This window comes from Homo sapiens, chromosome 17 (genome assembly GCF_000001405.40).
Source record: "Homo sapiens chromosome 17, GRCh38.p14 Primary Assembly".
Classification (NCBI taxonomy): Eukaryota; Metazoa; Chordata; class Mammalia; order Primates; family Hominidae; genus Homo; species Homo sapiens.
The window spans coordinates 16,508,251-17,619,589 of NC_000017.11; the positions used below are offsets into that span (position 1 = coordinate 16,508,251).

At 48.0% G+C, this 1,111,339-nt stretch overlaps 12 protein-coding genes, 11 long non-coding RNA genes and 24 pseudogenes across 106 annotated transcripts, besides 171 other annotated features; 25 read left to right on the plus strand and 22 right to left on the minus strand.

Moving 5' to 3' along the window:
* Window positions 8,034-9,233: an enhancer, noted in NCBI's record as "BRD4-independent group 4 enhancer chr17:16419598-16420797 (GRCh37/hg19 assembly coordinates)". NCBI's record gives its function as "activates an origin of replication core promoter dependent on BRD2, P300/CBP, MED14 and CDK7 cofactors, and independent of BRD4, by STARR-seq in HCT116 cells {active_cell/tissue: HCT116}" and the evidence as "EXISTENCE:reporter gene assay evidence [ECO:0000049][PMID:35650434]".
* Window positions 13,042-13,091: an enhancer, noted in NCBI's record as "active region_11767". NCBI's record gives its function as "activates an Ori minimal core promoter by ATAC-STARR-seq in GM12878 lymphoblastoid cells {active_cell/tissue: GM12878}" and the evidence as "EXISTENCE:reporter gene assay evidence [ECO:0000049][PMID:35858748]".
* On the plus strand, window positions 17,582-21,059 carry LOC124903940 (uncharacterized). Its single transcript, XR_007065646.1, has 2 exons — window positions 17,582-17,769; window positions 19,045-21,059. It is a non-coding gene; the product is annotated as an uncharacterized LOC124903940 (long non-coding RNA).
* A 6,166-nt stretch (window positions 21,060-27,225) lies between these two features.
* LOC124903941 (uncharacterized) lies at window positions 27,226-27,975 on the minus strand. The gene is made up of 2 exons (XR_007065647.1): window positions 27,836-27,975; window positions 27,226-27,670 (listed from the first exon to the last, which is right to left on the minus strand). It is a non-coding gene; the product is annotated as an uncharacterized LOC124903941 (long non-coding RNA).
* Window positions 27,362-27,721: an enhancer, noted in NCBI's record as "active region_11768". NCBI's record gives its function as "activates an Ori minimal core promoter by ATAC-STARR-seq in GM12878 lymphoblastoid cells {active_cell/tissue: GM12878}" and the evidence as "EXISTENCE:reporter gene assay evidence [ECO:0000049][PMID:35858748]".
* On the plus strand, window positions 27,648-35,836 carry LOC105371554 (uncharacterized). 3 transcript variants are annotated; one of them, XR_007065637.1, is made up of 4 exons: window positions 27,648-27,734; window positions 29,596-29,748; window positions 31,447-31,538; window positions 32,403-35,836. It is a non-coding gene; the product is annotated as an uncharacterized LOC105371554 (long non-coding RNA). The 3 variants fall into 3 exon arrangements; XR_934254.2 differs by having other exon boundaries at window positions 27,662-28,529; window positions 31,447-35,836; XR_001753079.2 differs by lacking the exon at window positions 27,648-27,734 and adding an exon at window positions 28,408-29,156 and having other exon boundaries at window positions 31,447-35,836.
* On the minus strand, window positions 38,704-60,962 carry ZNF287 (zinc finger protein 287). Of its 6 annotated transcripts, NM_001346168.2 has the most exons (7): window positions 60,702-60,954; window positions 59,793-59,864; window positions 59,079-59,679; window positions 58,275-58,372; window positions 55,449-55,575; window positions 54,896-54,982; window positions 38,704-45,176 (listed from the first exon to the last, which is right to left on the minus strand). In NM_001346168.2, the coding sequence occupies exons 3-7, from the start codon at window positions 59,479-59,481 to the stop codon at window positions 43,606-43,608; spliced, it is 2,286 nt and encodes a 761-aa protein (NP_001333097.1). In that variant the 5' UTR covers window positions 59,482-59,679; window positions 59,793-59,864; window positions 60,702-60,954; the 3' UTR covers window positions 38,704-43,605. The 6 variants fall into 6 exon arrangements, with proteins under 6 accessions (NP_001333097.1, NP_001333100.1, NP_065704.2 ...); NM_001346171.2 differs by lacking the exon at window positions 59,793-59,864 and having other exon boundaries at window positions 59,079-59,425; NM_020653.4 differs by lacking the exon at window positions 59,793-59,864.
* Window positions 60,017-60,518: an enhancer, noted in NCBI's record as "H3K4me1 hESC enhancer chr17:16471581-16472082 (GRCh37/hg19 assembly coordinates)". NCBI's record gives its function as "activates a minimal SCP1, AML or CMV promoter by ChIP-STARR-seq in naive H9 embryonic stem cells {active_cell/tissue: H9 hESC(naive)}" and the evidence as "EXISTENCE:reporter gene assay evidence [ECO:0000049][PMID:30033119]".
* Window positions 60,519-61,018: an enhancer, noted in NCBI's record as "H3K4me1 hESC enhancer chr17:16472083-16472582 (GRCh37/hg19 assembly coordinates)". NCBI's record gives its function as "activates a minimal SCP1, AML or CMV promoter by ChIP-STARR-seq in naive H9 embryonic stem cells {active_cell/tissue: H9 hESC(naive)}" and the evidence as "EXISTENCE:reporter gene assay evidence [ECO:0000049][PMID:30033119]".
* Window positions 80,890-80,959: an enhancer, noted in NCBI's record as "active region_11769". NCBI's record gives its function as "activates an Ori minimal core promoter by ATAC-STARR-seq in GM12878 lymphoblastoid cells {active_cell/tissue: GM12878}" and the evidence as "EXISTENCE:reporter gene assay evidence [ECO:0000049][PMID:35858748]".
* ZNF624 (zinc finger protein 624) lies at window positions 105,997-145,600 on the minus strand. 5 transcript variants are annotated; one of them, XM_047436461.1, is made up of 6 exons: window positions 145,514-145,600; window positions 141,408-141,496; window positions 139,079-139,144; window positions 126,380-126,506; window positions 125,612-125,707; window positions 105,997-106,118 (listed from the first exon to the last, which is right to left on the minus strand). In XM_047436461.1, exons 2-6 carry the CDS (start codon window positions 141,492-141,494, stop codon window positions 106,051-106,053), a joined length of 444 nt encoding a protein of 147 aa, XP_047292417.1. In that variant the 5' UTR covers window positions 141,495-141,496; window positions 145,514-145,600; the 3' UTR covers window positions 105,997-106,050. The 5 variants fall into 5 exon arrangements, with proteins under 5 accessions (XP_047292417.1, XP_011522272.1, NP_065838.2 ...); XM_011523970.3 differs by lacking the exon at window positions 105,997-106,118 and adding an exon at window positions 112,484-116,259 and having other exon boundaries at window positions 139,085-139,144; NM_020787.4 differs by lacking the exon at window positions 105,997-106,118 and adding an exon at window positions 112,484-116,259.
* On the minus strand, window positions 108,301-109,769 carry SRSF6P2 (SRSF6 pseudogene 2; annotated as a pseudogene).
* Window positions 144,844-145,354: an enhancer, noted in NCBI's record as "H3K27ac hESC enhancer chr17:16556408-16556918 (GRCh37/hg19 assembly coordinates)". NCBI's record gives its function as "activates a minimal SCP1, AML or CMV promoter by ChIP-STARR-seq in primed H9 embryonic stem cells {active_cell/tissue: H9 hESC(primed)}" and the evidence as "EXISTENCE:reporter gene assay evidence [ECO:0000049][PMID:30033119]".
* Window positions 145,310-145,509: a silencer, noted in NCBI's record as "silent region_8228". NCBI's record gives its function as "represses an Ori minimal core promoter by ATAC-STARR-seq in GM12878 lymphoblastoid cells {active_cell/tissue: GM12878}" and the evidence as "EXISTENCE:reporter gene assay evidence [ECO:0000049][PMID:35858748]".
* Window positions 145,642-157,472, plus strand: LOC124903934 (uncharacterized). Of its 2 annotated transcripts, XR_007065639.1 has the most exons (4): window positions 145,642-145,720; window positions 145,834-146,948; window positions 147,398-148,168; window positions 157,384-157,472. It is a non-coding gene; the product is annotated as an uncharacterized LOC124903934 (long non-coding RNA). The 2 variants fall into 2 exon arrangements; XR_007065638.1 differs by having other exon boundaries at window positions 145,695-146,397.
* Window positions 157,855-158,863, minus strand: NEK4P2 (NIMA-related kinase 4 pseudogene 2; annotated as a pseudogene).
* CCDC144A (coiled-coil domain containing 144A) lies at window positions 158,467-269,631 on the plus strand. 7 transcript variants are annotated; one of them, NM_014695.3, is made up of 18 exons: window positions 181,991-182,494; window positions 184,729-184,799; window positions 196,901-197,149; window positions 199,219-199,292; window positions 200,546-201,385; window positions 203,429-203,565; window positions 211,948-211,981; window positions 212,267-212,408; window positions 219,277-219,490; window positions 223,550-223,733; window positions 224,288-224,416; window positions 226,440-227,393; window positions 253,175-253,468; window positions 254,063-254,283; window positions 255,715-255,925; window positions 263,727-263,769; window positions 264,350-264,459; window positions 265,247-269,631. In NM_014695.3, the coding sequence occupies exons 1-18, from the start codon at window positions 182,151-182,153 to the stop codon at window positions 265,277-265,279; spliced, it is 4,284 nt and encodes a 1,427-aa protein (NP_055510.1). In that variant the 5' UTR covers window positions 181,991-182,150; the 3' UTR covers window positions 265,280-269,631. The 7 variants fall into 7 exon arrangements, 5 of the variants coding, with proteins under 5 accessions (XP_016880918.1, NP_055510.1, NP_001368929.1 ...); NM_001382000.1 differs by lacking the exon at window positions 264,350-264,459; XM_017025430.2 differs by lacking the exon at window positions 265,247-269,631 and having other exon boundaries at window positions 264,350-264,925.
* Window positions 175,151-176,046, plus strand: RNASEH1P2 (ribonuclease H1 pseudogene 2; annotated as a pseudogene).
* Window positions 178,693-179,193: an enhancer, noted in NCBI's record as "H3K27ac hESC enhancer chr17:16590257-16590757 (GRCh37/hg19 assembly coordinates)". NCBI's record gives its function as "activates a minimal SCP1, AML or CMV promoter by ChIP-STARR-seq in primed H9 embryonic stem cells {active_cell/tissue: H9 hESC(primed)}" and the evidence as "EXISTENCE:reporter gene assay evidence [ECO:0000049][PMID:30033119]".
* Window positions 180,981-181,884: an enhancer, noted in NCBI's record as "H3K27ac-H3K4me1 hESC enhancer chr17:16592545-16593448 (GRCh37/hg19 assembly coordinates)". NCBI's record gives its function as "activates a minimal SCP1, AML or CMV promoter by ChIP-STARR-seq in primed H9 embryonic stem cells {active_cell/tissue: H9 hESC(primed)}" and the evidence as "EXISTENCE:reporter gene assay evidence [ECO:0000049][PMID:30033119]".
* RNU6-405P (RNA, U6 small nuclear 405, pseudogene) lies at window positions 183,548-183,657 on the plus strand (annotated as a pseudogene).
* Window positions 201,813-202,111, plus strand: RN7SL620P (RNA, 7SL, cytoplasmic 620, pseudogene; annotated as a pseudogene).
* On the minus strand, window positions 236,490-238,620 carry UPF3AP1 (UPF3A pseudogene 1; annotated as a pseudogene).
* Window positions 243,126-243,185: an enhancer, noted in NCBI's record as "active region_11770". NCBI's record gives its function as "activates an Ori minimal core promoter by ATAC-STARR-seq in GM12878 lymphoblastoid cells {active_cell/tissue: GM12878}" and the evidence as "EXISTENCE:reporter gene assay evidence [ECO:0000049][PMID:35858748]".
* Window positions 243,306-243,395: an enhancer, noted in NCBI's record as "active region_11771". NCBI's record gives its function as "activates an Ori minimal core promoter by ATAC-STARR-seq in GM12878 lymphoblastoid cells {active_cell/tissue: GM12878}" and the evidence as "EXISTENCE:reporter gene assay evidence [ECO:0000049][PMID:35858748]".
* Window positions 243,306-244,042: a biological region, named in NCBI's record as "H3K4me1 hESC enhancer GRCh37_chr17:16654874-16655606".
* Window positions 243,310-244,042: an enhancer, noted in NCBI's record as "H3K4me1 hESC enhancer chr17:16654874-16655606 (GRCh37/hg19 assembly coordinates)". NCBI's record gives its function as "activates a minimal SCP1, AML or CMV promoter by ChIP-STARR-seq in naive H9 embryonic stem cells {active_cell/tissue: H9 hESC(naive)}" and the evidence as "EXISTENCE:reporter gene assay evidence [ECO:0000049][PMID:30033119]".
* Window positions 269,632-278,641: 9,010 nt separating the features above from the next.
* USP32P1 (ubiquitin specific peptidase 32 pseudogene 1) lies at window positions 278,642-296,255 on the plus strand (annotated as a pseudogene). The gene is made up of 8 exons (NR_003190.2): window positions 278,642-278,872; window positions 279,685-279,885; window positions 283,577-283,803; window positions 287,793-287,984; window positions 289,992-290,280; window positions 291,701-292,121; window positions 292,786-292,878; window positions 294,009-296,255. The product of NR_003190.2 is annotated as a ubiquitin specific peptidase 32 pseudogene 1 (transcript).
* SRP68P1 (signal recognition particle 68 pseudogene 1) lies at window positions 278,884-279,989 on the minus strand (annotated as a pseudogene).
* Window positions 280,629-282,251, plus strand: FAM106C (family with sequence similarity 106 member C). Its single transcript, NR_170993.1, has one exon. It is a non-coding gene; the product is annotated as a family with sequence similarity 106 member C (long non-coding RNA).
* Window positions 300,669-301,773: a non allelic homologous recombination region, noted in NCBI's record as "recombines with the proximal SMS-REP block A recombination region". NCBI's record gives the evidence for it as "EXISTENCE:nucleotide sequencing assay evidence [ECO:0000219][PMID:14639526]" and "EXISTENCE:restriction fragment detection evidence [ECO:0001124] [PMID:14639526]".
* On the plus strand, window positions 304,191-304,401 carry NOS2P4 (nitric oxide synthase 2 pseudogene 4; annotated as a pseudogene).
* On the minus strand, window positions 309,733-314,303 carry KRT16P6 (keratin 16 pseudogene 6; annotated as a pseudogene).
* Window positions 309,936-310,136: a silencer, noted in NCBI's record as "peak2752 fragment used in MPRA reporter construct". NCBI's record gives its function as "represses an SCP1 promoter by STARR-seq MPRAs in K562 erythroleukemia cells {active_cell/tissue: K562}" and the evidence as "EXISTENCE:reporter gene assay evidence [ECO:0000049][PMID:32103011]".
* LOC105371552 (uncharacterized) lies at window positions 314,177-321,587 on the plus strand. Of its 3 annotated transcripts, none has more exons than XR_934251.1 (3): window positions 314,177-314,258; window positions 315,722-315,951; window positions 321,516-321,587. It is a non-coding gene; the product is annotated as an uncharacterized LOC105371552 (long non-coding RNA). The 3 variants fall into 3 exon arrangements; XR_934250.3 differs by lacking the exon at window positions 321,516-321,587 and adding an exon at window positions 316,273-319,785; XR_934252.2 differs by lacking the exon at window positions 321,516-321,587 and adding an exon at window positions 316,584-316,670.
* A 645-nt stretch (window positions 321,588-322,232) lies between these two features.
* Window positions 322,233-324,583, minus strand: KRT16P2 (keratin 16 pseudogene 2; annotated as a pseudogene). Its single transcript, NR_029392.1, has 5 exons — window positions 323,971-324,583; window positions 323,452-323,534; window positions 323,158-323,314; window positions 322,883-323,043; window positions 322,233-322,793 (listed from the first exon to the last, which is right to left on the minus strand). The product of NR_029392.1 is annotated as a keratin 16 pseudogene 2 (transcript).
* Window positions 322,528-323,038: an enhancer, noted in NCBI's record as "H3K4me1 hESC enhancer chr17:16734092-16734602 (GRCh37/hg19 assembly coordinates)". NCBI's record gives its function as "activates a minimal SCP1, AML or CMV promoter by ChIP-STARR-seq in naive and primed H9 embryonic stem cells {active_cell/tissue: H9 hESC(naive and primed)}" and the evidence as "EXISTENCE:reporter gene assay evidence [ECO:0000049][PMID:30033119]".
* Window positions 324,250-324,762: an enhancer, noted in NCBI's record as "H3K27ac-H3K4me1 hESC enhancer chr17:16735814-16736326 (GRCh37/hg19 assembly coordinates)". NCBI's record gives its function as "activates a minimal SCP1, AML or CMV promoter by ChIP-STARR-seq in naive H9 embryonic stem cells {active_cell/tissue: H9 hESC(naive)}" and the evidence as "EXISTENCE:reporter gene assay evidence [ECO:0000049][PMID:30033119]".
* On the plus strand, window positions 324,437-327,068 carry LOC105371551 (uncharacterized). Its single transcript, XR_934249.3, has 3 exons — window positions 324,437-324,519; window positions 325,789-325,943; window positions 326,106-327,068. It is a non-coding gene; the product is annotated as an uncharacterized LOC105371551 (long non-coding RNA).
* Window positions 325,788-326,300: an enhancer, noted in NCBI's record as "H3K27ac-H3K4me1 hESC enhancer chr17:16737352-16737864 (GRCh37/hg19 assembly coordinates)". NCBI's record gives its function as "activates a minimal SCP1, AML or CMV promoter by ChIP-STARR-seq in naive H9 embryonic stem cells {active_cell/tissue: H9 hESC(naive)}" and the evidence as "EXISTENCE:reporter gene assay evidence [ECO:0000049][PMID:30033119]".
* Window positions 326,814-327,326: an enhancer, noted in NCBI's record as "OCT4-NANOG-H3K27ac-H3K4me1 hESC enhancer chr17:16738378-16738890 (GRCh37/hg19 assembly coordinates)". NCBI's record gives its function as "activates a minimal SCP1, AML or CMV promoter by ChIP-STARR-seq in naive and primed H9 embryonic stem cells {active_cell/tissue: H9 hESC(naive and primed)}" and the evidence as "EXISTENCE:reporter gene assay evidence [ECO:0000049][PMID:30033119]".
* Window positions 327,327-327,838: an enhancer, noted in NCBI's record as "OCT4-NANOG-H3K27ac-H3K4me1 hESC enhancer chr17:16738891-16739402 (GRCh37/hg19 assembly coordinates)". NCBI's record gives its function as "activates a minimal SCP1, AML or CMV promoter by ChIP-STARR-seq in primed H9 embryonic stem cells {active_cell/tissue: H9 hESC(primed)}" and the evidence as "EXISTENCE:reporter gene assay evidence [ECO:0000049][PMID:30033119]".
* Window positions 331,989-332,538: an enhancer, noted in NCBI's record as "H3K4me1 hESC enhancer chr17:16743553-16744102 (GRCh37/hg19 assembly coordinates)". NCBI's record gives its function as "activates a minimal SCP1, AML or CMV promoter by ChIP-STARR-seq in primed H9 embryonic stem cells {active_cell/tissue: H9 hESC(primed)}" and the evidence as "EXISTENCE:reporter gene assay evidence [ECO:0000049][PMID:30033119]".
* Window positions 332,537-337,622, minus strand: KRT17P1 (keratin 17 pseudogene 1; annotated as a pseudogene). Its single transcript, NR_146392.1, has 7 exons — window positions 337,131-337,622; window positions 336,002-336,084; window positions 335,417-335,570; window positions 334,648-334,809; window positions 334,020-334,145; window positions 333,713-333,933; window positions 332,537-333,613 (listed from the first exon to the last, which is right to left on the minus strand). The product of NR_146392.1 is annotated as a keratin 17 pseudogene 1 (transcript).
* Window positions 334,794-335,012: a non allelic homologous recombination region, noted in NCBI's record as "sub-region 1, recombines with sub-region 1' within the proximal SMS-REP block C recombination region". NCBI's record gives the evidence for it as "EXISTENCE:nucleotide sequencing assay evidence [ECO:0000219][PMID:14639526]" and "EXISTENCE:restriction fragment detection evidence [ECO:0001124][PMID:14639526]".
* Window positions 334,794-342,631: a biological region, named in NCBI's record as "distal SMS-REP block C recombination region". NCBI's record gives its function as "recombination_partner: LOC106020710".
* Window positions 336,587-338,242: a non allelic homologous recombination region, noted in NCBI's record as "sub-region 2, recombines with sub-region 2' within the proximal SMS-REP block C recombination region". NCBI's record gives the evidence for it as "EXISTENCE:nucleotide sequencing assay evidence [ECO:0000219][PMID:14639526]" and "EXISTENCE:restriction fragment detection evidence [ECO:0001124][PMID:14639526]".
* Window positions 336,720-337,586: an enhancer, noted in NCBI's record as "H3K27ac-H3K4me1 hESC enhancer chr17:16748284-16749150 (GRCh37/hg19 assembly coordinates)". NCBI's record gives its function as "activates a minimal SCP1, AML or CMV promoter by ChIP-STARR-seq in naive H9 embryonic stem cells {active_cell/tissue: H9 hESC(naive)}" and the evidence as "EXISTENCE:reporter gene assay evidence [ECO:0000049][PMID:30033119]".
* Window positions 337,076-338,310: a meiotic recombination region, noted in NCBI's record as "meiotic double-strand break mapped by DNA meiotic recombinase 1 chromatin immunoprecipitation followed by single-stranded DNA enrichment and sequencing in the germ cells of some male individuals with PRDM9 A/A, PRDM9 A/B, and PRDM9 A/C genotypes". NCBI's record gives the evidence for it as "EXISTENCE:chromatin immunoprecipitation-seq evidence [ECO:0000229][PMID:25395542]".
* Window positions 337,558-337,570: a nucleotide motif, noted in NCBI's record as "nucleotide motif; similarity to the predicted 13-mer PRDM9 A binding motif (LD hotspot motif), CCNCCNTNNCCNC".
* Window positions 337,587-338,451: an enhancer, noted in NCBI's record as "H3K27ac-H3K4me1 hESC enhancer chr17:16749151-16750015 (GRCh37/hg19 assembly coordinates)". NCBI's record gives its function as "activates a minimal SCP1, AML or CMV promoter by ChIP-STARR-seq in primed H9 embryonic stem cells {active_cell/tissue: H9 hESC(primed)}" and the evidence as "EXISTENCE:reporter gene assay evidence [ECO:0000049][PMID:30033119]".
* Window positions 337,698-337,713: a nucleotide motif, noted in NCBI's record as "nucleotide motif; similarity to the predicted 16-mer PRDM9 C-type binding motif, CCNCNNTNNNCNTNNC".
* Window positions 339,150-342,302, minus strand: KRT17P4 (keratin 17 pseudogene 4; annotated as a pseudogene).
* Window positions 339,294-341,528: a non allelic homologous recombination region, noted in NCBI's record as "sub-region 3, recombines with sub-region 3' within the proximal SMS-REP block C recombination region". NCBI's record gives the evidence for it as "EXISTENCE:nucleotide sequencing assay evidence [ECO:0000219][PMID:14639526]" and "EXISTENCE:restriction fragment detection evidence [ECO:0001124][PMID:14639526]".
* Window positions 339,805-340,899: a meiotic recombination region, noted in NCBI's record as "meiotic double-strand break mapped by DNA meiotic recombinase 1 chromatin immunoprecipitation followed by single-stranded DNA enrichment and sequencing in the germ cells of some male individuals with PRDM9 A/A and PRDM9 A/C genotypes". NCBI's record gives the evidence for it as "EXISTENCE:chromatin immunoprecipitation-seq evidence [ECO:0000229][PMID:25395542]".
* Window positions 340,346-340,361: a nucleotide motif, noted in NCBI's record as "nucleotide motif; similarity to the predicted 16-mer PRDM9 C-type binding motif, CCNCNNTNNNCNTNNC".
* Window positions 340,633-340,645: a nucleotide motif, noted in NCBI's record as "nucleotide motif; similarity to the predicted 13-mer PRDM9 A binding motif (LD hotspot motif), CCNCCNTNNCCNC".
* Window positions 342,569-342,631: a non allelic homologous recombination region, noted in NCBI's record as "sub-region 4, recombines with sub-region 4' within the proximal SMS-REP block C recombination region". NCBI's record gives the evidence for it as "EXISTENCE:nucleotide sequencing assay evidence [ECO:0000219][PMID:14639526]" and "EXISTENCE:restriction fragment detection evidence [ECO:0001124][PMID:14639526]".
* Window positions 345,124-345,624: an enhancer, noted in NCBI's record as "H3K4me1 hESC enhancer chr17:16756688-16757188 (GRCh37/hg19 assembly coordinates)". NCBI's record gives its function as "activates a minimal SCP1, AML or CMV promoter by ChIP-STARR-seq in naive H9 embryonic stem cells {active_cell/tissue: H9 hESC(naive)}" and the evidence as "EXISTENCE:reporter gene assay evidence [ECO:0000049][PMID:30033119]".
* COTL1P1 (COTL1 pseudogene 1) lies at window positions 345,559-347,871 on the plus strand (annotated as a pseudogene).
* Window positions 345,625-346,125: an enhancer, noted in NCBI's record as "H3K4me1 hESC enhancer chr17:16757189-16757689 (GRCh37/hg19 assembly coordinates)". NCBI's record gives its function as "activates a minimal SCP1, AML or CMV promoter by ChIP-STARR-seq in naive H9 embryonic stem cells {active_cell/tissue: H9 hESC(naive)}" and the evidence as "EXISTENCE:reporter gene assay evidence [ECO:0000049][PMID:30033119]".
* LOC124903939 (uncharacterized) lies at window positions 358,474-364,621 on the plus strand. The gene is made up of 2 exons (XR_007065645.1): window positions 358,474-358,617; window positions 362,845-364,621. It is a non-coding gene; the product is annotated as an uncharacterized LOC124903939 (long non-coding RNA).
* Window positions 362,126-363,119: an enhancer, noted in NCBI's record as "H3K27ac-H3K4me1 hESC enhancer chr17:16773690-16774683 (GRCh37/hg19 assembly coordinates)". NCBI's record gives its function as "activates a minimal SCP1, AML or CMV promoter by ChIP-STARR-seq in naive H9 embryonic stem cells {active_cell/tissue: H9 hESC(naive)}" and the evidence as "EXISTENCE:reporter gene assay evidence [ECO:0000049][PMID:30033119]".
* Window positions 363,232-364,082: an enhancer, noted in NCBI's record as "H3K4me1 hESC enhancer chr17:16774796-16775646 (GRCh37/hg19 assembly coordinates)". NCBI's record gives its function as "activates a minimal SCP1, AML or CMV promoter by ChIP-STARR-seq in primed H9 embryonic stem cells {active_cell/tissue: H9 hESC(primed)}" and the evidence as "EXISTENCE:reporter gene assay evidence [ECO:0000049][PMID:30033119]".
* Window positions 364,083-364,933: an enhancer, noted in NCBI's record as "H3K4me1 hESC enhancer chr17:16775647-16776497 (GRCh37/hg19 assembly coordinates)". NCBI's record gives its function as "activates a minimal SCP1, AML or CMV promoter by ChIP-STARR-seq in naive H9 embryonic stem cells {active_cell/tissue: H9 hESC(naive)}" and the evidence as "EXISTENCE:reporter gene assay evidence [ECO:0000049][PMID:30033119]".
* Window positions 364,934-365,784: an enhancer, noted in NCBI's record as "H3K4me1 hESC enhancer chr17:16776498-16777348 (GRCh37/hg19 assembly coordinates)". NCBI's record gives its function as "activates a minimal SCP1, AML or CMV promoter by ChIP-STARR-seq in naive H9 embryonic stem cells {active_cell/tissue: H9 hESC(naive)}" and the evidence as "EXISTENCE:reporter gene assay evidence [ECO:0000049][PMID:30033119]".
* Window positions 365,190-365,249: a silencer, noted in NCBI's record as "silent region_8229". NCBI's record gives its function as "represses an Ori minimal core promoter by ATAC-STARR-seq in GM12878 lymphoblastoid cells {active_cell/tissue: GM12878}" and the evidence as "EXISTENCE:reporter gene assay evidence [ECO:0000049][PMID:35858748]".
* Window positions 371,590-372,254: an enhancer, noted in NCBI's record as "H3K27ac-H3K4me1 hESC enhancer chr17:16783154-16783818 (GRCh37/hg19 assembly coordinates)". NCBI's record gives its function as "activates a minimal SCP1, AML or CMV promoter by ChIP-STARR-seq in primed H9 embryonic stem cells {active_cell/tissue: H9 hESC(primed)}" and the evidence as "EXISTENCE:reporter gene assay evidence [ECO:0000049][PMID:30033119]".
* LOC101929105 (uncharacterized) lies at window positions 372,007-374,362 on the minus strand (annotated as a pseudogene).
* Window positions 374,413-374,912: an enhancer, noted in NCBI's record as "H3K4me1 hESC enhancer chr17:16785977-16786476 (GRCh37/hg19 assembly coordinates)". NCBI's record gives its function as "activates a minimal SCP1, AML or CMV promoter by ChIP-STARR-seq in primed H9 embryonic stem cells {active_cell/tissue: H9 hESC(primed)}" and the evidence as "EXISTENCE:reporter gene assay evidence [ECO:0000049][PMID:30033119]".
* Window positions 402,329-402,498: an enhancer, noted in NCBI's record as "experimental_47083 CRE fragment used in MPRA reporter constructs". NCBI's record gives its function as "activates a minimal promoter by MPRAs in K562 erythroleukemia cells, with activity observed for the non-introgressed 17:16813978 variant allele {active_cell/tissue: K562}" and the evidence as "EXISTENCE:reporter gene assay evidence [ECO:0000049][PMID:34662402]".
* Window positions 412,389-412,558: an enhancer, noted in NCBI's record as "experimental_47087 CRE fragment used in MPRA reporter constructs". NCBI's record gives its function as "activates a minimal promoter by MPRAs in K562 erythroleukemia cells, with activity observed for both the introgressed and non-introgressed 17:16824038 variant alleles {active_cell/tissue: K562}" and the evidence as "EXISTENCE:reporter gene assay evidence [ECO:0000049][PMID:34662402]".
* TBC1D27P (TBC1 domain family member 27, pseudogene) lies at window positions 414,526-424,926 on the minus strand (annotated as a pseudogene). The gene is made up of 13 exons (NR_147084.1): window positions 424,815-424,926; window positions 424,533-424,687; window positions 424,180-424,255; window positions 423,921-424,003; window positions 422,059-422,158; window positions 421,271-421,743; window positions 420,966-421,069; window positions 419,428-419,546; window positions 418,619-418,703; window positions 418,174-418,239; window positions 417,596-417,887; window positions 417,080-417,229; window positions 414,526-416,131 (listed from the first exon to the last, which is right to left on the minus strand). The product of NR_147084.1 is annotated as a TBC1 domain family member 27, pseudogene (transcript).
* Window positions 416,795-417,480: an enhancer, noted in NCBI's record as "H3K27ac hESC enhancer chr17:16828359-16829044 (GRCh37/hg19 assembly coordinates)". NCBI's record gives its function as "activates a minimal SCP1, AML or CMV promoter by ChIP-STARR-seq in naive H9 embryonic stem cells {active_cell/tissue: H9 hESC(naive)}" and the evidence as "EXISTENCE:reporter gene assay evidence [ECO:0000049][PMID:30033119]".
* Window positions 426,404-426,453: an enhancer, noted in NCBI's record as "active region_11772". NCBI's record gives its function as "activates an Ori minimal core promoter by ATAC-STARR-seq in GM12878 lymphoblastoid cells {active_cell/tissue: GM12878}" and the evidence as "EXISTENCE:reporter gene assay evidence [ECO:0000049][PMID:35858748]".
* Window positions 426,464-426,523: an enhancer, noted in NCBI's record as "active region_11773". NCBI's record gives its function as "activates an Ori minimal core promoter by ATAC-STARR-seq in GM12878 lymphoblastoid cells {active_cell/tissue: GM12878}" and the evidence as "EXISTENCE:reporter gene assay evidence [ECO:0000049][PMID:35858748]".
* Window positions 426,964-427,083: a silencer, noted in NCBI's record as "silent region_8230". NCBI's record gives its function as "represses an Ori minimal core promoter by ATAC-STARR-seq in GM12878 lymphoblastoid cells {active_cell/tissue: GM12878}" and the evidence as "EXISTENCE:reporter gene assay evidence [ECO:0000049][PMID:35858748]".
* Window positions 428,930-429,430: an enhancer, noted in NCBI's record as "H3K4me1 hESC enhancer chr17:16840494-16840994 (GRCh37/hg19 assembly coordinates)". NCBI's record gives its function as "activates a minimal SCP1, AML or CMV promoter by ChIP-STARR-seq in primed H9 embryonic stem cells {active_cell/tissue: H9 hESC(primed)}" and the evidence as "EXISTENCE:reporter gene assay evidence [ECO:0000049][PMID:30033119]".
* Window positions 430,228-431,068: an enhancer, noted in NCBI's record as "H3K4me1 hESC enhancer chr17:16841792-16842632 (GRCh37/hg19 assembly coordinates)". NCBI's record gives its function as "activates a minimal SCP1, AML or CMV promoter by ChIP-STARR-seq in naive H9 embryonic stem cells {active_cell/tissue: H9 hESC(naive)}" and the evidence as "EXISTENCE:reporter gene assay evidence [ECO:0000049][PMID:30033119]".
* TNFRSF13B (TNF receptor superfamily member 13B) lies at window positions 430,831-463,868 on the minus strand. Its single transcript, NM_012452.3, has 5 exons — window positions 463,765-463,868; window positions 444,196-444,333; window positions 440,488-440,733; window positions 432,076-432,261; window positions 430,831-431,547 (listed from the first exon to the last, which is right to left on the minus strand). Exons 1-5 carry the CDS (start codon window positions 463,823-463,825, stop codon window positions 431,297-431,299), a joined length of 882 nt encoding a protein of 293 aa, NP_036584.1. The 5' UTR covers window positions 463,826-463,868; the 3' UTR covers window positions 430,831-431,296.
* Window positions 430,854-430,903: a silencer, noted in NCBI's record as "silent region_8231". NCBI's record gives its function as "represses an Ori minimal core promoter by ATAC-STARR-seq in GM12878 lymphoblastoid cells {active_cell/tissue: GM12878}" and the evidence as "EXISTENCE:reporter gene assay evidence [ECO:0000049][PMID:35858748]".
* Window positions 430,914-430,963: a silencer, noted in NCBI's record as "silent region_8232". NCBI's record gives its function as "represses an Ori minimal core promoter by ATAC-STARR-seq in GM12878 lymphoblastoid cells {active_cell/tissue: GM12878}" and the evidence as "EXISTENCE:reporter gene assay evidence [ECO:0000049][PMID:35858748]".
* Window positions 435,192-435,692: an enhancer, noted in NCBI's record as "H3K4me1 hESC enhancer chr17:16846756-16847256 (GRCh37/hg19 assembly coordinates)". NCBI's record gives its function as "activates a minimal SCP1, AML or CMV promoter by ChIP-STARR-seq in naive H9 embryonic stem cells {active_cell/tissue: H9 hESC(naive)}" and the evidence as "EXISTENCE:reporter gene assay evidence [ECO:0000049][PMID:30033119]".
* Window positions 435,693-436,193: an enhancer, noted in NCBI's record as "H3K4me1 hESC enhancer chr17:16847257-16847757 (GRCh37/hg19 assembly coordinates)". NCBI's record gives its function as "activates a minimal SCP1, AML or CMV promoter by ChIP-STARR-seq in primed H9 embryonic stem cells {active_cell/tissue: H9 hESC(primed)}" and the evidence as "EXISTENCE:reporter gene assay evidence [ECO:0000049][PMID:30033119]".
* Window positions 436,255-436,778: an enhancer, noted in NCBI's record as "H3K27ac-H3K4me1 hESC enhancer chr17:16847819-16848342 (GRCh37/hg19 assembly coordinates)". NCBI's record gives its function as "activates a minimal SCP1, AML or CMV promoter by ChIP-STARR-seq in primed H9 embryonic stem cells {active_cell/tissue: H9 hESC(primed)}" and the evidence as "EXISTENCE:reporter gene assay evidence [ECO:0000049][PMID:30033119]".
* Window positions 437,303-437,826: an enhancer, noted in NCBI's record as "H3K27ac-H3K4me1 hESC enhancer chr17:16848867-16849390 (GRCh37/hg19 assembly coordinates)". NCBI's record gives its function as "activates a minimal SCP1, AML or CMV promoter by ChIP-STARR-seq in naive H9 embryonic stem cells {active_cell/tissue: H9 hESC(naive)}" and the evidence as "EXISTENCE:reporter gene assay evidence [ECO:0000049][PMID:30033119]".
* Window positions 437,827-438,350: an enhancer, noted in NCBI's record as "H3K27ac-H3K4me1 hESC enhancer chr17:16849391-16849914 (GRCh37/hg19 assembly coordinates)". NCBI's record gives its function as "activates a minimal SCP1, AML or CMV promoter by ChIP-STARR-seq in naive H9 embryonic stem cells {active_cell/tissue: H9 hESC(naive)}" and the evidence as "EXISTENCE:reporter gene assay evidence [ECO:0000049][PMID:30033119]".
* Window positions 456,313-456,582: an enhancer, noted in NCBI's record as "active region_11774". NCBI's record gives its function as "activates an Ori minimal core promoter by ATAC-STARR-seq in GM12878 lymphoblastoid cells {active_cell/tissue: GM12878}" and the evidence as "EXISTENCE:reporter gene assay evidence [ECO:0000049][PMID:35858748]".
* Window positions 465,300-465,469: an enhancer, noted in NCBI's record as "active region_11775". NCBI's record gives its function as "activates an Ori minimal core promoter by ATAC-STARR-seq in GM12878 lymphoblastoid cells {active_cell/tissue: GM12878}" and the evidence as "EXISTENCE:reporter gene assay evidence [ECO:0000049][PMID:35858748]".
* Window positions 465,540-465,589: an enhancer, noted in NCBI's record as "active region_11776". NCBI's record gives its function as "activates an Ori minimal core promoter by ATAC-STARR-seq in GM12878 lymphoblastoid cells {active_cell/tissue: GM12878}" and the evidence as "EXISTENCE:reporter gene assay evidence [ECO:0000049][PMID:35858748]".
* Window positions 467,638-467,767: an enhancer, noted in NCBI's record as "active region_11777". NCBI's record gives its function as "activates an Ori minimal core promoter by ATAC-STARR-seq in GM12878 lymphoblastoid cells {active_cell/tissue: GM12878}" and the evidence as "EXISTENCE:reporter gene assay evidence [ECO:0000049][PMID:35858748]".
* On the minus strand, window positions 467,749-473,103 carry LOC284191 (uncharacterized). Its single transcript, NR_148948.1, has 3 exons — window positions 473,051-473,103; window positions 471,951-472,466; window positions 467,749-469,380 (listed from the first exon to the last, which is right to left on the minus strand). It is a non-coding gene; the product is annotated as an uncharacterized LOC284191 (long non-coding RNA).
* Window positions 472,687-472,936: an enhancer, noted in NCBI's record as "active region_11778". NCBI's record gives its function as "activates an Ori minimal core promoter by ATAC-STARR-seq in GM12878 lymphoblastoid cells {active_cell/tissue: GM12878}" and the evidence as "EXISTENCE:reporter gene assay evidence [ECO:0000049][PMID:35858748]".
* Window positions 472,947-472,996: an enhancer, noted in NCBI's record as "active region_11779". NCBI's record gives its function as "activates an Ori minimal core promoter by ATAC-STARR-seq in GM12878 lymphoblastoid cells {active_cell/tissue: GM12878}" and the evidence as "EXISTENCE:reporter gene assay evidence [ECO:0000049][PMID:35858748]".
* Window positions 473,017-473,226: an enhancer, noted in NCBI's record as "active region_11780". NCBI's record gives its function as "activates an Ori minimal core promoter by ATAC-STARR-seq in GM12878 lymphoblastoid cells {active_cell/tissue: GM12878}" and the evidence as "EXISTENCE:reporter gene assay evidence [ECO:0000049][PMID:35858748]".
* Window positions 473,237-473,296: an enhancer, noted in NCBI's record as "active region_11781". NCBI's record gives its function as "activates an Ori minimal core promoter by ATAC-STARR-seq in GM12878 lymphoblastoid cells {active_cell/tissue: GM12878}" and the evidence as "EXISTENCE:reporter gene assay evidence [ECO:0000049][PMID:35858748]".
* Window positions 473,367-473,416: an enhancer, noted in NCBI's record as "active region_11782". NCBI's record gives its function as "activates an Ori minimal core promoter by ATAC-STARR-seq in GM12878 lymphoblastoid cells {active_cell/tissue: GM12878}" and the evidence as "EXISTENCE:reporter gene assay evidence [ECO:0000049][PMID:35858748]".
* Window positions 473,367-473,922: a biological region, named in NCBI's record as "H3K4me1 hESC enhancer GRCh37_chr17:16884947-16885486".
* Window positions 473,383-473,922: an enhancer, noted in NCBI's record as "H3K4me1 hESC enhancer chr17:16884947-16885486 (GRCh37/hg19 assembly coordinates)". NCBI's record gives its function as "activates a minimal SCP1, AML or CMV promoter by ChIP-STARR-seq in primed H9 embryonic stem cells {active_cell/tissue: H9 hESC(primed)}" and the evidence as "EXISTENCE:reporter gene assay evidence [ECO:0000049][PMID:30033119]".
* Window positions 473,517-473,566: an enhancer, noted in NCBI's record as "active region_11783". NCBI's record gives its function as "activates an Ori minimal core promoter by ATAC-STARR-seq in GM12878 lymphoblastoid cells {active_cell/tissue: GM12878}" and the evidence as "EXISTENCE:reporter gene assay evidence [ECO:0000049][PMID:35858748]".
* Window positions 473,923-474,461: an enhancer, noted in NCBI's record as "H3K4me1 hESC enhancer chr17:16885487-16886025 (GRCh37/hg19 assembly coordinates)". NCBI's record gives its function as "activates a minimal SCP1, AML or CMV promoter by ChIP-STARR-seq in primed H9 embryonic stem cells {active_cell/tissue: H9 hESC(primed)}" and the evidence as "EXISTENCE:reporter gene assay evidence [ECO:0000049][PMID:30033119]".
* Window positions 478,739-479,569: an enhancer, noted in NCBI's record as "H3K4me1 hESC enhancer chr17:16890303-16891133 (GRCh37/hg19 assembly coordinates)". NCBI's record gives its function as "activates a minimal SCP1, AML or CMV promoter by ChIP-STARR-seq in naive H9 embryonic stem cells {active_cell/tissue: H9 hESC(naive)}" and the evidence as "EXISTENCE:reporter gene assay evidence [ECO:0000049][PMID:30033119]".
* Window positions 480,079-481,926, plus strand: LINC02090 (long intergenic non-protein coding RNA 2090). Its single transcript, NR_146886.1, has 3 exons — window positions 480,079-480,273; window positions 480,665-480,800; window positions 481,859-481,926. It is a non-coding gene; the product is annotated as a long intergenic non-protein coding RNA 2090 (long non-coding RNA).
* Window positions 480,202-480,421: an enhancer, noted in NCBI's record as "active region_11784". NCBI's record gives its function as "activates an Ori minimal core promoter by ATAC-STARR-seq in GM12878 lymphoblastoid cells {active_cell/tissue: GM12878}" and the evidence as "EXISTENCE:reporter gene assay evidence [ECO:0000049][PMID:35858748]".
* Window positions 487,680-488,242: an enhancer, noted in NCBI's record as "H3K4me1 hESC enhancer chr17:16899244-16899806 (GRCh37/hg19 assembly coordinates)". NCBI's record gives its function as "activates a minimal SCP1, AML or CMV promoter by ChIP-STARR-seq in naive H9 embryonic stem cells {active_cell/tissue: H9 hESC(naive)}" and the evidence as "EXISTENCE:reporter gene assay evidence [ECO:0000049][PMID:30033119]".
* Window positions 489,288-489,337: an enhancer, noted in NCBI's record as "active region_11785". NCBI's record gives its function as "activates an Ori minimal core promoter by ATAC-STARR-seq in GM12878 lymphoblastoid cells {active_cell/tissue: GM12878}" and the evidence as "EXISTENCE:reporter gene assay evidence [ECO:0000049][PMID:35858748]".
* Window positions 496,484-497,012: an enhancer, noted in NCBI's record as "H3K27ac-H3K4me1 hESC enhancer chr17:16908048-16908576 (GRCh37/hg19 assembly coordinates)". NCBI's record gives its function as "activates a minimal SCP1, AML or CMV promoter by ChIP-STARR-seq in naive H9 embryonic stem cells {active_cell/tissue: H9 hESC(naive)}" and the evidence as "EXISTENCE:reporter gene assay evidence [ECO:0000049][PMID:30033119]".
* Window positions 502,838-503,830: an enhancer, noted in NCBI's record as "H3K4me1 hESC enhancer chr17:16914402-16915394 (GRCh37/hg19 assembly coordinates)". NCBI's record gives its function as "activates a minimal SCP1, AML or CMV promoter by ChIP-STARR-seq in primed H9 embryonic stem cells {active_cell/tissue: H9 hESC(primed)}" and the evidence as "EXISTENCE:reporter gene assay evidence [ECO:0000049][PMID:30033119]".
* Window positions 511,522-512,469: an enhancer, noted in NCBI's record as "H3K4me1 hESC enhancer chr17:16923086-16924033 (GRCh37/hg19 assembly coordinates)". NCBI's record gives its function as "activates a minimal SCP1, AML or CMV promoter by ChIP-STARR-seq in naive and primed H9 embryonic stem cells {active_cell/tissue: H9 hESC(naive and primed)}" and the evidence as "EXISTENCE:reporter gene assay evidence [ECO:0000049][PMID:30033119]".
* Window positions 521,114-521,688: an enhancer, noted in NCBI's record as "H3K4me1 hESC enhancer chr17:16932678-16933252 (GRCh37/hg19 assembly coordinates)". NCBI's record gives its function as "activates a minimal SCP1, AML or CMV promoter by ChIP-STARR-seq in naive and primed H9 embryonic stem cells {active_cell/tissue: H9 hESC(naive and primed)}" and the evidence as "EXISTENCE:reporter gene assay evidence [ECO:0000049][PMID:30033119]".
* Window positions 528,350-528,409: an enhancer, noted in NCBI's record as "active region_11786". NCBI's record gives its function as "activates an Ori minimal core promoter by ATAC-STARR-seq in GM12878 lymphoblastoid cells {active_cell/tissue: GM12878}" and the evidence as "EXISTENCE:reporter gene assay evidence [ECO:0000049][PMID:35858748]".
* On the minus strand, window positions 531,093-534,075 carry LOC124903938 (uncharacterized). Its single transcript, XR_007065644.1, has 3 exons — window positions 534,021-534,075; window positions 533,531-533,658; window positions 531,093-531,507 (listed from the first exon to the last, which is right to left on the minus strand). It is a non-coding gene; the product is annotated as an uncharacterized LOC124903938 (long non-coding RNA).
* Window positions 533,772-534,231: a silencer, noted in NCBI's record as "silent region_8233". NCBI's record gives its function as "represses an Ori minimal core promoter by ATAC-STARR-seq in GM12878 lymphoblastoid cells {active_cell/tissue: GM12878}" and the evidence as "EXISTENCE:reporter gene assay evidence [ECO:0000049][PMID:35858748]".
* MPRIP (myosin phosphatase Rho interacting protein) lies at window positions 534,207-684,393 on the plus strand. Of its 12 annotated transcripts, none has more exons than NM_001364716.4 (24): window positions 534,207-534,721; window positions 567,460-567,537; window positions 569,761-569,826; window positions 618,452-618,603; window positions 623,367-623,451; window positions 627,969-628,200; window positions 629,666-630,179; window positions 634,377-634,515; window positions 635,306-635,419; window positions 637,786-637,842; window positions 639,069-639,137; window positions 641,894-641,983; window positions 646,056-646,165; window positions 650,182-650,752; window positions 652,990-653,106; window positions 655,859-659,665; window positions 663,468-663,615; window positions 664,448-664,565; window positions 665,666-665,825; window positions 667,043-667,162; window positions 668,176-668,262; window positions 669,000-669,162; window positions 671,753-671,838; window positions 676,573-684,393. In NM_001364716.4, the coding sequence occupies exons 1-24, from the start codon at window positions 534,599-534,601 to the stop codon at window positions 676,642-676,644; spliced, it is 7,278 nt and encodes a 2,425-aa protein (NP_001351645.2). In that variant the 5' UTR covers window positions 534,207-534,598; the 3' UTR covers window positions 676,645-684,393. The 12 variants fall into 12 exon arrangements, with proteins under 12 accessions (NP_001351645.2, XP_005256620.1, NP_958431.2 ...); XM_005256563.5 differs by having other exon boundaries at window positions 629,666-629,825; NM_201274.4 differs by lacking the exon at window positions 655,859-659,665 and adding an exon at window positions 672,357-672,419 and having other exon boundaries at window positions 629,666-629,825.
* Window positions 534,894-536,093: an enhancer, noted in NCBI's record as "P300/CBP strongly-dependent group 1 enhancer chr17:16946458-16947657 (GRCh37/hg19 assembly coordinates)". NCBI's record gives its function as "activates an origin of replication core promoter dependent on BRD2, BRD4, P300/CBP, MED14 and CDK7 cofactors, with strong dependence on P300/CBP, by STARR-seq in HCT116 cells {active_cell/tissue: HCT116}" and the evidence as "EXISTENCE:reporter gene assay evidence [ECO:0000049][PMID:35650434]".
* Window positions 534,894-536,199: a biological region, named in NCBI's record as "P300/CBP strongly-dependent group 1 enhancer GRCh37_chr17:16946458-16947657".
* Window positions 535,905-536,199: a silencer, noted in NCBI's record as "tiled region #13867; HepG2 Repressive non-DNase unmatched - State 2:TssF". NCBI's record gives its function as "represses a minimal TATA promoter and a strong SV40 promoter by Sharpr-MPRA in HepG2 cells {active_cell/tissue: HepG2}" and the evidence as "EXISTENCE:reporter gene assay evidence [ECO:0000049][PMID:27701403]".
* Window positions 547,714-548,353: an enhancer, noted in NCBI's record as "H3K4me1 hESC enhancer chr17:16959278-16959917 (GRCh37/hg19 assembly coordinates)". NCBI's record gives its function as "activates a minimal SCP1, AML or CMV promoter by ChIP-STARR-seq in naive H9 embryonic stem cells {active_cell/tissue: H9 hESC(naive)}" and the evidence as "EXISTENCE:reporter gene assay evidence [ECO:0000049][PMID:30033119]".
* Window positions 563,904-564,429: an enhancer, noted in NCBI's record as "H3K27ac-H3K4me1 hESC enhancer chr17:16975468-16975993 (GRCh37/hg19 assembly coordinates)". NCBI's record gives its function as "activates a minimal SCP1, AML or CMV promoter by ChIP-STARR-seq in primed H9 embryonic stem cells {active_cell/tissue: H9 hESC(primed)}" and the evidence as "EXISTENCE:reporter gene assay evidence [ECO:0000049][PMID:30033119]".
* Window positions 564,430-564,956: an enhancer, noted in NCBI's record as "H3K27ac-H3K4me1 hESC enhancer chr17:16975994-16976520 (GRCh37/hg19 assembly coordinates)". NCBI's record gives its function as "activates a minimal SCP1, AML or CMV promoter by ChIP-STARR-seq in primed H9 embryonic stem cells {active_cell/tissue: H9 hESC(primed)}" and the evidence as "EXISTENCE:reporter gene assay evidence [ECO:0000049][PMID:30033119]".
* Window positions 579,519-580,020: an enhancer, noted in NCBI's record as "H3K4me1 hESC enhancer chr17:16991083-16991584 (GRCh37/hg19 assembly coordinates)". NCBI's record gives its function as "activates a minimal SCP1, AML or CMV promoter by ChIP-STARR-seq in naive H9 embryonic stem cells {active_cell/tissue: H9 hESC(naive)}" and the evidence as "EXISTENCE:reporter gene assay evidence [ECO:0000049][PMID:30033119]".
* Window positions 587,438-588,024: an enhancer, noted in NCBI's record as "H3K27ac-H3K4me1 hESC enhancer chr17:16999002-16999588 (GRCh37/hg19 assembly coordinates)". NCBI's record gives its function as "activates a minimal SCP1, AML or CMV promoter by ChIP-STARR-seq in primed H9 embryonic stem cells {active_cell/tissue: H9 hESC(primed)}" and the evidence as "EXISTENCE:reporter gene assay evidence [ECO:0000049][PMID:30033119]".
* Window positions 599,816-600,015: an enhancer, noted in NCBI's record as "active region_11787". NCBI's record gives its function as "activates an Ori minimal core promoter by ATAC-STARR-seq in GM12878 lymphoblastoid cells {active_cell/tissue: GM12878}" and the evidence as "EXISTENCE:reporter gene assay evidence [ECO:0000049][PMID:35858748]".
* Window positions 600,036-600,560: an enhancer, noted in NCBI's record as "H3K27ac-H3K4me1 hESC enhancer chr17:17011600-17012124 (GRCh37/hg19 assembly coordinates)". NCBI's record gives its function as "activates a minimal SCP1, AML or CMV promoter by ChIP-STARR-seq in primed H9 embryonic stem cells {active_cell/tissue: H9 hESC(primed)}" and the evidence as "EXISTENCE:reporter gene assay evidence [ECO:0000049][PMID:30033119]".
* Window positions 610,980-611,505: an enhancer, noted in NCBI's record as "H3K27ac-H3K4me1 hESC enhancer chr17:17022544-17023069 (GRCh37/hg19 assembly coordinates)". NCBI's record gives its function as "activates a minimal SCP1, AML or CMV promoter by ChIP-STARR-seq in primed H9 embryonic stem cells {active_cell/tissue: H9 hESC(primed)}" and the evidence as "EXISTENCE:reporter gene assay evidence [ECO:0000049][PMID:30033119]".
* Window positions 618,267-618,766: an enhancer, noted in NCBI's record as "H3K4me1 hESC enhancer chr17:17029831-17030330 (GRCh37/hg19 assembly coordinates)". NCBI's record gives its function as "activates a minimal SCP1, AML or CMV promoter by ChIP-STARR-seq in naive H9 embryonic stem cells {active_cell/tissue: H9 hESC(naive)}" and the evidence as "EXISTENCE:reporter gene assay evidence [ECO:0000049][PMID:30033119]".
* Window positions 619,231-619,732: an enhancer, noted in NCBI's record as "H3K4me1 hESC enhancer chr17:17030795-17031296 (GRCh37/hg19 assembly coordinates)". NCBI's record gives its function as "activates a minimal SCP1, AML or CMV promoter by ChIP-STARR-seq in primed H9 embryonic stem cells {active_cell/tissue: H9 hESC(primed)}" and the evidence as "EXISTENCE:reporter gene assay evidence [ECO:0000049][PMID:30033119]".
* Window positions 619,733-620,232: an enhancer, noted in NCBI's record as "H3K4me1 hESC enhancer chr17:17031297-17031796 (GRCh37/hg19 assembly coordinates)". NCBI's record gives its function as "activates a minimal SCP1, AML or CMV promoter by ChIP-STARR-seq in primed H9 embryonic stem cells {active_cell/tissue: H9 hESC(primed)}" and the evidence as "EXISTENCE:reporter gene assay evidence [ECO:0000049][PMID:30033119]".
* Window positions 623,363-623,867: an enhancer, noted in NCBI's record as "H3K27ac-H3K4me1 hESC enhancer chr17:17034927-17035431 (GRCh37/hg19 assembly coordinates)". NCBI's record gives its function as "activates a minimal SCP1, AML or CMV promoter by ChIP-STARR-seq in primed H9 embryonic stem cells {active_cell/tissue: H9 hESC(primed)}" and the evidence as "EXISTENCE:reporter gene assay evidence [ECO:0000049][PMID:30033119]".
* Window positions 630,372-630,461: an enhancer, noted in NCBI's record as "active region_11788". NCBI's record gives its function as "activates an Ori minimal core promoter by ATAC-STARR-seq in GM12878 lymphoblastoid cells {active_cell/tissue: GM12878}" and the evidence as "EXISTENCE:reporter gene assay evidence [ECO:0000049][PMID:35858748]".
* Window positions 632,420-633,010: an enhancer, noted in NCBI's record as "H3K27ac-H3K4me1 hESC enhancer chr17:17043984-17044574 (GRCh37/hg19 assembly coordinates)". NCBI's record gives its function as "activates a minimal SCP1, AML or CMV promoter by ChIP-STARR-seq in naive H9 embryonic stem cells {active_cell/tissue: H9 hESC(naive)}" and the evidence as "EXISTENCE:reporter gene assay evidence [ECO:0000049][PMID:30033119]".
* Window positions 633,711-634,253: an enhancer, noted in NCBI's record as "H3K4me1 hESC enhancer chr17:17045275-17045817 (GRCh37/hg19 assembly coordinates)". NCBI's record gives its function as "activates a minimal SCP1, AML or CMV promoter by ChIP-STARR-seq in primed H9 embryonic stem cells {active_cell/tissue: H9 hESC(primed)}" and the evidence as "EXISTENCE:reporter gene assay evidence [ECO:0000049][PMID:30033119]".
* Window positions 634,254-634,795: an enhancer, noted in NCBI's record as "H3K4me1 hESC enhancer chr17:17045818-17046359 (GRCh37/hg19 assembly coordinates)". NCBI's record gives its function as "activates a minimal SCP1, AML or CMV promoter by ChIP-STARR-seq in primed H9 embryonic stem cells {active_cell/tissue: H9 hESC(primed)}" and the evidence as "EXISTENCE:reporter gene assay evidence [ECO:0000049][PMID:30033119]".
* Window positions 642,091-642,170: an enhancer, noted in NCBI's record as "active region_11789". NCBI's record gives its function as "activates an Ori minimal core promoter by ATAC-STARR-seq in GM12878 lymphoblastoid cells {active_cell/tissue: GM12878}" and the evidence as "EXISTENCE:reporter gene assay evidence [ECO:0000049][PMID:35858748]".
* Window positions 658,990-659,592: an enhancer, noted in NCBI's record as "H3K4me1 hESC enhancer chr17:17070554-17071156 (GRCh37/hg19 assembly coordinates)". NCBI's record gives its function as "activates a minimal SCP1, AML or CMV promoter by ChIP-STARR-seq in naive and primed H9 embryonic stem cells {active_cell/tissue: H9 hESC(naive and primed)}" and the evidence as "EXISTENCE:reporter gene assay evidence [ECO:0000049][PMID:30033119]".
* On the plus strand, window positions 661,833-661,939 carry RNU6-767P (RNA, U6 small nuclear 767, pseudogene; annotated as a pseudogene).
* Window positions 663,323-663,982: an enhancer, noted in NCBI's record as "H3K4me1 hESC enhancer chr17:17074887-17075546 (GRCh37/hg19 assembly coordinates)". NCBI's record gives its function as "activates a minimal SCP1, AML or CMV promoter by ChIP-STARR-seq in naive and primed H9 embryonic stem cells {active_cell/tissue: H9 hESC(naive and primed)}" and the evidence as "EXISTENCE:reporter gene assay evidence [ECO:0000049][PMID:30033119]".
* Window positions 663,983-664,642: an enhancer, noted in NCBI's record as "H3K4me1 hESC enhancer chr17:17075547-17076206 (GRCh37/hg19 assembly coordinates)". NCBI's record gives its function as "activates a minimal SCP1, AML or CMV promoter by ChIP-STARR-seq in naive H9 embryonic stem cells {active_cell/tissue: H9 hESC(naive)}" and the evidence as "EXISTENCE:reporter gene assay evidence [ECO:0000049][PMID:30033119]".
* Window positions 667,670-667,719: an enhancer, noted in NCBI's record as "active region_11790". NCBI's record gives its function as "activates an Ori minimal core promoter by ATAC-STARR-seq in GM12878 lymphoblastoid cells {active_cell/tissue: GM12878}" and the evidence as "EXISTENCE:reporter gene assay evidence [ECO:0000049][PMID:35858748]".
* Window positions 670,164-670,499, plus strand: RN7SL775P (RNA, 7SL, cytoplasmic 775, pseudogene; annotated as a pseudogene).
* Window positions 676,551-677,051: an enhancer, noted in NCBI's record as "H3K4me1 hESC enhancer chr17:17088115-17088615 (GRCh37/hg19 assembly coordinates)". NCBI's record gives its function as "activates a minimal SCP1, AML or CMV promoter by ChIP-STARR-seq in naive H9 embryonic stem cells {active_cell/tissue: H9 hESC(naive)}" and the evidence as "EXISTENCE:reporter gene assay evidence [ECO:0000049][PMID:30033119]".
* Window positions 677,839-678,038: an enhancer, noted in NCBI's record as "active region_11791". NCBI's record gives its function as "activates an Ori minimal core promoter by ATAC-STARR-seq in GM12878 lymphoblastoid cells {active_cell/tissue: GM12878}" and the evidence as "EXISTENCE:reporter gene assay evidence [ECO:0000049][PMID:35858748]".
* Window positions 678,069-678,138: an enhancer, noted in NCBI's record as "active region_11792". NCBI's record gives its function as "activates an Ori minimal core promoter by ATAC-STARR-seq in GM12878 lymphoblastoid cells {active_cell/tissue: GM12878}" and the evidence as "EXISTENCE:reporter gene assay evidence [ECO:0000049][PMID:35858748]".
* Window positions 682,881-683,548: an enhancer, noted in NCBI's record as "H3K27ac-H3K4me1 hESC enhancer chr17:17094445-17095112 (GRCh37/hg19 assembly coordinates)". NCBI's record gives its function as "activates a minimal SCP1, AML or CMV promoter by ChIP-STARR-seq in naive H9 embryonic stem cells {active_cell/tissue: H9 hESC(naive)}" and the evidence as "EXISTENCE:reporter gene assay evidence [ECO:0000049][PMID:30033119]".
* Window positions 683,549-684,214: an enhancer, noted in NCBI's record as "NANOG-H3K27ac-H3K4me1 hESC enhancer chr17:17095113-17095778 (GRCh37/hg19 assembly coordinates)". NCBI's record gives its function as "activates a minimal SCP1, AML or CMV promoter by ChIP-STARR-seq in naive H9 embryonic stem cells {active_cell/tissue: H9 hESC(naive)}" and the evidence as "EXISTENCE:reporter gene assay evidence [ECO:0000049][PMID:30033119]".
* Window positions 684,385-684,474: a silencer, noted in NCBI's record as "silent region_8234". NCBI's record gives its function as "represses an Ori minimal core promoter by ATAC-STARR-seq in GM12878 lymphoblastoid cells {active_cell/tissue: GM12878}" and the evidence as "EXISTENCE:reporter gene assay evidence [ECO:0000049][PMID:35858748]".
* PLD6 (phospholipase D family member 6) lies at window positions 692,745-698,083 on the minus strand. Of its 2 annotated transcripts, none has more exons than XM_017024310.3 (2): window positions 697,614-698,083; window positions 692,745-694,848 (listed from the first exon to the last, which is right to left on the minus strand). In XM_017024310.3, the coding sequence occupies exons 1-2, from the start codon at window positions 698,034-698,036 to the stop codon at window positions 694,501-694,503; spliced, it is 771 nt and encodes a 256-aa protein (XP_016879799.3). In that variant the 5' UTR covers window positions 698,037-698,083; the 3' UTR covers window positions 692,745-694,500. The 2 variants fall into 2 exon arrangements, with proteins under 2 accessions (XP_016879799.3, NP_849158.2); NM_178836.4 differs by having other exon boundaries at window positions 697,610-698,083.
* Window positions 697,102-697,221: an enhancer, noted in NCBI's record as "active region_11793". NCBI's record gives its function as "activates an Ori minimal core promoter by ATAC-STARR-seq in GM12878 lymphoblastoid cells {active_cell/tissue: GM12878}" and the evidence as "EXISTENCE:reporter gene assay evidence [ECO:0000049][PMID:35858748]".
* Window positions 697,742-697,861: a silencer, noted in NCBI's record as "silent region_8235". NCBI's record gives its function as "represses an Ori minimal core promoter by ATAC-STARR-seq in GM12878 lymphoblastoid cells {active_cell/tissue: GM12878}" and the evidence as "EXISTENCE:reporter gene assay evidence [ECO:0000049][PMID:35858748]".
* Window positions 697,882-697,931: a silencer, noted in NCBI's record as "silent region_8236". NCBI's record gives its function as "represses an Ori minimal core promoter by ATAC-STARR-seq in GM12878 lymphoblastoid cells {active_cell/tissue: GM12878}" and the evidence as "EXISTENCE:reporter gene assay evidence [ECO:0000049][PMID:35858748]".
* Window positions 698,052-698,301: a silencer, noted in NCBI's record as "silent region_8237". NCBI's record gives its function as "represses an Ori minimal core promoter by ATAC-STARR-seq in GM12878 lymphoblastoid cells {active_cell/tissue: GM12878}" and the evidence as "EXISTENCE:reporter gene assay evidence [ECO:0000049][PMID:35858748]".
* Window positions 698,277-699,116: an enhancer, noted in NCBI's record as "H3K27ac-H3K4me1 hESC enhancer chr17:17109841-17110680 (GRCh37/hg19 assembly coordinates)". NCBI's record gives its function as "activates a minimal SCP1, AML or CMV promoter by ChIP-STARR-seq in naive H9 embryonic stem cells {active_cell/tissue: H9 hESC(naive)}" and the evidence as "EXISTENCE:reporter gene assay evidence [ECO:0000049][PMID:30033119]".
* Window positions 698,342-698,391: a silencer, noted in NCBI's record as "silent region_8238". NCBI's record gives its function as "represses an Ori minimal core promoter by ATAC-STARR-seq in GM12878 lymphoblastoid cells {active_cell/tissue: GM12878}" and the evidence as "EXISTENCE:reporter gene assay evidence [ECO:0000049][PMID:35858748]".
* FLCN (folliculin) lies at window positions 703,962-729,080 on the minus strand. 23 transcript variants are annotated; one of them, XM_017024305.3, is made up of 16 exons: window positions 728,662-728,918; window positions 724,538-724,651; window positions 723,544-723,632; window positions 720,373-720,571; window positions 719,639-719,911; window positions 717,926-718,072; window positions 716,208-716,261; window positions 715,672-715,893; window positions 714,251-714,411; window positions 713,287-713,378; window positions 710,769-710,959; window positions 708,819-708,932; window positions 708,130-708,253; window positions 706,935-707,066; window positions 706,735-706,840; window positions 703,962-705,606 (listed from the first exon to the last, which is right to left on the minus strand). In XM_017024305.3, exons 5-16 carry the CDS (start codon window positions 719,885-719,887, stop codon window positions 705,405-705,407), a joined length of 1,794 nt encoding a protein of 597 aa, XP_016879794.1. In that variant the 5' UTR covers window positions 719,888-719,911; window positions 720,373-720,571; window positions 723,544-723,632; window positions 724,538-724,651; window positions 728,662-728,918; the 3' UTR covers window positions 703,962-705,404. The 23 variants fall into 23 exon arrangements, with proteins under 23 accessions (XP_016879794.1, NP_001340158.1, XP_016879797.1 ...); NM_001353229.2 differs by lacking the exon at window positions 720,373-720,571 and adding an exon at window positions 728,226-728,433; XM_017024308.2 differs by lacking the exon at window positions 716,208-716,261 and adding an exon at window positions 728,226-728,433.
* Window positions 720,847-721,346: an enhancer, noted in NCBI's record as "H3K4me1 hESC enhancer chr17:17132411-17132910 (GRCh37/hg19 assembly coordinates)". NCBI's record gives its function as "activates a minimal SCP1, AML or CMV promoter by ChIP-STARR-seq in primed H9 embryonic stem cells {active_cell/tissue: H9 hESC(primed)}" and the evidence as "EXISTENCE:reporter gene assay evidence [ECO:0000049][PMID:30033119]".
* Window positions 729,135-729,244: an enhancer, noted in NCBI's record as "active region_11794". NCBI's record gives its function as "activates an Ori minimal core promoter by ATAC-STARR-seq in GM12878 lymphoblastoid cells {active_cell/tissue: GM12878}" and the evidence as "EXISTENCE:reporter gene assay evidence [ECO:0000049][PMID:35858748]".
* Window positions 729,679-729,864: a silencer, noted in NCBI's record as "fragment chr17:17141243-17141428 (GRCh37/hg19 assembly coordinates)". NCBI's record gives its function as "represses an EF-1alpha promoter that drives an FKBP-Casp9 reporter gene in an ReSE screen in HepG2 liver carcinoma cells {active_cell/tissue: HepG2}" and the evidence as "EXISTENCE:reporter gene assay evidence [ECO:0000049][PMID:32094911]".
* On the plus strand, window positions 733,770-734,668 carry ACTG1P24 (actin gamma 1 pseudogene 24; annotated as a pseudogene).
* COPS3 (COP9 signalosome subunit 3) lies at window positions 738,366-772,996 on the minus strand. Of its 8 annotated transcripts, none has more exons than NM_003653.4 (12): window positions 772,882-772,996; window positions 767,785-767,914; window positions 762,646-762,758; window positions 762,508-762,557; window positions 759,635-759,727; window positions 756,552-756,731; window positions 753,716-753,856; window positions 752,051-752,224; window positions 746,609-746,695; window positions 740,676-740,789; window positions 739,230-739,310; window positions 738,366-738,901 (listed from the first exon to the last, which is right to left on the minus strand). In NM_003653.4, exons 1-12 carry the CDS (start codon window positions 772,934-772,936, stop codon window positions 738,848-738,850), a joined length of 1,272 nt encoding a protein of 423 aa, NP_003644.2. In that variant the 5' UTR covers window positions 772,937-772,996; the 3' UTR covers window positions 738,366-738,847. The 8 variants fall into 8 exon arrangements, with proteins under 8 accessions (NP_003644.2, NP_001303283.1, NP_001303285.1 ...); NM_001316354.2 differs by having other exon boundaries at window positions 759,635-759,795; window positions 767,785-767,933; NM_001199125.1 differs by lacking the exon at window positions 772,882-772,996 and adding an exon at window positions 772,324-772,448 and having other exon boundaries at window positions 738,374-738,901.
* Window positions 742,940-743,042: a silencer, noted in NCBI's record as "fragment chr17:17154504-17154606 (GRCh37/hg19 assembly coordinates)". NCBI's record gives its function as "represses an EF-1alpha promoter that drives an FKBP-Casp9 reporter gene in an ReSE screen in phorbol 12-myristate 13-acetate-treated (for megakaryocytic differentiation) K562 erythroleukemia cells {active_cell/tissue: K562(+PMA)}" and the evidence as "EXISTENCE:reporter gene assay evidence [ECO:0000049][PMID:32094911]".
* Window positions 772,384-772,443: an enhancer, noted in NCBI's record as "active region_11795". NCBI's record gives its function as "activates an Ori minimal core promoter by ATAC-STARR-seq in GM12878 lymphoblastoid cells {active_cell/tissue: GM12878}" and the evidence as "EXISTENCE:reporter gene assay evidence [ECO:0000049][PMID:35858748]".
* Window positions 772,634-772,873: a silencer, noted in NCBI's record as "silent region_8239". NCBI's record gives its function as "represses an Ori minimal core promoter by ATAC-STARR-seq in GM12878 lymphoblastoid cells {active_cell/tissue: GM12878}" and the evidence as "EXISTENCE:reporter gene assay evidence [ECO:0000049][PMID:35858748]".
* Window positions 773,094-773,193: an enhancer, noted in NCBI's record as "active region_11796". NCBI's record gives its function as "activates an Ori minimal core promoter by ATAC-STARR-seq in GM12878 lymphoblastoid cells {active_cell/tissue: GM12878}" and the evidence as "EXISTENCE:reporter gene assay evidence [ECO:0000049][PMID:35858748]".
* Window positions 787,151-787,210: an enhancer, noted in NCBI's record as "active region_11797". NCBI's record gives its function as "activates an Ori minimal core promoter by ATAC-STARR-seq in GM12878 lymphoblastoid cells {active_cell/tissue: GM12878}" and the evidence as "EXISTENCE:reporter gene assay evidence [ECO:0000049][PMID:35858748]".
* Window positions 789,997-790,086: an enhancer, noted in NCBI's record as "active region_11798". NCBI's record gives its function as "activates an Ori minimal core promoter by ATAC-STARR-seq in GM12878 lymphoblastoid cells {active_cell/tissue: GM12878}" and the evidence as "EXISTENCE:reporter gene assay evidence [ECO:0000049][PMID:35858748]".
* Window positions 792,504-793,079: an enhancer, noted in NCBI's record as "H3K27ac-H3K4me1 hESC enhancer chr17:17204068-17204643 (GRCh37/hg19 assembly coordinates)". NCBI's record gives its function as "activates a minimal SCP1, AML or CMV promoter by ChIP-STARR-seq in primed H9 embryonic stem cells {active_cell/tissue: H9 hESC(primed)}" and the evidence as "EXISTENCE:reporter gene assay evidence [ECO:0000049][PMID:30033119]".
* Window positions 795,053-795,222: a silencer, noted in NCBI's record as "silent region_8240". NCBI's record gives its function as "represses an Ori minimal core promoter by ATAC-STARR-seq in GM12878 lymphoblastoid cells {active_cell/tissue: GM12878}" and the evidence as "EXISTENCE:reporter gene assay evidence [ECO:0000049][PMID:35858748]".
* On the plus strand, window positions 795,123-839,413 carry NT5M (5',3'-nucleotidase, mitochondrial). Of its 11 annotated transcripts, none has more exons than XM_047436421.1 (7): window positions 795,123-795,567; window positions 798,293-798,393; window positions 814,935-814,995; window positions 825,246-825,338; window positions 836,544-836,676; window positions 836,978-837,062; window positions 838,555-839,413. In XM_047436421.1, exons 1-6 carry the CDS (start codon window positions 795,301-795,303, stop codon window positions 837,016-837,018), a joined length of 696 nt encoding a protein of 231 aa, XP_047292377.1. In that variant the 5' UTR covers window positions 795,123-795,300; the 3' UTR covers window positions 837,019-837,062; window positions 838,555-839,413. The 11 variants fall into 11 exon arrangements, with proteins under 11 accessions (XP_047292377.1, XP_047292375.1, XP_047292378.1 ...); XM_047436419.1 differs by having other exon boundaries at window positions 837,006-837,062; XM_047436422.1 differs by having other exon boundaries at window positions 836,544-836,658.
* Window positions 795,273-795,372: a silencer, noted in NCBI's record as "silent region_8241". NCBI's record gives its function as "represses an Ori minimal core promoter by ATAC-STARR-seq in GM12878 lymphoblastoid cells {active_cell/tissue: GM12878}" and the evidence as "EXISTENCE:reporter gene assay evidence [ECO:0000049][PMID:35858748]".
* Window positions 795,503-795,692: a silencer, noted in NCBI's record as "silent region_8242". NCBI's record gives its function as "represses an Ori minimal core promoter by ATAC-STARR-seq in GM12878 lymphoblastoid cells {active_cell/tissue: GM12878}" and the evidence as "EXISTENCE:reporter gene assay evidence [ECO:0000049][PMID:35858748]".
* Window positions 818,217-818,717: an enhancer, noted in NCBI's record as "H3K4me1 hESC enhancer chr17:17229781-17230281 (GRCh37/hg19 assembly coordinates)". NCBI's record gives its function as "activates a minimal SCP1, AML or CMV promoter by ChIP-STARR-seq in primed H9 embryonic stem cells {active_cell/tissue: H9 hESC(primed)}" and the evidence as "EXISTENCE:reporter gene assay evidence [ECO:0000049][PMID:30033119]".
* Window positions 843,181-843,760: an enhancer, noted in NCBI's record as "H3K27ac-H3K4me1 hESC enhancer chr17:17254745-17255324 (GRCh37/hg19 assembly coordinates)". NCBI's record gives its function as "activates a minimal SCP1, AML or CMV promoter by ChIP-STARR-seq in naive H9 embryonic stem cells {active_cell/tissue: H9 hESC(naive)}" and the evidence as "EXISTENCE:reporter gene assay evidence [ECO:0000049][PMID:30033119]".
* Window positions 844,025-844,319: an enhancer, noted in NCBI's record as "tiled region #4579; HepG2 Activating DNase unmatched - State 4:PromP, and K562 Activating DNase matched - State 5:Enh". NCBI's record gives its function as "activates a minimal TATA promoter and a strong SV40 promoter by Sharpr-MPRA in HepG2 and K562 cells {active_cell/tissue: HepG2 | K562}" and the evidence as "EXISTENCE:reporter gene assay evidence [ECO:0000049][PMID:27701403]".
* Window positions 846,686-847,186: an enhancer, noted in NCBI's record as "H3K4me1 hESC enhancer chr17:17258250-17258750 (GRCh37/hg19 assembly coordinates)". NCBI's record gives its function as "activates a minimal SCP1, AML or CMV promoter by ChIP-STARR-seq in naive H9 embryonic stem cells {active_cell/tissue: H9 hESC(naive)}" and the evidence as "EXISTENCE:reporter gene assay evidence [ECO:0000049][PMID:30033119]".
* Window positions 847,187-847,687: an enhancer, noted in NCBI's record as "H3K4me1 hESC enhancer chr17:17258751-17259251 (GRCh37/hg19 assembly coordinates)". NCBI's record gives its function as "activates a minimal SCP1, AML or CMV promoter by ChIP-STARR-seq in naive H9 embryonic stem cells {active_cell/tissue: H9 hESC(naive)}" and the evidence as "EXISTENCE:reporter gene assay evidence [ECO:0000049][PMID:30033119]".
* Window positions 875,105-875,813, minus strand: RPL13P12 (ribosomal protein L13 pseudogene 12; annotated as a pseudogene).
* Window positions 879,722-880,222: an enhancer, noted in NCBI's record as "H3K4me1 hESC enhancer chr17:17291286-17291786 (GRCh37/hg19 assembly coordinates)". NCBI's record gives its function as "activates a minimal SCP1, AML or CMV promoter by ChIP-STARR-seq in primed H9 embryonic stem cells {active_cell/tissue: H9 hESC(primed)}" and the evidence as "EXISTENCE:reporter gene assay evidence [ECO:0000049][PMID:30033119]".
* Window positions 883,785-884,014: an enhancer, noted in NCBI's record as "active region_11799". NCBI's record gives its function as "activates an Ori minimal core promoter by ATAC-STARR-seq in GM12878 lymphoblastoid cells {active_cell/tissue: GM12878}" and the evidence as "EXISTENCE:reporter gene assay evidence [ECO:0000049][PMID:35858748]".
* Window positions 895,104-895,658: an enhancer, noted in NCBI's record as "H3K4me1 hESC enhancer chr17:17306668-17307222 (GRCh37/hg19 assembly coordinates)". NCBI's record gives its function as "activates a minimal SCP1, AML or CMV promoter by ChIP-STARR-seq in primed H9 embryonic stem cells {active_cell/tissue: H9 hESC(primed)}" and the evidence as "EXISTENCE:reporter gene assay evidence [ECO:0000049][PMID:30033119]".
* Window positions 895,659-896,211: an enhancer, noted in NCBI's record as "H3K4me1 hESC enhancer chr17:17307223-17307775 (GRCh37/hg19 assembly coordinates)". NCBI's record gives its function as "activates a minimal SCP1, AML or CMV promoter by ChIP-STARR-seq in primed H9 embryonic stem cells {active_cell/tissue: H9 hESC(primed)}" and the evidence as "EXISTENCE:reporter gene assay evidence [ECO:0000049][PMID:30033119]".
* Window positions 904,145-904,439: a silencer, noted in NCBI's record as "tiled region #14253; HepG2 Repressive non-DNase unmatched - State 23:Low, and K562 Repressive non-DNase unmatched - State 22:ReprW". NCBI's record gives its function as "represses a minimal TATA promoter and a strong SV40 promoter by Sharpr-MPRA in HepG2 and K562 cells {active_cell/tissue: HepG2 | K562}" and the evidence as "EXISTENCE:reporter gene assay evidence [ECO:0000049][PMID:27701403]".
* Window positions 908,301-908,445: an enhancer, noted in NCBI's record as "145 bp enhancer 126 fragment used in the MPRA reporter construct; PK_construct_3855". NCBI's record gives its function as "activates an SV40 promoter by MPRA in HepG2 cells {active_cell/tissue: HepG2}" and the evidence as "EXISTENCE:reporter gene assay evidence [ECO:0000049][PMID:23512712]".
* Window positions 908,368-908,378: a transcriptional cis regulatory region, noted in NCBI's record as "NFE2L2 motif; enhancer activity is reduced when this motif is scrambled". NCBI's record gives its function as "necessary for full MPRA enhancer 126 activity {active_cell/tissue: HepG2}" and the evidence as "EXISTENCE:site-directed mutagenesis evidence [ECO:0005528][PMID:23512712]".
* Window positions 914,427-915,479, plus strand: LOC644909 (ligand of numb-protein X 1, E3 ubiquitin protein ligase pseudogene; annotated as a pseudogene).
* Window positions 916,452-916,652: a silencer, noted in NCBI's record as "peak2757 fragment used in MPRA reporter construct". NCBI's record gives its function as "represses an SCP1 promoter by STARR-seq MPRAs in K562 erythroleukemia cells {active_cell/tissue: K562}" and the evidence as "EXISTENCE:reporter gene assay evidence [ECO:0000049][PMID:32103011]".
* Window positions 933,513-934,358: an enhancer, noted in NCBI's record as "NANOG-H3K27ac-H3K4me1 hESC enhancer chr17:17345077-17345922 (GRCh37/hg19 assembly coordinates)". NCBI's record gives its function as "activates a minimal SCP1, AML or CMV promoter by ChIP-STARR-seq in primed H9 embryonic stem cells {active_cell/tissue: H9 hESC(primed)}" and the evidence as "EXISTENCE:reporter gene assay evidence [ECO:0000049][PMID:30033119]".
* Window positions 937,543-938,742: an enhancer, noted in NCBI's record as "BRD4-independent group 4 enhancer chr17:17349107-17350306 (GRCh37/hg19 assembly coordinates)". NCBI's record gives its function as "activates an origin of replication core promoter dependent on BRD2, P300/CBP, MED14 and CDK7 cofactors, and independent of BRD4, by STARR-seq in HCT116 cells {active_cell/tissue: HCT116}" and the evidence as "EXISTENCE:reporter gene assay evidence [ECO:0000049][PMID:35650434]".
* Window positions 941,841-942,342: an enhancer, noted in NCBI's record as "H3K4me1 hESC enhancer chr17:17353405-17353906 (GRCh37/hg19 assembly coordinates)". NCBI's record gives its function as "activates a minimal SCP1, AML or CMV promoter by ChIP-STARR-seq in naive H9 embryonic stem cells {active_cell/tissue: H9 hESC(naive)}" and the evidence as "EXISTENCE:reporter gene assay evidence [ECO:0000049][PMID:30033119]".
* On the plus strand, window positions 948,151-949,173 carry TSEN15P1 (tRNA splicing endonuclease subunit 15 pseudogene 1; annotated as a pseudogene).
* Window positions 968,750-984,971, plus strand: MED9 (mediator complex subunit 9). Its single transcript, NM_018019.3, has 2 exons — window positions 968,750-969,015; window positions 983,029-984,971. Exons 1-2 carry the CDS (start codon window positions 968,792-968,794, stop codon window positions 983,243-983,245), a joined length of 441 nt encoding a protein of 146 aa, NP_060489.1. The 5' UTR covers window positions 968,750-968,791; the 3' UTR covers window positions 983,246-984,971.
* Window positions 968,754-968,853: an enhancer, noted in NCBI's record as "active region_11800". NCBI's record gives its function as "activates an Ori minimal core promoter by ATAC-STARR-seq in GM12878 lymphoblastoid cells {active_cell/tissue: GM12878}" and the evidence as "EXISTENCE:reporter gene assay evidence [ECO:0000049][PMID:35858748]".
* On the minus strand, window positions 986,187-988,145 carry RASD1 (ras related dexamethasone induced 1). 2 transcript variants are annotated; one of them, NM_001199989.2, is made up of 2 exons: window positions 987,646-988,145; window positions 986,187-987,360 (listed from the first exon to the last, which is right to left on the minus strand). In NM_001199989.2, the coding sequence occupies exons 1-2, from the start codon at window positions 987,929-987,931 to the stop codon at window positions 987,278-987,280; spliced, it is 369 nt and encodes a 122-aa protein (NP_001186918.1). In that variant the 5' UTR covers window positions 987,932-988,145; the 3' UTR covers window positions 986,187-987,277. The 2 variants fall into 2 exon arrangements, with proteins under 2 accessions (NP_001186918.1, NP_057168.1); NM_016084.5 differs by having other exon boundaries at window positions 986,187-987,434.
* Window positions 988,076-988,295: a silencer, noted in NCBI's record as "silent region_8243". NCBI's record gives its function as "represses an Ori minimal core promoter by ATAC-STARR-seq in GM12878 lymphoblastoid cells {active_cell/tissue: GM12878}" and the evidence as "EXISTENCE:reporter gene assay evidence [ECO:0000049][PMID:35858748]".
* Window positions 988,456-988,585: a silencer, noted in NCBI's record as "silent region_8244". NCBI's record gives its function as "represses an Ori minimal core promoter by ATAC-STARR-seq in GM12878 lymphoblastoid cells {active_cell/tissue: GM12878}" and the evidence as "EXISTENCE:reporter gene assay evidence [ECO:0000049][PMID:35858748]".
* Window positions 988,636-988,865: a silencer, noted in NCBI's record as "silent region_8245". NCBI's record gives its function as "represses an Ori minimal core promoter by ATAC-STARR-seq in GM12878 lymphoblastoid cells {active_cell/tissue: GM12878}" and the evidence as "EXISTENCE:reporter gene assay evidence [ECO:0000049][PMID:35858748]".
* Window positions 995,122-996,094: an enhancer, noted in NCBI's record as "H3K4me1 hESC enhancer chr17:17406686-17407658 (GRCh37/hg19 assembly coordinates)". NCBI's record gives its function as "activates a minimal SCP1, AML or CMV promoter by ChIP-STARR-seq in primed H9 embryonic stem cells {active_cell/tissue: H9 hESC(primed)}" and the evidence as "EXISTENCE:reporter gene assay evidence [ECO:0000049][PMID:30033119]".
* PEMT (phosphatidylethanolamine N-methyltransferase) lies at window positions 997,313-1,083,892 on the minus strand. 8 transcript variants are annotated; one of them, NM_001267552.2, is made up of 8 exons: window positions 1,083,281-1,083,458; window positions 1,068,670-1,068,777; window positions 1,014,030-1,014,145; window positions 1,004,259-1,004,404; window positions 1,001,184-1,001,295; window positions 998,919-998,949; window positions 997,977-998,051; window positions 997,313-997,598 (listed from the first exon to the last, which is right to left on the minus strand). In NM_001267552.2, exons 1-8 carry the CDS (start codon window positions 1,083,374-1,083,376, stop codon window positions 997,584-997,586), a joined length of 699 nt encoding a protein of 232 aa, NP_001254481.1. In that variant the 5' UTR covers window positions 1,083,377-1,083,458; the 3' UTR covers window positions 997,313-997,583. The 8 variants fall into 8 exon arrangements, with proteins under 8 accessions (NP_001254481.1, XP_024306300.1, NP_001254480.1 ...); XM_024450532.2 differs by lacking the exons at window positions 998,919-998,949; window positions 1,083,281-1,083,458 and adding an exon at window positions 1,083,717-1,083,892; NM_001267551.2 differs by lacking the exon at window positions 998,919-998,949 and having other exon boundaries at window positions 1,083,347-1,083,458.
* Window positions 1,004,479-1,005,348: an enhancer, noted in NCBI's record as "H3K4me1 hESC enhancer chr17:17416043-17416912 (GRCh37/hg19 assembly coordinates)". NCBI's record gives its function as "activates a minimal SCP1, AML or CMV promoter by ChIP-STARR-seq in naive H9 embryonic stem cells {active_cell/tissue: H9 hESC(naive)}" and the evidence as "EXISTENCE:reporter gene assay evidence [ECO:0000049][PMID:30033119]".
* Window positions 1,005,349-1,006,218: an enhancer, noted in NCBI's record as "H3K27ac-H3K4me1 hESC enhancer chr17:17416913-17417782 (GRCh37/hg19 assembly coordinates)". NCBI's record gives its function as "activates a minimal SCP1, AML or CMV promoter by ChIP-STARR-seq in naive H9 embryonic stem cells {active_cell/tissue: H9 hESC(naive)}" and the evidence as "EXISTENCE:reporter gene assay evidence [ECO:0000049][PMID:30033119]".
* Window positions 1,007,089-1,007,958: an enhancer, noted in NCBI's record as "NANOG-H3K27ac-H3K4me1 hESC enhancer chr17:17418653-17419522 (GRCh37/hg19 assembly coordinates)". NCBI's record gives its function as "activates a minimal SCP1, AML or CMV promoter by ChIP-STARR-seq in naive H9 embryonic stem cells {active_cell/tissue: H9 hESC(naive)}" and the evidence as "EXISTENCE:reporter gene assay evidence [ECO:0000049][PMID:30033119]".
* Window positions 1,008,829-1,009,698: an enhancer, noted in NCBI's record as "H3K4me1 hESC enhancer chr17:17420393-17421262 (GRCh37/hg19 assembly coordinates)". NCBI's record gives its function as "activates a minimal SCP1, AML or CMV promoter by ChIP-STARR-seq in primed H9 embryonic stem cells {active_cell/tissue: H9 hESC(primed)}" and the evidence as "EXISTENCE:reporter gene assay evidence [ECO:0000049][PMID:30033119]".
* Window positions 1,027,622-1,032,623: an enhancer, noted in NCBI's record as "VISTA enhancer hs1917". NCBI's record gives its function as "enhancer in: other[5/6]" and the evidence as "EXISTENCE:transgenic organism evidence [ECO:0001131][PMID:17130149]".
* Window positions 1,037,115-1,037,614: an enhancer, noted in NCBI's record as "H3K4me1 hESC enhancer chr17:17448679-17449178 (GRCh37/hg19 assembly coordinates)". NCBI's record gives its function as "activates a minimal SCP1, AML or CMV promoter by ChIP-STARR-seq in naive H9 embryonic stem cells {active_cell/tissue: H9 hESC(naive)}" and the evidence as "EXISTENCE:reporter gene assay evidence [ECO:0000049][PMID:30033119]".
* Window positions 1,044,733-1,045,538: an enhancer, noted in NCBI's record as "H3K4me1 hESC enhancer chr17:17456297-17457102 (GRCh37/hg19 assembly coordinates)". NCBI's record gives its function as "activates a minimal SCP1, AML or CMV promoter by ChIP-STARR-seq in naive H9 embryonic stem cells {active_cell/tissue: H9 hESC(naive)}" and the evidence as "EXISTENCE:reporter gene assay evidence [ECO:0000049][PMID:30033119]".
* Window positions 1,054,393-1,055,256: an enhancer, noted in NCBI's record as "H3K4me1 hESC enhancer chr17:17465957-17466820 (GRCh37/hg19 assembly coordinates)". NCBI's record gives its function as "activates a minimal SCP1, AML or CMV promoter by ChIP-STARR-seq in naive H9 embryonic stem cells {active_cell/tissue: H9 hESC(naive)}" and the evidence as "EXISTENCE:reporter gene assay evidence [ECO:0000049][PMID:30033119]".
* Window positions 1,058,905-1,059,794: an enhancer, noted in NCBI's record as "H3K4me1 hESC enhancer chr17:17470469-17471358 (GRCh37/hg19 assembly coordinates)". NCBI's record gives its function as "activates a minimal SCP1, AML or CMV promoter by ChIP-STARR-seq in naive H9 embryonic stem cells {active_cell/tissue: H9 hESC(naive)}" and the evidence as "EXISTENCE:reporter gene assay evidence [ECO:0000049][PMID:30033119]".
* Window positions 1,059,795-1,060,686: an enhancer, noted in NCBI's record as "H3K4me1 hESC enhancer chr17:17471359-17472250 (GRCh37/hg19 assembly coordinates)". NCBI's record gives its function as "activates a minimal SCP1, AML or CMV promoter by ChIP-STARR-seq in naive H9 embryonic stem cells {active_cell/tissue: H9 hESC(naive)}" and the evidence as "EXISTENCE:reporter gene assay evidence [ECO:0000049][PMID:30033119]".
* Window positions 1,060,687-1,061,576: an enhancer, noted in NCBI's record as "H3K4me1 hESC enhancer chr17:17472251-17473140 (GRCh37/hg19 assembly coordinates)". NCBI's record gives its function as "activates a minimal SCP1, AML or CMV promoter by ChIP-STARR-seq in primed H9 embryonic stem cells {active_cell/tissue: H9 hESC(primed)}" and the evidence as "EXISTENCE:reporter gene assay evidence [ECO:0000049][PMID:30033119]".
* Window positions 1,068,351-1,069,096: an enhancer, noted in NCBI's record as "H3K4me1 hESC enhancer chr17:17479915-17480660 (GRCh37/hg19 assembly coordinates)". NCBI's record gives its function as "activates a minimal SCP1, AML or CMV promoter by ChIP-STARR-seq in primed H9 embryonic stem cells {active_cell/tissue: H9 hESC(primed)}" and the evidence as "EXISTENCE:reporter gene assay evidence [ECO:0000049][PMID:30033119]".
* RNU6-468P (RNA, U6 small nuclear 468, pseudogene) lies at window positions 1,070,381-1,070,488 on the plus strand (annotated as a pseudogene).
* Window positions 1,074,023-1,077,893, plus strand: EEF1A1P43 (eukaryotic translation elongation factor 1 alpha 1 pseudogene 43; annotated as a pseudogene).
* Window positions 1,082,903-1,083,644: an enhancer, noted in NCBI's record as "NANOG-H3K27ac-H3K4me1 hESC enhancer chr17:17494467-17495208 (GRCh37/hg19 assembly coordinates)". NCBI's record gives its function as "activates a minimal SCP1, AML or CMV promoter by ChIP-STARR-seq in naive H9 embryonic stem cells {active_cell/tissue: H9 hESC(naive)}" and the evidence as "EXISTENCE:reporter gene assay evidence [ECO:0000049][PMID:30033119]".
* Window positions 1,083,210-1,083,599: an enhancer, noted in NCBI's record as "active region_11801". NCBI's record gives its function as "activates an Ori minimal core promoter by ATAC-STARR-seq in GM12878 lymphoblastoid cells {active_cell/tissue: GM12878}" and the evidence as "EXISTENCE:reporter gene assay evidence [ECO:0000049][PMID:35858748]".
* Window positions 1,094,710-1,095,210: an enhancer, noted in NCBI's record as "H3K4me1 hESC enhancer chr17:17506274-17506774 (GRCh37/hg19 assembly coordinates)". NCBI's record gives its function as "activates a minimal SCP1, AML or CMV promoter by ChIP-STARR-seq in naive H9 embryonic stem cells {active_cell/tissue: H9 hESC(naive)}" and the evidence as "EXISTENCE:reporter gene assay evidence [ECO:0000049][PMID:30033119]".
* Window positions 1,104,672-1,104,828: a silencer, noted in NCBI's record as "fragment chr17:17516236-17516392 (GRCh37/hg19 assembly coordinates)". NCBI's record gives its function as "represses an EF-1alpha promoter that drives an FKBP-Casp9 reporter gene in an ReSE screen in K562 erythroleukemia cells {active_cell/tissue: K562}" and the evidence as "EXISTENCE:reporter gene assay evidence [ECO:0000049][PMID:32094911]".
* Window positions 1,104,672-1,105,367: a biological region, named in NCBI's record as "H3K27ac hESC enhancer GRCh37_chr17:17516315-17516931".
* Window positions 1,104,751-1,105,367: an enhancer, noted in NCBI's record as "H3K27ac hESC enhancer chr17:17516315-17516931 (GRCh37/hg19 assembly coordinates)". NCBI's record gives its function as "activates a minimal SCP1, AML or CMV promoter by ChIP-STARR-seq in primed H9 embryonic stem cells {active_cell/tissue: H9 hESC(primed)}" and the evidence as "EXISTENCE:reporter gene assay evidence [ECO:0000049][PMID:30033119]".
* Window positions 1,105,445-1,105,739: a silencer, noted in NCBI's record as "tiled region #11476; HepG2 Repressive DNase matched - State 12:CtcfO". NCBI's record gives its function as "represses a minimal TATA promoter and a strong SV40 promoter by Sharpr-MPRA in HepG2 cells {active_cell/tissue: HepG2}" and the evidence as "EXISTENCE:reporter gene assay evidence [ECO:0000049][PMID:27701403]".

Genomic DNA, 1,111,339 nt, shown 5'->3' on the forward strand with positions numbered 1-1,111,339 from the left:
ATGTCGTGGTGTGTTCATGGCTCTGCACTTGGTTCTTTGGGGCTCGAGGTGACAGAGGAAGCCTGGGCCAGCAGCGGATAGGGTAGAGAAGGAAGCAGAGGCCAGACTACAGAGAGTCAGTCTCTGGCTGGGTGAGGTGCTGGACACTCCCTGTAGGCCATGGGAATGGCCTATAGGACAGATTCTGAGCAGGAGGGTGACAGGATCGCCTTGAAGTTAGAACCATCACTCGGCAATGCAAGATTACTTATCCGATTTATTCATTCTTGCTTCCAGACTATGTAGAAACTGGCAAAAAGCCTAAAAGTCTAGTGTTTTCAGGCCTGTTTGGAGAGAATGATGGACATGGGTTTGTGAAATATCAAATGCTTGTTCTGACCCAAATTGCTCATAATCAGAAAGAGTACCTTTTCTTTTTTTTCTTTTTTTTGAGATAGGGTCTTACTCTGTTGCCCAGGCTGGAGTGCAGTGGCATGATCATAGCTCACTGCAGCCTTGAACTCCTGGATTCAAGGGATCCTCCCAACTCAGCCTACTGAGCATCTGGAACTACAGTGTATGCCAACACACTTGGCTAATTTTGTATTTTTTAGTAGAGAGAGAGTCTCGCTATTTTGCCCAGGCTGGTCTTGAACTCCTGGCCCCAAAGGATCCTCCCACCTTGGCCTCCCAATGTGTTAGGATTATAGGCCTGAGCCACTGCACTCAGCCAGAGGAGTATGAATACTTAGATATTTGCACACAAATCTCAGTCTGACATAAGTCTGCAACTCCAGCAGCAAAAAAAAGTCTCTATTCTCTTTTCTCAGCAGTGTTTCAAATTGAGCCTTATTGATTATGACCTTGTAGTTTATCTCTCGCAAGTAGCTTTCTAATAAAAAATACTTATGTAACTGTCTTTACTTAATGTTCAAGAGTCTAGCATATTCTCCGTGAATCAGGAGACTAATATTTTATGCTGGCAGTGACACAGAAACCCACAGTTCATTGTCTGAGACTACAGCTTGTCCCAAAGATCCCCATGGAACACGAAGTAATCCCCATCAGCTACAGCCAGAAAATCAGTTTCCTATGAAGTTAGAACAATACGGCTGGGTTTCCAGGAGGTAAAGCATCCTGAAGCTTTGCTGGATGGTATTATTTCTGGTTTTCGCCAGGCTGCAAAGAATTTTCACTTGTTATAATAGGGCAGTCCATTTCCTGCAAAGAAATATCTTTCCTAGGGGTCTGTCTACTCTATAGCTCACAATGTTCAGAAATAACAAGAACTTTACAAGTGTTTACAAACATCGTCTTGTGTTAGGCAAGTATCAAAAAATCTTGTCTCTCACAGACGTTTCAGAGAATCCACACAAATAACTCAGAAAGTCTGTTCATTGCAGAAAAGCTAGTATGAGTTTGCCTTTTTTTTTTTTTTTTTTGAGACAAGTTCTTGCTCTGTCACCCATGCTGGAGTGCAGTGGCGCAATCATGGCTCACTGCAGCCTCAAATTCCTGGGCTCAAGTGATTCCCCTTCTTCAGCCTCCTGAGTAGCTGAGACTATAGGGACATGCCACCATACCCAGCTAATTTTTTTTTTTTTGAGACAGAGTCTCACTCTGTCACCCAGGCTGGAGTGCAGTGGTGCGATCTCAGCTCACTACAACCTCCGCCTCCTGGGTTCAAGCAATTCTCCTGCCTCAGCCTCCGGAGCAGCTGGGACTACAGGCACGTGCCATCATGCCCAGCTAATTTTTGTATTTTTAGTGAAATGGGGTTTCATCATGTTGGCCAGGCTGGTCTCGAACTCCTGACCTGAGGTGGTCCACTCGCCTCGGCCTCCCAAAGTGCTGGCATTACAGGTGTGAGCCACCACACCCGGCGAATACCCAGCTAATTTAAAAAAATTTTTGTACAGACAGGGTCTCACCACGTTGCCCAGGCTGGTCTCGAACTCCTGCACTCAAGCCATCCTCCTGTCTTGGCTTCCCTAAGTGTTGGGATTACAGGTACAAGCCACTGCACCTGGCCTGTTCTGACTTTTGTGCGGCGTGAAGTGAAGAAACTTAACAGGGCATTTCCTTTCGTGCTGTTCTGGCTGTGATGAGCATTTGCAGAATCCCTGGGCATTATTCTCATGGCATTACTCTCTCACTAAAGAGTCTGAGGGCTCGAAGTCATTATCACTCAGTTCTCTCTGAAACTTCAAGTCAGCATCTCAGCTATTCTGTCAATGTTGTGAGCAAAAACTAGTAGCCACACTTTCCAAGTGACAGAGAGGAAGTGTGAGCATGCCACTTCATTACATTTCCTCTCCGGTTGACAGAAGATTCTGACCATTCCTCTTGTTGTCTAGAACAATGGCGGGTGATTTTGTGTCCAAAGGTCATGTGGCAATGTTTAGAGACATTTTCCATTGTCATGACTGGGGTTGAGGGAGCTACTGGCATCAGGTGGGTAGAGGCCAGGGATGTTGCTAAACATCCTACAATGCCCGGACGGCCTCCTCTCCGCGAAAAGAATTTTCCAGTCTAAAATACCAATGGTGTCAAGATTAAGAAATCCTGGTCTAGAACTAGAATCCAAATGCCCCAGTGCCAGCCATTTAGTTCTCTCAGAAAGCAGACTTTTCTGCCCACCCCAATCATGTTCCCCTTTTGTAGTGATGGAAGTTATAACAAGATGCAAGACCAGATTACATTTTCCAGCCTTCTTTGCAGTTTAGTGTGGCCATTTCAGTAGCTCCCACCAATGGAACAAGACCTAAAGTGATGTGTGCCACTCTGGCCAAGGCTTCTGAGAATTCCCTTTTCCCTTCTGCTGGCAAGATGTAGATGACAACTAGGCTGTATGGGAGAGCCATGATGGGAGCCTGGATCCCTGCATCGCCCTATGGCAGAGAGCTGCCCATCGGCTGAAAACACATGCTGCAGTCGCTTATGTGAGTGAGAAATAAACTCCTGTGTTTGAGCCAATTTACATCTTTAGGTCTACTTGTCACAGCAGCTTAGCTCACCCTAGCCAGTAAACAGCCAATCCCCAAGAGCCTATTTTGATGCTAGGAGCCTTAGGAAGCAGAGAGAGCTCTGAATGAGGCAAACATGGCAGGGATCTTTGCCCCTGAGGTTAGCTTGGGTCCCCTCTGCTAAATGGTAGGAGCAGCGCAAGTTCAAGCCTGCCATCAAGGGGCCCTTGCTTTGTTTAGTACAGCCTTGACTTCAGGAGTAGGTTGTGATATGATCCCCACTCTGTGTGATTTCAGCTACGTCATCACGATTAGACACTTAGGCTACTCCGATGGTCCATTTTATCTGTCAGCTCAACTGGGCCACTAGATGCCCAGATATCTGGTCAAACATTATTCTGCTGTGTCTGTGAAGGTGTTTCTGGACGAGGTCAGAATTTGAATCTGTAGACTGAGTGAGGCTGATTGTTCTCTCTAATGTGGGTGAGCTGCATCCCATCAGTTGAAGGCCTGGGTAGAACACAAAGGCTGAGTAATAGGAAACCCCTTCCTGCCTGACTGTGGGGACCAGGACATTGGTCTTTTTCTGTCTTTGGTCTCAAACAGAAACATCTGCTCTTCTTGGGTCTTGAGCCTGTGGCTTTCAGACTGGAATGTATACTCCTGGGTCTTCAACTTGCTGACTGCAGATCTTGGGAAGTTTCAGCCTCCATAATTGCACAGGCCAATTCCTTACAATAAATCTCTCTCTGTCTCTGTCTCTCTCTTTCTCTACACACACACACACACACACACACACACACACACACACACACACACGCATCCTGTTGGTTCTTTTCCTCTGGAGAACCCTAATACAGTTGCAAATTGCAGAAACTCACCTGAAAGCAGTTTAGGCAGAAAAGGGAAGAGGCTCAGAGAACCAAAGCACAGGAAGTGATGGGGTGCAGCTGGCCGCAGGGACAGCTGGACCAGCAGGGCGCATTTTCTCCACCTCTTATCCCCACTGCTCTGGGTGTGTTGGCTTCATTCTCTCTTTGTGCAGTTAAGCCTCTTCACACAGCAGGGAAAAAGCATCATGATCTCTAAGCTCATATCCTCACAGCTGCTGGGCCAAAGAGGAAGCGTCCTCCCTGTCTCTCACTTGAAAATTCTGGGAGGGACTTGGGTTGAGCATCCCTGCTGTGCCTGGAGCAGGCTGTATTATCAGGAGAAATAAGGAATGGGCATAAAAAATGGCTGTACATTGTTTCTTGCATGTACTCTGTGACATTGGGATATGGTCACTGTCCCCTTCCACTTCTGCTGGCTCATCTTTGCCTCCCATCCCTGCTACTTTGACCCAGGGAATCAAAGTGTAGCCTCAGGGAGCAAATTACAGAATTTTTTTCCAACAACCCCTCCCCCACCACTCCTACATTGGCAGTGGTGGCTGTCCAAAACGTGACAGGAGAAAATTCTAACTGTGCAAAATGTGATAGATCCTACAACATGATGATACATGAGATCTGTCATGTAACTCAAGCTGGAAAAATTTCAGCAAGATAAACTGACTGCCATACATCTTAACTAGTCCCTGTCCAGTTTCTATTGGCTAATGCTAGTTTGTTTCTTTTATTTTTTTGAGATGGAGTCTTGCTGTGTCACCCAGGCTGGAGTGCAGTGGCGCAATCTCAGCTCACTGCAACTCCCGCCTCATGGATTCAAGGGGTCCTTCTCTCTCAGCCTCCCAAGTAGCTGGGATTACAGATGCGTGCCACCATGTCCAGCTAATTTTTGTATATTCTTAGTAGAGACGGGATTTCACTATGTTGGCCAGGCTGGTCTTGAACTCCTGACCTCAGGTGATCCACCCGCCTCAGCCTCCCAAAGTGTTGGGATTACAGGCGTGAGCCACCGTGCCTGGCCCATCCTAGTTTCTTTCTTTCTTTTTTTTTTTTTTGAGATGGAGTTTCACTCTTGTTGCCCAGGCTGGAGTGCAATGGCATGATCTTGGCTCATAGCAACCTCCGCCTCCCGGGTTCAAGCCATTCTCCTGCCTCAGCTTCCCAAGTAGCTGGGATTATAGGCATGCGCCACCACGCCTGGCTAATTTTGTATTTTTAGTAGAGAAGGGGTTTCTCCATGTTGGTCAGGCTGGTCTCAAACTCTGGACCTCAGGTGATCCACACACCTCGGCCTCCCAAAGTGCTGGGATTACAGGCGTGAGCCACTGCGCCCGGCCATTTATTTCATTCATCATACTTATCATACTCTGTGATTCCTTGCTTGATTTGTTTACTTGTTTACTGTCCACCTTTCCTACCAGAATTAAGCTCCCTGAGGGCCAGGTTCCATCTGTCTTGGTTCTTGCAGTGCCTCCGTACCTGGCACAGTGGTTGGCATGCCCCTGCTTGTGATGTGTGTAACAGAATATGCCTTTTGCCAATGCTCAGGGTGTTGCTGGGGTTTTGCTGAGGTTTTCCACTTTTCTCTGCACATGGTGACTTAAAGGTCTGCAGGCACTTCTTTGAATCTACTCTTATTTCCGCCATGCCTCGCAGAAGTTCCTTGAGGTCTCTGAGGCCTGAGCGGCCGTTTTCTTCTATGTCTAGTGTAATCACCCTCTACTTTCATACTCTTTTAGTCATTTCAGTGACAACTTGGAAGATGGGGATTCCCGGTACGAGATTGGAAAGGCATAAAATGATACGGCAGTGATCGCTCTTTGGAGATGGTGCTCATAGTCTCACCTTCCAGGGGTTTTTCCTTCATTCTACAAATATTTATTTATTGGCAGGGGCTCGGTTCACTCTCTTGAGCCACTCTCTTGGGCAAGTTCCAAGTCCTCATGTTGACCTGTCTGCCGCATTTGCCATTGCGACTGCTCTTTCCTGTCTGGGGCTTTCTCCACCCTCTTGTTTCTCAATGCAGTAGGGGTCAAGACCCTGCTCCTTCCTAGTTTGCCTTCTTCCTCTTTGACATCACCTCTCCATCTTCCTCAGAGAATCCCCCCTTCCTTCAGTATACCACATGGCACACTGGTCCACTGATTTGCCCTTGTCCAGCTTCTCTTCCCAGGCAGTCTCCTCCGAGGCCTTTGGTTCAGTTCCCTTCTGCAGGAGCTGGTTCTCAATTGCGCGTGTGGAGTCAGAGCACAATCACATCTCAAACTCAACACGTGCAGGGTGGAGGTCGCTTCCTCCCCACACCCTTGCTCCTCTCGCTTCTCTTTCCCTCAGCATTTCCCTGCTCCTCATCCAACTTGCAGCCAACTCTTGTGGATTCTACATTCCCAGCATCTCTCTGGGACCCTACCTCTCCATCCTGGCTACCCTTGCCTTAGTCCCAGCCAGAATCATGTTTTTGTTTTGTTTTGTTTTGTTTTCCCAAGACAAAGTCTTTTTCTGTCACCCAGGCTGGAGTGCAGTGGCTCGATCTTGGCTCGCTGCAACTTCCGCCTCTTGGGTTCAAGTGGTTCTCCTGCCCCAGCCTCCCGAGTAGCTGGGATTACAGGCGCGTGCCACCACGCCTGGCTAATTTTTGTATTTTTAGTAGAGACAGGGTTTCACCATGTTGGCCAGGCTGGTCTCGAACTCCTGACCTCGTGATCCACCCACCTCAGCCTCCCAAAGTGTTGGGATTACAGGCGTGAGCCACGGTGTCTGACCCATGTTTTATGTCTGTTAGTGTGACCCCTATCTTCTTGCCTCCAGTTCTTCTCTCCTTTTAGCTCCTCCATGCCTCCTTTAAATGATCTTCCTATAATACAGCATTGTACTATATCTGCAATACAGCATTGTATCCGACTTCCTCCTTTCATTTATTTATTTATTTTTTTTTGAGATGGAGTCCTGCTTTTGTTGCCCAGGCTGGAGTGCAATGGCACAATCTTGGCTGACTGCAACCTCTGCCTCCCGGGTTCAAGTGATTCTCCTCCCTCAGCCTCCCGAATGGCTGGAATTACAGGTGCCTGCCACCACGCCGGGCTAATTTTTGTATTTTTAGTAGAGACAGGGTTTCGCCATGTTGACCAGGCTGGTCTTGAACTCCTGACCTCGTGATCTGCCTGCCTTGGCCTCCCAAAGTGCTAGGATTACAGGCGCAAGCCACCGCGCCCAGCCTGACTTCATCCTCAATACCTCAATACCTTGAATGCTGAATTAAGTCCCAAATCCTTGTCACCAGAGGCCCTTCATGGCCGGGCCCCTGCCCATCTCTCCAGCCTCCCCTCCATCCCTTGCACCCTACACTCCAAGTCTGCAGAACTGTTTGGAGGTGCCCAGAGTGTACTACCCTACCCTACCACACTGTGCTGCTTCCTTTTCACAAACACCTCTGTATTCGTTTGCTAGAGCTGTCATAACAAAATACCACAGCCCGGGTGGTTTAAACAACAGAAAGTTGTTTCTTCCCAATTCCAGAGGCTAGAAGTTCAAGATCAAGGTGTTGGCAGGGTTGGTTCCTTCAGAGGCCTCTCTCCTTGCTTGTGGATGGCATCTTCTCCCTGCCTCTTCGCGTGGTCATCCCTTTGTGGGTGTCTCTGTGGGTGTCTGTGCCCTAATCGCCTCATAAGGACACCAATCCTACTGGACTGGGGTCCACCCTAATGACCTCATTTTGACTTAATTACTTCTTTAGAGACCTATCTCCAAATAAGGTCCTATTCTGAGGTTGTGGGTATTAGACTTCATGAATAATTTTGGGGGGACCATAATTCAGCCCATAACGCTTCTCCCTCTGGCTAAAAATGAATGTCATTCTCACATGCAAAATACATTCACCCCATCCCAACAGTTTCCAAATCTTAACTCTTTGCAGCACCAACTTTTAAGTTCAAAATCTCATCTAAATCTCATCTAAACCCAGTATGGGTGAGGCTCCCAGTATACTTCTTCCTGAGGCAAAGTTTCTCTCCAGCTGTGAAACTGAAACCGGACAACAAGCTATGTACCTCCAAGACCTAGGGGTGGGGCCAGCATAGAAAGAAATTGGAAAGGAGAAAGGGGTCACGTGTTAGGGTACTTCCATGTATGCATTTTTGAGGTTAACTCAATGGAGAGTAGCCTCCCTTAGTGAACCTGGAAGATGCCACACGCCATTTAACGTCCACTTATCAGGGTGCCCATTTGGAAGCCTCTTCCTCCTGTGCTTCTCCGTACGCCACCCAGTATATCTCTCCATCTCAGTGCCATAACACTCACCACATCCATCTGATGGCTGACTCTCTTCCCTGCCAGACTACACACCTCACGACTTCCAGTACATGCTCTATGAGTGACTATTACGCACATAAACCCCATGAGAGGGGCTTTGTTGTTTTGTACATGCTGTGTCCTCAGAGTCTAAAACAAGTCTGGTAGATGGCAGGTAATCAACAAATATTTGTTGAATCCGTGAGTGAATACAAATAAACACACACACCAAACGTGTATCATGTGCACATTCTGGATTCTGATTTTCCAGGAGTCTGTGAATCTATGCAGTTTCTTCAAGGAGAGTCCAAGGGGACATCAACACACTCCTCCTTCCCCTCAGTGGCCGGATACCAGCTGAGCAACCGTCAGATGTCTCCGGGTCTCCCGATGACTCACTGAATGCTTTCTTTGGGAGGAGTGGGAGGAGAGGATGGCTGACAAAAATAACTGCGGGCACTTGAAGCGGCATCAAGCCTCTGTCGGCGGGGGAACAACGGGGGCGCATCTGAAGGTTTCTCCCAGGCGGGGCGGGCAGCTCTCTATTCTTCAGCACCGGAGGTTCTCCTATGTGTTTAGAGAATTAGATAAACGTAGAGTGAATGGAATAAAACCGGCATTGCTCCCAAGCAGTCAGCTGCTCTTGCCATATGTGAAATTCTGTATCAGCTGTGAAGGAAACACACAGGAAGGGAGCTTAGTGAACACCGTTAAGGTGATCATTCTGTGTGTCTGTCTTTTTTTGTTCTTTAAAAAGGGCTTTATGCTTTGTATTTTATCTCATCTGATGATCACATCAATCAGGTCAGAAGGGCACTTTCACGGAAGAAAAAGGCTCAGAGAGAATCACTGACTTGCTGGAGAGGATCATTAGAGCATGGTTCTCAACATGTGGTCCAAGGACCAGCAGTGTCACCACCACCTGTGAACCTGGTAGACACGCAAACTCTGGGCCCTTTCCAGATCAGAAACTCTGGGGTGGGGCCCGGGAGCCCATTGTACAAGACCTCCAGGTGATTCAAATGCATAGCTGAGTTTGAGAACCCTTGGCTTAGAGTCACACAGGTAACAAGTTACAGATCCTGGGTGAGAACCCAAGGATGTCCTTGGATACTATACTTCAGTGAGTGACTTGCATGTTAGTAGCTGACAATATCTCTCAGGACAATCCCTTGCAATATTAATTTACATTTTGCTTTTGCTTCTACTTCAGTTTATGAAGCCCGGCACAGTCCAGTTCCGGCTACAGCTCCAGCTTCCCTCCCACTCACTGTGCTGGGGCCACACTGGCCTTCTCTCTGTTCTTTAGACACAGCATGCCCTTTTCTGCTCCAGGACCTTTGCACATACTGTTTCCTCTGCCCAGAATGCCATCCCTGCTAGCTTGATTCTTCTCACTTTAAGTCTCGAGGCAGTCATCCTCTTTTCAGAGAGAACTTTAGGACATGCCCATGATGCTCACAGATCGTTCTGTTTAGTCGCATCATAGCACTCGACACCTCCCGAAGTTAACTTGTTTGTTTATTTTATTTTATTTTTGGAGACAGAGTTTCACTCTGTTGCCCAGGCTGGAGTGCAGTGGCACGATCTCGGCTCACTGCAACCTCTGCCCAAGTAGCTGAGACTACAGGCACACGCCACTACACCTGGCTAATTTTATTTTATTTTATTTTTGTATTTTAGTAGAGACGGGGTTTCACCGTGTTGCCCAGGCTGGTCTCAAACTCCTGAGCTCAGGCAATCCACTCGCCTCCCAAAGTGCTAGGATTACAGGCATGAGCCACTGCGCCCGGCCACCTTGTTTGTTTATTAGAAAGTAAATTCCCTGAGAGCAGGGTCCTTCTGGTCCTATCCAATATTGTGTTTCCCAAGTTCACCACAGTGCTTGGCATATAGTAGACACTCAACAAACACTTACTGAAAAAATAAACCATGAACTAGAGGCAACTTGAAAGAGGGAAAAAGCACTTTCCTCCATTCTTGAATCCTGTAAGAATGGCCAGTCTAGGCTGGCTCTCCTTTGGGGAAGGGGGCAGGAAGAAAAATTAACAGTTTCTTGGTTATCAGGGATGCCTAATGGAAGCTGCAGTTGCCACAGATGGCAGGGGAGGGAAGTTAGGCTTAGATGGGAAGAGTGTGGCTGCCTTAAGACTTGCAAGGGGACAGCTCTCTCTCGGTTTTGTTTTTTTTGGAGACGGAGTCTTGCTCTGTCACCCAGGCTGGAGTACAATGGCGCGATCTCGGCTCACCACAACCTCCACCTCCCAGGTTCAAGCGATTCTCCTGCCTCAGCCTCCTGAGTAGCTGGTATTACAGGCATGCACTACCACACCCGGATAATTTTGTATTTTTAGTAGAGACGGGGTTTCTCCATGTTGGTCAGGCTGGTCTCGACCTCCTGACCTCAGATGATCGGCCCGCCTCGGCCTCCCAAAGTGCTAGGATTACAGGCATGAGCCACCGCGCCTGGCCTCGGTCTTTTTTTTATTGTGGTGAAAAACATGTAAGATGAAATCTACCCTCTTAACAAATTTGTAAGTGTAGAGTACAGGCTTGTTAACTTTAGAACTTTCTCATCTTGTGTGACCGAAACTCCACATGCATTGAGCATCAGCTCCCCATCTCTCCTCCCCAAGCCCTGGTAACAAGCTTTCAGCTTTCAGCTTCTATGAGGTTTTTTTTTTTTTTTTGCTTTAGATTCCATATAAATGGAATCATGCAGTATTTGTCCTTGTGTGACTGGCTTATTTGACAACAAATGTCTTCAAGGTCCATTCATGCTATAGTATGTGTCAGAATTTTTTTCCTTTTTAAGGCTGAATGATATTCCTTTGTATGCATGAACCACACTTTCTTTGCCCATTCATCTATTAATGCACTCTTGGGTTGCTTCTGCCTTTTGTCTACTGTGAATGATCTTATTATGAATGTGGATATACAAATGTTTCATTGAGACTTTGCTTTCTATTCTTTTGGGTATATACTCAGAAGTGGGAATGCTAGATCATTTGATAATTCTATTTTTAATTTTTTGAAGAGTCTCTGTTTATCTATTTATGAGACAAGATCTTGCTCTGTTGCCCAATGGCTTGATCATAGCTCAATGTAGCCTTAAATTCCCAGGCTCAAGCCTCCTCCTACCTCAGATCCCCAGGTAGCTGGGACTACAGGTGTGTGCCATCACGTCTGACTAATTTTTTATTTTTTGTAAAGATAGGGTCTCACTGTGTTGTCCAAGCTGGTCCTGAACTTCTGGGCTCAAGCAATCCTCCCGCCTTAGCCTCCCAAAGTGCTGGGATTATTGGCTGAGCCACTGTGCCCAGCCCATACTGTTTTTATAGTGGCTGGGCCATATCGCAGTCTTACCAATGGTGCACAAGGGCTTCGATTTCTCCACATCCTCATCAACCCTCGTTTTATGATTTTTGTTTTGTTTTTCAATAATGGCTATCCTAACAGGTATGAGGTGATTTCTCATTGTGGTCTTGATTTGCATTTCCCTGGTGATTAGTGATGTTGAGTACATTTTCATGTGCTTGTTGGCCACTTGTATATCTTCTTCGGAGAAATGTCTGTTAAAGGTCTTTCCTCATTTTTTTTTTTTTTTTTTTTTTTTTGAGAGGAAGTTTGACTCTTGTTGCCCAGGCTGGAGTGCAGTGGCGCGATCTCGGCTCACTGCAAGCTCCGCCTCCCGGGTTCAAGCTATTCCTCTGCCTCAGTCTCCTGAGTACCTGGGACTATAGGCACACACCACCACACTGGGCTTATTTTTTTTGTATTTCAGAGGAGACTGTGTTTCACCCTGCTGGCCAGGATGGTCTTGATCGCCTGACTTCGTGATCTGCCCGCCTCAGCCTCCCAAAGTGCTGGGATTACAGGCGTGAGCCACTGCGCCCGGCCAGGTCTTTCCTCATTTTTAGGTTGGGTTGTTTGTTTTTGTGGCTATCTATTAAATTTTCGATCCAACTTTTGATTCTGCCATTTACAGAGCACTGTATGTCAGGTATTGTGGGAAGCCCTTAACACACACAATCTCATTTTATCCTTACAACAGCCTTGAAACATAGATACAATAAGAATTCACATGTTACAGATGAGGCATCAAAGCACAGACAGGTTAAACTACATGCCCAAGGTCACATAGCTAGTAAGTGTCCGAGAGGGTCATCAGACCAGACCAATCTGATCCTAGTCCGGATCATAATCTAGAAGCCCTCACTGCATCTCACCACTGTGCAGGTTGATAGGGAGGCTGGGGCAGGGTCCTGTAGCAAATCACAAGGGTGTCTTCTCTATAGTCCAGTGTGCTGGGAAGACAACAGGTTGGGAGGTAGGATCCTGGGATCTGCTGATCTCAGTGCTGCTCCGACTGGCTGGGGAGCTTCTGGCACAGTCACCTCGTGGCGCTTGGCCTTAGTGAGAGCATTGAGTCAAGGGATGGGATGATGTTTTGAAAAAATAGTGTGTCAGAAAGGAAGTACTGCTAGGAGTCCCAAGGCTGGTGCATACATCATGCCGGCGTCTTCCCTCATCTCAGAACCCAGAGCCTGTCTCCTGGCTGGGGGCTCACAGAGGGTCCTGGCTGGTAGAAGTCTTGCTTTTGGTGTGTTAAACACCCACAGAGTTGGAGCAGAGAGGATGGGGAGCCTGGTGCTGGCCTCCTTGTTGGGACTGGCCTCTGCTGTACAGGGGTCTTCAGGAGGCAGAGGGATGGGGTGGAGGGGTTATATGGGTATAGAGAGTTGAGGCTTCCAGGCCCCACTTTGCCATACTAACCCATCAGACTGCAGGCAAGTTAAGCTCCAGGACATCTGATCAGCACCAATTCTTTCCCTTCCCTGGTTCCCTCTCCGCTTTGCCCCGTCTCACTCCACATGAGTACAACCCTAATGGCACCTCAGGAGAACACCTGTCTGCCTTGGAGGAGGCTCAGCCTGAATCTGAGCCTGTCTGCTCTCTGAGTCCAAACTAATGTTTAACCAGGAAGTACATTTCTGTTAGGAAGACTCTTCACTAAAGATGTGGACATCGAAGTTCAGGCAGGGCAGAGAGATTTGCCAGACTGGACTGTCCTGCCATCTAGTGGTGGGATAAGAGGATTAGCTAGCGTCCCCTCCAGCTGTGGCTGCCCTGGAGAGAACAGCAATTTTTTTGGAGGGTAAGAGAGGGAAGAGTGGTTTGGTAAATGCACCGTCATTACTTTAAGGCATAATCCATGGCAGTACGCTCTTAGTTGCTTGAGATATCTAACCAACTGTTGGGCAAAAAGCAGCATAAATTTTGGCACCTGCGAGAACACTGTAAGTTTTCTCTAAGGGGTCACCTACAAATGCCATCAGAGGTGGGACTTTGGAAATGTCGAAGTTTGGAACTCATATACTCAGAAGTCACTGGTTCTTGCTAACTTATATTGACACATCACAGTAGAGGTGGATTCTAAAGATTCACTCTAGGCCAGGCACAGTAGTTCACACCTGTAATCCTAGCAGTCTGGGAGGCCAAAGTGGGAGGATAACGTGAGTCCAGGAGTTTGAGACCAGCCTGAGCAACATAGTGACACCTCCTCTGTACTATTAAATAAAATTAGCTTGATGTGGTGGCATGCACCTGTAGTCCCAGCTACTTAGAAGCCTGGGTGCTTGAGCCCAGGAGTTCAAGATTTCAGTGAGCAGTGATTGTGCCACTGCACTCCAGCTGGGGTAACAGTGAGAGACCCTGTCTTAAAAAAAAAAATTAATTCTAGAGATGTGTTTTCTCTGATTTGATTTATTTTGGGAAACAAGTAGCTCTGAAACTAAAAAATAGTTACAGTGAAGACTCTAGAAATTCTGAAAATGATTACTGAAATTGTCCTACTGTTTCCATTTATTGGGAGCTGTATTCCTGAAATTGATGCAATAACGGAGATGTAGTGGAGAAGGGAAGCTGGGAGAAGGGGAAAGAGAAAGAGCTCAGGCTCCTCCAGAAATCATCACCTTCGGCAATAATAATAAAAAGAGTAAGAATGACAACTAACTATCAGTCAGGAGAGGTTAGGTTTTGTTATGACACTATCCCAGATAAACGATGCCGACCGACACTGGTCAAGATGGTGAACACAGGTTTTATTCAGCAATACTATGGCAGCAAGGAAGAGAGACCAGTGTGGATTGAACTCAACTTCTCCAAAACAAAAGGCTGGAGACTTTTAAAGGTGGGGTGTGCTCAGGGAAAGGCACTAAAGGTGTGAATAGGGTTAGGCCATGTCAGGCCACCTGGGTTTGTTGACTGCTGTCTATCTGAAGGACACACACACTTCTCATGTCTTTGTGACGGGGCAGTGGTGCAGGTTGGAGCAAGGTGCCCACAGTTAGGCCCTCAGCCTCCCCTACAGACTAGGAGAGACAGAATTATCTCCCTGAAGCCTTGCATTTTAAAGAGAAGACTCTCAGGTCCTGGAGGAAACAGTTTTGGGTGGTAGTTTTATATCCCAAAGAGCAAAGAAAGGCTTTATAATTGCAAGCTTTCTAAAGTGATGGCTCTACAGGGAGTTGAGGGGTGGTGGTGCAGAGCTCTATCTGCCTATCTCTTGGTATTGGCTGGAACAAACAGTCAATTCTCCTGGCAGCCTTGAGCTTTCTCGGGAAGGCCTTTATTTTAATTTTCAAAAATTTTTTTGAGACAAGGTCTCACTCTGTTACCCAGCCTGAAGTGCAGTGGCATGATCATAGCTCACTGAAGCCTCGACCTCCCGGATTCAAGTGATCCTCCCACCTCAGTCTCCCAAGCAGCTGAGACTAAAGTTGTGCTGTGCATCACCACAGCCATCTGATTAATTAATTTTTTTTTTTTTTTGTAGAGATAGGCTCTCCCTATGTTGCCCAGGCTGGTCTTGAACTCCCGGTCTCAATGGCTCCTCCCACCTCAGCCTCACAAAGTGTTCAGATTAGAGGTGTGAGCCACCATGCCCGGCCATATGCAGGCCTTTAGCTGGGATTAGGGTCATCCTAGAGACAGGGCCTTATGCTTCTAGAAGCCATGCTAGAGTTCAGTTGTCTATTAGTGCAGAAATTAGGATGGAGCCATTATATGCTGGGAGTTCTGCAGTTTTTATTTGTTTCTGGGAAAACTTTAAAAAATTGTTGAAAACATACATATCATAAAATTTATCATTTTAACAATTTTTAAATATACAGTTCAGTGGCATTAAGTGCATTCACATTGTTGGGCAACCAACACCACCCTCCACCTTCAGAATATTTTCATCTTCTCCAGCTGAAACTCTACCCCTCAAATAATAACTCCCCATTCCTCTCTCCTGCCAGCCCCTGGTAAATAACATTTTACTTTCTGTTTTTATAAATTTGATTCCTCTATCTACCTTGTGTAAGTGGAATTATACAATATTTGTCCTTTTGCAACTGGTTTATTGAACTCAGCATTACGTCCTCAAGTTTCATTCTTGTAGCACTTTCTTCAGTAGGCTAAGATTCCACTATATGGGCTGGGCTCACGCCTGTAATCCCAGAACCTTGGGAGGCTGAGGTGGGCGAATTGCCTGTGGTCAGGAGTTTGAGACCAGCCTGGCCAACATGGTGAAACCCCAACTCTATTAAAAATACAAAAATTAGCCAGGTGTGGCGGTGGGCGCCTGTAGCCCCAGCTACTTGGGAGACTGAGGCAGAAGAATTGCTTGAACCCGGGAGGCGGAGGTTGTGATGAGCCGAGATTGTGCCACTGCAAGGAGATATGACAGTTTCAGATTTGACCATGTTGGGATGATTGGGCACCCAAGTGGCTGGTTGTAGAGAACCGATCTCAAGAATGCAGGGAACCCACACAGGAAGATTAGATGATAAAAATGACCAACAAGGTAATCATCAGAGGGACAGTGTTATAAGGAAATACAGACTAGGTAGAATAACAGAGAAGGAAAAGGTAAGGAATTAGGCCAGAAAACAAGCTCTCATCACTCTAAGCTTTGATTAATGGGTCAAAACCCTAATGAGCATCTTGCCTTTCAGTTGCTTTCCCGATTCTTTTGTGCATTGCACACTGCTATAAAACCATTCTTTCTAGAGTACCAATTTCATTCCCAGTCGCAGGGGGTCATGCTTGTAATCCCAGCTACTTGGGAGGCCAAGGCAGGAGGATCGTTTGAGGCCAGGGGTTAGAGACCAGTGTTGGTAACTTAGTGAGACTCTGTGTCTTAAAAAAAAAAAAAAAAAAAAGTGAAAAAAAGATCGCCATGTCTTTAGCTAAAACTTAAAGATTTTTTAGCATAAAAGTACTATATGTTGCATAAAGAAACAGTCATGGCCGGGCACGGTGGCTCACGCCTGTAATCCCAGCATTTTGGGAGGCCAAGGTGAGTGGATCACCTGAGGTTGGGAATTTGAAACCATCCTGGCCAACATGGTGAAACCCCATCTCTACTAAAAAATACAAAAATTAGCCAGGCGTGGTGGCATGCGCCTAGTCCCAGCTACTTGGGAGGCTGAGGCAGGACACTCGCTTGAACCCTAGAGGTGGGGTTGCAGTGAGCCGCAATTACGCCACTGCATTCCAGCCTGGGCGACAGAGCGAGACTCTGTCTCAAAAAAAAAGAAAAAGAAAGAAAGAAAGAGTCATACTACTTGAATAGACATCCCTCCAAGGCATACAAATGGCCAAGAAACACATGAAAAGATGCCCAAAGTTATTAGTCATTAGAGAAAATGCAAATCAAAACCACAATGACAAACCACTTCACGCCCACGAGGATGGCTATAATAATTTTTTTAAAACAGTGCAAAATAACAAGTGTTGGCAAGGTTGTTGAGAAATTGGAACTCTCCTGCATTGCTGGTGAGAATGTAAAATGGTGCAGCCACTGTGGAAATCAGTTTGGCATTTCCCCAGTAAGTTAAGCATAGTTATATGTCCCAGCAATTCTACTTGTAGGTATGTACCCAAGAGAATTGAAAACAGGTATCCAAACTAATTTTTTTTTTTTGAGATAGAATCTCATTCTGTCCACCAGGCTGGAGTACAGTGGCATGATCACTGTTCACTGCAGCCTCGACCTCCTAGTCTTCTTCTTCTTTTTTTTTTTGAGACAGAGTTTCATTCTTGTTGCCCAGGCTGGAGTGCAATGGCGCGATCTCAGCTCGCTACAACCTCCACCTCCCGGGTTCAAGCGATTCTCCTGCCTCAGCCCCCCACGTAGCTTGGGATTACAGGCATGCACCACCATGCCCGGCTAATTTTGTATTTTTAGTAGAGACGAGGTTTCTCCATGTTGGTCAGGCTGGTCTCCAACTCCCAACCTCAGGCGATCCGCCCACTTTGGCCTCCCAAAGTGCTGGGATTACAGGCGCAACCTCCAAGTCTTAAGCTATCCTTCCATCTCATTTCCCCAAGTACTTGGGACTACAGGCAGGTGGCACCATTTCTGGCTAATTAATTTTTTTTTTTTTTGTAGATACAAGATCTTGCTATATTGCTAGGACTGGTCTCAAACTTCTGGGCTCAAGCAATCCTCCTGCCTCGGCCTCCCAGAGTACTGAGATTACAGACATGAGCCACCATGCCCTGCCTGAACAAAAATTTGAATGTGAATTTTCATAGCAACATTATTCATGATAGCCAAAAGGTGGAAAAAATCCAAACGCTCATGAACGGATGAATAGGTAAGTAAAACATGCTGTATTCATACAACGGAATATTATTCAGCAATAAAAAGGAATGAAGTGCTGATACATGTCACAACATGGATGAAGCTAAAAAATGTGCTAAGAGAATTAAGCTGGTCACAAAAAGCCACGTATTATATGATTCCATTTATATGAGATTCCCAGAATGGGTAAATCCATAGCGACAGAAAGCAGATTAATGGTTGCCAAGGTCTGGGGGAGGGGAGAGTAGGGAGTGACTCTGTAGTGTGTACGAGGCTTCTTTATGGGGTAATGAAAATGCTGTGGGACTAAGTAGTGGCAATGATTGCTCAATATTGTGAATATACCAAAAACCACTTCATGGTATACCATTAAAATAGTTAAAGTGGTGCATTTTATGCTATATGTATGTAAACACACACACACACACACACACACACACACACACACAAAGAAACACTTATAATAGGTTTTTTTGGGCAGTTGTCACCTGATAGATGATATCAGAAGAAATTAACATCACAGTATCATGGAAACTGGGACATTTTCCTATTCTGGTTGATTGATTTCTGAGCACAGTTTTGATTACAAAACATTTCAAACATACTGAAACCTATAGAAAATAAGACACCCACACATCTGTCACATAGATGTAGCAGAGGTTAACATTTTGTCAGATTTGTTTTTGGTTAAAAAAATCGAACATTACAAATACAAATTTAATCTGACACAGATACACACACATATAATAGATGCTAACAACAGGATTATTTGTCATAGTAAACTAAACAGCTGGGGAAAACCTAAGCATCCACGGGTAGGAGACGGGAGTCTGTGTTCCAAGTTGTTAAATAGGTTTCCTTAAGTGGGGGTGACAAGAAGCTGTGATGGTGAAATCACCGAGGGACTTTTATCTCTGCTTTTTTTTTTTTTTTGAGATGGAGTCTTACTCTGTCACCCAGGCTAGAGTGCAGTGGTGCAATCTTGGCTCACTGCAACCTCCGCCTCCAGGTTTCAAGCAATTCTCCTGCCTCAGCCTCCCAAGTAGCTGGGATTACAGGTGTCCGCCACCACTCCTGGCTAATTTTTTGTATTTTTAGTAGAGATGGGGTTTCTCCATGCTGTCCAGGCTGGTCTTGAACTCCTGACCTTAGGTAATCTGCCTGCCTCAGCTTCCCAAAGTGCTGGGATTACGGGCGTGAGGCACCGCGCCCGGCCTGTCACTGTTTTGCTTTAAAAATTTCAGTGATCATCCTTGACTATAAACTCCCACTTGCATTGGTTTTCTAGGGCTGCAGCAACAAAGTACCATAAACTGGGAGACTTAAAACAATAGAAATTCTTCTCTCACTGTTTGGAAGCCGGAAGTCTGAAATCAAGGCATCAGCAGGGTTGGTTCTTCTGGAGGCTCCGAGGGAGAGGCGCTCCATTCTTCCCTTCCAGCTTCTGGGGCTGCCAGCAACCCTTGGTGTGCCCCAGGTTTGCTCCCTGGTCTTTGATCACTGCTTCCATCCTTGCCTGGCCTTCTTCCTGCATGTCTTCATAGGGTGTTCTCATCTCTGTGTGTCTCCGTCCAAGTTCCCCTCATCTTACAAAGACACTAGCCATTGGATTAGAGCCCACCCTAATTCAGCAAGACCTCATCTTAACTGGATTACATCTCAAAGACCTGATTTCCAAGTAAGATCTGATTCACAAGTACGGGGATCAGGACTACAACATCATGTATCTTTTTGGGAGGACACAATTCAACCCACAACAATCAGGTACAATCAAAAACAATAAAGATACTTCCGGTGATTAAATGGTAAAAAAAAAATTAGAAAATAAAGAGAAAAGAGAACGTAAGCAAAGCCAATTCAAAGGAAGAAATAAAAATGGAGAGGAGATGAAATGGGGAGATGTCGGTCACAGCGTGCAAACTGAGTTACAAAAGGAACCAGCTCTGGATCTCAGGTGCAGCAAGGGCAGTGAGGGGTGTGTTCATTAATTTGATTCTGGTAATCATGACACAATGTATACCAATCATCATGTTGTACACCTTGAATATATGCAACCTTCATTTGACAATTAAATATTTTAAAATTAAAAAATTAAAAAAACAAGGCACATTCTGGACACTAAAATCCTGCTCCAGTGGGTACCATTCTTCCTGAATCCAGCTCCTTGATTATCCAGGAATGCCATGATTACAAGGTAAATTTTCCTGCAAATTTTTTTTTGTTAAACTGATATGTGCCGTTTAAAGTTTCTCAAACTAGTCCTTCCTTGCTCGAAAGTCTCTTGTACTTAAAACACTGGGAGGAGAGAGGCTATGGGTAATGAGAAAGGGGAGGGGAAAATATATTAAAGGTGAGACAGTTCTTTCTACATTAGATGGACTATCAGGTGACGCCATCCCATAGGCAGGTGGGAAAGACGGGAGTAGAGCCTAGAAGAGGCCACAGGACCAACACCGGGAGCTGCCCGCAGAGAATTGAGGACTGAAGTGGCCATAAACGCCAAGCTCTGCAAGGGAGTGACCACAGAGAGAAAAGAGCAGAGGGTGGACCATGAAATCCTCAGGAGAACCTTGGAAAGGGGAACAGGGAAGAACTGATGTGAAGATGCCAGATGGGGGGTGGGGACCTGAGCTAGGCAGGTCTCCAAAGTGAGTGGAGGCAGCAGTGTCAGGGGAAGGGAAGTCCACACCACATCCTACACACGCGATGTCAACAAAGTCAGAGAAGAGGTGAGGAGCCAAAGACCCTACAATGTCACTGGGTTCAGCTGGGAAGTTGGTGTTGATTAGAAGAGAGTACTTTGGCGGACTGAGGGAATTAGCGTTGACAAGTAGAAAGAACTCCTATAATTTGATAAAGACTCTGCTTGACCAAACTTTAGTCAGGCTCCTGAAACTTGTCCTGGGCTCATCTGTGCGGTTACTTGTAAATCTAGTTTTAGCAAAGAACCCGGCCAAGTCCGTTCAGCCAGTGCCGCCAGCCTCTACGCTCTGATCACCTGGATATCTGATCAGATTCCTCACTCTCCACCATCTCCCAGGTAATGTTGGGTCACCCTGGACTGTCTTCAGCCAGAGTCCCGTTAGGTGTGTTTAGCCTGAATACTCCTTACCTGTAATGTTTCCTTTTAGTAATTTTCCACCCACTGACTGCCACCCTGCTCCTTGGTTATAAACTCCCACTTGCCCAGGCAGTATTCAGAGTTGAGCCCAATCTCTGTCTCTCACCCACTCCAAGACCCCGTTGAGCGGTCCCTATGCCCATCCACATGGTCCTGAATAAAGTCTTCCTTACTGTGCTTTAGCAAGTGTCGTTGAATTATTTTTTCCTTAACAAATTCAATATGAAAAAGAAGACTCAATAGAAAGATGGGCAAAGTATATAAAACAACACCTACAATAGACTTCTTTCCAGTAGTTACAGTGAATAAACAGGAGCTATAGGAATCCACATGGATAAATCTGAAAAAGACGAGATAAGACAAATTGCAGAAAGAAATGCACAATCTGGTACTTAAAGTTTTTAAATTTTCATTTTTTACTTAACAGGTGAAATTTCACATATTATTTGTATATACATGCACATATAAAAGTGTAAAGACATTTAAAAAGTGGTTACACGTACAGAAAAAGACAAGGGAATGAGATTCAGGCAGGAGAGGTTCATAGGGGATTTTAATTGTATCTATCATGTTTTAAAAACATTTTACATTTGATTAAGGATATTAGACATCATAAAATAAGCCAGCCTGCTATTTTTGGTATCTAATGAAAATCTCTTTCTTGGTCAGGCATTGTGGCTCACGCCTGTAATCCCAGCACTTTGGGAGGCCGAGGCGGGTGGATCACTTGAGGCCAGGAGTTTGAGACTAGCCTGGCCAACATGGCAAAAAGTGAAAATTGTATTTTTTCTCTTCTTGGGGACCTTCAGCTGTAACAGAAGAGAGAAGAGCTGACTTCTGGAATTAACCAAATGTGAGAGGTCCAGGTTTAGATGCATCTGGGAAGGTGGGGGGCTGCGCAGAGGGACACTGTGTTTAAATTTGTCTTGTTACATCTGGCTGACAGCCTGGCCAAAGCTACAACATTCCTGATCACACAGGTCCATTGTGACTGCATTACGGTCTCATTGCAATTTCCGCAGCCCTGAGGGCCGGCTGGAATTGCCACCAGGGAAGTTAGAGAAACTAGAAGGTGCTTTGTTCCTGGGGCTGGACTTTTCTACTGGAGTTAATATTCAGAAACTCTGGAAATGAGACTGAATCAAATTTCCAAATCCAAATCAAGTTAATTGTACTCCCTATTCTCTTTTACAAATTATCAGCAGCATGCATTAGAGCTGTCAAATCTTTACCCACTTGATGGAAAAGACCAACAAAGCTGCTCTTTTTGAACATTGCTGATTTTTATTTGCTTTTACTTTTTCTAGCCATAACAAGAGATTTTCTCAGAATGCCTTATACTTGGTAAAAAGATTTTTACAGACTTACAGATGTGCTTTTCTCTTAGATGAAGTGTGATTGGATAAACAGTGAACTACTCAATTTTATTTCAATTCTCCAGCATGAAGCCATTGAAAAATACAAAAATTGCATTTTTTAATTTTTTTGAGATGGAATCTCGCCCTGTCGCCCAGGCTGGAGTGGAGTGGCACGATCTCGGCTCACTGCAAGCTCCGCCTCCCAGGTTCACGCCATTCTCCTGCCTCAGCCTCCCAAGTAGCTGGGACTACAGGCACCCACCACCACGCTTGGCTAATTTTTTGTATTTTTAGTAGAGACGGGATTTCAGGATTTCACTGTGTTAACCAGGATGGTCTTGATCTCTTGACCTCATGATCCACCAGCCTTGGCCTCCCAAGGTGCTGGGATTACAGGCGTGAGCCACCGCGCCCAGCTGAAAATTTCATTTTAAACATTCCCTTAATTTTCTTACAAGTTTAAATATCTGAAACATGAAAAGCTGCAAATATCTACATTCATTGTACATCATAAATATTTTATTACTCCTTCGAGCTGCCATTTCTATGATGTACATAAGAGGAATCCCCGGAGCACAGAAAATGATGAGAAAGTTTAAGCCAAGTTCAACATGAAAATGATTGGCTTATTTTCCTTTAAACCTCATGGCACCCAAGACGCAGCTTCATGCGCACCTTGTTATTGTTGCTCACAAACCCACCGGTCACTCTGCTTCCCACTTATCTTCTAGAGACTTTTGTTCACAAACCCCAAGCCTTAGCTTCATGCTCCATGAAGTCAATGTCCACAGGATGATAGTTCCACTTGCCCTGCTGTTCTTTGAACCTCTTATCTCCACCCCCCGCCCCCCACCCACCCCCACACACACACACACACACACACACACACACTGGCATCCCCATGCCTCACCAGCACCAGCACCTCTACCTCTGGAACATTCACCCCAGACATCTCCTCTCACCACCACCAGTACGTCAGCTACTTGCTCGAGAACTCATAATATTCAAATCCTTTTACCCCTGGGAGAGCTCTGTCCTGAGTGCACATGTTCCTGTTGCCAGAAAAGAGGGTCCCGATCCAGACCCCAAGAGCAGGTTCTTGGATTTCACGTAGGAAAGAATTCAGAGTGAATCACAGAGCACGGTGAAAGAAGCAAGTTTATTGGAAACTACCCTGTTACAGAGTAGGGCATCCTCAGAAAGCAGGAGGAGGAATGCATCGTCCTTTGTTAGTGCTTCTACTTGTAAGAAACTTCAAGGAAGCCAGGCGCAGTGGCTCACACCTGTAATCCCAGCACTTTGGGAGACCAAGGCGGATCACCTGAGGTCAGGAGTTCGAGACCAGGCTGGGCAACATGGTGAAACTCCATTTCTACTAAAAATACAACAATATAGCCGGGTGTGGTGGCGTGAGCCTGTAGTCCCAGCTACTCCGGAGGCTGAGGCAGTTGAATCGCTTGAACCTGGGAGATGGAAGTTGCAGTGAGCCGAGATCATGCCACTGCACTCCAGCCTGGGCAACAGAGCAAGACTCTGTCTCAAAAATAAAAAGAAACTACAAGGAGCTATGACTAAACTTGGGACGTGCCTACGTACTCACTAAAGGTAGGGGCTATAGGCATTATCGATTTTACATGACCATTATAATCCTTCAACCTAAGCCTGTTCATTGGCATTATCTCCAAGTAAAGAGCGCTGCATTCCGGCCGGGCGCAGTGGCTCACGCCTGTAATCACAACGCTTTGGGAGGCCGAGGTGGGCGGATCATGAGGTCAGGAGATTGAAACATGGTGAAACCCTGTCTCTACTAAAAATACAAAAAATTAGCTGGGCGTGGTGGCATGAACCTGTAGTCCCAGCTACTGGGGAGGCTGAGGCAGGAGAATCGCTTGAATCCGGGAGGTGGAGGTTGCAGTGAGCTGAGATTGCGCCACTGCACTCCAGCCTGGGCGACAGAGCAAGACTCCATCTCAAAAAACAAACAAGCAAAAAGAGTGCTGCATTCTGAGGACATCTGGCAAGCTTGTCCAACCCATTTGATTTTGTTGTTGTGTTGTTCTGTTTTGTTTTATTTTGTTTTAGGCTTTTAGCAGCCTGAAGCCACGGTTTTTAGTTTCTGTCTCTAGTGATAAGCGGAAAAGAATGAGGAAGGGGCTTTACTGGCCCAACCAGAAACAGAAACTAAGAACCCATGACTGGGCTGGGAGAGGTGGCTCACGCCTATAATCCCAGTACTTTGGGAGGCCAAGGCGGGCAGATCATGAGGTCAGGAGATTGAGACCAGCCTGGCCAATATGGAAACCCATCTCTAATAAAAATACAAAAATTAGCTGTGTGTGGTGGCGGGCACCTGTAGTCTCAGTTACTCTGGAGGCTGAGGCAGAAGAATTGCTCAAACCCAGGAGGTGGAGGTTGCAGTGAGCCGAGATCGTGCCACTGCCCTCTAGCCTCGGCAATAGAGCAAGACCCTGTGCAAGACCCAGGCTGGAGTGCAGTGGTGTGATCATGGCTCACTGCAGCCTCAAACTCCTGGCTCAAGGGATTCTCCTGCCTCAGCCTTTCAAGTAGCTAGGACTACAAGTGTAGGCCTGCATACTCAGCTAATTTTTATTTTTCTATTTTTTTTTTGTAGATATGGGGTCTTGCTGTGTTACCCAGGCTGGTCATGAACTCCTGGCCTCAAGGGACCCTCCCACCTTGGCCTCCCAAAGTGCTGGGATTACAGATGTGAGCCACCATGCCTGCCCTAATCACATTCTTTAAACTGTGTATACTTTTACTGATTTTTTAAATCTGTTTATTTTACCAGTTACTGACAGAGGTATGTTATCATATTATGATTCAGGATTTACTTTTCCTTTCAATTCTGACAGTTTCTGCTTTATATATTTTGAGATTAAGTTATTGGGTACATTTTAAAGGTGCAGTTATGATTATCTAGTGGATTAATGCTTGTATCATATTATTCTTCATTTCTAGTAATGCTTCTTGCCTTAAAATGTATTTTGCATGATATTAATATAGCAACATTAACTTTCGATTAGGGTTTGTGTGGTATACCTTTTCTCCATGCTTTCACTTTCTACTTTTTGTGCCCTGAAATTTACAATGCATCTTTTATAAACAAAGTAAGTTTTAAAAAATTCAGTCTGACAGTCTTTGATCTTCTCTTATTTATCCATTTATGTTTAATATAATTACAAATGTGTTTGGGTTTAAGTCTACCTTCTTGCTATTTGTTTTCTATTTGTCCCACCTTATCTATGTTTCTTTCTCTCTCCTTATTTTCCACCTTTTGGAAATTCTCCAAATGTTTGTCATTAAAGGACTGCTTGGATACACTGTAGAACAACCAAACAATATAGTAATATGCAACTGTAAAAAGGAATGAGAAATATCTCTGTGATCCTTAGGATTTATTTTTATGTGGGAAAAACAAGATGGATGGATGCGTGAATAGTATGCTACAGTTTAAGAGAGAATGGAAGGGATAGAAATATATATGTACACATTTGTTTATGCTAAAAAGTGGAAGAATAAACCATAAAATTTAAAAGTGATTAGCTACAGGAGAGGGAGTGAACTGGGTAGAGGGCATAGGAATAGAAGTTGGGTTTCTCTAATGTACTTTGTTTTGTGGATTCTACTTTGATAGCATAAAAAACTTTTCCTAGTTTTAAAACCAAAATATATTAAAGAAAAAACAATCCATAAACCTTGAAAGTACAATGAAACAAAGGAACTTGTGTGTATTAGTTTCTTGTGGCCACTGTACAAAGCACCACAAACTTGGTGTCTTGGAACACTTTCTCAGTTTGGGAGGCAAGAAATCTGCAATCAGTTTCACTGGGCCAAAATCAAAATGTTGTCAGGGCCATGCTCCCTCCAAAGGCTCTAGGGTAAAATCCATTCCTTGCCTCTTCCGGTTTCTGATTACTGGCATTTCTTGGTTAATGACTGCATCACTCCAATATGTGCCTCTGTGGTCACATTATCATCTTCTCCCCTGTTAAATTTTCTTCTGCCTGTCTCTTATAAGGCATTTGTAATTTCATACAGAGCTCCCCAGGAAAAACAGGATAACCTCCCCATCTCAAGATCCCTAATTATGCACACCTAAAATCCATTCTGACATTATAAAGTAACATTCACAAGTTCTAAGGATTAGGACCTGGATATCTTTGGGGGCCATCATATGGTCTACTACACTGTGGAGTTGGTGTTATAACACCCAGAGAAAAATTATTCCAAGTTACTTTAAGTTTCATTGACTTGACTGTACATCTCTAGTAGGGTATACTCTAAGGACAAAAATAATTTTTAAAAAATCTTAAACTTTTCCATAATAATGGTGGTGGTACTATTATAATTGTTCTGAAATTTTTAAAAATGTGTGTATTGTTTGATAAAGTAAATGAGTAATTATATTGGCATAACTGATAATATTTGGGTTTCCAACATTGGAGAATAGAGATACAGATATAAGACTGATGAGGTTAAGTAAAAATCCTGTTGCTTGAATTTGAATTGGGAGTATCGGTTTGAACTGTAGCTCTATTTGGGAGAGGTCTAGACACATCACTATTCAACACTGATGAGTAGCCCTTGCACCTAGATTGTGGTTTGTAAATACCATCTCCCACCAAAAGGAACCAGGGCCTCCTGAAGAAATCATTAAATCTAGGTATGGGGAAAGAAGTGTGCCAGTTGAACCTCGTATACCTTATCATTTCAGAAAACAAAGAAGTATTGACAACTAGGGTGATGTTAAAGGCCTCAGGAATCAACCTAAAAAGGCTTCCACAGGTCAAAGACGGAACAATTTGAGTATCAATAGGAATAATAACTACAAGGATTTGAAACACACGTCACATGAATTTGTTATATAACAACACTTAAGAAGCAAGCAAATAAACAACTAAATAAACAAAACCTCATTGGTCAGTTTGAGTATCCTAGGGAACAAATTATTAATTTGAAAGATGTTAAATAAAGGAATAAAGCAAGCATTTATTATTGCCAGTGTGTGGGTGCGCACCCAAGGCAGCGCGCGACACATTCCGCTGCCGATCTCCCCCTTGGGGTGGGAAGATCTTACAAACTGCATGTCTCTCCCACTTAAATTCGTAGTCAGCCTTAAATAAACCCGGCCGCCTTCACCACAACACCGCCACCGAGACCGGTAGGGCCTGCCTCAGCATCCGCCACGCCTTCTCGTACCCCGGAAGGGTGCGTGCGCGCTCTCGGAGATAGGGGTCTTCAGCCGTGCGCGTGTGGAGCAGGGCCACGGCGCCTGCGCAGCGGAGGCTGTGGACCACATTTCCCAAGAACACTGCGTTCCTGGGCCCGCCCAGTGTCCCAGAGTCCCTTTCGAGGCGGAAGCTGGGCTCCTCCCTGCGTCTCTTTCTGGGCCGTGGAGCTGTCCGCTCTGAAACCTGAGGAAGTCGTAGTTCAGGGAGGGGTAGCTCTTGCACCTAGGCCGTTAGGAACGAGTTTTAGGTTCGAATCCCATCTTATGGAAGGTGGTATTGGTCCCTTGGGTGTCCCACCCGTCTCAGCCAAACTGCGGGCCATTTCCCGGGGCGAGCAAGGGGAGTTACCGCGCCAGTGGGTGGACTCGCCGCCTCTCGGAGTCGGGAGGAAGTCGAGCTGGGGTGCAGTTACGAGTCTCAGTTAATAATGAATAGGGTGGCCAATGGTGGGCCAGGCACAGTGGCTCACGCCTGTAATCCCAGCACTTTGGGAGGCCGAGGCGGGCGGATCACGAGGTTAGGAGATAAGAGACCAGCCTGGCTAATATGGTGAAACCTCGTCTTTACTAAAAATAAAAAAATTAGCTGGGCATGGTGGCGGGCGCCTGTAGTCCCGGCTACTCGGGAGGCTGTGGCAGGAGAATCGCTTGAACCGAGGAGGCAGAGGTTGCAGTGAGCCGACATCGCGCCACTGCACTCCAGCATGGCGACAAAGCGAGACTACGTCTCAAACAAACAAACAAACAAACAAACAAAAAAAACAAAAAGAAAAGGAAAAAAAAGGGTGGCCAATATAGTGAAACCCCCTCTCTACTAAAAATACAAAAATTAGCTGGGCGTGGTGGCGCGCGCCTGTAGTCCCAGCTACTCGGGAGGCTGAGGCAGAAGAATCGCTTGAAGCCGGGAGGCAAAGGTTGCAGTGACCCGAGATTGCGCTACTGCACTCCAGCCTGGGCGACAGAGCGAGGTTCCGTCTCGAAAAAAAAAACAACGAAAAGGGGACTCACTTCGGAGAAGCTGCCCTCTCTGCAAACTTATTTGAGTAAGGGACTGAAGACTGAAGTTAGGGAGAGGAAAGGGATACACGTCTGTTAGTGCGAGTTGCGTGTCTTGTTAGTGCGAACTGGAACCCAAGTTTCCTTTGGGAAGACTTTGGCGAAAGAGTACAGGAACACCAGCCACTCCAGAAAGAGACCGCTCCTCTTGAACCCGCCCACTTAACTCCTCCCGCAGGCTCTACGTTCGAATGCCTCCACCCTGATTTTAGAAGGTTATAGGCGCACAATCAAGGAAATGTCGACAGAGGGCGTCCTTGCTCTAAGCAGCATTGTCCACCTGCTTCCTGAGCGGGGTTCAGTGATTATTCTCTGAACCTGGACTTCTGGCGTTGTGCCTCTATACTCCATTTCCCTGCTTCAAAGCTCTCCTAATTGACTTTATTTTCTGACACTCCCCCACTTTACCCCCCAGGAGTGTTGCTTCTTTTATTTCTTTGCCTGGATGGTCGTTTGGCTTAGTAAATAGACCTAGACCCCACCCCATGGTGTAGAAGCAGTTGGTGAACTTCTATAAAGGGCCAGACAGTACACATTTTAGGCTCTGCGATCTCCTTATGGTTGAAAGTTCTACTGTTGTAGCACAAAATCAGCCTTGGACAGTAAGCAAATAGGTGTGGCTGTGTTCCAACAAAACTTCACTGAAATTTGAATTTCACTGTAATTTTCACGTGTCACGAAATATTTTAACCGTTTAAAAATGTAAAAATAATGTGTGTGTGTGTGCGCGCGCGTGTTAGCTTGGGCCGCCAGCTAGCAGTAGTTTGCCAATTCTTGGTAGAGAAAGAGAGCAGTCTCCACCTAGGTCTGGGAATTCAGGGAGAGAGGTGCTGGCCAAAATAACAGTTCATGGCCTGCTTTTCTAGATCTGGGAGTGAGTAGGACTACTACTAGACTCTCATTTGACCTCTCCTTTGGGAATCGCAGGGTATATAGTGCCCACTGATTGGTGGGAATTTTGTCAAGGTGGGTGTGATAATCTGGCTTCTTTCCCTTCCCAGCTCTTTATAGTCTTTCTTTCTTTTTTATCGTTCTCTCCCTCTCTCTCTTTAGAGATGTGGTCTTGCTATGTTGCCCGGGCTGAGTGCAGTGACTATTCACAGGCCGGATCTAGTGCACTGCAGTCTTGAACTCCTGGCTTACAGTCCTGCTGGTTCTGAGAGGCAGGGGAAGAAACGGCCACCATGCTCTGCAGCTAGGTCTCAGGTAGGTTTGGGCCATCTCTCTTCTCTGGTTTCTAGGCACATCTCAACTCAGGATGCACCTTTCCAGGGAGAGGTGCATCCTGAGTTGAGGTAAGTATTCATCCTGGTTGCAAGATGAATACTTTTCATTCTTCCACTACACAGTCATTTTAAAGTTAAGTTTCATCTATGATGGGTATTCTGGGTCCTAGAAGAGAGGTGGTACCTGGGTCAGTCCCTTTCCAGTCTGCAGTCTAACACATACAGATTAAATGAATGTGAAAATAAAAAAATGCTTTGTAATTACAAAGCACTCTGCAAATACAAATGTTGCAGTAAAGAAAAAAAGTATGGTTGACATCTTTCTTTATTCTAGAAAGTGCAAATCTATCTTTTTTGAATACTTAGCACTTCTCTGAACTACTGTATCTTGCCAGCACTTTGCACAGTGCATATTAGAATAACACATTCAGTCAATATTTATTGAGTGCCTACTTGCCTATTATGCATCTCTTAGTGCCTTTCTGGTTTTTATTTTTATTTTTATTTTTTTGAGACTCAGTCTCACTGTGTCACCCCAGGCTGGAGTGCGGTGGCGTGATCTCGGCTCACTGCAACCTCCTCCTCCTGGGTTCAAGTGATTCTCCTGCCTCAGCCTTCCGAGTAGCTAGCACTACAGGCACGTGTGCCACCATGTCCGGCTAATTTTTTGTATTTTAGTAGAGACGGGGTTTCACCGTGTTGGCCAGGATGGTCTCGATCTCCTGACCTCGTGATCCGCCCACCTCGGCCTCCCAAAGTGCTGGGATTACAGGCGTGAGCCACGGTGCCTGGCCATGTTCTGCATTTCACCCAACCACAGATTGGAAATATTGAGCAGAAAACCCTCAAAATAATGCAATAGAAAATGTAAAACTATCTACATGGTATTTACATTGTATTAGGTATTATAAGTAATCTAGAGATGATTTAAAGTATTTGGGAGAATGTACATCAGTTATATGCAAATACTATGCCATTTTTATATCAGCTACTTGAGCATCCAAGGATTTTGGTATCCATGGGAGTCCTAGAACCAATCCTGGAACCAATAATGAGGGATGACTCTAATGTAAAATATAGTGCTCAGCATGAATATTCCAGGTATAGTTTAAAATCAGTTTACAGTGGAGAGCATTACTTTTCAATTTCTGGATGCAGATCTTATTTTGATATGGCCCAAAATTGTTCTTCAAGAAAAAACCTCTACTCTTGTAGGCATGAAACAGCCAACTTTCTTGTAAGACCAATAGGACTAAAATGATTATTGGTGAATAAGAGAGTGGCTCCTAGCTCCCCTGTCAAAGTTATAATAAATTTAGAAAGAAGAGGTTTGGGGATGAAAACAATTTAGTTTTAGGTTAAACCACATAAGGTACTTATGAGATAGTTCTGAGTGATCACTGACTATATGGCTTTGAAACTTGGGATAGATCTGAGTGAAAAATTGGTAGGAGGAGGTGCATCCTGAATTGAGATGTTCTCATTTAAACATTTGAATTTAAGAAACTGTATGGGAGGGGGACCTCTTTTGGCTTTGGAGCCTCCCACCACCCCCGTCTCTGTACAAGGGAGGTGCTTATTTCTTCCTTCTCCCTTCTTTCTTTCCTCTTCTTGCCTATTAAACTATCTGCCCCTTAAAACCACTCCACATATGTCCATGTTGTTTTATCTAAACCAGCATGAGGACCAAGAACCCTGGTGTTCCTCCACTCATCGGAGCCGTATCATTTTGGTGCATTGGCCAGGAAAGGAAATTCAATCATGAGACTGGTGAGTATGGAGCGGATTTCAACTTTATATCTGTTCTTTAGTCTCAAGGCTCTCTTCCAGCTACCCTGTCGCCAAAACTTTCTTTCTATCTGTGGTCTCTCTGTGTGTCTAATGTGCAGGATTCTGTCTGTTAGAAAAGATCGTGAATCACGGCATGCAGTAACTCAATAAGTGTCTCTCTCTCTCTCTACGTTTTCTCTGGCAAGCACATGGTATTTCTAAGCCACCTAGTAGAAATCAGGCTGTAGGCCTCTTCTAAGAATGGGAAGTTTCTGCTTTTAACAGTTAGGAGTAGGATGTCTTCCATGGCCAAATTTTAGTCTCAATATTGTCCCACTGGCAGGAAAACGGCCATTCAGTTCCTATGTTCCTTTAAGCCATCTATTCTGGCTCCTACTAAGACAGTGCTTAATTAGTAAGGGGATTTTAAGTCCAGAAGTTAACCGGAACCATTCTTCTATGGGTAAATGCTTTAGCATGGGCTATAATGGCAGGATATAGAGTTCAATCTATCACATCCCCTCCCTTAAAGGGTCTCTTCCCAATTACATGGTTTTTCTTCAAATCCATTTTTTGGGAGGCACACAGGCCACCCAAGTCTAGGAGGTCAAAGGTAAATAAAAGGCAGAGAACTGATTGCTTGGGAACAGCGTGACTATGGCCCAAAACTCAGATCCTCTGGTGCCATGGCTTGGAGGGTCACACCTGCAGTCATGGGTGGAACATTTAAATGAGTGCTGGGAATCCAGGAACAAAAGAGAAAATAGTTGGGGGACGCCTCCTACTGCTTTCTTCTCCATCCTGGATTTCATACCAAAAGGAAGGAGACTAAAAGGACGCTTTTATTCTCACTTCTCTTTCTAGATGGGTAACAGACCATCTTCAACATGCACTTCTCTTGAGTGTATTTTGAAGCACTAGGACTCTTTCGACCTTGAAACTTTGAAGAAAAAGTGGCTTATTTTCTTTTGCAGTCATATCAGGCAGGCCCAGGGAAAACAGTACCCCAAAATTTAAAAAGTAACTTTCAGGGAAGTCATCTGAGGGTCCCCCTTATTTGGGGCCCCTTCAAGTTCCCTTCTCATTGCAGGACCTTTGGCAAGTAAAGGGAGACTTAGGCTGGTTTTCTGATGACCTTAATAAGTATATGGAAGCTTTCCAATATTTAACTCAGGTATGTAACCTCTCATGAAGGGATGTTATGTTGCTGCTAAGGCAAACCCTTACTGTAGGTAAAATAAGCAGCTCTGCAAGCAGAAGAAAATTTTGGAGATAAGTAATGTCTCCTATAGAAGGCCAAAAGGGAAAAGAAAAAAATAGGGAAGGCAAAGGGGAAACACCATTCCCAATAGGAAAAGAGGCAATACCTCCTGACAACCCTAATTGGAACTCCTTTCTGTGGTGTTTTTCCTTGTTTTGCAGTTTAAAATGGCTTCTCTTTTATAATGTTCTTCCAACATGGAAAAGGTTAATTTTCCAAACCTTAAAATGTTTGGCATAGAGTTGAGCTAGGGGGAAGGAAACCCAGCCCAGAAGCCTGATATGCTGGCAAAAGGGTAAAAATTTCTTACCAGTCAGGCTTTTGGCTTCTCTCTTCCTGTGGAAACCGGCAAAAGGGATAATAAAGATCATTGTTTATGTTTTCTTTAAATTTATAGTTAATGAAAAAGGATTTGTGAGGTTGGTCTTAAGCTGTAAACAATCTGCTCTTCTTTGTATGTCTTTCTGTGTGGTTCTGTTAAAGAAAAGGTATCTTAGGTCAGGATGCAGGCCCAGAAACCCATAAGCCTGCTGTTCAAACCAGCCCAGCAAAGTATCCAGTGGCAAACTTGGCTACAGGCCTCCATCTTGTTTCATGTCATGGGAACATAATCTGTAACCATGTGGCAATACTTTGTTTTTGTCTCCGCCATTTTACAATGGTGGCTGTCTTCTTGTGCTAAATCAGATAAGCCAGTTTGTCAGTCTGGGCTGTGTCAGCTGATCCATCAAGGGCAGGGTTTACAAAACATCTTAAGCACTGATCATAACAGCCGTTTAGGGAGGGTCAAAATCTTGTAGCCTCCAATTGCATGGCTCTTGGGCCATGGTTTCTAATCCTGTAGCTAGTTTCTTGGTCTGGTCCCCAGGCAAAAGGGAAGTATATCTTGAGAAGCAGCTGCTATCTTCTTTGTTTTAGACTATAAACTGTAAACCAAGCTCCTCCCCAACTTGATTCAGCCTATGCCCGGGGATGGGCAAGGACAGTTTGGGGACTGGAAACAAAATGGAGTTGTTTGGGTGAGATCTCTTCCACTGTCTCAGTCACAATTTTGCAGTGACAGTTTCAAAAGCTGCCTGTCCGGGTGGATCACGAGGTCAGGAGTTCAAGACCAGCCTAGTCAACATGACGAAACCCTGTCTCTACTAAAAAAACAAAAATTAGCCAGGCGTGGTGGCATGCACCTGTAGTCCTGGCTACTCAGGAAGCTGAGGCAGAGGAATTGCTTGAACCCAGGAGGCAGAGGTTGCAGTGAGCCAAGATCATGCTACTGCACTCCAGCCTGGGTGACAGAGCAAGACTCTGTCTCAGCAAAAAAAAAAAAAAAAAAAAAAAGCTGCCTGTCACTCCTTTAAAAATACCTTTTACACTCCTGGTTAAGTCATAACCTAATTAAAGCTCTTTAGTTTTACCTGTGAGGTTACTTATTGTAAAGTTCAAAAGCCAAAAATCTTAACTGCTTGGCATGGCTAAGGTCAAGTAACAAAGGATTTAGAAGAATTTTCTTAAAGAGTGCTCAGCTTAATTAAAAGTGGAAAATCAAGTTATAGGTATATTAAAAGGCCTTTATGTTTTTTCTTTTCTTGAATCTTGTTTTTCTGGAAAAAGGCTCATCTCAGCCGACTGAATTATTTTTCTCCATTTTTTGTCTTACTACTCTTAATGCATGTATAAAAGGCCCTAAGATAACTTCTGGTAGCATGGGACTCCTCAGGAAACACAGAGGAGGCGCCACAGACCCCGTTTTGGGAAAAAACCCTCTGTTTTCCTCATGAAACCCCAGGAATTAAAAGCAAATAATTCCCTCTCAAAATCAAAGGCTCTGTTCTGTTTTGCATTGTGTTATCTGATGGTTTTGAGTTTTGGGGGTATCAGAAATTACTTCGCATTTTTACAAGAAAGCTTTGGTGTGTAATAATCAAGTAGAAAATACACTGTAAGGGATGGCTAATAGTAGTTATAAATCAGGGATGCTCTTGGCCACCTGGAAGATAAGGAAACATCCTCACCCTGCACTGGGAGATGAGACTCCCATCAGGGATGGGCTAATTACAAAATAAGCCAATTGGCTTTGGGCTGCCTTGCAATGCAATGCATGGTAGAAGCACTACACCGTCCTCTCCCATAGTATCTATATGGTCTTTTCATAAATTAAGCATTAAAATAAAAGCATAGCAAGGAGGTCTTAAGACACTAATCTGCCCCTTAGTAAAAGGGTTATAAAAGGTTTGTAAAGATTTCACCTTGGCCGGGTGCGGTGGCTCACACCTGTAACCCCAGCACTTTGGGAGGCCGAGGCGGGCAGATCACCTGAGGTCGGGAGTTCGAGACCAGGCTGACAAACATGGAGAAGCCCCGTTTCTACTAAAAATACAAAATTAGCCAGGGGTGGTGGCACATGCCTGTAATCCCAGCTACTTGGGAGGCTGAGGCAGGAGAATCGCTTGAACCTGGGAGGCGGAGGTTGCAGTGAGCTGAGATCATGCCCTTGCACTCTAGCCTGTGCAACAAGAATGAAACTCCATCTCAAAAAAAAAAGAAAAAAAAAGATTTCACCTCATGGTCAAATTGGTTAGGATTTGATGGAATAATCTATAAGGTTTCGTGTAAACAAATTGGGGTTAACATTAATAAACTAATGCAAGGGTAAAATTTTGCTTTGAACAAGATTTTCATTTCATAATAAAGGCTAATGAAAGGATTTTGCCTTTTGAGTCATCATTTTGGCAAAATAATTTATGGCAATCTGGAAATTGTCCTTCCTGATACCTAACTTTTTGAATGGTTTAGAGGGGCCCTGAAACATTCAGAAAAGAGGTAAACAGGATTATTTGACATGTTTAGTCACATGAGATTGCCAAAATGATGTCCAATCTTATTTAAGTTATAGTTTGGTGAATAATACTAATATATGTTTCAGAATTGTATGGGATTTCTAAGATTCTAATGTCTAAGTATATGCTATCAATCATAATTAAGGGTAAAGTTATTGTAAACCATGAAGATAAATAAACTTCTTTGTCAGTCATGTTTTTAACTATCCTGAAAATTTTGTCATTCACAGACAATTGTTGTCCTGCTTTGTTCCTTTTCAAAAAATGGTTTATAATCAAGCTCTATTAAGGAGTTCAACAGGTGTTCTCAAATGCAGGTTTTTAATAGCTTTAAAGATTGTAACATTGGAATAGAGAGAGAATGTATGGGACTCACAAAGAACTAATATGTTCATAAATATCAAGCAAAACAAGAGTTAAGTAAATGGACTGCACTCAGAAAGTTAAAGCAGAGTTTTTAACTTTGCTTGGAATATTGCTGATCCTTGTTTTGTTTTTCAGAGTCAAGAAAAGTTTTAAACTATTTATGGCCTTTAATAATTGAGTAAGGTATACTCCTGTGAACAAAATTTGGAGCATATTTATTTGTCTCTGCCTGGTTCCTCTAGAATTTGGAGACTAGCTGTACTCTTAACTTAACGGCAATATAGCTCTTTGCATCAGTGCAATAAGAATCCATTTTTCTTTGTCAACAGGACACATTGGAAAAACTGGTTATTTTAACCAAGGCTTGAGGGTGTGTTTCCTTTTAAGGAATCAAGCTTGACATGCAGAGCAAATAAAAGCCCCTTGGGGAGAACTGGCCTCATACCTTGTCTGCACAGTCCCTGCACAAGATTCCTAACCTGTGGTCAGTAAAGAGTGTCACTTTCTAATAGGTCTGGGAGCTCCGAGTTTATCTTGGGGCCTCAAGAGGAGAGGATCACCCAACTCACAGGTATTTGAGGATACAAACCCATGGCTGGGCTTGGCTTTAAAAGGTCTTATCTGAGATTCCTTGTAGAACAGTTTCATCGAAGCCAATCCAAAAGGCCTGTGTAGAAATAACCTTTCTTGCTGCACTTTATGCAAACAATCAGGCCATGTATAGGACTAAAGTTTATTCTACAGACAACACACACGGGCCTATCATAATTTGTTTTTATCAAAAATGAGGACTGGAGAGAAAAACTGTGCTCCAAAGCTTATCATACATTTCTCCAAAACTTACTATACATTTCTCATTAAATCCTAGTCTCATCAATTGTTTTTAAGCTTTTTGCCTACATATTATACTAACTCTGCTTATTCCTGTGAATCAAGTGGTAATCCCCTACAGTTTGGAAGAAATAAAAAGGGATGGGTAATGTAAAAATCTGAATCAATATGCTAGTTCTGGGCAATTATCCTGCAAATTCTGCCAGTTAATGAAAGTGAGTATGATGCCCATTAACTCAGGTTTTTTTTTTTTTTTGTTTGGGAAAATAAAACCAAGGCTTCATAGACCACCAAAGGAAAATTCTGTATCTTGGCAAGTAAAATTTTACATGGAAGTTATCTACTACATCACACTTGTGGAAGTTGCTATACTCACTCTGCTATTTGCAAGAGGGTTATACGTGGTAGCACCTTCTAACTGACATATTGGACAGAGTTTCCATTGCTGTTGTATTTTGCTCAATTATTATCCTTATAGCAGGGATAATAGTTACTGACAAAAAGGAAGCATGAAAGTTTTACTATCACTGAGTCTGCTAGCACTTTTTATTGGGTTTAGTAATGATTAACACCTCTAGTAGAGGAAAATCTACAGGTACTTAAGAATGAAATCAAAATTATTAACAGGCTCAGGGAAAATGCCGGCTCCAGCCCTGGATGGCTACAATCCCTCTTTAATGAATTCCAATCTTCTTTATGGAATTGGTCAGCCCCTTTATCAAGCCCTCTCCTGCTTATATGTCTTGTATTGATATTTGGACCCTGTATACTCAGTACCATAACTCGAACTGTTTCTTCTCGCCTCAAAGCAGTCAAACTCCAAATGGTACTGCAAACTGAACCACATATGGACACGCCATTCTCCCGAGGACCCTTAAGTTGACCCTAGGAGGAGCCCTCACTGCTGTTCCCCATTTGACGCCCCTTTTCAGCAGGAAGTAGCCAGAAAGAGTCGTCGCCCAAAACCCCCTAACAGCAGATAGTGTGATATCACCACAGGGAGGAATGTGGTAGGAGTTATTAAGAAATTATTTTAGGCAGAGAGGCAAAGGGGTCCTTGGGAAGTTTTAGTTTTTTAAAGCATCTCCAGAAAAGTTTCTTGTAAAGCCCCGACTCTTACAGTCAGGCCATCAACCTTTGATATGCAAATGCAGGCCATTAGAAACTGGGTCCACCCAACATGTCAATTCCCACAGCCTTCTTGCCCTTGCCCCACATGTTCCTGGCAACATGGCCACCCCCACCTATCCCTACGTGTGTAGAACATCGTGGCGCCCCATATTTGCATATGGGTGGGAGGGCCAGCTCTTCCTCTGGCTATTTGAAGACATGCCTAGTCAAACCAATCCCCTGAGCCCTATGCAAATCAAACACTGCCTTCTCCAGCCTCTGTATATATACCTAGCTGGTATCCGTGGCAGGTGGGGACCTTCTCTTTCGGCTTTGGAGCCCCCTCTCCTGTCTCTGTACAGGTGAGCTGCTTCTTTCTTCCTTCTCCCTTCCTTCTAGCCCCTTCTTGCCTATTAAACTCTCTGCTCCTTAAAACAAAAAACAAAACAAACAACAAAAAAGAAACTCTATGGGAAAGAAGACAAAAACAGATTTAAAAAACTTTCAGTGCTCTAATCTCATAAAAATACATAATTCTATAAAATTGTAGGTACATACTCTTTGTACTCAGAATTTCCATTTAACATTATTTTACAAGAAGAACTCAACTAAGTGCTGGAGCTATGCGGTTCCAATCCTTATTCTGTCATTATATGACATATGGCCTCAAGCATGACATTTCAGCATCATGGGCTTCACTTTCCCCATTCATACACAGTGCAGGGCTCGATGCTGTTTACACACACGCATTTGTACATATCACTGTAGTGCACATGCTTGCCATTTTTAATGGTTATAGTGTTCTAAGGGGCTAATAATTATGAAAGATAGAGCCATGGGGAGAACAGAAACAGAGGAGTAAGAATACATTTTCGGGCACATGCAAGTGAACTGACACCAGAAGACAAAGAATGAAACATAACAGCCTTAAAGTTTTAGAGACCAAATAAAGGTTTAGTAAGAAAAACTAGTACTTAGATTTGCATGAAACAGATCCTTAGGATTAATATTTAGATCTTACCAGAAATCTGCCTTAAGAGATGTGATGGGAAAGGAGGGCTATTAGCTTATAAACACCGTAAGTTATAGACATATAATAGTTAAAACACAACGTATTAGGTATACATCTAGTTGCTTTCTTAATTGCCCTCTACTTAACCCACTTGGCAGATTAACTGACAAGTTCTATTCCCTTGTAAATTTCCTGATGGCATTGTCACAGGCCTTTTGCAGCTAATTTGCTGCTTTCTAGCATACATAACATGGAAGTGTTCTCTCCAATTTAGGTGCATGCTTAACAAGATTTAGTTGTTTGCACCCGAAAGTTTATCCCAGTTATGTAATTATATCCCTCATTACACAGATATTAGGTAACTGATGGCATGAGTGAAGAGTTGTCTTTATGAAAACCAACTTGAATGGTTGGAAAGAATTGCCAGTGACACTCCGGGAGCAGTGAGAATCCCTAGTGCCCAGATCTTGGTTTCTAAATAGCTACCTATTAAAAGGAGCCAGGGATTCTTGGAAAAAGGTTTCATTCCAGGCCTGGGGCATTGAAAATGCAAGGCCAACTTGAGATATCTTGTGTTAGAAGGCAATCAAGTGTCCAAAGACTAGAGAGTGAATGTCAAAAGGACATAAGAGATACTTGAAGGGCTCCACCTGGCCAAATTTGGGACAATCTGAACATCAGAAACAATGATCATAAATGACTTAACACATTGAATCATGTGTTATCACTGCAGATGAAAGCATCAAACTCTTTACTGGTAATTAAACTCCTACACTGGTAATTAAGGTAAAATAATTGCTGACTGTGCCTCTAGTGCATTCCTAGTTGATGAGGGAACATTATACAAGAATGCCACTCAACAAGTGTAGAGTGATAGAATTAGAAAATTGTCATTTTGCAAACATTGATGAGACAATGGATTCAGGCAACGATCACCGTTGGTTACTTTTTACCAGGTAAAAAGTTGTTGGCAATCAAAATATCCATGTGCTGCCAGTGTCAGTCCACAGATTAATTGCAATAGGAAAAACTACCTTTATATTGGGAAGATCTGGTGACCTCAAATGAGTGATCCATTGATAATGAGTCAACCTGATATTAATGAGACTTTTGATATGATGCACTATGAAATACATCTGTGAGGTGTTATCATTAAAAATGTTTAAACAACCCAATCAAGCCTTTTGCCCTAACTTCTAATTTATGGAAACTACAGGGGGTACCGGAACAACCCACATGTAAATAATCAGTTGAATCCTGAACATGAGACATTTTTCAAGACAACTGACCTGCTCTCTTAAAGAGGAAAAACTGTCCGGGCGCGGTGGTTCACGCCTGTAATGCCAGTACTTTGGGAGGCTGAGGCGGGTGGATCACGAGGTCAGGATATCGAGACAAGCCTGGCTAACACAGTGAAACCCCATCTCTACTAAAAAAATACAAAGAAATTAGCCGGGCGTGGTGGCGGGTGTCTGTAGTCCCAGCTACTCGGGAGGCTGAGGCAGGAGAATGGCGTGAACCTGGGAGGCGGACCTTGCAGTGAGCCGAGATTGCACCACTGCACTCTGGCCTGGGTGACAGAGTGAGACTCCGTCTCAAAAAAAAGGAAAAACCAAAGTGGGGACTGTTCTAGATAGATGAAACAGATAATCAAATACTATGTGTGAAAACTGACTGGATCAACAGAGGAAATTTAAACACAGACTAAGTCTTCAGATATTAGGGAATTACTATTTGTTTTTTTTTTAAAGGTATGTAAATGTATTGTGGTTATGTAAAAGACCATCCTTATTTTTGTAAGATGCATGCTGAAGTATTTAGAGATGAAATGTCATGTCTGTAAGTTACTTTCCAATGTTTGGTTAAAAAAAATACGGCAGAATGTTAGTTTTTAAATTTAGGTGGGTATATAGTTAATTTTATGATTTTTAAAACTTTCTATATATTTGAAAACTCATAATAAAAAGTTCTGGAAAATAAGGCTATTTGCTAAAAACTGTTGAATAATTTGCGGGTCAGACAACTGTAAAAGTGGGAAAAATACACAAAGATCTAGGGTTCTCCACTATTACTAGTCTGTTATTTTATAAGGGCATCAATTGCCTCTGTTTATCAGTGGAAGACTTTATAAATGCATTATTTACATAAAACATACAAAGGCAGGAAATAACAGAGTAATGCAAAGGAAGGCGCTATGGACTGTCACATGCCACATGCTCAACCAAGGGAAATAAGTGCTGTGTGAGGGATGAAGCAGCATCAAAAAAATAAGATTTTCAAACAACTGTTATTTTAAAAAACAGCTATATAAGCACAGTTTGAGTATTCTGCAACCTGTACTTTGTGCAGGATGATACTATGAAATCAAGGTTAACTAATGTAAGGGAAATGGAAATCAAGTTTTTTAAAGAAAACACTCAATAATATAGCCTTTAGGATACTAGCATCCTGGGTCTTTCCTTCAGTACCTGTTTGTAGGATGGTTTTATAAACAGTAATGTCCAAAGGAAGTTGCATGGTTAATACATGCTTAAATTGATATTTATAGCACCAGAATTGATACCAATTTCCCCTCATTTAGCTCAGGAAAACTTCCTGTACAAAGATGTCCCAGGAAACCTGATTCACGATTTTTAAGCAGTTCCCAAGTAAATGTTATTTGTTGAACATTTCTTTGATATATGCACAAAAATATTTTTCGTTATACCAATTTTCACTCCATGCCAGTCAATTCTACTTTATTACTGAAATCTAATTTATATAATTTATTCATTAATTCAACCATGTATTGACCATGCACTATTATGCAAGGGACTGGAGAAACAAGTAAGAGCACAATGAAATCTCAGTTCTCAGAATATGGCCTTATATTCTGGTAGTGGAATGCTGTAAATATGAAATACAATAGTATTTTTATCTATTTCTATTTGCATTTCTGCCAGTTTTCCTTTTGAGACCCACAAACCCAGTTATCATTGTTTAATGATTACTGCATCAATGCTTTTTCCAATTAAATTTTTTCCTGACATGTTAAGAGTAATCTCTGTTTTACTTGTATGTATGAAGGAGTGTCAGGCTTCCAATTATTCTTTAAAAATCGGTCATTTTGTTTTTAGTTTCTTCTAATAACCAGGCTGAATTCTTTTTTATTTAGCCACTCTCATTTCATAGGCAAAGCAAGTCCAATTACATTTCATGTTATAGCAATTATCTATGTATGTTTTCCTCACTCCACTAAAATTTCACCTTTTCCCCGACCCACATTCTGCAGTGAATTCAGATCTATTTTCCATTTTTTTCTCACATTATTTATATAGCTACACTATCACTTCCACTTCCTTCTCTTGGGATATAGGTAGCATTTGGCAACCCATTTTAGCAGGTTGCTTATGCTCAACCCATGACAAAATATCACATCCTCACTTTCTCATCACTCTAGAAATCTTTCTGTTGTGTAAACCACCTGTGATTTTCAGCACTGTAACAAGCTTGAGAGGATCCAATTAGGAAGTTTGGGACCTGAGCATAGTAGACACTCAAGAAACGTGTTTCAGTGGAAGAAATGAACTTTCCATAGTAAAACAGTCACAGAGAAACCTAAAGTATAAATTTAGGAGTCAGGTGAAAAAAATGGGAACTGTATACTTTATACCTACTTTTTTCCTTCAGGATGACCTTGAATGTCAAAACCTAGTGAAATCAAGGCTAATGTGTATTGAAAATTCATTTAAGCTTGAGGCATTTAATTTTTGCCTGTTTAACTAAATCTCTACACATCTAATGTTATATACACATTAGTTTCTATCATAACATATCTTTCATTAAGCTTCTCTTTAATATTTCCATATCTGAGGGAAGGTGTAACCAGTGGTCACATAGAAATCTTTAAGATACTTCCAACTGTTTTTTTTTCAAACCTACTGGCTCCATATGGCAGTTATGGCATAACAGGAGAAGGGGAAGTAAAACAGGGAAGGGAGTCCTTTACATATTTTAAGGCTTCAAAGCTGGGAATAAAAGGCCTGAAAGCAGCTTACTCTTTTCTGTAATTTTAAGATCACTCTCTAGTGTGAAATCTCTATTTGATGGACACCTTCCTAAGTTACACTCATAAGGCCTCATTAGGATGTACAGTTGACCCTTGAACAACACATTTGAACTGTACAGATCCATTTATACTGGAATTTTTTTTTTCAACTGAACAGAGTTTGAAAGCACATTATTCAGGGATGGGAAACCTGCATAGATGTAGGGCTTTTCATATACACAGGTTCCACCAGGCTGACCGTGCAACTTGAGTATGGGTAGATTTTCGTATACATGGGTGGTCCTGGAACCAATCCCCCGAGTATACCAAAGGATAAGTGTACTTGAAATAGAGAGTTGATGAGTTATGTTTTTGAATACCCTTCACAGGGTTTCTTTCTGTAATGAATTAAAATCATATCAAATTAAGGTTAAGAAGTCAAGTTTCCTTCTTAAATTTCACATTAAATCTAAATAGGTTATATCCATACCACTACTTCTGATACTTCTGCTGAGTATCTAACATATTGCACTTCTTCAGACTTCTTCTGAATGTTCTGACACATAGAATGCACAAAACAAAATTGAAACAAAGTTGTAAAACCGAATTGAAGTTTCCCTTATCCATTAATTACGATGTTTGGCACCTGTATGAACACGTTGATGCTGAATAAGGTTTGTACTCTGGGTGAAGGTTTTACCACATATACGACATGCATAGGGTTTCTCTCCTGTGTGAATTCTCTGGTGTTGAATAAGGCATGTTCTCTGGCTAAAATCCTTATCACATTCATTACATTTATAGGGTCTCTCTCCAGTATGAGTTCTCTGATGTTGATTAAGTGATGAGGAATAAATGAAAGCTTTCCCACATTCATTACATTTATAGGGTTTTTCTCCAGTATGAATCCTTTGATGCTGAGTAAGATTTGCGCCTTGTCTATATGCTTTCCCACATATATTGCATTTAAAGGGTTTTTCTCCATTATGAATCCTCTGATGTTGAGTAAGGTGCACACTCTGGCTGAATGCTTTCCCACACACACTGCATTTATATGGTTTCTCTCCAGTATGTGTTCTATGATGTTGAGTAAGATTTGCACTCTGGCTGAAGGCTTTCCCACATATATTACATATATAGGATTTCTCTCCAGTGTGAGTGGTTTGATGTTGAATAAGGGTTGAGGAATGAGCAAAGGCTTTTCCACATTCATTACATTTATAACACTTCTCTCCAGAATGAATTCTCTGATGTCGAATAAGGTAAGTACTCTGACTAAACACTTTCCAACATTCATTGCATTTATATGGTTTCTTCCCAGTATGTATTTTTTGATGCTGAAGAAGGTGTGTACTCTGACTGAAAGTCTTCCCACATTCATTGCATATATAAGGTTTTTCTCCAGTATGAACTCTCTGATGATTAATCAGTGATGAACTATGACTGAAGGTTTTACCACATTCCAAGCATTTATATGGTTTCTCTCCAGTATGTGTCCTTTGATGGATGGTAAGGTGTGCACGCTGACTGAAGTCTTTCCCACAGTCATCACACTTATAGGGTTTCTCTCCAGTATGAATTCTCTGATGTATAGTAAGGTGTGCACGCTGGCTGAAGGCTTTACCACACTGGTGGCATTCATATGGTTTTTCTCCAGTGTGCATTCTCTGATGTGCAATAAGGGATGAGATATGCCTAAACTCTTTCCCACATTCTTCACATTCATACGATTTCTCTTTGGCATGGGTACTTTGGTGTTTCAGGAGGGATGGGTATTTCCTAAATTTTTTCCCACACACATTACACTTGTAAGGCTTCTCTCCAGGAAGTATTTTCCTATGTACAATACCATATGAGACATGATTGAAGGTTGCCCTGCCTTCATTATACACAGAAGTTTTATTATCTAATTGGGTATCAAACTGTACAATTAGGTTTGAATGCTTTTCAAAATTATTTCTATATATATCATATTTACTAAGACATTCTTCTGTAGGATCATATTCTTGTGAAAGGACTGACTTCAAACTGAAACCTCTTTCATCAGTGTGAATTTTCCAGAAGCCACCTTTTCCTCGCCTCTCTAGTCTATCATCGTAGTCATATGAGTCTTCTAATTTGATGGTATGGGTTTCTTCCTTTGTGAGTTTAGACATATCCTCCACTGGAGTACATGCTTGGGCTTTAGTTTCCCATTCTGAAATAAAAAATATATTAAAAAATCTTCATTTATTTGGAGAAAGGAAACTGCCAAAATAGAAACAAAAGAATAAACATAGATAAAATGCCCAAAGACAACAGCTCTGAAAACCTCATCATCATGGTCTTTAAAACTTGGGAAAGGAGACAAAGAGGGCAAAAAAAGGGAGACTAAGTTGTTGAAAACAGACAGGTTCTTCATATTCAACATGGACACAGAGGGAATAAAACAGATTAAGTCAGGTGACAGAGCTAAGAGAAGTCAAAACAGTGATAACACTGTGTGGGATAACTTGGGATGGCCTCATGGATTAATTTATGTAATGTGTTCATAAAGTAGACATGCTGACTCTCATCACTCTCTCTTCCAATCTGCTCCACACAATCCCACATAATATTCCTAAAGCAATTTCACTGAGTGCTTTCTATGCTCAAATATCTCTAGTAAATCTCCCATGGCCTAAAACAATGGTTCTCAAGGCAGTCCTCCCAATAGCAGCATAAGCATCACTATCATCTAGAAATGTGTTAACATTATTGGGTCTCACCTGGACATACTGAATCAGAAACTCTGGCAGTAGAGCTGAGTAATCTGTTTTATTAAACCCAGCAGTTTTGCTACATACCAAAGTTTAAGGACTAGTGGCTTAAAGTATAAAAGTTAAAAAGTTTAAAATACCTCCACTTGGCACTCAGTCCCAAAATAATTCAGCCCTTTCTATTCTATTGTCTCCTACTACAACTCATGTTCAGCTTAATTTAGTTATCCACTACTTTTTTTTTTTTTTTTTTGAGACAGACTCTGTGCCATCTTGGCTCACTGCAACCTCTGCCTCCCAGGTTCAAGTGATTCTTGTGCCTCAGACTCCCGAGTAACTGGGATTACAGGCAGGAACCACCATGCCCAGCTAATATTTCTATTTTTAATAGAGACATGGTTTCACCATGTTGGCCAGGCTGGCCTCAAACTCCTGGCCTCAGGTGATCCGCCTGCCTCAGCCTCTCAAAGTGTTAGGGTTACAGATATGAGCCGCCACACCTGGCCTAAAGTTATCCACTACTTCTTCATAATCTTCTCTAGATGCCATGCTAATCCTAGACTCTAGGCCTTCTTTTACGATGCCTTCTCCACCTATTAAAAAAGATGTTTATAGTCCAGCTCATATTTCTCTCTACAATGCTTCTTTGAATTTAAAATACAGATTAGAGGCCAAGCTCTGTGGCTTACTCCTGTAATCCCAGCACTTTGGGAGGCCAAGGTGGGTGGATCACTTCAGGTCAGGAGTTTGAGAGCAGCCTGGCCATCATGGCAAAACGCTGTCTCTACTAAAAATATAAAAATTTAGACAGATGTGGTGGTGTGCACCTGTAGTCCCAGCTACCTGGGAGGCTGAGGCATGAGAATTGCTTGAACCCAGTAGGCGGAGGTTGCAGTGAGCCATGATCGCCCCACTGCACTCTAGCCTGGATGACAGAGCAAGATCCTGTCTCCAAAAAAATAAAATAAAACACAGATTAGGTTGAATTATGTAGGAAATTGCCTTTTTTTATAGGTCAAAATGGCTGAATGTCAGCAACCTTATATGGTTCAACCCAATATAGTATTGGGCTCATGACAGAATTTGGCTTTATATGAGTACAGTCATGGATTTCTTAACAATGAGGATACGTTCTGAGAAATGTGGTGTTGGTCGACTTCATCATTGTGTGAGCATCATAGAGTATACTTATATGAACCTAGATGATATATATGTATATATATTTTTTTCCTTTTTTAAATATGGAAAGCTAAATGTACCAGCACTATTACTGATATCAATCACTTCCCCTACTTGATCTGCAATACAAATATTAAGTGCTTATGCATCAGGCTTCTATATATGCTCCATTGTTGTCTTATGGGACCACTGTCATACATGCAGTTTGTTGTTGACCAAAACATCATTATGCAGCACATGACTGTAATTCACAATTCTGTACATTTCTTATATTTCCAACCTAGATGCAAATTCTGGAAATAGCTTATCCTTCTTTCACATTTCGTTTAGAAAATGGCCCAAGACTCTGGATATGGTGGCGACTCAACTGAAATGGTAAAATAAATGACATTAACATTTAAAAAGGAGAACTCAGATGAAAGCATACACAGATGTGCATGCATACACATAACCAAACACACACACACACACACACACACACACACACACACACACCCCAAACCAAACCAAAAAGGTTGACCCTCAATCTAACCTGGCTGTAATAAGGCAGCCAAATATGTATTTGTTGGTGCCTATTATTACGTTTCTCGTATAATTACTTAACACAAAATTTAAGTTACAACCTCTTTCTCCTTTGAAACCAGGTGGGAAACATATAACTTGCAAATATCAAGAATTACATAATGTAATTTAATCAAATATGGAATTTATAATATAGCAAAAATGGTACTAAATACTTCAGAAACTTTCTAAGAGGCAGATCATAGTATAATACCTTTACAAATATATCCATTCAATTGAGTAATATGCAGTAATTGAAAATGACAGCTACATCATCAGTAAGAGACTAGTTATTAATAGAATAAGGGATAACAGAATATTGATAACTGATAGGTAGGTCTAGTTTAAGGACTAGTGGCAGGACACATTAAGTGAAAAAAAAAGCAGGTGTATAAAAAAATGTAGAGCAAGATCCTAGCTGTGTAAAGATATGCTATTTGTGTTACAGACAGACACAGACACACACACACACACACACACACACAAAATCTAAGGGGAGAAGGTCCTGGTCATGACTGAGGGGAGAGGGACACTTAATATTTGCTTCCTTGTACTCCTTGAATTTACAAATTACTTTTTTTACTTTTATTCAAATACAAAATCACAGTTTACCTAAGAAAATGTTTAGGAGTAATGTTAAATGAAAAAAGAGTATCATAACAAGCATGAAAACACATCAGAAGTGGAAAAAGATTACCAAAATGCTAATAATGATATTATAAGTTTTCTGGTTTCTAATTTTCAGTAAATTTGCTATATTACTTTTGTTGCTATTTAGTACTAGTAAGTAGTTATATTCCACTCCAGTAGGTGTAGCAAAATAAAAAGTAATAAAAAAGAAAAATAGAAAATAGTTATATTACTTTTATGAAAGAAAAAAATTTATAAACCAACTTTCTCAAGCTAGGATTTGTTATTCCCCTCCCCAGAAGAAAATGAGAATGTGGATGGACTATACAAGTAGGTGTGTATATACACAAAAAAGAGATGAGATGATACCAGAAGTTGAGTTCAACTTCTATGCAATCAGTATCAGTCTATGACAGATTGTACATACAACTGAAAAGTACTAAAGTTATAATTAACAAACTTAAAGTGACAAGGCTGAATAGTGATCATGAATAAATTGCTACTATAAAAGCACTTTTTTTTTTTTTGAGATGGAGTTTCGCTTTTGTTGCCCAGGCTGGAGTGCAATGGCGCGATCTCGGCTCACCACAACGTCTGCCTCCCAAGTTCAAGCGATTCTCTTGCCTCAGCCTCCCGAGTAGCTGAGATTACAGGCATGTGCCACCACGCCTGGCTAATTTTGTATTTTTAGTAGAGACAGGGTTTCTCCATGTTGGTCAGGCTGGTCTCGAACTCCTGACCTCAGGTGATCGCCCGCCTCAGCCTCCCAAAGTGCTGAGATTACAGGCATGAGCTACTGCACCCGACCGATAAACGCACATTTTAAACAAATTAGTTTACTAAAACTTCTGAAACAGATCATTAAGCAGGGTTTAAATATGTGTTTATCACTAAAACCAGAAAGGATTGGTTAGAAGTGTTATCTGTTGGTTAATAAGGACAAACAGTGGTATAATATTTCTAAACAGAGGAGATTAATGTTGACTCAGGTAATCAAGGAAAGCTTCAGTGGAGGAAGTGTGATTTGAATTGAACCTCAAAGAATGGCAAAGTACTGTATAAAGAACAATAAACCATAAAATATAATAAAGAACTATAAAAGATCTGAGACAGTAATGGCCATCAAACCAATACTACTATTCTGTTTGTTAATTACCAAAGTTTCCATTTCCTGAAGTGTGACTAACCTACTTCCTGAAGTACCCTAACCAAAGGTAGATTCAACTTACTATATCTCTGAGCTGGCAAGAAAGCAAAATCCTCACAGGCCAAAAATTAAGTACAAGCAGGAAGGCAAGAAGTCAGTAATAGTTGAAGTTGACTGCCTGAGACAGCTCCTCAATCATGTTTGATGACCTTAAACTTCCATTTTGAGGGTACAAGGGACTCTGGGGCTAGAAGACAAAGGCTGGGGCCCAGCCAAGGAGAGGAGGCTGACAGGAGTCCCTTGAACAGAGGACTACACACTATGTAAGAACAGGCTAGGCTAGAAAAACAAAACCCCAAAACCTCACCTCTAAAAGATGAAAAAAGGAACTGTCTTTCTCAGTCTTGGTGCTCTTTGGAGGGAGAAAAATCCCCCCTCTCCAAATGCATAACTATACATTGCCCTTTCTTGAGTATTCAGAGCCCAAATTTGTGCTCTCTGATGATCTAAAAAACTCCTCATGTTGAGAAGTTAAAGTGACTTCAGACTGCAAGTATCTCCCAGAAGACTATCCTGGCTCTAATCCAGGCTTATTTCCATTACACTATGTATGTTTTCTCAGTGCCTAGAGTGTGCAGAATTTGTTCCCCAGAGAATTTAGTGTGCTGTAGGTGTATTTTGTATTTTGCCAACTAAGGCATATAAGGCCATAAATTATAGAGAAGAATTAGCTTTTAAAGTTTATGACCCTTAAAATACCTAATGACCAAAGTTAGTTTTTTAAAAAAGTGAAACAATTCACTCTAAGGTAGCATATCTTTTTTTTTTTCTTTGAGACAGTCTTACTCTGTCACCCAGTGGGAGTGCAGTGGTGTGATCTTGGCTCACTGCAGCCTTGCTCTCCCGGGATCAAGTTATCCTCTCACTTCAGCCTCCCTGGTAGCTGGGACTACAGTCATGCATCACCACAACCAGTTAATTAAAAAAAATTTTTTTAGTAGAGACAGGTCTCACTATGTTGCCCAGGGTGGTCTCAAATTCCTGAGTTCAAGTGATCTGCCTGCCTCAGCCTCTCAAAGTGCTGGGGTTACAGGTGTGAGCCACTGTGCCTGGCCATATCATATTTGTCATTATTGTTTAATTCATTGTTGTATACTAGCATCCATATTGGTGGACATACAAGAAGTCAGTGTCTTAGATTTAAAAAATGGAATGTCTGGGTGCTATGGCTCACACCTGTAGTCTCAGCACTGGAGGCCAAGGCAGGTGGATCACTTGAGCCCAGAAATTGAGACCAGTCTGGGAAACATGGCAAGACCCTGCCTCTGCAAAAAATACAAAAATTATCTGGGCGTGGTGGCACACACCTGTAGTCCTACCTACTCAGGAGGCTGAGGAGGAAGGATCACTTGAATGCAGGAGATGGAGGTTGCAGTGAGCCATGATCACACCATTGCACTCCAGCTTGGGTGACAGAGTGAGACTCTGTCTCAACAACAGCAATAAAATAAAATAAAATAATAAAATAAAATAAAAAATGGAATAAAAGCAAGATGCAAGAATATACATAGTATACTTCTTTCATATACAAAAGAAGATAATATATTAATAATTTATTTTTGCAAAGAGAAACATGGGAAGGATACATCAGAAACCAATGATCATGGTTACCTATAGGGAGTAGGTGGGAAGAGAGCAGAAGGAAAGGAAATGTATACCTTTCTATATAGTTTTTGAGTTCTCAGCCATGTTACTGTTTTTGCATACTCAAAAATGTAAATTAAAAATAATTTTAAAAAGCAAAAAAACACTATCCTTAGTGGTATATATTCTAAGGACAAAAAGGACTTCAAAGAAATCTTGAACTTTCTAGACTGTTTGTTATACTAATGTGAATGTGAAACTATTTTTGTGTGTAACATATGATATAGCAAATAAGTAAATATACTGATGTTGTTGGAAACCAGGTTATTCACTGTATAAGAAAGGAGATACAAAATGGAATATGGGAATATAAAAAATGGAATATCCTTGTGGTGTCAGATTTGAATTGGAGTTTAAGTATGAACTCCTGACTTAAAAGAACTAACACACACACACACACACACACACACACACACTTCCTAGCTCTATCCACTGAACAGAAGCAATGATACCCATAAACAGTGAATACGCTTATGGCCCAGATCTTGGTTTCTAAGTACCATTCCCTACTAAAATGAATCAGGGTTCCTTAGAGAAATCCCAAGTCTAAGGTGAGCATAAGGTGAGCCTAAAGAACATCTGGCTGTGCCAGAAAGCAAGGAAATGGTTGAAGACAAATTGGGACATGTCAAAAAGATGCTGGACTTTTGTTTGATGCTAGAGTGCCCAAATTTGGGACAATTGAGCATCAAAAACACAAAATAAAATGTAAAAACTGGAATTAATGGACTGATAATAAATACATACACATCCATATATATATATATATTTTTCTTTTTTCTGAGATGGAGTCTTTCTCTGTTGCCCAGGCTGGAGTGCAGTGGCACAACCTTGGCTCACTGCAATCTCCACCTCCCGAGTTCAAGCGATTCTTCTGCCTCAGCCTCCCAAGTAGCTAGGACTACAGGCACGTGCCACCACACCCAGCTAATTTTTGTATTATTATTATTTTTAGTAGAGACAGGGTTTTACCATGTTGGACAGGCTGGTCTCAAACTCCCGACCTCAAGTGATCCACCTACCTTGGCCTCCTAAAGTGCTGGGATTACAGGAGTAAGCCACCATGCCTGGCCGACTAATAATATATTGAATTTTTAAAATTTCCATTAGTCAACAGTGGTGTATATATATATATATATATATATGGGGTGGGGGAGGGAGAGCTCTTCTTTTTTTTTTGAGGTGGAGTCTAGCTCTGTTGCCCAGGCTGGAGTGCAGTGGCACAATCTTGGCTCACTGCAACCCCCGCCTCCCGGGTTCAAGTGATTCTCCTGCCTCAGCCTCCCGAGTAGCTGGGATTACAGGCACCCACCACCACGCCCAGCTAATTTTTGTATTTTCAGTAGAGACAGAGTTTCACTGTGTTGGCCAGGCTGGTCTTGAACTCCTGACTTCGTGATCCGCCCACCTTGGCCTCCCAAAGTGCTGGGATTACAAGCGCGAGCCACCGTACCCGGCTGAAAGGGCTATTCTTTAATGAAGAATGGTATTAATCATTTAGAAAAGATGACTGCATTAGAAAATCACCATTTTGGCTGGGCGTGGTGGCTCACACCTGTAATCCCAGCACTTTGGGAGGCCGAGGCGGGTGGATCACAAGGTCAGGAGATTGAGACCATCTTGGTTAACATGGTGAAACCCCGTCTCTACTAAAAATACAAAAAATTAGCTGGGTGTAGTGGCGGGTGCCTGTCGTCCCAGCTACTTGGGAGGCTGAGGCAGGAGAATGGCGTGAACGTGGAAGGTGGAGCTTGTAGTGAGCCAAGGTCCCCCCACTGCACTCCAACCTGAGCAACAGACCGAGACTCCGTCTCAAAAAAAAAAGAAAGAAAATCACCATTTTGCAGCTGGGCACGGTGGCTCACGCCTGTAATCTCAGCACTTTGGGAGGCCAAGGCGGGTGGATCACCTGAGGTCAGGAGTTTGAGACCAGCCTGGCCAACATGGTGACACCGTCTCTACTAAAAATACAAAAACTAGCCGGGTGTGGTGGCACATGCCTCTAATCCCAGCTACTGTGGAAGCTGAGGCAGGAGAATTGCTTGAACTCAGGAGGCAGAGGTTGCAGTGAGAGGAGATCACGCCACTGCACTCCACCCTGGGCGACAAGAGTGAAACTCCATCTCAAAAACAACAACAAAAAAGAAAATCACCATTTTGCAACCAGCAATATAATAACGCAAAGATCATCAAATGGATGCTAAAAATTTTAAGTAAAAGATTATCAAGGAATAGTCATGTGACCTCAAAGTATCACTCCACAGATGACTTATTAATCACAAAGAATGCACCTTTAAAAAGGACAGATCCTGTACACACCACCTTAACCAAACTGAGCATCACCAATGATGAGATGAATTACCATTATGTACCTCCTGAAGAAATGCAATGGAAGATACACATCACCTTTCAAATATCCTTGGCAAAATGTTTAAACTGACTAATCTTTAGGAAACAATGAGGCAAATCTAAACTGTAGGTCATTAAAAAAACTGGCTTGGAACCTTTAAAAAATGTCAATATCATGAAAGACTTTTTTTAAAAAAGAAAAAAGGCTGGGCAACATTTCTCTGTTAAAAGGGACTAAAGATAGGAGACATGCAAGTAGAACACGTGATTCCTGACTGGATTCTGTACTGGGGAGAAAAATATCTATAAAGGATGTTTTTAGGACAGTTGGGAAAATCTGAATATTTGACTATACATTTGATGACACTATTATATAAATGTTAATTATCTAGAGTGAGAGAATGGTATCATGCTTATGTAGAAGAATGTTCACGTTCTTAGGAGGTATTTAGGGGTTGTCTTGATGTCTATAACTAACTGTAAAACGGCTCAGTGCAAAAACCTTTGTATAGAGATATAGCAGAAGTGGCTAAATGATGATAATTAGTGATTCCCAGTAGACAGTACATAAGTGATGAATGTAATGTGCCTGTGTAGGTTTAAAATCTTTTAAAATCAAGTTATTGTGGAGGAATAAGCAAGGAATGAGAATGAAAAAGTCCATGAATAAGGAACAAGTTCAATAATAAAAATATGATGCAGATATAAAAAAAGAAATGAGGAAGCTCTTTACATACTCATTTGGAAGGCTTTTCAAGATATACTTTTAAGTTAAAAAAGCAAGGTACAAAACAGTATGTATTGTATGCTACCATTCACATTAAAAATGGACAAAAACTATTTTTATATTGACTTTATATGCAAAAAACCCAAAGCAAAATAAACATCTCAAATAACTGTTTATTGCCACGCTTTTATCCTGGAGACAACAGTTGTTCAAACTTTATTACCTGACTTCTACTTATGTGGAACTTTATTACAGACTTCTACAGGAAAACAGTGGTTCATTGACATGCTGTTATGACAGCGGTCACATGCTGGGGAGATGTAGGAACTGGGTGAATGTGGTATTCAGGTGGACATTTATATATATTTATATATTTTTTTTGCTTTATATACTTTTAAACATTTTGAATCTTGTGAATATATTATCTTTTTAAATAATTAGAAAATAAAAAAGAAAGGGATGATTTAGAAAAGTGAAGGCAGGGGGATGTAGGGATTTGTCAGTGAACAGAATAAAAGAAACTCAAAAAGAAGAAGGTTTAACATTTAAATTTTTAGGGGGCATTCATACATGTTTAAATCTAGAGGAAGGGGAAAGTGGCACAATGAAAGCCCTAGACAAAGCTCTTAAGAGATGGGACCTAGAGGTCATGTAGAAGGATAAAATGAGAAGAGACACGGGAAAAGTGTGTTAACAGTGATGTTAGGAAGCTCTTCCTGAAGAGGCCTCTGTAAGGAAGCAATGCCAAACAGCTCAGTGTTCTTCACAGGCTAGAATGCCTTTGCAAAAAGTGACCTGGTCATATTTAAAATGCATTTCTCACCACATTTAGGATATAGATTCTTAAATACAAAGAAGCTCATGCGCTTTTTGTTTCTCACCTGGACTAGGGCCTTCTAAAATTTCTTTTATCACCATCCATGGTTCTTCCAATATGGGAATCACAGTTGGTCTGTACACTGTAAGTCCTGTTCAGGAGGAATATAAAGAATTTTATCCTGGAGATAAATGGTTGCTCAAAGTTTTATTACCAGACTTCTACCTATCTGGGAGAACAGACCTCTGTAGGAAAACAATAGTTCATGGACATGATCTAATAAGAGAATTAGGCTGTTGATTGTTATCCTTTCAGAGACAGGATAACAATTTCCTGCCACTGAAGAGGATATGTGAAGGAAGAAACATTCCCTTAGAGTAGCAAAGGCTGGGCAAGGCAGCATCAGGTGGCAGCACTATGAAGCTGTGCATCAGTTGCCAATGTTCTCTCACTTAAGAACCTTTCATTTGGAAAACGGGAGTAAAACAGTCACTTTCGTGCTTGAATGAGATAAGAACATTTATTTCTGGACCCCATTTTTAGCCAAGCATGTCTGAGGACCAACCCATTTTTAATGGGAACAGGCTCGGAGGAGGAGGGATGCAGATGATCCTTACCCAGAGAAACCATGTTCCAATAGTTCTGTAACGTCACAGTCTTGTATAATTCCTTCTGCACAGGACGCATTAACTCCCAGTCCTCCTGGGTGATGTCTACAGCCACATCTTTGAATGTCATCGATTCCTAAAATATCAAATGTAACTTAACTCAGTTCAAGAACTAATGGCAAAGGGGACACTGATAACACTGGGTATATGTATGGTGGGGGACTGTCACAGAATTTTAAGCTTTAGTAGGATCCTAGAAGTTGTCTAGTCAAAACCCTCCCCTGACATATGGACAGCCCTACAGCATCTCTCCATGACCCTAAACGGAAGTTTGAAAATAGATCAGAATTTATTTTCACTTAGCACTCATGCATGCATTGGTGGCAGCTCCATTTTAAACAGAAAAGGTTTATCATTACTATTTTTAAAAGAGACAGAGTCTCGCTCTGTTGCCTGTGCTGGACTAGTGCATGCATTGCTGGCAGCTCCATTTTTAAAAGGAAAAGGTTTATTATCATTATTTTTAAAAGAGACAGGGTCTTGCCTGGTCACCTGGACTGGAGTGCGATGGTACAATCATTGTTCACTGCAGCCTCAAACTCCTGGGCAGAAGTGATCCTCTCACCTCACCCTCCTGAGTAGCTAGGACTACAGGCACACACCACCACATCTGGCTAATTTTTAATTTTTTTTTGTAGAGATGGGGTTTTGCTATGCCACCCAGGCTGGTCTCAAACTCCTGAACTCAAGCGATCCTTCACCTCAGCTCCCCAAAGTGTTGGGATTACAGGAGTGATCCACCAGGCCTGACTTGAGTTTTAAATTTTAAACACAGATGACACAGTTGAATGGTTTTGCTTTTCAAGCTGTGCTTTAAGAATAAATCCAACATGTTATAATTAAAATGTTAAGATATTTTTATGTGTTCTATGGTTAAATTCAGTCTTTCTTTTTAAAAATATAACAGATACCAATAATCACAGTGTTGAACTGCTGCACTGTTAAATACATTTCACAATCTGGTAAGGTTAGTGCTTTTCTTGTTTGCTCCTTTTGTTAAAAATATAGTATTATCTTACATGTTTCTTTTTTCTCTTTTTTTATTTGAGAAAGAGTCTTGCTCTGTCGCCCAGGCTGGAGTGCAGTGGCCTCCTGAGTAGCTGGGATTACAGGTGCACGCCACCATGCCCAGCTAATTTTTGTATTTTTAGTAGAGACAGGGTTTTGCCATGTTGGCCAGGCTGGTCTCCAAACTCCTGACCTCAGGTGATGCAGCTGCCTTGGCCTCCCAAAGTGATAGGATGACAGGTGTGAGCCACTGCGCCTGGCCACGTGTTTATTTTTTCATATAATTGTCAGTATCTTTAAAAAAGTCATATTGGAGGCCAGGCGCAGTGGCTCATACCTGTAATCCCAGCACTTTGGGAAGCCAAGGCAGGAGGATCACTTTGAGGCCAGAAGTTTAAGACCAGCCTGGGCACATAGTGAGATCCCATCTCTTAAAAAATCTTTTCTTTTAAATCATACTGGGATTTAAAAATTGTATTAAGTTTATAACTTAGGGAGAACTGATGACTTTATAATATTCAAGGTTTCTTTCATGTTCTACAAAATATTAGACATGAAAGTACTGCAATATTTATATTATGCTTAGTTTTAGATATTTTAAATTTTTTTCGGGGGTGTGATACTGGAGGCATTTTTTTCATTTTATCATTTATCTCATTTTTATATGTATATATGTAGATATATATATAAGTATATATATGTAAGTGATTGATTTTTGCATGTCATTTTCTGTAGTCATTTTATCCAATTTTTCTATTAGTGTTTCTAACACTTTTTCCCTTGATTTTGTTAGGCTTTCCAGGTAAATGTTCACACTATCAATGAATAATCATTTTAACTTGGTTACCAAAAGCTTTCCAATTTCAGAAAAACCAGTTATATTTTTACAGTAAATCTTTCTCTTAAGGTATCTTGAGTTACTATTCTTTAAAATAATATAGACTCATGGCCGGGCGCGGTGGCTCACACATGTAATCCCAGCACTTTGGGAGGCCAACACGGGTGGATCACCTGAGGTCAGGAGTTCAAGACCAGCATGAGCAACATGGCGAAACCCTGTCTCTACTAAAAATACAAAAATTAGCCAGGCATGGTGGCATGCACCTGTAACCCCAGCTACTCCAGAGGCTGTGGCATGAGAATCACTTGAACCCAGGAGGTGGAGGCTGCCGTGGACCAAGATCGCACCACTGCACTCCAGCCTGGGCAACAGAGTGCGACTCTGTCTCAAAAAATATATATAAATTCATGACCAACAGTAATATGACAGAATGCATGGCCTTTAACTACTTGTTAATGAGGAAAAATAATAGTAACAATCATCTATTAATTGCTTAACTGTAATCCAGGCTAACTACAAGTCTCATAATATTTAATACTCACAACCTAAGAGGTAAATTCTATTTATGAGAGTAGAATAACTCAGGCTAAGAGAGGTTAAGTATCTTGTCCCAAATTGCAGTTCCAATGGTAGAGCCGGGAAACAAAACCTAAATCCATCTGGCTGTGGAGGTCAATCTCGTATTCTCTATGTGATATTGCTGACAAAGTCAAAGTAAGGAAAGACATATCAAGGGAAGGCAATGGAAGCACCTTTTCTTTATAGTACATTCACCTACCTTAACAGACCAAGATAACATAGGAGAGAAACTGGGGCTTAAGTCCTTGATAGAGCTTCTGGGGGCACAGTAGTTATAGGGCCAGGTCAGAAAATGTCCTCACACACTAAGAAGGCATTTTAAAATCAGAAAAGACAGTCACACTCACTTTGGTCACCAAGTCATTTAGCCATCCTGTCTGGAAAGCATGTTTTCCTCTGGGGTCTTCCTCTGGGGTATCTTGGGAAAGGGTAGAGTTTTGAGGAGCTAGAGAAGAGAAAGAGGTCATGAGGGAGATTAGTCCTTTCTGAATAGCCTAGGAAACCCCTCACCAAATAGATGCCTACACTTTCTTAAATCGAGAAGTAAGAAGGAAATCAAAAACAGCACTCCTACTTCAAAGCATCAGAGGAAAGGGCCAATGACTTGTCCTAAGACATCAAAACAGACTTCAAAAACAAGCTCGCTCTAAAAATCTTAAAGAGTATGAACAAAATTCACATTTTAACTAAATCCTTATGTGATATTAATTTTGTGAGTTATCTCTTAATAAGGGAATGTTCTCTAGACCCTTTCTTCCTTTTTTGGAAGTATTTTATTGTAAAATTCAATTCACAAAGCAAATGATTTATTAGTAGAATGGTGCAAACCTCTGAAGGTACTTTCTGAGGGCTCACACAGTGGTAATTTGGTTGCGTCTGGTCATTATTTCAAGACGTTTTTCTTGGGGGTTTAGATAATGTGTGTTTGCTCCCAAGCAATCTGGAAGGAGAACACCATGCAGGATGGAGCTCATGTTAAAGCCTTGTTCTCACTCACTAACCTTTGTTCTCCCCAGTTTCTTTCTTTTTAAAAAATGCATCCTGGACCTCTCAGTGCTCTCCCTGATTTCTTTAAAGGAGCTGCTCAGATGTGCTAGTTGTCTTCTTTAACCACCCAGGGATTCCTCCCCTCTCTGCTCTATGATTCTCACCTTCCTCTTCTAGAATCTGAGTCAAATCCTCCACCAGAGTCACTGCTTCCTCGCTGCTCTCTGGATACTGGGACTTTACCCAAGTCCTAACCTCACCAGGCAGGATGGTCAGGAATTGCTCCAGCACCAGCAGCTCCAAAATTTGTTCCTTTGAGTGAATCTCAGGTCTCAGCCACTTAAGGCAGAGCTCTCGGAGTTGACTCAATGCCTTTCGAGGACCAGCCAGGTCTGGGTATGGAAAATTCCTAAAATTCTGTCGACAGGTCTCAGTGTCACGCAAGAATCTTGAAGTAAGGATTTCCTTCTCAACATTGTAGGGTCCACTCTGAGCCTTGTCTGACTTCCACCTTAGAAGGATTTGAGAACGTGAAGAACTGTTCATCCTCTTGCTTGAGGCTAACATTGCTACAGACAGGAGAGTCAATCTGGCAATATCCTTTATTTCTCCAGTAGTGAGCCAACTGCTTGAAGTCTCATGCTAGAGTCACAAGGACACTATATCAAAGGCTGCTGCAGCCGAGGGCAGAACAGAATCAAGGTAGAGTTAGCAGCCTTAGTGACAAATTCTGAGCCCAGAACTTGCAGGGATGGATAAGAGACCCTGAAACACAAGCATGGACCACAAGGTCAAGAATCCCTGGTGTACTCTACTATACATATACACACACAGAAACAGACTCGCAGTGTGCATAGATGAACACACATAAGCTTTACCTTGTCTTCCTCCCCTATATCCTTAGACTTGTAAGGGAACTGCCATCTGCTTGGGGTTGGTGGGGGATGGAGCTGCTATTAAAAAGGTAGTGTCAGAGGCAATGACTCGAATCTAAGCCAAACAACAGATTAAACCTCTAACCTGTTGTAACAAAAATTAAACATTTTTATAGAGAAAATAGTTTCATTATTTTAGTCACTGATGTTACAGAAGCTGTAATGACTGAACGGACTCTCAACAATAACAAAGTGAATCTGTTACTTGGAAGAAACTAGGAGAATTTCTTCTTAATACAGTGCTCAAGGTTCCCAAGGGAACTGTCAGGGGAAAGGGCGAGCCATTTATCTGCGTTGCATGTTAATGCCAGCCGATTCTAGCCTTTCACTATCAGAGGGTTGGGAAGACCAGCGGGTTGGACTGGAAAAGAGTGAAGAGGTTGGTGTGACTTCAAGTCCTTTAAGTGCTTCTATAGGAGACAGTTCTTTAGGGATATATTCGAAACCAGGATTCTCGAAGGAAACCTTAGAACCGGCCTGATCTGGAGGAGAACCGACACCACCTCTCCCCAGGCTCCAGCTCCGAGCCCTGCTGAGGCACAGTCGTGCCACCAAAGACAACTGTTTACAAGGCCCTGCGGAGGTGATGCGACAGCCTTGCCTTGCCTCCTGTCGCCTCCCCTTCCCGGCCAAGTCCCTCTGCCTCTTACTCCTCTTCAGCCGCAGGGTCGAGGTCGAGGGCAGCGGGGGAGTCGGGGACCGTGCGACGCGCAACGCTGGGACTGGGCCCACAGCAGCCTCCACCCCGTCTTTGCCCTCCCGCAAGCCACGAGCACGGGAGCCCGCGCGTGGACGGGCTCGGGCTGTCACTGATCGCGCGGACACTCGCGCGCTGCGCCCGGACATCAATACCTGTCGCTGGGACCCGGCCGACGGGCAGCCGGAGCGGCCCTAAGGCCACAGGCAACAATGGCGACGCTGGCACAGGCGCCTGCGTGGCGGGCTCAGTCCCGAGCGGCAGCGGATCCTCGGGCTCCGCCACTTCCCTTCCCCGCAAAGCACAGAGTGTCCCGGCCAGGAGCTGCACGTTCCAGCCCGGTCCTGAGAAGCCCGGCCCAGAAACCCCGGCGCCTCTGCTTAGCCGCGACCTCGCCTCGGCGTCACTGCGCATGTGCGCCAGAGGAACGCTGCGCGCCCGCAGAGCCAATCGGAGCCCAAGCTGCCGCCTCCCCCTCCCGCGCCTCTGGCCCTGGACCTGTCTCCATGGCAACCTCCTCCACCCATCGCTCTGACTTGCTTGTCAGCCTGCGAGGTTCCGAAGGGAACTTCAAAGTTTCCCCGGGCAGACGCAGGTCTGGTAGACGTCTTGGAGGCCAGGGAGGTGCCAGTAGCTGGAGGAGCGCCGGGAGTTGAAGCCCCGCGCCAACTACGCAGAGAAAACTGGGCGCCAGATTTCCTAGAGGAAGAATGGGCAGGGAAGATGTGGGTCTAAAGGCAGAAAGACTTAATGTGCGGTTTCGGGCTTTACTGTGCATACATACTAACTGTGAAAGGTTTTCACTTCCTCCTCAGGAATTTGATTCTGAGACTCTCAGATTGGGGGAAAAAAACCCATGTTCTTTCTTTCTTTCTTTTTTTTCTTTTGAGACGGAGTCTCGCTCTGTCGCCCAGGCTGGAGTGCAATGGTGCGAGCTCGGCTCACTGCAACCTCCGCCTCCTGGGTTCAAGTGATTCTCCTGTGTTCAAGTGATTCTCACTTGAACTTCCTGGGTTCAGCCTCCCGAGTAGCTGTTATTTCTAAGAGACACAAAACAAAAATACATAAAACACTGGAAAAATAAAAGCATAGAAAAACATATTCAAGGTGTTCCCGTTATCTACTGTTCTATTAACAAACCACCCCAAAACTTAGTGGTTTTGAAGGACAATCACCGTATTATGCTCATAAATTTCATGGTGAGGAATTTGAAAGGGGAACTGAGTGGGTGGGCCTTTGCCTCATTATGTCTGTAGCCTCTGTTGGGATGATTTGATGGCTGGGAGGGCCCGCTTCCAAGATGGCTTTTCCACTCACATGTCTACTGCTTGGGAGGAGATGGGCTAAAAGATGAACTCGGCTTGTGTTTGACCAGAGTGCCTCAATGTGGTCTCTCCAGCATAAAGGACTGAGGGCAGCTGGACTTGTTACATGGTGGCTCTGGGCTCCAAGAGTGAGCATTCCAGTGAACAAGAGAGAAGCGCCATGGCCAATTATAACATGGCCTTGGAAGTCACCTAACACCAATTCTGTCAGACTCTTGGTCAAAGCAATCACAAGCCTACAGAGAATCAAATGGAGGCAGAATCCTGTGAGGGTGGAGGAGGACTGTCAAAGACTCTTAATATCACCACACCAGGAAAATTTTAACAAAAAGAAAGTTGGACCGGGCGCGGTGGCTCACGCCTGTAATTCCAGCACTTTGGGAGGCCCAGGCAGGTAGATCACCTGAGGTCAGGAGTTTGAGACCAGCCTGGCCAACATGGTGAAACTCCGTCTCTACTAAAAGAACAAAAATTAGCCTGGTGTGGTGGCGCACGCCTGTAATCCCAGCTACTCAAGAGGCTGAGGCAGGAGAATCACTTGAACCTGGGAAGCGGAGGTTGCAATGAGCTGAGATTTTGCCACTGCACTCCATGTACTCCAGCCTGGGCGACACGAGCAAGACTCCATCTCAAAAAAAAAAAAAAACAAACTTGGGGAGTGTGATGGTCTTTTGATGTGTCAACTTGGCTAGGCTACAGTCTCTTGCTATTTAAGTAAACACGAATCTAGGTGTTGCTGTAAAGGCATTTTGTAGATGAGATTGAAGCCCATAAACCCAGTTGGACTAAGTAGCATGGGAGATTATCCTAGATAATTTGGGTGGGCCTGATTCAATCAGTTAAAAGCTTTCAAAAAAGAACCGAAGTTTCCCTGATGGAGAAGAAACTCCATCAGCGTACCACAGCTTCCAGCCTGCCCTTCCTGATGGGGTGCTCTTATGGACTTTGGACTCACCTGGTCACCCCCTCAATCGAGTAAGCCAACTCTTTGCCACAAGTATCTTAAATATCTACTGGTTCCGCTTTTTTGATTGAACCCTGACTGATACAAGTAATAATTCTAATATCTGATAAGCTAGAATTTGAGAAGATTAAAAGGGAATAAATAAGAGTGCTTGATGGAAAAGATATATTTATCATAAATATACAGCATGTCCCTAACACTAAGGCCTCAAAACATACAAAGCAATAGCTGACATACCTGTAGGGAGGAAAACATAAACCAACAACCAAAGCTGGAAACTTAATACGCCCTATAGTGCACACTGTGGTGCTGCCAGGATCCTCCTTCAGGGTTGAGGCATCCATCCCAGCAGCTGCCGGGTGAGTGGCTGCTGATGGCTCACAGCAAAATACTTCCTTGGGAGTTGTCCTAACTGCAGGGGGCTGCCTCTCACAAGTCACGTCTTCTCCCCGGGGGAAGTCCATATCCAAAGACTGCTCAGTGCAGGCCTCAAAGACCTGGCCCCCTGTCTTCAACTTGCAGCCTCTATAAAGGGCCATCTTGGCTTAAGAGTTCCCTGTGAGACCAACTGAGGCCTCTGTTGCAGTCATACAGCATTTAAACCTATTACTCTGTCCAGTTATCCTTATATCACTCCTGTACAGGCATTTTTTCTAGAGAACACTACCCAGTAATTACCTTGTATGCAATTCTCCATCTCAGAATCTATTTATAGGGAATCTGCCCTACACCAGTTGGTACCAGCAGTTGTTCCAAGAACGCAAACTCTAAAATGGAATTTTTTTCTTTTTGAGGTGGGGTCTTGCTCTGTCGCACAGGCTGGAGTGTAGTGGTGCAATCTCAGCTTACTGAAACCTTTGCCTCCCGGGTTCAGGCAATTCTCTCTGCCTCAGCCTCCTGAGTAGCTGGGATTACAGGCACCCACCACCACACCCGGCTAATTTTTGTATTTTTTAGTAGACACTGGGTTTCGCCATGTTGTCCAGGCTGGTCTTGAACTCCTGACCTCAGGTGATCTGCCTGCCTTGGCCTCCCAAAGTGCTGGGATTACAGGCATTAGCCATAAAATGGAATTTTGAAACTGTGTTACCTGCCACCTAGCTGACAATGAGGGAGGGCCCTATGACTTGTGATTGGCAGAGTAGTGATAATGATAGCATATGTCAGGTTGTAGCAAAGTAATTGTTAAAATTGTCAGTGGTGTTGAACTGGGGTGGAATGTTGACAGAAGGGAACGCACTGGTGGGTGCTATATCTCAGATCTTTATAACACTGGGGGAAGTGGTAATTCTAGAGATGATGGAATTGAATGGCTATTACCAGGAGCTATTGACAATGACGGTGATTAGTGACAAATTAATTGAAAATGTGAGCGTCAGAAGACTTCTTTGAAGCCTGACAGCAAAACAGCTGAGAATCAGGCCCTAACTTCAGCTAAGTTTGAATTCTAAATCCCAGCAAGTTTGCTATGCCAAGGTCAGGATCCTGCTGGGAAGGAGTAGAACTCTGAGATTTGGGATGGGGACATTTTGATTTGTGCATGCAAACACCTTCAAACACCAATCACTCTGAATTTCTCAGGCTTGCTAAAGTGGCCCACTCCTCCAAGTCTAAAGCTAGGGCTCTGCCTTGCTTGAAGATGATGCAGACTGAGGCCTCTACATTGCAATACAACCCGTGCCCCCTCAGGATCTACCTACCCTTTCCTCTCCCTACCCCATCCACTAGACCAATAACTAGAATTAAGTCACCAAAAAAACCCAACAGGGGAAATTCTGGGCATGATAAGAGAGGAAAAGAACCATCCTCTGAAGTTACTACAGGCCCTAGTTTATATGTATCTGTAGGAACCAGGACAGTATGTATGAGACTGGACCCTGAGGATGCTGGATCAAGAAGGTAAAACATATATTAGAGTACCAGAGAGTTTATTGAAAAGGAGCACATTCCTGGCCAGGCACAGTGGCTCATGCCTGTAATCCAAGCACTTTGGGAGGCTGAGGCAGGCGGCTCACCTGAGGTCAGGAGTTCGAGACCAGCCTGGCCAGCATGGTGAAACCCTGTCTCTAGTAGAAATACAAAAAATTAGCCAGGCGTGGTGGCAGGTGCCTGTAATCTCAGCAACTCAGGAGGCTGAGGCAGGAGAATCGCTTGAACCCGGGAGGTGCAGGTTGCAGTGAGCCGAGATTGCACTGTTGTACTCCAGCCGGGGCAACAAGAGCGAGGTTCTGTCTCAAAAAAAAAAAAAAAAAAAAAAAAAAAAAAAGAAGAAAAAGAAAAGAAAAAGAAAAAAGAAAGAAAGAAAGCACACTCCTGTGATACGGGACTTAAACACTCTGGCAAGGATGCTAGGAGATGGGGATTAGAGAAATTTAGAGAAATACATGGCTCATGTTAAGCAGAAAATGTCAGAATTGCTTGACAAAAGGTAAAATAAGAAGTTAAAAGGTTCAGGGAACTGGGCATACTAGAATAGGTAGAGTATGTAAGGCTGAAATACCAGCTGTCTATGTTTCATCAGAAAGTCTGGAAGATCATCTGCTGCGATAAAGAATGTGCTAGAGAGAGGCACCAGCATCATTGAGAAACTCTGTGGTAGCTGTCCTCTGCAGGCTGAGGCTGACAGTAGGGGATTTGTTACAAGACTGGGCCTCCCTGAGGATGGCTCCAGAAATAAGGTGAGCTCAATTCACATAATGAGCAGTAAGATTAAAGTGGAAGATGGGGAGAGGGAAAGGGGAAGAGGGGCTTTATCTTCAGAGAACTTTCGAGGAGATTAATAGAACATAGTGTCTCTAAAGACAAGAAATATGGGCAAACAACAGGGGAAGTAATCAGTTTATACGGTCAAGTGAAATAAAGGATGGATAATCAAGAAACTGAGGCTAATATAATGTAATGATCACTGCCATTTTCAAACCCAGAACCCATGACTGAAGAAGCCAAATCTTCAGAAGTCAGGACCCTATCTCACCACCATGAATATATGCGATAATGATTTTCCCAGCCCCCTCCCACCCAAAGGGACCTATGGCCATTTACTCAGGTATACAGGAAAAAGGGAGTCCCCAGAAGCTTCAAGGCTGCTGGACAAAGTTTCTGAGTTGGCCGGGCGTGGTGGCTCATGCCTGTAATCCCAGCACTTTGAGAGGCCAAGGCAGGCAGATCACGAGGTCAGGAGATCGAGACCATCCTGGCTAACAAGGTGAAACCCCGTCTCTATTAAAAAAACAAAAAAATTAACCAGGTGTGGTGGCGGGCGCCTGTAGTCCCAGCTACCTGGGAGGCTGAGGCAGGAGAGTGGTGTGAACCCGGGAGGCAGAGCTTGCAATGAGCCGAGATTGGGCCACTGCACTCCAGCCTGGGCGACAGAGCGAGACTCTGTCTCAAAAAAAAAAAAAAAAGAAAAAGGTTCTGAGTTGACATTGATACTTAGGGACCTTAGGCAACATGATGGCCTCTATGTTAAAATGGAGAAGTGTGGCAGCCAGGTAGTCCATGAAAGTCTGTCTCATGGCAGGCCCACAGGATTCATTGCCCCATTCAGTGGTAATTTCCAAAGACCTTGATTGTATAACTGGAATGGATGTACTTACTGTTGGCAAACCAAATTAGTTCCTTGGCCTATAGGGTAAGAGCTACCAAAAAGGCCAAGTGGAATACTCTGAAACTACTTCCCTACCCCTTCCTTGGCCAAGACATAAGTCAAAAAGTGTCACTTCCAGAGGGAATGGCAGAGATTCATGCCTCTCTTAATGACCTAAAAGGTACAGGGTGGCAGTCCTCATTGTATCCCCACTTGATTTAACAGTCAGGCCCTTCCCAAACCCATATGGATTATGAGGATGACAGTGGATTATTATAAAAGATTGAACAAGAATTTGCTCCAATTGTTTTGCTAGAACAGACTGAGACATCCACAATTACATGGCATCCAGGCTTTGCTCTGGCAAGTGTGTTCATCTGCCAGGTGAGCAAGACATGGCAGGTAAGTCGGAGGCCTTGGTAAAAGACAAGCACTACAGAGGGTGGAGATGGATCCTACACAATTTCAGGGGCCTACTACAGCAGTAACATTTTAGGGGCAAGACAGCAATGGTCTCCAATACAGAGGGTGGATTATTGTGTTTCACATTCCTACCTCTTTTTTTTTTTTTTTGAGACTGAGTCTCACTTTGTCACCCAGGCTGGAGTGCAATGGCATGATCTCAGCTCACTGCAACCTCTGCCTCCTGGGTTCAAGCGATTCTCCTGTCTCAGCCTCCCGAGTAGCTGGGACTACAGGTGTGTGCCACCATGCCCGCTAATTTTTTTGTATTTTTGGTAGAGACAGGGTTTCACTGTGTTAGCCAGGATGGTCTCGAACTCCTGACCTCGTGATCCACCCACCTTGGCCCCCCAAAGTCCTGGGACTACAGGCATGAGCCACCATGCCTGGCCTACACTCCTACCTCTTAACAAGGAAGCACAATCCTTGATAAGACCTTTTGGGTTTCAAAGGCAGAACATTCTAACTTGAGCAAGAATCATGACATGGAATGCTGTCAGCTCTGAGTGGGGCACAGAGCAGGAAAAGGCTAGGCAGCAGGTCCAGGCTGTAGTTCAAGCAGTACTTCCACCTGGGCCATATGACCCAGCAGCTGTTATAGTAGTAGAGGTATCTGGGCTGCAAAAGACACCATGTGGAGTTTATGGCAAGCCCCACCATGTGAATCACAATATAGACCCCTCGGATTATAGAACAGGTCTTGTCATCTTCAGCAGAGAATTACATGCCATTCAAAGATCAGCTCCTAGCATGACACTGGGTAAAGAACTTGACCATGGAACATCATGTGACCTTGACCAGACCTGTTTATCATGAGCTAGGTTCCATCGGATGCTTTAAGTCATGAGGTCAAGCAAGTCTAGCAGTAATTCATAAGTAAAATGGAAGTGGTGTATGTGAGTTTGGGCATGTTTTAATATAGGTGTTATTATTATTTAAGTATAGTAAGTCCAATAGATCAGAAGATGACTGGCATTGAAAAGATAGTTTGTAATACAGATCCCAGCAGAAGGGGGTATTCCATGCCATGGGGATCTCCACGAAGAAGCACTGGGTTGGTCAGGAGGCAGAGGGTGGGGAGTTGTGGCCAAGAGCATTTATTGTGGTTTCCATGGGAAGGAATGATGAGGCATGGTAAGTGGATTCAGAATTGGCTAGTTTGAATAATTTTTTTTTTTTTTTGAGACTGAGTCTTGCTCTGTCACCCAGGCTGGAGTACAGTGGCACAATCTCAGCTCACTGCAACCTCTGCCTCCTTGGTTCAAGACATTCTCCTGCCTCAGCCTCCCCAGTAGCTGGGATTACAGGCACGCACCACCACGCCCAGCTAATTTTTGTATTTTTAGTAGAGACAAGAGTTTCACCATGTTGGCCAGGCTGGTCTCGAACTCCTGACCTTGTGATCTGCCTGACTTGGCCTCCCAAAGTATTGGGATTACAGGTGTGAGCCACCACGCCTGGCCAGTTTGAATAATTTTAGTGTGCCCTGGGGCATAAGTCTGTGCACAGTTGTCTGTTACTTAGGTACAATGTGCGTGGAGTGAAGAAAAAGTGGGAGAGAGGAGTAATTCTTTTTATTTTTTTGGTGCTGGAGTGATTAGAATAGGGGGATAGTGGCCCAGAGATAAGAAGGTGCCTGCGGGTGTGGGCTCTGGACTGGTTGGTTTGCATTTGAAAAGTGCACTCACAGACAAATTGTTAATGATCTCTAGGAACTGACTAACCCTGGTAAGGGCAGTCCCTCAGCAAGTCTTCAGATGTCAAAGCATCAGAATACATAAAATAAAAGACATGGTTAACACAGGGCACAAGCAAGACCAAAGTGGATAAGCTGCACAGGCAGATGGCTCAGCCTTTTATGGCATGATAACATGACACCTTCCCTCAGTGCACACCTATGATTGTGGGGGAACCAGCTAATGGAGGAAGAAAAAGTCCAACCCTGGTTCATGGATGAGTTTGCTCAATTTGTGGGTACCAGCTGAAAATGTGGGTACCAGCTCCTATATCATAGCCCTATTTAAGAGTGGCCTTGAAAGAAACTGATGAGAGAATGTCCTTGCAATGGACAGAGCTGGTGAACACCTGGACGTTTATTTTATGTAGAAAGAGAAGTGGACAGAAGTAAGGATACACACGAAAAAAGATGGCTGGCTTGGATGGTTGGTCAAGGGACTTAGAAGATGGAAAGACTGGAGGCAAGGAGGTCTGGGGGAAAATCCAAGTGGATAGAGCCACACTAGGGGGCATGAAGTGTGTCTTAGTCTGTTTTGTGCTGCTATAACAGAAAATCGCAGAGTGCCTAATTTATAATGAACAGAACTTTACTGACTCACGGTTCTAGAGGCTTGGAAGTCCAATATCAAGAAGCCAGCATCTGGTGAGGGCCTTCTTGCTGCATCATTCCATGTCAGAAGCACAAAGAGGGGGAGAAAGGGAGTAAAAGGGGCTGAACTTCCCCTTTGATAACAAACCCACATTCATGATAACAGCATTAATCCATTCACTCTGCTCTCAAGTCTAATCACTTCTCATTAGGCCTCACCTCCCAACACTATTGATACTGGGGATTAATTTTCCAACATCATGCTTTCTGGGGGACACATTCAAACCATGGCAGGGTGTGACAGTCTTTGTGTCATATGTTAATGTTCACCAGAGAGGATCCACTACAGAAGAAGCATGAAACTACCAAGTAGACGAAAGACTTGTCCAGTTGTCATCATCCATTCTCTGCCATTAGCTACTCCAGTGCTGGCACAGTGCATGATAGAGTACCCATGGAAGCAGGCATGGAGGCTGTGCATGGGTGGATGTCCATATGCTCCCATTCTCCAAGGCTGATCTAACTATTGATGCTTTGAACACCCAACCTACTAGCAAGAGAACAATGCCAAATGCCTGGTGCAGTATAATCACTGGAGGAGCCCATCAAGCTCGGTAGCAAGTTAATTACATAGGCCACTTTCCACTCTGGAAGGATCAGAGATGGATCTTGACTGGAAAAGACACATGTTTGGGATTCAAGTTTATCTGTCCTATTTGCAAAATCTTGGAGAGCAGAACTCTCTAAGAGTTCCAACCCAGGGTTCCAGGTAGCATTCCTGTTATCTGGAGGGTTTCAAAAGTCCAGGAATGGAGATTCCTAAACAAGAGAAAGACCATGATTTGAGTTCCAGTTCTGCTACATGCTCCTCATATGTTCTCAAATGAATGATTTAACCACTGCCCCACCTCTGTTTTCTTCCCTTTTTTAATTTAAAATTTTTATTTTTAATTTGACAAATCATAATTGTATATATTTTATGGGGTACAAAATGATGCTTTGATATATGTATACATTGTGAAATGATTATATCAAGCTCATTAACATATACCTTATCTCACATATTTATCATTTTTTGTGTGTGGTGGAAATATTTAAAATATATTATTTTAACAACTTGAAATATATAAGATGTTATTATTGTCTATGGTCACTGTGTTGCACAACAGATCTTGTAAACTTATTTCTCCTGTCTAACTGAAACTTTGTACCCTTTAGTCAACATCTCCCCATTCTCCACACACCCCCACCACCAGCAACTGGAAGCCACCATTCTACTCTCTACTTCTATATGTTTGGCTTTTTTATATTCCACAAATAAGCAAGTTCATGCAGTATTTGTCTTTCTGTGCCTGCCTTATTTCACTTAATGTAATGTCCTCCAGGTTCATCCATGTCGTTGCAAAGGATATAATTTCCTTCTTTCAAATGGATGAATAGTATTCCATTGTGTATATATACCACTTTTTTTTTTTTTTTTTTTTTATGGAGTCTCACTCTGTCGCCAGGCTGAAGTGCAGTGGCATCATCTCAGCTCACTGCAACCTCCACCTCCCAGGTTCAAGCGATTCTTCTGTCTCAGCCTCCCAAGTAGCTGGGACTACAGGCGCATGCCACCATGCCCAGCTAATTTTTGTATTTTTAGTACAGATGGGGTTTCACCATGTTGGCCAGTATGGTCTCAATCTCTTCACCTTCTGATTCGCCCGCCTTGGCCTCCCAAAGTGGAGGGATTACAGGTGTGAGCGACCGCGCCTGGCCACCACATTTTCTTTATCCATTTATTTGTTGATGAACGCTAAGGTTGATTCCCTATCTTGGCTATAATGAATAATGCTTCAATGACCATGGGAATGCAGATATCTCTTCAACGTGCTAATTTCAATTCTTTTGTATGCATACCCAGAAATGAAATTGCTGGATCATATGCTAATTCTAGTTTTGGTTTTTTGAGGAACCTCCATACTGTTTTCTATAATGGCTGTACTAATTTACATTCCCACCAACAGTGTACAAGGGTTTCTTTTTCTTCACATCCTCACCAACATTTGCTATCTTTTGGCTTTTTGATCATCGCCATTCTAACAGGTATGAGATGATATCTCATTGTGAATTTAATTTGCATTTTCTTGATGATTAATGACATTGAGTATATTTTCCTAAATCTGTTGGTCATTGATGTATCTTCTTTTGAGAAATGTCTGTTCATGTCCTTTGCCCATTTTTAAGTTTTTTTTTTTCTTGCTATTGAGTTGTTTGAGTTACTTATACATTTTGGATACTAACCCCTTATCAGATGTATCGTTTGCAAATACTTTCTCCCACTCGGTGGGTTGTCTCTTCACTCTGTTAATTTTTTCCTTTGCTGTGCCGAGCTTTTTAGTTTGATGTAATCCAATTTGTCTGTTTTTGCTTTTGTTGTCTGTACTTTCTGGGTCATAGCCAAAAAAAAATCATTGCCAGGCCAATGTCATGGAACTTTTCTTCTATGTTTTCTTCTAGTAGCTTTACAGCTTTAGGTCTTACATTTAAGTCTTTAATCCACTTTGAGTTGATTTTTGATTATGGTATAAGATAAGGAGACCCCCATTTTCTAAACTGTAAATGAAGAGAGAAATATTGTCCATGCTGCCTAATCTCACAGGTGTCTTAGGAAGATCAAATGGGATTCTGAAATCAAGCAGTTATGTTTCAGAGAGTAACAGAGTTGTAAAACCATTGTTTTGCCACCATTACAGTAAAGACAGACCAGGCAATAATCATCTATGGATGGGAAACATTAGTGAGGTAGGAGGAAATTTTGTTGCAGAGCAGAATGTTTTCATGGGCTTAAAGTGTTTCTCCACAGACAGCTTATTAGTTACAGGGAGGGAAACAGTGATTAAATAACCTAGAAATCAGAGAAAACCTTGGTTGGTTGATCAAAATTGATATTAACAGTATGAGACTGTCTTTGTATTGTTATAAAGTAATTTATAAAGAAAAGAGATTTATTTGGCTCACAGTTCTGCAGGCTGTACAATAAGCGTGGTGCCAACATCTGCTTCTGGTGAGGACCTCAGGCTGATTTCACAAATGGCGGAGGGGAAAGGAAGCTAACATGTGCAGAGATCATATGGCCAGAGAGGAAGTGAGAGAGAGAGAGGAGGTGTCAGGCTCTCTTAAAAACCAGCTGTTGGCCGGGCGCGGTGGCTCACGCCTGTAATCCCAGCACTTTGGGAGGCCGAGGCGGGTGGATCACAAGGTCAGGAGATCGAGACCATCCTGGCTAAAACGGTGAAACCCCGTCTCTACTAAAAAATACAAAAAACTAGCCGGGCGTGGTGGCGGGCGCCTGTAGTCCCAGCTACTCGGGAGGCTGAGGCAGGAGAATGGCGTGAACCCGGGAGGTGGAGCTTGCAGTGAGCCAAGATCGCACCACTATACTCCAGCCTGGGCGACAGAGCGAGACTCTGTCTCAAACAAAACAAAACAAAACAAAACAAAACAAAACAAAACAAAACAAAACAAAACAAAACAAAAAAACCCCAGCTGTCATGAAAACTAATAAAGCCAGAACTCACTCCTCATCCCGTACTCAGGGAAGGGACTAATCGACACTTAAGGGCTCCACCTCCCTCTACTCCCCACCTCCAACACTGGGGATCAAATTTCAACATGACATTTGAAGGCATCAAATATCCACATCATAGCAGCTACAGACAGAAATTCTGTGCCTCCAAGTGTGAAACCTGAACAGGATACAAGGTTACCTGGTATTTAAACCAAGAGAGAATAACCTGAATCTAATCTTGACAAAACATTAGGTAACTGTGGAATGTGCTTTTAAAATACGGGGAGAAAAAGCAAGACTCTGTCTCAAAAAAAAAAGGGGGAGAATGAGGAAACTGTATACTAACAAAATGCAAGTATCAGACAGTAAATGGAAAAACTGAAAATATTCCAGACAAAAGGAGGCAAAGATACTTTGTAATTAAATGTCATAACTGCCTATAGGCTAGATCCTATAATTGAGGGGGTTAAAAAGGACATTTTGAGTCATTTGGAAAATTACAAAAGGGCAGTAGGATAGTTGAAAGTATCGTATCAAGATTAAAGTTATAGATGTTGATAACAGTACTGTGGTTATGTAAGAGAATATTTCAATTCTTAGGAAAACCGCTCAGATGTTATTATGTATTTAGGGGTAAACGGCCATAACATATGTAACTCAAATAATTCAGGGGAAAATATTATATGTGTATATATATGTGTGTGTGTGTGTGTGTGTGTGTGTATCACCTGAGAAAGGAGAGAGGAAGAGAGAGCAAGAACACAAGCGAGTGACAGCGCACAAACTATTAAGTGGCCACAAAAATGGAGAAAATATTAAAAATATGTGAATCTAGGTATGGAGTATATTGATGTTCTTTGTACTATTCTGATTCTTGCAAAGTCTACAGTGCATAATATCTTCATAATGCGTTCTTAGGTGCCTTAATTTTTTCGCTCTTTAAATTTTCCTGGGAAATAATTTCAATCTTATATTCAAAAAGGAAAAGTTAAGGAATGAAAACAGACCAGGCGTGGTGGCTCACGCCTGTAATCCTAACACTTTGGGAGGCTGAGGTGGGCAGATCACAAGATCAAGAGATCAAGACCATCCTGGCCAACATGGTGAAACCCCATCTCTACCAAAAATACAAAAATTAGCTGGGCGTGGTGGCACATGCCTGTAGTCCCAGCTAATTGGATGCTGAGGCAGGAAAATTGCTTGAACCCGGGAGGCGGAGGTTGCACGAGCCGAGATCGTGCCACTGCACTCCAGCCTAGCGACAGAGAGAGACTGTCTCAAAAAAAATAATAATAAAAATAAAGGAATGAAAACAAAAATAAACACTTAAAGATACATTAACAAGATACTGTATATGCAAATATTTTATTAAGGAAATTAGACAATTTTGAAAAACATTAAACATTCCTTAAGTAATGGACAGCAGAGCCTATATGGGAAAAATTTTGATGAGACCCTTAGTTCATAAAAACAACACAAAGGTGTGATAACGAAAATCCTCTCATGCTCACACAAAGGCTGTGAATAGAAGGTTTTAGGGTAGGACAGGGCAATGTTTCTCCAGTAAGAAGGATGTCATTCAGTCCCTTCACTCTGTAGTTCTTGTCTTCAGGGACTAGGTACGCTGTGAACTGAATACGTGTGTCCCTCTAAGTTCATATGTTGAAATCCTAAACCCCAATGTGATGATGTTAGAGAGGTGATTAGGTCTTGGGGAGGTGACAACCTTATGAATGGGATTAATGTTCTTATAGGAAGGGACAGGGGAGCCTTCTCTTTCTTTTTCCCTCCCTTCCTCTCTGCCATTGAAGATACAAGGAGAAAATGGCTGCCTGCAAATCAGGAAGAATATACTTACCTGACACCTGATCTGCTGGCACTTTGATCTTGGACTTCTCAGCCTCCAGATTGTGAGAAGTAAATGTTAATTGTCTAAGCTAGCCCGTCTTTGGTAATTTCCTAAAGCAGCCGGAGCTGGCTAGGACAATGTGCATGTACTCCAGGGGGGACTTCATATGATAAAATTGGATGGAGGCCCAAGAAGGGACAGATGTAGCCTTAGCCTAGCTCTTGAGAGCACCAGGGCTCAAGGCTACCTTCCAGAAGAAAAGCGAGATAACTGAGAGGTGAGGATACATGGGCTCAAAATATTCTCTAGCCTGTGCTGAGGTGTGAGGTCCCCAAAGTCATGAGACTGATTCAATAAATGCATTTTCTTCTATGTTATAGGTTGAGGGCATTAGTCTTGTTTATAGATGAGGAAATGGAGGCTCAGAGAGATGTCGTGACTTAGCCAAAGTCAGTGAGTAGAGGCAGAGTCAGGACCTGAACTCTGGGGGTCTACCGCCAAGGTAACCCTGTTTTTATGTTTTAGTTACTCATACTTGAAGCAAACATGGTGGTCTTGGAACCTGTTTCTCAGCTGGAACCTGTTTCTCAGCTGGCAATAATTTCTTCAGTTGGAAACGGAGGTAAATTAATAGAACTAATTAAAAGAAGGGTCCTGCCGGGCACAGTGGCTCACGCCTGTAATCCCAGCATTTTGGGAGGCCAAGGAAGGTGGATCACCTGAGGTCAGCAGTTCGAGACCAGCCTGGCCAACATGGTGAAACCCCGTTTCTACTAAAAATACAAAAATAAGCCGGGCGTGGCGGCGGGCGCCTGTAATCCCAGCTACTCGGGAGATGAGGCAGGAGAATCGCTTGAACCCGGGAAGCGGAGGTTGCGGTGAGCCGTGATCGCACCCATTGTACTCCAGCTGGGCAAAAAGAGAGAAACACTGTCTAAAAAAAAAAAAAAAAAAGGTCAGTGGAAATGCTAGATGCTTAGCATATTTTAAAATTCAAAGGGGCTCTGGAAAATTCCCGCTGTAACGGTGAAAAATGTAGAATGCAACCGGAAGCTGGTGTAGAAGCGGGGGTTCTCCAGTCCCCAGCAGAGGCAGGGCCTCACTTGTCCCATCTCAAGTCCTGTTCCTTCCCTGTGGCCTCCTAGGCTTCGCCTCCTGCCCTCCACTGCGGGAGTTAGAAGAAGGAAAGAAAGAATAAAGATTAAAGTGTAGATAAACGAAACAGACAATTGAAAAACAGTAGACAGATTTCATAAAATCAAAAGTTCTTTTTTTGAAAAGATAAAATTGACAAACATTTACCTAGACTGACCAAGAAAAAGAGGGAAGTTTCAAAATAACGAAATTAGAGTTGAGAGTGGGAACATTACTATAGGTGTTACAGAAAGAAAAGAGATCATAATAGAATACTGCGAACAATGTACGCCAGCAAATCAGCCCACATGAAAGGGACAGCGTCAATTTCAGAGAATTGGCGCCGGGAGGGGCACGGGATCACCGTGCACAGTGAGTGCTGTACAAAGTGCCTGTGCAGCTCCCCGAAGCCGCAGGAGGGCGCCCGACTAAGCCTTTTCTGCCCTGCGTGAGGCGCATGCGTGTTCCGTCTGCAGCTGCAGACGCCCATCCTGGGAGTGGACACCAGCTTCGTTCCCTCTCAGCCCACTCGGGAAGCGCCACACGGCTTCGGCTTCGGACGATCCAGGGCCGCGTCCTCTGTGAGGAAACAGCTGTGACGGCTGAGGAGGGAGGGACCAGCTCTAACTGATTGCTTAAGTTGTTACAGATGGTACAGAGCCAGTGGCTGAGTTTTGTAAATCAGGTGTGTTCATTGAGCGAACTTTCCACTTCGGAATATTCAGCATCTGAGGAGGTTCAGTTTGATTTTGTCTATCGCTGGCGGGGCGCGGGCTGACGCCTGGGACCCCTGCACCTGGGGAAGCCGAGGAAGATCGCTTGAGCCCAGGAGTTCCAGACAAGCCTGGGCAACACAGCGAGACCCCGTCTCTACAAAAAAGAAAGAAAAATGTGTCTATCTCCAACCCAATGGTGAAATTAGGATGTCTGTAATCTCCTCGTAACATCCCGGATTATACATTATTACTTTTTTTACATTTCTTTTTTGTTCATTTTCAAAATTGGAAAATACATTCACTTGTCTTGTAAAAGTTTGTCGTTAAACATACTTGCAAATTATGTTTTGCAAGAGAAAAAAACTTTTATTTTTGTTTTTCTTTGTTGTAAGCAAGGGCAATGCAGGTCTTCTTTTTTGTCAGAATTTTTTGTTGGAAAGCTTATTTAATTTTCCACTTGTTTCAAAATATTATCCCATATTGATGAGTTGCACAGAATTTTTTTTTTTTTTTTTTTTTTGAGACAAAAGTCTTACTCTGTCTCCCAGGCTGGAGTGCAGTGGCATGATCTCGGCTCACTGCAACCTCCACCTTCCGGGTTCAAGCAATTCTCCTGCCTCAGCCTCCTGAGTACCTGGGATTACAGGCGCCCGCCACCACGCCCAGCTAATTTTTGTATTTTTAGTAGAGACGGGGTTTCACCATGTTGGTCAGGCTGGTCTCGAACCCCTGACCTCGTGATCCACCCGCCTCTACCTCCCAAAGTGCTGGGATTACAGGTGTGAGCCACCACGCCCGGGCGAGTTGCATAGAAATTTCTAATCTATTTGCACGACAATGCTTTTGATTTTGGCCTAGTGTATCTCCTCATTCAATATGATATACATTGTATTATATATACATTAAAAAATATAAATATAAATGTATTACTTATATATGGGTATATGATCAGTGTTGTTAGTTTGGGCTGGAAGTGGTCCAACTGCAGTTGCTCTGCCTGTCAGTGCCACACAGATGGGAAAATCCCAGCTCATAATTCCTGAGCACTCTCTACCCTGTATGTCCCTGCCACAATCAAGTGAGTCCCTTCTGCCTCTATAGACACTAAAACATCCCCATAGAATCCCAGAGGGCAAGAGTCAGAGAGCGGACATGCACACTGTCCAAGCATCTCTTTGCCTGACTTCTGAAGAACACGTGTGGACAGACTCCAATTAGTACAAACACAGAAAATCACAGCTGACACTACAGCCGTCTTCTGGCGTTATGAGAGTGAACTGAAGCAGAGATTCCAGGGCAGCATGCCACTTATTTGGAAGAGGAAGTTGTGCAAGTAAGTGCACTTTTCCATGGAGTTTGACATGGGGCAAAAAAGGGCAGACAGTTTCAGGGTACTCAGTGGAGGAAGTGGTTTATGTAGAAAAGTGGAAATCAAACAACTCCATGTTTCCACAGCTGAGATGTCAGAGAAGCCTAGGAAAAGGCAAATTCCCCAAAAGAGGTCACGTTTCAATTGTGTTTTAGTCCCAAGAAAATGACTTAAAATTGTTTCCACAGCTGAGATGTCAGAGAAGCCTAGGAAAAGGCAAATTCCCCAAAAGAGGTCACGTTTCAATTGTGTTTTAGTCCCAAGAAAATGACTTAAAATACTCATTGGATTAAAATATCTGGGTAGTGCCAGGCATGGTAGCTCATGCCTGTAATCTCAGCACTTTGGGAGGTTGAAGTGGGTGGATCACTTGAGTTCGGGAGTTTGAGACCAGCCTGGCTGATATATTGAAACCTTGTCTCTACTAAAAATACAAAAATTAGCCGGGCATGGTGGCGGGCGCCTGTAGTCCCAGCTACTTGGGAGGCTGAGGCAGAAGAATCGCTTGAACGCAGGAGGCGAGGTTTCAGTGAGCTGAGATCCCGCCACCACACTCCAGCCTGGGTGACAAAGCAAGAGTCCATCTCAAAAACAAACAAACAAACAAAGACTAATTTGACCACGGCCTCCTTTTGAGATCATTCTTTTGCCAGACTCCTCTGACATCTCAGGCTGACTGTCTTCAAACCTAGTCCACGAACACTCCTTGCTGGTGTCCTGTGCAAAGCCCCCCTGAAGAGTATCAGGGAACATTCTGAGACCCAGTCCCCACCCGTGTGCCCCTTTCACTATAGCTGCCTTGGAAACCTCCTGCATGTCTTCACTTGCTGCAGCAATTTCTCCCATCATTATCTTGATGGTGATGACATCTGAAAGCTCAGTCTAGATTTCATTTGAGGCACAGTCTCTGCGTGTTATAGGCACTTAAGATGTAATACATTTCAAACTGAGGCCCTCAACTTCCTCCCCAAATAAAAGTGACTTGTCCTCTAATCTCTAATCTCAGATAATGGCTCCACTAGTACCCAGTCATGAATCTGACACGGCCTCTCAAAACCACTGTCAAGCATAGCTGTGATCTCTACACGGAGCTCCACAATCGCCATTCACTTCCACACCAATACCCAGACAGTATTCCCACCCCACACTCACACTGCTCAGTGCCAGTTTAAATGTCAGTTCCTCAGATGATACAATAGTTGGCATTTAAAAAACCAAACCAAACGATAATGTTTCAATGTCCAAAACTGATGAACACATTTTGCTTAGTTCTTTCCTAAATGTGGAAGTGGATCTGATATATAATTATTTTCTCCCTCTGCTTCCCAACATGTTCTAATACATAATTTTTAGCGATACCAGTCATAATGGGGGTCCCACAAAAGAAGTTTTTGTAAGCTGAAATTAATTGACAGCTATTTAAGACTGTCACTGTGTCATGAGGAATTGTTGGACATGTTCAAATGAAAATGAGATAAGCTAAGAAGTATATTTTTAAAATGTTATTGATATGTTTGCTTTCATTAAAGCCAGGAAGGCAAATGTATTAAAACTTTCCTTTGGTATAAACTATTTAAAGTTAAAATGATGTGAGTTTTTTTTTCATTTTTAAAATAGATCAGTTTTATTCTGCTAGTTCCATAAAAACAATGTAAACACAAGCGTTCTGTACATCTTGCTGGTGAATTCACATAATGCTTAGTTCCCTGATCCTTTGACCTCCTCGTCTTCTCCAGTTATTTTCTGTCTGGACCACTGGCCTCAGGAGTGGAGTGGGGTTGGGGCTTAGGAGAGAGCAATGTGGCTTTTTGGTATGACTTGTTTTATTGCTTGCCCTCTCAGCACACTCCTGTTTCTCCTAACACAAAGTCTGAGATTTAAGCCCTTAAACCTGTAGGTTTCACCGTCAGCTTTTTCTTTTTCTTTCTTTTTTCTTTTTTTTTTTGCATAGGCATTACTAGGGACGTGAATGGGAGACTGGTATAGAAAGTGGTGAGGAGCCGAAGCCAAGAAATTGCTTTAAACACAAGATGAAAATGCTCTGTTCTGTCCACACAAAGAATCACCTAATACTGGTGTGAGGCACCTCACTTAGCTGTGGAGAAGTCCCTGGAATTAGATCTCAGAAAGACAGTTCCAGCTTTAAGACAGTAAAACCTTTTGGCAATGGGCTAATTGCCTTAAAGGAAAGAAGGGTTCTACTTGAAAGAACTTGCAGGTGGAGAAATTGTCCTACAAAGATTCTTGGAAATGTTAATGGAGATAACTGACATAGGTAGCTGTGGGCCAACCAGGAGCTGTCAACAGCCTGATCTCAGCAAAACCAGGACGGCCAGTTAATAGTTCCTTCAGTTCTCTGATGGTCACAAATGTAATTTTATTTCATTTCGCCTTGTGGAGGTTCTGCAACAAATGTAATTTTAAAGGAATTGGGAGCCAGAAAGATAAATGCAACTCCTTCAACTATGTGACAGGGCAGACTGGTGAATCTGGGTTCCCAGAGTGTGGAGCAAGTGCCCTGCATCAGAGGACGGCCCAGGGGAAACGTGCATGATGCCGAACCCCACAGGACAGAATTACTTCAATCGCCTGGTCCTGACTACTACAAGGAGGAAGTCTCAGTGTCTCAGTTTGCATCTACGCTCAGATTTCTTTTTCTTTTGGAGACAGAGTCTCCCTCTGTCGCTCAGGCTGGAGTGCAGTGGTGTGATCTTGGCTCACTGCTACCTCCACCTCCTGGGTTCAAGCAATTGTGCCTCAGCCTCCCCTGTAGCTGGGACTACAGGCGTGCGCCACCACGCCCGGCTTATTTTTGAATTTATAGTAGAGACGGGGTTTCATCATGTTGGCCAGGAATGATGCGAGTTTTAATACACTCACTTTACAGTTTCTTATGTTTTTAAACTACTTTCACGTTGTAGCAAAAACGAACCTTAAAGGCTTCACAGAGGCCGGTCCACGGGAGGGGAGCGCCGGTCTCCCGGTCCCGCCGGGCTCACAGGGACGGAGCGGCCTGGGATTCCGCCCACCCCCTTCCCGCCGTCAGCGATTCCTCCTCCTCGGAGGGTCTGGGGACTTCTCCCAGAAGCCGCCACCTCGCGCCAGGACACCGGGAGTTCCGCCGCTCCCTGCGAGAGGGAACTGGCCAGAGGCCCTGCGGGGCACCGCGCGCGAGTGAGGCAGAAACCCAGGCACCATGCAGAAAGCCCCGAAAAATGTCCCTGGAGAAGCCGGGGAACAGCTCCCTCCACAGCCGTCAGGGCCCGCACAGGCTGTTTCCTCACGGAGGACTCGGCCCCAGGTTGTCACGAAGCCGCGACCGCGCCTCCCCGGGGTCCTCAAGGAACGCAGCGCTCTGCCTCACTGCAGACAAGGCAGTCCGCAGGCGGAACACGCATGCGCGCCGGCAAGTCAGCCAGGGCGGGTTCGCGCGCCCTCTTGCGGCCCTCTAGGTGCAGTGCAGGGAGCTTTGCGTTTTAGGGACTTGGGCTCCCTCCGGCCATCCTCTATTGCTTTTTGGTATTTTCAGTAGAGACGCGGTTTCGCCATGTTGGCCAGGCTGGTTTGGAAGTCCTGACCTCAGGTGATCCACCCGCCTCGGCCTCCCAAAGTGCTGGAATTACAGGCGTGAGCCACTATGCCTGGCCCTGGCCATCCTCTTTAACTACTGAACTTCAGATTATTCAAAGCCGTTACACTCCACCCAACAGCTTCAGAATATCCTCTAGTATTCTCTAACACGCATGGAACAGTCTCCAGATTAGACCACAAATTAGGTCACAAAGCTAGTCTCAATCAATTTTAAAAGACTGAAGTAATACAATATTTTCTATAACCACAATATAAGGAAACATTAACAGAAGGAAAACTGGAACATTCACAAATACGTGAGAATTAAACAACACACTCTTAAACAACCAATGGTCAAAGAAAAAATAACATGGGAAATTGGAAAATACGATGAGACAAATGAAAATGAAGCACAACATACCAAAACTATGACAATCAGTGAAAGCAGTTTCAAAGGGAAAATTTTACGAGTAAACATTTACCTTTAAAAAACAAAGATATCAGATAAATAACCTAACTTTACACCTTAAGGAGCTGGATAAAGAAGAGAAAACAAAACCCAAAGTTAGGAGAAGGAAGATGCTATAGTTTAAATGTGTCCTCCAATGTCCATGTGTTGGAAACTTAATCTCCAATGTAACAGGGGTAAGAGGTAAGACTTTTAAGAGGTGATTAGGCCATGAGGACTCTGTCCTCATGAGTGGATTAATGCCATTATTAAGGGAGTGTGTTCCTTTCAAAAGGACAAGTTCAGCACTCTCTTGCTCTCTCTTCCCTTTTCTTGGCCCTTCTGCTTTCTCCCATGGGATAACATAGCAAGAAGGCCCTCACAAGATGCTGGCACCTTGATCTTGGACTTCCCAGCCTCCAGAACTGTAAGAAAATAAATTTCTGATTTTTGAAAAATAAATTATGTGGCCTGTGGTATTTTGTTGTAGAAGCACAAATGGACTAAGACAGAAGGAAATAATAAAGATTAGAGCATAGTTAAACAAAATAGAGGATAGAAAAATAGGGAAAAAATCAACAAAACCCAAAGTTGGTCCTTTGAAAAGGTCAAGAAAATTGACAAAACTTCAGGTAGAGTAAGAAGAGAAAGATTATTAAAACACTGTTATTTTATTATTTTTCCTAATTATTTAACAATATTTAACAGTAATATAATAAAATTATTGCAATATGAAAATTTATATAAAACTAAAACATTAAATCAGAAATAAAAGTGGGGACGTGACTATTGATTTTGAAGAAATACACAGAATTATAAGAGAATATTAAATCAATTGTATCCCAACAAAGTAGGTAATCTAGATGAAATGGATACATTTTGAGACAGAGTCTCACACTGTCATCAGGCTGGAGTGCAGTGGCACGATCTTGGCTCACTGCAACCTCTGCCTCTGCCTCCCGGGTTCAAGCGTTTCTCCTGCCTCAGCCTCCTGAGTAGTTGGGACAACAGGCGTGCACCACCACTCCCAGCTAATTTTTGTATTTCTAGTAGAGACGGGGTTTCACCATGTTGGCCAGGATGGTCTCAATCTCTTGACCTCATGATCCACCCTCCTCGGCCTCCCAAGGATAAATTCTTAGAAGCACTCAGACTTCCAAAACAGATTGAAGAAGAAATGGAGAATCTAAGGATATCTTTTTTTTTTTTTTTTTTTTGAGACAGAGTCTCACTCTGTCACCCAGGCTTGAGTGCAGTGGCACGATCTTGGCTCACTGCAATCTTGGCCTCTCAGGTTCAAGCAATTCTCCTGCCTCAGCCTCCTGAGTAGCTGAAATTACAGGTGTGTGCCACCACACCTGGCTAATTTTTGTATTTTTAGTAGAGATGGGGTTTCACCATGTTGGTCAGACTGGTCTTGAACTCCTGACCTCGTGATCCGCCCGCCTCGGCCTCCCAAAGTCGTGGGATTACAGGCGTGAGCCACTGCGCCCGGCCAGGATATCTTTTTAAATAAATAGAATGAATCAGAAACCTTTTAACAACAAAAAGGGCCAGGGCCAAATGGCTTCACTGGCAATTTCTACAAAACATTTGCAGAAGAATTAACACCAATCCATCTCAAACTCTAACCATCTGTCCTACACCCCAAAATAGAAGATAACCGATCCTAACCCTTTCTATGAGGACAGCATTACCCTAGTATTTGTGAAAAAGACTTCATAAGAAGAGAAAACCAATACAATGTTTTCTCAGTACAAACCAATATCTTTTATGCATACAGATAGAAAAAATCATCAAAATACTACCAAATTGAATTCAGCAGTATATTAAAAGAATTACACACTATGATTAGTTCAATTTATTCCAGATACACAAATTGATTCCACATACAAAATCAATTACTGCTGTATCCCACATTAATAGAATGAGGGGAAAAATCTCACAAGATTATTGCAATTCATACAAAACAAATATTTGACAAAATTCAATACCCTGTCATGATAAAAACAACACTCAATAAATTAGGATTAGAAGGGAGCTGCCTCAGCCTGAAAAACCCATAGCTAACATCACCCTCAGTGGTGAGTGCGTGTGATGAAATCTTTCTTCCTAAGATCATGGATGTCCTGTCTTCTCACCACTTCTATTCAACATCGTAAGGAAAGTTCTGGCTACAGCTTACACAGTAAATAGAAATAATAGGCATCCACATTGGAAAAAGAGTAAAACTATTTCTTTCACAGATGACATCTAGTATATTGAAAATTTTAAAGAATATAGACACATGTGCACACACACACAATTAGTGAGCATCAGTGAATTCCACAAAGCTTCAGGATACAAGATCAACAAACAATTGGTTTTATTTCTATACACTAACAACGAACAATCTGTAACGAAATTAAGAAAAAAATTTCATTTACAATATCAATAGTAAAAATACTGGGGAATCTGGACATGGTGGATCATGCCTGTAATCCCAGCACTCTGGGAGGCCCAGGTGGGAGGATTACTTGAACTCAGAGTTCGAGAACAGCCTGGGCCACATAGCGAAACCCCTGTCTCTACAAAAAATACAAAAATTTAGCCAGGTGTGGTGGTGTGTGCCTGTAGTCCCAGCTACAAAGGAGGCTGAGGTGGGAGGATGCCTTGAGCCTGGGAGACAGAGGTTACAGTGAGCCAAGATGGCACCACTGCACTCCACCCTGGGCAACAAAGCCAGGTCCTGTCTCAAAAACAAACAAACAAACAAACAAACAAACAAACAAAGAAACAAACAAAACCAAAAACACTTGGGAATGAATTTAACCAAGGAGTTGCAAGAGTTGTACACTAAAAACTGCAAAACTTTGTTCAGAGGAATTAAAGAAGGTCTAAAATGGAAAGACATTCTATGTAAATTTTAAGACTTAATATTATTAAAATGGCAATACTACTCAAAATGACCTACAGATGCAATGCAACCCTATCAATACCTCAATGGCCTGTTTTTGCAGAAAGGGAAAAGCTGATTCTAAAATTCATATGGGTGTTAGGTGTGGTGGCTCATGCCTGGAATCTTAACACTTTGGGTGGCTGAGGCAGGAGGATCATTTGAGGCCAGAGGATCATTTAAGGCTAGAAATTTGAGACCAGCCTGGGCAACGTAGCAAGACCTTGTCTCCACAAAAAATTAAAAAAAAATTAGCGGGGCTTGGTGGTGCATGCCTGTAGTCTCAACTACTCAGGAGGCTGAGTCTGGAGGAACGCTTGAGCCCAAGAAGTTAAAGCTACAATGAACTATGATTGCATCATTGCACTCCAGCCTGGGAAATAGAATGAAAGCCTGTCCAAAATAAGATAAATAAAATAAAATTCATGTGGAAAAGTAGGAGGTCCCAAATAGCCAAACAATATTGAAAAAGAACAAAATTCAAGGACCCATGTGTCTTGATTTCAAACATTGCTACAAAATTACAATAATCAAAACAATACAAACTTTTCATCAGGGAAATGCAAATCAAAACCACATCATCTCAGCACAGTTAAAATGGCTTTGTATCAAAAAGACAAAAAAAAATGAATGCTGGCAAGGATATGGAGAAAGGGCAACCTTTGTACAGTGCTGGTGGAAATGTAAATTAGTATAGCTGCTATGGAACAGAGTATGAAGGTTCCTCAAAAAACTAAAAATAGAACTACCATATGATCCAGCAATCCCACTGCTGGGTATATATCCAAAAGAAAGGAAATCAATATATTGAAGAGATACCCGCACTCCCATGTTTACTGCAGCCTTGTGAAATACTGCAGTGTTGTGAAATACTGCAGTGTTGTGAAATACTGGTTATTTCACAATAGACAAAATTGGGAATCAACCTATGTGTTCGTCAGTGGCTGAATGGATAAACAAGATGTGACATATGAATATACAACAGAATAGTATTTATCCATACAAAAGAAATGCAATCCTGACATTTGCAGCAACCCTGAATGGAACTATCATTAATTGGAACTAGAGATTAATTAAAATAAGCCAGGGACAGAAAGGCAAAGATGGCTTGCTTTCACTCATATGTGAGAGCTATAAACATGGATCTCAAGGAGATAGAGATTAGATTGTTGGTTACCAGAGCTGGGAAGGGTAGAGGAGGATAAAGAGAGGTTGATTAATGGATACAAAAATACAGTTAAATAGAAGGAATAAGATTTAGTGTTCGATAGTTCAGTAAGATGACTACAGTTAACAATAATCTACTGAATATTTCGAAATAGCCAGAAGAGAAGAATTCAGATGTTCCCAGAATAAAGAAATATTTGAGGTGTTGGATCTCCCAATTGTCCCGATTGGATCATTACGTATTATATGAGGGTATCAAAAATCCCATCTTCCAAAAATACATTTGACTATTATGTATCAATAGAAAATAAAAAGTAAAACAAAACTTCTTGCCAGCATAAAGATAGATCAATGGGGTAGAATTTAGAGTATAGAAATAAACACATATCTATGATCAATTTATTTTTAAAAGAGGTATTAAGACCATTCACTATAGAAAGATACTTTCTTCAACAAATTGTGCTAGGAAAACTGGATATCCACACACAGAATAACAAAGTTGAACACTTTCCTTATGCCATATACCAAAAATAACTCAAAATGGATCAAAGACATAACTATAAGAGCTAAAATTATAAAGCTCTTAGAAGAAAAGATAGAGATAAATTTTCATGACCTTGGATTCGGCAGTGAATTCTTATGTGTGACATCAAAAACACAAGCAACAAAAGGAAACTAGATAAATTGAACTCCATCGAAATTAAAACATTTTCTACTGGCTGGGAGGGCTGGCTCATGACGGGGGTGAAACCCCATCTCTACTAAAAATACAAAAATTAGCTGGAGGTGGTGGTGCTTGCCTGTAATTGCAGCTTCTTGGGAGGCTGAGGCATGAGAATTGTGAGAACTGCTTCAACCCAGGAGGTTGAGGTTGCAGTGAGCTGAGATCGCACCACTGCACTCCAGCCTAGGTGACAGAGTAAGACCCTGTCTTAAAAAACAAAAAATTACCATAAAACCTTTTCTGCATTAAATGCCACTATCAACTTGAGTGAAAAGACAAACTTCAAAATGAGAAAAATATTTTCAGATTTGTCTTAGTCTGTTTTGTGCTGCTATAATGGAGTACCACAGTCGGGGTAATTTGTAATGAAGAGAAGTTTACTGGCTAACAGTTCTGGAGGCTGGGAAGTCCAAGAACAAGGGGCTGGCATCTGGCAAGGGCCTTCTTAATGCATCATCACATGGTGGAAGGCATCACATGGCAGAAGGGCAAAGAGAGGCAGAGAGAGAGTAATAGGGAATGAATCTACTCCCACAATACTGGCATTAATTGCTTCATAAGGGCAAAATTCTCATGACTTAAAGACCTCTTAAAGGTCTCACCTCCCAATACCACCACAATGGCAATTAGATTTCAACATGAGTTGGCCGGGCATGGTGGCTCACGCCTGTAATCTCAGCACTTTGGGAGGCCGAGGTGGGTGGATCATGAGGTCAGGAGTTCAAGACCAGCCTGGCCAATATGGTGAAACCCCATCTCTACTAAAAAAATACAAAAATTAGCCGGGTGTGGAGGCATGTACCTGTAATCCCAGCTACTCAGGAGGCTGAGGCAGGAGAATCGCTTGAACCTTGGAGACAGAGGTTGCAGTGAGCTGAGATTGCTCCACTGCACTCCAGCCTGGGCAACAGAGTGGGACTTGGTCTCAAAACAAAACAAAACAAAAAAAACCCCACAAGTTTTGGAAGGCACAAACATTCAAACCATAGCAAAATCATATATTTTATAAGGTTCTAATATGCAGAATGTATAAAAAGTACTTACAATTGAATGAATACGATACAATGGAATACTATTCAGCCATTACAAGAAATGTGGTTTTGATATATGTTATAATGTGGATGAATCTAGATAACATGCTAAGTGAAGAAGCCAGGTACAAAAGGCCACATATTATATTCCATTTATATGAAATACAGAAAATAGGGGCCAAGCCTGGTGGCACATGCCTGTAATCCCAGCACTTTGGGAGGCCAAGGCGGGTGGATCACAAGTTCAAGAGATCAAGACCATCCTAGCCAACATGATGAAAACCCGTCTCTACTAAAAATACAAAAATTAGCTGGGCGTGGTGGCACTTGCCTGTAGTCGCAGCTACTCGGGAGGTTGAGGCAGGAGAATCGCTTGAACCTGGGAGGTGGAGGTTGCAGTGAGCCGAGATCGCGCCACTGCACTCCAGCCTGGGCAACACAGCGAGACTCCGTCTCAAAAAAAATAAAATAAAAAATAAAAAAAGGAAAAAAAAAAGAAAATAGGAAAATCCATAGAGACAGAAAAAAGACTAGTGGTTACCAGAGCCTGGGAGGAGGGGGGAAATGTGGAGTGGCTGCTTAATGGGTGAGGATTTCCTTTTGGGGTGGTGACAAATTCTGGACCTAGATAGTGTTGATGGTTGCATGACATTGTGAATGTACTTAATGTCAGTGAATTATACACTCTAAAATGGTTAGGATGATAAACTTCATGTTATGTGTATTTTGCTATAATAAAATACACAGCCTCGAGCCCCTGTGTAATCAGCGTGAATCCATTTATGAGGGTGGCACCCTCATGAACACCTCCCACTAGACCCCCTCTCCCAACACTGGTGCATTGAGGATTAAGTCTCCAACACATGCTTTTTGGGAGACACATTCAAACCATATGGTATTCCCCACAATACTGATGCTCATCTGTCATTTCCATGAAGCCCCCACCACTCAGGATGCATAAAAGCTTACTTAGTAGGATTGATGATGAGGCTTGCAGTCTCCCTGAGGAGAGCCTAGGGCCCCAGAAGCGAGCTTGCACCTCCAGGCCCTATTAACCATTAGAACTCAATCCCTGTTCCAAACACAATCAGTTCCTTCCACCCCAGCCTCCCCTTACTGGGTCAGATTTGACTGGGCATTTTAAGTGCGAGCGATGTAGTCCTCTCTCCTGAATTCAAGTTCCTCCCCCTACCCAGAAATGACAATTGCACATACAGAAGCTGATGCGTACAGTTTTAAAGAATACAATTTCTGTGTAAAAGTGTCACCATACAGTTGAAAACATCTGTATCACATATGTAACTTGCTGCCAGATGCCGGGCCAGTCACAGTGCACTCTGGCTGGATGTTTCAGAGATACTGGTTGCCTATGAAATGGTGACCATCTGATTCTGCAGAACCACAAAGTGAACACAAGTGATGATTCTAGGCATCAGTTTGCTAGAAAAGGGATCCAGCCCTCCACTTGTCACCCGAACCTCAGAGCTTCAGCCTTGGGGTTTCCTTTCAGGGCTGTGTTATGAAGGCAGAATCCCTCCCTGGTCTTCACGGATGCAGAAGGAGTTGCTGCCAACTTGAGATCTGGCACAAAAACTAAGGGAGGACTTGGAGAGGGAGTGAGGCCTCCTGAGCTGGGGCCACAGCCCCAGGGGAGCCCAGCTGCCTCCATGGCCCCCATCACAGAGATGGCCTCCCCCTGGCCTCGCTGACCAGAGCCTCAGTGGACAGGTGTGAAGGGGCAGATGGGACTCCTTCACTTTGCTCCAGTCACTCAGGGCTCCATCTCATCAGGGCAAGCTCTCTTCTCACCCCACACACCCTTCCACCCCGACACGGGCACATATACAACTGCCAGTGTGTCCCAGCCCCATGATATCCATCCAGACTTCAGCCCAGGCTGTCCCACCTCTGTGTCAGCCCTCAACAGGCTTTCGGCACAGGCTTGTCGATCTTGTTAAATGAAAATGTGTTTAACAAATTGGGATTGCAGAATCAGGTTGATTTATAGAGTAAAATGCTATCTGTGGCTAGGGCCCTCCAGGGCCCTGTGCACACATGTATGCATGCTACAGCTCCCTGAAGCCACGCAGCTGGAGAACAGAGCCAATCAGGTTCATCTGGCCAGGCAGGCAGCAGTAGGTGTTCCTGAAACCTTGCTCCTGAGACCCCGTAGCTCCAACACAGAAAGTCTGGCCAAACTGATCTACCTTGGATGGAGCCCCTCACCTACTCTGGGTCCCCACTCTCAAGTCCTTCCCAGACCTAGGGTGTGAACGGCCAGAGTCAGACCCAACACCTGCCCTCGTGTGGAGACTGCCCTACCAAGAGGCCCTTCCTTTCCATTCTATACCCTCCATCTCTACAGCAAAGATGTCATTCCTCAGCCCCATAAGTGGCAATGTCCCCACATTCCCAGCCACGGTCAGCTCCTTAAAACACAGGAGCCAACCTTCTCCATAGCCTCCAGGGAGGAGAGCATGCAGGGCCCTAGAGATGCCCGAGTTTAGGGCATGTGACAGAAGGTGATAGGGACAGAGCTCAGCTCTGTGCTGATTCTTCATGAACGGCTTGATGCTCTCCCTCTGGTGATGAGTGAGTTCTCACAGTCTTAGTTCTCATGAGAACTTACTGTTGGAAAAAGCCTGGCACCTCCTCCCTAGCCATGTGGTGCCGGCTCCCCGTCTCCTTCCGCCATGAGTGGAAGCAGCCTGAGGCCCTCACCGGAAGCAGATGCTGGCTCCGTGGTCCTTGGAAAGCCTGCAGAGCCATGGGCCAAATAAGCCTCTTTTCTTTATAAATTACCTTCTTCAGGCATTCCTTTTTAGCAACACAGACAGACTGGGAGGGTGACCCAGCCGCACATCCAGGCTTCTCCCTAGCTTGCTTTCTTTCTTTTTTTTTGAGACAGAGTCTCGCTCTGTCACCCAGGCTGGAGTGCCATGATCTTGGCTCACTGCAACCTCCGCCTCTGGGGTTCAAGCAATTTTCTGCCTCAGCCTCCCGAGTAGCTGGGATTACAGGTGCCCATCCGGCTAATTTTTTTGTATTTTTAGTAGAGACGGGGTTTCACCAAGTTGGCCAGGCTGGTCTTGAACTCCTGACCTCATGATCCACCCGCCTCAGCCTCCCAAAGTGCTGGGATTACAGGTGTGAGCCACCGCGCTTGGCCCTCCCCAGTTTTCTAAAGAGGGACCTGGGCTCCTCCCCTCTGCAGCCATGGGTATTTAGGCCAGGCATCTTGGCAGGCATTAAACCAGTATCAAACCCATCAGGGGTTTCCCCCATGAGGTTTCAGCACCTTCAAGAGACTTAACACTCATGTTGAAATTTAATCCCTAATGTGGCAGTGTTGAGAGGTGATTTGGGTCACGAGGGCTCTGCTCGTGAATTAAGGGATTAGTGGGTGAATGGATTAATGGGTTATCATGGGAGCGGCATTAGTGACTTTCTGAGGAGGAAGAGAGACCTGAGCTGGCACCATCAGCCCCCTTGCCACATGATGCCCTGTGCTGTATCAGGATGCTGCAGAGTCCCCACCAGCAAGAAGTCCCCATCAGCAGCCCCTTGGCCTTGGACTTTTCAGACTCCATAATTGTAAGAAACAAAAGCCTTTTGTTTATAAATTACCCAGCTTCAGGTATTCTGTTACAAGCAACAGAAAACAGACTAAGACAGCCGAACTACTAAGCACCCAGAATGCTCTGACATCATGGGCCAGCGTGTGTGGCTAGGGGAACCCAGGCACACATTTGAACAGAGTCCAAAGGGACAGAGGATAAAAGATAAAAGGGGTGGGACTCTGAGTTGGAGACAGCCCTGGGGCTGGGCTGACTGACCCCGCTTCATCAAGAGGGCAGGTTCTTGTTGCCTGGAAACTGATTTTAGGGCAACACAGGGTTTTCCCCCTTTGCCAGCAGGTCACTGCAAGATGAGCTCATAAATAAAGGCTGAAGATCACAACCGTCGCTGGGTTTCTGAATATCAAGCATGTAGATCTCAGGAACCATCAGATCACCATCTCAGTAGGTTCTTTTCTTAACATCCAGGGAAGTCTTAAAGCCCCTTGGTGCAAAGCAAGTGCATTTATTGATTCATAAAAACGTGCAGATCAGTACTTTTCAAGAAAGGAACATTTTGAGGAGGAGCCCCTTTTATGGGGTTATCTGTGTTGTCATGCTGTGCAGTAACTCATCCACCTGGGGTGAGGGTGGTGGCAGAGTGGAGGAAGTCACTACTGTTATCAGGGACTCGACTTGGGATCCACTTGATCCTGACTGTGTTGGGGAGAGCCTTGACCTCTGACCTCCCAGGCGGGGTTGGAGGATTCTGGTGAACTAATTCTGTGTAAAACCCTTGCAGGCCTGCCCCCGCCCTTTCCCAAAGTGCCTGACTGTGGGAGAGACTCTTCCTACATCCAAGGAGTGCTGTCCCCTCCCAAAAGGGAGTGTCCACCATCCGTGCTGCAGGCTTTCCCCTCTACAGTAGAATTTGTGCCCTGGGCTGCCCCTCTCCTCTCAGTTGGCCTTTCTGCTTGTGTGGACTCACAAAGAGTGCAGGAAGCAGGACAGGGCCCACCAGGTGTGTTGCAGGGGGGCAGCCTTGCTCTGCGCTCCACCCAGCGTCATGTTCACCACCAGGCGTCTGGGGGTTTCGGTTTCTTCTGGCTCACAGGGGTCATACGAGGACCGCAGGCTGCTGTTCATTGGATTTGGCAGGAATGTTATCACCCTGGGCTTTGGGGAAACCTCTTCTGCCAGCCCCCTGCGGTTGTGCTTTGGCTTCCTGATCTTGCCAGGCCTGCTCCACGCCCACGGCTTTACATCTTTGCCACCAACAGCTTGGCACAACTATGCAATGACTACCACCATGAGATGCTGAATCACCTCTTTGTAAGGCACTTCCTGAGGGCCCAGCTGGGGAAGGGTGGGCAGTGCGATCCCATGGGCGTCCTCAAGTCCTCCCACCCTAGGTTCTGCTCCCAGCCCCGGGTTCCGGGTTCTTCTCATTGGAAGTTGGTCTTCTGCTGCCCTTGTTATGAGGCCAGTCAAGGGAGGAGTCTCGGTTCTCCAATTATAGGTGCCTTCTCCTGACCTCCAGTTTCTGAGGGCCTGGACCCATCTTTGGCAAGTCCCAGGGCAATCAGAGCAGTTCAGACCTTTCCAAAAGAGCACTCAGCAGCGCCTGATCCTTGCTGAGCATCGTGGAGAATGGAGGAGTGTGGTAGCGAGCTGAGGACCTGAGTTGCTCTGGGGACTTGGTAACTGTCCCATCTCCTCTTTGAGCCTCTGGGGTATGGCGGCCGATTGAGAGTCTTCCATCTCTCTGGCTGACTGCCTCTCTCTGTCTCCATGGAAGAATCACGCCGACCTTGTTGAAACCATCATCCAGGTGCTCTGGAGGCAGCGCCTGCCTGGACCAGAGCAAGTTCAGCCGTGAGCCCAGCCTCTGTGGCTCCCTGCTTGGGATCCAAGTGCTTCCACACTGCATCCCTGGTGGTCAAGGTCAAGGTGAGGGTGTTCCTGGACTTGGGGGAGGGGACTGAGAGGGAAGGCCAAGGGAGCACTGAGACTCAGCAGTGTGCCCCATTTAGAGGCAACTAGGGGAAGGGCGGTGAAGTGCAATGATCCGGTGCTGGGCTGGACAGAAGTGTGTGCCCAGCGACAAGGCACTTCTCTGTGAGCTCCAGCTTCTGCCTCTGGGGGGTGGGAGACGGAAGCAAGGTGTGTTGTGCTGAGCGCACACAGATCATGTATGGGGTTAGAGAGGGTTTTTGAAAGATTTTCCTTCTTTTGTTTTTGTGAATTGAGGGACTCAATTCAGGAGGAGATGCTGAAAGAAATGATGGCATGGTATTCAGTACTAAGAAGAAATGAGTTATTACAAAGACATGGAAACACATGGAGAGACCCTAAATGCCTATTAGTAAGTTATAGGAGCCAATGGAAAAAAAGCTACATACGGTATGACTCCAACTACGGGACATTCTGGAGAAGGCAAAATTATGGAGACAGTAAAAAGATCAGTGGTAGCTAGGGGTTGGGGGAGGGAGAGATGAACAAGGACAGCACAGGGGTTTTTAGGGCTGTGGAACTACTCTGTGAGATACTATATTGGTGAATACATGTTACACATTTATTCAAACCCATAGAATGTACAACACTAAGAATGAACCATCATGTAAACTATGGAGCCACCATGCCCCGCCCTTAATAATTTTTAAGTGTAAAGTTTTGTGGCATTAAGTATATTTACATGGTTGTGCAACCATCAACATCATCCATCTCCAGAATTTTTTAATCTTCCTCAACCAAAACTCTACCATTAAAAATAACATCTCATTCCTCCCTACTTACAGTCTCTGGAAACAACCATTATACTTCCTGCCTATGAACTTCAGTAGCCTAGAAACTTCTTATAAGTGGAATCATACAATATTTGCCCTTTTGTGACTGGCTTATTTTACTTAGCATGATGTCTTCAAGGTTAATTCATGTTGTAGCACATGTCAGAATTTCCTTCCTTTTTAAAGCCAAATAATATTTCATTGTATGTATATAACACATTTTGTTTATTCATTTATCCATTGATGGACACTTGGATTGCTTCCACCTTTTGGCTGTTATGATAATGCTGCTATAAACACTGGTGTACAAATATCTGTTCAAATCCCTGCTTTCAGTTCTATTGATTATATACTCAGAAGTGGAATTGCTATTTCATGTCATATTTCTAGGTTAAATTTTTTTGAGGAATCACTATATTATTTAAAAAAGCAACTACGTCAGTTAGCACCTTACTTCTGCAAGAATGGCCATAATTAAAAAGTCAAAAACAACAGATGTAGGCCTAAATGTAGTGAAAAGAGAACGCTTATACGTTGCCAGTGGGAATGTAAATTAGTACAACCTCTATGGAAAACAGTATGGAGATTTTTTAAAGAACTAAAAGTAGATCTACCATTTGATCCCACAATCCCACTACTGGGTATCTGCCCAAAGGAAAAGAAGTCATTATATCAAAAAGACACCTACACGTGTATGTTTATTGCAGCAAAATTCACAATTGCAAAGATAGGGAACCAACCTAAGTGCCCATCGGCCAGTGAGTAGATAAAGAATACATGGTATATATACACCATGGAATACAACTCAGCCATAAAAAGAACAAAATTTTCTGTTTTCTTTTAAAAATAATAGCCACTCTAATGAGTGTAAAGTGGTTTCTCATTGTGGTTTTGATTTGAATTTCCCTAATGACTAAGAATGTTGAGGATCTTTTCATGTGCTTATTGACCATTTATCTGTGTATCCTCTTTGAAAAATGTTTATTCGTGTCCATTGAATAATTAATTTATAACTTATTATTTCATTAATTAATGTAATGAAATTAGTTTTGAACTGACATTAATTTATAATCGACAGGTAAAAGTTATATATGTTTATGGTATACAACATGATATTTTGATATAAGTATACACTGTGGAATGACTAAATCAAGCTAATTAACATATGCATCATCTCACCTTTTTTTTTTTTTTGAGACAGAGTTTCGCTCTTGTTGCCCAGGCTGGAGTGCAATGGCGCGATCTCGGCTCACTGCAACCTCTGCCTCCTGGGTTCAAGCGATTCTCCTGTCTCAGCCTCCCAAGTAGCTGGGATTACAGGTGCATGCCACCACTCCCGGCTAATTTTTGTATTTTTAGTAGAGATGGGGTTTCCTCATATTGGTCAGGCTGCTCTTGAACTCCCGACTTTAGGTGATCTGCCCACCTTGGCCTCCCAAAGTGCTGGGATTAAAGGTGTGAGCCACCACGCCTGGCCTACATACTTATATTTTTTGTGTGTGGTGATAACACTTAAAATCTCTTAGCAATTTTCAAACATACAACATATTAACTATAGTCACTATGATGTACAATACACCTAAACGTATTCCTCCTAATTGAAATTTGTACCCTTTGACCAATATCTCCCCAACTCTCCCACACCCAGTCTCTGGTAATATAAGTTCAACTTTTTCAGATTCCACATATAAGTGAGATCATGTGGTACCATGTGATATTTGTCTTTCTGTGCCTGGCTTATTTCACTTAACATAGTGCCCTCCAGGTTCATCCACGTTGTTTCAGACAACAGCATTTCATTCTTTTTAAAGGCTGAATATTACTCTATCATGTATATATACCACATTTGCTTTATCCATTCATCCATTGATGGATAAAGCTTTGATTGTTTCCATATCTTGGCTAATGTGGAAAATGCTACAATGAACATGGAAGAGCAGATATCTTTAGGAAGTAGAGATGTCATTTCCTTTGGGTATATACCCAGAAGTGAGGTTGTTGGATCATATGGTAGTTCTACTTTTAATTTTTTGAGGAAACTCTATACTGTTTTCCATAATGGTTGTACTAATTTACACTCCCACCAATGGCGTACAAGGATTCCCCTTTCTCCACATCCCAGCCAACACTTATCTTTTGTCTTTTTGATAATAGCTATTCCAACAGGTGTAAGATAACATCTCATTGTGATTTAAATTTACATTTCTCTGATGATTAGTGATGTTGAACATTTTTTCATATGTTAGTCATTTGTAGACTTTTGAGAAATGTGTAATCAATTCCTTTCCTCGTTTTTTGATCAAGTTGTTTATTTTCTAACTATTGAGTTGTTCACGGTCTTTATATATAGGTTGTCTCTTCACTCTGTTGATTATTTTCTTGGCTATGCAGAAACTTTTTAGCATAATATAATTCACTGGTTTATTTTTGTTCTTCTTGCTTGTGCTTCCAGAGTCATACACAAAAAATCAATGTCTGGAACAATGTCATGAAGCTTTTCCCCAATGTTTTTTTCTAGGAATTTTATGGTTTTGGGTCTTATGTTTAAGTCTTCAGTCCATTTTGAGTTGATTTTTGTGTATGTTGTAAGATAAAGGTCCAATTTTATTCTTCTTCATGTGGATATCCAGTTTCTCCAGCACAATTCACAGAAGATACTGCTTTTTCCTCATTGTGTGTTCTTGGCACCTTTGTTGAAAATCACTTCACTGTAAATATGTGGACTTATTTCTGGGCAGTCTATTCTGTTCCATGAGTCTGTATGTTTTTATGCCAGTACCATGCTGTTTTTATTACTATAGCTCTGTAGATTTTTAAACCAGGCAATGTGATGCCTCTAGATTTGTTCTTTTTGCTCAAGATGGCTTTGGCTATTCAGGGTGTTTTGTAGTTCCATATGAATTTCAGGAGTTTTTTTTTCCATTTCTGTGAAAAATGACATAGAAATTTTGATAGGAATTGCGCTGAATCTGTAGATTGTGTTGGTAGTATGGACATTTTAACAATATTAATTCTTATAATCCATGAACACAGTATATCTTTGCATTTATTTGTGTCTTCTTCAATTTCTTCCATCAATGTTTGATAGTTTTCAGTGTACAGATCCTTGGTTAAATTTACTCCTTTTTTGTAGCTATTGTCAATAGGATTGTTTTCTTGATTTCTTTTTCAGATAGTTGTTAGTGTATAAAAACACTACTGATTTTCAAATGGTGATTTTGTATCTTGCAACTTTACTGAATTTATTTTGTTTATGAGTTCTAATAGTTTTTTGGTGGAGTTTATAGTGTTTTCATGTCCTTCACAGAGAGAATATAACTTTTTCTTTTCCTCTTTGGATGTCTTTTATTTCTTTCTCTTGCTTAATTGCTCTGGCTAGGACATCCTGTACACAAATATTCATGGAAGCTTAATTAATAATGACCCCCAAACTGGAAACAGGTAGGTTCCCAAATGCACTTTTAACAGAATAACATTTTTCATACTTTTGTTAATGTTTTTTCACTTACCATTATACATGGATAATTAAATATTCTTCCATAGCATAATTGATAATGGCTTGATGGCCATTCTATGGATTCTAATAGTTTATTCAATCAAGGCCTTGGTTTTAATCATTAAAGTTTTTTTCCTCTCATTTTGACTATTAAAATAATTATGTCTCATCTGGCTGTTTACAAACAGGAATCTCCTGTTTTTAGTCAATAAATAAAATATTTAGAAGCGGCACTGAAATCCCATGGGTTTTATATACACCCCAGGAAGGGATAGACTGGTGGAGCAAAGCTTGGGTTTGAAAAGCTCCAGTGGAGGAAGTCCCCAGGCCCAGACTCAGGCCATGCCAGAAGAAAGGAGAAGTTTTGTCTGAAGCTGTGCTTGGTAACACTCCCCACCCTCCCACCCACCTGATATTCTCACGCCTCTGCCTTGTCAAGACATGAATGAGGCCCAGTTTGTGCCCAGGTCATTTTGCGCTTTGCCATATGCTGTGTGGAAGCTGCAGAGTGGCCATTGTGGTGCTGGTCAAGAAGGGAGTGCCAGAAGATTGACCTTTGTCCCTAAAGAGAACACCTGGCTGAGTCCAGGGCCTGGTTCGAATCCAGTTCCAGGGAGCAGGGAAGGTACTGAGCCAGTCTCTTCCACTGAGTGCATTCCAAGGGTGTTAATGGAGAGTCTTAAGGGATCAGACACATGCACCCTGGGGATCCTCTGTTGCTTTTGTACCAGCTCATAGAGTCCTAGTAGCCTCTGTGAGCTGAAAAAGCCTATTTATCGCCTTGGAATCAGCACTCCTGCCAACAAGGGTTAATCGAGATGGGAAGGGAAAGAATGTGCAGCATTATGTGACTGTAGTTTGTTATGGTATTGGTGGAGTGAAATTGTGAGAAGGCATGGGAAATGTATTTGGAGTCTTATAAAATCTTTATAACTCTGAGTCAGGTTGGATCTGGGTCATTACCGAATTCCTGTGATGTAGGGAAAATCATGTCACCAGTTACATCTGCTGAGATTCTGCCAGTCAAGTGGTCTCTGCCTCCCAATATTAAATGTCCTTGTCATCTTGTTATGCTATATTAGCAGGGAGAGGCTACTGAGGCTGTCTTGGGAATGACTGAGCCTCTTTGCTGTTTCCAGTCTTGTAGCTTCAACAGAACATGCCATCCATGCTGACCTTATTGAACAAGTCAATCTCATCCAGAGGTGTAGTAGGTGGTGGCCCAGGAAGGAAATCTGAGAGGTTTCGAGAGTATCTCTCCAGTTCTCCAAGACTTTCTCACACCCCAAATCCCCGTGTCTGAAATCCTGCTAGGATTAGATTCCTTTGGCCCATGAAGGAGTTTTTCTTCTCTGCAAGGCTCCTATGGATGTGAAAGTGGTGATCTCACTGTCACCATTCATCGTAGAGGAGTTTAAGAACCATGAGAATTCCAAGATATCCTGCAGAATTTCCAGGAGCAAGCTCTTGGGAAATTGGACAGAGCTAGCCCCAGGCAGGGCATTTTCTCACCACTTTTCTCTGTGCTACTCCGGTTTTACTGGTCACATATCTGCAGTGGACACAGAGTTCCCAGAGAGTGTGGAAGGCATCAAGGACCACAAGTCTGTGGGCTGGATCCAGCTTCAGCCTGATTTATACTCTAACTTCTTTCCCTCTGACTTGTAACGCTCCGAGCACTGGCCACACAGAAAAGCTACCAGGAGGGAGATAGCAGCTTTTCCCTCAGAAAACATGAGTCCAGAATCTGCCCAGAAGGTGTTTCTCACCATAGGAAAAGAATAGTGATCCTGCTACGCTGATCCTCCGCTCACATTTCCAGATAGACCTGGATTGTCCTGGGACTCCCACAGCCTGGGGAATTGGAGCATCAGGATTTTCCTGGCGATAATATGGCCATAAGGGACAGAGTAGTTCACTGCTCCTGTGAAAAGATTAGGAGAAACTCCTGGTGCAGATGGGATGACAGAGTTTGAAAGTTTTGAATCCTGCTTACCTCAGTTATTATGAGGTAAAAGCTCATTTTCTTCTAGGGATTTTATATGGAAAGAATAGGCCTCCTTCTCTGATTTCTATGGGATGCAAAAATTCTCAAATACAGAGAAGGCAATGTCAAAATTGTAAGGATGTGATTGCCCAAGGCAGGCAACAGATGCAGGAGCAGGACGCACTCCCACATGCAGCTGCTGAGTGTGCAAAGCTTTTCAGAAGGCTTTGGGCATGTGAATTAAAAAGCCTTATCAATATGTGTTACTTTGCCTAAGAAATTCCATTTTTTTATGATCCCATGGAAACAATTAAGGTTGTTTGCAAAGACTTTCCTGCAGGGTTATCGAAATTGTATTTATAATAGTGAAAAATTAGAAGCAATTTTAGCTCTTGGTTCCATAAATAAAGTCTATATTTTCGAGGTATGACAGGTGGGGAAGGACACTCAGGTTGGGTTCCCCAGAAAGTTGTGAGATGGAGATTTGTATGGAGGCTTTCATATCACAACCTGCAGAATAGAAGAGAAGAAAGTGGGATTGGGTAGAGGGAGAAGTTAGGCTGCTATGCAGTCTCAGTAAGGGTGCCAGTTGACCCCAGGAAGAGCTGCAGAACTGAGACAGCCCTTCAAAATTACCCCAACTTTGAGTGGAAGGGCCAGAACTTTGCCCCTATGTCAACTAGTCATTGGCTGTGGCTGTCCCAGGAACGACGTGTGTTCCAGGGCGACGGGATGCCCTTCAGCTGAGGGCTGTCTGCAAGCCATACTCCCAGCAGCTGGAGAACAAATTCCTCAGTTCTGAAAGGGGGTCGTGGGTGGCACCACCTGACAGCCACTGCAGGCCACACCTTCCACCACTTGGATTCACTTCTTCATATAAGTTTTAGGAGAAACAACTCTAGGATCCTGGTGGGTCTCTTTTTCCAGGAAGAAACTTGTAAGAGGCCAAGGGATGGACTGCAGCCACCGTCCCCACTGCAGTTGGTCTTAACCCTGCAGTTGACAGTGATTGCTGCTGTCCTCTGCTGTCCATTCCAGGTGCCCCTCAACCTCCACTGGCACCTCTGCTGGTCTTGGTGGCTTCCCAGTGGCATGATCCAGACATTCATCCCTGAGCCCCTGGTCACCATGTGCCTCTCAGGCTATGGCTACTGCACTTATCTATTTACTATGAAAATGGGGCAAGGTAGTACAGGGAGCTTTCCAGTATTAAAGTGCATTACCTGGGTGCCAAACATATTTCTCCCTTCCCCCACTGTGATTAACACTGTGTGTTAATCGCCCTACTTCCTTCTAATCATCAGGATCAAATACCCCTGTCGGGATGGTGACTCCTCTGCTTGCTGGCTGGCTCCTTGGCAGCAGCTGTAGTTTACAGCTCAAAAGAACGCTTGATGTGTTTCCCAAGGGAATTGTTTCGACCTCTAAAGCTACAGAACGGAGGTTCGTGGGATAGGGAAGCACATAACCGTCAGCTGGGTGGCTGGAAGTGATGGTGAGCAAGGACTCTCCTGTTCCCACTCCTTGGTTCCCAGGCTGTAGATGCTGCTTATAGGAACACAACCATATAAAGGCACAGGTGTCCCTTGACTTACGATGCAGTTACATTCCAATAAACCTGCCTTAAGTAGAAAATAAGTCAAAAATACATTTAGTACCCCAATAAACCATCATAAAGTCAAAAAATTGTGAGTCAAACCATCATTAGTTGGGGACCATCTGTAGTCGATCAGCGTGATCTACTGGTATTCTAACCATCTGCTAAAATAAGACTTAGCTCTATTTAGAGGAACATAAGTCAGGAACATCTATAATTTTTTCAAGTATAATGTTTGCCATCAAATGAAATATTAGAAGTCATGCAGGGGAAAAGAAAGCATCAATTGGCCAGATAGCAACAGACCCAGAAGCAATTCATCTATTGCAGTTAACACTCAAGGATTTTTAAATAAATATTATTTAAAATAAATAATATATTCAAAAGAGAAAAAAGAATGAAGAATTTTAGCAAATAAATAGAATCCATATAAAAAGAAGACTAAGATTCCAGAAATAAAACATCTGAGTAAAATGAATAATTCAAAATATGGTTTTAATAGATTAAAAACAGGATAATAACAGAAATACAGGTAAGTGGAAAGTATCCAGGTTGATGCAGATAGATAGAGAAGAATGGGAGATACAGAAAACCGTAAGAGCCATCTGGAACATGGTGAAAAGTCCTAAGCTATCTGTAACTGGAAACCTAGAATTAGAGAGAGAGAAAACGAGGTAAAGCAATATTTGAAGAAACCTGGGTGAGAATTTCCCCACACTGATGAAAGACATCATAACACAGTCTCAAAAAGCTCTACAAACCCCAAGTATGATTCAAAAGCAAAGAAAACCCCTGCACACCCAGGCACATTGCAGTAAAACCTATGACAGCTAACAGCAAAGAGAAAATCTGACAAGCAGCTAGAGAGAAAACAATGGGACTCACAATTCACAATGGACCTTTTAGTAGAAACTCTGGAAGCTGAAGACAATGGGATGTCATTTTATTCTAGATGCTTAAAAAAAAAAAGCCCGGCCAGGCGCGGTGGCTCACACCTGTAATCCCAGCACTTTGGGAGGCCGAGGGGGGCGGATCACGAGGTCAGGAGATCGAGACCATCCTGGCTGACACGGGGAAACCCCGTCTCTACTAAAAATACAAAAAATTAGCCGAGAGTGGTGGCGGGCGCCTGTAATCCCAGCTACTTGGGAGACTGAGGCAGGAGAATGGCGTGAACCCGGGAGGCGGAGCTTGCAGTGAGCCGAGATCGCGCCACTGCACTCCAGCTTGGGCGACAGAGCAAGACTCCGTCTCAAAAAAACCCACAAAAACCAACAAACAAAAACAAACAAACAAAACCCCAAATGACAGCCTAGAACTCTATTTCAAGAGAAATTATCCTCCTAAATGAATGTAATATATATCTGAAAAGCTGAGAGAATCCACTGGAAGACTATAATAAAATGCCAGAAGAGTTAATCAGGCAGAAGGAAAATGACAGCAACTGGAACAAGGAGCTTCAGGAGAGAATTAAGAGCACGAGAATAGCTAAATATGTGAGTAAATATAAGCAGACATTGCTTAAAAACAATAATAGTAATATCTTCGGGAGTTTAAAATAAATATAGAAATAAAGATCTATGACAACAATGGAACAAAAGGCAAGGAGTAAATGAAATTAAATTGTCAGTTTTTTTCATTGCTTTGAAATGGCAAAATATTAATTTCAAGAGTGTTCCAATGAGTCAAAGATTCATAGGGAATTTAAAGGGCTATTATTTTCAAACATTTCAGTCTCAGGACTGCTTTACACTTTTTTTTTTTTTTTTTTTTTGAGGCGGAGTTTTGCTCTTGTTGCCCAGGCTGAAGTGCAATGGCATGATCTCAGCTTACTGCAACCTCCCTGCCCCTGGGTTCAAGCGATTCTCCTGCCTCAGCCTCCTGAGTAGCTGGGATTACAGGCATGTGCCACCACGCCCGGCTAATTTTGTATTTTTAGTAGAGATGGGGTTTCTCCATGTTGGTCAGGCTGGTCTCGAACCCCTGACCTCAGGTGATCCGCCCACCTCAGCCTCCCAAAGTGCCAAGATTACAGGCGTGAGCCACCACACTCGGCCTGCTTTACACTTTTAAAAATTATTGAGGAACCCAAAGAGTTTTTTTATATAGGTTATATCTATTGATATTTACTGTACTTGAAATTAAAATGGGAAAAATTAAAAATATTTATTTTAAAAACTGGGCAGGTGCAGTGGCTCATGCCTGTAATCCCAGCACTTTGGGAGGCCGAGGCAGGTGGATCACGAGGTCAGCAGATCGAGACCATCCTGGCTAACACAGTGAAACCCCGTCTCTATAAAAATACAAAAAGTTAGCCAGATGTGGTGGGATGCACCTCCCAGCTACTCAGGAGGCCAAGGCAGGAGAATTCCTTGAACCTGGGAGGCAGAGGTTGCAGTGAGCCGAGATCGCACCATCGCACTCCAGCCTGGATGACAAGAGCGAAACTTCATCTCAAAGAAAAAAAAATCACTAGGAATGTGGAAGATTTGAAGAAAACTATTAACCAACTAGATCTAATTAATATTTATAGAACATTAACATCTAATTGCAGAATTTTCAAGTGAAAATTCTTACTTTCGTGTTATTTTCAAGTGAATATGGAGCATTAACCAAAAAATAGAGGCTGGGCCATAAAGTAAGTCTCAACAAACTTAAGGATTAAAATAATATAGTATGAGGCCGAGCACGGCAGCTCATCACCTGTAATCCCAGCACATTGGGAGGCCGAGGCAGGTGGATCACTTGAGGTCAGGAGTTCAAGACCAGCCTGACCAACATGGTGAAACCCCATCTCTACTAAAAATACAAAAAAATTAGCTGGTTGTGGTGGCACACACCCATAATCCCAGCTATCCAGGAGGCTGAGACACAAGAATCACTTGAACCCAGGAAGCAGAGGTTGCAGTGAGCCAAGATTGTGCCACTGCACTCCAACCTTGGCAACAGAGTGAGGCTCTGTCTCAAAATAATAATAAAATAATAATAATAATAATAATAATAATAATAATAATAATAATATAGTGTGTTCTTTGATCACATTGGAATTAAACTAGGTATCTATAATAGATAAATAGAAAATCCACAAATGCTTTACAACCAATTAACATACTTCTAAATAGTCAAGGGTCAAGGTAGAAATTATAATAAAGATTAGAAAATGCTTTTAACTGAATGATAAAATACAACATAATCCATGGACAGAAAAATTAACACAAAATTGCATGTAGGACTAAACATAAAATATAAATCCATAAAATTTCCAAAGAAAACAGGAGAAAAAAACTTCAGGATCCTAGGGTAGGTAAAAATTTCTTCAATAGAACCAAAAAGGTATGACAAAAAAAAGAAATGACAAATTGATATCCATCCAAATCCAAAGCATCTGCTCTTCAAAAGACACCACTAGGAAAATTTAAAAGGAAGTTAAAGACTGACAGAAGATATTCCCAACATGTATATATGATAAAGGACTTGTATCTAAATAAAGAGCATTACAACTTAATAACAAGACCAATAACCTAATTCTTAAAATGAGCAAAATAAACAGATGCTTCACAATGGAGAGATATAAAGGCCATTAAGCACATGAAAAATGTTCAAAATAATCGTCAGGGAAACGCAAAGCAAAATCACCTTGAAGCACTGCTGCATATATTAGAAAAGTTACAAAATAATTAAAAAAAAACCTGGCCGGGCTTGGTGGCTCACGCCTGTAATCTCAGCACTTTGGGAAGTCAAGGCGGGCGGATCACGAGGTCAGGAGATCAAGATCATCCTCGCCAACACGGTGAAACCCCATCTGTACTAAAAATACAAAAAATTAGCAGGGTGTGGTGGCACGCACCTATAGTCCCAGCTACTTGGGAGGCTGAGGCAGGAGAATCGCTTGAACCTGGGAGGGGGAAGTTGCAGTGAGCCAAGATCTCGCCACTGTGCTCCACTCCAGCCTGGGCAACAGAGCAAGACTCTGTCTCTCAAAACAAACAAACAAACAAAAACCTGACAATTCAGTTGGCAAGGCTGAAAGTACCTCAAACAATCATACATTGTTGGGGGGTTGTAAAATGGTACAAATACTTTGGAAAACAATTGGCAGTTTCTTATAAAGTTTTACATATATTTATCATATGAACTAGCAACTCCAAACCCAGAAATTGATGCAATATAAATGAAAAAAATATATGTCTACACAAAAAGTTGTATATGACTGTTCATAGCAGATTTATTCATCATAACCCCAAACTGGAAACAACTGTCCATCATCGAGTGAGTTAATCAGTTGTGGTCATATATTAACATAACAGTATGCTACTCAGCAATAAGAGAATGAAACACTGATACACACCATATTAACGGATCTCAAAACTTTATGTTAAGAGAAAGAAGGCAGACACAGAAGAGTATGCTGTATCATTCCATTTATATGAAAGTCTAGAAAAGATAATTCTAATCTATACTGACAAAAACTAGATTTATGATTTCTTGGAGACAGAGGTGGGAAGCATTGTCTGGGAAAGAATGCAGGAAATTTTGGGGGTGAGGAAAATGTTGTTTGATTGTGGTGGTGGCTACACAGGTGTATAAGTTTGCCAAAACTTATCAAAATGTAAAGTTAAACTGGGTACAAATTGTTATATATCATTTATGTCTCAATAAAGGTGATAAAAATCTATTTGATACAGCTAAATAGGTACTTTAAAGAAACGTATAGCGTTAAATACAATTATTAGCAAAAAAGAATTGTTGAACATTGCTTATCTAAGATTTCATTCCAAGAAGCTAGAAAAAAAACCCCAGAAAATCATATCCAAATAAAATATTTAGAAGAAAATAAAGGAGCATAAATTAGTGAAAAAGAAATTAGCTCTATAAAAGTAGGTGGGTTTTTAAAAAAAATTAAATGTTAAGTCCTAGAAAACCTAATCAAGAAAACAGAGTACATACATTACCAACACCAGGACTGAAGAAGGGAACATCACTTTAGATCCTAAAGATATTAAAAATAGAACAGATATTATAAACTATTTAAAACCAGTAATTAGATATTTTGGTGAAATTATATGGACATAATTTTTAAAAGAATTTACCAAAATGTACACAAGAGATATAAAATTTGATTAATCCTATGTCTATCAAATCATTGACTACATAGCTAAAAATTTTCCCAGGTGCTACTCTGGTAATTTTTACACACAAAATTATGGCAAAATAATACCAAAACCAATAATACCAATCTTACACATCTTACCCACACTCTTCCAGAGGACCAAAAACAAACAAAAAACCAAAAACAAAATAAAGGGAATCCTCAACTCATGTTATGAGTCCATAATTCTGATACAAAGTCAAACAAGGCTATTACAAGAAAGAAAACACAGAAGACAATATGGACATAGACATAAAATCCTATACAAAATTTTGACAAATTTAATTCAATAATATATTAAAAATATTACCCACAATGACCAAATGAAATCTATTCCAGGAATGCAAATTGCTTTAATATCTAAAAATCAATTTGTATAGATGAATCTTGAGGACATTATGCTAAGGGAAATAAGCCAGTTACCAAAGGACAAATACTGTATGATTCTACTTATATGAGGTTATCTAGATCAGTCAAATTCATAGAGACAGAAAATAGGATGGTGGTTTCCAGGGTTTAGGGGGTGAAGTGGGGAATGGAGAGTCATTGTTTAATGGGTATTCAGTTTCAGCTTTCTTTTTTATTTTGGAGATGGAGTTTCGCTCTGTCGCCCAGGCTGGAGTGCAGTGGTGCGATCTGGGCTCACTGCAAGCTCCGCCTCCCGGGTTCAGGCCATTCTCCTGCCTCAGCCTCCTGAGTAGCTGGGAATACAGGCGCCCACCACCACGCCCGGCTAATTTTTTGTATTTTTAGCAGAGATGGGGTTTCACCGTGTTAGCCAGGATGGTCTCCATCTCCTGACCTCGTGGTCTGCCCGCCTCGGCCTCCCAAAGGGCTAGGATTACAGGCATGAGCCACCGTGCCCAGCCTCAGTTTCAGCTTTCTAAGATGAAACACATTCTGGAGATGGATAGTTGCACAATATGACTTAATGGCACTGAACTGTACACATAATGGCTAGGATTATAAATTCTACGTGTATTTTATGACAATTTTTTAAATGTTTAAAATCAAACCACATAATTTAGAGTAACAGAATGAAAAACTATAATCATCTCAATAGTGGCAAAAAATGTCTGATGAAATTCAACACCCATCCTGATAACAAACCTCAGAAAAGTAATTTGAGTGATAGAGACTATCTAAAATTTACACCTCAAGTCATACCAAATGGTAAAATGTTTTGTTTTCCTTTAGATTCTGGGAAAAAGGCAAGGATGTCTACAAATCCTATTTCTGGAGGTCCTAGCCAGTGCAATAAAGCAAGAAAAAAGTGGTATGAGGATTATAAAGAATGATGTAAAACTGACTTTACCACAGATGACATACTGTGTACACAGAAAGTCAAAAAGAATGAACAATTATAAATAAGTGAATTTAGCAAGGTCACTGGATATAAGATCAACTTTAAAAAATCTATTCCATATACATATATATATATATATATATATATATATATATATATATATATGAATGAGATATACCATATACCTATATTGTGGCAACAATCAGAAAATGAAATTAAAATAATAGCATTTATACATCAAAAACATCAAATGCATAGTACTAATCTAACAAAACTTCTACAATTGAAAAAATATAGTAACTTCCTTTTTTTTTTTTAAATACCTTTTATTTTTACTCAACTTGTTAAAGGGGCAGATAAAGACTTTGGCAAATTTGATTAACAGCACAAAATAATGTTATCCAAACTGAATAATTTATTGCTGGTCTGAGGCTTGCCTTGTTTACACTAAAGTAGAATTTACGTTGTTTCCACAAATGGCAGATATCAACATTTAAAGGAATTTAATAGTGACCTATTCAATAAGGCAATCATCTTGGTAGCAAACTTCTATTTAAATCTTACATAACTCAAGCTTTATAAAAAGCCAACATAATTGAAAATTGGGTTCTCCCTCTAAAGCCTTAAGCATTCAAAGCTCAAAACAGTTAATTTAAAAATAAGCAAACAAATAAAACAACAAAAAAACCCTGCCAGCAGATCTGGCTGAAATACTTAAAACAAACAAACAAACAAACAAAAACTAAATGAGCTTAATCTTTACAAAAGTTATGTTAGCTCAAAAGCTATAAAATCATAGTTATCTTAATTCTACAAAGAAGGGAGAGGGTCTTCATGCCACCATTTCCTTAAACCTCATCTTTTTCATCCAATTTGGCCACATATCAAATTTCTGTGTGCCCCTGTTTTCAAGAGATTCCTCTTGCAGAAGAGACCAAGTATAAACATGGAAGAGTAACTGCCTAAGCAGGAAAGTGTTCCATAATAGTGTGCAGACAACAAGAGAGTTCTGAGTTAATCCCTGGAACTCGACCTGGACCTTGATCTTGACTTTGAGCGAGATCTAGAACAGGATCTTGAAGTAGCTCTTTTTGGTGGAGGGGACACAGAGCGGGCCTTTCAGGGTGGACCAGGTAGCGGCGAATTGGAACGGGACTGGCTCCTTGATCTGGATTTTGACTTTGTATGACCCTTTCCATTTTCTTTGGGGGATCCGGACCGAGACCTGCTTCGATATTTCTCATACTCATCCTTAGATCTGCTTCGAGAATGTGAATGGGAGCCCCGATCAGACTTGGGCTTAGATTTGCTCTTTGATCTAGATTTCCTGCCTTTTGATCGAGAACGTGATCGACCTTTGCTCCGCGACCTGGAACGGGAGCGACTTTTTGAGACACTTCCAGATCTACTGCGGCTGCTCCTGCGACTCCTACTTCGTGACCATCTTCTAGATCGAGACCTGGATCTGCTTCCAGAGTAAGATCGCCTATGGCTTGTGCGTGGCTTATCTTCAATAAGCCTAATATTTCTGCCATTTATTTCTGTGCCATCCAGTTTGTCCAAAGCACGCTTCATGTCAGAGTAGGAGCGAAACTCAATTACACCCTCATTTGTTCCTTCCTTGTGGGCATCCGCACAGGTTACTTAACCTGCTTGTCGCATAAAATCCTTTAAATCTCTCCAACTGCACAGACTAGAAAGATTTTCTACAATAAGCCTGTATTCTGTACGAACAGGTGGTCCGTATTTGTCTCTGCCAGATGTCTCCGACTGCTGTATCCACCTCCACCACGGCGGCTTCCGTAGCTGTAGCTGTCGCGATTGCGACGCGGGCCCCGGGCGTGCTCTACGATCACGCGCTCGCCGCAGAGCTCCTCGCTGTTCAGCTCGTAAAGGGCGTCGTCGGTGTCGCGGGAGTCCTCGAACTCCACGAAGCCGTAGCCATTTTTGAGGTCTACTTCGAGGAGGCGGCCATAGCCACTGAAAAAGCGCTGGATGGCCTTCTCCTGGACGTTGTAGCTTAGGCGTCCTATGTAGACGCGCGGCATGTCCGTGGCGGGCGGGGGCCCAAGGGCTGGTTGTGGAACGGCGGACCGCAAGCCAGTAGCCGCGGTGCGGGTGCGGGGACGGCAAGAGCCCGAACACGCGCCTCACACCATAGTGGCGGCCGAGTCCAGCCACACAATGGTTAGCAACTTCTATAATTGAAAAAATTGTTGCAAAAATATAAGAATTGCTGAAATTTTGAGGTTAGTTCCTCAGGATCCACCTGCCTCAGGTGGATCACTTGAAGTCAGGAGTTCAAGACCAGCCTAGCCAACATGGGGAAATCCCATCTCTACTAAAAAAAAAATACAAAAAATTAGCCGGGTGTGGTGGCAGGCACCTGTAAATCCCAACTACTCGGGAGGCTGAGGTTGCAGTGAGCCGAGATTGTGCCACTGCACTCCAACCTGGGTGACAAAGCAAGGATCCAACTCAAAAACAAACAACAACAAAACCAAATCCCAAAATGTTTAAAGTATCTATATAAATGAAATGTTTTGGAATACTCATAGATTAAATGTCTCAATATTCATGTTTATAACTTCACTTTTCCAGAATTAATCTATGTATCTGATGTAATGCCAACAAAATCCTAGCTTTTTGGTATGGGGTAATTGAAAAAAAAAATCATTCAACAATGTATATGAAAATGCTAAGGACCTAAAATAGTGACAATTTTGAACAAGAACAAAATTAGAAAACATACAGTTTACCCTTGAGCACAAGTTTTAACTGTGTGGGACCACTTATACATGGATTTACTTCTACCTCTGCCACTTGAGACAGCAAGACCAACCCCTCGTCGTCTTCCACCTTAGCCTGCTCAACGTGAAGACGATGAGGATAAAGATCTTGATGATGATCCACTTCTACCTAATGAATAGTAAATATATTTTCTCTCCCTTATTTTCTTAATCATATTTTTTCTCTAGCTTACGTAAGAGTACAGTATCTAATACATACACAAAATATGTGTTAATTGACTATATTATTGGTAAGGCTCCTAGTCAAACGTAGGTTATTAGTAGTTAAGTTTTTGAGGTCAAAAGTTATACAATGATTCTTTATTGTGTAAGGGGTCAGTTCTCCTAACCCCCGAATTGTTCAAAGGTCAACTGTACTATCAGTTTTCATTTAAAATATTTGGTATTGTTACAATAATAAAAGCATACAACGAGACATAGTCCAAAAGACACTAACATGCATGATCATCGGATTTATCATAAATGTTCAACTGCAAAACAAGGGAGAGAGAGGAAGATGGCCTTTTCAATAAATGATGTTGAACAAATTGCTTATTTGTATGAAAAATATTTTGACCTCTACTCCATACCATAAATATTAATTTCAGATGGATCATACACATAAAATAGTAGATATGTGGAAGAGAATGTAGAAAAATATCTTTATGACCTTGAGTTAGGAAAATATTTCTTAAACTGGGCAAAAAAGCACTAATCATAAAGAAAAGTTATTATCAAAATTAAGAACTTCTGTTCATCAAAGGACATCATTTAGAGAGTGAAAAGGTAAGCTGCAGATGAGATATGTGTAATACAAACATCTAAAAAAACCCCGTCTCCAGAATATATAAAGAATCCTACAAATGAGCAAAAATCAGTTCCCAGCTAAAAAATGGCAAAAGTCTTGAACAGGTACTTCCCAAAGAAGATATTTAAAAAGCCAACACATATCGAAAGGAGGGGCTCAACAGCATTATCCACTGAGGAAGTGCAAATTAAACCCATAATGGAATAGCGGCATGCACAAGAACCAGGCCCTGGGAGCTCACCGTGCCACTGAAACTGCTCTAGTCAGGTTGGTGTGGGTCATCCCCAACCCCTTCCCCAATGGATACTTTTCAGTTCTTTTGTCATTTGAACCTGCTGACCACATTCCTCTTCTTGAGGCGTTTGCCTCTAAGGCAGGAATGGGAGGGAGGGTTTAGATGTAGTGAGGATTCGGAGGCAGAATGGAGGGACCAACAAAGTTGGCACCATGCGATGTCAACTCTGTGACAGCAGGGCTTCTTAAAGGTCTGACTCTCAAACCTTTCAGTCAGAAAGTGGCACATTAACTATCCTCAATGAGGATTGGTCTCTTAGTAATAGTTAATGTTTCACTATTAAACTTCAATCAAAAATGGCCATTTTAACCAGAATGTCAAATTGTTCATTTATGATGGAAGATAATTCACATCAGTGTCTTTCCCAATGTTAAATACATATTTACCCTGGCATCGTGAAAGGGTATTTGATCCTCTTATCCTCCCTGAAGTGTAACTCATCATGCCTTGTTCTTTTTGGATGTCAGGTCTTTGGTCTGTTAGGGCCTTCTGGTATCAGGGACACAGCTTCTGGGTTCCCATTGTTACTCTAGGCCCCTCCTAGCAGAAGTATTTCATAGTGTTCCCAGAACTTCCAAGCCCTCATTTATAGACTTGGGAGTTATTGGCTATTTTCTCTCTCTACACTTCATCATGCAAAGTTCAGAAGCTTTACACGGCCTCTTCCATAAAGACACCTGTTGTTGCCACTGTGACCTTTTCTTTGGTGGCATGTTGAAAGTGGAACTTCTTTCTGAGGCTTGAGGTCTTCTGGTCTACAGCCTGGGCACAAGTTCCAGATATTCTTGGGCACATTTTTCATCTATCTGGAATTTCTATCACCTCCTACAAATGAAACTCAGTGGGTGGTAGGAATAAGATGCTAAGTAACTTTTTTTGGAATTTAGGTAACATCAGAACCAATTTCCATGCTCTAAGATGCATGAGCACCTCTCCCCCTCATTGTATATCCAGCACTGAGGGTAGGTCCTGGCACATTGAAGGTGTCCAATAAATAAAACGCACAACGAAAATATTTTTCCTTTTAATGTAAATATTACAGGTTCATTGCAAGGAAAAAATTAACTTAAAAACACAGAAAAGAAAGTAAAAAACAAAAAATTGATGAACCACTAAAACAGAAATAACCATCATTAATTTTTTGGAGACCATCCTTTCATCTCTCTCAAAAGTTCACATAATTACATAATATTACATTTACAGTTTTATACCATAAAGGCAGCATTTACATTTTTCTGTTTTTACAGTCTCCCCTTCCCTTATCTCTACTTCTCCTTTTCTCACTCCCCTCAAGGTAATCAATATTAACAGCCTGGTGTATATTCTTCCATACCTGTCTCCATGTGCATCTAACCACACACACACACATAAACACAAAATAAATGGGTGTGATTATTTTAACAAAAATGATATATTGTATATATACATTTGTTATAAAGCAATTATTTATCAATACATTGTGGAAATACATTGAAATCAGCTAGCATAGATATAAGTCGTTTTTAAAATTACTCTCACACTGTTCCATAATATGGGTATGTCACAATTTATCTAACCAGTTCCCTATTAATGGGCATTCACTTTGTTTGCAGTTGGGGCTTTGCCCCCCTCTACAAACAGTACTTCAACAAACATGTTTATTTACATTCTTATGCATTGATGCTGCTTTTATTTCTAACGGACAGATTCCAAAAGTGAGACTGCTGGGTCTAAGAGTATATATGTTTTAAATTTTTAAACATATATTGTTGGACTGCTGGTGGAAGTATGTTACACAACCTTTAAGTAATAGTACATGGTTTCCCAAACCCCAATAGCTAGCAAAAGATCTCTTAATTTTTGCCAGATCCATGAAGGGGAAGTTTCATCTCACTGAGCATTTCAATTTGCATTTCCCTGAGTGCTTTTTAGGTTCAAAATATTTTCACAGGATAATGATCACCTACAGTTGCTCTCCTATGAAGAACCATCCAGTCCAGAGGGATTAAAGACTTAAGTGTAAAAAATAAAATCATAAAAATCTTAAAAACACATTTAGGATACTACGTATAACCTAGGGATTAAGGAGATCTCTTTTAAGTAAAATGAGTAAAATAAAAAATCTAAAAAGGAAATGATACAAATATTTTCCTATAAAAATGTTGTGCATTACTATAAAGTATAAAGACAAATGCTAGATTAAGAAAAACATCTGCTACATAATGACAAAGGATTAATATCAAAAATATATAAAAAGCACCTCCAGGTTTATAAGAAAAGACAGATAAATGAATAGAAAAATAGGCAAATACATATATAGGCAATTAACTAAAGATAATTTGTTAAATGAGTAAAGTATGAAATCTGGATGAACACTTTCATTTGTTCATTATTTTCCTCTAGTGAGAGTTTCCTTATAACTTCTAAGATTTAATATTATTAAATGATTTCCCACATAATTGCTTATAGTTTCTCTGTATACTTTCTGATAAATTCCTAATGAAGATTTTCCTATATTCATAAAATATAGTTTATAAGATTCATCTTGTGGAGTTGACATCTAGGTGAATGACTTATTGTTCTTTATATTAACTGAGTTTCTCTTTGATGTATTCTTTGATGTACAGTAAGGCTCGAACTACTCCTGAAGGCTTTTCCACATTCATTACATTTATAGGGTTTTTCTCCAGTATGCATCCTCAAGTGTACAGTAAAGTCTGAGTTAGTTCTGAAGGCTTTTCCACATTCTTCACATTTATAGGGCCTCTCCCCAGTATGAATTCTCTGATGTAGGGTTAGCTGTGATAGAGTAATACAACCCTTTCCACATTCCTTACAGGTGTAGGGTTTTTCTCCAGTGTGTGTTCTCCAATGCACTGTAAGGTAAGAACCCCTCCTGAAGGCTTTTCCACAGACATCACACTTATAGGGCTTCTCTCCACTATGGATTTTCTGATGTTCTGTGACATGTACCATCTGGCTAAATGCTTTCCCACAGTCATTACATTTAAATGGTTTCTCTCCAGTATGTGTTCTTTGATGTGTATTAAAGCCTGAGTTACTTGTGAAAACCTTTCCACATTCATTGCATTTATAGGGCTTCTCTCCAGTATGCCTTCGTTGGTGCACGGTAAGCTGTGATGTATTAGTGAAGGCTTTCTCACATTCATTACATTTATATGGTTTTTCTCCAGTATGGGTCCTCTGATGTACAATAAGGTATGATTTAGTCCTAAAGGACTTTCCACAGTCATAACATTTATAGGGTTTCACTCCAGTATGAATTTTCTGATGCTCCTTGAGATTTACCATTTTGGTGAATGCCCTCTCGCAGTCAGTACATTTATATGGTTTCTCTCCAGTGTGAATTCTCTGATGTACAGTTAAGTGTGATTTTATTCTGAAAGACTCCCCACATTCATTGCACAGATAAGGTTTCTCTTCAGTATGAATACGCTGATGTATAATTAGAGAAGAAGAACGCATGAAGGCCTTTCCACATTCAGTACATTTATAAGGTTTCTCTCCTGTATGCATTCTGTGGTGTACAGTAAGGCATGAATAATTAATGAATGCTTTCCCACATTCATTACATTTATAGGGTTTTTCTCCTGTGTGAATTCGCTGATGTTCTGTGAAATTTGCGATGCGGTTGAATGCTTTCCCACATTCATTACATTCATAGGGTTTTTCCCCAGTGTGAGTTCTTATATGTACGATAAGGCTTGAATTACTTCTATAGGCTTTTCCACATTCGTTACATCTAAAAGGTTTCTCTCCAGTATGAATCCTCTGATGCACATTAAAAATTGTGGTATTCTTAAAAGACTTCCCACACTCGTTGCACTGATATGGTTTCTCTTCAGTGTGGGTCTTCTGATGTACACTAAGATATGACTTGTTCCTAAAGGCTTTCCCACAATCATCACATTTGTAGGGTTTCTCACCATTGTGAGTTTCCTGATGTCTTGCAAGTTTTGATTTATCACTAAAAGCTTTCCCGCATTCACTACATTTATAGGGTTTCTCTCCAGTTTGAATTCTCTGGTGCTGATTAAGACGGGCACACTGGCTAAAAGATTTCCCACACACATTACACTGATAAGGTTTCTCTTTAGTGTGAATTCTCTGATGTACCATAAGTGATGAAGAAGCAATGAAGGCCTTTCCACATTCATTACATTTATAGGGTTTTTCTCCAGTGTGGATTTTTTTGTGCTGACTGAGATATGAAGGCTGGCTGAATGTTTTCCCACATTCATTACATTCATAAGGTTTTTCTTTAGTATGAGTTCTTTGATGTTGAATGAGCAATGATCTATAATGAAAGGCCTTTTCGCATGTACTACATTTGTAGGGTTTTTCCTTATTATTGGATTTTTTCCCCAAAGTTAGTTCTGAAGTCTGCCTTATGGCTTTGCTGCCTTTCATCTCCTTGCAAATTATCTTCCCCAAATGGGTATCTGTAATCAAATTTAAATTCTCTGTGAAATTTTCCTCTTGTGTTTGGCATCTGCTGTGAAGCTCTTCTGTGGCAATGCCTGGTTCTGGAATAAGAATAGATTCAAATCTAAAGCCTCTTTGACTAGTGGGAGTCTTCTTGAGTGGAATTATTCTTTGACTCAAATGATTCTCCTGATTATTTTGTAATCTCAATATCCTATCATTCCATTTCCATAACCCTTCCATTCTGGAATCCCACAGACCATTCTCTGTAAGTTTCTCTAGTATGGCCTCCTGTGATAAATCTTCAGAAATAGCCTTTGTTCGTGTAGCCTTCTTGGTTGCAGGTTTGGGCTCCATGTCTGGGGCAAAAAAGAGAAAAATCAAGTAATTCCTTTCCTAAGCTGGGGCAATCTCACTAAACAGAATAATAAAAGCAATAAATACATGGATAATGAATATATGGTTTTAATTGCTTTCACACTGACTTGTTTTTTAGTGAGAAGAAGGTAGGGTTAAGGGAGGCTGGTTTAGCAAAAACTAAAGTAGCAAATTCAATGAAACTTTCCCGTTAAAAAAGTCCATTCAGCTGGGCACAGTGGCTCATGCCTATAATCTCAGCACTTTGGGAGGCCAAGGTGAGAGAATTGCTTGAGCTTAGGAGTTCGAGACCAGTCTGGGCAATATAGCAAAACCCTGTCTCTACAAAAAAAAAAAAAAAAAAAAAAAAAAAAAAAAAATTAGCCAGGCATGGTGGTGTGCACCTGTAGTCCCAGTTATTTGTGAGGCTGAGGTGGGAGGACTGCTTGATTCTAGGAGGTGGAGGTTGCAGTGAGCCAAGATTGTGCCACTGCATTCTACCCTGGGTGACAGAGCACGACTGTCTCAAAAAAAAAAAAAAAGCCCATTCATAGTTTAGAGCCAACTATTTTAGATGGTATTCTTCAACTTTTGACAATCTCAAAAACTGTCATACTTCCTTGCTTTCTATTTACTCCACAAACCAGACTTTAGTCCCCAATCACACTTTCTATTTGTTTTGTTTTGTTTTGGAGACAGATACTTGCTGTGCCACCCAGGCTAGAGTGCAGTGGCATGATCTCGGCTCACTGCAACCTCCACCTCCTGGGTTCAAGCAATTCTCTTGTCTCAGCCTTCCGAGTAGCCGGGACTACAGTCATGTGCCACCACGCCCGGCTCATTTTTGTATTTTTAGTAGAGACGGGGTTTCGCCATGTTGGCCAGGCTGGTCTTGAACTTCTGACCTCAGGTGATCCACCCACCTCAGCCTCCCAAAGTGCTGGGATTACAGGCCTGAGCCACCATGCCATGCCTGGCCTCTATTTGTTCTCATTTTTGATTGACTAGCTTTGTTGTGAGGGCTTTCTCAAATTCACTGGCAGAGTAGTTTATTCAAGTCTTTGTACATACCTTTTAATAAAACTTTTATGGAAAAAAAACTTTGATTTTCAAAAAGAACTGAACAACAAACTAGTCAAAAGTTAATATTTATACTTACTGATATTTCAAATAGTGGTAATTATTGTTTAATTAAGGGTAGATTTTGCAACTTTTTTATGGCCCTAAGAACATTTCTGACAGTTTGTCAAAAATTCATTAAAAAAATTACACTGTGGGATACTGGTCTTACAATGTGTTTGTGTATGCAATTTAATATTTTATTTTTAAGACACTTTAATGCCTTTTAAAACTTGTAATTCATTTTCAGGTAATTATGCCTCAATATTTAAATATAAGTTCAATAAAAACTCTTGTCCATGATAGAATGGTTTTATGATTTTTTTTTTTTTTTAATTTTTGAGGCAGTGTCTCGCTCTGTTGCTCAGGCTGGAGTACAGTGGCACAATCTCAGCTCACTGCAACCTCCACCTCCTGGGTTCAAGTGATTCTTGTGCTTCAGCTTCCGAAGTAGTTGGGATTACAGGCATGCGCCACCACATCCAGCTAATTTTTCTTATTTTTAGTAGAGAAAGCATTTTGCTATGTTGGCCAGGCTGGTCTCCATCTCCTGGCCTCAAGTGATCCACCCTCCTCGGCCTTCCAAAGTGCTGGGGTTTCAGGCGTGAGCCACTGTGCCCAGCCAATTTTATGATTTTAAAACCCACTTTTAAGCAGTATGATTTGTCTATGTTATTTTACTTTTATAAAATTTAAATTAATATTTTGTCATGCTGTTGCTATTTATCATTCTTTTACTTTTAAATAGTTTTAATTAGTTTGAGCATATTTTTTGCTGTCATAGGATATTATATTGCCAGTATCTGATAAAAAAAAAAGTTTGCTCTCAGAAAAAAAGCTATAAGGCTGGGTGTGGTGGCTCATGCCTATAATCCCAGCACTTTGGGAGGATGAGACAGGAAGACTGCTTGAGCCCAGGAGTTTAAGACCAGCTTGGGCAACACAGTGAGACCCCATCTCTATAAAAAATTAAAAATGAGCTGGGCATAGTGGCACACACTTGTAGTACTAAATACTTGGAAGGCTGAAGCTGGAGGATCCCCTGAGCCCAGGAAGTTGAGGCTGCAGTGAGCTATGATTGCATCACTGCACTACAGCCTGGGTGACAAAGTGAAACCCTGTCTCAAATAAATAAATAAATAAATGAAGGCCGGGCACAGTGGCTCACGCCTGTAATCCTAGCAGTCTGGGAGGCCAAGGTGGGCGGATTACCTGACATCAGCAGTTCTAGACCAGCCTGGCCAACATGGTGAAACCCCGTCTCAACTAAACACAAAAATTAGCTGGGTGTGGTGGCACACGCTTATAATCCCAGCTACTCGGGAGGCTGAGGCAGAAGAATTGCTTGAACCCAGGAGGCGGAGGTTGCAGTGAGCCGAGATCACGCCACTGCACTCAGCCTGGGAGACAAGAGAGACTCCATCTCAAATAAATAAATAAATAAAAAAGAAGAAGAAAAGCTATATAAAACATATCTATAGCACCAATTTGGAATTCAGAAACTAATATTAAATTTAAAAGGTCAAAAGAATATGAAGTTGGAAAGCAGAAAAATTTGCTGCAAAATGCACTAAAATTATAAAAGCTTAGAGTACATAAAGGTTGTTGTTATATTAGTAATTAGAAATTTTCTTCAATAAATTTATTTGTAGAAACTTAATTTATATGCACTAAATTCTCATCTTTCTTGAGTGAAAGTAAAATGTTACTCCCAGACAACAAGCATAAAAAACAGAATAAAAACTTTTATATTTGAGAGGTCTGCACTTTGGGGATGTCAGAGGAAGTCATTTGGACCAACTTTATTGCTGAGAACAATTTGAAATGTTGGACAAAAGAACAGTCTGTTTGAAAGCATCTGAAAGCTAGAAAGACTTAACAAATTACAAGGAGAAGAATGAAACCCAGAAAAACAATCCTGGTATTTGGTGCCATTTTCCCCTTCAAATGCCTGTTAATTCTCTAAGAAATGACTGAGAGGCTGAATAAGTAAGCAGAACTCTTAATAAAGTCATAGGGCAAGAAAGACAGAGACGGATTTAGGTCCATTAAGGAGGACAATTCTGGAACAACTAGGGTTTGGCTGGAACCTTAAGGTGATAAGCCCTACAAATAGAACGACTAAGAAATAGATCGGCTGGCTGAAGGACTAAAACCCACCTCATTTAAATTTCTCATTGAATTAAAGTGAATGAAGATTGTTATAGTCCCTAGCCTAGCAGTCTGGCAAAAGCAAACATTAATCCTCTGTGGGAAAGATTACATAATCTAGAACCTCCTAATATTACTATAGATTTTCATAGTCAATGCCTGATACCCAGTAAAAAATAACAGGCATAAAAGGAGACCACGCTGGGCATAGTGGCTCACATCTTGTAATCCCAGCACTTTGAAAGGCCAACAAGGGCAGATCACCTGAGGCCAGGAGTTCGAGACCAGACTGGGCAACATGGCAAAACCCCATCTCTACTAAAAAATACAAAAAAATTGGCCAGGCATGGTGGTGCATGCCTGTAGTCCCAGCTACTCAGGAGGCTGAAGCAGGAGAATCACTTGAACTTGGGAGGTGGAGGTTGCAGTGAACTGAGATTGCGCCACTGCACTCCAGCCTGGGTAAAAGAGCGAGACTCTGTCTGCCTCCCCCGACCCCAAAAAAAAGGGAGACAAAAATCAAAAGTCACATGGGAAAAAAATCAAGAGAGAAAACAAATATACAGAAACAGATCTAAAATGAATCCAAATAATTGAGGCCTCAGACATAAACTTTAAAATAACTAGGATAACTATATTCAAGAACATAAGATTAACAATCTCACAAAGATTTGTAAAGTATAAAATAACCAAATGAAAATTCTAGAACTGAAAAATAAATATAGTAACTTAACTCAAACTATGGGCTAAGAGCACAATAGAGACAGCACATGAGAGAGTTAGGGAAATGGAAGATAGGTCAGTACAAAGTATCCATACTGAAACACAAAATGATGAAAAACTTGCAAACGTTAGAAAAGCAGAAGAGACATCCAGGATAGGGTGAAAAGGTCTATCACAGATGTAACCAGAGTCCTAGAAGGTTACAAAGAGAAGTGAGAGAGAATGGACAGAAGCTAAGTCAAAGAAATAATGTCTTAGAATTTTCCACAAGAGATAAAAAAAAAAAATCAAGTCACAAGTCTTAGAAGCCAAATGAATCTTCAGCATGAGAAATATGAAGAAAACTATATTAAAGTACACAGTAGTAAAACCGTTGAAAACTAAACTCTTAAAAGCAGCCAAAAAAAGAGAGACAGGGAAGGGCACAGTGGCTCACACCTGTAATCCCAGCACTTTGGGAAGCCAAGATGGGCAGATCCCCTGAGGTCAGAGTTCGAGACCAGCCTGGCCAATGTGGCGAGACCCCATCTCTACTAAAAATACAAAAATTAGCTGAGCGTGGTGGCAGGTGCCTGTAGTCGCAGCTACTCAGGAGGCTGAGGCAGGAGAATTACCTGAAACCAGGAGGCAGAGGTTGCAGTGAGCCGAGATCACGTCACTGCACTCCAGCCTGGGCGACAGAGCGAGACTCCATCTCAAAAAAAAAAAAAAAAAAAAAAAAATCTGTCTCTCTCTCTTTTTTTTTTTAAACAGTGTCTTGCTCTGTCACCCAGGCTGGAGTGCAGTGGATTGGATTACAAGTCTGTGCCACAACGCCCGGCTAATTTTTGTATTTTTAGTAGAGATGGGGTTTTGCCATGTTTCCCATGCTGGTCTTGAACGCCTGACCCCAAATGATCCACCCACCTCAGCCTCCCAACACCTGGCCAAAGACAGATAGATGTCCTTTAATGAGCAACAATTAGATCAGAGGTTACAAATTATAACCAATTTGGCCCATCATCTGTTTCTGTATAGCCAGCAAGATAAGAATGATTTTTATATTTATTTTTATTTATTTATTTACTTACTTACTTACTTATTTTGAGACCGAGTCTCACTCTGTTACCCAGGCTGGAGTGCAGTGGGCAATCTCAGCTCATTGCAACCTCCGCCTCCTGGGTTCAAGTGATTCTTGTGCCTCTGCCTTCCGAGTAGCTGGGATTACAGGCCAGTGCCACCATGCCTAGCTAAAATTTGTATTTTTAGTAGAGACGGGGTTTCACCATGTTGCCCAGGCTGGTCTCAAACTCCTGGCCTCCAGTGCCTGCCTTGGCCTACCAAAGTGCTGGGATTACAAGCATGAGTCACCACGCCTGGCCAATTTTTACATTTAAAATGGTTGAAAAATATATTAAAAGAATGTGAGACATTAAAAATGTATGAAATTCAAATTTCAGAGTCCATAAGTGAAGTTTTAGTGGAGCACAACCACATTACTTGGTTAATATGTTGCCTATGGATTCCTTGGTGCTACAATGGCAGAGTGGAGTAGTCACAGCAGAGAGTCCTTATGATCCAACAAAGCCAAAAATATTGCTGCCCTGCCTTTTATAGAAAAGTTTAGACAGATGGTTCACTTCTCCACAGATTGTACATAAGACAGAAAACAATAAATGATACCTTTGAAATGTTGAAAGAATATAACTGCCAATCTAAAATTTCAAACTTACCAAAAATATCCTCCCAAAATGAAGGCCAAATGAAGATATTTTTAGAAAAAAAAAAGAGAAGAGGCTGTGCGTGGTGGCTATTGCTTGTAATCCCAGCGCTTTGGGAGGCCGAGGTGGGTGGATCACCTGAGATCAAGAGATCCAGACCAACCTAGCCAACATGGTGAAACCCCATCTCTACTGAAAATACAAAAATTAGCTGGGCATGGTGGTGCATGCCTGTAATCCCAGCTACTGAAGAGGCTGAGCGAGTAGAATCGCTTGAACCTGGGAGGCAGAGTTTGCAGTGAGCCGAGATCACGCCATTGCACTCCAGCCTGGGCGACGAGAGTGAAACTCAGTCTCAAAAAAATAAAAAATTAACAATATACTACCTTAAAAATAAAGACAAAAAGTACAAGAATACACAGAAAGTGAAAGTTAGCAGATGAAAAAAGATATACTATACAAATAACAACCAAAAGAAAGATGCTGTAGTAATATTAGTATCAGACAAAACAGATTTTAAGGCAAAAACTTTTAAGAAATGAGATACTTCATAACGACAAAAGCCAATTTACCATACAGATAACAATTATAACTTTGTATTTACATAATAACACAGCTTCAAATACAGAAAGAAAAAAATTAAATGAACTAAATAGGAAGCAAATGTATAGTCTCACTAGCAGACTTTAAAAAATCTTTCTCAATTGATAGAATAAGCTGTAAGTATACAGATTTTAACATAATTAACAAACTTAATCTCCTGACACATCTAGAAATTGTACTCAATACTCAATACCTACCTATAGGCTGTACATTTTTTCAAGAGCACAAAATGTTTACAAAATTCTGCAAAGACTGACATAATTCAGAGCATCCTGTCTGACCATAGTAGAATTAAAGTCAACAAGATTGCTAGAAAATTCCCAAATGGCACAAAATTAAGAAAAACATTTAAAAATAACCCAAGGATAAAAGATATCACAATAGAAATTATAAAATATTTTCCACTCAAAAATTATGAAGATGCTACATAAAAAAGTGTGATATAGTTCTGATAGCCCTAAACAATTAGAAAAGAAGAACAGCTGAAAATCAACGATCTAAGTACCTAATTCAAGAGGTTAGAAAAGATCCACAAATTAAGCTCTAAGAATGGAATAAAATAATAAAGAACAGAAAGTAATAAAACTCAAACATACAAGAAAAAGGACTAAAAACAGTAATGTTTTTAAAAGCCAAGTAATGTCAGGCATGGTGACTCACACCTGAAATCCCAGCAATTTGGGAGGACGAGGTGGGAGGATAGCTTGAGCCCAGGAGTTCGAGAACAGCTTGGTCAACATAGTGAGACCCCTTCCTCTACAAAAAATAAAAATCTTAGGTGTGGTGGTGTGTGCCTCTACTCCCAGCTATGTAGGAGGATGAGGCAGGAGGATCACTTGAGCCCAGGAGTTTGAGACTGCAGTGAGCTATGATCACACCACTGCATTCCAGCCTGGGTGATAGAATGAGACCCTGTCTCAAAGAAAAAAAAGAGTCAAGTAAGATTGATAAACTCTAGCAAGACTGAGTAAGACAAAATAAAGAAAACACAAAAAACCAGTATCAGGAATAAGAAGTGGCACATCACTTCAGATCCATACAAACATTTAAATGATAAACCGATAGTATGCCAATAAATTTTAAAATTAGATTAAACGGAACAATCCCTAAACATAATTTGCTAAACTGAAACAAAAAGAAAAAGGAAATATGAACAGTCCTAAGTACTAAAGGCATAGAGGCTATAATTAAACACTTTTCCCAATAAAAGCTTCAGGCCAAGATGGCTTCCCTGGTGAATTCCACTACCATAAAAAATAACTTTCCCTCTCTCACAATTTTTTCTTCCCTCACCATAAGCTAATGATCTTGCCTCACATTTTAGAAACTATGGCAGCTATCATAATAGTGGCCTCAATCTTCCTGCCCTCAACTGACATGCAGGTGCACCCATCTTCTCCACCTTTCTCAGTATTACAACACAGGAGGTGACCTCTGTACCTATTCAAGGTAAATCCCCCTTTCCTTTCTAGATTTTATCTCCTTTAACCCTGTCAAACACTTTAGTCCTTCGTCTTTGTCTTGCAACATCAATGTCTCTCTCTCCATTAAGGCAATCCTATCAGCACTCAAACATGTCATAGCAGCTCCCATTTCAAAAATAAAACAAGTATTTTTTCTTGACTCCATTCTTTCCTTTAGCCACTGCTCCATTTCTCTTTCCCTCTTCGTAGGGGAAAAAAAATCCCTCTCTAAAAAGTTATCTAAAACTATCTCTAATGTCTACTTTTCACTCACTCTTTTAAGTATAAATAATATCTGATATATAAAAATACGTAATTCATGTGTGGATTGTTCATGGCATCATAATAAAATGAATGCTTAAATGAACCAGAATCTATTTCTTTCCATCTCCACTACCATCACCCTAATCAAAGTTACTATCATCTCCTGGATAGACTATTGTAACAACCTTTTAACTTACTGCCTGCTTTATGCCTCAAGTTCAATCTCTATAAACAGGGTTATTTTCTAAAAACCCTGCAGTAGAATCTCTCCATGCTTTGGAACTCACTTAGATCATCTACAAAGCCCTGCACAGGCAGGCTGCTACATCTCTAATCTTATTCTGTACCAGTTTCCCCTCACTTTAGTCACAGCAGCTTCCTTTTGATTTCCAGAACACATGGCATTCTCTGCTGTATCAGATCCTTTGCATTGTTGTTCCCTTAGCCTGGAATACTTCTCTTTTCCTCTTCCCCTTACTGTTTTCTTCTTCTGACCCTTCAGGTCTCGGCTTAAATGTCACCTCTTCAGAAGCTCCCCTGACCACCCTGTTTGAAGCAGGTGTCCTCATCCCACCCCAGTTACTCTTTCTTATCCTCCAATTTATCTCATAGCTGGGAGGTATGGCAACCACCATTTTAGTTTGTTTTTATTTGTTTGCCAAATTATCTATTTCTCAAAATTTAATCTTCATGAAGGCAGGGACCTGGTCCATTTTATTAGCTGCTATAGCCCTTGTACCTAAGCCAGTTCACAGTATATAGATGTATAATATTGATTAAATACATCAATACTATATTTTGATTCTCAACTGCTTCCTTGTTTGTATTAGCAATTAGTTAAAAACCTGGAGGAGAGGTGGTGGGTTCCTCCAAAGTTTCTGTAGCCTTGCAGGTGAAGAAAACTAAATAATGAGTAAATAAGTTTGCCTTAAGAGAAATCAGTGGGGACCCTTATGGAAGCATTTTCAGGTAAATGAGGGAAGAAATGTCAGATAATGAAACAAATGAGAAACATGAAGTTAACTGGAGAAGACAGACCTGAAAGGGATATTTTATGCAAGTTTGAATGAAGAAGAAATAAAATAATAATTACGAAAAGCACGTCCCCAGGAAAGCAGAATAGGATGAGATGTTTCCCAAAAGTGGAGGACAGAGAGAGAGGGAGAGAGAAGATGGGGGTGAGAGGGACAGGCAGTGAGATGGGGGATCTCTTCCTCTGAGACAGCGTTGAACAAATATATCTTCAAAATTATTTCAGATGTTCTGGTGAACATCCCCCTATAGTCTGTTACTTCAAATAAATCCCATCTTCTTGGTTCTGTTTAACTCACCAGGATAGGGAATTCTTGAAATTTCTCTCACCGTCACCCATGGTCCTTTCCCATTCTCCAAATGAGATATCATGTCTGGTTTGGAAACTGCAAGCCCTGTCCAGAGAAAAATAAATAGGATTTGATTGGAGCCATGAGCAAGAACTCCTGCCAAATTCAGTCTCAGTTCTTAATCTTCTGGGCAGAATGACCATTACAGGAAGTTCTAGAGCTGCACTGTCTGATACAGTTGCCAATTGTCACATATGGCTATTTAAATTTGAATTTAAATAAAATCAAGTAAAATCTAAAATTCAGTTCTTCAGATGGACTAGCCAAATTTCAAGTGCTCAAAAGCCACAAGTGACTAGTACCTGCCATATTGTACAGTGATGTTTTAGACAATTACAAAGACATCTCAAAGGAACTCAATGCTATGATTCTGGTTTGGTGGGATAATAGATTGTGGAAATAAACTGAGTTTAGAAAGAAATTGAATACATTTGTTTCTTTCTTCTAGAGGTACTGATAACTTCCATTTAAGGCAGTGACTAGAAAAAACTTTGGTCCAAAATCTGTGGGGTTGTCAACAATCTCCAAGATTCCAGTGAAATGTGTGTTTCTTACTCTACAATGGGCAGATCATGTAGTTAAGAGTGAGGAATAGCATAACCCAACAATGTGCCCCTAAAATCAAGTACTTCAGTTAAGTACTTTAGAGGCCCTTTATCTTTGGCAAACCTGGTCAAATGGGCAGATCAATCAACACAGAAGAGAAGTTATCCTTACCCAGGGAGACCAGATTCCTGTAATTCTCTAGCATCACATCCTTGTGCAGGTTCCTCTGTGTAGGGTCCATCAACCTCCACTCCTCCAATGTGAAGTCTATAGCCACATCCTTAAATGTCACCGATTCCTAAAACAATTACATTGTGATCACTTAGAAACTATACAATTAGACTTGTTAGGCAGAATTATACATAAAAAACTGGGGAAGAGCCCCAGAAACCAGAATCACCAAATGATCATGTAGGTCAACCAGTTCATCCTTTATAGGATGTATAAATCTCTCCAGTGACAAGAACTTGAAACCATAATATGCTGCCTATATCATCTTCAGAGTTTCATCTGATAGCAGAATTTCTTTTCAGACCAAGTCTGGCTTCCTATAAATTATAAATATTGGCTCCACTATATTATCTGGAGTCAAACAGCACGGTTTCCTCCTTCCCTAGAAAGTATTTAAAATACTTGATAACAGCCAGCAGTTTCCATCCAAATCATCTTTCTTCCTTAAAACCCTGGCTTATCTAAAATATCAATTTTCTTTCAGTTCTAATCTATAGACTATGACTTACTAAAAGATACATTTTATCATTTGTATTGTGGATATAGAATATTATAAGCTTTCTCTTTGAAAAAGAAAAATAAAAAAAATCGAGGAACTTTGGGTAAGTTCTTTGGTCTGGATATGTATATGTATTAAAAAATGGAAGAACAGGCCATAAACATTTTCAATGTTACCTATCGGAGAAAAGAGGGAGTAGAGCGGACTGGAATGACAGCTAGACTCCTTTGAATATTTGTTTTGTAGACTTGACTTTTGAACCATGTAAATATATTATAAATGAAATAAAAAATTAAAAAAAAAATCCCTGAAAATTAAGAGTAACATGAAACCAGCTGGTAGCATACTCACTCATTAGAGAGGAACTATTTTGAGTGACTTTGAAACAGTAATTTTTCTGTATACATTGCACAAGATATACCCTGAGAAAAATAACTGCAAAATAAAAACAAAACCACAATGTTTTCAGTAAATAATCATATTAATTACAGTGACAGACATGTTATTGTTTAACTGCTGTGCGTGTAGTGCTTGATAAAGCAAATTAGCATACTGACATCATTGATAACTAATATATTTGGCATGGGAGAAAGAAGATAGAAATGTAATATTGATGAGATGAGGTTAAAAACTCCATAGTTCTGAGTTTGAATAGGAAGTATCACTAGAGATTCATGAAGCATTTTAAGAGAAAAAAAAAAAAAAACACATTTCCTAGCTTCAGCCACTGAAAAGGCCCAGAAACCATAACCAATAAGGTGGCACTATGCAAGCCAGACTGTGGGCTCTAAATATTACTTCCCCCTAAAAGGAACCAGGGCCTAGAATACCCTGACATATTAAAAAGCAAGGAAGCTATGAAAGACTACTAGGGTCATATCTAAGACACAGGAGACAACTTGAAGAGGCTTCCACTGGCCAATGATATGACAATTTGAGCATCAATAAGGATAATAACTGCAATGGATTTCAAAAGCATCTAATACAGTTACATTCATGATACATTATTTTAAAAATCTCATCTATTATCTTTGGAGAATACCTGGAAACTGGTAAGTAAAGAGAAAGAATCAAACTTTTGTCCTTTCTTACCTATGCAAAGTACATATAGTTTGTATTGTAATCAAACATAATTAAATAGTTGCTGAGGGAAGGTTTCTCTTTATGGAAGTATTTTAGCTAATGAATGAAGAAGGAACAAAAGAATTAGAACATCACAATTTGCAACTACTAATGAATTAAAGAATCATCAGCAGCTGCTAACATAAAAGAAAGGCCTCAGTTAGCTAGTATATGTCTTCTAGTGGTATATACCAGCAATATGCAATGACATTGCTGAAAATATTTTAAAAATCAAAAATCTCAGGGCCGGGCGCCGTGGCTCATGCCTGTAATCCCAGCACTTTAGGAGGCCAAGGCGGGCGGATCACGAGGTCAGGAGATCGAGACCATTCTGGCTAACACGGTGAAACCCCATCTCAACTAAAAATACAAAAAATTAGCCGGGTGTGGTGGCGGGTGCCTGTAGTCCCAGCTACTAGGGAGGCTGAGGCAGGAGAATGGCATGAACCTGGGAGGCGGAGCTTGCAGTGAGCCGAGATTGCGCCACTGCACTCCAGCCTGGTACACGAAGAGAGACTCCGTCTCAAAAAAAAAAAAAATCAAAATCTCAGCCGGGTGCAGTGTTGAATAGGAGTGGTGAGAGAGGGCATCCCTGTCTTGTGCCAGTTTTCAAAGGGAATGTTTCCAGTTTTTGCTGGTTCAACATGTGCAAATCAATAAATGTAATCCAGCATATAAACAGAACCAACATAGTGTTGGAAGTTCTGGCCAGGGCAATTAGGCAGGAGAAGGAAATAAAAATCACTAGCATTCTTATACACCAATAACAGACAAACAGAGAACCAAATCATGAGTGAACTCACATTCACAATTGTTTCAAAGAGAATAAAATACCTAGGAATCCAACTTACAAGGGATGTGAAGGACCTCTTCAAGGAGAACTACAAACCACTGCTCAATGAAATAAAAGAGATACAAATGGAAGAACATTCCATGCTCATGGGTAGGAAGAACCAATATCGTGAAAATGGCCATACTGCCCAAGGTAATTTATAGATTCAACGCCACCCCCATCAAGCTACCAATGACTTTCTTCACAGAATTGGAAAAAACTACTTTAAAGTTCATATGGAGCCAAAAAAGAGCCCACATCGCTAAGTCAATCCTAAGCCAAAAGAACAAAGCTGGAGGCATCGCGCTACCTGACTTCAAACTATACTACAAGGCTACAGTAACCAAAACAGCATGGTACTGGTACCAAAACAGAGATATAGATCAATGGAACAGAACAGAGCCCTCAGAAATAATGCCACATATCTACAACCATCTGATCTTTGACAAACCTGACAAAAACAAGAAATGGGGAAAGGATTCCATATTTAAAAAATGGTGCTCGGAAAACTGGCTGGCCATATGTAGAAAGCTGAAACTGGATCCCTTCCTTACACCTTATACAAAAATTAATTCAAGATGGATTAAAGACTTACATGTTAGGCTTAAAACCATGAAAACCCTAGAAGAAAACCTAGGCAATACCATTCAGGACATAGGCATGGGCAAGGACTTCATGTCTAAAACACCAAAAGCAATGGCAACAAAAGCCAAAATTGACAAATGGGATCTAATTCAACTAAAGAGCTTCTGCACAGCAAAAGAAACTACCATCAGAGTGAACAGGCAACCTACAAAATGGGAGAAAATTTTTGCAACCTACTCATCTGACAAAGGGCTAATATCCAGAATCTACAATGAACTCAAACAAATTTACAAGAAAAAAACAACCCCATCAAAAGGTGGGCAAAGGATATGAACAGACACTTCTCAAAAGAAGACATTTATGCAGCCAAAAAACACATGAAAAAATGCTCATCATCACTGGCCATCAGAGAAATGCAAATCAAAACCACAATGAGATACCATCTCACACCAGTTAGGATGGCGATCATTAAAAAGTCAGGAAACAACAGGTGCTGGAGAGGATGTGGAGAAATAGGAACACTTTTACACTGTTGGTGGGACCGGAAACTAGTTCAACCATTGTGGAAGTCAGTGTGGCGATTCCTCAGGGATCTAGAACTAGAAATACCATTTGACCCAGCCATCCCATGACTGGGTATATACCCAAAGGATTATAAATCATGCTGCTGTAAAGACACATGCACACGTATGTTTACTGCGGCACTACTCACAATAGCAGACTTGGAACCAACCCAAATGTCCAACAACGATAGACTGGATTAAGAAAATGTGGCACATATACACCATGGAATACTATGCAGCCATAAAAAATGAAGAGTTCATGTCCTTTGTAGGGACATGGATGAAACTGGAAACCATCATTCTCAGCAAACTATCGCAAGGACAAAAAACCAAACACTGAATGTTCTCACTCATAGGTGGGAATTGAACAATGAGAACACATGGACACAGGAAGGGGAACATCACACTCCGGGGGACTGTTGTGGGGTTGGGGGAGGGATAGCATTAGGAGATATGCCTAATGCTAAATGACGACTTAATGGGTGCAGCACACCAACATGGCACATGTATACATATGTAACAAACCTGCACATCGTGCACATGTACCCTAAAACTTAAAGTATAACAATAATAAAATAAAATAAAAAGAGGGGGAACAGGTTTAAGGGATGTAAACTACTCTCCCCACTTCTGTGAGTATAATGCTTATTATGTATCAGAGACTGCTCTAAGGGCTTATAATGTACTGAATGAATCATCACAATAAGGAAGGTGCTATTTACAAATAAGGAAAGTGAGGCACAGAGATGTTAGATGTCTTGCCCAAAGTCAAAGAAGCAGAAGAATCTAGATTCAAATCCAAGCAGTCTATATTGAGAATTCCAGCTTGTAACCTTGTAATCATTCTGATCCATGATCTAGTAAACTAAGAGCCCTGATTAGCTGACTACTCAGGCAAAGAAGTCAACTTAGATCATATTTGGCTAAGGTCTGTTCTGGATCAGAAGAAAGATTTCCTCTGGGGTGTTTTTCTACCATTTAGATATGTATGCTTGTCATACATGTCTTATGTATATATATATCCCTTTGTAGTTTTGAACCTTTAGGTTTTTGAAGCTTGTTTTAGATAATTCTGCTAATAATAAGACATGGCGAATGTAGGACATGTTGAGTTCATAAACTTTATTGTTAATCACTTGACATGTGTCTGTAACCAATGTACTGGGTTTTGTTTTCTTTCTTCACCAAGAACTCAGCCCCAGGAAAAAATCTGAGAAGGCCCTCATCTCTCATCTATAGCTTACCTTGAGGCTCTGTACAAGCAAGAAATGACTAAGGCAGAGTTGCAACCTGCCTGCCTAAGAGGGAAATGTATGCCCAACACATACAAAGGCCCCTTTGGCAGTCGCTGAAGACTTACTGGTTTAAGGCAAAAAGAAATCTGTCTAATCATTAACTATCACCATGTTAACCAAGCAGATATTTTAGTGGCTATACATGATAAAGAATACAGACTTTACAGATTGGTCCAGGAAAGTTTCTAAACAAAGCAACAGCACCAGCAACAACTGCAACAACAAACCCCAGAGAGGGGAGAATCTGATTTCCAGAGTTGCCACATTATATTATTTAAAATAACTAGCTGGTTTTCAACAAAAAATTATAAGACACACAAAGAAACACGAAAGCATGGACCCATACACAGTAAAAAATAAAGCATCAATGGAAATTACCTCCGAGGAAGTCAAGACATTGTACTTATTAAACAAAGACATTAAGGCAGCTATTATAAATATGTTCAAAGACCTAAAGAAAACCATGTATAAAGATTTAAAAGAAATTGTGAGAATGATATTTCACTAAATAGAAATTTTAGAGTTGAAAAGTATAATAACTGAAATAAATGTACCAGTGAGACATAACAAATTTAAACATATACTCACCTAACAAAAGAGTCCCATAAGACAAGAAGTAAAAATTTATAAAATTGAAGGGGCAAAGAGATAATTCAACGGTAGTAGCTGGACAAAGTGAAAACAGTGCTCAGAGGGAAATTTATAGCTATAAAATGCCTACAATTTAAAAAGAAGAAATCAGTAACCTAAATTTATACCTTAAGGAACTAGAGAAGGAAGAGTGAACTAAATTTTTTAGGAAGCTGAAGGAAGAAAATAATAAATATTAGAATGGAAATAAAATAGAGAACAGAAAAACAGCAGAGGAAATAAAAAAGGGCAAAAATTGGTTATTTGGAAAGATAAAAAAATGGCAAACCCTTAGCTAGAGTGACTAAGAAAAAAAAGAGAGAAGACACAAATTACTAAAATCAGAATGAAAAAGAAGACATTCCTACTGACCTTAAAGAAATAAGAGGATTATAAAGGAACACTATGAACCATGGTATGCGAACTTAGATGAAATGGACAAATTCGTAGAAAGGCATTAACTACCAAAACTGACTCAGTGTACAGAAAATCTGGATAGATCTATAACAAGTACACTTCCCACAAAGAAAAGCCTAGGTTCAAATGGTTTCATGTGAATTATACCAAACATTTCAAGAAGAATTAATACCAATCCTTCACTAACTCTTCCAAAAAATGGAAGGGAAAAATTCCAAACCCACTTTATGAGACCAATATTACCAAAACTAGACAAAGACCTCAGAAGAACACCACAGACCAGCATCCTTATGAATATGGACACAAAATTCTCAACAAAATACTAACAAAGTGGATTCAGCAACAACTAAAATGCCACATATACTACAGCCAAATGGGAATTATCTTAGGAATACAAGGTTTATGTAATATCAAAAAAATCAATCAATAGAACAAAGAACAACAACTGCACATCATCTTAATAGATTCAAATATGTATTTGACAAAATTCAACAAACTAAAAATAGAAGCAAACATCATCAACCTGATAAAGACTCTCTATGAAAACCTACATCTAGCCTCATACTTAATGGTAAACAGCTGAATGCATTCTTCCTGAGATCACAAAGACAACAATGTCCCTTCTCACTTTTCTTTTTCTTTCTTTCTCTCTCTCTCTCTTTTTTTTTGGATACAGGATCTTGCTCATCGCCCAGGCTGGAGTACAGTGGTGCAATTTTGGCTCATTGCAACCTCCACCTCCCCAGTTCAAGGGATCCTCCCGTCTCAGCATCCCAAGTAGCCGGGATTACAGGTGTGTGCCACCATGCCTGGCTAATTTTTGTATTTTTTAGTAGAGACAGGGTTTCACCATGTTGGCCAGGCTAGTCTCGAACTCCTGGCCTCAAGTGATCCACCCACCTCAGCCTCCTAAAGTGCTGGGATTACAGGCATGGGCCACCATGCCCAGACATTCCTTCTCACTTCTATTCAACATTATATCGTACATTTTGCAAGGGAAATTTGAAAAGGAAAAGAAATACAAGGTACCCAGACAGGAAAGGAGAAAGCAAATTTTGATTTGCAAATGATATAATCTCTCTATACAGTTAATGTTATCTTGCATATAAAACCCTAATAAATCCACATATACACAAACAATTTAGTTCTATTAGAATAACCTAGTTCAGCAAGGTTCAGGATACAAGATCTATATGTGTGTGTTTAAGTCAATTATCTGTATACACTATCAATAACTATTTCAAAAGGAAATTAAGAAAAAATTCATTTATAATAGCAAAAATAAGAAAACACAGGAATGAAGTTTTAACAAAAGATGTGTAAAACATGCACACTGAAAACTATAAAACTACAAAACTGAAAGAAACTAAAGAATACATAAATAAATGGGAGGACAATCGATGTTCAAGTATGGAAGACTTAATCTTGCGAATATAGCATTACTCTCCAAATTGATCAACAGATTCAACATAAGACTTATAAAAATTCCATCTGGCTTTTTTTTTCCTGAAATGGAAAAGCTGATCCTAAAATTCATTTGGAAGTGAATTTGTTTTTTTAAAACAATACTGAAAAAGAAGAAAGGTGAGGCACTCATACCTCCTAATTTCAAAACGTACTTCAAAGGTATTTCCAAAACTTAGTTCAAAGCTACAGTGCTCAAGACAGTATGGTACTGACATTAGGATAGACATTTACATCAATGGAATAGAACTGACAGTCTAGGAATAAATCCCTACATTAATGGTCAGTTGATTTTTAATAAGGGTACTAAGACAATGAGTAGAGAATAGTCTTTTCAACAAACAGTGCTGAGACAACTGAATATTCACATGCCAAAGAATGAAGCTGAATCTCTACCTCAGACCATAAACAAAACTTAACTCAAAATGGACTATAGACCTAAATGTAAGAACTAAACTATAAAACTGTTAGAAGGAAAGACAGAGGAACATCTTCATGACCTCCGATTTGGTAATGAATTATTAGATATGACACCAAAAGCACACTAGACAAAAGACAAGAAGAGATCATTAGGACTTCATTAAAATTAAAAACTTCTGTGCTTCAAAGGACATCATCAAAAACTCAAAAAGCCAACCGAAGAATGTAAGAAAATATTTACAAACCATTTATCTGAAAAGGGATTTGTATTTAGAACATATAAAGAACCCTTACAAGTCAAACATAAAAGGACAAATAACCCAATAAAAAATGGGCAAAGGACTTGAATAGATATTTCTCCAAAGGAGATATACAAGTGGCCAATAAGTATGCTCAAGAGAAGATGCTGGAAGTTCTTAGTAATTAGGGAAATAAAGTCTCTAAGATACAGTAAGCTACCACTTCACACCCAATAAGATGTGTATAATCAAAAAAGCCAGACAATATCAAGCGTTGTTGAAGAAGTAGAGCAACTGCAACACTCATACGTTGCTGGTGGGAATGTAATATGGGGCAGCTGCTTTGTAAAACAATCTGACAGTTCTCCAAATGGTTTAACATAGAATTATCATATGATCCAGCAAAATTCCAACCCTAGGTATATACCAAGAGAAATGAAAACACATGCTCACACAAAAACGTATACACAAATGTATTAGCATCATTATTAATTGCCCCAAAGTGGAAACAACTCAAATACTCATCAACTGACAAACGGATAAGTGATATGGATAAGCTATATCCATACAACTGGAATATTATTTGGCCATAAAAAGGAATAAAGTACTGACACATGCTACAACACACATAAACCTTGAAAATATTATGCTAAAATGAAAGCAGTCACCAAGGACAACATATTATATCATTTCATTTATATGAAATGTCCAGAATAGGCAAATCTATACAGATGAAAAGATTAGTGGTTGTCAGAGGCTGTAAGGAGGGGGAATGGAGAGTACTGCTAGTGGGTATGGGGTTTCTTTTTCAGGGTGATGGAATGTTCTGTAATTCCATACAGTGATGGTTACAAACTCTGTGAATATATTTAAAAACCACTGAAATGTATACTTTATGAATTTTATGATATATTAATTACATCTTAGTAAAGTGTCATTAAAAATACTGCCAGAAGGACAATCTTTTTCTTCCCTCCCAGGGGAAAATCAGGTAAATAAATAATCATAAAAAATCAAAGGTTTGTGTTGTGTGAAGAACGAATGAAAAATTGATTGTAGAATGTAGAAGTGTGAGTTAACTTTGAAACATAAAACTGCTGCGACAGTTTGGATGCCTTCCCCCAAAACCTCATGTTCAAAACTGATCCCCATGTTGGAGATGGGGCCTAATGGGAGGTGTTTGTGTCATGGGGCTGGATCCCTCATGAATGCCTTGGTGCCATCCTCATGGTAATGAGTGAGTTCTCCCTCTATTATTAGTAGTTCCCATGAAAGCTGGCTGTTAAAAAGAGCATGGCCCCTCCCCTCTCCCTCTCTTGCTATGTAGTCTCTATACACACTGTCTCTCTTTCCTTTTCACTGTGAATGGAAGCAGCCTGAGGCCCTCACAAGATGCAGATACTGGCAGTATGCTTCTTGTACAAACTGCAGAACTGTGAGCCAAATAAACCCCTTTTCTTTATAAATTACCCACTCTTGGGTATGCCTTTATATGGCAACAAACACACTAAAACAACTTCTAAGAATGTTGAGGGCATTTTGATCTTGTGAAAGTAAATTCACTTAAGTATCCTTTATTCAGAAACTGAACTTTGTCAAACTGAAGAAACTATTACTATAACTAAAGTTTTATTTTTATTGCAAAAAGTTCCTAGGGAGCTAAAAGAGTACCCATTTATTTCAAATTTCACCATCCCAGACCAACTCTATTCATAATTTAGACAAATAAAATTGGAAACCTAATATATAATACCCAAAAATTGTTGATTCTAAGATAATACACTGATGCATACAATGGAAACCAGAAATCATAAGCCTCATATTCTCTACCTCAAAGACACTGGGCAAATAACATTAAGCCAGACTGATGTAAAAGTTTCTTTTTGATAGAGTTCGAGAAAGTAAAAATTAGCTTATACTGAGAAAGTAAAATTCTGCCCTTCCACACCTCAAGCTAGAATAGAGATACAGATAAAACCAACTGACAAGTTAACGGCAAACAATATTTCTTCTAAAGTCATTCTGCAGCTGTAAAATGTCATAATTACCCGTTTTGAGCAACTACTGCTTTCTTACTCATTAGACACCTCATCTTTTAAAGTCATAGACTGTCAGAAATTGTGTAGTCTGAAATCACATCAGAAAGAATGAAAGTGACTTTGATGCTGAGAAGCAGTTATTTGCAACCCAGATGCAGACTTTCACATGAGGGGTTTCTGAATATGTCATTTTACATTTAACTTTGTATTTTCCAAGGAAATAGGACTCCAGATCCATTATGCAGTCTGGACATGGTATTGACTCTTTTATACAGAGCCTATTTTGCTGTAAGCCTATCACATCCCTGATCTCATTAAAATTTCATCAGAATTCCCTCCTTCGTCAAGATTATATAATAACCCAGCTGGGTGCCATGGCTCATGCCTGTAATCCCAGCACTTTGGGAGGCTGAGGTGGGCAGATCACTTGAGTTCAGGAGTTGAAGACCAGTCTGGCCAACACGGTGAAACCCCGTACACTAAAAATACAAAAATTAGCCGGACATGGTGGTGGGTGCCTAGTCCCGGTTACTGGGAGGCTTTTAAAGGCTTATTATCTCCTCTTCATCTTGAGGCTATGCTTATCTAGTTGTTTGTTGTTGGTAAATTAAGTTGTTTACCAAAAGTTACAACATATATACTGGCACTATGATACTCAGAAAATATCAAGACTCTTTGTCTTGATGTGTTCCTTTTGGTCTGATTATAATAATCATGCAATAAGAGTTCTTCATCAATCTTCTATAGTTTCTTTGTTAGACGTTTGTACTAAAAAACATGTACCTGTAAAATAAAAGACATTTAGCACTGAAATTTCTTCTTTTAAAGGACTACGCTACAAAAAAAAAAAAAACAAAACACTAATTGAAAATGTCAGCCGGGCGCAGTGGCTCATGCCTGTAATCCCAGCATTTTGGGAGGCTGAGGCAGGCAGGTCACCTGAGGTCAGGAGTTCAAGACCAGTCTGACTGACATGGTAAAACCCCATCTATACTGAAAATACAAAAATTAGCCGCCCGTGGTAGTAGGTCCCTGTAATCCCGGCTACTCGGGAGGCTGAGGCAGGAGAATCGCTTGTACCCGGGAGGCAGAGGTTGCAGTGAGCCAAGATTGTGCCACTGTGCCTGGGTGACAGAGCGAGACTCCATCTCAAAAAAAAAAAAAAAAAAAAGAAAATGTCAGCAATAGTTATAAGAAAATCAAGCAAATACAAAACCAATTAAATTAAATTAATAACTTATTGATAGTTATTATCAAATCACTGGTTCTATTAAAAGTAAAATTAAACTAAGCTATGTTTAGTATGTATAATAAAAAGGATGCAGAATTTAGGGAAGAGCCAGACAGAATTAATCTTCTACCAGGGACTCCCTTTGTCAGAACAAAAATAAACCATATGAATTGTACACCATGTCAAAAAGTATGGCATTTTCTAAGGTTTATGGTTCAAAGTCTAAAACTATGAATATTTCTACTCTAAGTTTTTAAGAATCTAAGCTATCGTATGTTAAAAAGAATTTAAAAAATCATTTCAAAAATACTATGTATAAAACTGAATCTCAGAATGTATTTTCTCATAGAAGCAAAAGTAAAAACCACATTTTACAAAAAACATCTCTGGAATAAAACCAACTTTCAAAGGATAATTTTAAAAAACTTAAAAACATAATTCTTCTAAAAGCATAGTGAATACTTGCCAAAGATTTACATAAGTCATTAATGAGGGATCAGAAGCTTGACAAGACAGGTTTAAAGGAGATGCAAGAAACCGATGTACAGATAGTGGAAAAAAGAATGCTGGAATAAGACTGCAAAATTGGATACAAACCTGGTTAATGTCCTACAGGACAGTAATACCATAACTTTGGGGATTATCTTTTATCCTAGCAAAAATAATTGCAATGTTTCAATCTTCTACAAGTTAATATCTAACTTTTAGGATCTAAATATTAATTAATAGTAAATGGTAAGTCAAACAACATAACCCTCCCCTGCTATGTCAGATAACCCTTAGACAGGCTTGTTAAGACAATGGTCTAATATGACTCTGAAATGGCCTACATTTATCTTTTATTTATTTCTAAGTTTTGGATAATTTTTCTTATCACAACAAATTTCTGATTTTTATTTTTTCTGGAAAAATGAAGTGGATTCACTACTCACATATAAGAAATCCTGAAGAAATAAAATATCTAAACCAATTTAAACTCATCTTAACACTATTTCCACAATGTTGATGTACTCTTGGTATTTTTTAATGGCACAGTATTGGGTCTTACAATGCAGCACAAGCTTCAGACTACGTAATGATAGGATATTTTACCATTAGTAATCACGATGTGACTATCTGGCTAGATTACGGCTGCCACCTCTGAGAGAAATGAAATCTGTTAAATTGATGCCACCAGCCCTGGGGCTACCACACCAATCAAATAATCATTGTGAACTTGCAATTAACTGGGAACATTGAGAATCAGAGGCAGTAAAATAGGCATTTTCTCTGTATTCATTATATGTACAACAGTAGGTATTACCTTTACCAATTGTGTTTCTTCTGCCTGAAGGTGAAGATCTTCATCTGGCTGGGTAACTTCAGGGCTCTGATGGGATACAGGATAAGATCATTCAGTGATAGGCTGCCTATGACTTACAGCAGAGCCTCAACAAGCACCACCAATCCACTGTGGATGCAGTGTATACAGGATGACCTCACCTACTGTTTTACTTAGGGCTGAAATCAAAGTCCCATTGTAACATGCAATCATAATCTTTCACTTTGTTTGGGACAATGACAAACACACGTAAGATTGAAAAAGATATAACTGCTTTTAAAAAAGAACCTATCAAAACAAAAATAAACTTATAATAAAGTGCCTTCAGACACTACATAATTCTACTTTTTCATATTGGGATGAAATCTATTTCTCAGAAAGTATCTATCTTGCTCAAGAATAACACTCAAAACCTACTAACACTATCTGTTTTCTACAATTGAAAAATCATTACAGTGTTTGGTGGGGGGATGTGGCTCAACAGTCACTCAGGAAATATTTCAGCAACCTCTCATAACATTGTTTTCTTCCAAAACTTAGAAACTGTATCTCCATGAGGGCCTTATTTATTTATTTATTTTTATTTTTATTTTTTATTTTTTTTGAGACAGAGTCTTACTCTGTCGCTGCCCAGGCTGGAGTGCAGTGGGGCGATCTTGGCTCACTGCAACCTCTGCCTCCCAGGTTCAAGTGATTCTCCTGTCTCAGCCTCCTGAGTAGCTGGGACTATAGGCACACACCACCATGTCCGGCTAATTTTTTGTACTCTTTTTTTTTTGTGGAGACAGAGTTTCACCATGTTGCCCAGGCTGGTCTTGAACTCCTGGGCTCAGATAATCTGCCCACCTCAGCCTCCCAAAGTGCTAGGATTGCAGGCATGAGCCACTGCGCCCAGCCCATGAGGGCCTGATTTTATGAATGCAATGAAATTTTACTTTACCTTCTAGTTGTAGTTATCCATTTCAGATGCTGTGCCATTTAAAAAAATTATGGATAATAAAACTACATAAAGATCACTATGAAAAAATGTTATGCTAACTCTCCCTCAACAACATCTTGTCTAAAAATGCACAAATATTCAGATTCCAGAAAATTAATGATGATGTGAATCTTCTATCTCTGATAGAGACGGGTTGATCCCGTGATACACGATTAGACAAATATGGTTATACCTGGTGATCAAGGGCAACATTTTGGTTTTATTTATCTTTTCAAGGGTATTTTAAAGGACTATTTACATGTTACATATTCTGGCTACAAAGAATAAAAGACCACAATCACGGGTTATTACAGATCATTACTATAACAAATTATATTTGTTGGTATTCTCTTTCTTCTGAATCTATTTTAAAGTCACTGCTAAAACACAGCTTTTATCACATTAATAATAATCCCAAGGACACTCAAACACACACACACACACATTTAAATGTCTTCAGGGAAACATTAAAAGATTCATCTTAAATATCTAACTTCCAGCCCTATCTGTCACAACTTTCCAACTTGAATCACAAGCTCACCCACTGTTCTCTGCCTCTGAAGCCTTGCCCTTAAACCCGTTTCTCACCTGAACTATCTTCATAAATACTTTATGACAATTAAAATCTCACTTGTAATTCAGTACCAGCTTAAATCTAACTATCCTTATGAACTTTCTATGACCAGTTTAGCCCACACTATCATCCCATTTCTTTCTTTACATAGCACTCATCTTTATCATACCGATAAGCAACTACTGTTCACCCAAATAATGTAATTATTACTTTTGTACATTTTACCTCAATGAAACTGTAAATTCCCTAGAGCCAAGCACTGTCTTAAACATATTCTCTCAATGTAATCTATTAAATCTAATCACTTCTTAATGAGTAGAAAAGAGATCACTGAGAGTGGCACAAGGGGAATGGTTCCTGTGAATCAGGGCTGGGGTATGTGTTTGTGTACATATATTTTCCCCATAATTTCCTATATAAAATTTTCCAATTGAAAAATATTCCATTTTGCTGTCCCACAAATAACTAAAATTTCCTGGGAACAATACAAATTTAATATCAAAATTAAAGATGCCTGTCATAACTAACGACAGCTCAGATATTTTTTGAAAGATCATGTGTCCTGATATTTGGTTAAGTAAGTATAGTGAATCGTCCCATAGTTTACTACCCTTACTGTGAACCCAATTTTCATGGGTCTATTTAGTTGAGTTCCCAGAAGGGGTGTCGGGGGAAGTAGAGAAGTCGCAAGCCTTCAGGCAAAGTAAACATGCTCTCAAACCAAGATAGTAGGTCAAAAACAGGGAATCCCAACTTACCAGGCGTCCAACTGAGAAAAACACAGCAGCCATAATCTCTCCCTCTGGTTTCCCCTCTCTGGAAAGAGTGGAGTCTTGCAAAGACATACCTAAGGAAGAGAAATAAGCCATGGAAACCAATCCTGCCTGGGGAATTTCAGACTCACCAAGTTGGAATCCTGACATACAAGTGAGCATGACCTCCCTAAGGAAGCACAAGAGTAACCCTTAAGATCAGTGAGGGACAAAGACCCTTGCTCCGGCAGAGCTCAAGATTTTAGCACTGTTAACTATAGTCACAACTAACAGGCTAGCCATTGTACAAGGAGGTTTTAAAATACTTTCTCATTTTATTTTCACATCAACCTAGTAGGAATAATATTCCCATTCCATAGATGAGGAAACTGAACCTAAAAAAATTAAAGTACCCAAGGCCATGCAGATACATGACCCCAAATCAATCTAATTCCAAAGCCCATACCTTTTCCACTGAATCAACATGCTGTGTGAAGTACGAAAAAAAATACTTCAGTCTTTCTTTGCCACAATCACTTACTCATCTAACAATTAAATATTCTAAGAATCTCCTTTTCTTGCCTTTCCCACGAAGAGTCTATTTCCTAACATTTTCAGAGATCTGTTTCATGTAAAGAGAACACTACGACTTCAAAATTTAAATGATATTGGAAATCTTGATTTACCCCTCCGAATCTGATATTCAAATAGATCTTTATCCTTTCTATATCAGGCAAACTTAAACAAAAAGGAAGCAGGTATAATAATAATAATAATAATAATAATAGAAGAGACATGAAATTCAGTGCACAAAGCATTAAGCTATAGTCTTTTTATATTGAAAAAAAAGTATATACCTAATAAAAGTTTTATCCTATGGAGCAACAGGGTGGCAGAGATCTTTTCCAGGGATGCTTGGGCCCTGCTTTTCTACCTTTGGCTAATGATATGTATGGCCTTGCTGAGGCTGAGTTTGGTTCAAGAACCAGGAGTGCCTGATGTAGGATATCAAACAGTACAGATTGTCAATATAAATTCTTCTAGGATGGTAATACTAGCCTCATGAATCTTTATTCATGAGGGCAGTGACATAATAAGTATTAAGTTTTTGTACAAAAAGTGTTATAAGCAATTATATGGTCCTGCAAGTAGGGCCTTTGTTATGCTTAAACATGTGGAATCTGCTCCTTCCCTGAATGTGCACCTTGCTTCTCATAACGTTCAGTAGCTTTGCTCAATAAACATAGCAGAACTTAATCTAACCTTACAGTGTCTAACAATCAGAAGCTCATCTGAAAAGATACTTGAAGTACTTAACCATTATTCTCTGAAAAACAAGAATATATAAAGCAAGGTTATCAAGAATGCAAAGAATATTAGAGATATAAAAATTAACTAGATATGGGTATACTGAAACATATACTGTCAGATTAATGTATTAACTCAAGGAGGAGACCAGGGTTAGTTAAATCAAGAAAATATGTAAATATCTTGGCTGGGCATGGTGGCTCATACCTGTAATCCCAGCACTTTGGGAGGCCGAGGCGGGCAGAGCACCTGAGGTCAGGAGTTTGAGACCAGCCTGGCTGACACGGTGAAACCCTGACTCTACTAAAAAATACAAAATGATCAGCCAGGTGTGGTGGTGCACGCCTGTAGTCCCAGCTACTCGGGAGGCTGAGGCACTAGAATTGCTTGAACTTGGGAGGTGGAGGTTGCAGTGAGCAGAGATTGTGTCACTGCACTCCTGCCTGGGCGACACAGCGAGACTCCATCTCAAAAAAAAAAAAAAAAAGTGAGTATCTTAAAAATGTAGAGTGACCTGTTTCATGACACTGGGGCTTTCCTAGGCACAATGAAAAGGTTTTGGTGGAAGAGAAACAATGAGAAGTTGAGGGAGGAAAGCGGTACAGTGTGGAGATAAAAGAGGTAAAGAAAGAATAGTCTGAGGGGATTCCTGTATTGAAGCCTCAAGGTAACCAGTAAGTGGTTTTGCCTTATGCCAGTGTTTCTCTAGATTTTTCTGTCATAGAGCCTTTTGCAAATCTAATGAAAATTATGACTCCTCTCCTGTTTTCTAATGAAAACGCCACATGTATAACTAGAGGGGTCTCAAATCTGAGAATGCAAAAAACTCACTGGATATGCTTATTAAAAAGGAAATTATTTGGCCCCATCCAAGATCAAAATCAGGATCTCTAGATGTGAGGCACAGAAATATACAGCTTGAACAAGTACACCTTAAGAAATATTTAGTTTAATATAATGTTAACATGTTAATTATATAATGTTAAATTATATAATGTTTTAGTTTTAGTGTAATATTTTAAGAAATATTGCCTGTTACACAATAGGGATTCTGAAGGGTGAAGGAGTGGGAGGGGGGTGGAGAATAAGGAATTACTTAATGGGTATAATGTACGTTATTCTAGGGACAGATACCCTGAAAGCCCTGATCTCACCACTACACAATCTATGCATACCAGTAAATCTTAATTTTTGGGGGGGTACGGACCCATCTGAGAATCTGACCTTGTCCACAAAATAATGCACATGCATATATGATGTTGCATATTACTTCAGAGAGCTTGAAAACTGACTCTCCCTCCCAAGCCCATACACTGACCCCCAAGTTTTACAAGGTTGCAAAGAAAAAAAATGAGCCAAGAATATTGCCCCATCCCGCAACCCCCGAACACTAAAGCAGACCTACAAAGAGCAACATAAGGCATTTTCAATTCCGAAGGTCTAGAGTAATGGTTTTCTGCATCTTTAACATTTATCAAGAGTGAGCTGAGTCATCATTTTTAAAATATTTGTAAATATTAATAAACTCTTTGGCAATACTTTATGTAGATTATGTAGATTATGCTCGTAACATATGTTTAACAACCAAACTACAATAAATCCCTTGTTTTATTTTATAATTAGAATAAACAATATTTAACATTTAATATATTCAGCTTGATCTCAATTGTGCAAATGTAATGCATAGAAAAAAAGACTGAGTAACCCAAAACTCTACTGAGACCTCTGAGACCTGGGGCTGTGATGTTTACCCTTCTTTCTGCTTTTCTGTACTCTCCAAGCAGACAAGAAGAAGTATCTACCTATACATAGGAGTGTGGAATAGGAATAAAATCCCAGAGTGGCTGGCCACATCCCCAGGTTCTAACCCTGCTTTGGCTACCGTAAAACTGTGACCACAGGCAAGTCACTTGAGCACAACGAATCAGCTATTAGTACATGACAGTAGCCACCTTATATGTTTCTACTGTCCCCTTTGTCATTATGCAGAAGATATCTAGGCCACTATTCCCCAGTTATAATTTCCCTATTTACAAGCTCTGTCTTTCCAACTATTGCAAACGTATCCAGAGACTTAAGGAGAAACTTTACTTGTTTTGCTTCCTTGGCCAGTGCAGTTATTTAGAAATAATGAAGGGTCCATGTTTTTGCTGAGAATCTCAGCGCCATGTACCAGTCCAGCATTTCCCAACCAATGCAATAATACCATTGTCATGTCAGGGAGTGACAAGTGATTAAAAGGTGATTACAGTATTTGAAATGTGACATTTCAGGAAAAGCTGCCTCGGTTACTGAGTAGCGCAGGTCCCCCGATGTGGAACCTAGTTCCATCCCTGCCAGTTCAGAAGCCAGAGCGGATATGCTCCTGCCAACCTCGCCTTCTTTCCCTAACTGCTCTCCTCTACCCACTTCGGGTATGCCCTCCTCAGGGCCTGCAAGGCGCGGGGCTGGGAAGACCGGGAAAGTCGGGTCAGGGGCCCGCCCGCCCTACTCGACTCCCTGCGCCCTGCGCCCGGCTCTTTTTAACCCCAGCGCCGCCAGGCCCGCAGGGAGGGGGTTCCCGGGTTTGGACCCGGACTAGGAGGCCGCATAGGGCACGCGGCCCTACCTGTGAGGGAGGCCAGCTGGAGACTGAACCCACACTCGGGAAGGAGGCCCAGCCCCAATCGCCTCTCAGGAGTGGGCGGGTCCGCTCAGGGACAGGGGCTCTAGAGGGAACGGCCACGCCCCGGACGCCGCCGGGAGCCAAGCGCCAAGGGAGGGGCGGCGGGCAACCGAGGCCAGGCGCCCGGGACAACGAGTACCTGGCGGCCGAACTGAGGACAACTGAGGGAACTCGCAGAGCAGGGCGGGAACGCTTCCAGCAATGGCGGCGGCTCGGCGGTGCCGGCCTCCAGGCAGGGCATTGCGCCTGCGCAGCCGGAGCGTCGGAACTACAGTGCCCAGAATCCTCAGCGCCTGAGCCCCCCGCCCCTTTTGTCTGCGTTAGTGAAGGAATTGGCTCTTCGAGGGTGAGAAAAAATTCCAATTGGATACACTTCTGTTGAGAAGCCTTGACTATGTGTCAAAAGCAATAGCACTAGAGATACAAATAATGACACAACCCTTGTCTTGGAACATTTAGGTGCGACTAAAGAAAGCCGTCGAGAGAACAGATAGATGTGATCCAGACAAATATGTGAACAAGTGCTTGGAAACACATATTTCTGAACAATTCCCTTTATGACAATTCCCTCAGAGTTGGAAGAGACAACAATTGATGACTATAATGCCAATTAAGTAGAATGGATATGAATGTCTGAAAATAAGCTGGAAATTTTAAGGCCAAAATTCTTCGAAATACAAAGAAAAAACCTTTCTGAAGACAAATAGCTGTAGAAGTTCTCCTCAATGCATACAAATGATAATTCTTAAAACACAATGACTGAAAGTATTTATTTGCAACAAATTTATTTGACCACTTATTCAAGGGCTGCTCGTCCAAGAGCTATATTAAGGTCTATTTACTTTATCCCTACCAAAGGCGGTATTTTTTGAGGATAGAAACTACATCTCATGGAGTTTATCACTCAGAGTGCCTACTTAGGAGACTGCTTGCATACTGAATGAAACGAAGGAAGAATGAATGAATAATTTGGGACCCCACCTCCCAACACACTTCCACATATCGAAATGCACACGGAATGAGGTACATCTTCTAAGGAGAGTGGCATTGAAGAGTAATCAAAACAACAGGATATTCACAGGAGGACTGGAATAAAACGAAATTTCCAGTGAAAAAGATTACTCAAAATATTTATTCAATACACTCTGAAATTAGAAACTAAGCAAATGTCTTTTGGAGATCCCAGTTCCCTCACATTCCCCACAGATGAAGATGAGCCAAACAGAAGTCCAAAACTTAAACATTACAAAACAAATAATAAAATAAGACACTGTGACTGAAAATCAGCACAAACAATAAACGGCAGAAATATATCCCCCAAAACTTCAGAGGCAGAGCTCATTTGATTAAAAATTTAAAATTATTACATTTAAAATGTTTAAGGACATGATAGATGGAATTAAAAACATTATCAACAAACAACAGAATGTAAAATAAGCCACCAGGAAAGTTTAGAGAAACATACACATTTCGTTAAACTATTAAAAAAAAATGTTTAACACAATATTTAGGGTAGATTATTACTTCTACAGGGATAAAGTCCAGGAAAGACAGACACACAGGTGACTTCAAAGGTATTGGTAGTGTTTTATTTCTTAATTTTGGTAGGAGTACACTGTTCAATTTGTAGTGATATTTGTTATAGGCAATTTTGTGTGCATTTTATATTTAGTAATTTTTAAACTCTTAAAGAACTCTTCTGTGAAGGAAGAAACTAATGCTTTTTGGCTTCAAATAATAAACCAATGGTTAAAAGTTACTTGAAGATAGATTTTGATTCAGATTGTATAACTTTATGCTAACAACGAACAGCTTTAGAAAATAGAGTAGGCTACCTTGTGCAATAATGAATTTGAATTCTTTGGAGAAGTTCAGGCAGAGATTAGATGAATCCTTGCTTAGAATTTTTAAATGTCCTCTTGGGAATTTGATTGCATGACCTGCAAGCTCTCTTCCACATAAGCATTTTGTGTTTACATGAATATTCCTTTCATTACATTTATTTTTCCTCCCATTGGGCCAGGTAATGAATAGATTTGTATCATCATAATGTGTTATGGAATACTTAGGAATCAGTGACATTAAGGGATGACTTCGTCTGGGAAGAGTGGAACTTAATGGATTCCTCAAAAGGACTCTGCACAAGGGTGTGATATTGGGAAACTACAGGAACCTGGTCTCTCTGGGTAAGAAGAGTTTTGTTGTGACTCGCTATTTTTCTGTTGGACCAAATGGACCTTAGGATTCAGGGATTTATGATATCTTATGAACCCTTATGGAGTAGTTCTATCTCCATTTCCAAGTAAAAACTCTACTCTTTGTAAAGGGAAAAATTTATATTTTCATCAGCATATCTTGAAAACTCTACCTGAGGACAATCCCCCAGACCTAGGACTGTCTCTTTTAAAGTCTCTTTTCAGGTACTTCAATTCTGCCTTTTTAAAAAAATTAGAAAAATATATATTTTTGGCTAACTTATATTGGTTCTGTGATGCAGCATATTTTACCATTCTTGGGAGCACATATTTGACCCCTCCCAACTACCTTTGTAATCATATGGAACTCCCTATATTGATCATGCCTTCCAAAAGATTATGTCCACATAGAACTCCGGAATGGCTTTTTGTCACCAACATAGTGAAGTTCTATTTCCCTTTTCCCGAACAGGGCTTGCAGTTCCCAAACCAGACACAATCTCCCAGTTAGAGAAAGAAAAAGGATCCTAGATGATAGTGAGACAAATTTCAGGAAACTCCATCCAAATAAGTAAATGAGAATGAGGATAAGATTCATTGTAAGTAACATCCTCAGTTGGTGTTCAAAAGTTATCTTTTGCCTGGGTACAGTGGCTCACACCTGTAATCCGAGTGCTTTGGGAGCCCAAGGTGGGAGGATTGCTAGAAACCAACAGTTTGAGACCAGCTTGAGCAATATAGTGAGACCCCATCTCTTAAAAAAAATTTAAAAATTTACCAGGCATGGTGGCATTTGCCTGTAGTCCCAGCTACTCAGAGGCTGAGGTGGGAGGATCGCTTGAACCCAGGAGTTCAAGGCTGCAGTGGGTGAGGATTGCAACACTGAATTCCAGCCTAGGTGACAGAACGAGACCCTGTCTCTCTAAAAAACAAGCAAACAAACCAACCAAAAACCACGAACAAACCAAACCCCTGCCGGGCGCGGTGGCTCACGCCTGTAATCCCAGCACTTTGGGAGGCCGAGGCAGGTGGATCACGAGGTCAGGAGATCGAGACCATCCTGGCTAACAAGGTGAAACCCCGTCTCTACTAAAAATACAAAAAAAAAAATTAGCCGGGCACGGTGGCAGGCGCCTGTAGTCCCAGCTACTCGGGAGGCTGAGGCAGGAGAATGGCGTGAACCCGGGAAGCAGAGCTTGCAGTGAGCCGAGATTGCGCCACTGCAGTCCGCAGTCCGGCCTGGGCGACAGAGCGAGACTCCGTCTCAAAAAAAAAAAAAAAAAAAAAAAAAACCAAACCCCTTTTAGCAAAATACCTGCATGAGGTAATAAAACTTATGTATCAAATGCCTACAACAAACATATGTCATGATGAAATGTTAAATGTTAAATGCTTCCCATAGAATTAGGTTCAAGATGAGTTTCCATCCACCATCACATTTCATTTTCACATTGCAGAATGTAAAGGGGCCTGCCCAAGATCATAACATTGCTCACTGGGTAAGTCAAGAGAACCCAGTACAGCACTTTAGATCCTTCATTTTAGTTTTGTTCTAAAACTGCTCCTGTTACCCTTTGGACATGAGTCTTTTATGTATTATCATTTGAATTCATGTATATTAGTTCATTTTCGCACTGCTCTAAAGAATGCCTGAGACTGGGTGATTTATAAACAAAAGAGGTTTAATTGGCTCACAGTTTTGCATGGCTGGGAAGGCCTCAGGAAACTTACAATCATGATGGAAGGCAAAGAGGAAGCAGGTAATTTATTCACAAGGCAGCGGGAGAGAGGGGAGAGCAGGGGAAACTGCCACTTATAAAATCATCAGACCTCATGAAAACTCACTGTCATGAGAACAGCATGGGGCAAACCACCCTCATGATCCAATCACCTCCCACCAGGTCCCTCCCTCGACACATGGGGATTAAAATTCAAGATGAGATTTGGGTGGGGACACAGAGCCAAACCATATCATTCTGCTGCTGGGCCCTCCTAAATCTCAAGCCCTTTTCACATTTCAAAACCAATTATGCCTTCCCAATAGTCCCCCAAAGTCTTAACTCATTCCAGCATTAACCCAAAATCCAAGTTCAAAGTCTTATTTGAGACAAGGCAAGTCCCTTCCATCTATGAGCCTGTAAAATCAAAAGCAAGTTAGTGACTTCCAAGATACAATGCGGGTACAGGCATTGGGTAAATGTTCCCATTCCAAACAGGAAAAATTGGCCAAAACAAAGGGACCAACAGGCCTCATGTAAGTCCAGAATCTGGTAGGGGAGTCATTAAATCTTAAAGCTCCAACGTGATCTTCTTTGACTCCATATCTCACATCCAGGGCATTCTGATGTGGGCTCCCAAGGCCTTGGGCAGCTCCGCCCCTGTGGCACTGCTGGGTATAGCCCCTTTGGCTGTTTTTATGGGCTGGCACTGAGTGCCTGCAGCTTTTCCAGGCACATGGTACAGCTGTTGATGGATCTACCATTTGGGAGTCTGGAGGATGGTGGCCCTCTTCTCACAGCTCCACTAGGCCATCCCCCAGCAGGGACCCTGTATGGGGGCTCCAACCCCACATTTCACTTCTGTGCTGCCCTAGCAGAGTTTCTCCGTGAGGACTCTGCCCCTGCAGCAGACTTCTGCCTGGACATCTAGGTGCTTCCATACATCCTCTGAAATCTAGGCAGAGGCTCCCAAAGCTCAGCTATTCTGTGCACCTGCAGGCCCAACACCACATGGAAGCCGCCAAGGCTTGGGGCTTGCACCCTCTGAAGCAACAGCCCAAGTTGTCCTTGGCCTCTTTAACCGCGACTGGAGCTGCAGCAGCTGGGATGCAGGGTACCATATCCCAAGGCTGCACAGAGGAGCAGCCCTGGGCCTGGCCCACAAAAACCATGTTTCCCCGCTAAGCCTCTGGGTGATGGGAGGCATTGCTGTGAAGATCTCTGACATGCCCTGGAGACATTTCCCCATTGTCTTGGCAATTAACATTTGACTCCTTGTTACTTATGCAAGTTTCTGCAGCGGCTTGAATTTCTTTCCAGAAAAGGGTTTTCCTTTTCTACCACATAGTCAGGCTGCAAATTTTCCAAACTTTCATGCTGTCACTTCTTGAACACTTTACTGCTTAGAAATTTATTCTGCCGGATACCCCAAATCATCTCTGTCAAGTTCACCCAGATCTCTAGGTCAGGAGCAAAATGCCACTAGTCTCTTTGCTAAAGCATAGCAAGAGTGATCTTTGCTCTAGTTCCCAATAAGTTCCTCATCTCCATCTGAGACCACCTAAGCCTGGACTTCACTGTCCACATCACTACCAGCATTTTGGTCAAAACCATTCAACAAATCTCTAGCAAGCTCCAGATGTTCCCACATCTTCCTGTCTTTTTCTGAGCCCTCCAAACTGTTCCAACCTCTGCCCATTACCCAGTTCCAAAGTTGCTTCCACATTATCAAGTATCTTTATAGCAGTGCCCCAAACTCTTGGTACCAATTTCCTGTATTAGTACATTTTCACACTGCTATAAAGAATGCCTGAGACTGAGTAATTTATGAACAAAAGAGGCTTAATCAACTTACAATGCTGCATGGCTGGGGAGGCCTCAGGAAACTTACAATCATGGTGGAAGGCAAACGGGAAGCAGCAACTTCTTCATAAGGCATGAGGAGAGGGGAGAGCAGGGGAAACTGCCACTTATAAAAACAACAGATATTGTGAGAACTTGCTCACTATCACAAGAACAGCATAGGCAAAACTGCCCCCATGATGCAGTCACCTCCCACCAGGTTCCTCCTTTGACACATGGGGATTACAATTTGAGATGAGATTTGGGTGGAAACACAGTCAAACCATATCATCATGGTTGCTGGTGGATTAGTTGATATTCTGAGGTAGAGATACAATAAGCTATCAGTTTGATTAGGTCTGGGTTTTGCTTTTTCTATGGTAATGTAAAAGGGCAGGAAGATTAGTATGTTACAAGTTCACTGCAATTACAAATCAGTCTCTGTACATATAAGAAAGCACAAAATCACAGACCTAGGGTCTTGACAGATATGAAAGCAAACCTATGTGATATCATGTCCACATCTTTACCTCAAACTCTCACCTAAAATTACTAGTGAGGACTTTTTTGTCCTGCTGTTAGTATTTGATAATTCTAGGTAGCATGCAATAAGATATGGAATATATGTATAACTTGATTTTATAATATTAATAACAGCCTAATTTTAAATATATATGTTGTGCCTTGTACTCTACAGAAAATGCACACTTTCCTTTTTTCTCTAAATTAGGTTTAATTTATTTCAGAAGTTTCTAGATTTTATTGTCTCTATTTAGCCAAAGCTACAAGAAAGGTCAAATTAATATCTTTAAATGCTTTCATTATCAATCAAGAAAGTGAAATGAACAAAGAATTTTACTCAAGAAACTAGTGAGAAATCAAAGAAATGTCCAAAAAGTAGAATACAAGAATTAATAAAAACAGATTAGCAGTGGAATAAATAAATGAATCCAACTGGTTCTTTGTAATGGAATGTGGAAAGACATACTCTATTCTTCTGGATAGGAAGATGAAATATCATAATCATATCAATGCAAGTTTTATGCATGCTCAAACATGTATAAACTAAGAAAAAGTCTGAAAGGACATACAGCAAAATGTTTGCAGTTTTTTTCCTTTAAGTGGTGAGATTAAAGGTAATACTTTTCTTTTTTATACTTTTCTGTATTTTCTAAATCTTCTGTAAAGAACATATAATTTTATGATCAGGAAAAAATAAGACATTTAAAAAATACCAAATTACCTCTCATTAATACGTATAATGCAAATGCCAATCAAAATACCAGAGAGACAAATGAGGGACTGGGGAAGAACTTCAAAAAGGGCCACATGGGAGATTAAACGTTATGCAAAAGAGTAATGAGGAATCTTAAAGCAAAAAAAGGGAAAGTAATCTTATTCTACAGGATATTAAAACCTAATGCAAAGCTTGGCTAGTGACTTCTAATAAAATTGCTTCCATACTTTAAATAAAATACCTGCAAATTTAGAACACAGACAAAGATAGAAACTCCTCACATGACCCACCATGAAGCCCATCAGATGGCAGAATGCAGAATCAGGTTGCAATGGACTGATCTTAAAACACATGAAGCAGTAGAAAAAAATCTTCCTGGAGCTGATGGTATAATTTGCTTCTTGAAACAATGACAGTCCATGAAATAAGGTGGGAAGATGTTTTGAACCTCTCTCAGCAGCAGATCCCTAAATCACAGACCCAGAACTTGGAGGAAACAGGAAACAGGAGGCCATCTCTGCACCTCTCCAGCACTGCTCTGGTTGGTGGGCAGAATATCATACAGTCATCACGATTCTTATATCAAAAACCAAAATTCTAGACTGATTAGATAATTATTTTTTTTTAATGAGAAAAGTTATTGTTTATTGAATCTTGGGCTAGGGAAGATATTTCCAAGCAAAAAGGGTAAAAAGAAAGAAAAAGAAATGATTAACAGATTGAAATGCAATAACAATGTAATATCAAGTGCTGGCAAGAGCTCAGGGAAGTGTGTGTTCTCATGACTGCTGGAACAAATTGGTATAATATTTCTGAAGGGCAATCTGGCTGGATATGTTAGAAGTCTTTAAAATGTTTATGCTCTGACTCAGTAATTCAATATCTAGGAATTTTTCCTAAATCAGTAATAAGAGAGAGATGAAAAAAAGTATTTACAATATTGAAAGACTGGAAAGAACATAAATGTTCAATAATACATATATGTTCAACAACAGGGGACTAGTAAATATGAATTATTTATATGATAAAATACTATCTAACCTTAAAATAATGTTTTAAATAATATTTAATGATGAGAATATGCTGAGAAAAGTTTAATCATTTTAAAAAAGTTAAATGCAAAATGAAAGTTAATAACATGTACAAGATTATTCTAAATTTTTTTGTTGTTGTTTGAGATGGAGTCTCGCTATTGTTGCCCTGGCTGGAGTGCAATGGAGTGATCTGGGCTTACTGCAACCTCCACCTCCCAGGTTCCAGCAATTCTCCTGCCTCAGCCTCCCAAGTACCTGAGATTACAGGCACCCACCACCACGCCTGGCTAATTTTTGCATTTTTAGTAGACACAGGGTTTCACTATGTTGGTCAGGCTGGTCTCGAACTCCTGACCTCAGGTGATCCAACCTCCATGGCCTCCCAAATTGCTGGGATTACAGGCGTGAGCCACTGCACCCGGTCTATTCTAAAACTTTTTAAACTTATGAGATAAACATACACACACATATATCTGGAAGAAAACTCCAAAATAGTGGCAATGTTTTGGAGGGAAAATTGGGAGTGATTTTAATTGTCTGTTACTAGCAGCTAAAAGCATGCCAATAGACCTGGCAAACTCCCACTCAATCTTCAGAATTCAGCTCAGTTGTCACTTCTTCCAGGAAGTCCTCCTGTACTACTCACTACCATATTACACTAGGTGTTCTGCTTTGCACTAGACTAGAGTCTGGGCATAACTCTATGATATTCTTTCCTTCTTTCTTTCCTTCCTTCCTTCCTTCTTTCCCTCCTTCCTTCCTTCTCTCTCTCTCTGTCTTTTCTTTTTTTTCTTTCCTTCCTTCCTTCCTTCCTTCTTTCTTTCTCTCTTTCTCTCTCTCTCTCTTTCTTGATGGAGTCTCATTGTGTCACCCAGGCTGAATTGCAGTGGCATGATCTTCTCAGCTCACTGCAACCTCTGCCTCCCAGGTTCAACCAATTCTCCTGCCTCAGCCTCCCAAGTAGCTGGGATTACAGGCCCCCGCCACCACTCCCAGATAATTTTTGTATTTTTATTAGAGATGGGGTTTTGCCATGTTGGCCAGGCTGGTCTCGAACTCCTGACCTCAGGTGATCTGCCTACCTCAGACTCCCAAAGTCCTGGGATTACAGGTGTGAGCCACTGTGCCTGGCTGATATTCTTTATCACTGCATTGTACTCTCTGCTTTGATTCTCTACATCTCAACTACACTTTGAACTGTCTACCACCAGAAATTTGGGTGTTTCCTTTTTGTATCCCAGTGCCAATCTGTCTGCAATCTAACAGGTCTTCAAGCTGGAATGCTGGCTTCATGAGTGAAATAGATGAGCAAATGCTTCTCTGTGCTCTGTGAATTTAGAGGTTAAGGGTAGAAATGTGAACAAGGATGGGCAAATACCAGTAAAAAGCTATCTCTCCTCACCTTGGCCAGCAGGCTGGAAAGATGTTTAATTTCACCAATTGCCTTTAGTAATTCTTGTCTGAACTCATTGCGAGACTGTTCCAGTAGATCCAGAATACCATGCTGCTTACTAATGCATGAGACACATGAGTTTCCTGTGGATCTGTGACAAATGACCAAAAACTTGGTGGCTTAAAACAATAGAAATTAATTTTCTCACAGTTCTAGAGGTGAGAAATCTTCAATCAAGATGTTGGCAGGGCCCTGCTTCCTACAAAGGGCCTAGGGGGATGCCATTTCTCACCGCCTCCAGCTGCTGTGGTTCCACGTGTTTCTTCTGTGGCTACATCACTCCCCTTCAGCTTCCTAGCCCCTGCAGGTCAGGAAGGCACAGGAGGAGGAGGTGGGAATGGGTGTGGAGGGCCACACACCAGGCCAGGGCAGCAGGCACTCAGAACACAGTGGCCTAGAAGCGGGGTACCAGGAAGCCACACCAGCCTTCAGGGCCCCAGGCATGCTCCCTCCTGCCAAAGGCCTTTGCACATGTTGTTCCTGCCTTCTCAAATGTTCCTCCCTATCCTCTCTGCTGCTGCATAGCAAGGTAACTTCTACTCAGTCAAAACTATCACTGTCTAGCACAACCTAAATGTCCATAAACAGAAAACATCAACAAATGACAGTGTATTCATGCAATGAAATACTATACAGCAATGAAAAAGAATGACCTATGACCACATGCAACAATATAAGAGGATCTCACAGATGTCATTGTTGAGTGAAGAAGCCAGACTCAAAAGAGCACCTTCCTCATGCATCTATAGAAGGCAAAAAGAAGCAGAATTAATCTACAGCAAAGGGCTGAGAAGAGTGGTTACTTCTGGGGGGAAGTATTGGATGGGAGGGGACAAAAGAACCCTCTAAGGGCTGGGCTTGGTCTTGTCCAGCTTGGTCTGGGGGCTGAGACTGAGTGCACCCGTGGGTAAAAGTTCATCAAGTTGAACACTTAAACTGTGTGTTCTTCCTACAATGAAAAAATAAAAACAAAACAGGCCCCTTTCTCTGAGAAGCCTTTTCCCAGACTAGAGACCTGTCCCCAGGATGAGCTGCCAGGGTTCTGTGCAACCTTCCTGCAGGCTATTGTCGCGCTGTGATGGTCTGTGTCCCCGTGAGATGGTGAGGTGGAGTCTCTAGGTTTCTCCAAGCAGAAGATTGTATCATCTGCAAACAGAGAAAATTGGACTTTTTCCTTTCCAAGTTGGATGCAGGGCTATTATTTTATTTCAGGCCATTTTCCAAGCTCATTGGTTTTTGTCAGAATTCAGTTCCTATAGTCACAGGACTGAAGATTCTGGTTTCTTTTTGCCTGTCAATGGAGAGTTGTTCTCAAATCCTAGAGGTGGCCCACCATTTTATGGCATGCAGCCTTCCCTACAGCATGGTAATTGTTTACCGTGGAAGAAAATCTTACAAGAAATCTTCATATCACCTACCATACAGTTGCCTCTAAATTTCAAATGTTCATATTCTCCCTAAAGGCAAAATACATTTACTCCCTTCCAAAGATTTCATCTCATCATCAGCTCAAATCCAAAGTATTATTATCTAAATTGTATCATCTCATCAGCTCAAAGTCCAGAATGGCCCCTAAACATCACAAACTTGAAGTTTAGAATCTTAACTTCTAAATGTTCTAAATCAGGTGCAGATGGGTACAAATCATTCAGTGCAGCTCCTGGGGGCACACTTTCAATTTGTGGACCTGTGATGCTAAAGAAACAAGTTATTTTCTCCAACAATCCTAATATACATTAGTGGACAGGCAGAGGATAACAGTTATGTGCATCTGGATAAAGATAGGTGGCAGAGGCTGGGCACGTTGGCTCATGCCTGTAATCCCAGCACTTTGGGAGGCCGAGGCAGGTGGATCACCTGAGGTCGGGAGTTTGAGACCAGCCTGACCAACATGGAGAAACCCCATCTCTACTAAAAATACAAAATTAGCTGGTCATGGTGGCGGATGCCTGTAATCTTAGCTACTTGGGAGGCTGAGGCAGAAGAATTGCTTGAACTCGGGAGGCAGAGGTTGCAGTGAGCCAAGATCGTGCCATTGCACTCCAGCCTGGGCAACAAGAGTAAAACTATGTCTCAAAAAAAAATATATATATACAATATGTTCACATACTAAAACAGCATGAAAACATAAAAATTAACAAACGAGCCATAAATAGAAAGTAATTAAAAATTAAAGAAGCTATTTCATTGAATGTTATACTGGTCAGCATTGAAGTTTGCCAAAATTTAAAGATTTCAGATTGTTGAACGTGTATGTTAATAAATTATAGATAAGAATATATGTATTTATAATATATTTTAACAGTTTCACTTCCTCAGAATAGTGTTACTACTCGAGTATCAAAGAGGCCAATTGGGTCATGAACACATGTAGAAGCATAGATGCAATGTTTATAATCTAATCTCCATGGAAAAAAAAATGCTCAAAAACCTAGAGATGTGAGTAGTACCAATGCAATTTCTACAATTTGTCAAGATTGTTTAAAATGAGAATTTCTATTTCCCTGGTTGGCTGTTACTTTTCTGGAAGCCTGAGGAGAGGAGAAGCTGTCAGTGGAGGTCCCTGAAGTTACCCAGGCCCAGGAGAGACACAGCATCAGCTGACAACTGCAGTAAATGCCACTGAAGACCCTCACTGGGAAGAGGCTGCAGAACCGTGTCTGCCATGCTCGTGTTTTAAATGCTGGCCAAGCTGAATCAAAACTCCTTTTCCTTTTTCAAATTTCCTTTTTTAAATAGAAGAAGTTTCAGGTACTCAAAAAATGTCACACAAGACTTATTGTGTTTGCCCTGTATCATTTCTTTCTTAAACAATTTAAGCAGGAGTTATTTCACATACTGTATTTGGCAATCAGCTTTTGTTATTTCAAACCAATGAAGACAATAAATTTGCTTTCTTCCTCTATTCTTTTTCTTTCGTTTTCTTTTTTTTTGAGACGGAGTCGCGCTCTTGTGCCCAGGCTGGAGGGCAGTGGTGCGATCTCAGCTCACTGCAGCCTCTGCCCTCGCTCGCTGCATCCCTCCCTTCTGCAGGTAAGATGCCAATATTTACCCTACTGACCGTGGCCAGTTCTTGGTATTGCTCAAGTCCCCTGGGCCTTCAGACTGGCGGGTGACTTCAAGGGACCAACCATCCTGGGCCTCTCCTGGGACAAACACTTGCCTTCACCCACTATCGATGTCTTGCTCAGCCCTCAGAGGAGCGTGGTTGGCGTGGATTACTTCATGCCTTGATTCTGCCTTCCCGGAAACCACGGTGGCAGCAGGCTTGGATGTCACCAAGTCACCGTGTTTCATGCTATTTCTGGAAGTTCTCGCCTTTGTGGCCTCGGAAAGGAAGGCGATCTGGTGCTTTGGGGAAAGCCCTCGGGATGCTCCTCCAGATGGTCTTCTTCAGGCCTTTTGCTCAGCATTGGTCTGATCAGTTCTGCCAGCTCTGGGCCATGATCTCTTGGCACTGGCGCGGCTTTCCTTCAATAATTCCATAAACTCCAGACTCCGTGTCTTTTGCATGGAAAGCACGCGGTGCCCATTTCATCGACACCGCACCCCGGAGTCCAAACGTCAGCCCTGCGGGTGTGGGGTTTGTTGGGGACAATTTCGGGCTCAGGTGCAGGGGGCGCTTCCCCAGCGCGGGCGCGTCCTGGGCGCCATCTGAGGCCGTGGGCTCCTGGCAGGAGGACCTGGAGCTTTCAGATCCCCGGGAAGGATGCATTTCCCCCACTCTTGGGCACAAGCTGCCCTTTGGTGGCGTTGGGCACAGATCACCGCCTGGCAGAAGCCCGCGACAGCGTGGAGGGAGCGATGCCCCCGCCCGGGACTCCTGGTGGGTGATGGCGCCGGGAGGCCTTGGCTGGGACAGATCGGGGCCTCCCGGTCGGTCAGCGACTCGCGCCCGGCTGCGACTTTCAGAGGCTTTTGGACACCGCCTGCCATCCCGCCGCGCCTCTCGGGGTCCGCTCCCCCGGACTGGCCCTGCCCACGGAGCGCGGGTAGCAGCCGGCGGCCAGGAGCCAGTGGCGGGAGCCACCGGTGGGAAAACCGGCAGGAGGCTGCGCTGGACCCCGCTGGGCAGCGCCAATCCCTAAGGCAGCCGGGCGGGTGAGCTAACGGCGGCGGGGGCGGCTGAGAGGCTGAGGGGCTGAGGCGGCTGAGGCGGCTGAGGCGGCTGAGGGGCTGAGGGGTTGAGGCGGCTGAGGCGGCTGAGGGGCTGAGGAGGCTGAGGAGGCTGAGGCGGCTGAGGAGCTGAGGGGCTGAGGCGGCTGAGGGGCTGAGGCTGGTGAGGGGCTTGAGGGGCCGAGCGGATAAGGCGGCTGACGCGGCTGAAGGGACTGAGGGGCTGAGGTGGCTCAGGGGCTGACGCGGGTGAGGGGCTGAGGGGCTGAAAGGCTGAAGGGCGGGCAGCGTGCCGGGTCCCTGCGGCTGGGTCCACCGCACGTCACGTGGCAGAATCCCGGGGCTGCTTTCTCTCCGGCTGCTCAGCCACTTGTTTTCTCACTGTGAACCTCGTGGGCTCCTGCTCGGTGTCCTTTCTTACTCTGTCTCTGTTTTTGCATTCTATTGGCAAGAATGTTATTTAGGATATTTTACTGATATAACTGAGGATGAACTGTGTTTTGCAGCATTTTGTTTTATTACGCGTTTTCTCCTAGATTTTGGTATCATTTTTATGCTGACTTGATTAAACATTTTGGAAACTTTCCTGGAACTGATAGCTTTTATATGATCTTTTTCTTGAGGTAATAAAATAATTTACTTTGAAATGTCTCAGCCTAACAACTTTTGTGCTTTTGTTGTTTTGTGCAGAGGTGGGAAGACTCCTTTGCATTTTTGGTATCACTTCTGTGTTAATGATTTTGTTGTTTGTTTCGCAAAATCACTTAGTGATCCGTGTTTTCCAACTTAGAGTTAACATGCACCATTTTGCGACATAAAAAAATGTCTCGTATATCTCTTTGTATGTCTCTTTTCGTTTCTCATGTTTGGAATTGTCTTCATTTTTTCATCATTAGTTTAAAGTAGGAATTTATTAAATATTCCCAAAAGACCGAAGTTTTACTTCATCTCCTAGGCAATTCATTTTTCAATGTGTTATTCACTGATTTCTCCACGTTCATTAATATTGGGAATAATTTATATAAATTGATTATTGCTGCGTTACAAGCTTACGGAGCAACATTCTGTCTTCAGTATTTTAATGTATTTTTTAATTAAATATACTTTAGTCACTTATACCATATTTAAGTTTATTTTCCTGATTCTAGGCCCTCTAATTATTAACTAGAATGCTGATAGTTTTCCCTAAGCTTCAATTGTTTATAATTTATTCATTTATGACAGGTGAGCATAAAACTACTTCGTTATGAAGATTCAATGATATATTGTGTAGAGATTTTATACTATGTGCTTGGACACAAACACTCTTAAATAATTGTTATTTTTTTCTACCTGCTTTTGACATAATGAAAGTGCATTTTTAATTTTTTAATTTTTTTATTTAGTTGTAACAGACTTTAGGATATAATGGTCCCAGATTCTTTTGTTATCTGTTTTATAGCCACATTGTTTATTCTGTTGTCATTATATAGTATTTACATGCTGTATTAGTCTACTCAGGCTGTTATAACAAAATACTATAAACTGGGTGCTTTCAACAAGAGACATTTATTTTTCACAGCCTTGGAGGCTGGGAAGTCTATGACCAAGACAATGGCTGATTTGGTTCTTGAACAGGCTTTCTGGCCTCTTCTTATAAGGGCATTAATTCCATCATAAGGACCCCACTCTCATGACCTCATGTAAACCTAATTACCTTCAAAGGCCCTATTTCCAAATCCCATCACACTCAGAGTTAGATCTTCAGCACATAAATTCTAGGGGAAACAAATGTTCATGCCATAACACACACTGCTGACCCTTTCTTTCCGTTTCCATAGTTGTTTAACTTTATTATTTATAATATTTTGGAGGAATATCATAATTATCTTTTGGGTACTTATTAATTTTTTAATACAAAATGCATTTATTAAGCAGTGAAAATGCTAATAAAGTCATATAGTAGTTGCTTCCTATACTATATATATCTTGCGACATTTGAGAAAGATTTTGCATAATATATGTAATGCTATCATTCAAACATGTTTAATAAGTAGGTCAGAAAGAGAAGAATGTTTTCCATCTTCAACCAAACTAAGGATACATTCCAGGTCCAAATCACCAAATACATGAACTTAGATTTAAATGTTTGTAGTCAGGCATTCAACTGTTTAATTACAGTCCACCCGGAACACACATTTTATTCTCAGTTCTCATATCAGCAGGGCATTGATAATGTGTACTTGTCTAACGGCAAGTCTGAGCATTAGCTTTTGATAGCATTTTAACCCAATTTAATATTTCTGTGTGTGCTTAAGTGGATAGACAAGCATTCTCCAACACTTTTTCTGATGCTGGAAATGTTCTCTGTCTATGTACGAAATATGCTAACCACTACCCACATGTGGCTTTTGAGAAGTTGAAAGGTAGATAGTGTGACTAACCAAATTTTTATATTATTGTAATTAATTTAAATTTAAATGTAGTAGCCATGTGTGGCTATTGGACACCATACCTCTAGGTTATTACCACTGGTATCTAGATAGATCAGACAATTCACAGAAGCCTCACATGTAACCCCATTCTTCTTAATGTCAAAGCATGGAGCCTGCTACTTCATCTCTCTACACTTTTGAGTTATCACTCATTTTTTACCCTAACATAAGTCAAGGTAGATATTATGCCAAAAATTATAGAAAACTATTGTTAGGCCAGGCCCGGTGGCTATAATCCCAGCCCTTTGGGAGGCTGAGGGGGGTGGATAATGAGATCAGGAGTTCGAGACCCACCTGACCAACATGGTGAAATTCCGTTTCTACTAAAAATACAAAAATTAGCCGGGCATGATGGTGTCCACCTGTAATCCCAGCTACTCTGGAGGCTGAGGCAGGAGAATCCCTTGAACCTGGGAGGCAGAGGTTGCAGTGAGCTGAGATCACGCCACTGCACTCCAGCCTGGATGACAGAGTGAGATTCTGTCTCAAAAATAAAAAGTAAAGAGAAAAGAAAACTAGTGACAAAATCAGTAACTTAGCAGTTTTCCTTGATCTCTTTGATGTGGTTCAATAAATAATCTTGTGTTTTTCTTTTTTCTTTTTTTTTTTTTTTTGACAGAGTCTGGCTCTGTCACCCAGGCTGGAGTGCAATGGCGTGATCTTGGCTCACTGCAACTTCTGCCTCCCGGGTTCAAGTCATTCTCCTGCCTCAGCCTCCTGAGTAGCCGGGATTACATAATCTTGTGTTTTTAGTATAATCCCTATATGTTGATTTTATTATCTTTAAAATGATAACACTAGGAAGACCTACTTCATATTATTTTATTTTTTTGAGACAGGGTCCCACTCTGGCACCCAGGCTGGAGTGCATTGGTCCTAACAGGGCTCACTGCAGCCTCAACCTTTCAGGTTCCAGTGATACTCCCACCTCAGCCTCCCAAGTAGCTGGGACTACAGGTGGGTGCCACCAAGCCTGGCTAATTTTTATATTGTTTTATGGAGACAGGGTTTCGCCATGGTGTCCAGGCTGATCTCCAATTCCTGAGCTCAAGAGATCTGCCTACCTTGGCCTCCAAAAGGGCCGGGATTAAAAATGTGAGCCACCATCCCCCGCCCTCTATAATTTTAAATTAGGCAACTGAAGTAATGCATACATCATACCATATCATGTTTTATAAAGCATAAAGTCAGGATAATAAGGTGGTTAAGAACATGAATTTAGAGATGAAACCATGCTGGAAAAAGTTACTGAAATTTTAAAAGAAGTATTTTAAATAATACAAAATATTTATATTATCACTTTTTTTTTTTTGAGACACCATCTCACCCTGTCACCTGGTTGGAGTGCATTGGCACGATCTCAGCTCATTGCAACCTCCACTTGCTGAGTTCAAGCGATTCTCCTGCCTCAGCCTCCCAAGTAGCTGGGATTACAGACACCCACCACCACACCTAATTTTTGTACTTTCAATAGAGACAGGGTTTTGCCATGTTGGCCAGGTTGGTCTCAAACTCATGACCTCAGGTGATCTGCCCATCTTGGCCTCCCAAAGTGCTGGGTTAATAGGTGTGAGCAACCATGCCTGGCCTATCATTACCTTTTTGATTATTAAAGGGTTACATTAAAATGATAGGATTTAAAATATCATTTAAATTATTCAAATTTTTATTCAAAATTTGAGAAGAAAATTCTGGGTTACAAAATAGGCGTTATTCTGTAAGTTCTGTGTCCTGCTCTGAGCATAAGTGGTCTGATATTAGGAAAGTCAATAATTACCTTAGTAGTACTTTCTCTTTAAATACCATAAATAAATAATGTAATTAAATGTACCATTTAATCATTACATGTGGTAAATCAGTGACACACACACACACAAACACTCACAGTGAATTTACCAGATGCATCCCATCAGTCTGGCAAAACACCTATGATTAATAAAATATATGTGGAGACATATTGGTCCCTACTCTTCAGAGTAAAATTCAGGTGGATATGGATATATTATCTTTTCCTCTGAAACTAAAATTAAGGTAATATTCTACCTTTTAAGGGGATAATCATTCTCATTTTTAACAATGAGACTATTTCTGTCATTCACTTACCTATTTCACAATTCTGAGACAGGCTGAAACAAACAAGAAAAAACCATATGTATTAACATATGTTATCTTATATAAAAATTATTTTGACTGTACTTCTGCCCTTTATTAGGATATATGCTAATTAAATATTATGTTAAAGGATCTATAAATGATGATGAAATAATTTTCAAGTACAGTTTAAGTAAAGCTACATCTATTCTTGCTGCTCCTGTCATAGCCTAGATTTATAGCTAATTTTCATGAGTTACCGTTTTGTAATACACATCCCCCCAACCATGCCACTTCCCAGCTTTTAAAAGAACTTAAGGATTTTTAATAGGAATTTAGAGAAAGTATTGCTGCCTCCTATCAGAATTTACTGGCACCTTTGCTCACAAATTGGAAGTAAAATATGTCACTGTGACCCTTACTGGTATCCCTGATGTGTGACATCAATTGCACATTTTCTTTCCTCTGATTTTATGTGTATGTTTGGTAGATCAGATAAACCTGGGACATGTCGGCCGGGCACAGTGGCTCACTCCTGTAATCCCAGCTATTCAGGAGGCTGAGGCAGGAGAATGGCTTGAACCTGGGAGGTGGAGGTTGCAGTGAGCCAAGATCACGCCATTGCACTCTAGCCTGGGGGACAAAAGCAAAACTCCATCTCAAAAAAACAAAAACAAAAACAAGAAAACCTGGGACATGTCAAAATTTCTATAATGAAATGTTTGTGTTTGCCTAAAATAAATTCCTATTAGAACAATAAAAGTGAGAAACAAAACAAATGTAAAATGGAAACAATTTATATAACCTGGCAAAACACAGTAACATTAACCTATATTTAATGAACACATCGAAACTCAAAACCAATAATTTATCATTGTAGTAAAAATATACAACAGAAATTATGAGATGGTTTCCTCAGTGAAAAGCACTGTGTGTACAATCAGTCCCTAGATGACTTCATATTTTTCTAGTCTAATTCTAAGAATTTGCTCATAATACTATAAATGGAACTGTTTTCCAAATAATATTAACGTCTATCTTTGTCTATCACCATTGTGTCAATATTTGTGTGATCCTTTAAAATTTAGAAGGCCTAGAAGGATGCTTTTGCTTTTGCAATACAAAAAATGGCCTAACACAGATACAGATGATAGAGATATAGATAGATAGGGGGTCACATTTTGAAATTTAGTTCTCGAAGGGACTTATTTCACTGCAAGTTTGAAATTATTCTAGTTTTAAATTTAACAAATGATAAACCTTATAGAATGATAACACAATTGTACATGTTATAAAGTCACAGGTTATATCTAATGATGTACCAATCATTTTGTGTTGAGGTTGGTAGCATTTTCTTTTTTTACTGAGACTTCAATTCTCAGTAAATGAGAACAGTTTTTACACAGAGGGGCCCTAACACCACCACATACTAGGGCTGTTCTCAGACTGTGAGGTTCTGCCCACACCAAGCCAGGATGAGAATTTTATTCCTCATACTGTTCTCGGTACTTGTTTGTATCCCATAATATCCCCCCAAAAGTTCATTTTTTATGCTGTTTGCTATTCGCTTACATTTAATACATGTATCAAAAAGTTATCTTCATTTTTTTTTTTTTTTTGAGACGGAGTTTCACTTTTGTTGCCCAGGCTGGAGTACAGTGGCGCCACAGTGGCTCACCGCAACCTCTGCCCCCTGGGTTCAAGCGATTCTCCTGCCTCAGCATCCCGAGTAGCTGGGATTACAGGCATGTGCCACCACGCCCGGCTAATTTTGTATTTTTAGTAGAGACTGGGTTTCTCCATGTTGGTCAGGCTGGTCTCGAACTCCTGACCTCAGGTGATCCATCTGCCTCAGCCTCCCAAAGTACTAGGATTACAGGCGTGAGCCACCACGCCCGGCCTATCTTCGTTTTTAAAATAAAATTTTATACTATCGTTTAATCTATGTCCCTATAGAATAATCTTGATCCATATACTTTTGTTATTACAGGCAGAACAAGATAAAATTCCTCTGTCTGGAATAAATGCCATGACCACCACATTTTGAGCATTATTTTTTTTAAATTATTTTTTAAACAGAAATGTATCTAACTTACAGTAACCAAATTCCTTTTCAAAGTAACTACATTTCTTTTAAGTGAAAAATTAAATATTTACCTTCTGTTATCAAGAATTCTCTGAATACAAAATATTTATTTTTTTTAACGTTAGAAGAAATTGAAAATATCTACATGTACTAATCTAAAAATACAGGCCCATGCTGTTAACATGTCTTCCAAATTTTAAGGAATAGGTATTTAAATGCTATGCACTTTGTTTCCAAATTTAGAAAGTGTTTCAACCTTTTGGCTGGGCATGGTGGCTCATGCCTGTATTCCCAGCACTTTGGGAGGCTGAGGTGGGAGGATCACCTGAGCCCAGGTGTTCCAGACCAGCCTAGGCAACATGGTGAAATCTCATCTCTACAAAAAATTACAAAAATTGTCCAGGCATGGTGGCACCACCTGTATTCCCAGCTACTTGAGAGGCTGAGAGGGGAGGTTTGCTGGAGCCGGAAAAGTTGAGGCTGCAGAAGGTAAAGTGTCGAGGCTAACAGATGATAAATATTTAATTTTTCACTTAAAAGAAACATTGGTTACATTGAAAAGAAAGTTGCTTAATGTAAGATAGATAAATCTCTGTTAAAAAAAATTTTAAGTGAGCCTTGTTAGCACCACTGCACTCCAGCCTGGGTGATAGAGCAAAACCTGTCGAAAGAAAGAGGAACGAAGGGAGGGAGGGAGGGAAAGAGAAAGAAAAAGTGAGGGAAGGAAGGGAGGGAGGGAAGGAGGGAAAGAAAGAAACCAAAGAAAGAAAATGTTTCAAGCTTTACAGTAGCAAAGCCACTCTGTAATGAATAAACCACAGAACCAAAACAATCTAACCAACAATATGATAAACTTCTGATTTGAATATCAAAACCAATTTCAATAATAAATATATGGTATGAAAACCCCACAAAGGTCAAGTAGGATGTGTTATACTTGAATGAAATTATGAGTTGAGAATAGGAAATCTATAAATCTAATCAAACAAATTGAAGATTTATGAGGAAATTGTACTGCCAATGTATTACTTGGCAAGTTATTCAGTGGAACACAAAGACATTCTTAAGGAAGTTGCATATATATTTTAAAATGTTACCATTGAAATGGATTTTTTAGGCCGGGCGTGGTGGCTCATGCCTGTAATCCCAGCACTTTGGGAGGCTGAGGTGAATGGATCACCTGAGGCCAGAAGCTCGAGACCAGCCTGGCCAACATGATGAAACGCCATCTCTGCTAAAAATACAAAAATCAGCCGGGTGTGGTGGCACGTGCCTGTAATACCAGCTACTGGGGAGGCTGAGGCAAGAGAAGCGCCTGAACCTGGCAGGTGGAGGTTGCAGTAAGCCGAGATGGTGCCACTCCACTCCAGCCTGGGCGACAGAGCAAGACTCCATCTTGAAAAAAAAAAAAAAAAGTGGATTTTTAAAACTGAGGACATTAATAACTTGAAAAAGTATTCAGGGATAAAGAGAGAAAAAATAAATTTAGATTGTTGTTTACATATATAAATATATTTTAAAAGATAAGCTTGTCTTTTTTTTTATTCCTGAAATAAAAGGAGCAGATATTTAAATCCCATGCCTTTCATTTTAAAATTTGGGAAATGCTTACAGCTTCCCACACTGAAATTTATACTAACACAACTAATATAACATACGGAAAACAAAATAAAAAAAAAAGGAATTCTCTTGACCAATCTATTTTCTTGATTTTTAAAAGTCTAAATGTATACTCAAAGAAAGAAAACTATTAATAATTGATTCTCTTATTCGAAAATATTTACTGATCATTTACCTTCCACTAAGTGATTTCCAGCTCATGGAGATAGATCAGTGGAAAAATACATAAAGTTGCCCAGCTTCGTTAAGCTTAAATTATTATTATTTTTTGAGACGGAATCTCGCTCTGTCGCCCAGGCTGGAGTGCTGTGGCCCCATCTCGGCTCACTGCAAGCTCCTCCTCCCGGGTTCACGCCATTCTCCTGCCTCAGCCTCCCAAGTAGCTGGGACTACAGGCGCCCGCCACCAAGCCCAGCTAATTTTTTTTTTTTTAATTTTCAGTAGAGACGGGGTTTCACCGTGATAGCCAAGATGGTCTTGATCTCCTCACCTCGTGATCCCCGCGCCTCGGACTTCCAAAGTGCTGGGATTACAGGCATGAGCCACTGCGCCCGGCCCACGCAGGGACTTTAAAACATGAGTATTATGATAAGGCTTGGAATTCTAAAAATTGCATACTGTGATTGCTTTGTGGAGACTGGATTGAAAAAAAGGGCAATGATAAAGCTTAAATTCATATAGAATATGGCTAGCCTATAATTTTGAGAGTCCCTGAAATAAGAGTGTATAATAGTTCTCAGGCTGGGTGCGGTGGCTCATGTCTGTATTCCCACCACTTTGGGAGGCCAAGGCAGGTGGATTGCTTGAGGTCAGGAGTTCAAGAGCAGCCTGGCCAACATGGTGAAACCCTGTCTCTACTAAAATACAAAAATTAGCTGGGCGTGGTGGCAGGCGCCTGTAGTCCCAGCTACTCGGGAGGCTGAGGCAGGAGAATGGTGTGAACCTGGGAGGCAGAGCTTGCAGTGGGCAGAGATGGGGCCACGGCACTCCAGCCTGGGTGACAGAGCGGGACTCCGTCTCCAAAAAAAAAAAAAAACACAAAAAACAAAACTTGTATTAAATTGGCTTTTTTAGAAATAGCATTTTGACTTATAATTTAGACACCATCAAATAATGTACAAAAATATGCTGCTTCCTTTCCTTTCTCTTCTTACCAGACAATTGTCAATTTTCTTTTCAACTTCTTTCTTCTACTTGTTTTTTTAAAAACACTCTGCACATTTCCAATCTTAGTACTGCAGAAACAAACTCTGTGGTCAAACCACATATACAGGAAGAGTTGAATTATATTCAAGCATTTTTAAAATAAACAATTCCCCCTCACTGTTCTGTGATTATTTTATATAATCGAATGTCTTCCAGATGTACATCCCAAACCAAACATACATCTGGTTTGTACATCTGGTTTTCAAACTCTGCTGTGTTGTCTAATTGCATCAGAATTATCCAAAATTATAATAATAAATAGATAAATGGGCACAACTCCAGATTTATGAAATCAAAATTTCCAGAACCCAGGAATATACATTGAAAAATGTCTCCCTCAGGTGATTCTGACGTCACATGTGGTCCGAGGTTACAATGCAAAGAAAATTACCTTCCTTGCCCTCCAGTTGACCCCTATATCCACATGTCCTCTTCCTCTTTTGCATTCTGCCTTCTCTCCTTCTGCACCTTCGTCCGTCCTCTCTTCCCTCCACTTCTTCTAGTCCAGATCCCAAGCCCTCCCTCACCAATTCTCCTAAAACTCCAAATGGTCAGTTGCCTCTAAAGTTCCGTCTGTTCCATGAACAAGTTATGCGGGCAAATGTAGAATTTAAGCTTGGGCCCAGCTGAATCAAGAGCTGCAATTAAAGATTTCCCTAAACCCAGAGGGGACCAGCAAATACTTATAGAAGGTTATAGATTTCCTGTGAGTGCAGATGGCTCAGGGTGACCGGATGCTGTAGACCAAATCTTATTGTCCCCCTCAAATTCGTGTGTTAAAATCAAATTCCCTATGTGATGGTCTTTGGAGGTGGGGCCTTGGGAGGTGATTACTTCATGAAGCAGAGACCCCATGAATGGGATTAGGCTCAGGCCTGTAATCTCAGCAACTCTGGGAGGCTGAGGCGAGTGGATCGCCTGAGATCAGGAGTTTGAGACCAGCCTGGCCACATGGTGAAACCGCGTCTCTACTAAAAATACAAAATGGCAGGTGCCTGTAATCCCAGCTACTCAGGAGGCTAATCACTTGAACCCGGGAGGCAGATGTTGCAATGAGCGGAGATCATGCCACTGCACTCCAGCCTGGGTATCAGAGTGAAACTCTATCTCAAAAAAAGAAAAAAAAAAAAATGAAAGCAGGAGGTAAATTGTATATACATGCAAACATCAGTGTCATGACACCTAATTTATCAGGATTTGATAAATTAATTAATTTGACTGATTTTGGGCCACAGAGTCATTGGATAACTTGATTCCACTTAAAACAAGGGATGATTGGTTTGGTTTCAACCTATTCTGTTTTTCTAATTCGTCCTTTCCCACACTCTACTCAGAATGAATTTGACATTGTAAAACTGGCTTGTATCATAATGGCTACTATGCTTTAAAATAGGGTAGGTGCTTTGGGATCGTTGGAGTTTTAATGTACAAACCATTCATAATTTATCCCCAAAGCAGTGTGGATTGTTTTGTGAATGTTCTACATCCCCTGATCTGAAAACTGACCAGAAAAGCTACCACTGAGATAAAGCAGCCATCCGACTTAGGGGCCTCCTTCCTCCCACTCTCCAACAAGACTGGAAATAAAGGAAAATCTTGAGTTCCTTCAAGGGAAATTCCAGGCACCCAGCTGGCCCTGAAAAGTAATGAGCAACTTGATAAACAAGATCATAATAGTAGCTTAAAACAATAGCCAAGGCAGTTAGAGTTGTGAGATGTTTGGTTCCCTATAGAAACTAATAGTAACATTTTAACACAAGTCCCTGAGTTGTTTTTCAGAAACCCGAAGCCCCACCAAATGGATACCCTGGCATGCAGACCTCAGATAAGGGGGAAACAGAACTGAATTTTGAATCTCTGTTCTTTCTTCTTTTTTTCTTTTTCTTTTCTTTTTTTTTTTTTTTGACAGAGTTTTGCTCTGTGGCCCAGGTTGGAGTGCAGTGGTGTGATCACAGCTCACTGCAGCCTTGACCTCCTGGGCTGTGGCAATCGTGCCATCTCAGCCTCCCAAGTAGCTGGGACTATAGGCATGTGCCACCAAGCCTGGCTAATTTGTTTTTTTTTTTTTTTTTTTTTGGTCGGAGTTTTGCTCTTGTCGCCCAGGCTGGAGTGCAATGGCGCAATCTTGGCTCATGTCAACCTCTGCCTTCCGGGTTCAAGCAATTCTCCTGCCTCAGCCTCCCAAGTAGCTAGGATTACAGGCGTGTGCCACCACGCCCGGCTAATTTTGTATTTTTAGTAGAGGGCGGGTTTCTCCATGTTGGTCAGGCTGGTCTCAAACTCCCAACGTCAGGTGATCCGCCCGCCTCGGCCTTCCAAAATGCTGGGATTACAGGCGTGAGCCACTGCGCCCTGCATTGTCTTTTTTTGTTGTTGTTTTTGTAGAGATGGCGGGGGGGGGTCTCACTTTGTTGCCCAAGCTGGTCTTGAACTCCTGGCCTCAAGTGATTTTCTCCATCTTTGTCTATCACCATTGCATCAATGTTTGTGTTATCCTATAAAATTTAGAAGGCCTAGAAGGATGTTTTTGCTTTTTGCAATATAAAAATGGCCTAACACAGACATAGATGATATAGATATGGATAGGTAGGGGGTGTATTTTGAAATTTGTTTCTCTAAGGGACTTATTTCACTTCAAATTTGAAATTATTCTGGTTTTAAATGTAACAAATGATAAACCTTATAGAATGACAACACAATTGTATATGTTATAAAGGCACAGGGTATATCAAATGATGAACCAATCATTTCGTGTTGAGGTTAGTAATTTTTTTTTTTTCCTGAGACCTCAATTCTCGGTAAATGAGGACAGCTTTTACACAGAGGGGCCTTAACACCACCACACACTGGACTTGTTCTCGGGCTGTGAGGTTCTGCCCACACCAAGCCAGGATGAGAATTTTATTCTTCACACTGTTCTCAGTACTTGTTTATATCCCCCCAAAAGTTCATTTTTTATGCTGTTTGTTCTCTCACATTTAATACATGTAAAAAAAGTTATCATGGTTTTTAAAATAAAAAAGTATGTTATCTTTTAATCTATGTCCCTATAGAATTATCTTGATCCATGTACTTTTGTTGTTACAGGCAGATCAGGCTAAACTTCCTCTCTCTGGAATAAATGCCATGACCACTGCTCTTTGAGCATTATTTTTCTTAAATTATTTTTTAAACAAAAATTAATCTAACTTACATTAACCAAATTTCTTTTCAAAGTAATCACATTTCTTTTAAGTGAAAAATGTTTACCTTCTGTTATAAAGAATTCTCTGAATACAAAATATTTATTTTTTTTAAACTTTAGAAGAAATTGAAAATATCTACATATTACTAATCTAAAAATACAGGCTCTGGGTTTATATGGTGTTAACATGTCTTCCAAATTTTAAGGAATAAGTATTTAAATGCCATGCGCTTTGTTTTCCAATTTAGAAAATGTTCCAACCTTTTGGCTGGGCATGGTGGCTCATGCCTATAATCCCAGCACTTTGGGAGGCCGAGGTGGGAGGATCACTTAAGTCCAGGCATTCGAGACCAGCCTGGGCAACATGGTGAACCCCATCTCTCCAAAAAATTACAAAAATTGGCCAGGCATGGTGGCACTACCTGTAGTCCCAGTTACTTAAGAGGCTGAGATGGGAGGATTGCTGGAGACAGAAAAATTGAGGCTGCAGAAGGTAAAGTGTTGAGGCTAACAGATGGTAAAGATTTAATTTTTCACTTAAAAGAAATATTGGTTACACTGAAATTTGGTTGATGTAAGATAGATAAATTTCTGTTAAAAAAAATTTAAGTGAGTCTTGTTAACACCACTGCACTCCAGCCTGGGCAACAGAGCAAAACCTGAAGAAAGAAAGAAAGAGAGAGAGAGAAAGAAAGAGAGAAAGAGAGAGAGAGAAATAAAGAAAAAGGAAGGAAGGAATGAGGGAAGGAAGGAAGAAAGGGAGGGAGGGAGTGGGGGAGGGAGAGACAGAGAGAGAGAGAAAGAAGGAAGAAAAAAGGAAGGAAATAAAACAAAAAAAAAATGTTTCAAGCTCTACAGTAGCAAAGCCACTCTGTAATGAACAAACAACAGAACCAAAACAAAAAAGGATTCTACCGACCAATCTAACCAACAATACAATTATGAAGTTGATTCAAATATCAAAAATCAATTTTAATAATAACTATATGGTATGAAAACCCCACAAAGATCAAGTAGGATGTATTATACTTGAATGAATTTATGAGTTGAGAGTAGGAAATCTATAAATTTAATCAAACCAGTCTAAGAATCATGAGGAAATTGTACTGCTAATGTATTATTTGACAAGCCATTCAGTGGAACAAAGATATTCTTAATGAAGTTGCATATATATTTTAAAATGTTATCGAGGTAGATTTTTAAAAATGAGATGAATAACTTGAAAAAGTATTCAGGGATAAAGAGAAAAATAAATTTAGATAGTTTACATATATAAAATATATTTTAAAAGCTAGGCTTGTCTTTTTTTATTCCTTAAATAAAAGGAATGGATATTTAAATCCCATGCCTTTCATTTTAAAATTTAGGAAATGCTTACAGCTTCCCACACTGAAATCTATACTAACACAGCTAATCTAATCAATGGATAACAAAATCAAAACAAATGGAAATCTCTTGACCAATCTATTTTCTTGATTTTTGAAAGTCTAAATGTATACTCAAAGAAAGAAAACTATTAATAATTGATTCTGTTATTTGAAAACATTTATTGATCATTTACCTTACACTAAGTGATCTCCAGCTCATGGAGACAGATCAGTGGAAAAGTATGTAAAGTTACCCAGGTTTGTTAAGCTTAAATTCTAATGAGGGAGAAAAGAAGTAATAGCGCAGGTACTTTAAAACAGGAGCGTTGGCCGGGCATGGTGGCTCACGCCTGTAATCCCAGCACTTTTGGGAGGCTGAAGCAGGTGGATCACCTGAAGTTGGGAGTTCGAGACCAGTCTGGCCAACATGGAGAAACCCCGTCTCTACTAAAAATACAAAAAATTAGCCGGGTGTGGTGGCGCACGCCTATAATCCAGCCACTCGGGAGGCTGAGGCAGGAGAATTGCTTGAACCTGGGATGTGGAGGTTGCGGTGATCCCAGATTGCGCCACTACACTCCAGCCTGGGTAACAAGAACCAAACTCCGTCTCAAAAAAAAAAAAAGTGTGTTATGATACGGCTTGGAATTCTAAAAAATTGCATACTGTGGTTGCTGTGTAGAGACTGGAATGAAAAAAAGGGCAATGATAAAAGCTTAAATTCATATAGAATATGGCTAGCCTATAATTTTGAGGGTGCCTGAAATAAGAATTTATAATAGTTCTCATTATTTCCCCCAAGAAATGTCTGCAGTAGAGCCCTGACCGTGTGAGGGAAGTAGTGTAGTTACCAAGTGGTGAGGGTGGGAAGGTGAATTTGAAAACACCATTTGGAATTACTGCACTTTAAAGGCAAAGCTGGCAGGTTTTCCATACACGACAGATCTGAAAATGGGTGTGTGTGTGTGTGTGTGTGTGTGTGTGTGTGTGTGAGATGGAGAGACAGAGAGAGAGAGAATGAGAACCAGACAGATACAGAGAGAACTAAAAGGGGATATCAAGAATATTGAGCTGAGAAACTATAAAATGGGAGTTGCCATTAAACAGATAGGGGAAGAGCAAGTCTGGGGAGTATTGGAGGCTCCATGTGGACCTTCATTTTGAGATTCCTGACTGACACCCAAGTGAAGAAGTCAGACGGTGCTGGGTGTAGTCTAGTGTTGAGGTATAATATGAAATATCAGGAAATTAATGACACAAAAATTAGTAAGAAAGTAAATAAAAGAAAGATAAGTCCAGGTCCTGAGCCTAGTGCTTCTCTAACATTTAAAAAATAGTAAAGGTGAGAAAAAAACAGCAAAAAAGGACTAGGGGTAATTATAAAAAATGTCAGGGGAAAGTGGGTTAAGTGTTCTGGAATTCTATCAAAGAAAGTTTTGCAAAAAGGACAGATCACCTGTGTCAAATGCTGCTGATACATAAATTAAGACAAAGGCTGAGGAATTATGCTTTAATTCATAATTTAACAATATGACTATCGTTTGTGCTTTGAGAAGAGCAATTTTGTTGTAGTGAGTAGGTGAGAAACCATATTGGAGTCCTTACTAAAAGGAATGTCTGATCTCTGGATTCTCTGTTTTTTTTTTTTTTTTTTTTTTTTTTTTTTTTTTTTGAGACAGAGTCTTGCTCTGTAACGCAGGCTGGAGTGCAGCGGCTCGATCTCAGCTCACTGCAACCTCTGCCTCCTGAGTTCAAGCAATTCTCCAGCCTCCTGCTTCTACTCACAGAAGCAGAGAGTAGAATGGAGGTTACCAGGGGTGGAAGGCAGGGGTTTGGGGAGACGGTGAAATCATTCAAAAGTGTAGTTAGACAGGAGGAATAAGTTTAAGAGATACATTGCACAACATGGTGACTGCAGTTAATGTATTGTATTCTTGAAAATCAAGAAGGGTTCTCACCACAAAAAGTAAGTATGCATATGTTCCTGAGCGCAATGTAATCATTCCACCATCTACCTATTTCTAAACAGGTTTTACACAACATATATACAATTTTATTTGTCATTTAAAAAACGAATGAATTGTAAAAAGAATTAAGTACTGGAAAACTTGTCACAGTTTAGGACAACTCTCTTTGTAAAATTAGTGGTTCTTGGGAGTCAAAATGCTTCCTGGTGCCGGGAGTGAGCGATGAGCCGGCTTCTGTCCCTGGCGGCAGAGTCGCCTTGGCCGCCTTGCCCTGCCGCCGCTCTCGCGGGTTCGGGATGTTCTATGCCGTGAGGAGGGGCGGCAAGTCCGCGGTCTTTCTGACCGGGAATGAGTGCAAAGCACAGGTGGACCGGTTTCCTGCTGCCAGATTTAAGAAGTTTGCCACAGAGGATGAGGCCTGGGACTTTGTCAGGAAATCTGCAAGCCCGGAAGTTTCAGAAGGGCAGGAAAATCAACATGGACAAGAATCGGAGACGAAAGCCAGCAAGCGACTCCGTGAGCCACTGGATGGAGATGGAGATGAAAGCGCAGAGCCATATGCAAGCACATGAAGCCGAGCGTGAAGCCGAGCGTGAAGCCGAGCGTGAAGCCGGCGCCTCCAGTTAGCAGAGACACGTTTTCCTACATGGGAGACTTCGTCGTCGTCTACGCTGATGGCTGCTGCTCCAGTAATGGGCGTAGAAAGCCACGAGCAGGAATCCGCGTTTACTGGGGGCCGGGCTATCCTTTAACTGTAGGCATTAGACTTCCTGGGTGGCAGACAAACCAAAGAGCGGAAATTCATGCAGCCTGCAAGGCCATTGAACAAGCACAGACTCAGAAAATCAATAAACTGGTTCTGTATACAGACAGTATGTTTACGATAAATGGTATAACTAACTGGGTTCAAGGTTGGAAGAAAAATGGGTGGAAGACAAGTGCAGGGAAAGAGGTGATCAACAAAGAGGACTTCGTGGCACTGGAGAGGCTGACCCAGGGGATGGACATTCAGTGGGCGAGTATCTTAAATGTTCATGTCCCATGGCTATTGTGACCAAATAAGCTAAGTTTACTAGAGATTAATGGTTTATGTAAGTGGTTTAATGACATAACAATTTCCATGAAGTTAATATCATAATATATATTAAAACATATTTGAGGCTGGGCGCGGTGGCTCACGCCTGTAGTCCCAGCACTTTGGGAGGCTGAGGTGGATGGATCACGGGGTCAGGAGTTCAAGACCAGCCTGGCCAGTATGGTGAAGCCCCATCTCTATTAAAGAGTACAAAAATTAGCCAGGCGTGGTGGTGTGCGCCTGTGGTCCCAGCTACTCGGGAGCCTGAGGCAGGAGAATCACTTGACCTGGGAGGCTGAAGTTGCAGTGAGCTGAGATCACGCCAGTGCACTCCAGCCTGAGCAACGATATGAGACTCTAAGACTCCATCTAAAAAAAAAAAAAAAAATTTGAGACTGGGCTCAGTGGTCCACATCTGTAACCCAGCAATTTAGGAGGCCCAAATGAGCTGACTACTTCAGCCGAGAAGTTTGAGACCAGCCTGGTTAACATGGTGAGACTCTGTTTCTAGAAAAAATAAAAAATTAGCCAGGTGTAGTGGTGCATGCCTGTAGTCTAGTTACTCAGGACGCTGAGGTGGGAGGATGACTTGAGCTGGGGAGGTCGAGGTTGCAGTGAGCCAAGATTGTACCACTGCACTCTAGCCTGGGCGACAGAGCGAGACCCTGTCACAAAAAAACAAAACAAACCCACCCATGTACATGCATTTGATTCTTTTCCTTATCATACAAGTAATACATTTTTTTGGTTTGGTTTGGTTTGGTTTTTGAGACAGGTCTTACTCTGTCACCCCAGGCTATGGCGTGATCTCATTGCAACCTCTGCCTTCTGGGTTCAAGTGATTCTCATGCCTCAGCCTCCCAAGTATCTGGGATTGCGGGCATATGCCACCACACCTGGCTGGTTTTTGTGTTTTTGGTAGCGATGGGGTTTTGTCATGTTACCCAGGCTGGTCTTGAACTCTTGACCTCAAACAATCCACCTGCCTTGGCCTCTCAAAGTGCTGGGATTACATTTGTTTTATGTCATTTATTTCTTTTCCATGCCTTTTTGCACTAGCTAGAACTTCCAACGCCGTTTTTTGTTGTTGTTGTTTTTGGTTTTGTTTTTGAGATAGTCTTGCTCTGTCACCCAGACTGGAGTGCAAATGGCGTGGTCTCGGCTCACTGCAAACTCCGCCTCCTGGGTTCAAGTGATTCTCCTGCCTCAGCCTCCTGAGTAACTGGGATTACAGGTACCTGCTACCACGCCTGGCTAATTTTTTTGTATTTTTAGTAGAGACGGAGTTTCAACATGTTTGCCAGGCCGGTCTTGAACTCCTGACCTCAGGTGATCCACCTGCCTCGGCCTCCCAAAGTGCTGGGATTACAGTCCAGTACAGTTTTAAATAGGACAAATGAAAAAGGGAATCCTTGCCTTGTTCCTGATTTTACGGGGGGAGTGGGAGTGTTTTCTGTGATTGGTTCTGTTTTTTATTTTTATTTTTACTTATTTATTTTGAGACGGAGTTTCATTCTTATTGCCCAGGCGGGAGTGGAATGGTGCCGTCTCAGCTCACTGCAACCTCCGCCTCCTTTGTTTAAGTGATTCTGCTGCCTCAGCCTCCCAAGTAGCTGGAATTACAGGCGCCCACCACCACATCTGGCTATTTTTTTTTTTTTTTTGTATTTTTAGTAGAGAGAGGGTTTCATCATGTTGCTCCTGCTGGTCTCGAACTCCTGACCTCAGATAATCCACCTGCCTCAGCCTCCCAAAGTGCTGGGATTATGGGCATGAGCCACCGAGCCCGGCTGTTTTTTTTGTTTTTTTTTTTTTTTTTTTTTGAGACAGAGTTTTGCTCTGTTGCTCAGGCTGGAGTGCCAGTGGCGCGATTTCAGCTCACTCAGGGGTGAGCCACCACACCTGGCCTGTGATTGGCTCTGTTTTTAGTAATTATGTGCAAACCATCTAGAACCAGCTCTGGGCAATGGTGTTGCAATTTCCCTCCCTCCATGCTGGCACCATACCAGCCCCTCTCCAATGGGAGCCCAAGTTGCCAGTGACTGTGGCCAAACTCTCCATTTTTGTCTGTATCCTGCTCTCTTTAGGTTAAAAAGAAGGAAAGAAACATGAAAGGCCATGTGCAATTTATTTTTATAACTCAAGGAGTTTCCCCGACTACCATTTTTTTTGTTGCCAGTGGGTGTGCATATAGAAGAGGAATGCTATATCCTGTCCCTAGAAGTACACATGGTGGTCAGGTATGGTGGCTTATGCCTGTAATCCCAGCACTTTGGGAGGCTGAGATGGGAGGATTGCTTGAGCCCAGGAGTTCGGGACCAGCCTGGGCAACATGGCAAGACCTCTGACTCCACAAAAAAAAATTGTTTTTTTTTTGAGAGAGCATCTCACTCCGTCGCCCAGGCTGGAGTGGTATAATCTTGGCTCACTGCAACCTCTGCCTCTGTCACACACACAAACACACACACACACACACACACACACACACACACACACAAAGAAAAGAAATACAGGCGGTGTTTCAGGGAAGGGAAGGTTCTGCTGGGGTCCTGGAACTGTGACTGATGGCCTCAGGGATGCAGGAATAGGCCTTCTAGCACAGCAGCTAGTAGGCTCCCCCAGGCCATCCGCTGGCGTGTGGAGGTGCAGGACCTGGGGGAGGCAGTCCTCACCCCAGCTAGGCCAAGGGGTAGGGTTTTTAGGTCTGTTTTTAACAGAACTCAGAGCACCAGGTGAAGGTGGAAAGTTGGTAAACTGGGAAAACAAGGTCAGCATCTTACATTTTCTATACTCAGCAGAGTGTGCCATTCCCGGTTTCTGTCCTGAGGCTTTCAGAGGCCACAACAGCCAGGTTTCTTTCCATCTTCCCTCAGTCAGTATGTAGTCATTTAAAATTCTTTGGTTGTTCTGAAGATCCTTTTTTTATGTATAATTTTTACATGAAAGACAGCTGCAAAATGCAAGCCTCAGTAGAGTGGGGGAGTTTTTCAAGGTGAGAAGTCGCTGTTCTCTGCACTGAACAGGGATTGAATTTTCCTTGTCTGATGGTAGCCCATCCCCCTCCCCCGCCGCCCCCCGCAGGGATAACATTCTCAGGAATTTCTCTTGTCCTAGCCCCTTTCATTTCAAAAACAATATTAGTCTTTTGTTTTCCTTTTTCATTCATTTGTTTTTTTACAGCTTTTGTAGAGACCAACCCAAGTAGATGCCAGTGGGTATTAAACAAAAACACACATACCCAGGGGACAAGCCCTCCAGCGGTGAGGAATCTCTGCCATGTTCTCTTCCCTGCTGCCCACGAACATTACGGAGACTCCCTTAGTCTCCCCCTCCTCTTCCCCACTGAGGGGCGGCTTGTGGAGATGGAGGACTCGGGCCCATAGATGCAGACCCACTGTCAAATCCAGCAATAGTTCTCATTCTTCCAAAGCTCGAGTGCCATTTTGAGATGCCCTACCAATGACATGCAGTAAAGGACATAACCTCACAGCCTTTTTAGAAGCATTTTGAATATCTACAGTTGCCTCAATTCACGGGGCATTTCATTCCTCTGATCCAGGTTAGAGTTTTGCTAAATCTGTAGCATCCTGAGTAGCACACTAATTTTTTTTTTAGCACACTAACTTTAACTACATTAGTTGAGTGTAGTTGATACATCTGTGGCCTTGTGTCTATAAAGAGCACACTAGATTGTACCCAGCACTTTTGGATATGACATGCTAATTAGATGTATTTAACTATTCATAGGAAAGTGTATGATAAATGACTGTAATATTTCTAATAAATATATTTTGTTTCTAATTATTTTTTTCTCACTGACATGTATCAATATTTTTTCAAAGTGCCACCCTTAAACTGAGTCTGTTTTCAGACCAGCATCTTCATGCATATATCCTTGTCAGGTCACAGTCTCCACTGCAGCTGCTCTTGCGGGTGGTGCTGGAATTTTCCACAGAGGACTGGGCTCCTGCTGGTTCCTCCGCTGCCCGTGTGCAGCTTTCTTGCTCAGGCCACAGGCTTACGTGAAGATCACCCTTCAAGGCCTACCCAGGACACTGCTGAGCTGTGCAGATGTGCACACGATATGTGCAATGTCATACGTGTGACTAAATGCCAACTGAGACCCCAGAAACCACTCATAGGGGGAATTATGCCAAGATTGAGGAGGCAGGGTGATACTTTTTTTCTTTTTCTGTTTTTTTTTTTTTTTTTTTTTTTGAGATGGAGTCTAGCCCTGTCGCCAGGCTGGAGTACAGTGGCATGATCTTGACTCACTGCAACCTCCACCTCCTGGGTTCAAGCGATTCTTTTGTCTCAGCCTCCCGAGTAGCTGGGACTACAGGCACGTGCCAGCACGCCCAACTAATTTTTGTATTTTTAGTAGAGAACAAGGGGTCACCATGTTAGCCAGGATGGTCTTGATCTCTTGACCTCATGATCTACCTGCCTCTGCCTCCCAAAGTGTTGGGATTACAGGTGGGAGCCACTGCGCCCGGCCACAGATATTTTGTAAATGATTGCTTCCTTACGCCTTTCTAGTTCATGTTTTCTTATACATAGTTACATTTCTTCTTTGCTATACTAAAAATCCCTAATTTTAGTTGGTCAGAGAGAGGGATTTGAGACTGAGCTCCCATCTCCTCGGCTGCAGCATCTGATTAAAGCCTTCTTCCTTTGCAATACTCATCTCAGTGATTGGCTTTCTGTGGGTGAGCAGCGCAGGATCTAGGCTGAAGCCCTGAGGCTTCAGTGACAAAATCTGTTTTTCATAATGCTATCTGTCTTAATTGTCCTCAAGAATTAGTATTTGAGTGCTCTCTAGATTCTCCTTTGTCACCCTTCCTTCCTTTCTTTCTTCCTTTCTTCCTTCCTTCTTTCCTTCTCTTTGCTTCGTTCTCTCCTTCCTTCTTTTCTTTCTTTTTTTGAGACGGAGTCTTGCTCTGTCGCCCAGGCTGGAGTTTGGTGGCACGATATCAGCTCACTGCAACGTTCACCTCCCGGGTTCAAGAGATTCTCCTGTCTCAGCCTCTGGAGTAGCTGGGACTACAGGCACGCGCCACCACGCCCAACTAATTTTTGTATTTTTAGTAGAGAGGGTTTCACCATGTTGGCCAGGCTGGCCTCAAACTCCTGACCTCAAGTGATCTGCCCGCCTCAACCTCCCAAAGTGCTGGGATTACAGGTGTGAGCCACCGCGCCTGGCCGTCACTTTTCTTCAATCTCACTGGTGCTCGCGGGCTGAAGGGTCAGGACGGACTAGAGGCGAGCAATCCTGGTGGCACCAGGCGTTCCCCGACCCGCCCGGGTCGCCAGCTGCACGGACCCTGGGCAGATGCGCGCAGCGGCTGCGGCACACGGCGGGGAGCGGCTGCTTGGCCCCATCCTAAGGCAGCAGAATGCCCAGAGCTGGTCCCTGGCTCCAGGCGCAGGCCGAGTAGGAGCTGGGCGGGCAGCGGCGTCGGGCAGGCCCTTCCAGCCGGGCTGACAGGCCGCTCTGACCCAGCCATCTGACTCCGCTTGCGTCCTGGCAGCGCGGACCCTAGGGCAACTTTGCTGCAGTGGCCAAGCCGGGGGCGGAACTGACCCGTACCCCTGAACCGAGCAAGCCTAGGAGCAGGTGCGCCGGCGGCGCTGTGAAGCGGCACTCATGACAGGCAGGCTGGGCACCGCCACCCCGAAACCTCCGAGGGAGGACCAGCCAGCCCAGGTTGGCGCTGGAGCTGCAGCGCCACCTGCAGGCCAAGGAGTCTTTTTCTGGGAGGCTGGAGCTGCAGCGCCACCTGCAGGCCAAGGAGTCTTTTTCTGGGAGGCTGGAGCTGCAGCGCCACCTGCAGGCCAAGGAGTCTTTTTCTGGGAGGCTGGAGCTGCAGATGCAGTGAAGTCACAGGTTCCGTGATGTCACAGGTGGGCAGGCGCACTGGTCTGTAACGGATTGGCTTGGCCTTACCCACGAGGCTTTGCGGTGGCTGTTGGCTTGGCGGTGGTCGCTTGGCTTGGCGTGGCAGTGATCGCTTGGCTTGGCATTTCTGGCTTGGCGGTCCTCCTTTCGCAGATTGGAAACCGCGGGCTATCCTGCTGGGAGGTTGTGGCCGAGGCAGTAGCTCGCTACTGATGGCCTCCTGGGGTGGAGAAAAGCGGGGAGGGGCTGAGGGGTCTCCGAAGCCGGCAGTCTACGCCACGAGGAAGACCCCTAGCGTCGGGAGCCAGGGGGACCAGTGGTACTTGGGCTACCCGGGGGACCAGTGGTCCTCGGGCTTCCCCTACAGCTGGTGGAAAAACAGCGTCGGCAGCGAGAGCAAGCACGGTGAGGGCGCCTTAGACCAGCCCCAGCACGACGTCCGCCTGGAAGATCTTGGCGAGCTCCACAGAGCTGCCCGGTCGGGCGACGTCCCTGGGGTGGAGCACATCTTAGCTCCTGGAGACACTGGCGTGGACAAGAGGGATAGGAAGAAGAGGTAATGGCCAGGCGAAGGATGCGCCGTCCTGTCGGGGACACTGGCTTTCTGGTGCCCGCAGGCCCCACGGCACCCGGGATGGGGAAACGTCAGAGGGGTCAGGGGCCCAGGCCTCTTAGTGAGACGGGATCAAATATAAAGGATTATTACTATTGCAAAAGTGTTGGTCTACTTTACAGGAGTTTTCTTTAAAAATATTGCACTTCCCAACTGTGTTTATCCATTTTCTCAATTTATTCATCAAACATAAGCTGAATACCTATTATACAGCAGACATATTCTACTGTCGCTCAGGTTCCTTCCATCCTTAAGAACTTCATGTTGGCCGAGCTCGGTGGCTCATGCCTGTAATCCCAGCACTTTGGGAGGCCGAGGAGGGCAGATCACGAGGTCAGAAGTTCGAGACCAGGCTGACCAACATGGTGAAACCCCGCCTGTTATGCTTTTGTCTCAGCCTAGACTTAGCTAAGACCTTCATGATAAATTATCCTTTAGGCCCTCGGGGTTCAGTTCAAATAATGTTGCAGAAAGAGAGGAGTTTCCTTTTTTCATTGCTACCAGATCTGTATGCTGAGGACCCTTTTCTTAGATCGTGGAATGTCCCATATTATCCTTTCCCAGATTTGTGGCAGGAAGCCATCACCAGAATTCTGAGTCTCAAGTATGTTAGTTGGATTTAACAGAGCTAAGTCTCATCCATGACTCATGAATATCCATGTATAAAATGAGAGCTTTGGCAGGGTGCAGTGGCTCATGCCTGTAATCCCAGCAATTTGGGAGGCTAAGGTGGGCGGATCACGAGGTCAGGTGATTGAGAGCATCCTGGCTAACACGGTGAAACCCCGTCACTACTAAAAAATACAAAAAAAAAATAGCCGGGCGTGGTGGTGGGCGCCTGTAGTCCCAGCTACTCAGGAGGCTAAGGCTGGAGAATGGCATGAACCCAGGAGGCGGAGCTTGCAGTGAGCCGAGATCGCGCCACTGCACTCCAGCCTGGGTGACAGAGCGAGACTCAGTCTAAAACAAACAAACAAACAAACAAACAAACAAAACTTGCTTCAGCAGCAAACATATACTGAAATTGGAACAAAATGGAGAGAAATTAGCATGGCCCCTGCCTGCATAAGGATGATGCACAGATTTTTGAAGTGGTCCATATTTTGCGCAGTCACTAGAAGTTCATTTGACTATTTGCTGACTAGTTCCAAAGACAGTGTGAGTCAAAGCAAACTGGGTATCACCTAATATTAAAATTGTGATTTTTCACTACAAAAATATGCAGTAAGGTGATCAATGGAGCTGAGTAACACGTGGGATGTTGTGTGCAAATATATTGTCAGTATGTATCTCAGAAATGAGAGAATGTCAACTTGCATGTCTTTCATGGAACTGAAAAAGAAAAGTAGCATTTTGTTTTCCATGTCAGTTGGAGATGAACATGGGGATTGAGCATCCTTCTAACAAAGATCTGCCGATTCAGAGTTTGAGTCTGTATGGAACAGTAGTCCAAGCTAGGTCTTGACATCTATTAGCTTTCTCCCCTTGGCGTGATTGATGAGCTCAGTAATAGTGGACAGTGTTGTTATCTAGTTTGATGAAATAATATATTTATAAGTAAATTTAGTTACAAACTATGAACTAGCTGTGATGCCCCAAATTATAAGCCACAAAGAATAGAACTAATAAAACTAGAACTTAATAACAGTTTTGGAAAACTGCAACATTTGAATATTAGAACCTCTGGAAAAATACACATTGGGTTTTATTTGTGATTCCAAAACCATTTCCTCAATAAAGCTCAAGAACAAATTATTTCATTGCTTCACTGTTTCTCTGAGCATTTACAAAACGTTTTCTTGTTAAATCTTTAACAACCTAGTGAAATAAGGCAGTAAAATCCTTGCTTTTTAGAAGAATACATTGAGCCTAAGAGAAGCAACTTGTCAGAGAATAAATAGCTGCTGGTAATAGAGCTAGGACGCTTTCCATTATGCCAAGCTAATGTGAGTTAATTTACTGAGCTATACTCCCTTCAATTCATGAGTACTTCATCTTTTTTTCTTCTTCAGAAGCTTAAAGAGAAGTTGGTAGAACTCACAAATTGAAGTATATGGGATAATTAAAGTTCTGATATTAACTCTGATATTGTTTGAAATACTCTAAAAATTTAATATATTTGGTATTTTTCATTTGTTTTAAAATAGTAATTTCATTTATTACATTTTTATCCATAGCATTCAGCAACTAGTTCCTGAATATAAGGAAAAACAGACACCTGAAAGTCTTCCTCAAAATAACAATCCAGGTAAGACTTCTGATAGTGAATTATTTTTGGTGGTCCTACCATAGGTAAAAAAGAAGTAAGAGTAAGGAAGTTTTGATCATGAAAGAGCAGTTTTAAAAAATCTTTATTTCTTTCTTGATAGGTTAGATTTCTTGGTAGGTTAGATGTCACAATTATTTAAAAAGTTAATTGTAGGTCATTTATTTTTTCAAACAATCTGGTCTGAAAAAAAATTAATTATGGTCCCTAAAATCCTATGTGATATTTTTGTATAAATAAGAAAAAGTGTTTTTTTTTGTTTTTTTTTTGAGACGGAGTCTCGCTGTCGCCCAGGCTGGAGTGCAGTGGTGCGATCTCGGCTCACTGCAGGCTCCACCCCCTGGTTCACGCCATTCTCTTGCCTCAGCCTGCGGAGTAGCTGGGACTACAGGCGCCCGCCACCCCGCCCGGCTAATTTTTTGTATTTTTAGTAGAGATGGGGTTTCACCGTGTTAGCCAGGATGGTCTCGATCTCCTGACCTCATGATCCATCCGCCTCGGCCTCCCAAAGTGCTGGGATTACAGGCGTGAGCCACCGCGCCCGGCCAAGAAAAAGATATTTTTGAGTTAGTAAGTTGTATGTTTTCTTTATAGTCACCTTATAATGAATTAGACTTGTTATGAAATTGGAACTTCTATTTAATTTTTAAAATAAATGACTTATGTTTAGTAAATGAATATCAATCACAATTGACCCTTAACAATGTGGAATTTAGGGATGCTTGATTCCCTCTGCAGTCAAACATCTGTGTATAACTTTTGACTCCCCCAAGAACGTAACTACTAATAGCTAACTGTTGACCAGCAGCCTTATTGATAACATAAACAGTCAATTAAGATATGTTTGGTATGGTATATGTATTAATATGCTGTATTCTTACAATAAAGGAAGCTAGGGAAATAAACTGTTAAGAAAATCATAAGGCAGAAAAAATACGCTTACTGTTCATTAAATGCAAGTGGATCATTATATAACTCTTCATCATAGTCTTCAAGTTGAGCAGGCTAAGGAGAAGGAGGAAGAGGAAGATTGGTCTTCGCTGTCTCAGGTGGTAGAGGTGGGAGAAAATCTGCTCATAAGTAGACCCCTGCAGTTCAAATCCGTGTTGTTCAAAGGCTAACTATATTACATAGTGATTTGTGTCACTAAAAAAAAGAAATTAGTTTCAAAACTGGAAACTCGGCAATACCTTTCTGGCACCATAAACAAATGGCAATAAGAACTGTGAAATGGCCAGGTGTGCTGCCCACACCTGTAGTCCCAGCAAGTTGGGAGGCCTAGGTGGGAGGATCGCCTGTGTCCAGAAGTTCCAGACCAGCCTGGGTGACATAGTGAGACCACATCTCTACAAAAACAAATAAAAAATTAGCTGGGTGTTTTGGTGCACACCTGTAATCCCAGCTACTTGGGAGACTGAGATGGGAGGATCGCTTGAGCCTGGGAGTCAAGGCTGTAGTGAGCTGTGATCATGATCACAACCTGGATGACAGAGTGAGACCCTGTCTCAGAAAAAAACAAAAACACAAACAAAACCCTGCCAAACATACCCAATGTGCACTAATACTAATGGGAAATTATTTTTTAAAGAGACCTTCTGAGTGCAGAAGTCAGAAAAGCAATTCCTTGTTGAGAAGAACAGGTCATGTTACATACTTATAAACCAACAAGGTGTCACTATTATTGACTTTCCCCCAATTTGAAATCGAATGAGGTATATTTACTTCATTAGAACAAGATGTGTTTTTCTACCTGCTGGTTAATTGCTATGTTAACAGTAATTTTGTTAGAACAAGATATGCTGTTACCATTAGCCAAAAGATTATCACAATAAATATTCAAATAGCCCAACTCTAGGCTCAACAAATTATAATGAAAGTATAAAAATGTTTCACAATAACAAAAAATGCTTCTGTGCTTCCAAGATGTGATGCCTAATGCATTGGACAATCTGAACTGTAAGAGGACACCTTTAATTTAGTACATGTTAATCAAAGAACTTCTCTAAGTTAGGTTTTGCACGTTATGGGAGACAAACATGAAATAGACATAGTTTTGGTCTTTGAGGTGCTCATAATAGAATAGAGCTTTCTCTATTTAACTTCTGTGTTTTTTTCAACAGAATTTTCAAGGAAATCATTTATTCATTTGTCCACTTAACAAATAATTATCAAATGTCTTTTAGTACTAAGCATTTTTTTTCTAATGTTACAGAATACAGACATTTAAAAATACTGCTGGGGCCAGCACAGTGGTGCATGCCTGTAATCTCACCACTTTGGGAGGCTGAGATGGGAGGATCACTTGAGCCCAGAAGTTCGAGACCAGCCCGGGCAACATGACAAGACCTCATCTCTACTAAATTTTTTAAAAAACAATAAAACATTAGCTGGGCATGGTGCCAGGTGCCTGTACTTCCAGCTACTTGGGAGGCTGAGGTGGGAGGATTGCTTGAGCCTGGCTGTTTGAGGCTACAGTGAGCTATGATCATGCCACTGCACTTGTGTCTGGGTAACAGAGTGAGACCCTGTCTCAAAAAAGAAAAAAAACAAACCAACAAAACCCAGGAGCTTGTTATTATCATTGTCACTTTAATTATTTGATGAATTATTTATTCAGTGCCTACTACTGTGTTAGATGCCCTCTGGAACCGTATAGTGATCATTTATTATGTTAAATATGTGCCAGACACTTTATGTGGTGAGGAATGAAAGCTGTAAAAAAGTGGGTAAGATTTAAGGTAAGCATGAAGAGTGAGTAGAACTTTTATAGGTAAAGAGGCAGAAGGATGATGTGGGCAGAAGATTGTGTGTTTGGCAGAAGGAGCAGCGAGTGCAAAAGTAAGATGCTTGAGTGAACTTTGCAGGGTTTATGAGCAGTTCAGTTTTGCCAGTGCAAAACATATGAGATGTGAATGGTTGGGAATGAAGTGAATACCTAAGGCAAGCTCATGACAGACTTTTTTTTGAGACAAAGTCTCACTCCGTCACCCAGGCTGGAGTGCAGTGGCGTTCTCTTGGCTCACTGCAACCTCCGCCTCCCGAGTTCAAGTGATTCTCGTGCCTCAGCCTCCCAGGTAGCTGGGAATACAGGCGCGAGCCACCATGCCCAGCTGATTTTTGTATTTTCAGTAGAGACAGGGTTTCGGCATGTTTGACAGGCTGGTCTCAAACTCCTGACCTCAAGTGATCCACCCACCTTGGCCTCTCAAGTGCTGGGATTACAGATATGAGCCACCACTCCCTGCCCAGACTTTTTAATACTACAGAAATGAGTAGATCTCGGGCCGGGCATGGTGGCTTATGCCTATAATCCCAGCATTTTGGGAGGCCAAGGAGGGCAGATCACAAGGTCAGGAGATCGAGACCATCCTGGCCAACATGGTGAAACCTGTCTCTACTAAAAATACACATGAAAAATTAGCTGGACGTGGTGGAGCATGCCTATGGTTCCAGCTACTCAGGAGGCTGAGGCAGGAGAATCACTTGAACCTTGGAGGCAGAGGCTGCAGTGAGCCAAGATCGCACCACTGCACTCCGGCCTGGGTGACAGAGCAAGACTCTGTCTCAAAAAAAAAAAAAAAGAAAAGAAAAGAAAAAAGAAAGAAATGAGTAGAACTTTTCCTGTAGGCCATGGGAAATTTACCAGGTGGAATGCTTTGGGCTATAAATACTAGATGACCTAACTAACAGTGGCTAAAACAGTAGGGACCAGAGTTGTTTTGATGGTTCAGTGATAACACGGTGTTTTGTTCATGTCTGTTTTCATGGCTGACTAATTAGCAACAGCTCCAAACATCATGGTCTCACCGACAATATCTGAAGGCTGAAAGGGTGGCTTTTCTTTACATATTTCTTTTAGTTAGGGAGAAGACTCAGAAGGGTGCAGTTGACTTCCTGTAACATTTTATTGGCTGGGTCCTACCACATGCTCATTCCTAAACCAGGCACTGGGGAAGCAAATGTAATTACTATGATGAGCTTAGAATAATCATTTCTTCTTTTGGAGTGGGGAGGGCTATTGGCATGATAAATATCCAAATAGATGCGTGTTTCTCCAGCAAGACAGAACAGGGAATCGCTATTGGGTAGGGAGACAGCAATGTTTACTGTAGGGACTCATTGGAGTGGGGAGTCACATGATTAGATTTGAGTATTAGGGCAATCTGGTTATGGTATAAAGCAGGGATTGGCAAGCATTTTCTGTACAGGGCTTTTTCATGTGGTCTGTCATTCCTACTCAACCGTACCATTGAAGTATGAAAACAGTCATAAAAAGGCAAGCAAATATACATGACTGAGCTCCGGTAAAACTTTATTTACAAAACTATAAGGCAGACTGGATTTGCTCCATGGCCTGTAGTTTGCTGACCCCTCATATGGAGAGCAGCTGGAAGATAACCACATAAAGAGACAGGGAAACAAAAGAAACATTTGCATTTATCAGAGCTATAGTTTCCTTGTGCTGTCCTCAGACTAGTGTCAGTCTGTTGTGAGGTTTTCACCCATCCATGGTGAAATCAGTAAGGTTAAGGAGCTCAGTTATTCATTTAAAAATGTCGGTCTTTTTCTTGGCATGATGCCTTTTTCATTTATTTTACTTAAACTTTTTTTTTCATTTAAGAAATAACATTAATAGTTGTTTTTTCCCTATAAAAGCCAATTCTTAAGAGCCCATGTTTAACTAGGAAATATAAACATAAAATAAACGTGTCATAGTGGAAATATAAAGCAGATGGAGAAAAGAGGTACAGTTAATATGATTTAGTGACTGTTGAATGTAAAAAGATAGGGGATAGGGAGAAATCTCAGATGATTCTCAGGTTTCTGGCTTGTGCCCTAGCATTTAACCGGGACACGAGGGAGTAGGCAGTTTTCAGGTGTATAGAGGAGAGCAGCAGGTCAGCAGTCACGACTAACAGTTTTCTCTGCATTGCTGAGTTTACTGAAATGTCCATGTGGGATATTTTCAGTAGGTAATTGGAAAAATTTTTATGGCTGGAGATGGAACTCTGAGGTTGGAGTTGCAGACTTGGAATAACTGAGGCAAAGTTGTAGATCTGAGTGAGCTTGTCCATGATGGGAAAGGTATAGAATGAGCAGAGGGCCAGTGACAGAACCCTGGGCATATCAGCATTTCCCAGAGGAATTAGGAAAGAAGCCTGAGCCGTGGCTAAAGAAAAAGAGGAGAGGAATCATAAAGTCATGTTGCAAAAATTTACAAAGGTGAGAATTTCAAGGAGGGAGTATCAATTCTAACCAGTAAGATTACTAAAAAGTAAAGTGAGTTAACCTTTTAAAAGCCTTCAGTGGCACTGTCTTCTAAAGAACAATCATAGAGTTGTGGGGTTCGCTGTTTATGTGATCAGTACTTCTGATGTTCAAATGTGGAAGAATACACCTACCAAGAGTCTACCTAACTTTTGTAACTGCAGCAGCTCCCTGTACAGGATCAGGGAAAATGGTCAAGACTGGTGAGTTAATGTACCACCATTTTCCTAGAATTGTCTAAACCTAAGGTCATATGTGAGGAAAAGTGTAGTCTTTCTTACCTGCTTTTTTGTGGAAATGCTTGTTTGGTACTCAAGTCCTTGATAGGCTCTTCTGAATGCATTCCCAAACAAACATCTGACAACAACAACTGGAAGCCACCACCAGATGCACGTATATATCCTTCCTCTGACATGGAATCATAATACAGCCATGTTGTGACACAATTTCAGGTTTTGATTAAAAATAGTTTACAGGCCAGCAGTTTAGACAAACTGACATTTTAAAAATATTTTATTGCAGGAAACTAATATAATGTCCTGGAGAAAAATATAAAGCGAAATGCTGAATATAGCAGTTCTCAGTACTTGGGGTTTTGGTCACATCAGGAGAAAAGTCAGTGCCTGACTCCTTTTGTTAGTGCAGTTCCCTTTTCATTTACCCTCTTGTGATATTTCTGCTTTTACTGCTTCCTTTTGAATTCCATTCCTAAAGAAAATACTATTAGAACACATTTCAAATGCACTTCTTTATATCTGCACCACAATGACACAATGATGATGGTCTGCCAAGATTTTAAGTGTCTTCTGGGTTGTCAAATACAAATTGTTTTATCTGACATAGTTTAAATGTGAAGTGCTTTTCTGGTATTACATTTCTTCAGAAATTGGTAATCTGTGATTTAACTAGAATATGTGGTCAATTGGATTACCACACTTTTAACCATCTATACATAAGATGTCTCTTCTCCCGGCCAGATAAGTTAAAAGTCCTGTTGATCCTTACTGATCAGTTCCACTATTTGCAGGGTTTTTTGGACTTTTTTTGTTGTTGTTGTTGAGACGGAGTCTCGCTCTTCCACCCAGGCGGGACTGCAGTGGCGCTATCTCGGCTCACTGCAAGCTCCGCCTCCCGGGTTCACACCATTCTCCTGCCTCAGCCTCCTGAGTAGCTGGGATTACAGGCGTGAGCCACCGCGCCCGGCCTGGACTTTTTTTTTGAACGGGTGTGATTATAGCACACTGCAGCTTTAGTTCCTAGCCTCAAGCAATCGTTCTGCCTCAGCCTCCTGAGTAGGTGGAACAACAGATGTGTGCTACTGCACCTGGCCTGCTGCACAATTATTATAAAAATGAATTAAATCCTACCTAGTGGGAGAAAATTGACTGTGATCTTATAATTTTTTGTTCCAGAAACTTTTATACTGTAGAATATATTGTCAGTCATTAAGATTTTCTATTTTTAATTGGGTTAAAATAGGATTGTTGCTTTTTAAAATTACTTTCTGACATCAGTTTCATGCATTTTTAATGCCTTTAGTCCAGTGGATATAGCAGTACAGGAATCTCCAAGGCAAATGTCAAAAAATAAAAAATAAGCAGATTAGGGAAAGGTATTCTGTGAAATTACCTTCTGATTGTAGTCACATGTAACACATCAACTTAAACAATAAAAAATTGTATAATGCAATTGTATCAGGGGTTCCCAAGACCCCCTTCACTGAGGTTTGGTAATTCACTGAGAAGGACTCACAGGACTCAGCAGATAGTCATACTTGGGGCTTTGATTTATTACATTTAATACAGCAAAAAGACACAAAGCAACATTCGAGAAAGGAAAAGGTGCATGTGTCAAAGTCTGGAGGAAGCCAGGCACAAGCTACAGGAGTCATCTCCTGTGTAGCTAGCAGGATATGCTTAATTCCCCCAGCCTCAAATTTTGATGACACATGTGCAATGTTGTCTACCTTACCAGAGTTTCATTAGAGGCTCAGCACCCATGTTTTCGATGGAGGCTAGTCACATAGGCCACCTCTCCTCTCCCTCACATGTAACAAAACTCTAGACTCCCAGGAGGAAATTAATTGTTCATAGTAAACCACATTTGCACAAACAGTTTAGGCACAGTGAGCCACTCCCTTCTTCTAAGTTAGGGAATGCTGGGAACCCTCCCAAATTCAAGGTCCCAAACACCAGCCAAGGACTAGCCTTGCAAGCAAGCCTTTCTAAGGATGGGTGTCTCATGCCTGCTATATGAAATCTTTGCTGCCCAGCAGCTATGCCCCTGAGTAAATTTTTGGTGTTATCTTAAAATTTTATATAATATAATAGCAAATAATATGACAGACCATAACATGGTACTGGTTTCAGTTGCATCATTCATATTAAATAGCAAGGCTGCTTACAGTTTTGACATTTGGTGAATACTTAACAGGTATTGGTACATAAGTTACTATGGCAATATTAAGTAATTATAATCTGTCCTTCTTATCTGATTAACCTTTCAGTAAAATTGTGGGATAAAGTAGGCATAATAAGTTCTGATTTAAAATTAGAATAAAAATTATCTTTCATTTTATTTTCATGGATGGACCAGTTTTGATTCATATTGTACTAGATCCCTGTTTACAATTATGAAATAAGATCAGATATTCAATCATTTTTGTGAATTTTTTTTGCCTAAGTATACAATTAAAATTAATTGCTTTATGTGTTTTTATATGCTTCAATTTGGGAGATAGTACTCATATTCTGTTACCTTGATCTTTAGTGATTTGCAATTTTCAAGGTGACTCTGTCTTTTTATAATTTAGGGTAATAGCAAGTTCAGTGAGTATGTGCTTTAAAATTAATAATATTATTTTCTGAGCAGTTTTAGATTCACAGCAAAATTGAGAAGGTACAGAGATTTTCCATATTCCCCATGACCCCTGACATATGAATAGCCTCCCTCATTATCAGTACCCCCCATCGGAGTTCATCAGAGTTACAGTTGAGGAATCTACCTTGACAGACACATCACCCCCAAGGTCCACAGTCTACGTTAGGGTTCACTCTTGGTGTTGTACATTCTATGGTGTTGGACAAATGTGTGATGGCATGTATATACCCTTGTAGTATCACAGACAAAATAGTTTCACTGCCCTAAATATCCTCTGTCCTCCACTGTTTCGTCTCTTCCTCTCCACTGGTTTCTGGCAACCATTGGTCTTTTTGGTGTCTCAGTAGTTTTGCTTTTTCCAGACTAGTCATATAGTTGGAATAAAACAGTGGTGGATATCTTTTTGAATATTTAAACAATAAAGTTCCATGGTAATTTGATTCTGTCATTTTAGATGTTCTTTGTCCTTGCGTTTGTTTTCCTCATGTTGTGTTCATCAGAACAGGATCTGATGGCATATGATTTGACGTGCTGAGAAAGCGTGATCTCTGTAGACGTTTGCCACGTAACGGGGAGGGTGGGGAAAAATGGCATCATGCAGTATTCCACAGCACTAACTGGACCATTGTGCTCTAGGAGATGGGTCCAGATAGACTCTAGCGATGGGACGGGATAATCTCAGGAGCTGGACTTTATAAAACTAGAATCACAAAGTCTTGCATACTTACCTTGCACTTAAAAAGAAGATCAGGCAGTGAACACTACAGGTGAATAAATATGTTCCTCTCTGGTTCTCTTCCTTTTAGGGATGAGCTTGAAAACAGTCTATATTATTATAATATGGCTCATCTACAACTAAATGCTCTGTCATAGGAAATGCCAGTGTTTTTCTTTACAATAAATGAAAAATAATTTTGTTTTCACCAGAGAGAGTAACAACTGTTGGCACATTCTGGCAGCTTGAGTGAGCTGATAGTTCTGTTCATATATATTTTTCTTACCAGGTAGTACTCCCTGGCAACCTGCCACCACTGTGGCAGTGTTTCTTCTTAAGCTTCTCACTGAATGAACGGTGTGGCTCAGAGTGAATAAGCTCTTTAAGGGAGTGATCTTTCCAATGGTTCTGTCCATAGGAGGTAAAATGGGAGGTGAATTTGAGCCTTGTTTGTGCTAGGGAAAATAGCTAGAACTCAGTAAACATTGCCAGCATCTGCCCCAGAAGAGGATTAGTGAGAGTGAGTACACTGATCTCCCTTGAGCTCTTCTCCACTGGCAGCTGAGAAGTCTTTGCAAAGATCCTTGTCCCTGGTCTCTTCCCTATGTTTTGCCACATAACACAGCACAGCACCCATAGACCTACACAACAAAATGTACAGTTTTCCCCCCTTATCCATGGGGGATATGTTCCAAGACCCCCAGTGAATGCCTGGAAGTGTGGATAGTACTGAACCCTAGATATGCAGTGTCAGGATAGAAGGAAGAGGATAAGAGTAAAAGGGGGAATAAAGAATGTGGAAGGCAGAGAGTACAGAGAGTAAATGAAGGGAAAAGAAGCAAGTGGATATGATGGAGGGTGGTAAAATGAGATAATACTTCAAAAGAAGAGTGGGGTATTAGAAAGGTGGAAAGAATATAAGGTGAACGTGCAGCACCAAAACTTATCAGATAAGACAAACTTTACTTGCCAATATGTTAGTTGTGCTTTAAGTTTAATTATTTCATCATAGTGTGGCTATACTGATGATTTTAAGCCAGTCAGATATTCTGGTCAGCAAATCATGTGTGTGTGTGTTTTGATTATCAAAAATGAAGAAAGCAATTAATTACCCTTAATAACTATATGGTGGACACAGTCTTTTAAAACATTGATTCTGAAACTTTTTGGCCTGGGGTTCGTTTTATATGATTAAATATTATTGCCTAGAGGGAACCAACACCCTGAATTAAGAATTTATTATGTCCATTCCCTTTTAAAACATTTTATTACATATGTGTATGGTCATAAATAATATGTAGAATTTGTTTTCATGTCCTAAAATTGTATATAAATTGTTTTACACTCTACATATTTTGCAACTTTCTTTTGTCTGGTCACATTACATTTTTGAGGTCAGTCCTTATTGACACAGGAAGCTCTGGTTTTCTATCAAATGACTGGATCTCAAAGTCTCTTCATAATGATAAATAAATAATTAAAATAAAGAAAAATTATTGCAAATTCCAAAGAGCTTTTATTTAAGTCAGTTGTGTCTTTTGATATTTACTATTTTAGAAATAAAAACTAAAATATTTTAAAAACAAGCATGCGGCCGGGCGTGGTGGCTAACGCCTGTAATGCCAGCACTTTGGGAGGCCAAGGCGGGCGGATTACGAGGTCAGGAGATCGAGACCATCCTGGCTAACACGGTGAAACCCCGTCTCTACTAAAAATACAAAAAATTAGCCGGGCGTGGTGGAGGGCACCGGTAGTCCCAGCTACTCGGGACGCTGAGGCAGAGAATGGCGTGAACCCGGCAGGTGGAGCTTGCAGTGAGCCGAGATCGCGCCACTGCACTCCAGGCTGGGTGACAGAGTGAGACTCCATCTCAAAAAACAAACAAACGAACAAAAAAACACAAGCACGCACAGCCATACATTCCAATAGCCTTTAGAACTATGACCCATTCACCATTAGAGCTATGATGTTATGACACACCATGTCTATGAAAAGCTCCACTGTACACGTGAAACAGAATGAGAGTGAAAATGGCAAATAACATTTTGTATTATTTGACGTCTTGGCCCCTCATCTGGATCTTGAACTCCAGGGATTCTCAGATCATAATTTAGAGTCAACATTTTAAACCACATATGTGGTTGTGGATAAATGCACCCTTTATGGTGAAATGGACTTTAAAGTTTCACTTATGTGTTTTTGGCTTTTTTCTTTCACTTGTCTTAAAAAATTTAAATCTCAGGCCGGGCGCGGTGGCTCACGCCTGTAAATCCCAGCACTTTGGGAGGCCAAGGCAGGCGGATCATGAGGTCAGGAGATTGAGACCATCCTGGCTAACGCGGTGAAACCCCGTCTCTACTAAAAATAAAAAAAAATTAGCCGGGCGTAGTGGCAGGCGGCTGTAGCCCCAGCTACTCAGGAGGCTGAGGCAGGAGAATGGTGTGAACCCGGGAGGCGGAGCTTGCAGTGAGCCGAGATTGCGCCATTGCACTCCAGCCTGGGTGACAAAGCGAGACTCCGTCTCAAAAAATAAAAAAAAAAAATTTTACATCCCAACAATTTTGTTTATATAGTAAAAAGGAAAATATTTTTGTTATGTATTCCTTTCCTGTCTCGTGGCACTGTGTGCTATTTGGATCTAGTGTGGTCCTAGACTAATCCTGTTCTCACATGGGAACAGTTAGAGCCCTTACAGCTCTTATTTTGCAAATAAATGTATGAAGTTTATCCAAGTATTTGAAAGGAAATTCTGAAGATAGTGGTGCATTGAGGAAAGACCATCTCATTATAATTAAAATAGTTTTAAAAGTATATTTATTATGAGTTTTTGTAAATCCTGTGTCTCTACAATACATACATACAATGCTGTCATGTATATTTAAGCTTAAAATAGTTAGACATAAATTCTGTTTTAAAAGATTTATATCCACGAAGAATCTTAATGGAAAGCAAAATATGTATTAGAGACTCCTGAGTGAATAAAAGTAAGTAATAGTAAGCAGTAAAAATGTAGAAAAGTGAGAGATGATAGTTAATTATACTTACCTGAATGAATTGTAAGCATAGGACATGTAAAATATAATAAGCCTGAATGCATAGTGTGTTGTGGGAGAGAGCAGGATGTAGGACTGTTTCTGTGAAGAAAGCATGTATACAAGTTAGTCAAATTATTGTGTTATTTACATCCTAAAAATGAAAACTTCATTTTCGGATTTTTCAGATTGGCATCCTACTAATTTGACCCTTAGTGATGAGACTTGTCAGAGATCCAAGAATCTGAAAGTTGATGATAAATGTCCATCTGTATCACCATCAATGCCTGAAAATCAGTCAGCAACCAAAGAACTGGGACAGATGAACTTAACAGAACGAGAAAAGATGGACACTGGAGTTGTACTTCTCTCAGGGAATGATACTCTCCATGACCTGTGCCAATCACAGCTACCAGAAAACAAAGAGAGCAAAGAAGGTAACAAAGAAGCATAGAGAATTCAGTCCTAGAGTGCCTCTGCTTGGCTGCATAGAGCTATAGTTCTGACTTAAAAAAACTTTTTCTGGTAAAATGTGCTTTGTGTTTACTCACCTTTTGCACTGAACAGAATACTTTTTGGCAGGATATTTGTGTTCTTCCTTTAACCAAAGCAACATCTAGATAACAGAGAATTAGGGGAAAGCATGATTTTCTTTAGGAAGTAGGATTATATTTAGAATATAGGGACTAAGTATGTTTAGGGACTAACATAGGATTATATTTAGGATAACTTAGTAGAGACCTAAAGATTGCTGACTCAAACACAATGTGGTTTCTTTGCTTTATTTTTACAGCTCTGAATTCACAGCTGTTAGTTATAACTATATGCACTACAATTTAAAAGACACCTTCCCACACCTGTAATCTCAGCACTTTAGGAGGCCGAGGTGGGTGGATCATGAGGTCAGTAGTTCGAGACCAGCCTGGCCAATATGGTGAAACCCCATCTCTACTAAAAATACAAAAAAAAAACTAGCTGGGCATGGTGGTGAACGCTTGTAGTCCCAGCTACTCAGGAGGCTGAAGCAGGAGAATCGCTGGAACCCAGAAGGTGGAGGTTGCAGTGAGCCGAGATTGCGCCACTGCACTCCAACCTGGGCAATAGAGGAAGACTCCGGTCTCAAAAAACAAAAACAAAAAAACACCTTCCAAAAGCAAATATTAAGTGACTTCCTATCGTTTCTATGACTTTATGTATTATAGAATTGACTTTCCAAGTCAGTAATTAATGAGACTTATTGAGAATTTGCTGCATAGTATCTCCTTGGCTGTGTCCACATGAGCTACCACCTTGCGTTAATAAATGTGTTCGCTAGGGATGTTGGTTTTGGCATTGACAGTGTTCTATCACCAATGCAAATAAGACCAGGGACCACTCTTGAGAACATTAATGTCCAAGCATCTTAAAGTTGTACGTAAGGCTTTCATAATGTGACTTCTGCTCAGCTCTCCATCTTTAGCCCTTTCCCCTGTGTGCCCTTTCTCTGGCCTTACTGAACTGCTGGTCCTGTCCTGCTGACCCATCCTTCGACTGCAGGCAAACACATACACTCTTTCAGGCCTCTTTCTGCCTTTTGTTGCTGCCTGTCATGCTCTCACTCTTTCCTGTCCCCTACCCCTTCTAATTAGGCTAGCCTCACTCTTTAAGCCTCAGCTCGGGCAGGATCTCTAGAAAAGTCATCTCTGACATGCTTTCTTTTCACTCTTTAAATCCTAGTGCCTAGCACATAGCAAGACTCAATACATAATTGCTGAGTAAAATAGATAATGACTCTTTGTACAAAGATGATTTTCAAGATTGTTCCCTACAGTCAAGGAGCAAAGGGAATAGACATGTAAAGCAATAATTGACAGTTCGGGTGGTGGAGATGCAGTAGAAAAATCAGTTCTAGGGCAGCCCTAAGGAAGGAGATACCTAGATACCTGTTTACCTGGGGAAAGATGAGGATGAGGGTCAACTTCACCTAGCAGTCTGTTTTTTATTTTATGTATTTTATTTATTTATTTTTAGCAGTCTGTTTTAAAAGATGAAAATATTAATACGTTTGTCAGAATAATACAGGGAACCATTTCAGATGTTAGGAAGTGGTTGTACACCAATAAAGGTGTCCACAGTCATTTTGGAAATCATTAATAAGGTACTATTATGAAGTGGAGAACAGTATGCAGCATTGCCTGATAATATTACTACTGCATTCCAAAATTTTGTTTTGTTTGTGATGGCTTTGTTCATTGATGTTGGGTGGATGAATCTGTGAGTGAATCTTCAACATGATTGTATTTCTTTAACCTGGTGGCATCTAGTGTCTCCCAGAAAGTGGTTTGTTGAAGTTTTGGAGAATTAGAAGTATTTCTTAAAGAAGTAAGTATTCCACTAAAGATCAAGCTTCATTTAAACTCTCAATTTATGAAATAAAATGAAATGTAATTTAAAATCTATTTTTATAAAGACTATGTCTTTTATCTAACTGTTCTAAGTAGTTTAACTGAATGTTTGGATTTTGCAGCAGAACAAGACTCGGAGCTGACATCAGAGGAAGAGCAAGAAAGACTTAAAGGATGCGAAAATAAGCAGCCACAGGTGTGGAAACATTTAAACTAAAATCTAAATTTCTGGTTTAATACTCTTTTCTTTGCTTTAATAATATAAGCTAGCCCAAATGAAATTACCTCTCAGACTAGCCTTTGAGAACCAATAGATCCTTACTTAATATTTAATTTTAAATACATTTAAACTAGTTATAAAACACAATATTGTTAGAATCTATCATAACTTATAGTTAATCTTTACCCTTGGAGTAGAGGCAAACATTCCAGAATTTTGTTTGCTCTTCCATTCTTACAATATCCTTATGGGATAAAGAAGATAATGTCAATTATTGACATATTATTAAGCAGCAGAAATTATGAACAATTTAACAGTGATGGCCACTGAGTTGGATTCATGGTATAAGAGTAATCATGGCCAGTGGCTCAAATTTTGCAGTTTTATATTGCCAGTTACTAATGCCTAGGTTAAAGATGTGGCCTTTCATTGACTTCACGGTCTACATTCAGTGAGAGTGGGGTTATGAAATCAACCCAACTGCCTATTAAGGGAATCATACCTTGCAGAATGGGATCTTTGGTGTTAGGGTACAAACAATAACTTTCTAACTTTTTAGATGCAGAAACTTAGTAAGAATTATCTTTAAAGTTTTAGTAAGTGTTATTAGGGGACCATAGTATATATTAGAACAGAACTGAAGAAGATAGTCTAGATATATAACCCTATGATGTTACAGTATATAATTTAAATTAAAACTTAAGAATTTGCTTTTCTTTCTGATTGGTGTTGATTCGGGCTCCTAATAATTTGAAGATTGCCTACCCTCCAGTTAGTAATCTATGGAACTTACATGTAGTAATATATAGTACTTACATGTAGTAATATGTAGTACTTACGTGTACTGTAGGGGCTCACTTTCCAAGTGAGGACGCCTTTGTAACACTAGAAATCGTCTGCTAATTCATTTTTGGTAGATTTAATACATAATGAATTAAGTTTATTCCAAACAAACAGTGACAAAGTTAAGTTTGCTGGTTCATATTTTTCTCCTCCTTTCAGCTAAGACAATTTTTTTTTAACTTCTTAGTTACAAGCCAGTGATTTGGGAGTAGCTAAACCTAGATGAAGAAGTTTAACAGTTAAATTTTCATTTTAATTATTTGTGAATTTTTCTTTGTTCATACCTGTTATTTAAGGACAAAGCTATTTTTAAAACATGTAGCCCAACAGAGAAGACACCCAAGAAATAAAACAAGCAAATTAATCTTCCACTTTTGCATCTGCAGAAAACGTCTCAAGAACCAGAAATGGCTAAGGATTGCGATAGAGAGGATATACCTATATATCCAGTACTTCCTCATGTGCAAAAATCTGAGGAAATGTGGATTGAACAAGGCAAATTAGAGTGGAAAAACCAATTAAAACTCGTCATAAATGAGTTAAAGCAGAGGTTTGGTGAAATTTATGAAAAATACAAAATTCCGGCTTGTCCTGAGGAAGAGCCACTACTTGATAACTCTACAAGAGGAACAGATGTAAAGGATATTCCCTTTAATTTGACAAATAACATACCTGGTTGTGAGGAAGAAGATGCATCTGAAATATCTGTCTCAGTGGTATTCGAGACATTTCCTGAACAAAAAGAACCCAGTCTCAAAAATATCATCCATCCATACTATCATCCATACTCTGGGTCCCAGGAACATGTTTGCCAGTCATCTTCTAAGTTTCATTTACATGAAAATAAATTAGACTGCGACAATGATAACAAACCAGGCATTGGACATATTTTTAGTACAGATAAGAACTTTCATAATGATGCAAGCACTAAGAAAGCAAGGAACCCAGAAGTGGTTATGGTTGAAATGAAAGAAGACCAAGAGTTTGATTTGCAAATGACAAAAAATATGAACCAAAATAGTGACAGTGGCAGTACAAACAACTATAAAAGCCTGAAACCTAAATTAGAAAATCTGAGTTCTTTACCACCAGATTCTGACAGAACATCAGAAGTATATCTACATGAAGAATTACAGCAAGACATGCAAAAGTTTAAGAATGAGGTCAACACATTAGAAGAAGAGTTCCTGGCTTTGAAGAAAGAAGATGTTCAACTTCATAAAGATGTAGGGTTTTACTTGCTGCCACTCTTTGTTTTTTCTCTCAATTATCTGGTCCATTCTGATTTTCCACTTAGGAAAAGCATATGAAAAGCATACAGTTTGGTTGTCTAAATCTGTAATTGTGTGTAGAAACAGATGATTTCTAAGTAATAGGAGTTTAGGAAAACTTTCTCATAATCTTCGTTTCTTAATTGACCTAAGTCTCTCTGTCAGTCTTCCAAGTGGCGTATGGATTGTGAAACTCATTTAGCCATATATCATGTGACCTTCAGAACCAGGAGAGGCGTCAAGAAAATCGCTAAAGGAAATGTGATGAGCTTGAGGGCTTTTTCCTTTTACCGACTTAAAGATGAGTTGTGTCTAACAATAAGATGGGAATACAGTAGAAAGGAAGCAATGACTAAGAAGAGATATAAAAATGTATCTAGCAGGCGTGGTGGCAAACACCTGTAGTCTCAGCTACTAGGGAGCCTAAGGCAGGAGGATCATTTGAGGCCAGGCATTCTGGGCCGTAGTGTGCTATGCCGATCAGGTGTTCACACTAAGTTCGGCATCAATATGGTGACCTCCTGGGAGCGGGGCACCACCAGATTTGCTAAGGAAGGGTGAACCAGCCCAGGTCGGAAGTGGAGCAGGTCATAAGTAACTCCTGTGCTGATCAGTAGTGGGGTCGTGCCTGTGAATAGCTGCTGCATTCCAGCCTGGGCAACGTAGTGAGACCTCATCTCTTACTAAAAAAAAAAAAAAAAAGAAAAGAAAAAAGAAGTATCCAGCCCTGAGAGCTGCAGCAAATATTCCTGGCCAATGAATCTGTTTATTGTGCTTTTCAGGTTTTTCTGTTTAACTCAAACTGCTGGAACTTAGAATTGCATCATGACCACTTTAAATATTTTTCAACAACAAGTATATACACTTTAATATATTTGTTAATATAACTACTCTCCACTGTTTCTGTTGAATCAGACCTTTATGTTATGTTGCTTAATAAAGTACAGTAAGTTTTGGCATATATATTTTTTCCATGTAAGTAGCATAAATGCTCAGCCAAACACTTAGTATATGATGCCAAAGTAGAAAGCTGAGTCCTCTACATTGATTAGGGCAGGCCTCCCACCCTCCGCTAAGGCATTAAATTATTTTACCCAAGTCACACTTTTAACCTATCTGATTAATTTGCTGAATTTGTCTGATTCAGTATTATGGAATTGTACTGTCTCTTTTGGTGCCACAAAATGCTAGGTAATGGCACTTTAGGGGCTTTGGATCAATCATTTTAATCTTTTTTGGCTTTAGCCCAGTTATCTATAGAGAGTGAGCTAAAGTAGATTCTTATACTGTATATCCTCCAGCTATAAACTTTTATGGCTATTGAATGTGAAATTTGGGAAGCATCTCATTTCCAGAATTCCACCCTAGCTCAGCAGTTTCACTCTGCTTTTTGTGTTGTGGCAGACTTGTATTTCAGTAAGCACCTTCACCTTTTTGATATCCCAGGATTCAAATGAAAAAAAAAAAAAAAAAAAAAACAAAAGTTAGTGGGGGAAAAGAATAGCTTAGTGCAGAAAAGGGAAAGCTTCCTTTCTTTTCCTGAAACCCCACAGTGTTGTATCCTCTCAATCTGGCTGTTTAATATGAAAGTCAAGTGGCAAAGACAGAAGAAGACAAGCTTTGTGTCTTTATCTTCTTATTTCCATGTTTGTGCCAGTCAAATGAGGTAAAAATTCATAATACATAGTAAAGGGTGGTTGGGAATAAAAGCACAAAATTAAGAAGGGCCCTGCTTGAAATTTTGGAAAATTCTGTCTCATTCATTGAAACAGAAATGAAGCTGACTTTACAAAAATGTTGATGATAAAATTATAATAATTATAATTATATGATGATAGTTCCAGATGTGATAAAATTAAAGTAAGCACCAAATATTTTAATGACTGAAATTATAATTAAACTGAGTCAAGTGATGATGAAATCAATGCAAACAGAAAAAAGTTCTTTGTATTGAATAAAGCAATAACAATCATCCTGAACATCAAACTCTCACTCAAGGTTGAAGAAGAAATGGAGAAGCACAGAAGTAATAGCACAGAATTATCAGGAACCCTAACTGATGGTACTACTGTTGGCAATGATGATGATGGACTAAATCAGCAGATTCCTAGGAAGGAAAATGGAGAGCATGACAGGTAAGCCTATAGCAGCGTTTAACAGGAGACAATTGGTCAAGCGTGGTGGCTCACGCCTGTAATCCAGCAATTTGGGAGGCCAAGGCGGGTGAATCACCTGAGGTCAGGAGTTCAAGACCAGCCTGACCAACATGGATAAACCCCATCTCTACTAAAAATACAAAATTAGCCAGATGTAGTGGTGCATGCCTGTAATCCCAGTTACTCAGGAGGCTGAGGCAAGAGAATCATTTGAACCTGGGAGGCGGGGGTTGTGGTGAGCTGTGATCATGCCATTGCACTCGAGCCTGGGCAACAAGAGTAAAACTCCATTTCAAAAAAAAAAAGCAAAAACAGAAACAAAAACAAAAAACAGGAGACATGTGCTATGAAATGAATCCTAATTTGGGCTAATATTCATGATGAACAGATTTTATACTTTTACTAGGATATTCAGCCTTCCTTGGTTATCAGAAAAATGCAAACTAACAATGAGACACCATGTTTTCTAATCATATTGATATTTTATTTAAAAAATCGGAAGTATTGGCAAATGTGAAGAAAAAGGCGTTTTCATACACTTGTTAAATGAAATTGATGAATCCTTTTTGTAGGGTAATTTAGTAGCATGTATCAAAATTTCAAATATGTCACTTCTTTAACCTAACAACTTCACTTTTGGGACAAGATCCTACAGGAAAATATGACTTGTGTAAACACATACACATATATGTTAAGGACATTTATTACATGTAGTATGTAACATACAATAGGCTAATAGGTTAAATATATATAATGTTAAGTATATATGATATATTTATGTTAAGGATATTTATATATGTTGCATATATACTTATGTATAAGGATATTTATTATAGCATTATAATATCAAGAAGTTGGAGATAGTCTAAATCCTTAGCAATAAGGAAATAGTACAATTGTCATACCCAGAAAATAATGTAGCATGCACTCATTTTAACAAAAGAAGTTGTTAGACCAGGAGTGTACTGATTATTTCACAATTAAAGTCTATTTAAAGCCTTTAGTTTGATGACACATCTTAAGCCAGTTTTGTTGGAATTCTCGTAATATCTGCTGAGTTACAAAAGGAAGCTAGCTACATGCTACATTGACACTGTACCTTGTTAGCAACAGAATTCTAGTTATTAAATTTTTGTTTTTTGCTGTCAATGTGTGAGTGCTGAAATACCAGATCCTCAAATTAATCTGAATATTGCCAAGGGATTGCACATGGGGATTCATGTTCCGTGTCAGCTTTTCAATATACTGGGTAAAACTTACTAAAATACAACAGAGGATCTTAGCTCTACTGAACCAAGAATTGGACAGCTATTTTTGTAAAGAGCCAGTTAGTAAATATTTTAGGCCTTGTGAATTATAAAGGGCATAAGTGTGGCTGCATTTCAAGGAAATTTCCTTATGAAAACAGGCAGTGGGCTGGATTTGCTCCACAAGCACCAATTTGTTGATCCTTGTGCTAAAACCAAGGTGCTGTTATGCAGTGAATCCTCTTTTTAAAGGTACCCTACATGCATGCCATTATCCTTTCTTTTAAAAGATAATGTATTTCAGTAGGAAACACACCATATTTTTCAACAGTAGCTTCATATAATTTAGACAAATTTGATTTACAAAATAAGATTATTTTCTGCACTTGTCCCCTTTTATTCGTGTTATAGAATTCCATATTTTGACTATTACTTTGTATATTTGATGAGTATAAAATATTCTAGAATTAGATGATTTTTATCAAGCAAGAAATACTTCTCCTGAAACTTTTAGTCTTCCTTGGTCTTTATGTATAAGCATGAGCAAAATGATAATCAGCTTATATAATCTAGAAATGTTCAAGAGGTCTTTTGGTTTTATAAGTTAATGAATTTTTATTTAATACCTTCATCTGGCATTTCAAAAATGCCATATAGATATGATTTAAAAAAACTTTTAAAGGGTAAAAATATAGTATATAGTTATATAAGAATTGAAAAATACAGCTAAACAAGAAGAAAATTAGATCATCTACAGTCATGCCCCTAGGTATGCTGGCCTTGAAAGAGTGGTATATACTCATGGATTCAGATTTCTTGTCCATTCACTCTTGAGCTGATACCAGTAATTTTCACTCCTACCACTCTTCCAAGATTGTTGTTCTCAAGTTTACCATTGATTTGTAAATCTAGACATTGTTTCTTAGACCTCATTTTATTTAACCTGTCAGCAATATTGGACCCAATGGAAAACTCTCTCCTCCATAACAGTGTCTTCACTTGGCTTTCAGGATCTCACTCACTCACCTGGCTTTTCTTCCTGCCTTTCCAGTCCATCTGTCATAGTCTGTTTTGCTTTCTTCTCATATCCCACCTTTTACACATTGATATGTCCCAGGACTCAGTCCTCAATCTTGTTTCTCATGACTTTTACTACCTTGTGTGTGCTAATGATTTCCAAATGCGTGTCTCCAGCCTAGATCTCTCTCCTTAATTCCAGACTTCTACACCAACCTGCCTACTTGACATCTCTGTTTGATTGGTCACGAACTGTTGGGTATCACAAAACCAGGTCCAAGATTGGGGTACCGATATTCTTTCTCATACCTACCCCTCACATGGTCTTTCCTACTTGCATTAATGGCAACTCTTGCAGTTGCTCTGCTAGAAACTAAGGTGTTGTCATTGACTCCCCTCTCTCTCTGACACCTCACATCTAATCTGTCAGCAGATCTTGTCAGGAGTACCTGAAGAATATATCCAGAAGCCAGTCATATCTTCCATTTCCAAGCCACCACCATCTGCTCTCTAGATGCATGTAATAGACTGTTAATTGGTCTGTTTTTTTTTTTTAAAGAAACCTCTTTTCATTAATCCTTAACTCAGTGGCACTTAAAACATAAGTCAGATGATGTCATTCTTCTGCTCAGATCCATCTGATTGCCTCCCATTTCACTCTGAGTATGTGTCAGGGTTCCTCCTCATACCTAGAAGGCAACACACAATATGCCCTGTTCTCTCTCTCACTTAAACTTCTGTTTCTTATTCCCTTTGCTGTGCTTCAGCTACACTAAACTTCTTGCTCTTCGTTATCTATCACAGTTGCTTAAACACCCCAGGCACACCTCTGCACTGGGCAGTTCCCTGTGTCTGGGATGCCTTTTCCTCAGATAGCCTCCTGGCTTTCTTTTTCCATTCCTTCAGTTCTTTACTTAAAAGCCCCTTTCTCAGTAAGGACTTTTCTGGCCATCCTAGAATTCCCACTATCCCTCCTCTCAAACCTGTAAACATTTCATTTTCCTGCTTTAGTTTTTCTCCTTTAACACTGTATATTTTGCCTAATCTATCTATGGTTATTGTGTTTATTTCACTCCCATGAGTAGGATGTTTGTGTGCCTAGAAAAGGGCCTAGCTTGCAATAAGTAGCTACTCAATAAATATTTATTAAATGAGCAACTGAAGTTTACCCTTCGGTGTATTGTTTTAAACATTAGATTGATTCTCAGGTAAAAAAAAAAAAAAAGAAAGAAAGAAAAAGGTTTCACATGGGTTCATTCTAACACTTTTGCCTGGAAATTATATGCGTTTTTGGATTTTTTGGCTCTTTGTAATAAGCTACATTCTTTGTATTAATAGTTTTCCATTTAGAGAGAAAAGCTCAATATTGTCATTACTCACTATTTATTCTTTTACTAATAATCATGATAGTTTTACTTATGATAAAATGGATCAAAGGAATTACATAGTTCATTGGTAATTTATAAAGAAAATTAAAATATAAGGGTGGTAAATTTAATGGACTTAAAATTGTTTCCAATTGATTATGAACCTTCAGTATTTGAAGTTAAAAGACCAAGTTGGAATGTGTTGCTTTCTATAAGAGAGCTATGCTCATCAGGCACTCTGTATTCTGACAGAGCAGCTGTTGATCTTACATAGGGTTGCGGGAGGAGCGGACTTGAAGCATTGGCAGACTCTCAGCGGCATAAGAGGGTTAACATCATCTTGAGAAACATGGCTATCTGAGTGAGGCTGCTGTGGGTTGGTTAACACTCCCAGGCTTGTGGATTGGAGCGAGTTTGTGTTTAATTGGCTGTCTTTCCAAAGCAAGTGGCGCACGTTGATATTGGTTGGTGAGAGAGGCCAATGGTCACTGATGATTGACTGTATTTACAACTGGCTGTGGGTGGTTGCTTGTTACAAATGTAGCTACTAAGTTTGAGACAACTTTAAACTGCAGTTTTCTGTTTAAAAGTTGCCTTCCATCAACTATGTTTAAAATGAAAATGATTTCATATTCCAGAACTATAGACTTAATTTGGAAGTGTGGGTCAAGAGGAATTGTTTAATAATTGCTCTCAGGAAGATCTCTTTTTTTGATGCTTAGTCTTAACCAGAAGAATTCGCTACATAGTTAAAAAACAAGCAAACAAACAAACAAAAAACAATTATTAATTTTGTTTCAGTTTTTAGTATTTTCAGAGACTTCTGCTAAACTCCTAATCTCCAGTGGGAAATGTTTGTCTCTTTGTTAATGTATGTAGTTATATGATAGTGATATTCTTTTTTTTATTCCTTAATCTTTTTTTGTTCACTTTCTCTTCCATGCAATGATAGTGATATAATGTGTGTTTACTTCATAAAAAAGTAATTACAATTTTCTGCTGGCAAATCCAGCTTTTTATATTAAGACTAAGTACTAGACTAAATATGTGGGAAATTTACCAAATTATTTTATTTTCAAACAAGCATATAATTAATCAGAATATTGCTATTTTTGAACAATATATAATGACTATAATGACATTTAGGAATTTTAACACTAAGATTTTTTTCTTCCCGAGACATTTCCTTGATTTCTTTCATGTAATATGTGCCTGTTATTTTTAAGACTTGGTTTAATCTGTTTAAACATTATTATATTTAAAAACAAAACCCAAAACATAGCACAGATCTAAATATGAGTTTCATGTGTGAGAGTCATTGCCTGTGTGCAGTGGATTCCAGCTGTTTTTTTTTTTTTTTTTTTGAGACGCAGTCTCGCTCTGTCGCCCAGGCTGGAGTGCAGTGGCACCATCTCAGCTCACTGCAAGCTCCGCCTCCTGGGTTCCCGCCATTCTCCTGCCTCAGCCTCCCGAGTAGCTGGGACTACAGGCACCCACCACCGCACACGGCTAATTTTTTGTATTTTTAGTAGAGACGGGGTTTCACCGTGGTCTCGATCTCCTGACCTCATGATCCGCCCGCCTCGGCCTCCCAAAGTGCTGGGATTACAGGCGTGAGCCACCGCGCTCGGCCAGCTTTTTTTTTTTTTTTTCTTTTCTTTTTTCTTTGTGACAGAGTCTCACTCTGTCACCAGGCTGGAGTGCAGTGGCAATCTCAGCTCTCTGCAACCTCCAGCTCCTGGGTTCAAGCGATTCTTCTGCCTCAGCCTCCCGAATAGCTGGGACTACAGGTGCGCCACCATGCCCAGCTAATTTTTGTATTTTTAGTAGAGATGGGTTTCACCATGTTGGCCAGGATGGTCTCGATCTATTGACCTCATGATCCGCCCGCCTCAGCCTCCCAAAGTGCTGGGATTACAGGTGTGAGCCACCACACCCAGCTGACTCCAGCTTTTTAGTGTGGCATTCATCTTCCATTCTTACTTTCTTTGTGTTTTACACTTTTCCTTTCAAGTTCCTAGGAAACACCTAGACTCCATGGGACTAATCTTTGTGCTGTCATTCCATTCTCCAAGTGGAGTAGTTTTCTCTATTTTTTCCCTGGTGAGCTCCTCTTATATTTTGCCTCTTCTGTAATGCCTTCCTTGTGCTAAAATATAACTTTCCATATATCAACTCTTAAACTACACATTGTATCATAATTGCATATTACCTGGTTTTTGAGGCAGGAAATATATATTTCTTTATATGTTGATAATTCATAACTGTGTTTTTTGAATTAATGAATTGAGATGGGGAAGAGTTGGAATTTTACAAAATTTTTTTTATTTGTTATCAGTAGAATTATTATAAAACATTGGCCTTTTGTAGATTTTTTAAAGTTGTGGTTCTGCGTTACATATGAAGGAAGTAAAGAAAAATGAAAATAAAAAATGTACCTCAAAATAATCTCTGATTACGCCAGTGTTTGAGAAGGTAATTTAGTAACTTGTGGTCTGCTGCAAGGAGATGATGACAGCAGTTTAAGTGAAATAGATGAGGTTGAAAGAAGTTAAAATGTATAAGTTCTTTATTTCTCTGAGAAGGAATATTCCCAGTGGTTACTTTTTCTGGAAATAGAAAATAGTGTAGTCTGCCAAAGCTAGAGAATACTCAACTATATCAATGCTGAAAGACTGATTATGATGAGGGCTGGTAACTTTGACAAGGAGCAGTTTGAATAAATAATTGCTGTGGAATCCTGACTGTAGTGGATAAGCATAGATACCCCTTGAGGGAACCGTTATTGGGAAAGGCAACAGAGAAATGAGTGATAACTGAAGAAGAATGTGGGATTCAAGGGAATTTTCTTTCTTTTTTATTTCAAAATAGAAGCTTTTAGAGTGTGTTTGTATGCTGCTGGGAATGATAGGGACAAGGATAACATGTTTATGAGATTTAATTTTGTATGTCTAAGTGTTTGAAAGCTCGATTCATTATCTTTTGTAGGTTTTTAGCAAACTAATTGTCCTTAAAGTGTTTATTCACGTAGAGTTTTATGGTAAGAGTTTGTTCCTTCAGCATTGGTTCAGAAATGTAACATATTAGCATAACTGAACCTGTGAATGGTGACCTAAAATTTAAACTATCATATGCAGATTGTTTTTAATTGTGAAATAATAAACATGCAAACACTTAGGCCATACTGAATAGAATTTAAACATCCCTGATGAATAGGTATGATCTGCTGAGGTACTCTAAAATGTCAGGAGTATCAACTTTATAGTTGTTTAGATTCTGGGGAGAAGGGGAGGGTTTTGTTTAAGTACTTTAGAAAAGCTAACTGTTGACAATCTATCAGATTATTACTTCTGGATTATAAAGTGTTTTTTTTTTTTTTTTTGAGACAGAGTCTTGCTCTTTCACCCAGGCTAGAGTGCAGTGGCACAATCTTAGCTCACTGCAACCTCCACTTCCCAGGTTCAGGCGATTCTCCTGTCTCAGCCTCCTGAGTAGCTGGGATTACAGGCGCCCGCCACCGTGCCCAGCTAATTTTTGTATTTTTAGTAGAGACGGGGTTTCATCATCTTGGGAAAGCTGGTCTTGAACTCCTGACCTCGTGATCCATCCACCTCGGCCTCCCAAAGTGCTGAGATTACAGGCGTGAGCCACTGCACCTGGCCTATAAAGTTTTTTTAAAAAATATTTAATCAAGTTGACCTACAATGGATTATAAAGTTCTGAAGTATCAAAACCATGTTTCCCTGGACCAACATTGCCATCAGCATGTATTGTGTGCTCAATGAGTATTTATTTGTTGAACGGGTGAATGAATGGGTGAATACATGAATGAATACCTGTTGATGGATTTCATTAAAAATACTTTTTAGTTTTTTGAAAGTAGGTTTCTAAACTTGCCTCTGTATAAAGTTTTTTTATTAGAAAAAAATTGCAAGATTCTGACATTATTTATAGTTGTAGTCAGAAATGGAATGGCAATGTGGGTTCATCTGCTATCATCTCTCTTTAAAACACTTGAAAATAAATGTTACCTTCACAGCATATCATGAAGCACATGTTTTTGAGGCAGAATTCTTAGGTTTGAGTTCTGGGTCTGCTACTGACCAGCTATATGGGCTGAGGACAGTCACTTGGCCCTTCTGTGCCTATTTTCTTTCTTTATAAAATTCTTAATATGTTACTGACCTCACAGAATTGTTATGAGGATTATATGAGTTTGACACATGGACAGTGCTCAGAATGATGCACAGTACCTGCATAGTAAGTCCAGAAAAAGCTTACTAATATCATCATTAAAAAAGGGTTTCCCTTATATAAGAATGTGAGTAATATTTTCCAAATAGGTTTTAGTGCCCGTAAAAGCTTGTTTTTATTGAAAAGGACAACAATGAGAAGACCCTGGTATATTTATTTTTATCACGTAATGCAGGTAACATGTTTTTTTCTTTTGGTTTTACTATGAGAAATCTTGACCTAAATTTAATTCTTTGTAATTAAATTAGTAGTAGTAAATTTCTTTATCCCTTAATGTTGCTGTTTCTGTTTATAGTTTAATGTCCATTGTAGAAAATTACTGCATTTTACATTACCTGTAAAAAAATTACCTATACACTTGATGAATAGAAGTAACACAAATGCAGACATTTTATATGATAAAACAGTAGTGTTAGATATTCTTTGTATTTTACATCTTTGCTATTTTTCTAAAAGGAATTGTTTTTTTTTTTCAGGCCTGCAGATAAAACATCTAATGAAAAGAACGAGGTATTGTAAAAAAGGAAATGATCTAAAATATTGTTTTTAAAAAACAAGTTCTAAAAGGTAAAAATGAAAAAAATAAGATGTTTTGTTGTAAGGCTGTTTGCTTAGAAAAAGTGATGAAGAAACAGTAACCGTTGATAATGGTACCTTTTAAGAACAATCTGTTGCTTTAAGAAGTACCTGTATTTTTGCTCATACAAAAAAAATGGAGAAATACCGCTTCTGTACCTTTAGTATATGCTATAAATCTTTCGAGGACATTTTGAAACAGTATTATTTATCTTATAGGTCAAAAACCAAATATATCCTGAGGCTGACTTTGCTGACTCAATGGAGCCATCTGAAATAGCCTCAGAGGATTGTGAATTGTCTCACTCTGTTTATGAGAATTTTATGTTGCTGATTGAACAACTTAGAATGGAGTATAAAGGTAGGACCACTGCATAAATGCAAGGCCTTTTGATGTATCCTGCAGTAATGTGTGTATACATTGCTGAGAACTGACGTGTGATAGTGAAGCTCATCTCAGAAATACGCTCAGTGTTAAAATAGAGAACTAACTTATACTCTACGCCAAAGAGCTATGATAACTCCACTGTACTTTTCTCAGTGTGAGTGGCATTCCCAGTCTTTTTGTTGACTCTTTCTCTCCTATTCCTTCCCCCAATGTCAGGTTACCATTTTTTTCTCCACCTGGAATGCTGCGAGAATCTTAGGAATCTTAGAACTGTTTTCCCAAATACCCCACCTCCTAAAACCATGGTCTAGTCTGCAATCATAATGATAAATTTTTAAAAATTCGGATCTGATCATGTTACTCCTTTGCTTATAACTCAGCTACTGCTTCTTATTGCTATAAGGTTAGAGATCTGAATCCTCTAGCTTTATCCTGCATCGTTTTTACTCTTCTCTTTCTCTGTGTCCCACTCTGTGTCTTATATGTTTGTTCCAGCACTGATAGCTTCAGTGAGGTATAACTGATATGTGATAGACTGCACGTATATAAAATATACAATCGTGTGCACATTTGAAACCACCATAATCAGGAGAGTTAACATGTTCATCATCCATAAAAGTCTCTTCTTGTCCCTTTGTCTTTCTTTATTAAGAAACTGCTAAATTGTTTTCCAAAGTATTTGTATTGATTTTGCATTCCAACCAGAGGTATACGACATTTCTTGTTGTTCTGTATCATCACAAGCTCTTATTATTGCTGTTTTTAAATTTTGAAATTTTAGCCATTCTGATGGATGTGTATTATGCATATCATTATGGTTTTAATGTGCATTACCCTAAGGACTAATAATGTTGAGCATCTTGTATATGCTTATTTGCCACCTGTGAACTGTCTTTTCCAATCTGGGTAGCTTATGAACATTTAAAATTGAGATTCGATTCAATCAGCTTTTTTACATACACCAAAGATAGTCAAACCTTTTCATTTTCAAACTGTTATCTTACTAAACATAGTAAATATTTTAAACTTGTGACAAAATGGTCTCTGTCACAGCCAATCAACTCTGCCATTGTAGTATGAGACCAGCCATAGACAATACATATGTTAAAAAACACAGCTGCATTCCATTAAAACTTTATTTGCAAAAATAAGAAGCTGCCCCGCAGGTTGGATTTTACCCATCCCTATTATGTGATCATGATTGTGAATAAAGACAGTTTTACTTCTTCTTTTCAACTCAGGTAGCTTTTATTTCCTTTTCTTTCCTAACTGCACTGGCTTCAGTGCAATGCTGACTAAAATAGTGAAAGGAGACATTCCTGTATTGTTCCCGATCTTACAGGGAAAGCATTCAGTTTTTCATCATGACACATGTTAGTTGTAGGTTTATCAGAGATGCTCTTTATCATGCTGATGGTGTTCCCTTGTATTCTTTGGTTACTGAGAGGGATTTTTTTTTTAAATCAGGAATGAATGTTGTATTTTATCAAATGCCTCTATCTACTGAGATGATCATATGGTTCTTTTAGTTTTTTAATGTGGTGAATACTTATATTTTACTGTCAAACAAACCGTGTATTTAGGGATAAACCCCACTTGTTTATGATGTATTATCCTTCTAATGTATCATTGGATTTGATTTGCCAAAGCTTTATTTAGAGCGTTTTAAAAGACTATTTTTTAGAGTAGTTTTAGCTTCACAGCAAAATTGAAAGTAAGGCACAGAGATTATCCCTGTACTCCCTGCCCCCACACATGCATAGCCTCCACAATTATCAATATCCTCACCAGAGTGCTACACTTGACCTCATTGATGTTCCTGAATTGATAATCATAATCATCCAAAGTCCATAGTTTATATTAGGGTTCAGTCTCGGTGTCTTATATTCTGTGAATTTGGACAAAAGTATAAGGACATGTATTTATCATTGTAGTATTATTCAAAGTAATTTCAGAGCTTTAAAACTCCTTTGCGCTTCATCTGTTCATCTTTTCCCACCTTCCCTCCCCAACTCTTGGCAACCACTGACTTTTTTTACTGTGTCTATGGTTTTGCCTTTTCCAAAATGTCATTTAGTTGGTATCAGACAGCGTGTAGCCTTTAGACTGGCATCTTTCACTTGGTAATATGCCTTTGTGGTTCCTTCATGTCTTCTCATGGCATGATAGCTCATTATCGCATGGCTGTACCAGAAGTTGTTCACTCACCTAAAGGAGGATATCTTGGTTTCTTGAGAAACTGGTTACATTTTTACGTCCATGTTCATGAGGGAGTTTTCTCTTTTTGTAATATCATTGTCAGACTTTGGTTCAGGGTAATGCTAGAGTGACAGAATGAGTTGTATTTCTCCTCTATTTTTTTTTTGAGGGCGGGGGAGAGGTCATATAAAATTGTTATATTGCTTCTTAAATATTTGGTAGAATTCACCAGCATAGCTATCTGGGCCTGGAGTTTTCTTTCTAGGAAGGCTTTACTTATGCTTTCTTTTATAGATATAGGACAGTTCATGTTATTCCTTCTTAAATTGGACCTTGGTAATTTTTGTTTTTCAAGGAAAGTGTCCATTTTATCAAAGTTGTCATGTTTAGTCACATAAAGCTTACCTTATTATATTTCTATTCTTTTAGTATCTGTAGAATCTATAAAAATGTCATATTACTATGTTTCTGAAATTAGTAATTTGCATCTTCTTTTTTATGATCAACCTGGCTAGAGTTTTATCACTTTTATTGACCTCCTCATAGTGTGTGGTTTTATTGATTTTTTTCCTATTGTTTTTCCATTTTATTGGTTTCATCTTTGATGTTTTGGTCTGTTCCGCCTGCTATAACAAAATACCATAGACTGGGTAGCTTATAAACAACAGAAATAGATTTCTCACAAAAGTCCAAGATCTAGGTGCTGGCAGATTTGGTGTCTGGTGAGTGACCAATTCCTGGTTCATAGATCTCTTTTTTCCCCCTGTGTCCTCACATGGCAGAACAGGTGAATGAGCCCTCTGGGGTCTATATATATAAGGGCACTAATCCCACTAATGAGGGCTTGGCTCCCATGAGCTAATTACCTCCACAAAGCCTCACCTTCTGATAACATCACCTCTGTGATTAAGTTTCAGCATATGAGTTCTGGGAGGATGCAAATGTCAGACAATACCAGATGCTTATTGTATCATTTCCTCTGCTTGCTTTGAGTTTAATTTGTTCTTCTTCTTTTTCAGTTTCTTCTCTTTTTTTAGTTTCTTAAGATAAAAGTCAAGACCATTGACTTGAGAGTCTTCTAATATAGACATTAAGTGCTAAAAAATTTTAAGTACTGTTGTAGCTGTGTTCCACAAATCCTGATATGTAATATTTTCATTTTCATTCAGTTCAAAATACTCTCTAATTTCTCTTTGCATCGTGTCTTTGACCTAGGGTTATTTAGATGTGTATTACTTTGTTTTAAAATATTTGAATATTTTGATGAGATATTTTGTTACTAATTTGTGACTTGATTGCCATGTGGTCAGGGAACATACTTTGTATGACTTAAATCTTTCTGACTTAATTCTTTCATTAAGATTGATTGCAGGCCGGGTGCAGTGGCTCACGCCTGTAATCCCAGCACTTTGGGAGGCTGAGGCGGATGGATCACGAGGTCAGGAGATCGAGACCATCCTGACCAATACGTTGAAACTCTGTCTCTACTAAAAATACAAAAAATTAGCAGGGCGTGGTGGCAGGCTGAGGCAGGAGAATGGCGTGAACCCGGGAGGCGGAGCTTGCAGTGAGCCGAGATCCCGCCACTGCACTCCAGCCTGGGAGACAGAGCGAGACTCCGTCTCAAAAAAAAAAAAAAAAAAAAAGATTGATTGCAGAACCTAGAATGTGGTCTGTTTGGTAAGTGCTCACTGGGTACTTGAGAAGCATGGTGTTGTTCAAGTGTGCTCCATTCTTGCTGATTTGCTGCTCCCTTGTTTTATCACTTATTGAGTAAGTGATATTCAAATCTCAGATGTACTTGTGAATTTGTCTATTTCGTCTATTGATTTTTGCCTCATATATTTTGAAGCTGTTATTAGGTGCACAAACAGTTGAGATTACACGTTCTTGATTAACTGAATTTTTTTTTTTTTTTTTTTTTTTTTTTTTTTTTTTTGGTATTTTTAGTAGAGACGGGGTTTCACCATGTTAGCCAGGATGGTCTCAATCTCCTGACCTCGTGATCCACCTGCCTCGGCCTCCCAAAGTGCTAGGATTACAGGCATGAGCCACCGCGCCCAGCCGATTAACTGAACTTTTAAAAGTCATTAGGAAATGACTGTTTATAGCTGGTAATTTTTTTTTTTTTTTTTTTTTTTTTTTTTTTTGTGTGAAATCTACTTTGGTATTAACATAGCCATTTCTTCTCAGGCTTCTTTTGTCAACTCTTAGCCTGGTATATCTTTTTCCATTCTTTTGAACAATTTATGTTTTTACATTTAAAGTGCTTTTTTTTAATAGGAAGCATGGAGTAGGTTCTTGCCTTTTTATCCAGTCTGACAATCTGCCTTTTAATTGAGACTTTTAGGCCAGTTCCATTTATAATGTGCTTATTAATACAGTGAAATTTGTCTGTCATCAAGCTGTTTGATTTCCACTGGTCCCCCCAGTTCTTTGTTCTCTTCTTTTTCTGCTTTCTTCTCAGTTAGTCCAGTAATTTTTATGATTTATTTTTATCTCCCTTTTATGGCTTATTAGCGATAACTATTTTTTTCTATCTTAGCAGTTGCACTACAATTTATAGTATATGATTTTAACATCACAGTCCATCTTCAAAAAATATTATGGCATATCATATATGGCATAAGAAAATTATGAATGAAAACCCAAACATTGTATGTTCTCACTTGTAAGTGGGAGCTATGCTATGAGGATGCAGGGGCATAAAAATGATACAATGGAGGTTGGGGACTTGTGGGGAAAGAGTGGGAGGGGGGTGAGGGACAAAAGACTACGGATTGGATCCAGTGTATGCTGCTTGGGTGATGGGTGCGCCAAAATCTCAGAAACCACCACTAAAGAACTTATTCATGTAACCAAGGACCACCTGTTACCCCAAAAGCTATTGAAATTTTTTAAAAAAGAAAATTGGAATAGTATACTTTCATTTCCTCTCTCCCAGCCAGATACTTCTGGATTTGTAGGATTATAGTTTTCTTTACATTTAGAAAGTTTTGGCCATTCTTTTTTTATTTTTCTGTCTCTCTTTTTCCCTCTTTGGGGACTTATTCCTGCTTGAAGTTTTCTCATAGTTCACTGATGTCTCAAATTTATGAATCTTCTCTTTGGTGATGTCTAATCTGTGTTCACTTCCATCCATTTTAGCTTTCATTCCTGACATTGTAATTTGAATCTCTACAAGTGTAGTTTGCTTTAAAGAAAAATCTTCCGGCCGGGCGCGGTGGCTCAAGCCTGTAATCCCAGCACTTTGGGAGGCCGAGGTGGGCGGATCACGAGGTCAGGAGATCGAGACCATCCTGGCTAACACGGTGAAACACCATCTCTACTAAAAATACAAAAAAAAATTAGCCGGGCGCGGTGGCAGGCGCCTGTAGTCCCAGCTATTCGGGAGCCTGAGGCAGGAGAATGGCGTGAACCCGGGAGGCGGAGCTTGCAGTGAGCCGAGATCAAGCCACTGCACTCCAGCCTGGGCGACACAGCGAGACTCCGTCTCAAAAAAAAAAAAAAAGAGAGATAAAAAAAAAAGAAAAATCTTCCATGCCTCTGCCTGTCTGCTTGAGCTTAATTTTAATATACAGTTGAGTTCCATATGAACAGCTTGATCTTTCTGATCTTGCTTTTATGATTTGGTCTAATTTCCTGCTCCTGAGGCAAGATCTTTGTGATGACTCTATTCATTGCCATGCGAAGTCTCAGTTTTCCCAGCATCACTCATGGGAATGGACACTCTTTTTGGCACATCGTGAACACCAGACATGTTTCTTTCCAGTGTTTTTTAGATGTTTTTTTCCCCTTGATCTGGGGCGGTTTTCTGGCACACATGTGCTGTTTGTTACTCTGCTAGATACTCAGGAGGTATTTTTGCAAATCTTCAGTGTTCTTTCCCTGTACTCTGTCTCCTTTCCGGTGTTCTGTTTCGTGATCTCTGTCTGCCTTGGCTTTACCAGACTCTCAGCTTCATCATCTCATCTCAGGGAATCTGGTGGACTCTATGTCAGTTTTTTCTCTCTGTGCGGTAGCCTGGAAACTCCGTGAAGGCAGGGAGCTGGAGTGTTGGATGAATTTCCTTTGTTTCCTGTCTTACGGGGATCATTGTCTTCATTACCTGAAGTCCACTGCCTGGTAAATCATTGTATAATATATTTTGTCTGTTTTCTTTTTGGTTGTTTCAGGCAAGAAGGTAAATCAGTACTTGCTGTCCATTGTGGCCAGAAGCAGATTCCAGCAGAGCTTCAGCACCTGCTGTCGACTGGCAAGAATGCTTTTCTACCCCTTTGCTTAACTGCTTCCTTCTCACCCTTCATTTCTCAGTGTAGCCATCTCTTCCTCAGGGAAATCTTCCCTGGGCCCATTATAGATCAAATTCTTCTGTGTGATCATAGAACTCTGTTTTCTTACACCACATATCTGAATTTATAATTGTCATTTTTGTTGTGTTTGTTCCTCACTTCACTTAAGGCTAAATGAGAGTAGAGGTCTTATCTGTTTTATCTGCAGAGCTTAGTAGAATGTCTCCCACTTTGTAGGCACTCAGTGCATATTTGTTCAATGTATGAAGGAGACAATGTTAAAAATGCACAGTTTTTTAATACCTAAAAGTACTCATATATTTTATTTCTACCTTTTCTCCCTGACACAGATTCTGCTAGCCTACCAAGAATCCAAGACACATTTTGTTTGTGTGAACACTTACTGAAACTTAAGAATAATCACTGTGACCAACTTACAGTAAAACTTAAACAAATGGAAAATATGGTCAGTGTACTACAAAATGAGCTATCTGAAACAAAAAAGACAAAATTACAGTTAGAACTTCAAAAAATTGAATGGGAGAAAGAGCTGTACGATTTGAGGTATGATGTTCTAGTTCTAAAGAAATGTTTATACTAAAGACAATATATCAGAATTTTTGTAACTGCTGACTTACCTTCTGCAGAATAATGGGGGAGAAACCTTTTTGGTCTTGTGGAATATGAAATTCTTGGAAATAATAAAACAAATTATTAACTGTGAACTCTTCTAATAAATAAATGTGTATTCTTTGCAATCTAAATGGCCATATAGAAGTCCACCATATAAAATCTTGTTATTCATTTAACAAATTGTAATTTGGGTTTTAAAATTATCTTGTATTTATAATTAATGATGTAAGGAACATCTTTTATCGTTACTATTATTTGTAGACACAGGGTCTCTGTGCCTGGGACTGGAGTTCACTGGTGTGATCATACCTCCCTGCAGCCTTGAACTCCATCCTCCTGCCTCAGCATCCTAAGTAGTTGGGACTCCAGGTGCACATTCTCATGCTTGGCTAACTTTTTAAGTGTTTTGTAGAGACGGGGTATCACTGTGTTGCTCAGGATGATCTCCAATTCCCAACCTCAAGCATTCCTTCTGCAAAATTGGCCTCCCAAATCATTAGTATGACAGACATGAGCCGTCATGCCCAGCCCAGAACATTTTTTATATAAATGTTTTTCTACATTCCTAAACTGTTTGCTTTGAATAAATTCTCCAATATAGAATTATTGGTTGAAATATAGGAACTTTTTAAAAAGACCTTTGATCAATATTTCTTAATTTTTCACAAGAATGTTTGTGTTAATTTATAGTTCAAGCAACAGAGCATGAACTGGTCACTTTTCTAAACCCAAAGTAATTTTCAAAAAATTTATACAGTTTTATTCTTTTTGAAAAATTTTTTTTAAATTTCATAGCTTTAGGTATACAAGTGGTTTTCGGTTAAATGGATGAATTGTATGGTGGTGAAGTCTGGGATTTTAGTGTGCCTATCACCCGAGTAGTACACATTGTACCTCAGTAGGTAGTTTCTCATCCCTCATCCTCCTCCCACACTCTCCCACTTCTGATTCTCCGATGTCCATTATACTACTGTGTCTGCATTTGTGCACCTATAGCTTAACTCCCTATTATGAGCGAGAATGTGGTTTTATTTGGCTTTCCATTCCTGAGTTAGTTCACTTAGAATAATGGCCTCCAGTCCCTTCCAAGTTGCTGCAAAAGACATTATTTCATTCTTCTTATGGCTGAGTAGTACTCCATGACATATATATACCACATATTATTTATTCCATTCATTGGTTGATGGACCCTTAGGTTGATTCCGTATCTTCGCAATTGTGAAATGTGCTGCAATAGACATACGTTTGCAGGTGTTTTTTTTGATATAATGATTTCTTTTCCTTTGGGTAGATGCCCAGTAGGGGATTGTTGGATTGAATGGTAGCTCTATTTTAGTTGTTTGAGAAATCTGTCTACTGTTTTTCATAGAGGTTGTACTAATTTACATTTCCACCAGCAGTGTATAAGCATTTCCTTTTCACCACATCTGCACCAACATCTATTGTTTTTTGACTTTTTAATAATGAGCATGCTGGCTGGAGTAAGGTGATATCTCCTTGTTGTTTTAGTTTGTATTTCCGTGAATGTTAGTGCTGTTGAGCATTTTTAAATATGTTTGTTGGCCATTTGGGCATCTTCTTTTGAAAAATGTCTGTTCATGTCATTTGTGTACTTTTTGATGGGATTATTTGCATTTTCTTGCTGATTTGTTTGTCCTTTGTCAGATGCATAGTTTGCAAATATTTTCTCCTATTCTGTAGGTTCTCTTACTCTGATGATTATTTCTTTTGCTGTGCAGAAGCCTTTTCTTTTCTTTTCTTTTGAGGCAGAGTTTCACTCTTGTTGCCCAGGCTGGAGTATAATGGCGTGATCTCGGCTCATGGCTACCTCTGCCTCCCGGGTTCAAGCTATTCTCCTGCCTCAGCCTCCTGAGTAGCTGTGATTAAAGGCATTGCCACCACGCCTGGCTAATTTTGTATTTTTAGTAAGACAAGGTTTCTCCATGTTGGTCAGGCTGGTCTTGAACTCCTGACGTCAGGTGATTCTCCTACCTTGGCCTCCGTGTCACTGCACTCCAGCCTGGGTGACAGAGCGAGACTCTGTCTCAAAAAAAAAAAATATATATATATATATGAATTGTATGGTGGTGAACTCTGGGATTTTAGTGCGCCCATCACCTGAGTAGTACATATTGTACCTCAGTAGGTAGTTTCATATATATATATATATATATATATATATACACACATACATTTTTTGTTTTTTTTTGGTAGAGATGAGGTCTCATTATGTTGCCCAGGCTGGTCTCAAACTTCTGGGCTCAAGTCATTCTCCTGCCTTGGCCTCCCAAAGTACCGGGATTACAGATGTGAGCCACATGTTAGGCCTAATCCATCTTGAGTTAATTTTTATATATGGTGAGAGATAGGGATCCAGTTTCATTCTTCTACATGTGGCTATTCAATTTTCCCAACACCATTTATTGAATAGGGTGTTCTTTGCCCAGTTTATGTCTTTGTACGCTTTGTGAAAGGTCAGTTGGTTATACATATTTGGCTTTATTTCTAGGTTCTCTATTCTGTTCCATTGGTCTACGTATGTACTTTTATACAAGTACCATGCTGTTTTGGTTACTTTAGCCTTGTCATATGGTTTTAGATCTGGTAATGTGATGTCTCTGGCTTCGTTCTTTTTGCTTGGGATTGCTTTGGCTATTCAGGCTCGTTTTTGATTCCCTGTGAATTTTAGGGGTACGTCCTCTAATTCTGTGAAGAATGACAGTGGTATGTTAATAGGAATTGCATGGAATCTGTAGATTGCTTTGGTTAATATGATCATTTTCACTATATTGATTCTTCTAATCTATGAACATAGGGCATATTTCCATTTGTTTGTGTCATCTATGATTTCCTTCAGCAGTGCTTTCTAATTCTCCTTTTAGAGATCTTTCACCTCCTTGGTTAAGTATATTCCTAGGTTTTTGTTGTTGTTGTTGTTGTTGCAGCTGTTGTAAAAGGGATTAGGTTCTTGATTAGATTCTCACATTGGTCATTCTTGATGTTTACTAGTGCTCCTGATTTGTGTACATTGATTTTGTAACATGAGACTTTTACTGATTTCATTGATTAAATCTAGGAGTCTTTAGGGTTTTCTAAGCTAAAACAGAGATAGTTTGACTTTGTCTTTTCCAATTTGGATGCCCTTTATTTATTTCTCTTACCTGATTGCTCTGGCTAGGACTTCCCAGTTTTATTCTAAATATGCACGAAATAAGTAAAATGGACAGTAATTGATGATTATTTTATTCCATATCTCTCATATGCAGATAAAATTAATTCCAAATTCATTGTTGAAACACATATTATCCTTTACTTTTAAATATTAGATCCTGTCTTGTTCCAAAAAGGGATTTTAAAATTGGTGATGAAATACTTAAGAATCAAGAAGATAAGTTGAAAGTGTTACCCAAAAGAGAAACATAAAAAGGATGGGGTAACAGTTATAGACAGCTTAGGCTAGTCTTGGATTATAGTAATCTGCAGATACATGGTGTGTGAATGACATCTGAAGGTGTTATCTTACACTGTAAATCATTTTTATGACTACACATATACTATTTCATGAAGATGAAAATGCATTTCTAGTGAATTTCTAAACTTGTTTGTAAACAGTAACTTCTTTTAAATTAGCTAACTCTAAATGATCTGTTCTAATTAATTTTCAACTTGCATAACGTGAAAAAGAAGTAATTTTCAACTTGTAACTTTACTGAAAAATTTCAAATATGCTTTTCCATAATATTTACCAGGGTTACTAGTAACAGAAACTTACCAGTTAATGGAATATTTCTTTCCTCACTACCTCTCAAATATATATGTCCCTTGGAAGAGATCGAAGTGAGAAATTAAAAACATGAGAACTAGAAAGGAAACAAGAGCATAGGAGTTTTTATGAGGATAATAAACCCACATGGGAAGAGCCAGATCACAGAATAAACTTTTTTATTTTTTAACAAAACACATTTTAATGTAATCCATGTTTAACTGCAGACTTGCCTTAAAACAAGAAAATGAGGAGAAAAGAAATGCCGATATGTTGTATAATAAAGATAGTGAACAGTTAAGAATAAAAGAAGAGGAGTGTGGGAAAGTGGTTGAAACAAAGCAACAACTTAAATGGAATCTGAGAAGACTTGTTAAGGAATTGAGGACAGTAAGAAATAACTTGGATCTGGTAAATTAATCTTTGGTGTAAACTTCATTTTTCTAACTTTATGTTTCATCGGTATTACTTATAATTTTTTGCCTTCATGTATATCATTTAGGTTTAAAATAAACCAAAACTGTTATTTCCTCTTAAGAATGAACTATGACATTTATAGATAAAATTATTTACTGTAAACCTTGTCATCTAATAGATGCTCAGTCTGTGTTTTTAGAGTGGAGGATAAGTTGAGTTTAATCACTAATATAGCTGTTCATTTACACATTTTTTATGTTAAAATACAGGCTAAATAGCTTTGAAACTATAAGGACACTAGTTAAATGTTTTGAAAGAAATTTTATTTCACAATGCTGTATCTTCTCGTAGTTAAGAACTGTTTTTCCTCTTTGACAGATTTAGCTGTCATGTATGCAATTAAGATTTGAGTGATTCTTGAGGGATAAAAGTTCTTGTGTTTTAACAGGCTACTTCTTTTTAACCGTTTTATAAGAGAGGCTCTGCTCTTAACCTTTTAGATTTTCTTTTTCAGTGCTATTAGACCAAAACCTCCATGTTATCTCTAGGTTGTGCAGGAGAGAAACGATGCCCAGAAGCAACTTTCTGAAGAACAGGATGCCAGAATATTACAAGATCAGATTCTGACGAGTAAACAAAAGGAACTAGAAATGGCTCGAAAGAAAATGAATTCTGAGGTATTTTCTTTAGTCATTTTCAAATATATTTTTGTATGTGAATATATTTTTAAAAAACAACTCTGTGCAACTTGGAAAGTACAATGGATTTTTGAACTACACACACACACACACACACACACACACACATTTGGGGGTGGTGATGGTGGTTCTGGCATTTTTGGCTCATTGAATAAAGTCATGTTCTTAATTCAACTCCATTTGTTTGCAAGAGTCAAGTAGTGACATTCACAGTGGCCTTATCCAAAGGAGAAACATTTGTTATTTTTCATAGAATTAATGATCTTTCCACAATCTCAAAATCCTTGCTACTAACAACAGACGTTCTAGTTTTCAGACATTATTTCATCTTCCTAATATATTAATGGAGAGGTTAGATTATTATTTCCACTTGTAGTAAGGATGAAATGTATAGCCAGTTCAGAGGCCGTACTTCAGATGCCGTTTCCCTTACTTTTGAGGAGAGTAACAGTTTGCTCCAAGTAGCGTCTCATTTCAGTGCAAAGAGCTTTGAAAACAATGATATGCCATAATATAAACTTGGTGATAATTTATTGGTAAGTGTTTTTTCTTAGAAAAATAGTTCAGTGTGTGGGAGACTGAGGCGGGTGGATCACGAGGTCAGGAGATCAAGACCATCCTGGCTAACGCGGTGAAACCCCATCTCTACTAAAAATACAAAAAAAATTAGCCAGGCGTGGTGGCGGGAACCTGTAGTCCCAGCTACTCGGGAGGCTGAGGCAGGAGAATGGCGTGAACCCTGGGTGGCGGAGCTTGCAGTCAGCCAAAATTGGGCCACTGCCCTCCAGCCTGGGTAACAGTGCGAGACTCCGTCTCAAAAAAAAAAAAAAAAGAAAAGAAAAATAGTTCAGTGTATTTCACCCTGTTTCATGCTTATTTCTGTTTCAGACATTATAAAGAGGAAACTTAAGTTATTGTAATAACAGATAATCTCATGATTTTCTAAGAAAAGCTCTGTAACTTCTTTTTTTACCACTGGTGTTTTGAAATAAGCCTCTTTTATATTTATATATACACAACACAGAAGTAATTGTGGTTTGGTGGAAGAGCACTAGAAGTAAAGTAAGGGGACCTAGGGAAAATCCTGCAACTTGCATATTTTTTGACCTCTCCTTTCAGAATTGTGTATAAATGAGTTCAGTGATACATGTACAAGTGCTTGGTACAAGGCCAGGTGCAGTGGCTCACGCCTGTAATCCCAACACTTTGGGAGGCCGAGGTGGGTGGATCACTTGAGCCCAGGAGTTCCAGACCAGCCTGGGCAGCATGGCGAAACCCCATCTCTACAAAAAGTACAAATACATTTAGCTGCGTGTGGGGGTGTGTGCCTCTAGTTCAGCTACCCAGGAGGCTGAAGTGGGAGGATCACCTGAGCCCGGGAGGCCAAGGCTACAGTGAGTCTTGATTGCGTCACTGCCCTCTAACCTGAGTGATGGAGTGGAGACCCTATCTCGAAAAAAAAAAAAAAAAAGCCTAATATAATGCTTAGATTTAGCATTTATGAATAAATGTAATTCTTATATAACTGATGAGAAAAATGTTAGAAAAATAAATAGCTATAGAATATTCTCAGGAAAAAAAGAACTTAAAGAACGTTGGAACATTTCCTCTGTCCAGATATATGCAAAGCTACAGCTTTTACTATAGGGTGGTGTATAGGTTAGATGTCAGAGTGTAAAGCCAATTTTTTAATGTAGTCAAATTTATTAATCTTTAATGCCTTTGAGTTTGTTGTAATTTGGAGACCGTCTTTTCCAATTCTGAGATGCTTAAAAATTCTCTAGTTATTTATGTTCTACATTCATGGATTCATTGTCTTCAAATAAACTTATGAAGTTTTGGGAATTTATGCTCTATGAGGTTTGAAGTTTCGATAGAATATTTTTTTCCAGTTGGATATCCACTTATGGCAATCTTTTCATTGTATACATTATTTAATTTCAGAGAAAATCATAATCTGTCATTTTATTGAGTGCTACTGAATGTTTCCTTTCTTACTTAGATTTCTCATAGGCATCAGAAAGAAAAGGATCTCTTTCATGAAGATTGCATGTTGCAGGAAGAAATTGCCTTGCTGAGACTGGAAATAGATACAATAAAAAATCAGAACAAGCAAAAGGAAAAGAAATATTTTGAGGACATTGAGGCTGTGAAAGAAAAGAATGATAACCTTCAAAAAATTATAAAACTAAATGAGGAAACATTAACAGAAACAATACTCCAGTACAGTGGACAGCTGAACAATCTGACAGCTGAGAACAAAATACTCAATTCTGAACTGGAGAATGGGAAACAGAACCAAGAAAGACTAGAAATAGAAATGGAATCATACCGTTGTAGACTAGCTGCTGCTGTACGTGACTGTGATCAAAGTCAGACAGCAAGAGACCTAAAACTTGATTTCCAGAGAACAAGACAAGAGTGGGTTCGTTTACATGACAAAATGAAGGTTGATATGTCTGGCCTACAAGCTAAGAATGAGATTCTTTCTGAAAAACTTTCTAATGCTGAAAGTAAAATTAACAGCCTACAAATTCAGCTCCATAACACAAGAGATGCTCTTGGAAGAGAGAGTTTGATTTTGGAACGTGTGCAAAGAGACCTCAGCCAAACACAGTGTCAGAAGAAAGAAACTGAACAAATGTACCAAATTGAACAAAGCAAACTGAAGAAATACATTGCCAAGCAGGAATCTGTAGAGGAGAGATTATCTCAACTACAAAGTGAAAATATGTTGCTTCGACAGCAACTGGATGATGCTCACAAGAAAGCTAACAGTCAAGAAAAGACAAGCAGTACTATCCAAGACCAGTTTCATTCTGCTGCCAAAAATCTTCAAGCTGAGAGTGAAAAGCAGATTCTTTCACTACAAGAGAAGAACAAGGAGCTGATGGATGAATATAATCATTTAAAAGAAAGAATGGATCAATGTGAGAAAGAGAAAGCAGGAAGAAAAGTAAGTATTAAGAAAGATAAAATATTTTTCAACCTTCCTGAAAGAAAATGTAAAGTAATATTTGGTTATGGCTAAATGTTGTATCTAGTTGAATATAAAATGTATAGATCATAAATGTACTTGCTGTATCAGCCTAGAAATGTACCAGTGAAAAAGAAGTTAAACCTGAAAGATGCTTTACTTTGCATAAAGAAATTGTGTCACCTATGAAATTTCAAGTTCAGTTACAGTGTTAATAGGTACAGACTAATACTCATGATGTAGTCTTATGCTGCTGAAATGATCATTGCAATGCCTTTATGTGGCCATGTTTTAATACCATGATGAAGCAGATAAACAGAAATGCTCATACCTGACATGAGTATTTTGAAATTAAGATTCAGTGGGGAGGGTTGCTTTGACCGTTAATTCCAGATTTCCCAGGTGAACTGAAGTATACTGCTGTATCTCATAATACTTTTCCTTCAGTAATTTTGTAATGTATTTAAGTTGGTATAATTTTATTTTTATTCATATCAATTTGACTTAAATCTGAGACGATTTCAGTCTCAAATTACTTGTTATGACCTCTCAATTCTTTAAAGGCATTTACTTTTTTTTTTTTTTTTTTTTTGAGATGGAATTTTGCTCTGTAAGTTTTGTATTTTTAGTAGAGACGGAGTTTTGCCATGTTGGCAAGGCTGGTCTCGAACTCCTGACCTCAGGTGATCCGCCCGCCTTGGCCTCCCAAAGTGCTGGGATTAGAGGCATGAGCCACTGTGCCCAGCCTAAAGGCATTTACTTTTTATTAAATCATAATTTGGGACAGATGTGAATTTCAGCAAAGCCATGTTACATTTAATCTTACCACTGGTGTTTATAATTTACTTTGAATGTTTTTACAAAGAATTTGCTCATAATTTTCATTTCAAGGCTCACTGCCTATCATTCGGATATAACTTTGATAGTACAAAGGTAACTGTGGCTATCTGTGATTTATTTGTTTGGCACTGAGTCCCATTTTCAAACTAATCAGAAGTGGCAGGATTCACATATAGCAGGAATGGACTGAATCGGTGAGACAGTTGTAGGAGCTGAGATCAGGAGGGAGGTAGAGGCCAGGTTACCTAGGGCCTCAAAGGCCATTGGAATTTTACTTGTATTGTGAGATAGGAATCTTTTAGAAGGATCTGAGCAGGCAATTGAATATGCAAGGAACTCTGAGGTTGATTTGAGCTTCTAATAAAAAACAGGGAAAACATTTTACCAGTGTGGGATGTACCACCAGCAGCCCCACCCACGTACCAAATTCTTTTTGAGACTTCAGTAGGTTGTTAAGCACTGCAGATGTTTCAGGGAAGAGTGAGTAGTGGGCTGAATCTATTGCCTAAGTTAACAGAAAACCGATTTGGCAGGAAGATAACACCTTCTTTGTCCTTAACTAAATTCAGTAATAAACAAGAATGTGTGCACATGAGGAAAAGAAGGCGAATCATATATGTGTTGATGTTTTTCAAAGTATATGAGTTAGAGTTAAATCTTTTTTTTTTTTTTTTTTTTTTGAGACGGAGTCTCGCTCTGTCGCCCAGGCTGGAGTGCAGTGGCGGGATCTCGGCTCACTGCAAGCTCCGCCTCCCGGGTTCACGCCATTCTCCTGCCTCAGCCTCCCAAGTAGCTGGGACTACAGGCGCCCGCCACTACGCCCGGCTAATTTTTTGTATTTTTAGTAGAGACGGGGTTTCACCGTTTTAGCCGGGATGGTCTCGATCTCCTGACCTCGTGATCCGCCCGCCTCGGCCTCCCAAAGTGCTGGGATTACAGGCGTGAGCCACCGCGCCCGGCCAGAGTTAAATCTTACTACCATAATTTAATAATAAGGTGATTTATAAATCAGTAACAAAAAATACCTTCACAGGTAGTTATGAGAGAATTCCAACAAGAATGGACCGATCTCCTAAAACAACAACCTACGTCAGAGGCTACCTCACGTTGTCACATTAATTTAGATGAGACACAGGATTCAAAGAAGAAATTGGGTCAAATCAGAAGTGAAGTATGTATGAAACATAACATGTCAACAGTTAATCTATAGGTGGTGAAATAATGTCAGATGTTTTAGGATACTGATTGCAGTGGATAGCTTTCTTTTGTATTTTTATTATAATTCATTTTATTACAATTTAATTATCTTTATAATACACTTGTTTCTTAACCTCTGGCTTTCATTCTGTCTTTTTCTCCTCATAAGTACATACATTTTAAAAATAAGGATCATTTCCAAAGATCCTTAGGAAAATTGGGAATTATTCAGTATTCCTCACAGAAGTTGAGAGGCTTTTTTTTTCCTGTGAAGTAGTATTTTTTTAGTGATTTCTCTATTGCCATGGTGAGGCAAGCCAGATTAAATTATAGGATAATGTTTAATAGAATGTTCCAGAAAATTGTCTTATTTCTTATCTTTTGTGAATGGGTACAGAATCTGTGTATATTTATTTCATGAATTTCAGGATAACTGGTACAGAAAGGCCATAGTACTGTTCTCCAAAATGCAAATGTTTTAATTTACAAACTACTTGAAATGTTAGGTACTTCCTTTATTTTCCTTTCATTTTAAATATATTGTGCTTTTTTACAAATCATGTATAGTATGTACATCCAAAGTAGAGAATTAAGAGATATATCTAGATTCTACCACTGAATTTTTAAAAACAAGTTTACTGAGAGAGAATTCTCATACCATACAGTTTACCCATTGAACGTGTACAATTCATGGTCTCTTAATATATTCACAGAGTTGCATAACCATCACCATCATCAATTGTAGGACATTTTCATGACCCTGAAAAGAATCAGCAATCTATTTTGTTTCCATAGATTAGCCCATTCTGGACACCACGTATCAATTGGATCACACAATGTGTGGTGGTCTTTTGTGACTGGCTTCTTCTACTTAGCATAACATTTTTAAGGTTCATTGTGTTGTAACATGTATCAATATTTAATTTCATCTTATTGCTGAGTAATTTTCCACTGTATGGACATACCACTAATTTATTTAGCCATTCATCCGTTGATGGACCTTTGGGTTGTTTCCATGTTTTGGCTATTATTAATCATGCTGCTGTGAACTTTTATTTACAAGTTTTTGTGTTTGTATATGTATTCCTTTCTCTTGGGTATATACATATGAGTTGAATTTCTGGGTCATATGGTAACACTATGCTCAACCTTTTGAGGAGCTGCCAGTCTGCTTTCCAAAGTGGTTGCACCATTTTACGTTCCCATCAGCATTGTATGAGGGTTCTAATTTCTCCACATCCTTGCCAACATTTTTCATATTTTTGATTGAAAAAGAATTCCAACCTAGAGGTATGAAGTGGTACCTCATTGTGGTTTTGATTCACATTTCCCTAATGATGAATGACTTTAAGCCTCTTTTTATGTGCTTATGAGCCACTTGTATATCTTCTTTGGAGAAATATCTGTTCAAATCTTTTGCCCACATTAAAATTGGGTTGTCCTAAATTTCTGAATTTTAAGAGTTCTTTATATACCCTAGGTGTAAGTCCCTTATCAGATATGTTTCCAAATATTTTCAATGGCTTTCCTTTTTATTTTCTTTTTTATGATTTATTATGTTTTTAAAATTTATATAATTTTAAATTGTAGAGAGAAGGTCTCACTATGTTGTCCAGGCTGGTTTTGAACTCCTGAGCTCAAGCAATCCTCCCACCTCGGCCTCCCAAGTGTTGGGATTATAGGTGTAAGCCACCATGCCCAGCCTCCTTTTCACTTTCTTGATGGTCTCTGTTCAAGCACAGAAGTTTCACATTTTGATGAAGTCCAGTTAATTTTTTTGTTTGTTTGTTTTGCAGTCACAAAGATTTATGGCTATGTTTTCTTCTAGGAATTTTATAGTTTTAGTTCTTACATTTAGTGGTTCTATTTTGTTACTTTTAGGTATGACATTTGGTGAAGTCCACCTTTATTCTTTTGCATGTGGATATACCGTTTTCCCAGAACCATTTGTTGAAAAATCTATTCATTTCTCATTTAATTTTTTTTACACCCTTGTTGAAAATCAGTTGACCATAAAAATGTGTGTTTGTTTTTGGATTCTCAGTTATAATATATTGAGCTATGTCTATCCTTATGCCAGTAGCAAATCACATTTTAGGAAAATTCATTTTCAGTCCTGTTGCTTATTACCAGTTGTCTTATGTAAGAATAGAAATTCAAGTAGTAGAATGTCTTTAATTTCACTTTTTGCTTCTTGAAGGAGTGTATGGCCAGCTTATGCCTTGCTGACTCCATGACATGATGAGAGTCAGGCTTACGAAGACAGATCCCATTAATTTTTTTTCTCCAGTCATACCTTTTGTCTCTCACCCAGTGCCTCTCTCTTCATTCCCATTTCCATCAAATCTTGGTCACAGGATATGCTGACTCCTTCTACTATTTACTGCATTATGTTTTTATTAACTCATTGTAAGTCATAGAGTCATGTGTAGATTTTAACTATCTATGAAGGGCAAGATTAAGTCTAGGCTGTCATCTTTCCTCATTGGAAATTGAGCTAATTCATCATGTTGCAGTTTACAGTTAGATACTCTTTTGACCCAGCACCTGGTTCTCTTGTACACTCCCGGAGCTGAATCCTCTTCTTGGCACAGATACTACATTCTCAGAAACCAGAGTTCCCTGCATTTACCTCCTTTTGCTTAAATAGAGATGCATAGCTATGCTTTTATAGTTCAATACATAATTCATTGAATAAATACTTCAACCCATTCAAAGAACAACTTCCAGGAGTACAGCAACTGGAAATCAGGTCATGTCCAGGCATTTATCAGAAACAAATGGTTGAATTAGTTGTATGAATTTCAAAATTTCAGAGCCAATTTTTATGATATGGAGAAGCATTTTGATACAACATAAAGATGAGATGCTCTTCTCTTCTCCATACAAATGAGCTTGAAGTAAGGTAAAGGGGAAATTGCATTTAATAGCTTAACACTCAAAGGACACTACATTTTTACTTCTGAGATTGTTAAAACTGATTCCATAATATTTTGTTAATTTTCTCACTGAGGAAATGGAAATGAAGATTGAATCCTAGATTGATTAATAAATATCCAAAGCTGCTTATTACTTTTAGAATTTCAGTTCATTGAAATCAGGTACAATGTCTGATTTTTGGTTATTAATCAAATATTTCTGGTTTTTTCAACTTTATACTTCAAATTATATATCTCCTTCCTTCTTCATCTTCCTTATTTCATAACTCGGGGGACAAATTCTAAAAGCCTCACTGGCTTAGTCATCAGAATTTGTAATCGAAAGGAACTTTTTCTAAACTTCCTCTGCAGTAGTTCTTACATCCTTCTCCTGGTTGTCTGCTGCTTCCCATTAGAGTTGTTTGTCATTAATAAATTAACCTCAACATTTTTTAGATCTTACTTTAAAGGAGACTAATTTCTACTGGGTATGTTATTCTATTTCTTGTTGTCTCCTTGTTTAAATTTATTTTTCTGGTTATTTTTTCCTAACAAATTACCCAAAGTTGAGTGGCTAAGAACAACATTCGTTAAGTTCACCAATCTGTGGCTTGGGAAAACCTTGGCTGGGACAGCTTGCCTCTGCTCCCTTCAGCTTCACTTGGGATAAATCAAAGGCTGAGGGACTGGAATCATCTGAAGGTTTGTTCACTAAGATGTCTGTTGCTGATGGTGGCTATTGGTTGGAACTTTAGCTGGGGCAGGTTGCCCAAATATCTACATTGGAACTCCTAGGCTCTCTTTGTGGCCTAAGCTTCCTCACAGCATGGGGGCTGGGGTCCAAGGGTGAGCAGTCTGCGGTAGAGAGCCTCTTCTAACTTAATGTTGGAAGCCACATGGTTATCACTTTTAACACTTTCTGTTCATTAGAAGCAAGTCACTAAGTTTCACCCATAGTCTGTATATAGGATGAATGATTTTGCTTTTATTTTTATTGATGTATTTTTTTTTAGACATGGTGTCTTATTATGTTACCCAGGCCGGCCTTGACCTCCATGGCTCAAGAATTCTTCCTGCCTCTGCCTCCCAAGTAGCTGAGACCACAGGAATGTGACACCACACCTGGCTTCTTTAGATTTTTTGTGGACCTGTATAATTGAACATATTTATGGTATACACAGTGATATTTTGATATGTGTAAACAATGCATAATGGTCAAATCAGGCTAATTAATATATTCCATCACCTCAAACATTTACCATTTCTTTGTGTTGTGAACTTTCAAAATCCTCCCCTCTAGCTTTTTAAATATTAGCTAGCCAAGCCAGGTGTAGTGGCACACACCTGTAATCCCAGCTGTTTGGGAGGCTGAGGCAGGAGAATGACTTGAACCCCGGAGGCGGAGATTGCAGTGAGCTGAGATTGCACCACTGCACGCCAAGCCTGGGTGACAGAGCAAGACTCTGTCTCAAAAAAAAAAAAAAAATTAGTTAACCATATTCACCCTACAATGCAACAGAACACTAGAATTCATTCCTCCTATGTAACTGTAATCTTGTATCCATTAACCAGCCTCTCCCCATCTTCTACTCCCCTTTACCTTTCTCAGCCTCTAATACCCACAGTTCTACTCTCTACTTCCGTGAACTTTTTTTTAAATTTTAGCTCCCACATGAGTGAAAACATACAGTAGTTATTTTTCTGTGCTTGAATTATTTCACTTAGTGTCACTTAATGTCCTCATCATGCTGTAAATGACATGATTTTATTCTTTTTTTATGGCTGAATAGTATTCCACTGTGGACATATACCACATTTTCTTTACTCATCAACCACATTGATCTGTTGATGAACATTTAGGTTGATTCTGTATCTTGGTTGTTGTGAATAGTGCTGCAATCAACATGGGAATACTGGTATCCCTTTGATATGCTGATTTTCTTTCTTTTGGATAAATAGTAGTGGGATTGTTGGATCATATGACACTTCTATTTTTAGCTTTTTAAGAAACTTCCATGGTTATACTAGTTTACATTCCCTCCACGAGTGCATAAGAGTTTTCTTTTTCTCTCCAACCTCGCCAGGATTTTTTACTTCTGGTTTCTTTGTTTTTTGTTTTTTGATTTTTTTTGATAGTAGCCATTCTGTGGTGAGACGATATCTTATTTGGGATTTTGTTTTCATTTTCCTGTTAGTGATGTTGAGTACTTTTCCATACATTTGTGGACATTCGTATGTCTTCTTTTTAGAAATGTCTATTTAAATTCTTTGTCCACATTTCAGGGGGGATTATTAACAATTTTTACTGTTGAGTTGTTTGAGTTCCTGGCATATTCTAGATATTAGACCTTTCTCAGATGAATAGATTTGTAAATATTTTCTCCCAGTCTACAATTGTTGGTTGTTTCCTTCACTTTGTTGATTGTTTCCTTTGCTGTGAAGAAACCTAATTTTAATATAGCTTTACTTGTGTATTTTTGTTTTTATACCTGTGCTTTTTTTTGCATATGCCCGTGATAACTTAGCTATAAAATCTTTGCCTTGACCAATGTCCTGAAGCATTTTCCATATATTTTCTTGTTAGTAGTTTTATAATTTTGGATCTCATGTTTAAGTCTTTAATCTATTTTGAGTTGATTTTTGTATATGGTGAAAGATAGGGACCTGGTTTCATTCTTCTTTTTACAGATACCCACTTTTCCCAGCCCCATTTGTTGAAGAGAGGGTTCTTTCCCCAATGTATGTTTTTGATACTTTTGTTGAAAATCAGGTGTCTGTAAATATGTGGATTTATTTCTGTGTTCTCTATTCTGTTCCATTGGTTTAATTTTCTATTTTTATACCAAGACCTTGCTCTTTTGGTTACTGTAACCTTGTAATATATTTTGAAGTCAGGTGGAGTGATGCCTCCAGCTCTGTTCTTTTCCCTCAGGCTTGGCTTGTATAGTCTAGCTTTTTTGCAGTTCCATATGAATTTTAGGATTGTTTTTTCCATTTCTGTGAAGAATGTTATTGGTGTTTTTTTGTTGCAAGTTATAAAGGGCATTTTATTTTTATCTTATTCTTTCTCTTTCTTAACTTTCAGATTCAGGGAGTACATGTGCAGGTTTGTTACACAGGTATATTGCATAATGCTTAGGTTTAGGGTGCAGTTGAACCTATCACCCAGGTAATGAGCATAGTACCTGGCATGTCATTTTTCAACCATTGTCCAACCCAGTCCCCCTTCTTATAGTCCCCACTGTCTATTGCTCCCATCTTTATGTCCATGTGTACCCAATGTTTAGCTCCCACTTATAAGTGAGAACATGTAGTATTTGGTTTTCTGTTTCTGCATCAGTTTGCTTAGGATAATGGCCTCCAGCTGCATCCATGTTGCTGCAAAGGGCAGTATTTTGTTCTTTTTATAGTTGCATAGTATTCCATATTGTATATGTGCTACATTTTCTTAATCCAGTGCATCATTGATGAGCTTCTGGTTTTATTCCATATCTTTGCTGTTGTGAATAGTGCTGCAGTGAACATTGGGTGCATGTGTCTTTTTGGTAGAATGATTTTTTGGTGGTGAGAAGTGGATATTTAACCAACTAATGGGATTGCTGGGTTGAATGGCAGTTCTACTTTTAGTTCCGTGAGAGAAACCTCCAAACTGCTTTCCACAGTGGCTGAACGAATTTACCATTTTCTCCAATAGTGTATTAGAATTCCCTTTTCACTGTAGCAGCTCTGCCAAAATCTGGGTTGTTGTTGCTTATTTTTTGACTTTCTAGTAATAGCCATTATGTCTGGTGTGAGATGGTATGTCATTGTGGCTTTGATTTGCTTTTCTCTGATGATCAGTGATGATGAGCATTTTTTCATATGTTTGCTCTCCACTTTTATGTCTTTTTTGGAGAAGTGTCTGTTAATGTATTTTGCCCGCTTTTATATATTTTTTTAAATTCTTGTTTGTTGATTTAAGTTCCTTATAGGTTCTGGATATTAGAACTTTGTTCAATGCATAGCTTGTAAATACATTCTTTCATTGTTTAGGTTGCCTATTTAGTCTCTTGAATGGTTCCTTTTCCTATGCAGAAGCTCCTTTGTTTAACTAGGTCCCAATTTTTCTTTCTTTTTTTTTTTCTTTAACAAAATTTTTACTTAATAAATGGTTAAAATCGCAGTGCCAAAAATACATTCACATTTAGCAATTTCACTGAAAGGAAGAAACTACAGAATGCACGGTTTCAGAAAGCTATTTTAAGTTATTTACAAATAAAGTATCTAAAACTCAAAAACAGGCTGTGTGTGCTATATCTCGTTTATCCCTTCCCGAACAAAATTTCTGTTATTTGGGCAAATTCTTAAATCATGATTTAAACCGTAATGGTTACAAACCACAAACACATCCATCCAAAGACTGAAACCATTTTTATCTGGTCAGTGGCAAAACTGTTGAAAGGGCAATAGTTGAAGCTGTTGGGTTTTATATAGTGTGAACTCTGATAAATATTCCTACCAGGACTAAAACACAGCACACTTTGCAGGCATGGCTGACTCACAAAGGTTGTAACAAACAAGAACTACTCTTCACTCGACACCATGGCTCAGAGGCCACCGAGAAGCACGAGTGACTGACAGCTCCTCTGCTTACAAACGAATGAAACCCAAAGTGGATGTCGTTCTCACAGCACTGAAAGTGCTTCAGGACTCACACTGATCCAATACTAACTTTCTTCCCTATTTTACACATATTTTTCTACTGTCCAGTGGAAATCATTTTCTGTTTTGGCTAAACAACAAATACTAGTTTATAACAGGAATGGTAAAATCTGTGAGAATTCTGCTCAATTTAATACAAGATCACTACTTTCTTTAGAATGGTTTCTGCGTGTTTCTATGTCACCCTCTGTATTTTTAGCTTCCAGTTTCCTGGTAAGGAATAAGTTCTCCTTCCCAGTCACACTCGGGGTCATTTACACGTTTCTGGGATGCCCTCGCTCGTCCATGGAGGCCAGGTGCGTGCAGTGACTCACTCTGCCTCTTCCCTCTTCTCAGGACCAGTCCCCGAACCTTCTGCCTTGCAGATCCTCCTGTTTCCGCCACACTCTCGCGCTCGGAAGTGAGCTCCTGGATCATACAGCTGCAAGGCTGGCCGGTCCTTGTTTGCCAGTCGCTCTTTTCTGGGTGCTGGACTGTCGTCACACCTCTGCGCTCTTCCCAGTCTCTCCATGGCCTCCCCCGGAGCCCCGCTGTCCTGGCTCCCCTTCTTCCCTCTGTCTTGGCCAGGTCCTTTCCCCCATCTCTGCTCATCCTCACTCCTTCTGGAAAGCCGGTCAGGCTCGTGGTGAGCTCTGTGCCTCCTGCCGTCATCCACATGGTGTCTTTGTGATTCAGATTCTTGTTCTTGAGATCTCTCCACATCCCTGTGCTCTTTATCACTGCCGCTGTGTGACGTCTCCTGGGGCTCCTTCAGCGAGCCTTCCACGGGCCTGGCTTTTACGACTGCACCGGGAGCACAGGATTCCTGCTTGCCACCTCCAGTATCAATCTCCTCTCCTCTTTCTTTTGGTTTCTCTGTGGTTGGTTCCTCTCCCTTTTCTGGTTTCTTAAGAAGCTTAATCCTTACTTCTTTCTCTGCAATTTTCTTCTGTTTATCTGTCTCTCTCTCTCTTTTTTTTTTTTTTTGCATCTTTCTTCTTTTCTTCTTTTTTCCTCTTCCCGCAAACGTTTATTTTCTAACTCTCTCCTCCGTTCTTCTCGCTTCTCTTCTCGAATTCTCTGCTTTTCTAATTTTCTATTTTTAATATATTCCAAAAGAGGTGTGGTTCTTCTAGCAATGAGCTCTCTTGTCTTCGCCTCCATCTCCCCCAGCAGAGTCTCAGGGTTGGCACTGGTCTTCTCTTCCTCCACACAGTAGGTTTCTAAAAACTTCTTATATTCTGGATCTTTGCTGTCAAGGAAGATATATCCATCAAAACGATCTCTAAAAAGAAGGATGTCATCAGGATTCCTAAAATTAATGTATGCTCTTGAGTAGAGATGAGGATAAAGACTCAGGTCGGCGGCGAAGAACTCGAAGTAGTCGTGTGCTGGCAGCGGGCGCAGCTGCTCCTCCAGCTGCTCCTTGGTGAGGCCCGGAGGCAGGCGGCAGATGACCACCTGCGGGGAGCGCGCGGCCGTTCCCACCGGGGCGGAGCGTGGACAAGGAGCTCAAAAGGCACCGCGTACCGCGCTGGGAGGCCCGGCCCCCGCCCCTCCCTCCTCTCCCTTCTCTCCCTTCTCTCCCTCCCCTCCCTCCCCTCCCTCCCCTCTAGGTCCCAATTTTTCATTTTGACTTTTGTTGCAATTGCTTTTGAGGGCTTATTCATAAATTATTTTCAGAGGCTGATTTCTAATAGTGTATTTCTTAGGTTTTCTTGTAGGATTTTTATAGTTAGAGGTCTTATTTTAAGAATGTAATTCAGCTTTCATTAATTTTTGTATGTGGTGATAGCTAGGGGTCAAGTTTCATTCTTCTGTGTATGGATAATCAGTCATCCCAGCACCATTTATTGAATAGGGAGTCCTTTCCCCATTGCATATTTGTGTCGGCTTTGTCAAAGACCCAATGGTTGTAGGCATGTGGCTTTATTTCTGGGCTCTCTGTTCTGTTCCATTGGTCTATGTGTCTGTTTTTGTGCCAGTACCGTGCTGATTTGTTTAGTGTAGCGTTTGTTTACTGTAGTATAGTTTGAAGTTGGGTAATGTGATGCATCAGGCTTGGTTCTCTTTGCTTAGGATGGCTCTGGGTGTTTGGGCTCTTTTCTGGTTCCATATGAAATTTTAGAATAGTTTTTTCTAATGCTGTGAAAAATGACATTAGTAGTTTGATAGGAATGGTATTGAATCTGTAGATTGCTTTGGGCAGTATGGCCATTTTAATGCTATTGATTTTTCCAATTCATGAGCATGGAATGTTTTGCCATTTTTTTGGTGTCATCTATTTGGTGTCATGATTTTTTTCAGCAGTGTTTTGTAGTTCTCCTTGTAACCACCTTTCATCTCTGTAGTTAGATGCATTCCTAAGTATTTTGCTTTTTTGTGTGTGGCTATTACAAATTGGATTACATTCTTGATTTGTCTCTCAGCTTGAACTTTATTGGTATGTAGAAATGCTATGGATATTTTTACATTGATTTTTGTGTCCTGACTGAAGTCATTTATCAGTTCCAGGATAAATTGGCAAACTCTAGAGTTTTTTAGGTACAGAATCATATCATCAGCAAAGAGAGATAGTTTGGCTTCTTTTCCTTTTTGGATGCCTTTTCTTTCTTTCTTTTTCCTGATTGCTCTGGCTAGGAGTTCCAGTACTATGTTGAATACATACGGTGAGAGTGGGCATCTTTGTCTTGTTCCAGTGGGCAAGGGGAATGCTTCCAACTGTTTTTGTTCTTTTTTCTTTAATTTTTTTCTTTACTATTTTATAGAGACAAGGTCTCACTGTGTTGCCCAGCCTGGTCTCAGACTCCTGGCCTCAAGTGATTCTCCTGTCTTCGCCTCCCAACATGCTGGGGTTACAAGCATGAGCCAGTGCACTTAGCCCCCACTTCCAGCTTTTGCCCATTCTGTATGGTTTTAGCTGTGGGTTTGTTATAGAGTGGCCTTTATTATTTTGAGGTCTGTTTCTTTGATGCCTAATTTGTTGGGTGTTTTTTTCATGAAGGGATGATGGACGTTATTGAAAGCTTTTTTGCATCTTTTGAGTTGATCATATGGTTTTTAGTTTTCATTCTGTTTATGTGGTGAAACACATTTATTGATTTGTGTACTTTGAACCAATTGCATCACAAAAATAAAGCTGACTTGATTGTGGTGAAGTAAGTTTTTGATGTGTTGCTGGATTTTGTTTGCTGATATTTTATTGAAGACTTTGGTGTCTACATTCATTGGGGATATTGGGCTGTAGTTTTCTTTATTCATTGTGTCTTTGCTGGCTTTTAGTATCAAGATGATGCTGGCATCATACAATGAGTTAGGGAGAAGTATCTCCTCAATATTTTGGAATAGTTTCATTAGGTTTGTTAACAGCTTTTCTTTGTATGTCTGGTAGAAATTGGCTATGAGTCAGTCTGATCTGAATCTGTTTTTGGCTAGTAGGTTTTTTATTACTGATTCAATTTCAGAGCTTGTTATTTGTCTGTTCATGATTTCAATTTCCTCGTGGTTCAATCTTTGTTGGTTTCCAAGGATTTATCCATTTCTCCTAGATATTCTAGTTTGTGTGTATACAGTGGTGTTCATTGTAGTCTCTGAGGATCTTTTGTATTACTGTGGGATTGGTTGTAATGTCGTCTTTGTTGTTTCTGATTGTGCTTATTTAGATGTTCTCTGTTATTTATTTATTTATTTATTTATTTATCTAGCTAGTAGCCTGTCAGTATTTTTATCCCTTCAAAAAGCCAACTTTTGGTTTCACTGATCCTTTGTATGGATTTTTGGGCCTCAAGTTTTCTCAGTTATGCTCTAATTTTATTTATTTCTTTTCTGTTGCCAGCTTTGGGGTTATTTTGTTCTTGTTTTTTAGTTCCTCTCGGCGCAGTGTCAGATTGTTAATTACAGATCTGTCTAACTTTTCAACATATTTGTTTTGCACTATAAGCTTTCCTCTTATGCTGCTTTCGCTGTATCCCAGAAGTTTTGGTATGATGTTTCTTTTTGCTTATTACAAATCATTGTTTGATTTCTGCCTTAAATTCTTTCTTTTCCCAAAGTCATTTAGGAGCCAGTTGTTTGATTTCCATGTAATTGTGTGGTTTTCAGAGATCTTCTTGGTATTCATTTCTATTTTTATTGCACTGTGGTCCAAGAGAATGGTGTTGTGTGATTTCATTTTTTAAAAATTTATCATGACTTGCTTTATGGTCAAACATGTTGTTGATCTTGGAGTATGTTCTTTGTGCAGATGAGAAAAAAGTGTATTCTGTAGTTGTTTGGTGGAGTATTCTGTAGATGTCTGTTAGGTCCAATTAGTCAAGTGTTAAATTTAAGCCCAGAAGTTCTTTGTTAGTTTTTTGTCTCAATGATTTGCCTTAACACTATCAATGAGATGTTGAAGATCCCCACTGTTATTGTGTGACTGAGTCTTTTGGTAGGTCTGGAAGTACTTGGTTGTTTTTGAATGTGGGTGCTCCAGTGTTGGGTGGGTATGTATTTAGGATAGGGATGTCTTCTTGGCGAAGTGAATCCTTTATCATTGTGTAATGCCCTTCTTCATCCTTTTTTGGCTGTTGTTGGTTTAAAGTCTGTTTTATCTAAGAATAACAACCCCTTGCTTTTTGCATTTTATTTGCATGACAGATCTTCGTCCATCTCTTTACTCAGAGCCTGTGGGTGCCATTACATGTGAGATGTGTCTTTTGAATATAGCAGACTGTTGATTCTTATTGGTTTGTTTTATTTTAATTCAACTTGCCACTCTGTGCCTTTTAAGTGAGGCATTTAGACCATTGTATTCAGTATTAATATTTATATGTGAGATTTTGGTTCTGCCATGATGTTTTTAGCTGTTTGCTTTGTACTCTCGATTGTGTAGTTGTGTAATAGGGTCTGTGGGCTATGTACTTAGGTGTGTTTTTGTGGTAGTGGGTATTGTTCTTTCTTTTCCATATTTAGAACTCCTTAAGAATCTCTTGTAAGTCTGGTCTAGCGGTAATGAATTTCTTTAGTGTTTGTCTGGAAAAGATTGTATTTCTCTGTCACTGATGAGGCTTAGATTGGAGTGGTATGAAGTTCTTGGCTGAAATTTCTTTAAGGATGCTGACAACAGGCCCCACTTTCTGGCTTATAAGGTTTTTGCCAGAAAGAGGTCAGCTTTTCACCTGATGCAGCTGTTATAGCTGCCTGTGAGATTTTTCCTTTCGTGTTGACCTTGGAAAGTCTGATGGGCTGTGTATCTTGGGGATGGTTGTAGAGGTTCTCTGAATTTCTTGAATTTTTCCATCGACCTCTGTAATGAGATTGGGGAAATTTCATGGACTATATCCTCAGACATGTTTTCCATGTTGCTTCCTCTCTCTCCTTCTCTTTCAGCCATGCCAATGAGTCATAGATTAGTGTCTTTACAAAATCCCACATTCCTCAGATGTTTTGTTCATTTTTAAAATGGTTTTTTCTTTATTTTTGTCTGACTGGGCTGACTCAAAAGACTGGTCTTTGAGCTCTGTAATCCTTCCCTCCGCTTGGTCTCATCTGGTTTTGAAGGTCCCTCCTGTGTTGAATTTTGCAGCTCCAGAAGTTCAGTTTGATTCTTTTTAAAAATGGCTCTGTCGTGTTTCAACTTTTGGATGGTTATACTGGCTTCCTTGGATTGGATTTCAACTTTCTCTTTAATCTCATTGAGCTTTGTTGCCACTGAGATTCTGAATCACATGTCTGTGATAAAGCAAGTCATTACACTTTAATCTGGTGAGAATTTATAGCTGGGGAGCTAGTGTGATTTTTTGGAGGTAATGAAATGCTCTGATTTGTTGAATTGCTAGAGTTCTTGTACTGATTATTCCTCCTCTGAAAATGCTGATGTTTCTTTATCGTTTTGAAATTCCTGTCATTTGGATGGGGATTTTTGTTTTTATGTTCTTTTTTTTCTCTTGAGGGTTTGTGGTGTGTATTGTGTATAGTTGATTGGCCTTTTTTTCTGGGTGGTTTCAGATGGCCAGGACTCTACACAGGTTCCTTCCTTGTGGCTACTTTCCTGCATTGGGTTTCACAGATGTGTGTTGAAGGTATATAATGATTTTTGTTTGGTGGTGTAATTCAGTCTGCAATCCAGGAGATGGTGCTCTAGAGTACGGGCTGGCATGCCTCTTTTCTATTTCAGCGTGTTGGCAGCAGTGCTCTGGGGAAGGGGGAAAAGTAGGATTGTGAAGGCGAGAGATAACCCCCTCACCAAATCAGTTCCTGGAACTTGGGAGAGCCCCCTCCAATCACTGGTGCCACACCTGAATTTTGAGGGCTGCACACCTCCCACCCTTAGGGCAGCGGCCCAAGCCAAAAGTTAGGTTGCCGAGAGACCTACAACTCTCTGGGGATGTGCTGGTTGTCTGGGCTTGGTAGAGTCAGAGCAGGTTGTAGAGTATGTCTGCGGATCTGCGGGTCGTCTGTTGATATAATGTGGGTCAAGGGGGGAGGATCCCCGGGCAGGGCTGTGGTTCTGTGGGTGTGCACCTGGTGTGGTGCCTGCAGCCCAGGGTTTTTTGCCCAGCAGATGGCTGTGGGGAGCACTTAGCTCGCACTCACCCAACCAGGCCTCCCTCCAGTGTCTGCCCCCAGGGCAGGCCCAACTAGGTAGTTTTGTCCCCCAGCCTTCTGTGCCCAGATCAACTGGACTGTTAGCTGTTTCAGGCAGTGGTGCTCCCTCAGGCAGAGGCTGTGGACAGACAGGTTACACCCTTCCTGGACAGATCTTGTAGAACAGGGTCCCCAACCTCCAGGTGGCAGACCAGTACTGGTCTGTGACCTGTTAGGAACTGGGCCGCACAGCAGGAGGTGAGGGGAGGGCTGGTGAGTGAGCATTACCACGTGAGCTTCGCCTCTTGTCACATCAGTAGCGGCATTAGATTCTCATAGGAGCGCGAGCCGTGTTGTGAACTGTGCACGTGAGGGATCTAGGTTGCGTGCTCCTTATGAGAATCTAATGCCTGACGATCTGAGGTGGAACAGTTCCATCGCGAAACCATCCCCACCCCACCGTCTGTGGAAAAATTGTTTTCCACAATGCCAGCACCTGGTGCCAGAAAGGTTGGGGACTGCTGTTGCAGAGGGAGCACACCCGGCTCCCACACTGACATATGAACTTGGGCCCTCTCTTCTCGGCATTGTGAGAGAGAAAGCTACTCCTCTTCTTGAGCTCAGGCCACAGACACCAGCTCAGTATACTTGAGCAGTGTGCTTGAATCCGGGGGGTATTGAGACCAGGTTCATGACTTTGTCTTCTGGTCTCATGGGGTTGAGCTTTGGCTGTGCTGAGGGTGGGGGCTGAACTGCTCCCAGGCCTCCGGCAAAGCACTCAGATGGGGCAGTGGAGGCTGTGCTGTGTGCTTACCCTTGCGTGAGTAGCTAGGCAGGGGCCTTGGGAGGGGCTGGTGGACAAGAAGGTACACAGACCAGATATGCTGCAGTCCCATGGTAAATGCAGCCCTACTGTCTTCTGGCCTGGCAGTAAGCAGGAGCTAGAGTCACTCAGAGCAAGATGGAGAGCCTTGGGGGATGGGTGCCTATGGTCATGTTTTGCTGCAGCCGTACCAGGTGCGAAACCTTCTGGGCTGTATGCGGGTTTGAGCTGTGCCTCTGCCTATTCGCCAGCCGGTTCCTCTTGCCAGTTCAGATGTCTGTGTGGGTCCAGGGATCTCTGGGAGCTAGTATCCCAGAGTTCGTTGGTGGGAGTGTGGTGCTGCACAGTTCCTTCACCCACCCCTTCCTTAGTTTCTGGATTGGGAGGTAATCCTAGTGCTTGGTGACTCTGTGCAGGCTTCCCAGATTTATTCCTCTTCAGCCTTGATGCCTGCATTACCTATCAAATTTCAGTGTTTTCTCTCCAAAGACCTACTCCAAGTGTGATAATTTACTTGATATTTTGGTTTCTCTCTCGCAGAGAGGCATCTCCTGGCTGCATGTGGTGACCATCTTGTCTTCCCCTAAAAACATCAAAATTGGTATTTAATAGAGCTTGCGTTCAGTCTGTAGACTGCTTTCAGTAATAAGGTCATTTAACCAATATTCTTCCAGTCCATGAGCATGCAATATCTTCCATGTTTGTGTCCTCTACAATTTCTTTTGTCAGTGTTTTGTAGTTTTTTTTTTTTTTTTTTTTTTTTTTTTGTAAAGCTCTTTACAAAATCTCTCTGGTTAACTTTATTCTGAGCCATTTTATTATTTTGTAGCTAGAATAGTGGGACGGCCTTCTTGATGTCTTTTTATGCTAGTTGATTATTAGTGTATAGAAATGTTACACATGCTATTGGCATTATTTTTGTATGCTGATTTTGTGGCCTGCACCTTTGCTGAATTCTTTAGTTCTAACAGGCTCTTTTGGTGGCGTGTTTATGGTTTTCTGTATATGAGATCAGGTCATGTGCACAGGGAGACAGTTTGACTTTCTGTTTTCCAATCTGGATCCCCTTTATTTCTCTGACAATTTTTGTATCTGCATCCTTCAGGGATATTGGCATGTAGTTTTCTTTTGTTGTTGTGTCTTTGTCTGGGTTTGGCCTTAGAGTAATACTGAACTTTAGAATAAACTAGGAAGATTTTGGAATAATTTATGAAAAATTGGTGTTAGTTTTTCCTTAAAAGTTTAGTAGAATTCAGAGTAACTTACCCAGTTTTAGACCTTTCTTTGTTGGTAAACTTTATTACTGATTCAATTACATTACCGTTACTGGTCTGTCCAGGTTTCCTTTTCTTCTTGGTTCATTCTTGCTGGTTATGCACTTCCAGGAATGTATCCATTTTCCATACGTTTCCAGTTTGTTGGCATATAGTTGTTCATAATAGTCTCTCATGACTCCATGTATTTCTTTGCTATCTCCTTTTATGTTTCCCTCTTTATTTACTTGAGTTTTCTCTTTTTTCTTGTTTAATGTAGTTTGCAGTTTTGCTTTATTAGTCTACCTCATTCAGTTCTGCCCTGCCTTTATCATTTCTTTCCTTCTACTACATTTGAGTTTTGGGTCTGTTCTTGCTTTTTTGGTTTCTTCAGGTGTATTGTTAGGTTGTTTATTTGAAGTCTTTCTCTTTTTTGGATGTAGCTGTTAATTGCTATAAATTGCCCTCTTAGTGCTTCTTTTGTCACTTTCTATAGGGATTGATTTTTTTCCCCATTTTCATTTGTTTGAAGATATTTTAAATTTTTTTTCTTAATTTATTGATTGGCCCAGTTGTTCATTCAGGAGCATGCTGTTTAATTTCCGTGCATTTGTACAGTTTACAAAGTTTTTGTCGTTACTGATTTCCATTTTTATTCCATTGTGGTTTGAGAAGATATTTGATATGAGCTTTTAAACTCAATATATGGTCTATTCTGGAGAATGTTCTATGTGCTAATGAGAAGAATGTGTATTCTGCAGCTTTTAATACAGTGTTCTGTAAGTGTCTGCTAGGTCCATGTGGTCTATAGTGCAGGTTCATTTCGATGTTTCTTTGTTGATTTTCTGTTTAGATGATCCCTTCAATGCTGAAAGTCAGACTATGGAGTCCCCATCTATTATTGTACTGGAGGCTATCTGTCTCTTTAGTTTCAGTGATGTTTGCCTTATATATCTGTGTGCTCAGGTATTGAGTATATATACCTTTATGACTGCTGTATCCTCTTGCTGAATTGATCCTGTTATTATTATATAATGCCCTTCTCTTTCTCTTTTATTTTATTTTATTTTTTTTACTTAAGATCTATTTTGTCTGATATAAATATAGCTACTCCTGTGTGCTTTTGGTTTCCATTTGCATGGAATATCCTTCCATCCTTTCACTTGCAGTCTATGTGTCTTTACAGGTAAAGTGAGTTTCTTGTAGGCAGCATATTATTTGGTCTTTTTTTGTAATCCATTCATTCTATCTATATCTTTAATTGGGGAATTTAAATCATGTATATTCAAAGTTTTTATGAGAGGTGAGGACTTACTCCTTTCATTTATTAATTGTTTAGTGATTGTTTTGTCTATCATTTGTTCCTATCTTCCTCTTTTATTGTTTACCTCTACAATTTGCTGGTTTTCTGTAGTAATAATGTTTGATTCCTTTCTCTTTTTCAGTTCTGTACCTGCTCTACCAGTGAGTCTTACAGTTTTTTGATTTTCATGGTGGTAGACATTGTCTTTTTGCTTCCAGATTGAGGACTCCTGTAAGCATTTCTTGTAGGATCAGTCTAGTGGTGATGCATTCCTTCAGGTTTTGCTTGTCTGAGACGTTATTTCTTTTTCAGTTTTATTTATTTATTTATTGGAGACAGAGTCTCACTCTGTTGCCCTGGCTGGAGTTCAGTGGCATGATCTCAGCTTACTGCAACCTCTGCCTCCCAGGTTCAAGCAATTCTTGTGCCTCAGCCTCCTGAGTAGCTGGGACCACAGGCATGAGCCACCATGCCTGGCTAATTTTGTATATTTTTAGTAGAGACAGGGTTTTGCCAAATTGCCCAGGCTGGTCTTGAACTCCTGAGCTCAAGCAATCCCCCCACCTTGGCCTCTCAAAGTGCTAGGATTACAGGGATGAACCACTGCACCTGGCCCCTCTTTTTCAGTTTTAAAGGATAGCTTTGCTAGGTATAATATTCTTGACAGGCAGTCTTTTTCTTCCCGCATATTAAATATATCATGTCATTCTCTCCTATCCTCTAAGGTTTCTGCTGACAAATATGCTATTTGATATGGATTCCCTTGTATGTGACTTGGTGTTTTTCTCTTGCTCTTTGTCTTTGACTTTTGACATTTGACTCTGATGTGCTGCAGAGAAGACATTTTTTATTGTATTTCTTTGGGGATCTTTGAGACATCTGTATCCAGATGTTTACATCTCTCACAAGACTTGGTAGTTTTTCAGCTATTATTTCATTAGATAGGTTTTCTGTGCCTTTTCCCATCTCTTCTATTTCTGCAACTCCCAATATCTGAAAAAATTTTGGCTCATGATGGCCCATATACCACATACACTGTCTTCATTCTTTTTATTTTATTTTTTTTATTTTTGCTTTTTGTTTGCCTGGCCTCATATAAAGACCTCTCTTCAAGTTCAGAAATTCATTCTTCTCCTTGATCTAGTCTATTGCCAACATTCTCAGTTGTTTTTATTTTATGTATTGAATTCTCAGTTCCAGGATTTCTGTTTGGTTCCTTTTAATGCTATCTTTTTCATTGTTGAATTTCTTATTCAGATCATAAATTGTTTTCCTGATTCATTTGTATTACCTATCTTTCCTATCAGGAATCTTTCCTGATTCCTTTGTATTATTGTGTATCTCGCTATGTTTCCTTAAGATCATTATTTTGAATTTTATAGGTTTTGTTTTCTTTGGGATCTGTTACTGGAGAATTACTCTGTTCCTTTGGAGGTGTCATGTTTCTTTGATTTTTCATACTTCTTGTGTCCTTAATGTTGATAACTGTGCAGCTGGTGTAACAGTCACTTCATCTAGTTTTAGGGGTTGTCTTTTTTCTGTAGATGTATCTATGTTGTTGGTTGAATATGGTGCTCTGGCATTGATGATGGGTGGGTGCATTGGTGTGGCCTCCATATACTTATGCTTTCTTCTGCTGTAATCAACATCAGCGTCTGTAAGTTCCTCAGTGGCTTACGGTGTGGTTGTTAGTAGCAGGGGATGCTGTGGTGAGGCCTTGATGGTGATGGGGAGGACAGCAGGCCAGTCCTCAGGCACATTGATGGCATACACAAGGATGTATGTGTGATTGGCAGCACCAGGCCATGCTTCCCAGTTTTTGGTGGCAGTGGGTTACCTGAGTGGTCTGGCCCTTGGGCCTCCAGGTGGTGTGTGCTGGGATCAGAGGTGGCAATAGCAGGCCAGGCCAAAGGACCTTGGTGACACTTGTGGCACTGGAGATGACAGTAGCAGCTGGGGGCCGGACCTTGGATCCCTTGGTAGCATGCATGGGCACTGGTAGTGGTGAAAGCAGGCTGCATGGGCATTTCTCTGGCCCCCTATGAGGAACATTTAGGTGGGTACCTAAGGCAGTGTGTGGAGCAGGCTTGTCCACAGGTTAACTGAAGACACGTGCAGGAGCCTTTGCCAGTGGCTGGTGAGGCAGCCCTGTCTTTATGCTCCTGGATGCCACGTGCAGGTGCCGGTGGGGCAGTAGGACTCTCCTTGGTATTAGTGGTAGATGGGGCCTGGGTAAAGGCACAGAGGCCTGGGTGGGGTGGGCTGCTCCTCAGGGTCCTGGACAGTGTATGTGAGCACTGATAGCAACAATAGCAGCAGCAAGCAAAGTGGCCTTGTCTTCAGGCTCTCATATGGCTCACATGGGCGCCACCCCTGGTGGGCTTGACAGGCTTGTTCTCAGGCTCCTGCATGGTACACTTGAGTGGGCCAGTCCTCCGGCCTCCTAAAGGTATGTACAGGTATGCACAGCACTGCCCCTGAAGGGGATAGGGCTGCTGGTGGTGGCAGTGGTGTCAGTCAGGTGGCTCCTAGGCTCTAGACAGCACACACTTAGGATCCCTTTGACCTAGAGTAGCTTCCCTGGTGGGCTATTAGATGACCACCTATTTCCACAGGTATATGGTGCTGTGGGGCTAGGGATTTGGGGGAATCGGTCCTGGTTTTGAGATGATCCTGGTTGGGCTGGCTACCTCAGTTCCCTTTCCTTCTGTCATCAGAGGATCCCTATCAATTTCCTGCTGAATTCCAGTATACTCTCTTTGATGTTTTCCTCAAGGTGTGGTTACCTACTTGCTGTTTTGGTTTTTCTTTTTGAAAGAGGTGAGTGCTGGGTATTCCCAGTCAGCCATCTCGATGATGTCTCTGTCTATGCTGTGCATATTAAGGAATGTATAGACGTGTTTTAAAACCTGCACAATTGACCCTATAACTATAATTTAAAAGATTTCTACCACTTGAAAAACACACTAATTTCTAATTATTACCTCTCACCCCACACACAGGTTTTATTTAATATGGCAGAAGACTCAGGCTTAAAGTGCAAGATCCTAACCTCCCATCACACACACACAAGTTTCATTTAATATGGCAGCAAGCTCAGGCTTGAAGTGCAAGATCCTACCATCTTTATCACAGACGGTAGGGATGCACCCTGGGTTGTGGTTTCTGCGGTATAACCCCTTGAGTGCATTTCTTGTCAACACAAAGACGTAAGAACTAAAGGGACAACTTGTCTACCACTCACCCACCCAGCATTCTCCTAAACTGCCAGAGACCCTCCTATTGAACAGAGAGAAAATGGGAGTCACAAAGGGAATATTAGACCATAGAAATTCTGAAATACAGCCTGATGTGTGCTTCCACTTACTTGATTTGGACTTCATGGGAACCATCCTCTGTGGCTTTTTGTGGTACCTTCTTGGCTCTTTGTTGTATCCTTTTCATAAGCAATGACCTGTGTTTTCAGCTAAGTAGTTTCTTCAGCCAGCTTCCTCCCTGTAGAAGCTCTTAGGTCCTAAGGCCTCTTTTCATTTTTACTGTCTTGTTGTCTTTTAAGCCAAGCTAGCAAGCAGTGCTATTGTTACTATAATTCTCTTAGAGTCTCTTGTGAATTTTACTTGAGTTCTTGTCATTGGAAAAACCACTTGTCCCAATCTCTTTGAGATAAGCACTTCACCTTGTGCTTCCTGTGAAGGAAGCACACTGTTCTGTGTAGTACGACAGTGCCTTAAGATGCGTATACCCTTAAGATCTTTAAGGGAATTTGAGGCACCACCTTAAATCTTTCTAAGGTCTTAAAATAGAGCCTTACACTGACAGTCTTGGCTTCACCTTCAGACTTTCTCCTGGCAGCACCCTGGATTTGATCTTATCTCAGAGGCCATTTATCTCAGCAATACAGATGCTCCTCAGATTAGGATGGGTTTATGTCTGGATGGCATTTGCATTTGTTATGTCTGATATTTGTAATTTATAGGCCATCATAAATTGTAAATATCAGAAGTTATGGGTGGGTTTTCCATTTACGATAATTTCCATTTACAGTGACTTTATCCTGATGTAACCACCCCTGTAAGCCAAAAGGCTTACACATATCATGTCATTACTCAACACATATCATTTTCACAGTATTATAAAAAGTCAGAAAATGGTGAGTCGAACCATGCTAAGTCAAGGACTGTCTATATTTGGGAATCTGACATGTGGAGAGGCTATAAAAAGGATACTGAACCTAGAAAGTCCTGGTTCTTTTATATGTAGTAGTCTTTCTTTAGCTTATCTCTTGCATTGGTTTTACTTTCAGCGGCTGTGTAGTAACAGTGCCCTTTCCTTCAGGTTCCCGTATCGTTTTCTTCACTATCCTGGAGCCCTTCCTACCAGCTTCTTCGAGGACCATCAGGCTTCCACTAACAGTCTCTTTAAAACTCTTCTTGTTTTTGTGCTTATTCTTCTGTAGGTCCTTTCAGCTTCTGATTAGCTCCTGGTCCAATGGTAATCCTACATGTTTTAGTAGTTTTTGTTGTGTTGTTGTTGTGCAATCTATATGTAGTGTCAATATCTGTATCAGTTATTTCTTGGTATATAACAAAATGCAGTGTCTCAAAACAACATCTATTTTGTTCACAATCTGCAGTTTTAGGCAAGGCTCAGTGGGGCCAACTCCCTTTTTCTTTACTTGGCATCAGCTGAGGTGACTTAAAGCTGGGGACTAGAATCATCTAAAGGCTTGTTTATTTACCTGTGCGGCATTCGAAGCTGGCTTTTGGCTGGGACGTTAGGTAGGGAAGTCAGCTCGAACACCTACCTACATGAGGGTTCATGGTATGGTTTGGGCTTTCTCACGGCATGTTGGCTGCATTTTAAGGACAAGCGTCCCTAGAGAGAGAGTCAGGTAGAAGCTGTGTGACTTTTTGTAACCAACTTTAGAAGTCACACAGCAGTTCTGCCACATTGTGTTCCGGAGAAACCGGTTGTCAATGCCAGCTTGTATTTAGGAGAGGGAATGTCATGGGAGAAGTGGCAAGCAATTTGTAGATGTTTTAAAACCACCACTTCACTTACCTTTATAAAATAAAAAACAATCATAATTATTTCCTCTAAAGGAAAGCAGTTATTTCCAACTCAGCACCATTGAAATTTCAGTGCAATTTTTTGTTGTCATTCTTTAATGTGCTCCCTTATTTTGTGTAAAGTAACAATGAATTACAAGATTGTGCTACTGAATTAAGGCATTTTTCTTCAGAAAAATGGTATGGATCATGCCACTGAACTTTTATACTGGGAGATGTGATTGCTTCTTAACTCCAAGTATCATTACTCTTTGAAATGTAACTCAAATTAGCGTAAGACATTTGCAGTTCAGCAAAAGGCTTATGGTATTGGAATCCTTTTTTTTTTTTCAAAATGTATTAATTAGAGTCTTATTTTCAGAGTCTTATTATGGGAGCCATTTATTGACTCAGGCCCAAATAATTCAATATGATGCCCCTAAAACTTCTCTGCAAATTATGGAGAATGATAGTGGGTTAAAGGAATAAGAGACTTTGTGCTAAAGGGGTAACTTAGAGCCATTTTAAGGAGGAAAGCCATGAAACAGTCATAGGAAAACAGAAGTCTAAGATCAAGTCCAAATGTTGTGTGGCAAAGATGATGAAAGTAAAGGATGTATTTTTGTGAATTCTGGTGGTTTTAACTTTGTTTTTAATTTTCTGAGTAATCCAAGGGTCTGTATTTTATGAATCTACAACAGTATAGGTAACATTTTATTGCAACTGAATTTATTTCAAAAATTATTAGTTTTGGCTGGGCGCGGTGGCTCACGTCTGTAATCTCAGCACTTTGGGAGGCCGAGGCGAGTGGATCATGAGGTCAGGAGATCGAGACCATCCTGGCTAACACGGTGAAACCCCATCTACTAAAAATAAAAAATAAATTAAAAAAAATTTAGCCAGGGGTGGTGGTGGGCACCTGTAGTCCCAGCTACTCCAGCTACGCAGGAGAATGGCCTGAACCCGGGAGGCAGAGCTTGTAGTGAGCCGAGATCCTGTCACTGTACTCCGGCCTGGGCGACAGAGCGAGACTCCATCTCAAAAAAAAAAAAAAAAAAATTATTAGTTTTTTGTTAGACCATTCTCAGTCTACCTTCTTCATTACAAAACTATATTGTTTTACTCATGCAGATTGACCTTACAGAAGCACAGGAAACTGTACCTTCACGATGTCTACATCTGGATGCAGAGAATGAAGTTCTTCAACTTCAACAGACATTATTCTCTATGAAAGCAATACAAAAGCAATGTGAAACACTACAGAAGAATAAGAAGCAGCTGAAACAAGAAGTAGTAAACCTCAAAAGTTATATGGAAAGAAATATGTTAGAACGTGGTAAAGCTGAATGGCATAAACTGTTGATTGAAGAAAGAGCAAGGAAGGAGATAGAAGAAAAATTAAACGAAGCCATTCTCACCTTGCAGGTTGGTTTATTTATCTGTAATGTGCTTTCATTCATTTCGCTGCAAATTTTATTTTGGATATATACATTGTACATGTTTTCTCTACTTTCCTTACAGCAATTTGTTTGGTAGACTTCTAGAAGGAAGGTGGTATTTGTTTCTCCATTTAAATATTTTCGTTTCCATCATTCTTATAAGTAAATTGATCTTCCATAAGAATAATTCTCACTAGAGAATCATTTAATTACTAAAGCCAGTTGGCATAAAACAAGACTAATAGGGAAAGTAAAAAAAAAATTGTGATTTAGAAATTATACCATACTCTTGAACTGCTTTTAAGTTACGTTGTTCCACTTTTAAAATTTTAACTTGGTTCTGTCATTCTTTGGAGAATTGTTCAACAATTCAGATTCAGTTATTAATTCAGTTGGTACTGGTGATAAATATGTTAAGCTTGAGCTTCTTTCTTTCTTCACATTTTTCTTAAAATTGTTCTCTGAATCACGTACTTAAAATTGTTCTCTGAGTCACTGACTCCAAACAAAAGGAAACAAATACACAGTAATTATTCAGGTTATAATTACTTTTAAAATGTTCCCTTTTAATTTATTTTAGAAACAAGCAGCAGTATCTCATGAACAGTTAGTACAGTTAAGGGAGGATAATACTACTTCAATAAAAACTCAGATGGAACTCACAATCAAAGATCTGGAATCTGAAATCTCCAGAATAAAAACTTCGCAAGCCGACTTTAATAAAACCGAATTGGAAAGATATAAGGAACTCTACCTAGAAGAAGTGAAAGTTAGAGAATCCTTGTCAAATGAACTCAGTAGGTAAGTCAATATGCAGAATCATAGAAAATAAGTTAAGCTCATTAATTTGCCTTCAAAAGCATGACTTTTAGTGAGACAGGTTCATGAGATTTGTGGGAAGTGAAAGCTAACTAGATCATACAATTTTGGAAAATTGTAAATTATAAATAGTAAATGAACTTAACCTTTAAGTAAAATTGAAAATAGTAAATGAACGTAACCTTTAAAATCTTAGTCCAGGACAGTTCCTGTCTCTCCTGTTTTTTGGTTTTATGTGGCTTCCCCCAACCCCTTAATATTCTTATATAGTTAACCTGATCTATTAGGGTTTCAGCTAAATATTTATGAAGCTTCATAATTTAGACAGTGATACCATTATAAAAATTGCTTGTCAGTATTCCCTTAATTCAAAATACTAATTAATTAATTTCTGGAAGACGACAGCTGAAAACAGAAAGGGTCAAGTACGACTACTCTGGACACATTCTGGCACTCAGTAAATTCACTTTGCTTGATTGTGATCATTAGAGGGTGCCTTGAGAAGAAGTGTCCTGTATAGTTTTTCCAATCCACATAAAGGCACACTTGTGAAGCAGAGAATGATCAACTAGGGTTGAAGGGAAGTATAACTTACTAAGTGATAAAAAAATAACACCTTGGTCAGCCTGAGGCGGTATATGGAAGACAGAAAGGGCAGGCCCCACCTCTGATACATGGGCCGCAGTGTTAGGAGCTGATTGTCCTCGATGCTGCTTTAGTTCTCTTTGATTTCAGCAGTCTTATTCTCCCCAAGGAAAAGTCGCCGTGAATGATTCCTCAGTGCCAAATGCTCAAGTTTTTCCAGATAATGGGTGAAATATACAAGGGTGGTGAAAACAATTGTTTGAAAATGTCTTTGAGAGAGAGTTTTTTAGACAATCTCTAACAACATGTATTGTTTACTAAATACAAGTATTTCTAGCTTTTATTTTTACTTTTAGTTTTTTCTTGTATATATTTAAGGAGTACAACTTGATGTTTTGATATATTTATACGCAGTGAAATGGTTATTTTGTCAAGCAAATTAATATCTTCATCATTTCACATAGTTACCCTTGGAATACAAGTAATTCTAATGGCATCCTTAAGAATCATATAAGTAGAGTCATTCCAGATGGGCAACAAGTGTTAACTATGAAGCCATACATCATTGATAGTCTTTTCTGTCCCCTCCCTCTCTTTGAACTACTTGTTTGTTAGAAATCCCTCTAGAAATAGATGTACTTCTTTAGAACAATGTTAAAACTATAATTGGATACAGTAGGCATGCTCTAACACATTTTCAGAGTTAAAACACGGCTTATGGTATATTCCATTTACTCTTAATGGCAACTTTTAGAACAATCGAAGTCATTTAGGAATCATTTAGGAAAAAATGAAATACTAAGCATTTGTCTTTTTCAATCTTCATAGAACTAATGAGATGATAGCAGAGGTCAGTACGCAACTTACTGTGGAGAAAGAGCAGACCAGATCCAGATCTCTATTCACTGCTTATGCTACAAGGCCAGTCCTAGAGTCACCTTGCGTTGGAAATCTTAATGATAGTGAAGGTCTCAACAGAAAACATATTCCAAGAAAAAAGAGGTCTGCTCTTAAGGACATGGAGAGCTACTTGTTGAAGGTTAGCTATCTTTTTTCCTTCGGCGTTCAGATTTCTGATAGAATTCTTGTATGTTATTTGGTAAAATAGTTACTTAATTGTCTTGTGTATGGTAAGTAAAAGTAATAATTACCTGTGTTAATAAAGAGAGGAGACAGAAATTTTACCGTTATTTTTAAGTCTCTGGAGCTCTCATTGATAAGAGATTACTCCTTTGTTAACTTTATTTAATAAATGTAACCAAACTGACACATTTTAAATTTTTTTAAAAACTGCATTTAAGTTAGATTTTAACCAAAGGTTTACTTTGATGTGCTTTGTCTTACTAATTGATTTTAGTTTGTCTGGGGTTCACTTTTAATGGGTTTAGTGTGCCTGGGGTCACTTTTAAAGTTTTTCTGCGTCATCTCAGGTTTTCTACCTGTCATCATATGTGAATGATTGGTGTCCAAACACTAACCACCCATGGATGTTTATTATTTAAAAGGACCCAAGGTGAATACTTTTATATGTTATATAAACCTGCAACACTTGATTAATCTGTTCTTTAAGTTAAAAGTTTTGTGATTTTCTTATATGAGTACATCTGTAATTGCTATTGCACTTAATAGTGTTTTAATCCCAATTTTAGTAAAATGTGTCTATTGCTATGCAATAGCACAGTGGTTTTGAAATAGTTAAATCAAATAAATATTTGAATTTTTAAAGTAAAGCTCACATAAGTTTTGTCTCTCTACCTGGCCATAACTTTAGTAATTGATGACTAAGATGGCAATGGTATCTAGAGTCCTTCAATAGCAAATGTGACCAAACAGAATCAGTTCTATTCTTAATACCCCAAATTCCATGTAAAGCTGCACATGGACATCTCCCCTGGACATGTAACAGGAACCTTTTAGTTCAACCGTGTGGTTTCACTCAGAGTAAGAGTCTATTTCTGGGGATTTCAAAATGGATCCAAAAATGACGAGCTGTATCAACTATAGAGTTGGTAAGGAAAAAAAAAACAAAACGTAGTTCAACTATGCTTGACCCAGATTAAGGTATTTGTCTAACATTTGTCCATTTTTCAACTGAGGGAAAATTACAAAAACTGGGCACAGTGGCACACACCTGTAGTCCCAGCTGCTCCTGAGGCTGAGGCAGGAAGATCACTTGAACCCAGGAGTTCAAATCTGCAGTGCGCAATGATTATTCCTGTGAGTAGCTACGGCACTGCAGCATTCCAATCTGGGCAACATAGCAAGATTCTGTCTCTTAAAAAAATTACAAAATCCATAAAACATTTGTTTGAACAACAATAGATAAATAGTTTTCTTTGTGTATATTGTTGTTTTTAAAATTTTCAATCGATGCACATTGGCTTATAGTTTTGATGTTTTTATGATCTCCTTAGCGCACAGAAAAGTAGCGCAGGCCCACATGGAATGAACCTCAACCTTGTTGTGTTTACCTGGCTATTTCGTGTCCTAACAAATCATAGAAGAGCAAATCTAAGGTTTCTTAGATAGCATTGTGGCCAAATAGCTTAAAAGGGAATGCATTAAATGATTGTTTTAATACATAGATTACAAGAGCCCAGCTAGCTGATATTTTTAATCATATTGTTCGCTTAGGTTTTATTTTTCTGAAAAAAATGAGATGATCAGCGTCCAAATGCCTCAGTCATGAAATTGTACCACTGGGTACTAATGGGAAATGAATGTTAAATACGTCTGTAAATGGTTAAGCAAGATGCAAATATAATGTTCTCATTAGTACTATGAACCCCCAAAATTTGAGACAAGTCTCAATTAATTTAGAAAGTTTATTTTGCCGAGGTTGAGGACACACATCCATGACACAGCCTCAGGAAGTCCTGATGACATGTGTCCAAGGTGGTTGGGGCACAGCTTGGTTTTATACATTTTAGGGGGAGACATGAGACATCAATCAATATATTTAAGAAGTACATTGGTTCACTCTGGAAAGGCGGGACAATTTGAAGCAAAGGGAGGAAGACTGGTAGCGGGGAGGGGGCTTCCAGGTCACAGATAGGTGAGAGACAAACAGTTGCACTCTTTTGAGTTTCTGATTAGCTTTTCCAAAGGAGACAGTCAGATCTGCATTTATCTTAGTGAGCAGAGAGGTAACTTTGAATAGAATGGGAGGCAGGTTTGCCCTAAGCAGTTTCCAGCCTGAGTTTTCCTTTTAGCTTAGTGATTTTGGAGGCCCAAGATATTTTCCTTTCACAGTACTTACCAGAAAAACAAGGTAATGTATCATTTTACAAGATAGTGCTGAGAGAGTATAAAAAGCAGATGTAGGCCGGGCACTGTAGCTCAAACCTATAATCCCAGCACTTTGGGAGGCCAAGGTGGGTGGATCACCTGAGGTCAGGAGTTCGAGACCAACCTCCAACATGGTGAAACCCCGTCCCTAATAAAAATACAAAAATTAGCTGGGCATGGTGGTGTGCGCCTGCAGTCCCAGTTACTTGGGAGGCTGAGGCAGGAGAATTGCTTGAACCTGGGAGGCAAAGGTTGCAGTGAGCTGAGATTGCGCTGCTGCACTCCAACCTGGGCGACAGAGCAAGACTCCATCTCATGGGTGGGGGAAAAAAAATAAATAAAATAAATAAAAGCAGATGTGATGCAAGGGAAGATTTTTGAGGATCTTTTTTTTTTAATTTCTGTTTTGTGGGGAAGGGGGTGTTCATTTTTTAGTATTTCTAGATAAGTAGAAAATTTGTTTGTTTTAAAGTTAATGTTAATGTAGTAGTTCCAAGGCATACCTAGTTTCCTTGTGGGGCATTTTTTGCCCAATCATGTTAGATTTACTAAAAGAGATTTAAAAGCATGATTATATCAAGATATGAGTGCTGGGTACGGAGGCTCACACCTGTAATCCCAGCACTTTGGGAGGCCGAGGCGAGTGGGTCACTTGAGGTCAGGAATTCAAGACCAGCCTGGACAACATGGTGAAACCCTGTCTCTGCTAAAAATACAAAAATTAGCCTGGCATGGTGGCGGGCGCCTATAATCCTAGCTACTTGGGAGGCTGAGGCAGGAGAATCGCTTGAACCCAGGAGGCAGAGGTTGCAGTGAGCCAAGATTGTGCCACTGCACTGCAGCCCAGGTGACAGAGCAAGACTCCATCTCAAAAAAAAAAAAAAAAAAAAGATACAAAGGCATGTCTCCATAATCACACCTTGGAAGAGTTCTTATACAGCTGTTGTCTACAGAATTTTGAGAGTTACAGAAAGAAGGTGCCTTCTAGAGTTGCTAGGAACTTAAGTATTTCCTATAGGAAAACATCAGCTAATACAAGGAGGAGGAGGTAACATACCATCTAAACTGAGATTTACAAAAAAAGGTAGGGGGTGGGGTGGGTTTCTGGGTGGGGTGGGTTTCTGGGTGGGGCATTACAAAACAGGATATTTAGAAATTTTTAGCTACGATTTTCAAAAGCAAAATGTTAAAAATAGCACTAATATTGGATCTGTTTATACATCTCCTTTATTTGCAAGATTTTAACACTTTGGACTATTCCTACTGTGAAGTGCTATCATACTCAGCATTTTCTCTAACCTCAAGAAAAATGGTTATAATTTTGTATGAAATCACACACCAGAGAAATAATATATTATAACTGGTTGTTGAAACAAGTTTTCTCTACATTCATGACAGTTAGCATTTATTGCATCTCTCACCCCATTATATGAAGTCTAGAGTCTGACTGTTCCCAGACCAAACTGAGAGTCGGGCTGCTATTTATCATGGTCCAGTAATGAGATGCAGATGAATTGGGAAGAGAGGTTTTATTTTCTGCAACCGGTTACGGGGTTACAAGGAAGGCCTGGAAATTATTACCACACCAATTCAAAATTACAAAGTTTTCCAGAGCTTATATACCTTCTAAGCTATATATCTACATGTAAGTGTGCATTCGTCTATAGACATAAGTTTAATCTATAACGTTAAAGATCTAAGTCCTGCAGACCTTCCTCTGGAGCTTCAGTAAATTTATTTAATCTAAATGGGTCCAGGTGCTGGGGTGATTACCCTTATCTTGTCTCCTGCTAAATCATGGAGGTTTGGGAGTTCCATTAGACCCCCAATAAACTTATTTGTGGAGGCCTGGGGAGTTTCTTGAGATCCCCAATAAAACTTGTTTAATACCAAACAGGTCCTATTAAGAATTCCTTCATTATTTTGTCATACTTTAAGGCCCAGGGAAGGCCTAGGCAAGATTCTTGGTGGGCTTTTGTTACATTCCAGCCTGTATAAGGGCACTGGCTCTTTCAGCTTTTAATGTTTAACTTAACTACTCAGTCAGTGCCAAAGCAGTTGTTATGGAGGCCTGCGTTAGTGAGACCTGGCCTGCCACATAGCCTTGCCACTTAACACCATTGTAGTGATAATAGATTGCTATGCCTGTGTTTTACTGATTTTTACTTATAGGTTTCACATTCTAGATTAACCCTGGGATCCTTTGTCCTATATATCAGAAGTACTTTTTATAGTTTTATTGGCTCCTTATTTTCCAGCCTGTAATCTCAAGTATAATTTAGCAGTAGCCTGTCAATAAGTTATTGCTGAAGAGTGAACTTTGTATTTATTGGACTTTGCCTTTGGTACTGATTTCACTATATTTCTTTAAAAAAATTTTCTAACTACTCCCCTCTTTAAAGTGGAGGTAGTTGTGAAGAATGTATGGTAAGATTAGAAAAGTCAAGGAAGAAGAAACTATTTCTATAAGTGTTATACAGTCATCTTTCTTGTTCAGGCTGTGGTGGATAGGCAGCAAATGGTGCTCCTCCTTCCCTTCTGAGTTCAGAACACAGGAGTCAGATAGATGGACATCAACACACTAGCTCTATTGCAGACTCATGATAACTAATGGGAGGATGTGGCTCAGATGTGCAGCCACAGTATTTTATCCCAGATTAGGCACTAATCCACAGAGTTTTAAGTGGAGAAAACAAATGCTTGACACCCATCGCAGGTGCATGCTGCTTACTGCAGAGATGACAGCAGACCTGAACTCATGTCACTGTGGGCAGACACATCTTTTGAAAGAGACCCTGAGCCAAGCAAGCACACTGTGTGCTTTGCCCAAATTCACCCATTAGGTAGATCTGATATCCTCTCAAGAGGAAGCTGTAGGTAGAGAGAGTCTAAGTCCTCATTTGAAACCTGAGGCCAGGAAAATGAAGGTTCTCCTATCATTTATGGCTGGATTTAAGTGATAATTGAAATTAATCCCATGTCTTTGTATGTACAAATTAATGATGAGAAGTTGGACAGGCGTATGGTAGATGGTAAAGAGAAATCTGTTTTGTGTTTTCAGTTTTTCTATAAATAACTCACAACATGGATAATTGACTTGATTGATTTTCCTAAACCACGTCTTATTTGGAGGAGAATGAATAGTTCTTTTAAGGAACAGTTTTCTTAATTTCTGCTTGCTTGGTTCAACTAAAGATTTTCTCCTTCAAGTTTTCTGTTCTGCGGTTTGAAAAATGGGTTCTTTATAAATTGAGTGTCTTGACTGGTACTAGCCAGAAGTTATGATATTAATTGTTCTTTAAATTTGATTCATAACTTACAATTTGGAGAGCTACTATTTTTTGTCTCATGCTTAAACATTATAGAGCATCATGACAGTTTATAGATGCATTTTCTCTTTTTTGTTGTTGTTGTTGTTTTTGAGGCAGAGTCTCACTCTGTCTCCCAGGCTGGAGAGCAGTGGCGTGATCTCTGCTCACTGCAACCTCTGCCTGCCGGGTTCAAGCGATTCTCCTGCCTCAGCCTCCTGAGTAGCTGGGACTACAGGTGCACACCACCACGCCTGGCTAATTTTTATATTTTTAGTAGAGACGGGGTTTCACCATATTGTCCAGGCTGGTCTTGAACTCCTAACCTTGTGATCCACCCAATTCAGCCTCCCAAAGTGCTGAGATTACAGGCGTGAGCCACCACACCTGGACTGTCTGAGTTATTTTTTTATTTTTATTATTATTATTATTTTTGATGCGGAGTCTGACTCTGTCACCCAGGCTGGAGTGCAGTGGCACGATCTCAGCTCACTGCAAGCTCCGCCTCCTGGGTTCACACCATTCTCCTGCCTCAGCCTCCTGAGTAGCTGGGACTACAGGCGCCCACCACCATGCCCGGCTAATTTTGTGTATTTTTAGTAGAGACGGGGTTTCATTGTGTTAGCCAGGATGGTCTTGATCTTCTGACCTTGTGATCCTCCCGCCTCGGCCTCCCAAAGTGCTGGGATTACAGGTGTGAGCCACCGTGCCCAGCCTGAGTTATTTTTAAAAATCTGTATTTCTTTTCTGAATATGAAGGAAGGTGCTGGCATAGAATAACTCCAGGCTCAGTGAAAGATCTGAAGCCCACTCCTACCTTGTAACTAATTGGTTTTGTGACCTCAGGCAAGCTGCAGTCTCTCCGAGCCTGTTTTGTTTCTTATGTAAAATTAAGGACTTTGACTAAATCAGTGACATTCATACGTTTAAGTAAATCTCTTTTTTTTTTAAGAATGGAACTTTTTTAAATTGCATAAAACCACATTATAGAAAACAGAAGTAGTGCTGCCTGACTAAAGGAAGGATCAGTGCTCTGAAGCTGTGACTTTCTTATCCCTTAATCCTTCAGCATCCTCTGTGGAACCTTAGATTTCTGTGGGACATAGCTTGAAAAGGATCATTTCTTGAATTATTACTTTTATAAGGCCTGGATGGTAATGCTGTTGTCATGTTACCTACTCTATAAAGCCTATCTATAATGTTTTTGTCACAGAAATGTTATGGAAAGGAGTCTCAAAATATTGGTAAACCTGTTAGTAAAAAAAAAAATTGACTTGACACCTAAAATTTCTAAAGGCATTAGATATCATTATCTTTATCACCACAAACTATCTCAGACCCCGTTCTAGGCATTTAGTGAGAGAATACCTATTCTAAAAAAAAATTAAATAAGAGCACTCTAGATAGGGACACTGGCAATAAGTTTGAAATATTCTGACACCTTTCATAATTAAGTAGATAACTATAACTTGTCAGATGCTTAAAAAATGGGTACTAATTTCTGAAAAGAAATCAAAGTTGCAGTTAAATAACTCTAAATTGTTTTCCTAGTTTTTAATTCTAGACACTCATGAATCAAAGAAACTAAGATTGAAAACTGGCTCTAACCTGTATTTATCCTTGTTTTTATGTAAATTTTCTGAAATCTTTGTGTCCGTATGAATGAAGAAATGTTAATCATAATAGCATAATATTTTTAATCTTTTGCCAGTGGAACTTTCACATGGCATCACAACAATACTGCTTTCTTCAAGTATGTATTAAAGATTCTGTGCTGAATTAATAGCAAAGAACATACTTTGAAATTATTATTTTCTAAAAGTGGAGAATGGGGAGTTCATTGTAAGGAACTATTCATTAAAGTGAAAAACTGGTTAGACCTTGATAAAGGGCAGAGTTTTGATAAGAATGGGAAAGTAATGCATTCATTGCAGAATATGACTTGAATTGTGTAACCTCTGTACTAATAAGGGAAAACATCACACTTTTGAAATGACATAGCTCCAACAGACCAATATTAATTGTACTTTTGTGAGATTAATCTAAACAGCATAACACATATATGTTCTCCATTATCTAAACTTAAAATAGGTAGGAATTTATATGATATTTTTAATTTAAGCAATCTTCAAGTTAGGTCTAGTCTGTAAAAGTATTATTTAAAGGCCGCATTTTGTAATTAATGCTCCTTACCATGATAATGTATCTTCTTAAACGTTATAAATAATATTTGACTTATTTCAGATGCAGCAGAAGTTGCAAAATGATCTAACTGCAGAAGTAGCAGGTATGTTACCAAAATTTATGAATTAAATTTAGATTAAGTAATATATATCTGAAATAAACTGCAAACGACATCCCTTTCCGTTCTTGGGCTAGTAGATACTACATTAAATATTCTTTCATATACATCTAATGAAAGATGTGAAAACTTGAACATGTATAATGAAGAGCATACTTATGCCTCATGAATTCATCACGTTCCATAGCTTGAAAAAAATAGCTCAAGAAGTCTGGCTCTACTCTTCACTTCTGCCATCCCTATGGAATTGTCAGCCAGCACACAGAAACGGTTCTCAGAAAACAGAAGCATCATCAACTTCTCAGGGTTATGGTAGTGATTTTTAAGGCCAAAACATCCCAGTCTCATCTAGTAACCTATTCAAGCAGTTACAGTTTATAAGCAGTCGCTTGAGAGGTAACACTTTAAATCTCCAGTCATTTACAGTGTCATTGGTTTACTTTTGCCCTCAGAAAAAGTTCCAAATTCCTTAACATGTAATATAAACACCCACATTCATTTGGTTCTTGTCAAGTTACTCAGGCTTATCTCTCACCACTTACTTTACTCTGCCCCTTTGCTCTAGGATCCAGCCAAACTGGACTGCACAGAATTCCACAGTGCTCGTCCTTCTCCTCCAGCTCTTTGCACTTGCTTCTTTGCTCTATCTGCCAACCTTTTTTTCTCATCCTTCAGGTATCCACTAACCATGCCTCCACCGAAAAGCCTACAGTATCGAGACAAAACTGGGATAGGTGTCCCTCTTGCATTCCAATAGTGCCCTGTTTTATACCTGTCAGGGTATCTATGACTTGGTATGGAAATTGCCTATTTGTCTGCTTTTTCAGGTTATAGCATATGATTGCTGAGGGGTGGACTGTATCATCTTCATCTTGTAACTCCAGGGCATAGTCTAGTACCTTAGCATGTGGTTGTTGAATAAATGAATGAAGAATGAGAAAACCAGAAGCTGTGATACACAACCACAATGATCATTAATTTAGTGTGCAACTGTGGGCAGATTCTTATCTAATAATAAGTTAGCATTGTAGTCATACATACTTTTCATTCTTGTTAACACTGAAAAAGCTCTCAACTCTTTTTTACTGATTTGCACTTAGTTAACTATGAAATATATAGAATATAATTCTTTGGCCAGGCATGTTGGCTCACGTTTGTAGTCCCAGCACTTTGGGAGCCTGAGGCAGGCAGATCACTGGAGCCCAGGAGTTTGAGAGCAGCCTGTGCCAACATGACGAAACCCTGCCCCTATAAAAAATACAAAAGCTTGCCAGGCACAGTGGCTCATGCCTGCAGTTCCAAGTACTTGGGGCTGAGGCAGGAGAATTGCTTAAGCCTGGGAGGACAAGACTGCAGTGACCTGTGATCACACCATGGCACTCCAGCATAGGTGAAAGAGTGAGACCCTATCTTAAAATAATAACAATAATAATAATAATATAATTCTTGCTTTTTTTTTCAGCTGCTACTAAATATGAACCTGGATCCTATATAGCTTCTCCTCTAGGATTTACACACAAGGAAAATCTGAATCAAGATCCAGTTTTGGAAGTAACAAAAGAATATGCACAGATTTTAAGAAGAAAATACATACTCTGAAAGATAAGGCAATTTTATTTGGGCTATTCACATGATATTTTGTTTCCCATTAAATATATGATGTGAACATTTTTACTAAAGGGAAATATTCTATATTATACATGTCTGATGAAAATTTATATAGTATTTTAAATAATGTTTCTTGGCCTCTTCAGCTAACTTTTAAGTGGATTTTGCAAATGAAAACCAGTATTACTGAGTTTTACATACTCGAACTGCCCAAATGTTTGCTGTTTAAACAGCCAAATAATCAAGTTGCCATTAGTAATTTAGTGGAGCCAATTGATGGCTTGTTTGTATTTTATAATTTTATCTTTATACATAGTGATAGATTTAAGTTTAGATAGACATCATTTTGGTATACTGGTACTGTGGTCATTGTCAATGTTTGGATGTATTACGATTGTTATAGTGCAATCAAACTTAGATAATTTTAATTTTAAGCACTGATTTATTTAGATCTTTCCTTGTGGAAAAATAAGGTTTGCCTAAGGCTTTTTGCTTTTTTATTTATTGTTTCATTTCTTTATTAGATTAACTTTTGGGAAACAGTCTTAAAATTGGAGAAAATTTCCACATTTTAGGAAAAACAGCTTTCCCCCTGTGGGCCATTTGAGAGTAAATTGCTGACATTATGCCATCACATCTGGTATGTGGGTATTCCCACAAGTCAGGACATTTTATATAACTACTTCATAATCGGAAAGTTAACATCAATACACTTGATCATTTAATTCTCAGTTTCTTTTCAAGTTTTCTTAATTGTCTATAATGTTCTTTGTAGCAGAAGGATCCCATTCAGGTCCATGAATTTCATTTAGTTGTCATGACTCTTTCAGTCTGGAACAGTTCCTCAGTTTTTCTTTGACCTTTATGACCTTAAATCTTTTGAAGAGTAAAGTCCAATAATACAGAATGTCCCTCCATTGGATTTCTCTGAACTTTTTTTATGATAAGATTTAGATGATAATTTTTTTTTTGGCAAGAGTATCACAGAAGTTATCCCATGATCTTCTCACTGCATTCTATCAGGTGACCTGCAATTATTATTATTTTTTATTTTCATCTTTTAAGTTCAGGGGTACATGTGCAGGATGTGCAGGATGTCCAGGTTTGTTACATAGGTAAATATGTGCCATGGTGGTTTGCTGCACAGATCATCCCATCACCTAGGTATTAATAATAGCCCAGCATCCATTAGCTGTTCTTCACGATGCTCTCCCTTCTTTCACCCGCCACCATCCCACATGCCCCTGTGTGTGTTGTTCCCCGCCATGTGTCCATGTGTTCTCATTATTCAGCTCCCACTTGTAAGTGAGAGCATGCAGTATTTCATTTTCTATTTCTGCGTTGGTTTGCTGAGGATAATGTTCTGCAGCTCCACCCATGTCCCTGCAAAGGACATGTCTCATTCCTTTTCATGGCTGCATAGTATTCCATGGTGTATATGTACCACATTTTCTTTATCCAGTTTATCATTGATGGGCTTTTAGGTTGATTCTTTGTCTTTGCTATTGTGAATAGTGCTGCAATGAACATACGTGTGCGTGTATCTTTATACTAGAATTAGTTATATTCCTTTGGGTATATACCAAGTAATGGGATTGCTGGGTTAAATGGTATTTCAGGTTCTAGATCTTTGAGGAATCACCACACTGTCTTCCACACTGGTTGAACTAATTTACACTCCTATCAACAGTGTAAAAGCATTCCTGTTTCTCCATAATCTTGCCAGCATCTTTTCATTTTTTTGAATTATAGCCATTCTGACTGTTGTGAGATGGTGTCTCATTGTGGTTTTGATTTGCATTTCTCAGATGATCAGTGATGTTGAAGTTTTTTTGTTTGTTGGCTGCATGTATGCCTTCTTTTGAAAAGTGTCTGTTTGTGTCCTTTGACCACTTTCTAATGGGGTTGAGTTTTTTTTTCTTGTAAATTTGTTTAAGTTCCTTGTAGATGCTGGATATTAGACCTTTGTCAGATGGATAGAGTGCAAAAATTTTCTCCCATTCTGTAGGTTGTCGGTTTACTCTGTTGATAGGTTCTTAATGCTGTGCAGAAGCTCTTTAGTTTAATTAGATCCCATTTGTCAATTTTGGCTTTTGTTGCAATTGCTTTTGGCATCTTCGTCATGAAATCTTTGCCCTTGCCTGTGTCCTGAATGGCATTGCCTAGGTTTTCTTCCAGGATTTTTATAGTTTTGGGTTGTAGATTTAAGTCTTTAATCCATCTTGAGTTAACTTTTGTATATGGGTTAAGGAAGGGGTCCCGTTTCAATTTGCTGCATATGGCTAGCCAGTTCTCCCAGCACCATTTATTAAATAGGGAATCTTTTCCCCATTGCTTCCTTTTGTCAGGTTTGTCAAAGATCACATGGTTGTAGGTGTGTGGTCTTATTTCTGGGTTCTCTATTCTGTTCCATTGGTCTATGTGTCGGTTCTTGTACCAGCACTATGCTGTTTTGGTTACTGTAGTCTTGTAGTATGTTTGAAGCTGGGTAGCATGATGCCTCTAGCTTTGCTCTTCTTGCTTAGGATTGTCTTGGCTATTTGGGCTCTTTTTTGGTTCCATATGAATTTTAAAATAGCTTTTTCTAGGTCTGTAAAGAATGTGAATAGTAGTTTAATGGGCCTAGCATTTAATTTACAGATTGCCTTGGGCAGTGTGGTCATTTTCACGATATTGAACCTTCCTGTCTGTGAGCATATGTTTTTCCATTTGTTTGTGTCATCTCTGATTTCTTTGAATAATGGTTTATAGTTATCCTTGAAAAGGTCCTTCACTTTTCTTGTTAGCTGTATTCCTAGGTATTATACTCTTCTTGTGGCAATTGTGAATGGGAGTTAATTCATGAGTTTTCTCTCGGCTTGCCTGTTGTTGGTGTATAGGAATGCTAGTGACTTTTGCACATTGATTTTGTATCCTGAGACTTTGTTGAAGTTGCTTATCAGCTAAGAAGTTTTTGAGCTGAGATGATGGAGTTTTCTAGATATAGGATCATATCATCTGCAAACAAAGATAGTTTGACTTCCTGTCTTCCTATTTGAATAGCTTTTCTTTCTTTCTCTTGCCTGATTGCCTTGGTGAGAATTTCTAATACTGTGTTGAATAGGAGTGGTGAGAGAGGGCATCTTTGTCTTGTGTCAGTTTTCAAGGGAACGCTTCCAGGTTTTCAGGTACTCAGGCAACAAATAGCGTTACAATAGAATAGTACCTCACATCTCAATGCTAATGTTGAACGTAAATGGCCTAAATGCTCCACTTAAAAGATATAGAATGGCAGAATGGGTAAGAATTCACCAACCAAGTTGCTGCTGTCTTCAGGAGACTCACCTAACACATACGGACTCACATAAACTTAAGGCAAAGGGTTGGAAAAAGACACTTCGTCTAAATGGACACATCAAAAGCGAGCAGGAGTAGCTGTTCTTATATCAGACAAAACGGACTTTAAGACAACAGCAGTTTTAAAAAGACAAAGAGGGACATTATATAATGATAAAAGGACTAGTTCAACAGGAAAATATCACAGTCCTAAATATATATGCACCTAATACTGGAGATCCCAAATTTATAAAACAATTACTACTAGACATAAGAAATGAGGTAGTTGGCAACACAATAATAGTGGGGGATGTTAATACTCCGCTGGCAGCACTAGGCAGATCACCAAGACAGAAAGTCAACAAAGAAACAATGGACTTAAACTATACCCTGGAACATATGGACTTAACAGATGCTTACAGAACATTCTACCCAACAAGCATAGAATATACATTGTATACATCAGAACACGGGACATTCTCCAAAATAGACCATATGATAGGGCACAAAACAAGTCTCAGTAAATTTAAGAAAATCAGAATTATATCAAGTACTCTCTCAGACCACAGTGGAATAAAATTGGAAATTAATTCCAAAAGGAACACTCAAAAGCATGCAAATACATGGTAATTAAATAACCTACTCCTGAATGATTGTTGGGTCAACAATGATATCAAGAGGGAAATTTAAAAATTCTTTGAACTGAACGATAATAGTGACACAACCTATCAAAAACTCTGGGATACAGCAAAAGTGGAGCTAAGAAGAAAATTCATAGCATTAAATGCCTATATCAAAAAGTCTGAAAGAGCACAAATAAACAATCTAAGGTCACACCTCACAGAATTGGAGAAACTAGAACAGTCCAAATCCAAACCCAGCAGAAGAAAAGAAATAACAAAATCAGAACAAAACTAAATGAAATTGAAACAAAAAAATACAACAGATAAATGAAAAAGCTGGTTCTTTGAAAAGATAAATAAAATTGATAAGCATTAGCAAGATTAATCAAGAAAAGAAGAGAGAAGATCCAAATAAGCTCTATTAGAAATGAAATGGGAGATATTACCACTGATACCACAGAAATACAAAAGATTATTCAAGACTACTATGAACATCTTCACATCCATAAACTAGAAAACCTACAGGAGATCGATAAATTCCTGGAAATATACAACCCTCCTGGATTAAATTAGGAAGATATAGAGACTCTGAACAGACCAATCAGAAGCAGCAAGATTGAAAATGGTAATTTAAAAATTGCCAACAACAAAAAAGTCCAGGACCAGATGAATTCACACCTGAATTCTATCAGACATTCAAAGAATTGGTACTCATCCTATTAACACTATTTCACAGGATAGAGAAAGAGAAATCTTCCCTAAATCATTTGATGAAACCAAAATCACCATGATATGGTTTGGCTCTGTGTCCCCACCCAAATCTCATCTTTTAGCTCCCATAATTCCCACATGTTGTGAGAAGGACCCAGTAGGAGATGATTGAATCATGAGGGCGGGTCTTTTCCATGCTGTTCTCATGACAGTGAGTGAATGTCACAAGATCTGATGGTTTTAAAAACAGGACTTTCTCTACACAAGCTCTTTCTTTTTGCCTGCTGCCATCCACGTAGGATGTGACTTGCTCTTCCTTGACTCTACCATGACTTTGAGGCCTCCCCAAATATGTGGAACTGTAAGTCAAATAAACCTCTTTCTTTTGTAAATTGCCCAGTCTCAGATATGTCTTTATCAGCAGTGTGAAAATGGACTAATACACACCCTAATACTGAAACAGACTAATAGACACCCTAATACCAAAAGCAAGGAAGGACATAATGAGAAAAGAAAGCTACAGACCAACATCCCTGATGAACAGAGATGCAGTAATCCTCAAAAAAAATACTAGCTAGCTGAATCTAACAACATATCAAAAAGATAATCCATCATGATCAAGTGGGTTTCATACCAGGGATGCAGGGATGGTTTAACATCTACAAGTCAATAAATGCGATACACTACATAAACAGAATTAAAAAACAAAAGTCACATGATCATCTCAATAGATGCAGAAAAACCACTTGAGAAAATCCAGCATCCTTATTTTATTAAGACCCTCAGCAAAATCAGCATAGAAGGGACATACATTAAGGTAATAAAAGCCATCTATGACAAACCCACAGCCAGCATTATACTGAACAGGGAAAAGTTGAAAGCATTCCTCCTGAAAACTGGAAGAAGACAAGATTGCCCGCTTTCTCCACTTCTATTCAACATGGTACTGGAAGTTCTAGCCAGAGCAATCAGACAAGAGAAAGAAATCAAGGGCATCCAAAGTGGTAAAGAAGAAGTCTGCCTATTGCTGTTTCCCAATGATATGATTGTATACCTAGAAAACCCTAAAGACTCATCCAAAAAGCTTCTAGAACTGGTAAATGCATTCAGCAAAGTTTCAGGATACAGAGTTACACACAAGTGTGCACAAATCCGTAGCTGTGCTATACACCTTCAGCGACCAAGCCAAGAATCAAATCAATAACTCAACCCTTTTTACAATAGCTACAAATAATAATAATAATAATAAAATACTTAGGAATGTTCCTAACCAAGGAGGTGAAAGATCTCTGCGTGGAAAACTACAAAACACTACTGAAAGAAATCACAGATGACACAAACAAATGGCAGCACATCCCATGCTCATGGATGGGTAGAATCAATATTGTGAAAATGACCATACTGCCAAAAGCAATCTACAAATTTAATCCAATTCCCATCAAAATACCACCATCATTCTTTACAAAATGATGAAAAATAATCCCAAAATTCATATGGAACCAAAAAAGAGCCTACATAGCCAAAGGAAGACTAACCAAAAAGAATAAATCTGGTGACATCACATTACCTAACTCCAAACTATTCTGTAACACCATAGTCACTAAAACAGCATGATACTGGTATAAAAATAGGCACATAGACCAATGGAACAGAATAGAGAACCCAGAATTAAAGCCAAATACTTACAGCCAGCTGATCTTCAACAAAGTGAGGAAAGGACACCCTATTCAACAAATAGTGCTGGGATAATTGGCTAGCCACATTTAGGAGAATGAAACTGGATCCTTATCTCTCACCTTATACAAAAATCAACTCAAGATGGATCAAGAACTTAAGACCTGAAGCCTTAAAAATTCTAGAAGATAACATTGGAAAAACCCTTCTAGACATTGGCTTAGGCAAAGACTTCATGACCAAGAAGCTCAAAACAAATGCAACAAAAACAAAAGATAAATAGATGGGACTTAACTAAACTAAAAAGCTTTTGCACAGCAAAAGAAATAATTAGCAGAGTTAACAGACAACACACAGAGTGGGAGAAAATCTTCACAACCTACACATCCAACAAAGGACTAATATTCAGAATCTACAAAGAACTCAAATCAGTAAGAAAGAAACCAATCCCATAAAAAAGTGGGCTAAGGACACGAATAGACAATTCTCAAAAGAAAATATACAAATGGCCAACAAGCATATGGAAAAATGCTCAACATCACTAATGATCAGGGAAATGCAAATCAAAACCACAATGCGATATCACCTCATTCCTGTAAGAATGGCAATATTAAAAAAATTAAAAAATAATAGATGTCGGCATGGATGTGGTGGAAAGGGAGCACTTTTATAGTGTTGATGCTAATGTAAACTAGTACAACCACTATGGAAAACGGTGTGGAGATTGCTTAAAGAACTAAAAGTAGATCTACCATTTGATCCAACAACCCCATTCCTCAGTATCTACCCAGAGGAAAAGAAGTCATTATACAAAAAAGATACTTGTACACACGTTTATAAGCAGCAAAATTCATAATTGTGAAAATATGGAACCAGCCCAAATGCCCATCAATCAATGAGTGGATAAAGAAAATGTGATATGTGCACACACACCCCATGGAATACTACTCAGCCATAAAAAGGAGCAAACTGGATGGAATTGGAGACCATTCTTCTAATTGCAGCAACCTGGATGGAATTGGAGACCATTCTTCTAAGTGAAGTAGCTCAAGAATGGAAAACCAAACATCATATGTTCTCATATGTGGGAACTAAGCTATGAGAATGTAAAGGCATAAGAATGATACAGTGGACTTTGGGGACTCAGGGGAAATGGTGGGAAGGGAGTGAGAAATAAAAGACTACACATTGAGTACAGTGTACACTGCTCGGGTGAGGGATGCACCAAAATCTCAAAAATCACCACTAAAGAACTTATTTATATAACCAAACACCACCTGTTCCTTAAAAACCTATTGAAATAAAAAGTAAATTTAAAAAAAACCTCCTGGATTCATTGATTTTTTTGAAGGTTTTTTTGTGTCTCTATTTCAGTTCAGCTCTGATCTTGGTTATTTCTTGTCTTCTGCTAGCTTGGGAGTTTGTTTCCTCTTGGTTCTCTAGTCCTTTTAGTTGTAATATTAGGTTGTTAACTTGAGATCTTTCTCTCTTTTTGATGTGGGCATTTAGTGCTATAAATTTTCCTCTTAACACTGCTTTAGCTGAGTCCTGGAGATTCTGTTATGTTGTCTCTTTGTTCTAATTAGTTTTAAAACACTTCTTGATCTCTGCCATAATTTTATTATTTACCCCAAAGTCATTCAGGAGCAGATTGTTCAATTTCCATATAGTTGTGTGGTTTTAAGTGAATTTCTTAATCTTGAGTTCTAATTTGATTGTGCTGTGGTCTGAGAGACTCTTTGTTATGATTTCAGTTATTTTTCATTTGCTGAGGAGTGTTTTTCTTCCTAATTTATGATTAGTTTTAGGGTAAGTGTCATGTGGCTATGAGAAGAATGTATATTCGCTTGTTTTTTGTTGGAGAGTTCTGTAGATATCTATCATGTCTACTTGATCCACAGCTGAGTTCAGGTCCTGAATATCTTTGTTAATTTTCTGTCTCCATGATGTGTCTAATATTGTCATTGTGGTGTTAAAGTCTCCCACTATTATTGTGTGGGAGTCTAAGTCTCTTTGAAGGTCTCCAATAACTTGCTTTATGAACCTGGGTGCTCTTGTATAGGGTGCATATATATTTAGGATAGTTAGCTCTTCTGGTTGAATTGAACCCTTTACCAACAGGTAGTGCTCTTCTTTGTCTTTTTTGATCTTTGTTAATTTAAAGTCTGTTTTGTTAGAAACTAGGATTGCAAGCTCTGTTTTTTTCTGCTTTCTGTTTGCTTGGTAAATTTTCCTCCATCCCTTTATTTTTAGCGTATGTGTTTCTTTGTGTGTGAGATGGGTCTCTTGAATACAGCATACTGATGGGTCTTGGTTCTTTATCTAGCTTGCCATTCTGTGTCTTTCATTGGAGAACACATTGAGATTTAAGGTTAGTAGTATTATATGTGGATTTGATCTCATCATCATGATGCTAGCTGGTTATTTTGCTAACTTGTTTGTGTGGTTGCTTCACAGTGTCACTGTTCTTTGTACTTTAGTGTGTTTTTCTGGTGCCTGGTAATGGTTTTTCCTTTTCATATTTACTGCTTCCTTCAGGAGCTCTTGCAAGACAGGTCTGGTAGTAACAAGTTCCCTCAGCATTTGCTTGTCTGAAAAGCATCTTATTTATCCTTTGCTTATGAAGCTTGGTTTGGCCAGATGTGAAATTCTGGGTTGGAAATTCTTTTCTTTAAGAATGTTGAATATTGGTTCCCAGTATCTTCTGACTTGTAGGGTTTCCACTGAGAGGTCGGCTGTTCATCTGATGGGGTTCCCTTTGTAGGTGACCTGGCCTTTCTGTCTGACTGCCCTTAACATTTTTTCTTTCATTTAGAGTTTGGAGAATCTGATGATTATGTGTCTCAGGGATGATCTCCTCGTGGAGTATCTCACTGGAGTTCTCTGGATTTCTTGAATTTGAGTGTTGGCCTGTCTTGCTAGAACTAACCTGGGGAAGTTAGTTCTCTTGAATCCTATGCTGAAGTATGTTTTCCAACTTGGTTCCATTCTCCTTGTCTTTTTCAGGTACCCCAATCCATCATAGATTCGTTCTCTTTATGTAATCCCATATTTTTTGATGGTATCGTTCGTTCCTTTTCATTCTTTTATCTCTATTCTTGTCTGCCTGTCTTATTTCAGAAAGATTGTCTTCAAGCTCTGAGATTCTTTTCTTGGGCTATTCTGCTGTTAATAATTGTGATTTCATTGTGAAGTTCTTGTAGTGTGTTTTTCAGCTCTAACAGGTGAGTTATGTTTTTCTCTAGACCGGCTATTTTGGCTGTCCGCTCCTGTATTGTTTTGTCATGATTCTTAGTTTCTTTGCATTGGGTTACAAGATGCTCCTTTAGGTCATTGAAGTTCACTGTTATTCACATTCTGAAGCCTACTCTGTCATTTCAGCCATCTCAGGCTCAACCCAGTTCTGAGCCCTTGCTGGAGAGGTGTTGCAGGGATATTCTGGCTTTTTGAGTCCTCAGGATTTTGGGGTTATTTCTCATCTCTGTGGGTCTATCTTAAACTTTGACCTTGAGGATGGGGTTTTTGTGGCTTTTTAAATTGTTATTGTTGTTGTTTCCTGCTTGTTTTTCTTTTAACAGTCTGGCCACTCTTCTGCAGGGCTGCTGCAGTTTGCTGGGGGTTCGCACTATACCCTAGTTGCCTCGGTTTTTCCCATAGCTGGAGGTATCATCAGTGAAGTCTGTGAAACAGCAAAGATGGCTGCCTGCCACTTCCTCTGGAAGCTCCAGCCCAGCAGCGTACTGACTTATTGCTGGCTCGAAAGTGCATGTAAGGAGGTGGCTGGAGACCCCAGTTGGGAGGTCTCCTCCAGTCAGGAGAAATGGGATAAGGGACCTGCTTAAAGAATGATTCTGGCTACTTTTTGGTAGACCAGCTGTGCTGTGTTGGGGATCCCTTCAGTTCCCATTCAGTTTGGGCTGTCCAAAGGCCCACAGGCTGAATTGGCTGAGAAGCTTGAAAGGCCTAGGTGGCAGCCTGCCCCACCCCTCAGGCACTCCATCCCGGGAAGAAATTAGAGCTCTGTTAGCCCCATAGAACATGAGTGACCTACAATTTTGATTTGCCCTTTTACTGGTGATGTTGGCATTGATCACAAACAGTGGTGTCTGCTAGCTTTCTCCTCTGTAATGTTACTTTTTCACCTTGTAATTAATTAATATTAATATTTTGTGGGGAGGTAATTTGAGACTATGTAGATATCTCTGTTCTTCATCAAACTCAATTTATTCATTTACTTGATTTGATATTTACTTGTGGTTTATTTCATTTAATAGGTTATAATTTGACAATTTTTTTAACAATTTTTTTCTTTTTAGAAATGTTTTATTTTGACAATTTTAGACTTATAGAAAAATAGTAAGAAACCTACAAAACATTCTTGGATACTATTCCCCAAATGTGAACATTTTACTATATTTGCTTTATCCTTTCTCCCCCTTTTCCTCTTCTCTTTCTAGGTAAATATAAATGTAGGTGCATAATATAGACTTTTTCTGAATGGTTTATAAGTTGCAGGTATGATGCCTCTTTATTTCTAAATAATTTTATGTGTGTCTCCTAAAAACAATGCATTATCTTGCATAATTATAGTATAACTATCAAAATCAGGAAATTAAAAATGGTTTACTGTTAATATCTCATCCATAAACCTTATTTTACTTTTTTCAGTTGTCTCAATAATATTTTTTATAGCCAAATAATTTAAGATGGGTGATTTTACAATCCATGATGTTGACTTTCATAATCCATGATGTTGAGAGGTTTCAGCATTTTTACGTTGATTCTTTCTCATCTCTGTGGGCCTATCTACCTTTGATGTTTGAGGTTGCTGGCCTTTGGAGGAGGTCGATCTGTGTCAAATTATTCTGTCTTTTTAGTCTCTTTTAGTCCAGCATGATTCCTGAGTCTTTCCTTGATTTTCATGGCATTTATGTGTTTGAAGAGTATGGGTCAGTTTTTTGTGGATTTTCTCTCAGTTTGGGTTCATAGGATATTTCTTCATGATTCAGTTCAGGTTATACCATTCAGGCAGGAAGGTCACACAAGTGAGGCTGAGTTCTTCCCAATGCAGCATATCTGGAGGCATATGCTGTTACTTGGCTCCATTACTGGCCAGTGTTGGCTTTGTTTGAGAATCTACCAGGTCTGTCCATGATAAAGTGACTATCTACCCTTTGTTTTTCACCAATGTCTTACGTGAACATAGTTTGAGGCTCTGTAAATATCTGGTTACTCTAAACATCTCACCCACTAGATTTAGCATTTCATTGATTATTTTTGTTGGGTCAGTTATTATTATGGTGGTTGCCAAATCATGATTGTCTTCATCTTTCATTCCTTCTAAGTGGATAAGTAAAACAAAACAAAACCAACCAACAAATAGGGGAGAAGGGAAAATTTATTGTTTTGCTGTTCAGGTTCCCTCCGCTTTGACCAGTGGTAGCCATTTCAAGCTGAGTTCATGTCTTTTTGAACTGTCCTTATTGTTCTTTGAATACTTCCTTACTTTCTGGCATAAGCTGTTTCAACCATACTTCGTATTTTCTCTGCCCTAGCCCTTGAATCAGCCATTTTCATTTTTTTCCAGAAGCCCTGACTTTCTTTAGGGGACAGTAATTAGAAACCAATATCTGGGCAGTAATTGTGGTAGATACGTATGGCTATTGGAGTTGTCATTGCTCATAGGCTTCCTCAGTGAACAGAGCAGAAAAATACAGCTAGATGGATAAATATACAAACATACATGCTTATATTCATCCATATTTCTATATTAGAATATACTGAAAACCATGAGTTCTTCCTGGTGATTCTAATTCCAGTTGAATCACACATGGCTCATTTTAGTTTTTTTTTCCCTTTCAGTACTCTTGACCTTTGAACAATGTGGAAGTTAGAGGGGCTGAACCCCACACAGCCGAAAATTTGCCTAAATTTTGACTTCCCTGTAATGTAACTGCTGACTGACCTGATTAACTATTGTTGACCAGAAACCTTACCCATAACAAAGTTGATTAATATATATGCTGTATATTCTATGTATTATACACTATATTCTTATAAAAGTAAGCTAGAATTGCCTTAGCTATTCCAGCTGTTTTGGGGTTCGATATAAATTTTAAAATAGTTTATCCTAATTCTGTGAAGAATGTCATTGGTGGTTTGGTAGCTGACTTCAAACTATACTACAAACCTGCAGTAACAGAAATAGCATGGTACTGTTACAACAGCAGACACATATACCAATGGAACAGAATAGAGAGCTAAGAAATAATGCAGCACACCTACAACCATCCAACCTTCAACAACTCCACTTAAAAAAAGCAATGGGGAAAGCAATGGGACTGCTGGATCAAATGGCAATTCTAAGTTCTTTGAGAAATCGCCAAACTGCTTTCCACAATGACTAAACAAGTTTAAATTCCCACCAGAAGTGCATAAACGTCCCCTTTTCTCCACAACCTTGCCAGCTTCTGTTAGTTTTTGACCTTTTAATAATAGTCATTCTGACTGGTGTGAGATGGTGTCTCACTGTGGTTTTGATTTGCATTTCTCTAATGATTAGTGAGTTTGAGCATTTTTTTCGTAGCCTTCTTGGCCACATGTTATGTCTTCTTTTGAAAAGTATCTGTTCATGTCCTTTGCCCACTTTTGATGGGGTTGTTTGTTTTTTTTCTTGTAAATTTAAGTTCCTGGCAGATGCTGGATATTAGACCTTTGTCAGATGGCTAGGTTGCAAATATTTTCTCCCTTTCTGTGAGCTGTTCACTCTGTTGATAGTTTCTTTTGCCGTAAAGAAGCTCTTTAGTTTAATTAGGTCCCATTTGCCAATTTTTGTTTTTCTTGCAATTACTTTTGGCATCTTTGTCATGAAGATCATTTCCAGGTCCTACGTCCGCAATGGTATTTCCTAGGTTATCGTCCAAGGTTTTAATATGTTTTCATTTTAGATTTAAGTTTTTAATCCTGCCTTTGCCTCCCAAAGTGCTGGGATTACAAGCGTGAGCTACCACACCCAGCGAGGAAGCCAAGTTTAACGTGTGTGCTCCACTCCTCCAACCTGGCCAAAGGGCAGTCATCATCACTGGCCACTACTGACCACAGCCTTTAGAAACTCCCCTTGAACGTGCTGGGCTGACCTTCCTCTGATCACAGGCAAGGTAACCATACACTCAAGGCCAATGATCCCATCTGCTGTGGGCTGGGTCATGCTCCCAATGCTTACAGAACCTGGGAGGCAGAGGAAAACTCTGCCCATCCCATGGGACGTTACCTGTAAGCTTTGAACACCAGAATCTTGAGGCCTATCTCTTTCTGGAAGGCTTTGTCTTCCTCTAAACCAGGAAGCTGGAGCAATTCCACCAGATTCTGTACAACAGATGCAACAAGAAAATTCATGAAGAATAGATCTTAGGTTGAATTTTTCACAGAAGACCTTGTAAGAACAGACAATGGTGAGGAAAAAAAAGCCCGAGGTCAATACAATGGGGAAAAGCCTGTGAAGTGACCTGGCAGCAGCCACACCTGCTGTCACCTCCATTCCCCTCTCATCTTGGAAACAGATTTGCCCTTTACAACTCAACTCATAGCTCACCCGCCTTCAGAGACTTCTTGGCCCATCTTAGCTGGAAGGGATCTGTTCCAGCGCTGAGCTTTTATTTTGCTTAGCATCTACTCAGATGCCTTGACTGTGTGTGTCTCACAGTCCTACTGACTGACAAACTCCCTGGGGGCCGAGATGGCATGGATTCAGGTCTCAGATGCTCTATGGCACCTGGGAGCATCTTACACAGGTGAAGTGCTCAGTGATGATCTGGGGTCACTATTCTCTGCAGATCAGCATGTCTGAGAGGTAGGGGCTCACAGACTGTGGAACTGGTGTAAGACCTTTGTCTTTTCCCAGCTACTAACAGGTCCTGCTTGTCACAGCCCCTCCATGATACAAAGTTAAGTCATTTTATGTCTGACACAGGCAAAGGAAAACGACAGGCCCTTGCCTTCCCGGTCCTCAAGGGTCAGCTGTAAGATGATGTCATAAAGCCGGATCAGGTCCTGGGGCCGGGGGGAAGCACTTGCTGTCATCCTCTGGCTGCTGCTGCAGCAGAGCCCTCTGCAGACCTTTGGCCATGCTCTCATTACACTTGATTGCCATTGACAGCTTGATGTAAGTCAGGTAGGTGGAATGCACCACACATCAGCTCAAGTTGTACTCAGAGAAGCAGAGGAACTGGGAGGACTGGACTACGAGTTGGGGCTGACCCAGAGGAAGTGGGGGGGTGAGTTGGGGCAAGGCCACAGCAGGGCCATTTGGCCTGGGCTTCAAGGGACCCTGTAATCCCAACTACTTGGCAGGCTGAGGCAGGAGAATCACTTGAATCCGGGAGGTGGAGGTTTCAGTGAGCCGAGATAGTGCCACTTCACTGCAGCCTGGGCGACAAGAGTGAAACTCCGTCTCAAAGAAAACTAAAATAGGCTGGGTGCAGTGACTCACGCCTGTAATCCCAGCACTTTGGGAGGCCGAGATGGGTGGATCACCTGAGGCTGGGAGTTCAAGACCAGCCTGACCAACATGGAGAAAAACCCCATCTCTACTAAAAATACAAAATTAGCTGGGCGTGGTGGCTCATGCCTGTAATCCCAGCTACTCAGGAGGCTGAGGCAGGAGAATTGCTTGAACCTGAGAGGCGGAGGTTGTAGTGAGCTGGGATTGCTCCATTGCACTCCAGCCTGGGCAACAAGAGCGAACCTCCGTCTCAAAAAATAAATAAATAAATAAATAAAATAAATACATAAAATAAATAAATACATAAATAAAATAGATATGTATTTATGCAAACCATAGAAAAATGTTTGGCAACCATCGCAAGATACCTGACAATGTGAAATAGTTTTATTACAACTGGCCTGACCTTCAAAGGCCTTCACAGCTCCTGCCTTCATGTTACCGTCTACTATGTTCCTCGTGCACCTTCCACTCAGCACAAACAGGCTGCACTGCCTCCGAAACACATCACTTGAATCCTGCCTCTGCTCCTTTGTCCATCTGAATCACCCTCTCCACATTTCTGACCCTGTAATCCTGATCTCACTTCATGAGGCAGTTCGCTTCTCTTTTGCATTTAGCTTTCCCCGGGGTACACTGTCAATAGCCTACTGTCTGATGTCATCAGTCAGCACTTCATCAGAGGCAATTATGTCCACAGAGCTTTTGGCTAATTACTGTCACTCCTCTTTACATGTGTGCATATGCATATCATCTTTCCCTAATGAGACTGGAAATCATGATTCATTCCCTGGAGCAGTGGTTTCCATAAGTGACCAACCCACAGACCAGTGCAAACTGGCTGCAAAAGAGCTTCCTCTGAGGAACTTATTAGAATGCAGATTCTTTGACTGCATGGGAGAGGAGGATCTCATAAATCTGGGTGTAATAGGCACAGAACGTTAGGTGTAATATGGGCGGGACTCTGGACTCAGCATATCCAACAAGCTGCTGGCTGATTCCGACGATGCCGATGAATTGCCAGGTTGGGAACTGCTGCCCCCAGAGAACCTAGCAGAGAGCTCTGTACGTGGTAGGTGCTCACTGCCCTATTGTTTGGGTGTATGCCTCCTGATAATGAACTTGATCATAACATTATTGTTGCATTATGCCTGTATTGTTTCCTTAAGTGAAGGAAGAATGCTTTTGAGTACCTAATAGGTGGCAAGCTCTGTGCCTACTTACATACATGAACTATTCCTTTTAATAACCTTTGGAGATAAAGTGGCATTTCCATTGGGCATTGGAAATCTGAAGACTTTCGTTTACAGCTGTTGCAACAGCAGAACTAGAATTCGACCTCCGACATTTCTGCTCACCAGAGGGCATGAACTGCTGGTTTGTACCTGGCTTGCAGATACCTTCTTTGGGCAGCACAATGTTCAAAATTAAAAAAACTACCAACACTTCTAAACTGGATACTTTGTATCAATATCTGGGTTTCTGGCTTCTCTTCATGGGAAAAAAACAAACAAAAAAAAAGGTTTGGTGAACACTGGGGCCCACATTCCTGCAGGGCAACAGTCACATGGAGACTTTAGATGGGCACGTGCCCAGAACACACTAGAGTCCCCATCGGTCCCCATTCTCTTACATTCTATTCCCAACTAGGTTCTTATAGGCCTGGGTTTGTGCCTGTTGCACACTTATCTACTCTCTTGCTTCCCACTGGTCAGGAAGTCTGGCAAACTTAAAAGGCCTCTTTTTGTTGCTCTCTCCTGTATGGATCTCTCATCATAGAGGTGTGTGCATTTCTGACTTTGTGATTTCAATACTAAGGAAGCTGTCGGCACATTATCAAGGAAAACGGGGATCGCTGCTCCCCAACGTACACATTCTGGTGTGCCCCAGTAAAATTCTGTATTCAGCCTCCAAACTAGCTGGGAAAAATGTGGCAAATCATCTACTTGCTCCAATTCAATGGTGTTTAGAAGTAGGAAGTCACTGTGAGCAATGCCACCAAGTGGTGGAGAGACTCCATGCAGAATCGCCACCTTCAGCCAGAGAGGCTGGGAGGCCGAAGACCTCTCTCAATGCACAGGGCCATTCAGAAACTAGAAACAAAATGCTTGCTCATCTCCCTAGGCCACTCCTTCCGAGGCTTTTTGAGACAAGGTCTCACTGTCACCCAGGCCGGAGTGCAGTGGCACAATCAAGGCTCACTGCAACCTCAACCTTCTGGTTTCAAGCGATCCTCCCACTTCAGCCTTTCGAGTAGCTGGAATGACTACAGGCATGGGCCACCACACCCAGCTGATTTTTTTTTTTCTTTTTAGTAGAAATGAGGTCTCGCCATATTGCTCAGACTGGTCTTGAACCAACACATTTTTAGCTTTTTAAAAGACAGCCTTGGCCAGCCATGGCAGCTCACACTTGTAATCACTGCACTTTGGGAAGCTGAGGTGGGCAGATAGCTTGAGCTGAGGAGTTCAAGACCAGCCTGGGCAACATGGTGAAACCCCATCTCTACAAAAAATACAAAAATTAGCTGGGTGTGATGGTGCACATCTGTGGTCCCAGCTACTGGGGAGGCTGAGGTGGGAGGATTGCTTGAGCCTGGGAGGTCGAGGCTGCAGTGAGCTGTGATTACCTCACTGCATTCCGGCCTGGGCAACAGAGACCCTGTCTCTATTTAAAAAAAAAAAAAGAAAGAAAGAAACCTAAAAACAGACTGGCACTTAAAAGAGTTGTGCTTCATTTTTTGACTTTCTGTATTAATTTTGTTTGTTCCTTTCCTTAAACAAGCTGCCACTGCTGCTGATTCAACATGTTTCATTTTATACTTTTTTTTTTTTTTTGAGACAGTTTCGCTCTTGTTGCCCAGGCTGCAGTGCAATGGCGTGACCTCGGCTCACTGCAACCTCTGCCTCCCAGGTTCAAGCAATTCTCCTGCCTCAGCCTCCCAAGTAGCTGGGTTTTCAGGCATGCACCACCACACCCGGCTATTTTGTATTTTTAGTAGAGACGGGGTTTCTCCATGTTGGTCAGGCTGGTCTGGAACTCTCAACCTTAGGTGATCTGCCTGCCTTGGCCTTCCAAAGTGCTGGGATTACAGGCGTAAGCTACTGGGCCTGGCCCATTTTATACATTTTTAATGTGTATTCTTGTTTTTGGAAAATGTGACCAGAGGACTATTAAACTCTTTTAGCATCAGTGTAGCAAGGAGGTAAAAAAACAAACAACAAAACAAACAAAAAAAACCCTTTTTGTAAAATAGGTTTGAGTATCGTTGGATTGAGCACTTACCAAGCAACTGTGCCAGGCATTTGTGTCCTTCATTTAATTCTTACAAGCCTGAGTGTTCGGTATTTTAATTTTATAGGTGAACAAATAGAAGCTGAGGGTGAAGGACCTACAGCTGTCACCTTTATCTCTTCTCAACACTGCCAACTGTCCCCTTGGATCTCCCAGACAGACAACAAGGGACATCTCTGGTTTCTCGGTGCCCCCTAGAAACCTCGGGTCATTTCAAGGCATTATGCAAATGAGAAGCTTTCCTTCTCTTCACCTCATCTCCTGATCTGCACAAAAGTGACTGTAGGACCCAGTGTAGGTACCGATGTAGGCACCAATCCTCAGTTTACCACCTGCTCTCTACTTGCTTCCCTGCCATAACTTTCTAAAAGGGATGTGAGCCATGTTTAAAGTCACCTGGTCACTGGAGGGATCTTGTTCTACCCTCTGTAGTAGTACCTCTGTAGGGTAGTACCCACTGTAGGGATCTTGTTCTACATCAGTGGTTGCCAACCTTTTTGGCACCAGGGACTGGTGTTGTGGAAGACAATTTTCCACGGACTGGGGGGATGGGGGGAATGGTTTCAGGATCAAACTGTTCCACCTCAAATCATCAGGCATTAAATTCTCGTAAGGAGGGCACAACCTAGATTGCTAGCATGCGCAGTTCACAATAGGGTTCGTTCTCCTGCGAGAATGGCATGCCGCTGCTGATCTAACAGGAGGCAGAGCTCAGGCGGTAATGGGAGCAAGGGGGAGCGGCTATAAATACAGCTCACCGCTCACCTGCTGCTGTGCAGCCCGGTTCCTAACAGGCCATGGACGGTGCTGGTCTGTAGCCCAGGAGTTAGGGAATCCTGCTCTACAGAGTTTCCAACCTCAGAGATGAAGCATCCCCTCTGTAAGTCAGAAAGAAATTATTCAAGTAGGAGAATTAAAACAGGATCACAGAGAGGGAAGCTGAAGAATTTGACATTCTGTGTTTACTTGTATGAGGAAAAACAGCACATAGAGGCATCCACAGTAATTAATTTGTTTGGATAACAGTTACAGATAAACAGGTACACCCCATATACAATTACCAATACTTTTTATACAGTTCATATTTCAGTACATCAACACTGTTTTATTTACACTCTATTTATATACATTAACATCTTTTTAAATTGGGATTATTGTCCATATGTTTTATATTTTTTATTCCAGTGATTTCCCTTTTAGGAATTTATCTGAGGGGAGAATACTCTGTAATTACTCCATAATTTGCAGGCAAATATCATCATAGCATTTTTTAGGAGAGTAAAAAGTTATTAACAACTTATATTTGTCTCACATTAGAGGAATGGTTAAATAAAGCATGGTGTATTCATTGGATAAACTATAATGCAGTTGTTGAAAATGATTACCAGGAGTTTTTGCTAACATTTATGGGAACATGCTTATGATATGTGAACATTTTTTTAAAAACAAGACATAAAGTTGCATATACTGGAAATAATACCTTCAATATTGAAAAAAATACTATTTAGGAAAAAGGACAGAAGAAAATCTGCCAAAATTTTGACAGTGGTTGCCTTTGTATTAAGAATATAAAAGGATTCCATGCCTTTTTACATTTTTCTCTGCTTTCCAAAATTTCCACATGAATATTATGCCTAGTAATCAGAAAAAAATACAGGGACACTCACTCTTATCCTTTACATTTCTCTCCTGTTTGGACCTCAGATTCCTCAGTAGAAAATTAAACTAGATGCCAGCCTGGGCAATATGATGTCACCCTGTCTTTACAAAAAATGCACAAATTAGCCAGGTGTGGTGTTGTGCACCTATAGTCCCAGCTGCTTGGGAGGCTGAGGTTGGAGGATTGCTTGAGCCCAAGAGATCAAGGCTGCAGTGAGCTGTGATCTCGCCACTGCACTCCAGCCTGGGTAACAAAGCAAGACCCTGTCTCAAAAAAAAAAAAGAAAAAAAAAGAAAAAAAGAAAATTAAACTAGACAAATTCTTAAGCCTGTCTCTCTTTTTTTTTTTAATAGTCTTATATGAAGACTATTACTTCATTTCCTGTGTTTTGTGTTAAGATGAGCTTTAAAGCAACTCTGAAAAAGAAGAGGGTGCCTATAAGTAATTCATAGACTGTTTAAACAATAGTAGAGGATCTAAGCATAGATCCCAAGAGGTAAAGGGAATCTTTATCACTTTGGGAACTTTTACTGATAAATAGAAATTACTGTCAGTACAGTCCACAAATATGTTGTTTATCAGCCATCTTTCCTCCCTGTCTTCCTCTAGCACTGTAGCCTGTGTTCCCCAGAAAATATAGTCAATAAAATTCAACATTCTTTACTAGCTTACTCTAATTTGTGGTTGGCCATAAAGTATTCCTGGTAGAGATAATAGAGATAATATTTAACTGGCCATGAGAAAGGAAACACTATCGTATATGATACACCCCTTTTTCTACTCATTCCAACAACGATGATACAGCACGTTTCCTTTTGAAGCACGTGTTTTTTCCTTGAGTGACCAGTTCAAAAGATGATGACAGTTAATATCTTGTTACTACAGAATTTGTACTCAAAAAAGAAGTCTATAACCCAAGTCCAAGCCAGATTTCTTTTTCTAAAAAAAGAATTTTCCTCTAAGTTCCCCTTTTTAAATGAGCTTTTTAGCCTGGATAATTATGCAGTGCTAGAACCTTAACTGCATGATCAAACCCAACCTTGCTTGTTTATAACAGCATTTGACAGCCTCGTGACTCTCACATAGGGAAAAAGTCTCGCCTGAAAACCCATGCTAAGCTGCATGTCTTGAGCTGTGCCAATTTGTATTCCAGGCAGCCTAAGGTTCCCATCGTGAGTTTCAGGAAGGGAAATTCATGGAGGAAGTTCACCTCTGGAAGGGTGAGGAGCAATAAATAGGGTGGGTGATGGACATATGTGACGTTTGCCACAGAGAGGCAGTCAGTATGGGCCTTGTGGTCCGGGCTCTGCTTTGGGACACAAATATAAACTGTGTGAAGTCTTATGGTAGCATTCATAACCCTGATGCTTCACCCACCTTCCCATACATTAGAGGGACAAACAGAAGGATCCCAGCTCTATGGTTCTTGATTGTTTGTCAGGTAGCAGCCAGGCATGGAGAGGGAAAAATTCTTTCTTTTCTGCTGCACTCTAGATCCTTCCTTCTCTCCTCCTTCATTCTACACCACCCCCAACACATATCCCTGCACCCCGCCCATTCTTTGCTCTCTCCTTTCTTACACTTAACTCCTTCTTGCTCCACAGCCTAACATGCTGATTAACAGGACCCCAAAGGTTTGGGTGGGTATTAGGGGCCTTCTCAACAAAAGCAGCACACTCTTGAGCTTGTTCTTCCTTTTGTTGCCATCTCAGATAAAAAGGCCCCATGAGGGAGGAGACAGATAAGTATAGACTTGGTATTCTGATAACTCTGTGTTACATGGGATCAGATGTAAATGAGTTGTACCCTGTGATGTTTCATGCTCTGCTGTGTTGTCTTCTCATGGTGAGCTTTTCTGTGCCCTTATTTCATCCAGCTCTGGTTTCTGTGTTTCATGTTATTTCTCCTAGCCTCTGTAAACTCTGCAGCATACGAATAATGCTCTGGCTTTCTGATTAAAGATAAATGGCTTACTATCATCACCCCTGGCTTGAGGGCCAGCTCACATGTAATCCCTTATAGGATTCCAAAGTTGTTAAATAAATGCAGTTCTTTTTGTCATTTTGAAGCATTCAAAAATTTTTCAAGAAAAGCTATGATCATATAAATAGAAATTTTATCCAGAATGTTACAATGTAACATTTGTGAATAAATGTGTAGGTGCTGTATTTGCTCAGACTCTAGTTTGGGTTGTGTTTTCTTTTCCCTTTTTTTTTTTTTTTTTTTGAGACAGGGTCTCTCTCTGTCATCTGGGCTGCAGTGCAGTGGCGTAATCACAGCTCACTGCAACCTCTACTCCCAGGCTCAAGCAATCCTCCTGAGTAGCTGGGACTAGAGACATGCGCCACAACGCCCAGCTAATTTTTAGGTTTTTCTTTCACATAGACAGGGTCTCTGTTGGCCAGGCTGGTTTCGAACTCCTGGACTCAAGCAATTCCCCCCACCTCAGCATCCTAAAGTGCTGGGATTACAGGCCTGAGCCACCATACCCAGCCAGTTATATTTTCTTTTTCCTTATATAGAGTAAAATAAGGGTGAGTGACCGAGAGGTTGATGCATAGCTAGATCACCAGTTTAAATGCCTTCCCACACACCCCTTTCCTCCTGTTCCCTCCACCTACAGGTTGTAGATGAGCATGAGAGTGTGGAGCAGAGTCGGCGAGCGCAAGTCGAGCCCATCAACCTGGACAGCTGTCTCCGTGCTTTCACCGGTGAGGAAGAGCTAGGGGAAGATGAGATGTACTACTGTTCCAAGTGTAAGACCCACTGCTTAGCAACAAAGAAGCTGGATCTCTGGAGGCTTCCACCCTTCCTGGTATGTTACAGTCCTGCCTCTGAGAGAGCAGGAATCTAGCATAAAAGAAAGAAGACATGAACAAACAGGAGGTTTTGTTATTTTTGAGAATAAGACTTTTCCTGCAGCAGTGTTTAAAACACTTTCTGTACAAGGTTTTTATGTTGAATACAGAGATGAATCTTTCTACAAATATTTGGTAGTTCCTTTTCCTAAAGAACTTACAACCTAGAAGAAGAGATCAATCATGTAGACCAGTAACTGCAATTCAGTGTGATGTGAGAACTGCCACAAGGGTTACAACGTGGTGAATTTGAACTTCAGGAGAGGGTGAACTTCTGGCTCTGTGGAGAGAGGAAGCTCAGGCTAGCCCTTTGTGGACTCTAGAAGAGCAACTGAGCCCGGAGCCCCCAACACCCACTGCACATAGTCATGTGGCTGTGGCACGCTGCTGAGTTGAGTGTGTGTGCACAAGCACACCAGTGCACTAGGGCCTGTGTGTTCTTTTAGATTTAATTTACTTCTGCCTTCTCCCTTCATGGATTAGGAGACTGTCCTTTTGTTTGTCAGGAGAGTTTGAAATGACAAATCTTCCTATTCATTAAGATCAGTGTAACTGTAAGGTACTGGCCTATTTTAATCAGATATTTATATGTATGTTCTTTCTTTTTTTTTTTTTTTTTTTTCGGAGACAGGGTCTCACTGTGTCACCCAGGCTGTAGTGCAGTGTTGTAATCTCAGCTCACCGCAACATCCACCTCTTGGGCTCAAGTGATTCTCTTGCCTCAGTCTCCTGAGTAGCTGAGATTACAGGCATGCACCACTACCACCTGGCTAATTTTTGTACTTTTAGTAGAGATGGGGTTTCACCATGTTGGCCAGGCTGGTCTCGAATTCCTGACCTCAGGTGATCCGCCCACCTTGGCCTCCCAAAGTGCTGGAATTACAGGCATGAGCCACCATGCCCAGCCGTATTTTCTTATTCTAATCATGTCTCTGTCACACTACTCTGTGAAGCTGAATGTAGGTTTTTCTTAGACCAGAACAGCTTCCCAGGGAATGATGCACAAGAAATTAATAACACTGGTTGTCAGCTAGCTCCACAGATAAGAACTAGAGGGAAGGGGCAGGCTTGGGGACAAGGTGGGTGGGGAGGAGGGGGAGACCTTTTTTTTTTCTTTTGAGATGGAATCTCGCTCTGTCGCCCAGGCTGGAGTGCAGTGGCAAGATCTCAGTTCACTGCAAGCCCCACCTCCCAGGTTCACACCATTCTCCTGCCTTAGCCTCCCGTGTAGCTGGGACTACAGGCGCCCACCACCACGCCTGACTAATTTTGTGTGTGTTTTTTATTTTTTTTTTTTTAGTAGAGACGAGGATTCACTGTGTTAGCCAGGATGGTCTCGATCTCCTGACCTCGTGATCCACCTACCTCGGCCTCCCAAAGTGTGGGGATTACAGGTGTGAGCCACCATGCCTGGCCAAGGGGGAGACATTTTTAAAAAAATTGAGGTATAATTAACATACAATTAAAAGCATAGATTTTTAATATCCAGTTTGATGAATTTTAACAAGTATATATTTTCATATAATCATCAAATAAAACAAGCAGAGCGGTCATGTAGCCCAGTAACTGCAATTCAGTGTGATGTGAGAACTGCCACAAGGGGTACAACGTGGTGAATTTGAACTTCAGGAGAGGGTGAACTTCTGGCTCTGTGGAGAGTGGAAGCTCAGGCTAGCCCTTTGTGGACTCTAGAAGAGCAACTGAGCCTGGAGGCAGTACCCACTGCGCAGTCACGTGGCTGTGCCACGCTGCTGAGTTGAGTGTGTGCACAAGCACACCAGTGCACTGGGGCCTGTGTAGAGGCCTTTAGGAAACCATATTTTTGAAGTCTTTAAAAAATAATGAAGAGTAAATGTTCTGTTATATATTCCCAAACATTCACATGTATTTGACTTGTTTTTTCCATGTAAATTTTGTATCTTCAGAACGCTTTAATGCAATGTTTTCTACCTTTACTTCTCCAGATTATTCACCTTAAGTGATTTCAGTTTGTAAATGATCAGTGGATAAAATCACAGAAAATTGTCAAATTTCCTCGGGAAAGTTTTGACCTGAGTGCTTTTTTGGTACCACGAGACCCGGCTCTCTGCCAGCATCAACCACTCACACCCCAGGGGGATGAGCTCTCCAAGCCCAGGATTCTGGCAAGAGAGGTGAAGAAAGTGGATGTGCAGAGTTTGGCTGGGGAATAGGACATGCTCCTGAGCAAAAGCCCATCCTCACTCAGCGCTAACATCAGCAGCAGCCCAAAAGGTGAGGCCTGGGGGCCTTATGCAGTTGCTTTCTTGGGACTCCTGTAGGCTACATATGTTTCTCTGTCTTCTGTTCTGGAACATCAGGTTGGTTGGGTGGAAGGAACCTATCTGGAATCAGACCTATCTGTATTTGAGCTTTGTAAGTTTTATCAAGAGATTCAGCCTCCCTGAATCTATTTTCTCATCTGTAAAATGGAGATAATGCCAGGTTTACAGAGTTGAGAGTTTGACACATGGAGAGTAAAGCACTTCACACAGTGCCTGATGTATGGTAAACAGGAATGGTAGCTGCTGTCTTGTCCCCTTATAGTGAAAGTTCTGAGGTTCCCCATCTTTCAGGGGGTCTAGAGGATCAAAACTCTTTATTTATTTATTTATTTTATTTTTTATTTTTTTGAGACAGGTTCTCACTCTGTCACCCAGGCTGGAGTGCAGTGGTGCAACACAGATCACAGCTCACTGCAGCCTCGACCTCCTGGGGTCAATCAATCCTCCCACCTCAGCCTCCTGAGTAGCTGGGACTACAGGCACGCACCACTGCACCTAGCTAATTTTTGTATATTTTGTAGAGATGGTGCTTCGCCATGTTTCCCAGGCTGGGCTCGAACTCCTGCACCCAAGTGAACCTCCTGCTTCGGCCTCCTAAACTGCTGGGATTACAGGTGTGAGCCACTGTGCCTGGCCCAAAACTATTTTCATAAAAATACTAAGACAATATGTGCCTTTTCACTTTTATTCTCTCACAGATGTACAATGGTGTAAGAGACAACATGACGTGGAATAATATCGTCACTTTGACAGTGAAGATCTGTGCTAATGTATTGTACTTTTTCATGCCTCAGTTTTAGTTTCTAATACAGGAAATATTGATAGATAAAATTCACATAAAAGTTCTAAAGGTTCTCAGTAATTTTTAAAGGTATAAAAGGGGGTAGGGGTAAGAGGCTATAACCAAAAAGTTTAAAGCCTTACAGGATTTTTGTGAGACATAGAGGTAACAATGGACAGCAAGAAATTCCCAGTACCATGCCTAACAATAGGAAGTACTCAGTAAATGGTGGTCGCATTTTTTGTCTAATTTTACAAAGGAGAGGAATATGTATTTGGAAAACTCCTTACTCTTAATAATTAGATTTTTTTCAACTGAATCTGACATAAATCATCTTTCTGCTATTTTCTGAGTCCCTATAACCTACTTTACATTTTCAGGACATTGTTGCTTATAGGGACTCGGCATTGAAGAAGACAAAAATGTAACTTACCTGCTACACAATAGGAACTAAAGGGTAGCCAGTCACGACTCCCCTGTCTTTACCTTTGTGTGCACATTTGTGAAGCTAACCTCAGAGTTAGCATTTGGGGCTGGCTTACTTTGTGGCATTTGGATTTGTGAATCTTTTCTTCTGTCCTGTTCACAGGTTCTCCTTCTTCATCAAGAAAAAGTGGAACCAGCTGTCCCTCCAGCAAAAACAGCAGCCCTAATAGCAGCCCACGGACTTTGGGGAGGAGCAAAGGGAGGCTCTGGCTGCCCCAGATTGGCAGCAAAAATAAACTGTCAAGTAGTAAGAAGAACTTGGATGCCAGCAAAGAGAATGGGGCTGGGCAGATCTGTGAGCTGGCTGACGCCTTGAGCCGAGGGCATATGCGGGGGGTGGGCAGCCAACCAGAGCTGGTCACTCCTCAGGACCATGAGGTAGCTTTGGCCAATGGATTCCTTTATGAGCATGAAGCATATGGCAATGGCTATAGCAATGGTCAGCTTGGAAACCACAGTGAAGAAGACAGCACTGATGACCAAAGAGAAGACACTCATATTAAGCCTATTTATATGCAATTTCAGTAAGTGGTTTATTGTATGGTTTTCGGAGAGTGGTCTGTGTTTTGTTCACTTGTCTTCATGTATTCATCAGCAAGTATTTTTCAGGTCCTGCTTATTTCCTAGCATTGAGCTTAGTGATAGAGAAAGTTAACATAGAAATCTGGGCCTGCCCAGGTGTGGTGGCTCACACCTGTAATCCCAGCACTTTAGAAGGCTGAGGCAGAAGGATCGCTTGAGCCCAGGAGTTTGAGACCAGCCTGGGCCCCATCTCTACAAATAATTTTAAAATGGAGCGAGGTATGGTGGCATTGCCTGTGGTCCCAGCTACTTGGAAGGCTGAGGCAGAAGGATCACCTGAGCCCAGGAGGCCAAGTCTTTAGAGAGTTGTGATCACTCGACTGCACCCCAGCCTGGGTGATAGAGCAAGCCCCTGTCTCAAAATAATAATAATAATAGTAATTACATTATAAAATGATTGTTTATCCACACAAGACTTGGAGCTTATGACTTTTGTATTTTGCTTTTTGCTTATTTTGGTTTTAGAGAAAGTTAGAGGGTTCTAAAATATTTTCTCACCTACTGATCATTTACATGATCACTGTTCTCCTGCTCAGATCCTAGTGCTATACCCTGGCCATAGTACAGTTAACTACTAACATACATCCACTCTCTTATCTCTTACAGTGCCATTCAGGAATTCTGAGTGGGGGCCATTACGTCACTTATGCCAAAAACCCAAACTGCAAGTGGTACTGCTACAATGGCAGCATCTGTGAGGTAAACATTCTCAATCTTTGAATGAAAGTTAGAAACAATCAACAGAACTGGGGAACATTTTTTGAAATAATGGACTATCTCTTGAATAGGAAATAGATATTTCTGTTAGAATCAATATATAGATGCTGTCAGTATTAAAGAAACAAAAGTGATATGCAGAATAGGGAATGAAAACATGAGTAGCGAGGAAAAATAAAGAGTTAGTTGACCGGGCGCAGTGGCTCATGCCTGTAATCCCAGCACTTTGGGAGGCTGAGGCAGGCTTAGGAGGTGGATCACTTGATGTCAGGAGTTCAAGACCAGACTGGCCAACATGGTGAAACCCCATCTCTGCTAAAAATACAAAAATTAGTTGGGCATGTTGGCACATGCCTGTAATCCCAGCTACTCAGGAGGCTGAGGCAGGAGAATGGCTTGAACCTGGGAGGTGGAGGTTGCAGTGAGCCAAGACTGCACCGCTGCACTCCAGCCTGGGCAACAGAGCAAGACTCTGTCTCAAAAAAAAAAAAAAAAAAAAAGGAGTTAGTTAATGCAAAAAACTCCTATCTTATAGACTTAGAATTTGATGGGGTTGGACCAAGTGCAGTGGCTCACGCCTGTAATCCCAGCACTTTGGGAGGCCAAGGTGGGCAGATGATGAAGTCAGGAGATCGAGACCATCCTGGCTAATATGGTGAAAGCCCGTCTCTACTAAAAATACAAAAAATTAGCCAGGCGTGGTGGCACATGCCTGTAGTCCCAGCTACTCAGGAGGCTGAGGCAGGAGAATCACTTGAACCCAGGAGGCAGAGGTTGCAGTGAGCTGAGATCGTGCCAGTGCACACCAGCCTGGTGACAGAGCAAGACTCCATCTCAAAAAAATAAATAAATACAAAATAAATAAATAGAATTTGATGGGGTTTTAGGTCATTCTGTTTTGACTTGTCTATGGTCAAAATATTTTCTCCAAAGCAAACATTGGAAATAATGGGGCTCATTTTAAAGGGGCAGGTGTGAGACAGCCAAACTAGCGAGCTTATTGGAAGCAATCAGGTTTAGTAATTACAGAGGGTTGGTCTTCCCTTTCCTGGCAAGGATTTAGAGCCATAATAGTGATGGCTTTTTGTTAAAGGTTTTTCTTGCCCTTTCAGGAACGTCACCCTGATGAAATTGACACCAACTCTGCCTACATTCTTTTCTATGAGCAGCAGAGGATAGACTACGCACAATTTCTGCCAAAGATTGATGGCAAAAAGATGGCAGACACAAGCAGTATGGATGAAGACTTTGAGTCTGATTACAAAAAGTACTGTGTGTTACAGCAAAGCTACCACTCTGGCTGCTAGACAGCTTGGTGGGGAGGGAGATGACTCCTTGTAGCTGATACTTGGCAAAGATGTCACTGAGAGGCAAGCTAAATGTAGTTATTTTATCCTGTTAGAATACAAATTCTAATTAAAATAGTTAACTTTAAGAGTAGTAGTAATTTTATTTTGAAGTCTCATGCAAGTTGTCTGATAGAGAACTTTCAGGCAGATCCCACCATTAGCCTGTAAACAAAAGGTTTGGCACCAGCCACCTGGGACCAAATAAGAATTCAATTGTGCTTGTCCAGATATGAACAAATATGTAGTGAGTATAGAGTTTATCAATAATCATAACAAATATTAAAGATTTCCTTGGAGTCAAAGTAAAAAACAAAAAATTATAATGTTGTCTAGGGATGACATGATATGCTACCTCCTTTTTCCTGAAGTTTTATTCCATTCTGTTGACAAGATGGAGAAAGCAAGATCATGAAGGTGTGCAAATGATTCTTACGGCATGGGCGAGGATTTTTCAATTTATTTTTTAAAGTTTCCATACCCTTTCTTTGTCTTTCTTGCTTTTTGTTTTTGCCTTTGTGTTTATGTTTGAGATACAACCAGTCATTGGTGGCAGGGGCATAGAGTGGTCAGTCTGAAAGGGAGGCTCTCTTAAGAGCTATGTGCCTTCCACCCAGAGGGAGACCCAGTAGAAAGAAAAACATCCTGGGAAATCCAGCTACCATGGCCCTCCCAGTGGAGGCATCTTACATTTAGGATACTTCAAGTATCCTCAGAAATGTATTCTGCACCCCCGGCCCCGCCCATGCTGAGGGAAGGGGAGCAGTTGCCAATATTTGCACCATCTTCACATGCACATGTTGCAACAAGAGCTTCTGGGAAGGTAAGCAGCATCGGAGCTAGATCACGTTTCACAATTAGTGGTTGTTCTTTTCCGTGTTTATTTTGCACTTTAAAAAAGAGAGAACGCATGCAAATGAACTTGCTTGTGTGTATTTGATGGCTCTAAGGGCTATAAATTACAAACAAAACACATCCCAGACATTAGGAGTTCATAAGTATATTTAATGAAATTGGTGGTTTTAGGAAGTCAACTTTAGTTTTGCTTTGTTTGCATGTCCACTAATTTTTTTATTTTGATATTAGTCTTTTTTAAAAAATTTTACAGTAGTCATTGAAAGTTATGTTTCTTTGTTTACTTCATTTTTTCCTCTAATTATTCAAGACTGGCACAAAAGTATAAATATTATTTATTTCAGGTAGAATTTTTTTCGTGTAGTTTTTTAATATATACTTGAAGGAAATGTTTCACCTTATTTTTGGTCTTTGTTTATTCATTTAGACCCTGCAAGTTGATTCTCATTAATTGTCAGATTCCACTACACTTTCTTCCTCATAGGTAGTAATTACCAGTGTAACTAAGCATTTGTGTTCTGATATCTGAGGCCAGTAACTATTAATGTCTAGTTCTCAGAGCATTTGGAAAGGTTATCTTAAATGGCTACCTAAATTGAAATCCTTTTCAGAAAAAATATAATTGCAAATAGGTAGGAGTGGCCTAAATTATCTAATGTAATAAAGTCAGACAAAATGCATACTTTATAGTTTCAAGATTTTCAGTACATAAAATCTGTCCTTTCCTACCTGGACATGTCCCATTAAAAAGTGGGAGATTTTAAATAATTTCTTTACAGATGTTTTATTTAAGCAGGTAGCACAATCTACTAATGTTGTTTGATCTGTGTTTGTTATACTGGTTGTAATTAATTTTTTTAATTCATGAACTAGCGGAAAATTTATTAAATTAACTATTAACCACATTCACCTTGTAAATGACTGTATAAAACTTGTTGACAATGCACTGACTTTAGAAAGATGTTAATGTGCATAAATAGAGTGTAAATAAAATAGTGTTGATGTACTGAAATATGAACTGTATAAAAAGTATTGGTAATTGTATATGGGGTGTACCTATTTATCTGTAACTATTATCCAAACAAATTAAATACTGTGGATGCCTCTATGTACTGTTTTTCCTCATACAAGTAAACACAGAATGTCAAATTCTTCAGCCTCCCTCTCTGTGATCCTGTTTTAATTCTCCTACTTGAATAATTTCTTTCTGACTTACAGAGGGGATGCTTCATCTCTGAGGTTGGAAACTCTGTAGAGCAGGATTCCCTAACTCCTGGGCTACAGACCAGCACCGTCCATGGCCTGTTAGGAACCGGGCTGCACAGCAGCAGGTGAGCGGTGAGCTGTATTTATAGCCGCTCCCCCTTGCTCCCATTACCGCCTGAGCTCTGCCTCCTGTTAGATCAGCAGCGGCATGCCATTCTCGCAGGAGAACGAACCCTATTGTGAACTGCGCATGCTAGCAATCTAGGTTGTGCCCTCCTTATGAGAATCTAATGCCTGATGATTTGAGGTGGAACAGTTTGATCCTGAAACCATTCCCCCCATCCCCCCAGTCCGTGGAAAATTGTCTTCCACAACACCAGTCCCGGGGGATGGTGAGCAGAGCAGTGCAATGGCCTGACCTACCAGGTAAAGGCTCCCTCTCGATCAGGATTTCTCAACCCAGCACTAGTGACACTTGGGGCAGGATCATTCCTTGTTACGGAGACTGTCCTATGCAGTGTGGGATGTTCAGCAGCACCCCTGACCTCTGCCTACAAGACGCCAGGAAGGACCCTCTGTCTGAGTCATGACAAAGAAAAACATCCCCAGACCCTGCCAAATGTAACCTGGGGGGCAAAAACACCCACATTTGAGAACCATGGTTCTAGGATATAGGAGTGTGGACCCAGGCAGCTCAGGTTTACACAGGCTGGATTTGAGGTGCCTGTGAGACCTGCTTGCTGAGATTCTTTTGAGCAGTCAGACAGGAGGGGCTGGAACCCAGGAGAAAAGTCTGGGCAGCTTTGCTGTCTTCAGGCTCGGTGGCTGTTAGAAGGAATGTGGCAGAAAAAAAGAAAGCGATACCCAAAGAGTCTACTTCATTTAATTTAAATTTTTGAGCAAGGATTATGCTAAAGTCGCCAGGCAAGAGACCGAGATGAGCCCACCTCACAAACCCAGAAACCTCAGATCCAAGGCAGCTGTATAAGGTACAGATCGTTCCGGACTGTAGAAGAGAGGGTTAATCCAACTTCATCAGGAGAGAAATGCCATTATCCACTGAACTATTTCTTGACTATCTCCTGTATGCTGGTCAGTTTCACTCACATTGTCTCATTTAATCTTTGACAAACTAAATAAAAGTGTGAAGTAAATATTTTCCCCTCCCTTTTTTTTAAAGATTAGAAAACAGAGGCTCAAAAGGACCCACATACTCAGAGTCACCCTGTCAATGACAGAGGTGGAGTTTGAACACAGGCTGTTTAATGCCAAAGCCCAATACTGGCTTCTGGAAGCTTCTAGAAGGAGGGGCTGGAACTTCACATTGAAGACGTTGAGGGGCAGTGTTGCAGGAAAATGAGAGAGGGAAACATACCAGGCAAAGGGAACTGCTTGGGCATGGCTTCGGCAGAGAACGAGGTACAGAGATTTGAGGACAGGATGATTTCTTGGAACACAGAGCTTGGTTCAGTAGAAAGAGCCCAGGAAAGCCAGGATGTGGCCAGTTGAAAGGGAGGGGCTTTGAGCCATTTTGCATTTTACTCTATTGGCATCAAGGAGACAAGTAATGAGAACTCTGACTTGGGAAAAATGTTAAGGATCAATTTATCTCAAATATCACATGTAGCTCTTAAGTCTGAGGGCCCTCTATTCCTCATCTTACCTAAAAGGCACGAACACACCTCTCCAAGTCAGGTATAGGGCCCCCAACAATAGTTGCCTGGTCAAAAAATGTATCCTCAGAGTTTACTACTACTACAGTAAATCTGGACACAGTTTCTGAAAATTTTTGTTTCCCTAAAAGTTTCCATCAAACTATATTCACTGACATGTAATGATAATCATCAAGACTAAATCACATCCTAGGAGGTATCTGAATGCAACCGTGAGGTGCTCCTTCATGTCCGAAGATGCATTTATAACAATCTGGAAAACAGTCTAGATCTTCTTGGAAGTTAGACCTCAACTTTATCTGAATTTTGATGATAAATTAAGAGCTCTTCTTGTGCAGTTTCTGAGGTTCTTCAAAAGAGTGACTGTTTCTCTGTTTCTCCAGAAAAATACTACAATATGTGGTGTGTGTGTGTGTGTAGGTGCCTGTGCACATGTGTGGGTGTGTGTGAATTTGCCTATATGTGTGTGTGGATGGAGTAGGTATACATGCTGTGAGTGTGTGTGTGGATGTGCATTGTGAGTGTGGGTGGGAGATTGTGAGTGCATGTGAGTGTGTGTGTGGATGGAGTAGGTATACATGCCTGTGAATGTGTGTGTGGATGCGGATGTGTGAGTGTGGGTGGGAGATTGTGTGTGGATGCATGTGAGTGTGTGTGTGGATGGAATAGGTATACATGCTGTGAGTGTGTGTGTGGATGCGGATGTGTGAGTGTGGGCGGGAGTTTGTGTGTGAGTGCATGTGAGTCAGTGTGTGTGGCGAGTGTATGGAAGTGGGTAGCCCATGCATAGAGCATTTCTTAGCCTACTTGACAGCTTAGGAGCCACCTCCTCCAGGAAGCCTTCCTTAATCTGTCCTTCGTCCTGCCCCTCGGGACCCAGGTGACACCGAGTATGCAATTGCTCTATCCCTGCAGGCCTGCCCCTCACTCATCTCATCCCCAAACACAGACACATGCAAGAATGTGACCCTCCCTTCCCAATACAACACTAGGACATTTGATTCCCTTTGTATTCCCAGTACCTAGTGCAATGTCTGGTACACGGTAGGTCATCAGTAAATAATAAATTGAATTAAACCTTGCAAAGGCCTCCAAATATCAGAATTAGTAAGCTCTAAAGGCTTTGTTTATTCCTGCAGATTCCTTCTCAGGTTTCAGCAGGTCATAGAGAACATCTCTTCCACCAGTCCTAGTCTCAATGGGACAGTAAATGAAACAGAAACACCACCATCCCATACCCTCCCCTTCAGTCCCTCTAAAATGAGCTGCTGCTGCTGGGAGAACCAGAGCTAAGCTTCTGCAGAGGCCTCTGCCCATGTCACCCCAGCTCCGCAGTCCTACCTGGCATGAGTCTTCCTATAACTATACCTAGGCTTCCTGACTGCTCTGTGGGGACACCCAGCCTCATTGCACCACAGGATGGGGCAGTCAGAGCAGGGCTTCTTACACTTTAACATGCATATGATCACCTGGTTAGCATGTGGATTCTGATCCAGTAGGTCTGGGATGAGGCCTGAGATTCTGCACATCTAACACGCTCCCAGGTCCTGCCCATGTTGCTGGCCTGTGGCCCATCCTTCCACTGGAAGCGTTTAGAAGGCTTTAGTCTCCTCGCAGCTGTTCAAGAGACCGGTGCGGTGCAATCGGGTGCTGAGTCATTTGGTCACTGCCGCTTCTTGTTAAGTCAACTTCTATCATTTCACATGCATAGAAGTTTTGACAAGCCCTTGAGTCTTTTGTTTCTTTCTGTACGCCAGTAAAAAAGAAAGAACAAGCCAGGCACGGTGGCTCATGCCTGTAATCCCAGCACTTTGGGAGGCTGAGGCAGGCAGACCACGAGGTCAGGAGATCAAGACCATCCTGGCTAACACAGTGAAACCCCGTCTCTACTAAAAAGACAAAAAATTAGCTGGACGCACCTGTAGTCCCAGCTACTCGGGAGACTGAGGTGGGAGAATCGCTTGAACCCAGGAGGTGGAGGTGCAGTGAGCCGAGATCGTGTCACTGCACTCCAGTCTAGGTGACAGAGCAAGACTCCATCTCAACAACAACAACAACAAAAGACAACCAAAACAAAAAAAAAACAAAAAACAAAAAACCAATCCTATACTCATTGCTCCCAGTCTACTAAAGCAGAAAGAAAACTGGACTGGGCGTTAGGTGACATGAACTCCAGTCCCAGCTCTGCAGGCCCCCAAGGCTCTCTGGCCTCTGTTTCCTTTCCTATAAAATGGGGTAACATAGTGGCTGACATGGTTATTTCAAGAAGAGAGTGTGAGATTGCAGAGAGAGCGTGGGCTTTCTGGTGTCAGAACAAGTTTCTAATGAGGAAAAATGACTTGCCTTCTTGGAGCCTCACTGTCTTCATCTGTTAAGTTACAGGGGAAAAGAAAATATGGGATATATAAGTGTGCAATGCCTGTCAGCTGCCAGAAGTGCAGCAAATGTTAAATCCCTTCTCTGCTCAAAAGGCTGTGATGGAAATTCAAAAGCCCCTTCTCAGTAAGGCCCTCTGGACACCCAATCTGAAATGTCAGGCCCCTCCCCCTTTTCTCTTTATTGCGGATCACTGTCTAACATTTGACTTCTTTATCTGGCTTATCGTCTCTCCCTCAGCAAAGGGCTATGCCATGAGGCCGGGAATTTGTGTCCGGATGGCTCACTAATGTATCTGTGGTGCCTAGACCAGCGCCTGGGACATGAATCTTTGTCGAGTGCATGGACCAGCAGTGCTTTAGATATTATGCTATTGCGTTATCAGAATCCATTTCTTCCACACCTCTGAAGCCAGAATAATGCACGTGGAGAGGTTTTAAAGCTGTGGAAAAGCAGAGCCCTAGAAGAAAACAGCCCAGGCTGAGACTCTGGGGACAACAGGAGACAGAAGAATACTTGATGATTTCATAGTGGGAGGCATGGAGAATTAACGTAGTCAAGAGCTGCGAGGCAATAAGAGGAGACTCTTGGGCAGCCCTCAAATAGATTATTATTCCTCCTCCTCTCTCCACCTTACCCCAGGTACAAGAGATGAATCCTGTTCCCCCATAAGCCAGCTGATTCCATGACACAGCAGTCCATGCAGTCCCCAAAATTTATCCCAACTGCCTTCCTCATGCTCAGCTTCCAGGCTGCTCATTTCCTTGGCTTATTCACCCTGCATCAGTTTCTAGTGTGGCCCAGTCTCCAGGATCAACACAGTCAGTTTGGGATTCTCTATTCAAGCTCTGATATTGATTTCATATTCGCCCTCTGGCTTCAGGCACTCACTTGGGTCAGGGGCACCCTACAGTCTGAGCCCCTTTCGGGGAGAGAGTGGAACAGAACATGGGTTTGAGGTCAGGTGGCTCTGGGTTCTGACCCTGAGTCCTTGAATCACTAGGTTTTGCTATCTTGGTCAATTTACCTGACCTCAGCTTTCCTATTTGTGAGATACAAAGAGAAATATTATATTGTAAGCTTGTTGTCAGCAGTGATTCTCAAAGTTTGGTCTTTGGAACATCAATCCTATGAGATGGAAAAGGTTTTTATTATCAAGTGAGTTTGGCAAATGCTCAATATCATATCCTCATCTTGGGAATTCTCAAATAACAAAAGAATGGGTTCCACTTTCATTAACTCAGTTTTTCTAAACAACAAAATTCCTTTTTGCAAGGAATACCTGTTAGCATCCTGCAGAACCAATGTTTTGTGTAATCCGTGGTGGGGAAAGCTGCTTGGGAAGATTAGAAATGCTCAACACCAGGCCCTCTGCTCGGCTCCTGGCACATGCATCGTGGACACCAGGAAGCGTGAGCCCCTGTTGCATTTCTTCCTAATGTCAGGTATGTTTGGTCAAACCTTTCCTGCTTCTGCTACAAAAAAAGCATTTTAGGCTGTTGAGACAAGTAGTTTTCCCAAATATTTTTGTTGAGCCCTTCTCGTGAAAGGGAAATAACACAAACTGAAGTTAATGACATCTGTACTTTGGAGCCTCGCTCTGTCGCCCAGGCTGGAGTGCAGTGGCATGATCTCAGCTCACTGAAAGCACTGCCTCCCGGGTTCAAGAGATTCTCCTGATTCAGCCTCCCAAGTAGCTGAGACTGCAGGCACGCATCACCATGCCCAGTTAACTTTTATGTTTTCTTAGTAGAGATGGGTTTTTATCATGTTGGCCAGGCTGGTCTTGAACTCCTTACCTCAAGTGATCCACCCACCTCGGCCTCCCGAAGTGCGGGGATTACAGTCATGAGCCACCATGCCCAGCCCACATCTGTACTTTTAAAGCTAAAATATGAGCACTCATGAGCCTAGCTGTGAAGAACAGTCACTCTTGGGTTTCTGGGAAGTGACTACTCAGACCTGAACCAACAGGAGTTGGTGAAGTTGGGTAACTTGCCCAATGTAGCAGAGTCTGAGCTCTTTCTAGTGACAACACCACCCCACACACAAATTAGGGTATGTCCCATCATGTAGGTCCAGGGGATCTGAATACCTTCATGTTTCATCCTTCTAAAAAAAAGTCCAGCAATACGTATCCTAAAAGCCTTACAAAATCTTCCCATTTGGGAATGCCACTTCTGAAATTACTATAAGGAAACCATCTAAAATAAAGACAAAGAGCTGTGCATAAAAATATTCAGGCCAGGTGCCGTGGCTCACACTTGTAATTCCAGTGCTTTGGGAGGATGCGGGAAGAAGATTGCTTGAGCCCAGGAATTTGAGGCTAAAGTGAGCTATGATCACATGATTGCATTCCAGCCCGGGCAACAGAGTGAGACTTGTCTATTAAACAAACAAACAAACAAACAAACAAAAATATATTCATCACAACATGATAATAGGCAGAACCAGAAACAACCCAACATTTGGAGAATAGTTAAATGTCCAACAGCTAGGGAATGATTAAATCCATTATGAGGCTTCTCTACATTAAATATCTTACAGCCATTTATAACCATGTTTATAAAGAATTTTGAATGATATGGAACATGCTTATACTATGAGGTTAAGGAAATAAAACAGGCTACAAAAATAAAATATATGTACTATAATAACAGCTATGTTGGTGCACAGAGAGAAAAACATTTACCAATATATTAGGAGTGGTTATTTCTGAGTGGCGAGATGATGAGTGATTTTTCATTCTATTCTATATATTTTTCTATATTTTCTTTTATTCTACATGTTTTTCTGTATTTCCAAGTTTTATACAATAGTGATCAAGAAAAGGTAATTATTTATTTAAAAAGAAAAAAGAAGACCCATGAGTTATCAGATCCCAGTAGACCTAAATGGCACTACAAACACTATTGTGTTCAGAGGTGTCTCCCCTATCTAAGCAGTGCCAGGTTAGGGAACGCCGCCCATCAACGTTCTAAGCAGTGCCAGGTTAGGGAACGCCACCCATCAACGTTCTAAGCAGTGCCAGGTTAGGGAATGCCGCCCATCAACGTTCTAAGCAGTGTCAGGTTAGGGAACACCTCCCATCAACATTTCCCAAATTCCAGGAACCATCTGTTCCATAGTGTCATATCTGTGTAGAACCTACACCATTACTTAATATTTTCATAGAAATCAACTCAGTTTTTAAAATTTGATTACCTGTGTTTTAAGAAAAATTTTAAATCACTCTAAATGGAAAAATAATGCCACTTGCCATTAATGGAAAGTAATCACAAAAATAAATGCAATAAAACAAAACAATATCATTAAATTCTACAGTGGTAAACCTTCTGAGCTTGAGAGCTGCTTTTGCTCTGTTTGATAAAAGCAGGGGCTGAGGGAGAGTGTTTTCAGGCAGGAGGGACGGATTTACAAGGGTTTGAGAGTAAGCCTAGCCTAGCACCAGACCCCTCAAAGGATTCGGCAAGATTGAAAGACAGTGAAAAAGATTTTCTCACTAGAGATTTTGATTTGTTTTTAATGATTTGCCCACCTACCACCCAAACTGCCTAGGATACGACAGCTGGGGAAAGTGCCATTCAACAAAGATTTGACCCCAGCCCATGAGTTGCTGACAGTGGAGGTCACATAAGTTAGATAAGTGTACCGGACTGAGTTCCTCCAGGACAGGAACTATTTCTTCTCAAGCTTGGTAGTCTCAGCACCCTGGACAGTGCCTGGCGCATGGACTTGTTTGTTGAGTGAGTGAAGAAATGAATGAATACTGGGTTGTGACAGCCTTTTCCCCAAAGCGGGGCAGGCGCCCTGAGTCGCTCACATCACCCTTGGCTTTCAGTCCTCAGAGTACAGCAAGTGGAAGTTCACCAACAGCCCCACGTTCCTGGAGCTGCTGGAGGAGTTCCCATCCCTGCAGGTGTCTGCTGGCTTCCTGCTCTCCCTGCTCCCCATTCTGAAGCCCAGGTTTTACTCCATCAGCTCCTCCCAGGATCACACGCCCACAGCGATCCACCTGACTGTGGCCGTGCTCATGTACCACACTCGAGGTGAGCCTGGGGCAGAGGCTGTGGAGCAGTCATGCTCCGCCCCTTCAGTTCCCTCATCAGTTCAAGGAGGGAGGGAACACCTACAGCCCAGACTTGTTAATGGTAATAGGAGGCATGTGGGAGAGAGCTCTATGAACCAGACAGTAAACCAAGCCTTCTGTATGTATATGATCAGTTACCATGTAGGGTAGGTACTGTGTGCATTTTACATGTGGCACAGAAAGTCACACTTAAGTGGAGAGCTGAGATTTGGACCTGGATGGTCTAACTGCTGAGTCCAAGTCTTCCACCACTCCACTGTCCCACTACTCTTGAGACAATTTAATGAGATCAGACTTGGAGAGCACCCAACCCTTGGTGAGAGCCCAGTGGTCCTTAGTCTTCCTGATTGTGCAGCCTGAACGCAGGGGAGATTCTGCACTGGCTGTTCACTCACTCACTGAGCTCATTCAGTGATGGTTTATTTCACATCTCTCCGTGCTCAGCACTGGGGCAGGTGTGGAAATACAACAGACATCAGCCCTGCCCTCAGGGAGCATCTAGAGGCAGCAGTGGAGAGATGAGTGTAGAAATAATTAGATGATTCTCATTGTGCAGAAGCCAAGAAGGAAAGGTCAGCGTCACTGAGGACAGTGAAGAGGGGGTGACGCTGCCATAGAGTGGTAGGCCAACATCTCTTTCAGGTGGTCTTGGCTCCACCACTGGCCTCTGCCCCCCGCCCTGCCCTCTGTAACTGAGTGTTGCTTGGTTTGGCAAAGCTGGGAGCTGCCTACACTTCTGAGCCCTCTGTCCTCTAGGAAACAAAAACACAGTTTCTAAAAACTGGCCAGAGACTCTGTTTGTCCTGCTAGAGAACACCCACCCAGACCAGGAGAGGAGAGGCAGACATGTCCTGTGAGAGCAAACTTTAATCCCGAGGAAAACCAGGGGGACCTCTGCAGTTGGTTGGAGGCCTCCTGCAAGTGCTGGGCCATTGTAAAAGAAATGCAACCCAGAGAAACCTCCTGGGTTTCTACAAGCCAGGCCTATGTTGCCCAGGTTGATCTTGAACTCCTGGGCTCAAATGATCCTCCTGTCCCAGCCTCCAAAGTGCTGGGATTACAGGCATGAGCCACTGCACCTGGCCTCTTTTTCTATTTTTCAATCTTCTGATTAGTCAAGGATGAAATCTCATTTGGACACTATGGCCTCTGTAACGCCCCACGACACTTGTCAATCACCCTGTTCAAAAAAAGAGAGCCAGCTTTGGGCTCAGCACCTTTAGAAAGTAACAGCATCTAGTTAGAAGTTAAGTATTTCTGTATGTCATTTCCTTCTGCTTCTGGCAAGTGATTATGATTTTCCTTTTTTGGTAGTAATGTAAGATTTCCTTTATAAATATATTTATTGAAATGAAAGGTGAGTTAATTTACCAAAATGTGTTAAATAAATATTTAAATGGGTGGTACAAAATATGTTAAATTAAAAATTGAACAGGTAGTTTAAGTTTTGAAAATTAAGAGAATATCATTCTCTTTTATTCAATATTCAGAGAATACTGAAGGCATTTTATGAATGGTTAATACATGGAAGACTCTTAGATCAAGGCTAGTGGGTATAATTGATTCCCTTTCTACTTTCTTAAATGGTTTTAAACCATTCAACGTCTTTGCCAAGCTCTGCTGGGAAGCCCAGAATCTGCCGCAATGTGTTCCAAGGCCTGGGAAGTTACCCTCTTCCCCATGCCCATGCTGATGCCGCCACTCTGGTCGGGATGTAAGCCCCAGGTCCCAGGTCCCTGAGCTGGATGGGGAAGTCGGTGGTGCTATGGATGGGCCACGCTGGAGAGAGCTAGCACAGTGGCACTTCCAGAACCCTGCTCTGTCATCTGCAAATGTATCTGTGTTGGGAGATACTAAGAATAGCTGAGACCCGCCTGACTGAGCAGAAGCTCCCAGCTGGGGCACCCCTGGCCAGCTAAGCCTCTTGACAGATGGCCCTGGTTTCCAGCCCTGGTGCCAAACTCCAACCCCTGTCCTCACCCCGCTTCTCCACTTCCCACCCTCTAGCCCTGTCCGAAGCCTCACTCAGCCCGAGGCAGCAGGCTTCATCCCTCAGAATTCCTCCCAGCTGCCAGGGAAAGTGAGCTGTGCATGAGGACCACTGTGGGGTGGAGAGCGCAGTAGCTCCCCAGCCAGGCAGGGCTGGGCCACCTGCCAGTTTCATCCTCCCTCCCCCTGTGGTCCTCAAAGTTGGCCTCAGTTTCCTCATGAGAAGCCCCTTCGTGCACTGTTGCCAAGGGCCATAAAGGCAGAGGGCTTCCGCCTGTAATCCCAGCATTTTGGGAGGCCGAGGCGGGCAGATCACGAGGTTGGGAGATCGAGACCATCCTGGCTAACACAGTGAAACCCCGTCTCTACTAAAAATACAAAAAAGTAGCTGGGTGTGGTGGCGGGCACCTGTAGTCCCAGCTACTTGGGAGGCTGAGGCAGGAGAATGGCGTGAACCCGGGAGGCGGAGCTTGCAGTGAGCAGAGATCGTGCCACTGCACTCCAGCCTGGGTGACAGAGTGAGACTCTGTCTCAAAAAAAAAAAAGAAAAAAAAAAAAGACAGAGGGCTCCCTAGATGAATGCCCAACTGCTGCCCACATGTCACCCCTGCCACATTGGCCCTCGTCCCCCTACATCTGGCCTTGTTCCAATACAAAGAGGAGCTTGCTGTGCCTGCAGCTCCTACGGTCCAGATAGGAAGTCTTGCTCCAGCTGCAGCAGGGCACCATCTCTTCCCTTCTCCCAAGCTCTCTGCCTGGCATGGGAAGCAGACTGGGCGAGATGGGGCCAGGGATGAGGAAGGCCAACAGCCGTGGCCTGAGTGAATGATTTCTTCTAGGTCATGTGACATGGCTCACTCTTCCAGCTTCTCAGGGCTCAGGGTCTGCCCTCTGAGCCCCAACTTCAACACCTCCCATGGGAACCCTCCAAAGAATGAACCAGGAATGGAAACCATAGAGCCCACGGCACCCCGGCACCTGAGACCCAATGAGAATCAACACTGCCTCTCCAGCCAACATGCAAGGCTGCAGCCTGGACCCAGTGCCAGCATCCCAAATGCAGGCCCTCCATTTGGGGAGTGGATGGAGTAGGAGAGAAGGGCTGCAAGGACCCAGATAGGCAGACAGAGGGACAGAGAGGGAACCAAAGATCCTACTTGCAAGTTGTCCCCAGAGGCAAAGGTATCGTCCACTGGGGACATGGGGACCTGGAGGCAGCACAAGGACAGCTTTGCTCTGGTCGTGGGAGCCCTCTTGCTTCCCACACCCTCAACTTACTCCCCATTGCTGTCTGTCATTGATCCCCAGGTGGGGCAAGTGAGGGACCTGAGTCAGCATGTGGCTGGCTGCTGGGAGAGGGAGAACCCGCTGAGTCACGGCTCCTCCCCTGGAGCCTCCATGAGCCATCTAGGCAGGTGTGCACTGCCCACTGGTGCAGGGCTGTGGGTACCTGCACCTGTCTGTCAACACTGATTCTTTCTCATACAACAGGCACTTGCCAACACTCTGCCCAGCCAGACCCTATCAGACCACAGTGAGGGGATGGAGTGGGCCCGCATAGGTGCCTCCACCTGAGTCTAGGCACCCCAGGCTTGTGTCTGCTGGGACACACCTAGCAGGGAGGCTGAGAGCACCGGCTTCGGAGCCAGGCAGGTCATAGTGTAAAGCTGGATTCTTCCACTTATTTGGGGAAAGTTGCTTCCCCTCTCTGAACCTGTTTCCTCACTGTAAATTCAGATTCATCCTTTATTGAGCACCTACTATGTGCCAGGCATTGGGTTGAGTGCTGGGGATAAAGTAATGAGCAAGCCCTTATCTTGATGAACAGTTACGGAATAAAATAGACCTGCAAAAATAAACACGCAATTCACAACTGAGGTGAGCACGGTTGGTGGGGGAATGGAGAGCACATAATAAAGGGTGTGGCATGGTTGGGGGCATCAGTGACCTTCTCCCTGAGAAAGAGACACTTGAGTGAAGGGGGAGGAGAAGTGAGCCAGGAGAAGGAAAAAGGGGAGGGGCATACAGCATGTGCAAATGTCCTGAGGTGGAAACAAGCAAAGTGACTGCCAGGGCAGGAGTCCTGTGTGGCTAAAGGGCAGTGGGTTAAGTCAAGCAAAGGATTTCGGTGGGAGAAAAAAAAATAGTTCTGACCTTGGCCAGGCACAGTGGCTCACACCTGTAATCCCAGCACTTTGGGAGGCCAAGGTGGTCGGATCACCTGAGGTCAGGAGTTCGAGACCAGCCTGGCCAAAATGGTGAAACCCCATCTCTACTAAAAATACAAAAATTAGCTGGGCATGGTGATGGGCATCTGTAATCCCAGTTACTTGGGAAGCTGAGGCAGGAGAATTGCTTGAACCTGGGAGGCTGAGGTTGTAGTGAGCCCAGATTGTGCCATTGCACTCCAGCCTGCGTGACAGAGCGAGACTTGGTCTCAACAACAACAACAAAAAGTTCTGGCCTCATGAGGTTGTTGTGAGGCTTAAAAGAGCTCATATTGTAAAACTGCTGGTGTGGGTCCGGCACGTAGTGGGACATCGTCCTGACTGTCGGTGGCACTGTGGCTGCACCCAACTTCCCCATGGACCATCTGGGCAACTTGGGTTCTCAGCTCCGTTGCTTATTATTTGCCCATCCCTCTGGCCTATTGAGCCCCCATTAAGATCAAAGACCTGTGCCTGTGGGGCCTGGGGAGGACACTGGATGTTTGGAGGATCATAGTTCCTTCCATCAAGGAACCTCCAGTGTTGCAGGCAAGACCCTCGTTGCTTTGCCTGCACTGTCGTTGCTTTGCCTGACAAGACTGTCAGGAGAGCTTGAGTTCCTACCTTCAGTTCATGGACCTCCAGGAGCTCTAGGAGACCCCTGAACCCCATGAAACTATATGAAAATGTATGTGTGCTTATTTGAAGGTAGGGGCAGAAGGAAAGATCTATAGCTTTCAATATTCTCCAAGGAATCCCTGATCACAAAAACATTAGGAATCCTTAACCTAACATAGTGCCTGACATAGCGGCACTCAATATCTGGTGAATGAATGGACACACATGAAAATGAGTGAGGAAATGAATGAATATCTCTCTGTACCCTAGGAGACGCCACATATGACCTGGTACACACATCTATCTTTGTCTTCTGAGATGGCGAAAGATATCCTGGGACCTGAGCCCAACCCACCCACAGGACCTTTTTCCCAGTCCCAGGGGCCATAGCCAGGTGCTATGACAAGCTCCAAAGAGATGCTTCTCCCACTTTCTCCCCATCCCCACTCCTAACAATGACCAGACAGAGGTGAGAATTATGCAACTCAGATAATGAAGCTGTATTGATTGCCAGGAGGGGGTGAGGGTGAAGCAGGGTCCAGGTGTGAAGTGCTTAGGCGGCAGGAGAGGGGATCTTCTAGTGGGATCCGTGTCCACACAGGGGGCCTCCTGGGCCTGAGCGGGGCTGGGCAGCCTCAGTTCTTGGTGCGAAGGACCTGCTCGTGGGTGGACACCACCTTGCCATCGTGCACATCCATGATCTTGGTGTGGATTTGGTGGCTGGAGGAGGTCACTGGGGAAGAGGCGGAAAGAGGACATTACCAGAGGTGGACAGACAATGGACTAATCAGGAGTAAGGAGGCCAAGAAGGTGAGGAAACTCAAACTGTCTCCCAGTTGCCCTCTCCCCTGATTACTGCTTCACTCCCTGCTGTTGCCCAAGCACTGATACCGTCAACACATTTCTTTCAGACTAGGGCTCCCAAAGGTCAGAGACAGAGTCTTTGTCTTCAGATTAGAGCTTCCTAAGAGCTCACACCCAGCTGGTTCCGTCCATATTCACCCAATGGAGTGGTCTCGGTGGGAGGAGCCCTGCAGGGCCCTGTTCATGGTGCTGAGCACCACAGCAATAGGATCTGCCACAGACACCCGGTAGAAGTAAGAGGTGGGGGCTGCCTCTCCTAGCCCTAAGGAGGGTTTAGAAAATAGCTTCTTCCACCCAAGGAGGTTCCCAAGGGAAACTGGGTGACATCACTAGAGCTCAGCCCCTCACGGAGCCCCTAGCCAATGCCTAGACCTGCTTGGGGTACAGAGGGCGGCCTGGAGCCCAGGCCTGCAGAGGATGAAGGTCTTACCGGTCTCTGGATGACTGCGATCCAGAGGAGAACTGGGAGGAGGAGAGGCTGTGAAGACAGAAAAGGGCAGGGTCATTAGATACATGGTGGGGCCGTGAGAGTGCCATGGTGGGGCGGATTAAGGGGAGGGCCAAGACTCATTGGGCATCCTCGCCCTCCAGCAGGCGGCGGTAGGTGGCGATCTCCTGTTCCAGCCGCATCTTCACGTCCAGCAGGATCTTGTACTCCTGGTTCTGCTGCTCCATCTCGCAGCAGAGCTGGGCCAGCTGCTCCTCCACACTGCCAATCATCTCCTGGATTTGGGCCAGCTGCACACAGTAGCGGCCTTTGGTCTCCTCCAGGCTGTTCTCCAGGGATGCTTTCTGTGAGGGAGGGAAAGGGAATCAAGGATTAGTGAGTGTGGCCATTCTCTCCCTGCCAGTTCTGGGTGCACCACCGGGCCTGGCACCATTCCTAACATGCTGAGCTGGGACTGCAGCTCAATCTCCAGGTTCTGCATGGTGTGCCAGAGCTCCGAAATCTCGCTCTTGCCGCTCTGCACCAGCTCGCTGTTGGTGGCCACCTCGTGGTTCAGCTTCTCTGTCTGCAAAAAAGAGAACACCATTCACACCAGAAGTCCCCAGAAGGCAGGTGGTCTGGGTTCCTTCCACCTCAAATGACACCCACCTTAGTGAAGAACCGTTCCTCTGCGTCCTTGTGGTTCTTCTCTGCCATCTTCTCGTACTGGTCACGCATCTCGTTCAGAATGTGGCTCAGGTCCACACCAGGTGCATCGTCCATCTCCACATTGACATCTCCACCCACCTGGCCTCTCAGGGCATTCATCTCCTGCACTGCCAGGGACAGTCCACAGTCAGGAGTTCCACCACGGCAGCAGATTGGGGTTCCTTAGTCAGGCCTGAATACTGCCCTCCCAGAATCACAATTCTATCTTGACTCTCCCTTCCCTCTCTCTCTCTCTTTTTTTTTTTTTTTTTGACAGGGTCTAGCCTTGTTGCCCAGGCTGGACTCAAACTCCTGTGTTCAAGTGATCCTCCCATCTCAGCCTCCCAAGTAGCTGGGACTATGGGCATGCACCACCGTACCCAGTCTCCCTGCGCTTCTTTTAAGCTGGCTTTTCCATATAGTTCTCACCTCCTCATGGTTCTTCTTCAGTTAGGCCAGCTCCTCCTTCAGGCTCTCAATCTGCATCTCCAGGTCAGCTCTGGCCAGGGTCAGTTCGTCCAGCACCCCAGCACCTGGCGCATGCCATTGATGTCGGCCCCCACACTCATGCGCAGGTTCAACTCTGTCTCATACCTGGAATGACCCCAGAGAAAAGGAATGATACACCCATCCTGACCACAGTGAGGGCTTTGTTCTCTTCTCCCTGCAGCTTCTCCCAGAGCTGGTGCCTTGTGGGTGGTTTAAGGAGCCAATCTTGAAAATGGCATGGTTGAACACAGTGCCCATTGATTGCTCAGATATGAACATTCCTGGGGCCTGGGGATGAGGCAGTTCATCTTGCTGCAGAATTCAGGAGGGGGTTGCGCTTCTAGCTTCAGCCAACAAATAATGCATAAGTCCTCCAACTATGATTCCCTCCTATACTTCAAGGGCAGCTGGGGAAGTGGAAAGTGCCTCTCCCTAAAGCAGCAGTTCTGAAACCTGGCTGTGGACCAGAATCTCCCAGCTAACCTGCTATAAATAGCTGAATCAAAACTCCAAGGGTGGGGCCCAAGAGTCTTATTCTTTTATAAGCACCCCAGGGAGTTTTCATGCAGCTATTCTGGCACTGGCTAGTTCTATTTGGGAAACACTGCTCAAAAAATGCCCTACTTTGGGGACACTGGATGTTCTGGCCCACCACTGCAAACTCGCTTGGTGCGGAAGTCATCTGCGGCCAGACGGGCGTTGTCAATCTGCAGAAGGACATTGGCATTGTCCACTGTGGCCGTGAGGATCTGCAGGATGGAAAGGGCACAGGTAATTTGTCAAATGGACTTCACAAGCTGGACTTCACTGTAACCTACATTAAGCTCTTGCTTCATGTTCTTGCCTGAATTCCCCTTTCCCCCCACAAAACTTGACCATAGCAGCCTAAAGGAAAACAGATGCCCCAGGCCTGTCCTAAGACTTTGCTAACTCATGGTCAACAGAGGGGGTAGATGCAGCCCCGGGCTTAGAATCAAAAGCCCAGGAGTTCTGGTCGCAATTCTGCCACTGACTTGCTGCAAAACCTAATGGGTCTTGGGGCTTCAAGTTCCCCACCTCCAAGTGAGGAGAATAATCTGAGGCTCCCTAGCCCTCCTTCCTGAGCTGGCCTCTCTTCTCTCTGCAACAGCCAGCCCTGCCAGTCCTCTGCAGAGATGCACATTCCTTTTCAAGCTCACGGGCCATGGGACTTCAAATGGAACTTTCTCAAGAGATAAAACCCAACTGACACAGGGGATTAGAAAAGAGGACTCGGGGGAAGAATAAGAAGATATATTGGCCCCTGAGTCTGACTGGAGTTCCCCACATCATCATTGAATTTCCCTAATCCATGCAAGGCATTAGAGCCCAGCAGACTCCCGCAGGGAGGGCTCCCAGGTGATGTGGGAGCAGGGGGGAGGGGGCTGGAGACAGGGCACAAGCCTGCCAGGCTCCCTTTGTGCAGGGCACGTCAAGGGGCCACACTGATTGTCTCTGCAGGCTCTCCATGCCTGCCTGGCTGTGGGGAGGGACCAGACTGTACCAAGGCTTATGGGCGGCGGCAGCCACAGCCCAGACTAGTGAGCTAATGAGCGGTTTGGATGTCTTGCCTGGTCCCGTTAGAGCCTCGCTCCTCCCCTGTGCTGGAAGGTAGGACACAAGGGACCCAGCCTTGGCTCTGCCATTAATTTGCTATGTGACCTGCAGCTGGTCACAGCACCTCTCAAAGCTTCAACTGCTTCCTCTGTAAAATGTAAGGACAGGAATCACTGATCTCACTTGATCTGAGGATTTGACATCAGAAGGGGATGAGCAGGCTGGAGAAGGAGAGAGCATCCTCTCACTGATCAGCTCTTAGGGCATCCAAGACCTCGAAAGAAGGGATCTGGGGTGGGCTCTGTCCTATGGAGAAATCTTAAGGTGTCAGTGTCCTGGGGCATCTATTGTTCCCAGAAGGAGCTAGCTGGAATGGCACCTTCTGCTGCCCATTCACCCACCTTGTTCCTCAGATCCTCGATGGTCTTGAAGTAGGGACTGTAGTCTTTGATCTTAGCAGGCCGCTGCCACTGGTACCAGTCATGGATCTTCACCTCCAGGTCAGCGTTGGCCTCCTCCAGGGCACGCACCTTGTCCAGGTAGGAGACCAGGCTGTCGTTGAGGTTCTGCATGGTCACCTTCTCACTGCCCACCAGAAGGCCATCACCACCAGCAAAGCCACCACCCAAGCCACCACCGAAGCCAGCACCAAGGCCACCACCATATCCTCCTCCAAAGCCACTACCGAAGCTGCTGCTGCTGCTGAAGCCACCGCCATAGCCGCCCCCCAGCCTGTAGGCTCCCCCAGAGGAGAAGCAGGAGGAGGAGACAGACAGGCCACCCCTGTAGGTGCTGGGGGCGCGGCACGACCCTCCGGCCAGGACGGAGGAGATGTGGCTGGAGCCGCCCCCGATGCCGCCCCCGATGCCGCAGGAGCCCTTCATGGAGCTGGAGGAGGTGAACTGGCGGCTGCAGGTGCTCATGGTGCCGAGGAGGGAGGTGAGTGAGCGAGCAGTTGGCTGAGTGAAGAGAAGGTGCTCAGGTAAATTGGAAAGGGATGCGAGTGCTTTATACTCATGGGTAGGGGGCGGGCCTGGCACTTTCCATTCCCCTTGGCTTTCATCACCCACAGGCTAGCGCCAACTCCCAGCCAGGTCCCTCCTCTCCTCCACCTCATCATGTCTGTCATATTTTACTGGAAACTCATTGTTTGGGGTGTTTTGGGCTTTCTTGTCCCGCCAGGCGTGATTCACAGGGGGAGGTATGGGCCTGCAGGCTACACTTTCCCATGGGGCCCCGGGAGTCCCAGCCCTCAGGAACCCGCACACTGGGCTCAGCCAGGGTGACAGAGAGCAGGGCCTCTGCACCTTAAACCTGGTGACCTGCTAGCTCTCCATGAACTGGATGGGCCTTTAACATCCACTTAGAGGAAGCCCACCACTGCAGGGGACAGATACCCAGCTGGAGAGCACCGGCATGGCAAGGTCACCTTGGGCACAGAGAGGCCTCCCTCACCATGACCCGCTGTTAGAGACAAGGAGGTCTGGGGGGCCCTCCCAGGCCTGACCTGCCATGCTGTGCTGAGAAGCCTGTCCCATCCCTGAAATACACTCAGCCAGTCAGGTGTATGGTGATTCCCACCCCAACACCCCCATCAAAGAGAAATCCAGGCAGCTCTCCCCAGCCCTGGGCACAGACCCTAATTTCCTCCCTACGGTGAGGATCTGACATCCACCACACCATAGGGCGGGTGGCCTCATGGAGGCCAGGAAACAGCCTGGAGTCAGGTGGGTCCTGGCTCTGCCATTTACGGCCCCGTGACCCAGGGCTTGGCGCTTCTCTGAGCCTCAGTGTTCTCATCTGCAAAGTGGGAGTCATACCATCTACTCTGCCTACTGCAGTCAGCTGTGAGAAGCCAATGCGACAGCGTATGTGAAAGGCTTTTGTAAACCGAGTATGGCAAGAAGCCTGGTTGGCATTGTTGTAGCCCAGGCTTAGCCCCAGAGTGGATGGAGCTGCATCCAGGAACAGGCCTAGGGGGGCCTTTTTTTCTTCCAGCCCCAGATATCCTCTCAGACCCCCAGAACATCCCTAGTGTAGGCAGAAGTCTGGCTCAGGTGCCCTCGTTTGAGCCCCTTGTGGAACTGGCCCAGGAGATGTTCTGGGGAGGAGTAGAGGCTGGAGTGGTGCCAGGCTGTGCCAAGGGCAAGGCTGAAGTGGACACGAGGGTCCCTGACTCCTGAAGCCCCAAGGGTCAGGGGACATTTTTAGGAGTCCACTTGGTCCTGCTTTGGAGGTGTGTATATCAAAAGTTCAGCAATCTCCCAGACAACCTCCCAAAGCAAACCCTTCCGGCCCCCACCCCACCCTCCCATCAGCCCCTGGGCTCCACAGACCCCAGCAGGCATGTTGGGAGGAATGTGGTCGTGTCTGGGGCTGCCTGACACGTCCTATCTCCTCAGACAGGCCCCAACAGCCCCTGCTGGAGGCTCCACTGCTCTTCCTGGGATCAACTGTTCCTAGAAGAGAAGCAGGACCTCTCTCACCCCACCCCCAACCTTGACTGTCACCAAAGAAGAAGCCAGAGAGGGGAGCCCCCCACTACTGTGGCCTAGGAGCTTGGAAGACAATACTGAGACAGACACCTGTGCTGTGGGCTCCCCAAATCTGCCAGCAAAGGACTCTCGAGGATGTGAGTAAGCCAGGGCCCCACCCCGCTCCACCCACCCCTGACAGACACTCCTAATCTCCCTGCAGAGAATGGTCCCCCCACCCTGACCCAGTCCTACAATTTCCCCAGAGAGAGGCAACAGGGGTTTTGGCTGAGGGGCAGATGCTTTTGTTGGGAGGCATGTTGCTGTTGGCTGTGGGGCAAGGGAAGGCTGTGCTCACTGGAGAAAAATGCTGTGTCCAGAGGGATCTGGGAGTGGGAATGGGGTGCAGGGCCCGGTACCTGCTTCCTCTGTGCCCCGCCACCCCCACCCACCACCACCACCGTCTCCTTCTTCTGCAGGGATCAGGAATAGAAGCTCCAGAGCCCAGGACATAGGAACAGCTTTACTTTCCCTTTCATTTGATTCAGTGGAACCCAAAAGAAACTCCTTCCTCCCCCTGCTCCGAGGGGAATCCAAAAGATAAGGATGGCAGGGAACCAATGACAGATCAGTCCATGCACATAATCTTAAAAGGCACTTCTGCAGCCCCATCCCAACCCCACGCACCAACTCCAGAGCTCTAGCATGGAATATAAGCCTGATCCCCCACACCCGTTCTCAGAACCGTGGCCTAACCTGGAGCCTGAGGCCAACCTCTCTTCCCCTGCAGTCAAGGACTCAGTGACCAAGGAGCTGCAAACAGCCCGGCCAAGCAGGGAGCAGACTTAGAGGACACCACACTCCCGTCCCCTCCCTGATGCCAAAGAAGCGTGGTACTCAGACATTTTAAGGGAGGGTATTTTCTGGGTCATCAGGGGTTAAAGGGTTGCCAGTCTTGACAGCTGAGGCCCAGAGTACCCCCCACCTCTGGACTTCTAGGCAGGCTTTGTGTGAGCAGCATTACCTGACCCTCCCTCCAGCCTGCCCCAAAAGGAGGGGGGTAAAGGAGGAGCCCCGGGCAGGACCTCCTGTGGTTAGTGAGTCTCCCTGCACCACCCTACATGGGGGAGCCCCGTGCCAATACTAAAATTATTGTAAATGGATAAAATCCATGGGGTCAAAGAGATCAGGAAAGTAGATTATAGCAATCAAATTTTGGAATCTGGAAAACAAAGACAAAGAAAGCCCAGTGCTTGCCCAGAGAGAAGCCAAGAGGCAAAGCATATTTACACTCTGGAACTTTTTAACTCTGAATTTTTAAGAACTCTGGAAAGTCTCTGGAATAGGGGGCACCAGGTACCTCTGACAGTGAGGAACAAGTGAACTAGAAATGGGAGGGTGAGCTAGAGATCTATATAAAAAGCAGAGAGGCGGCCGGGCACGGTGGCTCATGCCTGTAATCCCAGCACTTTGGGAGACCAAGGCGGGTGGATCATGAGGTCAGGAGATCGAGACCGTCTTGGCTAACACGGTGAAACCCCGTCTCTGCTAAAAATACAAGAAAATTAGCCAGGCGTGGTGGCGGGCGCCTGTAGTCTCAGCTATTCGGGAGGCTGAGGCAGGAGAATGGTGTGAACCCGGGAGACAGAGCTTGCAGTGAGCCGAGATGGTGCTACTGCACTCCAGCCTGGGCAACAGAGCGAGACACCATCTCGGGAAAAGAAAAAAAAAAGCAGAGGCCGCTATAGCTCCTCTCTCCCTTCCTTGTCTGAACCCAACCACTCCACGATTACTCCAGGAGAAACTAGATGTTTATGCTTGAGAATTTCCCCAAAGGGACTCTGAATCCTGAGACACCAAGCAGGGCCAATAAACTGCAATCAACTAGTAGCAGAGTAGCTGAGACTGAGACCTTCTCTGCCCCCTTCCCGCACTCAGCTTCCAGAAAGCTGGTAGCTTTTACAATCCAGACAGGGAATTAGAGGTATTCCTTCTGAGGAAGACCCTCCCCAAGAAAAGTCCTACAGATAACTGTCCCCCAACGAAACAGCCTATTCTCCACCAGATTACTCTATACTGAGACCTACCAGTGGCAAGCTCCCATGCTATCCACACACATATACACATATTCCAATCAGTTTCTCAGTGACTTACTCTTAAATATGAACAACTACCAAGGACCACCAGACATCTGAGAAAAGCCTCTGGCATGAAAGATGGAGGCAAGACAAACAGCAAGAAAGGAACTGAGGAAACTGAGCTGATGACAGAAATAGAAGCACTGCTGGAGCCAGGACTAATAGGCTCAAAGAGATCAGAGAAACCATTGCATCTTGAAACAAGAACAAGAGACTGTTGAAAAAACATGCAGAGCTATGAGAGATGAAAAATATAAAAGATTATTGTTGTTTTTAAGACAGGATCTCACTCTGTTGCCCAGGCTAGAATGCGATGGTGTGATCTCAGCTCACTGCAGCCTTGACTTCCCAGGCTCAAGTGATTGTCCCACCTCAGCCTCCCTAGCAGCTGGGGCTACAGGCCCAGGCCACCACATCCAGCTAATTTTTATATATTTTGTAGAGGCAGGGTCTTACCATGTTGCCCAGGCTGGTCTTGAACTCCTGGGCTCAAGCAATCCACCCACCTTGGCCTCCCAAAGTGCTGGGATTACAGGCATGAGATGCTGTGCCCGGCCAAATGCAGCAGATTTTTTAAAACTCTGAATAATGGAGTTAGAGGTCAAAGTTAAAGAAATTTCTCAGAAAACAGCAACAAAGAAAAAAAGACAAGACGGAAAATAAAACAGAATATGTAGGAAAAAGAGCCATTTCAGAAAGAGAGAAAATGGAGGGAGGAAATCATGAAACACGAAAATTTGCCAGAATTGAACAACATGAGCTCCCACATTGGAAGTTTCTGCTAGTGTCCAGCCAGTGGATGAAGTCACAGCTGCATCAATTCAACACATGGTATTTCAGCCTGCTGGAGAGAAAGAGAAGAACTGAAAAGCTTCTAGGGAAGAGTGTGGGAATAGGATAATAAGACGTGATCTAGAATCAATATGGCATAAGACTTCTCAACAGCAACACCAGAAGCCAAGAAACAGTGAAACTGTACCTTCAAATGCTGAGTGCAAATGATTTCCAAGCTAGAATTCCATACCCAGCCAAACTATCAGTCAAGAGTGAGGATCAACTAAAGATCTTTTTGACACAAACAGTCTAAAAAAATTTAACCCTGATAACTCCCTTCCCAGGAAACTACTTGAGGATGTGCTTCACTAAAACAAAGGGAAAAATAAAAACAGGAAGGAGGAAGACATTGGATCCAGAAAACAAGGAAAGCAACCCAGGAAAAAGAAGGATTTCAGGATGATGGTGAAGAGAGATTCCAGGATCACAGCTGAGCAGGAGACCCAAACAGCACCCAGAACAGACAAGAGCAGGACAGAAGGCCCTAGGAGACACATCTTCATGAGGATGAAATTGAAGGAACACCCAGGGTTCTAAAATACTGAGGAGATTTATGCTTCCAGCAGTGAATCAGGAAACAAATTAATGATCAATACATAGAAAGTTTAGGCAAATTGAAAAAGAGATATTTATTCCAAGGAAATCTAATATAGTATAAAATGTAATATAGTATAATATATGATTTGACTATGAATAACATTTAAATAGTCATGATAATGTAAACATTTATTTAACAAAAATATGAATATATTGAGAAGGTGGGAAGAAGATATTTTAAAAAGAAGTGGGGAGGGGCAATGCTGTATAACAGATCCACATCCTCATCCTTCACAGCCAGAAGTCAAGCGATTAAAAACTGAAACAGAAAAACCAAACAGTAACAAGGTAAAGCCTGTTATTTAGAAGTAAGGAGACAAATCCCAAAAGAAACAGCTGAAGTTGAAAAGGGGAGGCGGGAACAGAGCTGTGGTATCCAGTCTAGGGATGGCTTTTTCATTAAAAAAAAAAAAAAGTCTTATTCACAATAGCAAAGACTTGGAACCAACCCAAATGTCCATCAATGATAGACTGGATTAAGAAAATGTGGCACATGTGCACCTTGGAATACTATGCAACCATAAAAAAGGATGAGTTCATGTCCTTTGCAGGGACATGGATGAAGCTGGAAACCATCATTCTAAGCAAACTATCACAAGGACAGAAAACCAAACACCACATGTTCTCACTCATAGGTGGGAGTTGAACAATGAGAACACATGGGCACAGGGCAGGGAACATCACACATCGGAGCCTGTCAGGGGGTGGGGGACTGTGGGAGGGAGGGATAGCATTTGGAGAAATACTTAATGTAAATGATGAGTTGATGGGTGCAGCAAACCAACATGGCACATGTATACCTATGTAACAAACATGCATGTTGTGCATGTGTACCCTATAACTTAAAGCATAATAATAAAAAAAAAAGTCTTGGCCGGGTGCCATGGCTCACGCCTATAATCCCAGCACTTTGGGAGGCCAAGACAGGCAGATCACGAGGTCAGAAGATCGAGACCATCCTGGCTAATACGGTGAAACCCTGTCTCTGCTAAAAATACAAAAGAAAATTAGCCGGGCATGGTGGTGGGTGACTGTAGTCCCAGCTACTTGGGAGGCTGAGGCAGGAGAATGGTGTGAACCTGGGAGGTGGAGCTTGCAGTGAACTGAGATCGCACCACTGCACTCCAGCCTGGGCGACACAGCAAGACTCTGTCTCAAAAAAAAAAAAGGCTTATGATGTTATACATACATAACTTTTTTAAATTTAAATATTTAAAATATGGAAGGCATCCAGGAAGAAGGAATGGCAACTGAGAGGTATGGGTCATATCTCAGTCAGGTAGGGGTGACTCGGGGGTTTGGAGCTGGGAGGGACAGGAGGACACCAAGCTGGGTTGAGACTGAAGGCTGAGTGCTGGAGGGGAATGGGATCCATCGCCGGCTGTTAAGCAGGGGAGTCCTGATCTCACCCTTGTTCTTGATCCTGACCACATTCTGGTGGAAATCATTCAGTGGAAATTGAATGTGGATGAGATTGACTCTCAAGGGGACCCAGTTAGGCTGTGCCCAGGTCTAGGGAGAGAGGAAGAAGATCTGAACATGGCAATGGCCATGGGGCAGCAGGTGTTTCCTAGGGTGCTCATCAGCACGCAATTCACCAGCTGAGGGGAATGAGGAAGGAGGAGTTGATGGGGTGTGAGGAGAAGCAGGCTGGGAGAAGGAGGATTTCAGGTCTGACGAGGACATCGTTCTCAAGGCAGATACCACTCCCTTCCACCCTCCAATGTAGAAACTGTGTGCAGATGTGGGGGAGCCCATGGGTAGAGTTAAGATTCAAGCGTGGGAGTCTTCGGGTTAAAATACCTGAAAAGGTAGAGTGGTGTTAAAAGAAAGGCATGGACTTTGCAGACAGACAGAACTGAGTTTGAGCTCCAGCCGTGCCACTTACTATCTGCATGATTTTACGCAAGTTACTGAAACTCTGAATTCTGGGGGTTGTCAAATTCCAAAATGGGCCTGACCACACCCACCTCACAGGGTTGCAAGGGCAACCTCGTAAAATAACCTCTGTAGAATGCCTCCATGGTGTCAGTCAGCACGTGTGGACACTCCCCCATCCTGTGTCCCACCTCCCACTTCCATAGAGCGTGGAGGTCTTCCAGGAAGAGCCTTCAAGATCTTCTGAGATTTGTCCCATTTCCCACATCTCTCAGGCTGTGAGGCTCCAGGAGGTTTCTGGAAAGCACCTGCAACTCCCCTCCCATCAGTTCAAGAACAGAGATCACACAGGTTTGCATCAACCAGAAAGTCAGCTTTATTAGCCCATCACCAGTAGAGGAGCAGGGAGACAGCTGGGAACTGCGCTGGGAGAGCAGGGTCCTGACCCAGGCCTTCAGGAGGTGAGGCCAGCTGGTGGGCATGAGGCTGTGGTAGAGGCAGCTCAGTTCTAGGAGCACTGGCCCTGGCTGAAGCTGGATGAGCCCTGCTCCTTGAGGATGGGCCAGGTCTGACGGTTCGAAGAGGACGAAGAGGAGGTGAAGACTGTGGGAGAGAGAAGAGGAGGTGAGAAGGGGTCTGAGAGCTAAGCCAACTCCAGGGCAGGGAGAAGGGAGAGCTGGGAGCTCTCAGGAGAAGGGCCTGGCCCCCACTCCATGGAAACAGGCAGAGGGGTTGCAGTGCCGGGGAGCCTCAGGAGCCTTACCCACTCGGGAAGAACAGGATTGGCCAGATGCGTGTGGGGAGGAAAGGCTGTGGGTGAGAAAAGGCAGGGCAGTCAGTTGTGCTGAGAGCAGCAGGGGGGCTAAAGGGTCTGGGAGGCAGAACTGAGGGGCCTGGGACTCACTGGGCGTCCTCGCCCTCCAGCAGGCGGCGGTAGGTGGCGATCTCCTGCTCCAGCCGTGTCTTCATGTCCAGCAAGATCTGGTACTCCCGGCTCTGCTGCTCCATCTCACAGCATAGCTGGGCCAGCTGCTCCTCCACACTGCCAATCAGTCCCTGGATCTGGGACGGCTGCATGCAGTAGCAGCCTTTGGTCTCCTCCAGGCTGTTCTCCAGGGACGCTTTCTGCAAGTGAGAGAGAGAAAAAGAGTCAATGGAGGTGGTCACTCCTGTCCCTCCAGGTCTCTGGGCATGTTTTTTGAGAGGTGCCTGGATTTTGATCCCAGTTGGGGTACTGATGGGCCAGACAATATAGAGAAATGCTAGCCCACTATTCTAGGGTTAGTTTCTCTATCTATATAACAGGTCCCATGAGTCCTCTGGTCCCACCCTGAGAAAAGAAAGGTGGAACTAAATTGCGGCTTGTTGAGGGGGTGGTGGCCATTACTGGTGACCTGGGGGCTGCTGCTGTGCCGGGTCCTTCATACTATGCTAAGCTGGGACTGCAGCTCCATCTCCAGGCCCTGGAACACCCTCTGGAGCAACGTCACCTCACTGCGGCTGCTCTGTACCAGTTCACTGCTGGAGGCCACTTTTTTGTTCAGCTCCTTGGTCTGAGACGGGAAAGCAGAGTGAAAGGTGAGGCTCTCCCAAAGCCCCCAGCTGGGAAGTGCTGCAGGCCCACTGAGGGCCCGAGCCCCACCTTGCTCAGGAACCAGGCCCAGCATCTCTGTGGTTGTGCTTTGCCATCTGCTCGTACTGGTTGCGCATCTCATTCAGGATGCAGCTCAGGTCCACGCCAGGTGCGGCATCCATCTCCACGTTCACTTCTCCACCGGTCTGACCTCGCAGAGCAAGCATCTCCTGGGAAGGGATGGCAGGAGGCGGTCAGCTCAGCAGACTCCTCTCCTGGCCCTGGGTGCATCTGGCAACCCCACCAAACCAGCCTCCCATCCCGGAAGCCAGCAGCAACCACACCTCCTCGTGGTTCTTCCTCAGGTAGGCCAGCTCCTCCTTCAGGCCTTCCATCTGCATCTCCAGGTCAGTCCTGGCCAGGGTCAGCTCATCCAACACCCGGCACAGGCCATTGACGCCAGCCTCCACAGTCTGCCGCAGGGCCAGCTCATGCTCGTAACTGGCAGGACAGAGGTCAGGTCCTTAGGCTGCAGCCCTGAGGATTCTGAGGCTCGGGGTCTGCTGGCCCTGCTGGGTGGACAGCTCCACTCTATGTCCCTTGCCCTCTGCCCCCAGCCCACCATGCTGGCTGCTCACTTGGTCCTGAAGTCATCAGCTGCCAGCCTGGCATTGTCAATCTGCAAAATGGGCTGCGCATTCTCAATGGTGGCCGCAATGATCTGGAGTGGGAATGGAGAACAGGAGCCCTGGTCAGGCAAGGACCTTACTACTTGAGCGTGAAAGGCAGAAAGGGGCAAAAGGAACCTCCCCAAATCTGGAAGTCTTCTGGCTGGCAGGGCTGGCATGCCTTCTCCACCAGCTCAGGGTATGCAGGGATGCACTCCATCCCGATCACCCCCTTCCTGGGCCCAAGGCAGGGAAGCGGAACTTGCAGCTGAACCCTTGCAGGAAATAAGAGATTCAGGGTAACAGCCCCAGTCCGGGCACAGAGATGCTGAAAAGGGACCCTCTGCCACCACTTCCCTGGATGATCCTGGCCACTCCCCAAAGGTGCCCAGTCTCCCTGTTTGTAAAGTGTAATTGCTAAAAAGAGGTATCCCGAGGGCCACTATAGCCCCAGCCTCTCTCAGTGCTCCATACACCAAAGTCACCTACCTTGTGCCTCAGGTCCTCGATGGTCTTGAAGTAGGGACTGCAGTCTTTGATCTCACTGGGCCGCTGCCTCTGGTACCAGTCACGGATCTTCACTTCCAGGTCGGCGTTGGCCTCCTCCAGAGCACGCACCTTGTCCAGGTAGGAGGCCAGGCGGTCACTGAGGTGCTGCATGGTCACCTTCTCACTGCCCACCAGAAGCCCATCACCACCAGCAAAGCCACCACCCAAGCCAGCACCCAAGCCACCACCGACGCCAGCACCAAGGCCACCACCATATCCTCCCCCAAAGCCACTAGCAAAGCTGCTGCTGCTGCCGAAGCCACCGCCATAGCCGCCCCCCAGCCCGCAGGCTCCCCCAAAGGAGAAGCGAGAGAAGGAGACACACAGGCCCCCCCGTAGGTGCTGGGGGCATGGCAGGACCCTCCGGCCAGGACAGAGGAGATGCGGCTGGAGCCGCCCCTGATGCTGCCCCCGATGCTGCAGGAGCCCTTCATGGATCTGGAGGAGGTGAACTGGTGGCTGCAGGTGCTCATCGTGCCAAGGAGGGAGGTGAGCGAGCGAGCAGTTGGCTGAAAAAAGGGAAGGTGCTCAGGAAGGCTAAGAGCATGCTGTGGCTGCCTCCAACCCCAGAGACCTTTATATGCACCTGGGGAAGGCGGGGCCCTCCTAACTGCTGACTCCAGGTTCCCCTCTGGATTTCATCACTCCCAGTCCCGTCCAACTCCTCACTCTGGATTATTCAGCCCAGGATCAACTCCGCTGTGTGCTGGCTCAGAGTTCCCACCCAGCTTTGAGAGTGTGGAGCTGAGAGAAAAACACACAAATGCGAGTCGGTGGTGACTCAGGCTAGGTGGCCGGGAATCAGGCTCCCGTTCCTGGAGCACTTGGGGCCAGTGGGGCCTTGGCACAGGTGGCTTTGTGGCAACTGCGTCCCCAGGCAGTGAGTCAGCCCTTCAGAAGAACTCCCTGCCCCACAGTGACAGCCTTGGCTGAAAGAGACCTCAGTGATGCCATCCTGGGCTGTCTTGGGGAGCAGTTGCGGGGATCCTACATGTCCCACTCTGGGCAGGGGCAGAGTTCGTGTCTTCACTCTGCTTGCTGTGTGGCCTGAGGCTCCCCACCTCCCACCTCTGGGCCTGTTTCCCCTCAGTGGTGACCAGGCTGGACTGGGTGATTGCAGAGTCCCTTCTGGTTCTAAAAATCCTATGACTCTCTTTCCCCTCTTGGATCTAATTCCAGTTCCGGAGGCTGCCTTGAGCCCCCGGGATCTCCAGAAGTGTGTGCACCATACAAACAGCACTGGCCATGGAGCCAGACAGGCGGCACTGAGTCCCTGCTCTGCCCTTACCAGCTGTACAGCACAGGCTGGTCTTACAGCCCCTTGGTCCTCAGTTTTCTCATCTGTAAAAGGGGATGACACACCACTAGCCACAAAGAAACATGCGCGAAGCACCCCACCGGCCCTTCCCCAAGGGCCAGCCCTGCCCCTCATCCTCCTCATCCTCCCCCTCCAGCCACCTGCTCCTCACACTCACCTCTACACACTGGCACCCTCCCGAACCGCTACGCGGGGCCCTGCGTCCCCCACACTCCCAGCTGAAGAACACCACAGCCCCACACCTAGCTCCTCCACTCCTCTACCGCCCTCTCCTAATCACAGGCACCCTACCTGCAGGCCGGTGGGAGGGAGCCCCGTCCTGCCACTGCAGCCAGGTGTGACCCCTGACCCCGCCGTGGGCCTCAGAGTTCCCCCCTACCCTGTAGAAACAGGACTGGCTGGGGATCCGTTCCCAGCAGTTCTCTCTCCTGTGTCCACAGATCCCACGCTGGGCCTGGCAGCTCCATTCATCCAGCTGAGCTGGGGGAGAGCACCGGTCATGGGCCCACTCAGGCACGCATGGAGAGCCTGGTGTGTGTTGTACGGTTCTGTGAGCAGGGATGACGGGGGCGTTATTCCTGCCACCAGTCCTCAGGTGAGGGAGCTGGGATCCAGGGAGGATAAGTGGGCTTCCCAAGACACCAGGCACTGGAAGCTGAGATGTGAACCTGCCTGCCTGTTCTCCTTGCCTAAGCCTGTTCTGTCATCCTGAGCCCTCTCTCTGTGCATCTCAAATTTATATCATTTTCTTGATCAGAGGGGACAGAGGGGTAACCAGAGACAGGTGGAGATTCACTCAAAGTCACTCTGCTTTAAGCTGCAGAGCTGCAACTAGAACCCAGACCTCAGCCCTCTCCAGGCTCCCACCATGCCTGCAGGTGAGGCCAGTATACCCAACTCTCACCCACCTCCCCACGATCACTGGCATGAGGTCTGCCCAGGGTGGGCGTGGCCTTGGCCTGAGAGGCTGGTGCAGCACCGAGGACTGGAGGGAGGAGGAGGGATCTGGGCACCAAGACGGGGCCTCCTCAGGGTGCCGTGGGGCATCCCTTGGTGCTGGCCACTGGCCTTGCTCTGCAGTGCCTCTGTTGAGGTGAGGAGCCCAGAGACAGCCTGCCTCTGCCTGGGCTCCACTGGGGCAGGCAATTCCTTGTCTCAGCAGAACCAGGGTTTTGTCGCTGCTACATCTCCCCTGGTCACTCTGGGATCAGAGGTAAGAGCAGAATGGATGCACATGCATTCAGAGCCAAACCTCAGAGAGGGAACCCGACACTCCCCACCTGAAGGGGTGGCCTGCCCCTCCACAACTGTGGGTGTTTCTCGTGGGGTGGGATGAGAGACTGAGAAAAGAAAGAGACACAGAGACAAAGTATAGAGAAAGAAAAATGGGCCCAGGGGACTGGCGCTCAGCATACAGAGGACCCACGCTGGCCCCAGTCTCCGAGTTCCCTCAGTATTTATTGATCATTATCTCTACCATCTCTACCATCTCCCAGAGGGGGATGTGGCAGGACAATAGGGTAATAGTGGGGAGAGGGCCAGCAGGAAAATGTGAACAAATGTCTCTGTGTCATAAACAAGGTTAAGGAAAAGGTGCTGTGCTTTGATGTGCACATACATAAACATCTCGGTGCATTAAAGAGCAGTGTTACCGCCAGCATGTCTCACCTCCAGCCCTAAGGCGGTTTTCTCCTATCTCAGTAGATGGAATATACAATCGGGTTTTACACCGAGACATTCCATTGCCCAGGGATGAGCAGGAGACAGATGCCTTCCTCTTATCTCAACTGCAAAGAGGCCTTCCTCTTTTACTAATCCTCCTCAGCACAGACCCTTTACGGGTGTCGGGCTGGGGGACGGTCAGGTCTTTCACTTCCCATGAGGCCATATTTCAGACTATCACATGGGGAGAAACCTGGCTTTCCTAGGCAGAGGTCCCTGCGGCCTTCCTTCCGCAGTGTTTTGTGTCCCTGGGTACTTGAGATTAGGGAGTGGTGATGACTTTTAACAAGCTAGCTGCCTTCAAGCATTTGTTTAACAAAGCACATCCTGCATAGCCCTAAATCCATTAAACCTTGAGTCGACACAGGGCATGTTTCTGCGAGCACAGGGTTGGGGTAGGGTTACAGATTAACAGCATCTCAAGGCAGAAGAATTTTTCTTAGTACAGAACAAAATGGAGTCTCTCATGTCTACTTCTTTCTATATAGACACAGTCCGTATAGAAAGAGACACTGATCTCTCTTTCTCTTCCCCACACCCACCCCCACCCCAAAGAGGGACAAAGGGGACCCCGGAATCTTGGACAAAAACCTCAGCGTTCAGGTGTCAGGGTGGGCCTGGAGTTCCAGTCCAACCACAGACCCATCACCCTCAGAACTGAAAATGGTCTTCAAGGTCACCAAAGCCTATCAATACCCCAACCGGAGAGGGCGAAAGCCTTATCCAGGTTAAGCAGCACAAAAGTGAGAGAGCACAGACCGGAGCCAGCTCCAACTCCCAAGCCAGGATTCACACCGACTCTCACAGTGGAGTCTCCGAGAACTCTTCACTCTCTGCCCCCACCGTGTGTGCGTGCACACACACCCCTTTCTCATTGGCTCACTGCCCCCCGCCAAGTTCCCCATTCCAGGAGGTGTCAGGGTGGGATTATACACAAGCCCAGCACTGCAGACCTGAGGATCTGCGTGGGCTGAGAAGCTGCAGGAAGTTGCTGACCAACGCGCCAAACTGCTCAGCCAACTCCATAGATCACGCACCTGCCGTGTGCACAGCTCTCGGGGGCTGGGGGTGAAGAGGGAAATGATGACATAGTCTCTGACCTTAGAAGAACTTATCATTTGACCCTGGAGGGAAAACTAACGCTGGAAAATGCAGAACCTGGCTAGAAACCCTAGGGTACTGGGCTTGCCTGCCACGCCCACACCACAGGAGGCAGCTGGGGTAAGCATTACCCCGCTGAGCCTCAGCAGTAGAGGAGGGGGCTGCCCTCCTGGCCTTGATCCCTGAAAGGGTCCCAGCAGAGGGAGGCACCAGCAGGGCCTCAGAGGATCTGAGTTGACAGAGGAGGAGGAGGCGTTTCCTCTGCATCAGTGATGCACACCTGCCCCAAGGTGGCCAAGAGCCAGGACCACTAAGCCTGGTGAGCATAGAGAAGCCCAATGGGCATCCTCCAGGCAGAGGATTCCTCCCCGCACCCTGCCTCCTTCCTCCCTCCTTCGTCCTGCCCATGTCAAGCATGAGGCAGGAGATCATAGCATACCTGAGGAGGCCGGGAATCACCATTGGCCAATGCCATGCCTTGGCTTGCAGTGATTCTCCAACCAGACAGATCATCAGAGTCCCCAAGAAGATTCGCAGCCCTGCTCCAACTCCTGCATCAGCACCACTCAGGACAAGCCTGCTGGTGGGGCTGTTTTACAAGCTCCCCAGCCAACTCAGACTGGGAAGGCAGGAGGCAGCTTAGGGGGCTGAGGAGTGGGGCAGAGAAGCTGAGGGGAGAGAGGGGGCTGCTGCAGGGCCCCCAGCCCTGGGTGGACAAGCCAGAGCCACAGGCTTCAGGGCAGGAGGAAGGAAAAGTAGAGCCCCACTGAGCCAGGACAGAGCAGCCTGGAATCGGGGCAAGCAGGGGCGAAACCTTGGGCAGGATATTCAGCCTCTCTGAGCCTCAGTTTCCTTGTCTGGGAAATGGGAATAACAGCCCTGTGTCACAGGCATATTAGGGGATTTGAGGCCAAATAAATAAAGCACCTGGCAAAGGCTGGTGGCTAGCGTTATGTTTATGAGCAGGTGTTTATAAAGCACCTACTGTGTGCCTGGCACTGTGCTGGGCACTCAGACTCAAAGAACAAGACAGAGAAGCCCTGGAGACATAGTCTTCTGGGGGAGAAGGTGGTAAAGACAATCCTAATACACTAAAGTCAGGCCACGATGGGGTGCTGGGGCCCTGCAGAGAAACAGAGGGAGCAGGGTTCCTGGGGGAGAACGAATGTCCAGGCCCAGGCTCTGCCCCTGTGATGGCTCCAGGGATCTGGGGAAATCTGTGAGTGCCAGGCCCACCATCGGGGGTCCTCTCCCCTCCTGCAAGTTTGACGCCCCCCTTCTGAAGGTGGGGCTGTCATAGCCCTTCACAATCCAACCACAGATCTGCAGCTTCTGCCTTGATGACGGGGTGAAACATTCTGTGCAGTGGGCAGGGTGGCTGTGGACGAACTGTGAGTCCTTCCATGAGTCCCATAGCTGGGTCCCCAGTCCAGCCCAGGCACATGTCCTCAGCAGCCTGGACCCACTTGGGGTGCCTGTTCTGCACAAACAAGGGGCCCGGACTCCTGTATGAGTCTCAGGAAACCCCCAAGAGGGGCTCCCATTGCCCCCACCCCAGGAGTGTGAGCGGGAAGCTGGTGCCTCCAGGGAAGGCTGCAGACCCCAGGGGGTTGTGGGAGAAAGAGTGGGCCTCTCTCAGGGATGTTTCTTCAAATGGTCACTACAGCTCAGGGTGAGGACGGGTCTCTGTTAAGCTCAGTTATCCCCTCGGCTCTGTGCATGTGGGGAGACCTGCCTGGCTCTGCTCCCTCTGTTCCCCTCATCTCCCCAAAACCTTGGTTGCCGCAATAGACCCACACTGCATAAGGGCTGAGGGACTGTTGTCAGTCCCTCAGGTCCCCTTGGGGCAGGCACTGTCTCTTGGGGTCAGGACCGGTGTCTCCTCCTTTCCCTGGACTCAGTGCAAACCAGACGCAGAGCGATGTCATGCCATGGATGAGTGTCCCCCACCACATCCGTCTCCGTAGAAGACATGCTGCCAGGTCAACCCCTGCAAGGGGGGTCCGGAGGCAGCTACCACTGGCATGGGCCTGGCCTGAGAGTCCTATATGTGTGTCCATCACACGAGACCAGGTGTGGCAGCTCTACAGGGCAACCACAGATCCGCAGCTTCTGCCTTGAGGACATTCTGTGCAGTGGGCAGGGAGTGTGTGGACGAACTGTGAGTCCCTCCTTGAGTCCCATAGCTGGGTCCCCAATCCAGCCCAGGCACATGTCCCCAGCATCCTGGGCCCACTTGGGGTCCTTGGACAAAGTCACTCAAGTCTCCCCACCAGCCCCTGGCAACCACTGCCTCTACTGGCTCAGCTCTCTGGGCACACCGGGGGGCTCCCCCATTCTGGCCTCCTGAGCCTCCCACCCACTCACTTTGTGGAGAAGGGCTTCTTCCCCAGCAGAGGGGCACAGTCTGGGGCTGTCTCTGGTCCTTCCCACACTCTGACCCCTCCTCACTCACGCCATCAGTAATTGTGGACCCCAGGCTCTACAGGAGGGAGAGATAGCCCTGCCTGGAGCCTGAGGTGGGGGAGGAGCTGGGGCTTGGCTCCTCTTCCCAGCACGGAAGCGGGGCCCACTCCCCTCCCATGCCCGTCTCCACTACTGACCCCTCAGGCTGTGGGACAAGGGCTGAGTCACTGCTCCTTGGAGCCTCAGTGTCCCCATCCACACAACAAGGCGCCTTCCCCTAGACCCTCCCTGCTTCCGGGGACTATTCAGACAAATGAAGTCACCCTCCAGAATGAGCCATCTGCAGCCCAGGGCTGTTCTTCTGGTTGTGGCGGGGTGTATGGTGGGGGCCTGGTGCAAACAGTGCCTCCCTCCTGCCCTCCATGGCCCCACATTTGCTGCCAGAGAGCAGGGAGACGTCAGCCTCCAACGGAGCAGAGCTTGCCCTTGCTTTGAGTCGTGCAGATGCCGCTGCAGGTGCAAGTCCCCGACTCCAGGCAGCCATCTACCCTGCAGAGAGAAACACTCTCCCGGGATGTCATAGCTCCAAGGTCCAGGGAGGGCTTGTGACCAGCCCAAAGTCACCCATACCCCAGTGGTCAGTACCCACCCCCATCCCTGGCCTCTGCCAGTCCCAAACCCCCACCAACCCAGGCTCAGAGGGCTCTGGTCACTCCCATTCTCCTCGGACCTGGGCCCCACCCCCAGCCTCCAGGCACCAGGAGAGAGAGGGTGTTTGGGGGCCTTGGTCTGATTCCGCAGCAGCAGAGACACCACAGGTGCAGCAGTGATGACGTGGCGGCACCCTCCTCCCACTAACCCCCTGCTTGAAGAAAACCAGGAAAGCAGGCCAACCCACCTGGCAGTTTCCAGATTTACTACAAGGAAGATTTCCAGGTGTCAGGCTCACCTCCCACAGACTGCTCCCCACAGCCACGTTTGCTGCCACCAGCAAGAGCTGGGGTTGGTCAGCTCATAGAGGGTGCCGGGAGTGGCTGGAGCAGGACTGTTCCTTCTCATTTTCCTAGGAGGCAGTTTCTACCCTCCCTCACACCACCCCTGTCCCTAGTGGGGAACCAAAGAGGATCCAGACCGCCAGGGAGAGTGGCACTGCTCCCTGGGCACAGCCACCCCATCTGCAGTGCCCCCCACTCTGCCCTGTCCGCATCCTGAGCAACAGCTGACCATGTGAGGAAACATCCTTGAGAGAGGCCCCACCCTTTCTCCCATACCTGCCTGGGGTCCGCAGCCTTCCCTGAAAACACCACCCTCCCGCTCACATTCCCAGGGCAGAGGCAATGGGAGCCCCTCTTGGGGATTTCCTGAGACTCACACAGGAGTCGGGGCCCCAATCACCCAGCCTGCCTCCCCCACCCACCCTCCCTTTGTGCTTATCCCAGCCCTTGCCCACCTCCTGCCCCATCTAGGGGGAGGGCACAGCCCACAGGACAGGAAGGAGCAACTGATTGAGTGAGTCATCTCTGAGGATTCGGGCTCCCACACCTGAGATCTTCCCATCCATTTACGGATGGAAAAGCAAGGCTCAGTCAGGGGAAGTGACTGCCTAACTTCCCGAGGTCACAGAGTTACTCACGGGGCAAGCAGTGGCGACCTAGGACCACACCTGATACACCGCCTCCACCCCGGGTCTAGCGCAGCCTGGACCACCCCCTGAAAATCTCCAGCCCTTGGGAGATGCGAGCACCCCCCTCCAAACTCTCCCCAGACTTACTCTTTATGCTGGTCTAAGCTGACCTCTGACCTGCCAGTCAACAACGGGGTCTCCACGCACCATCTCCCCTCACCCTCACTCCTTCCCATTTCACCCTTTTGTCCCCAGTGCCCACTTCAGCGGCCAGAACAAGGACACATTTCATAGCTGAGTCAACGAGCTTTATTGTCATCACGCAGGGAAGCATGGGGAAGGGACTGAAGCAGGGGGCTGAGGGTGGAGAGGCCGGAGACCGCGGGGCAGATGGGACCGCTGCCTCCCTGCCTCCTGGGGGGCCGGCCAGGAAAGCTGAGTGCTCAGCGGGTGGTCTGGCGGACCTGCTCGCGGGAGGAGATGACCTTACCATCCTGGACCTCTTCCACAATGGTAGGCACCTGACAGGTGGTCACCGCTGCAGGAGAAGCAGGCAATTTAAAGTGGGTAGGGGCCAGGAGGCCCTCGCTTGCCCCCTAGCCCTCATGGACAGGAGCCGGCTCTCTCCCTCGTCCTCCCCCAGGTGCTGTGAGTGCCTCCACTGGCACCTCAACATCACACTGCACACACATCCCTCCTGTCCCTGCCACCGCCTCCCTTCCATCCCATCCCTCTGCCGGTGGCCCTGTGTGAGTCTTGCCTCCGCAGATGGGTTATTTGATTCTGACCCAGTGTGTCCTGCCAGGGAGGAGCCATGTAGACTCCATGAAATCCATCTCCATTTCTCTGCAGTCTCCAGGACATAGATTTGCTCCCATCTCCCCCATCAGACTGGGATCGCCAAGACAAAAACCAGGCCCCTATCTCCTCCATTAGACTAGGAACCCTGGGGCTAGAATCATATCTTCTCCATCAGACTGGAATTTGGAGGACAAGGACCAGGTCCCTATTTCCCATCAGGCTAGAGACCCCAGAGACAGGACTGCTTTCGCTCATCCGAAAGCTGTCAAGAGCAAAGATCATGAGACCATGTTCCTATCTTCCCATCAGATGACAATCTCCAGAGCTGGGACATGTCTCCTCCATCAGACTAGGATCTCCAAGGTAAGGACCAGTTCCCTGGCCCACCCCATCAGAGCAGACAGCATCTCTCTCATTTGATCTTTTCCTGAGTATCAATCCTCAGTGCTAATGGGTCACTTCTCCCACCCCTGCTGAGGGACAGCCATCAACTCCTAGAACTCCTGGGGACTCAGCCCCAGCAACGTGCAGGTGGGCTGCCTGTCCCTTGCACCCAATCCCCAAGGCCTCAGCCACCAAGATGCTTATGTTCTTTCTTGTACTGAGTCAGGCTGAAAGAAAAAAAAAAACAGAGAGGAAATTAGATGTGAGTCTGAGAGCCCCCCCCCGCCAAGAGGCCCCCAGCCCTGACCCCAGGCTCCCCCACTCACTGGGCATCCTCGCCCTCCAGCAGGCGGTGGTAGGTGGTGATCTCCAGCTCCAGCCGCATCTTCATGTCCAGGAGGATCTTGTACTCCTGGTTCTGCTGCTCCATCTCGCAGAGAAGCTGGGCCAGCCGCTCCTCCACACTGCCGATCAGCCCCTGGATCTGGGACAGCTGCATGCAGTAGCGGTTCTCTGTCTCCGCCAGGTTGCCCTCCAGGGATGCTTTCTGCAGGAGGGCAGGAAGACCAGGGGTCAGTGAGGGTTGTCAGTGTCCTCTTCTGGGCCCATCCCCATGCACAGGACTGTTCCTACCATGCTGAGCTGGGACTGCAGCTCGATCTCCAAGGCCTGCATGGTGCACCGGAGCTCCGAAATCTCGCTCTTGCCGCTCTGGACCAGCTCACTGTTGGTAGCCACCTCGCGGTTCAGCTCCTCTGTCTGCAGACAGAACACAGGACAGGGTTGTGTGAGCCTGGATCCCTCTCCTCAGTCAGGCCTCCTCCCAAATCTAACTGTGGACAGAGTGATGCGTTCTCACCAGCTTCCCACGTCCCAAAGCCCAGAAACATGCCATTTGAAATGTTAACTTTTTATGGTTAATCCCTGCGTGTGGGAGGCACAGACCGGAAACTTGAGAACCAGCCAGAACATTAGCCTGGCTCTTGGTGCTAGTTTCTGACTTCTTGAGAGAGAGGTGGGGACTCCCAAGATCTTTACCCTCTGCCTTTATTCTGTGGGGGCTCCCTACCTCCCCACCCACCCCCCAGATCCCAGCTTGAGCTCAGCTCCAGGTCTCTTGATGCAGTGGGTGACCCTGTGGTCCATGCAGCTTTCTGAGGAGGGAGCATCTCCAAGACACCTGGCCGTGGGCTTACTGTCAGTGCTAAGGCCCCTGAGCCCCAGCCCCGAAGAGAGACCTCTGGCCTGCAGCAGCCCCCACCTTGCTGAAGAACCAATCCTCGGCATCCTTGCGGTTCTTCTCTGCCATCTTCTCATACTGCTCACGCATCTCATTCAGGATGCGGCTCAGGTCCACACCTGGGGCAGCGCCCATCTCCACATTGATCTCACCGCCCACCTGGCCTCGCGGGGCGTTCATCTCCTATGGAAAAAGGGGATGTGGATGTGCGCATCTGGACCCATCCTGATCTCTCACTCCCAAGCCTTCCCCCACGAGGTGACCCCACTCCCCACAAGGACCCCTCCTTTGTTCTTCCTCTGCTCTATCTGACCCTCTAAATGATTTTTATTCATCTGCTCAGTATTGCCTCCACCATCAGACTCTATCTCCCCCATTAGACCAACGGCTCTCCAAAATAAAATCTAATTATTAGGCCTATGCCCCAAAAATTTCCCCTCTAATTTCCAAGCTTCTGTGTAGATGTTCAGCTTTGAGAGTTTGAAATGGGACAAGAAGGAGACTTCCTTACTTATCCCCTGCCCTCGTGAGGGAGGCCAGGGCAGGTAGAGGGAGCCTCTGCGGGCCCCTGGGAGGTTCCTTGGGTACAGAGAAGCAGTGTGGTACAAAGAGGAGTCTGCCCTGCACGCTGGACCCCAAGGATCAGGGCTCCGCAGACAGGGAAGCCCTCTAAGGTGACTAATCCCAGTGCGCCTGCTCTGCTCTCTCCCACGGCCTCAGCCATGGCCCAGCCCCAGGGCTCTGCCACCCACTCCTCAGCATCTTTGACCTTCTGCCCCAGCCACCTCACCTCGTGGTTCTTCTTCAGGTAGGCCAGCTCCTCCTTGAGGTTCTCAATGTGCATCTCCAGGTCGGCTCTGGCCAGGGTCAGCTCATCCAGCACCCTGCACGGGCCATTGATGTCGGCCTCCACACTCAGGCACAGGGCCTGCTCTGTCTCAAACCTGCCATGGGAATCAGGGACTTCAGCCCAGGCTGCTTGGAATTGCAGGTCCAGGTCCTGGCTGCTCACCTGCCTTCATTTTGCCAGGACTCTAAGGGGTTGGAAGGGCTGATGAGAGGGTCGAGTGGAAACGAATTCCAGCCCCGGGGCCTTGGGACCATCACAGGGCCAGATCCTACGCCCACCAGCTTCCTTACTTCTCTCTGCCTCCCGCCTCCCCTCCCTCTCTTCTATTCCCTGCCTAAGCCCAGCAACCTTCACAACTGGCTGCCTTCACTGCATCCTGGACTAAGTAGTGGGGCTCCTAGGACTGCCCCACCCTGAGCTCCTGGGCCTTGCCACAAGCAACCAAGGAGTCCTGGGGTCAGGAGGGGTACCCTGAGATCCTCCCCCAGCTGACCCAGGCTGCCCAAGCCCACAGCTAGGACTCACTTGGTGCGGAAGTCAGCAGCAGCCAGATGGGCATTGTCAATATGTAGCAGGATGTTGGCATTGTCCACGGTGGCTGTGAGGATCTGCGGAGATGGGAGAGTAGTCAGGTCATCGGATGGGGGTGGCTGAGCCCACACCAGAGTTCTGAACAGATCTTCCTGCCTGGGGGCCTCTCTTCCCGCCCAGCCCCTCCCTTGCCCCGTGCTGTATTATTGGCAGAGGAGGGGCAAGCAGGAGTCTGAAGGGTTCAAAGGTGCCTCTTCTTCCCCCGCTACTCAGTACCCCACCAGACCCCCATGCCAGGCTCAGCCTTAAAGGAGAGGAGGCAGCTGGCTGGGAGTATGAGACAACCAGAAAAGAAAGGGAAAATGTCCCCAGGGCAGAAACTGTCCCAGAATTCTAGAACAAGGGAGGGGATGTGGGCAACCCCCTCGTTTTACAGTCAGCTAGAGGGTGCCCCTGACAGGCTCCCCCAAAAGGAGGCTAAAGGAGCCCTCACCAAAGAGTGGTCCCAAATCAGAAGTCAGGACCCTTCCTAATCCCTAACCCTGGGCTCCAGCCAGCAGCCCCGCCCCCTGCGGTTTGTTGAGCCTGTCTTAAGGGACAGCAGGAGGAAAGGAGAAGCCAGAAAAATCCCCAAATAAGGCACATCAGAGGCCTTCCCCACCCTGAGGTCCCACCCCCTCCTTTCTGCCTCCCACCCGCAGCAGGTGCTATCGGGAGCTCACTCAGACACCCCCACTCCACAACTCCCAAAACCCCTTCCTGCTGACCCCTGCTCCAAAGGAGCAAGACACCACGCATCCAGTGGCCCATGGGCCCAGCCCTCCATCTGCATCCTCCTGCCTCATCCTACAACCTCTCCAGGTGGAGGAGCTCCACGAGGGAGAAACTGAGTCTCCAAGGGGCTCCACGAGGCCTGTTTGTTCCTGACTCAGCCTACTGCCCCCAGAAAAGGGGGATGTGGGCCACACAGGGGCCCCAAGGCAGGTTCCCAGAAGCTAAGCCACAGCCAAACCACCCTTGGCTCCCCGAGACCCTATGGCTGGACTCCAGGCCTTTGGCCAGGGCAGGAGTTGGGGGGAAGAAGTGATGCCCCCTGGAGACCCCTCCCACCAGCAGGCCCTACCTTGTTCTGCAGCTCCTCGATTATCCTGTAGTACTGGCTGTAGTCACGGGCGGGCCCCGGGGCCTGCCTCTGGTACCAGTCACGGATCTTTACCTCCAGCTCAGTGTCGGCCTCCTCCAGGGCACGCACCTTGTCCAGGTAGGAGGCCAGGCGGTCATTGAGGTTCTGCATGGTGGCCTTCTCACCTCCGACCAGCAGCCCATCAACGCCCTCAAAGCTGCTGCTGCCATAGCCACCGCCAGAGCCAAAGCTGTAGCAGCTGGAGTAGCTGCTACCCCCGAGGGCGCTGCCCAGGCCACCAGCAGATCCCGGCCTGCAGGAGCCGGCACCCAGGCCGCCAGACAGCTGGCAGGAGGTGCGGGACGAGCCGCCCCCCAGGCCAGAGGAGCCCTTGATGGAGCTGGAGGAGGTGAACTGGCGGATGGAGGTGGTCATGGTGGCGGCGGCAGGAGGCAGGCACACAGGAGAAGGGCTGGAAAGAAGAGGGGCCCCAAGTAGTGTAGGGCTGCCGGGGTTCACAGGCTTCCTTTATAGGCCACCAAGTGGGCGTAGCGATTACAACAGGCTCCTCTGTTTCCCTTCCCCTGGGCTTTCATCACCACGGGCCACCTGCCAGCTCCCAGGTGGCTGGGGACCCCCTCCCCACCCATCATCAGGAATTTGCCTCATTTCTCCAAATCCTCGTGCTGGGTGCCACGCGTGTGCGTGCCACTGCTCTGAGGCCCGTCACCTGTGATTTGGGCGGGCCCTCCAGCTATGCTTTCCCATGACCTAATATGGAGAAGAGGAGAATACAGGACTTCACCGTCCCCAGGCCCTCCCAGGCAGCCACCACCCCAGCCCGGCCCACCTCAACCCTGTCTGGTGGGGAAATGGGTTGCAGTGTCAGGTGACCACCCCCCTGAAGTTGCTGTCTTTCACCCCACACTGCTCCACCCAAGGTGCTGGCCCGGGGCTGGGTGCTGAAGAGAAAGAGGGGACCGAGAGCCTATCCTGCCTTGGAAACTGAGCCCAAACCCACCAGGCCCACCTCACAGCATAGAAATGCCATCAAGGCTCGGAGACCAACCCACATCGCAGATAAAGAAATTGGGGCTCCAGAGGGGTGCAGTGGCCCCTTCTGCAGAGTCTGACACCCAGGAATGCACTCTAGGGGCTACAGTTCCATCCAGTCAGCTTCTGACCCTGCCCCATCCCTAGAAGCCCTTGCTAACCCAGTCTCCTCGTGTAAACCTTTCCCCAGGTTTACACTCCAGGCTGGGGTGGGCAAACAGGGGCTCAGCTATAGGATGGGGGAAAGGTGGGCCGTGCTAAGAGAGGATCTAAACCAACTGAGAGGGGAATGCCCCCTTCCACTCCTCTCACCCTTCTGTACCCCAAGAGACCTCAGGGTCAGGGGAGGGGCATTTCTCTCAGGTCTCAGCCCACAGGAAACCTAAAGGACATTGCCCAAGAAGAGGCTCTTACAGAGACCCCAGCCAGCCAGCCCCCTCCCCACTCCAGGCTCCCCAAGATGTGGCTCCTTGGGCGGGCCAAGTGCCCCACTCCACAGCCCCACCCTGCCCTGCCCACCACCCCAAGCCCCGCCCTGGATCCCAGGGTCCCGCCAGGCCCGCTGGGTGGAAGGTGGTCATGTTTCAGACTGCCAATGGTTTCCACTTCCCAGACAGGCCCAGGTAGCCCCACCAGCAGCGGAGAGAGATTCCTCAATAGCCCAGTGGCTGCCAAGCCACCAAAGCAAACAGGACACCCCCCATGCGTACACGCACAGCGGCCACCCTGCCCCACACACACCCCGAGCTGGGCAGAGCCGGTCTGCTTTCCTGGGCTAGCTGCCTCGCTCTCACCCCCTCACTCATCAGTGCCCTGGACCACTCCTTCAGAAGCCCCTCCCCACCGAGCCCCTCTCCTTCTGCTCTTGAACCCGCCCTGGGCTGAGGCAGGGAGTGCTCCCCAACAGGTGTGGTCCTTGGAAAGTCTGTGTGGCCCTCCCAGGGACCAGCCACAGGTTGACAGGGACTCAGGGGCTGATTCTTAGAAACTTTTCCCAATACAAGGGGCTGTCCCTTCCCTCCACCCTTAATCCTTCCTCCTCCCCTCTGGTCTTTCCAGGAGCCCCAGGCCTGGATGGAGTGGGCAGAACAGATTGGCAGGTGACAAGCCGATACCCAAACACTCAATAAACTCTCCACCTATCCCAGTCCCTCAGCCCACACTGCCCCAAACCAATGAACAGACCAGATCACACGAGGCATTGAACTTGGAGCAAAGCTTTAATAGCAGGCACTGGACAAACCCAGGAGGCCTCCTCAGTGAGGGGCTGCAGAAAGTAGATACAGAAAGACAACAGGTCATGGACCAGTGCCCAGACGGACACTCGGGGCGTGGCAGTAGCATGCTGGGAGCTGGAGCTGATGGCTGTGCCGTGACCCTCGAGGTGGGGCTGTCACAGGCAGAAAGGGGCCTCAGTGGGTGGAGAGATGGACCTGCTTACAGAAGACCACCTCTCCAACCTGGACTTCCTCCACGATGGCACACCTGGTGGCTGGTCACCGTGGCTGCAGGCGATGGAGGAGGGAGGCACAGGGAACATCAGGCAGGAGCTCTTCCCCCCACCTGCCCCTGAGTCTGTGGTCCCCCCAGTCTCCCACACAGAAGGGTCCTCAGCCTCTCCCCCGCCTTGGGGTCCACACAGCAGGACAGGGCAGCTTCTTACCTTCCCGGGTGGGCTGCGAGGCCAGGGACAAGGAGTACTGAGTGGCCAGCCTGCAGGGAGAGGAGCACCCATCGACCCAGGGATGCCAGCCAGCCCAGGCCCCTGTAAGCACTGCTGGGGAGAAGCAGGCCCTGGCAGAGGAGGTTCCCCTAAATTGGTGAAAAATCACAGTTGGGAATGCACAGAAATTAGCACAGGCCCAAGAATGAAAGGGCAGGGGTTCAGTGCAGCAGGAAGAAGAAAAAGAAACAGCACAGCAGTAGGCCTGGAGGCACTCACCAGGAATTTACAAGGAGAAGCTGAGCAAGTGGTTTTTCCATGTCCCAGAGGACCCAACCAATAGACCCAATTAAAGCAGGAGAGACTGTTGTTAGACTATAGATGGACTTCACCATTTTCGGGGAGCAAAAAGCTGCAACGTGTGACTAAGCATGGAGACTCCAGGACACACTCAGCTGAAGGCCTGATCACCCTTCCCAACTGCAAACCCGACCACCACCCACCATGCTCTTCACCCTGTGGCTGATGGACTCACACAGTCATCGGAACCAGAAACCCAGGGCCATCAATGCCCACTCCTTCATATGTGTTCACCCAACGCTTACTGAGTCCTGACCGTGAGCCACGCTTACCCTGAGATCCAGGCATCCAGTCCTGCTGTTTTGAGCTATAACCTCTCTTCTGCGTGCACCACCTTCCTTCCCCTGCCCCCCCACCCAGCCTCCACCCCGCAAGACTTCTCTGGCCAGACTCCCTGCTCTAGCCCCCTGACGCGTCTCTCTGGCCCCACCCTGACCCCTCTGATCCATTTCTCCCTCTGTAGCCAGAGTGAATGTTCTAAAATATCTTGATGTTCATTCCCCTCTTCTGCTCCAAATCCCTCCATGGCTCCCCATTGCCTACGTGATCTAGTCCAGACGCTTTAACTTGGCAGTCAAGGCTCCTCAGTCAGACTCCAGCCTGCATCGTCAGTTTCACCTCCTGCAAACCCCACAGGTTCCCACATTCACACCTCCTGAACTTTGCTGGTGCTCAGACACCAACTTCTCCCTGGGTGAAGTGGGCCCCCAGCCCGCCCCAGCAGGTACCTGGGTGCACACTCACCGGGCGTCCTCAACCTCTAGCAAGCGGCTGTAGGTGGCGATCTCCTGCTCCAGCCGCGTCTTCACGTCCAGAAGGACCTGGTGCTCGTGGTCCTGGTGCTCTGCATCACAGCAGAGCTCGCACAGCTGCTGTTCCATGCTTCTGATGAGCCCCTGCAGCTGGGCCAGCTGGGTCCTGTAACACACCTCCGTCTCCACCAGGCTGCCCTCCAGCGATGCTTTCTGTGGGCCAAGAGATAGGTGGTGCGATGAGATGGACGTGGGACCCTTCCCCATGGCAGAGCACTAGAGAGGAGCCCCTCCTGTATGGAGCTGTGGGTGCTGCCGGCACAGTTGGGTGGTAGTGCACCCAGCCACTGAGTGTGAAGGGACAGGCTGGGTGGGGACTCTGGTTCTCCAAGCAGGGGTCTATAAGGCTGCGCTCACCCTGGGGTGACAGGTACAGGGTGGGGAGGGGACAGAGGCCCTACCTTGCTGAGCTGGGACGGCTCAGGTTCTGCACAGAGATGTAGAGCTCCATATCTCCATCCTGCCGCTCTGCAGGGCCTCTGTGTTGGTGGCCACCTCGCAGTTCAGCCTCTCTCTCTGGAAGGCAGAGTGGGCCACAGGGGTTTATGGAGACTTTCACAAGTGGGGCACAGGAAAGGGGCTGTTCCTGAGCCCTCGCCTCCCAGAACCATCCCCTAAACCCTCCCTGGCCTCTATGGGGCCCCAAAGGCACCTGCACACAAAGACCCTCTGCACCCACGTTGGACCTTGGAGGAATTCAGCCTACTCTGCGGTCGTTTGCATTTCTTACTCCTACCGAACTACAGCACCTCAAAGACAGGCACTGGGTGTTATTCTTTTGCACCTGTTGCTGTCCCTAGGACACCGGACACACTCAGCCTGTGCTTGCCAAGGGTATGTGTATGTACTCAAATACACACATCCTGTAAACAGCTGTGGTGGAAACCCAAGACCAGACTTGCAGAGAACTGGATCTATTTTGCAGGCCACAGTGAAGGGCTGTGTGAGCTTGAGTCCTCTCTGAGCCTCACATTTTACATCGAAGACATGAAGGGCTGGTCCGACTGGTTTCCAAAAGTCCTTCCAACTGGGACAGCCTGTGAATCTGCCGGTGTTCCAACTGCACCAGCACACGGCGTATGTGCCCACACGTGTGCACACCTGCTTACACACGGCCACCCACCACGCTGAAGAACCAGCCCTGGGCATCCTTGCAGCTCTTCTCCACCAGTTTCTTGTCCTGGTCACGCATCTCATTCAGGATGCAGCTCAGGTTCACTCCAGGCACAGTGTCCATCTTCACACTGACATCCTCGTCCACCTGACCTCAAAGGGCGTTCATTTCCTGGGCAGAGAGGACAGCAGGAACTCACCCAAGGCCATCCTGGGGAAAGACCCTGGGGCCTGCCTTCTCTCCCTCGGAGAGACAGGTACGGATGACAGACAGACAGACAGACAGACACAGATAGGCCAACAGCTCCTCACCCTGAAGGTGGAGATGGATGTTGTCATTACTCAAACATACAGGGCTATGAATATCAGCAACCTCCCCCAACACACACTGTGACTCGGGACTGGACTTCACCCATCCCCAACAAGTGCTAAGCCCCGAGAGATGACAACCCCCCAGCACGGCAGAGAATGACCATGGGCGACCTCACTCACTGCCCTGACCTCGCCCCTACCACCGCCTTGCCCCCACCACCAACCCCAAAGCACAGGCATGCAAAAAGCAACCTTACGCTGGTGTCACCGCACCAGGCCCCGTTAGCAAATGTTAATCTGCTGGAGGAAAGCAATTGTATAACCAGCCTCAACGCCAGGGGGAAACACCTTCCGGGTGTCCTGCTTCTCGGGGAGTAGGCTCCCCCAGCTTAGAGCAGCACAGAGCTCGGCTGAGAAGGAAGCCACAGGACAGGGCATGTAAGACCTCCTGACCGCCCCGGCAGGACCTTGGATCTCTATCCTTGGGTTCAGCCTTGGAGTCCCTGGGACCTAGAACCTTCTGGAAAGGAGAGGCAGGAGAGGGGCAGAGAGGTGGGGTGGATACGAGTCCGACAGACCTGAAGGAGGGTCCCTGTGCAGCCGTAGATATATCCCTTAACCTCTCTGAGCCTCAGTTTCTTCACAGGTCAAAAGGAAGAAAGAGTATCTTTCTCCCAGTTTTTGTATCAGTTGAGATAATGGCTGTGAGTCACTTGTAGTGCTGGGCAGAAGTTCCTTGTTTTAATGACTATCACTATTATAATTAATTATAATAATTGGCATTGTGTGTTCTTACACTGAGTTACTCATTAGTTAGTTAACTGCAGTGAGCTGAGCCTCAAGGGACAAATGAAGTCTATTTGAGAAAAGGGCTCCTCCAGGCCTCACCCAGGGTCCTCTGAGGGTCAGAGCTAGGCATCCATAAAGGATGGGAACTGGACTGGAAGCATGGCCCAACCCAGGGAGGTTCTGGGCCCCAGCCTCGCTTGCTTCCAGGTGAATTTCTGCTGCATTCCCTGAGCTGAACTCACCTCCTCATGGTTCTTCTTCAGGTAGACCAGGTCCTCCTTGAGGTTCTCAGGCTGCATCTCCAGGTTGGCTCCAGGCAGGGTCAGCTTGTCCAGCCCCTGGGGCAGCTCCAGAGACCCAGCCTCACTTGGTGCAGAAGTCATCAGCAGCCAGGTGGGCATCATCCACCTGTAGCCAGTATGAAGCTGGAATTACCGATCACAGCCACCACGATCGGGGAGAGACGTGGGCTCCATGAGAAAATGCCCTTGGCAGCCTCCAGGAGACCCTCCAACACCCTTCTTGCAGCCTTTTTGGAAGTGAGCCAGGGTGGGGGTGATGAGAGTCCCCGTGGTCTTCTCTGAGCACCCTCCTGGGAATTTCTGGGACCCAGCCAAGGCCCTCGGGGGTTAAAGGGTGATGGGGGTAGGATGCCCAGGCATGGGTAAAGATGGATGCCAGGAGAGAGACCCTTATGCAGCCGTCTCCCACCATGGGGGTCATGGCCTAAGCTGCCTAGGCCTCACTCCCTCTTCCCCAATGAAATTCACCTCTAGGCTCAGCTGCCACCTCCTCCAGAAAGCCCTCTTGGATTACCTTTCTGTGTCTCTTTTCCGGGCCATACCTCCTCCCTTCTCCAGCCCGGGTGCACACTCACTGGGCGTCCTCAACCTCCAGCAAGCGGTGGTAGGTGTCAATTAGTTCAACTTCTATGGAAAAAGTAGGGAGGTATCTCAAAGAACTAAAAGTACAACTACCTTTCGACCCAGCAATCCCACTACTGGGTATCTACCCAAAGGGAAAGAAATCATTATATAAAAAGGCACTGCACTCCCATGTTTATCACAGCATAACTTACAACAGCAAGGTCATGGAACCAAGGTAAGTATCCACCAACGGTTCATTAAATAAAGAAAATGTGGTGCATATACACCACAAAGTACTAGGCAGTCATAAAAAAGAACAAAATCATGTCCTTTGCAGCAACACAGATGCAGCTGAAGGTCATTATCCTACGTGAATTAACGCAAAAACAGCCAAATATTGCATTTTCTCATGTATTAAGTGAGAACAATGGGTACACAGGGAGCCCAGGCTATTTATTTGTGCTCAAAAAAAGAAACAGGTGGTGAGGCTGTGGGGGTTTAAAGGAAGCAATGTATCAAGTGAGTGAGCTACAGCTGCGATGGTGTAGCATTTTCTTTGAAACATGTGGCTACTTGAGATAATGGGAGTGCTAGAAGCAAGGAGCCAGCAAGTCTAGCAGACATGCAAGCTCTGCCTCAGCTTCTCTCCCAACACTCAGCTTTTCTCCCAACAGGACAGAGTAAGCAGCAGTAAGTCTCAGAGCCTTAGGACCAGAGGGGCCCCAGTGCCCCTTGGCCAGGATGCTGAGCCCAGAGAGGGCAAGATCCTGACTTGAGGTCACACAGCAGCAAGCCCTGGCAGAACTAGCATTCCTTTTGGAGAAATTCAGAGTTCATGGTCCCCAGGAGTCATTCATTTACTCATGCATTCATTCGGCAATTACATATTGAGCATCTACTATATGCCAGGCCCACTTCTAGCCCCAGCATACAGCAGTGGACAAGACAAACCAATTCCCACCTCAAGGAGCTGATGCTCTGGTCACAGAGACAGAAAAGAAGTGAAGAAGATCACATTACATGATGCTAAAGGCTAGCAAATAAAATTACACCACATGGAATGTTGGAGTCACTCTGTCCAAATGGTGGCCACTAGCCCCATATGGCTATTTGAGTTTCAAGCAATTGGAGTAATTGAAAATTAAAGAGTTTAGCGGCCGGGCAATGGTGGCTCACGCCTGTAATCCTAGCACTTTGGGAGGCCGAGGCGGGCGGATCACGAGATCAGGAGATCGAGACCATCCTGGCTAACACGATGAAACTCCATCTCTACTAAAAATACAAAAAAATTAGCTGGGGGTGGTGGTGGGCACCTGTAATCCCAGCTACTCAGGAGGCCGAGGCAAGAGAACGGAGTGAACCCGGCAGGCGGAGCTTGCAGTGAGACGAGATCACGCCGCTGCACTCCAGCCTGGGGAACAGAGTGAGACTCCATTTCAAAAAAAAAAAGACTTTAGCAGAGCTGCAGCCGTGCTTGGAGCTTGCAGACGCCACATCACTGTCACCACTACCTCGCTCCCATCCCCGCCGCAGCCAGGGGCATGCTCAGTCACCCCGGGCAGTGTCCCCGCTGTGGCCCTGTTGCGATGGCCACCAAGGTTGACAAAGAGGCTTGCGGGGAGGCCTACAACCTGGCGCGAGACGATGGCTTGGCCATCATCTGGGTGACTTTTAAATATGACGGCTCCATCATCGTCCCTGTTGGGCAAGGAGCAGAATACCAGCACTTCATCCCCCAGTGCACAGACGAGATCTGGTTGCTTGCCTTCGTGTGCGTCACCACGAGGGATGCCACCCTCATCAGGTGGATCGGCAAGAACGTCAATACCTTGGTGAAGGAGGTCATACAGGATTTCGCTAAGGAGTTTGTGATCAGTGATCAGAAGGAGCTGGAGGGAGATTTAATGAAAAGCGAACTGAAGAAGACTGGGGGAATCAATTACAACGCCCAGATGGAGTAACCCCAGCTTCCCCACTGCCCCTTGCCAAAGTCATCTGTCTGCTCCCCGGGGAAGGGGCCCTCAGGCCTCAGCTACCAACCCACCAGCCCACCAGGGAGAAAAGAATCCATGAGAGGCAGCACCCGCCACCCTGCGTCCACAGCCCCCACCTTCCTGCTTCCCTTAGAACACTGCTGTGTCTTATCTCATGAAGCTCGTGGAACCCCTTTCTTTGATTTTTTTCTTTTCTCCCCCTCTCTTTTGTTCTAAAGAAAAATCATTTTGATGCAAGATCCTGCCTGTCATCAGATCCGAGGTGCCTCCTGCGGTAACCCCTTTTCCTGGCATTTCTCTTACATATAATGAGGCTGCCTAGTGGGATCTGCACGACCTCATGTTGCTTCTGGAGCCTAGATTTGTTTTGCCATCTCAGTTTTCTTAGGTCCCCCTTCCTGTTTACCACTGAGGGGCAGCTGGGCCAGGAGCAGCACCTGGTGACTGCAGCCTTCATAAGCACACAAGTCCATTCCTGTAGTCAGGCCCAGACCTCCTGGAATCTGCCCCGGGCTCCCTCATCCCACCTTCATCCAGAGTTGCCTAAGTTGCATCTCTGGCAAATGCAGGATTGCTCAGTGGTGAGAAGGTTAGGTCTGGCTCTGACCGAATAAGGGATAAAATTTGCCTTAAAACTTGCCTGGCCGGGTGGATCACCTGAGGTCAGGAGTTCGAGACCAGCCTGACCAACATGGTGAAACCCCGTCTCTACTAAAAATACAAAAATTAGCCGGATGTGGTGGCGGGTGCCTGTAATCCCAGCTACTCAGGAGGCCGAGGCAGGAGAATGGCTAGAACCCAGGAGGCGGAGGTTGCACTGAGCTGAGATTGTGCCATTACACTCTAGCCTGGGGACAGGGAAAGATTCTGTCTGAAAAAAAAAAAAAAACAACCTCGCCTGGCAGTGGCTTTGCGACAGAGTCTGAAACCACCCGTTCCCACCCTCTTGACTGAAATGTCCTAGTGACACAGAGAAGGGCAAAGGTCTGAGCCCAGAGTTGACAGAGGGACTATTTCAGGGTTCACTTCAGGGGCTCCCAAAGCAATGAGGGTGTTAGGGAGAGAGGCCCAGGGTGGGGACTGGGAATTTAAGGAGAGCTGGGAACGGATCACTTAGGTTCAGGAAGCTTCTGTACAAGCAGTAAGGATGGCTTGGGCCAGAGGGCTACTCCTCCTGTGGTGCTAGCGGTGAGCAAAGCCCTGGGCTCATGGCAGCACTAAAGCCCATGGCTTCAATCCTACACCTGCACCACACATTCAAAAGGATCATTTTTTGTTGTTTGTTTGTTTTTTGTTTTGTTTTTGTTTTTGTTTTTTGAGGCACAGTTTCACTCTTGTTGCCCTGGCTGGAGTGCAGTGGTACTATCTCGGCTCACCGGAACCTCCGCCTCCCAGGTTCAGGCCATTCTCCTGCCTCAGCCTCCTGAGCAGCTGGGATTACAGGTGCCCACCACCATGTCTGGCTAATTTTTGTATTTTTAGTAGAGACGGGGTTTCTCCATGTTGGTCAGGCTAGCCTCAAACTCCTGACCTCGTGATCCGTCCACCTCAGCCTCCCAAAGTGCTGGGATTACAGGCGTGAACCACCGTGCCCAGCCTGATTTGTTTTTAAAGAAAGATGAGATTGTCTTGGTTCTTCATGAGAAAATTTTATATAGCTCTTTTTCTTTTTTTCCTTGCTCATTTCATTTTGGAAAAGAAATCTGTACTGTATTGGGATTGCGAAGAACATCTCTGCACTCAAACAGTTTACAGAAAGAAATTTTGTTTTTCAAAAAAAATAAAAAGAAGAAAATTAAGAGTTCAGTTCTTCCATCGCAATAGCCACATTTCAGGGGCTTGTTAGCCGCACGGGGTGGCTGCTGTGTTTGACAGCGAACGGGGAGCATTTCCATCACTGAAGGAACTACCGGACAGGGCTGGTGTGGGGAGTGCACAGAGGGCTGGGGGCTGGATGGCCGAGGACAGCGACATCTGGGTTGTCCTGCTGAGAAGGGGTGGCCACATGGTGACACACCAGGAGGAGGGGACAGCAGGTGCAATGTTGGCCAGACGGGGATGTGCTTGATGTGTTCAAAGGACAGAAAAGACAGACGGAGCAAGGGGAGAGGAGAGCAAGGTGGGGCTGGGGAGGTCAGCGGTGGGGCCTCTGGGGCCTGGGTAAACAGTTTTCTGCTTTACGTGGAAGGCGTCAGGAAGCCATGGGGAGAGGGGTTAAGCAGGGGAGTTGCATAGTTTGAACAATATATGAAGAATGGATTTGTGGGGGCAAGAGTGGAAGGAAGGAGCCCTAGGGAGGAGGCTATTGTGTCACAGAGAGGAAAGACTGAGACCCGGGTGATACGGGGGTGGGGAACAGCCATAGCCGAAGCCTCAGGGTTCTGGATCCAGCTGTGCCTGAAGTTGATCCCCCCTCTCCTCCCTTTCTCCTCTTGGTTACTGGGCACTGACTGGAACACCCCTCATTACTACCACCCACCTATCCCCTCCCTCACAAAACACCTGACTGTCTCTCCTCCTATCTCTGTGCAGAGCACTCAGAAGGGACCTAGGCTTCCCTCAGTGCCCTGGGCCCAATTTCTTTTCAGAACTTTTCCCCCCTGACTGCATCCCAGGGCTGATAAGATAGCCCTGTCTAGTCACCTTGGAGTCCTGGGAAGATTCCTTAGGCCACCTGGTGTTTCACTGACTTTCCCCACCAGGATGCTTTCCTGGAGCTGTGAGCAGGAGGCAGGAGGAACCAGCTGGCTCTGGGTCTGGGGGTGGAGGCAACTAAAAGAGAAGGCTCAGCTTCAGTTGCAACTGGAGGGACTTTGGTTTTCTCTTAGGAAGAACTTCCCCTCTATAAAAGGGCCGATGCCATCCTCGTGCATTCACAGCGGAGGGGATCTCCTAGGGGCCTAAGAATAAGGTGGAAAACCTGCTCCCTAGGGTGGGTACCAAGAGGCCGGCTCTGCTCCTCCAAAGCTGGGCACTCATTCTCCCTCAGGACCTTTGCAGCTGCAGTTCCCTCTGCCAAGACCCCAGGTGGCTCCTCCATCTCGCTCCAAAGTCTCCTCCTGAGTGGCGTTGCGGATTGCCTGATGAGCACGGCTCCCTCCTCGGAAGCACCTTGTCTGTCTCCTGTACTAGAACGCCAGCTCCACAAGGGCAGGGCGGTTGTTGATCTTGTTTCTCTCTGTCCCCTCCTGTCTGACACTGTGCCTGGCACATGGTGGATGTTCCCAGGAGGTTTCTGGAATGAGCAGATGTCTGGGGTGAGTGTGGGCAGGTGGCTGCCATGCATACAGAGCCTGCCAGGCCCTAGTGGGCTCAGACTCACCCTCTCACTGCACCCTCCCAGTGGGGATCAGGACTTTGAGGCTTAGAGAGGTGAGGTCACTCACCCAAATGGCACAGCCAGTATGTGGTGGCCCTGGTCTGGAGAGGCCTGGAGGGGACTTGGGGGGGTTGGAGGCTGGGCCAGGGCCTGGGGACACACTGCCTTTCCGCATGACAGCTCTCCATCCGTCCACAGGCCCTGCTTCCCCTGCCAAGTCCCACCTGGGGCTTCCCTGACCACCTTAGGTCCTCAGGTACAATTGCACTGCAAGGCACTGGCCTGTGGCACACAGAAGAGGGCCCTGCAGCCCAGATTCACACAGCAAGTGAATGAGGCATAGCTGAAAACCGTGCGTATGGTGGCCTCAGCCGGGCCACACTGGGTAGACCCAGACTTGGGCAGGCATGTGGCTCCACCCATCACTGGGCCGGCAGCCCTGCCTCCTGAGTGCACCTGCTACACCCAGGGCTTGCACCAGCTTTGGGGACAGGGGCCGCCTCTCCAAAAAATGCAGCTCATTGTCAGTGATGGGGCAGGATTCCTTCCCGATGGCCACACCCAGGGGGGGATCTGTCCAGATGGACAAGCGCAGCTGAGTGAGGTGCCTGAGGAAGTCTGACCCCCTCCATCCTGTGATGGATCCTACCTGTGTCCACCCCATCCTGTCTGACTGCTTCAGCTCACTCTGTCTGTCCCAGCCAGTCTGGAGCCATACTTCCTTGTAGCTCTGTGGCTCCTTCCAACTGCACGGCCTTCCCTGGGCCACTTCCCCTGCCTAGAAGGCTCTTTGCCCGTTGTTTCCGTTTCTGCTAGGTCTTGGTTACGTGGTCTTGGTTGGAGGACGGTCTCTCTGATCGACACCCCTGCCCGTGGGACCCTCTCCCTGTGGCCTCCATGCTCAAAATGCTCATTCTCACCTGCCTCAGGGCCTTTGCACTTGCCCTGCCCCAACCCAAGCTAGTCTTTCCAGGCCACCCTCTCCGAGCCACCTCCCCACTTCCCCAAACAGGCTCCTCTGCCCTTGGCCTGCAGGGCAGTTATGGTTGCCTTTGCCTGTGGAGTCGGTGCTCACTATGGCACAGCCCTGCCTGTAAGCTGGGGAATCCAGCCATTGAGGAGTGCTTGCCAAAAGAATGAATGAGCACCCTTCAGAAAGGGTCCTGGACCCACATGTGTCCCCCAACACAGTGTGTGACCTGGGACGACAGCTCCCCCTCTGCACTGCATCTCCTCTGTCCACTGTGGTGGTTGGTCCCCAAGATCCCCAAGGGCCCTGCTGGCCCTCACCTTTGAAGCTCTGGGACACAATTATCAAGGGAGACCACTGCCTACACTCCCAGAGCTGAGAGCACAAACAAGCTCTTAAATCAATCAGCGACATCACCTTCCAAGTGAAGAAAACAGGACCTCTGGCCTAGACACAAGGACAGGGGAGAGGAGGCTGCAAACATCCCTGAGTGAGCTGGCTAGGAAGGGTCACTAGTTGCCTGGACCTGGAAGTTGAGGGACCCACAGAGAAAAGCAGGGAATCTCAGCTGGAAGATGGGGATGATATCAACTCAGACCCTCAGACTCAACCTGGTGAGGGAGAGTGGATATATCAAGACTCCTTACGCCACCAAAATCAACTCTGGCTAAGTCCAGCCAAGGCAAAGCAAGAAGGGAATGTGCCGGGAGATTATAGGTTAGCTCATAGAACCAAAAGAAGAAAAGAAGTAAAAAAACCACATCCTGGAAAGGACTGGTTTGGATATGAAATTTAGGTAGCCGAACTAATGGGAAGCCCTTGGATGAATGAATTCCCTCTGATTCCATCCTCAAGTCACTCTACTCAAGATCCAAATTTCCTTAATATATAAAGAGTTCCTACAGTCAATAAGACAAATGAAACTGCAATCGAAAATATGAAATAGAAAAAATGTCCACGAGTATAGACATGAACAGATAGTTCACAGAGCAGGAAGTAGAAATGGCCCTTGAGCTGATAAACAATGTTTAGCCTAATATATAACCAGAGAAGTGCAAATGGAAACTACAGTTTAAGCCCATTTTTCACTTATCACATTGGCAATTATCCAAAACTGTGATAACACTGTGTCACCATGGGTGTGGGAGACAAGCTCTCTCCTGCATTACTGGTGGGAGTATAAACTGGTAAGGCCACTATCAACATTTTTTTTAATGCACATGCCTTTTGATCTGAAAACTTACTCCTAGAAATGTACAGGGACACTTGCAAATGTGCTGATGGCCCTAGTACAAGGATATTTATTGTGGTGTGTTTCTCTTGTAATAGCAAGACTGGAAACAATCTAAATACCCATCAATAGAGGTTGGTGAGCTCCATAATAACGTAGCCACTCAGTGAACTCTGCAACTGTGAAAAAGAAGAATGAGGTAGCTTTACATACTGCAGCCTGGAATGATCTTCCAGATAGACTATCCCATGAAAAAGCATGGTGCATGCATATTCGTGAAAGCCTCCATTTTTGGTCTCTGAATTCAGAATGCTCACCTTTGTCTTGTGTGGCTACTGTCCACTCTCCACCTGTAGGTCACAGAAGCGTGACCCCTCGTACCTTTCTATGTGCCCCTTTTCTGGCCTGAATGGCCTTGGTTTCCAACTGTCCACACCTATGACTCTTTGCAGCAAGACTGTCATCAGGCTATTGGAGCCTCTTGGTCCTTTCTGCAGAGAGCTGGAAGTGTCCCACTGCCTCAGGATGGCCCTTCACTAATGACTGACATGTGTATCCTTAGCTCAGGCTGGGAAACGGAGATGTGACTCCACTCCACAGTCCCCCGAGGGACCTGCTTCTGTAGGATTTTGCCTGGGGCCACAGCCTTGCATGGCTTCTCCCCTCTCTGTCTGCTACCCCCTTTCCCTTACTGCGCTCCTTGGGTGCCTGTCCTTCATCAGTCACTGCCATACAAATCAGGATCTACTTCTGGGGAATGTGACCCAGATAGCTTCCCCCTTACCCTGCTCCTTGCTTTTTGCAGGTAGGGTGTGCCTGCATATGCAAGTGTATGATGCAACGTGGGCACCGTGGTTCTTCCCGTTTCACAGGTGAGGGACCTAGAGCTCCACGGCTCGCCTTAGGTCCCAGGTAGGAAGTGGCAAGCGACTTTGAAGCCACGTAGTCTGGCTCCAAGAACAAACTCACATCCACTGAAAATATTGAAAATAGCCTAGAGAAGGTAAGCTCCAAGTACAAGGAAAATCTGCATTGTTAAAGCAGGCCAAGCATGGAAGAACTCTCATTTATTTTCCCAAAAGATTCTATTCTGTAGTCTTCCCTTCATAAACACACATCCCACTGTCAGATGCAAATCCTAGAGCTAGAAATGGGGCATTCAAGAAAGACAGAGCTCCTGGGAACAGCACGTTTGCAGACATGGGAAGGGACCCTCCCACTGGTTTTGGTTTCTCCATGGCTATGGGCAAAGCCTGCCTGCTCTGCATCCGGGGATCTTGGTCAGGTGTTGGAATCGGTGGGTGGATTGCCGGTACATTTGCACTGTGTCCTAGAGAGCCTCTATGCATTTCAACTCTGATTCTCCTTCACCATCTATGTGCAGCCCACAACCGCAGGACCCCGCCCCTGGCCCTGAATCTCCCATGTCCTGGCGCCAAGCAGGTGAGTCAGCCTAGGAGGAGGAAGGGCTCCCGGAAGCCAAGCCCATGCTGGGGTGGTGAGAAACAACTTTCCTATGCAAGGAGGTGCCTGAGCACCCCCTGATGGTCAAGCCTGAGCCCCCTCACCTCCCCGAAGTGTGATGGAGGAAAGGCCGGAAAGAGGCAGCAGTCTTCACCCACTGAGGCTGAGTTTCTCACTCATGCCAAGTTTTACATAAGCTGGGGACCATGTGCTTCAAGGCTAGAGGTCTTGGCGGGCCCAGGGCCTTGGAGGGGCCTGGATGACCAAGGGGTCCGTGGCTTAGGCCCTGCCTCTGCATGGGGAATCTTGGGAAGGTTGGAAGCCCACAGCCCCTACCGAGAAAGGAGCCATGGGCCAGATCTTTTGCACAAATCCCACCTGTGCTCCTTGACCGCCCCTCCCCACCGGGGCCACGGTGACCAGGAGGCAGAAGCCTCCATCCGTTCACAGGACCAGCATCCTGGGAGGACCCTGGCCTGAGCGAGCTGCTGAAGGGGACCCTCATGCTGGATGGTTGGCTACTTGGCACCCTTTTCTCTGTGGAGCAGGGATGACATTTGAGAGCCACCAAAGATGGGCAGGAAAAACAAAGGCCACCACAAAGGAAGCTGAAGGCAGAAAGAGATGCAGAGAAAGTGGGAGAAACTCGGCTGTGCTTTGTGGGGGCCCTGCAGGGACATCGGCTCCTGAAGGGATGAGAGAAAGGGTCCCCTGAACTTTGACACTCTGTTCTTCTCAAGGCCTGGCCAGCCCTGTGGCTCCTTAGAGGAATCTGGGTGCCTTCTGTCCCTAGTACCTGACAAGCCCCAGGTGAGAAGACCTGAGTTCACCTGCGCTGCCACGTGTAACCTGATGGCCCTGGCACCCTCGCAGGGTTTGAATAGCTGCCCTTTCCACCTGTTTCCCGGATTTTCCACACCACCCAGAGGCTCATATTCAACCCCACAGCCTACAAGTCAGCCAGGGGCCTTTGGCCACATGTACTGATGATGAGAATCACTGGATTGTAAGCTGTAAAAGCACAAGGATGGTGTTTTGTTCCCCGCTACCCCCTGCACCTGAGGCCCAGGGAGGATTGCTGCTCGGATGAAGGAGAGCGAGTGTTCATGGAGCTCTTTGCAGAAGCCACGGGAAGCCCTTCCTGTGCCTTCTCAGGTTTAGTTCTCAGACAGCCCCACTTTCCAGATGAGGAAACAGAGGCTAAGAAAGGAGAATAAACTTGTCCAGAATCAGTGGTGAGGCTGGGATTTGAATCCCATCCTGTTGGACTCAACACTTCCTCTGAAAAGACAGGATAAGGGAGCTTCCTACTTCTGGCTTTGGGAACCGGCAGAGAGGAGCAGAGTTGGGCCAGACGCGTCACCTCCCAAGCTCTGCGGCACCCAAGGGTTCCCAGGGTCCTCTTCCTCCATTTGGCTCTTTTCTTCTCTGGACTCTCCCACCTTCGAGGATTGGACTCCTTGCAGGGAGCGCAAAGCAGAGAACAGAGGAGGCCCAACTGAGGAGAGTGTGCTGGAGCAGATGGAGCACAGAGAGAGCCCCCAAACCTTAGCCTCACCTGGAGAGTGGCTCCCTGCAAGCTGAGCCCCTGTGTGCCCAGAAGTGACATAGGCATTCAGGAAAGGGACTGAGGGAGGAAAGAAGGAGCCATTCCTCTTCCCAGGGGCGCCTGCCCTGGGTTCCTGAGGGAGGCTCCATGTTTACATCTCCAAAGGCCAGTCCCAAACACGCCAGAGTGCAATGCCCTCCCTCAGACCCAGGGCCATCCTCGGAGCAGCCGGGAGGCAGCCTGTCCACTCTTACCACAGGCAGGTCGCCCAGGCAGCCTCCTCTTAGAGCTCCTGAATTCTGGAGCATGAAATAGAAATGTGAAAAACAGGCTGGGCGTGGTGGCTCACACCTGTAATCCCAGCACTTTGGGAGGCTGAGGTGGGCAGGTCATTTGACATCAGGAGTTTGAGACCAACCTGGCCAACACAGTGAGACCCTGTCTCTACTAAAATACAAGTAAATAAGCCAGGCATGGTGGTCCACACCTGCAGTCCCAGTTACCTGGGAGGCTGAGGCAGGAGAATCATTTGCATCCAGGAGATGGAAGTTGCTGTGAGCTGAGATCGCACCGCTGCACTCCAGCCTGGGCAAGAGAATGACACTCTGTCAAAAAAAAAAAAAAGAATGAGAGAGAAAATAAATACGACAAAATGTTAACAATGGGTGAATGTAGGTGAAGAGTATGTGGCAGGGTGTTTTTTATTCTCGCAAATTTTGTGTAGGTTTGAAGTTACCACAGAATAGCAAATATAAGAATGATTCCTGCAGACACACGAGTGATTTCAACTGTTCACAGGGCTCAGGCAGGAAGCAGATCTCTTGCCCTCCCTCTGATCCAGGTCACTTAGTCCAGTCCCTGAAAGCAGTGGATGGACAACCATGCCACCCTCTTTCTTCAAATACACCTTATTTTGTATCCTGCCCTTTTTGTGTAGCATTAGATCATGAGCATTTTCCTCTGCTATAAATGTCCCCTCAAATATGTTGTTTCTTGTGACTCCCTAGTGTTCTACCCACGATTTCCTCGGCTGCTCCACCTTGGTGGAATTCAGTGATTCTTCTGCCTTTTCACCATTGTAAGTGATGCTTTGATGAAAAGCTTTGTAGGTTCATCTGTGCTGCACCTCTGACCAGTCTTTTCTGGAAGACTCTAAGGAAGGAGACAGGGGCATGGACCACTGGCTTTTGAAGGCATTCGGTGGGTCCTGCCATGCCGCCTTCCCACATTCCAGAAGGGTGGTCCCAGTGAACAACCCACCAGCACGGGGCCCCGCTCCATGGTGCCCCAGCAAGGCCAGCGTCCCTATACAGGAAAATTAAACCATTTGCCAATTCAAGGCACTCCAGATGGATCTCTCTGTTTTCTTTGATGACTGATGTGTCCTTTTTTGTTTCCTTCAGAGCACTAAGACTGTGCATTTTCCCAGGACTGTCAGGGTGGTTTTCTTACCAATGTGTGGTGGTTGTGAGGGTTCAATTGAGTCGATGCCTGCAAAGTGCTGGCCCAGCACAGGAAAAGCACCCAGTGCTTGCTGGCTGTTTGCTGCGCCACAGCCCAGGTCACAGGCTGGGTCAGCTGCTCACTGGCAGTGCCACTGTAGCCAGGCTGCTCACCTCACTGAGCCTCAGTTTCCTTCTCTGTGAAAGGGGAGCACCTTCCTCACAGGGCTGTGGTGGAGTGAAGGCAGGTAAAGCACTTAGGAGGGCGCCCTCCCATGCTTGGCACTCTGCAAATGCTACTGGGATTTGCACAGGAAGGAAATTGACCCTTTGTCCTATTTATTACCCATAGTTTCCTTCCGGAATCCGAAAGTGGAGTGTGGTGTGGCTGGCAGAGCAGGCTGCCCAAGGGAGCCAGGAGAGGGGAGGACGGAAGGGGTGGGAGCCGTCTTCTCCAAGGCTGCTGTAATGCTGACCTAGAGAAGACCCCCAGAGTGGGGCATGTCCCACACTCAGCTGGCCCTGCTCCTGCCACCAGGCCTGGCACACATCGGATGCCCCCTGAGTCATGTCGAGGAAGGAATGTCTAACACTTGAAAATATTCTAGAGCCATAAAGATAGACCTGGTTGGACCCAGACCAAACCTCAAATTGATCCCAAGGAAGATTTCACAACTTCCTTTGAGAGATGCCTCTCAGTGTCGCCTGGCGCGATTCAGGAAGTCCTTCTTGAGAGCTAACCTAAATCCTTCCTGCTCGCCCTCCTCATGCTTGGGAGAGGAGGCAGCAAGGAGGGGGGGACAGGTGGGCCTCTCGCCTCAGAGCCCATATGAGGTCCCGAGAAGGTGAGGCTGGGCCCTGACTCAGCTTCAGCACACACTATTTCCATTCCCTTCCCGTGACTCAACAGGGGAGGGGCCCGGGGGCCACTCACCTCTGTCTTCTCAACCTGCAACTCCCCCCACCCCTTCCTGGATTCCTGTGACGCAGGAATCCCTCTGGTCTGTGTGGAGGAACCCAGAGCAACTTGAGCCAGAAGTGGATGTCCAAGCCGGCATGAGTCACCCCTCAAAATCAGGACCAGTGAGGGCCTGAAGAGGCCACACCGCCTCCGGCAGCCTGGCCGCCGCTCACTTCTCTGGGAAAGTGGCCTGGAGCTCGCATGGCATCTGGGCCCAGCCTCTGCCTCTGACCTGCACTGACCCCTGTGTCACCCGCCTCCAGGGTGACCCTCCTCCTGGCATTCAGACAGCTCCACTCACTGCTTCGCACAAACCTGTGCCACCCTGGTTCAAACATTAACCAGCTGTGTGACTTTTTAGAAGCCCTTCCCATGTTTAAAAACCAAGCTGGGAGGATGCTGCACCACTGCCATCATGGTTCTCACTGAACCGTCGCAGGAAAAAGCATTTCTTGCGCCATGGCTGTGTGCAGAACAGGCTTCCCACGGCTGAGTCCCCAAGCCCCCCACAGACGCTGCCAATGAAATGCCGTCAGCCTCAAGCATGGTTCTTGGTACCCAGCCCTGGTAAAACCACGTGTCTCAGGCCTTCTGAACCACAGTGCCCAGAACTCTGGCTGGGCTTTGTCCCAGAGGACAAGACTGGCCAACCCCCTGCTGAGCTGGAAGAATAGCTCCCTCAGCTGGCAGGGACCTGCCCCTGTTGCAATTTGGACTGAGTAAATGCTGACAGGAGGAGCCTGCGTGTCAGGCCAGGATAGACAGAGGCAAACTCTGTACTCTCAGAGAGCTTAGAAGCTAGAGTTGGAAAGCATGGGAAAGGGTCAGACACCCAAGAGAAACAAGTGCTGATGTCCACCAAAAGAAAACTTACTGCATTCTATAAACTAAAATCAAACAAATGTTCTCCTGCATTGCATAGCAGAGGAAAAGACCAAATGACTCTTCCATGCAACAAGTTAGATGAATCTCGCAGATAAAGTCAGACAAAAGAATCCAGACGCAAAAGAGCATGCACAGTATGGAGTTCAAAAACAGGCAAAAGTCATCTATGGAGACAGAAGTCCTGGTGGTGGTTTCTTGGTGGGGTGGGTGGGGGATGGGGTTATTGACAGGAAGGAGGCACCAGGGAGCTTTCTGGGGTCCTGGAAATGTTCCACGTCTTCATCTGGGGTGTGATGATGGGGTGGACACATTTGTTAAAACGCATTGATTTGCACACCAACATTTGTGTACTTTGCTGTAACTTTTTCCACACTTTAAGAAGAAGAGGAGGGAAGAAGAACTGTTGGGGAGACCAGCTGGGACCCCCTGCTGCTGACTCGCGGGCGTTGCCTTCGTGCCCCATGATTGTCGGGCCATTGAGGCCTCCTGGCAGCCTGGTAGACCTAGAACTATCTAAGCCAATAAGACACAGATTGTTGGCTCCACCACCAATTTCTGAGTCAGGAAGTCTAGGGGGGCCTTGGAATTCACATTTCCTGCAGCCTGCAGGCCATGCTGGGGCTCTGGCCCAGGAACTGTGCTTTAGAAGAGATGGTAGAACGTAGCATGTGCTGTGAGATCCCTCCAAGCTGGGAAGGACCCAGGTAAGTTCACAGAGGAGGTGCCCTTGAAAGATCAGTAAGATCTGAAAATGCCCAAATAAGCAGGAACTGCTGGTTCCAGGGAGGGAAGTCAGTGTGAGGCAAAGTAGAGAGGCTGGGAAGTGCGGCGAACGGCATTCCAGCCCTCAGGAGGGCAGGGCTGGCAGACAGATGTCTGAGTCCATTTCGTGCTGCTATAACAGAATACCTGAGACTGGGTCATTTATAATAATCAGACATTTATGTGGCTCGTAATTCTGGAGGCTGGGAAGCCCAAGGGCATGGTGCCGGCCTGAGCCCAGCATTTGGTGAGGGCCTTCTTGCTGCCTCATCCCATGGTGGAAATCAGGAGGGTAAGAGACCAAACTCACAGTCTCAAGGCCTTTTATAATCAGCATTAACCCATGCGTGACGGTGGGCACCTCATAACCTAAACACCTCCTATTAGGCCCCAGCTCCCAATACCATTGCACTGGGGATTAAGTGTTGAATACACGCCTTTTGGGGGACACATGCAACCCACAGAAAGAGGACATTGAGGCTTCTGCTTAGAAGGTTTTGTTCTGCATGATAAAGCTTGAAAATAGGAGGAAGCTCCAGAAAAATGGCCCTCCCCCACCCCTACCAGGGGATTATGTTCCAAAGTCAGAAAGTGAGGCACAAACCACATGTGGTCATTTACCTGTGACAACCTGTGATTGGCCTATGAAGGTAGATAGCCTAGCTCAGTGCTAAAGGGCCGGAGCAGATGCTGAGTTCACTGGCTGAGTGCCAGGTAAAGCCATCCGTGTGCACTGAGTGCTCATATTGGATGACAAACCTGGATAAAGAGCCCTCCAGCCCTTCCCTGTAACAAGCAGGAGCTGGGGCAGAAGGGCAGAGGTGCAGCAAAGCTGGGTCTAATGTGGGGAGCAATGTGGGGCAGGGCCAGGAAAGGGGCCTGCAGCTGTTGGTAGGCTAGCGGGTAAACAAACCCATTACAGTGGAGGTGTGCTGCTGACCGCCTTTCCTACAAGCTCATGGGCCGCCTTCACAGCACTTCCCCTGCTGCTTTTTCAGTGTAATCTTACAGCTATTCTGTCAAGACACCATGTTAAACACTAGTGGAAAAGTCACTGTGCAGAATTACCATATAATCTAGTAATTCCGCTTTTGGGTATATACCAAAAAATACCCAAAAAATAATTGAGATCAGGGTCTCCAACAGATGTTTGTTCACCCATGTTTCTAGCAGCATTCTTTTTTTTTTTGAGACGGAGTCTCACTCTGTTGCCTAGGCTGGAGCGCAGTGGCGTGATCTCGGCTCACTATAGCAGCATTCTTTACAACAACCAAAAGGTGGAAGCCACCCAAATGGCCATCAATATACAAAATGTGGTCTGTGCTTACAATGAAATATTCAGTCTTACAAAGGAAGGAAATTCTGGCACGTGCTACAATATGGAAGAAAGTGAGGACGTAATATTCTGTGAAAAAAGCCAGCCATGAAAAGACAAACTCTATATGATTCCACTTATATGAGCTAAGGGAAGGGGAATGGGGAGTTACTGTTCATTGGAGACAGAGTTTCAATTTGAGGAAGACAAAAAGTTCTTGGATGGATGGTGGTAATGGTTGCACAACAATGCGAATGTGCTTAATGCCACTGAACTGTGCACTTCACGATGGTCAAGATGGTAAGTTTTATGTGGACAAAAAGAACACACTATGTTTGGCCAGGAGCGGTGGCTCATGCCTGTAATCCCAGCACTTTGGGAGGCCGAGACGGGTGGATCACTTGAGGTCAGGAGTTCGAGAGCAGTCTGGCCAACGTGGTGAAACCCCTTCTCTACTAAAAATACAAAAATTAGCTGGACATGGTGGTGGGCGCCTGTAGTCCCAGCTACTCAGGAGGCTGAGGTGGGAGAATTGCTTCAACCCGGGAGGCGGAGGTGGCAGTAAGCCGAGATTGCGCCATTGCACTCCAGCCTGGGCGAAGAGTGAGACTCTGCCTCAGAAAAAAAAAAAAAAAAGAACATGCTATGCTATGTTTGTATTTAGGATCTAGTTTAGCTACGTCTAACAATAGTGGCTTTAACAAGACAGAGGTTCATTTCTCCAGGACACGGTCTAGGGGTGGCAGGGCAGGGCAGGGCTGCGGTGGCAACTTTGCTCCATGCAGTCATTCAGGGATCCACCCTCCTCTCTCCCATCCCTAGGGTGTTTCTCTCATCCATGTAGCTCAAGACAGTGCGCCATCATGTCCACATCCTAAACAGCAGGGTTAAGAAAAGATGGAAAAGGGCTTGCCCTCCTGCTTAATAATTTTTTTTTTTTAGACTGGGTCTCATAGCTCAGTGCAGCCTAGCCTGGGCTCTAGCAATCCTCCCACCTCAGCTTCCTGAGTAGCTGGAACTATAGCCACATGCCACCATGTCCCCATGTCCAGCTGAACTTTTTTTTTTTTTTTTGGTATTTTTTGTAGAGGTGGGGTCTCGTTATGTTGCCCAGGCAGGCCTTGGCCTCAAGTGATCCTCCCATCTCGGCCTCCCATAGCTCTGGGATTACAGGCATGAGCCACCGTGCACAGCCAGCTCCCACCTCCCTTGAAGCACTGTCATTTGGGGCCTCTGTTCTAGAAGGGGGTGCAGTTGCTGCTTGGTGTGCTGTCCATCCCCTCCACAGGATGGCAGCTGCATTTAATCTCCCGTGGCCACCATGGAGGTGCTCTTCTCAGGTCGGCCTTCAAGAGAGAAGCCTCTGCAAGAAGTGCAGTCAGCTGACAGCCTCCAGCTACTTGAGGGTCCTCCACCATATTCAAATCATCCTGCCCAATCTGGGACCCCACTACTGGCCATCTTTGCTCCAGAGACCTCCTGGGGCCTGCTGAGGCTCACCCACCCAGCTCTCCAGTGGCCCCTCTCCTTCACAAGCATTGTGCTTGGTGCTCTCCAGGCTCTCCCTGACTGCTCTGCCCCTCGCCCCTTTCTCCTTTACAGCTCCTTCTCCTAACACAGTTCTTGCATCTCTAACTCCAACCTGTTGTCTACTTCCCAGGGGAGCTGAACTGACACCTTTGCCCCAGGCCATATCCCCAGCACACAGACGAGGGCCTAGCACATAGTAGGCGCTCAGCAGAATTTCCAAGTGAGCACAAAAAACATGGTGGGCAGTCAATACATATGTGTTGAACTCAGCAAATTGCAAAGCAGCTGGGAAACAGCCATCGCCGGCTCCCCTGAGCATGGTGCTCCCGCAGCCCGTGTCAGCTGCGGTGCTTTGCCAATGCAAACAGGAGTGAAGAGTTAGACCCAGGCCCACTCCAGCTGCTGGGCCCCTTGCTCAACACAGCCCCTTCCTGCCACCTGCAGGGTGGGGTCTTCCTGAGCCCGCAGAGGGCACAGAAGGAAATACCTGCTCCCGGCCATGCAGGCCTCCCTGGCATGGGCACCCTGAGAGTCCTGGTCCCGGGAGTCAGGAATAACAAAGAGGCTGCCAGGGCCGGGCCCCTGGGATGCTGGCTAAGGGCAGAGCATGCCTCCTGGTTTGCTGGGCAGGAGGCTGATTGGACTAAATGGGCTTTGTTGATGATGACCCTTTGTTCCTCCATGGCGGCTCCGTCTGAGGAGAAGTTTTGGAGGCTGTTCATTCTCCTGCTTCCCCTGCTGCCGCCCCAGAGGCAAGGAGAGCAGCCTCCCAGTGGCCTGCTGGTTGTAAGAGTCAGGTGTGAGAGGTTGCATCACGTGCTTCTCTGGACTCGTGGTCTGCAAGGACGTGTGACAAGTGTGGCTGTAGGTTGATGAGCTGTGTGTGGCCTGGTAACGGGCAGTGGATGAGCCAGGGGGAGCAGCAGGTGGCCCAGCCCCAGCGATGAACATGGGGGAACTGGGTCCGTTGTAGGCAGGAAGGAGACATCAGCAGCAGCAGCCCCGGGGCATGGTGGGGGGTTGCAGGGGGGCCAGAGACAAGCCAGAGATGCCTGGATGATCCATTCCGCAGAAATAACAATCTCGAATCCAGGGCTGGGCCTGGCTGTGACTTGGTCTGGCCAGGGGTCGTGAGCAGCAGGTGTGCTGATTGTAGTTAAGAAGCCATCGGTGTCAGACCAGAGTCCTCGGGCTCTGCACCTGAGTCTGCTGCGAGAGGAAAGTGATAGGGGCTCGGGCATGTCAAGGAGGTAGGTGGGCACGTGAAGATGGGGCTCCAGGAAGGGGACATGAACACAGCAGTTCTTGGGGCTTTCTCCTTCAGGGGCAGGGGCAGGAGGACCGCCACCTGGCTTCACCATGAAGGGCCCAAGAGCATGGCATGGAGGGAGAGGCAGATCTAGAGAGAACACCGGCTGGTCTGCGGAGGGAGGCGGAGGAACGGGTTGAAGAGGGAAGAATTCCTGACACAAACTCTGAAATGACAAAGGAAAAGAATGACAAATCTGATTACACTAACATGAGCAACTTCCAAAGACCAATCACAAGAAACAAAACAATCACAAAGTCCCCACCAACATGGCTGAAAGTAAAACAATTAGCTGAGAAGAAATATTTGTCACCTACAGACCATGTCACAGAGGATTTTATTTTAAAGCACCCTACAAATCACTAAGAAAAAAGCCCCAAAGAAATAGCAATCTGGAAAAGGTTAAAAAGAAATAGCAATCTGGAAAAGGATACAAAGAGAGAATGTGCAGAAGAAGTGCCAGCAGCTGCAAAACCCACGTTCCACAAAATCCTGGATCAAACAGGCAGGAGACAGCATGACAAGGTGCCACTCTCTGCCCATCGGGTCGGCACGGATTTAAAAACAAGGACCCGGTATTGCCAAGGATGTGGGGAAAGAGCCCTGTGGGTGAGGGCGTCAGTTGGACAATGGCTGTCAACTTCTAGAATAATCATGTGTGCTTCCCTTTGATCCAAGAATCCTGCTGGGGGGAATTATTCCTGTAGAAATGTTTGCTCAGGTGTGCGAAGACACCTGCGTAAGACTTTTCATCTCAGCATTGTGTGTGATGCTGATGCCACAGCGTGGTGCCAAGACACCTCCTGGAGAGGACCCAGAAGGCCCGGCCACAGGTGGGGGTCATGGTGCCATGGTCCCTGCCCAGAGGATGCCTGGCTGGTGCGGGGGCAAGAGGGAGGTGGTCCTGGAGGCAGCGTTGCCTTTATCTACCCACAGGAGCGCACTGGACAGGGGTCCTGTGAGTGTGGGATCAGGGTCCCCCAGGCCCCATCTGCCCTCTGGTGCCCAGTGGCATCGAGCAGTTGTCTTAGCCACTCTGACCTCCACATCCTCCTCTGTGAAACGGGGTGCGACAGGACTACCTCTTGAGCTCCTGAGATCCTGGCATGCGTAGTGCTGTGTCAGGCGCAGTTCTAGGCCCTCTACCTTTACTGGGCCTAGGCAGCCTCCTACCAAAGGAGGATGAGAAGACACAGAGAGGCTGAGCAACTGCCTGAGGTCACACAGCTGCCCAGTGACCGCAGAGGACACAGCTGGTGTCCCATCCATCAGTCACCCACCCTCCCCATGCAGGACTCGCCTCTTCACGTCTAAGCCTGGGACGCCCGAGCAGGATCCTTGGGCTGCTTCTCCCAGCTGCAACGATGGGCAGGCTCCACCGCTGGAGGCCTGGAGAGTCCCTGCCCCAGGAGAGGGTCTCAGCCAACAGTGGCTATGGGGGTGGCGGACAACTACTCCAACCCCTTGCTCCTCAGCAGGGCAACCTCTGGGGCCTGCTCCACGCTGTCTCCCAGGGCTCCCCACAGCACAGAGCCTGGTGCTTCCCTGGTAACTGCCTTGATAACACATACTTTACTGGCTTCTTCCCTTCCCTCCCTCTCGTGCCCTCCCCTGGGGCTTCCTGCATCTCCCAAGCCAAGCACTTGCTCTGGAATCCTTGTCCCGGAGTCTGACTCTGAGCCCCTGCCTGAGACAGTGGCAAAGCTGGAGTTGGGCCAGAAAGTCGGGCTCCAGAACCTACTTTTTAAAAGTTTTTTTGTTTGTTTGTTTTTTAAATAAAGAGGCAACAGGGTCTTGGTTCGCTCTGTCATTCAGGCTGGGGTGCAAGGGGCAGGCAGCCTGGAACTCCTGGGCTCAAGCCATCCTCCTGCCTCAGCCTCTCCAAGCGCTGGGATTGCAGGTGTGACCTACTGCAGAATCTGTTCAGTGGGGCGGCTGGACTGGTTTTGACCCACTGTACTGGTTTGCAAAACTTCCCACCCGGCAGTCTCTGGACATTTTCCTAGATTGTGACAAGGGGCCGCTGCCAGGGGAGAGTGAGGGACCCTTTACCCTCTGTGCCCCTCTGTTCCTGGATCAGAGCCCTGACATTTATTGCACCCACCCACCCCAGGGACAAAGTCCTCTGCACAGGGCAGGCAGCCAGCCCCTCGACCAAGGCCTCAGGAAGGTAAAGAAGCCGGGTGCTCACCCGGGTGAGCACCCATGCTCACCACCTGACTTTGGTCCAGAGCAAGTGGTCCAGGGCTCCATCCCGCCTAAACTGGCTCCTCCCAGCCCCATCCAGAACCCGGGGTGCAGAGGAGCCCAGTGGCGCCACCTGCTGGGGACCATCAAGAGGTGCTGGCACCTGGTTCTCTGCTGGATGCCAGGCAGCCACTCTGGAGCATCGAGGGCTGTCACCCAGGAGGGCTGTCACCCAGGAGGGCTGTTACTCAGAAGGGCTCTCAGCTAGGGGGCTGTTACTCAGGAAGGCTGTCATCCTGCAGGGCTTTCACCCAGGGCTGTCAGCCAGGGGGGCTGTTACCCAGGGCTGTCACACAGGAGGCATGTCACCCAAGAGGGCTGTCTCCCAGGAGGGTTGTCACCCAGCAAGGGCAGTCACCCAGGAGGACTGTTAACCAGGAGGGTTGTCACCCAAGGCTATCACCTGTGGCTGTCATCCAGGACGGCTGTCAGCCAGGAGGAGCGGCTGCCCACCCACAGGTGCTGAGGGGCCTTTAGATAAGGCCTGCTTCAAGCTGCTGGGGTGTCCTGTGGCAGCCATCACACAGTGTCACAAATGGAGTTTAACACAACAGAAGTTTATCCTGTCAGGCCAGAGTCCAGGATCGAGGGGTTGGCAGGTTCCGCCCCTCCTGGCCCCTTCCCTGGCTTCTGCTGGTGGCCGGAAGCCCTCGGTGTTCCTGGGCTCTGGATGCAACCTCTGCCTCCGTCTTCACGTGGCCTTCCTTCCTGTGTCTCTGTCCAATATCCCCTGCCTTATAAAGATAACAGTCGCCGGGTTAGGGCCCTCCCTGATCCAGCAAGACCTCATCTTCCCTTGATCACATCTGCGAAGACTCTATTTCCAAATCAGGTCACTTTCACAGGTGCTGGGTGGACATGACTCTTAGGGAGGTCACTACTGAACTCAGCACAGAGGCTCAGCTCAAACAGGGCCCCCTCCACGCAGCCCTGCCCCACCCCTTGCAGCGTCCCCTGTCCTCTGAGCCCAGCAGGGCGCTGTGGGCGGCTGGATGGGCCTGCACCACACCGCACCGGGCTTGCTGGTTGTGAAGCATTTTCTCTCTACATTTACCTCACAGCACGCAGCTGAGCGGCAACTCCTCGGGGAGGCTGAGCTGGGTTAGGGGCCCCTTTTCAGTGCCCCACCGCCCTGTACTGTCCCAATCTTAGTGCCGTTCATGCATTTAGTAGGGGTGTGACAGCCCCCAACCTGGTGTGGACACTACAGGGGAACTTTGTTCTGTTTTCAAGGCACTGTCATTGATGTGTGGGCCTGGAATACTCAGAGTGGAGTCGGGTTTTACAGGTTGAAGCCTGGAAAGAACTGTTGGGTTTCTGTGTGTAGCATCTGCTCCATGACATGATATACAAGAAGGAAGAATGGAAGAGGCTGTGATCCCAGCTGCTTAGAGAAAGGGTTGCGGTTGCAACGGTCAGAATGGCAGCCCAGTGAATCCCGTTGTCCATGGTGTTGAATTCTTGGAGACAGGTGCCTCCCTGCCAGCCAGCAATGTGAGAAACGATGTTCAAGACTGTTTTGACTCAAGTGTTTTGATTCAAGACAGGGATGGGTGGGACAGGGGGTGGATTTCTGCCCAAAGCACTTCTATGTGGGACCAGCAGGGCAAATGGCTGTGGACCAGCACGCAGCCAGCCAAAGGGAAATTGGTGTGTGGAGATGTGCTCCTGAGAGTCAAGTGCTTCAAATGTGAATCAAATGTGGGAAGTGCCAAGAAATGTTATATCAGGACATCATTCCAAATTTGGAAATAGAGGAAAGGTGGGCAGTGGGGAGATGACCTATTGTTGAGCCACACTACCCCAGCCAGGAGAGAAGGTCATGGGGAACCCCTCTTCTTTTTGTCACAAGAAAAAAGTGTATGTTCATAGTAGGAGACAATTATGGTGATATTGAACAATCATCATTAAAATGATATCACGTATATTTATTGATGACACTTCATAGTCTTCATGTAAGCCATTCTAAATGGCTGCAAAATGTTCATTTTATGGGGCTGACCATGACATTCTTAAGTTTCCCCTATTGCTGAGTATTCAGAGACTTTCCAGCTTTGGGTTTAAAAGTGATACTCGCCAGGTGTGGTGGCTCATGCCTGTAATCCCAGCAGTTTGGGAGGCCGAGGCAGGTGGATCACTTGAGGTCAGGAGTTCCAGACCAGCCTGGCCAACATGGTGAAACCCTGTCTCTACTAAAAATACAAAAATTAGCTGGGCGTGGTGGCGGGCACCTGTACTCCCAGCTACTCGGGAGGCTGAGGCAGGGGAATCACTTGAACTCGGGAGGTGTACGTCGCAGTGAGCCGCGGTCACACTCCAGCCTTTGCAACAAGAGTGAAACTGTCTCACAAAAAATAGATAAATAAAAATAAAAGTGATACTCAAGTGCATGTGTTAAATTTTGCCCACTTTTTGGATTATTTCTTCTGGAAGGATTCCTAGAAGTGGAATTCCTGAGAAAAAGGAAGGCAGGGCCTTTGAGTTCCTTGATCAGTGATTTCACACTGTTGGGCCAGGGCCAATTTGGCTTTTAGCTGAATTTGATTTGGCCCATGCAAGCCCATGCCACTTTTTAATGCACATGAACTTTGTTTTTTTTTTAAGAGATGGATTCTCACTCTGTTGCTCAGGCTGGAGTGCAGTGGCAGGATAACAGCTCAATGCAGCCTGGTCCTCCTATGCTGAAGTGATCCTTTCCCCTCAGTCTTCAGAATAGCTGGGATTACAGGCATGCATCACCATGTCCCGCTGATTTTTTTTTGGTAGAGACAGGGTCATGTTATGTTGCCCTCACTGATCTCAAACTCCTGACCTCAAATGATCTCCAGCTTCATTCTCCCAAAGTGTTGGGATTATAGGCATGAGCAACAATGGTTGGCCTGTACCTAAATTTTTTCCCCACAAATCAGAATTTCCACAAAATCGTGTGTTCTGTACCTACATTTTTAAAAGTAAGACTTCTGGCCAGGCATGGTGGCTCACACCTGTAATCCCAGCACTCTGGGAGGCTGAGGTGGGTGGGTCACTTGAGTTCAGGAGTTTGAGACTAGCCTGGGCAACATGGCAAAACCCTCTATTCTCTAAAAAAAAAATACAAAAATGAGCGGGTGTGGTGGCATGTGCCTGTAGTCCCAGCTATCTGGGAGGCTGAGGCATAAGAATCGCCTGAACCCGGGAGGCAGAGGTTTCAGTGAGCTGAGATCATGCTACTGCACTCCAGCCTGGGCGACACAGAGAGATCCCATCTCAAAAACAAAAAAAGGAAAGTTTCCCACCAGAATGAAGATTTACAGCTTATCCTGGAAAATCAGAGCTGCCTAATCAATCAGTGTAATCCACTGCATTACAAGAATGAAGGAGAAACATGATCTTTTTTTTTTTTTTTTTGGATACAGGGTCTCTTTCTGTCACCCAGGCTGGAGTGCAGTGGCGTGATCTCAGCTTGCTGCCACCTCCACCTCCTGAGCTCAAGATCCTCCCAGCTCAGCCTCCTGAGTAGCTGGGACTACAGGCACACGCCACCATGCCTGGCTAATTTTTGTATTTTTTTGTAGAGACAGGGCCTCACCATGTAGCCCAGGCTGGTCTCTAACTCCTGGGCTCGAGCTACCTGCCTACCTTGGCCTCCCAAAGTGCTAGGATTACAGGTGTGAGCCACCACACCCAATTGATAAAGCACATTTATTAGTTTATAGTTTATACTTTAAAACAAAGATGATAACAGCCCTTTCCCAAAACAAACCTCCTCGCCTGGGGACTAAACTGCCTTTGTAAGACTAACAAATTAGCCACAAGATTAGAAATTATGGTTTAGGAGTCATGCAGCTGGAGGCTACAAGATTCTGACCCTCCCCAAATTGCTCCTGGTAATTACATCCCTATTAAAAAGCTTAAGATCAGTGCTTGAGAGATTTTGCCAACTCAGCACTTGATGGATCAACTGGCACCACCCAGACTGATAAACTGGCTCATCTGATTTTGTGGCTTCTATCCAGGAACTGATTCAGCTCAAGAAGACAGCTTCGACTCCCTGTGATTTCATCTCCAACCCAAGCAATCAGCACTCCCAACTCACTGGCCTCCCCCACCACCTACCAAATTATCCTTCCAAACTCTGATCCCTGAATGCTGATGGATCATGCAAATGGAGACTGATTGGAGTAATAACTCTGGTCTCTCCTACAGCTGGCTCTGCATGAATTACTCTTTCTCTATTGCAATTCCCCTGTCTTGATAAATTGGCTCTGTCTAGGCTGCAGGCAAGATGAACCTGTTTGGCAGTTACGTCTTTCCTGGGGTGTCCACCACAGAGTGTGGAAGGCAGGTGTGTGGGCCTTTCTGGCAGCTGCCTGTGGTTTGGCCAAGCCCTGCCTCCCCCATGTCCCCCTGGGCTCCATCCTGTCTCCACTTGCATTTAGGGGTGGCTGCTGCTCTGGGAACATTAGAATCCAGAAGAGAGATGGAGCCACATCAGTTTTTTTCAGGCATCTTTCTAAATGTTTGTATCCAAGTTAATCGCCCTTATTCACTGTGGCATTGCCTTTCTAAGCAATTACCTCTGTGCCTGCTGCTAAAGAACTTCTCACCCAAGGGGGGCAGCCTGGGCACTACCCTGGGCATTAAGTCTTGTGTTTGATGTGCTCTTGTAATTTTACTTTGTTAGAACCAAATATTTACATGATGGGTTTGGGAATCTCTCCTTTTAGCTCCCGATCCAATATGAAATTCAGGAAACCAGTTTGTGATAAACTGCATCTGGCCATTAAGGGGGCCCCTGGGTGACCCCAACAGATTCACACCAGTGTATGAAAATTTGCCTGCATTTCGGAGAAGATAAATGGGCTTTCCCTCTTCAGATGCCTGAAGGGAGCACTTTGAGCTGAGTGGTACGTGACCTTCCTCTAGCCCCGGGGCCCTCGGTGGACCTGGGCTGCCTGGCAGGCACTGGAACTTCCCTGGATGTTCCCTCCTGCACCAGCACCATTGCAACATATAGACCCAAGTGTGATTTATTCTGGCTTGGTGTGTATGCTTTTCCTTGTGTCAAACTGCTGTTCTTTTGACAATTCAGGAAACTGTTTTGTTTACTATAACTTTGAAAACAAAAATTGTAACAAAAACATTCCCATGACTGTGCTGTAGTTGGAGAATTTATTACAACATATTTACACCTTCCTTTTCCCTCTCATTTTCAGGAGCTGTTTCAGGACTCCTCTTCCTCCCCTAATAACTTCAGTCTTTCCTATATCATAATAAAGCTACATTTTCTTCTGAAAACTGGCAGGTTCTCCCTTCCTGACACAAGCAGCCGAAGGGAGGGTGGCAGGAGGAAGAAGGGCAGCCAGGGGACACCGGCCTGCATGGGGGCGTCCCTGGTCCGAGTCAGTGGCCACAGCTGCAGCCTGGCTCTGTGCCCAAAGTTTTGTCTGGGTGTCAGGAAGGCCACGCACTCACATTTCATCTCTTTCCATGACTTGCTCGCTGTTCGTTGACCCTTGTTCCTTCTTTTTTGAGCAGGAAGGTGTCATCAAGGACTCTGTCCTTGGATGTGCACGAAAGTCACCTGAGGCCCTTGACGTGCAGGAATTCTTGCCAGCCTTGGACTGCAAGCCCCAGGCTATGGTACAGCAATGTGCATTTTGTAGCAAGCTCTCTGTGTGATCGGAGAGTCACAAATGGAAAGAAATAATATAATCAGTGGAGAGAAGATGTGCACAGCTATTCAAGTGCACAGTTCTGTGACATACCACAAGGTGGGGGTGGACCTGTATGACGTCTTCTCCTAGCAGCCCCCACATACTTCCCCTGCCCTCAGTGGGCCAGGAGTCTCCTGCTTGGCCTCATCTTTGATTCTGAAGCCTCCGAGATCTGAATACTTGTGCCCCGTCCTTTTTCAGATGCCTCTGTGGCAAACTTTTGTTATTTGACTTTCTTTGCATGAAAACACCGAGAACACCAGAGAATGCCCCAGGGTTTCAGACTTAGTCCTGTCTCTTCATATTAAATAGAACCATTATTGTGTTCCTCTGGGGGAAGCTTCACTCTGCCTGGGTCCCAAGACCTTCCAACCAGCAAAGCTCCATTTCTCCAGGACAGGCGCAGGATAACTTTGTGACTGAGACATTCGGTGCAATACTGAACATCGTCCACTTTCACACCTCCACTCTCAGAACTACACCTTCTGGCTGTTGGGGAGTCAGCACTGTATACTGGTTTCCAGTAGAAAGCATAACATTTATCTTGTAAGACAAACCATCGCTTCAGCATAACTGAGCGATCGTAAGCTCAGTTGCTTCCAGGTGGCGGCTGACATAGTGAGAACAGTTAGTTCCCTGGTCAGGGGCTACTGCTGCATGCCCCTCACTGTGAATGGGGTACCTTGGTCAGAAGCAACGCCGTGTGGTCTGCTGTGATGGCAACAGGCAGGGCTGGCGAGTCTATGTCCAGGTAGGGGCTCCCTGCAGTGAAGGCCGATCTCAGCCTTCTCCACAGTGTGGGCAGCCTGCCCACAGGTGGCCAACCGGTCCTCGTGGGAAACAGTGCCAGCCCAGGGATCGACACCAAGTCTCTCATCGGCAGATGGGGCACTCGGCAGTGGTGTCGGCCTGGTCAGCCTGGTCAGGGCATGAGCAGGATGCTGAGACTCTTGTGTCTCATTCCTGTCTGATGGCCATTTTGTCCGTGGGTCTATCCGGCAGGCATGGTGGCCAGGGAAAGGAGCTGACTCCATCAACCCGGCGTGCCGTTTTCCCCACCTCAGGATCAAAAGCATCCTCTGCAAGGATTCTCTTTGGTGGGAACATGGGAATGTGGATGAAACTATCTTCACAGTCAGAGCTGCTGAGGCAATGACTGCAGGGCACCTCTGTCCTCTGGGAAGCCCAGCTGGAAGGCTCTTGGCAGTGGTGCCTGCTGTGGCTGAGACAGGGGCTAGGCTGTAGGACGAGGCTTCCGGGAGAGGGGTCGTGCGGCAGGCAGGGCCGCGAAGCCTCCGGGTGCCATGTTGGCATAGTGGACTAGGACACTCAGGGCGCTGTTGGGCCAGGCTCCGGGGTGCAGACTGCCTGCACTGCAACAATGAGGCCGGGAAGAGGCAGCAGTGTTCACAGCTATTGACCCCCTTGAGCCAGCCCTCTACATCCTCATCACTGCACGGGCTCAGCGTCTCTGGCCTGGCTTGCCCAGGTTCTCTGATGTGAATCCTTATAGCATCAGGGCTTTCAGTGCCCTGGTCCCCTGCGTGGTCACCTGGAGGCCTGCAGTGCCCCTCTCCTCCTCGGACTCAGGTTGAAGCCAGGTCCATCTGGGCTTGGGACTTGGGCCCTGGAGGAGGGGCTCTGACCCACGGGTGGGGTCACGGGCCCCAGGGCATGCTGCTGGTTGGCTGGGGCTGTGGGAACTCCATGCTCAGCCTTCCCTCCAGAGGCCTTGATGGGACCAAGTCCCCCCATTGAATGGGATTTCTCAAGGCCCACAAGCCAAAAATATAAAATAAAAATAAAATAGCAGTAAAAACTAAGGTCCAGCAGCCATCTGGGGCTGCAAGGCAGCTGGGCGGGTGCTGCCTGGGCTCCTTCCACTCCAAGTTCTTCTACCAAGGGGAGTCACAGGCGGATGCCACCTTGCTGCTGGGGTGTCTCTTGACCTGCCACTTCTCTGTTATAAGCCCGGGCAGGGCCTGGTGTCGGGGTCCCAGTGGGCTTGCTGGGCAGGGTCTGTCGTTTTGTTCCAGGGCGGTCCATGGAAGATGTTGAAGTGACAGAGTCCCAGGAGCCATGTTCAAAAGGGCAGCACAGGAAACATGGACCCCCGACATGCAGGTCTGTGTGGAGCTGTGGCATAGAGTTCCCGGACAAGTGTTTCCATGTAATACAAAGCCTGACCTCACCGGGGGACAGGCTGACCTCATCTTGAGCTTCTGGGGCCCTCAAAGAGTGGCTTGCTGCCCTGGGTTCTCAGGAAGCCCCCTTGTGCTGCTGGGCCTCAGCCTCGGCCTTCGGGACAGCCCTGTCAGGCCAGGCTGGGGGAGAACAAGGCTTTTGTCCCAGGGGGACTGATGGCATGAGCTCCTGGAGCTGAGCTGGTGGGGTGGGGAGGGCCAGTCTGTCCCCCTCACAGAGGGGCCCAATGCCAGGGGTCACCCTCGAGGACTCTCACTGCATCTTGGCTGAAAAAAAGAAACATCTTCACCGAGCCCATAGGGTCCCTTCAGGGCGGGCCCCACAGACCTGGGCCTCTGGAGTCCTCGGGGTCCCTGTGTGGCCCCCTGGCCTGACACTGAGGATGCCCGAGAAGCCTTGCAGGCTGCTGATCCCAGGGTGAGGGCTGTGTGCAGCTTGGGGTGGGGGAGCTTTCAGGGAACCTCAGGTCACTCCTAGAATGGCCCCCTGGGTTCAGGCTGGCTCAGGGCTTCCTGCCTCCTGCCCTCACCTCAGGGCTGTTCGGCAGCCCCAATTCAGGACTCAGGTGGAAGAAACCTTCACTGTCACCCAGCACCTCGCATGGGGGCCTGTCTCCACAGCAGGTGAGAAGTGAATGGGCATGGGTTCCCCTCTGTCCTCCAGGCCATCCACCCCATGCCAGGGCTGCAGCAATCCCACACCCTGCTGAACTCTTGCTTCTGGCTCTGGGTCAGGGCTTTCCCCGTCCCCTCTGCCCAAATCCTCTCTGGGTCAGGGACACTGATTCTCTTGTCTCCCTGGCTTGTTGTCTTGACACCCTTGGAGGGGCACTCAAGAATGAGGGGTTCCTGCTGCTCTCTGAGGCTACTTGAAGGTGGGGGTGGAGGCTTCCATAGCTGGGTCTGACTGCCCCAGTGTCCCTCAGGGCCCTTCAAGGAGGAGAGGGGGACAATGTGGAAAGTGGGGGAGGGGTGTTGGGGGTTCCTGCCCATGACCCCTGCCTGTCCACACAGCATGTCCAGCACACACACACACGCGCTCAGCGCCTGCCCTGAGGAGCGGCAGACCCATTTGACTTTCTTAGAGTAGAGGAGGAAGAGGAGGAAGAAGAGGTGCAGGAGGAAGGCCAGGTAGGAGGGCTGGTGGGGCCAGGGCACTCCCCACCATTGACTGCCCCAAAGGGTGACTCGGAAGGGGACCTTATGCTGGAGCCCACCTCGGGGTGGCAGGCCCCAGTGTTTCCCTGTGAGTTCCTTCATGGAGGTTTGAAGGTTCCTGAGGACGGTGTTGTCCTCCAGGACCCGTCTCTGAGAGAGTTGCTCCTGAAACTCCCAGACGGTGCTCCAGGAAAGCTTCATGAGGTGCCCTAGGGACAGGGTGGCCATCAGGCAAGGGGGGGTTCCCTGGTGGGGGAGATCTGTGCCTGTACCCCATTTCTACCAGGCCCACCTCCCACTGGGTGGTGCCTGGTCCTTCTTGGCCACCCCGGGGTCCAGCTGTGCACAGGAGGCAACAGCTGGGGAAGGCCAGGCAGAGAAATGCTCACCACACTCCTGACTTTCATCTGGGTCATGTGGGGAGTGGTCTCAGTGTCATCATGTCTTGCCCAGCCCACCAGGCCAGACCCCCCATCAGGACAGAGCAGAGAGTCATAGGGACAGTGTGAGGATGCTTCCGCATCTGACCAAGTATACAGTGTTTGTATGTGATTAAAGTTAAGTGGTTATCCACTGAAAACTGATGACTATGAAGTGTAAGAACTTTTATGCAAGCCTCATGGTAACCATAAAGAAAAACTTTCGGCCAGGCGTGGTGGCTCATGCCTGTAGTCCCAGCACGTTGGGAGGCCAAGGCAGGTGGATCACGAGGTCAGGAGTTCAAGACCAGCCTGGCCAAGATGGTTAAACCCTGTCTCTACTAAAAATACAAAAATTAACTGGGCGTGGTGGCGGGCACCTGTAATCCCAGCTACTCAGGAGGCTGAGGCAGAGAATTGCTTGAACCCACAAGGCAGATGTTGCAGTGAGCCGAGATTGTACCACTCCACTTCAGCCTGGGTGACAGAGCGAGACTTTGCCTCAAAAAAAAAAAAAAAAAAAAAAAACCTTTCACTAGATACAAAAAAGAAAGAGAAATCATTCTATATATATCACTAAAAACAAAAAATCAAATCACAAAGGAAGATAGAAAGCAGGAAGTGAGGGAAAAAAATTGCTGAACAGAACATCATTAACCAAGTGGCAATAGTAAGTCTTAAGTATAAATAATTACTTTGCATGCAAATAGATCAAATGCATCAACAGATTGTCCAAAAAGATAGAAAACGAAGGTCCAATGATATGCTGTCAACAACACTCACCTTAGACTTAGTAGAAGGAAATAAATAAAAAGATTAGAGCAAAAATAAATAAAGCAAAAATAAAGTTGTATACTTTAAATACACACAAGGTTTGTCAACTATACCTCAATAAAGCTGTAAAAAGAAAAAGAAAAAATGGTGCAAAATTTTATTCGTGCAAGAAGAATAAGTTCTAGATACCTATTATACAACATAGGTCCTACAGTAAATTTTACAGTACTTTATACTTAAAAAACTTGCAACTGGGTGCGGTGGCTCACGCCTGTAATCCCAGCACTTTGGGAGGCTGAGGCAGGCAGATCATGAGGTCAAGAGATTGAGATCATCCTCGCCAACATGGTGAAACCCCATCTCTACTAAAGATACAAAAAATTAGCTGGGCGTGGTGGCGCATGCCTGTAGTCCCAGCTACTCAGGAGGCAGAGGCAGGAGAATCATTTGAACCGAGGAGGCGGAGGCTGCAGTGAGCCAAGATCGCACCACTGCACTCTAGGCTGGTGACAGAGCAAGACTCTGTCTCAAAAAAAAAAACAAAAACAAACTTGCCTAGAGGGTGTATTTTATGTTGTGTTTTTATCACATAAAATAATAATAAATAAGAGCACCAGGGAAAATTTTGGAGTTATTGGATATGTTTACAGAATAGACTGTGTTGATGGTTTTACAGATACATACTTATCTCTAAAACTATCCAACTTACATATTAAATATTTACTGCTTTTTGTAAGTCAATCCTTCCATAAACTCATTTTGTAAAAGGCAGATAAGTAACAGAAGGAAAAATAGAAACAAAGAACAGGTGCATGAATAGAACACGGTTAACAAATATGGTTTATTATTAATCCAATTATGCCAATAACTAATCAATGGTCTAAATTCATCTCTTAAAAGACAGATGCAGAGTGAATCAAAGAACAAAATGCAACTGTATGGCATCTTCAAGAAACACTCTTTAAATATAAATACACATATAGTTTAAAAGTCAAGGTATACAGAAAGATACACTATACTAAGACTAATAAAAATAAAAGCTTGTTTTGAGACAGAGGGGACTTTAGAACAAGGGAATTCATCAGGGATAAACAGGAACATTTGTTAATTTTAAAAGGGTCAATTTTTCAATCACGGATATCAATGTACACATATATGCCTCAATGTATATGCCCAATGACAGAGCATCAAAACACAAGGCAAAAACTGATAGAACTGCAAAGAGAACTAGATACATCCAGTATTTTAGTTGAAGATTTTAATACCTTCGATCAGTAATAGGCAGACATGGCAGACAGAAAAATCAGGACTATCCTAGTTGAACTCCCCCAGCATGGTTAATCAACTGAATATAATAGATGTCTATAGAATACTTCCACCCAGCAACAGAATAAGGGAAGGTTTACCAGGATACACCACATTCTAGGCCATAAAATATACATTGAACAATGCAAAAAAATTAGAAATCACAAAACATATGTTCTATGTTTTCATACCCAGTGGAATCAAACTAGAAATCAGTTAACAGAAAGATCTGGAAAATCCCAAGATACATGGAGATTTGAAACATATGCTTGTAAGTAAAGTATGGGTCAAAGAAGACAACACAAGATAAATTAAAATTAGAAATAGTGTGAGGGTCTCTCATAGGGGGGCATATTGTGATGGTAAGACAGAAATCAGTGGCATCCTTGAAACGGTTGCTGGGAACTGAACTGCACCATCAGCAGAGAGGGCATAGTAGGTCCATTGGTGGCTGACCTATTAGAGGAGATACTGCGAGTGAGGTGCAGCTGCAGACTTGAGGCAGACTCACCAATGGTGAGGGAAGAGCAGCGAATGAGTCATAACCAGGGTCTGACCGTAAGGTGGCAGGATGTCAGCAAAGGCATGACTGGTGAGCTAAAAGGCCGGCTACTGGGTGGTGTCTGAAATGACCCTGTGATAAAAACTGTCCATGACCTGAGTGCCGAGTAATTGGTGAATAGGCCTGCAGAAGACACAATTATGTGAGGGACTTTGGGAAACCTGGGACAGCAAAAGCCACGGCACACTGAGGCTTGGAAAAATGGTTCCATGGGGATGTAAAAGGAGTTGAAAGGTCGGGGTGGTAGTAGGCTTGGAGTTGCTGCATTGTGAGCAATGGCAGGCTAGAATGGGACAGGACCAAGAGGACTCAGAACTAAGCAGTAAGGTCTAAACACACTGTGTGTGCTGGAGGTGATGTCATAGGCACAAAAGCTTGATCCTGGAGGTGGCCCAATCAACCCTAAGTTTTGGATCCTTTCCATCCTGAATGGCTGCGAAGCACAACTGAGATGCCAAGTGTTTCTAGGAGGCACAGGCTGTAGAAACAGTGATAAGGGTGGCCTAAGAGTTAAACTCAATGGGGCCTGAGGCTGCCTCCATACCTTGAGTCTCTACGTATGGAGCTGCAACATAACTTAGCATGGAAAGAAACCTGAAGCCTAACTTAAGAGTGTATTTTTGTAACAAATAGCTGAGTCCCAACCAACAAAAGCAGCTGAGATTCAGCCAATCATAGGCTGCCAACATATCAAATCATGCCTAATAAATGCAAATGCAAAGCCATAACTGGTCTAGCTGTTTGTGGACCTCACTTATATTTTCCGTCTATAAATGCTCCCTCCTGCACAAGCTTTGGAGCAGAGCACTGACCTCTTCTGGTCCTGAAGGCTGCCTGATTTGTGAATAATTCTCTACTCAATTAAAATCTGTGAAATTTAATTTGTCTAAAGTTTTAAATACATCAGTAAAGGTCTTGCTGGATAGGAATGTAGTCATGGTTGGTGGGTCAGTGTGTGGCCATCCTGGGTGCACGACAGGGATGGTTACAATGAGAGAGTCTTCCAGCAGGTGGAAAAATCAGTATGTGATCTGGAAAGGCATGAACTAGTCTCCAGGGGGTACAAGGCATAGAAGCTTCATGGGCATGAGGTAGTTCCTGGAAGATTGGAAAGATCTGAGTGGGCTCAAGGACTAGATGAGTGTCACGAAAGCGCTAGCCTGTAAAGTTGTCACAGCAATAGAGGGGTCCAAAGAAAAGCTAAGAAAAAAAGGTGAGGAGGTGTTTATGGAAGCTGATCCAGAAGGGAAGCTTGCTATGTGTTAGAAAAAAGCAGACTTCTTACAAGCGAAAGTGGCCTGTGACACAGAAGGCTGCCTGTGGTCAATCAGGCAGTGATATTAGTCAGCAGCATTGTCACATAGCAAGATGGCAGAGTCCACGGGATAGGAGTCAATTAGCAGTGAAGTCCCAGCTTCCACTTCTCATGAGGAAAGATGCGAGTGCCAGAGAGAAGGTGTCATGAGGCCGATGTTGCAACTAATTGTTGGAATTCTGGCAATCTAGCAGTGGAGGCACTGCATGGTGAAAAATCAAAGTGAGAAAAGGGGGTCAAATCTGGAGTGACTCTTGTAGGCAGCACAGTCAGAATCAGTCAGTGTAATGACAATGGGACCCTGAGTCAGCCCAGTCCAGAAGCAGCATAAGAAGTTGGGTCCCCAGGAAGTGAACTGGGTCCAGTGGATGGCCTCTGCCTGAGGCACCATTCAAGAGTTCCTAGTTGGGGCTGTAAGTGGAAGCACAGCTCACAGGCTTGCTGACAGTAGTAGTAGTAGCAGTGGTAGGAACAGAAGTCAGGGCACTCCTTCCAACACTGGAGATGCTAATCAAATGGCATTTTAACAGTATGAGCAGGGTCCTGTCCTCACTATCAGGTGTATTTTTGGTACAAATGACCCCGGGGGTGCTTATTGGCACTGGAGGGGCAGTTTCAGGTCTGAGGTTTGTGGCAGACAACGTGGAGTTAGTAGTAAGCAGGCCATACAGTAGAGGACATCAACAGGGAGGCTCCCAGTCCAGAGCATTGCATGGCAGTCATCCTCAGGAGGTTTGCCCAGGATATAGAGATGAGGCCCTGAATGAGAAGCACTAACATAAAGCAAAAGCAGCAGTGGCAATAACCAGGATGGGGTATGTCTGTCTGTAGGCCAGAAATGTGATTCAGCCCAAGTTACCTTATCGCTAGAAACCTAAAGGGGGTGATGTGCTTCCCAGGGCATCTGCCAGGACATTTTTCTAGTCTGCCAGCTGTCAGCTCACTCTCATGCAGGGTTGATTCTGCAGTCGGGTTCCAGAACCCCCAGTGGGACAGCGAGGTGGTGGTGGCTGCCATGTCTCAAAGTGGGATCAAATACAGGGTGGTTGGTGGCACACCCATCCCTATAACAGTAACTGGACAGGGAGAGGTGAGGAGACCCTGAGATGCCAATGCCCATGGTGGGTGGCCCTGAGGTATGGATAGCATCCCTGAGAAGACAGGTAAGTGGAAAACATGATTCAAGGATTCCTTTCCTAGGGCCAGGACAAGGGCTGTGGTAGCATCAAAGTCCAGTTAACCCACAATGGGGTGGCAGGTTGGCCTAAAGAACCATGCAGAAAGACTGAAAGGCGGGTTTGCCTCCTGGGTGTGGAGATGAGTAGTGGCAGCAGTGGGCAGCTGTTAATATGGGCCAGCACCAGGGGCAGACATTAGTGCCAAGAAGGAGTCAAGTGGCCAATGTGTTTACAAAGAAGGGATGTTTTTCCAACAGCCCACACATTCTCTCCATTAGCCCACTGCAGTCTTCTGGTATGGAAGGTGAAATGCCCAGGTGAATGCCATTCCCCAGTGCCCACTGTTGGGTGACCTCAATTGTAGAATGGGTACCTTGGTTGGACTGAATGACATGGGGGTTCCACAGAGGGGTCAGGACTGAGGTAGGAAGAAGACCTTCTGGGCTGTCAACATCAACAGAAAAGCAAGGAGCAGGCTAGAGTTAGTGTCAACAATAGTGAGCATAGCTGGTGAGGCCTGCTCCTTGCTGGAGTAGGCCAATAAAATCGACTTGCCACTTGGCATGTGGGTAGTCACCTCTCCAAATGTGACTAAGGGAGAAAAAAGAGTGATGTCTCATCAGCAGAGCAGCCAGTCTTGGACGGCCCAAGCAAATGAGCTGGATGGGACAAGGAAGCCCCATATGTAAATCCAAGTTAACAGTCAGGCCTAGCTTAGATGTCCCAAAGTCAGGTGTGCCCAGGAGGTCCAGCCGGTCCAAGTACCACAGTCTCAGCTATAAGGGTAGAGATGTGGGTAAGGCAGTCTGCCTTTTGGTTATATTGAGAGGCAGCATCTTGGTGACTGCTGTGAGCTGACACATGGTGAACAAGTGGCACAATTATTAAGTATCAGCAATGTACCCCCAAAGGGAAGCAACCCCACCCCAGTGCCTGATCATGGTCATCCAGTGTGATGCCACCCACAGCCATCAGCAAAGGCCCCAGAATTGGTGAAGATGTGGATTTCAGGATGGCCTTGGATGGTAGAATCAGGACAATGGCTGTAGTTTCTGCCCACTGAGCTGAATGACCCTTCCTCTGCAGCTGGAAGGGGGTGTCTGAAGCAGAAGGACGGCTAGTAGCTACCCAGATGGCACCTCTGCATGCCCCATCAGTGAAGCAGGCATACCCCTGCTGCAACAATGTGATGGCCCCCCAGCTGGTGGAAGGGCCCCAACTAACCAAAGGCTGAGTGGTAGCTGTTTATTGGAGATCTTCCTCAGGCACACTGGAGGAGCAGAGACTGAAATCCTCATGAGGCACTGAAACTCCTAAGCGTTCGGGCTTGGCTCAGTTCCGTGACTACCATTTCTACTTGGCAAGAAATGGTCGGTGGTGGTGCCCAGTTTGCAAAGATGAGGATCCCAAATCCAAGGCACAATGGGGATCTATTTTTAACGTGATGGGCTTGGATCCTGTCAGTGTCCATCTCAGAGAGGGCTAGGTAAGCTGCAGCCAGCTGTCCCAAGAGAGTCAAACACATTAAACACAGGATTTATGCCAAAAGCCCACTGGAAGAAGAGACCTTGATTGGGTAATCTAAAGCCTCTATGTGTCAAAAAGCAATGTTCTTGAAACCTAAAGCCTACATCTGCAAATCCTTCCTCCAGAGGACCAATAGAAGAGCCTCCTGGACTGCCTGCTGGTCAACCCTTAAAGCTTCTTCTGGAGAAGGGCCTGAGTGAAGGTGGATGTCTCATAGGTGACCTGAAAAATTGAACTTACTGGAGGTTTGGCATATGTTTTCTCCAGAAGCCAAAAATACCAGCGATGCCCTGGGTCTTCTTGGTGGAGATGGGAAACCCTGAGGGTGACGAGCCTGAGGCTGACTGGTTGTAGATTTTGTCTGCCTTCCTTACTCTAAATATAGCCTCACAATTTGGACTCGGTGGGGAAAGGATGGGAGCAGGGTGAGGGATAAGAGACTACTACACGTTGGGTACAGTATAGACTCTTCAGGCGATGGGTGCACCAAAATCTCAGAAATCACCACTAAAGAACTTATTCATGTAACCAAACACCACCTGTTCCCCAAAAACCTACTAAAATTTTTAAAAAGTAACAATAGCTTAACGATGTTGAAAAGAATATAAGAATATAATTTGTCTTTCCTGATATAATTACATTTTCAATTTTATTAATTTAAGGGAGTATATTTGGCAATTCAGAAAGATCAAGGGATGAGTACTCTTTAGATTTTTAAAAGGAAACATCAATTAGAATCATTTTGTTTTGCCATAAATAATGTCATATGCTATTTAGTATGCTGGAAATTTTTCTTCTATTGTTTGACAAAAATAAAAGATTTATTCCAAAAACTAATTTTCTCAACATCAAAATTTATAATATGAGTAAATTATAATTTTAAAATTTTCCCTTAGAAATTCATGCATTCACAATGTTGATCTCCAGAACAAGGATTGAATACATTAGTCAGACGTCAGTTTCTTGATGTTTTGAATAATATAGTCTGGCAATTTCTTCTGTTTCTTAGCCTTCTGTATATAATACTTGGATATTGTCCTTATTATTGAAATGCAAATTTATTGAAAGGATACTAGCATGTCCACTGAGATTTATAGTGTATCAGTTTTGGAAAAATCCCATCCCATTATATGAAACTGTACTGAAATAAGAGCAAAACATTTGCAAACCATATAGCTTCAAGTAATTAGTGACTTGTTCAGGCCTGCCCCTTAAATTTTTGTTTTTGGAAGAAATCAATGAGTACAGACTGTTGAATTTGGATACTCCACATTTAAACAATGCCAGTTTAAATTCCATTCTTCTTATAAAACTAACATTTTACATCCAAAAAAATAAGTAAATATAGCCCCACAATTTGATGGAAATGGCAGGCTGTTGTATCATGTGGGACGATGGCTCATCCCCATTGAGTTGTGTGGTTAGTTGTCAATATGAGGGCCCATTGAACCTCTCCCTCTTTGTTATCGGGCAGAAGGACATTATCCACATAGTGCCACAAGTGGACATCAGGTGGCAGTCAGAGGGTAGCTAGATCTAGTCAATGCAACCTTGAGCCAGCAGAGGATTGTTGAGGTAGTCCATCAGATGCCTCCTAACGGTGTACTGTCAGCCTTCAAATCTGAAGGTGAACTGCACCTGATCTTCTTCACAATAGACACAATAGAACATGTTTGCCAGGTCAGTAACAAAACCAAGAGGGAGAAGCATTCTGAACTTCTTCCAAGACAATGACAATGCTGGGTAAGGGGACTCTAAAAGGAAGTACAGCCTTGTTGAGGTTGCGGTTTTTAGCAATGAGCCTTCATTCCTTTCCCTGGCCTTGAGAAAGGGCCATTGGTGAGTTAAAAGGTGAGATGGTGGGTTTCAGAACACAAGCTCTATTAACTGGGCAGATCCCCTCTGTGCCTTCCTTGGGTGATATTATGAGGTACTGACCACCTGGAGGAGTCTGGGGAGCTGTAAAGGTTCTCAGTAGGCATGACCTACTTCCGTGGAAAGAACTTGGTGGGGTGAGACCTTCAGTTAGGGAACTGAAGTGCCAGAACGTCCAGGCCAATGATAGGAAATGGTCACTGAGAGACGGGCAGGAGAAACACTGGTGCTCATGGGAGAAGGATGAGTCCTACCTTAACAGTGAGCATGGCAGGCATCCTAAGGGCTCATCTTCCTCTCAGTCCATCAACGGGCACAGGAAGGCTGGTGCACTGCATGGGCAAAGCAGAGATAAGAATGACCCATTATCCAGTGTGTAATAAGACTATACACGTCTACAGGTTTGACCACCAGACTTGGATGTGATAATCTGATTGACACAGGAAAAAAAGCATTTGGCTAAATCCATCATATGATTAAAACCCTAACCAAACTAGAAATTGAAGAGTACTTCCACAATCTGGTCAAGGGCATCTAAGAAAACCTACAATAAACATCCTAAACTAAGTTAGTGGGTAAAGAATGTTTACTCCATAAGATTGGGAACAATACATGAGTAATCACTTTGACCACTTCCATCAACATTCTACTGAAGGATTTTGCTCAAGAAATAATGCTAGGAAAAAAATCAGCCAATGGCTCTTCAAAACACTTAACGTGGAAAGGACACCCTATTCACTAAGTGGTTCTGGGAATAGTGGCTGACCATATGCATAAGAACGAAACTGGACCCCTCTCACTCACCTGTACAAAAATTAACTCAAGATGGATTAAAGGCCTAAATGTAAGACCTAAAACTATAAAGATCCTGGGAGAAAACCTGGGAAAACTCTTCCAGACACGGGAATGCTCATACATTGTTGGTGGGAATGTCAATTAGTTCAACTTCTATGGAAAAAGTAGGGAGGTATCTCAAAGAACTAAAAGTACAACTACCTTTCCACCCAGCAATCCCACTACTGGGTATCTACCCAAAGGGAAAGAAATCATTATATAAAAAGGCACTGCACTCCCATGTTTATCGCAGCATAACTTACAATAGCAAGGTCATGGAACCAAGGTAAGTATCCACCAACGGTTCATTAAATAAAGAAAATGTGGTGCATATACACCACAAAGTACTAGGCAGTCATAAAAAAGAACAAAATCATGTCCTTTGCAGTAACACAGATGCAGCTGAAGGTCATTATCCTACGTGAATTAATGCAGAAACAGCCAAATATTGCATATTCTCGTGTATCAAGTGGGAACAATGGGTACACATGGACATGAAGATGGAGAGAATATACTCTGGGGACTCAAAAAGTTGGGGGGAAGAGTTGAAAACGTACCTACTGGGTACAACCTCCAATATTTTTGGGTGATGGGTATGCTAGAAGTTCAACCCCCCCATTGTGCATGTGATATACATATAACAAACAAGCACATGTACCTTCTGAATCTAAAATAAAATAGAAAAAGAAAAAAGCCAAAGAAAAACATCCCGGGAATCCAGGGAGCAGCGGCTACTGCCTCCACTGCTCACTGCAGCCCGCAGGTTCCACGCCGGCAGCTCCTGCCTGCGGGCAGTGGAGCTGCGGAGAATGGCGGGATGGGTCTAGGTGCCAGGGCCAGAGCCCAGGAGGGGCGCTGGGTGGGGGCCTGGTCGGCCTCTGCCTTGCACCGGAGCAGGGGTGCCTGGTGAAACAGGCAACCTGATGCTCTCTGGGCCCTGCCCACGTTCCCCTTCCATCCACCCTCCTTTGCATCTTTCTGTGCCTGGGGCCCCCATAGAAAGCGGTCACATCCAGACTCACCAGGCCTGAGATGCTGGAGGATGGAGAAGCGCTTGCCACGGGAAAATTCCTCCAGGAACACATGAACAAAACTTCGCCTGCACCTGGGACATCCTTCTGTACGGCTGGCCTACGAGGCAAGTGTTCTGCACATGCTCCGTAGCTAACTCCAATGCAGAGGAGCACATGAGCCCAACCTCCACGGCAGGTGCAGATCTTTGCCTCCCTTTTATAATGTCTGTATTCAAATGACATATCCTGGAAGCCTCTTTCTGATAGGATGAGAGCAGACTCTGTACTACAACACAGATTGGATAAGTCTCCAACTCTGATTAGTTAAGATTATCCAGTCAGAGCAGGAGACTATTATCCAATAAGAGTTGTCAAAAAAAGTTCCTTCTCACCCAATCAGAACCAAGCTTCCAAGATACAGCGGTTGAGTACAGCCACTGTAAAAGGGAGGCGAAGGCCCATTCTGCCATTTTCTCTTCGTGGAGGTTGGGCTCGCGTGCTGCTCTGCGCTGTGGTCGTCATGGACCGGAAGCGTGTGCGGCGCGCCTGCCTTGAGGCCAGCAGCAGGGAAGGGTGTTCCCAGGTGCAGAGGAAGTGTCCTTCACGTGTTCCTGGAGGACTTTCGGTTAGCAAGCACTTCTCCATTCTCCCAACGTCTCGGGCCTGGTGAGTCTGGATGTGAGCGCATCCCACGGGGCCCAAGGCACAGAGAGAGAGAGAGGAACGGGGTGGAGGGAGGGAAGCGTGTGCAGGGGCCAGGAGCGCCAGGGTTCGGGCTTCTCGGCCCGCCCTCCTGCTGCTGGCGCTGTCACCTCCCTGTGGTCCTGCCTTCTGGGTCCCTGAGGGCCTCCCGTCATCTGGAACTGGAAATAAGTTAGTGAAGCCACGGTTTGTGAATATTTATTGGCCTTTGCGTCTTTGTCTTCATTTTCAGTGCTGGTTTTTCTGTTGGGTTATTTGTGTTCTTACGTTGATTTGAAGAATTTAAAAAGGTATTCTATAAATTAATCCTTTATGGGGTCATTTCTAGTGCAGATAGTTGTTTCTTGTTTTAGTCTGGTCGTTGTACCTTAATTTTATTTCACATTTCTTTCTTGCTAAAATCAATAAGAATCTAATTGATTTTATAGATTGATTTTGTATCGTGTTACCTGGCTTAATTCACATATTCATAGCCATCATTTTTGGATTGTGGTGGGTTTTTCATGTACTTATGTACCTGTAGTTATGTACTTATGTATTTAAATACTTACGTACTTAAATACTTATGTACTTAGTGTCAGCCACATATAGTAACAGCTATATTGCTTAAACGTTGGTTCTTACACCTTTATTTTTCTTTATTTTCTTCTTTTATTGTCCCGATCACACCTCCTGAACACGGTGTGTCTGGTTCTGATTCCAGGGAAAAGGTTTCAGTGATCCTGTATTCCTTATGTAGTTTGCTATAATTTCATTTTAGACAAACTTAATCAGATTAAGGAAGCTGCCTTCTTTTACATACGCTGAGTTATTTATGACTAATTGTTGAATTTGAATAAATGCTTTTTTAACATAAACTGTAAATCATATGTTTTTCTCCTATTTTTCTGAAAATAGGATATTTTACATGAACTATTTTTGGATGTTAACCAATCCTGCATTTTTTAGTATATCCCACTTGGTAACCATGTGTTACATTTCCATATGTGGTTTAATTCATATGATTTTTTTTTTTAGAATATTTGTATTTCTGTTAATGAAAGAGAGGGCCTATATTTTTTTTTCTAATGTCGTCTTCAGATTGTGGTGTCAACGTAATGCTGGCTTCACAAAACAAACTGAAAAATATTTCCTGTATTTCTTCTCTTTGGAAGAGTCTGAGAAATTTAGGTGTTTTCTGCCTTAAATATTTGGAATATTTCTTTAGGTATGGAATTTTCCATGTGGAACAGTATTTTTGTTGGCTGGTTTGACTTCTAATAATTCAAATCCTTTGGTATATGTAGGAGTTTTCTTGTTTTATGTTATTTCTGTGTCCATTTTAGTAAGTTTATTTTTATTTTTATTTTTATTTCTTGGGGGACAGAGTCTCGCTCTGTCTCCCAGGCTAGAGTGCGGTGGCGCGATCTCAGCTCACTGCAACTTCCGCCTCCTGGAATCAAGCAATTCTCCAGCCTCAGCCTCCTGAGTAGCTGGAATTACAGGTGCGTGCCACCACGCCCGGCTAATTTTTGTGTTTCTAGTAGACAGGGGGTTTCACTATGTTGGCCAGGCTGGTCTCGAACTCCTGACCTCGTGATCCACCTGCCTCAGCTTCCCAAAGTGCTGGGATTACAGGTGTGAGCCACAGTGCCCAGCTGTATTTTTCAGTAGAGACGGGTTTTCAGCATGTTGGCCAGGCTGGTCTCGAACTCCTGGCCTCAGGTGATCCACCTTCCTCGACCTCCCAAAGTGCTGGGATTACAGGCGTGAGCCCCCATGTCCGGCCTAGGAAGTTTATTTTTCAATGTGATGTTATTTGAATTTCTGTTGTCAAACTTGTAGTCCTAAGTATTTCACAGAACCCTCCTAGTGTCTTAATATACTGCTCTGTAGAGCAGGCTTCTCTTTTGATTCCCGATACTGGTTTTTTGTGTCTTTTCTCTTTGCCTTAGTTAGTTTCACTAGTGGTTTCTTAAGTGTATTAATATTTATAAACCAACGTTTTTTTTTTTTTGAGACGGAGTCTCACTCTGTCACCCATGCTGGAATGCAGTGGTGCAATCTCGGCTCACCGCAAGCTCCGCCTCCCAGGTTCAGGCCATTCTCCTGCCTCAGCCTCCCGAGTAGCTGGGACTACAGGCGCCCGCAACCCTGCCCGGCTAATTTTTTGTATTTTTTAGTAGAGACGGGGTTTCACTGTGTTAGCCAGGATGGTCTTGATCTCCTGACCTCGTGATCCGCCCACCTCGGCCTCTCAAAGTGCTGGGATTACAGGCATGAGCTACCGCGCCCGACCCTGTAAACCAACTTTTATCCTGGATTTGTTTCTGTTGCATTTTTTTCCTATTTCATTGATGTCTGCTCTTTATTACTTTAACGCTGCATTCTTTCATTTTGATCGTTTTTAATTCTTGAGAAGGGAGTTTATGTGATTGATTGTCAATCTTGTTCTCTATTCTAACAATTTCCTTTGAGGCGTAAATTTCTCTCTAAGCAGGGATTTATCTGGCAGCCCACATTTTCTGTCAGGTGTTTCCAAACCCTGTGTCTGCAGCCGCGTTGACCTCCCAGTGTCTCCACCCTGTATCGCCTACAGCCATGTCAGGCCTTGTGTGTCTCCATCCTTGTGCCTGAAGCCTGTATCTTCTCACCAGTATCACCATCCCGTAATGACTGAAGCCCACGTCTGCCCTTGTGTATTGTCACCTGGTCTGTCCTCTGCCTGCACTTTATGCCCCCTGTCAGAAGTCTCCATTTCTTGCTCCTGCAGCCCGTGCCAGCTGTGTGAGTCTCCATCCTGTGTGCTTGCAGCACATTGCTTGCCTTGAATGTTGCCATCTCCTTAGCCTTCAGGCAGTAGCAGTCCTCCAGTGCCTCAATCCCTGTGTTTGCAGCCCATTCTGATGTTTTTGTCTGTCGGTCCCCTGAGCTTCTGCCCATGCCAGCTTATGTTTGCTACATTCTCTGTCCCCCTAATCCATGTCCACAGTCAGTGTTTTCATCCATGCTTTTTGGGCCATGTCTGCACTTGTGTGTCTCCTTCCCCTGTGCCTTCAGCCCATTTCTGTCCTTTTTCTGGATCATTTCTCCCAGGAGACTATGCCCAAAACTCCTATCCCCAGTGTTTGTACCTGCAGCCAGTCTCTTTCGTGGAGTACCTCCGTCTGTTGTTACTGCAGCAGAGGCCTGTCATTGAGTGTGCCTGCTTCCCATGCCTGTCTTCCTGTGTCTCCAGCCCTTGTCCATGCAGTCCACATTAGGACTCTTGTGACTCCACCCTTCAGCCTACAGCCACATCTACCTTCGGGTGTCTTTATCTCTGTGCCCCCTGCCCACGCCAACCTTCACCTACTCCTCTGTCCTGCACCTGTACCTATGTCTGTCCCTGGTGTGCCTCTCTGCCATGCAGCTGTAGCCAGTGAGCTCCCTTTTTGTCTGGATCCCCTGTGACTGTAGCCCAGGTCTTCTCTCCTGTGACTGCAGCCCATGTCTGCCCTTGAATGTCCCCATCCTCTGTGCTTGTCACCCGTCGGCCAGGCCTAGCATGTTTCCACTCTGTGCCTACACCCATGTCTGCCTGCAGGGTCTCCATTCATGGTGCCATAGTTTGGTTCCCGGTCCCTATCCTCCTGGGGTGGATTCTGGCATTGTGTTGGGAGGGAGAAGGTGACCCATGAAAGGGAAGCCTGGAACGACGTAATGGGCAAGGAGGCTGCCATTCAGCAGGCTGCACAGTGGCAGAGAAGACATGGACAGTCAGAATCCTCCCTGCATCGGGGCACTCACGTGGGGCTGTGCCTGATGTGGGGAGTAAGGGGAAGCTGGAGCAGGAGGTCTGGAGCCACCTGGCCCTCTTGGGCCTGAGACCTCCCCACTGCAGGGGCTCCATCACTTCCCTGGTGGTCCTGCCTCCTGGGATCCTGCCCTGCAGTGTTTCTGCAGGGATCCTGTCACCTGGAACTTGCAGTGGCGGGTTTTGTGTGAGGTAGAGTTTAGCAAACGTTTATCGGCTTCTATGCCTTACTTTTCTTCATATGCTTTGTTCATTTTGTGCGTGTTTTTGTAGGGTCCTTTTTTTAATATTGATTTGAAGGATTTATCTTAAATCTGCAAATTGATCCTTTATTGGCTCATTTTTGTCATAGATACTTGTTCTCTAGTTTGATCATTATTTTCTACTGGTTTCATACTAGTATATAGTAATCTGGTTGATAACAATAATGTATCCAGTAAGTTATTAATTGTAACAGTTTTGGGGTTTTCAGGGATTGTCTAGGCATGTAATAGTGTCATATACACATATGACAAATTTTTTGGTTTAAAAATTAATCCTAATACCTTTCTGTTTCTTACTGTATTGTTTCTCCACTACAATGCTGATTAAAGAGTGATAGCAGGCATCTTTATCTTGTCCTGCACTGGTGGAAAAAGCTTCCCATAATTCTCTGTTAATTATGTTATATGTTATTGGCTAGTATTAGACTTTATCAGATTTCATCAAATTAAGGAAGTTGCTTTTTTTTTTTTTTCTTTGAGATGGAATCTCGCTCTTGTCGCCCAGGCTGGAGTACAATGGCTCGATCTTAGCTCACTGCAACTTCCACCTCCCAGGTTCAAGCTATTCTCCTGCCTCAGCTTCCCGAGTAGCTGGGATTACAGGCACCCACCACCATGCCTGGCTAATTTTTGTATTTTTAGTAGAGACGGGGACTCACCATGTTGGCCAGGCTGGTCTTGAATTCGTGACCTCAGGTGATCCCCCTGCCTCTCCTCCCAAAATGCTGGGATTACAGGCATGAGCCACCATGCCCGGCTGGAAGTTGCCTTCTTTTTTTTATTATTTTTAATTTTTTTGAGACAGAGTTTTGCTCTTGTTACCCAGGCTGGAGTGCAATGGCACAACCTCGGCTCACCGCAACCTCTGCCTCCCGGGTTCAAGCAGTTCTCCTGCCTCAGCCTCCCGAGTAGCTGGGATTACAGGCATGTGCCACAACGCCTAGCTAATTTTGTATTTTTAGTAGAGACCCGGTTTCTCCATGTTGGTCAGGCTGGTCTCTAACTCCCAACCTCAGATGATCTGCCCGCCTCGGCCTCCCAAAGTGCTGGGATTACAGGTGTGAGCCACTGTGCCTGGCCCATCCTCTTTTTATGTTTTACTCAAGTTTTTTTGTGTGTGTTTGTGGCTCAGTTTTAAATTTTATTAAATGCTTTAAAAAACTTTTCAGCTGAATGATCTTACTATTTTCTCCTGTATTTTTCTGCTAATGGGATGACTTACATGATTTATTTTGAATGGTAAGGACCTTGCATTTTGGTGTATATTCCATTTAGTATTGATCTAGTATGTTTTCATAGGTGGCTTCATTCATATAATATTTTGCTTAGAATATTTGTAGCTCTGTTTATTTATTTATTTATTTATTTTTATTTTTTTTTTTGAGATGGACTCTTGCTCTGTTGCCCAGGCTGGAGTGCAGTGGTGAGATCTTGGCTCACTGCAAGCTCCGCCTCCCGGGTTCACGCCATTCTCCTGCCTCAGCCTCCCAAGTAGCTGGGACTACAGGCGGCCACCACCATGCCCGGGTAATTTTTTTTTTTTGTATTTTTAGTAGAGATGAGGTTTCACGTGTTAGCCAATATGATCTCGATCTCCTGACCTTGTGATCCACCCACTTCAGCCTCCCAAAGTGTTGGGATTACAGGCGTGAGCCACCGCGCCCGGCCCCAGCTCTGTTTATTAAAAAGGAGATACACACTGTTTATGAAAGAGGTGACATAATTTTATTCATTTGTGTTCCATAATGTGTCCTGGTCCAATTGTGTCCTCAATGTAATGCCAGCTACACAAAAAATTTTTTAAATATTATCTTTATTTTCATTTTAGTGTTTTTCTTTGTATGGACTATTCCATAATTATGAGCTGGGAGTTTTACTTCTGGAACATTTTTGTTTGTTGGTTTGATTTTTTTTTCCAAGAATTTATTCAATTTGTTTAGTAGACTAGGAGTTTTTCTATTTCATGTTATGTTTGGGTCAGTTTGGGTAAGTTGGTTTTTAAATGTGGTGCATTTTGTTCTCTGTTGAATTTTTAGACCCTCATATTTCACAAAGTCCTCTTAAGTTCTTGTTAAGGTCCACAGGCTCAGTGAAGAATGTGTCTGTGTTGATTTCTGATATTGATGGTTTGTGTTAACTTCTCTTTTTCCTAATCACATTGACTAATGGTTTATTGATGTTATTTGTTGATTTGTTTTTGTTGTGCTTTATTTTTTATTTATTGATGTCTGCTGTTATGTTTTTTATTGCCTTTATTCGGTATACTTCCAGTTTGATTGTTCCTTAGCTTTGATCCCTGAGAAGGGAGCTGAGATGATTGATTTTCAGTCTGTCTTTTCTGACATCCTCACTTAGGGTGTATGTTTCCACTAAGCTCTGATCTAAGCATCTCCTGTATGCACTCAGCTGTTTCCAACCCCTGTGCCTGCAGCACTGTCTGTCTCCCAATGTCTTCATCCCTGTGTCCCTGCACACATGCCATGCTTTGTGCATCTCCATCCCAGTGCCTGATCTGCAGGTTCTCTCCATGTCTGCCCTTGTGTGTTGTCAGGTTTTGCCGTCCTCTCAGCCTGCAGTACAGATCTTGCCTAGATTGTCTCCTTCCCCTGCGCCTGCCTCCCATGCCAGTCTTCATTTGTCTTTGGTCCCTCTGCATGTAGCCCATGTCTTCCCTCATTTGTATCCATTCCTTGTCCATGTGGCCCATGTCAGGATACCTGGGTCTTCACTCATCACCTAGAGGTCCATATCCATCCTCAAGTGTCTTCATTCCCCAGCTGCCCTGTGCCTGCAGGCATATCTGTCCTCAAGTGCTGCCATACCATGTGCCTGTGGTCAGTGTCTTCCTTTTGTATCTGAAATCCTTGTGGCTGCAGTGCTGCCTTCTCATGTGTCTGTCCCCATTTCCTCTGCTGCACCCTAAAGGTCTCATGTGTCTCCATCACCTGTTCCTGCCTTGGGTTACAAGTGACACAGTTTGGTTGTGTGTTCACTGAAGGATGATTTGATTCCTTCCAGGTTTTCGTCATTGTGAATAAAGCTGCTGTGTGTATTTTCTTATTGGTTTGTGTGTGGATGTGTTTTCACACCAGTTGGGTAGATGTGTAGGGGCACGGTTGCTGCACACTATGTGATGCTGCAGTTTCCTTTGCAATAACATGCCGTGCTATCTTGTGAAGTGGCTATGCCATTATGCAGTCTCCCCAGTAATGAAGGAGAGTTCCTGTTCTGTATCCTCGCCAAGGATTGGTAGTGCTGGCTTTTGCTTGTTTGTTGTTTATAGAACTGTCCTAATCGATGTATAGGCTGTCTATCTCATTGCTGTTTGAATTTGCTTTCCGTAGCGTACAGTGCATTACTTTTTTCTCCTAATTCCCTAGTGTTCACCATGTCTTTATATGCTGATTTTCCATCAGAATATTTACTATTGGGAGGTATTGCTACATATATTTGTCCATTTGTTAAATGTAGTTTATTTTCTTACTTTCGAATTTTGCAAGTTCTTGGTATATTTTGCATGCAAGTTCTTCTTCAGATAGGTGTTTTGTAAATACTTTCTTTAAAGATAAGTCTGGCAAGGATCCCCTCTCTCCCTACTCCTATTTAACATAGCATTGGAAGTACTGGCCAGGGCAATCAGGCAAAACAAAGAAATAAAGGGTATTCAAATAGCAAGAGAGGAAGTCAGATTGTCTCTGTTTGCAGATGACATGATTCTGTATTTAGAAAACCCCATCATCTCAGCCCCAAAACTCCCTAAGCTGATAAGCAACTTCAGCAAAGTCTCAGGATACAAAATCAATGTGTAGCAATCACAGGCATTCCTGTACACCAGTAATAGACAAGCGGACAGCCAAATCATGAATGGACTCCCATTCACAATTGCTACAAAGAGAATAAAATACCCAGGAATACAACTTACAAGGGACTTGAAGGACCTCCTCAACGAGAACTACAAACCACTGCTCGAGGAAATAAGAGAAGACACAAGCAAATGGAAAAACATTCCATCCTCATAGATAGGAAGAATCAATATCGTGAAACTGGTCATACTTAGGTCATAAATTCAAAGTAATTTATGGATTCAGTGCTATGCCCATCAAACTACCATTGCCATTCTTCACGGTATTAGAAAAAAACTACTTTAAATTTCATATGGAACCAAAAAAGAGCCTGTATAGCCAAGACAGTCCTAAGCAAAAACAACAAAGCCAGAGGCATCATGCTACCTGACTTCAAACTATACTACGAGGCTACAGTAGCCAAAACAGCATGATACTGGTACCAAAACAGAGGTATAGACGAATGGAACAGAACAGAGACCTCAGAAATAACAAGACACATCTACAACCATCTGATCTTCAACAAACTTGGCAAAAACAAGCAATGGGGAAAGGATTCCCTCTGTAATAAATGGTGCTGGGAAAACTGGCTAGCCATATGCAGAAAACTGAAACTGGACCCCTTCCTTACACCTTATAAAAAAATTAACTCAAGATGGATTAAAGATTTAAATGTAAAACCCCAAACCACAAAAACCCTAGAAGAAAACCTAGGCAATACCATTCAGGACATAGGCATGGGCAAAGACTTCATGACTAAAACACCAAAAGCAATTTCCACAAAAGCCAAAATTGACAAATGGGATCCAATTAAACTAAAGAGCTTCTGCACGGCAAAAGAAACTACCATCAGAGTGAACAGGCAACCTACAGAATGGGAGAAAATTTTTGCAGTCCATTCATCTGACAAAGGTCTAATTTCCAGACTCTACAAGGAACTTAAACAAATTTACAAGACAAAACAATGCCGTCAAAAAGTGGGCAGAGGATATGAACAGACACTTCTCAAAAGAAGACATTTATGTGGTCAAAAAATATATGAGAAAAAGCTCAACATCACTGATCATTAGAGAAATGCACATCAGAACCACAGTGAGATACCATCTCACACCAGTCAGAATGACAATTATTAAAAAGTCAAGAAACAATAGATGCTGATGAGCCTGTGGAGAAATAGGAACGCTTTTACACTGTTGGTGGGAGTGTAAATTAGTTCAACCATTGTGGAAGACAGTGTGGTGATTCCTCAAGGTTCTAGAACCAGAAACACCATTTGACCCAGCAATCTCATTACTGGGTATATACCCAAAGGAATGTAAATCATTCTACTATAAAGACACATGTACACATATGTTTATTACAGCACTATTTACAACAGCAAAGACATAGAACTAACCCAAATGCCCATCAATGATAGACTGGATAAAGAAAATGTGGTACATATACACCATGGAATACTATGCAGCCATAAAAAAGGATGAGTTCATGTCCTTTGCAGGGACATGGATGAAGCTAGAAACCATCATCCTTGTTTGGGGGGTGAGATTTATTGGCTCTGTAAGCAGAACATGAACTTTTGCCCATTTATAAAATCAGATTGTCAGCTGGAAGCAGTGGTTCATACCTATAATCCCAGCATTTTGGGAAGCCGAGGTGGGCGGATAGCCTGAGGTCAGGAGTTCGAGACCAGGCTGGCCAACATGATGAACCCCTGTCTCTACTAAAAATACAAAAATTAGCCAGGTGTGGTGGTGGGCGCCTGTGATCCCACCTACTTGGGAGGCTGAGGCAGGAGAATCGCTTGAACCTGGGAGGTGGAGGTTGCAGTGAGCCGAGATTGTGCCACTGCACTCCAGCCTGGGCAACAGAGAGAGACTCTGTCTCACAAAAAAAAAAAAAAAAAAAAAAAAAAAAAAAAAAAAAAAATCAGATCGTCATTATCTTCCTTATTGCTTTTAAGAGTTCTTTATGTATTCTTGATATAAGTCCCTTGTCATTAATTGTGTGGCAAATACCTTCATCCAGTGTGCCTTAAATGTTCTTCTTTTGATGAACAAAGTTCTTAAGTCTAATTCATCAATCTTTTCTCTAACGGTTAATGCTTTTTGTATTCTGTGTAAGACATTGTTTATTCCAAGATCATGAAGATACTGTCGTATGTTTTCCTGCAGAAGCTTTATTGTTGTATCTTTCACACTAAATAGAAACCCTCTTTAAAATCACCAACTCCTACTGCATTCTTAAAATATTTTGCTAAACTTTTCGAAGATTCTGGCACCACAACACTCGCTTCCCAGCCTCAAACCTTTTGGGGAGGTGGGGACAGAGAAAGAAAGAAGCTGGCAGGGAAAACCCAGCCTCAGCCAAGACCTAGCCCAGATAGTAAATTAGCAGGGCTGGGAGTCTCCATCATATCAGCAGTCACATGTCTTAAAACCAGAATCTACCAAGATTATATATATATCTTGTATCTGCCACTGCCATTACCTTCTTTTCATTTTATGTCAAAAAAAGAAAAAGAATCCCAGCACTGAGGCAGGAGGATTGCTTGAGCCCAGGAGTTTAAGTCTGCAGTGAGCTGTGATAGCACCACTCCACTCCAGCCTGGGTGACAGAGGGAGACCCTGTCTGAAAAGAAGAAAAGAAAAGAAAACCTGTCGTGTTACTGACCAGTAATAGGGGCTCCCAAAGTATAAACTCACCTCAGACCCCTGTTTGTTCTTCCTGCTACCTGTCCATTCTGCCTCCGCCCCGTTCCGAGGCTGGACCATACCATGAAGGAAGGCCCCTTGGTTACAGCCTCCCCAGCCCGTCAGCCATGCTGCCAAGAATACTGGAAAGAATAAAAAGCTAGAGGGAGGCGGCTGCCTGCAGGAGGTTTAGCATAAAGGAAATAGGAATGGTAACAGGAAATTGAAGAAAACAGTTAAAAAGAGCATTCATTCAAGAATGACCCCACTGATGCCACCTGTGCTGTCCCCCACCTGACAGAAATGGACCGAGGCAGCTGCCAGAGTGGATATGCAAAGGCAATTCACGTGTTCATTAGTGCCCTTTTATGATGTAACCTAGTCATAATGAGATTGCGGGGAAGAGATAGAAAATAAGATGTTTCCAATCTTGATCATAAGAATAGTATTTCCTGCTGGCGTGATTGTGTGTGTGTGTGTGTGTGTGTGTGTGTGTGTGTGTGTGAATATTTTGGATTAGCTTTCAAAATATTTTACATTTGATGAAACCCAAAACTCATTTTGCCTGGAGTAATTTTTATTCATTGTTAAATCTCTGTAAAATTAGAAATATAAATATGTGTCTGGTTTATTTACTCTTCACAAAATATGGTGTCTAGACCTGTTTGTTTATGATGCCTCTTAGGCTCGTTCTCTCTGAGTTAGGAAGCCAAAAAAAAGTGGTGAAAGTCAGATGGTTCATAGTCTTTTTGAAAACCAGTAGCCATGTGCATTTTACTTAAAATGACTTTCTTTTTACCTCACCAAAGTACAGCATGATAGGTTATGTTCAATCCCTGTCGCTCTCCGTGTGTGTGTACATATGTATGTATTTTTAGATTGAGGGGGTACATGTGCAGGTTTGTTAGACTGCGATATTGTGTGATGCTGAGGTTTGGGGTACAGTTGATCCCATCACTCAAGTAGTGAGCATAGTATACGATGGTTAGCGTTTCAGGCCTTGTCCCCGACCCTGCCTCACCCCTTTCAGAGTCCCCAGTGTCTGTTGTTCCCGTCTTGTGTCTCTGTGTCTCTATGTTTAGCTCCCATTTATAAGTGAGAACATACAGTATTGGGTTTTTTGTTCCTGCCTTAGTTTGCTTAAGATAATGGTCTCCAGCTGCATCTGTCTTGCTGCCAAGGACATGGTTTCCTTCTTTTTTTATGGCTGTGTAGTATTTCATCATGTATATGTACCGTATTTTCTTTATCCAGTCTATCATTGATGGGTATTTAGGTTCATTCCATGTCTTTGCTATTGTGACTAGTATTGGAATGAACATATGGAGTGCACATGTCTTTTTGGTACAATTATTTGTTTTCTTTTGGGTACATATCCAATGAGATTGCTGGGTCAAATGGTAGCTCTGTTTGAAGATCTTTGGGAAATCTCCAAACTGCTTTCTACACTGGCTAAACTAATTTACATTTCCACCAACAGTGTATAAGTGCTCCCTTTTCTCTACAGTCTCATCAGCATCTGTTATTTGTTTGACTTTTTAGTAGCCATTCTGACTAATGTGAGAAGGCATCTGATTGTGGTTTTGATGTGCATTTCTCTGGTGATGAGTGATGATCAGCATTTTTTCATACGTTTGTTGGCCACTTGTATGTCTTCTTTTGAAAAATGTCTATTCATGTCCTTTGCCCATTTTTTAATGGGGTTATTTGTTTTTTGCTTGTTGATTTAAGTTTTTGCTATAGATTCTGGATATTAGATACATCGTTTGTGAATATTTCTCCCATTCTGTAAGTTGTCTATTTACTCTGTTGATAGTTTTCTTTGCTGTGCAGAAGCTCTTTAGTTTAATTAGATTCCACCTCTTTTGGTTGTTATTGCAATTGCTTTTGGGGACTTAACCAAAAATTCTTTGCCAAGGCCAATGTCGAGAAGGGTATTTCCTAGGTTTTCTTCTATAATTTTAATAGTTTGAGGTCTTGCATTTTTATTTTTTATTTTTTATTTTTTTTGAGATGGAGTCTCACTCTGTCCCCCAAGCTGGAGTGCAGTGGCGCGATCTCAGCTCACTGCAAGCTCCGGCTCCTGGGTTCACGCCATTCTCTTGCCTCAGCCTCCTGAGTAGCTGGGACTACAGGCGCCCGCCACCATGCCTGGCTAATTTTTTTTGTTTTTAGTAGAGACGGGGTTTCACTATGTTAGCCAGGATGGTTTCAATCTCCTGACCTCGTGATCTGCTCGCTTCGGCCTCCCAAAGGTCTTACGTTTAAATCTTTAATCCATCTTCAGTTAGTTTTTTTATGTGGTGAAAGGTAGGTGTCTAGTTTCATTCTTGTGCATATGGCTAACCAGTTATCTCAGTATCAATTTCTGAATAGGAAGTCCTTTCCCCATTGCTTGTTTTTGTTGAAGATCAGATAACTGTAGGTATGCAGCTTTATCTCAGTTCTCTATTCTATTCCAAAGATCTATGTGTCTGGGTTTTATACTAGCAACATGCTGTTGTGGTTTCTGTAGAGTTATAGTATAGTTTGAATTCCAGTAGTATGATGCCTCCAGCTTTTTTGTTCTTGCTTAGGACTGCTTTGGCTATTCAGGGTCCTTTTTAGTTCCATATGAATTTCAAAATAGTTTTTTCTAAATCTGTGAAGAGTAGTTTGATGGGAATAGCATTGAATCTGTAAAGTGCTTTGGGCAATATGGCCACTTTAATGATATTGATGCTTCCGATTCATGATCATGGAATATTTTTCCACTTATTTGTGTCATCTCTGGTTTCTTTCAGCCTCCTTCCATATATTAATCCAATAATGAACTTGTGTTCAGGGACCTGTTCAGCTCCAGTTAATATTGTAGGTGCTGGGGTTTCCACAGTGAATGAAACAGGCAACAGTCCCTGCTCTCATGGAACTTACATTGTCATTGGGTCTGGCAGTTAACTGAAATAGAAGGTAACATATGTACCATATTTGAAGGGGATATTACTGTGGAGAGAAATAAAGCAGGGAAGGAGGATTGGGAATGTTGGGTGAATGGTGCAGTATATATACAGTAGTCAGGGAGGTGACATTCGAGCACTTGCACCTCTTCCCTGAAGGGCTTTGGTGTCTGCATGAAGGTTTATTTCCCACCAAGGACTAGGTGTGGAAGGTCAAAGTAAGGAGGTCATCACTGCCGTGACTGTGCCAATAGGAGCTGAAGTGACACAATGGTGGTCGCCTCAGGTCAGCAGCACTGGGAAGTGAGCATCGCAGCCAGACCCACCTGCAGAGCCCTGGGCCAGCTGCCTGACATCTTGAGTGGCCCAGAATTGAGACCCAGTAAAAGCACATGAGTCTGCTCTCACTATCAAGTGAGGCCCACACTGAGCTCAAAATGGTGCTCCTAGGAGACCCTTCCACACATTCTGCTCAACTCAGACATCCTGGGGTCTTTTTGGAATAAGTCACTCCCAAGAAGGCCCTGCAAATTACTCTCAGTCCTCAAATTTCATGCTCCTGATGCGTGTTAGCTCTTTTCCAAGCCAAGGGCAGCCCTGACCCATGGAACCCCTATACCTCCTTTTCTTTCATCTAAGAGTCTACTCTGAGCTCCTGGTTTTGTGTTACGATGGGGAAATCTCCATCTCTAATGTACTTTCCAGTAAGAATTCTGGAGGGACAGGAAGCCAAGAGGGTGAATGTGACAGATAGAATTCTAAGGATAATCTCCATGACTCTCCCCAGAATAATGTCCTTCCCTTTATATGACACAGGGAGGTGGTCTGGATGTGCCCCACCTGATCACAGAGCCCTGTAAAAGCCAAGAGGTGTAAAGCATGAGAAGGACTCTGAATGTTCTTGGTGGCTTGAAGAGGGAGGGGCACATGAGAAGGAGCTGAGAAGGGCCCGGGCCCCTGGCTGACAGTCACCAATGCTTTAGTGCTAGAAAGTCCCTAGCCATGACCAGAAATTGTCATGTGGGTGCTCTGCAGTTCTGAGGTTGACACCTGCAAATGTGGTGCCACCAGGTCCTTTGTCTCCGTCTCTGTCCTGATGCCCTCAGACCTCAGCCAGGCCAAGGATGCTGTTTGCTTTGCCTCTGCCTTCCTTCAGCCGGGGGATCTTGGCCTGGAAGTCACTCTGATGAATGTGTGGAATTCAGCTCTAAGTCTCTCCTGCATCCTCTGTCACCTCCCAAGAAGCATGATGAGGCACAGCCACCCCACACCTTCATGGGTGGCACCTTGGCTGTGGTCCTTGGGTCCTGCCATGCCATGGACCCTTGGACACTGGTGAATCAGGCAAGGGCATGGGTAGAGAGTCCCTGCATCTCACCTGGATCTCAAAAGCTGGAATCCGTAACCCTTAGCAAGTTGTGATGGGACGAGTTTAAGAGTTTTAAAGGCTGCTGTTTTCATGTTTGAAACTACAATATTAGAGCAGTATTGTAGTATTAGAGTCAGCAGCTCTGTGAGGTGGTGAGAACCCCAGCCCTGGAGGTGTGCAACCAGGAGGGGAGGTGGGGCACAACAAGAGCATCCTGTAGTGACTGTAGGCTTGCTTGTTTCTACAGACAGAAAGTTCCTAGCAGTGGGATTTGTTTGTTACCTCTTTCTTAGAAATCCACCTGCCAGAGCCCAGCTGTTGTTTTGCTACTGTTCATTGACACAAGCAATGAAATTTAAAAGTTACAAATAGCACTAAAGGCCCCTTTGACGGTCACCCCCAGTTCTGTCCCACCCAGTGGTAGCCAGTGTCATCATGCATGTCCTTGCAGGCTTCTTATGCTTCACAGTCACGTGTGCATGATCACGAACGACACAGCACTGTAGTGTATGTGTGTGCGAGTGTGTGTGTGAGTGTGTGTGTGTATGTGTGATGTTTGGTTTATCATACTGAGGCAGGAGAATAGGGTCTGGAGGCAGAGAACTTAAAGCCAACTCATGCTGAATTCCTAAAGGTGAATCAAGGGAAACCACCAAGGTCTGGGGGCAGGGAACCTGGGGTCAATTCATGCTGACTCCCTAAAGAGAGAACAGCTGGATCTGGGGGCAAGGAACCTAAGGCCAATTAATGCGACCTTCCTAAAGCTACCACCCCCCCACACAAACCATTCTCCCCACACCCAAGTGGCAAAGGATCAAAGGCTCCTCTCCTATAGCCCTCCCCTTCCACCACGTCTCAGATGGAAAGGGAGAGTGCCCTGGATTGGCCAGGGCCAAGCACGAGCCATCCCTTCCTCAGCATAGGGCACCAGTTTGCCCCAGCCTTTAGTTAGCCACGACCAAATCCTTCATCCAGGTAAGGGTTAGCCTATAGGGTCCTCAAAAGGAGTACTTAAAACCCAGAAAACTTTGTAACCAGGCCCTTGAGCCCATTGCTCGGGCCCACTCCCACCCTGTGGAGTGCTTTCTGGCTTTAATAAATCCCTGCTTTCCTGCTTCCTTCCTGTGTTTAATTTCTTTGTTACTTTGTGTGTTTCGTTCAATTCTTTGTTCAAAACGGCAAGGACCTGGACAACTCACGCTCCCTTCCTTCCAGTAACAGTACTGTAAGACTCACGCTATAAACTACTTTTATTCACTCAATATCTGTCCCGAGAGCTTCCACATCTGTCTCACGCTCTTAATTGTAGCATAGATTCCTGGCTCTGCCCCGTGCACCCTGCTTATTCAGGCATCCTCTGCTGCATGAACATTTACATTGTTTCCTGTTTCTCGCTGTCATCAGGAGGCTCATGGAGGAGGAGAATTTCTGGGGGGTGGGTTAGGTGTGTGTTGTACATTTAACTGACCCTGGCTGGTTACTCTCCAGAACGCTGCTGCCAGCTCCCTCCCTCCAGTGGGCCCTGAGTTCATGCTTCTGTAGATCACCCCCCTGCCCTTGATGTTACCAACTTTAAAACTTTGCAACCTGATGGCTGAAAGTTAGTTTTCCATTGTTCAGTTGTGTTTTTCTGATTTTTGGGAGACTGGACATTTCCTGTGTTTGCTGACCATCTGCTTCTCCTCTCCTGCTCTGTGCACCATCACCCTGCTCCAGCTGCTTCCTGGAGCCTCCCTCCTTCCTCTCCACCTGCTCACATCCTCCTCGTCCTTCAGTTTCTTCCCAAGGGCCCATGGACTTTCTTTGGCTTTTACGTTCCTCTCACTCCGCCTTTGGCTGTTGCTGGGCTTCCCATCCCCTGGGAAGTTTCAGAGGATCGGGAAGACACAGGAGTGCAGTCGCCATGCGGTGCAATACGGGCCATAGTATTCATCCTCCACGGCCTTTATTGAGGACTTACTGTGTACCAAGAACCTGCTCTAAGAACGTAACTGTGCTCCCTCACTTCATGCTCATAACCACCTGTGAGATGGGCAATGTTCTCATCCCCTTTTATGCAGAGGGACAGAGAGGAGTAGAGGCACAGAGGAGTTCCATAAATTGTCACCAAGGCCTTCCACTGGTGTGCGGCAGGGTCAAGATTGAAACCCAGGCTGTCCAGGCCTAGGGTTCAGCCTTTCCAGTGCTCTGCTAGGTGTTGGACAGGGCCAACGAGACACAGAGAAAGAGCATCACCTGACTTGGGCTGGGTCAGAGATGGCTTCCTGGAGGAGGTGACAGCTCAACAGAGCCTTGAAGGAGGATCAGGAGGAGCTGACTAGGCAATGAATAGAATAAGTATGTCCAGGAAAAGGGAAGGGCCTTCTCAGTGATGCTGGGAGGCTGGAGAGCTGTCCTGGCCCAGGATGTGTGCCCGGGGGGCAGGAGATCAGGCCCAAGGGGTGGCCAGGGCCGGATCTAGAAGACTTGGGCCATCCCACAGTCGATACCTGATCCCAAGGCCAGGCAGGCCTTCCACTGCTCTGTGCGCACTGGTGGGCAGTGCCCCCATGGGACCCCAGGAGCCTGGACCCCAGCCACTCACCTGGGCTCCTGAGACCCAAGGCGCAGGCACGGGGGTGGGAGGGGGTGCGGCTAATTTACATCTTAACAGGTCAAGGGGAAAACTGCACGTCTCACTGTGCAGATGGAACCCACCGCTGGATGGACCTAGGACACAGCCTGGATTCACAGCCTTTCCCTGCTGCTGTGTCCCCACACCCCAGGCAGGGAGCGAATCTGTTCTCTGATCTTCTTTTGTGTCCAGTTAACCATGTCCCCAGATACGGACCTGATCAGGAGCTCAAGTACATAAACTTTCTGAGAATTGAACAAAGCGGTGACCAAAGGCTGCCTCGACACAGGATGATGTTGCTTAGAGCCCTGGGACCACGAGTCAGGACCAGCCGGAATTGTGACCTGGTGCTGGCAGAGGCTGTCTGGTGCTGCAGAATCAGCCCTGGCCAGTTGTTCCCTGACGCACACTGGGACTTTGGCTGAGACACTTCCCGTCAGCTGTAAAACAAAGAAGACTGTCTTTCCTATTAGATATGCCTCAAAAACACAAAAGTGCTTTGAACCTGCCAGACTTCCTCTTGAAGAGTCACAAGCACACAAGAGAAGGCTCTGAGAAAGAAGGCCTGCAGTTTAAAAAAAAATACTTTGGCTTTCTTTTTTTTTTTTTTTTTTTTTTTTGAGACGGAGTTTTGTTCTTGTTGCCCAGGCTGGAGTGCAGTGGGCGATCTTGGTTCACTGCAACCTCCACCTCTCGGGTTCAAGTGATTCTCGTGCCTCAGCCTCCCAAGTAGCTGGGATTACAGACATGCGCCACCACGCCTGGCTAATTTTGTGTTTTTAGTAGAGATGGGGTTTCACCATGTTGGTCAGGCTGGTCTCGAACTCCTGACCTCAGGTGATCCGCCTGCCTTAGCATCCCAAAGTGCTCGGATTACAGGCGTGAGCCACCACACCTGGCCGCTTTGACTTTGTTTAACCCAGCATTTTTCAAGCTAATTTGACCACAGAGATCTAGCAGCATCTGTTAACCGGACAAGCACATGAGGCACAAGCAGAGGGCTCTAAGAATCACCCTCCTTGGCTGCTGTCTGGTCTCAGGGTGCAGGGGAGAGTCTCTCCTGCATCCAAGTCTGCGCTGCCCAGAGTGTGAGCCCAGCCCACAGAGCTAGTGCCTGAGAGGAGTTTTTCCTTTCTTTTTCTGTCAACGGAGCTTCTCTCTCAAGCTTCTACTCCGCCTGGCTGTGTCAGTCTTAGGGTTTTCCTGTTTCTCTTTGGGGCTTCATGGGGGTTCTGAGATTTTATGTGGGTTGAGATGGTGGTAGAAGAGGAAGGGCATGGACAGCTCCTCTGGTCAGTTGGGCAACTGCCATCTGGTCAATAGGGCACTGTCTCCCCTCAGGTCCAGTGGCTTTGGTGGCTTCCAGGCCATGAATGGGTCCTGGAAACTCCCCAAAGCTGCCCTTGTCCAATAGAACCCGCTACCGGCCTTCCACTCAGCCACTGCTTCACACTATGGCAGGGTGTGCGGTAGCTCCCTCCCTCTCCACTCCCCAGCCCAAACTAGGGGAGAATCAGGGGTCTGTCTTTAATTTTTTTTGTATCCTTTGATTTCAGACTTGCTTTTGAATAGATAGTATTAGTCAGGTGGCTTGAAACCCAGAAAGTATTGAAAGATATGATAGAAAGTCTTTTTTTCCTTCTTTTTCTCCAGCTGCCCAGTTCTTGCCTCCCCTTGAGTAAATAGTTTTATCGAAATATTATTCCCGTGCCATAAAGTTCACCTGTTTAAAGTGTACGGGTCTATGTTTTTTAGTATTAATGTATTTACAGAGTTATGCAACTGTCACCATAATCTAATTTTAGAACATTTTGATCACCCTAAAAGGAAACTTTGTCAGTCTTCATTCCTCCCTAGCCACAGGCTACTACTAATCTATTCTCTGTCTTTATAGATTTACCTGTTTTGGACATTTCACATGAATGGAATCACACAGTACATGGTGTATTGTGACTAGTTTCTTCAACTTGGCATAATGTTTCCAAAGGTCATCTGTGTTATAGCATGTATCAGTAGTTCATTTTTATGGCCAAATAATATTCCATTTTATGGATATATCATATGTGGTTTATCCATTCATCAGTCGGTGGACATTTGGGTTGTTTCTGCATTTTGGCCATTATTATTAATAATGGTTCCATGAAGGCCAGGTGCAGTGGCTCACACCTGTAATCCCAGCACTTTGGGAGACTGAGGCAGGCAAGTCACTTGAGGCCAGGAGTTCAAGACCAGCCTGGCCAACATGCAAAACCCTTTCTCTACTAAACACACAAAAATTAGCTGGGTGTGGTGACACATGCCTGCATTACAGGCATGCACCACCACGCCTGACTGATTTTTGTATTTTTGTAGAGACAGGGTTCACCATGTTGCCCTGGCTGGTCTCAAACTCCTGGGCTCCAGCTGTCCACTTTCCTTGGCCTCCCAAAGTGCTGGGATTACAGGCGTGAACCACCATTGCCAGCTGATAAACCACATTTATGAAAAACCCACAGCCAACCTCATATTCACTGGTGAAAGACTGAAAACATTTCACCTAACATAGGAGGAACAGGTCAGAACGCCCCCTTTTACCACTTATGTTTAACATAGTATTGGAATTCTAGCCAGATAAATTAGGCAAGCAAAATAAATAAAAAGCATCATGTTGGAAGGGAAGAAATAAAACTATTTATTCACAGATGAAATTACCTTACATAAAGACAGTTCTTAAAATCCAGTAGAAAGCTACTAGCACTAATAAAGGAATTCAGCAAAGTTGCAGAGTACAAGGTCAACACGCAGAAATCAGTTTTATTTCTATACACTAGCAATGAAAATTAAAACAAACCCACCTACAATAGAAACCGAAAGGATAAAATTCTTCAGAATAAATTTAAGGTGAGAGACTTGTGCACAAAAACTATGAAACATTGCTGAACAGAATTAAAGGCCTATATGCCTGTAAATACAGCTCAGGTTTATGGATTGGAAGACCTAATATTGTTAAAATGCTATATACCACCCAAAGCAAAATACAGACTCAATGCAATCTCTATCAAAATCTCAATGGCCTTTTTTGTAGAAATAGAAAAGCTGATCCCCAAATTGGTGTGGAATTCCAAGGGATCCCAAAGAAACAAAACAATCTTGAAAAAGAGGGACAAAAAAGCTGGGCATAATGGTTCATGCCTGTAATACCAGGACTTTGGGAGGCTGAGATTGGAGGATTACTTGAGGCCAGGAGTCTGAGACCAGAAGAGCAACATAACGAGACTGGTTTCTACAAAAAACTAAATTAAAAAAAAAAAATAGCCAGGTGTGTGTCATGTGCCTGTAGTCCCAACTAATTGGGAGGCGGAGATGGGAGGATGGTTTGACCCCAGGACTTTGAGGCTGTAGTGAGCTATGATTGCACCACTGCACTCCAGTCTTGGTGAGACTGAGACCCTGTCTCAAAAATTAAAAAATGAGTAAAGTAAGAAAAAAGAAGAAAAAGGAGGACAAAGTTGAAAGACTCACACTTCCTGGTTTCAAAACTTATTACAAGCTACAGTAATGAAAAGAGTGTGGTCATGGCATAAGGAGAGAGATGGAAATCAATGGAACAGATTGAGAGTCCAGAAATAAACCCTCACATATAAGGTTCGTTGATTTTTGACAAAAGTGCCAAGATCATTCAATGGGGAAGAGCCAGGCTCTTGAAAAATGGTACCGAGGCCAGGCAGACCTGTAGTCCCAGCACTTTGGGAGGCCAAGGCGGGTGGATCGCCTGAGGTCAGAAGCTCAAGACCAGCCTAGCCAACATGGTGAAACCCTGTCTTTATTAAAAATACAAAAAAGCAGCTGGGCATGGTGGCGGGCCCCTGTAATCCCAGCTACTCTGGAGGCTGAGGCAGGAGAATCACTGGAACCCAGGAGGTGGAGGTTGCAGTGAGCCAAGATTGTGCCATTGCACTCCAGCCTGGGCAACAAGAGTGAAACTCCATCTCAAAATAAATAAATAAAAATAAAATGGTAATTTTGATGTGAATTTTACCTCAAAAATATTTTTTAAGAGCTGCATAGGGAGACTTTGTCTGTAGAAAAAAATCAAAAACTTAGCCAGACATGGTGGCCTGCGCCTGTGGTCCCAGCTACTCGGGAGGCTGAGGTGAGAGGATTACTTCAGCTGAGGAGGTAGAGGCTGCAGTGAGCAAAGATCATGCCACTGCACTCCAACCTTGGTGACAGAACAAGATCCTGTCTCCAAAAAAAAAAATCAGAGCTGCCCTTGCCCTTGTGCTAATGGGCGCTCCCTCTATTACATCACCTACCTGGCTCCCAGGGCCACCTGAGTTTGAGACCCCTGCTCTAGATTCATGTTACCAAATCCCCTTCCGGAGAACGTGTAGTCAGTGACACCACCACTCAGGATCCAGGAGAGAAACATTTTCACCAAACCCTGCTCAACACATTGACTTCCTCATTTCAGTGGGTAGGAGAGTGAGGTTCAGAGATGTTAAGTGACTTGCTCCAGGTCACACAGCCAGTCAGGACAGCGTCAGGACTGGAACCCAGTTCATCTCATCCTGAATCCAGTGACCTGTCCTTGTGTCCCACAGGTTTCCTACAGCCGGGGAAGCCAAAGCATAGGGCTGGGAGCCCCATTCGAGGGCTCTGACGCTCAGAAACTCATCACAGCCCGCTCTGAGGCCCTCAGCTGGCACAGTTCCCAGCCAGGTGAGAGAAGAGGAGGAGTTCAGGCCCCTGAGTCTGGGAGCAGTTGCCGGTGGCCGGCTTCCTCCAGCATTGGTGGAGGGGGAGCCACCAGGGGGCATCTGCGTGCATAAGAGTCTTGGTCTTGGCTGCCCAGTTAGTCATGGGGCTGCCCAAGTATCTGCTCCTCCCCAAGTATCTGCTCCTCTTTTGCCAGGAGTGGAAGGAGCAGCTCAAAACCAGGCTGTGGCAGGTGCCACAGGAGATGGGCTTCCCTGAGATTAGCACCTCCCTTTCCACCAGGAGCCGAGAATACTCAGGTTGCTCATTTGAACCCATATGGTGAAGTTTCCCTCTCTCTCTCTGGATATTTATTCTGTAGTTTCGGTTTTCAAAAACAAAACCCTTCTGTAGCATGGAGTTCTCAGACTGGGTGCTGTCTCCAGTGTGTTCCTTGTGAAACAAATGGATTTTGCTTGTGGTTGTGCGAAGTCTCATAATTACCCCAGGGAGGAGTGGTCCAGTTGTGAAAGGGGATGGAGTAGCACATCAGCTTTGTGTTGGGGCTGTCCTGTGCGTCCTAGGATGGTTGGCAGCATCCCTGGACTCTACTCATTAGATGCCAGTAGATCACCTCCCTATCCCCCCCATTGTCATTGAGACAACCCCAGTGTCCCCAGGCACGGCTACCTGTCTCTTGATGGTGAGGGCAGAAGCATCTTGGTTGAGCGCTGCTGGTGTAGAGACAGCCTGGATGAGAAGAGGAGAGAGATGAGAGGCTAAAGCCTCTTTGAGGTGAAGGTGCAGACTCTGGAGCCCAGCACGTGTCGTCAGCTGGGCCTCAGTGTTTCCCTGGACAGTGTTGCCCTTGGGTTTCCAGCCGTAAACAGCAGGAATAAATCCCACGAGAGGCTCATGCCTCATTCTCCGTTTGCTTCTTTTTTCCTTTTCTTTCCTTTCCTTTTTCCTTTTCCTTTCCTCTTTGTTTTTTTGAGACCGGGTCTTGCTCTGTCACCCGGACTGCAGTGCAGTGGTGCAGTTGTAGCTCAGTGCAGTGGTGCAGTTGTAGCTCACTGCAGCCTTGACTTCCTGGGCTCGAGGAATCCTCCCACCCCAGCCTCCTGAGTAGTTGGGACCACAGGCACGCACCACCATGCCCAGCTGATTGTATTGTTTTGGGGTTTTTTTTTTAGTATGTTTTGTAGAGATGGGGTCTCGCTGTGTTGCCCAGGTTGGTCTTGAACTCCTGGCCTCAAATAATCCTCCCACCTTGGCCTCCCAAAATGCTGGGATACAGGCATGAGCCACCATGCCTGGCCTAAATTTCTAGTTTTGACAGATGTGCCAGGGTTATGCAGAATGTCATTCTTTTTTTTTTTTTTTGAGACGGAGTCTCGCTCTGTTGTCCAAGCTGGAGTGCAGTGGCGTGATCTCAGCTCACTGCAAGCTCCGCCTGCCAGGTTCCTGCCATTCTGCTGCCTCAACCTCCTGAGTAGCTGGGACTACAGGCGCCCGCCACCCCGCCCGGCTAATTTTTTGTATTTTTAGTAGAGACGGGGTTTGCAAAATGTCATTCTTAAGGAGAGTTGGATGGAAAGCACAGGCGAACTCTATCGTATCTGTTTAATTTTTCTGTAAATTTAAAGTCATTCAAAGAGTAAAAGTAAAAGTTCATTTTAAAAAACTGAGGAGGTTATCATTCCCTCTGTGTAAAAAGCACAGGAGGCTGGCCTACAGAGTCAGGCCGTGGTTGCAGGGGCAGTGCTGGGAGGGCCTGGGCATGTTCTGCTTCATGATCTGGGGGCTGGCGAGTTCCATCTGTAAGTCTTTGGAGCTGTGCACTCACAGCAGATGTAAGTCTTCATCTTACATCTGTAAGATGTAAGTTATATCATAATAACTTTTTGAAAGTTTAATTCATATAACAAGGTCAGGAAATGTCCATTTGGGCTGTGGCACCTCAGATGCTTATCCAGCCATGAGCCTTGGCCCGTACGCTTCTAGAAGCATCCACTCCCACATAGCATTTTCCAGACCCAGGGCACCTGGGGAACAAGGAGCAGGATTGGGGAGATTTGAAGTTTCAAGTGGGGAGGTCAAGAAGAGTCAATGAGAAGGGGCCAATTGAGCAAGGAGCTGCAGAAGGCGTGGAGGGCCCTGAGAACATTGCAAGTGGATGGCACAGAGCCAGGCCCTGAGGTGGGAGCCTGGCCAGTTGTGGGGACAGCAAAGAAGTCAATGAGAGCGGGAAAAAATGGGGTAAGGGAGATGGGTGGGAGGAGGTCAAGATTATGGGGGGTTGGGTGCTTTTCGAGGTCCTTGGCTTTGCCACAGTAGGGTGGGTGCTGTAGGGAAGGGTTTTGAGGGGAAGGGGCATGATCTGACTCAGGGTTCACAGGGTGCCTCCCTCCAGCTGCAGTGCTGAGAGCAGCTACGGGGGCAACCACTGGGAAATTGGGAGACCCATTAGAATTGAATTGCAATGACCCCAGGGAGAGATGAGAGTGGCTTGAAGCAGGCATGAAGGTGGTGAGAAGTGGTCAGATGCCTCTGCGGAGTGAAAGGGTAAACATCATAAAAGTTCTATTGTTTGGCCTGGTCAGATGCCTCTGCAGAGTGAAAGGGTAAACACCATAAAAGTTCTATCATCTGGCTGTCTGGCCGGGGTGGTGGCTCACCTGTAATCCCAGCATTTTGGGAGGTCGAGGTGGGCGGATCGCCTGAGGTCAGAAGTTTGAGACCAGCCTGGCCAACATGGTGAAACCCTGTCTCTACTAAAAAAAAAAAAAAAAAAAAAAAAAAAAATTTGCTGGGCGCGGTGGCTCACGCCTGTAATCCCAGCACTTTGGAAGGTCGAGGCGGGTGGATCACGAGGTCAGGAAATCAAGACCATCCTGGCTAACATGGTGAAACTCCATCTCTACTAAAAATACAAAAAAAATTAGCCAGGCGTGGTGGTGGGTGCCTGTAGTCCCAGGTACCCAGGAGGCTGAGGCAGGAGAATGGCGTGAACCCGGGAGGTGGAGCTTGCAGTGAGCCGAGATCGCACCATTGCACTCCAGCGTGGGCGACAGAGCGAGACTCCATCTCAAAAAAAAAAAAAAGTCCTATCATCCCATAAAACCACTCACTCCTCATTGCAGCCCTAGACTTGCTCTACCCACACACTTCAAAGGGGGGCTCCGCGCTCTTCACCCTCCTGCACCCGCGCCCATCCAGGAGTCAGAGCAGGATGTTTTCCTCTAAGGGAAAGCAAAGCGAGTGTGCACTCGTGCAGAATAGAGTTTGGGCCACTCATTTGATTTCTTTGTAGATTTTATTCTCGTCTTTTTTCCAATAAGAAACACCATAACTAATGACTTCAGAGAGGCTCTTCCTAGTGTATTTTTAAGAGGAGAGGCAGTATTAATAGTTACAGCCGCATGGCAGGTGGCCCTCTGTGACCCGTCACAGTGAACAGCAAGCTCTTGGGGCCCTCTTAGGTTTGCGCTTTGAGGCTCCTGCCTGCCCTGGTGGTTCTAGAGTCCCCCAGATTACCAGGCCTGAGGCTTCTGAACATCCCCTAAACACAGCCTAACTTCCCAACAGTCTCCTTCCCCTTGGGGAGTCTCCAAAAGGAGATTTTTTTTTTTTTTTTGGAGACAGAATCTCGCTCTGTCACCCAGGCTGGAGTGCAGTGGTGTGATCTCAGCTCACCCAAGTAGCTGGGAATACAGGAGTATGCTACCATGCCCAGCTAATTTTTTAGTAAAAACAGGGTTTCACCATGTTGGCCAGGCTGGCCTCAAACTCCTGGCCTCAAGTGACCCACCCACATCGGCCTCCCGAAGAGCTAGGATTACAGGCATGAGCCATCCCTGCCCAGCCTGATGGTTGCTCTGAAATAGCCAGAGAGCTGGGATGCGGTATAGAGCAGTTTGTTTCCCAGTGCTGCCTTGAGCCTGGGTTAGATCTTCTCTTCATGCCAATCCAGGCCTTCTGTTTTCAAAGTTTCTCTTGGAGTCTCATGGGACCTTGGCTTCTCCTGCAGCATAGTCCCACAGCCTGGCCCCAGGGTGGCGCCCTCCTGAGGTACTCAGAGGTGTGTGGCGTTGATAGTTGGTGGGGGCAGCTTTTAGGGCTGGAGGTGGTAGGCTAGGACTGAATGACTTCAGCCGAGATTGGCTCCTCCCCACTCCTCACGGTGGAGATCCCAGGGTGAGGGACCTGCAGCTGAAGTCCGTCCATACAGGCAGAGAGACTGAGGGTGATTCTCAGATGAGTGTGGGCTGGTCACTTGCAGGCCTTCCTAAAGCCCGTGCTGGCGTTTCTGATTCAGCAGGTCTGTGGGGGGCAGGGGCTTCTTCACTCTTAATCAGTTCCCAGCCGATGCTGATGAGGCTGGTTCAAATGCCGTGCTCTGAGAACACCTATACTTAGGTAACAGGGCACCTGGCTGCCTGTAGGTTACCTGTGGCCTCTGGGCTGGCACTGCTAGTTGTAGGCGATATCCTACCGGTTAATTTTAACTTGGAGTCTTTTAGAGGACAAAGACCTGTTTTGGTGGTTCACTGAGTTGAACAGCCTGGTGGGCTGGCCTTCCCAGCGCTTCTCATCAGTCTCAGGGCTGCGCCGCCAGGCCCTAGGTGTGCATTGTTCTCTCTGCTACCGGTGGAGTCTCCACCACCATAGACCTTTTCTAGGACATCAGCTTGGATCTCCCCAGCTCTTCCACTCTGTCTGGCCCCTGAGCCCAGGGAGTGTGGGCAGCATGGTAAATGGGGACAGCCACGTGTGGGGAACCGCCATGCTCACGGACTGCTTGTGACAGTGGGAAGCCTTCCTCACCCACATGGCAGGGGCATGTCTCCTGGCCAGAAGGCTGTGCTCCATCAGAACCAAATCAGGGCTCTTTCACACACCCAGGACTGAGCAAAGATATGGCATTAGCCTGGGTTGGCTGCGGTCTCTGGTGCTAGTTTGTCTTTTGTTTTGGCCAGATGACTCGATATTTCTGTCCCTCAGCTTTGCACTATGCTGGGTATTGGTGTCAGCAGTTGCTGTTCCAACCTCCTCATGTAAATGAACCCAGAGCCAAACTGGATGCCCCTCAGCCTTTGTGTTAATCACCTACCCCAGAGTGTGAGCTGAGAAGCACCCGGCCCTCTCCCCATGGTCCACAGCCTTCTCCGCATGTGATTAAAACTTAGCTGTGACGTTCTGCAGTAGGGCCATTTTTGAAATTGTGCACTTACTGCTTCAGTTGAGATAAGTAATAAGATTTCGGATGTGATTGTTTAAAGTGTTTTTAAGTAGCCATAGCATACAGTTGTTCAAAAAGCAGAAAACGTTCCTAAATTTTAATTGTCTAGTGTTTTATAGTCTTATTTCCTGTTAGTTGCATTAATTAAAGGTTACTGCAGAACAGTCTTTGTTGAGTGGAAGTATTCCTTAGAAGAGGTACAAGCTTTTGGTTTCTATCTTGCTGAATAGTCTGCAGGACGAAAGCTGCATGTATAGAATTTTAAAATGCAGCAACTTTGTTACTCTTGTCAGAGGCGCTGGAACCGGTGCAACTCCATCTTGAATAGAGGCTGGGTGAAATAAGACTGAGACCTACTAGGCTGCATTCCCAGACAGTTAGGGCATTCTAAGTCACAGGATGAGATAGGAGGTCAGCACAAGATACAAGTCATAAAACCTTGCTGATAAAAACAAGTTGCAGTAAAGAAGCCAGCCAAAACCCACCAAAACCAAGATGGCGACAAGAGTGACCTCTGGTCGTCCTCACTGCTACATTCCCACCAGCACCGTGACATTACAAATGCCATGGTGACGTCAGGAAGTTACCCTGTATGGTCTAAAAAGGGGAGGCATGAATAATCGACCCTTGTATAGCATATAATCAAGAAATAACCATCAAAATACCTCCCCAGCATTAACATCAGCACAGACCTAAAGTCTGATAAGAAACATTTTATAACCTCTCTCTGAAGACTGCTACCTGGAGGCAAACCAATTTATTTCTTAAATATGCTTGATTGAAGTCTCAAGTCTCTCTAAAATGTATAAAACCAAGCTGCACCACGACCACCTTGGTACATGTTCTCACGATCTCCTGAGGGCTGTGTCCCGGACCATGGTCACTCATATTTGGCACAGAATAAATCTCTTCAAACATTTTATAGAGTTTGACTCTTTTTCATTGACAAGACCATGCAGAGTAACTTCTGGATGTTGCCATGGCATTTGTAAACTGTCATGGCCCTGGTGGGAGTACCTTTTAGCATGCCAATGCATTGTAATTAGTGTATAATGAGCAAGAGGACAACCAGAGGTCACTTTCATCCCCATCTTGGTTTTGGTGGGTTTTGGCCAGCTTCTTTACTGCATCCTATTTTATCAGCAAGGTCTTTGTGACCTGTATCTTGTGCTGACCTCCTGTCTTATCCTATGACTAAGTATGGGTAACCTTCTGCAAATGCAGCCCAGTAGGTGTCAGACTTACCTTACCTAGACCTTATCCAAGATGGAGTCAGTCTGGTTCAAATGTGTGTGACACATTTAGATGGTCACAGGGGAGGTGAAGGGCCTTCAAATTTTATTTTGGTTCATGATATGGCTTGGCGTGTATGCTTTTCATTTGTAAAATTGCTGTTCTTTTGACAATTTAAGTGACTGTTTCATTGACTACAAGTTTGAAAATAAAAATTAATTAAGAAAAAAATTCCAATGACTGTGCTGTGGTTGGAGACTTTATTTACCAAGATGTTTACCCTTTCCTTTCCCCTCTCATTATGAGCAGCTGTGTCACTGCTCCTCCTCCTCCTCCCCTAATGCTTTGTAATCTCTCCTATGTCATAATAAAGCTACACTTTATTCTGAAAACTGGCCAGTTCTCCTTTTATTGACACAAGCAGTCAAAGAGAGGGTGGCAGGAGGGAAAACAGCAGCCAGGGCAGACCGACCTGGATGGGGCACCCTGGTCACAAGTAATGCCATGTAGGCTGCCATGATGGCGATAGGTAGAGCCGGCAAGTCTGTGTCCAGGTAGGGGCTTCCTACAGTGAAGGCTGATCTCAGCCCCCTCCACAGTGTGGGCGGCCTGCCCACAGGCAGCCCGCTGGTCCTCCTGGGAAATGGTGCCGGCCCAGGAATCCACAGCAAGTCTCTCATCATCAGATGGGGTGCTCAGCAATGGTGAGGCGGGCGTGCAGCAGGCAGGGCCTTGAAGCCTCCAGGTGGCATATTGGCATGTGAAGCCGGGGCACTCAGGACACTTTTGGGCTGGGCTCCAGAGATCAGACTGCCTGCACTGCAGTGATGAGGCTGGGAAGAGGCAGCAGTGTTCACAGCTGTTGGCCGCATTGAGCCAGCCCTCCACATCCTCATTACTGCACGGTCTCCCGTCTTGCCCAGGTTCTCTGATGTGAATCCTTACAGCATCAGGGCTCACAGTGCCCTGGTCCCCTCTGTGGTCACCCTGGGAGCCTGTGGTGCCTCTGGTGCCTCTCTCTTCCTAGGACTCGAGTTGAAGCCAGGGACCTCTGGGCCTGGGACTCACAGGTGGGGTCAGAGGCCCCAGGGCATGCTGCTGGCTGGCTGGCTGGCTGGGGCTGCAGGAACCCTATGCTTAGCCTTCCCTCCAGAGGCCTTGATGGGACCAAGCCCCGCTGAATGGGATTTTCCAAGGCCCAGAACCAAGGTCCAGCAGCCATCTGGGGCTGCGACGCAGCTGGGCGTGTGCCACCTGGGCTCCTTCCATGCCACGTTCTTCTACTGAGGGGCATCGCAGGCAGGTGCTGCCTTGTTGCTGGGGTGTCTCCTGACCTGCCTCCTCTGTCATAAGCCTGGGCAGGGCCTGGTGTCGGGGTCCCAGTGGGCTTGCTGGGCCAGGCCCGTCGTGTGGTTGCAGGGCTGTCCAGGTAACATGTTGAAGTGACAGGGGCCCAGTAGCCCTGTTCAAAATTGTAGTAAGGAAACCATGGATCCCAGCATCCAGGTCTGTGTGGAGGTGTGGCATAGAGTCCCAGCACAGGTATTTTTATGTAATACGAGGCCTGACCTCACCGGGAAACAGGGTGGCCACATCTTGATCCTCTGGGCCACCCAGAGAGCAGCCTGCTGCCCTGGGTTCTGGGGAAGCCCCTTCGTGCTGCTGGGCCTTGGCCTCCGCCATGGAGACAACCCTGTCAGGCCAGGCTGGGGGAGGACAAGGCTTTTGTCCTGGGGGGCTGATGGCATGAGCCCCTGGAGCTGAGCTGGTGGGCTGGGCAGGGCCAATCTGTCCCCCTCACAGAGGGGCCTAATGCCAGGAGACACCCTCGAGGACCCTCTCTCGAGTTCTCCTGAAAAAAAAGAAACAGACGTGGTCGGCATCTTCACCAAGCTCATCGGGTCCCTTCAGGGCTGGGCCCCACAGGCCTGGGTCTCTGGAGTCCTCGGGGTCCCTGACACTGAGTATGCCCCCGCAGGCTGCTGATCTCAGGGCGAGGACTGTGTGCAGTCTGGGGTCAGGGAGCTTTCAGGGAACCTCAGGTTGCTCCTGAAATGGCCCCCAGTGTTCAGGCTGGCTCAGGGCTTCCTGCCTCATGCCCTCACCTCAGGACTGTTCGGCAGCCCCAACTCAGAACTCAACTGGGAGGGACCTGCACTGTCACCCAGCCCCCTTGCCACCACACATGGGGGCCTGTCCCCACAGAGCATGAGAAGGTCCCGGGCAGGGGTTCCCCTCTGCCCTCCAGGCTGTTCACCCCATGCCAGGGCTGGACCAATCCCATGTCCAGCTGAACTCTTGGTTCTGGCTCTGGGTCAGGGCTTCCCCTATCCTGTGCCTGAATCCTCTTGGGTCAGGGACACTGATTCTCTTGTCTCCCTGGCTTGTTGTCTTGACATCCTTGGAGGGGCACTCAAGAATGAGGGGTCCCTGCTGCTCTCTGAGGCTGCTTGAAGGTGGGGGTGGGGGCTTCCACAGCTGGGTCTGACTGCCCCAGTGTCCCTCAGGGCCCTTCGAGGAGGAGAGGAGGACAGTGTGGAAAGTGCGGGAGGGGTGTTGGTGGTTCCTGCCCATGGCCCCTGCCTGTCCACTCAGCATGTCCAGCACACACACACACATGCGCTCAGCGCCTGCCCTGAGGAGCGGCAGACCCATTTGACTTTCTTAGAGTAGAGGAGGAAGAGGAGGAAGAAGAGGTGCAGGAGGAAGGCCAGATAGGAGGGCTGGCGGGGCCAGGACACCCCCAACCATTGACTGCCCCAGAGGGAGACTCCGGAGGGGACCTGGTGCTGGAGCCCACCTGGGGATGGCAGGTCCCAGTGTTTTTTTGTGAGTTCCTTCATAGAGGTTTGAAGGTTCCTGAGGACCGAGTTGTCCTCCAGGGCCCAGCTCTGAGAGAGTCGCTCCTGAAACTCCCAGACGGTGCTCCAGGAAAGCTTCATGAGGTGCTCTAGGGAGAGGGCGGGCATCAGGCCAGGAGGGTTCCCTGGGAGGGGTCAGTGCCCGCACCCCGTTTCCACCAGGGCTACCTCCCACTGGGTGGTGCCGGGTCCTTTTTGGCCACCCCGGGGTCGAGCTGTGCACAGAAGGCCACAGCTAGGGGAGGCCGGGCAGGGAAGTGCTCCCCACACTCCTTTCATCTGGGTCATGTTGGGGGGTGGACTCAGTGTCATCATGCCTTGCCCAGCCCACCAGGCCAGGCCCTCTGCTCGGATGGAGCAGAGAGTCATGGTAACAGTGTGAGGACGCTTCCCTCAGGCCAGCGGAGGTCTGTCCCACGTGTTCCCTTGGGCACCCTCAGGCACATGGGACTTACCCCTGTGTATTTTGAATGATGCATGCGCCATGGCTGTCAGTACCTGCTCGCCCTCCAAGATAAGCACATCCCACAGTCGCAGGGTGAGCCCGAAGGATTTCTTTGGGGACAGCAGGTGTGGGAGGACCTGGCCTTTCCAGGCTGGGGCTGGTGGCCTGAGCAGGACCCATTGGGGTTTCAGTCCTCTGGAGTGCTGAGGACCCCTTTCCATGGGATGAGACCCCTCCATGAGGCTGCGGTCAGACAAGGTCCTGCAGCTCCTCATGGGGGACTCATCTCAGCAGTGAGGTGGCTTCTGGAAGAAGGGGCTTCCTGAGGACTTGGGGCTTCCCTGGGCCCCTCCAAGTTGGGTCCTAGCCCAGTCTCCCCATGAGGCTGGGCCTGAGCCCTGGCCTCTGCCGTGGGATGCCCCCTCTCAGGCAGAGCCTGGTTTATGTGCCCTGTAGGGAACTGCCTGTGCCTCCTGCAGGCTGGAGGGGATCTGAATCCTCCTGGCGGAGCTCGACCCCTGGGCTGGGGGTGCCGGGCACTGCGGGACAGGAGGGTCCCTGGGCTGGGGTCTCCCTGTGCCTCCTTACCCCATCAAGGAAACACTGGAGGAGCCTCGTCAGCATGGAACCCTCAATGCATAGCCCTTCCTTGCCCTGAAGGGAGGAGCAGAGGTGCTCAGGGCCCCTTGGGCTGCCCTGAAGTCCTCCCACTTCCAGGCCCCTCTGTAGACCCTTCCTCAAGGAGCAGAATCCAGGGCGGTGGCCAGGGCTCCAACACCTGCCCCATGCACGGATGCCCAGTGGACATACTTCCCTTAGCCCTGCTTAGCCAGAGCTTGGCCCTGGTCCCAGCCCTTCTGCCTCCCCCAGGGCAGGAAAAGGAAACCCAACTCCGAACCCTTGGAGAATCCCCATCCCAGGTCAGGCTGTGGTTGGGACTTGGCCTCTTGTCAGCTCTGTGAGAGACTAGAGCCTCCCCTGGCCTGTGGGGCCCAGGGCTTATGGGGAGGAGCAGAGGGTGTCATCCACTCACCAGCTGTCTCATGATCTTTGGGAAGGACTTGTGCAGCACCTGCTCCTGATGTGATAGGAGCTTCCGGAGCTGGGCAGTATTTGGGCTGTGGAATACTGAGAAGCTGCCGACCCATCACCCCATCAGAGCCCACGCCCAAGATGTGGAGGCATCAGCTGGAAGAGCTGGGCAAGATGGGGGACCCCGGACCCCGAGGCTTCCCTCCTTCCCATCTGGTGACCCCATCATGCGGCCTCAGCCCTGGGGAGGAGGGCCCTGGCTGGGAGCGCTGCCCGGCGGCATCCTGGGTTGAGGTGCCAGGAGGGCAGCCTGCCTTTGACACCATGAGGTAGGGCCGAGGCAGGCAGGTGCTAGCGGGGAGACCGGGGTGGGAGCTGGGGGCTGTGTGGCCATCTCCTGGATGTGGGATCAGGCTGGGGGACATGGGATGGGCAGACATTGCCATCTTGGCTTCATCGGCCCATCCATAGGAAGGGAGGGTGGCTGGGAGCACAGCCAGCTGGGAGGCAGGAGGACACTCAGGGAGGTGAGTGGCGCCTGCACAAAGTTGGGGCTGGCTTCGGGCAACAGAGGGTGGCCAGAAAAAGGTGTCAATGCTCTCTGATGTTAGGGATGAAACGTGTCTGACTTGAGGTTTAAGGGTCCATGTCCAGACCCAGGCTGCTGTGGGACCTCAGCAGGGACATCCTGGAGGCTCCAAATAAGCTGGGATACAAGGAAAGCACCTTGACTGGAAGTTGGGATCACCGGCCAGAGTGGCTGTCCCCTGGCATGACTGTGTAAGGCCCTGGGGGCAGCTGTCCACCTACCCTGCAGGGAGTGCCTCTCACCGGCCAGCAGCTGAGCCAGCCACCCAGAAAGCATCTTCCTCCGGCAGATAAAGGAGGACGGCAGTGTTGCGGCTCAGGTCCCTGTGGTAGCCCACCTCCTGCAAGAGCCAGAGTCACCGTGGAAGGATGTCACCTGGGAGGGCTGAGGCCACCTGGGAAGACTCACATCACCAGAGATGGCAGAGATCCTTGGGGACACCTGCCACAGGCCCCCGGGGATTTGGGGTGGGCATGAGGACTGAGCAGGTCACGTATGACTCAGCTGACAAAGAGCCTGGGGGACTCCTGCAGCGAGCGTCTAAGCTCAAATGGCCCTAAAGGGCACAGTCAGGGATTGTTTATGCTCCTTCCCCTAGGCAGGCTGGGGAGGCCACTATGCCAGGCCCGGAGCAGCACCTGTGAAGTGCACCCACCACGAGGGCAGGCGGCAGGGTGCTGACCACCACACAAAGGGTCCTGCGGCGACTCAAGGGCTGCCTGCCCGGCACAGGAGGGCGGCTGGGTCCAGACCCCATGTGGCAGCCCATGGAGTCGGCTCAGCAGCTCTCCCTGCCTGGAATGGTCTGGAAAGTGGGGACCGAGCAGGAACAGCCACCTGGGTGACCCCCTCCCTGTCTGCTGCACTCCTATGGGGTTCAGGCAAAGGGGAAATTGGATCTCTGTCTGGTTTCTGGTGAAGAAGAGGCTTCCTCAGGATGCCAACTCATTTCATGACAAGAGCCTGGCCCATCAGGCACCCCAGCCACTTGTCAAACCTGTCTCCTGCCAGAACCATCTGCATGCGCCCCTGCCAAGCTCCTGGGCTTTGGGGCAACGCCAGGAGGGGAAGGTCATTTCTTCATCTGAGACATGGTGGTCGGATCCAGGTGACACCAGGAGTCTGGGCTTCAACCCTTTTCTGTCTCAGTTTGACCCCTTGAGCCGCCCCCTTGCTTGGGTGTCCATGCTGGCAAGTGAGCTTGAGTCCTGCCTACTACGTCCTGGTGGGTCACAAACACTGAATTTTCAAGAAGTGCTGAAACCCCCGAGAGGCACCTATGCCTGTGAGTATGGGCACATGGCCCAGGACTATTGCTGCCCGGGAATACTCTAAACATCATGTGATTCTGCAGGGTGTGGCTGACATCTGCCTTGATGCGGTGGGTGATCCTGGAGGACCTCTTGCCCTTCTCCTTCATGACTTGTAGGGCAGGGCCAAGAGGAGGAAGCAGCCTCAGAACAGACAAAAGACTCCCTGCCCCTAACAGCTGTCATCCCACAGTCAGCACTTCTGGAAGGAAGGGAGGAAGGTTTCCTTCTGCAGAAAGTTCCTTTTTTGCCTTGTTTCTGAAGCCAGGGAGGGTCAGCAGAGCCCAGCACACCTGTGGTGCCTGTGTCACCGTCTGTGCCTAGTATGTGCATCTGACTACAGCCCCCACCCCCAACCCGGGCTTGACATTCCTTCCGGCTGGAGTCCTGGGCTCCTGACACAGCCTGGCCTATTTGTCCTGCCCTGGCTGAGTGTGGGAGGGCCTTACCTTGTATTTCCTGGGTTCTGGGACTTGACTTTGTCAATGTCTAGCAGAAGTGCCCACGCCTGGCCTCACACCAGGGGAATGCCTTTGTACCTGCTTCGAGACAGCTACAGACAAAAGAACACTCCAGTGAGACAGGATGTGTAGTGACTTGGGGAGGAAAGCCGGTAAACAGGCCTGCTGTCCTATGATGGGGATGGAGTGCCACCCATCTGCTGAGAGGCAGATGGTGCCAGGTCATGGCCATGGGTGCCTGTCTCCTGACTCTGCAGAGAGCAGTCATGGAGGCCACTCCCTCCCCACGTTACCTTCTTTTCCTTTTGAGATGAAGTCTCCCTCTTGTCGCCCAGGCTGGAGTTCAGTGGTGCGATCTTGGCTCACTGCAACCTCCACTGCCTGGGTTCAAGCAATTCTCGTGCCTCAGCCTCCTGAGTAGCTGGGATTACAGGTGCCCGCCACCGTGCCCAGCTAATTTTTGCATGTTTAGTAGAGACGGGGTTTCGCCATGTTGGCCAGGATGGTCTCGAACTCCTGACCTCAGGTGATCCGCCCACCTCAGCCTCCCGAAGTGCTGGGGTTACAGGCCTGAGCTACCAGGCCCAACCGCCATGTCACCTTCTTGCTGTTCTTATATTTTGGCCAGTCTCCAAGCATCTTCAGCCACTTGTCAGTACATTTTATTTCCTGACACCTTTGCTGTCAAATGAGCCATGATGGAGTTAGCGGAGCTGCCAGGCCTCCGGCAGCGGCCCATGGATGCTGGGTCCTGGGCTTTGGGGCCCTGAAGGAGCAAGGAAAGAGCAGAGCCCGGGGGCTGAGACCCTCTGAACTAACTGGAGCTGGTGGTCTGGACTGGTCATGCCAGGACACACCATCCTCAGGCCACAGACACCCCGAGTTTTGGTCAGGTCCTGGCCCTTAGCTGGGGACTTGGTACAAACAGGCAGTGACCTCTGAGCCAAGACTGTGGTTCTTGATTTGGGTTTTGGTCAAATGCTCATGGGAACAGAGTCCGTCAGGAAAGGCCGCCCCTCCCAGGGACAGCCCTGGCCCACTTACCACCGCCCGGGCCCGCAGGCCACCCCCTCTGTCTCACCAACCACTCCTGATTCCCTGTCCCTGGACCAGTCTCCCACGCAGCAGGCACAGGCTCTTCCCTTCACCTCCAGGGCACTGACACGGGCAGCTCTGTCTCACTGTAAGGCAACCCAGGCAGAGCTGACGACCTACCTGGGCCAGGAGCCATCCTCATCCATGAGAGGGCCCCAGCCCTCCCCATCCACCCTAAGTCTCAGCCCGGGAGAAGGCACAGGGAAGGAAGGCAAGGGCCTCCCTGTGGAGCTGATGCCCACGAGGCACCAGGACCCTGGAGAAGAGGGAGCTCGAGGCTGGCCTGGAGGGGGCCACTCGGGGCCTGTGGGGTGCCTTGGGCTGCACAATGGGGCTGCTCCTCCTGGGCTGGAGGCGACACCCTCTGTGGAGCTGAGAAAGTCCAGTCCTGAGACGAGATGGGTGCCACCCAGGGTGGGTGGCTGAGCCCTGACTGACAGCAGTGCCTCGTGAGTGACCACATCACCCACCAGAGTCCAGGGAGCCTGGCCTGAGAGCTGCCTAGTGCCCTGAGGACGCACCTGGGACCTGTCCCACCTGACACTCCCCATAGGCCTTGCAGGGTGTGACCTCCCAGCGTTCACCTGCCTCTCCCTGCATCCCGGCTGCAGACCCTGCCTATTCCTCATCTTCCCCCATCCTGCCCGCCACAGAGACTGTGACCCTCTCTCCGGCCACCCTGGCCCTTCCAGGACCCTCTTCCTGTCAGAGCCTAGGTATGAGACCCCCCAGGTCTCTTACTGGGCTGCTCAGCGCTGCTGGGGAGAAGCCTGGGGTGACAAGGGTGACCAAGGGCCCTGCAGGCAGTGGGGCTGGCCCCACCACCCTGCCTACAGCCTCAGCTGGCTCTCAGGGCAGTCAGCCTTCAACCCTCAGCCTCCTCCCAGCCACTGCAAAAACCAGGACATGGGATGCCTGGCTGTCCTCCCCCTACTGTCCTGCCTGCCCCGACTCAGCCTCCCGTCCACCTTCTGTGGTGCTGACTGAGCCAGCAGGAAGCAGAGTCTCTGGAGGGCCACGTAGAGCTTGGGGACTGACTGAGTCACCCCCACTGAGGGGTCCCAGGTGAGCCGCTGTTCCCTGACCACCCCATCTGTTTTCCTCCCCAGACTATCAGCTCTACCCTGGGCCAGCTTGGTTCAGGTGCATCCCAGAAGTGGCAGGTCTCACCGGCTCACCGCCCCCCAATCCCAGGCTCCTCCCTCTCTCCATCCTGTGAGTCCTGAGGGGCCGGCTCCAGGCTGGGCTCCCCTTACCAGGCCCAGGTCCCTTCCCAGCACCACCACTCCTGGGGCCTTCAGCTTCAGGCTCTGTTGCCCCCCAGGCCTCACTGTGGGATGCCCAGGACAGGCCCTACACTTCTTCTCCCCCAGCCTCCCAGGGTCACAGCCCTTGCTGTCCCCATGCCCCTCCCTATAGGATGCCCCAGTGGGCCCCCTGAGCCCTTGGAGACCTGCTACACAACAGCCCACAGGCCTGGCCAGGTGTCCCCTTGCCCTGTGGCCACCACCCTCAGATCTCACCAGGGCAGGCCCCAAGGGGACAGGGCCAGACCCTTAGGCTGCCCCCTCGTCTCCTGCTGATGTGGAGAGCTCAGTGCTGAAAGCCCCGGGCCTGACCCAGCCCCCTCTCTGTCCCACCCGCTCTCTCGAGCTCCCTAGATGGGCCTTGAGGCTCTGCCCTAACCCTGACCACAGGCTGGACTTGCAGGAGAGGCAGAGAGGAGTTCTTACCCTGGAGAGGAGATTGTCCTGAGCCAGGGAAGCCTGCCCTACCTCAGAGAGACCTTTCTAAAAACAAAACCCATCCCTGAGGTGAGACTTGTGGGTGGGGGGACAGAGGACTCACCACACAACCCAGAGACGACTGGTGAATTTCCAGATGTCAACACGCTCATGCTCTGTGTCCACTGCTGCCCCAGCTCAGCGTCCCTGTGACCCAGCGAGGGCCAGGGAGACAGGGGCAAGGTGAAGGGCTTGGGGTCCTGACGGCATGGAGAGCCTGTCTTCACCCTGTGGTCCTGGGGAGCCCAGGACCCTCTGACCAGGCTCTGACCAGTGGGGGAGGTGAGGCCCCACCTTCCTCAAGGGAGTGGCCCGACCTGTACCTGCTCATACTTAGTAATGATGATGTTGCCTTGCCCCTGGGTGGGCAGGATATCCGGGTGCTCATCCATCTCCATCCTGCAAGACAAAGTCATCCAAAGGCTCTGCAGCACCCGAGAGCTCCAGAGAACACCCGAACGGCTCCCACCAGACCCCCAAATGCTGGCCAGACAGGTGAGCCCCATTCCACGATTGCTCCCCAAGACAAAGGGTTAAATCCAGTATTCCCACCCATGCCCTAGTCTCTAGAGTCCCTGCCCTGGACCAGGAGTAGGCTCCTTCCTGAGGACTTGAACACAGGGGGACCTGGACAGAGAGGCCCATTGTTCCCAAATGCCCTAAGACAGACACACACTTGCCCTGGCAGGACCAACGGCGTCCACCTGCTGAGGGTAAAGGGCCCACGATGGGCTGTTCCAGGCACCTGGAGGCAGTTGGGGTCAGGAACCAGACGTCTCTATAGGATCAGCCTCCTGGGATCCTTCTAGGACCATGAAGATGCCCAGTTTTCTGTAGGAAGCAAGACATCTGGTGACTGCTCCATTCTGCTCCAATTCTCACTCACTCTGGCTGGTGAAGCCGCTTCAGGAACAACACCAGCTAAGCAGGAGGGCATTTGGTTTGGGGGAAAAATGACCTATTGAGTCCAAAGCAGCCTCTGTCCTCGTGGAGACCCTGTGCTCGTCTCAGGTGGAGGACGGTGGACTCCACAATTCCCAGCTGTCAATACAGGAGGGGGCTTCGTTTTCCTGGATCACCAAGGAAAAAACAAGAGAATTCTGGGGACTTGGTCCTGGAGAACACCCAGGGGGACCATCTTCCTTGGGAATACTTGGGACAAAGGGAAGACAAGACCTCTAGAGAATCAGACAGAGAAGGTTCCAGTCCCCAAGCCCCTTTGACCAAGAGGGACGATCATCACCCTCCAGGCAGCCCTCTAGAGCTCCTTCATTTTCCACAACTGCCCGAGGGCAGAGGCCTCCCCACCCCACTCCCAGACGAAGGACTCCATGTGTCCAGTGGGTCCCACAGCAACCATCAGTGACCGCACCTGAAGTCTGAGTTGATGAGACCTCCTCCTGTGGGGACCAAGCTTTGGGCACAGACTTGGACTGAGAATCACCCCCTCCACCCCATCAGGGTCCAGAACCCCAGGGAAATGTGGGATCTAAGGCAGGGAGGCTGCAAAGGTCAGGGCTTGAGTCTAGCACTGCACAGGGCAGGGCTGAGTGCACGGCCCAGGCCACATCTGGGTCTCTGGGCCAGTCATCACCTCTCTGACTCTAGACATCTCACCTGTGGAATGGCTACATTCGGGGACAGGATCCGCCCCATGGAGTTGCTGTGGGGATGAAGGAAAAGGCCATCTACAAGGTCAGCACAAAACCTGCACCTGGCGAGTGCTGAGGGATGCTATGACTCATCCCCACTATGAATAGAGGCAAAGAGGCTCCAAGGACAAACCCCCTGTCAGGTCATCCAGTGGCCAGCTGGCCAGGCCTCTGCTAGCCAGGCCCTACTGAGCAGGCCCCGTGACTATTTCCCCACTGATCATATTTTCACTAAGCCCCAGTGTCCAAGTCTCTGCTGACCAGGCCCCCCTGACCCAACCCATGATGACCAAATCTCTCACTGACCATGTTCTCAATGACGAGGACCCCGCTGCCCAGGTCCCCACTTCCCAGGTCCCAAAGCAGCAGTGCTCAAAGTCCCCTACCTAACTGCCCAAGGGCAGAAGGCTCTTCACCCCACTCCCAGACAAGGGACCCCCTGTGTCCAGTGGGTCCCACAATGACCCTCAGTGACCACATGTGAAGTCTGAGTTGGTGAGACCTCCCGCGGGGTCCCAGCTTAGGGCACAGACTTGGACTGAGGACCACCCCCTCCACCTCACCCATAGGATCTCTGTCCCAGTGGCTCTTCCAGGGCCAGACTCTGCCCCATCAGGGGCTGGAACCCCGGATGGATTTGGAATCCAGGGCAGGGAGGCCACAGAGGTCAGGGCTTGAGTCCAGCGTAGCACAGGGCAGGGCTAAGAGCATGGCCCAGGGTCACATCTGGGTCTCTGGACCAGTCGCTGCCTCTCTGACCCTAGACATCTCACCTGTGGAATGGGTACATTAGGGGACAGCACCCACCCCCACCAGCGTCACTGTGACGACCAACAAGACGAACATCTATACCGTCAGTGCAGAACAGGCACCTACCTGGTGAGTGCTCAGGGATGACCCTCCTCGGCACCCGCCCAGAGGCCAGCACTGCCTGGTAGCGACTGTCCCAGGTCAGCAGGGAGGGAACAGAGCAGGTCACACTCAGCTGAGTCTGCTGATCCAACTGTGCCTCTCACTTAAGAAAGCCTCCTCTGAGCAGAACCAGACATCGCTGTTTATCTTGTCTCTAAGAGCTCCAGACACAGAGAAGGCAGCCAGGTAGGCGGGTGGGTACTCAGCACCAGTGACATTACGGGATCACGGCACCCATCACAATGGGCCCCCGCCTGGGTCAGCAGGGCCCACAGTCACCGTCCTCCACCCCCGAAGCATCAACATGTGTGCATGCAGTGTGTTTGTAAATGTGAGCGTGCACATATATGTGGGTGAACACGTGCATATGGTGTGTTGCTTCTGTGGCTGGGCCAGGTGGCCCCATTCATGTACGCACTCAGGTCCTTGTCACTGTCACGCCCGGCCCTGGGCCTGTGGCCAGCATCAGAGTGTCCACAGGTGTTCCCCAACCTCAGCCCTCCCTAGGTGGGGCAGTCCTGTGGACGGGGAGCAGAGAATTGAGGGTGGAGGGCAGAGAGCAGGCCCCCTCTTTAGCAGGGGACTCAGCTAGGGTGTAAAGTGCTAGGTCTGTTGGGCAGGGCCGGATTCCACACACCTGCTCATCTCCTCCTCCCAGTAGCCCTCTGGGGTGATGTGACTCATCCCCACTACAGATGGCGGCAAGCAAGCTCCAAGGACAAACCCCTGCATGAGGTCACCCAGCAGCCGGCTGGCCAGGACCCCACTAACTAGGCCCCCACTGACCAAGCCTCCCCCGACAAGGCCGCTGCTGACCAATGCCCCCCCACAAGTCCTTCACTGACCAGGTCCTCACTGACCAGGTCCTGACTGACCAGGCTCTTGATGACCAAGCCCCCAGTAATCAGATCTCCACTTACCAGGTCCCCACTGACCAAGACCCATTGACCAAGCACCCAGTGACCAGGTCCTCACTGACAGTCCCTCAATGACCAGGCCGCCTGACCAACTCTCTGATGGCCATGCCCTTTCTGATCATATTTTTTGTGACCAAGTCCCAGTGTCCTAGTCTCTGCTTACCAGGCCTCTACTGCCAAGGTCCCTGAGCCATGGAGCTCAATGTCTTCTTTCAGTGACCCGCTTCAGTCCTCAGAGCCACCCCTCCCCACATTGGCACCCATAAGCCAGGCACTGGGGATCTTCTCAGGTCAGGGCCCCTCCTCTGGGACACAGGGAGGGGCACTCGGCCCCAGGCTTTGGGTGCCCAGCTTCATGCTCACCCCACAAAACCCTCTGGGCCCATCTCAAAGGGGGCAGTGAGGTGACCTGGCACCACCTGGACACACTGTCTGGGCCTATTCCTGAGCCACACAGCCAGAGGAACGGGGGGATGTTAGACAAGGCACCCCGCTCTGTTGGGCCTCCCAGGGCCCTTCCCTCAGAGCCCGAATCTGGTGACACAGCACAGAGGCTGCAGGGTGACCAGCCCAGAACCCTTGAGACTAGGCTGGGGACCACACAAGAACTGTCCACAGACAGCCAGAAGATGCTTTGCTAGTTTCTTGATACCTCATTTCTCACCAGCTACCCTTCCCCCACCAGGAATCCCCTTCATGCAGAGTCAATGAGGAGAGGAAGATGTCACAGAATCCGTGGAAGGAAAGAAAACAAAAGGTGGGTGGGGAGAAGAGTTGGGAGTGTAGCATTGTAAGGGTCCTATACTATGCGTATTATTTGAGGGTTGGCTGTGATTAATTAAAGGTGTTTCTTGCAGACAACCATTACACACACACTCTCACACACACACACACACATATATATATATATATACAGATATATATATGTGTGTATGTATATATATATAATAGAGAGAGAGGAGGTCTCACTCTGTCGCCCAGGCTGAAGTGCAGTGGCCCAAACACAGCTCACTATACAGCCTTGACTTCCCAGGCTCAAGCAATCCTCCCACCTCAGTCTCCTGAGTAGCTGGGACTACATGTGTGGGCCCCCATGCCTGGCTGCTTTTGAAATGGTTTGTTGTAGAAATGGGATCCTGCTGTGTTACCCAGGCTGATCTGGACCTCCTGTCCCCAAGCAATCCTCCAGGCTCAGCTGGAAGTGTTGGGATTACAGGGATGAGCCACTGCACTTGGCTTAGACATGTTTTTAAGAAGCATAAATACGAATTTCAGTGTTGCCATGAAGTCAGGCAGGGGTTGGCAAACTATGGCCCACAATCCAGATGCAGTCCCCTCCTGTCATGGTGAATAAAGGTTTATTGGAGCCACAGTTCCTCCCCTGTGTTCACTTCTTGTCTGTGGCTACTTAGGGCTGCAGTGGCGAAGCTGAGTAACTGCTGAGTAGGTGCAACAAAGACCACAGGGTCCACGAAGCCCAAGATGCTTACTACCAGGTCCTTTGCAGAAAAATCTTGCTGAGCCCTGGGGAGGGGCCAGGTGGCAGCGGGGAGGCCAGTGGGGAGGCTGGTACAGTAATCCAGGTGAAAAACGATGAGAGCTCAGATTAAAACTATCATGACAAGTGGCTGGAATCAGGATATATTTTGGGGAAAGGACCAACAATACATAGATAAAATGGACAGTATTTAGAGTTTCAGATTTTCTTTCTACCAAAGGATCCCTTTCTAAAAAAAAAAAAGAGTACAAAAGATCAATTTTAAAAACTGACCAAAGAAACACCACCACAAGATTATTTGTGTGATTGAAGCTGGGGTTGAGCCTGGGTACCTTGTGTTTTCAACACCCCTAAAACCCCGGCTGTTCCAGAGGCACCTACAGAGCCCCTTGGGTTCAGACGAGCAGAACTTGAAACCATGGATCGGAAGGAATAGAAATCTGCATATCTTTCACACAAGCCGTAACATTCTAAGCCGCATATTTGCAGGACGCTGACGTGGGGCTACTTCACCCACAGCCAGCAAGCGTCTGCGCCAGTTCTGGGATTTGTGTCCACCTTGTTGTAAGAAGGCAGCTGCTTGCGTGAGGCATGGCGGTGAGGAAACAATGCCACCCGGATCTCACCATTGGCCGTGTGGACTGGCTGTACCATGGGCCAGACGCATGTCTTGGGCAGACACTTTTTAGATGCCAACTTGCCTGTAGACAAAGATGACGCAGAGGTGGCCTCGAGGACGGCCTGTGTGATGGGTTGAATTTGTCCCCCGAAATTCCTGTGTTGATGTCCTAAGCCCCAGTGCTTGAGAATGTGATCTTATTTACAGATATCATCTTATAGAAATAAGTTAAAATGAAAAATGAGGTCAGTAGGGGGGCCCCCAATCTAACTACTGGTGTCGTTATTATAAGAAAAGGAAATGTGGACAGAGACACACAGAGGGAAGACGAGGTGAAGAGACACCGGGAAGGCCACCTACCTGCCAGGAGAGAGGCCTGGAACAGAGCCTTCCCGCACCGCCCTGAAAAGGGACCTTCCCTGCCGACACCTTGATCTTGGACCTACAGCCTGCAGGACTGTGAGACAGTGAGATTCTGTTGCTGAAGCTGCCCAGTCTGTGGTACTTTAAGGAAGCCCAAGCAAACCAATGCAGCGTGGTAGCCCACAGCTGGTGAAAAGATGGAATGAGCGACGGAGCCCCAGGCTTCCTGTCTACACCTCCCAAAGTGCGCTACGGGATCCTTTGGTGGGTGCAGGTTTGCAAGATAATTTTAGGAGGTGCAGGGTGCATAATTTCAATGTACATTATTATGGATTTATCTTACTGTGAAAATGCTTCTAAGAATAGTTTACTTAAGGTTTACATGCTACTCAAGATATAGCTTTAAATGCTAACAAAAAGTGGACTCAAATGAAAACATTCTCTTGCTGTGGTCCAGGGAATCTTGATGTTTTTTCCAGAGAGACTCGCAGCTTTCAGCTACAGCTGCCCTCCCCTTCCTGTCCACTGCACATCCCCACAACACACACACATATACATACATACATGCACAGACATCCACACGCACACACATATACGTACATGCACACGCATACATGCACACACATATGCATGCACACACCTGCACACACACACACACACACACACACACACACTGTGCGTCATGCCCTTACTAAGGAGGCATGGAAGGGAATGTGTGTCTGTAAGGAAATGAAGATGGCTCAAGCCCCTGGTTCCCTGGGTGTTTGCACAGGCACCCTCCCTGCAGACCTTTCTTTGGTCTCTTTCTCTCTCTTAGTGAAAGAGAGAAGCAGAGCCCCAGTGGGTACCCGGCTGCTTAGGGCTCAACCCAAGGTCACAAGCTTCCTCGAGAGCCTGGTGAGATGGGGGCACCACAGGGCCTCCCAAACCAAGGGGGCAGCGTTCAGTGGAGCCTGATGCCCAGGAAAGTGATAGACAAGATGTCTCAGTTCATCAAAGACCCAACCACAATGCAGTGAGGAAGGGCAGCTGCCAAAGGTTTTATTCTCCAGGAGGAGGGGCTCTCGGGGGCTGTGAGCAGCAGGCACGAGGACTTTATTGCACGTGTGGTTAGGTGATGACGACCTACAGCTGCACTGGGAACTGGGACTCAGAGTGCCCCGACCTCCTGCTCTATCTCTCTCTGTCCCTCTCTCCCTCTCTGTCTCTCTGCCTCTCTCCCTCTCTGCCTCTCTCCCTCTCTGCCTCTCTCCTTCTCTGCCTGTCTCTTTCCTTCTCTGCCTCTTTCCCTCTCTGCCTCTCTTCCCCTCTGTCTCTCTCTCCCTCTGTCTCTCTCTCCCTCTCTGTCTCCTCTGTTTCTCTCCCTCTCTGCCTCCTCTGTCTCTCTCTCCTCATATCTCTCTCCCCTCTCCCCACCTCTCTTTCTCTCTCCCCTCCTCTCCATCTCTCTCCCTCCTCCTTTCCCTCCCTGACCCCCATTTATGCACCTGGGCCCCCCTCCTGGGCAGGCACACACACAATGCCAAGGCCACTGTCTGGGATGTGTGGGCAAGGCTGCAGGACTGTGGTCCTGGTGTGGCACCCCCACCTTCCAGCACAAGTGGGGTCGGGGGTCCCAGGCGTGACTGCGCTCTCCTGCGTGGGCGCCCTGCACTCAGGGAAGCAGAAGCTGCAGGTCTCCACTGGCTCGGGGGATGTGCTCACAGGGCTGCCGGCTTCCATCGCGTGATCTGCAGAGGCGAGAGTGGAGGGCGTGGGCCAGGCCTGGCCCTGCACTAGGGTAGGGGTGACGGTGTGGGCAGCCGCACTCTCCCCCGACCCAGGAGCTAAGGGCAATCACCAGCGTAGAACGCCCCCAGACAGGTGTCAGTGTCCGCCAGTTGCTGACCAGAACCTGTGCCGGGGCAGGGGTGGGCAGGCAATTCTTGGCTCTCACTTCTGTCCAGCACCGAGCCTGCCACGCCCCCCAAGGGGACACCTCCTCCTGGGCTTAGCCCTGAAGGCTCTGCATCTGGAGAATCCTGGGCCCAGGCAAACCTGAAGACCGGCACCCCACACCCACCCTTCCCGGGTGCCACTCTCCCAGTTATCTGTCTGCCAGGATGTCTTAACCTGATTTTATCAAGGTATAGCAAGTAACAGGGATGAGCCCTGGGCCTCTCCACCTAGAAGCAGGGGCAGTGACAGGACCGAGGGATGGCCCGAGGCTTGTCACCCAAGCAGCGAGAAGGGCGAGGACCCCAGTTTCATGCACTCACCCTGGGAAGACTTGGCCGGACTTTGACGGGGCCTTGAGCGGGGCTGGCAGGAGCAGGGATCCCCCCTCTTCTTGAGGAAGCAGGCCACCGCCACCAGGAAGCAGCAGAGGACGGCACACAGGCAGAGCCCCAGCGTGCTGTAGACCAGGGCCACCTGATCTGCACTCAGCTTCAGCCCCGGGAGAGCTGCAAGACAGCATGAGACCCCTCTCTGCAGTGCCTTCTTCTCTTCCCGTCATTAGGCTCAAGCAATCCACATCCCCCCATCCCCCTGCTGTGAGCCTGTCTGGCTCCTGGAGAGGCTGGGCTCCTTTTCTGACCCTGAGGCTGCTGGGATGCTCTCTGGATCCTGGAGGAAGTTGATCCACTCCCCCATCCTGGCAGCAACTTTCTAAGGCCTCAAAGCTGGAAACGTGAGCTAGGCCTTCTTGTTGTCTCCACTTGCTAGGGCTGTAATTGGGACAGCGCTGGAGATGGGCTGATGGGTGAATCGACAGACGAACAGACGATGCTCCAGGGAGCATGTCTCTGTGCATCCTGAACTGGGCCCTTCCTCCAAGGAGAAAGCTTCCTGAGTGAGCGTTTACAGTCGTCCCTTGGTATCCATGGGGGACTGGTTCCAGGATCCCCTACAGATACCAAAATCCGCGGATGTCCAAGTGCCTGATACAAGACGGCCTGGCATTTGCATATAACCTATGCACATCCTCCTATACAATTAGAGTCATCTCTAGATTACTTATAATACCAAATACAATATAGATGCCATGTAGAAGGGTGTTATACTGTATTGTTTAGGGATAACAATGAGAAAAAATGGCTGCAGAGGTTCAGTACAGATGCAACTATCCCCTATCTTTTCTGAGTATTTTCCAGCTGCTGTTGGTTGAATCCACAGACATGGGTCGCACGACACAGAGGGCCCACTGTGTTTGAGAGTAGGACAGGCGACGTTACACTGAGACCAGGACAGCAGGTGCCAACCAGGAGGGCTTTGGGCATCAGGGCACCTGGCCACCCTATGACTCAGGACTTGTGCCTCCAGGTTTGGATGCCAGAGACAGACTCAGCCCAGGTGAAAGCCCTCCCCTTGGAAGTTCTCCTTATCCCAAAAGCTCTTCCTTGTCCCTGGAGCTGGGCATCCTCTAGGCGCTGGGTGGAAAGACAGATGAGCCAGATTTAAGATGACACGTCAAGAAGAGCGAGTCCCACTTCGTGCCGGGCACTTCCCCTACAGCACCCCCTTCATCTTCCCGCTCTGATGGCAGACAACTACCCCCATTAAAAATACTGAGAATTTGTATACCATCAAATTTGCTGTATTAAAGTGTACAACCAGTGGCTTTTAGCACATCACAAGGTTGTGCAGCAATGGCAACTGTCTAATTGGAGACAATTTTTATCACCAAACAGAAACCCTGTCTCATCAGCAGTCACTCCCCATTCCCTCTTCCCAGCCCCTGGCAACTGTTCATCTCTTTTCTGTCTCTGTGGATTTGCCTATTCCAGACATTTCATATTAATGAAATCATACAACACGTGGTCTTTTATGCCTGGCTCCTTGCACTTGGCTTTGAGTTTTCAAGGTCCACCATGTCCTGCCGTGCTGTGTATTAGACCTTCGTTTCTCTTTAGGCGGAATGGACAGACCACATCTGTTTACGCATTCAACAGGGAATGGGCATTTGGGTTGCTTCCACTTTCTGGCTATTGTGAATGACGTTGCTGTGAACATTCACATCCACATGTTTGTGTGGATGGATGTTTTCCATTTTCTTGGGTGTATACCTAGGAGAAGAATGGCTGGGTCACATAATAGCTCTGTTTTGTTTTTTGAGGACCTGCTGGACTGCGTTGCACAGCATCTGCCGTTCACACTCCATTTTACAGATGACAAAACTGAGTGTCTAAGATATTGTTCTCGGTCTTAGACCTGCACCCGGGAGCCGGTCTCACCAATTCCCAGGCCGGTGCTCCAAGCCCGCGGGCCACACAGCGGCCCCAGGGCTGGCACTGCCCGTCTTCCTCACACACGCTTTTAGATTCAGGAATCTCATAAAGTGACAGAGCTGCCAGGACTCTTAGGGGTCATCAGTGTCACTCTGACATTTACAGGGGGGAGATGGGAACTTGGGGTGAGTTCGTGTCACTCCGCCAGTCAGTGGCTGTCCTTCTGTCCAGTGCCCAGAGCTCAGAGAGGCCTAACGGAGGAAAGCAAAGACCCCAGGACCTGCAAACTTGGTGCCACATATCCAAGGCTTACCTGCTCCTATTCACCTCTCAAATCAAATGCAAACACTGCCCTGGAGGCATGAGCAGGGGAGACGCTACCAGCCCTCAGAGCACAGACAGAATGCCAGGCTACAGGTTGTTACTAAGCGGAAATGAACGGCGTTGATTCAAGGAGGAAAACTAAACATTTGTGCATATTTCAAACATTTCATCATAAGATTCTGAAACCCAGCTTTCAGAGACCATGCAAGTGTTCAGAGACCACACCCAGAGCACAGTCACCTGACATCATGCCCTGTGGACCTTCTGGGCTGGACTGGGCCTCATCCTATCCAGGAGAGTGCCATGGGGGCGAGGTTGTGCCACTCCAGGCCTCTGCCTCAAGAAGGCCTGACAGCCTCGGTGTTTGCTCCCTTGGGCCTGAGCTACCACTCGAGAAGTCCAACTGGAGAGTCCCAGTGGAGAGGGGCAAGCCCTGAGATCAGCTGGAGGGGAAGCAAGGCCTGAATATCCCAGCATCAGAGTCAAGCCTCCAATGGCTCTATCCCCAGCACCATCTGCATGACAGACCCCAAGCAAGAGCAGCAGAAGACCCGCCTAGCTGAACCCTGCCTCCCCACAGAGCCACGCAGGGTCACAACATGAAGATGAGGATCTGGTGCCAAGTGTCCAGATCCAGTGACAAGTGTCCTTATACAAGAAGAGAAGGGAAGAGACACAGGCACGAGAGAGAAGCCATGTGAAGACAGAGGCAGAGATGGGAGTGATGCAGCCACAAGCCCAGGAGGCCTAGTTCTGACCTTATTCCCAGAAGGGGTCACGGGCACCCCCAGTGTCTGCAGGACACAGAGGCTGAGCAGTTCCATGGCTGATCACATGCCAGCACCTCTCCCTCCAGTTCTAATCTCATGCCAATGCACTGTCCTTCTGTCCCCCTCCCAGGTCTCTGGTTCCTATTATTGCCAGAAGTAGCCTCTCACAGGGCCCCTGCTGCTATCGCCACCATCCAGGGGCAACAGAGAGCTCTCCCCACAGCCCTGCTCTGACCCCCTTCTCCCATGGCTGCCCCTGCCCCCAGCAGGACATCAGCCTCCCAGCCTGGCACATAGGGCCCTCTGTCATCTGGCATCTGGTCCCTCCTAGTGCCATCTCCAGCTGCCCCTGAATCCTTGCTCTTCCCAACTCAGTCCTCTGCAACCCCCATGTTGGGGGACAGGGTCCTGCCCTTGGTGCTTTTCCTCGTCTTCTGCCGGACAGATGAGCAGCCCCACCCAGTAGGGCAGGCTGCCTGGGCCACCTGTTCCCCTCAGGGAGACACACACACTCCCTGCACCTGCCCCGGAGCCCGGGCAGGAAGCTCCTCGCGTCGGCCTGGAGTCGTCGCAGTAGAACCCCACGCCAGTCTCCTCTCCTGCTCAACATCTCAAGCCATTTTCAGTCCAGCTTGGGAGCCTGCCCTCCTCTCCCCACCAAGCGCCATGTGTGAGCAGCAGGGCTTTCTGTGCTCTCTTGGTGAGCATGTGGAGCGGTCAGTCTCTACCTTCAAAGCAGATCTGGGGTGGGGTCCCTCCTGCTTCTGTGGAGTGGCCACCACACTCCTGCAGGCTGGGAGCCCGAGAGGAAGGGATTTATCCCAGCCTCCAGCACAGAGCCCCTCACAGCCTCCCAACGGCACAGTTCTCTGCTCCTAGCAGCACCTGTACATGCTGTTGCCTCTGTCTGGAACCCTGTCTCCACCGTGTGGCTTCAACATAGTTGCTTTTTGAATGAGCAGTTCCAGCGCACAGAGCACATGCTCCCCCAAAAACATATTCTCCCAAATCACCCTCACAGCAGCTCTATGAAGGCGAACAACTCCAGCCTCACAGAACTAAGGCTCAGAGAGGGTCGGTAGCTTGCTCCAGGTCACACAGCTTGTGAGGGACATAACTAGGGGTCTGGCTCCACACTCCACACCCGCACCCCAGCCTGCCCTAAAGACTCCTCCTCGGGGAAGCCTTCCTTGTCCCCGTGTCACCTGCAGCTGGGTTACGTGGCTCCCGTGCACTGAGAGGAATTTGTCATCTGCGTGGCTTGTCCACTGCCTGGCCTTCCACGAGACAGTGAGCTCCATGGGTCTGGGACAGGAACTGCCTCATTCTCCCCACTCCCCATGCACAGCAAGCCTGCCACAGTTCCAGGTCCCACTAAGGAGTGGCAGTTCTGAATGGGATGCAAGAGAAACCTGGAGTCAGGGTGAGGTGGGACCTGGCAGGGCTGGAGACAGGGAACGGCAGAATTCAGGGAGCCCACGGAAGGGGGCAGAGAACAGGTGAGCCCTTCCACCGTGTGCAGCTGGACAACTTGGTCACATGGTGTCCTCTGCTCTCTGCCCTTGAATAGGTCCACCTCTGGGTCCCTCCCCTGGCCATGTGGCTCTGTACTTCCTGTTTGCAATCCACAGCAAGCTCCCCTCCTGCCCCACCAGCCCATGCAGGCATCAGAAGTCAGAACAGAACAGACCTTAACCCTGGGCCCCTGGAGAAATAAAGGGCAGGGTAGGGCAGTGCACAGCGACAGTCACAGAGCCACCAAAAGCCGCGCCATGGCACAAGTGTGGCAGCTGATGTAGGGTGAGGCATGGTAATGCCGACCCCACTGGCACCAACACATCCTCACACAGCCCCCAATGCTCACAGCCTTGGGCTCCATCCCTGGAGCCAAGATGAGGCTCCAAGGTTCTGCCCAGTGCCCTCTGGCAAGGGGGCTTGGCTGATGGTCACACACATGAAGTGGCTAACCTTGTCCCAGGGGCAACAGTTCACCGCCAAGGAGCAATAGCCTGCAGACGCCACTCTGGGTCATTTTGCTGTTGCAGAGGGGACAAACTTTGGAACCCCCAGACTGTGCTCAAATCCCAGCTCACTCACGCATTCCCTGTGTGACTGTCAGCAAGTCACTCCAAATTTGAGACTCACTCTCTAGATCTGTGAGGTGGCTAGGAATGACCCACGGGGGAATCTGTTGCATCAGAGGTGGGCAATGTTCCAGGTTTGCAGGAAGTTTCAAATGCATCACTGGATGCAGGGAAGGTGCGCAGGTGGCCAGACACCAGGGCGGCAGGCATGGCCCCTCGCATCTGTGGCTGGGCTCTTCAGCCCCTCTGTATCCACACCCCCTCCATGTGAATCTGCACTTCTTCCCCTCAGGAGAGGCTGTGCTAGATTAAAAATGGCCTTGAATTCACCATGGCTACAGGTTTCCCCCCTCCCCCAGCTTGCTCCTTCCACCAAGAGGTGGCGTCTGTTTCCCCTCCCCTGAATCCGCTGGCACTGTGAATGGAAAGAAATGCAGCGGTGGTGATGAAGTGTAAGTTACCAGCCTAGGTGGCGAGAGGACTGCGTGCTACTGTCTGCTGCACTCCTGTATCGTCATGAGATGGACGCACCTGGCCAGCCCACTTGTCCCAGGAGGAGGATGAGAGGCACATGGAGCAGAGCCAGCCTGGCACAGCTGAGCCCAGCCAAACCCCTGACTCGGGAGAAAGCACACACCTCCGCATTTGGGGATGGCTTGTTAGGCAGCAGCAGCTAACTGACAGGAGAGCAGGAGATGCCAGGCTAAGCAGGGACAACAGGGTGCTGGGCAACCTCCATCATCAGGCACACAGGCCCTGCCCATGGGACCTTAGCCCTGGGACCTGGCCTCATGGAAATGATGTTATCACAGGAAAGTCACTGCAAAGGAAAGGAACCAATCAGCCCCAAGAAGAGCAGGACAGGCCGAGAGCAGGGCAGATGCCATCGCTAGTATTTATGGATCCACACGGCATCCCTCTTCTGTCCTTTCTGATGCCACAGAGCAGGGCAGGTGCAAAAAGAGGTGTTTGCTGGGATAGGGTTAATTAGATCATTTCTGATGCCTGGCACTTACCAGATGCCCAGCTCAACAGGACCCTTCTTGCCATGTCCAAAGTGGCCATCTCCAGCCATAAGTTTTTTCATTTTCTTTACTTATTTTTTATTATTTTTATTTTTATTTTTATTTATTTATTTATTTATTTTTTTTTGAGACACAGTCTCACTGTGTCCCTCAGGCTGGAGTACAAAGGCACGATCTTGGCTCACTGCAACCTTCACCTCTTGGGTTCAAACAATTCTCCTGCCTCAGCCTCCCAAGTAGCTGGGACTACAGGTGTGCACCACCAGATCCAGCTAATTTTTGTATTTTTGGTAGAGATGGGGTTTCCCCTTGTTGATCCGGCTGATCTTGAACTCCGAACCACAAGTGATCCGCCTGCCTCTGCCTCCCAAAGTGCTAGGATTACAGGCATGAGTCACCATGCTGAGCCTTCTCTTTTTACAATTTTTTTTCCCTCTGGCAGTTGTTAATGAACTACTTAAACATTTTAAGTGATACCTTTCCCTTCTCTTTCTTAGGAAGCCTCTTTTGCCTCTAAATGGAATCTGATGAATTCACAGCCAGATTCTAGCAGATGCACAAAGAAGAGCTGGTACCAATTCTACTGCAACTATTCCAAAAAATCAAGGAGGGTCTCCTTTAACTCATTCTGGAAAGCCAGCTTCACTCTGGTACCAAAACCTGGCAAAGACACAACAACAAAAAAAAGAAAACCACAGGCCGATATCCCTGAGGAACATAGATGCAAGATGGATTACAGATTTAAATGTAAGACCCTAAACTATAAGAATCCTAGAGAAATCCTGGAAAATACCATCCTGGACATTGGCCCTGGGAAAGAATTTATGACTAAGTCCTCAAAAGCAATTGCAACAAAAACAAAAATTGACAAGTGGGATCTAATTAAATGAAAGAGCTTCTGCACTGCAAAATAAACTATCAGTGTAAACAGGCAACCTACAGAATGGGAGAAAATGTTTGCAAACTATGCACCCAACAAAGGTCTAATATCCATAATCTATGAGGAAGTTAAACAATTCAAAAAGCAAACAACAAATAACCCCACTAAAAAGTAGGCAAAAGACATGAACAGACACTTTTCAAAAGAAGACATGCAAGCAGCCAACAAACATGACAAAATGCTCAACATCACTGATCATCAGAGAAATGCAAATCAAAACCACAATGAGGGACCATTTCACACCAGTAAGAATGGCTATTGTTAGAAAGTAAAAAAACAACAGATGCTGGTGAGGCTACAGAGAAAAGGGAACGCTTATACGCTGTTGGTGGAATGTAAATTAGTTCAGCCACTGTAGAAAGCAGTTTGGAGATTCCTCAGAGGACTTAAAACAGAGTTACCGTTCAGCACAGCAATCCCATTACTGGGTATATATCCAAAGGAAAATAAACCGTTCTACCAAAAAGATACATACACACGTATGTTCATCACAGCACAATTCACAATAGCAAAGACATGGAATCAATCTGGGTGCCCATCGATGGTTGGATAAAGAAAATGTGGTAAATATACACAATGAAATACTACACAGCCATAAAAAGAAAAATACGTTTTTTGCAGCAACATGGATGCAACTGGAGGCCATTATCCTAAGTGAATTAATGCAGAAACAGAAAATACCACATGTTCTCACTTATAAGTGAAATGCTAAGTGTCGAATACAGATGGACATAAAGACAGGAACAACAGACACTGGGGCCTACTAGAAGGGGGAGGCAGAGAGAGAGGGCAAGGGCTGAAAAACTACCTATTGGGTGCTATGCTCACCACCTGGGTGACAAGACCATTTGTACCTCAAACCTTAGCATCAAGCAACATACCCATGTAACAAACCCTACACATGTACCCCCGGATCTAAAAAAAAAAGTTGAAATTATAAATAAAATAATAATAGAAATAAATGGAGTCTGCAGCACTGGTGGAGGGCAGGTGGTGGCTGCTGCTCAGGTGCTCACACAGGTGGGTCTGCTGCTTACTTGTGCCTGTGCTTCAATGACTGGCACAGCCTCGGCAGCCTCTAGTGCAAGGCTCTTCCTCACACGGCAGGTCCTTTCTCCTGCTTTCTTCTTGTCCACAGACTTCTGGAAATGTTGCCTACATTGTTTTTTTTATCCTGGGATGATCTCCCTGGCTTCTGGCCATTTGCTTGGACTCTGGGCTTCATGCATTGTGGACTCTCCTGTTCTAGGCCTGGCATCAGGCCTCCCACGCTTTCTCACCCTGCGTGACACCATGCAGGTTTGCCTTGGGTGGCTTACCTGGACTTGCTTCTGAGCCTCTGTGCTCCAATCCTTGGTACCTTCCCGAGTTGTCTGAATTGTTTTCAACTTCTCCACTCCGCTGTCTCCTGAGCTCTGGTGGAAGGTTCACTGGGCTCCTGAGCTTGTTCTCACAGAAGTATGCACATTGCTTAGGGTGCTGTCCACAGATGGAGGCACAGCTGATGCAGTCCCTCAGGAGATGGTCATAGAACTTGCCTTGCTCCTTGCGGCAGCTGAGTGACCCTGGGAGAGAGAAATTCATGATACTGCTGGGTGACACAGACTAGCAGGAACTCTGGGTTTGACCACAAAGGACATCAAAGTTAAAAAAAAAAATACAGTAAAATTCCAGAAGGCAATTCCAGAGTAAGCCAAGTACTTTTACAATATACACATTGAAGACTATGCATTGTCCTCTAAGTACTATTTTAGCTGCATTGCATTTTGATGTGTAGTATTTTTCCTCTACCTAGATCAAAATGCACTTATTTTTCATTATTATCTTTTCTTTGACCTATGGGTTATTTACAAGTGCATTTCTTAGTTTCCAAACGTATGAAGATTTTCAGTTATCATTTAAAATTTAGATCTGGATTACATTGTTACATAAGACTTTTACTTGCATTTTTCAAGCCTCATCAAGGAGAAATATATTTCAAATCAGCATAAGGAAAGAAGGGGAAAAGCCAGAATCCTCTTTGACAAGCTGGGGGAGGGGGCTGGAAGGAAGGTGGAAAAGTTCACATGAATAGTGTTTCTTCTGTCTTAATACTAGATGAGAATTACAGCAGCTTACACAAGTATCAGTGCCAAGGCACAGAAGCCAAGGAAACTAAAGCCAAATCACACTTGCCTTAAGAGAGCACAGTGGACCCAACTTTGAATGCATAAAGAAACCTATTTGGAACAATCAATTATCTTATCTAAAGTCTCAGAATATTTCTAATTTTTTTTTTTTTTTTGAGAAGGAGTTTCGCTCCTGTCACCCAGGCTGGAGTGCAATGGCACGATCTCGGCTCACTGCAACCTCTGCCTCCCAGGTTCAAGCAATTCTCCTGCCTCAGCCTCCCGAGTAGCTGGGATTACAGGCGACCACCACAACACCCGGCTAATTTTTGTATTTTTAGTAGAGATGGACTTTCGCCGTGTTGGCCAGGCTGGTCGTGAACTCCTGACCTCAGGTGATCTGCCTGCCTCGGCCTCCCAAAGTGCTGGGATTACAGGTGGCATGAACCACCGCATCTGGTCTAGCCTCCGAATATTTCTACATGGAAGTTTTTACGTGAAAAAGGCAAGTTTCCTTTGTATTTAGAGTAAGGTATGGCTTTTGAGATGTCCTGACTTCGTAAATATGAATAAATAAATAAATAAATATGTATAAATAAAATATATGTGGCTCACACATATATTTTAAGGACACATTTTGGAGACAGTGCAGGATAGTGGATAAGAACCCAAATTTCAGAACCAAATTTCAGTTGGGGCCATCCCTGGCTGTACCACTTGCAGGCAGTGTGGTCTTAGCCTCTCCGTGCCTCAGTTTCCTCATTTCCAACATAGGGAAAATAACAGTACTGACTTCTTCGTAGGGTTGTTGGCAGAGTTGTAGGGCCCAGCACAGTGCCTGGCACATACTAAATGCTCACGTAATGGAAAGCTTAAGTAGAATATTCATTTGAGCCTCTTCACAAAGCAAACAGATCCGTTCTTGTGTCTTTGACAGAGTAAAGGAAGGAACTAAAAGATCACGGAATTGGGACCTTAGGGAAAACTCAGATGGCCCACATAGGGCCAGTGACCTCCCCTGCTCTGGCCCTGCCCTATCCCCAGGGCGCCCCTGAACCGCACAGAAACTGACACCTCCACTCTGCATCACACAGGGTTAGCCCAGCATTGGTGTCCTTGGGGCTTTCTGTGACCTCCTCCCCTGTTGCAGGTGGTGCTGTTGCAGGTGGTGCCTGAGTGCCCCAGCCCACTGACCCTCCCTGCCTGACCTCACACCCCTCCCTGCCTGACCTCACACCCCTCCCCTCCCCCGCCTGGGACTCAGTCCTCCCCACTGTGTTTCCCTCCTCTGAGCCTCTGCTCATAGTGCCCTTTCTTCCAGGTGCCCATCTGATTTCCGCATTCTGTGACCTCTTAACAATCTGCCTCTGATGGTGCTTCCTCTAGGGACACCTCCCTGCTCCCCAGCCCTTTAGCTGAAGGGGGTCTCTCCCAACTGTGGCTTTCTACCTTGACACATAGTCATTTCTCCCATTAGATGACACTGTCTTTGAAGGGCCACGGCAGATTCCTATTTCCATGGGGCTGGAGCACTCCATCTATGTTTGTGGGATGAACCAATGAATGTTCTAATTCATTAATGGGTAGTGGTTCAGGTCATGATTTAGGAGTCGGAGTCCTGGGTTCAAACCAGGATGTCGCTGTGACATCTCCACTTTTAAACTGGGTGATCTTGGGTGAGTCACTCAGCCTCTCTGAGTTCCCCGCAATAAGTATTCATGAAGGACTTACTATGTGTCAGGCACTGTGCTAGGCTCAAGTCAGACATGGTTCCCCTGCCAGGGAGCTCCCAGTCTAGTGGTTGAGTCAGACATAAAACACATACACATGAAAGAACAAAACAGCAAATTGTGGTAAGTTCTATCAAGGAAAAGAACAGGTTATGAAAAAGAACAGCAAGCAACGAATAATTTTCAAGACAATCAGGGAAAACTGGATATTGCCTGAGTATTAGATGATGTTAATAAATTATTGCTGGCAGTGATAGGATATTTGGATTATGTTTCACAGGTTTTCGTGGTCCAGTATCTGCAGGTAAAATTATATGAGATCTTGGCTGTGCTTTAAAATACACAAGGCAGGCTGGGTGCAGTGGCTCACGCCTGTAATCCCAGCACTTTGGGAGGCCGAGGTGGGTGGATCACCTAAGGTCAGGAGTTCAAGACCAGCCTGACCAACATGGAGAAACCCCATCTCTACTAAAAATACAAAATTAGCCGGGTGTGGTGGCACATGCCTGTAATCCCAGCTACTCGGGAGGCTGAGGAGGGAGAATCACTTGAACCCGGGCGGTGGAGGTTGCGGTGAGCCAAGATCGCACCATTGCACTCCAGCCTGAGCAACAAGAGCGAAACTTCATCTCAAAAAATAAAAATAAAAATAAAAAATAAAATAAATAAAATAAAATACACAAGTCAAAAAAATTGGTTGGGAAAGTACAAGGCAGAATTTAAACAATTTGTGAAGCTGGTGATGGGTGCAGAGGGCGTCATTGTGCTGTCCTCTCTATGTACATGTGTGATAAGTTCTGTAATAAAAAGTTTCAAAAGAATGTAACAACACACAGTGACAAGGGAGGGCCTAGTTCTACTGGGTGGTCAGAGGAGACCCCTGACGTTTGGGCTGAGACCTGAAGGTTGAGTAGGAGGGAGCTGAGGGAAGATGATAGAGGGAATGCATTCCAGGCAGCGGGAATAGCATGTGCAAAGGAACTGAGGCAGGAAAGAATGGACTGTGTTTGAGACACCGAAAGGAGGTTGTGTGACCAAAGCAGAAAGGTGGAGGGGTAAGAGGTGCCACACTGTACATCTCCTCCTGCCACCCTTTCCTCAGCCACCTGACTGTGGGGCCAGAGGGTGCTCTAGGGAGAAAGGAGGAGGGTGATCACACTGTCCCCTCGGCTCAGGCCCCAGAACTCACTGCAGAAGGCTGCACAGGTGCGCTGGCTCTGATGGTTGCAAATGGTTTTGCAGGACATGCAGGTACCCAGCAGAGGATCCCAGTACTGCTCTTCGGGGCAGGATCTCATAGCCACCCCCGTCCACAGGCCCTGTGGAACTGAGAGACCAGGAGAGTGAGGGCAGCTGGCAGGCGGCCACAGCCCGGCCTCTTGTCCCTGATGGGAACCAAGACGGCCTCTCCTGCCCACATTCGCACAGACAACCTTTCTGTCTGAGGAGCAGAGAGGGCAGACAAAGTTGGCTTCTAGCCCCCACTGCACTTGCTAGGGGCCTGGGGCAGCCACCTCCCCTCTCCAGCCTCAGTTTCCCCATCTGCACATGGTTGTTTTCAGGCCCCCTGCTCTCTCACATCAGCAGTGCCCTACTGGGCCCTGTTCCCTGCCCTCCTTAACGTGCCACGCCTCTCCCTGCCACAGGGTCTTTGCACCTGCTGTTCCCTCACATGACGTGCCCTTCTCCCCAGCCCCTGCCCCTCAGCTGTTTATTCCTTCTCAGACTGAGACCTCTGTCTAAACCTGATCTCCAAGGGAAGCCTTTCTGACTCACCCCCTAGACTAGGACACGGTCCTTCTTCTACACACTCGCACTGCCCTTTACCTGTTGCTGTGGTCACTTTCCTTCTATGCATGTGGTTATTTGATGCTGGCTCCTACACTAACTGTGAGCACCATCTGGCAGGGACTGTGCCTAATTTTTCTTATTAATTGCTGAGTCCTCAGAACCTAGATAGTACTTAGGACACAGCACCTGCTCATTAAGTGAATGGTTTCTTTAAGTACGGACCAACTCAGTGCCTAGCACACAGCAAGAACCAAGAATGTCAATTTCCTTCTTGTTTTCTTTTTTACTAAAGTATGAAACAACCACAATGATGTGTGTAAAGTGCACAAAAAGCTGAAGAATACAGCTTGGTGAAATTTGATGTATGTATGCACCTGTGTCATTACAGCCCACATGGAGATGTAGGACATTTCCTCACCCCTGAAGCCTCCCTGGGGTCCCCCGACACCCAATGCCCATGCCTAGAGGGAGCTACTGTTCTGTTGTTACCCTCATAGGCTAATATTGCCCCTTCTGGTACTTCCGTGTCTGGTTTTGTTCCTCCACTTGGTGCCTGAGACTCATCCATGTGGGCGCTCTCTGCATGTCTGGTTTTGTGTTACTGTGAATCTTCCACTGTGTGCATGCATCACCTTCTCCATCCTCTTCTGATTTCATGACATTTGCTTCCCCCAATAACTTCTCCTTAAAAATGCTTAAAAGCATTTTGCAAGGCATATGTTTGTTCTTTTTTTTTTCTTAGATGGAGTCTTTCTCTGTTGCCCAGGCTGGAGTGCAGTGGGTGTGATCTTGGCTCACAGCAACCTCCACCTCCCGGGTTCAAGCAGTTCTCCTGCAGCCTCCCAAGTAGCTGGGATTACAAGTGCATGCTACCATGTCTGGCTAATTTTTGTATTTTTAGTAGAGAGCGGGTTTCACTATGTTGGCCAGTCTGGTCTCAAACTCCTGACCTCGTGATCCGCCCGAGTCGGCCTCCCAAAGTGCTGGGATTATAGGCATGAGCCACCACGCCCAGTGGCATGTGTTTGTTCTTTAACGAAAGCAAGCTGAGGGAAGACCAGAGGTGGCTGGGCACCATGGCTCATGCCTGTAATCCGAGCATTTTGGGAGGTAGAGGTGGGAGGATTTCTTGAGGCCAGGAGTTCAAGATCAGCCTGAGAAACATAGTGAGATCCTGTCTCTACAAAAGGATTTTTAAAATTAGCCACGTGCTGTAGTCCCAGCTATTCAGGAGGCTGAGACAGGAGGATCGCTTGAGCCTGAGAGTTCAAGGCTGAGGTGAGCTATGACCACATCACTGCACTCCAGCCTGGATAACAGAGTGAGACCCAGTCTCTAAAAAAGGAAAAGAAAAAAGACCAGGGGCCTCTCATTTAACACGGCAGCTTAAACACAGGGGTTTATCTTCCTTCCCTCCTGAAACCATGCAAAGCTGACAGTCAAGTCCATCTATCTTCAGAGATCAAGGGAATGGCAGAGGTTTCTACAGCAAAGAACACATGTCTCTAACATTCTGGGAGATGGAGGAACCAGAGTGCCTGACTGCCTTTGAGAATCTCTCATCATTGATGCCTACATGGGAAGGAAGTTGTTCTGAGTCACAGAACTCAAGGAAGTCTCCAGATTTGGAGGCACCACGTATCTCTGACGGCAGGGCTGGGCAGAAGGGGTGAAGCTCTGTAAGAGGATTGGTTGGAAACTTACATAAAGAGGGTGTGACCCCAGCACATCCCCATTCCAAGGCAGGTGCCAGTCCCTCACCCACCCAGGCATAAGAGTGGGGTCTCCTTGGACACAGCTGAGGGTAGCAACGTGGTCCTTCCTGGCAACAGGGGAATTGTGATAATCTTCCTCCTGGACAGCCAGTCTCCCCTCTCCTTACCCACCCCAGTTTCTATCTAAGGAGTGTGGCAACCAGGTTTTTAAAGATGCCTCCCTCCCTACCCTGCAACTGGCAGGAAATCAGAAGTCTCTGCTCTGGGAAAACAGACCCAAAGGAAAAGACCCAGAGGCACTGACAGCGGGAGATTCTCTCCAGAAAATGTCCAAGTCCCTGCCTGATCCCACTGGGGCAAAGCTTCTACGTCAGTGAGCCCAACTGCTTACCCAGAACTTCCAGGCAGCTGTCAGTGCCTCAGTCTGACTTGTGAACCAATGGCCAAGGGTCACCTGATATGGGAGCACTGCCTCTAGCAGGAAAGCAAACTCAAACCAAACAGAAGGCAGACACCTGGTGCCAACGAAGACACGCGGGAAACAGAAGAGCATTTTAAAACAAGAGCAGCAACAGTTGAGATCCCCAGAAATATAAGAGAGGATTGTGTATCTAAGAAACAAAACAGCAGACTATTGTAAAGGACGTTCGTAGAACAAATGAGAATTGTTAGAATTATAATTTATAGCCAGAATAAAAACATCAGTAGAAGGGCTGGAAGATGTAATCGAATAAATTGTCTAGAAAATAAGAGACAAAAGATAGGAGATTATGGAATCATTTCAGGAGCTCCGAAGGTTGACTAATGATTGGAAGGACATTGGCTCCAGACTGAAGGAGTCAATCAAGTATCAGTGCAATACAGTCTCACAAACTAGGGTACATCATCATATTTACGAAGTCAAGACATCTCAAAAGCAATCCTGGGATGTGAGGAGTGACATGGAGGAAAGCAGTAAAGTGGCAAGCTCTGGGAATCTGTGCCTCCTGCTAAATGACTACGGAGCTGCCAGCCACTGTCTGAAGTCACTATTTGGGAACTGTGGAGTTGTCCAGGGGAGAGCTTGATGGTAAATTTTAGGAATTTCAGCCTATCACATGGTAGTGGCTACTTACTATTCCATGGCAGTGCCACTTGGCTAGAGCCAGGATAAGCAAGAAGGACCCTTGTCCGCCAAATATTGAGGTTGTGGGTTCTGATTGCTGATGGCTACCTGTGACCACTGAGGGGCCGGCACAAAGGACATTGTTTCAACCCTCAAGGGCTGAAGTGGCTTCCACGGGATTTAAAGAGACAGTATCCTTCTCTGGTCTGGGAGCCAAGCACTTAAGGAAATCTTTGTTGGGTCACTGGTTGACTGCAGAGATAAAAGAACAGAAACTTCAGTGACTACACACAACAAGGAATACATACTGTGCAAAAATACAAATTAAATTTGGAAAAATACATAGCTTAAAACTAAAAGCTTGGAAAAGTCACAAACAGATGGCTTCAGCCCTTAACAGGCAAGTTTCAGCAATCCTTGAGGAGTGGTAAGGTTAGATTTCCAGTCACCACAACGTAACACTCAAAATGTCCAGGTCTCAAAAAAATATTACAAAGCATACAAAGCAGCAGTTTTGCCACATTTACAGGAAATACAGACTATGACAGAAACCATTTCCAGGGACGTCTATATATTGGGATTACTAGTCAAAGGTGTGAAATCAAGATTTGTGTTAGGCATGTTCAATGAGCTTAAGGAAACCGACAGAGAACTAAAGGAAGTCAGGAAAATGTTGTGTGAACACAATGAGCACATGGTAAAGAGAAAGAAGTGGTAAAAAAAGGAACCAAAACTTGGAAGCAACCAAAATGTCCTTCAGTAGGTAAATGTATAAATAAAGTGTGGTATATTCAAACAATGGACTGTTATTCAATACTGAAAAATGAGCCATCAAGGCATTAACAGACATGCAGTAACCTCAAATGCATATTACTAAGTGAGAGAAACAAAGCTAAAAAGTCTACTGTATGATTTCAACTCCATGACATTCTGGAAAAGTCAAAAACTATGGAGACAATACAAAAATCAGTGATTCCCAGGGGTTGGAGGATGGGAGGGATGAGTAGGTGGAGCACAGAGGATTTTTAGGGCAGTGAAGCTACTCTGCAAGATACTCCGATGGTGGACACATGTCCGCATACATTTGTTCAAAGCCATGTACAACACTGAGAGTGAACCCTAATGTAAACGTCGGACTTTAAATGATAACGACGTGTCAGTGTAGGTTCACTGATTGTAACAAATGCACCATCTGGTTTAGGATGTTGCTAGTTGAGGAGGCTGTGCGGGGGGATGTGGACAGGGATGTGGGAACTCTCTGTACTTTTGCTGAATTTTTCTGTGAGCCTAAAAATGCTCTAAAAGTAGTCTTTTTTTTTTTTTTAAAGAACCATACAGAAGTTCTGGAATGAAAAAGTTCAAAAAGTGAAATACGAACCTTAATGGAAGGGAACTATCGCAAATTTAAGCAAGCAGAAGAGGCAATTGGCAAACTTAAAACAATTGAAATAATAGTCTGTGTAGCAAAAATGAAAAAAGATTGAGGAAAATTGAACAGAGCCAAATGTACTAATGTATGCTCATAGAAGTTACAGAAGGAGAAGGGACAAAATGGCAGAAAAAGTATTTGAAGGAATAATGGCCCCAAATTTCCCAAATCTGAGAAGACGTGAATATACTCATTCAGGAGTCTCAATAAATTTGATGCAGGAAAACCTCAAAGAAGCCCACACCAGGACATATTACAATAAAATCAAGGAAACCCAAGGCCAGAGAGAATTGTGAAAGCAGCAAGAGAGAAGCAACTTCTTGTGTACAAAGGATCATCAATACGGTAACAGCTGATTTCTCCTAAGAAACCATGGCAGCCAGAAGGTAGTGAAATGATATATTTAAAGTCCTCAAAGAAAACAGTAAGCTGTCAACCAGGAATTGTATATAATTTTAAATCACCTTTCAATAATGAAGGAGAAATTATGACTTTTCCAGATAAACAAAATCTGAGCAGTGCATTATCAGTAAACTTGCCCTACAAGAAATCCTAAAGTGAGTCTTTCATGCTGAAATAAAAGTACTCTAGACGGTACCTTGAAGACATAAGAAAAAGTGAAGTAAATATAAAGGTAACTAAATAAGTAACTATAAAAGCCAGAATTATTTTACATTTTGCATGGTTTGTAACTCCTATTTTTTTTCTATATGATTTAATAGGCAATGAGTTAAACAGTGATTGCAAACCTATGTTAGTGGTCATAGAGTGTACAAAGATGCAGTATGTGATAATCACAATATAAAGGGAAAGGCAGGGACATACAGGAGCAAAGCTCTTATGACCTACCGAAACTAAGTTGATATTATTCAAACTAGGACGTCATAAGTTTAAGATATTAATTGTAATCCCCAAGAAAATAACTAAAATATGTATAGAAAAAGAAAGAAAAAGGGACTCAAAGTGGCCCACTACAAAAAAAATGAACAAAATACAAAAATGAAGTAATTGAAGAAACAAAAACATGTAAGACATACATAAAACAAATATATAAATGGCTGAAGTAAATCTTTATCAGTGATCATATTAAATGTAAATGAACTAAACTCTGCTAGTAAAAAAAAAAATTGGCAGATTGGATTTAAAAACCCACAGGCTTCATGTATATTCAGTGTATAAGAGACTTACTTTAGATTAAAAAAAAATACAAAGCCAGAATTATTTTACTTTTTGCGTGGTTTGTAACTCCAATTTTTTCCTATATGATTTAATAGGCAATGAGTAAAATAGTGGTAAAATAGAAGTTGAAAGTAAAAGAATGGAAAAGGTATTTTATGCAAATAGAAAGCAAAAGAGAGCTGGGGCAGCTATACTGTTGTCAGACAAAGCAGACTTTAAATCACAAAAAAATTACAAAAGACAAAGAAGGACAATATATATTAATAAAGGGGATACAGCATAAAGATGTAACAATTATAAATGTATACACACCTAATGACAGGGTTCCAAAATATATGAAACAAAAATTGACAGAGTTGAAGGGAGTAATAGATAGTCCTACACTAATATTGGGATATTTCAGTACCTCACTTTCAATAATAAGACAGAACTACCAGACACATAAATAAGAAAATAGAGGACATCAAGAACACTATAAACCAATTAGACATCACAGACATATAGACAACGCTCAATGCAACAACAGCAGAATACACATTCTTTTCAAGTGCACATGGAACATTCTCCAGGATAGACCTTATGTTCAGCCACAAAACAAGGCTAAACTTTAAAATTTTTTAATTTTTTAAAATTAAAATTATTCAAAGTTTCTTTTCTGATCATAGTGGTATAAAACTACAGATCAATAACAGAAGGAAAATTGGAAAATTCACAAATATGTGTAAATTAAACAACACGCTCTTCAACAACAAATTGGTCGAAGAAGAAATGACAGGGGAAATTATAAAATATCTTGAGACAAATGAAAATGAAAATACAACATACCAAAAGTTATGAAATACAACAAAAGCAATGCAAAGAGGGAAATTCATGTAAATACATACACTGAAAAAGAAGAATCATAACCTGATCATAACTAAATCATAACCTAATTATATACCTTGAGGAAATAAAAATAGAACAAACCAAATCCAAAAATAGCAGAAGGAAAGAAATAATGAATACTAGAGCAGAGATCAATAACACAGAGAATGAAAAAACAATAGAGAAAATCAACAAAACCAAAAGCTCCTCTTTGAAAAGATCAACAAAATTGACAAACCTTTAGGTAGACTGACTATGAAAAAGAGAGATGACTCATATTATTAAAATCAGAAATGACATTAAGAACTTTATTACTTATTTTACAGAAATAAAAAGGATTATAAAAGAATACTATAAACAATGGTACACCAACAAATTGGATAACCTAGATAAAAATGGACATATTCTTAGAAATACACAATCTACCAAAACTGATGAATGAACAGAAAATTTGAATACTCCTATAACGAGATTGAATCAGTAATCAGAAACCTACCAGTGACAAGCTCAGGACAAGACTGCTTTACTAGTGAATTCTACCAAAACATTTAAAAAAGAATGAACACCAATTCTTCTGAAACTCTTCCCAAAAACCAAAGAGAAAAGAACACTTCCTAACTCATTCATGAAGTCAGCATTACACTAATACAAAATTACAATAAAGATGTCACAAGGAGAGAAAATTACACACGAATATGTCTTATGTATACAAATTGAACCCAATGGCACATGAAAAGTTTATTCACCATAACCAAGTGGGATTTATTTTTGGAGTGCAATGGTAGTTCCACACTAAAGGAATGAATAATAAAACTTAGTGGTCTTCTCAATTGATGCAGAAAAAGCACTTGACTAAATCCAACTTTTTTTAATGATAAAAACACTTGAGAAGCTAGGAATAGAAAGTAACTTTCCTATCATGATAAAGGCCATATTTGAGATCCCACATTCTCAATGGTGAAAGTGAAAGCTTTGCCCTAAGATCAGAACAAGGCCAGGATACACACATTTGCCACTTCTTTTCAACATAGCACCAGGAGAACTAGCCAGAGCACTTAGACAAGAAAAAGAAATAGAAGTATCCACAGTGGAAAGGAGAGCATAAGATTATCTCTGTTCACAGATAACCCGATCTTATATGTAGAAAACCCTAACAATTCCATTCAATGGGGAAAAGGACAGTCTCTTCCATAAATGATGCTGAAAAAATTGGATATTCACATGCAAGAGAATGAAATTGAATGCTTACCTAATGCCACATACAAAAATTAACTCAAAATGGACTAAGTGCTAAAACTATAAAACTTTTGGAAGAAAACATAGGGGAAAATCTCCATGCACTAAATTTGACAATGATATCTTGGATACAGCACCAAAGGCATAGGCAATGAAAGGAAAAAATTAGATAAATTGGACTTCATCAAAATTTAAAACTTTTGTGCACCAAAGGACACTATTGAGAGAGTGAAAAGACAACTCACAGAATGGGAGAAAATATCTTCAAATCATATACCTAATATGGGGTTAATATCCAGAATATATAAAGAACTCCTAAAACTCAACAACAAAAAACCAAACAACTCAAGTCAAAACTGAGCAAAAGGCTTGAATCAGCATTTCTCCAAATAAAACATTCAAGTGGTCAACAAGCACAAGAAAAGATGCTCAACATCATTAGTCATTAGGGAAATGCAAATTAAAACCACAATGAGATATCATTTCACACCCATTAGGATGGCTATTATTAAAAATGGAAAATAAGCAGCGTTAGAGATCTGAAGCAAGTGGATGTGAAGGCACTGCTCATGGGAATGTATAACAGAGCAACAGCTGTGGAAAAGTCTGGCAGATCCTCAAAAAGACAAACATAAAACTACCACAAGACCCAGTAATTCCACTCCTAAGCAAACATCCAAAAGAACTGAAACAGGGATGTGAACAGATACTTGTGCCCCAACATTCAGAACAGCATATTCACAACAGCCAAAGGTGGAAACAGCCCAATCGTTTATCAGCACATGAATGGACAAAGAAAATATGTTACAGGTACACAGGATACTATGATGTTATTAAAATGAATGGAATACTTATACATGCTACAATGTGGATAAACTTTGAAGATATTATGCTAAGTGAAATAAGACAGTCATAGAGAGACAAATATTGTACAATTTCCCTTACCTGAGGGAAGTAGAAGAGGCAAATTCACAGAGTTAGAGAGTAAAATAGAGGTTAGCACAGGCAGCCGTTATTGATTAATGGGGTACAGAATTTCTTTCTGGGGCCATAAAAAAGTTTTGGATATAGATAGTGGTGCTTGTGCATGTACGTAATGCCACTTCATTGAATATGTCATGATGATTAAAATGATAAAAGTTTCATTATATATATTTTACCAGCAAAAAGTGGAAGTAGAAAGCAGAAAGTAAGCAGAAAATGGAGCAATGCCTTAAAGTTTAGGATAGAAAGTTATTTTCAGTCTAGAACATTGTTATCTATCAAGTGCGAGGTAGAATAAAGACGTTCTCAGACATGCAAGATCTTGGAAGCTACTGGAGGGCTTGCTCCACTGAATCTGGGGAGTGGCCAAAAAAACCACGGGTAGAACAGGACCCCTGTCAGCAGAGAGGAAGATGGACATTCTCAGCATGATGGTGAAGGACTTCCCCAGTGACAGCTGCTTGAAGGTCTAGAGGGTACTCTATCCCAGCTAAAATGGAAGAAGGGTAAATGTCACCAGTGAAAATACAGAAGTGATAAGTGAGGATGTCTGACCAACTGACAGGGTGGATTTGTCCCAGAGCTGGAGATGAATTACCTGCATGGAAAACAGAGGAGTTACCAACTCCAGGGAAACAAAAGACATTACTGAGAAAAGAAAGGTAGGCCAGGTGTGGTGGCTCATGCCTGTTCTCCAATCACTTTGGGAGACCAAGGCAGGTGGATCATTTGAGGTCAGGAGTTCGAGACCAGCCTGGCCAATATGGTGAAACCCTGTCTTCACTGAAAATACAAAAATTAGCTGGGTGTGGTGGTGCATGCCTGTAATCTCAGCTACTTGAGAAGCTGAGGCAGGAGAATCACTTGAAACCAGGAGACAGAGGTTGCAGCGAGCTAAGATTGTGCCACTGCACTCCAGCCTGGGCCACAGAGTGAGACTCGGTCTCCCCCCCCAAAAAAAAAGAAAGAAAAAAAAAAGAAAGGAAAAGAAAGGTAATCATAGGACATGTACAGCAGCTCAGCTGTGGGCAATATTTATATTGTCATAAATAAATGAGCCATCTGAGTCAACAAATAAGGTGGAGATGTGGAATTATTCCTTCTGTAAAAGAGTTTACTCACTGTGAGAGCCATTAGACCATTGTCAGTGAGCAAAGGCAAAAACAGGCTTTCTAGGAGAGAGCAAGGAGAAGGGGAAGAACAAAACTGCAGAGGAGTTGACATTCTGGAGCAGAGCCGGCAGCCAGCAGGTCTATCTTGACTCCAACTGAAAACGCACCCCTCCTTCACCGGGGGCCGGGGGAGGGGAAGCTGCATGCATGCAGATAGTGACGTCCAAGTTAAGTTCTCACCTTAGAAAGTGGGGAATCAATCCAGAGCGTCTAAAATGGACAAGTCAAGGACCAGCAGGGGGAGTGGACCAGATTCTGAGCCACTTTGGGGATGAGCCTGGGGAAAGCCACAGGGCAGCCCTGCTTGGAACCCTGGGCTGTGAGTCATGGGGCTGGTACTCCTTGCTGTGTGACCTTGGGCACGACTTCTGCTCTTGGACACCCAGCGTCCTCCCCTGTAAGATGAGGATGCTGTTGCTTACTCACAGAATCACTGTGAGCAGCATATGCATGGCAGGTGCCTAGTATGGTATTGAGCACGTTAGTAAAGACAACCCCCTGAGCTGCTGCCCTTATTAATATTGCCATTTCTTATGATAAGGAGTGCTGTGCTGGACAAGGCCTACACCTGGATCGAGACAACAAAAATTTTAGGGGCCAATTCCTGTTGGCGTGAGCCAACTCCCTCTTTTCCTCCTTGGTGGGGAGGTGTCTGTGCAGGAGTGAAGGAGCAGGGTTGGGGCGATGGGTGGGCTCCTCATTCTTGCCCTTTACAATTTCACCAAGAAAACCTGTAGATGTGACTGAAAGAGAAGGAACAGTAAAAGCTTGGCAGATAGGAGGAATTTCTTATCAAGTTTTGTTTTTGTTTTTGTTTTTGTTTTTTTGGTTTTTTCGAGACGGAGTCTGGCACTGCCACCCAGGCTGGAGTGCAGTGGCACCATCTCGGCTCACTGCAAGCTCCACCTCCTGGGTTCACGTCATTCTCCTGCCTCAGCCTCCAGAGTAGCTGGCACTACAGGTGCCCACCACCACGCCTGGCTAATTTTTTTGTATTTTTAGTAGAGACAGGGTTTCACCGTGTTAGCCAGGATGGTCTCGATCTCCTGACCTCCTGATCCACCCGCCTCGGCCTCCCAAAGTGCTGGGATTACAGGCGTGAGCCACAGAGCCCGGCCTTTCTCATCCAGTCTTTCAAGCAAACACTGACTGCAAACTTGGGCTGGGGGCTATGAGTTGAGCTCACCAGTGGGGTAGGGGCAGGAGAGGATTCCAGCGTGCAGAGATAGGGTGTGTGCCCCGATAAGGCTGCAGCCTGAGACCTGAGGGATGTGCATGGGAATGGATGGTGACCTTACAACCTGGCTTCTGCTAACTGGGAAGGAGAAGGAGGAAGAAATGGAGGAGGAAAAGAAGGATGAGGAAGAGGAGGCAGAAGAGGAGAAGAAGGGAAAAAGAAGAGAGATGAGGAAGACAGGGAAGAGAAGGAGAGAAGGAAGGAGGAGGAGGAAAAGATGGCTTTTGGTTTCTGTGAGCTGTATATGCTTTTTCCCCGGGCTATTTTGAAATACTGAAAATGGCTCTAAGACCCCCCTGCCTGCTCCCACCTCCACTCAGAATGAACCTTCAGAGATGTTCAAGGTTGAGAGTCCACCATCTCCATGCCTTTTTTTTTTTTTTTTTTTTTTGAGATGGAGTTTCACTCTTGTTCCCCAGGCTGGAGTGCAGTGGTGAGATCTCGGCTCACTGCAACCTCTGCCTTCCGAGTTCAAGCAATTCTTCTGCCTCAGCCTCCCAAGTAGCTGGGATTACAGGTGTGTGCCCCTACACCCGGCTAATTTTTGTATTTTTAGTAGATGAGGTTTCTCCATGTTGGTCAGGCTGATCTCGAACCCCTGACCTCAGGTGATCTGCCTGCCTCAGCCTCCCAAAGTGCTGGGATTACAGGCGTGAGCCACCACGCCCGGCCTCCCATGCTGGTTCTAAAGGAAGAAGAACTTAGTTAGGTCCTGGGAAAACTGGTCAAGTCACCTTCTCAGTTTTCTGTTTGTGAAATGGGGACAGCCACTTCTACCCATCATAATTTTCACCTCCTGCCAGCTCATGTTGAAAACGGATTCGCCATGGTTCAGTGACCCAGAGTGTGCCGGAGTGAAGTGCCCGTGGTGGGGAAAGCACGGCTGAGTCATCTTGGGAAGGACTCTGGCTGTGCACAACCTCAGTTTTCCTGACCTGTAAAATGGACACTCTAGACTTTCTTTTGTAGATCTTCTCAAGGGTGTGTACATGACAAGCATGTAACTGGCCCAAGACATGGCTGCTGCTACTGGTATAATAACTACCAGTAGTGATATAAATAGTATGAAATATAATGGGTTAATAGTTATCATTTTATAATAATTTATAATAATGTAAAATAATTTTAATATTAGTGATAATTAACATTTTCTTTTGTAGAGACAGGGTCTTGCTCTGTCTCTACAAAATTACAGTGGTGCAATCATAGCTCACTGCAGCCTTGAACTCCTGGGTTCAAGTGATTCTTTCCCCTCAGCTTCCCAATTAGCTAAGACAACAGCTGTGAGCCCCTGTGCCCAGCCAATGATAATCATTAATAATGATAGTAGCATCAAATTAGTGCTCTGGGCTGGGGGAACTACCCCCAGAACCTGAACTCCCAGAACCCACTGCTGGGTGACATTTCTTGTTGGTAATGTGACATTTCAGGGTATAGCCATTCTGCCTCCCCGTACTGTCTCATTTGTCTCTGAATCCAGTGCCTTCCAAGATAGCAGGCACACAGCAGGTGCTGGATAAATGCTAATCAGTAGCTGGATATAGTTGTACTCAGTAAAGACTTGCGGAAGGAAAAGCAAGCCGCATTCTTGCACTGTGCTGATAGACAGCTGGGCAGGGATCATACTGAGTTTCAGCAGCAGCTCCCTCCCTGCCTGCATCTCCTCCATCCAGGGAGGATGCAGGGAGAGGTGGCCTGGTGGGGAAAGGTGAAAGTCCTGGGTGTTGCTTTCAACACTTGGGAGAGAGGATTCTTGGCACAAAGTGACTGGGCCAGAAACGAGCACAGGAAATAATTTCCCTCAGATCGAAAAGCAACCCGCTAAAATATTTAAATGTGAAAAGAATAAAAACATGTAAATTTAATAGAGAAGAAACCATTTCATAATTTTTTTACATCATCAAAGTGTGAAAGGTCTTTCTAACTATGACCCAAAATCTCTAAAAGAAAAGACGCATAACATAGAATCCACAAAACAACAGGCAAACAAAAAAACTTTTTTATGGCTGGATGCGGCGGCTCATGCTTGTAATCCCAGCACTTTGGAGCCCGAGGTGGGTGGATCACCTGAGGTCAGGAGTTCGAGATCAGTTTGACCAATATGAGGAAACCTTGTCTTTACTAGAAATACAAAAATTAGCTGGGCATGGTGGTGTGCGCCTGTAATCCCAGCTACTCAGGAGGCTGAGGCAGGAGAATCTCTCGAACCCAGTTGGGGGAAGTTGCAGTGAGCCGAGATTGCACCACTGCACTCCAGCCTACGCAACAGAGTGAGACTCCATCTCAAAAAAAAAAACACCAAAAAAACAAAAACAAAAAACGACAACAACAAAAACCCCAAAACTTCTCTATGACAACAAACACCCAATTCCAAAGACATATGAAAAACAGGCACAAAACCTTTGCAACTCAGATCTAAAGAATAAGCAGAAAAATAAAGAGCTACCCATGAGAAAAATGGGCAAAGGTCATGAATAGACAGTTCACAGTCAGGGAAATACAACATAAGGATGCTTGGTCTCATTCAAAAGAGACAGGCAAATTCAAACTACACTGATACCATATTCATGCTGAGATTGTTAAAACTCCAAAAGTTTAGTAAAACCTTCTATTGGCAGAGCCTGTGGGGAGAGTGGCATTCTTATTCATTGTGGAAGGAGAGTAAATAGAAATAACCCCCATGGAGGGTAATTTGGCAACATTTGTCAAAATTACTGATGGATTTACCCACTGACCCAGTGATTAAACTTTGAAATTTATCCCGAAGTGTGAAATGATAAATTTATTACAGCAACATTTTTTTTTTTAGTATATGTGCTGCCGAAGTGAGCACAACATTTGGTTTTTTTTGTTTTTTCTTTTTCTTTTTTCTTTTTTTTTTTTTTTTTGAGATGGAGTCTCACTCTGTCTCCCAGGCTGGAGTGCAGTGGTGCGATCTCGGCTCACTGAAACTTCTGCCTCCTGGGTTCAAGCGATTCTCTTGCCTCAGCCTTCCGAGTAGCTGGGATTACAGGCACTCGCCAGCATGCCTGGCTAATTTTTGTATTTTTAGTAGAGATGGGGTTTCACCATGTTGGCCAGGCTGATCTGGAACTCCTGACTTCAGGTTATCTGCCCACCTCAGACTTTCAAAGTGCTGGGATTACAGGTGTGAGCCACCACGCCTGGCCAATTGCAGCAACATTTGTAATAGCAGAAGATTAAAAGTAACCCAACATCCATCAGCAGGGAATTGACTGAGTAAATTACAGTACATTTATACACTAGATTGTTCTGTAGCTATCAACAAAAGTAATGAGGAAGCTCTCTGTATGTTGCTGTGGAAAGAACAGCAAGGCATATTAACTAAAAAACAAAAATAAAAACAAAACAAGGTATATAACGGCATGGCTCATAGGCCCTGTTTTTGTTTTGGAGGTTATTTTTGAAAAAAGGGGGAAATTCTAATCATATTTGTAAATGGTCATGTATACATTAAAAAATTGTGTTAAAAATAAGAAACCAGGCCGGGCGCAGTGGCTCACACCTGTAATCCCAGCACTTTGGGAGGCCGAGGCTGGCGGATCACGAGGTCAGGCTAACCTGACCTAACATAGTGAAACCCCGTCTCTACTAAAAATATATAAAAAAAAAATTAGCCGGGCATGGTGGTGGGTGCCTGTAGTCCCAGCTATTCAGGAGGCTGAGGCAGGAGAATGGCGTGAACCCAGGAGGCGGGGCTTGCAGTGAGTGGGGATCACGCCACTGCACTCCAGCCTGGGCGACAGAGTGAGACTCCGTCTCAAAAAAAAAAAAAAAAAAAAAGAAAGAAAGAAAAAAAAAAGAAACCAAACACACTATTTTAAGGAAAATATTTAAGAAAAAATTTAATAAAAGAAATGCAAGAAGGCCAGGCATGGTGGCTCACGCCTGTAATCCCAGCACTTTGGGATGCCGAGGTGGGTGGATCACGAGATCAGGAGATTGAGACCATCCTGGCTAACACGGTGAAACCGCATCTCTACTAAAAAAAAATACAAAAAATTAGCCGGGTGTGGTGGCGGATGCCTGTAGTTCCAGCTACTCGGGATGCTGAGGCAGGAAAATGGCATGAACCCGGGAGGCGGAGCTCGCAGTGAGCCGAGATCGCACCACTGCACTCCAGCCTGGGCGACAAGAGCGAAACCCTGTCTCAAAAAAAAAAAAAAAGAAAAAAGAAAGGAAAAGAAATGCAAGACATACATGAAAACTAAAAAACATTGCTGAAGGAAATTAAGGATTTAAATAAATGGAAAGCCATCCCATGCTCATGGATTGAAAGAAAACAAAGCATAGTTGGAAGACTCATGTTTCCCTACTTCAAAACTTATTGCAAGGCAATGCTAATTAAGATAGGGTGGTACTGGCATCAGACAGGCATAAATCAACAGAATATAATTGAGAGCCCAAAAATAAAGCCTAACAGTTATGATCAATGGATTTTCAACAAGGATACCCAGACTATTCAATGGGAGAAAGAATAGTGTTTTCAAAAATGATGCTGGGTCAACTGGGTATTCACATACAAAAGAATGAATTTGGACCATTATCTCACACCACACACAAACATTAACTCAAAGTAGATCATAGACTTACATGTAAGAGCTAAAACCACAGAACTCATAGAAGAAAACATAGAAGTAAATCTTCATGATTTGAGGCTAGGCAGTGACACCAAATGTGCGTGTGATAGAAGAGAAGATTGATCAAAATTGGACTTAATCAAATGAAAAACTTTTGTGTTCCAAAGCAAATCATGAAGAAAGTAAAAAGACAATTCACTAACTTGGAGAAAATAGGTTCAAATATTATACCTGAAAAGGAGCTTGTATCCAAAATATATAAAGAATGCTTATAACAGAATAATGAAAAGGCAACCCAATTTTTATATGGGCTAAATATTTCAATAGGCATTTTCCCCAAAAAAACCATATAAATGGCTAAAGAAGCACATGAAAAGATGCTTAACATCATTTGTCACTAGGGAAATGCAAATCCAAACCACAGTGAGATACCACCTCACACCCCTTGGGATGGCTAGAATGAGAAAGACAGTCAATGACAAATGTCGGTGAAGATGTGGAGAAATTGGAACCCTCATGCATGAAGTGAATTATAAAATAGTGCAGCTGCTTTGGAAAGCATTTTGCAGTTCCTTAAAATGTTAAACATAGAATTTATCATATGACCCAGCAATTCCACTTGTAGGTATCTATCTACTTAAGAGAAATGAAGACATGTTCACCCAAAACTTGAATCCAAAAGTTCATAGAAGCTTTCTTAATAATCACAGTGACAAAAAAAGTAGAAACAACCCAAATGTCCATCCACCGATGACTGGAAAAGCCACATGACATATCCATAAAGTGGAATGTTACTTGGCCACAAAACTGAAGCAAGTACTGATACCTGCTACAACATGGACGGCCCTTGAAAACATTATGCCAAGTGGAAGCAGCTAGTCACAATACATCACATATGATTCCATTTATGGAAAATGTCCAAAACAGGCAAATCTATAGAGACAGAGAGTAGATTAGCCTGGGGCTAGGGAGGAATGAAGACTGACAAAGTTTCTTTTTGGGGTCATCAAAATCTTCCAAAATTAGCTTATGGTGATGGTTGCACAACTCTGTAAATATACTAAAAACACAGACTTGTATGCTTTACACAGGTGAATTTCATGGCATGTAAGTTATATGTAAATAAAGCTGCTTATTCTAGGGGAGGTGGGAACTGGGCAGATGGAGGACAAGGAGGAAGAAAAGACTTTCTATTATATATCTTTCAATACTTTCTGGGTTTCAAACCATCTGACTATACTATCTATTCAAAGGCAAATCTAAAATCAAAGGATCAAACAAAATTAAAGGCAGACCCGATTCTCCCCACTTTTGGGTTGGGGAGCAAAGAGGGAGAAAGCCACCACCCGCCGCATATCACCGTGAAGGGTTGGTTGAGTGGAAGGTGGGCAGGACGTTCTATGTGACAAGGGCAGCCTTGGAGATGTTCCAAGACCCATTCATTGCCTGGACCAAAGCCACCAAAAGCCACTGGACCTGACAGAGAGACAGTGCCTGACTGACCAGACAGCAGATGCCAAGCTGACCAGAGGGCCTGTCCCCGCCCCCTCCTCTACCACCATGTGGACCTACATAAAATCCCAGAACCATCATCAAGTGCCAAAGGAGGGCAGGAAAACCCCATGACTGACACCAGCCAGGCAGAATAGAAGCTTGAGAGAGAAGCTTCGTTGATGGAAAGGGAAGAAAGGGAACACCTCTCTGACACTAGCTGTGTGGGCTGGGCTCAGACTCTGGGCCGCCACAAATTTGGATGCAGGATGGAGACTCTCTCCTGCACCCCGAGACCAGAGAGCAGCCAAGGAGGGTGATTCTCAGAGCCCTCTGCTTGTGCCTCCTCACGGGCTTGGCCGGTTAACAGGTGCTGCACCAAGAAAGAGCTCTGTGGTCGGATTAGTTTGAAAAACACTGGGTTAAAGAAAGTCAAGGCAGTTTTTTAACCGCAGGGCTTCTCAGAGCCTTTCCTCATGACTCCCCAAGAGGGGGTCTGGTAGTTTCATCAAAGCACTTTTGTGTGTTTGAGGGATGTCTGGTAGGAAAGACAGTCTTCTTCATTTTACACTGAGGGGAAGCGGCTCAGCCAAGGTCCCAGAGTGGGCCAGTGGACAACCGGCCAGGGCTGATTCGGCAGCACCAGACAGCTTCTGCCACTGCCAGGTCACAGTTCTAGCTGGGTCCTGACTCGTGGCCCCAGAGCACTGGGCAATTTCATCCTGTGTTAAGGCAGCCTCTGGTCACTGCCTTGTCCAAGTCTCTCAGAAACTTTACATATTTGAGCCCCTGGCTGTGTAGATTCTGGGGACTTGGTGGCTGGACACAAAAAAGGACTGAAGAACAAATTTGCTCCCTGCCTGAGGTGTGGGACAGAGCAGCAGGCAGAGGCTGTGAATCTAGGCTGTGCCCCGGGTCCATCTGGCCATGGGTTCTGTCTGCACTAAAGGACCTGGGGCCCTTTCATAAAACCTTAGAAACCCACCCTGATGAAAATGCTATACGGGCCGGGTGCCGTGGCTCATGCCTGTAATCCCAATACTTTGGGAGGCTGAGGCAGGTGGATCACCTGAGGTCAGGAGTTTGAGATCAGCCTGGCCAACGTGGCGAAAGCCTATCTCTACTAAAAATACAAAAAATTAGCCGGGCGTGGTGGTGGGCACCTATAATCTCAGCCACTCGGGAGGCTGAGGCAGGAGAATGGCTTGAACCCGGGAGGCGGAGGTTGCAGAAAGCCGAGATCATGCCATTGCACTCCAACCTGGGTGACAGAGCAAGACTCTGTCTCAAAAAACAAAAACAAAAACAAAACAACAAAACAAAAAAAAAGAAAGCTATAGGATAAATATAAATATAAATATATAACAGAAAAAATGGGTGGAAACTGTTATAGATTAAAACATAGCCAAAAGTCTAATGTGGGACAGGCTGATTTGAACAAGTCAACTGAGAAAGACATTGGTGAGACAGTTGGTACAGTTTGAACCCTGGCGGGCTATGTGATGATGTTCAGGAATTGTTGTTTCAGCAGGGGTGAAGGTATGATGCTTAGTTTTTTGTTTTGTTTTTAGGGTTTGTGTTCTTAAGGAATAAATCCTGTGGTCTCCACAACTCAAACAATCTGGTATTTGAGATTAGCATTAAAATGGTCCAGCGGGCATGTAAGGGGGAAAATGGGGGCTGTGCAGGGGCCATGGTGACAAAGGGAATTCCTGCCGGTGTGGCCAACCCTGCAACCTCAGTGGCTTCTGTCACGGAAGGCAAGCCCCACATCCCAGAGGCATCCAGACTCGGGGCTCTCCATGTGCAGGAGCTTGGGGAGGCTGGGACTGCCCCAGTGTGTGGATCTGCTGTGGGCTTTGCACCTGCTGGACCTTGCAACCCCCACGGCACTCAGGCCCAACCCTCCTCACACCTCCCACCTGCCCTCCTGCCCTCCTGCCCGGCTACTCACAGCGCTCCTCCTGGTCCACACGGCTCCGGCCACCTCGCCTGCTCCGGCCCAGGCCACTCATTACTCAGGATGCTTATTACTAGTCTTAGATTTGATTAGTGCTTGGGCTGCACTTCCTGGGTTTTCCCCTCAACCTGTTGGATGTAAATCAGCCACACCCACTCCCGCCCCCATGCCTGTGCATTGGGTCTCAGGAGCCCAGGTGGGTGGCTGCGGCCCAGGCTCCTGGCGTCCCATGGGGTACACACAGAGCAGTGGAAGGCCTGCCGGGCCTTGCGATGAGGTATTGACTATGGGATGGCCCAGGCTCTTCTAGATCTGGCCTTGGCCATCCCTTGGTCCTCATCTCCTGCCCGCCGGCACACACCCCAAGCCAGGCCAGCTCTCCACCCTCCCAGCATCACTCAGGCCTTTCCCTCTTCCTGGGTATACTTATTCTATTCATTGCCTGGTCGGCTCCTCCTGCTCTTCCTTCAAGGCTCCATTGAGGTGTCACCTCCTCCAGGAAGCCATCCCTGACTGTCCCAGCCTGTCAGGTGGTACTCATTCTCTGTATCTCCTTGACCCTCTCCAACACCTAGCAGAGCACTGGAGAGGCTGAACCCCAGGACCGGACAGCCTGCGTTTGAATCTTGACTCTGCTGCATACTAGCAGAAGGCCTTGGTGGCAATTTATGGAACTCTTCTGTGCCTCCATGTTCTCTGTGTAAAACAAGGATGAGGTCGGGCATGGTGGCTCACGCCTGTAATCCTAGCACTTTGGGAGGCCGAGGCAGGTGGATTGTCTGAGCTCAGGAGTTCGAGACCATCCTGGGCAACACGGTGAAACCCCATCTCTACTAAAAAAAAATACAAAAAATTAGCCGGGTGTGGTGGCGCGTGCCTGTAGTCCCATCTATTTGGGAGGCTGTGGCAGGAGAATGAACCTGGGAGTCAGAGGTTGTAGTGAGCCGAGATCGTGCCATTGCACTCCAGCCTGGGCAACAGAGATGCCATCTCAAAAAAAAAAAAAAAAAAAAGGATGAGAACATTGCCCGCCTCACAGGCGGTTATGAGCATGAAATGAGGGAGGGAGCACAGTTACATTCTTAGAGCAGGTTCTTGGCACACAGTAAGTCCTCAATAAAGGCCGTGGAGGAGGAACATTACAGCCCGTATTGCACTGCATGGCGACTGCACTCCTGTGTCTTCCCCATCGTCTGAAACCTCCCAGGGGATGGGAGGCCCAGCAACAGCCAAAGGCGGAGTGAGAGGAACGTAAAAGCCAAAGAAAGCCCATGGGCCCTTAGGAAGAAACTGAAGGACGAGGAGGACATGGAGAGGTGGAGAGGAAGGAGGGAGGCTGCAGGAAGCAGCTGGAGCAGGGTGATGGTGCACAGAGCAGGAGAGGAGATGCAGACGGTCAGCAAACACAGGAAAATGTCCAGTCTCCCAAAAATCAGAAAAACAACTGAACAATGAAAAACTAACTTTCAGCCATCAGGTTGCAAAGTTTTAAAGTTGGTAACATCAAGGGCAGGGGGGTGATCTACAGAAGCATGAACTCAGGGCCCACTGGAGGGAGGGAGCTGGCAGCAGCGTTCTGGAGAGTAACCAGCCAGGGTCAGTTAAATGCACAACACACACCTAACCCACCCCCCAGAAATTCTCCTCCTCCGTGAGCCTCCTCATGACAGCGAGAAACGGGAAACAATGTAAATGTCCATGCAGCAGAGGATGCCTGAATAAGCAGGGTGCACAGGCCAGAGCCAGGAATCTATTGCACAGTTAAAAGAATGAGAAATCTCGAAGCTTTCAGGACAGACGCTGAGTAAATAAAAGTAGCTTATAGCATGAGCCTTACAGCATGATGCCTTTTAGTAAAACAAAACCAAAAGCAAACAACATGCACACACACACACACACAGTACAGCGCTGTGTTGTCTGTGATCACGCACACATGACTGTGAAGCATAAGAAGTCTGCAAAGACATGCATGACGAAACTGGCTCTCGCCGGGTGGGGCAAGAGGGAACCAGGACTGGGGGTGACCGTCAAAGGGGACTTTAGCCCTATTTGTAGGGCTAAACATTTTACATTTAGGGCTTTTACATTTGTAGGGGTTTTACATTTAATTACTTGTTTACATTTAATTACTTGTGTCAATGAACAGTGACAAAACCATAGCTGGGCTCTGGCAGTGGATTTCTAAGAGAGAGGTAAGAAAGAGATCCCATTGCCAGGAACTTTCTGCCTGTTGAAATGGGCAAGCCCAAAGTCACTACAGGATGCCCTCACTGAGTCCCCCCTCACCTCCTGTTTGCATACCCCCAGGGTCAGGGCTCTCACCACCTCACGGAGCAGCTGGCTCCCTGGGGGGTAGCTCTGATGGTTAGAAAGCTCAGCTCTAGCCTGGGCAACATAGCGACCCTGTCTCTATAATTTTTTTTTTTTTGAGACCGAGTCTCACTCTGTTGCCCAGGCTGGAGTGTGGTGGCGTGATCTCAGCTCACTACAACCTCCACCTCCTGGGTTCAAGCGATTCTCGTGCCTCAGCCTCCTGAGTAGCTGGGACTAGAGGAGTGAGCCACCACTCCCGGCTAATTTTTGTATTTTTATTGGAGACAGGGTTTCACCATGTTGTCCAGGCTGGTCTCGAACTCCTGACCTCAAGTGATCTACCCGTCTTGGCCTCCCAAAGTGCTGGGATTACAGGCGTTAGCCACTGCACCCAGCCTAATTTTTTTTTTAATTAGCTGGGTGTGGTGGTGTGCACCCGTAGTCCTAGCAACTTGGGAGGCTGGAGGATTGCAACACTGGGCTGGAGCTCAGGAGTTCAAGGCTACAGTGAGCTATGATCACACCACTGCACTCCAGCCTGGGCTACAGAATGAGAACCTGTCGCAAAAAAAGGAGGAGGAGGAAGAAGAAGGAGAAGGAGAAAGAGGAGAAGGAAGGAGAAGAAGGAAAGACAGCAAGTTCAGCTTTGTCCAGTGAGCAGACTGTGCTTCCAGACTGTGCTTCCATGGGACTGAATGCTGCTCTCTGCAGCCACACACATTGTCCTGGAGTTTTAAAGCCAATACCTGTTATGCCTGAAATGAAAAACAAACAAAATCCAGCCTGATTTGGGGAGTGGCTGAGAATTGAATGACAGAGTTCCCTAATGTCTTACTGCCAATCACAGCTTGTTAATGCTTTTGCTCAAATGCAGTTTACAGAGAATGGATTTAATTTGCTTTCTATTTTCTTTAATTAGATGGTGTAATTTACAGACAGTGAAATGCACCCTTTTAAAATGGGAAGTTCAGTAAGTGTTCTCATACATGCACACCCAGGCAACCACAACTCAGATCACAACTCAGAGCATGCACAGCCCCCAGAAGGTCCCTCACTGCCCCTTCCAGCCAGCACACCCCACTCCATCCCCAAGAGAGTCACAATTCTGACTCCTGCCACCACAGATTCATTTTGCTTGTTCCCCAAACTTTGTATAAATGGAAACATACAAATGGGATCGTTTCATGAAACACAAAAATAGATTCCCCCTCTGCACTGGCTCCCCCAGAAGATTGAACAGGTGCTGGAGGTTTCTAAAGCTCATTCTGAGACCAGCCTTTTTTTGAGCTGTCTCCCAAGAGGATGCGGGATTCTAATTTTAAGCTCCACAGCCAAGGTGACAGAAGAGATTTAGAACCCAGAGTAGAGATAACTCATATACCTTAAGGTTTTGGACCTGGTTCATTTATATATGTATAATTAGCGAGTTAAAATGCACACATAGTAAAGAAAAAAATTCAAGCAGTAAAAGAATATGGCGGAAGTAAATTTCTCTCCTGTCTGGTTATCCTAGGCCCATGATGTCCCTACTCAAAGGCGGCAACCCTTAGTGGACCTTGTTCATACAGCCTCCCAGCAAAGCCTAGGCATTTCTGAGCATGTGCGTGTCGCTAGAGGATATATTTCACCTCTCCCTCCCCCTCCATACCTTTTTTTTTTTTTTTTAACACAACTGCTGGCTTATACAGATCAAGGTTGCTGTTTAGCATGCCACCTTTTCCATTTAGTATAGCCTGCCGGACAGTTCTTAGCTTTTGAAATGAACTCCTACAGTGATCATTGGGAGTAACAACAGGGAAAACTTAGGGCACTGTTCTAAACACGTAACATCTGCTCATTTAATTCACATTTTACCGTCTTTGTCACCTTGAGGGGCATGAGCTCCTTAAGTTAAATTGTTTGAAGAAAGGCAACACTGGCCTGTTGATCAATATTTCCCAGGGAGATGGTTCCACTCTGCACTAGCATGTCCGTGGTATTTTGGCCCTAAAGACCCACATCCCTGCAGGTGCTGTGGTCTCTTTGAGCTCCCTCATGTCTGCCACCTACTCCTGGTCCCTTGAGGCCCTGCTGTTGAACCTCCTCTGAGACAGTTCTGGGTGTAAAACAAAAGGAAGAGTCTCCAAAAGAGGACATTTCTTAGACATGCAGCGAAAGCCCTCATTTTCATTATTGCCATTTACATAGATGACTCAGATGTGCTGAATTTCCTGTTGCTAATGTAGCTGTACATTTGTGCTAATTTCTCAGAAATGCTAGATACCATTATTTTAGCAAAACTCACTTTGAAAAAGCAAAGAGCAGGGTTTAAAATAATAATAATAAGGGTCCCCAGTGTTCTGTGGGAAGATCTAGTTTCTCTACTTTAAAATGTTTCCCTCCTAACTTTTTATTATGAAAACTTCAAAACTTCAAGAAAGTTAAAATTATAATGAAGACTCAGGGACCCTCCACCAAGATTCAGTAGCTCTTCACCTTGGTGTCTGCATGGCTCCATCCATCTCTGTCTCTTCCTGCCTGCCTTCTGGCTGAGACCCTGAAGGCAATTTGCAGACATCCCGACACTGCAGTCCTAAGTGTGTCCACAAGGCACCTCCTAAGAAAATGGACATTCTCTCACATAGACTGTCATGATCACATCTAAGAAAGTCAATCATAGTTCAATAAGACCATCTGACATCTAGTCCACATTTAAATGGCCCTGGTGCTTATAAGACATTTTCCATGGCTGCATCTTTTGAATCGGTATCCCTCTGGGGGTCACATATTACATCCGGTCATTGTATCTGTGTAGTCCTTTTTTGGCTAGAGCAGTCCCTTCCCTTTTGCTCTTTTTCTTCTCTTTTATCTTTTTTTCCTTTGTTTGGTGTGTTTGACGTTGACTTTGTGAAGAGACTTGGCCGTGGTCTTGTGAAATGTCCCATGGCTGATCTCTCGGGCTGTATCCTCCTGGTGTTGGTTCACGTGTTCCTCCAACCTCTGAGAGCTCCTGGAGGTGCATGATGTTGGCTTTCTCCCCCCACGGTGATGCTGTCAGATCCCTTGTTAAGATGGTGACACCAGCTGTTCCCCTGTGGAGGCACACTGTCCCTTTTGCAATTAGTGTCCCTTGTGGGCAATGCCTTGTGAGCATCCTGGTTCCCAACAGAAAGGACGACCCTTCTGTTGATCATTTTAGCATCTTTGGCCAAAACCAATATTCCACTTGCAAGGTGGTAACTTTCGATACCTTTTAGATTCCTTCTACATTTTTTAGCTGGTGTTTTTCTGTAAATAGAGCTTTCTTGTTATTTTCCCCTTTGAAAAAAAATACAGAAAATAACCATGAAAAATATAACCAACATCCATATTTTCACCACTGAGAATTTGTGTTAAAATTTTGGCATATTCACCTTCAAGTTTTTCTTATAAGAAGGAAAACATGACAGTGAAATCTCCGAAATCCCCCAACTCCCTATTCTACTTCCTACCCTACACTCACCATCATAAATGTGGCTCTATCTTCCAGGCCCCTTTTTATACTTTTATGAGTACAGTACAGAATGTTTTAGCTATGAAAAATACAGTATATAGCATTATTTTGCGTGTTATTTTTAAACATTTTATATAAATAGCATTCTAAATCTATCATTATGTCCCTTTCTTTTCTCACCCAACACCTTTGAGATCAGCTCATATGGATGCTCATATAATGAGCTCATTCCCGTTTAGCTGCTCTATGGGATTCCACACATTCTTTTCCGTTCCTCCTCTACTGAAGAACACGTGGACTGTTTTTGATTCCTCGCTGTTAGGAGCCACGCTACAGTGGGCAGACCTGTGCGTGCCTTTGTGCAGATGTATGAGCATCTCTCTGAGTTGTGGCCAGCTTCACTAGATATTGCCCAAATGACCACACTAATTAATATTCTCTCCCACCAGCAGCCACATGTGGCTGGCTCCTCCCTCATATCTTCATCCACATGGGATAGTATCAGACTATTACATTTTTGCCAAACTAATAGGTGAGAAATGGTATTTGTTGCTTTAATTTGTATTTCCCGATTTCTAGCAAGGCAGTGCACAGATGTTTCTCGGCCACTGTGAAGGGGTGTTTCCATGAGACACATGGGGTATGCTCTGCTCTGTGGATCTGAGCTGCTAGTGAATCCTCGGTCTCTCCTCTAGAGAGAGTGCCTCCTAGGCACTAACAATCAGGTGGCTATCACAAAGGGAATGAAATTATTCTCAATTGTCATTGTCCTTATATTTGTATGAATAATATTGCTTGTCGCCTAGTACTTATCACCCGGCTTTCTATGAGCCAGGCTTTATTACTTTAACCACTTTACTTGATCCTCTCAGAAATTTATTTATATTTACTTATGTGTTTATTTTGAGATAGGGTCTCACTCTGCCACCCAGGCTGGAGAGCACTGGCACAATCACAGCTCACTGCAGCCTCAACCTCCTGGGCTCAAACAATCCTCCCACCTCAGCCTTCTGAGTAGCTGGGATGACAGGTGCGAACCACCATGCCTGCCTAACTTTTAAATTATTTTTTAGTAAAGACACAGTCTCAATTGTTGCTGAGGCTAATTTCGAACTCCTGTGCTCAAGTGATCCTCCCAGCTCGGCCTCCCAAAGTGCTGGGATTACATTCGTGAGCCACCATGCCAGGCCTAGGAATAGATTTATTATTTCCATTTTGCTGAAAAGGAGACAGAGGGTCAGAGTGGAACAGTGACTTGCCTAAGGTCATAGAGCTGGTAAGCGATCTGCTTCCAGAGCCCAAACCCTTCCCTCTGTATAGTATTGCTCCTTCACACTCCTCCCAGATGCCCAGATAGTTCCCAGCAAGAATAAAAGATGGTTTCACACTGAAAGAAGAAGATTGGTTCTGGTTTTCTTGTCTCCTTCCCTGGTTCCCATGGCTATGAGCAGAGAAGTTGTTCGTTAACCAAAAATTACAGCCTTGCAAATAGCTCCTAGCCCATTTGCCCAGGTTTCTGGGTAGAAGACAAGCAGAGCAGGCAGTTATAGTACAGCCGGCCCTTCATAGCTGCAGTTTCTGCCTCCACAGATTCAACTAACCACTAACCACAAGTAGAAAATAGAAATAATGGCCAGGCACAGTGGCTCATGCCTGTAAACTCAGCACTTTGGGAGGCTGAGGCGGGTGGACTGCTTGAGGTCAGGAGTTCAAGACCAGCCTGGTCAACATGGTGAAACCCTTTCTCTACTAAAAATACAAAAATTAGCCAGATGTGGTGGCAGACGCCTATAATCTCAGCTACTTGGGAGGCTGAGTCACGAGAACTGCTTGAACCCAGGAGGCAGAGGTTGCAGTGAGCAGAGATTACGTCATTGCACCCCAGCCTGGGTGACAGAGCAAGACTCCATCTCAAAAAAAAAAAAAAATAGATAAAAAATAGAAAATAATGCAAATGAAAACAATATAGTATAACCATTTATATAGCATTTACATTGTATTAGGTGTTATAAGTAATCTAGAGATTATTTAAACTCTATGGGAGGATGTGCATAGCTTATATGCAAATACTACACATTTTATATCAGAGACTTGAGCATCTGCATATTTCGGTATTCTTAAGGACCTGGACCAGATCGCCTGTGGATACTGAGGGACAACTGTGCTTCTTTCTCACTCCAGGTCAGAAAGGAAGGGTGGGTTGGTAAACTCTTAATCTGTTCAAGTTTTTGGATTGGTTGTAGCCAGGGTGGGTGATCTGGGTGGGCAATGGAGCCACAGAACTGAACGTTCAAGAAACTTTTAGATCCTAAGTTGGGAAAAAGGAATCTCTCTCTCTCACTCGTTTTAGTTAAAGTCCTCTGTTGTACATGTGGTATTGGGCAGAGATACGTACAGGCTTCTGCAGCGTCATCAGAACTCCAGAGGAGAGGTGGCTTCCAGGCGGGTGAGCCTTCAGGACTTCAGGTCCAGTCTGCCCATTTATAAATAGGAAAGCAGAGGCATTGAAACCTCTAGGTCCTAGGCTGCTTGAAGGCATCAAAGTGCCTGACTGGTCCTCGGAGCCTGGCAAAGTATTCAGCTTACAACATACATTTCATGAATATTTGTTGAATGAATAAATAAACGGACAAGAAGGCCAGACGTGGTGGCTCACGCCTGTAATCCCAGCACTTTGGGAGGCCGAGGCGCGCGGATCACTTGAGGTCAGGAGTTCGAGACGAGCCTGGCCAGCATAGTGAAACCCCGTCTCTACTAAAGATACAAAAATTAGCTGAGCTTGGTGGCAGGCACCTGTAGTCCCAGCTACTCGGGAGGCTGAGGCGGGAGAATTGCTTGAACCTGGGAGGCGGAGGTTGCCGTGACATGAGATCATACCGTTGCACTCCAGCCTGGGCGACAAGAGCGAAATCTGTCTCAAAAAAATAAAAAATAAAAAGGTAAATGGACAAGAAAGTTGGAATCTTAAAACAAATGCACAAAACCCCCAAGCTTTTGATTCCTTTGGGTTCTGCTGGGTGGAGGGGACCTATTTGAGGAAGGAGAATCAATGAACCGGGTCCTTCGTGAGAAGATGTGGCCAGGTCCTGCCGTGAGGCCCTGGGTGACTCAGTGAGCACTCCCTGTCCACAGCTCAGCGACTCACAGATGTCCCCAGGGAGAAGTACAGAAGCTGAGAGTCTGGACGAGGCCCCAGGCTGCCTGGCCCCTGCCTTCCTGCTCTCCTCTCCCACCTCTCCCGCTTAACTCCGCTGCAGCCACAGCCGTCTTGGTCTTCAGACAAGCCAGGCCCATTCTCCGCTCGGCCGCCTTGCCCCTGCTGCTGCCCTGCCAGGAGTGCTCAGCCTGTGGCTCTCTGAAGGACTGAGTCCTGGTTCCAACAGCACCTCCTCAAAGAGGACTTCCTAGATACCCTGGCCAGAGTCCCCACCCTGGCCACTCCCTACCACTCCCATCTGGTTTATTTCCTGAGCACTTGCTCCTGCTTGGACTGACCTGGCACGTCCCTGTGCTCGCTGGTGGGCTATCTGCTTCCCTCATCCGAAAGTGACTATGCCTCCGGCATCTGAGGCTGCACCTGGCATGTGGCAGGCACTCAACAGACAGATGGTGCAAGAACGAGAGAAAAAGAGGCCGGGGCTGAGCGTCATGCTGACGCCTCTGGAAACCTTTATCTCTGAGCAGTGGGGAGCCCCAGCTGGAAAAGGCCGCACGGCTCATGGTGAAGGTGACGACGATGATGCATGTGTGTGCACGGCAGGTGTTAGGCTGACAATAAGTGGCCACAGTTAGCTGAACATCTACTATGTGCCAGATATGAACTTGATTTTTAAATCACTCTATCCTCAGAATAAGGCAAATGCTGCCACGACCCCCTTCTCACAGACGAGAGAGTCAAAGCCCAGAGAGACTGAGCTTTTTGCATCCAGTCTGGGATGTGGGGAGCTGAGATGTGCTCCCACAAATACCTGACCCCAAAGCCCAGGCTCTTTCTAGTGGGCAATGAACAGCTGAGGCTGTTACCAACTTTCTTCAGGCCCTGAATGGCAGCCCAACTTCCCGCTGACCCTGTTGTTCTTCTTTCTGCCCAGGGACTCCCTACCCTCTCAGAGCAGAAGACAGGCCCAGAAACAGAATGTCCACTCACTCAGTCCATAAACATTTATTAAGCACCTACAACGTGCAGGGGTGCGGGGATGCAGCAGGGCTTAAGTCAAAGCTCAAGCACTGGTGGAGCTCACAGGTGGAGCTGCTGAGGGCATAACAAAGAAGTAGGCAAAGGAGTGGGCAGCAGATACTGGTCTGAACTGGGACAGTCAGGGGACAGGACCAGGAGAGCTGGGGCTGGGGACCTGGGTCGGGGGAGTCAGGCAGCCTCTCTGCGGAGGAGAAGCCAGCTTGCAGCAACCCGGGTGAGGGGCTGCCCAGCAGTCAGTGCACTTAGGAGAGAGTGGACTTAGTACACTAGTGGAGAAGAAATGAAGGCCAGTGTGGTGGGGGTGGGGAACAAGGTGGAAACAGTTACTGAGCTAATGAAATATCATCTCGGGCTCCCCCACATGTAATCACAGCTATTTCAAAGTCTGGCACAGCGAAGCCCCTCCAGAAATGTCTGCAATGAATGGAATTGGATCAGGTCAGTGTCCCGCTTGACAAAAACAAAAAGCAATGTCTGGTGCAGCCTGTCTCACAGAAAAATTTCCTTCAGGGAGGAGGATGAAGGTGAACCTCCTGGTTTTAGCAAACCAAAACAATATATTCAGATGGAATAAGGCAGATTAGCAATTCTCAGGTTGCAGGTTGCAGAGGCAGAATTTAAACGTTTTGGGTAAAAAACAAAAACCCACTTAAGATCGTATTTTTTTTCCTTTTTTTTTCTTTTTGAGATGGAGTCTCCTTCTGTCACCCGTTCTGGAGTGCAGTGGCGTGGACTGCAACCTCTGCTCCTGGGTTCCAGCGATTCTCCTGCCTCAGCCTCCTGAGTAGCTGGGATTATAGGTACCTGACATAATGTCCAACCAATTTTTTTTTGTATTTTTAGTAGAGATGGGGTTTCACCCTGTTGGCCAGGCTGGTCTCAAACTCTTGACCTCAAGTGATCTATGGCCTTGGCATCCCAAAGTGCTGGGATTACTGAGCCCCTGCACCTGGCCCCACTTAAGACCTTCTATGTTGCAGGATTTGAGGTTAATCTCCCATTACTATTGAAGGCTTATCTATTTTTCCCTTTTTGCAGATAAATGAGGAGTTGTCTCTGGTACAGGAACTAAACCAGCTCTGGGATCCCTAATGGCTGGGCTGGCCTGGTTGCTTCAGCTCTGGATTCAAACTGGCCAAGGATACAGGAGCCCAGGGGTGAGAATGGTAAGATCCTGCTTCCAGCTGCCTGCCAGAACCATTGACTTAAATGTGTATAATAACAGGAGCTAACATTTAATCATCCTAATAAAGCTATGAGGTGAGTACAAGTATGGCCCCACCCAGAGATGAGGAAAATGTAGCTCAGAGAGAATAAATTACCTACTAAATGTAAGACATCCCAAACCGCTTCCTTCCCCAGTCTTTCCCATTTCACTAAATGACACCACCCCTTACTGTACTAAATTGCTCAAACAGAAATCTGGGGATGACCCTTGATTCTTTCCTTGCCTCACCCCCACATCTTACCCATCACCAATTTATCTGTTCTATCTTCCAAAACACAGGACATCCTCAATGTGGCTATTTCTCTTCCATTCCCCCTGCTATCACCATCACTGTACCCACCATCAGCTCTCTGCTGAGCCACTAACTGGCCTACTACTACCACCCATTCTCCTCCAGCAGTGGCGGGTGATCTTTTTAAAACATAAGTCAGATGCCATGTCAGCCCTCAGTGAAAACTCTCTAATGCCTTCTCATTGCCTTTATTTTTTTCTCCGTCTAGTTGTAAGATTTTCCCTTTGTCTTTCATTTCCTGTAATGTTACATTGTACCTAGGGGTGATTTTCTTTCTATGTATGCTGCTAAGTGTTCACAGTCCTTCTCAAACCCATGGCTCGATGTCTTTCGTTTACTTGCAAATATTCCACACATAATCACAGCTATTTCAAAGTCTGTGTCTAGTAACCCCGCTATCTGGATCCCCTTGGACCTGTTTTGGTTGTTTGTTTGTGTTTTTCCCCCTGAATTGTGGTCAGGTCTTGTATTATTGTAAGGATAGACATTAAATAGGAAAAATGGTAGAGATAATTTATGTCATCTTCCTGTTTACTTTTGCTTCTTCTCAGGGATTATACCTGGATCTCTGACCTTTGGGCTTCCTACTTCCCTGGTGCCATGTTTCTGCCCTCTGCCTCTCCTGATATGATTATTAATTTTATATGTCAACTCAGCTAGGCCACAGTACTGGTATTTGGTTAAATACCAGTTTAGATATCCCAGTGAAGGTATTTTTTAGACGAGTTTAACATTTAAATCAGTCAACTTTAAGAAGAGCAGATTGGGGTGGGTGCGGTGGCTCGTGCCTGTAATCCCAGCAATTTGGGAGGCCTAGATGGGTGAATCACCTGAGGTCGGGAGTTCGAGACCAGCCTGACCAACATGGAGAAACCCATCTCTACTAAAATCACAAAATAAGCCGGGCGTGGTGGCACATGCCTGTAATCCCAGCTACTCAGGAGGCTGAGGCAGGAGAATTGCTTGAACCTGGGAGGCGGAGGTTGTGGTGAGCCGAGATCACATCATTGCACTCCAGCCTGGGCAACAAGAGCGAAACTCCATCTCAAAAAAAAAAAAAAAGAAAAGAAAAGAAAAGCAGATTGCCCCGAAATGTGGGTGGATCTCATCCAGCCATTAAAAGGTTTTACAAGAAAAGGCCTATGGTTCCCCCGGGGAAGAGGGAATTTTGTCTCCAGAACACTTTCAGGCTTGAGCTGCGATATCAGCTCTTTCCTGGGTGGCCAGCCTGATGGTCTGTCCTGCAGATTTCAGATCCACAAGCCCCACAGTCACCTGAGCCAATTCCTCTCTCTCTCTCTCTATCACACACACATGCACACACACACACAACTGGTTCTGTTTCTCAGGAGAACCCTAATACACTTGGCCTGTGTTCAGTGACAGCACCCAAATCCCTATCTGCAGTCTGGGCCTCCTGGGCTTCAGAACTGAGGATCCATTGGCCTCCTCTGTGTCTCCTCTAGGATTCCTAGCGGGCATCTCAGTCTTAGCACAGCTTCACCAAAGTAAGCGTCTACTTCAGCTCCACGACCTGCTGTGTCTCAGCCATCCTGGTCTCAGAGGCTGGCATCCATTCTTCTGGTGGCCCAGGCCCTGCTGTGGTCTGAATGTGTCCCCCAAAATTCATGTGTTGGAAACCTAAACCCCAATGCAACAGTGTTAGGAGGTGTGGTCTTTGGGGAGGTGTCAGGTCAGGAGGGCTCCACCCTCAGGAATGGATTAATGCTGCTATAAAGAGGCTTGTGGGAATGGGCTCTCCATTCTCCTGCTCTTCCACCATGTGAGGGCTCAGTTCATCCCTTTTTGTCTTTCCACCTTCTGTCATGTGAGGATCCAGCAAGATGGTCCACACCAAATGTTGGCACCTTGATCTTGGACTTCCAGCCTTTAGAACAGTAAGAAATAGATTCCTATTCTATGTAAATTACCCAATCTCGGGAATTCTGTTACAGCAGCACAAAATGGACCAAGGCAAATATTGGTACCCAGAATGTGGCTGCTGTAACAAACGCCTAAAAACGTGAAAGCAGCTTTGGAACTGAGTAATGGGCAGAGGCTGGGACAGGATGGAAGTGCATGCCAGGAAGAGCCTGTATTGCCATGAACAGCCCATTGAGGGTGATCCTAGTGAGGGCTCAGAAGAGGACAGCTGTAGGGAAAGCTGGAATCTCCTTAGAGATTACTTGAGTGTTCATGAAGAGAATGCTGGTAGAAATATGGACAGTACAGGCCATTCTGATGAGGTCTCAGATGGAAATGAGGAACAGGGTATTAAAAACAGGAGGGAAAGTGATACTTGTTCCAGAGTGGAAAAGAACTGGGCTGAATTATGTCCATGTGCTAGGACTTCATGGAAGGCAGAACTTAAGAGTGATGAACTATGACTAGGCACAGTGGCTCATGCCTGTAATCCTAGCACTTTGGGAGGCCATGACAGGAGGATCATTTGAGGCTAGGAGTTCAAGGCCAACCTGGGCAACATAAGAAGACCCTGTCTCTACAAAATTTTTAAAAAATTAGCAGGCATGGTGGCATATGTCTGTAGACCCAGCTACTCAGGAGGCTGAGGCAGGAGGATCACTTGAACACAAGGGTTCAAGGCTATAGTGAGCTATGATCGTGCCACTGCACTCCAGCCTGGGTGACAGAGTGAGACCCTGTATCAAAAAAACAAAAAAAAAATTGAAAAATTAATGAACTAGATATGTGGCAGAAAAAACCTCTAAGCAGCAAAGTGTGCAGGATGCTGTACATCCTCTCTTAGCTGCTCATAGTAAAATGCGAGAGGACAAATGATTTAAAGACGGAATGTATAACCACAAGCGAAGCAGAACACAAAGATTTGGAAAATTCTCAGCCTGGCCGCATAAAGAATAAAAAGGTGTGTTAAGGAGAAAATACCAAGGGTATGGCCAAGAGCCCATGTGATAAGGAGATGAGTATGGCTAGAAAGAAGCCAGGTGCTGTTCATCAAGACAGTGGGAGAAAGACTCTGAAGGGATTTGAGAGATCTGGATGACTCATCTCATCATAAGCCCAGGGCCCTTGGAGCTTGAGGGCAGAATGATTTGGGGGGATGGGCCAGGGGCTGGCTGCCTTGGGTCTCTACTCCTTGTGTTTTGGCACGATGCTCCTTGGCCACCCCAGCTGTGGCTCAAATGGGCCCAGGTGTGGCTTGGGCTGCTGCTCCAAAGGGTGCAAGCTGTGAGCCTTGGCAGCATGCATGTGTTGCTAATTCTGCAGGCACACAGAGTGCAAGAGCTTTGGGGGTATGGCTGCCTCCCCTTGAATTCAAAGAATGCCACAGAGGGATAGCCCCCATTAGGGCAATGCCCACCAGAATTGTGAGGTTGGGTCTAAAACTAAGACAGGCCCTAAGTACCCGGAGTCATCCTTGACTTCTCTTTCTCTCCCTGTCTCCTTCCCTTCCACCAATCCATTAGCAAACACTGTTGGCTTTACGTTCAAAATATGACCAAAATCATCTGAGCACTTACCACCTTCAGGCCTGCTTCAAGCCACCCCCTACCAGCCCCTTCTCAGAGGCCCCCCCACCCCCAGGTGCCATGTACTCTGTTAGCACCTGAGCCACAGCTGAGCCCTCCACTGCCCAGGAACCTCTGCCACTCCCCAGCTGCTCTGACTAAACACTGGATCTTTATAATGGCCCTGGGCCTTGAACCTGGGCCTTCTCTCCCTGAGCCCTCTGCCACTCTCCCCTGCTCACACCAGGCCAATGCTGACAACTTCCCCTCTGTGCTGTTCCGCTGCCTGGAATGCTCTCTGCCCAGATGTGTGCTTGGGTGACTGCTTGCCTCCCAGGAAGCTTGCCCAAATCTTGCCTCCTCAGTTAGGACAGCCCCGGCCATTCATCTCAAAGGCAAGGGGCACAGAGTATGGGCTCAGTACACGTATGGGGGAGGAGGGAGGGAGGGAGGTGGAGAGGGAGGAGGAGGAAGGGAGGAATGCACAGGCCATTTCATTCCAGCGAGAACAGGTCACAAGGCACACCCAAAAGCAACCCGGGTGGTACAAAACTAAAGATGACCGAAGGCCACCATGAACAGGCGGGAGAGGGCAGCTCTGTTCATCACCCCTGGGGCAGATGTGGAGACTCCAGATGTGTCACATCTGGACAGCCCCTTCTCTGCCCCTTCCTACCCCCTGCCCCGCCCATCCACCAGGGGTTCAAGACAATACAGGAGACAGTTGTCCTCCTCCCAGGACCCTGAGAATGGCTGGGGCTGGGGAAGATGCTCAGTGGCCTTTGAAACTCAGCTTAATTTTGCGCCAAACGGGTGACCCTGCCACCCCCATGAAAAGGCAGAGCACTAGAATGAGAGTCCAGACTATGGACTCTAGTCCTCTTGATGTCCCAAGCTCAGCATGTGACCTCAGACTAGGCACTTAGCCTCTGTGGGCCTCAGTTTCCCCTTCTGTCCAAATCAGGGGGGTTGGAATGTGGTCACCCAACTAAAAGCCCACTCTATACACTGAGCGTCTACAAATACAAGGAACACAGAGTTGATTTGTTAGGAAACCCATCACGTCCATCCTGACCTAGATGGGTTTCACTCTGACGTTGTGCAGTCAAATGCTCTACCCCTGAGCTACACCCCCTACTCTGACGTTGTGACCGCTGCACCTGGGCTGATTGTACCCCAGACCAGGGGCAATGTCACCTGGCACCACCCTTTCCCACTACTCTTCCCTCTCGAGAGAGACTGGGGTTTCACACAGAGCAGTCGAGCCCCATAAATAGCAGCTGGCCACTCACAGGCCAACCCTCCCAGGCCCCAAAAAGGAAGTGAGAGACAGGCAGACACTTCTGTTCTTCCTGCAGAAAGTGCTGCTTCTGCAGTGACTCGTCAGATGCTCCCCAGAGCCCAGCACAGACCCGGCTCCACCCACTTCTGTGGGTTGGCCAGATGAGTGAGAAACACAGGCACAGCCAACGAGAGGGAGCTGAGGCCGGACCCAGGAGTCTTTTTCCTATGGTAGGGGATATCTCTGTGTGAGGAAGCCCCATGGGGAGTCCTTGGGTGAGTTGCCAGGAGGAGGTGACTCAGGATAAATTCCCTTAGGAGGTGCCTTCACTTCTAGATCCAAAGAGTCATCCCCTACCTCCTTAGGGTAAAACTAGATTTTGAGTATCACGGTGTTTGTGGATAACCTGGCCCCAGTGAGTCCCCTTGCAAGGGCCTTTGGAGATGCTTCTGCACATGGACACTAGGAGCCATGAGCAGAGACAGTCCCTGCAGCAGCATCTGAAACCATGAACCCCAGGAAGACAACGTGGCACTGTTTTTGTCAGCCCTGCCTACGCTTTGCTAAAGTCTGTCCATTCAGCTCTTTTTCATGTTGACCGCACCACTGTTTCCTGCCCAGGTCCTGCCTGATATAGTAACCGGGAAAGGGATGAATGTGATGCAATGTGCTCTTGTAATGGAGCATCACAGAACAGGTCAAAGACACAAGCCACACAGCAACGAGCGCGGACAGGCAGGGCAGAGCACAGCTGCACGTAAGTACATTTTAAACACGGACCCCAACATAGCACTAGACATTGTTCATAATGCCTCCCTACATATGTAAAACACAAAAGTGGATTGGAGACACACAGAGGGGAGACTGCAGGCACCTCAGCCTCTCATCCCTCTTCTCATCAGGCCATTTCTGCTCTGCACCAGCGGTTCTCAACCAAAGTGCTTCTGCCTTCACTGTCAGGAGACATGTGGCCATGCTGGGGACATCTGGGGTGTCTCAATGATGGGGGTGGGAGGGATTGCTACTGGCATCTGGGGGTAGAGGCCAGGGATGTTCCCAACCATCCTAGGATGCAAGGGACAGCCCCACCACAAAGCAGGTGTGGCCCCAGCTCGTTCACAGCTGTCTACTTCCTCCTGGCGTAGCTGTGCAACTTGTACAACCACAAGCAACACGTATTTGTTTTACAAGGAACTCACTGGAGACAGCACCCAGTCTGAGAACTTTGTACTATGGAAGGGTTTTGTTTTTGAAAACCGAAATTACAGAATAAATTACAGAGAGAGAGAGAGCAAGAGCGAGAGCGAGAGAGTAAGAGAGAGAGAGAAACTTCACCATATGGGTTCAAATGAGCAACCTGGGTATTCTTGGCTCCTGGTGGAAAGGGAGGTGCTAATCTCAGGTGGGCCCACCTGCTGTGGCATGGGGCTTGGTTTTGAGCTGCTCCTTCCACTCCTGGCACAGGAGGAGCAGATGTTTAGGGCGGCCACGTGACTAACTGGGCAGCCAAGACCAAGACTCCTGTGCACGCTGAAACTCACGTTCTCAGTGGAAAGGAAAGATCTGCTGACCGCTCACTCAGGATGAGGGGTGTGGTGAGTCAGCCGTGGGGCCTCTGTGTGGCCCAGACCAAACAGCTGGTTTTGGGCATGGCAGAAGTCAATGAGGCAAGGCCCTGATGGGTAGCGCTGACCTGAGTGCTACCTGGCTAAAGCCAAGGAGGAGCCATGCGGCAGAATCCGTTCATGCAGCTCGCATGCTACAAGTGGCTGCTAGTGTCTTGTGGAGATTTAAACTTAAAATCTTGCTTCTCAGCCCCATCAGGTACATTTCAGGTGCTCAGCAGTGCACTTGTGCTTTGTGGCTGCCTTCTGGACAGCATGGATGCAGACCGCCTCCAACCATCCCAGAAAGTTCCATCACAGGCACTGAGCCAAAACTGGCCATGGTGATGGAGCTGCCAGGAGGGCGAAGCCCAATCTCACTTTGGTCAACATGGTCAACATGTCAGGGAAGGGTATCCAGGGACAGGTGCCCAGGGGCGGGTGCCCAGCTGCAGAAAGGTCTTCAGGGAACCTCCCTGCTCAGAGGCACTCTCTCAATGTCATCTCCTGCCTCCCAGCCCAATCACACTACATCCTGTCTTGGCTGCTCTCCTCCACTCTGCCCCAAGCCTGAAGCCATCTGTCCTTCCTCTAAGCTCCAGGAGTCTCTGGGAAGTGTTTATGGGTTAACTCTGTTGGAATGCACAGGGATTGCTCAGAATAAAGCTCACCAGCCTTTGTTGGCCTGGAGGCCCTGCCTGCCCTGCCTCTACTGCCTCTCTGTCCTCCCCCCTGGCTCTCTCCACCCCAGCCTAGGTTCCCCAAACACATCAGGCAGGGCCTGCTTGCGGCCTTTGCAGCTGCTGTTCCCTCTGCTCAGAATGCTCTTCCCCAACGCCCCCGGTCATCCCCCTGCCCCCCACTGCTTCAGTCAGATATCTCAAATATCACCTCATCAGAAAGCCTCCCATTCTAGCCGAAAGAGCTCAGGTATATGCACACTCACACACACACACACACACCCCCACACACATTCACACATGCACCACACTCACACACTCTGATTCTCACACACACTCACACACACCCTACATGCACACCCCACACGCCCCACAGGCACACTCTCCACACACTCACACACCCCACAGGCACACCCCCCAAACACACACACCCCACACACCCCACAGGCACCCCCCACACACTCACATACTCCACAGGCACACCCCCCAAACACACACCCCACACACCCCACAGGCACCCCACACACACTCACATACTCCACAGGCACACCCCCCAAACACACACCCCACACACCCCACAGGCAGCCCCCCACACAAACACACCCCATAGGCACAGCCCCCAAACACTCACACACCCCACACCCCCCACAGGCACCACACACACACTCACACACCCCACAGGCACACCCCACACATACTCATACACCCCACAGGCACACCCCCCAAACACACACTCCACACACCCCACAGGCACCCCCCACACACTCACACACCCCACGGGCACCCCACACACACTCACATACTCCACAGGCACACTCCCCCCCCCACACACACACACCCCACAGGCACCCCACACAGACATTCACACACCCCACAGGCACACCCCATACACACACACCCCCTGCGCACACGCCCACACCCGGACACAGCCCACAGGCTCCATGCGCCCCGCATGCCCATGCTGCCGGCAACCCGCTGTGATTTTCCTAAGCAGACGCCCCCTGGCGGCTGTCCCTCCACCGATGCTGGAGAAAGCTGGCACCCAGCAGCCGCTCCCAGGCTCAGGGGCCTGAACACCTCCTCTTCTCTTACCTGGCTGGGATTCATGCCAGCCAAGGGCCTCAGAGGGGATATGATGGGTTTCTGAGAGTCAGAGCCCTCGAATGGGGCTCCCAGCCCTATGCTTTGGTTTCCCCGGCTGTAGGAAACCCGTGTGGCAGGAGGACAGGTCACTGGACTCAGGATCAGACGAGCTGGGCTCCAGTCCCAACACTGTCCTGACTGGCTGTGTGACCTGGAGCAAGTTCACTTAACATCTCTGAACCTCACTCTCCTCCTCACTGAAATGAGGGAGTCAGTGTGTTGAGCAGGGTTTGGTGAAAATGTTTCTCTCCTGGATCCTGAGTGGTGGTGTCACTGACTACACACACTCTCTGGAAGGGGATTTGGTAACATGAATCTAGAGCAGGGGTCTCAAACTCAGGTGGCCCTGGGAGCCAGGTAGGTGATGTAATAGAGAGAGAGCCCATTAGCACAAGGGCAAGGGCAGCTCTGATTTTTTTTTTTTTTTATATATATATATACAGGGTCCTGCTCTGTTGCCCAGACTGGATTGCAGTAGTGCAATCTCAGCTCACTGCGACCTTGATGTCCTGGGCACAAGTGATCTTCCAGCCTCAGCCTCTTGAGTAGCGACAGATGTGCACCTCAATACCCGGCTACATTTTTAACTTTTGTAGAGATAAGGTCTTGCTTGTTGCACAGGCTGGCCTCAAACCCCTGGCCTCAAGCAGTCCTCCTACCTCAGCCTCCCACAGTGCTGAGATTACAGGCCTGAGCCACTGCACCTGGCCCGATTTTAAAGAAAAAAATTGGTCAGGTGCAGTGTCTCATGCTTGTAATCCCTACACTTTGGGAGGCCGAGCTGGGTGGATCACCTGAGATCAGCAGTTCGAGACCAGCCTGACTAATATGGTGAAACTCTATTTACTAAAAATACAAAAATTAGCTGGGCATGGTGGTGTGGGCCTGTAGTCCCAGCCACTTGGGAGGCTGAGACAGGAGAATTGCTTGAACCTGGGAGGCGGAGGTTGCAGTGAGCCGAGATCTCACCACTGCACTCCAGCCTGGGCAAGAGAGAGCAAGACTCCATCTAAAAAAAAAAAAGAAAGAAAAAAAATTTTGAGGTAAAACTTACATAACATAAAATTCATCATTTTAACTATTTTAAAGTGTACATTTCAGTGGTGCTTAATACACTCACAATGTTGTGCTACCATCAGCAGTATCCCATTCTAGAACATGTTCATCACATTTAAAGGACACCCGTACACATTAAGCAGTCATCCCCCATTTCCTCCTCCCCTCGTTCCCTGAAAGCCATTCATCTCCTTTCTGTCTTTCTGGATTTACCTATTCTGGCCATTCCATATAAATGGAATCATACCATATGGAATCTTTTATGTCTAGCTTCTTTCACTTAGCATAATATTTTTATAGATTTATCCACATCATAGCACGTATCAGTATTTCCTCACTTTTTATGTCTGAATAATATTCCATTATGGATAGAACACATTTTGTGTATCCATTCATCAGCTGTGCACATTTAGGGTGTTTCCACCTTTTGGCCATTACAGCAATTACAATGTACTGCTAAGAACATTTGTGTACAAGTGTTTGTTACCAATTCCTTTGGGATACACAGCTAGGAGTGGAAATGCAGGGTAATTCTATGTTAAACTATTTGGGGAACCACCACATTGTTTTCCACAGCAACTGCACCATCTTACATACCCACCAGGAGTGTACAAAGCTTCCAATTTTTCCACATTTTCACCAATACCTGTTATTCCCCCGGCCCCAAAATTATAGCCATCCTGGTGGGTGTGAAAAGGTACCTCACTGTGGTTTTGATTTTATGTCCCTAATAATTAATGATGTTGTACAACTTTTCCTGTGCTTATTGGCCACTTGAATATTTTCTTTGGAGAAATGTCTATTTAAGTACTTTGCCAATTTTTAAGTTGGATTATTTGGGTATTTTGTTGTTGAGTGGTGAGAGTTCTTCCTCTATCCTGGATACTAGATGTTTATCAGCTATATGCTTTGCAAATATTTTCTCCTGTTCTGTGGGTTGCCTTTTCACTCTCTTGATAGTGTTCTTTGCTGTATATACGTTTTTAATTTTAGTGAAGTCCATGTTATTTTTTCTTTTGTTGCCTGCACTTTTGTTGTCATAGCTAGAAAACCACTGCCAAATTCAAGGTCATGAAGATTTACCATTATGTTTCCTTCTAAGAGTTTTATAGTTTCAGCTCTTATATTTACAATTTTAATCAATCTTAAGTTAATTTTTGTATATGGTGTGAGGTAAGGATCCAATTTCATTCTTTTTTATGGATATCCAATAGTTCCAGCACCATCTTTGAAGAGACTGGCCTTTCCCCACTGAGCAATCTTGGCATTCTTGTCCAAAATCAACAGGCCATATATCTGAGGGCTTAATTCTGGACTCTTAATCTATTTCGTTTTCTATATGTCTGCTTTGTCTCAATCCATTCCATTGTCTATATGTCTATATTCCATTCTGTAAGTCTGTCCTTATGCCAGTATCACAACCTTTTGATTGCTGTAGCTTTGTAGTAAGTTTTGGAAATCAGGAAGTGTGAGTCCGTCAATTTATCCTTTTTTTCTTTTCAAGATTGTCTTGGCTGTTTGCGGTCCCTTGCAATTCCATAGCAATTTGGGAATCAACTTTTCCATTTCTACAGTAAAGCCCATTGGAATTTTGATAGAGATCGCATCAAGACTGTATTTTGCTTTGGGTGGTATTGCATCTTAACAATATTAAGTCTTCCAGTCCATAAACATGAGCTGAGTTTCCATGTATTTAGGTCTTCTTTAATTTCTTTCAGCAATGCATTGTAAGTTTCAGTGTACCAGTCTTTCATCTCCTTAGTTAAATTTATTCCTATGAATTTTATTCTTAAGGATGCTATTGTAAGTGGAATTGTTTTCTTAAGTTTCTTTTTGGATTGCTCGTTGCCAGCATATAGAAATACAACTAATTTTTGTGTGTTGGCCTTGCACTCCACAACATTGCTCAATTCCTCTGTTAGGGCTAATAGTTTTTCAGCAGATTTTTTCCTATATAAGATCATGTCATCTGTGAATACTTTTATTTCTTCTCTTCCGATATGATGCCTTTTATTTCTTTTTCTTGCCTAATTTATCTGGCTAGAATCCCAGTACTATGCTGAACAGAAGTGGTGAAAATTGGGCATCCCGTCCTGTTCCTCTGTTGGGGTAAATGCTTTCAGCCTTCCATCATTGAGGGTTTTTCACAAATGTGCTTTTTCATGTTGAAGAAGTTTCCTCTGTTTCAAGTTTGTTGAAGGTTTTTAATCATGAAAAGATGCTGCCTTTTGTTAAATGCTTTTTCTGCATCAATTAGGATGATCATCTGGCTTTCTCCCTTCATTCCTGTAATGCAGTGGATTACATTGATTGATTGGGCAGCTTTGATTTTCCAAGATAAGCTGTAAATCTGCATTCTGATGGGAAATCTTACTTTTAAAAATGTGTGCACAGGCCCGGTGGCTCATGCCTGTAATCTAAGTGCTTTGAGAGGCTGAGGCAGGAGGATTGCTTCAGGCCAGGAGTTTGAGATCAGTGTGGGCAATACTGCAAGACCCTGTCTCTGCAAAAATTAAAAAAAAAATTAGCCAGGCATGGTGGCATATGCCTGTAGTCCCAGCTACTATGAAGGCCGAGGCAGAAGGATTGCTTAAGCCCAAGAGTTTGAGGCTGCAGTGAGCTATGATCACGTCACTGCACTCCAGCCTGGGCAACAGAGTGAGACCTCATATCTAAAAAACAAAACAAAACAAAAAAACTGTATGTACATAAAAAAAAAATGCATAGGCCAAATGAAACTCAGCTAACAGACAAACTGGCTCTGGCCCACCAGTTTGAAATCGCTAATCAAGGGACTTAATAGTCCTCCCTCCCTTTGACTCAGGAATTCCACTTCCAGGGATTCATCCAGAAGAAATAATCCAAAATGTGGGCAAAATTTGACACCTGCACTTGAGTATTACCTTTAATTGCCAAAGCTAGAAAGTCCCTGAACACCCAAAAATAGGGGACACAAAAATGTCACAGTCAGCCTACTAGAGTGAATGTTTTGCAGCCACTTAGAATGGCTTTCATGAAGACTATGAAATGTCATCAATAGATACAGGTGATATCATTTTAATGAAGGTTGTTCAATATCACCACAATTGTCATCTACTATGAACATAAACTTTTTTTGTGACAAAAAGAAGAGGGGTTCCCCAAGGCCTCCTCTCTGGCTGGGGTAGTGTGGCTCAACAATAGGTCATCTCCCCACTGCCCGCCTTTCCTCTTTTTCCAAATGTGGAATGATGTCCTGATATAACGTTTCTTGGCACTTCCCACATTTGATTCGCATTTTAAGCACTTGACTCTCAGGAGCACATCTCCACACACCAGTTTCCCTTTGGCTGGCTGCGTGCTGGTCCACAGCCATTTGCCCTGCTGGTCCCACATAGGAAGTGCTTTGGGCAGAAATCCACCCCCTGTCCCACCCATCCCTGTTTTTCATAAGCACTTGAATCAAAACAATCTTTTTGTTATTGTTGTTGTTGTTGTTTTCAGACAGAGTTTCGCTCTTGTTGCCCAGACTGGAGTGCAGTGGCGCAATCTCAGCTCACTGCAACCTCCGCCTCCCAGATTCAAGCGATTGTCCCGCCTCAGCCTCCCGAGTAGCTGGGATTACAGGCATGCGCCACCACGCCCGGCTAATTTTTGTGTTTTTAGTAGAGACAGGGTTTCTCCATGTTGATCAGGCTGGCCTCGAACCCCCAACCTCAGGTGATCCGCCCGCCTCGGCCTCCCAAAGTGCTGGGATTACGGGTGTGAGCCACTGCGCCCGGCTGAATCAAAACAGTCTTGAACATCGTTTCTCACATTGCTGGCTGGCAGGGAGGCACCTGTCTCCAAGAATTCAACACCATGGACAACGGGATTCACTGGGCTGCCATTCTGACCGTTGCAACCGCAACCCTTTCTCTAAGCAGCTGGGATCACAGCCTCTTCCATTCTTCCTTCTTGTATATCATGTCATGGAGCAGATGCTACACACAGAAACCCAACAGTTCTTTCCAGGCTTCAACCTGTAAAACCCGACTCCACTCTGAGTATTCCAGGCCCACACATCAATGACAGTGCCTTGAAAACAGATTTAAAAAAGAAAGGGCCCCTAACCCCGCTCAGCCTCCCCGAGGAGTTGCCGCTCAGCTGCGTGCTGTGAGGTAGATGTAGAGAGAAAATGCTTCACAACCAGCAAGCCGGGTGCGGTGTGGTGCAGGCCCATCCAGCCGCCCACAGCGCCCTGCTGGGCTCAGAGGACAGGGGACGCTGCAAGGGGTGGGGCAGGGCTGCGTGGAGGGGGCCCTGTTTGAGCTGAGCCTCTGTGCTGAGTTCAGTAGTGACCTCCCCAAAAGTCATGTCCACCCAGCACCTGTGAAGGTGACGTGATTTGGAAATAGAGTCTTCTCAGCTGTGATCAAGGGAAGATGAGGTCTTGCTGGATTAGGGAGGGCCCTAACCAATGACTGGTATCTTTATAAGGCAGGGGACATTTGCACAGAGACACAGGAAGGAAGGCCACGTGAAGACGGAGGCAGAGGTTGCATCCAGAGCCCAGGAACACCTAGGGCTGCCAGCCACCAGCAGAAGCCAGGGAAGGGGCCAGGAGGGGCAGAACCTGCCGATCCCTCGATCCTGGACTGTGGCCTCTAGAACCCTGACGGGATAAACTTCTGTTGTGTTAAACCCCATTTGTGACACTGTGTGATGGCTGCCACAGGACCCTGGCAGCTTGAAGAAGGCCTTATCTAAAGGCCCCTCAGCACCTATGGGTGGTCGGCCACTCCTCCTGGGTGACAGCCCTCCTGGGTGACAGCCCTGGTGACAACCCTCTTGGGTGACAGCCCTGGGTGAAAGCCCTGCTGGGTGACAGCCCTCCTGCGTGACAGCCCTCCTGGGTGATGCCCCTCACTGCCCCTTAGTGGCTGACTGGCATGCAACAAGGCACCAGGCGCTGGCACCTCCCTATGGTCACCAGCATGTGGCACCCCTGACCTAGGTGCTGGGCACACTGCACCCCAGGTTCCTGGTCGGACTGGGAGGAGCTAGTTTGGGCGGGGTGGAGCCCTGGGCCGCCAACCCTGGACCAAAGGCAGATGGTGAGCATGGGTGGACCCGGCTTCTTTACCTTCCCGAGGCCTTGGGTGAGGGGCTGGCTGCCTGCCCTGTGCAGAGGACTTTGTCCTTGGAGCAGGTGGGTGCAATGAATTTCAGGGCTCTGACCCAGGGACAGAGGGGCACAGAGGGGTAAAGGGTCCCTCACTCTCGCCCAGCCCCTAGTCACAATCTGGGAAAATTTCCAGAGGCTGTGTGGGGTGGCGTTTTTCAAACCAGTCCAGTGGCTCAAAAGCAGTCCAGCCTCCCCTCTGACTCTCAGAGGCTGGTTCTGAGACCCCGCTCCCATGCAGGCTGACATGAGAGGGAGTGTCTATCCCAAGGGGGGCAGGAGCAGCCTTCCCGTCTGAGGATCCGCTGGGGTGGGTGGGCTTTGTCCTCCTCCTGACAGAGGGAAATGCTGGCTTCTTGAAGGACCATTCCTTAGGGTGGGGTGGGGTGGCATGGGGATGGGAATGGTGGAAAGAGCACAGATCAGGAGGGAGACCCAGAGTCCAGCCCCCTCTGCTGCTCACCTGCTGGGCTCCTCCCTCCTCTGGCCGAGCCTTGGTTTTCTCAGTTGTAAAATGGGCCTGACTCTGTCCCTGTCTTTCATGGATGGGGCATCAGCTGACCCGACAACATACAGGAAAAGCTCTGCAGAGAAACCTCTCTGAGTGCTTTTGGTTTTCAGTCTGGGGTTTTGTTTTATGTATGGTAAAATGCATATAACATAAAAGTTACCATTTTAGGCCAGACGCAGTGGCTCACGCCTATAATCCCAGCACTTTGGGAGGCCAAGGCGGGTGGATCACGAGGTCAGGAGATCGAGACCATCCTGGCTAACACGGTGAAACCCTGTCTCTGCTAAAAATACAAAAAAAAAATAGCTGGGTGTGGTGGCGGGCGCCTGTAGTCCCAGCTACTTGGGAGGCTGAGGCAGGAGAATGGCGTGAACCTGGGAGGCGGAGCTTGCAGTGAGCCGAGATCGCGCCACTGCACTCCAGCCTGAGCGACAGAGCGAGACTCAGTCTCAAAAAAAAAAAACAAAGTTACCATTTTAACTATTGTTAAGTATCTAGTTCAGTGTCATTAAGTACATTCACATTGTGACACAACCATCCCCATCGTCCATATCCAGAACCTTTCATCTTATAGAAATGAAACTGTCCCCATGAAACGCTGACTTCCCTTCCCCCTTCCCCAGCCCCTGGCAACCCCCATTCTACTTTCTGTCTCTAGAGATCTAACTACTCTAGTGCCTCACCTACATGGAATCATACACGATTTGTCTTTGTGTGACTGGCTTATTTAGCTTAGCATAATGTTCTCAAGCCCCATCCATGTGGTGGCCTGTGTCCAAACTTCCTTCCTTTTGAAAGCTGAATAACATTCCACTGTGCAGATGTCCCATAGTGTGCTTCTCCATTCATCCGTGGAGGGACATCCATGGAAGGGACACCACTTCCACATTTCAGCTATTGGGAATAAGGCTGCTGTCAACACGGGTGTGCACGCATCTCTTTGAGACCTGCTCTCTATTCTTTTCGGTATGTTCCCGGAAGTGGGATGCCTGGATCATGTGGTAATTCTGTGTGTGTGTGTGTGTGTGTGTGTGTGTGTGTGTGTCTGTGTGTGTGTCTGTGTGTGTGTGGAATCTCCTTCCTGTTTTCCTTAACAGCTGCACCAGTTGACATTCCCACCAACAATATGCAAGCATTGCAGTTTCTCCACATCCTTGACAGCATTTGTTATTATTATTTTTTTAGAGTGGCCATCACAATGGGTATGGGTGATATCTCCAGGTGTTTGAGCAGCTAGGATTTGATGCAGGCATCCAGCACTTACAAAATCCCTGGGTGAGTTGGAGGAGAGGTCTTGGGTTGCCCCTGCCCCATGGCTCCCAGAGCCCAGCAGAACCAAGCTGCCCAGGAGGTAGGAATCAGGGATGCCACTGAAGCACCACTGACTTCGTGGGGTGCAGGGACCTGGGATCAGGGCCACTGGGCAGCTCAAGACCAGACACTGGAACATTGCTTTAGACACTTCCACGTGCCTGTGACCCTGCTGGGTGGCAGAACACAGCCCAGAGCTGCCAAAAGATGTCCCCCACCCCCGCCTCCTTGATCTCACCTGGGCGTGTTACTAGTGGATCCTAACCCTGGAAGCCATTGCAAGGGAACCTGGAAATGTAGCCTTCAGCTTCCCAGTCCCTGCTGGTCAGGAAGGCACAGGAGGAGGAGGTGGAAATGAGTGTGGAGGGCCACATATCAGGCCAAAGCAGCAGGCACTCAGAACACAGCGGCCTAGAAGCAGGGTACAGGAAGGGATGCCCCTCAGCCACACCAGCCTTCAGGGCCCCAGGCAGGCTCCCTCCTGCCAAAGGTCTTTGTGTATGTTGTTCCTGCCTTATCAAGTGTTCCTCCCTATCCTCTCTGCCTCCACATAGCAAGGTAACTTCCACTCAGCCAAAAACTATCACTGTCCAGCACAGCCCAAATATCCATAAACAGAAAACATCAACAAATGACAGTATATTCATACAATGAAATACTATACAGCAATGAAAAAGAATCACCGACGACCACATACAACAATATGGGAGGATCTCACAGATGTCATTGTTGAGTGAAGAAGCCGGACTCAAAAGAGCACCATTCACAAACCTCCATTACTAGGAAGCTCAAAAAGAAGCAGAATTAATCTATGGCACAAGGGTAGAGAAGAATGGTTACTTCTCGGGGGGTGGGGGGAGTGTTGGATGGGAGGGGACAAAGGAGCCCTCTAGGGGCTGGGCACGAACTTGGTCTTCTCCAGTTTGGTCTGGGGGCTGAGCCTGAGGCACCCATGGGTAAAACTTCATCAAGCTGAACACTTAAACTGTGCACTCTTCCTATGATGAAAAAGTAAAAATAAAACAGACCCCTTTCTCTGAGAAGCCTTTTCCCAGACTAGAGCACCTTCCCCAGGATGAGCTGCCAGGGTTCTGTGCACCCCTCCTGCCAGGCTATTGTCGTGCTGTGACGGTCTGTTTCCCTGTGGGATGGTGAGGTGGTCTGCTCCCCCAGACAGTAAGCTCCATGCAGGAAGTCTCTCTGTCTTTCCAGGGCCTGTATGTCCAGTGCTCAGATCTTAAGCATCTGCTGCAAGCGTGGGTGACCCCCATCGTGGAACAAGCCCACTCTCTGGCAACAGCAATGTGAACCTTCTGCTTGTAATGTAAATGTGAAACCCAGGGCCAGTAAGAGATTCCTCAGATTTGCTGTGCAGCCATGGAAGGCAGGTTTTTCAAACAGAAACTCTTCTTCCTAAAAATATTCGATGTTCAAATCTTTTCTCTGCAAAAAAGACGGAGGAGGAAGAAGTGAAGTTGCTGTGCGTGAGCCCACCTGGAGGGCAGCAGCCCAGGAAGGGCCAAGGGACTGACAGCGACAGCTCAAGCATTGCAGCACCTGGGCCTCCTGCTCTCCCAAGCCAGCAGGATTTTCACTGACTCCCAGATGGCAGAGCCAAGCCAGTGAGAGACAGATGTTGGCTCAAGTGGTTTTGAGAGCTGATGAGTTCCCTGTCCCTGGAAGTGTGCAAGTAGAGACTAAAGGACCACTCCTGAGAAATATTGTGAGACAAGCAGGGGTTGGGACTGGAAGGATGGCCCTTGGAGGACCTCAGAGACCCAGGCCTCTTGTGTCTGTGTCCTTTTGGAACTCTTGGTCTTCGCCGAGGGAGGGATGCCCTCCAGGCTGCCTGGGACCACATAAGGTCTTGGGAGACAGGAGCAGCAGTAGCAGCTTCGTGTATGAAGGTGCTCCCAGTGCTGGGCACTGTAGGGAGGGCTATCCTACCACATCCTCTCAGCGAAGGGCTTTTGTAGAGTATGGTTAAGAATGCAGATCTGCAGTGGGTCACGCCTGCAATCCCAGCACTTGGGGAGGCTGAGACAGGAGGATGGCTTGAGCCCGGGAGTTCGAGGCTGCCTACCCCCTGCACCCCAGCCTGAATGACAGAGCGAAGAGAAATCCTGTTGTCTCTTTATTTGAAAAAAATTTTTAAGTAGGTTCTGGAGCCGGAATGTTGCAGAGAACCAGGCGCCGGCGCCTCCCAATGGTCACCAGCAGGTGGCGCCGCTGACCTAGGTGCTGGGCCCCTCGGCACCCCTCGTTCTGGGTGGCGCTGGGAGGAGCCAGTTTGGGCGGAGAGGAGCCCTGGGCCGCCTACCCTGGACTGAAGTCAGGTGTTGAGCACGGGTGGACCCGGCTTCTTTACCTTCCTGAGGCCTTGGTCGAGGGGCTGGCTGCCCGCCCTGTGCAGAGGACTTTGTCCCTGGGGTGGGTGGGTGCAATAAATGTCAGGGCTCTGACCCAGGGACAGAGGGGCACAGAGGGTAAAGGGTCCCTCACTCTCCCCTGGCAGCGGCCGCTTGTCACAGTCTAGGAAAATATCCAGAGACTGTGCCGGGTGGGGGGTTTTGCAAACCAGTCCAGTGGGTCGAAACCAGTCCAGCCGCCCCACTGAACAGATTCTGCAGTGGGTCACACCTGCAATCCCAGCGCTTGGAGAGGCTGAGGCAGGAGGATGGCTTGAGCCCAGGAGTTCGAGGCTGCCTGCCCCCTGCACCCCAGCCTGAATGACAGAGCCAAGCAAGACCCTGTTGTCTCTTTATTTAAAAAAAAAAAAAAAATTATTTTTTGTTTGAGACAGATTCTCGCTCTGTTGCCCAGGCTGGAGTACAGTGGCGCGATCTCGGCTCACTGCAAGCTCCGCCTCCCAGGTTCACGCCATTCTCCTGCCTCAGCCTCCCGAGTAGATGGGGAAAAAAAAAAAACTTTTTTAAGGTAGGTTCTGGAGCCCGACTGTCTGGCCCAACTCCAGCTTTGCCACTGTCTCGGGCAGGGCTCAGAATCAGACCCCAGAACAAGGATTCCAGAGCAAGTGCTTGGCTGGGGAGATGCAGGAAGCCCCAGGGGAGGGCACGAGAGGCAGGGAAGGGAAGAAGCCAGTAAAGTATGTGTTATCAAGGCAGTTACCAGGGAAGCACCAGGCTCCCTGCTGTGGGGAGCCCTGGGAGACAGCGTGGAGCAGGCCCCAGAGGTTGCCCCGCTGAGGAGCAAGGGGCTGGAGTAGTTGTCCGCCACCCCCACAGCCACTGTTGGCTGAGACCCTCTCCTGGGACAGGGACTCTCCAGGCCTCCAGCGGTGGAACTTGCCCGTCCTTGCAGCTGGGAGAAGCAGCCCAAGGATCCTGCTCAGGCGTCCCAGGCTTAGACGTGAAGAGGCGAGTCCTGCATGGGGAGGGTGGGTGACTGATGGATGGGACACCAGCTGTGTCCTCTGCGGCCACTGGGCAGCTGTGTGACCTCAGGCAATTGCTCAGCCTCTCTGTGTCTTCTCATCCTCCTTTGGTAGGAGGCTGCCTAGGCCCAGTGAAGGTAGAGGGCCTAGAACTGCGCCTGACACAGCACTACGCATGCCAGGATCTCAGGAGCCCAAGAGGTAGTCCTGTCACACCCCGTTTCACAGAGGAGGATGTGGAGGTCAGAGTGGCTAAGACAACTGCTCAATGCCACTGGGCACCAGAGGGCAGATGGGGCTTGGGGGACCCTGATCCCACACTCACAGGACCCCTGTCCAGTGCGCTCCTGTGGGTAGATCAAGGCAAGGCTGCCTCTAGGACCACCTCCCTCTTGCCCCGCACCAGCCAGGCATCCTCTGGGCAGGGACCATGGCAACACGGCCCCCACCTGTGGCCGGGCCTTCTGGGTCCTCTCCAGGAGGTGTCTAGGCACCACGCTGTGGCATCAGCATCACACACAATGCTGAGATGAAAAGTCTTACGCAGGTGTCTTCGCACACCTGAGCAAACATTTCTACAGGAATAATTTCCCCCAGCGGGATTCTTGGATCAAAGGGAAGCACACATGATTATTCTAGAAGTTGACAGCCATTGTCCAATTGACACCCTCACCCACAGGGCTCTTTCCCCACATCCTTGGCAATACCAGGTCCTTGTTTTTAAATCTGTGCCGACCCGATGGGCAGAGAGTGGCACCTTGTCATGCTGTCTCCTGCCTGTTTGATCCAGGATTTTGTGGACCGTGGGTTTGGCAGCTGCTGGCACTTCTTCTGCACGTTCCCTTTTTGTGTCCTTTTCCAGATTGCTATTTCTTTGGGGCTTTTTTCTTAGTGATTTGTAGGGTGCTTTAAAATAAAATCTTCTGTCTGCCATGGTCTGTAGGTGACAAATATTTCTTCTCAGCTAATTGTTTTATTTTCAGCCATGTTGGTGGGGACTTTGTGATTGTTTTGTTTTTTGTGATTGGTCTTTGGAAGTTGCTCATGTTTGTGTAATCGGATTTGTCATTCTTTTCCTTTGTCATTTCAGAGTTTGTGTCAGGAATTCTTCCCTCTTCAACCCATTCCTCCACCTCCCTCCGCAGACTGGCCGGTGTTCTCTCTAGATCTGCCTCTCCCTCCATGCCATGCTCTCGGGCCCTTCGTGGTGAAGCCAGGTGGCCGTCCTCCTGCCCCTGCCCCTGAAGGAGAAAGCTCCAAGACCTGCTGTATTCATGTCCCCTTCCTGGAGGCCCACCTTCACGTGCCCACCTACCTCCTCAGCATGCCTGAGCCCCTATCGCTTTCCTCTCGCAGCAGCCTCAGGTGCAGAGCCCGGGGACTCTGGTCTGACACCGATGGCTTCTTAACTACAATCAGCACACCTGCTGCTCACCACCCTTGGCCAGGCCAAGCCACAGCCAGGCCCAGCCCTGGATTCGAGATTGTTATTTCTGCAAAATGGATCATCCAGGCATCTCTGGCTTGTCTCTGGCCCCCCCGCACCCCTCCACCACGCCCCTGGGCTGCTGCTGCTGATGTCTCCTTCCTGCCTACATCGGACCCAGTTCCCCCATGTTCATCCCTGGGGCTGGGCCACCTGCTGCTCCCCCTGGCTCATCCACTGCCCGTTACCAAGCCGCACACAGCTCATCGACCTACAGCCACACTTGTCACACCTCCTTGCAGACCACGAGTCCAGAGAAGCACGTGATGCAACCTCCCACACCTGACTCTTTTACAAACCAACAGGCCACTGGGAGGCTGCTCTCCTTGTCTCTGGGGTGGCAGCAGGGGAAGCAGGAGAATGAACAGCCTCCAAAACTTCTCCTCAGACGGAGCCGCCATGGAGGAACAAAGGGTCACCATCAACAAAGTCCATTTAGCCCAATCAGCCTCCTGCCCAGCAAACCAGGGAGGCATGCTCTGCCCTCAGCCCTCAGGTCCCAGGGGCCCGGCCCTGGCAGCCTCTTTGTTATTCCTGGCTCCCGGGACCAGGACTCTCAGGGTGCCCATGCCAGGGAGGCCTGCATGGCCGGGAGCAGGTATTTCCTTCTGTGCCCTCTGCGGGCTCAGGAAGACCCCACCCTGCAGGTGGCAGGAAGGGGCTGTGTTGAGCAAGGGGCCCAGCAGCTGGAGTGGGCCTGGGTCTAACTCTCCACTCCTGTTTGCATTGGCAAAGCACCGCAGCTGACACGGGCTGCGGGAGCACCACGCTCAGAGGAGCCGGCGACGGCTGTTTCCCAGCTGCTGTGCAATTTGCTGAGTTCAACACACATGTATTGACTGCCCACTGTGTTTTCTGTGCTCACTTGGAAATTCTGTTGAGCGCCTACTATGTGCTAGGCACTTGTCTGTGTGCTGGGGATATGGCCTGGGGCAAAGGTGTCAGTTCAGCTCCCCTGGGAAGTAGACAACAGGTTGGAGTTAGAGATACAAGAACTGTGTTAGGAGAAGGAGCTGTAAAGGAGAAAGGGGCGAGGGGCAGAGCAGTCAGGGAGAGCATGGAGCGCACCAAGCACAATGCTTGTGAAGGAGAGGGGCCACTGGAGAGCTGGGCGGGGGAGCCTCACCCGGCCCCAGGGGGTCTCTGGAGCAAAGATGGCCAGTACTGGGGTCCCAGGTTGGGCAGGATGATTTGAATGTGGCGGAAGATCCCCAAGTAGCTGGAGGCTGTCAGCTGACTGCACTTCTTGCAGAGGCTTCTCTCTTGAAGGCCGACCTGAGAAGAGCACCTCCATGGTGGCCACGGGAGATTAAATGCAGCTGCCATCCTGTGGAGGGGATGGACAACACACCAAGCAGCAACTGCACCCCCTTCTAGAACAGAGGCCCCAAATGACAGTGCTTCAAGAGAGGTGGGAGCTGGCTGTGCACAGTGGCTCATGCCTGTAATCCCAGAGCTATGGGAGGCCGAGGTGGGAGGCTCACTTGAGGCCAGGAGTTCAAGGCCTGCCTGGGCAACATAACGAGACCCCATTTCTACAAAAAATACCAAAAAAAAATTCAGCTGGACATGGTGGCATGTGGCTATAGTCCCAGCTACTCAGAAAGCTGAGGTGGGAGGATTGCTAGAGCCCAGGCTAGGCTGCAGTGAGCTATGATGGTGCCACTGTACTGCAGCCTGGGTGACAGAGTGAGACCCAGTCTCTTAAAAAAAAAAAAAAAATTATTAAGGGGAGGGCAAGCCCTTTTCCATACTTTCTTAACCCTGCTGTTTAGGATGTGGACATGATGGTGCACTGTCTTGAGCTACATGGACAAGAGAAACACCCTAGGGATGGGAGAGAGAAGGGTGGATCCCTGAATAACTGCATGGAGCAGAGTTGCCACCGCAGCCCTGAACTGCCCTGCCACCCCTAGACAGTGTGCTGGAGAAATGAACCTCTGTCTTGTTAAAGCCACTGTTGTTAGACGTAGCTAAACCTAGATCCTAAATACAAACATAGCATGTTCTTTTTTTTTTTTTTTTTTTTTCCTGAGGCGGAGTCTCACTCTTCGCCCAGGCTGGACTGCAATGGCACAATCTCGGCTCACTGCAACCTCCACCTCCCAGGTTGAAGCAATTCTCCCACCTCAGCCTCCCAAGTAGCTGGTATTACAGGCGTGCGCCACCACGCCTGGCTAATTTTTGTATTTTTAGTAGAGACGGGGTTTCACCACATTGGCCAGACTGCTCTCGAACTCCTGACCTCAAGTAATCCGCCTGTCTCAGCCTCCCAAAGTGCTGGGGTTCCAGCCACTGCACCCCTCCACACATAGCGTGTTCTTTTTGTCCACATAAAACTTACCATCTTGACCATCGTGAAATGCACAGTTCAGTGGCACTAAGCACAGTCTCATTGTTGTGCAACCATTACCATCGTCCATCTCAAGAACTTTTTCGCCGGGTGCGGTGGCTCACGCCTGTAATCTCAATGCTTTGGGAGGCCAAGGTGGGCAGATCACAAGGTCAGGAGATCGAGGCCATCCTGGCTAACACGGTGAAACCCCGTCTCTGCTAAAAATACAAAAAATTAGGCGGGCGTGGTGGCGGGCGCCTGTAGTCCCAGCTACTCAGACGCTGAGGCAGGAGAATGGCGTGAACCCAGGAGGCGGAGCTTGCAGTGAGCCGAGATAGGGCCACTGCACTCTAGCCTGGGCGACAGAGCGAGACTCCGTCTCTTAAAAAAAAAAAAAAAGAACTTTTTCATCTTCCTCAAATTGAAACTGTCTCCAATGAACAGTAAACAGTAACTCCCCATTCCCCTTCCCTTAGCTCGTATAAGTGGAATCATATAGAGTTTGTCTTTTCACGGAATATTACGCCCTCACGTTCTTCCATATTGTAGCATGTGCCAGAATTTCCTTCCTTTGTAAGACTGAATAATATTTCATTGTACGCACAGACCACATTTTTGTTTATCGATGGTCATTTGGGTGGCTTCCACCTTTTCGTTGTTGTAAAGAATGCTGCTATAGTGAGCTGAGATCACGCCACTGCGCTCCAGCCTAGGCAACAGAGTGAGACTCCGTCTCAAAAAAAAAAGAATGCTGCTATAAACATGGGTGAACAAACATCTGTTGGAGACCCTGATCTCAATTATTTTTGGGGTATTTTTTGGTATATACCCAAAAGCGGAATTACTAGATTATATGGTAATTCTGCACAGTGACTTTTCCACTAGTGTTTAACATGGTGTCTTGACAGAATAGCTGTAAGATTACACTGAAAAAGCAGCAGGGGAAGTGCTGTGAAGGCGGCCCATGAGCTTGTAGGAAAGGCGGTCAGCAGCACACCTCCACTGTAATGGGTTTGTTTACCCGCTAGCCTACCAACAGCTGCAGGCCCCTTTCCTGGCCCTGGCCCTGCCCCTGCCCCACATTGCTCCCCACATTAGACCCAGCTGTGCTGCACCTCTGCCCTTCTGCCCCGGCTCCTGCTTGTTACAGGGAAGGGCTGGAGGGCTCTTTGTCCAGGTTTGTCATCCAATATGAGCACTCAGTGCACACGGATGGCTTTACCTGGCACTCAGCCAGTGAACTCAGCATCTGCTCCGGCCCTTTAGCACTGAGCTAGGCTATCTACCTTCATAGGCCAATCACAGGTTGTCACAGGTAAATGACCACATGTGGTTTGTGCCTCACTTTCTGACTTTGGAACATAATCCCCTGGTAGGGGTGGGGGAGGGCCATTTTTCTGGAGCTTCCTCCTATTTTCAAGCTTTATCATGCAGAACAAAACCTTCTAAGCAGAAGCCTCAATGTCCTCTTTCTGTGGGTTGCATGTGTCCCCCAAAAGGCGTGTATTCAACACTTAATCCCCGGTGCAATGGTATTGGGAGCTGGGGCCTAATAGGAGGTGTTTAGGTTATAAGGTGCCCACCGTCACGCATGGGTTAATGCTGATTATAAAAGGCCTTGAGACTGTGAGTTTGGTCTCTTACCCTCCTGATTTCCACCATGGGATGAGGCAGCAAGAAGGCCCTCACCAAATGCTGGGCTCAGGCCAGCACCATGCCCTTGGGCTTCCCAGCCTCCAGAATTATGAGCCACATAAATGTCTGATTATTATAAATGACCCAGTCTCAGGTATTCTGTTATAGCAGCACGAAATGGACTCAGACATCTGTCTGCCAGCCCTGCCCTCCTGAGGGCTGGAATGCCGTTCGCTGCACTTCCCAGCCTCTCTACTTTGCCTCACACTGACTTCCCTCCCTGGAACCAGCAGTTCCTGCTTATTTGGGCGTTTTCAGATCTTACTGATCTTTCAAGGGCACCTCCTCTGTGAACTTACCTGGGTCCTTCCCAGCTTGGAGGGATCTCACAGCACATTCTGTAGCCAGTACCATGTTCTACCGTCTCTTCTAAAGCACAGTTCCTGGGCCAGAGCCCCAGCATGGCCTGCAGGCTGCAGGAAATGTGAATTCCAAGGCCCCCCTAGACCTCCTGATTCAGAAACTGGTGGTGGAGCCAACAATCTGTGTCTTATTGGCATAGATAGTTCTAGGTCTACCAGGCTGCCAGGAGGCCTCAATGGCTTGACAATCATGGGGCACGAAGCAACGCCCGCGAGTCAGCAGCAGGGGGTCCCAGCTGGTCTCCCCAAGGGTTCTTCTTCCCTCCTCTTCTTCTTAAAGTGTGGGAAAATTTACAGCAAAGTACACAAATGTTGGTGTGCAAATCAATGCCTTTTAACAAATGTGTCCACCCCGTCATCACACCCCAGATGAAGACATGGAACATTTCCAGGACCCCAGAAAGCTCCCTGGTGCCTCCTTCCCGTCAATAACCCCATCCTCCACCAGCCCCACCAAGAAACCACCACCAGGACTTCTGTCTCCATAGATGACTTTTGCCTGTTTTTTTTTTGTTTTTTTTTTTTGAGACGGAGTCTCGCTCTGTCACACAGGCTGGAGTGCCGTGGCACCATCTCGGCTCACTGCAAGCTCTGCCTCCCGGGTTCACGCCATTCTCCTGCCTCAGCGCGTGAGTAGCTGGGACTACAGGCGCCCGCCGCCCCGCCCGGCTAATTTTTTGTATATTTAGTAGAGAAGGGGTTTCACTGTGTTAGCCAGGATGGTCTCGATCTCCTGACCTCGTAATCCACCTGCCTCAGCCTCCCAAAGTGTTGGGACTACAGGCGTGAGCCACCGCACCCAACCTTGCCTGTTTTTGACCTCCATACTGTGCATGCTCTTTTGCGTCTGGATTCTTTTGTCTGACTTTATCTGCGAGATTCATCTAACTTGTTGCATGGAAGAGTCATTTGGTCTTTTCCTCTGCTATGCAATGCAGGAGAACATTTGTTTGTTTTTAGTTTATAGAATGCAGTAAGTTTTCTTTTGGTGGACATCAGCACTTGTTTCTCTTGGGTGTCTGACCCTTTCCCATGCTTTCCAACCCTAGCTTCTAAGCTCTCTGAGGGTACAGAGTTTGCCTCTGTCTATCCTGGCCTGACACGCAGTCTCCTCCTGTCAGCATTTACTCAGTCCAAATTGCAACAGGGGCAGGTCCCTGCCAGCTGAGGGAGCTATTCTTCCAGCTCAGCAGGGGGTTGGCCAGTCTTGTCCTCTGGGACAAAGCCCAGCCAGAGTTCTGGGCACTGTGGTTCAGAAGGCCTGAGACACGTGGTTTTACCAGGGCTGGGTACCAAGAACCATGCTTGAGGCTGACGGCATTTCATTGGCAGCGTCTGTGGGGGGCTTGGGGACTCAGCCGTGGGAAGCCTGTTCTGCACACAGCCATGGCGCAAGAAATGCTTTTTCCTGCGACGGTTCAGTGAGAACCATGATGGCAGTGGTGCAGCATCCTCCCAGCTTGGTTTTTAAACATGGGAAGGGCTTCTAAAAAGTCACACAGCTGGTTAATGTTTGAACCAGGGTGGCACAGGTTTGTGCGAAGCAGTGAGTGGAGCTGTCTGAATGCCAGGAGGAGGGTCACCCTGGAGGCGGGTGACACAGGGGTCAGTGCAGGTCAGAGGCAGAGGCTGGGCCCAGATGCCATGCGAGCTCCAGGCCACTTTCCCAGAGAAGTGAGCGGCGGCCAGGCTGCCGGAGGCTGTGTGGCCTCTTCAGGCCCTCACTGGTCCTGATTTTGAGGGGTGACTCATGCCGGCTTGGACATCCACTTCTGGCTCAAGTTGCTCTGGGTTCCTCCACACAGACCAGAGGGATTCCTGCGTCACAGGAATCCAGGAAGGGGTGGGGGGAGTTGCAGGTTGAGAAGACAGAGGTGAGTGGCCCCCGGGCCCCTCCCCTGTTGAGTCACGGGAAGGGAATGGAAATAGTGTGTGCTGAAGCTGAGTCAGGGCCCAGCCTCACCTTCTCGGGACCTCATATGGGCTCTGAGGCGAGAGGCCCACCTGTCCCCCCCTCCTTGCTGCCTCCTCTCCCAAGCATGAGGAGGGCGAGCAGGAAGGATTTAGGTTAGCTCTCAAGAAGGACTTCCTGAATCGCGCCAGGCGACACTGAGAGGCATCTCTCAAAGGAAGTTGTGAAATCTTCCTTGGGACCAATTTGAGGTTTGGTCTGGGTCCAACCAGGACTATCTTTATGGCTCTAGAATATTTTCAAGTGTTAGACATTCCTTCCTCGACATGACTCAGGGAGCATCCGATGTGTGCCAGGCCTGGTGGCAGGAGCAGGGCCAGCTGAGTGTGGGACATGCCCCACTCTGGGGGTCTTCTCTAGGTCAGCATTACAGCAGCCTTGGAGAAGACGGCTCCCACCCCTTCCGTCCTCCCCTCTCCTGGCTCCCTTGGGCAGCCTGCTCTGCCAGCCACACCACACTCCACTTTCGGATTCCGGAAGGAAACTATGGGTAATAAATAGGACAAAGGGTCAATTTCCTTCCTGTGCAAATCCCAGTAGCATTTGCAGAGTGCCAAGCATGGGAGGGCGCCCTCCTAAGTGCTTTACCTGCCTTCACTCCACCACAGCCCTGTGAGGAAGGTGCTCCCCTTTCACAGAGAAGGAAACTGAGGCTCAGTGAGGTGAGCAGCCTGGCTACAGTGGCACTGCCAGTGAGCAGCTGACCCAGCCTGTGACCTGGGCTGTGGCACAGCAAACAGCCAGCAAGCACTGGGTGCTTTTCCTGTGCTGGGCCAGCACTTTGCAGGCATCGACTCAATTGAACCCTCACAACCACCACACATTGGTAAGAAAACCACCCTGACAGTCCTGGGAAAATGCACAGTCTTAGTGCTCTGAAGGAAACAAAAAAGGACACATCAGTCATCAAAGAAAACAGAGAGATCCATCTGGAGTGCCTTGAATTGGCAAATGGTTTAATTTTCCTGTATAGGGACGCTGGCCTTGCTGGGGCACCATGGAGCGGGGCCCCGTGCTGGTGGGTTGTTCACTGGGACCACCCTTCTGGAATGTGGGAAGGCGGCATGGCAGGACCCACCGAATGCCTTCAAAAGCCAGTGGTCCATGCCCCTGTCTCCTTCCTTAGAGTCTTCCAGAAAAGACTGGTCAGAGGTGCAGCACAGATAAACCTACAAAGCTTTTCATCAAAGCATCACTTACAATGGTGAAAAGGCAGAAGAATCACTGAATTCCACCAAGGTGGAGCAGCCGAGGAAATCGTGGGTAGAACACTAGGGAGTCACAAGAAACAACATATTTGAGGGGACATTTATAGCAGAGGAAAATGCTCATGATCTAATGCTACACAAAAAGGGCAGGATACAAAATAAGGTGTATTGGAAGAAAGAGGGTGGCATGGTTGTCCATCCACTGCTTTCAGGGACTGGACTAAGTGACCTGGATCAGAGGGAGGGCAAGAGATCTGCTTCCTGCCTGAGCCCTGTGAACAGTTGAAATCACTCGTGTGTCTGCAGGAATCATTCTTATATTTGCTATTCTGTGGTAACTTCAAACCTACACAAAATTTGCGAGAATAAAAAACACCCTGCCACATACTCTTCACCTACATTCACCCATTGTTAACATTTTGTAGTATTTATTTTCTCTCTCATTCTTTTTTTTTTTTTTGACAGAGTCTCACTCTGTTGCCCAGGCTGGAGTGCAGCGGTGCGATCTCAGCTCACAGCAACTTCCATCTCCTGGATGCAAATGATTCTCCTGCCTCAGCCTCCCAGGTAACTGGGACTGCAGGTGTGGACCACCATGCCTGGCTTATTTACTTGTATTTTAGTAGAGACAGGGTCTCACTGTGTTGGCCAGGTTGGTCTCAAACTCCTGATCTCAAATGATCTGCCCACCTCAGCCTCCCAAAGTGCTGGGATTACAGGTGTGAGCCACCACGCCAGCCTGTTTTTCACATTTCTATTTCATGCTCCAGAATTCAGGAGCTCTAAGAGGAGGCTGCCTGGGCGACCTGCCTGTGGTAAGGGTGGACAGGCTGCCTCCCGGCTGCTCTGAGGATGGCCCTGGGTCTGAGGGAGGGCATTGCACTCTGGCGTGTTTGGGACTGGGCTTTGGAGATGTAAACATGGAGCGTCCCTCAGGAACCCAGGGCAGGCGCCCCTGGGAAGAGGAATGGCTCCTTCTTTCCTCCCTCAGTCCCTTTCCTGAATGCCTATGTCACTTCTGGGCACACAGGGGCTCAGCTTGCAGGGAGCCACTCTCCAGGTGAGGCTAAGGTTTGGGGGCTCTCTCTGTGCTCCATCTGCTCCAGCACTCTCTCCTCAGATGGGCCTCCTCTGTTCTCTGCTTTGCTCTCCCTGCAAGGAGTCCAATCCTCGAAGGTGGGAGAGTCCAGAGAAGAAAAGAGCCAAATGGAGGAAGAGGACCCTGGGAACCCTTGGGTGCCGCAGAGCTTGGGAGGTGACGCGTCTGGCCCAACTCTGCTCCTCTCTGCCGGTTCCCAAAGCCAGAAGTAGGCAGCTCCCTTATCCTGTCTTTTCAGAGGAAGTGTTGAGTCCAACAGGATGGGGTTCAAATCCCAGCTTCACCACTGATTCTGGACAAGTTTATTCTCCTTTCTTAGCCTCTGTTTCCTCATCTGGAAAGTGGGGCTGTCTGAGACTAAACCTGAGAAGGCACAGGAAGGGCTTCCCGTGGCTTCTGCAAAGAGCTCCACGAACACTCGCTCTCCTTCATCCGAGCAGCAATCCTCGCTGGGCCTCAGGTGCAGGGGGTAGCGGGGAACAAAACACCATCCTTGTGCTTTTACAGCTTACAATCCAGTGATTCTCATCATCAGTACATGTGGCCAAAGGCCCCTGGCTGACTTGTAGGCTGTGGGGTTGAATATGAGCCTCTGGGTGGTGTGGAAAATCCGGGAAACAGGTGGAAAGGGCAGCTATTCAAACCCTGCGAGGGTGCCGGGGCCATCAGGTTACACGTGGCAGCGCAGGTGAACTCAGGTCTTCTCACCTGGGGCTTGTCAGGTACTAGGGACAGCAGGCACCCAGATTCCTCTAAGGAGCCACAGGGCTGGCCAGGCCTCGAGAAGAACAGTGTCAAAGTTCAGGGGACCCTTTCTTTCACCCCTTCAGGAGCTGATGTCCCTGCAGGGCCCCCACAAAGCACAGCCGAGTTTCTCCCACTTTCTCTGCATCTCTTTCTGCCTTCAGCTTCCTCTGTGGTGGCCTTTGTTTTTCCTGCCCATCTTTGGTGGCTCTCAAATGTCATCCCTGCTCCACAGAGAAAAGGGTGCTGAGTGGCCAACCATCCAGCATGAGGGTCCCCTGCAGCAGCTCGCTCAGGCCAGGGCCCTCCCAGGATGCTAGTCCTGTGAACGGATGGAGTCTCCTGCCTGCTTGGTCACCGTGACCCCGGTGGGGAGAGACAGTCAAGGAGCACAGGCAGGATTTGTGCAAAAGATCTGGCCCGTGGCTCCTTTCTCAGTAGGGGCTGTGGGCTTCCAACCTTCCCAAGATTCCCCATGCAGAGCCAGGGCCTAAGCCACGGACCCCTTGGTCATCCAGGCCCCTCCAAGGCCCTGGGCCCACCAAGACCTCTAGCCTTGAAGCACATGGTCCCCAGCTTATGTAAAACTTGGCATGAGTGAGAAACTCAGCCTCAGTGGGTGAAGACTGCTGCCTCTTTCTGGCCTTTCCTCCAGCACACTTCGGGGAGGTGAGGGGGCTCCAGCTTGATCATCAGGGGGTGCTCAGGCACCTCCTTGCATAGGAAAGTTGTTTCTCACCACCCCAGCATGGGCTTGGCTTCCGGAAGCCCTTCCTCCTCCTAGGCTGACTCACCTGCTTGGCGCCAGGACATGGGAGATTCAGAGCCAGGGGTGGGGTCCTGCGGTTGTGGGCTGCGCGTAGATGGTGAAGGAGAATCAGAGTTGAAATGCATAGAGGCTCTCTAGGACACGGTGCAAATGTACTGGCAATCCACCCACCGATTCCAACACCTGACCAAGATCCCCGGATGCAGAGCAGGCAGGCTTTGCCTGTAGCCATGGAGAAACCAAAACCAGTGGGAGGTTCCCTTCCCATCTCTGCAAACGTGCTGTTCCCAGGAGCTCTGTCTACCTTGAATGCCCCATTTCTAGCTCTAGGATTTGCATCTGAGAGTGGGATGTGTGTTTATGAAGGGAAGACCACAGAAAATAATCTTTTGGGAAAATAAATGAGCGTTCTTCCATGCTTGGCCTGCTTTGACAATGCAGATTTTCCTTTTACTTGGAGCTTACCTTCTCTAGGCTATTTTCAATATTTTCAGTGGATGTGAGTTTGTTCTTGGAGCCAGACTACCTGGCTTCAAAGCTGCTTGCCACTTCCTACCTGGGACCTAAGGCGAGCCGTGTAGCTCTAGGTCCCTCACCTGTGAAACGGGAAGAACCACGGTGCCCACATTGCATCATACACTTGCATATGCAGGCACATCCTACCTGCAAAAAAGCAAGGAGCAGGGTAAGGGGGCAGCTATCTTGATCATGTTCCCCAGAAGCAGACCCTGATTTGTTATGGCAGTGACTGATGAAGGACGGCACCCAAGGAGAGCAGTAAGGGAACGGGGGTAGCAGACAGAGAGGGGAAAAGCCATGCAAGTCTGTGGCCCCAGGCAAAATCCTACAGAAGCAGGTCCCTCGGGGGACTGTGGAGTGGAGTCACATCTCTGTTTCCCAGCCTGAGCTAAGGATACACATGTCAGTCATTAGTGAAGGGCCATCCTGCGGCAGGGGGACACTTCCAGCTCTCTGCAGAAAGGACTAAGAGGCTCCAATAGCCTGATGACAGTCTCGCTGCAAAGAGTCATAGGTGTGGACAGTTGGAAACCAAGGCCATTCAGGCCAGGAAGGGGGTGCATGTGAAGGTGCGAGGGGTCACGCTTCTGTGACCTGCTGGTGGAGAGTGGACAGTAGCCACACAAGACAAAAGTGAGCGTTCTGAATTCAGAGACCAGAAATGGAGGCTTTCACAAATATGCATGCACCATGCTTTTTCATGGGATAGTCTATCTGGAAGATCATTCCAGGCTGCAGTATGTAAAGCTACCTCATTCTTCTTTTTCACAGTTGCAGAGTTCACTGAGTGGCTACGTTATTATGGAGCTCACCAACCTCTATTGATGGGTATTTAGATTGTTTCCAATCTTGCTATTACAAGAAAAACATGCCACAATAAATATCCTTGTACTAGGGCCATCAGCACATTTGCAAGTGTCCCTGTACATTTCTAGGAGTAAGTTTTCAGATCAAAAGGCATGTGCATTAAAAAAAATGTTGATAGTGGCCTTACCAGTTTATACTCCCACCAGTAATGTGTGAGAGAGCTTGTCTCCCACACCCACGGTGACACAGTGTTATCACAGTTTTGGATGATTGCCAATCTGATAGTTGAAAAATAGTCTTGAACTCTAGTTTCCATTTGCACTTCTCTGATTATAAATAAGGCTAAACATTGTTTATAAGCTCCAGGACCATTTCTACTTCCTGTTCTGTGAACTATCTGTTCATGTCCATACTTGTGGAAGTTTTTTCTATTGAAGTTTTATTTGTCTTATTGATTGTTAGGAGCTCTTTATATATTAAGGAAATTTGGATCTTGAGTAGAGTGACTTGAGGATGAAAGCAGAGAGAATTCATTCATCCAAGGGCTTCCCGTTCGGCTACCTAAAACTCATATCCAAACCAGTCCTTTCCAGGATGTGGTTTTTTACTTCTTCTTTTGGTTTTGTGAGCTAACCTATAACCTCCCAGCACATTCCTTGCTTGCTTTGCCTTGGCTAGACTTAGCCAGAGCTGATTTCAATGGTGTGAGGAGTCTTGATGTATCCACTCTCCCTTACCAGGTTGAGTCTGAGGGTCTGAGTTGATGTCGTCCCCATCTTCCAGCTGAGATTCCCTGCTTTTCTCTGTGGGTCCCTCAACTTCCAGGTCCAGGCAACTAGTGACCCTTCCTAGCCAGCTCGCTCAGGGGCGTTTGCAGCCTCCTCCGCCCTGTCCTCATGTCTAGGCCAGAGGTCCTGTTTTCTTCACTTGGAAGGTGATGTCGCTGATTGATTTAAGAGCTTGTTTGGGCTCTCAGCTCTGGGAGTGTAGGTAGTGGGTCTCCCTTGATAATTGTGTCCCAGAGCTTCAAAGGCCAGGGCCAGCAGGGCCCTTGGGGATTTTGGGGACCAATCACCACAGTGGACAGAGGAGATGCGGTGCAGAGGGGGAGCTGTCCCAGGTCACACACTGTGTTGGGGGACACATGTGGGTCCAGGAGACCCTTTCTGAATCACTGTTGAGGGTTCGTTCTTTCTCTTGGCAAGCACTCCTCAATGGCTGGATTCCCCAGCTTACAGGCAGGGCTGTGCCATAGTGAGCACCAACTCCACATGCAAAGGCAACCATAGCTGCCCTGTAGGCCAAGGACAGAGGAGCCTGTTTGGGGAAGTGGGGAGGTGGCTTGGAGAAGATGGCCTGGAAAGACTAGCTTGGGTTGGGGCATGGCAAGTGCAAAGGCCCTGAGGCAGGTGAGAATGAGCATTTTGAGCATGGAGGCCACAGGGAGAGGGTCCCACGGGCAGGGGTGTCGATCAGAGAGACCATCCTCCAACCAAGACCATGTAACCAAGACCTGGCAGAAATGGAAACAATGGGCAAAGAGCCTTCTAGGCAGGGGAAGTGGCCCAGGGAAGGCCGTGCAGTTGGAAGGAGCCGAAGCGCTGCAATAAAGTGTGGCTCCAGACTGGCTGGGACAGAGAGAGTGAGCCAAAGCAGTCAGGCAGGATGGCTTGGACACAGGTGGGATCCTGCTCGTTGGTCTGACAGGCTTTTATTCTGAGTGTACCTGGGAACACTGTGGTGGCCATGGTGTTTCTAGCAGGCAGGCCGTGGCACTGGGTGAGAGATGTGACTATGTGGGAGTGAGCACTCCTTCCATGGCCATGAAAAGGGCCTTAGAGATTGTGGCAGAAGCTTTCCCAGTACCCACACCCCAGGCCCGGCCACAAGGATATGGGCCGTGCTTCTGGCTGCCTGGGGCTTTCTCTGCGACACATTGCACCCCACGGGGAACCGCAGAACCAGCTCCATCACCATCAACCCAGAACTGCTGGCAGCCAATGCCCGTGAGAGTTGGGTTCAACACCCCAGCTGGCTGGCCGGGCTGGGGAGCCTCTGAGGTATGTTCTGCTCCCCCAGGGAGGGAGCTCCATGTGCCCACAGCGCTCCCTGTCACCCCCTCCACCCCGCCAGGAAGGGATCCTCCCCCAGGGATGGAGGTTCAGGTGCCCAGAGTGCTCCCTGGCACAGCCTGCCTCGGCTCTTTCTCTTGCCTGCCTCACTTCCTGCCTCATTTCCTGACTCAGCAACTGGTGTTTTCTGGACCCCTCCACATACGCTCAGATCCTCCTCTCAGGTCGGGGGAGCCCACCATAGCCAGGGCTCTTCCCAGAGACATACATGTATCCCCACTCTCAGGCCCTAGCCACTCGATGTCACCTGATGTTCCTGAACTATGACTCCCACAAAAGGTTGGGATCCATCCTTCCTGCTCACCGCTGAACCCCCAACTCCAGGCAGAGCCCCTGTGCATCGCAGACTCCTGGTAGGTGTTGTTGGAGGATGGTGAGGTGGGCCCTGAAGGCCAGGGAGGCTGAGGAAGAGTCCCCAGGCCAGGGAGAGAGAGGCTCAGCCAGACCTCCTGGGCCAGGAGCCCTCAGACCTCCCGCAGGTGAGGGACACGCTGTTCTGAACAGAGGCTGAGTGAGTTCTGTCCACAGCAATCCTGTCGAACCTGTCTGGCCGGGTACAGAGCTTCAGGGCCCATATCCACGCTCAGGGGCAGGTGTCCTCAGGCGAGGACCATCAGGCAGCTTTCCCCCTCCAGGGCCCCTCCCTAGACAGGGCTCACACCAGACTTGCCCAGGGCCACAGCCCAGGACAGAGTGTTTGGCCTGTCTAAGGCCCAATATAGATTCCAGAATTCATTCATGGTTGCTGAACATTCCAGTTCAGCTGGGGACATGGGACGGGCAGGAGGGGTCTGCTGCCTAATCTGATGGATCTTCCATCCTGGTGGGGCAGGGGGCAGATGAGAACCAAGTGGGCACACAGGGAGATGGGAACTCAAGGCAGGGGGATGGTGGCAGCTCCATGGGCAGCTCTGAGGGCCAAGGACAGAGGAGGTTGTTTTGGGGGAGTGGGGAAGGTGGCTTGGAGGGGGCGGACTACAAAGACTAGCTTGGGTTGGGGCATGGTGAGTGCAAAGGTCCCGAGGCAGGAAAGAATGAGGATTTTGAGGTCCTGAACAGAGGCTGGCAGTGGGGAGAAAGGACATGGCAGCGGGGGTGGGGAGCAGGCCTCAGGGCCAGGAAGCCATGGGGGCAACCAAGTGTGGTTCTGGGGGCATGGAGGAGCCAAGAGGAGAGGGTGAGGTGGAAGGTGGCCAGACTCGATTTGTGTTTTTAGCAGACTCTGCAGTCAGGACTTGGGATCTGGACCACAGGAAGGGAGAGCGACAGCTGGGATGTGACCATTTTCACTGCAGGGCACCTGGGAAGGGGAGAGGGCGTGAAGTGGCCCAGACGTGGCTTTCCATTGGTGACCTCGTGCCCCACTCTCCACTGCCCCTTTTCACTTAACACTTCAGGAAACAGGTTCAGAGAAGGGAAGGGAATGGCCCAAGGTCCCTTGGCCCAGAATTGTACCTAGACAGGTGCACCTGGTCCCAGACTGCTCTCTTCTCACCACCCCACACTGCCCCCAATCTGTCAGGTAAGAAACTTTGGGTGGGAAGGGAGAAGGAAATTGAACCAGGGAGGTGATTACTGCCTCTCACACACAACTGGGCAGCAGGCGAAAGGCCAGGCGGCCCAGCCCCCTATCCAGGGTCCCCAGAGCTTGTTATTGGTATGTTGTGCTCACCTCCCTGTCCAGGAGTGAGAATTGGCTGTGTCTGACTCCTTGGGAAGGCTGTGTCCCCAGCCTGGGCCCTGTGGGTACTTAGTCATCTCGCACCCCAGAGTCACTCTGACCCCCGATGTGAACTGACCACTGAGCTTCAACAAATTAAGGGCCAAGTGCAGGAACAAAGTTGGATCCCACCCTCTTCTGCTTCCTCAAGCCACGGCCCGGAGTGATGAGCCACCTCCGCTCTGACCTCACCTCCTCCCAGCTCCCTGACTCCTTCGGCGGGGGGCCTGGCCAGCTTGTTCGGCCACTCTGGGCTCCAGGCTCTTCAACTGGAAAGAGATGCTTGTGGAGTTCCTCATGGCAAGTCTGGGCAAGCCAGCCTGACGGCCAGCCTGCGACTCCTTGTCCAGAACTCTGTCAACTCCACCAGTGCCTGTCACGGAAACCGCATGGCCACCAGCTTCAGGTGACAGGCCTCTTGCCTGGGTGATGAGCTTCCCAGGCCCATGCTATGGTGTGCGCTTTTTCACAGGAAGAGGATCGAGAGCAAGGGTCCCATTCTGGTGGTCCTCAGCCCGCATCTGGCCCACAGATGTTTAATTGGGCTGACATAATATATAGTTTTACCTTTTTTTTTTTTTTTTTTTTGAGACGGAGTCTCACTCTGTTGCCCAGGCTGGAGTGCAGTGGCGCCATCTCAGCTCACTACAAGCTCCGCCTCCCAGGTTCACGCCATTCTCCTGCCTCAGCCTCCCGAGTAGCTGGGACTACAGGCACCCGCCACCACACCCGGCTAATTTTTTTGTATTGTTAGTAGAGACAGGGTCTCACCATGTTAACCAGGATGGTCTCGATCTGCTGACCTCGTAATACGCCTGCCTTGGCCTCCCAAAGTGCTGGGATTACAGGCGTGAGCCACCGTGCCCGGTCTAGTTTTACATTTTTAATGCATTGCCAACATTTGAACATGAGTAGCTTTCACACAGAAAGATGGCTCTTTGGCTCCTCTGAAACACTGGACGACCGGGTGCCCTGCAGGGCCACAGTGAGCCAGAGGTGGGGGACATGGGCTCCAGACAAATCCCATGCCGAGCAGACCATGCCAGCCATCAACACCGCAGGCCTGGCCCTTGGGCATTGGAGTAATGGGTCTAGAATTTCCTTCACATTGTCAAAGGAGCCTGTGACCCAGAAATGGTAAGTAAGGTCCGATTCTCACCAACAAAGCAGGCATGACCTCAGACAAGTCCCTACCCTGCTCTGGGCCTCAGTTTCTCCTTTAGTGAGGAGGTGGGTGAGGGTCCTGTCCTCCTCCGGGAACTGGCGATTTGGGAAGGCAGAGACATTCCCAGAATCCGCCGGAGTCCTGAAAACACCCACGCCCTTTGTCCCAGCAATCCTGAGAAAGGCCACACTGATAAAGCTGTGGGTGGCCAGATGACAGCATTCTTGGGCCTCAGACGAAGTGGGAGGGGCCCACCCGCTTAGCTCCTCATAGCCCAGGGGAGCGGGGACAGTGCCTGCTGGGGCCGTGGGCAGCCCGGTGCCAGCCCCTACTGGCATTTCGATGATGCCACAAGTGCCGTGCCACAGCAGGGAGCCGCACAGTCATATTTTGCAAGGTTTTGAGGAAAGAATGCCAGTGTGGTAGGAGGGGAGACCAGTCCCCTCCCTCCCACCCCTCTGGGCTCCATCTGAAGCTGGTTCCTGAGAAGCACGATTGTGCCTTTTCACTGAAGGAGGGGCCCCCAGCTGTACTATGGACTTACTGACTTGTTTCCCAGCTCAGCCTGCCCCGGAGCAGAGCTAGGCAGGACCTTGGTGAAGAGGGTGCAGGGCTGGCCTGGCCTGGTCATGACACTGGGATAAGGAAGCCTGCTCTCCTCCCACCACTTCCAGCTCACAGGGGAATCTGAAACAGCCTCTCCTTTAGGGCTAGGGTTGCCTTTCAGCCACAGCGCCTATAAACCCATCACGGCACAGTGTTTGCCAGATAAGGCATCATCTTGGGTGAAAAATGTAGATTTTTCATCCTACGCAAGTAGGATGAAATCCAAATGGACTTATGGAGACACAGACACCTTTGTTTCAACACCTGGCCACAAGGCCCCCCAAAAGCTTCTATAAACAAAAGGGCTGACAGACCTAGCTCATCCGGTAGGCCCAGATCTTCCTTGCCCGGGGTGCCATGCAGGCAACCCACCCCGGGCTAGGGCAGTGGAGGCTTGATGACCAGGTGAGCTTGGGAGTCCCTGGGCAGAGGCAGGTCTCAGTCCCAGGGCCTTGGGTCTGCTGCTGGGTGTGATGAGTTAATAAGGAGGGCATGGTGTGCAGAATGAGCTCGGGTCCTGGCCATGGGACATCTGGCCAGCACTGTGCCCCTTGGAGCCCATCTTTCCATGGGATCATTAGAGTCCTTCTCTTGCAGCTGTTGGGAGAATGAAACACAAGGAAAGCCCAGGACCAGTACCAGGCACAGGGTCAGTGGCGACAGGTGAGACCACTCCATGTCCCCAGACACATCTGTCCTCTGAGCCTTTCACCTTGGGCTTGCCACTGGACTATCTCTCAAGTAGAAGGGGCTATGGGCGCCCCTCCCTGGTGGTCAGCAGTGGGGTGACCACCTCCTAAGGCAGTGAGTTCCCCATCAATGCGCGTGGCGGTTACTGAAGTGGGGCTGGGGCTGGAGCTGAGCCTGCTGGCTGGGAGAGGGGAAGGCTGCAGTGGCTGGGGAGCCAGGTCCAACCCAGCAGCCTGGTGGCCCCTTCCCACTCTCAGGGAATATCCCACACCTTCCCTGAGCACTGCCTCTGGGCCAGGCCCTGCTGGGAAGGGAGCTGAGAATACCACAGACTGGTCCCCACCCTTGTGGGGCTCATAGGCTGAGGCTGCTAAGTAACATCCCTGTCCCTGTGACACTCGGAACAGGAAGTCAAGAAAGAAGGTTCAGGAATCCTTTGCTGTTTTCCTAATACCAGACCCATCTTTTTCTTTAGCATGTCAACAACTCCCCTCCCTTCTGCGCCTGGAGATTCCTCTTTCTCCTTCAATACATATTTTGAAATGATATTTATTAACATAAAAATTATAAAACCTTTCAAACATCCAGAAAAATATAAGGAAAAATACCAAATATCCATGTTCTCACCACTTGGATTTAACACATGTGAACATTTGCCATGCTTCAGATCCTCCTTTTAAAACAAAATTGTATGACACAGCAATTGATGAACGGATCATCAGTACAATGGACTGTTATTCAGTCGCAGACAGGAATGATGTGTGGACTTGCCATGGTGTGCATGAGCCTCGAAGACATGATGCTGAGTGAAGGAATCAGACACAAAATGCTGCAGATTGTCTGATCCCATGTATTGAAATGTCCAGCTCAGGCAAATCCGTGGAGACAGAAAGCAGGCGAGTGTCTACCAGGGGCTGCGGGGAGGGGATGGGGAGTGACCACTTAGTGGGTACAGGGCTTCCTTTTGGGGTGAAGAAAATCTTTTAAACTTAGGTCATGGTGATGGATGCACAACTATTTTACTAGAATAAAAAATCACTGAATTGTACAATTTAAATGAATGAATTTTCTGGCATGGGGATTGTATCTCTCTCTCTCTCTTTTTTTTTTTTTTTTTAAGATGGAGTCTCTCTCTGTCACCCAGGCTGGAGTGCGATGTTACAATCTAGGCCCACTGCAACCTCTGTCTCCTGGGTTCAAGCGATTCTCTCACCTCTGCCCCCTGAGTAGCTGGGACTATAGGCACCCACTACCACACCCGAGTTAATTTTGTATTTTTAGTAGAGACAGGGTTTCACCATGTTGGCCAGGCTGATCTCAAACTCCTGACTTCAAGTGATCCACCTGCCTTGACCTCCCAAAGTGCTGGGATTACAGGCATGAGCCACCACGCCTGGCGAGTGGACTGTATCGCAATAAAAATGTGCATTAGTCTACTAGGGCTGCTGTGGCAAAATACCATGGACTGGGTGGCTAAAACAAGCAATTTTCTCAGAGTTCTGGGGGCTGTAAGTCCCAGATCAAGGTGTCTGTGGACAGGGCCTTCTGAGGGCTGTGCAGGAAGGCTCTGTTCTGGGACTGTCTCCTTGGCACGGTAGCGCTGTCTTCCCCCCATGTCTCTTCTCCTTGTCTTCCCTCTATGCACATCTCTGGGTCCAAATTCCCCCCCACCTTTTTTTTTTTTTCTTTGAGATGGAGTCTTGCTCTGTTGCCCAGGGTGGAGTGCAGTGGCACAATCTTGGCTTCACTGCAACCTCCGCCTCCCGGGTTCAAGTGATTCTCCTGCCTCAGCCTCCCGAGTAGCTGGGACTACAGGCACCCGCCACCACGCCCAGGTAATTTTTGTATTTTTAGTAGAGACGGGGTTTCACCATATTGGCCAGACTGATCTGGAACTCCTGACCTTGTGATCTGCTCGCCTTGGCCTCCCAAAGTGCTGGGATTACAGGCGTGAGCCACCATGCCCGGACCCAAATTTCCCCTTTTTATGAGGGCACGGGTCATGCTGGATAAGGGCTCACACTACTGACGTCAGTTTAACTTGATGACCTCTGTAAAGAGCCCATCTCCACATAGAGAGAGATAATTATTGCTCCTGTTGCTGTGGCTACTGATGCCATTTGGGGGATTCGTGGCAAGAAGGATGAACTGAGAGCGTCCGCGACATTGGGATCCAGGCTGGCAGCATCTTCCTGGCCGTCCGAGAGGGCTCTTTTCCCCGCCTGGGTGCCTGATCCTACCTACCCTATGCCCTGTGGCCCCCAGTGCTAAATTCCCGAAAAGCCTGGTAGGCCCTTGGTGCCACGAAGCCCCCGAGATCCCAAGTACAAAGCACAGGCAGAAACTGTAGGGGCAGGGGGAGCCACGGCAGGCCTCGGAGAGCTCGGGGAAGGCCACACAGCTCTGGGCTTCCGCCTGCTGTCCAGAGGCTATTAGTAAGGACAGAGCCTGGTGCCAGAGGTCAGGGCAGGTGGGAAGCAGGAGACCCTGAGGCACCCCATTCCTCGAGCAGGGCTCCAGCCAGGCTTGTTGGGAAGTACTTGACTCCATCCCCCATGCCCCACATGGGTAGGCCCCTCTCCCTTGGGTCAGGGCCAACCACATGGTCCTGCTGAAAGCCAGCCCCCTCCCTTCGGTGACCATGGCCTCCCGAGGGACTCAGGGTTGGGAGAGCAGCCAGGAGTATCTCCAAAAGCCAGGAGCTGACTGAATCCACAGCCAGACCACTTGCTCTCTGCAGAACCTTCCTGAGAAAGAACAGGGCTCCTGTCTAGCTGTCCCAGAGGGCAGCCGGGCCCACACCCCTGGCCAGGGGCATCCCCACCCCCTCTGATATATCACCCCACATGGCCCATGGCTGGCTCTGTTAAGGGGCACCCTCAAAAGCAGGCTCTGACATAGGGTTGGGGACAAGTTGTTTTGGGGGACATATGGTCCCAGGAAACACCAATAGAGGAGGGAGGAGGTAGACCTGAGGGAGGGAGGCCAAAGTGACCTATGTTAGTGAGTGGGGCCTTGCTGTGGGCCTGGCTCCCCTGGAGACCCTGCAGAGAGGCACAGCACCCTGTACTCTCCCTCCTGGAGCCCAGTAGTGGGTGTCACTCACTAACTCACAGCCCTTATTGCTCTGAGCTCCCGGGATTTCTGTCCCACCTCTCTGGAGGTGACAGGCACAGGATCCCTGGGCTGGGCAGGGACTGTCTGTCAGGACCTCAGGAATACCCCAAGCACAGGCAGCAAAAGCATATGCTTCCCCCACAGAGGGGTCAGGCTTGGGTCCCCTGAAGCACTTCTAGCTGTGCAGCTGTGGGCAAGTCACAGTGAGCTGTTGCTGACAGCAAAGGCGCTAGAATGTCAGCTCCCTGAGCAAAGGGGCTGGGTCTGTTCTGTTTCCTGCTTTATACCCAGAGCCCAGCCCAGGGTCTGGCACACGCAGTGCTTGGCTAATATTTGTAGGTAAATGTCTCGTGGCTCATGGTGTAAATCTCACTATCAATCATTGGTACCAATTCATTGACACTTCCTATGTGCCAGGCACGGCGCTGGGTGCTTGGCACCTCATTTCTGCTCTGGATAATCCATTGTTGTTACAGTAGTAGGATCACCCCCAAACATACACATGATGAAACGGAAGCAGAGAAACCAAGGTCACCCAGCCAAAAGTAGCAGAGATTTAAGCCAGGTTCCAGAGCCTGCATTTCTTATTCATTAAAAAAAATTAGGCCGGGCACAGTGGCTCACACCTGTAAGCCCAGCACTTTGGGAGGCCGAGGTGGGAGGGTCCCTTGAGGTCAGGCATTTGAGACCAGCCTGGCCAACATGGTGAAACCCCATCTCTACTAAAAGTACAAAACTTAGCCAGGTGTGGCAGCACACACCTGTAGTCCCAGCTACTCGGAAGCTGAGACATGAGAATCACTTGAACCAGGGAGACGGAGGTTGCAGTGAGCCGAGAGCCGAGATTGCGCTACTGCACTAAACCTGGGCCACAGAACGAGGCTCCGTCTCAAAAAAAAAAAAAGAAGAGGAAATTATGTGTGGAATCAAAGAAAACAAGTCAAATACACACAAAGAACAAAACAAGCCTAGAGATCTAATGTACAGCATGGGAACCACAGGTAAGAAAGTTGCACAGTGCATGGGATTCATGTTAAGTAGATTTTAGCTGCTCCTGCCACAAAAGCAAAACTACGGTTCACTGTTAATATCTCAGATGATGGATCTGTTCATTTGTTTCATTATAGTTATACTTTTACTATCTTTATATATAATATAGCTTTTATACCTTAAATATACACAATAACATTTATTTATTTATTTTTAATTAATTAATTTTTTTGAGATAGAGTCTCTCTCTGTCTCCCAGGCTGGAGCACAGTGGCGCAATCTTGGCTTACTGCAACCTCCGCCTCCCAGGTTCAAGCGATTCTCCTGCCTCAACCTCCAGAGCAGCTGGGATTACAGGGGTGTGCCACCATGCCCAGCTAATTTTTGTATTTTTAGTAGAGAAGGGGGTTTCACCATGTTGGCCAGGCTGGTCTTGAACTCCTGACCTTGTGATCCACCCATCTCAGCCTCCCAAAGTGCTGGGATTACAGGCGTGAGCCACTGGACCCAGCCAGCATTTATTTATTTATATATGTATGTATATATTTCTTTATTTTTTGAGATGGGGTCTCACTCTGTTGCCAAGGCTGGAGTGCAGTGGTGCCATCACTGCTCACTGCAGCCTCAACCTCCCCAGCTCAAGTGATCCTCCCACCTCAGCCTCCCAAGTAGCTAGGACTACAAGGGGCTCACAATCACACCCAGCTAATCTTTGTATTTTTTTAGAGGCAGGGTTTTTCCATGTTGCCCAGGCTGGTCTCCTGGGCTCAGGAGATCCTTTCACCCCAGCCTCTCAAAGTGCTGGGATTACCAGCGTGAGCTGCCACACCTGCCTTTGCCTGTTCTTGAAATTCAACCAGAGCCTGGCCTTTTTGCCATCATGGTATGTGGTGTCGTCTGTTCAATAAAGATCTTGAGCAAATTCTGGACCAGGCGTGTGGACGGGTAGGTGGAACTCAACCCTCATGCCCAGTTTTCTCAGCCCTACCCTATGGTTCCAGAGTGATGGCTGTGTGCACGATTCTGAAAGCTGTGTGCGGTGCTGCTCAGGAGCCAGGAGGACACTGGGCCACACTGGGTGTGAATCCTGGCCCCCCACTTCCTGGCTGTGTGAACGTGGGCCAGTTACCCAGATCTCAGTTTCCCCAACTACAAAGTGTGAGTAAGGATAATACTTCCTCCTCAGACAGTTGTTGTGAGGATCAAGATATGAGCTTAAACCGGGTGTGGTGGCTCAGACCTGTAATCCCAGAACTTTAGGAGGCTGAGGCAGGAGGATCCCTTGAGTCTGGACGTTCCAAGATACTGTGAGCTATGATCACACCACTGCCCTCCAGCTTGGGTGACAGAACACGATCTCATCTCAAACATTTTTTTAAAATTAATGAAAAAAAGAGTCCATGCTTAGAATAATCCTGGCATTGGGCAAGTCATACAGAAGTTGTTTTTATAACATGTTTTTTTTTTTCTCTCATTATAAAAGTCACACGTGTGTGTGGTTGCAAGGTCAGGTGGCAATGGGTACTCTGGTCCTTTTTCCTGGAGCTGCTGGACCATCACAGGGCAGAGGGGGTCAGACTTCCTAGGGCGCCTCACTCAGCTGCCCTTGTCCGCCTGGACAGACTTGCCTCTGGGTGTGGCCATTGCGAAGGAATCCTGCCCCATCGCTGACAATGAGCTGCATTCTTCAGAGAGGCTGCCCCAGTCCCCCCAGCTGACGTAAGCCCTGGGCGTGGCAGGTGCACTCAGGAGGCAGGGCTGCCTGCTCAGTGTTGGGTGGAGCCACATGCCTGTCCAGGGCTGGGTCCACCCTGTGTGGACTGAGGCCACCATGTGCACGGTTTTCAGCTATGCCTCATTCGCTTGCTGTGTGAATCTGGGCTGCAGGGCCTGCTGCTGTGTGCCACAGGCCAGTGCCCTGCAGTGCAATTGTACCTGAGGACCCAAGGTGGCCAGGGAAGCCCCAGGTGCGACTTGGCAGGGGAAGCAGGGGCTGTGGACGGATGGAGAGCTGTCATGTGGAAAGGCAGTGTGTCCCCAGGCCGTGGCCCAGCCTCCAACACCCCCAAGTCCCCTCCAGGCCTCTCCAGACCAGGCCCACCACATACTGCCTGTGCAACCTCGGGTGAGTGACCTCACCTCTCCAAGCCTCAAAGTCCTGATCCCCATTGGGAGGGTGCAGTCAGAGGGTGAGTCTGAGCCCCCTGGGGCCTGGCAGGCTCTGTATGCATGGCAGCCACCTGCCCACACTCACCCCAGACATCTGCTCATTCCAGAAACCTCCTGGGAACATCCACCATATGCCAGGCATAGTGTCAGACAGGAGGGGACAGAGAAAAACAAGATCAACAACCGCCCTGCCCTTGTGGAGCTGGCGTTCTAGTACCGGAGACAAAACAAGGTGCTTCCAAGGAGGAAGCCGTGCTCATCAGGTAATCCGCATAATCGCTCAGGAGGAGACTTGGCAGCCAGATGGAGACGCCACCTGGGGTCTTAGGGGAACAGCATTCCAGGCAGAGGGAACTGCAGCTGCAAAGATCCTGAGGAGGAATGAGTGCCCAGCGTTTGAGAAGCAGAGCCGGCCTCTGGACGCCTGCCCTAGGGAGAAGGCTTTCCACCTCATTTTTAGGGTCCTAGGGGATCCCCTCCACTGTGAATGCACGAATGCACAAGGATGACATCGGCCCTTTTATAGAGGGGAAGTTCTTCCCGTAAACAAACCAAAGTCCCTCTGGGGGACTTTGCAACTGAAGCTGAGCCTTCTCTTTTAGTCACTCCCACCCCCCAGACCCAGAGCCAGCTGATTCCTCCTGCATCCTGCTCACAGCTCCAGGAAAGCGTCCTGGTGGGGAAAGTCAGTGAAACACCAGGTGGCCTAAGGTATTTTCCCAGGACCTCAATGTGACTAGACAGGGCTAGCTTATCAACCCTGGGATGCGATGAGAGGGGCAAAGCCCGGCAAAAGAAACTGGACCCAGGGCACTGAGGGAAGCCTAGGTCCCGTCTGAGTGCTCCGCACAGGGATAGGAGGAGAGACAGTCGGGGGTTTTGTGAGGGAGGGGATAGGTGGGTGGTAGTAATGAGGGGTGTTCAAGTCAGTGCCCAGCAACCAAGAGGAGGAAGGAGGTAGAGGGGGTGTCAAGCAAGCCGTAGCTTCAGGCACAGCTGGATCCATAACCCTGAGGCTTGGGCTATGATGGCTGTTGCCCAACCCCCACTCCCATATCACCCAGGTCTCAGTCACCTTCCTCTCTGTGACACAACAGCCTCCTCCCTAGGGCTCCTTCCTTCCACTCTTGCCCCCACAAATCCATTCTCCATATATTGTTAAAACCATGCCACTCTCCTGCTTAACCCCTCCCCCCATGGCTTCCTGACGCCCTCCACATAAAGCAGAAACTCCTTACCCAGGCCCCAGAGACCCCCGCTGACCTCCCCAACCCCACCTCTCTCTCCTCTCCCCTCACTGCCTCTGTCCTTTCTGTCCCTTGAACACACCAAGCACATCCCCACCTGGCCAGCATTGCACCTGCTGTCCTGTCCCCCGGGTGCATCACCATGTGGCCGCCCCTTCTCAGCAGGACAGCCTAGATGTCGCTGTCCTCGGCCATCTGGCCCCCAGCCTTCTGTCCACTCCCCACACCAGCCCTGTCCGGCAGCTCCTTCTGTGATGGAAGTGCTCTTTGTCCACTGTCACCAGCCTCTGTCAGAAGCTACCGGCCCCGTGTGGCTAACAAGCCCCTGAAATGCGGCTACTGCAATGGAAGAACTGGACTCTTAATTTTCAATTACTCCAATTACTTGAAACTCATATAGCCACATGGGGCTAGTGGCCACCATTTGGACAGAGCGACTCCAATGTTCTACATGGTGTAATTTTATTTACTAGCCCTTAGCACAAAGTGACGTGATCTTAACTTCACTTGTTTTCTGTCTCTCTGACGAGAGTATCAGCTTTGTGAGGTGAGGATTGCCTCCGTCTTTTCCACTGCTGTATGCCGGGGCTTAGTAGTGGGCCTGGCGTATAGTAGATGCTTAATATGTAATTGCTGAATGAATGAATGAATGAATGAATGAATGAATGAATGCATGCATGAGTGAATGAATGACTCCTGGGGCCATGAACTCTGAATTTCTCCAAAAGGAATGCTAGTTCTGCCGGGGATTGTTGCTGTGTGACCTAAGTCAGGATCTTGCCCTCTCTGGGCTCAGCATCCTGACCAAGGGGTACCAGGGCCCCTCTGCTCCTAAGGCTCTGAGACTTCCTGCTGCTTACTCTGTCCAAGCTGCCCCGTCTATCCTTCATCCCCGATGCCCACCCCCAGTCTCCCCAGCCACTTCATAGGAAAGGGGCCAGACAGGCTTCCTGTCCCTGGAGCCTGTGTCTAGAGAGCCATCAAAGCAGGCTGCCTGTACCCGTCTCCTAGCAACAAATGGCCTTAGGAAGTATTTGAGGGTGGGATAAAGTGGTGGCCACTGTGGGGCTGTGTCCCAAATCGACAGCTCTCCAGTTGGCCAAGGGCAAGTGTTTCCCAGGAGCCAGGCCAAGGCAGGCTGGCAGTCGTGGTACATGCACCAGGAGTCGGCTCCAGGGTCCTCCAAGCCTGGGCCCTGCAGTCGGCCACCCTTACCTTCTCGTGCCTGTGCTTGGGGTTCAGAGGTGGCAGGGGGTGCTTGGGCCCTACATGCTTCTTGTGGGGACCTGTAGGAACCAGGCATGAGGAAGTGAGGAGTGGGTGCTGACTGTCAGTGACTCGAACCCTGACTGCCCCAGCATCCAACACTCACACGCATGCACATGTGCCTACTCAGCCGGACACAACACACAACTATGCATGCTGACACGCACTTGTGCAGAGGCATAGGCACAGACTGCACTTACCTTATTCTATTTATTATTTTTATTTTATTTTTAGAGACAAGTTCTCACTCTGTCGCCCAGCCTGGAGTGCAGTCATGCCATCCTAGCTCACTGCAGCCTCAATTTCCTGGGCTCAAGCGATCCCCCCGCCTCAGTCTTTCAAGTAGCTGGGCCTACAGGTGTGTGCCACCATGCCCAGCTAATTTTTAATTTTTTTGTAGAGATGAGGTCTCACCATGCTGTCCGGGTTGGTCTCAAACTCCTGGCCTCAAGCGATCCTCCTGCCTCAGCCTCCCAAAGTGCTGGGATTATAGGTATGAGGCAACTTGCCAAGCCCAAACATGCACATAGATATGGACACATGGACCTGCATATATAAAACAGACATGCAAACATATACAGCTCAATCAGACAGAATACACACACACAATGACACTCACAGACAATCACATAGAAGCCCAGATATATATGCAGTGGGGCCAGCCAGATAGCCCAGTTGCCCACAAACACACATAAATATGTACCATCATCTCACAGATCATATGACATGCAAAGATGGATGCATCTGTACAATTCACACACATATTCACAAGTCAGAGATGCAGGTCAGACCCCCAGATAAACAGGCCAACATGCATGTAGACACATAACATGGTCATTCCCAGAAACACCCTCAGAGATAGCCAGACCACCCTCTGGACATGCACAGACACAGACACATAAGGAGATGATATATCAATGACTCTTACACACACCCACGAGTCACAGCCCCTGAAGTGATATGGTGAACTAGAAGTGTCAGCCCCCATTCCTGTGGACTCTGAGCAAACCTCCACTCCCCAGCCTGGCCACACGCAGGCACGCAGGCCGGAAGAGCTGCCGCCTCTCCCTGCCCCGGCCAGCTGGCCGTCCTCCAGGCTTGGTGCAGATGGTGGGGCCAGGGCAGGGACAGCCCAGCCTGTGGCCTGTGTTGCCTGCCTCTTGAGTCCCAGGCCTCTTCTTCTTGGCTGTGGGACCCTGAAGGCCCCCTCCCCACAGCTGAGTAGGCCCTGACAATTTGTGTAACAACCTCGATTTCTGATTTCTTTTGGAAAATTAAAAGATCGATCACGACCAGGCCCAAATCCTGTAGGACAGACGGCTACGACCGAGGCCATGGAGCTGCTGCCTGTTGTAGGAGCATGGACACCCCAGATCACTGAGGCCACTGCTGCCACCTGCCTGGCCCTAGAGGCCTCTGAGTGTGCAACCCTGGAACTACATGCTTCCCTGCATGTCCTGAAAAAGAAAAACATGTCAATCCAGAGAGCAGATTACTACAACTTTCTTGGCTCTTTGTTTAGTGATACTTATCAAGAGCCTTACCAATGTGTTTATCTTTTGACTTAGCAATCCCAACCCATGAATTTATCCTAAGAAAAAAAAAATTTAAAAAGTACACAAACATTGTTCATGAATGGCTAGATACGCACATACGCATACATATGCAGCCCTGTGTCCCTGTGTGTATGCACATGTACATTATATATATATACATATATATATATATATATATATATATATATATAATTTTTTAAGATGAAGTCTTGCTCTGTCACCCAGGCTGGAGTGCAGTGGCGCCATCTCAGCTCACTGCAACCTCTACCTCCCCGGTTCAAGAGATTGTCCTACCTCAGCCCCCCGAGTAGCTGGGATTATAGGCGCACACCGCCATGCCTGGCTAATTTTTTTGTATCTTTAGTAGAGATGGGGTTTCACCATGTTGGCCAGGCTGGTCTCGAACTCCTAACCTCAGGTGATCCGCCCACCCTGGCCTCCCAAAGTGCTGGGATTACAGGCATGAGCCACCGTGCCCAGCCTACATGTGCATATATACACATTCATGTAGACATACACCTTGTTATTAGAGTTTTTACAAATACGGTCTCATTCAGCAAAAACTATGTGAGGCCATACATACTTTCCCCTTAATATGTTGTGAATACATTTCTATACTAATAAATATCTACACCCTGATTTTTTGAATAATTTTTGTTTAGTGATTTTAGATTTACAGCAAAGTTCCACAAAGTTCCCATACTCTTCCCCCACCTTCCCCTAATGTGAACATCTTACATAATCATGCTACATTTGTCAAAACTAAAAAGTTAACATTAGTAAAACATTATTAGCTGGACGACAGACTCTATTAGGATTTCGCCAGTTTCCCACTAATGCCCTTTTTCTGTTCCATGATCTCATCCGGCATCCCACATGGCATTCAGTCTCCGTCATCTCCTGAGGCTCCTCTGGTCCCTAACAGTTCTGAGTCTTTTCTTGTTTTTCACGACCTTGACACATTCGAAGAGTGCTGCTCACGTATTTTGTAGAATGCCCCTCATCTGAGTTTGTCTGATGTTTTTCTCATGAGACTGAGGTTATTAGTTTTTGGGTAAAAGATCACAGAGGTGAGGTGCCCCTGTCATTGTATCAGGGGGTACCCAGTAGCCACAAGACTTACCACCAGCGATGTTGAGGGAGCATCTGCTGAGTTTCTTCACTGTAAAAGGACTGTTTTTCTTCTTTCCATAGTCCATTAGAGGATGAGGATGAAGTTCTGCCTCTTGGAAGCGGTGGTTATCTATGTGTATTATTAGAATCTGATTTTACATGACAGAACAATGTTTCATTTTATGGATCTGCCCTCATTTATTTAGCCAGTACCCTAATGTCACACACTTCCATGACTTTCAGCTTTTCTTTTACAAACAAAGCTGCAAACCACAGCAGGAGCTCAACTTCAAATTCAAAAAAAATTGTGGTTTGTTTTTTTTTCTTTTGAGATAGGGTCTTGCTCTGTCATCCAGGCTGGAGTTTTAGTGATGTGATCACAGCTCACTATAGCCTTGAAATCCTAGGTTCAAGCAACCCTCCTGTCTTGGCCTCCCAAGTAGTTAGAATTATGGGCATGAGCCACCATGCCTGGCTAATTTTTAAAAAATGTTTTTGTAGAGATGGGGTATTGCTATGTTGCTCAGGCTGGTCTGGAACTCCTGGCCTCAAGCAATCCTCCTGCCTCAGTCTCCCAAAGTACTAGTATTACAGATGTAAGCCACCACATCTGGCCTCAACAAATAGTTTTCAAACAACTTCTCTGTAACAGACACTGCACACTCTAGTGAACAATGTTTGTATACCTCTTCAATGTTCTTTTTTCTTCTTAGAATAAATTCACAGGTTGGGATTACTAGGGCAAAAGGTAAGCACATTGTTAAGGCTCTTGATAAGTATCACTAAACAAAGCTCCAGGAAACTTGTACTAATCTGCTCTTTGGATTGACAATTTTATCTTTTTCAGCCTTTTTTTTCTTATTACAAAAATAATTTCTGTTTTTAGGAGATAACTGGAAATCACTCACTGGGCATTTAATGATATTAAAGAATTATTGTTTTTTTAGGTATGATAATGGTATTGTGGCTACTTTTTGAAAATAGTTCTTATCTTTTACAGACACACACAGTAGATGAGGGAGTATGGTTGAAACAAGACTTGTCCTGAGTTGATATGGAAGCTGGGTAATGGATACATCCACCTTCATTATATGATTTTCTCTATATTAGTAAGAAAACAAAAGCTTTTATTAAAAATTTTAAACATGATATAAATCTCTAGCTTAAGTGTGAGTCCCCATTCTTTCACCTCCCAGGGTTAACTGCAATGAACGGTTAGGTGTATGTGCCCCTGACCTTCTCCATGTAAACACTAACTGTGAATATTGCTAACACACACACTCTTAAAACAAGGATGAGCTACTACAATGCACACCATTTCTCCAACAGCTTTTCACTTCACCATATTTTGAGATGGATGGCCACGTCAACACTATCTCAGTCTTTAACAACTAGCCCCATGGTACTCCCCTGTATCAAAGAGCCATAATTTATTCATCCGATCCTCTAATGATAGACAATTGGAGTATCTCCAATTTTTGCTATTAAGAACAATGATGGAATGAACATCCTTGTACATAATATCTGTGTACCTGTGTGAGCAATTTTACAACCTATCTTTCTAGAAGTGGAATCACTATGTCAAAGTGGTCACAGACTTAAAATTTAAATAACATGTCCAACTTGCCCTTCTGGTGGACTTTCTGTGTCAAGTGCACTACATTCTCTCCTAGTGCACATCTGGAGACTATTGTCATTTGGTGCCTGCTGTAGAAAAGCCTCATGGCGTCACAGCTGGAAAGGGCCTCCGAGATCTTGTGGTCTTGCTTCCAGGGAAGGGTGGGGCCCAGCCCCCGATGCTGTCAGGGCCACGTGCAGCTCCCTGGGCTGGAGGTTGTGTAGAGCAGTGCTCACGAAGATACTGCCCATGTCTGAATCCCAGGCTTACCATTTACTGTTGTATGACCTTGAATACTTGCCTTGTCCGTGCCTCAGTTTTCTCATCTGTAAGCTGAGGATAATACTAATTCTGGGGTGGCAACTGGAAAGGGGTTAGGAGATTTTTCTTGAAGCTACATTAACAAAGTATATATTTATTTGGGGTGGCTTTCAGGGGATTGATGGATGATGGGGGGTGGGCACTAAGGACTCCCATCAGACACCACCAGCGCTGCCAGAGCTAATTTCAAATGATGACAGCTGGACTTAGTGAGATTCGACGTGACGAATGCCCAGCACACGGCACACAGCCTGGCACACTGTCAGTGCTCGATGGTTGTGAATTCTTGAATGCTGACAGGTGCTGTCTGGGACAGGGAGACCAACATTTCAGAGAGACTGTCCAGGAGAGGGAGGCCCGAGCAACAGGAAAAGAGGGGACCCAAGAAACAGCCTAATCCAGCCCGCCACTTACTACTTAAATAAAGTTTGATTGTAACACAGCTGCGCCCCTTCATTATGTAATGTCTATGGATGCTTGCACTTGACAATATCAAAGCTGAGTAGTTTCGACAGAGACCATATGGCCTGACAAGGCTAAAATATTTAGTATCTGGCCCTTTACAGAAAAAATCTGCCAACCCCTGGCATAGGGGTTATAGGCATACTAATACATGCTGATAGTTCTTGAGCTCACACCGTGTTTCAGGGACTGTTCTAAGCACGTCACATATATAAATTTCTTTAGTCCTCACAATACTCGTATGACATGGCTACTATTTATGGTAGCTAGTCTCAATGGTGGCCCCAGTGAACCACGTCTCCTGGGGCTGACGCCTCTGTGGGCCCCCCACCTCGAGTCTGGGACATCCTGTGCCGTGTGCTGACTAATGGCATGCGGTCGAGTGCCAGGCCTGGCATTAAGGAGGATGGGTACTTCTGCTTCTTTGCTCTGGGGAACACTGAGGTGCTGCACGCAGAGCAGAAGGGGAAGCCATGGGGAAAGGAGAGGCTCTGAGGCTGCAAGGAAAGGACGAAGGTCCAGCCAGCCCTGTCTCAGTCCAGCCTCCAGTGACCTCACCCAGCTACCATGCAGCCACACTTACAGCAAGCAAGACCAGCAGGACTGCCGGGCAGAGCCCAGTCCACTCTCAGAACCAGAGAGACAAGAAAATAGTGCTCAAGCCACTCTGCTTTGTGGGGTGGGGTGGTTCTGCAGCAATAGCTGGCTGAGACACACCACACCAGAGCCTTCGCCTTTCCACCCTCCTTTATCCAGTGGTTCCAACTCCTGTGTGGTTATGAGAATCCTCCAAGTAGCCTTTACAGACACCAATTAAATCAGAATATCTGGAAATGGACCAGAATAGGAATCCTTTTTTTTTTTTTTTTCTGAGACAGAGTCTAGCTCTGTCACTCAGGCTGTAGTAGCACTGTGGCACAATCTCGGCTTACTGCAACCTCTGTCTCCCAGGTTCAAGCCACCCTAGTAGCTGGGATTACTGGCCTGCACCATGATGCCTAGCTAATTTTTGTATTTTTAGTAGAGATGAGTTTTGCCATGTTGGCCAAGCTGGTCTCGAACTCCTGGCCTCAAGTGATCCACCTGCCTCGGCCTCCCAAAGTGCTGGGATTACAGGCCTGAGCCACCGCGCCCAGCCTCCAGAGTAGGAATTTTTTTAATCCTCCAGGATTTGAGAACCACAGCTCCACCCACTATTTCCAAAACTTGCCTAGCAGAAATATTTTAAAAACAGATTCTTCGGCTGGGCACAGTGACTCATATCTGTAATCCCAGCACTTTGGAAGGCTGAAGCAGGAGGATCTCTTGAGCCCAGGAGTTCGAGACCAGCCTGGGCAACATAGTGAGACCCTGTCTCTACAGGAAAATTAGCAAGCAAGGTGGCACACTCCTGTAGTCCCAGCTACTTGGGAAGCTGAGGTAGGAGGATCACTTGGGCCTGGGAGGTCAAAGCTGCAGTGAGCCCAGATCACACCACTGCACTCCTGGGCGACAGAGTAAGACCCTGTCTCAATAGCAATGACAAAATAGATTCGTGCACTCCAACAGATACACAATTCCATGGGAGGCCCTGGAAACCTGTAGCATTCACACATTCCTCCAGATGAATTTTATTATCAATGATTAGCAGAAAAAGGGCGAGATGAGAGCCCAGCTCTCAGGTGTGGAGAACTGCTTGGCAGTTTCCCATCAGGTTAAACATTCACTTCCCAAAACTTAGCCATCCCTAGTCTTGGGTATTCCCAATAGAAATAAGTGCTTGGCCGGGCGCGGTGGCTCATGCCTGTAATCCCAGCACTTTGGGAGGCCGAGGCAGGCAGATCACGAGGTCAGGAGATCGAGACCATCCTCACACAGTGAAACCCCGTCTCTACTAAAAAAATACAAAAAAAATTAGCCGGGCGTGATGGCGAGTGCCTGTAGTCCCAGCTACTCAGAAGGCTGAGGCAGGAGAATGGCCTGAACCCAGGAGGCGGAGCTTGCAGTGAGCCAAGATCGTGCCACTGCACTCCAGCCTGGGCGAAAGAGCGAGACTCCATCTCAAACAAAAAAAAAAAAAAAAAAGAAAGAAGTGCTTATGTCCACCAAAGACAAGCACGAAGATACTCGTAGCATTATTCATAATGGCCCCAAACTGGAAACATCCTGAATGTCTATCCACGGGAACATGGACAGATAAATTGTAGTATTTCCACACAAGGGACTACCAGGCAGCAATGAAAAAGAATGAAGTACTGATATATACAGTAGCCGTGTGGATTGAATTTCACAGGCATACTGTTGAATGAGAAGAGCCAGGCATAGCTCGCAGCGGATTCCACTCATCTATGGTGATGGAGATCAAAATAGTGGTTACCTCTGGGTATCTGTGTGTAAATTCTGCTCCCTAACAGGACACAGGGAAAACTTCCCAGGATGGCAGTCAGAGCCACAAATCAAGACTTACCTGCATTTGGGGCTCACCTGAGCGGCCTTTTCTTGCTTGCTTGCTTATTTGCTTTTTTGAGATAAACAATATACATTGAGGTGTACACAATGCAGTGAAAAAAGCATACAGCCCAGTGAATCTTTACATGTTTACACTGAGTATTGAACTTCATGCAAAGTGCTGTTCTAGGCCCCTGGAAAGGGAAGCCAAGGTTATGAGACACAGACTGTGTCGGTATGGATTTCATAATCTGGTGGAGGAGATATTACAATACAAGGTGGAACGATGACTTTTCATCCATTCACCCATGGGGTGTTTTTCTTGTTTGTTTTGTTTTTTGAGACAGAGTCTCACTCTGTCGCCCAGGCTGGAGTGCAGTGGCACGATCTCGGCTCACTGCAAGCTCCGCCTCCCGGGTTCATGCCATTATCCTGCCTCAGCCTCCCTAGTAGCTGGGACTACAGGCGCCTGCCACCAAGCCTGGCTAATTTTTTGTATATTTAGTAGAGACAGGGTTTCACTGTGTTAGCCAGGATGGTCTCGAACTCCTGATCTCATGATCCGCCCGCCTCGGCCTCCCAAAGTGCTGGGACTACAGGTGTGAGCCACTGCACCCCCATGGGGTGTTTTTGAGCCCCTGCTCTATGCCAGGCACTGAACTAGACAGGGGAAATGGAGTAGCAACCAAGACCCCACTCTACCGTGAGGGTTTTGGAGAGGAGCGCAACTAATTGATTCTACCTCCTAAACATTTTCCAAATTCATTCCCTTGCCTCCCACTGACCCTATCCTAGTCAGGCTGCTACCCTCTCTCCTCTGCAGCTCTCTCAGTCCTTGCCCCTGATTCATTCTCCAGATCAGCAGCCCTTACCTAAGTGCTCAGCCGAAAAAAATTCAAAATTGATGACTGCCCCTGGCCCAGGCAGCTCCGGTGCTGGCCTGTGTGGGCTCAAATCTTCACTTGTAGGATCTATAATTGTGACCACAGGCAAGTTCCTGATATGTCCTGAGCCTCGTGTGTGTCTTCTATAAAATGGAGATGAAATAGTATTAACAACAAAAACCATACCTGTCTCCCTGAAGAGGCTAGGCTTGCACCATCCACTACTCCTCCCAGTGCCTCTCAATGCTGGTCACTCCTGCCTCTCTGAACTACCCAGTGATAGAAAGCTGCTTCTGTTCATGAACACACCCTTTGGTTTCAAGGCCTGAGACTCTATAATTGGTGCCCCAGTTTGACGTGTCTTTCCCTTCACCTTCTCTGGCTGGGTCTTACTCAGCTCCAGACTCGGCCTAGGCATTGCCTCCTCCAGGAGCCTTCCCTGAAGCTGCCTACGGGGCTGGGTGCCCCTGTGTGGGCCCCCACAACACCCCGGATTGAACTTCTCTGTCTCCTGTTTCTGTTTGTCTCCACTTGCTTGAGTGTGGGCTCCTGCCGGGCAGGCTGCCTCTGAGTTGCTGAATGAAACTCTTCTTTGCGCCCCTACTGTGGACCCCTCCAGTCCAGTGCAGGTGCTGGATGTGCCTACTGACCTGAGCAGAACATGCTGAGCACTTTAAGGGAGGTGGCCTTGAGGAATGGGCAGGACATCAAGAAAGAAAATATATATATATATATATATATATATGTATGTATATATATATTTTTAAACAAGTTGTACATGCAGACAATACTAAATTCAGCAGAAACAAAAGGGATTGCAATGAAAATTAAAAGTAGGTCACCTCTCAACCACCCAGCTCCCCTCCCCAGTGGCCACCTCTTCTATCAGTTTCTGAGTATTCTCTGCAGGGCAGAATTGTCAGTCTTCCGTCCCTTTTTTATTTTGCAAAAATTTAAAGCAACAGAAAAGTTGCAAGAATAGTACAATAAGGCCGGGCGCGGTGGCTCACGCCTGTAATCCCAGCACTTTGGGAGGCCGAGGCGGGCGGATCACGAGGTCAGGAGATCGAGACCATCCCGGCTAAAACGGTGAAACCCCGTCTCTACTAAAAATACAAAAAATTAGCCGGGCGTAGTGGCGGGCGCCTGTAGTCCCAGCTACTCGGGAGGCTGAGGCAGGAGAATGGTGTGAACCCGGGAGGCGGAGCTTGCAGTGAGCCGAGATCCCGCCACTGCACTCCAGCCTGGGCGACAGAGCGAGACTCCGTCTCAAAAAAAAAAAAAAAAAAAAAAAAAAAAAAGAATAGTACAATAAACACCTTTTGCCTAGATTCACCAATTAACATTATGCTACTTAACAAGCATTATATCATTTAATGTTCACATTAATTAATTAATGCCAATTTTGTACATGAGGTCACTGAGGCACCAGGCAGGTTAAGGGACTTGCCCGAGGCCACAGAGCTCCTGCCTGGTGGAGCTGGGCTTTCCCCCTTAGGCTGCCAAAGGACTTTGATCTGCCTTCCCACAGCTCCCTTTTGAGGAAAAGCATTTTCTTACACTAAGTTGAAATCCACCTCCCTGGGATATTTACCAGATGATCCGTGGAAAAGTACACAGCTCTGGAAGCATTTGCTACTTCTCCTCCTAAAACCTCCTCCATTCCCTGAGCGACAGCTGCTGTGGCTGCCACTACCACATGCTCCAATGTCACCTCCTCCGTGAAGGCTGGGTTAGCTCACCCCCCTGTTTAAAGACTCACCATGACTCCCAGCTGCCAGTGGGATGACATGTGCACGCCTGGGCTTGGAATACAAGGCCTGGGTGATAGAGCCCTCTTCCAATCCCTCTTGCTCCTTCTTCCCCTATCTCCACTTCCAGCCACACTCAACCCTCTCACTGTCCACTTAAACTTCCCCTCCTCCTTGAAGCCACCCGAATTTTTCTAAAGAGCGCATTTCTCCCCTCTCTGGGCTCCTGCAACCTTCTGCCTGAGCCTTTGACAGCCTTTTCCAGGTTGTCTTTTGGCCAGGAGGCTGGACAATGGAGGACGGGAGTGACAGCTCGGCCCCTTCCTAGCAGAGTGATCCTACACAAATTACTCCAGGTGTCTGACCCTTCATTTCCTCAAGCACATCATGGGGGAAAGAATGCCTAGCTCAGCACCTGGCAGAGAGTCAGCCTTCGCTCATCTCCCCTAATGGAGCTGACAGCTCTTCAAGTCCGCTGACATCTTCTCTTAGTCATCCCTTGAAATACTACCCGCTGTTACTTCTCTGCTCCTCAGTCTCCTCCTATGTAAAATGGGGATGAGAAAGGAGAGGTTGCGAACCTTTAATGAGCGAGCCCTTGGAGTATCCAGCCCTTCCCGACGCTAACTGACTCCTACGAGGGGGCCTGGTACACAGTAGGTGCTAAACTAATCCTCTCCGAGCTGGGCTTGGGGAAGATGCCTCCGTTGGGTGTACAGCGTGGGCGCGGGAAGGCGAGCCTGGGAGCGAGGGGGTTGCAGAGAGGCAGCCTGAGGTCGGCTCCGCCTTCCCCCGCATCCCCCGCCCGGGCCCTGCAGCTGTCAGCCCGGCCGGCCTCGGCGCCAGTCCACCAAACCTGAACGTCCCATGCCGGCGCCCCCACCTTCCCGGCCTGCACAACTTACCTTGCGCTCGGCGGCCCTCGGTCCCGCCCCCGACTGCCATTGGCCCAGAGGTTCCTTTGTTAGCGAGAGCGCGCCAACCCCATTGGCCGGTGGGGCTGCCGATCGCGTCGGGCGCGGCCCCGCCCCGTACGCCCCGGCACCTCCCCGCGCCCGGCCGCCCGCCCGCCCGCCCGCCCGCCCGCCCCCGTAGTGCGTGAGGCGCTCCGGTCCCATTTGCAGCGGCCGCGGGGCGCCGAGGGCAGCTGCGGCGGCGCGGACGAGCCGGGACGGCGGCGACCGGAGCCTGAGAGGCGGGCCGCAGCGGGAAGCAGCGGGCCCGAGGCCGCGTCCATGGGCCCGCGGCGGCCGGGCGGCGGCGGTGCGGGCGGGAGCTGGGCGTCGCGCGCGCTGTGAGGCCCGGGCGGCTCAGGAGCCTCGGCGCGTGCAGCGAACCGCCCGCCGGGAAGGAGGCCGGGCCGGGCCTGCGGCGGGGCCGGCGAGGGATGCGGCGCGGCCGCGCTGAGCCCCTAGCCCGCCGGGAGCGCCAGGCCGGCCAGGCCTGCGCCGCCGCCGCCGCCGCCGTCGCCGCCGCGCCGACCATGTCGGCAGCCAAGGAGAACCCGTGCAGGAAATTCCAGGCCAACATCTTCAACAAGAGCAAGTGTCAGAACTGCTTCAAGCCCCGCGAGTCGCATCTGCTCAACGACGAGGACCTGACGCAGGTGAGCGACTGGGGCCGGCCCGGACACCTCCGTTCTGGGAGCCGCGGGTCGGCGGCCGGGGCGCCGCCAAGGGCTGCAGGGAAAATAAAAATGGAGCAGGGAAATGCGCGAGTCCTGGGGCATGGGGACGGGGACGGGAAGTGCATTGACAGAGCTGGGACAAAGGGAAAATCCTCGAGTATGCCGAAAAATAACATCCTTTCCCGTTCCCATTGCCCGGCTGTGTGATTCATGCTTTTTGGGTGACTCAAAAGTGCCTGGTTTCGCTTAGTAGGAACAAAGCGCTTAGGGATTGCATGCCGCTTGACGGGACCCCCCTGAGATTCTGGCTTGGGACTGGACTTGGATTTGTCCAGCCAGAGTGGCCCAGGGGTCGGATTGTTGGGGAGGACTGTGGGCTTCCGTCTAGTGGGACGCAGCCTGCCCCGATTCTGAATCATCGTCACTGTCAAGCACTGGAGAGAGGTGAAGGGGTGTCCAAATCTGGCGAGGAGGGTCTTGTTCTTGAACTTAGTTTGGCAGGCCGTAGTTTAGCGGGGAGCTGGGACCAGTTCCCTGGTCACTGGCCGAGGGGTGAGGAGACCTGTGGGTCCTCGGGAAAGTTGATTTCTGTCTCCCAGCCTTAACTGTCAAACAGGGCTTTGAACTAGTTATGACTCCCAAACGTGCATTAGAGTCATAGCCATTAAACACAGAGTTCTGGGGCCCCCGCCCTGGAGTGACTGGGGAGATGGGGAATTTGTATTGATGAAAGGCTCCAAGAGGCTTGGCTGCAGCCCCCATGGCCCTTGGGAACCCCTGCAGTGATTGCTGTTTGAACTCCTAGTGTTCCAGGATTCCGAGCCTTGTGTGCACCTCCTTGGGATGTGCCTCGGTACCCTCCCCACGGCCATCATCTCCATCCTCTTCAGAGCTTTCTCTCAGCCTCCTGAATGAAGCCAGGGGAAGTCCCTTCACATTCCAGTCCAGTGTGACCTAGTTGTAGCCACTCCTGTCGCAGAAGAACCCCTTAGACTGAAAACGAGTGAACGGGCCTGGTTGTTTTTAATGCCACTTCAGTGCACCCAGGGTTTGACTTGTTTACATGGCCGACTGGAGTAGGGTGGTGGGGCAGGGGTTACGGCCTGGGGCACGGGGCCTTTCTCTGAGGTCAGGTTTCCAACTGCCAGGAAAAGATTCCTTTCATCTAAACCCCAAAAGCTTAACGAAACACTCAAGGCTGCAAAGTCATAGATGGTTAAGATACCAAGGGTTTTAAGGACGGTCAGCTTGGGACGGATAGAACTCATTTACCTCGGAGGGTGTTTTGGAGTGTAAAGGAGAACTTGATTCCTTCTTCTCATCTGGATGCTTTTTTGGATGAAACAGTTTATGCGATGAGGAGTTGTTAGGAGACTTTGCTTCAGGTCTTGGCTGTCACTTCCAGCTGTGTGACCTTGAACAAATCCCTTTACTTCTGTATCTTTTAATTTCCTTATCTGTAAATTGGGAATCCTGGTCCCTGGCTTACCTCCTTCACTGAGCATTTGTGAAAAGCAAGAAATGATATTTTATGAAACTTTTTTCTCTTACAATTTAACAAACCAAAAAAACCTGCCACTTTAAGAAGTTTCTGGGCAAGGGTTGTTCTGAGAGAGGTTTGTAAGTTTCCTGGTTATTCTAAGCAACTGTCAAAATTGGTAAATTTACACCTCATAGGGGCTGTTTTCGAATTCTTAAGCTTAGATAAACTAGGATGGAATCTGCATGTTTGAGTCCAATCTGCTAAGATTTTTTTTAATCTGTTGATTATTAATTGGATTCACGGGGAGAGGCAAACTTAAAATACTGTACTCTCACTGTATTCAAAGTTGAATTGTGGGTTTTGAAACAGGCCTGAGACCTTCAGGGCACAACTGGAATGGTAGTTTCTGAAATAATGAGTGGGGTTATTTGTGCTGGGAGAGGTTAGCCCAGCATTCTACCTCCTGGGATCTTTCAGGAAGAAACTGCTCTTGAAAAGAGAGGAGGGAGACTCAGGGCTGTTGCCAACAGCCTTCTCTGCTGCTCTCTGCATCCGGCCCTCCCTCTCACTCTCATCCTTATGGCTCCATTAGAAAACCTCAACCAATCGGTTCCCATCAGTCTCCCCCAAGCCCCTGCTTCCTGCTGCCCCTCCCAGCCTGGAGCTTATTTTAGACCGTCAAAGCTGGAAGATACATCAGCCACCATCGAGGCCACTCCCTCCTTAAGAGGAGAGGATACTGGGCCCAGGGAGGTGGTGGGCAGCCTTGGCCGGCTTTTGCTCTGGAGATGTCATCTTCCCAGGAGCAGACATTTCTCTGAGCCTTTTGGTTTGAGGTTTATTTCCTCAGCTGTGGGTTTTGTTTGTTTGTTTTTCCCCTAGAGAGGCACAGAAACCTCTTGCAGGGACTGTATTATGGCATCAGACCTGGAAGGGACTTGGAGATCAGCTAATGTAACCACTTCCTCTTACCGGTGAGAAGATTGAAACCCAGAGAAGGGAAGTGACTTGCCCAGTTCAGGGATGGAGCCAGGATTCTGAAGCCAATGTTAGTTCCCCTACTCCTGTTCAGGGTCTACAGTGGCCACACCATGAGCACATGATGAGGACAATAATGTCAGGGATAGTTATGTTGCAGGAGGTGCCTTGAGAATGCTGGCTTGGAGCAGTGGAGTTCTTTGCCTTTTCCTCCTCACGGAAATTTGGAGTAATCTGGGATAAGTGATAAGTGACCGTCCTTTATTACTTGTTCCAGGCCCCTGTTCACAGAGTGTCATTTATCCTCCAGTTTTCCTGTGCATTTCTCAGCGACATACGGACCCAAATATACAGTTTTTTTTTTTTTTTTGAGGCGGAGTCTCGCTCTGTTGCCCAGGCTGGTGTGCAGTGGCGCGATCTGAGCTCACTGCAAGCTACGCCTCCCAGGTTCATGCCATTCTTCTGCCTCAGCCTCCCGAGTAGCTGGGACTACAGGCACCCGCCACCATGCCTGGCTAATTTTTTGTATTTTTAGTAGAGACGAGGTTTCACTGTGTTAGCCAGGATGGTCTTGATCTCCTGACCTCGTGATCCGCCTGCCTCGGCCTCCCAAAGTGCCGGGATTACAGGCGTGAGTCACTGTGCCCAGCTCAAATATACAGTTAAACCTTTTTATCCTGAACTGTGTGCATGTATTTGCTCTGCGACATATTTTTTGTTTTCTGCTTATCAGCATATCTTTACGTTCTTTTCATGGTGTTGCATATAAAGATGCCAGAACCATTTTGCATATTAGGCCTTTAGGAGTGTACTATAATTTAACCCGTTTCCTTATTGATAGACATCAAGGTTGCTTATGGGTTTTGCTGTTACATACAGTGAATGTTTCGGCAAAGAGTCTTATAAATACTTCTGGGTGTGTGTGCGTGCATGCATGAATGCAAGTATTTCTCTGGGGGCAGATACCTATAAATAGAATGGCTGGGTTGACATCAAGCGCATAAATTTTTTTTTTCAGATACCACGAAATTGCCTTCCAAAAAAGGCTGTGTGATAACATTTCCAGGACTGGATATTATCAAATGATTTAATTCTCTAATAATTTTCCTAATTACTCATGAAGTTGAGCCTTTTTTATAGTATTTACTGAGTATTTTTGTTTCTTTTGTGGATTGCCTGTTCGTATTGCTTGCCCATTTTTCTGTAAGGTTAGTTTTTCCCCCAGTTGATTTGTAGGAGCTTTCTATAAGTGCTTTAGGTCAGGGGTCTGCAAACTTTTTTGGTAAAAGGCCAAATAGTAAATATAATTTAGTGTCTGTGGGCTATATGGTCTCTGTCACAACTGTGCAGACTTTGCCGTCTCATCACAAAGGCAGCCGTAGACAACACATTAACGAATGAGTTCGAATGAGTTACTGTGTTCCAGTAAAACTTTATTTACCGGCAGGGCGCAGTGGCTCATGCCTGTAATCCCAGCACTTAGGGAGGCTGAGGTGGGTGGATGATCTGAGGTCAGGAGTTCAAGACCAGCCTGGCCAACATGGTGAAACTCTGTCTCTACTAAAAATACAAAAACTAGCTGGGTGTGGTGGCACATGCCTGTAATCCCAGCTACTCCTTGGGAGGCTGAGGCACGAGAATTGCTTGAACCCAGGAGGCAGAGGTTGCATTGAGCCAAGATCGTGCCACAGCACTGCAGCCTGGGCAACAAAGTGAGACTCCTTCTCAAAAAAGTAATAATAATAATAAATTTAAAAAACTTTATTTACAAAAACAGGCAGCTGGCATGATGTGTGGCCTGTGAGCCATAGTTTGCTGACCCTGAACTAGATATTAATCCGATGCTTGCCACGTATTGCAGGTATTTTTTCCCAGAATGCCACTTGTCTTTTTTGTGTGGTTATTTTTCTTTTTCATAATATAAATGCAGTTGGTCTTTTTTTTTAATAGTTTGTAGTTTTAATGTCATGTTTAAGGCCTACTTTCCAAGATTTGTAAAATAATTTCTCATATTCTTTTATAGCTATTTTTATACTTAGCTTTTTAATCTATCAGACTTGTTTTTTAGGAAAATAATTCTGGTTAAAGGCAGAAGATCTACTGGAGGCTATTAAACTGGGTAAATTACAATCAAGGCATTCTCTCCAGATCAGTGCTGGTGAGGATGGAAGGAATCAGACTCTAGGGACAGGATGTTGTTGGTTGATCAGAGGTGGGTGTTGAGGAACCTGGGGTAGTTAGAAGTACCTTTAACAGAGATTGAGAAGAACAGATTTGGAGTAAACTTGGGGGATGGGGAGGGGTAAAAAATAATATGGTAAGTTTGACCCTTATGGACGTAGAGGGAGGCTGGGTTGGAATTCTTAAGTCTTGGATGTGGAGGTGGTTGCTGAAATCATGGGAGTGAGTGTGAGCACTCAGGAGGCTGCATAGAGTGAAAGGAGAGGAACCAGCCTAGGAAGCCCCCATGTAGTGGGCAGGCAAAAGGGGAGCAGGTGCAGAGGCTGGGAGGTGAATCAGAGGGGTGGGCATTAGTGGGAGAAGCAGGTCTGGAACCCAGGGTGCTCAGCTTCTACATCCGCGTGTTGATCTGGGGGTGATGTCTCTTTCTCCTGCTGACTGTGTAACTTCAGGCATTGCCTCTGTGGAAGGAGCCTGCAAGCCTGTTTCTACTTCTTTGTCTAGCCCTGTTTTTTTGTGGGACCTTGGCTGGGTCATTTTCATTGCTCAGGCCTGTTTTCCCATCTGGAAATGAGCTCGGTCTTGATCTCTCCCAGGGTTCTTAGTCTTCCTGGTGTGATTCTGCCCTTGCTGTGCCCATACCCCACTGCCAAGGCTCCAAAGCTGCGGGGGCCTCAGGTGGGAATTTCAGACATAGAGGGTGTGGGCCAGGACGAGGTCTCAGGGAAGCATTTCATCAGGTTTCCCTTTGTTCCTGTAGACATTCGTAGAAGTTCTAAGGCATAGGACTTCCTGATTTGACTTAATGTGTATCTCAGAAACAACGGGGAGATTTCGCATCCCCCCCTTGTAGAAGATCTGTAACAGGAGTTGGTGTGTTGCTTGGCAGGGAGCGTGTCAAAAATCTCAGACACACAAAATCCCATTTCAGACGGCCAAGCACCATGACAAATGCTCAGCGTTGTCATCAGCGAAACCCAAATTGAAACCACAGTGAGATATCACTTCATACCTGTCAGGATGGCTAGAATTAAAAAAATAAGAATATAACATGTTGGCGAGGATGTGAAGAAGTTATAACTCTTGCACGTTGCTGGTGGGAATGAAATGGTGTAGCTGCTGTGGAAACAGTTTGGGGGTTTCTCAAAAAGTTCAGCATAAAACCTACCACGTGAGCCAGCATTCCCACTTCTAGGTATATGCCAAGAAGAATTGAGGACAGGTGTATTCAAACAGATACTTGTATACAAATGTTCATAACAGCACTACTCACAATAGCCAAACGGCAGCAACAATCCAAGTGTCCATCCACTAATGCGTAGATAAGCAAATCATAGTGTATCCATACCATGGAATATCATTCAGTTCTAAGAAGGAGCGAAGTACTGAGACATGCCACAACATGGACGAACCTAGAAAACATTGCGCTAAGAGGCAGACATGAAAGGTCATGTGTCACATACTGTGTGATTCCATTTATGTAAAATGTCCAAAACAGGTAAATCTGTAGAAACAGAAAGCAGATCGGTTGTTGCCAGAGCCTGAGGGTTGGGTGGGCAATGTGGAATGACTGCTAATGAGACTGGGGTTCTATTTTGGGGGTGATGAAATGTTTTGGAACTAGATAAAAGTGCTGGTTGCACAGCCTTGTGAAATGTACTAAATGCCCCTGAATTGTTCACTTCCAAATGCTTCTTGACTTATGATGGGACTTATGGTGGGGGTACATCCAGGTAAAACCCATCAGACCTATCACAAAGTCAAAATTATAAGTCAGGGACTGTCTGTACAAGAATCGCTCTCTCACACACACACACCTGCCTTCTGCTCCTTGTGTCACCTGGAGTGAATATCTGATTGTTTCTAGAGTCTAGACCAAGGCTTGGCAATTTTTTTTATAAAGGACTCTTCTTTTATCCTGGGGAACTCCTTCCCCAAGCCACTCTTTCCCACCTGAATGACACAGTTGGACCAGGTCGGTGGTTTTCAAGCTTTCATCAAATCCCGGAGCCTTTTACTCAAAAGAAATCTTGTATATTTTAGGTTTTGCAGGCCAACAGGCAAAATCGAGGAGGTTGTGTAGGATATAGCCACTTAAAAATGTAAAAGCCATTCTTGGTTTTGGGGTCTTAGAAAAGCAGCTGGTGGGCCAATTTGGCACAGGGGCACAGTGTGCCACCCCTCAGACCAGCCCTGTCCTCTAGAACTGTAATGGAAGCCACATAGGAAATTTTAAATTTTCCAGCGGCTACGTTAAAAAAGTAAAAAGAGGGGCCGGGTGCAGTGGCTCACGCCTGTAATTTCAGCACTTTGGGAGGCCGAGACGGGCGGATCACGAGGTCAGGAGATCAAGACCATCCTGGCTAACACAGTGAAACCCGTCTCTACTAAAAATACAATAAATTAGTCGGGGCCGGGCACAGTGGCTCACGCCTGCAATCCCAGCACTTTGGGAGGCCGAGGCGGGTGGATCACGAGGTCAGGAGATCGAGACCACGGTGAAACCCTGTCTCTACTAAAAATACAAAAAATTAATCGGGCGTGGTGGTGGGCGCCTGTAGTCCCAGCTACTCAGGAGGCTGAGGCAGGAGAATGGTGTGAACCCGGGAGGCGGAGCTTGCAGTGAGCTGAGATTGCGCCACTGCACTCCAGCCTGGGCAATAGAGTGAGACTCCGTCTCAAAAAAAAAAAAAAAAAAAAAGAGGTGAAATTAATTTTAATTATGTTTTATTTAACCAGATATATCCAAAATACTGTCATTACACCATGCAAAAAAGTTATGACGTGCGCATTTTACGTTACAGCACATTTCAGCTCAGACGAGCCACTTTCCCACTGCTTAGTAGCCTGGTGGTGTGGCCGCTGCCCGCAGTCCTGGTGGCAGCCCTGGGGTGCCACAGGTGGTGGTGAGTTTCCTCCGTCCCTCCCTTGGGCCTTGGGTTGGAAGGTTCCTGGAGTGCTGCTTCTCTGGGACTTGTTACTCCTGTTTGTGTCCCCACTCCTCCTTGGCCCTTGGTGTCTATTGCCAACTTTTGAAGTTTCTTTCTTTGACTATCACATCTTTGATGGCTTCTTTTGGTGTGTTAGAAGTTCTCTTCTGGGCTCTGATCCCCACTCCCTGCCCAGAGGCAGAGTTTAGGGGCAGAAGGGAGGAAGGTCCTTGCCAGGGCCTCAGGCCTGTCCTGTGGGGAGCCGGTGAGGGCCGTGGTGGGCAGGCTGGCGTATCCCCCTCTAAACTGGACGTGCAATGTTCCAGTATTATGTAATTGCACCCTAGCTTTTTTCCCTGGGTTCTAGCCTGTTACCTGATCTTTTCCTCTGATTTCTCTTTCCCTTGCCACACAGAAGGACTATAGTCCAAGGCCTATGTTCTCTTCCTGACACAAATGTGCAGGGTGACCCAGGAAGGTGACTTATGTCTCCCACCTGTAAAGCGGGTGCCTGCCTTCTCTTTGCAGAGTAGTGTGCTGATGGAATGGGGAGTTCCTGAGCCCCCCATGTGGTGAGGGATGTTCCAGGAAGCACGCTGGCTGCCGCCTCTGGGGGAAGTAGCCTTTCTTTGGGCAACCTCATGTTCTTTAGCAGAAATAAAGAAATTTAACTCAGAATGTTTAAATTGTTCCCAAGCTGCCACTTAGTCTTGAAAGAGGGAGAGAGTGTGGCAGCGAGGCACAGGGGAAGACATCCTACTACTGGACATGGAGGATCATTGGGTGCTAATTTGGAAGCATCTGACCTAAGAAAACGGGCTCTTCTCTTATCCTGGGAAACTCATTCCCCAAGCCACTCTTTCTCAGCTGAATGACACCGTTGGACCAGGTGGATGGTTTTCAAGCTTTCATCAAAAGCAGTGCAGCTCTGGGCAAGGCAGCCAAAGCCTGGAGCTTGGCCTCCCATCCTGGGGCGGGGTGGCGGGGGAGGGCCTTGGGTCATCTCTGGGGCCATTTGGGGCAGGTTCGAAAACTCTGCCCTAGATTTTGTGCTTTTTCCAGTTTTAGCAATTGAGGCAGTCTTACAGCTGCTCTGGAATGGAGCCCCCATGCCCTACCCAGAGCTCTCAAGGCATTGTCACTTCCGTTGGGGGCAAGAGCACCTAGGGGGTTGATTCACTGACATTTTGTCTCTGGAAGCTGGAACTGAAATCTTCCAAACCACTCACTGGTTTTCTCAGTCAGGGTCATCCTAGTTCACATGAAACCACAGCCTGGTTTTTGCCTGGAGCCTGTAACCCTTCTGGCTCCTTCCCCTTGGGCGCAGCTTGGCGGTTGCATGCTGTGCCAGAGGTGGCCCTGGTGTCAGAGCTGCTTTGCAGCGAGACTCTGAGTGGATGGGCCTGCCGGATCCTTTGAACCTCTACCTACTATATTGTGTCATAGCCCGTGATTTCACACAGACCTCAGCAGGCAAGGGTGGCCAGCAGGGCTGGTGGCAGCAAGGCCTCCCTCGGAGGAGGGGACCCTGAGTTTTCAGAGTGGTTGAGCGGCCTGCCCAAGGTCACTGAGCTGCTCAGCAATGGGGCCGTGATACAGATTTCAGCTCCATGAGGCTCCCGTGCCAGAGTCCACCCTGGCTCCAGACTCCACCCTGGCTCCAGACTCATCCTCCCTGTCCTTGGGAAGGCCACTTTGCTTTGTAAACTCCTTAGTGTTTTTGTTTGGCCCCGGGGCAGATGGGTAGTAGGGAGATTGGTATATTGCAGTGCTGCAGAATAAATCACAGCTGTTTCCTGGACTTCTAGTTCCTAGCCCTGGGAAGAGGGACCTGCTGGGGCTGTCTGCACCTGCCCTCCCTGCCTTTCCCCCACATTATGCAGGTGAGGGATTGTCTTCAATTAGCAGATGGAGCCGCCGAGACCTGGAGAGGTTCAGCAGAGGTTCAGCGACCTGCCTAGGTCACAGGAAGTCCAGCACGATTTTTTCCAAAGTCCTGTTTGGCCACCTTGTCTCTAATAAGTGTTAACCTTTGCTATCAGGAACAGGGCCTTGCCCCAACTTGGACTCCTTAGTTCTTGAGTGTGTGGTGGGGCGTGTGTGTGAACGGTGCAGGCTGTTGTGCAGGGCATCGCCCAGATCTTCACCTCTCCTCAGCCTCGGGGTGCCCCACATCCCCAACATGGGCTACTGGCCTAGGCAGCAGCCACACCTTTGGCACAGCTCTGAACAGGAAGCACAATTTTTTCCTCTGAAAGAGGAATTCAGAATCAGGAAATAGCTTTGTCCTTGATCTCTGTAGGTTCTGAGGCACTGGATTTAACAGACCCACAAGCAACCGTGGCGCACTTTCCACACAAGGTTTCTGACCTCCTCGTGGTCCTTCCCATAGATAAAGGGGCCAAGGGAAGGGGGAGCAGCTGCAGGGAGCCCCAGCTGAGCCAGAGAAAGGGGCCATGTCTCCTGGGTCTCCTGATGCCATACCCAGAGCCTCACTATCAGGACTGGGTGAGCCACTTGAGGCTCAGGAGCCTCAGGGCCGCGGGAGGGGTGGGTCAGGGCATTTGCATGGCTTCTGCTTGGGGACCTGCTCTGACCTAGAAATCTGACACAGTCCCACTTTTCATTTCAGTGCGCCCAGGCAAGGGAATTGGAATGGTGGCGAGCCCAGATTTGAGTTTCCATTCTAGCTCCATTTTCCATGCTAATGGAGCAAGTTACTTAGAGCTGAAGCATCTATGCCCCTCATCTGAAAACTGGGGGGTTATAATAATAGTACCCATGGCTTTGGGTCCTGATGAGGATGCAGGAAGATGCTTCCAAAGTCCTCAGCAACCGCAGGATCTGTGGCAAGGGCAGAGTTTGTAAATACTGGGTTATATGGTGGGTGCTTAGTAAATGGGGTCCGTTTTATCAGCAATAAACCATGTAGTATGGAGCTGTGTGTGGGACACGGATCTTGCCCTTGGGAAGCTCTCACTTAGCATGCTGGCCCATCTGCTCTTGAATGTCCACCATGGGCCAGGCCATGGGCGAGATGGGGCAGGGGCAGTGCGGGGAGCACCAGGTCCCCATCCCTCTTAGGTTACTGCAGAGAAAACAGCCCAGGGAGGGGACCTTCCACTGTGATTTTGTGGGCAAGCTGGCCCTCAAACCTGTTTCTGTCTGTCCCATGCCCATTAAACAGAAGCTCAGGCCCATGCCCATTAAACAGATGCTCAGGCTGTCTCCTCTCCCACTGAGCTGCTCTGCACCACCCTAGCAGCTTTCTTATGTCAGCCCCTTGAGGACTGGAAGGAAGTAGTCAGTTTGCCTTGTGTGTGTTTGATTTTTCAGAATGTGTAAGTACAGTAAGTCCTCACCGTCATTGATGGGCTCTTGGAAACTGCTACTGTAAGCATAACAACACACAACCAAACCAATTTTATCATAAGCTAATTGATATAAACAGGATTTAAGTTTCTACGGCATATTTCAGGTTATAAAAATTAACCAAACTTCTAAATAAAGATCCAAAGTATTTCTAATATTAAACATGGAAATACATGTGAGCTATTATATACATTTCAGGAAGATGAATAAAAACAAGTAAGATCATTATCTATACAAGTTTTGGTGAGTGATGACAGTGAGTGATGACAGTCATGGTGGTAGGTTAAATCAAGGAATAAATGTCTGCAAAGTGAAAATTGTAAGGCATACCTCCTACCACCAGGAAGTTCAAAAACAAGGACAAAAGCGGTGGGCTGGCTGAGTGCTTCTTACTGCATAGTTTATTGTCATGTGTTTGTGTGATTATCGTAGACTTGATGACTTTTTAGTAGGCAGTTACCTGTATTCATTCATGCGTTTTCCAGCTTGCTTATTCCAGTTCAATGTCACCGGTAGCTGGAGCCTCTCCCAGGGCACAAAGCCTGGACAGGACGCCGTTCCATCACAGGACACACTTGCACCCACACCTGCTCAGACTGGGACCACTTAGATGTCCAGTTCACTGAATGTGCACATCTCTGAGATGTGAAAGAAAGCAGAGTACAGAGAAAACCCACGGAGTCGTGAGAGCACACAAACTCCACACAGGCAGTGGGTGCAGGAATTCTTTTTTTTTTTTCCTCAACATTGTTATAACAAATCAATGTTGAATGAAATGGCATTATTTGAGGACCTGCTGTGTAAGGACTGAACTGATTTTAAGAATTTTTAGGTCAGGTGCTGCGGCTCACACCTGTTATCCCGGAACTTTGGGAGGCCAAGGTGGGCAGATTGCTTGAGCCCAGGAGTTCGAGATCAGCCTGGGCAAGACAGGGAAACCCTGTCTCTACAAAAAAGTAAAAAACATAGCCAAGCTTGGTGGCACATGCCTGTGGTCCCAGCTACTTGGGAGGCTGAGGTAGAAGGATTGCCTGAGGCAGGAGGTGGAGGTTGCAGTGTGCTGAGATCACGCCACTGCACTCCAACCTGGGTAATAGAACGAGACCCTGTATCAAAAAAAAAAAAAAATTTCTTTTTTTTTTAGAGGGTAGGAAGTGAAGGGGCCAGGCTTCATCAGCTTAGGATTTAATGTTAGAGGCCACTTCTGTGCCCCTGTCAAGCCCAGAGAAGTCATGCAGGTCCCATGAAGGGCAGAGCAGATCCCAATTTTAGGAATTTCTTTGATGGGTGTATGAGTTGCCATGGGCAGTGTGGGAGAAGATTAAGAGAAGCCATGCTTATCCCACTCGTATCCATGGAGCAACTGCCTTGCAGTTGTCTGGGAAGGAAAATCCTTGTGCCGGGCCTGGTTGAAATGCCCAAGGAAGGTAGAGAGGATCCCAGAGCTGGGGAGCCGGGTCTAGTCCCAAATCACTGGGTGGGTGGGAGATCTGGCCAGGACGTTTCGTGGCCCCCTGGTCACCAGTGTTGAGTGGGTCCCCTCAGCTGGCAGGCAGGTCCTTCCAGCCTCTCTGTCCACCCTACCCCCAGCCTTTACAAGTCATTCACCCTTGCAGGGAAAGGCACCTCTGCTGAGGGGACCCTTCTATGAGATCTAAACAGGAGGAGTCTCTTCTTTTGAGCCTGAGAACGAGCTCTTCTAATAGGCAGATGTCACCTCGGCAGACAGCCCACTACTTCTCAATTCCACATCTCCCTTCCCGCCTGGAAACCCCGTGAGCCTGGGAGCTTAGGAGTCCTCTTCCTAGGGGGCCCGGCCAGCTAGCACCTGGCCTTCTATGGTGTGGAGGTTTTCCTATACGGAAATTGCTGAAGGGTGGCCTGCCCTGGCATTGTTTTGTGGCGCTGTTGGTGGTATTCATAGCTGACAGGAATTGCCATGTGCCAGGCCACTATTAGCTCATTTATATTTCCAGCAGTCTCAGAAGGCGGAGTTAAGAGAAGGGTAGAGAGAGGTAGTATAATATGCCTAGAGCAGCTCCTCTGGTGGCAAAGCCGGGAGGAAACCCAGCTGTGGGACTCCAGGCCTTCCCTGTCTCCACATGACTCGAGAGGACTGAGCTTGGCCTTGAGACCATCAATGTCTGGCTGTGTGTGGCCCCCTTGGCCCCTAGTGTCCAGGAGCGGGGCTGACCACCTTGGCATGTGCGGGGAAGGGTGGGGCTGACCTCATTTAGCTTTCCTGCCCTTTTTTTGCTCCTCCTTCCACCGTGCTTCTGTCCTACCTGTTTCTGAATGGGAAGGACGGCTTTTTGAGGAACAGGGTGTGACTCTTCCCTGCGAAGACGTTGCCCCAGAAATTTGTCCCCACGCATTCTCCAGCCCTCTTCCCTTTGCCATGAATGGCGTCATGTTCCAAAAATCCTGTGGCCACGGGCTGTTTGTCAAGACCAAACAGGGAAGAGGCTTTTAAAATGTCACTTTCCCCCTCCAGCTTGAATACAGTGGGGAGCAGGGGCAGGGGCCGGGGCTGGGCTTGCAGGACCTGTGTGTGGGCAGAGGGAGGCCAGGAGCCCAGTGGGAGTTGGGGGTAGTTTACAGCCAGCCAGCAGCTGTGGGCCCTGCTGTCCCCGTGCTATGATGGGGTGAACTGTGTGTGTGGTTCCTTGGTTTTGAGGGGTTTTTTTTTTGAGGTGAAATTCACGCAACATAAAATTAACCATTTTAGCATGTACAATTCCATTGCATTTAGCCTACAGTATTGTACAACTGCCACCCCTCTTCAGTTGAAAACATTTCCATTGCTCCAAAAGAACCCCCCACCTTAACTATTAAGCAGTCACCCCCGCCTTTAGTCCCCAGCAACTACAAATCTGCTTTGTGCCTCAATGGATTTACCTATTCTGGAAATTTCATCAAAACAGAATCATACCATACCATATGTGACCTTTTGTCTGTGGTGTCTTGCACTTGGCCTAATGCTTTCAAGGTTCATCCACCTTGCAGCACAGGTCAGAATTCATTCCTTGTATGGATGGTAGACAGTGGGATTGCTTCACCCTTTTGGCCGTTGTGGATAGTGCTGCTGTGAACACAGGTGTGCGGGCATTTGTCTGAACACCTCCTTTCAGCGGACCCCAGGAGAGGACTTGCTGGCCTGTGGCCATTCTGTCAGTGAGCTGTTTGGCATCAGCACCTGGAGCCACATGTCAGCCCTGCAGACTGCTGGGTGGGAGGGCTATGGGTGGGTCCCAAATAAGGCCTGCCCAGAGCCTGGGGCTCTTCACAGAGGAGTCTGGGATGGAAACTGGGTTCCTGGACCATCCCTCAAGAGTCGCACACATGAAATGCCGCCATGAGGCAGTGTCACGGGGCGGTGCAGGGGTGGCTCAGCTGCTCGGAGGTACACGCCTTCTTTCTTCCCTTTTTGTCTGACCTGAAGATCATCTGACTGCCAAGAAAGAGGCAAGTTAATCCTTAAACATTGTTGGAAGGAGGGCTGTGGGGCATGGGAGCTGAAGGCTGGAGACCCCAGGGAGACGCGGTGCCTTCCCAGTGCTAGGTGCTGGGAGCTGCTGGCAGAGGGCCCACAGAGCCCCACAGTGGTCCCCAGAGGACCTTGGGGTCAGCTAGAGGGAAAAGGCCTTTGCTACGCTGTTCATCACTGTTACCAGTTTTCAACCTTTATTTCTTTGGCAGCAAAACACCCACCCCCTTGAAATGAAACGTGGAGCTCACATATATGATGCACGAATGTTCTCATGTTGAAGGACAGGAAGAGGAATGGCATCAGCTATGAGACCACCCTGACCCCCACCCGCTGCCCCATCCTACACCCGAGGTGGCCCCTGAAGCATGACCTCCAGGGATCTTCACAGTTTGAAGAGCCGCTGATATACTCTAATACTTGCAGTAATATTTTTTAATAGAATGCAATATTGGATGTACACAAAAGGATACAAGCAGCATACATTTACAATATAAATCTAAATAATAAAAATGAATGCTCGTGAACCTGCCACCCAACTTAAGAAAGAGAACACTGACATCCATTCAAAGCATCCTTCACGCCCCTCCCCAGTGGTATCCCTTTCACAGAGGTGACCTGAGATGATTTAGGGGTGGGAGCCGAGGCCCAGATGGGTAGCTCAGGCATTGCCCTTCACACCAGTGCTGGTCGAGCTGTTCTAGGGAACACGGACAGAAGCACATTCCAGTGGAGTCCCCTGCTTTTCTGACTCCTCTCCACAGGCTCAGGGACGTTAGTCCTGTGGCACAGTAAAGGTGCTTATGTTTGTGGTCCTTCAAGCCCCTCTTTGCAAGCAGGGACCTGGGGAGAGGATTCTAGGGGCCAGGGGGAGCAGGGACCCAGGGAGGGGATCTAAGACTATGGGGAATGGGGACCCAGGGAGGAGAGCTCCAGGACTATTAGGAGTAGGGACCCCGGGAGGGGAGCTCCAGGGCCGTGGGGAATGGGGACCTGGGGAGGAGAGCTCTAGGACTGTTAGGAGTGGGGACCCGGGGAGTGGAGCTCCAGGGCCGTGGGGAGTGGGGACCCGGGGAGGAGAGCCCCAGGGGCCATGGAGAGTGGGGACCCAGGGAGGAGAGCTCCAGGGACTGTGGGGAGTGGGGACCCAGGGAGGGCTCCAGGTCCATTGAGAAACAGGTGTTGCCTCTGTCACAGCCCCTCCTCCTGGCCTCCTCACCAAGGCAGAGGTCCGCATTGTTGAGAGAAAGGTTTTCCTGTCTGCCTGTGCCTTGGAGTCTGTTTCATTTCCAGATGGACCATATGTAACACAGCCACCAGGAGCAAGTCTGGGGTTAGATGTCGCCTTTTAAGGCAGTGCTGTTGGATAGAAAGGACTCTTGAGTAGAAACCAGGAGATAGACTTAAAGGCAAGTTTGTGTTTGGGCACATGGCAACTGAGAAGTGGGATCAGCAGGGCTGCTCCCCAAGCAAAGGTGCAGAAGGGGTGGGGACGTGCTAGGGGAGTGGGTGGCTAGGTCAGCAGTTCTCAAACTTTTTGGGTTCCAGACCCCTTTATGCTCTTGATTATTGAGGCCCTCAGAACGCTTTAGTTTACCTGGGTTATGTCCATTGGTATTTCTTGTATTAGAAGTTAAAACTGAAAAAGTTTATTCATGAATTCACTTAAAAGTAACAATAAGCCTATTATGTAGTCACGTAACATATATTCTGAAAAATAACTTTTCTAAGACAAAAATTTGCTGAAAAGCCTCACATTTTTAACTCTTTGCAGAGCTCTTTACGGTCTGCCATAATGAAAGACAGCTGGGTTCTCAGAGCTTCTACAGTCTGTGGCCATAGCATGTCCTGTGTAGCCTTTGGGCAGCTCTACTGTACACTCATGAAAGAGTGAGAGAGGAGGCAAAGGATGTTTTAGTATTTTTATTAAAATGGTTTTGACTCAGGGACCCCAAAAAGGGCCTCAGGGACTCCCACCTTTGCAGACCACTGGTCGAGCTTAAGTTGGGCCATGGGCTTGAGGAGCATGCCGGCCTCTATAGGAGGGGCAGTGCAGTTCACTGTTCCAGGCTGCGCCGCTGCCTTGGGGCCTGCTCGGCTGTGGCTGTGTCAGCTTCCCACAGACGGTGTCCCCTGACTTCCATTTCTGAAGTCTGTCATTTGCCCCCTCCCAGGGAAGTCTCCCACACTCCTCCCCTTTGCTCCCTGGCATGGTGCTGAGTTCCTTTCCCTTTGCACCACCTTTCGTGTCTTCGTCTCCTTGTTGGTATTCCCAGAGGCTTTGCGAACTTTGCATCAGTGGCCTTGCAGAGGCTGGTAGACATCAGGGGCATCCCTGACCTGCCTCCATAGAGAGCAGCAGAATGTGGGGATGGGGAGTGGCCCAGTTGGGAGGTGAGCCAATTGCAGTCTGCAGGGTCCCGGGTGGGCATGGCTGTTCTGAGTTCTGGGACCAGCAGTCCTGGCATAATTAGCAGAATCCCTTTTCCTTCCCCAAGTACTCCCAATTAAGACAATAAATTACGTTGAGCACCTTACTGATGAGGCTCTGAAGTAGGTGGCTTATTGGCCCAGCTTTTCCTGGGGTGGGTGGAGGTGGTAGCCTGCACCCAGCCTTGATGTCTTTGCACAGGTAGGAAAGAGTCCTTCTGGAGGACAGCCCCCAATCTCCGCCAGCTTCCTGACCTCCTGCGCAGATGGCCAGGCTGGGTGTGTGCTGCAGGAGGGTGGTCTGTGGCTGGCTCATCTGGAAGTAAAGGCTGTAGGGCTCTTCCTTCCATGTGTGCCTCATGGGCAATGTGCTTTGGGGCCCCACCGGGTCCCTAAGCCCCCACTTGCAGCCTCCCAGGGCCGTGGCCCCAGCTGCATGGATGTGGGGCAGAACTGAGTGCTGTGCTGGTGAGGACCAGACCCCTACCCCTGGGAGCACATCTCACTTGGGAACATGCCCTTCACCTGTGTCACCCTTTACCTTCTGGAATGGCCTGCTAAACTGGGGAGGAGTGTCCCATGGGCCAGGGCCAGTGTGGAACCAGGTGGCCTTGGTGCCTGTTTTGCTTCCACTGCTTCCTGGCTCTATTTACTTGGACAGACCACTGAGTCTCTGTGTGCCTCGGTTTCCTGGGGTATAAAATGGAGGTCATGAGAGCTCATATGCCCTAAGCCCTGGGGTCAGCTCCACTGCCAGCGGGGAGGAGTGCAGACCTGCCCTCGTGCTCCCATAGCTGGGATGTATGTCCTCCCTGCAGAATGCATTCCTGGCAGCTGGTGAGCAGGTGTTCTCCCTCGGAGGCTTGGCTTCCTCCCGGGACAGGGCTCTGGGTCCTGATGATGTTGAAACACTTGCGGGGGCTGTAGCTCCATCTTTAGTATCTGCACAGTGGCTGGCTGTTTGTGGAAGCCTATATTGAGGAAGGTAGTTTGGGTCCACAACTGTGTGGCTGTAGAGCAATAGAACAGTATTCTCCAGGACTCAAGGCCCCATGGACAACTTTTAGTAGTTCTAGCACAGTTTGGTCAACACAGGACAAGCCTGTGGCCTCTTGAGGGGTCTGCAGTGGTGACCAGTGTTCGTCGGCCCTGGCAGGCTTGTTCTGAAAGAGAAGCCCCCATTCTGAGCATGGTCAGAGGTGTGTGCTGAGAACCCACTGTGGGTGAGGCAGGTGGGCACAGCTCCGCCAAGAAGCTTCCCTCCCCAAGTGCTGAGATTCAGAGCCACTGATCCTCTTGCAGTCCATCTGGGTGGCCACAGGACACACAAGGTCTTGGCAGGGGTGAGGCTTGAGACTGGACTTTGCTGTGTGCTCACCCCTGACTTTTACTGACTTACATCAGAATGTCCCAGAAAAGACGGACAACCTTGAAGTCTCCCATGATTTACAAGCTTAGAAAGAGGGCCAGACGGCTGCTACCCAGGTATCCTTTCTCTTTGGAATTGAAATGCAGAGAACATTATTAAACAGCCTATTTGCTGTGAGTGTGGAAGTGTTTCCACAGACACCTTTTTGGGAAAAAGAAAAGGGCAAGAATCAACCTGAAAACTACAGAGGATATATTAGCCACGGTTTGCACGCATTCTGCTTATGGATCTTTCAGTGACTCCAGTGAGGGGCCATCTGTCCCATCCAGTGCCTGAGTGCAGCCCCCACCCCCACCTTTGGTCCAGAGAAGTCTTTGCCCCAAGAATCTGCCCAGAGTTGGGGCATCAGCCCCTACAGGTGTGGGTCCTTCTTCAGGACTGTGTGGAACTTTTCCTTTTGAAGAACTTTCCTGGGGATGACCACTCTGCTTGGAGTCTGGGGTGGAGCCTGGTGTGAGGGAGCCAGCGTAGGGTTTGGGTGCCTGCCCCACCCTCAGAAGCAGGAGCCCAGCAGCCCTTGGACTGACCGGTGCTGTTCTGGGGCTCCCACTGGCTCCTTCCACTGTGGAGCACTCCCGTGAACACTGCTTTGGTTTGAGTACCAGTACAAGTGTTGGGTGTATGTTCCTGACCTTGAGGCATTCTTGATTGTGCAGTTACCTAGGGTATGCTTGTGTCTGACATGATCATTTTTTTTTTTTAATAAAAAATGGCATGGAAGGAGTATGTGTATTTTTCTACTGTAGATTATGAAACTGAGAATCACAGAGATACTGCCTTGCCCTGGGCCACACATCGAGTAGGTGGTGGAGCCAAGACTTGAATTGGCCTTCTCGTTCCCAGGCCAGTGTACATTAAATACCTGGAGCTGTGAGGTCCTGTTGGTGGACAGTAGAGTGTAGGGGTTCCCTAACTACACCTACTTCTTGTTCTGCCAGGAATGACCAAGATCTCCCCTATTGAAGCCACTCTGCCAGGGTTATATCAGAAGTCCTGCGTGCTCGGTCAGGCAGGCATCTTCCCCTCCCTTAAATAATAACTGGTAAGTGCCATGTAGTGGCATTTACATTACAAAAATGGTAAAATCAAGCAAAAGCCCCCAAACCTGCTGCTGATCTTGGCAGTCCGCATAATAGCTGTTTTCTCATCAACTCTCAATCTTTGTCCATCCTTACATGTGTTATAAACAGAACTGACCACGAGCCCCTTGGGAGATGTGTGTGCTTCATGTTTTTATCTGCAGGGCCTTGAGTGGTGCCAGCTTCAGGGCAGCTGCTGGAGAAATTCTGTTGCACACTTCCAGGGGGTGCCGTTCACCAGCGGACAGAGCAGCGGAGCCATGAAGGCCTGCGCAGGACAGGCCAGCTGCGTTGATAGTGTGGGCGGTGCCCTGGAGGGCATCTTGAATCCTTGTCCTCGCTGGTAATTAATGGCCAGGTAGCGTGTTAGGGAGTAGATGTATAGTCACTCTCGAAACTGTTTCTCTGTTGGGTGTTGAGCTCTTCCCACATCAGGAATGAGACTGTTTGCTTCTCTCTTTGTGAGTTCTTCAGGCCCAGGCTCTGGACATGGGCTCACTGTATCAGGAGTGTGGAAGCATCGTGGCTCTTGCATGTGGCCGTGTGCTGCTGTCTGAGTGCCAGCTTTGTCCACACCCTGTCTCTTGTCCTTGGTGGCATAGTGCACACAGTGGCACAACTGGAGACTTGGACTCGAGAAAGGAGAAGTACAAGTTGGATTCAGCCATGTGCGGGGGCAGGCCCTGGCTTGTGTCTACTTGCGCCTCAGTGCTGATCGTCCCTCACTCCTGGGTGCTGACCAGCGTTGTCCTAGTGACCTGGGAGCTCAGGTGTGGGAGGCAGAGGTGCAGTGCAGCCTGGCTTGCCCAGGTCTTGGCTGGGAGGGCCTTCCAGCAGCACTCAGAGCTGTTAGGGAGCAGTTACCTTTTCAGCTGGGTGGGGGTGACTAATAAGTGTACCTGTAGACTTGTGTTTATTTATTTGGTCATTGGAGCCCAACTTTGTACTGGGTGCTTCACTGGATGAGGCAGGATTCTTGTCCCCAGCGAGGAGATGTGGTGTTGTGAGAGAGAAGGAATACATTTGGCCTGGAGCCGGTTAGTGTTCTTGAAGGAGGTGTGGGATTTTGAGGGGTCTGTGTATGAGACAGTGAATCTCCTTATTCCATGGAATAGAAGATGTTTGTGTATGGGAGGTGAGGGGGCATGGGACCATAGAGGGCCTTCTGGGTGGCAGGATGTGATGGGGTGAGAAGAGTGAGACCCACCTGTCTGCATCGACTGTTTGAGGCCTGCCCTCTTTGGTGCCGGATTGCGCAATATGTCTGACTACCTTTCTCCCCACCCACTGCAGTCTAAGGACAGGTGAGTCCAAGGGGACAGGAAACCTGGGTTAACCACCGTTAGAGATCTTGTCACCGACTGTTCCCTTCTCTTGGAGCCACAAACAGGCCACACGGAGTGAGAGCCAAGCATGTTGTGTGGGCTGGTTGTGATGGGGTGGCTGTGTCCAGAGACCTGTGCACGTCTGAGACGCATCAGTGGTGGCAGCTTGACAACACTGGGTATAGTAGGCTGAGATGTTTCTCTGTCCCTTGCCCCTGGCCACCCGCTTGGGGCAGTTGGGCAACCCAGAGTTGAGACAGCTGGGTTCATCCTGGCATGCATCCCAGATTTGCCTGGGGAGGGTGGTGAGGGGAAGGGACAGAAGAACCCTTGAGAGAAGGGATGTGGGTGGCCTCCAGGGAAGTAGTTGGAGAGGCCAGCAGAGCATACGCGGTGCAGCTCAGGGCCATGGCAGGCAGGCGTCACTGAAGAAGGCCCGTGGCCATACCCTGTAGACCCCTGAGGACTGACTGCAGAGGCCACAGTGGCTGAGTTTTGTTTTTCGGTTTTTTTTGTTTTGTTTTTTTTTTTTTGAGATGGAGTCTATCTCTGTTGCCCAGGCTGGGGTGCAGTGGCGCAATCTCGGCTCACTGCAACCTCCGCTTCCTGGGTTGAAGCGATTCTCCTGCCTCGGCGTCCCAAGTAGCTGGGACTACAGGTGCGTGCCACTGTTTTTCCTTTTTTATTAAACTACTTACGTTGAGATAATCGTGTTTCCCCTGTGGTTGTAACAAATAACAGAGATCCCATGTACCCCTTTGCCCAGGTCCTCCGATGGTGACCTTCTGCAACACTGTGGTACGGCACCACGGCTGGGATACTGACTACAATGCAGAAAGCACCCAGTGTCTCCATCGCCTTCTCCCTCCCACATCAACCCAACCCCAGCCACCCAGGAATCCTGCTCCATTTCCATAAATCTGACATTTCAAGAATGTTATGTGAAGAAAATCATACAACCTGGAACCTTTGAGATTGGCTTTTTTCACCTAGAATTCTCTGGCTATTCATCCAGGTTGTTGCTTGGATCAGTAGTTTGCTCCTTTTTATTGCTGACTCGCATTCCATGGTAAGAGGGGACACCTAGGCTGTTTCCAGTTTTGGTCTGCTACGAACAAAGCTGCTATAACCATTCACATGTAGTTTTTGTGTGAGTGTATGTTTTCATTCCCTGGAATAAATATCCAGGAGTGCAGTTCCTAGGTTGTAGGTAGTTGCATGTTTAGTTTTTTTAAAAACTGCCAAACTGTCTCACACCAGCAGTGTATGAGTGATAGATATACTTACTTTGTGACGTTGCCAGCATTTGGTGTTGTCACCATTTGTTTTTTTTAGCCATTATAAAATAAGATGTTCATAAATAGCATGAACACCTCTTCATGCTATTTATCTTCTGTAGAAAGTCTTCTCGTGTCTTTTGCTCATATTCTAATTGGATTGTTTTGTGTTTTCACTATTGAGTTTGAGGGTCTTTATATAGTCTAAATACTAGTATATAGTCTAGATATTAGTCCTTTGCAAAAGGACATTTGCAAAATATTTTATCCTACTTCGTGGCTTATCTTTTCATCTTCCTTAGGACTTTGTGCAGAGCAAAAGTTTTTAATTTTAATGAAGTCCAGTTTATCCATTTAAATATGTTTCATTTTGTCTTGTTTTTTGTATAACACTACTTTCTGTATCAGCTTGAGATGATTTTTTTTTTTTTTTTTTTGCCTGTGGACGAAGGGTCACTCTAGCACCATTTGTTGAAAGACTGTATTTCCTCCATTGAATTCTTTCTGCACCTTTGTCAAAATTGGGCATATTTGTGTTGGTTTATTACTAACTACTGTTCCATTGATCCATGTGTCTGACTTTCCACCAATACCACACAGTCTTCATTACTGTGGATATATAATAAGTCTTGTGATTGGGTAAATAGATTATACCCTCTTTTTTTTTTAAATTAAAAATATTCTAGTTCATTTGCCTTTCCATGTAAATTTTAGAATAATCTTGTCCATATCTATAAAAAGTCTTGCTGGGATTTTGATGGGAATTGTGTTAAACTGAATATCAGTTGGGTGAGAATAGACATCTTAGAATCTTGCAGTCCACGAACACATTATGTCTCTCTTATTTAGATCTTCTTTGATTTCTCTCATCAGTGTTGTGTAGTGTTCAGCATTTCCTGTACATATTGTGTGGTATATACACCTAAGTATTTCTTTTTTTTGAAGCAATTTTAAGTGGTATTGTATTTTAATTTTGATGTCCACGTGTCCGTTGCTAGCATATAGAGATACAATTGATTTTTGTATGCTGATCCTGTATCCTGAAACTTTGTTGAACTCACTAGTTCTAGGAGTTTTTTGTAGATTCTGGGATTTTCTATACAGACAGCTATGTCATCTGTGAATATTTTATTTTGTCAGTTTTGATCTATATGCCTTTTATTTCCTTTTCCTGCCTTACTGCACTAGCTAGAAATTCGCGCACTATGTTGAATAAGAATTCTGAGATGGCCATCATTGCCTAGTTCCTGATATTAGAGGGAAAGCAATCAGCATTTCCCCATTATGTGTAATGCTAGCTGGAGGTTATTTAGAGATGCTTTTATGAAATTGAGCAAGTTCCCCTCTATTCCTACTTTCTGAGAGGTTTTTAAAAATAATTATGAATGGATGTTGGATTTTGTCAAATGCTTTTTCTGCATCAGTTGATAGGACCATGTGGCTTTTCTTCTGTAGAGCATTAATTTGGTGGATTACATTGGTTGATTTTTGAATATTAAACCGGCATCCCTGGAATAAACCCCCTTGGTCATGGTTTATAATTCTATAAATATATTGCTGAATTCTATTTACTAATATTTTGTTGATTTTTGCATCTATAGCAGTCCCCCTTTATTTGCAAGAGATACATTCCAACAGCCCCAGTGGATTCCTCAAACCACGGATAGTACTGAACCTGATTGCTTTCAGTTGGAACTCATTTTTGATTGGAAACAACCTAGATATCCCCTCATGTCAAACCCACAGATACTTTTTTCATCTTTTTTTTTTTTTTTTTTTTTTTTTTTTTTTTTTTTTTTTTTTTTTGAGACAGTGTCTTGCCCTGCCCTGTTGCCCAGGCCGGAGTGTAGTGGTAAAAGCATAGCTCACTGCAACCTTGAATTCCTGGGCTCAAGTGATCCTCATGCCTCAGCCTCCCACGTAGCTGGGCCTCTGCCAGCACTTGCCACCACACCTAGCTATTAATAATTTTTTTTTGGTAGAAACAGGGTCTTGTAGTTCCCAGGCTGGTCTCAAACTCCTGGCTTCATGCCATCCTCCTGCTTCAGCCTCCCAAATGCTGGAATTACAGGTGTGAGCCACCACACCCAGCCATAAATACTTTTTCTATCTTACCTGGGCACTTCATCACGCACAAGGGCTGTAACATTTGCAGTTCGAGGTGTGATAGAAAAATTAGCATGAATTTCTTTTTCTTTCTCAATTTCAGCGATAGAAGATTTATTCTTACTGTACATCTTAGCAACCTCAGCATATGATTTTTTTTCTTAAATTGAAAACTTTTACCATTTCCCTTAAAGGAAGCACTTTATGGCTTCTCTTTGGCATATTCAAATTGCTGTCATCACTACTCTTGTGCTTTGGGGCCATTATGTATAATACTAGCTGGATGCACAAGCACTGCAACACCACCACAGTCCATCTGATAACTGACAGCTACTAAGTGACTAAGGGGCAGGTAGAGTATACAGCGTGGATGCGCTGGACAAAGGGGAGGCTCCACATCCTGGGAAGATGGAGCAGGACGATGCAAGATTTCATCACACTACTCAGAATGGCATGCAGTTTAAAACCTGTAAATTATTTCAGGAATTTTCCATTTAATATTTTAAGGCTGTGGTTGACCGTGGGTAAGGGAAACCGTGGAACTGTGGATGGAGGAGGGGGGAACTACTGTGTATTAATGAGGAATATTAGTCCATAGTTCTTTATTTCATTTTTAAAAAATTTTGGGGTTTTGTCATGTAATTTGTTTGGTTTTGGTGTCAGGGTAACACCAGCTTCATAAAATGAATTGGAAAGTGTTTCTTCTTCTTCTTCTTCTTCCTTTTTTTTTTTTTTTTTTTTTTTTAACAATTATATAGAATTAGTGTCAGTTCCTTAAACACTTGTTAGAAATCTCCAGTAAAACCATCTGGGCTTGGAGATTTCTTTTTTGTGAGTTATGGAATTACATATTCAATTTCCTTAATAGTTATATAATCATTTAAATTATGTGTTTTTTAGAGAAGTGGGTCCATTTCCTATATGTTGTCAAATTAGTGTTGGTAGAATTGTATTAGTATTCCTCATTATCCCTTTGATGTCTGCAGAATCTGTGATGCTATCCCTGTTTTATTTCTGATAACAATTTGTGCCATTATGTCTTTTTTTTTCTTTTTTGGTCTTGTCAGCAGTGTTTTTTTGTTTTGTTTTTTGTTTTTTGAGATGAAGTTTCGCTCTTGTTGCCCAGGCTGGAATGCAGTGGAGCGATCTCGGCTCACTGCAACCTCTGCCTCCCAGGTTCAAGCGATTCTGCTGCCTCAGCCTCCAGAGTAGCTGGGATTACAGGCATGCTCCACTACGCCCGGCTAATTTTATATTTTTAGTAGAGACGGGGTTTCTTCATGTTGGTCAGGCTGGTCTCGAACTCCTGACCTCAGGTGATCTGCCCACCTCGGCCTCCCAAAGTGCTGGAATTACAGGCATGAACCACCGCGCCTGGCTGAAGTTGATCAGTTTTATCAGTCTGTTCAAAGAACCAGCTCTTTGTTTCACTGATTTTTTCATTGATTTCTACCTTTATCTTTTTTTTTTTTTCTTTTTGAGACGAAGTCTCACTCTGTTGCCCATGCTGGAGTGCAGTGTTACAGTCTTGGCTCACTGCAACCTCCGCCTCCCGGTTTCAGGCAATTCTCCTGCCTCAGCCTCCTGAGTAGCTGGGACTACAGGTGTGTGCCACCACACCCAGCTAATTTTTGTATTTTTAGTAGAGATGGGGTTTCACTGTGTTGGCCAGGCTGGTCTCAAACTCCTGACCTTGTGATCTGCTTGCCTCGGTCTGTAATCCCATAGTGCTGGGATTACAGGTGTGAGCCACTGCGCCCAGCCCGATTTCTACTTTTATCTTTTATTATTTCCTTCTTTTTCTTGCTTTTGATATATTTTGTACTTATTTTTCTAGGTTCTTGAGATAGAAGCTTAGATTATTTATTTGAGACCTTTCCTCTTTTCTAATGTGAGCATCATAGTTACGTTAGTTCCCTCCTAGGACTGCTTTAATTGTGTTATTGAGAGGGATGTTGAAGTCTCCAACAATATTTGTGGATTTATTTATTTTTCCTTTTAGTTCTATTAGTTTTAACTTCACATAATTTTGCAGCTCTGATGTTTAAAGGTGCATGAACATTTAGGCTCACTATGTCTCAGTGAATTGACCCTTTTATCATTATATAATATTCCTCTTTGTCTCTGGTCATTTTCTTTGTGCTGAAATATAATTTATCTGATAACATAACAACTCTGCTCTCCTTAGATTAATATTTTCAGGATGTATCACTTTTAGTTTTTTCTTTTCAACCTGCCTGTCATCATTATATTTGCAGTGAATTTTTTGTAGACAGTGTACAGTTGAATTATTTTAAAAATCTACTCTATCAATCTTTTAATTGGTGTATTTAGATCATTTACATTTAAAATATTTACGGATAACTTAGGGCATAGTTAATGCGTCTCTGGTTATTATTTCTGTTTTGTTTTGCTTTTTTTTTTTTCCTGCTTCCTTTGGGTTACTTGAACATTTTCTTTAGAATTGTATTTTGATTTATATATCAAAATATAGTTTTTTAAGTGTATCTCTTTGTATATATTTTTTACTGGTTATAATAAGACGTGACTTTATATAGACATAACTTGTCACAGTCTCTTGGTGGTGTCATTTTACCAGTTCAAGAGAGTACCTGTCTGTTCACTCCTTTACCTTTTCCTTGTATAATTGTCTTAAGTGTTTACTTCACATACGTTTAGAACCACATTAGACAGTTTTTGCTTTAGTCACGAAACAGAAAACTCAAGAGAAGGAAAGCCTAATTATTTACCCCCTCCCTCCCTTTATTTTACTGTGTTCTTTCTTCCTTTCAGATGTTCCAGGATTCCTTCTTCTATGATTTCCTTTTTGTTTAGAAAACTTCCTTTGGCCATTTTGCTAGGGGTAAGTCAGCAAAAAACTTCTCTTAGTTTTCCTTCATCTGAGAAGGTCTGGATTTCCCTTTCATTCCTGAAGGATATTTTTACTGGTTATAGGATTCTAGGTTGACAGGTGTTTTCTTTCAGCACCAGAAAAGTAGTGTGCCACTTCCTTCTGGTCTCCATGGTTCCTGATAAGAAATCTATTGTCATTCTGCTTAGTTTTCTCAAAACTATAAGGTCTTATTTTTCTCTGGCTGCTTTTGAGATTTTTTTTCTCTGGCTTTCTTTGTCTTTTAGGTTTTTCTTTAGTTTAGTTATTGTATGTCTTGGTCTGGATTTCTTTGGGTTTATCCTTTGATGTTCACTAAACTTCTTGAATGTGTAGGTTGCCACTTTTGCCAAATTTGGGAGGTTTCTAGCCATTCTTTGAGCCCTTTTTCCGCTTCACCCTTCCTCCTATCCTGCAGAGACTCTGATGACATGAATGTTAGACTTCTTGTTACAGTTCCACAGTTCCCTTTTATTTATTCATTTTTTCCTGTCTGTTTTTCCTCTGTTATTAGATGGGATGATTTCTGTTGTTCTGTGTTCCAGTTCACTGATTCTTTCATTGCCCCCAATCCTTCTGCTCTTAAGCCCACCCGGGAGCTTTTATTTCAGTTACCGTATTTTTCAATTTCAGGATTTTTGTTTGGTTCTTACAGCTTCTATTTCTTTGCTGTCTTTCCCTTTAATTCAAGTGTGCTCATAATTTCTTGTTGAAGCATTTTATCATGGGTGCTTTAAAATCTTTAAATGTGGGATAATTCTAGCATGGCTGTCATCTTGGTGTTGGCATTTCTTGGTTGTCTTTGTTCATTCAGTTTGTGACCTTCCTGGTTCTTGGTATGATGATGATTTTTGGTGGAAACCAAGTGTTTTTGTATTCTGTTGGGTGACTCTGGGTCTCATTTGAACCTTCTCTTTCAGTGGATTTTTCTGACAGTGCTTCCGTGGGGGAAGGGAGTCACCATGACCACCTGGTTACTTAGATGGAGACAGAAGTCCATCCCTCGGCCTCCACTGATGCCTGAACTGGGAGGCTCCTCATCATGGGTTCCCTTCCCACTGGGCAATGGTAAAAACCCTGACCCTCCTCTGGGCGCCCTCTGACACACCCTAGCATGGAGCAAGAAGGGTCCTCGTTGCTGTTGGTGGGATGTAAGGCCCTTGTGTCTTCTGACACCACCCTGGCCGGGGTGTGGGGCACCTCACAAGGGTGGAAGTCCAACCTTTGCTCACTTGGGGGTGGGGTGCTGCCTTTCCTGTGACTTTTGGCCAGAGTAAGGCGGTTCTTGTCTAAGAGTTTTCTGTCTTGTTGGGCTGCTCCTTTCTGGTTCTTCAGCTATGGAAAGTAGCTTTTTGTTGTTGTTTTTTTTGGTTGTGTGCCCATTGGCGTTTTCAGGTTGCCAGTTTCTCCAGTACCCACTCTGGGATAGTGAGACAAAAAGAAAGCCTGGGAGAGTCACCACGGTGTCCTTCCTTGGATCCTGGGTCCCTGGCCCACTTACCTTTTTTTCTCCACCTTTCAGAGTCTTCTCATGTTTGTCTTATACATGATGGCCCCAGGTTTTTGGTTGTACTTAGCAGGAGAAATCTACATCTGCCCCATCGTCCAGGAAGCAGAAGTTTCAAGGCACTGTTTTTGAAAGAGCTTCAGGTTGAAGGCACACCCAGACCACCAGCAGCCTCTTCCTAGAGGCCAGCCAGAAGTGGAGCCTCCGACTTGTGTGGGTCATGAGTGAAGGCCGAGTTTAATTGGAGAGGAGGTAGCTCGGGGGAGTCTCTCATGTGGTCACTTTTATATGGGATCCGGAGCCACATGCATCCTCTGGGAGGACCTGCATAGAAAGGGGCCCTGTGTGCAGGGCTGCTTGAAACAGGACTCGGGCCCCATCCTTTGGGTCCTTACAGCCCAGCTCAGATCCCCCATGTCAACAACAGATACCTGCTTCTCCTGCCTCCCTCCAAAATGCCCAGCAGCTCAACCAGAAAACAGCAAAGCTAAGCCTACCCACGCAGCATTTCCAGAGCACACTCCCTCCTGCCTGCTGCCTTTTGGGCTGTCTGTTTTAGTGTCCCAGTTTCAGATTATTATAGGACCGTCTGGAAGAGAATACTTTAGGGCCTTTTAGAGGTGCTGCCCCAGGACCAGGTGGGCGTGCGTGGGAGCCTCTGCCCGTGGGCATTGCTGCACTTAAAGACACTGTGGTCTGCTGTGCGGGGGAGGATGCAGCAGTTTTAGATAGTCTGAGACATAGAGAAGCAGCAGCTCTTCCTGGGAGGCCTTTCCCACGCCTTGGGGATGAGGACAGGTTGTCTGAGTCAGGACCTAGGTTATGTAAGGAGAAGGTAACTCAGAGAGGGCACCACCCACCCACTGCTGGCCTAGGCCGGTGGGCACTCACCTCCACTCCCTCTGCACACCTGCCTCAGGATCAAGGACACAGCCAGGGCTAGGCAGACCCCATCCCTGCCTTCCTGGAGCGAAGGTTCTGGGGTGGGGGTGGGGGGCAAGACATGTCATAGCAATGTAATTACGTACATAATGAAATGGTAGGTAGAAATTAGTTCTGTGATGTGCAGTGACGGTAATGGCAGAAGTGAGTTGTTAGAGACTGAGGGGGAGGGTCAGGACTGTCCCCTTGAGGAAGGGACATTTCGGGGAAGCCCTGAGGGATGGTAGAGAGGGCCAGGTTTTGGGGAGCTGAGGAGGCTGGGGGAGGCTGCGCAGCCCACGTGGCTGGCTGTGAGAGGCAAGAGTGGTGGTGATATAGCTGGCCAGTTCCTGTCCCTGGCTCCCTGGACTTGAGGAGTGAGTTCTCAGTAATTACAGATGGCTCCTCATGGCCCCATGGCGCCATCATTCCTGCCTCTGCACCTGTGCATCAGCTGCGCCCCTGCCCAGAGAGTCCTCTCCACCCCAGGCCTCCCCCTGTTATCTATGGGGTCCTTACCTTCAGGGCTTTTTTTTAATAGCTTTATTAAGATAAAATTCACACGTCATACGTTTAACCCATTTAAATGATACAATTCTATGATTTTTAGGATATTCCAACTGATGTGCAGCCATCATCACAGTCACTTTTAGAACATTACATCATCGCCAAAAGAAACCCTGCACCTCTTGGCTGTCACCAACCCCTTCCGCCGTCCCAGCCCCAGGCAGCCACTCCTCTGCTCTCTATCACTCTGGAATTGCTTTGATGAACGCTGGGTGGGGTGTCACCTGCATCCCAGCCTGCTCCTCCACCCAGAGGCCCTACATCTCGCTCTCTGCTCTGTGTCTGCGCCGCCCGCCCACCTGCATCAGTCCCCTCTGTGGTGATCCATATCAGGAAGTCACAGCCAAGCAAAGTGGCTGCTGCAGGCTCCCTGGTATACAGCACCCAGGGCCATGCACACGGGGTTCCTGAGCAGAGGTTTGCTGACGATGCCTGGGTTGAGACCAGGGCTCGGGTTCTGAGGGAACAGATGCTGATCCCTTGGCTCCCCACAGTTCCTCCTGGAGAAAGGTCAGGTAAATGTAGCTGATTATGTGATGACACCCCAAGCCCTGCCTCCAGAGGCCAGGGTGGTGGCGCATAGTCAAGATGGAGATAGAGGAATGGCTTGGCAGGCTAGCCTCTGGCCTCACAGGTGGGCACTTGTGGCCGGTGAGAGGCCGAGCTGGGAGTCACAGAGTCCAGATACACACAGGGAGTTGTCCAGCTCCGGCTTTCCCATGCAAGGCCTCTGGGTGGGGTCTGCTTAGGATGTGCACTCCTGGGTGGGGTGTGGAGAGGCCGAGCGTGTGTGCCCACCTTGAGGTTTGCTGGGCACAGCTGGAGTTCGTAGAGAGCACAGACCTCTCCTCGCCTTTGCTTCTGCCTTCCCAGGTGGGATTTCCACCACATACTCCTTGGCCCTCCTGGACTATGTCTGCAGCCAACACCCACTCCCCTGTTGCAGCAAAGCAAGCCTCTCCTGTCCTTGCAGCTTTCCCCCGACCCCAGGCACACAGCTCCACTTGCACCATTCATGGGGAAAGCCAGTGCTCCTGGGGACCTTGAGGACCCTGCAGGCGGAAGCCAAGTAAAGGGGGGTTCTTGGTTCAGCCTGGAGGCTGTGTGGCCTCTGGCACGTGGCCTGCCCTCTCTGAGTCACGGTCTGCAGCTACCAAATGAGGTAGTGTGGTGGGGCCTCCTAGTTTGGAGAGCACTGAATAAAAAGCACATCAGGAGGACCCATGAGGGGTCCTGTGTGTGTAAGCAGCAGTCAGAGAACTTGGGTTTTAATTTGTGTTACCGCCCTCCGAAAGGCACTGGATAAATGGGACTGGTTGTACCTTTTCCAATGCATTCTCGCCAGCTGGGTGTGGCTGAGGAAGGAGATTGAGCCAGAGTGTCTGTCTAGATTCCCCTTGTTGAGCTCCTCCCGTGGTCTGGGGAGTGGGGACTCTGTGGCTGGTAAAATATAGCAGTGCCTCACATTTGTTGAGACCTCACAGGCCAGACACTGTGCTCAGTGTTCTTTGTGCAGCTTTTTAAGTTGAGCTATAATTCACATATCTTAAGATTCACTCTCTTAAAGTATACAGTTTGGTGAGTTTTAGCATATTTACAATGTTGTGCAACCATCTCCACTGTCTAATTCTAGAATATTTTAGTCACCCACGAAAGAAACCCCATACCTGTTAGCTGTCTCTCCTTATTTCCTTTCCTCCAGTCCCTGGCGACCACTAATCTGCTTTCTGTGCTGTGGATTTGCCTATTCTGGACCATTTGCATAAGTGGAATTCTGTAATATGTGGGCTTTTGTGCCTGGCTTCTTTGACTTAGCATCATGTTTTCGGGGTTCCTCGGTGTTGTGGTGTATGTTAGTGCTTCATTCCTTTTTCTGGCTGAATAATGTTCCCTTGTGTGGACCCATCACACTTTGTTCATCTATTCATCTGTCCATGGATATTTGGGCTGTTACCACCTTTTGGCAGGTGTGAATAATACTGCTATGAACATTCATGTGCAGGTATTTATTTGAGCCCCTGTTTTCCGTTTTCTTGGGTGTGTATACATAGGGGTGAAATTGCTGGGCCCTAGGGTAACTCTGCCTTTAACTTTCTGAGGAACTGCCAGACTTTTCCAAGGTGGCAGCACCGTTTTACATCCCTGTGCTGGGTTTTACTGATTGCATTATCTCATCAGTCCTCACATCAGAGTCATGAGGTTTAGGTAGAATTGTCATCACTCTCACTTTTCAAATGGGAGAGTTTGAACTCAAAGAGTTTCTGCACGCAGTCACACAGCCAGTCAGTTGATGATTCTTTGGCCAGAGCTGGCTTTGATCACGAAAGCAGTCTCTTCTCCAGGCCCTGTTTTGTATCTTCAGGATGAAGCTTTTTGACTGTGTTGTTCATGTCCTATTTCCTGGCGCCTGGCACACACTGACACTCACATATTTGTTGAATAACATGTCATTTTTTCCTGATCTTGGTGGCTTGATCAGTAACTTGCAGGAGACAGCATGTCTTAGGGGATCCTGTACTCTCCAGGTTCTCACACTCCTGCCAGGGCCTGTATGCTCTCCACCCCGGATGCTGCAGAATCCCCGCCAGCCTCTGACTCTCAAGCAGCTGCAGACGCACCGCAGTGGAAATAGGTGTCATGACCTCTGCAGAGCAGAGGCAACATCTGTTTCCAGCGAGTGCTTGCTGTTAACTTGACCTGTTCTCTCTTCTGGGTTGAAGGCTGCTGGTGACCTGCCCTCTTTTTTCTCCTCTAGGCAAAACCCATTTATGGCGGTTGGCTGCTCCTGGCTCCAGATGGGACCGACTTTGACAACCCAGTGCACCGGTCTCGGGTAAGGGCATCAGAGCCAACTCTCAGGGAGGAACCAGAGAAGGGACCCATCTAAGGGTGAACTGGCAGAGTGGAAGAGGGAGATGGAGAGTTGAACAGTGGATCCTGGGATAGCAGGACCAGCAGGGCTCCCCCATTTGGTGCACTTGTACGTTGTACAGAAAAGGTCTCAATTATACATAGTTGTGTGTAGTGCTCCCTTCAGAATGAGGAGCTCTCATGTGGGTGTTGCCTGTTTTGTGGGTCAGGTTGACTCTAGGAACAGTAAAATGGAAGAGGCAAAAGAGCAGTTAAAGGTTTGCATTATACCGAGCAGCTCCCAATTCCTTCCATGCCAAGGCCTGCCCCTGTAGCACCTCCCTTCTTCCTGAGCCAGGGGTTCAGCACACTAGCACTAGTGAAGGGTTGGGGGCCCAGAGGCCTTGGCTTACCTCTTACTAAAATGTGCATTGCCCAGGGCAGGGCCCCGCTAGAGCTGGGACCATCATTGGCCTGACCTGTGGTTTGTTTCTCTGCCAGGAAGCCCCTCTGGATTTGACTCCGGTTACAAAACTCTCCTTCCTCACAAACTTTCTTACAGTGCTGCCGCTTGCACCCTATAAATTGCTTCCACTCAGCCCCCTCCATCCCCGGGAGCTCCCTTTCCTCTTCTTCTTAGTTTCTGCTGCTCATCCTTTCCCCACCCTGAATATTACACTTTGGAGTAGGGGCCTTGGGCTGTGTATTCTGGTCCCACAGGCCTTGCATTGTGTCTCTGTTCTTTGGGATTGCTTCTAGAATGGGTTTTGATTTCAGAGGCTGCACATAAGGCCCTTGGAAATGTTCCTGGGAAACATGTTCAGGTGGCCTCCTCTACACACCCAGCATAGACCAGCCCTCTACAAGGCCTCTTTGCAAGGCCCTTTGAGTCCCTGTTCATGCCACCCAGACAGGAGAACTCAGGCATCACTGGTCCAGCTGGGCTGCAGTTTCCAGGGAGTAGTTCCCTTTCCTATTTTATATCAAGGTTGTACAAAATTGCCATTTCCAGCCTCTGACAGGAGTCTTTTTATAAATGATAACCCTGGCCCAAAGCAGAGAGATGTGCTTTTATAGTCAGTTCACGTGGCCTCACTGCCAGTTAAACTCTGAGTATTGTTGGGCTCTTTGCTTTTTTTTTTTTTTTTTTTTTTTGAAACAGAGTCTTGCTCTGTCACCCAGGCTGGAGTGCAGTGGCATGATCTCGATTCAGTGCAGTCTTGACCTCCCAGGTTCATGTGATCCTCTTACCTCAGCCTCCTGAGTAGCTGGGGCTACAGGCGTGCATCACCATGCCTAGCTAATTTTTGTATTTTTTGTAGAGACGGGGTTTCACCATGCTGCCCAGGCTGGATTGGGCTTGTTGAAATGTTGAAAATAGGTCATGGACCCTTGTGATGATTTGGGGCTGGGAGCTGTGCCTGTCATTCATGACCTGGGCCAGCAGACTCGCATTATGGACAAGTCCCTTCTCCCCACACAAAGGAAGACATACACCGCATAGTCCATTTCATTTCAGCTCCTGATGGCATCTGACCGCCGTGGACACTTCCCAGTGGTCTGGCTTTTGGAGGGAGAGTAGAGCGGGGGATGATCTGTGCCAGTTGGTCACTCCTTGGATATTGGAGTTATTTCCACTGGTCTTGCTGCTCCTCTGTTTTGATTTTCATTAACTCATTTCACCTCAGTGAATTCTGGAGCCTGGCTGTTTTTGTGCCTCCTCTTTGCCAGTGGATCATCAGAACAACCCCTTTTGTAGCAGTTTCCCAGGTTTTTTCAGAAGTGGTGAATCCATGCCTTGGCATTCCTGGATTATTCCATGTCATGTCAGATCATTCATCAAATAAATATTGACACATGTCATGTGATGCATTCTATGCTGAGCACCATCAGGAATACAAAAAGGTAACCACACGTTGTTTCTGCTCCTGAGGAGCTTCCAAGTGTTAAAAAAAAAAAAAAAAAAAGACTTCTTATTAAGCCTCAATCACTCATGTGATTTGGGCCTGTCTCCCAGCCCAGTCCTGGCTGATGAATCAACATTCTTGTGCCTCGGGTCCCTCTTTTCCTGCCACCTGCCCCAGAAGTGGAATCTGTGGAGTGACCTTCCTTAGATATGGACTTGTCAGACGTGGGAACTCCAGAAGCCAAGCTCTGGGGCCAGGACCCAGATCCTCCTAACCACCCACCTTGTGCTCCGTTGCAGAAATGGCAGCGACGGTTCTTCATCCTTTACGAGCACGGCCTCTTGCGCTACGCCCTGGATGAGATGGTAAGTGTTATCCTTGCCCACTCCCTGTCCCCAGCCTTCACCAAGTCCCTCCATTACAGTGCCCTTGCGTTGTCATGTGAGAGCACAGCAGCCATGTGCTCCTGCTTGTGTCTGTTTGGGAGTGTGGAATGTTTTGAAGAACTTGTGGCACCTGCTGGAGACAGCTTTAAAAACCCAGACCTTTGGTTTGAAACATCATCTTCTGTGGTCTTGAGTGAGAGGAAGAAGTGAGGGAGGAAGTCATTTCTGTTGAAGGCTAATAGTGTGGACTTCACTGGAGCACTCCTGGTTAGGGGAAAGCAAGGGCAAAGTCCTGGATCACGTGTGCAGGCTGTGGACCTGTGGGCGTGGGGCAGGGGCTGGCCCTGGGGCTGGCACATGTGCTCACGCACCTAGTCCTGGGGTTGCCTGTCAATTCTGCGACTGTAATTGGTTTTGCTTGTCTCATTTGAGCTTGGCTTAGTTTTCCGAGCTGACTTCAGAGGCCTCCTGGTCACAAGGTCATCGTTCTTCTGGTCACTAAACCAGGCAGACAGGCTTCTTCCTCCTCCCCACCTCCCTGGTTTTCCAGTTGCTTCCTGGGCTGGATGAGTGTTTGCTGCTGTTGCCCCAGAGGCCAAACCTGAAAATCAACTAGGTGGAATTTCTGGCTTTTCTTTTTCCACCCATTTTATCTCCTGACTTTTTCTCTAAAGGAGATTAGTCTCTCCTAATTAATCTAAAGTAGGACTGCATTCCAAACTTTGTAAAGGGTTGAAGATGCGAGATTTGATCGCCTTTTCCAGTTCCACTTGGTGGGTGAATGTTTGTGTGCCCATATGTGCAGCATTTTAAAATTGGGACTGTCCTGGAAAGCCTAGTCTCACTATGTAAAATAGGCAGCCCCTGCCTATCCTACCCAGAGTTTGTTTCTTTGCTGCAGGGGCGAGACAGACTCTGGAAGTATGAGTGGAGATAACTGTCCCTAGAGGTACCTTCCAGACTGCGGCAGGGGGTGGCGGGGGTGCCTGGGATTTTTGGGTGGTCATTACAGCTCACATGTGCAAAGGTCAGAAGTGGGCGTGTTTGTACTCGAGTCCTAACCTTTGTGATGTGATATGTTTTCTACTTTTGTTTCTGGGGTGAATTAAGAGGATGGTACCATAATCCTGTATCAACTGTCACCTCACTGGTTCCTACTTAAAAAGAATTGTCTTCCTTTTCATTCTTTCCGGTGAGCATATTTGTACATCATGATTAGAGCATAGGGGGTTTTTGCTATGGGAACGTCTGTGCTCCAGGGTAGTGTACTGGAGGTGAGCACCGATTGTGGACTTGGCTGGAAGTAGGAGCAGGGAGACAAAGCATTTGGACACTCCGTTCCTTTGAGGCAAGAAAGCAGACCTGGAGGATTAGACTTCACACTTCGTGTTCTCCTGGCTTAGCCCTTACACAGGGAGTAGCCCTGGGGTCAGAGCTGGGCTCCTGCAGCTGTGAGGTTTATCTTGCCTCCCTGTGGCTGACTGACTGGCTGAGTCCTGCAATTGACTTAACAGTATCAGAGGAGCCTCAAGAGGTCACTGGATTACATTCAGGCTGGGCTGGGTCATGAACCATCCCAAAAAAACAAAGTTCCCTGCACTGTTTCCTTGGGGACTGATAATTTCAGTCAGGAAATCTTTCTTTAGGTCTAACTAAAGTCCAGCAAAATCCATTATTCCCTCTGGCTCAGTTGCACAAGCACAAAGAGGGTAGCTTCTGGGGACGCCTTGGTGCTGGCACAAGTGCAGAGCACATGCTGCCTCCCAGGCACGGCTTCTGGATAATTGAGGCCGCTTAGCCAGGAGCACCGACACTTCACAGTGCACTGTGGTCTCCCAGCAACCTGGATATGAGTTGCGTATTATTTCATGGAGTGCTCAGGCAGAGGTGGGACTGTGCCAGGGATGTGGGGAAAGAAAGAAGTCCCAGGGAAAACTTGGACTGAGAGAGGGCATGGGGGCAGGCCCAGAGCTGGGAGTTTTGGGCCACGGGCTGCTTTCTGGCAGATGACCTGGGAGCTGGAGAAACTGACCCAGTGAGCCCATCAGTAAATACTGCTTTGCCCAGCCGAGGCTGTGGAGGGGTTTCCCTGTTGTATCAGGAAGGTCACAGGGGAAGGTTGCAAGGAGGCACTTAGGGTAGAAGCCAGGTGGGAGGAGGCAGAGGCTGGAGAGATTTCTCTAGCACCCAGTGCTCTGCATCAGGGTTTGCTCCTCAGAGCCACTCCCCAGAGTGAGCAGACAGCCTGTAGCCCAGGAGCTCCAGCTTAACGGTCAACCGCCCTGAGCTGAGAGTCCCACCCCAAACAGGCTGGCAGGATCCTGAGACCTGGAGCAGGAAAACTCCATTTCAGATAGGCTTATGTGTGGGTAAACTCCAGCCAAGCTGGAAGCTTCCTTTGTGAGTGCCTGGAAATAGACCAGTGGTCCTCAGCGTCATGCCTCCCAGGGCCACTGGCCATGTCTGGAGTCATCCTTGATTGTCACACCTGGGGCAGGAATGCTGCTGGCATCTAGTGGGTGGAGGCCAGGGATGCTACTGAATCTCCTTCACAGAACAGCCCCCAGAACAAGGAAGGCTCCAGCCCAAAATGTCAACAGTGCCAAGGCCAAGAAACTGAGCAGTTTCGACAGGGGTTTATTTAAATTCTTATTTATTTTTAAAAATGAAAATGTAAATGTGATTTGCTATTAGCTCTGCTCTTAAACAGCACGGGACTCACCTGTCAGATTTCCTGGAGTGAGGGGGATGATGGTGCAGTGCCAGTCGTAGAATGGGGTGGGCCTGTTTCTGATCTAGAGAGGTCTACGGGGTTCCCCTGCACACCAGGCAACCACAGGGCCTGCAGAACTGCTTGTGTGTGTGTGTACCAGGGAGCACATAGGTGGCACTCCCTACGTGGTGCCCTCAGACCGTGATGTTGCAAAGCAATCCCTACCTGGGCATTTGTCTCCAAAAGCAGCAGCTCTAAGCAGCCCGTGGCTACCTCTGACCCTCCCAGGCTCATATAATAAACTATAGCATTTTATGGCTGGTCTGTGCCCTCCACACTCAATCAGCATCTATTTCGAATTGTTACTGACTTATATGATGTTACCATTTGATTTCATTTGCTTGAGTGTTATCTTGCCAACTAGACTGACTTCTTGTTGTTGTTGGGCCCGTGATAATTCTTGGTGTGTCTCCCCATTGTCTAGCATGGGGTTTGGGCGGCACAAATCTAGCCAGGTGTTCTGTAAATATGTGTGGAGTTGAACTACCAACTTTGTAAATGCCTTGCTGCGTAATTTCTGCTCCCAGCTTGAAAACCTTAAGACAGGGCGGGTAGGAAAAGAGAGAAGATAGGAAAAGGGGTGTTCCTCGGAGGGAGATTAGCAATGTAGTGACCTTTAGGGATTACTCAGCAGAAGGGAGAAAACCTCCCAAGAGCTCCAGATAACTGGGATGGGGAAAATTCGGTTACCTCAGCCCCACTGGGTTGGGACCTGGAGAGGAAGGTGGACATCAGGAGGTCACAGCGTGCAGGAGAGGGAGGAAGGCAGCAGCAGTCCCTGGATCTGGGGACAGTGGCTTCGGGAAGCCCTTTCTGCTCGGGGACTTCTGCTGGGGCTGGGGCTGCTGGACTTCATCCAGTTCCGGAAGCTGACCATTGCCTCTCCAGGCAGCCCTGAGATGGGGCTAACTTTGGGGAATCTCTTTTCCTTTTTTGGGAAATTTCTTTCTCGATACACCCACGTACCCTGTAACTGGTGGGTGTGGAGGAGAGGCAAATTTCCCGAAAAAGGAAAAGAAATTTCTCAAATGCAGGCTGAGGTGAGGTGGGGTCCGGGCAGCCTCACAGACAAGTAAAAGCCTGAGAGATTTGGCTGGGCCCCTGGTTTTTCAGGAGTGGACAAAGCAACAATCTAGAAACCCAGATTGCTGCCTCTGTCCTCTGCCTTTGTTTCTCCACCTGTAAAGTGCTGCCCATGATTTTACCTAATTCTGTCACCAAGTTTTTGGGGACTGATGTCGAGCTGAGGTGTGGATGTCACCAGACATCACTAGAAGGCTCTTGGGAGGAGCTCCAGGTCTAGAAGGAGAGTGGGAGCGCCAGGAGTTTAGGGTGGAGCAGGCCAGGCCATGAGGCTTTGGGATTCTCAAGGGCCTGCTCTCCAAGGCAAAAAGCTGATCAAATGCTTTTTCCAATTTTTTTTTTTTTTTTTTTTTTTTTTTGAGACGGAGTTTCGCTCTTGTTGCCCAGGCTGGAGTGCAATGGCGCAGTCTCGGCTCACAGCAACCTCCGACTCCCAGGTTCAAACCATTATCCTGCCTCAGCCTCCGGAGTAGCTGGGATTACAGGCATGGGCCACCATGCCCAGCTAATTTTGTATTTTTAGTAGAGATGGGGTTTCTTCATGCTGGACAGGCTGGTCTTGAACTCCAGACCTCAGGTGATCCGCCCGCCTCGGCCTCCCAAAGTGCTGGGATTACAGGCATGAGCCACCGTGCCCGGTCTGTTCGAATGTTTTTAACTGTGGTAAGTACACTGGAAATTCACCATCTTAATCGTTTTTAAGTGTGCAGTTCAGTGGCATTAAGTACATTCACATTGTTGCACAACCACCACCACCGGTCTCTCTCCAGGACCCTTTTCAACTTGCTAACTGAACTGTGCACCCATTGAACTATAACTCCCTTCCCCAGCCCCTGGAAACCCCCATGCTATTCTCTGTCTCTATGAATTTGACTCCTCCAGCACCTCACATAAATGGGATCATGCAGTGTTTGTCCTTTGTGACTGGTGTATTTCACTCAGCATAAGGTCCTGAAAGATCATCCTGGTTGGTGTCAGAATTTCCTCCCTCCTGATTGTGGTAGGTCTGATGATCTTGGACCATGTCTGCTGACCCCAAGCCTCTCACACATGGAAGCCATGGAGAGACTGAGGCCACCTTCTGTGGCAGGCATGGTGCTGAGGGCCGGCCTCCATGGTGTGGAGCTCTGCTCCATCCTAGCCTGGAGAGTCCTTGAGCATCACGAGAGATGAGAGCTGCCTGACTGTGTAGGGGCTGTGCTAAGGACTCATAATCTCAGCTCACATCCTCGGACATAGTAGAGAAAACACTTCTAGCTCTTGGATATGTGCCTTTTTCAGGGGCAACCTGGGAGTTTGTCAGTCCCGTAAGATGTGAAGTTCCAGCCTGAGAAATTAATTTGGGGTGCCTGTGTACTTGTGTATAAAGTAAACAGGCTTGGTCCAAAGGATCTTCAGAGCACTCCAGGTGCAGACAGGTTAGGATTCTGGTTTATTTTGAGTTTGCTTCCTATAGGAGAGTGTCCAGGAGGTTGCCTTGTTCTTGGGACCTCTGCTCACCTCACTCTTGACAAATTTCTGCAATTTTTGGTGGTATTAAAGCCATGAGCAGCCCAACGTTGCCTAGGCCTGTGAGAGCCTAGGAGGAGGGGCATTACCGCTGAGCCCTGCTGTCTTTAGGATCTATCATTTGAGGTTTCTCTCCCTTTTCTGCAGCTGACCGCCCAGTTCCCATTGCTCCCTAAGCCATTTTTTTGCAGATGTTGCCCTGCATCAGAATCTGCAGGGCGAGGCTGGGAAACCAGTTTAAATAACCACTTTGTGTGTTTTTTTGTTGTTGTTTTTGTTTTTGTTTGTTTGTTTGTTTTTGAGATGGAGTCTCACTCTGTCGCCAGGCTGGAGTGCAGTGGCGTGATCTTGGCTCACTGCAACCTCCGTCTCCCGGGTTCAAGTGATTCTCCTGCTTCAGCCTCCCGAGTAGCTGGAACTACAGGCCCGCGCCACCATGCCCGGCTAATTTTTTGCATTTTTAGTAGAAACGGTTTCATCGTGTTAGCCAGGATGGTCTCGATCTCCTGACCTCGTGATCCGCCCGCCTCGGCCTCCCAGAGTCCATGTGATTTCTAACCACTCCATTTGAGAACTGCTGCTTCAAGCTCTGACTTTGTTTCCTCTAGCTCGGAGCTTTCCCAGGCAGGCGAGAGGAACCATCTGCTCCTCCTTGGTGCTGAGGCACCTCCCGGGCATCTGATTCTTTGGGAACCATAGTGGCTGCTGTGTCCGTAACAGAGCGGTTGAGAGGACACTAGGCCATGGAAGGCCTCTTCTGTGGTGAAGCTCATACCTTTCAGGACCCACATGAACATATGCAGACTAAATCCCTAGCAGAACCATGATGTGTAGGCTCTTAAAGGCGGTGGGTGGTTGGGGAGGCAGAGAAGTCTTCTGGGAGGAGACAGGTGGCACTTGGCTGCCTTTTCGCTCATCACAGAGATTCGGGAGGAGCCATGTGCCCGGCCGGGGCTCCTTGCTGGCACTTTCTGCCCATTCTCTATCCTACTTCTCACAATGGTAGATACCATGTCCATTTCACAGTTGAAAAGACTGAGGCCCAGAGAGATTGCGAGGTGGCTCAACTAATGAGTGACAGACCTTGATGTGTAGGCAAGGCAGACTCCTGCTGAGAGAGGGATGGTGTCTTTCCTTCACCAAGTGATCTTGTCCTTCACATTCAGAGAGGCCGCTCCACCAGCACCTGCTGCCTCGTGCGGGTGGAAAATAGGGCTTGCTGGAGGCCAGGCAGGGCTCTCAGTGTCCTTCCTGACCCTCTGGTTTGTCTGTTGCTGCAGACTGACCCAACTATAGTAGCTGACCTGTGTCTTTATTAATGCCATTGAACCAAGCTAGCTGCAGGCCTGCAACGCTGTAGGGTCCACCTGCCTTCTTTGCTACATGGGCATATGAATATATATTCAGAGAGATTTACAGAAATCAGAACAATAAGAACATAGAGCCTGTAACTGTCTGAGAGGCAGAGAAGCTTCCTTAGGCCTGGAGGCCCTTCATGTTTAAAGGACAGGAAGGGGCAAGACAGGGAACCGGGGAAGATGTTTTATGGGTCAGTCTTATACTTTCAGGTTTAGCTTTAAATCTGTCATGTTTCAGCCTTGCCCTGGCCTTTGTGCTGAGGTCCTGGTCGCAAGGGAAAGGAGGCAGGTCCTGTTGTGTGGTGCGTGGAGCCCAAGTACCTTAGGGAGGGCTTGTTGGAGTGGGGTCAGTAACTGTGGGGTCACCCAGGCCCTCTCTCCCTGTGTAGGCACCTCCCGGGCTATTCGGACCACAGGAAGCCCTGTGTTCTTTCCTCCTCTGCTCAGCTGCTCATTTCTATTTCTGTGCTGTGTGTTTTCAGAATCAGATCATTTAAAAAAACAACTTTGGACTCGGGTGTGTTTTCATCTTTACATGAGCCCCACGAGCAAGGTATGAGGGGCTGTTAATGGGGGAGGTAGCCCCCGCAGGCCCTCCCCATGCATCGCATTCCCGCGGGGTCCCTAGGTGCTTTCAGACTTTTGGTTGAGAGACTTCGGTCTTTAAGTGGAATTCTGCACGGAGTCTTAATACAAGTTTTAAAATGTATACAGTCAGGTGCTGCTTTATTTGAAGTTTTGGAATATTTCTGACCCCTCCCTCATCAACAACCCCTGCCCCTGGCAGCTGCAGAAAAGAATACACACTGACGGCTGGGTGTGGTGGCTCACGCCTGTAATCCCAGCACTTTGGGAGGCCGAGGCGAGCAGATCACGAGGTCAGGAGATCGAGACCATCTAGCTAACACGGTGAAACCCCATCTCTACTAAAAATACAAAAAAATTAGCCAGGCATGGTGGCGGGTGCCTGTACTCCCAGCTACTCTGGAGGCTGAGGCAGGAGAATGGCATGATCCCGGGAGGCAGAGCTTGCAGTGAGCTGAGATCACGCCACTGCACTCCAGCCTGGGCAGCAGAGTGAGACTCTGTCTCAAAACAAAAAGGAATACACACTGACCAGACCGGACCAACCTCCTTCTCTGCGGAATTATCCAGGTGCCCAGAGGCCCAGATCACAGACCTGTTCAGGAAAGGCACCTCTTCTTGTGCAATCATTTGATAATTTTTCCAAATGAATAAATTTATTTTTTAAAGATTTCCCAAAGTAGTCAATGTCTTCAAGCTCTTTGCCAGTGGTGACTGGTGAATGAGCAGTGCCCATGTTTATAGGTGAACTCTCAGGCACACGGAGGCTTGTGTTCACAAGGAGAAGCGGCTGGGTCCGGAGCACAGTCCATTGGCTTTCAGGGCTGGCATGGCCACGAGATTCCAGAAATTGAAGACAAGCCAAGGGTGTTGAGAAGGTTCTTCCAGGGTGTTGAGGATTTTTTACCCCTGCCCTCCACCCGACTTGACTTTTCAGGACACAGAGCCTTAGATGAGTCCCCATCCCGTCTTGATTTGGTCATGACAATTGAGATGTTGCCTATTTGTAACAATGAATTCCTTAATGAAGGAAGGTAGATTCTTGGCTGGAAGATGAGGTCTGAACCAGTGCGGTGGAGTCTGTGCGATGCTCTTTTCAGCAGCAGGGAGTTGGTGGGATAATAAGTGGGGCAGGGAGGGCCCTGCTCGACTGAGCTTCCTGTAGGCCACTTTGCCTTAGAGCATCTGTGGCCAGATTTAAGTTATTTTGAAACACTAAAGGTGAGTGAGCCAGGTCTGGGTGCAGGTGAACCCAGGTAGGATGGAAACGCTTCCTAAGTGCTGTGAAAGTAGAGGGTAGGGGTCATAAGGGAAGCTCAGAGCTGTTTGCTGACAAGTGACACCCACTTTTTTTCCCTGAAGTGTAATTTACGGTGACTCATGAAAGTTCACCCATTTGAGTGGAGCACGTAGAGGTCGGAGCATTCTCTGTACCTCCGTGGGAGCTTCAAGATGGATGTTCTCTGGAAACTGGAGGCTGAGCTTTAAGCCCCCTCCCTTCCTTTTGTCATAGTTGGGAGGTTGGGGGAGAAGAGCTAATGACAGGTCCGGGAAGGGCTTGGGACCCAGTCTTATAAGTCTCTTGGACCCGGAACTGTTAGGCAGGGGCAGGTTCTGCCTTTGGGAGCTTTCTTGTTGTTTGCACCTCTGCCCAGAGGCCCAAGTGACATTTCCCACACTGAAAGAATCAGGGAATGGAAGCCAGCAAAGGTTAATCATGGGACTGTGTGGACCAAAAACAGCCAACTCCTGAGGGTGACAGTTGGGGGTTCCCACTGTGACCTGATCCAGACCTTCCATTTTGTAGTGAGGAAGCTTAGCTAGGGGGAGGGGGAGGGAGTGACTGAACCACAGATGTGGACAAGCAGCCGGGTCCCTGGATCTCCTGTCCCGACTTAGAGCCTGGGAGTTGCCCTTCAGGGAAGGAAAGAGGGAGAGGGAAGTGTGTGGGGCAGTTTGAATGTTCTGTGCCTCCAGTATTAGATGTTCTGTACCTCCAGTGTTGGAGTCATACGTGGATGGCTGAGCCCTGTAGAGGGAAGAAGTTGGAGCAGAACGTGCCAGAGTGAGCAGGCAAAGAGGATCAGAGGAAGGGACCTCTGCAGGTACTGAGAGGGCTCTGCAGGTCACCCTGGGTCATTCTGGAGAGCCAAGAGAAGACACAGGTTGGCCCTGGCCAGACGCGAGTCCTCCCTGTGTTCCTAACCCGAGGACACCTGTCAGAGCATGCGGAGCACCTTGCCCTTAACTTCCACGAGGATCTCCCTCTACAGGACGGTGAGCGCCTCTAGGCAGCACTGGTGTCTGCCTGCGTAGACAGGGCACATGTTGGTTGGCTGGCGAATCAGGCAGCTGTCCTCCCCAGCTCTTTCTTGCTTGAGTTTCTGATGTAAAGATTTCAGGTAGGCCACTCCCAAAAGTCCCCCTTCTTTGAATCTCAGGCCGCACTGAGAGGATTTGGTGACCTCAGGTGCCCAGTGAGTGCCTTTCTGTCTCATCAGGACTGTCCCGTGCGCTTACCTTCCTGTTACATAAGTGGTGAGTCAAGGACACAAAATGGGAATTAGCTGCCAGCCTGTGTTCAGGGCTATAATGAGATACCCACATTCTCTCTCTGCCTTCCCTGTGTTGCCTGAGTGGAGTGACTGCTGGCCACCCACAATTGATTATCAAGGGGCTGAAGAGGGGTTCCACCTGGTTATCCACTTAGGTGCTCTCTGTTCAGACTTTTGCCATGTGCACAGCTCTTTCAGTGATGGAAGGTGATGGGAGCGGCGAGAGCTGTCGTGAGGGTAAAGGGGTTTCTGTGGCCCACACCCCGCACTGGGGAGGCAGCCAGGAAGATGGGCTGTGATTGGCACCCTTGCTGGTCTATCTTCAGAGCTGTGGGTGGACTTCTCTGCAGCAGCTGTGACGGTACCCTGCAGCGTGAAGGCTCGTGATAACGTACTGGGCGTCTCCCTCCCACACAGAGAGAAATGACTTTAGATATTAAGAAAGTGAAAAGCTTGGAATAGTTGGTTAGGAAACTAATTAAGTAAGAGCGGGGAAAGAAGTGTCAAAAAAAGTCATTTCATGGGAGGTGCAACAGAAAATATTTAGGGTTGAAAAAGCAAAGCCACATGGCTGGTGCTAGTGTCTTCACGTGTTTGTGCAGTGCTCACACACTTGCACAAACAGGGCTGGCAGCATGGAGCCAGACTGCAAAGTCCCCCAGGGGCACATCCCTTCCACTCTCACCTTTTAGGCTTCCCTTGCTCTGCCCCCTGCTGAGATCCCCACCTGCCTGGCCATGTCTTTTGCCTGGGGCATTCCTGGAAAATATATCATGTCCAAAAACAGTCTGATGAGCTGATCCACGTAGGGCACCACTTCTGGCAGGCAATGTAGTATGTTAGTGTCTTAGCCTCTCCTGGCCTCTGCAAGACTGTTTTTCAGAAAAATCTTTTCTTTGGCCGGGAAGGAAATGTTCTTTATGGTGGGGAAAACTCTCTGAACCCGGGGAGCAGTTGCACTGGTGGGATCTCAGAGATGCAGGTCAGCAGCACAGGGACCTTAGGAAGGAGGTGTCCTTCACCTTATGCCATGTACTGGCCTGAGGGCTGGTCCAGCCCACACACAGGCACGGACCAGTCACTTGCAAACACCTGCCCTCAGTGTGTCAGAATCGAACTCCAGGGTGGCTTCCTTTGTGGGAGGTGCCAGTCACAGCACACAACATGGCAGGTGTGTTTGTTTCCTGTGGCCACTGTAACAAGTTGCCACAAACTTAGTGGCTTAAAACAACACATCTTTGTTCTCTGATGGCTCTGGAGGTTGAGAGTCCAAAATGAGTACCACTTAGCTAAGGTCCAGATGTGAGCAGGGCAGCTTCCTTCTGAGGTCCCGGGGGAGAATCCCCTCTCCACTGTTTGCAGGCTCCAGTGGCCACCTGCCTTCCTTGGCTCGTGGCCTCTTCCTGTCACCACTACAGTCTCTTGCTCCTGTCATCACATTTCCTTATCCTCTTTGTCACATTTTCCTCTGCCTCCCTCTTAGATCAGAATCTGGATGACTTTTTCTTTCATTTTTTATTTTTTAGAGATTGGGTTTTTTTTTGTCACCTATCCTGGAGTGCAGTGGCGCAGTCATAGCTCACTGCAGCCTTGAGCTCCTGGGCCCAAGTGATCTTCCTACCTGAGCCTTTCGAGTATCTGGGATTACAGATGCTCCGGTGTTGAGCTCTGGGGAGTTCAGCAGGGCTAAGTAGGACTTGTGGGGGTGCTGCTAGGTGTGAGGTGTAGGCGTGAGAAACGGGGAAAGGAAGATGGGGCCACCAGAGACTGCCCTGATGGATGACATAGTCACCACCTAGGTATCAGCATCACCCCACTTCCAGAGCATTTGTGTTTTCAGTGTGAAGCAGGATCAGGGAATGTCATTGCTGGAAAGGACCTGGAAGAGCCAGCCCCGTCCTCAGTTGGGGGCGATGGAGAAGTGGCTTTTGCTCCGGTTGGGGCAGTGTGGAGCCTGGCACTGCAGAGCTTTGAAGGTTTCCCTGACTCAAGTCAGCGTGGAAGCTGAGCCCCTCAATGTGTAGAGCGCAGCAGACACGACGCCTGGCCTCCTGTTCACTGATTCAACCCCAGGGGGAGGTGGGGAGACGGAAAAGACTCCTTGTCCTTGAGCAGGGTCGTCTTGTTGGTGAGACTGGTTTTGTGTTTCTCACGTGTGAGGTGCAGACAGGCATGGTGTTGCAGACCAAGACCTTGGGGCACGAAGGTGAAGGAACAGGGACAGAGCAGGTGGAGGAGGAGAGAGACTCCCTGGAGCCACAAGGCTCTGAAGGACTGTGCAGTCCCAGCTGTGACCTACCTCCAACCAGCCGCACTAAGGCAGGCTTGTCCCGCAGGGGCAGAAGGGTCTTACGGCCCCAACCCGTCCCCTGTCCTCATGTAGCTAATGCTTGCTTTTGGGCTTCTGTCTGTTCCTCTGCCTCGATGGAAGGGTGGTAGATGGGCTGCTCCACAAAGTCTAATAAGCAGTGAGTCATTGTCTTCCTCTGAGCCCACCAGGGTTGCACCTGGTGGCTGGGGAATGCTTTGTGATGCCCAGGGCCCAGCTGAGAAGCAGTGGTGTTGGGGTTCATCAGTGGTGTTGGCCGTCTGTCTGCAGGGTGCAGTGGCTGTCTTGGGGCAAAAGTCCAAGGCTCACTTCCTCTGGACACTGAGTACAGTTTTTGGAACCAGCAAGCGTCTGTGATCAGTGTAGAGGTAAAAAGAAATCACACACAAACCACAGTGCTAGCGTCCTCACTGTGTTTGCATTTAATCCTGAAAATGGTCGCATGAGGAGAGCAGTAACTTGCCCAAAATCAGGGTTTTTCTGGGCGATCTGGGGGTTTTGCGTTGAGCCACAGGTTGGAGACCTGGTGGGTGGAGCTACTCTGGCTCCATTCCCATTCTGTGAGCTGGGGCCCAGACACGCCCTAGCCTGAAGGTTTTGGAGCCTTACCTGGTTAATGTTTGAAGATCTCGGCTATGCCAGGATAAACTGGAGCAGGTATTTACACCTCTGCCAAGTGATGGGCCCTAACGCTGTCAGGTGGCCAATACCTGTGGAGCGTGCCGGCCACAGGGGAACACAGGGCCAGGAGTCCTCTTGGCTTCATCCCCCAAGACAGCTGAGGTTTGAAGATCTCGGGGGCGGTTGGGGAGGGGGTGGGGTTTGACTTGCACCTGGATATGGAGGACATGCTTGCCTGGCCCTGACTTCCAGTGGGTTTTCAGCAAGAGACCCACCGAGGACGACCATATATTCTGGTCCCAGCAGCGGACCCAGAGGCCGTTCTAGCTGTATCTGAAGGGGCCATGAGAACGGTAGGTGTGGGGTGGTCTGGGAAGGAGGGTCTTTGGGGACATCATCTAGTCCAGCCCTCACCTTTGACAGATGAGGAAACTGAGACCCAGGGGGCAGGCAGGGTCCCCACTATCACTCCCAGTAGGCTTCAGAGACAGATGCCGCTTGCTCCGTGCAGCATCCCTCCCTGCCCGGATTGGTGTGAACAGGGCAGTTGTCAGCGAGCAGTGAGCGACCAAGAGAGACACTCCTCAAGGCTCAGCCCAGCAGATGCTCTCGTGCGTATTAGGTGCTGGGTGACTGGGGGCTGAATGGAATGTGTTGTCCAGGGTCATGCGGCTGGTTGTCCCAGAACCATGGCTGGACAGCCGACCCTTTTCCAGTGCCCTTTTCACTACATCACATCCCTTGCGGTCCTCCCGGCCCTGCTTAAAGAGGCAGGGTTGGTGCGGCTCTCCCTCAGGAAAAACCGAGGGTGCAAAGAATGGGGAGGGTGAGAGGCTGTGATGAGAGACATGGACTTGCAGTGGGAGAGGTGGGATGTGTGTTGCAAGAACGCCTTGGGTTTCTTGTTTCTTGGGGCCTCCATTCCGAGATGGAGAAGAGAATACTATTTGTGCTCCACGAGAAAAGATTAGGAAAACAGCCCCACTCCAGTGGACCTGGCAGCATTCTATATAAACATCGACATCTGGGAGAGAGGTCCAGTTGAATATTGTTGCAAATGGACTTGTGCTCTTTTTGGGTGATGCTATGGCGACCCACACTAGAGGAGGGTGCTGGAGCCCAGCGTCAGGCCAGGGCCCTCTGTGGGAACAACCCCTTAACTCCCTGGGCCCTGCCTGGCTTGCTTTGTTTGACTGCCTGTACCATCTTGTCGCTTCTTCCACCATATTCCCCATGGCATCCTCTCCCCACTCCAAAGATGGGTGGTGTAAGCCCTACAAAGTGGGGCAGATGGCTAGAGCCACAGGTGTCAGCCTCATTCACATCATCCATGTGGCCAGACTTCAGCTTCCTCTTTCTCATGGTCTGAGGCGTGTTATAGTCGTGTTAAATGTCCAGCGCTAGAATTTTAGGGAAGGGGAGTGGCTGTGAATATATGTCAGGTGCACACTGTTTGGTCATCTGCTTGACTTGTGCTAGGCACTGTGATGTGCAGAATATGTCATTGTGACAGCTGCGTCCTCGAGGGTCAGGTTAGGTAGGTGGACACTTCTAATCTTTAGCCCCTCCCTTCTTAGTAGAGTGGGAGTGGGGGACGGAGAGGCCAGAGCCCAGTTGGTGGGAATTCCCGAAGGCTTCCCTCATCCTTTTCTTTCTCCTTGCTTGCTTCTATTCACGTTTTCTGTCTCCTGCAGCCCATGGGATCAGACCCTGCGCTGAGCTCCTTCACTGTGTGTCTGTTGCTGAAGTAAATGCAAGCCCTGTCCTTTCCAGAGCAGGAAAGGGGAGTAAAGTTTTCCTCCTGGGGTCATTTCACCCTTGTTCTCTATCTCTCTCTCTCTCTGTCTCCTACAGAGACTCTGCAGGGAAACACAGGTGTAGGTAATGTCAAAGGACATCCAACTTGTGTTCTAGGACCACAGCCTCGCCCTTCTGTCGTGGCCCCCACTGGGTGAGGAGAGCGCCCCGGCCACACCAGGGGTCAGTTGTCGATGGAAAGGAATAGACGTGCAAGTGTGCATTTACTGTTTGTTCTGTCACTTACCAGCCATTTGAGAAGTCCTGGGTGCTGTGAGGTGGACTGTGCAGTAATTTGAAGGGTGGGGAGGGGTAAGAGGGCTGTTGCATAGAAGTCTAGCCTTAGAGTAACACATTTGAATTTTGGATAAACGGGTGGCAACGGCCATGCTGGTTTCCTTCATATATTGTTAGCCTTTTCCTGGCTGGGAAAAAAGCATTTGCCTAATTTTAGAACACATCAGTCATTTGGTTGAAACATCCTATTTCCCCCAAAGTCAAGTGTTTGAATTGTAACAACTTTGGAGGCTTGGAAAGGATCTTCGCATAGTCCCTGCATGAACTCTCCTGCATTGGATGCCCTGTCTGAGGAGTTTGACCTAGGAGTTAGGGAAACAATCTTTATTTCCAATGAAGAATTTTATGTATAAACACACCTAAAGAGAAGTGTAAAATGCTTGACCTGAGGACCTTGGGAGCAGTCTCTCAGACCCTTAAAACTTATTCTGTATTCTCATTGGTGTGATAGTGGGGCAGTAGTTTGTTGTTGTTATTTTTTCCGGGGCAGGGGGATTACATAAGATTTACCCATTTCTCTCCCTATCATGCAATAGTTACCCTTGGATCTTACTGTGCTCCCTGATATATGTGAAGGTTGAAAATGGGCCAGATGGGAATTTTAAAGGCAATGAGGGGCTTTAATTGTTTTTTCAAAATAGTGTATGTACAGTAGTTCAAAAAGTCAGATATGTAACCACAAAGCTTATACTAAAAGAGTTTTCTGCTCCATTTCTTCTTACTCCTGAGTCCTGTTCCCAGAGGAAGCCATTTCAGCTCTTCTAGCCAGAATACTCCGGTGCCTACCTCTGTGTTTGTAAATAACTGGTTTTTACTGCTACTTCTTGAGTTTTAGAAGATATTATCTATTGGTTTTATACACCACAGATAGGATTTAGCTCTTTCATCGGCCTGGCTCCTTGCTCCTACCCAGCTACCCTTGTTTTTCCTGGTAATGTTACTCACAGAGCTGGCCGTCCTCACGTTCCAGACTGACTCTGGCTGTCCTCTGGACCTGCTGCATAGCTCTCCATCTGGGCTTGACCTTCCCCATCATCCTGGGAAGCCTCTCTCTCTTTCTCTCTCTCTCTTCCACCTTCTCCCCCACCTGTTTTTTTGTTTGTTCGTTTTTGTTTTTGTGGGGTTTTTTTTGGTTTGTTTTTTGGTTTTTGGTTTACTTCACTTGGTGAAACCTCTTGAGAAATGCACAGGGAGGAAAGGTTTTGTGGCCTTGCCTGTCTCAGGATGCCTGTCCTGTGCACACTCTTGACCAGGAGCTGGACTGGCTGTAGAATGTTAGATGGGACCTAATTTTCCTTGGAATTTTGAAGGTGGTGTTCATTTTTTAACTTTATCATTGGTATTGAGAAGTTCATATGCAAGGGTCTGATTCCTGATCCTTTGCAAATAAACTGAATTTTCCTTCCGAAAACTTTCAGGAGCTTCTCTTTATCCCTTGAGTTCTAAAATTTCATGAAGATATGCCTTGGTGTGGATTTGTTTTGTTTTATTAAGCTAGAGGCTTGTGTATATTTCAGTGTGGGAAGTTCTGACCTTCTAGTCCAGAGTGTGTCTTATATTTTCTTCCTCTGGTAATTTCTTTCTTTTTTAACTCATCCCTCTCCTCTCTTCACTGTCTTTTTTTTTTTTTTTAATGGAGTCTCGCTCTGTCACCCAGGTACAGTAGCACAATGTTGGCTCACTGCAACCTCCGCCTCCCAGGTTCAAATGATTCTCCTGCTTCAGCCTCCCAGGTAGCTGGGACTACAGGTATGTGCCACCATGCCTGGCTAATTTTGGTATTTTTGGTAGAGATGGGGGTATCGCCATGTTTCCCAGGCCAGCCTCAAGCTCCTGGACTCAAGCAATCTGCCCACCTTGGCCTCCCAAAGTGCTGTGATTACAGGAGTGAGCCACTGTGCCCATCCTGGTAATTTTTTTTTAAAATTTTTCCTGGTCTTTACTTCTGAAACTCCTGTTATTTGGCTATTACTCCTTCTGACTCGATTCTCTAAGTTTATTGTCTTTTTCTGTGGCTTCGTTTTGCCTGAGATCACATTAACCTTGCCTTCTAACCCTTCTGTTGGGGTCTGATTCCACCTATTGAATTGTTAATTTCTTAGAGCTTGTTTTTTGTTTTCCGTGTGTCCTCTTTTGTAGCATCCTGTTTGTGTTTCATGGGTGCAGTACTTTCTCTAATCATTTCAGTTATTTTGAAGTTGTATTCTGTCTCTGGTCTGACTTTCATTCTCCTAGTTCCCTTTCTGTTTGTTATGGTCTTGGGCTTTCTCGAATGAGTGGCGACCCTTCAGAAGGAGGCTGTGTGTGTATATGGGGTGCGTGTAGGAATATCGACTGGCAGGCTTTGCCTTAGAAGGACAGGCAGGCAGGGCACCAGTTTGTTTTGGGAGAGACCCTAGAATGTCCGCACGTACGAGCCCTCTCGTCTCCATTACATGGAGAATGACAGTTTTAGGAGGTCTTTCTCTTGGGCTTGTTGGTTTCCCCTGATAGGAATTCTCTCATCTCCAATCTAGGAAGACCTGTGGGCAGCAGAAGGGCTTGGGATGAGGGACTCAACTTTTAGGATGCAGACTTTCTTGGACTTTTCCTGCTGTTAGTCCTTCACCCCTACTTCCCCTGCCCCCTCAGCTGTGCCTGCTGCCCCTGACTCTAGGGGCCCTCCTAGGGCAACCCTCCGTGCTGGTCAGTATATAGGATTCTCTGGCCAGAGCCAAGCCCTGGGATCTGCCTGCCCTTGTACGGGTGCTGATCAGTTCTCCTGCTCTCAGCCCTGCCCCTGCTGTTGGAGTCCCCTCTGCCCCCAGGCCCTGAGCTTTCTGGTGTCTGCAGCAGTGCCAGCCTGCCTCCTCCTAGCTGTCCTCAGGAAGCTTCTTCCATGCCACCAGGCCACTTTCCATGTATCCAGCCACTTCCCACTCAAAGTTTACTTGATATCTTATATCTGCTCTTGTCTCCTCTCCAGCTTTTCATCCTTGAGAGTTTATACCTCCCCCCCACACACACTTTATGGTCATATTAATTAGGGTTTTAGCAGGCAATTGAACATTCTGGTGTGTTAAGTCACCTGTGTTTAACTGGAGGCCCCTCTGTGTGTCAGGAACTGGCCCGCAGCCTGTCGACACGTGTTGGTGTCCATCATGGGCATATCGTGCCTGCCTTGTACCCACCTGTTTCCATGCCACTGTTCCCTGTCCTTTCCCACACTGTCCCCTGTGTGGGTCATATTGTTGGTCTGGGCCTGTGTAGCTCTTTGTGCTTGGCAGGGTGTGTGTGTGTGCAGGGTGTGTGTGTGTGTGTGTGTGTGTGTGTGTGTGTGTGTGTGTGTGTGTGTGTGTCTCAGAGTCAATGCACATGCCTGCCAGGGGACCTGTGTGTGTTGGCATCCTGCATTAAATGTACCATCTATAATTTGCTCCAGTACCTTGGAGAAAATTTTATGAGGAAAAGATACTTTCATAAATAGTTGAAATTCCAGATTCTTCTGGTTGGAAACCCAAGGGTTAATGATGACTGTTGTTCCAGAAAGGTTGGAGGGAGAGGAGACAGTTTATCTCATTTCCCTCTGGTGAATAAGGCCATTTACTGATGGGGCCCAATCACCTACCTGGGACTAACAATAAGACCCTTGTTGTTGACTGGGCAGGTTCCACAGCTGATACTCCGGCTGCCTTGAGCAATACCATCAGGCAGATCTGGGGCTCAGCCCTGTCCTTACCCAGGGCCTCAGAGCACTAATATATTTTCCTTTTCCTCACTCCAGATGTCTTCCCAGTGACTCTCCTTGGGGCCTGGGGAAACCACAAGGGAGCTTGGATTCATTCACCCATTGCTGCCTTGCTGTGTGCCTCAGAGGGGCTCAGAGGTGGAAAATAAATATGAAAAAGCATCCTTGTCTTCTAGAATCTCGTCGGCTGCTGGGAAGACCAAGGGGCCAGCCATCGCAGGGAGCATAAGCACTGAGACAGGCACACGTGCCTGCCCGGCTATCGTAGCCAGGCTGGCAGCCTTGCAACTCCCTGGGGAAGAACAATCTAGGAACATTCTGGGGTGTGGAGCAGGAAGGGAGTGTCACATGCAAAAGGCAGGATCAGCCAAAGCAGAGGGGCTGAAGAAGCAGTGATTCCCCCACCTAATGTCAGAAGTAAAATCAGTTCATGGTGAAAATTTGGGGAAACAAAATCATGCAGCAAAATTGCCTATTAAACCCCACACGGAGGTAAAAATCGGTTCATATTGTGGTTATGTATCTATTCTCTTATGATGTGTATTTATGTGCTTATGTAAGACCTAAAAACAATAATTTTTAAATAAACCAGTTATTTTTAATAAGAATATTCTGGCCAGGCATGGTGGTTCATGCCTGTAATCCCAACACTGTGGTAGGCCAAGGTGGGCGGATCGCTTGAAGCCAGGGGTTCCAGGCTGCGGTGAGCTAGGATTGCACTACTGCACTCCAGCCTGAGTGACAGAGGGAGACCCTGTCTCTTAAAAAAACAAAACAAATTCTATCTCACAATTCCTTTCCTATCCTTCTATGCATGGTCTTTAATAGCTACACCCCATTCCATTGGGTGGCTGTATTTGATTCCTTTATTCTGTACTTTCGGACATCCAAGTTGTTTTCAGATTTTTACTTTTTTAATATGATGCTTCAGAGAACATTCCTGGAAGTAATGTTGCCAGTGCAGAGGTGCAAGCATGTTTGAGACAGCTGATAGTTACCTCTGTCCAGAACTGGCTCACTCCCAACAGCAGCAGGAGGCACCCAGGGTCTCTCACTTTCCTTTCAATTTTCCTTTCTCCACATCCTACCCCCAGATTTGTCTGACTTTTCCAGAGGCTATTGAGAGAAGCTTTTTGAGTGAGGCACCACACAGATGTTTAAGACTAAGTTTGTGGTCTTTGAGAACCGAGGTAGCCTGACCCATTGGAAGCCTGCAGATAATTGAAAAAATCTTATTTTAGATCCTGTGTCATTCTTCTGCTATCAAACCAGAGCCAGCAGCAAAGGAAGCTGGGGGTGATGGGCCTTCATCCACCTGCCATGTTGCCTCCCTGCGCTGCTTCTGCCAAGAGTGGGCTGCTGGGGGTGTCCTGCTGGGGCCAGGCACCAGGGTTCCAATGCCAAGTAGTGGCATTCACGCACCTTTTGATAAGCGAGGAAACCGCTGGCAGCAGGAAGAAAGGTAAAGCAGCTCCAGGGAGCTCAGCGCTCAGCCTCAACCTCTTTCCCCAGAACCTGCGCCTGCCCACTCCACCTCCAAGGCCCCTCACTCTCCACCACCCATTTGGCCTTTTGGAATTGGGACTGGAATTGTTTCCAGCTCCAGAAGGCCCCTGCCTGCCTAATTCCCATGTCTCTAAAAATATCTGCAAGCCTCTTCCCACCCAGGCCTGTCCCCACAGAGCCCACTTCTCTCCCCCGACCCTCGGCTAGGGGAGGAAATGAGATCTCCCTCTCTTGACAGGATTAGAACGGAATAAATACGAAAGGCTGAGTTTCCAGAGTTGAAAGGGTAGGGCTGCCTTTGTCGGGTCCGGAGGGCTGGCGTGGCATCGGTGCAGGCCCACACTCGGAGGAGGGAATCCAGGAGAAAGAAGGAAGGGGAAAAGAGCAAGAACCCCTTTCTCCCCTCTGCATATGGGATGGCCAAGAGAAGCCAGGCCCTGCTGTGGGTCCCCGGTGGGAAAGAAGCTGGCTCCCAGGGCTCCCAAGCCCCAGCCACGCCTGGTCAGCACAGGCAAAAGGAGTCTGTGGGAAGCCTCCAACCTCCAGGCTGCCTGAGGCCCCTGGAGCTTTCTCAGGCATTCCTAGATTGGGACAGAGCCTCAGACCCCTCCCTGCCCCACCCCCCAGCATTGGATGCCTGCCTAATAGAGGCTTTATTTATCTCCACATTTTCCCAGCTCTGTATAAAGAGACAAGCACGTGGGTGAGGCCTACAGATATTCCAAAAGCAGGGGGTAGTGGGGTGGGGGATGAAGAATACGCAAGGATCTGCTTCCACCATCCCCTAGAGGGGCTTTGGAGGGAGGAGGGTGGGCTAGGGCAAAGGGTCGATGTGCAAAAGGCTTCTTTTCTTTCATTTTCCCCTACTCAGAAACCCAAAAATAGCCATGTCAAAGGCACATACATTGCAAATAGCAGCCGAGAAGAGCCAGCTGAAAGCCATTTGCTTCTCCCTCCCTCCTCCCTGGACACACTCCCCGTCCTCTGCAGTCCCCTTCTTTCCAGGCTCTTGCTGGGCCAACCAGTCCTGCAGCCTTGTAGGGTCCAGCACCTCCCTATAGGGTTACTGAGTTGCATCTAAATTCACTTAATAGGCGGTCACAGCTTTTTGTGAAAACCCATGAGGAAATGTGAAAAGTCCTCCTTTGGTTCACTTTTCTTGCAACTTTGAATTTTCCTACTAAGAGTCCTTAAAGTGAAGCAAACCTGTAGCTAAAATGTAGACAAGAGCCAGGCACAGTGACTCAGGAGGCCAAAGTGGGAGAGTCAGTTGAGGCCAGGAGTTCAAGACCAGCCTGGGCAACATAGCAAGACCGCTGTCTCTACAAAAATTTTGAAAATTAGCTGGATGTGGTGGTGCATACCTATAGTCCTAGCTACTTGGGAGGCTGAGGCCAGAGGATCGCTTGAGCCTGGGAGTTGGAGGCTGCAGTGAGCCTTGATTGCACCACTGCAGTCTAGCCTGGGAGACAGACAGGGAGACCCCATCTCTTTTTTAAAAAAAATGTAGACAATAAAAAATATATAAAGATTGGATTTGATCTCAAGTCAAGAGGAGTGGTCATATGCAAGAGAGTAGATGCCATGAAAATGGTCTGCTGTCCCAAGTGTTTTTCCCAATTATAAAACTAACATATGTCTTGTACAAATTTTGTAAAAATTATACATTTTGTGAAAATAGGTAAGCACAAAGATCAAAAGATGTTTTCCAGGAAGAATCAGATGGGACATCTCCACCTGATGTCACTCGTGGCAGGCAAGGGGACACTTATCCTTGTGTGGTGGTCTCCTCCTGGGATGGCGCTGGGTGGGGAGGCCCACCTTTTGGAGGTCCTTTGGTGGCTCTGACCAGGCTCCACCCTGCACTATAGCTGTCCTGGACGGCGGGTTGAATAGAAGGGTACAGATTTAGAATTGACTTGGAAACACGTTAATTTGGAAGCCTACCTTCCCCATTCCAAAGAGATTCTGACTTGAGATCCAAGGTTTCCAGAGCGCCTCAATGCCCTTCCTGAATCACCAAGTTCAGTCTGGCTTGGAGAGCATGGCACGGCTGACCCAGTGAGTCCAGGGTACAGAGGCCAGACTCACAGCTCATTTCAAGCTGGGCTTTTTCCCCCTTGTCGAACCAGTCAAAACAAACGAAATTGGATTAGTCTGTCTTCAAGCACTTTGTCAGAAAATACATGAATTGGTGTGTGTGTGTGTGTATTTCAGTTCTGCCATCTGTTGGCTCAGGGGTCCCCAGTGCCCAGGCAGGTCCATGGCTTATTAGGAACTGGGCTGCACAGCAGGAGGTGAGTGGCAGGCGAGCTAGCATTACTGCCTGAGCTCCACCTCTTTCAGCATTAGATTTTCATAGGAGCGTGAAGCCAGTTCTGAACTGCACATGCAAGGGGTCTAGGTTGTGTGCTCCTTATGAGAGTCTAATGCCTGATGATCTGTTACTGTCTCCCATCACCCTCAGATGGCACCATCTAGTTGCAGGAAAACAAGCTCAGGGCTCCCACTGATTGATTCTACATTATGGTGAGTATGTAATAATAATAGAAATAAAGTGCACAGTAAATGTAATGCGCTTAAATAATCCTGAAACCATCCATCCATTCCCTGTGGCCCTGGAAAAACTGCCTTCCACAAAAGTGGTCCTTGGTACCAAAAAGTTTGGGGACCACTGCATTAGCTAACCTTGAACAGTTTTGCAATCTCACTAAACCTAAATTTCCTCATCTGTAGAATGGGGAGAATAAGAACAGTTTTTTAGGATGACTGTGGATTTAAACCAGAACTCAGTGGAGCGCTATATCCTGTCTTCTCTGCCACCCTTCTGCTTCACTCAGGGAATTTATCTTAAGAGTTGGGGAGAAGGCAGGGGAACCTTCTGCCATGTCCTGCTATGCTTGTGTGGCCCTCTGAGCAAGGGAGAGCCTTGCTTCACCCTCAATAAAGTATCTTCCTGGTCTCAGGCCCAGTGACACCTGCCAACTGGTTAAGAAGCAGAGTTTAACATTTCAGTAATGTTATATCCGGATATTAAGAAAGAAAAGGCCGGGCCTGGTGGCCCACACCTGTAATCCCAGCACTTTGGGATGCCAAGGCAGGTGGATCACCTGAGGTCAGGAGTTCGAGACCAGCCTGGCCAACAGGATGAAACCCCATCTCTACTAAAAAATACAAAAATTAGCCAGACATGGTGGCAGGCGCCTGTAATCCCAGCCACTCAGGCTGAGGCTGAGGCAGGAGAATCGCTTGAACTCGGGAGGCAGAGGTTGCAGTGAGCTGAGATTGCACCACTGCACTCCAGCCTGGGCAACAAGAGTGAAACTCCATCTCAAAAAAAATTTTTTTTAAACAACAACAACAAAAAAAATATATATATAGTTACTTCAAAGAAAAACCTTCAGCAACATTAAACAGTAGTGTAGACAGCAGTGAGGACTTCAGTTGTGTATATATTTTCCTGCCTGGGGAATTGTTTCCTGAGGGTAGAGTTCTAGAAATAGAATGGAAAAGGCCCGTAGGGTAGGTACTGCTATGGCTCCTGTGGCAGGTTTGCAGACTGCTCAGGCAGCTGCAGTTCAAGTGCCCTTTCCAGGCCATGGGCTGCCTTCAAGCCATGCCCAGAAAGCCTGCCTGCCTTGGCTCTACATCCTGATGTCCAGGAGGTCAGGCTTGGCCTAAAAGAGGGCTGGCTTACCCTTGGCTCAAATGTCACCCGCAGGGAGCTGGGGGCTGAGGAAGAGGAAACGTCCAGGTGGGTGTAGTCCTCTGGCTTCTAGGCTTTCCTTTCCTATCTTCATTTTTTTTTTTAATTTTTTTTATTTTTTAAAAATAGAGACAGGATCTCCCTATGTTGCCCAGGCTGGTCCCAAACTCCTGGACTCAAGCAATCCTCCTGCCTCGGCCTCCCAAAACGCTGGAATTACAGGCATGAGCCACCGCACCCAGCCTCCCTTCCTGTCTTTATGGGCCACTCCTGTCTGCGTTACCCATAGTCAAGGCCAGGCCTTGGGCCAGGAAGGGGGCTATACCATCAGCTCCCCAAGTGTACAAGGCCCTTGCCTCTCCTTTGGCCTACATGAGCACCTGCCTTGTACTCTATGTTGTGCCAGGCATTGTGGGAGATGCCAAGAAAGCCAATCCCTCTGCTGCCCCTTCAGTGCTGAGACACCTGGGCCTCCAAAGGGCTGGTGCAGTGCGGAGCTGTCAGGCTTTCTTCTCTGCCAGGTCATTGTGATGGGGCAGGTGATCGTCAGGGCACGTGTGGAGTGTGCGAGCAGGTCCACCCATGACTAGTGGAGCAGCCTTGGCTAAGCCACTTTCTCACCTGTGCAGTGGTGACAGCCCCCTCCTCAGGGTCATTAAGGAGGTAGTGAGATGGCCATGTCTCATGTCCCATGCGCTTGGTATACACACCCCCAAGAGAGGCCAGGCCTGGGCTGACACAGGTACCCCTCACTCTGTGGCCCAGGTGGCATCTGCTGGCAGCACACCCACCCTCCCTGTCTTCTGCAGTTCCAGCCCAGCTAGTGGACACCTGTCCACAGAGGACTCTGAAGGAAACATCTGAAAGGTTAGGGCCCTGCTGGGCAACGTTGAGGTCGACACTGTGGACAGGCAGCTCCATGTAATTCTTCTTCCTGCCCTTACCCAGCCAAACCTGCACCCTTCTGGGGGTGGACCTCTGTTTGTCCCGTTTGTAACCACTTCTGTCTGGCATGGGCTCCAAGAGTTGATGCTGCATGCAGGCCTCATGTACTTTGACACAAGTGTGAGAGTGCTGGGGGTTGGAAGACTCATGTGTGCCAGCCTCCAGGTACAGCTAGCCTGTTTCCTCCATGCCAAGGCCTTGTCTCCCTTGAGGCAGAGTGGTGTGGTGGAGCGAGTACTGGACTAAGTCAGAAGGCCCAGGCAGTTCAGGCAGCCACAGATTAAGTCACTTCCACTCTGGCCATGGGGTCTTTGTAAGATGAGGAGGTTATGTCAGATGCGCTCTGGTGAAAGTATGGAAAAAAGCATTGGTGACGTGTGGAGCTAAGGAGGTCAGGCTTGTCACCAGGAGCTGGCCCTGTCCCCAGCCATGTGTCCCCATCAGCACTGCTGGGAAAGCAGCTCAGACCCCAGGGCCGGCAGCCGTGAGGGTATCTTGCAGTGGCTCTTTGGGAGCAGCGGCTGCTATTTTTAGTAAGCTGCCTAATTGGAGGTCCTGGTGGAGCTTAACCAGCTCACCTTGTGCTTTGATCCTTCTGTTTGGCCTTCTCTTTTTACGTGGAAAGAGCTGAAGTTCATGCCCTGACCAAAGCAGATTTGTTTTTGCAGGAGACGGAGGCTTTTGCTGTTAAAAAAAACTGCCCCTTCCCAGGCCCCTGCTCTGTCTCTTAAGTAATTTCCAGTGGGTTGTCAGCATTGATGTTGGTTCCTTCCTAATAAGATCTCCCCCTTTTATCTGCTATATCAGGACATCAGGGGTGGGGGCTGAAAAGAGTATTGAAAAAGATGGAAGCATTACTCTCTGCAGGAAAACAGATTGGTTTTAAAAATGCTGTCCTACATCCTGCCTCAGATGATGGCCCTTCGCACATGATTTCTCTCACTTTTGATGCCCTCACTTTATTTTAAGCCGAAGAACCAAACCTTCGAGTAAAGCCTCTTTGTTCCTTTTTAGCAGTGAGATATCTCCTAGGATGGGAGACCAGGTGTTTTCTCGGGAACAGTCATCATTTAGCTTTTTCCCAAAGGAAAGGAACTCTGTGTGTCCCTGGTGGCTCTGGGAATGGCGTGTGAGCCCATTTCCTCAGGATAAAACTAAGATGGTAATGAATAATGTCTGTTTGATTTGTGTCAGATATTCATGTGACACAGACACTAAGTGCTCGTAAACACTCTCAGTTAATTCTTGTGACAGCCTTTAGGGAATAGGCCTCATGCTTACCTCCATTATACAGATGAGGAAAACTGAGGCCTAGAGAGTCTGAGTCGTCCCACTGCTATGTGACCATGTGCCTGCACCATCTAACATGGTGCCAGCGCTCCTGATGTGTGGACGTGAGTGTCTGTTTTCTGGATGTGCATACAGCAGTGTACCAGGCTGCATGACCGTGGGGTGCTGCTGCATAGAACCTTTGGCCATGAGCGAGTTTTTGGTGAACTAACAGAATTCATTGTCCCCTTCCTGGTAGAGAATTGCTTCTGTGTCCTGAGGAGATGTGGCATGAAGGGTGGGCAAGGATTGTTCCTGCCAGCTGGGTGGCCGTGTCTTTCATCCTTCCTTCCTCCCGACCAGTCCACGGCTGTGTTCAAGCCTGGTGGGGAGCCGTGAAGGCAGAACCGTTTCTCCGTCCTTCCTTTTGTCCCTGTCACCTTCCCCTGGCTGCTAGCAGAGTACCTGTCCTGTGTCACAGAGAGACAGAGCCCCAATTGTTTTCTTTCCGCTGCGTCTGCTCCTTGCCTCCCCCTCAGCCACCCACGAGGTCTCAGTGCTGTGCCAGCTAGCTTGCTGCAGGGAGCCGCTGCCTCCCTTCGGAGCACCCACGCTTCCAGTCTCCCTTCCATCTTTCATAAAAGCATGGGCCTGTGGCTCAGTGGTATGGGCCACCAGCTTTGTCCTTAAGACCCCTCTTCATTATTTCCCTGAGCCCACTCTGGGGCCCAGTGTGGGCACTTGTTCAGGTTTCTCTGTTGGGATTCTTCTTGGTTTAGGGAGGGTGGTTGGCATGTGGTGGAGTTGAGAGGGGCCTTGTTGCTTCCAGGTGCTTTGGTAGAGTGGTCCCAGGTATCCACTGGGCGTGTTTGCTGCTTTCTCCTGTCTTCCCTGTCACAGTCCACTTTAGGGTTATATAAACCACACACAGAAGCCTACAAATAGACTTTTGTTGTTCATCCTCAAGTAGGCACTAATTCCATTCGATGGAACCTGGGATGGGCATCGCTTTCTCCCAGGGCAGGGAGCACTGCCTGCTGTCCCACAGCATGTCTCACCCACCCTCGTGGTGGGGCAGGTCGAGGGCCCAACAGGGATGCTCTTGGGCTTTTTCACTGCAGGCCTCAGCCAGCACCCCCAGGCAGCCCCTGTTGCTGCTCTCTGGCCAACAGTCTCCTAAGAGTCCAGGGTTGCCCATTGCTATTGTGGGGTCACATATCTTTCTACATCCATACTCCTAGGGAGGCGGAGTCGGTCTTGAAACTGGGTGGGGACCCCTCCATTCCCCCGTGCTCCTCTTGACTGGGGCAGTACTGTTCTCGCCCCCTAAGAAGGAGGTAGAGGTGAGGTCCCTGTTCACCTTGTCTTGGAGACCAGTCAAGACAGGAAAGCTCTCACCTCAGAGATGGATGGGTCCCTTGGCCACTGAGTCAGGCCACTGAGGCAGAGGAGGGCAGGCAGTCACTCACTGGTGGTGGTGTGAGAGACGCTGTCTCTGATTATCCGACGTCCTGTAATGAGATACTTTTCAGTGAGGGCTGTTCCCTGGAAACAGTGTGACTCCAGGACTATGGGAAGGGGGTCTGATTTGGGCCCTAATTCCAGCTCAGCCATTACCAGCCTGGTGGCCTAGGCAGGGCCTTCCTTTCAAGGATTTGATCTTTATAATAGTTTTGATCTTTATTTAGGGTTAGGATTAGGTTAAGGTTTTGATCTTTAAAATAGTTTTTCCTACCCCATATAGGACATCTGCCACTCAAAGGGAGGCATGTTAAAGAAACCTTTTATTGTGGCAAGCCGTAAGACAAAAAAACATGTGCATCCCAGGTTCAGCTTGATGAAGTTTCACAGATTAAGCACACCTGTGTAGCCAGTACCATGATCAGGATCTTCCTGAGTCCCTCAGTGGCTTTGAGGGATCTCAGAGCACGGCATCTCCAGGTGGGTGTGGGAGCTTGTCCAGGGCGAAGTGTCTGCAGTGTTGCAGTGAGGCACGGGGTGGCCTCACCACCATGTCTTTCTCAGCCCTGCCGGCGTCCAACACAGCAGAGGTGCTCAGTACCCCGTTTTCTACTGAGTGACTGAATGGGTGAAAGGCAACTGGATTCCTACACTCTTGGTCTTTTCCAGGGAGTCTGTGTCTTGGTGTTTCTGCTGCTTCACTCTTTGTGGTCGACTTGTAGAAGCCCCTCTGCCCAGAGGACTTGATCCTGGGCAGGCAGCAGCAGGAACACACCATGCCTGGCGTGGGCAGAACCTGTGATCTTGAAAGAGTTGAGCCTCCACCACTTCAGAGAGAGGGCAGCAAGAGCGCTCTGGAGCCTGCCCTCCACAGAGCTTGGTGCTTTGAGACCTGGACAGTGCCCACCAGACAGAATCCACATAGTGTTTCCTCTCCTCCTTCCAGAACCGGATCTTCCTGAGTCCCTCAGTGGCTTTGACTGGTGAAGGCTGGCCAGGCCTGCTGGAGAGATCCGGGATGCAGAGCTGTTTAGTCTGGGAGGCAGGTCAGTCTCAGAGGATGGGTGGGTCAGGGCTGAACACAAGGAAAAAAGACGCCACACATGGAAGGAAATCACCACTATGCCATCATAACTGACCAACTACATTTTCCCAACCTTGGAAGGACAAGGTAGGAGTGGCAGGCTAGAAGGATAGGTCTTCAAACATCACTGTTGATGCAAAGCTCCCATAACAAGTTGGATTTCTGAGAAGCAGATTGGGAATTCCCAGTGGGAGAGAGGCAGATGAGAGCATCCAAGATAACGACTTCTTTCCCAGATGCTGGCCTTCCTGGAATGCTGGCAGAGGATCTCAGTTCTTAATAATTATTTTATTGGGTGGGGAAGTCTTTGGAAGCAGAAAATAAGCCAAAGAGGAACTTAATGTCATACCCCTTTCTCAAGGAAAGTTTTATCTACAACACATTTGGTCTATTCTTAGCTTCTGCTCCTGTCCTTTGGAAACGTAGCCTGGAGGGTGTCGGGATTTAATGGGCTCTAGCCCCCTGCCCCTCCCTTTAGAGTGAGGGGGTGGATTGGTGTTTGTGGGTTTTCTCTGTGAATCAGTTCTGAGAACACCAGAGAGCTTCTTTCAGGGTTCTGGACTTACTGCCAGGAGGCCCAATTCCTCCCAGTGACAAAGTCACTGAAGACAAGAGTCTTCAGGAAGGAGCCTCAGAGCCTGGGCAGGGCGGGGACTTCAAGGCTGCTGCCAGGTTTGGGTAGATGTGGGGAGCAGGAGCCAGACAGAGGCTGGGTGCTATTCAGGTTGCTCCGGCATCTGGCATTTGGGCACAAGACCTGTCCTTAGAAGGCTTGGGGCTGGCAGGTGCCTTGTGAGCCTGACACTGTTGGTGCAGGGAGACACCTGCATCATCTCACGCAGCAGCTTCCTCTGGAGTTCAGTGTCCTGGGGCGCAACAGGGAGGGCTGTGGCCTGGCCTGTATTCAGGTGGATTTGGCACACAGGCCCAGGCTGGTCCTGCACATCCCCTGCTAGAGAGCAATCCCTACCCTCCTTTGTCCCCTTCGTGTCTGAGACTCTGATGGCGGGGGAAACCCAGAGATTCCTGTTGTGCATTGAGCTCGTTCTTGAGTTCCCATCTCTCTAGCTGGTTTGGAATCTTAAGTTTCTCCCCAGCAGGTGATTTGAAGTCCTTTGGGCTTCCAGCTTGCATGGGTTCCTCTGTGCCTGCCTGCTGCCCTCTGTGTCTGTAAGTGGTTGGCAGGAAGGTGCATGTGTGAGAACCTATGGTATGCCCGCTTAGGGCCAGGGCTGCAGAGGTTGCTCGCTGCTCAGGGGCCTGCCCGGAGCCCTGGCCACATGTCCCGCCTCACATACCTGCAAGGGCCATTTCCCTGTAGATAGAGCAGTTGCCTGACACAGCCACCACCTCTCCCTTTTTCCCAGGCCTGCTGGAGAAGGATGGCCCTCCCTCCTGCCTTGTCCCTCAGGCTGCCTGAGGGTTTCGTTTTCTTGTGGCTGGCATGGCCTTTCAGGGTACTGTCCCCAAGCACTTTATGAATCATAATCGCAGCTCCAGCATGTCCATTCACCCCCACTGCCAGCAGGCTCTTTACAGCTGCATTTTGTCTCCACACTCTTCTGTCTTTCTTTGCTTTCATCAGGCCCTCTTTGGCCCAGCAAAAAGCTGTAAGTGACTTAATACAGCTGGGTGGCCAGCCTGGGACAGACAGCCATCGGAGCCAAGCCTCTGGCATCAAATATAGATCAAGGTCTCCCTTTGAGGCAGTGGTTCCCAGCCTTGGCTGAACATTAGAATCACTAGAGAAGCTTTTAAGAATTCCTATGCCTCAGCCCTACATCTGAGAATTTAAATCTGAGTCTCTCTCTGGGCATAGAACCTCTATTTTGAAATCTTCCCAGGTGATTACATTATTCAGCAAAAGTTTGGAACCATTGCTTTAAGCTCTAAAACCTTCCATTTTAAGCCAGCTGGCCTTTGTCTCTAGCCTCTAGAGAGGTCTGGGCCCCCTGAAGCTGCTTCTCCCTGCTGTAGATCCCTCAGGGGTGACCGGGAGGGTGCTGGGGGTGGGGCCGGGTGAATGTTATGGGCCTCACAGCTGCATTGCTTTCAGTCTCACTGCAGCAAACAGCAGCTTGTTTTCTCTAGATCTGCCTGGCAGGCCTTTGGGCAGAAAAGGCAGTTACACCATGTGGCATGGCAGCGCCCTCTCCCTCTCAGGCTCAGGCAGACTTGGAGACCAGGCAAGCTGGGACACAGGAAGCTCCATCTGAAGCCACCAGTGGCAGCACTCCGCCCACCTGTATGCTAGCACTGCCTCTTCTCCAGTGCAACTTCTCCCGCCGGCTGTGGTGCGCAGATTTCTGAAAGCGCTCAAACAGGCTGAAGGGCCCTTAGCCCCCTTCTCTCCCTTTCCTTCTGTGTCCTCTCCTTACCCTCGCCACTTTGTTCCCCTCCCTTCTTATCCAAACATGCCTTGGAAAGGTCTCAAAAACTCATGCTGAAGGTATAAAATATTCAATCAGTATCCGTTCTGCCCACTGCTGAGCTCGTGGGTATATGGGGCACCGTTGCAGGTTCTTCTCTGAGAATTCACCAGAGGGACTTCCAGACAGTGGTGTAAAAGGGAGTGTGCACTTTTGCAGTAGAGTGGAGTCTGCAAGCCAAGAGGCCAGAGGAGCCATACATAGGCTCTGTGTGCAAGGGAAAGCAGTTCTCTCACACGAGTACTGACACTTTTGAGACCACAATGCCTGTGTACTGGGATTCAACAGTTAAGTAAATGGACGGCAGGTGGCAGGAGCCACTGTTGCACACAGTGACAAGGAACAGGCAGGCAAGGGAAGGAGGCTAGACTGATCCACGGAGGTGCTAGTGTGTTTAGTTGATAGAGACTTTAATAAAGATACATAAGGATACAGAGAGAAGTGTTTATAGATATGTGGTATGCCCAGGTTATATACACCTCTATTTCCTTGTTCCATTAGCGGAGAGGGCCTAGAAGCTGTGAGACCCGCGAAACAATGAGCACACCTGCCATCCAGATCTTGATTTTTAATGGCACTTTCCAATAAAAGTAAACCAGGGCTTCTGGAGGAAATGATCAATTCTAGGGCTGGGGCGGGAAATATACCCTAAAGGTACATGAAGCACCTTGCAATGCCAGGAAGTGCTTTGAGGCTGCACAGGTGCACATGCGGATGGGGGTGTGTCAGGGGGACATGGGAGCCGGCTGAAAAGCTCCCAGTGTCCAAAGCTGGAACACTTTGAGCAACAAAATAAATACTGTAATGTTGGATTATGGTGTAGTGTGGATGTTTGTCCCCTCCAAACCTCACGTTGAAATGTGTTCCCCAGTGTTGGAGGTGGGGCCTAGTTGGGAGGCGTTTGGGTCATGAGGGCAGATCCCTCATGAGTAGATCAGTGCCCTGCCCTGGGCGGGGCAGCAAGTGGGTTCTTGCTCTGTTAGTTTCCTGGAGACCTTGTTGTTAAAAAGTGCCTGGCAGCTTCCTTCTCACTCCCGCCCTCCTCTCTGACCATGTGATCTCTGCACACACCAGCGCCCATTTGCCTTCCACCCTGAGTAGAGCAGCACAAGGCCCTCCCCAGATGAGATCCCCAATCTTGAACTTTCCAGCCATCCAGAATTGTGAGCCAAATAACCCTCTTTTTCTTTATAGATGACCCAGCTTCAGGTATTCCCTTATAGCGGCACAAAACAGACTAAGACAAGATATAAAATCCACAAGTCCGTATTGGCATAAGGAAATCATTTAGTAAAGAAATAAATAAATGGGAGAGAAGAAACAAAATGTCCTGTGCAGAATTCCAGGTTATTTATGCAGCTACTCCTTACTTAAGGAGATGGCCATAGCTCCCCACTCCGTGTTGAGTGGTGACTTCCTTCCAGAGAGCACAGGGGTGGGGAGCAGCTCTGCAGCAGAGAAACTGACAGGCACGACCCCAGCCAGGCACTTAAGGTCATCATCAACAGTGATCAGTCGTGAAGCCTTGGAAGGATGGGAAGAGAAGGGGTATCACCTCTATGGTTGTCCTCCCTTAAACACATAACCACAGTCTAGTCGTGAGAACAACGTCAGACAAACCCAAATTGAGGTGCAGTCTACAACACACCTGATCAGCACTCCTCAAAACCATCAAGGTCACCCAAAACACAGAAGGTCTGAGAAACTGTTGCAGCCAAAAGGAGCCTCAGGGGACAGGACACTTAATGTGATGTGGGGTCCTGAGTGGGATCTTGGAGCAGGAGAACAGTAGATGCAAGCTGAGGCCACCTGAATCAAGTTGTGCTGAATGAGGTGTGAGCTTTAGTTAATAACAGGTCAGTATTGGTTTATTCATTGTAGCAAATGCACTGCACTGATGTATTAATAACAGGGTAAACTGGGTGAGAGGTGTAGGAGAACTCTTCACACACTCTTGTCTTCTTTTCTGTAAATGTGAATCTATTCTGAAATTAAAAGGTTATTTTAAAAGTTTAAAAAAAAAAACCAAAAAAAAAAGAAAAAACCTCTAGGCACAGTGTCGTGGGAGAGCCCTGTTTCACAAGGGGTAGTCCCAAAAAAAAAAAAAAAAAAAAAAAAAAGTACCATAGAGACTCGAAGAGAGAGGAAGCCACTGTAGGCCAGGCTGCTAAGAAGGACCTGGAAAGCAGGTGCCAGTGGCCTTGCCCTTGAAGGACAGGGAAGACCAGCACCCTGGCCATGAAGGCCCCAGCAGGTGTCCTGAGGCAGGACCAGGGCCCCAGGTCATGAGAGGAAAGCTAGGAAGTGGGGGCTCAGCAGGGAGCCTCACCAGGGGCTTTTTCCCATCTCCCCTGCAGCCTGGGCACCTGCCTGCTGGCCTGTGTGTCCAGGGGGGTCTCTGTTTTCTGCTTCTGCTGAGGAGGGAGACCTGGCAACGGGTGGCCCCTGAGAGACCATGCTGGGGAACAGCTGTGGAGAGTGAAGCCAGCGTCCCTCTTGGGACCGCATGTTCTGTTGTAGGACTTGTTCAGACTCTTCTGCCTGTTAAACCGAGGCAGCAGGACCAAGTGGGAACTGCGGACTGACTCAGCTGTTACGGGCGGTACCAACAGCAGGCAGTCTCCTACCTTCCTGAGTGTGATGTCTGGTCAGACCTGTGCCCAGTCTCCCTCAAGCGGGCCGCCTTCCCCAGCACTGCCCACTCACTCTCTGTTCCCAGGAGGCCTTTCCCACCATATCTGCTGGCTTCTCACCGAGGCCCTTCCCCACATGCTACCCACCCTGGCATTTGTTTAGCTTGCCCGACTGCTTGGAAGGGCAACCGTCCAGGCCAGGTTTCATCAGTTCTGTTCATTGTCGCATGACAGTCGTCGGCACCCCACAGAGCAGGTGTTGGGTAAATATTAATATTTACGAGGTGTGCGGGTGCTGTGGGCAGCGTGGTCCACCTTGGGCATGCTGCTGCGCTTTTCCAACTGGTGTCCCTGTGTATGCGATGGCAGTGATACACCTCATACTTGCGGGACAGAACATGCCTGTGTGAAAGGCCTGGGTAACGGCGCTTTCTTATCTCCAGCTGAGCTCTGTCTCTGCCCTCCCACTCCTTGGGCCTAGCTCTCTCTGTCGGGATCTCCCAGGACAAGTCTCGAGCCTTGTGCCTGGGGCCACCTTTAAGACATCTGAATCCTCCAAACCCGGCCTCCTTGCCCCTGCATCCCACAAGTGCCCATCTCACAGCAGCTATGTATGCCCTCTCTTCCCCCCGTATCATGAAGTCTGTGGCAGGCACCATGTCTTCCTCATCACTGTGACCCCAAGCCTGATGTCCAGTAGATGCCATGGAGTTAAAGGATTTGGGGGATGGTGGCCCTGCCCCGCAGCCCCAGCCCCTCCCCAGCTGCCCCTGTCCTCTGTACGTGGAACAGTCCTGGCTCCTGCCGTCTGCTCCTGCAGGGCTCACTCAGGACCGTCATCTGCATGGTTCATCGCTCCCATGAACTGAGTTCCACTTACTCCCAGCCTCCTCCCCTCTGCCCCTTTAAGGGGAGCCCAGCTCTGCGGGAGGAGGACAGCCTCCTGAGGACAGGGCTGCAACTGGGCTGTGGGTTGGTGCCACTGGACAAAGGTGTTTCAGCGCAGCCGGTGGCGTTGAGGGGGAGGGAGGGAGGATGAGGCGGCCCTCAGGCTGTGCCTGTACTGCGTTCCATCCCCACTGAGTAGCACGCGGGCCTTGGGAGAGGCTAGGCATTTCTGCTGGTGACACAGCCAACTCACTCTGTCCTTTCTCCCTGGCCACAGGAGGCCAGTGAGGCATCCTCAGCCCTGGGCTGTTTCCCAGCGGTCCTCCGAGCTCAGACAGCTGGGATGGAACTTGGGGTCTCACTAGCTCCCATGAGCTTTGGGAGCTGTCCACTTGGGGACTCCCCAGGGTTGGGGCTGGAACTGTTTCATGCCCTGGGGGGTGGCAACTTGAGGCTGCCCTTGCAGACGGCTCCTGGCCCTGCCCTGCAGTCTCTTCTTCCACTGATTGGTATCCCTGCCTGCCCTCCCCAGCTGAGTCCATCACTAGTGGTATAGCTCTCAAGGGTCTGTTTTCTATGAAGACAGGGACAGAAATGCCAGAGAAAGGTAGCTGGGGTATAGGTCAGGTACAGAATTTTTGAAAAGAAATTTGCCAGTAGCTGTTCTCACCCTGGCAACCACCATTCTACTCTCTATGAATTTGAGTACTTTGGGTGCTTCACATAAGTGGAATCATACAGTATCTATCCTTTTGTGACTGGCTTATTGCACTTAGCATAGTGTTTTCAAGATTCATCCATAGTATAGCACATACCAGAATTTCTTTCCTTTTTATGGCTGAATTATATGGCAGTGTATATACATACTACATTTTGTTTATTCATCTATCTATTGGTGGACACTGGAGCTGCTTCCATCTGTTGGCTATTGTGAATAATGCTGCCATGGTACGTGGGTGTACAAATATCTGTTCGAGTCCCTGTGTTCAGTTCCTCTGGGTATATACCTACAAGTGGAATTGCTGGATGAAACAGCAAATCTATAAAGTCCAGTTTAATTTTTTGAAGAAGCTCCATACTGCTTTCCAGAGTGGCTGCACCACGGTTCCAGTTACTCCATGACCTCACCAACACTGACAGTTTTCTGTTTTTTAACTTACCTCTACCCTAGTGAATGTGAACTAGCATCTCATTGTGGCTGATGTGATTTGCATTTTCTTTTCTTTTCTTTTCTTTTTTTTTTTTTTTTTTTACTTAAGAGACAGGGTCTCACTCTGTTGCCCAGACTGGAGTGCAGTGGTGCCATCACAGCTCACTGCAACCTCGAACTCCTGGGCTCAAGGGATCCTCCCTGCTCCCAAGTAACTGGGACTATAAGAGTACACCACCACATCTGGCTATTTATTTTTTAATTTTTATTTTTAGAGATGAGGTCTCACTATCTTGCCCAGGTTGGTCTCAAACTTCTGGCCCCAAGCAATCCTCCTGCTTTGGCCTTCTGAAGTGCTAGGTGACTTTCATTTTCTAATGACTAATGACGTCAGGCACCTTTTTATGTGTGTCTTGGCCATTTGTATATCTTCTTTGTATATTCACATCCTTTGTCTATTTTTAATTGTTTTTTGTTGTTGAGTTTTAGGAGCTGTTTATTCTAGATACTAATACTTTGTCAGATATATGATTTGCAAGTATTCCCTTCCCTTCCCTAGGTTGCCTTTTCGCTCTCTTGGTCCTTAGATGTACAAAGGTTTTTAATTTTGATGAAGTCTAGTTTATCTTTTTTTTTTCTTTTGTTGCTTGTGCTTTTGGCGTCATATCCAAGAAATGGTTGCTAAATCCAGTGTTACAGGGCTTTTTTCCTTGGTCTTCTGTGCATTTTATAGCCTTTGTTCTTGCATTGAGGTATCTGCTCCATTTCAAGTTCATTGTTGCATATGGTGTAGTGTCACCCTTGGTTGGTGGATCCTGCTAGCTGACCATTGTGGTGGGTGAGGGGGATGAAAAGCTGTTCTTCCCCAGTTCCCATGCCTCTCCTACCTTCTTCCCATCTACCCCCCGCCCACCCACCACCAGTTTTAGGAGGAAGGTGGGCCTTAACTGGGTGAGGGCTCCCAAGGGAAGCTCCTCTGGCAGAGGGCCCTTGGCCATTTGGCGGGGGCCCTGGTATCTCGCTGCCCAGGCAGCGGCCGAAGCCAGCAGGCCAGCCTGGCGTAGCAGGTGTGAGGAGGAACTTCCTGGTCTTGGCAGCAAGTGAAAAAGGTCCTTGTTTTCTTATTTTCTCCGTTAAAAAAAAAGTAGTTTAGTGGTTCTAACTATGCCCCTGGGAAAGCCCTGAACGGGTCATTTCCTCAGCATCCCACAAAGTCACTTGTAGCAGAAGGCCCAGCCCACGCACTGCAGCACCAAGGCTGGGGCGAGGCCCACACTGCATTGTTGCTGCTGGCATTAGCAGATGCTGCACATCTTGGAGGCCCCCTCCTGCTAATCCACGAATGCCTCAGAAAGCATGCACTGTCTCTGGGGCCAGAGCTGAATCTTAGAAGAGGGCCTACTTGGGATGGGAGCGGTAGCTCTGCGTCTGTGGTGACACCCACTGTCACATTCCAGTAGAGGGAAGGAAAGGTAGGGCCTCGGGATTTTGGCCCTGACTGCATGGTTCCTGCTTCTTCTGTGATGGAGGCGGCATGCTGTGGTGGGCTAGGAGTTAGGAAGCCTGGGCCTGAGTTTCCACGTCCAGACGTTAGGGAGAGGTGGGGTGTAGAGGGCCTTCCAGGCCTGGGTTGGCAGGGAGGCGAGCTCTTTCTCGTGATGGAGCCATGAAGGCCTGTTGGAAGGCCTGGCCTGCTTGCTGCTGAGCCTGTGGTTTCTCCCTGTTATCTGTGCAGTGTTCTGTTTTGTTTTGTTTGAAGTGTACAGGTCATTGTCTTTGAGGATATTCACGTGGTTATACAACCACCAACACAATCTAATTTCAGAGCATTTTTCATCAACCCCCAAACAAACCCTGCATCCCTTAGCTGCCACCGCCACTCCTCCCCTCCTGCTTCCCATCTTTATCGATTGGCCTGTCCTGGACGCTTGATGTAAATGGAGTCATGCAGCATCATCTCACAACTTTACCATCTGCTGGTTGCAGCAGAGTCATTGGCCCAAGGCTGGGGTGGTGGCTTCAGACCAACACCATGGACTTGGTGGCCTAGGTGCTGATCATGCAAAGGCCATTCCTCAGGGGCCTGCATCTCTTTCCAGACAGCTTCTCTACCTCATGCCCTGCAGAGCCTGCCACTGTCTGGTCTTTGCACACGTGTCATCCTGTTAACCCTTAATGAATATGGGATTTTGGTTAAAATGATGGTTTCTATTTTATAAATAAAACGTATCTATTACATATATAAGTAAATCAAATATTTATATTATAATTAAATCTATAATATAAATCTAGCAGGGTTGGCTTGTTCCATCATTCAGAAATGTTTACTGAAGCACATATTGGAAGGTGCTGACCTAGGTGTATAGAGTAAATACAAGGAGTTTTATCAGGCACCTTGTGGCTTAGTATGCAGAGCAGTTGGGCAGACCTGTGGATGGGCCATGGCCTCTGCACAGGGGCTCCCTTCAGGGAGCACAGGACAATGATCCAGGAGGGGAGATGTGCCAGGCAGGCCTCTCCGGCAGGACAGTGATAAAGGAGGCTGCTCTGTGCAGCGGGTAACCGTGGGTCTCCCAGGCCAGCAAGTAGGTCCAGGAGGCAAGGTGGGGCAATTGGTGCAGGGAGCAGAGCTTGGGCTGGGAGCTGTTGGAGCAGTTGAGTTGTGGGTTGGCTTGGCCGGATCTATGTTCATGAAGAATGGTTCTGGGGCTGTTCCTGTTGAATCATTCTGAGGCTCCCAGCACTGCTGTGCCTAGGAGGGTAGAACCCATGGGCCTCTTCACTGTGTACCAGGTGTTCCCAGCTGGCCTCATCTAGCCAAGCCTCCCACGGAACTCCCAGAATCACAGGTCTGAGGCCTCCGTCCTGCCAGTCCCCAGTCTGTATTGGTGGGCAGTGGGAAAGGGCCTGCCCCGCATGCATCTGCAGCTGGGGAGAGGGGTCAGAAATGTTTTGCAGGTAGTGTCTGGGGCCAGGTGCTGTCAGCCTGGGGCTCAGCAGAGGGGCAGACCCTGCTCTCCCCTGGAATGTGGCCTGGGAAACCAGCCTCTGGTGCTCCCCAGGGCCCCAAGGCAAGGGCCAGAGAGGCACAGGGAGAATCTGCACGGTACTCAGCTGCCTTTGGATTGACCCTTCGGCTTGGTCCATTGTTTTCAAGAGCCCTTATCAGCCATCTTAGCACAAGTAGATGGCCATGGTCTCTGAGTAGAGGATGTGCCCCCTCCCCTTGCAGAAGACGGTGGCCCATGATGCCCAGAGCTCCTCAGTCCACTGAGCCCTGCCTCTCTGCCACAGGGTAGAAGACGGAACATGCCCGACACTGTCCTCCCTCCTTCCCAAACATTCGAGGAAAGTTGTTGAACCCATCGTCTTCTGACCACCACCCTTGCTTGGTAGGAGAGTGGTGATGTGCACTGAGAAGCAGCAGGCGGCACGGGTGTGCCATCCCGAGCCTGAGCTCGAGTCCCGCTTCAGCTGTGCAGTATCGTTTGTAGTCTTGTGACAGAAGGGGGTAGATTATCACCCCAAAGGGAAATCTCTAGGCCAAAACATTAGGCCACTTCTCATTCCCCTCCCCTAGCCCCTGGCAACCACTCCTCTGCTTTTTCTCTATGGGTTGGCCTTTTCTGAACATTTCACCAAGATGGAGTCACACAGTGTGTGTCCTTTTGTGACTGGCTTCATTCACTTAGCGTGATGTTTCCAAGGTTTGCTCATGTTGGAGCATGTGTCAGGATTTCATTCTTTTTATGGCTGAATAAAATAATATTCCATTGTATGAATATTGCATTTTGTCTATCCATTTGTCCACTGATGGACATTTGGGCTGTTTCCACCTTTTGGCTATCGCGAATTATGCTGCTACGATATGATTTGTGTATATGTTCGAGTACCTGTCTTCTGTTCTTTTGGGTATATATCCAGTAATCAACTTGTTGGGTCATATGGAAACTGTCTGTAATTTTTTGAGGAACTGCTAAAGTTTTCCACAATAGCTACACCACTTTACAATCAAAACGAGGCCTATATTTACTACCATTTTACATTAGGGAAACTGAGGCTCACAATTTGCGACTTGCCCAGAATCACAGAGCTAGTGAGTGCAGAGCTAGGACTTGACTCCAAGGGTAGGCTCTTCTTGGCTAGAGAGCTCTGAAAACAGATTGCTTAGAGTCTACCTTAGATCTCAGAACTTCTGCAGAGGGAAACAGCTGGGAGAGCAGTGGTTTGTGGCTCCAGCTCTTCCTCCTGTCCTGGGCTGATGGAAGCCCCATGAGCTGGTCTCCCTGGCCTGTGCTGTAGGTCCAGCCTAGGTAGCCCTGGCTGGCCAAAGCTGCCTAAGGTCCTGGGAGTCTCACGGGGGCTGTGTGGCTAGCCCAGGTCATGGGGTGGTCTCCCGGCCCTTCTTTCTGCAGCCAAACTACTTCTAGGAGCCTGATCTAACAAATCACAAGCCTCTCTTTTGAGGATGTGCTGGGGACCACCCCAAAAGCCATCGGGTGTAGAATGGGCATCCAACTCTTGGCCCAAAGTCCCTCTGGGGTTGCAGGACCCTCTCTGGGGTCTGCCAGGTTGTAGCATGCAGGTTTCATGTGGGACACCTGAAGGGTGGGGAAGAGTGCAGAATCATGGCTCCCTTCCCAAGGAGGTGATAGGACCTGGAATCAGACCTGACACCTGAGGACAGGCATTGGGATGAGGGCTCAGCCCAGCCTAGGGGCTGTTCCATGCAGCTTCAGGAGGCTACAGTGTGGAGGATGATTGTGGAACTGCCCTTTGAACCATGAGGACTGTGGAGTACACCAGGACTGGCGGTGACGACTGGGAAGGGGGAAGGGAGTTCTGCCTGGTGGGTACCTGCTAGGCCCATTGTCAGTCCCTAGGCGTGGTTGGCCTAACACTTCTCTGAGTTGTGGCACAGAGGCCAGGCAGAGGCTTTGCTTACTCTGGGCCTGCATGGGATCATGACCCCTTTTCTGCGGCTCTTTCCAGTTTCCTCAGAGGACTTGGGCTTTGGGGATATCTGTCTGTGGAGAGTGCTGCTCCCTGGGGAGGTCTGCAGCCCCAGAGGGACTTTGGGCCAAGAGTTAAGTGCCCTTTCTACACTTGATGGCCTTTGGGGTAGTCACCAGCACCTCCTCAAAAGAGAGGGGCTTGTGATTTGTTAGATCGGGCTCCTAGAAGCAGTTTGGCTGCAGCAAGAAGAGCCGGGAGACCACCTTTGACCTGAGCCAGCCACACAGCCCCCATGAGCCCTGCTCCTGTGTTGTGCCTCCCAGGATGTGGGTTCCAGGGGCGCCTAGGAACTCAGCTGGTGCTCCCCAAGGGCTGTGTTCCTTCCTGAGAAAACTCTGGAGCCAATGTCCTGAATTCCAAAGAAAGGAAGGACCTCTCCTTAGACCTGGCTCGAGCAGCCAGACCATGTCTGCAGCACAGCCCACCAGCCCAAGGGAGGAGGGAGGTGGTGTTCCTGCCTGGGCGCTGCCTAATCAGGCCATAGCTCAGTGAAGTGCCAGGCTGAAGGCAGGGGCCGTGCTGGGCAAGTCTCCACGTGGTCCAGGCTGGGTAGCCCTGCCTACAGTTTCTCTGATAAACTTAGGCATGACCTTGTGCAAACAATTGTTAAGTCCAGGGAGGAAAGATGCCAAGGAGAGAGGGGCAAGGGTGCCAGTCAGAGAGGACCACACTTGTTCTGGGTGGCCCACAGAGTGCCACGTCCCATAATCACTTGGAGCCCCAGCTTGTACATTTGAAAGTCAGAACAATGATGTGCCTGCCTCCTGAAGCTGTCATCAGTACCTGTAGCTACTCAGGGCCTGGCCACAGTGAGCACCCAGGAAGTGGTGAATACACTTCCTGCTTCTACTGCAAGGCAATTCCCTGTGTCCTCCCTAGAACGTGCCGAGCTGCCTGTCCCTGCCAGAGTGCAGATGAGCAAGGCGACCGCTCAGCCCCAAAGTTTGCAGACAAAGCTTTTCATACTCCTTAAGTGGGTCACAGTGCATATGAAAAAATAATAAATACAGTGCACATGGTAGAAATACTGACTCACCGTTTTCCATTTCATGTGCATGTGTGCACTTGTGTGTGTGCTCATCATGGTGTGAATGTGGTGTTCCATGTGGGCCTTGGTTGGATGAGTTTGTGAAACATGCTGTCTCAGGACCTCAGGTGTGGGGGGAAGTCAGGTTTCACCTTGAAATCCCCTTTCTGACCTTGAGATTTTGGGAGTAATTCTTTGCCCTAGGGGAAAGCCTTTGTTTCTTGGGTCTCTGTTTTCTGGTCTGAATGAGGGATTGGGGGATAAAGGGAAGACTCCCACCCAGGTCTCACGTGCGACTGGTTCTGTAACAGCAGCTGCCTGGAAGGAAGGTCCTCCTGATGATAACGCCAAACAGCCTCTCACCATATTTCTGCTTACTTTCCTCTTGTTTCCCTCTGGCTCTTAGAAGCTTGCCTTCCCACACTCATGGGGTCAACAAGAAACAAAGGCCTGTTTTCCCAAAAGTGCTTCTGCTTGGGCCAGGGGTGTGGTGGAGAGTCCCCGGTTGGAGAGGCTGCTATAGCAGTATTATCCTAACCCAGGAAGGTCACTCTGGCCTCTGACAAGATGCCCTGGCTGCAGTGCACAGAGCTTCCAGCCTCCCATGGGCCTGTGGACAGAGGACCGGCAGGAGGAGCAGGGTGTGCTCATCTCTTTGGAGAGAAGCCTGAGTCCTGTGTCCTCCTGCCTAAACAATCTGCAGCCTGTAGCAACTCTGCCCCTTAGCTGGGGTAGGGTGGAGCCCAGAAGAGGACCAGAGGCTCCAGATAGCTGGAGGGCTATGTGGGGGCTGAACCCATAACTTGGTGACATAGCAGAGTCGATGGCCTACAGAGGGCCGTCTCTTTTTTTGGAAAATGAATCAAACAAAACTAGGTGAAGCTCAGCCTCCTAGGAAACCTGGATTCCTGACCTCTGGAGGTATAGAATTAGGGCAGGAAGCTCATCAGAGTTGCTTTGCTGACAGCGTTAGAGCTGAGGCGTTCCTTCTGGCTGGATTTGGGTTACAGCCTAGATATTTGCCCTTACTCTCGCAGCACAAGATTCAGGCCTACCCAGACACAGATGGTTGTATCCTGCCCCCTAGGCAGAGGCAGGGGAGGGGAGAGGTGCTGGCTGAGGGGCTCCCTGGAGCCATTGGTTGAGTCTGTTCAGTCTGGAAATGCTGCTGAGTGCAGAGCAGCAGGGGGACCAGCTCTGGAACCAGAGTGCCTGGGTTTGAATCCTGACATGGCTACTTCCTAGCATTGTGACCTTAAATCAAAATTACAGTTCTGCGTTGTTTAATGACAGGCACACATCCTGAGAAATGTGTTTTCTCAGGCAGTTTGGTCCTTGTGTAAATATTCTAGAGTGCACTTACACAAAGTTAGACAGTACAGCTTATTGCACACCTAGGCTTTGTGGTAGAGCCTATTGCTGCGAAGCCATAAACCTGTACAGCATATACTGCAATATCACAAGCAGTTATAACACAGTGGCAAGTATTGATGTATCCAAACCTAGCAAAACATAGAGGGAGCTGTTGACTAACATCGTTGTGCGGTGCATGACTGCACCTAGCTTCTTAGCAGTCTGCTTCCTTGTCTGCGGGATGAGAGTGACAGTAGTGCCTGCCTCATAGTGTGTTCGGAATGTTCAGTGAGAGGACACGGGAAGAGTTTGCAGCAGTGCGTGGTATTCAAGGGCATGGGCGCAAACATGAGCACCATTGTGCCCTGCGCCTGTGCTGGTGCTGTTGTTGCTGCTTCCCCATCGGCAGCAGGGGAAGGGGGAACACTGCACTACTGAGACTTGGAGGGAGCTATTTTCTTTTTCTTTTTCTTTTTTTAAGTTCAGGGGTGCAAGTGCAGGTTTGTCACATAGGTAAAGTTGTGTCATGGAAGTTTGTTGTACAGGTTATTTCATCACCCAGATATTAAGCCTAATGCCCATTAGTTACTTTTCCTGATCTTCTCCCTCTTCCCACCCTCCCCACTCTGAAAGGCCCCAGTGTGTGTTGTTTCTCTCCATGTGTCTATATGTTCTCATCATTTAGCTCCCACTTACAAGTGAGAGCATGTGCTGTGTGGTTTTCTGTTCCTGTGTTCGTTTGCTAAAGATAGTGGCCTCCAGCTCCATCCATGTCCCTGCAAAGGGTATTATCTCATTCTTTTTTATGACTACATAATATTCCATGGTGTATATATATCACATTTTCTTTCTCTGGTCTGTATCATTGATGGGCATTCCGTGTCTTTGCTATTGTGAATAGTGCTACAGTGAACATACATATGCATGTGTCTTTATAATAGAATGACTTATATTCCTTTGGGTATATACCCAGTAATGAGATTGCTGCATCAAATGGTATTTCTATCTTTAGGTCTTTGAGGAATTGCCACACTGTCTTCCACAATGGCTGAACTAATTTACACTCCCACCAACAGTGTATAAGTGTTCCTTTCTCTCCACAATCGAAGGGAGCTGTTTTTTGTTTTCATTTTGTTGTTTTTTTGTTTATTTGTTTTGTTTTGTTTTGTTTTTGAGATGGAATCTCGCTCCATCACCCAGGCTGGAGTGCAGTGGCGCAATCTCGGCTCACTGCAAGCTCCGCCTCCCGGGTTCACGCCATTCTCCTGCCTCAGCCTCCCGAGTAGCTGGGACTATAGACGACTGCCACCACGCCCAGCTAATTTTTTGTATTTTTAGTAGAGACAGGGTTTCACCGTGTTAGCCAGGATGATCTCGATCTCCTGACCTCGTGATCCGCCCGTCTTGGCCTCCCAAAGTGCTGGGATTACAGGCATGAGCCACTGCGCCTGGCCAAAGGGAGCTATTTTATAGCAGGTCCTCAGTACGTACCTGGACCTGTCTTCCAAGAGTGCTGGTTAGAAGCAGTACATAAATACAATTTAAAAAGTTAGTCCCAAACCCTCACGCAGTGCTAGTGGGAATGTGAGATGGCACAGCCACTTTGGGAAATAGTCTGGCAGCTCCTCAGAGTTAAACATATAGTTTCCATATGACCCAGCACTTCTGCTCCTAGGTACACACCCAAGAGAAATGAGAGCACAGGAGCACTGTACAGGAATGTGCACAGCAGCACTATACACAGTAGCCAAAAAATGGAAACAGTCCAAATGTCCATCAACAGATGAATGGATAAACAAAATGCGGTATAGCCGCACAATGGAACGTTATTCAGCTGTAAAAAGTATTGAAAGACTGACACATGCTGCAATGCGGAGGAACCTTGAAAATATGCTAAATCCTTGAAAATATGCTAAATGGAAGCCAGATTTTTCCATTTATGCAAGGTATCCAGAAGAGATGCATCCACAGAGGCAGGAAGCAGGTTAGCAGTTGTTGAGGTGGGGACAGGTGTCAAAGGGAAGTGACTGCGAATGGCTTTTCAGGGGGAGATGGAAATGTTCTGCACTTGATTGCAGAACAGCTCTGTGAACATGATGCTAAAAGCCATTGAACTGTACACTTTAGGTAAATTGTATGTAAATTATATCTCAATAAAGCTGTTGTTAAAAAGAAAAGTTAGGCCAGGGGCGGTGGCTTCGCGCCTGTAATGCCAGCACTGTGGGAGGCTGAAGCAGGCGGATCAGTTGATGTCAGGAGTTCGAGACCAGCCTGGCCAACATGGTGAAACCCCGTCTCTACTAAAAATACAAAAATTACTATAAAATACAAAAATATAATACTAAAAATACAAAAATTAGCTGGGTGTGGTAGCATGCATCTGTAGTCCCAGCTAGTTGGGAGGCTGAGACAGGAGAATCCCTTGAACCCAGGGGATGGAGGTTGCAGTGAGCTGAGATCACACCACTGCACTCCAGCCTGGGCAACAGAGCGAGACTTCGTCTCAAAAAAAAAAAAAAAAAAAAAGAAAGAAAAAACGAAAAGTTAATACCAGGATTAAATAAAAATGAGATCATCTGATTAAGAGCAGGAAGTTTTTTTTCCCTCCTCCATGGAAATAGATTGGGCTCTGGAGTTAAAATATTCCCTTCTTTGATAACGTATTTACCCCCATTTGCTCTCCTTTCTCTGTGTGTGATAGGGTTAGGTGATGCCCGCCTCACAGTAAGTAATATTGAAGAGGGCATAAAAGGGAGTGTAACTGTGAAATCTTGACACACAGGTAGTTAATACATGCTAATTTCCTTCAGTCCTGGCTCAGCTTGGTATGTTTTTGCCTTTTATTAATGCTTCTGAAATCCTTTTTGGAAGGAGATAGAACCCTCACTTTGCACATGAGGAAACTGAGGCCCAGAGAGGTGGAGAGGTGGAAGGCATTGCTTCATACTCATTTGGTGAGGCTGAGACACAACCACGTTCAGCAGCAGAGCAGGGGCTTTGTTCAGCTGGGGGCCAAGTGCCCAAACAATTACTGCGTAAGAGGGAAGAGTGGGCTTCAGGGACAGTGAGCAATTTGGTGACACTGAACCCTGGAACAGTGGCCTCAAAGTGGGGTCTGTGCCTCCAGGGGGCCGGTGGATGATCCCTTGAGAAGAAAACTTTGGAATTTCTGTTGATATATTCCATCTAACATATGTCTCTGTGTGTGTGTGTGCACACGCATGCACACTCATAATAGACTGGCACCATGGTATGGATACACAGCTCATCCAGGGCCTGTACTGTCAGCAGTTTGAGACCACGGTCCCAAGGACCAGGGTGGGAGTCAAAGACCAGAGAGGAAGGGCCACCTTAGGAAAGCCCCTCTGCCTCCACAGTGGTTCCTTCAGGATGGCTTCTGACACTCTAGTAACGAGTGCACTGGCCACTTTACCATTTCATGTCATCCAGTCCTCACTGTGGTCCATGGAGTTTCCTCAGCAAACAAGAGAGTCCACCTCAGAGAGACAAGATGCCTTGTCTAGGGAGGTGGAGGTGGGGTGCGCTTTTGCATGGGGGTGTTGGGCTCAAGAGGGAAGTCAGAGCAACCCTTCATTTGCCCAGAGGGTTCAGACAGGCACCTGCACTATGCCAGGATGCCCAGGATGAGAATTTCTGTCAAATAGAGTAAAGGGGCTGGAGCTGGAGAGAGGAGATTAGGAAAGCCAGGACCCCCACCTTGGGCAGGAAGGCCCACCTGTCCTGTGGCTGTGGCCATAGCACTCAGTGTGGGTCTCCCCAACCAGAAGGTGGCAGGGGCTTGGATCCAGGCTTCCTGGACTAACATAAAGATGGGGTCTGAGGCTGCCTCCTGTACCCTCTCCTTCTCAAGAAACACCCACTGCTTGGTTGCAGAGCAACCCTACCCATCTCCCTTTCCTGGCTCCTTCTCAAGGACCCTCCAAGAGTGTCTGGAAGAGACACCTGCGGGCCACTCCACTGATGGAGAGCACTGAGCTGGGCTTGAATGTGGCTCCTCCTCGTGTCCCCCCAGGGTCAGTGTTGAGGCAGGATGCCAATGGTGTATGCTGAAAGGGTGAAGCCACTGAAGGAGGCTTCCCTGTGAGCCCAGCCTCCATCCCACCTGCTGTGCCACCTCCCTTCTGAGCTGGACCCACGGGGGATGGCTGAGTCCAGAGACCCCACAAGGAAAGGCTTCTTGGACCTGGACATTTAACCATGGAGAAAAGAGCCAGCAGCCATGTAGGCAAGGGCTCTGCAAAGCCAGCAGCCCTCCGGTCTGACTCCTGCAGGCAGGCATCAAGGGGTGTAGAAAGAGGTGGCAAGTAGGTCAGAGGAAGTAACAGGAAGATCACAGGAGCTTGAGGTGGAGGGACAAGGAGGTTGCACCTAACCTGTTTCTGAAAGGAAGAAGGTCGGGGTGTGGAGAGTGGTTGGTCTGAGCTCAGCATGGGCACCAGACCCAGCATCCTGCTCTTGAGACCAAGCCCCCATTGACTGTCAGCAAGGAGCTTGAGGCTGGATGGCCTCTGGGTGGAAGGCAGCCCAACTGCAGGCCACCCCTCAGATGGATCAGAAGCATCTTCTGCTTCTTCAAGAATGAGAACAAGGAAATGGTGGGCTGTTGGGGGTGCTCAGTGGAGAAGCCAGCAGCTGTCCATTAGTGGGGTGGAGTCAGTGTGGAGTGTGTTAAGGACAGGGGCACCCCTGGTGTGGTGGTAACCATGGCAACCCATCTGCTCTCCCAAAGCATCCTTACGTTGGGAGAGTAAGAAAGAGGCCAGAGGGTACAGGGCTAAACAAGTCATCTCCATAAAGGTCCTCTTGCCTAGCCCTTTGCCTCAGTAGGGATTTCTTAAAGGCATCCTTTCCTGCTTTTGGTTTTCTGTCCCTAATTTCAGTGTGTAACAGTTTTTGCTGTAAGAAAAAAAGTTACTGTTTGCCATGCCAGAGCTGGTGTGGCAGCCTTTGCTGGGCTCTGCTATGGCCCTGGGAAGGTGCCGTGGGCCAGGCTGCCGGGCGTGCTCCTTGGCCGCCTCTAAAGAAGGCACAGTGCACCCACCCCACAGCCTGCTCTCAAGGATGTGGCTTCTCTCTGGCCCCCTCCTTGCCTCTAAAAATAACCCTGCTATTTTGAAACTGCCTCCTCTGGAGCTTTTTCTTGCTTCTCTGTGGGATCAGCAGCCCTTCTGAGACCAGGATCTCAGCTGCCCCTGTCACCGCAGCTGTCCCCATCCTGTCCTCCCCTGCATATCCCCTCCAGTGCAAGTGGGATGTCGCTCTCCACGTAGGAGGGATGTTTAGCTGGGTGTCCTCTGGAGAAGGCCAGGCCTGTCCCTGTCCTCCCTGGGATGGGCACAAAGGAAGAGGAGCTGGGGCTGGAGTGAGGGAGAGCACTCCTAGAGGCCCCACAGGCTGGGAGGGTCAGGAATGGCCTGGGGCTGTACGACATCTGTGGCCCCATTGGCTGGCCTCTGGGTGACTCTCTGCCGCCTTCTTCCAGCCCACGACCCTTCCTCAGGGCACCATCAACATGAACCAGTGCACAGATGTGGTGGATGGGGAGGGCCGCACGGGCCAGAAGTTCTCCCTGTGTATTCTGACGCCTGAGAAGGAGCATTTCATCCGGGCGGAGACCAAGGAGATCGTCAGTGGGTGAGTATGCTGGCACTGTGGAACAAGGCACCACCACCTGCCACAGGGCCAACACCAGATGGGCCGCCTGCCCCTGTGGCAGTGTCGATGTTGTCTACTTCCCCGTGTGCCTCTATTCTTGGGCTCTGTCTCTGTTCTCAACACCGCTGTGTGCTGAGCACAGCAGAAATCAGGACATTCACCATTCCACCTGCAGCCTCTGGGGCCCCTCTTTGCTCTGGCCACCTTACCCTCCTCGGGCCTCCCCACCATTGCACTCACCACACCCCCAACTCACCTGCCCCTCCACCTGGAAGGGGATCAGTCCCTGAATCATATGACCTGGGCACGCCCTCCCCCAGTCTGGGATGGCTGCTCCTCCTTCCAGGGCTGGTGCTGGGCTCCACCACCTATGAAAGCGCCAGGTTATCTGCTGTGTCCACGTGTGTCTCTGTCAGTGGTGGTGGGGGTGGGAGGTGTCTCAGTCACATCCCCAGCACCTCACACCCGAGCCACTCTGCTGCCACTGCACAGATTGGTTTCTGTGAGTGGAGAGAATGGGTAAGTGTCTCACTCACCCAGGTCCCCTGAGAGTGGCGAACTGGCTCAGGTTGAGAGAGCCCACAGTCCAGGGGCCTGAGCGCAGTGCTGAGCCCAGGGCAGCATCTGCCTTCCCAGAGCTCCCAGTCTAGCAGGGAATTCTTTGCTACCCACATGGCCTGGGCCATGGTGAAAAGCCGTACATAGTCCGTGCAGGTGAACAGGCTCATTGGGCCTGACAGGAGCTCACAAACTGGATCTCCGAGAATCCCTGTCTTGCTTAAGGCTGAGAAGGAGGCACATGAGTCTAAGAAGCTCTGGGAGAAAGTAAACCTGGGGCTTGCTGGGCCAGGCTGACTGTAGCAGTACAGAGTAGAGGGAATCAGGAATACGAAGCCCTTGAGTTTGAACACACAGATGACTCGGAGCACCAGCCTTTCTTTAGCCTCTCAGCTGCAGCCTGGCCAAGCCTGGTGAGTGAGCACAGCTGGAAGTCCAGGGCCACATGGCAAGGCGTCCAGGAGCCAGTGCTGGGTCCCGGGGGCGCTCTCTGCGGGGGTGTGCTCTCCCCTAGAGTCCTCCCCTGGAGAGAGGCAGGTTTGCATTTCTGAGCACCTGGAGCCGAGCTGGAGGAGCACTTCTGTCTCCCACAATCTTAATCCAGAACCATATGATCAAGAATGTCAAGGGCCTCTGAAGAACCCTCGTGGTACAGTCGAGGAGACCCAGGGCCTAGAGACAGGAGCCTGGCCAGGGGCACCTTCTGCACTTTCTGGCTCACACCTGTTTCTGCTGTTGGCCGGGCAGCACACAGCCGAGGCTTCCTCTGCCCAGGTGGCTTCCCTAGGAAACCCTCACCCTTTCCACAGGAGCTGGGTCCCAGGGAGGGTGTGGGTAACAGGTGGGATGGATGGGAGTCCTGGGTCTCCAGGGCAAGCTGGGGAGTGTCTGGAGCAGGGTTGGTTCTAGGACCAGCACATAGAGGTATGTGTTGTACCATGTGGTATTAGGAGAGGGTGATGTTTAGCATTTGGACTGCCTCCAGCAGGCAGCTTAAGTCCTGCCAGAAGTCCTCACTCCATCCCAAGCCCCTCTCCTGGGTCACTTCTCTGCTCTCTTCTGTTGCATATTCAGGCTTGCCATACCCATGCAGCTTGGGTAGACAAGATCGTTAATGGACCAAGGTACCGGGTGCACATGCCATCTGGGCCCTACGTGTGTGGTGGCTCAGTGGCGTATCCAAAGCCAGAATAAGCTGCCTGACGCTCTTCCCCTTCCCCTCGCCCTGGTTGTGGGCCACGTTAGTTCGTGTCCAACAGGCAGGTTCTCACGTGGCATAACCTCGTGATCCGCCCTCACCTTCCCACAAGCTGGGATGCTCAGCTGCGTGAGGGAGTCAGGTGTGGCCTATGCACCCTGGGGACAAGTGCTTTTGCCTCCTTCTCCCATTCCTCTGTCTCCTGCCCTCGCTGACAGCCCCCTTCCTCTGCTCCCTCTCTTGCCTCCCTCTGTTTCCCATTATAACTCCTCTTCCCAGTAACCTCATCCCTAGGCTCTGGAGCGCCATTCTGGGTCTGAGCTCTCTGGTCACATCAAAGCTGGTCCCTAAGAAGGTGCAGACACTTCCACCAGGCAGCTGGGAGCTGGGTGGGTTGGGGACAGTCCCACCCAGTCTTCTTCCCAGGTCTTCTCTGCATAGCCCTGACAGCTGCGTGGGCTGCCGGGTCTCTCCTGGGCCTGGGTAGAGGAAGTTGGCAGCTCTTTCCAGTTCCCACTTCCAGGATTCTGGGCCACACTTTACATAGCTCTTTTAGACGAGGTGGGTTTGGGTAGGAGTTGGCAAGGGAGCTCTTCTGTGCTCTCAGCTGGGTGAAGTCTGGACTTCCCTTCTCCCTGCCCTGCCTTTTAACCTTACCCACTCCCCTGTTCTCACTCATCCGGGCTCTGCCGTCCCTATCCGGGGAGCCCCAGCACCTACCAGTCCCATATTCACACCCCTCTCCTCTCTTCTTGGGGTTTGTTTTGTTAACATTTATAACACATCTGGATGATGTTAGACGCTTCCTATTGGGCTTCCTTGAGAAATCCAAGTGCAGAGGACACATTCCATCATCTATTCCTGGACCCTGCATCTCTGCGACTCCAGCCACAGACTGCAGTCTGAACAGAGATTAAGTTGCATAATGGGACTGAGGCCACATGAGACACCTGCTGTCCTGACTCCTCCCGAGTCCTAGGCTTGCTGGAGCCAGCCCAGGAGAGCTCAGCAGCTCCACGTAGTCAGCAGAGCACCTGCGGTGCAGCCTTCTCCCCTCCCCTCCAGGTTCCATCCTGCAAGGCCATTAGTCATTGCTGACTGATGGAACCTGGGCCAGTCTGCAGGGGCCTGGGGTACCTGGCAGGGTTCTGCACCTCCAGCATGCTCCACACCTTGGTGAAGTTTTAAGTGCAGCCTTCTGCAGGCACAGTCCCTCAGAGTGGTCAGAAGAAGTGGCAGCTGCCATGGCAGACTGGAAAGGCAAACCTCTTTAATCCCATAGGGCTTGTGAACATCCCAGGTTGTATGAGCGAGGCCCTCTCCTGGGACCTCTGCTCCCAGCCAGCCTTGATGAGAAGTGTGACCAGGGAGGAGAGGGGCTCAGGACCCTCAGAAGGCCTGCCTGTCTGCTGGCTTTGCAGATAGTCACAGCCTCCTTTCTTGTTTTGGGGCCGTGGAGGAATGACCCACAGGACCTGTGGCTTGGATCTCTGGCATTGCAGGTGTTTATTCATTCTCTCAGCAAATCGAGCATCACTGGCTGTGGGCTGAGCTGGGCTGAGGGTGGCCCCTCAGCTCTGTTGCTGTGGTTCCGTGCATTAAGCCTGGCCTCTGCCGCCACCACCTGTCAACAGCACACCCATCCTGAGGCTGTCTCAGAAGCCAGTGATTGTGACTGACCCTTCCTTTGTCTGTTTGTCCCTCCTTCCCTCCTTTCTTCATTTTCTCCTTCCCTCTCTTCCTGTCCTCCTCCCCTCCCTCCCTCCTCCCCATGCTCTTCCTCTCTTCGCTCCTCTATCCCTTTTCCCCCTCCCCTCCTCTCCTCTCCACCTCAAATTAAAGAAATACCTCTGGGCACAGAAGACTCGAGCCCTTCTCCTGCCCCAGGCTCAGTGTGCTGCTGGGTGCTGCACCCGTGTGATCTCTAGCAGGATACAGCAGTACAGACCCCCCCATCCCCAACCCTGGGCCCAGGCTGCCAGCAGGCCCAGCGTGGACCCTGGTGCTGAAAGAAGACCTGGAGCGGTGTCTTCTGAGGCTCCTTCCACTCTGGAGAGGACACTAGGGCTGCCCTTGCACAACCAGGCCCAGGGCTGGAGCTGGGGCTTCAGAGGCAGGACCTACACTGCCCTCCGCTCCTCCCACCCCCGTCGTCTAGCCCCCACAGGACTGACAGGCAGCTCTGGCAAGGCAACTGCTGTTGGTTCCTTTGTCTGTTGTAAAATTCTATATGGTGGAAGTAGTTGTGCCATGATCTGATCTAGCTCCTGATTTCAGAAATGAGAAGATTGAAGCTCCTAAGGGGCCAGGAGCCACCCAAGATTGTGCTGGGATAGTGGCAGAACCAGATCCAGAGTCGTCCTGCTGGCAGCGCCTGCTTTTGCTGTGTTCCCTTGCTGCACCCCTGGTGTCTATCCAGAGTGAACTTGCCACACACAATCCCTGATGGGTCCCTGGGCAGCTCTGCCCAGCCTTCCTCAAAGCCAGGGTGCCCAGCACCCTCCCTCTGCAGGGACTGTGGGAGTTCAGCAACCCCCCACACCCTAGTCCCTCAAGAGTACCCATTGTGGGAACTTGACCAGCACAGCTCCTAGATTCTGGCCTCAGGGCCAGCACCTGCCTCTGTTGCCCTAAATGGGCACAGCTCGTCTGTACTCTCACCAAGCCCACTCTGGGAGAGCAGTGTTAGGGCAATTCCAGGCCCTGGAGACAGGGTCAGTAATGGAAGTTACACATCCTATGCTCTGAGGCCATGGCCAGGCCAGGCCTCTCTGCCAGCACGGAGTCTGTGTCGTGTCCTGAGCCTGCTGTGGGTGTGGCAGGGTCATTGTCCAGGCTTGCTCTGTGGCACTTCTGGCCCCAGCGTAGCAGTCTGTCACTGGGGACAATGCCCTGCTCTACTCCTGGACCACCCGGCAAGGGCCAGGGCTCCTAGTCCCCGAGTGCCAGGGTCTTACCTGGTACTTGTCTCCTTTTCTCTTCCCAGGTGGCTGGAGATGCTCATGGTCTATCCCCGGACCAACAAGCAGAATCAGAAGAAGAAACGGAAAGTGGAGCCCCCCACACCACAGGTAGGCAGTGGGTTTGCCAGATGGCATCCCCTCAGTGGAGCCAGGGCTTGGGAAGAAGTGAGGGCTCCCTGAGGTTAGAGGGTGAGGACACAGTCAGGCCAGGGCTGAGGCAGTCACCAACTCTGCACATCCTTGCTTTGGGCTGCAATCTGCAAGATCCTCACTGAGCCACAGGGGAACCACAACAGGGACAGGGTGGCCTGCTAGTGTGCTCTGGGGCTGCCCAAGGGAAGTTTCCAGCCAGCTAGCAGTACACAGCTGTGACCCCTCCCCTCGCTATCCTGCTGGCAGCTGGGGAGGGGCAGCACGGGCAGCCTGCAGCCACAGTCAAAAGGACTCTGCACCCACAGATGGCCCTGCAGGCAGCCGGATGCAGTAGGATGGGGAGGAGAATTCTGGAGTGGTATGGCCCATAAGGAGCTCACAGGGGCCCTTGCTGCAACTCCCATGTGACCTGAGCAGGGCGTGGCTGACTGGGGTGGTCCCTCAAGGCCCAGTCCTTCCCCACAGGCCATGATCCTCCTTCCCTCCCTGGCCAGTGTGCAAGGCTTAGGGCATAGAAGGGTCCTACACCGCCTTACCACACTCCCCACGTTCCTGGGGCCATGGGGGAATGAGGTAACCTTTTTTGAGCCTCAGTTAATCAACTTGCAAAGCAGGCCTGTTGCTGCCTAATCGCCAAGATTGTTGTGAGCATGAAAGGAAGTTTTGGACCTATTATAGGTTCTCAGTAAATGTAATTCCTTTCCCTCTGTACCATACGCTACTCTTCCCAAGTCCTGAGCCTCATAGTCACCCGAGAGGGAGCAGGGTGGGGATGGGGGTCCCTTGGGCATCACAAGGCCAGAGGCCCACAGAAGTGAAGAGAGCCAGCCCACGGGCTACAGAGGTCAGGGAGCATGCACTGGTCTGGGTCCCTTTCTCTCCTCAGCCCCTTGGGCTGCCCTTGGATATACCTGCCCTGGGCTGCTGTATTGGCCCTCCTGCTGATGGAGTCAGCCTGGGCCACTCTCAGCCCATGGTCATCCACCCTCCATCCTGGGGTCAGGGAGGCAGGTGGGGGACACCCAAGCCAACATCCGCTGGAAAGGAGATGTCGCTAGCAAGAAGTCAGCGAAAAATACAGAGTGGTTCCTGGGACTGAAAATGGAGCTTCCTGCTGGGGAACAGCAGTTAATACGTAAATCCCCCAAAGCTTCCCAGTTGGAGAGAAACAAAAAAATCACAGGCAGAATAACAGCGTTTAGGGTTACACTGCGTTTCCATGGTGATGCCTTGGAAACAGTGCAGAAGCGGAGCTCCTGCCTCTAATAAGGTAACTCCAAGTGCAGAAGCCGCTCTCAGCCCAGTCCAGGGAACTTGCTTGCTCTCCCTCCCTCATGACACCCAGCTCCCCAAAACAGCTACCCATGACCAAGTTTCAACTTTTTTGTTGGTAGAAGGAGCCACATGATCCCAGGGTGGGTAGGTTACCCACTTCACTGAGGGTCTCTTAGAGTCTGGAGCACAGGGTTCCTAGCCTTCTGCACTCAGGCCCCTCCTAAGACAACCTTGCGGGGTCTCTCCTTTCTACCCTTTGGTCCCGAGAGCATCCCATTTGAGGCTGCTTGTTTCCAGAAGCTTTGAATTGTAATCAGAGGCCATCTCTTTGTCAAGTCAGTCTTGTGGGGTGACGTGGGGGCACTGCAGAGGAGCAGCAGGGTCCATGGTTGAGATGGGATCTTTGGTCAGGCCTCCCCTCTGCATGCAGCCTGATGCTAAAGGCATTCTCATGGCCTAGGGTGGGGCTGGGGGTAAACCTCACACCTTCAGAGCACCTGGAGAGGCGAGAACCCAAGACCCTATATTTCTTTCTCCATGGCCCAGTGTTGGCCCGGGAGAGTTTCAGATTGAACCAGTGGAGAGCTTGAAGCGTTGGCTGCCTGTTGTGCCCAGTAAGAATCAGCTTCTCCCCTTAAGGAACTCAGGTGGGACCTTCTGGAAGGTTCTGCTTCCAGAAGTTGGGGCCAAGGATCGCACTGCGGGAGCAGCAGACAGCCTTTCAGCTGAGGGCGGGAGTCTCAATAGAGTCTAGGCCTGGGAGAAGAGAAGGGCTTGGCCCTGACAAGAGTTTCCAAAGCCTGTGGCCTGAGAGGCGTGGGCTCCAGGCAATAAAGGAAAAAGCCTGGAGCAGAAGGAAACGATGACCCATGTAGGTGTGAAGGGCGGAAGGATGGAGATGGTTGGGAAGCCCAGAGCTGTGTTTCCAGCCAGGTGTGCAGGCCCCGGGTCTCCACTCCTCTGGTGGAGCTGAAGGAGGCCCGCTCCTCCATCTCCCAGCCCCCCAGGTTCTTCTGCTTTTCTCTGGCTTTCTTCTGAGTTCAGTGTGAGCCCAGCCAGCACCACCAGGCCCACATGTGTGTCTCCTTCCTTAAGAATCCTGTTTTTTACTGGGATGTCTACTGTCACCCCCACTCCAAGTTAGAATTCTTCCTTCCCGTTGGTTGCCATGCTCCGTGTTCCTGCTAGGGAAGTGGGGAGCCTTCTGAAACTGCTGCAGAGAGAGGCCCTGCTTGGCAAGCAAGGCTCTAGAGCAACTTGTGCTTTGGGGAAGCGCTGCTGCCGGGGTGGGCAGTTAGGGTGGTTCTGCCCTGGGTCTTCTTCCCAGGGCAGCACAGCTGCTGGTTTCCCATGGGTAAGCAGCCCAGGATGCTGTGCTTGGTGCAGGGACAGGTCGTCCTGGGGCGGCATCCCCTTGGGTCATTGGAGCCCTTGGGAAACTTGTCAGGAGAAACCTTCACTGTTTGCTTCCGAGAAGCTGGCTTCTTCTGAGGGGAGCCTTCAGCCTGGGAGTCTGTCTGCTGGCAGCCCTAAGCTGAGTAGGTGGTCAGGTGTGCGTCCTGGGTCTGTGGGAAGAGCCTCCCTGCTTTTATCCTGTCCGTGAGGCCTGGAATCCTTGCAAAAGTGCCAACAGCTTTGGACCCAGAGCCCCACCCAAGGCAGTGCCCCACCACCCCATGGCCTTCCTGCTTCTGGAGCACGTGGTGGAAACACTCAGACCCCCATGCTGCCCCTCACTGGCTGTGTGCGTGTGGGCCTGCTGCCTCTTCTGTCAGCGCCTGCGGCCTCCCTTGGGAGGTGGGTGGGTGAGACTGGATGTATGGATCCCAGCCAGGCTATTGATAAATAGTCTGGTGGTGATGCTGCATCTGCAAGTGTGCGCACATACATGCATATAAAGAACCTGTGTCATCTGCAAGCCTCTCCAAGGGCCCAAGCCAGAGAGAGACTAAGGTGGTTTTCTAAAAATGAGGCTTGGCCATCAGGATGGGAGTGGGAAGTGGGCACTTGTATATCATGCTCTTGTCTTTTGCGAGAGAGCTGAGATGTGCTTCACTTTTGGAGAGGGGCCAAAGCCATCCTGTTGGCAGCCCTCTGGGCAGGGTTGTTGGGGCCCAGGATGTGACCTGGCACTGCGGAGCAGCTGAGGATCACAGCCCTGCTGTTGCCTGGATTCTGTGTTTGCAGAGTCAAGTTAGGGTTCTCTGCCCAGGGACTGCCTCTGCATCTGCCTAAATGCCTGCCCCACAAACACTTCTCCCTCGGAGCTACCACTTCCAGAACCATGGAGAGATTGGGGATTGACACCTTTTCCATCTGGGCTACTGGCTTGTATCTAGCTTTGTGTGTGAGCTTGTGAGTGTGAGAGAGCAAGCATGTGCACATGAATGTGTATATGCATTTGTGAGTGTGTGCCTGTGTGCAGATTCAAGTGGGGTATTTGGTGTCTTTGTGTGTTCTGTCTGCTATAATAAAATACCACAGGCTAGTCAGCTTATAAATAATAGAAATTTTTCTCACAGCAGGCTGGTTAGTCCAAGATTAAAGTGCTAGTATTTTGGGTGTCTGGTGAGGGCCCCCTTGCTGGTCCTCACATGTTAGAAGGGGCAAGGCAGCTCTCTGAGGCCTCTTCTATGAAGGCACTAATCCTGTACATGAGGGCTCCACTCTCATGACCTAATCACCTCCTAAAGGCCCCACCTCCTGATACCATCACCTTGGGGGTTAGGATTTCAACACATGAGTTGTGGGGAGACACAGACATTGAAACCATAGCATTTAATTTGCATCTGACGACTCTTTCCTTCACATAGCGTCTGGGCACTCCATTTTAGCTTCTTAGGGGCAAAAAGCAGAGGGTGGGTAAGGCCACAGGGCTGGCCCAGACTTGGGCGCTGTGAACTTGTTCTTGCATTCACTGTAAGGAGCTACAGATGATGCTGGACCTGTCTCGAGGGTGTGTTCTCTTTCCTTACTCTGTTCTGTCTCACCTTATTTGAGTCTTGGATGTCTAGGAATGACAGACTCCAAAGCAACTACTGTGGTCTCACTGTTTTGGGGCAGTATCTGAAGATTCCAGGCCCCTGACATTGTGTAGCTGGCCCGGGTGCCCCCTATAGCTAGGCAGCCAGGACCTGTGACCCAACCTGAGCTGTGTGCTCCTGCACCTTCACAGACACCACTTTCTCCTCCTCCAGGAGCCTGGGCCTGCCAAGGTGGCTGTTACCAGCAGCAGCAGCAGCAGCAGCAGCAGCAGCAGCATCCCCAGTGCTGAGAAAGTCCCCACCACCAAGTCCACACTCTGGCAGGAAGAAATGAGGACCAAGGACCAGCCAGATGGCAGCAGCCTGAGTCCAGCTCAGAGTCCCAGCCAGAGCCAGCCTCCTGCTGCCAGCTCCCTGCGGGAACCTGGGCTAGAGAGCAAAGAAGGTGAGCGGAGGCCAGGCTGGCTTGTATGCACGGGAATGGCCCTCCCTCCCATCAGAGCTGGCCCTGGGGATTCAGCCAAGGCCTGTAGAGCCCAGTCGCAAGCCTGGACCTCGATTCCCTTTGTCCATCAGCCCTGGGGGTAGCACCTGGCCTGGTATGTTCTGAGATTCCCGGGCTCCAGTCTTGGCCTTGCCCCTTCTAGCTCTTAAATCCCATCTTTAAAGGAGGAAGACAGCTCCTGTTCTGTCAGCCCCAGTTGCTTGTCAGGAGAATCAAAAACGTTTTGCAGCAGGGTCTGTGGATGGGAAGGCCTCTGTCACTGCACCATCGTGTTTCTTTCTGTGTGCATCCTGCCCCAAGAAGCTGCAGTCAGTCTCATCCCTCTCACCATCCGCATTCTGCCTGGGCCCCTGGCAGAAGGAGGGGAAGGGGTGCTGGGGAGGCAGCAGTTGGCATCCTCGTGCCCTGTCTTTTAGCACTTTGGAATTACCTGAGCAGGAGCAGGTCTTCCATCTTTGTCTGTCTTGTTCCCAGGCTCTAGAGGGCTCTGTAAGACACAGGCTGGGTTTTCCCATCTGTATTTTGTCTAGATTGTTAAAAATAAGTGAGCAGCAGGGGCCAGCCCAGCTCGCTCTGTCTGCATCTTCTACATGCACTCTGGGTGGAAGGTGTCTGAATCTTCCTCTCAGGCCTATCCATTCAAAAATCTATTCACTCTGTCTCACTTCTGTAGAAGTCCCCTGCCCCTTCCCACCACCAGAATGCATTAAAAGACTGAAGGGGCCGGGCATGGTGGCTCACGCCTATAATCCCAGCACTTTGGGAGGCTGAGGCAGGTGGAACACCTGAGGTCAGGAGTTTGAGACCAGCCTGGCCAACATAGTGAAATCCCATCTCTGCTAAAAATACAAAAATTAGCCAGATGTGGGGGTGCACACCTGTAGTCCTAGCTACTTGGGAGGCTGAGGCAGGAGAATCACTTGAGCCCAGGAGGCAGAGGTTGCAGTGAGCTGAGATCACACCACTGCACTCTAGCCTGGCGACAGAGCGAGATTGCATCTCAAAAAAAAAAAAAAAAATACTGAAGGGCTTGTTGGCTGTCAGCTTCCCCCTTGATGTTGGTGAGAAGCGGTTGGTGGTGGGGGTCTTGCGTCCTGAGGTACAGATCTGATCTTCCAGCCAAGCCCCCAGACTAGAACTGCAGGGCCTGCCTGCCAGTCTGGCTGAGAGGCAGCCAGCTGCAGGGGAGAGATGGATGAGAGAAAAAAGCATGCACGAAATATTTCATTCCCATCCATGGTTCTTTCCGTCTCACTCTGCCCTTGAGTGGGGTGTGCTGGATGTTAGAGACGGGAGGTGGAGAAGGCCCCTGCTTGGATCCTACATGGGCTTTAAAAAAAAAAGTCCTCAAAGCAAAGCTGCCAGCAGGCTGAGTGCGTCTCCTCCCTCCCACTGTCTCTTCCAGAGGAGAGCGCCATGAGTAGCGACCGCATGGACTGTGGCCGCAAAGTCCGGGTGGAGAGCGGCTACTTCTCTCTGGAGAAGACCAAACAGGACTTGAAGGCTGAAGAACAGCAGCTGCCCCCGCCGCTCTCCCCTCCCAGCCCCAGCACCCCCAACCACAGGTACAGTTGCCCCGAGTCGCCCTCCCAGGAGCTCGGTGGTCCTCTTCCTTCCCCAGGTCCTCGACTCCCCCACCAAATGGTCTGCAGCATCTCCCTCAGCTCCCTGGATGTGGCCAGCCAGCCACCTGCCTACGTGGACTCTGGCAGCACTAGGGGGCGGGGGACAGAGAGACTGGGGAGCGCCTTTGCCTTTAAAGCCAGCAGGCAATATGCCACCCTGGCCGACGTCCCTAAGGCCATCAGGATCAGCCACCGAGAAGCCTTCCAGGTGGAGAGAAGGCGGCTGGAGCGTAGAACTCGGGCCCGGAGCCCTGGCAGGGAGGAGGTGGCCCGTCTGTTTGGCAACGAGCGGAGGTAAGGAGCAGGTTAGAGGGTTGAACACCCAGGCCCACACACATGCACTTCCACCCACGCACATACACTCATACTCTCTGTTTCTCTCACATACAGTCCCCAAGCCTCCCTTGGCGGAGCATGCTTTCTGTTCAGAGCATAGGGGTATTTTCCCTCTGGGCCCAGAACTCAGCTCTAGTAGCCAGAATGCAGAATTTCTGAGCATCAGAGGTCGACGCCAAGAATAGCAGTTTTCACATCAGTGCCTCCTAGGACTGGGACCTTAAGGTTCCCTGATGGGTTCTCAGCTGCCTGGTCCTTGTGGGGCTGGATCTTTTCCTCCTGGGCCATTTCTATTCTCTGAAGTGGCATGGAGGCAGGGAGTCCCTAGAGCTACATGTGGTGACAGAGGCGCTCCTCACCCTGGCAGTCCCAGGGTGGGCAAAGGGCACTGAGAGGTTCAGAGGCAGACAGGCATGCCCAGGAAGGTGGGGGCAGCACAGGTTCCTCTCTCAAGGACATGCTCCCTGGGGAGCCACAGCCCCAGGAAACCTGAGGCAACCTGTGAAGCAGCTGAGCACCAAATAGCATTGCTTTTGCCCTCCAGGGGAGCATTGCTTTTTGCCCTCTAAGACTTTGACTGGCTGGAGAGAGAGAAAGTTTGGACATCCGGGCCTAGGGCAGGGACCAGGGGCACAGGTGCAGAACTTGACTGCTGCCGAAGAAGATGAGGGCCCATGCCCTGCCCTGCCCTTGTTCTCCAGAGTTTCCTGGAGAACTAGAGAAAGAGTTGGATGTCCTCTGAGGCCTCCAAGCCCAAATCCAGACGCAAGTGCCCAAGCACGCCTTCAATCAGGCTTGCACCCCTGCATCTGTATACTGAGGCTTTGCCTTGACAGCAGGGTTCCTCAGCCAGGTTTATGGATAGACTTACAGACTTCTGGAGGTCCATGATGACCTGCCCCCTCAATAAAACAATTTCACAGTATTCTTCCCAGAAGAGAGTTAGGGTTAGGCACTCTTCTGGGAAGAAGACCCATAGTTTTCATTAGGTTCCCAAGGTTCACTGTCCAGAAAAGAGGTTCAAACCATAGTTCTGGAAGTCTTCTCAGAGTGTCCTCCCTTCCCCAGCCACAACCTGGAGCTCAGAGTTAGAGACGCTACCAGGAGGGACAGGTGAAGGCAGCCATGGGCTCCCGTGCCTCGAAGGGCAGGTGGAGGGAAGTGTCTTTACATCCTGCCCCCTTTTCTTCTGAGCACCCACCATTGGCTGACAGCCCACCCACTCTTCCAAACGTCCCAGATGAAAAGGCCTGTGAGCCTGCAGGTTAGTCTCCAGGATAAGGAAGCATCTCCCAGAGATACTGCTGGTGAGAGGAAAATGACACGTTGACTTCCTAGGGAAAGGAAGGGCAGCCAAGTGGTTCCCAGCCCCTGCCTAGTGCCCCAGGGTGCTCTGCTAAGCACTTGGCTGCCTTAATGTTTCATAGTAGCCTGATGAGGATCTGTTACTACCGCCCCCAGTTATAGATGTGAAAACTGAGGCTCAGGAGTAGGTGACTTCTCAACAATGGATAGCTGGTGCAGATCCCAGTGGGGCCTTAGCCAGGAAGTCCCTGCTCCCATCCTGTGATCCAGGACTGATGCCAAGGATGCTCTTTTAAGCAATTAAGAAAATATATAAGTAAAGGGTTTTGCTAGAGAGAGGAGGAGGCCAGTGGGTGGGCAGGGGAGGCTTCATGCTGGCTGGCAAGCAGGCTGTGTGTCGTGGTGGCTCCAGAGCAGGATCAGCTATGTCCTGGTTTAGCGCCAGACCACAGAATTAGCATTCAGCACACCTGCTTGGCTTGGCTTCTTCTCGGAGAGACTCCTTTTGAACTCGTTCTTGTCTCCTGTCGCCTGGGACAGGTGCAGTCTCTGGGGCTTTGTACTCTGCATGCACTGCCACACGGGGATGGGTTTTCACCTGGTGCTGGCCCCACCCCCCACCAGTTCTGCATACTAATACTGCAGCATCCCTTTCTCCTGACCCTGGTGACATCTGATTGGCTGCTGTCGCTTTCTGAGGCCTGCTCACTGGATCCCTAGTAGCCCACCCTGTGCTTGGTTGGATTCCTGTCCCCTGGTTGATTAGAGCAGAATCTCCAAATTGGCAAGAGATTCTTGGCCACACCTACCTGAAATGGCAGCCACAATAGGTGTGCCCAGGAGCCAGACTGCTGGGACCACAGGGTTGGTTTTTTGACAAGCCACAGTCATCTAGGCAAGCCTATCTGAACCTGACCGGTTCTGGGCTTCGATGTGTCCGTTCCTCAGACTTCCAGAGTGTTTCTTGGATAGTGAGTCACCTCTGGCTGCTGAGTGGGGGAAGTTGTTTTCCTGGTTGGCCTGCTGGTGACTGGCAGCAAGGACAGCTCCCCATGTAGCCCTAACCCCCCTGCCCTCAGCACAGCGGTTAGTGCCCTGGGAACCCTGGAGCTGCAGGGTGCAGGCCCCGTTTTCTGTGCTGACCAGTAAGGTGCTTGCTGTCCCACCTGCAGCTTCCAGGGCACCAAGTAATAACTTTCCACCTCGCCCAGTAGATCAGGGCAGCCAGTGTGCGAGCCTGTGGTCTTACAGGATCTCCCCAGGCCCCCATGCAGAGTGACTGTAGCAAGTGCCTTTCCTCTTCTCCACCACGACTCCTCTGTCTGGATCCCCACAGTACCACGGCATGCGATTTGCATGAGGTTAAAGCCCAGCAGTTCCTCACTGCTTTCCTGGGGCTTTCTAGGCCCCAGTGTTGGGCAGAGGAGCCCTCATCCTGGAAGTGGCCTGTTGGTGAGCCTTGAATCTCACCAAGATCCCACCACAATCGCTCAAGTGTGGTGGACGCCTGGCTTGCACTTACCAAGCTTTCCCTGGGTGTCCTGGAACTCCAGCAGCTTCCTTAGCTTCCTGCTCTCACAATGCCGCGGCCTCTGCTGCTCCCCTACCCCAGCGCCTGCCTCCGCTGCTGGTTCTAGCAGGCTGGCCCGGCACAAGCTTCTTTCCTGAGGAAGACACTTTGTGTCTAAGCACAGGGAGGAAGCTGAGCTGAGGAAGACACTTTGTGTCTAAGCGCAGGGAGGAAGCAGAGCCCGGGGCCCTCGCCCTCCTCTCTCCGGGGGTGAAGACGCCTTAGGCAGCCAGTTTTCCCTCGCACTCCCTGAGAAGCAGCTGGCCTCTTGGGGGAGGTGGGGTCTCAGGAATTGATCTTGTTTCCTCTCTTCCTTGTGGAGATAATTAGGCTTCCAGGCTTGGGAGCCCTTCACCCACTTCCTCTGGGTTCTTATCCTCTTGTCCAGAGCAGCAGTGACACCCTCCCCGCCAGGTAACTTAGGTGCCCCTGGGAGAACAGGCCCGGCCCTGTGAGCTGAGCCTCAGCTGGTGCGTCCCCCACCTCTGACCCCACCAGGGTGACTTCTTGCAGCTGGAGGACAATCATGGTCTCTCTCCCTCTTCAGTGATTACCTTGGGTTTTTGCTTCTTTAATTCTTTGGATAATTTTGGTTCACCATTATTTGATTTGAAAAAGCAGCGCTCTTCCATGTATTCATTTCCCAGCCTTGTTTTCTTTCAGGTCTTGCCTCTGCGCTCTCCTGCTGTGCCGCTGGGTGGCGCTGCGCCTCCTCCACCCGCTTCGCCCCCATCTAAGCTCCGTCTCCGGCCGTAGACAGCCTGAGGAGGCCGCCAGCCCTTTCACATGAAATCAGCCTGCTTTGTTTTTGTTTTAATTTGGTCTTTGATTCCTTTTACTGTTGGCAGAAACAATGTTAATTCCTGGGCCTCTTCCTTGCTAAATTTTGGGGTGGGGGGTGCACTGTGATCCATGAGGGATGCAATGAGAATGGAGGCTGCCTTCCGTGGTGGTGGTTGCCTTTTGATCATGTCTGTGGCTCAGGAGAGGCTGCCGGGTGCCAAGCTGTGTGAATGCCGAGTGGGTCAGCACCACAGAGCCTGCAGGGCCTCTAGCGCGGGGGCAGAGGGTAGGGGCAAGCGCAGGCCTGATGGGAGGGAGGGCCGTGGAGGGGTGCAGGCAGAGCTCGGGTCAGCTGAGCACGTGTCTAGACAACCTCGGTGCTGTGCAAGCCTGAGGGGAATCAGGCCCGGGCCAGGCCGGGCATGGGAGGAGTCGGCTCACTGCCACCTCACAGCTCACCTCACTGCCACCTCAGGGCCTCGTGTCCTCTCTTGCAGGAGGTCCCAGGTGATTGAAAAGTTTGAGGCCTTGGACATTGAGAAGGCAGAGCACATGGAGACCAATGCAGTGGGGCCCTCACCATCCAGCGACACACGCCAGGGCCGCAGCGAGAAGAGGGCGTTCCCTAGGAAGCGGGTGAGCTCCTGGGGCTGGGCAGCACCTCAGGGGTGGCTCGGGGGCGGGTCAGCATGCACCCCATGCGCCAAGTCCCCTCCACACAGGCCTGGGATGTGCTCCTGCCAGGCTTCTCTCCAACCACCTCCTCTGCATAGTGACTTCTTGAGAGCAGGCCTGTCTCCTGCAGCTTCATATCAGAGCCTTCTCCGTCTCTGCTGAAGGATATTCTCATGCATTTTAGATCCCAGATTTAATTAGGATCACTCTCTTCCTATCTGAGACAGCCCAGCAACAAGGCTGAATGTCACACCTTCCTAACTCTTTCTTTCAGTACAACTACACCCCTCGTTTCTCCACTCAGCCCAAGGTAGACTCGGCTTCTGAAATCCTCCTGGGCACCCGCCTGCTGCTTTTGTAGCCGGCCAAGTCTAAGCTCATCTTCTCCTGGCTTCTCTCTTGTTCACAAGGTGCCTAGTGCCTACTGTCTGGCCCACAGCTTGCCACCTGCCACCACAGAGCCCAGGGCTCTTCCTTCTGTGACCCAGAGAAGCTGGAGGATGGGGTGGGGCCAGGAAAGTGACAGTGACTGGGAATCCAAAAGAAAAGGCTGCTCTATCAACCAGGGCATCTCAGGACCCGGGTCCTGTCCTGGCCCTGCTGCAGACTTGCTATGGTGGCTAGGCAGATCACTGCCCCTCGCCAGGAGCAAGGCCCTGGCGGCTCTTGGAGGGGTGGACAGCACCAGCTCGTCCCTCACATGCCCACATTGCCCTGGGCTGCACTGACCAGCGGCTGCTCTCTGCCACAGGACTTCACCAATGAAGCCCCCCCAGCTCCTCTCCCAGACGCCTCGGCTTCCCCCCTGTCTCCACACCGAAGAGCCAAGTCACTGGACAGGAGGTCCACGGAGCCCTCCGTGACGGTGAGCCCAGGCGCCGCGTCCTCCGGAGGCCGTGCTCCTCTGCTTCTGGTCACTCTGAGGCGCTGTCTGTTTCTGTCTATGCGTCCATGCCAGCTGTCCCTCTGTGCACAGGCCCTCGTGTCCGTGAGCACCCCCACCCACCGACCCACAGGCCGTCGAACACAGATTCTGTTTCTTCCCTTTTCTGGTCCCAGCAGAACCAAGGGCTCCATGGCATCCTGAGCTCTGGGAGGAGGCCCTGCGGAGGAGGCCACCTCGGGCTAGGCAGACTCCCGACTCTAGGCGGCAGGGCTGCAGCAGGGACCCTCCGCTCCTCTGGCTTTGGGCATTGCTTTTTGTGGCACTTCGGAGGCAGAGGCCACGTCTTGCTGGAGCTTGTCTCGTTCTCCGTGTCATGCCTCAAGTGGAAGAGCAGGCCTTGCACCAGGTTCTCCATGGGCCTCAGAGCTATGACAACAGAGGTGCGGAAGGAGTGGTCAGGGTACAGGAGCAAGGCCAACTCAGCATGCTGACCCAGCTCCTACCCGCTCTGTCTTCAGCCTCCAGGGGAGCCTGGGGCCTGCTCACTGCCTCTTGTCTCCTCCTTGCTGCCTGCACAGCAGCTCACCATGGGCCTCCGGCCTGCCCCAGGGCTTGGGGGCTGCCAACCACAGATTGATGTGTAACATGGAGTGTGAGGAGGAGTAAGGTTTGGGTTTTTCCTTCAGTCTGGGTTTTGCTTCAGGTGTCTTGAACAAAACTCCTTGTTTCTCTGTTAACTTAGCTGGGAGCGCCTTCCCCAACAGAGAACACCAGCAGGGAACCCACCTGCATAGGCCTTGCCATTGGGGTCAGATTGCAGGCTTGGCTTCAATGGCACAACCATGATATGGAAATTACGAGTTTTTGTTAAAGATCTGCAAGCTAGGCCGGGCACGGTGGCTCACGTCTGTAATCCAAGCACTTTGGGAGGCCGAGGTGGGCAGATCACGAGGTCAAGAGATCGAGACCATCCTGACCAACATGGTGAAACACTGACTCTACTAAAAATACAAAAATTAGCTGGGTGTGGTGTCGCGCTCCTGTAGTCCCAGCTATTTGAGAGGCTGAGGCAGGAGAATCGCTTGAACCCGGGAGGCGGAGGTTGCAGTGAGCTGAGATCGCGCCACTGCACTCCGGCCTGGCGACAGAGCGAGACTCCGTCTCAAAAAAAAGAAAGATCTGCAAGCTAAGCAGGCTGTCAGAGAGGGGGCAGGTGGCAGTCCCACGTCTCAGGTCCTGTGCCGCAATGGCAACTACAAGCTTGCAGGAGAGGACCTCCCTATTTAAGGGCTACTTGGGGTAGGGTGTCCTAATTTCACAGTGTTGCTTTTGATTGGGTGCTTCAAATAACTCTGGCGGCAAGGACAGTTGCACAGCTTGGCAGGACGTTGGGGTTGAAACAGGGCTCTGTAGAGGGACTTCTTATCTATCTGGGTCAGTCTTGGCCAGACCTAGGCAGCAGCGGACTGTGGTTCCTTCCTCACTCCTCAGAGACAGGGTTCTGAGCAGAGGCTCCCAGAGCGCTTTGTTCTGGTAGTTATCCTGACAATTCTTGCCTGTTCTCACTCTCACTCCTTGGAATAATACAAACAGACATCAAAGCTAGCTTCTGCTCAGATGGCTGTAGAAAAGAGAGCACCTCGGACCAGAGATAAGGTGACCCATGTCTCTGTGGGGCCAGCCAGGTGGGCTGTAGATGGCAGTGCTGTCTCAGGCTGTTCCTCAGGGCCCAGGTGTGTCTGGGCGGCACAGGTGGAGGAAGGACAAGAGCGCTGTGCCTGGGCGCTGCCCCCCTGTCTGCCATCCTGCTTCTTGTGGGGGAATACAGGTCAAGCCTATTCCTGGTGGAGAAATGGCCTGAGGGTCTCAGCGGGGCTGCAGCTGCTGCTTCCTCAACACCGCACGTCTCTGTTTCCCAGGCTTCCTGTGGCTTCTGCAAGAACTTTTGAATCAATTCTCCTTTCAGCCTTCCCTGCAGATGTTTCCCTTCAAATAAAATGTTCTGTGACTCTTCATCTGGGCTTGTTTTCTGCCTCCCAGATAGGCCCTGTGCAGTGGGCCCTGTACAGGCCGGAGCCCACACTGCTCACAGGGCAATGAGACCATACCTTCTCTCCTGCCAGCCTGCCAAGCCCAGCATCTCCTTCCTCAAGGTCGCGTGTGCCTACAGAAGGCTGGTTGCAGGCAGCACCCACCAGGGTGAGGGGGCTGCACAGGCTTGTCTGGCAGGTGGAGAAACCCCTTTCCTGGTACCCGCCTCATCTGGACAGAAATACTGGCCCCATCAGACACTCATGACACTAGAAGAGTTTCCTCTGAGCTGTTCTTTTTTCTCCCTTTCTCAGCCCGACCTGCTGAATTTCAAGAAAGGCTGGCTGACTAAGCAGTATGAGGACGGCCAGGTGAGTGTGCAGGGTTGCCGTGGCCCCTGAGGGATCTGGGGACAGGGTGAGGGTGAGCTGTCCTTGTCCCCAGCCAGTCTGCAAGTGCTGGCTCCATGCCTTCCTCCTCCATGCCCCTTGTCTTCATGACCAGGGCTGTGGCTGAGACTCCCATCTGCTCCTAGAAGTGCAGGCACACAGCCTTCATTTCTGCAGTGGGGGGTGCTCTGGAGGGGCACTCGGTAGGCCTGTCTGCTGATGGCAAGCGGGTGTTGGCCCGGCCTTAGGGATGCCTTGTAACACTAGCCCCCACCTGGTGATCTTTCCTAAAAGTTGTTTAGGGGCCTGGCTTCCCCAGGGACAAAGAAACTCTCTGGCTGTGGGATTGGCTTGTGTTTCCATGCAAGCCAGCCAAGTAGACAGTAGCCTAGCACTGCAAGACTCTCATGCCAGAGACCCCTCAGCTGCAGTGGCAGTGTTAGCCCTGGAAGGAGCAAACATGGTACATTCTTGCCATCAGACTCAAGCAGGAAGAGCCATCTGAGGCTGGACCTGCCAGCCCACCTTGACCCTGTGCCATGGGCTGGAAGGCCAGGCCTCCCAAGGAGGCATGAAGAAAAGCCTGCTGGGTCCTTACCTAAGAGGCCCTGATGCCTAGCCCATCCTCACTCCCTTCCTGCTTCCTGAGCTGCTATCCCAAGACATCCTCTTTATTTCTCCTCCATATCAAATGCCCTTGGCCTGGCATGAAGACTCAAGTTCCCTTCCTTACTGCTCACAGTGAAGACTTGGTCTCTAGCTGGTTAGTTACCCCTGCTGGTTAGGAGGCCACATGGCCATGGCTTGCGGGCTGCCACCTGCAGGTGGAGATGCCATTTCACAGCCACCTTTCCGTTCTGATGGGCCCAGCCTGTTGTCTGCAGCCTCTGTAGTTACTGAGGACCGCACGGCCTGGCCACCAGCCACACCATTGGTCATAGAGCCCACAGCCAAGGCCTGCTCAGCTGTCTGTGCTGCCTCTTCACTGGAGGGTCACAGCTTAGTGAGCGTCCTGAGGGTGTGAGCGCATGGCTGCCTGCAGTCCGAGCAGAGTCCTCTGTATGCTGTCAAGGGAGGGGCCAGCCTGTCCCCTGCTTTCCCTGTGCTCTGGGAGGGCCCCACAGGCTCTGGCTGCGCACCGCCGTGGCGTGGCAGGCATGCTGTATAGGAGTTGGTAGTCGAGTCATTTTTCTTTTCTTCCCCTTTAGTGGAAGAAACACTGGTTTGTCCTCGCCGATCAAAGCCTGAGATACTACAGGGATTCAGTGGCTGAGGAGGTGAGTGTCTGGGCTTTGCCTCTGCTGTGGAGACAGCTGGAGGGGTCCAGGCGGCATCTGGGGCTAGTAGATCTGCTTCCCCCTGGGCTAATGTCCCCACTTCTGAGGACAGCGCCCTTCGGTGGTGTTACCTTGCCGAAGGTATGTCCATGTTGCCCTCTTGGGTTTCCCAGTCCCGACCTGGTGGGAAGGTGAGCACAAGACCAGCCTTTGTCCTTGTGATCATTTTCCTGGCTGTGATGCTGGGCTTCGTCAAGGCCTTGAATTAAGTGCCCAGTGCAGTGGGTTTGGGCAGCTTTTCTTTTCTCTGTTCTTTGAAAAACACTGAAATTTGAAAACTCAGGATGAACAATTTTGTTTTTTCCACAAAGAGATTTCATGGTAAATGGAGTTGGAAGAATTGAACTACATCTTGTGCCCTGCCTTCTGGACAAGGACAGGATAGGATAGATGAGCTTTTTTGGGCCCCTGGACAGTCCTGATTCTGTGGTCAAGGACCAAATAGAAGGGGTTCTTTTTTTCTTCACCTACAAATAAAATAACCTCTTCTAAACAGTTTGGCAAGTCTCCTTTGCCTTTTCCCCAGTAGTTTCACTCCAGGAATCCCTCAGATAACTCCCACATGTGGAAAAACGTCTGTTTCAGGTTAGTCATTCCCACACGTTTGTAACAGCCAGATGATTGGAAAGAGCCTAAATACCCATCATTAAGGGCCGGGATATGTATTAAATACTCTGAGCCAGTCTTTACAGACTGAAGGAGAAAAGGTGGTAGTGATAAGAAGTAGGGGTAGGAGAGTGTGGGCGGTGGGCCTCTGGTGGTGTCCAGCGTTGGGGAAGTAAGGAGCCTATGTAAGTGTTTGGTTGCATGTGCATAGAAGAGCACTTCCGAGTGTGGTCTGTAGACCTCTGGGGGTCCCTGAGGCCCTTTCAGGAGAGCAGTGGTGGTTAAAATAATTTGTAATATTAAGATGTCATTGACTTTTTTTTGCGTGTGACCATCTGCACTGATGGTGCAAAAGCAATGGGAGGTAAAGCCACTAGCACTTGGCACAGCCCCATCTGTAGCAACAGGCTGGACCAGTGGTCACTGGATTCTTCACTGCCATACATTTTAAATAATTAATCGTTTTAAAATAAATAAGGTCCTTGAAAGAGCAGCAGAAGTTACTAATTTTATGAAGCCTCAATCTTTAAATGCCCATCTTTTTAATATTCTGTGATTTGAAATGGGAAGTAAGCATCGCCTGGCTGCATACTAGAGTGTGCAGGCTTTCTCATGGAAAGGACTTGTGTGATTGAGTTGCCAGCTGAACTAGCAGCTTCTTTTGGAGCACCACGTTTACTTGAAAAACAACTGATAGGCAAAACTGTGGTCATTAATTTTGGGTGTTTGGCATATATTTTCATGAAAATGAACCAAGTTGGCTCATTCCTCTAAGGAAAACAACTGACAGAATTTGTTGCCAGTGATATAATTTGAGCTTCCAAGCAAAAATTAGAACTTGGGAAAATTTGTATTCACCATCATGAACTTCCCTTTACTTACACTCTCCTGATGAAATAGGTGGTGGTATTAGCAAAGGCGATATTTTAATATTACATAATGAAATGTGTAGACAATTGGAAGCTGTGCATAACAATATTTTCCATGTGACCAGTACCTAATGTTACAAAAGCATGCCTGGGTTTTAATGTAACACAGTACAGAGAGTTCATGGGCATGATTTCAGATACCACATTGCAGTTAACCTTTAAGAGCCTACTGCTTGTCAAAGAACAGCCACAACTACCTGAAAAAGCTATTAAAAATACTTCCTTTGTTGTCCGGGGGCGGTGGCTCATGCCTGTAATCCCAGCACTTTGGAGGCCAAGGCAGGCGGATCACCTGAGGTCAGGAGTTTGAGACCAGCCTAGCCAACATGGTGAAACCCTGTCTCTACTAAAAATACAAAAATTAGCTGGGCTTGGTGGTGGTCATCTGTAGTCCCAGCTACTCGGGAGACTGAGGCAAGAGAATCACTTGAACCCGGGAGGCAGAGGTTGCAGTGAGCTGAAATCGTGTCACTGCACTTCAGCCTGAGTGACAGAGCAAGACCCCATCTCAAAAAAAAAAAAAACTTCCGTATTGAACAGATGGAATGCAGAAACAAGAATCCAGCTGTCCTTTCTGAAGACAGATGTTAGAGAGATTTGCAAAAATTCAAAGCAATGTGACTCTTATCACTGATTGTTAAATCAGATTTTTATTTTAAAATGAATTTATTTTATTCTCAAATGAACAAATATATTTAAATTTTACATTTATATTAATATATATTTTCATATATATTTAAATGTATAAAATATATTTTATAATATATTTTAAAATATATTTAAATATTTTTAAATTAAAATTTTTAAAATATTTACATTTTAATTTCTAACATAGTAAATACCATCAATAGATGAAATCCACCTAACAGAAGCTCTTCTAGGGCCACCAGTTTTTAAGAGTGTGAAGGGATTTCAACAGCAGCATGTTTGAGGACCACTGGCGTGGACTATCTTTGGCTGGATACAGGGACAGATGGTGGTGTGATTGCACCCAGTGAGGGGCCTGGGTCATGCAGTAGTAGGATAGACGGTGTCCTCACTTGTCAGTGTGTATACTATTAAAAGTAAAGTCAGTGCAGAAAATCACTTACGGAAATTTGCTCATCTAGGCATTGGTTCTACTTCCTAAAAATCTCAAGACATTCTCACTTCCCTCGGCAGGCAGCCGACTTGGATGGAGAAATTGACTTGTCCGCATGTTACGATGTCACAGAGTATCCAGTTCAGAGAAACTATGGCTTCCAGATACATGTGAGTCCAGGGATGGAAGTGGGGCCACAGGCTTGACAGGCAGGGATGCATGTCAGAGTGCCTAATGTCTGGGCTGGGGGCACTTCTGGACAGGCCTGATGCAGCGTGTATGGTCAGCACTTAGTCTTTCCCACTACCCTTGACACCTCTGTCCTGTGGCACCTGACCCTATTCCCCAATTTGTGATGTGAACAGTACATTAGACGTTAGTATCTTTTTTCTGAAGACTGCTTAAAGCTTTTTTGTTTCTGAAGGTTCCTTTTTTCTTTTGTTTTTTGTAATGCTGGAGTTGGGGCAATTGGAAGGATGTGGGGTATGGGGAATAAGAATGAAAGTGTTAGTCAATTATTTACATCCGCTTTTTACTCACTTATTCATGTGTTTGTTCATTCATTTACTTACAAGGCTATTTTTTCCCAAAATCTTGTGAGGTACTCAGATGAGCAAGGCATTGCACTGTTCTCAAAAAAAAAAAAAAAAAAAAAATCTTATTGGTAGGACAAAATGGTTCTTATTGGCTGTTTCTTCAAAACTGTGTGGATCAAGGACTGCCTGCAGTCAGCCAGACTCCAGGTTAAGAGCACAGTCCTCCTGACTGCCACATCTGCCTCCATTTCTTTTTTTTTCCCCCAAGACAGGGTCTCACTCTCTGTCCAGGCTTGAGTGTAGTGGCACAATCATGGCTCACTGCAGGCTCGAAATCCTAGACTCTAACGATCCTTCTACCTCAGCCTCCAGAGTAACTGGGACTACAGGTGCATGCCACCATGCCCAGCTTATTATTATTATTATTATTATTATTATTATTATCATTATTTAGAGAGACAGGGTTTCACCATGTTGCCCAGGAGGGTTTTGAACCCCTGGGCTCCAGCGATCCACTTGCCTTGGCTTCCCAAAGTGCTGGGATTATAGGCATGAATCACTGTGCCCAGTCCTGCCCCCACTTCTGACACCAGTTGTGAGTCCGGAGGTTTCCAAAACCACCTTCAGTTTCAAAAATTCACTAGAATGACTCACAGGATTCAGGAAAGTACTGTCTTTACAATGAGTTTTATTATAGAGAAAGTATGTAAGTCAGAACCAGCCAAGGGAGAGCCATGTGGAGTAGAATCTGGGACTGGGGGAGTCACAGATGCCAAAAGTTTCTGCATCCTTGGGGACACGGTGTCCTCTTAGCCCTGATGTGGGGCAGTGCGCAGAGCATTGCCCGGAAGCCCACCTGAGCCCCGGTGTTGAGTTTTAGGAGGCTCTGTAGCTGCTGTGGTTGATGGAGTTGTTGTCCTCATAGTTGAACTCCACCTAAAGCCCTTCCCGCCATGGTTGGCTACTTTCACATGGCCCAAACCCCAACCCTCTGATTTAATGGGTTTCCTCTAATTTCCTGCTTCTGGCCAGGCCAGCCTCTACCCTGAGTTGTCTTGTCAGCATGAAGTGTTAGGTGGGGTCCCAGGGTACCACCATGAGTAACAAAGACTCTAGTCATTCAGGAAATTCCAAGGTTTGGAAGTTACCTCCCAGGAGCTAGGACAGAGGCCAGGCCTCTCTTTGGGTAAAGTTAGTTCGTCACTCGCAAGGGCTTTAAGATGGGTGGAGAGTGTGATGAGTAGAGAGCTGCCCCCATGGGGCTGGGCCCTGGCCCTGGGACTTGGTTCTCACACAAGGCTAGACTCTGGTGGGCTCACCTGTAGCAGGGTCATACCTTCAAATTTTGGGGCCCAGAAACTCAATTTTATTGCTGTGTTGAGAGTTGATCCAGTATTTGGGGCTCACTCAGTTTGGCCCAACTTAGAGGAGACTGAAGTATAGACCCAAAGGCCAGTGTGTTCATTTACTAAGAAAATCCTGGCCGCCAGCCCACTGGGCTGCTGGCTGTGGCTTCCTGCGTGCAGGCATCTGCGAGAGGAGCTGAGTCACAGTTGGAGGCTACACTGACAGCCTGGCACCAGGGCCGGGTGTGAGTTGTCTGCTCTTAGTGGCCTGCACTGCCCAAGTTTCAAGGCTCCTCTGTCCTCATCCGCTGTGGGAGGGGTAGGCGGGCATAGTGCCCGGTGAGCCTCCTCTCCTGCCGTCCACCTCCCATCTTCATGAGCAGCTTTCTCCAGGCAGGGCACACCTGAAGTCTGAGAACTCACCCCGCTCTCCTAGTGACAAATGAGGGCATCAGCCACTCTCACCCACTGATCAACCCCTCCTCACTTCACCCTGGTAGGGCTTATCCTGATGACTTTCGGTGATCCCCAACTACTGAGAGTTCTAAGGAATGAGGAGATGCTTCCAGTGTGGAGAAGGCTTCCTGGGGGAGGCTTCCTGGAGAAGGATCCCTCAAGGCTCAGCAGGAGGGATGAGTGTGAAAGCATGTCCCAGACTGGACTCCAGACCTGGTGGCACAGAGAGCACAGAGCCAGTCTGGGGCTAGAGTGCTGGGTGGAGAGTCAGGTTGGCGCTGGTCCAGCCTTTGTGGAGAGCACTGAAGGGTGTTAGAAGATGCCAGTCAGTTGTGCGTTCATGATACATGTCTGGCGGGACATGCAGGTCCATTAGAAAGGAACCAGGCTGGCACGGTAAAGCTGGGCAAGAAAGGAAGGAGCAGCACCTGGGAGGAAGAGGTGAGGGCAGGGCCAGGACCTGGCAAGAAGGCCCCGCCCACTGAGAAGCCAGCAGAAGAGCTGACTTCACAGAAGCAGGGGGATCCCCTGGAATTCCGGCTGTGATCCATTTGAGGCATGATGGGCTCTCAGAGAACATTAGGCAGCCGCTGGGAAAGAAAATTCAGCTGGAGAAAACAGCTGTATGTGGAGTGCTGAGGCCAAACTCCAGCAACGCCCACACCTGGGGGTGGAGAAGGATGGACCCAGGAGAAGGTGGTACCCCCCCAACTCAGCTCACATGGATATGAGAACTGATGAAGGAGGACCGAGCTGGGCAGTGGTGGTGTCTTGATCGGGCATGTGGAGGGGCAGGTCAGGTCCCTCCCAGCTGTGCTTTGTGGCACGTCAGGCCGGTGCGTGATCTCCTGTTTTGGCTTCTGGCCAGGCCACTAGCACCCATCCGAAAACCATCCTCATGATTGCATCCTGCCGTCAGCTTCCCTACTGACCTGGCTGCTGAGTCTGCTTGTGAGCAGCTCTCGGTTCAAGGCTGCAGCCCTCGCTTCTGTTGGGCAGGTGCCTGTAGGTGCAGAAGCAGGCCTCCAGCTCCATGCAGGCCACTGGCCCTCCCCTGCCTGGTACCCAGGCAGGTCTGCTCAGGGGCGCAGTGGTCATGTCCCAGAGCCATGTGCTCTTTGCTGCTTTGTCCTACCTGCTGCCCCGTTCCTCGCCCAAAACAGGCTCCTCCCCTGCTACCTTGCACAAGCACCGAGGACAAGCCCTAGACTCCACCTCATCCAAGCAGGAGTCTAGGGCTTGTCTAGGTGCTCCCCAACCCAACCAGCCAGACGCTGTTCATACCCCTTTTGTTACTTCTGAGCTGCCCTGTCCCCTGCCATCACCTTAATTCTCATCACTTGGACAGCTGCAGTAACCACCCAGCAGGTCTCCCTGCCTTTTCTCAGTGCCACCAACAAGACCCTGATACCCCTTGTTCTTAACCACTCCCTGGGCCCATCATGCCATGTGCCTGTGTGAGTGCAGACTGCAGGTGCCACTCCCCACGCCCAACACACACGCCCTTCCGGATTCCCCACCTCCACCACTGCTCAGCACATGCTGATTCTGCCCTTCCCCCGAGGCTGGGAACTCCTTAAAGAGGGGTGCAGCATCCTCCTCTGTCTGAGTGGACAGGCTGCTGGTGCGTAGTGGGTGCTCAGTAACTGTGAGCTTGTTACTGAGAGAAGATACCGGATTTACCATTGCCACAAATACACGTCCCTCCCACAGCTTTGACGTCTCCTGCTCTCCAGCTCCCTCATGTCCCAGTAGTGGGCACATGTGGCACTCCTAGAAGGGTCACCCAGTCACAGCCTTTCTCCCTGTGGGACTTTACCCAGTGCAGGGAGCTTCTTTGGAGATGGAGGGCAGCAGGCACCCTAGGGGACAGTCACTGATGGTGCCTCATCTTTTCTCTGTAGACAAAGGAGGGCGAGTTTACCCTGTCGGCCATGACATCTGGGATTCGGCGGAACTGGATCCAGACCATCATGAAGCACGTGCACCCGACCACTGCCCCGGATGTGACCAGGTAGGATGGTGAAGACACCAGGGAGCCCTTTGTGCCTCTTGTGGGTGCCACTCCCGCCAGGGCAGTGTCAGACTCAGGTCTGAAGTCTGAGACCTGAGCTCAGTGCATCCCAGTCTGCTGCTCCTTCCTTCCTGTGTCCTTCTGTTGCTCAGGTTCCTGTCCCAAGTAATCAGAACAAACATTTCTGGTTCTTTTCTCTTGTAAGCCCAAGCGTTTCATCTTGCAGGTAGCATGTGTGCTGGTCATTAGAACTGGGCTTTGGTGGAGAATCTTCCATCTGTGTCAGCAGGCACTTGGCCAGACCAGCCTGAGCCCCGCAGTCGGTGCTCTCAGGCCTTGGGCTCTGCTGCTCTAAGGGTGGCCCCATGTGCGGCATCCATAGGCCACCCAGTGCTTCTTTGTCTTGGCCTTCTTTTCACCTCACTCCTACGTCTGTTTGATTTCTGTGCAGCCAATTTGAAAAACCCTCTCCTGTTTTTGCATTCTGTGGTTCATGTGTCTCAGATTTTGCTTTGGGCTTTTTTCCTCCTGCCCTGAAGGTTAAAGACCTAGTTCTCATTTTAAAAGATGGAGAATCAGAAGACTCAGACATATCTAAAACAAAACAAAACAAAAAAAGCAGAGAAGATTCCAGTGTGGGGGCTGGTCCTTTGATGGCCAGAACTCTGCTGTCCCCACCTTCAGAGCCTCCACGCATCTGAGCACCTCTGGTGCCATTTCTCAGGTCATGTGATGTAGATTACATCTCGAATGTGTTTCTTGTGCTGTGGGTTAGGCTGCTTGGGTGTGGCAATGTCACAGCGGGGGCTGTCCATGGAAGCTTTGACCTAAAAGCGTGTTCTTTTTTTTTTTTTTGAGATGGAGTCTTGTTCTGTTGCCTAGGCTAGAGTGCAATAACGTGATCTCGGCTCGCTGCAACCTCCACCTCGTGGGTTCAAGCAGTTCTCCTGCCTCAGCCTCCCAAGTAGCTGGGATTACCCACCACACCCGGCTAATTTTTGTATTTTTAGTAGAGACGGGATTTCACCTTGTTGGCCAGGCTGGTCTTGAACTCGTGACCTCAGGTGATCCACTCGCCTTGGCCTCCCAAAGTGCTGAAATTGCAGGCATGAGCCACCACAGCCGGCCTAAAGGCACATTCTGTATCCAAACCTTTGCCTTCTTCCTGCGGACTCCACACCTCTTTACATAAGAAGGAAAGAACTCCTAAATTGATTTCTTTATAGTCCTCTTTTCTGTGTCTGTCATTTGTTCATGACTTCATTTATTAAACAAACACTGTCTAGTAAGGCCAAGAGGCCGTGACCGGGACAGGTTGCCCTCTGTCTCTCAGGATCCTATGCAGAGAGCTGGCTTGTTGTCTAGTGACAAGTCCTCTTTGTGCACAGCCAGCAGGAGGCACCCAGAGCTGCAGCAAGCTCTCCCACCCTCCAGGGGCCACATCCTGTGGTGGCCTCAGCTACTGCTTCCATGGCTCTCCCATCAGGAGCAGACACCCAAGCTTGACAAGCTAAGTGCTCTTTTCCAAGCACCTTTAGGAAGCCACCAGAGCAAAGTGAGAAAGGCCTCAGCTTCTTTGCCCAAGCTATTGGCAGCAGACAGAGCTTATCACGGGGGTCCAGGATGGGGAGTGGTGGGCAGTGCATATGGGTAGCTGGCCTGAGGTCCTCTCCTGCCCCTCTTCCCAGCCAGGCCTGGGCTCGGTGCTGTAGATTGGCAATCCTGTCTGGAAGAAGTCAGCTTTGGGATGTCCCAGGGCAGATGTCAGGAATGCACCTGTGCACATGCCTGTGCCTGCACACAGCTCAGGAGAGGCGCCTCCACGCTTGAGTGCCTGCTTCCCTGCGTGCAGGGGCTATGGGCCCAGGGGAATGAATGAGGAGACAAGGGTTTGGCTCTCACATGAAAGTTGACCTGGCAGTTGGCCTCCTGACTAAGAATTACTTCATAACCTAGCATATCTGCATAGTCTGGTAGAGTGCTCACCCTCCACCAGTTTGTTTTCAGCATTTATTCTTCCTCTGTGTAGGCTTTTATTATTTGAGGAAAAATGTGAGTTTTTTAGTGCTGCCAGGCAAAATCTCAAGGAGGCATGAAAACAAACTGCAGTCTCAGAAGCTGCTGTCCTCGTCCTGCTCTCATCGCCATCTTGAAGTCCTGGGGTGGGGAAGTTGCAGGGTGCTTCCCGCCTTTGGCACTAGAGGAGCCTTGTGGGGAGGTTTCTCCTAGGGAGTGCGGCCGGTTCTGGTGTGGCTGTGACTTTGGCGGCTGTCAGGGCCAGGCTGGGGGCCTCCATGCATGCCCTGCCCTATGTGTCATCCTGACACTCTCCATGGCCAGGAGCTCTTAGTTCAGTGACGTCACAAGATCTGCCCTGTGTCGTTTTCATCCAGATGTTAGCGTGCTCTTACAGTGGACACCTGCAGATCCTGTTGCTGTGAAGCACTTTGCCTCTCACTCGATTGCTGCCTGGACAGGTGACCCTTGCTCCAGGTGGTGACGGCAACCATTTCCTCTTTTCCTTGGTTCTCTCTCTAAAGACTCCTTTCCTTTTGGCCCTAATTGAAACACATGTGCTCCCTGGAGCTCCTCCTTGGGCCCTCACTGTCCTCAGGTGGGCTTGCAACTGCCTTCTGAGGGCCTGGGTGAGATTAGGGGCCCCTCAGTCAGCCTCGGACCAGCTGGCAGTCTGTGGGGCCTATCTCTAGAGTCTACAAACCTTTGCCTCAAACACTCCCAGCCTCCTTGACAAATTGCCATCAGCAATGTCCCTGTCCCTGCCCTACTGCAGACGAGGCCTCCCCAGGAATCTCTGCTTCTAGCAGATGGGGACTAGACATGGATTCCTCAGGCAGACCTGGCTTCACTCCACTTACTGCAGGGCAGGTAGCAGCACCATGAGCACGACCTGCGCAGCTCATGTCCCGTTGCTGGCTGCCGCTTGCCTGCTCAAGGTGGCAGGTAACCCAGTGTCCTTCTCCCCTTCTGCCTTCCTCTCCAAGCCTCTGGCTACTGCATGGTGTGAACTCGTGGCCACCTGGGCCTCCTGTTTCCCTCACCCTTAGGAGGTCCCAGTCTTTCATACTGATCCATCTGTCATGCCAGCAGCTGGATTGGGCTTTTAAAACATAGATTCAGGCTGGGCACAGTAGCTCACGCCTGTAATCCCAGCACTTTGGGAGGCAGGCGGATCACCTGAGGTCAGGAGTTTGAGACCAGCCTGGCCAACATGGAGAAACCCCGTTTCTACTAAAAATACAAAATTAGCCAGGCATGGTAGCGCATGCCGGTAATCCCAGCTACTTGGGAGGCTGAGGCAGGAGAATCGCTTGAACCCAGCAGGCAGAGGTTGTGGTGAGCCGAGATCGCGCCATTGCACTCCAGCCTGGGTAACAAGAGTGAAACTCCATCTCAAAAAAAAAAAAAACAAAACATAGATCTGATCACGTTACCTGCTTATTAAAAGGTAAGCCCTTCTAGAAAGTGCTAGTTTTCCCTCATTCTGTCACCACTGTCCAGTCCAGGGGTGCACAGGGCCCAGGCCTCACCTGGCAGGTACGGTGGCTGTGCCCAGGTGCAGCCTAATGTAGTTCTTGGCCCTGAGCAAGGCAGGGCTGGCCCGTCCTGCCTCTGAGGCTGTGGGAGTCCTGGGACTCCCCTGGCTCCATACCCTGGCAACGGGACCACCACAGTGAGCCCCTCACAGCCTCTTCAGTCAAGGGACCCCCCCAGTGTCATTATGTGGGAAACCTCAGCTTTCTGAGGCTCTTTTCCCTTCCTTTCCCCTTCCCCTCCCCGTCCCCCTCCCCCTCCCCCACTCAGAACCAGTTTGGGAAGGGATGTGGGGTAAAGGCAGAGTATTCCTGTCCTCCCTGCACTTAGGAAGCTGGGATTAGGATAGAAAAAGGATGTGGTGCTCACAGGGGCTGGGTTGTGGCTCAGCATTGCCAGCTTCTGCCTGGCAGGCCACACCAGAGCCGCCCCTGACAGGCTATGTCCATCCTCCTGCCCCACAGCTCGTTGCCAGAGGAAAAAAACAAGAGCAGCTGCTCTTTTGAGACCTGCCCGAGGCCTACTGAGAAGCAAGAGGCAGAGCTGGGGGAGCCGGACCCTGAGCAGAAGAGGAGCCGCGCACGGGAGCGGAGGCGAGAGGGCCGCTCCAAGACCTTTGACTGGGCTGAGTTCCGTCCCATCCAGCAGGCCCTGGCTCAGGAGCGGGTGGGCGGCGTGGGGCCTGCTGACACCCACGAGCCCCTGCGCCCTGAGGCGGAGCCTGGGGAGCTGGAGCGGGAGCGTGCACGGAGGCGGGAGGAGCGCCGCAAGCGCTTCGGGATGCTCGACGCCACAGACGGGCCAGGCACTGAGGATGCAGCCCTGCGCATGGAGGTGGACCGGAGCCCAGGGCTGCCTATGAGCGACCTCAAAACGCATAACGTCCACGTGGAGATTGAGCAGCGGTGGCATCAGGTGGAGACCACACCTCTCCGGGAAGAGAAGCAGGTGCCCATCGCCCCCGTCCACCTGTCTTCTGAAGATGGGGGTGACCGGCTCTCCACACACGAGCTGACCTCTCTGCTCGAGAAGGAGGTAATAGCCTGGGACCAGATCCCCACCCTGCTCCCAGCAGCCTTTCCAGAGCATCAGCTGTGCCCAGCTGTGGCCTGAGGGGTTCATCTAGACAGTCCTACCCGCGAGGGACTTGCAGACCCCTAGGGGAGACAGACGCATAGATGAGTCCTCATAGTTGAGGCAGACCTGAGAGCTGTGGGAGCGTGCCAGTGCATGCAGGGCAGGGAAAGGGGCCTTCCAGGCACAGAGGAATTCTTCCGATGGTGGGGGCCCCTGCCATTGAGAGGCAAGCGGCGTTGCAGGGCCTAGATGGTTTCCTCGTTCTGACTCCCGATGGCAGGAGGGGCGCGAGCAGGGCAAGGCTTTTGCATTACGCAGCCCTGGCTTGGACAGGTCAAAGCTGTAGGCAGAGACCAGCCCCAGGTGCTCTTACAGTGGCTTGGGGACGGCCGATCAGATCTGAAGCCAGGGGCATCCAGCAGGAGATGACAGCTGGGTCCTAGGTCATGAGGATATGAAGCAGAAGACAGTGGTGAGGCAGGGTAGGCTGTGGATGAAGGCTGCCCTGTGACTGTCACTCCTCCACGAGGCCTTCAGTGCACCTAGGTACATAGATGAACAAGCTGGCCCCCGAACTATAAAATAAGATGTTCTTTCATGGAAATGTATGCAGAAATCCAGTCTGCAGAACTTCAGTGGTAGATTGACATGTCTGGGCAGGGAGTCTCGTAGCTGGGGAGGTGTAGCGTTACAGTTTTTGTAGAACTCCCTGTTTCACTCTCCATTTAGGGACAGTTTTCAACACTGTGTTTCAAATGTGTTCTCTTACGTAAGTAGCTTGTTAAAGATTTGCCACTTGGGTATGCCTCAAGCTTCTCATCTTTTTTGTATTTTATTAACTGTATGAGGCTGAGTTACCACCAGCACTAATACTTGTACTTTTTCATTTTCCTCATCCATTAACAAGTAACAAAGGCAAGATGAAATAAAATAACAGTTGAAACTCACATTACTTCAGGCTACCAAAATGGGCCAGCCAGCAGGCGACACACTGGCTCAACAATCTGGGGGGTCAGTCTTCACTGTTTAAAAGTCAGGGGTCGGCTGGGCATGGTGGCTCACGCCTGTAATCCCGGTACTTTGGGAGGCCGAGGCGGGCGGATCACAAGGTCAAGAGATCAAGACCATCCGGCCAACATGGTGAAACCCCGTCTCTACTAAAAATACAAAAATTAGCTGGGCATGGTGGTGCATTCCTGTAGTCCCAGCTACTTGGAAGGCTGAGGCAGGAGAATCACTTGAACCCAGGAGGCAGAGGTTGCAGTGACCTGAGATCGCACCATCGTACTCCAGCCTGGCGACAGAGCGAGAGTCCATCTCAAAAAAAATAAATAAAAGTCAGGGGTCTCCCCGCCTCTCACAGCACAGTCTGTCAGCACCCTGGGCGGCACTGGCCTGACTGTCCACCACACACACAGCTCCATTCAGCACGAGCTCTGGGAGCAGGTTGGGTAGCCCTGCACATGGCCAGGCATCAGGAGGCACCTGGGAGGTGTGTAGGGAAGAGGTGGATGGATGAATGAGTAGCTGAAGCTGTTGAAAGCAAGAAGAGTGTAAAATAGCTTACTCATGGGTATCCACACCTTGTTTGAGGGAACTGCGGGAACTCTTTTTGCAAACAGAACTTTGTGGAATCCATCATGTAAAGCTGGTCAAATGGAGTGGTTTCAGTTGAGACCATAGTGGGCCCTGGAGTGAGGCCTGCTTGGGGCCACCACTCACAGTGGTCCCTGTAGAGCCTAGCCTGGCCTGTGTGACCAGCTGAGGACACCCAAAGGACCCCATGGGGTGCTTCCTCCAGATGCAGATGCAAAACCCTTGTTCCCCAGTGGACACATTCCCCTTCTCAGAAATGAACACCCCGTATGGGCCTTGGCACCTATATAGGGCGTGCATGTTGGAACCTTGAGCAGGTGTGGGAAGTATGTGGGCATCCAGGGGTGCCTGGAGTAGGGAAGGACAAGGTAGTCCCTTGGTGCCCATAAGGTACCAAGTCTGCCATTGTTACTGATGGCTTGCATTGGAACCTTCACTTCCAAATGCTGCTGGTAAAGGCCATATCAGCACATCTGCTGAAATGTGGAGACTCCAAAACTCTTGGGCCACATGGAAGACCAGTGAAAGAGTCTGTGCTGTGCAGCTGCTTTGTTTATCATTGTCATTTTGCATAAAAGTGTGTGTCTTTTTGCCAACAGCTGGAGCAGAGCCAGAAGGAGGCCTCAGACCTTCTGGAGCAGAACCGGCTCCTGCAGGACCAGCTGAGGGTGGCCCTGGGCCGGGAGCAGAGCGCCCGTGAGGGCTACGTGCTGCAGGTAGGGTGGAGGGGCTGCTGTGGCCCATGGTGCGCTCAGGAGCTTCAGTGTGAAGGGTTCATGCTCAGGCAGGCTAGGAGTGTGCAAAACTTGGCTGAGCAGGGGTGTCTCCCAGGAGCTCATGCCCCTGGGCTTTTCTGCCACAGGACTGGACACTCAATGTGCTTGGGGGGGTCTGTTTGTTTTTCCCTCCTGATATGACATTTTGGGGAATCTCCCTGAAACCTCTATATCTAAGGACTTTTTTTGGTAATAAAATGATTTTGGTGACCTTTCCCTTTGACTCTGAAAGTAGCCAATATACATTTATTGTAAATACCATACATTTGCATGTGATTTCTCATAGTTTTCACTATAGTAATATTGGACCTATTGTACAGATTGAAGACATTGAATCACACAGCAAGTCCAGTGCCTGCTTACAACCAACAGCAAGTCAGTGGCAAAGCTAGTACTGGACCCCATTCCCATCTGTTTCTATACCACACCTGGCAGGCAGAGCTGGGGCTCTTACCACTACTAGCCCAACCCCGGGATACCTCCACTGAGATCCTGTACCACAGAGCCCTGATATAGGGGTGTCACAAGGCTGGAGCTAGCCTGGCCCAAGGGCGTGCCTATGTCTGCTGACTTTCCTGCAGCGTGCCAGGCCTTGTGCCAGGTATTGGGCATAAAACAGATATACTCTTGTCCCCATTGAGTGGTAGAGGAGATTGTGATAGGAAGATTGATATATAAATACTGCAGGAGAAGTGAAGTGGGGTACCAGAACAGGGAGCCTAAGTTCTCGGCAAAGGCTGAGGGTATAACATTAGAATCAAGGTCCTAGGTTCAAGACTTGGCCCTGCTACTGACCCCCAAAGCAAGTGCATGTGTCCCCTCCTCTACAGCGGCAGTCTGCTGCCTGTGTAGACTTAGACCCAGTGATCCCTGAGGGCCCTTCCGGCTCTTAGACCCCGAGTCTCTGTCACGTATTGTCTACATTTGCAGACCGCAGTGCGCTGACCTTGGTCTGAGTTGTCCCAGGCAGCAGATGGAACAGGGGCACTCAGCTGGCCTCTGACCATAGTCTGCCTCTTTGCAGACTCTCTGCTGTTTCTTCTCCTGTGTGCTCCCTGGGCCTTCTCTTTCTTTCTGCCCCACATGCCCTAGACTCTCCTCTCCAGCCTCTTCTGCCATAGTCATTGCCATGCCCTGTTCAGACCTGGTGAACAGGGCCTCCCTGTGGGCCTCCCTGCCAAGGTCATTTGCGCTTGCCCTCCAGGTTTGAGGAGCATCTTTTTAATTCTTGATTGGGCCTCATCCTATAAGAACTGGCTTCAAATCAGGTAGTAAAGATAAAAGTTCAGCATCCCAAATTCGAAAATCTGAAATGCTCCAAAATCCAAAACTGAACGCTGACATTATGCTGAAAGGAAATGCTCACTGGAGCATTTCAGATTTTGGATTTTTGGATTGGGGATGCTCACCCAGTAAGTAGAATGCAAATATTTTAAAATCCGAAACAGTTCTTGTCCCAAGTATTTTGGATAAGGGATACTCAACTTGTACTAAGCAGCGGACTTTGCACATTGCTAACCTAGGAACCTACCTCTGTCTAACTTGCATAATTGCATGAGCCTACACTGAAGCCCCTGTTGGTCAGCACTGGGCAAAGCTGGTCTTTAATACCTTTTCCCTAAGTCTAATAACCTGTGACTTCTCACCACCCTTTATGCTTTGGAAATGCTTTTAATCACGACTCAGAATGAGCAGGGGGTCTGTGGGGTTAAGGGTCAGGAGCCAGCTACTGGGGTGGGTGCTATACTAACTGCTGGGAGGAGCTTGCATGATTTGGACATTGAGTGTGAAGTGTAACTTGAACTTAACATAACTGAGTGTCACATCTGTGGCTTCCCCGGCCAGCAGACCGAGAGGGAGCCATAGGCAGGCCAGATTCTTAGGCTGGGCTCGGCTCACTCTTGTTTGTGTTGTTTTTCCCTATATTAATGAGTTCTGTCTCTGCATGCCTTTCAGTGTGGGGAGTTTTGTTTCATTTACGTTGTGTTTTGTTTTTGCATGCTTCACTTTTTCTTATTTTGAACTCCACAAAGGTTTGTTTGTTTTGTTGATTATTGTATCTTACTCCATGGTTCCCGTTCCCCCCTCGTTTTGACTTCTTACAGGTAGAGATTAGTTCTTCCTGTTACTCTAGAGGACTGACTACACTTTCCACAGGAAAATGTTTGGATGTCACCTTGCTGACATCTCCCGAGTGTTACCTTCCTTCCTTCTCCTCCTGTCTTAGAAGGAAGTGGCATCATTTACCTACACCTTGTGTCCTGCGCTTGTTTAGGATTTGTTGTCAAGACTGCGTACTTTTTGTTTTGTGAAACAAACAGCTGCAGGTGCTGTGCTCCTCCCGCCTGTCCCTCTTCCTGGCGCTCTCTTGTCCTTTAGTCTTTGTTTTGCTTCTTAGTGTGTTCCATTATTCAGTTTTGTTTGGTTTATTTCTCCTAGAAGCTGTTTGGTTAAAGCTGTTTTCTGATGTTATTGTCCATGTTTTCTGTTTACCTGGAAGCAGCTACTTACTAAAAAAAAAAAAAAAGAAAATTTGTTGGATTTTTTTAATGGGAAAAAAAAATAAAGTTGTACAAAGGATAAAAGCCAAAGCCATCAAGGAGCTTTCTGTGGTTGTTCCTGGCCAGAGGTGTGACACTCAGAACTGGGAGGCCCGAGTGTTACTAACCAGTATTTAATCGGTTTTTTTAAGACTGAAGTGGCCGCCTCCCCATCGGGTGCCTGGCAGAGGCTCCATAGAGTCAACCAAGACCTTCAAAGTGAGCTTGAAGCCCAGTGCCAGCGCCAGGAGCTGATTACACACCAGATTCAGACCCTGAAGCGTAGCTATGGGGAGGCCAAGGACACGATCCGGCACCACGAGGCTGAGATCCGGAGCCTTCAGGCACGGCTCAGCAATGCGGCCGCTGAGCTAGCCATCAAGGAGCAGGCGCTGGCCAAGCTCAAGGGCGACCTGAAGCGGGAGCAGGGCCGGGTCCGCGAGCAGCTGGAGGAGCGGCAACACAGCGAGGCGGCGCTGAGCAGCCAGCTGAGGGCTAGCGAGCAGAAGCTCAAGAGTGCTGAGGCCCTGCTGCTGGAGAAGACGCAGGAGCTACGGGGCCTGGAGACACAGCAGGCGCTGCAGCGGGACCGGCAGAAGGAGGTCCAGAGGCTGCAGGAGCGCATTGCCGACCTCAGCCAGCAACTGGGCGCCAGTGAGCAGGCGCAGCGGCTGATGGAGGAGAAGCTGCAGAGAAACTATGAGCTGCTGCTGGAGAGCTGTGAGAAGGAGAAGCAGGCATTGCTGCAGAACCTAAAGGAAGTGGAAGACAAGGCCAGCGCCTATGAGGACCAGCTGCAGGGTCAGGCACAGCAGGTGGAGACCCTGCAGAAGGAGAAGCTGAGCGCCACTTTCGAGGGCAGTGAGCAGGTGCACCAGCTGGAGGAGCAGCTGGAGGCACGAGAGGCCAGCGTGCGCAGGCTCGCAGAGCACGTGCAGAGCCTCTGTGACGAGCGGGACCTCCTCAGACAGCGGTTCCAGGAGCTGACAGAGCGCGTGGCCACGTCCGACGAGGATGTGGCTGAGCTCCGGGAAAAGCTGAGGAGAAGAGAGGCTGACAACCAGAGCCTGGAGCACTCCTACCAGAGGGTCTCCAGCCAGCTGCAGAGCATGCACACTCTGCTGAGAGAGAAGGAGGAAGAGCTGGAGCGCATTAAGGAAGCACATGAGAAGGTTCTGGAGAAGAAGGAGCAGGACCTCAATGAGGCTTTGGTTAAAATGGTTGCCTTGGGGAGCAGCTTAGAGGAAACAGAAATTAAGCTCCAGGCAAAAGAAGAGATTTTAAGGAAATTTGCAAGTGAATCTCCAAAGGACATGGAAGAGCCACGGAGTACCCCTGAAGAGACAGAAAGGGATGGCACTTTGCTCCCAGGCCAACCAGTCCAAGCCACTAGGGCACCTCTAGGCCTCCCACACACAAGGCTCGAGGATGAGGACGAGGACCTGGGGGCTCCTCCGGGGGAAGAGTACGGTGATGGCAGCCCCAGTAGGGAAGACAGCATGGTGCCCCCAAAGTCAGTGGAAGTGCTTGACAGGGAGGGCCATCAGCAGGGCACAGCCAAACTCGACCAAGGGGCACCTGGTGTTAAAAGGCAAAGAATCCGGTTCTCCACAATCCAGTGCCAAAGATACATTCACCCCGAAGGGTCTGAGAAGACCTGGACCAGCAGCACATCTTCCGACACCAGCCAGGACCGGTCACCCTCGGAAGAAAGCATGTCCTCAGAGCCTGCACCCAGTGTACTGCCTGCAACTGGCGACTCTGACACGTACCTCTCCATCATCCACTCCCTGGAGACCAAGCTCTACGTCACAGAGGAAAAGCTCAAAGACGTGACCGTGAGGCTGGAGAGCCAGCAGGGTCAGAGCCGTGAGGCACTGCTCGCACTGCACCACCAGTGGGCGGGCACCGAGGCCCAGCTGCGTGAGCAGCTCCGCGCCAGCCTGCTCCAGGTTGGCGCACTGGCCTCCCAGCTGGAGCAGGAGAGGCAGGAGAGGGCCAGGAGGGTTGAAGGGCATGTTGGAGAGCTTGGGGACTTCCAGGTCAAGAATAGTCAGGCCCTGATGTGCCTGGAAAATTGCCGAGAACAACTGAGATCTCTGCCTAGGGCCAGCCAGGAGGATGAGCAGGACGCACGCGCAGCCTCCCTGGCCAGTGTGGAGAGTGCACTCGTCAGCGCCATCCAAGCCCTGCAGCACTGGCCGGCCCCAGCCCATGGCGGGGCCCGTGCACAGCTGGAGACAGGTGGCACCGAGGAGAATGGGAAGCCTGCCTCCCTGCAGCAGTGCTCCCAGTCTGAGTTGACAGAGCAGGAGCAGGTGAGGCTTCTTTCTGACCAGATTGCTCTGGAGGCCTCGCTGATCAGCCAGATAGCAGATTCCCTGAAGAACACAACATCAGATGTCTCCCGAATGCTCCATGAGATTTCTTGGTCAGGACAGCCACCGATGGAATCTGCTGGGGCCCCCGTAGACACCTGGGCCAGGAAGGTCCTAGTGGATGGTGAGTTCTGGAGCCAGGTTGAGTCTCTGAGGAAGCACTTGGGGACACTGGGAGGAGAGGCAGTCGGTGCCTCAGGAGACGGGCAGCAAAGCATCCCACAGGGCCTGGCCCCCATCCTGGCCAATGCCACATGGGTCAGGGCAGAGCTCAGCTTTGCCACACAGTCAGTGAGGGAGTCGTTCCACCGCAGGCTACAGAGCATCCAGGAGACCCTGCGGGGCACCCAGACGGCCCTGCGGCAGCACAAATGCCTGCTGAGGGAAATCCTGGGAGCCTACCAAACCCCAGACTTTGAAAGAGTGATGCAGCAGGTCTTGGAAGCCCTCAGGCTTCCAGCGGGCCATGAAGATGGTGTTCAGCTGTCCTGGGACCTGAGCCCCTTAGGAGAAGTCCTGGGCCGAGACTCAGACAGCTCTCAGGAGCCCTTCGATGTGTCTGACCAGAGCCCTGGGGCCTTTGTTGCTATTCAGGAGGAGCTTGCCCAGCAGCTGAAGGAGAAGGCCAGCCTCTTAGAGGAGATAGCGGCTGCCTTACCATCTCTGCCACCTGTGGAATCGCTGAGAGATTGCCAGAAGCTTCTCCAGGTGTCCCAGAGTCTCTCGTATAACACTTGTTTGGGAGGCCTCGGTCAGTATTCTTCATTGTTGGTTCAGGATGCCATTATTCAGGCCCAGGTTTGCTATGCGTCCTGCAGAATCCGGCTAGAATATGAGAAGGAGCTCCAGCTCTGCAAGGAGTCCTGGCAAACCCGGGAGCCCTCCTGCTCAGAGCAGGCACAGGCAGCCCGGGCCCTGAGGGAGGAGTATGAGGAGCTTCTCCGCAAGCAGAAGAGCGAGTACCTGGATGTGATCGCCATTGTTGAAAGGGAGAATGCAGAGCTCAAGGCCAAGGCCGCCCAGCTAGACCATCAGCAGCAGTGTCTGGAGGATGCAGAGAGCAAGCACAGCATGAGCATGTTCACCCTGCGGGGCAGGTATGAGGAGGAGATTCGGTGTGTGGTGGAGCAGCTGACCAGGACCGAGAGCACACTGCAGGCTGAGCGCAGCCGGGTCCTGAGCCAGCTGGATGCCTCGGTCAGAGACAGGCAGGACATGGAGAGGCATCATGGTGAGCAGATACAGACCCTGGAGGACAGGTTCCAGCTCAAGGTCCGGGAGCTGCAGACGATCCACGAGGAGGAGCTGAGGACCCTGCAGGAGCACTACTCGCAGAGCCTGAGGTGCCTTCAGGACACCCTCTGCCTCCACCAGGGGCCACACCCCAAGGCCCTGCCAGCCCCTGCCCCCAACTGGCAGGCCACCCAGGGAGAGGCTGACTCCATGACGGGGCTGAGGGAGCGCATCCAGGAGCTGGAGGCCCAGATGGATGTCATGCGGGAGGAGCTGGGACACAAGGACCTGGAGGGCGACGCGGCCACACTGCGTGAGAAGTACCAGAGGGACTTGGAGAGCCTTAAGGTCTTAACGCCCCATTCAATTTGCAGAGCAGATCTTCCTTGATAATGGGGTGGGTGTGGGGACGTCTGGCTCAGCTACCGTGCAGGCAGAATTGAGGGGATATGCTGCTGTCCCTCTACTTGCTAGCCATGGTGTGGTCTCAGCAGGGCCTGGGCCGCAGGCTTAGCCTCTTGTTCGGCATCCCCCAGTGTCCTCCACCAGGAGGAGAACTAGCAGGAGGGCCGCCAGGGTCCCTGGTGGGAGAGGAGCACGTAGTCTTCCCAGCACTTCCCTGCCTGCCTAATGCGGCCTCTCCGTGTTCCTGAGAGCAGCCCCCAATCCCCTTGCCAGCCTTGCCTCCTTCCTGCCCCTGCCCCGGGAACCCCGTCTGGCCCAGTCCCAGCCCAAATCTGAGGCAGCTGCCTGAGGACAGCCTTGTACTCACAGCAACACCCCGGAGAGCCAGGGCCCAGTTGGAGGGCAGTCTCCTCCTGATTGCCCTAGGAGAGCACAGTCGGGCGGAGGGTCCCTCTCTGGAACTGGCATTTGATGTGTGCTCTGGTGAGAAGAACTTTCCCACGGAGCACAGCCTCCAGCCACTCCTGTCCCCTTCCCCAGGACCTTTACAAGTAGATTTTCCCCAGAACTGTCCTGCATCCCCGCCCCTGAGGTCCTGGAGCACAAAGGCGAAATGCCAGGCCCTGGAGGTGGTGGTGGGCTGAGTGGAGGCCCAGCTGTCTGGCCCCACCCTTTGTAGCTGCAGGCCACACCCACCATGTGTGGCTGTCAAGCATCATCCCTTAGACTCAAAAGTTTACCATGATACCTGTGCCCTTATGTTCCTTCCACTCAGGAAGCTGCCCCAGTAAATGACTAGGATGACTAGGCCCCTCAAAAGCCATGTTCAGGTGGTGCCTTCCACGCTCATGTGGCAGAGCCAGGCGCGCACACAGCCAGCACCATTGTGCTGCAAGCTCCTGACTCCCAGGTGGCTGCCACTGCTCCTGCCTACACATCCTCACAGCCACTGTCTAGCAGGACACCTGTTTTTCCCAGCCCGTTACTCCTGTAGCTCTGAATGGAAACAGCAGCTCACATGTCACCTCTGTGTGACGGACTCGGCCCCACCCAGACACACAGGTGTGGTTGTCAGCGAGCACCTCAGGAGAACTGAGAAGCTCTTTTTCACCATTCTTTCCCCAAATCAGTCAAAACCTTTTAAAAACCATTATGAGTTGTGAGAAGGTTTCAACAGCTATGTTTTCAAAGTGTGTGTATATGATGGCACTGTGGTCAGTTCACCAAGAGCAGCACTGAGATGGGTGGATCCAGGTGCACCTTGAAAAGTTAATTGCACAAACCTTTGCTTTGACCCCAAATACGCTTGCTAGTGCCCTTCCCTGCAGCTTCCCAGACAATCAGCAGGGTCCATGGGGGCAGGGCCTGGGCACAGCAATGCCCTGCTTCCTGTCTGCATCCATAAGAGGCCCCTCCACACCGAGGCTGCTTTAGGTTAGCCAACCAGGTGCAGGGGAGGCCCCATGCAGGTGCCATTATACCAACAGTGAGCAAGAAATCAGAAAAAAGAGGACTGCCTTATGTTGAGAACTGACCAGAGATTGTGCTGGGCCAGTGTCACTAGGAGGGAGAAACAGATGATGCAGGTCGGGATGAGGCCCCTCCCAGGGGCTTGGACACTGTCCACTCCCTGCTGCCTTAGCTGCCGTTGCATAGTGTCCCCTCCTGTGCCTGGGAGCTTCTAGCCCAGGTGTGGTGTTCTCACCCACCCCTGCAGACTTACAGAACTTGTAAATAGACAGCACCTTGAGATTTCATCACTTTATGCAGATTTCCACTTGGGTCGTTGGGGACAGGGTCTTGGCCTAACAGCCGTCCTCTGACATCCACAGGCTCCCACCACACCACGATTGCAGTCATCGGGGAACTTCTTTTGGTGTCAGGAATGATTGGCTTAAATTAACATTTGTTTGCAAGATCAATTATTTTTTAGCATATAGTTTCTCTCCAAAGAAGCAACTAGGTCTTTAAAGATGTCCCAGTGCTTCTGTTAGATTTTTGACTCTTACCTGCATAATATTCCAAAGCACTCAGATCAAAATAAGACTTTTCCCAGCAAGTAGACTCAAAGAAAAAAAAAAAAGACTTAAAAGATCTATTAATACTAGTTGTGCTCGTTTTAGCAGCATATATACTAAAATTGGAATGATACAGAGAAGATTAGTATGGCCCCTTTACAAGGATGACACACAAATTCATGAAGTATTCCATATATATATATATTTTTTTTTTTTTTAATTAAAAAAGACCTATTAGTTAAATGTGTTAACTGAGAAGCCACATACAAACAGAAGCGAGTGGGAGGAAGAAAGAAGAGCTCAACCTTGGGGCCTGAGGACCAGGAGCTCCAGAGCTCCGAGCTCCTGCAGCCGTCCTGAGGTGTGAGGGTGGCAGAAAGAGACAGATGCTTCCAGGTGGAGCCGCTGGGAGAGGGGATGGGACGCCTAGTTAATAGTGGCAATAGCTGAGACATTCACCCAGAGCAGCACATAGGTTGCAGTCAAGTCCAGACTGACCACGAGTTTGGAAATACTGCCTGAGGCTCTCAGAGTTGGCCATCACCAAAAGTGGGCCCAGAGAAAAATGCCCAGGCATGCTGATAGGATTTCTTGGTATCCTTTCTTGAATCCACATGCAAGAAGATTAACCAAGTGGTGCAGGCTATCAGCCCAGAGTGGGGAAACCCCCACACTTGAATTTGGAATGGAATGTGGCCACGTTCTTCCAGTTTTTAAAACTCAGCGAGAGGCCCAGTCCCTTCTCTGAAGCAGACCACTTGAAGGATTTAGACAGAAAGTGTGTGCCTCCGTGCTCAAAATAGCTGCACACCCACCCTTCCCGGCAGCTGTGCAGCACGCTCACCTGCTTTGTTAGTGAGCACAGCTCTGATAACCAGGCCTGGGCTTCCTGGTGTGGCTTGCTCCCATCCTGGGGCATGCCTATGTCGCTCTAGGGAGGCACAGGAGAGTTTGGAAAGCAGGTCTCCTGTCATGTACTTGTTAGAGTTAGCAGAGGTGCTAAGTCATTGGTGCCCTTCTTTAAGAAAAGAGTAAGAAAGAAGACACAGGCTAGAAGGAAGGGGAGCCTGTAGCCTGATCTTACTCCCTCAGTCAACACCTGAGCATTAAGTGACCAGCTGGAGGTTGTCAGCTGGCTAGTGGCAGAGTCCCAACCCCCAGCTCCCAGAAGTGGACTCTATGTACCCCCAACCCACTGTGGGTTGAGAGGCTCCCAGCCCGGTGCCCGCCAGGCCACTCCCTATATGTGGAATGGCCTTGGTTCCCTCCAGCAGACAAGTCCCTCATCCCTGTTTTACGGGCCTTTCACCGTGTCCCTCCAGACCAGACACAGCCAGCCTCTGCCCACGTGCTCTCTCTTCCTTCCTGTGGGTCCCACCTGGCAGCAACGCAGGAAGGTCCAGGGTTGGCTGGTTTCCATTTCATAGCAGCCTGTCCCCACCTACCATACCAACTTCTCCCAGGAAGAAATGGGGCACAGTACAGTCACAGAAATAAGAGGTAGAGTTGACTGGTAACACCCTTTTCTGAATGCTCTGATGGCATTGCTGAGAATCCCCAGACAGCCCCAGGGATCCTGTTCAGGGCGCCCATGGTGGAGCAAGCTCAGTGAATGCCCAGTCACAGCTGGGCCTGGACAGGGTGGGATTCCTGGCTCCTTTATTTAAAAGGGCCCCCAACTTAGAGGTAAAGAAAGAAGTCGATGAAGTCCCTTTTGCATTTTGCAGGCCACGTGCGAGCGAGGGTTTGCAGCAATGGAAGAAACGCACCAGAAGAAGATTGAAGATCTCCAGAGGCAGCACCAGCGGGAGCTAGAGAAACTTCGAGAAGAGAAAGACCGCCTCCTAGCCGAGGAGACAGCGGCCACCATCTCAGGTTGGGGGGTGGGGTAACCCTGAGGGCAGGGTGGGTGGCCAGCTTTTTTTGAGCTAGACACACAACTCAGAGGAATGGCAGCCTTTAAATTGCCTTTTGGCTGAGATGTAAACTTCATTGTTGAAGGGTTCTTTGACTATTCACTCTGAGGCAAAGGCCAATTTTAGGTCCCTTTTGAGAGCTTGTAAACTGAGAGCGCACACTTCGACCCCTGACAGCCCCGTCGTGGCCGGCTGCACACAAGGAGCTGTCCCAACCTGTGACTTTCCAGTTCCAACAAGTAGACTGACCAGTGTCAGTCCAGCCAGTGACTTTCCCCCTGACAGACACCTGTCAACGTGGGACCACCTCTGGCCAGAATGCCCCTGCCGTCAGCGTGAAGATATGTAGCTTCACCGGCAGGTGGCCCTAAACAAGCACGTCCCCTCCGCCTTGTGCTGCCTTCCCTTTATGTAATCGCCACCTCAGTGGTTTGTTAATTTAGTTCCAAGGAAGAAAATACACCAGCACAAAAGCTTGCTTGTTTTATAAACTCATGTTGGAATTTAACAATGACATTTATTTAATCAGTTTGGTTTTCTTCTAACACCAAAAAAAAAGCCAAACGTGCATTCCTTCCAGGGGGAGTTCATGAAGAATTCTCCCAGCCTGCACCCACCTCAGAGAATTGGTTCATGAGGGGCCAGCCTGTCATGCAAAATCCAACTGCTGATTGACTAAGCAAGCATCAGCAGTGGCAGGCGCCATCCCATTGTGTGGAGCTCCCCACCCCCACCCCTGTCAGCAGGAAGGGCGTGGTCCCTCGGTGCTGAGGCCGTGTCCTTGCCTGCAGCCATCGAAGCCATGAAGAACGCCCACCGGGAGGAAATGGAGCGGGAGCTGGAGAAGAGCCAGCGGTCCCAGATCAGCAGCGTCAACTCGGATGTTGAGGCCCTGCGGCGCCAGTACCTGTAAGTGGCTGGGCCTGCCCATCTGCCCTTGGGAGGGCCCCTCTGGGGTGCTGACCAGGCCACAGCTGGGCCCTTCCTGTGTCTTTGCAGAGGCCTCCAGAAGTGGGGCCTGGGGCCCCTGGGTGCTGAGGGCAGCTCAGATGCCCTCTTGTCCAGTGCAGGATATGGCCCAAGTGGGGCCTCCTTTATTCAGAGAGACTGTTCCTCGAAATGCCAAGAACGAGATGTAACAAACGAAATCTTAAACTCCCCTCTTGTCCAGGGCTGATCCCAGCAACTGCCCAGATGTGTTCTTCGACAGCTGCCCTGCTAGCCCACCAGGAGCCAGGCAGCCGGGCTTGGTCGTACAGGGCAGAAGTGAGAACTAGCACTGTGGTTTAAAACCACACGTGCTGATTCCCTCTGCACAGGCAGGATAGAAAAATACCAGAAAAACTGCTGTAGACTTTTTTCACTTGGTAGAATTGACACAGCCAGAAGCCCACAGATTGGCCACCATGAGCCTCACGGCACTCAGGCTCTACCAGGAGCCTTTATAGCATAGCCGAAGCCAGGGGCCCTGCCTCAGGAGCTGGCAGCAGTCAGCAGCACCCTGTAGAGGCTCACGCTGACCTTGGTCAGAGCAGGGTGGCCCACCTGGAAGCCCCTCATCCCTGGTTCACCTGCAGGAGGACGGCCCTCCTGGATCCAGGGTGGCAGAACAGCCTCAGGAAGCTTGGGTTTTTGGGTCTTGTGTAGAGCCTGGTCCTGGCTGTCAGACACAGATGGCTTCAAAAGTGGGTTTACTGAAAACAAATTCTGAGTCAGAAGAGAGTTCTAGAAATGGGGGTTCTGTGTGGCTGCAGACTGGACTCTGTCCTGACTGGCATCCCCAGAGAAGTGCTAGCTGTAGGACTGTCAGACTGTGAGAAAGGACCAGGGAGGGGCGTGAGGCCATCTCTGTAAGGGATCCCTTACTCTGTATGACCCAGGCTGATTAAGACAACAGACTGTGTGGGCCTGACCTGTGCTTGGCTGTGTCTGGTGTCAAGGAGGGACACCGGCCTCTGAGAGGCCTTGTCCAGAAGCAGGCAGAGGAGTGAGTGCTGCCCTCTCCCCAGGGAGGAGCTGCAGTCGGTGCAGCGGGAACTGGAGGTCCTCTCGGAGCAGTACTCGCAGAAGTGCCTGGAGAATGCCCATCTGGCCCAGGCGCTGGAGGCCGAGCGGCAGGCCCTGCGGCAGTGCCAGCGTGAGAACCAGGAGCTCAATGCCCACAACCAGGTGAGCCTGCAGCCAGGTGAGCCCAAGGTTAGTCAGGGGCACTCAAGGTCAGGTAGACCCATAGTCAGGTGAGTCCACACTGGAGCTGGAGCCAGGCCTCACCCTCAAAGTGGCATGAAGGTCCCTGAACCACAGAGTGGTTACCTGCCCCAGGGCTTCTCCCTGCCACCCAGCGTGGCCATCTGTGTTGTCAGAAACATCACCGCGGATAGCTAGAGCAACGCTGTACTGCCACGTGCACCACCTGCTTACACATGACATCACTCTTGCTTTGACCCTTTCTGAGACTCTCGGGTGTCTTGGTGTCTTCTCTGTGCTCCTCTGAACCTCTGGCTCACTGTTTCTGGGCAGGGCCTGGCAGGGTCATCCCAATCCTCCAGGATCCTGTCCCCCAGGGATTGAGCTGACACTTCTCAGGGTCAGGCTTACGGCTCACATTTATTTTTGTCAGATTTTTTTTCTTAAGATTTGCTTGCTCTGTCCGGGCGCGGTGGCTCACGCCTGTAATCCCAGCGCTTTGGGAGGCCAAGACGGGCGGATCACAAGGTCAGGGATTGAGACCATCCTGGCTAACATGGTGAAACCCCATCTCTACTAAAAATACAAAAAATTAGCTGGGTGTGGTGGTGGGCGCCTATAGTCCCATCTACTGGGAAGGCTGAGGCAGGAGAATGGTGTGAACTCGGGAGGCGGAGCCTGGGTGACAGAGCGAGACTCCGTCTAAAAAAAAAAAAAAAAAGATTTGCTTGCTCCTTAGTTAATTGGGGTGCATTTAAATCCTGGCTAATGGAAAGGTTCAAGCCAGGATTCGTTCAATATTGGCTTTTCTGTGGGCACCAAATTAAAACAGCCCTCTATGACCCTGCCCTGCACAAACACCCCCTGGGGCTGGGAACATAGTCCCTTTCTCACCTGAGGCCTTCCCAAGGGGCATGGCTGCTGCACAGGGCTGTGTATGAGGCTGCTCAGGCAGGACTGGGTCCACTCACTGCTGCTGTGGCTTAAAGATTACCCCACAGGAGCTCAGATGGGACCAGCCATGGAACAGATTGACACTAGTTATTGTGACAGAAAGGAATTAAGGGTTATCGATTGGATCCTGCCTACGCAGTTCCACAGATACACAAAGAACCTAGGGAAATGGCCTTCCCGGGTTGTGTCATGCGACTTGGCCCCAGGCAGCTCTGGAGTGTCACTGTTGTGTTGCTGTCCCCCAGGAGCTGAACAACCGCCTGGCTGCAGAGATCACACGGTTGCGGACGCTGCTGACTGGGGACGGCGGTGGGGAGGCCACTGGGTCACCCCTTGCACAGGGCAAGGATGCCTATGAACTAGAGGTACCATCAGGAGCCAGGCCCTGCCTGACTCAGCTCTGCACCCAGGAACCCCAGGGGAGTGCAGCATGGCCCCTGTCTTACAGGGTTGTGGGAGGAACAGACCTGAGACAGCAGGAGTCACAGGGTCCAGGAAGATCCAAATCACCCGAAGGCGGCGAGGAGCAGTGAGCTGCCAGGTGGCATGAGAGCCACTAGCCGAGTGGAGCCCTCGAGGGGCTGTGGGGATCCTGACCCCATCTCACTCCACCCACTCCCCTCCATTTCTGCTATGCCACAAACACTGACCACTCAAAAGGACACGTTCTGTAGCCATGTGGCTGCTGCAGCTCAGGTCAGGGAGGCTCGCTTTATGTTAGAATGATGGATTCTGGAGTATAGGGTGTCCTTTTAGGAAGGCACTTAGATTTCTCCACATTCAATTAAAATTTCACCCTAAAATGTGCTAAAATTTCAGCACTCAGCCAGCCAGAGCTCACCCAGCTGGGCTGGTTCTGGTGGCTTTGAGCTTTGTCTCTGTCGTGGAGCCGCCTCCTGGCAGTGACACTGAGAGGCCAAGGCTGGGAGGGACCAGTGCTTGGTGTGATCAGCTCCTGCCCCGAGTCCAGGTGTTGGGCCGCTGTCTGCTGTGCCTGTGCCTTGTACTAAATGAGTGCTTTACCAAAAGGGCGGGCAAGAGAGGCTGAGTGAGTCTGACACAAGTGTCAGTGGTAACATTTCCTGATTCTCGCGGGCTTGGTCCCCAGAGACAAGCAGGTCTAGTTCACAGCACCCCAGGCTGAGGAGGGAGTCCTTGGCACTGGGAGGAATCACGGCCATTTCCTTCCTCTTCCTGTTTCTGTATGTGAGGCTGAAGCTGTGAGCGGTGTTTAAACGATGCTTGCCCGCATTGGGCACCACGAGGCTGCCCTGCTCACTGGTGATTGGAGAGCCCTCTGCACGCTTCAGCCTGCTGTGGAGACTCTGGAGGTTTCTTTGCTCCTGAATATTGGTCCCTGATCTCTCTGTCATTTTAGGTCTTATTGCGGGTAAAGGAATCGGAAATACAGTACCTGAAACAGGAGATTAGCTCCCTCAAGGATGAGCTGCAGACGGCACTGCGGGTAAGGCCACCGCACCACAGGAGGGCGGGTACGGGAACAGGCTCTAGGTGACATGCGCCTCCTGAACTCAGGCTGGTGCTCAGCGCGGGCTCTTCTGAAGCAGATTTTACTCTTGTGAGGAAGGAGGTTTCCAAAATCAAGCCCTCTTAAAAGACCAGCCTGCAGGCAGGTGCTGTGGGAACGTGGACATGAGCAACCTGCCTGGCCTGGCTCCAGCTTCAGTGTGTATGTGCTTTTTGTGTGCCTTGGGAGGAATGTTCCAGAGAAAAGGCCTGTGAAGTGAGGCAAGGCTTGACTTCCATTTGAGCCGCCCCCTGGCTTCCACCAGCCTCCTCCAGGGACTCCTGGAGTCAGGGGAGATGACAGAATCATTGGTGGTCACTCAGTCACCTAGGGAATCTAGGACACAGAGAGGATTTCCAGGCTGAAGCCCACAAGGGAGGGGCCTGGGCACTCAGGGCCACACCAGGCTGGTCGGGCAATCCCGGAACTGCCTCCTGCACTCACCGGGCCTGGAGATTATCCTGCCATGTCCTGATGGCTGTGCCCGTGTCCTTAGGCCCCGTGGTTTTTCCTCTCTGTCCACTGTCTGCCTCTAGAAGACAGAGGTGAACAAGCCTCCTCTTCCGCCCACAGCAAGCCTCCCTACCGTGTTCAGTCCCCAGGAAGACAGGCCATGTTGTATGTGCTCCTCTTTCCTGGATGTAACTACCATTCTCTGTCATTTCACTCCCAAGGACAAGAAGTACGCAAGTGACAAGTACAAAGACATCTACACAGAGCTCAGCATCGCGAAGGCTAAGGCTGACTGTGACATCAGCAGGTTGAAGGAGCAGCTCAAGGCTGCAACGGAAGCACTGGGGGAGAAGTCCCCTGACAGTGCCACGGTGTCCGGATATGGTGCGTCCTCGGGTCATGCCCTCTCGGTTATTGCTGGGGGGCTTATGGGGGTTTGGTCGTAGAGGTTTCCCGGTGCTTGACTTGAAGCAGAAGAGTCCCAGTGATGCTTGTAGACCCAGGCATCCCAGTGGAGCAGGAGCACCAGCTTCACACGGCTGCCCCAGACAGGCCTTGCTCTCCCCATCGCAGCAGTGGATGCTGTGCTGATTGCTCTAGGGAGAACCCATAGTATCAGCATAATATTTTCGAAATAATAACAAGTCTTATTTTTCTAAAGAACTCAACCACTGGGCAGAAGTAGCTCTCACTAGCTGCTTGATCCTAGGATTTGACTATAATATCTGTAAAAGGCCATAGAGTGGAGAATGGGAGGGAGCTCCCTGCTTTCTGGAATGAACAACAGAACTGGCCCTTTTTTTCTTGGCTAAAAACATTTAGGTACCCTGTAAAAAATAGATGGCAGGAAGGATGAAAGAGTTAACATTTTATCAAGCATTTTCAGCTCATACGTAATTTTTTTTTTTTTTTTTTTGAAACTGGGTCTTGCTCTGTTGCCCAGGGTGGAATGCAATGGCGTGATTTCACTGCAGCCTCCGCCTCCCAGGCTCAAGGATTCTCCCACCTTAGCCTCCCCAGTAGCTGGGACTACAGGAGTGCACCACAAAACACCTGGCTAATTTTTGTATTTTTAGTAGAGACAGAGTTTCACCACGTTGCTCAGACTGATCTCAAACTCCTGGGCTCAAGCGATCCAGCCACCTTGGCCTCCCAAAGTGCTGAGATTACAGGTGTGAGCCACTGCACCTGGCCAGATTATACATAATTTCATTTGACCTTCATCTTGATTTTTTATACAGAGACGCACAAACAGGAAAAGATGTGCTAGCTCACTAATATCAAAAAAGAAAAAATCAACTTTTTTTCTGTCAGGCAAGGAATAGTGATTATGTACTGACAGATGCTGGGAGGAAGACTTCATTTTTCCATAAATACCTTGAGTAGTCAGGCTTGGTGGTAGGCCTGGCTACCCAGGAGGCTGAGGTGGGAGGATCACTTGAGCCCAGGAGTTCTAGGCAGTCACACACAAAGCTAAGTCGATCAGGTGTCCACACTAAGTTTGGCATCAATATGGTGACCTCCTGCGAGTAGGGGATCACCAGGTTGCCTAAGGAGGGGTGAACTGGCTCAGGTCAAAATGAAAGAGGTCAAAACTCCTGTGCTGGCCAGGTGCAGTGGCTCACACCTGTAATCCCAGCACTTTGGGAAGCTAGGTGGGCAGATCACTTGATCTCAAAAGTTCAAGACCAGCCTGGGCAACATGGCAAAACCCTGTCTCTACAAAAAATACAAAAAAACTAGCTGGGACTGCTGGCATGCACCTGTAGTCCCAGCGCTACTTGGGAGGCTGAGGTGGGAGGATCACTTAAGCCCAGCAGGTGGAAATGGCAGTGAGCCATGATTACACTGCTGCACTCCAGCCTGGGTGACAGAATGAGACCCTGCCTCAAAAAAAAAAGAAAAAAAAAACCTGTGCTGACCTGTGGTGGAATCACACCTGTGAATAGGCACTGCATTCTAGTCTGGGCAACACAGCAAGAATCTGTCTCTTAAAAGAAACAGAGGGCGGGCGTGGTGGCACCCGCCTGTAATCCCAGCACTTTGGGAGGTTGAGGCGGGTGGATCACGAGGTCAGGAATTCGAGACCAGTCTGGCCAACATTGTGAAACCCCGTCTCTACTAAAAATACAAAAATTAGCTGGACATGGTGGCACATGCCTGTAATCCCAGCACTTTGGGAGGTTGAGGCGGGTGGATCACGAGGTCAGGAGTTCGAGACCAGTCTGGCCAACATTGTGAAACCCCGTCTCTACTAAAAATACAAAAATTAGCTGGACATGGTGGCACGCACCTGTAGTCCCAGCTACTCGGGAGGCTGAGGCAGGAGAATCGCTTGAACCCAGGAGGCAGAGGTTGCAGTGAGCTGCTGAGTTTGTGCCACTGCACTCCAGCCTGGCGACAGAGCAAGACTCCATCTCAAAAAAAAAAAAAAAAAGCAAAACAAAAAACCCCACACATGCACAGGATGTGTGATATGACTCAGTATCTGTTTGTGTTACAGGTACTTAAGTAGACATTTCTAAGAAGCCTAAAGGACTGCTATCTGGGTGGGTGGACAATGAGAAGGCCTTGGCCTTATCATCTTGCTTTAGACAGCCCTGTGCTACCAGGAGGAAGGTAGAGAATCATGGATAATGGGGGTAGGGGTCTGCTCAGCATTGAGGTCCCACACCAGAGTGAGGGGACCAAGTCCCTTTGAAGGGAATGCTGTTGTGGGCTACAGTCACAGTGCAGGAAGCCCTGGCGGGGCCCCACATACACATTCTCCCATTGTGCTGGTGTTTTATGGTGGTCTGAAGAGATCTAGCATGTTTTATGGTTATTGGCTTTGAATTCCCTTAGAGTTGTTTAAGGAATTGTCCTAAGTATGCTGCAGTAGGAAGCTTGGGAAATGTTTCAGGATTTAGTCTGGTTCCAGAGGGTTTTAGAAAGCAAAGGTAACAGGTCTGTTTGTTTTCATTATATACCGCAGATATAATGAAATCTAAAAGCAACCCTGACTTCTTGAAGAAAGACAGATCCTGTGTCACCCGGCAACTCAGAAACATCAGGTCCAAGGTGAGTCTGGGGTCCAGCCCCCTGGTGGGAGGGGCTTGAGGGACACTGGGGAGAGTAGCCCAAATTGAAGTATGAGTGCTCCCATGGGCCACAGCTGCCAAAGCCCCAGGGCCCAGCACTGAGCCAGCCCGAGCTCACCCTGCTGGGCTGGTTCTGGTGGCTTTGAGCTCTGTGTCTGTCTTGGAGCCACCTCCTGGCAATGACACTGACAGGCCAGGGCTGTGAAGAGCAGTGCTTGGCATGATCAGCTCCTGCCTCGAGGCCAGGTTTCACCCAGCCCTGCTCATGTCGGCCTGCTGTCAGCTGTGCCTGTGTTGTTCCTTGCACATCACTGTTGTGACACTGGTGCCGCCTCCAAGAGATGATGCTGCCTGCTCTTGTTCCCCAGCCAGGAAGCAGTACATCTTTAGTGTGCTGTCCAGAGCCAGCCATGCACAGGAGGGCGGGCGGAGGTGGGAGCGGCACCGCGTGTGTTTGGGATTGGTTGTGTGTCTCATGTCTGCTCTCTCCTCTGACAGTCCGTAATTGAGCAGGTCTCGTGGGATACCTGAAATGCACCCGCTTCCCGGCCCATGCAGGAGGTAAACCGCCTCTCCCACCGCCTGCATGCACTGCTCACACCCCCATGGCAAACGCCTGTGTCATGGTTACTTTATTTCAATTCATCCTGCTCCAACAAACACATACCAAATCCAAGTGAGGTTTCTTTAACCTGCTCTGGGGAGTTAATTGGCACTCTAACCTCTTAACAGAGATGACCCTGGCAGTGAGGTGCTCCTCTAGCCTGGTGGGCAGGCAGAGAGCCAGGCACCCATCAGCATGCATGTTGGATAATCTGTGCACAACGGCTGAACTCACTCCACCCCCTCAGGGGACACTTGTCTTGCCCTCTGTCACGAGGTGGAATTTACAGATGTCCACACTGGCAAGTGAAGTCTACCGTCACCAAAGGCCTCGCCCACCTAGTGAGCCACTTAGTGGCCTCTGTCTGTCAAGGCTAACAGGGTGGTCATTCTAGGAATGGATAAACCAGGACTAGAGCTTGGTGAAGATGGTTCAGAAGAGCGTGATAACTACAAGCAATAGGGGCGAAATATTTACCAGTATTTTTTTTTTTAATAAAACAAAAGCTTCTCACTAGGTGCCATTGAAGGCCCTATGCCAGAGAGGAGGTGGGGGAGGGCCCATGGTGGGAGACACCCTGAGAATGAGTAGTTGCCGGCTCAGTAGCTTGATCTCGTTCATCCCGGAATGAGAACATGGAGGAAAGCAAGAACCACGTCTTCCTCCCCATGCTGGCCCTTTCTCAGGCACACCCACAGCACCCCGCCGTCCGAAGGACTTCATCCTGAGGCTTGGTTAAAGAGTTGAAGGTTTTAAGCCTAGTCAGTTTGGTTTTATTTTTCTACAGTTCTAAGTCCCCTATACCCAAATATGGTTTAGGCTTGATTGAAAACTTAGCTTGGGCATTTTTCTTTAAACATAACGTTTTGTTTAGCAAAAGGAAACTTGTTCTTTTTTGGTTCACGGTTTTCTTACTGAAGATTCTACTACTTATTTGAGGCTAAACTGTAGCTAGTATCTTTGAGCTTTTCTTGAAGGAGTTTGAAGTTCACTATTAGTGATTTGGGCTTTTGGACCATGTCTATAAGTGACATGGGACCGGCTGTCACTGACAGGACCCTTCCAGGGAGGCTGTGCAACACCCACGGGCCCCTGACAGTAACTCTGTGCAGTGAGTGGGTGGGGGCCTCTCACAGTGGCTGGGAACCAGCCAGAGCAGGGATGAGGGAGCAGACTGTCTGGGCCCCAGGGCAGACTGAAAAGGATGGAGAGAAACCCCAGGATGGGGTCCTCCTCCTTATGTGTTTTTAAGTTGATGTTTGGCTTGGCTGGGTTTCCGTAATAAAAATCCTTGGAGTGCAGGGCTAGTCCTGCTGGCCCCAGCAGAAAGTCGAGGACTTCCTAGATGTCTGTGGTGCAACAGGGCAGGATGGGGCCGTGTTCGCGCTCCCAGGAGACATTAGGAGGCACAGGCATGGGTGGGTGTCATCCTTTTCCTCAACTGTATCTGAAGACTCCACCCAACCCTTCAAGAAGATGGAAATGCAGTTGCCCAGAAACCGTACTTCTCAGTGGTGTTTTTTGATGTGGCATCTGATGTGCACTGATCTGTGTCTTTTGTTCTGTTCTGTTTTTCTGTCCTGCCTCGCTCGAAAGGACCGCAAGTCTCAGCTGCTACAAAATCAAAGACAGCAAGTTGCTTAGGAGCAGCACAGCCTTTTCTGGGATTGAGACCAGAGAATGCTTCCCTCGGGGTTCTTAAGGGGCCCCCGTGTCTGTGGTCAGCTCAGTATGTGGGGCTACAGGAGGCACTCAGTGGAGACAACAGCCTAGGGGGAGATGAACCCCAGAGGGAGCTGGCTGAGCCTTGGGCTGAGCAGCCACCGGGAGAGAATCCAGAGGACGTAGAGAGAGAAACAGCCTCCTGCAGCCAGTGTGGGAATAACGTAGGGGATTTCACTTACTTCCCACCCTTGGAATTGTAGCAAGCCCAGCATCACCTGAGCCTGAGCTCTGCCCTTTGTCACTGGGGCAGGAGCCAGTAGCGAGCATGCTGGGTGCTGTGGCTGTCAGGGCGCTCCCCTCCCCTGGGCCTGCTGTAGCAGGAATCTGGGGCTTCTGACGCAGTGCCTGCAAGGAGCAAACCCAGGCCTTAGGAGTGATCAAACTCACTACAGTCCTGACAGAAAGTCCCCAACAAGCAGGAACCGGGATGTCAGTGACATCCCCCAGCCATGCTCCGGGGCCTGCCTCTGAGTAGCACTTAGGCTCAGGGCTGCCTGCCTGGCTTGGCCCCAGCCCCTTCAATGGTGACCAGATGTCTACCCAGGTCCTCTGCAAGACTGACTGCTGTGAGAACCCTGCACTCTGTGGGGAGGGACCCCCCAAGGGCACCTGGAAGCAGGCATGGGTGTTGAGGTACATCTGGGCTCAGAATGGGAGATGGATTTTCCCCCCATTCCCCCAGCCACTCTCTGTGGCAGGCTTCCAAAGAAACCCTCTCAGAAACACACAATTATCAAGCTGTGACAACTGCTTGAGGTGAGGCTCACCTGGACCAGTGAGGTTGTTTGTTTGTTTTGAGACGGAGTCTCGCTCTGTCGCCCAGGCTAGAGTGCAGTGGCGCGATCTCTGCTCACTGCAAGCTCCGCCTCCCGGGTTCACGCCATTCTCCTGCCTCAGCCTCCCATGTAGCTGGGACTACAGGCGCCTGCCACCACGCCCAGCTAATTTTTTGTATTTTTTAGTAGAGACGGGGTTTCACTGTGTTAGCCAGGATGGTCTCGATCTCCTGACATCGTGATCTGCCCGCCTCGGCCTCCCAAAGTGCTGGGATTACAGGCGTGAGCCACCGCGCCCGGCCTGGACCAGTGAGTTTTAAAATGCTTAGCAGCAGAACCCTGTATTTAAAAATCACATTGTTTATTTATTTACACAGACACATAGCTCCAGAATATAGCAAACAAGCAGGTCTGTTCTGGGTAGAGCTGGGTGGGGTGGGGGACAGTGGAGCTCCCCCTTCCCTTGAGCTTTGGAGGGAGCCTCAAGCTGACCAGCCCATGCTCAGTCCCCAGTCTATCACACCAGAGTCTCCAGGACAGTGCCAGAGTGTGCCTGAGCCTAAGCTGGCGACTTCCCAGTAGATGGGGTACAGCCTGCAGTTTCACGTTGCTCAGGTTTTTGGTTGAAACTGGTAGAATCAGGCAGACCCTGAGCTAGAGCCCATCCCTTCAGCTTCCAGTTTCTCAGTAAAGCCTGTACCTGCACCAGCTCTGGCAAGGGTAAGCCACAGGGAGTCAGCAGGGCTGAGTGTGATGGCGACACTTAGCGTGAAGAGGGAGATAAGTGAAGAGCCACAGCACTTTCCAGTCAGTACTGGAATGCCCTTCATTTCCAGTCATTCTCTGAAAAGTGCTCTTCCTTTTCTTATTCAGAAATTAAATCATTGAGGAAAGTCTGTAAGAATGAGATGGGAAATACTCTGTCCCCTAGTTAGTAAGATCTCATTCATCTCTGGACATACAGATTTAAGCTTTAGCAAGATTCCACGTGAACAGAGTATTGGTTTTATGTTTTGAAAATCTTACTAGATACGTTGGCGTGTTCCCACATCCCCATAACACTCACAGGCCTCTGATGAGGGAATGCCAGAAATGGGTCTGAGGGCAGCAGGTGCTGCGGAGGCACTGTAGGAGCGAGGCCCTGTCCCGGGACACCCATCCTGCTGGGGATTCCCTGGAGCATCTGGTCCTCCTCAGCTGAGGCTGTCAGGTGAAGAATCTCTGGAGCTGGATGTGGACAAATCCATTCACAAGACAAGACACGGGGATGGGCAGTCTCCTTGCTCATTGCACTGTTTTCCCTGGCTGGATTCGTTTGATCACTGCTTCTCTAAAGAGCCCTAAGCTCAGAATTTAGCTGCTTAAACACATGGTCTTGTCTCTCTGATTTTTTTTTCCTTTTTCATCCAAGTAATTTTGTGAAGGGGAAAACATCCTCCAATAACAGCATTTCCCGGGGACTCTCCTCCTGGCATGCCCACTAACCGCACCTGCACCCGGCTCTCTGACTGATGCCGGCTCCACCAGCGGTCCGGTCTGGTCCGGTCCGGTCCAGTGCAGGGGGTCTAACGGTGTGTTTATTTTCTCCTCCTGCTCTGTCTCTACCCAGAGTCTGAAGGAAGGCCTGACGGTGCAAGAACGGTTGAAGCTCTTTGAATCCAGGGACTTGAAGAAAGACTAGGTGTGTCCCATCCAAGTTGAGCACGCGCCTTCCCCAGCTTGCAGCAGCACACCCCAAGCGCTGCTTTTCACCTGTACCTTTGTTTTATTATTATTATTATTATTGCTGTTGTTGTCATCGTTAACTGTGGGCATGGAATGCGTGAGGCTGGCTTCTGGGTTGTCCACACCACTCTCTGCTGTGTTGACTTCCTGTTGTCTTCATCAAAGCTTTTTTCCGTGGTATTCTAAAATTAGGCCAGCAGTGGGGGCTGGGAGGGCATCTGTGTTAGTCCTTTCCTGGCTGTGACCCGCCACACTCACTGTCAGTATTAAGGCCCAGCAGCCTGTTGATAAGCTACCCTGTCTCACCATGTGCTGGTGTGGAAACGGGGCCCAGCCAGCACGCCTCAAGGTAGATGGAATCCCCACTGGTCAGAGAAAAAGCTATGCGGACACTCCAGCTTGGCCTGGGTCACAGCACTGACTCCTCACCCGCTAGTCTGGCTGTTAAGAGGAGAAAGTGCACTGCCTTCCAGCCCAGGAGGAGGACAGCATTTTGTATTTGTTCCACTGATGCAGCTTAGAACCACACCCCTGAGAGTCGTGGCAAACCTTTCACAACCTGGAAAATGTTGAAAGCAACCATTCCTATTTTTGTTTGTTTTTTATTAAATCTTGCACAAAATCCCCGGCCCCTCTCCTTCCTTCCTTCCTTCCTTCCTCCGCTCGTTCCTTTCTTGGTCTCCAGTAACCCTGGTCTTTTCATAACTGCTCGAGATTGTTGACCTGCAGCCCAGGTTTCAGACTCTGATTGCAAAAAACAAATGAATTCCCCCCAGGAATCATTCAAAATGGGGGAAGGTTTGGGGGTTTGGGTTTTTTTTTTACCTTTTGGAAAAGAAACCGTCACATTGCTTTGGAAAAGGTTGAGAGGAGACCCCTGTTAAGTCAAGAAGAAAGTACAGAGGATGTCAGAATCTGATGAGAACAGCACATTAGTGTTTATTGAGACTCCGATCTTAACTCTCATTTAATTAATCTGAGCTCTGAAAACCTATCTTGCAGCATTTATCTTTAAAAGAGCCTGGTTAAAGTAAACCTATACTAACAATTTTGCTTTTTCTAACAGTTTGAGGAAGACCTTTTTAACCACCACAAAACATTCTATGGCAATTCTTGAAAATCTCTTAAATTGGAGTCTATTATGGCCCCATGAAAACCATTAATCCCATTAAGATAGGGAGTATAAACCCCTGGCTGGTGGAACAGGTTCTGCTACTTTAGGAGCAAGGTGGGGTGTGAGTAGATGGTTTTCATGCCAAGAACATGCTTTCACTTTGTATTCATGCTTGTGTTGGTGTGATGGTCTCTGTGGGTGGGTGGATGCTTTGGGCGTTGAAATCTAGAAATCCTGTTGCTCAGTTTCTAGATGAAGTCATGAGCAAGGCCATCAGTGGAGCTCTGGCCCCGCCCCCAATGTGCAGAAGGGCCGGGAGCAAGGCCTGGAGTTTTCATGTGTTTTCAGACCCAGGTTTAGGTGCTCTCTTCTCACTGAAATAACTAAGTGCTCTCCACTGGCATCGAGCCCTTTCCACAAGTTTTTAAGGCTCTTAACCCACACTTTCACTCCTCTGCTACTAGTCTTCAGTGTTGTTAACAGCAAGAGAAAATTGGGTTTGTTTAAAAATCTACTTCTCTGAGGTGGCACAGTTGCGTAGCTGTAGTCCCAGCTACTCAGGAGGCTGAGGTAGTAGGATTGCTTGAGCCCGGGAGGTCGAGGCTGCAATCAGTCATGATCGTGTCACTGCACTCCAGCCTGGGTGACAAAGCAAGGCCCCATATCAGATATAGATATACTTATCAGACCCCCCCTGACCATTTAGATTGGCAGTGCTTTGAGAAATGCACTATGACCTTTCTGTGTCAATGGGAATATACAGAAGGAACATTCGGGACCCCGCTGTCCCCCACAGCCTCATTGTTGTCTCCAGGACACTGCTGGGTCACACGAATGCTCCAGGACAGACAGGGACCTGGAGTGCATCAGGATCTGACCAGATAGGAGTTTTTGCCTCGTGTCTGGGTGCTACGATTTTGTGCCGTTCTCTGAGGTCCACCACCTGCCCTTCCTGGCATGGTTTCCTTCGTGACCATCCCTGCTGCCCCTGGGGGTGGACCCCACTGGCCCTTCTGCAGACAGCTCCCTGCCTTCTGCCCTCCAGGGGGTTCTGGCCAGAGTCCATGCTTGGAGACAGGATCATCTGCCTTCAGCCCTCACAGTGCTTTAAATTAAAGCAAGTTTGCCCATAGGACAAAAGAGCATTTGATTCCCTTTTTTCTGTCACATATCCCTTGAGGCTGGACTTCAGGAATCCTGGAAAATTAATATGAGTGCAGCATGTGAGGGGTCAGAGACAGGCCAGCAGGGCGTCTGCATTCCTCCCTGCCACAGGTCTCTCCCCAGAGGCTGGTTTAGTGTAGGGTATTGCCAGGAAACGGACTGAGGCTGCTTTGCTAAGAGCTCCTGAAAATGCCCTGGGCCTGTCCTGGCGTTTCTGAAGAGCCCTCATACAGGGACAGCCACCATCTGGGTCAAGGAAGTCTGGGTTCCCTGCTGGTGGGCTCCATCCTGCGATGGAGTGAACCAGGCGAGAAAGGATGACGATGTTCTTCATGTTGCACCTGGACATGCCCCAGGAACAGAGACTTGCCCAGGTGGCAACACTGGCACAGATGTTGACGGCTGCCCAACTGGTGCCACACTGAGCAGGGAGCCTTGTGCTGCACAGGGCTGGGCCCTCTCTCCAGTTTCCTTCCTGCAGGCATCCAAATACCCTGGAAGGGATTTAACCCCTGAATTCCAGAGGGAAGAAAGAAGAACAGTGAAGAAGTAGAACTGGTTTCTGTATGGGGAGAGGAAAGTCTTAGGGACAGCTGCAGGCGGGGTCTCAGGCTGCTCCTTGGCACCAGCTACACAGTAGTGAGCTTTCCCAGCTTTACCGATGAGGAAGAAGTTCAAATAGATAGACTTCAGCATTTTAATTATTTTCCTATAAATGTATTTATGTGTAGTATGCTAGCACCAGCCAGTAAGCTGTGCCACACATATGAATGGGAAAGCGAGGCAGTTGTGCTCGTGTGAGTTTCTGCAGGCTTGTGGGTAATTACCTTGTGTGCACGCCTGCACGTGCAGAATAGTCACTTTCTGCTGGTCAGTTTCTTTATCCACCCATGGTGCCCCAGCCCCAGGCAGGTGTGGAGACCAGCATTTCAGAGGACGCGCTGTCCACAGCCTCCCGGGTCTGAGTGGATCATTGGGCAGGGGTGGAGACAGTGCGCTGCCCTCTGAGCTGGAAGCCTGTGCTTCAGGGAGTCATAATGGGCCTGTGCTAAGTGGGTGATGCAGTGGACATCCCAGGGCGACTAGAGGTGGCAGTATCGCGAATTTGCAGGTTTATTGAACAAGAGGTAACATCGGAGAGGATCTTGCCTTCGGATTCAGCAAGTATGAAGGCAGAAGAGCATGGAGAGCAAGGCCCCACAGCCTGCTTAGTGAGTTGGAAGGCCCAGCAAGAACCTGTTTCTGCAGCAGCCACCAGCTCCCATCACCCCTTGACCCTCCAGCTCATGCTGGAGAAGAGGGAATTTTGGCTGTTTAAAGAACACAGTTGTGAATCTCAGAATGTGCCTGAAAGGAATACTGACAGATAAGGCCGGAAACAAAACTGATGGCTTGAAAAACATTTTTATGGAATGTATTTACTATCATTTTGTTTTACTATAGAGGTAGATGGGACTCTTAACTTTTGGGTACATGGAAACATGCTGAAAACTGAACACAATCCTGATCATCACTCCTGCCTGGCTGTCTCCTGGGAGGCTGCCGGGTGCCACGGAGCTGGGACACAGCAGAGCCCGCTAGGTGTTGCAGGGCCCTGGAGGCCAAGGCCACCCTGTGTGGGGTCCCTGTTGGCAGCCAGGTCCCTACACAAACAAGTAATCCTGTTTGGCCTCCTAGGTTTTGCATATGACCTGCAGCCTAATTTGGGGTGTAGGGGAAGCTCTGCTGGCCCCTGCTCCTTTGTATGTTGGGTGACTTTAATGGCTGGCCACATACCCCTTTCTCCCAGCTACTCATTCACTGACTTGGGTAAGTTCTAAGACAGTTCGCACTTAGAAAAGAATGTGACACATCAACATTAACTTTTCCTGAAAAGAAGAGTTTGCCTAACATGGTCCTAAAGAAGCTTGGAATTTATAAGACTTTCCTTTATAAGATATAGTGGGGGTTTTTTTGGGTGGAGGGGGGTTGTTTTTTGTTTTTTGTTTTCAAGACAGAGTCTCGCTCTGTTGTCCAGGCTGGAGTGTAGTGGCATGATCTCGGCTCACTGCAACCTCTGCCTCCCAGGTTCATGCCATTCTCCTGCCTCAGCCTCCCGAGTAGCTGGGACTACAGGTGTCTGCCGCCACGCCTGGCTAATTTTTTTGTATTTTTAGTAGAGACGGGGTTTCACCATGTTGGTCAGGATGGTCTCGATTTCCTGACCTCGTGATCCGCCTGTCTCGGCCTCCCAAAGTGCTGGGATTACAGGCGTGAGCCACCACGCCTGGCCTATAAGATACGGTAAAAAAAAAAAACTGTGACCCCTTTGTCACTAAGGGAGAAAGAAATTAAGTATTGTCAAAGTTCTATAAAGAATGGAAATGTATGATATTATACTTCAAAGGAATTTGATGTTGAAATTTTAAAGAAAATTTGTCATGTTGATGAGAAGCTTCACTTTCCTGGGAACTTCATTCGTTTTAGGGCATGAGATAAAAGTCCTGGCTAGGGGAGCCATAGGTCTGTTGTACAAGGAATTTGCTTTCTAAACAAGTTGTAACTTGCCCTAAGGTCCCTGTTGGAGCACTAAGAGGTGACACAGGCCAGAGACAACGTTTCGTTTCCCCTTCCCTGCAAGCTGGGATCAGCCCTGTGTTTTCTCCTTTCAGCTGAAGTGAGCGAAGGTTCTCAGTGCTGGCAAAAGAGCCCACTTTCTAAAAGGACTTGGGAAGAAAGCTGCTGGGAACTTGCTTATTAAAAAGTTCCTTAGAATTAAGGTATCTACCCACTGTTTTCGCACCTTTCACCTTCCTGGGCTTTCCTGCCCTCCAGCATTCTTCTCTAGAGAGGTTCCTAGCCCGCTCAGCGCGAGCGTCTCCAGTAGGTAATAGCAGCTGAACGTGGGTTTTCCACGGACTTCAGGCTTGGAGGTGCCATATACAAGCACACTTCTTCCTTCCCCTGGCTTCTCCATGCCACCACCCACTTTAAAGATGTAAACTCAGTAGATTTTTCATCCAGTGAACGGTCATCTTCACATCGAAAGGTGAAGGCCACCACTGTTCTCAATGCCAAGCAACAGAACGTTCTGAGATGGCCGTTCTTCCTTGCACAGCAGCTACGGCAGGTTGTTCTGCAGCCACCCCTTAGAGGGGGCTCTTCGTTTTACCTTTGTACAGTTCTTGTGTTTACACATTTGGGCCAAACAGCTTTCAGCAAGGGCATGTGTCCACAGCTGATGGGCAGTTAAGAACCAGCCTGAGCTGAAGGCTAGTAATACCGTGCTGTAGGCTCTTTAAAAGGAAAGCCTGGCATAAACCCAGCATGGAAAGGAACATTATCAGTTATCTCAAATTTTGTCTGCCAGGGACAAGACCCTGTTCATTCTTTTGCCCTTTTCAGAACTGTGAGCTTCAAGTATTCTTGCTTCTCTGTAAAGGGAAGACATCTCCCTTCTCTGAAATCCTTCAACAAAAGAAAAGGCTCTTGGCAGGGTAGGGGAGTCAGTAGCTCAACACTAGATCATCCCTAGAGATGGGGCAAGTTTCTGTCTGAACACGTCTTGGGTCCGAGTCCTTAGGTGTTCGGATGCAGTACTTTGTGAATACTTAAGCTACTGCATGCTTGGTGTAGCTTGCAATTTCTCTGTATTTAAAAGCAGCTGTGTTTATTTTCTTCAAAATAACCTGTATATTATTTAGAGCAAGCAATGTAAATATTACTGAGAAGTTACTGCAGGGATTTTTGTGACAGAGTTTGTATGGGTTTTTAAAAAAATCTTAGACACCCCTTTTTAAGATGGGGAGAACAGGGTTGACTGCACCGTTGAAGCCCGCCCAGCATTATAAGGAAATGTTTTTAATGACTGCTGCATCTTTGTAAAACGTTTGGTCATCTAACAGATGGTTTTAAAGTGTACAATATCCAAAATAACGATAGCCCTGTATCCATACATTGTTTCATTGAAAGAATTCTCTATTGCCTCTTCTTGGTAGAGCCAGAGTCCTTAAGGAAAATCAGGAAAATTAAGAAAATGATGGTGCCATCTTGACCAGACTTCTGCACAGTAATTTAACGCTATCCTAGGGAGACTTGGTTGAAGGCACAGTTCTGGGATCAGGGTCTAAATGTGCAGTTTCTGAGAACCTTCAAGACCACTCACTGGGCAGGGCTCTGTGGAGCACTGGAGCTGTTTGGATTCCCCAGCCCTTTGGTCATATCCTGGAATTCCGTGGAGGCTGCAGAACTTAGATGCAGCTGTTTTTTACAGCACCTATTTTTGTCAGATTGGTAAGGAAACACTGAGTCACAGAATACTTAAGAATTGGAGACTCCAGTAATGTAGGATGGCCTGAGAGGACGTCCAAGTCCCAAGGGGTGGACACGGCATGTTCCTCGGGCACAGCCTCAGTGGGGGCCTTCCCCAGGCGCAGCTCGGCCACCTGAGGAAAGGGTGTTTCGGAGGCGCAGCCACACACACAGCGCTGGCAGCCTCACGGTCACGCCCATCACTCCCTGCCCCCCACTGCCCTTGAGAAGTTAGTGGTGTCACATCCTTAGTTTTATAGACAGCTAGGAATAGATTGTGAAGAACACTCAGTTCACTACTGTGTTACATTTATATCACAAGCTTCAATTAAAATGGATTTTAAAGGATTTTAGGATTTACCTTTAGTATTAACAACGTATCTACTGACATACTGTTAGGATTCAAAACCAGTTAAGTATAAGAATTACTTCATGTGGTTTTCCTAGGGTACAATTTATAAAAGGTAGAAAGCATCCAAGTGGCTCCTCAACAATTACAATTCTTAATGATTTTTCTCACAGCTGTGCCCTTCTGTCAGGGTCAGTGTCAAAATTCGTTATCAAAGGCAAAACCTACTGTGCCAAGCTGGGGCGCTATATGTGAACGGAGTGGAAATGCTTCAGTCACCTCTGCCGCAGCTTGTGATTCCAGCAGTTCTCACAAACGTTCTGTCACATGATGAAAAGAAGCAGCTTGTATAATTCCAACTGGTGTTTCATTTCTGTTCTAATGCTAAGTGGTAACGCTTAACAAACAGACTAAAAGCTGTGTGCAGAAGAAAGGGCTGAATGAGTACCGCCTCCCTAGGTTCCAGCACAGCGCTCGGGTCTAAGAAGTAGAGCCCCGGGGTAGGGTGGGCCATCCACTGTCAGGCCAGTGTCTCAAGAAAGCCTGACCAGCTGAGCTGCTGCTTTTTTTTTGGGGGGGGGGGGGGGAGGGGCGTCTTGAGGCTTTTTTTTTTTTTACAAAGTTAGTTTGTGATCAACGATTCACTACAATTGAAGTGTTACTTTGTCAGAATATTTATTCCTTTGTGTGACATGCTAGATTCCCTGGATGTAGCTGATCATTTTTATTTTGTAAATATTACCTAACTTTACATAAACTATATCATAATAAACTATTTTTGCATCACCCTTTGCATGCTGTGTAATGAGATTTTGTTTAGTTGAGAGACATCTGCAAAATAAGCACGCAGGTCAAAAGGCAAACTGAACAGTAGCCTCCAGCTCTAGAGTGGGTTGATTTCAGTTTCATTACCTCCTTTTTTTTGAGACAGTCTCACTCTGTTGCCCAGGCTGGAGTGCAGTGGCAGGATCTCGGCTCACTGCAACCTCTGCCCCCGGGGTTCAAGTGATTCTCCTGCCTCAGCCTCCCAAGTAGCTGGGACTACAGGGGCACGCCACCACGCCCAACTAATTTTTTGTATTTTTAATAGAGACGGGGTTTCACCGTGTTAGCCAGGATGCTCTCCATCTCATGATCCGCCCGCCTTGGCTTCTTAAAGTGCTGGGATTACAGGTGTGAGCCACCGTGCCCGGCCTTTATTTTATTTTATTTATTTTTTTTGGAGCAGGGTCTCACTCTGTCACCCAGGTTAGAGTGCAATGGCATGATCTTGGTTCACTGCAGCCTCTGCCTCCTAGGCTCAAGAGATTCTCCCACCTCAGCCTCCCAACTAGCTGGGACTACAGGCATGCACCACCACACCCAATTAATTTTGCATTTTTTGTAGAGACGGGGTTTCCCTGTGTGGCCAAGGCTGGTGTCGAACTCCTGGACTCAAGCAGTCCTCCCACCTTTGCCTCCCAAATTGCTGAGATTACAGGCATGAACACAGTGCCAGGGCCTGATTACCTCCTTTTGAATTACAGTGGATTTTTTTTTTTTTTCTTTTTTGAGACAGAGTCTTGCTCTGTTGCCCGGGCTGGAGTGCAGTAGCGCGATCTCAGCTCACTACAACCTCCGTCTCCCAAGTTCAAGCGATTCTCGCGCCTCAGCCTCCCAAGTAGCTGGGATTACAGGCATGCACCACCACACCTGGCTTGTGTGTGTGTGTGTGTGTGTGTGTGTTTAGTAGAGATGGGGTTTCACCATGTTGCCCAGGCTGGTCTCGAACTCCTGACCTCAGGTGATCACCTGCCTTGGCCTCCCAAAGTGCTGGGATTACAGGTGTGAACCACTGTGCCTGGCCAGTTTTCAGCATTTTAGAATTACGGTAGTTCACATAAAAATTTGGATTTTACCTGTTCACACACAAGCCATTGTAAGAAATACTTTACATGCAGAATCTAATTAAGGTACACTGCCCCAGTTAAAGAAGCCTTCAGGGGCTAAAGGGACAACGAGAAGTGCTAATGGTGGTGATGCTTTTATTAATCAAGGTCTTGTAATTCCCCATCCCTGTCCCTCTTATTAATAGATTTATTTACAATAAAATTTTACCTTTTGCTTAAAAAAGAAACTGCATTTTACATCATGACCCAATATACACACACGCCAACAACCTGAAATTTAACAAAATAATGCACCCTTACTATATATACTTTGATGATTTCGTTCACTTTTAAAAATTCTGATTGTGACCCACTAAATAAATTTTAAATAACAAACAACTGGGATTTTTAGGTTGGGCGCAGTGGCTCATGCCTGTAATCCCAGCACTTTGGGAGGCTGAGGCAGGTGGATCACTTCAAGACAGGAGTTCAAGACCAGCCTGGCCAACATGGGGAAACCCTGTCTCTACTAAAAATACAAAAATTAGCCAGGCATGGTGGTGTGCGCCTACCTGTAATCCCAGCTACTCAGGAGGCTGAGGCACAAGAATTGCTTGAACCCAGGAGGTGGGGGTTACTGTGAGCCTAGATCGTGCCACTGCACTGCCAACCTGGGCAACAGAGCAAGACCCTGTCTCAAAAAAGAAAAACTGGGTTTTTTAAACAATATATTCACAACCTTTAGAATGAAATGGGTGAAATTTGTGGGAATCTAAACTTTTATCCAGATAACATTGAAAAAAAGTTGATTCTACCAATAAATCAATTTAAGAGGCCAGGTATGGTGGCTTACGCCTGTAATCCCACCACTTTGGGAGGCCGAGGCAGGTGGATCACTTGAGGTCAGGAGTTCAAGACCAGCCTGACCAACATGGTGAAACCCCATCTCTACTAAAAATACAAAAATTAGCTGGGCATGGCGGTACACACTTGTAATCCCAGCTACTGGGGAGGCTGAGGTGAGAGAATCACTCGAGCATGGGGGGCAGAGGTTGCAGTGACTGAGATCGCGCCACTGCATTCTAGCCTGGACTACAGAGTGAGACTCTGTCTCAAAAAAACAAAACAAAAAGTCAAGAAATGTATAAAACATAGCCAAAAAAAGTTAAGTACAGGCATAAAAAGATACACATTTTCAGTCTGCTATTCCAGTTGTCTAATTTTTTTTTTTTTTTTTTTTTTTTTGAGATGGAGTCTCACTGTGTCACCCAGGCAGGAGTGCAGTGGCGGGATCTCAGCTCACTGCAGCCTCCACCACCACCCACCCCCCGGGTTCAAGTGATTCTCCCATCTCAGCCTCCTGAGTAGCTGGGGCTGCAGGAGCACACTGCCATACCTGGCTAATTTTTTTGTATTTTTAGTAGAGATGGGGTTTCACCATGTTGGTCAAGCTGGTCTCAAACTCCTGATCTCAAGTGATCCACCTGCCTCACCCTCCCAAAGTGCTGAGATTACATGCATGCACCACCGCTCCTGGCCTCCTATGGTTTTAACATACGCTATTTTTGTAAAGCTATGTAAATGCAATTTTTAAAATCAGTTGGCATTTGAAAATCCAACACTGTTTCATAACAGCCTGGCGACAGAGCGAGAATCTGTCTCAAAAAAAAGAAAAAAAAAAAAAGGCCGGGCGCAGTGGCTCACACCTGTAATCTTAGCACTTTGGGAGGCTGAGGCAGGCAGATCACAAGGTCAGGAGTTCGAGACCAGCCTGGCCAATATGGGGAAACCCTGTCTCTACTAAAAATACAAAAACTAGCCAGGCGTGGTGGCATATGCCTGTAGTCCCAGCTACTTGGGAGGCTGAGGCACAAGAATCGCTTGATCCCAGTAGGCAGAGGTTCCAGTGAACCAAGATTGCATCAGTGCACTCCAGCCTGGGCTATAGAGCTAGACTCTGTCTCAAAAAAACAAACAAACAGTGTGGTCTTGGCATAAAGAGAGATATTGATAAATCAGTGAAACAGAATTGCGAGTTCAGAAAAAGCGTTCTTACATTTACAGTCAATTGATTTTCAACAATAATGCCCAGACCATTCAGTGAGGAAACAATAACCTTTTCAACAAATGGTACTGGGACAACTAGACATCCACATGCAAAAGAAAATGAAGTTGGGCCTCCTACCTTGCACCATACACAAAAATTAACTCAAAACGGATCACAGACCTAAGTATGAGTGATAGGAATATAATATACAAGAATGGCCGGGTGCAGTGGCTCACGCCTGTAATCCCAACATTTTGGGAAGCCGAGGCAGGCAGATTACTTGAGGTCAGGAGTTCGAAACCAAGCCTAGCAAAACCCCATCCGTACTAAAAATACAAACATTAGCTGGGCGTGATGGTGGGCGCCTCTAGTCCCAGCAACTTGGGAGGCTGAGGCAGGAGAATCGCTTGAACCTGGAAGGCGGAGGTTGCAGTGAGTTGAGATTGCACCACTGCACTCCAGCCTGGGCAATAGAGTGAGACTGTCTCAAAAAGAAAAAAATTATATATATGACAGAAAAAAACATAGGAGCAAATCTTTGTGACCTTGGGTTGGGCAATGGTTTCTTAGCTATGACACCAAAGCACAAGCAACAACTGTAAAAATATTAATAGATTATACCAAAATCAAAAGCTTACATGCTGCAAACAATTCCATCAACACCTATTACCCAAAGAAGGGAAACATTTGCAAATGACTTTTTCTTTTCTTTGAGATAGAGTCTCGCTCTGTTGCCCAGGCGGGAGTGCAGCCTCAATTTCCCAGGCTCAAGCGATCCTCCCACCTCAGCCTCCTGAGTAGCTCAGACTACAGGAGTGTGCCACTATGCCCAGCTAATCTTATTTTTATTTTTTTTATTTTTTATTTTTGGTAGAGACAAGATCTTGCTATGTTGTCCAAGCTAGTCTCGAACTCCTGAGGTCAAGCATTCCTCCTGCCTCGACCTCCTAAAGTGTTGGGATTACAGGCGTTGGCCACTGTCCCCAGCTTGCAAATTATGTATCTGTTAAGGGATTCTTATATCCAGAACATATACAAAGAACTCTTAAAACTCAACAATAAAAAGACAACCCAAAAAAATGGGCAAAGGATTTGAATAGACATTTCTTCAAAGATGACATACAAATGGCCAATAAGCTCATGAAAAGACATTCATCATCTTAAGTCATTAGAAATGCAAGTCAAAACCACAATGAGACACCATACCCACTAGAAGGGCTATGATCAGAAAGTTAGATCATGCCATATGTTGGCAAGGATGTGGAGGAAAAGGAACCCTCATTCACTGCTGGTGGGAATATAAAATGATACTTCCATTTTGGAAAAAGTCTAGCAGTTTCTCAAATGGTTAAATAGTGTTATATGACCCAATAATTTCACTCCTAGGTGTATACTAAAGAAATGAAAACATGTCTGTGCAAACACTTGTACACAAATGTTTATAGCAGCATTATTCATAACAGCCAAAAGATAGAAATAACCCAAATTCCCACCAACGAATGAATGGGCAAACAAAATTTGTTATCCATACAATGGAATGTTATTCAGCCAAACTAAGAAATGAGGTGCTGAAACATGCTGCAGCACAGATTCCCTTGAAGCATGACGCGAGGTGAAGATGGCAGAGACAAAAGGCTGCAGAGAGGATTCCATTTCTATGAAATGCCCAGAGTAGGCAAATCTGTGAGACAAAGTAGACTAGTGATTGCCAGGAGCTGGAGGGTAGTACGGAGTGGGGAGTGACTACTACTGGAACAGTGTTTCTTTTTGGGGTGATGGTTACACAACTTTGTTAATATACTAAAACCCACTACTGAATCTCATGCTTTTAATGTGCAGATTTTATGGTATGTGAATCTTGATCAAGTGTGTTTTTAAAAACTGGGTTGGATCCTGGCAGCTCCCATCGGTGCTGATCGCAGCCAGCAGCCCGAGGCCTTTAGTGACGCCTTTCTTCAGCATCTGCAGACAGCGAAAAGCAGAGCTGCAGGTTGAAGGCTCAGAGTAATGGATGGAGCCCTAAAATGAGTAAGAATAGGTGCAGGCAGGGCCTGAGTGGTCACTAGAAAAGAGAAAGCAGAGTTGGTGCCATCACATACATCCACCTCATGCCTTATTCTGAAATTTGAGTGTGAGAATACATGTCGACACATAAGCCAGTCATGATTTTAAAGGCGTCGGCTGTGGTCTTGAAAAGAGTCATGTGGAAACCCATCATCACCTTAAGATTTTTTTTTTTTTTTTTTTTTTTTTTTGAGACGAAGTCTCGCTCTGTCGCCCAGGCTGGAGTGTAGTGGCACCATCTCGGCTCACTGCAAGCTCCGCCTCCCGGGTTCATGCCATTCTTCTGCCTCAGCCTCCCGAGTAGCTGGGACTACAGGCACCCGCCACCATGCCCGGCTAATTTTTTGTATTTTTAGTAGAGACGGGGTTTCACCATGTTAGCCAGGATGGTCTCGATCTCCTGACCTCGTGATCTGCCCGCCTTGGCCTCCCAAAGTGCTGGGATTACAGGCATGAGCCACCGTGCCCAGCCACCTTAAGATTTTGAGTGTAAGGATCTTCATGATGAAATTTCTGAAAATGGTCCATTCTCAGCTTCAATTTCTGAGACTGGAGAAGGATCCTCTAGTAGCCACACTGTAGCAGCTGCCCTGAGTCAGCACCTCCACTTGGACCCAAAGTAGGATGTCTCTCAGGCATGTCACTCCCAGTGACACCAGATGGGATCCACCCAGGGCTGCCTCTGCTGCTCATTGTTAATGCCTCTAAAGTCATCTCCATGGTTCTTTGGGCTTCATCTTTAAAGGATTCAAGTGACTGAGACTATCCCAGAAAACTATGCAGCTAGTGAAACTAGAGTACAACTAAGAACATTTTCAGACCTCCAGTGTGGATGACCTGGGCATAATCTCACAAACTGATGGGACTGCAAGGATTGTAAACTGAAATTGACATGAATATACTCTGTTGGATCAGACTAAAAAAAAAAAATTGGGCCCGGCACAGTGGCTCACACTGGTAATCCCAGCACTTTGGGAGGCCGAGGTGGGCAGATTATGACATTAGGAGTTCGAGACCAGCCTGGCCAACATAGTGAAAACCCGTCTCTACTAAAAATACAAAAATTAGCCGGGCGTAGTTGTGGGCGCCTGTAATCCCAGCTACTCAGGAGGCTGAGGCAGGATAATCACTTGAACCCGAGAGGCGGAGGTTGCCGTGAGCTGAGATCGCGCCATTGCACTCCAGCCTGGGCGACAGAGAGAGACTCTGTCTCAAAAAAAAAAAAAAAAATTGTGGGTTGCTTTAAAAACCTATAGAACTGGCTGAGCGTGGTGGCTCATGCCTGTAATCCCAGCACTTTGGGAGGCCGAGGCAGGTGGATCACCTGAGGTCGGGAGTTCAAGACAAGCCTGGCCAACGTGGCAAAACCCCGTCTCTACCAAGAAAAAAAAAAAAAAAATTAGCTGGACTTGGTGGTGGCACACGCCTGTAATCCCAGCTACTCAGGAGGCTGAGGCAGGAGAATCGCTTGAACCCGGGAGGCGGAGGTTGCAGTGAGCCAAGATTGCACCATTACACTCCAGCCTGGGTGACAAGAGCGAAAACTCCGTCTCAAAAGAAAACAAAAACCCTATAGAACCAACATAGTGCTTTAAAATATGGCATCATTGCATTGGTTCATTCCAACAACCTAGGAATATTCAACAGTGTGGGCAGACTGTTAAGGGCATATGGTACTATCAGAATTTTTTGTTTGTTTTGAGACAGAGTCAAGCTCTGTCACCCAGGCTGGAGTGCAGTGGTGTGAGCTTGGCTCACTGCAGCCCCCACCTCCCGGGTTCAAGCAATTCTCCTTTTTCAGCCTCCCGAGTAGCTGGGATTACAGGTACACACCACCACACCCAGCTAATTTTTGTATTTTTAGTAGAGACGGAGTTTTGCCATGTTGCCCAGACCGATCTTTTTTCTTTTTTTGAGACGGAGTCTCGCTCTGTGTCTCCCAGGCGATCTCGGCTCACTGCAAGCTGGGCCTCCCGGGTTCACACCATTCTGCCTCAGCCTCCCGAGCAGCTGGGACTATAGGCGCCCGACACCACGCCCGGCTAATTTTTGTATTTTTAGTAGAGATGGGGTTTCACCGTTTTCAAGCTGTATCACTGCCCGCATAGTTAACAACATTGAATCCAAACCACTAAGCTGATGAAAGCTCATCCCAGGAGACGAGGGCAATTAGAGGGGAATCTTCCTAGAGCCTCTTTTGTGACTGCTGAGCCTACTTGGCAAATTTATTACTTCTTTTAAAGTTTCTCTCTGAGAGGAGCCAAGACAATCTTGTAGGCAAAAAGAGGCTTCAGGTGACACACACACTACACAACCCCCTCCCCAGCCCTCATCTTCAGCGAGCCCCTGCCTTCTAGCATCACTCGCCTCAGGTGTTGGAGCAGAGGCCGGCGTGCAGTTCTAGGGTCTCCTGGGCATGCCTGCCTGTTACTGGCACAGCAGTCTTTACGTGTGGGCCAAGGATCTTCTATACTTTTAATAACGTCTTCCAAGATCGGGTGTCTGATGAGCAGGCACACCCAGCACAGTTTCAACAAGCAATTTATCCCCCAGTGTGCAGGCTCCTTCCTTACAGGCTGAGTACTATGGGGTTACAATCTTCCCAGACATTGCTTATTGGTTGTTAGGCGGGGGCTTTAGGTATTTTTTTTTTAGGGTTGTCTTGCTGCATTTTGTTACAGCCCACAGTGCATTGCAATCTTAGTCTGCTTAGGGGCTCTTCAAGTATTTGACTTATGACCTAAGTAGCTAGGCCAGCTGGTAGGAAGAGACAAAGCGAGCTATTTTGCAGGCCAGTAAACTTTCATTTTAAACTTTTTTGGTTCGGGTGAGGGCAACCAAGGAAGGGGGAAGGGGGCAGGCGGGGAAGCCGATAAGGCATCGGCTAGCCTGAGGGGCCTAGTACAACCCGTTTCTTCCGTAGTTTGCTGACCGAAGCCGATTCAAGGCACTTTGTCTTAAAAATGGACCACCGTATACCTTATTTCCTTCACCCAAATAACAGCTTAAAGTTTTACTCCTCTTTGAGTCTCCTGTTCTTTGACCAACAGTTTCTAAATAGCTGTATACTGCCCCCCCCCGCAAAATTATATTTAACAAAGAGGAGCCCCTACTTGAATGATTTAGCAGCAAGCTAAGGCAAAGACACCCAGCGCTCACATTCCAGAATAAGAACATGTTTATTCAGATGTGCCAGAAGTCCAGGGTCACGCGGCTTCGCATTTAGGAGATGCTTTACAAGCTCTCCCATTTTCTTTTCAGAACATACACTGGGGGAATTCACAAACTAAAACAATTTCTGGTGACTTCCAATCTATATATTATACTTTACAGCTTCAATTGAATTTTTTTAAAAGTTAACTTCCAAGCTGGCTTGCCTAACACTGTGAGTCAAAAGTAACCCTAAAAAGGAAAAACACACAGCACTGAAGGGTCTCTGGGTGGTAATGCCAGCGTGGGCTGGGGAGGTGAGACTAAGCACATGGCTAGCAGACCTCAGGATGGGCCCTGGGGCTCATCATACAGAAATATGACAAGATGATGAAGTCACAACTTCAGATGTCATCGGAGCTATCTGTATATGACACACACATTATAAACAAATAACCTGGAACATTTCACAGTGTACGACACCTGTTCTACCTGGGAATGCAAACCCTGAGCTGCAAATAAGAACACAGACGTGGGAGACACCACGGCCTGAAGCTGCTCTCCTCTTCCCCGCTCTCCTCTCCTCCGGTCCCGTGATGGGTTACGCTGAGCCAGCAATGTGCACGCACTAACTCCACAGGTGTTAAAGGTAAGGTCACTTCTAAACACACAACAAAATTACCTTAACATTAGGACATTAAAAGTTAAAAGCCCGGCCGGGCATGGCGGCTCACACCTGTAATCCCAGCACTTTGGGAGGCGGAAGTGGTGGATCACTTGAGGTCAGGAGTTTGAGACCAGCCTAACCAACATGGTGAAACCCTGTCTCTACTAAAAATACCAAAAAAAAAATCAGCCAGGTGTTGTGGCAGGCACCTGTAATCCCAGCTACTCGGGAGGCTGAGGCAGGACAATCGTTTGAACCCAGGAGGCAGAGGATGCAGTGAGCCGAGGTTGTGCCACTGCACTCCAGCCTGGGCCACAGAGTGAGACTCCATCTCAAAAAAGATAAATAAATAAATAAATAAAATAAAAAAAGTTAAAAGCCCAACATAGAAACAGCTGCTGGCCATCAGTCCTGACAGACCACAGCACTTACTACCCAAGGACAGGCTGCTGAAGAGCTTGGCACTGGCGTGCATACTGGTTTTAAAGAGCAATTATGCAAGGAATCAAGGGAACAGCCAGCCTTTGGTGGCAATGACGCTCACGGGGTTGCCCCGAAGGCTGCTTTTGCCACCCGCACCGCACACTCACATCTTCCCTTCCTCCTGACTTCCATTTCCTTTCCTTACTCTGAGGACCGAGCCCTGACAGGGGCAGACTGTGAGGGACAAGGAGACTGTAGGCCCCAACCAACCCCAGTCGTGCCACATGGAGAGAGGGATGAAATCTCAGGGAGATGCTGAAAGGGCCCACATCAGCCAAAGCAGGAGGGACTTTTCTAGAATCAGGGAAGGGAATGGGATCGACCTGGAAGAGGCACTGTGCCTTTTCTGTGCTGTAGCAGAAGTTTCGATTCCAAACCAAGATACGGACCACACTCATGAAAGCACCCCGTGGCAGGTCGTGACTGAAGTTATTTTGGCAAAGGAGCAAGAAAAAGGTCTGGCCCGAAATAACTGACCCGAAGTAACAGAAATTTCCCTTTCCTAACCTTCTTTAGTTCAATTTAGTATTCTAATAGACGAGACTTTAGTTTAACGATTTTTTTCTAGTGCCGAGGTCTCCCTCCCTCAGAACGCACAGCAGCCCGCAGGGAGGGCTCAGCCCCATTCTTGGTTAGGTTTGGCTTTCGCTGGAGGTGCCGCAAGTTCTGTGCCATGAAAGCAATCTCCCTCCAGCTCTGGAGACAGGTGGGGCACAGCTTCCGTGACTTTTCTTTGGTGGGAAAAAGGTATACTTTGTAGGGTTAAACTGTTCCCAGATGCGCTCAAATTCTTCCAGAAAAAGCCGCACGTACTCGTCGTCCTCCGTGATGAGAACATTCTCCCTGTTGTTCTGGATGGCTTGCGTGGTCCAGTTGAGCGAGCCAGTGATGAGCACCCTCTTGTCCACGATGGCAAACTTGTGATGCATGTAGCCTGGGTCTTGATCGTGCCGGACCTGGATCCCTGCAGAAAGGACAAGGTGATTTCATTCCATGCAGGAGTCCCGCCCCCAGTGTGGACTGTTCCTGGGGGCTACTGGCTTTACTATATGTTTCCAGTTTGGTGGGCCAGGAAAGCCCGCCATGCTTTCACAGAGTGGTGGCGGCTAAGCTCCCAGGAGGGACGCTGAGAACCACAGAGGGGACATCACACACAGGGCCAGAGCGTCACACACAGGCTATGGGGGACTGGGCAGGCCGTGGTCTGGGTGAGGCCACACCTCCGAGTCTATGCCAGCCAGTATGTCCCTTCGGGGTTACTGCTTGCTGCCAAGGCTGTCACTAACCCAGTCAGAGGTGACCAGGGCAAAGACAGCGTGTGAGCCTTCAGGTTCTGACTCTTCCACAGCTAAGGCTGAGAGCGTGCCCACTCTGCCCAGAGAGGCCCCGGCGTCTGAGAGCAGAGCCCAATTTGCTGGCACAACCTCGGCCACCAAGGCAGGAAGGGCCCTAACTAACAACGCACAAATGAATTCTCCTCTTCCGCACCCCCCTGCTTCCTTCACCAAAGAACCAGGCATCCCGGCCTCTGCTCTTCCCAGCTTTCAAACTCCTCTTGGGAAGGGCCTGTGTCTGTCTCCCCTGGAATAACACTGCCTCACTCACGACCTGCTTAAGGAATGAGGCCGTCAGAAATGGGGCTTAAAAGAAGTTTTAAACAGGCTGCCATGGAACACAGTTGCCAGATTTTCCGAATCAAAATACAGAACATCCAAGTTAAATGGAATTTCAGATAAAGAGTAATCTTTGAAGGGAAGTGTGTCCCATGGAGTACTGGGAACATACCCTAAAAATCACTCCCTGTGCATGGAACTCATATTTAATTGTGCCCCCTAAATTGGGCCTGGCAGGATGAAGACGTGGTGGCTTCCTTACCTCGAGGAGCCAGCCCTTCTTCTCACACTCTGGCCACTCCTCTGGCACGTCCTGTCGGCACAGCCCTCCAAACACATTCCTCCACACGGTGGGCAATGTAAAACCCCACCATCGCCCACACCTCCTGCCTCCGCTGGGATCCACTGCCCACCTCCCCGTCCCCTCCCCGCGGCCTGCCACCTCTGGCCACAGGGGACTTCCTGCCCTTCCTCAAAAGGAAGTCAGTCTGTGACCCAGGGCGACTGTGCTGCTGCCCCTTCCAGCCGCATGCCTCTCCCTCCGAACAGTCCACTGGTGTCAGCAAGGTCCCTGCCCTGAGTGTCACTGCCCCTGGGCAGCTGACCTGGCCCACGCCACTTCCTCCCACACCACTGCCTCCTTACCCTGCTTTATGAAGTTTTCTTGGCCCTTCTCAGTGCCCTAAATGAAATATTCATGACTTAGTTGGCATCTCCGTGGCAACCTGGCCTTGTGCCCTTGTGCCCTAGGATGTTCCAGCTCCTCACAAATACTGGCACAGAGGGGACATTCCTTGAACAGTGAATGCCACTGGACAGCCTCGAAGTCAGCGAGGATGCTGGGAGGCCATCCCAGAGGGGATCCGATGGGACCTTGGTCTAGGGGCCCTTGAAGGGTCTTCACCAACCTCAGCTTCTACGACTGTAAAAGCAACTCAAACAGAACTGTACTGTGCATGCCTGGAGGTCCCCAAACCTCCCGTTAAAATGACCAACACATGGGAGGACAGCTCTTGTGGCTGCCCCAAAGAGAAGGAGACATCCTCAATATGAAAACCACGTGCCCCACTCTGCTCCCACATGGCGTGCAACATGCCCCACACCACCCAGAGCAGGGAGGGACCCTGGCTGACTCTGGAGAGGCTGCTCTGAGGCCCAAGTCAACAAGAGGCTATGGCTGTGCAGAAGGAACAGCGCGGCGGTGACCACTGCCCAGCCTGGACAATTCCCAGGGCTCCACACATCTCTCGGTCACTGCGACCACCAGTATTATCAGATCCAACCGTTGCACGTGCAGGCGTGACTTTCTGGGTGCCTGAGTGATGGAGACAGAGACAGGCCCAAGAGTCTGTGAGTGCAGATACACAAAAGGCAACAGCAGGCTGGGCCGCCGAACTGGGCCAGGATGGACTGAGAATCCTCAGGTGGGACAAGGATCCCAATTATTCACATTTCCTGGTCCCTTCTGTCCCCACCCCATGAGAGAGGCGCCCCCGCCAGAAATATGTGTTCCCCTCCTTTTGCAGCTGGGAAAACAACCGAATGTCCTGGCGCTGCTTTCTAGAACATGTTCAGGTCTCCCAGAGCCCAGTGGCCTGAGATTCACTGGGCAGCAGGTGGCCGCCTCTCCCCAGAGCCCTTCAGTCTGGAAGTCCAAGCACAACCCTGGCGTCCAGCTCCCCTGCCACCAGGATCCAGGTTACCAGAGGCCGTCCGGGGATCTCCGGCAGCGTAGGAGGGCGGGCCCGGGCTGCAGCAGTCACGAAAACTCCGCCGGCGGCGCCCGAGGAGTTGCTAGGGGAATCTGCTCCGCCTCTAACCCGGCACACGCAGGCCCACCTGCTTCCAGCATGCCGGGACAGTTCACTGAGAGAACCGCCCCCACCGCGGAGGCACCGAGGGTCCGGCTCGCTTATGCCCACGCAGCCGGCTAGACCTTCTGTGGGGGCTCTGCTTTCTCCGCGTTACACCACCCCGACCCCACAAGGCCACGAGGAAAGTAAATGAGGCCTCAGCCCGTCCCCAGACCCCCTCCCCTAAGTGTCCACCTTTGCGCCTAGGACCCCGCGTGGGCCAAGCCGGCCTTCTCCGCTTGGACCCCGCCGGGCCTACCTGCCTTGCGCAGCAGACCGATTTGCGAGCCGTTGAGGGCCATGTAGTCGCAGTCGGTGACGACCCGCACTCGCACCCCACGCTGGTGCAGCAACTGCACGGCGCGGCCCAGCTGCGGGCTGGAGAAGGCGAACAGGCAGAGATCCAGGCTGGCGCGGGCGGCCAGCAGGGCACGCAGCAGGCGGCTTAGCGCGCTCTCGCCGTGGGGCAGGCCGCACGGGCAGCCCTCGGGGAGCTCGGCCAGCTCCGCGCCCGGAGCCCGCAGCAGGGCCTCGGTACAGGTCACCTGAGACGGGAAGAACAGCGCCTCGCGCCGCGGCCGCCGCCGCCTGGACCGCAGCCAGCGCAGCACCCAAGGCAGCGCCTCCAGAGTCAGAGCCAGGCCCACAGCCGCCGCGGCCGCCACCTGCCAACTCAACCGTCCCATGCCGCCGCTAATCCGGGACCCACAGCCACGCCGCCGCAGCGGAGTCTGCGCGCCCCCAGCCCTAGACCGCCAGGCCACGCCCCCGTCACGCGCCGCCAGCGGCCATGTGCCAGGCCACGCCCAGCCCCCCATGGCCACGCGCCAGGCCACGCCCTATCACGTCCTGCCAATTGCCACGCACCAGGCCACGCCCCCGTCACGCAGCGCCAACGGCCACGTGCCAGGCCACGTGCCAGGCCACGCCCAGCACCCATGGCCACACGCCAGGCCACGCCCCCGTCACGCCCCACCAACGGCCACGTGCAAGGTCACGCCCTCAGCCCCCGAGGGCCACGCGCTAGGCCGCGCCATGCCCCCACAACTGTCACGCACCAAGCTGAACCCACGCCTCCCATCAGCCCGCCCCCAACCCTCAACAGGTGACCACGCCTCCCTCCACGCGCCAGGCCACGCCCCCTGCCACAGACACCCTCCACCCCCCAACGCCAGGCTGTGCCCCCCATTTTCCTTCCAGCCAGGCGCTCGGCCACGCCCTCCAGGTTCCACCTCCCACCACGTGCCAAGCCACGTCCCCAAGCCCGCGCCACCAGGCAGCACCTGCACACCCGCGGGCCACGGGCCCTAGCACACCCGTCACCTGCCCAGGCCAGAGACCGCTCTCCGCGCTAGAAGCCACAGCAACCCCGGCTTTCCTCGCATGGAGCACAGCAGAGCTGCTCTGGAAATGTGGGGTCACACCTTCACTGTCTTCTCGGGAGCAGCTAGGCTGGGCTGGGGAATGACCTGGGAACACAGATAATCAGGGAATCAACACAGCTGGAGGCAGCATTGGAACCCAGCATACTGGAGGCGGTGTCGGCCCAGAGGTTTTTTCCTAGCCCAAGAGGTTTTTTCCAGCCGGCGTTGTTGGAAGGCCTGCCCTGCTTTAAGCATAAACAGAGGAAGAGACTAAGGCAGCCGAGGGCACTGGGCCGGGGGCATAGGGAAACGGGGCAATGTGGTGGTCTGGGCTGGATCCTGGAACCGAAAGAAGACATTCACGGAAAAACTGGTGAGAGCCAAATAAAGTCTGGAGCTTAATCGCATTGTACCAATGTCAGTTTCTTAGCTTTGACAAATGTATGAAAGGAATGTAAAAGGTTAACAAAGGAAGCTGCGTGGGGGTAAATGGATCTCTCTGTTCTATATTCGAAACTTTTCTGTAAAGCAAATTATTCTAAATTAAAAGTTTATTAAAATATTAAACTTGCACCTTCCATATGATCCAGCTATCCCACTCCTAGGAGAAAGGGCGGGATCCATTAACACAAGCACGTGTCCTGGCAGGCGTATGTGCCTAGAACAACCCAAAAAGGCGTCAGCAGGTAAACAGGTAAATAAGCTTTTGTATATCTGTACAAGGGAATGCTATTTAGCAATAAAATAGAATGAAGTGGCCTGGCACGGTGGTTCATGCCTGTTATCCCAGAACTTTGGGAGGCTGAGGCAGGAGGACAGCTTGAGTTCGGGAATTCGAAACCAGCTTGGCCAACATGGTGAAACACTGTCTCTACCAAAAAATACAAAAATTAGCTGAGTGCGCTGACGTGCCTGTGATCCCAGCTACTCGGGAGGCTGAGGTGGGAGAATCGCTTGAGCTCTGGAGACTAAGGTTGCAGTGAGCCAAGATCATGCCATTGCACTCCAGCCTGGGTGACACAGCAAGACCCTATCCCCCCCCCACCAAAAAAAAAAAAAAACAGTACTCACATGTGCTACGACGTGGATGAATTTCATTAATATTGAGTGGGAAAAGCCAGACAAAAAGAGTACATACTGTATGATTCCATTTACATAAAATTCTAGAAAATGCAAACTAGATTGAGGGAAAGCAGACCAGTGTAGCCTGGAGGCCAACAAAGCCACAAGGAAGTGGAGTGATGGATGTGTGCTTATCGGGTTGACTGTGGTGGTTTCACAGGTATATACATATGTCAAATTGTATGGTGTAAATAACTAAAAATGTATGTCAGTGATTATGTCAATAAAATTCTTTTTTTTTTTTTTAAGACGGAGCCTCGTTCTTTCGCCCAGGCTGGTGTGCAGTGGTGCGATCTCGGCTCACTGCAACCTCTGCCTCCGGGGTTCAAGTGAGTCTCTGCGTCAGCCTCCCGAGCAGCTGGGATTACAGGCGCCCACCACCACACCCGGCTAATTTTTGTATTTTTAGTAGAGATGGGGTTTCACCATCTTGGCCGTGCTGGTCTCGAACTCCTGACCTCGTGATCCACCTGCCTCGGCCTCCCAAAGTGCTGGGATTACAGGCGTGAGCCACCGCACCCGGCCTTCTTTTTTTTTTTTTTGAGATGAAGTCTCGCTCTGTCGCCCAGTCTGGAGTGCAGTGGCACGATCTCGGCTCACTGCAACCTTCACCTCCTGGGTTCAAGCAATTCTCCTGCCTCAGCCTCCCAAGTAGCTGGGACTACAAATGCACACCACCACATCGGCTAAATTTTTGTTTTTGTATTTTTAGTAGAGACGGGGTTTCATCGTGTTAGCTAGGATGGTCTCGATCGCCTGACCTCGTGATCAGCCTGCCTCGGCCTCCCAAAGTGCTGGAATTACAGGTGTGAGCCACCGTGCCTGGCGAATAAAATTCTTAACAAAGAAAAAGAACACTTGAGTTTAGTGCTGGCTCCCAGGCTTCCTAGCTGCATGGTCTAGGGCAAATTGATTCATCTCTTCTGAGCTTCACTTTCCTCATCTAAAACGATAATGAGAGGAGGGACTTGGAGTTGTGGAGGTATAAAGAAGGACTCAAATCCCTCCAGAGAGGGATAAACAAAAATAAAACTGGGGGAAAACAGTTTTCAAAAACAGCCACTTCAGGGCTGGAAATCTACCAAAGGCAGACAACAAAATGAGAAGCTTTATTTGATTTTTATTTATTTTTTGTCTTCCAGTTTCTATTTTTAACTTTGTCGGTATATAGTAGGTATATATATTTATCGGGTACATGAGATATTTTGGTACAGACATGCAATTTGTAATAATCACATCAGGGTAAACAGGATATCCATCACCTTAAGCATTTATCCTCTTTTGTGTTACAACATTTAGTTATTAGTTTATTTATTTATTTATTTATTTGAGACGGAGTCTTGCTCTGTTGCCCAGGCTGGAGTGCAGTGGTGCGATCTCAGCTCACTTTGCAAGCTCTGCCTCCCAGGTTCACGCCATTCTCCTGCCTCAGCCTCCCAAGTAGCTGGGACTACAGGTGCCCGCCACCACGCCCAGCTAATTTTTCGTATTTTTAGTAGAGATGGGGTTTCACTATGTTAGCCAGGATGGTCTCGATCTCCTGACCTCACTATCTGCCCTCCTCGGCCTCCCAAAGTGCTGGGATTACAGGCGTGAGCCACCGTGCCCGGCCTAGTTTTTTATTCATTTATTTTTCAGATGGAGTCTTGCTCTGTCAGCAGTGACGTGATCTTGGCTCACGGCAACCTCCGTCTCCCAGATTCAAGCAATTCTCCTGCCTCAGCCTCCAGAGTAGCTGGGATTACAGGCACCCACCACCACGCCCGGCTAATTTTTGTATGTTTAGTGGAGACGGGGTTTCACCATGTTGGCCAGGCTGGTCTCGAACACCTCACATCAGGTGATCCGCCCACCTTGGCCTCCCAAAGTGCTGGGATTACAGGTGTGAGCCACCGTGCCTGGCCGTTTGTGTTTATTTTTTATTTTTTGAGACAGAGTCTCGCTTTGCTGCCCAGACAGGAGTGCCATGGGGCCATCTCAGCTCACTGCAACCTCCACCTCCCTGGTTCAAGCGATTCTCCTGCCTCAGCCTCCTGAGCAGCTGGGATTACAGGTGCCTGACACCACGCCTAGCTAATTTTTGTACTTTTAGTAGAGATGGGAGTTCACCATGTTGGCCAGGCTGGTCTCGAACACCTGACCTCAGGTGATCCGCCCACCTTGGCCTCCCAAAGTGCTGGGATTACAGGTGTGAGCCACAGTGCCTGGCTATAATAACCATTTTAATATGTGTGTGTATGTCATTAACATCATGTCGTATACCTTAAATATATACAATTTATTTTTTAAAAGCTTATACAAACTATATTATCAGATAAGGGGTTAATTTCCACAATATATAAGAGCTCAAGTGATTCTCCTGCCTCAGCCTCCTGAGTAGCTGGGACTACAGGCGTACACCACCAGCCTGGCTAATTTTTTTTTTTGTATTTTTAGTAGAGACGGGGTTTCACCATGTTGGCCAGGCTGGTATCAAACTCCTGGGCTCAGGTGATCCTCCTGCCTCGGCCTCCCAAAGTGCTGGGATTACAGGCGTGAGCCACCATGCCCGGCCCTGAGTGTAAGTATCTTGAATGTAAAATCAGGAAACCCTTGACTGCCTTCAAACACATGGGGAAGGTTCAAGATCTGGAACTTGTTTTCTGTCTCTTCCATTTTGTGAAAAGCTACAAAATCAGGAACCCCTATTCCCTCACAAGGACAGCAGAGTCTGGCCTGGTCTTGGGCTGGCATAGGTTCAGCTCAGCCTCCTGCTCTTCTGCACTCATGACCAATAGGAAAAATCTTCAAGAACTGCATGCCTGTGGGGAGAAAAAGCCCACAGCTGCCTAGAAACACCAGTTGGCAGCTGGGTGCGGTGGCTCACCCCTCTAATTCCAGCACTTTAGGAGGCCGAGGCGGGCGGATCACGAGGTCAGGAGTTCGAGACCAGTCTGGCCAACATGATGAAACCCCATCTCTACTAAAAATACAAAAATTAGCCGGGTGTGGTGGCATGTACCTGTAATCCCAGTTACTCGGGAGGCTGAGGCTGAATTGCTTGAACCAGGGAGTCGGAGCTTGCAGTGAGCCGAGATCACACCACTGCACTACAGCCTGGCAACGGAGCAAGACTCTGTCTCAAAAAACAAAAACAAAAACAAAACCACCAGTCGGCATAGGGCCTTGCCTGCCCCCTCGCCAGCAAGCTCTGTTAGACATGGGAAATCCAGGTCACACATGCCCCTGAAGTGAATGCAGAGCTAACTTACACTGGGCTCCTACTTGCCAAGTGGATTCAGCCACTAGACTGGCAGACAACTGGCAAAAACTGAGCATAGAACCACGTTCCCAGGAATGCCATGCACGAGAGAAAGACAGGAATCTGTACCCGAAGCCGGGGAGGACAGTGGGTGGTCATCTCTCCCTTGACCCACATTGGCCAGGGGGTCCCCTCCCACTCGAGGTAGATGACTAAACCGTGAACCTGCTGTTTTAGGGATTGCCACGGTCACCCAGGGTGATTCCAGCCATCTTCCTCTCAGATGGACATGTCTTTTAAATATCATCATTATTAAGGGATGAGCCATTTCTAATGCTGAACAAAATGAAAAGCACATGGGCATAGGTACTCAACAGATGTCCTTGGGATAAATGAGTGTTTGCTTCTCTCCAACACCAACTCCAACGACTAACTTGGAGAAGATTGTCTACGATCATTATAGCAGCTTAACTGTGCGAATTGGCCACTCACTGGTATTTTGTTTTGTTTTTTGAGATGGAGTCTCACTCTGTTGCCCAGGCTGGAGTGCAGTGGTGTGATCTTGGCTCACTGCAACCTCTGCCTCCCGGGTTCAAGTGATTCTCCTGCCTCAGCTTCCTGAGTAGCTGGGACTACAGGCATCTGTCACCATGCCTGGCTAATTTTTTATATTTTTAGTACAGACAGGGTTTCACCGTATTAGCCAGGATGGTGTCGATCTCCTGACCTCGTGATCCGCCTGCCTCAGCCTCCCAAAGTGCTGAGATTACAGGCATGAGCCACTGCGCCCGGCTGACTCACTGGTATTTTTTAACCATAGTATTTCCTGTGCCTGAGCGCAAATAAATAGTAGGCATCAAACCAATAAAACCATGTAGTAACAATTTACAAAAATACATCTTTATTGTGTTCCAATGTTGTTGCATTATACAGATACCTAGTTATATAAACTTGGTCTTCATGTTAAATATAAACACAAAAAAACTAGAAACAAATCAGCAAAACCATCAGAAAATCCCTCTGAGCCATGAATCCTTATTAAAAATGTATAGTGGGGGGTACCTGTAGCTGTATGTTGAAGCAGGAGGACTGCTTGAACTCAGGAGTTCAAGACCAGCCTGGACGACATAGCAAGATGCCATCTCTTTAAAAAAAAAAAAAAAAAAAAAAAAAAGGGCCAGGCACAGTGGCTCACGCTTGTAATCCCAGCACTTTGGGAGGCTGAGGTGGGTGGATCACCTGAGGTCAGGAGTTTGAGACCAGCCCGGCCAACACGGTGAAACCCCGTCTCTACTAAAAAATACAAAAATTAGCTGGGCATAGTGGCGGGCACCTGTAGTTCCAGCTACTCTGGAGGCTGAGGCAGGAGAATTGCTTGAACCCAGGAGGCAGAGGTTGCAGTGAGCCAAGATCGTGCCATTGCACTCCAGCCTGGGCAACAAGAGTGAAACTCCCTCTCAAAAAAAAAAGTACAGTGGGATGATGAAATTGTCTTCAATCACCACACTCCGAAAATAGTTAACTGTAACCAAACGTAAATGTTGAAAGCAGCAATAAAGACAAAAGCGATACAGAATAAAAGCATGGCGGGGCTCACCATATCCAGGGGATTGGGCAAGTCAGATGCTTGCCGACCCCTCAGCAACCTGTCTTGTGCAAAAATGATCAGGGACTCCATCATTAAGCCCCAGGTTACCTTCACCAGCACCTGCAGGGGAACACCCCAGAAGACGAGCCCCATGGCTTCAGAACACACATTTCAGAGGACCAAAAGATGAGGAAGAGATCCACTTCACTCCCCAAAGTCTCTTGCGGAGCCCTAACTCAATCACTCAGTGACCAAGAGCTGGCAATGTACTGAATATTCACAACTGCAGCAAAAGGTACCCTCAAACATAAGGCCCAGAAACTCTTGCTGAATTTCAAAGTAGAAACGCTTGAATGTTAACCTCGGGAGCAGACATGTTATTGCGACTGCATACTGAGTCGGACCTGTTTCTCCTGCGGGTTTTGAGTCTAAGTCCACAAGGGGCCTGGGAGGCAAGCTGTCCTCCTAGTCGTCTCTCCAAGGAGTTTGAACACAGAGAGAGCCCATCATCCCTCCGCCTTTCATTGCCATCTTCAGCGATTCCAACGGCTGGAGGGAGAGTCTGGGAAGCACACAGGCCCCAAACCTGACAGGGCCGAGCCCAGCCCTGATGGTTTCCCTTCCTTGCTGGGACACAGCTCCTTCCAGCAGTTGAGAAACTCAAGGGACAGTCCCTCTCACGGGGCTGGAGGATCCTGTGGACAGCCATCCCTGTCTTTAGGCAGGTGTGTGTGACGGGTCAGTTCCGAGACTCCGAGGCTGTGGGGCTGCGGACCGTGGACATGAGGTGTGACTTGTAGGTCTTGCTCAGGCCAGTCATCCAGAACTTCAGCAGCTTGACATTGTCCTCCTCGGACGCACCCAGGATGCTCAGCAGCTTCTGTGTGTCCTCTTTGGGTCGACTGTCCACCTTGGTGAACTTAAAAAGCACCTTCACTTTGCTGAAGAAAACCAAAACAAAACACTCAGACACCACAGCACAATCCCTCGAGCCCTGGTCACGGGGCCAACCAGGGGTGACACGGCTTTGGCACCAGCAGGAGCTGTGCAGGCAGAGCTGGAATCCACACCCTTGGGGCAGCAGGCTTGGCCCCTGAACTGCTGAAAGGAGCTGTGTCCCAGCAAGGAAGGGAAGCTGTCGGGGCTGGGCTCGGCCCTCTGTCGGGTATGGGTATGGGGCCTGTGCGCTTCCCACACCCTCCCTCAAGCTGTTGTCAAGACGCCAAGAAGAAAGAAAAACCTTCCTTAAACTCGTGGAAGACACTGGTTGCTCCTAAGCTTCACTGCATGATTTTAAATCAGGACAATGTTTGATTAATAAATTTGACCCAAAAAATTACCAAGAATCGAGGCAGGAGGAAATAAAGTAAATTTGCTTACAAAAAAAAAAACCCGGGGGGCCAGGTGCAGTGGCTCACGCCTGTAATCCCAGCACTTTGGGAGGCCAAGGTGGGCGGATCACGAAGTCAGGAGTTCAAGACCAGCCTGGCCAACATGCTAAAACCCTGTCTCTACTAAAAATACAAATATTAGCCAGGCATGGTGGTGGGTGCCTGTAATCCCAGCTACTCCAGAGGCTGAGGCAGAAGAATCGCTTGAACCCGGGAGGCGGAGGTTGTGGTGAGCCAAGATCATGCCATTGCACTCCAGCCTGGGCAACAAGAGCCAAACTCTGACTCAAAAAAAATAAAAAATAAAAATAAAATAAAATAAAAAGCGGGGTGGGGCATGGGTTACTGGGCTTTTAGGTTTTGAAGTTAATTGCACAGCAGATGACAGAGCTTCCATTATGAACCCTCCTGTGAGCTTGGAGCCCTTGCCCAAGCCTCAGTCGCTCTCCAAGGCAGGCGCCACCCCCACCTCCCCATGCAGGAGCCGGAGGCAGACATGATGACCGCCTCCCGAGGCCACCTGAGCTTTGCAGTGGCGGACGTGGAGTTGGAACCCCGCCCCCAACCTCTTCTCTCGGCTCCTCCCTCAGTGGCCACGGCCCAGCTCCTCTTTTGGAAACAGCTCCAGGTTTTCTCCAGGGTCGCAAGCAAAGGGGCCTCACCCACACTGTTGCTTACTTCATCCACTCCTCCTTGAGGCAGACGAGGCACTGGTCCACCACATCCACAGACAGGTTCTGGTTGGTCAGAGCCGCTTCAATCTTATTCAGGATGGTGGGGCCCACTGGGGAGAAGGGCAGGGGCAGAGCAAGGGCAGGCGTTAGCGCGGGGCGGGGGCATCTTCTCACAAAAAGGACACTCTGCCTGGGGGCACCCACCTCGGTCTGCAGCTACAGGGCTCCCACTGGTCACCACAAACTCGTACTTGCTGAGAGACTGGTCATCCTCACACCCCACAGGGTGGAGGGTGGAACGTGCGGCTGCGTGGACCTCCACGATGACAGCAAACTCTGTAACAACACAAGGCCCGTGGCTCCTCATCTCCCCCATGCTCCTCACCTCCCCTGCGCTAGCCCACCGTGGGCCCCACTCCGCTCATCCCAGGTCAGTGGGGAAGGCTGCTGGTGAAAAGACTGGCCCAAATCAATGCTTTGGTATTTAAAACCTTTCAGGTTATTCGTGAATAGTTAAGGGTTAACTTTTGCCTCAGTTAAACTAATAATTTATTATATTACAATAATCACAAAGTACTTTATATACATCAATTTACCTCTGGCTAAGCAGCCCTATGAGGGTGGTCTCACCATGACCCTATTCTACAGATGGGGAAACAGGCCTGGAGACGTTAAATAACCTGCTCGTAGTGGTAAGAATTTGAAGTCTGTTTGAAACCAGAGCCTGTGTTTCCAATGCTACCCGGAAAAAAGGCACTGCCTCGCAGGGAGTCAGGACCCAGCCTGGGTGCTGATTGGGGGCTCAGGGTAGCTCCACTCGGACCATGAGTCAGCAGCTGCTGGTCACCGCTGTGCTGGGGGAAGTCACTGATGAGCCTGGGGGGCTGATCCCTGGACATCCCCAAACCAAAAGACCAGGGGTTTGCTGAGCCCTGACCACACCAGTGAAGGCCGGGAAGACCTCGGGCACATGAGGTGAAGAAAAAGGCTGGAGGAGAGCAGAAGTCAGGACAGGGGAACAGTAGAAGAGTGAGGAGAGGATGGCAGGGCCCACAGAAGCAGGCAGCTCACACCCAGCATTCAGCAGGCCTCCATCTCATAGGCACCCAATCACCAGGACGACCAGGATCCTCCGGCCAGGGACACATCCTCCCACCCCACGATGGTGACCTGCAGCCCACTGACGACAGTCCCTGCCAGCCAACCTTCCCATCAGGTCCACTCACCCACCGCTACCTGTGTGAAGATAGAACACGGAGGCCCAGAGCCATGGGGGAAGCTGGCCCTGCAATGAGGCCTCCTCTCCACAACCCATGACAGAGATCTGGTTCCACTTTGGGCCTGAGGCGTGGGGAACCTCAGCGCAGGGCATGGCCCCACAGCCCGCGGGGGCACGCACCTGAGGAGAGCACGTGGGGGGGGATCTGCACGTGCGGGCTGAGCCCCAGGAAGTTGCACCGATAGGCCTCCTCGTACTGGCTGCTGTATGGGATGATGCGGACGCAGCCCACGGGAAGCATGGTCTGAGGAGGACAGCAGGACTCAGACCAAGGACACGAGGAAGCCCTCAGCCCCGGCCATCCATGCTCTACTACCCAAACCCCACACGCCTCCTGCAGCCCGGTCCAAGCCCTCCCTCCTGCCAGAGGAGTCCCCAGACTCTCAGCCCACAGTGGGGGTGAGGGGGGAGGGTCCTCCACCACCAGGTCCCTAACTCTTGTCTGGACCGCCAGTCACACACCAGCTTGTACCGCCCCTCGCTCTGTGGTGTTAACTCATATTAATGTTTGCCTGCACAGATGTTTGTCTCCTACCGCATCCCACAAAGAAGCTTTTACCAAGACTGTGTCATATGCATTTTTGTTCCCTCTCAGGCCTGGGCAGTCAGCAGGCACACGCATCCTTCTGATGATTTAAACATCATCAGACCAGACCCGGGTCTCCGTGCCCACTGCGCCCCCAGTGGAGACCGTGTGGTGCACAGCGGTTCTGTGCTGGGCAGTCGGTGCACCTTGGCATCCCCACCTGACGCCAGGCACCAGGCCAATACTGCCCTGCGCCGCACACCTAAGGAAAAGATGTTCTCACCCGAAGTACTTCAAAAGCTGACTGGACGAGGTCCACGTCTCTGCTTTTCCAGATCACCTGGTTCCCCATGAGAACGTGCCAGGCCAGCATGCGGAAAGAAGGGGCACCCAGGACCTAAACAAGAGAGTGCAGTGCTTTCAGCGTGACTAGTAGAAATGGTTTTTCTCTCCCTTCCCATGAAGTTATTTGTGTGTTCATAAAACTTTGTAGAGCAAAGACAGGGCTCAGGAGAAAGACACTTATCTTCTCAGGGAGGCGGGTGCCCGGCCCAGGGTTAAAGGGGCAGAGAGAGAAGTTCCAGGTTTGCACATAAATGCTAGATTCCAAAGCTCTTGCTCCAAGATCTTTCTCCCAGTTTTGTTTTTAAAAATTTGAAGCAAAAAGATGTTAACTTTGTGCAATATTCACCTTCTCTCTACAGACACTTTCTGCTGAACCATTTGAAAGCAAGCTGTAGGGCCCTCGACATGGCAGCACCCAGGAGAATAAGGGCATCTCCACAGCTGAGACCATGACTGCAGCCAGGAGTGCCTGGACGGACGCATCTGACATCCAGCCGTGTGCACAAGCCCAGGGCTGCTGCCTGCTTGACGGCTGCTGTTCTTTGGATCCAGGAGATACTACAGGACCCATCATGGCTTTTAGTTGTCACGTCCTTATTCTTTAACCTAGAACAGCCTCTCCCCACACCCCACCTGTTATTAACTTCCATGACATTGACACCTTAGGAGAGTCCAGCCTGCTGTCTCACGGCTTCTAAGAAGCCAAACCCAGCTTTGAAACACAACATAAGAGAGAGGCCACAATACTATGTCTCACCAAACCCCAACAGCCTCAAAGTAGTCCCACCTCCAGAGGAATTCCAGACCCCTTCCAACCTTCATCAACATAAGCAACGGACAAGGAAGGTTTCAGCCAAATGCAGGATTTTGATGGAATGGGTGTTTACATCCAGAAGCCCCAAGGACATCTGCCATGAAATCAGTCTCACTCCATTTTCAAAAACAAATAACTCTCTTCTAATGAATCAGTGCTCATTGGAAAAATTCATGCAGAAGAATTTTATAAGAAGGCAGCCTGCCCTTGTAATCCAGCAACCCACACCCCTCTCTCCCGGCATCTGACTCGATGTAACTGGAGACAACACTGTTAGATTTTGTCGTGTCTGGCAGGCACACATGTACATACATCACCCTGAACACACAGTGCCTGCTTTATTTCTTCTAATTAATCATATTCCATGGTTTGGCTACTGTTTACTAGTATGGTTTGATATGCAAGTTGTTCCTAATTTTTTGTAAGAATGACCATCACTTTCTTTTTTTTTTTTTTTTTGAGATGGAGTCTCGCTCTGTCACCAGTCTGGAGTGCAGTGGTGCCATCTTGGCTCACTGTTAACCTCCACCTCCCAGGTTCAAGCGATTCTCCTGCCTCAGCCTCCAAGTAGCTGGGACTACAGGCACATGCCACCATGCCCAGCTAATTTTTGTATTAATAGAGATGGGGTTTCACCATGTTGGCCAGGCTGGTCTCGAACTCCTGACCTCGTGATCCGCTCCCCCTTGGCCTCCCAAAGTGCTGGGATTACAGGTGAGAGCCACCACGCCCAGCCAGACCATCACTTACAATGGGCAGGGTCCAGGCTGCATCCAAACCAATTACAGTGCTGTTCAATGCCTTTAGGAGCTTCTTAGAGGATTAGAGGACCATGGGATGCCAACTATCTGGGCTTTTCTTTGAAGATACTTAGGTCATCACTGAAAGGGGAGCACTGATCCTATGGCTAATACCCCCAACGCCCTGTGCCCTCAGCCACCCACCGAGGAGGCTGTCAGTCACTTCCTGCAGGGTTTTGAAGGTGGAGGGTCCAGAGGCAAGGCGTGTGGGCAGGGACAGCCCATGACTGGCTCTCCTCCTGAGCTCCTGATGCGCTGTGCCCCTGCCGCCTACCTGCCTCATGTGCCGGAGGGACTTGAAGACTGGCAGCTTCCGGGGCTGCCAGCTCCCACAGCCTGAGAGAGAGGAGGACTCTGCCGGGCCCTGGGTCAGCTCCCGCCCTTCTGTACTCTCTGGCAACACAGGGGCTTTCTCCTCCTCTTCAGCCTCAGAGTTGTCCCAGCTTTCTGATTCCTCTTCTAAATCTGCAAGACAGATGACAAGGACAGTTACAGATACAAACAGTCTCATCCTGTGACTTCAGCCCAAGATACTTCATGGGCTGAGCCGGTCAGTGTAGATTCCTGGCTGCGGCCAGGTCCTATGCTCCCTGCTCCCTGTTGCTCTGGGAGCCCTGGGGTGGGAGGGAGGGCTCAGTTGCTGTCTACTTAGCCCGGGGTACCACACATCTCTCTTAGAAGCACTTATGGAAAGACCGTCAGCTGTTCTCTGCTGGTGAGAAAACTCAAATCAGTAAGAAAAATGCCAACAGCGTGTCTACGGAACACACCCAGTCGGCCACAGTTCTCGAGGATCTACACGTTGTTTCTTTTTTTTCCACTTTTTTTTTTTTTTTTTTTTTTGAGACGGAGTCTCACTCTGTCGCACAGGCTGGAGTGCAGTGGCGCAATCTCGGCTCACTGCAACCTCCGCCTCCTGGGTTCAAGCGATTCTTCTGCCCCAGCCTCCCAAGTAGCTGGGACTACAGGCACCTGCCACCATGTCCGGCTAACTTTTTTTGGTATTTTTAGTAGAGACGGGGTTTCACCGTTATCTGCCAGGCTGGTCTCAAACTCCTGACCTCATGATCCCCCGACCTCGGCCTCCCGGTCCACTTTTGTTTTAGCTTGAGGGCGTACGTGTGCGGCTTTGTTACAAGGGTATGCTGCGTGGTGCTAAAGTTTGGGCTTCTATGAATCCTGTCACCCAGACAGTGAACCACAGGAAGTAATATGCCCAGATAGTATCCAATAGAAAGCATTTCAGCCCTTCCTCCCCTTCCTCCCTCCCTCCCTCCTTCTGGAGCCCCCAGTGTCTACTATTCCCATCTTTTTTATTTGAGACAGTGTCTCGCTCTGTTGCCCAGGCTGGAATGCAGTGGCACGATCACGGCTTACTGCAGCCTCAATCTTCTGGGCTCAAGTGATCCTCCCAACGAAGCCTTCCAAGTAGTGGGACTACAGGCATGCGCCACCACGCCCAGCTACTTTTCATATTTTTTGTAGAGACTGGACCTCCCTATGTTGCTCAGGCTGGTCTCAAACTCCTGAGCTCAAGCAATCCACCTGTCTCGGTCTCCCAAGAGCTGGGATTCCAGGCGTGCACCAGTGCCTGACTTCGTTCTTTATGGCTACATCCAACATCATTTCATTTAGTCCTCTCAGCTGTTCTGAGGTCAGCACTATTATCTCCATTTCACAGATGAAGAAATTAGTATTTGTCATTTCAACGAAACTTCATGGAGCCCTCACAAATGACAACATCTCCATTTCACATCACGAGACCCAAAGGGAAGGGTGCACGTCAGAAGCAAATCCAGGATGCGAAGCCAGGTCTGTCTGATGCCAAAGGGCAAGCCCTGAGCCCGAAACCCCATACTGCGCATGCCCAGCACACCTGCGTTTCCAGCTCTCACAAAGGCTTCGACAGACCTGGCTCTTCGTGCTAAAAAGCTCACCAAGACACTGCCCTTGCCATCTGCACCTGCCTAGAAACATGATTAGCACTATAATAAATGGCTCCAGGGCCAGCCAACCTGCAGGGCATGGGGGTGGATTCCCAGGCTTTGTCTTTCCTGACCAGGTTTTGCTCTTGCTGAGACTCCATTGGCAAAGCTTATTTGAGGGCACGCCTGCACCTGCCTGCAGAAACACCTCGAAACAGCTCTGGCTGTTTGGAAGGCTGGTCATTTGCAAGCAGAAGCATGGGAAGCATTATTAATGACATGTGGTGTGGAACAATGGTCGTACCACAGACCTGTAGCACCAAGATCAAATCATCCCTGATGGAAAGCTTGGCCAAGACTGGCCCAGTGCTTCCAGGCTGGTGCACACAGTGCCACGATCCCCAAACACAGGGCCCCAAGCCCCAGATCAGGAACCTGGGGAAGCCCAGGCACCTGGGAGGTCAGGGAACCACTGCCCTTCATGGAAAACTTGGGACGAACTGAAACAGAACACTTTATTTGTAAAGGAGCAAAGACCGTCGACCAGGCCAAGCACTTGGCTATCACAAAATCGGGACGAGAAGCCTTTAATCAGCCAGTTCTCTCTACAGACAGCCCACCTGTGAATTTTCCCCACCTAGCTGGGGAACAGATTCTTTCACATGGCGGTCAAGGCAAACGAGACAGGAAATCACAACAATCACAACAATCACACCGAGATCGGAGGGTGAGCTTCCCGAAGGCTCGTTCTGGGCTGATTCAGAGCCGCGTTTCCCTCCCTCAGCGATTCCTGCCAGGAGAGCAGACAGCTGGTACCGCCCCACGGCCATCCGGGCCAAGGCCCCGGCAACAGCACCCCTGCCTCACCAGCGAGCTTCTCCATCTGGACCAAGGTATCCTCGGTCGGAGCACCTTCCAGGAGCTTCTCGGTCAGCCGGCTGCCACACGCCTTCAGGAGCCTGGAGAACACAGCACCAGCTATGAGCGTTCTCGCCAAAGGAAAAAGCAAACCTGACGCTCACCCAGCCCCTGATCCTACCAGTTTAAAGAAAAAATGGGTATAAAAGAACACCAGCAGGGCACAACCAGCCAGATCCCGCATGCAGGCAGTTCCACAAGTCAACGACCAAGGTCCTTCAATAGATGGATGGGAGGAACTTGGAGGGGAGGGGATGCAAGGGGGAGCTGTTCTAAACCAGAGAGACTTGGGGCGCTGCTCCGATGCCAATGCAGTCACTTGTGAGACAAAAGGTAAACTGCACAAGGGCTTGCAGCCTGGAGAACACTCAGGAGTCTGTCCGTTTTGTCGGACATGATCACAGTATTGTGATTATATTTATGGCTGGAATGATACGACTCAGATTTGCTTTAAAAAAAAAAAAAAAGGCTGGGCGCGGTGGCTCACACCTGTAATCCCAGCACTCTGGGAGGCTGAGGCAGGTGGATCACATGAGGTCAGGAGTTTGAGAACAGCCTGGCCAACATGGTGAAACCCCGTCTCTACCAAAAATAAAAAAATTAGCTGGGTGTGGTGACAGGCGCCTGTAATCCCAGCTACTTGGGAGGCTGGGGCAGGAGAATCACTTGAACCCAGGAAGAAGTGAGTTCCACATCAATATGTTTTCAGCACACTCAGGGGAAGAGGCCTACAGAACAAGGACTCCCAGCCCAGATCTGTGCTCACTGACAAGTGCCCACAGGCCAGTGCTCCTCACAGAGGCAGCAAGCAAACACGGCTAAGGACTGTTCTCCCAAATCCATGGACAAGCCAACCAATGTATCGTGACTGCTCTATCCTAACAGATATGCCAAAAGCAGAGACGCCCGTTACCAGGCAAAGGAGGTGTGCAGGCACGCCCACAGGTTGTCATCACTTGTCAGCGATGTCAGCGAGCGGGCGGCGTTGCCGTTCCTCTGGTGTAGGAATGGCGTGAAGGCTGTGTTCATCCTCTGAGCACGCTGTGGGCATCCAAACTGCTCTGCCTCAAACACCTGAAATGCAAAGGGAAGGGATGGCCTCTTTAAGCCAAAGCTGCCAGCAGCTCGGACCCCTACTCGTTCACAGCCAACTCCAGGACCTGACTCCTGGAGGATCAGTCCCACTATACTCTCTCCATGCAGAGCACACAAAGTGCCACCAGTCCAATCATTCCCAACAGCATAGCTCTGCCCCGGCTACATCAGGAGCTATCCGAGAACAGAAATCGGTTGAGCTTCTCCTGTCCCCTTCCTAATGAGTGACCCAAGGCACCCAGGGGGATTCTCGTGAGTGGCCATCTGCGCTGCTCCCCACCTGTCTCCACCTCCCCTTCTGGGTGCACTACTTGGCTAAGGCACACGTGACTGGCTCTGGTCAATGAGCTGAGACAAACAAGGCCCTCAGCACCATCTGTGCTTCTGGAGGGCAGAAGGAGCAACATTTTTTCCTTTCTTTTTTTTTTTGAGATGGAGTCTCACTCTGTCGCCCAGGCTGGAGTGCAATGGTGTGATCTCGGCTCACTACAACCTCTGCCTCATGGGTTCAAGCGTTTCTCCTGCCTCAGCCTCCCAAGTAGCTGGGATTACAGGCATGCACCACCATGCCCAGCTAATTTTGTATTTCTGGAAGAGACGGGGTTTCTCCATGTTGGTCAAGCTGGTCTCAAACTCCCGACCTCAGGTGATCTGCCCGCCTTGGCCTCCCAAAGTGCTGGGATTACAGGCGTGAGCCACTGCGCCCAGCCTAGGGGAAGCATTTTCATATGGCTGCCGCTCTGCCTGCCAGGACGACCACAGCAAGCAGAGCCCCACTCTCCTGCAATGCACACACCATGAGTAAGAAACAGGCCCTATGGCTTGAAGGTGCTGAGATCCGAGGCTGTTACCAGAGCACGACCTGGCCTGGCCTGGCCTGAGCTGCATCTCCACAGCTGGAGGCCTACATTCGGTGGTGCAACTCAATGGGATTAACAGACATCCCTGAGATGAAGGCCAGAGGAAACAAAGACACCAGGGGTCTGACTGCAGCAAAGAAACCAGAGCTGAGCGAGAACCAGGACAACGGGCACAAGAGAGACCAGCAAAGCAGGCGGGATGGCCTGGGAGGCTCCTCACGACCTCCAGCTCTGAAGCCAAGAGACTACAATTCACACAGTGCACTGGCTGTAAGCAGAGGGGAAGACGCCACGCGGTCTCCAGGCCTCAACCTCAGCACAGAGCGGCTCATGCAGTGCAGGGCCCCCTGCCGCCCCGGCACCTCATCTCTGAATTCACCTTGAGCGCCTTGCCCTGGAGCTCATCGATGATTCCCCGGACCTTCCCCAGCAGGAAGGGCCAGGAGTTGATGAGGTAGATCCGGTCCATCATGATGGTGATGATGCTGTACCAGCGCTGGAAGCCCCTGGCCAGGCTGTCCTTGATGAAGAAGGTGTGGCTGAACACAAAGCCGTGCTGCTCATCTCCGAAGAAGATGGGGCCTTCACGGCCAGGGCAGACCTGGAGGGACACCGGCGACTCAGACAGCCCTTTCCTCGCTTAGTGACACCAAATCAAAGCCTCTTCTTCAGACTTTTCAGAGTCAGCTGGCACAAATCAGCCAGCGTTAATAACGGGGAGAGTGGCACAGTGGGGGCCATGAGAGCCGAAGACTGTACTCTTCTGCTCCTGTGATCAAGCTTCCAACAACACTTGTCATTGTGGACTGCAAGGGCCGGTAACAAGGCTTATTGCTTTTCTTCCACCTTGAGCCATAAATAACTCCCATGCATATGTCACACCTCTCCCAGACTCAAATGTACCAGCTTACTCACCTGGAGCATGCAGAAGAACCAGCAGGTCAGAGCAGCCACTGCACTCTCCCTGCACTGAAATCCGCACATTTTATTCTTTCTTTCTTTCTTTATTTGAGATGGAGTCTCGCTCTTGTCACCCAGGCTGGAATGCAGTGGTGTGATCCTGGCCCACTGCAACCTCCGTCTCCTGGGTTCAAGCAATTCTCCTGCCTCAGCCTCCTGAGTAGCTGGGATTGTAAGAGTGTGCCACCACGCCTGGCTAATTTTTTTGTATTTTTTTTAGAGAGGGGGTTTCACCATGTTGGCCAGGCTGGTCTCGAACTCCTGACCTCAGGTGATCTGCCGGCCTTGGCCTCCCAAAGGGCTGGGATTACAGGAGTGGGCCACCATGCCCAGCCCCACGTACTTTATTCTTATAAGAGGATTTCAGTCCCTCCTCATTACATACTTACTCTTCCTTAACACACAATTCTAACAGACATGCCGAGCTGCCTGCTAGCAGACCAGCGGTAGGAAATTAAAAGGAGAGGACAGTTGAGGGCAGGCACACAGCCACACTGAATGAGAACAGTAAGGGAGCTTGGTGTGTCGAACTGGGTGGACACCAATGACAAGGAAGTTTAGTAACTGAACGACGAATTCTTTGTAACAAAGACCTGAGCTCAGAGTCAAGAGCAACAGCAGCAGCGACGTAGTTTAGGAAGAAATCATCCACACCTCAGCAGGCTGAGAGCAGCACGGGATCATCACTGAGACTTGGAATGAGGACTGAGATAATAAAAAAAGGTGATGTTGATGCAATGAACCACCTAACCTAGAAATGCTTCCTATCTTAGGAATACATCCATCAAGAATAGACACACATGGCTGGGCATGGCGGCTCACACCTGTAATCCTAGTGCTTTGGGAGGATGAGCCAGAGGATTGCTTGAGTTCGAGACCAACCTGGGCAACATACTGAGACCTCATCTCTACAAAAAAATTTTAAAAAGGTGGGGCACAGTGGCTCCCACCTGTAATCCCAGCACTTCGGGAGGCCGAGGCGGGCAAATCACAAGGTCAGGAGTTCAAGACCAGCTCGGCCAACATGGTGAAATCTCTTCTCTACTAAAAATACAAAAAATTAGCCGGGCATGGTGGCACACGCCTGTTGTCCCAGCTACTCAGGATAGCTGAGACAGAAGAATCACTTAAACCCAGGGTGGAGGTTGCAGTAAGCCGAGATTGCACCACTGCACTCCAGCCTGGGCAACCGAGTGAGACTCTGTCTTAACAACAACAAAAAACAAACCCCAGTTGAGCATGGTGGCACACACCAGTGGTCCCAGCCACCTGGGAGGCTAAGGCGGGAGGATCGCTTGAGCCCAGGAGTTTGAGGTTGCAGTGAACCATGACGGCACCACTGCACTCCAGTCTGGACGACAGAGCGAGACCCTGACACAAAAGAAGGAAAAAAGAAAACAATAATAATAAAGAAAGGACAAATAATAAAAGTTCGGTGCTTAAAGTGCAAAAGCTAGCACTCAATCAGAAAATGCTCAGCAAGTCCAACATGACTCCTCCCGCAATTCTGGACAAGGGAGGCGTCCTGTACCCTGTGCTGTGCTGATCTGCGGGTCCGCCCTGAGAGAGGACCAGTGCCTGCCTCCCTGTGCAATGCTGGCTCCGAGCCCACCCAGAGCACCTGGGAGCATGTGGGCTCCCACAGAGACAGGCTCTGTGGCCACAAGGCTCACCTCACAGCTCAGGCTCCGGACACAGGCCTGGCGGACAATGCTGAAGAGCTGGGGGTGGCTGGGGTGCTGGTGGCTGACGTATTTAATGGAGGTCTCTTTATCATGGCTGATATATCCCGGGTGCCCTGCAGCAAGTGACCGGCAGCCCTGTCCATGAAAAGGAAAAGTAAATCTGTTAGTTGGGAAGCAGGGCGACAAACTCTCTTAGGTTTATGCAAATCTGAGCTCGGAAAACTCAAGCTATTTTTGTAAAAAAATAATTGGCTTCCAGATTTATACTTATCTGAAGATTTAAATGTTTCCTAAAGAGGAAAACAGAACACAGAGATCGCAGAGATTGCCAGAGGTTGTTCCTAACAGGTATTTGCTGAGCACTTACGAAGTAGGTAACATGAAAAGGGCCCTGCATGCTCCATCTCATTCAATCCCAAGTGCCACCCTCTGAGATAATGTCAGTGAGAAGCCCCATTCTACAGAAGACAAAACTGAGGCTGAAGTGAGAAGTAGCTGGCCCGAGGGTGAGGGGCTCTGTGGTGGTAACACTACCCACTGCCCCCAGCCTCCATCATTGGTTCTGAACTAACACCTGGAAGGGGCTTCAGCCACAGGCGAGAGGCCCAATAAATAGGGCGAGCACCAAGCTCCAGGATGTTGGTGTGGCAGCTCACCACTGCTGCCCCGCTGCCCCGCTGCAGCCACAGCCACTCCGATGCTGAGGCTGTGCGCCCTGGAGCTGCTCCTACCCCAGGACTGTGCGGCAGTGCGTCAGCAAGACTCTCCCCACAGTGTCGCAGGATTCCTCCATGGGCAACCCCAAAACCAGCTCAAGGATGCCCCAGCAGCCTGGCGGTGCCCTCCTTCCCAGGTCTGAGGTGCTCCCCATCCCCCATTCCTTACAGGCAATTCCAGCAATGGATGCAGCTCTTACACGTCCTCTGCTTCTGCAGCAGAACCAAAAGAACAAGCTTGGGTTCCCGTTTGCACTGCAGTGGCAGGTCCAACACCCACCCCTGATTTTGGGCCCTGACCCAGGTCCTCCACAAAAACAAGTGGCCCACTGGGGAAAACTCACACTAATTCCCGAGAGTTCAAGAGCTGATGGAGTGACCCACCGAGAACACTGGGGGTCCTGGGAGCAGGAAACTCCACTGGGAGCACGGGACTTTGGGGACCCGCCTCCAGGACAGGCTGGAGTGTGTGAATACAAACATGAAGGCCACGGCAGGGAGGCAGAGTGGGTTAAAGAAGTTAACATAGGCTGGGTGTGGTGGCTCACGCCTGTAATCTCAGCACTTTGGGAGGCCGAGGCAGGTGGATCACCTGAGGTCACGAGTTCAAGACCAGCCTGCCCAACATGGTGAAACCCCATCTCTACTAAAAATACAAAATTAGCCAGGCGTGGTGGCAGGCAAGTGTAATTCGTTATTCGGGAGGCTGAGGCAGGAGAATTGCTTGAACCCGGGAGGCAGAGGTTGCAGTGAGCCATGATCACACCATGGCACTCCAGCCTGGGCAATAAGAGCAAAACTCTGTCTCAAAAAAAACAAAACAAAACAAAACAAAAGCTACAGTCAGGATGAGCGGAAAGAACTGAAGGGCCCCTGAGAAGCAGTCTGTGTCACCCCGGGAGGCCCCGTCCACTGCTCTCAGGTCCTCCTGTCCATCCCACACCTACTGCAGGGATCACAAAACCAAGACCCCAAAGACACTTGCCTCGCACATGTCCGACTTTTTGGGCCCCGGGCTGCTGGACTCGACGCTGGCCCCCTCTGCGGGGCTGTGCGCACGCATCCGACTGTTCATCTGAATGCCACCTTCCTCTTCTTCCGCCTGCTCACCCTGGCCAGGACTGTCCTCATTCCCATCCCCTTGAGGAAGTGGGGCGTGCAGCACCTCCGTGCAGAAGAGAGTGCGGGGGCCGTGGAGCTCGCAGAAGTGGCAGAGAGCCACGATGGCATTCATGGTGCCTTGGAGACTGCAACAGGCCTGCGTGGGACAGGGGACATGTCAGCTTGCCAATGCCTATTGACTCCATGAAACCTCCCCAGCCCCTCTGGAGCACAGGGAGCACCTGGGTGCCATGGACTTCCTGCCCAGGAGAGGCCACCCGCCAGTTCCCCAGCCCCCTGCCAGCACTGCTTTGCCCCAGTGCGAGAGGAACAGAGATAGGATCTTCCCATGGGAGTCACAGCAAATAGGGGAGGGGACAATGTGGACCAATGATAGCACAGCTGGAGCTGTGACAGAGCCACAGCCACAAAGCCAACGGCGCTGGAAAGGAATGTCCTCAAGTGACATGAACTGCAGCCAAACCTGGCAAACCCTGTGAGAACAAATAGATAAAAGGCCACAGGGAGAGGGTCCTCCACCCAATACATATCTGCTTGGCACCTGCTCCATGTGGGCCAAGGTGCTAGGCAACATGATACTGCCCTCATGCAGCTTACCTCCTGCAGGGGGTCGGCGGGGGACACAGGAAAACTGCTTCCTGCGAGAGGCCCACGCAGGGAATGACCAGAGGAGGCAGGAGCCTGGAAGGACTGGCTTACGGGGCCAAGCAAGAGTTGAAGGGCAGGGTGGGTGCTGTACTGTCTGAGGGGTGTGTAAGGTCCGGTGTCCAAAGAGCAGCAGCAGACAGGGTGGAGGCTGTAGGAAGCAGATCTTATAGCTCCTCCAGGCCACCGAAAGACCCTGGATGTGTTATCAGAGACTGGGGAGGCTTTGGGGGTTCTGATGAGACATGAGAAAATGTGAATTTCACTTGAATAGGTTCACTCATGCCCATGTGCAGAAAAGATGGCAGGGGGCCAGGGTGGAGGTGGGGAACAAGCTGAGGCACCCTGCTGACTGATCTGAGCAGGAAGGGACAGTGGCCCAGGCCAGGCAGGGTGAAGACGCACAGTGCGGGTGGGGTGCAGAGTGCGGAGCAGTGAGCAGGGGAGAAGGCCCAGTGAGTGCCTGCTGAGCCTTCACGGGGACGGGACACAGCAGCAGAGCCAAGCGCTGCGGTCGGGGCTGACGCATGGGACCTCCGTGGAGTGCAGCCCTTGTAGACTCAGAGGTGGAGAAGGGAGGACAGCTAGCCAACATGACCAAGCACAGGCAGTGAGGCCAGAGGGGAGCTCCAGAGTCACCCCAGTGACCAGGTAAACTGCTTTAGCAAGGTGGGACTGGAATGTCACATGGCCTTAAAAAGGAAGGAAACCCTGCCACAAGCTACGGCACGGCTGAAACTGAAGGACATTACACGAAATGATCTACACTGGTCACAAACGGATAAACACTGTAGGATTCCACTTAAATAGGAGGTACCTAGAGTCCTCAAAGCCATAGAGACAGAGAGCAGAATGGCAGCTGCCGGGGACTGGGAGGGAAGAGCGGGGCTCAGTTCTGGAGACGGAAGGTGGCGATGGCCGCACAGCACTGTGAACATACTTCATGCCACGGCACTGCACGCCGAACAGTGGTTCAAATGGCGCATTTTAGGTCATGTATTATTTCACCACAATCTTTTTAAAAGGGGGAGTGGTAACCTGCAGAACAATGATGAAGTCAAAGGTGACCTTAACACAGTTTCCGGTGGAGAAAAAGCTCACAGGAGTGGGTAGAGAGAGCCCTTTGGAGAGTTTCCGTGGCAGAGCCAGCAATGGGACACCTGGTGGGGACATGGAGTCAAGGAAAGCCCCAAGCTTGGCCACAGTACAGCTGCGATGCCGGCGGAACCATGTGAAGGCCAGGGGCAGCTGCAGGCACAAAGTCTGAGGGACACCAAGCACTCATTGCAGAGGGATGGCCGCGGCAGCATGAGGCAGTATGCCTTCCTAACGAATGCAGGAAAGCCAGAGAAGGCTTTAAAATGGGGGTGTGTCATGGGGTTCTCACTGGCAGAGAAGTTCTGGAAACGAGACCGCAAAAGCAAAGGTGCACAGTGGGGACAGCCACAGCCAACAGCCTGACATGTGACACAGCCTGACACATGCAGCCAGACCCACATTGTCCATACGGTGGCCACAGCTATGTGTGACAACTTAAATTTAAAATTTAAATTAGCTAGGAGAGGCCGGCACAGTGGCTCATGCCTGTAATCCCATGAGCCTGTAATCCCAACACTTTGGGAGGCTGAGGCGGGTGGATCACTTGAGGTCAGGAGTTTGAGACCAGCCTGGCCGACGCAGTGAAACCCTGCCTCTACTAAGAATACAAAGATTAGCCAGGTGTGGTGGTGTGCGCTGGTAGTCCCAGCTACTCAGGAGGCTGAGGCACGAGAATCACTTGAACCTGGGAGGCAAGGTTGCAGTGAGCCGAGATCGCACCACGGCACTCGAGCCTGGGCAACAAAGTGAGACTCAGTCTCAAAAAAAACCAAAAACAACAAAAACAAAACAAAATAAAACAAAAACCTTAGCTGGGCGTGTTGGCGGTCACCTATAAACCCAGCTACTTGGGAGGCTGAGGGAGGAGAATCACTTGAACCTGGGAGGCGGAGGTTGCAGTGAGCCAAGACTAGGTCACTGCACTCCAGCCTTTATGACAGGGCGAGACTCCATCTCAAAAAAAAAAAAAAAAAAGTAGCCTGGAGTGGTGGCGCACGCTTGTAGTCCCAACTACTTGGGAGGCCTAGGCAGGAGAATCGCTCGAACCTGGGAGGTGGAGGTTGCAGTGAGCTGAGATCGTACTACTACATTCCAGCCTGGGTGACAGAGTGAGTGAGACTTCGTCTCGAAAAAATTAAATAAATAGGCTGAGTGCGGTTGTTCATGCCTGTAATCCCAGCACTTTGGGAGGCCGAGGTGGGCAGATCACTTGAGGTCAGGAGTTCAAGACCAGCCTGGCCAACATGGCAAAACCCCATTTCTACTACAAGTACAAAAAAAATTAGCCAGGCATGGTGGCGCACACCTGTAGTCCCAGCTACTCAAGAGGCTGAGGCGGGAGAATTGCTTGAACCTAGGAGGCGAAGGTTGCAGTGAGCCAAGACTGCGCAACTGCAGTCCAGCCTGGGCGACAGAGAGACTCCGTCTCAAAATAAATAATGAATTAATTAATTAATATATTAGCTAGGACAAAAGCTCAGCCCTTCTGTCTCACCGGCCATGTCCTGAGTGTTTGCTAGGCACACACGACTCACGCCACCCCTCTGAATAGCCCAGGTCACAGAATATTTCTGCCTTCCCAGAAAGCCCCATTGCTTTCTGGGTGTGGCTGGCAGGGAATGGAGGGCTGGTGCTCAGTAGGTGCACTCCGAGAGGGAGGCAGACAGGCAGCGGGAGAGGAAACAGAGTTTCAATAAAGGGCCCAAGTCAGACTTGCTTGGGACGATGAAGAATCATGTAAGTTTCTGAATGTTTGACTGAGTAGTGGACACTGGCCAGGACCCAAAGCCTCTTCTCTTCTGGGGAGCCCCCACCCCTGTTACGGATCCAAAAGTCAGACGTTCTGTCTTCGCTCCTGACAGGCAGGCTGTGAACACAAACAAGGCATGGCCTGCCAAAGCCGCTAACTCTAGGAAGAAGCAAAGGACGATGTGCATGGTGGTGGGGGGTGCTGCAGCCAGCCTCTCTGCCGGCGGCCCATGCCTGGAACTGCTTCTTCAGCATGCCTGCGAATGCACCACCCACCTGACGTTTCTGCAGTTGGCTGCTTAGCTGCACGAGCTGCTCCGGCACCTGTCCTCCTGCTGAGATACGGCTGAGCACGAGTGGTCACACTGGGAATGGCAGAGGCAGACAGAAAACAGACATTTGAAGAGAACCTTAGCTGGGCTGGCAGTGAGGCAGGTGTGGGAGTCAGAGAGGGAGACCCTGGGTGTGGCTGGCAGGGAATGGAGGGCTAGTGCTCTGTAGGTGCACTCCGAGAGGGAGGCAGACAGGCAGCGGGAGAGGAAACATACGCATTTAACAGATGGCAGAACTTCTAGCTGGAAGGCCCTGAGAACTCAGCAAAGATGCAGGCTGCAGGACAGGAGAGGGCAGGGCTGGGGACAAAGGTCAGGAATGCTCCACACACCGTCACCTGGCTCACTCCTCACCACTCGGCCTCCACTTGCTCCCCTGCTCAGAGTACCCCTTGCCAGCCCACCAGAAGAGCTCCCCTCCACCCCGACACCCTCCCCTGCCCTGCTTTGAGTCGTAGCGCTCCTCATCGCAGAACTGCGCCTCCAAAGTGCCTTCCTGACACACAGGAAGCGCCACATTCACGTGTTAGATAAATGAGAGGACTGAGAAGTCGCCCTTGGAAAGATGACAGCTGTTGCCAAGAAAGGGGCGGAATCTAGGGGCGGCAGAGGTTCAGGAGCCACAGCTGTGGGGAAGGCCGGAGCCAGAGTCTAGTGGCACAGGAACCAAACAGACAGTTTCAATAAAGGGCCCACAGGGTTCACTATGATGAGTGGCTTAAAAATCTACTGCTCAACAGGAGATGGGGCGACCACTGATGGAGTAAGGGGTAGCAGGACCCAAAGGAAAGGTAAAGGCATTAAACTGCGAAAAGGAAGGCCACGCCTTTCTCTGAGAGGCATCAGGGGAAGAGAAATAAGGTTCCTTCTAGCAAGACATGCACAGGACAGCAAGCCTGGGCCAAGTCTCAGCCCACCTGCAGAGCACCCACACTAACCTGACACTCAGCAGAATCACGCTTCCACCGTCCACACCAGACCACCACACACGAGGCTGCTGCCAAATGGGTCAGGCATGGTGGTGGCAGACACCCTTGAAGACCTGGCGTTTTCTAGGTAAGAGAAAAAAAAAATTAGAGCTATTTCTAAGATTAGAGGCCTTCGTAGCATGAAAAATAATGGGAGCAGCTTACAGCCAGTCTCAAATAAGAACGTGTCTGATGAGGATGTAGACACTCCCCAGGGTTCTGAATGGCTTAGCAGGCCTCTGACCTTCTCAGCAGGAGCTGACATTTTAGCTGAACTCTTGCACCTCTGAGGCACTCTAAACCAGTATTTGATCAAGGATCTCTGTATTTATTTTTTTAGAGATAGGGTCTTGAGGCCAGCTCAGTGGCTCATGCTTGTAATCCCAACACTTCGGGAGGCCAAGGCAGGAGGATTGCTTCAGCCCATGAGTTTGAGACCAGCCTGGGTAACACAGTGAGACCCTGTCTCTACAAAAAATTTTTAAAAAAAATTAGCCAGGCCGGGCGCGGTGGCTCACGCCTGTAACCCCGGCACTTTGGGAGGCCGAGGTGGGCAGATCAGGAGGTCAGGAGATCGAGACCATCCTGGCTAACATGGTGAAACCCCATCTCTACTAAAAATACAAAAAAAATCAGCCAGGCATGGTGACAGGCGCCTATAGTCCCAGCTACTCGGGAGGCTGAGGCAGGAGAATGGCGTGAACCTGAGACGCAGAGCTTGCAGTGAGCCAAGATCACGGCACTGCACTCCAGCCTGGGCGACACAGCAAGACTCCATCTCAAAAAAAAAAAAAAAAAAAAAAATTAGCCGGGCATGCCTCTAGTCCAAGTTACTTGGGGGACTAAGTTGGGAGGTCACTTCAGCCTGGGAGGTCAAGGCTGCAAGTTCCCATCTTTCCTTTTTTTTTTTTTTTTTTTTTTTTGAGACCAAGTTTCACTCTTGTCACCCAGGCTGGAGTGCAATGGCGTGATCTCAGCTCACTGCAACCTCTGCCTCCCAGGTTTAAGTGATTCTCCTGCCTCAGCCTCCTGAGTAGCTGGGATTACAGGTGTCTGCCACCACACCTGGCTAATTTTTGTATTTTAGTAGAGACAGAGTTTCACCATGTTGGCCAGGCTGGTCTCGAACTCCCGACCTCAGGTGATCCACCTACCTCAGCCTCCCTAAGTGCTAGGATTACAGGCATGAGCCACTGCATCCAGCCAAGTCCCCATCTTTCTTACTCTTGGTTATAAGGGGGTGCTCTGGCAGCATCTACATCACACCAACTTACTTTTCAGGCCATAGGCCTGGCAGTTTCCTTCTCAAGCAGGAGAGGGAAACCAGAGGCAACGCTGACAAGCCACTTCCCAGCACCCAGAGCCAACATGGGCTACACTGTTTTGTTTTTTTTTGGTTTGTTTTTTTTTTTGCGGAAGGGTCTCATTCTGTTGCCCAGGCTGGAGTGCAGTGCAGCAATCTCGGATCACTGCCACCTCCGCCTCCCAGGTTCAAGCAATTCTCCTGCCTCAGCTTCCCGAGTAGCTGGAATTATGGCCGTGCGCCACCAGGACCAGCCAACTTTTGTATTTTTAGTAGAGATGGGGTTTCGCCATGTTAGCCAGGCTGGTCTTGAACTCCTGACCTCAGGTGATTCTCCCGCCTCCTCGGCCTCCCAAAGTGCTGGGATTACAGGCATAAGCCACCATGTCTGGCCAAAACATGGGCTACTCTTATTCGTTTTTCCTTTTAATGAAAAGCACTCGCTGGGTGCAGTGGCTTAAGCCTGTAATCCCAGCACTTTGGGAGGCCAAGGAGGGCAGATCACCTAAGGTCAGGAGTTTGTGACCAGCCAGGCTAACATGGTGAAACCCTGTCTCTACTAAAAATAGAAAAATTGCCGGGTGTGGTGGCTCATGCTTGTAATCCCAGCACTTTGGGAGGCCGAGGCAGGCGGACCACGAGGTCAGGAGTTCGAGACCAGCCTGGCCAACATATTGAAACCCCATCTCTACTAAAAATACAAAAATTAGGCTGGGTGCGGTGGCTCACGCCTGTAATCCCAGCACTTTGGGAGGCCGAGGTGGGCAGATCACGAGGTCAGGAGATTGAGACCATCCTGGCTAACACAGTGAAACCCCGTCTCTACTAAAAAATACAAAAAATTAGCTGGGCATGGTGGCGGGGGCCTGTAGCCCCAGCTACTGGGGAGGCCGAGGGAGGAGAATGGCGTGAACCCAGGAGGCACAGCTTGCAGTGAGCTGATCGCACCACTGCACTCCAGCCTGGGCCACAGAGCAAGACTCCATTTCAAAAAAAAAAAAAAAAAAAAAGCCAGGCATGGTGGTGGTGCATGCCTGTAATCCCAGCTACTGGGGAATCTGAGGCAGGAGAATTGCTTGAACCTGGGAGACGGAGGTTGCAGTGAGCTGAGATCGCACCATTGCACTCCAGCCTGGGCAATAAGAGTAAAACTCCATTTCAAAAAATACAAAATACGAAAATTAGCCAGGCCTGGTGGCACGTGCCTGTAGTGCCAGCTACTCAGGAGGCTGAGGCAGGAGAATCGTTTGAGCCTGGAAGCGGAGGTGGCAGTGAGCCGAGATCGCATCACTGCACTCCAGCCTGGGCGACAGAATGAGATTCTGTCTCCAAAAAAGAAAGAAAGAAAGAAAGAAAGCAAAAGCACTTGTCAGACGAGAGCTCTGACTCTGACTCCATGGATCATGTGCACCAGAGGCCCAGGCAGCCCCTGAAAGAGAGGGAGGTGCCCTACAGAGCACTTAGCTTTGCGGTCACCGGAGCCTGCCCTCACCAGCCAGGTGACACCAAGTGTTACTAGACCTCTCTGAATACCACCCAAAAGCTGAGAAACAGAGGCCTCTCAGAATTCGCATTACACATGGAATCAGAATTCTGGGCAGCGTGAGGTCATTCTTCACTCACTGTTCAATTCCAATCTCTACCAGGTGTTTGCTGAAGAAAACAAACTGGTTTGAGTGTGTCTCACGAGTCTGTTTCCAACAAGCTTTCCAGAACCCACATAGGAAGCCGAAATGCCCTGGCTGACAGTCTCTTCATCAACATATCCAAAGACAGTATTCAAATTCCCTGATGTGGTAGAGTGTCTGTTCATGTCCCCCTCCCACAATGGCTGAGTCCCAGACCTGGACAGTGACCTCACCACCACCCGTGGTGCGCCCTGGCCCTATTTCAACCCTACTTCCTATGGTGTTCTCATAGCACCGTGGAGAATTAAAGAGGCCACTAAGTAAGGGCACTCTAAATAAACAAAGCACTATAACGGATCTTAACCAGCAGTGGACACACAGCTTCTATAACTAGTCTCCCACTGGGGAGCCTCATTAAGTTAGCAGCTGGGATCCCAACAAGCCCAGGGTGAAAAGTTCTGCAGGGGATGACTGCCAGTTCAGATCCACTCTCACTGTGGCTCTATTTCCACCGTTTCCCTGGATTTCCATTCACAGAGCTCCCTGACATAGGACACTAGAAGGGCAAACGCAGTGTCACCTGCCACTATTACTCAATTACTTGATGACCACGGTGATAATCTGGCACTAAACTGGCTGTGGCCAAAGGCTAGAGAGCCAGAACCTACTTCCAGCAAGCTCCTCCTTGCCCTGTGTCCCCACTTGAAGAGACTGCTAGTGACCACACCTTGGACTTCAATCCACAAGCCAATCCATTCTTTCCAGGAGACAAGGACGCGACTGACAGTACTCTCAACTGGAGAGAAGCGCGGTCTTCCACCCTCCCTGGAGGACACGGTGCTACCCTATTAGCGCATCAGAGGACCCTCCTGAACGCCAAACTGGGAGAAGAGGATGACACACACCCTCTCCTCCAAACAGAGCGAAGACAAAACCTGGGAGAAGGGAAGGCAAACAGTCCCGTTTCATGGCAACATCAAATGAGATCACAGTCCTCATCCCCATAGACTTGGTTAATGGGCGTGCCCCCAACCTATCTTCAAATCTCAGGGTCTCGGCGACGCCCTGGACTCTGGCCCTAAACCCTCCCCCATTACTCGTCCACCTGGGACCAACGAAAACTCGGACATGCCCCTCCGCCAACCCCTCAGACCCCCGCCTACCTGCTCCCCAAATCGAGGCCCGCGGGACACCTGGACTCGGCAGCCGGGGTCCCGCTCTGGGTCCCAGCCCCGCCCCTGACTGCGCTGGGTAGGTGGTCGCTGCGGGACCCGGACCGGCGGAATCACACCCAGAGCCCCCAAGCCCACGGCAGGGATGTCACCCGGGGTGGCGAGGCTCTCAAGCCCGGGTTCAGGCTCTCAGGGGAGCTGGCAGAACCAGGAGCGACCACACTCACTCGCGGTCCCGCAGCCCCGCCGACACCCAGGCGCGTGACTCCCTGAGCCGTACCACCACCCAACACTGCGGTGGGGGTGCGGGAGCCGTCCGAGCGCGTCCTGCACCGCGAGGAGAGCCGGGCCTCCCTAGCTCTCGCAAGCCCAGGAACACAGTCCGAGTCCTACAACTCCGAGGTCTGACTGGGAAGCAGGGGCCGCTGCCCGACAATTACCCTTTTCCACCGCCCCTATTCCGGTGCCCCCCTCTGGGAAGTTCCGAATGGTTCAGACCGCACCAGCTGGGGATGCTGGGGGAAACCATTTCATTAAGCGCGGGAGTATGCTGAAACTTAAAAATCATTTTAAAAAGAGATTTGAGGGTAAATATAGCCAACCTAAGGCTTCCTGTCCACATAAAAGAGAAAAATAAAGAAAAAACGTTATAAGAGGTTGGCAGGCTTTTTTTTTTTGCTTCACCAATGGTTTTTATTAAATTGCTGATGGAACCCGTCCTCTCCCTACATTGAGAGTATGGAAGGTGCGGGAGACGGCCGTCACGTGACGCGGAGAAGGCGCGGCGCCCGTGGGAGGTTGGTTGCAGAACTCGGAACCGCTGTGCGCGCGCATGTGTGGGATTCGGTCTTCCTCCCTCAGTGGGTCTTTTTTAAAAATGTGAAAATCAGTTTTTGAATAATATTCTTTTTTTGAGACAGAGTTTCGCTTTCGCTCTTGTTGCCCAGGCTGGAGTCCAGTGGCGCGACCTCGCCTTACTGCAACCTCCGCTTCCCGGGTTCAAGCGATTCTCCTGCCTCAGCCTCCCGAGTAGCTGGGGACTACAGGCGTCCGCCACCACGCCTGGCTAATTTTTTGTATTTTTGCAGAGACGGGTTTTCACCCTTTTGGCCAGGCTGGTCTTGAACTCCTAACCTCAGGTGATCCACCAGCCTCGGCCTCCCAAAGTGCTGGGATTACAGGCGTGAGCCACCGCGCCCGGCCTGAATAATATTTTTTAAAACTAGAGCGCCCATTACTAAATTTAGCTACTTAGAAGTTAATTGTAAAGCCATTAGTTTGTGATGTAGTGTGGGTCCTTCCAGTGAAGACCGGAGAGAGATGGGAATCAGAGCCTGACCCGCCTGTGCGCGCTGCCCCCTGAGGTGTGGCTGCCCCCTGAGGTGTGGCCGCCCCGGAGCCTTCCGCCGCGGCCGAGGCTATGGTTGCCGCAGAGTCTCCAGAATGTGCTCACCAGGAATAGAATAGAAAAGTGGGTGGTTGTGTTTTTGAAATCAGAAGTCACTTATTTTTTTCTCTTTAAATTTCCATGTTCTGGTCGGGCGCGGTGGCTCACGCCTATAATATCCCAACACTTTGGGAGGCCGAGGTGGGCGGATTACGAGGTAAAGAGATGGAGACCATCCTGGCCAACAGGTGAAACCCCCTCTCTACTAAGAATACAAAAAAAATTAGCTGGGCGTGGTGGCACACGCCTGTAGTCCCAGCTACTCTGGTGGCTGAGGCAGGAGAATTGCTTAAACCCGGGAGGCAGAGGTTGCAGTGAGCTGAGATCGTGCCACTGCACTCCAGCCTGGCACAGAGCGAGACTCCATCTAAAAAAAAAAAAAAAAATCCATGGTCTGTTGAAAACGGGACACGAGAAAAGAACGAAAGTGCAGCTTGTGTTTTCTGCCGTCTTATAGTGGCTTGGTAAAGATTAAGGAATATGGGGTGGCGTTACGAGGTTAGGCATTGCCTTTATGTGTTTAATTATTCTTATCAAGCGAATTCCTCTTGCTGTTGGACAGCGCAAACTTAATTTCTGAGGAGGTAGTAAGTTACAGGGTGATTTTATTTTATTTTATTTTAGAGACGGAGTCTTGCTATGTCTCCCAGGCTGGAGTGCAGTGGCGCGATCTCGGCTCACTGCTACCTCCACCTCCCGGGTTCAAGTTCTTGAAACTAATGTTTGTTAATGAGATTTTTAAGTCAAGAACAAGGTTTTTTTCACCTTGTAACTTTAATTCCAGGAATTACCTTTTTCAGTTTGTTAGTGGAGTTCACCACCTTGCTCAGATTATCCTTATTTCCATGGTGATAGGCTAATGGCGGAAGGTTATTCAACTAGTGTATTTTCAGTAAAAGTCAATGTGCATTTACCACACCTGGGCTCAATTTAGGCCATTAACATCTTTCCCAACACCACTGGCTTCAGCCACCTACCTCTTTTGGAGGTACTTTCTTAAATAAACCTATAAATCTTTAAAAAAAAAATTAACAACTGCCAAATCTTTGCCTCAGTGAATTGTACCAAAGGTTATTTAAATTGGGCTCTCATGGGGTATAAAAACTTTCAAGGTCATGCAACAAAAGGGACATCTTAGAAGTCGGAAAATGTGCCCATTCTCATGGGAAAGATAATTGAAACTCAGCAGTAATGTTCAGAAAGCACAGATACCAATAATGTTCAACAATTCACAACCAAATGAAATGCAATGCTAATCTCAAAGCTTCTATCCCATAATGGAAATTGTATGAAATGATTCCAGAAGCTCTGGATATGTTACTGCCTGGCATGCATACAATCCAGAATGTGTTTTTTCCACCACTGAAACAGGCTCAATCAGAATTAAGATTTTTTTCCACCACTGAAATAGGCTCAATCAGAATTAAGGTTTTTTGATGCTTTTCTGCCTTCTTACTACTGCTAAACCAAGAGGCTTCATTATAGCTGAGTATCCAAACTGATCAATCACTTCCAAGGCATCAGTTGCCAGGACCATAGAGCCAAGTGGCAGGGAAAAGTCACATCTTATTCAGAAATTTGTTTTAGAGTTTTTTATATGTACCCTTAGCCACAGGGGCTCTGATGTAGCTGTAGGATACAGCTGGGCTTTATCTTTCAGTCAAACCACATGTCAATGACTCTTAGTTTCCAGTTTCAGGAAGAAGGGGTGTATTTCATTTGTAAGCATTTCAATTTAATATTTTTAATCACATCTCATATTTTCAAGTTACTATAATTGATTCCCTGTTATAAAAATAATGATCTAAGTTTTTGTTTCTTCCAGCAACTGAGAAAACATTCCGTTTTTAGATGTTTTGAACAGTTTAGGAGTCTGGCCAGCTGCTGAAAGGCAGCAAGCAATGAGTAACATTTCAGAAGGTGAGATAAATGCACAATTTCTTTTTTTTTTTTTTTTGAGACGGAGTCTCACTCTGTCGCTAGGTTGGAGTACAGTGGCGTGATCTTCGCTCACTGCAACCTCCCCCTCCCGGGTTCAAGCACTTCTCCTGCCTCAGCCTCCCGAGTAACTGGGACTACAGGCGCATGCCACCAGGCTCAGCTAATTTTTGTATTTTTAGTAGAGACGGGTTTCACCATGTTGGTCAGGCTGGTCTCGAACTGCTGACCTTGTGATCTGCCCTCCCAAAGTGCTGGGATAACAGGCGTGAGCCACTGCACCCAGCCCATGCACAATTTCTTTCTTTCTCTTTTTTTTTTTTTTTTTCTTTTTTGAGACGGAGTCTTGCTCTGTTGCCCAGGCTGGAGTGCAGTGGCGCCATGTCCGCTCACTGAAAGCTCTGCCCCCAGGGTTCATGCCATTCTCCTGCCTCAGTCTCCTGAGTAGCTGGGACTACAGGCGTCTGCCACCAGGCCCAGCTAATTTTTTGTATCTTTAGTAGAGACGGGGTTTCACTGTGTTAGCCAGGATGCTCTCGATCTGCCTGCCTCGGCCTCCCAAAGTGCTGGGATTACAGGCGTGAGCCACTGCGCCCAGCCTAGCCCATGCACAGTTTCTAAGTTCAGGTTTTAGGTAATTAGACAATCAACTCTGCACATAAGGCATCCAGTCAGTTGCGAGGTATGAGTTATTAGTGGTTCAATAAAGGCCATTAGGATTAATTTAATATTTCTTACCATAGCAATTTCTGTAAGCTTTTAAAAATTAACCTCTCTCCACTAATTAGAATTCATCTGCTATGCCTTTTGTGTTTTAATCTACTACTAGGTGCCTATTAAATACCATGTGTTGACATTTTCGTCTAACAATCAACTATAGAGCCAGCCTATGGATTCAGACTTATTAAATGCTTTTTGCAATTAAAGTTCTCTGATTTCAGCCTTTGATGTTAGGAAAGGATACAGATAGGATTTTCTTTGTTCACTATCATTAAGTAATTCAGTTACTTAAAAAGATAGCCATCACATTTTCTTATTCACAGATACCTGATTTACCTAGTCATTTATTTTCTCTGGCCCCTTTGCAACTGCTCAGACTTAGGTCCAAATAACATAACCTTCCACAAAGTGGGTACCAATTCAGGTTGGAACCCAGAAACTTAGGACTTACAAACCCAAAACTTCATATTTTGTTTTGTGTTTTTTGTTTTGTTTTTTTTGAGATGGAGTCTCGCTCTGTCACCCAGGCTGGAGCGCAGTGGTGCGATCTTGGCTCACTGCAAGCTCCGCCTCCGGGATTCAAGTGATTCTTCTGCCTCAGCCTCCCGAGTAGCTGGGACTACAGGCAGGTGCCACTACGCCTGGCTAATTTTTCATATTTTTAGTAGAGACAGGGTTTTACCATGTTAGCTAGGATGGTTTCGATTTCCTGACGTCATGATCTGCCTGCATCGGCCTCCCAAACAAAGTCCTGGGATTACAGGCGTGAGCCACCGTGCCTGGCCGATCTGACGGTTTTTAAAATGGGAGTTTCCCTGCACAAGCTCTCTCTCTCTTTGCCTGCTGCCATTCGTGTAAGACGTGACTTGCCTCCCACCATGACTGTGAGGCCTCCCCAGCCACCTGGAACTGTAAGTCCATTAGGCCTCTTTCTTTTGTAAATTGTCCAGTCTCAGGTGTGTCTTTATCAGCAGTGCAAAAATGGACTAATACAGATGACATGGAGAAGATCTGGCACCACACCTTCTGCAGTGAGCTGCACGTGGCCCCAGAGGAGCACCTAGTGCTGCTGACCAAGGCCCCCCTGAACCCCAAGGTCAACAGAGAGAAGATAACTCAGATCATGTTTGAGACCTTTAACACCTGGGCCATGTACGTGGCCATCCAGGCCATGCTGTCCCTCTACACCTCTGGGCACACCACTGGCATTGTCCTGGACTCTGGAGATGGGGTCACCCACATGGTGCCCATCTACAAGGGCTATACCCTCCCCCATGGCATCCTGTGTCGACCTGGCTGGCCAGGACCTGACTACCCCATGAAAATCCTCACCAAGCTTGGCTACAGCTTGATCACCACGGCCGAGTGGGAGATCATGCATGACAAGGAGAAGCTGTGTTGCCCTTCGAGCAGGAGATGGCCACCGCCGCATCCTCCTCCTCCCTGGAGAATAGCTGTGAGGTGCCCATGGCCAGGTCATCGCCATTGGCAACAAGCAGTTCCAGTGTCTGGAGGCACTGTTCCAGCCTTCCTTCCTGGGCATGGAATGTTGCAGCATCCACAAGACCACCTTCAACTCCATCATGAAGTGTGATGTGGACATCTGCAAAGACTTATATGCCAACACGTGCTGTCTGGCGGCACCACCATGTACTGGGGCATCCTGACAGGATGCAGAAGGAGATCACTGCCCTGGTGCCCAGCACCACGAAGATCAAGATCATTGTGCCCCGCCCCAAGCACAGGTACTCAGTGTGGATCGGCAGTTCCATCCTGGCCTCACTGTCTACCTTCCAGCAGATGTGGATCAGCAAGCAGGAGTAAGATGAGTCAGGCCCCTCCATCATCCACCACAAACGCTTTTAAACGGACTGTGAGCCGATGAGTAGCATTTACTGCATGGGTTAATTCCAGAGTATAAATTTGCCCTTGGAGGCCGGGCGTGGTGGCTCACGCCTGTAATCCCAGCACTTTGGGAGGCCGAGGTGGGCAGATCACAAGGTCAGGAGATCAAGACCATCCTGGCTAGCACGGTGAAACCCCATCTCTACTAAAAATACAAAAAAATTAGCCGGGCGTGGTAGAGGGTGCCTGTAGTCCCAGCTACTCGGGAGGCTGAGGCAGAAGAATGGTGTGAACCTGAGAGGTGGAGCTTGCAGTGAGACAAGATTGTGCCACTGCACTCCAGCCTGGGCAACAGAGCGAAACTCCGTCTCAAAAGAAAAAAAAAAATTTGCCCCTGGCAAATGCATACACCTCATACTAGCCTCACGAAACTGGAATAAGCCTTTGAAAGAAGTTTGTCCTTAAGGTTTGTATCTGATATCAGCACTGGATTGTAAAACTTGTTGCTGATTTTGACCTTGTATTCAAGTTAACTGTTCTCCTTGGTATTTGTGTAATGCCCTATACATCTTTGATTTCAACCCTTAGTACGTGTGGCTTGGTCACTTCGTGGCTGAGGTAAGAACTGGCTTGTGGAAGACAGGTCAGTGGTTTGGTGAGTCTGTGTGGCCAGCAGTCTCCGATCTGTGCAGTGTATTAATGTGTCAGGGCAGAGTGTTCTGCTGTAGAGCCTGGTAAGGGCTCCTGAACCAATTGTTTCTGTCTTGCCGGTCTATCAGGGTTGGAAAAGTCCAAGCCATAGGACCAAGTTTCCTCTCTTAGCTGATGTTTTCATGCCAGAACACCATGAGCTGCTACTTGTCTTGAGTTGGAAGCAGTTCGTATTTCCACCTGTAAATGTATTCATCCCTTTAATTTATGTAGGGTTTTCTTGTACTCAATTCTCAATTCTTTGAGATGACAACACATTTTGTTTTTTTACTGTTATGTGAGAACATCAGGCCCCAGCAACACGTCATTGTGTAAGGAAAAATAAAAGTACTGCTGTAAAAGAAACAAAAAAAATCGGCTGGGTGCGGTGGCTTAACGCCTGTGAGCCCAGCACTTTGGGAGGCCAAGGTGGGTGGATTGCTTGAGGTCAGGAGTTTGAGCCTGGCCAGGCCAACATGGCAAAACCCTGTCTCTAGTAAAATGCAAAAGTTAGCTAGACGTGGTGGTGGGTGCCTGTAATCCCAGCTACTAGGGAGGCTGAGGCAGGAGAATTGCTTAAACCAGGAGGTGGAGGTTGCAGTGAGCTGAGATCACACCACTTCACTCCACCCTGGGCTACAGAGGAGACTCCATCTCAAAAAAAAAAATTCAGGAGTCTCACTGAGGTAGTAGCTACAGTGAGCAGATACCACCCCTTAAGGGTTGGGGAACAAAGGGAAAAGATTGGGACGAATAGAATTTAAAATTCTGAAGGAGGGCACAGTGGGAAGATGGGGGAGGCCTGCCTCCTGGGCCCCTTTATCTCTAAGGGGCTGTGCTGAGGCTGATTCTAGGAGCATGGGGGAAACTGCACACTGGAAGCAGACTTGCCTGGACCATGCTGCTCAACAGAGGCAGATGCAGGGAGCCTGTCACTTTCTCCCCCGAGCTCTAATCCCCTTCTTGCTGGTTTGCAGAGGTCTAGCCCAAGAATCACAAAGCAGAACACAGAACAGGGGATTCAAAGCTGAAACGATTGTGACCAGCTCTCCCCTCAAACAGACTCAGGGTTTGCAGGTACTAGGACAAGGTTCTAAATAACATATCCCCTTTCAGTTCAAGTTTCCAAAAAATGCAGTTATTTTAATGAATCCACCTTGGGTAAAAAATTATAATAGCATCCACATCATTAGCAGCTCACAGTACTTTTCACTTATATAGTCACGACTGACAAGTACTAGCAGTTCACAGACACATTCTAAGTGATTTTGATTTCAGATCCAGATAATGAGAAGCTAATTGTTTTTTAAAAATAAAACAGGGTCTATAATTCATTACACAGATAAATGATCATTTCCCATTAAATATTTTGTTTCCTAAGTGCAGGTATACGTAAACAAGTGAAAGGGATGCAACCCACAAATAGTCCTAATTCAAGGGCTAGAGAATTTGACAGTTTAGTTGATAGGTCAGCAAACTATAGGCTTCAGGTCAGACCTAGCCTGCTGCCTACCTTTTTTTTTTTTTTTTTTTTTTGAGATGGAGTTTTGCTGTTGTCGCCCAGGCTGGAGTGCAATGGCATGATCTTGGCTCACCACAACCTCCACCTCCCGGGTTCAAGCGATTCTCCTGTCTCAGCCTCCTGAGTAGCTGAGATTACAGGCGCCTGCCACCACACCCAGCTAATGTTTGTATTTTTAGTAGAGACTGTTTCACCATGTTGGTCATGCTGGTCTCAAACTCCTGACCTCAGGTGATCCACCCGCCTTGGCCTCCCAAAGTGCTGGGATTACAGGCATGAGCCACCATGCCTGGCCACTGCCTACTTTTTATAAATAAAGTTTTACTACTAAAATGGCCACAGTTACAATAGGCCATATGACCTCCAAAGCCTAAGTGTGGACTCTATTAGGGTAACTTTTTATGTGACTCATGAGGTTTCTTTTCTTTTCTTTTTTTTTTAATAGAGTCTTGCTCTTGTCACCCAGGCTGGATTGCAGTGGCATGATCTTGGCTCACTGCAACCTCCACCTCCCGGGTTCAAGCGATTCTCCTGCCTCAGCCTCCTGAGTAGCTGAAATTACGGGCACCCACCACCATGCCCGGCTCATTTTTTGTATTTTTAGTAGAGATGGTGTTTCACCATATTGCCCAGGCTGGTCTCAAACTACTGACCCAGGTGATCACCTGCCTTGGCCTCCCAAAGTGCTGGGATTACAGGCGTAAGCCACTGCACACAGCTGAGGTTTCTTTTTTAAATAATGAAAATGTGCCTTACCAGACAACTTGAAACATTTTAAAAACTGAATGTTTGTAGTGAGAGAGATTTTTTTAAGGAACAAATTTGATGTGTTTTAACCTGACCACACTTTATTCTGCTCCACACCATTCCAGGGCTAAATCAGTAAATCCTAGTCCAAATTCCTGTGACAGGAGAGGCCCTGAACATAATCAAAATGCAACTATCAGTTTACCTGATATGCTTTGACAAGAAAAAGTGGGAAAGCCTGCCATTTGTCTCTTAAAAACTGTAAGTTGAGAGGGGGAGAAAAGCCATTTTCAAGACTACAAAAGTGTAGCACCCACTAAAGGTTGGAAAGTGCTTTTGACACCACCTGGACAACATGGCAAAACCCCATCTCTACAAAAAAAAAAAAAAAAAAAAAAGGCTGGCTGTGGTGGTGCTCGCCTGTAGTCCCAGCTACTTAGGAAGCTGAGGTAGGAGAATCAGCTGAGCCTGGGAAGTTTAGGTAAGCCATGATGGCACCATTGCACTGCAGCCTGGGTGACAGAGACCCTGTCTCTTAAAAAAAAAAAGAAAAAAAAGTGAAGCACCAATGGCATCTCATAATCCACAACTCATACTCTCACTAATATGCATGTTAATTTTAATTTTAAAAATTAGCTTATGCCTCAGGGACGCTCCTACCCTTTTTTTTTTTTGTAAACAGAGACAGGGTCTCACTATGTTGGCCAAGGTGGTCTGAATTCCTGGCCTCAAGCAATCCTGCCTCGGCCTCCCAAAGTGCTAGGATATTACAGGTGTGAGCCACTGTGTCTGTCTGGCCTTTCTTTTCTTTTATTTTCTGAAGACAATGATTACAACTTTTAGATTTTTTTGTAGATACAAATTTGTCAATAAATAAAAACCTTTCAGATCCAAATCTTCCAAAAATTCCTAAAATCCAGCTATTTCTGTTCACAATGAATGTGCTTATTAAAAACTTCAGAGGAGAAAAAAGTGATACAGAAGACACATTAATGTTCAAGCAACTTAAAACAAAAAGGTAGATTTAATGCAGTAACAATAATCTGAGGATAAATAAATCCACGACAGACTTTAAAGTTTGCAAATCTGTTTCCTTTCTTTGCAGAGAAAATGGTTTTCTGAAAGCACACAGGACTGAAGATGTCAAAACAAAACTTAATTTCTTAGTCTCCAGGTGACACAGGCTTGGTCCTCTCTGCTGCCCTCCGAACACTTGTCACTGGCCAAGATGGTAGTTTCTCTTGTTTAGCTCAGGATGGATGTTAGTTTCAAGAATAACTGGATGGTTTGTTTCCTGAATCATCTTCTTGTGAGCCCATACTCTGTAAAGGTAAAGTGAAGTTATGTATTTATGTTTGCTTTTATCAAGGGTTCCCCGGCAGCCCAATAAGCACACCAGTTGCCCTGTCCCTCCCAGAACAAAGCCCCCTGTGAACAAGGGCAGGCAATTCCAGGAACCACCCTAAGCATCCCTAAGTGTACTTCCAGGCCATCATTTGAAAATGCTCTCAACTAGTATTTCTCCATGACCGTACTGGTAAGGTTTTCAAGAAATATTTAATAACCTGAAACTTAGTTCCTGTGCCTGATGTGACAACACCCCTCCTTCTCCACCCAGCCTACTTCTTGTAATAAGGGAACCCTCATCACCTTTTGTACAAACTGAGGGTTCACTGTGATCTCCTGGTCCATGGCTTTCAGCCGCTCATCCAGCTCAATGCACTTCAGCATCTGCATGACAGGCACATTAGAAGGTGGTCAGCGGCGGGTTTAGGTCAGCTGCATCCTTTCTAACTTACACTGTTCACAAGGGTGCTATAGGTTCACAATCTCTTGATGTGAAACCCCTGGGGCCACATGGGTTTTGGAGCCAGAGTATTTTGGACTCAGAAAGCTAATACATCTATCATATAATACCAAATATCCCACCCAGCAGGATCTAGGCAAACCTCATAATCAAACACATAGTATCTTTTGCAGTGAAACGAGTATATTCATGCTGAGATAAATGAAGACTAGACACCATTTCAGGTGACATTTTGCCATTAAATTAATTACAAAAAAACATAGTTTTCTGAGATTTAATATTCAGTTCACTTCCCTGCTCAGAGGTAAGAAACACAGACCACCCACAAAACTCCCCCTTCAGCCCCCAGAATCAGAGGCAGCATGCCCTCAGGAGACACAGAGGTGACTGCTGCAGCTGTAGCCAGGCTGTTGCCTAAAGGGGACCGTCAGGGAGGGCTTTGCTCTTCTCCTCCAGCCACCCCGACTCTGCTTCTCACATAGGGAGAGATGTTTCCTAACCTCCCAACCTGGAACTCCACAGACATTTCAGCAAAAACATAAGGCTCTATGTTGTAGGTGGCAGCTGGGAATAGATAAAGTTATACTGGGCCCTTTAAGTGTTTTCACAGTTAAGGGAGGTTTTGATGAGTTAGCTGGGATATCTAACCCACCATTTATTTACAGCCATACAATCTGAGAGAGTTTTGTTTTTTTGAGACAGAGTCTCCCTCTGTTGCCCAGGCTGGAGTGCAGTGGCGCAATCTCAGCTTACTGTAACATCTGCCTCCCAGGTTCTAAGAGACTTTCCTGCCTCAGCCTCCAGAGTAGCTGGGATTACAGGCGTGCACCACCACACCCGGCTGATTTTTTATTTTTTTTAGTAGAGACGGGGTTTTGCCATGTTGGGCAGGCTGGTCTTGAACTCCTGACCTCAGCTGATCCACCCACTTCAGCCTCCCAAAGTGTTGGGATTACAGGCATGAGCCACCACACCCAGCCTGGAAGAGTTTTAAGCAGCCCATTCTGGGTTTCTTTTGTTGTTGTTGCTGCTTTTCTTGAGACAGAGTCTTGCTCTGTCACCCAAGGTGGAGGACAGTGGCACAATCTCGGCTCACTGTAACCCGTCTCCAGGGTTCAAGCAATTCTCCTTAAGCAGCCCATTTTGAAACTAACTTTCTAGTAACTAAGATGTTCACAGACTGGGAACTACCTGTACTTAAAACTAAAATTATCCTGGAACATAGGAGCAATTTTCAAATACATCTCAACCATCAATTAAAAAAATAAAAACCTGGCATTCATGTTTACCTCCTGATCAATGTTATGAAGCATGGCTGGGTTATTATATTTTTCAGGGTTATCATGGAAACTGACCATACCGTCCTTCTGGTTAATACTTGCAAAAATCTCACCATCTTCTATCTGCAGAAAGAAAAAAAAAAAAATCAGGAAAGCAGTTTAGACCTGAATGCTATATGAATAGTCATCCAGTATAATCACAGAAAAGCATGGAAGGCAACATGGATATAAATAAACTTGTATATTTTTAAGCGCCATCTGTTTATCCAAGTATTTATTAAATACCTACTATTTGCTAGGCACCATTATAGATGCTAAGAGGTGTAAAACTGATACACACAAAATCCCTGCCCTTGCATTTTTGTTATTGAGGTGAAGTCCACACAACATAATTAACCATTTTATTTATTTATTTATTTATTTATTTGAGATGGAGTCTCGCTGTCCCCCAGGCTGGAGTGCAGTGGTGCGTTCTTGGCTCACTGCAACCTCTACCTCCGGGGTTCAAGCAATTCTCCTGCCTCAGCCTCCCAAGTAACTGGGATTACAGGTGCCCGCCACCACACCAGGCTAATTTTTTTGTTGTTTTTTTTGAGATGGCGTTTCGCTCTTGTTGCCCAGGCTGGAGTGTAATGGCACAATCTCGGCTCACTGCAACCTCCGCCTCCTGAGTTCAAGCAATTCTCCTGCTTCAGCCTCCTAAGTAGCTAGCATTACAGGCATGCACCACCACGCCTGGCTAATTTTGTATTTTTAGTAGAGACAGGGTTTCTCCATGTTGGTCAGGCTGGTCTCCAACTCCCGACTTTAGGTGAGCCATCCGCCTCGGCTTCCCAAAGTGCTGGGATTACAGGCGTAAGCCACCGCGCCCAGCCATTTTTTTGTATTTTTAATAAACACGGGGTTTCACCATGTTGGCCAGGCTGGTTTCGAACTCTTAACCTCAAGTGATCTACCTGCCTCGGCCTCCCAAAATGCTGGGATTACAGGCATGGGCCACCACATCTGGCCTACCTTTTTAAAGTGAGCAATTAATTGGCATTTAATGCATTCTACAATGTTGTGCCACCACCATCTCTATCTAGTTCTGGAGCATTTTCGTCACCCCAGAAAGAGGCCCTAGGCCCATTAGCAGTCCCTCCCCATTCCCTCCTTCTCCTCCCAGCCCCTGGAAACCACCAATCTGTTCTTGTCTCGTATGGATTTGCCTTTTCTGGATATATGAATGGAATCATATACTATGTAATCTTTTGTGGTCTGGCTTCCCTTAGCATGATGTATTTGAGGTGCCCTTGCATTTTTCAACATCAGCTGCACTGAAATATAACTTACATCGCCTTTTTTTTTTTTTTTTTTGAGATGGGGTCTCGCTCTGTTGCCCAGGCTGGAGTGCAGTGGCTTGATCTCTGCTCACTGCAACCTCCACCTCCTGGGTTCAGGGGATTCTCCTGCCTCGGCCTCCTAAGTAGCTGGGACTACAGGTATGTGCCACGATGCCCAGCTAATTTTTTTTATTTTTAGTAGAGATGACGTTTTGCCATGTTGGCCAGGCTGGGCCACTGTATTTTAAAAAGTAAAGCCTAACACGTTTTCTTTTCATCCCAGTGGAAACTATCTTCCGATTCTTCAAGAAAACTTTACTACCACTGGGGATTCCAAGGTAGATTCAAGGTCTATATATTATTTATTTGCATCAGTTACTGGGGAATTATTTGACTGATCCTCAAAGCCAAATCCTGCCCATGAAGTTAAAAAGTGAGATACCAATAAAAGTACAAAACAGGTATTTTATTCCTAACAAGATGTTCCACACGGTGATAATAACTTGTCCATTTGTTAGCAGTGAAACTGCTGGCCTACTTGTCTCTAGCTTTGGAAGGGATAGATGCTATTTAGTGAAACAGTAACCAGCCCAATACATATTATACAAAATGCATAGTTCTCTATGTGATCACAGAGAGCTGCCTCTTTAAGCAGATGGAATGTATCTAAGCAAAATTTGGACCTACCTTCACCACAGCAGCACTATTCATAATAAATTAACCAGAACTGGAAACAACCCCAATGTCTAACTATTTATTTATTTACATTATTTGAGACAAGAGTCTTGCACTGTTGCCCAGGCTGGAGTGCAGTGGCGCAATCTCAGCTCACTGCAAGCTCCACCTCCCAGGTTCATGCCATTCTCCTGCCTCAGCCTCCCGAGTAGCTGGGACTACAGGCATCTGCCACCACGCCTGGCTAATTTTTTGTACTTTTAGTAGAGACGGGGTTTCACTATGTTAGCCAGGATGCTCTCGATCTCCTGACCTCATGATCTGCCCGCCTCAGCCTCCCAAAGTGCTGGAATTACAGGTGTGAGCCACCATACCCGGCCTATTTATTTATTTTTTTGGAGACGGAGTTTCGCTCTTGTCACCCAGGCTGGAGTGCAATGGTGTGATCTCCAGTCACTGCAACCTCCGCCTCCTGGGTTTGAGCGATTCTCCAGCCTCAGCCTCCCAAGTAGCTGGGATTACAGGCGCCCGCCATCATGCCTAGCTAATTTTTTTTGTATTTTTAGTAGAGACGGGGTTTCACCATGTTGGCCAGGCTGGTCTTGAACTCCTGACCTCAGGTGAGCTGCCTGCCTCAGCCTCCCAAAGTGCTGAGATTACAGGCACCACGCCCAGCCTGTCCAACTAATTAAAATGGAAAGGTGTATCAAACACTGGAACATTGTAGCCCTGAAAACGAATGAACTACGGCTACATACAGCATCATGCATGACTCTCACAATGCTGAGCCAAAAAACCAGATTCCCAGAAAGAATGTGCTGTGTGTTTCCTTCTACATCAAACTCAGAAACAAACAGAACTAAAATAGGATGTTAGAAGTCAGGATGGGAGGCCGGGCACGGTGGCTCATGCCTGTAATCCCAGCACTTTGGGAGGCCGAGGTCAGGAGATCAAGACCATCCTGGCTAACATGGTGAAACCCCGTCTCTACTAAAAATACAAAAAATTAGCCAGGCGTAGTGGTGGGCGCCTGTAGTCCCAGCTACTCGGGAGGCTGAGGCAGGAGAATGGCGTGAACCTGGGAGGTGGAGCTTGCAGTGAGCTGAGATCGCACCACTGCACTCCAGCCTGGGTGACAGAGCAAGACTCCGTCTCAAAAAAAAAAAGTCAGGATGGGAACAACCTTTCTAGAGAGGCACAGGGCTGGAAGCAGACACAAGGGATATTTTCCGGGTGCTGGTCATATTCTGTTCCTTCTTCTAGGTGTTGGAATCTTTGTGAAAATGTGTTTAGCCGTACACTTAAGTGTACTTTTCCAATGTTTACTTTAAAAAACAAACAAACAAAAAAAAACCCTGGTCTCACAGACCTTTCATTCCAGAAGGGTTTCTCAAGCCTGGCAGTCCTGACATTTGGGGGCAGATAACGCTTTGGTGTGTGGGCTGTCCAGGGTACAGATAACGCTTTGGTGTGTGGGCTGTCCTGGGTACAGATAACGCTTTGGTGTGTGGGCTGTCCTGGGTACAGATAACGCTTTGGTGTGTGGGCTGTCCTGGGCACTGCAGGACGTTTAGCAGCATCCCTGGCCCGTACCCATTAGACGCCAGTAGCACCCCCATCTGTGAAAACCAAAACTGCTTCCAGACGTTGCCTAATGTCTCCTGGCAGACAAAATCACCCTCAGAGGAGAACCACTGCTCCAGAGCCTGTCAGGGTGTCTGGGCTGGTTAAGCAGGGCTCAAAACTCACACCCACTTTGACCCCGCAACGCGTTGCTAGCTAGTATGTCCTGTCTGGTGTCATAACCACTCATGTATTTCTTCTCACTCGCCACTGAAGAGGGAATTTCTTGGGGAAAGCGTCTATAGCTTATTCTGTGTAACCCCTGTGGGGTTACCAAGATGCTCTTAGCAGACACAAGTCATAGAGGTATGGTTTTGTTTGGTGTGTGCATGTTTTGAATGGTAGGTTGAAGCAAAAAACCCTTTAGAACACTTGTAAATTCAACTATCAAAATGAAATACTCAGCTGGGTGCAGTGGCTGTATCCAGCTGTAATCCCAGCACTTTGGGAGGCCAAGGTGGGAAGGTCACTTGAGGCCAGAAATCTCAAGTTATGCCTGGCCAACATAAAGAGACCCTGCCTGTACAAAAAATTTAAAAATTAGCTGGGTGTGGTGGCACACATCTGTAGTCACAGCTACTTGGGAGGCTGAGGTGAGAGGATCATTTAAGCCTAGGCAGTCAAGGCTGCAGTGAGCCATGATTACGCCACTGCACTCCAGCCTGGGCAACACAGGAAGACCTTGTCTCAATCAATCAATCAATCAATCAAAATACTCCAAATTCTGAAATCATACAAGGGGTCATATGAAGCTTTGCCTGTCCTGAGCTAAGGACACAGGTTTTCAGTGAACTAAAACCAGATCAGAACTATGTACTTATGTAACTGAATAGGTAGGTAGATTACAATACATCAATGTGGTGGGTTATCATATAGTCATTTAAATGATGCTTATCCAAATCAGGAGTGGTTGCCTGGTTGGGGTGGGGCTGAGAGTGGGGAAATGCAACTGGCAGGTGATAAAGAGGGAGTGTCAGGGCACTGGTGCTATTTCATTTCCTAAGCTGGATGCTAAGTCCTGGGTGTGTGCTCTGGCCTCCTTTATGTCAGTGCTGCTTATGGACCAAAACCCTCAGTGACGGAAGAGGCTAAGTCAGAATGTCAGTCAATGATGTCGCTAAGCACACTGTGTAGTTCAGCAAACATTGTTCAGCAAGATTTCTTGCTGCAGCAGTTGCTTGATGTACGTACTGGCAAAAGCTTGTGATCTCATCACAGATAAGCAGAGGAAGTAGCCCTACCTTATACCTCTTTGTATACCAAAAATATTTCATGAGGGTTATGAGGTTTACAAAAATTCTGATAATGAAAATATGTAAATATAGCCGCCTGTAATACCAGCTACTCGGGAGGCTGAGACAGGAGAATTGTTTGAACCCTGGAGGTGGGGGTTGCAGTGAGCTAAGATCACACCACTGCACTCCAGCCTGGGCAACAAAGCGAGAGTCCGCCTCAAAATAAAATAAAAGAAAATAATAAGGAGTACAGGGCTGGGCACAGTGGCTCACGTATGTAATCCCAACAATTTGGGAGGCCTAGGAGGGCAGATTGAGCCTAGGAGTTCAAATCCAGCCTGGGCAACATGGAGAAACCCCATCTCTTCAAAAAAATACAAAAATTAGTCAGGCATGGTGACACATACATGCCTGTAGTCCCAGCTACTTGGGAGGCTGAGGTGGGTGGATTACTTAAACCCAGGGAATTGAGGCTGCAGTGAGCCGAGATTGCACCACTGCACACCAGCCTGGGCAACAAGATGAAGCCATCTCAAAAAAAAAAAAAAAGGAAGCACAAATAGGACGCAAGCCTGATGTGTATATCATATGAGCACACTAAAACTAGAAACTATAAGGAAACAGACCAAATTGTCAATAGTGGTAGACTTTGGAGGCTCCCCCCGCTTTTCTCCTTTTTAATATTTTCCACAATGAACATCTGTTACTCTTACAGTAACAAAAATCCAGTAATTAATTTTCAAAAAAATGAAAATCAAGGCCAGGCACGGTGGCTCATGCCTATAATCCCAGCACTTTGGGAGCCCGAGGCGGGCAGATCACGTGGTCAGGAGTTTGAGACCAGCCTGACCAACATGGTGAAACCCCATCTCTACTAAAAATACAAAAATTTAGCCGGGCATGGTGGCGCATGCCTGTAGTCCCAGCTCTCGGGAGGCTGAGGCAAGAGAATCACTTGAATCCGGGAGGTGGAGGTTGCAGTGAGCCAAGACTGTGCCACTACACTCCAGCCTGGTGACAGAGCGAGACTCCATCTCAAAAAGAAAAAAAAAAAAAAAAAAGAAAAAGAAAAAGAAAATCCACTTACCATGTGCAGAACGTATTTCTCTGCCTCCTGAGGTCCAGACAACTGCACACGACTTGCCATATCTTGTAATGATAGAGTTAAAAAGGTCTGAAAGTCAGAAGCAGAATTAGTCACAGGTAGGAACAACGAAGGAAGGACATTTTATTAAATGTGTACAGAGCGGCCAGGCGTGGTGGCTCATGTCTGTAATCCCAGCACTTTGGGAGGCTGAGGTGGGCAGATCATGAGGCCAGGAGATTGAGACCATCTTGGCTAACATGGTGAAACCCTGTCTCTACTAAAAATACAGAAAATTAGCTGGTATGGTGGTGCACGCCTGTAGTCCCAGCTACTTGGGAGGCTGAGACAGGAGAATCGCTTGAACCCAGGAGGCGGAGGTTGCAGTGAGTGGAGACTGAGCCACTGAACTCCAGCCTGGGTGACAAAGTGAGACTCTGTCTCAAAACAAAAAACAAAAAACAAAAAAAGAATTAGCCAGGCGTGGTGGCATGCGTCTGTAGTCCCAGCTACTTGGGAGGCTGAGACAAGAGAATCAGAGAATTGCTTGAACCCAGGAGGTGGAGGTTGCAGTGAGCTGAGACTGCGCCACTGCTCTCCAGCCTGGACGACAGAGCAAGACTCTATTTCAAAAAAAAAAGTGTACAGAGCTCTTCCCATTGATGTACAGAATAGATTTGTGTAGATGACTTAAAACTGATGGGCGAGGGGTGGTGGCTCACACCTGTAATCCCACCACTTTGGGAGGCCGAGGTGGGTGGATCAATTGAGGTCAAGAGTTCCAGACCAGCCTGGCCAACATGATGAAACTCCACCTCTACTAAAAACGCAAAAATTTGCCAGGCATGGTGGCAGGCACCTGTAATCCCAGCTGCTCAGGAGGCTGAGGCAGGATAATCGCTTAAACTTGGGAGGTGGAGGTTGCAGCAAGCCGAGATCGCGTGATTCACTCCAGCCTGGGCAACAGAGTGAGACTCCATCTCAAAATAAATAAATAAATAAATAAATAAATAAATAAATAAATAACTGATAGGCTGGGCACGGTGGCTCATGCCTGTAATCTCAGCACTTTGGGAGGCCCAGGCGAGTGGATCACGAGGTCAGGACATCGAGACCATCCTGGCTAACGTGGTGAAACCCTGTCTCTACTAAAAATACAAAAAAAAAAAAAAAATTAGCCGGGCGTGGTGGTGGGCACTTGTAGTCCCAGCTACTTGGGAGGCTGAGGCAGGAGAATGGCGTGAACCCAGGAGGTGGAGCTTGTTGTGAGCCAAGATCACGCCACTGCACTCCAGCCTGGGCAACTGAGCAAGACTCTGTCACAAAAAAAAATAAAAAAATAAAAACTGATGAACCCAGTGGTTTGTCAATTTCCTAGAGGAGTAATGAAAAATAATTTTATATATATATGTAAACTGAAAAGGAATCCAAGGTATGCACATCATTATGAAGATTTTCATCTTTTGAATTTTGTATTATAAATGTATAATCTATTAAATATAATTGAAAAAATAACATTCATCATTCAAAATTCAAAGTTAACATTTTTAAACAAATGGGGGAGTTAAATAAAAGAGGCTACACACTTGTGATGAGGGAAACCAGTGTTTACCACTGCTCTCTTGGGATCTGATGAAAATGACCCCTTTCAGAAACATATTAAAAGAGCTCTATTCTTAATGGCAGCTGGTAATATTTACAACAATGGCATTTTCAGAGCTGGGCATATTAAAACCCTCATCTTGAAAATTCCTTTTTTTTTTGAGATGGAGTCTTGCTCTGTTGCCCAGGCTAGAGTGCAGAGGCGCAATCACAGTTCATAGCAGTTCAAGGGAACCTCCTGTTTCAGCCTCCTGAGTAGCTGAGACTACAGGTGTGCACCACTGTGCCCAGCTAATTTTATTGTTTTATTTTTTGTAGAGATGAGATCTTACTTAGTTGCCCAGACTGGTTTCAAGCTCCTGGTTTCAACGTATCTTCCTGCCTCAGCTCCCCAAAGTGCTGGAAGTACAGGGGTAAGCCACTGTGCCTGGCCATAAATTCTTGATGAGCCAATAATTTTAAAACCTACATATACTTTAGTTCAGAGAATAGTACCCAAGAAATTGAAATTACTGCTAACTTTAAGAAGTACACAAGTAGTTTAACACAAACAAAGACTCAAAAGTCAACATTCTAGCCTGACCAACACAGTGGGATCCCATCTCTACAAAAAATGTAAAAGTAGGCCAGGCGCGGTGGCTCACACCTGTCATCTTAGCACTTTGGGAGGCCAAAGTGGGCAGATCACTTAAAGTCAGGAGTTTGAGACCAGCCTGGCCAACATGGCGAAACCCCGTGTCTACTAAAAATACAAAAATTAGCCAGGTGTGGTGGTGTGCACCTGTAGTCCCAGCTACTCAGGAGGTTGAGGCAGGAGAATCGCTTGAACCCAGGAGGCAGAGTCTGCAGTGAGCAAAGATCGCACCACTGCACTCCAGCCTGGACAACAGAGCGAGACTCAGTCACAGAAAAAAAAAAAAAGAAAAAATACCAAACAAACAAAAGAGCAGGGTCAAGAATAGCACGTAGAGTATGACCCCAATTACATATAACTGGGAGAGTCTATGCATACACATAGAAAAGAAACAGAGAAGAGGAACCTAGAAAAACATCTACTAGGCCGGGCGTGGTGGCTCATGCTTGTAATCCCAGCACTTTGGGAGGCTGAGGCGGGCGGATCACGAGGTCAGGAGATCGAGACCATCCTAGCTAACACGGTGAAACCCCGTCTCTACTAAAAATACAAACAATTAGCCAGGTGTGGTGGCGGGCACCTGTAGTCCCAGCTACTCGGGAGGCTGAGGCAGGAGAATGGCGTGAACCCGGGAGGTGGAGCTTGCAGTGAGCCGAGATCGAGCCACTGCACTCCAGCCTGGGAGACAGAGCAAGACTCCGTCTCAAAAAAAAAAAAAAAGAAAAAGAAAAAGAAAAAGAAAAACATCTACTAAAATGTTAACACAAAGTAATATTTCAATGGGAGAGGTGGCAGATTTAACCCATCCCCAGCTGCCTTCCATCCCAGCCATGCCATCACCTACTGATACAGTCTACCTGTTGAGACTTCTTTGGATTTTCTAGTAAGAAAAACTTGGCTAGAAAAATCCTTTGATGTTTCCCCGTTCTTTTCATTTTAGCACTGGGACATCATGCCAAAAATGGAGCAGCCACTATCACAGATGTAACCTTCTGACTAGCTATGTCCTTTAAAGACACGGTTCCTGCCCACCATACCTTATGGTAGCCCTCCCCAGGTCCCTCTGGCAGGCAGTGCTTGTGAGCTCAGTGTACCACAATCCACCACTTCGTGTCAACATACGAAGGACCCAGGACCTTGATGACTTTGTGAGTCACTACCCCAGCCCTGGAAAGACCATTTCGAGTTGAGACTCTTCCTGTTTGATCAAAAAAAAATTTTTTTTGAGACGGAGTCTCACTTTGTCCCCCAGACTGGAGTGCAGTGGTGCAATCTCGGCTCACTGCAACCTCTATCTCCTGGGTTCAAATGATTCTCCTGCCTCAGCCTTCCAAGTAGCTGGGATTACAGGTATGTGCCACCACGCCCAGCTAATTTTTGAAACCGTTATTTAATTTTCATTTGCTATTTTGCAATTTAACATCTTTTGTAACATGTACTATCTTTTATGTTTGTTAGCATTTGGGTTCTTTTATCTAAACTTCAATTACTAGTCACAAACAGAGTTTGTGTTTTTAATGGCAGCTGTTTTTTAATGGCTACCTCTTGATGGCAAAAGACAGAAATTTACTTAGAATGGTTCTGTTGGCACTTGGGCCAAAAAGAAAATTTTATGGAGAGAATTAGGCTGCTTGTTATTTAAGTCTCTTAGATCCTGGTCTTTTAAACCTGTAGGTCAAGCTGGTTTTTCTGGCTCACAAGTTACACTGGTTTTGATCTTTGACTTGATTTCTCTTTCACGTTCTTCATTTTTCTCTCATAAAAATTAACTTTTTACAAATTCACTACTGATTTCCTTCTATTCTAGAAGCTATGGCTAGTCTTTCTAGAGTATTTGGAAGGATTCTTTTTCTTGCCCATTGACCCTCTCCTCACCTTCCTTCCTCTTCTCCTTAGGATCCTTTATCCTTGTATGAGGTCTGCCCACCTCAACGGCCACCCCGACCCACCTCTCTTCTCTAGCTTCTCCATTGGGCTAGGGGAAGTCACCTCTCCCCTAAGTCCTCACGTAGCCAAATCCATCAGCCTTTTCCATTGCTGGGTAGCCTAGCAAAAAAACAGCTACCCTATTCTGGTTCCTTGGCTCGTCCCCAACCATGCATCACCATGGCTGACACAAGGCAAAGGATGTGCACAGGAACAGATGCACTGTGTTCTCAGCAGCTGTGAACTATGCATATCTGGCCAGACTTCCCAAGAGAAAAAAGCAATCCTCTATTTGTTGAGCTACAGGATTCCTGTAACTTGCAGCCTATACCTTCCTAAAACACAAAAAATTTCATTTTTCATTATTTTTCTGTACTGTTTGAACGTTTGACATTAAGCATATTTTCTATAGTCAAAACCTAGCAGGTTATTTTCATCTTGACAATAAAAATTATAGAATTGGCTTACATCCTAGAAGAAAATAAAAATTATATAATTGGCTTACATCCTAGAAGTCAATTGCACAAAGTTTGTACAACCCTGGCCTAAATGGTAATGTCCGAGTAGTACTATGTTCACATAAGGTGTTCTCATTGGCTGGGTGCGGTGGTTCATGTCTGTAATCCCAGCAGTTTGGGAGGCCAAGGCAGGTGGATCACATGAGCACAGGGGTTCGAGACCGCCTGGCCAACATAGCAAAACCTTGTCTATACAAAAAATACAAAAATTAGCTGGGCGTGGTGGCTCACACCTGTGGTCCCAGCTGCTTGGGAGGCTGAGGTGGGCAGATCACTTGAGCTCAGGAGGCAGAGGGTGCAATGAGCCGAAATCACGCCACTGCACACCAGCCTGGGCAACAGAGCAAGGCACTGTGTCAAGAGAGAAAAAAAAAAAATGTTCTAATAGAGATCAGCACAGACAGAACAGACAGGTTGCAAGGCTGGTGACAGTGCACTGAGGTCTGCATCATTAGCATCCCTCATCTGCCCTGCTGGAGCTGCTGACCTCTCTGAGGCTGCCTTTCACTGTCTCCCAATGTAGCCTTGTCTCCTACCTTTCTTCCTCTTCACCTGCTCCAAATACCCTGCTCTAGCCCTGAAAAGACCAAAGGTATACATCAAATTCTTTCTAAGAAGCCAATCACAAGAGAGTTCTCTCTCAGCACAGAAATCCTGCCATGCTTTATCCCTGTACCTGCTTCCTCAGCTCTGAAAAGGGAGAGAAAGGGAAACATGGCCCCCAGGGGGTCAGGAGCTGCCCTGTGAAGGTGGCACTTTCCTCACCTTTGTTAGCCTCTGAATATTCTTCTTATAAAGAGATGACAAGCATTGCTTCACCAGCCCCATGTTGTTATCGCGAGTGAAGGTTTCACTGTGCTTATTCACCAGGTTTCGGAGTTCTGAGGGGTTGTTGGTTGAATACACTTGTGCTAACTCGTGGTATGCATTGCTAAGAGGCTAAAGATGCAAAGGAGGGAAAAAATTCAGATTAAAACTTCAGAAGAGGCCAGGTGTGGGGACTCACGCCTGTAATCTCAACACTTTGGGAGGCCGAGGCGGACAAATCACCTGGGGTCAGGGGTTAAACACCAGCCTGACCAACATGAAGAAACCCCGTCTCTACTAAAAATACAAAATTAACTGAGCGTGATAGCACATGCCTGTAATCCCAGCTACTTGGGAGGCTGAGGCAAGAGAATCGCTTGAACCCAGGAGGTGGAGGTTGCAGTGAGCCAAGATCGTGCCACTGCACTCCAGCCTGGGCAACAAAGCAAAACTCCGTCTCAAAAAAAAAAAAAAAACCAAAAACAAACAAACAAACTTCAGAAGACTCAAATGTGTATAGGAAGCAAAAACACACTTACATACTATTTTTTAAGCAAGTATATCCCATATTGTCAGGTAACTACACACTGTTACCCTACAAATTATAATTTACCCAAAGCAAATGCCTGGTTTTTAAGACCAGGGATAGAAAGTCACTATGGAGTAATTCATTTTCCACAAAATTTTGTACTACAGACCAAGTAATAACACAGCAGGTGAAAACCCACTGAATTTAGTGAAGGCACACGTCTTCATCAGTGCTTCTGTTTTTCTACTGATAAATCATATAGAGAAGAAAGGAGTCAAAACATTCATCATTCCCAACTCTCCCTCTCTCTTTCTCACACCTCACCAGATGCAACAGGACAATCTGCTACTTCTGCTAGCAAGAAGGAAGACAGGGCCGGGCATGGTGGCTCACGCCTGTAATCCCAGCACTTTGGGAGGCCGAGGCGGGTGGATCACGAGGTCAAGAGATCGAGACAATCCTGGCTAACACGGTGAAACCACATCTCCACTAAAAATACAAAAAATTAGCTGGGCATGGTGGCACACACCTGTAGTCCCAGCTACTCGGGAGGCTAAGGCAGGAGAATCGCTTGAACCCGGGAGGCAGAGGTTGCAGTGAGCTGAGATCACGCCACTGCACTCCAGCTTTGGTGACAAGAGCAAAACTCCATTTCTAAATAAATAAATAAATAAATAAAATGAAAAATATAACAAAACAAAATAAAGGCCAGGCTCAGTGGCACACACCTGTAATCCCAGCACTCTGGGAGGCAGACGCAGAAGGACTGCTTGAGGCCAGGAGTTCAACACCAACCTGGCCAACATAGCGAGACTCTGTCTCTAGGGAAAAAAAAAAAAATCAACTGTTATAGGAGCTTAAACATCTATAGCTGTAAGTATCTAGAGCACAAGTTTGAAAACGGGTTCCTGAGAAATATTCCATTCCAATCAGGTAATGAGAATGTGTAGCAGACATTCAATAAATGTCTGCTCACCTGAAGCTGCTAGGAGAGCTAAATCAGTATAAAACGAAGTTACAGAACTGTATCATTGCAATTTCTTTATATACTCAACATGCTCACGTAAGAAATCAGTTTTATGTAAAAAACTTACCTTAATGAATCTACCCACAATTTGAGATGTATATTTTGGTAGCTGTTGTACTTTGCCAAGTAATATCAAAGACACTAAAATATACTTTTTATATGATTCCAACATGATATGACTGACCGCCATGGCAGGAGTAGTTATAGCCTAGGCAAGAGAAGAATGCTTGCTGTAAAGAGAACATACCACAGTAGCAAACAACAATCAACCACATGTATCACATTAATTATAAGTCAATAATACTTTTTAAATGTCCCATTATTTTTATAACAGCCTTATTGAGATAGAATTCATTTTATTTTTATTTATGCATTTTTTAGAGACAGGGTCTCGCTCTGTCATCTAGGCTGGAGCGCAGTGATGTAATTATGGCTCACTGTACCCTCAAACTCCTTGGGTTCAAGCAATCTTCCTGCCTCAGCCTCCTGAGTACCTGGGACTATAGGAGTGGGCCACCATGCTTGACTAATTTTAAAATTTTTTGTAGAGGCCAGGCGCGGTGGCTTATGCCTGTAATCCCAGCACTTTGAGAGGCCGAGGTGGGTGGATCACGAGGTCAGGGGATCGAGACCAACCTGGCTAACACAGTGAAACCCCATCTCTACTAAAAATACAAAAAAATTAGCCGGGTGTGGTGGTGGGCGCCTGTAGTCCCAGCTACTTGGGAGGCTGAGGCAGGAGAAGGGTGTGAACCCAGGAGGCGGAGCTTGCAGTGAGCTGAGATTGCGCCACTGCACTCCAGCCTGGGCGACAAAGCGAGACTCCGTCTCAAAAAAAAAAATATTTTTTGTAGAAATGGAGTCTCACTATGTTGCTCAGGCTGACTCCTATGTTGCTCACTATGTTGTTCAGTCTTGTACTCCTGAGCTCAAGCAATGCTCCCACTTCAGCATCCCAAAGTGCTAGGATTACTGGCATGAGCCACCACGCCTGGCCACTTTCTTGTCTTTTTATTTTTGAGGACGAGTCTCTGTTACCCAGGCTGGAGTGCAGTGGCGCAATCCCGGCTCACTGCAACCTCCATCTCCTGGTTCAAGAGATTCTCCTGGCTGGGCGTGTTGGCTCATGCCTGTAATCCCAGCAATTTGGGAGGCCGAGGCGGGCGGATCACGAGGTCAGGAGATCAAGACCATCCTGGCTAACATGGTGAAACCCCATCTCTACTAAAAATACAAAAAATTAGCCAGGTGTGGTGGCAGGCACCTGTAGTTCCAGCTAGTCACGAGGCTGAGGCAGGAGAATGGTGTGAACCCGGGAGGCGGAGCTTGCGGTGAGCCGAGATCGTGCCACTGCACTCCAGCCTGGGCGACAGAGCAAGACTCCATTTCAAAAAAAAAAAAAAGAGATTCTCCTGCCTCAGTCTCCTGAGTAGCTGGGATTACAGGCGCCTGCTGCCAGGCCCAGCTAATTTTTGCATTTTTAGTAGAGACATTTTCACCATGTTGGCCAGGCTGGTCTTGAATTCCTGACCTCAGGCGATTTGCCTGCCTCGGCCTCCCAGTGTGCTGGGATTACAGGTGTGAGCCACCTCACCCAGCCTCTTGCCTTTTCTTTTTTTTTTTTTTTTTTTTGAGATGGAGTTTTGCTCTTGTTGCCCAAGCTGGAGTGCAATGGCACGATCTCGGCTCACTGCAACCTCCGCCTCTTGGGTTCAAGCAATTCTCCTGCTTCAGCCTCCTGAGTAGCTAGGATTACAGGCATGCACCACCATGCCCAGCTAAATTTTGTATTTTTAGTAGAGATGGGGTTTCTCCACGTTGGTCAGGCTGGTCTCGAACTCCCGACCTCAGGTGATCCGCCGGCCTCGGCCTCCCAAAGTGCTGGGATTACAGGCGTGAGCCACCGCACTCGGACGCCTCTTACCTTTTTAACACCCACTCATCCTGATATTTCAAGATCAAGTTTGCTCATGAGTTAACTATATTTGGCTACAGCAATGATAATGCATCCAGTGGCTACGAAGTGCATTTTTATAATTTTCCGAATGCGTAGTCTTAAAGAGAAGCCACCTTGAAGATTTAACCTGACTAGACACGTGCTTTAATGACACCATCTCTGCCTACTGGCACCTTATGGTGGCCCTCCTCAGGTCCCCTCAACAGGACACATCAACCACTCATTGTGGTATGGTTCAGAGCCACGGATGTGTGTACATGTATGCATGTGTATTATGTATTAGAATTCCAACTAAACCGAGCTCTCTGAAGGTTTTAAATATCCTTTATTACTTAATACATGCTATGAACTAAATAGGAACTTACGAACATCTAACTAATTTACCTTAAGTAAAGTGGTTTATTAATCAATATTGTGTATCTCTTTTTCAGAGTCTGAGTAAACCTCCAGAATATTCTACCAAATTGTGTACTATGTTTCATTACACAGACACAGAAAGGGTGGGAGGGACTTTTACTGTGTACTCCTTTCTACCCTTTAAATTTTGAATCAAGAGAATGTTTCACTGATTAAATAAAACTTAACAAAATACCACACATGGTTTTAGAATAAGACACAACCAAGATCACTCAGTTCAATCTCTTCCTTATATGCAAAGGAAGCTATAAAGGTCAAGAGATGTCATAACTTATTCCAAATCAGATAAGGTATAAGTGCAAGCCTAGATTAGAACCCCCAGACAAGTGCTCTTCTATGCACTGGCGCTGCTCCTCAACTTAGGGATCAGGTTACCACTATTTACATGATCACAGAGAAGTAGTCTCTGAAAGGACCAACACCTGAAACGGAGGCCCTGGGATCAGACCACTCTAGCCACAAACCTATGGGAGCACTTTTTTGATCACACAAGTTCAGAACAACCTCAGCTAATTTTTAGAGAGATTACCTGTTCATAAAAGTAGAGAGCTCTTTCAAAGTTCTTCAGCCCAGTATAGATCATCCCTCCATAATAATAGTAACATAAAAAGTGTTTTGCATCATAGGCTCCATTCTCTTTACAGATATCCATCATATCCACGTCAAGATATGGAAGGGCAGGCTTAAAGCATTTTGCTAGCAAACAAAGCTGTGAACAAATTGATATTAAATCATCACTTTAATTTTACTTAGGCAGGTATTAGCAGAAGGAGAAAATTCATTGATTCCAGAAATTTCCAAATAATGTAATTGTGTTTTACATTTTATTGACTAAAATTATCTAAATGTCAACACATTTCATGTATCTGCTATCTGAAATGCTTAGGACCACAAGTGTTTCAAATTTTGGAATATTTGCAGAATACATACCAGTTAAGCATCCCTAATCTGAAAACCTGAAATCCAATTGCTCCAATGAGCACTTTGAGTGCCAAGTTGGCATTCTAAAGATTTCAGATTTTGGAGCATTTTGGGTTTCAAATTTTTGGATTGGGTTTCAAATTTTCAGATTAGGAATAGTCAACCTGTACTCCATTTTCTTAGCCATTCAGAAAAAAACAGCATTACCTTTTTTTTTTTTTTTGAAATGGAGTCTCACTCTGTCACACAGGCTGGAGTGCAGTGGCGTCATCTCAGCTCACTGCAACCTCCACCTCCCGGGTTCAAGTGATTCTCCTGCATTAGCCTCCCGAGTAGCTGGGATTACAGGCGTGCACCACCACACCCAGCTAATTTTTGTATTTTTAGTAGAGACAGGGTTTCACCACATTAGCCAGGCTGGTCTCGAACTCCTGACCTCAAGTGATCCGTCCACCTTGGCCTCCGAATGTGCTAGGATTACAGGCGTGAGCCACCTCACCTGGGGGAGCATTTCTTTATAAAAAGCTAAACAGCTATAAGGCCAAGCATGCTATAGATGATTGAGAATAGAGAACTCTACAGACAAGACTCACTTATCTCTTAACCTATCCCTACCCATCTGATTAGAGGGAAAAAGAGTGTGTCCTCTTTCTTTACTGAACTAGTGGAATAGAAAGAGACCAGCATGGTGTGATACAAGTAGAAGTGGTTCCTTTAATTAATCCTTTAGGTAAATACAGGGAATTGTGCAACTCAAGAAAGCAAGCCCTTAGAACAGTTATCTAGCTAATGGAGACGCAGTGTAGACATGCGTACAAACTCACTGAGCTATACACTTTAGTATTTTACTGTCTATATGTTGTACCTCAATCACAATTTTTTTAAAACATTAAAAAGCACATCTTCATATGAAACTAGAACATGTGTTTGAAATAATCCACATACCATGTTATTCTTGAAGGAAACAATGTAAATATCCCATGCAGACTTCTAAAACCATCGCATACTCATATTATAGAATACTCCGTACCTGTAGAGTACTGCTACAGAATCATCTCCAAGATATGTTAAATACAAAAAGCAAGCTACATAAGAGTATGCATAGATTATTACAATTTGTGTAAAAAATGAGAAAATATATATTCGTATTTGCTTTTATGTCCATAAAAAGTTTTTGGAAGGATACACGAGAAATAACTAACATAGTTTCCTTTGTAGAGAAGAAATAGATGGCTAGCAAACAGAATGGGAAGGAGACTTCATTATATACCTGCCCTTTTGCCTTCTGGACTTTGAACATCGCAAAATAAGATAAATAAATGAGGCCAGGCACGGTGGTTCACACCTGTAATCCCAGCACTTTGGGAGGCTGAGGTGGGCGGATCGCTTGAAGTCAGGAGTTCAAGACCAGCCTGACCAAAATGGTGAAACCCCATCTCTACTAAAAATACAAAAATTAGCCGGGTGTAGTGGTGCACGTCCACAATCCCAGCTACTCAGGAGGCTGAGGAAGGAGAATTGCTTGAACCTGGGAGGCGGAGCTTGCAGTGAGCCTAGATCATGCCACTGCACTCCAGCCTGGGCAACAGAGCAAGACTCCATCTCAAAAAATAAAAAAAAAAAAGATAAATGAATAACATTTTAAGGTGTAAGAAGTTAGCTATGTTAAGTCTCAGGTTCCACAATTTTTTTTTAGTAGAGATGGGATTTCTCCATGTTGGTCAGGCTGGTCTGGAACTCCGGACCTCAGGTGATCCGCCCGCCTCAGCCTCCCAAAGTGTTGGGATTACAGGCGTGAACCACTGCACCTGGCAGGCTCCACAATTTTAAAAAAATGATTCGGGATTTTAAAAAAAGTTACAGGCCGGGCACAGTGGCTCACGCCTGTAATCCCAGCACTTTGGGAGGCTGAGGCGAGCGGATCACGACGTCAGGAGATTGAGACCATTCTGGCTAACACAGTAAAACCCCGTGTCTACTAAAAATACAAAAAAATTAGCCAGGCGTGATAGCGGGCGCCTGTAGTCCCAGCTACTCGGGAGGCTGAGGCGGGAGAATGGCGTGAACCCGGGAGGCGGAGCTTGCAGTGAGCTGAGATGGCGCCAGCCTGGGCGACAGAGCAAGACTCCGTCTCAAAAAAAAAAAAAAAAAAAAGTTACAACTAGGGCCGGGTGTGGTGGCTCACACCTGTAATCCTAGCACTTTGGGAGGCTGAGGCGGGTGGATCATGAGGTCAGGAGTTCAACGCCAGCCTGGCCAACATGGTGAAACCCTGTTCTACTAAAAATACAAAAATTAGCTAGGCTTGGTGGTGGGTGCTTGTAGTCTCAGCTACGCGAGAGGCTGAGGCAGGAGAATTGCTTGAACCCGGGAGGCAGAGGTTGCAGTGAGCTGAGATTGTGCCACTGCACTCCAGCATGGGCGACAAAGTGAGACTGTCTCAAAAAAAAAAAAAAAAAAAGTTACAACTATTAATTACCCTATCTGTTCGACAAGCTTACTAGTTGAGCCCCATCCTACAGTTTGCATCCAGCACCCGCCTGAATGTAATAGATGTACCTACATATTCCAACTTCTATAACACATCACAATATCGCCAACTTGCCTGTGTTTATCAAACCCAATGTTGAGCAAGCCCATAAACAACCTACACCTCTGACTTGGTGTGAATCACACACTTTGGTTGCTTACCTGGCAGAGATCAGCATGTATTGAGGTCAGCTGGTTTGTATTCATCTGCATCTTGTCTATGGCTTGCTTAAGGATGCCAATTCCTCGCAGGGGCTGTCAGAAATGACATCTCTTTCAGATAAGTTCTCAAAGATGGCAGCACATTGGATCTTATGTTGTCACTTATAAATAAAAAATAACACTAATTGATAGGTTCCTTTAAATAGCAATATGAGGTTTCCATACTCTTTCAGGAAATTTCTGTCCCATTTAAGTCAGAAAACTTTTCTTAAGCTGTTTCTTGGAATTTTTAGATAACTCAGCACCATTTTTTAAATCATAAAAAGCTTTTATTTTTACAATGAAGATCAATAATCAAAAACAGTATTACTTTCTCAACAGTTTATTATATTAACATCTAAACAAATGAAAACTTTCCAAATCACTTATTATACAAGAGACAACAGCCTATGCTTAGGAAAATTACTTGTGGCTAAGGGTGTTGGCATTTTCCCATAGGGCAGTCTACCCCTTACCTGGTAGTAAATTACTACCAAAACTAACACCATAGATTTCAAAAGGACTGTTTCCTGCCCTGATTATAAATAAGAAGACCAAGTGTCAAGTAAGGCATAATCAGTTTTTGGCAGACTAAAATATAGTCTCTTCCAAAATTGCTGGGCACGGTGGCTCACACCTGTAATCCCAGCATTTTGGGAGGCCAAGATGGGTGGATCATGAGGTCAGGAGATCAAGATTATCCTGGCCAACATGGCAAAACCCCATGTCTACTAAAAATACAAAAATTAGCCGGGCATGGTGGGATGTGCCTGTGGTCCCAGCTACTCAGGAGGCTGAGGCAGGAGAATCGCTTGAACCCGGGAGGCGGAGGTTGCAGTGAGCTGAGATCGCGCCACTGCACTCCAGCCTGGGCAACAGAGCAAGACCCCATCTCAAAAAAACAACAACAACAACAACAACAACAAAAATATATATATATATATGTGAAGAGACTAAAAATAGCTCAATAACTTACAGCTTTTTCAAAAACTCATGATTTTTCTTAACCATCTCTTTCAAACATGGTTACTTAGTACTACAAAATAACAACTGGTTCTATTTTCAGCCTCTTTCAAACCACTAATCTTAAATTTACTTTCAAATTAAAAAGAAACACCTGGCTGGGTGAAGTGGCTCACACCTGTAATCTCAGCCCTTTGGGAGGCTGAAGCAGGCGGATCACCAGAGGTCAGGAGTTCTAGAGGCTAGCCTGGCCAACATGGCAAAACCTCACCTCTATTAAAAATACAAAAATCACTGGGAGGCCGAGGCAGGCGGATCGCCTGTGGTCAGGAGTTTGACACCAGCCTGGCAAACATGGTGAAACCCTGTCTCTACTAAAAATACAAAAATTAGCCGGGCATGGTGTCAGGCACCTGTAATCCCAGCTACTTGGGAGGCTGAGGCAGAAGAACTGCTTGAACCCAGGAGGCGGAAGTTGCAGTGAGCCGAGATTGCGCCATTGCACTCCAGCCTGGGTGACAGAGCGAGACTCTGTCTCAAAAAACAAAACAAAACAAAAATCAGCTGGGAAAGGTGACATGCGCCTGTAGTCCCAGCTACTCAGGAGGCTGAGGCACGAGAATCGCCTGAAGCTGGAAGGTGGAGGTTGCAGTGAGCTGAGATCACACCACTGCACTCCAGCCTAGGCAACAGAATGAGACTCCATTTCAAAAAAATAAATAACTAAATAAATTTTTTAAAAATCCACATTATAAATTATGTATTATAAAAGATAAAGAATGAAATAACTGTTCAGATTAAGGGACACTAAAGAAACAAAGCAGTCTAATGCAATCCATGGTCCACGGTTTTCTTTTGCTATATAATATATAGTACACTGTCCAAACAGCTAATGTCCTTTTATAGCAAAAGACAGTCCTTTTCACTGGGGGAAAATCTAAATGGGGTCTGTCAATTTGTTGATGCATTATATTAACGTTCATTTCTGGGCCGGGCGTGGTGGCTCACGCCTGTAATCCTGGCACTTTGGGAGGCCAAGGCGGGAGGATTGCCTGAGCTCAGGAGTTCGAGACCAGCCTGGCAACATGGTGAAACCCCGTCTCTACTAAAATACAAAAAATTAGCTGGGCGTGGCAGCATGCACCTGTAGTCCCCAGCTACTCAGGAGGCTGAGGCAGAAGAATTGCTTGAACCTGGGAGGTGGAGGTTGCAGTGACCAGAGATGGCGCCACTGCACTCCAGCCTAGGCATCAGAGCGAGACTCTGTCTCCAAAAAAAAAAACAGTAAGAGTTCATTTCTGGATGCTGACCATTACACTATACTATGTAACAGAATGTCCTAATTTTTAGGCTTTACCCACTGAAGTATTTAGGGATAAAGAACAGCAATAGCATATGTGCAACTTACTCTACAATGGCTCAGAATAAAAGAGGAAGAGAAAAAAAAAAGAATAAGTGCGGTAAAATGTTAACATTTGGAAAATCTAGGTAAAATGTATGAGAATTTTTTATATTATTTTTGAAGCTTTTTGTAAGGCTAAAATAATGTCCTAATTAAAAGTTAAAAGAAAAAATGTAACAGACAAAACCCAGCATATTACAACATAAAGGGTACTGGCTTGGTAATTCCAACTACTTGGTAGTTCCAGCAGCAGCCTCCCTGAGGTGCCAAACCACCCCGTGCCTCCACCTCATTCAGGGGATGCGGGGACTGCCTGAGCTTACAGCAATGGCTGTGAGTGCTCTCAAGTGACCACAGATATCTAGGTGGTGGATGCTCAGTACTAACTGGAATCTTGATAAAGTAATTCATTGTGTAAGCTAGTTACATATTATAACAAAACTAGGAATACTTGAATAGTATTTCTTACCTGTTTTCTTTCCACAAGTGCATTTGTTAGCTGATGGCAAAGCCCAGCAACTAGATACAATAACAAAATATTCAAAATATAAATATAACCACAAGGGCAAAATATTTTCAATGGAGAATAAAATGTTATTTAGCTTACAAGTGTCTGTTGCATATCGAATGTGCTCCCCATTACAAGTGCTGATGAAGAGCTGAACCTGTGAGAATAGCGTTTCGAAGTCAGGAACACTGGGCATAGAAAACTTCACAAACCTAGAATAAGGAGAAAAGAATCAAATTACCCTGATAGTTCATGGGATAAAATACAGAAACAATGTATGCAAGAAATCCATCCTGCCTCCAATACTCTGTAAAATTAAATGAGCAACAGTATTTTTTAGAATTAAGAACTAGGCCAGGACAGTGGCTCATGCCCGTAATCCAAGCACTTTGGGAGGCTGAGGCAGGAGGACTGCTTAAGGCCAGGAGTTTGAGACCAGTCTGAGCAACATGGTGAGACCCTGTCTCTACTACAAAAAATAAATTAGCCAGGCGTGGGGGTACATGCCTGTAGTTGCAGATACTTGGGAGGCTGAGGCTGGAGGATCACTTGTGCCTAGAAGGTTGAGGCTGCAGTGAGCTATGATCATGCCACTGCACTCCAGCCTGGGTGACAGAGCAAGATCCAGTCTCAAAAAACAAATAAATAAGAACTAGAATCCATGAGATTTTCCTGACCTGGTTATTTTGCACAATCACTATACAGAACGGACACAAATAAGGGTTAAGAAAAATATGTTTAGGCCTGGCGCAGTGGCTCATGCCTGTAATCCCAGCACCTTGGGAGGCCAAGGCGGGAGGATCACCTAAGGTCGGGAGTTCGAGACCAGCCTGATCAACATGGAAAAACCTCGTCTCTACTAAAAATACAAAAAAATTAGCCGGGCGTGGTGGTGCATGCATGCCTGTAACCCCAGCTACTCGGGAGGCTGAGGAACTGCTTGAACCCGGGAGGTGGAGGTTGCAGTGAGCTGAGATGGTGCCACTGCACTCCAGCCTGGGCAACAAGAGCGAGACTGTCTCAAAAAAAAAATCTATATATATCTATATATATATATATATACACACATACACACACATATGTTTAATAATATATATTAAATAATAAACATGTATATATTAAACATATATGTTTTATATATATATATATGTTTAATAAGGAACAACTTTCAAGATGAAAAATTCCACTAAATGAAGCCAAATAGGCTGGGCATGGTGGCTCAAGCCTGTAATCCCAGCACTACGGAAGGCCAAGGTGGGCAGATGGGCAGATCACAAGGTCAGGAGTTCGAGACCAGCCTAGCCAATATGGTGAAAACCCATGTCTGCTAAAAATACAAAAATTGGCCAGGCACGGTGGCTCACGCCTATAATCCCAGCACTTTGGGAGGCCAAGGCGGGTGGATCACCTGAGGTCAGGATTTCAAGACCAGCCTGACCAATCGGGTGAAACCCCATCTCTACAAAAAATAGAAAAATTAGCCGGGCGTGGTGGCAGGTGCCTGTAATCCCACCTATTTGGGAGGCTGAGACAGGAGAATTGCTTGAACCCAGGAGGCAGAGTTTGCAGTGAGCTGAGATCGTGCCACTGCACTCCAGCCCGGGTGACGGAGTGAGACTCGTCTCAAAAAAAAAAACTCCTTTATGTTTATACAAATCCTGAAAATTTGTTTTAAAAAATGGCCATCTCAATTGTGGGGACTATAGTTTGCATTTATCTGAATACTTTTATCCATGTAATCCACAGGAATGTCCACATTTTCTAAATTAAAAAGAAGTTCGGAGGAGTACTGCCACAGGGCATGGCAGAATACATTGAATGAAAATATTGGCTGGGCACAGTTGCTCATAATCCCAACACTTTGGGAGGCCAAGGTCGGAGGATCATTTGAGGCCAGGAGTTTGAGACCAGCCTAGGCAACATAATATGGCCCTATCTCTGCAAAGAATAAAAATATTAGCTGGGTGTAGTGGTACATGCCTATAGTCCTAGCTTCTCAAGATGCTGAGGTGGGAGGATTGCTTGAGCCCAGAAGTTCAAGGCTTCAGTAAGCTACAATTAAGCCATTGCACTCCAGCCTACATGACAAAGTGAGACCTTTTCTCAAAAAAAGAAAAAGTATCAAAGATCCAAAGCAACATTGCTTAGAATTCCCTTCAAACAAATTTAAGCTATTTAAGACCAAATTAAATAGACCTTATTTTAATTGGGGTTCCTTGTAACCGTGTACTTGACAGTAGAATTCTTTTTCTCTTGATGTTATAGTATTATAAATTGGGATATTGTGGTTGTCATGACATTTGAAATGATATAAATAAACTGAGAAGAAATTGACTTAAAGTGAGAGTCTGGCTTCACTTACGCTGGGATTCCTGAGACAAAGGTATGTGTCCGGAGCAGAGTTTAGAGAAGAAGCTTTGTCAGAATGGAAGGATCTAGAGTTATGCTCTGCAGTATGGTGGCCACTAGCCATATGCAGCTATTTAAATTAAAATTAAAGATTCAGGTGCACTTGCCATGTTTCAAGTACTCAGTAGCCACATGTGGTCACATGTCCTTGTCTTAGCACAGGTTTGTAACATTTCCACCACTGCAGATAGTTCTATTGGACAGTGCTGGTAAGGATTTCTACTGTCTGTATTTTCTTATTTATATGAAAGAGCAGATGCTGGGCACAGTGGCTCACACCTGTAATCCTAGCACTTTGGGAGGCTCTGTTTGAGACCAGCCTGGGAAACATAGCAAGACCCCATCTCTACAGAAAAAAAAAGTGGCCAGGTATGGTGGCTTATGCCTGTAATCCCAGGACTTTGGGAGGCTGAGATGGGCAGATTGCTTGAGCTCAGGAGTTCAAGACCAGCCTGGGAAACGTGATGAAACCCTGTCTTTACAAAAAAACACAAAAATTAGGCGGGCGTGGTGGTGTACACCTGTGGTCCTGGCTACTCAGGAGGCTGAGGTTGGAAGATCACTTGAGTCCATGAGATTGAAGCTGCAGTGAGCTGTGCTCATGCCACTGCACTCCTGACTGGGTGACAGAACAAGACCTTGTCCCCCCAAAAGAAAAAAAGTTAGCTGAGTGTGGTGGCACATGCCTGTGGTCCCAGCTACCCAGGAGGCTAAAGTGGGAGGACTGCTTGAGCCTGGGAGGTCGAGGCTACAGTGAGCTATGCTTGCACCACTGCACTTCAGCCTGAGTGACATCAAGACCCTATCTCAAGAAAGAACAGAGAGCATGCATGTTTTATACACACATAAACTCACATAAACATATATATCAGGTGAGTAATGGACATGAATGCATTTTGAAGGTATAAGGTGTTTACCGTTGTATATGTTAGATAAGGTATGGAAAGAACCCTGAGCTTCTGGCTGAGGACCCTGGTTTTGAATCTACATATTCTTCCAATTTTGAGTTGTGGGGCCCTGAGCTTCATATTTTTATTTATAAACTGGCAGTCGCAATGCCTCACTGACCTATTGTGAACCCCAGATGAAATTGTTTCTGACATGTCTTGATAATTACAAAGTGTAAATACAGATGTATGGTGACATTGTTAAGTCAAATAATACAGTATAGATGGAAGCAGATAAACCAAAAGATGTAGTAGAAATTATGATTAGCTTTTCTTTTTTTTTTTTTTGAGACAGAGTCTCACACTCTGTCACCCAGACTGGAGTGCAGTGGCGTTGTCTCAGCTCACTGCAACCTCCGCCTCCCAGGTTCAAGCCATTCTCCTGCCTCAGCCTCCCGAGTAGCTGGGACTACAGGTGCATGCCACCACACCCGGCTAATTTTTGTATTTTTAGTAGAGACAGGGTCTCACTATGTTGGCCAGGCTGGTCTTGAACTCCTGAACTTGTGATCCACCCGCCTTGGCCTCCCAAAGTGCCGGGATTACAGATGTAAGCCACTGTGTCTGGCCTAATTTTTCTTGAAATTACATTTCAATCGTGCTTTTTTTTTTTTTTAAAGAATTTGAAATTTACTTACAACCAATGCCTTAATAGTGCTAAGTTTACATGATTTCTCCCCTAAAACCTATCACCAGTGCCTCCTTGGAGTGTTTCTCATGGCAGTCTGAGTTACTTGGGAAGGATCACCTGAGTCCTCCCTCTTCTCACCACTCTACTCCTCTTGTCCTGCCTATCAGTTGTTCTGTCAGTGTTATTCTCAGATAGACCACACAGCTGGTGGCAGCATCTTTAACTTAAGCTGCTGCCCACCTCCAGCCAGCCCATAGCTCTCACTCTTGGCCCCCTTAGTATGTTCTCAAAGCAGGAAAAGCAACAACTGATTTTTTTTTTTTTTTTGAGAGAGTCTCCCTCTGTCGCCCAGGCTGGAGTGCAGTGGTGCAATCTTGGCTCACTGCAACCTCTGCCTTCCAGGCTCAAGCAATTCTCATGCCTCAGCCACCTGAGTAGCTGGGACTACAGGCATGCGCCAACACACCCGGCTAGTTTTTTTATTAGTAGAGACAGGGTTTCACCAGTTGGCCAGGCAGGTCTGGAGCTCCTGGCCCCAAGTGATCCACCTGCCTCTGCCTCCCAAAATGTTGGGATTAGAGGCGGGAGCCACTGTGCCCAGCTGCAACAACTGATTTTATTTTTTTGAGACAGTCTCGCTCTGTCACCCAGGCTAGAGTACAGTGGCGCGACCTTGGCTCACTGCAACCTCTTTATGCCCGGATACATAAAAGAGTTTTTAAAAATGATAAAGTTGAACAAAATATAACAAGCAATTATTAGCTGGAATCAATAAACTGTAACTGCCATAACTTTAGTTTTGCAAAAGAGCTCAATGTTATTTACAATGGTTTACTTTCTACACCAAAAAATAAATAAATAAATAAAAATAAAGCCAGGGCTGGGCGTGGTGGCTCACGCCTGTAATCCCAGCATTTTGGGAGGCCAAGGTGGGCGGACCAAGAGGTCAGGAGATCGAGATCATCCTGGCTAACATGGTGAAACCCTGTCTCTACTAAAAATACAAAAATTAGCTGGGGCGGGTGGCGAGTGCCTGTAGTCCCAGCTACTCAAGAGGCTGAGGCAAGAGAATGGAGTGAACCCGGGAGGCGGAGCTTGCAGTGTGCCAAGAATGTGCCACTGCACTCCAGCCTGGGTGACAGAGCGAAACTCCATCTCAAAAAATATAAATAAATAAATAAAAATAAAGCCAGGAAGTGCACAGTGTTCCATTTTAACAAGCACAGAACTATAAAAGAAGATGCTCCTTACAAAACAGCAAGGACGCCCAAGGAGTGTTCTTGTACATCCAGAGCCCCGAGCACAGTGTCCAGATGGGATAAGTTCTTCGCAAGGAGTTCCCCACTCTTGTTGATCAGTTCACAAAGCTGTGTCATTTGCCCTGGAAAACAGGAACAACACTATTGCATTTCAGCTACAGCACTAACCAAACTGATGGAACTCTAACCACAACTTTGTACTTCAGAGCCTGAAGTTCCCAAAATTGATTCTTAATCTCCTTCACTTCGGATGAGGATCCAGAAGGACCAGAGGAGTGAAACAACCTGTCCGTGGTCTCAAAACGAATTAGAGATTACACTGGACCTCCCACTTCTCTCTGACCCTGAATGTTTCACCTTTTTCTCTATTCTGTTTTCTAGTCTCCCAAGCCAGAAATGCACGTTACTATTAACAGCTCTCTGCATCCAAATGATTTAGTTTTACTTCCAAAGTCTCTCAGCTCCATTTCTTTCTCTCTCCCCTCTCTGCCCTAATTCAGATCCTCATCATTTTTTGTCTGGACTACATCTTTTTTTTTTTTTTAAGATGGAGTTTCACTGTGTCGCCCAGGCTGGAGTGCAGTGGCGCAATCTCGGTTCACTACAACCTCCGCCCTCCAAGTTCAAGCAATTCTCCTGCCTCAGCCTCCCAAATAGCTGGGATTACAGGCGCCTGCCACTGCACCTGGCTAATTTTTTTGTATTTTTAGTAGAGACGGGGGTTTCACCTTCTTGGCCAGGCTGGTCTTGAACTCCTGACCTCATGATCCACCGCGCCCAGCCTACATCATAAATCTTCTAAATGGTCTGCCTACTGTGATCTTTCTCTCCTCCAACCCGCACTCCATATTAGTACTGTCTGTTCTATAAACTGTGCATTCAATCAAGTTATTCCAATGACTTTAAGAAGTGCAAACGCCTCAGCCTGAACTAAGGCCCTTCAATAACTGGTCCCTGCTACCTTTCCAGCCTTATCTCCTGCTACTTCCCCTCACACACCTACTCTTCGATCACAGCAAGCTCAGAAAATCAACATTCTATCTTCTCTCCTCTTTATGCTTCTACACATGCTGTTCTCTGTCCTTCTCCCCCACATCCTCTGCTACCTGACTGAGCCTCATCCAGCATTCAGCAATCAACTTGTGGCGTCTCTAGACCCTCATCTCAGCTCCCTTCCCCATGGCTAAGCTGGGTATCTGCCCTCTCTGCCTCGCATGGGACTGTAGTGGTTAGGTATTTCAGTAAACTCAGGTGGAGGGATTGTCCCTTTCTCCAGCTCTAGAATACATCACCTGCTTAGCAGTTCATCAAGCAGCTACTTGTTGAATTAATCTCCTAATTGATCTATTTTTCCCCTATACTGCAATACTATGTTTGTTTTGTTTTGTTTTTTGAGACAGGGTCTCATTCTGTCGCTCAGGCTGCAGTGCAGTGGTGTGATCACAGCTCAACGCAGCCTCCATCTCCTGGGCTCAAGCAATCCTCCCACCTTAGCCTCCCGAGTAGCTGGAACTACAGGTGTACGTCACCATGCCCATCTTATTTTTTAAGTTTTTTGCAGAGACAGGGGTCTCACTATGTTGCCCAGTCTGGTCTCTAACTCCTGGGCTCAAGCAATCCTCCCACCTTGGCCTCCCAAAGTGCTGGGATTAGAGGCATGAGCCACCACACTCAGCCTGCAATGCTACATTTTAACAACTAAGGTACAGAATCTATTAATAATTAGGCCTCAGCCGGGTGCTGTGGCTCACACCTGTAATCCCAGCACTTTGGGAGGATAAGGTGGGCAGATCTCTCGAGGTCAGGAGTTCAAGACCAGGCTGGCTCACACCTGTAATCCCAGCACTTTGGGAGGATAAGGTGGGCAGATATCTCGAGGTCAGGAGTTCAAGACCAGGCTGGCCAACATGGTGAAACCCTGTCTCCACTAAAAATACAAAAATTAGCTGGGTGTGGTGGCACACACCTGTAATCCCAGCTACTCGGGAGGCTGAGGTGGGAGAATCCTTTAACCTGGGACAATCCTTGAACCCGGGAGATGGAGGCTGCAGTGAGCTGAGATTGCGCCACTGTACTCCAGCCTGGGCAACAGAGCAAGACTCCGTTTCGGGGGAAAAAAAAAATTAGGCCTGAATTGGTACCTTTAAGTAGACCCATCAATTTTGACAATTACTGTCATGACAGATACCATGGTCACACTCTGTCTTTCTGGTAACAGTGAGGATATATTTAAGTCCATGGGCATTAACCTCAAGTTTCCAACTTCTCTATTTCTACAGAGCAACTGCATAATCTTTTCCTTACTAAAAGAATACAACATAGTATAATGCTTAAAATACAAGTGACTATAGCTAGGTACTTTTGATAATTTAACACTTTTCAATTTGATACATTTTACTGAAAGCAAAGGAAATGTATCATTATTATACATGCATTACAAAACAAGAATAAAACAGCTGTGATCTTATTAGGTGTCACCTCTTGAGATCACACAGATTTAACTGGGAAATACCAACTCATCATCATTGTATTACAGATCTCACTGGTAGGTATGAAGTAACTTCTAGTTGAATAATTTGCCTTTGTAAACCATTACTCTAAATATATTAACAATAATTTGTAACACCCAGAAATAAGCATTGCAATCCATTAGTTCTCTACTAGTTAACAATCAGTGCCCAGTTGAGACTGAAATAAAAGCTGGGTCACTATGAAATCACCAGATAATTAATTAGTGCAGGGCCAAGGGCAGAGTAAAAAAAAAAAGTTTAAGTGTCACAGAGTGCATTTGAAATCAGTGTAACCAGAGATGTGGCCAATAAAATTCTTTTTTTTCTTTTTTTTTTTTTTGAGACGGAGTCTTGCTCTGTCACCCAGACTGGAGGGCAGTGGCGCGATCTTGGCTCACTGCAAGCTCCACCTCCCAGGTTCATGCCATTCTCCTGCCTCAGCCTCCCGAGTAGCTGAGATTACAGGCGCCCGCCACCATGCCTGGCTAATTTTGCATTTTTAGTAGAGACAGGGTTTCACCATGTTGGCCAGGGTGGTCTTGAACTCCTGACCTCAGATGATCCGCCCGCCTCGGCCTCCCAAAGTGCTGGAATTACAGGAGTGAGCCACTGCGCCTGGCCTGAAACTCAAAGATTTCCTATCCAGTGAGTGTGAGGCACAGTAGCCGACAGCAATGAAAGTTACCATATTTATCTCTGTCTAGCAGACTGTTCCTATAGCATCCTATAACCTGAAGACCACAACAGCCCTAGTTCTGTTTTGTAATTAAGAAAATTGGCCCAGGGAAATTAAGTGGTTCACCCAAGAAGTGACCGCGACAGGATTTCAACCTGAAGCTTCTAACTACACTACACCCCAGGAAGGAGAACACTAAGTATTTGTCGAATAAATTAACAAACCAGTGGTTCCTTTATTCATAGAAAAGGCAAGCCTGTGCCTTCCCTGTGAACCTCATTTCTATTAATAAAAAGGAAAAAGAGGAAGAATTCTTATTAAGTGCAGCTCCATATCAGACCATTTGTCTTACACCAGTGAGGTAAAAGCACCCCTCCATTTTTACAATGGAGATGCAAAAGACTCAGAGATTAAAGGTTATTTGTCCAAGGTCAAGCAGCTCCTAGAACTTTGCAATTAATGACGGTAACAATAATTTGCAGCTATATTTATTGCACCCCTTATGACAGGCACTGTTCCAACTGCTTTTACATGGTTTCTCTCATTGAATCTTCACAACTCTACATAAACTAGGGACTTATTTTGCAGACGAAGAAACTGAAGCACGGGATAGTTAAAAGGGCCTTCACAGCCAGCATCTAATCATTCGAATTTCAGGTCCAGAATTCGGTACATTCATACGCAATGAATGAACCAAACAACCTGGAAAGTGCGAGTAAAATCATCACAATTCTACCCCTAGAAATGGAGTCCTGGCCGGGCGCAGTGGCTCACGCCTGTAATCCTAGCACTTTGGGAGGCCGAGGTGGGCGGATCACTTCAGGTGAGGAGTTCGAAACCAGCTTGGCCAACATGGTAAAAACCCCATCTCTATTAAAAATACGAAAAAATTAGCCGCGTGGGCTGGCCGCGGTGGCTCATGCCTGTAATCCCAGCACTTTGGGAGGCCGAGGCCAGTGGATCACCTGAGATCAAGGTTCGAGACCAGCCAGGCCAACATGGTGAAACCCTGTCTCTACTAAAAATACAAAAATTAGCCGGGCAGGCGCCTGTAATCCCAGCTACTCGGGAGGCTGAGACAGGAGAATCGCTTGAACCTCGAAGGCGAAGGTTGAGGTGAGCCGAGACCGCGCCACTGCACTCCAGCCTGGGAGACAGTGAGACTCCGTCTCAAAAAAAAAAAAAGCCGTGTGAGCTGGCGGGCGCCTGTAATCTCAGCTACTCGGGAGGCTGAGACAGGAGAATCGCTTGAAGCCGGGAGGCTGAGGTTGCAGTGAGCCGAGATCGCGCCACTGCACTCCAGCCTCGGCTAAAAAAAAACAAAGAAGAAGAAATGGAGTCCTACGAGCGAGAGCTTCCGCAGCATTCTGTAGGACCAAAATAGGCGCACAGGTTCCCGAGCGTGCGCCGCCTGGCAGCGGAGGAGCTGGCAGAGGCGAGCCATAGAGCCAAGACACCCAGAACGGACTCGCCTCCCGCCCGCTCCCGGCGGCCTAGTCAGCAAGCTGCGGATCGGCGGCAAAGATGACATGGCGGTGCGCCAATCACCGAAGGCAAGAGAGACAGAAGGAACCAATAGTCGCCCGAGATGGCTCCTGGCGGAAGTCACGCCCCCAAACTGTCAAGCAAAGCGCCCGGTGGAAGGGGCCCAGGCCGGGGGGAGGGGGCTCCCGGCGGCCCGAGGGAGGGGAGGCCGGCCGGCGAGGACAGCGGAGCGCGAGGGGGCTGCCTACACTCGGCCGCGCTCGATCCTGCCCTGATCTAAACGCCGCAACCCCAAGCCCGGCCCCGGAGAAGAGTCTCAGGACTAAAAGGGCTGTTCCAGCCGTCCGTGCTGGCGCCTGGGGATCCAGGCCAGTTCCCGGTACCCGCCCATGCCCAGCCCGGCGGCCTAGGGCGTTACCTTGAGCTGAGAGCTGTCGGACACTGTTCACGAACTGCTCCAGGGCAGACGCCATGTTTTCCCCCGGGCGGCCCGAGCGGCGAAGGCAGCACGCGCGGGAAAAGGCTGCCGCTCTGGGAGGAGGGGCCGCGGCGATCCACCTGAGGTCCTCGCGAGCGGCGACGTCACTTCCGCTGGTTCAAGCACCGCGAGACTATACCTAGCTGCCCACCCGTTACTGTTTCCATGGAAACAGCCTGAATTCGCCGTAGCCGGAAATTAGTGTTCCATAGTCCCCTGCATCTTTATTCACTGCACTTCTGAAATCCCTCCGCAGGTTAAATGGGGATAGTGGGCAAAAGAAGGAAGGAAACTCATAATTAAGCAAGTATTTTCTGGTTCTGGATTTTGCTAGAGAGGCCCTGCGGTTTTCCACCTGGACAGATACTTCAATGAAGCACAACTTCGTTGCCACGTCTCCCGTGAGGTTTTCCCCGTGATATTAGACTCTGGAGCCAAGCAGCCTGGGTTCAACTGCCTTTTCTACCACTTAGTAGCTGTGTGACGTTGAGCGGGTCACTTGACTGTCGTGTGCATTGTTTTCCCCATCTGTAAAATCTTAGTGTCCTTAACCACGTAAAACACTTAGGACAGTGCATAGGACGTAGGGAGAACTATAGTTATTCATTCAAGGTGTACGTTGAATGAATCGATCCCTTCCCTGCAAAAAATAAATAAATAAGTAACACCACACACAGAAAGTGAATTGATTTTTCCCATCTGGGATTGATGTCTCCCTCCTCCGCTTGTCGCCTAAAGCACTTTGTTCTTCTCATGTTGCACTTCTACTCTGTTACAGAAATGTGTCTCTATAGTCCATGTGATATCTGTAAACCAAAAATAAAAGTCTAAGCCCCCCAACTGACTGGTGGACCCTATCTGAAGCCAAGGACATTCCAATTTATCCTGAAAAACTAGTTCAGGCCATGATGGGAAGTGGTAGTCAGACATGCCTCACAAACATCAACACAGAGACCTTAAGACTGGTAGACTCAAGACTGATAAGAAATATTTACAATCTATTCTGTCTGAATAGCAGGCTACCTGGAAGCCTCATCTGCATGATAAAACCTTGGTCTCCACAACCCCTTATAATCATAACCCAGATATTTCTTTCTATTTACTTCCAGGTCTTTAGATAATAACTCTTTCAACCAATTACCAATCAAAAAATCTTTAAGTCTACCTATAAGGTAGAAGCCCCCCACTGCCCCGAGTTAGCCCGTCTTTCCGATCCTAACCAACGTACATCTTACATGTATTGATCGATGACTCATGTCTCCCTAAAATGTATAAAACCAAACTGTACCCGCACCTTGGGCACATGTCCTGAGGAGCTCCTGAGGCCGTGTTATCATCGCATCCTTCACCTTGGCAATATAAACTTTCTCGATTGAGACTGGTCTCAGATACTTTTGGTTTACGGATCCATTGCTTCTAACTGGCATGGAGTTCCTTAAGGTCAAGCATTTCTCTTACTAACCTTGGTTCCCCTTTAGGGCCCAGCATAGGATTTGCTGCATAGTAGGGACTGAGAAAATAAACATGCATTTTAAAATTTTATCCAACATATGTTTACTGACACTTACAATGTGTTGTACCAGGCACTAGAAATACAGTGGTAGTAAAAACAGTCTTGGGGCCTGGTGCAGTCTCTCACGCTTGTAATCCAGCACTTTGGGAGACTGAAGCAAGTGGATCACTTGAGGTCAGGGGTTGGACACCAGCCTGGCCAACATGGTGAAAAGCCATCTCTACTAAAAATACTACAAAAATTAGCTGGGCTTGGTGATGGGTACCTGTAGTCCCAACTACTCGGGAGGCTGAGATGGGAAAACCTCTTGAACCCGGGAAGTGGAGGTTGCAGTGAGCCGAGATGGCACCACTGCACTCCAGCATGGGCGACAGAGCAAGAATCTGACTCAAACAAAACAAAACAAAACAAAACAGTTTCGGTCCTTCTCTCCTGCAGACAACACATGAAGACCCTAGATAAAAGGAGTTAGTGGTCTGAAGGAATGGAACATGGTTCTATAAAATCATGTCACAGAGGAGATTGACCTGGCTTGGGAGAAACAGGGAAGGCTTTCTTGAGGAAATGGCATAAACTGAGCAACGAAGAAAGAGGAAGAGTTAATAAGATAAGGGGGAAGGAATATTTCTGAGTGAGAGGACAGTATGGTGCTAAGACCCTGCAAGTGAAAGGAGCATGCTAGTTGAGAATGAAGAACTGAAAGAATGTCCTTGTGGTTGGAGGGGAGTAGTTTGTAAGGTGGACAGGGGCCAGGTCATGTAAGCTGTGTTAAAGGTACTGGACTTTTTCCTGAGAAGATTGGGAGGACTGGAGAGTTTTATGCAAGCGGTGGCAGGATCAAATTTGCGTTTTAGGACCGGGCGTGGTGGCTCACGCCTGTAATCCCAGCACTTTGAGAGGCTGAGGTGGGTGGATCACGAGGTCAGGAGTTCAAGAGCAGCCTGGCCAGAAAGATGAAATCCTGTCTCTAGTAAAAATACAAAAAATAGCCGGGTGTGGTGGCGTGTGCTTGTAATCCCAGCTACTCAGGAGCTGAGGCAGGAGAATCGCTTGAACCAGGGAGGTGGAGGTTGCAGTGAGCTGAGATCAGGCCACTGCACTCCAGACTGGACAATAAAAAGAGACTCAACTTCAAAAAACAAAACAACAACAACAAAAATTGCATTTTAAAAAGATTTGTCTGGCTTCACATGGATAACTTGGGAGACAGGAAGCTATTGCAATAGTCAACATAAAATAGAATAGTAATAATTATACTTTAAATAATTATACCTTGAATGCTAATAGTTTTACTCTTACCAGGAGTTCGAGACCAGCCTAGACAACACAGCGTGACTTTGTCTCTACAAAAAAAATTTTAAAAACTAGCTGGTTGTGGTGGTGCATGCCTATTGTCTCAGCTACTCTGGAGGCAGAGGTGGGAGGACCACTTAAGCCCAGGAATTTAAGGCTGCAATGAGCTATGATCTCGCCACTGCACCCCAGCCTGGGTGACAGAGTAAGACCCTGTTTCTTTCAAATAAATAGTAATAATAATAGTTCTTTCGAAAGTGTAGATAAATTCACCAGGATAAATTGGTGAACTTGAGACATGTTTAGATGAATGACTGTAGCACTTGTACTCTAAGATGGAAATGCTCCTGAATGTTCTATGGAAGCAATTGGTCCTTAATCTTTGATCATTTGCAACACACAAGACAGACATTTTGACTTATGGGACACATTTCCATGGATATACATGGATTTTGGTGAAAGCCAAAAATGTTGAAGATAAGTAAAGCACTACAATAATTCAAAGTAGCCACAGCTACTAATAATACTTTGATTGTTTATTTATTATTGCCTATTTAGGTTGTGGCAGCTGCTCTCAAACTGTGACTCCACCAATCAGCAGCGTCAGCGTCATTTGGGATCTTCTTGGAAATGCACATTCTTGGACCCCACTGTAGACTTCCTATATCAAGAGCTCTGAAACTGGGCACGGACCCTCACGCCTATATAAAAATTAGCCAGGCGGTAGTGGTGCACACCTGTAATCCCAGCTACTTGGGAGTCTGAGGCAGGAGAATCGCTTGAGCCTGGGAGGTGGGGGTTGTGGTGAGCTGAAATCATGCCACTGCGCTCCAGTCTCGGTGAGAGAGTGAGACCCTGTCTCGAAAAAAAAAAAACGGTGATTTCCAGAAATCTGAGCTTAACAAGCCTGCAGGTAATTCTGATGGTGCTAAATTCTGAGAGCATCTGGACCGTGGCCTCCAGATGAGCCAGCATGCAAATAACATTTCAAAACAGCTAAAAGCTAAATTCAAAACAGCTAAATTCCACCCTTCTCTTTCCTCTCAAAAACAAATGACTGAAAGAGACGTGATTATAGGGATAAACCTGAATATATTCTAACTTGTTTTTTTTTTTTTTTTTTTTTTTTTTGAGACGGAGTCTCACTCTTTCGCCCAGGCTGGACTGCAGTGGCGCTATCTTGGCTCACTGCAAGCTCTGCCTCCCGGGTTCACGCCATCCTGCTGCCTCAGCCTCCCAAGTAGCTGGGACTACAGGCGCCTGCCACCACACTCGACTAATTTTTTGTATTTTTATTAGAGACGGGGTTTCACCGTGTTAGCCAGGATGGTCTCGATCTCCTGACCTCATGATCTGCCTGCCTCGGCCTCCCAAAGTGCTGGGATTACAGGCGTGAGCCACCGTGCCCGGCCTTGTTTTGTTTTTTTATACAGAGTCTCGCTGTCACCCAGGCTGGAGTGCAGTGGAGTGATCTTGGCTCATCTCAATCTCTACCTTCCAGGTTCAAGTGATTCTCCTGCCTCAGCCTCCCAAGTAGCTGGGATTACAGGTGTGTGCCACCATGCCTGGCTAATTTTTGTATTTTTAGTAGAGATGGGGTTTCACCATGTTGGCCAGGCTGGTCTCAAACTCCTGAGCTCAGGTGATCCGCCCACCTCGGCCTCCCAAAGTGCTGGAATTACAGGGATGAGCCACTGTGCCTGGCCTCTAACTCGTATTTTTTTTTTCTTTTGAGATGGAGTCTCGTTCTGTCGCCCAGGCTGGAGTGCAGTGGCGCAATCTGGGCTCACTGCAAGCTCCGCCTCCTGGGTTCATGTCATTCTCCTGCCTCAGCCTCCCGAGTAGCTGGGACTACAGGTCCCCCCTACCATGCCTGGCTAATTTTTTTTTTTGTATTTTTAGTAGAGACGGGGTTTCACTGTGTTAGATAAGATGGTCTCGATCTCCTGACCTCGTGATCCACCTGCCTCAGCCTCCCAAAGTGCTGGTATTACAGGCGTAAGCCACCGGGCCCAGCCCTCTCACCTGTAGTTTTTTTTAAGCCAGAATTTTGTAAAATCTGGCAATTACTTGAGAATGCCTCACAAGGAAGGATGGCTCAGCAGTGGGTGGATATGATACATTTAATCTTTTGTTCTTTTATTCTTTGAACACACATTTACTTTGTATCAAATATGTGTCAAGGCTTTGCCAGATGCTGGGAATATGTCTGTGAACAAGACAGAATGTCCCGGGTCACATGAAGTTCTGGTTTGGAGAGTAAAACAATAAGCAAGCAAATACATAATTTGGATAGTAATATGTGTTATGAAGAAAATAAAGCATGGCGATGGGGGTATAGGAAGGTCAGGAAATGCTTCTTTGAGCCCTCAAGGATGAGAAAGAGCCAGTTAAGAGAGATGTGGGGCCAGAGTTGGAGACAGAGGGATATGCATGGTGGGCAAAGGTCTTAAAATCCAAACAAGCTTGGTGTGTTTCAGGAAAAGAAAAAAATGCCAGTGCAGCTAGAATATAGGGAGTGAGGAGGATCCTGGTATGTCTCCCTTGAGAAATGCTTGTCTATAGCAATCTCAGATTTGTCCAGATTTTCAAATGCAAAACATTTTCGGATTCAGTAATGTCTACAAATTTTTTCAAGTGATAACTTGTAAAAAAGGAATAGTAGATAGCACTTGGGGAGGGGCAGGAACAGTGTCAGGCACTGTTGTAAACACCTTCCACATTCTCCATTTCTATTTATTTATTTATTTATTTTGAGATGGAGTCTTGCTCTGTCACCCAGGCTGGAGTGCAGTGGCACGATCTTGGCTCACTGCAACCTCCACCTCCCTGGTTCAAGCAATTCCCCTGCCTCAGCCTCCTAAGTAGCTGGGATTACAGGCACACACCACCATGCCTGGCTAATTTCTTTTTTTATTTTTAGTAGAGACGGGGTTTCACCATGTTGGCCAGACTGGTCTCAAACTCCTGACTGCAGTCAGTCTGCCCACCTCGGCCTCCCAAAGTGCTGGGATTACAGGTGTGAGTCACCATGCCCAGCCAATTTTTTTTTTTTTTTTTTTTTTTTTTTTTGAGACGGAGGCTTGTTCTGTCGCCCAGGCTGGAGTGCAGTGGCGCGATCTCGGCTCACTGCAAGCTCCGCCTCTTGGGTTCACGCCATTCTCCTGCCTCAGCCTCCCGAGTAGTTGGGACTACAGGCGCCCGCCACCAAGCCCGGCTAATTTTTTTTGCATTTTTAGTAGAAACGGGGTTTCACCGTGTTAGCCAGGATGGTCTCGATCTCCTGACCTCGTGATCCGCCCGCCTTGGACTTCCCAAAGTGCTGGGATTACAGGCGTGAGCCACTGCGCCTAGCTGCCCAGCCAATTTTTGTATTTTTAGTAGAGACAGAGTTTTGCCATTTTGGCCAGGCTGGTCTCAAACTCCTGGCCTCAAGTGATCTGCCTGCCTCCGCCTCCCAAAGTGCTGGGATTACAGGTGTGAATTACCGTGCCTGGCTCTAGAGCAGTTTGTAGGCCTTGTCTCCACAATAATCCTTCCAGGCAGGTGCTATTGTAGAATCCTCCAGGCTTTTCACAAATATTCCATTTATTTTCCTTTCACACCCTTAGAATTTTGTTATCACTATGTGACTTTATTTGGCCACTGAAACACAAGTAGAAGTGGCATGTTTGACTTTTGGGTGGGAGCTTTAAGTGTCAGGGCACCAGGATAGGATGGGCAAGCCACCAACCACCCTTCTGAACCCACACTGGAAATGTGTATGTGTGTCTGTTTGTGTATATATATGTGTTTTATTTTATATATATTTGTGTATATATATACATGTTTTATTCTATATATATATTTGTTTTATTTTATATGTATATATATAAAGTAAAACAAATTACCCCCAAACATAGAAGCTTAACATTTTTTATTTCTCAGTTATTATGTCACAATTTCTGTGTTTCAGGAATTCTGCCATGGCTTAGCTGGCTGCCTCTCCCTCAAGGTCTCACACAAGACAGCAATTGGGTATTATCTAGGGCTGTGGTCTCATCAGAAAGCTCACTGGAAATAGTCTGTTTCCAAGTTCATTTACATGGTCGCTGGAATGATTCAGCTACTCATAGGCTGCTTGACTGAGGACCTCAGTTGCTTGCTGGCTATTGGCCAGGGGCCTTGCTCAGTTGCTTGCCACATGGGCTTCTCCATAAAGGAGCTCAGAACACGGCAGATGGATTCTCAGAGAAAGAGAAAATAGGAGAGGGGAGGAGTGGGGGAGGGGGAGGGGGAGGAGGATGCTGAAGGGGATGGGAAAGGGAAGAGAAGTAATGCTAAAGTCATAGGCTTTTTGTAACCTAATCTTGGAATTAATGTCCCATCCCTTTTGCCATAGTGTATCCATTAGAAGTGAGTTGCTAGGTGTAGCTGATACTCAAGAGCAGGGATGTTCCAACAGCGTGTCAGGAGGCAGGGTTTATTGGGAGTCATTTTATCTTATTTTTTGTTTTCTTTGTTTGTTTATTTATTTATTTATTTTTGAGATGGTGTCTCGCTCTGTCACCCAGGCTGGAGTGCAGTGGCACAATCTCGGCTCACTGTAACCTCCACCTCCCGGGTTCAAATGATTCTCCTGCCTTAGCTTCCTGAGTAGCTGGGACTACAGGTGCATGCCACCCTGCCTGGCTAATTTTTTTTTTTTTTTTGTATTTTTAGTAGAGACGGGGTTTCACCATATTAGCTAGGATGGTCTCGATCGCCTGACCTCATAATCCGCCCACCTCGGCCTCCCAAAGTGCTGGGATTACAGGCGTGAGCCACCATATTTATTTACAGAGTTTTTGCTTTTGTTGCCCAGGCTGGAGTGCGATGGAGCGATCTCGGCTCACCGCAACCTCTGCCTCCCAGGTTCAAGCGATTCTCTTGTCTCAGCCTCCCGAGTATCTGGGATTACAGGCATGCGCCACCACTCCCGGCTAATTTTGTATTTTTAGTAGAGATGGGGTTTCTCCATGTTGGTCAGGCTGGTCTCGAACTCCTGATCTCAGGTGATCTGCCCGCCTTGGCCTCCCAAAGTGCCAGGATTACAGGCATGAGCCCAGCTATTTCTTTATTTTGAGACTGAGTCTTGCTCTATCACCCAGGCTGGAGTGCAGTGGCACAATCTTGGCTCACTGCAACCTCTGCCTCCCAGGTTCAAGCGATTCTGGGAGCCATTTTAGAGGCCGCCTACCACAATGAGTAGGAAATAAACCATTGTTAAGGCACTGAGATTTTGGCATTGGTATTGCAACATAACCTAGCCTGTCATCTGACACAATGTTTATCTCCCATCCTTCAGAAACTGATGCTCAGAAAGATTAAGGGATTTGGCCAAAGATACACAGCCAGGTACTGGCAGCACTAGGATTAAAACTTATATCTGTCTGACTTCAGGCCCTGAGTTTTTTTTGTTTGTTTGTTTGTTCGTTTTAGACATAGTCTCACTCTGTCGCCCAGGCTGGAGTGCTGTGGCACCATCTCAGCTCATGAGCAGACTGTTCTTGAACACCTGACCTCAAGTGATGCACCCACCTCAGCCTCCCAAAGTGCTGGGATTACAGATGTGAGCCACCCTGCCTGGCCTCCAGGTCCTGAGCTTTTATTCACTATATGTATTGGGCGACTAGGAAACATGAGGATAGGAAAAGTATTCAATTTCAGTCCATGGGACAGTAGCAACCCTTCATAGCAGCTGTTGATAAAACGTGACACATTTTGATGTGGTAGGGCCTATTGACTGTGTGGGGTGAGAGGACGACAGACAAGGACGCACCCCACAATCTTGTAATCATTTCCTACAATACAGCCACATTCCCAGATATATTCATAATCATTCTTCTGTTAGCTTAGCAGGTCCATGTTTCCATCCACAGCCACGTGCGGAATCTGCTTCTTGAGAGGATGGATACATTCCAGCGACAATGTGTGTGAAGCCATTTGTCAACCCCTTCCTATGACTGTTGAGTCCCTCAAGGCCAGAGAGACTGCAACTTACCCAAGGTCACACAGCAACCAGTGGCAGAGGTAGGACTACATTGCCAGCGTTCCCATCCAAACCTCTTTTCATGACAGCATGTGGCAACCAAGCAGGTATCCACATCCTTCGTAGGCTAACAACACTGGTGCATCCATATGAGCAGCACATTACCCGCAGCTGGGAGGCCAAGCAAGAGCCCTTTTCCCTATTGTCTGGAGGATCTGCTATCCTTTCCTGCCACTTCCACCTTTTTTTTTTTTTTTTTTTTTGAGAGTCTCGCTCTGTCTCCCAGGCTGGAGTGCAGTGGCACGATCTCGGCTCACTGCAATGTCTGTCTCCTGAGTTCAAGTGATTCTTCTGCCTCAGCCTACTGAGTAGCTGGGATTATAGGCATAAGCCACTACACCCGGCTAATTTTTGTATTTTTAGTAGAGACGTGGTTTTACCATATTGGTCAGGCTGCTCTCAAACTCCTGACCTTGTGATCCACCTGCCTCTGCCTCCCAAATTGCTGGGATTACAGGCGTGAGCTACCATGCCCGGCCACTTCTACCTTTAAGATATGTGAAGCCTCTGATTCCTTGCACCCACGCACAACTTCCATTCTAGCCTCCATCTCAACCCCTCGGAGATCTGGACTGTACTACCCAGGATTCTCAGTTGCAAGTGGCAGAAAGCACAATTTAGACTGGTTTAATTACAAGGCGAATTTACCAGCCCATGTTACTGGCAAGCGACTACAGCTTCAGGAAAAGATGGATTTGGCAATGTAGCAATGTGAACACTGTCTCAATTTCACTTGTCTTTTTTCTTTCCGTTTCTTGGATAAAACTTTTGAGGTTTGTTTGTTTGTTTGTTTGTTTGCTTGGTTTTTAGAAACAGAGTCTCACTCTGCTGCCTGGGCTGGAGTGCTGTGGCACCATCAGGGCTCACTACAGCCTCGACTTCCTCAGACTTCCAAGTATCTAGTGCTACAGGCACACACCATTAGGCTGGCTAATTAAAAAAAAAATTTCTTTTGTAGAGGTGGGGTCTCCTGTGTTGCCCAGGCTGGTCTCAAACTCCTGGACTCAAGCAATGCTCCCACCTCAGCCTCCCGAAGTGCTAGAATTACAGGAATGAGCTACCACACCTGGCTGAATCCTGTTTTTATTTTATCATTTTATTTTTTAACTTTTTTTTTTTTCAGACGGAGTCTCGCTCTGTTGCCCAGGCTGGAGTACAGTGGCGCGATCTCGGCTCACTACAGCCTCTGCCTCCTGGGTTCCAGTGATTCTCCTGCCTCAGCCTCCTGGGTAGTGGTATTACGGGTATGCACCACCATGACCAGCTAATTTTTGTATTTTTGGTAGAGACAGGTTTCACCATGTTGGCCAGGCTGGTCTTTGACTCCTGACCTCAGGTGATTCGCACGCCTCGGCCTCCTAAAGTGAGCCACTGCGCTGGGCCTGAATTCTGTTTTTAAAATGAGGTATAATTGACCAACAGAAAATGCATACATTTAAAGTTTGATAGAAATTTGGTAGATTGTTGGTAAAATGTGATACATTTTGACTTATGTACACACTGTTAAACCATCTTCTCAATCAAGGTAGTGAATACATCCATCACTCCTCAAAGGTTCCCCCAGCCCCTTTGCAAATACCTCTCATCCCCCACATCCCCCATCTGCTTTCAGTCACTATAGATTAGTTAACATTTTCTAGAAATGTAAATAAATTGAATCATATTGTAGATATTCTTTTTTATCTGGTTTATTTCATTCATTATAATTAATTTAAGACTCATCTATATTCTTCATTTGTCCTTAGTTTGTTTCTTTTTCATTTTCTTTAGAGACAGGGTCTTGCTCTGTCACCCAGGCTGGAGTGCAGTGGCATGATCATAGCTCACTACAACCTTCAACTCCTGGGCTCAAGCACTCCTCCTGCCTCAACCTCCCAAAATGCTGTGCTGAGATCACAAGTGTGAGCCACTGCGCCTGTTCCTTTTTTTTTTTTTTTTTTTTTTTTTGAGATGGAGTCTCACTCTGTCACTCAGGCTGGAGTGTAGTGGTGCAATCTTGGCTCACTGCAACCTCCGCCTCCCGGGTTCAAGTGATTCTCCTGCCTCAGCCTCCCGAGTAGCTGGGATTAGAGGTACCTGCCACTATGCCCAGCTAATTTTTTGTATTTTTAGTAGAGATGAGGTTTCACCATGTTGGCCAGGCTGGTCTCGAACTCCAAGACCTTGTGATTTGCCCGCCTTGGCCTCCCAAAGTGCTGGGAGCCACTGCACCCAGGCGTGAGCACAGGCGTGAGCCACTGCACCTGGCCCTCCTTTTTTTTGAGACAGAGTCTCACTCTTTCACCCAGGCTGGAGTGCAGTGGTGCAATCTCGGCTCACGGCAACCTCTGCCTTCCAGGTTCAAGCAATTCTCCTGCCTCAGCCTCCCAAGTAGTTGAGATTACAGGCACCTGCCACTATGCCTGGCTGATTTTTGCATTTTTAGTAGGAGGGGGGGTTTCACCATGTTGGCCAGTCTGGTCTCGAACTCCTGACCTCAAATGATCCACCCACCTCGGCCTCCCAAAGTGCTAAGATTACAAGCATGAGCCACCACACCCGGCCGCCTGTTCCTTTTTATTGTTAAATAGTATTGTATTATATGGATGTATCACAATTTGTTTATCACATGTTGATGGACAGTTGGGTTGTTCTACCTTTTAGCTCTTACAAAGGAAGCTTCTAAGGATATTTATGTACAAGTCTCTATATAAACATATCTTCTTTCCTCTTGGGTACACATCCAGGAGTGGAATAGCCAGCTCATACAGTAGGTATATGTTTCAACTTTTTTTTTTTTTTTTTTTTTTTTTTGAGATGGAATCTCACTCTGTTGCCCAGGCTGGAGTGCAGTAGTGCAATCTCGGCTCATTGCAAGCTCCGCCTCCCGGGTTCACACCATTCTCCTGCCTCAGCCTCCTGAGTAGCTGGGATTACAGGCGTCCACCACTATGCCCGGCTAATTTTTTGTACTTTTAGTAGAGACAGGGTTTCACTGTGTTAGCCAAGATGGTCTCAATCTCCTGACCTCATGATCAGCCTGCCTCGGCCTCCCAAAGTGCTAGGATTACAGGCGTGTGCCACCGCACCTGGCCTGTTTCAACTTTTTAAGAAACCATCCAAATGTGTTCTAAAGTGTGTTTGCACAATTAATTTCTCATCCCACCAGCTGTGTGTGAGAGTTCCAGTTCCTCCACATCTTTGCCAGCATTTTCTATGGTCAGTCTCTTTCATTTTAATCCTCCTAGTAGGTGTGAAGTGGTATCACACTGCGGTTTTAATTTGCATTTCCTTGGACTAATGATATTGAGCATCTTTTCATGTGCATATCGGCCATGTGTACATCTTCTTTGGTGAAATGTCTGTTTAAATAACTGCCACTACTTTAATGATACCCCAAAAATGTTGATGCATTGTATTTCTATTTAATTTATTAATTTATTAATTTATTGAAATGGAGTCTCACTCTGTGTCCCAGGCTGGAGTGCAGTGGCGCCATCTCGGCTCACTGCAAACACTGCCTCCTGGGCTCAAGCGATTCTCATGCCTCAGCCTCCTGAGTAGCTGGGATTACAGGAGTGTGCCACCATGCCCAGCTAAGTTTTGTATTTTTAGTAGAGATGGGGGTCTCATCATGTTGTCCAGGCTGGTCTCAAACTCCTGACCTCAAGTGATCCACCTGCCTCGGCCTCCCAAAGTTCTGGGTTATAGGCATGAGCCACCGCACCCTGCCGTATTTCTTTTTTTTTTTCCGTATTTCTATTTTAATTCAAGTCAAATCACCTTCTAATGTTTCTTTTAATTTCTTCTTTGATCTATGGGTTATTTAGAAGTATGTTTTAGTTTACAAATATTTGGGAATTTTTCAGAGACCTTTCTGTTATTGATGCCTAATTTAATTCTATTGAGATCAAAGAACATACTCTGTGTACTCTGAATCCTTTAAAATGTATTGAGGATATTTTTACAGCCCAGAGTATGGCCTGTCTTTTTAAATGTTTTATATGCACGGGAAAATAATGTCTATTCTGCTGCTGTATGGATGTCATAGAAATGTCAATTAGGTCAAGTGGGTTAACAGTGTTCTTTGAGGCTTCCATATCCTTACTTGCTTTCTGTCTACTTGTTCTATTATTAAGATAGGAATATTAATTTCTTTTTTTGAGACAGAGTCTTGCCCTGTTGCCCAGGCGGCAGTGCAGTGGCATGATCTCGGTTCACAGCAACCTCTGCCTCCCAGGCTCAAGTGATTCTCCTGCCTCAGCCTCCTGAGTAGCTGGGATTATAGGTATGCGCCACCATGCCCAGCTAATTTTTGTATTTTTAGTAGAGATGGGGTTTGCCATGTTGGCCAGATTGATCTCAAACTCCTGACCTCACGTGATCTGCCCACCTCGGCCTCCCAAAGGCCTGCTGGGATAACAGGTGTGAGCTACCGCACCCAGCTGGAATATTAAAATATTTGACAGTAATTGTGAATTTGCCTATTTCCCTTTGCAGTTTTATATATTATAAAACGGTGTTTCCTTTTATTCTACTTTTATAGTCATTTTAAATATATTATTCACATAACAAAATTCACTATGTTAAAGTGTGAGTATACTATATACATCCATATAATACAATACTACTTAAATTTAAATATATAATTCACGTAACACAATTCACCCATGTTAAAGCTGTGTTGCACAACCATCACCATTTAATTCCAGAGCATTTATATCACCCACCAAAGAAACAGTACACTTATTAGCTCTCCTCTCCCCTCCCCTTCCCTCCCCTTCTCTTTTTTCTTTTTTCTTTTCTTTTTTTTTTTTTTTTTGAGATGGAGTCTCACTCTGTTGCGCAGGCTGGAGTGCAGTGGCACTATCTTGGCTCACTGCAACCTCTGCCTCCCGGGTTCATGCCATTCTCCTGCCTCAGCCTCCCGAGCAGCTGGGACTACAGGCACCCACCACCACACCCGGCTAATTTTTTGTATTTTTAGTAGAGATGGGGTTTCACCGTGTTAGCCAGGATGGTCTCAATCTCCTGACCTCGTGATCCACCTGCCTCGGCCTCCCAAAGTGCTGGGACTACAGGCATGAGTCCCCGCGCCCGGCCTCATTCTCTTTTTTCTTTGAGGCGGGGCCTCACTCTGTTGCCCAGGCTGGAGTGCAGTAATACAGTCATGGCTCATGGCAGCCTCGACCTCCTCAGCCTCTCAAGTAGCTGGGACCACAGGTGTGCACCACCACACCTGGCTAGTTTTTGTATTTCTGTACAGATGGGGTTTCACCATGTTGCCCAGGCTCTTAGCAATTAGTTTCAATTTCACCCTTCCCACAACACCTGGCAACTACTAATCTACTTTCTGCCTCTATAGATTTGCCTGTATTCTGGACATTTCATATAAACAGAATCTTTTAAGACCTGACCTTTTGTAACTGGCTTCTTTCACTTAGCAAAACATCTTCAAGGTCCACCCATGTTGTGGCATGTGCCAGAATTTCCTTCCTTTTCAAGGTCATAGTACGTATATACCACTTTGTATTTATCCATTCATCTATCAGTGGATACTTGGCTTGCTTGCACCTTTTTTTTTGTTTGTTTGTTTGTTTTTGAGACAGGGTCTTGCTCTGTTACCCAGGCTGGAGTGCAGTGGGGCAATAATAGCTCACTGCAGCCTCTAATTCTTGGGTTCAAGTGACTCTCCCACCTCAGCCTCCCAAGTAGCTGGGACTACAGGTGTGCACCACCACACTTGGCTAATTAAATTTTTTTTTTTTTTTTTTGAGATGGAGTCTTTGTCACCCAGGCTGGAGTGCAGTGGCAGGATCTCGGCTCACTGCAAGCTCCGCCTGCCGGGTTCATGCCATTCTCCTGCCTCAGCCTCCTGAGTAGCTGGGACTACAGGTGCCCACCACCACGCCTGGCTAATTTTGTTTTTGTATTTTTAGTAGAGACGGGGTTTCACCGTGTTAGCCAGGATGGTCTCGCTCTCCTGACCTCGTGATCCGCCCGCCTCGGTCTCCCAAAGTGCTGGGATTAAAGGCATGAAACACTGTGCCCAGGCTTTTTTTTTTTTTTTTTTTTTTTTTTTTTTTTTAAAGACAGAGTCTCCTCTGTCGCCCAGGCTGGAGTGCAGTGGCATGATCTCAGCTCACTGCAACCGCCGTCTCCCGGGTTCAAGCGATTCTCCTGCCTCAGCCCCCGGAGTAGCTGGGACTACAGGCATCCGTCACCATGCCCGGCTAATATTTGTATTTTTTTAGTAAAGATGGGGTTTCACCATATTGCCCAGGCTGCTCTTAAACTCCTGAGCTCAGGTGATCTGCCTGTCTCCGCCTCCCAAAGTGCTGGGATTACAGGCATGAGCCACCAAGCTCGGCCAAAAAAATCTTTTTTTTAGAAATGAGTTCTTACTATGTGATTTCTTTTTCTTATGATATCTTTCTCTGGTTCGGTGTCAGAGTAAATTGGCCTCACAGGATGTGTTGAGACATGTTCCCTTCTGTTCGATTTTTTGGGAGAGTTGTGAAGGATTGCTATTATTTCTTCTTAAATATTTGGTACAATTCACCAGTGAAGCCATCTGGTCTTAGACATTTATTTTGGGAAAGTTTTTTAAAATTACTCATTCAATCTTCTTTAATGGTTATATGCATATTCATATTTTCTTTTTCTTTTTATTCTTGAACTAGAAAAAGAAAATGTGAATATGAGTCATGGGCTTTGGCAGTTTGTATCTTTCTAGTAATTTGTTCATTTCATCTAAGTTATATAATTTTTGGCATACAATTGCTCATAATATTTTCATATATATATTTTTCTTTGTTTCTCTAAGGTGGGTAGGGATGTTCCTCTTTCATTCCTGATTTTAGTAATTTGAGTCCTCTCTTTTTGTTTCCTAGTAAGTCTAACTAAAGGTTTATCAATTTGTGTTGGTCTTTTCAAAGAACCAGCTTCTGCTTTCCTTGATTTTTCTAGTCTCTATTGCCTGTATTTCTGCTCTAATCTTTGTTATTCTTTACTTTTGCTTGCTTTGGATTTGGTTGTTTCTAGATTCTTCAAGTGAAAGGTTACTAATTTGAGGTCCTTATTTAATATAGGCATTTACAACTATAAGTTTCCTCCTAAGTGCTGCTTTGGCTATATTGTGTAAATATGGGGATGATGTTTTTTCATTTACATTTTTCTCCCAATGATTTTCTTATTTCTCTTGTGGCTGCTCCTTTGACCCATTATTATTTAGGAGTATGTAATTAAAATTCCACATATTAGTGAATTCCCCAAAGTTTCCTCTGTTACTGCTCTCCAGTGTAAGCAATGTGTTGGACTATTTACTTTGTATGACTTCAGTTCTTTAAAATGTATAGAGGTTGGTTTTATGACTAGCATATGGCCTATCCTGGAAAATGTCCCATATGTGCTTGAGAAGAACATGTATTCTGCTGTTGTTCGGTGGAGCGTTGTTCTATAGATGTGGATGTCTATTATGTTTAGTTGGTTTAGTATTATTTGTGTTTTTTATGTCCTTGTGGCCTAGTTGTTCTACCGCTTATTGAAGGAAGGTATTGAAGTCTATTATTATTGGTATTATTATTAAAAACAGGGTCTCACTCTGTCACTCAGGCTGGAAGGCAGTGGCATGATCATACTTCTCTATGGCCTCAAATTTCTGGGCTCAAGTAATCCTCCCACCTCAGACCCCTGAGTAGCTAGGACTACAGACATACACTACTAAGCCTGGCTAATTTCTAACTGTTATTTTATTTATTTTTTCATTGTTTTTTGAGACAGAGTCTCTCTCTGTTGCCCAAGCTGCTGGAGTGCAGTGGCGCAATCTCGGCTCACTGCAACCTCCTAGGTTCAAGTGATTCTCCTGCCTCAGCCCCTGGAGTAGCTGGGATTACAGGTGCCCACCACCATCCCAGCTAATTCTTGTATTTTTTTAGCAGAGACAGGGTTTCACTATGATGGCCAAGCTAGTCTCAAACTCCTGACCTCAGGTGATTCACCTGCCTCGGCCTCCCAAAGTGCTGGGATTACAGGTGTGAGCCACCACACCTGGCCTAATTATTTATTTATTTATTTATTTTTGAGATGGAGTCTCACTCTGTCGCCAGGCTGGAGCTCATCTTGCAAAACTGAAACTCTACCCATTAAATAACTTTCCATTTCCTCTCCCCTCATCTCCTGGGACCCACAATTCTACTTTCTAGTTCTATAACTTCGACTACTCTAAATACCTCATCTAAGACTCATATAGTATTTGTCATTTTGTGAGTAATTTCACTTAGCATAATATCCTCGAGGTTCATCCATGTTGTACCATGTGTCAGAATTTCATTTCTATTTTAAGTCTAAATAACATTCCATTATGTATGTCATATTTTGTTTATCTATTTATCCATTCATAGACACTGGGTTGCTTCTAATTCTTGGCTATGGTGCAAAATGCTGGTATGAACATGAGTATAGAAATATCTCTTAAGACTCTGCTTTCAATTCTTTTTGGTATATACCCAGAAGTGGAATTTCTAGATCAAATGGTAATTCTATGTTTAATTATTTGAGGAACCATCATGCTGTTTTTCCCAGTTGCTGTACCATATACATTCCCACTAAGAATGCATAAAGGTTTTAATTTCTTCACATCCTCACTAATGCTTGTTATTTTCTGTTTTGTTTTGGTTTTTTATAATAGCCATCCTAATGGGTATGCAGTAGTATCTCATTGTGGTTTTGATTTGCATTTCCCTAGTTAATAGTGATGTTGAGTTTCTCTCCATGTGCTTATTGGCCATCTGTATGTCTTTGGAGAAGTGCCTATTCAAATCTGTTGCTCATTTTTTTTTTTTGAGATGGGGTCTCACTCTGTTGCCCAGGCTGGAGTGCAGTAGTGCAAACTCGGCTCACTGCAACATCCACTGCCCGGGTTCAGGCAATTCTCCTGCCTCAGCCTCCCAAGTAGCTGGGATTACAGGTGCGCACCACCATGCCCAACTAATTTTTGTATTTTTAGTAGAGATGGGGTTTCACCATCTTGGCCAGGCTGGTCTCAAACTCCCTACCTCAGGTGATCCACCTGCCTTGGCCTCCCAAAGTGCTGGGATTACAGGTGTGAGCCACTGTGCCCGGCCTTGTTGCTCATTTTTAATGTAATCTGCATTGTTTCTGACAAAAAGTCTGCTGTCATCCTTTTCTTTTTTTTTTTTTTTGAGACGGAGTCTCACTCTGTCACCCATGCTGGAGTGCAGCGGCGCGATCACGGCTCACTGAAAGCTCAGCCTCCTGGGTTCACACCATTCTCCTGCCTCAGCCTCCCGAGTAGCTGGGACTACAGGCGCCCACCACCACGCTGGGCTAATTTTTTGTATTTTTAGTAGAGACGGGGTTTCACCGTGTTAGCCAGGATGGTCTCGATCTCCTGACCTTGTGATCCGCCCACCTTGGCCTCCCAAAGTGCTGGGATTTCAAGCATGAGCCACCGTGCCTGGCCCATCCTTTTCTTTTTTTGTTCCTTTGTATATAATGTGTCTTTATTTTTCTGGATGCTTTTAAGATTCTGTGTATTTCTGGCTTTGAGCAATTTGATTATGATGTGTCTTAGTTTTCCCAAACAAAATAATTTAAATTTAAAAAATACTGCCTGGGTGCAGTGGCTCATGCCTGTAATCCCAGCACTTTGGGAGGCCGAGGCAGGCAGATCACCTGAAGTCGGGAGTTCGAGACCAGCCTGATCAACATGGAGAAACCCCGTTTCTACTAAAGAAAATACAAAATTAGCCGGGCATGGTGGTGCATGCCTGTAATCCCAGCTACTCAGGAGGCTGAGGCAGGAGAATCACTTGAACCTGGAATGTGGAGGTTGCGGTGAGCTGAGATCACGCCATTGCACTCACTCCAGTCTGGGCAACGACAGCAAAACTCCGTCTCAAAAAACAAAAACAAAACAAAACAAACCAAAAAGTGAAATATTTAGGTATAAATCAACAAAACACATGCAGGATCTGTATACTGAAAACTACAAAACATTGGTGTAAGAAGCCAAAGAAAAGAGGGATATACTGTGTTCATGGATTGGAATAGTCAACATAATTAAGAAGTCAAGTCACTCCGAATTGATCTACAGATTTAGTGCACTTCCAACCAAACCAAGGAAGTTTTGTGTGTGTGTGTGTGTGTGTGTGTGTGTGTGTGTGTGTGTGTGTAGATATAGACAAGCTCATTCTAAAATTTATATGGAAAGTCAATGAAACTAGAATAGTTAAAACAATTTTGAAAAAGAAGTTGTGGGACTCACAATACCTAATATTAAGACTTACTATGAAGCTAAAGTAATCAAGACAGTTTGCTAATAGCAAAGGGAGAAACATACAGATCAATGGAACAGAATAGGAGAGTCTAGAAATAGATCCACAGAAATAGGATGGATGGAGTTTGTTTTTGAGACGGAGTTTCACTCTTGTTGCCCAGGCTCGAGTGCAATGGAGCGATCTCTGCTCACTGCAACCTCCGTCTCCCGGGTTCAAGCGATTCTCCTGCCTCAGCCTCCCGAGTAGCTGGGATTACACGCATGCGCCACCATGCCCGGGTAATTTTGTATTTTTAGTAGAGACAGGGTTTCTCCATGTTGGTCAGGCTGGTCTCGAACTCCCGACCTCAGGTGATCCGCCCGCCTCGGCCTCCCAAATCCTGGGATTACAGGCGTGAGCCACCGTGCGCGGCCTGATGGATGGAGTTTTTAAAAAACTGCAACGGCAACCCAATATAGAAGGCACAGCAGGAGCCCCGCCCCTTCTGAGTTGGCGGGGCGGGAGTTCCCCAGATGCCGCTGCAGTTGCCCTGCTGCGGCTCTGGCCCAGCATCTCTGTGCTCTTGGGAACCTGTGAAGGCTCCACTGCCCCTCGCAGGCTCGGAAGTGCCTGCTCCTGCTGCCTGGCTTCTCCCTGCTGTTGGTGCCTGCTTCAATCTCGGAGCAAAGTCGGGCCGAGCTAGGGCGCCGTCACAGCCCAGCCGGGAGTGCACACGCTCAGGGCAGCACTGACACGCCAGCCCCCTGCCTCCTTGGCCCCCTCCGGACTTGGGTGCCAACAAGCATCGGAGAACGGCCGAGGGGGGCATGAGGACAGCCTGGTGTTGGCCTGCAGGTACCCCTTGGCATGAACAGCCTGGGCGCCATGAACAGCAGCAGGAATGCAGACAGCTCCTCGGTGGAAGGGGGCGGGTCCCTGGTGAAGCCCCACCTTCAATCCTGGAAGGGCCTGAAGCCTGGGGGCCAGGTCACCAGTCCCAGTACCAGAGCGGGGAACTTGTGGTGCTTTTCCCCAGGCCTGCTCATGGCCACCTATGGCCGCCCATGGACCAATCAGCACTCACTTCTTCCCCTCTGAGGTCCATAAAAAACCCTGGACTCAGCCAGACTCAAAGAGAGGACGGGTAGATGGGGAGAAAACCAGCTGCAGAGAGGAACTACCCTTTCTGCTGAGAGCTGGACACTTGTTGGGATGAACTGCCTACCAGAGAGGAGCTACCCTCTCTGCTGAAAGCTGAACACTTGTGGGGAAACCCTGGCTATGGAGAGGAGCTGCCCACTGCAGGTCTCTTCTGAAGTATTCTGTTGCTCAATAAAGCTCCTCTTCGTCTTGCTCACTCTCCACTTGTCTGCCTACCCCATTCTTCCTGGATGCAGGACAAGAACTCGGGACCTGCCAAATGGTGGGGCTAAAAGAGCTGTAACACAGGCTGGGTGCAGTGGCTCACGCCTTTAATCCCAGCACTTTGGGAGGCCGAGGGGGGTGGGGCGGATCACCTGAGGTCAGGAGTTTGAGGCCAGCCTGGCCAACATGGTGAAACCCTGTCTCTACTAAAAATACAAAAATCGGCCGGGTGCGGTGGCTCACACCTGTAACCCCGGCACTTTGGGAGGCCGAGGCGGGCAGATCACAAGGTCAGGAGTTGGAGATCAGCCTGGCTAACATAGTGAAACCCTGTCTCTACTAAAAATGCAAAAAAGCTGGGTGTGGTGGTGGGCGCCTGTAATCCCAGCCACTTGGGAGGCTGAGGCAGGGGAATCGCTTGAACCTGGGAGGTGGAGGTTGCAGTGAGCCGAGATCCTGCCACTGCACTCCAGCCTGGGCAACAAGAGCAAGACTCCCTATCAAGAAAAAAAAAAAAAAAAGGGAGAGAATGTGGTACATATATACCATAGAATACTTCACAGTCATAAAAAAAGAATAAGATCATGTCTTTTGCAGCCATATGGATGGAGCTGGAGACAATTATCCTAAGCAAACACAGGAACAGAAAATTAAATACCTCATGCTCTCACTTAAAAGCGGGAACTAAACATTAAGTAAACATGGACGTAATGATGGGGACAACAGACACGGTGACCTACTTGAGGGTGGAGAGTGGGAGGAGGGTGAGGATGGAAAAACTACCTATCAGGAACTACGCTTATTACCTGGGTAATAATAATCTGTACACTAAACCCCCAAGACAGTCAATTTATATAACAAATCTGCACATGTATCCCTGTACTTAAAAGTTGAAAAGAGGCCGGGCGCGGTGGCTCACGCCTGTAATCCCAGCACTTTGGGAGGCTGAGGTGGGAGGATCGTTTGAGCCCAACATAGGAAGACTCCTGTCTCAAAAAAAAAAAAAAAAAAAAAAAAATTACCAGGGTGTGGTGGCAGGCCCCTGTGGTCCCAGCTACTCAGGAGGCAGAAGCAGGACGATCCCTTGGGCCCAGAAACTCAAGGCTGCAGGGAACCGAGATCATGCCACTGCTTCCACCCTGGGTAACAGAGCAAGACCCCGTCTCCAAAAAAAAAAAAAAAAAAAAGCAATACAGGGGTACTTAATATTTATTCATATATTTACCTGAGAATCATCAGTTTTACTAAGGCTGTATGATGTTAGCAGATATTGGTTCTATCAGTCTCTCCGCAGACATTTGCTGTAAATAAAGCAGAGAGGCTTTCAGAGTGCACCCTGTTTTTGTTCCTCCATCCTGTTGTCTGGATCCCCTTCTAAAACGTAAGTTCCAGGATGGCAGGAACTTTGTCTATTTGGTTCACACTCGACACAGTTAGTGCTCAAAAATGTCTAACGACACAGGCCTGCTTCTCGGTTTGCACTGCTCCTCCATGGTAGTCTGTGCAGTGGGAGAAGGCAGCCCGGGCCCAGGGTCCACGGAGAAGACGCAAATCGACAGCGCGGGAGCGCGGACCTTCTGGAGGCGCGCGGCGCTTACCGCTGTCCGTCCTCGAAGCCCCGCCCCGGGGCTCCGCCTCCGCCGGCGCGTGTTCCTTTAGGGACCGCGCGCGCCGCGGCCTCGCTCTGGGGCCGGTACTTGCGCGCCCGCACCCCGCGCTCCCCGCCCCGCTCCCCGTCCCGCGCTCCACGCGCGCCCCAGCGTTGGGGGCTTCTCCTCCGCGGCGGGAATGTCTGGCCGGCTCCGGCAGCACGGCGCGGCCCAGGTCCCCGCGCCCACGACGGGCCAGCGCGCTGGGCCATGATCCGGCTGGGCGGCTGGTGTGCGCGGCGGCTCTGCAGCGCGGCGGTTCCCGCGGGGCGGCGCGGGGCGGCGGGCGGGCTGGGCCTGGCGGGAGGCCGCGCCCTACGGGTGCTGGTGGACATGGACGGCGTGCTGGCTGACTTCGAGGGCGGATTCCTCAGGAAGTTCCGCGCGCGCTTTCCCGACCAGCCCTTCATCGCGCTGGAGGACCGGCGCGGCTTCTGGGTGTCGGAGCAGTACGGCCGCCTGCGGCCAGGGCTGAGCGTGAGCGTCCCCGCCCCGCCCCGCGCCGGGCCTCCTTCTCGCCCCGAGCCCCAGACACCGCCCCTGCGCCGGTGACCTTGGACGGTCAGCGCCCCAGCCTCGGGGTGGCCCTCTGATAGAATAGGGTCTGGGGGGGACTAGGGGCCACAGCGCACCGGGAAGATGCGGCCCCGCGCTCAGGATCTGTTGGCTGCCATCCAAGGTTTCTGAAAATGCGGGAGAGTACAAAGTGTTAATATACCTAACTCTGCATTTAAAGCTGACTTCAAAATTTGTGGCATATTTGGCCTCAAGTCGTTTGTTAAATTTTTAGAAAAATAAACGTTATAAGTTGTCCTCTTTCACCCCGACCGCAGTCACATTCCCACTTCTTTGTCCCCAGGACTTTGATGGGTGTCTTTACCCATCTTTTTTACTGTTGTCCATGAAAGCATAGCTTCCAGGGGTATTTGAGGCCCAGAGAGGTTGTGTGACTTTCTGGGGGTCACACAGTGAGTCAGTGGTCCAGGTGAGGTGGGATCCACCTCATGTCTTATCCCCTTGCAGAGCTGGCCTTGCTGAACACCTGAGCTCAACCCCTACCATCCGACTCCCGAGGTGTTCTGTCCAGGATGGATAGAGGGGAAAGATCCAAGGAGGGACGTTTACACACAGATCTTGGTTGGTAAATTTGAAGTATTTTGCAAAAGGAACAGGGGATTTTGGTATGCACAAAATTAAAGAGGCTGAGTGTTTTTTGGCATCCCTTGATTGGCCACCTAGGGTTGCTGCTGGAGGGTTTGATAAAGAGGAGAAGGAAGTTACAAGAGCCCGTTTTTTAGCCACAAGTTCACTGCATCCTCTCTTTTGTTGGGTAGATATTATTATCTCTGTTTTCCAGATGAGGAAACTTGCCCCAAGTCACATGCTGCTCAGGGGCTCAGTCAGGACTCAAACCCAAGTCTGTCTGCCTCCCAAGCACAGTTAGTGCTCCCCACTCCACAGTCCTGTTCTCTGTACTACTGTCTCTAACAAGTGACATTTCTTCTGACATCAGAAAGATGCCTCATCAGTAATGTGGTTTGTTGAGGGACAGGTGTTAAAAAAGGAAACCAAGTACCGTTTGTCTCCATCAACACCAGGCACTTCAGAAGGTGACTTTCACAGAGCCCAGTGTGCTGAGCTCTTCTACAGCGGATGCCTAATGATAAACTTTAAACTGGAGAAAATGCCCTGGTACTTTCTGCAGCCTCAGGAATAGGCTCCAGTGTGTGGCGAGTGTTCATTTATAGGCAGCGCTCGGCATGGGGAGTCTGGACACCATATATCCGCCCGGGAGTGTATTAACGTGGAAACCAAGCCCACCCCCAACTCCGAAAAGTGCAGCAGCTTTTCCAGTTCTTTGTGCAAATATGTAGGCTCTGTACGTGTGGGGTTACTGGTTTCCAAGCACAAGGCAAAGGCACGGGGCAGTAAGGAGGGTGCCTTGGGAGTAATCTGCTGGCTTCCACTACTTCCCTTCCTGAGGCACGGCTTGCTGCTGTGGACATCCCTGGGCCTACCCCAAGCTGGCCCAGTATCTGTGGTTAAAACAACCGCCCCCCCCCCCCCGCCCCCACACACGTGGCTCCTTATGTGTATGTAGGCATTTCTACTTTTCAAAATTCTGCTCTGTCTGTATTCCCTTTGGTCTTCACAGTACCCTATGTGGGATGTGAGGATCAAATGTGTTTCAGTAATAAGCACGCATTTGCCTAGTCCCTGTGGTTCCTGAGAGTGTTGCTGGTATGCTGTCAGGGCATCCTCCGGCCGTCCATGTGACAGGGTGGCTGTCTTTCTGTAGTGTGCAGAACAGCTGGTAGAGGCACTTCCTGTACTGCACACGTGGGATTTAGGCTCCTGCTCATAGGCTGAGATGTGTCTCCCCTCTGGTTGTCACTTTCCCCTTGCCTGACCCTAGAAAAGGTGCTGCATTCTGGCCCTGCAGCAGAACAGGGGAAGGAGAAAGGCAGCGGGGGTTGGGGAGTGGGGAGGAGAGGGTTGGTGTTGGGGGTTCTTCTCCCAGCTCAGCTGCTGTTTTGCTGTGTGACATCAGGTGGATCTCTTCCCCGTTCTGAGCCTCAGTTTTCTGACATGTAAAATGAGGGTCTGCATTTTTGCTTTGCAACTCTAAAAGCAGCAGAATCCTTTTTTTAAAAATGTACTTATTGGCACCTCAACATATAAAACCGATAAAAGCAGAGCTCTTCTGGTTAATGTGGGGAGGATCCTCGAGCTCCCTGAATTGTCCTTTTACCCTGTCTCCCCCTCCCCCTTGTCCCTCATGGCACCTTAAAGATCTCTGAGTCCCTCCAGTTCTCAAGTTTAAGGACTCTACTACCATGGTAAGAGCTGGTCCAGCCTCAGTTTCCACAATGCTTTTGGCCACTCGAATCCAGCCTAACAAGCACGCAGTTCCTGATGATTGGCCTCAGGTCCCAGAGAGCTCCAGCAGGTGTAGGAGTCCATGGGCCTGACACCTTTGCTGGTCTCTGCTGGATCCCGACGAAGTCAGGTCCTTTCTGGAAAGGGGTTCGAAGTCCACATACTCTCCGCACTACCCCCAGGAAGTACGTCCTTGGGTGTGTGTTTGGGGGAGTGAGAGGAATGAAGAACCACTCCCCCTATAGCCTGGCCATACTCCCCAAGATGAGGGCAGTAAGGTGCTGAGGACCCTGGAAGTAACTTGCTTTTCTCAACTTCTCAGGAGAAGGCCATCAGCATTTGGGAGTCAAAGAATTTCTTTTTTGAACTTGAGCCTCTGCCAGGGGCCGTGGAAGCTGTCAAGGAGATGGCCAGCCTACAAAAGTAAGTTTGTCCTCCCAGCCACTCAGTAAGTTTGTCTGAGCAGCCACTGAGCCCTGTACCTCCTTCCTGCTTCTTCCCTCCTCTGCCTTCTCCTTTCTCTCTCCTTGGCCCTGCGCAAGGCTGCACTTGCCTCGTCATTGCTGAGCCTGGGGAAAACCACCAAATACAATGATCTCGGTTTGTAGGCTGTGATGTTTTGATCCAGGAACTTGAGGAAATACCCAGTTTAATTTGATCTGGTTCCCTGGGTGTTCAAAGCTCATTTATTCAATGCCCGGACGTGGTGGCTCATGCCTGTAATCCCAGCACTTTGGGAGGCTGAGGCGGGCGGATCACGTGAGGTCGGGAGTTTGAGACCAGCCTGACCAACATGGAGAAACCCCATCTCTACTAAAAATAAAAAAGTTAGCCGGGCATGGTGGCACATGCCTGTAATCCCAGCTACTCAGGAGGCTGAGGCAGGAGAAACGCTTGAACCCGGGAGGTGGAGGTTGTGGTGAGCCGAGATCGCGCCATTGCACTCCAGCCTGGGCAAGAAGAGCGAAACTCCATCTCAAAGCTCATTTATTCAGCAAATATCTCAGAACTGACTGTGCTAGATACTGCAGGCCGCAGTGTTTCAGCAATGAGCAAAGTATAGTCCTTGCCCTCATGGAGCTTCTAGTCCAGACAGAGCAGACATTAAAGAATCACAAAATGGCCGGGCACGGTGGCTCACGCCTGTAATCCCAGCACTTTGAGAGGCCGAGGCAGGTGGATCACCTGAGGTCAGGAGTTCGAGACCAGCCTGGCCAAGATGATGAAACCTTATCTCAGCCGGGCGCGGTGGCTCACGCCTGTAATCCTAGCACTTTGGGAGGCTGAGGCAGGTGGATTGCCTGAGGTCAGGAGTTCGAGACCAGCCTGGCCAACATGATGAAACCCTGCCTCAGCCAGGTACGGTGGTTCACGCCTGTAATCCTAGCACTTTGGGAGGCTGAGGCAGGTGGATTGCCTGAACTCAGGAGTTTGAGACCAGCCTGCGTAGCATGGTGAAACCCCGTCTCTACTAAAATATAAAAACTTAGCTGGGCGTGGCGGCATGCACATGTAGTCCCAGTTACTTGGGAGGCTGAGGCAGGATAATTGTTTGAACCCAGGAGGCGGAGGTTGCACGGTGAGCCAAGATCGCGCCACTACACTCTAGCCTAGGCGACAGAGCGAGATTCTGCCTCCAAAAAAAAAAAGAAACCCTGTCTCTACTAAAAATACAAACAATTAGCTGGGCGTGGTGGTGGGCGCCTGTAATCCCAGCTACTTAGGAGGCTGAAGCAGGAGAATAGCTTGAGCCCAGGAAGTGGAGGTTGCAGTGAGCTGAGATTGCTCCATTGCACTCTAGCCTGGGCAACAAGATTGAAACTCTGTCTCAAAAAAAGAATCACAAAGTGAAGACACTTGCAGATTGTCCAAAGAGCTGAAGGAAAAGAGGTTCAGCGGGAAACTTCATTTAGAAAAAGTGTTTAAGGAAAGAGAAGTAGTATTGCTTGAGATATTTCTGTTTTGTTCTGGTGAAATGAGTAGTTTTATGGACTGAAGCCCCCACTCAGTGACCTGTTGACAATTACAGAGGATGTGCTTCCCTGAGAGATTTTTAAAAACAGCCTTATTGACATATAATAATGACATACCAGCTGGGCGCCGTGGCTCATGCCTACAATCCCAGCACTTTGGGAGGTCGAGGCGGGCGGATCAAGAGGTCAGGAGTTCGAGACCAGCCTGGCCAACATGGTGAAACCCCATCTCTACTAAAAATACAAAAATTAGCTGGGCGTGGGGGCGGGTGCCTGTAATCCCAGCTACTCGGGAGGCTGAGGCAGGAGAATCTCTTGAACCTGGGAGGCGGAGGTTGCAGTGAGCCAAGATTGCACCATTGCACTCCAGCCTGGGCAACAGAGTGAAACTCTGTCTCAAAAAAAAAAAGAGACATACCGTGCAGTCCACCCATTTGAAGTATATAATCCAGTGGTTTTACAAAACCATCCACAAAGTTGTGCAACCATCATCATATCCGCTTCAGAGCTTTTTCATCATCCCCAAAAGAAACCCTGTACCCATCAGCAGTCACCCCCATTCCTGTGCTCCCTGCCAGCCCCTGGCAACCACTAATCTACTTTCTGTCTTTAGGAATTTGCCTATTCTGGGGATTTCATATAAATGGCATCATATAATATGTGGTCTTTTGGGTCTGGCTTCTTTCATTTAGCACATGTTTTCAAGGTTCATTCATGTTGCAGCATCTATCAATACTTACTATTTTTATGGCTGAATGATATTCCAGCCATTGGATATGTATGGATCTAATGTATGGACTACATGTATTGATCCATTTATCAGTTGATAGATGTTTGGGCAGTTTTCACTTTTGGGCTATTGGGAATAGTGCTGCTATGAACATTCGTGTAAATATTTGTTTGAATCTTGTTTTCAATTCTTTTTCTTTCTTTCTTTTTTTTTTTTTTGAGACAGGGTCTTGCCCTATCTCAAAAAGGCTGGAGTGCAGTGGCATGATGATGGCTTACTGCAGCCTTTACCGCCTGGACTCAAATGATCCTCCTGCGTCAGCCTCTAGAGTCGCTGTGACCACAGATGCACACTACTACACCCAGCTAATTTTTCATTTTTTGTAGAGGTAGGATCTACCTATGTTGTCTAGGCTGGTCTCAAACTCCTAGGCTCAAGCAGTTCTCGTGCCTCAGCCTCCAAAAGTGGTGGGATTACAGATGTTTTCAATTCTTTTGAGAATATACCTAGGAATGGAATTGTTAGGCCATAGGATAATTCTGTGTTTGACATTTTGAGGAACTGTCAAACTATTTTCCAAAGCAATTGTACTATTGCACATTTCCCACTAGCATCATATGAAGGTTTCAGTTTCTCCACATCTTTGTCAACACTTGTTAATTTCTGTTTTACTTTAGCCATCCTTGTGGGTGTGAAGTGATTTTGTGAATTTTGGGTTGCATTTCTCTGATGGCTAATGATGCTCAAGCATCTTTTTTTTTTTTTTTTTTTTGAGACAGAGTTTTTGAGACAGAGTTGCTGACCTTGGGTCAGCAATGGCTTCTTCATATGACACAAAAATGCAAGTGACAAAAGAGAAATACACAAAAATTGGACTACGCCAAAAGTAAAAACTTTTGTGGTTTTTGTTTTTTTTTTTGAGACGGAGTCTCACTCTTTTGCCCAGGCTGGAGTGCAGTGGCACAATCTTGGCTCACTGCAACCTCTGCCTCCTGGGTTCATGCCATTCTCCTGCCTCAGCCTCCCGAGTAGCTGGGACTACAGGCACCCACCACCACACCTGGCTAATTTTTTGTATTTTTAGTAGAGACGGGGCTTCACCATGTTAGCCAGGATGGTCTTGATCTCCTGACCTCGTGATCCACCCTCCTCAGCCTCCCAAAGTGCTGGGATTACAGGCGTGAGCCACCTCGCCCGGCCTAACTTTTGTGTTTCTAAGGACAAAATTAAGAAATTGAAATGAAAGTCTACAGAATGAGGGAATATATTTATAAATCATGTATCTGATAAGAGACTTGTATCTAGAATATATAAAGAACTCTTCCAAGTTAACAATGAAAAAAAGCCAGGCACAGTGGCTCATGCCTGTAATCTCAGCAGAAAGCCAAGGCAGGAGGATCACTTGAGGCCAGCAGTTCAAGACCAGCTGGGGCAACATAGTGAGACCCTGTCTCTACAAAAAATACAAAAATGTAGTGTTATACCCAAAAGTAAGTTATCCTGTGCCTGACCTTGTCCAAAAGCTAACAGTAAAAAAAGACAAACCAATTGAAAACCTCAACAAAGGATTGAATGAACATTTCTTTAAAGAAAATTTAGAATGTCCAATAAGCACATAAAAAGATGCTTGAGGCCAGGTGTGGTGGCTTAGGCCTGTAATCTCAGCACTTGGCAGGCCGAGGCAGGCAGATCACTTGAGCTCAGGAATTTGAGCCCAGTCTGGCCAACATGGGGAGACCCTGCCTCCACTAAAAATACAACAAAAATAGCCAGGCATAGTGGTGCGTGCCTGTGATCCCAGCTACTTGGGAGGCTGAAGTGGGAGGATCACTTGAACCTCAGGGGGGTGGAGAGAGTGGGGGGAGGGGGAGGGTTTGCAGTGAGCCAAGTTCACACCACTGCACTCCAGCCTAGGTGACAAGAGCGAGACCCTGTCTAAAAAGAAAAAGATTCGGCTGAGCACAGTGGCTCACGCCTCTTATCCCAGCACTTTGGGAGGCCAAGGCAGGTGGATCACCTGAGGTCAGGAGTTCAAGATCAGCCTGGCCAACATGGTGAAACCCCATCTCTACTAAAAATACAAAAAATACAAAGATTTGCCCCTGTGTTTTCTTTAAGAGTTTTAGTTTTGGGCCGGGCGCGGTGGCTCACGCTTGTAATCCCAGCACTTTGGGAGGCCGAGGCGGGTGGATCATGAGGTCAGGAGATCGAGACCATCCTGGCTAACACGGTGAAACCCTGTCTCTACTGAAAATACAAAAATAATTAGCTGGGTGTGGTGGTGGGCGCCTGTAGTCCCAGCTACTCAGGAGGCTGAGGCAGGAGAATCGCGTGAACCTGGGAGGCGGAGCTTGCAGTGAGCCAAGATTGCGCCACTGGACTCCAGCCTGGGCCGACAGAGTGAGACTCTGTCTCAAAAAAAAAAAAAGAGTTTTAGTTTTAGCTCTTCCATTTAGGCCTATGATCCATTTTGAGTTAATTTTTGTATATGGTGTGAGGTAGGGGGTCAAACTTCATTCTTTTGCATGTAGATATCTTGTTGTCCCAGTTTCATTTATTGAAAAGACTACTTTTTTCCCACTGTATTGTATTCACACTCTTGCTGAGAATTAATTGAGCATCAATATAAGGATTTATTTCTAGACTTAGATAACTTTTATTGGCCACATTTTTGCTTGAATTTAGCAACCTGAATGACAAATGTAAGGTATGATTTGGCCTTCATTGTGTCATATAAATGCCTCTAAAAATTGTCAACTTTTAAAGTTCTAATATGATAAATAGGTGTCAGAGAAACACAAAATACAGAGTTTGAGTTGAATCGTAGACCTTATTTGGTAGTAATTTATCTTTGGATGTGAGTCCAAGTCCTGCAGAGTAGTGAATTTTATTCTGGTTTATGGTATGAACTTGATGTATCGTGTTCCTGTAGCAGGAGTCTGAGAGGCAAAGAATATGTGTACAGCATTCACACTTAAGCTTTCAAAACCCTGCTCGTGGCCTGGATCAGCATGTGCTGACCTGCAGCCACATGACTGTGTCCTGGGGAGCTGCAGGGCACAGTGGTTTGGAGTGGGGTTCTGGACATTGGCTGCCCAGGCTCACATCCTCACTTCCCCAGAATCTCATTCCCAGATGTCAGGCAAGTTATTAAACTTTCTGGGTTTCAGTAAAATGGAGATAAGGAGAAAGTCCTCAGTATATGTGCCTGGCACATAGCAGGTGCTCAGCAAATGCTAGCTGCTGCTGTTGCCGCTCTGTAAGATTTAATAGGCATATCGCAAGAAAGGCATCCTTAAGCCACCACGGTATGGGAAACAATGGATTAGATTGGCTTCTTCACCATAGTACTTTTCAGAGCTTTTAAGTGCTTGTGTGCTTTGTGACACTGCATTGGGGTAGTAAGGGATGCAGCTTTCTTCAAAAGTATTCTAGCGGCCAGGCACGGTGGCTCACACCTGTAATCCCAGCACTTTGGGAGGCCAAGGTGGGCAGATCACCTGAGGTCAGGAGTTCGAGGCCAGCCTGAACAACATGGAGAAACCCCGTCTCTACTAAAAATACAAACAAATTAGCCAGGCATGGTGGTGCATGCCTGTAATCCCAGCTACTCGGGAGGCTGAGGCAGGAGAATTGCTTGCACCTGGGAGGTGGAGGCTGCGGTGAGCCAAGATTGCGCCATTGTACTCCAGCCTGGGCAACAAGAGTGAAACTCCATCTCAAAAAAAAAAAAAAAAAATGTATTCTAGCCTGGGTGGGGTTTGGTAGCTCATGCCTGTAATCCCATCACTTTGGGAGACTGAGGCAGGAGAATCACCTGAGCTCAGGAGTTTGAGACCAGCCTGGGCAACACAGCAAGCTCCTGTCTCTACTAAAAAAAAATAATAATAGTAATAAAAAGAAGCCAGGCATGCTGACCTGTCCCTATAGTCCTAGCTACTTGGGAAGCTGAGGCAGGAGGATCACTTGAGCCCAGGAGTTCAAGGCTGCAGTGAGCTATGATCACGCCATGTACTCCTGCCTGAGCAACAGAGCAAGACCCCGTCTCTTAAAAAAAGATATTCTAGGCCGGGTGCTGGCTCACACCTGTAATCCCAGCACTTTGGGAGGCTGAGGCGGGCGGATCACCTGAGGTCAGGAGTTCGAGACCGGCCTGACCAACATGGAGAAACCCTGTCTCTACTAAAAATAAAAAATTAGCTGGGTGTGGTGGGCGTGGTGGGGCATGCCTGTAATCCCAGCTACTCAGGAGGCTGAGGCAGGAGAATCGCTTGAACCCCTGGAGGCAGAGGTTGTGGTGAGCTGAGATTGCGCCATTGCACTCCAGCCTGGGTAAAAAGAGTGAAAATCTGTCTCAAAAAAAACACCAAAAACCAAAAAAGGTATTCTAGCCTGGAACATTTTTTCATAGCTTCTCGATTAATACCTTTGCAGAAATTCCCGTTTGGGAATGCAAATCTAGACCATACCCAGTGGTCCTTTATCTCCATTTGGCTCTTAAATTGGTAGAAGATTCCTATGGTCAGTTTGTGCCCAGTATCTAGACAAAGCGAAGGGACTCGTCAGTAACTGAGTGGATAACTGTGTATCTGGTGCTGAAGTGGGCACTGAGTACAAGAGATGTGGGCCCAGCAGCAGAGACCAAGGCTGATCAGTCACCCTCATGACTATTTATCCAGCATCTGCTGCATGCTCAGCCTCATCCCAGGGGCTGCGGGGACACAAATAGGTAAGAGAGTTCTTACCTTCAAAGAGTTCCCTGGTAAACAGACATTGGAACATAGATCTCAAAGTAATCGTGGCGTTGGGGCTCAGGCAGGCAGGCAGGAACTGCTGCTCCCCGGGAGGCCACGCCATTGTGCTGCCATCTTGAGGAATGAAAAGGAACCTGCCAGGTAGTGAAGGGCAAGGGGACTCCAGGTAGGAGGGGAACAGTTGAGCAGACGCCCAGGGGACTCTCCTGAGATGGCCTTTGTGGCACGTCCTGCCCTGTTCCAGCAGCTCTGCGCGTGAGATAGGGCTTCCCTGGGCAGAGCCTCAGGTTCTGAGGAGCTTGGTTTGGAATATCTTCAGGGGTGACCATTCTTTTTATTGTTCGGGAATATATGAATATATTCTTTTTTTTTTTGAGATGGAGTCTTGCTCTGTCGTCCAGGCTGGAGTGCAGTGGTGCGATCTCGGCTCACTACAACCTCCGCCTCCCGGGTTCAAGTGATTCTCCTGCCTCAGCCTCTGGAGTACCTGGGATTACGGGCGCCCGCCACCACGCCCGGCTAATTTTTTGTATTTTTAGTAAAGACGGGGTTTCACCACGTTGGTCAGGCTGGTGTTTAACTCCTGACCTCAGGTGGTCCACCCACCTCGGCTTCCCAAAGTGCTAGGATTACAGGCGTGAGCCATCGTGCCCGGCCGAATATATTCTTATAAAAGACTCCAATAGCATGAGCGTGTGTGAAAATGTGTCAGTTGACCTCTCTCCCTGCATATACCCACCTTGGCCCACTCTTCTTGCTCTAGTTAAGAATTTGGTGTGTATGCTTCCAGACCTTTTGAAGTGCACCCCCCTACATATTTAAATATAGATTTACAAATTGATATGCTCCACCCAGCAGTCAGAGTGATATTTTTTAAACCAAATTCAGATGATGTTAGCCCCACTGAAAGCCCTCTGCTGGCTTCATCTTGTGGTAAAATCCCGCTGTCCCTTGGCCAGGCTGGGAAGGCTGTCTGCCATCTGACCCTGCCTTCCTTTCCAACCTCTGTCTTCCTCTGCTCCTGTCACGCTGGCTTCTTTCCTGCCCCTTGGATGTGCCACACGTGTTTCTGGTCTTAGGACCTTTGTTCTTGTTGCATCTTCCTGGAATGTTTCTGCCCTAGTTCTTTACACAGCTAGATTGTTTTTCTCTTTCAAACTGAGAACCGTGCATGTTGCCTCCTCACAGAGGCCTTCCCTGACCACTGCAGCTGAGGTCTCTGCCCTCCCCTCCTGGTCGTTCTGTCCCATGACCCTGAGTGTGTACTCTAAGCTGAAATTGCATGTCTGTGTCTGTCCCTTCCTCTTTTGAGTGTCAGCTCCCTGAGGTCAGGGATTGTCTTGGTTCTGGCTCTATTCTTAGTTCCCAGAATGATGCCTGGCACATCACACACTCAAAATATTTGCCAAATGAATAACTTCATGTGCATAATCCCACAGTAATTGTTGATTTAAAAAAAAATTTTTTTTTAACAATTTTGGAGGAAACCACTCATTTAGAAGGATAAGAACTTAAACCTGATTTTAACATGGTGCTCACTGTCGTGAAGCCTAGAGTAAGAGGCAGTTTATTCATGGGTTCATTAAACAGATACATTTTACGACTTAATATGCACCCAGTACTGTGCTAGCACTGGGGATATATATGTAAATAACACACCTAAGGTCTCCAGTTTCAGGGCAGGTCTCACAGCAGGGAAGATGACAACATATAAACTAAAATGATTTCCAACTGTGATAAGCTTAGTGAAGGAACTAAACAAGGGGCTGTGCTGCAGAGGAAACAGGGAAGGGGCTGCTTTGGGTAGAATGGGAAGCTGGCTCTAGGGAGCTGAGAATTGACATCAGACCTGAAGAGTAAGAATGAATGGGCCAGTGAAGAGTCGGGACAGGCCTTGCAGGCCAGGAGAGGAGCAGGTGCCAATGCCTGAGCCGGGCCAGGCCTTTGTTTGTCTGAGTAACATAAAGGAACTGGACAGCTGGCACTGGAACTTAGGAAGCATGTTGGGGGTGGCAGGGGTGGGTGGAGGGTGAAGTTGAAGAGAGATTGATGTGATCTAACTTAGGGTTTTTTTGTTTTTTTTTTTTTTTTTTTTTTGAGACAGCCTCGCTCCATCACCCAGGCTAGAGTGCAGCGGTGTGATCCCAGCTCACTGCAAGCTCCGCCTCCCGGGTTCATGCTGTTCTGCCTCAGCCTCCCAAGTAGCTGGGACTACAGGCATCTGCCACCACGCCCGGCTAATTTTTTTTTGTATTTTTTAGTAGAGATGGCGTTTCACTGTGTTAGCCAGAATGGTCTCGATCTCCTGACCTTGTGATCAGCCCGCCTTGGCCTCCCAAAGTGCTGGGATTACAGGCATGAGCCACCATGCCCGGCCTTTTTTTTTTTTTTAAATGAGACAGAATCTCACTCTGTCCCCCAGGCTGTAGTGTAGTGGTGCCATCTTGGCTCCCTACTACAACCTGTATCTCCCGGGTAAAAGCAATTATCCTGTTTCAGCCTCCCAAGTAGCTGGGACTACAGGTGTTCGCCAACATGCCTGGCTAATTTCTGTGTTTTTAGTGAAGACAGGTTTTCACCATGTTGGCCAGGCTGGTCTTAACCTCTTAACCGCTTGACTTCCTGACACCTTGGCCTCCCAAAGTGCTGGAATTACATGCGTGAGCCACCGTGCCCAGCTGTAACTTAGGTTTTTATTTATTTATTTATTTATTCGAGACAGAGTTTCACTCTTGTCATCCAGGCTGGAGTGCAATGGCATGATCTTGGCTCGCTGCAACCTTTGCCTCCCGGGTTCAAGTGATTCTCCTGCCTCAGCCTCCTGAGTAGCTGGGATTACAGGCGCCCGCCACCACACCTGGCTAATTTTTGTATTTTTATTAGAGATGGGGTTTCACCATGTTGGCCAGGCTGGTCTGGAACTCCTAACCTTGGGTGATCAGCTCTCCTCGGCCTCCCGAAGTGCTGGGATTACAGAAGTGAGCCACCGTGCCCAGCCATAACTTAGGGTTTTGTTTTTTGTTTTGTTTTGTTTTGTTTTGTTTTTGTTTTTTTTTGAGATGGAGTCTCGCTCTGTTGCCCAGGCTGGAATGCAGTGGCGCAATCTCAGCTCACTGCAACCTCTGCCTCCCGGGTTAAGCGATTCTCCTGCCTCAGCCTCCAGAGTAGCTGGGACTATAGGCACATGCTACCACGCCTGGCTAATTTTTTGTATTTTTAGTAGAGACAGCATTTCACCCTGTTAGCCTGGATGGTCTCGATCTCCTGACCTCATGATCCACCCGCCTCGGCCTCCCAAAGTGCTGGGATTACAGGCATGAGCCACCGTGCCTGGCCATAACTTAGGTTTTTTGTTTTTTGTTTTTGTTTTTGTTTTTGTTTTTTTTTTTTGAGACAGAGTCTCGCTCTGTCGCCCAGGCTGGAGTGCTGTGGCATGATCTCGGCTCACTGCAAGCTCTGCCTCCTGGGTTCATGCCATTCTCCTGCCTCAGCCTCCCGAGTAGCTGAGACTACAGGTGCCTGCCACCATGCCCCGCTAATTTTTTGTATTTTTAGTAGAGACAGGGTTTCACCGTATTAGCCAGGTTAGTCTCGATCTCCTGACCTGGTGATCTGCCCACCTCGGCCTCCCAAAGTGCTGGGATTACAGGCGTGAGCCACTGCTCCCGGCCAATTTAGGTTTTTAAAATGTGGATTTGGGGCAATGAATTTGGATAGACATTTTTCCAATGAAGATATACAGATGGCCAGTAACTACCTGAAAACATCATCAGTCATTAGGGAAATGCAAGTCAAAACCACAAGGAGGAGCTGGGTGAGTGGCGCTCACCTGTGCTCCCAGCTACTCAGAAGGCTGAGAAGGGCAACAGAAGGCCGGAAGGCCAGCCTGGGCAACATAGAGTGAGACAGTCTCTAAAAAAACCACAATTCACATTGTGGGTGTGAATATAAAACAGTGCAGCCAGTGTGGAAAAACACCTTGAAAAACATTTCCTCCAAATGTTAGGCCGGGCATGGTGGCTCACGCCTGTTATCCCAGCACTTTGGAAGGCCATGGAGGGCGAATCACCTGAGGTCAAGAGTTTGAGACCAGCCTGGCCAACATGATGAAATCCTGTCTACTAAAAATACAAAAATTAGCTAGGCATGGTGGCAGGCACCTGTAATCCCAGCTCTTGGGAGACTGAGGCAGGAGAATCGCTTGAACCCAGGAGGTGGAGGTTGCAGTGAGCTGAGATCATGCCACTGGACTCCAGCCTAGGTGACAGAGTGAGACTCCATGATCAAAAAAAAAAAAAAAAAAAAAGTTAGACATAGACTCACTGTATGAGCCAGCAATTCAACTCATAGGTGTATATCCACGGAATTGAAAACAGGTATTCAAACAAATACTAGTACCCGAATGTCCCAGCAACACTATTCACAGCAACCCCAAGTATCCACTAAGTGATGGATGGATATTTAAAATGTGACGTAGCCACACAATGGAATATGTTTCAGCTATAAAAAGGAATGACTGCCGGGCATGGTGGCTCATGCCTGTAATCCCAGCACTTTGGGAGGCTGAGGGGGACAGATTGCCTGAGCTCAGGAGTTTGAAACCAGCCAGTGCCACACGGCGAAACCCCGTCTCTACTAAAAATACAAAAAGAATTAGCCAGGCTTGGTGGCAGGCACCTGTAATCCCAGCTACTTGGGAGGCTGACCCAGGAGAATCACTTGAACTGGGGAAACGGGAGGTTGCAGTGAGTCTAGATCGTGCCACTGAACTCCAGCCTGGGTAACAAAGCGAGACTCTGTCTCAAAAAAAAAAAAAAAAAAAAAAAGTCTGGGCGCAGTGGCTCAAGTGTGTAATCCCAGCACTTTGGGAGGCTGAGGCGGGCGGATCATCTGAGGTCCGGAGTTTGAGACCAGCCTTACCAACATGGAGAAACTCTGTCTCTACTAAAAATACAAAATTAGCTGGACGTGGTGGCACATACCTGTAATCCCAGCTCCTCGGAAGGCTGAGGCAGGAGAATCCCTTGAACCTGGGGAGCGGAGGTTGCAGTGAGCCGAGATCACGCCATTGCACTCCAGCCTGGGCAACAAGAGCAGAACTCCGTCTCAAAAAAAAAAAAAAAAAAAAAAAAGGAATGACCTACCCATTCATGTGGCAACATGAATGAACCTTGAAAACATGATACTGAGTGAAAGAAGCCAGACACAGAAGGCCACGTATTGTAGGATTCTATTTATGTGAAATATTATGGGGCGGGCGTGGTGGCTCACCCCTGTAATCCCAGTGCTTTGGGAGGCCGAGGCACGTGGATCACCAGAGGTCAGGAGTTCGAGACCAGCCTGGGCAACATGGTGAAACCCCACCTCTACTAAAAATACAAAAATTAGCTGAGCGTGTTGGTGGGTGCCTGTAATCCCAGCTGCTTGCGGGGAGGCTGAGGTAGAAGAATTGCTTGAACCTGTGAGGCAGAGGTTGCAGTGAGCTGAGATTGAGCTACTGCACTCCAGCCTGGGCAAGAGTGAGACCTCGTCTTAGAAAAAAAAAAAAAAAAGTTTCTGAACAAGAGGCAAATCCTTAGAGCTAGGCAGCCCCTGGTTCCCCGGGCTGTGGGGAGGGGCTGTGGGAATGACTGCTTAATGGGAATGGGGCTTCTTTTTGGGGTGATGGAAGTGTCTTTAAATTCGATTGTGGTGATGGCTGTAAAACCCTGTAAATATACTAACATTTATTTAATTATACACTTAAAATAGGTGAATATTAGGATATATGAATTCTATCTCAGTAAAACTTTTAAGAAATGTTTACTCAAACATTTAAAAATTTAGGACAAACTATTGATACATTTATTTAACAATTAGGACACACTGTTGATACATTTATTTAACACTATGGGCGAATATCAGAATAGTTTTGCTGGATGAAAGAAGCCAGGCAAAACAGAGTATAGACTATACTTTCTTTTATGTAACATTCTAGAAAATACTATCCAATCTGTACTGATGGAAAGTAGATGGGTGGTTGCCTAGGGCCCCAGGGGCAGGGAGGGACGGGAGGGACAGCTGGGAGAGATAACAAAGGAGAACCTTTGAGGGTGGCAGGCGTGTTTATTTCTTGATTGTGGTGATCTGGGTTTCCCATGTGTGTCTTTTACTTTTTTTAAATATTTCTTTCTTTCTTTATTTTGAGACGGAGTCTCGCTCTGTCGTCAGGCTGGAGTGCAGTGGTGTGATCTCGGCTCACTGCAACCTCCGCCTTTTGGATTCAAGTGATTCTTCTGCCTCAGCCTCCCGAGTAGCTGGGACTACAGGTGCTCATCACCACGTCCGGCTATTTTTCTATTTTTAGTATAGACAGGGTTTCACCATGTTGACCAGGCTGGTCTTGAACTCCTGACCTCAGGTGATCTGCTTGCCTTGGCCACTGAAAGTGCTGGGATTACAGGCGTGAGCCACCACGCCCAGCCTCCCACGTATGTCTTTATGTTCAAATTTATTGAATTGTACCCTTTTAATATGTGCAGTTTATTGCATGTTGATTATTATATTATTTATACCTCTGTAAAGCTGTTTAAAAAGAGTGGGTCTGGATGCTGGGTGGAAATGGCTTGGAGGGGTGAGAACTGGAAGTTGAAGAGTCAGTGGAGGTGGTTGCAGCCGCTCAGTGGGAGACGACTCAGTTTGACTAGGGTGAGGTCTGTGGAGAGAGGTGGGTGGATGACGTGTGCTTTGGCGGGACCCATAAGACCTGGGGATGGATCTGATATTGGGGGTGGAATAAAGGTAGGAAAAATAGGTGATTTTTAGGTGTTTTGCTTGAGCAGAGCTCTGTCTTTATCATCTCTGTTTATCTAAAATAGACTAGGAACTGAGGGAAGACTCGGGGAGAGACACGCTTTAGGAGTAGGGGATCACGTTTCCCACGTTGGAAATCCTGTGTGAGGTGTGTGAGGCGTCCAGGTGGGTGGAAACTTGGTGCTGGGAGAGGTTGGGACGCATCAGCATGCACATGGTGTTTAAAGCAGGAGTGCAGGCTGAGAGCCCCCGAGGGCCTAGACCCAACCTGGAGCGGTCAGGAGAGGAGTAGACGGGGAGTCTGGGCTGGGTGGCTGGCGAGGATCAGGAGGCCAGGAGCGCAGGCTAGGACCCAGGATAGGGGAGCCCAGGAGAGCTGGCGTGGCCAGCTGGGCTGAGTACCTGTGGGTGAGGATGGTGAGATGGGCATTGGACAGAGGGACACTAGGGTCTTTGGTGACAAGGAGCAATTTCTGTGGAGTGAAGGGGCAGGCCCAGTCTAGAGTGGATTGAAGCAGGAGCAGGAGGCGAGGGAGTGGGGTCGGTAGGTGGAGGCAGCTTGTCGGGGACATTCTGCTTCGAAGGGAGCAGCTGGAATGTGGGGGTCAAGGCTGTGTGTGTATATATCTAAGGCGGGAGGTGCCAGCACACGTTTGAATGAGGAGTCATGGAGGAGGATAGCAAGCGGGCATTCGGGAGGTGCCAGCACGTGTTTGAATGAGGAGTCATGGAGAAGGATAGCAAGCGGGCATTCGGGAGGTGCCAGCATGCGTTTGAATGAGGTTCATGGAGGAGGATAGCAAGTGGGCATTTGGGAGGTTCCAGCACACGTTTGAATAAGGATTGTGGAGAAGGATAGCAAGCGGGTATTGCAGGGCATAGTGTCTGTGAAGGGCAGAGGGGGAGGATCCAGGGCACAGGTGGAGCCCAGGAGAAGGGAGTGGTGTGGCTTCCTCCTGTGCAGCAGGAAGGGAGGAAGAAGTGAGCCCGGCGGCAGGTGAGTCTCCAGATCCATGATGAGGTGGGCTTGGAGTCTCACCCACAAGAAGGTTGAGGAAATGGGGCGGGTGTGTCCTGGCTGTGCCCAGAGCACCAGAGAGGGCATTGAAGAGAGCTGCCAGGCAGCTGCAGGCCCTGGCTTGGTGTCAGGAATTGAAGGTGAAACAAGTCCAACTGATGATGTGAATTTTCTTCTCCGGCAACATTTAGTTGCTTGGGTGCAGGTGGGAGCAGTGGGATAGCTGGGCTCCTTCAGGGCCTGGCCAGACAGGCCTGGGTGGAGGATGAGAAGCACAAGCAGAGGATGGCAGCGAAGGCTGGGCCCCAGCTGGATGAAGGCAGGCCGCTAAGCTGGGACAAGGAGGGTGTCTCCACGAGGCTGAAGAGTTGAGTACAGAATGAGATAATGCATTTGCTGAAGCGTCGTGGGTGGTGGCCAGGGAGGCAAAGCCTGAGACGAGGTTTTGGGGGGAAGTGATTCCAAGCTCCGGGGGTGACACTAGGAGAGGTATTGGAGGTTGGGTGTTTGGAGGTGGAGAGGAAGTTGTTTGGAGGTGGGGAGGGTTAGGAACTGAGCGACAAGGTGTTGGATCTGTACCTATGCACACACATATATGTGGACATGTGTGTGTCAAGTCACTGAGGATGGTGATAGAGCAGGAATGGAGAGGATGGCGAGCCAGCGAGTGAGGTGCATAAGGGACAGTAACTGGCAATGGTAGGTGACAGTGAGTAGGAAGGGCTCTAGGGGTGTGCTGTCGAGTGTGGGCATTGGCATCAGGGATCTGGAAGGAGCAGTGGAGAAGGCAGACGCTGCCCTCACCTGCCATCTCTGAAGTCTGTGGGGGATGAGGAAGAGGCAGCTGTCACTCAGAGGCGAGTTGGGGAGGTGCTCCCTTCGTGTGAGGCCAGTTTTGGTTGGGGCAGGAGTGAGGATGCTGGGGAGAGGCTGAGTCTTTAGGAGAGGGGATTGCGTGGTTGGTGGAGGTAGTGCCAAGTATCAGGTAATGAGAGGGCACACCCTGTGCCCAGGGACCCGGGAGTCTCACCTCTGCCTGTTGAGGGACGCGTTTGCCAGAGAGAAAGCGTCAGCAAAGTGCCATCTTCCAGAGGCTCAGCAAGACGTGCAGGAGGCACAGGCTCCAGTAGCGAACGCCAGCCTCATGAGGGTGTTTGGGACCAGGTGGCTCCATTAGTGAGGGCTGGGGCCCTGTGGGCATGAGGGCGCAGGCACCTGGGAGGCCATTTGGGTCAGCTCTCCCGCGGAGCTACGACCTTGGGGATGTGGCGCTCCTCACGCGGAGCCAAGCCAAGCCAAGGCCAAGCCTGTGTTTCAGGGACTCGATCACTGCAGGGCTTAGCCTGGCATGGAGTAGGCTCCTTCTCTGTGTTCTCCAGGCCAGGGGACTTGCATGCCAGAATCCTTCTTCCTCATAGATTTCTTGACTTACCACTCTGCATTGCAGGAGGCCCTCCAGTCAGATGTCCAGCCCAGAGCTGGCTGCCTGTGGCTGGGTAGGGTCATGTGGCTGCCCAGGGCCATGGGATAGGCCGACACCTCTGGTGTGGATATAGTACAGGGGAGTGGGTCTCCCACAGCAGGGGAAGGGTTCAGACTCAGAGGGTCCAGCCCTGTGAAGGCAGGGCAGGTGGTGAAGGCCTCGGGGTGGTGAAGTCATGGGGCTGCAGGCTCAACCTCCTTTCTCTTGTTGACAGCACTGACGTCTTCATCTGCACAAGCCCCATCAAGATGTTCAAGTACTGTCCCTATGAGAAGGTAAGGCGTGCGTCTGCTCAGCTGAGCCCTTACCCCATGCATCACAGGTGAGGGGTACGGGGCTCAGCCTGCCTGTGGAAAGGGGATGGACCCTCACAGCACTCCCCCACCTCTGTGACAGCGGCTTTCTGCTCCCCAAGGACCTCTCCAGCCTGAGGCTCTAGATGGGGCCTCTTATGATGCAGGTTCTCCAGGAAGGGTGCCTGTCACTGTGTCAGGTTAGCCTGGCCCAGAGTAGGCCTTTGAAGGGTGAGAACCATGCCTGGGGAGGGCCTGAAGGCACGTGGATGCATTAACATGAAAAGTCTTAAAAAGGTGAGGTGGGTAAAGTTCATTTTGCTGTATACTCACTTTATTATCTTTATTGAAAAGAATTAGAGTTGCATGAAATTGAGACCTTTCTGGAAATTGGGAACTTGCAGTTGCCAAACCCAGAGGAAAGGTCTGTGGCCCTGGAGGAGAGCACTCATGCCGGAGGGGTCAGGGCCGGCCCTCCCTGGGGACGTTGGAGCAGCTCTTCCCGAGCTGAGGAAGGCAAGATCTTCAGTCCAGAGCCCCTCCTGCTCTGGGGGCGTCAAACCTTCAGGCATGAGTTCTTTCATGTTCTTCACATGACCTTTCCGCTCTGGATTCCCATTTTTTTTGAGACAGAGTTTTGCTCTTGTTGTTGCACAGGCTGGAGTGCAATGGCACGATCCTGGCTCACTGCCAAGATCACTGGGTTCAAGCAATTCTCCTGTCTCAGCCTCCTGAGTAGCTGGGATTACAAGTGCCTACCACCACATCCAGGTAATTTTTTTTGTATTTTTAGTAGAGACGGGGTTTTGCCATGTTGGCCAGGCTGGTCTCGAACTCCTGAGCTCAGGTGATGTGCCTGCCTCGGCCTCCCAACGTGCTGGGATTATAGGCGTGAGCCACCGTGCCTGGCCTGGATTCCATATTTAAATGAAATTCATGGTCAGGCGCGGTGGCTCACGCCTGTAATCCCAGAACTCTGGGAGGCCGATGCAGGTGGGTCACCTGAGGCTGGGAGTTCAAGACCAGCCTGGCCATCATGGTGAAACCCCATCTCTATTAAAAATACGAAAATCAGCTGGGTGTAGTGGTTCATGCCTGTAGTCCCAGCTACTTGGGAGGCTGAGGCATGAGAATTGCTTGAACCTGGGAGGTGGAGGTTGCAGTGAGCCAAGATCGTGCCACTGCACTCCAGCCTGGGTGACAGAGCGAGACTGTCCCCCCACAAAAAAACTTAATTTAAAAAAAAAAAAAGAAATTCACACATTCAGCCAACATAGCGTGCCCTCTGTGTGCTCAGTGGGAATCACACTTGCTGAACAGTTGCTCTGGCATTATGTGGGTGCTTGGTGCCCACTGTTTCATCATGTCCTCATGACACCTTGTTCCCTAGTTACCCTGACATCCCTCATGATTTTAGAGAGTGGGTCTTGTTCTGTCACCCAGGCTGGAGTGCAGTGGCCACTCACAGGTGCCATCCCAGCTCACTGCAGCCTCGAACTCCTGGGCTCAAGTGATCCTCCCACCTCAGCCTCTTGAGTAGCTGGGAACACAGCTGCGCACCACGCACCACCATGGCCGGCCTTCGCTGACCCCCTTTTAACACGCTAGGAGCACGAGTTCACTTATACTTAGGAGAGAGGAGTATCTTACCTGCAGCCAGTAAATGTGGATTCAGAGTGTGGGCCAGGCCCACTGTTTCAGGTCGAGCAGTGATCCCAAAGTGAGTCCTGAGACCAGAGTCAGCATCCCTTGGAGACTCCTTAGGAGTGGACATTTTTCAGCCCCACCCTACACCTTCTGAATCAGACACTCTGGGAGTAGCAATGTGGGTCTGACGAGCCCGCCAGGTGATTCTCATACACCCTCAAGTTTAAGGATTGCGGGACTGGAGTCACTATTTCAGCTGGAGTTTCACTGGGTGGCCATGGTGGTTGACCAGCAGTTGTGGGAGTGAGATGAACGACATGGCCTCATTCATCCGTTCCTGGGGATTTAGATACTGTCTTTGTGCCAGCTGTCCCACCTGCGTTGCCTCGGCCCGGGACTGCCCTCTGAGCTCCAGACACTCAGACCCGATGTATCTGTCCCTGGGGTGCTGGTTTCCTTGTGCATGGCAGTGCTGTCTGGTGGCCTCAGGTCGGAAATCAGGGGCCGTGCTGATGTCTTCCTCTAAGCCCTCACTTCCAGCCTGTTGGTGAGTCCCATGTCCCATGGGACCGATTTCGAAAACGTGCCTGGCACCTGTCTGCTTCTGTCTCTTCTCATTGCCAGCATCTTGGCATTTACTGCCAGTACAGCTGACAGGGCCTCCTAAACTGCCTGCTCCTTTCAGTTCCATGCAGGCTGACAAGGCCCTCACAGAGCAGATCATGGCAGCTCCTGACTTGAAACCTCTGAATAGTTTCCCTTTAAAAACCACATACACCCTCCTGAGCATGACCTGCAGGGCCTGCCTGCCTCTCCACCCACTGTGCCCCCCTCTCTGTGTGCTTCTCCAGCAGCTTTTGGCTTGGAATGTTCTCCTCCCACCCCTAGGTCTGGTGCCTTCTTGTCCACGAGGCCTCGGCCCAGAAGTCTCCCCACATTTCGTGACCATCATATTGAAGTGTATTCTTTCTCCATCTTGTTTTTTGGATGACACTTCCCACCACTTGAAATGGGTTTGTGTTTTCGTCTGTGGCTTGTTCTTGGTCCATCTCCTGACTGGGCTGGGACCTGTGCAGGCTGGGCTCTCACCCTCCTGCCCACTGTCAAGCCCAGCACCCAGCGCAGGGTGGCACACTGGGAGGACTCAGCGTTTGTTGTTAAATGAGTAGATTCATTTGTCCAACAGAGAGTTATTAAACACCGGCGAGTACAGTGCTTGCCATTCATTTGACACCTTTGATACGCCAGGCAATGTCCCTTTATTCTCACTTTTGAGGTTTACAACAGCTGCCTGTGAAACAAGAAAACTCTTCTGATTTGACAGATGAAGAAACTGAGGCTCAGAGGGATGAGGCAGCTCATTTACCAGGTCTGACGCTTGGCCAGCCAGTGAGGCCTGCTCCGGGTCTGCCTGTCAAGAGCCTGTGCCCACCGCCAGTGTGTTCCCCTGGAGGTAGCCTGCATTCACTGGAGAGGATTTGGAAACCGCGCATATTTAAGAGGAAAGGGATGTCAGGACCCCAGTCACAGTAACATCAACAGGCTCTGGCTCACTTGAACAAAGGCAGGACTGATTAGAAGGATATTGCCTTGCTCAGGGAATCAAAGGGAAGCCCGAGGAAGCAGGCCTGAGGCCGTAGGGGCAGAGCCCGCAGACCGTCTCTCCAGCAAACAGCCCAAGACGCTGAAGCGCCCTTTCTCCATCCTTGGGTTTCATTGCCCAAGATTCCTAGTCCCCAGGAGAGGGAGGCCCATCAGCTGAGCTTGGGTCCCACACCCAGCCCTGGGTGCCCTGATGGACTGTCCTAAAAGGCTGCAGTTGGTGGCAGAGGCGTGGCTTCCCAGAGGAGTTGAGATGCTGTTGCCAGAAGAAGGGTCACACTCATAGTGGATGTCCTGATCAAACTAAACGAAAGAGCAAAGGCAACAAGAATCCACATCTACAATCCCACCACCTGGAGAGAGATGCTGTTAGCACTTTGATCTGGTTCTTTCTAGTTTTTTTGTGGGGGAGTAGGGGAGACAGGGTCTCACTATGTCACCCAGGCTGGAGTGCAGTGGTGCGATCTCGGCTTACTGCAACATCCGCCTCCCAAGTTCAAGTGATTCTCCTGCCTCAGCCTCCTTAGTAGTTGGGATTACAGGTGTGCGCCACCACACCCGGCTAATTTTTTTTTGTATTTTTAGTAGAAACAGGGTTTCATCATGTTGGCCAGGCTGGTCTCTAGCTCCTGACCTCGTGATCCACCCATCTTGTCCTCCCAGAGTGCTAGGATTACAGGTGAGCCACCACACCCAGCCCTCGTTTTTCTTTGATGCGTATTAAATATAATACATGTATTTTAACAAAGCTTTCATCCAACATAGTTATCCTTTTCTGCTTATTAATATATTTTTAGCCTTTTTTCTGTCATCAAACACTTCAGAAACATGATTTTTTTTTTTTTTTGTGAGACAGGGTCCAGCTCTGTGGCCCAGACTGAAGTGCAGTGACACGATCTTGGCTCACTGCAACCTCTGCCTCCTGAGTTTAAGTGATTCTCATGCCTCAGCCTCCCAAGCAGCTGGGACAAGTGTGTGTCACCATGCCTGGCTAATTTTTTATATTTTTGTTCTGTTTTGTTTGAGACAGAGTCCTGCTCTGTCACCCAAGCTGGAGTGCAGTGGTGCAATCTCAGCTCACTTCAACCTCCACCTCCTGGGTTCAAGTGATTATCCTGCCCCAGCCTCCTAAGTAGCTGGGATTACAGGTGCGTGCCACCATGACCAGCTAATTTTTGTATTTTTAGTAGAGACGGGGTTTCGCTATGTTGGTCAGGCTGGTCTCAAACTCCTGACCTTGTGATCCACCTGCCTCGGTCTCCCAAATGCTGGGATTACAGGCGTGAGCCACCACGCCCGGCCAATTTTTTTGTATTTTTAATAGAGATGGGGTTTCACCATGTTGGCCAGGCTGGTCTCAAACTCCTAGCCTCAAAGTAGTCTGCCCATCTCGGTCTCCCGAAGTGCTGGGATTACAGGTGTGAGCCACCATGCCCAGCCAGAAACATGATTGTTAATAGCTGAAGACGTCTAGTGAGTAAGCCTTTGTATGGTCATGTTCTTAGGGTGAATTCCAAGAAATACAATTCCTGGGTCACGCGAGGAAAGGTAGGGTTCGGGTATATATCACACAGAAATTTGTATTCATTTCCACTGTACCAGCCGTGGGCAGGGTACTTTCCTCCTGCCAGGGGCTAGGCTGGACCACATAGGGTCAGTCAATAGAGGAAGCAGGCCATTGAACAAACACATGAAGACAGGAAAGTGCACAGCAGATTTGAGGAATTCAGGGTGAATTTTGTTGGCCAGTGGCTACAGGGGCTGATTGGGAGCGGGGTTGGGCCAGGTGAAATGGATTAGTTTATCCAAATCTCCCAGCTGTCCTCATGGTTTAGCCACACCACCACCTTTAACCCTAGAACTAAGACAAGGGGAGAAGTGCGGGTGAGAAGTGAGTAAGGCGAAGGTTGCTTCCAAGCACCCCCTCACCCACCGTTTGTGCCCCTCCCAACCCTATGGACTGGTACTTCTTCCCTGGCTGAGGGCGGGCTGGTATTAATGGTTCCTGTGTTCCATGCCTGGGGGAGGCAAGGAAGGGCTGGAGATGGGTCTCGGGGCACATCTGCACAGGACAGAGGTCTCCCACGGTAGCCCCGGTCTAGGCTTAAGCCCCAGAGCACTCACAGTTCCTTCCCCAGCTCCTGTCCACTGAGTAGGTTCAGCCTTTGTTGCTAGAAGTGGAAACTTTTCTCCTTGGTTGATTTTCTTTCAAGACCCAGTCAGAGGATGGGAACCTGACTGCTGTGAGGTCTCTCACTTTATCACCACATGGAGGGAGTGGAATTGGGTTACATTCAGGTTGCCAGAACCTTCTTTCTGGCTGGAAAGAAGGTTTCCCAACATTCTAAACCCAGATTGCTCGGTAATAGTTAACAATAGCCAAGCTGGTAGTATACGTCTCCAAGGGCTTTCCCTGTAGTGATCCATTTAGCCTTCATAGTAGCCCTACAAAATAGGTATTTCTATTTTTTATTTTTATTTTTTAGACGGAGTCTCGCTCTGTCTCCCAGGCTGGAGTGCAGTGGCGTGATCTTGGCTCACTGCAAGCTCCCCATCCCGGGTTCATGCCATTCTCCTGCCTCAGCCTCCCGAGTAGCTGGGACTACAGGTGCCTGCTACCACGCCGAGCTAATTTTTTTGTATTTTTAGTAGAGACGGGGTTTCACTGTGTTAGCCAGGATGGTCTCGATCTCCTGACCTCGTGATCTGCCCGCCTCGGCCTCCCAAGGTGCTGGGATTACAGGCGTGAGCCGCAGCGCCTGGCCTTAAAATAGGTATCTTTATTATCCCTGTTCTACAGATGGGCAGACTGAGGCACAGACAGTTGAAGCTGAGGGTTAGCGGCCAGAAAGTGGGGAGTCAGACTTCAGAGCCCATGCTCTGCTCCTCGGCCTCACTGCCTCTTCTCGGACTCCTTGACTTGAAACTTAAGCAGCATGACCTGTACCTTTTCACCCCCTAGAGAGATTTGAAAATCCGTGTCAGGTTCTTCATGCACAGGCATGGCATTTTACTCTGAGATTTTCCAGTTCAACAAGGGGAGTAATCACAAGCCAAATTAAGGGAGGGGCTTGGGTGCGAAGGGGAATGTGCTCTTCTGATTTGAAGTCTGGTTTCCAGATGACATGTCTGCCTGATTCGACGTTGATTTTTAGAATAAATGTCAAAAATTCCCACTTCAGGCCGGGTACAGTGGCTCATGCTTGTAATCCCACCACTTTGGGAGGCTGAGGCAGGAGGATCACTTGAACCCAGGAGTTTGAGACCTGCCTGGGCAACATGATGAGACCCCATCTGTACTAAAAAAAAATTAGCCAGGCGTGCTGATGTGTGCCTGTAGTTGCAGCATCTTGGGAAGCTGAGGTGGGAGGATTGCTTGAGCCTGGGAGGTCAAGGCTGCAGTGAGCTATGATCATGCCACTGCATTACAGCCTTAGTGACAGAGTAATTCCCTGTCTCAAAAAAACAAAAACAAACAAAACAAAACAAAACAAAAACCTACTCCTGGCTGGGCGTGGTGGCTCACGCCTGTAATCCCAGCACTTTGGGAGGCCGAGGTGGGCAGATCATGAGGTCAGGAGATTGAGACCATCTTGGCTAACACGGTGAAACCCCGTCTCTACTAAAAATACAAAAAATTAGCCGAGCGTTGTGGCGGGCGCCTGTAGTCCCAGCTACTTGGGAGGCTGAGGCAGGAGAATGGCGTGAACCCGTGAGACAGAGGTTGCAGTGAGCCGAGATGGTGCCACTGCACTCCAGCCTGAGTGACAGTCAGACTCCGTCTCAAAAAAAAAAAAACAAAAAAAAAACCCACTCCTTAATTGAGCCTCTTCCTCTAACCTGAAATAAAAACGTAAAAACGTAGACTTTTTTTTTTTTTTTGACAGAGTTTTGCTGTTGTTGCCCAGGCTGGAATGCAATGGCGTGATCTCAGCTCACTGCAACGTCTGCCTCCTGGGTTTAAGTGATTCCCCTGCCTCAACCTCCTGACTAGCTGGGATTACAGGCATCTGCCACCATGCCCGGCTAATTTTTGTATTTTTTGTAGAGACAAGGTTTCACCACATTGGCCAGGCTGGTCTCGAACTCCTGACCTCAGGTGATCCATCTGCCTCAGCCCCGCAAAGTGCTGGGATTACAGGTGTGAGCCACCGCGCCTGGCCAACATAGACCATTTTTTTTTTAACTTAAGATAATGAATTACATTTCTTTGCTTTCTTTCTTTCTTTCTTTTTTTTTTTTTTTTTTGAGACGGAGTCTCACTTTGTCACCCAGGCTGGAATGCAGTGGTGTGATCTCAGCTCACTGAAAGCTCAGCCTCCCGGGTTCACGCCATTCTCCTGCCTCAGCCTCCCGAGTAGCTGGGACTACAGGCACATGCTACCACACCTGTCTAATTTTTTGTATTTTAGTAGAGATGGGGTTTCATCGTGTTGCCCAGGCTAGTCTTGAACTCCTGAGCTCAGGCAATCGCCTGCCTCAGCCTCCCAAAGTGCTAGGATTACAGGCGTGAGCCACTGGACCCGGCCTTCTTTGCATATTTTACATTAAATTTCCAGTTGCTCCAGTACGTTTTCCAGTTACTCCCTGTAGGACTTAGGCTAAAAGACTTGGCACTTTCTCTTGGCATGTAAAGAAACCCTAGGTTCTTTTGGGGATGGCACGGCCACACTGCCAGCATTCAGGAGCTTCCCCTGGAGCTCCTGAACCCCAGTGTCACCCCTGCCATCTCAGTGGGGCTCATGGTGTCTTTCTTGGCGTGTTTCTGGCCCATACCGTGTTTATTTTAAAAATTGTTCATGCTAATTGGCATGGGGTTTCTTTTAGGGGTGATGGAAACATTCTGGAATTTAGATAGTGGTAGTGGTTGCATAACATTGTTGATACACTAAAGACCATTGAATTGTACACTTTAAATTGGTAAATTTTATGATATGTGAATTACATTTCCAAAAAATAAAATAAAATTGGCTGTTCAGATGGCTAATAATTCCAAAGCTAACTCACTCCTTCTAGTTAGATCTGGCCATTTCATCATTGTAATAGGGATTGTAGACAAAAGTGCATGATCCCTTTATTTATTTATGTAATTTTTTTTTTAAAGACAGAGTCTCGTTCTGTTGCCCAGGTGGATTCTAGTGGAACGATCATAGCTCACTGCAGCCTCTAACTCCCAGACCATCGTGCCTGGTCATAATACCTTTAAAGTGTCCTAGATCAAGCCATTCATTTTGAAAACCTCCAGTTTTATGGTATTCTTTTTCTTTTTCTTTTCTTTTTTTTTTTGAGATGGAGTCTCGCTGTGTCACCTAAGCTGGAGTGCAGTTGCGCGATCTCTGCTCACTGCAAGCTCCGCCTCCTGGGTTCACACCATTCTCCTGCCTTGGCCTCCCAAGTAGCTGGGACTACAGGCGCCCACCACCATGCCTGGCTAATTTTTTGTATTTTTAGTAGAGGCAGGGTTTCAGTGTGTTGGCCAGGATGGTCTTGATTTCCCGACCTCATGATCCACCCGCCTCGGCCTCCCAAAGTGCTAGGATTACAGGTGTGAGCCACCGCATCCGGCCTATGGTATTATTTTTCTAGCAGTGTCATTCACCCAACTCCACACCTGCATACCCCACCCTCCTTGATTTAAGACCTGTCTTGGGATCTGCTCATCTGAGTGGAGCAGGACTCTGTCCCTTCCAACATTTTGCCTGCTAGGGACTGTGTCTAGCTCATAGATCTCTTATTTCTGATGTGTCCATTTGGTCATGGGCCTGTGAGCCACGCGGAGCAGGAAGGGCAGGGAGGTGGGGTCGAGAGCTGCCAGCCATCTGCCCCTCTGATCTTTTCCAGCACTGTCCTCTGCCAGCATCCCCCTTTACTTCTGTGTCTTCTTGGTAATCACTGAACTCTTTGCTCTCGAGGTGGTTCATGGACTTCCTGCCTGCACTCCTAGGTCTTGGAGAGAGCGCCTCCCCTGGGAGTCCTGCCAGCAATTCTTTAGCTACATGTAGTTTTAGGTTCCATGGCAGGCATTTTTCCTGATTCTGGTTTAGAACGACAGCACCGCTTTATGCTTGGATACCTTTACATTCATCTGGGCTGAACTATTTTCTCCCCAGAGCTTTCAGGAACCAAAATGGTAATCAGGTGATGAGCAGCCCTTCTCCTTCCAAACAGCTGCTGATAAACCTAACAGACCCTTGTCAGGCAAATCTGAGCTAAAGGCACAATGCCCCCACCAGTGTGCACATTATTATAGCTGTTGAACCTACGTCAGTGCACCATGGTCACTCAGAGCCCATAGTTTACATCAGGGTTCACTCCCGGTATCCTGCGTTCTGTGGTATTGGTAATCGGGGAGGCTGTGCGTTGTGTGGGAGTGGAGGGTATATGGGAACTCTGTACCTCTGCTCAATTTTGCTGTAAACCTAAACCTGCTCTAAAAAATAAAGTCTCTTAAAAAAAATCCACAGTGAATGAGAGTCCCTCTTGCTCCCTATCCTTGTCAGCATTTGGTATTGTCAGGGCTCTGGATTTTGGCTGTTCTCATAGGCAGGGAGTGGTGTCTCATTGTTGTTTTGATTTGCATTTCCTTGATTAATGACATTGGACATGTTTTTAAGCAAGTAACCCTTTGTATATTTTCTGTAACGAAATGTTCAAGTCTTTTGCCTCGTTTCTCATTGAGTTGTTTGTGAGTTGTGAGAGTTCTTTAGATATGCTAGAAACAAGTTCTTTATCAGATAATGTGTTTTACAAATATTTTATCCCAGTCTGTGATTTGTATTTTAATTTTCTTTTTCTTTTTTTTCTTTTTTGAGAGACAGAGTTTTGCTGTCACTCCAGCTGAAGTACAGTGGCATGATCCCGCCTCACTGCAGCTGTGACCCCCTGGGCTGAAGTGATCCTCCCACCTTAGCCTCCTGAGTAGTTGGGACTATAGGTGTGTGCCGCCATGCCAAGCTAATTTTTAAAACACTTTTTTTTTGTAGAGATGGGGTCTTGCTATGTTGCCCAAGCTGGTCTTGAACCCCTGGACTCAAGCAATCCTCCTGCCTTGGCCTCCCAAAGTGCTGAGGTTACAGGTGAGTTTTCTCAACAGAGTCTTTAGAAGAGCAGAAGTTTTATACTTTTAGATTTTTTATTTAGGTTATGATCCATTTGTTTTTTTGAGACGGAGTTTTGCTTTGTCTCCCTGGCTGTAGTACAACAGCGTGATCTCGGCTCACTGCAACCTCCGCCTCCCAGGTTCAAGCGATTCTACCTGCCTCATCCTCCCTAGTAGCTGGGATTACAGGCACCTACCACCATGCCCAGCTAATGTTTTTGTATTTTTTTTTTTTTTTTTGAGATGGAGTCTCACTCTGTCACCCAGTCTGGAGTGCAGTGGCACAATCTCGGCTCATTGCAAACTCCACCTCCCGGGTTCATGCCATTCTCCTGCCTCAGCCTCCCGAGTAGCTGGGACTACAGGCACCCACCACCACACCTGGCTAATTTTTTGTATTTTTAGTAGAGACGGGGTTTCATCGTGTTAGCCAGGATGGTCTCAATCTCCTGACCTCATGATCCGCCCGCCTCGGCCTCCCAAAGTGCTGGGATTACAGGTGTGAGACACCGTGCCTGGTATGTTTTTGTATTTTAGTAGAGATGGGGTTTCACCATGTTGGCCAGGCTGGTGTCAAACTCCTGACGTCAAGTGATCCACCTGTCTTGGCCTCCCAAAGTATTGGGATTACAAGCGTGAGCCACCATGCCTGGCTCGTTTTGAGTTAATTATCATATATTGTAGGAGGTAAAAATGGAGAGGTTTTTTTTTTTTTTGCATGTGGATCCAGTTGTGCCTCTGTTGGAAAGGCCACCCTTTCTCACTGAAGTGTCATGGTAGCCTGGGGTCCATTTCTGGAATGTATCCTGCTTCTCTGATCTAAGTGTCCCACCTAATGTAAATACCACACTGTCTCAGTTACTGTAGTTTTTTTTTTTTTTTTTTTGAGATGGAGTCTTGCTCTGTCGCCAGGCTGGAGTGCAGTGGTGTGATCTCGGCTCACTGCAACCTCCTACTGGGTTCAAGTGATTCTCGTGCCTCAGCCTCCCGAGTAGCTGGGATTACAGGCACGCGCCACCACACCCAGCTAATTTTTGTATTTTTAGTTGAGACGGGGTTTCACCATGTTGGCCAGGATGGTCTTGATCTCCTGACCTTGTGATCCGCCCACTTTGGCCTCCCAAAGTGCTGGGATTACAGGCGTGAGCCACTGTGCCTGGCCACTGTAGTTTTATAGTAACTTTTGAAAGCAGTGTGAGTTTTCCAAAATTATTCTTCATTTTAAAAATTGTTTTGGCTATTCTGGGTCCTTTATATTTCTATAGAATGTTTAGAACAAGCTGGTCAGTTTCTACAAAGAACCTGGTGAGAATTTGATTGCAAGTGCATTGTAGCTATAAAGCTTAACAATATTGGGTCTTCTGATCCACAAGCACATACACATCCTCATTTATGTAGGCCACCTCTACCTTCTCTCAGCAATGTTTTGTAGCTTTCAGTGTACCACTCTTGCACATATTGTGTTAAATTTGTCTCTATTTCATGTTTTTTTTTTTGGCATAGAGACTATCTTTATAAATATATTTTTAAATATTTTATAATGGTAAATACACATGATAAAATTTATCAAGTGTACAGTTCAGCTTATTTCGTTTTTAATGCTATTATAAACTTTGTTTAATTGAAATTTCCAAATATATAGAATACAAGTGATTTTTTTTTTTGAGATGGAGTCTTGCTCTGTTGCCCAGGCTGGAATGCAGTGGTATGATCTCGGCTCACTGCAAGCTCCGCCTCCTGGGTTCATGCCATTCTCCTGCCTCCACCTCCCAAGTAGCTGGGACTATAGGCGCCCGCCACCATGCCCAGCTAATTTTTGGAATACAAGTGGTTTTTTAATTTTAATTTTTAATTTTTGTGGGTACATAGTAGGTGTGTATTTATGAGGTACATTAGATGTTTTGATACAGGCATGCAATGTGTAACAAACACATCAGGGCAGATGGGGTATCCATTATCACCTTAAACATTCAATCCTTTGTGTTATAGACAATCCAATTATATTCTTAGTTGTTTTAAAATGAACAATTTTTTTTTTTGAGATGGAGTCTTGCTCTGTCACTCAGGCTGGAGTGCAGTGGCGCGATCTCTGCTCACTACAACCTCTGCCTCCTGGGTTCAAGCAGTTCTCTTGCCTCAGCCTCCCAAGTAGCTGGAACTACAGGCACGTGCCACCATGTCCGGCTAATTTTTGTATTTTTAGTAGAGACGGGGTTTTGCCATGTTGGCCAGCTGGTCTCTAACTCCTGACCTCAAGTAATCCACCTGCCTTGGCCTCCCAAGGTGCTGGGATTACAGGCATGAGCCACCACGCCTGGCCATGAACAATTAAATTATTTTTGATTATAGTCACCCTGTTGTGCTAGCAAATACTAGGTCTTATTCATTCTTTTTTTTTTTTTTTTTTTTGAGATGGAGTCTCGCTCTGTCACCCAGGCTGGAGTGCAGTGGCGCGATCTTAGCTCACTGCAAACTCTGCCTCCTGGGTTCACACCATTCTCCTGCCTCAGCCTCCTGAGTGGCTGGGACTGCAGGTGCCCGCCACCACGCCCAGCTAATTTTTTGTATTTTTAGTAGAGACAGGGTTTCACCGTGTTAGCCAGGATGGTCTTGATCTCCTGACCTCGTGATCCGCCTGCCTTGGCCTCCCAAAGTGCTGGGATTACAGGCATGAGCCACCGCGCCCAGCCTATTCATTCTATTTTTTTGTGCCCATTAACTCTCTTCACTTTCCTTCTAGATACTCCTCCACTCCCCCTTCCCAGCCTCTACTAACCATCCTCCTACTATCTCCATGAGTTCAATTGTTTTAATTTTTAGCTCCCATAGGTAAGTGAGAACATGTATAGCCCTTTCTGTGCCTGGCTTATATCACTTAACATAATGACCTCCAGTGCCATCCATGTTGTTGACAATGACAGGCTCTCATTCTTTTTTCTTTTCTTTTTTTTTTTTTTTTGACGGAGTCTTACTCTGTCACCCAGGCTTGAGTGCAGTGGCGTGATCTCTACTCACTGCAACCTCCGCCTCCCGGGTTCAAGTGATTCTCCTGCCTCAGCCACCTGAGTAGCTGGGACTACAGGCATGCACCACCACACCTGGCTAATTTTTGTATTTTTAGTAGAGGTGGGGTTTCATCATGTTGGTAAGGCTGGTTTTGAACTCCTGACCTCTTGATCCACCCTCCTCGGCCTTCCAAAGTGCTGGGTTGCTCTCATTCTTTTTTATGGCTGAATAGTACTTGATTGTGTATATTTACCACATTTTTTAAATCCAGTCATCAGTTGATGTACACTGAGGTTGCTTCCAAATTTTGGCTATTGTGAATAGTGCTGCAATAAACATGGGAGTGCGAGTATCTTTTCCATATACTGATTTCCTTTTTTTTAGGGGTATATACCTAGGAGTGGGACTGCTGGATTTTCAGAGGAACTGCCATTATATTCCTACCAATAGTGTACAAGGGTTTTATTTTCTTCTTGTCCTCTCCAGCATTTGTTATTGCCTGACTTTTGGATAAAAGCCATTTTGACTGGGGTGAGATGATATTTCCTTGTAGTTTGATTTGTATTTCTCTGATGATCAGCGATATTGAGCACCTTTTTATATACCTGTTTGTCATTTGTATGTCTTTTGTTTTGTGTTGTTGAGACAGGATCTCGCTCTGTAGCTCAGGCTGGAGTGCAGTGGTGTGAAAATAGCTCACTGTAGCCTCAACCTCCTGGACTGAAGCTATCTTTCCACCTCAGCCTCCTGAGTAGCTGGGACTATGGGTGTGTGCCACCAAGCCTAATTTTTTTTTTTTTTCTTTAGACTGGGTTTTGCCCTGTTTCTCAGACTGGTGTACAAGTGGTTTAATCATGGCTCACTGCAGCCTTGACTTCCCAGGCTCAATCAATCCTCCCACCTTAGCCTCCCAAGTAGCTGAGACTACAAGCGTGTGCCACCATGCCTGGCTAATTTTTGTATTTCTTGTAGAGACGGGGTCTTACTATGTAGCCCAGGCTGGTCTTGAACTCCTGCCCACCTCAGCCTCCCAAAGTGCTGGGATTATAGGTGTGAGCCATCACACGCAGCCACCATATGTCTTCTTTTGAGAAATGTCTATTTAGATCTTTTGCCCATTTTAAAATCAGATTATTAGATTTTTTTCTATAGAGTTGTTTGACTCCTTATGTATTCTGGTTATTAATCCCTTGTCAGATGGATAGTTTGCAAATACTTTCTTCCATTCTGTGGATTGTCTCTTCACTTTGTTGACTGTATCCTTTGCTGTGCAGAAGCTTTTTAACTGGATGTGATCCCATTTGTCCGTGTTTGCTTTGGTTGCCTGTGCTTTTGGGGTACTATTCAAGAAATCTTTGTCCAGACCAATGTCCTGGAGAGTTTCCCCAATGTTTTCTTTTAGTAGTTCTTGTATATGGCAAGAGATAGGGGTCTAGTTTCATTCTTTTGCATATGGATATCCAGTTTTCCAGTGCCATTTATTGAAGAGACTGTCGTTTCCCCAATATATGTTCTTGGCACCTTTGTCAAAAATGAGTTCAAGGTAGATATATGGATTTATCTGTGGGTTCTGTGATCTTTTTTTTTTTTTTTGAGACGGAGTCTTACTCTGTCGCCCAGGCGGGAGTACAATGGCACCATCTCGGCTCACTGCAATGTCCGTCTCCCGGGTTCAAGTGATTCTCCTGCCTCAGCCTCTGGAGTAGCTGGGACTACAGGCATGTGCCACCATGCCCAGCTAATTTTTGTATTTTTAGTAGAGATGGGGTTTCACCACGTTAGCCAGGCTGGTCTTGAACTCCTGACCTCACGCTATCCGCCCGCCTCGGCCTCCCAAAGTGCTGGGATTTCAGGCATGAGCCACTGCGCCTGGCCTGGTTCTGTATTCTTATCCACTGATCTGTGTGTCTGTTTTTATGCCAGTAACATGCCATTTGGACTACTGTAGCTTTGTAGTATCATTTAAAGTCAGATAATGTGATTTTTCCAGTTTTGTTCCTTTTGCTTAGGATAGCTCTGGCTATTCTGGAATTTTTGTGGTTCTATGTAAATGTTAAGGGTTTTTTTTTTTTTTTTTTTTTTGTATTTCTGTGAAGAATGTCATTGGTATTTTTTTTTTTTTTTTTTGAGATGGAGTCTTACTCTGTCACCCAAGCTGGAGTGCAGTGGCGCGATCTCGGCTCACTGCAAGCTCCACCTCCCAGGTTCACACCGTTCTCCTGCCTCAGCCTCCCAAGTAGCTGGGACTACAGGCGCCCGCCACCACGCCCAGCTAATTTTTTGTATTTTTTAGTAGAGACGGGGTTTCACTGTGTTAGCCAGGATGGTCTCGATTTCCTGACCTCGTGATCTGCCTGCCTCGGCCTCCCGAAGTGCTAGGATTACAGGCGTGAGCCACCGCACCTGGCCTGTCATTGGTATTTTAATAGGGATTGCATTAAATCTGTAAATTGCTTTGGGTAGTATGAACATTTTAACTATATTTATTCTTCTAATCCATGGACATGGAATGAGTATCTTTCCACTTTTTGTGTCTTCAATTTATTCTATCAGTGTTTTATAGTTTACAGTGTAGAGCTCTTTCACTTGGGTTAATTCTTAGGTATTTTATTTTATTTGTAGCTATTTTAAATGGGATTCCTTTCTTAATTTTTTTTCAGATTGTTCCTGTTTTTTTCAGGATTGTTCCTGTTTTTTTCAGATTTTGTATCCTGCAACTTTGCTGACTTTATCAGTTCTAGTAGTTTTTTGGTGGAATCTTTAGGTTTTTCCAAATATAAGATCATGTCATCTGCAAACAAGGATAATTTGACTTCTAATCCTTTCTAATTTGGATGCTCTTTCTTTCTTTCTCTTGTCTGATTGCTCTAGCGAGGACTTCCAGTACTATGTTGAATCACAGTGGTGAAAGTAGGCATTCTTGTCATGTTCCCGGTCTTAGAGGAAAGGCTTTCAGTTTTTCCCCATTCAGTATGATACTAGCCATATATAGGTCTGTCATATATGGCTTTTATTATGTTGAGGTATGTTCCTTCCATACCCAGTTTTTTGAGGGTTTTTATCATGAAAGGATATTGAATTTTATCAAATACCTTTTCAGCACCAATTGAAATAATCATATGTTTTTTGTCCTTCATTCTGTTGATATGATATATCACATTAATTGATTTGCATTTGCTGAACTATCCTGGAATCCCTGGGATAAGTCCCACTTGGTCATGCTGGATGATCTTTTTAATGTGTTGTTGAATTCAATTTGCTAATCTTTTGTTGAGGATTTTAGGAATCAATATTTATCAATGATATTGGCCTATAGTTTTCTTTTCTTTTTTTCAATGTGTTTTTGTCTGGTTTTGGTATCACGGTGATACTGGCTTCATAGAATGAGTTTGGAAGTATTCCTTCCTTCTGTATATTTCTGAATAGTTTAAGTAGGATTGGTATTAGTTATTTAAGTGTTTGGTAGAATTCAGCAGTGAAGCTATTGGGTCCCGGCCTTTTCTTTGCTGGGAGACTTTTTATTATGGCTTCAGTTGTTGTTACTTGTTATTGGTCTGTTTGTTTTGAATTTCTTCATGGTTCAATCTTGGTAGATTGCATGTATCTAGGAATTTGTCCATTTCCTCTAGATTTTCTAATGTATTGGCATGTAGTTGCCCATAGTAGCCACCGATGATTGTTTAAATTTCTGTAATATCAGTTGTAGTGTTTCCTTTGTCATCTCTGATTTTATTTATTTGGGTCTTCTCTCTTTTTTTCTTAGTCTGGCTAAAGGTTTGTCATTTTGTTTACCTTTCCAAAAAACCAACTTTTTGTTTCTTTTCACAAAACCAATCTTTTGTATTTTTTTTATTTCATATTCATTTATTTCTGCTCTGATTTTTGTTATTTCTTTTCTTTCCTTTCTTTTCTTTTTTTTTTAATTTTGAGATGGAGCCTTGCTCTGTCGCCCAGGCTGGAGTGCAGTGGCACAATCTCGGCTCACTGCAACCTCTGCCTCCTGGGTTCAAGCGATTCTCCTGCCTTAGCCTCTCGAGTAGCTGGGACTACAGGTAGGTGCCACCATGCCCAGCTTATTTTTGTTTTTTTAGTAGAGATGGGGTTTCACCATGTTGGCCAGGCTGGTCTTGATCTCCTGACCTTGTGATCTGCCCGCCTTGGCCTCTCAAAGTGCTGGGATTACAGTGTGAGCCACCGCGCCCGGCCTGCTCTTGTTTTTCTGTTTCTTTAGGATGCATCATTAAGTTGTTTACTTGAAGTTTTTCTTCTTCTTTTTTTATTTTTTTTAAATTCAGGCCCCCACAGAAGCATTTTCTTCTTTTTTGATGTGGCACTTATAGCTATAAACTTCCCTCTTAGTACTGCTTTTGCTGCATCCCATAGGTTTTGGTATGTTGTACTTCCATTATCATGTGTTTCAATAAATTTTTCAATTTCCTTCATTTCTTCATTGACCCACTTCATTCAGGAGCATGTTGTTTAATGTCTCTGTGTTTGTATAGTTTCCAGAATTCCTCATTATTGATTTCTAGTTTTATTCCAAAAATACATGTGATTTTTTTATATTGACCTTGTATCCTGTTAGTTTGCCAAATTAACAGTTCTAGTTGCTTTATGTAGATGATTTGGGGCTATGAAAGTCTAGTTATAATAATTACATTTATTTAGTACGTCTGTATCAGGCATTACTCAGGTGTCCTCACAGTTTTTTATTTGATCATACCAGCAACACTGTGAGGAAACTGACCTCACAGTGGAAGTCACTGGCTTGCCCAAGGTCCCCAGCTCGTATGTATCAGAACCAGACTTAGGGCCTAATTTTGAGGGTAAGACAAAAAGGTAGAATCCTTTTTCTGAAGACTTTCTGTGTGCCAGGTGCAGTACTGAGACTCTGATGCATAATTTTCCACTAAATCCCCGAAGGCACTCACGAGGTAGATGCTGTCCTTATCCCTGTGTCACCACACAGGGACCAGACAACCTGCTGAGGGATAGAGATACTCACGTGAGAAGCTGGTGGTATCTATGCGCAGTGGCCACATAAGTGCTCATGGCTGGGCTCCAGGAGGCTCAGGGGGAACCCCATGCCCTCTTCTATTTTTACCTCTTACCATATATAAAATTTAACCCTGGCTGGGTGCAGTGGGTCATGCCTGTAATCCCAGCACTTTGGGAGGCCACGGTGGGCGGATCACAAGGTCAGGAGTTTGAGACCAGCCTGGCCAACGTGGTGAAACCCCGTTTCTACTAAAAATACAAAGAACTTAGCCAGGCATGGTGGCAGGCGCCTGTGATCCCAGCTACTTGGGAAGCTGGGGCAGGAGAATCACTTGAACCTGGGAGGTGGAGGTTGCAGTGAGCCGAGATCGTGCCATTGCACTCCAGCCTGGGCGACAGCAAGACTCTGTCTCAAAAAAAAGAAAAAAAAAAATTAACCCCAAATGGGTTAAATACATATAAATACATATATACATATAAAAGCTAAAAGTATAAAACTTCTGCTCTTCAAAAGGCACTGTTCAGAAAATGAAAAGACAAATCACAGATCATGAAAAAATATTTGCAAAATGCATTGTCTGATAAAGGACTGGTTTCTAGAATACATTAACTACTCTCACAACTCAATACAAACAGCCCACTTTGTTTTGCCGTTTATGTGACCCCTGATAAGTCACAGACCCTCTCTGAGCCTCCATTTCTTCATCTGTACGGGATCTCGTCACCACTATCGTGGCACATCATTTTCCCACGCAAACCCTTTCTGCAGAGCAGCTCCGTATTTTGTCTGCAGAGTGGCGCCGGTCCGAGATGAAACACGGAAACTGGGTGTGTGTGATTGGAAATGTTCATGGCAGTTTGTCTGATGCAGTGTTCAGGCACATGATTTGATTTCATATCTTACAAAAGCATTGGTCACAATGCAGTGGAAATTAAAAAAACAAAACCTGACCCTTCTCTTCCCACACTCCCAGATGTTCCATGTTCCAGCCACACTCCAGGGTTTTCCCCATTCCTCAAACACCTGAGCACCGGCCTGCCTTGGAACATCAGTGTTTGTTTTTCCCTCTGCCTGGAATGTTCTTGCCGACCTGTGGAGAGCCAGCCGCCTTGTCAGTCGGGTCCAGAGAAGATGCCGCCTTTGCAGTGAGGCCTCTGTGTGAGGTTGGAGCTCTGTGCTGACTGCAGAGCCCTTGCCCCCTGGCTATCGTTGTCTGTGGCCTGTGTGCCTCCTCCTGCTATGTGCACTCCATGGGTCTCCTGTTGACCATCGTCTCTCTGGTTCCTGGAACTGTACCTCATGCAATATTGGCTAAATTACTACACAAGTCAGGAAAGTTTGGCTACTTGGAATGTTGCCGTGAGGCTTAGATACGATGACGGACACTGCATGCCTGTGGAGTGGGTCTGCTGAAAACATTAGCCCCAGGCTCTTGCCCCCCATCCAGCCTGCACCAGCGATTTACAGTCCTGTGGGGAAGATGCGAAGTAAGTTATAGAGATGTGTAGCTCCGACTGTGACATTGCTAGGGAGGACAATTAGACTGGGAGAGTTCAGGGAAGGCTTAGGAGGTGGCAGCTTTAGAAGGATAGGTGCTCACTGGGCTAGGAGAAGGGCCCTGTGCATATGTGTGTGTGTGTGCATGTGTGTGTGCACACACGTGTCCATGAAGGAATGTTCCAGTCAGAGGAAATGGCACATGTGAGGCTCTGAGCAGGAAAAAGCATAATACAGTCAAGCAGTGAGAGGAGGTTGTCGTGGGTGGGCGTGGCAAGCGAGGTGGCCACAGGGAAAGGTGGCGCTGGGACAGCGGTAGGGCTGGTCTGCTCTGCAGATCCGGCCCTTTTCCCACGTCCCGTGTGCTGGCCGGTTGCAGAGGGTCATGTGGTGTCTGCCTTTGTGAAGTGGGACTCCTGAAGCGACCTCCAACTGGAAGAAAGCCACCCTAAGGCACCCATGTCCCATTTCCTTGTCATACACAGGGAAAAACGGAGTCCCTGGGAGGGCAAGGACCTGCCCGGCTCTGCCCCAGGGTGGCAGAGCCCTGAGCTCCCTGTGCAGCCTGGGCCACTCAGTGTTTCTGTTTGTTTATGCAGGAACCAGAGGAGCTTAGGGAAAAAGTGCATCCAGTCCTGCCCCTCCTCTGCTTAAAATCTGCTGCTGGTTAACCTCTGTAGCTGTAACAGGGTCTGTGACTTAAGGGTTGGTTGCCAGTGTCAGAAATCAACAAGGGTGTTGGAATCTGGATGGCTGTAGAGACAGCCTGGAGCTGGGCAGGGCTCAGTTAGGGTGCCTGGGGCCCATGGGCCAGAGCAGGTGCCGTGCTTAGGCTGCGCCCACCCCTGGCTGCACTGGGGTGGTGAGAGCAGCCAGGACCTGCTACCCTATAGGAAAAAGTCAATTTCCCCAGGGAATCGAGGCAAAGGGAAAGGATGCCGAGAGCCCACCAGTGGCGAGAGGATGCCGGTGGCTTGCCAGGCCCCGGTCTGCTCCCTGCCCCCCGGGGAGCACCAGCACCCCAGTTTGCTATCCATCGGCCCAGACACACCCTGCCCCATGTCCGTTAGCACCTGGAATGCGCTGTGTGCTAGGGGTGCCCCTGTGGTCAGCTTGCCTGTCCTGAAGAAAGCCTTCCTTGGGCAGCCTGTGGCTTCTTTGTAGGCCTGTCCCAGGTGTTATGTAACCATTGTTTAAGAGGGCCTTGACCGCTGTCTCCTCAGCTGTAAGCTCCCTGAGGGTAGGAACTGCTTTTTGTCTTGGTTTTCTTTCTTCAGTGCCTAACAGTACGCACTGCCCACATGCATGTGGGGCAGGAGGTGGCAGTGGCCCAGCAGGTGGCAGGGGTGGCACACATGGCCGCCCTCTGCTCCCTGTGTTTGGGTTATGCTGTGCAGTGTTCGCTGGGTGTGAAGAGGGGACAGGGCTGGGTTTGTCGTGACTCTGCTGCTTTCTAGCTACTGGAGTGTGGACCAGCCATGTGCGCTCCCTGAGTGCTGGCGTCCTGGGCTGGACTCCCTCCCAGCACTGACTGCCTGGCGCTGGGCCTTGGTGTCAGGCCTCCATCCCTCCCTGCCTGTTAGCTGAGGTCTAGGCTGACCCCTGCCCTCGGCTCTTGGTTGGCTCCCAGGTCTGATGTCACTTTCTTCTCACCACCTGCCCTTGCCTGTTTGCGTCCAGTATGCCTGGGTGGAGAAGTACTTTGGCCCTGACTTTCTGGAGCAGATTGTGCTGACCAGAGACAAGACCGTGGTCTCTGCTGACCTTCTCATAGACGACCGGCCGGACATCACAGGCAAGTGGCCTGCGACAGGTGAGGAGCACGTGGGGAGGGCCCCAGCCTTGGCCCCCTTCTCCTGGGCAGTGAGCACTCAGTTGCTTCCTGCCCCACTTAGTCACCAGCTGTTTGCCAGGCACTGAGCCCCTCCCCTTCGGGAAGACAAGGCCCCCTCTGTATGGGCTGTGGCCTGGTGCTCCTGGGAGCTGGGAGGAGTGGGTGCCAGCTCTAGGGTTAGCTTGAGGGGTGGCCTTGGGGAAGTCCCTTCAGCTTCAAAGCCTTGTCTTCCTCATGTAACATGGGGACTCAACTCTGGTTTCCAAATGTTTGTTTTTAGCAACAAAACCCATTTTTTCCCCCAAAAGCAATGTGGACTGATGCAATGAATGACAGGAGGGCAGAGCAGAGCTCCTGCAGGGAAGGTGGGTTGGGACAGAAGACCCCCCTCCCCAAAACCAAACAAGCCAGTCAACCTTGAACTGCCGTAGAAAGGAGAGGGAGATGGGCGTGGTGACTCACGCCTGTAATTTGGGAGGCTGATGTGGGTGGATGGCTTGAGCCCAGGAGTGTGAAACCAGCCTGGCCAACATAGCGAGACTCTCTCTACAAAAAATACAAAAATTATCTGGGCATGGTGGTGCATGCCTGTAGTCCCAGCTACTTCAGGGGCTGAAGTGGAAGGATTGTTTGAGCCTAGGAGTTGGAGACCAGCCTGGGCAACATGGTGAGACTCCCTGTCTCTACAAAAAAAAAAAAAAAAACACAAAAAAATTAGCTGATCATCATGGCGCATGCCTGTGGTCCCTGCTACTCTGGAGGCTGAGGTGGGAAAATCACCTGAGCTGGGGAGGTGGAGGCTGCAGCGAGCTGTGATTGCACCACTGCATTCCAGTCTGGGTGACAGAGTAAGACCCTGTCTCCAGAAAACAAAACAAAATACAACACAGCACAGGAGAGGGGAAGTTTTTTGGTTTACCTAACTGGAAAGGGGTGAGGAGGGCTTTGGCCGGCCAAATCTAGGCGTTGAAACTGCCCGTGAGTGTTGTTTCTTTGCCTCTTGGCTCTGCCCTGGCCTGGTTTTTGACATCCTCCTCCTGGTAGCCGTCAGTAGTTTCAGGTCGAGTCTTTTGGACACCCCAGTGGGAATATACATTCTATTTTTTTCCCTGATTGTTTTAGAACTGGCTTGGGAAACATGCCCACCTCCATCACTGCGTCCAGAGGGTGGACTCCACGAGTGTACCCACCCCACCCCACCCTCCCCAGCCTCGTGGGTTCCCGCCAGAGTCAGGGCAGACAGTGGTCTGTGGGGTCCCGTGACCTTGAGGGCCCAAAGGCTGGCTTGGCCTCCATCTCCAGCCACAGGTTGTTGGGGGCGGGTGTATAACCCAAAGGGGTGGCATCACCAGCAGCACCAGTGTGGACACGAGGGAATGAGGCCTGGAGAGGCTGCAGGGGCCTGTGATCAGCGGCTGGTGAGCTGCAGAGCTGGTGCCACCTGGCCTTCCCACACCAGGCCATCAGGATGGTGGGGCACAGAGAGGGAAGTTGGGGGAACACCGTGTGGTGTAAGCCATCAGGATGGCAGGGCACGGAGAGGGAAGTCGGGGGAACACCATGTGGTGTAAGCCATCAGGAGGCGGGGCACATGTCCCTTGCCAGTGCTGGTGGTGACAGTGACCCGCAGTCAGTCCCTGTTGACTGAGCACTGGCTGCGCGTGCTGACGGCCTCCTTGCCGCATCTCGTGCCATCCTCACACCCGCTGCGAAGGCGGGTGTGCGTGCAGTCACCCCTTTACAGAGGAAACAAGTTTTGGCAAGGCCAGATGCCTGCCTGGATACCCAGGTTTCCACCCTAGGCGGCTGCGCTCCAGGTCTCCACTGCTGAGCTGAATGCCGCTTTCCCACCCACAGGGGCCGAGCCAACCCCCAGCTGGGAGCATGTCCTCTTCACCGCCTGCCACAACCAGCACCTGCAGCTGCAGCCCCCCCGCCGCAGGCTGCACTCGTGGGCGGACGACTGGAAGGCCATTCTGGACAGCAAGCGGCCCTGCTGAGCTGGACTGTGCTTCGGGCTCCTCTGTGGGGCTCTGACCTCAGGGCTCCCAGCTCGGGGCCTGTGGGGCCAGTATGCTGGTCTGGGAGTCCCTCCTAGACTCCTGGGCCCCATGACCTCCTGCTGCATGTCCCTTCCCTTCCCCAGCCCTGCCAGGCCTTAACCTGATCACGGGGCAGGGCTGGGCCCTCTGGGCGCTTGGACATAGACACGTGGTCCCAGGCCGTTCAGCCTGACCTCAGGCAGCAGGCACCAAGCTGCCAGAAGCCCAGGGGCTCAGGACAGGGAGGAGTTGAGGCCACTGTTCAGGGGGCTGGTGGCCGTCTCCACTCCCTAGGCAAGTTCTCTGAGGCAGAAGGGGGTTCCCTGTTCCCAGAGTCTGCAGCCATCAGCAAGGAGGACCAGGAACCCGGCGACTGAGGTGCTTCCAGGTGGGGACAAGCCCCTCTTGGTCTCAGCCACAGCACCCCTTATTCCAGCTGCCCTGCCCAACCTGCTCACCCCACATGACCTTCTGTGTATTCAGCAAACACTCACTAGGTGACAGCGGCCACCAGGCTCTGTGCTGGGGGACGATACTGGCCCTGGCCTCGACCAGCTTAGAGGTTTCTCACACCTCTGTTCCCAGGGCCCCGCTCAGGGCCCAGCAGAGAGTCCGTAGGCTTGAACATGTGTTGAGTGCATGAAAAATAAATGCTGTTCATGTGTGTAGCTCAAGGCTGTGGCCTGCCCTAAGATCCTCTAGCGTCTGCCCCCACTGGGGACCCAGCTTCAGGTCTTGTAAGTGTCTGGGCAGTTCCACTGCATTGAAGACAGGCGGAGGAAGGCATGACTTCAGCCCATGCCTCGCAGGGTGGGTCCTAGTGGTGGTCTCCTCGGGCCACCCACCCACTCTCGTTGGTGAGACTTAGGAGGTGGGTCTTAGTGGTGGTCTCCTCGGGCCACCCACCCACTCTCATTGGTGAGGTTTAGGAGATGGGCTCCAGACACTCGGTTGCTCTCTCAAGTGCCTCCTTCCCGCACCTGCCCCAGTGCTTCAGAGCAGGGTCCCCCGTCCCCCTCTCCTCCGCTCTTCTCCCAAGGCCAAGTTTCTGTGGGATCGCAGGAGCCCTGTGGGGAAGGCTGGTGTTAGAGTCTCAGCTTCTGTTCCTTTTGACCCGCTGGGAAGTGACAGCTTGAACCAGCCACCTCCCCACTAACCTTTGGAGAGGTTTTGGGACCACTTTCTTGTCCTTATGCCCTTCCCGTTACTGCTCTGGCCGCTCTCCCATCATGGCCCTTGAAGGGAACATGGGTTGCCCATGCCCCTAATTCACCCCAGCTCTGGGGCCCTCCTGGCAGGCCTCTCTGCCTTATATGACAGAGATGCTTTGGGCTGCCCTGGAGGCAGGGTCAGATAGGAGAGAAGACAAGGGGAAGGCACCCATGGCCCAAGGTTGGCTGAGCTTTTTGATGTTCCTGTTCTTATAGTCTCAGGAGCTTGGGCTCCATCACCCACCTTAGGGAGGGAGGACCCCTCCAGGCTCCATCACCCCAGCTTAGGGAGGGAGGACCCCTCCAGGCTCCATCACCCCAGCTAAGGGAGGAAGGACCCCTCCAGGCCCCATAACCCCAGCTTAGGGAGGAAGGACCCTTCCAGGCTCCATCACCCCAGCTTAGGGAGGGAGGATCCCTCCAGGCTCCGTCACCCACCTTAGGGAGGGAGGACTCCTCCAGGCTCCATCACCCCAGCTTAGGGAGGAAGAACTCTAGGCTTGGCCAAAGGCAGATCTCCACGGCACCCCCACCCCCTTACCCGCTGAACTGACATTTTTCTTTGGGGTGAAGGGGAGAGGCTGAACCAGGAATATATTTGGGGTTGCATCACATGATCTGAAACCATCTGGTCCAGGCAGGGTGGTGGTTGGAAGAGTCCTGGCTGTCTTGCCACATGGCTCTGGAGGGAAGTCTGACCCTGGGGTGCTGGCTGCCCAGCTGCTCCTGAGTCCCTCTGCCTCTTCCTGCTGTCTGAGGTCTCACCTGTGGGGCCCTGAAAGTCCCTCCTCATGAAGGGCCAGGAGAATGTGTGATGTGCAACTCCTTTCTTGTCCCCAGCAGGGCCTGTCCACCTGCTCCACGCCCTGTCCTGAGAGGGACTGCCCCATCAGAAGACTCGAGTCACAGGGACTCTCCTGGGGCCAGCCACACCCTGAAAACATTGTGACTATAGCTTGGGGTGCAGAAAACAACTTGGCTTGTTTCCATCCTGGGGGTCCTTCTGATGACAGAAACTCAATCCTGTCCAGATTTTCTCAGCCACATCCTGGTTTCTCCCTCCCTCCTCCTGCCCAGGGAGAGCCCCGGGCCTGGGGGCTGACTTGGTGCAGGGGTGTGGGTCGGGTTGCTGAGAGCAGTGTTCACGGACCCCGAGGGAGCTGTGGAGGGGCCCTGAGGCCTTCTGTCCACAAAGAGGGGAGCAGGGCCTGGTGGGGTACCACTGGGGGACATTCCCTCCTGCCTCTTACACCAGCCAGGGAATCTTTGTTGAGTCTAGGGCAGGGCAGGGCTGGGCAGTCTCCGTCAGCTCCTAACCAAGCATCCGCAAGAGTAACATGCTCTGAATCCTTCAGGAGACGGACTGTTGCGAAACCTTTTAGACTGATAATTGCCATCAGTTTTAAAGGTCAGTTTAGGAACTCCATGCTCCAAATTGCCACATTTGTTCTCTGCTGTTATCATCACTCACCCCGAGGTGGGCAGCTGCTTCAGCCACATAATTTATTTAAAGAAAAAAAAATAATTGCAGGGGCAAAAATGTTTCAGAACATGACCCCACCCGACGGTCTCAAAGCAACTTGCTGTGACGTTAACAAGCACTTCGAGGGGTGCCTGGGGCTGCCGAGGCACTGTGGAGCAGCAGGAGGAGGCCCCGGGGGCCTCAGGTCCCAGCACGGTCTCCTATGTGGAAGAAGGGGCCAGCCCCTGGCTGAGACGCCCTGCAGAGACCCAGGGCTGGGGGGAGCTTGCTGAGGTGGAAATGGGAAGCAGGCGTTGATGAGTGAGGTGCCGTCTGCACCTGGATGCTCAGCCGGCTGCTGCCGTCCCCATTGCACTGACCTTGGCTGAGACCCCAAATTCATGATCGTGTCAACAGTCTCCTGATTGAGGCCAGGCGCAGTGGCTCACGCCTGTAATCCCAAAACTTTAGGAGGCTGAGGCAGATGAATCAGTTGAGGCCAGGAGTTCGAGAGCAGCCTGGCCAACATGGTGAAACCCTGTCTCTACTAAAAATACAAAAATTAGCTGGGCGTGGTGGCGGGCGCCTGTAATCCCAGCTACTCGAGAGGCTGAGGCAGGAGAATCGCTTGAACCCGGGAGGCAGAGGTTGCAGTGAGCCAAGATCGCGCCACTGCACTCTAGCTTGGGTGGCAGAGAAAATTCCATCTCAACAACAAAAAAATTCTGATTGAAATGAAGGTCACTTTCTTGAAAGCTTGGGAAGCTTGTGTTTTGCCTCAGAACCAGTTTTTGAACCCCAGAAAAGAAGATCCACCCCCGTTAGGAGAGCTAGGCCTGGTTCTGCCCCATGGCACATCAGCTCTATCCCTCCCTTATCCACCAGGCTGGCCTCTCAGTGACTCAGCTCTCGGTGAAAGTTGTGATTCATTTGAAAATATTGGAAAGATTCAGAGCTCTAGGACCAGAGCCCCTGGAAGGGGTGACATCCCCCAGGTGGAGAGGGCGCTGGGAAAGCAGGTTTGTGGAGCATGTAGGAATCGTGGCCGCACGCTCAGGTATGTGGGGAATGTGCCCCTGTTTCTCTGTCCTGCCAGAGGGTGGAGGAATCTGACTCCCCTACCTGCTCTTCAGCAGCGGGGCCTCCAGCAGGGGGGCCTCTAGCAGAGGGGCCTTGTCATTGTCCCCATGCTGCTCCCCCTTGGCCCTTCATCCCTGTCTGTGCAGGGTGTCCATCTGTCCTCGGTGAGGGGCCACTGCTGCCTGGCCTCGCCCCCACCCTGGGGACCCTGCTGAGGATGGGAACACTGCTCCTGGCCCTCAGACCTCTCTGGGGTTTGTGGTTCCCCGAGCCTGGGGTTCTGACCAGGGGTGGGCTGACCACAGGTCACCTTCTGAGGGACCCCTGGTATCTCCTGCATGGACTCCTCGAGTGCCTGAGCCCAGGGGGAGAGCAGCCTGGGCCTGTCCAGGGCTCACTGGCCCAGGTTCCCCACCCTAGGCCAGCTCTTCTTGACACATGTAGGCTGTGAGTCCTCACCCCGTGGGGTCGTCAGGCCAGATGAGGCCATGCATGTGAGGAAAGCTTCTGATCCTTCTCCAGTCCACGGCAGTGCCATTCCCACCTGTGGGGGGGAGGAGGCAGGCTCGGGAGGTGCAGTTACGTTCCCGAGGCCATGCGGCGTTCGACCTGGGTCAGCCTTGCTCAGTGTTTCTCAGGAGGCCCTCCTTTTGTCCACGTGGCCTTTTCCTCAGACGTTTTTGTGAAGGACGATGTGGCAGAGCCCTTCTGGCTGGGCCCTCTACCCGTCTCCACCCCAGAGGGCCCAGGGACTGCGCAAGCTGCTGATGGGGACCCCCACACTGAGCGGGGTGTCCCATGCCTAGGAAGGACAGATTCCTTGGCCAGCGTTGCTGAGCCTCTGTCCTGTCACTCACCCCCTTCCAGGCTCCGAGGGATGTGAGGACTTCAGACCACACACTTCCCAGGGCACATGTGTCGCTGGGGATCCCTCATCAGTCCATTTGCACCTGTGCTGTGGGGAGCCGGTCTCTGCTGCACTTGGGCAGCCCGCCCCGGCGGAGGGCAACCCCTTAATGAGCCTTAGCAGGTGGCATGTGGGCCAGCGTGTCCCAGCACGAGACGTTCTTGTGCTGGGTCCCTTCAGCTTTAGCCTCAGTGGGCAATTGGCCCAAGTCCCTGGCTGCTTCCCCACTGCAGCCCCTACCCAGCTTGGGTGGGGTCCTCACTGCCCACCCCGCCCCCCGCCACCTTGGCCCCCTTCCAGGTTCCAGACTTCCACTTGCGTGTGTCAGAAACGCAGCTCAAACCCACCCATGTGCACGTGCGCAAAGCTCGTTGGCCTGGGAGGCCCAGGGCACGCTCACCCCCAGGGGGTCACACAGTCTGACCAGGCTTTCGCGTCCTTCCTGCTCTCTCACTGCACTGTCCGCTTCTGCTTCCCAGCCTGTGGACGCTCCCTGGAGGGCAGAGCAGCTGGCACACCATGCCCATGCTCTGAGCGAGCAGCTGAGCTCTGGCCCACAGTGGTTGCAGATGATGTCGTAGAAAGGGCCCAGAAATAGCGAGGGGTGGTGGTGGCGGCAAACCTGGCAGCAGAGCCTGTGACAAGTGCAGTGACGCCTCACAGCGGGCTCAGGGGGTGGGTGGCCTGGTCTGAAGTCACCATAAGCAGAACAGGCTTCGCACCAGGACATCCGGGTCAATAACAGCCGGCCCCAGGCTGGCGATGACTCATGTTGGAGGGGCTATGGCCAGTGCCGTGGAGGACAGGCGTGGGAGCAGTCTCACCAGATTAAGTTTACTTCCAGCATTTGGGTCTAAACCCTCCAATGAACAGATGGGCTGGGGATGTGGCCTGTTTGCCGCAGGCGACAGAGGCTGCTGTGTGGCGAGTACTGCGGCAGGGCCTGCTCTGCGTCCCGTGCACCCTGGGGTGGCACTAATGGCACTTTTCAGCCCTCGGGTTCCATCACGTGGTCTTCTTACATGGGCTGCTGGGTGGTCACGGGGCGGGGGGTCACATGACTCTGTAAAATGTGTCCTCATTCACGAGGGGCCCAAATGCTGGGGAGGGAGGGAGGCCTGGGGCAGCCCAGCCAGGCAGGGAAGCTCGGCGGCAGGAGCCGCAGCCCAGGGCAGAGGAAGGGTGGCTGTCCCCCCAACTCCCTTCCCAACCCCCCTGCAGACCTCTATGCTCTGCTTCTATGCCTGAGCTTTAGTGGGGGTGTTTTTTTAAATTGCAAAATGGACATTTTAAGGGCATCTCTCTCTGAGTGTCCGGCATATAGATGCGGCTCAATGGATGGCAGCCGGGATGAGGATGACGAAGCAGAGATGAAGGGGGCACATGTGTGTGCACCATACACACACACCCGAAGTGGTGCGGACTGGAGCCCTCCAGGCTGGCCTCGGGCTTGAAGGCAGAAAGACCATGGGGTTTCTTTAGTTTTCTGGGTCAGGATTCCCCATTTGTTGGGACCACATCAAGCATCAATCTGACAATAGCTGTTTCCTTAGTGCTTACTGTGTCCCGCCACTGTGATCAGCACATTTCACAGCCACAGAACCACCCTCTGGAGCTGTTCCTGGTTAGGGATGGCACGAACCATCTCTGTGTGGCCAGGCCTGCTGGGGCTGCCCTAGGCGGTGGCCATGCTGGGGCTGCGCTTGTGGCCTCCTGGCACTGTCGTCTGGCCTGGCATTCTCTTGGGGCCCAGGTGTTCCTGGGTAAAGCAGGGCCTGGGGTCAGGAGCTGGGCTTCCATCCGAGGTGGGTGCCAGATGCTCAGCTTGCAGCAAAACCACAGGACAGGCAGAAAGGGTCAGGCCAGAGCAGGCCAATTCTTAGAGGCCAGAGGGGCAGGCCCAGCCACTGAGGTGGCCTCAGTTGTCAGTCTTGGGGCCAAGGAGGGTGAGGAGAAGGGGATATGAGCGAATTGATCTTCCACCGTGTGACTGGCCTGGCGCTTACATATGCAATGGAGACAGCACTTTGTAGACAACTCCTGTTGCCTCAGTTTTCTTCCCTGCACTCCTGCCAATCAGGCCAAGTGATGACCCCCACCACCCCATGGGAAGGTAGGGCAGGTGTCATCCAGGACAGGAAGTCCATGGGGTAGGGAGGAAGGAGATGACCTGGGGAAAGGTCCCACTAGACTGTAATCTGCCCCTGGTCCTAGGTGGGAGGAGAGCCTCGGAGGGGCCACGCTGTTGGAGGATGAGCCAGGGCCCTGGGAAGTGACCCCCATTTGTCTTGGTTCAATAGTAGTTGTATGTGTTGGGGGGTATGAGCAAGAGAACAGGAATCCCACAGAAACCCCAGCTGGTGAGGGGCTGGTTCTGCATGGCATGAGAGAGGTTGAGCAGGTGAGCCCCAGGTAGAGCCCCAAGGCCCCCTGCTCTTCCTCAGCCTGGAAAGGAAAAATCCAGGGGATTCTGTGTGCTTGTGGAGGAACCACGGTCAAGAACTTTGGTGGGCAACTGCCTGCTTGGCGAAGTGAGCTGGGGCTGAGGGCTGCGGGGGACCATGCGGTCTGGGGTCAGATGGGAGCTGCAGCCAGACCTGAGGGGCTCAGAGCACCCCTGGGGCCCAGGCTGGGCCTCAGGAGCAGGCCCCTCGCCGAGCTTCAGGAGCTTCAGCAGGCAGGGCGGAGGCCCACCCGGCGAAACAAGGCAGCACGGCCAGGCCCTGAAGCAGAAGCCAGCTCCTGGATCCAGATGTGCCCGTGGCAGGGAAGGAAATGAGGGAGACCCTCTCAAGCACAGAGGGATCATCAGCCCCTCCAGGGCATGGAAACTTTGAACGACTCAATGCTTCCCCGAAAGAGCCTGAGTTCAACCAAAGACCGCTTTAATGGAAAGACTGAGTTCATTTTAATTGGCAATTAAAAAAAGTGATTAGTTGTAGTTAATAGGGAACAGTTATTTGCACATCTGAGTTTTTGCATGTGCACCCGATTCTGTTACACCTGCGCCTCATTTAACCCTTCCTATACCCTGCATCATGGTGTCAACCCCAGGAAACCAGGACTCAGAGAGGCTCATTGGCAAGCCCCAAGCCACACAGCAAGCAAGGCTGGGGTGGGAGCTCAGCCCCCAGAGTTTGCTTCAGAGGAGAGAGGGACAAGGAGTCTGCAGGACAGGGCCTGGCGCTGCCATCGACTTGCTGTGTGACTGTTCTCTGAGCCGACTTCCTCTGCTGACAAATGAGAGTGGGTCAGCATCCATGAGAAAGGGTTGAAGGAAATAGGGACATTTATTCCAGAATGTTGCTGCTTGATTGAGGGAACTGACTTCATCTGTAAAGCAAGGCGGTGGGCTCAGGGGAGGGAGTCCTAAATGGGGAAGAGGGGCCTTCCACAGGAACTTGGAGTCCTTCCAGGGACATTGTCCTGGTGTGGCCACCAGGTGGCAGCACAGCCCCCTTCAAATGACTGCTCGCGCGTGCTTATGATGGGGCGTGCATGGGTACAGGCAGCTGTGGGGAAAGAAGGGGGAAGGGCCCCATTCCCTACCTGCTCTTCTTGCCCTCCTGGGCCAGCTCTTCTTCCCCTTACGCCCCGGGCTGCTGTGGACAAATGTCTGATGGGCCCAGGGCGCCAGCCAGACTGAGGACCCGTGAGCAGCCTACCAGGGTAGGGGGCTCACCCTTGACCAGCAGAAACCTTCTTGTCCCCAGCCACAAACCTCAAGCATGCACTACCAGCAAGACCTTAAGGAGGCCTGAAGAGGAAAGTCGCTCTGCTTCCAAGCCAGGGCTTTGTGCAGGTTTCAGCTGGGCCTCGGGCTGCACCTCTAGCCCACCCACAGCTCCCTGTCACGTTGGGGATGAAGTGGGATCTCCTTAGCTTAGCACTGGAAGAAGACCCTTCAGGACCTGGCCCTCCCCATCTCCCCGGCGCTCGGGGCTCCTGGGGCTCTTCGCATGCCTCTCTCCTGCGGCTTTGCACCTGCCGCTCACCTGTCTTTACCGGCGCTTTCTGCACAAGCCCTGGCTCTGACTTCCCTGCAGCAGGGAGGCAGTGTGGGCTGTGTCAGCAGCAGCTTTTGCAGTGTTACCTTTATCCAGAGCTGCCCAGGCCTGGGGGGCTAGGCTGAGGGTGCCCTGCGGCTTTGGAGAGGGAGAGGCTGGGTCTTCACGCGCTACAGTCCAAAAAAGACTCTTTTCCTCTGGGCTCTTACAGGCCCTAAGCCAGTTTATGCCAGGGCTGTAACAAGATGACTCTTAAGGGTAGAAATATGTACAAATAGTAGCCAAATTGCCTGTTCAGGAATCGTCTCTGCCCAGTTGGCAATTTGGATAAAATTACAAAAAAAAAAAAAAAGTCCTTGATTAGATTTGGCAAGGCTGGCTTGTACTCACAGGTCGGGGCCTAAAGGAACCCAGCAATAATCAGTCTCCTTAAAATTTAGAAAGAAGCAGGGCTGAGGAGATGCAAACAGGCTGTGGGCAGAAATCTTGTATTCTCACCCTGGTTTTCTGCTACTCCTGGTAGTTTTGGCTCCTTGGAGAATGATCAGGCAGTGGTGTGGGGCTGCAATTCACACAAATGGCCACTGGATGATGCCAGAGGACCGGCTCTGGATGCTTAAGTCCTCACTGCCTCCCTGGAGGGACCTCTCTTGGGGCCTGCAGTCACCACCCAGACCAGACCTGCCCCATGTTCTGGTCCCATAAGGATGTTCCTAATGATCAGCATCTCTTTCTGACCCCAGGCACGTTCTGGAAGCTCCTGTGGGCAGGCCCTGGGGGCCTCAACCACTTGGTTGGCCGGGGGGCAAGATGAATCACCAGAGCTGTGACTTCACCTAAAAGAGCAAAGTGCTGTGGGCATTTGAGGCCTCAGAGACAGACTGGGGGGTGGCTGGGGTTTTGCGCAGGCCTGGCTAGGAGGAAGGCAGGTGCCCAAAGACATCCATGGGTCCCTGTTCTCATGGTAGGTTCCATTTGCTGCAGGCCCCTCCCATGGTCCCAGCACTGAGCGCCCACACACGCCAGAGGTTGCAAGCTGGCAGCCCTCAGAAGCACTTTGGCGGCTCACTGTATTTTTTCAGGGTACTTTTATATCCTCCACCGCAAGTCCTCAGAAGGTGGGCACAGACGGCTGGGCTGGTTGGGCAGTAACCTGACTAAGCATCCTGCCCCAGGATTCAGTCCCCCCGCCCTCAGACCCAGCCCTGGTCCCAGGTTTGTCACCTCCTGGCCCCCTATGGCATTTGAGACCCTGACCTCTGCCTAAACAAAGCAGACGATGGTTTTCCCTGACATTCCCACACCTCACCTTGGTCTGTCTTTCCCGCCTGCCCCCACCTCCAGCCTGAATCTCTTCCTTCCCTCACCACTTATTTCAAGCCTGTTCTTCCTTGAAGGCCCTGCCCGCCTGTCCCTTCCGCCAAAAGGTCCCCGACGACTCCAGCCCCCCGGGTAGTCTATCTCTTCTGTCCCCTACAGGACTCACTGCCTAGACTGCTAACTGCAAACAGACACCAGGGAAGGAGTTGACTTTCTACGGCGGTGGCAAGGGAGAAATGGGGAGAGGATCCTACATATATTGAGCAGATGCCAGACACTTCATCACGTCATGAATCCTGGTGAGGATGAAATAAGGTCCACATAGACGTTTTCTTTGTTTTTGAGATGGAGTCTCACTCTATCGCCCAGGCTGGAGTGCAATGGTGCCATCTCTGCTCACCACAACCTCAGCCCCTCCCAAGTTCAAGCGATTCTCCTGCCTCAGCCTCCCAAGTAGCTGGGACTACAGGTGTGAGCCACCACGCCTGGCTAATTTTTGTATTTTTAATAGAGACAGGGTTTCACCATGTTGGCCAGGCTGTTCTTGAACTCCTGACCTCAGGTGATCCACCTGACTCGGCCTCCCAAAGTGCTGGGATTACAGGCATGAGCCACAGCGCCCAGCCCACATAGACTCTTTCTTTCTTTCTTTCTTTCTTTTCTGAGACAGTCTCGCTCTGTCGCAAAGGCTGGAGTGCAGTGGCACGATCTTGGCTCACTGCAAGCTCCGCCTCCCAGGTTCACACCATTCTCCTGCCTCAGCCTCCTGAGTAGCTGGGACTACAGGTGCCCGCCACCAGGCCCGGCTAATTTTTTGTATTTTCAGTAGAGACGAGGTTTCACTGTGTTAGCCAGGCTTGTCTCGAACTCCTGACCTCAGGTGATCCACCCGCCTTGGCCTTCCAAAGTGCTGGGATTAGAGGTGTGAGCCACCGTGCCTGGCCTAGACTCTTTCAATTCTGTGAAAAGTCATGCTGAGAAGGTGCAGTCCAGGCTCAGCTTGACTCCAGGGCTGATGCCCAGCACCTCAGGCTGCAGAGATTAAGATGCCCAGAGGCATGCAAGAAATAGAAAGGGATGGGGTAGCAGGTGACTCACACTGAAGCCTCCCCCATCATCCCAAATCCTCTAAGGGGACAAAAAATATGTTTTTAAAATTCACAACCACATTGAAAACAAGACTGGTGCGCTTGGTTGACCAGACACTATGCTGAAGGCCTTAAAGGCAGAAGAGGCTGGGGCCAATGGTGGGAGGGGGCTGGCTGCTGCGAAAAGTTGGGGCCACTGTAGGCCCCTGGGCCCTGATGGGATGATTGTTCAAGGTACTCAGTAGGAGCCACAGGTGAATTCAACCCTCTTCCTGACCACCACCACCACACACACACACACACACACACACACACACCCAGACCAAGCAGATAACACAGGTATCTGTGTTTTGAGGGAGTGGTCATCAGAAGTAATGTGAGTGCAAGGCTTGAAGGGGCAGGCACTGTCCTGGAAGGCTGGTGTGTTTAGGGAGAATGGAGGCCCCCATGCACAGAACATTAGGTAGTGGCTGGTGGTGCATTCTGCTACCCCACGAGTGGGGCAGGCTGTGGGAGAGAGCTGTGATGCTTGCAGATTGGCTAACCATGAACTTCAGACACAGAGATGAGCCTGTGAATGACAGGCAGCAAACTCCTCAATGAGAGAATTGACACCCAAGGAAAGGGAGTTAAGGCACCAGGATGAGGACTTAGAAAGGTGTACTCAGTATCCCTGGAGAGATGGGATAGGCTATTGGATCCCCAAAAAAATCAACTAGAGAATCTAGAAAGTTAAAATCTGGTCATTGAAAAAACTCCATAAATGGGATGAATAGCAGAATGGACACAGCTGACGAGCAAAGAAATGAGTAAGAGGATTGAGTTAAGGACTTCTAGAAGGCAGCATGAAAGGACAAAGAGATGGAAAGCACAGAATAAAAGTTAGGATACATGGAGGACAGAGTCAAAGTTTCATTTTCTGGTCCCAGAAGACATAACCAAAAGAATGCAGGGGAAGAAATTTTCCAGAGCTGAGACTGGCAATGTCCCAGAACTCTGCCAGTGCCTATCAGGATAAATGAAGAGGGAGCCTTTGCTGGACAGACATGTTGAAATTTCAGAACACTGGGGATAAAAAAGACTCTAAATATTTCAGACTGAAAACAGACGACTTGCAAAATAATGGAATACAGGAAGCCAGAAAAAAAGAAGAAATTATCTTTAAAACCTGAAGGAAAATAATGTCTAAGACGTTTAGCATTGATAAAATTCCTTTTTGAAAGAATTGTTAAATGATATGCCCTAGCAAGAAGAAAAAGTAATCCAAGAAACAGAGGCTGAGTGCAGTAGCTCACACCTGTAATCCCAGCACGTTGAGAGGCCAAGGCAGGAGGATTGCTTGAGGCCAGGAGTTTGAAACTAGCCTGGGAAACATAGTGAAACCCCATGTCTACAAAAAGTAGCAAAATTGGCTGGGCGTGGTGGTGCTTGCATGTAGTCCCAGCAACTTGGGAGGTTTAGGTGGGAGGATCACTTGAGCCTAGGAGTTTGAGCTTGCAGTGAGCTGTGATTGCTCCACTGCACTCCAGCCTGGGTGACAGAGGAAGACCCTGTCTTAAAAAAGAAGTGGAATACAAGAAACAATGATGAGCAAAGAAACCAACAAAACTTATTAAATCTAAGTAAGTGTTGATTGCTTGAAAATTAATAACAATCTGCAACTAAAATATTAGATATTATCAATTTAAGTGTTGAGGAGTTTGTGGAGCAGTAGAGAGTAAATGTGTGCTGAAGCTCTTGTCTTGATAGAGAGTGGATATAGATTCTAATTAACTGTAGATATTCGTAGAATAAGGTTAAGTATGTATGTGAAAATGTAAAGGGAAATCTCCAGAAAAGTAGAAGTAGTATGTATAACTTATAAACTATTAGAGGGAAAAACTGAAATGGGAAAAATGAAGTCAATCCAACAAATATCAGGAAAGAGATGAAAAACAAACCATGGGAGATAGAAAATAAAAACTTATATAAAAGGAATAAGATCAAACATTTCAATAATCACATACAATAAATGTGAATGGGTTAAATTCACCTATTCAGGAGTCTCCCTAGACCAAAAAAAAAAAAAAAAAAAAAAAAAGAAAAGAAATCCTGCCTTCAAAAAACACATATAAATCCTAATGACCCAGGAAGGTTCTAAATAGGAGAGTAGAAAAAGATATAATTTATAAAGTCCTAACAAAAAGCTATTGGTAAGCATACATCAGTATCAGACAAAACAGAGCTCAAGGCAAAAACTTGATTAAAAAAGGAAATCTGAATTCATGTTGCTAAGAGACAATCTACCAGCAAAATAAAAATGATGAAATCTTATGCTCTTAACATAGTTTCAAAATATTTAACACAAAAACTGATAGAACTATAAAGAGAAATGGACAATTTTACAATTAGAGCGAGAGACCTTAATATATTTTTCTCAGAAATTGACAGATGTAATACAATTTCTTTTTCAAACTGTTCAAATCTATATAGGTCCTATAGGTTTTTTGTCTAGGGAGACTCCTGAATAGGTGAATTTAACCCATTCACATTTATTACATGTGATTATTGAAATGTTTGAACTTATTCCTTTTATATAAGTTTTTGTTTTCTATCTCCCATGTTTTGTTTTTCTTCCCTTTCCTGATATTTGTTGGGTTGATTTCATTTTTCCCATTTCAGTTTTCCCTCTAATAGTTTACAAGTTATACGTTCTATTTTCATTTTTCTGGAGATTTCTCTTAACATTTTCTTTCTTTCTTTCTATTCTTTTCTTTTCTTTTTTGCTTTTTTTTTTTTTTGAGATGGAGTTTTGCTCTTGTCTCCCAGGCTGGGGTACAGTGGCGCAGTCTTGGCTCACTGCAACCTCTGCCTCCCGGGTTCAAGTGATTCTCCTGCCTCAGCCTCCTGAGTAGCTGGAACTACAGGCACGCACCACAATGCCTAGCTAATTTTTTGTATTTTTAGTAGAGATGGGGTTTCACCATGTTGGCCAGGCTGGTCTTGAACTCCTGACCTCAAGTGATTTGCCCGCCTCAGCCTCCCAAAGTACTGGGATTACAGGCGTGAGCCACCGTGCCTGGCCTCCCTCAATATTTTCACACACCTACTTAACCTTATTCTACCAACATCTAGAATTAATCAGAATCTATATCCACTCTCTAACAAGATAGATAGATAGATAGATAGATAGATAGACTTGAACAGTTCAAAAAAGAGTTATTTTCAGATATACATGGACTGGTTACAATATTGAAATATTGAAAAAGAGGAGATAAAGTTAGTTGTTTTGTAGACAGTATGATTATCTCATTAGAAAAGAAAAAAAAAGGACAAATGAAGAGTTTGGCAAGCTTGGCAAGCTTGTTGGATTAGAAGAACAAGGTGCAAACACCATTGCTTCCCTGGCAGTGGAAATGGGGATGAGGATGGATATGAGAGATGGCATTTGGAAGGCAGGGCAACAGGGCAGGGAGAGGGAGGACAGAGGCAGGGAAAGGGAGGACAGGCAGGGAGGGGGAGGACAGGCGCGGAGGGGAGGACAGAGGCAGGGAGGGGGAGGACAGAGGTAGGGAGGGGGAGGACAGAGGCAGGGAGGGGGAGAAGAGAGGCAGGGAGAGGGAGGTGAAGGCTGGGAGGGGGCATTCTTTGGGAAGATTGCAGAGTGTGGGCTTGCCAACATTCATTGAGTGCCAAGCATCTCCTAAGTGATGTGCATGAATGATCTCATCTAATCCCTGAGGTGGCTGCTATTAACACACCCACTTCACAGATGGAAGAACCTGAGATGCGCAGGCATGGTGAGTCCCAGCACGGCCGGGATTTGGGCTTTGGGCCCTCTGACGCTGCACAGCTGCTCTTAATCTCCACGTCATAAATGGGCTCTTCACTCTGCTCAGGGTGCTCTTCTGGGAAGAGTGTGGTTGGTTTTTCTAATTCTCAAAGAAGCATGTGATCCAGGAAATATTAAGAAGCACTGCCTCACACATTGGGATATATCCCAGCATTGGGAACATGGGGTCTGAGGGCCTGGCGTGGGGAGGACGCTGGCTGCTGTGGCCCGGGGGACGGTCCTGGGATAGCCTGTGCTGGCAGTTCCAACATTCCCATGAGTCAGCAGAGGACATCTGGTTCCAGGCTCTCGGACAAGAAGAGAGAGACCCCTGGAGCTGCCCTCTCTGGCCCCACACTGTTTTTGAGACAGGCATCTGGAGCCCAGAGAGGGGGCCACTCACCCAGGGTCCTGCAGCTGGGGGTGGCTGAGGGGCTGGGCCAGGGAGAGGCCGGACACCCCTGCCATGGTCCTACCCCATGCTGCCTGGCTGTGGCAGCCCAGCTGGCCCTCCCCCAGCCCCTCATGGCTGAGAAAACCCCCTTTCTCCTCCCCACAGCGTGACTCCCAGGAAGGAAGAGCCAGCACCCTTCCACCTAGAAGCCTGCAAAGCACCAGCACGGCCGGACGGCTTCATGCAGCCTATGGCCAGGTGGTGTGCCTTGGGCTGATTTTTTTTTTAATTGTGGCAAAATACATATTTACTATTTGAACCATTTTAAAATGTGCAATTCAGTAGCATTGTGGTCATTCATAATGTGGTGTGAGCAGCACCACTGTCTTGTTCCAGAACTTCACCACTCAGACCCACCAGCGCTCACTCCCTGTCCCCTCCCCCAGGCCCTGCGCCACCCTGCTTATTCATAGGTTTACCTATTCTGGACATTGCGTATAAATGGAATCAGGTGCTCTGTGGGCTTGCGCGGCTGGCTTCTGCCACTTAGGATCATGGAGTCGAGGTTCATTCACCTGGTAGTATGTGCCTGGCCTTTCCTTTTAGTGGCTGAATAAGATTTCTTTTCTTTTCTTTTTTTTTTGACACGGAGTCTCACTCTGTCGCCCAGGCTGGAGTGCAGTGGCGCGATCTCGGCTCACTGCAACCCCCGCCTACCGGGTTCAAGCAATTCTTCTGCCTCAGCCTCCCAAGTAGGTGGGATTATAGGCACCTGCCACCACGCCCAGCTAATTTTTTGTATTTTTAGTAGAGACGGGGTTTCACCGGCCAGGCTGGGCTTGAATGCCTGACCTCAAGTGATCTACCCGCCATCACTGTGGCCCTGGGTCAGCTCCTAGCTGGCTCCTGCTCCCACCCTTGCCCCCTAGGGTCTGTTCTCCTCCAGCCTAAGGCAACTGTCCTCCCTCCTCTGCTCAAAACCCTCTCATGGCTCACACTTTACTAGGGCAGAAGCCCAAGTCCTCACCATGGTCCTCATCGTTTGTCCATTGGCACCGCCTCTTGGGCCTCCCTGCTCCCCTCCAAGCTCCTGTGCCTGTTCTTTCCTCTCCCAGACACTCTTCCTCCTGACCCTGTGTGCAAGCTCAGCCCTCTCATGGCATCTCTAAGTCTCAGGTCTCTCAAAGAGCCTCTTCTGCTTAAACTTGGACTGTCCTCTCCTGAGCCCTTCCTTGTTGACTCACTCGTTGCCACCTCCTAAGGAAGGGAGGAAGATTTAAATGGGACATGAAGGAGCAGTAGGAATCAGCTAGCCCGGGGAGGTGGTGGTGATGGGGAAGAGGGGGGTTGGGCGTGACAACCCAGGGCAGGAGGGAGGTGGCCTTGGAGGGAGTGAGCAGGTCCATGAGGCTGTGCAAGCAGCCAGGGGCGGGGCAGGTGAGAGAGCAGGCAAGGTGGCAGGGGCTCTGTTGGCCTCGCCTGTCTCCGCCTGGCCCTCCCCTGTGGCTTCATCTTGTTATGGCATCTTGGGTCATCAGCCTCCTGCCACAGTGATGCACACACCCTGTTCCCCTGTTCCTGGGTGATTATAAACACCCTCAAGGTGACAGCCCGCCCTTCTCAGCCTCGTCTGCACCCTACAGAGTGAGCACCTGCAGGATGGGTAAATAAACAGCTGTGAGAACCAACCAGCCAATCTCACAACGAGGGGAAACCCAGGGTTAGGCAAGGTCAAGGACCCTGTAGCCCTTTTGTAGCCTTGAACTCCAGGGAGGGGTAGGGCAGCCGCTTGGTTGGGGCAAAGTGTGTATTTGAAGGAGCCAAGCAGCAGGAAGAAAGAGAAAGTAGTTCTCTATGGCTCTCCTGGGAAGTGAAGCACTTTGAAAACTTGGAGGGCTTCCTGGAAGAGGCAAACCCAAGGTAGCTGGCCCATCTCACCTCACTGGGGAAATTCTGACCCATTTCTTCCAGATCCCAGAGACTCGGCCTAGGTCCTGCTGGGCCTGGACACTGTACCCTGCTTCTCTTCAGGCAGGGCCTCCCTTCCCCAGATTCCCAGGCCTGGAGGAAGCCACAGGAAGTGGAACGAGGCGCCGGCTCTGTGTCTGCTTGGGGACATGGGTTAATTAATCAGGCTTTGCCCTTTCGTGGTGCTCTTGTACCCTGGAGCTGAATATTCAGGCTGGCTCCCTGACTTAGCTCCTGCCTGCGTCTGACTGGCTCTATTTTTAAAGCCCAGAGGACAGCTGACGAAAACGTTTAAAAAGAAACCAAATGTTTAACATGTAAAAGCCTGGTGCCTCTGTTTTGTTCGGAAAGCAGGATGACATGCGTTTTGTCCCCATCCCCGGGAGGGTGCAGCGTTTTGCAGCAAGGTCAGGGTCCCAGGAAACCCAAGTCAGGCCCCAGCTTTGCCACTTACCTCTGTGTGAACTTTGCCAGCCTCCTTCTCCTCCTGTGCCTCCGTTTCCACTATGTGAAAAGAGAAGTTGGGATGAGTTGGATTCCCCTCATTAGACTTTGGGTGATTCAAGAGCCGTTTTTCTGCAGGGAATGGGTGTGGTGGGGGCAGGCTCCCTCCTCTGTTCCCCACCTGCTCCTTCTCATTTCATCTGGCTAATTCCCCTGGAAAGCTCCACTTTCTAACTAGGAGGAAGGGTCTCCTGCAAGCCCTTCGCAAGGTGTTGGGGAGGTCTTGGGAACAGAAGTTGGCAGCCCTTGTCTTTAATCTGCAGCTCACATTCAGGGTCACCTGTGCCAGGCATCAGTTTTAACATATTTTATTTTATTTTATTTATTGTTTTTTGAGATGGAGTTTCGCTCTTGTTGCCCAGGCTGGAGTGCAATGGTGCGATCTTGGCTCACTGCGACCTCCACCTCCCAGGTTCAAGCAATTCTCCTGCCTCAGCCTCCTGAGTAGCTAGGATTACAGTCATGCACCACCACGCCTGGCTAATTTTGTATTTTTAGTAGAGACGGGGTTTCTCCATGTTGAGGCTGGTCTCGAACTCCTGACCTCAGGTGATCTGCCCGCCTCGGCCTCCCAAAGTGCTGGGATTACAGGCGTGAGCCACCGCGCCTGGCCTTAACATCTTTTAAAAGGGGGAGTGGCAGTGCCCTCCTGGCTCACCTCACACAGCTGTAGCAGGAATCTAATGTCATGGTAAATGTATGTGGTTGATGACACTTGGAGTTCCTTCAGTGCCACCAATTTTCAAGTACTCTAATCCAGATACTAACTGAACACGTACCAGTACCAAAAAAAACCCATTATTGACATGTAGGGTGGGGCCAACTACGTAGGCAACATGACTTCTGAGCTAGTCCCAGCAAGGGACAGCAGTTTGTCATGCAGGCCGCTGGTGCCTCTCAGTTCTCCATCACGGGGCAGAGGGGGCACCTCGAGGATGTGGCACAGGGTTCACCCCCACAGGGTTCCTCCTTGGCAGGGTGTGGTGGCCGCAGTAATCTGTCTAGCCCATATGTCCTCTGCACATGGCTCTGTCTCTCCCCTTGATTCTGGGAGGATGTGTAACTTGCTGAGGAGCAATAGAATGTGAGAAACAATGCAGCTTCTGCTTGGTTTGCTGAAATGCCACGTAAGCAGGCCAGCTGCTCGAGCTGCCATGCTGTGAGGAAGTCCAACAAGCCCACACAGATAAACATCAGGAGGAAGAGATGCCCCGCCAGGGGCTCAGAACCGCAAACGCACGACAGACTGTTTGGCTGAGCCCTCCTGTAATTCCTTAGGCACAAAAATTATGAGAAACAATAGTGTTGTCTCTGCTGCTAAGTTTTGCATGCTTTGTTACACAGAAGTAGTAACTGACTCAGAGATGGTTGGTGCAGACCCAAGGATGGGTCTTCTCTCAGAAGTCTTGGCTGTGGTCCAGAGTTGGGGTTGAGATTTTGGAGTGGAGTAGCTTGGCCAATGAAATGAGCACAGAAGTGACCGATGCCACTCCTGGTGGAAAAGCCTGTGTGCTACTCTCTTGCCTGCTTTGGCAAACTTTGAAGCCTCCCTTTGAGATGGGGGTGTCTTAAGATGGTGAAACATGTTAGTTTGAGTGGGTCCCTGAAGATCTGCAAAGAGAGAAACCACTCCCATCAAGCCAAACCTTAGTGGTATTAAGCCCTTGAGATTTGGGGGTTGTTTGTTACTGTAGCTTAAAGTGACCTCTCCTGACTGATACATGATACAAACAAATAATAAGAGTGAAATGTTTCCCATTTTATTGTTGAGAGACTGGGATATCGAGAACATTCAGTTAAGCATTAGCTCTTATTATAATTCCAATTCCTGTGTCTAAATGGAGACCCTGAGATGTGGAGTTGAATGCAAGAAGTTTGTTTGGAAGCTGATTCCTGGAAGCACTGATGGTGAGGTGGAGAAGTGAGATGGTGAAGGAAAAGGAATTTGATTACTGGGTGCAGGGATGAGAAGCTTACTGCTGTGGGTAACTGGGGTTTGGTCCTTCTGGGGATCTCTGGGAGACTGTGCACAGCATGCTTCAGGTGATCCCAGCCCAGAGGTACGGGAGCTGGGGATTTACCCATCTGCTTCCATCAATTGTTAGTTGAGGGCTGCTCCTGGGGTGTCAGCTGTCAGGCAGGCCCTCGGGCTTGCCCTGGGCACACAGCAGCATGTTCTTTGGCCAGGGGAAGTCTTCGGGCAGAGGCCCTGGCTTTGCAGGGAGGAGCTGTTGGTGAGAACAGACTTTGCCTGCTCTGGGAGTGCGGGGGAGGCATCCTACTTTACAGATGAGGAAGAGAGCTCTTGGGAGTCATCTGTGCCACAGCCTTAGCATGACCCCTGGCCCTTCCGACTTCCGGGCTTACGTTTTGGATCGCTGAGCCTCTTGGTGGGAAAAGCATAGAACACCAGGACGGGACCTCCTGTCCTGAGTCTCAGCTCCTGGTGGGAAGGGACTGCGTCTCTTTTGCTGTGACCAGCAGCTCTGCATCTGTGGAAATGTCCCGCAGGGGAGCAACCCAAGACCCAGGCGGGCTCTCAGGGACCCTCGTGGGCTGCCAGCTGGACAGCAGCCCAAGGGTTTGATGTGGGGCTCTCTTCCTTGCTGTGTGAGTCTGGGACCTCTCTGGGCCCTGGTTGTAATATGTGACCCTGCTTTGCCCAGAATTTGTGCACAGAGCAGATGACATGCTGGGTAGAATGCGAGGTACTGGAGCCACTGAGCACAGAGCTGGGATCAGCGCAGCGTTCTAATCTGTAGGGCAGTCGGCACGGCTGACAGGCAAAGCTGCCAAGGCTCAGCGAGGGAAGGGAGGCCGGAGGGGCTGGGGTCTGGGGCACACTCTCGTCTGTCCTCCGTCCCTGGAGGTGTTTCCTCTCCCCAGTCCCTGTTTGCTATTGACCCCCTGGCATCCATGCATTAATCACCCGCCATTTGGACACATTTATTTAGTACCTTCTAAGGCCCTGCAGGAGGAGGAGTCAAGTGAGGCTTCAAAGAGACGTATAATTGAATTAGGATGAAAAGCATAGAAACACATAACTCAGGGCTCAGAAATGCATTTTGATTGACGGAGCACAGAGTCTTGCCGAGAAGTTGCTCCTATGCTTGAAGCCCCCAAGGGAGGGACTTTGCCTGCCCTGGGATGAGAATCTACACCCTCCCGATCAGGTTTTTGGATTTTAGGGATGGAAAAGAAAAGGTACTTGGAGACATCCCAGAGAGGCCTCTGACCGAGATGATGGCGAAGGCAGGAATAGGGCTCTGGTGTCTCCAAGACTGAGCCAGGCAGGGCTCTGGGGGCCTTGGAGACTGTGGGATTGATGCTGCTGAATGCCAAGAGACACTGGGGTGATGTCAGCTGGACTTCCTCTCTGGAGGGTCAGGACTCACCCACGTGGTGCTGGACGGCCAAGCTCTCATTCATTCTGTGGGTCTGAGAGGGCAGGAGATCCCACACCACTGACTGGGTGAGTGACTGCTCAAATGGGATTTAAAATAACTTCAGGCAGGGCACTGTGGCTCACGCCTGTCATCCCAGCACTCTGGGAGGCTGAGGTTGGTGGATCACCTGAGGTCAGGAGTTCAAGACCAGCTTGGTCAACATGATAAAACTCTGTCTCTACTAAAAATTAGCCGGGCATGGTGGTGTGCCCCTGTAATCCCAGCTACTTGGGAGGCTGAGGTGGGAGAATTGCTTGAACCCGGGAGGTGGAGGCTGTAGTGAGCTGAGATTGCGCCATTGTACTCCAGCCTGGGCGACAGAGTGAGACCCCATCTCAAAATAAAATAAAATAAAATAAAATAAAATAAAATAAAATAAAATGACTTTTAAAAAATAAAGAGGTATGAATAAAAACAAAAACAACACACTGAAGCTTGGGGAATGCAGCAAAAGCAGTGCTAAAAGGGAATTTTCGACCTGTTAAATGCTTATGGGAAGGCCCGGCGCGGTGGCTCAAGCCTGTAATCCCAGCACTTTGGGAGGCCGAGGTGGGTGGATCACGAGGTCAGGAGATAGAGACCATCCTGGCTAACATGGTGAAACCCTGTCTCTACTAAAAAAATACAAAAAAATTAGCTGGGCATGGTGGCGGGTGCCTGTAGTCCCAGCTACTCCGGAGGCTGAGGCAGGAGAATGGCATGAACCCGGGAGGTGGAGCTTGCAGTGAGCCGAGATCACGCCACTGCACTCCAGCCTGGGCGACAGAGCGGGACTCCGTCTCAAAAAAAAAAAAAAATGCTTATGGTGAAAAACAAGAAAGATCTCAAATCAACAACCTAACTTTACAACTTAAGGAACTAGAAAACAAAAACAAAAACAAAACAGAATAAGCCCAAATAGCAGAAGAGAGGAAATAATTAAGATTAGAGCAGAGATAAATAATATAGAGAATAGAAAAACAATAGAGAAAATCAATGAAACAAAAGTTGATTCTTTTAAAAGACCAACAAAAATTGACAAAACTAACAAGAATGACTAAGAAAAAAAAGAGAAAAAACTTAAATTATCAAAATCAGAAATTAAAGTAGGGACATTACTACTGATTTTACAGGAATAAAAAGGATTATAAGAAAACGCTATGAACACTTGTATGCCAACAAATTGGATAACCTAGATGAAATGGAGAAATTCTTAGAAATACACAAACTATCAAAACTAAATCACAAAGAAATAGAAACTCCAAATAGACCCCTCACTAGGAAGGAAATTGGCTCAGTAATCAGAAACCTCCCAACAAAGAGAAGTCCTGGATTGATGGTTTCACTGATGAATTCTGCCAGAGATTTAAAGAACTACTCACACCTGTAATCCTAGCACTTTGGGAGGCTGAGGCAGGAGGATTGCTTGAGCCCAGGAATTTGAGACCAGCCTTGTCAATATAGTGAGACCTCATCTCTACAAAAAGTTTAGAAAAAAAATATCTGGGTATGGTGGTAAGTGCCTGTAGTCCCAGCTTTTTGGGATCTTGAGGTGGGAGGATTGCCTGAGCCCAGGGGTTAGAGGCTGCAGTGAGCTATGATTGTGCCACTGCATTCCAGCCTGGACAACAGAGCAATACCCTGTCTCTCTCTCTGTCTCTCTCTCTCTCTTTTAATTGTTTTATTAGATCCTGACCAGCTCACAGAGGGAGGACTCTCACCCACATTTTACACACAAGGAGACAAACTCAGAGGCAGAGCCAAGTCTGCATGTCCAGGCTCTCTGAGGGCCACGCCGTGCCAGCCCCCTTCCACCCTGGTCCCTGGCCTTCGTGTGGTGAATTCTGTGTTATGAATGGGGCCCTCTAAGATTCTTCCCACATGAGAAATTCTGTGACTCCAAGAATCAATATTTGAATTTCTGAAGCTCAACTGAAACCCAAACGCCAGTGAATCATGACTAACTTTTTTTTTTTTGAGACAGAGTGTCACTCTGTCGCCCAAGCTGGAGTGCAGTGGCTGGCTCACTGCAACCTCCACCTCCCGGGTTCAAGCAATTTTCGTGCCTCAGCCACCCAAGTAGCTGGGATGACAGGTGTGTGTGCCACCACACCCAGCTAATTTTTGTATTTTTAGTAGAGATGGGGTTTCACCATGTTGGCCAGGCTGGCCTTGAATACCTGACCTCAAGTGATCCACCCACCTCGGCCTCCCAAAGTGCTGGGATTACAGGCATGAGCCACTGTGCCTGGCCCCTTTTTTTTTTTTTTTAAAGTAAAGAAAATAGATCAATCAGACCACAACTGAATACACAATTTCCTAAATCCACAAAACCCGAGCCTCACAATACTTTTTAACCAGGGCCTGAGTGAGGGTTAGAACATCATGTAATTTTAAGCTTTGCTTAAAATCTCCCAGGAAAAATGGCTTAGATGGCATGGCTCAGACTTCTCCTGTATATGCACCTAGAAATACTGAATCGTTCCACCTGGAGGTCTTGCAGGCCCCTCCATCTCTATGGGGCCAACGTGGAACTTGCCTCTTCTTTCGTCTGGTCAACACCAGTCATGATTTTTGGCTGGCTGGCATTTTTGAACCCCTTTGTATGTCTGGGGAATCTCCCTCATGCTGGGCCAGAAATGTGCTTCCCAGGGCCCCTTGCACCTAGACGTGCACACGGGAGCTGGTAGGCAGGACAGTCACTGGCCCTGCATGAGGATCTGTAGACACCATGTGAGCCGCCCTGGCCAGGTGGCTGCTGAGACGCCAAGGGTCCAGTGGCAACCACAGCATCTGGCCCCAGTGCTGGTGGTATGCTCTTCTGGGCTGGGATTTGCATGGACCTCTGGCTGCAGGCCTGCCCTCCGGGCCATTTGAAGACCCTGTGAGCTGACTCTATCCTTCATTAATCCTTCACATGCCTAAACTGCCTGGCATGGGTTGCAAGGAGGAACCTTGACTGATACCTGCCTCCTCCCCAAGCTTACTCCTCCTCTGTTTCCATCGGAAACATCCCTCCCCTTGCCCAAGTGTGAAGCCCAGCAGTCACCCTGTCTCCTCTCTCCCTCCCCAGTTCCAATCCCCCAGTCTTACTGACAACTCTGCTTCCTACCTCTACAGCTCTGGAAGTGTCAGAGACGTTTGAACCAAAGCAACTCCATCTTGAATAGGAGCTGGGTAAAATGAGGCTGAAACCTACCGTGCTGCATTCCCAGACAGTTCAGGCATTCTAAGTCACCCTTTGTGTGTCTGAGGAATCTCCCTCATACTGGGCCAGAAACGTACTTCCCAGGGCCCCTTGCATCTAGATGTGCACATGGGAGCTGGTGGGGAGGACAGTCACCAGCTTATCATCACAGGATAAGATAGGAGGTCAGCATGAAATATAGGTCATAAATACCTTGCTGATAAAACAGGTTGCAGTAAAGGAGCCGGCCAAAACCCACCAAAACCAAAATGGCGACAAGAGTGACCTCTGGTCATTCAATGTTTGGGAGCCTTGCACACTCGCCTGGCTCCCCACGTGGCAATCATTCTGTCTGCCTTCAGGCTCCTGCACAAGCTGATGCTTCTACCTGGAGTTTTACTCCACTCTCTCCCTCCTTCCACCCCTACTTGGCCTTGGCTCTCAGCTTCTGGGAAAAGTCATTTCCAAACCTCCCCTCAGAGTAGTCATCTCTCCACAGCCCTCTGTGTTTCTGGGGGCTGTTAGGCATGGTGGCTGCCTGCTCATTCTTTGACACTTTCTTTAACACTTAGGAGCTCTGCAGCCCTGGGCAAGTTACTGAATCTCTCTGGGCCATCTTTATGTCTTCATTTATAAAATAAGGTTTGTGAAAGGAGAATAAATCTCAGGATCCCCAAATCACTAAGCCAAAGGGAAAAGTCAAGCTGGGAACTGTGTCAGGCAAACCTGCCTCCATTCTATTCCTAAATAAGATGGCTACAAAGATTGAAAAAAAAAAAGCCTACATGCCACATTTTCTTTCTTTCTTTTTTTGAGACGGAGTCCCGCTCTGTCGCCCAGGCTGGAGTGTAGAGGCGCGATCTCGGCTCACTGCAACCTCCGCCTCCAGTTCAAGTGATTCTCCTGCCTCAGCCTCCCGAGTAGCTGGGACTACAGGCGCCCGCCACCACGCCCAGCTAATTTTTGTATTTTTAGTAGAGACAGGGTTTCACCATGTTGGCCAAGATGGTCTCAATCTCCTGACCTTGTGATCTGCCCACCTTGGCCTCCCAAAGTGCTGGGATTACAGGCATGAGCCACTGGGCCCAGCCCACTTTCTTTATCCTAATGAATAGCTAATAGATGCTGGTCTTAATACCTGAGTGATGGGTTGATCTCTGCAGCAAACCACCATGGCACACGTTTACCTATGTAACAAACCTGCACATCCTGCACATGTACCCCAGAACTTAAAATAAAAGTTGAAGAAAAAAAAGCTACATACCTCCCTCACAACTTGCCCACAAGGAAATTCCTTGGATGAGGGACGGACAGAGCTCAAAGCCATCCTTCTGCCCACCGGAGACAAATGCACCTCTGATCGCCTCCTTTGCCCTGTTGTTTCACTGAGCCAGACTAAGGTATCAGTGACTATTCCTCTACCCTCCTCTCACAGGTAAATTGTGTATTCAGTGAAAGGCTAATCAGAGACCCCAAAGAATGCAACTGTTTGTCTCTTATCTACCTATGATCTGGAAGTCCCTCCCCGGCCTCGAGTTGTCCCTGCTTTCAGGACCGAACCAATGTACATCTTACACATACTGACTGACGTCTTCTCTCTCCCTGAAATGTATGAAACCAAGAGTGCCCTGACCACCTTGTTGTCAGAACCTCCTGAGGCTGTGTCACGGATGCGTGATCATAGCACCATCTTAGCTCCTTAACCTTAGCAAAATAAACTTCCCAAATCGACTGAGACCTGTCTCAGATAGTTTTTGGTTCACAGGTTCACCACATGTGCAGCCTCCACCCTTCTCCAGGCTGTTCTGGATGCTGCCCCTTCAGCCTGCATTTCCCTGTCTCTGGCTTCCCAGCACAGACTGGGGATGGGAGGGAGGGGGATGTATCTGCTTGGGACCGGCCTCTCACAGGGTCACAATGGGGCAGCCCTGGGGGTAGTAGCTGCCCACTGCTGCTGCCCTTTGGGGGCCTCCACGCCTCTTGGCTGTTCCCTTACCTCTGCCTAGGGCAGTGCAAATGCCGGCAGGCCTGCTTATTACACTTCGCTTCATTGCTGTTTGCAGATACTGCATTGTTTTTACAAGATTGGAGGTTTGGCTGGGCATGGTGGCTCAGGCCTGTAATCCCACCACTTTGGGAGGCTGAGGCAGGTGGATCACCTGAGGCCAGGAGTTTGAGACCAGCCTAGCCAACATGATGAAAACCCATCTCTACTAAAAATACAAAAATTAGCCGAGCGTGGTGGCGGGCACCTGTAATCCCAGCTACTTGGGAGGCTGAGGCAGGAGAATCGCTTGAACCCGGGAGGCAGAGATTGCAGAGTGCTGAGATCGTGCCACTGCACTCTAGCATGGGTGACAGAGTGAGACTCCGTCCCAAAAAAAAAACAAAAAAAACAAAAAAAACAAAAAAACAAGAACAGATTGGAGGTTGGCGGTGGCCCAGCATCCAGCAAGTCTATCGGTGCCATTTTTTCCAGCAGCGTGGGTTCACTTTGTGTCTCTGTGTCACATTTTGGTAATTCTCACAATATTTCAAACTTTGTCATTATTATTGTGTCTGTTATGGTGATCTGTGGCCAGTCCTCTTGGATCTTACTATTGTAATTGTTTGGGGGCACCATAAACCAATAAGAAAGTGAACTAATGTGTTGCATATGTTCCAACTAGTCCACCAACTGGCTGTTCTCTGTCTTTTTCTCCTCGGGCCTCCCTATTATCTGAGACACAACAATATCGAAATTAGGCCAACTAATAAGTCTACAATGGTCTCTAAGTGTTCAAGTGAAAGGAATAGTTTTGGGTCTCTCACTTTATGTATTTATTTTTGAGACAGGGTCTCGGTCTGTTGCCCAGACTGGAGTGCAGTGGTGCGATCATAGCTCACTGCAGCCTCGAACTCCTGGGCTCAAGCGATTCTCCTGCCTCACCCTCCCAAAGTGTGGGGATTACAGGCATGAGCCACCATACCTGATGTCTGTCACTTTAAATCAAAAGCTAGAAATGATTAAGCTTAGTGAGGAAGGCCTGTTGAAAGCCAAGATAGGCTGAAAGCTAGGCCTCTTGTGCCAAACACTTAGCCAAGTTGTGAAGGCGAAGGAAAAGTTCTTGAAGGAAATTAAAATGCTACTCCAGTGAACACACAAATGATAAGAAAGTGAAACAGTCTTATTCCTGGTATGGAGAAAGTTTGAGCGGTCTGGAGAGATCAAACCAGCCACAATATCTCTTAAGCCAAAGCCTAATCCAACGCAAGGCCCTAACTCTCTTTAATTCTATAAAGGCTGAGAGAGGTGAGGAAGCTGCAGAAGAAAAGTTGGAAGCTAGCACGGGTTGGTTCATGAGGAATGAAACCACTCCATATTAAGGAATGAAACCCACTCCATAACATAAAAGTGCAAGGTGAAGCAGCAAGTGCTGATGGAGAAAACTACAGCAAGTTCTCCAGAAGATCTAGTGGAGATCACCGATGAAGGTGGCTGCACTAAACAGCAGATTCTCAGTGAGGATGAAAGAGCACTCTATTGGAAGAAGGTGCCATCTAGGACTTTCATAGCTAGAGTACAGAAAGTCAATGCCTGGCTTCAAAGCTTCAAAAGGATAGTATAACTCTTGTTAGGGGCTAATGCAACTGTCATTTACCATCCCCAAATCCTAGGGCCCTTAAGAATGATGCTAGATCTACTCTGCCTGTGCTCTAGAAATGGAAAACCAAAGGCTGGATGACAGCACATCTGTTTCCAGTGTGGCTTGCTGACTATTATAAGTCTACTGTTGAGACCTCCTGCTCAGAAAGAGAAGATTCCTGCTCATTGACAATGCACTGATGGAGACGTATAAAGAGATGAATGTTGTTTTCATGCCTGCTAACACGACATCCATTCTGCAGCCCATGGATCAAGGAGTAATTTTGACTTCCAAGTCCTATTACATAACACATATATTTCATAACAGGTATAGCTGCCATATACAGCAATTGTTTTGGTTGGTCTGGGCAAAGTAAACTGAAAACCTTTGGAAAGGATTTGCCATTCTAGACGCCATTAAGGACATTTGTAATTCATGGCAGGAGGTAAAAAATATCAACATTAACAGGAGTTTGGAAGAAGCTGATTTCGACTCTCATGGATGACTGAGGGGCTCAAAATTTCAGTGAAGAAAGTCACTGTAGATGTCGTGGAAATTGCAAGAGAATTAGAAGTGGAGCCCGAAGATGTGACTGCATTGCTGCAATCTCATGATCAGTTGCTTCACCTGTTCAACTTGAACAGATGAAGAGTTGCTTCCTTTTTTTTGAAACAGGGTCTCTCTCTGCACAGGCTGGCGTGCCGTGGTGCGATCTTGGCTCACTACAATCTTTGCCTCCCAGGCTCAAGCAATCCTCCCACCTCAGCCTCCTGAGTAGCTGGGACTACAGGCGCTTGCCACCATGCCTGGCTAATTTTTGTGTTTTTTTTGTAGAGACAGGGTTTTGCCCATTGCCCAGGCTGGTCTTGAACTCCTGAGCTCTAGCAATCCGCCCGCTCTGGCCTCCCAAAGTGCTGGGATTACAGGTGCTCGCTACTGCACCCAGCCGAGTTGCTTCTTATGGATGAGTCAAGAAAGTGATTCCTTGAGATGGAATCTACTCCTTGTAAAGATGCTATGAGCATTGTTGAAGTGAAAACAAGGGGTTTAGAATATTACATAACATTAGCAGCAGCAGGATTTGAGAGGGTTGACTCCAATTGTGAAAGAAGTTCTTTGGGTCAAATGCTGTAAAACAGCATCACATGCTACAGAGAAATCTTTTGTGAAAGGCAGAGTGGATCTATGTAGCAAACCTCATTGTTGTCTTATTGTAAGAAGTCGCCACAGCCACCCCGTCCTTCAGCAATCACCACCCTGATCGGTTGGCAGCCTTCAACATCAAGGCAAGACCCTCCACCAGCAAAAAGACGATGACTCGCTGAAGGCCCAGATGATCACTAGCATTTTTAGCAATAAGTATTTTTAAATTAAGGTATGTACTTTGTTTTTTAGACACAATGCTATTGCACACTTAGTAGACTACAGTATAGTGTAAATATAACTTTTGTGCACTGGGAAACCAACAATTGGTGTGACTTGCTTTATTGTGTATTTGTTTTATTGCGTCAGTCTAGAACCAAACTTGCAATATCTCTGAAGTGTGACTGTAGTCACTTTGTAAATATGTCTTCTCTGAGCCATCTGGGGAAGTTCTGTGTTACATTCCAGGGCTGTCAAGAGGATTCAGTAAGAGCACTTTTGCTGGCGCCCTAGCACAGAGCCTGGTGCAGCACGTTTTAGCTGTTAGTGCTTTTCCTGAAGCACTGCACCCATCAGTCTGCTTCACAACTGATAATTTTCTCATCTGTTTCTGCCAACAGACCAGATCCGCAATGCGGAGACCTTTCTCTGCTATATTATTAGTACTTATTGAGGAGTGCTTGGTTGACAAGAGCATGCTTGGTCGACAAGCAATGTTAATGGTCCCACCTGCCTGTTTGCAGTGCCATTGTGGTGTCAGGAGTACAAGAGGCAGGAATGGCCACAACACCCCCTGTGCAGTTGTCTAGGTTGTGCACTGCAAAAGTTGCCTGCCTTGAGGAGCAAGGGTAGCTGAGATTAGCCTGGGTTCTTCCCACCAAGCTGTGCTCCCAAGAAAGAGGAGTCTCCTAATTTGTTCAAAGGGGCTGCATGAACTAGTGGTTCCTTGGGTCTCCACTCCCCGACAGAAAGTTTGTGATGCCTAAACCCAGTTTCTATTCATTTATACAGGAGACTCTGTCCTCCTGCCTGTGCTCTACCGCCCGGGGCGCCGGGCACCTCTTTTTTATGAGTTGCTCTCTGCCTTCCAGTAAGCCAGCAGCTTTCCACGGAAGTGCCTTGGCTTGAGAGAGGCCTGCAGAAACCAGCAGGGACAGGATCTCTGAGAAGTTCCCCAGCAGCCTGAACATCGGAGCCACTGATCTTCCAGATAAATAGGGGCAGACAAAGGCGAGTGAGCAGTGAGCTCCAGAGAAACCAGTTGTGTCCGGCCGCAAAAATAATGTCCCTGGCTGCAAAGTGGACTCAAAATGGACTAATAGGCAATTAGCACCAGAGTGCCCCTACCCAGCCCGGAGCCCATTAGACGCAGGACGGCTTTAACCAAATCCTGTCTTAAAGAGCTCTGTTGAGAGTCTCCATAATGTAAGTAGGGCCTTAATGGGGAAAAACAGCCTGGTGACGCAGGTGAAGAGAGCGGTTCTTAGTGGGAGCTTATAAGTGGGCTGGAGGCAGCCGAGCACTATTGAGGTGCTCTGCAGGGGCAGGTGGAGGCAGAGGCGGTTGCGTTTCAGTCCAACCTGTTCTGGTTAGCTCTGTTCCAGGGCTTCCGCCTATCCCCAAATCTCTTCCATATTTGGAGCCCAGAAGGGCACCACCGCTGTGGTGTAACCTGCGTCTCCACCTCCGCCCAGGGTGGTCAGATCTGGTATGTTCTGGGGACTGGAAGCAGGTGTTCAGGCTCCAGGCCTGCATGTGTCTGTGACACTGGCCTTGGCCCTGTGCCTTGAGTTCCCTTCCCTTTACTCTCTCCCTCCCTGGTGAGGCGAGAGTATGGCTGACATCACCTACCCTCTGGGCAGCACCTTAGGGTCTCACCCCTGGCTGCCTGCGGGAGCCACTAGGTGAGCTTTCCAAATGCTGATGCCCAGGCAAGATCCTGAGATTCCAATCGGTTGGTCTGGAGTGGGGTCCCAGCATGGGGACCGTAAAAGCTCACCCACTGGCTCATGTGCACCCAGGGCTGAGCCCCACTGGTCCCCAGGGCCTGTCCCGTTCATGCCCTCTCTGCTGGTTAGCCAGGCCCTACAGGGAATTAGGCAGGTGTACCTTATTAGATCCCATGCTTGAATGAGACACCTGGGTAGCCTCTTAGACCCTGGAGCAGGAGCCCTCAAGCGGGTTCCCAGACTGGCAGCATTGGTGAAATGCAGAGTCTCAGGCTCAGCCCCAGACCTATGAACTAGAATCCCGCAGGTGGGGTCCAGCCATCTAAGTTTTAACCAGCCCTCAAATTTGAGAATCACTGTGCTAGAATAGTGACAGAATTATCACCGCAGTTCAGTGCTTTTGAAACTTTAACATGGACAGAACTCATCTGGGCATTGTATTAAAATGTAGATTCTGGGGCTGGGCGCGGTGACTCATGCCTATAATCCCAGCACTTTGGGAGGCCAAGGCGGGCGAACGAGGTCAGGAGATCGAGACCATCCTGGCTAACACGGTGAAACCCTGTCTCTACTAAAAATACAAAAAGCTGGGCATGCTGGTGTGTGCCTGTAGCCCCAGCTACCAGGGAGGCTGAGGCAGGAGCATCGCTTAAACCTGGGAGGTGGAAATTGTAATGAGCCGAGATCGTGCCACTGCACTCCAGCCTGGGCGACAGAGCAAGACTCCATCTCAAAAAAAAAAAAAAAAAGTAGATTCGGCTGCAGTCTGAGCTGGGGCCACAGTTCTGCATTTCTAACAAGGTCCCAGGTGCTGCTGCAGGTCCCAGGCCCACACTCCGAGCAGCGAGGTCACAGGTGGAGTCATCAAGTGCCTTCTGCAGGCTGGACACCGGACTAAGCCCAAGCTTGGGCCCTCTCCTTTCATCTTCCCTAAATCATCTGACTTCATCTCGCTTCAGCTTCGCAGTGGCTCATGCCTGTGATCCCAGCACTTTGGGAGGCCAAGGTGGGGGGATCACCCTTAGGTGAGAGGTCAGGAGTTTGAGACCAGCCTGACCAACATGGCAAAACCCCGTCTCTATGAAAAATACAAAAATTAGCTCAGCGTGGTGGCGGACACCTATTATCCCAGCTATTCAGGAGGCTGAGGCTGGAGAATTGCTTGAACCTGGAAGGCGGAGGTTGCAGTGAGCTGAGATCATACCACTGCACTCCAGCCTGGGTGACAGAGAGAGACTCCGTCTCGAAAAAAAAAAAAGAAAAGTAAATAAATAAATACATAAATAAATAAAGCATACAATTCCATGGGTTCTGGTATATCCACAGACTTGTGCAACCATTGCCATGATCCATTTTAGCATTTTCATCATCCCAAACAGAAACCTCTCCCCTCAGCCAGCCCTCTCTCCACTCCCCATCCCCCCAGCTCCAGGAAACCACCATCCGCTTTCTGTTTCTGTATTTGCTAGTTCTGGACATTTCATACAAATGGAATCACACACCATGTGGGCTTTTGTGTCTGGCTTCTTTCACTCAGCAACATGTTCTCAAGGTCTGCCCTTGTGGCACCCGTCAGAACCGCATTCCTTTTGATGGCTGAATAATAGTCCATTGTCTGGAGAGACCACGCTTTGTTTATTCATTCATCTGTTGATGGCTACTTGGGTTGTTTCCATTTTTTGGATATTGAGAACAGTGCTGCTATGAACATTTGTTTACACATGAGGACGTGGAGGCGGAGGCAGCCACCTGGGCTAGGTCCCTAACCAGGGCACGCTGCAGCCGGCTGTCTGCCTCACAGTCCCATGTGCCTCTGCCTCCCACTGCCCACCTCAGAGGCCCAGGGCCGCAGCAGGTGAGGTGGAGGGGGCTGCACTTGTTTCCATGGGGTTGTTTCTGGGACTTACAGTCAGAGCTCCTGGATGTGCATCTTGGCTCCATTCCTTCCTGGGGGACCTTGGGCAGCACACGTAAGCCTCAGCCTCAGTTTCTCCAGTAGACAAATGATGAGTCTATTAAGGGCTGTGTATTGAGGACAGAATGAGAATGAAGAAAGCCAGAGGGGCCTGAGAGAGGTGATCAGGAGGAGGAAGGCGGGGAGAGAAAGAGGGAGGGAGAGCGAACCTGAGTGCCTGCCCCACCCGACTCCCGACCTCCGTGAGTAGAGGGCTGAAGCTTTCCCCTCCTCCCACAGCCATTTACCCAGCTCTGGGGGTAATTGCTATAATTTCAAGGCTGGGTAATGCCAGCAGATTAGAGAGGGAAAGGCTCCCTCGGGTTCAGCCGGCACATTAGGCACAGTTATAAATGTCAGCGCTGATGGCTCGTCAAGAGCCCCAGGATGGGGGCACAAGCTCCCCACTGTCCTCAGGCCCAGCCCTTCCCCCTCCTCTGGGCTAGAACCCGAGTGTAAGGTACTGCACTCCCCACAGCTCACCCTCCACCATCAGCCCCCTCCTGTTCACCTCTGCTCAGTGTTCAGACCCTGCTTCTGCTGCCTGGTGTGCACCCTTGGGCAAGGCTCTGAGCCTCAACTGCAAAATGGGCAGCAACAACAGCACATGCTCCATCAGCCGCCCTCGGCACTGTGGGCCCTGGTCATCCTCCCAGCGATACTGAGGGAGATGCTCTGGGACCCCATTCGTCAGGAGGTGAAGAGAGATGAGGCCCCAGCCTGCGCCTCCATTTCCCCATCTGCAAAATGTGGAGGTTGGGTAAGAAGAGGAGACCCCTGAGTGCGCTTCCAGCCTTCACGGTCTCTGCTTCTGTCCTGAGGGTTGTGTGGCAGAAACCCTGGGCGTCAGGCAGGACAGGGGGAGGCAGTGGGGAGAGAGGTTGAAAGAAGGCTTCCCCACAGTGGGCTGCTCTGCCTCCACCGGCCTCCTGAGGCTGCCAGGAGTGTTTTTCTCCCGTGGGGAAAGCCTGTGGGGTCCCTTCCTCAGGGCCTTTGCCAAGCTCAAAGGAGGTGCCATTAGTCTCTTGGGGAGCTCTAAGGGTCTGAGTCTCTAGAGCACATGCAGGGGTCCCCTATGCGTGTGAGAAAAGGCTTTGGGTCCCTAGGGAGGAGACCAGGCATGGGACAACCTGTCCTTCCCACCTTTCTTCCCCTCCCTTCCCTATTCCCAGCGCTATATCATGAACATTTGCAGACATGAGAAAAGCTGAAAGGATAATACAGAGAACACCTTTGCAGCCACCACCTACAACTGTACCGTCTGCCCCCTGCCCCTCTGCCCCTTCATCTGTCCATCAAATTTTTGATGTATTGCAAAATAAGTTGCAGATGGACACCGCACCCCGAGACAGGCTAGCATGCACGTCACTCACTGGAGTTCAGTATTTGTTAACTGTTTTTTTTTTAGGGTGAAATTTATACATAATGAAATGGACAAATTTTAAGGGTAGCAATCAATGCATCTTGACAAATGCACACACATGTGAGGCTCAAGCTCTTCAAGACAGAGGGTGTCACCGTTGCCTGGAAAGTTCACCCTTGCTCCTTCCAGTCCCTAGAAACAGCTGCTGTCTTTTTTTTTTCCAACATCGCTTGGCTTTGCCTGTTCTAGACATTCATGTAAATAGAGCCATACAGTATGTTTTTTTGTTTTTGTTTTTGGCGGGGGAGGGGGCGTGGTTTCTTTTGCTAAGCATGTTTATTTTGAGATTCATCCATGTTTTCTTGGGTATTGGTAGTCCATTCCTTTTTATTGCAAAGTAGTAAGCCACTGCATGAATAGAGCCTGCTCATTTACCCGTGGATCTGTTGACCCTTTGAGTTGTTCCCAGTTTGAGGCTGTTATGAATAAAACTGTTGTGAACATTTGTGTGTGAGTCTTTGTGTGGACATGTTTGCATTTCTCTTGCATAAATGCCTAGAAGTAGAATTACTGGGCTTCCTCCTTTTATGGGATTAAAAAAGAAAAAGAAAGAATGAAAGAGAGACACAGAGACGGAAAGAAAAGAGAGAAGAAGAAAGTAAAGGAAAAGCAAAAAGCATAGGTAACTAGATTGCAGAAACTTTGAACAATAACCATCATCGCTCCAAAGAAACTGCCACCCCAGGAGTTCTCGACAGGCTATGGAGGAAGGCTTGGCATTGAGACAGACTTAGTGCAAATCTTGCTTTGCCACTTGTAAACTGTGTGACCCTAGGGAAGTTTCTTAACCTCTCTGAGCTTTAGTTCTTCCTCTGTAAACTGAGAACAATGAGATCAGCCAGTTTACAGTTGTTAGGGGGAATTCCCCAAGAGGAAGGCTGTAGAAGCCCTGGCCAGAACTTGGTCTGCAGTGGATCATGGCTAACATGAGCCCCTCTCCCTACCTATTTGTCTTGCAAGGTCCAAGGTCTGATGTCGTCTCAGTGAAGCTTTTCCTGAAAATCTAGTTAAAAATGAAAAGTGCCAACACTCACAGGAGACTTTCCATGAACCGGCATGTCTCTGAGTGCTCTGCAAGTATTAGCTCATTTAATTCTTTCAACAAGCCCCCAAAATAGCTTTATTATCAGCATATCTATTTTGTAGGCACAGAGAGATTCAATGATTTGCCTAAAGTCACACAGCAAGTTAAGTGATGAAGCTTGGTATGGCTGATCTCTGTGGATTTGCCTTTCCTGGACTTTTTTTTTTTTTCTTTTTTTGAGACAGAGTCTTGCTCTGTTGCCCAGGCTGGAGTGCAGCAGCTCGATCTTGGCTCACTGCAGCATCTGCCTCCAAGGTTCAAGCAATTCTCATGCCTCAGCCTCCCAGGTAGCTGGGATTACAGGCACACACCATCATGCCTCGCTAATTTTTGTATTTTTAGTAGAGACAGGGTTTCACCATGTTACAGGTCAGGCTGGTCTCAAACTCCTGACCTCAAGTGATCCACCCGCCTCAGCCTCCCAAAGTGCTGGGATTACACGTGTGAGCCACCGTGCCCGGCCCCTTTTCCTGGACATTTTCTATCAATGGAATCTACCGACTTTTTTCACCATGCATTGTGTTTCCCAGATCCATCCATATGGTGCCCATGTTGTAGCATGTACCAGAACTTCCTTTTTTTGATTAATGTTCCGTTGCCTAGATACACACCATTGTGTTTATCCCTTCGTCTTTTGATGGACATTGGGTTATTTCCACCTTTTAGTGAATGTGATTAATGCTGCTATGGACATCTGTGTGCAAGTTTTGGTTTGAATACCTGTCTTTAATTCTTCTGGGCATGTACCCAGAAGTAGGGTTGTTGGGCCAGATGGAAAGCTGTATGTAACCTCCTTTTTTTTTTTTTTTTTTTTTTTTTTTTATTCCAAGTCCCCAGGAGGGCTTTATTTTTTCTTTTCAACATCCTGTTCTGCGGCTTCCTTGGCTCTTTTTGCCCGTATGCCGAAGAGCCGGGCGTTGGCACGGGCCATACGGAGACTAGCGAAGGCTTTGAAATTCTTCTCTTCCTCAGTGATCACTCGAGCTTTCTCCTTCTTATAGACATTCCGGATGGGCATGACCGGTCCGGTCAGCTGGGTGGCCAGTTTCAGTTCTTCAGCAGAACTGTCTCCCTTCTTGGGGGCCGAGGGCTTCCTGGGGAAGAGGATGAGTTTGGAGCGGTACTCCTTCAGCCGCTGCACGTTCGCCTGCAGGGACTCCGTGGACTTGTTCCGCCTCCTCGGATCCACAGAAATGCCGATGGTCCGGGCCACCTTCTTGTGAATGCCGGCCACCCTGAGCTCCTCCAGATTGAAGCCGCGGCCGGCGCGCACCTTCGTGTGGTACCGAACCGTGGGGCAGCACACGATGGGCCGGATGGGCCCCGACGCGGGGCGCGGGGCGATGCGGCGCGCCTTGGCTTGCCGGGCCTTACGTCTGCGGATCTTCCGGGCCGGCTGGTTGAACCACGTGGCCACGCGCCGCTGCCAGTCCTTGTGGAAGTGGGGCTTCAAGACCATGCCATTCCGGCTGGGCGTCATGGCTGCCTACGGCCCTGCGGCTCCTGAGCAGGAAAACAGCCGAGCGGAAAGGCCTGTAACCTCTTGAGGAACTGCCACACCGTGGGTTGCTTTCGAGCACTCTTGGGGTTGTAGCTGAAGACATGGATGATTGAGTGGAAGATGGTTTTGCAACGCCCGTGGGTGTCTTAGAGAAACTAGAGCAAGATAAAACCAGCGTCACTAAACTTTCACAGTCGCTCCCCTGCCAAGCCAAGCCTCCCTCCCACACCTGGTCATCTTCTTGGGGCTACCTGGGCTCTTTACTGAGCTTCCTTCTCCTTCATCCCGGACCTCCTGGGGCACCTTCCTCCAGCAGGGCAGTCCTCTGAGGTTGACCCTGCACGGTCCCTTCTGGGGACCGGGTTCCAGCACTCCTCCTGGCTGAATCCCACATGCAGCCAGGCTAGAGGGCTTTGCAAGTGGCAGGGGAACACCTCGATGCCCAGTTCTCGGGACCCTGCCTTACCTCCCATGCTAAGGGCATCAGGAGCCCGGGCAGCATCCATACCTCACCTCACCTCCCTCCCATGGTCCATGGGGTCACCAGGAAGGCCAGGCCCTGGGAGCACCAGTGGGGAGGCACCCCTCGCAGTGAACCTGAAAGTTTATTATCCAGTCCACACACACCCAACCTGTGCTGTGGGCAAGGTACTGTTCACAGGCTGGGGACACAGTACTTGTCCTCATTGAGAAGGTCCCCAAGGCCCAGCTACATAATTTCCAGGGCCTGGTGCAGAATGACACTGTAGGGCCTCTTGTTCAAAAATGTAAAAGATTTTGAAGGTAGGGATAGCAGGGGCCCTTCTCCCTGCACAGGTCCCAGCCCACGAAGCTGTGGGTGGGCACATTCTAGAACAGCACTAATGCCCTGTACATGGGGAGTGGGTCATTAGGCCTGAGCCACCCATGGGCCCTGGGTGAACTCAGGTGCAAGAAGTGACTTTGGAAAACATCCGTCCATTTCCCACTTTAGCACTGGAAACACCAGTGCGGAGAGAGGGGCTCTCAGCCTGCTCAGGGCTCAGGCAGGGCAGCGACCAGCACCCGCAACCTGCATCGGAGCCTGAGCGTTGCACTGCACCCCCTCCTCACCCTCCCTGCTTTGGAGAGGGTGCAGGCTGTGCAGGAGTGGAGGTCTGAATGAACTCAGGTGTGGACGTGTGTTGGGAAGACACTGCAAGGCCTGGCCCTGCCAGCAAGGTAAGGAAGAGAGGATGATGTGTGTCCCCACCCTAGGCCGAGAGGAGCCCCTGACAGTTAGCCTCACACATGGCTGAAAACCATTTAGAGAATTGACACTCTGACCTCAGCATCCTCTCAGTCCACAAAGATTGATTCCTGGGGACCATGCCGTTCTGTCTCTGGCTGGATTTTTCTTTTTTGAATTGAGGTAAAATACACGCCACATGAAATGTATCGTTTTAACCATCCCCCCTCTGCAGCCCCTGGCAACCGTCAATCTGCTTTTTGTCCCCACGGATTTGTCTATTCTGGACATTGCATCCAAATGGACTCCTATAGCATCTGGCTGGGTTTCAAATGATCCTGGCTTCCATTTGTTGAACGCTGATAATCCCTGTGTCAGCATATGCTGGGCGCTTCTATCCGCATTATCTCAGCTCATCCGCACAACAGCCTAACAGCTGGCACATCTCACAGAGGGGACAACTGCTCTCAGAGAAGCCATTCAGACAGCAGCTGGCAGTCCCCAAGCCCTCTGACCTCAAGGACCTCAAAGACTCTGGCGTGGCGGAGTCGAGCCGGCCGTGTCAGGGAAAGAGCGGGACTCATCTTTGTGTCCAAAATAATATGAGCAGTCACAGGGGAGCTCTGAGGGGCTCAACACCCTCATGTTCAGATGCGGAGAGGCCAAATGGTGGCAATGCCTAAGTCCTCGCCAGGAGGCAGTAGCAGAGCTGGGCAAGTAGGCGAAGAGTCTGGGGGGCTCCAGCCCCCCTCCAGCAGTCAGCCCCCAGTCTCTATCTCAGCACCCCCTGGGGAAGGCCCAGGGTAGAGCTGACTCTCCACCCACAGCCAAGGGAGGAGCCTGGCACCTCCTTCATTTCCTCTCCTCATTTAAAGAATTACCACCCCTGAGGGGTGTTTGCTTTTTGAGAGAGAGAGAGAGAGAAGAGAGAAGAGAGATTCGTCTGCACAGCTTGCGTATCCCATGGATGGCAGGAGTTAATAAGAGAGTCTTCTCCGCAATTAATACCCTTGTTTGGTCACAGGATGGGAGCATCGCCGTCCTCTGTTGATCTGCCTGGAAGACCAAACTCACCACCCAAAGCGGAACTCCCCTGGGGACGTTTTGTTCCCAGCATTCCATGGCAGCTGCAGAAACGGAACACAGCTTGCTCCTCCAGGGACCCGGCCAAGTGCCTTGGGTGGACAGGCCCAGGGATGCGGCAGGACAGCCAGGCCTGGGGGTCTGTGCAGGGAGGGGCAGCAGCTGAGCCCAAGATGGTGCCATTCAGGGCCCAATAACAGGTAAAGTATTATTAGTGAGGGTGCCAGGAATGAGAGCACTCATTGTGGGTGGCGTCGCCAAGTCAGAAAAGGATAAACCAGATGAATTCTCAGGTGCTCACTTGGTGTGGGAGGCCTGGGTTGAACTCACACACATAGGTGGATACAAAAACACATGTGTGGGTAGGTGGCTCTGCTCGCTGAGAGGGCCACAAGCAGCGTCCCCCCAGCAGCCATGAGCACAGTGCCCGCCCAGATCTTGGCCTGTCATGCTGTCCTCCATCAGGCTCCTTGGAGGAAGCGTCTGGAATCCTGTGTTGCACCATGAAATCAGGTGGCCTCAAAGAAGGGTTGGGACGTGTCACAGATATCCAGAAGCCACCCTGAATTGGCAAAATTGGGATGCTGTGAGCATCAACATAAACAATCGTAATAACAGACTGTAACCCAAAGAAGGAATAGGAAAGCATAAGTCCTTGCAGATATAAGCAAATGAATGAATCAATTGAACATGTGCTGAGCAATGGAATAATGGCATAATCTCAAAAATACTTATTCATGACAAAGGGGAAAATAGTACCTTTGCACTGGAGAAGCCTGATAGACATCATCTAATCGAGTAAGCCCTCCCCTGGGTGCCATTTCCCTGGCAACACCTATGCTCTCCCGCGCTGGGGCTTTGCTCACCTGTGCGTCACCTGACATGCCCTCCTCTCTGCTCTCGGCTATTAAAATCCTACCTATGATTCACACCTGGCTCCAAGGCCACACCCTCCCCAGCGCCTTCTCTGACCACTCCCACCAAAAGTGACTTTAGATCCTATTTCATTCATTCACTCAATGCTATTATGCTCCTACTGCATACTGAATGAGAGGATGCCACTGAGGATACAGGAAACACTGATCAGGGAGCTCCCCGGTCTGCAAGGGACAGTAGGCAGGTGACCCTCTCATGAAAGGGGCCTCTTGTGTTTTATGGCTGGGCTGGAGCTAAGGCAAGGTGGGAGTGGGGATGTTTCAGGTAAAGGTGTTGCAAGACAGTGGGTATGAGTCATCCCCAAGTCCTGAGCTCAGCGTGACTGGTCGGGTGGCAAGATGGAGAGGAGAGGAGAGTGGCACTGCTAGGAAGCCCCCTGTCAGGGAGACAGAATTCCATCCAGGACTTACGTGTCACTAGCATTTTGCTACAAACCAAATGGTCCTTGGTTGGCGGGAAGCCCAGTCTGGACCCTGGTCCACTGTGTGGGTTTGGGAAACCCCCTAACCTCTCTGAGTTTCCAGTTCTTCGTCTGTGACATCAGGGGCTGGGTTGAACAGTGTGTGGGTAAGCTGGAATCCAAGAATTCTACCTCTGGAAGGCAGTGCAGCAGGGCGAACAGGGTTCATGGGTCTCAAGGTCAAAGGGCCAGCTGAGGGAGAGCTGGACTGTGCATGCTTGGACCGGCTGGCTCTGGGCTCCAGAAGGGACTGCCGTGTGAGAATGTGAGTTCCCTGGGAGGAAGTTGTTGCCCAAGCCCCGCTGGAAAGCCAGACTGCCCTGCTCTCTGGGGGATTCTGGTGGGAGAGGGACCAGGCCCCTTGAGCTCCTGCTTGGCCTTAGCTGCTGTGTGTGAGCAGAGAGCAGCTCCAGGAGCAGGCTTGAGGCCTCTGGCTCTCGGCCTCCTTCGCAGCTGTCATTCAGACTCCGCAGCTTTCCTGTCTTGCTAGGAGCCTGCACTACCTCTTCCCACCTGTGGGCTCCCTCCTGGCTGCGCACAGGCCTGGCACCCGCAGGTGTTCACCTGAAGGGTGAGCCCCTAGTGGCTGGCTGACGTCTGTGGGGATTGGCATGGTGACTTCTGCCCAATGGCCTTGGTGCCTTATCCAGACATCCTCCACACCTCAGACTGGCGGGGCAGAGGCTGTCAGGGGAGCCCAGCAGTGTGTGTGGCCTCGGGACATGTGGCCTCGGGCTGCCCCCCTGCGCTTTCAGAGCACCTCCTTTGGACTGGAAGGTTTGGGGGCTTCTGGAATCCTCTGAGACCTGGCTGTACCTCAAGGCCTTTCACACCAGCCCCTTGGAACTGACATCAAGACCCTAAGGCCTCGGGGATTTAGGGGAGATGGCCAACGGAGTGGGGGCCATGAGACCCACAGGGGTATGGAAGGGCTGGAAAAAATCACAGCCTTAGGGGAGACAATGGCTTCCTGTGCTTCCTGGATTCTAACGGGGGTCCTGGAGCCTTGCAGCCCACCCCCTGCCCGGTCTCTCCCATCCCTCTCCTTCCTCCTCTGGCCTCGCTCCAGGGTCTGACAGCTGCGGGCTTGACTCCCAGCCCCACCACTCACTGTGTGCTCTCAGGGAAGTCACTTAACCTCTCAGAACCTCAGTTTCCTCATCTGTAGAATGGGTAGGAGAATAGCACATTTGAACCACAGAGATGAGTGGTTAAGGATGCCTTCCCGTGTCAGGCATGTCCCGTGGTGCCTGGCACGTGGTAAGTGGTCAGGTGAGTTCCACTCCTCCTGACGTTGCTGTGGTCACCCCGTCCTCCCCTGATGGCAGGCGCTGGGGAAGCAGCTGTGGTCTGCAGAGGCTCAGGCCCTCCTGAGCCGCAGCCTTGTCTCAGCTCCAGCCAAGAGCTGCAGGAATGTGGCTTGCCATACCACAAACTGCTCTCTCGGGTGACCATGGAGATTCGGACTTCTCCTGTGAAAACTCCTGAATGTTAAGTGGAGGTAGTGCAGCGTTGGCAGTCACTGCCCTGCCCGTGTCCCCACCACGAGGATTGCCAGATGAAATGCAGATCAAGTGAGCCATGATCCCACCACTGCACTCCAGCCTGGGCAACACAGCAAGACCCCAACTAAAAAATACAGATTGTACAGGTTGCCAGTGAACTCTGATTAGGGATATTTATTAATTTACTTTCATAGGTCACTGTAACCTCGTGCTCTTGGGCTCATGAGATCCTCTTGCACTGATCCCCCAAAGCCCTGGGATTACAGGTGTGAGCCACGGCACCCAGCCTAAATTTGGATTTTTTTTTAGTATAAATACATACTAAATATTGCATGGGACACGCTTATCTGAAAATTTTATTTATTGTTTATTCAATATTGAAATTTAATAATAAAATTAATAAATTATTAATTTATGAAGGCCCTGTGTGCCTATGCGTGTGTGTGTGTGTGTGTGTTTATTTTCTCTCTTTATCTCTGGCAACGCTACCTGTGACTCTTCCCATTTCTGAGCATGCAAGCTCAGCTCCAACCATATCTGCACTTTTTGGCCCACAGACCTGCTCTGACCACTGGCACCCACAGCCAGGAAGGGCTGGGGAATACTCTCCTGAAACAGTGACATGCCTGGCGTATTCCACACAGGGACAGATCATTTTTTAACACTTCCCTTCTCTACATGACAAAATTACATTCAATACTAATCATGAAACAAAAGGAATAATATTAATAGCTAAAAAAGGAATGCAAGACCAGGTGCAGTGGCTCACGCCTGTAATCCAAGCACTTTGGGAGGCCAAGGCAGGTGGATCACTTGAGGTGAGGAGTTCGAGACCAGCCTGGACAACATGGTGAAACCCCGTGTCTACTAAAATTACAAAAATTAGCTGAGTGTGGTGGCGGGCGCCTGTAATCCCAGCTACTTGGGAGGCTGAGGCAGGAGAATTGCTTGAACGCAGGAGGCAGAGGTTGCAGTAGGCTGAGAGTGTGCCACTGCATTGCAGCCTGGGCAACAAGAGCAAAACTCTGTCTCCAAAAAAAAAAAAAGGAAATGCAGATGAGAATTTGCTTGCAATGACCTTTCTGTATGAAATCATGATGAGGAAAAATGGCATCAGAAAAGTGATAAAAACTTTCCTTCATGTTGATCAGTCACGATAATGGATAATGACATTATGGTTTCTATTTTCAGCTTTCTTTTCTGCAGTTGTGTCAAGTGATTTTGTCAACATTGGTCTTCCTCATGGACTTGTGTTGAATAGCCAGGCTTCAACACAGTGGGCTGAATAGTCAGCTCATATTCTCTCCTAGGGAATGGATGAGCATTGTTTATTAACTTCAATTTTGTAAAGTTTCTTTTTGATGAAGCAATGGGTACAAAATGTTAGAAAACGTCTTCAACGTAAGTATAACTTTGGTAGAGTTCTTTCTTTTTTCGAGACGGAGTTTCGCTCTTGTTGCCCAGGCTGGGGTACAGTGGTGCAGTCTTGGCTCACCGCAACCTCTGCCTCCCGGGTTCAAGCGATTCTCCTGCCTCAGCCTCCCGAGTAGCTGGGATTACAAGCATGTGCCACCACGCCTGGCTAATTTTGTATTTTTAGTAGAGACTAGGTTTCTCCATGTTGCTCAGGCTGGTCTTGAACTCTTGACCTCATGATCAGCCAGCCTCCGCCTCCCAAAGTGCTGGGATTACAGGCATGAGCCACTGCACCCGGCCTCTCAGAGATTTTTAAAAATCCCATTTCACAGTACATTCCAGAATGGGCAACATTGTCGAGGTCTTTATTTCTCTGGGATCAGTTCTAGCAGTTTTTGATTGCCTTCACCGTAGAGAAATATTGAGTGAAAATGGAAACTCCAAGTGAAAACGAAAACTCTAAGTGCTGATGAAAGTAACTCAAGCTCTGTCTTTTCGCCCTCACAGCCTCTGGGCTGTAGCTGCTTATTCTGAGTATCCTGCTGGGACCTAAGAACATGAGACCCAGAGGTTTAGAGACGGAAACTGCACCTGAATGAGCTGGAGAGGTCCTGGAGCATTAGGAATTCACTCTCGAAACAGACGCTTGTAGCTAAATATGCATGTCAGGGCTGAACCGGGTGGGAGTTTGCAGAACTAACTTCTACATGTACAATATAAAGTTTATTAAAGAATGAATAATAAAAAGTGTGAACTTGGAGCTTCACATATATCATTAAAACTCAACAGTTAACCCTGGAAATATTCTGGAACTTGAATGAACAAAAGATCTAGGAACCTGGAAAACATCTCTGATGATGTTTAGAATTGTCTGTGCATGGTAATAATAAAAACACTGATTTATAGTTGGTCATATTGAGAGGTGAAGCCGGTTGGGCTTCTGGGTGGAGTGGGGACTTGGAGAACTTTTCTGTCTAGCTAAAGGATTGTAAATGCACCAATCTGCGCTCTGTGTCTAGCTAAAGGTTTGTAAACACACCGATTAGCACTGTGTAAAATGGACCAATCAGCACTGTGTAAAATGGACCAATCAGCGCCCTGTGAAATGGACCAATCAGCAGGATGTGGGCGGGGTCAAATAAGGGAATAAAAGCTGGCCACCATGTGCCGCCAGTGGTAACCTGTTCAGTATGCTTCTGTGTGATGCTTGTTTTTTTTTTTTTTTGCTGTTTGCAATCTTGTTGCTGTTGGCTGTTTGGGTCTGCCCTGATTGTAAGACACCCATGGCAAAGTCTGCAGCTTCACACCTGGATGAAGTCAGCGAGACGGTGAGTCCACCAGGAGGAGTGAACAACTCCAGACCCGCCACCTTTATAGAGCTGTAACACTCATCGCGGAGCTCTGCAGCTTCACTCCTGAAGCCAACGAAACCACGAACCCACCAGGAGGAACGAACAGGTCTGGACGTGCCATTTTTAAGAGCTATAACGCTCACTGTGCAGGTCTGCAGCTTCACTTCTGAAACCAGCGAGACCACGAACCCACCAGGAGGAATGAGCAACTTTGGTTGCGCTACCTTTAAGAGCCGGAACACTGACTGCGAAGGTTTGTGGCTTCACCCCTGAAGTCAGCGAGACCACGAACCCACCACAAGGAAGAAACTCCGAACACATCTGAACATCTGAAGGAACAAATTCCGGACATGCCATCTTTAGGAACTGTAACACTCACCGCGAGGGTCTGTGGCTTCATTCTGGAAGGTAGCGAGACCAAGAACCCACTGGAAGGAGCAAATTCCAGACCCAATATTATTGTAGAATTCTCTCCAGAGTGTGGGTGTGGTGGCTCAGGCCTGTAATCTCAGAGCACTTTGGGAAGTCAAGTTGGAAGGATTGCTTAAGGCCAGGAGTTTGAGTCCAGTCTGGGCAACATAGTGAGACCCTGTCTCTGCAAAAAATTAAAAAATCCAGATGTGGTAATGTGTGCCTGTGTCCCAGCTTTTTTGGAGGCTGAGGTGGGAAAATGGCTTGAGACCAGGAGTTAAAAGCTATGAAGAGCTGTGATCATGTCATTGCACTCCATGTTAGGCAAGAGTGACGACCCCCAACTTTTAAAATATATATTGTTGAGGCAGAGTTTCACACTGTCCCCCAGGCTGGAGTGCAGTGGCATGATCTTGGCTCACTGCAACCTCTTCCATCAGGTTCAAGCAATTCTCCTGCCCCAGCTTCCTGAGTAGCTGGGGTTACAAGCGCCTGGCTAATTTTTGTATTTTTAGTAGAGAAGTTTTCACCATGTTGACCAGGCTGGTCTCGAACTCCTGACCTCAGGTGATTCACCCACCTCGGCCTCCCAAAGTGCTGGGATTACAGGTGTGAGCCTGGCATAAATAAAATTTTTTAAAAGAATGAAACAATTATCTACAGACAACTTGTCCCTTCATGGCCTGCGTAGGCAGGGCCCTGCCTTTGGCATCGTCTGTCTGGGGCCAGCTATTCTTTGACGTGAGTTGGGGTAAGTGTGCCAGCTCCCTCGCTCCAGCACAGAGGGACTGATCTGAGCCCTGGCTTTCCTGGGCAGATGGAGCTCCAGCTGCCCCAGAGGTGTCTATGTCAGTAACTTGCCCCTCCTTGGTTGCTCCTCCCATCTCCCTTCCTCCCATACCAGTGTTTCCTGGACCACCTTATGAATCAAGTGCTTGCACTTACATCCTGTCTCAAGATCAGTTTTTGGGAGAATCCCAGTCAGGACAGTAGCTCATTCAAAAAATAAAAAATAAAAAAAAATTCAAAAAACACACAACAGGCCGGGCGCAGTGGCTCATGCCTGTAATCCAGCACTTTGGGAGGCTGAGGCAGGCAGATCAAGAGATCGAGACCAGCCCAGCCAACAGGGTGAAACCGTGTCTCTGCTAAAAATACAAAAATTAGCTGGGTGTGGTGACGTGCGCCTGTAGTCCCACCTACTGAGGAGGCTGAGGCAGGAGAATTGCTTGAACCCAGGAGGTGGAGGTTGCAGTGAGCCGAGATCATGCCATTGGACTCCCGCCTAGCGATAAAGTGAGACTCCGTCTCAAAACAAAAAACAAACGAAAACAACAGTGACAACAAAACACACAAAAGACAAGCCAACAGAATAACATCACTGGTCCTCAGACAGGTGGATGATTGGATAGGCAGGTGATAAGGAGGTAGGTAAGCAGGGCTTACCTGAAGCTCATGGAGCGGAAGTTCAATGTCTTACTTTTCTAATTTTCCTCTTCTCTGAGTTCATGTCTCCTTCCAACTCTCCCTCCCCTCCAGCCTCCACAAAGGGAAAACGAAGCCCCCAGATCTTGTCTTTTAAGCCCTCAACCTGACGTCGGGGAAAGAACTCTGACCTGTCTTTCCTCCCTCTTTCTGGCGTGAGAGGGCCACACTTGGTAGGGGGTATCCTCCTTTTCACAGCTAATAACACAGAAACGAGCTCCTTGTGCCCGTTGGGCAAGGGCCACAGGGATGGGCCTCAGCCCCCGGCAGAAAAGGCTCCCCAGCTCCCGAGGGAAGTTTGGGAGCAGCCCGGGAGCTCCCATGGGCAGGCAGTAGGCGTGACGGAAAGAGAAAAATCACAGCTCACACCAAGTAAGGCCTGTTGCTGGGTGCGCTGAACCTTTGGACAAAACTTTGTTTCACTTAGCAAACCTCCATAACAATGCTTTGAGGAAGCGATTCCCATTTTCAGACAAGGAAACTGAGGCTCAGAAGGCAAAGTCACCTGCCTAAGTTTCACAGGGCTTCGGGGGTGGAACACTTACCAGTAGGAATGCTGGCCAGAGCCCCTTCTCTGCTCAAACTCTGCCTGTGGCTCCCACGTCACTCCAGGTAGAAGCTGAAATCCTTTCCATGGCTCACATGGCTCTGCTTAATCAGTCCCCCACCCTCACCCGATTCCCCCTAAGCCTACCCCCCACCACACTGCCTATTCTTGTTCCTCAGATAGCCCTGGATCCTCCCGCGTTGGGGCCGCCATCCCTGTATCTGACTGGAGCTGGCTTCCCATGGAAGTAGGTGACCCGCAGCCACCTCCCTGCAGCCACCAGGTCTCTCCCCACAGGCAGCTTTTCCTTTCGGCCTTCCCTGGCCTTCCTGTTGGAGATCGCAGCCCTCCCACCCACTGACCTCCTGCGGCCAGGACTCCCTGACGTATTCTCCATCTATCTTACATGGTTATGTATTGGATATCTGCCTCTTTCCAGCAAAACATTGGCTCTGAAAGGGCAGAGACTTTTGCATGGTTTGTTCACTGTCATTTCCCCGGTGGCCAGAACATCACCTGGCACATAGTAGGTGCCCAATATGTGTTTAATGGATGAATGAGTTGGGACCTGCACCCGGGTAGTTTGAACTAAAGTGAACTAACTAAAATGTACCCTGACAGAAACCAAACTTCACTGAATTGTAAATCAGACTTCAGTATTTAAAAAATTTATTTTTACTTTTTATCATGGAAATTTTGAATAAACACAAAGTAGCAAGAATAGTATAACATGTCACCCAGTTGCAACAATTGTCAACCCACGGGCAATCTTGCGTCATGTGCACCTTCTCCCACTTCCACCCTTCCTGTGTTATTTAGTTTAAAAAGTACCCCAACTTTTAGCATCTTAGTAGTTTAGCAAAATACCAGTTCCTGTGGATCAAGAATCTGGGCCCGTCTCATCTGATGGCTCAGCTGAGGGCAGAGCTGCTCCTGAGCTCATTCAGGCGGTTGTCAGTAGGACTCAGCTCCTCCCAGGCAGGGGGCCAGAGGCCTCCCTCAGTCCTTTGCCAAGTGGGTCTCTCCAGAGGGCAGCTTACAACACGGCAGTGGCTTTGCCAGAGTAAGTAAGGCGGTGCTGGGTGGGGGGAGTCCAGTTGAGAGGGGAGTCACAATCACTTGTGAACTAACCTCAGAAATGACATCCCAGCCCAGGGCAGTGGCTCAAGCCTATAATTCCAGCCCGTTTGGAAGCTGAGGCCAGAAGATTCTTAAGGCCAAGAGTTTGAGATCAGCCTGGGCAACTTAGCCAGACCCCATCTCTACCAAAAAAAAAAAAATGAAAAAAATTAGGGGGGTGTGGGTGCACACGCCTATAGTCCCAGCTACTCAGAAGGTTAAGGCAAGAGGATCACTTGATCCTGGGAGGTTGAGGCTGCAGTGAGCTGAGATTGCACACTGCACACCCGGCCTAAGCAACAGAGTGAGACCGTCTCAAAAAAAAAAAAAAAAAAAAAGAGAAGACATCCCATGGCTTTTGTGGTATTCAGTTCATTTGAATCAAGTCCCTAGGTTTGGCCTACACACAAGGTGAGAGATTGCACAAGGGTGTGAATGCCAGGAGGGGCCCTAGCCCATGCCTCCTAGAGAAATGTGGGCTCCTGGATGCAGGGCCCTGTGCGTGAACGCTCACCACAGCATTGCCACAAGGCAGAGGCTTTGTGCACCACGGCGCATCCCCCCAGCCCTCCTGGCCCAGCAGTGCTGTGCTGCGGCACTGCCTCCACCCTGCCTGTGCTGTCCTCTGCTCTTCTGCCTCTGGGCTTGCTCAGCCCCTGCAGGTACAGGCTGGGTTTGTGAGGGAGCTGATGTTCTTAGGGGCAATCTTGAACCGATGGGAAAGTGAGTCTGTAGATGAGTCTCTGACCTCCATCCTATGCATTCTACGTAGTGCTTCATACAATCCTTGGTGGGGTCAAGCTGCCAGTGCCAACAGCAGTGAACACCTTTGCTGGGCACCCTGCGTTGTTTCTGGACTCTTCCCCTGTTGTGGCCAGCTTCTGAGATGACCTCTGATGAGCCTTACCTCCAGTCTTCATGCCCTGTGACGCCTGTGGTCTGTTTACCTAGTGGAGTAAGGTGGAGGTGATGGTGTGTGACTCCCAAGGCCGGGTCACCGAAGGCATTGCAGTGCCCTCCTGCATCTTTTGGATTCTCGCCCTGGAGAATGCCAGCCGACGTGTTGTGAGGACATTCAAGCACCCTGTTGAGAGGAACTGAACCTCCAACTAACAGCCATGCAGATGAGCTTGGAGACAGACCTTCCAGCCCCAGGCGAACCTTCAGATGATGGCAGCCCTGGACAATGACTGACAGCAAACTCACAAAGAAAGCTGAGCTGGAACCACCCAGCCAAGACCCACAGAAGCTACAAGGGATAAATAAAAGATAACTGTTGCTTTAAGCCATCTGCTCATGGGGTAATTTGGTGCATGGTAGTAGATAATAGTGAGACTTTTATTCTCCTACTTCCTCCGTCTTGCTTCCTGAGAGCACCTCCCAGACCAACTGCCTGCACCCAAGCCTTTGTCTCAGCTCTGCTTTCAGGGGAATTCAAACCAACACAGTCACAGTGAAAACTTAGGGTCAAGATAACGTCTATCCACAAGACACTCGATAAACTGTGGTATTGTTATTCCACTGACCCCAAACAGCAGTGAACATGAGTGACCAAGAACTACCTCAATCAGCTAGGAGAGGTCCCTAGCACCTAATGTGAAATGAAAAAAATCAAGAAGCAAGAAAAAAGAAGAATACCCACAGTGAAACTCTCAATAAAAAGTTTCCAAACACATAGTTCCATTATTTGCACTAATGCTTATGGGCACATATGTATGTAGTGGTAAAAGCACAAAAGCTTTTGTGAGATGAGCAAACGCCAGAATCAGAGTAATGGCCACTTCCGGGGATACAAAGAGAGGAGAGACTGGCTGGGAAAGGGACCCAGGAGCACCATGTATTGGAATCCTTGGTGGAGAATTGAAGCAGATCTGAAGATGAAGCTTGTTGGTGAGTGCAAAGCTGTGTGTTATATAATTTTCTATGCCTGGTTGCATATTCATTGTTGCATTTAATTTTTTTTTTTTAGATGGATTCTTGCTCTGTCACCAGGCTGGAGTGTAGTGGTGCAATCTTGGCTCACTGCAATCTCTACCTCCCGGGTTCAAGAAATTCTCCTGCCTCAGCCACCCAAATAGTTGGGATTACAGGCATGTGCCACCACACCCAGCTAATTTTTGTATTTTTAGTAGAGACGGGGTTTCACCATGTTGACCAAGATGGTCTCGATCTCTTGACCTCGTGATCTGCCTGCCTCGGCCTCCCAAAGTGCTGGGATTACAGGCGTGAGCCACCACGCCTGGCCACATTTAATATTTTTTAAAATGAGGGATGAAACATACAAAGGGAACTTGGAGGTCTGATTCCATTTCAGCCGCTGGTTCCGTGGCCTTCCAGAGCACTTCCCAAAAGGTACCACTCATGGTCCTGCCTCAATGACTTTGCATTGGCTGTTCCATCCCCAGCGATACTTTTCCACCAGAGAGATGCCTGACCTCATTCTTGCCCTTGTGTTCAGAACCACAAAACACTGTATATTGTAAAAATGTCCCGTTTGCTTATGCCTGAGTGAATGGGTTTCTGCTGCTAACCCCCTGACCAGGCACAGAGCAGTGGTCTTTGCAAGGATGGGCCTGGGGCCTTTGGGTCATTCCTCCTGAGAAATGCTGCTCAGGCCTTTGACCAAGACACAGGAAAAAGGGAGCAGAGATGCAAACACAGATATGCAGCAACCACTCTGCCCAGATTCACCTCGGCTTCCCCCTTGGCACTTGCTATTTTCACAGCTCTCCAAGGCCATTAGTGACAACTGTGCCCTAAGTAGGTCACAGCGATTATCCCCCTTTTAGGGGCAATCATCATCATCATTGTGAGGCCGCAGGTTGGTGTTTAGTGTCCTGCTGTTCCACGAACTACTTGGACACTTGACAGCACAAAGCCCTTCAGAGAGGCCAGGGGCAGCAATCTGCTCTTTCCTTTTTCCAGAAGGAACAGAGGTTGAGAGAGGGTAAATGAACCCCCTGCCCTGCCAAGAAGAGTGTCAAGTGGGCTTTGGGGAGGGGATGAGTCCCCCTCAGACACTGTGAAAAAAAGGATGGTGTCCTCTGTGCCCAGGATCTGGTGTTGGCACCACAGACCACCCCCTTCCTTCAGAGAACGTCTCCTCTGTCCCTCCATGTGGTCCTGGGGAGGCTGCCAGGCCAGCTCACCGCCACCCTCCCTGCAGTGGGGAGCAGCCGGTCCAAATGGGATCATGAGCCACAAAGCACACAGGAAGTTGGAAATCCAGTGGTGCAATCAGAAGCAGAAAAACAAAACCCCCAAATCCAAGTGTCTCAGTGGACCACAAGATAAATTCAAGTTGGCAAGATAAAAAGGAAGGTTTCGCTAAGTGTTATTTAAGAAAAACAAGCAGGCAGGGCTCAAATTGGGAACAGAATGTGTGGGGATAAGCAAAGCTCTTCTTCTTGTACATCCCACAGTTTCCAGAGAGGAGGACAACAAAAATGCCTTGAGCACTTGAGGTGAGGACCTGGAGGAAAGGTTCAAGAGACCAAAGGCTTGCAACCTGGAGCAGAGAAAAGCACAGCCTCGCTCTGAGGCCCGCCCTTAAAGGCTGTGCCCTGGGCCCTGCCAGGCCCCACCCAGGTCTGGCCCTCACTTCCCTCACTGTTACACATTTGCCTTAAATTAAAAGCAGACCTGCACACAGCCACCCACCCGATCCTAGGGGCTGACACCATATTTTATCTGCCATTCTTTTATTTTTTATTTTTTTATATAGGAAAATGGAGACCCAGGAAGATGCACAAACTTGCCCACAGGTCCCAAGGCTGGCTGGGACTCTGTGGGACTTGAAGCCCAATGCTGGAGCCCACGTCCCTCACTGCTACTCCCTGCTGCGGCCCTGACTCACCCCTTCCAGCCTGCCCACTACTCTCAGCCCTTCCAGGCTGCCCACTACCCCGCCTGATGCTGGGTCCTAAGCCTGTGGGCTCCGGCCCAGCCCAGCTGTGCGTGGATCATAGAGTTGAATGGTGGCTCACTGGTCTCCCGCTCCCACCCCTGCCCCCACCCACACACTGCTAGTTTTCCTTCTAGCAGTCAGAGGGACGCTGTTGAAAGTCATCCTCCTTCCTCCCCACAAACCCTCCAGGGCTCCCACCTCCCTCAGGATGAGGCCAGAGTCCTCCCACTAGCCCCCGTGAGTGCTCTGGCCTGGTGGCATGCCTGCTCCCCTTGCTGCCTGCTCATTTCATTCTGGCCACTCACGGTACTGCCTCAGGGCCTTCGCATTGGCTGTACCCTCTCCTGCAATGCTTTTCCACACTACACAGACAGAACTTGCTCCCTCACCTCCTTCAGACTTTGTTCCACTGCAGCATTCTCAGTAAGCCTTCCTCGAGCGCCTTGTGGTAGAGAGGTACAGAAATACCCTCTAGGGTGGGAAGAAAAGCAGCCAGCCTGGGGCCCCAGTCAGGGCCTCAAGATGTGCCCTTATGTTGCTCCGATCCTGCCCTGTCTCAGGGTGTGCCCTGCTCTCAGATGTGCCTGCCGCTGACGACCATTCCCACTCCGACAAGGAGGCTGCAAAGGCTGTAGCACCCAGGGATGAGGATGAAGCATTTTTATTCTTCCCACTGTAAGACGAAGTAGCATGCGTAAGAAGCCACGTTGGCTCATTTCTGCTTGAACCCCTGACTCTGTGACAACGTGCAGCTCTCTGGAAAGATGCTTTGAAGGCAAAGCAGGATGAAGCGCCCGGCCCCGCACGTCTCTTGCCTGAGTCACTTGATTCCTTAAAAGAGAAGAGCTCTAGTCCTTGCCTTTCTGACAGGCTTAATGACGATGCCTCTGCCATCTATAACCAGAGGTGCTCTTACACCCACACCTTGATGGGCTGCTGCTTCAACGTAACTTCTGAGCAAGTCCGATGTGATTTTGCACTTGCTGAACCTCCACCACCTGTATGTAAGCCGTGGGCTTCAACAGAACTGCCCTGAGGCAGTAGATGTGGTCTGGAGTCCTCAGACTCCTGAATGAAATGAACTTTAGTTCTTCGAAAGCTTGATTTTGTTTTCGTTGTCAACACTGGGAAATTGGGCTTAGAGGGGCTTCCAGGGGCCTCTTTGCCCTCCAGCTTTCCTTGCCTCCTCTTGTCTCCTGATTTGCTCTTATGTTTCTCTACCTTCCAGGAACCCGAGTTGCTAAGCTCCTAGCTCCAGCCTGTCCCACCAGCGGGGGCTCCAAGGGGCTCAGGCTTCCCAGAGTCCAGTGCCCACATAGCAGACAAACCCACATCGTGTGCCCGAGTCTCCTGGCCTGGTTTAGGCATGTGATTACACTCATGGGGTCTGTGTCTCTTGCTCGGATTTAACCACATACCCTCCCAACCCGCCAACTAGGTTTCAATGCAAGGGAAGGCCAGATCCCTGTATGTCATGTCTAACCCACACACCCACGTGAGCGCATGTCTGTGCACATGGAGCGTGTGTCTGGGGTCCCGATGGCAGTGTTTACACAGGAACCTCTGTCCAGTGAGCAGGCACACACGCACGTCCTGGGCATCTGGTGCTAGAACTCTCAGGAGTGAGAATGGGGTAAGGGGCAGAGAGTCCTTTACAGTGGGCCACCAGGGCACCCCCACTGGCGGCATGGACCCACCCCCTCAGGGGGCATAGAAAATATCTGGAGCCTAGGTTGAGGGTATGAACGTCCCCAGGGAGAAGGAAGGTCATCAGTGAATGTAGAGTGGGCAGAGTTGCCCCTTCCAGGGGAGTGAGCAAGGGGCACATCCCGTCAGTGCTGGGTCCACCGAGGGCTTGGGGGCTGCCATTAGCCCATGTGGTGCGTTGTGTGAAGGAAGAAAGCGCCCTCTAATGGTGGCTGCAGTCCCAAGGGTTGCAGGGCTTGGCTAGCGGAGCATGGACTGAATGTCAATGAGCACTGCGCCTTTGGCAGGATGCCCTTGGGCAGTGCACAGCCTGTACCGCTGTACAGGGCATCCGTGGGGGAGGCGGGACTTGTGGAGACACATCAGACCAAGGTCAGCTCCAGTGTGAATGGGGGAAGTGAGGGAACCCGAGGGCAGCAAGAGGTGGAGAGGCATCCAAGAAAGGCCCAGAGGATATGTAGGCTGGGTCCCCACCAGCAGTCACGTGAGTGCCTGGCAAGACCATGAGTCAACATCCCAGCACTTGGGGTGGAGTGAGGTCCACACACTCACTCCTCTGGTGCCACCACAGCTCAGGGGGCCTCTTGTCTGCACGCTGAGCCAGGACTGGCCACGATGGAGGGGGCCAAAGAACAAGAGAGCCCTGCTCTCTAGTTAAAGAGAAAATATGCACCCACACGGAACATGTTTAAAAATGTTCTTCACAAGTTAAACCTAGAGTCACCATATGGCCCAGCAATTCCACTCCGAGGTGTCTACACAAAAGAATTGAAAACAGGTGGCCGGGCATGGTGGCTCACGCCTGTAATCCCAGCACTTTGGGAGGCCGAGGCAGGCAGATCACGAGGTCAGGAGATCGAGACCATCCTGGCTAACACGGTGAAACCCCGTCTCTACTAAAAATACAAAAAATTAGCTGGGCGTGGTGGCAGGCGCCTGTAGTCCCAGCTACTCAGGAGGCTGAGGCAGGAGAATGGCGTGAACCCAGGAGGTGGAGCTTGCAGTGAGCCGAGATCGCGCCACTGCACTCCAGCCTGGGCAACAGAGAAAGACTCCATCTCAAAAAAAAAAAGAAAACATGTATTTGAACAAAAACTTATACATAAGTGTTTACAGCAGCAGTATTCATAACAGCCAAAAGGTGAAAGCAGCCCAATTGTGCATCCACAGATGAGTGGTAACAACTGCAGATGTGGATCCAAGCTTGGACACTTCTTACCTTCCAGACCCTGGACAAGTTCTGCAGCCTCTCGGACCCTCAGTCTCTTCATCTAAAAAATGCAAACGACAGTGCCCAGTTCTTGGGTGGTTGGGAAAACTAAGCCTACATACATAAGGTGTCAGATGCCCTGTAGGTCCTCACGGAGGTACGATATACCTGTACGATGGGATATTATTCAGCCACAAAAAGGTACAAGACAAGTGGACCTTGAAAACACTATGCAGAGGGAGGATGGCAGTCACAAGAAATCACATACAATTCCACTTATATGAAATATCCAGAATAGGTAAACCAACAGAGACAGGAAGCAGACTGCTGGGTGCCTGGGGCCGGAGGAAGGGAGGAGTGGGGAGTGACAGCTCATGGGAATGGAGTTCCTGTCAGGGGATGAAAGTGCTCGGGAGCTAGATAGAGGTGATGACTGCACAGCACTGAGAATGTACTAAATGCCGTGAAATTGTTCACTCTAAAACTGTTAGTTTTATAGTGTGTGGATTTTACTTCAATTTAAAGAAATCTCATGCCTGAAATCCCGACACTTTGGGAGGCCGAGGCGGGAGAATCACTTGATCCCAGGGGTTCAAGACGAGCCTAGGTAACACAGCAATATTCCATCTCCAAAAAAAATTTGAAAAATTAGGTGGGTGCGCTGTCATGCACCTGTAGTCCCAGCTACTGGGAGGCTGAGGCTGAGACAAAAGGATCACTTGAGCCTGGGAGGCTGAAGCTGCAGTGGGCTGTGACTGTGCCACTGCACTCTAGCCTGGGTAACAGAGAAAGACTTGCCTCTCTTAAAAAAAGAAAAGAAAAGATCAAGAAAGCAGATGACCAACGGCCACAAAAATTTGCAGAGCTTCTTGCAGACTAGGGAACACAAGGCTGGTGTTTAGAATAGTCACCAGCTGGCCTCATAGAGAACAGTCTGAGCCCACCTCTCCCTGATGGGTTGTGGGGAGGCCTGGGGTCCTGGAAGAAGGCCGTGTGGCTCAGGTTAGGGGCTTGGGCTATGAATCCCTAAGTATGAACATATCTGCAGACGCCCCCTCCCGCTCTGCCGCAGGCTCCCGAAGGAGGTCTGGACAGAGGGGAGGAGGGCCAAGGGTTGGTGGGTTTTGAGGGTCAAATAGCAAGCACTTGGGTCCGGCCAGGTCCAGGATGAAATGCCAGATTTTCCATCTGCCGTCTGCATGGACAGATCCTGCAGTTTCCCAAACCTCCAACTCCTCACCAGTGAAATGGAGCCAGTAATTCCCACCCAGCAGGAGGGTGAGGGAGAAAATGCACGGAGGAGCCTGGGTCTGCAGGCAGGTGTGGAGGGCAGGTGCCTGGCTGGTCTGGTGGCCGTCCTTTGATTACTTTTCAGAAGCAGCCGGAAAATAAGGCTCAAGTGCCCAGAATAGAAAGCCAGGCCGTCCAAACATAGGTTTAAAAAATATAACCGGGAAAAATCAACTTCCTTATGTTCACACTCGACCTCAGGTGTATTCATGGGGAAACGGCGAGAGGTCTGGAGGATGTTTGCAGCTGCTGTGGGTGGTGGTGGGCAGGAAGCCCTCCCCACCACCGCTCTGCCTGTGCGCCCGATCTGCCCGCCGTGGGGCCCAGACACACTTCCTCCTCTCCCTCTGCGCTCTGCTCCGAGGGCAATTTGGCATCTGCCGCCTTCAATTAACATTGCAGACTGGAAGTGGGGGCCTAGGGGAAGGAGGTGGGCCGCAGCGGAGAAAAACAAGCCCACTGTGTTGACAGCTGGGCACACCACCTGCTCCAGTGTGGCAGGGAAGTTGAGGACCGCAAAGCCAGGAGGGGGTGAGGGAAGGCTGTTGCACACACTGGGCCTCTGTGCCCCCCTCACCGGTTGCACCCCCAGATGCAGGCTCTGTCCCAGTCCCTGTGCCAGGACTGGCTTGAACAGACCCCTCAGCCCTCTGATGGGAGGAGGGAAGGCAGGATGCACCGAGGTGGGAGTGTTTCTCCAGCCCTCTCTCTGCCAGGCTGAGTCTTGCTGGTTTCCCTTGATGGTGCACACCAAGGGATCCTTCACTGAACTCCCTGCAGTTACCGTGGCAGGCAGGCTTTTTCCTGCTGCAACACTGGCTGCTACCCCAGATAGTGCCTCGGTGGGTGACTGCGTAAGGAGAGCAGCTACCTCCGGCCCTACTGCCAGGTTCAGCTGGGTGGCACTGGGCCTGCCTCTCATCAGGCACAGTCTTTGAGGACAGTGACCAATGACTAACCTCAACAATGACACTGGGGCCAGGGCTGATGTCTGTGTCTGGTACCTTATGTATGTGGGCTTATTTTTCCAACAACCTGAGAAGTGGGCACTGTCATCCCATTTTCTAGATGAAGAAACTGAAGGTCTGAGAGGCTGCAGAACTTGTCCAGGGTCTGGAAGATAAGAAACTTCAAAGCCAGGCCGGGGCCTGCATCTCAATCTCCTAATCCCAGCACCTTCTGGTTGTTGCCCAAGCTGCCCCTGGGGAAGTCCAGAGTTAAACGCAGTGAAGGCAGAGTCATGGACCATGCGTCCAGGGACCTGGGCAGTGCCATAGTTTGAATACATCCCCCAGAGTTCATGCGCCATCCCCAGAGCAGCAATACTGAAAGGTGGAGTCTTTAAGAGGTGATTGCCCTCTTGAATGTATTAATCCATTCATCAATTCATCATCAATCCAATTCAACAATTAATGGATTAATGGGTTATCACAGGAGGAGAGCTGGCAGCTTTATAAGGAGAGGAAGAGAGACCTGAGCTGGCGGGTGGGCACGCTCAGCCCCCTCGCCATGTGATGCCCTGTGTAGCCTTGGGACTCCACAGAGTCCCCACCAGCAAGAAGGCCCTCACCAGATGTGCCCCCTGACTTGGGATGTCTCAGTCTCCAGAGTTATAAGAAGTAAATTTCATTTTGTGTAAATTACCCAGTTTCAGGTATTCTGTTGCAAGCAACAGAAAATGGACTAAGCCCAGCAGTGAGATGCTGTTGGCATCACAGGACTCTGTCATGAGCATCCACAAGCAGCCTAGGCTTTTCAAGCCTCAGTTTCCCAGCTAGAAGATGGGTCAGACAGAGCCCCTCATGGGGCTGTTGCAAGGATAACATGGAGACAATGGGTGCAGGGTGAGTGCCTGGGATGTAGGGAAGGGTTCCATAAAGGATCAACCTCTTGCTTCCGCCGCCTCCTTTTTTTCAGGATCCATGAGACTCTGGACACAAAACGGCTTTGGGACTCAGTTAGCAGCATCCAGGGAATGGGAAGCATTGTAGGGATTCTGTCCAAGTCACTGAGTCAGAGGTGGTGGAAAATTAAGCCCCAATAGGGCACTGTTTTATCCCGCATGTGCATGTGGGGAAGCAAATCAGGACCCAGGAGATCTGGATTCTGGAAAGATAAGACAAGGCGCTGGAGGAGGTGCCAGTCTACTTCAGAGTGGCCCCAAGAGGCACTGTTGGGCTCCCTCAGACAGAGCCAGTTCCATTTAACCCACCCCCTGACCTAGTTTGGTGTCTCTATGAGAGACACTCTGCAGAGTGCAAATTGCTCTGAACCAACTTCAGCTGGGCCAAGTCAAATGGGAATGAGATGCACATGGAGGGCCTTCCCCATGTGTGTCCACACATACAGGTGGGAGAGCATGTACAACCCATGCACCCCACCTCCAGGCCCATCTTCTGGGCAAGGCATCCCCTCCCTGGGCTGCTTCCTCATTGAGTGAAGTGCTTGGATGGAAACTGAGTTGCTTGCATCCTTTCCCCCCAGAGCTGTCTCTTCAAACAATCTCCCATGGAATCTCAGCATAAAGAGAAAGTGGGAGCACAGATGGGGCGTGTGGGGCCCTGGCCTCCTTCACAGGCCAACTGGGACCCCACAGAGTGCAGCTGAGCCCCAGCAGAGGTAGATTTCCTGGGCCCCTTCCGGGCCTGGTGCTGTCTGATGGGTACCTACCTGTCCTGGTGATGTCACCCCAGTGCTGTCACCAGAGGTTTTGTGTCCAGCCCTGGCTCAGAGCTCAACCTATCCTGCATGCGTCTGGTGACCTTTGGCATCCGCAGGGACACGCTGTGCTGAGGCTGGGCTGGAGGGAGGATTACACGGCTCTTACGCTGTTGCCAAACACATCTTGGAGAAGAAGAGAGAAAGAGCAAAATAAACAGAGCCATGTTCACCTCCCTGGTGCCCGATGAAGAAAGCCTTTCCTGAAATAGCTTGGCCACAGATCCTTGTGGAAAATCCCAAAGTTGAGAGAGGGATGCACCCTCCTGTCTCCTGTAGAGAGTAGAGTGCCCCCCATCTTCCATCCCCCCCAGATCTCTGGGCACTTAGGGAAATAACCTGTTTAGAAGTAGTTCTATTTTTCTAGCAATTGGGAGGGTCTTGTGTATAGAAGAAAGTGCAAGAAAATTAAGTCATCTGGACATATTGTCGAAAAAATCATGAAGGACATGGGGAATCATCTCCACCCCTTTCTTCTTGCATGATTTTGGGCGATGTCACTTTAGCCACTGAGACTTGACCTGTGTGATCCGGTCCATGGGGTCCTACAAATATCTATTAGGCTCCAACCACCGCATCTGGCTCATGGAGGAATCAGAACATTTCCTTTCTTCCTCCCGTAGGTTGCATCACAAGCAAGGGGCTAAGTGAGCCTCAGTTTCTGCATCTGTAAATGCGGGTGTGTGCTTCATGACCAAGGCCTCCAACAGCTAATATGACCCCAGTGTCACCCTGGGTGCTGTGGGCCACTGTGTGCACAGGAAGAAACAGACTGGGAGGGACTAAACAGGGAGGAGAAGAGATGTAAGACATATGGGGAGATAGGGAAAGGAATAGAGAGGGCCAGGGAGAGACAGACACACAGTGAAATATGGTGGAAGACAGACTGGGAAAGACAAGGAGAGAGACAGGGGCCCACCAGAGATTAGAGAGAGACACAGAGATAGAAAGAGACCAGAGAAATGGCAGTTACAGAGAGAGATGAGGAGAGACCAGGGAGACACAAAGACAGGGACAGACACAAAGACCAGAAGAGGCAGGAGAGAGAGGAAAGAGACACACAGAGAAACAGGGAGACACAGAGGCAGATACAAAGAAACGCAAAGAGATACACCGGGAGAAACACGCATTTACACAAAGCAACTGTTGTCCTGGTTTCAGGTTTGTGGGTCCAGGCTCCAGTGAGGTACGACTACGCCTGTACCCTCAGCTTCCAAGAACTTCCCCCTTGTGCCCCTGAGTTGTCTGGAGTGGATTTCTGTTTCTTATAATCCAAGCATCCGGAGTCAGATGACCCCCTCTTCCAGCACCAGCAGACTACCTTGGCCCACTTTGAGCCTGGCCTCTTCTGCTCACACATCCCTCCTGCCCAAACATCCTGGGCATTTTTTTGTTTCATTGAAGAAAGATTTTTGTTTTGAAATAATTTCGGATTTACCAAAGAGTTGCAAAGATAGTACAGAGAGTTTCCATGTACCTTTCACTCACTTTACTTAGTGTTTACATCTTACAGAACCATGGTACTATCCTCAAAACTAATAATTAACATTGTTAAAATACTATTCAATAAACTATAGACTTTATTATGTTGCCACCAGTTTTTCACTAATACAAGAGTCAGAAAACTCTTTCTGTAAAGGACCAGCTTTGCAAGCCATATGGCTACACAAAAGCAACCACTGAAAATACGTAAATACCAGCCTGGATAACATAGTGAGACCTTGTCTCTACCAAAAACAAAATTTTAAAAAATCAGTTGGGTGTGGTGGCGTGCACCTGTGGTCCTACTTACTTGTGACGCTGAGGCAGGAGGATCACTTGAGCCAGGGAGGTCAAGGCTACAGTGAGCTGTGATTGCACCAGTGCACTCCAGCCTAGGTGACAGAGTGAGGCTCTGTCAGAAAGAAAGAAAGAAAGGAAGGAAAGGAAAGAAAAAAGGAAGAAAGGAAAGAGAAAAAAGAGAAAGATGAAAGAGAAAGAAAGAAAGAAAAAGAAAGAAAGAAAGAAAGACAGAAAGACAAATGAGCATGGCTGAATTCCAATAAAACTTTATTTACAAGAGCTGGCAGAGGGCCAGAGTTGGCCCATAGACTGTAGTTTGCTGATCCCTGATCAATGTTCTTTCTCATTTCCAGGTCTCACATTGCCTTTAGTCGTCAGTTCCTCGGCCTTTCTTTGTCTTTCATGACCTTGATATCTGTGAACAGTCCTGGTCAGGTATTGTGCAATATGTTGCTCAATTTGGGTCTGATATTTTCTCATAATTAGATTGAGGTTATGCATTATTGGAAAAACTACCCCAGGAGTGATGATGTGTCATTCTCAGTGCATCATATCAGGAAGTACATGATGTCAGTGTGGCTTATTACTGGTAACACTGACCTTGACCTATTGGTTACAGTGGTGTTTGCCAGCTTTCTCCATTATAAAGTTATTATTTTCCCCTTTGTAATTGATAGGTATTGGGGGAAATGCTTTGCATCTGTGCAACTCTTGTTTCTCCTTAAACTTTCTCCTACGAGTCCGAGCATCCATCGGTGGGTCTTGCCTGCAGCAGTTGTTCCTGTGGTGTTCAGATGGTGATTTGCTGTTTCCCTGGTTCCTTCCACTTTCATTAAAGGGAACTCCTCTCGAAGGAAAAATGGTCCCTTCTTCCCCATTTACTTATGCAATCAGTTATTTATATCAGTATGGATTAATGGATATTTATTTTATTTGATGAGCTAAAACCCAATAGTATAATGTACCTGGATGTGTTGCTGGACTGTTCCAGTTTTGACTCCTGGGAGTTACTTCCAGCTGGCTCCCACATCTTCTCCACAGTCCCCTCTTTTTTGAGCTCGTCCTGACTTTCTGGCCCTACTTGATGCTCCAGCCACATCTGGTACCTTCCCTGCCCCAGCCCTGGGCTCCGATGCTTCTCAGGAAGGTGCAGGCACTCTTGCCCTGACTCCTCCTTCTTTTTTTTTTGAGATGCAGTCTTGCTCTGTTGCCAGGCTGGAGTGCAGTGGCATGATCTCGGCTCACTGCAACCTCCACCTCCCGGATTCAAGTGATTCTCCTGCTTCAGCCTCCCGAGTAGCTGGGACCACAGGCGTGCGCCACCAACCCAGCTAATTTTTTGTATTTTTTAGTAGAGACGGGGTTTCACCATGTTGGCCAGGATGGTCTCGATCTCTTGACCTCGTGATCCGCCTGCCTTGGCCTCCCAAAGTGCTGGGATTACAGGCCGGCCAACTCCTCCTTCTTCCTCCAGGGTACTCTTCCTCCCTCCCGGTGGCCACTTCCTCTTTGCTTCCTCCTCCAATGTGTAGACCTACCTCCTCCATGCAGCCTCCTCCCCTCCCGCCAGCCCTGGTCATGCCTGCTCTTCCTCCTGACCTATCATGGCTCCGGCTGCTTGCCTGGCTGGTCCCAGTTCAACGGCACCTGTCACCCACCTCATGGGTCTGTGGCTATCTCCAAGGGCTGCTTCTGAGGCCCCCTGAGCTGACCGCTGGGCTTCCCCTCAAACCTTGGGGACAGGCTGCTGCCCTCCTAGCCTGAGATGTCACCTCCAGGAAAGCATGGCTGAAAACCATGTAGCAACATCACTCATAGGTGCACACCACTGTGGTAGGCAGGAACTGAGAGGTGGCCGGGGCTGCAGCTCATGGATGGAGGTTGCCAGACAGTGGTGGTGTCGGCTTAGAGGTGAGCCTGCTGGCAAGAGCTCCCGGCCACACGGAGATTGAAACGACTTCAGAGCTCTCTTCACTCCTCCCTTCCTCTCTGGTCTCCATGCCAGTGTGGCTAAGGACCATTTCTTGTGCCTGAAGGACATTAGTCAAACTTGTTTTAGTTTGTTCACTCATTCATTCACCATTCATTCATTCGACAGGTACTGAAGCATCTACTATGTGTCACAGCTATTCTAGTTGGAGGCACAGCCATGAACAAAACAGGCAGAAATTGCTGCCAGTTCTAATAGGGAGAGACAAACAAAATAAAGTGTGCGTGTGTGTGTGTGTGTGTGTGTGTGTGTGTGCATGCGCACGCATGTGCATGCAGTGAGAGCTATTCCAGGCTTGTGATGTTGAGGGTCTACATTTTTGGTCAAAAGAGCATTCACAGCTTTCTCTCAGGGGCAATGGATCCAGCTGCTTGCTGAGGTTAAGTCAGCAGCAACTTAACACGGCTTTATTCAGCATGACGATTCTTCACTTGGGTCTGAGCAGCCCCGTGACACATTTTCATTTTCTCCCCTTTCAGCCCCTTTGAATGGAAGTGCTTAGAAACCTGGCATGTCAGAAATACAGGAGGGGCCTTCAAGGACATCCAGCTGAGTGGTTCTCAAACCAGGGCCCTAGGAACCCCCTGGGTCCTTGGGTGGGCGCAGGGGGAGCACTGTGAAGGGAGAGTAACCACTCCTCAGCTTCCCTTCTACCAGAGAAACTCCTTTTCACAAACGGGGCTTCTGTTCGGGATTTTATTTGGAGAAAGGGATTCTGGTGCTAAAAAACAAAGTTGGGTAACCCCTCATTTTACTCTTGTGAGGTAAGGTGGCATCCGGGTAAGAGTCCAGACCTGGCATCAGGCTGCCTGCGCTGGATCTTGGCTCTGCAACTTCCAACTTATTTAGCTCTCCAGATCTCAGCTTCCTCATTTGTAAAACGGGTTTGTAGCAATGACTGCTTCAACAGGGCTTTGGTGAGGGCTGGATAGCGTAACCTGTAGCAGATGCTTACCAAGTCCTGATAAGTAGGCACTAAATCACTCCTATTTACAAATTTTAAATAAAAAAAGAGAAAGAAGTGATACCTGTTCTTAAGAACACTCAAACACAAGAGAATCCAAAAACCATTTTAGAAAATTTCAGCCGGGCATGGTGGCTCACGCCTGTAATCCCAACACTTTGGGAAGCCGAGGCGGGTGGATCACCTTGAGGTCAGGATTTTGAGACCAGCCTGGGCAACATGGTGAAACCCCATGTCTACTAAAAATACAAAAAAAAAAAATTAGCCAGGAGTGGTGGCACATGCCTTTAGTGTCAGGCACTTGGGAGGCTGAGGCAGGAGAATCGCTTGAACCTGGGAAGCAGAGCTTGCAGTGAGCCAAGATCATGCCACGGCACTCCAGCCTGGGTGGCAGAGTGAGACTCCATCTCCAAGTAAAAAAAAGAAAAAAAAGAAAAAAAAGAAAAAAAAATTCCAGCCATACTCCCAAGAGTAACTACAGGTAAAACAGTTTGGTATATGTTCTTCCAGACTGTTCTTCTAGACATTTGCAAATTTGTAATATGTATGCTCAGAAACACTTCTTGCAAAAGGATATTTCACTCTCCATTCTGCTTTGTAATTTGCTTTTTTTCACTTAGTAATATATCATAGGCTAGTTTCTTCACCTGTTCCAGAGCCTGACCACATTCCTCTTCATGGCTGTGTAGCATTCCATCCCAGGGACCTTCTGTCATTTTTAACCAGTCCCCAACTCAAACATATTTAGGTTGTTTCCAAGTTGTTGCTATCACAAACAGTGTTGTAATTAACATATTTGTACCTACTTCTTTGAATTCTTGAGGTTTGCTGCAGGTTAAATTCATAGAAGTGGAATTGCTGAGTCAAAAGGCTTTCCCATTTAACATTTTTATAGGTACTGGCAAACTGCCCTCCAAATAGATTGTACCAATTTATACTCCCATCCATAAAGGAGGAGAGGGGCCTCTCTCCACACCCAGTCAATGTTGGGGATGACATTCTCTCTGTTCCCTGCCCTGTGACAGATGAAAAATGTTGTGCTTTTTTTCTTTTCTTTCTTCTTTTTTTTTTTCCTGAGACAGGGTTTCACTCTGTCACCCAGGCTGGAGTACAGTGGCTCAACCACAGCTTGGCTCACTGCAGCCTCAACCTCCTGGGCTCAGGTGATCCTCCCACCTCAGCCTCCTCAGTTGCTGTGACCACATGCACACAACTTCTGCCTAGCTAATTTTTGTATTTTTTTTTGTAGAGACAGGGTTTTACCATGTTGCCTAGGCTGGCCTCAAACTCCTGGACTTAAGCGATCTGCCTGCCTTAGCCTCTCAAACTGCTGGGATTACAGGCATAAGCCACCGTGCCTGGCCTGTTTTACATTCCTTCCTTCAATGATTCATGATGCTGTCTGCGTGTCCCAGTGTTTCCTGGCCATTCATAGTCTTCTCTTCTGTGAACTGCCTCATCACATCTTTTGTTTTTGAATGAGGAAGCTGAGGTCCAGAGAGGTGTGGAGGTTTATCCAAGTTTGTAAACTCCAGTTCTCCCCACTGTTCCTCTTGCCATCTGTCGTGTTGGTGGCTCAGTCTCCATTCATTTCTCTTTTAATAAAATAGTACCTGTCCGGGGTTGGATTCCCCCACAGACAGACGCCGAGTCAAAGGTTCAAATTCTCCTGGAGGAGAAATCTCGTTAGAGAATGAAGGAAGCAGAACCAGGAGGGGGAAGAAGCTCTGGATGAGATTTTAGGGAAAGTCCTAGCTCAAGCCTGAACCTGGGCCAGCTCTCAGGTATGAATTCCACCTCGCCTGTCCTGCGTGGAGGCAAGGAAGCAGAGCGGTCCTGCTTCCTCACAGCTCAGGCTGGCACAGGAGGCCCCAGGGAGTGCAGAACAGGAACCTAGGCTCTGTGGGAGGGTCTTCTCTGAGGTGACCAGGGGCTCAGGAGTGAGGCACTAAAGTGCATAGTAGCTGGGCACAAGGACATGTTAAAAAGCGATGTGAGGAAGTCTGGGAAGGACACCAACATTGTCCTCTACTGTACCCCCATTTTCTTTGGGGATCCACTCCTCCCTTACCCCAGCCCAGCCTTTTGGGTTTCAGTGGAGCCTCAAGAGAGAGCCCTGCCTGGCTCAAGCAATTAGAACATTCTATCCCTCTGGCCATGACTGATTTAGGGTTGGATCCACAACACAATCTGTGCCAGTGGAAGTCAACCCAGCAACTGTCTGGGGAGAGCGGTACTTGGTTCATTTTTCACTGCTGTATAGCACTCCACTGTGTGACTAAGTCTGGCTTTATGTACCCCCTCACCTGCTGGTAAACATTTGGGTGATTTCCGGTCTTTCCAGCTACGGAAAGTGCTGCTGAGAATTGCTAAGAACATTCTCGTATGCATTGCCCAAAGCATGTGTACACCTGGGAATGAAATTGAATGCAACATTCAACTTGGCAAGACAATGCTCCATTGTTCCCCAAAGTGCTTATAACAATTGACACATCCACCAACTGTGGGTGAGCTGTTTGGAGTTTTCGCCAAACCACGATAATGTCAGATTTCTTACCTTTTGCCAATTTACTGGGTGTAAGAAGATAGCTCACCCTGGTCTTCATTTGCATTTTCCTGATTAATATGTATATTCACCACTCACCACTCAGGTTTCCTGCAAAGTTATTTCTTCCCGATTCCTCTCCCACTGTCCTTTCTCACATAGAAGTCAGCCACTCTTCTTTGTTTAAGCTCTTCCTTCTGTCTGGAAATGCCCCAAGGAAACTTTCCGCCCACGCTTCCACACCTGGTCCTGATGGTACCTCCTCCAGGAAGCCTCCTTTGATTCCCCTGTAAGGGGCAACTCCTCCTCACGGTCCCCGAGGACCAGCACTGCGAGATCCCTGAGGACTGAGTCCTAAGTGTGTTTCCTCTCTCTCCTTCCTACCCCAGCCAGGCTGATCAGGTGACTCCTCAAAGAACAGGCTCAAAATGGTTTCTGTTTCCCTCCCTCCTACTTTGGGTTTACCCCATGCTCGTGACAACAGGACGGGCACAATTATGGATTACAATGTCAATGTGAACCAATAACCCAAAACATTGCCCCCACCCTCATCCCCACAGTGACTTGCCAGAGAAATCCGGGCAGGGCGTTTCACCCCTGCCACCTCCAAAGGAAAGCCGGTGGGCACTCTGCTCACATTTTCTGTGCCTGTCGTAGAGAAGGATGAGCATGCCCATCCATCAGCTTGTCCTGGGAACACCCCAGTAGCGGGAGCGCCTCAGCTTTTCGTCCCTGCTCATCTCCACCCTCCCAAGCTCACCCACAGCCTTAGAAACGGGCGACCGTTCCCTGGCTCTGACTCAGTGTGTGGTGTTTATCTGCCTGCGAAAAACCAGAAATTATAAAAACTCAGAGAAGGCTTCACCTCTGCCAAAAAAGATGATTCCACCTCGAGACACAGCTCTCCCTGGGGCTGTGGGGTTGGCAGCTGCTGTGTTCCCGAGGTTTCAATGAAACTGAATGCCCCAAAACAATGCATGCTGATTTGCAAACCTCAGATGGAACCAAAATTTTCATTTCCCCACCATGCACTACAAAACAAAACAGAGATTTTGGCTCGGATTTTTGGCTCAGCTCCCAAACAGCCCAGTGTGAACCAGAACCCAGGCGTCCCCACGGGGTCTGTGTGTCGGGCTCTGCTTCTCCCTCCGCTCTTCTGTCTCCAGGTCCTGCAGACTGTGGAGGGGACAGGCCATAGGAAAGGATTAAGTCTCCTCATCTACCACTTTATTGTTGATCTAGAACTTTCTAGACCTTGAGGATTTTGACAAAATGTGAATCTCCAATTATTTTGTGCAGCAGACATTTCAGAGGCAGAATGGTGGGAGGCTGTTGAATGGAGGGTGCACTGGATACTTTAGGCAAATTACTCGATTGAGCATAGCCTGTTTCTCCTTTGTAAAGTAGAGAAGACAGTGCGTACTTTCTCCATTTCACTGTTTTCTTCTGTGGATCAAAATGAGACAGCATTAAAGCACTCTGTGGTAGGGGTTGTTCCCAGTCTTAAGACTTCTTGGATCATGAAACATGACACAACATGGATGAAACTTGAAAATATGAAGCTAAGTGAAAGAAGCCAGGCACAAAAGACCACACGTTGCATGATTCCATTTATATGAAATGTCCAGAATAAACAAATTCATAGAGACAGAAAGTAGATTAGTGTTTGCCAGGGGCTGGTGAGAGTGTGGTTAGGGGGGATTGGTGAGTGACAGTTCATGGGTATAGTGTTTCTTTCTGGAGTTGATGAAAATATTCTGAAAGTAGACAGCGGTGCTATATATAGTGGGGATAGGAGTGAATATACTAGAAACCATTGAATGGTACACCTTATTTTTGTTTCATTTATCATTATTATTTTTTTGAGGCAGGGTCTCCCCTTTATCACCCAGGCTGGAGTGCAGTAGCATGATCATGGCCCACTGCAGCCTCAAACTCTTAGCTCAGGTGATCCTTCCACTTCAGCCTCCCAAGCAGCTGGGATCACGGGCATGCACCACTATACTCAGCTAATTTTTAAGTTATTTGTAGAGATGGAGTCTCCTTATGTTGCACAGGCTGGTCTTGAACTCCTGAACTCAAGTGTTCCTTGTGCCTCAGCCTCCCAAAGTGCTGGGATTACAGGTTTGAGCCACTGCACCTGGCCAATGGTACACTTTAAATCAGTGAATTGTATGGACTGTGAATTATATGTCAATAAAGCTGTTATAAAGAAGAAAAGAGCATATGCTCAGATCACTAGATATTTTGAGTTTTCAAGAGAAGCAGTGTTTCAGGATTAGGTTAGCTACCTATAACAGTAACTTCACCATTACAGTGGCTTAAGTAAGAAAGAAGTGCATTTTTACTTATGGAGAAGTCAGGAGGTAGGTAGTTCAGGGCTGGTTTTGTGGCTTCTTAGAGTCTACAGGGACTTAGGTTCTTCTCTCTCCTGTGCCATTCTCAGCCAGTGGCTTCCACTGTCAAGGCCAATTCAGAGTTCAAAATGGCCACTTGTTTTTATCCAGGCAGCAGGAAGAAGAAAGGAGGAAAGAATGAAAGCCACCCCCTAACCCTTGCGCCACCTTCTTCTTTCATCTCATTGGCCAAAACTGAGTCACATGGTCTCACTTTGCCACAAGGGAGGCTGGGAAATGTAGTCTTTTAGTTGGGCACATTGCTGCGCTGTCTAAAAATCAGGATTTGTAATTAAAGAAGCAGGGAAAACATCAGCTTGGTAAACATCAGCATCTGCCACTGCTTTTAGGTGAAATTCTGGTTGGTAATTTGACCCCCCCTTTTTAAAAATACCTTGCAGAACAAACTGAACACACCTGCAGTCTGGACTCACTGCAGGTAGGCCTGCTGGATTGGCTGTGGCTCTGTGGGGAGATGGGAGTGGGAAACCTTGTCCACTATGGCTTTGCAGATGTCAGTGGTTTGAAAGCAGCTATAGTTAAAATAAGGACAGTGCTGAGTCACTGTGAGGTGGTGGAGAGAGAGAACACACAAGTGCTTGGCAAACACAGAGAGCACAAACACACGAAGTCACAGTGTGGCTCTGCCACCGCATGGTTCAGACAAAAGCTCTGGGCTCTGCACAAAGGCTCCACAGCATCCAGGCTGCTGGGCAGACAGGAAGGGGCACAGCAATCTGAGTCATGGCGCCCTTCCTGTTGTGTTCTGCGTTTGCATTTTCTTTGAATATAAACCAAAAGCATTACAAACTATAGATGTAATTTGGACATGAAGGAACAAGGACAAAAAGTCAATAATTACTCACTCTGGACATGACCTTGTCACTGCCTCACCTTCACTTCCGGCAAGGCAAGAGCCATTCACGCTACTAATGACGTCTCCCGGGAAGATCGCATAATAAGCCTTGGTCAGAAAGCTGTATTTTTTGATAGGCAGGAAGCCCATGGACCTTTACTGCAATGTGTTCCGCAGGCTGCTCTAAGTTGCTGAGAAGGCCTCTTGGGGAGAGGAAGCGGGCCTTGGGTAGGGTGGCGTGGCGCTGTCAGATGCATCATGCCTACTCCCCAGGTGCAGGAAGGCTCAGGTGTGCAAGTCCAGAGGGTCGAGGAGTGCTGGGCCAGCCCAAGACAGGCCATAGAGGTTCCAGCATTGTCCTGAGCTCGCAGAGTGACTTTCTTTTCTCATTTTCAAAAGATGAGGCTGTGCGAAACTTCTTTTTGGAGCATCTCCCTTGCTGTCAAACCAAGTCTCTCATCTTCTAGGAGTCAGTCTTTTCATGGTGGCAGATCTTGGAGTTAGACAAGCCTGGCTCAATATACAGCTCCAATTATTTATTGTATCCCAAAATGCAGTGGCTTGAAACAGGCCCATTTGATTAGATATGAATTTGGGTAGGTGGACCTCCATCAGAAGGTCTTTCGGTTCCACATGGCTGTGGTTGGGGCTCATTCAGGGGTACTTACCTAGCCACTGGTGTGGGTCTAGAGGGTACCTGGTGGCTTGGGTGGTGCCTGGAAGACTGGGCTCCTCTGGGGCTCTCCACATGGCCTTCTCAGCCCAGTAGCTGGACTTCTGACATGGCAGCTCAAAGCTCCAAGAGATGGGAAACGGACCCAGAGATGGATTCTTAGTCCACTGCTGTCTTACTCATCCTCAATTTAAAAGAAACACTGGAGGCAGTGTTAAAGATTCATACCCCCAAACAGCCCCAATTTTCCATCCCCAACCTGTATCCATTTCCTTTGAATGTCATATACAGTAGCCTTGACATAAGTAATTCCATCTTAGAAGAAGTCTGAATCTTACATTTCGCAAGGCTCTTTGCCAACAGGGAACAGATGTTTTGCCTGATCAATAAAGATTGCAACCGGCCAGATAAGGACATAACCAAACACACCCTGCCACTGTCAGTCCTCACCAGAGGACTCTGTGGCCATAAAAAGAGCTGGACTTCCACCGCTCATAACAGCTGTCTTGATAAGCGCCTGGCATCTGCCTCTAAAGACTCTGCCTACATCAAAGACTCTTCCTTGCAAAGCTGTGATGCTGCTGAGCTGCCCAAGCCAGACCAGAATATTCTTTTTGTTCACATCGCTCTCCCTGGACTGGCTTATTAACCCTTTTTCCTATCCCTTTTCTCATGCCATGTTACTTTGTTTGATGCGTAATTTTCAATCTATAATGTTTATATATTGATAAGTATGTTATGTATGGCTTGCAATACTGACTGATCTGTGAAGTGGCTTGAGCCTGTGTGAATGCCAAGTGCTAAAAATTGTCTCCTCCTCTTTGGGAACTCCATAGAGCTGGTGGCTTTTATGATCGAAGTAGCATTAAAAAAAAAAAAAAAAAAAGCCTGACATTGTGGAAAGATACAAACAAACATGTGGGAGACTTGCTTATCTCTGGCCTTGAACCACTCATGGTAAATGTGACTTTGCAATTCCTCCCACCAAAAGGTACAGTCTATTTCCCCACCATCTGACTCAGGCCTTATCTATGGCCCATAGAAAGTGCCAGAAATGATGGTGTGTTAATTCCAAGCCTAGTCCTCAAGAGGCTCTTCAGCTTCCCTCTCTCCCTTTCCCCAACCTTCCCATACCCTGATCCCTGTGATTGGCATAAGGATATATGCCCAGGTTAGCCTGCTGGAGGACCAGGCTCCTAGATGAGCCAGGGGCCGCTGACCTTAGCCAATGGCAGACATGTGAGTGAGCCTGTTGGACCACAACTGCCCAGCCAAGCCCAGGCCAGATCGGCAGAATCGCCCTGTCAAGCTGCCAGATGCCAGTGGCATTGTAACATTTTCATTTGAAAAGAGAAGCAGCCAGGTGTGGTGGCTCATGTCTCTAGCACTTTGGGAGGCTGAGGTGGGCGGATCACCTGAGGTCAGGAGTTTGAGACCAGCCTGCCAAACGTGGTGAAACCCTGCCTCTACTGAAAATTAAAAAAAAAAAAACTTAGCTGGGTGTGGTGACATGTGCCTGTAATCCCAGCCACTGGAGAAGCTGAGGCAGGAAAATCACTTGAACCCAGGAGGCAGAGGTTGCAGTGAGCTGAGATTGGGCCACTGTACTCCAGTCTGGGCAACAGAGTGAGACTTAGTCTCAAAAAAAAAGAGAACCATTAGGAACAAATTAAACTCCAAAGAGTGAGAACAGTGGGATTTGAAGCCTTGTGGCAACTAAATAAGAAGGTATTTTAGGGCAGGCAACCCCCATGGCCTGTTGGGAACCAGGCTGCACAGCAGGAGGTGAGCAGTGGGCAGGCAAGTATTTCTGCCTGAGCTCCGCCTCCTGTTGGGTCAGCAGTGGCACTAGATTCTCACAGGAGCGTGAACCCTATTGTGGGTTGCACACTCTGTATGAGAATCTAATGCTTGATGATCTGAGGTGGGAGAGTTTCATCCCAAAACCATCCCCCTCCCACCCCCAGTCTGTGGAAAAATTGTCTTCCATGAAATCAGTTTCTGGTGCCAAAAAGGTTAGGGACCACTGTTTTAGAGGCAAGGGACCCCTCTCTGCCTCTGATCCCCAAATGCACTGACTCCTCTCAGGTCTGCAAACCTAACGCTGCCTGGGTCCAAATAGAGGTTCCCAACTAGAAGTGATTTTCAGATCCTTAGTAACTGGTATGGCACGGGCCATCAGCCATTGGAATACACCCAGCCAGGGCCCTCATCAAGTGCCTACTGTATGCCAAGTGCTGTTCTGTGTGCTGGGGATGTGCCAGTGGAAAAAAGTCCAAATCCTCACCACAAGAAGCTGTTGTTCTAGTGGAAAGGAGCAGATGATAAACAACTGATTAAATGAAATTCATGGCGGCAGATGGCAGTAAGAGTCATAGAGGAAATCAAAGCCGGGTAAGGGGAACCACAAGTGCTGGGCAATGGTGGCTACACTTTGAGTAGGTGGTCATGGAAAAGCTCATGAAGGTGACATTTGAGCAAAGATGTGGAGAGAGTGGAGCCACCCAGACATCTGGGGGAACAGGGTTCCAGGCAGAGGGATGAGCATGTGCAAAGGTCCTGAGGCAGTGGTGTGCCAGGCACATTCCAAGAGTAGCAAGGGGCTGGGTGTGGCTACTGTGGAGGGAGAGAGGGACAGTGGGAGGAGATGAGAGGCAACAGGACACCATCTGGGTAGGGCCTTTGGGAGACTGCGAGGACCTGGGCTTTGCTCCAGAGGACACGGGAAGTCGCTGGTGGGCTCTGAGCCAAGGAGGGACATGATCTGACACTCCAGCTGCAGTGTGCAAGGAGGAAGCAGGGAGACCCCTGATGGTCCACAGAGTGGGAAGGTGGCTTGGATCAGAGGAGAAGGGCAGAGGTGCTCAGATCCCGGATCTGTGTTGAAGACAGGATTTTGGTGATTGAACTTCTTTAATTCCCACAACAACCCGATAGGAAGTCACATTTATTGGATGTGAAAACAGCTCAGAGATGACAGAACTTCCTGAGGCTTGACGGGAGCAGAGAGTGGAGGGGCAGGGCCTGACCCCGGTTTCCAGATCCCTGTTGGTTCTTGTGGAGTCAACAGCCTGGTTTGGTGATGGCCATCGGGGCTCCCAGAGGAAGTGACATTGATGCTGAGACTTGGAGGACCTGGAGGCATGAGCCAAGCCGCAGCCCTGCTCCCTAGAGATCGCCGTCTTCAGAAACTCCCAGGCCCCTGCTCTTTCAACATCTTTCAGCCTGACGTGTGGCCAAAGCATGACAAACCTCCATGGGTGAGCACAAACGCAGGCGCCTCCCCTTTCAGGGCCAGGGTGGAGAGGAGGCAGGGCGCGTAGAGAAGCAGGAGGAATCTATCTTCATCCCCACGATTCCTTAGAGTCAGCTGACACTGAGGCCTGGGCCTCCCTCTGCTCGAGTTAGGCTTGGGAGGGCCCCAAGGGGTGTGTAGGAGCCTGTCAGGCCAACAGAGCCTGGGCTGAGGTAGGTGTCCCAGGCAGAAGGAGTGAAGGTGTAGAGGAGGGCTGGGATGGGAGGTGGGGGCAGAGCAGGAAGGGGCTGCCCAGGATGTGGAGCTTATCTTAGAGGCCACTGGGTGCCTGTGAAGTTGACTTTTCTTTCTTTAAGAGACAAGGTCTCGCTCCATTGCCGAGGCTGAAGTGTGGTGGCACAATCACGGTTCACTGCAGCCTCTACCTCCCAGACTCAAGCAATCCTCCCACCTCAGCCTCCCAGAGTGCTGGGATTAGAGGTGTGCACCACTGCACTTGGCCCCAGAAGTGGGCTATTTTTTAAAGTAAGTTTTTATTAAAGTCAAACACGCATACAGAGGACAGTACAGTCCTTTTTCAAGTTTTTTTGTTTTTAAATCTTTTATTTCTTTTTTCTCCTGGAGATCATGGAACACAGGATGTCCTCACACTGGATACACCTGTGCCTCCTGCACCTGGGTGAAGAAGCATCACAGCTAGGCCCCCAGGGCTCTTTGAGCCTCCTCTCAAGGTCACCACTCTCTGATCTGCTCCTATGTGGTGGTTTTGCCTGAGGTGGGCTGTTTTGGCATGTGCCCTTCGGGTCTCTCTTTGGGATTCTCCCAATGGAGGGTCACTGAGCAGTATGCCACCATCCGCTGGATCACAGGCCCTCTATTTGTTCCTCCATGATGGGACGAATAGGGTGACTCATTTGGGTTGTTGTCTGGATGGGGCTCTCATGAGTGGAGCTGCTCTGGCTCTTCTTGCATCCTGTCCCTTCTTGCACATCTGTCAGGTGTCTGCCTGCCCTGGAACGCCTGGGTCCTGGGGTAGATGTTTGTTCTGTGATGACCGATATTGCCAGACAGTTTTCCTACATGGTCGTACCAGTTCATGTGGAAGTGTTTTAACTGATGAGCAGCCATCGTATTCTCTGTTCCCTGCACCCCAGTGCTGCTCTTTGTCATCGCCATTGGGCCTCTCCAGGACCCTGCCCACCACATGGTGGGTGGATCCACACACATGTGGTTGGCCACTTCCCTGACCGATGGGCAGCATATGACATTGGCCACTCTGGGCAGTGAGACCCTCCTCTCTGCTCCTGGGGCCTCACCCCCTCCTGGGTGCATTTCTGCCAGGGCCCATCAAGGCCTTGTACCCATTGCGAGCTCCTCAGTTTGGGCCCTCTCTTTCTTACTTCCCACAGCCATGGGAGATCTTACTCACTCCCCGAGCTTCAGTCATGGCTGTGTCAATGCCTCCCTGTCATGGGACCCTCTTTTCTGAGGGTTAGCCCTCGCCACCCAGCCTCCACTAGACGTCCCTCCTGGCCACACCCTGGGCTCTCAGACTCCCTGCATCCAGAACAGGACCTGCCATCTGCCTCTCAACCTCGCCTTCCTCTGTGCCCACCTGGTGACCTCAGAGGGGCTGGTGGGCCACCTCGCTGGGCATGCCAGTCCTCCCTCTGTGGCTCAGCCAGTCCCTGGCCACATGATGTCCATTCTTTCTCTCTAATCTCACAAATATTTCCTCTGCTCTCTACCCCTGCAGCCACTCTGACTTCCCCTGTTGAAAATTATCACTCCTCTCTCTGTGTCCCCTCAATGCCATACATCGTCAGGAACTTCTACTCATCACAAAAGGACCTCCCATGATGGCCTGAAAAAAGACAGGAAGAGGGGCTCAGAAGATGGCTGATCAGACAGCTGTGTGAGCCTCACAGCCATGGCACCCTCCCCAGAGGTTTCTGCAGCTGCCACCACCTCCTTAATGACAGACAAGCTTGGCCTAGACAACCTCGCCTGTGTGCCTGGCAGAGGACAGTCAGCCAGCAATCAGCCCAGGGAACTCTGTCTGGCCAGAGCAACCAAACTAGGACACAGCCCTTTGAGCAATCCAGCAACTCGTACAACCACGTAGGAAAGCTGTCCGGCAGCATCGGTCATCACAGAACAATTAGAAGCAAATCTTTCCAAAAATAATCGAGCTTTGAGTGTTCTTCGAAGGATAAAGAGTGGGAGTGTAGTCGCCAACCGAGCTAACCAGGGCAAGGAAAATTCTGAAAACATCACCACCCCTGAAGTCTTTCCAAGGTTGTACCACCTGATCCCAGATGGTGAAATTACCAGCATCAAGATCAATCAAGTGGATCCCAGTGAAAGCCTCTCCATTATGCTGATGGGAGGCAGTGAAACCCCACTGGTCCGTATCATCCAACACATTTATCATGATGGGGCAAATGCCAGAGATGACCAGCTACTACCAGGAGACATCATCCTAAATGTCAATGGGATGGACATTAGCAAAGTCTCTCACAACTACGCTCTGCATCTCCTGCGGCAGCCCTACCAGGTGTTGTGACTGACCATGCTGCACAACCAGAAGTTCTGCAGCAGGAACAGTGGACAGGCCCTGGATGCCTACAGACCCCAGGATGACAGCTGCCATGTGATTTGCAACAAAAGTAGCCCCAAGGAACAGCTTGGAATAAAATTGGTGTGCAAGGTGGATGAGCCTGGGGTGTTTATCTTCAACGTGCTAGATGGTAGTGTGGCTGATTGACATGGTCAGCTGGAGGAGAATGATTGTGTGTTAGCCATCAATGGACATGACCTTCAATATGGCAGCCCAGAAAGCGGTGCTTATCTGATTCAGGTATTGCTGGCCCTCTTCACCACTGTATGGACTTATGCAATGCCAAGAAGGTAGAAAGCTGCACTATGATCCAGTGTCCAGCTCTGAAAAATGCTGCTCCTTGTGTGGTGGCATGTTTGACTCCTACCTCTCTGCTCTTGGAAGTTGCTGGCCTATGTTGCATCCTGATGGTACCAGCAGTTTTTATCAGCCATAACAATGGCAGCAGCGGGCTGTCTGGAGTAGCTGCTGCCATCACGCTGGCTGCAGCAGGGAGGCACAGCTGGGACTGCACACTCCATGGAGCTGGTGGGAACCTGGGACAAGTGGAAGCCCCGCCCCTTCTGAGTTGGTGGGGCAGGAGTTCCCTGGGTGCAGCCACAACTGCCCAAACTGTGGCTGCAGACCTGGGCCTCCCGGGCCATGGAGCAGGCAGGGGCCCAACCCCACCAGGGCAGCTGCAGTCCACCCCAACCACTGCTGTGGACCCAGGCATCCCTGCACTCTTAGGGGCCCAGGAAGGCTCCCCCTGCCCTAGCAGGCTTGGAAGTACCTGGCTTCCCCCTGCTGTTGGCACCCACTTTGATCTTGGAGCAAAGTTGGGGCCAAGCCCAGGCACTGTCAAGGCCTGGCCAGGTATACACACACTCAGTGCAATGCTGACATGCCAGTCCCCTGCTGCCTCAGCTGTCTCCAAACTTTGGACACCAGCAAGCATAAGAGAGAAGCCAATGGGGTACAGATGGTAGCTCAGTGCTGGCCTGCAGGTGCCCCTTGGCACCTACAGCTTGGCCACCATGAATGGCAGCAGGAGGCAAATAGGTTCCTGGGTGGAAGAGGGTGGGTCTCTGGTGAGGCCCTACCTTCAGGCCAGAAAGGGCCTGAAGGCTCGGGGCCAGGCTACCAGTTCCATGGACCAAAGTGGGAACTTGTGGTGCTTTTTCCAGATCCCCCCATGGCTGCCCATGGACCAATTGGCACTCACTTCCTCCCTCTGAGACCCATAAAACCCCCAGACTCAGCCAGAGCTGAGCAGATGTTGGGAAAACCAGCTGCAGAGAGGAGCTACCCATTCCAGGGTCTCCTCTCTGCTGAGAGCTTCAGAGAACGATGGGATGACCTGCCTGCAGAAGGAGCTACCCATTCCAGGGCCTCCTCTGAGCTAGTCTATCACTCAATAAAGCTCCTCTTCACCTTGCTCACTCTCCACTTGTCCACATACCTCATTCCTCCTGGATGTGGGACAAGAACTTGGGACCTGTTGAATGGCAGGTCTGAAAGGTCTATAACACAAACAGAGCTGAAACATGCCCCTTGTTTGTGACATTGCAGGTGAGGAGCAGGAGAGAAGAGCTGTAATCCTTCAGAGATCCCAGACCTGGGAGCTCCCTGAGCCAGGGCTGTGCCTCTCTCTTTGGGATGCTGCAGTTCCTGGAGTCTCCAAGCTTCCAGGCACCACTGTGTCCCCTGGCGGCAGCTATGGAAGCTACTTGCATTGCACCTGATCCAGCTGCAGCCTCACAGAGAGCCTGTACCCATGCTGGCACCTGGAGTTGCCCGCCCTGCTGCAGCAGCCGGCGTGCCTGTGTGCAGTGACCAGACCCCATGCTCATTCACTCACGCACCCCTCACCGCCCCATGCCTGGCTTGCCCTTGCCAGGCATGGGATCCAGGCTAGGAACATGAGCCGGCATAGCCTGCCAGGCCAAGTGGGCAGAATGAGCCCAGAGGGTCCAAGCAAAACTCGGGCAAAAGGTACCACTGACCACAGAGGTTTCTGGCTAGAAAAGCAACACCTCAAGGATCCCATAACATTTTGGAGGGCTTGTCCAGGATCTGCAGAAGGGTGAGTAAAAGCAGATCTACTCTTTTTATTTTATTTTATTTTTATTATACTTTAAGTTTTAGGGTACATGTGCGCAGATCTACTCTTTCTGTCCTTTTTTCAAAGTCTCTAAACTCCACAATAGTCAAAATGAAAGAAAAATACCAGGCCTCTATCAGCCAGTTAAGAGCAACTAGTGTGGCTGCCAGACTTAGGACACGGAGGACAGGCTTGCTGGGGAGGACACTGGCAACCCTCCATTACCCTCAGATGTTGGGAATGTTGGCTTTGTTCCAAACCAGTTTTCTTTCACAGAGGTCTAGCCATTGTGTGGGACCAGAAGGAGGTCCTGAGGCAACTGAGGGTATCTGGCCAAGGCTACCCTTTGGCCTAATTCAAAGGCCCGTGGACTAACTCCAGTCCCTGACCACCTGTTACAGTGTCAGCACTAGGACCTCCGGTCTTTCCTAACATTCTTTCTTTCTTTCAGGATATCAAGGTTCCTATTTCTTCTTTATGTACCATGTTAAATGTTAAGGATGTTGCCAGGCACAGTGGCTTATGTCTGTGCCAGCACTTTGGGAGGCTGAGGTGGGTGGATCACCTGAGGTCAGGAGTTCGAGACCAGCCTGGCCAACATGGCAAAACCCTGTGTCTACTACAAATACAAAAAAATTAGCCCAGCGTGGTGGTGCCTGTAATCCCAGCTACTCAGGAGGCTGAGGCAGGAGAATCGCTTGAACCCGGGAGGCAAAGGTTGCAGTGAGCTGAGACTGTGGCACTGCACTCCAGCCCAGGTGACAGAGCAGGACTCTGTCTCAAAAAAAAAAAATAAATGTTAAGGATGTTGTTGCAAACCAGAGCTAGTACTGGATTGAATGAGCATTTGGCTTAGTCATCAGAAGTCTAAAATGGAAGGTTAAGAGTAGCACAGAAGCCAAGTGTGCCTTGGTATCTGTACATAAATTTGTGGCAAAAATGTTCTTGTCATTTCCTTGGGTGATAACTTAGTGCCAAGCACCTTGAGGCACAGAAAAGAAGCACGGCCTCAGGAAGGAAGCCTTTCTGTAAACGCGGGGGCAAATGGTCCATGGTCCCATATGTGCAGGCCTTCTTTGCCTTGCAGGGTAGCCTGGACCTTTGCTGATGTAGGATTGATTCAGCCCTCCTACTGGCCATCTCAGGAGAGGCTGCAAGGGGCAATACCAGGGAAGCAAACCCCAGAAGTACCTCCAGCAGGAGAATCAACCCCCTCTGCTCCTCCCTATCCAGGTTATCTCTCAAGCTTGCCCCAGCCTAGGAATCCTCGTTTTAGGCAGGTCCCAGTCTCAACTGCCCCTACAACAGATGCCTGGTGAATATGGCCCCATTGAGGTCCAGGTCCCCTTTTCTCTACTAGACTTAAGGCAAATTAAGGCAGATCTTGGCAAGTTTTCAGGCAGCCCTGACAGGGATATAGAGGCTTTCCAGAACTTAATCAAAATATTTGAGCTCTCCTGGAAGGATGTCATGTTACTTTTGAATCAATCCCTGACCACCACTGGAAAGCAGGCCACCCTGCAAGTAGTAGAGAATTTGGGGGATGAGCTTTGTATCTTATATAGGGCCAAGGAAGGGAATGAGACTTATATGATTGGAAAAATAGCAGCACCACTGGAGGACCCTAAATGGGACCCTAAGGATGAAATGGGAGAATGGAGGGGGAAACACATTCAGGTGTACATACTGGAGGGCTTGTGAAGAACTAGGACTAAGCCTCTCAATTCCTCCAAGATCGCCATGATAGATCAGGGATTAGATGAGAATCCCACTGCCTTCCGGAAAGGCTAAGAGGGGCTTTGGTAAAGCACACCTCTCTAGCTCCTGATTCAGTCGAGGGACAGCTAATCCTAAAGGACAAGTTTATCACAAAGGTGGCCTCCGGATATCAGGAAGAAGCTACAGAAACAGGCTATAGGACGAGATAGTACTTTAGAGAACCTCCTAAAAGTGGCCACCTCAGTCTTTTACAATAGGGACCAGAAGGAAGTCCAAAAAAGAGAAAGGCAATACAAGAAAAAAGCAGAGCCTCTAAAAGCCACCTTGCAGGCTCACAAACCTCAGAGTCCCCAAGATGCATGACCGTGAGGGGCGTCTCAGGTCTTTCCTCCACCATGTCAAGAGTCATGGTAAAAATCACTGTATTATCTGCCCCTCCATGAGTTCAAAAGCTAGAAGTATTGAAGTATTGGCCATTTGGCGTGGCTAAGGTCAGGTAATAAGAGATTTAAAAGGACTTCTTAAAGAGGAGCCCTATGGTTAAAAGTCAACTTTTGGGAGGCCAAGGTGGGCGGATCATGAGGTCAAGAGATTGAGACCATCCTGGCCAACATGCTGAAACCCAGTCTCTACTAAAAGTACAAAAATTAGCCAGGGATGGTGGCACACACCTGTAGTCCCAGCTACTCAGGAGGCTGAGGCAGGAGAATCGCTTGAACCCAGAAGGCAGAGGTTGCAGTGAGCCGAGATCGCACCACGGTACTCCAGCCTGGATGACAGAGCAAGACTCTGTCTCAAAAAAAAAAAAAAAAAAAAAAGATGGGTATCCAAGCTGCAAGCTATAGGTCAGGTTAATTAAAGATGGATGTCCATGCTATAAGTATATTTAAAAGGCTTTTGTTGTCTTTTCTCTTCATGGATCTTGTTTTTCTGGAAAAAGGTTTTTTTCTTCTCAGTCGACTGAATTATTTTTCTTCATTTTTGTCTTGCCACTCTTAATGCACACATGAGAGGCCCCATGAGAACTTCTGACGGCTGGGACTCCTTGGGAAAATGGAGGAGGCGCCATGGACCCTGTTTTGGGAAAAACCTATTTTCCTCACAGAACTCCAGGGATTAGAAGCAGATGCATCCCTCTCAAAATTTGTTTTTGTCTTCCACCTAGGCCTACCTATTAGGGCTTAGAAACTGCACGTTTTCCTAGCCCTGGTTCTTGAAGGACTCCACCCCAAGGCCAGTAATCCAACTAGGAGATTGGCAAATCCAATTAGGAGATTGGCAAGTGAAAAATTTTACAACTACTGGATCTTCTTCTGTCTGTTTGTGTAGTTATATATGTGTCAGGTGTGACACATTAAAAAAAAGCTCTAATTGATTGGCTTAAAGAAAAATAAATGCCTAAGTCAAATATTTTGAAAGAAAGATAAAGCTGTAATGCCTTTTAGTTCACGTGACTTTCATCTTTGAAAAATAAAATATCTTCAACATGTAGACATACGGTCCAAATTATGCAGGTCAGATATTAGGTTTGCTAAATGCTTTAAAGGTTATAAACTGCTTCTTTCATTTTTGAAAATTGTTTAACTTTCCTGCTTTACAGTTTTGTAGGGCCTAGGGACATAGAGAGTTAACTACATCCATACTGGAAAGAGTCAGACCTTGTCTGCAACTAACACATAATTAAAATAACTTACCAGGTTTTACACCAAAATTAAAAATTGCCAAGAGTTACCATTATAACATGTAATTTGAGACTACTTAAAAGGAGATTTACATGTAAAATGTGTAAGGAAAGTAAAATGTGTCTTTAGTAAAAGAATATAAGAAGGCACGGAATGTAAATTTTTGCCTAGTTCAGAGGGTTAAAGGATTGTTTTAAATTAGATAAGATAAAGCTAAAGGTTTAAACAAGTTATGGGAGGTTTTTAAAGATTAATCTTGAAAAAGAAATGCTGTGTGTGAACATATCGACTAAATTCACAAGGGCATTATTTGGTTTTTCTGTAAATTGAACATTGGAATAAAAGCACAAGAGTTTCTCAGAGCACTGACCTCCTCTTTAACAAAGATTTGTAAAGGGTTATAAAAGGATTAGGAGAATCTCAGCTCATGGTCAAACTGATTAAGATTTTCAGGTAATGTTAAAGGATGATGAAAGATTTTTGTTTGCCTTGCAAATAAACTACCGAAAGAAAAAGGGAAAAACAAGAGACAGATTGTTTAGAAAGCTAAGTCTTCTCTCTTAATGTGTAAAGGTTTTTACCTTCTTTTTTTGAGTCAGCATTTTGGCTAAATAAGTGACTTATGGTAACCTGGAATTCTATTTCATAATGTCAAGTGTTTTAAACCTTTAACACATTTGATAGGCTCCCCAAAATCAAATTTCAGCTTCAAAATTGTCTTTTCTGACCCCTGGAGCATTCAAAGCAGAGGTAAACAGGATTATCTGACATGTTTAGTCACATGGAATTGTCAAAATAAAGTGGTGTTTGATCTTCTTCAGGTTACATTTTAGTGAATAATGTTAATATGTGTTTCAAAATGTATGGGATTTCTAAAATTCTGATGTCTGAGTATGTGTTTTCAATCATAATTAGGGTTATTGTGTTAGGTTATTGTTGACCACAGAGGTGATCAAATTTCTTTGCCAATCATGTTTTTGACTGTGACTACCTTAGGACACTGATATTCACAGGCAATTGCTGTCTTGTTTTAATCCTCTTCAAAAAATGGATTATAGTCCTCGAGTGCAGGTTTCTGATAACTTCGGAGATTGTGAACAAGAGTTGACTGGGTGGACTGAACTTATGGAAGACTGAAGTAATCTTTTTTGACTTTTTGCTTGGAACATTGCTGATCCTTTATTTTGTTTTTCAGAATCAAGGAAGCTTTTCTTTTGAGTTATTTGTCACCTTTGACAATTATGGGGACAACCAGTGATTTCTGACTGCAGAGAGTGGGCAGAATGAGCCCAGTGGGTTTGAGCAAAACTCGGGCAAAAATGGTACCAGCCACAGATGTTTCTGGCCAGAAAAGTGACATCCCAAGTATCTCATAACAGTAGTGGATTTTGGAAAGAAAAGAGCCAATTACAGGCTGAACACAAAGCAAGATGCTTGCTCTGCAAGAAGTCACAGTGCAACGCTCCTGGTCTCCTCCTTCCAGCTATAAGAGATAGCCTTTGTTATTTAAAAATGGGTAAATATAAGGTATAAGGAAGGGATCCAGTTTCAGCTTCCTGCATATGGCTAGTCAGTTTTCCCAGTGCCATTTATTAAATAGGGAATCCTTTCCCCATTTCTTGTTTTTGTCAGGTTTGTCAAAGATCAGATGGTTGTAGATGTGTGGTATTATTTCTGAGGGCTCTGTTCTATTCCATTGGTCTATATCTCTGTTTTGGTACCAGTACCATGCTGTTTTGGTTACTGTAGCCTTGTAGTATAGTTTGAAGTCAGGTAGTGTGATGCCTCCAAACTACAATGAGATACCATCTCACACCAGTTAGAATGGTGATCATTAAAAAGTCAGGAAACAACAGGTGCTGGAGAGGATGTGGAGAAATAGGAACACTTTTACACTGTTGGTGGGACTGTAAACTAGTTCAACCATTGTGGAAGACAGTGTGGCGATTCCTCAAGGATCTAGAACTAGAAATACTATTTGACCCAGCCATCCCATTACGAGGTATATACCCAAAGGATTATAAATTATGCTGCTATAAAGACACATGCACCTGTATGTTTATTGCGGCATTATTCACAATAGCAAAGACTTGGAACCAACCCAAATGTCCATCAACGATAGACTGGATTAAGAAAATGTGGCACATATACACCATGGAATACTATGCAGCCATAAAAAAGGATGAGTTCATGTCCTTTGTAGGGACATGGATGAAGCTGGAAACCATCATTCTCAGCAAACTATCGCAAGGACAAAAAACCAAACACTGCATGTTCCCACTCATAGGTGGGAATTGAACAACAAGAACACTTGGACACAGGAAGGGGAACATCACACACCATGGCCTGTTGTGGGGTGGGGGGAGGGGGGAGGGATAGCATTAGGAGATATACCTAATGTAAACGACAAGTTAATGGGTGCAGCACACCAACGTGGCACATGTATACATATGTAACAAACCTGCACATTGTGCACATGTACCCTAGAACTTAAAGTATAAAAAAAAAAGGGTAAATATAAATGAGGCTGCTGGACTGTGTTGTTTCCCTTCTTTGGTCTCTGCTTAGTTCCATCATATAGATATGATTGGCAGTTTTGAGTCAAATCTCAAAAGAACAAAGAAAAGTAGTCATTAAACAAAATAACAGGGAAAAAAAGTGGCCCCTGCAGCCACTTCCTCAGGCCAGGAAGGGTGGCCCTTGCCCCCGAGTCCTGAGGATGAGGTGGAATCTGAGTTCTCCACGTGGTAGTGACAAGGGACCTTCTCAAATCCAAATATGCTCACACTCTTTTGCCAAAACCGTGAGGCCAGCCACGAGGGAAACCACAGATGGATCTCAGCACCATAAAGAGAGGTGCCAGACATCATGCACTCAGGGTGGAACCAGGAGGGGGTGCCTGGTGCCAGGTGCTCAGCGCTGTCCATGAAGTTGTCTTGCAAAAGAAGAAAGACAAAGCTGGGAACCTGGGGCTATGCCTCTGGATCTCCCAGTTTATGGAGAGCGTGTGGGACAAAAGAACACACAAAACACAGGGGACCAAAACCAAATTACCTGGCTTCTTCCTGGAGGAAAGAACGAAAGGACAAAGAGGGCGGGGAAACTGCAGACCCAAAGAGGCTTCAGGGCCAAGTCCACCAACCCCAAGGCGTGGGCCTGTTTGGGTCCTGAACTGGCCTGAACTGAACAAACCAACCAAGAAACACTCACTTAGGAGGCAATCGTGGAAATGCAAATACTGACTAGATACTTCACAATATTAATAAATTACTGGAATTTTTTCAGATGTGGTTATGGTTTTGAGCTTATGTCTGAAAAAGAGCTGTTTCAGAGGTACATGCAGAAAAATTTATAGATGAAATTATGTGGTGTCTGGAATTTACTTTAAAAAATTTCAGTTTTTTGTGGGGGGAGGGGAAGTGGAATAAATGAAGTAATATTGACCATTTGCAGATAATTGTTGAAGTTCGATGATGGGCATGTGGAGATTCATTATCGTATTATTTTTACTTCTGTGCATGTTTGCAATTTTCCTCAATAAGAAGTAAAACAAATAAATAAATAAAAGAGCATCCTGGTTCCCCAGCACTCTCTGTATAAAGGCCACGCTTGTAATGTGGGTGCGCCACTTTCTCCCTGCAGCTGTGCCAGCTCCCTCCATGCACCCCCGCTTCCTACTCTCCAGGTTTGATGAGAGCTTCTGGGCAGCTCCCTTCACTGCCTTGTGCTTTCTCCCTTTAACCTTTATTTATTATCTTTCCAAAAGGCAAGCATTCATATGGTTCAGAACGCAGCACTGCACAGTAACTACTCTCCCTTCCTCCTCGTCCCCAACACGTAGTGTCTTAGTTTCTTGTTTCTCCTTCTAGAGATTTAATGCATATGCGGGCGAACAGAAATAGACCCTCATTCTCTGTCTCCCCCTCCCTTTTTACACAAAAAGTAGCCTGATGACACCCTACTCTGCGCCTCACTTTCTCACTATATTCTGGAAAGCTTTCCGGATTTGTCCACTGTGAGCATCTTCTTATGCAGAGAAGATGAAACCTCTTATGTAGAGATCTCCTAAGAGAGGTCTCTGTGAGACCTTGATATGGTTTGGCTGTGTCCCCACCCAAAATCTCATCTTGAATTGTAATCCCCACGTGTCAAGGGTGGGACCAGGTGGAGGTAATCAGATCATGGGTGCAGTCTTCCCCATGCTGTTCTTGTGACAGTGAGTGAGTCTCACGAGGTCTGATGGTTTTTATAAGCATCTGGCATTTCCCCTACTGGCACTCATTCTCTCACCTACTGCCCTGTGAAGAGGTGCCTTCTGCCATTATTGTAAGTTTCCTGAGGCCTCCCCAGCCATGTGGAACTGTGAGTCAATTAAACCTCCTTTCTTTGTAAATTACCCAGTCTCGGGTATTTCTTCAGAGCAGTGTGAGAACAGACTGATACAGACCTCTTATGCAGTTGCACAACATTCCGTTGCGTGGCTGCACTGCATTGCATTTACCCCCTCTCCTGTTGATGGGCAGTTAGGTCATGGCCAGTCTTTCCTCTTTCCAACAGTGCTGTAAGGAACAACCACATGCTCACATCGTTTCTGGTGCTTTCTCTTTAACTTCCCCCACCTGCTGCCCCTCCCCCACCAGCTTTTGCCCCTCCAATTCCTGTTTACCCTTCAGCTCTTGAATTAGGTATCACTTTATCTGGGACACATTCTCAGATTGGAGACAGAGAGGTGGATGTTAAGAACAAAGGCTCTAGGCTGGGCGCAGTGGCTCACACCTATAATTTCAGCACTTTGGGAGGCCAAGGTGGGCAGATTGCTTGAGCCCAGGAGTTTGAGACCAACCTGGGCAACACAGTAGACCCTGGTCTCTACAAAAAATACAAAAATTAGCAGAGCATGGTACAAAAATTAGCTGGGCATGGTGGCACATGCCTGTAGTCCCAGCTAGTCGGAAGGCTGAGGTGGGAAGATCACCTGAGCCCAGGAGATCCAGGCTGAGCCATGATTGCACCCTTGCACTCCAGGCTGGGTGACAAGCAAGACTCTGTCTCAAAATAAATAAATAAAGACTGCAGAGTCAGGGTGGAGCTTGACTCTTGCCTCTTCAACTTAAGAGGAAAGTTACTTCACTCTTCTGAAGCTATTTTCTCTCTGCAAAATGCACATGATAACATCTCTCCTGATGGGTTGCTTTGAGGATTATATGAGATACTATATGTGTAGAGTCTTAGAACACCACTGGGACCATAGTAGATGCCAAATAAATGATGCTATCATCATCATCATCATCATCTTCTTCATCATCGTATTGATGAACTTTTCCTTTAGAATGCCTTCTCCAGCCTTCAAAATACAAGTCATTGTTAAGGCCTAAGTTACATGCTTCTCAACCCATTTCTCCCTAATCCATTCAACTGAAAATTAATTTCTCTTTTTTTCCATACCCCTGCAGTATCCAAATGGAACAGCCAGGAATTTTTTGGCTGCAAGTGACAGAAAACCTGCCCAACAGTGGCTTCATAATATCTGGAGTTATTTCCCTCATATATTAAGAAGTTGGGAAATGGGCAGGTACAGGCATTGATTCAACTACCCGTGGAATCATTAAAGACCAGGCAAATCTTTTCTTCCTTCTCCTCCATTGTCCTCATAGTGTTGCTTATTGGTCTTTAAGAGTATTGCCTTTTAATTACAATGTGGCTGCTGTGCCTCCAGCCATTATTGTGCAACTTTCAAAGCCAGGAAGCAGGGACGGCTGCAGTAATGCCTTTCCCAAAAGCCCTGTCAGACATTTCCAGCATCCAGAACTGGATCTAAAGCCCACCCCAAGACTGGGACTTCCTTCTCTGAAATCTAGAGATATCAACTTCCTCCCTGAGTAGGATCAGGATTCTGAGTTCTGTCAATAGGAAGAGAAGAATGCCTGGGAAGGTCACTGTGGTGTCTGCCACATTCAGACACTCAAACTCAGGCTCCTGTACCTCTCTTTTGACAATGATAGCTTTCTACCTTTTATTATAGTTTTATCTCCTTTACTAAACTGTGGGCTTGGATCCATTTCCAAGTACGTCCATATGCCCCCAAGTGCCAAGCACAGCTTCTGTAGACAGTAAGAGCTCAGCCAGCATTTGTGGCTCTAGGGATGAATGGACAATCTCAAAGACACCATCTGATTCTAGCAGACAAGGATTCTGATTCAAGAAGCTGCCTGGGAAATCTGAGTTCTGTGTGTGCCAGTGACACGGCCCTAAGATGCCCACCTTATGCTACCACCCCCAGGGGCTTTGAGTGTCTTCTTGTGGCTGTGACAGTGAAAACCAAACCCCTCCCTCACTCTCTCTCCCATTCCTCTTTCTTGTACTTATCTCCTATACCCTCCTAGGGAACCCTAGGATTTTATCTCCATGCTTGTGTGTGTTTAGGTTAACTGGATCATGGAGGATGAGTCACCTGTCAGAAATACGTGGAGAAAAGGAAATTTTGCCTGCAAAGCTCTGATTGTATCATGAGCACACTGTCTGAAGATGAGAGAGACCAGGCTGTTTATTGCTTTTGGGAGGCATCAGAGTCCAATCGGCATGTGAGTCACTTTTCAGAGGCTGGATCAACGGGCAGCCCCCTGGCTGCAGGAGCTGAGCCTGCCTCACCTCCCAAGAGTGCTGTTGGGCTGTGAGCTGGCGGTTAAGTTACTGCCTTGACCTCCAAAGTCCCAGCTGCTTAAGAAGCCTTCATCACATCAAATAGTGCTGCATCCCCTCAAGGTGGTAAATGAGGTGGCTGGTGGGGTGGCCAGGCTCAGCATTTGTGTCGCAGCTGCAAATGACGCTGGCCAGGGGACAATGAATGAGGTGACGATACAGATGGAGGGATGAAGGGGTCCATCTGGCTGTGGTCCCCCTCCTACCCCCACTCCCCTTCATTCTTAAGAATCAGGAAGTGGGCAACAGTGGGTGATTCATTTTGGTGAGTGGAGTATCAGCTGGTGGCCACATTATAGTTGGCTAAAATTCAGGATATTAAAACAATAAAATACAATAAACACGCCGGTGCGGTGGCTCATGCCTGTAATCCCAGCACTTTGGGAGGCCAAGGAGGGTGGATCACTTGGTCAGGAGGTCCAGACCAGCCTGGCCAATGTGGTGAAACCATGTCTCAACTAAAAATAAAAAAATTAGCTGGGCACGGTAGCAGCCCCCTGTAATCCCAGCTACTCGGGAGGCTGAGGCAGGAGAATCACTTGAACCCGGAGCGGGTGGAGGTTGCAGTGAGCTGAGATCGTGCCATTGTACTCCAGCCTGGGCAACAGAGTGAGACTCGGCCTCAGAAACAAAAATAAAAAACAATAAACACTAAAACGAAATGGGATGCAGCCGGGGCTGCTTGTGGGGTGCTGGTTACTGGAGTTTTTTGTTGTTGTTGTTGTTGAGACAGAGTCTCCCTCCGTCGCCCAAGCTGGAGTGCAATGGCACAATCCCGGCTCACTGCAACCTCTGCCTCCCGGGTTCAAGTGATTCTCCTGCCTCAGCATCACAAGTAGCTGGGATTACAGACACCCGCCACCGTGCCCAGTTAAGTTTTTTGTATTTTTAATAGAGACGGGGGTTTCACCAGGTTACCCAGGCTGGTCTCAAATTCCTGACCTCAGGTGATCCACCCGCCTCAGCCTCCCAAAGTGCTGGGCCTGAGCCACCATGCCCAGCCCGGTTACTGGAGTTTTGATGGCTGGAGTCTGGGAGAGTGGGAGTGAGCAGGGAGAGTGGTCTTCTTTCCTTCAGCATCACTGGACAGCTGGTGTGACTGTGTCTCACTTGAGTCCCAGAACAGTGAGCACTGGAGTCCTGGTTTCTGTCTGGCTCATTTTACGAACTGCTTTGTGTATGGGCCCATTTCACCCTCTGCCCTTGGCTAAGTCCAGCAAAACACTTTACCTGGCTGTAGAGGACCCCACTTTAGGACAGCTCAGCCACTCTCCTTCAGTGCCGACCCTTCCCTCTGTGGCCCAGTGATACCCGCCTGCCACACAGGTAAGCTAAGAGTGGTTTCTATAGACCTGACAGGACTGGGGCTTGTCAATGGAGCACTGTAGCCCAGGGTCATTCAGGGCTGCCTGCGACCCTGCCCACGGAGAAAGTTCTGGTACCATTAGGCAAGCAGCAGTGTCCTCTTGGGGCTTGGCATAAGTTCCCTCAAGGGTCTCTCTCAGGCCCCCAATTTTATCGCCCATCACTTCTCTCTGCCCTCTCATTGGGCTGGCATAGTCAGGTGGTCTGGGGAGGGTGGTCTCACTTAGGAATCGCCCTCTCCTCCCCCTAAAAGGCCAAGAGGCAATCAACTTGAGGCCCAGAGGGAAGGAAGCCCAGGCCAGTGGGAAAGAAAGGAACTCCTTTTTTTTTTTGGAAACAGAGTTTCACTTTTGTTGCCCAGGTCGGAGTGCAGTGGTGCAATCTCAGCTCACTAAAGCCTCCGTCTCCCAGGTTTAAGTGATTCTCCTGCCTCAATCTGGCTAAGTTTTTTCTATTTAGTAGAGATGGGGTTTCACCATGAAGATCAGGCTGCTCGTGAACTCCTGACCTCAGGTGATCCACCCACCTTGGCCTCCTAAAAAATGCTGGGATTACAGGCATGAGCCACCACGCCCGGCCAAGAACTCCTTGTTGAGTCGCTTCTGATGTCTGGGCTCCATCCTTGTGGGAGACTCCCAGCTAAGCCCAGGGCTTATAGGGCCCTGCTGTTTTGTTCCAGCTGCAGATGGCAGCAGGGCTAGCTTTCTCGTGCCTTTAGAGTCCCACACATCTAGGGTTTGTCTGTCTATATTGTGGACTCCGTGGGGGCTCCGGGTCTCATCAGGCAACATGGCCGACGTGCAATACATATGTGTTGAATTGACATTAAATTCAGCCAGGTATAATGCCCAGAAAGACAAATACTGCATGTTCTCACTCCTATGTGGGGGCTCAGAAGGTGGATCTCACAGAGGAAGTGAATGGAGTGCCGGCTACCAGAGGCTGGGAAGGGCAGGAGGGAGAGGGGATGGAGAGGTTGGTTCATGGGTACAAGCATACAGTTAGATAGGAATAAGCTCTAGTGTTTGACAGCACAGTAGGTGACTATAGTTATCAATAATGCATTGTATATTTCACAATACCTAGAACAGAAGATTTGGAATGTCCTCAACACAAAGGAATGATATGTGTTTGAGGTAATGGAAATCCTAATTACCCTGACATGATCATTACACATTGTACGCATGTATCAAAATATCACGTGGACCCCATAATATGATTATGTATCAATCAAAATTGTTAGCCAGGTATAGTATGGCAGTTCCTTAAAAACTTAAACATAGGCTGGGCGTTGTGGCTCACGCCTGTAATCCCAGCACTTTGGGAGGCCGAGGTGGGCGGATCACCTGAGGCCCGGAGTTCGAAACCAGCCTGACCAACATGGAGAAACCCCGTCTGTATAAAAATACAAAATTAGCCAGGCGTGGTGGTGCATGCCTGTAATCCCAGCTACTCCAGAGGCTGAGGCAGGAGAATGGCTTGAACCTGCGAGGCGGAGGTTGCTGTGAGCCAAGATTGTGCAATTGCACTCCAGCCTGGGCAACAAGAGCAAAACTCCATCTCAAAAAAAAAAAAAAAAATTAAACATAGAATCACAACATGACCCACAATTCCACTTCTGGGTATATGCCCAAAAGAATTGAAAGCAGGGACTTGAACAGACATTTGTTTATAGTTGTATTATTCAAAATAGCAAAAAGATGGGACAAGCCAAATGTTCATTAACAGATAAATATGTAAACAAGATGCAGTATATCCATACAGAAACCAGGAATAAAATTCTAAGCCCCCCTAACCAACTGAATGGACCTCCTCTTGGCCAAGGGCATTCCAAAGTTAATCTGAGGCCAGGCACGGTGGCTCATGCCTGTAATCCAAGCACTTTGGGAGGCCAAGGCGGGTGGATCACCTGAGGTCAGGAGTTTGAGGCCAGCCTGGCCAACGTGATAAAACCCCGTCTCTACTAAAAATACAAAAATTAGCCGGGCGTGGTGGCAGGCACCTGTAATCCCAGCTACTTGAGAGGCTGAGGCAGGAGAATCACTTGAACCTGGGAGGCAGAGGTTGCAGTGAGCCGAGATTGTGCCACTGCACTCCAGCCTGGGCAACAGAGAGAGACTCTGTCTCAAAAAAAAACAAAAATGAAAACAAAGTTTTTGTTTGGCGGTCCAGCCATGATGGGAATAAGGGGTCAGGCATGCCTCCTTATACCCTCCCTACTTTGAAATTCAGGCATAACTGACCAATATTAACATTAAAACAGAGACCTTAAGAGAATTTATTCTTTCTGAAGCCTGCTACCTCACCTGCATAATAAAATTCTTGGTCTCCACAACCCCTAATTTTAACCCATACACTCCCTTCTATTGATTCCAGGTCTTTAGATAAACTCTTTCAACCAACCGCCAATCAGAAAATCTTTGAATCCACCTATGACCTGGAAGCCTCCTGAGGCTGTGTCACGGGCATGTCCTTAACCTTGGCAAAATGGACTTTGAAATTGATTGAGACTTGTCTCAGATACTTTGGGTTTACACATACAATGGAATATCATTCAACTTTAAAAAGGAAGAAATTTTTAAAGGAAGAAAAAAGAAAAAGGAAGAAAATTTTGACACATGCTACAACATGGCTGAACCTTAAGGACTTCATGCTAAGTGAAATAAGCCAGTCACAAAAGAACAAATAGTAAATGTGTAATTCCACTTATATGAGGTACCTAAAGTAGTCAGATTCATAGAGACAGAGAGTAAAACAGTAACTGTCAGGGGCTGGGGGAGGACGGGATAGGGAGTTACTGTTTAATGGGTATAGAGTTTCCGTTTGGGAAGATGAAAAACATTCTGGAGATGAATGGTGGTGATGGTCCCACAACAGTGTTAATGCACGTAATGGCACTGAACTGTACACATAAAAGGGATTAAGATGGTAAATGTGTTATACATTTTTCACCACAATTGAAAGCATATATTATTTTTAATTAATTTTAGCCTGGTAATCTCTCAGTGTCACCTTGTTTTGGTGCTGCTCTATGTAGATTGTTCAACATAGTACAAAACACGACTGGAAAAGATCAATCTTGCTGACATTTACTCGGGCTTAAGATATGGCTCAAGGGCCTTGCTCTTTTGGTCTTGTGCAAACCGCCCACAGTCCACCTGCTGGCTGGATGCCCTCATTGCAGGCAAAGCACCAGGATTTCTTATAATACCACCCATAGACCCAAGTAGGATCCTGGTGGCCTCGTGGTAAGCTGTGACAGGAATGCACAAGGATCTCCTGGCTTGTTGGCTGGCATCGCTGGCCCAGTGATGTGAGGTGAAGGGATTCTTTGCTCTGACTCAGCTCAATCCCCCTGTACAAAGGGACTAGGTGGGCTTGCTGTGCTTTTGGAAGGACCAGAAAAATCTGCTTCCTTCACTCACTGGGAGCCATGTATTCTCTTTGACTTTTGTTTGCAGGAGCAAAACAAACAGATGCTTGGGGAAAACCAACCAAAAAGGGGGGAAGGGGAGGCTGGTGCTGGCTGGCAACCTTGACTCAGCGCTCGGCAGGAGGTCCATTCGGAACAGAAACCCTCACCCTGCACTTTCCTCACCCAGCCCTGAAATCACAAACAACCCCTTGGCCAGGGTCCTAATGAGCCTCTGACAAACACAGCCCGCCCTCCTGACACAGAAAAGACAATTAGACATGCACAAGTGGCCTGTGAAATGCCAGGCTGGGCACTTGAGCTCTCCATGAATGGCACCCCCTGTACCCTGGGCCTTCTCGGAAAAACATTGCTTGGGTTCCTTACGGGTGGTAATGGCTAATAATGCAGAGAGAACACCGTGTTTTGGTTTCAGGCCTTTGGCCAGGGCGGTGAGAGAGGGGTGTGTGTGTGTGTGTTTAGTGATGGTAGTGGGGTGATATTTATTTTCATTTCTCCATCATAAAGGAATTGAAGTCCTATAGCATGTCAGCAATGTCAATGTTTCAGGGTGAAATAAACAAGTAAAAGGTGTTAGCGTTCAGATGAGCTCTAGCAGCCTGTGACGTTAGGAAAATCGCCAACTCCTGGGGCCTCAGTCTTCTCATCTGTAAAATGAGGATAATAATAGAAACCACCTTCCACTCATGGTGATTGAGTGAGCCATCGCAGGTAAAGCACTCAGCCCCAGGCCTGGAACATAGGACTCATTGAACATTGGCTATTAACTTAAAAGCAAGCGTTATGCGTTTTAGTCTATTTAAGGAGCCACTTTTGAATATCTGCTTGTGAACTCCTATATGAAGTTGGCTGTGAAAACACAGAAAACACAGTCTTTATGCTCACAGAGCTTGAGGACAACCAGGGTGACAAGAAAACCATCCGGGCAGGGCCAGCTCAATGCTGGCGCGTTGGCACCAACCAGGAGACAGCTGTGGCTTGCTTTAGGTCTGTTTGTTTCTTCTAATTTGTGTTATCTTTTTTCCTTTGGTGGTGGAGGAAGGGCGGTTTCTGTAGGCCGCAGACAGCAGGGTATGGATCATTGGTCTGGTCAGGCTTTAATCAAGTGAAAATCTGCTCTTCATTTGTTTGTTACTGCTACAAAGCACATGATTTTCTTTTTTTTTTTTTTTTTTTTCCACATCTGTTTTTTTTGTTTTTGTTTTTGTTTTTTTTTAATTTATTTATTTTTTATTGATAATTCTTGGGTGTTTCTCACAGAGGGGGATTTGGCAGGGTCATAGGACAATAGTGGAGGGAAGGTCAGCAGATAAACAAGTGAACAAAGGTCTCTGGTTTTCCTAGGCAGAGGACCCTGCGGCCTTCAGCAGTGTTTGTGTCCCTGGGTACTTGAGATTAGGGAGTGGTGACGACTCTTAACGAGCATGCTGCCTTCAAGCATCTGTTTAACAAAGCACATCTTGCACCGCCCTTAATCCATTTAACCCTGAGTGGACACAGCACATGTTTCAGAGAGCACAGGGTTGGGGGTAAGGTCACAGATCAACAGGATCCCAAGGCAGAAGTTTTCTTAGTACAGAACAAAATGAAAAGTCTCCCATGTCTACTTCTTTCTACACAGACACGGCAACCATCCGATTTCTCAATCTTTTCCCCACCTTTCCCGCCTTTCTATTCCACAAAGCCGCCATTGTCATCCTGGCCCGTTCTCAATGAGCTGTTGGGCACACCTCCCAGACGGGGTGGTGGCCGGGCAGAGGGGCTCCTCACTTCCCAGTAGGGGCGGCCGGGCAGAGGCGCCCCTCACCTCCCGGACGGGGCGGCTGGCCGGGCGGGGGGCTGACCCCCCCACCTCCCTCCCGGACGGGGCGGCTGGCCTGGCAGAGGGGCTCCTCACTTCCCAGTAGGGGCGGCCAGGCAGAGGCGCCCCTCACCTCCCAGACGGGGCGGCTGGCCGGGCGGGAGGCTGACGCCCCGACCTCCCTCCCAGACGGGGCGGCTGGCCTGGCGGGGGGCTGAACCCACCTCCCTCCCTGACGGGGCGGCTGGCCGGGCGGGGGGCTGACCCCCCCACCTCCCTCCCGGACGGGGCGGCTGGCCGGGCGGGGGGCTGACCCCCCCACCTCCCTCCCGGACGGGGCGGCTGGCCGGGTGGGGGGCTGACCCCCCCCACCTCCCTCCCGGTACCGGGACGGCTGGCCTGGGCGGGGGGCTGACCCCCCCCACCTCCCTCCCGGACCGGGCGGCTGGCCGGGCGGGGGGCTGACCCCCCCCACCTCCCTCCCGGACGGGGCGGCTGGCCGGGCGGGGGGCTGACCCCCCCACCTTCCCTCCCGGACGGGGCGGCTGGCCGGGCAGAGGGGCTCCTCACTTCCCAGTAGGGGCGGCCAGGCAGAGGCACCCCTCACCTCCCGGACGGGGCGGCTGGCCGGGCGGGAGGCTGACGCCCCGACCTCCCTCCCGGACGGGGCGGCTGGCCTGGCGGGGGGCTGACCTCCCCACCTCCCTCCCGGACGGGGCCGCTGGCCGGGCGGGGGGCTGACCCCCCCCACCTCCCTCCCGGACGGGGCGGCTGGCCGGGCGGGGGGCTGACCCCCCCCACCTCCCTCCCGGACGGGGCGGCTGGCCGGGTGGGGGGCTGACCCCCCCCACCTCCCTCCCGGACGGGGCCGCTGGCCGGGCAGAGGGGCTCCTCACTTCCCAGTAGGGGTGGCCAGGCAGAGGCGCCCCTCACCTCCCGGACGGGGCGGCTGGCCGGGCTGGAGGCTGACGCCCCGACCTCCCTCCCGGACGGGGCGGCTGGCCTGGCGGGGGGCTGACCCCCCCACCTCCCTCCCTGACGGGGCGGCTGGCTGGGCGCAAAGCACATGATTTTCAAGGGATAAGTTGTTAGGATGTTTTTAATTGTGATGATGAAATTCCAGCTCAAGTTAACTTAAGCAAAAGTAAACAAGCAAAATTCCAAAAAGGGAGTTTACTTTCTTACATAATTTCAGAGAACAAAGATGGGTGTCTTGCTAGCTTCAGTCATAGCTGGACCCAGGTGCTCAAATCTCTCTCTTTCTCTCTCTTCTTTCTTCATTGTCTGATAGCTTCAGGCATACACAGTAAACCCTCAGCTCATGATTTCAGAGTAAGAGAGAGCCTCCTCTTGGACCAACAACTCTAGACTGGGAAATGGGGCACCACAGTTGGCCAGACATGGGTTGCATTCCCCCAAAGCCAGGGGATAGGTTGACCAGCAGCTTCACAGGACCCACATGGGGCAGATGGGATGCAAGGCTGACAAACTATCAGTGAGACTCTGTGGATAGAAAGCATGAGTAGGCGCCAAACATTTCACGTAAGCAGCGAATATGCAGGCTTCCTCTTTGCATCTCACCCAACTATGCTTAAAATGGCTTGTCTGGCACACTTTGAGGGGTCAGCCTACTTCCTTGCATTCAAAAGGTGAAGAGTTTCTAACTCTTTGTTCTTGAATCAAACCAAGTGACTGAAGACTAAGTGTTCCAGATGGGCCAACCACGCAGCAGCATGGTGGCAGCTCTGAGATGCTGCCCAGTGAGCCCCAGTAGTCACATCCTGGAGAGTCCCCTCTTCACTGAATAGGACCCATCTGGCAACCAGTAGGACTGCAGAAATGATGTCCAAGGCTAGGCCATAAAAGACATGGTTCCTGCCTTGCTCTCCTTGAATCACTTCCTCGGGAGCAGCCAACTGCCATGTTGTAAGGACACTTAAGCAGCTCTGTAGAGGAGTCCATGTGGTGGGAAACTGAGGCCTCCCACCAACAGCCAGCACCAACCTGCCAGGCATGTGGGTGCACCACCTCAGAGGTAAATCCTCCAGCCCCAGTTCAGCCTCTAATGACACAACCCCAGCTGATACCCTGACTGCAACCCCATGAAATCCCTGAGCCAGAACCACCCAGCTAAGCCACTCCTGAATTCCTGACCCACAGAAACTATGAAATAATAAATGTTCATTGTTGTTTCAAGCCACTAAGTTTTGGGGTCATTTGTTACACAGCAGTAGAAATCTGATACAGGCATATTGTGGTCCCTTCCTCCCTTCCCAGGGACAGAGTCACTTTGGAAAGCTTCCTTGGATCATTTTCAAAGCACTTCTCAATAACTATCTTAGTTCTTGTTACAAAGTTTCAGTTTCACAAATGGACTCACACGGATATCACAGGCTGCTCCAACCCTCAACAGTGAATTTGCCGATAAAACAAAATCAGGGACTAGGTGTGGTGGCTCATGCCTGTAATCCCAGCACTTTGGGAGGCCAAGGCGGATGGATCACCTGAGGTCAGGAGTTCGAGACCAGCCTGACCAACATGGAGAAACCTCATCTCTACTAAAAATACAAAATTAGCCGGGCATGGTGGCACATGCCTGTAATCCCAGCTACCCGGGAGGCTGAGGTAGGAGAATCGTTTGAACCTAGGAGACGGAGGTTGCAGTGAGCCGAGATTGTGCCACTGCCCTCCAGCCTGGGGAACAGAGTGAAAAAAAAAATCAGATTTCCACTGCATTTACTTCCCTCTCCTGTACTAGATATGGAGGTAGTTGAAATTCTAACAGGAAGGATGCCTTCAAAGTTCGGTCAGTCTCCCTCCTTGTTACTGCATATGACGGGTGGTATCACACACTATCACAATACTGCAAAGTCATTGATAACATGTGGCAGGAGTGCCCTGGGTTCTGAAGCCCCATGAAGTCCTCCAGGCGGTCTTCTGGCTGAAGTAGTGCCTCCCTGGCAGATGAGCTAGAATTCAAGGAAGTCTGATCCTAGGCTGCTTGCATCAAGGGAGAACTCGGGGAAGAGGTGGATCCTGAGCACACCCTTCAATGCCCCCCTTCCCTGAGGTGACTGGGACATACCCCACACATACCCCACCTGGGTCCCCTGCTGTTGCAAAGCAGTTTCCCTCCCCCTCCCACAAGCCCTCAGTCACGTAGGTGCCAGCACCTGGGCCCCTCCCACAGACAGCCCCATGCTGAGCACCTTTCTGATCCTATGTCATTGCTGGCGTTTGCTTTTCCTCCCCTCTCAGGATCCAGATGTTATCATTCCCCAGGAGCTCAAACTACTCCATCTCCCTGGTCTCCCATCGTTGAACTCCAATCATGGAAAGAATGCCATACAAGCTAGTGCTCCTCAGTGTACCAGCCAGGACTCTGCAAGTGACAGAAAGCCCCGCACACAGGCTCCAGCCCATCCTCAGGTCTCTGCCTCCTGCTCCGGCTCTGGCTTCCTCCGCATGTTGGATTCGTATGGGTTGGTCCCCAGCTGCCCTGTGAGGCAAGGCAGGCCTTGATGTTCACTTGCCATATCAGGTCCCGCCTGCCTCTGCAGAAAAATTTTAGGCTCCTCAAGGTCTGGGTCCACTTCTACTCCTCCTATCAGAGTGTAAATAAAAACAGTCTCCTCATCCTGCCCCTGCTCATATAACCTCTGTGACAGGATGCTCACTACTTGGAGAAGTAACTCTTTTTGCGGAGCTGGTCTCCGCCCCTTCTGTGACTGCCACCCACTGGGCCAGTTCTGCCTAATAGCAAAGAACACTGCTCACCAATCTTCTTTCCTTTCCTTCCTTCCCTTTTGCCCATAAGTCACCGATGGATGGACTGGACCCATGGGCAACGTCTGTGGATGACGCTGTGTTTGTCCTTCCACAGGGCGTGGGGCTCCTCCACCCTGCATCAGGCACAAGCCTGCTTTTGGGGAAAGTCCCACCATCTCATTTTCCCTTGCCTAAAATAGCTACTTCCTTTATGGGGAATGCAGTGTGGTGGGGAGCAATGAAAGGGATGAGGTAAGTCATCCACAGATGCCTGGTTTGGAATCATTCCTGAAAAGGTCAGCGTTTTCATCAGCCAAACAGGAGGCAGGGCACTTCCGGCTGGTCATTAACCAAGGCAAACAGCGTGGCGGGGAAAGTCAAAGCCATAGCCAACCACAAACAAACAAGTCATGTATCCTCTGTGGAGGTGACTTTCTTCTGAAGGAATGTGTGGTTGTTTGCAGATAATATCAAATCCATTTCACGTCAGATCAGGATGACAGACAGCCAGAGGCTATTGGGGTCTCACATTAAATGGCTCTTTTATGGTAATAAATTGTTTCCTTTTCACGGTTGCATGAGCAATCTCAAGTTTTATTTTGAGGTGTCAACTGCCCTCAGGGACACCTGCCACAGGTGGGATCTTGGGTCCTGGCCACCATATGTGAGAGAGCAGACCCTGGCTGAGTCACTCAGCTGTGGTCGCATCACCTCTGTCCCTGCCCCACTGCTCAGCCCCATGCAGGCTGGCAGGGGAGGCCTCCTCTCCCCCATGGGGTCTCCCTTTCTTCCTCTCACACTGATCATTGGAAAGAGTGGCTTGCATTTGCCACAGTGCTGAGGGCTGTCAGTCTTCACAGCTGAGGAAATGACATGATTTGTTGGGAGCCACTTGAAATAACCAGTTCCCCAGCTGGTCTCGCTGTCCCTGTGCTGGCAGCCCTGCTGACGTGGGGCCTGGCTAGACAGAGGTGGGCCTTCTGTGCCCTCACCTGGGCCATCCCCACCATGCGGTGAGGTTGGGTTGCATCCAGCCAGGAGGCAGCTGGCAGGGCCCTGTGGCTTGTCTGAGGACCCAAGGGGGAACTTATCAGAGGGCAAGAGAGAAAGAGGGCTGAGGGGTGGTATGTAAGAGGGAGGGGGCTAGGAGAGTGTAGATGCTTCCTGAAAGGTCACGGATTCTATTGGAATTCCCAGCCAAACTTCAGGACTGGGAAACACCCTTCTTAGGAGGTGGCTAGGGGCTCAGGCTGGCTTGGCTCATTCCTGGCCTGCAGGCCTTGCTCCTGAGCACAGGGCAGGGGCTGCCGGCCCCGGTTCAGAATGGGATCTGAAAGCTGCCTGGAAAGAATGGGCCTCTGGATCAGGATCACCAGGGTGGGACCTGGATATTTCCCATAGTCACCAGACGTGTTGCTCAGAGGGAGGTTCCTGGCCAGCAGCTTTGTTGGCATCACCTGGGAGCTTGTTGGAAATGCAGAACCTTGAGCTCTGCCCAGACTTACTCCCTCAGAATCTGCATGGTAAATGATCTCTGCTGACCCGGGCACTGGGGTTCAAGGACCTCGGCCCTGCCAAATCTGAAATCCAGAGCTAGGCCAAAGTACACTTGTGGAATCAGGATGCTGAATCTAAGTTAAATGCAGAAGCATCCTTTGAGCAAAGGTGGTGGAGTGGGCTGAATTATGACCCTCTCAAAAGATGTCCATGTCTCAGAAATGCAGAATGTGACCTTATTTGGAAACAGAGTCTTTGCAGATACAATTAAGATCTTGAGGTGAAATCACCCTGAATCATCCAAGTGGGTCCTAAATCCAATGACAAGTGTCCTTGTAAGAGAAGAGGAGAAGACACAGAGACACAGGCAAGAAGACCACGCAAAGACAGAGACAGAGATTGGAGTGATGTGGCCACAAGCCAAGAAACACCTGGAGCCACCAGAAGCTGGAGGAGGTAGGAAAGATCCTCCCCCCAAGCTTTTAGAGCGCAAACCCCTGCAGAAACCTTGGTTTTGGACTTCTGGCTTCCAGAACAGTGAGACATTACATTTGTGTTGTTGTAATGATTACAGCAACCACAGGAAACTAAAGCAGGTAGCCTTTTCAGACTCTGCAGAGGAAAAAAAAGCATGGCCAAAGTTACCCAAGAAAGAGTTGATGACCCCACCAGTCCCCAGTCACAGCAGTCTTAGCTTTGTTCCCAGAATTAGCTGACCTCCTCCACCCCATTTCCTTATTCCTTTTTAATGCTCCACAAAACCCAAGGACAGTCGAGACCTGGTCCTGCGTGGCTGCCTGATCACCAGACCGTCAAAAGCTGCCGGCTCCTTCATGCTCCCAAACGTGACTATTTTATTTACTCTTAACTTCATCTTGTTTGGAAATTATTTAAAGCAGTTTCAATGGAGTCAAACTGAGTCATATTTTAACTGCTTAAGTACCACTTAAAAACAGACTTTATGAGTTCACTCGGATTAAGAAACAAAAAAGGAAATAAAAGAAAAATGAAATAAAATAAAAAAGAATAAAAACAGATGTCAACAAGTCCTTTGGCAAATGATCCCACAATGGCTTCATTTTCTGAGCTTAGATGGCGCTAGATGAGGTTAATTTCAAACGAGGTATACTAGTACTAGATTCGAATGGACAGAAACTCTGAAGGTTCTGGGATCGTTTTCCTTTTAGAAAGTTTTCAGGATTCAAAGATAAAGATTCAGGGCAGTGGTTCTCAACTTTGACTCACACTAGAATCATTTGGGGAGCTTAAAAAGAACAGCCACATTCCAGACTCTCCCCAGATCAGGTAAGTCAGAATCTTGGCGGGTAAAGCCCACCCTGGGGCTCCATGGAACCCCTGAGCCAGACCCTGCACCCAGCTTCGCACTGACCTCCACATGCTGCAGGGTGTAGTGTGGTCATGTGCCCAGGGCTGGCCAATCAGATGTGCTCACCCTGAGCTCAGCTGTGAAGGGGCAGGTACCATCCGGGATCCATTCTGCCAGGCATGATAACAGGCAGTGCCAGTGTGGACAGTGGTGGGATAAGCTGTGGGCTGGCACCCCATCGTACAGATGAGGACACAGCTCAGAGGGATCCAGAGACTTGTCCAAAGTCCCATAACTAAGGACTGGCAGAGCTGGGATTTGAACCAGCCCCTCTGGCTGCAACGCCTGCCACCTTTTCCTCCCTTGAAACAGCTCCATGCCTTAATTAGGGGCAGTGTTGGCCAGGCGCGGTGGCTCATGCCTGTAATCCCAGCACTTTGAGAGGCCGAAGCGGGCGGATCACCTGAGGTCAGGAGTTCGAGACCAGCCTGGCCAACATGGTGAAACCCTGTCTCTACCAAAAATACAAAAATTAGCTGGGTGTGATGGCAGGAGCCTGTAATCCCAGCTACTCAGGAAGCTGAGGCAGGAGAATTGCTTGAACCTGGGAGGTGGAAGGTGCGGTGAGCAGAGATGGTGCCACTGCACTCTAGCCTCGGTCACAAGAGCAAAACTCCATCTCAAAAAAAAAAAAAAAAAAAAATTAGGGGCAGTGTTCTGGACTCTGGCTTTCAGGCCTAGCTCTCTGATTCTCCCAGCACATCCATGAGCAACCAAACATGCCTTCTGCTTTTTTTCAAAGTTAATTTTGTTATTGAAGTATCAGATACATACAGAAAAGATCACAGATCCTAAGTGTGCAGTTCAATGAAGTTTGACAAAGCAAACACACTCATGTAATCAGAACCCAGACCAAGAAATAGAACAGGGCCAGCACCTTAGAGACTCTCCCAGGGTCTCTCCTCCCAAACATAACCACCACCAGATTTCTAGATTGGTTCTGCTTGTTTTTGAGCTTTATAGAAACAGCATGATATAGTGCACACCCTTTTCGTGTCTGGCTTCTTTGAGTTAGCGTGGGTGAGAGTCATCCATGCTGCTGTACGTAGCTGAGGTTTCTCCATCCTCCGTGCTGTCTGGTGTGAAGGGCCGTAACCAGCTTACCTGTTCTATTGTGAATGGACATTTGATGTTTGAATGGTGCTGCTAGGAATATTCTATTCTTATGCCTGTCTTTTGGCACCAGTGTGTACCCAATACCCTCTTAAGAAATGCTTCTGCTAAAGTGAGCAGAGTTGGTCTATGTTGTTTACAGCTAAGCACCTTGGTTGATGCCATTTATAAGCACTACTATTGTCCCCACTTTACAGAGGAGGAAACTGAGGTTCAGAGAGAGGTTCAGCCACAGGCCAGGCACAGCTGCGGCCTTAGTTACAAGGCCATGTCACTAAAGAGTAGCAGAGCTGGGATTTGATCAGAGCTGTCCTCTTAACCACTAGTTAAGGGACACAAGTGCATCTCCGCCCCTTAGACCTGCCTGATGCCGCACAGCGGTTTAACAGATAATACCCACCCCCTTGATGGAAATGGCTGGGGCGGGGGACTGAGAGCTGCACTGATGGTGCTGTCCTGGGCAGGGCTTGGGATGTCGCCAGCATGCAGGAGCCCTGAGAGGAGGATCAGTCCCTTCCAAGAGGGATATGAGGGAGGGGGAAGCCTCCTGGGCTGCCACTGCTCCTGGCAGCAGCCCTTCCAGAGGGAGGCTCCTCCCTGAGGGCAGGGGAGCTTCCTTTCGGAGGAGAGGGCAGGCTCCTTCGCTGGGCAGAGCGGTGGTCTGGGCATTGCTGAAGCGGCCAGTGGAGACAGGGATCCCAGCCTTGAGATTCACCCTCTGCCTCCCATGGGAATCCTAAGTAAGAAAATGATGCTTCTGACTGACTGTCTGGCAGCCCCTGGTGAAGAGCTGTCCCTACCCACTCACCTCTGCAAATAGCAGAATGGCATATGGTGGCAGAAGGAAGGGTCCAGAAGGTAGTTCTTCTGCGGAATGACCCATGCGATGGGCTGCTCTGTGACGCATTGGAGTGGGGATCATTTCCTTGCAGTGGAGGAGTGGGTCAGAGGCCGGGCTTGTCACATGGAAGTCCCTCCTGGGGATGGGCCACTGACAGATCCCTCTGTAAACAGCATTTGCATCAGATTCACTGCTCCAGAAAGTGGGGATCAGGGTCCCTGAAGCCAAGGAGCAGGCATAGAAGAGGCCAGAGGTGACTGGCAGCATATTTGACAGGATGCATAAATCTTGTTAAATGGGAGAGAAGCCAAACACGCTGGCTTTGTATGGGCAATTTAGACCTTCCTAGGTCATTCCCTGCAGGGACTGCAGGCCTCAGTGTAGTCTCTGATCTGCAGCAGCTGCAACAGCATCTAGGAACTTGTTAGACTTACTGGTTTTCAGGTTGCTACTTAATCGGAAGTTCTTCAGGTGGGGCCCAGCATTCTGTGTTTTAACATGCCAAGGGGATTCTGACGCATGCTGAAGTTTGAAAGCCACCAGCATAGTGCAATATGAAGTAGGCATTATCATCAATCCCATCTCACAGCTGAGGGAACAGAAGGTCTGAGCCAGTTTTACCCCAAGTTACACAATTAATAGGAAAGACAACAAAATTAGGTGCAGCTGTGAATAACAAAAATCGAACTCCAGAGCACCATGAACTAAACAAAATTGTTTATTTTTCCTTCATGGTCCAAGATAGCTGCTGAAGCTCCAGCCGTTGTGTCCATATTCTAGGCAGCAAAAAGGAGGGAAAGGGCCAGGCGCAGTAGCTCACGCCTGTAATCCCAACACTTTGGGAGGACGAGGCAGGTGGATCACTTGAGGTCAGGAGTTCGAGACCAGCCTGGCCAACACGGTGAAACCCCATCTCCACAAAAAATGCAAAATTAGCCAGGCATGATGGCGTGCACCTGTAATCCCAGCTACTCAGGAGGCTGAGGCAGGAGAATTGCTTGAACGGGAGGTTGCAGTGTTGCAGTGAGCCAAGATCGCGCCACTGCATTCCAGCCTGGGTGACAGAGCGAGACTCCGTCTCAAAAAAAAAAAAAAAAAAAAAAAAAAACCACTGTGCTCCAGCCTGGGTGACAGAGTGACACTTTGCACTTTGTCTCAAAACAAAAACAAACAAACAAAACAAGTAAAGGGAGGAAGGTCCCACCCTGTCCCTGTAGGGGACACTTCCTAAAATTGTATATACGGCTTCAGCTTACATCTCATTGGCTGCAATTTAGTCAATTGCTTCACCTAGCAGAAAGAGAGGCTGGGAGAATAAAGTCTGGGTCCTAAGTGACTATGCATGCAGGTAAAACTTGGGGTTCTGCTGCTATAGAAGAGCCTCGATAATGGGGAACAACTAGGCAGTCTCTGCCGCAAGAGTGTATCTGAGAATCAACCCAGGGCTTCTAATTTCACCATCTGAAGTTATGTTTTTGTTTAAATGTTGTCTTTATCTTCCCCTTTTAGAAGTCCCACCAAAAGCAAGCCTTCTTGGAAGTCTTCTCCGTTGCTGCTGTCTCCCCAATGCCTAGAACGATGCCTGGCTTGTAGTGGTGATCTTTGCTTGCTATTGAATATACTACTTTAAAAATTAAATTAAATACCTCATGTGAGAGAAGCTTTTTCAGGGTCTGGCACATGGAAGGTACTCAGAATGTGGTTGCTGCTATGTATTTAAAGCAGTGCTTCCCAACAAAGCCCCGCTGGCCCCTGGCAAGGTTTACCTCTTAGACTCTCAATCCCACCACCACCGCCTGCCTGCATGTACAGACTTGCACACAAATCTTGGCCCTTTCATTGGACTTTAAGAATAATCAGTGCTGGTCAGGCGCAGTGGCTCACTCCTTTAATCTCAGCACTCTGGAAGGCTGAGGTGGGCGGATCACTTGAGGTCAGGAGTTTGAGACCAGCCTGGGCAACATGGTGAAACCCCATCTCCACCAAAAAAAAAAAAAAAATTAGCCAAGTGTGGTGGTGCATGCCTGTAGTCCCCAACTACTTAGGAGGCTGAGGCAAGTGAATTACTTGAACCTGGGAGGCAGAGGTTGCAGTGAGCCAAGTTTGAGCCACTGCACTCCAGCCTGGTCAACAGAGCAAGACTCTGTCTCAAAAAAAAAAAAAAAAAAAAAAAAAATCAGTGCTGTTTGATTGGGTCTGGAGAATGCAAGCCACAGCCCAAGTAAGCAACTAGATTGGGAGAGAAAATTCATCTCGCCATTTCTTGTACAAGCCTGGAAGTAGGCCTTAAGAACAAAGCTGGGCTCAGGCTGCCGTGATGGGGTGTCTGTCTATTCTGGCGTTTGTCATTTGAGCTTTTCCTTCGTAGGTGCAGCCTTCTTGGGTTCCAGGGACTTGGTGCCCTTACTTACAGCCCATTGGGTGCCTGCCCCTTGTCGCCAGTGTTCAGGTTTGTGGTCACCCCTATGTTGCCTAACTGGGTCAGGCTGGATGGAGCCGGGAGGGCTGTTTGCGTTGGCTGCTTTTCCCTGTCAACTGTCACACACGAATGCAGCCTCCAAAATTCAATTTAACATAAATCTTGCCATTTGGACCAAGGCAAGTGGGCCTTATTCAAATCCGAACAGTCTATTATTGAGCTCGGAAACAGACAATAGCTGATGCTGTGATGTTCAGTTGCAACTGCCCTAATTACAGACAAACACTAATTTCATAGGATTTTTTAGAGTGAAGCAAATCTTTTGAAAGAAGTGTCCTCATTTAAAAACTACAGATCGAGAGGGCTATGAGGGTTCATTTTATTTATTGATAATGTGGACTGCGTCAATTCCTGAATCTCATTTGTTCAAACTCCCAGGGCTGTTGTGAGGAGCAAAATGAAAATGAGGTAATGTTTGTGGAGGTCCCTAATGAAGAGCAAAGCAATCCAACAGCTATAGTAGTATTGTGCGTTCAACGCCCTGCACCTTGCAGCTGCGTCCCATTAACAATGACCTCTGAGCTGTGAGCTCCAGGGCCTCTCCCCTCACTCCGCGGGCCACTCTCCATGGGTCCCTCACCTCCAGCTTCCTCTTTCCTTGAATGTGGCTTCTCAACATTTGGGCCATGACTCAAATGTCACCTCGTTGAGGAAAAGGTGTCCAATCAGTACTTACTGTGGTGCTCCGCCCTGTGTCTTTCCGAGTTCTTAGTCCCATGAGATAATCTGATGCATTGGTTGGCTTGTTTTTAATCTCTCTTCTCCATGGGAGCACCAGCTCCATAAGGGCAGAGACCTTGTCTGTCTTGTTCACACCTGCATCTCCTGTGTCCAGAACAGTGTCTTGCACCTAGTAGAGATGGATGTATATTGATTGGGAGTTTGGCTTGGGGAGGAAAGGAGAAAGTGAACTGTTAAGAAATTAGGGCATTTAGCATTATCTAAGAAACTGAAGCAGTACCTGGGGTCCCTGAGTACCTCGAACAGGTGTGTGGTGTGGTACCTGGAGTCCCCAGGGCCCCTAAGTACCTGGAGCAAGTGTGTGGAGTGGTACCCAGAGTCCCTGGAATCTCTAAGTACCTGGAGCAAGTACATGGAGAGGTACCTGGAGTCCCAGAATCCCTAAGTACCTGGAGTAGGTGGGTGGAGCAGTACCCAGACTCCCTGGAATCCCTAAGTACCTGGAGCAGATGTGTGGAGTGGTATCTGGAGCAGGTGTGTGGCATGGTACCTGGAGTCCCTGGAATCACTAAGTACCTGGAGCAGGTGTGTGGCATGGTACCTGGAGTTCCCTGGAATCTCTAAGTACCTTAAGCAGGTGTGTGGCATGTTACCTGGAGTCCCTGGAATCCCTAAGTACCTGGAGCAGGTGTGTGGAGTGGTATCTGGAGCAGGTGTGTGGCATGGTACCTGGAGTCCCTGGAATCACTAAGTACCTGGAGCAGGTGTGTGGCATGGTACCTGGAGTTCCCTGGAATCTCTAAGTACCTGAGCAGGTGTGTGGCATGTTACCTGGAGTCCCTGGAATCCCTAAGTACCTGGAGCAGGTGTGTGGCGTGGTACCTGAAGCAGGTGTGTGGAGTGGTACCTGGAGCAGGTGTGTGGCATGGTACCTGGAGTTCCTGGAATCTCTAAGTACCTGGAGCAGGTGTGTAGAGTGGTACCTGGAGTCCCAGGATCCCTAAGTACCTGGAGCAGGTGTTATGTGAGAGATTTTGATACCCAAGAAGCTTACAGATTAATATAGTAATTTGCAGTATTCAAATAAGTGCCACTAATGTGTGAGGTGGCACGTGGTAGGAGCAGATGGTTATAAATACAGTAGGGGCTGCAGGGGACACACAGTTGTGGACACTGGAGCTATTCTTCTTGGAGAAGGGCATGGAGTTGCACCTCAGTCAGCAGTCTCCTCTGTCACCTCTGGCATTTTGCACCTGGCCTTCCATGGCTGCTGCCTGTCGCTGTTGGCTCTGGGCCCTTCCTTTGAGCAGCTGTTCCACAGTGGAGGCCCTGGTGCTGCCTCCACTCAGTCACACACTGTGTGTGGCCACAGCTGGCCAGGGTCCAGGCTGGACACAGCACCAACCAAGTGCTCTGTGAGGTCCGTCCTGCAAGACCAGAGCCGTCAGTGGGCAGGAGGAGGCCATGCAGAGGTGGCACTGGTACTGCGCTTTCATTTCAGTTTAGGATCCTCTTTGACATCTTTTCTTTTTGAGATGGAATTTTGCTGTTATTGCCCAGGCTGGAGTGCAATGGCGCAATCTCAGCTCACCACAACCTCTGCCTCCCGGGTTCAAGCGATTCTCCTGCCTTAGCCTCCCAAGTAGCTGGGATTACAGGCATGTGCTACCACGCCCAGCTAATTTTGTATTTTTACTAGAGAAGGGGTTTCTCCATGTTGGTCAGGCTGGTCTCAAACTCCCAACCTCAGATGATCTGCCCACCTCGGCCTCCCAAAGTGTTGGGATTACAGGCGTGAGCCACCGCGCCCAGCTACTCTTGACATTTTTTGAAAGAATGTTCTCTATCTCATTCTCACCCATATATCCCTTATGAGAGAAGCCAGGAAACCAGTTCTGAGGATGTCAGTCTGGCTAGTAAAACCCTGAGGATTCCATTTTCAAGGGTACCTTGACTGTTGTGTTCAAAGAAAGCTTTGAACAACAAATGTAAAAACCCTGCCAAGCCAAGTCCACCGAGTAGCTCATTAAAATGTATTTAGGTTGAGGCTTATTTTTTTAAGCTTACTTTATCAGAAAAAAAGAAATTGGATTTAGATACTAAGGAAGGCTTCTTGCACAGAGAGGGACGTCCGTTGTCTTAGTTCTATGATCTCGATGCTTAGACAGGCCGCTCACCCCAGCAGGGCAGAGTTGTTCTTATGTCCCAGGGGGGTCGCTGCAGAAGCTCTAGCAACTCTCTCCCTCCTTTCATCACCTCGGGCCTTCCTCGCCAGCACCTCCATTCCTAAGGCTCACGTGGGAGAGACAGTGTGGAGAGAAACAGAGACGAGAACAGGACTTCTTAAACAGCACCAGCAAGAATAGTCTTACAATGAAGTGTGCACCACGGGAGCGCCGCACCAGCCGGCATGGAGGAGCGTGGCAATTTCAAGCTGACCCCTGGCTGCAGTGGCCTGGGTCTGTGTGGCGTTCGCGGCTTTGGCGACTGCGGTGGAGCTCCCTCGTGGGTCCCCGAGGACGCCTGGATGGGCACCCACCTTAAATATTTAGAAATGATGAAATTAGGCTGGGTGTGGTGGCTCACACCTGTAATCCCAGGAGGCTGAGGCGGGAGGCTGGGAGGCTGAGGCGGGTGGATCACGAGGTCAGGAGTTTGAGACCAGCCTGAACAACATGGTGAAACCTCGTCTCTACTAAAAATACAAAAATTAGCTGGGCGTGGTGGCGGATGCCTATAATCCCAGCTACTCAGGAGGCTGAGGCAGGAGAATCGCTTGAACCCAGGAGGCAGAGGTTGCAGTGAGCTGAGATCGCACCACTGCACTGCAGCCTGGGCGACAGAGTGAGACTCCATCTCAAAAAAAAAAGAAATGATGGAACTAGACACAGAAGATGCCACCCATGTTTATATAGCATTCTTGGTTTATCTGGACCTCATAGAAAGCAAAACTGGCATGAACTAAACTGTGTCAGATTACCAGAACTCCAGCTCATCTGCCTTGTTGGTACTGAGATAGAAGAGGAGGGGTTACAGACTGTGGTGCCTACCCCCATCACTGCTTCCCTCAGCCATAACAGGATAAGGGAGATCTTGAAGGCATCTTGAAAATTGCCAGGTGATCCAGATTTGCTGATGTCTTTTACTCTGGCCATAATGGAGTCTGATTCTACAATAGTCTATTATAAACTTACTGATGGATTTATGCTGCCAGACCCTCAGAATATTTCTCTTAGAAGATGACATCTATGTTTCCTGATGCTTGTTTTATTCATACAAGATTGGATTTGAGACCCGTCAGACTGCTTTGTCTTTTATCTCAGAGATAGTCAGGGTTGACTTAGATAGTGAGGGTTGACTTCCCTATTCCATAAGGTTTTCATTCTGAAGAATAAAACTTCCCCAGGGGGGGCTGGGCGCAGTGGCTCATGCCTGTAATCCAAACACTTTGGGAGGCTGAGGCAGGTGGATCACGAGGTCAGGAGTTCGAGACCAGCCTGACCAACGTGGTGAAATCCCGTCTCTACTAAAAATACCAAAAAATTAGCTGGGTGTGGTGGCGCGCACCTGTAATCCCAGCTACTCAGGAGGCTGAGGCAGGAGAATCGCTTGAACCCCGGAGGTGGAGGTTGCAGTGAGCCAAGATCATGCCACTGCACTCCAGTGTGGGTGACAGAGCGAGACTCCAGAAAAAAAAAAAAAACAAAAAAAAAAACCTCTCCAGGTAGAAGACTTTTTCTTTCTTAAAAAATATAGGTGGTTTCTTTACAACTTTCTTATCTAGAGACAGTTTAATTACAGTTGTATACAGGTTTACGCCTAGGATGTGTTCAGACAGGTGGAACCTGTGTGCTGCTTTTGTCATCCCACACTTATAGCACTCATAGTTGCCTCTGTTTATTGCTCCCACTGCTAGCTCATTGTTGAGACTGCCATCTCTTTCTCTTACTCAACTCTCCCAGTGCCTTTTGGCCACTGCAGCTACCTTGGAATGGCATTTTATACATACCTTGTCACCTACTTCTGCTTTTTCCTACCCAGTAGAAGGTAAAAGATTTCTTTCAATTGGTCCTCCTGTTGCAATGACTGTTATTTCTCTTTTTTGGTTAACTTTAAATCAAAACTCAAAATATGTTCATCCAGAGTGTAAACTTACATGTCCTGAGTAACAGGGATAGGAGACATGCTACCCACAAGAGTTCTGGGCCTTCCTTTTCATTCTTATTACCACCATCCTTATTATATCATAGCTTGAATATTACAAGAGAGATAGTGTGGGACAGTATCAGTTTTTAAAATGTCTTCATTAATTAGACCCAGTTATTCCACTTTTGTTAATGTCTCTCAAATTGTACAAGGTATGAAAAATTATATGCACAAAGATGTTGCGAGTGACGTTACTTTTAGTAGCCCAAATTATAAACCACTTAAAAGTTTGGGGTAAATATCGGCAAACTTTTTCTATAAAGGGCCAGAAAGTAAATATTTTAAGTGTTTTCTTTTTTCTTTTTGGAGACAGAGTCTCGCTCTGTTGCCCAGGCTGGAATGCAGTGGCATGATCTCGGCTCACTGCAAACTCCACCTCCTGGGTTCAAGTGATTCTCCTGCCTCAGCCTCCCGAGTAGCTGGGACTACAGGCGCCTGCCACCATGCGAGGCTAATTTTTGTATTTGTAGAAACAGGGTTTCACCATATTGGCAGGCTGGTCTCGAACTCCTGACCTTGTGATCCGCCTGCCTTGGCCTCCCAAAGTGCTGGGATTACAGGCATGAGCCACCACGCCCAGCCCTATTTTAGGTTTTGAAACCTACTGTCTCTGTCATAACTTGTCAACACTGCTGTATGAAGCATAAAATCAGCCACACACAATACATAAACAACATGGGCACGGCTTTGTTCCAGTAAAACTTTATTTACAAATGTGTTGCCATAGTTTGCCATCCCTGGGTCTAGGAAATAGTCGATAAACAGGTATATACAAACGATACATAATGTACTTATTAAAAATTAGGGCCAAGCACGGTGGCTCATGCCTGTAATCCCAGCACTTTGGGAGCCCAAGGTGAGCAGACCACGAGGTCAAGAGATTGAGACCATCTGGCTAACATGATGAAACCCCATCTCTACTAAAAACACAAAAATTAGCTGGGCATGGTGATGTGCGCCTGTAGTCCCAGCTACTAGGGAGGCTGAGGCAGGAGAATCACTTGAACCCTGGAGGCAGAGGTTGCAGTGAGCGGAGATCACGTCACTGCACTCCAGCCTGGGGACAGAACAAGACTTGGTCTCAGAAAAATAAAATAAAATAAAATAAATAATGAATATTATTAAAAACATGAGAATTTTACATTAAGTAAAATTTGCAAGATGCAAAAGTGTATGAGTGGGTGTAATCATGGCTGAAATAACACATCAAGCATTTGATAACAAGATGACAAAGTAAATCAAATTACTAACTGTGGTTACAGTGGGATGGGAGGCAGTAAATGGATGACTTTGTCTTTTCTCAATGTTTATTTTTATTTGTATTACTTTTATAATAAAAATGTTTTAAAATTTAAAAAAAGAATGAAGTGAGGGTGTCTAAGGTGTAGGAGCACTCTGTCCCAAGAAGGGGAGCTTTGCCGGCCTGCCATTTTGCCCAGACTTTCTTCCCTCCCCTTCATCACCCTCTGGAGGCCTGGGATGCTCCAGCAACCGAACCTATCCCCTCTCCATGAGGCTGTCTCTCAGTAGGAGGAGAGGCGGTGTCAGGAGTCACAGCCCGGCTTTGGTGGCCTTTTATCCCTGGCAGTACCACCATTTACATAGCTGTGTGCATGGTCCAATCATGCTGTGCCTCTCTTCCCTCTTCCATAAATTATGGAGTTATCAATGAGGCTGGAAATGAGCAATGAGGACTGAACAGTGAATTCATGTCTGGCTTTGGGAATATGCCAGGCAGAAGGCATCACTCAGTATTGTTGGCTGTTGTGTGACTGTCATCATTGCTGCCACCACCATCACCATCATGAGCATCGCCATCACCACCATCATCACCATCACCACCATCACCATCATGACCATCGCCATCACCACCATCATCACCATTACCACCATCACCATCACCATCATTACCATCACCACCATCACCATCATCACCATCACCATCACCATCATCACCACCATCATCATCATCACCATCACCACCATCACCATCACTGCCATCGCCATCACCATCACCATCATCACTATCACCATCACCATCACATCACCACCATCACCATCATCACTATCACCATCGCCACATCACCGCCATCACCATCATCACCATCACTATCACCATCATCACTATCACCATCACCATCACCATCATCACCATCATCACCATGATCATCATCACCATTGAAGACATCTCCAATAAGTGCTGTTTATTTATTTATTTTTAAACGCAGTAGCATTTACAACTAATTGATCACAAGCAGTTACAGATCTCTTTGTTCCTTCTCCACTTCCACTGCTTCACTCGACTTGCCTAAAAATAAAAAAATAAATAAACAGCACTTATAATTCTACCACCGAATAACTATTTTTGAATTTGAACATTTATTACCCTCTCATTTACTGTCCTTTTTAAAGCCTTGGAGAAACACAGCCATAGGGTCTTTTAGCCAGAAACCTAACCCAGCTTCTTCCTTTGACTAATGAAGAGACTGACATTCAAAGGGTTATGTGATAGGATTTTACGTGGAGCAAGCAGAGGTGATGCCCCTCGCAAGGTTTCCCCGAGGAGCCTCTACCTGATCCTCAAACTCACCAGACACAGTCCAATCTCATGGAGAACTTTGTTCATAGGCAAACCATTCTTTATCCAGATGAAATTTTGGTCATTTATTAAAGACTGTTCTATTGAACAGAAATTAAACTTTGATCAGTGAATTAAGTTCATTAGGAAAATCATGAACAAGTTAATCACTAAAAATAGATGGAAATTTCCTTAACCTCTAGTTTTTATCAAAAACCAATAGCAAATATAAAATTTAATAGTAAAGCATTCACCACATTCCCACTGAGTCCAGAACAAAACAAGAGCTATGAAGCTATCACTCACTTTTATTCAGTAAGTCCTACCAATCAAATAGAACAAAGAAAAGAAGTAAGTGTTACTAAGATTAAAAAGCAAGAGACAAGCCCATCAGTTGTTGGTGATGTGATTGACTTATCTAGAAAATTCAAAAGAATCAATTAAAAACGCATCAGAAAATCAGACTTCAGAAACATTTTTAGAAATACTTACTGACAATAGGCTGGGCGCGGTGGCTCACATCTGTAATCCCAGCACTTTGGGAGGCCAAGGCAGGCAGATCATGAAGTCAGGAGATCGAGACCATCCTAGCTAACACAGTGAAACCCCGTCCCTACTAAAAAATACAAAAAAAATTATCCAGGCGTAGTGGCAGGCGCCTGTAGTCCCAGCTACTCGGGAGGCTGAGGCAGGAGAATGGCATGAACCCGGGAGGCGGAGCTTGCAGTGAGCCGAGATCGCGCCACTGCAGTCCAGCCTGGGCAACAGAGCGAGACTCCGGGAAAAAAAAAAAAAAAAAAGAAAGAAATACTTACTGAAAATAACCAATTTTAAAAGGCCATAGAGCCAGGTGTGGTGGCACGTGCCTGTAATCCCAGCTACTTGAGAGGCTAGGGTGGGAGGATAACTGGAGCTCAGGAGTTCGAGGCTGCCATGAAATATGATTGCAACACTGCTCTCCAGCCTGGGCCACAGAGTGAGACTCCAACTCCTAAAATAAAAAAACGGTACAGAAAAAAATGATAAAGTGATGAAATGTCCCTCATAGACACCTGGACACTCTCTGGTTCTAATGTGTTTGTCTTGAGTGCTGAGCTGCTCGCCTTTCTCAGCCTGGCAGGGCCCGCAGGAGCATGGGAAGCATCCCCTGAAGAATGAGTGAGTGAGTGACACCCGGCTTTGGCACCTGTGCTTTCTGGCATCTGGATGTCTGTTGTGTTGTCCCTCAGCAGCTTCCAGGCCTCTCCCCCTTTCTCCTGCACCACCTCCCTCCAAATAAGGAACGCTGCAAGAGCCTCCTCACCCCCTTGGAAAGTGGACTGTGAAGAAATGCTGAGACCAGCTAGACCCTCTCAGGACCACAATAACCGCAGAGGTGTGCTGGCGCTGTCCTTCCCACCGAGGCAACTCTAAATGCCCCAAGGCAAAGTCCGTGTTGTCAAAGGGAAGTGCAAGGCTATCAGTAACCACCCCAGGGACACCCTCAGCCCCAGATGGCCTCTTGCACTGTGGGGGAGCAACACAGAGGAACGTGCCCCAGGACCTGTACTCAGAAGCCGACCTCTTTGTGACTGTAAAGAACAGGAGGGAATGAGGCGGGTCTTCCGTTACCTGCTCCTGCTGCCCTTAAGATTCCCTTTCGGGAAACCCTGTACAGAATTAGGGAAGAACCATCTTGGGGAGGAATGATTTCTAAGACACCTGCTCCAGCCATTATTGCTGGCAACAAACCACCATAAAACTGAGCTGTGTCAAACGATCCTTTTATGATGCTCCTGGGCTCTGTGGGTCTGGCAGGGAGACAGGCACAAGGGATTGGTCTGTCAGCCCCACCATGGCTGGGGCCCAGCTGGGGAGCCTTGGCAGCCAGGGGTGACTCGCTCTGGCCTCGACTCACACGTGTGGCACCTGGGACCTCAGCTGGGCAGTTGGCTGGAACCCACAAATGGGGCCTCTCCACATGGTTTCCTGCGAAAGTTGGTCTGGGCCTCCTTACAGCATGGCTGCCAGGCTCCAAGAGAGAGTGTTCACCCGGTTCCAAGAGAGCCCGGTGGAAGAAGCTGTATCACCTTTTTTAAAAAAAATTTATTGTGGTTAAAAAAACTCATAGTGATTGGGTGTGGTGGCTCATGCTTGTAATCCCAGCACTTTGGGAGGCCGAGAGGGGCAGATCACCTGAGGTCAGGAGTTTGAGACCATCCTGGCCAACAGGGGGAAGCCCCGTCTCTACTAAAAATGCAAAAATTAGCCGGGCGTGGTGGTGTGTGCCTGTAATCCCAGCTACTGGGGAGGCTGAGGCAGGAGAATCGCTTGAACCTGGGAGGCGGAGGTTGCAGTGAGCCCAGATTGAGCCACTGCAATCCAGCCTGGGCAACAGAGTGAGGCTCTATCTCAAAACAAACAAACAAACAAACAAACAAACACCACATAGCATAAATTTCTCCTATTCCATAGATTGCCGTAGACTGGGCATATATGCATTCATCAGTGGCTGCAGCTGAACTGGCGTGGGTGAGATGGATCCCATACTGTTGAGCCCAAGCATAGCATCCCTACTTATCAGGATGATCATTCTAATCACTGGCCACTGTCATCTCTGAGGAGGTGGAGGTGAGAGTCCGGCTGCATCCACAGGACAAGCCGTCCTGTCTGCTTGCTGCTCCATGCCTCCCTGCAGAGGACATTCTGCGGGGCATTATGTAAGACACGAAGATCCACACATGTGTACCCACTCCATAGATCCAGCTCCATGCCTCTTCCCCAGAGTTCCTTGTCTGTGGCCTTCCAGGGTTACTCCCTCAGGTGGGTTCATAAAGGAGTTCGGCAGGTAAAATACTGGACAGCCAGTCGCTCCCTCAAGTAGGTTTGCCAGATAAAACCTGGGACACTAGTAAAATCTGAATTTCAGATAAGCAATAATTTTTTTTTAAGTATAAGTGTGTCTCATACACTATTTGGGACATATTTATACTAAAAAATCATTTGTTTATTGGAAAATTTAACTGGGTGTCCTATAATTTTATTTGCTAAATCTGGGACCCCTACACTCAAGGCCCCTATCAGCCAGGCAAGCCAGATGCCACTGCTCCGGAATCCATGCTTATCCACATCTCAGGACACGCCCTCCACAGTGAGATGATAGCCAGGCTTAGTGCTCCCAACTGTACCCGCCAGAAGGACTTCCCTTGACCACTGTCCTTCCAGGCCACTGCTGAATGGGGCTGTAGTGAGCAGCAGTCCATTTTCAGCCAGCATCAACAGAGTGCACAGCTGTGAACTAGCCCAGCTGGTCATAAAGAGCTCCCTGTCCCTACCATGAGGCCATAGATGTGTGTTAGGGGAGAGGTATTGGTGCAACGGAGCTGTACGACATCGGATTCTGGGTCACCTATTCATGAATCTACTGAAGCTCTCTGAGTTGCTTTGAGGTTGGTCTGTCTGCCCACCATGGGGCAGTCCCAAACCCAAATGTACCATTTCCCAAATATTTGATTAACTGTTCTACACTCACCTGAACTTAATACCCAGCTCATGAAGGTCATCTTTGGCCACAGAGTCACTTAACGCCCCATGGCCAGGTGCTTAGTCTCTACCTGGGTCCAGTAAAACATCAGAAGTAGTTATCTGCTAGAGATGCTGGTCCTCCTGTCTTTGGGCTCTGTCGCAACTCTCCTATTTGCACTTTCCAGATATCCACACAGCATCCTTGTGTGCCACGCTGTCTCTAAAACTCTCAGATCAGGGTTCTATAACCAGAGTGGTAACAGTTGCTTCCATCGCAGTCTAGTTTTACTGTAGGCTGTGTTCTTGCTCTGGGCTCCACTTGAAACTAGTAGTTTTTCAGTTAACCCCTAAATGAATTAGAACGGTATTCTCAAGTGCACGGGAATAGATGTTGCCTCCAAAAGTTAGCGTCCTGCCAAGCTTCTTTCTTAGTGGTCAGGGCTACGACGTGAAACCAGTTCTCCCTTGCCCATAATAAATCTCTCTCTGTCTCTCTGTCTCTCTCTCTCTTCCTCCCACCCTTGGTTTGCCAGCTAGACCTGATTTTCACACTTCAAAACTTAGAGTTTTATCTGGTAACCCTGGTAACAAACTTCTTGGAGAATGATTTGGGAATTCTGATGACTTGCTTTTTAATTCCAGAAACTAAAACCCAACTCTGTCCTTGGGTATAATTTCTAATCTTCCCTTTCTCATGTGTGGTCCTGTGTTTGGACGGTAAACTCATCTGGTGGGAACTGTACTTACATTTCTGTTTTATATGATGATGAGGGTGTGACGAGACACCCATTAAGGTCCTTCTCAAGTCTTCAGGGACCTGCCGAGCCTATGATGGGTGACTTGGGCTTTGCTGCTTGCCAACAGGGGCTTCATAATGGTGCCCATCCAGGAAAGTAAACACACATGTAATGAGGAGAGGGCTATACACATGTAATCAGGAGGGCTATATCCCCTCCCTGTGTCTTCTTGAGGTAAATACTGCATTGCCTACCAGTTGTTGTTTAGACTTTGATGAAGCAACGGTAGAGAAAAGAGTATGAAGGCAAAGATTGGTCTGTTCAATACTCATTCAAAATGTCAGTCATCAGACTGGGTGGCCAGAAGGCAAGATTGTCAAGGGCTGGTGCCTTCCTTCTATGCAGGCACCTTCCCCACCCACCAGCAGCATGGAACCTGCTCCTTGGTTTGCCACCCTTGGTGTTCTCACCCAGCAACAGTGCTGATAGAGAGCACGTTTGTATGCATGGTCGTATATGTAGGTACATTTAACTTTTAAGATCTAATACCATTTCCTTTGGCAGGCAGGAACAATAGGATATTAATAAATATTAATGAAGTAATTATTTATTAATAATAAATAATTCTCCCTTTAAAAAATTCCAGGGATGTCTTGAGATTCCAGGACAGCTCAACAAATATGAATCCCAGAGGAAGTAACAATTGCTTCATTTCAATAAAAATGGTCCCCAAAAGCTACCTGTCATCTCTATGATTCTTGAAATTCTGCCAAATCCCAACCTATTATTGCCCTTTTACAGGAATTTGCTGGGTTTTTTCCTTTGGCTTAGTTTTTAATGCATTGTTTTATTGATAATCATGTTGTAAATAAATATTAGCTTACATGGGAAGCCATTCACAGCAAACTGTTAGGAGAAAAAAAGCAGATTACAAAACAAAATGAACTCAAGTTTATCTTCAAAACACACATATACATTTAAAATGTAGGAGAAGATAGGCTGGGTGCAGTGACTCACGCCTGTAATCTCAGCACTTTGGGAGGCTGAGGTGGGTGGATGGCTTGAGGCCAGGAGTTCCAGATCAGCCTGGCCAACATGGTGAAACCCAGTCTCCACTAAAAATACAAAAATTAGCCAGGTGTGGTGGTGCATGCCTGTAATCCCAGCTACTTGGGAGGCTGAAGCAGGAGAATTGCTTGAACCTGGGAGGCAGAGGTTGCAGTGAGCTAAGAGTGCGCCACTGTCCTCCAGCCTGGGCAACGGAGTGAGACTCTGTCTCAAAAAAAAAATTAAAATTAAAAAATTAGAAGTAAATAAATGAATATTAATGGCCAAAATTGAGTCTCATGGCCACCTGTAGACCAGTCACTGGCCAAGGAGAACGTGATGATCATGACTAGTTCCACCCAGTGATGTTTCATCACCCAGGGCTGGAATGGAAGCTGGGTAGGGCATGAGTAGGGAATGGATGATATTTGACTACAAAGTGGTTTTTTTTCTTTTTTTGCCAGAAATGTTCCCATGGCACTACAGACCATTTAAATCCCTGTCTTCCAGCTGCCCCTCCCCACTACAAGATCTCCAGCAGCAGCAGCTAGGTGTTATCAGCACCACGCATGGCTGATTCTTTGGGAATAATGGCAGAATGCCGGCCATTAGGATGAAGGATGGATGGCCACGTTGTTGGCAGACTAAAGGGCCAGATGCAGCTTCAGACACATGGAGGGTTCTGGAAAGGGAGAGACTTTGTAAGCCGAGTTTCCAGAAAAGACGTTCAGGAGGCAGGGAATAGGACCTTGAAGGATGCACCCCTCTCTCTAGTTTTATTAGTTCTTCTCATAGATTTATTTATCCTTATGAAATAATTTCCTTCACTTATATGCATTCTCTCTGGATTTGATTAACTTTTTAGAGGTTTTGTCATGGGGGGTTGAACCCATTTGGATCTAAACTTGAGCTTTTGGAGGATTTTGTTTTGTCATCTGTGTGGTTTTAGCTCCCTAAATTGAGCTGTGCCAATCCTGGGATCTGTTCCCCCTGCATCCTGCCATCTGGTGTGATCTCTGTTTTCCTCAGACAATAATCCTGCAATTGTTTCCTTTCCAATCCCCCGACTAAGGCTGTTTTGAGAGCTGCTTTTCTTCCACATTTGCTCTTTCTTACGCCTCTTCTGCAGGAGGCTGAGCTGGCTGGGTTCCTTGACGTGGCCCGCATCATTCAGACCAGACTCAGTGGCATCTGCTTGTGGCTGAATGGATGGAGGGTGAACAGGTGTCTCAGCTGGGAAATTAATCCTTGGCTAACGCCAGTGAGCCTTGTCACTCATGCAACATTTCATTTTACCCACAAGATTAAAAAGCTTCCTGAGCCAAACACCATTTCTTATACCTTTCGTATCCTCACAGCACCTAATAACATGGCCTCACATGGAGCAGGGGTTCCATAAATATTTATTAGTATCCTAATCTTTCACCACTAAGGTAGTGTTAACACCGATGATGAGCTTGTGAGTCAGGTTGCATATGACACCAAATGAGAGCTGAAATGCAAAAAGTGCAGAAAAAAAAGAAAGATGCAACAATATGACTTCTGTTTACCCTAACTTATCTCTGATTTTCTTTTCTGCACTGCTGGCTAATTGGGAACCATGCACATGAACAACTCTCAAGATGTGTGAACAACAAACATAAGAAGAAAGAACAGAAAGCAGCCTGAGGAAGTGAGCGGGAATTGCTCCCTTAACTCTGTTTCCTGGGTGTCTCAGGAGCACCAGACCTGGCCTGATACTGCACATATGCACCCTCCCATCCCCCGGACAGCACTGAGATGGGAGGGGCATAACTCCCGTTTTATTGCTGAGATACTCAAGTACGAGGTGGTTGAATTACTCACCCAAGGTCACGGAGCTGGCTGTTGGCAGATGTGAGCCTGTTCTCTGATCTGTCCCTTAGGGGACACAATTCAGGCCAGTGCTCTCTGCAGCCCAAGATGGAACAATGAGAAGCTGCCCTGTGGCTGATTATCATGCCTGGCTTGTGGCCTCTTCTCACTGTTGCCCAGTGTAACTCTGCATATTTAGTCCATCTCCACTGATTCACACTACAAGAAAAGCCAACTTCCACCTAGGAAACTAGTATCTTAGTCCATTCTGGCTGCTATAACAAAATACCATAAACTGGGTGGCTTATAAATAGCAGAAATTTATTGCTCACAGTTCTAGATGCTGGGAAGTCCAAGCTCAAGGTGCCAACACATTTTGTGGCGTCTGGTGGGGGCCTGCCTCCCGATTCACATGTGATGTCTCCTCACTCTGTTCTCACATGGCAGAAGGGGCAACGAGCTCCCTTGGGCCTCTTTGATAAGGGCACTAATCCCATTCATGAGGGTGCCACCCTTGTGACCTAATCACCTCCTAAAGGCCTCACCTCCTAATACCATCACATTGGGGATTAGGATTTCAACATATGAACTTTTGGGGGACCCAAACTTTCAAACCATACCAACTAGCTTGACTCTAACATGCAGACCTGGGGCCAACTTGGAGCACTTGCCCCACAGCTGGCTTTTCTCTCACCTGGCTTCTAGGGTGACATCTAGTTAGAGGCTTGGTGGTCACTATAGGGTCATAAGCTTGTCTGCCAAGAAGTTTTTAATAGATGCCCCTGAACTTGCCTTGCAGGAAGCTCCTCTGTTTCCTAGCTTGGGGATGGCTCTTCCCACACTTTTTCTCTCCCTGCAGTTAAAGCAATCTCTGGCAAGGCCATTACATAAGCAGTGTCCCTTGCCAGCTGTCACCAAGGCCACCGGAAAAATCAAGACATATGTAAGCCAGCAATGGCTCACCAGAGGCTGGACAGCCCCGCATGCTCATTACCCCCTGCTTGGAGCTGGGTTTGAGCCCTCTCATGACTGCCAGCCCTGGATTTTTCCAAAACATAAAAAACCACAGTGATAGGCATTTGCTGCAGATTTTTTTCTTTTCTTTCTTTCTTTCTTTCTTTCTTTTTTTTTTTTTGAGATGGAGTCTCGCTCTGTCTCCCAGTCTGGAGTGAAGTGGCGCATTCTCGACTCACTGCAAACTCTGCCTCCTGGGTTCAAGCAATTCTCCTATCTCAGCCTCCCGAGTAGCTGGGATTACAGGCACACGGCCCCACACCCAGCTAATTTTTGTATTTTTATTAAAGATGGGGTTTCGCCATGTTGGCCAGGCTGGTCTTGAACTCCTGACCCCAAGTGATCCACCCGCCTCAGCCTCCCAAAGTGCTGGGATTACAGGCGTGAGCCATTGTGCCCGGCCAACTGCAGATTTAAAACCAATTGAGACACTGGGGAGGTAGAACACAGGCTAGAAACATTACCCTGAAAGCCATCTGTCCCTTTTGGTTCCTGATTTCTTCCTGAGGTCAAGGTCATGTACTTGTTCCTATTTCCACATCCCACCTTGTATTAGTCCATTGTGTGTTGCTATAAAGGAACACCTGAGGCTGGGTAATTTATAGGAAAAGAGGTTTATTTGGCTTATGGTTCTGCAGGCTGTACAGGAAGTATGGCATCAGCATCTGCTTCTGGTGAGGCCTCAAGAAACTTCCACTCTGGCCAGGCATGGTGGTTCACGCCTGTAATCCCAGCACTTTGGGAGGACGAAGCAGGCGGATCACTTGAGGTCAGGGGTCCAAGACCAGCCTGGCCAACATAGTGAAATCCCGCCTCTACTAAAAATACAAAAATTAGCCGAGCATGGTGGCACACACCTATAGTCCCAACTACTCGGGAGGCTGAGGCACAAGAATTATTTGAACCCAGGAGGCGGAGTTTGCAGTGAGCCGAGATTGTGCCATTGTATTTCAGCCTGGGCAACAGGGCGAGACTCTCTCTCAAAAAAAAAGAAGCTTCTGCTTGTGGCAGATGGTGAAGGGAGAGTGGGTGCACCACATGAGAGAGTTCTCCGATTCTAACGGCCAGCTCCCATGTGAAGTAATTGAGCAAGAACTCACTCATTGCTGTGAGGAGGGCACCAAGCCACTCATGAGGGATCCACCCCATGACCCAAACACTTCCCACCAGGCCCCATCTTCAACACTGGGGGTCACATTTCAACATGAGAGTTGGAGGGGGAAAATATGCAAATGATATCTCCCTTCTCCCACCACCAGCTGCATGACTGTGAGTGAGTCATTTGGCCTCCCTGGGCCTCTGCATCCTCACCTGAAAAATGAATGAAACCATCACCAGGGTCCCCTTCATTCTGGAGCTCAGTTTGTTCTAGTGTGGGCTGGCCTGGAGCACCCCTTCCTCCCCTCTGTCTATCAGATCCTGCAAGACCTGGGCATGAAGCCGGTGCCCACACCTGGCGTGTGGATGGCCAGGGGTATTTCCTCGCAGCTCTTAGGTGAGGGACCACACCGTTTGTTGGAGCCAGAAGTGAGTATGTGACCCCTAGATTCATTCTACCAGGTATTAGGTGGCCACAGGGCTTCCCATACCAGGTCCCCAAATTCCAACTGGTTTATTTACAGAGCCCTTTGTCTACATCATCTCACTTGCAGCCTCCCCATGAAAGCAGCAAAATCCCCAGTGTGAGGATTCCTGATCTGCAGATGAGGGAGATGGTTGGGTGGGAGGGAGAAGTGACTGAGGACAGCAGTGTCATAGATTACAACCGCTGCGTCCTCCACCTGACCCACTTAAAGAAGGGAAAGGAGGAGGGATTGGGGAGGGTTCACTCTGCATCGCCCGCACACTGATGCCACGGCTCACCCTTCCAGGCTAGCACCTGCATTAGCCAACACTACTGGGAGGTAGCAGAGCTGCCATCCAACCCTCCTGGATGGCTGCACTCTTCTTCAGCCCTCCAGCCCCTGGTGTGCTCCGTCCCACACAGAGAGAGCCAGCAGGAAGGAGGGCAGCCAGGTCCCTGTAGGTGACAAGATGAGTGAGCTGTATCTAAGAACTCGGCAGCTCAGGGTTCAGAAAGAGCCGAGGTGTGAGCCTTCAAGAGACAGGCTCAACGTGAGTCAGTTTCCCCCTCTGGCAGGTAGGGTAATGGATATTTCAGAGTTTCATAAGAAGGAGGCAAATCTACGCAAAATGCCCAGCACAAGGTTTGTCAATAAACAACCGTAATACTCTCTGCGCTCCCTGTGACTATCAGGCTGGGACCTTGCAAGCCACACCACACTTTGAGGCAGCAAAGATCCCAGCCTCTTTGGCATTCCAGTTGCATAATCTTTTTGTTGTTGTTGTTGTTGTTGTTTGAGTCAGCGTCTCGCTCTGTTGCCCAGGCTGGAGTGAAGTGGTGCCATCATAGCTCACTGCAGCCTCCAACTCCTGGGCTCAAGCAACCCTCTTGCCTTGGTCCCTCAAATAGCTGGGGACTACAAGCAACACCATGCCTGGCTAATTTTTTTAGCCAGAGATGGAGTCCCACTCTGTCACCCAGGGTGGAGTGCAGTGGCACAGTCTCAGCTCATTGCAGCCTCTGCTACCTGGGTTCAAGCGACTCTCCTGCCTGGCTAATGTTTTATTTACAATTTTGAAACTGGAGTTAAGAGTCAAAGATGTACAATAAATCTAGTAAAGTGAAACCCAAAACAACTTCTAGAAAAGGGGAAAAGTCGGGCCAGGTGCAGTGGCTCACGCCTATAATCCCAGCACTTTGGGAGGCCGAGGTGGGTGGATCACCTGAGGTCAGGAGTTTGAGACCAGCCTGGCCAACATGGCGAAACCCCATCTCTACTAAAAATACAAAAAAATTAGCTGGGCATTGTGTCGGGTGCTTGTAATCCCAACTATTCGGGAGGCTGAGGCAGGAGAATCGCTTGAACTCAGGAGGTGGAGGTTGCAGTGAGCCGAGACTGTGCCATTGCACTCTAGCCTGGGCAACAAGAGTGAAACTCTGCCTCAAAAAAAAAAAAAAAAAAAAAAAAAAAGCTGGGGGGAAGAGTGACAAAAACAAAAAGATGACCATGAGAAGAAGGGCATTTTTAAAAAAAAAGGATTAACAGAAGGGGTTAAGATTGAGGCTTTTGGGGAGCAGCTGGTAAACAGAAAAAGAAATTGGCTAACAAATAATTTGGATGAAAATTATGTAGTAAAGAGATTGGAAAAAATACGGCTTCAGAACAATAATGAACCATTTTTGATAAAAGCTAGTTCCTGGAATGGATTGCCTCTCATTTGTATTATATCAAAAGCTGTTTGGTAATTTAAGGGCAGCTGGTGAAGATCTGGTGAAAGATCACAAACAGAAGGACTAAAAGAAAGGACTCAAGGAGAACATTCTCTCAGTCTGAAAAAAATACAGTCGGATTTGTATGCTGAAATGCCCCCAAAACAAATGATTCTGAGAAATGAAACCACTAACAGAAATGAGTTGAGAAAATGAACGTAATGGAGTATCTCAGAGTTAGGAGAGGACGGCTGAAAAGAATAAAAAGGAGATTCAAGTGGAGCTCAGAGAGAGAAGAAAGACAATCCGCAGGGTGGACCCAAGCAAAGGGCTTTTGTCTGAGGTTTATGCAATGAATCGTGGCTTCAGTGAGCTGATTCCTGGTATACATTGCACTACATTTGGCCAGAACAATGATTGCTGCCTTTTTTTTTTTTAACTCACAAAAATCAAAGTATTGTGTAGCTTTTTCCACCTGCCTGAGGCTCCAGGTTATGAAAAGAAAAGGATGAATCATAAGTAAGAATATAGCTTTGATGAAAAAGCCCTCTATCATATGATGACATGATCAGTTTAACAAGACCCATGGTGTCTGTCTGACGGAGACATGACTATTTTTGGACTTTACGTAGCAGAATTCTTGTATCACAAGAATATTCATAGATATGTGTGATACGGGTCCACTTTGAGCATCTGAAAGTTCAGTTCTGGGTGCAGTCTGGTTTTTGTATGTGTTCTTGTAGTAGCAGTTTATTGCATAAGGAATAATTACTCCAGGGTTTTTGAAAAAAAAAAAAATTAAGTAGCAGTAGTAGCTAACACATAGATGCTTACTATGTGCCAGGCACTGTTTGAAGCTCTTGACATGCATTCCCTCTTGTAACTGTTTCAGCAGCCCCATTAGGTAGGTACTGTATGATTCCATTTTGCAGATGAGGAGACCCAGGCTCAGGGAGGTTAAATAACTTGCCCAGCGTCATAGAGCCAGAGAGGAGCAGAGCATGGAGTCTATGTGCCAAACCCCCTTGCACCCACCCCTCTATTTGGCCGTTGTTCATATTTATCCTATTTACTTCAAGTTATCTCATATACAAGAGATAAAACACCACATAGAAAGTTGCTGTGCCTGTTATATTCCCAGTCCTTGCTTCGTCCCCTGTCCCATCCATGTGAGGTGTATCCCCCAGTTCCTTTTTCAAATACATTTACATAGGTGTCATATTTATGGACAATAGAGAATGTTATTTTTCATGCTTCAACATTTGCATAAGTGGTAATATACTCTATATCCATTGTAGAACTCGCTTTTTCCTCCATTTCCACCATTATGATGTGAGTGTTGTCTATGTTGATATGAATCCATTTCTCTGCACCATCCAGTTCTGTAGTTGCTGGCCACATTTGGATGCTGAGCAGTGATATGTGACTGCTGGAATTGAGATGTACGGTGAGTGTAAAACACCCGGTTTCAAAGACAGTAGGAAAAACAGTAAAATATCCTATTAATAATTTTCATATTGATTACTTGTTGAAATTATAATATTTTGGACATATTGGGTTAAATAAAATGTATCATTAAAATTAGCTTCACCTATGTTTTCTCTCTCTTTTTTTTTTTTTTTTTTTTTGAGACAGAGTCTCGCTGTATCGCCCAGGCTGGAGTGCAGTGGTGTGATCTTGGCTCACTGCAACCTCTGCTTCCCAGCTTCAAGCAATTCTCCTGCCTCAGCCTCCCAAGTAGCTGGGACTACAGGTGTGTGCCACCACGCCCAACTAATTTTTGTATTTTTAGTAGAGATGGGGTTTCACTATGTTGGCTAGGCTAACCTCAAGTGATCCACCCGCCTTGGCATCCCAAAGTGCTGAGATTACAGACATAAGCCATGACACCCGACCTGTTTTCTTATTTTTTAATATGGCTGCTAGAAAACTGAACACCGCCTCTGCGGCTTGCATGTTTGGCTTACATTTTTATCAAAGGGCAGTGATGTGGATCATTCCTCTTAGCTGCTGTCTGTCTGGGTTTTGTTAATTGGTGAAGTAAGAAGTCCTAAATCTAATAGCAAGAAGAATTACTATTTACTGCGCACAGATATTTACTCTAAGTGCTTTACAAGTAATGGCCCATTCAGTCTTGCGAGGTGGCATGGCTGCACGAAGTGAGATTAAGCAATTGCCCAGTCACGAAGCTCCAAGGAGGCTGAGTTGAGGCTGAAGTCAGGCGGCTGCCTCCAAAGCCTGACCTTGTAACCACTAACTGGACAAGGCCCCGTGAGAAACGGCATAAATCCACCTAAGAAAGCAATGACCTTAGAGCTTCCCTTGTGGTGGGGTGAAGTTTCCTTCACCACAATACATTGTCCTTACATATCAATGGAGCATCTGTCTTTCCTGACTTTTAACAGAGCAGGTTATAAACAGACACACATTTGTTGTGGCAATTTCAGCTTTAATGAAACCAGCACAGGCAGTATTTTTCTGACATCCGCTTGCAACATTATGAAGTCAGCTTTACTCTTTGCCACTAATTATATTAACTATTTTTAGGGCAAACTGTCAATGCACCATACTGGTTCATGCTTCCTAGGTTTTCAACCTGTTTTCTTTAGCCATATCTATTTATACCTCAAGTGTTTTTTCTTTTAAGAAGCATCCTCATTTTTCTGACAATGATATAGTTGTGGCTCATAATTAAGTTATAAAACACTCTGGGAGGGCAAAGATGACGTGTGATTGCCATGGGGATATTATTGATGAATATTGGATTGGTTTTTGAATTCTGAATTCAAACCCACTTTAACATTTTGAATCATAAAGTTACAGAACTGGTAGGGATCCGAAGTCTCTTTAGTGTTGGTTAAGATCATAGACTTGGCATCAGCAACTGCGTTGACCCTTAGGCTGGGATCTTAACCATTGTAAGTCTTGGTTTTCTCATCTAGAAAATGGGGATCCTGACATCCATCTTCTAGACCTCTGTCTGTGGATTGAGACAGTGACTGTAACTCTGTTCCCTGTATCTACTTTTACTCCATGGTAGTTGTGGTAATTACTATTATTATTACTATTACTATATCATCTTTCCCCAGATGACTCCAAGGGTATACAGTCTCTTCAAGCACATCTGGCCTTTTTCTCCTCCATGCTCAACCAGAACTCTTGAACTTTCCCTTAGTTGGAGAGGTCAATGGTTAGAAGGAAGAAAACTCCGCAACCCACTCCCTCCCTTTGCTCTCTCTCTGGGGCACCGTGGGCAGCTCTTGCTGCAGAGAGCTGTGCTGAGGCCCTTTACTACAGAACCTGTACAGCGCACCCTCCAACAGCACTTCCATCTATGGTCCTACTCCCCAAGGATCTGCCTCCGCACAGCCCTCCCAATGTGCCTGAAAATATCAGCATTGATCCTTTCCCTGGCCACCTTGCTCTTAAGGCTCCTGTTCATCATGCTATGTGGATGTGGACCTCCTCGCCTCTCTGTACTGCCCATGATGGTGGATTACAGCAGAATGGGCTCACCAGTTGACAGCTTTCCCCACTCATGTCTTCTACTCACTAGCTAAGCTTGGGGTGGGTGTCCCCATTGCCCGGAAAATTACTACACAGCCCTCATATCAAACTTGTTTTGAGAAGCATAACCATAAACCCATCTTTGGCCTATGATCCTAGGGAGTCCTCATGCCAACAAGACCTTTTGGGGTCAGCCACGCATGTGAAGTTAGAATGCAGTTTAGGCTGTGCCATGAATCTGAACTAAATATGATTTTAGGGGTGAGGAAACTGGGACCTAGGGGCTTGGGGAACTGGCCCGAAGGTATGGAGAGTACCTGACCTTGTCGTTCTTCCAGGATATGATATTTACTCCTGGCACCAATCCCCTCTACCTTGTACTGAAAGCAAGGACAGCCTGCCTGCAACCACACATACAGGTGGCCATCCAGCAGGTGCATACTAAATGTGTGTTGAGTTGAATTATTAGACTCTTTCTAAGCAACCTTGCAGCATTGAAGGGACCGCAATCCCTTTGCCTCTGCGTCCTTAGGGCTAAACTCGAGGTCTCGATGTCTTGCACTGTGGGCTGGGCCGGGTTTGGTGCCTCACCCAGCAGGTAAGTGCTGTCTACGCCTCCCACAGGTCCAGTGGCTCCTCTCCAGACTTGGGTGCACTGGGCCAGGCTGCACCTTACTAATCTCAAGGCTTCCTGTGTTTGTGGCTTTGGGGCCCTCTTCATCGTGTGAATAGGAATAAGAAGATTGTTATTTCTGGCCGGGTGCAGTGGCTCACGCCTGTAATCCCAGCACTTTGGGAGGCCGAGACGGGCGGATCACCTGAGGTGGGGAGTTCGAGACCAGCCTGATCAACATGGAGAAACCCCGTCTCTACTAAAAATATAAAATTAGCCGGGCGTGGTGGTGCATGCCTGTAATCCCAGCTACTAGGGAGGCTGAGGCAGGAGAATCGCTTGAACCCGGGAGGCGGAGGTTGCGGTGAGCCGAGATCGCGCCACTGCACTCCAGCCTGGGCAACAAGAGCGAAATTCCGTCTCAAAAAAAAAAAAAAGATTGTTATTTCTGAAATAAACCCCTATTTCTCACTATTTAATAATTTAGCAATCTTGACTCACAATCCAAATCCAGGCACCCCAGACCCACCCACGGCCCGTTGCCTAGCAACAGCCTCCCCACCCCCGCCTCCGCGCCTTTTCCCGCCGACTGCCCAGTGCGCACGCTCAGAGCCTTCCTCCACACCCCGCCCCTGCAGGGCGCGCGGTGGTGACGTGTAGAGTGCGCGACGCTTTTGGCGACCCGACCTCTGGCTAACCTACCCCCGGAGCCATGGCCTCTGCTGGGGTGGCAGCCGGGCGACAGGCGGAGGATGTATTGCCGCCAACGTCCGACCAGCCGCTGCCTGACACCAAGCCGCTGCCGCCTCCTCAGCCGCCGCCGGTCCCTGCGCCTCAACCGCAGCAGTCGCCGGCGCCACGGCCTCAGTCACCTGCCCGCGCGAGGGAGGAAGAGAACTACTCCTTTTTACCTTTGGTTCACAACATCATCAAATGGTAAGAACCTAGGAGAGGACCAGGCCCCATACTCCCTCCAGCTTCTCCTCTCAGCCGTTTCAGAGCTGCAAGAGGCCTTGGCGCTCTGGGGCACGCCCCCGTTTCACAGATGGGGAAACTCAGACCCAGAGCGGGAAGAGGCCTTTCCCAAGACCACAGAGACATTCCATGAGTTAAGCAAACGATTTGAGCCTCGAGAGGTGCGATATCCTTAAGAATGAAGCCAGCTTAGAGACTAAATGCAGACTCTTGTCCAGCGGCTCAAATGTTCATCCCAGCGATCTTGAGCAAATTAAATCTCTTTAAGCCTCAGTTTTCTCACCTTTAATGTTGGTAATACTCACTTTAGTTCCTTAGTTCAGCAAACTCAACAGATAAGCATCATCTTCCCTGTGCCAAGTGCTACGGGATGGACGCAGTAAAAGGGGCCAACTTTTCACCCCCAAAGGTTTAGATAGAAGGAAAAAAAGACATGATTGGGAATAACCCACAATTCAAAAAGATTGAGACGGGAGTGGTGGCGATGGGAAACATTAGACTAAGCAGAAACACAGAAGTTGCCTCAGATGATTAGACCCACTTGTACTGACTTTGTTCTAACAGTACCAAAGGAAATAATTGTTGTCATCCTTTTGGCCAGCCTTCAGGGTAGCCTGAGTTTTCAAAGTGACTCTGTAGAGGAAAAACCAAAAACAAAAACACAAAAGTCTCACTGATCCTTATGTTTGCCTAAATTATTATTTTTTTTGAGAGAGGGTCTCGCTCTGTCACCCAGACTGGAGTACAGTGGCGTGATCTCGGCTCACTGCAGCCTCAACCTCCTGGCCTCAAGCCATCCTCCCACCTCATCCTCCCAAGTAACCGGAACCACAGGCATGAGCCATGGCACCCAGCGAATTTTTGTATTTTTTGTAGAGATGGAGTTTCACCATGTTGCCCAGGCTGTAAATTATTTTCATTATGTTACTTCACTGTATATCCACGTGATACTAGGTGTAAACCCCTAGGCTTGTAACTCTTACTCAACCATTAAAGACCAAAACAAAGTAAATTAAAAGAAAATTACGATTCCAGTAACATTCAGGTGAACATGAATGTGCTCTTCACTGTTTTACTGAAATGGAATTGTTACAACGTGAAGGTCTTGACTGTTAGTGGCCCACCCACTTTTGAGTTTAAGCAAATTAGATTCACTTGCTGTGGGATGACCTGATGCTCTTCTGCCACTTTTCAAATAACTACAAAGGCTTTGTTCTCACATTAGACCCTGGCTTCATTTGGTTTCACTTGGTGTTTAAATACTGTTTATAGGGGCCAGGCATGGTGTCTCATGCCTGTAATCCCAGCACTTTGGGAGGCCAAGGCGGGCGGATCACGAGGTCAGAGTTTGAGACCAGCCTCGTCGACATGGCAAAACCCCATCTCTACTAAAAACACAAAAATTAGCCGGGTGTGGTGGCGGCTGCCTGTAATCCCAGCTACTCAGGAGGCTGAGGCAGGAGAATCACTTGAACCCGGGAGGTGGAGGTTGCAGTGAGCCGAGATCATGCCATTGCACTCCAGCCTGGGCAACAAGAGCAAGACTCTGCCTCAAAAAAAAAAAAAAAGTAATGCTTATAGGATAAGGCAGCCTATTCAGTTTTCGTGAGCCTGTGATAATGATCATAGACAGAAATACATATGGAGCCCCTGTAATCCTAGGGCAGTGCTGGATTATAAAGGGTTTATTCTGATTAACCCTAGTTTACTGGTTTTAAGAAAAATGTGGAAAAATGAAAACACAAAATGTACACATTCACAAGGACAGCTCTTGAACTCCCCAAGAGTATATTCTTGAGCCCTGGTAGAGCAGCTGGGTTGGGTTGGCCTTAAAAGATGTAGTAGTAAGTTATACTAGAGAGAACAGGCTTTGAAGTTAGACAGCCCTGTGTTCAAATCTGTGTACTGACATTTTCTTGCCTTCTAATCTTGATATAAATGCCTAACCTTTCTAGGCCATAATCTTCTTATCTCTAATATGTCCATAGTGGACCTCAAAAGAGAGGTTCAGATTATGTCATAGCTCTATAATGTGCTGACTGGGTGACCTTGGCAAGTAGCTTAGCTTCTCTGAGCCTGTTTTTCTCTTGTGAAATGGGAATGCTTATGTCATAGGATTGTTGGGAGATGTACTCAGGAGTGTACCTGTGAAACATAGTGGGTTGATCACATGTGCTTGTCTCTGTTCCATCTAAAAGGACAGAGAAGGGAGTTTAAAAAAAAAAAAAAGCATAAAACCTTCAGACATGGTGGTTCATGCCTGTAATCCCAACACTTTAGGAGGCTGAGGCGAGCCGGTCGCTTGAGCCTGGGAGTTCAAGACCAGCCTGGGCAACATGGCAAAACCCCGTCCCTACAAAAAATACAAAAAAAATTAGCCAGGCATGGTGGTGTGTGCCTGCAGTCCTGGCTACTTGGGAGGCTGAAGTGGGAGGATCACTTGAACCCAGATCATGCCACTGCATTCTAGCATGGGTGACAGAATGAGACCCTGTGTCAAAAATAAAAAGCATAAAACCAAAAAGAATAGGACAGGAGATGATTGCCACAAAGTGGATGACCAGGGCTAATTCATCTACCAACTCCTAAGCACCTGGTTTGTTAACCATGGCCTATCCCCAGATCTCAGGAACTCTAGTGCAAGGACCCCCTGGAAATAGGGGTGAAGGTGGGTCTAAGAACAGGAAGATTACTTGGAAGTCTGTTTAAGAAGCAGGTCCCCACAGTCCTGTCCCACCTCCCATCCCCTCCAAGCGGCCGGGTGACTACCCTTCTTCCAACTTGGCAGATGGTTAAAAGGTTACTCTCCCGAGATTTATTCTTAGGAAGGAATAAGCCAGAGAGTACCTTGACTGTGGGACACCAGGCACACTGCAGGGGTAGGTAGGGGGAGCCATACTGAAAAGAGGGATTAAGAGAAAGTTCACAGTCTGAAGAGAGACACCACCCGAGCCTTCCCCCACCTGGCTTCTAGATTGGCAGCCAAAGAGAGTGGAAGTGCCCTCTCTATGGTGCGTGACCAATTAAGAGAAAAGACATTGGAAAAAAAAAAAGCCTAGTCAATTAATTCTGAGAAAATGAACAAGCATCACTCATTTGCAGAGCTTCCACTAAGCCTTTTAGTGTTTTATTCTTAAATATATGAGTGGATGGCCAAGGTCACTAAGCATAGGAAGAAACCCCCTGGTAAGAAAGACACGGGTCAGGCGCGGTGCCTCATGTCTGTCTGCAAGCCCAGCACCTGGGCAGGCTGAGATGGGAGGATAGCTTGAACCCAGGGAGCTGAGGCTACGGTGAGCCATGATCGCACTGCTACACTTCAGCCTGGGTGACATAGACTCTGTCTCAAAGAAGAAAGAAAGAAAGAGAGGAGACAGAGAGAGAGAGGAAAAAAGAGAAAGACAAGACAGAAGAGCAGAAAAAGCCACGTGGAGGAAACAGTAGCCACAAAGGAATGGAGTGGTTCTGCAGCTGTAAACATGAGAAGAGGCTAGGATCCAACCTGCAAACCTTCAGTATAGGCGTGTCTTTGAGTTTATAGGCAAATGAGGGAGGAATAAGGGCAGAGGAGGAAGGGAGAGGAGACCTCGTGAAGCCTGGGGGAGTCAGAAGGCTTGGTAAGAGTGATGCCAACAATGAGTCTTCAATTAGGAAAGGGAGGCAGGAGGAATGTTGGTATAGGAAAAACATGTAAGGACACGAAGCCAAGAAATAGCATCTACTCATGGGAGTCAGCTTCTAGCTTGGTGGTGTTGAGCATACATCCAAGGCAGGAAGAGGTGGCTGGGGAGGAGGGAAGAGCCAGGAAACAGAGTGCAGGTGTCTTCTGAGGGATGGGGAGCTAGTGAAACTGTCAGGCTGGAAGCCAGTCAAGACACAGTACTGGCGGGTGGAGATGAGGGCTGGGACCATGTCCGGTCCACCCAGGTGGCGCTCTCTGGCCCTGGGTCCCTTCCTTTCCTATAACTTCCCCAATGATCCTTTTATTCTTTGTTTACTTCTTGCACAGGGGTGAGTAAGGAGGTAAAATCTGAAGTAGTGAATTTAGCCTTTCTTGTTCTCATAAAGAATTCAGAGTTTTTGAAAAATTATTTAATAAAAGTAACAACTGCAAGTTTAGAAGTACAGAGAAACGTAAAATGGAAAATGTGTTCCTTCCCCCAAGTCCCCTCACCTGTAGTAACTGCTGTTAATACTTTCCTAAGTTCCTTCTGGGAATTACATATGAATGTCATTTCAAAAATTTATACAAATTGAGATCACGTCGTACTTGACTTTTTTCACTGATTAGTCTCTTTTGGCCACCTTTCCATACTGCACATAAAGATCTACCTCATTAAGGCAGCTGCAGAAAATTGCATCTTGTGGATGCAGCATAACTGATGGAACTGGTTTTCTGTTGATGGTCTTCTAGCTGTTTTTCTTATTCTTGCTATTACCAGCACAGTGCTGGGGTTAGCATCTTTGTGTAGGAGTAAGTTTATGATCAGATAAATCCCAGCAGTAGAATTGCTGGGGCATAGGGTACAAACATTTTTTATAGTGATAGTTATGCTAAATTTAGAGCACTACGTCTTTTTAGCTAACTCTTTTCCAAAATTCAGTCCTTGTAGACTAGACTGCTTCAGTTAACCTAAAATGGCCTATAAATCTGCCACCCAGAAAGCATTAAACAAAAATTAAAGTTGTAGACGGATTCTACAAGTACCCATGGATATGAAATGGAAACAGGGCCTCTCCCTTCACTCCTCCCAGCTCCCTTGCAAAGCTGTGTAATATTCCACTTTATGAACGTGCTGTCGTTTATGTAAACAGTTTCTTGCTCAAGGACACCGTCATTGTTTCTGCATTTTGCTGTTGGAATCAGCACTGCAGCAAGCATCTTTGCCCATGCTATCTTGGTGAACTCTTGGTAGTCTCTGTGGGGGTAAATTTCTAGCAATGGGATATGTGAATCTGTTTGGGTCACTATGAGCAAAGAATGCCCTGATCTATGCTTCCACCAACAGTTTTTGTGTCTTTCCCCATCACCTGCCATCACCATTAAACTTTTAACTTTGGCAAATCTCATAGGTCAGAAATGATATATTGATCTTTCATTAAGTTAGGTAAAGCATCCCTTCATAGGCGATTTTATATGTCACTTTTATTTTTCCCTATAAACTGTCCATTTCTCTGTTAGATTTTTTTATGTACAGAAAGGAAATAATGTGTGTCAAATGTACTGTAAATACTTCCTCCAGGTTGTTGCTTTTCTTTTGACTTTGTTCATAGTCATGGTTTTTCTATTTGTTTTTCATTCAGATGCATATAATTTCATGTAGTCAGATTTGTTAGGCCTTTCCCTTATGGCTTCTGAGTTTTGGTCCTACTTAGAAAGGCTTTCCCACTCTAAAATTATAGGTATTGATCTCTTTTTTCTAGAACTTTCATGGTTCCATTTTTTACTTGTAATTCTTTGAGGCTCCTGGAATTTATTTTGGTGGGAAGAATAAGGGGGCCTCGGTTAGCCACATCTTCCCACTGCTGTTTTTGAATATTTGTTATTTTCCCTGCTTGCAGTGCCACCTTTACCATGCACTGAATTCCCACATGTTTTCTGATCTACTTATGGACATTCTCTCCTTCTCCAGCACCAAACTATTTTAGTTCTTAAATCTTCATGGTACATTTAATTATCTTTTAAGGTTAATTTTTCACCCTTCCTCTTTCTTGTCAGTATTTCCCTGGCCCTTCCTTTCCCGTGGAGTTTTCTAGCAGCCTGCCTGATGCTAGATCATGATGCTTTTGTTAATGGAACATTTCGTCTTTAATCTGCTTCTTTACTTCCAAGCCTGTTGATACTACTCATTGGCCAGGTCGTTGAGCCTCGCTTTTGAGTATTATAATCAGCATTTAATTAGTCTCTTTGCCTTTATGCTTATTTTATCTTGTGAATGTTATTTGGCTAATTTTTCTTTGTTCTCCATTCTTCTCAAATTGAGCCCAAACTTAGGCCTTTACTCAGGGATCTCTGCAGACCATTTTCAGATTGTCTGCCTGAATAACCCAACACAAAGCCCACAGAGGGTCCTCTTGCTGCAGGTGCTGTTGGGTGGGCGGAGTCCTCCAGGCTGGCAGACCCTCCAGCCCCTCCACTAGAAGTGCCCACAGAAATGCTGCACAGAGCCCTGTGAACCAGAGCCTCTCCTGTACCCCCAGGGACCCACCTGGTTCTGGGAGTGCTCTGGCTGGGACAGCCCTGCTTGGAGTTGGAACCCATAGCACTTTCATCTCTTCTAGTGTCTTTCCCGCAGTTGAATGAAAAATTAAACTACACATTTATGTTATTTTTAAAGAATGAGGAAAGGGAGGCTGGGCACGGTGGCTCACACCTGTAATCCCAGCACTTTGGGAGGCCGAGGCGGGTGGATCACGAGGTCAGGAGATCGAGACCATCCTGGCCAACACGGTGAAACCCTGTCTCTGCTAAAAATACAAAAATTAGCTGGATGTGGTGGTGCACGCCTGTAATCCCAGCTACTAGGGAGGCTGAGGCAGGAGAATCGCTTGAACCCGGGAGGCGGAGGTTGCAGTGAGCCACGATCGCACCATTGCACTCCAGCCTGGCGACAGAGCGAGACTCCATCTCAAAAAAAAAAAAAAGAATGAGGAAAGGGAAAAGAAATCCCATTTTCATGCCTATAAGAAATATTATAAATCCCAACTTTGAGACTTTCTTGATATATATAGATGCTACATTTTAAAAATGCATCATAAAGGAGTAATGAAATGGGGTCTGTTAGATTGGGGAAAATTATTATTTTTTCCTTCAAACTTAACAAATTTGAATCTGAGTTTGGAATGAAGTAGCTCAGCCTAGGCCTTCTGAATTACAGTTGTTGCTGCCTTGCGTGATGGTTTTGGCTCACTTTGTAAGAGTAATCTGTCGACATTGGGTACTTTAAAAACATTTTTTAAATTCAATGTTTTAATTCTTTACAAGGTCTAAGGCTGCTAGGTAGGTAGAGGGGAGCCGTCCTTGCCACCACAGATGGGGCTCAAGTGATGAGCACGCTGTCTGGCCCCTCCAGCTTGGCCTGGCCGCTTCAGCAGGTCAGCAAGACCTCAGAGCCCCAGCCAGACCTCTTTTGTGGGAACAGGGTGTTATTGACTGTCTTCTTCCCACTCAAGTATCTATTTTAATCTGCCCTGGCCTTCCATGCCAGCTGAGACCCGTTCCCGGGTTGTGCAGGAAGCGGCCCCCGCTAAGTGCCCACACTGGCTTCCCGGGGATAGTCCGCATGCAGTTACTGCAGGCCTCTGCCGTTCACTTTCTTCTCCCTCAGCCACACCCCAGGGAGCAGGATGAGCAGCCACAGATAGGGGGTGTTCATAGACTGCTCAGATGAGGTGTTTCCAGTCTGCCTAAAAGCCTCTTCACTCCTCTGCCATGTCATTTCCATCCACTCAGTATGACTTATAACCAGAAGGTGGGCCCCAGCAGAGGCAAGCCCCACGAAGGCAGGCCTTCGCGAGTCAGCACTTCCTTAGTGGGCGTGAGAAATGCCAGGCAAGCATTTACGTGGGTCCTGGGAAGGGTGGGAAGCTTTGCCTAGGAAGGCTGGAAGCACTTGTGGTGGCACTGGGGGGGTCTCCTTCACAGTTTGAATTTGCCTGAAAGGTGTTATCTGTGGGTAGGAGGCCATCTGGAATTATTTTATTTTATTTTTTATTTTTGAAATGGAGTCTCACTCTGTCGCCCAGGCTGGAGTACAGTGGCGTGTCTTGGCTCACTGCAATCTCTGGCTCCCAGGTTCACTTGAATCACTTGATTTCCGTGCCTCAGCCTCCCAAGTAGCTGGGACTACAGGCACACGCCACCATGCCTTTGTAAAAAACAAAACAAAAAAAAATTGTATTTTTAGTAGAGACAGGGTTTCGTCTCTGTCTACAGGCACACGCCACCACGCCTTTGTAAAAATACAAAAAAAAATTTTTTTTTTGTATTTTTAGTAGAGACGGGGCTGGCCTCAAGTGATCTGCTGACTTCAGCCTCCCAAAGTGCTGGGATTACAGGCGTGAGCCACCGGCCGCCATCTGGGATTTTTAAGCAGCATAGTGACCTGCTCAGACTTGGGTTTCTAAAGGTAGGTGGGGCAGAAGTGTTTCAGAAGAGGGGAGGACCTGGGTCCACAGGAAGGCAGTGGCAATGGGAGGTGGCTGGTCTAGAGGAGATGGAGCTGGCAGGATGGTGGCTGGAAGAAGGGGGCACACAGGTGCAAGCCTGGGGGTCCTAGCGTGGCCAGTAGAGTGTGTAGGTGGGACTGCACCCTCCCCCCGTCCCCTGCTGACAGCAAGTCTATGCTGGATATTTGCCATCTGCCAGACTCCAGGCAGGAATGACTTGGTAACTGTGGAGGGAGGAAACTCAAGTACAGGAAGGAAGGCTGACTGGGGAGGTGGTCCCCGTGTCGAGGGTTCGGGAGTGGATGAACACGTTCTGGGCATTTTGTAGTGCAGTGATTTTCATACTCCGTTTAGCAGCAGCACCTTTTGTCACTCTTTGCTAAAAAGAATATTTTTTACATGTAATGCTGTTAGCAGATGAAAGCAAGGGTGTGAGTTCAAGGCCTCCCTCTCCGGAAGGCCTCATAGGTCTTGGCAGAACTGGAGCAGAGAAACACAGTTGATAGGTAAGTAGTAGCCAGTATCATCCAGGGCGGGATGGAGAAGTGTGTCCTCCGTGGCTACAGATAATCTACATCAGTACAGTTTTTTTTTTGGAGGGCATTTTGGTAATATCTGTCAAAAATTTAAATATATATAACCTTTGACCCAGAATCCCTACTTTTAGAAAATGATCTTACCAAAATACTTGCACAAGTGAGAGGTGACAGCGTGCTGGCAGTCCTCAGAGCCCTCACTTGCTCTCGGCACCTCCTCTGCCTGGGCTCCCACTTTGGCAGCACTTGAGGAGCCCTTCAGCCCACCACTGCACTGTGGGAGCCCCTTTCTGGGCTGGCCAAGGCTGGAGCCCACTCTCTCAGCTTGCAGGGAGGTGTGGAGGGAGAGGCGCGAGCGGGAACCAGGGCTGCGTGCGGCGCTTGCGGGCCAGCTGGAGTTCCGGCTGGGCGTGGGCTTGGCAAGCCCCGCACTCGGAGCAGCCGGCCAGCTCTGCTGGCCCCGTGCAATGAGGGACTTAGCACCCGGGCCAGCAGCTGCGGAGGGTGTACTGGGTCCCCCAGCAGTGCCAGCCCACCGGCGCTAAGCTCGATTTCTCGCCAGGCCTTAGCTGCCTTCCCGCGCAGCAGGGCTCGGGACCTGCAGCCCGCCATGCCTGAGCCTCCCACCCACTCCATGGGCTCCTGTGCGGCCCCAGCCTCCCTGACGAGCACCACCCCCTGCTCCAGGGCGCCCAGTCCCATCAGCCACCCAAGGGCTGAGGAAAGCAAGCGTACGTGCAGGACTGGTAGGCAGCTCCACCTGCAGCCCCGGTGCGGGATCCACTAGGTGAAGCCAGCGGGGCTCCTGAGTCTGGTGGGGACGTGGAGAGTCTTTATGTCTAGCTCAGGGATTGTAAATACACCAGTCAGCACCCTGTGTTTAGCTCAAGGTTTGTGAGTGCACCAATCTACACTCTGTATCTAGCTGCTCTGGTGGGGACGTGGAGAACCTTTATGTCTAGCTCAGGGATTGTAAATACACCAATCGGCACTCTGTATCTAGCTCAAGGTTTGTAAACACACCAATCAGCACCCTGTGTTTAGCTCAAGGTTTGTGAATGCACCAATCGACACTCTGTATCTAGCTGCTCTGGTGGGGCCTTGGAGAACCTGTGTGTCCAAACTGTATCTAACTAATCTGATGGGGACGGGGAGAACCTTTGTATCTAGCTCAGGGATTGTAAATGCACCAATCAGCGCCGTGACAAAACAGGCCACTCGGCTCTACCAATCAGCAGGATGTGGGTGGGGCCAGATAAGAGAATAAAAGCAGGCTGCCGGAGCCAGCAGTGGCAACCCGCTTGGGTCCCCTTCCATGCTGTGGAAGCTTTGTTCTTTCACTCTTTGCAATAAATCTTGCCACTGCTCACTCTTTGGGTCCACGCTGCTTTTATGAGCTGTAACACTCACCGCGAAGATCTGCAGCTTCACTCCTGAGCCCAGCGAGACCACGAGCCCACCGGGAGGAACGAACAACTCCAGACATGCTGCCTTAAGAGCTGTAACGCACACCGCGAAGGTCTGCAGCTTCCCTCCTGAGCCAGCGAGACCACGAACCCACCAGAAGGAAGAAACTCCGAACACATCTGAACATCAGAAGGGACAGACTTCAGACGCGCCACCTTAAGAGCTGTAACACTCACTGTGAGGGTCCGTGGCCTCATTCTTGAAGTCAGTGAGACCAAGAACCCACCAATTCCGGACACACAAGTACATAAGGGTATAAGTACAAGATGTTCACTGTCATTCTAGTACAGTACAACCACCCATGAATAGCCAGGGTAATTTCGCTGTCTAATTGTATATGTGTTAACATGGAAGGACATCTGAGGTGCCTTGTTAAGTAGAAAAAGCAAGAATGAGAACTATGGATGGTCACATTTCTGTCAGAACAAATAAGAAAAGTTTGTGTGTTTTGTATGCTGTTGTACATTTCAAAGCCATCTGAAACAGTGGACACCACATGTTAGCAGAGGTTATCTCTGGAACAAGGGGTTAATGAGATTTCCCTTTTCTAAGCCTTGGTTGTCTCATTTTTGAATTTTTTCCCTCAAGTACCTATTACTGTCATTTTTTAAAAAAGTGATCTTAGAAAAATGAAAGCCACTGGAGTTAGTACCGTGCGAGGAGAGCCTGTGGGCAGAGGAATGGACTGGTAAGGGCTGGTCTGAGGGCAAGGCAGCTGGGACAGAGTGGAGTGTGAGGCACAGTGCATGGAAGTTGTGAGGAAGAAGAAATGGGAAACTGAGTCAGATGCCACCAAAAGGTCAAAAGAAATGACTGTCAGATTTGGGAGGAAGTCTGTGTCAGTGGTTCTAGCAGAGTTATTGGCCAGTTTGCATCTGTACTAAAGCATCCATGCTAAAAAGAAGAACAAAGAAAATCAGGGCATGATTCTCAGACACCTGCCTAAAACCCTGTGATGTTTGCCTTTGAGTCTGGTGACACGGATACAACTGTCTGTCAGACGTGGGAAGGATGCTCAGAGGATCACCCCTGGCGGTAGTATTTTTGTCCACTCTTTAAAAAAACCATAGTAGGGGGCTGGGTGCGGTGGCTTACGCCTGTAATCCCAGCACTTTGGGAGGTTGAGGTGGGCGGATCACCTGAGGTCGGGAGTTCGAGACCAGCCTGGCCAACGTGGAGAAACACCATCTCTACTAAAAATACAAAATTAGCCGGGCGTGGTAGCGCATGCCTGTAATCCCAGCTACTCAGGAGGCCGAGGCAGGAGAATCACTTGAACCCGGGAGGCGGAGGTTGCAGTGAGCCAAGATCGCACCATTGCACTCCAGCCTGGGCAACGAGTAAAACTCTGTCTCAAAAAAAAAAAAGAAAAAAAGAAACCACAGTACCACAGTAGTTGGGACCAAAGTGCTCTGACCTTGCCTTGTTTGTACGATGTTCATCCTCCTTGACCTAGTGGCTTTTTTCATTCCTTCTATAGTTGGCCGATGACTAACCTTGAACACAAAGGTAGGCCCACTTAGAGCTTTCTGCTTTTATTCACTCGGTATTTGGTCCTGTCCCTTTTCTTTTGGCTTGAATATTTCACAGTCATCCTGGCTTAGCAGATGCCCACTTCTGAATAGCATGTTCTCTTCACTCCAGGAGTTCCATGCTATTTACCTCCACCAACTAGGGCAGTTGGGCTTGCAGAGGGGCCTCCCTGTGGGCTGCATGGCCCCTTTTGGCTCAGCTGCCCTCCAGGCGGCTTGTCTTACAGCTCCTTTTTTATTATCTGAAGACTGTCTCCTTTCCTGAAAGTTCACCAAAGAACACGCAACCCTTGCTATTTGGGGGTTTTCAGAGATGAGCATCTTAAACATGACCCACTTTCAACTTTCAGAACTAAATTTTCTTTTGGGCCAGGTTATGTTTGCTTCAAGAATGGGATTATCTGTCATCCACATTTCTATTTTAAGTACTTTTTTGTTTGTTTTACCATGTCCTTTGAGACTCATGTGAGTCGGTTTTTTTAAAAACTATATTTTAATTTTAAAACTTCCTTGGGACTTAAATTCGTAACGGTATGTTAACACGCATGCCATCCGAGTAGAAGGATTTCAGAAGTGCAGATGGTTTCTGTCCACATTTGTGGATCAGAGCTGAGACTTCAAAGAATTAAAATAAAAGACGTTCCCTATTTGCTTCCTTCCAAAGGATTTTTAGTTCTCATGAATACCAGTTCATCCTCTCTAGAATCTGCGATAAGGTATACTGTTAATGGTGTCTCTCAGTTGAGGGCATCATTTCCTGGCCTCTCATTTCCTGGAAGAAGTGATTGATTCTCCATACCCTCCCTCTGAGTTTAGAGCTGTTGGTAAATACTGAGCTGGCCATGGTGGCCATCTGATTTGCAAGGTGTGAGACGTAACTGATGGATCGCCAGGAAAGATGGATATTCTGCCTGCGTAAGCAGAGAAATGATGAATAGTAAACATGAATTAGCACCATCTGGGTTGAAATTTCCCACTACGGATGAACATTTATTTGAAAAAATTAATGATCATTGACAGTTTTTCCCTCTTATGCCTCAATGGCTTACTTTCAGAACAGCTTACTGAATTGCCTTTTAGTTTTGGTCTCAACCACTTGTTTTCAAAAGCTCATCCACTTACTAACTTTTAAAAAACGTATAGGAAGCTGAGTGTGGTGGCTCATGCCTGTAATCCCAGCACTTTGGGAGGCCGAGGCAGGTGGATCACCTGAGGTCAGGAGTTCAAGACCAGCCTGGCCAACATGGTGAAACCCTGTCTCTACTAAAAATACAAAAATTATCCGGGCGTGTTGGCATGCGCCTGTAATCCCAGCTACTCAGGAGGCTGAGGCAGGAGAATTGCTTGAACCGGGACCCGGGAGGTGGAGGTTGCAGTGAGCCGAGATCGCACCACTGCCCTCCAGTCTGGGCGACAGAGTGAGACCCTGTCTCAAACAAACAAAAAATGTACAGGAGCAACTGCCAGGCTGTTTTTTTGATCTTAAGTGAGATTGTTCTTGCCTCGTTTTTCATTGAGTAGGACCTCTGTGCAGCTAATAGCTGTGAGATGGAGCGAACCGTCTGCCTTGAAAGTGAACTTGACTCAAAGACAAGGACTGTCCATGACCATGGTAGAAGAGAGCCTGTGTCTGCTGAGACATTTAAATCAGTTCCATTTTAACTAATCTAACATTTATGAACAGCTCTGTGGAAATTAGTCTTTATGTTAACAGGTTCAAGCCAGCATCAAAACCTCAGCTAAAATTAGCTCTTGCTAACTGATAAAGCCTCCTGATTGGCCTAGAAATGGCTCCAGTTAGACAAAATGTCGTATTTCAACAAGTTTTGTTTGGCATTTGTCACCTGATATTGGTATTGGTTTGTTCATTGAACCAACATGTTCATGAGCTTATTTGCTAAGCATTCATTCTTTCCACGGACATTTCTTGAGTGCCTGTAGTGACCTACACACTGGGCCGGGGGTAGGGAGACACCTGTGACCAGGCAGACATGGTCCTTGACCTCAGAGTGACAGTTGACTTGACAGAAGATCAAGAGTGTCTGTGTGTGATCTGCAAGTGTGCTAGGCCTGGGAGCTCTGTGCCAGCTGCCTAAAAAAGAACCCGTCCCTGCCCTCTGGGGGTGGACAGCCTAGTCAGGGGATAGACACATAAAACGAAGTGTTCTAAAAGCTATGGCAGGAATGACAGCCAGCTCTAGGGGGTGCAGGGCAGGAACGCCAAGACGTGTATCAAGCTGTGAATGCTAACAGCTGTTCTTCCCCCACAGCATGGACAAGGACAGCCCGGAGGTCCACCAGGACCTGAACGCCCTCAAAAGCAAGTTCCAGGAGATGCGCAAGCTCATCAGCACCATGCCCGGCATCCACCTGAGCCCCGAACAGCAGCAGCAGCAGCTGCAGAGCCTCCGGGAGCAAGTCAGGACCAAGAATGAGCTTCTGCAAAAGTACAAGAGCCTCTGCATGTTCGAAATCCCCAAGGAGTAGAGTGAGGCTGACTTCCTTAGAAAGAGGGGGAAGCCAATGGCCTGTCTCCCCACTACCATCCCCAAACGCTCCTTGGGGCGTGGTTCCTGTGGACCCCAGCTCAGCTCGTCAAGCTGCAGGGGCGGGGCTCCTGTGCTGCTGCGCGCGCTTCGCCTGTGCGGGAGCCAGCGCAGAGCTTGGCTGCGCCGGGGGTTCCTCGTGTAGATCCATATGTCTAGATGCATAATAACTGGAGTGCCTGCTGGTGGAAGTCAGAATGCTCCTGGAGGCTGCAGAGGGGGTGGAGGACTCTCCCCTGCCTCTGGGGAGGGGGCCATCTGCTGCGCCCGGCCCCACTGACAGATCTGAAGAGCACAGTAGGAAGGGAGGCGGCTCCTCTTTGCTTCCTTCCCTCTCTCTCCTCCCACCCCCATAGGATCAGTGTGTACCAGGTACACATTGTTCCTGTTAACAGCAGCTTCTTGAAACATTTGCATAGAATTCACTGGACGAATTAAGCCTGCACTCATATGGCATAGAATTGTGAGAGAATGTTTTGAAAGGCCAGAGGGTGGCCTTTTTCCCCAAACAGTTTGGTTCCTTTTATGTTTGAGCCAGTGAAGGGAACTACGCTTTGGGGGCTTCAGCCTAGAGCCCTGCCAGGCAGCCCCTGGCTCCAGGTTCCCTGCCTCCTAGCGCTCTCCTCGCCTTCAGCTCTTGCTCCCTTCCTCGTTCATCACCCTCAGTCAGTGCCCAAGAGTGGCCAAACCGCTTCACATCTGCAGTGCTTCCCCAGGGTTGACAAGGGGCCGTCCTTTCCACACAGGCCAGAAGAGGTCTTCAGGCGAACCGACCTTCCCCCTTCTGGCATTTCAGATTCCCCTTGCTCTGGTTAAAAGGTCTTTCCCTCGTGGCCTTTGCACTTGCGGCAGCAACGTGTACTACACTGCAGAAGGGTTCAGTATGCACCTTGTGTTGAGAGAGAGGCAACCCTGGGGGCCAGTTCAGGTGGTCCCCAACCATAAGCTAGGTCTGAAAGTTACACAGCCAAGTTTGAGCTCTTAAAAGTTGATGAACAGCCTCATTTCCCCAGCTTCCCTGATTTCTTCCAGATGGGACGTTTTATTTGTGTGCTCTCCCTTGACTGTCAGATTGAAGTAAGAGCAGTTCTCTCCGTTGCCTCTCGAGGAGGAGGTGCGAAGTCCTGGAGTATTGTTTGGGTCTCGGAATGGGCGCATAACCTGCGCTGACCAGTTTAGGGGCTTAGCAGATGCCTGCCAGCTGACCTCGTTGGCAGGAGGGTTGGGTGGAGATGTTTTTAGCAGAGCTTCCATTAGTGTAGACCTGTAGCCACCTGTCAGAAGGTGGGTGGCATATTGGGGACCTGGGAATGTGTGAAGGAGGAGATCAAATTTCAGTGGCTTTGGACAGAAAAGAAGGCTCTGGATTTAAGCGGGTGGTCACCTGTGAGACCAGGTCTACCTTGGGACTGTTATTTAACTGAATCAGTTATTTCCTTGAAATTTCACAGTAGTGGGTGGGCCTGTTTTAAGGCTCTGACAGATACCACGAAACATGAAGCACGTGGAACTACAAGACCCCCGGGGTCTTTCTGAGTGCAAGGCTGAAATGGACAAGGGCTCCTCACGGGGGTGGAGGGAGCCGGAGCCTGCCTTGTGTTCCTTTTTTGACTTGTGACATTTTTCAAACACATAATTAAAAGGACTTATGCTCTGCTGTCTCAGGACATAATGCTTTTTGTACTGAGAAATTCATAGTGGGATGGCTCTCAGATAGTTGAGAGGAAAATGTTTCTCTCAGTCTCTTCAGACACAACCACACCTCTGCTCCTCACTCCCTCCGCCCCAGCACACACACCCGCCCCAGCACACACACCCGCTGAACCAGTGTGGAACAGGAACTCCTCTCCCGGCTGGCCTCAAGGGCAGTTTGCCTGGCGGGTCATCCCTGGGCTGTCCTTAGTTGCCTTTTATTTTTGGAGGGGGGAGGTGGGGGGTGCCTTTTGGTGACTCGAGGAGGTTCAGTCCTGTGGGGAGCCGCCCTCACCAGAGCAGGGTTGAAATCCTTCTAGGACAATTTTGAGTGTCTCTCACAGGGCTGAGCGTCCTCTGAAAGCCACCAATTACTTGGATTACTGGGTGGCCGGCATTTATGCTAAGTACTTTTCAAACATCACACTTAATCCCCACAGTGAGCCCATGCCGAGGGTGTTCTCTCTTCCCGGGGTGAAGAATTAGAGGCTTGGCAGGTGTCACCCACCAACAGGTTTGCAGTACTAGTGGCAGAGAGATTGGTGTTCTGGGGTGCCTTAGCCATGAGACGGAGACAGCAAGGCTGAAGGGGGATGGGGCTCTACACCTGGCCAGGAGCACTTCCTGGAGCTAGAGGGGAGCAGAGGCTGAGGAGTTAGCTGTTTCCAGACAGGGTGGCACCCTGGAGTGAGCGGGTGGTGGGGGCGCGCCAGGATGGTCCTGTTTCCAGATGGGGTCTCAGGCTCTTTCCCCAGGGCCTGACTGATGCCTCCAACAGTCCGAAAGTTTGCCTGGGCCCACACTGAGTCTGGTGACAAAATGGTTAGGCACAGTTCCAGTGGCTTTTACGCTGAAGAATTCAGAACATTCTCTCAGAAAATGAGGCCTTTTGTCATCTAACCCAAAGAAAATTAAGCGGGTGGATGGCTAGAAAGAGTTCATCTCCAGGGGGGACCCTGAAATCCTTTATATTCTTCCCGGTTTTCTAGGGAACCATCCCCTACATAGATGCCCCAGGCATCTGGGGCTTTTCTGGCAGCTGAAGCTGCCTTCAGAAGGCCAGGGTTATTTTCCAGTTCTGGGGAAGGTAAGTTCTAGTTCCACCTAAGTCAAAGCCCAGCCCTTTCCTTCTCCCCACCCTTCCCCACTCCAGCCATCTCTAAAAGCAAAAAAAAAAAAAAAAAAACCGGTTTTCCATTTTAAATTATTTTATTGTATATTAAAAAACCAAATAAAGCAATAACTTTAAAGACCTCAGACACACACAGTATAAACACCTGGGTAAGGTTTTGTTCGTGTCCATGTTGACACCGGAACTACCGTTAAAGTGCAAGTTTTGTTTTGTGTTCCTTTGTGCAGTTTCACTCACATGTAAACAAGTCACTTGGCTATGATTTGACCCACGCCCCCCCGCTTAGTTTTGGGAGGGCAGAGGCTCTACCGGCTGTCACAGCAACCCGGAATCACAGACAAGATAATGCCCCGTGGGTCCTGACCCTCAAGCGGGCATGACGGTTTCTTGAAGCCTAGCAGAGGCTGGATAACTTCACATCCCTCCCCCACCCCGCGCTCACTCTTAGGTCTTTGAGAAGATAAATCCACCCTCGGCTGGGCCCTCGCTCCCAAAGTTATGGGGGTGGCGGGCCTCAATGGGGGACCGGGGGTGGGGAATAGTCCCAGTCTTGGCCCGTTCTCTTTCCTTCCGGAGCAGATGACCGTCCCTTCTCGGTTCAGTGGCGCCTCCCCAGTGCTGGGGGCGGATCGCCGGGAGGGGAGACGCCAGTCCGCGCGCGCTCCCGGCCTGGGGCGCACCGGGCCGTTGGATTTGACTTAACAAAAAGGTCCTCCTTAGGTTGTGTCGCCAGCGCGGCGGGGCTCCTAGCTGATGACGCAGCGCTCCTTGTCCTTGGCCTGGCTGCCGGCGCTGGCCTTCTCGCGGATGTACATGAGGTCGCTGTGTACGCTGGGCCGGCGCGCGAAGGGTGCCACGATGCCAAAGGCGTCGCCCGGGTCGCCGCCGCCGCCGCCGCTGCCGGCCCGCAGCAGCTTCTTGTTCCGCAGCGCCTTCTTGTGCAGCACGTCGCAGTACTGCACCGAGACCTTGCGGTGCAGGTCTGGGCTCATCTCGCTGGGCAGCTTGGCCATGGCGAAGAGCGCGCGGAACATCTGGTCCAGGCTGCTGTTCTTCTTGGCCGAGATCTCGAAGTAGGCGCAGCGCTGGGGGTCGTCGCCCACCAGCTGCTCGATCTCGCGCTGGTCCACCTCGCGGTAGAAGTCGCGGTCACCCTTGTTGCCGCAGATGACCAGGGGCACGTCCACGTTCTCCTTGGTTTTGTTCTTGAGGCAAGACTTGGTGTCGAGGATCTGCTGCCTGAGCCGCTGCACCTCCTCGAAGGAGTCGCGGTTGTCCAGACTGAACACCAGGATGAAAACGTCTCCTAGAGGGGGCACAGAGAGCAGAAAAGGAGAAGGTGAGGGTGGCCGCCCAGGGGACAAGTCGGGCTGACTTTGAGGCCGCGCGGGGCGCGCTAGCCTCTCTAAGCGCGAAGCGCACTACTCGGCGCGCGGCAGCCGGACCGGCGCTCGCGGGGCGCCCTGGCCGAGGGTTCCCCGCCCTTCCCTCCCGCACCTGCCCGGCCCCCGGCTCACCTGTGAGGATGGAGAGGCGCCGCATGGCGGGGAACGGGTGGTTGCCGGACGTGTCGAGGATGTCGAGCTGGTAGACCTCGCCGCGGATGGAGTAGAACTTGCGGTGGAAGTCCTCGATGGTAGGCGTGTAGGCGTCCTCGAAGCGGCCGGTGAGGAAGCGCGACACGATGGCCGTCTTGCCCACCTTGGACGAGCCGAGGATGACCATGCGATAGCAGTTCTTGGCCGGGATACTCAGCTCCGAGTCGCTCGGGCACATCTTCTTGATCATCGCGGCCAGTTTCATTGGGCAGAGGGGCCGCGAGGGCGGGCGCGGGGCCGAGAGAAGGGCAGAGAGCGGCTGAGGGTCGCTGGGGTGGCACGCGGGGTGAGCGGCTGGAGGGCTCTGCTCGGGCTGGGCGCGGCTCGGGCTTGGGGCTCCGGCTCCGCTCGGGCTGGGCTCGGGCTAGGCTGGGCTCGGCTGGGGTTCTCCCAGGATCTGGGCACAGGCCGCTTGCTCTGGCTTTGGCGCCCGGCCGCCGCCCTTATATGCAGCCTGCTCGGCTGCCCCGCCCCGGCCCTCCCAGCTCGGTGCGTCACGCCCCGCGGGGCCCGCCTCCCCCGCACCGGCTCCCAGTCCCGGCGACCTCGTCACCCGCTGCCGGGCTCCTGCTCTCTGGGCGCGGGGGCTGGGGGGAGCAGTCCAGGGTCGGGCTGAGGCTGGAGGCGCTCGGACTCCGCTTTTCCACTGCCGCGGGCTCGGCGGCCGCAGGGGCGTCGGGGTTCTGGTCCCGGCGGTGCCCCTGTCCCTCTGCGACTTCGGGCAAGGACCCCCATTCCTGCACCTCCCGCGCGCGTACACTTATTTTCTTTGGTTCTCAGTTTCCCCAGAGAATAGGAATCTAGTAAGTAACCCAGTAAGCGCAGCAGCGTTTGCTGAGTGCTTGCGCGGACCGTATATTGCAGTCCTCAGAGCACAGCCCCAGCCCCAGCCCCCTTCCGCTCCGGTCCCCAGCCGGGCTCTTGTTCCCGGGAGGCGACCGCCGGGCGGACGCGGGGTTTCAGGGCCTCAGGCGCGGAGCTCGGCACCGCGCGCTCGGGCCGCCAGAGGGCAGCAGAGGGCCCGGCCGGCGGCTCGGGGAGGCTGTGGCCGCCGCGGGCAGAGCTAGAACAGAGGCTAGGAGCAGGCGGGTGGGGAGCGGCAGGGATGGAGCAGGGGTCTCAGGGCGCCTTGCTGGGGCCCAACAGGAGCGGTCCCCAACCCCGCGCTCTGCTGCAGGCCTCAGCCTGCTCCTTTCTCCCAGCCAGAGATGCTCTGTGGTATGGAGGGCTCTGCAGCCAGCGGCCCACCCCGTCCATCATAGCATTTTGGGCTTTTACTGTGCCGCGCGTGGGCCGACGTTCTCATTGTCTAGCTGAGAGACCTGGAGCTCAAAGCCACAGCGAGCCAGGAAGGCCCTGGGAGCACAGCACAGCCTCTTGCTTTCTCCTGGGCCTCAGTTTTCTCTTCTGGAAGATACTGATTCTGGTTCTGTGATTAAGGATGAAAATATGCAAATGCTTTAGGAGGGCGGGGCCTGGTAATAACAATAGCAACAATAACAGTAGTATTGACCCATGAGGCCTGGTGGGGGTACTCTCAAGAGCACACCAGGTCGATCAGTAACCAGGAGTGGGGTGATGTTGCTGAACATTGGCAACAGGCTGTCTGGAGCCAGCTCCTCAGCCCTGAGCTCTTGAGGCAGTCACTGCTCCTCAAGGCAACCTGTGTGCTCAGTGTTTTGCTTTGGCCACGTCTGACTTACGAGAAAACTAGGGAGCCATTAGCTGGCACCACCGGCCCAGCTGTCAGGTGGTGGTCTGCAGGCAGTGCTGTGAGTGCCATACCACCCACCCCATGCCTACCCACCTCCCTCCCACGCTGGCACTTGCTGTAGGGGCTGCTGCAGGACACCACTAACTTGTTTCTCAGCCCAGCTTGGCCCCCATCCTCAGAGTCCCTGCATCTCTCCCAGGCCTCACTCTTACTGTCAGATATTTCAAATGCACGCATCACACAGTGAGCATCCAAGGGCTCATCAGTGGCCCTGGCCTGGCTCTGATTCCTGGTGTCACTTATGCAGCAGTTATCCGACAGGCTAGCTGGGGCTGGAGCCCCGCCATTCTTGGTTCCTGCCCCCATCTGAGGTATGTCTGCCAGAGTCTGGGAGAAGGGGAGAAGGAACTGAGTCGCAGCCCTGGATATAGGGCTGCAGTGGTGCAGGGTGTTCACTGCATAAAGGAGCCAGTTGAGGGTACATGGGGGGGCTCAGTTAAGGTACGGACCTGAACCACCTTCAGACTGAGCACCGCCTTCCTGTGCCTCCCACAGCGGCACTGCATGGGCAGCCGGGCTCTAACTTGGGATGACTGATGGCCAGGGCTATAGTGAAGGTGGACCCCACACAGCCATTGCCTCCTGGGGCTCTAGTCCCAAGAGGGTCCATTTGATATGAGTGGAGGGCCCGAGGGTCAAGGATCACAGCCCAGCTCTCCCCTGGTCAGTGTCCAGGCTGGCCCCTTAAATCAGGAACATGACACTGGCAGGCACTGATCTAGCCTGTGTCCTCAGCCACAGTGATTCCTGGTACCATCTGTGCATGGCCGTCTGCCCTACGGATGCTGGGTTGTGAAGACCCAGGCCCACCTGCCATTCCCATTCTGAATGCCCCAGAGCGCCTCCTGTCAAGGAGGTGGCCTCTGGGACTTTACTCCTCAAGCAGCAAGCCAACTTCCTTGTTTCCGCCCTCGTCTTTTCTTTTAAAAGGGCATCTCTTTCCTTTTATTACAAAAGTAATAAATGCTCATGGTTTTTTAAAAACCCAAGCCATTTCAGAAAGGACCAGAATGAAAGAAGCACTGGGATCAGGCCTCTCTCGGCCACACCCAGGACAGCCTAGCCACCAATTCTGTGGGGTGGCATCTCCTGATGTCCCCACATGGGCGGACTCCCAACTGCATGAAGGAAGTCTTACCCCGGTGCAGCCTCTGCCACCCAGCTCTTTGTTCATGCAGGTGCCCTTTTTCCTTCTTCTGGGGTTTGCCTGTGTGACTTTATGCCAGGCCCTACCCTAGGCTGGCTAATCAGAGTGGCCGGGGAGGACTGGGGGCTGGAAGACAAACAGGAACAACTCGCAACTCACAGAACCATCCGCCCCGTGGATCCCGGAGTCCCACAGAGAGGGAGCACGTGTACTGGGCTTCCCAGCACTCCCGCCGCCTGGGCCCTGTCAGCCATCGCGGCATTTGATGTCCAGGTTGATCACAGTCCCATGCTGTATGCAATAAATAATTCTGTTTTCTGTGTGTTTGGGGCATGAGACAACAAACAGCGTATATGAGGCTATGAGCCTGTCTGTAAATAGTATTTACCTGCAGTGCAGCAATTTTGCTGCTTAGAGGGGAGGGGAACTGTTTAAAATATTTGACAATGTCGGGGGTGATCTGGGGGTGGGCAGGTGGACCCACCCCCCCCCCACCAGCCCCAGGCAGGAAATGCCAGCCACACAGCCTCATTTGAGGGCAAAGAGCAATTAGAAGGTTCTTGAGAGCTGGGCCAGAGGAGAATGCTGGGCACCCCATCAGAGCTTTGCCTGTTGTGGTGTCCTGAGACAGAGTCCACACAAAGGCCAGAAGTGGCTACTTCAGGTGACAGGAACCCAGAGCACCCTCGGGCCTGGGCATTGCCGTGCTGGCCCGTGCGGCCAGAGCCCATCTCTACCAGCGCCTTGGACAGAGGAGGCCCTGAGGCACGCTTCTATCCTGTGTGGCCCTGGTACGCCACCTCCTGAAGAGGAGGAAAGGGGCAAATAGAGCTGGCTTTGCGTTCCCTCTGACAGGCTCCCCTCATCAAGCTGAGATTTTAACTCTGGTAGATTCCTCATCAGTGATGAGCTCTGTACCCGACAGAGCAGACCCTTCCAGCAGAAGCCAGTTCAGCCCAAGGCTCCCGGCTCTGCCCCAGGAACCAAGGGTCAGGATGCACGGAGCTTTGCTGCCCGGCTCAGCCCATCCATCAGCAATATGTCCTCAAAGGCCGTGTGTGCAGAGGTGCTGGCGGAGGGAGTGAGCACCTGTGCAAGCAGGAGCAGGACGGAGGCACTGGATATGGTCAGACCGGACGCCTCTCATGCCCCTCAAGCCCTGAGACAGATTCTGGATTCTAGAAAGCAAAGAGAAAACCTTGAGGAGCTCCATGGGTGATAAGGGAGGCACTGCCTGAGCACCTGCTTTATACACAAGGCAGTCATGACTATGATGGCCATTTTACACATGAGGGGCCGCAGGGTCAGTGTGTGCAGTGTCCGTCTGGCCCAGTGCCACACCATGCCTTTCCTTGGTCTCGCTCTGTCACCCAGGCTGGAGTGCAGTGGTGTGATCTTGGCTCACTACAACCTCCGCCTCCTGGGTTCAAGCGATTCCCCTGCCTCAGCCTCCAGAGTAGCCGGGAGTGCTGGTGCATGCCACCATGCCTGGCTAATTTTTGTATTTTACCTCAGGACCTTTGCATTGCCACTCCCGATGCCCGGAGGCTCTTCCTCCCTCCTGCTTCTTCTTGAAGTTGGGTCTTGGCTCAAATGCCACCTCCTCAGAGAGGCCCACTTGACCACCCTAGCGAAAACAGGTCACACTGCCATGTGTCCCTTCCAAAATTTCCTGTGTGATGGTTGTCACTGATCATTTTCTGGTTCATACTATTCACACTGCTCCATTTTCTCTTAAGTTTTTAGGATACTAGTCTGAATCACAGAACAATACTGCTTTTCTTTTTTTCTTTTTTTTTTTTTTTTTTTTGTTGAGATGGAGTCTCGCTCTGTCGCCAGGCTGGAGTGCAGTGGCATGACCTCGGCTCACTGCAACCTCTGCCTCCCGGGTTCAAGCGATTCTCCTGCCTCAGCCTCCTGAGTAGCTGGGACTACAGGCGCCTGCCACCGCACCCAGCTAGTTTTTTGTATTTTTAGTAGAGATGGGGTTTCACATGTTGACCAGGATGGTCTCGATCTCTTGACCTCGTGGTCTGCCCTCCTCGGCCTCCCAAAGTGCTGGGATTACAGGCATGAACCACCATGCCCGGCTGAATAATACTGCTTTTCTAAGTTAGAAATGGTCACATGCAGTATTGGCAACTTTATATGGTCCAACTTGATATGACTTGGCTATAGTAGGGTGCACAGATGGAAAGTTTACAGCTTGAAGGTTCCCCTCTGTGCACACCTGTGGCAGCACCACATCCAAGCACAGGACACCTCCAGTTCTGAAAAGCTCCCTCGCGCCCTCACCTGGCTAAGCCTCTGCCGACTACACTGGCTTCTACCACCGTAGATCCGTTTTGCCTTTTGTGTCTGGTTTCAATGCATCGTAGGTCCACGACATCCTTCCACAGGTACCGGCCACTCATTCCTTTCCTTGCTGCAGGGGAGACCATTGCGTGACTAAGCCACGACGTGTGTGTCCACTGTCCCGCTGGCGAATGCTGGGGGTTTCAGGAGACAGGATGCAGTGGGGATGGGTGTTAGTTGGTGCTCCCAGGCACTTGTGTCTGTGGGGAGACCCAGGGTGGAACTGCTGCATCATAAGTGGCCCCCCACCTACGGAAATGCACCATTTCTCCCCAAGGAAACAATCCAGCCAATCCCAAATGGCAGGACTGCATGAGAGGTGGCCATCCAGGGGGTCCAGAGTACACTGACAATTAAAAAAAATGATCGGGGCTGGGCGCGGTGGCTCACGCCTATAATCCCAGCACTTTGGGAGGCCGAGGCGATCAGATCACCTGAGGTCAGGAGTTCGAGAGCAGCCTGGCCAACATGGTGACATCCTATCTCTACTAAAAATACAAAATATTAGCCGGGCGTGGTGGCAGACACCTGTAATCCCAGCTACTCAGGAGCTTGAGGCAAGAGAATCACTTGAAGCTGGGAGGTGGAGGTTGCAGTGAGCTGAGATTGCGCCACTGCACTCCAGCCTGGGCAACAAGAGCAAAACTCCGTCTCAAATATAAATAAATAAAAATAAAAATAAAAAATTATCATCAAGGTGGGCATGTAAGAAGATGCACGTGCTGTGAAAAACAGGCTAGAAGTTCCTCAGTGGGTCCAATGTGTGAGTTACCATATGACCTAACAATTCCACACCTAGGTATTTGCCCAAAAGCAATGAAAGCGTGTCTACACAAAAACTGTCCACAAGTGTTTACAGCAGCATTCTTCACAACAGCCCGAAGGTGAGAGCAACCCAAGTGTCCATTGCCTGATGGATAAACACAGCATCTCCATCCACACAGTGGAACACTGTTCAGCAGTAAAAATGACGAGTGCTGAGGCATGGCACTACGCAGCTGAACCTCAAAGACACAGTGCCGAGTGAGAGAAGCCGGACACCAATGGACAAATACCGTGATTCCATTTATAGGAAGTGTCCGGGAGAGGCAAATCCATAGAGACAGAGAGCGGCTTGGTGGCGATTAATGCTGGAGAGGAGTCGGGGGTGACAGCTCAGGGGTACAGGGGTCTCTCTGGGGAGTGACGAAAATGTTTTCATGATTGTGGTGATGCTTGCACAACTCTTTGGATAAACAAAAACTCACAGAATTGTGTGTATGGCTTGTGAATTGTATGTATGGGTGAATTGTATGTATGGCTTGTGAATTATATCTCAGTAAAGATGTTAAAATTATAATAGAAATGAAACCATAAAATTGGCCAGGTGGCAGGACTGTGTGCTCCAGGTTGAGAAGCGTGAATCTCGCCCCCTGATGAACAGGTACTGGTTCCAGCCCAGCCCTCTCACGACACCCGGCAGCCACCTGCCTGTTGCAGAGGGACTCAGGATCTCTCCAGCTCCCCTGGACCCGCCCACCATGGGGGCTACCCTTTTGTTCCCCATTCATCCCCAAATCCTGGACATTCTCCCCCTTACACATCTCTCATGTTCCCTCTTCCCACCTCACGCCTCTGTCCAGGGCCTAGCACCATCACCACTGCCCAGAACAACTCTGTAGGGGCCTCCCCACCCTGGGGGCCTCCTCACAGTAGGAGACCCTGTTTCCACCCTGCAGCCAAGGGGAACCTGTCACTTTCCTCCCATACTTCATTTGTTTCTTGGAACCTGAGTCCCTCACCAGGCCTGCCTGTTGCAAGGGACACTCGGGAGCCCTGGACCCTCTCCTGGGTCGGCCCACCACAGCCGTGGCACATGCTGTTCCCTTGGGCGGGAAGGCTCCTCACCCACCCCACTGCCTCACCTCCTGACACCTGCTCACACCCAGATCTGACTTCAAAACTCACCTCACCAGCGAGAATGATTCTGCAGAGCCTGAGGACGCAGATCGATCATGGCAGCGATGAGAGGAAAACATCCCGCCCTGTCCCCATCCTGCAGTGGCTTGTCCCAAGGGGTGGCGTGCCCCTGAGGGCAGGGCATGAAAACCATGCTCATAGCTGAGTGAGTCCCCTGCCTGTGTCATAGAAGGACTAACTCAATATTGTTGGATGGATGGATGGACGGATGGACGGATAGATGGATGGACGGATAGATGGATAGGGGTGTCCAGGTGGAGGGAATGGCGAGAGTAGACGCAGGAATAAGCGGAGGTGATCTGAGACCTGAAGACATCGCAGGAGCCCAGATGGAGGGAAGGAGGCCGCGGTGGGACAGGCTCTGGGGAGAGAATAAGTCCTGGGCCCCAGGGTTAATGGGCCAAGACTTCCTTCTGAGGACAACAGGGGGTTGAGGGGGTGTCCTGACCCCATTTGCATTTGGCAGGGGGGGTGGTGTGAGGGTGAAGCGCAGGGGTGAGTGGGGAGTGGGCAGGAGGTGGGAGCCCTGAGGGGAGGGGCCCACTGGACTGAGCCAGGCCGGTTGCCAGGGAACCAGGCTTCCTCCGGCTGCACACACAGCTGGGTGCTGAGTAAGTGGTACCTAAAAATAAAGCCCCCCAGTGGGGGCTGGGACTGATGGGGAGTGGAGGTGGGGAGCAGGGAACTGCCTAGGAACATGAGCAGTGCTCAGGCTGAGACTTTCTGGCACCTCCCACCCATGGCCCGGATCCCAGGCCGAGCATCCTGGCTGGGGAGACAGGGAAGGAGGCCCAGAGAGAGAAGGAGCCAGCACAGCTGAGGGATGGAGAGGCTCTGTGGCCCAGACCCTGAAGGCCACCTGCCTGGGCTGTGGGGCCCGGTCAACTGGGCACCTGGGATAGCGAAGACACAGGTGAGGGTCAGCCTTGCCCAGCAACCCTGGCACCATCATCCACTCTACCTCCATATGCAGAGTGGGAAGTTGGGGAACCTGCCCAGGTCCAGGGGCGAGGGGGCTGGGGCTGGGGCTGGGGCAAGAGGAGTTCAGGGCTGGCAGCCCTGCCTCCACCATGTGCCCTGGGGGCCAAGGAAGTGGGACAAGAGGCCGTGTGATGAAAGGGTCAGGTTCACTCCTCGGAAGCCCTGTGGCTTCTGACAGCTCTGGCCTGGGGACTCCTGTGCTGGGGGGTGAGTCTCCTTGCACCCGCCTCCAGCCCTCCAAGGAGAGGGCCAGGCTTGCCTGGAAGGCTCAGGAATGCGGCCCGGGACCCCATCTTGGCGGTGTGAGCACGAAGATCCTGGATTGAGGGCGCTTTGTAAATATCCATTCAGGCCGTGGCTTTGCAGCCCTGAGCGAAAGTAACGGGAGGTCAAGGGAAAGCCGGCCCTCGGCCACTGTCTCTGAGCTTGACTGAGGACCCCTGGAGCTGGAGGAGGGCGGTGATCTGCCTGAGGTCACAGGTGGAAGAGGAGAGGGGCTGGAACAGGTGGAGGCCTCTCCCCGCAGAACCCTAATCCCCACACGGCCTCCGGGAGCCCCTGACTGGCCTTCGGGGCTCACAGAGAGACCCTGAGGGATAATGTTGACCAAAGCTGAAGGGCTGAGGGCCTCTAGCACCCCGGGGAGAATCACCCCAAAGCCCACCAAGCATAGAAGTCCTCGACCTGCCCCAGTCAGGGGGCCTGGAGTCCTGGGGGCTGAGGGGTGACCCTGCCACCAGCAGCAGAACTGGGATGAAAACAGGAAGTGGCGGCATGGATGCCAGGAGGAGAGGGGGAGGGTGTCCCCTCTGTCCACCTCAGGAGTCCCAGTGGCAATGGCTGAGCCTACACTCCTGGTCACTGTGCCCTGCCTCCCCCAGATGAGGCTTACCCTTGCAGGGCCCACCCCTCACCCCCATACAGACACATAGGGTGCCCAGCATGTGTCCAGCTGCTGGTCAGCACAAGGCCATTCATTTAGGAATGACAGTGTCATCTGCCCAGCTAGACTGGGGTGGCCAAGGACAACATGCCCACACCTCTCCACCCTCATGCTGACGGACACGGGGCTGGATCCTCCAAGGGAAGAGGCAGCAGAGGGGCTGTCTTGGGTGTGCTGGGGCAGGGGTGGGAGCAGGTGACACAAGACACCAAGTCTCCTGGAGATGAAACCATGGCCATGGCCAGGTGAGCCCCTGACGCCTCCTAAGTACCTTACTGGGAGGCCTGGAGAGAGGTGCCCACCCCTCAGCTCTGAGATTTCAAGACAGAAAGGCTGGAGCCAGCCTTGCTCGGGAGCTATTTGACCTGATATTCGTGCCCCAGGCCTGCTCCTTCCCCACACAGACAGACAGAGGCTGGAGCAGATGTTGGGGTCAGGGTGCCTTTATTGGTGAATGGGAATGTGTGGGTTGGAGCTCAATGGCCATATGTCGGCACGTCCAGGGTCCCCAAGGCAGCAGGTTCCAAGGCACTGGGGCAGCCCACGCCGGGGGCGAGCCCTGAGCAGCAGGCACCATTCTCGCCCTGCGCAGGGCCTGCCACTTGGGGCAGGCCAGGAGGCTGGCCAGGCCTTCAGCAAAGCTGTTGCAGCTCAATCAGCTCCTCTTGTGGGACCCGGAGGCTTTCTGCCGGTAGATCTCAGCGGTGAAGGGCCTGCCGGGCAGCGGGGAGAGGCTTCGGTCAGCAGGTCCTGGGGGTGACCCACTGCCCGCACCAGAGCTCTGCGTCCATCAGCTTGAGGGTGTCCAGATGGGACCGGGATCCCCTTCATCCCCCAGAGCCACTGGGGCAACACTGACTTGGAGCCTTCAGAGCGCAGGCGGGAGAGGGGAGGGGAGAGGGGCCGGCTGCCTGCTGGGTCCTGCAGGCCGCATTGTAAGCTACCATGGCCGCTCTGACCTGGGAGCCCTGGAGTGGGCCTGGCTGACGGCAGCCTGTCCTGAGCCTGCCCTGGCCACAAGGAAAGGTTCTAGAGGGAGAGACAGGGCCAGTCGGGCAGCCACGCCCCCACCCGCCGCAGCCCCTACTCACTCTTCGTATAGGAGAGCCACTATGTAGGTGAGGGCCACCAGCACCGTCAGGAGCAGGCCCGTGGGGCTGGCGTGCCTGAAAGGACAGAGGCAGGTCAGGCCTGGCTGGAGCCAGGGTCTCTCAGGGCCACGGCCCACCTGCCCAGGCTGGCCCTTCCTGCCGTGACCCTGGCCCTCCGGCCGACGCTGGGCCACTTGGGCCGACCGAGCCCAGGCAGCACTGCCCCTTCCTGAGTCTGGCTTTTGTGCCAGGACCAGGGTCCCCATGTTCTCGGTCCTGATCCATTTATCATCATTGTCTGCCTGTCTGGCCTGGCTGGGTTCCCTCAGGGTGGGGCCTGCTCACTCTTTCCGGGTCTCCAGCCGCCAGCCCAGAGCTGGGAACGCAGCCCCAGGCGGAAGAGTCCCAGTGGCTAGGGCTGTTCATTCCCGCACAGGAGGAGATTCTGGGGCAAAGTGCTCCCGTCTCCCAGAAACCATGCTCTGAGGAACAAAGGCTGTTTTCTAGAAATGAGTCCAGGGTCCCCCAAAGCCAGTTTGGTCCACCCTGAGTCCCCAGCCCCTGGCCACAGGTGCAACCCCATGGCCACGCCCTGGGAGGATCTGGCTGTGGGGAAGGGGGCTTAGGAGCTGCCGCCCCGCCCAGCCCTCAACACCTAGCCCAGCTTGGGCTCTCCCAGGTGGTGGGACAGCAGCCCCACGCCCAGGAGCCCCCGGTCACCCCAGCCCAGAGGACGGGAGGCCCCAGGCAGAGCATACAGCAGGCCCAAGGCCGGATGGAGCATCGCCAGGGGCTCTTTGCTGGTGACCAGCTCCTGACCCCGCCACACCAGTAAGCAGCGGCAGCTCGTCAGTGACGGCACCAAGGAGCCCGGGCGCAGCTGCTTTGGGTTTCCAGAAATAGCTGCCGTCAAGCTGTCCCCCAATCTATTTCTATAGTTACCTCTGATCCCACAGCTCCCGCAGGTGCTGGGCTGCTGCCAGGGAGGAGGGAGGGAGGGAGGAAGAGAGGAAGGAGAGGGAGGAAAGGAGCTGTCTGGCGGGCACAGAGGGCGCATGGGCAGGCCTGGGCCAGGGGCTGTGCCCTCCTTGGCTGCCCCTGTGCCAAGCTGCCCCCTCCCCAGCCAAACCATCACAAGAACCTCAGGCAGGGCTGGATCGAGGTGAGGGCTGGAGGACACCTGTGGACCCCGTGGGGACCCTCTGCCCTGCCCACTGCCTTCCACCCCTGGACCTCACACTGGTCTGCCTGTCTGGGAGCTGCAGGAGGCAGGGCAGACGTAAGCAAAGATCCAAGCCCAGGCTCCAACCCCAGGCCTGGCAACCAGCAGCGACCCCACTGTGGGCGCCGAGGGGGACAGGAGTCCCTGATTGCACAACACGAAGCAGGAGGCCCACCTGTCCCTCACAGCCAGGCCACCACCTCTGCCATCTGTCCCCTGGCATCGGGCTCACTGCCACACAGCCTGCTGGGGTCCTACATGCCGGGGAGCTCAGACACCTGGAAGCCCATCTCCGGGGCCCTGGCAGGTGAGAGACAGATGGGCCGTGGGAGGCCTGTGGGGGTCCCCGCTGTGTCAGCGTCTGGCCAGATAATGGCTCATCTCTAATGAGCTCCTGGACCATTGATGCCATCTCTCAGCACGCTGCATGGCTGATGTCCTCTGGAGGCGGCTTATGCGTCCCCCAGAGCCCTGGCCTGGCTGCCCCGAGCCCAAGGGTGACTCTCACTCCAGGGCACAAGACACTGCTGGGGACACTAAGCCACTGGGGAGGCACCGAAGGTTGGGGGGTTAGGGAGGGATTCGTGCAGGAGGGAACACTTGACGTTGGGTTTGGAAGGACTGACAAGGGGCATAAGTGGGAGGGTTCTAGGCGAGGGAACAGTGTGTGAGTGCATACATGCATGTGTTTGTGCACACAGAGGAGAGGGGGGAGCCAGGTGTGTTGGGAACCCTAAGCCTGCAGGGACGACCTGGGTGGGGGGGATTGTTTTGAGTTTGGGCTCATCCTGTGGCCCCAGTGGGGGTGCTCCATGGCCGGTGAGCCTGGGGGCACATAGTCTGGGCCTTAGCAGGCAGAGGGACCAGGCTAGAAGGCAGGTAGGACGTGTCCCTGGGGACTGCCTGGCCTGGACGTGGGGTGGGGGTAGGGTGGGTCCCAGCCAGACCCACAGCCCCCCTTCTAGCTTCTGCTGTCTCCAACCCCCGCTGCTACGGTCCCAACTGCTGAAGGTGGGAGCCAGGAGGCAACATCTTGCGCTTGACATTCACTGTTTACGATTCACTCCTTTGGGATCCTCAGGTCTTGTGGAGAACCTGTAAATTCTAGGCCAGTGGTTTTCAAGTGTTAAACAAAAGCAGTGGAACACTGTCTGCCAAAAAACCTTCTATGGAAGAAAATGGCTAAACTAGAACTGCTGGGGTGGGGGCTGGGTATGAAGCCGAGGGCAGCGCCCGCTGTGCCATCCTTGACCGCAGGTCCTCTGACCCGCCGGGGGAGCACATCTCCATACCTTGTCAGTACCCGTACCTGGCTGAGGCCGACAGCAGTTCTAGGCTTCCCTCATGGCACGGGGCCCCCTCTGTGGGAAGGGGTATCTGCCACATGGGCAGAGGCTATTGGGGCACAGGGAGTTCTGTCAGCTGCGGGTGAGCTGGGCCCTGGCGGCTCTGGCCAACCCCTCCTGCGGGGAAGATGGGTCGGGTGGTCCCAGCCCTGATGTCCCCGCACAAGGGTCCGCAAACTACGGCCTAGGGGCCAAGAACGCCTGTTACATTTTTAAACGGTTAAAAGCAAAAGGATCAAAAAGAATGTTTCATGACACGTGAAAAGAATCTGAAATTTAGGCTTCAGTGTCTGTAAGTGGAGCTGTGCTGGCGCCAAAGACGCGCATCCATTTTCCTGCGTCTGCAGCTGTTTTGTGTGGCAGGACCAGGGCTGAGCAGCTGTGACCTGCCTGCAGCCTTTGAGCCTCCACACTCCAGCCCTCTTTGGAGAAGCTGACCACCCTGTTCTGGGATGTTGTTTCTGTTACCATAGATAAGACGCTTCTGAGAAAGGGAGAACCAGGGCGCCTAGGCCCCCACAAATGACACGTTCTTCCTTTCTCTCTCTCCAGGGGCCCTGGCCCCCGCGTCCTGAGCTGCACCAGCTCCTCTCCGGGAGGTGGCCAGCAGGGCAGAGGGGTGGCAAGCCTGGTACTCACATGATGGCCCAGCCCAGGTAGTTGGCTGTGCTTCCCCAGTACATGGGGTTGTCCAGGATGTTGAAGGGGAACACGGTCACTCTCGCCTCCTTGAGGATCCCGAAGTAATCACCTGTGGATGAGGCAAGGCAGGGTCCCTCGGCTATTCATCAGCCCTGGCCACACCATCACTGAGGGAGGCCCCAGAGCGGGCTGTGGCGAGACCTGCAGGTGAGACAGGGCCCTGCCCTCCAGGAGACTTCAGAGAGTTCAACAATGGGCAGAGTCAGAGGGACCCAACAGGCACGCAGACAGCAGAGGGCGTGGGGCCTAAGGACTAAGGTGCTGAGCACCGCCCCTGCCCCACTGCTCCTCTTCTCGAGCACTCTGACCCAGCCATGCTGGCCTTCCTCTTCTTCCTGGCTCTGCACACGCTGTTCCCTCCCCTGCGATGCCTTTCCCTGCTCTCTGTACAGAGAGCGCCTTTCCTCCTCAGGCCCTTCGCCCTCTGCTCATGGCGCCTCTTTATGCAGACCCTTCCTCTTCCTGTCCTACCTCCCACTCTTCCTCGCTCTGGTGAGTTCCTCTCCCTCTAGGGGCCTCAGCTGGTTGCTAAGGGCTGCTCTGCTCCACACCCCAGGCTGTGTGGCTCTGGCACCAGGGCCTGGCCACAGCACGCCTCCCGTTGCTCTGGGAGGTCAGCTCTGGTATTGTTTTCTCACTCAGCTGCCCAGAGGAGCTAGACCCAGTGGAGAGAGGGTGACTATTGAACAGCCTGTTCCAGACAGGCCAGCCATGCACCCGTCAGCCGCACAGCCACAAGGCGTCCCCCGGCAGAGCTGCTCTGAGCCATAAGGGAGTGGCCGGGGTCACAGTCACAGTGTCTGTCCCAGGCCCACAGAGGACAGTCCCACTGGACACAGAGTAACCGCTCCATAAAGGGTGTGGCTTCGTTCCTCCCAGCCTTCTGTCCCCAGAAACCCCTCATTTGTCTCTCCTCCCAGAGGACAATGGAGCTTCATCCAAGGCGGAAAGTAGGGCAGCTGCCCGACAATGGGCAGCATGGGCAGGAGGGGTCCAGGAGCTTCATCACCATCTGGGGACACGGGGCAGGGCCCAGGACCACTGGAAAGTTCTTTCTTCCCAGGAAGCAGGAAGTGGGGCACAGGGTGTGCGTAGATGGCACAGAAACCCAATTCGAGCTGAGTCACAGCAGGAAGTGACCACCTTTGCCTACATACCGCGCTGCTGGTCCTCGGTGTTTCTAGGCCATGTCTGCTGGCAGGGCCGCCAGGAGGCTGTGGCCACTGGTGTTTGCAGGCTCCTTCCCTCCCTCTGACTGTCCAGGACCCCCAGCTTGTTCTTCCACTGCTGAGGGGCTCCACCCACCATCCTGGCTCTCCTTACGCTGCCTCTGCAGCCCTCCCTGTCCAGATCCACCCGAGCACTGGCCACTGGAGGGCCCCCGCCGCTGGTCTCCCACAGGACCTGATTGCACAGCCCGGAGTCCCCCTTCCCATGGGGCCCTCACCGCCCTCACATCCTGGAAGGGCCCCTCCACAGCTCCTCCTGAGCCCCACCTCTGATCCTGGCTCCATCGGTCCAACCTCTTCCTTGCTGGGACCCCCCCTATGGCTCCCACCTCTCTGGGGATGGAGCCTCAGCCCCTTGGATGGCCTTCAAGGCCTCGGCTCATCCTCCTGCCCTGTCCCAACCGACAGCACCTGTGCGGCCAGTCCAGCTGCCCCCCACCTCCAGCTGCCAGCTACTCTGCCCTCAACCTCCCTCTCCTTGCACCAAGGCTTTTTTCTCTTTCCTACCTGCCCGCACCTGCCCCCACCTGGCAGATCCAGACGCTCCTGGCTGCTGTCCCCCTTCCTGGACCAAACTCCCTACAGCGTCTGCCTGAGCAGGAAGCACTGAACTGCCTGTGGGTGCCCCCCACAGTCCCAGAGAGGCCTGGCCATGGGCGATCCAGAATGCTGCACCCACAGATGCCACTTCCTCCCTCGGGGGGACCCCTACTGGCAGGCACAAGCTCCTTGAGAACTTGGAGTGCCCTGTGACAGCCCACGGTGCCCTGGGGGCTGGGCCCAAGGAGCTGTAGCCGGCATCTGAGGATGGGGATGGCAGGCAGGCCCGGGAGCTCCTCAGGACACCGTTGGTCCCAGGAGGCTACTGAGGCCACTGAAGCCGAGTGACTTCCAAGCTCCTGCACTGGCCAGGGCTGATGGGGAGGAAGACGTGGGCCTTCCCACCCATGACGGAGAGCGGGCAATGCGGCCAGCTGGACCAACTCCCTGCTCACTGGGAGGGGCTCCCCTTGGACAGGGACTGCCTCCTTCTCTCCTTCCAGGTTCCGAAGGCCCCCTCTTGTCCCCCACCCCTGCCCCCATCTCCCCTCCCACCCCGACCCCTACTGCCTTTCCCATGGCTGCTTTTCTTTCCCAGATTCCAAGGAGCTGGAAGTTGCTGCCATCATCAGGGTCATTGGTGGGCGTCTAGCCAGGCCAGCACTGGGCTCACAGCCTGAAAGCACCTCAGCCACAGGCAGAGGGAAATGGAGAAGGGATAAGGTGCCTCCACCCCTCACCCCTCCCCAGACCTACACCAGCCCTGCCTGCGGCCAAACACGGCACAAACCACAATCCTGCCTGGCCTGAGAGCCACGCGTGCCGGGAGCTGCCAGAGAGGTGGCTGACTCACCACCACCTCAGGCTTCTGTGCAACAAGGCCTGAGAGTCTTCTGCAAGGGGGAGCTGGTGCTGGAGCTGGACTCAAGGAGTCCTGCACCCAGCCCGGGCCGCAGAACGGGCATTGAGTGCATCTTCATTAGCTGGAGAGAAGCAGCAGGAGCTGCCTTCACTCCCCAGGAGGCAGCCGCTCAGCACGCTGGGGTAAGAGGAGCTGTTGGAGCCCAGCCTCCTGTTCTAACCACAGACAAGCCAGGCCTGGAGGAGCAAAGACGCCCCGATGGAGGGGGCCCCTAGCACTCCCACCGATGTCACGGATAGCAGGGCAGCAGCCACCTGGCCCTGCACCTCCCTGGGGCTCCAGCGGTCCTGCTCAGGGTCACCCCAGCCCTCAGGGTCTTACCTAGGAAAGTTCCAGCGAACCCCAGTGCAAAGAAGCTGGAGAGCACGAGCACGACGCCCAGTCCCAGGAGCGCGAGGCCCAGGCTGTAGGCCGCGGGGGTGTCCAGGCTCTCCATCCTGGGCTGGCTCAGCATGGCCTGCGTGAAGCTGTGGGCAGGGGATGGAGAGGGAGGACGTCATGGCCAGGGAGGATGTCACAGCCCGGGAGGAGGCCGACCTCATCTTCTCGCCCTCTCCCCAGGGACCCTTAGAGAGTAGCCAGCCCAGGGCTGCCAGGCCAGGCAGGCAGCAGGTGGGGTCCAGTCCACCTGGGAGGTGGGTGACAGTAACAGGGAGGGGCCCAGGCCTGTCAGATTTTTAAATTTTTTCAAGAGAAGCCAGAAATCCTGACTCGTATGTGAAATATCCTAATTTTTAGAAATAGACAATTCATGAAAGCCACTTTAGACCCTGCATGTGAGCAGGCTGGATTCAGCCCGAAGGCCACCAGCTTGCAAACTCTCATCCTGTCCAATGAGCAACTCATACTATGGAGGAAAGTGAGGCTCAGGAAAGACGCAGGTGCCAGGTTGCAGGGCAGGCCCAGGTGTCCCATTCCCCAACAGACTCAGTGCCCCGAGGCCTGGGGCATGCTCTGTGCTAGGGATTGCGCTTCCACAGCCCCTGTGGGTCTGGCCACATCCTGGGTGGCTTGACTTGCATTTAAAGGCACTTTGGGGGCCCTTAATGTCCTCCTCCACACCTGAATTCCCCCACTAGGCTCCCTTTGGGGCCAAACCACTGAAGGCCTTGTAAAAAGGTAGTGGGGTCCAGGTGTGGTGGCTCACGCCTGCAATCCCAGCACTTTGGGAGGCCGAGGTGGGCGGGTCACCTGAGGTCAGGAGTTCAAGACCAGCCTGGCCAACATGGTGAAACCCTGTCTCTACCCAAAATACAAAAATTAGCTGGGTGTGGTGGTGGGCACCTGGAATCCCAGCTACTTGAGAGGCTGGGGCACAAGAATCGCTTGAACCCAGGAGGCGGAGTTTGCACACCACTGCACTCCAGCCTGGGCAATAGAGCGAGACTTAGTATCAAAAGAAAAAAGAAAAAAAGAAAAGGCAGTGGCGTGACCAAAAGGGGGTGACTATGACAGCAGTGGGTCTAGAGGCTCAGGTTCTCCAGTTGGCTCCGGAGAACTGAGGGGCTGGTGCAGGGAGGGCACAGGGGCTAGGCATGTGCTGATGTACCCAGGCCTCATCACAGGGGAGCGGGCGCTGGTGGGAAGGGGGCCCTGGGTGCTAGATGAGAGGCACACTCACAGGAAAGGCTGTGTGTGGGAGCACGGACATGTGTGACCAAATGTGCTCTTCCCATGCTCACAATAATCACAACACAGAAGAGACATGGAGATCTGCTACCTCACGCAGGGCAGCGCCTTTCACACCCAGTCTGTAGACGGCATCTCCCAGCAGGGCCAGCTTACCATCCACCCCACCACCCATCCTTCCTCCATCCATCTATCCTCTATGCACCCACACATCCATCCATCTGTCCAGCTATCCATCCTTCCATCCATCAATGTATCCTCTATCTGCCCACACAACCATCCATCCATCCACCATGAAGTATCTTTGTTTGCTAGGCTCTTTCAAGCAGATTGAAGCCCCCATCTTCATCCACTCGTTCCATTCATTGGTGAATTCAGATTGTTGTGAAACTCCTTATGCTGAGCTAAGGACATACAGACATGTCTTTATGCCTCCCTGGAACTCCTTCCTCCAGCTTGACTGGGAGCTCTTGGGGAACAGAAGTTGCTCCTCCTTCCCTGCGTATCCCCCCAGCACTTGGCCCAGGCCACAGAATGGATGTTTAGTGCATATTCATCGACTGGAGAGAAGCAGTAGCCGCTCCTTCCTTCTCCTCCCATCCCCAAGAGCAGAGAAGGAGCCAGGGAGAAAGGGAGAAGGGCCTGTGGACAAAGCCACCAGGACCCGGTGGCAGAGGCGGGCACACCGACCTGTTAAACAGCGGCATTCGGGTGTCAGGGCAAACCCACTGCCGGTCATGCTGCCCATACCCCCAGCTCTCCACCCACCAGTGCCCTGCCCTGATCCTGCTGCTGCCCGGGCTCAGGGTCACCCCGCAGCTCCAGGCCGAGCCTCTGGGATTGGCTCAGGGTCACGGGCTGCCATGGAATCAGGTGGCCACATGCACACCCAGTGTGGTGCCACGATCCAGGCACACCTTCTCCCCTGCCTGGCACCCTCCACTCTCCTGCCTGCAGATGGTGGAGTGGGAGGGAAAGGAAGGGTGCCGGCCCTGCTCAGGAGCATGGCTCCCCTGCAAGCATCTGGCTCCTTGGCTGCCACTGCAGTGGGGACCAGAAAACAGACAGGGGTTGGGAGGGGCGAACAGGGGAGAGCATTCCAGAAAGAGGAAATAGCAGGGAGGTGTGCCTTAGAGTCTGGGGCAGGGCATGGAGCAGGGAAGGTGCAGGCCTCGGCCCGGCAGGGTTTGGAATGCACTCTGCCTGCTGTGGAAAATGCAGAACCAGGGAGACCCATCCAGGTGCTGCAATAGGGGGTGGGCGCAGAGGCCAGGCCCGAGACGCTGGAGGGTCACTCTGGACGGAGACTCTGTCGCTCTTACCCCCTCCTGCGGAGACCCGAGCCAGGCCTGGGTCCATACCCCATGCTCAGGGTTCCTCTGCCAGAATTCATCTGCATCACACAAGCAGGCAGCAGATGAAAGGGAACTTCCTCCCTCTGGTGTGGCCCAAAAGCCCAGCTCATTCAGGGCCCAGCTTCCCTGGGGGCATGGCTCAGTAGGCAAATCAGATCTGCTTGGAAGCAGATTCCTGATGAAGGGCAGATCCGGGGCCAGGGAGCGGGTGGGAGAGGCCCCAGATTTGCCCCAGACCTGACCCTCAGTCCCCCAGCTGCTCCTCCGCCTACGGCCCCAGTCCTGGGGCCTTTCCTTTCCTTTCTCTGAGATGACAGCCTGGGCTGGCTCCTGGCACAATGCTCTGTGGGTCATTTGCTCAGAGTCGGCAGAGGAACTGGGCTGAGCTCCTCCCTGGCGTTCTCACCAAGTGGCCCCTTACCCAGTCAAATACACTCTGATTCTAGATTCCAGGTTTACTGGAATCTCATGGCCCGAATTAGGCAATCGACAGTGTTCTAGCTCCTCCATTAAGCCAGGAAAGCACAGTCCGTCCATTCCACAGGGAAAATTAGTGGATGGATGAGTAGCTCTGTGACCACAAGCTCCCTAACAGAATGAGGTAATATAGGACGCAATTTCCCTTGGAAGTATTCCGCACTAGGGGTGGGGAACGGAGACTCATTCATTTGCCTTGGGTTCTATTTTTAAGACCTGGATTGAACCTTCAGTCATTAATGTGATTTGAGGCTGTCTGCACTCTGCTCCCATAAAATCCCGGAAACCCTGGGGTGGAGGTGGGGAGGGGGCATCACTGCCCTCAGTGTCCCCGCCCTGTCCCCAGCCAGCAGTCCTGGGCCACACACCAGGCCAGAGGCACACGGCCCCACCTGGGACAGGCCTGTCCCGTTTCTATCTGCAGCCGACCAGAAACACTTCCCTGACTTTGATCATCCTGGGGTGTCTCCGCAACGTCGTCCACATCCATGTGTGGCCTGAGTGCCATGTACTCCACATCCTTCACCCCAGGCTTGGAGTGACTCGCTCTTTCCACTCCATCTCAGCTACACGACGCTAGCCATGAAATGAGTCGTCTGATGGGCTCATTTCTTTTCCAAGACATATTAAAATAAGCATGTAACTACTAAAACAAAAAATGTTCATCTATGCAACCCCCGAGACCATCAAAGGGCTTGAATTTCGGGCTTTGACGCTGCACTAATTCTGAGCATTTGAATAACACGTCACCTTTCCAAAGTGTTTCCAGAACCCATCAATAGCTGAGAGAGAGTCTGTCTTGTTTTACAAACAGGGAAGCAGATGGTAGAAAGCAGGAGGGGCAGGATGGCTCTCCTGCCTCCTCACGACCTGTAAACAGTGGGATAGGCTCAAGCCTCACGGGCAGGCCAAGGACAACAGGCAGCAGTATCCCAGCACCCCTAGCACCTGGGAATCCCAGGCTGACACCCACTCTCCTTCCAGACTTCCTGGCCGTGTGTGCTTTGGGGATGGGGAGGGTGCCTCTTCCCTCCTTCCCAGCCACAGCCCCTCAGGTGCCAGACCAGCCTGGTCTACCAGGGCCTGGACCCACTCTTGCCGAACTGCAGCCCCTCTCCCTCCTTCCTTCCCAGCAGCTGGGGGCCCTTGTGCCCAGGAAAGCCTATGCCAGCTTCCCTGTCCTAAGTGTCCCCCCACCCCTTACTCTCCAGCTGCCCTCATGGACCCCGCCCAGTGGCTACCCCAGGCACCTGCCTCGAGGAAATCACTCTGGTGAAGGGATTTCACAAATAGAATTCAGGTCCTAATCAGCTGGCCTTGAGTTAATCAAAAGGGAGGTGACCCTGGGTAGGCCTTTCCAAAAGGGTCTAGAAGCCAGAGAGACCAAAAGCCAAAGCCACAGAGCTGCCTGCTGTGCTGCGGGGAGGCCACCAGGAGCTGGGCCTCAAGGACCCGCGTCCTGCCAGCAACCCGAAAGAGTGGAGGACCACGCCTTGGGTGAGCTCACACCCAGCAGGCACCTTGATTCCAGCCTGGGGAGTCCCTAAGCAAAGACCCCGCCCCCGCATCCAGCCTCCTGGACACAGAAACTGTCACATAGTAAGTTTGTGTGGTTTAAGCCCTAAGTGTGTGGGAATTTGTTACACAGCAGAAGGAAACTAATACACTTGGCTTCCCAGTCCACAGACTCTTTAAAAATTCTGGCCTGTTCTGCCAAGACAGCAGGAGTCGCTTTTTTCTGCCATGGAACGCTGCACACGCCCAGCCCTCCATTGCTCCATCGGAAGCAAACTGTCCCATCAGCTCCATGCCCTCCCTCCTTCATGCAGCCGCTCAACCCCCGGCCTGTCCTGACCACATCCTTGAGCAGGTCCGGCCAGGCACTGGGTGGGATGCAGCAGTGACCAGGACATGTAGTCACCAGGACAGAGGGCCACCTGTGCCAGCCTCCTCCAGGGCCACAGTCCCCAAAGGCCTGGCCTCAGAATCATCAGGGAGTTTTTGAAAACAGACTTCCCTAGGGGAGAGGGGCTCTGGGGTGAGTCTGGTGTCCCACAGGGTTGCACCTGCCCCACGGCCTCTAGTATACAGAGCGCTGAGGTGAGTCCCCACCTGCCCTGCCCCTGCTGCCCAGCCTGTGAGTGGGGGCCGCCCTCTCCTGGGACTCATGGGCCCTGCCCAGCCATCTGAAGAGCCGGCTCACTCCTCCAGGCCTTGGTCGTAAGGCTTCTTCAGCCAGGGCTCCGCCTGCACCCCACCCACCCAGACCACCTTCCAGAGACCACCCTGCCCCTCCAGGTGCCTCCTAGCCCAGCCTGGGAATACCTCCAGGTTGAGGAAGATTCCTGATCGACAGCCACACTCCGAGGCCAGGATGCAGCTTCTTAGCCTGGCTGTGCCCGCCACACCAGAGCACACAGGAGCCTCTCCCCTCAGAAGACCCAGAGGGAGCCCTGGGAGACTCCAGGCAATTCCGATGTGCGCTGGAGCACAGTTCCATCCCGTGACTGGTGAACGACACCAGGAGCTCGCTGATGCCCTAACAAGCTCGGCTGTCTCCTCCCACAGCCAGGAGGGAGGAAGGGCTGCAGCCCAGTCCTGTGAAGCCCGTTCGAGCCCTGCCTGGCCATCCACGCCTCGCCCACCCCCGTGGGCTTTCTCGAGACCAGCCTTGTGGCTCATCAGAGGGTAGCGGTCCAGCCAAAGCTGGCCAAGTTCAGCTGTGCAGGGGGCAGCTCAGGCAAGGGACTTCAACAAGTGCCCCGGAGCCCATCAGCCTTCCTCCCCATTCACACTCCACAGCCAGAGCAAACAGGTCTGTGCTAATGGCCCCTTCGGGACTGGATGGAGCACACCTGCTTCCAGATAACAGTGGCTCATCCTGCCCCGGGCCTCCCCTGACCACCTCTGGATGCACTGCTGGTGCAGACCTGCTAACATAGTGACCTACTCTCCCCTGGGACCCGCTGGCAGGTCAGCTGCTGGTGGCCTCTCGGACATCCCATCCATGACCCAGGCTTGGCTCAAGCACGTGCCTGTGTTCTCTGCCCACCAACCGACTCCTGCTGGGTGCAGAGGCTTTTGAGCACAGCCTGGACCCCACAAAGCTTGCCATCTCCCATGGAGAACGATGCCACACCCCAAAGGTCCAGAACAGGCACACTCATGGGGACAGAAAGCAGACGAGTGCTGCCAGGGACTGGGGGGCGGGAGATGACTGCTCCAGGCCTATAGGGTGAGGAAAAAGCTCCGAAACTAGTCAGGAGGAAGGGCTGCACAACATCGGGAAGCTGCTAAATGTCACTGAATTGTAAAGCTTAAAATGGTTCATAACAGTTTATGTTATGTCTATTTTACTGCACAAAAAAGAATACCCACCTCTAGACAGCCACTGAAGCGAGGCATGCATGGGAAAGGGTGTGGGGGTGTGGGGTATGCAGGAGCTGGTCCCGAGGGTCCTGTCAGAGCCTGGCCCAACAGCCCGGTCCGGCTCCAGCACCTGCCACCTGTGTGCCTCACACTGGCAGGTGTGGGCGGGAAGGATGGGTCACCAGGGACATGGCAGGATAGGGTGCAGGCAGGGGCCTGGAGGGGAAGAACAGTGGGGGAGAGAGTGAGGACCAGGGCACACCTCTGCCTCTGAACACAAAAGGTGAGAGGAGAAAAGCAGCCCAGGACATCCTTTCTCTCCTCCCCAAAATCCAGGGGTGGCCAGTTCAACCAAAAGTCATGGCCCTGCTGGCTGGGCAGATGCCAGGTGAGGCCAACGCTGATATGAGAGGAGGGAAAGCTGGGAGCCACCATCTGTAAGAAGCTGACTTCCTCCAGCTACCCCAGGAGGACTCCCAGGCCCCGGGATCCAAGAACAAACCAGACAGTGCTTTGCTGCTGTCTACGGCTGGAACTGGGCTGTGGGTGGGCCTGTCCCCCTGGTCTCCTAGGTACACACAGCACTCGGCTGGGGCCTGGAGGAGGAAGGATGACCCCTTCCAGGGCCCTCTACTCTCTGCCTTGAAAAGGGGTGGATGACGGGGGCAGACCTCCAGGGTCAGGCAGATCACAGGCTGTGCTGCTGGACCAGCAGGGAGGTGATGGGGAGGACTCAAGGAAGCCTCTGGGGTTTCTAGTGCAAGATGAGATTGCGCAGGAAATCAGAACTCAGCAGAGACTCAGAGCAGCTCCCGGGGCAGGGCTGGCAGGAGGGGCTCCATCAAGGCAGCTGCCTTGTGGCGCTGGCCGGTGTTTCTGGGCAGTCACCTGGCCTGGTCTAGCTGCTCCTGGATCTGTGTGCGCTGTGGGCTGCAGCCCACTTCTCCTGCTTTGTGCCGGCCCTGATGGTGGTCCCGGCATGCTCTAGGGAGCAGGAGTGGTGGAACAGCTCAGCGTGCCAGCCCTGGGCTGAGTCTCAACCCTCTGCAGCCCTCCACCTGTCTTCAGCCTCGCTGTTCCTGTGGGGGGACTCCAAGCTCTGAGCGTTCAGTCGGCCAGCACCAGCCCCCTCCCTCCTGGCCGCTGGGGAGTGTGGATGCCTGGGGGCTGGAGGGCACAGACCCCTGACTGTCCTGCCAATGCAGCCAGGGCCCCATCCTGGGTAAGGAGGGACACTCTGCCGGTGGCCCAAGAGGCAGCATGGGTAGGAAAGAGGCCCATCTCCCGTCCCCTGATGCTCCCATAACCCAGCCTGGGTGGTGCCGGTGCCTGCCAGGTTCCTCTGGCCTAAATGGATGGAATCTTTTCTCCCTAAGCCACTGCTGAGCTGGAAGCTGCCTGTTCTCCAATGCTGGTCAGCGCTTCATGAGCTGTAAAACCTCGGGCAACCATTGCTTCTTTCCAAGCCTCACTTCCTCCATCTGCACAGTCAGAGTCTTCTCTACCCAGAGACTATAAATGTGAAAATGCTCCCTGGGGCCGGAGAGCCTAGAAGATTGTAAGCATGCAGGCTGTGCAGACGCACAGGCCCCGAGGCGGTGCCATGGGCCAAACCCCTTGCCCTCCGAGGGGTGAAAAGCCCTCTCTGGGGAAGCCTCTTCACATCATTCAACCCAGGGCAGGTGCCAGGGGACCCACCCCTCTGAGGACCAAGACCGTGGGATAGCCACCCAGGCCTAGAGAAAGCAGGCAGCCCTGGCCCAAAGGGCCAAGAAGCAAAGGCCAGGAGCCAGGGGTCCAGTGCGGAAGGCTGACCTCAGTAGGACCCTGACCACGCTGCTCACCCACATTCCTGTGGCCAAGGCCATGACAATGACGAGAAGGCAGCAAGGGTGCCTGGCCACGGAGGGGGAAGGCCTAGGCCACCCTCGGTGAGTGTGTGAGGGGCCTGACCACCAGCAAGGCCTGCCCCGGCTCCGCACGTGCTGGCATGGAGCATTCGCAGGCCCCTTCCTGTGTGCACCCAGTGCCTGCAAGCCAGGCTGGTCCGACGGAGATGGGGCCACGGGCAATGGGGAGAGCCAGGCTACACGCGCCCCATCCAAAGGGGGCAGCTGTGCCTCGGCCCCAGTGAGCGCTCCACGTGGGGTGTGGCCAGGCACACACAGAACTTCTGGTCTGTCTCGACAAGTCAAAAATGGGGATTCTCTGGTGCAGCTAGTTTCTCATTTTTTGGAGAACCACGTGGTCCATGTTTAGTCCATGAGCTGCCGTGCGCAATGATTCTCAGGGTACTGTGGGAGGTGAGACCGGGGCCCAGAGATGGGGCAGCTGCCCTGCACAGCCTGCATCCCCAGGTCGCCTGCAGCCATCACATTCCACGCAGGTGGGCCTTGTCTAGCCTGGTGTCTGGGCAGAGAAATTCGCTCCCAAGTGCAGTGGGCTGTGCCTCATCATCTAGTTCCAGTTCTTCTTCTCTGACCTTTTCATTTGACAGCAGGAAGGTGCCTGTCCCAAGTCCAGAGATGGGCAAAGAAGCTTTCTTTTAAAAAAAAAAAAAATGTGAGACGGAGTCTCGCTCTGTTGCCCCAGGCTGGAGTGCACTGGTGCAACCTCGGCTCACTGCAACCTCCGCCTCCTGGGTTCAAGCAATTCTCCTGCCTCAGCCTCTCGAGTAGCTGGGATTACAGGCGCATGCACCACCATGCCCGGCTAATTTTTGTATTTTTAGTAGAGACGGAGTTTCATCATGTTGGCCAGGGTGGTCTCGAACTCCTAACCTCAGGTGATCCACCCGCCTCGGCCTCCCAAAGTGCTAGGATTACAGGTGTGAGCCACCACGCCCGGCCTCAAAGAAGCTTTCTGACGCTGATTCAAACCTAACCTGGAGAGATGGTCAGGCCTGACCCCTGAGGGCTCCCGAGCCAGCATCCACCTTCTGACTGGACGCTTCCTGGAGGAGACTCCTAAAACAGCCTTGGCTACGTGGCAGAGGCTGGGATGTGACCTGGGGACCACCCAGGCATTGTCCCTTGCCCCCCATTCACATACCCCCATTCCTGAGGTCACTGGGGCTCCTCTGCTGGCCAGAGTCTAAACGGCTGGGAGGGGTAGGGTGGCTTGCTGTGGCAGGTGGCTTTGAGAGCTAACCCCTGAGTGCTCAGACACAAGGCTCCCGCGTGGTGAGGGATGAGGTACCACCAGTAGCGGCCCTCCCGCTAGCCCAGGGGTTGTGGCTCCCCAGTGAGAGAGCTGTGCTTACCAGTGCGAGCGCAGGAAGTTCAGGAGCAGGATGGTGACGCTTAGAGAGTAGCAGGCCAGGTAGGGGGATCCGAAGGCCCTGCTCAGCTTGCGGGTCTTGTGTTCCCATCGTGCAACCTAAACCGTGAGCAGAGAACAAGAACGAGATATTTCCTGGGGAGACTCCAGGGTGGGGGTGGGGAGCACATGCCTCTCTCTGCTTCCCAGGCTCCAAAGCCCCCATTTCCAAAGAAGAAGAATTACACGGGAGCAACAACCACATGCACCCCAGCTGCACATTATCTGCCCTAGAGCAAGTTCCACAGGGATTTTCACACTTGCTCAGTTCATCTGGACGGACAACAAGGTCCTTCTGGAAACAACTCTTCAACCAGACACAGCCATGAACCCACCAAGAGGCAGAAAGAGACGTCTGGTGGAGAAGATCTGTCCCTGGGGAGACACATGGGGTCTGACCTCAGGCCCTACCTGGGAGCTGCTGAGTGCATCCCACAGACTCTAAAAGGGCCCCAGCAGAACTGCCAGAGGAGCCCATGGCTGCAGGAGCACGCGGCCTTCAGAGCACAGGCCCAAATTTCCGCTGGGGGCCTCACAAAGTGTCCATCACAGGCGCAAAGCAAAGCAAAGAAAACCCCTCACCCTCCTCCCTCTGCCCAAGTGCTCTTCTCAAGGCACAGACTTTCAAACAGTGACTTTTAGCCTCAGAATCCTTTTACTTTGTTTTTTTTCAAACTAATCACATCTGGAATCTCAACATCTGGCCACCAACGGTGGAGAGAAGGGAGCTCTTCCTGCCTGCCTGCTGTTTCCACAGTCCTGAGCTGGTTATCGCCCGGGCCTGGCCCAGCACACTGAGGAAGGAACGGAGAGGAGGGGAGGGGGCAAGGAGGATGCAAAAAGACAAGCATGCAGCCTGGGGTCAGGGGCTGGGCTCTAGGTATGTGAGCAAGTTGTCTGTGGGCCCAGAGTAGGCGCCTGTGTGTGCACAGGAAGAGCCTCAGAGGCCTGCTCCCAGCCACCTACCTCCACCCCAGCCCCAGCGATGACTGCTGCCTGCTCCACTTCCCAAGTGGACCTGCCTTTCCCAGCAGTTGCGGCAGGAGAGTGATTAGCGATGATTTCCTCAAGGCCACTGACTCCCAGAAGGTGGCTCCCTAGTGAGTCCTCTGGCCCCTGTCCTCAGAGCTCCTTGGCAGTGGCAGGCTAGGGGGCAGCAGATGGCGGGGGGCAGGGTATGCCAAAGTTTACAGGAAGGAGAAGTGAAGGAGGTAGCTCCCGGGCCTTCCCCTCAACCAGCTGTTGGCACTGCAGCCAATTCTCCCAGAAGGTAAGCAGGCCCTAGTCCAGGTCTCAGCAGGTGGCCGCTGCTGACTCTGTGGGAAGCTCAAAAGGCGGAAGGAATAAGCGCTGCAGGGGTGAGGAGGGGGCTGCGGTGACCTTGCTGGGAATGTGTGGGGTGGGGTGGGGGCAGAAGAGGAGCAGTCTGCAGAGAGCACCGCGGGGGCCCAGGACCACAGCCTGCTTTGTTTTGTTTTGTTCCAATTCTGAGATAAAATTCAAAGTAGTTTTTAGCTATGCAACCATCACCACGGTCTAAGTCCAGAACATTTCATCACCCCAAGTAGAAACCCCGTCCTCCCCATCCCCCATCTGCCGGCCCCTGGCAACCACTCATCGCTTTCCGTTGCTATGGATTCACCTATTCTGGACGTTTCATATAAACTGAATCACACACTACATGGTCTTTTGTGTCTGGCTGCTTTGACTTTATGTAACGTTCTCAAGGTTCGTCTGTGCCACAGTGCGTAAATGCACTTCATTCCCTCTTACGGCTGAATACGACTCCAGTATATAAAGATTTTGTCCACCGGTTCAGCAGCTGATGGACACTTAGGTTGCGTTAGCAGCACTGTCCACGGTGACCAAGGCCAAAGCCAAGCAACATACGGGCGCTTGCTAGGAACAATCGTGCCCAAGTGTTTTGTGGATGTGTGTTTTCAGTGCTCTCAGGTATACACCTAGGAGTGGAATTGCTGGGTCACATGGTAAATCTATTTATTGAAGAGCTGTGAAACTGTTTGCCACAGTGGCTGCCCCATTTTCCAGCCCCACCAGCAATGCATGAAGATTCTAGTTTCTCCACATCCTCCCCAACACCAGTTATTTTCCCTTTTCAAAAATTATAGCCTTCAGGGGTGGGGGACACTGGGCATGGTGGCTTACACCTCTAATCCCAGCACTTCGGGAGGCTGAGGTGAGAGAATTGCTTGAGCTTAGGAGCTCAAGACCAGCCTGGGAGACATAGTGAGACCCTGTCTCTCCAAAAAAAAAAAAAAATAATAAAAAAAATTAAGTTAGCCAGAAGATTGCCTGAGCCTAGAAGGTTGAGGATGCAGTAAGCCAAGATGGCACACCACTGTACCCCAGCCTGAAGACAGAGCAAGACCCTGTCTCAAAAACAAAGAAAAGAAAAAAAATTCTGTAGCCATCCTAGTGGGTGTCAGGTGGCTTTGGTCTGCATTTCCCTAATGATAAAGAAATACCTTTCCAGCTGGGCGTGGTGGCTCACGCCTGTAATCCCAGCACTTTGGGAGGCCGAGGCAGGTGGATCATGAGGTCAAGAGATCCAGACCATCCTGGCTAACACGGTGAAACCCTGTCTCTATTAAAAATACAAAAATTAGCCGGGAGTGGTGGTGTGCATCTGTAGTTCAGCTACTCGGGAGGCTGAGGCAGAAGAATTGCTTGAACCTAGGAGGCGGAGGTTGCAGTGAGCCGAGATCGCGCCACTGCACTCCAGCCTGGCAACAGAGCAAGACTCCATCTCAAAAAACAAAAACAAAAACAACAAAAACCTTTCCTTCAAGGGTTCTCTCTGCCATCCTCAGCCTCCCATACAGCCCCCCTCCCCCAACAGACCCAGGCCACACCTGTCCCTTAGCCTCGGAAAGAGCTGATGCTAAATGAGCTTTCAGAACAATCTAACGACAACAGAAAAGCATCAAGCAAGACTAACCCATGTGGGAAAGAAAAAGAGGAAACCACGCCTTGCCTCCCAGCGAACTGGTATTCGATGGGGCTGTTATTCCGAGGCAATCGATAAACCAGCAGCCAGCAGGACTCCCAGAACTTCCTTCCCTGCCTGGCAGCACCACCGTGTCCTCACTGGGAGCCCAGCTGCTCGTTTCATCCAACAATGAGCGGGTGCCGGACGCAGTCGCCTCCCAGGGCCATGCATGTGAGCCCTTAGTAGGCAGCGGCGTGGCCCAGCACTCTGCTCTCACTGCTCCTGGTTTTTGCCTGTCTTCTAGATTTCCAGAATCCTAGAGTGGGGATTCATTTGCCCAACACTCCGTGACCCTGGCTCAAATTTCCTCTCCCCGGCACTGCCAGGACCCTCCAGGTAAATGTAAGCTTCAGATAAACAACAACCTGGCCAGGCACAGTGGCTCACGTCTGTAATCCCAGCACTTTGGGAGGCCGAGGTGGGAGGATCATGAGGTCAGGAGTTCGAGACCAGCCAGGCCAACATGGTGAAACCTCATCTCTATTAAAAATACAAAAATTTAGCTGGGCACAGTGGTGTGCACCTGTAGTCCCAGCTACTCAGGAGGCTGAGGCAGGGGAACCGCTTGAACCCGGGAGGCAGAGGTTGCAGTGAGCTGAGATCGTGCCACTGCACTCCAGCCTGGGTGACAGAGCGAAACTCTGTATCAAACAACAAACAAACAAACAAACAATGTTTTGGTGCAACCTGTCCCATGGGACTGCTTTTAATCCTAAAACAGTCTGTGCTGTTGACCTGGAACCCTAATGCAACCGGGCCCTGGGTGTGTGTTTGCTCCATTCAGTAGCCCAGCCTCTCCCACACCCTGGCAAGGAGTTCCCAGCTGAGCTCTGGAACACACAGGTCTCCTCCCCAAATGCCGGCTCCTTTTCTTTTTTTGCAAATCTCACCCACAGCCTCTACCCTAGGGCAGAAGAGACAGGCCCAAGGCAAGTGGAGTGGGAGGAAAACAGGAATGGGGTCGAGACCCAGGGACACCATCCTGGCCTTGACATTCGCCAAAAGCCGACAGCACTTCATAGGCAAATCACTCAGCTGCCCGCTACCTAAACTGAGTCAGCTGCAAAGTACGAAAAACAGGACGGACAGTACCCCCCACCCCGATCCCCGGCCAGCGTGGAAGGAGGGGTAGAGCAGGTGAGGGATGAAAGGCTCCTAGCCCTGGCATGTGGCCCAGGACATGTGAGAGCGCCCGTCTCTCCCCCTATCCGTGGCTCAGAGCAGGGACTGTGTCTGATTTCCTTCTGGGTCCCACTCAGATGGGAACGGCCTCTGCCCATGCACATGCCCGTGGTGCCCGTCTGGCCTGAGGTGGCAGCTCCGGCCTCTGTCTCCACGCCAGGACCCATGCTTCTTCCCTGCCCTTTCCAGGGTGCTATTCTTGGTGTCCTTGGACTCAGAGGTTGTAACTGGCAGCCCAAGATGTGTTCTGGTCAAACTCATAGCATGTTTAAAATATTTGGATCAACAATTAAACACTCAGCGTTTTTCACATAAAAGCCAAGGCTTCTCAAATCTTGGCAATGAACACAGCCTCCCACCCCACAAGGCCTACACCAGCCCAGCTATGCAGTAAGGGCCCAAGAAGCACGACCCCCTTCTGGGAACAAGACCCTTTCCTAGAGACTTCCTATTGGTCTCTCAAATTTCCTACGCATCCTTGAAGTGAGGCCGCAGAAAGTCGAGTTTTTTATTTTTGTTTATGTTTTTAGACGGAGTTTCGCTCTTGTTGCCCAGCCTGGAGTGCAACGGCGCAATCTCGGCTCACCACAACCTCCGCCTCCCGGGTTCAGGTGATTCTCCTGCCTCAGCCTCCCGAGTAGCTGGGATTACACGCATGCGCCACCATGCCCGGCTAATTTTGTATTTTTAGTAGAGACGGGATTTCTCCATGTTGGTTAGGCTGGTCTCAAACTCCCGACCTCAGGTGATCCGCCCGCCTCGGCCTCTCAAAGTGCTGGGATTACAGGAGTGAGCCACTGTGCCCGGTGAGGGTAGAATTTTTAAATCCCTCTTTGAAGTGAGACACGGCTCCTTCGCACTCACTGAAGGACTGATGGGCAAGTGTCCACCCCAGTGCCCAGCAGGGCAGCTCGTGGCTCCCAGCGCCAGGTTCTGGGCTCAAACACCGGCTCCTCTACTTGCAGCTTGGAGCTTGGGCAGGTTATTTCCTTTCTCTCTGCCTGTTTCCTGATCTGTAAAATGGAGCTAATAATACTCTCGACTGCGTCACAGAGCTGCTGTGCGGATTAAGCGAATTCCTGCCCATGAAATGCCTGGAACGATACTACACCAGGCACATGGGCGCATGGCGGTGCTGCTGTTTGTTTTGTTTTGGAATGGGCAAAAGGGTGAGAGTCAAGAGGCTAAGTCCAAGCTATTGGCCTGACAGGCCCCGGCAAAGCTGATGAAGAAAGTCTGTTGTGAAGCAGTGTCCCCAGGGAGAGGACAGGCAGACAGACCTGTGCCACACTGGGCTCGCCGGCTGCCAGGCCTCTCCCCTCTGCGGCCAGCCCTTGATGGACTCTCAGAAGCTCCTCCTCTCTCACCTTGTCCTTCCCTGGCTAAATCTGCCTAATACCCAGCTGCAGTGGTAGGTCCCATCTGGATTCCACAGCCAGGACCCCCCCACCACCTGGCCCAGGGCTCCCAGCCTAGGCACCTGGGGGTCTAGAATGCCCCAAGCAAAGGGCTAGTGCTTCGCATTGGTAATGAATGCTGGGGAGGAGCTGGTGTTTCCACGAGCTTTGCCAAGGGCCCACGGAACCACTGAAGGAGCCCATCCCTTTTGTTTAGAGGACGTGGGCCGTGCGCCAGCACAGAGGGGCTCATGAGCTCCAAGCTTCCTTCTGCCTTCCTGCTTTTGCCTCCCGAACCGCCCCCATCTCGCTTCTACAGCTGGACCCACCCCTCTGCCTGCCTGACTGGCCCCCTTTCCAGCCCCAGGAGCCGCAGCCAGTGCCTTCTCACTCCTGAACTCCTGCCTTGCGGCTCCGGCAAGATGTGGCTGTGGCCTAACAGTTCACACTGTGTCCACCTCTGCCTGCACTATGCTGAATCCCACGTGGGGCTACCACCCGAGGAGGCACTCAACAAGCACGGGTCTGTGTGGAATGATGGATACATCAGCGCTCCGAGGCCTTCTCTCCTCTCCTCTTTCCCTCGCCTTGCAGGGAGCCAGGAAGGGAGGGGGCCACTAGCTGGGCTCCATGAAGAGAGGAGGGGCCCTAAGGCCCCCAGGGTACCTGTAGGTGACATACAAATGTCTGAGTGAGACGTCCCCGGGGCAGCAGGGAGTCTGCCCATGACTCCTGTCTCTCCCTCATCCCACCCTGGCCCCCCAGAACCTATGAGAGGTCAGGGACCTCAGAGGCGGTGGAGCCCAGCCCTCCATTGGCCTTCTGAACAGAAACTCAGGGCTCCACTGGCATCAGGAGGTGGGATTCAGGATCCCCCAGTCCCACTGGAGTTGACAAGGATGGCTGAGGCTGCCAAGGCTACTGGGCATCCCCTAGGCCGGCCCCGATGGCCCAGGCCCAGCAGCATGAGGACAGCCCATCGAGGCATTTCCTCCCCAGCCCCAGATCAAGGTCACTGTGATACCGTCACATAAGCTTCATGTGCACGCCAAGTGCTGTCCACACCGCGCATCCCAGCGGGGCCTGGACCCCTCTCCCTTCTCACCAGGGCTCATAGTGGATGGGGTGTGTTTGTGGGAGCTCAGCAGAGCCCAGCACAGGACCCAGTCACTGCCAGCTAGGCAGGCCCTGGGCCAGCAAGCAAGTGCATATATGAACAGGCGGCTCTCCGAGGTCGCACCGTGTCAGCCCCCTCTGCTCTGCACACGCTAGGCCCAGCCGGCCCGGTGACCTGGATCACACCTGCCCTTCCCAACACCCAGTTCCACCTGTCCTGCCAGGTGTGCACAGCCCTGGCTCCTTTCAGATCTGCCCCAATCTGGCCAGTGCTGCTGAACCTGGGCCAGGGCCTCTCCAGGACATAGGACCAGTGGCAGCTCAGGGCAGCATCCAAAGCGTCCCACAGCACATGGCTCAACTGCCCTTCCACGTGACACAGCCTGCTCGAGGGCTCCAACAGTCATTGTCTCCAACAGATCAACAGACCTGCCCACTCCACCAGCTAGTCCAGTGAATCAATCCCTGTCCAAGGTGCACCCAAGCTCTCGCCCTGCAGTGAGCACACTAGTGCCAGAGAGCAGGTCCCAGCACCAGCTGCCCACTTCCAGACAACCTGCACCCGAGGCCCCAGCAAAGCAACATGACCCAGCTTCACACCCGAGGGGCCATGGCACAGCGGGGGACACTCGCCTCCCCCAGCCTCAGTGCTCATGCTCAACCTCTTCACTCCGTTTTGCTCCCCGCCTCCTCCATTATGACGGCCCACAGAGCACAGGAGAAAGAGCAATAGGAACATGGGCTCTGAGTTCAAATTCTAGCTCCAGCACTACCTATAGCATCGTATAAAGATGGAACCCACCCCAGTGTCCACTGGCAGGGGGAGGGGCTGAATGAACTGCGCTACAGCCCCACCCTGGAGAAGGGCTCCTTGTAGAAAGGAGGAAGATTTCTATCTATTGCTATGGTGTAAGCTCCAGGATATATTCATTAAGTAAAAAAGCAAGTGCGGAAGGTGCACCCATCCTGTTGTATAAGGACATGAAGAGGGGCTGGGGGAAGATACACACACAGACTTGCTTACATTTTCAAAAAGCAACAGGGGAAGGACAAACCCAAAACTGATCAAAATTATTACCTACAGGTGAGGGAGGAGACATGCCAGACATTTACAAATGTCCTTTGTTGACTATGGAACCATGTAAATGTTTTGCATAATTAAGAGTAAGAACAGGGCAGGCACAGTGGCTCACACCTGTAATCCCAGCACTTTAGGTGGCCGAGGCGGGCGGATCACCTGAGGTCAGGAGTTCAAGACCAGCTTGACCAACATGGTGAAACCCCGTCTCTACGAAAATACAAAAATTAGCCGGGCATGATGGCGGGTGCCTTTAATCCCAGCTACTTGGGAAGCTGAGGTGGGAGAATCCCTTGAACCCCGGAGGCGGAGGTTGCAGTGAGCTGAGATGGCACCATTGCACTCCAGCCTGGGTGACAGAGAGACTCCGTCTCCAAAAAAAAAGAGAGAGAACAAAGGAACTACTAGAAATCCAAAAACTCAATCAATAAACCTGGTAAAAACACAGATAAGAAGTTTCAAGTGATTTTGAAATACAGTATTTTGACTAATCCTCCCTCCTGCCGCACAGCCTGAGGACAAAAGAACCAGAAAGATTCTAGACTGCATCGAGTAAATCTATTGTTGGTGATAAAATATTTAATAATACAGATATTATTATTATTTTGACTATATACACATTAATTATGTTACTGTATTTAGGATCCAAGCTTCCTATAAAAGTGGTACAAAAATGAAATTGAAAGGTTGAACAAAAACTTTTGAAGTGGAAATATTGGTATGAATTCATGATTTATTTCTATTTCTAAAAAATTCATTTTTCCATTACAAAAAATTGGCCGGGCGTAACGGCAGGTGCCTGCAATCCCAGCTACTCGGGAGGCTGAGGCAGGAGAATTGCTTGAACCCAGGAGGCGGAGGTTGCAGTGAGCCGAGATGGTGCCACTGCATTCCAGCCTGGGCGACAGAGTGAGACTCCGTCTCAAAAAAAAAAAAAAAAAAATCATTTTTCCTAGAGAGGCCTGGAACAGTGAGCACCCTAGCATTCAAACTGTGGTCTCCAAATATCATTTTCCACTAAAAATAACCAGAGCTCCTTGGTTAAAAGGCCGATTCCAGTCTACTCTGGGAACAGAAGATGTTGAACCTGAGACTGAAAGCTATGAAAGACGAGGTGGAAACGCCAGAAGAACACTAAGAAACACTTGAAGGGTCCCCAGCTGGCTAAAGGCAGACATGCTGAGGTTGCTAGGACACTAACGCATTATTCTGAAATGGTTTTTTTTTTCTTTTTTATGAGACATGGTCTCAGTCTGTCTCAGTAGGATTTGTCTTTATTCACAGACAACAATAATCATCTATGTCAAAAATCAGATGGAAACCACAAATAGATGGATATGAAAATACAAAAAACTTAGAATACTCAAGACAACTCTGAAATAAAAGGACAAAGTGGAACTAACACAACCAGATTTTGAGATGTCTGACAAAGTGCTAAGGCAATTCAGTGGAGAAAGGACAGCCTTTCCACAGATGCCACTGGAACAATTGGCTATCATATGCAAAAAAAAAAAAAAAAAAAAAAAAAGAACTTCAATCCATAACTCAGAAAAAATATAAAAATGAATTCAAGATGGACTATAAATAGAAATATAAACCTAAATCTATATATAAATATATCAATCTAAATATATAAAGCCTTCTAAAACTTTTAGAAGAAAATAGACTAGAGAGAATCTTTATGATCTTGGATTATATGATGATTTCTTAGGCACAATATGAAAAGCATGATTCATAAAAGAAAACGTGATAACTTGAAATTCACCAAACTTTTAAAGCTTCTTCTCTTCAAAAGACATTCTTGATAGAATGAAAGGATCAGCCATAGACTGGCAGAAAATATTGGCAAAGCACATACTTCTTGAGGGACTTATATCAAAAATATATACAGAACTCTTAGAACTTGATAATAAGAAAACAAAAAACTCAATTTTTTTCAATGGGCAGAAAAACCCAAAGCTAACATCATACTTAATGGTGAAAGACTGGATGCCTTCCCCCTAAACTCAGCAACAAGACAATGAAAGGACGTTCACTCTTACCACTGCAATTCAACTTTGTACTAGAGGTTTTAGCCAGGGCAATTGGACAAGAAAATCAAATAAAGGCATTCAGATTGAAAAGAAATATGTAAAACTAACTCTATCCACAGATGACATAATCTCATACATTAAAAATCCTAAGGAATCCACTAAAAAAATTTCAAGCTAATAAATGAGTTTAGCAAGGCCACAAGATACGATTGTATTTCTACACATTTGCAATAAAAAGTCTGAAAGCAGGAATCAAAAAAACAATTCCATTTACTATAGCAATTAAAGGAGTAAAATACTTAAGAATAAATATAACAAAAGTACAAAACTTACTCTCTGAAAATGAAACATTGTTCAAAGAAACAAAAGATCTAAATAAATGGACAGACATCCCATGTTCATGGATTACAGACTGGATAAGATGGCAATACTCTCCAAACTGATCTAGAGATTCAATGCAGTCACAATCAGAATCTCAGCTGGCTTCTTTGTAAAACTGACAAGCTGATTCTAACATCCATATGGATATTTAAGGGTCACAAAATATCCAAAACAATCTTTTTTTAAAAAAAGACAAAAAACAAAAAACAAAAAGGCCAGGCTCAGTGGCTCATGCCTATAATCCCAGCACTTTGGGAGGCCAAGGCAGGCATATCACCTGAGACCAGGAGTTCAAGACCAGCCTGGCCAACATGGCGAAACCTGTCTCTACTGAAAATACAAAAATTAGCTGGGAGTGGTGGTGGGCATACGTAATCCCAGCTACTCGTAAGGCTGAGGCAGGAGAATCGCTTGAACTCGGGAGGCAGAGGTTGCAGTGAGCCGAGATCGTGCTATCGCACTCCAGCCTGGGTGACAGAGTGAGGCTCCATCTCAAAAAAACACAAAAAAACAAAAAACCAAAGTTGGAGGACTCACTTCCTGATTTCAAACTTACCACAATGCAACAGTAATCAAGACAGTGTGGCACTGACATAGGGATAGACATAGACCAATGGAATAGCATACAGAGCCCAGAAATAAACTTCCACATACATGGCAAGTGATTTCCAACAAGGCTGCCAAAACAAATGAATGTGGAAAGAATAGCCTTTTCAACAAATAGCACAAGGACAACAGGATATTCACATGCAAAAGAATGAAGGTGGACTCTCAGCCTCACATCATATACAAAAACTAACTCGAAATGGATCAAAGACCTAAATGTAAGAGCTAAAACTATAAAACTCTTAGAAGAAAACATAGGTATAAATCTTCATGACCCTGGATTTAGCAATGGTTTCTCAGATGCAACACCAAAAGCACAAGCAATGAAAGAAAAATAAACTGGCTTTATCAAATATTTAGACTTTTATACTTCAAATGATTCTATCATGAAAATACAAAGACAACCCACAGAATGGGTGAACATATTTGTAAATTATTTATCTGATAAAGGATTGTATCTAGAATACATAAAGAATTCTTACAAAATGGCTAAAAGTAAAGAGGGTTGGAGAGAAGCAGAGCAATTAGAATGCTCACTCCTTGCTAGAATGCAAAATGGCACAATCACTTCTGAAGGCAGTTCGGCAGTGTCTCTCTTTTTTTTTTTTTTGAGACAGAGTCTTGCTCTGTTGCCCAGGCTGGAGTGCAGTGGTGCGATCTCGGCTCACTGCAACCTCCGTCTCCCAAGTTCTAGCAATTCTCCTGCCTCAGCCTCCCAAGTAGCTGGGATTACAGGTGCATGCCACGACACCCGGCTAATTTTTGTATTTTTAGTAGAGATAGGGGTTTCAACATGTTGGCTAGGCTGGTCTTGAACTCCTGACCTCAGGTGATCCACTCACCTCGGCCTCGCAAGGGATTACAGACATGAGCCACTGCATCCAGCCCAGTTTGGCAGTCTCTTGAAGTGTTATGCACACACCTACCACCACATGACCCAGCCATTCCACTCCTAGTATTTACTTAAGAAAGATGAAAGCAGCTATCCAGGCAGACTTGAACATGGATGTTTACAGTAGCTTTACTTGTAATAGTCAAAACCTGGAGACAATCCAAATGTCCATCAACCAGTGAATAAGTAAACAAACTACGGTGAATGGATACAATGGAATACTACTCAGCACTAAAAAGGAACTACCAGTCCATGCAAGAGCATCCATCACCCACAAAATAACTATGCTGAGTGAAAGAAGCCAGACAAACATAGAGTATACTGTATGATTCCATTTTCATAAAATTCCTGAAAATGCAAACTAATGTCCAGTGACAGAAAGCAGATCAGCAGCAGCCTGGGTTAGAAAGGGCAAGAGGGGCTGGGGGGATCTCAAAGGTGGGAATGGATATGTTCACAGTCTTAACCTGAGTACGTGCCTCCTGGCTGTAGAAACACATCAAAACTCAAATTGTAGGCAGGGCACAGCGGCTCTTGCCTGTAATCCCAACACTCTGGGACTTTGGGAGGCCAAGGCAGGAGGATTGCTTGAACCCAGGAGTTTGAGACAAGATTGGGCCAGATGGTGAGACCCCCATCTCTACAAAAATAAAAACATTAGCCAGTGCAGTGGCACATGCCTGTAGCCCCAGCTACTCTGGAAGCTGAGGTGGGAGGATCACTTGAGCCCAGGAGTTCAATGCTGCAGCACGAATGCACTCCAGCCTGGGCGACAGAGCAAGACCCCATCTCTAAAAAAGGCAACTCAAATTGTATGCTTCATATAGGTGCACTTTGTTGTAAGTTGGTTATTCCTCTATAAGGCTATTTTATTTTATTTTATTTTATTTTATTTTATTTTATTTTTTGAGATGGAGTCTCGCTCTGTCACCCAGGCTGGCACAGTCTCAGCTCACTACAACCTCTGCCTCCCGGATTCAAGCAATTCTCCTGCCTCAGCCTCCAGAGTAGCTGCGATTACAGGTGTGCGCCCCTATGCCTGGTTAATTTTTGTATTTTTAGTAGAGAGGGGTTTCACCATGTTGGCCAGGCTGGTCTCAAACTTCTGACCTCAGGTGATTCACTAGCCTTGGCTTCTCAAAGTGCTGGGATTACAGGCTGAACCACCACGTCTGGCCTGTAAGGCTATTTTAAAATGAAATTATTAATTTTGCTGAATGTTTAATGTATTATATTATTAAAAGTCCTTACTTATGGCCAGGCATAGTGGCTCACATCTGTAATTCCAGCACTTTGGGAGGCCGAGGCGGGTGGATCACGAGGTTGGGAGATCAAGACCATCCTGGCCAACGTGGCGAAACCCCGTCTCTACTAAAAATACAAAAATTGGCCAAGCATGGTGGCATGTGCCTGTAATCCTAGCTACTCAGGAGGCTGAGGCAGGAGAATGGCTTGAACCCAGGAGACGAGGTTACAGTGAGCTGAGATCGCGCCACTGCACTCCAGCCTGGGCGACAGACTGAGACTCCGTCTCAAGAAAAAAAAAAAAAAAGTCCTTACTTGTTAGAGATACATTCTGCATTTCATATGCATGTGAGATATTTACTGATGAAATTTGATGTCTGGATTTGCTTTAAAACACTCTAGTGAAAGGAAGCAGACAGGAGTGAAGGGGAAGAGGCGGAGAGGGGGCAGAAGACAGATGAAACAAGAATGACATATTGTGAGAGAATTCTTGAAGCTGGGCATTGGGTACGGTGGTGCAGGGGTCATTAAACGGTTCTAGTTTAGTGTATGTTGCATATTTTTGAAAATAAAAAGTTAGAAGGCAAATCCAGGCTTCACTGTTTCCCAGCTGTGTGAGCTCAGGCAGGTCCCCAACTTCCCTAAGGGTGACAGTCCCCATCGGTGAGCAGGGGATGCCCCTGCCCTCCCTTGGGTTCTGTGAGGGCCTTGGTCCAGTGTCTGGCAACGACTCCCTTATTCTGCCACTGTCTCCCCAAGGGCCTACAATCTCCTTAACTGTGGCATGCAGGCCCTGTGCCACTGCACTGACTGTGGCATGCAGGCTCTGATGACACCCACAGCACAGTGACGTCAGCCGACACTGGCACAGGGCCTGCTGCACACCAGGCGCTGGGGTGAGTGCAGCCATGTATCCTATTCAATCTGCATGCCAGCCCCACGGGGGACGTCCGATAGTGTGCCTCCCTTGCAGGACTTGCCAAGGACACACAGTGAGTAAATGGATTGTAACTCAGGTCTGGCTTCAGTTATGACCCCTGCCACATGCTGTTCCTGAACATTCTGGGGCCTCCCAACTCTGATGGGGGAATCTGTGCCAATCTGACTTCACGGGACCATCTCCCCTCACTCAGACCCCAGCCTCTGTCCTTGGCTTCACCCAACAAGCTCAGGCCAAGTTCAAAGGCCTCCTCTGTCTGCCTCCGGGTCCGAAGCACAACCAGGCAGTCCCCAACCTTCCTCCTGCACACGGGAGCCCCAGGGTTGCTTGTTACCTCTATCAAGAACTCAGCAGCCCCGCAAGGAACAGACCAGCAAAGGTGACCTCATGGGAGTGTCCATGCCCTGGCTGGCTCCTGTGGGTTTGAGCAGAGGGAAATGGTACAGAGCTGTCCCTTCCTCACCCAGTGGGAAAGTCAATGGTGTTCCTCTCATGAGGGCCTGCTACACCTGCCCGTCCACCAGGTGCGACTCATGCTCTGTGCTCCCTGCATCCACTGAAATGGTCCATTGGCCCCGTGGGACCTGGTATGGCCGGGAGCAGGATGAGGCTGGCCTGGCAGTGTCAGCCCCTACTCAGGGCGGCTCTGGTTCATGGTGCTGTCGGGTCTGGCCCAGTCTGAGTGGAAGGCAAGAGGCTCACAGCCCGAAACCCTTCACCAGTGCCAGCACCCAGCCCGGGAAGTCAGGGAGTGCGGGGTCTCCCTCAGCAGGTAAGACGGCCTCAGCTGCCCTTACAGGCCGGGGGGCACGGGAGGGACAGGGTGTCTGCTACGTGCTCCACTGACGGGTCCCACTGGAGATTTCAGGCTGGACGATGACAATACATTTTGCTCCTTTTCCCTGTCTGTCTGAGGGTCTCTGAGCCCTGCTTACACAGATGGCTCTGTCCTGAATGTGGGGCTGCTGCTGCCCTGGAAAGAAGGAGGGAGCCAGCATGCTCAGAGTCCAGCTCGGAGGTGGGAGCCCAGAGCTCCTCGAATCCTGCCCTGCTCCTGTGAGGAGGACCCACCTGCTCCTGGGCCTGGCCCCCTTTGCCTTCCCCTTGCCCTGCTACTAAGAACCCCCCACCGGCCAGAGGGCAGATGCTGTCCCTGCAGGTTCCCAACCCCTGCCCTCCATGGGTGACTGTGGTCCAGCGACAGCAGAGGCCAGCTCCAGCCCAACACACCGGGCTCCCCCAAGCCTAGCCCAGCCCAGCCCAGGACCCTGAGCCATCCCCGTGCCCAGCAGCCTGCAGGGGCCTTCCCCATGCTGGCCCAGGCCTCAGGCGAGATCCCCTGTGTGTGTGCCACTCAGCTGCTGATTAGTCATGCTCTGCACGTGGCCACCTCTTCCATCCCTGATACTTGTCTTCTGGGAGAAAGCAGGAGGAGAGATAAGATAGAGTGGGAGAAAGAGAAGGAAAGGCCCGGACCACTCTTTGCTCCTGGAAGCTCTGGCCCTGAGACTGGGAGAGACAGACAAGCCTTCCAGCAGTATGACCTGTGCCTAGATTTCCCGGGGAGGGAGATTTGAGACATGGACAGTGCCTGCTGCAGGGCCCAGCATGGCGTAGAAGGCAGGTGTCTTTCCTTCCCGCCACTCAGCCTTCCAGGAGGATGTTTGTTGACTTGGAAGACAGTCACACAGTTGTGACTTGGGTGGGACCTCATCCTCACGTCCAACCTGCCACCTCCAGGGAAGATCAGGGCAGAAATCACCAGGGAGTGGTCAGCTGGCAAACGCCCTCCTCAGGAAGGGACAGCTGCTGCCGGGACCCATGGCATGCCCGTCCTTGCTGTCTGAGGTGGTCTCTCCAACGCTGCAACAGGGGGCCAGTCAGGGGCCTGGGTCCCAGCCCTCCCAGCCCTCAGTGACCTGCAGGCCCCACGATGGTAGAGGGAGGGTGCTAAAGAGCTGGGTACCTGAGCCCAACTGGACAGGGAGGCAGGGAGGTCACTCCATCAATACACGCTGAGCGGCTTCTCCAAAGACGATGGCCACCAGCGGCAAAGAGAGCCTCAGGCCAGGACAGAGGCAGTATTGTGCCATTGCTGTCACAGCTCTCACTTAAATAAAATATATATCTAAAAATTTGCCTCAGGCTGGGCAACAAATTGAGACCCTATCTCTACAAACAATTGAAAAATTCTCTGGGCATGGTGGCACATGCCTGTAGTCCCAGCTACTTGAGAGGCTGAGGCAGGAGGATCACTTGAGCCCAGGAATTTGAGGCTGCAGTGAGCTTGGATTACACCATTGCATTCCAGCCTGGGTGGCAGAACAAGACTCTGTCTCCAAAAAAAGAAAAAAAAAATTAATAAATACATTAAAGGGGAAGAGGCAGTTGTTTCATCAGAAGATTCGCTGAGTCATTTAAATAGGGAGGCTTTCTACTGCATTTATGATGTCTGATTTATGCGCAGCTTTTTAAAGTGTCTTTTCTTTTTACATAAAACAAACCCACCTGTACAAAGCAACTGAAAAAGTAGCTTAGGAGTGACTCCAACTATTAACCAAATATAGCACAAAGCGTGATCCGCCTTCTTGGGTCAATATTTACCTGGACTTCAGCCTGCCTCGGAAAGGAAATTTGAAAATATTTGGCGAGTGGCAGAATGGTTGTCTGGCTACACAGGCCGATAAGCAGCTGGGGCTCAGGTTTCCAAGCTGGCCTTTTATGGGCGAGAGACATTATCACCATCATCAACGCCCATGTGCTAGTAGTAGGACCCACTGTCAGCCAGCTTTTTGTTTTGTTTTTGTTTCTTAAAGATTAGTATATTTTAGAAGGGGGGACTTTAAAAATCATTTTTAGGTCAGATTTATGAAGGTAACACATAAAGTAAAATGTACCCTTTTTAATGCACAGGTCTGTGAGTTTTGTTGTTGTTGTTTGATTTTAGTAAAGATGGGGTCTCGCTATGTTGCCCAGGCTGGTCTCCAACTGTTGGTCTTAAGCAATCCTCCTGCCTTGGCCTCCCAAAATGCTGGGGTTACAGCTGTAAGCCACTGTGCCCCAACCAGGTCTATGAGTCTTGACAAATGCATACCACCACCACATCAGGACACAGCACTTCCAGCCAGCTCCAGGCTCCAACCCAGAGCTGGGCCCTTCCCTGTCCCACCCCAGACACTCCTGTCCTGTGTTCCATCCCGTTTCCCTCCTCAAGTGTCACAGAAATGGAATCGCGCAGGCTGTGGCATCCTGCACTTGGTATGATGCCTCTGCGATGCGCCCAGGGTGTCACATGTATCCCCAGCTTGTTCCTTTTTGTGGCTACGCAGGATTCTTTGGTGTGGACGTGCCACAGTCCGTGTGTCCCTGCCCCAGCTGAGGGACTGCTCGTGGGATTTTGCTACTGTGTAACTGTGTATTTTCATTTCTCTGAGGGCCAATGTGCTGTCAGCTAATCACGATCATGGGGCCTGAATCAGCTCACAAGGTCACTGTGCAGGGGAACCATTGCCCTCATTCAGGGGCACAGAGCCCCGGGCACAGCCCTGCAGCTGAGAAGTATCAAGGCATCCGGCCTGTGGGACTCCACCCCTGTATCACCACCCTCTGTCTGCCGCAGCCCCTGTGCCCCACCCATGCACTGGCGCCTGAATCTCTCAGGAGCGTGGGCAGGAGGGGTCCTGGGAGGCTGGTGCAGGAAAGACTGACCACGCAGGTGGCAGGGAGCTCACAGCCTCCACGCAGGAGGCTCGGGAGCAGGAGGGCCCACCCCAGGAGTGCAGGGACAGGGGAGGACAAGGAACAAAGGCTGGGGGCATGGAAGGACAGAGACATCTTCTGGAAAAGACAGAATCTGAGTTGAACCTGGAAGCAACGCCCCAAGGGAAGGGGCCAAAATGGGCAGCAGCCAGCCCTGGCCGTGGGTGGGGATGGGGCAGGGGCGCAGGATGGAGGGTGGGGCCTGGAGGGCTCATGGAGGAAGGAAGAAGAGCCTCAGAGGGGCCTTCCAATCCCAGCTCCAACCCTCCCTCCCCCGACAGAAGACCCCCAACATGGGGCAATGGCCGGGACGAGGAGGGGGCTGCCCCAGGTGGACTCTGCGCTCTATCCCAGTGCCTCCTCTGCGCCTGCTTTGCCCAGAGCACACAGGTGAAAGCACCAACTTCGGGCTGAGCACAGCACACGTGAGGGAGGGTGGCCAGCCAGCATGAGTTCTGGCATTATGTCCCAGGGGGTCAGGGGAACTGAGCCCCAGGAAGACTCCCTAGGCAGGTGGCAGCAGCCACTGTGCAAGGAGAGGAGCCAGTGAGTCAGGAGCACCAGCTGGCCTCCACCAGCCAGACCCCCAGAACCCGCGTCTACTTGAGGACACTGTCAGAAGGAGCCCAACTTCCAGGCAGCTGCAGGATGAGAGGCCCCAGGCAGGCTCCGCCCCTCCCCATGCTGCCCCTCTCCAACAGGGTCCCCGCAGCACAGCCCACTTCTCCAGGCAGGCTCAGGGTTCAGAGGGTCGTGCAGCATGCAGCCTCCTTCTCACCCTCTCCTGCAGTGACCCCCTCGCTCCCCCACCTTGGACAGCACCTGGCACAGTGCCCACTCATCACTGGCGAGTGAATGGGCTCCCGAGTGCTCCCCTGTGAGCACCTCAAGGCATACAACAGGTACTCAGTAAATGTTCGCTGATTATAAATCTGCAGTGGGCAGGGAGTGTCTCCACTGCCTGGTATTTGTCTATTCTCTTCTTGCTTTCTGTGGGCACTGACAGCAGTGACTGCCAGTTTCAGTGCCAGCCCCGTGCTGAGTCCAGCCACCCTGGCCGCTGAGTGCTCGGCTGAGACGGGGACAGAGCCACCACTGGGATTCTGGGGTCACAGATGCATCTGCATGTTTATTCCAACAGACAGGATTGTTGCTGACGTTAGCAGAATTGTGCTCCGCCTGCTGCTATATAGAGCACCCATATGAGGTAGGCGCCAGGCCCAAGACTGGGCATTACAGAAGCACCCCATCCTCCCAGAGCCCTGCAAGGAAGATGTCTCCCTCACGCACGGACAGGTGCGGTGGTGCCTCAAAGTTTCCCGAGTCAGCTGAACCACCTGATCCCGAGCCCCAGCTCTTTCAGCTCCTCCAGCTCTACACATTCCTAAAACCCAGGCTGCCCACCAAACAGGAAGCAGGGAGCATCGTGGACCGTGGCCCGCAGCACCTGTCCCCACTTAGCTCCCAGGAGAGAAGGCTGGCAGGCAGCCCCAAGACCACCGGCCGCAGCAGCAGCGGGGCATGGGCAGGCTCGGACATGGCGGGCCTCATCCCAAGGCGCCAGTTCCCTGGGCCCAGCTCCAGCGAGCCAGAGCCCACACACTGAACTTGAAACATCTGCCCAGACCTGGGACTGCTGCAGGGCCTAAAGCAGCGGTGAGCACAGGTTTGTTGAGGCTTCTGGGGATAAATATTTTGATATCTGTGCTCCAGGAAAGGATTCTGAGCTTCAGAGATGAAGCAACCTGCCCAAGAAGGCTCCTCAGCGACCGGGGCCTGCCCAGGGTGTCTGCAGCCAGCACAGCTGTGGCCTGGGCTGCCAAGGCAGAAACGTTTCCTCATGAGCCCCTTGCCCAGAGAGAAACGGCTGCTACCCCTGGCCCCAAGGCTAAAACGACAGGCCACAGACATGTGAGCCCAACACCCAGGGCTCATCTGCCTGGTACTGGCCCCTGAATATCAGTGCCTGAGCCAGAAGGGCACAGCCCACCTTCCTCTTTTTTCTTTTTTCTTTTTCTTTTTTTGAGATGCAGTCTTGCTCTGTTGCTCAGGCTGGAGTGCAGCAGCATGATCTCTGCTCACTGAAACCTCCACCTACCAGGTTCAAGCAATTCTCCTGCCTCAGCCTCCCAAGTAGCTGGGATTACAGGTGCTCACCACCACACCCAGCTAATTTTTGTATTTTTAGTAGAGACGGGATTTCACCATGTTGGCCAGGCTGGTCTCAAACTCCTGACCTCAGGTGATCTACCCGCCTCAGCCTCCCAAAGAGCTGGGATTACAGGCGTGAGCCACTACGCCTGGCCCACCTTGTTCTTCTTTAAGGCAAACACCGTGCCAAGCAACCTGGTTTGCCTGATTGAGCTCCCGCTCAGTTAATCCAGAAACAGGGGCCTACGTGGCCTCTGGGGACTGGCTTGGGATAGAGGGTGCTTGCTCAGGTCACCCCAGATGAGCCTTCTCCATATCCTCAGCTCACCACGGGCTCCTGGGATTACCTCCCGCCACCTCCAACTACCCTCCTGGCTAACGCTTTCCTCTCAGGCCATGGGGAGAGCAGGCTGAACCATGCCAAGGACACAAACAGATTGAGGGCAGGGCCTTCGTGTTTTGGTGGGATTGTCTTTCATGGAGGAAAAACAGGGGAATGGGTTATGCCCTCCAGTAATGACAGTGACCACAATCCTGGTGTTTCTAGAATCTTTCAGTTTCAGGGCTTTTCCACATGCACAAGTCCATGAGATCCTCGCCTGGGCTCTGTGAAGTAGCCAGGATTATACATGTGATCCCATCTCACAGATGAGCAAACCCAGGTTGAGGGCAGCCTGCAGGGACTGGGCCGCCCCCTCCTTTGCACCGTTCGGCCACCGTTGCAGGAGCAGGGCCCAAGGCTGCAGGGAGTACCCCAGGGGATGGGCAGTGAAGCTGCCGTTCCTGCACACTGCCGGGTCTAGAGGACTCTGAGGCTGGAAGGGGCATGGGGACATCATTCTTCTCCTCTCCAGCTGCCTTCCCCCAGAGCATGGCCTCCTCGCATCAGTTACTTAAATCAGTTACTTAAACCCAGTGTGGTTCCCAGACCAGCAGCACCACCGGGGAAGCATGTCAGAATGCAGACTCTCAGGCCCTGGCCCGGGCCACTCGGCCACATTCTGCATCTGCTTCCGATCCCCAGGACTGTGGAGAAGCCACGTCGTGTCCTACAGAGTCCTGAGGGCCTCGCATGTGCATGTGACCACTGACCGTCCACTGCCAGGGCGTTCTTCCCAAGTGCGACCATGGGGACTCTGCTGAGCACTCCACACTGTCCTTTCCTTCGTCTGCCTTCCTCAGGCATACGGCAGTGAATCCTGCAGAAGTCTCAACAGGCTCAGTACCAGGACCCAGCCCTTCACCACATTCAGTGGCCCTTCCAAGCATGTGGCCCCAGACCAGGAGCTCCTGCGGCACTGGGAAGGTGGCTGCCCTTTGAAGGGGCCACGGAAGGCAGCGCACGCCACCTGGATCCCGGGCCCTCTGCCTGAAGCACAGCTGCAGTGACTTTCATGAAGGCATGAAATGCTCTCACGACAAAGGGCAAAATCCAGCTTGTGCTTTTTTTTTTTAAGATGGAGTTTTGCTCTTGTTACCCCAGGTGGAGGGCAGGGGCACGATCTCGGCTCACTGCAAACTTCGCCTCCCAGGTTCAAGTGATTCTCCTGCCTCAGCCTCCTGAGTAGCTGGGATTATAGGCATGCACCACCACATCCAGCTAATTTTTGTATTTTCAGCAGGGACAGGGTTTCACCATGTTGGCCAGGCTGGTCTTGAACTGCTGACCTCAGGTGACCTGCTTGCCTCAGCCTCCCAGAGTGTTGGGATTACGGGCGTGAGCCACGGCGCCCAGCCAGCTCATGCCTTTTTTGACCCAAAATAGAACCTCTGAGCTTGACCATGCATACAATTTGCTAGATGACTGTCAGTGACTTGCCTCCATGTGGGAGGAGAGAACTCCAAGGCTGAGGTCCCATTTCGAGGCATCTGAGAACACAGCCTTGCTAGACGTCTTAATGCCTCCTATAGGACTGGCAGCTTAGAGGGCAGACGTGGTCGGTGAGGGGGGCACTGGACGGGGGTCAGGAAAGTTGAGCACCTAGTGCATGCAGAACACATCCTGTGGATTATTACAGAATCCTCCTGACAATCCACGAGGAAAGAACTTTATTTTATATAAGGAAACAAGAACATGGAGGCACCCAGACAGTGAGTAACTGGCCCAAAGCCACACAGCTGGGAAGCAGGAAGCCCAGCTTGTGTTTCTTTTTCTTTTCTTTTTTTTTTTTTTAGACGGAGTTTTGCTCTTGTCGCCCAGGCTGGAGTGCAATGGTGTGATCTCGGCTCACTGCAACCTCCACCTCCCGGGTTCAAGCGATTCTCCTGCCTCAGCCTCCCGAGTAGCTGGGATTACAGGTGCCCACCACCACGCCCAGCTAATTTTCGTATTTGTAGTAGAGACAGGGTTTCACCATGTTGGCCAGGCTGGTCTTGAACTCCTGACCTCAGGCATCCCAAAGTGCAGGGATTACAGGCAGGAGCCACCGCATCCGGCCTCCAGCTTGTGTTTCTAACCATGAAGTCCCCCCACTGCCCCGATTCACTGCACAGACCACAGCCTTGGTGTCCTCAAGTGTGACGGGCAGGGGCTGGCACAGGTGCTCATGAACATCTGAACCAGCTCTGGCTTCCTTTAGTCCTCCGAACAGAAAAGACGTTTCAAAATGGAGGCAGAACAGGGCGGCTTTCTCCACTTCCCAACCAGCAGACACGGGTCCAAGAGAATCTTCCCTGCTGAACCAGGACCATCATCCATGTGTGAAATTGGGGGCAGAAAGGCGGGCATTTTAGCCACCAAACTCCAGTTTGGAGACTGACCCCAGCTGCAGCATTCTTACCAAGGGACCTGGACATGTTATTTTGGAAGGAAGGAGAAAGGAGGCGAACAGGCCAGCCGTTCTCTCCAGAGGGAGTCCAAGGTGGGCCCGGGCCCGGGTTAACTTGGACAAGGCACTTCCTGTTCCAAAGGGCCACTCAGCTTCCCGTGCAGGCGGCCACCAAGGAGCTGTCTGGCCTCACATCCCTCAGGGTCCTTGCCGGGCCACACCCTATTTAAAACCTGACCTCTCAGGGCAGTCTAGGAATCATGGCGTGTTGAGCGGGGCAGCCGGGACCTCAGTTGTCCTGTTCTAGAGCATTCTGATGGACCTCACCCGCCCATGCAGGTCACCTGTATAAGGACAAAGGACAAACACACCTTGAAGCCCCTCACCGTCCTGGCGTCCCAGCCCACCTCTCACCCAGGTCTGTCCAGGGTGTGCCCGGAGGTCACATGCCCCATGGTCTCCAGCACGTTGCATGCTCCTCACAGTGTTCCTGCCACCTGGAGGAGCCCATTGCCTGCCTACATTACAGGTGCTGTCAGGCCATGCTGAAGATCCTCCTCTTGTGGCCGCCGTCCCCACAAGTCCCAGCCCCAGGGCCATTCCTATGGGCCCACTGGAGAAGCCACAGCCCATGCCACCAGGCTGGGCTCCTTGTCCTGCATGCTGAGTCTTGGCTTCAACTCCTACACCAGAGACGGCCTCCTCTGCTCTTTCTGCGGGGCCGGGTCCAGCCCATGACTCATTCATTCATGCCATTCCAGAACAAACCCTACTTTTGCCTGCTTCCAAACTTTTGCTCAAAATGTTCTCTTTTGTGATAATGAAGTTGTGCTGAGGTAGGAAATGTCCTCCGTTTTAGAGATGCTATGATGGAGTGCAGAGGGACAGGTCACAGCGTTCGTGACGTCAGCTACCAAGGCAGGATGTACTGGAATCTAAGGGCTGATGTTTGGAGGTTCGTCCTCTCTACTTTTCTGTATGCTTAAAATTTGTCAATTTAAAAAAGTACCGCTCTGCCTGAAAAACCAATTCCTTTCCTTGCCTGTCTCTTCCTGCTAAAATCTCTTTCCTTCTGGAAGGAGGCCACGACTGACCTTCCATCTTCTGTCCCTGGGCCACCTTGCCTGGGCTCACTCCCAGCACAGCATCTGCTGAGCCCTGAAGCCTCTTCTGTACCCATCTTATGTCCTCAAGCAGCCTATAAACTTGCCAGGTGGGGCCGAGCCTCCCCACACCTCCCTGGGGCGATGCACAGACGCTCTGGCTGGATCCAGTGGCCTGGGCTAGAAGGCGGTGTCACCTGAGGCCAATGAAGCCATCACTAACAGGAGAAGAAAGGAGATGATGGCACCTGTGGAGAAGGGCATGTGTGGGCCACGGCATGTCCTGATGCCTGCTGGACACCACTGCCCCTGGGTTTGGCCGGGCTTTGCTCTCCCGTGTCTTGGTGGCTAGCCAGGCAGCCCTGAACCCACCAGGCAGAATCAAATGGCCTGAGCCCCTCCCAGGAGCAGCAGGGCTTTCTCCACCACATTTTCAGAAGCAGGCTTGGTTCAAACTGGTGCCAGGCTGGTGGGGGGTGCAGTGGGCATGATCAGGTTTAAGTGACTCTCATTGTTTCTGACATTTGCTAATAAGGCTGATAAGGCCCCGGGAAGAAAATTACAAGATAACGGGATGGCATCAGCTGGGCTAGGAAGAGTGGCCTGGCCACCTGCCACCCATCCAGCCCCCAGGCCTCTGCTCACAGGCGCCTGCCTTCGTCCGACCCTGGGGAGCCTCCCTGTCCACCCTGGGGCTGGCCTAGCCTATGGCCAAAGAGAGGCTGGGACAAGGTGGGGCATTAGTAGCCCAACAGGGCTTGCAATTTGGAAGCAGGCCAGGAAATCCCAAATAGCTCTCGACCATTGCTGAGTTTAGATGACAACCAAGGCTGCCTCATTATCTTCACAGCTGCAGTCAAAGCAAAGTTGGTTCATTTGCTACGTGCTGACCCTCTCCATTTAAAGGACAGAAAAGAAAGAGGTGGCCGTGGCTGGACCTCTGCATGCACTGGTGACTGCAGGATGAAGCTGCCCATCGTCAGAAGAGCTCCAGGGGGCCTGCGCCCCCGAAGAGCTGGGCTGCCCACTGGTCTCCAGCTCCAGGCGTGCTCTCGAGCCACATGCTCCGCCTGGGGGGCACCCAATGTTCCCTATTAGCAGCTCCGCTGTTACTGCAGGATAATTAATTCAATCAGAAATAATTGAACAGGCAAGGAGCTCCGAGGTGCTATTTCTCACCTGCTGAGGCAGAGAGAAATATTTGCAAACCAGCCCCAACTGCAAGCAAATGCCAGCCATAGTCCTCCCAAAGTGCAGAGCTCCCGACCCCTCTCCACACACAGATCTGTTCTTCAGGTAGCTATGGAGGGCTGCCAAGTGCCAGGCCCTGGGGCACTAGGGCAAGCAGGCGAGGCGTTCAGGGCCTCTGCCCAAGGGGGCCTCCTGTCTGTGCCGCATGGACTCTGTGTGATGATGCCAGAGATGCGCTCGCCAAAGAACAGGGTGCTGGGAGAAAGAATAACCTGGAGCGAGGGCAGTCAGGGAGGTGACCTTCACACTGTGGCGTGCAGGATGAAAAGCAGACACCACACAGAACACAGAAAGAAGGGCCTTCCAGGCAGAGAAGCATTGTGTGCAAAAGTCCCAAGTTCAGCCTGGCTTATCTCCTGCATGGCTCCCCCAGCCCTGCCTGTGTGTCTGGAAAGCCTCCCTCCTCTTCCTCCTCCTCCTCCTCCTCATCCTCCTCGTCCTCCTCCTCCTGTCTGGGGCACAGCCACAGGGCCCTACCCTGTGCATCTCCTTCCTCATGCTCAAGGACAGAACTCCCAGGACCTCCAAGCGCCCGTGAACTGAAAGCAGGTTTATCTCGGACTTGGTATTTAAGTGTAAGGTGTCTGCATGACAGGAGCCAGAACACGCTAGTGAGGGGCATGGAAAATCTAAATCACAACTGAATTCTGTGGGAAATGTGAAGATGGAGAAGCCAGAAGGAAGGAGCTAAAGAGCAAGAAGAAAATTGGAAAACACAGAGAACGTCATCAAATCAGAGCCAGTGCGCAGGCCACCCCAAAGAAATCTGATGGCAGCCACTCTGCTGCACGCACAGCAGCGGGATGTTCTATCCGAACCTCCCCCCACCTCCCGGGATACCCATTAGGTTCCAGCCTCCCTCGAGGGGAAGGAATGACTTCCTTTGGTCCTCAAGAACACTTTGAGGTAGCTATTGTCATGGCGGCAGTCCACAGATGGGAGCTCCAAAGCTGGCCAAGCTGCACACAGCCCTGCTGGCGTCCAGCCTGGCTCTAGGTGAGGCCAAAGCTTGAATGCCCTGGGCTGGGTAGGCTGGGCCAAGCCGTGCTGCCCCTGAGGGCTGACCATCCAGTGGGGAGGGACAGCGTGTATACAACATGCCATTCTAGAATGGTCCCTGGGCTCCTAGGGGTCTTCTGGAGACCAGGGGTCTGGGGGAGGAAGAGGGATTCCAAAGCTCTAGGCTGCACTGGAGATCATGTCACCTGGGCCCTTGAGGGACCCAGAAGCTCCTCGAGGCATCAGAACATCAAGTCTGTGGCTAAATTCATACCAGAGTCTGTGACGGCTTCACGGTGAGCACAGGTCTTTTTTTTTTGAGACGCAGTTTCGCTCTTGTTGCCCAGGCTGGAGTGCAATGGCACGATCTCGGCTCACCGCAACCTCTGCCTCCCAGGTTCAAGCAATTCTCCTGCCTCAGCCTCCTGAGTAGCTGGGATTACAGGCATGCACCACCACGCCTGGCTAAGTTTGCATTTTTAGTAGAGATGGGGTTTCTCCATGTTGAGGCTGGTCTTGAACTCCTGACCTCAGGTGATCCGCCCGCCTCGGCCTCCCAAAGTGCTGGGATTACAGGCGTGAGCCGCCGAGTCCGGCCGAGTACAGGTCTTGAAGGACAGGAGGTAGAGCCTGTCTGGGCAGTGTGTGGAGGGTGGCAAGTGTCCACACTAGGTGGTGTGTGTCCAGAAGGCACAGTGACCAGGCCACATCTCCTCAGCAGGACCCTGACCAGGCTGTGAGACCAACCCTCTGCAGTGACAAGCAGCCATGGAATTCTTTTTTTTTTTGAGACAAGGTAACCCAGATTGGAGTACAGTGGCACAATCACAGCTCACTGCAGCCTTGACCTCCCTGGGCTCAGATGATCCTCCCACCTCAGACTCCCAAATAGCTGGGACTACAGGCATGTGCCACCATGCCCTTTTTAACAAAATTTTTATTTATTTATTTGTTTATTTTTGAGACGGAGTCTCACTCTGTCGCCCAGGCTGGAGTGCAGTGGCACAATCTTGGCTCACTGCAACCTCCGCCTCCCGGGTTCACGTGATTCTTCTGCCTCAGCCTCCTGAGTAGCTGGGACTACAGGCACATGCCACCACACCTGGCTAATTTTTGTATTTTTAGTAGAGATGGGGTTTCACCATATTGGCCAGACTGGTCTCAAACTCCTGACCTCGTGATCCACCCGCCTCAGCCTCCCAAAGTGCTGGGATCACAGGTGTGACTTTTATATTTTTTTGTAGAGATGGGGTCTTGCTATGTTGCCCAGGCTGCTTCCAAACTCCTGTGCCCAAGCAATCCACCTGCCTCACTCAACCTCACAAAATGCTGGGATTACAGTCATGGGCCACTGTGCCCAGCCAACCGTGGCATTTTTTACCTTTTATTTTAGAACACTTTTAGATTTTCAGGAAAGTTGCAAAAACAGCACAGGGCAGGCCTGTGTGTCTCCACTCAGCTCCCTGAGGCTAATACCTCACAAAGCCACAGGCCACTTATGATAACCATAGCTGTGACAATCTGTCCATCCTCTTGGGCAAAAGCAGTGCTTTTCAGGCGGGTCTGGGGCTGCCACAGCTTTTCAGCCCAGCAGACGGGAGGCACGTCCTCGTCTGGGCCACTCTGTACCTGCACACACATTCAGTCCCTGCAAGTCCGCAGCTTCCAGAGGCCATGCCAACAGGGGGTGGGCAGCGTGGGCGCAGGGAGGGAGCACACGCTGCTCAACAGCAGGGAGGAGCATGAAAGGCAGGGTGCTGACGGAAATGGATCCTTCTTCACAGGGTGGTGAGACTGTCCCTGAAAACAGTTCCTCCCTGATAGCGGGGGGGATCAGCAGGGCTGGGCACAGAGACTCTCTCTCCTCGCCAGTACAGCCTGGATTGAAAATACCATGTTCTGTGCTCACTGTGCTCCCCACCACCCCCCTCTGGAACGTGTCCCGTGACCCTCTGAGGACACAGACGTTCGTGGTTCTCTGTCACCCAAAGGGAGGGACAGGACAGAACAGCACAATCTCTGCCTGTTCCAGGGCCTGCTGCCGCTCGGTTTCTCTGGGGACGATCTTCACAGCTTTTCTGTGCCACCGATTAGGTCGAATTTGAAACAAGAGTCCATTTGAGCTTTGCAGATGCACAGCTGGGACGGAATTTGGGGTCCCCTGTGGCACTTGGGTGTCAAGGGGTGTGTGCACAAGCCACACCTGAACGGTCTGCTTCAGGACCCCCCTTCCCCCCACTCCCCGCAGCTATCGAGGGTATGCCACAGCACCTCCTACCACCACACAGTTCAAAACCAAACAAGAACAGAAGTGTCGGGCTCAGGCTGCATTCGGATCCCATCATTTATTGTCATGCATTTGTGTGATTGTTGTAGACTTCAACAGTTTTTAGTTGACAATTACTTGTATTCATTCATTTTCCAGCCCGCTTATTCTAGTTCAAGGTCGCAGGTGGCTAGAGCCTCTCCCAGGGCACAAAGCCTGGACAGGACGCCGTTCCATCACAGGACACACTCGCACCCACACCTGGTCAGACTGGGACCACTTAGATGTCCAGTTCACTGAATGTGCACATCTCGGAGATGTGAAAGAAAGCAGAGTACAGAGAAAGCCCACGGAGTCGTGAGAGCACACAAACTCCACACAGGCAGTGGGTGCAGAAGGGAATCAACTTTTTATCATCAACGTTGTAACTAAAGGACGTTATTCCAGACCCTGCTGCAGATCTTGCATGTACCTGCCCACGTGTGCAGATTGGTGGTATCAGGTGGTTTAATTTAGCACTGTGCATAGTAGGAAAAGTTGGAAATAAACCAAATGACCATCAGTGGGAGAACGGGTGCAAAGGTCAGCACCTGGGAAATGCTAATAAACGTTAATTACTGTTGTTATTATGGGACCGTAATCCTCGACTGTTGATGAAGGAAATGATGTTGAACGCCATGCAGAAGGCTGCAGAGAACATCTCAGGAAGGGACCCAAGACACCGGAAAGGGGTTCAGGGGAAAGGGATTCAAGGGGCACATTGTCACTATCTGCCTTTTTGTGCTGTTGGAATTTTCATCACGCATCAGTGTTAACTGCTTAAAATTTTAAAATTTTGAACATAATAACTGCAGACTAAACCTGTCCCAGAGGCAAGGGGCAGAGGGCCACACACGGTGGTGAGCTGGAGCTGACAGGCGCCTCTGAGGCCCAGCAGGGTGGAGAAGCTGGCGCGGGCTTGCAGGCCTCCACAGCAGCCCAGCCCAGTCCCTGATGAGAAGACAAGCTGGCGTGGGAGTGGTCGGGCCTGTCTGGGGCTGAGATGCTTTCACTCTACGTAGGATTCCAACTGGCCTGTCACAGGATGCCCCGAACAGCAGATAAGCAGCAGCAAAACAGGAGGGGCACGGGACAGGCACCAGGCACCATAAGCAGCAATGTGACACTGGAAGGAGGGGCCAGAAACACTGAACAAGGAGAGTCCTGAAAAAGTGTAGCACCCTCGGCCACCAGCGCAGGGCATGAGGGCCGTGTGTCCCAGCTCTGGTGAGCTGCTGGTCAGCGACCCCTCGTCACCATGACACGGTTGGATGGAGGAGGGCAGGGAACCTACCTGAGACTGAGACGGACGGTTAATTTTTTAAAGAGACGATACAAAAAAACTTCAGGCATTTAAAGTTCCACTGAAGGCTGGGCGCATTGGCTCATGCCTGTAATCCTTGCACTTTGGGAGGCCGAGGCGGGCAGATCACCTAGGTCAGGGGTTCGAGACCAGCCTGGCCAACATGGCGAAACCCCGTCTCTACTAAAAATACAAAAATTAGTCAGGCACGGTGGTGCGTGCCTGTAATCCCAGCTACTTGGTAGGCTGAGGCAGGAGAATCACTTGAACCTGGGAGGTGGAGGTTGTCTCTACAAAAAATACAAAAATTAGCCGGGCATGGTAGCGCATACCTGTAATCCCAGCTACTAGGGAGGCTGAGGCAGGAGAATTGCTTGAACCCAGGAGGCGGAGGTGGCAGTGAGCCGAGATCTCACCACTGCACTCCAGCCTGGGCGACAGAGGGAGACTCTGACTCAAAAAAAAAAAAGTTTCACTGAATACTGGAGAATTCTCTGATGCAAAATGGGTTCCTCCCGAGGGTCCTGGGTAAATGGGTATTTCATCTGCCATTTGGGATTCTCATGTCTAATAAGGGCCTTGCCTGAAACGGCCACCACCGTCCCTCCCATCCCTGACCCGGTGCTGATCCCCGTGAGGAGACACCTCTGTGGGTGAGACGCTGCTCCTCACCCGCGGCGCACCCAAGCCCCATCAGGGCGGTGGGGAGTCCACCCCCATTCCCGGTTGGGGGGTGTGGGTGCCACGGAGACCTGCAGGCTGCAGAAATGCGGCCACGGTGGCCCTGCGTGGAGATGCCCCTCTCATGGAAATGTGCTTGATCCATAATTAACAAGGGGGCAAGGCCATGCTGTCGTTTTCTTTTTTAATCACTCTGCTGTCGTTTCGACATGGAGACCCAAGATCTAAAATTAGGCCACTGGATCCCGCACCTGACTTTCTGAGCTCCCCAGGGCAGGGGCGTGTCTCAGCGCTGACAGTGAAGAGGTGTCAAATCTGTGCTCAGGGAACAACCTTTTCTGAACACACTGCTCCCTGCATCCCTCATCCCTTGCCCCCTTTCCCCCAGGCCAGGAGCCTTGGCTGGAGGGCGGCCCAGCGCCCCGTGAGTCCACTCTCCTCTGTAGAGTCCCAACCCCTCACTGGCCTCCCAGAAACCCCAATCGCAACCTTTTCTTCATGGAAACCAGCATGCAGGTTTCCATTTAGGTGTGAAGGTGCCTGGCCGGCTGGGGGATTAGGAAGGCTTTGCTGTCCCCACACACGGTGTCCTCAGGGACCTGTATCCATGGCCAGGAAGAAGTTAATGTCACTGCCTTCCTCTATTCAGGCCCCAAAGTTTGGGGCAGGGACAAAGAACAAGGTGTCAGGGCCCCACCCCACCCTCCAGGAGGGGTGATCTGGCAGCTGGGTGGGGAAGGCGTCCCACCTCACCGTCCTGGCTCAGGGCAGTGTCCGCCCAGAACTTGGCTGCGGGGATGCAGGGCGCCTGCACACTTCGGACTTTCCCTGTCCTCCCTGTAACTATCCCTGTCTTCTGTGGAGGCTGTGAGAAGCCGACAAGAGATGGAAAGAGCGTAGGCAACCACACACACAGGCCCTTACCAGCGGCCACCCGGGTCTGCTTGTGGTGCCACTGTCCCAGAATGACCCCTCACATGAAATTGTGCTCCAGCCCCTCACTCTGGATCCCCCCAACTCTGCACTTTTTAAGCCCACAGTGGCTCACAAGCCCACGATGGGCCCGCGTCCACCCAATGGCCAGCACTAACCTGACCCAGCACCCCCTGCTCAGTTCAGCTCCCACGCGTGGCCTTCTCGCAGGACAGCCACGTCCAGCACCTTCAGCAGGTTCTCCCCGGCAGCACTTGGCAGTCAGATGTGGCCAGACGGTCCCTTCCAGGTCTGTACCCTACGTGGAAAGCTGAGCCAAATCTAGAAACTTCTCTGGACAACTCTCCTCAGTTCCCTACTATGTCCTCTGCCTGTCCTGAAAGCTGCCATGTCCCTGCCACGACAGGAGAGGAGCCGCACTTGGGGGAACCACTCGCCCTCCCTCCCCGCTGCCCGGCAGTCACAGCCCTCCCACCCAGAGCACACCCAGCCAGGGGTGGGGTGGGGGGCTCCTCTGGGCAGGAGGGTCTGGAGGCTTCTGCGGGAGGAGGCACTGGACCTGAGACCTGGCCCGTGAGCAGGAACTGGCTGTGAAGGCCAGCAGAGGCCAGGCTCGGGGCCTGGTAGCCGGGATCCTGCAGCCAACAGCAACCCTTTCAGCACCTGCTCCGTTCTGTCCTCTTGTCTGTTTCTCTCACAGACATACCTTGTGCAGAGAAGGTGTTTGGTTTTCAGTACAAAGAAGACAGCGTTAGAGACCCGGCCCCCTCCCCTCAGCCACAAGGCAGTGGGAGGCTGGCCTCTGTCCCTCGGTAAACAAGGGTGCAGTTCCTGACAATCCATGAAGAGAAGATGCTGCCCCAGATGTTCACAGCCCCCCTCCCATGTCCTACTCTAGAGAGAGCTGTCGTGGCCCCAAAGGCATGAACGTGGCCCTCCGTGCACGGCAAGCAGTACAGGAACGTGTTCGGAAGGCAGAGTGCGCGGCCAACAGCGTGGGCAGCTTGCCTCCCTGCTCTGGCTGCTTTTAAGCCAGCAAACGTGAGCTGCGAGCGGCACAGGCTGAGGCAACGGAGCCGCTTCCCTGCAAGGTTTCATCAGTGACGGCCAGAGTGAATTCAGCAGATTTTTAAAATTTTTATTATTTTTATTTTTAATTTTTTGAGACAGAGTGTCTCGCTCTGTCTCCCAGGCTGGAGTGTAGTGACAGGATCTTGGCTCACTACAACCTCTGCCTCCCGGCTTCAAGCAGTTCTCCTGCCTCAGCCTCCCGAGTAGCTGGGATTACAGGTGCCCGCCACCACTCCTGGCTAATTTTTGTATTTTTAGTAGAGACAGGGTTTCACCATGTTGGTCAGGCTGATCTCAAACTCCTGACTTCAGGTGATCCACCCACCTCGGCCTCCCAAAGTGCTAGGATTACAGGCACGAGCCATCGCGCCCGGCCAGCAGATTTTTTTAAAGGTCCCACAGCACAGAAGTGAAAGGGAGCACATAGCTACTCATTCAAGGCCATGCACGGCCTCCACTGGGGATGCGGATGGGCACCAGAGTGACCACACACACATGCATGAGCACTAATGGGCACAGCTCTAAACCCTGCAGAGGGACCAACTCACTGGATTCTCACGATGATCCTACAAGCAGGTACTCCCACTATGCCCATTTAACAGAGGAGGAAACTGGAGCCCAGAGTGAGGACATGGCTTGTCCATGTCACCCAGCTGGGAAGCCATGGAGCTCTGCAGAGCACTGTACCCACCCCCAAGAAGAAGGGCGACACGGAGGGATGGGGCCGAATTAGGGAAGAGCCAGAGCTGCCTGGAGACAGCAGTGGGACACTTTCTGCTACGGCCAGAGCACGGGGAAGCGGAGGAGATGCTCACCAGCACCTGTCACAGCTCAGCCCGGCCCACCTCCCGAGCCTCGGCTCCCACCTGTCACAGTGTGCTGCCCTGGACAAGTGCCCTCCACCTCAACAGTTTCCCCTGCAAGGTGAGGAGGAACTTTCCAGAACTGCCACCTCTAGGCCTGCATCACAGAAGAGGGTGGGGGTGCCATGTCCCTACCTGGGCAGGGGCAGCATTCACACCTGAGTGAGTCTGAACCTCCCTTTTCCTTTGGCCCCTCCAGGACCTATGCTGGTGCTTGGGTTCCACTCAGAAGGTGGCCTGGGCTCCCCTGAAAGCCAATTTGGTCACATCGGCTCTGACCACGGCCCATCCACCCAGACCACTAAAGCCTGTCACGATCATCCCAGGGCCCAGCCAGCCCCTGTGCTGCCCTCCGATCACACAGAAGCAAATGCTCGCCCTCTGGGGCGGAAGCCACCTGTTTTTCTGCCTCCCATCCTCTGAATATGGCATCTGGGTGGGGCAGGCAGAGTGGCTCCCATAGAAGGAGGGGGATGCGTGGGTCCCTGGGCTTCTCCTCCAGGTCTCCCTCTGCCTGGGAAGAGCCAGCAGGCTTGAATGCTCCGCTCCTTTCACAGATGATGTGGCTTTAAGGAAACATGCTCTGAGGCCTTGAAGTGCTGCGCACTGTGCCGGGCACCAGGCCTCCATGATGAGCGGAACACAGCCACTCCTGGGGAAGGGCACAAGCAGCAGTCACACGTCGCACTGAAGTGGCTGGATGGACGCCAGAGAGTCCAGAGGCAGGTGAGGGGGTGTCCCCCAGACCATGAGCTCCAGAGAACAGGGCCAGGTCCTGCTCAACTGAGCATCCCTAAAACTCAGGAACAGGTCTTCTGACTCTCAGAGCAGCCCTGCGAGGCAGCTGTCATTGGGAGTCTCATTGCCCAAGAGAGAAGGGCCTGGCCCAGGTACCCAGCAAACTGGATGCTCAGCCAAGGCCGGAGCCTTCTGCATGGGAGCCTTCCTTCCTTCCTTCCTGCTCTCTCTCTCTCACTTTTTTTTTTTTTTAGACGGAGTCTCGCTCTGTCGCCCAAGCCAGAATGCAATGGGATGATCTTGGCTCACTGCAACTCCCGCTTCCTGGGTTCAAGAGGTTCCCCTGCCTCAGCCTCCCGAGTAGCTGGGATTACAGGCACGTGCCACCACACCTGGCTGTTTTTTGTATTTTTAGTAGAGAGGGGGTTTCACCATGTTGGCCAGGCTGGTCTCAAACTCCTGACCTCAGATGATCCACCTGCCTCAGCCTCCCAAAGTGCTGGGATTACAGGTGTGAGCCGCTGCGCCTGGCCCTTCCTGCAAATTTCTGTTGCCTCTGAACATGCATGGGGCTGTCTGAAGCCTCCTCCCTCCTTCAGAGAGGCCACATGAGCCACTCCAAGCAACTGGGACTGAGAGGAAGGTTAAAATGCCCTTTGTCTGCTGGAAGATCCTTGGAGTGGGAGCTTTGCTATTAATGGGGAAATCAAATGCGTCTGCAGATGTCGTGGCTCCCGCAGTGCTGTGGCCCACTGCCTCTCAGTGGGAAAGCAAGGTTCTCATCTTCAGCCAAGCACAGGATGCAGAAAAGAGACAGAGAAGCCCTCAGTCTTGGCAGATCCGCAGGGGCTCTAAGAGGACATAATTTGCCTCTGATGCCTCAAATCTCCCTCACCTTGCTGAGCTGCTTCTAGGTTGCTGCCAGAGGATTCAGTCCCAGGTCAGATGCCTGCCTGGCATCCCTTAACCCCTGGCTTTTCCCCCGGAGCCTCTGCACTCAGCAATGCCCCCAACCACTACCACCCATGCACCGGCTCCCGGCCTCTGGGCAGCCTGTTAGTCTTTCCTGCCTGGCTGATTCTTGCCGCCACCTCCCCAGCCTGACCCTCACGCAGGGACACACCAGAGCAGCAGACCTACATAGAGCCGACACCTCTGGCCACCCTGTACTGGGCTCCACTGGCCCTTGTTTCTTTGTCCCTTGCTTCATTATGAAAGGGACGTGACATGCTGACAAAATTACACATGGTAAACAGACAGGAAACACAAAATGGAAGATGCTGGTGCACGCAGAAAGTCTTGGAGGAGGAGAGCCAGGTGTGTGGTTGAGAAGCCCCCGCTGCCTCAGAGGCTCCTGGCTCGCTCTGGGACCCAGGCGGTAATGAGGATGCCTAAGCAGGTCCCTGCAGCCTCCGGAGTCAACTTCCTGCTCATGGCCAAAAGCCCACAGCGCCCAGAACAGTACTTTCCATTGGGGCAAATGCCCAGGAGATGTTTGCTGAATGAATAAAGAACCAAGGCAAAGCTCAGCAGGACTGAAATGGGGTGGGCCCAAGCCAGCACCAAGGAGTAGAGGGGGACATTGCAGGGGCTGGTGACAATGACAGGCCACTCTCCCAGTTCCATGTAGAGCCAGGCGTCCGGGACTGTCAGGTGTTCCCGAGGGAAAATACTGGCTCCTGGAGCCCATGGCTGCCAAGCTGAGCTTCAAGCCGGCCTCACCCTCCCCAGGGTTTACTAGGAGGAAATGGCATCTCTAAGCGAATGGCCAGGGAGGGCCAGGGACTAGCTAGGGACAGAACCATGCTTGGCTGGCTGGGCTAAACACCAGAACCCCAAGAGCTTGGCACCTGCAGTAGCTTCCTGCTGCAGGACAGTCAGAGGAGCCAGCTGGAGGCACGGAAAGAAAGGGCAGTGGAGGCTGGGCACAGGAGCGTATGCTTACAGTCCCAGCACTTTGGGAGGGTGAGGCGGCAGAATCGCTGGAGCCCAGGAGTTTGAGACCAGCCTGGGCAACATGGCGAGACTCCCGTCTCCACACACATACAAACACACACACACACACACACAAATTTAAAAATTAGGGCTGGGCGTGGTGGCTCATGCCTGCAATCCCAGGGCTTTGGGAGGCTGAGGCAGGTGGAACACCTGAGGTCAAGAGTTCGAAACCAGCCTGGCCAACATGGTGAAACACTGTCTCTACTACAAATACAAAAAATTAGCTGGGTGTGGTGGCACACGCCTGTAATCCCAGCTACTTGGGAGGCTGAGGCAGGAGAATTGCTTGAACCTGGGAGGCAGGGGTTGCAGTGAGCTGAGATCGTGCCATTGTACTCCAACCTGGGCAACAAGAGTGAAACTCTATCTCAAAAAAAAAAAACAAAAAACAAAAAAAATTAGCCAGGCATGGTGACGTGTGGCTGTATTCCCAGCTACTTGGGCTGAAATGGGAGGATCGCCTGAGCCCAGGAGGCAGAGGTTGCAGTGAGCAGAGATGGCGCTACTGCACTCCTGCCCAGGCAGAGTGAGAACCAGTCTCACGAAAAAAAAAAAAAAAAACAAAAAGAAAGGGCAGCAGAGTGGACCGGAGCCTGGCTTGACAACGGGTTTGTAGTGATTTCTGAGCCCTCCTAGGCCTCAGGTGCTCCATGTACACTATAACAAGGTCCCTTCCAGCCGACACCCCTCCCAGAGCCTGCCCCCACCACCTAGCAGGAAGCACCACTCCAAGGTCAGCCCACCCAACCAGGGTCCTAAGAGAAGCACGAAAGAATTCTTAGCAAGTCTGATTGGAAAGGTTTCCATCAGCAAGTCCTTCACCATTTCCAAAATGCATCCCATCCCAACCCTGCTCTCTCTGCATCCCTGCCATGGTTGCAGAAACCTTCACAAAATCCAAATCAGACCTCGTCTCTGCTCACTTCACCCCGTCGCAGCTTCTTACGCTCCCCCCCATTTTTACAGACAAGGAAACTGAGTCCCAGAGGCCCGGTATGACCCGCCGGGGCTGCACAGCTAGCAAGTGTGCTGGCGAGGCTGGTCCCAGCCCCTTCTCCACGCCTGGCTCCAAGACATAGGACTTCAGAAAAGGGGACCCTGGGGAGGGCTGGAGGCAGTGGGGTCTGAAGGAACACTACGTTAGGACTTCCCATGCAAGCCTTGCCAGTGAGATCAACACCACTGTACCCATTTCACAGAAGAGGAAACTGAGGCTCACAGAGGCTAACTGACCTGCTCGAGGCAGGCAGAACAGGACTGGAAGCCAGGCAGCCTGTTTAAAGCGGGTGCCTGCCCCTCAGAGGCCTGTCGGGGAAGGGAACCCGCTGTGAAGGGGGCCAGCCAGAGCCTGGGCACCTGTGGAGAGGGACAGGGGTCAGAGGCAGTCCAGCACTGAGCTCCTTGAAACGGGCCTGTGAGTCCTCAGAGGTGCCAAAGGCTGGTGGGGCCAGATGAAGGCCAGTTCTGGCTGGTAAGGGACGTCCAAGTAGGGGTGGAGGAATTGTGGCCTCTGGATTGGGTGGGCATTTGTGGTTATCAGTGAGTCTGGGCCAGGATTCCCAGGAAACCCTAGGCACAGAGGGGAGCCCGAGAACAGGATGGCAACAGAAGTGTGGGGGCAGAAAAGGCCCACCATGCAGCCCCACGCCCTCCCAGTTTCTGAGTGGGGAACCTATGGTTCAGAGCAGTGAAACGGCAAGCCCAGGCCAATCAGTGGTGTGACTGGGGCTGGAGCCCCGCTGCACGGCTGCGAGTGGCCCGGTGCTCTTCCTGGCCTGAGTGGGCCCCACCTGAGTGCTGGGAAGTCAGAGGTGGACAAAGCCTCTGAGGCCTACCGGCTACTCTACCCCACCTAAGGCCTCCACCAGGCCCGCCAAGACCCAGTCTCCAAGACAGTCACAGCGAAGCCACGGCCTGACCTGGCCAGAAAGATCCCCGGTGACCTGGCTGGGGCATGTCCTTTGCACAGCACCCCATGTGCTGTACACTGTGCACTCCTTGACCATCACATGGTCAAGGCAGGCATCGGGTGAAGGCAGACAGGGAGGCCTCCAGTGTGCCAAGTACGATGGAAAGGCTGTAGGCCCCAGCCTCGGGGACACCAGAGGCAAGAACATGCCTGGGTGCAGGAGAAATGTGCCCTGGGCCAGGCCGAGCTGCCCGCCTGGGAGGCAGGAGCAGACACCAAGGGGCCGCCCCATCCCCGCCACTCGCCAGCCGGGGCCAGGTCCTGGACCAGCTCTTGGCACACATGGTCTCATTTCATCACCAAATGCCACAGCAGAGGCTGTGGCAGAGGTTATCGGAAAAGGAGACAGAGGTACCTATCCAGAAAAGGGTAGGCAGCTAACCTATCCAAAGCCACATAGCTAAGGAGCAACAGGGGCTGCCTGGGGCCCAGAAGCTGTGCTGTCTTCACCACACCGGCCCCGGGGAGGGGTTAGAGAACCGGGAATGGGGGCGCGGGCCCCTGGGGATGGTGGAATTTGGAGCCACATCTGTGCAGACATCATCACCTTTTAACCAAACTGGCCCTTGAGGAATAGCCCTGCCTAGCCAAGGAGCAGCATGGTGACCGGGTGACAGGTCCCAACCAAGCCACCCTTCGCGTCCACACCAGCTGCATGTCTACACAGGCTCCCTGCTGCCCTAGCCACAGGGGCAGGGTGTCCAGCCTCCCCTCGACACTCCTCCCCACCTCCACCTCACCCCACCCTCACCTACACGCTGCCTGAGCTTCCGCTTGTCCTTCCCGCTCCCAAGACTGCCTTTAACCAACCATCCCCTGGGCCCTGGGATCCCTGAACCCTGGGCCTGGCCTGACACACGTCTAGGAGTCAGCAATGTGTGCAGTGTGACTGAAGATAGCAAGGACCCCGGCCGCGCCTTCCTCTCCCCTCTCTCCTCCCTTCCTCCAGACCCCACACTCAAATCCTATTTGCCTCAGGTTCCAGGGAGTCTCACATGATGGGCAGGACCCACACACACCACAGTCATCAAACATTCACTGGGCACCGTGGGGCAGGGCCCAGAGGACAACAGCCACTCCCAGCTCACATTTTTCAGGCTTCAACTCTGCCTGGCTCCCTGTGCTGCACACGGAGTGTGTCACATCCTCACACGACCCAGGAGGTGGAACCTACAGGTAACCCTCTTTCACAGTTAAGAACGCCAAGGCACGAAGCTTAGCACAGTGAATGGCCAGCCACAGCCGGAACCCAAGCGGTGAGGCTGCAAGCTGGAAGCTAAGTCCCCCTGAGTCCCTGCCTGAGCCCAACCTGAAGAAGCCTGGAAAGGTATCAAGGACAAAACCCACAGAGCAGTTCCACAACAGATGCCCTGGGGTGGCTGCCCGAGGGGGAAGCGGACGGTAAGGCTGGAGGTAGGAAGAGGGAACAGACGAGGGTCACTGACGCTGAGCTGGCTCCAGGCACCACCCACTCCAGGCACCATCCCGGCCCTTGCAACAGTGAGCCAGGCAGCTGTGCCTGGGTCACAGATGAGAATACCAAGGCTCGGAGAAGCCAGGAACCTTGCCCAGGTCCGTCTTGCTATCAAAGGCAGGACAGACCTGTGTGCTGAGAGGCCCAGAGATATGAGGGGGGCACAACCGCACCGGGCTCCCGAGGATGGCAAGGGGGACAGACTCCAGTGGGCTCAAGGACATGGGGGTACCACTTCCACGTGGCTACCTCACGCGGACGCCCCACGTGCGGCCTGACCCACAGGAAGTCCAGTCATAATATTGACACAGGCAGGGCACACAGCAGCCGGGAAGCTGGGCTGTTGCGAAGTTGGCGCAGGGCATGTGAGGGCACCCCAGGCTCCGGTGGGAGGGGCCTCAGGACCGGATCTGGGCCGGATCCACGAGAGGCGCTTGGAGGGCCTCTTCCTGCCAGCAAGGCTGGCGTTCCGGCCCATTGGAGTCGGCCGTGCTGCAGCTCGGGGCTGTTTTTCCACTTTCCTGCCATGATGCATCCATGTACCAGGCAGTGAGAGGCATAGGGGGCATGAAGCACAGGGCGGGACCAGCTCTGCACACACGGCCGAGGCCCTGACAAGTCAAGTGACTTCTCGGGCCTTCAGCTGCTGCTTCTGTAACACCAGTGCTGCCCCTTAAGGCAGATCGGATCCGCTGGATCCATGTGTTGTGTCTCAGGCACTGAGCTCACTGCAGCGGCAGCCACGACAGTGGCAGGAGTGTTGATGATGACTATGAGGCTGACCACCGTGACAGTCACAGTGGAGGCACGGTTAGCACTGAGCTCCTGATGGGGAGGGCACTGTCCCTCGCCACGGGCTGTCCCGCCCCTCAAGACAGCTGCACTCCCTTGATCCCACGCTCAAAGGCTGTTGGGGAACATGTGCCTTCGAGCAGACAATTGCCCCTGGCCGGGCACGGTGGCTCACCTGTAATCCCAGCACTTTGAGAGGCTGAGACAGGCAGATCACTTGAGGTCAGGAGTTTGAGACCAGCCTGGCCAACATGGTGAAACCTTGTCTCTACTAAAATTGCAAAAATTAGCCGGGCATGGTGGCACACACTGGTAGTCCCAGCTACTTGGGAGGCTGAGGTGGGAGAATTTCTTGAACCTGGGAGGCAGAGCTTGCAGTGAGTGGAGATCGCACCACTGCACTCCAGCCTGGGTGACAGAGCAAGAGTCTGTCTCAAGAAAAAAAAAGAGAGAGAAATGCCCCCAGGTCCCACCAGACCCTTGCCCAGAGGAGGCCATTTCCCCATCCCCCTGCCCCATGTGGCTTCTCTGATGTCAGGCATGTCCCACGTCCCCACCCACCTGACAAGGAACCTGCATGCAGCCATCCTTTCCTCGCAGACGCTCCCTTTTCCATGCCTCTCAATTCAAAGGGAAGGAGGCCTCAAGTGGCTGCTGGTGACTCTGACGCCTGCCTTGGACACTTACCTTGTGACTAGGACAGCCTGGCCGAGGCTCCAAGATCTGTCTCAGCAGCAGGGGAGAGTTGGAGGGTGGGCGCTAGGGGTGCAGGAAGCCCCAGCCTGAGGAGCCGGCAGACTAAGAGCCCCTGAGGCCCTCGGAGAGAAGCACGTTGGGGGTTCCCACCAGCTGCTCCTTAACAGCACCTCCACCTCCCAGGGAGGCTTCCTGACCTCAGGTACATGGGGCTTCTGGGCAGACACCTGGTCTACATGGGTGTTGTTATTGGTGCCAGCCATTGGTGGGGCCAAACCTGGCCTCTGACCCCTCAGCCCTTCCAATAACCGCATCCGCAGGGGCCCCCTCTCAGCCCCACCTCGCAGGGAGGTACCATCTCTGAGTTCCACGGAAATGCGAAGGGGGAAGCCCCAGGATTCTGCAGCAAGAAGCACAGGGTGCCCCTTAGGAAGAAGGGGCAGTTTTGGCCTGAGATAGAGGAAGGCCAGAAAGGCGACTAAAAATTTCATGAGCAAAGATCATTAATAGCAATAGCAACATCGCCCATCCACGCTGGCTTTATTGCTTTATTACAACCATGCTGCTACCGTAAGCGGGTGGCAGGCAAAGCGACAGGTGTACTGGGACCGCTGTGTGCCTGGAGCCCGGCTGTCCACACCAAGCTCCTCAGCCAACCCTGAGGAAGGGACGCTATGCTCATCTTAGAGGAAAGACCAAACGCCTTTCTAAGAACGCACATGGCCAGGTCTGAGGCCACTAGGGCAGCCAGCTCCAGCACAGCCCCACCCACCTCACCCAGGAGTGGGGCACAGTCTGCCCGCCTCCCCAGGAGGGCACTGGCTCCTGGAAGAGGGGAGTCTCTAGCACTCGGCCTGCACAGGGCTTGTGAGGCCCTCACAGGGCGGGGCTGTGGCCTGGGCAGCTTTAATTCTCTAGAGCCCCTGCCCAGCCCCTTTAGGCCTGGCTGTCCCCTATGTTCTTCCTCCTGAGTCTTGGGAAGGAGCCCTCTTGGCTAAGGTGGTTTTGAGAGCAATCCCACCAGCCCCAGGGCGGAGGCATGGGTGGGTCAGGGGGAAGGAGAAGAGCCACAGACGCCACCGGAAGGATGCGGCATCGAACACCAGGTCCTTGGGCCGTGGTGGCGGCACTGGTCCCACAGTTGCTTCCCACCAATGGCTCTTACCCCTCTGGGACTCTTACCTGCCCACATTCCACTCCTGGCAGGGAGTGAGGAATGGAGATGGAGTATGGGGCTTGGGTGGGGGGCTGCCTCCCCTCTGCCCCCAGTGGAATCTTCATCCCCAAATCCAGCTGTTTCCAAGCCCTCTTCCCCATCTCCCTTGGATTAACAGAGGATCCAGAATGGAAAGGACCTTGGGAGATAATTTACCTCCTTTGATTTTAGCCCAGGAAACTACAAGCAGGAGAGGGGACCAGAACTTGCCAAGTTTACACAGCAGGGCGGTGCAGAACAGAATTACACATAATAAGGGCACAGAGGCCAGAGAGGGCAGAGGCACTTCAGCAACATCCGGCCAGCTCACAGAAACCCCCAAACCTCAGTCTCCTTGGAAACTCCAGCTAAGTCCCATGAGCAGCCCGCTCCATCTGGGAAGGCGGGTACCCCCAGTCTCTCTTCCCTCTGCTCCCACAGCTGCCCAAGGGGGACAGTGCCTAGCAGCTGCCAACGCTGTCCTCACCAGAGGGGCTCACACCCACCGCCCATGCCAATTCAAGCAAGAGGCTGTGACGTCAGCTGGACAGGTGGGACTCAGCCTGGTAGGGGTGCCCTGGCCAGGGAGGGCCTTGGGAGAAAGGCCTCCAGGAACACACACCCCTGCACTGCACACACCGGGTGGGGTCCCTGCCTTGGGTCATTTTCAGCATGGGATGGTGGGACAAATGTCTTCCTAGGAGGGTGAGCCCAGCAGCTGCCTGGAACCTCTTGCACACCTGCAGAGCCCTGCGCCTGCCTGCCAGTGCCTTGCGAGACAACAGCTGGTTTTGAAAACTGTGGCTGGGGAATCTCTGCAGGCTCCACCTCCCACCCTCTGCGTCCATCCTCAGGACCCTCCTAATTGGCTACTTCCCATCAGGCAACCAGATTCTCCATCCCCCTTCCCCCAGGACCTTTGAGTCAGGCTGCTCTGCCCCCATTTCAGCTTCTCTTGAGATCTCTGCCCACTGCCCAGGGCACACCTTGCCTGTAAGCGAAGGGTCCCCACAGCCAGCCCAGGCTCACCAGCCACCAACACCTGCAGGAGAGAGACCACACCTCTGCATCAGGCCAGTGTCCCCTTTTTTGAATAAAATAATGGAATCATCTCAAGGTCCAGCAGTAACACAAACAAGGGAAACTCCCCTGGAACAGAAGCTCAGTGTTCTCAGCCCAGCATCTTCTGAACCGGGAGGCCCAGTGGGCAGCCTAGCACTTACCGTCTCCTATCTGAGCCCACCTAAGTCTCACTGTGCCACGCCTGGCAGGAAATGGGGAGGGCGGGGAGTCAGGACAGGTGGCAGGAACAGGGCTGCCTCTAGGGCAACTGATGAACCCTGGCAGCAGCATCCGTGACACTGGAGAGCCCAACACCAGCTGCCACTGTGTGGCCCTGTGGCATTGGCCACAAATGAGCACATCCATCAGCTCCTGAGTCTCAAGCTGTCCCTCCCAGGCTGACTCCGCACTTCTGGAGAGAAAGGGGCCGCCAGCTACAGAAGTACTCTCCAAGATGTATCCCTAGAGGCCATGAGAATTTTCTAGGCAAGAGTTTCTGGGGCTAAGTGAAAGTGCTTGGCCTAAAGCTGGGAGCAGTGGCTGAAAGAGGCAGGCCTGGGTGTTTCCACTCATGCAAGAGCTCTTCTGGAGATGGAGCAGCCAGGCAGCTCCCGCAGCTGCTTCTCCTTGGAGCCCAAACCCTTTTACACCCATTCCCTCCTGAAGGCCTTGTTGCACCTCTGAGCAAAGTGGGGCAGAGGCTGCTCCTCCAGACTCAAGGGAAGGGTTTTGTTTTGGGTCACCAAGTAGGTTAGCAGTGAAATGACACAAAAACTCATGCCTTGGAAATTGTCCATGGAATTTCATTCAGCCTCCAAAGAAGACCCAGGAATGGGGTAAAGCAAATAACACAGCCCCGCTGGGCTGCATCTCAGTTCCTGACAGTGCAGGCCTGGGGCCTGGCAGGGAGTTTTACAGGGAGAGAAAGAAGGCATGAGAAAGTGGGGAACAGCCAAGCGGGTTGTGCGTGATCCCAGTAGAGTTGGGGGTGAGTGTGCCTGGTTGCATGGCTTCCTGGGGACGCCTCAGGGTTCCTCCTCCAGGAAAGAGGGCACCCTTCACCATCCATGCCTCACAGCACCAGGCCAGGCCCGGGACATCCACAGGTGCCTCAGACCCCACCCCTAGTTTCCAAGAGCTCTCAGTCTAGGCAGGAGGCAAAACACACACTTTCAACCTCAGTTCCCGGGGCTAGGGCTCAGCACTGCCGCAGGGTTCAGGAAGGCACAGGGAGGAGGGCCCAGCCATGTCTGCACAGAGCCAGGGCTCAGGGAAGCCAGGCTGGAAGAGCCAAGGCAGCCAGGTGAAGGCGGGAAAGCTGGCGAAGGGGAGGAAGCAGAAAGTGCAAAGGCACTGAAGTACGGAGAAGAACGCGTCTGCAGAACAGTGGTGGCTCAGGTGGCCCAAGCTCTGGGAGATAAGTTTCAGGAGATGCACCCAACTGGGCGCAGGGGGGCAGGTCGCGAACGAACCTCACCAGCCATGCTTAGCCTGAAGGCCACCAGCCGGGTCCACAGAAAGGTGGAAGTAGGAGGCCCAACCTACTGGGAATGCCTAAGAAAAGGGAAAGTAACTAAGGCAGCCTGGGTCCCCTGCCTCCTCTCCTCAGTGTGGGAGGGATCCCGAGAGATGTCTACACCAAACCCTACTGCCCAGGGCCGCACGCTGCCTTTCGGTTAGGGTGATTCTGCTCACACTAGCAGTGTCCAATAGCCTTCATCATGCTGTAAATGCCAGAACCAAAAATAAATCATCCAGGGAAGACACGCTTGGGTCCCACCCAGCCATCTCTGGAGTATGAGGAACCTACAGGGAGGGATGGGCCGGCTCAGTGGAAGAGATCGGCTCAGTGGGGATCCTGCCTGCCAGGCTCCAGGTGGGAGTGCGCTCCCTCTCCCCTCCCTTTTGTTCCTGTCCATGTCACTCCCAGCCATCCTGGCACAGGCTGTGAGCTGACCCAGTTCGAGACACCTTGTTGTACACTTTGTCACCACGTTGCTCAGGCACCACAATTCTAAAGTTAGCCCTAGCCTGATAGCAGAGGCTCCCCACCAGGCCAGTGCCAGCAGCACACAGAGTAATGCTGCTGCCCAGCTCAGCTGCCATTCAGAGGCAGGCAGTGCCCCAGGGGCAGCAGGGCTGTTGCCAGCTAAAAGCCCACGTCCACTGCCTGGCTCTGAAAGATCCCACACTCATGTGCCGTGGAACGGCTTGCACTTGAGACCCAACATCAAGGGGCCAGGGGAGTGAGCGTGGGCACTGGGGACAAGGCACTGACTGTCCCCAGCCATGGAGCTGAAGCTAGACCTGCCATTCGTTCTGCAGGAGTCCAGCTGTGAGCACAGCCCAGACAGGAGCGGGGGAGAGCTAGGAGGGCCACAGTATCTTAGGTGACACTGGTCTGAAGAGACAAGAGCTGTGCTCCTAGAGCCAAGGTCTCAGTCAGGCCTGATGAGCCAGCTGGCTCTGCTCAAAGAAAAACCCTTCTTGTGCCACAGGCTCCGCCAGTAAGCCCAGCTCAGCTCAGCTTTCCCGCAAGTGCAAGAGGCCCTGGCAGAGGACGACGCTTTCTGGTCCAGAAACACTGGCTTGGAGCCCACTGGATATGCGGCCATGCCCTGGGAGCCAGATTTCTGAGCCAGATGGAAGCAAGGGTCTCAGACAGTTTGGCTCATGCCCCCATCCTAACTTCTGACACACACACACTCACACACATGCACACACTCACACACCTACACACACACACACATGCCACCATCCTTGAGCAGACAGTCCAGATTGCAGGTATGCACTTGGGGTCCTCCCTCACAAGCCCCAGGCCCACCTGTAGTCCACCTTTTGTCTACACTCATATCCCTTTCCTTGGCCTCAACTCCTGCCCACCCTGCCCCTATGACTCCTCCAAAAAGCCCACGTGGGCCAAGTGCTGCCCTGCCTATGGCCCACCATCACCTCCTCCAGCCCCCACGACCCTGTCTCCCCACGCATTACCTGGTTATGCTCTCTCCGTAACTCCTTGGTTAATAAGTTGTGAGCTTTCTTATTAACCAAATGCTGATTTTTCTATGTAACATCTAATGTCCAATCTGACCTTGTTAATCCAGTGCCAGCCCAGGAGGGCAGGGTCCCGTCCCGGCACAGAGCTGCCCCAGAGCCAGGACTTGGTAAAGCGCAGGGATTGCAGCATTTCAGAGCTAGATGGGGCCTCAGCTGAGCGTCCTCACTTTACAAATGGAGAAACCGATGCCCAGGAAGGGGATGTGAATGACAAGGGTACAGGGCCTGGGCTGATCCCATAGCACCTACAAGGTCGGCTTTCCCGGCACCTGGAGGGATCCCTTGGGGCACTCAGAAACGAGCCATAGACCGCTGGCTGGGGATCTGAAAATGGAAACTGAGGCAGCAGCAGCAGCAAACTCACACTAAGGGTGGTAGGCAGGTGAGGGAGCTGCAGGTGAGGAGGTGACTGAGGTGAGGCAGGAGCACCCACACCTTTTCTTCCTTCTCCTCCTCCTCCTCTTCCTCCTCCCAGGAGCCAGGAGAAGCACACCTCACCTTGCCCACAGCGCCACCTACCGTCTGGCCACCCTGGGGTGCAGCTGCTGCCAGTACCAGCCAGCAGGTCAAACATCCAGGCCCAGGAAACCCCAGGCCCAGCCAGCGGCCCAGCGCAGCAAGTGGACTCTCACCTCCCAGAAAGGAAAAGCTGCCTCTTCCCAAACAACTCTCCAGACTACAGTGGCCAACTGTCCTGTTCTGCCCAGGACTGACTTGGGTTCCAGGGAAAGAGACTCTCAGGCTAAAAGCAGGAAAGTCCCCGGCCAGAGGGACAGGTCAGCGTCCTGATACAGACATAAGGCCTGCTGCCCCTCTATAGGTATCCTCTGCAGGGCCAAGGGCTGGGGCTTTGGTCTGGTTGACAGTGAGTGTCAGAACACCTGTCTGCAGCTGACCTGTCAAATGCCTTTCCTCTCTGGAGCACATGTGCAGGAGCCACCCCCGGCCCAATGGAGCGAGAGGTCTTGGGCAGGGTGCACTGTGGGAGAGAGGGGCCTCAGAGGGGAGGAGCTGCACACTGACCTTGAGGATGGACTTGGGTGTCCCCAAGCAAAGACCTGCACATGAGAGCCAGGCACCCAGGGAGAGCAGAAAGCAGGGTGGCCACGCAGGGCTTGGAAGGGGACAAACAAAGGCACCAGGAAGCACCCTCCCAAGGCTGGAGGAAACCGGCGTGACCCCGTGTGCATCTGCCGTCTTGGCAGGATTCCTTACAGCTCCCCTTCAGGTTTACGGGGTCCCAGTGAGGAAGGGAAGTCAGACACAGGCAACTCTGCCTAGAAATCCTTCTAGGTTGGAAGTAGGGTTCCAACTTGCTATGTCTCCAGCAGCTTTGATGTTGGTTACATGCAACTGGTCTTCAATAAAGTTAAAATACCAAAGCATGTGCACACTTTGCTCTTGTAAATAACTGCTCAAGGCAGCTGCTGTGCCTCCCATGCTGGCTCCCTCGGGACAACACAGGGCATGGCAGGGCAGGGCAAGCAGGGGGGCTCTGGGAGCTGGAGTGGCACAGGCTGCCTATCTTATCTTCACTGGGATGCCAGGAATCGCTGAGCCTGCTACAAATGACTGCTGCTCTTTACCTCCATGCAGTGCTTTATTTCACAGAGTCGGGGTGTGCATAGAACCTGGCACAATGGAGCCTCACCTTGTCCACCAGGTGCCACTGCAGAAAACCAGTCAATGGGCAATCCACGCTCACAAAGCCAATAAACACTGCCTGGACATCCATTTCTGCCAGGCATGGTGCTGGGCACAGGCACTGAGCTACAACAGGTGCCCTACCCTCCTTGACACAGAAGGTCAGGCAGCAGCTGCCACCCGGAGCACTGCACATGCCAGGATTGGGGACACAGAAGCAGAGCAGGCTCCGCTTCAACTCTCTTAGGATGCTCCTGGGAAGGGGACAGTGAGAGACAAACAGTGACAGCAGGTATGGCAGGCTGTGCTGAGGGGTAGGTACTCAGAACGCCCAGGCAGCCATGGCCCTCAAGGGACATCAGGCAATGTCTGGAAACCACTCAGATGGCCTGGGCTTGGGGTACTACTGACATCTAGTGGGCAGAGGCCGGGGACATTGCTGGACACCTGTAGTGCCAGGGATGGCCCCAAAAGTCAGCAACCCTGAGTCAGAGAGGGCAGGGTGAGGAGGCATGAGGGAGGGGACACCTGACAAGGACCACTCCAAGCTGCGGTAACAAAGGTCTGTGGGCAGCCTTGCACAAGAGAAGCCAGATCACCCAGAAAGGCCCAAGACCTGGGATGACTGAGGATACAGGTGGGAGGACGCCTGCCAGAAGGGCCTCCCGGGACAGGGGAAAAGTTCCATTTCCTGGAAAACCTGGGGACCTCTGAGCATGGCCCTCAAGGGTGGCTAGAGAGGAGCAGTGGGGAGACTGGCTGCAAGCAGCTGCTGCTGGTGATCTGGCGGGGGTGATGGCACGAAGCCAGGTAGAGTCCGCGAGGGTACAGATCCGGGGGCAGGTGAGAAGAGGGAGTCCATCCTGGTCCTTGGACCACTGCCCTGGCATCTGGAGTGATAGGGAAAGAACAGAACATTGGGGAGGTCTTGGCAGGGGCTCCCTTTGGAGACTGGAGACTCCCACGTAGGGCCACAGTGCCTGGACCCAAGGTCCTGAAGCCCTGAGGAGTCCAGGCCACAGACTGAGACTCAGATGACAGAGGGAAAAGCCTGTCAGTCCCTCTGTGACACCTTGATCTTTGTTTCCTGAGCCCTTATCACAGTGTTCATTACAAACATATCTGTGCTCTGGAAGGACAGAGGTCATTCACTCTCTGAGGACACACACAGTGCCTGGTGCATGGCAGGTTCTCGGTGACTATTCGCTGAGCAAATGAACATCAGGTGGAGGAAGCAGAATTCACAAGAACAGCAGGAAGAGAGCCAGAAAAGCATCGTGGCGCACAGGAAGGCCGGTCTCCAGGAAGAGTGAGGGTCCGCAGTGTGAACTCCCCCAAAGACCCAGAAAGAGAAGGCCGGGAAAGCCTCCCATGGTCTGAACAAGGAAGAGCAGGAGGAGGCCTTGGGAAGAAATGTTCCAACAGAGTGGAGGAGATGCCAGCTGGCCAGGTGGAGGGAGGGGTGGGAGCAGGTGGCTCACCTAGGAAGCCTGGGAGGGAAGAGGGAAGGGACGGAGTGGGTGCTGATGAGCAGAAGCGGGCAGCACCCCAGCCCAATGCTGGGAAAACACTCCCTAGAGCCACAGCCCAGAAAGGCACACAGTGGGCCTGGGGCCAAGGCCCCTCTCCAGTGCCCCCAGCTCCCCAGGAGTCCAGACTCACACACAGTCTGTTTTGTTTTGGGTTTTTTTTTTTTTCTGATACAGGGTCTCACTCTGCCACCCAAACTGGAGTTCAGTGGCTTGAGCACAACTCATGGCAGCCTCGACCCCCAGAGCTCAAGTGACCCACCCACCTCAGCCTTCCCAGTAGCCGGTGCTCACCACCACACCTGGCTAAATTTTGTATTTTTACAGAGATGACATTTCACCACGTTGCCCGGGCTGGTTTCGAACTCCTGGGCTCAAGCGATCCGCCTGCCTTGGCCTCCCAAAGTGCTTGGGATTATAGGCGTGAGCCACCATGCCTGGCCTTCTCACACTGTCTGGAGCCCAAGGACATCCGTGTCTGACACAGGCAAAACCGAGCTCTTCCTCCACAAGCCTCTCCTCCCACGGTTGCCCCAGGGCAGCCAACGGCCTTGCCTCCCACGGGTCACTCAGGCCCAACCATGGGCTGGCCAAGCCACCTCTCTCAGCTCTCCCTGATCACTGCTCCCACCTCCGCCAGTCCCACTGTGGTCAAGCTGCCATCTGGGGCCTGCTGGCCTCTCAGCTCCACCTTTGTCTCTTCTCCTCTGTCCTTGGTGCAGTGACCTTGAAACTCTGACTCAGATCATGCCACCTCTGCAATGGCTCCCAGCTCAGAGTCCAGGGAATGTCTCTCCCCATGGCCCGCAAGGCCTGCACCACCGTCCCCAGCCACCTCTCCGTCCTGCTCCTCCATTCTCCCTCTGCCTGGCTCCAGCGGCAGCTGTCCCTTAAAACCTCCGAGGACACTCAAGAGTGCCCCAGGACTTTTGCACTTGTGTTTTCCTGACAGAATGCTCTTCCCCAGACACCTGAGGGCCCTCCTGCATGAGAATCAGGTTTCTGGTGAAAGGACACCCATCAGAGAGGCCTTCCCTGACCACCACCCCTGTCTGTCCCTCCCCTTGCCTGCTGTGTCACCGGCAGTGCTATACATTCATTCACCACTGAAGCTGCTGCGTGAGGGCCAGGGGCCGGGATGGTGCCCAGCGCACAGTAGATGCTCAATAAACATTTGAAGAATGTATGAATGAACCTCTTCAAGCTTCAGTCTCCAAAGGGGATATTAACAGCATTTGCTGTGAAGATTCATTGAAATACTGCATGACATGCACTGGGCACAACACCTGAGCATGAGTCCCGCCACCACCAGCCAGCCCTCCGCAGCAACTGCAGATAAAAATATTCAAGAGCCAGGCGTGGTGGCTCATGCCTGTAATCCCAGCACTTTGGGAGGCCAACGCGGGCAGATCACCTGAGGTCAGGAGTTCGACACCAGCCTTGCCAACATGGTGAAACCCTGTCTCTACTAAAAATACAAAAATTAGTCAGGCACAGTGGTGCATGCCTGTAATCCCAGCTACTCAGGAGGCTGAGGCAGGAGAACCACTTGAACCTGGGAGGTGGAGGTTGCAGTGAGTCGAGATCGTGCCACTGCACTCCAGCCTGGGCAACAGAGCAAGACTCTGTCTCAAAAAGAAAAAAAAGGCCTGGCGCGGTGGCTCATGCCTATAATCCCAGCACTTTGGGAGGCCGAGTCAGGTGGATCACAAGGCCTGGCCAAGATGGTGAAACCCCATCTCTACTAAAACTACAAAAAAGTTAGCTGGGCTTGGTGGCAGGTCCCCGTAATCCCAGCTACTTGGGAGGCTGAGGCAGGGGAATCGCTTGAACCTGAGAGGCAGAGGTTGCAGTAAGCCAAGATCATGCCACTGCACTCCAGCCTGGGAAACAGAGTGAGATGCTGTCTCAAAAAAAAAAAAAAAGAAAAATTCAGGAAAAAAATAAAAACAAAAAGTAATAACATAAAAAATAATACAGTGTAACTACCCAGCATGTACACTGTCTTGGGTATGATAAGTAATCTAGAGATGATGTAAAGTATATGGGAGGGTGGGCATACGTTATACTCGAATACAACATTGTTTCCCATCAGGGACCTGAGCATCTGCCGATTTTGGTATCCACGGGGAACTGGAACCAATCTCCTATGGATACCCAGGGACAACTGCATTGATAACTATTAAGTTATTTAAGTGCTTCCCTGGTTGTGGCCTGTTGGCCTGTCTTTGTTTTTGTTTTTTAAGACAGGGTCTTGCTCTGTTGCCCAGGCTGGAGTGCAGTAGTGTGATCACAGCTCACTGCAGCCTCGACCTCCTGGGTTCAAGTGATTCTCCTACCTCAGCCAACCCAGTAGCTGGGACTACAGGTGCACACCACCACACACGGCTAATTTTTGTATTTTTTGTAGTGGCAGGGTTTTGCCATGTTCCCCAGGATGGTCTCCAACTCCTTGGCTCAACTGATCCACCCACTGGGCTTCTGGCATCACAGAGCTGGGCCTCGTCATCCCATTCCAGATGCCGTCCGGATACTCTCCCCGGCAGCAGCCCACGGAACTGCAACATGTTTCTTAACTTTTCTCCTTTTGAAACCACTTTGAAGAGCTCACTCCCTCTCCCACCAATGACCACAAACTGTTCCAGTGAAAAACTATCTCAAAATGAGACTAATCAAAAGCTTATGACCAAAAAAAAAAAAAAAAAAAAACCGTATGCCAAACACACAGACACATGCTGTCTTCCAAATCTTACTGCATCTTTTTTTTTTTTTTTTTTTTTAAAGACAGAGTCTCACTCTGTTACCCAGGCTGGAGTACAGTGGTGCCATCTCGGCTCACTGCAACCTCCGCCTCCTGGGTTCAAGAGATTCTCCTGCCCCAGCCTCCCGAGTAGCTGGGACTACAGGCGTACACCATCACATCCGGCTAAATTTTTGTATTTTTAGTAGAGATGAGGTTTCACTATGTTGGCCAGGCTGGTCTCGAACTCCTGACCTCAGGTGATCCACCCACCTCAGCCTCCCAAAGTGCTGGGATTACAGGCGTGGGCCACCGCGCCCGGCCAAATCTTACTGCATCTTAACCACTCTGCCATTCATGAGCCACTGAGAACCTTCACAATGAACTTCACTTTAAAAACACACTGTTGGCTAGGCTAGTGGGAAGTGACCTGAGGGGGCTTGTGCATAAATAAAAGCGTCCTCAGGACCTGCTATGCATTCAGCCAGCCAAGCTCCCAGTGCTGGGAGACCCATATGTACCTCAATGACTGCTGGTCAACGTCAGGCCTGCAGGAAGCCAGAGGGCAGGGACCTCCTCCGGCTGTAAGAGCCCAACATCTCCCTCAGAGAAGGACTGTGGACAGCCAAGAGCGTGGCACACCCAACACTCCAAAGGTTAGGCCCACAACGTCTTCCAGCAGGGGTCTTTGGCTTTTTAAATACCCTGGCCTCGCTTCCTGTGGCTGCTGTAACAAATGACTGCCAACTTAGGGGCTGAAAACAACAGCAATCCCCAATCAGTTACCACTGGGCCAAAATCAAGGTGCCGACTGGGCTGTGCTTCCACCAGAGGCTCTGGGGGAGACTCCATTTTTTGCTTCTTCCAGCTTCTGGTGGGCCTGGCCTTCCTTGGCTAGTGGCTTGGTCACTCCAGCCTCTGCCTCCATGGTGACAAGAGACACTCCTGTGTTTCAATGTCCCTGTGCCACTCCATTGTTAAAAGGACACACACAATGGCACTTAGGGCCCACCTGGGTAACTCAGGGCCATCTCCCCAGCTCAAGCTCCTTGACTTCATCACGTCTGCAAAGATCCTTGTGTGTGTGCCATATAAGAGACCTTCACAGGATGTGGACGTCTTTGCAGGACCATTTTTCAGCCTCCAAACACCCTCCTCACCCTTCACCACCTCATATCTCTGGCATGCTGGGTGTGTGCAAAGGTGAAAGGAGAGAGGAAGCATGCAGGCCAGGCAGTGGGAGGAAACGCCAGGATGGCCAGGCACTTCGGCTGCAGCCCTGGCTCCAGAGGCCCATGTCAGGAGGCTGGGGCCAGCTGGGGACGGTGTGGCTGAGAGTACAGGTGCTCCCCAGCCCAGCCAAGGCTTCTCAGGAGAAAGGGGTGTCCGGGAGGCCTGTGTTTGGCTACACCAAGCTCGCCAGTCTCACTCCCACCTCTGGACCTCCCCTCGAAGCCCCTCCCTTGTGGGCCGCCAGAGCATCCATCCTCGGAGTGTGTCCAGCATGTTCAGGACAGCAGGAACAGGGCATTCTTTGGAATGCACTGTCTTTGACATGAGCAGGCTGGCCCCCACCCACTTCTCTCACCAGATGGAGAAAAATCTCAAGTCATAAACTAAATGAAAAACATGTCCTGTTCTGCCCTGGGATCAAGGGTTCACCTTAAATGAAAACTGTCTGGAACAATGTGCTGCTGACGCTGATCTTGGCCTTACTCTGCAGATTAGCCTCGGGGGTGATCACAGGACGCTCAGGGCTCTGCATCAGCAAGCCCAACCCCCGCTGAGCCCCAGGACCACCCACTCCCCCAGCAGGATCCCCGGGAAGCAGCCCAGAAGCACCCCCCAGAGACAGCCTTGGGAGAGCGGGCCAGGAACCCCAAGAGCTTCACCCCACAGTCTGGGAGGTGTGGGAGGCATCTCAGAAAGGCTGCAGAAGGAACTGACGGCCCTCCCCTCCCACACTTTCCTCGAAGGGCCCAGAGCCCACTTCCCATGCAGTCCACCCACCCCTCGGTGCTGGTGCCCGGGCACCCAAACATCCCCTGGCACCCATCACGAGCTGGTGCCACGCTGGTGGCTTCCTTTCAACTCATGCCGGCTTGCTCCTGCCACCCAGCTCGCCTAGGTCCGGAATGCGCAGGCCGTTTTGCAGGAAGCCTCATGTGGGAAAAATAACCATGTTTGTGGAACACACGAGGGGTGGGAGATTCACAAGCAAGTGGCTTTACTGTGTGACATGGCAGAGAGGGAAGAGAGCCCCTACTTCCTGGGCAACCCACTTCATGCATGAGAAGGCCACCAGACTGCCAGGCACATGTGACCAATGGCAGCCCCACCATGGCAGCGTTCTCCTGCAGGTTCTTGTGAGGGTAGGAGGGCCACCCCTACAGTCCTGGACCATCCTGACGCCAGCCTGGGCAGCCCAATGGCTGCTGGATCCCCAAGGCAAGACGGCAGGAAGCGCCTAGTACTCCACACCAGCCAGCGACAGACACGGGAGGGAAGAGCAGAGCTGTCTGTCTGTCTGGCCAGCCAGCAGCAACCACCGCGATCCCCTGCATGTGGGGCTCACCAAGCAGTGAGATACTCCCGTCTGGACAGTGTCAGGCACATCACTTACCACATTCCAGTAGAGCGGATTGAAGGTGATGGTGATGACGGCAGCCACAAAGCTGGGATCCAGGGGGTCCACGTAGCCCAGCAGCCGGGTCATAACGCAGAAGTCTGCCTGCAGGGACAGAGCTAGCATCAGCACCACCCAGACACAGCAGGGCCTGTGAGCCCCCAGGAGTCGGAGAAAAAGTTACCCTCTGGGAACACACTGGGAGGCCTGGGAACATCCAAGTCCGGCAAAGGTTACTACAGTGTAGTCTCATAAAAGGGAAGATAAAAAGCTGAAACCTAATGAGCTGTGTCATGTCCTGGGAGGGCGGCCGCAGAAATGTGCCTGGATGCCAGATGAGGAAATCAGCACCTCTGAAGAGGGGTGCCTGGCACCCTGAAGGGAGGTGACACCAACCCTGGTGTGACCGAGACCCTCCTGGATGAGGGTTCTCAGAGGCCCCAGAGGAAACCCAAGCAGCTGAGATAAATGTGAAGAGATGCTCAACCTACCAGGAATCAGGTAAAAGCAAATTAAAACAATAGTGGTGTGCCTCTCCTCGCCCACACTCGACAGGGGACAATCTTGAGTGCACACGAGGGTGTGAGTGGGGCGGGGTAAACTGAAAAAGTGTGTGCCCACATCCCGGCCACGCCACCCGCATACGGGGGGCACGTGGACACTGCCCCCGCCCCGCCATCATCTTGCATGAAAACGTCAGGAACAATGACAAACAACTTAGGTGTCCAGCAACCAAAGAAATGAAGAAAAAAAAAAAAAACCCACGGCCCATTCCTACAGCAGCTAAACTACAGCAGTTAAAAGCACTAGGTCGGCCGGGCGCGGTGGCTCATGCCTGTAATCCCAGCACTTTGGGAGGCCGAGGCGGGCGGATCACGAGGTCAGGAGATCAAGACCATCCTGGCTAACACGGTGAAACCCCATCTCTACTAAAAATACAAAAAATTAGCCGGGCATGGTGGCGGGCGCCTGTAGTCCCAGCTACTCAGGAGACTGAGGCAGGAGAATGGCATGAACCTGGGAGGCGGAGCTTGCAGTGAGCAGAGATCGCGCCACTGCACTCCAGCCTGGGCAACAGAGTGAGACTCCGTCTCAAAAAAAAAAAAAAAAAAGCACGAGGTCTACACACAGCACTGTGAAACGTTCTGAAACACACGGCTGAGTAGAAGAGCAGGCTGCATGATTCAGCACCTAGACAGAAATTTCTAGAAAACAACATAAAATATAGTATCAAATATTCAGATTTTACAATTTTTTTTTTTTTTGAGACAGAGTCTCCCTCTGCCACCCAGGCTGGAATGCAGTGGCGCGTTCATAGCTCACTGCAACCTTGAACTCCTGGGCTCACTTTGGGAGGCCAAGGTGGGAGAATCACTTGAGGCCAGGAGTTTGAGACCAGTCTAGGCAACATAGTGAGACCCTGTCTCTACAAAAATGTAAAAACTAGCTGGGCGTAGTTCCAGTTACTTGGGAGGCCAAGGCAAGAGGATCGCTTGAGCCCAGGTGTTCGAGGCTGTAGTGAGCTGTGATCGTGCCACTTGCACTCCAGCCTGGGCAACCCTGTCTCAAAAAATAAACAATTAATTAATTTAAAAATAAATTAAAATAAAAAACTTTTTCTAAAATGCACTGAAAAATATTATGGTGTCTCTCCACATGCAACTCAAAATTTTTTAAAAATACTAAATTATAAAATAAGTGTAAAGTTGTGCTCGCTTCAGCAGCACATATACTAAAATTGGAACAATACAGAGAAGATTAGTATGGCCCCTGCACAAGGGTGACACATACAAATTCATGAAGCGTTCCACATTTTTGGACACAAGGAGGGGAACATCACACCGAGGCCTGTCAGGGGGCGGGGGGCTAGGGGAAGGATAGCATTAGGAGGAATACCTAAGGTAGATGATGGGTTGATGGATGCAGCAAACCACCATGGCAAATGTATACCTATGTACAAACCTCCATGTTCTGCACATGTACCCCAGAACTTAAAGTATAATAATAAAAATTTTTTTAAAAAATTAAAAACAAAAAATAAAAAAAATAAGTGTAAAGTCCATCAGAGCTGTGATCTTTCCCATAATGGTGTGTTTTGTTCTATTGCATTTGGAAATACAGTAAATTCCTTCAAAGAGCGCTTTGATCTCCCACATTTTGGGGAAGCGGTGGGGAGGAGATGGTGCTTCTGCCCAGGGTCAGCCAGCCCTGGGGGGCAAGCGCAGCCTCCACTCCAATCCTTGCTTCCCCAAACGACAGTCTCCTGACATAACTCTGCCTGCTACCAGGTCACTTGCAGGGTGTGACCATGGGATGTCCCTCAGACGTCTATCAGTATAAAGCCATCTTCTGCTATGGCCTGCCATCCTTCCCACGTGTGGCCTCCCCACCTGATCAGCCTGCATCCCTGAGGTGCAAACAATCATCTCACTGTAGGGCCAAGGGCAGGGCTAAGCAGATGTTAAATGCTCTAGGCCGGGCGTGGTGGCTCATGCCTATAATCCCAGCACTTTGGGAGGCCGAGGTGGGCGGATCACCTGAGGTCAGGAGTTTGAGACCAGCCTGGCCAACATAGTGAAACCCCGTCTCTACTAAAAACACAAAAATTAGCTGGGCGTGGTGGTGCATGCCTATAATCCCAGCTACTCAGGAGGCTGAGGCAGGAGAATTACTTGAACCCGGGAGGTGGGAGTTGCAGTGAGCCAAGATGCGCCACTGCACTCCACTGGGTGACAGAGCAACACTTCATCTGAAAACAAACAAACAAACAAAATGCTCCAATGCAGGCCCCTCCTAAGGGATGAATGAGCTGACATAGGACCAAAGGTGCACTGCTACTGGAATCTGTAGACAGAATAGCTGAGTGAAAGAGTGGCCACGGCAGCAGGTGTGGGCATCAGTAAACAAATGACTAAGAAAAGCCACTCCGCAAATGGCGGGAAGAAGGAACCCAGGGAAGCACCACTTGCCTAGCTGTGGCCACAGCCTCTGGGAACTGCGCAGTGCCTGCCCAGCGCCTGCAGCCAACAAGGCCTGGCGCTCCAGCAGGTGCCTCCCAACGCCTGGGGCTGTGAGCCTAGGCCCACACTCCCCAGAGCAGACACTGGCCGCTCATGAAGGACAACTGGGCCAGGCTCAGAGCAGGCTGTCCTGCCCTGAAGGGAGGGGAAGGGAGGGGAGGGAAGGCCTGTGATGCAGCCCCAAAGCTTCTAGAACCTGGGGCTTAACCTGAGGCCTGGCCTTATCTTCAGCTTGATGATAACATCTATTAAGCACCTCCAGTCTAGGCATGGTGGCCTGTAATCCCAGCACTTTGGGAGGCTAGGCAGGCAGATCACAGGGTCAGGAGTTTGAGACCAGCCTGGCCAATGTGGTGAAACCCCATCTCCACTAAAAATACAAAAATTAGCCAGGCATGGTGGCGCACGCCTATAGGCCCAGCTACTCGGGAGGCTGAGGCAGAAGAATGGCTTGAACCTGGGAGGCGGAGGTTGCAGTGAGCCAAGATTGTCCCACTGCACTCCAGCCTGGGTGACAGAACGAGACTCCGTCTCAAAAAAAAAACAAAAACAAAAAACACGCATCCAATTCCAAGGCCCTGTCCCTTGACAGCCTGGTGGGGGGAGGGTGGAAAGCTGGCTCAGGGAAGAGTCGTGGCTTTGGTCATGCCTGGCACTTACGAAGTGCACCAAGAGTGAGTTATCTCCCTGCATGTGCACAGCAGACCCTATGAGTGGGCCAGCGGCCAGTTTTCACCCATCCCTCCCACTCCCCATTCCCCATTCAGCCCCCAGCCAAAACCTGGCCTCACCCTACCCCTCCCTTGCCTCATTCCCATTACCAATCCTCCCGTGGCCCATCTGTTATTCCGCCTCTTACACAACCACCTAATCCACTCCCTCCTCCAACCCTGGCTTTGCCGGTTGCTCCCCAGGGCACAGCAAAGGACCTCAGTGGCCTCCTGCCTTTGGACTTCCCCCAGAGCCCTCCCCATGGACCCTTACCTATGGACCAGCATGCTGTTAGCCAAGCCAAAGAGGAGAAAGGGCAGAGTGTGAGTCACAGAGCAGAGCCCCGCTCAGCTAGGGGAAAGGGGAAAGCAGGAAAGGCCTAGGGACACTGAGCCTGGGGCCAGGAAGGGACAGAGGGCATTTTCCAGGGCCAGGAAAAACACTTCCCATATCACTGGCGCCCCTTCAACTCTACAGCTAAGAGAGGTGCATCTTCCTGAGTGTAAATGATCTCTCTACTACTTCCCCACTGGGCCCTGGGGGAAATGCTGCCTCTCATAAGGAATTCAACTCGATGTTAGTCACCTTAGCTGAGCTCCACTAAGGAGGCCCTCACTCTAGGGGATCTAAGAAAACACAGGACCTGTCAGTGAGCGCAGACCTATCTCTGGCCATACTCTCAGCCACCCTAAAAGTAAAGCCTTGTTGTTAGCCTACTTTCCAGATAAAAGAGCAAAGCCTCCAGACCCCAGGCAGTGAGGAGCAGAGCCAGCCTGAGCAAGGCCAGCCCTACCAGACAGAAAGCCCCATAAAAATGGGACAAGGATAAAAGTGAGTGCTTCTGGGTCTTGAAACCCAAGGAAACTGGGAAAGTGAGCAAGAAATATGCTTTTTTCACCTTCTGTGGGAGCCAAGATGAAGGACGGAAACTGAGCACTGAAAGATTAAGCAACTAACACTGGGGGAACCCAGCAGCAGCTGACATCCACCTGAGTCTCCCAATTAGGGCTGAACTGGTCAAAGCTGGAACGTATCCACCCCCTCCCCCCTCTCCCTCCTGTGCCCAGGTCCCAATGGCCTCAGGTCAGCCTGTCTCAGGAGGGTGGTGGTGTCCATCCGGTCACTTCAGTCACCTTGAGGAGGATTTATGTTGCCCGGAGAAGCACCTGCTTCGCTGGAAAGAATGACTAATGGTTCAGAGTGGAATTCTAGGCAGCAGAGGGAAGCCCCTCCCAGCTCCCCGATCCCCACTCAGAGACATGATAGTCCCTTTCTCATAGCTGTCATTTCCAAAACCCCCCTCAGGAGGGTGGACCTCCCTCCTGAAACTGGATTGGCAAAAAAGAACCAAAAATCCAGGTCAGACGTGAGCAGAGTAGGAGAGTCCTGGGTCCCACATCCAGGCTCTGCCTCCGGGTGTCAGAGTCTCCCTTGATGGCCTCCCCTTCACACCTGTGACCAAAGGGCGGTCTCCCATCCACTCCCAGCCCCAACCTCCTTCATACAACAGAGGTCCCGGCTTTCTGCTACCCAGTAATTCTAATGGAACCCCCACTCCAAGGCTCCAGGTTGCAGAGGCCTCGGAATCTGACTAAAGGAAAGGAGCTACCCACCACGGCCAGGAGGTCTGCTGAGCTGCAGGAATAGCTCGAGTCCCACAGGTCACCGACGAATAGCCTCAGCTGTTAACACCCCAAAGCATGGGTAAGGAAGAGGCTTTATGGTAATTTACTCCATTGAGGGGTGCAGGGTTCTCGGGAGCAGCGCTCTGTGGTCAGGGAATGATCTGCAGTGGGTCAACATGTCACATTGTGACACATGGACAAACAGCAGGCCTGGACAGGCAAAGTCACATCGATTCCAGGCCACACACCACACACAACAAAGGGCAGGGGAATGGGTGGGGGCTGCTGGAGAGGGGACAGGTCCTCCTGGGATCCATCACCCCTGCAGAATCTGCCTGCAGCGCTGCAGCCCCCACTGCCCCCAGAGCTGCCCTCATGCCCTGGCACCATAAGCTGACTCGGGTAACGTTTATTTAGGGCAACTTTGGGTTAGAGCCCTGTGCCTGGCACAAAGACATAAGGATGAGTGTGCCAGAGTCTTTTTCCTCTAAGTTTATTCTCTGGGCCGGGCGCGATGGCTCACCCCCGTAATCCCAGCACTTTGGGAGGCCTAGGCAGGCGGATCACAAGGCCAGGAGTCAGAGATCAGCCTGGCCAATATGGTGAAACCCCGTTTCTACTAAAAATACAAAAATTAGCTGGACATGGTGGTGCACGACTGTAGTCCCAGCTACTGGGGAGGCTGAGGCAGAAGAATCACTTGAACCTGGGAGGCAGAGGTTGCAGTGAGCCGAGATCATGCCACTGCACTCCAGCCTGGATGACAGAGCGAGACTCCATCTCAAAAAAAAAAAAAAAGAAGAAGTTTATTCTCTGGCCGTGCCCAGTGGCTCACGCCTGTAATCCCAGCATTCTGGGAGGCCAAAGCAGGCAGATCACCTGATGGTCAGGAGTTCGAGACCAGCCTGGACAACATGGTGACACTCCGTCTCTACTAAAAATACAAAAATAGCCAGACGTGGTGGCAGGCACCTGTAATCCCAGCTACTGGAGAGGCTGAAGCAGGAGAATCGCTTCAACCCAGGAAGTGGAGATTGCAGTGAGCCGAGATCACGCCACTGCACTCCAGCCTGGGCAACAAGAGTGAAACTTCATCTCAAAAAATAAAATAAAATAAAAATATTTTTTAAAAAGTTTATTCTCTGGTAGAAGAGGAGAAGCCATTTCATATTAAGCCAGCCCCCTAACCCTGTTTTTCCACATAAGAGGCCACCTGGCTCAGAGGACTCTGGCCTTTGGCAGCCACTGTCTGAGCTGGGAGCTTCACCACCCACCGTGAGGGACCATGGCAAGCCTCCCATGACCAATCTAAGCCCAGGTTTCCCTTGAGTGGAATGGGGGTGATGAGACAGGCCACCTGAGGTTACCTTCTGCACAGAAGCAAGAACAGATGTAAAAGTACAGGGCCCACTCAGGGCCGAGGCTGGCGGCCCCTCTACTCTGTCTGCTTAATGTCAACTAATACAGGTCCCTCTCTCACCATTCACTCTCTGGAGGGACCCTCCTGGGAAGACCCCGATGCTGGAATCTGAGGTCAGGCAAGCCCTGGGCAGCAAAAACCACCTCATGGCAGGAGGGGTGGAAGTTAGAATGTCACAATGCGACTGTGGTCTCTAGATCCCACAGTAAAACGAAATGGCAGGCAGCTGCTCCAGTTCCCTAGATCCATAACTCCTTTCAGGAGGGTGAAATGTCATTCATTCTTCAATTAACAAGTGTGACCTGCACCAAACTCAAAAGGCACTGACAGCTCACGTGCTCCAGCAGGGGTGGGTGTGGGGCCCACGGGTAAGACGGTGCTTCTCAAGGCCCTGCTCGCCTCCACGCTGGGCTGCCTCTTCTCACTCCTCTGCTGGTTGTGAGCTTCACCCCATTTTCTTTTTTCTTTCCTTTTTTTTTGAGATGGAGTCTCACTCTATCACCCAGGCTGGAGTACAGTGGCGCGATCTCTGCTCACTGCAAGCTCCACCTCCCGGGTTCACGCCATTCTCCTGCCTCAGCCTCCTAAGTAGCTGGGACTACAGGCGCCCGCCACCATGCCCAGCTATTTTTTTGTATTTTTAGTAGAGACAGGGTTTCACCGTGTTAGCCAGGATGGTCTCGATCTCCTGACCTCATGATCCGCCTGCCTCGGCCTCCCAAAGTGCCGAGGGATTACAGGCGTGAGCCACCGCACCCGGCCCAAACCTGGCTAATTTTTTTTTATTTTGTAGACATGGAGTCTCACCACATTGCCCAGTTTGGTCTGGAACTCCTGGGCTCAAGTGAGTCTCCCACCTCGGCCTCCTCCCAAAGTACTGAAACTACAAGTGTGAGCCACCAAGCCCAGCCATCTTCCTTTTCTTTACCTTTACCTTCCAGGGCCCAGGACAGAACCTGCTAGGTGCTACTGTGTCTCTGTGTAAATACACATTGTATTTTGAAGACAATAGTAACAATAAGCCAGCCAACCTTCACTCGGAAGTGAACCAGCTGCCAAGCTCTGGCAAGGGACTTGCAGGAGGCAGAACAGAGTGCTGATGAGACAAGGACGCCCGTGCCACGGCGGGCAGCCATCTCCCCTCGCTGAGCACCGCTTCCTAGCCTGGGAGGTGGGAATGGTAGAGGTGCCATGGGACGCCAGGAGGATTAAATGAGAAAGTGCAAGGAAAGCACTCAGCGCAGTGCCTGGCGGGGGGCATGGCTAGACAGACGCTGGCTGTGACAACTGTGTCATCGAGTCCTGGTGACAACCCTGCGAGGCATGCCCACTCTTCAGATTAAGAACTGAGGTGAGTGGCCAGGCGCGGTGGCTCACGCCTGTAATCCCAGCACTTTGGGAGGCCAAGACAGGTGGATCACCTGAGGTCAGGAGTTCAAGACTAGCCTAGCCGATATGGTGAAACCCCGTCTCCACTAAACATACAAAAATTAGCCGGGCGTGGTGGCAGGCGCCTGTAATCCCAGCTACTCTGGAGGCTGAGGCAGGAGAATCGCATGAACCTGGGAGGCGGAGGTTGCAGTGAGCTGAGGTCATGCCACTGCACTCCAGCCTGGGCGACAGAGCGAGAATCCATCTCAAAAACAAACAACAACAACAAAAAGAAGTGAGGTGAGGTATGAAGCAAAAGCTGACAGAACTAAAGGGTGGAAAAGACAAATCCACAGTTCTTGTTAGGGCCCTCCATGGTCCTCTCAGTGACTGAGAGAATCAAAGCAGTGGACAAGAAGGCTGCTGGAGCTGGCAAGGTCACCAAGTCTGCCCAGAAAGCTCAGAAGGCTAAATGAATATTATCCCTAATACCTGCCACCCCGCTCTTAATCAGTGGTGAAGAACGTCTCAGAACTGTTTGTTTCAATTGACCATTTAAATTTAGTAGTAAAAGACTGGTTAATGATAACAATGCATCATAAAACCTTTAGAAGGAAAGGAAAATGTTTTGTGGACCACTTTGGTTTTCTTTTTTGCCTGTGGCAGTTTTAAGTTATTAGTTTTTAAAATCAGTACTTTTGAATGGAAACAACTTGACCAAAAATTTGTCGGGCCGGGCGCGGTGAGTCATGCCTGTAATCCCAGCACTTTGAGAGGCTGAGGCGGGCGTATCATGAAGTCAGGAGATCGAGATCATCCTGGCTAACACGGTGAAACCCCGTCTCTACTAAAAAATTAAAAAAATTAGCTGGGCGTGGTGGCAGGCGCCTGTAGTCCCAGCTACTCGGGAGGCTGAAGCAGGAGAATGGCGTGAACCCGGGAGGTGGAGCTTGCAGTGACCCAAGATGGCGCCACTGCACTTCAGCCTGGGCGACAGAGCGAGACTCCGTCTCAAAAAAAAAAAAAAAATTGTCACAGATTTTTGAGACCCATTAAAAAAAATCTAATGAGAAAGAAAGAAAGAAAAAGAAAGAGAAAAAGAAAGAAAGAAAAAGAAAAAGAAGGAAGGAAAGAAAGAAAGAAAGAAAAAGAAAGAAAGAAAGAAAGAAAGAAAGAAAGAAAGAAAGAAAGAAAGAAAGAAAGAAAGAAAGAAAGAAAGAAAAAAAAAAACGCAGGTGGAAAATCGGGAGGACGCAGCTGACCTGAGCAGCGCCATCCAGTGGCTGGACCTGACCACAGCACATGGCAGCCTTGGGAACAGCCTGCAGTCTCTGGTGTCACCAAAACAGATCACACTTGGGGCCACCAAACAAACCTTAAATTTAAACGAATAGAAAGCATACACAGTATGCTCCCAAACCACCACAGAATTAAACTCGAAATCAGTCACAGAAAGCGATCGTGGAAAGAATGCACGCGAGGGCCAAATGGGAAGTCTTGGGAAATCTAGAAACATTTTGAACTGAATGAAAATGAGAATAGAACACATGAAACCCTGTGGGATGCGGCTAAGGCAGGGCTTCTATTAGTAAGGAAGAAAAGTCCCAGGTCAGGAATATAAGCTTTGCCCTTAAGAAATTACAGAAAGAGTGGCTGGGCGCAGTGGCTCATGCCTATAATCCCAGTACTTTGGGAGGCTGAAGCAGGCAGATTACTTGAGGTCAGGAGTTCAAGACCAGCCCGGCCAACATGGTGAAACCCCATCTCTACTAAATATACAAAAATTAACCAGGCGTGGTGGAGGGCGCCTGTAATCCTAGCTACTTGGGAGGCTGAGGCAGGAGAATTGCTTGAACCCGGGAGACGGAGGTTGCAGTGAGCCGAGATTGCACCACTGCATTCCAGCCTGGGCAACAGAGGAAGACTCCGTCTCAAAAAAAGAAAGAAAGAAATTAGAGAAAGAGGAATGAGTTAAACCCAAAGGAGGCAGGACAAAAAATTAAAGATAAGCAAAAATCAATCAAATTGAAAACAGGAAAACAATAGAGAAAAAAAAATTACACCCAAAGCTGGTTCTTTGGGGAAAATTTATTTTCCCAATAAAACTGAGAAACCTCCAGCCAGCCTGACCAAGAAAAAAAGAGAAAAGACACAAAATATCAATATCAGAAATAAAAGGGGGGACTTCTCTACTGACCTCACAAACATTAAAGTAATAATAAGGGAATACTATGAATAACACAAATTAAGTAACTTAGATGAAATGAACCGATCCTTGCAAGACACAACTGTCAAAATTCATTCAAGAAATAATCCTTTATCTTTTAAAGGATTTGAATTTATGGCTTAAAAACCTAAAAAAAGAAAGCCTTGAGCCCAGATGGTTTCCTGGATGAATTCTGCCTAACATTTAAGGAAAAAATAATTCCAATTCCACACAATCTCTTCCAGAATATGGAAGAGGGAGGCAATACTTCCCAACTCACTGTATTACCCTAACACTAAAACCAGGCCGGGTGCAGTGGCTCACCGCCTGTAATCCCAGCATTTTGGGAGGCCAAGGTGGGTGGATCACTTAAGGTCAGGAGTTTGAGACCAGCCTGGCCAACAACCCTGTCGCTACTAAAAATACAAAAAACAAAACAAAACAAAACAAAAACCAGGTGTGGTGGTAGGTGCACCTGTAATCCCAGCTACTCGGGAGCCTGAGGTGGGGGAATTGCTTGAACTCGGGAGGCGGAGGTTGCAATGAGCTGGTATCACGCCACTGCATTCCTGAGTACATGCCTGAGCAACAGAGCGAGACTCTGTCTTAAAATAAATAAATTAATTAAATCAAATGAAACCAGATAAAGAAAGAAGATCCCCCCAAAAATTAGAGCAAATCAAATCCAGCAATATATACAAAGGATAATATGTTAGGACCAGCCAGAGATCACCCCAGGAATCCAGAGCTAGTTCAACATTCAAAACATCAATGGAATTCATATTTACAGCTTAATGAGGAAAAACAGTGTCATCTCAACAGAGGCAGGGGAAACAAGCTCCAAGAGTTTCTGTCATTGTTTTGATGAGCAGCCACGGAAAGCCTCAACCCTGCTCTGTCTTGGCTGATGCCAAAATTACTGAAGACAAAATGTACGGCCTTGAAAACACCACAGAGTAACTCATCTAATATAACGGCCTAATGTTTATTTCAACTAAAGTAATACAATCAAAAGATTTTTGGAAACGATTTTGGATAAAGGCAAACATTTTTCCCTGAAAGGCAGTCAAGATACCCCGCATCGGCCATCGGAGCTTTGCCTCCAGGGTCTTACTCGGGTGCCCATATTACACACAGGGACCTGTGTCCCCTGCCCCAGGTCTCTCAGCCTTCTGAATACAAGGGCTTTGCCTTCTTGAGGACCACCCTTAGGTGGGCTGCACTCGATACTTCATAAAGCTTTACACCCCTCATCTCATTCTGGTCTTCACCATAACCCCCTCACTGTCCCCATTCTTCTTGACACCAACACCAAGCTGGAGACATCATCACTCACCCGCTCTGGTGAGCAGGTGATTCGCTATGGAAAAGGGACCTGAGACCTGGGCATGTGCCCTTGCTCTGAGGACCTCAGTGTGCTCTGCCAGCCTGGGTGCCCGCACCCCTAGGCCCTACTGGAGTCATCTTCTGAATCCTGGAGGTGCCCCGGCCTGTGGACAGCAAGATGCAGACCCTGCTCTCATCCATCTGCCACCCCACTGCCTTCAGGCAGCTGCCCAGCTGAGGAGCAAGGCTCCAGAATCCTGACAGGGAGGGCAACAAGGAGCAAAAGGGCCTTAGTCAGTGGGGCTGCAGCGGGCACACTCCTCACCCTAACTCCTCAGCCCAATGGCTGATTCTTTGGGTTGTTTGTTTTTGTTTTGAGACAGAGTTTCGCTCTTCTAGCCCAGGCTGGAGTGCAATGGCGTGATATCAGCTCACTGCAACCTCCACCTACGGGGTTCAAGTGATTCTCCTGCCTCAGCCTCCCGAGTAGCTGGGATTACAGGCATGTGCCGCCACGCCTGGCTAACTTTTTATATTTTTAGTAGAGATGGGATTTCTCCATGTTGGTCAGGCTGGTCTCAAACTCCCGACCTCAGGTGATCCACCTGCTTTGGCCTCCCAGAGTGCTGGGATTACAGGCGTGAGCCACCGTGCCCAGCCCCAACAGCTGATTTTTTTTTTTTTTTTTTTAAAAACAAAAGCAAGATTCTGTACCTGCTGAAGCAGGCCCAGAAAAGAGCTGGTGGAGGGCATGGTACCCAGAGCAGCACTGTTTGGTATGACATGGCAGCCACTGGTCACAGGCAGTGCCACAAGCTTGGAATGCCACAGGACAAAATATGTCTGATATATATTTTGGTAACAATAAAATATATTGTCAAAATTATTTTTCTATTTCTTTGCTATTTTCCATTTCTTCTCACTAATTTAACATGGCTACTAGAAAGGTTTAAATTATGCATGTGGCACACGATGTTTCTACTGGACAGCACAGCAGCACAGGGCTAGCACCGGAGATCCTGCAGCTCAGACGCCCATGGGGTGAACAAAAACCTTGCAACTCTCCCAGGCCAGGGACTGACATATTTTAAAACCGGAGATTTTGATTGAGGAGGGAGTAGAGCTACCACATAAGCAAATATGTAATGTTGTATGTTGTATGTTTCTTTCTTTCTTTCTTTAAGAAAAATCCCTTGGCAACAGGAAGCTTAACTGCACCAACAAGGACAGCAGAAGAAAAGCAGAATGTTAGTCAACAAGGGTCACCCTGACCCGAACCCCAGCCCCAGCTCTCTCCAGCTGCACAGCCCTGGGGAGAAAGGAGAAAGAGCAGAGAAGCCCACCCCTCACACACCCGGTTAGTCTCCCCTGCCCACTGGCAGGCCCTGGGGCAGGCCCCTAGATGGGTCTGCAAAGGGACACTGCCCCCTTGCATTCTGCCCCCCCTTCTACATGGCTCCCCCACCCACCCTTCTACACGGTGGCTTCTGAGGGCAGCCCCTGGAGGTGATCATGACCCCCCATCTTGATCTGAGGATTAACAGATACAGGTTCACCTGGTGAAAATGCAGGAGCTGTAGGGGTAGGACCCATCACTCATCTGACTGCATGTTGTAATTCAATGGACAGTTTACTAAAGTAATAGTCTTCTTCCTGTCCTCTGCTGAGCACCCATCTGGCCAACGGTCCTGCGCTCCCTCAGGGCCAGCGGCCCATCTCCTCCTGTGCCTCCTGGAGGGCTTCGCAACTGCCTCCCTCCTCTGGGGAATCTTGCCCCACTGACTGACCTTTCGGCTCTCAGATCCCAGGTCCCTCCCTCGCAGATACGGCAACAGGCTCTCTTGGGATTTCAATCCCGCCTTCCCATCAGCTACTCTTCAAAACACTAACTGGTATTAGCTCCTTCAGAGAACTCTCTGGCTTTCCAGGCCTACAATCTCCCTCCCTAGAATGAAAGCTCAGTGACAGAAGTGCCCTTAAACTTCTGAGTGACACGAGGCCCTCAGCCGGCCCTGAATCAATACTGGCTGGATCAGTGAGTGAATAAATGCACATGTGAGTAAGGAATGAAGGGAGCGAAAGAACTGGATTAGAAGCTGCTTGGGGCAGAGATGTGCCTTACAGGCTTCATGAAGAGTGGGTGATGAAAAAGGTAAATGGAGCATCTAAGAGGAAGCTTTGATAGAAGGGAGAATGCAAGAGAGGTTGGAAATTGGAATCCATTGGAATTGGGAGCCTGGGGAGATGCCAGGACAGGCACTCTCTGGCCTAGGACTCTGCAGAGGGCAGCCTCAGCAGGCAAGCCAGGCCCCCAGCTTCTGGGGCCGGTCGCACCCATTATGGCCCCGAAACGGCTGGGTGGTGGTCTGCAGCCTGCCCAGGGCCGGCTGGGAGACAGGCAGGGTCCCCACCACTCTCTTGCCTCTGGGCAAAAGCTGGCCTCCTGACCCTGGGGGATGGACGGGAGCAGGGGCCACACAACACACTCCCAAACATATAATCGGCCTCCTTCACCCTCGCCCACGCTCAGTCACACACAGCCTCGGTCATACACACTCACACTCACTCTCCGGCACACTCTCAGAGCATCACATAATTTCAGTGAGACACAATCCCAAAGACTAACACGGACAACCTCTGAGTCTCACACAATCTCAGGGCCACACACAGGCACACAATCAGACGAGCTCAGGAACGCCCCCGTCTCTGACACACGCAATCTGAGGTTTACACGCGCGCGCACACGCACACACACAGACACCAGCCGGCGCTCCCGCACGCGGCTCCCCCACCCCCGCCACGCCACGCCCCCATTGCCTGGGAACTGGCGGCCCCGCCCCGCAGCGTTTGAGGCGCCGCAAGCCTTCACGCCCCTCGGGCCTTGCAGATCCCTCTCCCAGTTTCCGCGGCGGTCCGGTGCGGTCAGTACCTGTCTAAAATCAATATTGCCGAGGCCTCCGCAGCAGTCAGGCCCTGCCACCGAGCTGTTCGTTACCTCGGCTCCCGGGTTCCCAGATCTCTTCATCCGGGGGCCGCCTCAGGAGGCACCACGCGGGCCCCGCTGCAGCCACGCGCCCCCGGAACCGGACCTATAGAGCCGGGTAAGTGCCGCCAGTCGGGGCGCTTTCCCGGTGACCCCCAACATATTCCGGCCTTCTGGGAAATGTAGTTCCCCGTCACCGCGAAGTGCCTCTTTATCTGGGGGCTCGCGACAGCGTCTAGAGGAGCCGAGAACTACAAGTCCCAGTGTGTTTCGCCGCAGAGCCTGCCGGTTCCGCTGCAGCTACGTAGCAGTATCCCCTTGGATCCGGCCTCCCGCCCAGTGCCTTTGGTCGCCGGCTGCCGCACCCGAGCCTGTAACTGACCTGGCGTCCCTGCCCTTGCCTGGCGGCGGTGGGGCTAGAGGCCGGGGGCCGCGGGTCGTAGCTATAAGCAGCTTCCCGCGCAGCCTCCTGCGGACTTGGACTTGGCCCGGGTCACACACGCCCAGGGCCCCACACGCCCAGGGCCCCACGCCCTCTTCTGAAATTCGCTTTACTCTGGGGGCGGTGCGCGACGAGCACTGCCTAGAGCTTCCCGCCCCCGCGGCGCCCAGGCTCTTTAGCTCGGCCAAAGACCCCTCCTCCACTCATTTTTTCCTTCATTCATTCTCTCATTCACTCTCGAGTATTTTCTGAACCAGACTGTGCGCTGAGGGTACGGTAGGGAACAACACAGAGTCCCCCGCCCTCGCTTCCTCCTGACTGAGATAAAAGACAAAATGTGAATAAAGGGTTATAATATGGATGAGTACTGTGGTGGAAAAAACGGGGTGGGTCAAATGGTACGGAAGGATGCTGTCTTAGAATGTGCAGGGGAGGTGCCAGATGTGCCAAGTGTGAGGGCAGGGCAAACAAGGCAAGACGAATGGTATGTACAAAGGCCTGGAGACAGGACGGGCACCTAAGGAACAGAGAAAAGACCGGTGAGCTGTGGAGTAGTGATGGAGGGGGTCAAATGGAGAAGAGTTTAGACGATCGGGTCCCAGAAGAACCCCTTTTGTAGGCCGGGTGTGGTGGCTCATGCCTGTAATCCCAGCACTTTGGGAGGCCGAGGTGGGCGGATCACCAGAGGTCGGCAGTTCGAGACCAGCGTGACTAACACGGTGAAACCCCGTCTCTATTAAAAATACAAAAAATAGCCGGGTGTGGTGCGCGCACCTGTAATCCCAGCTACTCAGGAGGCTGAGGCAGGAGAATCGCTTGAACCCAGGAGGTGGAGGTTGCAGTGAGCGGAGATGGTGCCATTGCATGCCAGCCTGCGCGACAGAGCGAGACTCCCTCTCAAAAAAGAAAAAAGCCCTTTTGTAGCCAGGTGTTATGTAATATGGGGAAATAGACTGAGAGGTTCCAAGATTTGCTCAGTCACCCAGACTGCTGGGGGCCCAGACAGGACTTCTGCAGTCAGCTGCTTCCTGCTCCAGATGGCCCGTTTCTCTCCACCTTGGCCCACAGCACCTACCAGTGTTGAGCATTTACTGAGCAGCCACTGTGTGCTGCTTTAGAGGTAGTCCCAATCTTCACAACATCGCTAGGATGGGGCAGGCCAACCGAGGAGACAGGAAAGACACTGGCTTTGGAGCATGCACTATCTCTGTGACTGAGCCCACCTTCATTTTCCTCAAAAGTAAAAGGGAAATACATGTTGGTAAAACTCATCACCCAGGAACTGGCCTGTGGGAAGTGCTCAGTAGGCATTGGCCCCCGGCAGGGCTGGGGACACAGGCTCAGGGCTGGTTCTCTGACTTACCACTGTTACTAATGAGTGTCGGGACCCTTTCCCTGCTCAGTGTCCAGGCAGAGCTGCTAGAGGCAGAGCCATTTCTGAAGGAGCCCCCCGCAGCGGGAGGGCTTCTAGCAAGTCTTTCCCCTCCGCCTACCACACATCCACTTCACTGATGTTCCAGTCTTCTGACCTAACTGGTCACTCCTGTTTTGTTAAGCCCAGAAAACAAATTTTTGTGCGTTTGCTTTATCTGAGAACAAAGTAAGGCAACCGTAAGAGGTCACACCAGAACTGATGCAGTCCGATCCTCTACTCCAGCCTACCCAACCTGGGCCACCCTTCCTCTGTGAAAAGCAAACACCCCACCCAGGAGACAGACTTGCAGCTTGAAACAAGTCAGATAAAAACCTCCTGCCTGGCTCACACCTGGAATCCCAGCACTTTGGGAGGCCGAGGCAGGCGGATCATGAGGTCAGGAGTTCAAGACCAGCCTGACCAACACAGTGAAACCCCGTCTCCACTAAAAATACAAAAATTAGCTAGGCATGGTGGTGCACACTTGTAATCCCAGCTACTCAGGAGGCTGAGTCAGGAGAATTGCTTGAACCCAGGAGGTGGAGGCTGCAGTGAGCCGAGATCGCGCCACTGCACTCCAGCCTGGGCCAGGCTGGGCATGGTGGCTCACGCCTGGAATCCCAGCACTTTGGGAGGCCAAGGCGGGCAGATCACGAGGTCAGGAGTTCGAGACCAGCCTGGCCAGCATGGTGAAACCCCGTCTCTACTAAAAATACAAAAATTAGCCAGGCATGGTGGTGCACACCTGTGATCCTAGCTACTAAGGAGGCTGAGGCAGGAGAATCACTTGAACCTGGGAGGTGGAGGTTGCAGTGAGCCGAGATTGCACCACTGCACTCCAGCCTGGGCGACAGAGATTCCATCTAAAAAAATAAAAATAAAAAACCCTGCCAAAGATACTTTGGGGCACAAGTACTTGCCTGAGCCTTTCAAAAGTTCCCAAGTCTGAGAGCTTGTAGAGAAATTATCCAGGCCAACCTCCCTCACTGAAACATTCCTTCTGTGGCATCTTGGGCAAATGGAAAAGTTGGTTCTGCTTACGTGCCGCCAGTGATGAGAGGTTCCCCACCTCTTGAGGTCGCCCGCTCCACTGATGGACAGGGGTCCATTAACCCAAAGTCATGATACCCATTAACCCAAAGTCACCCTTCCTGAAGCTTTAACAAACAAAAGTTCCTTTCTACCTTCAGGGTTATCTCTCTTTGCCCCTTGATTGAGCTCTTCAGATATAGGAAACCATTTATCATGGAACAGCTCCCAGGGCAAACCTCCTGATGGCCTCTCTTTTCTCTAACCCCACCTCCCTGGCTCCTGAATTATGAATCAGGCTGCAGAAACTCCCAGCAATCATTAAAATGGGGTTTTAGTGCTAAAATTAACATGTGTTTATTGGGTGCCTTTGGGTAAAACCTAAACCTTTCCCTACTCTGAATCTATTTTCTGTTCATAAAACATAATAATATTTATATCATAGAATATCTCTTGAGTATAATATCTCGAGTGAGGCTGTTGTGAGGATTAGAGGTAATAACTCGTACAAAAGTGCCTGGCATACAGTGGGTTCTAAGAAAATGTCCAGGCCAGGCGCAGTGGTTCATGCCTGTAATCTCAGCACTCTGGGAGGCCAAGGCAGGCAGATTGCATGAGCCCAGGAATTCGAGACAAGCCTGGGCAACATGGCAAAACCCCATCTCTACAAAAAAAAATACCAAAAAAAAATTAGCCGGGTGTGGTGCACGTGCCTGTACTCCCAGCTACTCGGGAAACTAAAGCGGCAGGATCACTTGAGCCCAGGAGAGAGAGACTTCAGGGAGCTGTGATTGTGCCACTGTACTCCAGCCTAAGTGACGAGAGTGAGACCCTGTCTCCAAAAAAAAAGAAAGAAAAAAATGTTTCTCTCCTTTCTATATAATTGAGATCTGGTGGTTAAGGTCACACTCATGGACATGCTGCTGGGATTTAGGACACCACTGGGGGCCAGGAGAGCTGGCTGACAGCTCAGGGACCTGCCAGAGTTCCTGGGAGGAGATGGGTGGGCAGGGGCCAGGATGGGTGGCCAGAGCTGCTCCCCAGACAGCAGGTACTGCAGGTTATCAGAAACCATATTGTCACTGGGAGTGCTTTAAAACCAGGAAGGTGGTGAGGGGCTGTGGCCGCAATGCCCAGCACCCACTTCATAGACTCAGGCCTGATTGCCCTCATTCTACCCCTGGTGGCTCCAGGAACAAGAGGGTAGCCAGGGTGGGAACTGGGGCAGGGGAGAGGTCATCTGGAGATGTGTGCCCTGATCACGAGTTCCCTCCCCACTCCCATCTGCCCTGAGCTTTGGAAGAAGCCCCTTCCCCAAGGACCTACTACTTGCTGGGAAGAGGGCACGGGAGTGAAGTTACCTGAACCCAGTTGTCCACAGCCTAGGCCAGCCTGGGAAACACCAGCAAGGATGTTGGTGCTGGCAGGGCCTCACTGCCCCTCAGTGTCCACAGTGTCCACAGAGCACAAACCCCTGCCTTCCAGCTGGCCTCCAGAGGTCCTAAACACCCCAGGTATACACCCACCACAGGGCATTTTCATGTGCTATGTCCTCCGCCTGGGTTGCTCTTCCCCGCATTTCCTCCCAGTACCCTCCTCACCTCCTCTGGGTTCTGCTCAAGTTCCACCTCTCCACCCTGTTGAACATGCTGACTTCCCCATGCTCGCCATGGGCCTCTCCCAACTTTATTTCTCTCCATTGGCCATATCATTTAACAAATGTATTTAGTGCACTTATTTATTTTGTATAGTGTCATTCCCTGTCCATCCCCTATCCCCTATAAGGGGAACTTCACCAGGGCAGAGATTTTTTGTTTGTTTGTTTTTTGAGACGGAGTCTTGCTCTGTCGCCCAGGCTAGAGTGCAGTGACGTGATCTCGGCTCACTGCAACCTCTGCCTCCCGGGTTCCAGCAATTGTCCTGCCTCAGCCTCTGGAGTAGCTGGGACTACAGGTGCGCACCACCACACCCAGCTAATTTTTCTATTTTTTAGTAGAGACAGGGTTTCACTATATTGGCCAGGCTGGTCTCAAACTCCTGACATCAGGTGATCCACCTGCCTCAGCCTCCCAAAGTGCTGGGATTACAGGCATAAGCCACCACCCCTGGCTTTTTTTTTTTTTTTTAAGAGACCCCTGGGTTTAAAATCCTGGGCCCAAGCGATCCTCCTGACTCAGTCTCCGGAATAGCTGAGACTACAAGTGCATGCCACCATGCCCGGCTAAGGGCAGGGATGTCTTTTTTTTGAGATGGAATCTCACTCTGTCACCCAGGCTGGAGTGCAGTGGCATGATCTCAGCTCACTGCAACCTCCCCTCCACCCCGGGTTCAAGTGATTCTCCTGCCTCAGCCTCCCAAGTAGCTGGGATTACACGTACACACCACCATGCCCTGCTAATTTTTTTGTACTTTTAGTAGAGATGAGGTTTTGCCATGTTGGCCAGGCTGGTCTCGAACTCCTGACTTCAGGTGATCCGCCCGCCTTGGCCTCCCAAAGTGCTGGGATTACAGGCATGAGCCACCATGCCCAGTCCTGAGGGCAGGGATTTCTATCTGTTTGTACACAGCCCTGTCCTGGGCACCTAGCTCTGGCACAAAGCAGGCATTGAATATACAATGAGTGAATGAATACTGTAGCTCTGCCACTCTGAGTTGGGTGATCTTGGGAAAGCCACTTTTCTGGGCCTCAGTGACCGTGTCTGTGGAATGGGGAGGGTGACCAAGTCTGTTACCTAAATAAGAGACCAAACCCACCTATTAAGATTGAAGTTCGGCCGGTTGTGGTGGCTCACGCCTGTAATCCCAGCACTTTGGGAGGCCAAGACGGGTGGATCACCTAAGGTCAGGAGTTTGAGACCAGCCTGGCCAACATGGTGAAACTCCGTCTCTACTAAAAATACAAAATTAGCCAGATTTGATGGGGGGCACCTGTAATCCCAGCTACTAAGGGAGGCTGAGGTGGGAGAATCACTTGAACCTGGGAGGCGAAGGTTGCGGTGAGCTGAGACCATACCATTGCACTCCAGCCTGAGCAATAAAAGCGAAACTCTGTCTCAAAAAAAAAAAAAGATTAAAGTTCCTGGCTGGGTGTGGTGGCTCACGCCTATAATCCCAACATTTTGGGAGGCCAAGATGGGTGGATTGCTTGAGCTTAGTAGTTCAAGACCAGCCTGGGAAACATGGTGAAGTCCTGTCTCTACGAAAAAAAAAAAAAATTAGCCAGGCATGGTGGCGTGCACCTGTAGTCCCAGCTACTCAAGAGGCTGAGGTGGGAGGATCACTTGAGCCCGGGAAGTTGAGGCAGCAGTGAGCCATGATGGCTCACTACACTCCAGCCTGGGCAGCAGAGTGAGACCCTGTCTCGGAAAACAAAACAAAACAAAACAAACAAAAAAACAAAAAAAAAACCTAAACATGGAAACAATAGCTAATCTGTCTGAGCTCTTGCTGGCTGCAGGCCCTGAGCTCAGCACTTGAAGCACACATTTTCTTTAAGCCTCACAAGAGCCCTGTGAGGTAGGGAATGTTATTCTGACTTTCCAGATGAGGTAATTGACTCATGTGGAAGGTACTGGCCCACAGTCACACAGCTGAGTGTCAGAGTTGAAACCTGTGGTCTGATGAAGGCAAAACATTCTTCCTTACAATGGCCCTGAGGTCCTGGATGGTCCGGGCCCAATCCACCTTCCCAGCTCTTCTTGCCCTCTGTACTCCAGCCACACTGGCCTCTTTGAGGTTCCTTCCAGCCACAGGGCCTTTGCACCTCCTGTTCACTCTGCCAGGCACACTCTTCCCTTCTCTTCTTGGAGATCAAGAATGGTCCCCTCATCGTCTGCCCTGCCCACCTCCACATCCCCTGCCAGCAGCCAGTACACACCTGGCACCCAGATGGCACTGGGTGAATATTTGCTGAATGAAGGAGGTCAGAATTGAATTTAAGTCCCATGAAAATATACTTCAAAAATGAAGGTGGCCGGGCGCAGTGGCTCACCTGTAATCCCAGCACTTTGGGAGGCTGAGGTGGGCGAATCACGAGGTCAGGAGATGGAGACCATCCTGGCCAACATGATGAAACCCATCTCTACTAAAAATACAAAAAAATTAGCTGGGTGTGGTGGCATGCACCTGTAGTCCCAGCTACTTGGGAGGCTGAGGCAGGAGAATCACTTGAGCCTGGGAGGCAGAGGTTGCAGCTGAGATTGCGCCACTGCACTCCAGACTGGTGACAGATCAAGACTCCGCCTCAAAAAAAAAAAAAAAAAAAAAAGGAGGCAAAAAGGCTGGGCACGGTGGCTTATGCCTGTAATCGTAGCACTTTGGGAGGCTGAGGCGGGCGGATCACCTGAGGTCAGGAGTTCGAGACTAGCCTGGCCAACATGGAGAAACCCCATCTCTACTAAAAATACAAAAATTAGTGGGGTATGATGGTGCATGCCTGTAATCCCAGCTACTTGGGAGGCTGAGGCAGGAGAATCACTTGAACCCAGGAGGCAGAGATTGCAGTAGGCCGAGATCGTGCCACTACACTACAGCCTGGGTAGCAGAGCAAGACTCTGTCTCAAAAAAAAAAAAAAAAAAAAAAAAAGCAGAGGCAACGTAAAGCTATTTTCAGACAAACAAAGGCTGAGAGAATTGATCACCAGCAGGCCCAACCTGAAAAGAAATACCATGGGCGGGTTCTGCAGGCAGCAGGAAAATGATCCCAGTTGGAAGCCCACGAACACAGGAAGGAATGAAAAAGACACATACGTGTAGGTAAATCTAGATAAGTATTAGGTGCTTGTAAAAATAAAATAATCTTGTGGAGTTTAAAATATTTACCTTGGTAATTGAGAGAAAAGGCAGAAAAAAATCGGTAAGACTATAGATTTGAACATGATTGGCATTCATAGAACTCTCCTCCTAGCAACTGTAGAATGTACCTTCTTCCCCAGTTCACACTGAACATTGGCCAAAACAGACCCTATGCTGGGGCATAAAGCCAATCTCAACAGATTTCAAATGATTGAAATCATAGTTTATGCTCTTTTTTTTTTTTGAGACGGAGTTTCGCTCTTTTTGCCCAGGCTGGAGTGCATTCTCGGCTCACAGCAACCTCCGCCTCCTGGGTTCAAGCCATTCTCCTGCCTCAGCCTCCGGAGTTGCTGGGACTACAGGCATGTGCCACCACGCCTGGCTAATTTTGTATTTTTAGTAGAGTCTCTCGAGTAGCTGGTGGGGGCCACCACACCGGGCTAATTTTTGTATTTTTAGGTGAGCTGGGGTTTCACCATGTTGGCCATGTTGGTCTCGATCTTCTGACCTCAGGTGATCGGCCAACCTCAGCTTCCCAAAGTGCAGGGATTACGGGCATGAGCCACCGCGCCCGTCCTGCCTTCAAGTCTTGAATGCTGCTCTTTCCCCCCTTCCTGTGCACACCCCTGTGGAGCAGTTTTCCACTCTGTGGTAATGGCCTGCTTATGCCCTAGCCGCTTCTGAGCCGCCACGGCAGGGACTGCTTGTTATTGTTTATTCGCACAGCACTCTGTCTGTCCGAGTAGCACTAAGTTGGCACTCAATGCTTCATGCCTCCTCCTGACCCCAGCCCTCTATCTGTGAGATTAAATGGGAAATGCTATCTTCTCATACAGTCTGGTCACCTGCCCCTCCCCTGGCCACTGTTGCTTGAGTAGAGTTGGTCACCTGACCCACCCTGAGCCAGTGATAGCACCCCAAGCCCTGGCCCCCATTGCTGGTCCATGGATGACACCTGACCCAGGCTGGACCTTGTTTCTGGGGTTGAAAAAAATGTATTGTCTGGCCCGTCGTGGTGGCTCACACTTATAATCCCAACACTGTGGGAGGCTGAGGAGTATGGATTGCTTGAGTCCAGGAGTTCAAGACCAGCCTGGACAACATGGTAAAACTCCATCTCCACAAAAAATACAAAAAAATTTAGCCAGGCATTGTGGCAAGTGCCTGTAGTCCCAGCTACTTGGGAGGCTGAGGTGGGAGGATCAGTTGAACTCGGGAGGTCGAGGCTGCGGTGATCCATGATTGTGCCACTGCACCCCAGCCTGGGCAACAGACACCCTGTCTCAAAAAAAAGAAAAAGTATTGTCTAGTTTGCAAATATTGGAAGATTTTTTTTAAAGTTATCATCTTGTTTTCCAGTTTAATCCCACTATGTTTAAGAGCATAGGCCGGGCGCGGTGGCTCACGCCTGTAATCCCAGCACTTTGGGAGGCCGAGGCGGGCAGATCACCTGAGGTCCAGAGTTCAAGACCAACATGGCCAACATGGTGAAACCCCAGCTCAACTAAAAATACAAAAATTAGCCCGGTGTGGTGGCCCCCACCAGCTACTCGAGAGACTAAGGCAGGAGAATCACTTGAACCCGGGAGGCGGAGGTTGCAGTCAGCCGAGATCATACCACTGCACTCCAGGCTGGGTGACAGAGTGAGACTCCATCTCAAAAAACAAAACAAAACAACAAAAAAGACCTGAGGCCGGGTGCAGTGGCTCACGCCTGTCATCCCAGCACTTTGAGAGGCCAAGGCGGGCAGATCACTGAAGTCGGGAGTTCGAGACCAGCCTAACCAACATGGAGAAACCCTGTCTCTACTAAAAATACAAAATTAGCCAGGCGTGATGGCGCACGCCTGGGAGGCTGAGGCAGGAGAATTGCTACAACCCAGGAGGCAGAGGTTGCGGTGAGCAGAGATCGCGCCATTGCACTCCAGCCTGGGCAACAACAGTGAAACTCCATCTCAAAAAAAAAAAAGACTTGAAGGCAGCCCTGATTAGAGCTAAGGATGGGGTAGGGCCTCACCAAAAACTCTTTCCTTCCAGTGGCACATGGATCTGCTTAATGTTGAAGTCTTGTTTAGGATTAATCCCTCAGGGTTGACCCTGGAAGCACAGAAGGACAGCCAAGCTGCTTTCTAAAGCTCAGTGCCTGCAGAATAGTACAGTTCCCATTTCCCTGCATACTCACCAGCACAGAGTATTAGTCCAAAAATGTTTATGTTACTTCAAAGTTGAAAAATTAGTTGAAAAATGTTATTTGCCTCTTTCCCACATCATTAGTGACGTTTTCGCATGTGCTTTTCATTTAAATTAGAATAGTGCTTTATTTGCACTACTTACCAACACAACTTCTCTTTGTGCCTTTTTTTCAAAAACACCCATGGATCTTAAGGGCCGGGCTCGGTGGCTCACGCCTGTAATCCCAGCACTCTAGGAGGCCCAGGCATGCGGATCACAAGGTCAGAAGATCGAGACCATCCTGGCTAACACGGTGAAACCCCGTCTCTACTAAAAAATACAAAAACTTAGCCGGGTGTGATGGCAGGCACATGTAGTCCCAGCTACTTGGGAGGCTGAGGCAGGAGAATGGTGTGAACCCAGGAGGCAGAGCTTGCAGTGAGCTGAGATCACGCCACTGCACTCCTGCCTGGGCGACAGAGCGATACTCCATCTCAAAAAACAAACAAACAAACAAACAAAACAAAACAAAAACACCCATGGATCTTAGTCTTTGCAGTCTCTTGAATTTATTAATTTAAATGAATTGGACTGTTGTAATGTTTAAGCGATACTTAAAAGTTTTTACCTTGCCGCGCACCGTGGCTCACGCGTGTAATCCCAACACTTTGGGAGGCTGAGGCGGGTGGATCACCTGAGGTCGGGAGTTTGAGACCAGCCTGGCCAACATGGTGAAACCCTGTCTGTACTAAAAATACAAAAATTAGGGCTGGGCATGGTGGCTCACGCCTGTAATCCCAGCACTTTGGGAGGCCAAGGCAGGCGGATCATGAGGTCAAGAGATTGACACCATCCTGGCCAACACAGTGAAACCCCGTCTCTACTAAAAATACAAAAATTAGCTGGGTGTGGTGGTGCATGCCTGTAATTCCAGCTACTCGGGAGGCTGAAGCAGGAGAATCGCTTGAACCAGGGAGTTGGAGGTTGCAGTGAACTGAGATCCTGCCACGGCACTCCAGCCTGGCAACAGAGTGAGACTTTGTCTCAAAAATAATATAAATAAATAAATAAATATATAAATAAATAAATAAAATTAAAAAAAATAAAAATACAAAAATTAGCCAGGTATGGTAGTGGGTGCCTGTAATCCCAGCTACTTGGGATGCTGAGGCAGGAGAATTGCTTGAACCCGGGAGGCAGAGATTGCAGTGAGCTGAGATCGCACTACCGCCCTCCAGCTTGGGGCACAGAGCAAGACTCCATCTCAGGGGGGAAAAATGTTTTTACCTTGAAAATTTTCCAACCCAACAAAAAATTGCAAGAATTATACATTAAACATCCTATATGTGTCACCTAGATTTGTTTTCAGCATTTTCTGGCCTTTGCTTTATCAGTTTCTATACAGTGATTTTTTTTTTTAATGAACTATTTGAGGGTAAGTTGCAGACTCTTTGCCCCTAAATCTCCAAAGAACAAAGACATTCTCCTATGAAACCACAGTACTGTGATCAAAAAATCAGGAAGTATACCATTGATACAATGGTGTTAGCTAATGTACAGTCCATATTCAAATTTCTCTGATTGATCTGACAATATCCTTTACCGTGCATTTTCTCCTCAGATCCAGGATCATGTGCTGTCTTTAGCAGGCTGTGATCTGGAACACTCCTTAGTCTGTCTTTGTCCTTCAGGAGAGACATTGACATTTTTGGAGAGCACGAGCAGGGTATTTTGTAGACGGCCCCTCAGGTGGGTTTGTCTAAGGCCACCTCCTGACTCACTGCAGGCTCTGCAAGAATGTCACCTGCGTGCTGCTCTGTCCCCGGTGCCTGTGGTGCCATGTCACGGGGAGCTGTGATTGCTGGTGAACAGCAGGCGTCTCCTCTGCAAAGGCATGTGAGGTTTTGCTATTTTCTTTGCTCTGAATGACCACTGCTGATGTGATGTTCTTATTGATTTGTCAGACTCGTGAGGCGTTTAAAGCCCCTCTCAGGAGGGCCGCTCAGATGCAGCTGGGTCTCAGCAAGTGTCCGAGACTGACGGAGGGGCAAGCTGTCATCCCAGCCCTGGCTGCTTGGTCGATGCGTCCTTGTTAATGCTGACATCCTTGCCTCCCTCCTGACGCCAGGCAGGAGAGAGGCTCTGTGTGCTCTGAGATCGAAGGCTAAAATCACCTATGAATGAGTCAACAGCCCAGCTGCAGCAGACTCCCTGAATTCATGTCAGACCCAAGGGGATAACCCAAAAGGAGCCTCTGGGGGAGGGCTGGGGAGCTCAGAGCCGCTGCAGATATGCTCCCAGCTACACCTCTCCAGTCCCTGCCTCTTCATCTGTAACAGGAAGTGCCTGGCTTAGATGGTGTTCAAGTGTCTTGATGAGGGCAGGTGGCATCTGAATGGGACAGTTCTTTGTGTGCAAGTGGTCTCGCAAAGTGCAGGATGTTAAGCATCCTTGGCCCTCACCCCCAACCCAAAACACCCCACAACCATTTCCACAAGGCTCCAAGGAGGGTGTTGTGGCCCCCAGCTGAGAACAGCTAGGTGATAATTACTAATCTCTGCTACTGTGTATGGAAGACATCTTGTGTGCTGGCCTTGTGCCAAGTATTACCCCATTTCTACTTTGTAACAATCCATATTACAGATGAGAAAAGTGAGGCCCAGAAAGGCTAAGCAGCAGCCAGGTAGGGTTGGAGCCAGGACGCTGGTCCCAGTCAGCCCAACTCTGTGGCCCATCCCATTCACCTGTGCACTCATGGAGGTGATGCCACATGTAAGTTGTGACCCCAGGTTCCTGAGTTAAGCCTGAGTGAGAGGTTAATATGGCCCCCCACTCCCCTGTCACCACGGGTGAAGCATGCTGCCCTATGCCATTGACATTAGGTTGGACCATGTGGCTTGCCTCGGCTCACAGAATGAGAATGGACAGGACATGTATGTGCTTGTGCAATTTGCTTTGGTTTCTTTTGCTCCAGTGACATACCATGAGAAGCATATACCCTGGGTGACTGCTGCCTCTTTAGCCTGGGGCCCAAAACAAGCACATATGGGGGACACCCAAGCCCTGCCTGGGCTCACTGGACTGTGGACTGAAGCAGCTGCCCAACCCAGCCCAGCTGGGTTAGATCAGTCTATCCACACTCAACCTGCAGACTCATGTGCATGAGCTTACATATTTATTGCCATAAGCCACTGCATTTGTGACGGTTTGTTATGCAGCATTACTGCAGCAATAGCTGACTGATAGAACCGTCCTGGCTCCCAGGACCAGCTTGACCACTTACTAAACGCCAGAGCATGGGCAGGTGGTTTTGCCTCAGTAGATCTTTGTTTCCCCATCTGTATAATGGTACAGTAATAGTACTGACCTGCCTGTTATGAGGATTGAAGGTGATCACGCTTTTAGTATAGTACCTGGTATATAGAAAGTATTTAGTAAATGTTAGTTATTCATTGCTACCATCAGCACCACTATTACTATTATTGTTAACTGTGCCCCTTGGGATCCAGCAGGGAGCCGTCACCTCTACTCTCAAGGATTCTGACAGTCTGGAGTTAATGAATGGGAGAGGACTCAGCCCTTCACAGAGGTGGCCCCAGAGCACCTTGCCCTAGTCCCAGAGGTGCTCCCTGCCCCTGACTCACTCTCGCCAGGGCCCACTCACCCTCGACCTCAACAAGCATCTAGAATGGACTGCTTGGCACCAGATGGCCAAGTGCCTCACAGGGAGTCCCGGATGGGTCAAAGTGACCCAAAGTCCACAGGAAACCCAAAGCCAGCCTTGCCTCTCCTGACAGGTTCACCCTCCTTCAGCCCAGGATTTATTACGTAACCAACACTTTTAGCAACAAGCCGGAGCCCGGCAACAGGGCCCACCCCCTAGTGTGAGAGTGTGAGAGTGTGAGCGTGTTTGCGACTGTGTGTCTTTCAGTGTCTGTGTGTATATCTCTCTGTCTGCTTTATTGTGTATGTTGCCGTATGGATCTGTGTCTATTGCAGCATGTATGTCTGTTTCAGCATGAGTGTGTTTCAGCATCTGTGTGAGTATGCGTGTCTGTTTTTCAGTGTGTATGTAAATGGGTGTGGCTGTGTTTCAGTGTGAGGACAGTTGTGTTTCGCCATGTTGGACATGAACTCCTGACCTCAGGTTTCGCCATGTTGGTCATGAACTCCTGACCTCAGGTGATCCACCCACCTCGGCTTCCCAAAGTGCTGGGATTATAGGCGTGAGCCACTGCACCTGGTCCTTCATTCCTTTTTAAGGTCCACTAACATTCCACTGTAGGTACACACCACGTTTTGTTTATCCGTTCTTCAGTTGATGGACATGTGGGTTGTTTCCACTTTCGTGCTATTGTGAATAATGCTGCTGTGAACATTTCATGTACAAGCTTTTCATAGACATGTGTTTTCATTTCTCTTGGGCATTCTCTAGGAGTGACATTGCTGAGTCACATGGTTACTCTGTGCTTAACCTTCTGAGGAACTTTCAGACTGTTTCCAAAGTGGCTACACCACTTAACATTCCCACCAGCAATGCACGAGGGTTCCAACTGCCCCACATCCTGCCCTTGTTTTTGTTTGTTTGGTTTTGGCTTTGGCTCTTTGATTATAGCCATCCTCAAAGATGTGAAGTCTTATTGTGGTTTGATTTGCATGTCCCTTATGGCTAATGATGTTGAGAGTTTTTCCCGTGCTATTGGCCATCTGTATATCTTCTTTGGAGAAACGTCTGCTCAGATCCTTTGCCATTTTTAATTGGGTCATTTGCCTGTTTATTCCAAGATGAAGTGGGACTACACATCAGGAGGGGTTTAAAATGGAATGCTGGAAACCACAGCTTCTCAAGGTTGTCTCCTGTCTCTGGGGGAGACCCAGTCTTCGCGTCCCAGAGGCACCCCCACTGCGAGTCCCTCCAGCCCTTCATCCCATAGTCCTACTCCACTCCATCTCTAGGGAAAACGTCATTCCATCTCCCTAGGAAGTCGCTTCCAGGCAACCCCAAGGCCTTTCCTTTATGGAATCAAGGGCTCTTTAAAGTGTTTTTCTAGGAAAGATCTGCTCTTGCTCCAAACATCTGTGCTGCTGCTGTTGCCTTGTATGTATGCGGGAATAGCTAAAGCCAGTTCCTTGGAAATGGAACTACATGCTTTTTCTTCCAGTCACTACACATAAATGACTTCTACTTTTCCACTTCCTAGTCAGACTTCTCCTTCAGACTCTGAACTCTATCCACCCGCTGGACTCCTCTGAGGAGCTCTTACAGGCACCTCACCCCATCTCCTCCTACTCCTTCCCCTCCACTCCCTATTTCTTGACCCCAGCCCTCCCCCATCCTAGGTCCCAGTCACCCTAACCAGACATCCAGGCGCCACTCAGACCCCTCCCTCTTGCTCCCTGTCACGACTAATCAGTCATCGACTCCCGTAATTGTTCCTCTGAAATAGCACTGCTCAGGCTTCATCAGCTGGCACCTGGACAATCCAGACAGCTGGCTTTCTCAAGCTTCCATCCTTTCCAAAGCACCCTCCACCCAGGAGCAGGTGACTCCCTTGCTCAAAACCTTGCAATGACTCCCTACTGCCCAAACCAAAATCCCATCTTCCCAGGCTGGTGTATGAGACCCTTCCATGAATCAGTTCTTTCATTTATTGATTTGCTCATTCATTCAATTTTCTGAGCATCTACTATGTGTGAGAGACTGGCAAGCGTCTACTGAGCATCTACCATGTGTGAGACAAGCCAAGCAGGTGACCAGTGGGACAGTAGGGGCCTGTGGGGGACAATGGAAACAGAGAGGAGGGGACCAAATCCAGGAGAAGGTGGTCACCCTGTACCCACCCCAACTCCAGCCATTTAAATTATCTCCAGTTCCCAGAATGCACCATGCTCTTTCATGTCTGGGGAACTTTGCAAACCCACTGAAAACTCTTCTCCTGTCACCCTTTTTGCAAACTCCTTCAAGCCTTCACAACCTGGTTGAACTGTCTTGTCCTGTGCAAAGCCTCCCCCCAATGCAGAGTTGATTCTGTCAGTCCTGCCTTTGAGCCCCCACAGCCTAGCAGAGACCTCATTACAATGTTGATCTCATCCAGTTACTGTTTTTTTGGTTTTGTTTGTTTGAGACAGAGTCTTGCTCTGTCACTCAGGCTGGAGTGCAATGGCGTGATCTTGGCTCATTCCAACCTCTGTCTCCTGGGTTCAAGCAATTCTCCTGCCTCAGCCTCCCAAATAGCTGGGATTACAGGCATGCACCACCACACCTGGCTAATTTTTGTATTTTTAGTAGAGATGGGGTTTCACCATGGTGGCCAGGCTGGTCTCAAACTCCTGACCTCAAGTAATCCATCTGCTTCGGCCTCCCAAAGTGCTAGGATTACAGGTGTGAGCCACCACACCTGGCTCATTCAGTTATTGTTTTAACTATGATGATCTTTATGGAAAATGAAATGCCGTGTTGGTTTTACTTTCTGATGGTACAGACACATCAGGGAACCACAAGTGCCTCTCCCCCAACTCCCTGCACCTCCCACCTCCACCAAGGAGAAAGCAATTTTTCCCATCTAAACTTCTGGCATGTGCTAACTCTGGTTCTCAAGCAGGGCTGATTTTTTTTTTTCTTTTGAGATGGAGTCTCACTCTGTCTCCCAGGCTGGAGTGCAGTGGCGTGATTTCGGCTCACTGCAACCTCCGCCTCCTGGGTTTAAGCGATTCTCCTGCTTTAGCCTCCCAAGTAGCTGGGGTTACAGGTGCACGCCACCACGCCCGGCTAATTTTTTGTATCTGTGGTAGAGATGGGGTTTCACCATGTTGACCAGGCTGGTGTCAAACTCCTGACCCCCTGATCTGCCTGCCTCGGCCTCCCAAAGTGCTGGGATTACAGGTGTGAGCCACTGCGTGGGGCTGATTTTGGCACACACACACACACACACACACACACACACACCCTAGGGACATTCTTCAAAGTCTGGACACACTTTTGATTGTCACAGCTGGGTGGGGATGGGGGTGCTATGGACATCTAGTGGGTAGAGGCCAAGGAAGCTGCTAAAAGTCTACAATGTGCAGGGGCCGGTCGCGGTGGCTCACGCCTGTAATCCCAGCACTTTGGGTGGCCAAGGCGGGTGGATCACGAGGTCAGGAGATCGAGACCATCCTGGCTAACACAGTGAAACTCCGTCTCTACTGAAAATACAAAAAATTAGCTGGGTGAGGTGGTGGGCGCCTGTAGTCACAGCTACTCGGGAGGCTGAGGCAGGAGAATGACATGAACCTGGGGGGTGGAGCCTGCAGTGAGCTGAGATCACACCACTGTACTCCAGCCTGGGTGACAGAGCAAGACTCCATCTCAAAAAAAAAAAAAAAAAAAAAAAAAAATTCTACAATGTGCAGGACAGCCCTCACAACCAACAATTATCCAACCCAAAATAGAACAGTGCCAAGGCTGAGAAACTGTCCAAATTATAGGTGGAAATATAGTTGTGTGTGTGTGTTTCGGCATTAGAGGGCATTCCCGGGCCTAGGTGGGCTCTGGAGATGGCCCATGCTCAGGTTTTTATGCCGGGAAGGTGCAGGTGCATGGAGGACATTGGCCAGCTGGGCTGTGAGGAGGAGCTGTAGGCAGGTGCTTGCAGAGATGAAGAAGGGAGCCCTCGGTCTGGCTGAATCCCTGGATGGATCATGGGGCCTGTGGGCTCCTCAAGGGGAGGAGACCTGCCCTCCCTTGAATCCAAGCTGGGAGATGGTGGTGCCTCCCAGGAGGGTAAGTGGGCACCTCGCTGCCTTCCACCTCTGAAGGGCCAAGTGGTGCCCAGGATATCCATGTTTTGGCTTCTTCCTGGGCACATGTGGAGACTCCATTTCCCAGGGCCCCTTGCAGGTAGGTGTGGCCACATGACAGGTTCCAGCCAATGGAGTGTGATAGGAAGTAATGTCACCACTCCAGGCCTGGCCATGGAATTCTCGCACCACCCAGGCTCTCTCCTTCCCAGTAGTATCCTAGCTGAGCCAGAGGACGCTGAAGGCCTACAGGGCAGCAGAGCCACAGACGGAAGGAGCCTGGGTGCTTGAGTGACTATGCAGCCTCCCCGGCCTGCCATCCCGTCTGGTTGGACTGTGACATGAAACAGATGTGAAATAGATCTTCATCGTGTAGAGCCGTGGGCCTTCGAGCTTTACTTGTTACAGCAACTAATTTTATTTAACTAATACTGGTGGGTCAGCAGGAACGTCCAAGGTGAAAGACAAAATTCCCCTTCAGTTTTTCAGGGCTGTTTAACTCCTAAGATCCAGGGCTGATCCTTAATTATTCCACCCTCCTCGCCCACCCCATTCTCCATTAGACTCTTGTAGTTTTTGCCAACCTTGGCAAGTGGGGCCTTGAGTAGGCCTTAATTTGATCCTTAAAAGTAAAGGGATTTCTTCCACCCTGAGAGTTGTGTGATAGTTTGTACCAGTTACAAAATTTGTGTTCTTTTTCTTGATGGACTGTGAGCCCCTTGAGGGGAAGGCCTGGGCCTGATTTGCGGATGTCACAAAGGCCCAGTAGTGGGCTGGGTAGGCAGCAATCTTGAGGAACTATTTGTGGAAATCTCTGAGCATGTGATGCCCCTGATTGGCCAGATCATTCTGCCTTTATGGTGTTTGGTATGGTTGTTTTTTTTTTTTGAGACCCGGGTCTCACTCTGTTGCCCAGGCTGGAATACAGTGGTGCAGTCACAGCTCTCTATAGCCTCCACCTCCTAGGCTCAAGCACTTCTCCCAACTCATCTTGGAATACAGTGGTGCAGTCACAGCTCTCTATAGCCTCCACCTCCTAGGCTCAAGCACTTCTCCCAACTCATCTGGGACTACAGGCATGCACCACCATGCACAGCTAATATTCTTATTTTTTTTTATAGAGATGGGAGTCTCGCTATGATGCCCAGGCTGGTCTCGAACTCCCGAGCTCAAGTGATCTGACCTCCCAAAGTGCTGGAATTACAGGCATGAGCCACCGCGCCCTGTCTTCCTTTGTTTGTGTTGATTACGAATACATTCACTTGCAAAAAATAACAAAAAAAACCCCCAGAAAATCCGATCAACAGAGACGTAAACAAATAGGTGTTTCGTTGTGTGTGTGTTTTTTTGTTTTTTTTTGTTTTTCATGGAACACAAGCTCGAAGCAGGCAGTTGCAAGCATGAGGGAACTTGACTTTGCCATCCCTATACTGACCTTTTTATTCTGATGCTTCGGCCTCATAGGCACAAGATGGCTGCCATAGCTCTAATCATCACACTGGGGCTCGAGGCAAGCAAAGGTGAGAGAAATGTCTAGGGCCATGCTAACTGTATCTGTCTCTTCATCAGGGCAGCAAAAGCTTTTCCAGAAATCCCCCCAGCAGACTTCCACTTTAAGAGTGATTGGCCTGAATTGGGTCAAATGTCTAGTACAAGAGGCTAGGAAGTTAAAACAGTCATGATTGGCTTAGAACACTGATTCACAAATGAATCTGTAGGGGTGGGTTGCCCCTCCACACCTGTGGGTGTTTCTCGTAAGGTGGAACGAGAGACTTAGGAAAGAAAAAGACACAGAGACAAAGTGTAGAGAAAGAAATAAGGGGACCCGGGGAACCAGCGTTCAGCATATGGAGGATCCCGCCAGCCTCTGAGTTCCCTTAGTATTTATTGATCATTCGTGGGTGTTTCTCCGAGAGGGGGATGTGTCAGGGTCACAAAACAATAGTGGGGAGAGGGTCAGCAGACAAACACGTGAACAAAGGTCTTTGCATCATAGACAAGGTAAAGGATTAAGTGCTGTGCTTTTAGATGTGCATACACATAAACATCTCAATGCTTTACAAAGCAGTATTGCTGCCCGCAGGTCCCACCTCCAGCCCTAAGGCGGTTTTTCCCTATCTCAGTAGATGGAGCATACAATCGGGTTTTATACCGAGACATTCCATTGCCCAGGGACGGGCAGGAGACAGATGCCTTCCTCTTGTCTCAACTGCAAGAGGCATGCCTTCCTCTTATACTAATCCTCCTCAGCACAGACCCTTGCTGTCGGGCTGGGGGACGGTCAGGTCTTTCTCTTCCCACGAGGCCATATTTCAGACTGTCACATGGGGAGAAACCTTGGACAATACCTGGCTTTCCTAGGCAGAGGTCCCTGCGGCCTTCCGCAGTTTTTGTGTCCCTGGGTACTTGAGATTAGGGAGTGGTGATGACTCTTAAGGAGCATGCTGCCTTCAAGCATTTGTTTAACAAAGCACATCTTGCACCGCCCTTAATCCATTTAACCCTGAGTTTGACACAGCACATGTTTCAGAGAGCACGGGGTTGGGGGTAAGGTCATAGAATCTCAAGGCAGAAGAATTTTTCTTAGTACATAACAAAATGGAGTCTCCCATGTCTACTTCTTTCTACACAGACACAGTAACAATCTGATCTCTCTTGCTTTTCCCCACATGAATCTTTTTTTTTTTTTTAAGCACAAAGGGAATAGGTATTAGGAAAGCAACCAATAGTGTCTGCCTTGATTTCCAGTCCTGTATCTGGGGCTTCTGCCAAAAGTCCTTTCTCCTAGGGCCAAGAGGGCCCAGGCCCGTCTTCTCGAGGCTACCACACCTGGTTTTCCCCATACCTGAGAGTATGTGAGGATAAAACAGCAGAGCATCCAAGGGTCTGTTGCCCACCCTCCCACCTTGCCTGCTGCCCTGTCCTGGTGCTTCTCAGGAAGCCTTCGGGGTACCCACCACACCTTGTCCCCATGCCCTTTCCCAGTAGACACCATCCCAGCCACTCTGATGAAGCTGGACTCTGTCCCCAGGAGATGGAAAGTGAGCCACTCTCCCAGCAGAGGCACAGGGTCAGTGTGTTCTGCAGAATAAACACAGTATTCCTAGTTACTCTCATCTGAGAAGCTGCCACATCTCCCTAAACCCCTGGCCTTCCCACATGATCTGAAAATAACCACTGATACTCACATATAGAATCCAGAATTCCGAGGAAATGGAATTAAAAATAGCCAGAGGAAGAAGGACGTGCCCCAGGCAGATGACGTTTAGCCAAACATGGAAACAAAGGATGAGCCTGGGGCCTGGGAACAGGATAATAGTAGCCAACATGTGCCAAGTGACTACTGTGTGGCAGGTACTGAATGGAGTGCCTGGCAGGCATTGTATTATGGGTCCCTCAAGTCAGCCAGAAGAGGTAAGTACTGTTACCACTCTCATTCTGCAGAGAGTGAAACAGGCTTAGAGGGGTAATGCCTAGAGTAGCATCCAGAACGTGAGCTCTGGTCAGATAGGGTTTGTTTCTCAGTTTAGTCATTCCCTAGGTGTAATGTGTTTAGGCCTCAGTTTCCTCATCTATAAAATGGGTAAGATAGTAGTAGCTACTTCATAGGCTCACTGGGAAAACTCAATATGAGTCATATATGTAAAGTACTCAAAACCAGATCTGGCACGAAATAAGCCCTGGATGTATGTGTGCAAATATCATACCCATTTTATAGATGAGGGAATGAAAAATTGCAGATAACTATGCATTTGCCCAAGGTCACAAAACCAGTAAAAGGTAGAGCTGGCCGGGCGCGGTGGCTCACTCCTGTAATCCCAGCACTTTCGGAGGCCAAGGCAGGTGGATCACCTGAGGTCATCCCAGCACTTTGGGAGGCCAAGGCAGGTGGATCACCTGAGGTCAGAAGTTTGAGACCAGCCTGGCCAACATGGTGAAACCCCGTCTCTACTAAAAATACAAAAATTAGCCAGGCTTGGTGGCACATGCCTGTAATCCCAGCTACTCAGGAGGCTGAGGCAGGAGAATTGCTTGAACCCAAGAGGCTGAGGTTGCAGTGAGCTGAGATCGCACTCCAGTCTGGGCGACAAGAGTGAAACTCCGTCTCAAAAAAAAAAAAAAAAAAAAAAAGGTAGAGCTGGGACTCAAAGCCAGGTCCCTCTACTACTATAAACCACCCACCAGTCAGCGTGACTCCAAGTGGCACAGGCCACTGGGTTAATGGGCAGGAGAACAGGTTCTATACACACCAGGCAGTCCAGTGGGTCCCCTTGAGGACCACAGGCAAAGCCAATGAGGAGTTTCCCTTGCCCCGAGTGCCCTGTCTCTCACCTTGACCTGTCAACATACCACCCATTCTTGAGCGCTGGGAGAGAAGCCCCCATCTCTGACTTCTGAGTGATAGAGTCCTGGCTGCAGAGCCCTCCTGTGGTCCCGTTCATCAGTCTTGGGAACTCATAACATTGGGGAGAATAAGCACAGCCTTTGAGAACCTGCACACCACCCCCACCCTGTAGAGGTCCAGAAACGTCTCACAGGCAAGCAGCCTAGGTCTGCCTGTAACAAACCAGGAGCAGGCAGAGATGGAGACCGCACTGAATTAAGGCGTCCAGCTACTAACATCACAGACAGAAAAGCCTCCCAGTGGACAAGCACAGTATTGCCTCTGAGCTATTCACATCAAAGCTAATGGAACCTGAATCTGAGTAAGAACTAGACCCAATCAGCAAAGTGCAGAAAATACAGGAGACAGAGGAGCACATGAAACACCACCACAGAGGTGCAATCAGCACAAATCCAGACTGCCAGAGACCCTCCAGGGAGAACAGCTGGCTTCCTCAACAAATAAATGGCAATGCATCAATGAGAAAGGAACCAGGAGCCTATAGACTAAATGAGAAATATAAATATCAATCAATTACAGTGCTGGGCCTTATCTGGATCCCAATTCAACTGTATGTATTGCATATTATATACATGTCTATATATTATGTACACACACACATGCCATTTGGAACAATGTGATTCTCCAGTGAGCTATTTGATGATCTTAAAGAACTATAGTTACTTTATTTATCTATTTACTTGAGACAGGGCCTGGCTCTGTCACCCAGGCTGGAGTGTAATTTGGGCTCACTGCAACCTCTGCCTCCCAGGTGCAAGGGATCCTCCCACTTCAGCCTCCCAAGTGCTGGGACCACAGGTGTATGCCACCGTGCCTGGTGAATTTTTGCATTTTTTGTAAAGACAGGGTTTCATCACATGCCCAGGCTGGTCTCAAACTCCTGGGCTCAAGCAACCCACCTGCCTCGGCCTCCCAGAGTGTTGGGATTACAGGCATGATCCACTGTGCCCAGCTTATAGTTACTTTAAAAAAAAATAAAAAAAATAAAAAAAAGGTCAGGCATGGTGGATTACACCTGTAATCTAATCCCAGCACTTTGGGAGGTTGAAGCAGGAGGATCACTTGACCTCAGGAGTTTGGGGTTGCAGTGAGCCACAGTCATGCCACTACACTCCAGCCTGGGTGACAGAGTGAGACCCTGTCTCTGAAAAGAAAAAAAGGCCGGGCGTGGTGGCTCATGCCTGTAATCCCAGCACTTTTGGAGGCCGAGGCAGGCGGACCACCTTAGGTCAGGTGTTTGAGAACAGCCTGGCCAACATGGTGAAACCCCATCTCTACTAAAAATACAAAAAATTAACTGGGCATGGTGGCAGGCGCCTGTAATCCCAGCTACTCAGGAGGCTGAGGCTGGAGAATCGCTTGAACCTGGGAGGTAAAGGTTGAGCCAAGATCACGCCACTGCACTCCAGACTGGGCAATGACAGTGAAACTCCATCTCAAAAAAAAAAAAAAAAGAGAAAAGAAAAAGATTATTTATTTATTTATTTGTATTTCAATAGCTTGGTTACATGGATAGACTGTATAGTGGTGGAGTCTGGGATTTTAGTGCACCTGTCACCGCATTAGTGTACATTGTACCCAATACATAGTTTATTTATCCCTCACCTTCCTCCCCATTCCACCTTCTGAGTCTCCAAAGGCCATTATACCATTCCGTATGCCTTTGGACACTTATACCTTAGCTCCCACTCATAAGCAAGAACACATGTTATTTGATTTTCCATTCCGGAGTTACTTCACTTAGAATAATGGCCTCCAGTTCCATTCAAGTTGCTGTAAAGGACATTATTTCATTCTTTTTTATGGCTGAGTAGTATTCCATGGTGTATATATACCACATTTTCTTTTTCCATTGATTGGTCGATGAGCACTTAGGTTGGCTTCATATCTTTGCAATTGTGAATTGCGCTGAGATAAACATACCTGTGCAGGCGTCTTTTTTTTTTTTTTTTTTTAATTTTTTGGAGATAGGGTCTCGCTCTGTCACCTAGGCTGGAATGTAGTGGTGTGATTTTGGCTCACTGCAACCTCCTCCTCCCAGGTTAAAGTAATTCTCCTGCCTCAGCCTCCTGAGTAGCTGGGACTACAGGCACATGCCACCACGCTGGCTAAGTTTTGTATATTTAGTAGAGATGGGTTTCACCATGTTGTCCAAGCTGGTCTCGAACTCTTGACCTCAAATGATGTGCCCACCTCAGCCTCCCAAAGTGTTGGGATTATAGACATGAACCACCGTGCCCAGCCCCAGGTATCTTTTTGATATAATGACTGCTTTTCCTTTGGGTAGGTACCCAGTAATGGGGTTGCTGGATTGAATAGTAGATCTACTTTTAGTTCTTTTTTTTTTTTTTTTTTGAGACGGAGTTTCGCTCTTGTTGCCCAGGCTGGAGTGCCATGGTGTGATCTCGGCTCACCGCAACCTCCGCTTCCCATGTTCAGGTAATTATCCTACCTCAGCCTCCCGAGTAGCTGGGATTACAGGCATGCGCCACCACACCCGGCTAATTTTTTGTATTTTTAGTAGAGAAGGGGTTTCTCCATGGTGGTCAGGCTGGTCTGAAACTCAAGACTTCAGGTGATCTGCCCGCCCAGGCCTCCCAAAGTGCTGGGATTACAGGTGTGAGCCACCGTGCCTGGCCTTACTTTTAGTTCTTTAAGGACTCTCCATACTCATTTCCATAGAGGTTGTATTAATTTGCATTCCCACCAGCAGTGTATTAGCATTCCCTTTTCCCCACATCCATGCCAGCACCTATTGTTTTTGACTTCTTAATAATGACCATTCTGGCTGGGGTAAGGTGGTCTCTCGTTGTGGTTTTAATTTGCATTTCCCAGATGATGAGTGATGTTGAGCATTTTTTCATGTGTTTCTTGGCCATTAAGACTTTTTTTTTTTTTACGGCAGCTGTAGGTTCACAGCAAAATTGAGAGGAAAATACAGAGAGTTCCCATACACCCCCTCCCCCGCAAACACACATGTACATCCTCCCCCATTAACAGCAAACTCCACCAGATGGTACATTTGTTATAATTGATGAAGCTACATTGACACATCATTATCTCCCAGAGTCTACAGTTTTACATTAGGGTTCACTCTTGGTGTTGTACATTCTATAGGTTTGGACAAATGTATAATGACATGCATCCACCACTGTAACATCATACAGAGTCGTTTCATGGCCCTGAGAGTCCCCTGTGCTCTGCCTGTTCATCCCTCCCTCTCCCCTAACCCCTGGCTATCATCAATCCTTTTACAGTCTATATAGTTTTACCTTTTCAGTATGCCATATAGTTGGAATCATACAGTATGTAGCCTTTTCAGACTGGCTTCTTTCATTTAGTAATGTGCGTTTAAGGTTCCTCCATGTGTTACGGCTGGATAGCTCATTTCTTTTTTTTTTTTTTTTTTTGAGGCAGAGTCTCGCTCTGTCGCCCAGCAGGCTGGAGTGCAGTTGTTCACCGCAACCTCTGCCTCCCGGGTTCAAGTGATTCTCCTGCCTCAGCCTCCCAAGTAGCTGGGATTACAGGCATGAACCACCATGCCCGGGTAATTTTGCATTTTTAGTAGAGACGGGGTTTCTCCATGTTGGTCAGGCTGGTCTCGAACTCCTGACCTCAGGTGATCCGCCCGCCTTGGCCTCCCAAAGTGCTGGGATTACAGGCATGATACAGGCGTGAGCCATCGTTTTTTGTTTGTTTGTTTGTTTGTTTGAGATGGAGTTTCACTCTTGTTGCCCAGGCTGGAGTACAATGGCGTGATCTTGGCTCACCACAACCTCTGCCTCCTGGGTTTAAGCGATTCTCCTGCCTCAGCCTCCTGAGCAGCTGGGATTACAGGCATACGCCATCATGCCCAACTAATTTTGTATTTTTAGTAGAGACAGGGTTTCTCTATGTTGGTCAGGCTGGTCTCAAACTCCTGACCTCAGCTGGTCCGCCCGCCTCAGCCTCCCAAAGTCCTGGGATTACAGGCATGAGCCACTGTGCCCAGCCCAGCTCATTTCTTTTTAGCATTGAATAATACTGCATTGCCTGGATGTATGACAGTTTATTTATCCATTACCCTACTGAAGAACATCTTGGTTGCTTCCAAGTTTTGGCAATTATGAATAAAGCTGCTATAAATATCTGTGTGCAGGTTTTCTTGTGGACAAAAGTATTTAACTCATTTGGGTAAATACCAAGGGAAACAATTGCTGGATTTTATGGTAAGACTATGTTTAGTTTTGTAAGAAACTGTCAAATTGTCTTCCAAAGTGGCTGTATCATCTTGCATTCTCAATAGCAACGAATGAGAATTCATTGAAAAATTCATTTAAAAAAAATACAACTGGCTGGGTGTGGTGGCTCATGCCTGTAATCCTAGCACTTTGGAAAGGAGGATCGCTTGAGCTCAGGAGTTTGAGACCAGCCTGGGCAACATAGTGAGACCCCCATCTCTATTCATTTTAGAAAGAAAAAGAAGAAATAGAACTGATAAGCTAAGAAAGGAGAGAAAATGGAATAATAGAAATTATCAGTTAAAGGCCGGGTGCAGTGGCTCACGCCTGTAATCCCAGCACTTTGGGAAGCCAAGGTGGGCAGATCACGAGGTCAGAAGTTCAAGACCAGCCTGACCAACGTGGTGAAACCCCGTCTCTACTAAAAATACAAAAATTAGTCAGGCATGGTGGCATGTGCCTGTAATCCCAGCTATTCAAGAGGCTGAGACAGGAAAATCACTTGAACCCAGGAGGCTGAGGTTGCAGTGAGCCGAGATCACGCCACTGCACTCCAGTCTGGGCAACAGAGTGAGACTCCATCTCAAAAAAAATGCTCAGTTAAAAACACAAAAGGCGGAAAAAGTGGGAGACAAAAATAAAACAAAGCACATGGACAAGAAATAGAAAGCAGTAACAAATATGCTAAATATTAATCCAAGTATATCAATAATCACTTTGGGGTTTCTTTTGTTTTTGCTTTTTGTTTTTGAGATGGAGTCTTGCTCTGTTGCTCAGGCTGGAGTGCAGCGGCGTGATCGCGGCTCACTGCAACCTCTGCCTCCCAGGTTCAAGCGATTCCCCTGCCTCAGCCTCCTGAGTAACTGGGATTACAGGCGCACTCCACCACGCCTGGCTAATTTTTGTATTTTTAATAGAGATGGGGTTTCACCATGTTGGCCAGGCTGGTCTCGAACTCCTGACCACAAGTGAACCGCCCACCTTGACTTCCCGAAGTGGTAGGATTACAGGCATGAGCCACCCTGCCCAGCTCAATAATCACTTTGAACGTTAGTGGTCTAAATGCATCAATTAAAAGACAGAGATCTTCAGAGTGATTAAAAAACCAAGACCCAGCCAGGTATGATGGCTCACGCCTGTAATCTCAGCACTTTGGGAGGCTGGGATGGGAGGATCACTTGAGGACAGGAGTTCAAGACCAGCCTGACCAACATGGAGAAGCCCTGTCTCTATTAAAAATACAAAATTAGCCGGACGTAGTGGCACATGCCTGTAATCCCAGCTACTTGGGAGGCTGAGGCAGGAGTATGGCTTGAACCTGGGAAGCAGAGGTTGCGGTGAGCCGAGATCGCACCATTGCACTCCAGCCTGGGCAACAAGAGCAAAACTCTGTCTAAAAAAAAAAAAAAAAAAAAAAAAAAAAAAAAAAAAATTAAAAAAAAAGAAAAAGAAAAGAAAAGAAAGGACCCAGTTATACAAAAAAAAAACCCACTAAAAAATCCCACTTTAAATAGAAAGACACATATAGACTAAAGTTAAAAGGACAAATAAATGTAGGCCATGCTAATACTTATCAAAAAAAGCAAGAGTAGCTATATTAATTTCAAACATTAATTTAGCAAATTCCAGAGCAAGAAAAGTTTTCAGGGATAAAGATGAGCATTACATAATGATTAAGACATCAATGCTCCAACAAGACATAACAATCCTTAACATGTATGAGCCTAACAACAGAACACCAAAATATGTG

Bases quoted from the DNA above. Each gene is read 5' to 3' on its own strand.
- ZNF287 (NM_020653.4), bottom strand. From the start codon at position 59,481: ATGTTAGCCTCAAGCAAGAGGATGAACAGTTCTTCACGTTCTCAAATC. The intron at 58,373-59,078 runs GTGAGAATCATA...TCTCTTCTCTAG, and splicing joins TCAGATTCTAGAAGAGGAAG to CTCCTCAAAACTCTACCCTT. The intron at 55,576-58,274 runs GTGAGTGTGACT...TTGATATTTTAG, and splicing joins TAAATGACTTGGTGACCAAA to GAATCGATGACATTCAAAGA.
- ZNF624 (NM_020787.4), bottom strand. From the start codon at position 141,494: ATGTCTTTGCAAGACTCCACTCTTTCCAGAGAGGGGAAACCAGAGGGA. The intron at 125,708-126,379 runs GTAAGGATAACT...TTCTCTGGACAG, and splicing joins CAGGAATCTGGTCTCCCTGG to GGCTTGCAGTTTCCAAACCA. The intron at 116,260-125,611 runs GTGAGTTAAACA...TTTTTGCCCCAG, and splicing joins TTCAAGAATTCCCTATCCTG to ACATGGAGCCCAAACCTGCA.
- CCDC144A (XM_017025430.2), top strand. From the start codon at position 182,151: ATGGCCTCCTGGGGTGGAGAAAAGCGGGGAGGGGCTGAGGGGTCTCCG. The intron at 199,293-200,545 runs GTGTGGAAACAT...TTGCATCTGCAG, and splicing joins GCGAAAATAAGCAGCCACAG to AAAACGTCTCAAGAACCAGA. The intron at 223,734-224,287 runs GTAAATTAATCT...TGTTATCTCTAG, and splicing joins TAAGAAATAACTTGGATCTG to GTTGTGCAGGAGAGAAACGA.
- TNFRSF13B (NM_012452.3), bottom strand. From the start codon at position 463,825: ATGAGTGGCCTGGGCCGGAGCAGGCGAGGTGGCCGGAGCCGTGTGGAC. The intron at 440,734-444,195 runs GTGAGTTCTGGG...TCTCTCTCCCAG, and splicing joins CACCTGTGCAGCCTTCTGCA to GGTCACTCAGCTGCCGCAAG. The intron at 431,548-432,075 runs GTGAGTGCATGA...TCGCCTCTGCAG, and splicing joins TCCGGCCAAGTCTTCCCAGG to ATCACGCGATGGAAGCCGGC.
- MPRIP (NM_001364716.4), top strand. From the start codon at position 534,599: ATGTCGGCAGCCAAGGAGAACCCGTGCAGGAAATTCCAGGCCAACATC. The intron at 637,843-639,068 runs GTGAGTGTGCAG...CTTCCCCTTTAG, and splicing joins AGCAGTATGAGGACGGCCAG to TGGAAGAAACACTGGTTTGT. The intron at 671,839-676,572 runs GTGAGTCTGGGG...GTCTCTACCCAG, and splicing joins TCAGAAACATCAGGTCCAAG to AGTCTGAAGGAAGGCCTGAC.
- PLD6 (XM_017024310.3), bottom strand. From the start codon at position 698,036: ATGGGACGGTTGAGTTGGCAGGTGGCGGCCGCGGCGGCTGTGGGCCTG. The intron at 694,849-697,613 runs GCAGGTAGGCCC...TCCTTTCTGCAG, and splicing joins AAATCGGTCTGCTGCGCAAG to GGATCCAGGTCCGGCACGAT.
- FLCN (XM_047435531.1), bottom strand. From the start codon at position 719,887: ATGAATGCCATCGTGGCTCTCTGCCACTTCTGCGAGCTCCACGGCCCC. The intron at 715,894-716,207 runs GTGAGTAAGCTG...GTGTCCCTCCAG, and splicing joins GGTTCTTCTGCATGCTCCAG to GTCTGCCCTGGCCGTGAAGG. The intron at 710,960-713,286 runs GTGAGGCAGGGG...TCTGTCTTGCAG, and splicing joins CCAGATGGAGAAGCTCGCTG to ATTTAGAAGAGGAATCAGAA.
- COPS3 (NM_003653.4), bottom strand. From the start codon at position 772,936: ATGGCGTCTGCCCTGGAGCAGTTCGTGAACAGTGTCCGACAGCTCTCA. The intron at 759,728-762,507 runs GTAAGAAATACT...CATTTCTGACAG, and splicing joins CACTTGTGGAAAGAAAACAG to CCCCTGCGAGGAATTGGCAT. The intron at 738,902-739,229 runs GTGATGAGGGTT...TTACCTTTACAG, and splicing joins ACCCTCAGTTTGTACAAAAG to AGTATGGGCTCACAAGAAGA.
- NT5M (XM_047436419.1), top strand. From the start codon at position 795,301: ATGATCCGGCTGGGCGGCTGGTGTGCGCGGCGGCTCTGCAGCGCGGCG. The intron at 825,339-836,543 runs GTGAGTTTTCTC...GTTTGCGTCCAG, and splicing joins CCAAAGTGCTGAGGTTACAG to TATGCCTGGGTGGAGAAGTA. The intron at 837,063-838,554 runs GTGGGTTGGGAC...TCCCACCCACAG, and splicing joins GCAGAGCTCCTGCAGGGAAG to GGGCCGAGCCAACCCCCAGC.
- MED9 (NM_018019.3), top strand. From the start codon at position 968,792: ATGGCCTCTGCTGGGGTGGCAGCCGGGCGACAGGCGGAGGATGTATTG. The intron at 969,016-983,028 runs GTAAGAACCTAG...CTTCCCCCACAG, and splicing joins GTTCACAACATCATCAAATG to CATGGACAAGGACAGCCCGG.
- RASD1 (NM_016084.5), bottom strand. From the start codon at position 987,931: ATGAAACTGGCCGCGATGATCAAGAAGATGTGCCCGAGCGACTCGGAG. The intron at 987,435-987,645 runs GTGAGCCGGGGG...TGCCCCCTCTAG, and splicing joins GCGCCTCTCCATCCTCACAG to GAGACGTTTTCATCCTGGTG.
- PEMT (XM_006721418.5), bottom strand. From the start codon at position 1,068,967: ATGACACAGCTCATTAGGTTTCAGCTTTTTATCTTCCCTTTTATGAGA. The intron at 1,068,778-1,068,856 runs GTAACTTTTTCT...CTGTCCCTGCAG, and splicing joins TCCCAGTGTGTTCCCAGAGG to GCAGACTTCTGCGTTATGAC. The intron at 997,599-997,976 runs GTGAGTAGGGGC...GCTGCCCGGCAG, and splicing joins GTGGCTCTCCTATACGAAGA to GCCCTTCACCGCTGAGATCT.